General features: G+C 44.1%; 3 protein-coding genes and 1 long non-coding RNA gene across 5 annotated transcripts in view; 3 read left to right on the top strand and 1 right to left on the bottom strand.

Moving 5' to 3' along the window:
* The first annotated feature begins 39093 nt into the window (after nt 1-39093).
* On the top strand, nt 39094-611427 carry PAPPA (pappalysin 1). Its single transcript, XM_069241521.1, has 22 exons — nt 39094-40195; nt 149894-150962; nt 207951-208096; nt 234751-235044; nt 274699-274891; nt 278900-279021; nt 295560-296067; nt 357654-357782; nt 360628-360719; nt 427067-427260; nt 471821-471925; nt 472021-472156; nt 484313-484526; nt 498597-498765; nt 527129-527312; nt 538133-538343; nt 556322-556487; nt 557818-557965; nt 564827-564936; nt 581980-582051; nt 583548-583646; nt 611179-611427. Exons 1-22 carry the CDS (start codon nt 39820-39822, stop codon nt 611284-611286), a joined length of 4845 nt encoding a protein of 1614 aa, XP_069097622.1. The 5' UTR covers nt 39094-39819; the 3' UTR covers nt 611287-611427.
* Nucleotides 611428-690996: 79569 nt separating this feature from the next.
* Nucleotides 690997-1153433, bottom strand: part of ASTN2 (astrotactin 2) — a 2164803-nt gene continuing 1702366 nt past the window's right edge. Inside the window, exons 14-23 of the mRNA XM_069241522.1 lie at nt 1093810-1093934; nt 1092783-1092887; nt 1086459-1086638; nt 1019922-1020187; nt 981817-981950; nt 977054-977202; nt 819404-819545; nt 761119-761219; nt 755973-756156; nt 690997-691758 (exon numbers count right to left, since the gene is read on the bottom strand). Of these exons, the coding sequence (XP_069097623.1) occupies nt 691521-691758; nt 755973-756156; nt 761119-761219; nt 819404-819545; nt 977054-977202; nt 981817-981950; nt 1019922-1020187; nt 1086459-1086638; nt 1092783-1092887; nt 1093810-1093934 (1624 nt within the window). The 3' untranslated portion in view covers nt 690997-691520. The remainder of the gene's footprint in view (nt 691759-755972; nt 756157-761118; nt 761220-819403; nt 819546-977053; nt 977203-981816; nt 981951-1019921; nt 1020188-1086458; nt 1086639-1092782; nt 1092888-1093809; nt 1093935-1153433) is intronic.
* Nucleotides 1041279-1054271, top strand: TRIM32 (tripartite motif containing 32). 2 transcript variants are annotated; one of them, XM_069241524.1, is made up of 2 exons: nt 1041279-1041364; nt 1052117-1054271. In XM_069241524.1, the coding sequence occupies exon 2, from the start codon at nt 1052138-1052140 to the stop codon at nt 1054079-1054081; it is 1944 nt and encodes a 647-aa protein (XP_069097625.1). In that variant the 5' UTR covers nt 1041279-1041364; nt 1052117-1052137; the 3' UTR covers nt 1054082-1054271. The 2 variants fall into 2 exon arrangements, with proteins under 2 accessions (XP_069097625.1, XP_069097624.1); XM_069241523.1 differs by lacking the exon at nt 1041279-1041364 and adding an exon at nt 1041397-1041603.
* The window catches only part of LOC138301248 (uncharacterized), an 88505-nt gene continuing 57983 nt past the window's right edge, over nt 1122912-1153433 (top strand). The window contains exon 1 of the long non-coding RNA XR_011205070.1: nt 1122912-1123040. This is a non-coding gene — a long non-coding RNA (uncharacterized lncRNA). The remainder of the gene's footprint in view (nt 1123041-1153433) is intronic.

Here is a 1153433-nt window from a genome sequence, read left to right on the forward strand (position 1 = left end):
CTAGTCATCCCCAGCATGACACTACCTGAGACATCTCCCTCCTTCCATTACCCTTTTATGTCTTACTCATGTGCTTCACATGTGATTACCATTCAACATTTCAGAAAGTTAAAAGAAAGAGATTGTAGGCAGTTTTAGTGATAGAGGTGTTTATTTACATGTATACATACATAAAATAACAGTGATACTACAAATCAAGAGGTAAGGTGAAGGGATCGGTCATAATGGATGTAATCAATAGAGTAAAGGCCACAACATTTGAAGTCCAAAGTTCAGTGTCCTATTACCATGGAAAATGGAAAGTGACTAAGGAACAGACAACAGACTGAATCTGTGGCACACAAAGGAGTGACATCAGGAAGTGGTCACTTGCTGGCAATGGTTGGTATCTTGCCATCCACATCTCCTGGAGTCTTGGGTGGACGTCCCTGCTTGCGGGGGTTCAGTAACTACAGAGGTAGAGGTGTCTGAGGCGGGTACTTCCCCTGGCAGGGCCTCCCTTCCAGTGGCTGGCATTTATTAAGGGCCTGGTGTAGATGCATCAAAGGAAGTGGTGGAGTGTTGTTGTCGATCCCTGTTCAGAGTAGTATTGATGTCCCTCAGCACCCCTGTTAGGGAGGCCATGTTGGTATTGTGGGCTTCCCACTGTTCATGCATTTCCTGATGGAAGTCCCTCTGCAGCTCCTTGATTTCCCTGTGTTCGGTTAGTACCTGGCCCATGATGCCTTGGGAATGTTGGTAGGCTTCCAAGACCAGGGACATCACCAGCAGGCTCTTGCAACTGGGCCACACCATCCCTCTCACGCACTCTATCCCCATGTGCCGGCACCCTTGGTGCAGCCTGCCCCCTTGCACTGGTTTTAGGTCCTTCATTATTGGAACTGGCTGTGACTCAGGAACCTGGACTGGGGGGCACAAGTTGTTTGGGACTGTCCTAGGAACACAGATTTGGGGGTCCGATTGGCTGCATGAGACGCAGAGGCCACAGGGCTGGGAGGAGTCATAGTAGTCAGGCTGAGGCTCACTGGGTTGTCTGACCAGGTTGCCCAGATGGGCCAGAACCGTCCTCAACTTCCACCGGTCCACAAGTGGTGTCCTCACTGAGGGTTTCATCCATTAGGGTAGTAGCAGTCTCCCTGTGGATTCAGTATTTGCAGAGGCTGCTTGACCTGTTGATGTGAGAGATACAATGTTACAGGTTGTATTGTGACATCTACCACCGATAGTTGACAATGACATTGGGCTAGGGCCATGTTCACATTTGATTTGCTGATTTGTGACAGGTACACATATTATCATTTGTATTGCCCTGACATTAGAGTTACATACCAATTCCATTTCAGTAAACTAGCCTCAGACTGTCTGGATTATTTGGTTGTTGGAGGGATGGTCATGAACTCATATCTTTCCAGCACTGCACGCAAAACAGAGGTCCAGCTGGGGCTGTCATCCCAGTGTGGGTGGGGTGCACATTGGAGCCCGCATTCTGGCTGCGGCCTACCCCATGCTTCATGGGCGTTTTTAGGGGAGCATAGCAGCTACAAGAGGGTGCGTTCTGGGTATATTCCTGTCTGTTACATTGCAAAGTTGATGTGTTAGGGTCTGCCATCTCCCCCTGAAGATTGGAGATGGACCATGTGTGACACACAAGATGAGTAATTGTGTAAGTATGGAAGTTGGTGCATGTGCCTTGCCTATTAGCCCAGTGACCTAGGACACAACCAAGTACAGTCCACAACCAATTAACTATCCAGGGCCAACACATGGCTGAGTACAGTGATCAATCAGGTCATGTTGTTTGTTGTGGGTGTAATTTGTACACAACAGTCCAGTTCTCTTCAGTGTGGCAGCTCAAACAACATGAAGTAATAGATCACTTTCCTCAGCCATGTGTCTGCTCAAGTGAGTATATTGGCATCTGTCCCCCACAGGCCACTTGTCTTCAGTGTGTCACGAGTGCTGGTTCCTCACTACTGTCTGTCATGTGAAGGTGGCCATCATACATGTGACAGAGCATACATTGCTTTTTGGGTGCAGTCACAGATCAGTACTTCTCCTTGGTAAGTAGTGAATGTTCAGTGACATTGTTTTGGTTAAATCACTGTTGCCATCATTCCTTGTGCCTACATATTAGCATGTGTACCTTTCACTTTTGCCATATCATTTTCACTGCTGTTTCATGCAAGGTCTACCTGTCTTGATGGGATGATGTCTGATTCTCTCACAAATGCATGCATGCCAACATGTGTTTGGAATTGGACATATGGTATGGGACTACAGTTCATGTGGTGCCACAGACGGGAGCGTGTCACCATTGATGGGTGGCTCACACATACCCTCACCCGTCATTACATGTAATTTGGCATATACAACTGCAGTAGCACGAAGGACATGACAGGTAGGACTACATGTTTTACCCACAATGTGCATATCCATGCCATCAATGTAGAATCATTTCCCAAAGTGCTTAGCACATGTTAAATGGTGAAGGTTAATTACCTAAGTGTTGACATACATCAGGGAGTGACTTGCAGTAATGTGGGAATCATATGCTGTTGTGTACAACCATTCATCCAAGAGTATCTGTTTTTGCATGACGAAAAGAGACAGTGATATGCCTTCACATTGAGCAACATGTTAAGGGCCTTCTACAGGTTCTTGGGAATCCCTGGCCCTCTACATCATTCAAAGGTCGTTTGGCTTCTACTGATGCAATCAGAAGACAGTTCAGTCAATCAGACCATGGTATTGTCATGAGTACCAATCAAGAGAGGTGATTTTTCCTGGGACCAGCTTATTCATTGTGGTGTGGATTTTGTAGACAAATTTCCCTGACATTTTGCCCAACTTGTCTTTAGTGTACAATTCTGTGCAAAATGTGTTATCTATCTGAGCAACATTAGAAAATGTACATATAGTGAAGTGACCAATGTTGATTTTTTCCAGTTTGACATGGGTTTTTTCATGTCATCTTCTTCCAGTTACTGTCATTCTTTTAGCAACATGGCTGGATTATTTGGCCATCATTTCTTCTTCTGGTAGTAGGTATATGAAGATTAGCTGGATGCATGACCTTGTGTGGGATCTGTGGAATTGAACTTGGCATTGCCATGCTGTTTTGTGACAACAGGTTACTGGGGGATGCTACATGAGGTAAACCATTCAAGGTGATAAGGACTCCTTCTTGCTCCATGGGTACTGTGATTGCACAACTTCACCTGTGTATTTGGAATTGTCTGTGATTCTGAATTTCCTGTTGACAACTGTTTGCAGTTCATGTAGCATTCATGCACACGGTGTTGCAAATGTTGTAGCCATTTTGCTGGAGCTTGTGGCTGGGGGCTACTGTACGTCATGGTAATGTTTGCCAATCACAGCTGTTGTTCATGTGTGATAAGGAACATGTAGTGACTCTATTTGTCTTTGTAATTTCAGCATCATCCCAGGCAAGCGAAGACAGGGCCGAACCAAATGGGGAAGCAGCTGGCCATGGTTCCTCAAGTCATGAGACAACTGACGCGGAGGGACCCAGTAGCCTGAAGGGTGAGGGGAGTGCCACTGAGGGTAGAGGAGCCACGTCATCATCTTCAGATTCTTCCTCCAGTGGACACTTCCTAGTGGTGGTAGACCCATCAGGACCTGCTCCTGTTCCAGCCTTGTCTAGCACCCCCAGTTCCATCACTACCCTCCATGTTGCTCCCCACTCAGTTGGCCGTGGACGCTCATCCAAAAGTGTGGGTGTCTTCTTCGCCCCAGGCACCTTACCCCCTGCCCCCGGTGCCCCTGCTGCCCTGAGTGAGGAGGCTACTGACCTCTTGAGGAGTATATCTGTGTGCCAGACTGCCATTTTGAACGCCATCCAAGTGCAGGGCAGCTAGCTCTAGCAGATGGTTGACTATCTGGAAGGCATTCATAGTTCTATGTCTGGCCTTCTCACTGAAGGCAGCCATCCACCACCCACAATCCTCCCCCTTCCTCTTCCCCATCCAATTTCCCTATTCCCCTACCTGTCCCAAGCACATAGATATATCTGCATGCACCCACCTCAACACACACAAGCATCACACCTAAACACAAGCACCACAAGACACAGCAGCATACAAGCACTCAACAGTCACTCACACACACCACAACAACCACTATTCCCACAGACAGCACCCCCTTTGACCCACAAATCACACCTACCATACCCACAGACACCGCCCAACACTCAGTGACACAGCCACCACAGACACCATACCCCCAGACACCACCCCAACACCCACAGGCACAATCACCTCTCACACTATTTCCCCAGATATAGCCACCACTCACACCTTACCTCCGAAACCACCCCAACACCCACAGACACAGCCACCACATCCACCATACCCCCAGACTCCACCCCAATAGCCACAAATACAGCCACCACTCCCACAGTACCCAGCTCTTCCACTTCACAGACCCCCAAGAAACACAAACACCCATCCTCACACAAGCAACAGGCCAAGCCCAAGCATACCTCAGACATACACACACCAGCAGCAATAACACCCACAGGCAAGACAAGCACCCCATCCCAAAACCAAAAGGATCACACCCACATCCCAACCCATCCCTTCTACATCTAAGGCCTCGCTTGTCACACCTGCCTCCCGAAAGCAACCATTGCCCTCCCACCCCCAAAGAAGAAGGCCAACCCTCCAAAAGAGAAGACCACTCTTCTCAAAAAGAAGTCTACCAATCCAAAGGTGAAGACCACCCCTCCAAAACCCAAACCCACCCATCCCAAATCCAACTGCACCCCACCTGAGAATTATCCCTGAGGTGCCTGCATGCCCCCCACTTGATGTCCCTTCCTGTGGAAGTTCTTTGGCAGTGATCAGAGTCAAGCTGGTGCACAGTCCTGTGCATAGACTTTAGACTGGCCAATGACATTTCATCATCATCGTTATTTTGTTAATAAGCCCAAGGTGTATTTTTTGGTACACATTTGTCCTAATTTTCTACCTTTTTGTAGTTCCTGAATAAATTGTGTTGTATGCCTACATTTGTATGTGATTCACCCTGAGTGCTGATCCATTTCCTGTGGTTGACTTTGGGGGCAGTGCTGGTGCCACCCAGCACAAGGTCGACGTTAACTGGATAGATATGTGGGTGGTAATTGGCGTGTCATTGCATTGTGTTTTGTTTGATGTGGTAAGTATTTCAGCTTGGCTTGGCATATGTCAACATGTATTGTGTTAAATTAGTCCCCCTGATGTAGATTGGACATTCGCCTCGTGTGCAAGCTAGGGCTTTGTCTGTCACACGTGGAGGATGTTCAATTGTGCTTCCTTCCTATACATTTGACTGACCACGTGTCCATTTTCATGTGTGTACCTCCCAGATACTTCATCTACATGTGTGACTCATGTGGTTGCTGTTGTATTTGCTTTCTTTATTTGCACCTACACATTTGGCAGATTGGCATGTAACTTGGCTCTTCTATTGGTTGTCCCTGAAATACATGAAAGGCCAGTTCCCCTGCAAATAGTGTTTTAGGGGCATGTGCAAAGTGAAATGTGTCCCAGGACAGCATCCTTCTTTTGGTGCCCCTGACACCGCCCTTCCTATTGTGTCGGTATTGTTTACATTGTGAGCTTTGGATATTTGTCTCACAAAATATTGTGCATCGCATTGAGCTTCCATTGTATGTCAATGTAGGTGGTCGTGGGTCCATCACAAGGATATTTCCTGGAAGGTGTGTTCGGGTTAAATGACACATCCATACATATTTGTCTTCAATATCACGACAGGCCATGGCATGTGAGCAATGTGATGGTGTCTGTTTAATTATGTGTTATGTTGATGTGGTGTTGCTGTTATGTGGCACAATGTTTTGTACACTTCACTGTCCCTATAACTGAGATGAAGGGACATGTGTATTTTTGTGGAGTGTGGTGGTACAGTGTCAGTGACCTGCATAAAGGGGGTGTCATGTGGCAGTGTATGGATAATTTGTTGTGAACGACTCCGACCTGGGACACAAAAATGTGTAGTTGGTCTACAGAGCATAACCCACATTTCAGGTGAACAGTGGTGCATTGATCTGTTGTTGAGTTTCGAAACACGGTAGGTGTTTTATCTTAATGACGGTTGCATCCACGGCAGAGTGGATCTTGTGCTCCATCAACGAGCAGCAGCAGGATGTGTAAGATCGGCTCAATCGCAGCAGAGGACGTGTTCCTTCCTTTAATGTCTCCGCCAACTGGAACATGGCGGTTGGACTACCACAGTCACACTGGCAGAACCCAACATCATAATCTGTCCAGCGGAAACACTGGCTCTGACAACTTCATTGGCCTATCTCACTAAACGCGGCGGCCTGTGCTGCCATGCTTTGCAGGTGGGACGGACGGTCTTTTGTCCATGGGACCGCCTGCATTGTAATACGGTGGTCCGACAGCCAAGCGACAGCGGTTGGACCACAGCCTCCACAATGGCGGTCCAGGACCACCAAACTCGTAATTAGGCCCTCAACCCTTTCGCTGCTAGCCCTTTTCCCCCTAGTGCTAACCTTTTTTTGGGCTATTTGGGATAGTTCGCACTTAGGCCTCCATAACTTTGTGTCCACATAAGCTATACAGGCCAAATTTGCATCCTTTTTTCCAACATCCTGGGGATTCTAAAGGTACCCAGGGTTTGTGAAGTCCTCTAGAGGGGTCAGAGGAATTAGGCAAAATATAGCTAAATTTGGTTTTGGGGGAATGGGAAAAAGTGCTGCAGAAGAAAGTATCTGTTTTTTTCCCCGCAAATGGTATCAACAAAAGGTTTGCAGTGATAAAATCACCATCTTCCCAACTATCAGGAACAGGCAGACTTGATTCCGCAAACCAAATTATTTTACCACGGTTTTGTAATTTTACTGTGAGTTTTTTTTTTTTCCCAATTTGTGTTCTTTCAGCCTCCTTACAGTTTGTGGTGGAAATGGGTGTGAAACCCCTGGTGAATCCCGGAAAGCTAGACATTTCTGAAATTAGACAAAGTTCTGAATTCAGCAAATGGTCATTAGTGTAGACCCTTCAATGTTTTCCCAAAGAAACTGAGGCCATCATTACGAGCCTGGCAGTCCAAGGACCACCACACTCCTTGCAGTCCGACCACCCAATTATGACTTTGGCGGGCGGATCCTCCTAAAGACCGCCGTCCCCACCAGGATCACAGAGGCCGACGGAGTGATGGTGGTCAGGGTTGTAATCAGCCATGGTGGCACTGAACTCAGCACCGCCTGGCTGATTACAACCCCTCTTTCCACCAGCCTTTTTATGGTGGGGACCTTGCAATGAAAAGGCTGGTGGAAAGCTAGTGCTGGGGGCCCCCATGCCGAGCACTGTCAGAATGTCCATTGTCTGCTTTGCAAACAGTATGCATTCCAAGGGTGCTGGACGGCCCCCTCTGTGCTACGATCTAGTTCTCGGATCCCTCAAGGGAGCCGAGACCTATACCGTAGCACAGTTCTTGCCGGACTGACCAGCGGGAACGCGTATTACAATGTTCTTACAGGTCAGCCCGGCAGAAACATTGTAATGCACACAGCCGGGACGTCACCACCATGGTGGTGGCATCCTCCCCGTGAGTTTGGTGGTCCTGTGGTGGGACCGCTAAACTTATAATGAGGCAACAAGTGTTGAAATAAAAAAATATTGAAAATTAGTAGGAAAAAACAGGAATTTGTGACAAAATATTCATTTATAACTTCTCATCACAATGGCCGATTTACAAAAGCAATATACCATTACATCAGGTAGCCCCTTTTGGTTGTGTGGACATATAAGCTTTGTGGGTTTACCAAGAACTTGAGGTAACCAGAGCCAATAACTGAGCTGCAACATGAAACGCCCCAAACGCAACATGGACACATCACATTTTTCCATTGAAAACTGACCCTTTTTTTGCAATGTGCCTAGCTGTGGTTTTTGGGTGTTATGCCAGCAAACACTTAGGGGAAACCTAGCAAGCCTATACATTTTTTAAAACTAGACACCTAGGGGAATCCAATATGGGGTTCCTTGTGAGGCTTTCACCATATTGTGGTACCCAGAATCCCTTTTAAACCTCAAACGCTGGCTAAAACAATATATTTTACTTACATTTGTATGATGGAAAGTTCTGGAATCTGCAGGGAGTGTAAGAAAATGGGTGTACTATTTGATAGGTTAGGGTCTCATCGTGCAGCACACTCACATTTATCTACCTGGGTCCAGTCAGAGTTACTTACTCAAATATCAACTTAACCCATTGGTAGCAATAGCACCGTGCAGCATGGCGTAGCAAAGGAACAATTTGTAAAGCATTTAACAGCACCAAACAATAGAATAAGAAAGTCACCATACAAGAAAGAGTCATGACAATAATGTATCAAAATAGAGCATATTTTTATGAATTTTTAGAGAGTGTGATGACCAAAATCCACCAGAGGGTTTCGAAGAAATGAATTTTTAAAACATTTTAAAACTTTGACATCAACCACGAACAACCATTAGCAAGTCAAAACTTTGAAAACTTTTGAAAAGTTTGTAAGAGTTTGCAACACTGAATTTGGCGACTCTGACCTGGGTTGGGCAACCAAATCTGACAGAATGGAGGTCTAGGAGTCTCAAATTAAATCTTTGGACAGTTACCTGGCCACCGGAGCTTTTTTAGAGTAAGTTCCAAACTTTACAGGATGACCTCCATTGGCTTCTATGAAGTGGTCTAGGTGCTGAGGGATTCAGGCTTAAAGATACTCAAAGGATGCCCCAAATGTTGTGCAGTCACCGGGGGTGAAGTTCGGTTGAGTCCTTGATCCACAGGTGAGTGGGGCTGACTTCGGCTGTGGATCTCGGGGTCCCATGTTGACCTCTATGCAGGGGTCAAAGGGCTGCTGATGCAGACCTTTCATTCATGCAAAACCCCAACCACTGTGCAAACACTTGGTGTGGGCCATTGTCTCTTGGGGTGGACAAATCTGGTTACAACCAACACCCACGGGTCCAGCAAACTCGGGTGCAACTTCTGGGTATTTCCAAATTATCAGTTGAAGTGCCCAGCGTCTGATAGCAACAAAACAGCTCTGTGGCTACTAGAGATGCGGTTTGGGCTCTTCCAGCTTTAATATCCCCAGTGCTGTTCTGGGGGAACAGCCAACTGACTCATGGAGTCTCTGCTTCTGATTGGGGCTGGGAATCAACTTTTCCCTGGGCAAGGCATGCAGAATACGGTCCAAACTCCACTAGCCCAAAGTGCAGCAGGTGCAGTCGCTCCAACATCACAGCCTCTTCTTGTGTGCTTCCAAAGGGTGCAAAGTGGTCTTCTCGTCCTTGATCCATATGCAGTGCAGCGTGTACTGAAGTCTCTGGTGCCAAGGGTGTCCATTATATACCAGTAAAATGCCCTAATGAGCAAGTAAGTCCCTCCCCTGTCTGGTGACTCAGCTCCTAATGGGTGATCCTAGAGTGCATCCTGCATGCCACAAACAACATGGCTGAAGTCTTCCCAGAGTTAAGGACCTTGGTAGCCCACTCCCAGTGGTGTCATTAACATTGGCTGCACACCCATGGAAAACTGGTTCTGAAACTGGTTTTCCCCTTCCTGGCCCTGGCTCTACCATGTCTAGGGGGAAACAAAAGGCTTCCTTCATGGAGATGGTGTCACAGTGGCCTTCCAAAGTAGACAGCACCTTTGATGCCTGCCTTTTGGGCTAGTGCCCTTTGTAGCCCATCCTGTGGGATGGGTACCTACAGTGAAGCAACAGACTTTGTTTGTGGCCTGGCAGTTGTTCATATGTGTTCCCAGGGAGGCAGAAACCTGTCTCAGCCCCAGTGCTTCTGCAAACCCACTGGACCAGCTAGGCCAAAAAATTGCAACTTTAGCAAAAGTTGCTAGTATTGAATTTGACATAAATGTCTACTGCACTATTGAGTACATTTAAAGTCCCCTTTAATTTGATACTTTACTTGGCATAATAAGCTTTTGTCAGGTGTTAGACCAATTGGTGTGTCAACCGTTAACTCTGCAATTACTTTATAAGGCTACTTGATTGTCCTCTGCAAACACCAACACTTTAAGGCTTTGCTGTATGGACATATCAAAAAAATAATTATATTTTAACAATAAACAGCTCCTTGTCAAAGGACTTCATATGCATGCCTTAGAGAAGACTTAGGTATATAGTTACGGGGCTGGTGCTCTTTGACATATGTGGTAATGGCAAAGTTATGTGTGCAGTGCATGCACAGCCACCTCAGTCTGCAATGGCAACTGAAAGTTCTGTTTTCACTTTATCACACACAGAGCCGCACAACCAGTGCTGTAGTTCTTATGTGGACAGCCAGCAAGCTATGGCTCCTCCGCTATGGCCACTGGAACTTTTTCTAAAAGTTGACCACCTTTCCTACATTTCTCTTTCTTGCCTTTCTTCTGGGGCCCATTTTTAATACCTGTAGGTTCAGAACCTCCAGAATCCTTGGGAAAGGTGTTGTACTGGGCAACTACCTCCCTTTAGCTCAGAACAATCTATGGGAGGTCATTTTCCAAGGAGACAATCAAGATGGAGGTCTGGACTGACCTCCAAACTCTGCCAACTAAGGAAGCCATCTACCTCTAAAGTCACTCTAAAGTCACTAAAGCCACAGGCATAACAGTAACATCACCTGGGACAGCCCTAAATCGTCTTGTCTCTTCTGGCAAATAGTGGTCTCGGGATACCAACCTGTTATGCACAGTGGTGTGAACGGCACAAGTAACCCTGAGGGCAGTGAGTTGGATCCCATTCACCTTTATGTGGTGAAAGTGTTTACTTCCATCTGGGAGCTAAAAGGATGTCCTCACCTGAGGAGCAATCCCTAAAGACTACAGACAATCCCAGTGCTTACCTTTTTTTGGGACAAGCTGAGGCCCCTACCTTCTATTAACTTTTTAAGCTTAGGATCCTCACTACTCTGCTTGCCACTAGGGTTGGGTAGGAATAATTTATCTTCCTTTTAGGGGTTCTGAGGAACTACTTTTCTGTTTACCACCTCCCTTATTTTCTTTTCTATAGGCCTAACCCCCCTTCTGGGGATCTCCAATTATGCTTTTTATGGATTCTAGTTCTAACCCACTCATCAGCCTTTTTGGCCAACTCTCTATGGCTAGATAGCTTGGCATCTACCAAGGGCTGAAAGTCGTGGTTACACTTTGTCACACACAGTGGCACAACCAGGGCTGCAGCTCTTGTATGGGCAGCCAGCCTTACCTGTCCTGGGCACCTGGGTACCATATATTAGGCACTTATAAGTAAGCCAGCAGATCTTGACAATTGCTGTCACCTACTTAAACATACCATTTTGAAAAGGAAAGAACACTGTCTGGACAGCAGGCCCCCTTGCACTCTCAAAGTTAAAAATCAGCAAATAATAGTCCAAAATGGGGCAAAAAGTTGGGGAAAGCCTGCAAAAAGCATGTTTTCTCACTGGGAGCCACAAACGCCTTTCCACCCAGCATTCCTCTAAGTCTTCTGATAAAAATGGCACCTCACTTATGTGGGTAGGCCTAGTGCCCGTGATAGGAAACGCCCCAAAACGCAAGATGGATACATAAAAAAATTTCCACTCAAAACTGACCTGTTTTTTACAAAGTTGGTAGCTTGGGTTTTGGGCCCTAGCTCAGCTGAAATTACATATTTTCCTTTCATTTCTGTGATGAAGGAAACATCTGGAATCCTCAGGAATCCACATAATTCCTACCACCCAGCATTGCCCCACTTGTTATGTTACAAATGCTTCACCACTTGGGTGGCTGGTACTAGTGCTCATGACAGGAACAGATCAAACCAAGGACAATGGGACCTTGTGTGTGGGGACTCCTATTGACCTCGGTTGGGTCCATTCTTGTAGCTGGCACAAAGCCCAACCACACAAGTAGCTCAGCAATTTCATTGGTACAAGTGGGGATATGCTGGGTAGTAGGAATTTTGTGGATTGCTGTAGATTCCTGAGGTTTCCATCACAGAAATGTTATGAAAATGTGTGTTTTTATTCAATGTTTGAGGATTGCAGGGCATTGTGGGTCAGAATTTTTTTTAGGATGCATGCAAAGCACACCACTCTGGACTCCCCCAGATGTCTAGTTTTCAGAACTGTCTGTTTTTTCCAGGGGGCTGCCTACCCAAACCCAAAAAATGCAGCACTTCACCATGCAAGTGGAATGATACTGGGATTAGCCAAACTCTCCTGGCCCATTTGTAAAAACTACACCCAAAAGAAACAGATGTCCTCTTGTTTGCCATTGGGATGAGATGCTTTACTCCGCAGTTGAGCAGAAAGAATGTTGAGGGTTTCAGGGGGAGGGTAGAGCCTGATGTTAGGCTGAGAAAGATACACCTCATTGTTTTATTAAAAATATATATTGTTGCTATACAGTGGCATTTCTTGCCCCGTGGGACAGATTAGGGGTAATTACTCCATCTTCTCTGGGGGCGGGGCAGAAAGACTGTTTCCCCATTTTTATGGGGTGCGGGAATGGCCGATGCTGGATAGCCCCCACCTCTACAAATAAAAAATAAAGGTAATTCCTTGTGTCTAGTGGACTTTCTGCCCTCAGCCCCTCGGGGGGTCAGATGGAGGCACTTGCCCGGGCAGGCAGAAAGGCAGTGTCCCCATTTTTATGGGGGTGTAGGCATGCCCATGCCCTCGCTGGGCAGTCCCCACCTCTAGAAATAAAAAAAAGTAATCCCTGGTACCTAGTGGGCTTTCTGCCCCCCCAGGGGGCAGATGAGGGTAATTGCCTCATTTGCTTCCCCAGAGGGCAGAGACACTGTGTCTCCATTTTTATAGGGGTATGGCCATGCTAATGTTGGGCAGCCCTCACCTCTACAATTAAAAAAAAAGTAATCCCTGATGTCCAGTGGACTTTCTGCCCCCGAGGGACAAATGAGGGTAATTGCCCAAACTGCACCTCGGGGGCAGAAAGACTAAGGCCCTCATTACAACCTCAGCGGTCTTTTCAAAAGACCGCCGAGGCTGAGGGAGCCAGAATACCGCCAGTGCTGGCGGTATTTCTGGCTCCCTATTACGACTTTTCCGCTGGACCAGCGGAAAAGTCACATCAACATTGCTGCCGGCTCGTAATAGAGCCAGCGGCAATGCTGATGTGCAGCGGGTGGAGTAGCAACCGTTGTGAATTTCACTGCCCGAAATTCAGGCAGTGAAATGCGCGACGGGGCTATGCCTGGGGGCCCCTGCACTGCCCATGCCAAGTGCATGGGCAGTGCAGGGGCCCCCAGGGGCACCCCAAGTCCCCCTTACTGCCAGCCTTTCTATGGCGGTGTTTACCGCCGTGGCCAGGCTGGTGGTCGGAGACTCATAATCTCCACCGCTGCCCTGGGGATTACTGGTGGTATAGTGGAGGATCCGGCGGTATGGACGTGGCTATTGCGCCACGGGCATAATAGCCGGCGGAACACCGCCAGCCTGTTGGCGGTGTTACCCCCAGTTTACCGCCGGCCACCGGGGGAACAGAAAAACTGTGTGCCCTCATTTTTATGGAGGTGGAGGCAATGGTGCCTAGTGGGCTTCCTGCCCCCATCTCTTCCCTGGGGGGGGTAGAAAGACTTTTTCCATTTTTTGTCGGTGGGGTGGGAACATGGCCATGCCCATGATGGGAAGCCCCACCACTACAACTTAAACAAAAAATCCCTGGTGCCTAGTGGGCTTTCTGCCACTCTGGGGGGCAGATGGTGATTATTGTCCCATCCACCCCTCTCCGGTGTGCAGAAAGACTGTAGGTACGAACATTTTCAGAGGGGAGCAGGAGCCCCTGTCTAGTGGGAGGATACCTGGTTGGGGATCACCCTACTGAGACAATCCCTAAGCAGGCATCTACTAAGGAATGGTAGCATTGGAAAGGGGAGATTCTCCCCTTTCCGATGATACCTCTCCCATCTGTATCGGCACTCAGGGAGGCTGAGATAGCCCCCTGAGCACAGATGCAGTGAAAGTGAAATGAGCCAATTGGCCTCAGCATCAAAAAGGTTAAAATAAAACTCCATTATGTTAAAAAAAAAAAAATTAAATAGTTAAAAGTATAAACATAATTTAATATTAAATCTAAGAATAACACATATATATTATTCAAGTTTCAAATATTTTAACTATCTTTTGTGTGTGTGTGTGTATATATATATATAAAACCTAGTGGCGGTCGCCACTAGGTAGTTACAGGTAGGATCACGTTTCTATACAAAAAGCGTTTTTTTACTTGCCTATATCTTTGGTACCGCTTGACGAATCTTCACAAAACTTTCCCAAAACATTTTTAGTTCCGTCATTTGCTGCCTGGAAAGTTTTGGGGTGATGCGTCCGGCGGGGGGGATGGGCGAGATAAAAGAGGGGTCCCAAAACACATTTTCCCCATTCATTTTTAAATAGGAATTTTGAACAGCGATAAAAACTACTGTACTGAATTACACCACATTTGGCAGGAAGGTAGGTCCTGGTCCAGAAAGAGTGTTTTTTTTTTTGTTTTGGTGTAATTCCGTTTGGTGGTTTTTGAGAAATTAAGGGGAAAAAAATTTGTATATATAGGGACGTGAAGAATTTGTGACCCCTAACGATCTCGAGCTGAGATCTGATTGGTTGATAACACTTCAACAACAGAAGCTGTTGAAGTGTTGTCAGCCATCTTGGGACTCAGCATCAGCTGAGTCCCCCCAATTTTTTTTTTTTTAAACAAACGGGGTCGGGGAACGAACACCTTGACCCCTTAGCTCTGGTGGTGGGGTCCAAAGGGGACCCCCCCAGGGCTAAAAAGCATTTTTTTTTTAGATTTTATGAGGGGAAACGTGATGGATCCGTGGATCCGCGAATCCACTCGTAAAATCACAAAAAAACGGACTTCTGCAATTTGTTAGTCTAATGCCCCCGGTGGGTCAAGTCCCCGGGGCTTCTTTTTTTGTACAAAAAGCATGAGGGTCCCTTAGCCCACTCCTGCTGCCCCAAGGACCACCAACTCCCCAGGGCTCCTTTTTATTAATGCGGGCCCACTCGCACTGCCCTGGGGACAGCCATCTCCCCAGGGCATTGTTATAATAATGCCTTAAGACTTCCCCTCCAGTGCCAGGTAGCCCGTAAGGACATTGTTTTTAAAAACAATTATAAAAAGTAGGGACCATGGTGGGAGCCCTTGAGGGCTCCCGCGTGGTCCCACGTAGCCCATAAAGGGCTTTATTATAAAAATTAAATACATTACAAAAAAAAATTAAGGAAGGGACCGCGGGAGAACCCTTAAGGGCTTCCCTGCAGTCCCTACTTTTGTATATATATTTTTTTCACAAAACAATAGAAAACCCCCATAGCTCAGTTGCAGCGACACCCTGAGCCATGGGGGTTCGAGTCCAGCTGGACTAATTTTCTTTTTTTTTTTTTATTAAAAATATTTTACTTTTTAAAATATATGAAATAAATTTTTTTATTAAATCCAACAAAGATATCTCATTCTAAGTATATGAGATATTGAAGCATAAAAAATCTCTCTTTCCCTCTCACTTTCTTTCTCTCTTTCTGTCTCTCTTTCAATCAATTTCTTCCACTCACACACCCACTTAGACATTTACGCACCCACTCACAGACCCACTCAGACACTCATGCCCCCACTCACAGACCAACTGACACCTTCATGGAGCCACTCAGAGACCCGTGCACAGACTGACGCACCCACTAAAACACTGATGTATGCACTCTCACACCCAGACAGGCAATCTGACAGCCACTCTCACCCCCAGATACACCCTCTCACGCCTATCCTCAAACTCAGAGAAGCTGTGGCTAACTCCTGCCGCATACGTCGAAAGGGCTGTGCACAGTGTCGGTTTAGGTGGTGGGGAAGTGTTGGCTGCCGGACCTAGTTTCCCTAGGAAGAACGTTTTTTGTTTTGCCAATAACTTTGGCACCGCTTGATGAATCTTCACAACATTTTCAAAACTTACTTTGCTTAGTTCAGCTGCTATCTTGAACGTTTCGTGGCGATCTGTCAAGTGGGGGCTGAGAAAAAGGGGGGATCCCAAAACGCGTTTTCCCCATTTATTTCCCCCATAGGGTCTTTAGACATGCCTACAGCCCAAACTGCTTAACAGAATTACAACAAATATGGCAAAAATCTCAATCTTGTTACGCAGATTAAGTGTCCAGATTCGCAAATCTGGGGGAAAAGCAAGGCCCTGATTGGCTGGCCGCACCCTGACAAAAAAGTTGGGGCCTTCATTTTGTTTGTCTCATCTGCTGGGGGGTGGGAAAGTAAGAGTGCAAAAACACATGAGGGGTCAGGATACAGGTATCCTGACACCATAGGACACATAGAGGGGTCCTGACCCCACGTATGCAAAAGATTGCCCAATTTTTTTTTTGTCTGATCCGTGGTCTGTGGATCCATGGACCCGCAAATCCAACAATGGATCTGCAGATCCAGAGAAAAATTGGAAAATAAACCACCCACTGCATCCAGCCTCATGCTGCACATGGCTGAAGGCCATGCATAACTTGGGTTAGGGTGCATGCAGGAGAGTTGGCCGCTGGGTCTGGCCATTGGCCAGTCCCTTCGGCCAACCCCCGCCGCGCACGGCCAAAGGCCGTGCATTACGCTGATTATATTTATGTATGTGCGTGCTAAAAAAAACATAGAAATTCACTGAAAAAACAAGGATTACAGGGACGTTATAGTAAGGTTCTGAATTTACTCACAAAAAAACATTTAAATTTAGCGGTTATAGTTATGGTTAACTCAAGTAACTATAACTTGTGCCCTAAGTTATCTATAACTCATGCCTTCACCATGCATATATAATTACTCCATGTATTACATCATTGATGACACCTTCTGTGGCATCTTGATATTATCACTGCAACATTTGCAATAATTTTATTGATCACAAAACTGCGCATGGCATGGGCGTGAGTCATAGTTACTTGAGTTAACCATAACTATAACTGCTGAATTTCATTGGTTTTGCACGGGTAAATTCAGAACCTAACTATAACGTGCCTGTAACTTTTGGCTTTTTCAGTGACTATATAAATATATGTATATATATATATATATATATATATAAATATATATAATTTTTTTCTTTCTTTTTTTTTAGTTGGGTCTTTGTTTGGCAGTAAGGTTACCCCCTGTCCAAGCAATGACCCTCACTCTAGTCAGAGTAAGTCACACACAACCCAAATTATCCTGTGCCCTCCCTCTGGTAGCTTGGCACTGAGAAGCCAGGCTTAACTTAGAAGGCAATGTGTAAAGTATTTGTGCAATACATCATGCAATAACACAGTGCAAAACACCACAAAAATACATCACACCGGTTTAGAAAATTATAGAATATTTATCTGAGGAGATTAAGGTAAAAACGATCAAGATTTGATAAATACAAGTTGAAATATCACTTTTGTAATGATAAGATGAGTTTAAAGTTCTTAAAAGCAACAATGGTCTCCTGCAAGCACAAAGTACCTAGTTTGCACCAAAATTACATGCACGAAGGAGGAGATGCATTGAAAAAGGTAGGTGTGCGTAAGATTTTCGGGTGCACACAGATGATGCATCGATTCTTTTCCACGCGGCAAGGGATTTGCGTTGAATTCCAGCGTGGAGGCTTGAATCCTCTCAGTGATGCAGGGTCTTTTGATGCCCAGGGACAATGCATGGAAATCAGGGGCACACAGGACGAAGTCACAGGTGCTTCGTCGATCCGGTGGGTGTTGCACTGGAGTTTCTGTTGCACGGCGGGCGCTGCATCGATTCTTCGCACAGGAAGTCAGGCTCCGTCGTTCCGGGTGGGCGATGTGTTGATCCAGTGGGCTGTGCTTAGAAGTTACGGTCGCAATGCCGGCACTGCGTCAATCTCCACTCAGGAGCACAAGTTCTTTCCACAGATAAAGGCCCTCATCATGACATAGGTTGTAAATCTGACTTACCGCCGCGGGACAGCCGGCAACATACCGCCGCAGTGGCAGATATCCGTTCTCCATTTTATGACACACATACCAATCCAACACAATACTGCCACATACACAAATCCGCCAGCCCAAAAGTCAGTGCTAAAGTGACGGAACCAACACCCATACCGTTACACCAACAGAACAATGCCCACCACATCATGACCCACGAATCACTACGGCGGTCATTCAATGGCGGTAACCCATCGGCGGTACACACCGGCGCGTTCAGAATGGACACCCAAATACTAAACTAAACAACATTGGCCAATGCCAAATAGACACACCTGACACTCATACACACACTACACCCACCCACCCACAGCACTATAAAACACACACCCACAGTACCTACAACCCTTTACGAATACAAATTATTGCCACCAGACTGACACCAAGACCACTGCGACAACTAGACACACACACCACATACACCCGCACATCCCTCATGCACCCCACTTTACACACCCAATGACAGTACCCAACACCCACACACTTACACACAGCACACAACACCTATGTCCCCACAAAGGCACCCCCGTTTCACAGATGAGGTGTTGCGGGTCATGGTGGAGGAAATAGTCAGGGTAGAGCCACAGCTGTTTGGAGCACAGGTACAGCAAATATCCATTGCCAGGAAGATGGAGCTATGGCAGAGAATGGTGGACAGGGTGAACGTCGTGGGACAGCATCCAAGAACAAGGGATGACATCAGGAAGAGGTGGAAGGTATGGGGGACAGTACATGCCATGGCAGCAAGGCACCAGCTCACCATACAGAGGACTGGCGGTGTACCCCCACCTCCTCCCTCACAGCTCACAACATGGGAGGAGCAAGTCTTGGCAATATTGCATCCTGAGGGACTCACTGGAGTTGCTGGAGGACTGGACACTGGTGAGTAAATATTTACTAATTATCACCCCCCATACCTGCATGCCATCACAACCCCTCACCCTCACTCCCATAACTCCACTCCATCCCACACACTGCACCTACACTTATGACAAACCCCAATGCCAAGCCCTGCATGCTATACCAATGCATGGGCAGCCCTCCATGGACACCCATCACAAAGGCATGCACAGCAGGGAGAACTTACAATCCCACAATACAACACCATACACAAACAAAGGTAGGATGGCAACAGCAACGATAGAGGGGAAGCTAGGGATGTACAATATGTCACAGACATGAAGCATATTACATCACTTACATCCCTATAGGTGCCCCAGCCAATCTCAGTGGAGAGGAGGTGCCACAACTAACCAGTCCCTCAACAAAAGAGGCCCCCAATTGATGACAGTAACTCTGGACTACAGGATCTGGATGAACTACCTGGCCCATCAGGGACCACTGGTCAGTCGGTCACCCCAGCCCACTCCCAGTCAACCACTGAACCACACCGATCAGTATCCAACACCACAGCACCCACCCAGCATACCCACACCTCTGTCCCCAGGACACGTCAATCAGCAGTGTGCCCACCTGTACAGGGACCCCAGTCCACACCTCACACCCAAGACAATCAGGAACCTGGGGTCAGTGGCAGTGGGCACACCGTTCAGGTGACACAGGCACAGGGCAACAGGGACACTGGGAGGACCGCTGTGTGCCAGGGGGAGGACAGGGGGAGGAAAGGCCCAGGGAACCGACTCTCCAGAAGGCACTCATCAATGTCCTGGGGGCCTACCAACAATCCCAGGACACGGTGGGCCAGATCCTTAACAACATGAAGGAGAACAAGCGGCTGCAGGGGGAACTTCATCAGGAGATCAGGGAGGAGTTGCAGGCTCTCAACACCACCATGATCTCCATAGTAGGTGTGCTGGCAGACATGGCCAACATAATGAGGGGATGGTCAGCAGCGGGCCCCTACCACTACTAGCCAGTCTATTGACCAGCCCTCCACTTCCATTTCAGCTAGTGGGCAGGAGGACCCGCCACAGGACCCACAGGCCACCAGCACCCCTCCCCTGCAAAAGGTGAACCGCCCCACAAACATTCCTTGCGACCCAGACAGAAGCCAGAGACATTTGCCAAGACCAAGACCACCGCCAGGAAATTAGACTCTCCTAATTGTCCCCCTTGTGTCTCACCCTGTCACCTTGTCCACTTTGAACTGCCTTTGCCCCCCTTCCCATGGCCCCTTGGACACTGGATTTGTGCTAACAACAGACTGGAACAATACCCTGGGCTTTCCTCTACCATCACCCCATTCCATTGCACTTTACAGTCAAATATTTGCACTACAATAAACACAATTAAACACAATTTGAGTGACACTGTTTTATGTGTTGAAAATGTGCATTTATGGTAACAGTCACATCTAATGCAAATGATCTGAACACTGTGATAGCATACAAATAATGACCTGTAGCTGTCTGCAGTAAACACATGAGGACACTGTCATATCACCAACATCTGTAAAATGACAAGCCACAGGTGACAGTAAGTTTAGATGCAAAGGACATGAATACCTTCCTGCTACAGCCACACAGAAAACATCGATAGTCAGAGTAATGGTCAGTTGCACTGTTTCACTTGTGTGTCATTGGAAGTATTGACGTATAGCTGATGTCCTGTTGTCCACATCCTCATCCTCTGCCTCCTCATCCTCATTGTCCTCAGGGTCCACTGCTGCCACAAGGGCATCTCCAGTCCCCTCCACTTACAGAAAAGGCACATGTTGTCTGAAGGCCAGGTTGTGCAACATGCCACTACTATCTGGCAGACCTTCTCGGGTGAGTAGCAAAGGGATCCTCCTGTCAGATGCAGGCATCTGAACCTGGTCTTCAGGAGGCCGAAGGTCCTCTCAATTATTCTCCTGGTTCGTCCATGTGCATCATCATAACTGTTCTCAGTCCCTGTCCTGGCATTCCTCACAGGGGTCAGGAGCCACAATAGGTTTTGGTAGCCAGAGTCACCTGCAAATAGTGAGGGACACATTTTAGCCTTACACAATCCTATGGGGATAACATATGAAGGCATACACTGACATACAGTGGATGGGGACTGTGGCTCACCTATTAGCCACACCCTGTGCCTCCGTAGTTGGGCCACCACATTTGGGATTCTGCTATTCTGCAGAACGAAGGCGTCATGCACTGACCCAGGATACTTGGCAGTGACGTGGGAGATGTACTGGTCCTCCAGGCACAACAATTGCGCATTCATTGAGTGGTAACTCTTCCCATTCCTGAACACCTGTTCATTCTGGTGGGGGAGGGTACAAACTCAATATGTGTACCGTCAATCTCCCCAACAATATTGGGTACATGTCCTATTCCATAGAATCCGGCCTTCACAGTGGCCAAATCTTCCACCTGGGGTAAAGAAATGTAGCTGAACATGTGTTTCACCAAGGCAGACAATGCCCTTGCCAGCATGATTGAGAACATTGGCTGTGACATTCCTGTTGTCAAGCCCACTGTCACTTGGAATTAACCAGTTGTCAGGGAATGGAGCTCTGATAGAACTTGCACAAGAGGGGGGATCCCAGTGGAATAACGGACAGCTGAAATCAGGTCAGGCTTCAATTGGGCACACAGCTCTGTGATTGTGGCCCTGTCCAGTCTATAGGTGAGTCTAATGTGCCTGTCCTCCAGTGTAGCCAAGTCCACAAGGGGTCTGTACACAGGCGTTTGTCTCCTCCTCCTATTCATCCACAGTGGAAGGTATCTAAGGGACACAAGAGGTCATCACAATTTGAACAAAGGAACCACCACCTCAGTGTGCATACAGTATTAATGTGATGGGACAGATGGGATTGACAACGTTTGTGCAATTTTCAGCAATGACGGAGTTATGGAAGATCTGTATGTAGTCCACCACCATGAAATGGAGACCGCCTGTCCTGTATCTAGGGACAGGTGGAAGTGAGGTAACTCCACCGACGTTGGCCGTCGAGGCGGAAGGCAGTCTTGCACCGCCGTGCAATACCTCATTGGCTAATATGGGGCTCTATGGGGTACAGTGGCCAATGGGGATCGGCACTGATGGTGTACACCGCCGCAGACGTGACTGCCATTTTCTGTCTATAACCTCACTTGATTCCTGACTTAACACAGGACAACACCTATACTGCGTGTGCTGCTGTGACCTGTGTCTGGAACCTACCATGGCGTGTGTGACTGGGGAAAGGGCCCCTGCCTTCACTTCGGAGGAGTTGGAGCGCTTGGCAGATGGGGTCCTACCCAAGTATGGACAGCTGTATGGGCCTCCAGACCAAAAGGTGAGTACACCTTGGGCACGTTACATGTGGGAAGGTTGCATGGAGATATGTGTGCAGTCATTTGGGGGCGGTGTCTGTTGGTAGTGTACATGGTGGGCGCCGGGCGAGGTGCATGCCAATGGATTTGGAAAACAGGATTTGTGGGCCATTTGTGTGACAGGCTGGATTGTATGTGTAATGGCATCCTCCTGTCTGTATTAGCTCTGCAGGTTAGGGCCCATCAAAAGAAAGGATTGTGGCGTGCCATCACCAAGGATGAGCGGACCCTGGGGGTCTACAGCAGGCGGATCACCCACTGCAGGAAACAGTGGGAGGACCTGAGATGCTGGGCACGGAAAACCACAGAGGCCCAGCGAGGAAGGGGTGCCCGTCTGAACATGACCCCCTGATGGCCCGCATACTGGCGGTGGTCTACCCAGAGCTTGATGGGCGCTTGAGGGCATCACAGCAGCCAAAAAGGGGGTGAGTACAGTGGGCGTTACTACAATAATTGGTAGGTGGCATGGGATCCGGGTGGTGGATGTGAGTTAGTGGGTGCCCCTTAATGGCAGGTCAGAGTTTGCAGCGGTAATGGGTGCAGCGGTAATGGGTGTATAGCAAATGCAGGTAACCTAGCCTGGTTGCATTCCATGCCAGTAAGGGCTTTATGGGTCTCAGGAGGGGTGCAATTAGCGGTGGTTGGCAGCCCTCATCTTGCTGTGGCATCTAGCCAATTAAATGCCAGTGCAATGCATAGTGCTCATTACGGATCCCTGTGTGTGACGGTACTGTGTATGTCAACTGTGGTGCTGGTGCTGTAACTGACCCAGTGCTCCCTTTCTCTCCCTCCCCCTCCTTTCTCCTTCTGTCATCCTGTTCATGTGTGCATTAGCATCATCTGGCAGAGGAGCAGGGGCACTGGAGACAGAGGGAGCTGCAACCCACAGGACCCAGGAGGCAGAGTCCACAGACGCCGAGGGAACCAGTGGGACAGAGGGCAAGGGGCAAGGGGAGCACCACAGCGGAGACAGGAGGTGACAAAAGTGACTCAGATACCTCTTCCAAGGGACGCTCCCTGGTGATGGTGGACACCTCTGTGACCACCCCAGCTGTAGGTCCAGCTGCCACCCCCGTATCAGCACCGCCCTCCCAGTAGCTCCTCACAGAGTTGCCTGTGCCCGCTCACCCAGGAGGGTGGGCATCTCCTTTGCCCCATGCGCCTCAGGCCCTGCCCCAGTAAGCCTTGCTGCGCTGCGTGAGGAGGCTATTGACCTCCTGGTGTCCATCTCTGTAGGGCAGTCAACCATTGTGAATGCCATCCAGAGACTGGCATCCCAGATGCAGCAATACAATGCATTCCTGGAGGGCATCCACTGTGGATTGGCAGCCCAGCAGAGATCGATTCAGGCTCTGGCCTCCTCTCTGATGGCAGCCATTTCCCTGTTTCTACTGTCTCCCCTCCAACTACCACTTCCCAGCCCCAGTCTCCTCAACCCCAAACCATCCAATGCACACATACAGACGAGCATGCACACAAGGCATCACACAAGAGTGGCACAGTCAAACACAGGTACCACACTTCAGTCCACAAGCACTCACACAAACACCAGACAATTGCACACACATCCACATCCACTTCCTCCACGGTCTCCCCTCCTCCTCCTCGATCTTCCTCATAGTCACGTCCACACTCACACCTGCATGCACTGCTTCAACAGCCACCACCAGCACACATACCTCACTAGCAGACACCTCCACAACATCCATCCACACGTCCCCTGTGTCCTCTCCCACCTTGTCTGTTCCCCCCTTCTAAAGGACACAAACATTGGCACTCAGACACCCAACAGCCATCACCTCACATCAGCATGCTGCCCATGCACCAGCACCCAAGTCCAGCAGATGTACTCCGCCAACAACTAGTCCCTCAACCTCCACTCTCATCACTCCTCCCACATCCTGCCTCAATCCCCCTAAGAAGCTTTTCTTGCACATCTTGATCTCTTCCCTGCCTCTACCCCCGTCCTGCCCTTAAGAGCAAGGTCCCAACGGCCCAGCACCTCAGCCAAAAGTTCAACGGGGACAGTAGAGGCACCTCCTAGTCGTGGAGGCAAGACAGTGAAGGATCCCACTCCACCAGCCAGGAAAGGGTAGGATCCCACTCCACCATCTAGGAAAGTGAAGGATCCCACTCCGCCATCCAGGAAAGGGAAGGATCCCACTCCACCAGCCAGGAAAGGGAAGGATCCCACTCCACCAGCCAGGAGGGGTAAGGTTCCGCCAATGTCACAATGACCACCTAAGTCTTTTTGGCCCTGAGACTTCAGGAAACAGGAGACAAGCACAATCTAAACCCTTGGAGAACAATTCTCAGCAGAGCCAAAGGCCAGCAAGGCAGCAGGGCAACATCAAGGCACCAGTCCTTTACAGCACAGCAGTCCCTAAAACCAGGAAAAACAGTGTCAAAAAAGTGGAGGGAGGCATATATATATATATATCTATATATACAGTATATATATATCTATATATATATATATATATATAGATATATATATATATATAGATATATAGATATATATGTATATATATATATATATATATAGATAGATAGATATATAGATATAGATAGATATAGATAGAGAGATATAGATAGATATAGATATATACATATTTATAGATATATTCACTAAAAAAGAAAGGTTACAGGGGTGTTATAGTTAGGTTAAAAAATGTATAACTCTTGACCAAGGGTAATTATAATTCGTAATTCACACAACCCATGCACAGTTTGCTCACAAATAATTTTATTGCAGATGTTGTAGTGATATTATCAATGATGTCATAGAAGATGTCATGACTGATGTAATATGTGGGGTAGTTAGCAGTGCCTTGTAATAGTACATGTTACAGTTAACTTAGGGCCCAATATATAGGGGGTCATTCTGACCCCGGCGGTCATGGACCGCCGGGGCCAGGGTTGGCGGGAGCACCGCCAACAGGCTGGCGGTGCCCCGCAGGGCATTCTGACCGCGGCGGTTTGGCCGTGGTCAGATGCGGAAAACCGGCGGTCTCCCGCCGGTTTTCCGCTGCCCTTTAGAATCCTCCATGGCGGCGCAGCTCGCTGCGCCGCCATGGGGATTCTGACAGCCCATACCGCCATCCTATTCCTGGCGGTTCTCCCACCAGGAACAGGATGGCGGTATGGGTTGTCGTGGGGCCCCTGGGGGCCCCTGCAGTGCCCATGCCAATGGCATGGGCACTGCAGGGGCCCCCGTAAGAGGGCCCCACTTTGTATTTCAGTGTCTGCTTTGCAGACACTGAAATACGCGACGGGTGCCACTGCACCCGTCGCACCTTCCCACTCCGCCGGCTCAATTCTGAGCCGGCGTCCTCGTGGGAAGGCTCTTTTGCACTGGGCTGGCGGGCGGCCTTTTGGCGGCCGCCCGCCAGCCCAGTGCAAAAGCCAGAATCACCGCAGCGGTCTAATGACCGCGGAGCGGTGTTCTGGAGGGGGAACTCTGGCGGGCGGCCTCCGCCGCCCGTCAGGGTTAGAATCACCCCCATAGTTTTTTGAGGTAAGTAGAACTATAACTGCTGAATTTCTACTATTTTGCATGTTTAATGTCTATGTTTTTTTAATTCTATTTCCTAACTATACCGGCCTTGTAACCTTTGTTTTTTTCAGTGAATTTCTAGGGCTTTTTAATGTTAAGATGACCATCGCAATGCACGGTGGGGGTAGGGGGATTGGATGCAGGGCCCGGTCTGGCATTGTGCTGCTTCCCAAGACTGCAGCTCCTGCCCCTCCCCCTCCTTTTCTGTCCATTGTCTAAGTCCATGCCACTGCTCCCTTATTACAGTCCTGTTGGCTGTTGTTCTTCCACTGCCCTTCCCTGAACAGTTACCTTGCTGCCCCATCCACCTCCTCCATGCCCTTTGTTTTCTGAGTACATGCATCAGCCCCCCTCACTCCTGCTCTGTGTGGTCCGATGGGCTGCCACTGCCCTCCATTTAGCTTGATATCCCTACCCACTCCTCCTGCCCTCTGTTGCACAATTCTGTGGTCCATCATTTCCCTCTTGCTTAGTCTCTTTGTTTAGCTTGCTGACCCTACCCTCCTTTCGCCGCCCTCTTATGTCTGTGTGCATGCTCCTGATCCCTCCTTTTTGACCACCATGTTCCAAGGACCTGCCACAATCCCTCCTATCTACTCTGAGTGCTCTGTTGAGCTGCCACTAGCCCTACCACCTGACTAGCATGGTCAGATGGCTGCTGCCTGTCTCTTTCACCTCCATCCTGCCTGTTCAAGTTCCATGGCCCAAATTCCCTCCCTCCTGTCCTCCATGGCCCATTTTGCTGCCACTTCCTTCTCCCCTCTATGCTCTGTTGTGCTGCAACTGCTCCTCCTGCATGCCCTGCATGGTCTGTTGTGAAGACCCTTCCCCTGCTGACTCTTCTCTGTATCCAGCTCCTGCTTCTCCCTTCTGTCCTCCATAGTTCTATTTGCATTCCTCTTCCTCCTCCCTCTTGCCCACCATGGCTGTTGTGCTGCCAGTAACCCTCCTGCTTCCAATGCATGGTCTTCTGTGCTGCTACAGACCCTGCCATCTGCCCTGTGTGGTCCGTTGGCTGCCCCTGACCCTCTCATACCTTCCCTCCATTGTCTGTGTGTATGCCATTATAGTCTCACTGTTGACCTCCATGGTATGTTGTGTTCCAGTGCCAAACCCGCTTGCCCTCCATGGTCAGCTTGCTGCTCCTACTCTGCCCCCTTACCCCCTGCCCTCCATTTTCCGTGTGCCTTCCCACAGTATTCTAATGAACAATTAAATTGCTAAATTTCTGTATTTGTTACAAAAGTGTGGCACGCCTGACGTCACCTTGATGTAACCCAAACTGTAATGCCTAAATAAAAGTATACAAATGAGAGGGTTTTATTCCCATAGAAATTATGGTTAGTGCACTCAAAAACTAAAATGAGGACATATTTTCTAAGTTCTCAAAGCGAGACAAAGCATTTTTAAATGATTTGCAATCTTTATGTTTCTTAAGCCAGTTGATCACTTGACTATATGTTACATTTAGGGGATAAGGATGTGGTGTTACAACCAGAGCTACAGTCTTTGCAACTGGGGAACCAGGCTCAGGTTTCAGCATCAGCTCGGCATCCTATGATTGTGGGTAAATCACTTAGGGGCTGATCACAAGTTTGGCGGTCGGAAAAACCCGACTGCCAAACTCCCAATGAGGAGACCTCCACGGTGCTCGCAGACTCCCCGCCGGTCCCATTACAAGTTTTCCAATGGGCTGATCGATGAAAACCAAGGTTTCTGCTTGTTAGCCCAGTGGAAAACGTGCAGCGGCATTGGACTGGGCTCCACATGGAGCCGAGTCCAATGCCATCTGACAGGGGGCCTCCCTAGCACCCTCAGAATATGCATTGTCTGCAATGGGCAGTGCCAGGGCATCTCCGGGCCCCCTTCGTTTCTTCTGCACCAGCCTTTTCATGGCAGTTGAACCACCATGAAAAGGTCTGGTGGAGAACATTGTTGTAATCAGCACGGCGGGGCTGACTTCAGCGCACCATGTCTGATTATAACCCCGACCTCGTCATCCCTTCGGGTTCAAAGATCCTGGCAGAGACGGTGGTCTTTTGACGGTCCGACTGCCAGGGTCATAATGTGGTGGTCAGACCGCCACAGCCACGGTGTTCCAACCACGAGTCTTACAGTCTTGAGACCACCAGACTCGTATTAGGGCACTTAGGGGGTTATTCTAACTTTGGAGGAGGTGTTAATCTGTCCCAAAAGTGACGGAAAAGTGACGGATTTACCACCAGCCGTATTACGAGTCCATTATATCCTATGGAACTCGTAATACGGCTGGTGGTATATCCGTCACTTTACACTCCTCCAAAATTAGAATAACCCCCTTAATCTCCCTATGCCTTAAGCCAAAGGGAATGTGGCCTTGTGTTATGTAAAGCACTCCAATACCTTTGGGTTATGTCTGTGCTATATAAAACTGCAAAAAGACAAAAAATCATGTGTTTTGCCCAATTTTTTCATTGGCCATATTTGGGATATACTTGGGTGATATATGTGCTATATTTGGGCTCTTTCCTCCCTGGTGGACATCTTGGGAGAATTTTTTTTTATGAAGCTCCCTAATTTCATTTTTTACTGAAGTATCCTCTGTAGAAAATGCTATCAGTTTTCCACTTCAATTCCATCAAGATGGCGTACAGATGTGCCACACTTTTGGCATAAATTCTGAATATTAGCACTCTAGTTGATCGTAAAAACACTCTAGTAAAGCTGCTGATCATGAGGGAGTTAAAAGACAGTCTGCTGCTGGTGTTGAAAGTACTTGTTTTAGTTTGCATGTCAGATTGTTTTAATGAAATAGAAGAGGAAGATATTTGAGAACTCACTTAAAACATGTCCTAAGTTTTATTTCTACAGCACTTGCCATACATTCTATGACAAATGATCCCCCTCGTATTGTTCCTTTCTAAATTAAATGTTTTAAGTTTGGCCTATTTGATTCAATCAAGATGGCTTCAGGTGTGCCACACTTTTGTCATAAGGTTGACTGTAAGCACTCTAGTTGTTCTTTATAACAGTCTGGGCGGCTGCAGTAGAACACAGGAAAATCAACTGACAGGCTGCTCCTGTAAGAAGTACATGTTTTACTGAGATTGTCAGACTTCATTCTCATATGTCTGAGAAAGGTAGTGTGAATTTTTCAGAAAATATGCTCTCATTTTACCTTCTGGGGCACCTTCCACAACATCTATGGGAAAATCATGAGAAAACAGTTTTCTCTCAACATTATTCATGAAATCCCAGCAGAAGGTTTTTTCACAGGGTGAAATCACCTTAGAATACACCACAATTCCTAAAATTAGCATGGTACCATCAACAAATGATTTATATTATAACCGAAATATGTTATCACCCCACCACAATGCATTTCAAATGGGTGCTATCACATATATTGGTCCCAAGATGGCTACCAGCACTTCCTGGTTGAAGTGCTGACAGCCAATCAGATCACACCATGAGATCTGTGCTTGGGGTCCACCCAGATATCTATATTTCCTTTTCCTTTAATAACTTCAAAACTACTGAGCGGATTTACACCAAATAACAAAAAGTATGATCTGCATACCAAGATCTAACTTCCTGCCAAAATTGGTATCATTCTGTAAGCAATTAGGGCTGTAGTTGTTTCTAAAGACCCTAAGGGGAAAATGCATGGGAAAAAGTGGTGTTTTGGGACCCCCCTGCCTTTTTTCTCGCCCCCACTTGACGGATAATCAACGTAAACTACTGAATGGATTTACACCAAATAACCAAAAGCACAATCTTTGAAACAAAATCTAGTTTTCTGCCAAACTTAGTGTAATTCCATCCAGCGGTCCGGGCAGTAGGCACACACGTTTCTCGACACCCCCTTTTTCTCAGCTCTCACTTGACAGATCCCCCTGAAACTTCCCATGTGTAGCAAGAATCAGCGGCACACTTTTTGGGGGAAATTTGATGCAGTTCTGTAAAATGATGCCAAAGATATAGGCAAGTCAAAAAATGTTTATTTCTATGGGAACATGGTCCTGACTATACCTACCTACTGGTGACCACCAGTAGCAGATATATATATATACATACATATATATGTGTGTGTGTGTGTGTACATTTAACCTAATTGTACACATCACTTTTACTACTTATTAAAGATTACTATAGTTATCTAAGAATTAATTTTGAGACACCAAAAAATTACAGTTGCACATAAACTCAGAAAATTAGCACCTTTTTAGAAAGTTCACAAAAAAGATCAACTGCTAGATTTTCCGATCTGCATGTAATTATTAAATAGAACATTAAAATAATTTAACTAAACCTAAACATTAAAAAAATAGAAACAAGCCACGGATACTCTAATACAACATACAATTTAATTACAACACACTAAAATGATAAGAAATTATAGAAAAATAATAACAAATATCAGAACATAAAAAAAACTTAATAAAAATATTATCCATTATTAACACATAAAGGTAATGTTTAAAAGTGTGGGTGTTTGTGTGTGTGTACATATATACCAATTCAACATTTCAAAGAAAAATACCACCATCAAGACACGCAATGCTAACCTCGTAAACCTCAGCAAAGACACGTTATAAGTAAAAGTATACTAAACACCGACCACTAAAACTGAAAATTAAAACTTACCCGAAACCAGTGTCTAACTAATCTGAAGCATATGTTAAACTCAAATTTAAAACACTTTCTTTTTCAAAAACGCCCCACCTGGCCAACATCTCAACTGAATTAAACAGAATCCAAAGAGAAGAAACACGGCATCAAAATCACATCAAATATTTAAATATGAAATGTAAAATATATAAATGCATTTTTTATATGTTAGTAATAATTCCATTAACACGTTTCACACAAAATATTTCATGTATACATCTACCATTTACAGATAAAGGGAACAAAGCACCACATATATCACCTCTCAGAAAGACAAGCAATTGTCATATCACATGGGATACACATACAGTAAGGAGATCACAAGCAGTGACAATGTAAACTGCAAAAGCGCCAAATATTATGCTAATGCTTACTGTGGGAAGGCCAGCACTAAAAGTGATATTGTCATTAATGGTAGAGAACACAGCCACCTCATAAATTGTAACAGAGTTAGAAGTAGGGCATCTAGTCCAAGATTTCAGAGAAGCTAGCTCTAGTTCTCAGGAAGCCACAGGACCAATTTAAAAAAATATAATAATGCCTCAAGTTCCTGAGAATATTACAGATCAACTGTGACAATCCCCAATTTAAAAGATGAATTGCTTCCACTGCTATTATCATTTTAATCAAAGCATTTGGTGATGCCTATAAAGATTTGCATTAAGTGTAGAATATGCAACAGGCTGTAGGTTTGCCTTTAAAATAAAAATAATTGTTAGCCCTAGCATACGTATGAGTCACAGAAGTAGCTAACCACTACAACATACTAATAGAATATCCATTGTACCAACGAAAAGAACAAAAACTAAGGGCCTCATTATGAGTTTGGCGGTCGGACTGCCAGACCACCACGTTGGCGGTCCTCAAAAGACCTCCATGCTGGCAGTCTTATAGACCGCCCTATTACAAGTTACACAGGCAGGACTGCCGACCGCCAAGCAAAAAGGCAGACCGCCAAGCAAAAAGGCAGACCGCCAGCGGTTCGGCGGGCTGGATGTAGGTGGTCTAACCACCAGCACCGTCAGCACTGCGACCAACCACTGTGGATATTACAAGCACATAGTCACCGTAGCGGTCCCTTCATGGTGGTCAGCCAATGGCTGTCTGAATTATGGCGGTTCGCGATCAGCAAACTAACACACAACTGCACATGGAATAATGTCAAAAACAACACAGCTGACACACATTGCCAAAGTGAACACACCGGCAAAGGACACCCCTTCACAGTCCACAATCTGCTGCATTTCCACTGCACGACAAAGAACACTGACCACCATTTTCCCATTTTTTCCATATGATAGGCACCCTTATTATTTTCACCATCCCACAGAACACCCTGCACACTTTTGTCCATTCACACCCCTTTGCACTTCTCCTGTTTAGTAAGTCACTGTCACCCTTTTTCTAATTTTCTTTCCACCATGTCACGCTCTAAAAATCAAAATTTTCAGAAAATGAGTTAACAGTCATGGTGTATGAAAACATGAGTAGAGCCACAATTGTTTGGAGCACAAGTCTAGCATACTTTTCTCAATAGGAAATTAGAAATGTGGGACAGGATCGTTGCCAGAGTAAATGTTGTAGGAATTACGCTGCACAAAAGGAGGACATTAGGGAGAGGTGAAATGACCTCAGGGACAAGGTCTGTTCCCTGGTCTCCAGGCACCAACTACACGCCAAGAAGACTTGCGGTGGCCCTCTCAGTGCCCCATTACATCTCTTTCCATGGGAGCAGAAGGTGTTGTCCATCCTGCACCCTGCGGCAGTCTATTAAGTCACAACACAAAAAAAAGGCACAAAATGCCATGTCATGTATGCTCAAAGCTCAACTTTGCCCACTGTCACGTTCATGTACCCCACCAACATTCAATGCCCATAGTCTCTGGGTGTTGACACTGTTAATCTGTATTGTGGGACCCAGCAACACAGCTACTAAGACCCATCAGTTGCCATTGGTACAAATGTGGCCTGGAAGTCAATCAATATACAAAAATAATCCCAGGCCTCATGGTATGTCTCAACAGGTAAATGCCAAAACCTAAATGCAGTCTGCATACATTTATGTAAAACCCAACATTTGTATAGTGTTGGTAGCAGAGAGAGTGACCTGACTGCAACTCCCAGTAGGCACTGTTTCTCTAACTCAAACCACCAGCCCTGTGTTTAATTGTCCAATAACCCCTGTTCCTTTCACGCAGTGTTATGAGTGAAAGGGGTCCATATTTACAAGGCCATGAAAAGTCACGCAAGGTGGCTTTGCGTGGCCTAGTAAATATGAGCTGGCACACCACGCCACCGGAGCATCAAATAAAAGATGCTCCGGTGGCGCAGTGTGCCACTCGGGCCTTGTAAATGAGGTCCTAAGGTTTTTTAGGCGCTTTCTTTAAGAGCTCTACGTGCACAACCTGAAGCGTTGAAGGGCAGTGTGACAAATCTGCCCTCGCTCTTTGGTTTAAATTTGGACTAGATCGAAAAATAACACATTATTATTCGTTTAGTTTAAAAGGAAGGACTGTTGGTCACTTTCAAAAGAGACTGATCGCATCACCTCTTTAAAATCCGACGCGAGCTTAAAGCCCTTTTCCAGAACACTCTCTTATGCCAGACAGGCCAACGTAAGCATCAGATTGGCAGCTGGCCCTAAGTCCGATCAATAGTCATCCAAAATTCCAAATGTTTTGCTGTGAAAGGCATGAATAATTTACAGCAGGACCGGAAATCCCTCTGTCGTGTTGTCTGCAGAACCTGACTAGGGGCTGGGATGGATACCCTGGCAGGGCGAGGGAAGCCCGTGACATCAGAGGACTCCTAGCACCAGGAGATGCTCTGTTAGGCTGACTTCTCTGAAAGGACGCTGGACCAGATCTAGGGTTGCCCTGTGAACTGAGAGATGCTCAGCATCTCAGCAAACTGTGGACGCCACGGATTACCCAGTGGGTATCATGGTGAATACGATCAAGGAGGTCTGATGTGATTCTCAGGTACTCTTTTATTTTCTCAAGCTCATTTCCTTGACAATCTGAATTTAAGTGATTGTCGGAAATTAAAAATAATGTTTTTTCAAAACGTAGCACCACATAAAGGCGATTCTTTCAAAAACATTTTGTGGCTAATACAGAATTCCGGTAGTTCTGTAGCTGAGTTCCGGTGTTGAAAATGCGCACTGCTTCTGCTTCTCGGTATGGTTGTTTAGGGAGCACAGAGTTTGTACAGAATAAAAGTGCCGAGACAGCCTTATTGCAAAGTCAGCCTTGAGATCGAGTCAGGACAAGGGTTTTTCTTTATAAGGGGGCGATCAGTAGCGAGGATCTCGCCTCGCAGGCGGATACTGTCCCTAGTAGGACCAGGAGGGGGAGCGCCAGAGGCCCTGAGAGTGGAAATAACACAGTGAGAGGAAATTATAGAAAGAAACTAAAGGTCCCGGGTCAGATAGATGCGCATGCACAGGGGCAGCTTGAGAGCGTGTACCTGTCCCGAGCTCCCAAGTGGGAGGTGAAAGCCGAGCCCTGGGGCAGTAGCAGACATCAGGATGCACTGGCTACTCGGCAGATCAGCACCTTAACGCGATTGTGTTTTTAAGTGCATGAGCTCCAGTGAATAGATGTATGCTTTTAATTCAAGTTAGCTCCGTGGAAAGCCTGACAAGTGTCAGGATCCAGCACAGTGCCTTGTCTCTGTGTGCCAAGCCCCGGCTGCTACCCACCACTCTTTCGGCTGCTCATGAGCTGCGCTCGGCGGAACCCTTAACCGTGCACTCCTCCGACCTCGTCTGCTAGTCCATGAAGGCGCATCTGTGCTTCCCTGTCTACATGCCTTCTCTCGGTCCTGCAAATTTTCCGTTCCCACCCCATCTAACCAGTGCTTAATTTGTAAATAAAAACGTGCCGGTGCCCCTTTGAAACACGCGGCTGCTACAATTAATTGTGCGAGCACGGAATACCGAGCAGCGTAAACCTGAAACCCTCTCAGGCCTCTTTGATCCGTTTACAGTCACTACGTGCCCTTTCAGCTCACTCTAGCAGCGTTCTGCTTTCTCCCTTTGTGACGTTTTTCGTTTTTCTCTTCCTCCCTCTTTCCAACATGTCTTTTGCTCGCAGCAAATTAGTGAAGCAGAAAAATAAGGGCCGCCCCTCAAAAATAGGTGCCGGTGCCCCGCACCGGAAACCAGGCCATCAGCTCAAATTAAGTACTGCATCTACCTGAAACTCCTGTTTGTTCCCGAATGAATTTCCCACCTTGGCCGGCTCCTACAGATTCTTACCTCCCCACACTTCAGGCAATCTGCAGGAGAATCTTCTTTCCGCCTGCTTCCTTTTTCTGGTGCTTGGAAGGCCACTCTCCTTGCAGCACCTGCGTCCTCTCCTGCAGTAGTTCACCGCTCTGCACCTGCCGATCTAGTCCCTGCCCACCTCCTGCAGAAAACATGCTGCCCCGGCATCCCCTTGATATAAAGTTTCGCACTCTCTGCAGCCCCCTGATTCCATCCCGAAGTACCCGCTCTGATGTACACAAGACTCTCTCCCAACCCCCTGCAGGATGTCACAAACCACATAGGGTAACCCAGAAGAAAACCCAAAGGGTGCTGGGTAAAGACTTGTTACAAAACTATATTGCCCACTGAGGGAACAAATTAAACAACATATACATCTCATATAGTTTACATGCAGCATAGGTCCACACTCATTTGGAAAACATCCTTTATTTTATATACAAAAATATATTTCATACTCATATAAAAGTTCTAATTAAATCCCCTATCAAAACACCAAAAAAGAAGGACAATGAAAAGTGCAGAAAGATCAAGTGCTTGTGAGTAGAAAAAAAGAAAAAGAGCATAAATCTCACACCTATCTATTCAAAAACAGAAAATTCAAAGAAATGCCTCTTGGTTAATCCTTTTCCGCATTGAATCATTTCAATGATTTCAACAGTATTGAATCCCCATTACAGTCTTTCCTTCATTATATGGGAAAAAGATCACACCCAGGCACAACCACCATCGGGCTAATTCCGGGCTCACACACGGGAATTTGTTCCCGAGTGTGCAATATAGTTTTGTAACAAAACACCCCCTGCAGGAGGCCTTGTCCCTGTATCCCCCCTCTATAACGCTTCAAAGGCCACTCTCCTTATAACAGAAAAACAGTGGTTCTTATTGGGAATACATATGGATAAATCAAATGCATTTATTTTGGGCAATGTCTATATGTTGGTGGTTGTTTTTCCTTTGTTCCTTTTGTTCATGTTGACACCGAGCATAGTATAGTTTGTGTATTTGTCTGAATACAGTGAGTTTTTTAACACTTATTGCTTGACTCCTTAACTTATTGGTAACATCCTTGAACAGTTCCTGTCTGTTTGGCTTGCATTCTTTGCCATTGTGCTTATGAATATACATTGCAATATGATTTATCCATATGTATTCGCAATAAGAATCGCTGTTTTTCTGTAATAACAATGTTTGCCCTGGTTCTTGTTGAATAGCGTTTCCCTTGTTATTTTATTGCTCAAAGACCACTTTCTGCACCATCCTTACCCCTTCCCTTACAGAGCACCCAATCCCTGCACTGCCCCTCCCTCTGAAGAGGTCTCCCTCCACTTCAGTCGTCGCCCTCCCTTGCCGACCCCAGCAGAAGCTCCTCCCCGGACAACCACTCGCTCTGATGCTGCCAGACGTCTGTGGTCAAAGCCACTGGAATTACTTGATTCTGCGGCAGTGGCGTTTTCCACATAATGAGGGATTTTGCGCGCTTGCCACATAATCCGTCACCCTCTGCATAATTTGCTCAAATGGATCAAACGTTACTGAAAACGGTACCACACACGTTGTTTTGCAGTGGCAGGCCTTTTTAAGGAAGAGGCAGGTCAGGCTTCAGATGCTGTTTGCTGTACTTAGATGTTAAATTAATGTTAATAAGGCAAAACCTTTGCAGGTACACTGTTAATGTGTAAAAATGAGACCGTGGTGAATACTGCTTGGTAATATGCCGCATTGGTTCGCATAATTTGCCTTTTCGTGCAGCGCTATATGGTATATTCCAGTGGCCCTCTCTATAGTAGACTCCCCTCCATGCAATGCCCTCCTTGCTGCTGAAGAGGCCTCCCTGCAGGGAAGCCCCACTCCCTGCAACCCCTTCATATGATGCTTCAGAATCCATTTTTCCAGCATCCCCTCTGCCATAGCAGACCTCTCCCAGCAAAGCCCTCCTTGAGGGAAGAGGCCCCTATATCTTTCCTGGTTAGGTAGACAACCCCCTCCCTTTGCAATTCAACCACTTTCATCCTTCAGAATCTACTTTCGTTTTACCCTTCCTGGCCCCAACCCCTGCTGCAGCAAACCCCGTGTTGCACTCCCATGTCCCTCCGCACTCCCTGCCGAGCCCGGGCAAGAACCACCGTCGTTCTCATGCCTCGGGATCTATGTGCCCTGCACCCCTCCCCCGCCCCAGCGCACAGAGGCGCCCCTCTCCATGCATTGCCTCACTTTGCTGCTTCAAAGCCCACTTTCCATGTGCGATCTATACCTCTCTCTGCCAGAGCAGACGCCCTCCCTGTAGCCCCTGACCCCCTCTTGTGCTTCCTGCCTATCCACGGTAGAGAAGGCCCTCTCTCCCAGCCCTTCGATCTGGGGCTTTAGAAACCCCTTTCCCTGCATCCTCCTTACCCCCTCTGCCGCAGCAGCTCCCTCGCTCTACTTACTGCTTCTCTCCCTGCCCATCCCTGACAGAGGAGCTCAATTTTATGCATCCTCATCCTCCTTACTCCCTCTGCCCCAGCAGCTCCCTCTCTCTACTTACTGCCCCTCTACTTGCCAAGTCCTGGCAGAGAAGCTCCATTCCCTGCATCCTCCTTACCCCCTCTGCCCCAGCTGCTCCCTCTTTCTGCCCCTCTTCCTACCCGCCCCGGCAGAGAAGCTCCTTTCCCTGCACATTCCTTACCCCCTCTGCCCCAGCAGCTCCCTCTTCTTACTGCCCCTTTACCTGCCAGGCCCTGGCAGAGAAGCTCCTTTCCCTGCATCCTCCTTACTCCCTCTGACCCAGCAGCTGCTTCCCTCTTCTTACTGCCCCTTTTCCTGCCAAGCCCTGGCAGAGAAGCTCCTTTCCCTGCATCCTCCTTACTCCCTCTGCCCCAGCAGCTCCCTCCTTCTGCTTACCGCCTCTCTTCCTACCCGCCCAGGCAGAGAAGCTCCTTTCCCTGTATCCACCTTACCCCCTCTGCCTCAGCAGGCTCCCTCCCTCTACTTTCCGCCTGCCGCTACAGAGGCTCCTGCCGAAACTGTTCTCCCTGCGCCTGAATGAGGGGCCCCGGACACGCTGGAGCACTGGGATTAGCGCCGCTCAGAAGCACTGAGGGGCACCCGCGCAGGGGGACCTCTTCCCGAGATTGCATCACGCTCAAGGACAGGATAAAGAAGGAACGGGCTTTGTCGGTGAAGGGCATTTCAAGGCAGGTTGAGGAGCAAGTTTACGCGCGGGCTCGGGCGCGCAAAGGGCAGAGTTCAGGGGGGCTGTAGTGAGGCACTGCGGGTTTCTCGGCGTGCCCTTTCCTGTGGTTTTGAAAGAAGCATCGAGGTGTGATATGAACTAACTAGTGTGGTGAAGAGCCCCGAGTGGACATCGTGCCAGAGAAGAAGGGGCGCATTATGTCATACCGGGATTGTTCCTGGGGTACCGCTTAGCGGGAGGCAGCAAGGGCTATACAGCCCAGAAGCCTGTGCGTGCTTGAGAGTAAGGATGAAAAGGGGCATGAGGGTCTGAAATGTGCCGGTGCCCTCCCCACAAACACCTCACCGCTCCCTGGCTCGTGCAGGGTATCCCGCGGAGCAGCAGGGGGAGGGGCAGCATTGCCTAACTGACTGCACAGCTCCTGGCTTCTGCTCGGAAGGCTGGGAATGAAAGGCGAGGTGACGGCTTCATCATCACCTTCATCATCACCACCAGAAGCCCCGCTGCGGTTGTGCCGAGGACCCCCTGCAGTATTAGGGGCGGGGGCCGTGGGGGGGACAGATGTAGACCAAGAAGCCGGACTTATTATCTCATCTCTTTGAGGGACGTTTGAAAAAGTGAAGAAGAGGGAGGCAGAGTGCATGCCCCGACCGCACCACAGCTGGCTGCAACGGCTCGTTCCCGACCAGACTGTGTCGAGGCGCCCCGTGGGTTGGAGGGCGCATCTTTAGTGCGGGTGCCTGGATTGGATTGTGTGTCCAAGGGAGGGTGGAAGGCGAGGAAGGGGCGCAGTGTGCCAGTCTCACCCTCACCACCGTTGACATCATCACCAGGGTTGTGGAGGAGCAGGGGGAGGGCAGTGCTGAGACCTGTCAGTGCCTCTGTTTGTGGAGGTCTGCGAGGGGGGCACGGAGTGTTAGCCGCATCATCATCGCATTACTCCTGCCTGGGCAGTGCGGGGGAGGGGGGTCCCCTGGGACATCTGATTGCCTGTTGCTACTCCCTGCCAAGACAGCTGCCTCCTCCATCCTTCTTGAATTGGTCGGTGTGAGTGGACTAGTGATGGGGCCCCAGCCACCCGGGAAGAATAGCAAACCCTTGTTTACTCACCCTGCTAGGGGGGCTCCCCCCTCCCTTTCGTGAGGGAGTGGGCTCTGGGGAAAAGTAGGGGTGGCTTATATTATAAAGAAAGGGGGCGAATACCCCACAAGAAGTGGAAGGGAGCATACCGTTTTGGGATGGGAGAGTGAAAGAGTGAGAGGGGACTCTGAGATCCGTACTTCCTTCCAGGAGCGGCGAATAAATCAGGAAGGAAATTCAAAGCAAGTAGTGAGGCGAGGGGACGCGAGGGAGCCGCCGCGGTAGAGAGGCAAGAGGGGGAACAGGGAGGCAGCTTGGGTACAGAGCCCCGAGAGGAGCACCGGGATACCGGGAGCAGCACAGGTGAATGACAGCGAGATTCCCGAGTGGAACGCAGCGGAGGAGGGGGGTGCGCCGAGGGGTGCAGGGGTAGGGTGGCGAGCACAGAGGGCACAGGAGCAGGTAAAGGAGCATCAGGGCGTAAGGTGCAAGAGAGTCGGAGTACGGAGGGCCGGGGAGCCCGGAGAGCCCGGAGAGCACCACCGAAGCACGGAGGATAGGGAGGACGGACTGGAGCACGGGGGGTAACGGGGCACGGAGAAGTGCAGGAGGGACTCCCGAGGAGAGTCGGGGCAAGGATAGGGGAACCGGCAGGAGAGGGTCCGGAGGGGCAGACCGGGGAGCAGGCAGGAGATACGGGCGCACTGAAGCTCACGGAGCAGCACGGGGGCGCAGCGGGCACAGGAGCACGTGGGGAGGGGATCTCGGTAAGGAGCCCTGATAGTAGCACAGGGTCACGGGGGCAGGGGAGGCTCCAAAGCTGGCCGGTCGGGAGGGCTCGGGGAAGTTCCGGGATGCGGCTCTGCGCCCTGCTGCTGCCGCTCGGGCTCCTGTGCGCAGCGCTGGCTGCCGGGCACCGCTGCGGGATGGACGAGCAATCCCTGCGGGCGCGCCGGGACACCCGGCGGCCGCGTCCAAGCAGTGACCCCCGGGACGCCTGCGCCACCAGCCTCTCGCGGGGCCGTCGCTCCACCAGTGGCCTGGAGCACCGGCACAGCCATCACCGCCCGAGGCCGCCTCGGGGCGCCCCGGAGCAGAGGGCGCTCTACTTCAATGGACATGGAGGGCAGCTTCGGCTCCGAGCTGGCTACGAGCTGCCCAGGGACAGCTTCACCTTGCAAGTCTGGCTACGGCCCGACGGAGGGCAGAGATCACCGGCCGTCATAGCAGGTAGGTGCCACCGGGTGGGCACATGATGTTGGCATAAATGGGCACCGGTTACAGTATGCCAGATACACTATTTGTAATAGTTCCATCCTGTGTGCAGTTCACGCTTCATAAACGTATGCTCAACAGATGCATTTTTAATACATTCCTAGTACTTGCATGAATAATGTATGCATTTCTATTACATGCCATTTCAGCCCCAATGTGTTTAGTGCGCACATGTATAAATCATATATCCCTAGCAGGAATACAGTAAAAATGCGCGCAAAATAGTTGTCTATAAAACACATAAGTGAAGCCTGTGCTTTATCACCCAACAAGGGTGCAGTCTAAACATTCCTAAAAAGCGCACCCCTGGCAGGTGTATACTCATGAATGCACCGGCCTGCTGAAGACACACAAACATGCACTGAAAGTATCCCCGTTTAATGCAGGCGTACATGTTACTATGATGGACAGATGCGCGCATAATAGATACGTGTCACGCACAGGGCATGCATGTTCAGAATATGTTTGTTTAATATATACACTTCTCATCTTTATGTATTCCATACATACTGCTTTACTATATACATGCTTTATAGATGTATGCCCAGTAGAGGAGCATTTAATAGTGATTTCTTGACACATGGTTTTCTAACATATACTCGTTTGATTCATGCACGTTGGATAGATGTATGTGTGAGATATTCACGTTGAGTGGCTAGAATATTTCGAGCGCTAGATTCCTTGCGCACAGGTACGTTTAATGCACACTTGTTCAAAGGCGCACTGTCTGGTGACGTATATGTTCGAGACTGGCATGGTTGGCGGATTTATGCTCAGTGCATGGACGTTCACTGGATTTGTGTTTGCGTATGAATGTGCGTACGCAGTAGTCTCGTGTGCCCTCATGCAGCATGCCTCGGGCTGTCTTGAGGGATAGTGAGTGCTGCAGTTTACACACCCAGTTAAAAGTGTGTTCTATAATGTGAAGTTTGTGCTTGTTATGGCGCCTAATGCCCGCTTCAAAGCGCACTTTGTGTATGCACATTGAACAGTCCGTCTCATACTCAAATCGCGTACAATGTGCTTTTCTTGGTCTTGACCGGAGCACGTTTTACTTTGGATCGAATACATTTATTCAGTAAATCACGCACTCGCTGAAGGTGCGGGCGCTGGCTTCTGGTGAAAACGTGAGCCCGAGAACCCCTGCGCAGTGAGGGTGCATAGTGCAGCCTGCCGCGGGTTGAGGCGGGAAGCGCTGCTCTCACTGTGCGCATGGTGTACTTCAGAACAGCTTGCAGGGCACAGGAGGGCAGCTGTGCGCACAGTACCCGCGCGCGGGAACCAATAGCATGGATTGATGTGCAATTTGCAGGGCGCTGTAGCGGGTCTCTGCTTAGCTCTGTGTGAGCAGGTGCAAGTCCAAGGATCAGTCACCTGGGAGGGCACTGAACGTTAGGGCTCCCTGTTCAGACTAGACGAGGACCAGTGCCATTACAGCGACTGACAAGATGAAGCCGCTAAGTGGGCAACGAATGGATGGAGACTTTACACACACACAGGGTGTGCACAGCAGAAGGTGCAGTGACTCTCCAGATGAAACACCTAAGATGGCACGGAAGAGAAGGGCACTCTTGTCACACTTAATGAACACCAATGCAAATACAATGTCTGACTGAATGATATCACTAGCACGACACTGAAGGGATGGGGACTCCACACTAGGCACGTGCCGCTGCAAAAGCAGTATCTGACTAGATGATGCTTCCAGGAGGCTCTAAAGAAGCATAGGCTCAACCCTCACCAGGCGCGTGCAGCTGAAAGTGCAGTGTCTGATTTGATCATGAGTACTCGCAAACCTTTTCCTTGGGACCAGTGCTTTAAATGGAAAAATAGAAGTGCAGGTACTCTTTATCAGAGTACCTGCTTGTTTCTGAGAAGTGCCGGTACTCTCCAATTAAAAATATTACGTTTCTCTTGAGATATGCCGGTACTCTCCCTCTCAAAATAAAAAAGTGCCGGTACTCAGTACCGGACAGTACCGGCCCATTTAAAGCACTGCTTGGGACCACAACGTTTGGTCTGTGATGTGGCAGAGGGCTGCATTGATTTCATCAGCATGCCGGTTGGGGTTTGGGTAGGGGTTGTTGATAAGGTGGGTGTAAGGGGAGCGAGGCATATACATCTAGTGTTGGATTGCATAATATGAAACCTAACAATTTGGATTAATCCCAGCTTCTCCACTTAGCCAAGTTGTGTGAACCTAGGCAATTGTTTCATTTCACTTTCCTTCCTCTTTCTTCAGTCTCACAAATGATGTACAGGATGCGTGATGTACAAAACCTTCTCTTGTGTTTACTTTATTAAACTATAATGTTGTTCATGTATAAAAAAAGAAACGGCTACCCAAAGAGTGCACACAACATCCGACTTGCCTCCTAATACACAATTGGTATTTTTTTAATAAATACATTTTTATTGCTTTCTGTTCAACAAAGAACACAATTCATTTCAAATGCAACACAGTAATAGCAGTAATACACCATTTCAGCACTTCCCCAGACACATGCATATTAATCAGTACTTTCCAGTCCATAGCATGTCCTCCATTTGGCCCCAAACTATTGGCATCGTGGTTAGGGTGGAGGTGGGGGAGGGGGTATGGCAGAATGAATGTTTCTGAATTCATGTTTGAAAATTATCACTTAAAAAAACACCTTTTCAATGCACTATGTAATCTGATGTACTAAAGTGAAACTGTGCTGCGTGTTAATTAAATACACTATATGATTTTTGAACATACTTTATCATACTTTAACACTGCAAGGTGCCTTTAAAAACGAAGGTGTTTCTAAAGATAGATGGTGCAAGATACCCAAGTTACTTCACGATCACCCCTGAAATAAATTCTTGCCTGTTTATTTCACATCTTTTTAATGTTATTACTGAGATGAGTAAACTGCAAACCAGTGCTGCTTTTGACCAATGGCCACATGCTGCCTCTGAGCCATACTTTGAGTATCACTGGACTAGATAATACTTCTAGGATGCAATGAAGAGATGGCTATGCTCACACTAGGTGTGTACAGCTAAAAGTGCAGTGCCAGCCTCGACAGTGCTTCTGTGATGACACCGAAAGTATGGGTACTCAATTCACACTACGTGCATATAGCTGAAAGTGTAGTGCCCACCTCAGCAATGCTTCTAGGATGGCATTGAAGGGATGGGGGTTCTGCTCACTCTAAATGCGTTCAGCAGAATGTACAGTGCTTGACTAGAAGACACGCCTAAGATGTCACTAAAGGGATAGACACAGGAGAGCATGGGGGACTCCGCTCACACTAGGGGGCATATTTACTAATCTTTCAAGCAAGTAAAGAATGCATAGTGTGAATGGGAGAGAGCAGAAATGCTACATATTTACAAAGATATGAAGCATTTTTGCTCTTTCCTTGTGCTGGTGCACTGTCTGCAGTTTATTGCCAATGCAGGCATCCTTAGTGCCAGGGTGCCAGAGGTACTGGCAGAATTTGTTTTCAGCTGGAAGGGACACCTTCCTGCACAAAAACAATCCTTAGAGGCATTTTCCTCTTTCTCTTTCTTCCTGTGATGCAAAATGCATCACACATAGAAAGAGGAAGTAATGGGAGGAATTAAATATATTTCTGTTTGTTAGGTCTCACTGCGGAATGCCTAGCATTAAAAATATTCCTAAGTTTACTATCTTTAGGAAATTTGGGAATACACCAAAATCCATGGGTGGATGCATTGAATGTCCATGCTCCACCTGTGGAATGCCTCCATAAATCAGCACAAGGGGCTACGTTGCACTACTTTTTCTTTACACAGTGAAACAAGGTGGTGGAAATCACTGCTTGCGTGAATTGCATTACCTGCATTGCCTTGTGACAACTTGTGTCATGCAAGGACAAAGCAGGTCTTTAGTAAATCTGGGCCTAGCATTGTCAGACAAGGATACATCCCCTGACTTGGTGATACAATTGGTAGTGCATAGGGAGTCCCCACTCACAAAGGCATGTAAGATACAGGTACATCGCCTGACTTAATAATACATTTAGGACAGCATGGTGTTCTCCGGCCCCACTAGGTGTATAATGTACAGATATGTACCCTGACTTGATGATATCAGTAGGACAGCATGGTGGTCTCCAACCAGTAGGAGGGTATGGTAGTGATAGATCTCCTGACCAGATGATACAGTAGTGTAAGTGGGACCCGTAGAGTCTCATGTGCCTTTGTTTTCAGGTGGTGAGGAGTGAGCCATTTATCATGCTGCATCCTCACCTCTTTTTTAAGCAATTTTCGATCCATGAGATTTTTTCTAAATTCCCAATGAGCTGAGGCCTTACTGTGGTAAAACAAATTTGCCTACGTCATGTGTGATCAATTGTATTTTGTGTCATGACTCAATAAAAATAGTTTTGACACTAAAAGTGAGAATCTGTAGTGAAAATGCCACCCTCATTCTTTATTAATGGTGCTATAAACTAGCTACCTTGCATTCCAGTGCATCATGTCTGACAGGTGTCATGTCATCCCAGCCTCTCTTATGTGGTTCTCGGGACCCTGCTTGCCTCCTACCTTCCTTGATTGAGTCTCCTCATGCCATCAGCGTTCCTTAGGTGGTTTATGTGTCCCGCAGTACAAGGAAGTCGGAGGTTTTGCTTGGCACCAGATGCTTTGCTTTACAGCAAAGGGCCTCATAAATTATAGGCGCCCCTCTGCTGCTTTGGGCGGTGTATCCCTATGTGGAGTTTGGAAATAATGAAACACATTAACCCCAAACACACTTCCTGTGCGCCTTTATTCAATCACCTCTTTCCATGGTCTGAACAAGAAACCCTCCCGTGCAAAAAATTATGCCTCTGTCCCAGCCCTTTGCCTCTTTGCTGTACGTGCAAGATTTTGTGAGCCTTAGCTCTTCTATGTACCTATATCTTCACCTTTCATCATTTGCATCCTCTGCTGCTGTGATGTGCATACTTGCTAAGCCTAGGCAATGCGCCCACGGATCACTTCAGGCATCTCCAACTCCAGCAGCACACCTTTCCAGTGGTCTTCCTTTGCATCCTGCAAATATAGGTGGGAGGCTTTATGATGATGTGGAACATGACCAGCACGTGTCTATAATGTCACTACCCTTCTGGGGGGATTGATCACCCTGTGCTCGCATACTGTGGTAGGACGTCTCAAGTGTTCTCCCGTTGCCCAACTAGTTCTGTTGAAACCAGCAGGTGGTTTTCTTCTGTGGGTAATGAATGGAACATGCAGGTGTGTGTCCTTGAGCGAGCACTCCCCAGAGCATACTGCCAAACAAGACAAACACTGAATGCAAAACTACTTTTACCATGGAAAGCGGAGAGAGGGTGGAAAGGTAGGTGAAAATGGCAAATGTTATGATACACTATGGAGGAGGTAAGAACTGAAAAGTTGCGTTGATGTAACAGTGAGATGGAAGGATGGCAAAGGGGTGGGGAGGAGTTGATACTGTCGTGGGGAATGTCCGTGTGTCTTGGATAGTGCAGACATTGTAGGTTTCACACTGGGCAGTAGGTGTGGCATATCAAAGTTCACCTCAGCCCCCGCGGGGGTGGGAGGGGCAGAGCTCCAGGGGGCCTCCTCAGCACAGTACCCTTGCCGGAGTGCTCCTGAGTGAGTTCGGATGGGGGCCCCTCCATGTACTTTGCAGGGTGGCCCTCCTCAAGTTTCGTTATGCTACTGGGCAGTAGGAGATATTTTCAGGGGCGTAACATGGTCAGTAAGATTGTTGGGTGGGTGACCTTCAAATTTCCCAGCATAGCGTGATAAAATAAATTTTTGAGAGGCAGAGCACGAGGTGGCTTAATGGAAGTGGAAGGGATAGCAGTACTGATTGTTAGGGTTACTTAGAAGACAATATGTTGTAAGACAACCCATAGTTTTAAGAACTTCAAAACAGAAAGGAGAGAGTGTGTGTATGTTTTTGTCTGTGTGTATGTAAAAATCCTAGGTGAAATCTGAAGCCAGCTCACCATAACCGACTGAAAGCATCAGCACCCAACTATTTACTTTAGACTACATTTATTATGGGGGTGTAACTCCCCATACACCCCCCCTGAAGCTACATCTCTGGGTATGTGAGGTCATGCTATGACACACGGGTTGTTTTAGGACGGAAAGTTTGAATACAGTGGCACTGGCTACAGAATTTAGGTGTGATCTCAGTGAGCCAGTGGTCTCAAAGATGCAAGGCAGCAAGTGAATCGGGACAGGCATGTCCAGGACAAGGGTTGTGACATATGGATGTCCTAGGACATTAGTGAAAGGCTGGAGAAATGGGGAGTTTGGGGTAGAGAAATGAGATGTGGGACTGTTTTCCTGGGAAGAATTAGATTTTTGGGTATGTCCTGACCAGACCTTTGCAAAGGAGATTCCCTTTAGTACAGCGGTTCTAAAACAGGAACTTGTCAGTAGACAGTTATGGGGTTTCCACTGAGCCTTTTTACAAGAGTGGTTTCCTCTGCAGCTTGGTGCATAACACTGACTGCCAGACATTGCATGGCCAGGACCGCAAGCTCACTCACTCCCACTGACTTCGAACTTCTAGGACTAATTTAAAGTGCTTTTATCTTACTAAGTAGAAAGCGGCGCTGTCCACTCCACCTTACAATGCATACTCGACAGTAGAGTCCCTTCTCTTGCTGTTTCTCAATTATTACCTTTTTCTGACCTTGCTTACTAACCTGTGGTATTTGTGTGCACAGTAACTTGCATGCCTTACCCAGTGGGATTTATTTACTCCACCATACTCTTGCAAATCGAAAGTTGTAAATACCCACTACCACAAGCATCTTACTTTGTTGAGCTTATGCCTCATTGCCCACTCCTCTTAAATACTAGAGTTTAACCACATTGCCACACTGCCTGTATTCTGAATATCTGAATATGGTTATAAGCCCAAGGGCACTGGGACAAATTGATTCTGTGCATGCTCATTAACTACAGGTAGATGGGATATCTGGTGGGTGGAAAGTGTGGTGTTAATCTATATACATTGTTTAGTGTCTCCTAGGCATGATTTTGGACAGTTTGCAAAGAATATCTTTATAGAACGCCTCAAAAATGTCACTGAAAAAAAGGACGAGATTAATGTTTTTTGATCAATGTAAAAAGCAACCTGAAAATAACTCAGTTCACGGGACAGTATGGTCATACTACCAAAGGTTCGAATTACTCAGATCTTAGCTATACTGTTGCACCAGTCTCAATATACTGCTCATGAACTCAGAGATGGCACTAGAGATTGCATAACAAATTACATGATTGGTGACATCACACGCACTTTACCAGTTCCATCATTTACCACGTCACAGTAGCCTAAAATTGTTGCATTTTTTCAGATCTGCTTGCTAAATGTGAAATGGAGTACCATTTTTAGGGTCGAGCCTGCAAGTGCATGGTCTAGCGCGTGCATCTCGCTTGCGAGACTCTTGTGTACAGTAAAGGGCTTGGAGCCTGCCTGTCGCTTCTCATTTGTTGGCTTGCATGACACTCTTGTTTAGAGTCTTGTAATTCGGCTTGGCATCATTTCCATTCCTCTGTGTGGAGCAGGGACCAAGCACTGATTGATTCAGCTTAATCAGTGCCCGTCTGCGGCTCCCGATGTGATTGAGGTACTATTTTGCTCTTTTTAACTTCAAGTGCCTTGCAAACAGAAGGCTTGCGACTGTTAAACAGTGCCCAGCATGACAAACTCAATTGCAAAGTTTCATTTTCATAGCTAACATTCTTCTATATTTTTCCAAGTCATCTTTTCTCACTTTGCACTCATGTTTTCTTTTGTTTCGGCTCGTTGGCGCTGTTCTCAAAAGATGACACTAATCTTGTTCTAAATATTCTGAAATGATGCTTCAACACATAATTGTGCAGTACACCCTAATCCAGCCCACTTTAATCTGCCCACTCATAGCTGCCAAGTTTCCCAGGTCCATGAGTAATGTGCTAGTCCAGTCCAGGTTTTTCCTTTGACTTCTGGGACTTGTAGTCTTCTTTTGCAATGGAATAAGTAAAACTACAACTCCAAGAATTCAAATAAAAAACCTGGATTGGAGCAACATATCACAAATGGACCTGGAAACGTTGAATAGCTTCCCACTACAATCCACCCCAATCCACCGCAGTTTACTCCACACCAATCCATCACATGCCAATCCAAACCACTCCAACCCACCCCACTCAAATACTCCCAATCCACCCCAAGCCAATCTGCCCCACTCCAGTTCGTCCCATTCCAATCCAAAAAATTCTGCCCCACTCCAATCCAACACAATATATCCCACTCCAATCCAAAAAATACACACCACTCCCATCTACCTGACTCTAATCCGGCCCATTTCAATTCAAAACAATCTGCCCACCTCCAGTCTGTCCAGTCCAAAATTATCTGCCTACTGCAGTCCGTTGTACTCCAATCCCAGACAGTCTGCCCCACTCCAATCAGCCCCACTGCAATCCAAAAAAATCTGCCACAATCCAATCCACCCCACTCCAATCTGCCCCACTTCAATACAAAACAATCTGTCCCACTCTAATCCACCCTACTCCAATACAATACAATCTACCCCACTCCAATCTGCCCCACTCCAGCCTCCCCCACTCTAATCTAAAACAATCTGTCCCACTCAATTCCGTCCTACCTCAATCTGCCCCAGTCCAATCCAAAACAATACACCCCACTCCAATCCAATCTATTTTACCCCAATCCAATTCACCCCATTCCATCCCAATTCACACCCCTCACATTCAGTCCACCTCACAGCAACCCAATACACCCCACTCCAATCCACCTCACCCTAATCCAATCCACCCACTCCAGTCTACCCGAATACAATCTGCCCCACTCCAATCTGACCTAATCCAAAACAATCTGCCCCACTGTAGTCTGACCCACTCAATCCAAAAAAATCTGCCCGACTCCAAAACCCCAATCCAATCTGCCCCACTCAAATCTGCCCCACTCCAGTCTGCCCCACTCCAATCTAGAACAATCTGTCCCACTCGAATCAGCCCCACCCCAATCTTCCCCACTCCAATCCAAAACAATACACCCCACTCCAATGTAATCTACATTACCCAAATACAATACACCCCACTCCATCCCAATTCACCCCACTCACATTCAAGTCCACCTCACACCAACCCAATACAGCCCACTCCTATCCAATTCATCCAGTCTACCCTAATACAATCTGCCCCACTCCAATCTATCCCACTCTAATCTAAAATAATCTGCCCCACTCCAAACCGCCCCAATCAAATCTGCCCCATGCCAATCCACTTCAATCTGCCCTACTTTTATCCCAAAACATCTGCCATACGCCAACTAGCCCCACTCCACCTTGCCCTATGCCAATCCTGAACAACCCACTCCAATCCACAACAATCTGCCCCACTCCAATTGGCCCCAATCCAATCCAATCAACCCCACTCCATCCCAATACACCCAACTCCAATCCACCACAATATACCCCACTACAGTACAGTCCACCCCACACCAATCCACCCCACAACAGTTTAATCCACTCCAATCCAGCCCAGACCAATCTACCTTACTCCAATCCAATACACCTCACCCCAATACACCCTACCTCAATCCACTCTACTCCAATCCACCTCACTTCACTGCAGTCCAATCCACCCCACTTCAGTCCGATCTACTCCATTCCAATCCAACTCACTCCAATCCATCCCACTGCGCTTCAATCCAAAACACCCTACTCCAATACAACCTATCCCCTCCAATCTAATCCACCCAACCTACCCACTACAGTCTACCACACTCCAATCAAGCCACTCCTACCCAATCTGCCTCACTCCAAACCAATCCACCGACACCACCTCAATCCATCCTATTGCAATGCAATCCACTTTAAAACCACCCCACTCCAGTTCACATTAATCCACCCTACTCCAGTCCAAAACACCCCACTCCAAGCCACCTTAACCTACCCACTCCAATCCAGTTCACCCTGCTCCAATTAATCCACCCCACACCCATCCAATCCACCCCACTCCAATCCAGTCCAACCCTCTCCAATCCAATCCACCCCTCTCCATTTCAATCCACCACAATCCATTCCAGTCCACACCAGTCCACCCCATCCCATCCCACTCCGATCCATCCCACCCCTATCCAATCCACCTCAATCCAATCCCCCACACTCAATTCAATCCAATCTACCCCACCCCACCTTAATGCACCCCACTCAATCCAATCCACTCCACTCAATTAAATCCACCTGACTCCAGTCCACCACACCCCAATCAGATTCACCCTATCTGATGCACCCCAATTCAATCCACCCTGCTCCAGTCCACCCCACTCCAATCCAATTCACTCCACCCCACCCCGCCCCAATCCAATCGATACCACTTCAACCTACCCCACCAGTCTACCCCACCCCGCCTCAATTGACCACACCCCATTCCAATCAACTCCACCCACTCCAATTGACCTCACTCCACCCAATCCTCTGTACTCCAATCCACCCCACCCTACCCAATCCACCACTCCCCATCCCAGTCCAAAACACTCCAATCAAGTCTACCCCAATCCCATCCACTCCAGGCCTATCCAATCCATACCCCACCACAATCCACCCCACCGATCCCAGTTAATTCTGCCCCACCCTTATCCAATCCACCCAAATCCAATCCACCCCACTCAGTCTAATCCACCACACTCAGCCCAATCCATCTCACTCCATTCCCCCTACCCAATCCACACCACTCCAATCCAATCCACCTCAATCCAATCCACCCCACCCCACACCAATCCAATCTATGCCAATCTATCCCGCTACAATTCACCCCACCCAGTGCAATCTACCCACTCCACCCATCCAAGTTTAGTCCACCTTGTCCATATCCAGTCCACCTCAATCCAATCCACCACACTCAATCCAATCCACCCCACCCTAACACACCCCACTTAATCCAACCCACCCAATCTAATCCATCACACCAAATCCAATCCACCCCACCAGATCCCAGGCCACAGCAGTCCAATTCAGTCCATCCAGCCTACCCCACTCCAATCCACCCCACTCCAATTCAGTCCACCCCAATCCAATCCATTTTATGCCAATCCAGTCCATCCCAATCCAATCCACCCCAAACCTATCCAATCCAGCGCAATCCAATCCACTCCATCCCAGTTCAGTCCACCCCACTCCTATCCAATCCACGCCAATCCACCACACTCAATCCAATCAACCACACTCAATTCAATCCACACTACCCTACCCTAATCTACCCAACCCCACCCCAATCCGATCCACCCCAATCAGAATCACCCCAATCTAATCCACCTCAATCCGATCCATGCTGCTCCTGTCCACCCCACTCCAGTTCAATCCACTCCAATCCAATTCACCCCATGCCCCCCTAATCCAATCTAGCCCACCCCACTCCACCCTTTAACTGAATTTGGAATGTGAGCCATGCCTTTGTATTCAGTTTTTGCATGAAATGCCAGCAAAGTGCATTTCACAAACGTTTATGCAATTTCCATGACATTTTGTAAATGAAATTTTTGATTTTGCCAAGCTTAGACATTTATGACATGTGAGTGTAATTTCAACAGACATCATTATTCATATAATAATAGCCATGCTATCTAGTTGCTGCTAGTTATATTGCAGTCTTACTCCTCCTTTCAAAGTGTGTAAGCATTTTAACAACCCCATGACAATATAAATGCAATAGCCTTTCATTGCTACATAAACTCTGCAAGAACATCTATGTAGTAACAGTGACATTGAAGGCTTACATCTTCATTAAAAGGAGAAAATATCACAAGTGAGAAATCCAGCAGCCTTTTTAAATAAAGAAGCTCTGTGATGACATCCAGTTGGTGACAGTGGCACAGGTTTCACTCTCTAGGCGATCTATATGAGGACATCTGTTGTACTCACTAGTGATTCCTTCCTTCACACATAGTAACTATACTGTAGTTATAAGGCTGCAGTAGCACTTTCAATATACATATGCACTTTAAATGGATATATATGTATAGATAAAAAGACTACCTTTTCACTGTCAGCAAAAGCACATAGAGTAAATCAAAGGTCCCACCATTGACAGTTGGATTTGATGATGTGATTTGGAAAATCTCTAGCAACGTAATTGGTGCTAATTATTGAGTAAATTCAGAGGTTGTCTATATAGACAGTGAAGGTTGCTACTTTACACACTGCTATCAAATATCCTCTAAATTTCCATTAAGTCATTCAGACAAACTCACAATAGACACACATAGAAATAAATCCATATTTCCTTGTGGCTTTATTGATGTTATCAATGACATTAATATTGAAGTGATGTAATGGCACCCATGATCCCACTGATTACGGGCCTGATTTATATCTTGGCAGAGGGGAATACCTTGTCACAAACTTGACGGATATCCTGGCCGCCGTATTACGATCCCACTATATCCTATAGTGATTGTTATACAGCAGATGAGATATTTGTCACATTTGTGACAAAGAATTCCATCTGCCGAGATCTAAATCAGGCCCTCTGTCATTACTCTTGGTATGCATAAAGACAGATAGAGCTGCTGCAATTTCACTAACAATACATAACTTCATAGACGTTACAGCCCAGATTTTCTAATCCTTTGTGCTGGGTTTGCATCAGTTTTGTGACACCAAGCGGGTTGCAGAGTATTGGGATGGGATTTACTATCCAACACAAATCAGGATTTGCTTTGGAAAGTATCCCAAAGAGCAAAAAGGTGTACTATGCACTACTTTACACACTGTGGCTTCCACTGGAGGTTCGTGGGGTTTTAATGCAAATACCTATCTACTAACATAAGTAGGAAGGGACTTCATCCAAAACTTTGTGTCTCCTTCAAGCTGGAATAAAGAGGTGAAATGTTTTCATTTCTCCTTATTTTTCCATCTTTGCATGTGTGCTGCACTGTGCAGCATTCCCACACTGTTGGAAATGTATTATAAGGTATTTTTTAGTACTGGAAAAGTCCCATTCCAGTACAAAACTTATGCTGTAGAGAAGACACAGACCCTGGCACTATGGCACAGAGGTGCGTGCATTGGTGCTTGGCAGCCTAAAGGGCGCTAGTACTGGGAGGGAGAAAAAATGCACCATATTTTAATAGATATGACACAACTGTGGTTGCTGTACTGCCTTCCATCAAATATTGGTAAATCTGGGATACCATTTAGGTGCAAGGGTGCTGTATCACTATTAACATGCATATGTCCCAACAATGGATACTTGCAGAACCAAGGCTCAATTCCACTGTCAGAGACAGATGTGGGCAAGAATAAATGTTTTCAGTTTAAATGATATCACTAAAAATGCCAATGGTGACTTTATAAGTGAGTTCATCGAGATATCGTTTGAGATGTCATCTGCATTTGGGTATAAACAGTAAGATAGACTTTGCTTGCAGTAGAAATGTTGCAGTACTGATTTTACCATGCAGGTATCCCCGCTTTGGAAATAAATGAGAATTAACCTATATTTCAACATTGGACAGCCAATAATTTGTGGCTTTAATGATATTTTTTTATGCCACTGGTCATGTGAGAGTTACCTCTTGGGTGATAGCTGACCCATGCAAAGCATTTTTTTCAACCCTTAAACAGGGTAGTTCCGTACGGGTGCTTGCTGTTTGTTTATTGCTAAATTATTTTTCTTAGTGGGGGGGGGGGGGCGAGTTGCTGGAGAGGATGTTTTGATGTGGCACATTTCGGGACATCCGCCAGCTGCCAGCTGTCCCTATATTCCACCGCCGGTGCCTGTGCCAATGTAGGATGTAGCCAAACATTTTAGATTATATGGAGATGAAAGACGCTTCAGTTTCTCCCCAAATCATGCATACATTAAGCACAGCTGTATTGCTGCAGTACAGTTGTCAAAATCTGTATGTGTGCACAGATGATAAATATAAAACAGAAAGGCTGTTGGAGGTTGTGCTCACCACTGTCAATATGCAGAAGTTATAGTGGTAATAAAGTCCTTTACATCTATGCTCACAAGCATTGTTAAAATGTTTAATGCACTTGTAAAGCATTTATCAAACACAGTTGAGGAAACTCAGCTGTTTGTGGCTTCGTTTGATGCAATTGGTCAATTTCTTTGTGACCCATTTTTAATGACATCTGTGACGCAATGTATAACTTTAGCAGTGTTAAAAAAGCAAAAGGTGGAGCATTAGCGACCCTTCCTGGCCATTGGAAAACTGTCCCCACTGCTGTGAGTGGCGGCAAAGGGCACGGGCTCCCCCCGCCCATGTTCAGGCCCTCTATCTGTGGGAAAACTTGCAGATCCCACCCTCATAACTGTCTGTGCCTGCAGCATCAGTATCCCCAACTCACTGCCACCAGCACTCGAGCTGCCTTGTATGTACAGGGTAACTACCCCCCTCCCCCCCCCCCCCCCCCGACACACACACACACCTTCAACACTGCCTCCTTTGTCATCCAATCCCTTCACCTATCTGTAAGGGAAGGGATTGTAACTGCTGCCTGCAACATTTCCTGGTGCAAGCTATACAATTCACAGGGGGTCCCATGTCATGAAACTCGGTGAAGAAGCTGGCTATTTGGTTTATTATGCCTGGAACAAATGCAACCAACTATGCCCTCTTTGTCAAATAAATGTTTCCCAGCTACACACGGCATTCTTCGTTACCTTGCTGTTAACAGTTCCGAGGATGCTCTACCCAATATATAATCCCTTGCCTACTGCATTTATCATAAGGTTTACATGATGTACGAAATCCTGCCTACTGTAGTTGATCAAGTGTTTGCAGCACTTCTGTGGTGTCCATGAGCAGCGCTACTTTCACAAACCAGAGGATGTATCATGATTCCTTATCACTCTCTCTCTGATCACACTCAACTGGCTACCTATTGAAGCATGTTGCATCCTGAAGATAGCATGTATTACACGCAAAGCCTTATACTATGGGACAATGAAGTCCATGGTATAGAAGCTCACCATCTCTGGATGTTTTTATGCACACGTAGCGCTAAAGCCAATTCATTGACCTCAATATTTCTCGGAGTTAGTATATTGTTTTATACAGTAGCCCTCTGAAACGGTAACCTTTAGAAACATTGCTCACTGTTTCCAATTTGTATTGTTTCAAACTGAAGCTCTAAATCGGAGAGCTATGGAGCTCAATAAATTGGCTTTATGCATTGCAGGTGCTTAAAAACAGGTGCCAGACTCTGCGCGGAGGCAGTGGAGACGATCATTAGATGGCCTCCGAGCTTGTGCACTCTCCAATGATCGTGTGCACTCTACAATGATCTTGTGTCCCTTTAGTTACTGTTCTTTCAGAACAAACCATGTCGTGACACAGAATAGTCTCAGTCGAAAACTGGGTGGATTTCCCTTATAAGTGAGGCTGCTGCGGAGAAGAGCACACTGCTGAGGGTGTTGGAGGATGATTCTGCTGCTTCTGTCTGATCTCACAAGGGCAGCATTGGAGGAATTAGACACCCACCACCAACCAGCATTTGCAATGCAGTGGGTCTCACGTTTGCTCGAGTTTGAGCTATTAGCGTTTTAAACTCCTAACCGGACTTTTCTTGCCACATAAAGTAAAAAGTAAAATAGTTTCACATAACCGAGCCTACGGCCGCCATGAGTGCGAAGCAGACACACAAAAGGAAACAGACGTTTTCTTGCAGTGAAACGTATGGGAAAAAGAGCAATTATAAATGAAACCAGCAAAAGTGCAATTATCTATGTAACAGGGTCGATGTCTTGCAAAACGCTCGATTACTGCCCAGTGAGATCATGCTGCCTACGAAAGAAAAAGAAAAAAGTAGTCCAGAAACCATACGGAAAACAATGAGCCTCGTATGTTTTCAGTAGTTGCCGGTGCGCTCAAGAAGGGCTAAATACCGGAAAAGGCTTGACGTGTGCATGCCTTTCACTAATGAAAGCAAGCAAATTTTAAAAGGCAAGCCCACAAACCAACCAAACTGATGGGCGTGGTTAAAAACCCATAGAGAGATTACACCAGGGACAGAGCGCTTTGCGCGCTCGACCCTAAAAAGGAATGGAAGAGCTCCCTTCGCAGAGAGCATTGATTTTATGGAGTAGGGGTTCCATGGAGCACTCAAGCAAGTCTGATGGAGGACTAAAAATGTCACCTATTGCCAATACCATACAATTTTTTTGGCCACGAGGATTGTGAAAGTGAAAGCACACACTAATTTAAAAGGGGATATCTGTAAAAATGCCAAAAATGATTTTGCAGTCCCTGAGAAAAAGGTTGCTTAATGCTAATGAAGCACCACTCATGGGCAACTTTCTCCCATGTTGGTGGGTGCTTGCATTCGGACCCAGGTGGAAGGGATCAAAGTCTCATATGAGCTGGAACCTGTCAAGCTGCTAACTCTGATATTACTGCTTGGATTTGTATGTGGTTTGCAGAGTTGAGCTCTGCACAGCTTCCCTTAAGTACCTCATGGCTATTCTCCAGACAAGGAGTAAGTGTTGAAATTAGACCTCAAGGCCCTGGTGGTATCAGATAGGGGCACACTGATGCACTCAAAGACAAATGAGACTCCTAACTAAGTGTTTGCATGACTGTTCCCTCACCTAGAAACAGTCTCTGAGGACGTTTATGATTTCTAGACCTTGGCCATGCTCCTTCCTTCCTGGCAGCTAGGTAGTTATTTTTCTAGACAGCTTCCTTCTGCAGGTCTACACACCAGGACCCGCTTCAGAGTAAGCAGGCTTCTTTCCTTAAGGCAGGGCAGACAACACTGCTAGCAGGATGCAGGACATAAGGATCAGTTCCTAACCAACAAGGGAATTAGCAATCAGAAATTATAGTTTTGGAGCTTAGTAGTCTTCCCAACCAGACTTGAGTGTGAGATTTCTTTCTCTAGTCAATGAGAATACCTAGGCCTGGCAGACCGAGAATGGCAACTGCCCACTATTTGTTCACAAACTAACCAATCGTGTACTGTGCAATGTACAGATTTTCAGGGGCTTCTCCGATGTAGGCTTGCACACATTCTGCACGATCATTTCATGCTACGGTGTTGTCCAAAGGAGCTCCAAAAGGGCTGGTTTCAGACAGTTTATGGACCTTTGAATTTTGGATCCAACCCGCCAGCCAAATCTTTTGTCTAATAAATACTGACAGGAAGAGGGCCAGAGCTAAGGACATGATGGCAGGGGATGCAGAAACTAATGAGAGCATGTGATACTTCCGTCCATCAGGAACTAACTCTGCTATGGTGAAACTTTCGGTGTAGGGGCACAATTTCCCTGGTCAAGCTTTCATGTCAAGCAAAGGGCCTGAGCAGCTGCACATCCAAGCCCTCAATTTTGAGTTGCCATGCACAAAGGAATTCCAGTCCCAAAATGGTGCTTCACCTTTGCTAGCACATACTCACGCCCTAGTTTTATCCTACCTCAGACATTTGAAATGTGCATGTGTGCCCTGCCATGTCCCACACAGATACAATGAAGCACCCAGTTAAGCATGGCTGGTAGAACCTTTTAACTGGTGGAGACCAATAGACATGCACCCTTTGAAGGAGACTGGTAGTCAAGGCCAGCCTCATCCATAATAAATCAGTGCTGTCACTACTGCAGCCTCTCTCAGGACAATGAGAGGAAGGACAGTAGACACTCTCTGTGAGTGCACACTTTGGGTGCCCTTCACAACCTCAGAGCCATGCTCAAGTGTCTGAGTGTTAATAGAGAGACCAATAACTAATTTTGTGCTTGTTGTATTCACTGGGGTAAAAGTAAAAAAAACCTTCAAAGACATTTCCGTGATCAGACCAATATTGGACTGGGATGTATGCTCTTAGAGCCATGCAGGGAACATTTCCATCACAACACTGTGTATGAAGGGATTGAGCTGTCTGGGTGTAAAACGGGTGTTTGTGTGCTAACGCTACGAAGTAACATGATCCATGTCGATGTTTACAGGCAATGGATGGTTCTGAAGGCCGTCCACTAAATGTTTAATATTTTTTGTTTTTCAGAAACTAACTCCCTAAGTAGGAGTTTGTTATTGATGAAAAAAAAAAAAACGAAGTCGCTCTACACCCTAGCAGTTTACTCCTGGAGTGTGTGGGAGCTTTTAGTTTGTTTTCTGCCCCTTGCCGCAGGTTTTTTCTTGCAGCAAAGGATAGAAAAAAAATACCAGACCGTCCACTCTAAATAGATTGGGTTGTGTGATAGTTTTACTCCGACGGACTCTACTCTTCTGGGATTTCGGAGGTAGGTTTCTATTGATGGAGCCATGGGGGCTCCGCTGACAGAAAGCTGATGGCCCGCTGCCTGTAAATGTGGCATGCATTCGGGTGACATAACTTGTCGACCAAACAATTAACCACCCCCTTATTTATTGCATTGCACAAAGACTGGTGCTGTTAGACGTCTCATGGGCATTCTATACTATGAGAGATGTAAATTATGCCAGAGGAAAAGCACCTAGGTAGGATGCAGTATTATAACCAACTCATAGGAGGGTGTCCTCACCGGCTGTACCAGCACATGCATTTCACTATGTTCTCCATGTCTCTCAACCAGCATCTTCGTGAACTGACTGGCCATTGGTGTGGAGCCCAGTTTGTTGCCACATTTGTAGTAGCTTTCGAACCGTTTGAGGTAGAAGCAATTTTTCTTGAAAATCTGATTATGCAGCAGATAATTTATTATGTGGCAAATCTATAATTATGAGAAAATGCATCCATTTTCTTGCGATAATGGCATTACTCCTAGTCCTACTCCCTCGCCTTCCTTTAAACCAATGAGGCTTCCTGCCTCCCACTAGACCCTCCCCTCCCCTTTTAATCCCCCTCCACCCATACCCCCTCCTGTACAAAAACCAAGCCCAAGCAGCAACTCAGACAGTCCGTACCGGGAGGGCGGGAGGGAACGGAAAGGAAGGCGAGGGAGTAGGACTAGGAGTAATGCCATTATCGCAAGAAAATGGACGCATTACCTCACGTCCCTCCCTCGCCTTCCTTTAAACCAATGAGACATAGCAAGAAACACACAGGAGACGGACACTGAGTTGCAAGAAGTTCAATATCATGCACAAAGGCCACCAAAACCCCACCCCTAAGACTTCATAGAGGACAAGACACGGTGAACCAATACCGACTCCAAACCACCCAAGTCCGACCGGCCAGAAAGCCGAACAAAACGCCAAAGGCGAGGCCCAAGTGGCGGCCCTGCAAATTTCCACCACTGAAGTCCCCTGAGACTCTGCCACCCAAGCCGCCATACCCCTGGTAGAACGACCCTGAACCCCTTGATGAGGAACAACCCCTATCAAGGAAAAAACCAAACAGAATCAATGATCTCACCCACCGACTCAAGGAAGCCGTGGAAGGCATCGCCGCTACGGGCCGGCCCAAAATTTACAAAAAGCGAATCACCCTTACGGAAAGGAGCCACCACCCTCAGGCACTCCAACAAAGCCCTGCGTACATCCAACAAATGCAAACGAACCACCTCCACCAAAGCGGGATTCGGACAAAAGGAAGGAAGGATGACCTCCAGGCGAGCATGAAAAGAAGAATTGACGTTCGGGATAAAAGAAGGTACCGGAACCAGAAACACCCGATCCGGAAAAACTTCCCAAAAAGGAAAGGAACAGGCCAAGGCCCCCAAATCACCTAAACGGCGAGCCGAAGCAATGGCCACCAAAAAGAACGTCGCTAAGGAAAGAAGACGTAAACACAGTCCCCCAGAGGTTCAAAAGGTTAATCCGTTAAAACATCCAATACCAAAGAAAGATCCCCTGAAGGAAAAGAACGTACAGGGCGAGGAAACAAATGAAGAAGCCCCTGAAAAATCCCGGCAACAAACGACCCTTATCCGGAAGGCTGCGCCACGGACCTCTAAATGCCTGAATAGCCGCCCACTGTACCAGCAGAGACGCCCCAAACAACCTCAACTGTGCACCGTCCAGCAAGACCTGCATCACATCAAAGAGAGACGTGCCGGTAGGATCCAATACAAGCCACAAGCATCAAGAAGAAAAAAAACTTCCACAGCCTACCCTAAGAAAGTAAAGTGGAACGCCGCCTGGAACCCAGTAAAGTAGAACTCAAAGCCACTGGCACCCCCAGACCCGTCAAACCTCGGCGGGCCATTCCCAGGCCGGCAAGTATAACCTCCCCCAAGACCTCAACGAGAGGCAGGGAAACTCTAGGGGTGACGGACACAGAGGAAGAGGCCACATCCGACCGGATGCCCTCAGCCGCAGCAATGGGAACCAATTCGCCCTATGCCAATGGGGAGCAACCAGGACAACCCTATCCCCCAGAAGCCGCACCCTTAACAGCAAAGGCCTGAGTAGCGGAAACGGCGGGAACGCATACAAAAGGCCCCTCGGCCAAGGACACGACATCCCGTCCACCTCCCAAGCTTGGGGACACCGAAAACCGGGAGCCGAAGTGACCGAGCTACGAGTTTTTCTCGGACGCGAACACATCCAGCACTGGAAGACCCAAGAGCCGAACCAGAAGAAGAAACAGTGAACTCTGGAGGGAGAAAAGCTGAGAGGAAGCAACACCCCGCTCCGCAGATCCGCCCGCACAATGCCCGAAGTATGCCGCCCTGAGAGCAGAAACCCACTCCTGAGCCCACACAAAAATCTTCCTGGCCAGACTGAACAAAGCCCTAGACCAGGTCCCCCCTTGAAGGATGACATAAGCCCCGGCCACTACGTGGTCCGAACAAGCACCGCAGAACCACCAAATGACCTTGCAGCCGCAACCATAGAAAAGCACGGAGGGCAGTCTGCACTACAACCATCCACACCATGGACCGGAGCACCACAAACTTCTTCAATGACACTGCCACCAAGCCAAGAAGAGTCCGAAATTGAGACCCTAGAAAAAACAGATCCTGGGATGGGACTAAACCGATAGCCCCCCGTTGATTAAAAAACCAGTGGTACTGCCGGACACCAGAACTCGGGCTACCTGCCTCTGAAATAGGGCCTGCGAGGTAGAATGGATCAAACATCGTCCAGATATGGATGAGTAAACACCCCTTCTGAATGTAGCAAAGCCACCAGGGGAGCCAGCACCATCGTAAAAATCTGAGGAGAAGACTTGAGGCCGAATGGCAGTACACAAAACTGACAGTGCACCCGATCCACAGCAAACCTCAGGAACCTCTGCGAAGACCTTGCCACAGGCACGTGCAGGTAGGCATCCTGCAGAACCAGTGACACCAGAAAGTCCCCGTGACTGACCAAGGGAAAACAGTCAAAATAGACAGTATGCGGAAACGCACCATCCTGATCCAAGCATTCACCCCCCTCCTATCTAGCACAGGTCGAAACCCCCCAGATACTTCCTGAACTAGAGATAAGACCGAATAAGTGCCTAGACCCCTTACATCCAGCGGGGCGCGGGCAACAGCCCCTTGACCAGCAAGTCCCGGACACCGTCCAACCACGCCTTTCTCCACTACCCTCCAGTCGGCAGAGGAGTGGGACGTACCCCGAATCCGGAGGCATCACCACAAAATCGAAGACGCAACCATTGGCCACAATGTCCAGCACCCAACGCTCGCTGACACTCTCCTTCCAAGATGAAAGAAAGGGGCTCAGCCTTCCCCCATCCAGCCCTAAGCCTGGCCCACAGTGATTGTCAGGACCCCACCTCGAACCCACCCCGGTTCGAAGGCGCCGACAACTCAGGGGAAAAACACGGCTGAAAACGCTGTATCCTAAAAGAAAAAGATTTGGCCTCCATCCTAGGAGAAGAACAGGAACGCTTCTTCCAAACATGTGTTTTGACCAGCCGTGGCGGGATACGAACCCTTGTCCTGGGGAGCTTCCAGCACCAGAGGCAGATGACACAGCCGCTGAGCTATTGCTCCTTGCCTATAAGGCAAAGCATGCTTCCGTTCCCTAAAAGCTTTGTAAAGCATGGAAGGTAAAGAACCCCAAACAAGCTATGACCCTCAAAAGGTAGTCTCAGCCAGGCAGACAACCCCCCCGGGACGACCTTCCAGGCTCGGAACCAGAGGGACCTCCGGGCCCCAATCAAAGCACCAGACACCAGAGCCAAAGCACGGACCACATCTGAAGACACATCTGCCAACAACCTGGCCTGCTGCTCCATACCGGCCAGGAGCTCCGAACACTCTGCCCCATCCTGAACAGCCACTGCCAGTTCATCCAAGACCTGCCCCAACGACTGGGCCGCATAAGCAGAAGAAATACCTGCCCTCAGAGCCAGATTCTCAGCCGCAAAAGCCCTCTTAAGCCCTGAGTCCACCCTACGGGCCGTGGCATCAGTAGGCACACAATCCTCCGGATTGACAGCTGATTTGCCAATCAGGGCAGCCAAACGTGAATCCAGGAGGACCAAGGGAGGCCATACCTCCTCACCCATAAGCAAAGAACGTAACTGAATGAACCGTGGAAACTGAGCCATATCCACAGCCTCCATTCCCAAAACACCATATCCTTCACAGGTCCCCGAAAAGGCATGGAAAATTCAGACAGCGTCTGATATTGTGGAAATAAGTGGGAGCCAGAGTTGGCAGGACTAAACACAGGAAACCCCAAATAGTCCCGCACATGCGCCATCACAACCCACATCACCTCCCTGGAGTCATAATCACCCCCAGAGGACGTAGATGGAGCATCCCCTCCCTCACTCTCAGAGGAGGACTTCCCTGCAATTGCAGGAGAATGGGTAGCCCTAGCCCCACTAGGCCAGGCCATCCCCGCATGAAGAGCTCAGGAAACAGCCCCCTCGAACATCTCCTGCACCTCCTCCCTGGACATGACGGGCGCAGCACCACCACCCTGAATCTGGGGGCTCCCAGGAGTGGAAATGCCAACAGCACCTCCCTCCCTTGAGGAGGAAGAAGAAATAATCCTTATAAGATATTTTAAGGGGGTAGGCGGGATTCGTACCACTGTACACAGGTATCCTGCGGCACCAAAGGTACTTGACCTTGCCACTGAGCTATAGCTCCTGGATTCCTTCCATTAACTGAATCTGTAGGCACGATCTCATCCACAGAACACATCGTCACTAACCTAAAAAACCCAAATATACAGGGCCCAGGAACAAAATCCCAGAACCAATCCATATAAAGGTCAAAACAAGATTTACAGTCAAAATGCGGGCAGAACGCCCGTCTTACCCGCCCAGAAACCAAAAAACACTCTTCGGCATCCCTCCGCGGCTCCGCAGCGAAGAAAAACCGGAACTTAACGCCCCAGCCACCAAGAGCCGGCTGACCCCGTCAGCCGCCTCCCAGGACGCGTCTTAGGAGCAGCCCCGCCTGCTCAGAAAAGACGCGCCCGGCCGAAGCACACCTCGCGGAGCTCCGCTTCCCGAGGAGTGCATCCAACGATGACCTCCAGGCCCCGCCGTGAAGGTAAGTGAAAAGGGAAAGTCTAGCGTGGGCTATACAAAAAGAACAGGAGGGGGTAGGGGTGGGGGGGGGGGGGTTTAAAAGGGGAGGGGAGGGTCTAGTGGGAGGCAGGAAGCCTCATTGGTTTAAAGGAAGGCGAGGGAGGGACGGGAGGTAATTGCAAAAACCGCACAATTGCATAATTCTAGTGGCCCTGTATATATTGCCTAAGCATGTGTGTAATGGTGGTTGAATGGAATCTCACACAAGTGCTCAAATTGCCTCTTTCTAGGCATGTGAAAGGATTTATGCAAGAATCTATGTCCTTTGAAACATAGTTACTGGAAGTTGAAGTGCGGGTGCTGCAGAACACCCAAAAATAACCATGTTTGGGTTCAGAAGGTGAATGATGCCTTTAAATTTTCTGTTTTTCTTGTCACATGTGCCATCCATGCACAGACAACAGTCAAATGTCAGGCTATATCTTCTAACAAATTGCTGCCTATTTGGAAACTAGTGTTCACTTTCTTTTCTCTTACTTCAAAATGAGAGGATTTTATAAAACGAATCTAGGTGACAAGTTTTTTTTCGAACACAAAACATTCAAATGCCTGTAAATGAACTACACACATATCTGGAAATATATCGCAGTTAGGAAGCACAAATATGGCACATTTTTTGTAATTCTAAAGTGTGATGGAAACAAATGTTTTAATAGGATCAAAACAAAACAAGATACTTGGGGATGAGCAAATGGTAAATATTTGCTGAAACACGATGTTCATACGTTATTGTTTGTGTGCAATACAGTTCTATCAGTAAAACTGTATCTATGCAAATTCAGCTGCAATTTCAACAGAAAATGTGCTGTTTGTAAATGACAGCGCTCTACCTCAGCAGCGCTCCAAAATGCACCACAGCCTTCCTACCACACCCTTACCACTGTCCAGCTGAATGAGCTTGGAACATTTGCTATACTTTTTTTAGTGGGATGAAAAAACTGGAGGGTTTCTCAAAGGGGCGTGGCTGATGTAATTAGGGGCGTGGCTTAAAACACATAGGCTACAAATATGTGCTTAGCCTAGTGTGCCGCTGACTTCTGTCATTGCATCCAGATATATAATACAAGTAACATCACACCTACAACAAGCCAGGCCAATTGGCTTTGTCAATGGTTGTTAGTTGCCTAAGATAAATCAGCAACAAGAATGGCTAGGTTGTATAAAATACTGACAATGCTTCAGTTCTGAAAGGATGAGACAAGTCTCTGTGAAGTTACATCAAAGGCAGCACAGGGTGATACTGCTGGTGAGTTACGATTTTTTTTTCTAGTGCGAGGGAAAAAATTGAGAACCGATAGGGACCTGTCTCAGCACCTGTTTTTTTAGGACTGCCCGGCCCACTTAGGCCCTGATTTATACTATTTGGTGCAAAACTGCACTAACGCAGTTTTGCACCAAAAGGTTTAGCACCGGCTTGCACCATTTCTGTGCACCAGCCAAGCACCATATTTATGGAATGGTGCAAGACAGTGCAAAGGGTAGGCTAGCATAAAAAAATAAATGCTGTTAGTCAGGTGGGGCTGGCGGTATGGAAGAAGGGAGTTGTGCACCAAAAAATGACGTTAGGAAAGTTAAAGTAAAAAATAAAATGACTCTAACCTGCCTAGAGTCATTTTCTGAAGCAAAACCATCCATACCATAAGACTCCTGTCTTAGAAAAGACAGGAGTAGTCATGCCCACTACCCCAATGGCCAGCACAGGGGACCAGGGTCCCCTGGGCATGGCCACTGCACCCAGTGCCATGTAGGGGGACCCATTTCAGGACCCCCAATGGCACTTTAAAAAAAATACTTACCTGTACTTACCTATACTTACCTGGGATGGGGTCCCACATCCTCCACTGTCCCTCTGTTGTGGGTGGGGGTGTCCCTGGGGCCTGGGAAGGGCACCTCTGGGATTATTCCATGGTTTTCCACCATGGAAATAGGCCCACAGGTCCCCTCACGCCTGCCCTGAACCAGGCATGAAAAAATGGTGCAAAGCAAGATCTGCACAATTTTTTGACCCCTCCTCCATCCTGTGCGTAATTTAAGCATGGGGGGATAAATATGGCGCTAAGGCCATAGAGTCACTGTTTGCACAATTACACCTACGTTGCATCTCATGGACGCAAAGTAGGTTTCCACGTTCATAAAATGACTTTAACTCCAAAAATCTGGCGCTAGATGGGTCTAGCGACAAAGTATAAATATGGAGTTAGTTTTGCACAGAATTTGCGTTAAAAAGAATGATGCAAAGTTGGCGTAAAACAAGTATAAAGAAGCCCCTTAATGCGCTGGTGTGATGCTTTAATTTTACAATCCCTGTGATTTAAGTGATGTAACCTCCACTCTGAAAATTCCTAGAGCACCACGGCATTTAAATGTTTGTTTATTGATTGAAACTGCGGCGTATTTGTCCCTAGTTAAGCTTTGCTGTTTCAAGCGCCTATGGCCCTTTGTGTGTATTAGTGTGTGAGCGTGTTTGGATGGCTGCCTGCTTTGCGTAAGCCGAATAGCCTTCCGCTTTGAGTGACGCCAGCAGCGCTGCCCGTGTGCCTCTCTTTTGACCTCATTTAACCCCAGCTGATTTAGATTCAATTGACTTCAATCAATTTCTTCCGAAGGAGAATAGCAGCAGAGAGCCCTATAAGGAGGAGGCTGGAGATAAGGCTTCCTGGAGAGGGGCGTGTATGCGTGCGCGTGCACGCATGCGTTATAGTGTTTGTGCTTCGGGAGAGGGGGAAGAGTGAAATGTGCGATAAATGCATTTAAGTGCGTTCCTCATATCTGAGTGCGCGCTGTCTCTTGAGAAATGCCTATGCCGACAAATTAAAACGTCTGCAGTTCTCCAAGGGAATACCTCACCCAGCATATGAAAGAATGTAAGTGCTTCTATTCAGAGCCTTGCCTCTGAAACAATGCTGAGTTCAGAGAGTATTAAATAGAGTGCTACTCGAATCCGTGAATATCAGAGCAGAGGGGAGTGGCGGAAGGGTCAGAAGGTAAAAGTGGGTACATGGGCTTATTCAGTTAAGTAAATAGCATTTTTGATCGCATTATTCTATAGAAATATGGGGGGAAAAGTCAAGAAATTGCAGGGTACCGATCGTCTTGTATTTCAGTTCTGTCCAGTTTAAGTTAAACGTTTTGTTTTTATCGCGTACTGTAAAGTGGAAGATAAAAAAAAAATGCTACAATGAATACATGGCCTGCACAGAAATAGTTATTACTTAACAAAGTAAATCAATTGAATAGATGCGTACAGCCTCTTTATTTAATCTTCATGCATGGACATCCCAGAATTGAGAGATTCACAAAGCTCTCATGGTGCGCTTCTATTTGACCTGTAATAAGAAAGTCTATCTCAGTACTCGGGTATCAAGGCCCAGATTTACTAAAATTTCACGCAGAGCAGCATAGCAAGGGACGTTGCTGCACTGCGTTGTGTGAAAGGGAGAGGGCATAACTGTGCAATATTTACAAAGATATGGCACAATTCAGCTCTCTCTTCGCACCAACACAGGCATCCTTGCACCATGACGCAAGGGTGCCTGCGTTAAAGTCAGGATAGTTTTTGTGCAGGAAGGCCTTCTATTGCGCCAGTGCTTAATTTGTGCTTGTTGTTTCCGGTGCCGAGTACTGCCACTTATTTTTGAGGGCCGGGGCTTATTCTTCTGCCTCAAGCATTTGCTGCAAACAAAAGACACATATGAGAAAGACGGAGGAAGAGAAAAACGAAAAAGGCGTCACAAAGGGAGAAAGTAGAAAGCTGCAGGAGTGAGCTGATGGGGCAGGGAGTGGCTTTATATGGATTGAAGAGGCCTGAGATGGCTTCAGGATTACGCCGCCTCAGTATTACGTGTTCAGGTATTTAATTGGAGCGCTGTGTGTTTTAAAGGAGGACTTTGGGCACCGCACCTTTTTATTTGCAAATTAAGCACTGTAGTGTGCTGATCAGCTGAGGGGTTGGAAGGGCAAAATAATTACTGGAAACATATACAGGAAACTATCAAGAACTTTAGGCTATGCTAGAAGGATGCAGCCCCCTCATGATCAAAGCAAGGTGAGAGAATGTGCAGGGTAAATACTCAAACACTGAAAGGACATTGTACACATGCTGGAGCCATGTCTTCTGAAGTTTACCCTTAAATTTGCCTTACAAATGGTTTGCTAAATTATGAAAGTAAAGCATTTGGGAGCCCCTGGTTTAGCATGGCACAGGATGGGGATGAGAATGGCTTTCCAGACATTGAAGTGAGGAGGGAGAGACCCGACAATTGTAAAAAATCAGTGACACTGTTTATTTTACAAGAAGATGTAGATTAGTCTGCCTAAGGACTGCCATTTGGTGGGTGACAGGAGAAGAGATGTGTTTACAGTTTGTTTTTTAAGGTGAGGACGTTTCTCGGTCAAGTATGTGCTTTGTTTGTCCCTGATTGCTGCTCCAGGAAGGATGCCGATAGCCAGGTGCTGGGATCTCACACTTCTTTGTGCCCATGTTGTGGTGCACCAGCTTGGAGACAGCCCCAGTGTTTCCTGCGGCGAGAAACATGGCTTTGTAAAAAGGATGGTTCTCAAGGGCAGCCTGTGAAATATATTAAAAGTCCCAGTCTAGCACAGGGCTCACATAGCAAAACGAGTAATGCTTTGAAAGGACGTGGCATGTAGTTTGGTGTGCGGGGTTTCATTTTTATTCCTAGGAATTAAATCTTTTATATGTGCCTTTGCATGTGTGGTACCTGTGCGATGGGATTGGAGAGGCAAAGACTTTCTGCGTTACCAACCCTATGCAAGTAAACACTAACTCCAAGGTCTTAAAGTGTAAAGTTCACTCAGGCTATTGCCCTTTTCAGGGAGTTAAAACGAGTGCCCTGGGTTTGGTAAACGTACTGCATTTTTAGCATGCAGTGCATAGTCTGCATTAATATCAACATGGCAGCTACATCATAAACCCCACAAAAAGTTTGTAATCCATTCACTTCAGCAAACTTGTCCCATATCAAATGTAAATAGTTCAGCTAGTCCTGGTGGTTTCATGACGTTCAGGTGCTTATCTTGTAATAAATGCAGTATGCAAAGCAACATTGGGCAAGGTACACACAACTTACATATAACTCTTTGGAACATTTTTTCTTGGCTTGTGCATGAGCTGAGTGTTGCTATGGTTGCACTTTTCCTCTTGCATGTGAAGAAACAAACTTCAACAGCTTTATGGATTAGAATATTTTAAGAATGACACCAGCTAGCAATGTTTTAAACATTGTATGTGTGCCTAAAAATCAGCCAGTAAACATCTCAAAAAAATCGAACCAGCATCTCCCTGTTTTAGATTATTAATCATATAACAGAAGAGCAGCCTTACAGAGTCCTCAGTTCACAAGAAAGACATAATCCTTCAGTTTTCTAAGTCAAAGTCAAATCAGCCTGCCTGTTTTTCAGTAAAGTAGGCAGGCTGTGGCAATAAAATGCCCTCCCTCAACACAAATGCGGTGTGCCTTTATGTTCTTAAGAGGGAATAGTCTAACATATCAAAACTAAAATGAGAAGATAACCAGTATTGGTAAAATTTAATGCAAGAAACTCTAATGCCCGGATATACAGAACCCTTCTCTTTCGCACCATTTAAGGCACACGCACCTCAGTTTTAAAGCCTTTCAGAGAGGGCGAAAATAATTGATTGAATAGCAAAAAAAATACAAATTGGCAGATACTATTAAATAAACAAGAATTTGCAATGCAACGGGTCTCGCAATACATCGAGTCAGAGCTATTAGCATTGTAAACTCTTAACCAGACGTTTCTTGCCACATTTATTGAAAAGAAAAAGAAAAAAACTAGCATGATCGCGCAGCAAAATAAACACAAAAAGTAGTCCAGAAACTATATGGAAAACACAGAGCTTTGTATGTTTTGTATGTTTCCAGTAGTTTACCGGTGTGCTCCAGGGGGGCTAAACACCGGAAAAGGCATGACGTATGCATGCCTTTTATGAATGAAAACAAGCGGATTTTAAAAGGCAAGCTCACGAACCAATGAAAGTGACTGACGTAACATGGGCATGGCTAAAATCCCCCTAAAGAGAGATTGGAAGAGGGACGGAGTGCTTTGCGTTCGCCCCTAAAAAGGTGAAGTAAAACATGTGAAATAAAAAACAGAATACGAGGCTGACATGGATTACTTTGAGGGTTTGAAAGGGCTTCTAAGCGTGTTAAGTGCACGTACATAACAATGCACTTTAGACCAGCAGGTGAGCAGACAGCATTGAAAAAAGCCGCCTGCTTCTGAAGTCACATGTTCCTCTTCCGGCGACCCCCATCTAAGAGCCACAGTACTTACTCCTATAACAGCACGCACCAAGAGAAAGTGTAATTTAGCGCCAATAATGTAAAAACCCCAGGAATATTTTCTCTTGGTGCACGCTCCAGCAGAGGCCCTGCGTGCCTGGAAAGAGTAGGGTGTGCACACGCGATCACCATACAGTGAACATAGTACACAAGCAACATATCTCTGCACAATTGCACATTGACACCGTGCTATCTCACTGGGATTGGAACTTGCCACATGAAGGGTTTGCAGACACCAAGTGTGGCTATTGGATCGAATTCTGATACCGCTACATGTTATCTGTTTGTTGTGCCTTGTAAACCCTAATGGTGGCCCGTTGTCTTCTTCTCTGCAAAGCAATCCAATTTGTTTTAAAAAAACAGTGCACCCTGCAGGTTACACAGACATCTGCTTTTCTTTTCCCTGGACTGCTGTACCAGAAGGTTCAAATCGTGCAACCTGGCAGCTACAAAAAGACACATTTTTGCACCTTGTAATATTACTCATATCGGAGTTTCTGCCATCCATTTTATACACAAGTGTCTGTGGAATTTGTTCATCTCCCAGAGCTTTTATTGAGGATTTAACTTGCCACCTGCAGTTTGCACAGATATCTGCTATATGTGGTTAACCAGGGCTTTAAGTGACATGAAAAAAGTGGAGCGTCTTTCAAAGGAGTGTGGCCGTTGTCATGCAAGGCGTGGCTTAAAACACATAAGCTAAAATTCTGTGCTTGGCATAGTGTGCCACCCGATTGGTATTTCGCTGCTTCTTTTTGTTATTGCATCCAGATATATACTACAACAAGTAAAATCACACCTACAACAAGCATAAGAGAATTAAGCAACAACAATGGCTTTCTGAACGAGTCTCTTAAGTTACATCAGAGGCAGAAAAGGCTGGTTCTGCTGCTGAGTTAAGATTTTTTTTCTCTGTGAGTGTGAGGGCAAAAATGGAGAGCCCAATAGGGACTCTCAGCACCTGATGTTTAGAACTGCCAGTTCTGAGCACCGGCAGGACCCAGCCTACTTAAAGCCCTGTGCTTAGCTCACTAGGGGTTTGTCGGATGAGATACTTTGTCACAAATATGACTGATATCCCATTTGCTGTGTTACTGGCACCATAGGCTATAATGCACCTTTAGCACAACAGATGCGTTTTCTGCTCCGTTTCAATAGGGTATCCAGCCCACTAAATTCTAAGTAAGGCCTTAAGTGACCACGAGTTTAGCTTCCTCTGGCTGTAGTGGTATAAAGGGTTATTGTGTGGGTCAGTATAAGGATGTGTCAAGAAAGCCTTTTACATGTCTGAGGGCTGCGTTATTATAGCAGGGTGTACATTAAACTCTGGGAATCTCTAATTACTGGGATTTCAAGTCAAAGTGCAGATTATGATCGACTTGTAATATGCAGACTTTTGGTGGTGTACATGCTCATCGCAAGACATTATATATATATGGGTTAAGAAATGCTTCTTTACCGGGATATCACTTCATTGTTAAAAACAATTTAAGAGGCATTTTGTGAAACTGATCGAAGTTTTGTAAAAGTCAGTGTACAGGTGAACAGGAAGAGCCTTTTAAAATCTCAGTCTGGTATAGAGGAGATATGTGCAGAGATGCGTTGTGATAATGAAGTGAATGCCTCATAATAGGGATATTATTGCATAATGCAGGTCTGAACAGAGGTGTAATGTGGGAGCTCTCAAAATTCCTCAGTACTGGTATGTCAGTGACTGTTGCAGGCCAGTGTACTAGTGCAATGAGAATATCTCTGTGCTGATGGAGATCATTTTAGGGGTACCATACAATAAACCCAGGAACGTCTTAGTAGTGGCATATGAATGAGAGATTCAAGTCAAATCTCATGGTTACTGAGAGCTAACTTGATTTCTTAGTACTGGCATACCAGTGAATCCAAAAATGTACTGTGCAATCTTGGCATACGTTTCATGCTCCGCAGACCCAATGGAACTGAAAAACTGCAGACCAATCTCACTGCTCCCTTTCCCAGCCAAGGTAATCGAAAAAGCGATCAACACAGAGCTGACTAAGTTCATTGTAACAAACCACATCATAGATCCCTCCCAATCTGCCTCCAGGAGCAACCACAGCACCAAAACCGCACTCCTAGCAGCCACAGATGTCATCCACACACTATTGAACCACGGCCAAACAGCTGCCGTCATCCTTCTCAACCTCTCTGGCGTGTTTGATACCGTCTCCCACACCACCTTATGCACCAGACTAAACGACGCCGGTATCCATGGCTAATTCTTGGAGTGGATCTGCTTCTTCCTCACCGGCTGAACCCAGAGAATCAGGCTCCCACCTTTCACCTCGAAACCGCCAGAAACCAGGTGTGGAGTCCCCAGGGCTCCTTTCTTAGCCCCACCCTCTCCATTGTCTACATGACCCCGCTCACTGAGATCGTCAGACACCACGGGCTCAACATCATCTCATACGCCGACAACATGCACATAATTCTTTCATTCTCTGACGAACTATCAACAGCCAAAAGCAACTTTCACAACGGAATGAAGGCAGTCACCTTCTGGATGAAAGACAGCTGCCTCAAGAGCTCAGCTCGGATAAGACGGAGATCCTTATCCTTAACCCTACCCCTACCGCCTGGGACGAGTTGCCTAAAAGGTCAAGCTCAGTGCTCCAGGATCCTTTCAGCAGGCACCAGAAAAAAGAACTAAAGCAACTGTCACCGGCTGAGCATGATGGGATACTGGTGGTCCCTGCAGCCTTAAAGGCACAGTCACTGTTTTAGACTCACATAATAGCAGCCTATGGGCTACCCTGTCCTTTTATTCTTCAGCTCTTACTTTTACAAAAAATAATTTGCAAAGGAGATTTGAGATGTTTTGTAAAGCATTCACCTCAAATTATACTTTTAAATGGGTGTTTGGACCCTTTTCGAAGTACAATCTGAAGAATTTCTCCACCGTAGCCTGTTTACTAGGCTGCATATTATGTTTTTTCTGAAGTGTTTATAGAGGCCCTCAAGAAGGATGTTGAATGTCTGCACGTAAGAAGATACATAAAGAAGTGCTCTGGGATTCCCACATGTGGGCAGAACTATTCAAATGCTTATGACTTCAAAGGAGATTCCTCTACGAGAGAAATGGAGTTGCAGATAAGAAACTATTCCAACCCTGTTACATCATTCCCTTGCTTAGTGAGTTGTCGTGTCTTTGACGCATATTGTCTTGGCTGCAATGAACAGAGGCAGACCACTCACACTGACACACACCGGGAAAAAATAAGAAGGAATAATATGTTGGTCTAGTCTTACAGATTGCATAGGAGCTGCTTTATAACTACCTGTGTTCTGCATGTCACATTTCTGTTCTTATCACATATAGATCAGTCTATACTCTCAAGATAACTTTTGATTCCTCGTTCGGCCAGTTCAGACTTTTGTATTGGATAATGATAGGAGCAGTTTCCCAAACTTGAAACTAGAGCCATTCGCTATTTAACCAGTTCCTCTTAATATGAATACAAACAAAACAAGCACGTCGTGTTCCCAACTGCCCCCATAAATATGCAACGAGTGTTGTGATATGTCTTCCTGTTCTGCTCGCCTGCTTACTCCTAAAACAGAACAGATGTGCACTTCATGGTAGATTGTGATTCTCTTCACATCACACTAAAGATATTAATGATATTATTTATGTGATCCCTCAACTGCAGCACTGAAAAGCAGAAATGGAACATCTTCTGCTTCATGGTTTTGAGAAATTTACGGGCAGATTTAAGAGAAGCAGCGCTGCACTCAGTGCAGCGCAGCGCCACTTTTCTTGCGCCCCTTAGCGCCCTCCTACAGCCACTATGTGTGCACTGTATTTAAAATACGGTGCTCCGTGGAGCCGGGTAGAGGGCAATAACGTCAACATTTTTGACGCTATTGATGTATTGTTCAGGGTTAGCACCACTTTGTAAATCTGATGCGTCGATTTTGGCCTTGTTGGGCCACGTTAGCATAAAAAAAGATGCTAATGTGGTGCAAGGAGGCGCTAGGCCCTCTTAATTCTGAGACTTAGATTTTTCCTGGATGGTTTTCTTTGTTGACTAGCTTTTCATTCTGCAAAGATTCTGAAGTTTTGCAAATTCACAGATTTCACCTATGAAAAAAATATTTGCAAAAAACGTATTTGTCTTGTTCACATTTTTCCTGATAAACTTGCTTTTGTGTTTTTTTTAATCACAAATAGAATTTTGTATTTAACATTTGCAAAGCTTTGTAAAAAACATAAACTTCCTAAGGTTGCTGAGAGAAAGGTCCAAAACTGAGCATACTACCCCAAAGGTATCCCTTAGTAGGCTGTTACTGAACAAGCGGCCAATCTCAATGTGAGCGATGCCTAGCTTGTCTTTAGGTTGAGTGCACAATCACTTTGACCTGTTGTCCCATCATTTTCACTCGTTTGTGTGCTTGCCTTTAAAAAATCCCTTGATGTCATTGTTAATTGCTTTACGTTTGTCCCGCCTGGGCGGTTTTGTTACCACCTTGCAGACTGACACTGTTACATGGATAATTGCACGATTGCCGATATACTTCAGCGTGGGTGAACTATTCTTTTCTTTTGTCTCTCCCCTTCGTGCTCCATGGCAGCTATTGCCCTCACAGCACTCACAGAGCCAACAGCGCAAACTCCATCGGCGGTATTGGAGCGCTGGTCACATTGTTCACACTGTTACCGAATCAGAGTAATTTGTTTTGGCTCACCCCTTCACGCTCCATAGCTTTTCCAAAAACACTTATAATTGATAAATGCTTTACTAAAAGAACACAGAAATCCGCAAAGCGGCTCTCTTGGCACGGCGGGAGAACCAATACTACAATATTCATTACACTTGGGAAAAGTCGACCCATAATGCTTTGCAGACCTTCTTTTTCAAAACATTTTTGGCCATAACTCAGCCTGTGGTGGTCCTAGGACAATGGGACCACCACCAAAACATTCGGCATAACACAGTCTTTCTGTTATGACATCTTTGGGTCCTCACAATAGGTTATTGAGGACCCCAAAATAATAACTCCTCCCGCTATTCATTCATTTGTTTATGTTCTTTTATGGGGGGAACTTTTGTGTGACCCCTGGGAGTAGTTTGTATTCTAAAGGCCTTAGTATTGTAGTAGGTCTGCTAAACCTGAAACTGTTTAAGGCACTATGAGCTCTAAGGCTAAATATATGTTTCAAATACATTACTTTGTACCATTCTAGTTTTATGTGGTTACGTCTTCTTGGTATAATTAGATAGATACATGATCATGTTTCTTATAAATTAAATTTTTCTTGTGTTGTTTTCTAGGGGCTGTTCTGAGCATTAGAGTTCACATACTACAATATTTGTTGCACCTGGTCATCCCGTAATGCTTTGTCGAGCACTATTTTTCAAAACATTTTTGCTCATAATTCAGCCTGTGGTGATCCTAGGACAACAGGATCACTTTCAAAACATTCACCACAACCTGCTCTTTCTGGCTAGATCATCTCTGGGTCCCCACACTAGGTTAGTGGGGACCCTAATATAATAACCCCTCCATCCATTCAGTGTTTTTTTTTTTTCTTTTCAATCTCTCTTATGGTTGGAACTTTTGTTTTACAGCTAAGAGTAGGTTGTGTTTTAAGGATCTTGTTTGTAATGCCATTGTAGTAGGCCTTCTAGCTCTGAAAAATTGTTATTCACTACGCTGTCTACGGGGTAAATATATGGGTACACTTCAATACTTTCAGTCATTTTCTTTTCATGTGGTTATGCTTTCTAGGGACTAACTATATGGTAACATGACCATGTTTCTTATAAATGCTATTTTCATTGTGGTGTTCTCTAGGGGCTGTTCTGAGCATTACAGTGTAATGCCAAATGCTTATTTCTGATAAATGTTTTTATTGGGTTTATATGATATTTGTATATGTTTTATTAAGCGCTCCTTATTGTAGTTATGACCATGATTCAGGCCAATTTAACATCCTTATTACAGTGTGAATGTTTGAACTCTCTTGTTATGTTTGGGTGACCATTATAGTTTATTTCTCTCGTTACTCCTCCATGGCTGTCTTGTTCTGGGAATTGTGTTAGCCAGCTAGAAACTCTGATGGTGGGGTGGTGAAAGTGGTATTCTATTGAAATTAGCATGGCAGATTTAAATTAGGATGTTAAATGGCAACATTTTCATTTTTGACTGCAGATAGAGAAATAAGGTAAATAGAAGTGCTTTAGTTAAATGCATGGCCACTGGAATTGTGTGGCAGGAAAATACCAAATTATTCAAATTATGAGGCAGGGGTTACCAATTTATATGGCAAGAAAAGTCCAGTTATGAATTTAAAATGCCAATAGCTCTAACTCAAGCAAATACGAGATCCATTGCACTGCAAATGTGTGTTCTTTGCTGTAACGGAGCCAGAGACAGTCACATCTGTCACTGATTTTAAAAATCCATATAGGAGTCCCCAAAATATGCTAACCAACCTAAAGATGCAAATACTAGAGGATGCCCCAATTCATCTCACCCAGGGGACATGGTATATCTGACATTCCTCCAGATACACTCTTGATAATAGGAGAAGCACAGTGGGTTTTATATAGACACTTTCCCGCCTGCTCATCTCCTCTCTCACATGATTTGTTTACAACACTCTGGAGCATTTTGTCAATTTAACCCATTCCTTACCTCCATTTCTGCCCCTCATGATGCCAGTATGCTGATCACTGACTGAAATTCAGCGACATCCTACTTTCAGCTCCTGTGAAGCCTGTTATGGGTATATAGGTGTTGTCCGGCTGTTTCCCTTGACCCTGTGGGTTCTCATGAGCAACTAGCAGAGCCACAAGTGAATTTGTGACTCCTGCCTACTAGCCTAGGATTCTATATGCATTTGCATGCACAATTTAGCCAATATCTCCTTACCTTTCTTGAATTTCCAGTAGCAGCTGTGACCGAGCAGTCAATACGTTTGAATAAAGTCTAAGACAAGCAAACTGCCCAGAGCTATTGTAAGTGGGGGGGTCATACAGTTCAGCCCAACATACTCTTGAAACGTAACACTGGTCAATGTTTGCTTTATTTATAGTTGTTAGGGAAAACCTGTGACTTACCATTGTAGCTCAGTTGGATATAAAAGATGTTGTGATTTGGCAAATAATTCAAAGTAAGGATATTGCTTTTTTTTTATTCTTTGTAGTTTAGAAGCTTCTATAATGCCACCAATGCTTCCCCTGTCTCATATTGCTCATTGTTATGGTGTGAAAGAAAGTGGATTGCAAAATGGTTTGGTATGTCAGGACCCCTCAGTCCCAAAATATCTGTCCTGTGTTTCTGTTTGCCTCAGATTTGCCACACCTTACCTTCTGTAATGGATACTCCTAGGGAAATAATTGCCCTGCATCTTAAACTTTCCCCCCAACCCTCCACCAGGTGCCCGGTCCAGTGCTACATCATTGATAGAGGTAGGGCCCTAAGATTGTTTTTCAGACTGGTAACCCAAAGTCGTCGAGTTAAAGTAGGGTGCTTAATTTCAGAAGGTACTGGTTGGATACATTTTTTGGTGGGGGGCGCAGGACAATACATGTAGACTAGCCCTCAAGGTGGATTTGTTACAAAGATCAGCAGTTTTTGGTCATTCACACATCCTGGTAGTAGTTAACTGGAGCTCCAAAGTGTAGCGCTGGACATTCTTGTAGCACCACGTATACACAGCTCAAGCTTGCTGCCATGCAAGTTGCAAGTGAAATGGGTGGTAGGAGGGGAAACTGACTTTACAACGCAGATGGAGCCATGCAGACCATAACGATGCAAGCATTCCCACGCTTGCCCTGAACCATGAATGTGCCTGAACCACGCAAATGCGTGGTTAAGACACCATGCATATGCGTGGTTCAGGCAGAAAGAGGGAAGAGAACCTCGTCGGCTGGGTAAGTGGGTCTGGGGAAGGTTTTGGGTTAGCTGGGGGTATTTTCAAGGACGGGGTGGGGTCGGAGGGCTGGTGGCAGAAGAGGGAGTTTTGGGGGGGGAGGGTTTTTTTTTTTTAAGGGGTTGGTGTTAGGGCAGGGTGGGGGTGAAGAGTGGAGGGGTGAGGGCAGTGGGGAACAACAGTTTTGGGGGGCAGTTTTAGGCCTCAGGGTGGGGAGTTGGGGTACTTTCGTTTTTAGGTGTGGGGGAAGGTTTTAGGTCTCAAGGAGCAGTGGGTCTAGGGGGAGGTTGGGGTAGTTGTAAGGACAGGGTGGGGTTGAAGGGCTGCAGGGGAAGGGGCAGTTTTGGGGGGGTTTAAGGTGTCAGTGTTAGGGCTTACGGTGGGGGTAGGCCGGGGTAGTTTTTTAGGGCAGGGTGGGAGTGGGGGGCTGGGGGCAGGCGGGGGAGGGGCAGTTGTGGGGGGCGGTTTTAGGCCTCCGGGTGGGCTGGGAGGTCAGGGTACTTTTGTTTTTAGGGGTGGGGAAGGTTTTAGGCCTCAGAGGGTGGAAGGTTTGGGGCCAGGTTTTGGTGGGGGGGGTAGGATTTTTGGAGTGTGAGAAAGTTTTAAAGCTTAGGGCTGGTGGAGTGTGAAGGGGTTATTTTGCTTTTTGTTTGGCGGAAGATTTTAGGTCTCAGGGCGGGTGGGGTGGTTCAGGGATTTTTTTTTTCAAGGTTTTGGGAGGTGTCGGGGTATTTTATTTTGCAGTGGAAAGGGTTTTAGGGCTTAGGGTGGGGAGGGCCTTAGGCTTTGATTTGGGTGCATTTGGGGGCTACTTTTAAGCCTCAGGACGGGTAGAGGGGTCGGGGTAGAATTTGAACTTAAGGGGAGGGTTGTATGGCTGAATTATGCATGTATTTAGCACATATACCTTTAGTAGGCATGCTTTTACAACGAAATTCATTGTAAAGACATGTGTGGTAAAGGCATGCGTGGTAAAGACGCAATTGGGGTTCCGATTGCGTTGTTCAGCCATGCGTGTTTCTAACATGCGTGGTTCAGTCGTACAACTGGTAGGAGAAGTCAGGCATACAGGAATGGCAGGGTAGTTACATCTTGCTTCTCACCTAGTCTTAACATTGACCTCCTGTTCCTCTGGTCTGCTTCATTATCATTCAGCTGGTTGACACTTAAAGAGCTGCATGATGTCAGGTAAGGCGACAGGCTAGTTCTGGGCATGGGCTGATGTCCTCGTTCTTGGAGGCATGCTCCATCTCCACAGGCAAACACTTTCCATGCAAGGACGAAGAGAGTGACCTCCAAACGTTTGTCCCACTAGTGGGAAACCACAGTATAGTAAGTAGGCATCCATTCATTACCACAATATTACCACACAGGTGAAATGAGAAAAAAGTTCAGTTAGTGGAAACTATGGATTTGGCATTGGTACCTGCTAGTATTTTCAGTAAAAGACTGTACCCCAAAAATAATCGAAAGACTCAGACTATAGAAATGAGATTCTCAGAACATCTTAAATCGTCCTGCAAGATTTGTGTTTATCTGGGCCTTTCAAGGAGTTGAATGATTATAGAGAGCCCGCCTCTGAGCAGCGAAACAGCACACAGCTTCAATGTATTTCGAGATATTTTCGAGTAGCTTTCCCCCCAACTCCCAAAGTGACTACAGCTATAACAAAAAGGCCGTAGTATCCAAACAGATTAATTTGTGGAGGGCCCAAGCTCATGGATGCGTGGGGCGTGAGGTCGGCTTTGCAGGACTTACATGATAAGCACAGGAGGGGCCAACTCCACTGATAGAAACAGAAAAGCCAACTCTCCTTTCAGACCTTAGGCTGTCGTCCACTACACCCGATATTACAAGTGGCATTTTCCTGAACGTCCCCTTCCCCCTGTTACTTTTTCCTTGAGTGTAATCATCTTTGAACAAGTGTTGCTTCTGTTTTTTAATTTTCCATTTGGTTGAGAATGCACCCCCTCCCACGGTCCTCCCGCAAAATAACATTAAAAATGAAAATACTCAAAAGCAGCATCTGAAATTTACTCAGAGGCAAGTCGAGATAGGACGAACTTTTGGTAAATATTTAACATTAGTCTCCCATGTGGGCCTTTGGCGTGATGACATGTATTTATGAAAGTGGTTCTGTGCGACGTTGAGGCCCAAGAGAAATATTAGAAAGCCGGAGGCTGTAGCCCACTGAGCATCAGTACTTTGAATTCTGGGTCCAAGGTGTTTATAGGAAAACGCCACAGTATACAGCCACAGATCCCAAGTGTGTATGGAAAAATACGACTCTATGCAGTTATAGATTCTATGGGCCAGATTTACAAGGCCCTTGCGCATTTTTTTTTTTACCGTAATGTGCAGTTATGGAGGCCATTTCCCCCGCACTGTGTTTACAAAGCGGTGCAATGCTTGCCTTGCGCCATGTTGTAACCCCTTGCGCCACATTATGCCCGCACCAGGAATAATGTATGCAAGTGGGGAGGGGTTCTCAAGCAGGGAGGCCGCAAAAATCATTGCATTGAAATCTGCAAGATGTCACTGCAAAAATGTTTCCATCATTTTTAAAGCCTGCTCAGGGCGGGTTTTAAAGTGATGGGCCCAATGTAACCTATTGGTCTCCCTAGTGCTTTTCTGCACTAGTTCCATTATTTATGGTGCTAATCAAGCAAAGCGCCACAATAGCATCATAAATTATGTAAATACAGTGCAGCCATGTTGTCCTTAGGTGGGGCAGGGGCGACGCAACAAAAGTGGCACATTGGGACCAATGCGCCACTTTCTTGTAAATCTGGCCCTATGTGCTTATAGAAACACATCGCTGTTGGAGGTATGTTTCCCATAACCACGGCTGCATGCAGACAAGCTTCACAAATGTGTGAGAAACCCACTCACCACTTACTGCATAGAGTCATAGATCCCATGTTTCCTGCAATATGCATACACATGCTGCCATGGTTTCATAGTGTTTCTTGGAACCCTCCCACCACTGCATACATGGGCCTATGTGAGTTAACATACTGCTGCATACTGCAAATTAGCCTTGGTGTTCCTGTAAACACCCCCACCACTGCTTGCATTCAACCTATTCTAGGCGTTTAGTTAGCATACAGAAGAACACAGTAGCATAACTCAAATGTTAATGGAAACACTTGTGTTCTGCTATAAATTCCATGTGTTTATGGTAAGACATGACAGGTGCCTGCATTCATGCATCCCATTTCCTTTATGGAAACACAAACACCCTGCATGTATCCATGAATGTTTATGGAAATGCATTAAACGCAGCATGCAACCATACAGTAGATTCCAGGTACATATAGAAAACAACGGATTCACACAACCAGGGAGACCTAGCGTTTATAGAATCATGCTCATTGTTGCACAATCCATGTACAGTTTGTGGGGATGGAAACAAACTGCTTTATAAATCCCTTTTCCCCAGATGTTTATGGAAAAGCAGTCACTGCTGCTTGTAGACAAAAATCCCAGGTATTTGTTAGAAGCACAGTCCTGCATAAAGCCATGCATTTCAGGTGTTTATTTAATACACCGACCAGTGCATGCAGACGTAGAGCCAGAGTGTTATATGCATGCAGTCAAGGATCCAAAGTGTTCAGGAAACTTAACTGCTCCTGCAGCCATGGATTCGAGATTGTTATGGAAGTGCACCAACTGCAGTTTGCACACATGAATCCCAGTTGTTTATGGAATAGCACTGCTGAATGCAGCTCTGAACCCCCTGTGCTTTATGGAAACACATCCACTGTTGCATGCTGTCACAAATCCCAGGTCTTTTATGGGAAAACTACATCCACAGATGCATGTACCCTTGGATCCCACGAGTTTATGGAAACCCACCACTGCATGCAGAGATCAAGCCAGAGTGTTTATGGAAACACATCCAATGCTGCATGCAGCCATGGATCCCAGGTCCTTTGTGGAAATACAGCCACCCTGCATGTTCCTATGGATCTCAGGTGCTTATGGAAACACACCATTGCATGCAGATATCGAGCTTGCGTACTTATGGAAAACATCAGTTGTTGCGTTCAGCGATGAATCCTAAGTCCTTTATGGAAACACACCACCCTGCATGTACCCATGACTCCCAGGTGTTTATGGGAACACACCAATGCATGTATCTATGGATCCATGGTGTTTATGGAAATGCACCACTGCACGCAGATATCAAGACAGAGTTTTTATGGGAACAAATCCACTGCTGCATGCAGCAATAGATCCCAAGTTACTTTGGATACACAGCCACCACTACATGTATCCATGGATTACAGGTTTTTATGGAACACCACCACTGCATGTATACATTGATTCCTTGTGTTTATGGAAATATACCAATGCATGTGTCCATGGATTCCAGATGTTTATGTAAATACACCACTGCGTGTGGATATCAAGCCGAGTGTTTTTGGAAACACATCCACTGCTGCATGCAGTAATCGGTCTCAGGTCCTTTATGGAAACACAGTCAACCTGTATGCACCCATGGATCCCAGGTCTGTATGGAAACACACCACTGCATGTATTCATGAATCCCAGGTATTTAATGAAACAGACTACCGTATGCAGATATTGAGCCAACGTGTTTATGGAAATACATCCACTTCTGCATTTGCCCATAGATACCAGGTCCTTTTTTGAAAACACAGCCACCCTGCATGTACCCATGGATTCCATGTGTTTATGGAGACACACCGCTGCATGTATACATGGATCCCAGATGTTTATTGAAACACACCACTGCATGCAGATGTTGAGCAATAGTGCTTACGAAAACACATCCACTGCTGCATGCAGCAATAGACCCCAAGCCCTTCATGGAAACACAGCCACCTTGCCTGTAACCATGGGGGTTATGAAAAACGCTGCTGCATGGATCCATGAGACTCAGGTGTTTATGGAAATACACCACTGCATGCAGTTATCGAGCCAGATTGTTTATGGAAACATATCCACTGCTGCATGCAGCAATAGATCCCAGGTCCTTTATGGCAACAAAGCCACTGCATGTACTGATGGATCCCAGATGTTTATGGAAACACACCACTGCATGCATCCATGGATCCCAGTTTATAAAAACTCATCCACTACGGCATGTGGCCATAGCTCCCAGGTCTTTTCAGGAAGCACATCCACCCTTCATGTACCCATGGATCTCTGGTAGTTCACCTAGGAGGAAGAGAAGCCCAAGCCTGTAGATAATGTATGAGTTCACATAGAAACAAAAGAAGCTTAGTGCCTGGAGGCCATGTTAACTCAACAGTAAATGGTGCTAGAATCCACTCAGGAGCGACAAATGCCAAACCACCAGAGGCAGTTATAAGCCACTATTACTTACTGTATGGATCGACCTGGGTGCCACAGCAGCCCAATCCCTGGGGGAATTGTTATGCCACCAGCAGAGACTGTATAGGTCAACCTAGGAGTGATAGAAGCCCAACTACTGGAGGCAATGTTATCCCACGAGTAAGGACTGTATGGGTTCACTTAGGAGAGAGAAGCACAGTTAACCCACTGATAAATGAAGCCTAACCGTTGGAGGCATTAATAAACCATGAGTAATGATATATGGTGCGCATACTGGGGTGCGATAAAATTATGTGAGAGGGTTTTTGAAGGAAACATTCGGGAGCAGTGAAGCTGTTACTAAAGTCTGCTCTCCATCCCAGGCTGTCTACGGAAACCACCAAATATTTCGCTTGAACAGAAACGGGTGACTTCTGTGGTTGGTTTAGGGTACCTGCAAGAAGAAGACTGTAGGTTATGGTAAAATAGGTGTGAGCAAAGAAAAAGGTGAAATGACAGTAGTTTGGGGAAAAAGAGCAAGGTTTCTGCCCTAAAGCCTTACCTGACCCTTACAGGCTCAAACATGGAAGTCGCCAGAGGAAGTCACATTTAACCTCTCTTCCCTTTAACTGAAAAGTCAAGCTAGATACTCTGGAGGGGAAAGGTGAAGTAAGTTGCAGCTGACGCTCACAGGACCCTTCAATCTCGCAATGTCCACTGATCACTCACAGACAGGTAAATGGGCGGGCAAGGCCGTTTAAGGCACAAGAGGAAAACGTTTCTAAATAGGGTATGTCTGTAAAGAAAACCTCTAATAGGAACAAGCACAGGCAAACGAGGTAACCGATACAGTCGCAAATCATGGCAAAGCTCAATGTAGATGGTTCAGAGCCAGCTCTCACAACGGCAATGTAGGCCAACACTGCAGCATCCTTGCCAAAAGACGCCCGAGTGTCTTCTGCTTTACTACGCTACAGTATACACCCCGTGGAGGATGTGGGAGATCCATGTGAGTCTCCCTGGAGCAGGATGATGCAAGAGTCCACGGGGAGGGTATGGGAGACACAACATTCAAGATACAAGTGTTATAGCAACCGGGTTATAGAACATTAACCAGTTTGGGCAGAAGCACTTCTGAGGATGTACTGTGGGTCAATGGTTGGCAAGAATAAGTGTAGCCCACTCAGGTACTATTCAAAACTATAATGGCAATATAATCCAATGACTCCCTCATCAGCAGCTGTCATTCGTTGTTGGTGTTCTGCGTTGCCTATGAAAAGGTCCACTGGAATTATGTGCCAAAGGAGGACCAGACTAGTTTGCACAATTGACTAATACGCTTATTGTGCCTTTTAAAATTGACACATAAGGCAACACAATACTATAGAACTCACACGTTTCTTCACATTTTGCAAAACCTATTCAAAATGTTATTGACCAACAATGAATGATTTAGTCTCGCAGTGAGGCATTTGTGCTTCACTTTATTTCCACAATTAGCTCATGTAAAACATATGCTGCACTCGACACGGCATGCCTCGACCATATTATCATTATACAAATCTCTACAGGCTCAGGAACATCTAGCAGTGTCCTTCACCCAATCTCTGAAATATCAATTCATGCTATTTCATTTTGGCATGATGGAAACCATAGACATGGTCCCTTCATGGAGACAGCAGTCACAGACACAATCATGTCACCTTGTGGGTATAAACAAGAGTGCATGTATTTTGTGTGTGCCCGATGCTGGCAGAACATAGGAGAAAGTATTTGAAATACATTCTTACGATGGACATCCGTTAATGCAGGCCAGCCGTTATGAGCTGATTAAGCGGCTCTTCAATTCCCTTTTCTTGGTCGGGGGACCAAATTCTTGGTGCAGACCTTCAAAGAAATGGCGAAAATGGCTTAGTAGGCGGAATATAGCTTAGAACGGATCGGCGTGCAGATGCTTTAATAGCTTGTGGGTCTATGTTAATGAGCATTTACTTGGCAAACCTTAGTATAATGGGTGGATGGAGGAAACAAAAGCCGTCTTTTAAGAGTTGAAGGGTTAGTATGCACCACTGGTGAATTTAAATCATTTAGTTTAAAATGTTTAGATCGAGAAACAAGTTTTATTATTCTGCATTTAGTAACTAGGATGCGCTGCCACTTTAGATAAGGTTTGCTTGGTCATTTTATATTTGGCTGTAAGCGAGTGCTCAGACTTACGTCCCTGTTTTTAATCTAATATTTTACAAAAAGATTTTGTCCATGACAAACTGATAGGGCTACCTGATAGTGCGTAATCAAACGTTAAACTCAATTAATTTTAATAGTTGGGGAATGTTTTCGTACTGTGTGTACTCAAAGTTTAACTTAAGTGCATGTGTGAGTGATTATTTGGTACGATTATGTGATTACTTCTCAAATTAGCGTTGGTTTTCAATAACTGTACTTACTTACTCATATACTGCACTCAGTAACAATGAATTTCGCTTGTTCCTATTTTGCCTCATCCGGTGATAGCAGGTGGTGGGTGAGCAGTGGCACTCAAGGATGGAGATCACAACATGCTTTTCATCACTAGGCTTAGACCCAAATCTAAAGAGAGAGAAAGGAAGGAAAGGGAGAAGAAAGAAGGAAGAGAAAGGAAAACTGTGACAAAGGGAAAAAGCAGGGTTGATGAAGAAGTTGTGAGAGGAAGACACAAAGGCAGGAAGTTTGAGGAGAAAATAAAAAGTATGACTTGGACTCAGGACTAGGCAGCCTTTGTATTGTGCAATCCAAGAATTCTGCAGCACCTGAGGGAGTTCTTAAGATTTTTTTTTTTTTCGCTAATGAAGCATTGTATACTTAAGCCTGTTGTAATAAGAGTATTAGTAAATGCGCACCTGGGTCCATTGATGTATTTTTCCATCATGCAGGGTTTTAAAAGAAGGAAAAGACAGTCATGTTAGAACGTGAAAGACGACAAGGAGAGAACAGATCCCCAGTTATGAATTCTGACATCCACTGATCCCCCATAAGCATGTCACTGATCTCTAAACATGTATCTTTAGTTGTAGTCCTGAGTCACGAGCATTCATAGAAGCAGTCTGAAGTCAACAGCGTATGAGTTCTTCTAGAATTCATCCTGCCTTCTGTTACTTGCAGGCACTGATCCCTGGTGGTCACGCAGGTGTGCCGCTGTTTCATGCCCTGGAGCCCTGGTGATAATAGGACAACACTGCCAAATCTTTCCAGGAAATCTCTGGTGAGCACGGTGCCTCCACCTCATCTATGAGCATAAATCACAAGCAGTAGTAGAAGTGCATCATACTCCATCACGATGTCGGATCCCACAGATTCATGCAAGACCACCACACTTCCAAACCAAGACAGTTTTAAGGCATTACAAGAAATTGCCTAAGTAACACTAGAAGTAAGGTGCCATATTCGCACTACATGGCACTAATATGGCGTCTCTTCCAGCAGAGGTAATTTGAAGAGGCCCGACTCTTGATGCGTCAGTGTGATTGAACACAAGAGCAGGTGAAAGTGTCTAAAGAGGATACATGACTATAGAGGATATTCCTAAGCAGCACTCCACCAAAACTAGAAGGTTACTGATCCTTCTCTCTCGAGCCCGAGAGTAGTTAGACCTGATTAGTGTCCTTTTTGTTCTGTATCTGCACAAGAATTAAGCAGAAACTGCAGGTTTCTCAAGCAGGTGCAATCTGGGCTGAAATGTCTTCCCCAGATTTTAAGGTACCATGGCAAATGAAAACTCCAAATGTGGATCGAAATACTAATCAGGAGAGTTTGGGGAATTATATGTGAGAATCAGCATTTTTGCTGAATGTTCCTACGGTATTTCGCATGCATATTTCAGCTGCGTTTAGAAGCTGAGATCTTTGAGCGGAACCCTTGAGTTTAATGATATCCCCATTGGAACAATAATGTGCACTTGCAATGAACCCCTAATAGCTACTACATAGCCTAGCCAAGGACCTTGTGTACACTACTACTATCTGTACATTCTGATTTTAACTAGTTTTTCCATTCTGTCCATATTCACGTCCACACCCTGCCCCCATGTTTGTCAACTTTACTTTCACACCCCATGCATCTCTTTTTTTTACGTCTCCCATACAGACAGCTTTAGCTATCTATTGTCAATGACCCATTTTCGCTAATACTTTAAATCATATACATCTATTGTCCTTGGGGTCAATCCCTTGTTCTTGATTTGGTGGCTGTCCTGTCTTTCTCCTTTGTCTGCCATTTATTTGATGGCTTCCCTCCTTATTGTTTACTTATTCAGCCTCTAGAGCAGTTCTTTATTTCCTTCCACTGCTTGCATCCAGGCAACTACTTTTTTCTTCTTGAACTTCAAGGAAGCGCATGTGTTTTTGTGCTTTCTCCCTTGTGTGCTGCTTCCCTTTCAAACCCCGCCATGCTGTTTGTTTTTCTCCACTCTCCCACCATAGCTACTCTTTTGTTCTTCTATCTTTGTTTTTTCTTTTAGTGCCTCACGCCCCTGCTTTTCTGTTACTCCTCTGATCTCGATGCTCCTGACTCTTGGGAGACTTGACTTCCCCATCATCCGTTGCTCTTTGCCCCCTCCATGTCTCGTTCTTTTTTCAATATTTTTATTATTGTGTTTTTGGCGAGCCTGGCATCTACAATTTGGTGAAGGCACACTTCTTTTCTTAATGTGCACTTTCATGCTTTTATTCATATTTTTATACACCACTCCAAGATTTGTATCCTCCCTTTTGATGGGTAAATAAAGCAACCAAAATGGCGACTGTGTCATGCCATATATGTGGCCATGTTTGGTGAGGCACATGTACCCGTATAGGAAAACACAGTGGGCTGCCGTAGCGTCATGGCGCTTGCATGCCTACACATCACTCTTTCTTCTGTTTTTGCTGATGTACCCCTTCTAGTGCTGCTTTCCTCCCCGTGCTCTCAGTGTTGCTCAACCCTTCCTGCCACAGGTACTCGATTGTTCACTGTCCCGTTTTTTCTCAATGTAATGCCCTGTGCCCCTTTGCTCCTCTCATCTAGTCGCTCATGACTCTTAGGAGAATTGATTCACCCCACCCTCTCTTCTGTTGCTCCCTTGCCCCTGCCTGTCTCATATTTTGTTTAATATTTTATTTATGTGTCTTTTTTAGTGGGCCAGGCATCTGCACTTTCATGCTTTTATTTGTATTTTTATTTAGCACTCCATGATAGGCAACTGCCATTTCGGAGGCTAAATAAAGAAACTAAAATAAGGGCTGCATCATGCCAAATGTGGTGATGCTTATGCAGGTGTAAAGGAAATCACACTGGGTTGCCGTAGCGTCATCCTGCATGCATGCCTACACATCAGCACACTTTCTTCTTTTTTTGTTTTGCCTGAACAGTGTAGTCAAAAAAGCATTAGCAAACTCAATAGGTTTGCATTGTTTTTAAAAGGTGAGACAGATTGGCTCTGTCAATTTTGTCTTTGTATCTATAGGCCTGCGATGAGAAACACCGGTTAAGTGACTTGGTACTATCACACAAAAACAGAAAGTAAATAAATACAATAGTTTTCCCCTACTACCGCCATATCTTCATATTCTACTCCAAGCGACAGTAAGGGTAGATATTTGCCTGAGCCTTCGGCCATTTAGACACAAACATATGCCGATTCCAAAAATATCAGGGTTCCCTCAACATTAGAAATATTTATTGTAACAATAACCTCATTTAATGTAGTGCTTCATACCACGCTCTGTTGTTTCTACTCGCTACAAAGAACTGGTGTTACTACAACATAACGTATCGGTACTTACGGCCTCATCTACAAGGAAATGGCGGATCATGGTGCTGCAAACAATCTTGCTGCGCCGAGCTTCTTCATTTCGAAAACACACGGATGCACTGTATTTAAAAGAATTCTGGATCCCTGTGTTTCCCCCTGCCCCAGCTCTCAATTAGCTGCCTAGCATGAACGCAGCCACCCTTGTGCAATGATGCAAGGATGACTGCGTTGCGGGGGAGATTGTTTTTGTGCAGAAGTGGGACCTTCCTGCACAAAAACAATCATTAATGGTGGTTTGCCCCTTCCGTGTGTGCTACAAAATGCAGCACACATAAAAAGAGAAAAAATTAGGAGATTTAAAAGTACTTCTCTTCCTTGTGCCGCTCCAACGCCTCCCCTGGGGAGGTGTTAGTTTTTGGCGCTGTCTCAGGTTTACGATTTCTCATAAATCTGAGTTAGTATCAAAAAGCAATGGGTGTTGTGTGGGTATGCCCACAGCAACACCCATTGCACGCTCCTTAGCCGCAGAAAACTGCATCAGGGTGACTCATATCTACAAGGCCGTGTTAAGCCAGGGAAAGTGACTTATTGTTGCCTTGTACATCTGGTGGACTGCACAGCGCCACTCGAGCGTCGCAAAAAGTGATGCTCCGGTGGCACTAGGTCCTCGTAAATGAGGCCCTTAGCAGTGGCGACCAGCAGTTTTTGGAGGGACGGGGGCAGGCGTGAAGCACACTTACACTCATTCTTTCACACACACACACGCATGCATGCACATCCATTAACACTCATCAACATTCAAACATGCACGCACGTACCAAACATTCATTTAAAACGATCACACACACACACTTACCTTCAGCCTCGGAGATCCTAAGAGGGTTGGGACTGCTGCTGCCTTCCCTCATTGGCTGACCACAGGTCAGCCAATGAGGGAAGGCAGCAGTCCCAACTTCGTCACAGAGTGGGATAGGGTCAGTGAGACTGCTGACCCCACCCCACTCTGTGACGAAGTGTGACTGATTGACACTCGCCCTGGGCGCTTCAGGGCTTAAACCTGAAGTGCCCAGGTTGAAATCAATGGGTGACGCTTACCTCGTGACCCAAGGGTGGGCCTCCATGCACCTTTGCTGAGCCGGGGAGGTCACGCCCACAGGAGCTGTAACCTCTTCAGCCCAGCAAAGTTCAGCTCAGGCAGCCAGGAGTCTGTGCGCATGTCTGCTCCTGGCTGCCTGACCTGAACATGAAGAGTGTCTGTCAGGCTGACCTTTGTTCAGCCTGACCGGCACTCTTCATTAGGGGCAAAAGGTTGTGGGGGTTAGGTCCCTCAGCCCTAAAGGATGGGCCGTGCCTGCCCCTTAGTTTGGCGCTCTCAATAGGAAGGAATGCTAAATCAGCATTTACTGGATAGGTGATGCTGTGCAATCCTATCTCCAGATTTTTCAGTAGAGAGCGTGAATAAAAGGAGCCATCCACCACCTTAAACAGCAACTGAAGTGTAATCTCTGAATTGCTGGGCAAAGGAAAGACTACCGAAGGAAAAGGTTAAAACAATCGCTGTTCTCAGAGTCAGCCTCCTGTATTGCACACGTGCACCACAGCTCCAAAGGAGGAGTGTTACGTTTTTCGAAATGTGTTAGCTTGTGTTGGAAACCCTTGCAGGGCTATTGACAGGGAAAGGGGCACCAACCAGAGAAAGGGGGAGATTGAGTAATCCAGCTGTACAACCCTGTTGTACGCCACCGGGGAATATCATGGATACATGGCAGAGCTGTACCCATCTTTCAATGTGGCAAAATATTTTAAACGTCGAATCCCACACTCTCAACACTATTGCATATTTTCTGTCAAAATGATGAATGTGAACAACGGAGCGTAACTGCAGCGCAATCTTCCTGCTGGTTGGTCGTGTTACACCACTGTACCGCAAGGTTTTTTTTTTTTTGTTTGGCTTCGGTTAAAAATGACATTTGGCTTATCCTCAGGAGAATGGTTCCACCTGTTTGTGTTAATCCCCTCTCCTTTTATTTAAGCGCCAGGAGGAGGCAAGGGGTGGGTGCGCTTAAAGCTGTAAGTCTCTCTGTGCGTGCCATTGGTGCCCGTCTCAGCAAACTGGAGAAGACTCTACGGCCCATATTTATACTTTTTGACGCTAAACTGCGCTAACGCAGTTTAGCGTCAAAAAGTTTTGCGCCGTCTAACGCCATTCTGAAGCGCCAAGCGGGCGACGTATTTATGGAATGGCGTTAGACGGCGCAATCAGACCGGCGCTGCCTGGTTTGCGTGGGAAAAAACCACGTAGACCAGACAGCGCCGGCGTAGGGGGAAAATGGCGCATGGGCGTCTTAAAATGGGGCAAGTCAGGTTACGTCGAAAAAATCGTCTTAACCCGACTTGCGCCATTTTTTAACGACGCCCATCCCCCATCAACATGACTCCTATCATTGTAAAGATAGGAGTCATGCCCCCTTGCCCAATGGCCATGCCCAGGGGACTTCTGTCCCCTGGGCATGGTCATTGGCCATAGTGGCATGTAGGGGGGCACAAATAAGGCCCCCCTATGCCACCAAAAAAAAATATAAAAAATAAAAAATTATACTTACCTGAACTTACCTGAATGTCCCTGGGGTGGGTCCCTCCATCCTTGGGGGTCCTCCTGGGGTGGGCAAGGGTGGCAGGGGGGGTCCCTGGGGGCATGGGAGGGCACCTGTGGGCTCATTTTGAGCCCACAGGCCCCTTAACGCCTGCCCTGAGCAGGCGTTAAAAAGTGGCGCAAATGTGCCGTTTTTAGCCACGCCAACTCCCGGGCGTCTCTTTGCCCGGGAGTATAAATACCACGTAAAGGCCTGGGAGTCATTTTTTAGACGGGAACGCCTCCCTTGCATATCATTAACGCAAGGAAGGGGTTCACGCTAAAAAATGACGCACATTCCGGGAACTTTGGCGCTATTCGCCTCTAACGCCATAGTATAAATATGGCGTTAGTTGGCGTTAGTTTTGCGTCGAAATTGCGTCAAAAAAAACGACGCAATTTCGGCGCAAACGGAGTATAAATATGGCCCTACGTTTGAGATTGTGGCACGCTCTGCAAATGTATACAAATATGAATCTTTCCCAAAAGTTCCAACCAAGGATTTGGACTTCGATAAACATGCCAGTGCAGAACAATTCGCAGAAGTAAATCCTACGCAGGGATGGGAACTGAGCGTGATTTGCCTTGTGTGTTTATGAATGCCCACAAATGTGTAGGTTTGTAGGCATTTTCAACGTCGAACTGCAACTTTCCCATCCTGGAAATTTGTTTTGAAGGACTGGTGTAAATTCTTTTTCCAGAATTGGAAGAGCAATGACTCACCCTCTTATTTTGTGGATCTGAAAGAGAAGGGATTTATGCACAGGTAAAAAACTTTCTCCACATGATTTAAAAAGAAAACAATATTTGTTTGCACAGCTGGCTATATCCATTTATTCTATGTAGATTTCCACACAGGAGGAAGAACACATGGTTAATATCAATTAACATTTCCAAAAAGACTCCTGGAATCACCTGCCTGGCACACCTTTCGAGGGTTAAGTTTGAAGGTGTTTGTGAATTAAAAAAAAATAATCTAAAAGTATGATGAGAAGGAGATGTAAATCTCCATACCTACTTTTATGGGGTATTTTCATGAACCTGCCCTTGGCCTTCAAAAGCAAAAATGTGACTGCATCTATCACTCCTGTTTGCTTTACTCTAGATGTAAGCTCAGCTACAAGTTCATCTCAACATAGTTTGGCCACCTTTCTGAACCCTGCATACTACACCAAAGTGTTTCCTGCATAGACCAGTCTACAAGGCCACCACAGTCTGGGAACAAACCACAATGAAGGACACAGTCTCTTACTCATCCATTGTGTAGAGCTTTGTGGCCTCATCATGGGTAGGACAAACAAAGCTATGGAAGGAATACTTCAATTAATCTTAGCCACTGGTTTGATCTCTCGGGCTTGTGTATCAGTCTTTTGCATACTATGCCACTGAACACAGAGACCAACTCAGCCTTAGTCCTGCTCCAACCAAAACCTCCAGGTCAGGTCCCGTACAGCAAGCAAGGAACCCACGTATCAGCATATCCTTCACACACAGTTCTTTGCACTGAGTAAAACAAAAAGGTGATGAGTGCAATGCTTGGGTTAATCTCAATCATTGATACCTAGGCTGGGCTGCATTCCAGTACATTATTGCAAGCCCACTATGCCACTCTAGACAGAGGCCAGACATATGCAAATCAGTTTTACTTCAATATCTAACCAGTTGCTCCAGTAGCAACAATCGAACCTGAACTGCCTGCCAAGGTCCCCTCCAAACGGGAACACAAGAAACCCCAAAACAGTTTTAGCCTACATAGGCCTAGCTTGTAAAAAGAGGATGAATTCAGTGGCATTAAACTTCGGGCGTCACACTGAGGAAACAAAAAGGTAATGGGTGGAATGCTTAATCAGCAACGATTTGCAGACATTTTACTGTGGGACATCACCGACACACTCTGGATACTGGTGTTTTCCCTGCGGTAATTGCCTTTTTTTTCCTTCTTATGGAGGGTGGGATGCCCCCCACACATCTCCCCACTGTGCCCACAGTCATTTTAATGTTTAATGAAGTGCTACAGTGCAAGCGGTGAAATGTAAACTGGCATAATAAGCACAGGCCAAAGTCTGTACACCCTCAGCCACTCCTAATTGCTTAGGGCCGTATTGCAGTGCGATAGGAACAGTAAACATGCACACATTTGCCATTGTTGCAAATGTTATCCCATTCTGTAGTGAAAAGTATTTCCCTATGTTGAAAAAATAATTTGCAAAGGCAAACCAGGAAAGGGAAAAATCAGGAACTTTACAACACACTGTAGGTAAAAAAATAACTTTTCACAAATTTACTAATATTAAAAAAAGTTTGGGCAGAGTTTCACAAGTGTAACAGAAAGGTGTAGAGGAGACTGCCAATAGCAAGCTCTAGAGGTTATTATTACTTACAGGAAATCAATCCCAAGGTATCCTTGGAGCACTTTCAGGTTCTCCAAGTCACTGGTGTGGGTGAATGACACAAATTTTGAATCCTAAACATCATATAACATGACAATCACGTCAAGAATATTGTCCCTACAAAAATATAATGTAGCAGAATATTGAAGTCAAGAATATTGTTTTTTTTGCTTATATAAAATACTTTCTGATACTTGTAGCCGCAGATTACTAATCTTTTAAAGTTTCCCCAGGCGTCAGGCTGGATCTGCAAGCTTTAGTACCTCTGTGCACCAGAAAGTGGTACCTTTTGGCTCCAAACTGACTCTGTTCCACTCCTTAAGTGATGGGCAGGGCCTATAAAAGCAACACTACAGCGTGCTGATGTCAGTTCCTTTCTTGACACACACGTAGACATGGATCTGGATTTCCTCTTGTCTCTCACAGACTATTTCTGCCAGATATTTTTCTCTCAAATTTTCAACAGTATGCAAGGGATGTCACCACCCAAAGATGACAGATTAAAAGCCCTGTAAGGATTGCTGCATACAGATGTCTGTGGCAGATCCCACCAGACTTGCCTGTGGAGACTGCACTATAATGAACCCGAAGGTCATCACGGAATGCAAGACAAAACTCTCCGTCACCAAGCATAATCAGATGTAGTGCTGGGACCACTCCAAGTTGAAAGCTCATTCCTGGTCCCCTTCCCAGAGTTTACAGAGCTGCTCTCGAGGCCGGTCTTCGCCATGCTTCAAATCCTCAAGTAAGCACAAGAAGCATAAGTTGAAGCAGAGTTCTGATCCTTCGTGCCATTTCCAGTCCCCTGATGAAGCTTATGGGCAGTGCCATCATACCCATTCCTAAAGTCAGCTGTTGTCGCAGCTTATCCCGCAGCTGATTCCGGCACAACCCAAGTTTCTACGATCATCAGCCTCACCGTGCTCTGGCTCTTCTCATCTTTAGCGTAAAAAAATATGACAGCACTAAGGAGGCGGTAGGGGCTCTTAAATATGCCCCAATATATTTTCTGCTTGAATCTGTCTCTCCTCTCAAGAGAATTTTATACTCAAACCAGTTCTCTGCAGCAGGACGTTGTGGGAATTTTCACGCTAGTGGAATTTGCAAATGTTCATATAAATGGTACAAATTAAACAAAATAAATGGATGTAATGAAACACTTTGCACAGGCCTTATTTTAAAGTATCTCAGTGGGAAGGCAGACATTGAGGTCACATTAAGTCAATTACACCTTAGTCACGCCCTTTAATACATAGTAATAACAGCCAAAAGAAGTTTAATTCAGAGTGAGATGCATTACATTAGCTCTAAAAGCAAACACGTGTCAAAAGCCCTATAGAATATATACACGTTGACATTAAGGCAAACTGATATTTCTGGTTAAGTGTATGTAAGCTCATCTATACCCTGTAATGCACCATGCCCGACCACACAGGCTACAAAATAGTTTTGAAATTTGCACCACCATGAAAAGAATTCAGATATGTTCTAAATATGCGAGAGCACAACCACATATATACCCATCTCGTTTATAGAGCTGATGTCCTGTTGCTGTTTTACTAATTATAAATGGAAGTTCTAAATTTACATACATTTCATAAAACATGCAAGTCCCAAAAACTTAAAACATTTCAGGGTGTTATTTTACTCCATCCTGATAACCTGAATGGCTTTGTGGCAGCAATAAGAGTTGAATGATGCCTGTATCCCTAACATGGAGCATTCTCGCATTTTGGGAGTGGGCGCACTACTGGACTGTAAACCCGCGACATCGAACTTTCCAAGCATAATGTGTTCATGACATCTTCCATGCATTACAGGTTTCAAACCAGAAAGTCATTCCCGATGGGATAGGAGGGAGCACGGGCCAGTTTGGAGGCCACAGGATGGGGAAACAGGCTCATCAACAAGGGCACACCCTTTAGGTTTTTCCTCAGTCACACCAACCCCGCTCCTCAGCTCTGTGTTCAGATGATGATGATCTAATGTGGGTGTGGATGGTCTTGGTCTCATGATACACTTTGATGTACTGTGAATGGTTCATTTATGGCTTGTTTTCCACCCTTAAGGGACATGTGCCTGCACCTACGTAGTTTTCACAACTTTCTGAATGCGAGGCCTGTTTATAGATCAGATAACAAACGTGCATCAGACGAACGTTGTGTTTTCCTTCAAAAATCACTTCTAAGCAGTCCTTCGTTCCAAACTCTAGGTAAAAGATTAGGAGAGACCATTTGACCTAATGTTGGAGATGATTCTGATTTGACTCTTCGATACATACGGTACCTCACCGTAGTTGCAGTTTGAACTATAATACCTATTGTGGCTAAAATGGAAGCTGTCATTGTAAACCACTAAATGAAGAGCTGTGTGCCTTGGTGCATGCAGTTCATAAAGTGTTCACTTTTTCAGTCTTTCTAAAGGAGTGCTACATCCTGGTGCCACAAACCTTTTGGTAATATAATAAAATAAGACAGGGATTTGGAGTGTGGTACATGTACTCTGTGTTTCCTCTGTCAGTGAAGTGCCTCGCTAAACTGTGCATGTTTTACTAGAAATCAGTGTATCACTTTTCATACACACTTTAAAAATGAAAGAAATATACAAAGAATAGTGCAACCAGCCGCTGTGGGTGGCAAGACGTGTTTGGAATAATGTTTCCCTTATAGCTATGAAACATTTGCAAGGGGAATACTTTCTGGAAAGTTGGCAAAGAAAATCAGCTGTATATAATGTCTTAAATAGCAAAATTGGCATTGGTGTAACACATGGGCCTCCGTGCCTAGATAGGGTGCTGCTTCCTGTCTGGGGAATCATGTTCTACCGCAGTTCATCTTCCCTTCTGTTTTTACTCTTGCTCTGTAATTGTTATGGTTCTTCTGTCATAGTTTCATTAGAATCAGAAAATATTTCTGCACAACTTTTAACCGGACATCATTTTATTGGGTCTTGCAAGAGATCGTAAATATCAGATACAGGATAATACAGTACAATGCACACTCTCACATGTGCACACACTGTCGCGCGCACACAGACGAGCACACGGGAACAGACAAAAGCACGCACGCGCACAACCTGACCTTTGCAAATGACGACCTCAAAATCTCTTAATCTTAACAGAAATTAGCCACATCTTCTTGCTCGCCTCAAAGCGCTCTTTAAAAGATGTAGACAGACCTCTTGACTTTGGCGATATTTGCTTGAAAGGCTGGTGAAAAGCGAGAAATCACGGGCCTTGGTTTTGTTTACATATTTCTTACGTTTTAGCTTTTGCGTAGCTTCTTACTGGTTACTCTTTATCAGCACATCCCACTCCTATACGCCAGAAAAGTTAATCAAGACAAACAGGAAGTGGAAAGGGGGGTGATTCTTGTAAGAACTCATCTCGCCTATCTTAAGTCACAGTAAGCAGCTTAGGGCCCCCAGAACCCAGGCATTCTGGTATCAACAGCCGAATCGCCAAATGAAATTACACTGATGTAATCGGAATCTCCTGGGTCGCTTCCCCTCGCCTCCCCCGCACCCCCATCATTTGCATCTTCCACCTTGTGCGTATAAGCACTGCCATTGGCTGAGTTCGCCTCCTGCGTAAACATGACATCCCTTTACTCCTCGGGTCAATCTTATTAGTCTGCTGACAGAGAGAGCATCTCTGGACTGGTGAGATACCACTCCGACCAGGCACAGTCTAGGCGGCTCTCGTGGAGACCTGCTCAGGGCCAGTGGCGACCTGTGCTCTCTGTGCACATGGGAACCCAGCTAACTCGCTGCCGCCGCCTTCCTTGTAGCATGTGGCGGCGGTGATTTATGGCTCTGAGCGATGCACTGTGACTGGCCCACTAGGGGATATCTCCCCCATGACTGGGTGGAATGCATCAGACGTATCAGCCCTGTTTATTCTCGGTGAGAAGAAACATGCCTCCTGCTCTGGTGCGTGTGATTGTGTGCGCATGTGCCTGTGTGCTTGCTCGTGTGTGTGTGTGCGCGCGTGCATATTTGTGTGCGTGTGTGTTTGAAGAACTGGGCAGATGTTTGGGGCTGGAGCAGCCGCCATCATGTTTCACACTTGCATCACCTAAACGTAAGCATTTAATCTGGCCCGCCTCTTAGGCCCGTTGCATAATTGAGCACAGCTACACGTGACACAATGAAAGTATTAGCATCAGCAAGTTTTGAAGCGCTCCGAATACCAAAAATGAGAACAAGTATTATTTAACAAGTAAAACATCACTGTTAGTTCTGCTGGATCTGAACTCCGATACCATTAGTAATACGAGGGGCCAGATTGATCAAGGGGTTGTGCTGCCCTTGCAACACACAAGATGGCACAAGGGCAACACAAGCCCTTAAGTAAAATGTATTGTGTCACACAGATCCACCTTGCGTGGCTCTGTGTTGCATAGTAAATCTGGAGCATTGCAAGGCAGCACAAGTCGCCTCCTTACATTATTCTACCCTGGGAAGGAATTCCAGGGGTGGACTGTGGCATCCCCACGTGTCCACCTATGTTTTTTGGCGCATTCCCAGATGTGGGTATGCGTGAAAATTGGGCACATTCCCAGTGGGGAGATAGTGGGGTGGGGAGGTGGGATAAGAAGGAGGAATATGGTTTAGGTGATTGCCTTTGTGCAGGAAGGTGTCCCTGCACATGAACAATTCTGTCTCTCTTGCTGGCATCCGTGCACCATGGTGCAAAGGTGCCCACGTTGGTGCTTAGCAGCAACAAGTGTGGCAGCATAGAGTACCAGCAGGATAGTACATATTTTAGTAGATTTGGTGAATTCCTTCTCTCTTCAATTGACACACTGCAGCAAGTTGTCTTGCTGTATTGCGTTGCTCAAAATATTATTAAATGTGCCCCTGGGTGTTTGCAAAGTCACAAAGGTTTCCTCTCACAAACGACCAGAAATTCTTACAAGTACTGCAATTACTGCCTAGGAGTTATTGATTTTCCACTTGTGCATTTTTATGTGAATTTTGAGACTCTCGCCGCTTTAAAGTTGTGACAAAAAGCACCAACACCCATTTGTTTTCAATACCACAAAGAAAATGGTTTTTCAACTTAAACTGAGATAAAATGGGACATCCATTTTTCAGTGTCAACATTTGTCAGGCAGATAATCACATGGGTGGTTGAAATGCGGTTTTGCTTCATTATGTATAAAGAGATTGAAGTTTAATAAAGAAACCTGTTCAAGTGTTTGTTTTAAGCTCATTCGCTCTTTAACTAGTGATGTTTGAAACTGATCATCTTGGTTTTTGCGAACATTTTTCAGTTTCTATAAAACTTCTCTATATTAAGTTGGTAAAGCTTTAGAACCAGTTATCGGATGGAAATGGCTGCAAAATGTTTGACGAGAAAAAAAGTTCAAACCTTGTTTGTGGAAGAATACTCTCACAAAAAATGTTTGCAGGGAAAAAAACGTCTGCTAAACCTATTTGCATGTAAACCCACCTGCAGACACATCTTGAATCAGTTTTGCTAGTTGGACCAATTCGGACACAAGAGGGCAACATAAAGGACACAACACCTGAAACTGACAGTGGCTGGGATTCATCGCTGGTGGACCCTGCACAGCCTGGCAAAGTCAGGGCGACGTCAAGTGTAGCTGAGAGACTTATATCCTGATTCTCAGGTTGTAGGCTGGTGATGACTCTTCATTCACACCACAGAATATGGCAGAAGTTTGTACCAGGAAAGTTGCGGGGTGTTCCCCTCGTCAAAACAGGAAAACCATGGTGTAGAAAGCATTGCTATATGTTAATTCACTATTCCTAGGGACGGCTCTTCTGAACTTTGAAGATTCAATTCAGCTCTCTAGCATCTGTGATGAGGTATATGGAGGACTTGTGGGCCCCCAGCTCTCCTCCAACAGGTTCTTGGGAATAGTTGAGATACTCCACAGAGACATTTTGGTATTCACTGGTATAGCCTGCCCCACGGTCTCAAGCAGAGCTTCATTCAGGATCTAGTGTTGGGGAGATGGGTCAAAGCCTTCATTTGAAGGGTAGAGTCATGCTGTTTTCCCAAAATATTCCACCAGTCAACATTATAAACATCACACTGCAAGAGGGCAAGGGAGGGGGAAGCCCTCAAATGTAAGTGGTGGATGGCTCTTCTGGGCTCCTTCCTTGTCCCAGTATGTGTACAATGTGTCACAAGTAAGTAGCAAAGTTGACGTTCAGGGGAGTCAAGAGATTAGGGGACATTGAAACAATGACTGAAACATTTCAAAATATTTATGTGATAAATGTTGCCTCGTTAAAATAAACCAAGGCTTGTTTTTCAACAATGGTGTAAATAAACAATGTTACCATTAAAAAGAAAGTTATAGATGTACCATTAATTTACAAATCTTCTTTTAAAATCGCTACTGTTTGAATGTTGTTAACATTGCACAATATTGAACTGAAGAGGTTTAAAGTATTTATTTGTTTGTCCAAGAGTGCTCTGGGATTACCTAAACTGGAGAGGAGGGGGTGGGGGGGTAAGGGGTCTGGAGATCTAGACATGCTGGTGAAATGAGGACATTCAGGGTGGGTATTCATTCCCTGTTTAGCTTTGGCAGGTTGTTTTTTACTATTCCAAATAAAAACGTGTGCCAAAAAGTGCTCTTTAGCTGCATCAGAAGATGTTCACTGAGCTGGAAACATTCTATTTGATTTGGATATTAAAGTAGCTTTTCGTAATTGTTTTGCATCACCCATTGATGCTTTGGCATGCAAATTTTGTCATGTTTTCCCCACAACACATCATTTTTTCAAGCAACGTGATGTCTATTTTTTTCTCATGTTCCCTACATTTACCTTTATATTTTTCAATCAAATATAGCTCATATAGCCAGTACCAATTAATTACTTTGAAATTCATCTTTTGAAAATTATCAACTAAAGCTACAATGACATTATGAAGTGGGACGCAGTTTTCAAGGATGTTATGACCACTGTACAACCTGGGTGTCTTAGTGGGTGACCCTGACCGAAGGTGAGGGACATCCAGTTGTGAAGACCTGTAAACATTGCTTAATAATTCCAAAGGCTCTTCGAAGATAAAGCTGGGATTGGAGTTCCAGCCCTGCATCAGTTCTCTTTAGGGGAGAGGACAGATCTTACAAAATGCTGTGTGTAAATCAAAGTAGGTCATGGAGCCTCTTATTCAAATAACATCCCATTCGCGCACTGACATTTCTCTTATCTACAGAAGTCTTAATGATGGCTGATGACATCATTAGGACTTCTGCAGATAAGAGAAATGTTATGGCTGGAAAGGAACCAAGCTATGCACTGGAAAGGAAAAGCGTGAAAGATAGGGCAGGCTAGAGTGGCTTTCATTCCTTTAACGTAGCAGAAGCTCCAACTCATTCTTCCTGTCATTGAAGATCTGAATTGGCTGTTCAGAATGTCTCAATCCTTCCCAGGGATCCGTAAGTGTGCCATACAGCATTATGGTGTATCTCTGACTTACACCACAATTAAAAAGTGACGACTACTTGACTGAGTCTGGTGATTTCTTTTAGTAATCATTCATTTGACTGCCCCTATTCCTGGGTGCCACCTGAGTATGGATTATTGCTTTAAAAAAGTCATACTTCATTGCTTGTATGAACCTCCCACGGATGGCATTAGCCCTGTAATTGTTATACATCTCTAAGAGATTATTTTCTTTAATGACACATCCTTAAGATACCTATCTCACATCTGTCCTGGAATCTCTAAAGCTAGAGAGTGTTTGTCCTCAGCAAATATTTTCTTGGCCCCACATTCTGCTTGTTTATGGGTGATCAGGTGAATTCACTGCATTGGGGACAGATTTCAAGAGGGTTAGAAAGAAATCATGGAGGGTGTCTGGTACGACTTTGAGGCACTAGCGAAGATATTTAACATTTTTTACTCTTTTTCAAGGTGACTACGTCAGTCATGCAAAGGAGAAAGAGTAGAAACTTAGCATTCTGGGGGTTCTTAGCAGTGTGGGAATCGAAGTCACTAAAAACGGATGAATCCAGATTATTTGTCCATCAAAATGTACGCAGTGAAGTCATCTAGTTTCTTGTACATGGCTCAACTGTGAGCTTTCATGGAATTGCTGAAGCCGAGTAGGAATTCAGTTCATGTTATTTTAGCTCGAGGCAACTGATGACCATACAATCTTAGAAGTAGGACAACCAGTCCAAGAGTCATTGGAAGTTTTGGATGTATAAAGCCCTCAAGTAGTGCTATGTCATTACTTGACTCTTGAACATTTATTGTTTGATTGACATGAAGGATGTCTACGTGTTGCATGTAGAAATTAAAGGTGATAGTGTAAACTATATAGATTCTGAAAAACACAATATGTCGAGGGGAGTGGCTTGAATTTGAGAAGGCCCTTTTTCACTTCTAATACATTTTAACAATGTAGGTGACCAGATGAATCGCAGTGTTCATGAATCCCATGCATGCGAGCATCATCCTGAGTAGGTATATTATAATATAGAAGTGGTCATCATTGTTGTCTCTCTTGGTAGGACACTGCCTATAACTTTATTAGTTGTTGTCTACATTGCAGTCTGGAGCTTGACTAGTAGTCGTTTACAGTGTGATTGGTAATGATTTGCTCCTGCAGTTGCAAACTAACTGCTTTCTCAATTATCTTGTTGAAGGAGTTTAAGCTCCTGATGTTCTGCTAGTTGGCAAGGTCATTCGGGTTATCCTTTGCTTTGCTGGTGAGTAACAGTGTTTGTCTCACTTTGAATGCATTGGGGATGGAGCCTGCCTGAGTAAGAGCTGAGAATGTGCATGAGTGTATCCTCGGTGACTGACCTCACCATACTGGAGGTGTTTTATCCTCTTCCTGTCAGGTGATCTTGAGAGGAGTGAAGATGTCCATGGAATATGTAATGGAGCATTCCATAAAAATCTTTTACCTTTGAATGTTACATATTTGAATGTGCAAACTGAAGTAGCCTGTTTGGTGTCAGTGACACACTGGTTTTGATTTTATTCAACTTGCCTACAACATGGGTGACGGAAAAGCATTTATCAGATGAGTGGATTGGGTGGTGTGCCAGGAGAAGCGTGAAACAATTCTCAGCAGCCCTGATGAGTGCTTTGCTTCATACACTTATAAGACCATTGCTTTGGCTGTGATCTGTAGTTTTGTGGACATGGAGTGTGGTGTTCTCAGTATGTAAGGTCCTACAATTTGTATACCTACCTATTTTTTAAGTTGTGAAGTCTCACAGTTGAACATTGGTGAAAACCGTTCTGATTCCAGCAGTCATTCATTGCCCTTTTTGCTCGTGACCCTTTTCCACATGTTGGCGAATAGCAAATCGCTTAGAAGTGTTATTCACCACCTGCAACATGATTAAAACTTTGTTACAACGTAACATTAATTAGTTCAGATCATCAGCAGTTTTGCTTTCTCTCCATGGGTGGTTTTAATGCACGTGCTAATTGTGCACACTTCTAGTGCGTGTGGATAAAACCACCAGACTTTGCTAATTGTGCCAGTTTAAAGAAAGTACTGATCAATAAGTTGAACTGCTGTGCACAGTGAACACTTCTTGTTATTTGAATGGATAATCCCACCCAGGTCTAACTGAGCACCCTTGTATCTGTTAAAGCAGATGTACTTAAAACAGCTGAAACACGTTTGACATGCTAATAAAATACAGTTAAAAAGAGCCCTTGACTTCTGTTTGCATTTGGTCTGGTAAAACCTTAGGCCTTTAGGCGTTTCAAAGTGTATAGTAACGTGGTCTCCCTGGTCATTTACCAAGTCCCTTCTGGGTCCCTTCTGGGTCCCACTGCCCTTATCAACAAGCAGCGGAAATGTAGTATGATGCAAGATGTTGATTGTTCACAACAAGCCGTAAAAGACAGCAAGTGTTCATCTTTTTTAACATGCCTGTGATCTGATGGAAAGGCAAAAACTACCCGTAATTGGGTTAGTGGCAAAATGTCCCTTTTGGGAGCTATAACAAAGTTTCCGTAAATTTCCTCACACCTCTCCTTCATTTCTGTAAACGTTTTTGGCCTCTCCAGAAACCTACTTCTTCCGCGGACATTTTGCAGTAACTACGCATAGAAGCAAAGCTTCCTCTGACTAGTCCTAAAAAAAAGAACAGAGAGGGCCAACATACTGCCAGTAATGTCAATATTGGTTATGTTGTTTCTGCATTATTTGATGCCTTTTTAAGAAAAGGGTCTTCCTGACTTTTGACAACAAATAGCCTGGAGGATGTCTCATTCACAAACTAGTCAGATTTCTTAAGAATAGCAGCAAATTGAAAGTAAAACTATTTAAGAAGTAAGTTCACCACCTGCATGACCAAGGTCGCTGCTTAGATGAAAGCCAAATGTCTCCAGCTCAACACAGACAAGACACAAGAACACTTTACAGTGGTACTAAAACTTGTAGCCAGCTCAACTGGGACACACACCCACACTCAGAACCCAATCATCAACAGCAAACTGGGAATGACCGCAAAAGTCAACACCGTCACAGCATCCTGCTTCCACACCCTGATAATGCTAAAGAAGATCTTCAAATGGATCCCAAGCAACATTAGGAAAATGTTCACTCACGCCCTAGTAGCTAATAAGTTAGACTATTGAAACACCCTCTACTCTGCTATCACCAAGGAACTCACTAGAAGACTACAAACCATCCAGAAATTGGCAAACAGACTCATAATCAACTCTCACACAGAACTCACATCACACCACACCTCAGGGAGCGCCATTGTCTTCCGATATACAAACACAGTAAATTAAAACTCCTCACACACAGTCACATTTAATACACTACAGGGCTCGGGCTCTGCTTACCTGAACTCTGAACAGTCACATTTCCTTCCGCCAACCACTTAGACAGCTCCGCTTCACAGGACTCCTACTCACATGCATCCCATGCATACATAGAACTAGATCAGGAGGACAGATGTTTTTCCACATGGCTCCAAAAGCGTGGAATGGCCTCCGATTCCACATATGAGCCTCCTCCTTCTTCTTGCACACAGCTGCTTAGTGCCAGTATACTCTTGTGGGCTATGGTGCACTTTACAAATACACATAACATATTTACTTATATATAAGTATATACGTATATGTATGTGTATATATGTGTGTGTGTATATATAATATATGTGTGGGCAGGGATGCTTTTTTCCCTATTTTTTATCATTTACTTTTTATCTTCATTGTTTATCCTTTTCTTTAAAACATTCTTGTGTGTTTAAACAATGTCTCCTAGCTATAGTAATTAAAAACCAAAAACACTTTTCTTTAATCTAGTAAGAATCACACTGTTCAGTGAGGTGCACTAAACCTAAAAAGTGTTTCTACTATACTTATTGAAAGCATATTTATCTGCTAGGAAGCATACGTACTGTAATTTAAAAATCATAAGAAACTGTAATTTTTTTATAATTTAAAAAGTATATTGCAAGTATATGACTTCCATGGTTAGGCAGTGGCATGTTTTCTTTTTCTCTTTGTGGCGCATGCGTCCAATAAGAAACAGTAAAAATAACCATAGCATCAGTTTACCAAGGCTTGGCCTATGGGCTTTGCCAGTTCTTGTTCACATGAATGGTGGCACTGGGGTGCGGTTTGTTAAACCTCAGCCATTAAACTTACTTTTCACAACCAGACTAATTTAAGAAGAGCAGCATTGTTTCTGGCAAGGGACTAATTTGGCAGTAGCTTTGGCGCGCTACCTGTGATATTATGAATATAAGTACTGATTTTATGGTTAAGCTTGTATTCTTTAGGTAAATGTATGTACCAGTTATCCTTCACGATTCCCTGTGGTGCTGCAGCCTAGAAGTTTAGAAAGATTGTTTAAAAAAGTGCAAAGAATCATAACTGTAATCAAAGGTCATATGACGTCACATTCTGTTTTGTCATCAAATGGTCAAAAATCATGTGAGGTGCCTTCCATTAATTAGCTTTATGGTTTTAATGAAATTACAGACTGGTTTCAATTGCCTAATTGCGTTTCATGAGCTCCTCCTTCAGTATGACGTAGGTAATGATCGCATAGACAAGAGGGAATAAAACGCTCATGCTAGGGCCTGATGGGGTGTCACTGAAAACGAAACATGTATTAGAAATTCTGAGGAAAACATTAAATATCCCGCAACATGATCTGCTTGCAAAATGGCAGTTATTTGAAATTCCCGCCATTCTGCTTATGTGCTTGAGTGACAGCTGTGCGATATAGCACAATTCATTGGAACTTTATGATTTCCCTGAGAAAGGATTAGCCCTCTGGGTGAAATCTTGAATACTTGGATGTCTCTTAAGTACCGTTAGCAGCCAATTTTCCCTTCTACCTCTTTCAGCGCCTTCCTAAGGCCTTTCCACCTCATTTCTTGCCATTTTGTTTTCTCTCTTTAGTTTTTCATCCATTTTTCTCATTGTTTTCTTTTCCCCCCACTTTCTTTTTCATTTTGTTTTTTCTTTATCTTCCATTTTCTCTCTCTCAGGTTCTTCTTTCACTTTTTGCCTCAATAGCCTTTTGTTCTCTGCCTCTTTTGCACTCAGCATGTGTCTACATCTCCCTCTGTGACATCGGTTCTGAGTCTATTTCTACTCCCTTTGCAGACCCTTTATAGGTTGGCCACCCTCCTATATTTTAATTCTGTTGTGTTTCACTGCTGTTGGCCTATGTTGCATCACATCAGCGTGAGGGTGATAGTAGAACTTTGAACGCTAATGTTCTCTGTTGCAGCCCGAGAAAGCATTGCTCATACATAGTTCTCAATGGTTGGGGGACTATTCATTCAAGCTGTGCATTCCACTCCCTCTGCAGCTTTGGAAGAGAGGCACGAGCATAAACTGGCACAGCCTTGCACCGGTGCTAGAAGCCAGACTGTTTTTGGAATTTTGTACAGGTTACACGAAATGGCATGTTTCAAATTTTTAGTACTCCAACCTTCCCCGCGGCTCTGAACTATTAGTTTCGAACTTTAGTTGTTATAGCCTATCCCCCAATCTGGCTGTCTACCTGCTGATGGCATCTTTGGATAATATCATGGCTGTGCAACAGATGTGCTTGTTTTTTTCTTTGGTAATGTCTGTATGCATAGGCCGAATGTGCACACATTTTAGAAACAGCCATTCAGGACCCCATAAGGCAGTGCAAGGTATTCGTCGTAATGTGCCACCATCGCTGCCATTTTCAGGTCAGCAAAGTACACTATTGAATCTAGAACTGTAAATACTGTCCCTTTTTCTCGTGGTGTCCGTGCCAAAGGCAAACAGGTAGCACCAATGTTCTTTACTCTATTTCCTCAAGTGAATGTCATAACAAAAAATAATGTGACTATGATGGACCAGCACTGAAAGCGGCAAGCACAATGTGGATAGCGTATTTCTGTGGGTTTTCTTTAAAAGCGCAGGAAAAAATTAAATGAAATTGGGGAAAAAACAACAAGGGGTATATGTATGAAAAGTGGCGTTGCACATAGTGCAGCGCAACTTTTCTTGCACCCTTTAGCGCCCCACTAACACCATCACGTGTATGCCATATTTAAAATATGGTGCACCACAGCGGTAGTCGGTGGGACTAGCATCATATTTTTTTTTTACGCTAGTCCGGCGCTTTGCAGGATTAGCATCAAAAATGGTGACTCTAATCCTGCAAAGCACCCAGCGACCCATTGAAAACAATGGGGGCATCCCTTTAACGCCTGCTCTTAGTAGTCATTAAAAATACCAATCTCTTAGATTTCTTTGTGCCATTTCTTCGGCCCCCCTAGCGCCGGAACGGCCCTCTTGCATACATTATGCCTGGCACAGGCATAATGTGACGCAAAGGGTAACAAAGTGGTGCAATGCAAGCATTGTGCCACTTTGTAAAAATAGCACAGCGTTTTTTACATTAACATAAAAAAATGATGCTAATGTGGCATTGGAATTGCACTAGGCCCTCTTAAATCTGGGCTGAGTTGTCTCTATTCAGTTCTTTCCCAGGTTCTCAAATAGTCCTTTCTGGTTCAGGTGTCACCATAACTCAGTCTTTTGTTTCTCACAGTCATTTAAGTCTGTCTAGAAAAAAAGGCTCACATTTTCCAATATTCAAACTTTAACGTTTACAGATTTAAGTCTGGGAAACGTTTTCCAGCCATGAAGATAGAAGAATCATTTATAGTTCTCCCTTAATCATCCTCCAAAGACACCTTTCTTTCTTTCTTAGAAAAGAGAGAGAAAGAGGAAGAAGAGAGATATTACTCCTGTTCACTGACTGGAAAGATGCTCCATGGCTGTAGTCGTATCCCTAGGATTTTTTAGTCATCTCTATAGTACTTATGTCTACTTTCAAACCAACTCGCACCTCTGTTTTTGGATCTACTTTTGTTAGAGCATCTTGCTTCCTCTCCATTCCTTCCTGATTGAAGATCACCTCAGGTCTGTATTTCAGTGCTTCACTCCTCTCTTATACTGGTGTTCCCACTTTCTCTGTACTGGTATGGCAACATGAGGACTGTTGATGGTGTTCCCACCATGTGTCACCCTTGCAGGATTGAGGCCTTCAGAGAACACTGCCTTCCCGGTAAGGTGATCGGTATCTTTCCCTCAAGCACATCCACTCACCCACAGGTTCTGACTTACTCCTGTCAGTGGGTTTTGGCAGACTCGTACTGTCTCCTTCTGCCATATTGATCTTTCACTTTCCTGAATCTCCTTTACCCAGATAAGCGGTCGACAGGTGGGTTGGTGAAAGTGTATGCATCTGTTTAGGTATTCTGGTCCTGTGTTGTTTAGGGCTTTGTATGTGTGCGTGAGAAGCTTGAGTGGCTGTGCTTGTGAATGGGGAGCCATTGAAACTTCTTGAGGTGCATTGTGAAGTGCGTGCAACATGGTAAGTCGAGGATGAGTCCTGCAGTGATGTTCTGGATGGTCTGGAGTCTGTGTAGGAGTTGTTTGGAGATTCTGGCATACAGAGTGTTGCCAGCTGATGTTGAGTGCTTGCGTGACGATCTGTCTGGTGTTCTGAGGCAACCATTTGAAGATGTTTCTCAGCATGTGTAAGATGTGGAGCAGGAGGTACACACTGCATGGACTTGAGCCGTGATGTTGAACTTGTCGTCCAGGATGAGTCCTAGATTTTTTGTGTGGTCTGTGGGTGTGGGTCCTAGTTTCAGTATCCACCAGGTGGAGTCCCATGGGGAGATCTTGTTGCTGAAGACCAGTACTTCTGTCTTGTCAGAGTTGAGCTGCAGGCAGTTGATTCTCATCAAGTCAGCTACCATGGCCATGCAGTTGGTGAAGTTGATTTGAGTGGTGGAGGGAGAGGATGATTTGGGTGTCAGCGGCATAGGAGATGGCGGCGATGTCTTGTCATCAGATGATGTTGGCAAGCAGTGCCATGTATATGTTGAAAAGGGTGGGGCTGAGCCTGCGGAACTCCGCATATCAATTTCTTGGTCTCTGATGTGAAGGGTGGCAGCCTGACCCTTTGGGTTCTTCATGTGAGGAAGGAACAGATCCATTTGAGAGTGAATCCTTGTATGCCAATCTTGTGGAGTATTTTGATGAGGTTGTTATGGGAAGTAGTGTTGAAGGACGAGGAGAGGTCGAGCAGGATGAGGGCCACTGTTTCTCCTTGGTCCAGGATGAATCAAATGTCATCAGTGGCCATTATGAGTGCACACACATGTAGAACCCTGCTGAAGTGCAAAGCTGGGGGCATCGGCTTGGGTTATGGTTACTTATGTCTTCAGCAGTTTAGCTGACGGTGTGTACTGGAGACAATGACTGTAGGGTTCTAGGTGATAACACTCAACTTAACACAATGGGGCAACCGGGCAAATGGTAGAACCAAAACAAAGGACTCATAACAAACCAGGATTACAGAAAAGTGACAAGTAGCCAGACTTTAAACCCAACTAAGGAAGATGTTGCCATAGATTAGATAGACTTTGAGAAGGAGCCAATTATATGATTCAGCCAGTTGTGCACAAAAAAAAGAACTAAACTGTAATAGGAAATATTTATAATTTTGCAGTAAATGAAAAACTAAAATTATATATTTTTCCAAGTTTTTATAGTTTGGTTCGTTTGCAGGGCCATTCGTTGGAAAATGGCAAAAAAAATATTTTGCTGGACTATTTTTAACAAAAGTGAAAACTATGGACGTTTTTTTTCTGGAAAAGAAAACCAAAATTGCACACTACATTATTTAGCACTGTAAAACGTTTGCTGAATTTGTGTGTTCTAAACCGTAAATTTGAAGAAATCCTTAATTTGTTAGGTAGAATTTAATTAATTCTGCTGGAGTGAATTCTCTCACTTTTCTGCTCTCATACCAGAAGCCTATATGGCTTAACAACCCCTTTTGTGCTTATGGGAGAAGCTTCAGGGTAACCGTTCAAGAAGACTGGCCAAAAGAAACTTGACCAGTGTGACCCATGGGTGTTCTAGAAGTCGGAAGATGAGGCAGCAAACATAGTCATAAGATAAGACCAACTATGATCACAGTAGCAACAGATTGGGGCTACTCTACAAAACACAGAGTCAAAAAACCTCCTGGTGCATTCCTCAAGTGGAGGAATGGGAGTGCCCTGACCAGGGGGGTTTAACAGTGGCTCCTGTTTCACCTATCAATGAAATCAAAGGTAATCATAGGGTAAACGTCTAGCAGGACATATAATTGTTGTATTAAATACGCCCACCAAAGAAGTGCTATTGAGTGACTATCAGCCTTGTTCAAGGGCCATTCAGAGGACATCCCTCAGCTGTATTCATAGTATATCCTCAAGGGATTCTACTAACAAGACAGCTGAAGACCTGGCCGTGTTTTTCGCAGAGTGCTGTGGGTGACAGATTTGGTTTCTTCCTTATCGCTAGGAAACATTATTTGGGTGGTCCTAAGCTGTATACATTTCTAAAACGAAATTCCCATCTTGGAGGGAGTCGCAATTTGCAACCCTCCTAATGAATATCAATTATGCTGGTTGTTTGGTAACTTACTACAACTCAGCATTTTACAAACCGTCCTACTGTTAAATAGCTCACTTTGCAAAATTAGATTCTGGAAGCAAAACTATGGGTTGCAAATTCCACTCACTTTTTGAAACCAGTTCCTTTGCACATCTGAGAGATGTTTTGAGGGGAATCCTAGCTTCACAAGCTATAACGTTACCTAAAAGACTAACAAATATTGCTACAAAATGATTACAGTGTATGATTATGGTAGCAGGCAGAAACTGAAAATTGACTGTGAGCTGTGGGGTATCTTCCATCAAAAATGGAACTGTGGCTATGTATGACATATGAATGAAATAGTTCTATTTAGAAATGACACACATTTGTTGCAGCTGAAAAGCTGTTGAGAAAATGACTTAATATGGCAAAAAGACCTACTTTGAGTATTCTTTTTTAAATTGATGCCAACAGAATTTTTTATCACTATTTGAACGATTGTTTTTAAGACTAATAAAAGGTTAGATATAGAATTGGAGATGATTTTGAAATTAGATTAAAATGGCAATTATAACACCAACCGGATGATGGTAAGTACACGTTTAAATGAATTGCATACAATGAAGTTCACACTATCACGTGATTTAAACAAAATTCTAACAATAATATCACAGAGAAGGCTTTCTTCAAGTACAGGAGCTGGAGGGCAGTGTGCTCATTGGTAGTAATAACCATAAGCTTGTCCACAAGCAGCTGGGTGGCTAGGGTATTTCCTGAATGCCTGCAAATGTGTTAGTTCTCTCAGAATGCCTGGGGGAACTGGGAGAGTTCTTAGAGGTTTGAAAGGCAGTAGAGCAGTATTAGAGTCAATCACACGCTGGATTATGGACTGTCTCTCCCCGCCTTTCCAGCCTGCTTCCGCAAGCCTTGGACTATCTGCTGTTTCAGTGTAGTAAGTCTGTGGGACAGTTTGCACACCAACATTTTACAATCAATGGATTCACTCTCTTCCTTCCTGAGTGCCTCCACCCTACCTTCTATAGGCAAACCTGCTGAAGGTCAAAGGAAGAGATGTCAGAAAAAACCTGCTGGGCTCGTCCTGTCATCTAACATTCTTGTGTAGTCTCCAGCTTTTCCCTTGTCGTCCTTTAACTTGAACCACCCTTTTCGAGAGGTACCTTTAGGAAACTCTGTTTGTTTACTGTCCACAACTTTTACGAGTATTTGTGTCCCTTGAGGAAGGAGAGCTGCAAAGAAAAATGCTAAAAAAAATTGTCTGTAGTTACTTCTGACTGAACAGAATGGTATTTATTTGGCATGGAACCTTTTTGATACATAATTAATGTTGATTATTTTTCTCTTTTAATGCCATTGGTAGCTTTCATTTAACCACATGAACTGACATTGATTTGTAACATAAAACCAAGGTCTAGAGAAATGTCACCCTAACTACCAAGAGCTACGTGGGAGGTTGAGAGTCATTCAGGCCATTATGTTCTGAATGATCTGAAGCCTTCTTGTGAGTTTTATGTTGATCCCGGCATAGAAGGTGTTCCAGTAGCACAACTTTCTTGTGACCAGGGTGTGCATGAAGGTTTTCCAGGTTCTGGGTAGAAGCCACTTCAAAATCTTCCTTAGTATCCTCAGGGCATGGAAGCATGAGGCAGTGACGGCATTTACGTGGAAACTAGTGATTTACAAATCACTGTCCAGTGTGTTAGTAAACAATTACCCCAACTTCCCAAATGCAGTGACTTGTATGATTACAGAGGGTTGAATACATGAGGCCAGATCATGAAAGTGTTCTTCAGCTGAGCACAGGTGCAGAAAACAGCTGTGCAGTCATTTTTAAAGGAATCATGCATCAAGAAAAAATTTGCTACTTTTGTGCCTCTGCGAGTTATCACATACACACCATATAGCACAGCGTGGTTGGTGATTCATGTTTGCAAGCTGCAATCTCTGGCGCTCATGCATTCATGAGTTATGCGTTTTCTGAAGACAATGTAATTTCTTGAAAAATTTCTTGTGGGCACAGACACAGTCTGAGATCATGATGGTTCCATGCGGTTTGCAGTACCTGGAGCAAATCTGAGAATAGTGGTCACAGCATTTTGGACTGTTGTAATGGCAGCCCTAGCAGAGTTTCTGCCCTGTCACTCCCTACTGCAGGCTTTAAGTGAGACACGTCCCTCCAGGTATCTCACACAGCAGTAGTTAAAAACAGACTTTGAAAGGGGCTTCCCTCTTGCACTATATTGATGACCTAGACAGGGAGAACGGTGACCAATATCTCAAAAATTATATCTCAAACATGACTGTAAAAAACATTTAGGTAATCTGTATGAATGAGGCAGCTCCAGTTTATATTTCAAATCTTTTACTTAATTTACTTCTCTAAGCATACTTGCTTTTCACAGGGTGTTGTTGTTGTGTAGTTTTTTTTTTTTTTTTTTTTCAGCTTATTCATCTTGCATTAGGCATACTGTGAAGTGAGTATGTAGCTGAAGTCTAGCTTGCTTGATTTAGGGATGTCTGTGATTGTATGATGTGTCTGGATGCAATAACTGAGGGTTCTCAGAGAGGCACGCAGACACACTTCAGTGGGCATAGGCCACGCCTCTTAAAAGAATTCATAGCTACTTTTTTGGCCACACCCCCTTAAGAGCCACTCCCCCTGTGCCATGGCTTTTGCGATTTTGGCCCTTTAGTTCTCACACTTTGTCACCACATAGTAAGCATTACTTCTCTCACAAATGGCTTCATAATGGCCAAGGGTTGATAGTTTAAGCACTGAGTGCCAACTACCTCTGATTCTACTGTCGAGCCGGTGTGAAGTCCCAGAAATCCGTATGAGGTAGTTTCTCTACTTTCTTAAGGCTCCTTTAGGGTGCACTGAATAAGCCTAGAGCGCTAGCTTTGTGCCAGTGGCGTAAAGAAACTGAATTCCCCCCTCCACCCGCAAAGAACATGGAGCCCGCCCCCCAGGACTCACTCAGGCCAGGTGCTGTGCTGAGAGGGCCTCATGAGCTGCCCCCACTCCCGCACTGCGGGGTCTGCGGGGGCCTTTTTTACGCCGCTGCTTGCTGCGCGTCATCCCAACAAATCTTGAAAACTTTCTAGCAAACTGTTTCGTGTAATGTCTTTTGAGGCCGACCAGGGCCAGCCACCCTGAAGCCCAACAGTCTGCCCGGCTCGAACGTCTCAAGCTTCTTCGAAAAGCAAGTTCAAGAAAATATGGCGCAATTAGAATCAGAAATAGTGTTTATATCCCGAGACGCGCGTCTCGGAAGTGCAGGGAGGCTCCAGCGCGCCCAGCAAAGGCAGGCCTCTTGTGAGCAGGCAGCGTGTGTTTGCTGAGCTAGAGAACAGAAGCCAAGGTGAAAGGATTCGGCGCCGAGAGGGGAATTTAGGTCAGCAATCAAACGCTGGCACCAGGGGGGCCCGGAGTGGGGAGCGCCGGACCGCAGCCGCCTCTTGCTTTCCATGCTTTCCTCGTTTAGTATCAAAGAAGCCGAGGAATGCTTCGCATCCCCGATATGCGCCAGCAACCTATAGAAAGTTTTTTTTATCTCTCCACGAGAGTGTAATGAGAGCAGACAGATTGGGGTTAAAGGACCCACGCGTCACAATTTGGTGGGAGAAGTCAGCAAGGAGACACCAGGGCCCTCTTTCTCTGGTAACAAAGTGCACGGTCCTGGAACAAGTACAGGGTAGAGAAGACCGAACTATAGAAAGTGGGGCAAACTTACAGGTGGAATGCAGCATGGGTACCGAATACCATGGCCTAAAAGATGGGCAATCTGGAGCGATGGACCCTCTGATCTCTTGTATAGAAGGGGAAGAGGCAAGTAAGTCATGTTGCCCTCATCAACGGTCCCAACCGTGTATTGTCATCAGCCAATTGGCCTGGGGGTGGAAAGCCACAGTGCCAAAGTATGGCACTTGGCCCACACACACATCTAGGCTGTAGAAAGTGGAGCACTGACACAGGGAACGCAGTGTTGAGTGTGATGCTCAGAGGAGGGCATGGAAGGTGTTGAAGCCAACTCCCAACTTCAGCACCCACCCGTGGAGGCAGGTAGGGCAGGAGTTTGCACTGGTTTAGGATTTATATAGGAGAAAAAATGCCTGAGAGGGTATGTAGTTGCTCGGGCAGGTGTGTAGGTGTTTGACCCCCGGGGTGCTCATATGAAGTTTCAGATCTTCATATTTTTGTGGTACTCAGGAAGTGAGGAGGAGGCTCTGACGTTTTGAGGGAGATTGTTCCATGTCTTGGGTTCTATGTTGGAGATTGAGCAACCTCCAGTTTTGCTTTTGAGAACGCAGGGACTGTGTGAGAGTGAGGTGGAGCTTAGGTGTCCGGTTGGTTGGTGAAAGTGTATGCAGCTTTTCAGGTATTCTGGTCCTGTGTTATGTAGGTCTTTGTATGTGTTTTTGAGAAGTTTGAATTGGCTACTCTTGTGACTAGGGTGACAGTGAAGCTTCCAGAGGGTCAGTGTGATGTGGGTGTGGCATGGAGGTCAAGTATGATTCTTACAGAAGTGTTTTGGATGGTCTGTAGTCTGTGTAGGAGTTGTTTGGAGATTTTGGCATAAATAATATTGCCATAGTCAAGTCTGCTGGTGATGAGTGCTTGTGTAATGGTCCCTCTGGTGTTCTGAGTTAACCATTTTGAAGAATGCATAGGGTGTGGAAGCAAAAGAGTGCACACTGCGTTGACTTTAGCCACCATGTTGAGCTTGTTGTCTAGGAGGATCCTTATATTTCTTGCGTGGTCGGTGGGTGTGGATGTTGGTCTTAGCTCTGATGGCCACCAGATGGAGCCCCATGGAGAGGTCTTTTGCCGAAGACTACTACTTCTGTCTTGTTGGAGTTGAGCTGCAGGCAGTTGGTTCACATACAGTCTGCTACCATGGTCATGCAGTTGGTGAACTTGGTTCTGGTGGTGGTTGTCTTGTCTGTCAGGGAGAGGATGAGTTAAGTGTCACTGGCATTGGAGTTGACGATGATGTCTTGTGATCAGATGATGTTGGTGAGCGGTGTCATGTATATGCTGGAAAGGGTGAGGGCTGACGGACGATCCCTGTGGGACTTCACATATTCATTTTTTGTCTCTGATGTGAAGGGTGGCAGCCTGACCCTTTGGGTTCTTCCCATGAGGAAGGAAAAGATCCATTTGAGAGTGGATCTTTATTTGCCAATCTTGTGGAATCTTCTGGTGAGGTATTGTCGAAACAGTGTTGAAGGCTGAAGAGAGGTTGAGCAGGACGAGGGCCGGTGTTTCTCGCCAGTCCAGGATGATTCGAATGCAGTCAGTGGCCATGAGAAGTGCTGTTTCTGTGCTGTGGTTCTTTCTGCATGCTGATTGTGAAGTTCAAGGTAGGTTGTGAGTTGCTTGTTGCTACAATGGAACCTCTCTCCGGTGGCTAAGAGTCCTGAGAGGTGTGAAGGAACCCCTTTTTGTGACCAGTCTGATTTGGTGCCACTTCAAGACACAATGCTCCTCCCTCTGTCATAAAGTCCCTTCTTCTCTACCATTAAACCCACTGTGTGACATCTTTGTCAGGTTACCATATTGCATCTTAGTAGATCTGGTAGTCTGGGCCCTTTCATCCTTGTACCCTTACACTGAAAATTCGAATCAAGGGGAAATATCCAAAAAGTCCACCTCTCCACTCCCTGGGATAGGAGTCCTATGCATCATCTACTGTAGAAATACGCAGTCACTGAATTCATGTTACTATTATCAATCCTGCCTCTAAAAATGACTGCCTATATTGCAGGATCTTTGGGATCCTGATCACACAACAACATATTGCAAGGCTCTATATTATGTTTTTTCCTAGCCTTCTGCTAATTGTAACTGAGGCATTGTTGACAATGTTGAAATAAAATCAATTTGTAACCAGCTGTCACTCTATGTCAAAGGTATCCAGGTTCCTTGTGTGTAGAGCCCATACAACCCTAAACAAACATCTTAAGCTCAGCAGTTAATGTTTTATTGTGGCTCCCCTGCCACCTGTAATACCTATGCCACCCATTGTCCATCTATGCAACATTGCAGTGTGCTATTTTTCAACATTGCACCCTTGCCCTTTTTCCTAATCCATATTTGATGGTCAATTATGCATTTGCTGGTGTTCCGAAAGAGCTGGGTTAAGCAATGCAATGCTACACAAGTCCCATAAGGGAAGGTTTCTCTGTCCCCTACCTCACTCCTATAAATGGGTGTCCATTTGGACAGGACAGCAAATGTGGAATAGTCCACGCACCTGTGATTTTCTTTCTTGTCCTCAAAGTTCATTTCTTGATATCGCTTATTCTCTCTTACTGACTGTCAGGCGCAGCCCGTCCTTTAGGGCGGAGGGGCTACGCCCCCCACCTTTTGCCCTTCATGAAGAGTGCCGGTCAGGCTGAACAAAGGTCAGCCTGACAGACACTCTTCATGTTCAGGTCAGGCAGCCAGGAGCAGACATGAGTGATTTGCGCAGACTCCTGGCCACCTGAGCTGCACTTCTCTGGGCTGAAGAGGTCACAGCTCCTGTGGGCGTGACTTCCTCAGCTCAGCAAAGGTGCCTCGAGGCCCTCCCCGGGTGACGAGGGAAGCATCACCCATTGACTTCGACCTGGGCGCTTCAGGTTTAAGCCCTGAAGCGCCCAGGATGAGTGTCAATCAGTGACACCTCGTCACAGAGTGGAGTGGGGTCAGCAGTCTCACTGACCCCATCCCACTCTGTGACGAAGTTGGGTCTGCTGCCTTCCCTCACTGGCTGACCTCAGGTCAGCCAGTGAGGGAAGGCAGCAGTCCCAACTATCCTGGGACCTCTGAGGTTGAAGGTGTGTGTGTGATCTTTTTAAATGAATGTTTGATGCGTGCATGTTTAAATGTTGATGAGTGTTGTTAATGAATGTGCGTGCATGCGTGTGTGAAAGAATGAGTGTGAGTGTGCTTCTCACCCGACCACTCCCTCCTAAAACTGCCAGCCGTCACTGCTGACTGTCCTCCACAATCTCTCTATTCTTTTGAATATACTGCTTTCTTTTTCACTGTCAGTCCCTGTCCTCTCTTGTCTCTTGATCCTTCACCTTTCATCTAATTTTCTCTCAGGCCATCATACTTCCCTTAATTTTTTCGAATCTCTTACATTCTAGTTCTCATCTTTGTCTTGACACGTTTCTCATATCATCTTATCTCTATAACTGTATCCCTTTCTCTCATGTTCACACTTGTGCCTTCATTCTCTACTCCTCTCACTTTCTGTCTTATTGTTTCGCTAACTCACAGCCCATGAGCTCTAATGTAACCTCATGGCTTTTCATCAGATACATTTTTCTCATAGTCACATGCATTTCCATTTATTTAACTTACTAATATACTGCTAATCAAGGACTGTATTCATGGAGCACACTTGCATGTATATCTGCTGTCCCGCATATTCATTTCTACAACCCAACCCTAAGGATGTTATCCAACTTTATGAACATCTGCAGCATCTGCATTATGAGACACAAGGGAAAGCAAAAGCACATCATTTTTTTTGATGCTATACAGCAGTATATCTTATAAATAAATCTATCTTTCGCGAGTGTCCTCTCTGTTACTGGCTTCTCACATACCCTTTTTTGGTCGAGCGCGCAAGCGCTTTGACCTGTTGTAATCTATCTGCGGGCTTTTAACCACACCCACTTCATGCCCATCACTATCACTCGTTCGTGGGCTTGCCTTTCAAAAATCCTTCGTTATCATTGGTAAATGCTTTATGTTTGTCCCTCTTTGGGGCAGTTTGGTTATCCCCTTGGACATCAACACTGTTACTTGGATAGTTGCACGATTGTTGGTACGTTTGACTGCGAGCAAACTTCTTTTTCCTTTTGTGTCTCTCCTTCGTGCTCATGCTCATGGTGGCCATGGCGCTTTGAATCGGCTCGCTTATGTCAACAGCTTTACTTTTCATTTTCAATTCAAGTGGCAAGAAAAGCCCAGTTAGTAATTTACAACGCTAATAGCTCTAACTCAAGCAAACGCGAGACCCATTGCATTTGAAATGCTTGTTTTTAATTCCTATCACTGTAGCCCCAGAGCTTTGTTCTTCCTCTCTTTCAATTTCAGGTTTCTCACTCTTCTCTCTCTCTTGTTCTCTACACGCCTGTTTCTCCATTTCATATCTCTTTCTTTCTACTTTTTATCTCTTCTGTTCACACCATCAGATTATCTTAATCTGTTTTTATTGTTTCACTTTCGGTAGCCTTAAACCCTCATTATGACTCTGTCAGGTAAACCGGCTCAGAATTCCTACCCGAGGAAATACTAATACTAGTGAGATTGGCGTCCCGTTAGTACATACATTTTAGAGTATTGGCGAAGAGGAAAATTGCCCTGGACCCCAATTTAGCGGCTCGTTTATCAGCGTTGCTCGCTTGTATTGCATGCTACTGTTCCTGACAAAAACTCAAATGTTGAGTAAACCAGAATATTTAAATGCTATTTATATTAGTGTGTGAAGGTATGAAGAATGGAATTCCAGTACAGAACATTTGCAATGAATGTTGTACTTGTGCTTTGTTAACCCAGTGCAATGTTCACAAAAATACGTCCAATGTATACTGTCACTAACTGCACCAAAATAAGGTCACAGCTGCTGGATACAGTGCTTAGAATATTAAAACAAACACAGTATGAAGAACTAAAAAACAAGTTATTTCTTATGGATGGGTGAGAGAGTGTACAGCTAATTCAAGACGATGACATTGTGAAGTTATGCTTTATCGTTTAACACTGAAACTAAGGGGCTCATTTACAAGGAACTAGCGCATCGATCATCATGGTCCGGATTTCTTGCGCTGCCCTGCCCCTCCCCTAACCATGTCATGGTAGTGCTGTATTTAAAATACAGTGCTCCTAGTCGCTAAGTGTCCTCAACAGCGTCAGAAATTCTGACGCTTTTGTGGTCCTAACCCTTAGCATTGCTAGAGTAGATTCAAAACTTTGACGCTATTCCAGCAATGTTAAGGGGCCCCATAGACAACAGCAGAGCATCACCTTTAACGCCTGCCCTGAGCAGGCTTTAAAAAAATGACGCCATGCTGGCACAGCATAGCACAGTGAAATCTTGTAGATTTCACTGCTCTATTTCTGCAGGGCTTTTAATGGGGGAACGCCTACCTTGCATACATTATACCTGACGCAGGTACAATGTGGCGCAAGGCTTTACAAAGTGGCGCAATAGTGACATTGTGCCGGTTTGTAAAGATGGGGTGGGAGACTGTTTTGCACCACCTTAGCATAAAGCAAATGACGCTAATGCGGCGCAAAATCCTTGTAAACGAGGCCCTGTTTACAAGGATTTTGCAGCGCCTTAGCGTCGTTTTTTTGATGCTCAGGGCAGGCATTAAAGGTGATGCTGTGCTGTTGTCTGTTGGGCTCTCTTAACAAAGCTGGACTAGCATAAAAATGTTGACACGAGTCCAGCAATGTGTAAGTTTAGCTCCGCAATAGCGTCAGAATTTCTGACACTGTGGTGGACACTTTGCAATGTGGAGCACTGTACTGTAAATACAGCGCTCCCATAGCGTTGTTAGGGAAGCGCAAGAAAACTGGTGCATCGATCACAATGCGCCGATGCACCGGTTTCTTGTAAATGAGCCACTGGTACATGCGTACTGATTAAAAGAAGTGAACAGATAAAACACGGTTGAATGCCGGACTATCCTGTACAGAAATATTGTCTGATATAAGTATACAGTTCTAAATATTGCTTACAAAGTACTGTTCTATGAGTGTACATTTTTTATTATTAACTCCAACAAGAGGATATTTTTGTAGACAATATTTATGGCACAATATGTATATCAGAGAAAATTCTGACAATGATATTTTGGTACCACCCCATCAAGCACAAATTAGTGGAAGGTGTATCTTATTATTAATCAATTTTTGTTCACAATTGCTCAAGGGCTGTATGTTTAGTGTGTTAACATTAAGAAAGAGACAGCCACTTACATCACAAGATTTTCCTAAACACGGATTGTTCTGCTGGGAGCACTTCAATTGCTTTACACATTCATGCAGTTATCGTTCCTTTACATGTTCCTTCATTCAGTGATCCTCTTTCTGCCAGGAGATTCAGAAATATATGTGCAGCCCTTTGAAGAGTCGGGATGAAATCTGCATCTGTGCTGTTCTCCTTCATTACACTTTTATTATTTTGGAGCATCTGGTAATGATGTACCAGGTTTGTTCTTGTACTGCTTTTGGCTGCACTTCGCCTATTCTGTGGATGATGGGATTTGCTAAAGCTGTTTTCTGCAAAAGGGAGTAGCCAAACTAATAAAAAGCCTTTACTTTGACCACTTAAGAGTACTGATAAAATAAGTGAAATGAGCTGCCTAAGGGTTGGGATGGGAATGTTTCCTGCCTGGTGATCAGTCATGTTCCCCTGCCCTTAGTGTCTATCTGCGAGTATCCGATACCCTGTTTTATTTCATTCTGGCCCCAGCCTCATGCTTATCTAAGATTTGCATGAAGGCTTAGGTCTGTCCCTTCACTAGAGTGAGATCCTGTGACCTGGTGCTTGCCCTCATGTGAGTAACAGTGAACTACCACACCTATTACGGGTTTCCCTTGTAGAGCGTTATGGTTTCGTGAATCAGTTATTGTAACTAGACTTTTTTATCTGTGTCACAGAACTGGAGGCTTACTGGCTCTCTCATTAAAGTTCTGCTTCTATGCACTAACCAGACCCTTACACTAATATTCCAAGCATGTGTTATGCATATGTATGTTTAGTCATTGTGGTCCATCCAATGCATATGATTGAGTCAGAGTAATGGAGGCCTGCGGACCCCATTTGTAAGCCAGTGGCCTGTTCCTGTGCACGTGGACGTGAAGTTGTTTTCTCAGACAGATGAAGTGTATTGCTGTCATTCATAAAGTTGGAGTGAGGAGGCCTATACACTGAAGTGGGGGAAGAGGAGACAAAATTTCTTTAGAAATATGATTAGGTTTTTTGTTGATAGACTGCTTAGTAGATGGTGAGGGTGATGTTGTTTCAAAGTGAAAAGGGTCCTTAAGGTCAGGGCAGTCTTTTGTCTCTTCCCTGATCACCGCCATGCTGTAACGAGCATCACTCTGCACAAAACCTTTGTCTGGAGATTAGCCTGCAAAGACAGATAAAAAGAAAGCTTAACCAAACCTGTTCTTTAAGTGCAGACAAAGAATCCACATGCCCTGTCTGCTTAACCTGTATAAAAGTGAGTCCCAGTGGCCCACTTGTTGTTCTATTTCCAAGTTCTCTCAACCATGAAAGGAAGGGCTCACAGAGTACTCAGGCATAAAACGGTGGTGGCTCACCTACAAGGGCCGCACTGACATATCACCAGCCGCCCTGCTCAACATCACAGTTGTACACAAAAACAATCTGACCAACCTTTATTTACATGTAACAGGTGCAATGTTATGTTTGCAGACGAGGAGGCCTCACTTGATCCATTGCTGTTGTTCATGTGTGAGGGCTGATGGCTGAACACCCAGGCCCCACACATTCACAACACATTGCAGACATGCTGCACTAGCCTCAGGCAGTGCAGCATGGCAGCTAACAGAGCTGCAGTGGGGCTTGTCAAGCAAGTGCCCTTAATCCAGTTATGTTCAGGACAGAGAAGAGAAGTCTGTGTCCCTTACTATCCCAGTTTCTGAATGGGAGAGAAGCTCATGCACTGGGTTTGAACGAGCTTCTAGCTGTTATCTTAGCCAGGCCGCATGGAGGAGGCATGGAGTCGGGAATTGTGGGACTTGAGATGTGAAGCTGTGGTTGACTGCCTGCCATGTCCCCAGGTCATTCTTTTTAGAAGAGAGAGACGGAGAGAGTGAGAGAGAGAGAAAGAAGATAGAGAGAGATAGAGACAGAGGGAGAGAGAGAGTGTATACTTTGAGTTTATGTGAGTATGCCTAGAATAGATTTCAGTGCACACGGTCACACACACAAACACACTGTCACACACTGTGGCACTCTTGAATAATAAAAGCATGTTTTGCAATGTTCCAGCAGGAGAAAAGGAAGCATTTTAAAGAGTAAAATCTTGGCCAATTGCAGATTAACTTTTCTTCCTTATTGACTCTGTCCATGTACATTAACCATCTAATTGCTGCCTGAAAGGCTTGGTAATGTGGTTTATTGATGTTACTAGTGTTAGATAGAAACTTCCAGCCGCAGATTCCTTACAGTTGAATTTCCTGGACGTCAGACTGGATCCAGTAGGTGGTGTTGATCGGCTACCCATGTGTCGTCGGCATCATCTGCATCAGAAGTGATGTTGCAGTTCCCATATAGGTGCCACCCAGGCACGCTGGTATCAGTTCTCTTCTTTCTGTGCCAGCCAGTGCTGATTCAGAGAAGAGCTAACCCTCATTCATTTTTTACTGTTTTTCGACATGTTGTAGGGAACTTTTGAGGATTTCCTTTTGGCGTTTTAGGGAGAATATCAACTAGGAAGACAGGATTCAAGCCGTCCGGATCCTGTTATTGGCTGATGTCGGTGACAGACCCGCACCTTGTCTGCTTTCAGTGTCTGGAACGTGACCATGACTCAAAGTTGTGTTCAGATTGCCACACTATGCACCCGATGGAGCGGTTCCTAAAGCTTCTGACGGCCTGGCATGCTAGTCCAAGCATATCGAGGTCCCAGTTGAGGGGAAGGTCCTGGGATAATTTGCAGAGCCCGAAGTCATCACTGTCCCACTCCAAGTCCTTGGACAGTTGGATAAGTTGAGGCACAAGACGAAGAGCAAGATGTCTAAGCGGTCTTTGACTTCGCCTCGTCCGTCCGCCGATGAGACGCGGGAGTCTGACATTCAGGGCCTGGTTCCTCGGAGCCCCCACCTTTGCTGACTCCCCGCTTCCCTGACTTTCTGGAGCTGGAGTGACTCCCGCCCAACTGAAGGAGTTTTATGTGGCCATGCCCCTCAGTTTACGCTCTGCGCACCCACTGGCGGTGCCATCCCCATTATGATCCCCAACAGGAAGCCAGTGGGGAGTTGCACAATGCCACATCTGATGCCGGCAGGAACCATGTTTCCTAGATCCAATCCTAAGGTCTTTTCCGTTGGGCTAGTCCTTGGGAGTAATGGAAGGGGTCGCTGGACTCCATAGAGAAGATCCAAATATGAAAAGGTGTAAGGAACTGGGTGAAGCCAGTGGACTAGATACTTCCCCAGATACTAGTATGCGTTCTTCCCCTACCGTGGCTAAGGAGGAGAGAGCTTCATATGCAATGGTGGTGCGGAGGGCAGCTGAGATCCTTGACTTTCAGTTGCCCTCGGTGTCAGTCAAGACTAACATCTTGACATAGGTGCTGCAACCGGTAGTTTCCCTGTCAGAACCCCTACTTCCATTCAATGATGCCCTTACTGACGTCCTGACAGGGACTTGGTCCAAAACCAACACAGGGGCTCCTGTGAATAGGACAATCGTCCACCACCACCTCCCAACCCAAGGGGACCCAAACTTCCTCACCCAACGTCCTCCCTAGGAGAGCTTGGTGGTCCAAGCCTCAGCATCCCAAGGTGCATTCCCTACCGTCCCCCATCCCCCTAGATAGGGAATGCAAGAGGCTTGTCTCTATGGGGAAGAAGTTGTTTGTTCTGCTATCCTTGCATTGTGGTCTGTGAACACTGCATGCCTTTTGGGCCATTACTCCCACACTCCGTGAGATACACTTTTGCAAGTGCTGCCACAGGTCCCAGCGGAGGCCCAGGCCACACTCTCTCAGGCTGTTGCCAATGTTAGAGATGCACCAAAGTTCACAATACGATGTGGACTCAACATGAGCAACTCACTGGGAAAAGCGGTTTCATCGAAGGTGGCCACGAGGTGCCACGTCTGCTTGAGGATGTCTGGCTTTTCCAGGAATGTCCAAGCATCCCTTATGAAAATGCCCTTCAATGGCACCGTCTCTTGAGAGACAAGGCAGATTTGGTGCTGGAGCCCTTTAAGGACTCTCTGACTACAGCCAAGCCCTTGGGCCTTTCCACGGCCCCTCGTCATCCGCAATCTGCCTTCCGCACCGTTCGTGGCTATGAAAGGAGCTTCCAGTCTTGCCAATTCCCTCCCAACCACAAAGTTGTGCATGCACCCCAGCCTCTGTGTGGCCTAGGTTGTGGTACCCACAAGCCTTGTGGGTCAAGTAGTCAGCATTTTGGTCATTCTACCTCCTCCCCCAGCAGCTGCAGCCTCCAAACCTTCTGAATCTGCCCTTTACCGTCATGGGCACCCAGTTGGTGGCAGGATTCGTCATCACCTTCTCCACTGGCAGTCCATCACATCGGACAAGTGGGTGTTGCAGATTGTCCGAAGGGGCTACTCCCTCCCCTTCAAAACTACCCATCCCTCCATGCCACTGTCTTATGACCGGCTGATGGAGGATCATCTGTCCCTTCTCCACAAGGAATTCGAAGCTCTCTTGGTAAAGGGAGCCATAGAATGGGGTTCCGGTGACAGAAGTAGGCTGTGGTTGCTATACCCGCTACTTTCTGGTTCCCAAAAAGGACAAAGGCCTTCATCCTATTTTAGATCTCCAAACCCTCAACCTTTCCGTCAAGAAGGAGAAATTCAAAATGCTCACTTTGGCTCAGGTCTTGTCTGCACTGAACCCAAGGAGACTCGATGTTAGCATTGGACTTGCAGGATACATATTTCCATCCGTCTGCCCACTGTTGTTACCTGTAGGCCACAAGCATGTTCAATTCACTGTGCTTCCCTTTGGCCTTATCAGTGCGCCTAGGGTTTTCACCAAGGTGATGGATGTGGTTGCAGCTCATCTGTGGAGACCATGGGTGCCTGTGTACCCCTATCCCGACATCTGGCTGTTGAAGGCGACCTCGAATCAGGCTGTTGTGTTCCACCTCCAGACTATTGCGGACCTTCTGCGCTCACTGGGGTTCTCTATCAACATTCCGTAGTCACACCTGACTCCCTCTCAGACACTCTTTTTAATGGGAGTTGTTCTGGACATGGTGCAGTTTCGGGCATGTCCTCCTGAACAGTAAATTCAGGATATTCAGGCTATGATACCAATGTTTCAGCCTCTATCCTGATTTACTGTGAGAATGACTCCGAGGCTGCCGAGCCTCATGGCCTCCTGCATGCTGCTAGTGACACATGCTTGCTGGCAAATGAAGGCTTTGCAGTGGGACCTAAAGTTCCAGTGGGGGCAGTATCAGGGAAATCTCTCCAGCATGGTCCAGATCTGGGAGCGAACTGTGCAAGACCTGCAGTGGTGGCTAACAAACGGCAGTTGGGTCAGAGGTAGACCCCTCTCCCTTCCGGAACCAGATCTTACAGTAGTGACAGATGCATCACTCTTGGGATGGGCACCCATCTGAGAGAGGTGGAGATCAGAGGACTCAGGTCTCCGACGGAAGCAGGACTCCACATCGACATGCTGGAGCACCGAGCAATACAACTGGCAGTGAAAGCCTTTCTACCCTCCACCAAGGGAAGGCTACTGCAGGTGTATACGGTCAACACCACTGCCATGTGGTACTGCAACAAACAGGGCAAGGTGGAGTCATGGACCCTTTGTCAAGAAGCCCTGCGACTCTCGACTTGGCTGGGACAACAGGACATTTACCTGGTGGTTCAACACCTGGTGGCTCTCTGAATGTCAGGGCAGACAAACTCAGGCATTGATGCCCAGTGGATCACAAATGGAATCTGTACCCAGAGGTGGCACAAGGTCTCGTTGAGCAGTGGGGAGAGCCTTTGTTAGATCTGTTTGCCACCACCGATAATGTGCAATGTCAGCAGTTTTGTACACTGGAGTTTCCAAGGTGGCTCTCGCTCAGAGACACTTTTCATCTCAAATGGAGCTCAGACCTCTTGTAAGCATTTCCTCCCATACAACTCATGCCCAGAGTTCTGAGGAAGATCAGGAACAACCGGTAACAAGTCATTCTTGTGGCTCCAAACTGGGCACGTAGAGTCTGGTACCTAGAGCTACTGAGCATGGCTATTGATGCTGCGATCAGGCTGCCGCTTCGAGAGGATCTTCTGTCACAGCAGGAGAGGGTTCTTCACCTAAACCTATCTACTCTCTGCCTTCTTGCGTGGAGATTGAGCAGAGGCAGTTGACAGCTATCGACCTTCCTCCTGAAGTCTGTCAAGTTATTCTGGCAGCCAGGCATATCTCCACTAAGACGGTATACGCCTGCCGTTGGAAGAAATTTGTAGCGTGGTGTGCAGAGAAACATATTGATCCTCTTTCTGTCCCCTTTCTGAAGTCTTGCTCTTTATTTTTTCCCTTGCCCAGCAGGGCTCTGCTCTGAGCACTAAGGGCTATCTTCTCTTTCTGCCTTCTTGCAGTGCCAGACCAACCTTCCTTGTTCAAGTACCCTATTGTACATAGATTCCTAAAAAGTCGTGTTCATCTCTTCCCTCCTTCACCATTTATAATGCCTCAGTGGGATCTCAATCTGGTCTTAACATTCTTAATGTGTGCTCCTTTCGAGCCTCTCCACAATTGTCCTATCTGCATTCTGACATTGAAAGCAGCCTTCTTTGTGGCAATTACATCTACCTGAAAAGAAATTAAGCTGCAGGCCTTATCATCTAAGTTGCCTTACATCTCTGTCTACCCTGACAAATTGTTGTTTTGCCCAAGAGCATCCTTTCTACCCAAAGTTGTCACCCTTTTTCATGTAGGCCACTCTATCACACTGCCTACCTTTTTTTCTCCTTCACACGCCCCATTTAAAGAAGAGGAGCGACTTGATCGTCGGGACCCAAAAAGAGCATTGTTGTTCTACCTTGGTCGAACAAAAGAGATCCGGGTGGGTGATCAACTCTTTGTAGTTTATGTTGGTGCGAAGAAATGTTGAGCGGTACAGAAGCGGACTATCTCTAGGTGGGTCGTGCTCGGCTTTGACATCTGCTCTGCATTGGCCAACAAGCAACTCCTGAAGGCTTTCGAGCTCATCCCACCAGAGCTAAAACTGCAACGACTGCATTAGCATGCTGAGTTCTGGTCCTGGACATCTGCCAGTAAGCAACATGGGCATCTCTGCACAAGTTTACCAAACACTATTGCCTGGACAGACAGGTCCGCAGGGATAGGCTCTTTGCCCATTAAGTCCTACAGGACTTTTTGGTCTGAAATTTGCCTTGCAGACTCACCGCCAGGGAGTTATTGCTTGGGTGTCTATTCAAAGGTAAGGAATCTGCGTCTGGAAGTCTCTATCAGATGAAGTTAATTACCTTCAGTAATGCCATATCTGGTAGAGACTATATTTAGCCGCAGATTCCTTACCGACCCACCCATCCTTGTCGCTTTGCGAACGGATTCCTAGGGATAGGGCTGACACCACTCAGAGCTCTAGTTGTTCATACCAGTGGTCAGTGCACTTCATGGCTCTGCGCTTCTGGTTTGGAAAGTTGTGAAAAGGAACTGACATAAGCATGGCTGGGTGGCGCCTATGTGCGAACCACAACATCACTTCTGGAGTGGACGACGGCGTACGCGGTGCCGTTTGATGCCATGACCTGCATGCAGGGGTACTGCTCATGAAAATCTTCTGGATCCAGTTGGACGCCTGCGAAATTCAAAGATAAGGAATCTGCGGCTAGGTATAGTCTCTACCAGATAAGGTGTTACCAAAGGTAAGTAACTTGTTTGTCTTTCTGACAGCAACTCTGTTAAGCATATGTGATTTATAAGGTCCTAGTTGCTTTCCCTCTCATTCTGTCACAATGGGACAGAAGACGTTTTTTTCAATACAATTATAAAACCATAGTTAAGGCCTACAGATGTTGGACTACACTTATTACTTGGGCTTATAAAATATTTGCACCAGAACTGTCTGCTCCAGGAATAATCTGAATGTTTTAATTGTTACACAGGTCTTCTCCGTTTTATTGCCCACAAAATCAGGATACAAATGGCACAATATTATTGTCCCACTCGGATGTTTTACAAGAGATAACATGTACTGAATCACACATTCATAACGCCCTTGTTACCAATTACTGTTGGCACAGTCCTGCACTGTTTTCATGCACCTAGTGAGCAATATGACCAATCTAAGCTCCAAAGGAATGTGCCAGTCCCCAATGCTTTAAATGCTTTCTATGTATATATACAGAGAGAGTGGTAGATGAATGGATGAATAGATAGAGAGATAGATAGATAGATAGATAGATAGATAGATAGATAGATAGATAGATAGATAGATAGATAGATAGATAGATAGATAGATAGATAGATAGATTTGGGTTCACTATTGCCAGAGTCATCGCCTACATGTGAGGACATCGGACAGGAGCTCCTACTGTCTTCCTGCTACCACCCTACCTGAATTAAAGGTCCCAACCAGACATTAGAAAACAGACTCTGAGACCTGCACTGTGGAAAGGTTATACAACAGCAAAGACTTGCTTGGGAACTGAGTTCTTGAACTGGATTTTGGGGCAAGATGCAACTTAGTCTTGATAGAAGCTGAAGAGGGACTCAGACCGCTGGGGGAGATTTACCTAGACCTAACAAAGTTGGGGAGAACAGCTGAGAGACGGACACAGTGGGGCAGAATACTATGCACAGTAGCCCTAGTACCGGTAAAAGAAGTGTGGCTGTTTTATGTGCTTTTAAGTATGTAGATTAAAGCATACATTTCTTTCACCAAAGTAAAGCACTAGGCTGAACATTCAGTTCTTGCGCTGCTGGGTAATTGTTGAGTTCTCATTTACTGAGAAGTCTGCGCCTGGATGCCCTTGCTACCAATGAGAGTCAAGTCTTGAAAGGGTTGTATTTTGCCCAGTTTTCAAAGCTATGGAAAGAAAGACCGAGGGACATCAGAGGAAAATGACCCCAGCTCTAATGGCTGAGTACCAGTATCCCCGGCTTAATCTGTGGCCTGCCATGTACAGGATCTGGCACCAACTACAACATTTTAAGGTTTGACAACTCAATTTGGAAAGAGTAAGTCCACAAAACTATACGTTTTTCATGGACGTCTGTGTGGACACTCCTGAAATACTAGAAAACATAAGTCTGCCTGTTAGAGCTGACTTTCCACAGAGAATGAGCTCTTCTCCAGACACTTTAGAAAAAATGGGGCCAAATTGTGCATTTGCCATCACAATTTTCCTAATTTTTGCAATATGAGGGCCCCTTCATGATTCATTCTGATATGTTTATGGCAGGTCAGACAAAGTCTCATCCTTTCCAGATATTCTTGAAACATGGTAAATATGTCCACTTAAGTTCCATTCCTGCAAAACAAAGTCTATGAAAACAATGTGTTACAGGTAGTTTAAACAATCTGGTTTGCAACTTGACATAGACTCAAAACTCGGCTTTTAAGATGGGGCTGATATCATTTCATTTTTCAGTTTCTTTAATTTCTTTTTTCTCCTTTAATGTTCTCATTCTGCCACTCCAAAGTAGACTTTTCATCTTACAGTGTGCGTTCATTGTTCCAGCGGCCCAGCTCTTTCTGATATGCTCATAGTCCGAGATTTCCAGCATCAGACTTTCATCTAGGGCAATAGAGAGAAAGGCAAAAACATAGGAAAACAGTGACAAAGGGAGAACGAAGAGGTCTAAAAGAGCCTGCAAGAGCGATATAAAGAAACGGGAAGCTCTGAGTGGCGAAAGAAAAGGGCATGAAAGCGAATCCAGACAAGGCGGCTGAGGTATTCCACAGCACTGGTGACAGGCTCCTAAGAAAAATGTTGGCAACCTGTAGTTATGTTTTTTATTTATTTTGAACAAATTAAGCACTGTCCAAAAAAACTCTGCCATCTCCAAGCGCCGCATTCATAAGGAGCAGAGTACGCGTAGGTCTGCTTTTGAACCGAGTGTGCCCTACTGACGAGGAATATAAACACATTACCTTTCTAACACTGGGATCTCTCTTCCAAAGGAAACAGGAAAAGGGGGAGCGCGGAGCCCCTAGCAAAACACAAATGAGGAGAAAAAAAACACAGCCTGTTTGAAAAACTTCAGCGTTCCCATCAGAGGAGCCTGTTTTTGGGGAAATGTGAAAAAAGACAAAACGGAGAATAAAGGCCTGGGCGCGCGGGGTCTGACCGGCGGCCTGTTGAGGCTAGCCGCGCCGCCTGTGAGTGATTGTTAGCACATGGCCGCGGTAGGGCCTCGTCCAGAATCAGGCGGAGAGCAATGTTTTCGACGTGCCGAGGACAGGACACCAGGTTTCAATATATATTAGCCTGCTAATGTTAATCACATTTAGGTTGCACTGACACAGATTGGGAGATTTCAAAGCAGGGCCTCTGGTGGGACGGAGGCGGGTGACGGGCGGGGGCTCCAGTGTGCTGTTGCAGTGTTTGTTTTTTCCTCCAATGGCACAGATGCAGGCCTCCCCAAGGTTAGCACTTTTGTGCGCTCATTAAGACGAGGAGCGTCGACCACACCACCCCCACCCCCACCCCCTGCAGCAGAAGGAGGTGCAACCTTTAAAAACAAAACAACAATAAACGCTGTTTATTGTCGTTTTGTTTCTAAAGGGGCAGGGCCAAGGGGGTGATGATCACAGAGCATTCCCCTCAGTGCGCATGTATGTTTGGCCGGCCGTCTCTGGCCGGCCAAACATACATGCTCACAAGGGCTCTCTCCAACCCGGCACTGTGGTGCAAGTTGGAAAGAGCATGTACAGGCTCCCAGTCTGTGCTGGAGTGCCCAGCCGGAGCACTCCAGCCAATCATGACGCTGCTTTAAGCTGCATCAAGATTGGTGCAGGGCAGGCTGGGATCCTGTGCCTGGATTGCGATGGCGGCGATGCGGGAGCAGCACGGCGACGAGGTAAGTCATTTTAAATTTGTATTTATTTATATACTCCCCCCCCCCCTCCTGCCACCATGCCGAGTCGCCAGCCACGACTGGATTTGATGGCTTTAATGCAGCTTTAAAAGATAGTTTAACGCAAAGGTGAGCTTACAATGTGTGCGTCCCCAAGTCAGCAATATTTTAAGTGACCCCACCATTCCTGGAATTTTTGTCAACTGATCTTCAGTTTTGGGAGCTGCACTTTCTGTTTACTCATTGGAACTGCACAGCATTTTCGTACCGCAATGTGGTTGGAAATGCTACATTCAATACTTAGGACAGACTTGTAAGTCCCAGCCTGAACTGGATACCACTCTTGGACTAGTGGAAGGTGTCATGGCATTAGGAGGGTCCAGAGGTGTCACTGAGTACAGCTAAATGCGACAAGGGCCCTGGCGGGGGGCCAAGTTCCAAGACGCCCCTCAGCACAGTACCCTGGCCTGAGAGCTCCTGAGTCTAGAGCAGGCCCCTCCATATACTTTGGAGGAGGGGTCAAGTTTTTTTACGCTACTGAGGAGTAGTCATTTTACAACCAGAGGAGTCCACCAAGCAACGGCAGGGCGCAATACGCCATGCGGTATCTTACGAGGAATTCACCTGTGTTATTGGTATTGACATCATAAGATGCAGAACTCAAAAAGAATGGATGTGACTTGGATTTTTACTCCATTACATGGTTGCCAACCAGCCCTTCATCATGAGGGTGACTATAGATCAGTTCTGTTTTTTCAACGAATCACCCTAAGCATGCTGCGTTTTATACTGTCACTTTTCTTTTGTCACTGAGAGTCTACACATCTAAACATGCTTACTGCTGTTGGGGGTTGGATGAAGAGCCAAGGTGTTGAAGGTCATTGTACGGGCCTAGTTCCGAATATGCTATTTTAATTTGACATCCCTGACACATGCTTATTTACGGAGTCTGAGAAGTTCAATGTCATCTGTTTTAGCACTCAAGAATTATACAGCCTATGCACTTAAAGATCACACAAAAAGTTTAAAAAATGTGATAATGCACCAGAAGTAGTGTTCACAAAAATATTTTCACAAATTGTATTTGTCCAAATATTATTTGAGAGAAGGTGCTTTTGTATTTGTGGTGTTTATATAACTCTACAATAGTCCACAGGAGTCACAGTTAAGAGCTGTGGCCAAAATCTAACACTGTTTCAACAGAAGAAACATGATTCTCTCATAGGGAATTTCCATGTATAGTCATAACCACTGAATAGTCCCACCCACATGCTGGGACCTCGGAAGTAGTTCTTTAATATATCTTCTGAAGTGGAGACTTTCTCCTTTCTTCTGGAAGGCCTGAAAAGACATTTCAGAAAGAGACAGATACCAATGAGAGACTTCAGAGCGAGGGGAAGGTTAGTCCCATTGATAAGCTTGGTTTGCTGGTGGCATCTCTCTTCTCTTCCTTGAAGGCAAATCTTCTCTCTTTCACACAAAGTGCACCTGGAAAACCTCCTGCAGATGGCACAGGTGTCAGGAAGATGAGAGGAAGGTAGGCAGATGATACAGACCTCATTAGGGTGTGTTCTGGCCTTTTTCCTGCCAGAGCGAGGACACTTAGCAAGCAATGAAGGCATTTTATTTGACAAAATGCCTCAGTTTTCTGTAAAAAAATAACGTAAAAAAGCAGGAAAAGTAAAAAGACGTTGGGTAAAGGTGTTGTCACCAATTCTGACAAAAACTGTTTTGAGAAAGAAACCTATAAATGGTCGAGCTCAATGCTTCAGGGTCCTGTCAGCAGAAGCCGGAAAAAAGAACTGAAGCAAATGCCACCGGCTGGGCATGATGGGATACTGGTGGTCTCTAGGTTTTAAAGGCACAGCCTCTAATTTAGACACATAATGGCATCCTATGAATCTACTCTGCCCTGCTCTCCTTCATCTCTATCATAAAAAGGGGTTTGTGAAGGAAATTTGCAAAACATCTTAAACAATACACATTTTAAATGTCTTGGCCCTTTTCTGACTTTATGGTGAAGAATTGGGCCATTGTAGCCTAGATATATAGGCTGTATCTGTCTTAAGTGTCCTCACAGGCCTTCCTGAAGAAAGGCAGAAATCTCCACTTAAGAAGATATATTAAGGAACTGCCTTAGGGTCCTCGCATGGGGGCGGGATTATTCAGTGTTTATGACTTATCATGGAAATTCCCCTACGAGAGAACAAGAGTTACAGGTAAGATACTATTCCTTCCCTAAATGAAAATCCCATAAAAAGTGGTTGCCATCAAAATGCAAAAGAGAATTTAAGTGTTTATAACTCTGATTAGCGACTGTGGTTCGTGCCCTATTGGAAGTTGTAAATTGCAGGTGCATGAACACTCATATTCAATTTACATATGTGCCACTTTTCAAGTGTGTTGCCATGCGAAATAAAGAGAAAAAGTAGTTCAGAAACCCTACAGACAACATGGAGCCTCGTATGTTTTCAGTGGTAGGCCAGTGCACTCGAGGAGGGCTAAACACTGGGAAAGGCATGACCTATGCATGCCTTTCACTAATGAAATGAAACAAATTGTAGAAGGCAAGCCCACAAACTAACCAAACTGATGGGTGTGGTTAAAAGCCCATAGAGAGATTACACCAGGGACAGAGTGCTTGGCGCTTGACCCTAAAAATGAGATGTCATGATCCCTGGCTGGGTAGGTAAAGTCTGCCATAACTGGAGTGAAATTGGTCCCTCCTGGCTCTTGTGTCACTGCATTTGGTGCATTAATTAAAGCTAAAGGTGCAATTTAAGGTGGCATTGTGCAATAACTCGGTTTGAAACAGGGTTTGTGCCTCCAGACAAATAAAATCTTCATATTTCTATCCTTTGCAAAGTACTTTGAGGACAAGAGGTTTCTTCTCCATGGTCTCCACCTCCTCCCACCCACAGTATAGTCATTGTACTTATGCGGTGCACTGCGCTCTAGAAAAGCCAATTATTAGTTCACATGGAGAGCAGACTCTGTGTGTACAGCTTTTAATGACTGCTCTTGGGACTGACGTCTCCAAGGAAGGTGACGTCTGCGCACAGTTATAGTGTGAAAAGAATGAACCTCACTCCAGAGCCAGGGCATGTCAGGACAACGAAAAGATGTTGATAAGACACGTAGGTGCCAGTTCATTAACCAGAGCGCACACAGTGTAAGCAATTTCAGATCTTGGACACGTTCTTATGCCTCCCCTTCACTTTTTGGGGGGGAGGGGGCACTGAAATACTACTACTTCCAGTGGTCAAACAAATACAAGTGTCCTTAAATGGCAGAGCATCAGACATTAGCTCACAACCTCAGGGTCGCATTCACAACAGCGGATCAGAAAGTTTAACCTGGACGCAGATAGTCCTTGGCTTCAGGTTTTGTTGCTCTGCGAATAGTTACACAGTGGAAAAAGGTCGCTATTTCCTGGTCCGTAGGGTAATGAAGAGAATCCGCTGCACTCATCACTGCTTGTTTAACAGCAGCTGATTCCGAGCTTAGTTTGTGGCAGTCATGGGCTACCATAAGAAGTATTTTAGCATCACACTGTTCTATGCCTGATATGGAGGCTGCGCTCAAGCCACTACTGCATTTCTGTTTCTGTTACAGTGAAGGGGGTAAAGGCTAAAGTACTGGTAACAACACATGCTGGATCTGTTTCTTTTTTTCAGAATGGTTGGCTCATGGTTGTCTAGTGCATGTGTTTTGCTGTCTTTCTAAATTCCAACTTGTAAGATCACCCACCTGCTAATCATGGCCATAAACTGTGTTAACAACTTTTTGAAAAGTTAAGAGGCTGTGGATGTGTTGTGGGCCACAAATGCATTTAGTCCTGCAGAGACCTCAACGGATCCCTCTATGAAAGCAATTCTAAGGTCAAACTCAGTTCCTCTTTTTGCTCTGACCACTAATGACTGAAACAAATGTAGCTTTTGCAGTTTTGAACTTTGTAAATGTTTGTGGACTTGCTTCTGTTGCTTTTCTGGGTGGAGGGCGTTAATGCTTGCACTTAATTATGCTGCAAGGCGTCAAGCAATACATGCTGTGGTTTTAAGGATCTTCCTTAGTTGTTTAGCGATTCTACAAATAATTTCCTGTTGGCCCCTCTGACTGGGATACACAAGAAAGACCCTGGACCATATAGCACATGTGGGAATATATTTGCCAAAATATTGAGCTGTTTACAGTAATGATCCTGTACTGCACATCCAAGCATGGATCAATCCCAGATTACTAAAAACGAATGAGATGGTTATCCCCATATAGATATATATGGCAACAACATATCATTAGTCTTTATTAGGCTGAAATCGAAAGTGATAACATTTAGTTCGGAATCCTTGAATGTCTTCATAAATGTAACCACTTAATAGAGACCAAGAAGTCAAGGAGTAACAACAACAATTGGAGCCGCTGACTATCAAGATCTCTCCTGCAGCTGCAGTCCCTCAGAAAGGATTGCTTATGGGGTCTTGTAGTTAGAGGGAGATCCACATTGCATCGTTAGTGTACTTGTATTATTTTATTCTGAAGAGAATAAGAATATGCTTGCAGTATTACATTAAAACTGTGCACACCTCTTTCAAAGGAAGTGGTTGACGTGTATCGGTGATATAAAGAGAAAGCATATACGAGCAGACCTGCTACTTACTGGAATCCAGCCTTTGTCTGCTAAACCTTGTATCGATCAGGCCACCAACCCTGATATCCATTGAATTGCATCAAATTTTCACCCCCTCCTCAACTTATCACACTAACGGGCAGATTTGAGCCCCTAGCGCCTCCTTGAGCTGCATTACCGTCATTTTTTTTACACTAACAAGGCCAAAATCGCCACACCAAGTTTACAAGGGGAGGCTGAAAACAAATCTAAGAGATTTCTTTGTGTCTTTTTTTTCAGCACATTTAACGCCTGCTCAGAGCAGGCGTTAAAAGGGGGCACACCATTACTTACAATGAGCCTCAATGGGCTTTGCAGGATTAGCATCAACATTTTTTTATGCTAAACCTGTAAAGCTCCGAACTAGCGTAAAAAATGTTGATGCTAGTTCCTTAACTACCGTCTTGGTGCACCGTATCTCAGATACAGCGCACACATGGTGGTGTTAGGAGGGCGCTAAGGGGCGCAAGAAAAGTGGTGCTGCACTGGTTGGAGCACCTCTTGTCTTATATCTGGCCCCAAGTTCGCTGGGTTATCCATGGTAGCGCGATGGCCCTAGTGCAGTGGCCCCATAACCACTACTCTCTTAGCACTAACTTCTAGCGAAATCCATAGAAAATGGGGATGATGGCATGTTTCCTTCCCAATCCCAAGTATGAGAAGATCGACTAGGCGGAGACATCTGGAGGAGACTGTGGATGTATTTTCCTGTTTAAGTTTTGTGGAAACTTTGCAACTCCACAATTTGCCTTTCTGGGCCATTGAGTGCTTGGTGTCTTTAAGGGCGCCTAAGACTGGCCGGCACAATGTGCGTCATAAGAGCACTGTTCAGACATAGGGGTCTGTAAATCAGTGGGGCAGCCTGAATCAGTGACCAGCCCTGGCAGTTGCATCGTGGTTGGTGTAAATCACAGTTCCCTCTCATCACATTTTGTTAAGGCTTCCGTCCAGTTTGCTTTATGCCGTAAGTGTCCTAACTTAATTCCTAATTCATTAAGGTCAGATGTTCCCTGAAGGCATTAGAAAAGCTAGAGTTTAATCGGAAAGCCCAGGACATCAGCTCTCGTGCTCTGTCTTCTAGATGCTATCTTTGCCATTGAGGTGCACCTATGACTTTGCAGCTGTAAAATACATTCTGTTTGTAGAGGCTCTTACGGCTGGTGACCTACTTAATTTTCTATTTGTCATGCACACTATTGTGAGTCATGGCCCTCCACAAACAAGATTTCAGAATTTTCACAGGGTTAGATACAACTGTAGAGCAATGCTTATGTCGCATTCTTCAGGGCCAGACGTCCTAATCTACCACGTCCCATATTAATCACTCTGGGTCTGCTGTCATTTGGCGTTCCCAACATGCACATTCTTTTCCGCAGTTATGCATACTCAGACAGTCTCATACATAATAATTTATTCTCTGGAAATGTCACTCGGAGCCATTCAAACCATTCACTCCTGTGATCTGCTCTCTGAAAATCCAATCATCTGAGTAGACAGGCACGTATTTAAACATAACTAGGAGTATGAGAAAAAAGCATCCCCTAGCGAAGTTTTCCACAGCTAAATGACTTTCCTCAAAAAGCAAGATTCCTCCCAACCAAAATCTACTTTTCTAAAATGTTTCTTAAACAGCACAAGGCAGTATTAAATATGAAGAGGCATTTTTAAACAGTAAGAGGTTAGTTTCCAAAACAGAGAAATGTGAAAATCCATGAAACAGTGGGCAGTTTCCATTGGCGGCCTGGCCCATAGGGTAATCACGTTGTGCCAGATGAGCTGGGCTGACAGACCAGTGTGTGGGCCAGTTTTTTACCAGTTTGTGGGTTGGGTTTATGGCCTGGTAGGCCGTTTGTTTGTGTCAAGCCTGCAAGAGCATGCACTAGCGCATGCGTCTCACTTGCGAGACACTCTTCTGAACAAAAAGAGCTTGGAGCCCGCCCGTTGTTTACCATTTGTTGGCTTGTTTGACACTTTTCTTTACAGCCTCGTAATTCGTCACTGCAAGCCTGGTATCATTTCCGTTCCTCTCTGTGGCGCAGGGACCGAGCACTTATTCATTCAACTTCATCAGTGCCCATCGGCTGCTCCTGACATAATTGAAGTACTATTTTGTTCTTTTTAACTTCTAGTGCCCTGCAAACAGAAGGTGTGTGACCGACAAAAATGTGCTTAGCAGGACAAACTAAATAAAATATTTCTATTTTATCATTAAATTTATTTTATTTGACCAAACCTTCTTTTTCTGCTTTGCACTCATGTTTTGTTTTGTTTTGTTTTGCGTGTGGGCGATGTTCTCAAAAGATGAGGATTATTTTGCTCGAAATATTGCAAAGCAACATTGTTTCTTTCTTATGTGTAATTTCCAAAATTATGTTTGAACACATATTAGTGCAGTACACCCCAAACCACCCCACTCCAAATCTAATCCGCCCCATTCCAATCCACGCCGGTCATACCCACCCCACCTCACCTCACAACAATCCACCCCACTCCAGTCCACTCCAATACAAACCACTCACCCCAATCCAATCCAGTCCTGCCAACCCACTACACTCCACCTGCCCAACTCCAATCCAAAACAATCTGCCCAACTCCAATCCAAAAAAACTGCCACACTCCAATCTGCCCCATTCCAATCCAAAACAATTGTCCCCACTCCGATCTGCCCACTCCAGTCTGCCACACTCCAATCTCCCTCACTTTAATCCAAAATAATATGCCCCACACCAATCTAAAACAACCTGCCTCACTCCAATCTGCCCCACTCCATTTCAAAACAGTCTGCCCCACTCCAGTCTAAAACAATCTGCCCCATTCCAATCTGCTCCACTTCAATAGGCCCCACTCCAATCTGTCCCACTTAAACCCAAAACAATCTGCCCCACTCCAATCCAAAACAGTGTGCCTCACTCTAATCCAAAACAATCTGCCCCACTCCAATCTTTCTGACTCCAATCCGCCACAATACAATCTGCCCCACTCCATTCTGCCCAACTCCAATCCAAAACAATCTACCCCACTTCAATCTGCCCCAGTCCATTCCAAAACAATCTGCCCCACTCCAATCTGCCACACTACAACCCAAAACAATATTCACCACTCCAACCCAAAACAATCTGCCTCACTCCAATCCAAAACAATGTGCCCCACTCCAATCTAAAACAACATGCCCCACTCTAATGAGCCCCACTCCAATCCACCCCACTCCAATGCGCCCCACGCCATCCTGCCTCACTCCAATCCAAAACAATCTGCCCCACTCCAATCCAAAACATTCTGCCCCACTCCAATCCAAACCACCTCACCCCAATCCATTCCACCCATGCCATCCAAATTCTCCCCACTCCACTCCAATCCAACACACACCAATTCACCCACCAATCAAATCCACCCATACCACCCAATCCACCCCACTTTAGCTCAGTTCACTCCAATCCAATCCACCACAATCCACCCTACTCCAATCCAAAACAATATGACCCATTCCGGTCTGTCCCTCTCCAATTCAAAACAATCTGCCCCACTCCAATTTGCCCCAAATCTAAAAGAGTCTGTCCTAATCCAACCTGCCCCACTCCAGTCCAAGGAAATCTGTCCCACTCCAATGTGCTCCACTACAATCCAAAACAATCCACACCACTCCAATCCAAAACAATCTGCCCAACTCCAATCCAAAACAATCTGCCTTACTCCAATCCTAAAAAATCTGCCATACTCCAACCCAAAACAATCTGTTTCGCTCCAATCTGCCCAACTCCAATCAAAAACAATTGCCCCCCCTCCAGTATGTCAACTCCAGTCTGTCCCACTCCAATTGCCCCACTCCAATCCAAAACAATCTGCTCCCTGCTAATCTGCTTCATGCCAATCTGCCCCATGCCAATGTGCCCCATGCCAATGTGCTCCACTCTAATCAGACCCACTCCAATCTACACCACTGCAATCCAAGACAATCTGCCCCACTCCAGTCCTAAACAATCTGCCCCACTCCAAACCATCCCACTCCAATCCAACCCACCACACTGCAATCAAATCCACCTACTCCATTTCAATTCACCCCATTCCAGTCCGATCCACCCCATATCAATCCAATCCACACAGTCTGCCCTAATCCAATCTGCCCCACTCTAGTCCAAACCAATCTGCCCCACTCCAATCCACTTCACCCCAATCCAACACACCTCACCGCAATCAAGTCCACACACTCCATCCCAATTCACCCCACTCCAATCTGATCCACCCCACACCAATCCAATCCACCCCAATCCAGCCTAATCCAATCCGCCTCACACCACCCCAATCCACCCCACTTTAATCCAATCCACCACAGTCCACTCTAGTCAAAAACAATCTGATCCACTCCAGTCTGCCGACTCCATTCCAAAACAATCTGCCCCACTCCATTATGCTCCAGTTCAGTCCAAAACAGTCCTTCCCACTCCAATCCAAAACAAACTACCCCACTCTAATCCAAAACAATCCACCACACTCCAGTCCAAAACAATCCGCCCACATCCAAACTGCCCCACTCCAGTCGAATCCACCTCACCCCAATCATATCCATCCACTCCATCCAAGTTCATGCCTCGTCCAATCCACCACACTCAAGTCCAATCCACCCCACGCACACCAATCAAATCCACTCACATATCCAATCCACTCAACAATCGAATCCAGCCCAATCCAGTCCATGCCACACCACCCCAGTACACCCCACTCCAATCCAATCCTCCACAATCCACCCAACGTCAATCAAAAACAATCTGACCCATTCCAATCTGCCCACTTCAAAACAATCTGCACCACTCCGATCCACCATGGTTCACGCCGCCCCACTCCATCCCAGGTCACCCCACTCCAATCCATGACAGTCCACCCCAAACCAATTCAATCAAATCAACTCCAATCCAGCTTAATCCAATTCACCTCACCTCACCCCAATTCAATCCACCCCACCACACTCCATCCCACTCAAATCCAATTCACCACAATCCAATCCAATTCACCATAATACATCCCACTCAAATTCAATCCACACCCCTCCAGTCTAGTCCACCCCACTCCAGTCTACCCCACACCAATCCAACTTACCCCAATCCAGTCCACCCCACTCAAATCCAACCCAACCCACCCATTCCAATCCAACCCACCAACTCCAATCACCCGCATTCCAATCCAATCCAATCCACTCCACTCCAATCCAATCCAATCCAATCCAATCCAATCCAATCCAACCAAATCTACCCACTCAAATCCATTCAACCTTACTCCAATCAAATCCACCCACTCCATTCCATCCCACTTCAGTCCAATCCACCTTAATGTACCCCACTCCAGGCCAATCAAGTCCACCTTAATCCAATCCACCTCATCCCATGTCAGTCCACCCCATTCCAGTCCAATCTATCCCATCCAGTCCACCCTCTCCAATCCACCACACTCCACTCAATCCACCCCACTCTACCTCATTACAGTCCACCCCACTCTGCTCCAATCCAATCCACCCCACTACTTCAATCTACTCCAACCCATTGCACCTTATTCCACCCCACTCCACTCTACGACATCCCACTCTACGACACTACACTCTGCCACTCTCTGCCACTGAACTCTGTTCAACTCTACGATCTGTACTCCTCACATGCCACTCTACAACACTCTACTCCAGCAAATCCACTCTATGACACTCTACACCCCCAACTCCACTGTATGACATTCCATGCCACTAACTTTTAGCCATGCTGAACAGCAGCCACATTGGTGTAAAATGTGCCAAAAACACATTGCCAAAGCCAACATCTCTTGTATGGGTGAGACCTAATGGCTTTGCCAGTGCTTCTTACTGTTCATTTCCCTGGCATTACAACAAGCAGTGCCTGCAACAAACACAAATGCATGCAGTCTCCTCTACCACGTAAAATAACTATACAGTGTGGGCCTCATTTTTTAGGCCCGTGGCGCAGGTGCGGCGCAACAAGTGTCCTGCTGCACCGCCTTGCGCCACGAAGAAAGGGCAGAAATGTGCCATATCTACAGATGCAGCACATTTCTGTCTTCTCCCCCTGTGCTGGCGCACAAATTGCTGCCTAGCGCCAACACTGGCACCCTTGCATCATGGTGCAAGATGCCTGCGTTGCGGGGATGATTGTTTTTTGTGCAGGAAGGGAGACCTTCCTGCACAAAAACAATCACAAGAGGTGTTTTACTCTTTCTATGTGCTGCCACACACATAGAAAGAGGAAAAATGGGGAGGAATAAAGATATTTCTCCTCATTGCACCATTCTTACACCAGCCCTGACGTAGTGTAGGAATCTGACACATTCCCAGACTCATAAATCTGGGAGTACATCAGATTCCTTCAGATTCCATGGGTGTTGTGTTGGAACGCCCAAAGCATCACCCATGGAACTCCTCTTTCACTTAGTGTTTTGCGTGATGGGGTCCATATTTACAAGGCCATGAAAAGCCATGCAAGGTGGCTTTGTGTGGCCAAGTAAATAAGGGCTGGCACCCTGCGCCACCTAAGCATCAGACAAAATTATGCTCTGGTGGTGCAGTGTGCCACTAGGGCCTCGTAAATGAGGCCCTGTGTCTTTACATGTTTAAAACTAGCCTGATTTGCAAATGTGGGCCACATTTTTAGCTATCTGGTTTGCAAATGAGCGCCACTTATTTTGGTCCCCAGGCCTATTCTTTGTCACACTCTGACCCTGACTGTTTGATGTTTTCAGCTTCCGTAAGTCCTGCCATGCCATGTGAAACAATGTGCTAATCTATGCCCAGGGAAAGCTACTATATTGAAAAGAATACATGTTTTTTTCCCTGAGCAGTATGCCTTCCCTGTTTCCCCAGAAAAACCTGAAATGTGCTCTGCTTGATGGAACACCTTCAGGCCTAAGTTCTGTTCTGAGGCTGTCCTGTACTGCCCTTTACAAATCTGCTTTTTCTCGCTCAGTTCCTTCTCATCTTGGTTAATTTAGGTTCACCCTCAGGGCCAGATTGGAACCCAAAAGCAGTCCTGGTAAAAGTGCTCATACCTGCCCACTCCCTTGGTTCCCTCTCTCTGTTTATCTAACCAGCCATTCTACTCCTCTCTTTCTCTGTTTCTTTTCTCTTTCTCTTTGAACTTGCCCCTCTCTCGCTTTCTCTTGAAGCCCCCCTTTTCCTTCTGCAGTTAACCATGGGAGGCTGTGAAAGGTGACAGAGGCACCAGTAGTTGCTCTACACTTTCAAAACCTTTCTCCAATGGCTCCAGCCCAATGGCATAAAGTCCAAATCAACCCCGTTGGTCTTTTCTAATCTGACTTCCTTGTCACAAAGCTATCCTCACCAACCAAAAGCTGTCTTGAGTTGGACAAAGTTGATCTTCCTTGTGCCTCGCTGTTCTACCTCATGTGTTGCTGTCGATAACTTGCTGATCTTAACCACGCCTACCTATCGAACCCCATGAGCAACTTTCTTCCCTGTTTATAGCTGTTGATCTGTGTTCTTCCTGCGGATATCTCCCCTTTCACAAGTAAACAAATGTTTTCCCTTCATATAGATGTCATGCCCAGCCATGGATATAGCTGCAATTGTATTTAAATTAATTTCTTTCCCCAGCTGTTCTGCCTTTTGGATAGTGTCTAGTGGACATCTGTTCTGCCCACGTCTAGCTCATAGGCTGCGTACCTATCTCTCCTGATAGTGGAAGAGGGAGGGTCCTTCTTGCCTTAGAGTAAAGGGTGGACTGTCAGGGTCAGATTGGTAAGGCGGGCAGTCGGGCATTGGCTGATGGGACGATGCCTAAAGGTGACCTGCAGGCCGTTTTTTTATGGCCTCTGTTAACCAGCCCACGGCATGCCATTTGCTTTATTCCTCCCTTGCCAGGTGATCATCACTATTCAAAATATGATGAGCGAGGGAGGAGTTCAGCTGAGATGGCCTCACTGGGGGCCAGGTGTTGCTCTTGCCCTCGGGCCATTCTCACCTCGGGCCCCTGCAGAACAGCCATGCGCAGAAGCAATCTCTTTTTTTTCTGACCCCCATCCGCACTGACCATTACATTCAGGGCATGTCTATATGCAGGGCCTCCCTGGGGGAGAGGGAGTGGGCAGGTGATTTTGTGACCATTGGGTCATTTTCACCTGAGCCCCATATAGAAGCAGCAATGGGCTTTCGTAACCCCTCCCCTACCAGTACAAGGCGATCGCCCTGTGATTCTGGTGGGCTGGAAAGAGGTGACTCTAGGCAAGCTGATTTTGTGGCCTTTGGGTTCCACCTTTATGTTGCGGGAGCAATACCAGCTGTGTGCTTCACCTGACCCCTGCCCCTATCACATTTCTCCATAAATTATTGCAAATAGTATTTCATGAAAGGTCGCTGTCCAGGAATGTGGGCCTCTTTTTTGGGCCTAATTATGATCCCAACTCGACCCTGCTGTGAGGTGCCAGGTTCGCTCAAAAGGCGACTGTGTTGGAGTTGCAATGCAGAAGGTGTCCTGCACAAGCCAGTTTTAGAACATGCTTTACTTTTAAAGATGCCAATGATCTAGAAGGATGGGTTTCTAAAGCCTGCAGGGATAAAGCGCTAACTAAGCAGGATTCTGACTACAAATGTATTTAATTCATAGTATTCGTCCGAGATAGTAGTGAACTGGGGTCTGCATAAAGCATCCAGTGGGCCTCTCCGAGTGCACAGACAAACCAGAGGAGGCCTGGGAGGCCCTCTGTACTGCTGTTGGAAGGTTCTCATTTCCTTTCCACGTATAGAAACATCTGGCTGCTGGGGTGAAGCTTGGTCAGTAAGATTGATGACGAGGTGTGAGCATCAGATTTTCCTACAATCATGCTGGCATATAATGTTAAAATACATTATACAACAAGCTGGGGGCATGAGAGGGGCTTTAGGGGCAATAAAAGGGAAGAGGAATGGGGATTGACAGCTGTACTACACAATATTTTGTAAAATAAATATTTTTGAAGACTTTCAAAACAGAGAGAGGAGAGTATGTGTGCAGGTTTTTGTTTGTGTGAATGTAGAATAACCTGGTGAAATCCAATAGACACCAGCAATACCTGAATGAAAGTCCTTGTGCTCAAATATTTACCTGTAAATACTTTTATTAGAGGTGGGGGTGATACCCCCTCTGAAGCTACTTCCCTGCAGTGATACGCCGGAGGTGTGCTAATACACACTTTGACCTGGCAGAGTTCACATGTTGGGAGGCCTGGAGCCTGCTGCATTCGTTTCGTCTCTTCGCGTAGGAGGTACACTTAGTGCACAAGAAGTGAGGTGTACTAAGATATATCCCGAATCTGTTCTATTTTAACATTATAGTTTTCTCAAACATAATGACGTTTAGTTCTTATCAGGTCATTTTATGAAAAGGGGGCTAGCCACCAAGCACACCCGGTTTACAGCCAGTGTGGAGTGAGTAACTGTGGCTCCTCCGTCCGTGCACAATGGTCCCAGGCACTTTCTCTCTTTCCTTATTCCAGTGTTTAGTTTGAGCCGGTGGTTTCCGGTGCGGGACACCTGCACTTATATTTGAGGGCCGACACTTATTTTTTCTGCCTCAAGAATTTACTGCGAGCAAAAGACACTAATGGGAAGGACGAAGGAAGAGAAAAAGGAAAAAGCGTCAGGAAGGGAGAAAGCTGCAGGAGTGAGCTGAAGGGGCAGGGAGTGGCTGTAAATGAGTTGAAGAGGCCTGACTTCAGGTTATACTCCCTCAGTATTCTATGTTCGCGCATTTAACTACAACAGCCGCTTGTTTCACAGGAGAGCTTTGGGCACCGCACGTTTTTATTTACAAATTGAGCACTGCCTTATTCCTAATTTCCTCCCCTCATACCGGCCCTCTGAATACGTTTCAGGGCCGCGCCCCGCTCTTTAGAAGCACAGCCTTACCAGGCAGTATTGAACTTTCAGTCCCTTTCATAATGTAAGACTGCTGGTCTTCAGTAGACACATCGCCCGCCTTGTAACGCCATTGTTTCACCCTATATTATGTACTAAATGCTTCTCATCTGGATTTCCAGGTACCAGTCAAATTCTCAGATATGTTCTATGGCACGTAAGTGTGTTTGTCGGTGTCTTACCTCTGTCCAGCCACCCGACTTTCTGATCCCCTTTTTTGTGTCAATTTCTTGTGTGTTTCTTCCGCGATGATTATCTGCCTGTCCGTCTGCTGTCCCACATATAGCTGTGCGAGCCTGCCTGTCATTTGGAATACTGGTCTGTCTGACTCCCTGTCTGGCAGCCCGTTTGTCTGTGCAGGCCCTGCCTGTCTCCAATTCATAGCTGGCTAAATGGCATGTCAAGAAGTGACTAACTGAACGAGAATTAACGTCTACCTACCTTGTTACTTAAATGAGCCATCTAGTGTAAACAAAAAACAACTCTTCTCCCAGTTGGTATTACTAATAATCTCCACCTATGGGCATTCTAGATTGTTGCCCTGGTTGATGTTGGCCTCTTTGGTTTAGAAACCTACTGTGACATTATTCATCGGATGGACCGATTAAAAACATGTGAATTAATGAACTGCAACATGGTTTGTTTCTGCGCTGTGATGGATGATGTTCTAGGCTGGATTAGGTCAATCTCCCGGATAGAAGATGCATCTCTGAAGTACATTTACCACACCTTCTGGGTCCATATACCATCACCTCCTTAAAATGAAGCCATGACCAAGGAGTGTCTGCACAAGCAGAAGGTAGTTCAGTTTCATTTGTTTAAGAGCAGTTCTATAATTTCAAAAGTGATCTAGTTCCAAAACTGATACAATGCAACTAAACTATATGGGTATAATGCCACCCTAGGAATAGATACCACAAGATGTTTTCCTATGAAGCTACTTAGGCTGTTGATGAATTAGCGTTGAAAGCTCCCCTCTCCTGAGAATGCATATTCTATATAAATGGTAGCTATGGGGTAAATTCAAGAAAGCCATTTCGGGATCTAGAGATATTGAAAGCGCTATATAAATGTAATTATATACAGTAAATACATTCTGCTATACTAATACATCTTCAACAACGTAGGTAGAGAGGGCAGACGAGAGCTTGTAATATGAAGTCTGCCTAGAATGTAACATCACCCAAAGAAAGAACTACTTTACTATGAGTGGCATAGTTCTGCGAAATTTGCACTACCAGCCTGTTGTATACCTCTCACCCAATATCCCAAATCCTTCGCTGTTTGCCTATATCACTCGCCATGGGAACCCCATCTGTATATTACACATTCACTTTTCTCTGCAAACCTGACTATAGCCTATCATAATGTGTGTATACAAAGAATATGTTCACCTTAATGCAGTAGTAAAAATGTTTATTGTTGCCCAACTCAGTGGTTGTTCTCAGGAGGATGTAGGGCTAGTAGAAAGAAACCCCGTGTCTTTTACCTGTGACTCTGGGGTGAAACCCTAGTAAATGCATTGGTTCACTGCACCGTTAGACCCAGCCTTGCTCTCTATGCGCCCTTAGACCCAGCCTTGATTTAGCAAGCTTGTGTCCTGACTTGAGCATAATATGGATCTAATTAGTGTTGAGATTGTATATTAAATTCCAAGACTAGACACATAGGGCCAGATGTAGAAAGATTCCAAATTGCGTTTTGCAATTTGCGAGTCCCTGCGACTCGCAAATTGCAAGTCGCAATTTGGAATGCAGAAAGGTGTCTCAGACACCTTCTGCAACTCGCTATGGGGTCGCAAAGACCCACCTCATAAATATTTATGAGGTGGGTCGCAGTTTGCGACCCCATAGCGAGTCTAGGCACTCACGGGGATGGTGGCCTGCTGGAGACAGCAGACCACCATCTCCGTGACTGCTTTTAAATAAAGCAGTTTTTTTTTCTTCTCTTTGCAGCCCGTTTTCCTTAAAGGAAAACGAGCTGCAAGTAGAAAAAAATACCGAAACCTTTTGTTTCGGTTTTTTTCAGAGTAGGCAGTGGTCCATAGGCCCACTGCCTGCTCTGAAAAAATAATTTTGTGAGCATTCACAAAGGGGAAGGGGTCCCGTGGGGACCCCTTCCCCTTTGCGAATGAGTTACCATCCACTTCAAGTGGATGGTAACTGCGAGTTGATTTGCAACCGCTTTCGCGGTCACAAATCAACTTAAATCGCGGTGCGAGTCGCAAATAGGAAGGGAACACCCCTTCCTATTTGCGAGTCGGAAACACATTTTGCGAGTCGGTTCCGACTCGCATAATGTGTTTCTGCATCGCTTGAGGGCTTTTGCACCTCGCAAACGGCGTTTTTCGCCGTTTGCGAGGTGCAAAAGCCTACCTACATCTGGCCCATAGACTTGCCTTTGCACATCATAGTGCTTATGCAGAAAGTAAATTACAAAATAAAATTAATTCTCAAACATTTCCTGCTGTACTAGCAGTGCCCAAAGATCTTGGACAGCCTTACGCTGGCCCTGCCCCTTTTATTGATGGACTCTTGGAGAAGCTTAATTTCAGCATTACTGGATCTCACTTAGACTATTGCAATTCCTTATATGGTGTGGTGTCTAAACCATAGCTTAATAGTCTGCAGACTGTTCAAAATCAAGCAGCCTGATCCATTGTTCACGTTCCAGGGTTTACCTCGACGAAACTGGTTATGCTTAAACATCATTGGCTTCTCATTTTCAAAAGGATTTTTCCTAATCCCATGTGCATTGTGCACAAATGCCTCCGCATAGATGTTCCACTATTCTGAAAATCGCTCTTTAAATTGCGCTATGTCCAGTGAAGTGGCCACTTCGTTATTTCAATTCCAATCTTTTGGCTGCTCCGCATATCTGGAAAGTTTTCTTTGGTGGGAAGCCCTTCTTCATTTTACAGCTCGTCAATGGAATCACCTTCTGCAAGAACTGAGGGTGTCTTCTGTCCTATCTTGTAATATGAATACGCATACGCTTCTCCTTCAATCTTAAACTTACTTTTGCTCAGTCATAGGTACATATAGCACCAACACCCCTGGATGTACATGCGCTCAATACATTTCCTTATCATAACATAAAAAACACATTCGGTGTGCAAAAGTGGGTGTTAAATGGTTTATTTTTTGTTTTGTGAAATCATTTTTGGTCTAGATTTATCTGATGCTTTGTGAAAGGAAATCGACTGATAAAGTAATCAGTTACTCCTTGTTTTAGACATTGGAGTAACTGTAGCTCCACTCCACGATCTGGCGGGATCTGCCTGATTTATGGTCACTCAGAGAGCATTCCAAAAAGGCTTGTTAGTGAGAGCAAGCGCCATAGATCCGTGACATATTGATTTCATTTTTTACTTGGTGGACACAGTAATACTCAGATTTGTGAGAGGTAAATTGTAAAATAATACAAATCTACAGGTTTTTCCCTTAACAACTTTCCTACAAATCGCAGCAACATGCCAACTAATGTATATTTGTTAGGCATATTGTTGAATTATTACTCATATACTAGCATAGTATGCTTCATGCAGTTAATGAAAATGTACTTTCTTCTATTTTTATTAACATCTTTTTCTTTTTTTTTTATTGAAACTCAGGATTGTATGACAAATGCTCATATGCTTCACGTGACCGTGGATGGGTCCTGGGAATTCAGACGGTCAGAGATCTGGGAAACAGAGATCCTCGCTTCTTCTTCTCACTCAAGACAGATCGTGCCCGGAAGGTGACAACCATCACTGCTCATCGTAGCTACCTCCCCAGCCAGTGGGTGCATCTGACTGCCACTTACGACCAGCGCCTGCTCAAGCTCTATGTCAACGGTGCACAGGTGGGAACAAGTGGCGAGCAAGTGGGTGGCATCTACAGCTTTTTGACGCGGAAATGCAAAGTTCTCATGGTTGGTGGGAATGTCCGAAATCAGAATTTTCGGGGTTATATTGAGCATCTACGTCTCTGGAGGACTGCTCGCACCCAGAAGGAGATACTATATGACATGGGGCAGACAAAAGTTAGACTAGGCACCCTTCTACCTCAGTTAGTGCTACAGGACAGTTTTGAGAATGTGACAAATGCCTGGTCTCCCATGAAAAATGGCACTCTACCTGAAATGGAATACATTTACCACCATGGCTTCTTGCTGGACACTAGCCTCAACCTCCCGCCCTGTGGACAGACTGTCTGTGACAATGTAGACGTCATCCGCAGCTACAATAAATTTCCAAGTTTCCGTCAACGGAAGGTTGTGCGCTATCGGGTGGTGAACATCTTTGATGACAACAAACAAAATCCGATTGTCAGCAAAGAGCAGGTGGAAATACAGCACCATCACCTGATAGAAGCCTTCAGTCGGTACAACATCACTTGGGAGCTGGAAGTGTTGGAGGTAAAGAACACCTCCCTCCGCAGGCGGCTCATCTTGGCCAGTTGTGACATCAGCAAGATTGGTGATGACTTGTGTGACCGTGAGTGTAACCACAGCCTAACTGGTTATGACGGCGGGGACTGCCGTAGGTTACCCGTAAGGAATTACCTCAAGAAAAAGCAAAATGGTATCTGCGATATGGATTGTAACTATGAGAAATACTTCTTTGATGGAGGAGACTGTTGCAATCCAGACATTACTGATGTCACCCAGACATGCTTTAACCCTGCTTCACCTCACAGGTACGTTCATTTGAAAGTAACTATGCCACATACAAGAGAATAAAGATTTTCTGTGTTGGGGAACCACAAGGTTTAATAACAATAGCCATACTTTAAACATTGTTTTTAGAAATTCAGCAATGTGTAGGCCAGATTCCGGTGAGCTTCCCTAATTCCGCATGGCTAAGTCACATAGTGATGTTAGAGGTAAATCTGTTAATAAAATAAGACAGATCAATTTGACACAATAATATAGGTTTAATCGATTTTCAGCTGGGAACAACAGGCAGTCTCAACATAGAGGCCATGACTGAAGTTCAAAGTTCTAATTCACAAGCAGTGGTATTCATACTGTAAAAACCACAAAAAACTATGCTGACAAGTTCAGCATTGACCTAAGCAAGAACAAGCAGTACAGATAAGATAAAAGGGGAGAGGGACCTCTTGACAAGAGCACATGCGCTATTACTGGTCACCTCATTGGTGGGTAAGTAACATTGACGTCATTCTGCATCTCTATTTTTTCTGCACAACAAGTGATTATATGTTACATGATGCTCACGGTAGCCCTGCCTTGTGCTAATGCTTATCTGACCCTTAGACAGTTCCCCTCACCAAGATATGAATGACTTGTGGTTTTTAGGACCCTTGTGCTAAAGCAGGATACACCCTTTTGTTCCACCCTGTTTGTGCTAAGTGAACATTTTGAAAGCAACAGTTGGTGCAGCTTCAAAGAAAAACTCTCCTTCTAATGTGGCTTGGGCCTGTTGTGTGTTTCAGCACAGCTAACTTAACAATGCAGCATGTGTATACATTTCCTAAGTAATAAGTGTTTGTTTGTCCTAAATATGACCTGCCTTTTCTATTGAGCCCACAGTCTGTCTTTTTTTAGCATGTCATATATTAAGCCTTTCACTACTTACATTAGTTTACAACTATCCCTAGCCTAAAATGTTTATATTGGGATTTGGGAACTTATGTTTGTATGTTTGTGATGTATGTGATGTGTTCCTATTCTTCCTACATCATTCCCCCCCCTCTAGTTGATTATTAAACTACTTTTCCTACCTTCCCATCTACTAATGAAACTAGGGGAATCACCACATACCCACTACTCTGTCCCTCCCAATTTAGCTGTCACCATTTTGCAACATGCTATTATTACCTGAAAAATAAGACACATCAAGAGCAACAACACGATCAAAGGCAACAAGGCCTTGAACAACCCCGACATCCAGGACGGCACTTATTCGAACCAGCTCTCGAACCACCCATCAGGGGCGCCCCCTCATCGATCATTTTCTTTTGTAGATCATGCAATGTCTGAATGGCCTGAGTTAATGTCCCATTGTCTGCATCATTGGCCGGCACATAATTACAACAGGCCGATCCAATCTTCTTACACACCCCTCCTTCCATGGTCATCATTAAATCAAGTACATATCTGTGTTCCATTACCATCATCCTAAGGGCTCGGAGTTCTTCCTTGACAGCATTGAACCATCTTCGGTTGCATTTATGGTCTTCATCAATTCAAAGCATGTGATCTACAGCCAGCGTGCAGTTGCTTTCATCTGAATAAATGTTAGGATGCTACCAAAAAAGATTTGGGCATCATTAAATAGTCTATGTTCCTGTGGAATGTCTTTCCACACTTCAGTACCAAGAAACTCAGCAGCTCGTTTTGTCCGGTAATGGTGAAGCAAGGTTGTTGGACGGCTCATGGGATGGTCATGTAACTGAGAGATGTCCATACCTGGTGTCACCAGGGAGGGGGGGTGCAAAGTCACTAGGGAACAGAGGCCATTCCAGTTCGGGGGTAGTTGCATGTGGAGCCGGGCCCCACACATCCAGTAATGATCCATCAGGTTGGAGGTGCCGCCCTGCATATCAGCTTTGTAGGTGGTGATTTTGCAGTTGAGGTTACTCCCCACCTTCACTGTCCCATTCCCTCTGAAACAAAGAGAAAACAGTGTTAATTTCATTTCTATTCTAGGGTGTATGGTTGTTCCTGTCCATGTATATCTCTGTATGTTCGCATCCCATATTTCCTGCGTTGGTCTATTATCTTGTTAAAACTTAGTTGACCTTGTGTCTCCGTGCCATTCCATAATGATATTGCTCTACATATGACTTTGGCCTCGGTATGCCATTTATCATGGGCAAATACTGATCCTGTGATACTAAGAACTGGCCTGCCTGCGCAATCAGGGGGCAGGGGTTTAGCTAAATAGTTACTACATTCAGATGATGGGTAAGACCTTCCAAAAATACCTAGATGTAATACCCCTTTTTCCCAATCTGGGTGAGATCTTTTTTGCCCTGCTTTCTTCATTTTTGATATCTCTTCCATTATCTCTTGTTTTCCTGTCAGGACTTGTAGGACTTCTGGGGTGGTGTCAAATCTAGTTGTGTTAACTAGTGCAGTAACAGGACTAACGTGAGTTGGTTGTAGCTGTGCTCTCATTCTGCATAAAAATAGGTGCAGGACACAATGTGTAATGTTTGGGGATACCTCTTTTGGGAGATGCAATCTATCTACTCCAGCAGCATGGGGGATGAGAGAGCACACATAACAACTGGTGTTGGACGTGGATGTGCCTATACTATGCATGTGTTGGTACCACATATTATCAAACAAAGCAGTATGGAGAGGGTGATGGTCAATATCATTATCAACAGTTCTATGCATGCGTGTATTAATTAATATAGGATCAAAAAAAAAAAAATTATCCAAGGGCTAAAAGCATCAATATCAATGCACCGAGGAGGAAAAACAAACATAAAATACATAACTGGAAAGAAGAATTGTCTAATATTGGAGCTTTAGAGGGAGGCTTTACTCCGGTTGCTTCTCCTGTTCTCCCCCCTCTTTTTCCTGCTCGGTGTCCAAAGGGATGGATGGCATGGTTGGGGCCAGGTGGATGTCCTGGAGGTGGTACCATGGTTTGTGGCCTTGGACTTTCACTGCTGTAGTCGTGCTGTCTGTCACTGGGAAGGGTCCATTGAGTTTGCAGTCCTTCCACTTTCTGACAAAATTGCGTATTTATACTAAAGTTCCCAAAGGTAATGTTGTTTGTTGATCCTTTATAGGAGATGCGTGGGCGCGCTTCTTGGCTGCACGTGTAACCTGTTTAGAGAAGAACTTTGCAACTTTGGTTAGCTCAGACATGTATTCATTCATTTCAGTTTGTACAACCTCAGGTTCACTCTCAGTCTCCAACTTATGTCTAGTTGATGGCACAAATGTGCTCATTGTTCTACCTGTCACTATTTGATGAGGAGTCAAATGGTGATCTGATCCTGGGATATTTCTCAAAGCAAAGAGTGCCGCAGGGAGGAAGTATAGCCATTTCTTCTTCAATGTCACACATAATTTACTTATTTTGTTCTTGAGGAGGCCATTAAGGCACTCCACAATTCCATTGCTTTGCGGATGATAAGCTGAGGACAATTTATGTGTTATTCCCAACAAGGTGGTGAGGTGAGAAAATATATTATTGACGAAGTGGGTGCCATTGTCGGATCTGATCCCCTCAAGGACACTCCACCACTGTATTACCTCACGGATCAAAAAATTAGCATCACAGTGAACACAAGGTTCTGCTTCAATCCACCTTGAGAATGGGCAGAATACAACCATAAGATAGTGATAATGATTGCATCTGTCAATCATATCAATGTAATCAATGTGCAGTTCCTTAAAGGGACCTTGTGGGCGAGGTATTGTGGAAGCTATTACCTTAGAGGTGGGACTTGGTGAATACTGCTGGCACCCTGTGCAGGGGTGTATGTACATTGTAATCATCTCATGTAAGTTAGGGACAAACCAATCCTGACGTATTTGGAGGGACATATTGTCTCTAGCAGTATGTGAAGGAAGATGTTGTTGGTTTAGAGCTATCAGTAGCAATGCTTGGGGCATGACAGGCTTCCCTGTTGACATTTGTCTGTATATTAAATCTGTTCCTGTCTGTGTGCATCCTCTGGCTTCCCACAACTGTTTCTCATGCTCTGGGGCATTTTCTTGTATCTCTCTTATATGCAGATGAGCTGTCTCTGTGTAATGTCTGGATGCATTCAAAGGGTCTGAAGGTGTCAATGTTTCACTAGCTAACAAAACTGTGGTATGTGTGTCACTAAGAGGGTGTGTTGCTGCATCTTTCGCTGCCCAATCAGCCAGAGCATTTCCACTGGGCACAAAATCCTGACCATTAGTGTGGGCTACACATTTCACTACTGCAACTGCATGTGGCAGTGTTAAAGCTTGTATCAAGTCCTCTAAAAGGGGGCAGTGCATGACAGGGCTTCCATCAGACTTGAGAAATCCCTGTCTGTTCCACCGCATAATGCTGGAATGCACTGTTGTAGTGAAATAGGCTGAATCAGAGTATACTGTCATTGTTTCTCCTTCCCCTTGTTTGAGGGCTGCCACTAAAGCTACTAATTCAGCAGCCTGGGATGAATATTGAGATGGCAAAGTTATCTGTTCGGTTATCTGCAGTGTGTCTGAAGAGTTGTGCTGCATCGCTCTGACAACTGCAGCACCTGTATGTCTTACCCCTGTGTCCTAATCTATTGTGGAAGACCCATCCACAAAATATACAACACTACCTGGAATGGGGTCTTTTGTTGCTTGGCTACACCCATCTGGAGTATATGTGGTACAATCATGGGCATCATCGTCAGTGTCTGAAATGGGGTATGCAAAGAAGGTAGCAGGATTGACTATGTGGCATTTAACCACCTTCAATGATGGTAATGATAATATTATCTCATAGCCTGATACTCTCTGTGTTGTTAATGTTGTTTTAGCTTTCTGAATTATTGCAAACACAGCATGTTCAGCATACAGTGTCAGAGGTGCACCCATGGCAATGGGGGCACTTTTCTCTACTGCAAAGGCTGATGTGGCTAGTGCTTGTTCACAAGGGTAATGGCTTTTCATGACAGAATCAAGTAGGCCACCAAAATATGCAATTGGTTTGTGGCCTAAAGGATACTTCTGGGTGAGGACAGCCGTCATCACCTGGCCATTACAGTGGCAAAAAAGAAAAAACTCTTTGTTGTAGTCTGGTGTTCCTAACACTGGTGCATTTGTTATCTCTGCGTTTAGCTTACTGAAGGTTTGTTCCATCTCCGTAGTCCATGTTATCCTGTCTTTCTTTGTTTTTGCCTGTTTGATAGATGCAAGCAGTGGGGATATTAAAGTACTGTAGTCAAAAACCCATTGTCTGACATAATTACATAAACCTAGGAACTTCTGCATTCCTTTCACAGTCTCAGGCACTGTCATCTGCCGAATGGATTCTGCTCTCCCAGGCATAATTTAGCGGCCTGATGCTGACAGTAGTAGCCCCAAGTATTGAACTTCTTCCTGGCAGTACTGTAATTTGTCCCTGTCTACCTTGTAACCTCTTCGAGCAAGGGTGCACAACAGGGACACAGTGTCCTTTCTACACTGCTCCTCTGCTGGACTACAGATCAGTAGGTCATCGGCATACTGCAACACTGTGCTGTCACATTGAAAATTGGTGAGGTCATTCTTGACCGTCCTGTTAAAGACACTAGGGGACTCACAGTACCCTGGAGGTAATCGGGAATGAAGGTACTGTGAACTGCGATAGGAAAATGCAGTCAAATATTGACTGTCTTGGTGCAGGGGAATGCTGAAAAATGCATTCTTCAAGTCTATGACTGAAAAGTATTTAGCATCTTGGGGTATGTTGGTTATGATGATGGAAGGGTCAGGTACTACAGGGAATTCTGGTATCACTATGTCATTAAGGGGGTGCAGGTCTTGAATCATGCGCCACAAATTTCCCTTGGCCTTCCTTATAGGGTAAATTGGGATGTTGCAGGGGGATACACCTGGGCATATGACTCCCTGCTCCACTAATGCCTGTATAACAGGTGCAATGCCCTCCTCTGCTTCTTTGGATAGAGGGTATTGTCTCACTCTTGGTAGTATTGCTCCTTCCTTCAAAATTATTCTGAATGGTACTGCTGTGCGGACAAGGCCTACATCTACAGGGCCTTTTGTCCATAAGTTGGAGGGTACCTGCACAAGGTCATTATCTTTTATAGGAGTGGAGACATTTATTGGCATCACAGGCTTTGTCTCCAGTGTGGTGCGTAGAGGTATACTGTTTTGAAAAACAATCTCTGTCTTTCTAAGGTTGTCAGCAAACAAATGGTCATCTGATATGTCTCCCACCTGCATGTTGAGATCATAAAAGATGACACATGCCCACATCGCACCAGTGTGGTCACTTTCCATCAGTGTCCCATAGGTGGGGGACACTTCTAGAGCCTCTATTTCCAGAATGAGGTCTTTGTCTAATATTTCAAAATAGGGGCCCTGTCGTCTAAAGAGAAAGCTCTTGGGTAATTCAACTAGCTTCCCTGTCAGTTCGGGTGTTTCTGCTATGATGGTGTACACTACTCTAGTAAAAGCTAAAATGTCTACAGGTCTGGCTCTAACTTGGTTACCATCTGGGGGGTGTGTAACCATTGTCATGATGCGTGTACTAGATACTCCAGGTGTTGAACAGATCATAGTCCCATCCTCTTCAAAGTGAATAGTCATGTTTAATTTTGCCATGAGATCACGTCCTAATAGATTAGCTGGTGCATTTGGGGAGAATAAGAAACATCCATCAACATACCTTCCCCCTATTTCCATCTCCACAGGTTTAGTGAATGGAACCCTCATTACAGCCCCGGAGAACCCCCGTGTGTCCATTGATAAATTTGACAATGGCTGTCCCCTCTCATGGATACAGGACCTAGTGGCCCCAGTGTCAATGAGAAAGGTGAACTCCTTGTCATTTATGGCTACCATCACAGTGGGTTCCTCGTCTGGCCTGTGGGTTACCGATAAGACTGGACACATGAGACTTCTCCTTGGGCACCTTCATTGGGCATATCCTCCCATGTAGTTTTGCTGGAATGGGTTTCCTCCCCTGACAGTTACCCCTCCTTGTAAGTTCTGGTGCTGCAAGGTGGGCTGCACTGTCTGCTGTGGCCCATACTGTATTTGGGGCACTGATTGCTGTAACTGCTGAGGCTGTATCTGTGGTTGAGGCTGCAGTTGTATTTGGGGCTGTGGGAGATATATCACTTGGGGACTCGTGGCAGGTTGTGCTACAGTGCCACCAGGCCCTATCATTTGTTGGCCATAATTTGCTCTTGTCTGGTTGCTAAGTTCATCTTCCTTTTTAAACCTACATTCTCTAATGAAATGTCCTGTCATCTTGCAATAGTGGCATATCTGTCCACTGTGGAATGTGTTTACTCTATTTCCCGCAAACCTTCCTCGCCCTCCTCTTCCATTATTCCTGTTATTGCTTCTCTGGGCATACTGGTAGGGTTGCATTGGGTTGCCTGAAGGAGGCACTCCCAGGGACACTGCAGCTAACTGGGTGGTGGCAGTGGCAATTCCTTCCTCTGTTTACTTAGCCAGTTTCTGCTGGACCAATTTAGCTGCTGCTTTCTGTATTTTATCTTTCTTGCTCTTTTCCTTTTCTTGTCTCTTCTTACAAAAATGTATTATGTGTGCTTGTATCTCTATCCATGGTTTGGCCTCTAAGACCACTATATTATCTAATTTATCCTGCACTTCAGCTGGCAGACCCTTTTTCACTATATTGTAAAATAGTATTGCATTCTGTCCAGTTACATCCCTACTCTCCCCCACTTCCTGTGTCCATTTTTCCTTCAGGAATTGGCTGGGTCCTCATTTGGCTGCATTGTTTGTGCCATAAGGGACCCAATGTCTGGCCTGTCTGGATACATTTTCCTCAGTTGTTTCCAAACAATTCCCCTTACTCTATTAAAGGGTGCCCCATCACATTTTGGGTTGGTAAATGTCACATCCTTTACTCCTGCCTTTGTGAACAGTAGGTCTGTCTCATCTCCTATAAGGGAACTTAGTAAACTCTTAATGTCCCCTATTGCAAGAGTAATCCCTGCAGTATGTTTTTCAAGACATTTCCCATCACCCTCAGCAAGTTGTGGCAACTGTTTTTTAAGATTTTCTTTGTCCATCTGGGGCCATGGTATATACTGAGGCGCCCCTGGGCCCTTGAATATCAAGGGCAGTTGTGACAGGACTGTGGTCCTATTGCCAGTAGGGTGACGAGAGTCATATTTACAAGCATATTTCTGCCACACTCTTAGATGTTTCTGCATATAGGGATAATCCCTGTAAGGATCCTCTGTGCCCTGAAAAATGCACCTTTCTGCATTAGCCATGTCTCGGGGTTCAAAGAAACCCTCTCACGGCCATGGTGTCATCTGTGATGCCAATCCTTCTGTCCAACCTGCTAGGTTGTCAGCAAAAGGGACAACATTATACCAACAATTTTCATACTAAGCTACTATTTCATTGGGCGTCAAATTATTGCCAGGGCATACAGGGAATGCATGTGTCATGTCTTTTCTCAGTGTCATTTTTCCTGCCATATCAAATGTTCCCTTTCTCTCATATGGGCGTGCATGCTCCCCATTAAATACTAATCTCTGTGATTCTCTTGGCTTCTTTTGTAAAGTCTGTCCTGTCTTATTGTTTTCTTCTCTCTCACAGGCATATTGTGACTGTTCCTTGTTTGGTCCTCAAGAAGGGACATTCTTTTAACATGTTCAGTGATGTCATCTAATGCCCCCTCTGATCCTTTGTAGGATTTTTCTAAATCCAGATCTTCTTCACTTAAGCTGCTATGTGTGGAGACTGTGTCCTCTAGTCCTTCTTGTTCAATCATTTGTGGCCCAGTGAGGGCCCTTGACTGCCTCAAGGGCCCTTCCTCCTTTTCCCAAGTCGCTCTTTTGCCTAACCGTTCCTTTTCCTGCACTGTGACTCCCTTGCCTACACTATTCTCCTCTGCTCGTGGGTGCATAAACCTCCAGCACTCTGTGGGAGGACTTTATGGTGTGTAAGCTAACCTTCTTGTCTCATTTTTAATGTTGGTACTTGGTTTTTGCAAATGATGTAAGTGTCTCACTAGCAGGCGCTGTACTATTAAAGACATGGGACCTTAAAAGTGAAGTTAAATGTTTGGGATTTAGGTATACTATCCTTTTGAAATAACTAAACCACTGCTTTGGGAACAGTATATGCAGCAAAACCTTCTAATGTCAAAGAAGGGCTGATGTTTCCACCCTGCTTGAGTTACATTCACATCGAAGGATGCTGCAGATAATTGACGTCCCCAGTTCCATCAACTGTGGACATTAATACTGTCTGATAAATATTTTATCTCATTATTACCAGACAATGATCACCTAAAATGTGACTAACTGGCCTTTTAAAAGTGGATGTCATTATGCTGCATCATATATGGAGCCTATTAACAACTCCTGATCAATTTGAGATAGAAACAAACACTTTAATTGTTGAAATCTACAAATTATTCATTAAGGAGTTCAATTTATTGCAATTGCAGCAAATCCATAATTACATGGAATAAGGGGCAACGTCAACAATCTTGTTATTCCAGTGGCTGCGTCAACTTTGAGACTTTGTCTCACCTACCAACACTGTTGGACAGATTTCCTTGATTTTTGTCCATATTTTCTTCAGCGATAATGCCTGGGCAGGTAGGTGTGTGTGTAAACCCCAGTGGACTGAGCAAGGAGAAGGTGGCGTACTGGCCAGGTCATTGCACTACCTTGCACACGTCCACCTGTTCCAAGAAAACAGCTTGGCACTACATGGCACACTTGCACTACTAACAGAGGACCTCCGTTCACTCAAGGTGTGGGACAACACCGTCCCAAAATATCCCTCTGAATAATCATGAATACATCTATATACACTTTGCCACAGTCAGTAACAATAATTCAACGACATGTCTGGAATGAAATCCACATAGCTAGAAGAAACCACGGCTCTATGACATCCAGTCCGTGGTGTAGCTCCTTTTAAAGATACCCGCCACAGTGCTTTATATGACCCTCTACGCTTTAATAAGGCATAGTACCTCTCCCTGAATCACAATCACAGCCATAGCCGGCCTGAAATTGTAGGATGCCACCTCACTCAAGCATTCGTGGTCAGTATTTGTGTCTTCATTAGGATAAAAACTTTGGGATGATTGCAGGATGACTCAGCAAGCTCAAGAACCGGCACTTTAAACAAAAATGCTTCAGTAAACACTTCTTTTACCAAATTATTATGGTGATTCTGCACGTATTGATCAAGCTGTTCAGGTCTGATTACTGGGTCTGATTTGTAAATGCGAAAAAGTATTCTCAAATAAAAAATTGTGAATGTTCTTCTTTTGAATGGGATGAGGTTATCAAAATACAACCAGAAAGTTATTTCATAATTATGTGCAATAATGTTGTAACAGCAGCGAGAGTTTAATTCTATACCTAAATAGGAGACATGTTTGTTTTTTCCATATGTGTGTGCTGTAATATCTTAAGAGTTATACTATACTGCCATGTGTACTACACAGTTGTTTGTTGCGACAAATTACACTCAATACTGGGGGCCTTGTTCAGTTTTTTTAATGTGTGAAATACCTCATACGAAACTGTCACGTGTTTCCACGAAATTAGCTTATCAGACCAAAGTCCTTTCAAACACCAACAATCATCATAACTGGTTCATGGCTACTCGGCGAGATAAAAAATGCACTTGCTACTAAAGTTAAAATACAATACATTATATCATTTTCGTAAAAACTTCCCTACTGCTAAACTGTCTCCCACAATATTAGTTGCAAGTGGAAGGTCCTTAAAACGTATCACAGTGGGCAAGCGAGCCGAAAATGAGGCTGATAGTCAGCAGTGTGCAGATGACAAGAATACATGGTTGAGTCCACTCCACTCTGTTTCCAATGTGTCTGCCACTTTTAAGTGCAAGATCCAGAGCCAAAATTCCTATTTTTTCATGCAATGCATCGCAGCAACCAATTTTGCTGCACTGTGTTGTGCGAAGGGTGGGGGGTCGGGCAACTGGGACAAGGGAAATAAATAATTTGAAAAAAACAATCACCCTTCCCACTGCCGCCTCAGTTTCCTGCAGCCTCGCCCCTCTGCTGTTCTGGTGTCCCAGCATTCACTGGGACAACAGCACAGGCTCCCCAGCAATCCTGCCACTGCTCTCATGCTAAATCTAGCATGAGAGCAGCGGCAGGATTGGTCTGAGTGGCTTGGACTGCCACTCAGGCACTGCCCTGGGGTCTGTGCAGTTTTTCCAGCCCGGCTGTTCAACCCAGCTGGGTTGGAGAAACCTAAGTGCACGTGTGTTTGGCTGGCCTAAGAGGGCCGGCCAAACACACATGCACACTTAGTGCACTCCATTTCTCCTTTTCCCTCCCATGGCCCAGTCCTGCCCCTCCCTTTACGTGTTGGCAGAGTCAGCAGCAAAAATAAATAAAACGCTAATGAAGTATTGGCGACGTTTCTCCGCCATTGCGGAAGAGTCGCCCCTGTTGTCATATGTGTCCATATTGGCCTATTGCTTCTGTCACCCTTTGAGCTGGAGCTCCAATTAGGCTGGCTTGCGTGACGCTGAGTCTTATACTATGGTGCAGAGCTGAGTGTGTGCAGCATAGCATAGGATTTGAGCATACTCTTCCAGGAAAACTTCCAGTGTGTGAACAACCTCTGAAGATTCCCATGCAATGAATGTGTGCTCTGTAGTTCAGCACCAATGCAATGCATGTTGTTTTTTTGTTTTTTTGGAAATGAAAGCCTTTCCCCTTGTTAAAGGATGCTTCAAGGAGGCGTTATTCTTTGATAAAAAGCTCACTTTGTCTTTCTTAGAAGACTGAGCTTTGCAAGTGGTACGTAGGTAGCGTTGATCTGCCCAAGTCACACCTCACTAAAGCCCCCTTGAAGGCAAAACACCTCAAAGCAGTGCAAATCACTTTTTGCACTAAGAAAAGGGCACCATTTTTGCACAAAATAGCTTTTGCACAAGAAAGTATATACCAATGTGTCACTTTACATTGCTTAAGGACACTGGCATCACTTTGTGACAGCACAAAGGCATGGTAAATCTGGGTCAAAGTTTTATCCGTAATAAAAAAAAAAACAACACAAGCTAAGATCAGGACAAAACCGCAAATAGTCTGTGACCACACAAAAACTCTTTGATATGCTGAACATCAAAGTTGACTTTTTGTTTGAGATATACTGGAGATTATTATGAAAGTTTAATATGTGTTTTACAAAGACGGTTTTTCGTGCACAGGTATCATTCGCTCGTGGAAATTCTGCTACAGCTCTGGGTTTCCTACATTTTGTGGCCTTTAATATAGGAGTGGTGGGCATTCACGAAAGGGGGTTAGGAAAGAACGTGCCAACGATGCACATGCCAAATGGCAATATCTGTGGGGGTATTCACAAATATGTGCACCCTCTTTCACAGAAGTGTGTTCACTTCCCAGCGTACATCTCAGTCATTTCGGTAATAGCAGTGTAGTGATTTGAAAACGTTCAACAATGTGAACCATTTTGATAGAGTTTGTAAGAGAAGTAAAGCTTTTCTATGTAAAATAGTTCCATGAAATAGTTAAAAAAAACAATCTTTCAAAAATTGCGTCTAATTTCCTCATCTTTGTAGTATTCACAATGCGGAGAGGTTATTGGAGAACGCGCAGAAAATTTTACCACATTGCTCAGAAGAGTTTTTATTTTAAATTTAGGGTAATTTATATAGGCCAAACCTATTGCTCTGGAACAGCAGAGCCCTTTCCATAGAACAGCTACTTATCTGTAAAGAGAGTGGGTGGAAATAGTTATATTGCTCTTGGCAGTTCACAAAAAAACAAATCATAACATTTCTAAGAGTTGAAAAATAAGTGGGTTGGCTAGTGGAGGCAGAAGTAGGGTAAAACTATTAACTCCAAAAAGATTAAAAGGTTTGGTTTTGGCATGAACATAATACCTATACAATTTGCGGTGTATCACTGTGAGTAACCTCATCCTATTTAAAAACAAAAGTTTCAATCCAAAACAATAAAAAATCTATCAATTGCTTTGCCCTATATAAACTGTAAAAGATTGTACCAGGTGACACCAAATTTGATCAGCCGGAGTGGACTTAATTGTTGAATTATTAAGCATAGCACATTTTGCAAAAGTTAAAATCTGGCGGTCCTATCATTGAAGATAAAAAATACCTTAAAGAGTTCAGCCACTAGTGAGTAGTCTCAACAGTTCTGTTAGCCAAAAGTCCATTCCCCATGAAGATCATTTCTTCTCTTGCCCTTTCAGTGAACACGCTTACTATATCCTCCAATACATGATTAAATCCCTCACCTCAGATGATCCCGTGGGGAGAAAGCTGAGCCACTACAGATTTTGTTTCAAAGAAAGACCTGTCCATCTCATTAAGTGTGGGTGAATTGAAGAAAATAACTTTCTTCCTGTGCACATCCATCATTATAATTACACTTCAGCCAATCTTAGCTGTTTTTCAATATCTATAACTGCAATAGTAGAAGATATTTATTTAAAGTGACTGCCCTGTTTCTTTGTTTCTGTGCAGTGGCAATACGCGGCTACACATTTTTTAGATCCTTGTCCAACTTCCTTAAAGATTATTTTGTGTATTTTAACTAGTTATACATTTTTCTAGTGTAGAATAAATAGAACTGCACCAGATTGAGCTCTGAAGAAACAAAGCCCTCTTATGGTATGTGAAGGTGTTAGAAGTGCAGTTCGATTTCAGAGGCATTATATAAAAACCTGTTTTTCTTCCTCCCTCTCATCTTATTGTTGTTGTTATTGTTCTTCTTCTTTTCCTTCTACTTCTTCTTCTTCTTCTTCTTCTTCTTCTTCGTATTATTATTATTATTATTATATTACTATTATTTGCCTTCAAGGCTGGTGAGACGTTTCTTGTTTCCTGCTTGGAAAGTCATTTACTCTCCTGGGTTTTCCTCTGAATCAGAAACCAGTCAAAATAGGAACACTATTAGACTCCCTTCTTGCTCCAGGACTTCCTTTTGCTGTGCATTCCCGTAGTCTAAAAGAACACTAACGAAGAGAGAGACCTCCCTCTAAACTTAGAGAACCTTTTCAGCTTTCATTGTGAAAAATCAAACTAAGGGCTTGATTTAGACCTTGGTGGTAATGGTCCCACCATCGATTTTTTAATGGAAAACCTGTCCGCATACTAGTCGGTCTGCCTGCCCAATTTATATTTTGGTGCGACCATGGGAGAAAGACTGCCTGAGTCCCGCCGACTCTGCCAAGAATCACAAGCCACCTCAGCCACGGCATTGGGAATAGGGTCTGAGGGTGGGACTCCTGCTACCTTTAGCACAGTGTAGATTTAGATGAGCCTTACTGCCAAGCCAACTGTGGCGGTCTCACCTCCACACCTGAGTTGGTGGATTGAAGGAGAAACAGAGTATAAACCTACCTTTTTATCCTATTCCACTTCCATTTTCGACTCAACACGACTGGACAAGACCTTCCGTTGCTGCTGCCACTGGACCACAGGGAAAACACAACCCCCCCCACATCCTGACTTAAAGGTAGGGAACCCGCAATGGTTGTGCACTTTGTGTGATCACTACATATGAGCTCGGGACCACTGCAGTCATATACATGTCAGAGTAAGTATTTAGAATTACTGTGACATACATATGTCAGGAGCACATTTGTGTGGGACATGGATGGGGACACGCTGGTACATGACACATATCGCACACATACACAACTGTCATTATGGTGTCAGTATTCATTGCCAAATGAATGTTGGTTCCACAGTGATGTTACATTCTCACCCATTGACTATGTCCAAGTGAGCATTGCAAGGGGACCTCTACCTGTGATGTTGTGCTTCCAGTTGTGTATGTGAGTCATTACGTCTATGTGTGTGGTGTGATTCGATTGGCTGGTTGAAGCAGATGGAGCTTGAGTGGGTGATGTGGTTGTGTCTGTATGTGTGCCACTTGCATGGGGGTTTGATGTTGTTGTGTATGTTTCGTTGTGTGCTGTGTTACTGTGTGCAACATTCAGGTGAAGGTTGTTATGTGGTTGTTGTCGTGATGTGTATAGCTGTGCTTGTGTGTGAGTGTGTTGTGTAGATGAGTGTGTAGTTGTGTCGGTTGCTGTGGTTGTGTCATGTGTGGGTACAGTGTCAATAATTTGTGAGAGTTGTGTCAAGGATGTATGGCAGTGTGTGTTTTTAGCATGTACGTGTTGTGTGGTTTTGGAATGGCAATGGATTATAGTATGTATGTGGTGTGTTGTGTAGTGCATAGTGCAGAGGGCACATATGGCTAAAGTATAGTGTGTGCGTGACTTACCTCTATTCCTTTGCCACTGCCATTGTAGGACGTCCTTTGAGTCCAGAGATGGGCTCCCTCCATCAGCTATTTACCGGCAGTACACCGCCTGCAGGACTCTAACATCTAAATAGGGTCAGCTGATGGCTAGGAAGAGCACTCCATCGTTGTGGTCTGCGGCTCAGCTGCAATACATCTAAATAGGGCGTGCGGAAAACCGTTGACTTGATGGTGTCTTCGGTGTCTTCGGTGTCGCCATTGTGGCGGATTGGAGGTAAGACCACCAAGGTCTAAATCAGGCCCTGAGTCACAAGCTTGATCTCAGCTCTTGACAGACGTTTTACCCCTTGATCCAAGCCCCATCCTGCCCTATACCTCTTTGGCTAACTACCCAATCCGACCTCTGTCACACCCAGCCAACTCATTTATTATACACCATGAATCACCATCATCATATAATATTAACCCGTCTCCTGCACCAGATCCCATCACCATCCTTGAATATGAGCAATCTATATGATTCAATTACACATGGATTTGCCCATCATCATTCAGTACAAATTTCCAGTTCCTCTGCCAATCTGACTTGAAAACAAGTGGCATACTTCCTTATCCTGTGGGAGGGTACAGTGATGCAAGCAAGGTCCACTTTGTCATTCAGCATATCCCTCCAGAAATTTGCTGGATGTGATGAGGCTGAGCATGCATAAGACCCCGGAGTCCAGCAAATGGTGCACAGATGCTTAGTTATGATTGAACCACGGTAAAATTTTAATTACGCTAGCGAAATCTACAACATTTATCAATTTAGCAAAGTAAAAAATGTGCACAATTTCTCAAAATTTTTCTTTGTTATTTTGTGTGACATTTTTTTTAGCAACCACATACCTCACTTAAAAAAGTTGTGTGAGATACCAGTGGGAGACTGGTCTGCACAGAATATGTTTCACCAAGACATATTTTCAGCTCCAACTAGTCTCCTGTCCGTGCCTCACAAGGCTATTTTACGCGAGGTGCAGGTGATGAGAGATTTTGGTATTCTGAAAACGAATTCCACATAGTTTAGCAAACTTTTCATCGAATTCCACAAACAACTACAAACTTTTGCACAACTCAAGTAATGAGGTAGACTATTAAACTCACTATGACTCAGTTTTGTCAGTGGTTAAAACTGAACCTTCAAACTATTCATACGTGACAATAACTTTCAGTTCACAAGGGAGTGGTTTCTTGGAAAAACCAAACATACAAACTACATAAGGGCTCACATTTAGCTAAGTATACACTGTGTAATCGTAATTCACCCTAATTAACTCAAGAAATCTACACCTTCCAATTGTTCTTTTCTTGACTGCACTGCCAAAAAGGCAAGATATTCAGATTTGTTGGCAGTGACAGTGGCAGAGGAGCGGGAAAGAGCTAAGGTCTCAGAATGAAGGAGAAGAAAGGCCACCAATTATAAGGTTTTGTGAAATAAGTATATTTACAGTTTTTGTAGAATTATGGGATAGTCTCCACTAATAGAAGGTTCATATGTAACATTCTGATGAAGGGTGGGGCATGTACTAAGAAATGTTGTTCACTATATGCTATTTTCATTTTTAATAGCATTGGCAGAGGAATAGGTTTTTCAGTGGCCACAATCAACTATCTGTAACATCTGTAGGGGTTGAATTGTACTGTATTTAGACACATAGAGGCTTTGGCGTACAGAGTTTTGTGACTGATGACTCTATTTCGATCCTCTGTTCCTCTATCTGTTGCCAGTGGAGATTTTTCAACCCATGTTTGATGTGACCACAATGTCTCATTTTTAAGATGTGTTTCACTTAAATGTTATTAGTGGCCTGCTGTGATTTGCGCCAGGCGAAGATAAATAGAGTATTTGTTACCTCATTATGAGAGGATGGTCACTCTCAAGAAAGGGGTTCATTGATAAAAAAAAGACGAACTGTCCCTTGTCAGGTTTAGGTGGATCGCCAAGACTAGAGTGGTTTCCGAGAAGCAGAGATGTAGGGAGTGGGGGTGGATCACCCGATATCCAGATACGCCCTAGTGTGCACAGAGCTGTCCACCAGTTGGGTGTGTCACCAATCATTTTATATTTGAAGGAAAGCCTCTAGGTGACCTCCGTAAACAGTCTGACATTGACATTGAAAAGTGGAGAGGAGTAGATAATCAAAAGCCTTAGGGAGGTCCATTGTGAACCTTGTTACATTGGCTTATATTGCCTTAACTTTTGGTTGTATTTTTACATTTCACATTTCCATCATATTGGTTGGTCTTTTTATTCCAACCCGTAATGCCAGGTTTGTAAATTTGGAAACCGCAGATGTTTTTCTTTAATTGTTTCCATCCAAGCAAAAAACAGAAAAATACCATGTGTGCTCACGATGCTTGACCCTTTCAGTAAAGGCCTTAAATGGGATTATCGCTAATTTTTTTAATATGGTAAACAAAAAGGAACCACAATGATTGTTCACTCATTATAGATGAAATCACACATAGTACACACATTTCAATACCTCTATGAAATCTTCATCTTGGTTTGTCCAAAACATTGGTCTATGAATATTTTTTGAGTTATGTAATATCTGACAATGTATTTTTTTTAAATTCTAAATATTTGAATACGGCATAAAAGATTCATGTTTTAAATGCTCTATTCATTCTGATCTATGCTACACTATAGGTGAGCACGAATTTCTAATCTGTGGGTTGGTTATGTTTTAATACGAAAGTCATTCTGTTTGGTATAAATGTTGAAAAATTGTAATATTGTTCTTATTCATGCAGTTTTAAGCAGGGAGTTATGTTATGAGAAGTTTTTGAATTATTTGCAATTCTTCATGATAATATGGCAAATGTGCGGTGCAAAAGGTTAGCAGTGGAATCCTGGGATTCCCCTTTTGTCAAGGGAAGGTAAGCCTTGGGATTACTAAAGTGTATGGTTGTCCTTGGTGATGGGAGTCATCTGCAGCTCCACCAGGATGAGCCAATCCGCAGATATTCCTTTCAGCCTGCAGTGTGTGTGCAGCAGGTCAATGCAGAAATCCCTGGGAAGCTATGAGTTGGTACGTAGCACCACCACATGAGCACCATCCTTTTACTTCACCAGCAGACAACAAAATCTGCTGTAGCTTCTTAACCATCCCAGGAGCATGCAAATGAATCACACCACATGGGAGCTGCAGTCAAACATGACTTTATTCTTCTGCATACACTGAGAAACGGTCATTACATCATACTTTCCGTTAACCACACCCTAACACCTCCCTGCCCATTACGTACTTTCTGTTCAGAGTCCACCCAGAACCACAAGGAGTCCACTGCGTATAACATCAATCTGCTACATCTTCACCTTTGTTAAATAAAAGGTGGCAGACATCACCAAAATCACATTTCGTCGATTAGTTGATGAGCTGCTCTCACTTGTCTGCAGTCTTGGATGATCCGAAATGATCAAGGTCATGATGTGTCTCTGAGCATTTGGATGGCCATTGTGTTGAATAAGAATTGCCCCTTGCCCTACTGGCCTTGCATCAACCGTTATTTCAGTATGTAGCATACAGTCAAAGTAGGCCATTTCTGTTGCATTCTGAATCGCATGTTTAATGTGTTTCAAACTCTTGTTGCATTCTGGAGACCACTGGAACGGTACATTTCATGTTGTCAAGTCTCTCAAAGGGGCACTTGTGGTAGCAAAATTGCAAATGTATCTTGAGCAATAATTGCCCATGCCTCGAAAGGATCGCAGTGAGAGAGTGAATAGAGCCTCCTGTCAGGCCCCTTTCATCATTTAGTTTAGGGAAGGGCGCCCTCTTACAACTTGGATTTTGTACCTACACCCTCATTGGGAACCAAATCCTTCTTTTGTTTGGTTTAAGGTACCTCTTCCGATTGTTGTCAAGATTGGTTCCTATTTTTCTAATTGGATTCTTGATACACACCCTGGAGCCTATATATTTTCAGTTTGCCATCATTACCTGCGATATTATCCATTTCCTTTGCCCGCGGTTTTTGCTTAGAACTATTTGGATTGTACATCGGGTTAGTGTACTATTAGGACATCAATTTTCAAGGAACTTTCCTCTATTCCCACATTCGTTTTCTCCTGTCTCTGTTTCCTTTTTTGGCACTATATTTTCGCCCTCTCCTCCTGATGACCATCCTTAAATAAACAAGGATCAAAACGTTGACTACTGAATCAGCAAAATGGGCCTTCTATTGTTGATTAAGAATATTTGATTTGCTCATCAAGTCATTTACTTTCACATATATTTCAATTGTATCCTAAGACACTAGCCCATTGGTGTCCTGTGTGTATATACAGTATATGTATATATATTTTATTTGTATCTTTTGTGCTTCACTTGCGCCGTTCACTAGCATTATATTCACGAGCACTTTGTGTTCACTTGCAGTTTCTTGGCTATGAGAATTGTGGTTGTGGTTTATTGCCTTCATTGCTTTCATACTAATAATCCAAATATTAATTTGAAAATGGATACTTCCCTGATGTAACCACATTTCTTGGGGTCTTTTAATATAGGGTCACAAGTTATACCTGTTGAGACATTGTTGCAGATACTCATCACTGTAATTGAAAGCATGTGTAACAGGTTGGATCCCTCAGCGAATAACATCCTGACATATCTCAGCAGCTGAGGACATTCCAAAATGCAGTCTCTTATATCAGAACAAACCATTATGAGTAGAACAGATAGTAATATACCTGCAGTTCTCCTCCATCTCGAGTTGATGGTATCCTTTATTCAGATCAAGGCAGGAAAACACTTTGGTCTTGCTCAATTGCAAGATCATGTCCGTAATGTGTTGACCAGGATTCCTCTCCCTCTCAATGGCTTTTTTTGCCTGGTGCATATCAATGCAAATGCTCACCGCTCCTCTACTGTCCATTTTCTGTATAACTACAATGGGCGAAACCCATGGTGTGACTTTTGTGAAGCATTCAATGATGCCATGTTTTAAGAGGGCTTTCAACTCTTTCTCCACAGCTTCTTGTAGATGAAAAACAACTCAGTGGTGTCTCTGATCAACAGGGCAAATGTCTTCATTGATATGAAGCTGAACTTTCATTTTCTTGAGTTTTCCTAGGCCATGGAACAAAAATGGGAATCAGCTTGTGATCTTAGACTGAGCTCATAGGTTATGGTTAAGGGATATCAGTCCCATGTCAGCAGCAGTGGCAAAACTGAGTAAACAGGCACTTGACGCAGTCCCTTGTAGAACATGAATGGTAGCTCACACTAATGTCTTTTTGTGTTGCATTTTTGCAATGGCTCAGAAGTAGCCAAAGTATACATCTTCATGCCTGATGGAGTGAGGCACGGCACAGTGGATAGGCTGTTCAATTTTTTTCTACTGGCATAATGTTAGTCGACACACCACTGTTTATGATGAAAGTTATTGGACAATCGTTCACTTCCAAGTTGATTTTGGGACTGTGTCCAAATGATGTTTGTCACTCTGGTGAGCTTTCTTTGAACTGTAATCTTCTTTACCGGTAGTCGACCCCACATGTGCATGCTGTCTTTTGGTAGACATCATCCTTGCGCATTCATCTTCATCACTGGCACTTGATAGTGACATTGATGAACTTTTGTACAATGAGATTGAGGACAATTGATTTTGCTTGGTTTCTACTTATCATAACTGATGTTGCTTTTTGAGATTGAGATGGAGAGATGAGGGGCACATTTGCCGGGTGGTAGTGAGTGAAACCGAGGAGGAGGTCATGGTGTGGGGGCGCCACAATAAACTGTTGCACAGGGCGTCACCAGTCCTAAAGCCGGTCCTTCTCCCTTCTGCCGTTATTGAGAACACATGCTGCTCAGACAGCTTTTGCCACTAAGCGTGGCACCGACAACTCCTGCAAGCAGAGGTTGCTGCCATAGTATGTGCTGCTGTATGCTTCAATCGCCCTTGACGATGAGTACGTTTTCTGTTTTTCGTACCTTGCTGATGTGATCATTATTTTTTGCTTCATCTGAATAATTATTTTGTACTTGGTGCATGGTGCAGCGTATCTGTTGACCACCTCATTGGCGGTTTTGGTGGGCGTTTTGAATGTGCTCCTCTGCAGGGCCTTTGATCTCTTCTGTGGCTGTGTACGGCTAGAGCAGGGCTTCTGACTCCACATGTGCCAGTTGCAGACTGCTCTATATCGATTCTGGGCACATGTAGCACGCACAAGCAGTTTGCCACATCTTTGCAATATCTCAGGGAGAACAGTCTGATCTTCTCGGGCACATATCCCACCTTCGTCACTAGTGTTAGGGTGCTCCCTAGCCCAGGAGCACGCAAATGATTTACGCCTCATGGGAGCTGTGGTCAAACATTATTTTATTCTTCAGCATACACTTGCAAACTGTTCATTACATCAAACTTTCCAATATGCACTTCCGGTCCAGAGTCTGACCAGAACCATGAGAATTCTACTGCGCATAACATCAATATGCTACAAAAGCCATCTCCTGATCTCAGCGTTGTGAGGGGTGCTGCGGTCTTTCTGGTCTGTTCCAACAAAAGTCCAAATGCAGCAGCAATCTTACTTGCTGACACTCACTGGATCACCTGAGAGGAGGCAATAAAGTGGAGGGGGGACAATTGTTACTAAAGGTCTACACATTATTTTTGCAGATGGGTGAAAGTTAGCACTTTATTGGCAATGGCTGACTATATTCATCACAGTTCACCGATTTGTCTAGATATTTTTGGCCACAGAATGACCATGAATTCCAATTGTTCTGCAAATTATGGCCAATAAAATTATTTGAATGTTTACACAAGTTAGTAAGTAGAATCTGACAGACAGGAGAGGTAGCTAAATTGCTGCTGTACTAACCATGGTCCACTGCCTCCATTTTCACTAGCTCGGGTGGTTTAATTTTGATGGGAATTTCAAATGCTAATCCCCTAACATAGGTTAACAATCAATGGTCAAACATTCAACCACTATGTTATACCTTGCAATAGTCATGCTCCTCAGGCTCTTACGATCAGAGGAGCTGTTTTTTCTGTTTTTAATAAACAGGGGAGCAAAATAACAAGAAACGTAGTGCTTCATCACACCACGTGAAATGACAAAAGAACAGTGTGTGTCTTTGGCACAGACGTGTATAGCAACAGCACCATTGAGAGGGAGCCATTGTGTTTATCTGTCATCCAAGGGCACTTCTTACTACCCCAGTGATGGTCTTTTTCTCCTTCTCTAAAAATGTAAAGCTGCTTAGCAGTTTTAACTTGTACGATTTGTATCTACTTCCTCTTTAAATGTCATGTGATGGTCTTGAGGAAAGTCAAAGTTCATGTTGTGTGTTTATTCATTCTTCTTTCTGTGATGTCACTGGGGGGTGACCAAACAGTTTGTGCTGTCTCTGCAACTACCAATATGATTTTTGAGTAACCATGCTTGCAGTGGGTAGACATATATCATGTATCAAGCACAGAAAAAATTCTGGGACAAGCCAGGAAAAATACTTCGTGGTACTCCCTTGTAATGACTTTCCCTCTACATATCTTGGAGCACATCTCCCCTGCTCGTTTTGCTGCAGATTTTCAATCTCACTGTGGGACCTTTGTATCCTGAAGCAGAGCCAGAAATTGAGAGTGGCCCCTGGTCTGAAACGTAACATGGCACCCTCCAATCCCACTGTTACTTGGCAAACACTCTGCTTTTTCTTTTAAATAAAGGAGATGGGATTCCCCAGTGTGAGATTTATTGCATTTTGAGATTTCTTGTTGACAGTCTGCCCAGGATTACTTTATTAGGGCCTGCCTTGGCCTGTTATTCCCAGTCAAACGCCTTCACCAGGCAGCCTGTAATTGAATTGTGAGAATCCTAGAGGCACTCTATAAATTCATTCAAAACTGTTAATGTGCAAACCGGACCATCTTTAAAGACCCATTAATGAGAGTGAACATGCGGCGTCGGACAGAATCACACTGCTATGCCAACACCCGCCGGCGGACGTTGCTGGAGCACAGCTCGCGTAAGGCACATGGTTTAATCACAAGGCCAGGGGAGGGATTCTAATTGCCTGGTAAGTGCAGAAGGATATGGTGCAAAGCTGAAATGTCAACAGTGGTACTTAGTACACACAGCAGAGAGGACACCGTTTACCACATAAGAGTATTTCTAGGATTGGGAGCATAATATGAGATAGGAGAAAACAGAACAAGATTAGGGATGTGCGAAATTGGATATTCTTGTTATTTGAAAAGTTTCCTGAACATTTTGCCAAATTACAGGGTATTGTGCTTTTAGAGTAAAATGTGGATTTCCAGTGCCTTATGTGAATTTCTTCACTTTACTCCAGACCTTGTGTAAAACAAATCATGCAAGATATTGATAGACAACTGGTTCACACAGAAATTTTTTCTCGCCAAAACTTTTTCTGTGCAAATCAGTCTATCGGGGCGAAAATGACACACAATTAGTAGCGCAACATTTTGAAAAATTGTGCCTAACACTAGTGTAATTTAAATTTCTACGAGGCCCCAAAGACGCAAATTTAGTAAATATTAGTTTCACAAGATGGTTTGTGTTGCTTTGAGAACATTCTTCTGCAGAGGCAGTGAAGGCACACACAGTTATTGGGTGGTATGTTTAATACTTATATGACAAGTGACAGTCTTTAACACATATATGCCACCTGTGTCTCATTTCCTTATAGGTTTGTTGTGACAACACAACTCATTAGTAATAAATAGAATGAAAAAAGCCACTCTACTGTAATATGTTGTTACTGTTCAGTTTTGACATCTAATGCTTCTGTCAGTAACAGCAGAGAACGTGAAAGGCAGGTCATGGACTAGAACAGTAACTGCTGTTTTAACAGTCAAAGGAAGATCCTTTGCCATCTCCTGAACATTTCCCCTGAAAATAAACAGTGATTTACAGGCAAGGATACAGTTTAGGTAGAATCAAAACAAAACAAGAATCTAATTAAAAACAAGAATATATCTTCATTTTTTTGAGAGTGACATTCGTTGAAATGCTTAATATATGTTTTATAACAATTTACTAACTATAAATGAGTACGTTTTCCCTCGAAATACCTGCATTCACACTATCTCCTTCCTATAAATGTTCACAAGAAAAGGAACTTGAGATGTTTGAGGGAAGGGTGATGGTTGGGCAATGTTTTGTAAAGAATGGAATATTCTCCTGCCAAACGTTAAAGGAGTATGTAACTCACCATGGCCTCCTAAAAGAACTCAGACTTTGGCATGTTCTTCTATAAAGTCACGGAACGTCGCAATCACTTGCAATATCCTCATAACGTGCTGCATAATGTACCTAATCCGGTATCCCGCAGAGCCTGGGAGAGAAAGTTATGGAGTGCTGAACAGTTAGGACGACAAGGGGATTTTTGCCATGAACTGGGGTGAGGAGAATGATTCTGAATCTGGGCCAGTGGAGCTAGGAGTTTCCTACTCAGTGGCTCATGGTGCGCTCTTTGAAAGAAAGAGTGAATGTGAGTATCAAAAGGGTGAACACACAGGGCACCTTTTGTGATTAAGGATGAAGGCAGAAACTTCGGGCCTTTTCAGATATCGGTGGAGGCGTTACTCCACCACAACGGTGACAGATATCCTGTCTGCCAATATCTAAATGCCATAGAAAACAATGGTATTTAGATTTCGGTGGATGGAATATCCCTCACTGTTGCGACAGAGTAACCCCTCCTCCGTGATCTAAATCAGGCCCTTTGTCTGGTTTGCTTATCATGAAACACACAAAGTCGACTAATTGAATGCAGCTAGAGGTCCTTATCTGCCCTCATGTAATAGGTTTCTCTCAGAGAGGGGATCCTGAGGGCAGTACCAGATACATTGGTGTTGAGAAGTAGTATCAAAGTCCAAGGTGATTGAACACATGCTAACACAGAATTCAGGGTCTCCTTGATTAAAACTCTGTCCATTCGCCTTGTGGGTGTAGTGCCTGAACATGGGTGCTGTTGCCCTGTCTGTGGTGTACTGGTGTTCATAAATACTGCAGTCCACAGTCCGGCGGTAGATAGGTGACATCAATCCAGGAAGATGGAGCCTGGAATGAAGAATACTTGTCTTGTGATACTAAGAAGAGTATTAGCATAGCCAGCAGCCTAAAAGCTTCCTTTTTGTCTACAGTAAGCTTTGATCAAAGACAAAGTCAGTTGAGCACACACACATGCACGCGCACACACACACACACACAAACACAGTTCAAGATGATGCACAATGATGACAAATGCATTGCCAAACAACCAGGTAAACACTTGATTCAGCAATCAAAACGCCATAGAGGCACCAAAACAGCCAGCTTCCCCAATCGAAGGTTCACAGCCAGAGGTTATGCTCCTTCATTGATGCCTATTTTGTTAGATCTGATGCCAAACCGTGGTTCGTTCACACACAATAACCAATTCCAAAATCCAGAATTGGTTCTATTGGTCTGTCACATCATTGTCTTCTACTGACAGTCAGGTTTTACTCTCCTGTTCTTAGTCTCTCCCTAGGACTCTCTCAAATGATTATGAGCTCCTTCACATAGTCTAATGGTGAGGGAAATAAGAGGACGTGTAAGAAAGCAACTCTGTCAAATGCTAGGCTAGCGAGCTTCACATAACTCGACATACTCAGTTAAAACACTGCTTCCTGGGCACTTGGGTATTCTGATGCTAAGGAAATGACAGAGTGCAGTGTTTACAGCCTCTCTGATTACGCCAAGCCCCATATACAAATCATGTTAATAAATGGTGTCAAATTTACCTCCACCCTTTTGAGGGTGGACACCGACCCAGCCTCATTCTGGGTAGGTGCGTTCCCCTGCCCTTGACATAAGCCAATCTTCAACCATTTCTTGAGTGGGAATGTGCCTGTCAGGCATTTGTGAACTCCACAAAGTTTCACTTTTGTGAGTATCATCAAAATTAGATAGACAATCTAAGCCTACAAAGTGATGTACAAGCAAATGTATGCTGACTTACTATTATTCCATACTGGAGAATACAATTGATTTGCACATAAAAATGTAAGTTTGTAGATACAAAAAATGCATTTATACGCATAAATGAAGCAATTTGTTCATCTTAGTTTAACGCCGCTTTGCAGATACCTTTGAGTTTCAAGCCTTAGGTGAAGGAAGGTAACACCAACTGTACTTGGCAGAGTATGGTGAGTGAAAAGTTATAAAATGCATACAGCTTTTACATAAGCATTTTACACCTAAGTGCAGGGGATAATCATAATGCTCAGTGTATAACACGTTGACTCTGAGTGCAGTGGATGCATAGGGCATGTCAAGTTCAAAGTTGCAAATGAGATAGTCGATCTATGCTCAAATGGGAGGGTGTTCTAATGGGAAAAAAGACAATCTTTCGGAAGCATTGCAGGGCGCTGTTCAAATTGTAATCATTAGAGGTTGATGGCGCTGAAGCTATTAGGCCAGTCCCAGGTATGTTTGAATTAAGTGGTGCACAGATAACAGAACAAAAGCAACTTATCAGGGAACCTGAAGTCAACTGAGAGTCATCCTGCTTGATTTATCTGTCTGCTGTGGAGAAAACTTTCACTATCTCCAAATTGTCCTAAATGCAACAGAGCGGGTGGTTATTGGGACCATAAAAGGACCCATATAACTCCCATAATGAAGTTCCTCCATTGACTGCCCATTCATTGTAGAATCCTCTTCAAAGAACTGAGTATTGTCCACAAGGCCATAAATAGCAAAAGTGATGCTTTATTAATAAGGAAACTTTCTTGTTATTGCCCCACTTGATCACTACATTCTTCTAAAAACCTTTTGCTGACGTTTCCCAATAGGAGAATTATTTTGTGTGGTCTTAGGGCATTCTCAATAGTTTATTCAAACTGTGGAACTTACTATCTCACAATCTGAAAACTGAAACAAATCACCAGGAGGTACTAACATTTTTCCTTTTTACTATCAAGTCCGGTCCATGTCTGACCCGTTAAAGCTTGTGTTATTGGTCGTAGATTGGTTTGTCTCAAGAATCACTGCGGAGGTTCTCTAAATAAAATAAATAACATAAATAAACAAATCACTACATAGCAGCAGCAAAGAATGAAAGAGGATTTCAGAAAGGTGAACAAGATACCAGTGATGAAGCAGTCTTTTTTGAAAGGTTGTAAACTGTCTTGGGAGGGGTAAATGAGGTGGCTATTGTAGTAATTTCCTGTGAGCAAGCATCATTCAGAGCTCTGCTCCAGTAGAAGGAGAACACACTTATGACATTTTTAATTATTCTTCTAGCAAAATTAGCTTGCTGTGTAAATTTAGAGGAAGTAAGGCTAGGCAAAGAGTATGGGATTTAATGGGGTTTCAATCCAATGAAAAGTAGATAAACTTGGGTTTAATGAGGCCCGGCAAAAAGCACATGAACAACTTGAATATAAAGTGAGTGTATTCAGTATTCAGGGAAGGAGCAAAATATCTAAATGATGTCTAGAAACAGGTTTCTTGAATTGCCACAAAGAGTGTGTTCTAGAGAGAAGATAGGAGGGGGCCTGGACATAGCCTTAAGTGTTGCCCTCTGGCAGAAGCCTCACTATGATTGGTCAGCATTGTATGAAGATAATACAATTGACATTGCTGACAAACGTTTGTTGTTCCTTACTGTGCCAAAAACCACAAATAAGTTAAAGATTGGGTTAGAGGCTAAATGTTTGTTGGCATCACAGTTAATAATAAACAGAGGTGGATGATGTCCTTAGTGAGATACTGCTTTAGTCAATTGATGCTCCACCTTTTTAAGGATTTTGAAAAAGAGATGAGGATTACAAGTAAGTGAGATTGAAGGGAGTGGATAATTGACTTGTGTTTTCACAGATTTTTGGACTGCGGGAGAGTAGGATATCATAGCCAATGTACAGGTTCAGAAAGTGTTATAGGTGTAAATGGGTGAAATAATTCAAAGTTAGGACAAAGGGGGAGTAAGAAGCCATAGGATGGTTTCAATGACAGAATAAAGAGGCATGTGTTCCACAGTTGCCCTGAGAATGAAGGAAGAGAAAAATATGTGTCACCTGAGGAGACATTGTCTGGGTGGATGAGAGGGAGAAGCAAGAGTTCTGGGCATCTGGATCTCTGTAGAGAAGGAGGCAAAGCTGTGTGTGTTGAGAGAGTTTAGTCAAATGGATGTGGATGGTTAGGTTGAAAAGATAGCAATGTGCTGAACAGCAACTAGGGGAGAAGTTAAAAGGAAGTGATGAGTCTTCTGGGAGTTACAGGATTTTTTTAGAACTTATTGATAGTGTAGCTGTACAAAATAGCTTGTGGCACTGTAGAACTTTCCCCTTTGACCAAATAAGCAATCTTTTCTAAGGCACAGCCATAAATTCTGAGCCAAACTTGATCCTTTGACTTGGGTTCAGTGTTCCCTAAATAAAAAGCAAAGTGATACTGCAATGCTGGAACTTCATGAAAAATGTATATGTCACATTTAGAAGCACCTAAGTGCAGATCTGTTTGATGCAATGAAAGAACATGTGTCATCCTAGTATACTCAAAATCTGTAATGGCACGCCCCTTCCCTTCTGTTTCTGCTCTAAAAACTCAATGACAGTGCGAGTTGTTGTTATTTTGATTTGAATTAAACTGGGAAAGCTGTATATTTTGAACTTCTCACCAGAATTATGGATTATATGCGAATTATGCACAGGAGGACATGGGCGAGAAAATCATGCAGAGGCATGATCTCAAAAGCTTTTGAGATACTAGCGCCAAGATACGTCTATCCACTTTTTAATATCATACGGTTAATGTTGCAAATTCAACACACGCCACTAGGCATGCATAGCGTCACGACTATGCAAGACACTTTTTTTTTACTTGATAAAGTCTCGCACAAGATAACGTATGCGGTCTGGACACATGTACTAAGAACAGACATTACGGATAATATGCTTGGCCAACTAGTGCACAAGCTCATGTACTTAAAATTATTCTGTAACTGCTTTAAAACGTATTCTAGACTTGTAAACCCATTTAAGCCAATCTATGATTCAGGTTGAACTCTTGGTCCCAGCAGCAGGTGTCGTAGCTGCTAGGCACACAAAATACCAACACACAGCAAAATGTTAACTGGTTGGCATGCAGATTGTTTCAACCCTGTATCAATGCGATGAGTATCTGAAGAGAGGCCCACAATGATTAAATGCAAGGCCCCGTCACCTGGCTACATCAGCATATATCACACACCATCTTGTAAGTCTAGGGGGCATTACAATTGCTATTTTATTCTGAATTTAGCATTATCCCCAGCCCCCTTCCTTTTTGGGAGTAGCTTCTCAGTCTTCGAGGCTAGGTTACATCTTGTTTTTCAGAATGGAGCATGCTGTCGAAAGGGCCAAAGCGCTGCGGGTGGAGATTGCATAGTTTTTTTTGGATGTGCTAGCCACAATGTCACACTTTCTGAGAGTGTTCCACTACTCCAGAATCAGCATAGGGTGTTTGAAAATGTAATTTTTTTGCCTTCAATGCAAACTAGTTTTGAAAGATTCCCATTCACATTTCTGTGTGGATGCCATCTGAGGCCAGAGCACTGCGCCATCAGCTGCCCCACAGTATGCGGCTGGCACTGACCGAACCATGCATAAAGGGCGGATTCTTTCAATCAAAGCCTTTTGATCTGCCGCCAAAACTCCAGTCATGTCTTTGAAATGTGATGTTGGCAGGACTGGACAGCCTGGTTGATTTGGTTCTCGTCACTTTGGGCTCTTTGATGGACCGCATATCCTCCTGAATGAGCTCAATCGAGCCAAGGGTGACTCTGTAAGGGGCTGCTCTAAGTTTCCACCCACATCGTGTCACCAACCTGTCCTATTGGTCATAGTGCTTGGAGATTAGCCACAGAAGCAGCAAGCATTCACAAGAATGAGTGAAGATTGTGATTGGAGTCCAGGGCACTTTATGGCAGCTCTTTCAGTTCTGACCACCTTGTTGTCAAAGTGCTGCACCCACATGTATATGTATGCCGGATCTGCTTCTAGTCTTATAGTGCCAGGGCTTATTTCTCAGCGAGTAAGCACGTCTTCCAGTGGTACAGTATGTTATTTTATATGATATATATCTGTGGCTTCATTCTTCCACCGATGTGTAGTTGTAGCACTGTTCGGGTTCAGTGCATCCTCAGTAGCCGAACATCTTAGCGGTGCTGCTATAATTCTCGTAGGACAGTACCAGACTGCCCACAGAGTCTTTTGTACTTTTAATAGGATGACACCAAAATGCCTTAGGTGGTCCAGATGTCTCACAAAGCCTCTTATATTATAAATGGGATAAGAGCAGAACATCTTGGTGGGTAGGACAGTACTAGATTTCTCACAGACCCTATTGTACTTCTAATCGGATAACAGCAGAATGCCTCAGTGGGCTGCTAAATTTCCAGTAGGATATTACCAGATTTCTCTTAGTGCAACTTGTAATTATATTGAGATAACAATAGAACTTCTTAGTGTGTTTGATGTACTTCGAGAGGGGCAGTATTGAACAAGTGCCAGATCTTCTTAGACTGTCTACTATACTTTTAGAGGGACAGTACAAGAACCTCCTACAAGATCTGCTGTGGTTCTCAGGGAACAGTAAAGAATGTCTGCTAGGTTTACATTGAAACAGAACATTTTCACCGGCCTTCATTGTTTGTAATATTACACTACCCATAGGACAAAGCCTATTCACTTTCCACATATTGGGCAGTAACAGAACATCTCAGAGAACTGCTCTAGTGCTCATCAGACTGTACCAGAGCTATATTTCTAATGGCAGTGTCTTCTTAAACCCGTATTTTTCAGTGAATCTGTCGAGTTTTCCACTTGCAAACTTCACGCAATTGCCAAAAGTCATACAGTTACTACTCATAACTTAACATAAAGTTTCCAGCACATAGGTATTTATTTTAAAATCCGTACTTTCTTTCACCCGTTAATTTGCTTCGAGAAATGAAAGAAGGACACCAACCACATAGATTCAGAGAGCCTGATTTAGATCTTTGCAGACAATTTACTCTGTCACAAACGTGGTGGTTATTCAGTCCACCGTATTACAATTCTCATTGGCTATAATGGAATCGTAATATGCCGGACGGGATAACCGTCATATTTGTGACAGAGTAACCCATTCCACCAAAATCTAAATGAGGCCCAGAGCCATGAAGAAAATGGTTTTAATGCTAACTTGCAAGAAAACAGAAAGCAGATAGATTATCAGTGCTGCCTAGCACGCCAGAGGATATATTAGTAATTTGTGTAGAAAAAGTACATTTTTGCCAATAATCGAATCAACGCAAGATTTGTGTTGCTTAATAATAGCTCCACACGCCCATATTAATAAAGGTGCTGTGTCCAAGAATGTTATATACTGCATTGTCGGGATTTACAGTTAATGAACAAAGTACCACGAGTCATAAGTGTCCACATTACACACATTACTGTAGAAGATCTGTTTTAGGAATTACAAGTACTTAATTTGTAAAATAATGAGTGCCGATGACCAAAGCGTAACTCTGAACCCTGCTGCAAGTGCTGAATGCCAAGGCTGCTTAGTCCTGAATCCACCTCAGGCCTCTTTAATCCAGCACCAGACACTCCCTGTCTCTTTATCTCACTATTGTAGGTTCCCAGTTTCTCCCTTTGTGACTCCATTTCGTCTTTCTCTTCCTCTGTCTTTCTGCTTTGCCTCATTTTCCCTCTTGCTCATGGTAAATATCTGATGCGAAAAATAAGTGCCGTTCACTTGCTCAAATTAAGCCCTGGGCACTGCAAAACACGTGAGCATCTTTACTCAAAGCGGGAGAGGCTGCCAATAGCCCATCTGTTGCCATTGCCCGGCAGCCATTATACATCACTGAAAGCTTCACTAGGACCTCCTGGCATCCTCCCCTGAGCCAAACAAGGAGTGCTGAAAGGTACTACATGTACTTTTTCCTGGCTTTATCCTGAAGTGCGGCGGAAACGTGTGAACTCATTAATTGCTGCTGATACTCAGTTCCTTGCCCGAAGTTTCCAAATAAACTTGTTCTTTCATTTCTGGACACAATGCCTCTTCTATAACTCGCTTTGCTTCCTTCTTGCATTTACAGCTGGGGAAAGGACCTTGAAGGAGAAAATCTTTCCATTGAAGACTTTGTCAGGAAGTTTAGAATCAAGCCATGGAAGATTAATATTAGCTCATAAACATAAACGTAGGGGTCAATTTTCAGGTCAAGTGGTGCACAAACCCAAAAGGCATGTGTTGTTAAAAAAAAATCCTAAAACTACCTTTCAAGACCATGGGAGAAGTAAAACCACTCTTTTATTTGCGAACTCTGGGGCTTTCCACCTTCCAACTAATGCATTCAAGGAGCCACGGTCTCTTCCATTTGATTAATTTAACTACAATTGCCAGATTATAATGGACCTTAAAAAGAAAGTGCAAGAGTTAAACAAAAAATGGCTAGTAACATTATCCTTAAAGAAAACAAAAACAACAGAGCTGGCATCCAGTCTATGTTTTAGGTTTGCAATCTGAAACCTGTATTAGTTTAATAATGGGGTAAAATAGAAGTACACGTTCTAGAATGCAAAGGAAAAGTCCGGACGGGATGAGATACTTAGGATGGATCTAGGAAACTCGAGAGCTCTGAAACAAAGAAACAAACTTGATGCTAAATTGCCACAGTGACGTAGTATTCAGCTCAAACGGCTAGAATTCATGCCAACCGACTACAGAGCTGTATTGCGTCTGCCGTTCAGTGCCACTGTTGGCATTTTTTGCGTGTAAAAGAGATTGGTTTTGCACAGCAAGCCTTTCTTCGGGAACGGGTCTGAAAATTATAAGTCTGGACAGGTTTCAGGCACTTGAAAAGAGGAGGATTGCACCGACAAACAAACAAAATAGGAGAGGAGTGTTGAATTTAAATGGTTTTCTCTTCCCATATACAATTTATGCTGAAATGTAAATATTTAAATAATGTATGTCATGGCAGTCTTCATCTATCCCCATTAATCCATACTAGGGGTGTGTGAATTTGCAAACTTTTTTTCTAACAACCTTCATAAATTCTTTTGAAAAGTTTATTGACTTCAGAAATGTGCAATGTTTTACACTTTTCTGCATTTCACTGAAAGTCATGACTTGTTCAACAATTCATGTTGCAAAAGGTACATTTGTGGAAAAACATTTTGCTTGCAGTTGCCATTGTGCAAATACCAACTCAGCAAAAGATAAACTTATGGAAGAAAAAGTGTATATACCTTTGAGTTTTATATGTCCTGGTAGTGGAAAACTCCTAAATTCATTTTCCACTTCTGCGAGGCCTGCTCCTTTCATAGGCTAACATTAGGGCTACCCTCATATACTGTTTGAGTGGTAGATTCTGATCAGAAAGGAGTAGACAGGTCATATTTAGTATGGCCAGAATGGTAATACAAAATCCTGCTGACTGGAGAGGTTGAATTTTATATTACTATTTTAGAAATGCCACTTTTAGAAAGTGAGCATCTGCACTTAAAGTCCTTCTGTGCTTTACAGCCTGCCTCCAATCCACATCTGGGCTGGTTAACAGCTTCCTTGTGCATTTCACCCTGACAACCACAAACACAGGATGCTCAGCCACACCTGCACTCATCTGCATATTGAATGGGTCTTCCTGGGCTGGAAGGGTGGAGGGCCTGACACTTACATTTCAAAGGACTGTGGCCTGCCCTCACACAATGGACTGCCAAACCCCCTACTGGGACCCTGGCAGACAGGGATGTACTGAAAGGGACCCTATGCACTTCAAAACCACTCTTTGAAGTCTCCCCCACTTCAAAGGCACTTTTGGGTTTATAAACTGGGTCCCTGACCCTACCAATTTAGACACTGTGCACCAGAACCTTCAACCTGCCAAGAGAAGCTGCCTGGCTGCCCAAAGGACTCACCTGGACTGCTTTGCTGTAAAGTGCTGCTGCCTTGCTGTTGCCTTGGTGCCTTGCTGGCCTCTGGCTCTGCTGAGAAGTGCTCTCCAAGGGCATAGATTGAGCTTGCCTCCTGTTTCCTGAAGTCTCAGGGCCAAAAAGACTTCATCTCTGCAAAGAAACTCCTTGTGCGGAAAAAATTAATGCACAGCCTGCCGGAATTGATGCACAGCCTGCCCAGCAATGAGAAAATCACTGCATCGCCGAACCGGAACCATGCAGCCTGGCTTCCCGAGTGGAGATCGATGCAGTGCCAGCGTTGCGACCAGAACTTCGATGCACAGCCCACTGGATCGACGCAACACCAAGCCGGAATGACGCAGCCTGACTTCCTGGGGGAGGAATCGATGCAGTGCCTGCCGTGCTACAGAAACTCCGACGCATTGCCCACCGGATCGACGCAGCACCTGTGACTTCGTCCTGCACACCCAGGATTTCCACGCATCGTCCCTGGGTGTCAAAAGACACCACATCGCAAAGAGGATTCAAGACTGCGTGCCGAAATTTGACGCAAATTCCTTGCCACATGGAAAAGAATTGCCGCATCATCTGTGTGTGCTTGGAAATCCAACACACACCTACCTTTTTCAACGCATCTCCTCCTCTGCGGTCCTTGTGCATGTAATTTTGACGCAAACCAGTTACTTTGTGCTTGCAAGAGACAATTGTTGCTTTTAAGAACTAAAGACTCTATTTATCATTACAAAAGTGATATTTCAACTTGTGATTATCAAATCTTTATTGTTTTTACCTTAAATTAATTAGATAAATAGCCTATATTTTCCTAAACCTGTGTGGTGGCTGTTTGTGGTGTTCTCACTATGTTATTGCATGATTTATTGCACAAATACTTTACACATTGCCTTCTAAGTTAAGCCTGACTGCTCAGTGCCAAGCTACCAGAGGGTGGGCACAGGATAATTTGGATTGTGTGTGATTTACCCTTATTAGGATTGTGATCCCTATTTGGACAAGGGTGTATACCTCTGCCAACTAGAGGCCCCATTTCTAACACCACCACAACACTATGCAAAACTTCCTACATACATGTGGCATTCATGGCTCAGAATTTGTTTAGAAGCACACATTTGTATCTCCAGTGACATAGTGCCAAATGATCTCCTTTTTTTTAATTGAAGCTTGTAAAAAGGATTTGTTCCATTCAGAGTCTTTTGGTATCTCAGGTGCTCTCTTCTTATCAATATAAGGTTTCATGAATATCATGAAATGCTGCCTCCACTCATATTTCTGTCCCACTTTCCTAGACTCTAATCATGTAGCGTTTGGTAGGATTGGAGAACCGGTGACAATCATAGGTTCTCTTGCCTCACCATACACGTGTCCCTCGTTTCAATGTGGGGGAATCGCTGAGTTGCCCATGGAAAAGCCTTAGGGGGCTGTGCAGTGGCAAACTCTCAATAAGCAGCGCATCCGGGTGAGAAAAAACACTATAGGGTTTGCTTCTGCTAAAATTAAAGCCAAATAGCCACCATGACATGGTGGTCAGCTGACATTTGCGTTTTGCCAAAGGTGCTTCCGCCACCCTGACTGGGGCACCTCTGCCAAAATGATCACTGGTGATGACTTGGGTGGGAATTCTAAGTATGGTGGACATTTTTTTAACGGTATTAGGATGTAATGGTCTGCACTGACATGTTGAGCCTCCATACCCTTAAAGAGCATGTACATGTGATCTTGCAATCAGTCAAGCTTCCTAAGTGATGAGTTATCCCACTGGCAATGGTGTTAACAGGGTCCTCCTACACCCTTCCAGGCTGTGGGTTCTCCTAACAGAATAAAGTAGTGTCTGACGTGCCAGTGTTAACATGTAAAAATAGCAAAATAATTATGTAATACTACCACATACTGTGCTGTATTACATCACATAACTTGCCTTTTCTAGCAGCATCATTTAGTCAACTTTGTTACATAATTTGATCCTCCCTGGCCTTGTAATTCCAGTGGTTCTGTGTATACTTTAAATGCATGGTGTACAAAGCCATAGATAGTGTGTTCGTAAATGATGCCTGGTGATGCTTGTGCTTCCTACCATTTACCTGGGAGTAAGTATAATTTTTATTGTATTCATTGCAGAAGTGAGAAACATCCTCAACATTCACCCCTAGAATTGCAATGCAGCGTTCTTGTTCCGGCAATTTTTGTTTGCAAGGACCCTATCAATAAGCACATTCTGTTTTTTTCCACTTTTCAACATGACTGAGCTGTTACTTTCCCTTTTTTAGGTTGAGCATAGCAGTGCGCAAGCGCTGCTTTTCTGATGTGCTGGTATCTATGTGGGCTTTTAACCACACCCACCTCATGCCCATCACTTTCATTTGTGGGCTTGCCTTTCAAAAATCCTTTTATGACATTGGTAAAGGCTTTAAGTTTGTCGCTCCTTGGAGCGGTTTTGTTACCGCCTTTGGGACCGACCCTGTTACATGGATAATTGTACGTTTGCCGATATGTTTGACTGCGAGTGAACTTCTTTTTCCTTTTGTGTCTCTCCTTCGCGCACACGCTCATGGTGGCCGTGGCGCTTTGAATGACTTGCTTAAGTCAACTAGTTTACTTTTCATTTTCCATTTATGTGGCAAGAAAGGACCAGTTAGGAATTTACAACGCAAATAGCTCTAACTCACGCAAACGCAAGACCCAATGCATTGCAAATGCCTGTTTTACAATGTGGTTGTTATTTGGTGATATGTCATTCTTGCTTTATAGCCGTATTTGTGTTCCTCTCATCATAAAAGCAATGGCCTTAGTTAATACTTGTGAAGTTTCTCTTCGTGTGCAAATTAAAATCCACACGATTTCTCCTTACCCACTAGTGCCACTCCAGGGCTCTGGCACCTTGCTCTGCTCTATGCATCATTATACTGCATTTGGTTCTATAAAGGATGGGGTCGCCAAGCGTTGCACAGGTACTCTTCATTGCTGGTCCTTTAGTCTATTAAGGAAATAGGACCCGAGCTTCATGGTACTCTTTGTTGCTGCTCCTGTCTAAGGTGACAGGTACAATATGAAGGCATGCTTTATTTCTGGTGGTCCTTGCTGCTGTCTAACGTGACAGATACAATATGACGGCATGCATTACTTCTGGTCCTCCTTGCTCCTGCCTAAGGTGACAGATACAATATGACGGCATGCATTACTTCTGGTCCTCCTTGCTGCTGTCTAACATGAGAGAAACAATATGAAGGCATGCATTACTTCTGGTCCTCCTTTCTGCAGTCTAAGGTGACAGATACAATATGAAGGCATGCATTACTTCTGATCCTCCTTTCTGCAGTCTAAGGTGACAGATACAGTATGAAGGCATCCATTATTTCTGGTCCTCCTTGCTACTGTCTAACAGGATAGGTACAATATGTATGCATGCATTACTTCTGGTCCTCCTTGCCGCTGTCGAACATGACATATACAATATAAAGGGATGCATTACCTCTGGTCCTCCTTGCTTCTGTCTAACGGGACAGATACAATACAAAAGCATCCGTTACTTCTGGTCCTCCTTGCTGCTAAGGTGACAGATTCAATATGAAGGCATCTTTGCTGCTGTCTAAGGTGACACGTACAATATGAAGGCATGCTTTATTTCTGGTCCTCTTTGCTGCTGTCTGGCATGACAGATACAATATGGAGGCATCCATTACTTCTGGTCAACCTTGCTTCTGTCTAACGTGACAGAAACAATATGAGGGCATAATTATTTCTGCTCCTCCTTGCTGCTGCCTGGCATGACAGATACAATATGAAGGCATCCATTATTTCTGGTCCTCCTTGCTGCTGTTGAACGGGACAGATACAATATAAAGGCATGCATTACCTCTGGTCCTCCTTGCCGCTGTCGAACGGGACAGATACAATATGAAGGCATGCATTACATCTGGTTCTCCTTGCTGCTGTCTAAGGTGGCAGATACAATATGAAGGCATCTATTACTTCTGGTCCACCTTGCTTTTGTCTAAGGTGACAGATACAATATGAAGGCATGCATTACTTCTGGTCCACCTTGCTTTTGTCTAAGGTGGCAGATACAATATGAAGGCATCCATTACTTCTGGTCCACCTTGCTTTTGTCTAAGGTGGCAGATACAATATGAAGGCATCCATTACTTCTGGTCCACCTTGCTCCTCTCTAAGGTGGCAGATACAATATGAAGGCGTGCATTACTTCTGGTCCTCCTTGCTCCTCTCTAAGGTGGCAGATACAATATGAAGGCATGCATTACTTCTGGTCCTCCTTGCCGCTGTCGAACGGGACAGATACAATATGAAGGCATGCATTACATCTGGTCCTCCTTGCTGCTGTCTAACGGGACAAATACAATATGAAGGCATGCCTTATTTCTGGCACTACTTGCCGCCGCTGACAGGAACCAGTTTCTAAAAGGAAAGGATCATTGCTGTAAGATTATTCTTTTTGCTGTCTGTTGTGAGATGTATGAATGTTTTAAGGGCATTCATCATTGCTGACTGATGCTTGTTGCTGCTGTCCAGTGTAAGAGTCAAAGCCGTTTTAAGACTGGGACAAAGTAGGTATTTGTCCTGGGCCAGCAGCTTCCAAGAACCACCCGGTAAAGTGATCAGAACAATCTCTTTACCACTCTCTGTGCCAGTGACATAACACTATATCGTGTGGCCCTCTTGCAGAATGTGGCCAGGGGCACCTGAGACCTGGAGAATCACAAATATTCATAGGCTTTCAGTGGAATTGGGGCCATTTAATGGGTGGGGTCCTGCATTTCTCCCTTGCTCCCCATGTACCGTACAGCTGCAAAGACCTGCATTTCTCCCTTGCTCCCCATGTACCGTACAGCTGCAAAGACCTGCATTTCTCCCTTGCTCCCCATGTACCGTACAGCTGCAAAGACCTGCATTTCTCCCTTGCTCCCCATGTAGCGTACAGCTGCAAAGACCTGCATTTCTCCCTTGCTCCCCATGTACCGTACAGCTGCAAAGACCTGCATTTCTCCCTTGCTCCCCATGTACCGTATAGGCTGCAAAGACCTGCATTACTCACCTGCTCTCTCTGTGGACCTCTGCCTCTTTACCCCCAGTCTCCAATCCCATTTTCTCTACTCTCTATCTTTCTCTACCTCATCTCTTACAACTCACTGCCCTGTTCCCATCTGACTGTATCTCTCCTCCATCTGCCTCACCACTCTTGCACCTCACCTCTTCATCTCTCCATATTACACCTCTCTTTCTCGCTACCACTCTCTAACCCCTCTCTCCATCTCACTACTCTCTATCTCAATACCTCACACCTTTCACGTGTACCTCACCCCTTTCTACCCAATGTCTCAAATTACCTTACCACATTTTTACAACCTCTCCCAACTCACCTCTCTCTTTCTGACATGTTCCCTCTACCTTCTCTCTCTCGCACTGCCTCCCTCTTATAACCTGTCTAACCATATCTATTTTTCTCTATATATGATTACGCCCCTCTCTCACAGCTCTCTCTCACATCCTGTTATAGTTCAATACATGCTCTCTATTTAACCTCTCTCTCTCTCTACGTCTTTCTACTACATCTCTTTGACTCTAGCTTTGTTTCAAGCTCATCTCTCTTTCTCTTTCTTAACTCTCTGTCTTAGATTCACTTTCTAACCTTCATCCCACTTTCTCTGCCTTTCTGTTTAACTACTCGATTTACCTGGCTTTCCATGCTGTACCTCACTTCTCATTTGCCCCACTCTCTCGTCCATGCTTCACTCTATACTTCTCTCACTACTACACCTCTTCACCTCTTTACCTTTCTACCTCTACTGCTATGTCTCTCTTCTGCTGCCTTTGTCTATCTCACCTCTCACTATACTTTACTTTTTGCTTTACAATAACTTACTCCTTTGTGTCCCTAACCCTTCTCTTTCATCTCAATATCTCTAACTGTCTTTCCCTTTCTCCATCATTCTACATCTTATCTATTAGTCTACATTATTTCTGTAGCTATCTTAACCTCTTTCTACCTTTTTCTTTTTAGCTACCTCACTCTTTTACATTTTCCTTTTGTTGCTTTCTACCTCTTTTAAATCTCTTCCTCATTTCTATCACTACTTTGAGATGCTGTTCCTTTTACCTCTCTGGTCTCCTCTTGTCTCCCACATCATCCAATCACTCTTAGTAGAGCCAGAATTCGATAGCTAGACAGGGAAATATACACGTAGAAAGAGTAGAGAAGGAAAGGAGCCGGTGAAGAGAATAGAGTAGAAATTTATAAAATTTCATCCTATGGAATGGATAAAATCCTTAAGGCACTGGTGTGATTTCACACTTGCAAATGGCATATATTTCTGATTATGAATGTAAAAAATAAAGCTACAGACTAAAGTGCTATGCATATATGTCTTATTTTAATATTATGTAGTAATCCGCTAAGCATTTACCAAGCCACCTTTACCACCTACAGTGAGAGAAAAAGTGTTGCTGGACAGTGAATTCCATATAAGAAATTGTTGCAAAAATATCTTTATCAGTGCATGTTCATGCTTTCTTTTGGCACGCTTTGGCTAACGGATGCCAGGAAGCTTGAGCTTCCAGCTGTTTATGTGGTGTTCATAGGAGTCCCCAATCATCTCCAGATCCAGACACTGTAACAACCACATAAGTTGGTGTAAGGCCCAGTTCTATGCCATTAGGGTGGAACATGTGCTATTGTCCTGAAAGGCTAGATGGTGAGGGTGAGAGGTCTCCTGCTTATACAGAGCTCTATGTTGGCAGAGCAGAGTTACTACTCCAGATTACCTTCCTGGGTATTGGCATTGTTCTGCTGTGTGTATTTATATTGTATTTTAATTGCACAAACTTAGTCAAAAGACAGTGTAGTCTGTACATGATTCTCTGGATCTGCTCCTCTACTGCAGCTCCACTGGTCTTTGCTTCTAATAGAGTGATGGAGAGAGGTGGATTTGAATATCTGTGTGATCAGCCACAGAATGAAAGGGGTGCTCTTCAGCAGCGTCCTTTTTAAGCAATCTAGGGAAAATCGGCTCGGTTAACAGGATGTGCATTTTGTCTACCAAGCTAGACTTCTGTGACCGAACTTTGTATTTAGACATGTAGGATTTTAAGAAGTGGCTTCAGGAGTCTCATGAATTTGCTCCGTGTTGCTTAACCCTACCCACGCCCTCTGGGTTACTTCTCCCAACCCACAGCCCACATTTTGGACCTCCTCCCGCCCACCATGTTGCTTCCACCCTGTCCTGTGTGTTGTTTGTAGCACCCACCCATGCCCCGTTGTTACTTCCACCCCATTGCTATCCCCAGCATTGCTTCTGGCCCTGTTGCTTTAGCCCGCCATGTAGCTTTCCCCTGCTTAAAAAACATTGTTTCATGGGTTTTTTTCTTTTTATTTACCGATCCAACACAGATCAGTAACTAAAAGAATGAACTAACAGGCTCATCATTTTTGTAGGTATGCATGTTCATGGTCCACATGCCTACAAAATCGTACAGCATGCCACATCAGAAGTTTTTTTATTAAATACCTAAGCCATGTTGCACTGCATTGGCAAAGCCAGTAGGTCCCAAAGGTAAATAAGTGCAGCACTTAATACCAAAATTCTGAACTCTCTGGTATTGTAAATAATTGGGGGCTCTAATACTCAATTTAATGGCACTTCATATATACACCAATAATGAATTAAAGGCCGAATGTACCTTACCGGCATTTAGTCTCACGATCTGCACTTCACTTCATGTTAAAGAGGCCAGCATTTAACTCACTGAGCCATCATGCTATTTGTGTGGAAGAAAAATTCCTTTAGGTCACTAAGAAGACTGTGCTTTGAAGCTGACAACAACTAGGTGGCCTTCTCATAGCCATAAAGGATGGGCAAAGAGTTGGCACCGATGACACTGTTCTGGACTTACTGATTTATGAGGGATATTCTTCAGTGATGTAAGCCCTGCGATCCTCTTGACTGATGTGAGAAAGCCTGAGATCAGGTCTGAAGTGCAAAGTGAATAGAATGATACCTTTAAACTTGCTGTATAAATAATAAGCTTGGACCCAAGTAAGGCACAAGTGTGAAGGTGAACAGCAGCAAGCGTAGAACACAACAGGTTTTCTGTTGCTGGAAGGGATTTAAAGGGCGTCACTTCAGTCTAAGGAGTGATGGCTGGGCTAGGGCTGAGTTGGCAACGGCATCAACCAGATGGCCGCTGTACAAAGACAAGTTTTATTCGCTTAACCAAATAATTGCTCAGAAATGCCATAAATCATCCACGAAAAGGCCATCCTTTCAAGTGGATCACTCAGAGACGAGGCTAACAGTGTGTGAAGTGCTGAGCAGCCTAAGCAAACAGCTGGCAGCATCCACCAGCCTTTTACATCGAAGAGCTTATCAATGGCCAAAATCTTGCTTGCTGGTACTGTAACATGTACATACTGTTTTCCGGCCCCTAAAGAGGCCTCAGGTCACTTTCTGGGTGGCCGAGTAAGTAGTTATGGTGTTTGTTAAGCAGGAATGTTAGTGTTGGTTTGAGGTGTAACCTAAGAAAAGTGTGTATGTTGTAACCCTTCAAGTTGGAAGGAATGCTCTGTAGGGATGGCGAAAGGTTCCCTGCATGGCTGCGGAGAGCGTGTAACCCTGCCTTGTAATCTCAATAACAAGCTGGTGTTTCTGACCCCTGCCTGAGCACACACAACGATTATACCTGTGTGCTGATGCCTTTTCAGGATAAGGAAGGTGACAGAGAGCAGGGCTATGTGGCTTTTTAGGTTTCCTAAAAATTATATGTGTAATGTACTTATAGTGGCTTTCAGGCAGTCCCCTCTTCATTCATTGGTCTGTTTCTGTGTCATTCACATTTTGCTTTCACCCAATAGAGCATAAAGTATAGGGCAACCGGCCAGCCATTGCATAACTTCACTGTGAGCAATGCCTTTCTGCCTTTTCACAAGGAGCACATTCACACACAAAGTCATTACTTTACCACGTTCCTTTAAGTACAGCAGCGACTATAGCAACTTGCACTTTTAAATAGGGAAACTATTTTTGCTTTAAGCCAATTTTTTCTTTTAGATTAATAAGGGCCCTTTAGCTTCCCCAACAACAACGTTTTAAAAAATCCTTGACAATGCAGAACAAGCACGTACAAGCTTATAGATTGGCACCAATTGTCTCTGTCAATGCTTGTTTAAAAGAGTAGCTGTCATCTCACCAGGATGCACAGGACTGACAGTGTTGGCAGTGAAGTGAAAATAGCTACAGGCAGACTTTTTCACTGTGAACTGCTTGGGAGAGCAGGCTACCAGCTTGGTGCTTTTCTAACTGTTCTTCCAGGCCCCTACTACCGGGTCCTCTGCCCATTCATTCATGGTATGGGTGTTAAATGTGCATGTGTGTGTGCTAATTGTGTTTAAAGGATGGATGTAGAATGCAAATGATACATGTCGCTGTGCCCACAGTGGAACACACTTTGTACAGATATACGTTGGTGGTGCTTAAGATGGAGGTTTAGAGGAGCCCAGACAACCTAAGACTATTTCAAGGATACCCCACCCCAACTCAAAATTTTCCAGGGAACCTCTTGAGTGGATCAGACAGAGGAGTGTTGCTGGTGTTAAGGAAAGAGATAGAGGTTCCCTTTGATGTTAGGAAGTTCCCTTTGCCCTTTCCTGGCCTGCTGACCATTGGAAAAAGCTGGCATCACAAGTTGACATGTGGTTAAGTGGGATAGCCTCATTTACCTTTGTGCTTTTTTTCTGGGTTTCTCCTGCGAAGGCCCCCCCCCCCCCCCCCAAAAGCCTTGTGACACCCTGCTGATGCTTGTAACAAAGACCATGGCTAGAGTAGTCTTGATGGAAATCGTAAAAGTGCAGAACTGCACATTAAAGGTCACAGAACTGAGCTTCTAGAAAACTTCCAGTGAATGTGCCAAGATTTCCTGACCAGAAGCCTGGGGTCCCATGCCAGTGGCGCCCAGGAGATTCCTTTGATGTCCACAGCTGTGGTACAGACTGCCACCTCCCCTTCCCAGGTTCGGGAGCAGTAACCTGGGGGCGATTTGACTAGCCTGCTAGGGGAGGCTGCCTACATCCTGCTTCAGGAAAGAGAGCTGACTGACTGGAGGTTCCCTTGACTGAAAAAGACACTGCTCAGTAGGAGCGTAGTAAAGGAGCCATTGACACCTCTGATTGAGGATGTCTCATAATTCAACAGGACGTGAAGTCCATTTTGAGAGAGGGAAGTTCTGCTGGGGCCCGAGGAAGACCCAAGAGTCAAGATCTCTGTGACCGTGAGCTCTACAAACCCCAGTGCACCTCCTACTGACTGGTGTTGCCATAACTTACCTGCGGTTGTGGGTGCTGACTGTAAGCATGAGGTGCTATCTCTGCCTTCTGGGTCATGTCCAAAACTCTAGCTTGCCTGCTTGGTGCGTCATGCCCGACGCACACTATTGTTGCAGTTCTGCTTCTGCTGATAGTGGCACTCTCAGGATCATCTTGAGCTCTGCAACCAGAACAGCAAAGGTACTATGACATTTCTCCACAAGGAGAGGGATTAGTGTATATTAGAGTAGGGATTGGATAACTATTCCATTGTGGCTGAGAGTGATTAGAACGACAAACCACACCCAAACCAAGCGCTGAGAATCCCCTCAGAGGGACAAGGGCTAGTTCATCTTTTTAGAAACACTGTCTTTCCAGTATATAATGGGTACAGTTCATGTTAGTGTCCTATAATAACCACACTGCTAAGTTTTGTACACTGACATTTATTTTGTGAGATAGCATTATAATAATTAGCTTTTTCTTTTAAAACCAAACAACTGACTGGACAGGGATTTATTTCTTGTCACTGGATGCCTGTTGAGTGCTGAGTCTATGACCCCACACTAACTCCTGAGTAAGCCTTGGACTTCTTGACTTCACTACAATCAGTGGAACAGCTGTGCGCTTTATAAGTACTTTAAACTTAAGTACTGAAGGGGTGTGCTTGATAATCCGATTTGGGTCCAGTTAAACAGTTATGGCCCTGATTAACCCATTAACCCCTGTCTGCCTAGGGACTCTTGGAAATGTCCCGTATGCTTCAGTGTCAGATAAAGGCTACAGTGTGAACATAGCCCCTTGATTGATCTATTTATAATACTAAAGGTAAAAACGCACTTCTGCATAGCTTAGTACTGTCTTTCGGAATAATGGGAGTTATCGTGAAAATAACTGCAATGACAGTTCTTCCTCCTTGTTGCCAAATTTAAATTGTGACAAACAAATTCTGAAAAAGTAGCTTCTCATCAAAATACTTTTCAGTGTGAAAATTATTGCCCAGTAAAGTTTTTATGAGATTGTTTTCCCTAACTCAATTTGTGCGAAGTTTACAAATCTTCTCAATCCTGCATAGTGAGATGTATTCAAGCTTCAAAAAACTATGCCAATGGGTTTCAGTTTGCCGTACACTTACTGGTAAACACAATAAAAAGTCCCAATTACCATCTCTTTCGTTGCTTTATACAGAAAAGTGTATGTATTCTGCTCAATGCAGTTTGTGAGTGTGTCCTTTGCAAAAAGATGTGCCTCTTTCATTCAAGGTAGGCTTGAGTGTCTGAAGGAGCCATGACCTTCAAAGGAACACTACATGTGTGCCTGGCGGTTCCTTTCCAGAGATCAGGGTATATCTGTATTCTGCTGTGCTGCAAACAGCTGGACTTATTAACATGATACGTTTGCTTTGCCTTGGCTATGCTGGAATTCCTGTGCCTGCACTGCAGACCTTTCCATAAGAAACAGCTGCTTTGTGTTAGGAGCATCATTCCCCCTCTCTGTTATTTGTGATCTGTGGCATTCATTCTGTCAGTCTCCATGTACAGAGCCCCTCAACATTTCCCTGAGGGAAAGCAGGATTATGGCTCGGATATGCAGATCCTTTGCCTTTGTTCTTACCTATCACCCTTGATCTCTGGGGCTCGCCCTCGTTTCCTATTCGACTCCTCCTCACTCAGCCCCTATTTTTTTTTAAATACTAGGGGCTGTGATCGATCGCAGAACAGCAGCTTGTGCAGCCTCCCCAACTGATTTGACGCTTTCTCCCTTGTCATTCCCTTTTCTTCAGATTATTTTCAAGAAAGTGGCTCATCTGTTCTGATGTGCCACTTTTCTCGCGTCGCCCCTGTCCCACCTAACGACACCATGGTTGCACTGTATTTACAATGCAGCACACCATGGCGGTTGTTAGAGCAATACCGTCAACATTTTTTACGCTATTGTGACGCTTTGCTGCACTAGCGTCAAAAATGTTGATGACAGTGCATTAAAGCACAGGGAGTCCCATTGATTAAAATGGGTGCATCATTTTGACACCTGCTCTGAGCAGGCATTAAAAATGCCGGAAAAATATGGTGCAGTGAAATGTTGTAAATTTCACGGTGCAATTTTTTCGAGCTTCCCTGCATTGGAACTCCCCCGTACATACATTATGCCTGGCGCAGTTGCGTCACTTTGTAAATACTGCGCGGGAGAAAGGTGTCCTTAACGCCACCTTAATGTAAAGAAAATTATGCTAGGGTGGCGCACGGTGGTGCTAGGGGTTTGTAAACATGCCCTAAATCTTGCTGTGCTCTACATTTTGCACCCTGATGTTACCACACGAGTACATACTGTGATCTATAAAACAAATAAATAAAGGAATAAATTCATGTCGGCAGACGTATTAGCCGAAGCGCATTTGCTCCCAGAAGCCTAGGGTTCATTGGTCCAGTGCCTAGGAAGGGAACAAGCCAGCCGGCCCAATTAGGGATGTTTTTTGGAAACCAGGATGGAGGGCACCTTTTATTTCTTGTATAAGCGCCCCTGCATCCCTTGCTATACTACTGTATTAGAGTTTACTTCAACTAATTTAGGGCCTGATTTAGAGTTCTGCATATGGGTTACTCTGTCACAAATGTTACGGATATCCTGTTCACCCTCTCACAAGTGCATTATAACCAAGCGGCACTTGTATTACGGCTGATGGAATATCCCTCCTGTTTGTGACAGAGTTACCTAACCACTGAACTCTAAATCAGACCCTTAGTCTTCCAATAACCCCAGGGATTTTTGACTCAAGATTCACTCCTGGTTCACAAATTGATTAAGTTGAACACCTACACATGGAAAGGTTTTATCAATATCTGAGGGGCTTTCACGGTCAACCATATACCAGTGCTGTGTAACTATCAAAAACATGGGTGGACCTCTGCCTGACAAAAAAAGGACGAGGAAGCAAGGTGTAAAAAAATATCTGACTATGGTAATTTGAACAAGTCTAAACACTCAGTGCACACCCCTGAAGTGAACTCCTCCACCATTCCCCAGAATCATGGAGTAGCAAAGCCCCAGCCAGTTGCCTAGTCAGAACAGTATTCCTCACCCCAATGTACAGCACCCACCTGCCTGCCCAAAGCACCATTCTTGTTGCACAGCACTCATCTTCCAGTCCAGGACATTATCTATCTCCCTCCTCCTACACCTGCCCTGACCCCTTAAGTTTGTGGAGGGAACCCCCAAAACAGCCACCTCCATTTTGTGAGCCCAGCTTTTTCCCTGCACCCTAATACAGCCCAGTGATCAAGGATTCCTAGGAGACCTATGTAAGGAGCCCCGGACTTTTCTGGGAAATCTTATTATTTGTTTAAAAGTGTTTTCTACTGCTACCCGTGCCTGTTTACTGTAGACTCTCTGTGTTTCAGGCAGCTTGGCCTTTTAAAAGTGCTATGTCTTTAGCTGTGACTGTTTAAAATTTCCCTCCTAGTTTGTGACAAAAGAATGCATAAAGCTCCCCCCTTCTTTTTAAAGTAAAAAAAGGCTACATACACCTTAGTGGCTAAGCAGAGTGTGTTTATGAGACTGCTTAATCTGTTTCTGTGATTTAAATTGTGTTTAGGAACTGTCTGCATCACCTGCTTTTGCCTTGAAAAAGCCAAGTTTCTGAGTGCGCGATAAGCAGTATTTCAGTGTTTTTTTACAATCTCTCCCTTACCTGGAAATTAGAATCTGCTAGCTTGGAAGTGTGGATTCAGCCTGTCTGTATCCAAGGAGATTCTGAATAGAGCAGCAGCTCCCTCCTCCCTTCCCACAGGGGCTGGGGCTTCATTTAACTTGGCCCTTATATAGGTTTCTATTGGTTGTTGCAGATGGTGTTGTGACAGGTTTTTGGGGTTGGTCTTTCTGTTGGCTTAAGGATTAGGGTTGGGTTTATGTCTGGTACTAGTGCTGAGATTCCTATTGGTTCCTGTTTTTTCAGGGTTGGGTTTGTGATTGGTAGTAGGGTTGAGATTTCTATTGGCTCCTAGTTATTTAGGGTTGTCTTTGTGATTGGTAGTAGGGTTGAGATTTCTATTGGCTTCTTTATTTTAGGGTTTGGTTTGTGATTGGTAGTAGGGTTGAGATTTCTATTGGCTCCTGTTTTTTTAGGGTTTGGGTTTGTGATTGGTAGTAGGGTTGAGAATTCTATTGGTTCCTGGTTTTAGGGTTGGGGTTGTGATTGGTTGTCAGGATTAGGGGTATGATTGATGAATAGGGTTGGGTATCCCATTGGTTGTGAGATTTAGGGTTACAAATCTGATTGGTTAGGGTTAGGTCTAGGTTTCTATTGGCCAGTAGGGCTATTTAAGCTTAGGGCTCAGGGCATCTCAGCCTGGGCGTCGAGGCTGAGGGCGGAGAGGACAAGAGCAGTTGCCTGTTTGGGCCTGTTCGGGACAGGTAGGGCCTAGGGCCAGAAATGCTGCCCAATTAGCCATTTACCAAAAAGGACTTTACTCCCTACACATCCATCAACATGCAGATACATTATCAGCATAGACATCCAACTCCTGCATCACAAACTGATCTCATACAGATTGCAATGTCTCAACAACCAACACAAAACCCCATATACCACACCTATACACATATCCACCACAACTACAACAGTAAAACACCTTAATTCTCACAGCAAACACAACCCGGTCCATTCCCACTAACACAACCTGCCATCGCCCACACAACACAAAACCACATTATACATTACTTTCAGCTATCCAGGTACACACTCCCTGTTCATACAGACCAACAGCACTATCCTCTATTTGCTCCACAAAGACCCCCCTTTTATCATGACAATACCTAAACCCAGCCTTCCAACACACCATCTAGAAAGACCCTTCCCCTCTCTTCACCAATTGCACACAACCATACAATCCTCACACTCCACTCCATCACACATATTACCCCTTCCAGTCATCACAACTAACACAAACTCACCTGGCACACATCTATACCCTCCTTCACGCATCATACACTCTTCACCAAAACACATCAACACCCCCGGTAGTACTCTAATACCACTTACCAGCACAAACTCCCATACAGATCCTACACAGAAAACCACTACATCAATGTCCCCTCTCACTATTCCTCAAAAACAATACAGACCACACACATCAGCACATCAAAATAACACAAACTTTCTTAATGCTTTCCGTCACACCCACTCCCACCCTCATGACTACACAAAAAATAAAAATCCTGACCTATCTTTACCCCTACTTTCTCACTCTTCACAAACATCTACCACAAGCACCCCAACACAGTAAACATTCATTCACCCACCTCTCATCCATTGCACCATTTAGAGACTTACATTATCATCCACATGCTCTACCACCACCCCTATCCCATACTCCTTCCATACTAAACAGACGCAAACAATATAACCAACATGCCACTCTTAATAACCTTGCATCCCCTTGTCTATTACATAATAAGGCTAACCTACAAAAAAATGTACACTCTTCATGTCTCTCTCAGCCACCAAGTTCACCACCGACACACACAGACACAACAAAATGCCTCCTGAGCATGCTAGAAGAGGAACACTATGCTGAAAAACAGGACTATTGTGACCCTCACACAGTTATCACAACTGATAACACACCTGCTACAAGCTCAAAATATACTGCTCACCCTTCTCCTAAACAAAACAACACCACCACTAACAGGCTTTTTCTAAACTGCCAGCTTATAAATGCTCCATCACTCTAAAAAAACAAGCACCACATCAACGACCTGCTCACAGACACACAACCTGACTTACTATTCATAACAGAATCATATTTGGGAGATGACATCCCCCAGTGTTGCATGAAGCCGTTCCTCCGGGCTGTCAAACCATGACACAAAACCATATAAGCAAGAGAGGAGGTGGACTAGCAATAATATTAAAGCAAGCAATAAATCACAGTAAAACAGACCACATTTCCATACAAGGTTGTGAAGCCCTCCTCACCAGATGCCACCCTACTCCAACTTTCTCCTGTAACTTTCTCCTCCTTTACAGACCTCCACCTAACAACTCAACATTCCCAGACGCTTTTGTAGATACAGTCTCAAACCTTATTACATTATACACAAACCTATGCATTCTTGGGGACCTAAACATTTGGTTTGACAAACCCAATATGCCCCATCCAAAAGCTATCACCACTGCCCTAGTCGCATTGAACCTACATCAGATTGTACACAATCCCACACACATCGCTGGACACATCCTAGATGTCATTTTTGCTAAGCCTGAACTTGTTACCGCTCATAGCATCATACCAATCGCATGGTCAGATCACCATTTGATAACTTTCCAACATAAAACACCACAAATCAACACACCCCACAACTACTTACATACATGCACCTATCGACCATGGAGCAAACTCAATTTTGATGAGCTACAAACTCAACTAACAGCCAACACAGATCTAGATACAATTAATTCTGTTCCAAAACTTTATAAGAGGCTACAAGAAGCTTTTGATATCTTAATACCACTCAGAAAAACTAAACAGGACAAAAGAAAACCAACGCCTTGGAGAAGCACAGAACTTAAAAAGCTAAAGCAACAAATCAGAAGGTAGCAGCCGACCTGGCTCAAAACAAACAACATTCAAGAAAAACTGCAGCTACACAAACTTAACAAAATATACAAATCATCAATCAAAAAAGCTAAAAAAAAAAGCTACTACTCAGCCAGAATACAAAATGCTAAATCTGCAACCAAAGCATTTTATAAAATTCTCAATGAATTTCTAAAACCTAAATGCATGGAAGGAAGTCATCCCACTACTCAAGATTTCACAAACAAACCGGCAGCTCATTACACAACCAAGGCAGACACATTAGACTCCTATTTAAAGCAGAAGAAAACCATCAGCGCCAACCTCTTTCCTAAAATCCCCTCTAAGAATAAACCAACCCAGCCTCTACACTTCAAACAAATATCACAAGGTGAATTTATGGATTTGGGCAGGACCCCAACAACTACAGACCAATCACAAATGGACCTTTCCTGGGCAAACTGACAGAAAGAGCAGCATTTGCCCAGATGTCACAATTCATTGAAGACAATTCCATACTTTCAGACTACCAAACTGGATTCCGCCCAGGAAGAGGCACTGAATCGGCGCTCATAGCAATCTGGGATGATCTTAAAAACACAGTCGACCGCAATGGAGTTGCTGCACTACTTCTCTTGGACCTCTCGGCTGCCTTTAATATGGTTGACCATGACACCCTAATTTAAAGACTCCACGAAGCCGGCATAGAAGGGACTGCTCTTGACTGGATTAAATCTTACCTTCAAAACAGAACTAATATTATCTATTCTCCCTCCTTCTCATCCAAACCCTATCTCACAAAAGCAGGGGTCCCCCAAGGATCAATCATCTCACCTTTGCTTTTCAACATCTGCATGATATCATTACCAGAACTGATCAATGATTTTCAATTCAGATGCTACAACTATGCAGAAGACACACAAATACTACTTAAATCAATCAATCCAAAAATGTATTAAGCGCGCTACTCACCCGAAAGGGTCTCAAGGCACTGTGGAGGGGGGGAAAGGGGGAATTAGAATGCCCCAAAGACATTGAAAACTCACAAATCTTCAGTTGCTTCAGAGCTGTTGATCAGTGGATGACTTGGAGCCATCTCAAACTAAATGCCTCCAAAACGGAAGTACTCATATTCAGTGACTAGAAAAAGTATGACCCACTGTGCACCTGGCCCGACGATCTCAGACCACCTCCTCAATTATCCAAGAAAGTTAAAAACCTCGGAATTACCATGGACTCCAAGTTAACTATGAATGCCCAAGTGGACAAATTAGCACGAACAAGCTTCATCACCTTGAAGACTCTGTGACACATCTTCCCCCACCTTGGATTTCCACACAAGGTGCAGGCTACTGTCTCTCTTGTACTTTCCAAATTGGATTATGCTAATGACCTCTACCATGGATCATCTCTATCTATTATAGAAAAATTGTAAAATTACAACATATTCAAAACTCCGCTGCCAGGCTACTATTACATGTAAAGCCACAAGCCCACATCTCCCCTGCCATGAGAGCACTACACTGGTTACCTGTTGCCAAAAGATCCACCTTCAAGCTGCTTTGTATCACCCACAAAGCTATACATGGAACAGGACCACTCTTTATCAGAAACAAAATAACCAAACACATTCACCAAAGAAACCTCCACTCAAGATTGGCACCCCGCCTTAGAACACCACCATACAAGAAAAAGACTATAGGTGGTACATCCTTCTCAGTTCAAGCAGACAAACTATGGAATTCATTACCCCCAAATGTAAGATCCACGGATAACTATCTTGTCTTCAGAAGATTACTCAAGAGTTGGCTCTTTCCTTCATAACCACCATACTCAAACAGCAATGGACTGCATATGCCTGTGTTGATAAATATCTTTAATCTGAATATGTGTATATTCTAGAAATGTATAGTTCTTTAGGAAATATGTATTGCTCCTATGTCATAACAATAACTCACACATACTCTTTAAACCTGTTTACCAAATGTATATTTACTCACGTTTAAATATGTATATGTATAAATTTACTGTCTTGTAAGCTTTACTGTGTCTACCCATCACCATATGTCATGTCTCTATCAATCTATCCTCCATCCCCACTCTGACTCATCCCAAACCCATTCTACTACTTTCATCTCCAAAAGAACTCTGCCTAAGCTCTTCCCTCCTCTTCCACATCTAGCTCACCCAAACCTCACCTTACTACCATGATCTCTCAAACAACCCTAATACATTCTCCCTCATTTATCTCACCTTGACTAAACCAAAACCCCTCCTGCTACTATGATCACCTTAACCCTTTCCACATATTCTCCCCTCCGCCATCTCTCCTTAACTCATCCCAAGCCTCATCCTATTACTATAAACTCCCAATTAACACTTCTGGATTCTCTCCTCCTCTACCCCTCCATTACTCTAGTCAATCCAACTAATAAACTCACATATCCTCTGCTCAAATTAACTCACAAAAATACTAAAACTGAACTCACATTTCCCTATACTAATCCACCACTAATTCCTCTTGGGTTTCGGAGTAGCATGCTACTCGCCAAAAAGTGCTTTGACGCCTCGTCAGGGATAGTAAGCACTATATAAATACTATTACAATACAATGCAATACAATACAAATTCTTCAGCAACCATCTGCCCCCGAGAACAACAATCATTCCCTCATTAACAAAACCAATCTTCTCTTTCAGGAGCACAACCATTACCCCTCTCTAGAGCATCCAGCTGCTCTCCCAGTAACAAGTACTTCACCTCACTCTAGAGTAGTGTTTTCCAGAGTGTGGGTTGTGATCCATTAGTGAGGCAAAAGTCAATTTTTGGTGGGTTGTGAAAGTCTAAGAAATAAATAAAGTTGTATTTTTATCTTGTCACATTTTGCTGCCCCTCAAGGCAGAGGTCAAATTCCAGGCAGTCTTTTGACAAATTGTGTTTTTTTAACATGGGTACAGGTGTTTACTTCTCTCACTTTGGAGTCCGAGAAAGACACATATATTAAATTATGTGACAATCTTGCTGGGGTAGAGGTGTGTTAAAGGAAAGACTGTCAGATGTAATTGTTTGTAACACAACAAAATGTATATTACTTTAAATTAACTATACCCCTTAAGTAGTTTGGAAAGCAAAACTAAAGCACATTTTTTTGTAATTCAGACAGAACTGTGATGGAAACAAAGAATTTAATAGGAACAATATATATCAAGACACTGTACTTGATGGTGCACAAATGATAATTATTTACTGACACTCAATTTCCATACATGGCCTTTCGTTTGCAATATAGTTCTATTAGTAAAACTATAGCTTTGCAAATGTAATGGCCATTTCAATGGATAATGTGCTATCTGTTAATGAAAGTGTGCTACAACATGATGCTTTATTTACCTTAAAACATTGCCTCCCTCATGTCTGTTAAAGGTAGGTGGGTCACAAATGTTTGCTGTTATAAAAATTGGGTTTGTCCTTCTAAATATTGGGTGTGGGTACCACTGCTCTATAGCACCCCCATAGAAGATAAATCATTTTCTCTCATATAACATCATTTATCAGTTCAACCAGAAGAGCAAGAATTACCTCATTCTACAGCAACCTCCTGCCTGCCCAGAACAACATTAATTTACTTGTTCTGCATCAGTCACCTACCTACTAAAAATAACATTAATCTATTTTTTCTACAGTACCCAACCGACCCCCTTTAATACAGTTCTCTACTTCATTTGCAGCACCTGCTTTATACCAAAACAACATTCACCGCCTCATTCTACATCACCTGTCTTTTCACCCTGAACAATATCATTGTCCAGCACCCACTGTGCCACCCAAAACAGCATTCATTTACTTATTGCACAACACCTCCTTGCAAGAAAAGCTTTTATCTCCTCATTCTGCATGGCTCATCTGCCCTACCAGGATAACAGTCATTACTTCATTCCTGACAATGATGTTACCATTGAAGAGGTGGGGGACCATGTGTTCTGTTACCATTGCTCACACCCTCTTCACCTTAGCTGGCTGTTAGCAAGTAGGATCCTTGCATACTGTTGAATAGGTTTTAAATGTGGTGTCACAGGTTGGCCTTTAACACCCTAGCTGCCTTCCCATTGTTTCTAAGGATCCAAAGGGAGTGGGTGACCAATCATTAACCTTTGTCTGATGCATTCAAACCTTAATGAGGTGTGAATCTATTTCCAGCCAAACCCAAGCATGAAGTGTAACTGATTGCCTAGACAGCTGGTACTAATGCAAGGTGAACATGTATCATTAACCGAGTTTATTGTCTGTAGCTTTATAAATATCTTCATCTCCCAAGAAAGATGTGTACACACATTGCTTGTGGGCCCAAAATCTGTGGTTCCATTCGTCCCTCCCCCAAAATCATTTCTGGATACATTGCTAATTCCATTAGCCTGCTCAACCTAGGAAATGATTCATTATATCATTAGAAGACATCACCATTGCTGATGTCTTTGCCAGCATAATTCATATAGTCAAAGGCTCCATCTTTCTCACCATCTTCTGCAGTGTCACACACAACAAGACTGGGATTATATATGCCCTGTTCTTTTCTGTGTATCTGACTGAATTATATGGGAGTGGTGCTAGGTTTAGTTATCGCTCTAATTTAGTGGCCCAGATTGGGTTGCATATTGTGCTTGCATGTAGGCAGCAGCAAGTATACAATTTATTCATGAGCAGGAGCATGGCAAGTTAGTATTCATTAGAAACAGAACAGAACATTGTCATTGTTCACTCTTTTCTTGTTGGGGGTCAATGTTTTTATCCTTGTGGTCTTTGAGGTCTTGAAGGTGTTAAATGCTTTTTAATTGGCTAGTGGTTGGGACCCACTTAAATTACTCACCACAAACAACCATCACAGAAGGAATGGTAGTACATCACATGAGTTGGTACAATATGAGTCCTATCTCTGACTGCATGGTGAAGCTGGTGATAGGCATCTTGTCCAAATTAGATGTGCTACACTAGTTTCCTAACCCTACAGTCTTCACCCTTCTGAGAACAGACAAGACTGCTAGTATTGATCTTTTCTCTTCAGAAGTTGCTTGTGTATTCTGCCCTTGGAACAATGCAGTTCTGGGGTAAGCTATTGTCTTTATCACACCTTGTTGCTCTCAAAAGAGATTTCCTAGGCAAATGTGAGACTTCTATGTACTTGTGACTCTAAAATATATAATTCTCTAATTCAGTGGTTCCCATCCTGTGGTCTGGGGACCCATAGGGGTCCGCGAAGTGTTTTCAGAGGGTCTGTGACTGCTTAGAAAAATTAATATTATTAACAGATTAGGTCACCAGCTTTCAGTAATGACTCATTGGGGGGGGGGTCCCGGATTCCAATAATGATTCAGTGGGGGTCTCGAGGTTCCTGTACTGATAAAGTGGGAGTCCACAGAAGTCAAAAGGTTGGGAACTACTACTCTAACTCATTTCTAAGGTTTAGCTGGGTGGGGGCTGAACATTACATTCTCATTTGTGGGAGATCTGGGACGATGTATTACTGATAAACTTCTTGTCTGCAGAATCAGATGGTAGATGATTCTGTGCATCAATGTGGTGCTAAATCAATAAGGTGGCACCAAGAGGTTTTGTGACTGGGAGCATTGGAGATTTTAGATGTTGAGCTGTTGTGCAAACAAGTGAGTCCTGAATTGTGCCCTGAGTGATCAGAGGCTCGCAGTTATCATTACCTTTAGTTGACTGTGGGTGCCTAGCATGGAATTCCTCTTTTTTTGGTGATGGAAATGGATGACAGCTAGTCTGGACTGATTGTATCTGGTCTTCTGTGGCTTCTACGTTTGTCAGCAAAGGGGCATCACATTGCCCATCTGGTACTTACAGGAAGACATCAGTGCATTCTAATACAGAGCCGCATTTGCAAACTCTAACCAAGTCTGTTTCTCTTTTTCAGGGCGTATCTGGATGTCAATGAACTTAAGACAATTCTCAAGCTAGATGGATCAACACACCTCAACATCTTCTTCGCAAACTCCCCCCAGGAGGAGCTGGCTGGAATGGCTACTTTTCCCTGGGACAAGGAAGCTCTGACGCATCTAGGTGAGCGTAAAAATAGCGGTGCATGCTTCATTGTGGGCTAACAGCGCAGTATCTGCCTTTTCTCTCCCAGAGTTGTATTTCACGCATGGAACGAGATTGCACGAGACCCATTTCCTGGCTCTCAGTCAGGAAAATATTAGGTTCCAAGCTCGAAGTATATTGTGCTGTCTTCATGATGTCAGGCTGAAAAGATTTCACTTTTTTCAGTACAGTTATTTATTTATTTTACTTTGTGCTTACGTTACAAAAAAAAGAGAGTGAAGCTATGGAGGGATACTATAGGTCTGCTTTCTCTGAATGTGAATCAGTCTTCATAGTTGGGTTCTTCAGTAGCATGTACCTTGAATGAGGGATTTTCATTTTTTAATTCGAATTGTATTTGGAAGACTTTCGACAGACTATAAATTGTGTTCAAAACTGTTCTCGTCCGTCAAATCCGTTTCTCCAAACCACCCACACCTTTTCTCACATTGTTTGTACATTTTGCACGTATATAAATTATATAATTTTTAGCTTACTTATCGTTAACAGAGTAAACCGGTCCGAAGCTTTCTACATATCTACATGAAATCTCTCACGTTTTTTGAAGCTTCACAAATTTACCTTTTTCACGCTTCCCTGAACGATTGTATAAATCTACCTGAATATTTTAATTATACAGCTGAACACATATGTAAACTTCCTTTAACACGAGATAAATATTTTTGCACATCTACTATACACTTTAGCAAACACATCACCGTTTTAAACTGTTTTATCAGGACAGTTAATGGCACCTCTATTCTTTCAAGAACATTTTACTTAAGTATTTGTACCCACGAATTGTGATCATGGGTGGCTTTCACACCACCTAAGTAAATGCACGCAACTTTCAAATGCTTCTATGCAGCTGCCGATACCTTTTCTCTTGGCAATGTGGACACTTCGATGCACCCTTATGAACAAGTTTTACACAGCTAGCTACAATTTATAGCTGTTTTCTGAAGACTTTTACATTCCTATAAAACTCTTTTACAGACTTGCGTGAACAACTATCTGGTCAGTTTTGCACGCCTGTCTCAACACTTCAGCTTGCATATTAGATTACTTGCAGGCCCATCGGGAGATACCTGTATACGCACTTACACATCCATTTACAATCTTTAGAAACGACATGAACATTTTCATATGTCTATAACAACACATTTACGCGCCAGCTTGGAAACTATTACATTCCTAACAATACTTTTACGCATAGTTTTGGGTAATCTACAGTCTCATGTTAAATTCCCTTTTTAATGTATGTTAAGACTATCCATTTACACACCTATCAAATCACTTATAGGTCTCAATGTTGAACACAATTATATCAACATCACATTGCCTTCCCATGGACGCCATAGCTGAAACAATGAGCAAAGAATAACATTTATGTCACTTTCCTCTTTCCCCTAACAATACGAGTCAGTGACTGAGCAGCTTATCCATCAACAAGACGACAAGAACTCCATTGTTGTTGTATATTGCTTCCATAGAAAGTCATTAGCCTAAATAATTGGATTAGAATCCGGTAATTCACTGCTGAGACATCACAATAGTGGATAACCAAAATAGCCAACCACTGCTGTGACATCACAATAGTGGATAACCAAAATAGCCAACCACTGCTGTGACATCACATGGGGAAGCCCTTGCTTCCCTTTCGCTTTTCTGCCTTGCCTAGCTCTCTGGAGACTCGAGTGCAGCAGCAAAATGGCTGTTAGTGGTCTCGTCTGCCTTCTCCCACCTCTCCCAAAACTCCACTTAGCCAGGAAGATCGAAGAACACGATGAGCACCGTCCATGCACCAACCACCTTATTTATGTATTTTTAAATAGCGCAAACATTACCCGGAAGTGTCAGAGCACTTCACAATAGAACAGTATACATAGATATTACAATTGCTCACGGTGATAGTGAAGTATTTACAATTTATAAGATCAAAACAAATGAGATAATGTAAAGGATAAAACGAATAGGATGAATTGACAGAGTTACATATTTAAAAAATTGGAGCTAAAGGTCATTAAAGCTCTCAAGGGTGTCACACAACATACAAAGGCAAGCTATATAATGAGGGAGCAATGACAATGAGTTATATTGAGAAAAATGTTTTTGAAAGAGAAGAGTTTTATGGTCCTTTTTGAAGTTCCAAAAAGAAGTGTGATGTGAAGTTTTAGAGGTAGCGTATTGCAGATTCTAGCTGTGTTGCCTGAGAAGGATTGTGCCATGAATCTTTCCCTTTTGAAGGTTGGAGGTTGGAGCAGCAGATTTTCAGCATTTCGTGAAGGTCTGGAGCCACCTGATATTTTGAGTTTGTTGGCTAGGTAGCGAGGGGTGGAAGTGTGAATGGCTTTATGAGTGATAGAGACAGTCTTGAATATAATCCTGGCTTCTATAGGAAACCAGCAAAGAGTTGAGTTAGCAGCATAGGTGTGAGGTGGTTGTTTTTTCTGGTATTGTAAATGAACCATGCAGCCAAGTGTAGGACAGATTTTAATGGAGAAAGGTGGGTCTTGCGTAGGCCTGCAAGAAGAGAATTACTGTACAGTCTGGAGAGAACCAAGGATTGGACAAGAATGTAACGTCGAATCCCCCAGAGAAGGCAAAGTTGGAAGAGTGCATTCTTGGCCATAGTGCTGATTTGGGATTGGAGTTTAAGGCTTTTGTCCATGATGACACCTAGTTATTTAGGACTGTCAATAATGGTCAATTTACTGTTAATAATGTTTAAATTATCCATCCATGAATGAAGAGGAGGTGGGGTATCAGAGGAAGAGATAAGAAGGAATTCTGTTTTAGGGGGAGTCAGTTTTAGGTGATAAGATGTCATCCATTCTTGGATGAAGTTGAGGGTGATGGCGAGAAGTGAGATGTCATGAGTAAAGGAAACCTTGAGGTAGAGTTGGGTGCCATCAGCAAAAAGGTGATAGAGGATCCCAGCTTCTTTTAAAAGGGCCTCAAGCGGTTCAATGTAAAGGTTAAATAGAGTCAGAGCAAGTATAGGGCCTTGAGGGACACGTTGAATTACTGTTTTTGGGGGTTGAAAGACTGCATTCAATTTTAATCAACTGAGATCTCCCCTCAGTAGTTCTCTACAGACCGATGCTAAGAGAGGAAATTAAGCCACCATCTTACTCAGATAAACCATGCATAGAGAATGGAGGTGGAACAAGGCCTGATAAAGTGACTGAAAGATTACAATAAACGCTAGGTACTGGCAGTGTGGTAGATGTACGGGGAATAGGGACAATACTTGTATGCAATACACACTGCATCCTAGAGGCTTCAATATGAACAGCAGTGTGCACACTAACATTATTGAAAGTCCCAGAGGCAGTCAACACAAAGACCAAAGTATTCAGCCCAACACACTGACTACTACCTGTCAGTTTATTATGGGACTCAGCTTGCTTTCTTTGTGTGACATCACATGCAACCTCTACCTGGCTCTGGTAACTGTTGCCCATTGAGAGCTTCACCTTCCTCCATATCTTTTCTGCAGCCATGCAATCCTCCTCACATTGTTTCCCCTCCAGAAGTGTTGATGGTGTCTAACACCCCACATCATATATTTGATCCTCTAAATCTATGGTCAGTGAAATTGTACATCTCTGTCAGGCAACTGGCAGATTGGCATTTCCAATAGCCTACTTACTCATGGCTGTTGCCTTCACAACTCCCTCAGTCAATACCCCAAGATGAGTGTCATCTCCCATATTTGGAGTGTGTTGTGCTTGTTCACAGAAAGAACAGTCAATACATGTCATCACTTGCGGCTTTCCAGAGATCTCTGTGTTTTTGCCAGAACGGTAATCAGCTTTCTTTGAGGATGCATCAGCTGTGTTAGGATCTATATTTCTCTTGGTGAAGCCATACTAAATGCGACCTTCCATACTAAATGCTTCCTTCCACCGTCTTTTGGCAGTGTTAGCGCGGCCTTGGCTTATCTATTTTGTTATATTAATAGTAAGCGTTTGGCCTTGCTTAAGGTCGATGAACCTTTTGACTTGTTTAAATTATTATAATTAGGTGTTATAAAGCACAACAGTAATAAACAATACAAATCAATAGGAAGTCAGTAAGGAATTCACCATGACCCATTTGGCCACGAATAACCACACCTTGTAGTATCTATTAGAATCTTTATTTCCCTATATCAACAACGCGAAGGTCACAAAAACTATTCTCAATACCAAATGATACAGAGAAAGAAACATCACAGGTTGACCAAATGTCCTAAAGAATCTTAACTTAAAGCAATAAGAATGATAATTTCAACGGCGAAAACACTCATTAACAGCAGCAATATTTGACAAAGAGAAATAACATATATTTTTTCAGCAAACAATTAAGATCAGTTCATAGGTATAACTTCAGATTAGCATGTTGGGCTTCATGCAAAAGTTTTAGTAACACTAATTTGTTAAATATCTAGCTATGGCGCTATCAAAACAACAGCAGTATTGAAACAGTAGCAATTGGTACCTGAAAAACAAAAGACAAATAACAATGTACAGATCATTTATATTACCTATCCCTGGGGAATCAGCAAAACAGCTTCAGCTTCATCAGGGGGACAGCAGCATCAGCATCAGGGACGGTACGGGAAGGGGGTTGGTTTAGTATTTGGACTATAAGATCACTAAACCATCAGAACATTAGTTCAACATAGGCATAGTAAACTCAGAAAATAATAAAGTACCAGAATGTCAGTTGACTAACTGGTAAAGCAAGTTACAGATCACCATGAGAATCGGAAAGCAATCATCTCCTCGAAATCAGAATGGATAATAATGCCTAAAACTCTCAGCTCACAGTTCATTAAATTAAAGTTCACACACGTTTGCTATTGGTCAGAAACATCAGACGAAGAAAGAACATCCAATTACAAAAGCATTAAATATCGGCAATGCATTAGAAGAGATACAGTAAGAATTGGCAGTGTGTTGATTTGTTCTTCCCCATTTACGTAACTCCAAACTATACTAAATGTATCTTCTCGTTCTTCCTTCCAACTGCCATCAGTAGGCCCTTTTGTTCCGTACATTCCAAATATGCTGCTTGACAGTGGTTACAAAGGCCACAGGTTTTGCTTGATCTCCTCGGAAGAAAAACATGAATTAGAAACATAACTTCAGACAAATATGCAATTCGATCAATGGAACCTGTTATACAGCGGACATGAGACCACTTGAATGCTACTTCTACTAGAACATTGGCAGTTAGATAACTTCTTGCTGTGGCCTTTTCTGCATGAGGCCCAGCAGAAAACAAGAAATACTCATATTAATTTTGACAGACAAATGCTCTTAAAGAAACAGGTTTCAAATGCAACATTAGTACATTATTTTCAAAATGCATGTGCAGGTTTTGCACTCGATGGTGGCCAATAAGAAAAGCACATTTTATGTTACTTGTAAATTTCAACGTTAATACATCTTACATTCAAAACAAATACTAAAGAATTATTAATGTTAATTTCAGCGGTCACAGCAGTGACCTGCTTGTGCCTTCTTGTGGAGTTTCTGTCTTTTTCTGTGGTTGTGCTATCTTTTTGTGCTTCAAGTGCTGCACTTTAATTAAACGAATTTGGATACTGATGTGTGTTGTGATCTAAAATAGCTCCCGTTGGGAGTCAAAGGAGCGCAAAGCTGGTCTTCAGTATCTGAGCTATGTTTGGTGCAAAGGCTCTTCAGCCCCCTGAAATGACTGGATTACTTATGATGCTTGTAGAGCTGAGGCCACTTTTGAAATACTTTTCTACATTCTTTCTAGGCTTTCATGGGAAGGAACAGATAACTTATTGATTGAAGGCAGCCAATTTATACCTATAGTGAGAGGGAAATTGCACTGGTGGATTTTCTTCTGATTAGCTCTTTCACCATACATCTGACATTTTTCTATTAGCAACCAATCTTAAATCAGCTGTTTAGACACTTTGCATCACTCTTGAGTCGCTTTCGCATCTGGCCACAGACTTTCTCTCACTTGTGTAATTACTTGCTCACTTTACTTGAACACTTTAGCTACTATCTCACCATGTTCACACATTTATATGAATGTTTGACCATATTGGCCTCCACACCATTCAGTGTTTGTTCAACTTCTTTTCATGTTGTTTGAACACTTTCTTAGATGTATTTAAGCACCTTTAATCGTTGATTCAGGCACGTTTGCACAACTATCCAAACACATTTCTAGAGTTAACGATACTTTTCGCCTTTCTTCAAAGGCTGCATTTTGCTCCTGTGGAACCATGTTGTCTGGACACTTCCACAGAATAGTGGAACCTTCTTGTCTCGATTTTCTTCTATCTACCCGTGCAGGAAAAACATGCAAGTTAGCAAAAGGAAACTGCTGGTCTGGCACAAGCAAAACGCAGAGGAAAAATAAAAAGACATTAATAAATATCATATCACGCAGGTCGACTGAAGAAGATACTTTTCTTGGCTTCTTGCCCTGACGTTGCTGTAACTCCATCCTACCATCCTCCACTCTTGGCCGATGAAGGTCTACAGTGGTTTCTGTATAAACAATCAATCTCCAGGCAGTCCATGCAATATTCTCTACAGACGCAAAATGCATGCCATGAGTTCTGTGAATTGTTGAGGCCTTTTCAGAGCCAAGTTTGTGAACATTTCCTGGCCCCAGCTCGGAACACAGGCCCCACTTCTTTGCTAGATTCTGATGCTTCTCCAAATTCTCTCTTGGCACCACTCAAACTTAGTTTAGCAGAACGGTCATTAAAGGTCTCACCATAAATGAAGCATGAGCTTCACTCATCCCCATAGATGACAAGTTTGGAGTGCCAATCCTGTTGACGAGTACCACAGTCATGCCAAAGTTTCAGGATACTCACATGACATAAATTTACAATCAGTGCATTAAAAAAAATTCAAATATTGTGTGGTTATCCTGAAAGTAGGGCACAGATTAGGCCATCCAGGACAAATGTTGTACACTTCTGTGGTAAGTGAGCTGTTGTCTGCAGAGGGTTGCTTTGATCAGTTTTTGAAGGATCTGGCTGTGAAAGAACAGCCATCTTGTTTTTGGCTTCTATTCCTTAGCTAAAGAGGTATTGTAGCTTTAGGTTGAAGAGCTAATGATAGGACTACATCGCTCTGCATTTGCTTGTGGGGACACCAGGCTGTGTTGTCAGTGAAGGACTACAGAGGTAACTATGAAGAGGTTCACTAACCTGTAGTGCTTAACCAGGTTCAGTTATGCTCAGTTTGTATGCCAGTATGCACTCACCACTGTAGAACATGATATCTGAAATCTAAGGGCCTGCTGTTTCTTCACAGAACTCTTTTCTGCTTGAGCTAAAGAAACCTACTCACACACACTGCCTTCAGATAACAGCTCCAAGTCTACCTTTTAGGTATTTCCTAAGCACAAATACAAATGCCTACACATGAACCAAGTTACATTATTTATATTGCATTGCAGCTACTGCTTTGCTTGTTCACTGTTTCAGTCAGTACCGCATCTGGATGTAAACTGGTCATTTTATGTCCTAACACTTTTCCAGTGGAGCCGTGCAGTATACATGCTACAACTAACTAACTAACTAACTAACTAACCACCTAACCAACTAACTAATTAACCTAACTAACTAAATAAAGAAGTCAGCCTGTCTTATAGTGCACATTTTCTTTGTGTCACATCGTCCTTTCTTATTATCTTCAAAGCTGCTCCCCTAGAAGATTTCTTTATTTCAGGCCATGTCATCAGTACTTATTTTTTATTTTGGTTTACATTTTTGTGGTCCAGTCATTTTGGCTCTCTGGTGATCTGCTTACACATCAATCTCCACAGTGCTTCTGGAACCACATCGTTTCTAGAGTATATGCTCTCTACCTCATCCTATTTATTGTAGACAATGCCTCTGTAGCCTTAGAAAACACCTTAAATTGTTCTTTTGGACGTTTTGCACAATTATAATCTGAACCTCCTCAATGTGCACAGAAAATTGAAGGTGCTCATTAGGTTGCCCCAGACATATCACTTGGGCTGTCTCTCCAGTGTTAGGTGTCTCTACATTGTATTACGTTTTTTGCATATAAGCCTCTTTAAAATGATAAGATTGCTAATGGCAGGTAAATGACTATGGGTTCAACTTATGATAGGTAAATATTAAATTTGCTTTCCAGTCTTGGTGGATGCCTATCAACATCTTTTTGGGACAAGAAGCATTTCCAAAACTACATTTAGATTTGTTTCTCAATTTAGAATGATGCTATACTCTTCAAAACATCAATAGAGATTACTTTATCAAGCCAAATTCTATCTTAAAGACCTCACCAATTTTCACCATACCACAGGCTTCTCCTTCCAAGAGAAACCGGTGACCTTTGTCAGTCCTATACTGAATAAATTAATATAGGCAAACAGAGTAAAAAGTGATAATTAGTATGGGCTTAGACGTGGAGTAAGGACAGTTGGAGTAAGACCTCTTATTTCCACCGACCTGATTTGGTTGGGTGCAAATTAGAGGTCAGTTATCATTTTCCATCACTGCCAGGAAAACCCTCGGAGTAAAGGACAGTAAAAACTGATGATTACATTTTCCTTTTCATTTTGAAAAAGAAAATCCACTCTGGGATCGCTTTTTAAAAAAACAACTGCTGGGTGTAAGGCTCCGTTACGTTGACTCAGTCCTGCACCAAACTATAAAAAGCATTGACAGGAAGTGGCTTGGAACTTGTTCCTGCCAATGCTTTTCAAATGACTGCCAGTATGGCGGTTATTTCTAAATTATACGGGTGACACCTCTGTCAGGTCGATCGAGTAATTTACTTGCCCAAGCGGAGAAATGGGCCACCTGCCTAAATATAAATCAGGCCCCAAGTCTTGAGCAAGTCACTTAGCAAACATAGTAAAAAATAAAAGCAACTACCAGTCGTAGGCAAAGATAGGATGCAACACAAAAGCATAGTGTTATAGCTAGGCCTGGGCGGAGTTGACGGAGTTCAACTCTGCGGATTTCCACGGAGTTTAAAAAAAACTCTGTTGAATTCCGCAGAGGCGGTGTTCTGTGACCTGCAGAGTCTTGAATGAGCCAGATCTCAGAGGCGCTAAGCAGGCCCGACCCTGCTTAGTGCTTATGATATCAGGCATATTTAGGAGAGCTGTAGGCAGCGACAGCTGGTGTTTCAGGCCTCTTGTGCACCGGCATGTCCCGTCTGCAGTGAACAGGGCAGGCTGGTGCACAAGAGGTCTGAAAATGCAGCTTTCTTTTGCTGCCAACGGCCCTGACCTGAATTCAGGACAGGACCGTAGGCAGCGAAAGCTGCCAGGCCTGTTGTGCACCAGCCTGCCCCATATGCAGTGCAAACAGAACAGGTCAGTGCGCAAGAGGCCTGAAACAGCAGCTTTCACTGCCTACCACCCTGGCCTGAATTCAGTCCAGGGCTGTTTCAGTCCTTGTATGTGCACCAGTGTGCACATGCAATGACAAAAGAAAGAGACTTACCTGGGTCTTCCAGGAGGTCCGGTGCGTGCTGCAGCCCAGTTATGGGCTTCACAGCGGAAGTTCAGACTGTCTGCGCTTGCGCTGGAGCACGCACCCGGTGATCTCTGCTCCGCTGCCACGGCTAGTGGAGTTTTTGACTAACTCCCAAAACTCTGTTAGCTCCGCCAACAGAGTAGGGCTGCCCTCACACCCCTAGTTATAGCACCTGATGGACCTATGTCAGTGCACAATGACAACCTGACATCCTCAACTGAGACCAGACTACATGCAATTAATGATACCAGGCTATTCTTAGAGAGGAAAATGGAGTAAATCCAAATCAACGTGTTGCTGTTGCTACACAAACTACACAGAGCAAGTAATTGAGGTGGAAACATGTGGCTCAGCACAAGAGCAATTGTAATATGCAATGCCAATAATAACCACACAGCTGATGGAGGTAACTAAACGAATTGAGACAAGCACTAAAGAAGCTGACGGGATATCCTAGAGAAATATTATTAGGATAGTGGTTACCCCAGAGACGGAGGGCACGAACATTCATTATGGATTGGTGGAACACCTTATTCCATCGAAGGCCCTCCCAATTCTTTGTTCTGGAAAGAGCATATCGAGCCTTGGCGGGAAAGCCCCTTCCAAGGCTCCTCCATGATCCAACATTGCACCAATCCCAAACCACAATGATGGTCCTTCAACCCATTGAATCAAAAAGTTAGGTCATGCAGGTAGAACACATTTTGATGTACATTTCTAGACTTTGAGTTTGTTTCACAGGGCTTTGTTCATTGACACTCCAGAAGGTGCCAGGGATTGAAGAGCAAAACGTATTGCAACTATAGTCAGCAACTGCAAAGAAAAAGATCTCATGACATAGGGAGAAGGAAGGGGATAGCCCCATGGGTGACAGCAATGGTGGAGAAGTGAGGGACTCAGCTGGTCAAGATGCAAGATACAAGAGCCAAGCTAATCCATGCGGATTTTGCCCACCACCGCCAACCCTCCGTGCCAATTTTGCTCTGTGTAGTTAACAGCACTAATACTATGAATTTTTGGGATGGTAGGGGACAGGCTGCAAAGGAAATGTGACCTTGCACACCCATGAGTTGAGTTACTGAGGTAATAGGGTGGGGGAGTAAGGGAGAATCAGAATATTAGGTTTACCTTGCAATTTTGTTTAATGTTTGTTTTTCTCATTTTTCATCACAGCAAGTATGGGACACTACAAATCAGGCAGATGGTCACTCCTGCTCCTTTGACTCCCACCAACTCTCACAAGTAAGGGTACTGGGGGTGGAGCAATATGAGTTATCAACTGGGCTCCTTGGGTCCTGAGGCCCTGAGGCACAACTAAACCCCACACTAGGAGGGGTTCTGGAAACGTATAGGGACCTCTCCTTTATGTTTTTCGCACTACCACTCAGCATGCATGACATGACCACAGACCAATATCACATTATCCTGAAATGTGAATGCATTAAATATTGAAATTAAACAGGGAGTGGCCATGCTTTATGCTGAAAAGCGTGCCCAATGCCTTTGTGTTTCAGGAGATCTATTGGTCAAATTTGCCAGACAGAATTGGCCTTTTGATATCCTAATAGAATACAAGATACTACTCATCGGAATAGGGAGTGTTTGAACATGGCTAGACCTGTATGGACCGGTCTATAGTTTACAAACCATTAGTCCGACCTGCGAATATCTTTTGTTTATCTTTTGTTTTGTCCACTCATCACAAAAGACACTTGGACCAAGATCTAGCTTCCTGACAAATTTGATGTAATTCCGTTTAGCGGTTTATATATATTTATCGATATAGATATATAAACTTTATGCTATGTATTCCAATCGGAGCTAGGAAAGCACATCTAATACCAGACCCTTATGTCTTATCTGACCCCTTTTCCAGAAGTAAATACCAGATGGCAGGGATGAAGCATAGGCCTCCTCTGAAATTGCTAGCTTAAGCCTGTGGTCAGCAGTGGCCACCTTATGTCAAGGATCACAATTTTACGGTGGGGATGTTCAACAGATGTTCAACAGGTTCAAGAGATTTTCACCTTATGCCAGGAATGGTTACCAGATGTCAGACATCCCTGTCTTATGTCAGGGGTAGCCCAAAGATATCAGGAATCCTCATCTTACAGCAGTGATCTCTAACATATGTTGAGATGCCTCTCATATTGGATGACTACTCCTTTATGCACGTGAATTTGACCATACGCTGTGGTGTCCACTAGGTTCCATAGATAGCCAACTGAATTAAAAATATTTATCTTAAAGGTGAAGCAAAATAAAAATGTCGCAGCATGATCTTTATTTTTATTAGATATGTAATTATTTTCAATAAATTATATATAAATTATTTTTCTTAAGATTAAAATGAGAAGAATCACACCTAATATATACATTTTAAGTGTGTTTGTTATGTAGTAAATATTATTTAAAGTTACATATTGAATTAATTTCAAATAATTTTATTATTATTAAAAAATGTTACACTGCATTATATCGTAATTGTATTTATATAGCACTTACTACCCCTCTACAAGGCATTATGGCAGATAACACGCTGCTCTGTAGTCCCAAATTAATGGTTAATCCAGTGGTTATCAATTATTTTTGTAGATTTGCTGCTTATTGAGTTAGTCTTGTGCTCTAAGGAAACTGAAAAATGTCCTCCATGTTCAAGTGGTGATGTATGAAACTAAAAGGTGTTAGATGTAATTGATAGAGTCAGTTAAGATTTACGTTTAGAAACGTTTATTAACATATTTTATAATAAATACTATTCAAGTTCTAATTATACATAATTGAAATTCAATTTATATGTGGTTTTAAAAACTTGAAACAAGTTAATTCAATTTAACATTATTTCCTGTGGAGTGTTAGTTTAAGTCCCTATCTTCATTTGGTTTTCTTTAGGAGGGTGCTGCAGTACAAGTGGTTGTCCATGTGTGGTACCAGACGTACTTCAGCTCTGAACTGGAGTACATATACCACTATCATGAGCCCTTTTTGTCAGTAGCAACTATTGAAGTGCTGTTTGTGAATAGGAACCTACTCTTTTGTGAGTTGGTGCATATCTATATACCTCTCCCTAGGCATCCCTTATCTCCTCCTTACTTTTCCCTTAACCCTTCCCAGTTATTCATAAATATTCCTCCATTTTCAGCCACTCCCCTCCCCACATTTACTACTAAAGCCTATACCTGCTTATGCAGAGATCTCTGCAGTTGGAGTAGACATCTCCACACGTAAAGGATAGGAGAGGCGGAGGTGTGGGCCTCTGCACATTTTTAGTGAATAGCATTTTGTAGTACATTAGTGGAAGTACTCCTAAACATATTACGAAATGCAGTGTGTGAATAGGCTCCAATGTTTTCTATCTGTATTTATTTTCAAAAGCACAAAGATATGGACAGATGGGCTTCTTTTGAGTGGCTCTTCACGCTGTCATTCATAGATTCCAAAACAACAGCTGAGTAGATTGATAGCATTGGTTAAAATATTTTGCTTAAGTTAATGATTATCTCAGCATATATATGTTGAATACTAATATGCTAGTGCTAATATGCTAATATTTCATGTGAGTGTATTGTTTTGTTTAATTTGGCTGTCCACAATCCGATAGGCATCAAAGTATAAGTGCACATTAATTGATTAAATAAAGGAACTATACGAGTTATGACTTCATTTATTCACAACACACAAAATAAATATTAAGAAATACCATTAGGATCGTAAAAACATAAATATTGAATAAATATATAGGAAATCATCCAGAAAAATACCATAAAACCAGAAGCTTTACGTATAACTTGTCAGGGAAATTGCATCCCGTGCAACATTTACCCTGCAGCAGGGCCTCACAAGGCTTCAAATACCTTAGATACTGCAGACTCCATAAGAGCAGGACACTGCATCACAGATGTTCCCCCTAAAGGCTAATAATCAAATCCACTTGTGGTGCTTCTGCCTTAGCAGAAGGAACTTGTACAAAGCTGACAAGTGCCGGAAAGTGGAGGAGTGATGGCGGACGTCCCCAGCAAGCATCAGGGCACCAGCCGACATACCCTATGCGGAGACACCAGTTAGGTAATTAAAGGTGATCTTTGAAAGAAGGAAGGGAAGTTTAAAGTATCACAGCTGTGTAACAGTCAGGGAGTCCCATCAAGTTGCAAAAACAGGATAGAAGGAGCAGAAGGGTGCTGAACTTGTTACTTTGAAGATAAATTATTGCATTAACAGATATACCTCATTTTACAACACGACATAGCACGCTTCACCCTCCCTATAAAATCTCTCAGTGGATTTAAATGACTCTCTTTTGAGTCTCCTTTGCTTATAATCTGATAGCCAAGAAAGAATTAAAAAAGTATATTTAACACCATGTTTTATCAAACTTTAAATTTCAGTTTAAGCAATACAACATTGCCCCATTAATTTTTTTGTCTCATTTTTATATTTTCTCTTTCATTCTTTCCTCCTTTCCTTCTTTCTTTGTTTCTTTCACTTTCCCTCACCTTTTCCCTTTCTTTTTTGTCATTTCCTTTATTCCTTTGTTTCTTACCTACTTTCCTATCATCCATGATTCCCCCATCCTTTCATATTTCTTTACTTGCTTGCCTACACTTCTTCCCTTGCTTCCTTTCCACTCACTATTCATTTTTCCCCCTTCTCTCTTTCTTCTGCTCTCCTTCTCTCACATCCTCTGGCTGATTTGCATGCGTATTCTTTGGAAGGTTATTTGACATTCTCCAGCAGTGGATCTTTCATAGATTCAGTTGCTTAAATCAGTCCCCGTCGTTGATGTTGGAATTCCTAGGTAACTATGAAATAGCAATATAATGCACTGACAGCTGTGAAGGCCATAGGCAGTGCCCACTTTACTAGCACATTCACCTCATTTCAATAGGCCAGAACTTCAGCCACTGAGGTGAGAGTGCTCTGTAATGCACCCACTCCCAGAGGAGCTCCCACCTCAGATGTCTACCGCATGTCATGTGTTTTGGAGGTTCAGAAATTTAAACTTCTTCAGAACAGATACGTGAACTTTTATCCTCTATTTCCTGGTCTTTAAGTTTCATTTCAGTCTCTGGCCTCTACAAAATGATAACTATAGAAAAATGTAAAAGAAGCCTGTTCAAGCCATGTCATTCTTGTGGGAAAATGAGTGTTTTCTCAGATGGTCATCACAAGAGATGCATATACTGCCTCTACCTTCAGCACAAGACCAAAGACTTCAAGATATGCAGGACTTTTCTGCAAGAAGAATAAAGCTTGTGAACAACTCTCTTTAAGGGATGAATCTGAGGCTTGTTCCTCTAAATCTTACAGAAAAAGAATGCCTGATGATGCAGAATCCTATAATGCCAAACCTAACCCCAGGGACTCCGCCTCAGGAGAGTGTAAAGAAAAAAGGCATAAAAAGGCACAGAAAAGGTCATCAGATCCGTGTCCACTAGAGAAAGAAAGGAAAAGGATGTACTCTCAAAGTCAGTGCCTCCACAGTCATGGCCGCTGAACAGAAAACTGAAGGTAAATTCTCTGTTGATGGTGGCCATGTTAACAACGTTGTTGACCACTCCTGTTGGTGAATCCCCACCTGCAATGACAGAGATGAGAAGTCAGTGTTTAAGAGAAGACACTGGACCCATCAAGGACAGAGGCGTCGACGATGGAGCCTATGACATCGAAGACGTTTCCATTGACAATTCCATCCAAGACTTTGGAGACTGCACACTTTTCGATGTCACGCCATCAGCAACGATCCTATCAGTGGCACACACCTTGATAGCATCCCCATCAATGACGCTAACGTTGAAGGCACAAACATCATCTGCCTACTACTCCATTGTGCCTAGAACATACATCTCCAATCTCATTCTCTGACGAAGCTCCTGAACACAAAAGCAGAGAAAGATTCAGACCAGATTGATCCATTTGGAACATTCTTAAACCCAGGACAAGTTCATATAAACTGCCAAGATTCAGAATAGGAACAAGTGTTTTGACCACAACAAAGGCAACCACAGACATACCACTCACAATTCACTCCCTGACAAAGGGAAGACAGAGGCCATTATGACCCCCATTATGACCTGTACAAATCTATTTTTGAAGATTATGTCCAAAGACCTATGATGCGGGTACTAGTAGACCGGGTTAAAGACCTAAGACACACAATGATGGTGTATAATGCCTGCTTCGCAACCGGTCCACAAAAGCTACCTTCACCTACTACACCTAAGCAAGCTCCAATTACTCCCAGATTTGCACCTCAGGAATCTCAGGATCTGCCTCAAGATCCATAACCCGTGCAGCAATTCCTGGATGTAACTTAACAAACCATCCTTTACACTGATGTTGAAAAGGTGGAATACACCCAACTGAGTTATTTGATCCCCTTCAACTGAAGGGGACAAATGGAGTGAATATATGTTACCAGTTGAAAACCCCAACTCCACCTCTGATGGGTTCATTGCCCAATGACATCGCCAGATTTCATTCTTTGGCCAACTGAGCAGCCAAATGATTCAACCTTACTGGGACAGTAAAGAACAATGATTGTGTCCTGTATGATTTTAAGGAACCAACTAAGAAGTCAGTCAAATCAATCCCACTTTTGACTCATATATGATAAGTAGGTTTCAAGCTTATGCTGACTCTGGCTACACTGGACACAGAAGTACCACAAATAGAAAAGAAATATTAAACCTGCAAAGATTTACCAGTATGCCTTTCTCTACAGCACCATCAGACCTGAAAGGCAGTAGAATGGATATGGCAAAAAAAAGATTTGCCGCTATGGCTGCTATGCCTATAAGGACTGCTAATGCCATTGCAATCATGGGCAAATATGATCAACAGATATGGTCTGACATAGCTCTGTCTGTAATTGTTGCTGGGGGATAAAAAGCAAAAAGTGAAAGCTATCCTCCATAAGGGAGAAAAAGCTTAAGGGGCATAAATAAATTCAACAATGGGCTTGTCAAAAACAGGTTTCAGGCAACTTGTGGAGCAACTGTGTGTCTCTGGCCAAGGATGTCATCTTGTCAAGGATGGCCTCTTTCAGACCAGAGGTCCAAAATAAAATCATGGACATGCTTTTCAAAGGCAAATGGTTGTTTGGGAAACATGCAGATGACGCTCTTCAATGTATTGAAGTTAATACGGAAGCTGATAGGAACTCTACAGCATTGTAGGCCTTGGTCCTTTCAAGGAAGAAGAACACAACCATACTGAGGTTCATATGAAAGTTGCAGGTGAACACCATATTAACCAGTCTATTGATATCCACAGCACCGTCAGGGCTTACACCATGCCAAAAATAACCATACTTATAAAGGCAACCGCAGCCACCCTATTTGACACAATCAGTGAAGCGTAAGCCTCAACAAAAGGGTCAGGGCGCTAGAGTACGTAGACAGTATTCAGACACCAGATACCTAAAAATGCAGAGCTAGAACATCATGCACTGTAGCAGGTACATTATCTACAGTTGAAAACAATTGGGAGACAATCAGAAAAATGAGTTGGGTGCAGGATTATGCAGTAAAGTCATACACTGAAGTTCATTTAACATCCTCCTACTATTCCACCTTCTAAAATGAAACACATACACTTACATTTGTTGAGAGCAGAAAAATGATCTATGCTATGAAATAGAGCCGTTGGAATAGTCTCAAAGCAACATTAGAATGTGGAGTTTTACTCTAGATACTCCTTGGTAAAAATAAAGACTGTCAAGGAGTGGCGATCCATTCTAGATTTAAGCCAGCTCATTCGATATCTGAGAAAGCAAACATCAGAATGGTCACACTCCCAAGACGTTCTACCCCTTCTAATGTGAAACGAGTACACACCATCATTGGAACTCAGAGATACGGATTTCCATATTTCCATTCACAAAAAGCATTTCAAATTCCTATGTTTGGAGGTAACAGGTTGCCACTACCAATTTTGAGTACCTCCATCTGCACTTAGAATCTTGACCAAATGTATGGCTAGCACATCAAGTCTACAATTACCTAGAAGACTGGATGATAAAAGCCTGTCCATAAAATCTACCAACAAGTCAGTCAGTGTCTATAATGAACATTTCAAGTCCTTAGACTTACATTTGAACAAAAGCAAGTCATACTTGAGCCCATCAAGAAGATTTATTATGTTATGTTCCATAATAGGTATGACAGATGAGAAAGCCTTTCGATCAATGGAGAGGCGATAGCTCTTTCAGCATTAATAAAGTAAATGCTAAAGCAGAAAGTAACAAAAGTATGCCTCCTCAAGGGACTACTAGGCATGATGTCTCCCCGTATAGTGCTAATACCATTATTCAGACTGCACATGAGGCCTGTACAAGAAGAGTTGGACAGACATTGGGCACAGATATCCAGTCCCTTGAAGGACAGGATAAAAGTAGCGACAAAAATGGAAAAAGCATTTCCCGGGTGGACAGCACAAGAAAACACAACTTCAGTTCTTATCTTCTTTCAACTAAAATGTCACATAGTGGACACCACCGATACTTCTATGGAAAGATCAGGAGCAGATCTCCAAAAGTTACCAATAACAGGACTCTGGACACCGCAAAAAATACGAGCCTGCATATAAACATGTTCGCATTCAGAGCAGTCTAAAATGTGTTGCAATCTTTTCTCCCAAACATCTCCAACTCCAAAGCGCTGGTCTAAACATACACCACCACAATGACCTACATACTCAGACAACACACTCCTTCAGCAGCATTTGCATTTACTGATAGGCCCCTCAATATCTTTCTCTTTCTCACCCTTTTTGTTTTCTGTTTTTTTCCAGAAAACAAATATGTTTGTGATAAAGAAATCTTTGTGAAAGGAAGCCAGATCTAGGAGCTCAGATATAGATTGGCTCAATGGAGGACATGTTTTCAACTGCATTTGATTTAGGCCTTTGACAGACGTGAATAATGTGCGCCTCAGGAAAGAACATATCTTCTGTTCAAGGGGCTCCTCGGCATTTCTCAATCCTATTGTTGATGGTCTCTGTCCCTCTTTCTCTCTCGCTTTCTCTGTCTCACACCCACACACACACACAATCACACAAACAGGAAGACAATCAAATACACTTCCACGTGTACACATGTGCATGCACAACACACACGGATAGAAACTCTGACACTCACATGCATGTATAGGCTGAAAACCAAATACACATTCACGTGCAAAGATATTTATGCACAACACACACTCTCATACATAGATACCCAGATCCTCCTATACACAGGCACACAAACTTACACATGGGACAGGTAGAACACCAAATGCACATTCACATGCACACATTCACACGTACATACAAAGATTCTTACAGACATATATTCACAAAAAATCTAATCTACTTTCCTGTGCAAAACTTATTTTGCTTTTGAAATTAGCCTTTAAACAATGCAAAGGTCATTCCATGGGCGTTCCAATGCAACTACCTATGGATTTTGATGTAAAGTTTATCTGTTTACCTGTAGGCAGGGCTTTGTGCCAAAATATTAGGCCTCCTTGAGTCAGGCGTAAAGGTGGAAAAAAGTTTTTTTCTGCCAAACGTTTCAAACTTTGCATGTTTTCTGCTTTTGCAGCACACTTACAAAGTTGGAAGTTTTAAACATTTTGAGCCTTATTCACAAAGAAATGGCGCGTGGAGCTGCACCAAACTTGGCAGCACCGGATGCACCGTAATAACAACAATATGTTGCATCCCTGTGTGTTCCCTAGCTGCTAAAATTAACTGCCCAGTGCAAATGCCCCTTTCACCATAGAGCAACAGTGCCTGCAATGCAGGAAATTATTGTTTATGTGCAGGAAGGTGTCCCTTCCTCCACATAAACAATCAATAATGACAATTAGTTACTTCTATGTATGCTGCAGAACGCAGCACACTTAGAAGTAGCAAATCGTAATTATTTAATGATTGTTTATGTGCAGGAAGAGACACATTCCTGCACATAAACAATCATTAATGTTGGTTTGTCTTACTATGTGTGCTGCATTCTGCAAAAAGTGAAAACAGAGAGAAATAAAAGTATTTCTCCTTGTTGCGCCACTCTAATCCCACCTTAGGGGGTGGCATTAGTTTTTGGCACTGCCTCAAGGTTACGATTTCTCATAAATCTGGAGCAGTGTCAAAAGCAGTGGGTGTTGCGTGGAAATGTCCAGAGCAACACCCATTGTATGCCCCTCTGCCACAGAAAACTGCATCAGGGGCCATATTTACAAGGTGGTGTTAAGCCGTGCAAAGTGGCTTAGGGCCACCTTGTAAATATGGAAAAGGGCACATCGTCACAGGAGTGTCACGGGAGCATCAGCGTCGCTGAAAGTGATGCTTCGGTGGAAGTAGAGGCTTGTAAATGAACCTCTGTGTCGAATCAATTTTTTTCTTTTACTGGAAGCTTAACCTTCTGGTATAAAACCTATCCTAGACATTTCGCAGATTGTGTGCATAGCGCTGGCAGCCTCTTGTGTGCCAGAACCTGGGGGAGAGCGCAACCACACCATATCCTAGTACGGCACTGCCTTGCTCTCCTCCTTTCACCCAACGCAGCACAGTAGCTGTGCCTTATGCATTAATTTTTGTGACTTCCAAGTAAATTTGTTCTTTCATGCGAAGAAGTACCTAACAGGTGCATACTGATGGTAGGTGTATGTGAATCAGGGTAGAATTCGCTGGATTCTCCATGCTGAGAGTGTGTGTCTTGTAAGCCATTTTAGCTTGTACATTGCAATTTCCTACAGCTGAAGAAGTGTTTAAAAAATCATATAACAAAGAGCTTAGTGTCCATTTATCATAAGTGGTGTCACTAATACAGAATGTGGATTGCACAGTTTGGCAATTGAATAAACTCTGTTTTTGCTCCCATTGCCTAATTTGTGTTACTTCATCTTAAGTAAACTCCGTTATGATCCCCACATCCTTGGTGAAGGTTTTAATGTCTACTTTTATGGTTTGCTTGTGATTTTCAGGAAGATCAATTTATATTGGCAATCTGGTAACCCATGCCTGGTAGCGCTTTACCCCACTCCTTGTTTCCTCCCTGCACTTCAGCAGGTGAAACAGAATTTTACATTTCTCCTGGTAAAACAATTAAGCTGCTATTGGCGCTGGTCAGTCTTGCAATGAAAAATAGATCATTGGTGTTTATACTTTAATCGTGTGTTTTGATGACTTGACTGTAGGTGCTCTTTACTTGCTCTACCCTGATGGATACTCAGTACGCTTCCTGTCGTTCTTAACTTCACATATGTACAAAATTATATTCGGAAACCTGAGCATTGAGAGAATGGTGCTCTTCTGTTCTTCCTGCTTGCCAGGACCTGCCTAATTGCAACAATGGGGCTTGCAAGGTCATTGTCCGAAATTCTCTAGAAAATAGACCAGGTAACACAAATCCTTAGCAAAGGCCCAGGCCGCATGGCCATACAGGAATTAAGGCAACCACTGACACATAGGTTACGTTTCTGATCCCCTCGGCGGCCCACAAGGAAAGCAGTACCAAGAACATTCAGGACGTAAACATCAGCCTCACAAGCTCTCCACACGCCTCCACACTGAGGTATTCAGGCTCGAGCCAAAGCCAAGAGATTTGAATCTGGGGAATGCACAACCTTGACTCAGGCCCCTTTGGTACTGGGGAAATAATCGGAGACCCTCAAGAGGAAAGGCGGTTTGAGTTCTTTCAAACCAATAGGAATCTAATCCAAAATAGTGAGGCGGGGGAAGGGGTAGAACATATGGATGTGTCTGAATACAATAAAATAATTTCCTTTGCCAAACATTGGTGGTTGTGACAGCTCTGTGCTAGGCCGCAAAGAGAGCTGAGAATCGCATTGTTGAAATAGTAAATGTGAAACATGGACTTACAGGAAGTCCTGGATTTAAAAGAATGCTCTGGCAGTCTAGTTAACAAAAGAAAAGAGAGGAAGGGAAAGCAAATCTACTCCCCTGGTGGGGAGCATTGGGTTTCTGTAGAAAGAATTGCGGTGAATGTGTTCTAAAATGTGTTCCCGCTCTAAGGCTTTGACTTCGTTTTGCATTCTCTGCCCAACAATGTCTCAATCCATGCCCCAGATGGGCAATGTTTCGCTTTGCTGTTAGTGTGCTCATCATACACATGGATGGTGCCTTTTCCACAATGTTGGCAGTGGTATCCCATCATAATCTATGCACAAAATGCATTGCCCTGCACAAACTCTGATGCCATAATACAATACTTAAGGGTTTAGTATTCCAAACATCAAGCGCTTGTCTCCATAACTCTAGAATGGGAAGTGAAATGGAAAATGACTGTAGTATCCTAAGTGAAAAATGATTTTGCAGATTTTTTAAAATAAAAATGCAACAGCATTATTGCAAGATTTCTAGCTTAAGGACCACGTTTAGACGTGGGCGGTTATGGGGCATCTTCTAAAAATCACTGTGGTGCATAAGGCGATGCTTCACCTGACTCTGTTGCCAGAAAACACTTTAACAGTGAGTTAGCTACATCAGACCCACCAGCCCCATGGTGTTGGAGGGCCTTTACTATTTACAGTGGGGTTGTTTTTCTCCTACATCTTGAACAGCCTGGCTGTCTCAGCCAGGAAAAAAACAAACAGCAAACCTGCGCATTCGGACAAGAGGGCACCAGGTGTTCTATTTTTTTTCCAAAACAAACCATGACTTTGAAGGTTTGCTTTTGGAAAACAAAACAAATTGCTAACCAGTCCTCCATCCCTCTATAATGTGGCAAGCCAGACAGCATTCTGTAGCTTCACCAGAAGTGCTCCTGCATCATCTGTGGATGACCTCTTGGCAAATATTCCTCTGTAAAGCAGCTTCAAAGTCTACATTTGGTGGATGATGAGTAGAGACTGTGCCTCTGCCATATCAGCAGTTTGGCAGCCCTCCACCAAACCATAAATGACTCCATAAGAGTGGTGCTAGAGCAATTTTCAGAGTGGGGGTGGTGCCATCAGTGTCCATCAGTGTTAAATCATCCAAGTGGTAGGAACTGTGAAAAATACAATTGTCACACAAAGAACAAGTGTAGCAAATGAGCCACACCAATTCAGCAGGACAGTGGTAAGGGTGTAGTATGTGTTTGGCACAGTGGTGTAACAAAGGCCCACACAATCCTTGCGGTGCGGGGGTCCCTGAGCTCCAGGGGGACCACTCAGTACAGCACCTGGCCTGAGTGTGTTTGGAGGAGGGACCCCTGCTTGTTCTTTGCAGGGGGCCCCCTCTACTTTCGCTTCGCCACTGGTTCGGCTGTGCATTTTGGAACAGACTGTTCCAAATATATTACTAAAACATGATGAGGTAGTACACTGTAATTTACAGACAACACATTTCTCATTAAAATGGCCACTAAATTTGCCCAGACCTGCAGTTTTACTGATAAAGCTAAATAGTTCACAAACAACAAGGTGTGGAAGTCAGATTTTAGTGAATACTTATCACTTGCACATCACTAAGTGAAATGGCTTGTTTGTTTTGGTTCTATTGAAATGTTTGTTTCGCCAGTATTAAATCTTTCATAGATTCACATGCTTGAATCTTCCCAATCGTCATGGTGGGAGCATCAGGGTATTTAAAATAAACTGTACTAAAAAGTACATTGGAATAATATGGAAAGAGCAAGTGACACTGTTAACCAATTCACATTGTTTTAATAGACTCAAACTTTAGCCATTCAGAAACTGGACCCAGGACCACTTCTCCCCTGCAGAGCCACCATACCTCAGATTTCTAAACACACATCATGTGTGAGGGAGTCTTCCTGAGTTCTGCTTAGTTGTTACAGTTGATGAACATTTGACCCTTTTTCTCCTCTCAAGGATATCTTTGGATTCAACTTTAAGGTACTGTGTTTTATCTTTAATATGTCAGAAGGATATAAGGAAAGGCTTTTCAGGACATGCAGGTCCTGTGGAACGACACAACTGTTTTCTGAGGATCCTCATAGACTGCCTATATTCTTTACATCTTAACCATACACCCAAGGATTGTATGCACTGTAGAACTTTTTCTGAAAAAACTCTTAAAGGACAGAGAAGCCAGGCTACCTCAAGGGCTACAAAAGAAAAAGTCCAGGTCCCAATCTGGTTCTGAGGAGGAGGAGGGTCCTAGTCGCTCTCCTCCAAAGCGAAAATGCAAAAACAAGGTCTGTACCTCATGGTTACAAGACTCTAAAAGACTGAAGTCTGTGGAAAAATCAGAATTGGAAAAAACTGTTTCTAAGGACTCCTCTACAGGCTCTGGGAGAATAAATCATCCAACTCATCTTCTTCTGTGCCTGTCACTCCTCAGAAAAAAGCCTTGTCAACGACAATGAGACCATAGATGGACCCGTCAGTGAGGACAGCGGCGTCGAAGAGAACTTCATTAACGACTACTCCATCTACATCTGTGAGAACAGTCACTCCAACAACAACGGCTTAATCGACGAGGGGCGCAATGATGACCACCACTTCCTCGAAGATAATGACAACAGTCATCCCGTCGATTACCACTTCATCAACGACTACTCTGTCCATGACCACATCGATTGCCACTCTGTCAACAACAGGTTTCAAGTCACCGTCGACGATGCCAATGTTTGCAACCATAAATATTACTAAGAAGCTCTCTTTGTAGATGAACTAGTCAATGAGCCCGTCAACAAAATGCAAAAAGGTGGCATTCATTGCCAAAAATGTCTCTGCTCAGCTTAGACCAGAGTTGACGTTACCCAGAATGGTGTTCCCACTGCTTCCGGCCCACCTTCTTAACACTGAGGAATCAGCAGACTGAGGGAATTTCAGACCTTCATACAGCCCTTCACAATTGCGAGTTAAATGTCAGGAACCTGAGGATTATGGTGGTGATGATCCTGACAAGGACACCTCCAGTTACTTGGAAGGGGACTTTTTCATGGTCCGGCAGCAGCCCATATCCCATCAATACAACTAATTTCAGGAGCACTATCCCTATGAAGAGTCCAAAGAACAACAACAAACCTCAGGGGGAGATACCTTATCAGTGCCAATCTCTTTAGTCATTGACTTAAGGCACATGCTAAATAAACACTTTCCCAAATCACATTCGTCAGTCCCTTTCACGCTGGGGTGCACAGAGGCACCTGCTGTGGTACCTTTGCCTACAGCTCCTATACCAGACCTGACACAGGAACTCAGACCTGTACCTCACACCATCACCATCAGGGATGATTATGTCAGCCTGAGGAAGGAGAATTACTCCAAGCCTCAGGTACACCAGGTCAGGAATGTGATGACTACATTGCACCATCATCTCCATCACCTGCACCTTCTCTGGCACGTTCTTCTCCTGAGGATGGGGGATGGATTTCACGAGATCAAGGAACATGCTTCTGAAAGATTTGATCTGCTTCTCCTGTTCAAACAAATAGAATGTTTCCTGCATGATTTTAAGGTCTTCGCAAGGAAATCTGTCCGATCTATCCCTAATGTCAATTATATATGGGAAGAAGGTTTGAAGTTGATGAACCCAGTATTGGTCACTGCTGTGGTTCCTCACATGGATTAAAAATATAAGTCCCAAGATTCATCACCGGCACACTTGATAGGGCATCCTCGGCCAGATTCAGTAGACATGCAAGTGGCAGAGAGAGGCTCCAGGAATTCATCTGACCCTTGTTCAGAACCACCGGGCAAGGAAGGTCGAGGTCTCGACAACATTGGCAAACGCTTTGCAGCGATGGCAGCCACATCCATCAGAGCATAAAACGCACTAGCCAATCTGGGACGCTACATTATCCAAATGAGGTTGGATCGCTCATCTCTTCTCGACCACCTTCCAAAAGACAAAAAGAAGGAGGTTAAAGGCATTCTGCAGGAGGCTGCCAGAGTGTCGTCGGAGATCATTGATACAGCAATGGACATATGTTCTATCGCCTTTTGGCAGATGGCAGGTGCAGCAGACCTGCACCGGCAGGGCTGGTTAAAGGCCACCTTGTTTCACCCCGAGGTCCAAGCCAAAATATTGCATATGCTGGCACCTCCAGCTTGTAATATTGTCCCAAATGCATATCATAAATGTATGGGTCACTGCTACTCTTTGAGCTTTTCTAGACTATGGCCTGTCTCTACCACTCAGTCCAGGAAGTGACCACACTCTGCTGTATTCTTTAATTAATCACTTCTCCCGGTTATTTCCTTCAAGCAACGGTGCCTCCGAGTTTCCACTCTCTAACGCCCAAATCCTGCATCCGTGTTCTGTCCATGACACAATCATCTGGTTCCATCACTTTTCACTTTCTCCTGTCAATGCTAATTACCTTCTCTCCATCGCTCTCTCCTGGGTTTGGCTCATTTCTGCCTTCCCATGATCCACATTTCAGTCTTGAGGCCCCTTCCCCAACCTGTCTTCTTTACGGAAGGTATATTTTGTCTTCCCCTTCTAATTTATGTCTCTCTTCTCTGTTTCCTCTCTCCAGGTTATTGCTTGTTTTATTTTTTTTTCCTCTCTTGTCACTTCCAGATGCATCTTTCCCTGACAAGATTCATCAGCGCCCTGTCATTCCACACTCTTGATCCTCTAGTCATCATCTTTATGCATCATAGACCCTCTCTGTCTCTCTCCATGTCATCATCTTCATGCTTCTTTCACAATGTCATATATCCCCATTGTTTGCTTTTCATACAGGCTTTGGCTCTCCTCTTATTTTTTAGACACCATTCGGCCTGATACTCGAAATCTCATTCATTAGAAATGAGCTTTGACATCTGAAAAACTCTCACTCTTTCTATTATCATTGGACCTAGGTATCATAATATTCGTTATAAAATATTAGGTTTGATCAAAGAAATGCACCTCTAAATCCTGTGAACACAAGGACTTTGAAACTTCAGTTACTATCTCTGTCCTACTTTCAGACAAATCTCCCATGAGTTCCATTTTCTACTCTCAGCTCATTTCTGTCTTCCTTAAGCCATGGGTTCACAGCTTTTGCGGTGGCTTCATTCTACAGTATTCTGGATACAACATGTCTTCTTTCTCAAAAGGGAGATTGATTTGTGTTTGCTATCATCAAGACACATGTCTCCTCTTGGTCGCCTCTCCAGGCAGTGATTTCCCTGTCTCATATGCCTTTTCTAATAATTATTCCTTTATCTTTTGTTTGCAGGTGGAATTGTTCTGAATCCATCTTTTTATGGCATCCCAGGTCACACACACACCATGATCCATGAGATTGGGCACAGCCTTGGCCTTTACCATGTCTTTCGTGGCGTCTCTGAGATTATGTCCTGCAGTGACCCGTGCATGGAGACTGAACCATCCTTAGAGACTGGAGACCTCTGTGGCGACACCAATCCAGCTCCCAAGCATAAAATGTGTGGTGACCCAAGTCCTGGGAATGAGACCTGTGGCTACCAGCACTTTCTGAATACTCCATTCAACAACTACATGAGCTATGCAGGTATGTTGCTATTGCGTTTTTGCTGCGTTGGTGCTCTTTCCATAGAATCTGTTGTGAACCTACATAAGATCAGGGGTGCACTAGCTCCAGGTTGCAGCTGATAAACAAATTAACTTTGTTGACTTAAAAAGTTTTTTGTATCGCTCTGAGTTACCTAAAGCTGACCCTCATATGGCACTGCCCTAAATAAAGGCTGAGATCCACACGTAAACCCCTCTTGGTACACTCCACCCCTCAAAACTAGAATTAAACGGCTGGAGGGAAATCGTTATCTGCAATAGACTGCTTGTTATGGAATTCCTTGCCAGACAACCTTAGGAGCATTTTAAGTGTGTCTAAAGGCTCACTTATTTGCATAATTCTCCATGGCTCAGGCAGAGCCAGCACTTAGTCACTTCTCACTGGAGTGATTAGCACTCCATATAATTTAGATGGCCTGGTTGGATTGGATCGGATTGGATTGGATTACTGCAAACCAGTATGTCTCAATGAGAAAGAGTTGCGTGCCTTCAAATGCAGTGTCACTCTTGTAAAGTGTCAAAGAGCAACTGACTATAACAGAGTCTTACATCCAGTATTTTTTTGTAATATAAAAACTGTCATAGGTTCCCTGAATCCCTCAAACTGTACTGCTGAGGGTTCGTGGTTTTTTAGATATCTGTTGTTTATAGTAAATGCCAATGTCACATTTGGAACTGATGTGCTTCCGGTACTGCCTAATTGACATTGCAAAGAGGATGAAAGAAAAACCTATTCTGATCCACCATAGAATGAAAAAAATATTTAATAATGCTAAAGATTTAAAGTGAGGGAATCTTAGCTTTTCATGTATGTTAAATAAAGCCAAATGAGAAGTCATTCATTTAGATATCAGAACATTATCATTCACTTCATAAGTTTGGTAGATATTTTCACTGTCACTAATAGGTCAGTATTCTAGACGTTCTTATTCTGGTTAACCAATCCTGGACCATCAAGACATAAAGAAAATGTCAATGATTTGGTATATCTATTGAAAAGATACTAAGCAGCAGCAAAAAAGAAGTTGTGGTCATTATTGAGGCCTCATATAAACATAGATATTTCTGTGGCATGTACATCTTGAACGCTTAATACAACACACAAATCTTACATATCTCTGTGGTATGTATATTCTAAAAGCCTCATAAGCCACACAAACCTTGAGACAAGTAAAGAAGTATACACTGTTTAAACCTCTGTTTCAACGAAAGGCGAGCCAAAAAGCGAAACATATTTTGTAGATGGAAGAGGAGAAAAATGGGGACATTAAAGACATAGAAATATTTAAGAAATTAAACACTGTACAGGAGAAATCATTTTTAATGCAAGTATGTCTAGAACTAGGAGTCTGGAAATAAGACCGGATGAGTGGCAAAAGTACCGAAAGGAAATATTTCCCCACATTAACATAGTGATTGCATATCCCTACCACCAAGGTAAATGTAGAATCATTAGCAGATGTCATGCTTCTTTAATTGCTGGTACACGTTACAGATGTGCTCGTTGGAAAACGGGTTTCTTGGCGTTCATTAAAGTAAGAGGCAACTAGAGATAGAAGTGAGCTATCAGACACCAGAAGTAAAGGATGAGCTGGAGATGAATAATGGTACCTTGTACCAGGACACGTGAGGGAAAATTACCAGACTGGGGGATGCCAGATTTGTATTTATTCATTTATCTGGTTTGTATAGCATGTCTGCACCAGATGGTACTATTGCTATTATCAAACTAAACTGAAGTGACTACTTGAAGGTTAGTAGCTGATACAGGACATGGATACATATTAGAAAGTTTTCTTGAAGAAAATACACAAAAGGTGAGTTTTTAGCAATTTTCCGAATGTGAGCAGAGTTGGTTGTTTCATATGTGGCCTGAAAGAGAGTTCTGAGTATTTGTTGGGGAGCCTTTGAAAGTTTGGTTTGATTCTTGGGAGTTTATGAATGTCTATGGCTCAAAATCTAAAAAATGTCTGCTGCTGGGATCTGTTTGTTACCCTGAGATGGTAAAAAGGGTAGCCAGAAATGAAAGTTAATTCATCTCAATTTTTGTTTTACGTTGAGAGATTTAAAAAAATGTTTTATTGAGAAGAGATTAAGCAATGTTGTTTGGTACGTGTTCCAATACAGTACAAGAAACCCCAAATCATTCTCTTTCAAAATTTCCCTATAACCAAAACCGAACCCCTTCCCCACCACAACTGCCTGCTCCACACACACGAATCCGTGTCATGTCCAAGAGAGAGGTTTCTCACTGCCCTCCACTCCCCTCCCCATGAGGATGTTTTCCTTTACATATTAATTGCCTCTTCAAAGTTAGTCATTCACATCTAAAACTCTTAGTCGATGTGACCTAGTCGAGCATACATCATTTCCCACTAATGGGCAATTAGAGTTCGCCAAATCTTTTGATACTATTTGTACTTGTAGTTCATATCAAATATAATTTTTAGTCTTCGCCTGCACGTGCGCGCTTGCACGTGTGCTTGCAGAATCTTTTGTGGATAATAAAAAAAATCTTAAAAGGGGCTTAAAACCCACAAATTACTTACCTAAACTTACCATTGGCTTAGTCCAACGTCGCTCTTATTACGGCCGGCACGTCGTCTACTTTCACTTCCTGCTCTCTGCTTTGCCTTGCATGCCATCACACCAAGTACTCCTTCCAGTCACTGCTTACTGGCTTTCGCCGAGTCTCCTTCCACTGACCACATGCTTCGCAAGGTACTTTTTAAAACTTTTATAAATGGACTTCCTAGGAATGCACATGTCTGCAGTCCGCCTGCTCTTGTATTACTTTCCTTGCCAGCCTTACTCTCCCCTCCCACTGTACACCACCCCACACCCCCTCTGGCTTTTCCGTCTGCCAAACTCGTTTTTTTTTGCAGTTTAATAATGCGCAAACTTGTTATTTAAACTTGGCACTCGCAGAAATATGTACACCCCCATAGCAGCTCTATTGCCGACAATAACTCAGAGATCAGCAATAAACAGTTGCCTCCCCTGCTCCCAGTTTGAGACAATGCTCATAGAGCTTCTTGTGTGTGCAGTTTACTATTGAGATTAGTATGCAGCGTTTGTAGGGAAGTTATTTCTTCTTTCCGTATGGAGTAAAGCCTGGTTTGCCATACATAAAGAAGCCTCAGTAGTATTTTCATTATAACTGTAGCAATCCTTCCTAGCCACGAAACTGGGTGGACACCCCATCTACCCCTATCTTTTTTGTCAATCTTTATCACTAACCAGTTGGCATGTATCATTTTCGCTAGAGAGGGAGTGTTGCTTGTTGCTACATATTTGATACAGGAAGTTGCCCAAATGAAAGCAAGCTCCCCCAACAATTTAATTACTTCAGTATTCAGTATTGATGTGAAACCCTGCTGTATTTTCAAAGCACTTCAACTTGCATACCACAGCAGCCATCAGTACCTCTGGTTTAGTCAGCATCAGGAGGATGTCATTGTCAAAAAGAGATCCGATCTGAGGTTCTTGCTGAAATTCAAGCCCATGTAGTACCAAATTTTCCCTTTACATTGCCGCTAAAGGCTTTATTGAAAGTGCAAACAGCAGCGGTGATATAGGGCACCCCTGTCTGGTCCCCTTCTGTAATGCCACTGTGTCAGATTTGTTCTCATTTATGTATATCCTCTCTGAAGGTCCATTGTAATTCAATGATATACAATTACACATCCTAGCACCAAAGTCCACCGGGTAAAAGTAATGTTTAGAAAACTTCAGCTAACTTGATCAAACACTTTTAGAGAAAGCAGATTTTTAATATAATGCTTGTTTTCAAGGATGCCCAGTGTAGGTCTTTCCAAAATGGAGTCATTGAATTAAATTTTCTTGTATAGGAAATGAGTCTGGCAGTGGAATGGAGAACATCTTTTATAAGAGCAAGGGAAGATTGACAAACGACAACTATTATGGCTATTCAACCTTCCAAGTGTTAAATAATGGGTATGGGTGGCTATTCACCGTTGGACAGATGAGAATATTTGTCTGACCTTGAATGAACATTAGACGGCTTAGAACCACATTTGAAGGATGGGCTATACTGTCACAAAATTGTCATAAGCTATCATGCACTGAAGTAAGTAGGATGGGACCTACACTGTGTTTGTGATACAGTATCCTGTCTGACAAACTCTAACTAAGGCCCTTTTTAATGTGTTGATGTGGTGCAAGTGAGTGAGTGGAATAAAGAGAAGAGCTGAGATATTGAGGTGGAAAGTAAAAGGGAGAAGTCTTCTTCTCTGAACTTGTGTGAAGAAGTGGGTTAAATGTATTTTTTGTGTCTTGGGGTAATGAGAAGAAATGTATATTTCTCATTATTTTGCTTCAGAAAGTTCCCAGGCATCAAATATTCAAGTTTCACAAGTCAGTAATGGAGGAAGACGATATCGAGTGGCAACTTTTTAAAGTCATGTTAAGTGTCAGCTCTTGCCTATGTAGCAATTCAGTCAGTGGCATAAGAGATATGTTGTAATAGTGTATGCTATAATAGAACCCTAGGAAGAAGTGAAAGGTGTTATTGCTCTCCCACAGAAATGCTTTGCCATCTTCTACAGCTACTATTGATCACACAAGAAGTCCATGACCAGCAACATTAATTTGGATTTCAATGAGTATACATGACTTGTTTAGCATGCACCTAACACTGTTTTTATAGAGTGACTTGATATAATCAGAACCAATTCATAGTCTGCAAGGAAATACTCTTTTGAGGAAGGAGATCGGTTGATTTCAAATGCACCTCTCAGTTGAGTTGCCATCCCAAAACAGTTTAGAATAAGGTTTTTATGTGATAGGGTTAGGATAGGCCATTTTCAAAATGGAATAATCTGACCACATCTTAGTGGTTTGGGAAGGGTCTGTGACTGACCATGGCATTAGTCAGTAAGCACAAAGCTGGCATGAAGATGTGAAAGTTGCCTTTGATGCTTTTTGTACAAAAAGTGGCCAATTAGTAATTGGTAGGTTTGTGATGTTGAGTTATCTTGGAGAGTTTGTCACTGACAGAATAGAGACCCAATAGTTAATAGTTTTGAAATGGAGTATTTCAGTGAGACAAAATGCAAGTGATTGCTTTTCTAGAAATGACTTTGTGAAATAGAAGAGGAGTGTGTTGCATTTAAAGGCAGATGAAAGCAAAAAGGTTTCTGAAGGTCTAGTGGTATTGCTGTAGTGGAATAGAGATATAGCACGGTTTGGAGAGATGTCAATTTTCTCTTCTATGTAGATGGCTTTGATATTGAGAATTACTTGACTGTATTTTTCTTCAGGCTTTTAGCTTGGTATTAAAATTGGGTGATTTGCAGTTCCTGCACACATCTTCTCTCAGAGATCTCCTTGATGAAGTAGGATTTGAGAATGTTAATGTACTTAGTAACATAGGCCTACAGTCCAAGAATGTTTATTCCACTACAGATATGACAACAGTGGCACTCAAACTGTGTTTGATCATTTAGAAATTTCATTTATTATGGGACTTGAGCTTATGTGTTCCTTGTCATTTTCTACTGCTGCTGTGTATCTGAGACATTCTCCATAAGCAAACGTAAATGGAATAGCATGTAAACCTGGATGAATCAGTAGTTTTCTATTCTAATAAAACATTCTACCTCATAAAACTCCTTCTCAGTATGAGAAAAGGATATTGGGGAAGAGAGAGAGTAAATGCCATCACCTTTACATGTATGTGAGTTATTCGCTTAATATAACTAGCATGTAATGTCTGAATTAAGAATATCAAACACTATATTATTTGATGTGTCTTGACCCAAGTCCTGGGAATGAAACATATAAAGACAAGAATTTGCAGTTGCAAAGGAGGTATGAAATATAAGAAAGCATTAATATGTTGAATTCAGTGTCACTTGAGAGATCATTACATGTTATTCAGATTGAATAAGCCCAGTTTTAAAGAATTAGGATTTCATTTAGAGTTTTATCAAATGTCTGCCCCAGCACTCCAGGTAGGGTGGGCAGTGCCTCTTCCAGTTTTTGGCAGATGTACTGCAATTCCCTTAATCAATAACATTTGATGACTGAGCTTCTTAAAGGAAGGATACAGTATTCACTACAAGAAAATCAATTCTCATGAAGGTTTTGTTCAATTAGGAAACCATTTTGTGGTCTGTTTCGGGCTAATGCCACAATAATGATATAATGAAAATTCCAGTGCAAAATTAAGTAAATAGTTAATTACACTTGGGAGTAGATTATTTTAGTTCTTTTTTGGTTTTTAAAAAATAATGTTCTCTAAAAGTGTGTTTAATGCTGAGTATCTGTGTTTGTATGGGGTGCGCATATACAGAGGAAAATACATTAGAACCTAATTTTCAGCCGAATGTATTTTTCTCCCTTTTTTAAATTCACCCAGTAATTGCTTCCAGATATTTTACGTCTATATAGAGGCACACTACTTTACTTAATGTTTTCTCACTTGTTATCAAAGCCCAGGTATTCATCCAGTTATTTTTCATACCTGTATCCTCAAACCTCACATCCATATAGTCTTCTTTTTTAAATACATAATCATTTCAAACGTTGTGCTTTAGATATCTATTCAAAAGAGAATCCCTTTCAAAATTACCTAATAGCAATATGCTTGTATTAACTAGAATCTTATTCCATAATGCCTTTTTATGTCTTGATTTTTATAAAAGTATATAAATAATATACTTTGTTTTGGGGGCTTTTAGCATGCAGTGCTCATCCTTTGGTCTGTTTTTTTGTGTCCTTCACATTTTTCTTCCACCTATTATAACGTAGGGCATGGGACAATAAGCACAGCCCACTTCCGCCACTGGATAGCTTCCCTGTGGCGGTATTTTGCTTCTTCTCAATGAGCACATGCACAAAGTAGTGCCTTCAGCAGCAGGAACTAATTTAGAAATGTATGCTTCTGAGACTAAAAAAATGACAGCACCCAATAATAAACATAAAAAGAACAAATAACAAAACAAGCTACTTGTACTTTGGAACATTTTAACAAACCAATGATCCTTAAAAGGAGTCAGGCGGGCAATGACAGCACTATAGAGCTATAGATCTTACGACCCAAGCTGACAGTATTAAACAAACATTCATTCCTGAGTGCCTACTGTGAGTGATTGCTAGAATGCAGGACTGCATAAAACAAGCTGTATTTTCCTCTTCAGTAAATGATCCCTTTACATTTTATGTTTTGCCAACATCTTTCATGAGATGTTGTTTTGTGTTATAAGGAGGTCTTCACCCATGATCAGTAATGGTTTTATAGAAATTCCTGATTGCTGTAGTTTCTTCCCAGTCGAGTTAGGTAGATTTTCTGCACCTTTTCATGTAGATATCAGTTCTTTGTCTTTCTGCCAATTACCTGCAATTCTTTCTTTTGTTTGCACCAACTTACACTTAATATCCAGGCCTTCTATCTTCAAGGTTTTCCCATTAAATTATGGTTACGGTTATTGTTATTGTTTAGATGCTCGTCTTATCTATAACCAGTGGGCAAAGTGGACTCTGGATAAATTATGGATATTATTAAAGATACAAACCTAATGTTCAAGAGTAGATACATTTAGGGTGTTTATTCAATAATGCTTGCCTCAGTTATCAGGTGCTGGATGTGCAAGAAAATGCTGACTAATGTCAGCATACAAACTCATTTTATTATGTGCTATATGAGAACCTATTCTTCAGACATGTGGGGATCTTCTAAATTTCTCTGAAAATGGCTGTATGATAAGCACAAATAGCAGAAGAGAAAGAGTAATGAGAGCCCCTCTTTGTGGTTGCAGTACTCTCAATTATGCTCTTTTTATTACATATTTGCCACGACTGCCTTCATAGCCCATTTCAGAAGGATAATTCAAATGATTGAGTTAGCTAGTCACTTTCTCATGATGGTCAAAAGTACTTTTATGAGAACCTTCTTCGTATCTAAAGACAGAAATACCTTTTCCTACAAAATTGTAACATTAATGTTGTTTACAAAATATTGTCTTATTAGGTGTAGATTTTCTATCATAATATTTATCTAACTGGGGACATAATATTTATCTAACTGGGGACATAATTTTGTTGATGACATTCACAACAAAATATATAGGTGATGAAATTCAGGTACCGCCATCTCCATTTGTTGATACCTGAAAATCAGACTGCGTTCACAGTGTTTATGGTTTCAACATTCTATACTGTATTTTGTTTAAGAATTTGTCTATTAATTTAAGGTTAGTTGAAGTGTAAGTAACTGAATCACATTTGTAGAGCTAAGTGTTTTTACTGAGTTCTTAAGGGTAGTTTGTGTAGACATTTTATTTAACCTGGGATGTGCTGATTGGTAGGAAGATCAAACAACAGTAACATCTTTCAAAGTAATTTAAGCATTCTTATTGTGAGCAGTTACTCATCATAATACAAACACTATATTTATGAATTATATGTCTGTGGCACAGTGGCAAAACTAGTTGTAAGATGTTAAAAGGAAATGAACATTGACAGTAAGTAATGAAATAGTGGTATGATACTATCAATCTGAATTATAAAATCTCTAGGTTATTCGTAAAGTATAAAAATAGTAATATATTTGTATCCAAAGCCAGGTCGCCATGAAAATATAACGAATCCATGTATGTTGATTAGAAAGTCTAGCCGCTTTTGTTACAGAGATCTCACTACACACTGAATTGGAGTCAGGCAGCGAAAAATATTAACTACTTCATCAAGTTCTTTGATATACCACTTTGTCTGACTTGTATGCAATTTCATATCACACAACCTAGACCTATACAATTTATAACACACTCATGTCTCTCACACTTTCAGCTATTGTAGATGATTTCTAATTATCTGTCTAATGGAGGAGTAGGTTTGTCAATTATAATTGAAATAGGTGATACTTGTCTTTTAACCCTTTGGGTCTTTGGTATTAACATAGTTCACACTGCTTGGTTCTGACTTCTTAAAGTTATTTTTGACAAGTCACAACTATTGAAATGATAGGTAAAAGGTACCACTCTAACTTGAGTTGATACTAAAAAATAGTGGAATGATTTTTTTAAATCTCAGATTTAAAATAATTGCAGATCTCGCTTCTATAAAGTAATGATGGACGATATCATAGATATACAGAGACCCACTCTCCTTCAAAAATATTCAAAGATATAATTGTGTATGTTTTATTCCCCCACCCACAAGGACCCTGGGTACGTGTATCTCATTTTAAGTCTACACACGCTAGACAGTATTTCATATTAGACTGGACGATAGTGACCAAAGTTCATATTACACCATGGTCTCTTAGCTTTTAAATTTCTTGATCATATCCTGGGGGCAATTAAATTGATTAAATTTAACATATGACACTGACCTTAAGCCAGATTTTCTAAGCCAAGCAAAGCCACCTTGTGTGGGTCTTTGTGGCTTAGTAAATCTAGAGTAACAAAAGGCACAAGTGAGTGCCTTGCGTTACTCTGCATCAGGAAGACACACCATGGGTGAGGTTTGAGCATAGCGAGGAGCAGTATGTTTATTTCTTCTCATTATTTGCCCTGCTTTTGAGGATTGTTTTTGTGCATGTTTTCTTGCTGTGCCGAGTTGCGCCAAATGTTAGCACATCTGGTCCCAAGAGAAGACAGTTTAGGACAATTAACTCACTTTTTACACTAATTTCAGGGACCTGAATAACCTGCCATTTGCTCGTTCCCTGCCCAAAACGTACAGCTAATTTTACTCCTCGTATTACTCCCTATAGCCTTGGTCATGTCTTTGCATCGCACACGAACAGGCAGATTGAGAGATTACACCCTTACACAAGATCCTGACTGTCGCTGGTGCACGGTCACCATGGAAAATATTTGGCGAGCCTTCAAAACACAACAATAGGTATTCCAGTGAGTTCTCGAGAAGTTGTACAAGGCCATCGTTTTTTTCAGTACACAAACACGCACGCCTGAGGCGAGAGACAGAAGGCTAGATAAACATTGTCAAGTTAATGAGTTTATGAGAACAAACGCTGAGGAAGATATTACTCTAATACCATTTAATAATACACACGTGAATATATTCTGGAGACGATGAGCCATTATGATATAGCTTTAAATATAATATATTGTCCCAGTGTGGCATTTTTTTTACACATAGAGAAAATCGGATTCTGAATTTATATTTTCAAACCATACGGTAAAAGTAGCAAAAGTGCTTGGTGCTCAAGTGTTCACAAAGTGCAGTAGAAAACAAGTGACAAAATGTGTACATAGAAGTCATGCCATTAGAGAAATTTGAAAAAATAAAAAAGTTGGGACAGGATCAGTCAGTTGTATCACAACACTATGACCTATTAAAAAATAAATCGACTGGTCTATTCATCAAAAGCCTCAATGGTGTTTCAACCCAGAGTGATTTAATGCGCCTTCATCAGGACAGGAATGTTTTAGTATAAGCCGATTGTACATATATGGAATTGAGCACGGCCCACATGGTTCCTCTTTTGGCTTGCATGAAAAGACTCTAGAAAGCCGAAGTTGGAGGTATCTCATTTTGCCAAAGACTTGACAACCACGAAAATACATGCAGTTTTAGTCTGCACAGCATCTGGTGCCACTGGAATTAGTTGAGTACCACCGCTTCAGTCAGTGTCCACGGGCAGCTCCAAGTAATAAAACCTGACGTTTTGTGACACCACGTAACTAGTGGTAACAAGGAAGAAATTTAGGAGTTTAAAGTGGATAAACCATTTTTAAATTAACTTTGCTTACATGTTCATACCCACATCCCAGTTTGAACCTCTTGAAAACTGCGTTTTTGGGCCATTCAATCATTTATCCCATTAAAAACAGGCCATTTTAGGATTGTGATTTCCCTTGAAAAAGGATAACTTCCCTTTTGACCCAATAATATCATCAAAAACATGCGAGGTAATAGTGGTAACTTCTCGTTGGGCTATTCTATGAAAGGCCACAGCCCTGGTTCCATAGCTTATTGGTTTCTTAGTGTAGTATACAGCCCCAAAGACGTTTATGGAATTGAGGGGGTTATGGAACTCTATGCTGGGCTTCAAAGGTAAGCAAACTCAAGAAATGCCATTTAGGAAACTTAAGACTCCCGTTTGAATAATTAATTTTCATTACTATTATCAGATATGTCTGGAGGGAATCTGTGTGTTGAAATTAGAGGTTGACAGGTGGACTGTGCCAAATATTGTATTTGCAGAGCTTTGCAAAGTGCTGGATTTTTGCCATTCTCAGAGACTGAGAGGTTTCCTATATTACCTTTGCCTGTGCAAATGTTTTTGATCACAAACAAGAAAGTTGTCATGAACAGTGAGATAATATTCACTGTAATCGAACCCAACCAAAGGGGATAATGTATGCACAACTCCTTCCTTCAGGTTTGGTTTTATGTATCTATACGGTATTTGTATAGCTCATAGAGGGAGTGGAGAACTTTACCAGGTCAAAGTAAAGGTTTAACTTTTCCTGAGCCTGTCTGTGCACAATTGCTTTGCCACAATGAAGAACACAAAGGGCCTGGTTTTCCGATTGGCAAAGTGTTTCATCACTCTGAAAATTTTCCCAATGACATGGCAAAATTGTAATGCCAGGCTTGCCACCTGTTCATCACGCTTCTTCGTTTTATAAAACAAACCCTCATAATACAAATTACCTTGATTAGCTGAGAGTTTTCACCCAGTTCATATCCATGCCCCAGATAACCAAGGCTTACATGGTGTATCCTGGCAGGAGAAAGCACAGTGTCAGTAAGCCCGCATCATTGGCATATAATGAGATGATGTGATTCAACTCTTCCACCCATATACCCAGGGTTCCTGCTCCCCGTGCAACAAGATCGCCATAGGCTCAAGCACCAAGGCAAATATGAGTGGTGAAAGGGGACAGCCCTGTCAAGTGCCTCTCCACCATCCAGGGTTCCAAGCCCTCACCCCCCACCCTAATACGAGTTACAGGGTTTGTATAAAGCAGGTGTACCCAGTCTCTGAAGACTGAACTGAAACCCATTCCCTGCAGCACAGACTTTAGATAACTCCACCTGTATCAAATGCCTTTTCCGGGTCAATCGAAACAAGGTCCATGTCTCTGTCTACTCCTGCGGTCTCATGTAACACATAGGTTAACCGCCAGAGGTTGAGGGCCATGCTGCTTGCAGGCATAAACCCACACTGGTCCTCATGCACCAGTATACGCACTACTCCCTGCAACCGATTTACCAGCAACTTACAAAGGACCTTAACATCGGAACTGATCATAGTGAGTCGTCTGTATGAGAAAGTTCCTCTGGCCCCCTCCCTGACTTTAACATGAGACATATAATGCCCTTGTGCATGGTAGGAGTCGGGGTCCTGGCTTGCTGTGCTTCTGAGAAAACCTCCAGAAGTTTCTCTGTGAGTGTCGCAGAGTAGGCCTAGCAGAATTCAACGGGAAACCACCTCGCCAAGATGCTTTGGGTTTAATCCTCTCCAACAGTTCCTCCAGTGTAAAGGCTCCTTCTAAATAGCGTGCACTGTTAGACGAGAGGCACAGCAGGTCAACCCCCACAAGAAATGCCTCAGCCATATCCGGCCAGTCATCCTCGCCAGCACGGTAAATGTCCCGAAAGTGTGTCATGAGAACCTTCAAGATGTCAGGACGGTTCATCACCAATTGCCCATCCGGTGTCCACAAATGCAGTATGGCGAGACCCCTCGCTCACGTTTAAATATCCAGACGAGGAGCCAGCCTGACTTATCGCCCTCTCTGTGGAGGCACTGCCAGTAAGACTCAAGAGTGTGCATATTCAGAGATTCCCACAAATCTTGTAGGAAGCGTTGGATGCGCACATCCTTTCCGCGCACAGTTGCTGAGCTCGCCTCCTCCCTATGAAGATCCGCCAATTGCTGTTGCCGAACCCTAATATCTACTTCTAATTGTCTCTGGACGCTGCATGTAGTCTCCATGCAGAACCCTCAAATTACTGCCTGAAGGGCTTTCCACTGAGTGGTTAATGAGGTGGTGGTGCCCTAGTTATTCACCAAGTATTTCTGGAACGTGGCTGCTATTGTCTCTGCAAACATGCAAACGCATATGTCAGGAGCTCAGGACGCATACACCAATGCCGGAAAGTATGCGCATCGCCTCCACATTGTTTAGGGAGCAGTACCGGTGCATGATCTGAGAGGAATCTTCCCAAATGGTCAACTGCCCATAGCGCCCTGGTGTTCACCCTGGCTCAGCACCCCCAACAAGCAAGCAGTCAAGGCGGCTATATGCATTATATGTCAGGGAGTGTCAGGTATACTCTCACTCCTGTGGGTGAAGAATATGCCAGCAATCAAGAAATCCCATATTTCCTATGACTTGGATAAGGGACTCTGTGATCTGGAACTCTGTGCCTAGTTTTGATGGGTTCCGATCCATGTTCCCACCCAGGATGCAATTGAAGTCACCCCCCCACACTACAGGAGACCCTATACTGTCCTCAAGCAACTCCTGTATCGCCCCATAATGGTTCCCTTCACCAATGTTGAGGACAAAGGTGTTGAGGATAGTGATGTCCTTACCATCCAATGTGCCCTGGAGAAGCACATAGCACCCCTCGACATTTGCCTCGCTGTAGACATGGTGGAAAGGTACCTCGTGTGCAAACTAAATAGCCACACACTCGCATATGAAGAATAAGTCACTGAAAACAGCTGTTCTCTCCACTTTTTCGCTAACTTCTGAGCCTCATTACCCATTAGATGTGTCTCCTGCAAACAGCCTATCCTGATCTGACTGCGCAGTAGGTGTGAGTGGGCACTGTATTTTTTTGTGTAACCCTTCAACCTTCTGACATTCCAGGTGATAATATTGGTACGGTCAGTCTTGAGATGTGTTTGTCCCGACCCGAATCCAAACCATCCGCCACCCGGAGGGGAGACCAACACACATTTTCTCACGACGGGAATTCTGCACTATCTAATGCACTGCATGAATGAACCAACTCCCCACAAGAACTAGGGTGTTAAATCAACAAACTGCCTAACACCCCCCCACCTGGACACACCACTAACCAACAAATCTGTGTGTTCACCCATTTCTTATCTTGCTGTCAGGACCCGTTGTCTAAATCCCCCTCCTTCAAACAAGCCTACCACCTTACGTGGAGATGGCTCCCCCACCCCCTTTATGTTACTAATATGAGCTTGACTATTGTTACACTGTACACAAAGTTAAGTTCTTCTTACCTCCAGACATATCCCCCCAAATGAAAAATACGATCAAATCAGATCCCTCTTGTCCACCAGGGATGTCACTTATCTCCATGTTCATCATCAGGCCAGCCGAGTCACCCTCTGACCCAGTCGCCACCGGCAGCCACTGCCATAGTGCAGTCACCCGCAATGACAATCCTTGGTGACTTTCTTACCTTCATATTCCCGGCCAGGCCTGTTCACAGGCCCATCTTGCACTCTCCAATCTGGGTGATATGGTCCCACCTCATTGTGAGTTCTCATTCTCCAGGAGCCACCTTTTTCCTGTGGGATCTTATCCTACATTTCCAACCACCTCCAGACTTCCTCAGGTTTATCAAAGAAGTGAGACTTGCCCTCTGAAATCACCCCAAGTCTAGGAGGAGACAAGAGCTTTCACCTTCTTTTTGACTTCCAAAAAGGATTTGCGATGACCCTGCACTTTTTTTGTGTAGTCCGGTAATATGGAGATCTTATGGTTTTCGTATTCGCCATTATTTGTTTCTTGAGATGCAAGTATACATATTTGATCTTTGTAGTTTAGGATATGTGCTATAATAGCTTGCGGCAGAGCACTCGGTCGCAGGGGGGCCACCAGTGCGCCCTCTCAGCAACTAAAAATAGTGCCAGGCCGATGAACTTTACTGTATCACGGATCCAGTTCTCTACAAAGCTTTCCACTGCACTCCCCACATCCGATTTGGGAAACACTAGCAGGTGAACATTATTGTGCTGTGATCTCCCATCTGAGCCTTCGGCTGTGCTTCTAGGGCCCCCATCTTTGATGTAAGGATGGGCACATGCCTTTTCACCATAGTCACCTATAACTAGAGTTCAAGTGATGGACACCGCAGTGCAGATCTTATCCGACACCTTCCGCAGGTCCGCATGAAGGAGATAGACCACGATAGACACAGCGTCTATCTTCCCCTCCAGTGCCACACGGGATCCCTGAAAGATCGTCAGGACGTCTGCCTGGAAAGGCTCCTCCAAGGATGATGTCTGCATCGTGCCACTGAGAGGGCCCCCTTGTCATGTTTGTCTTGGAGAGGCGATTGTCAGCATGGCATATTGCTCAGTGTGGTTCCCCTGTGGGGGTCCATGGGGCTTTCCTTTCTCCATATAGAGTATGATGAGCACCCCCCTGAGCGTCAAGAGTACATATGTCCACTGAGCACGGGGGTCACTGTTTCTCCCAGTCTGTATCCCATGGGTCTAAGCTTTCTCTGCGCTTTTCAGTCATCACTGGGGTAACACAGATGCCAACTACCTCCACTAGGAATCATACATCACCCTCCAAGATCCCATGCATGGCCAGGCACTATAACACTACTGCAGTTATTGTAGGGCCCAATTGCTGGGGCTCCACTTCAAGGCCCAGCTGTCTGTTAGTGTTCCTTATCAGTGGGATGAGAACTCCTGAAATCTTCCCAGGTAGGCACCCACTTGCTGGCACTCACCCGCTCAGGCCAGAAATGATCAGTGCCCACTGCCAGGTCCAGCTATGCTGTACGTCTGTCATCACCACCAAAGCCCCACCAGTACCTCCAGGCTGGGCACTCTCAACTGGGAAGCGGCCCTGCTCTTCATGCGACCTCATTCCTTGAATCACGGCTCCCTTCAGCAGCACGATGCTTGGCATGTAAACTGGTGAGGTGGGGGCCCACGGGTGCATCCACTTACCCGAGACCCAGCAGGGAGCTGCCCGCTCACCCTCCCAAGTTCACAGACCTCCAGGATCACTCTGCACACACACTGCAACAGTACCTCCTGGATGGGCACTTGTAGTAGGGGTACCCCAATCCTCAGAGCACACCTGCCGTTCAGCCCACCACTCTCCCCAGTGGCTCTCTATGCAGCTGGGTAGCGAAGACGGACTAGGAAAGAGAGGGGGGTCAGCAGGTGCAACCCTACCCCTGGGACCTCTGCTGTTGAACCACCCTCCTCACAGCTTCACAGCACCAGGGAATCCGCCTGTCCCTGGCCTGACCGGTCCACTGCCAGCCGGTCAGGCTGCACTGCACTGCATCTGCCACAGTGGCCCCCCGAACCAGGCAAGTATGGCCCCATGACTTGTTAATCACTCTACCCTCTGTGCAGGGTTGAAATCTGGGCAGCTTTGCATGATGTACTGTAAGATGATGCAGGATGGTATGGAGCCTGTAAGGAGCCACTAAAGGACGCGTACTGTCAGCCGTCATGCATGGCCCCTCTCCAAAGTTCCAATTTTAATGGTGATGTAACAAAGCAAAAACTTAGCGTTTTCCACTGAGCTGACACTTGCAACAAAGAAAGAAAACTAATGGTATACTCTGTGAGTGCAAGGGACGCCTCTTGTGCATTGCTGCCCTGGAGTCTACAAAGGACTGTTGTGTTGTTTGATGTTCTTCACTTATTCCTGTTTACAGACAGGAGTCCCAAAACTAAATGTTGTGGGTGCTTTGTGTAGATTTACACTCATTTCACGTGTAATCTCTAGTTATTATGTCAATATCTAAGAAGGTTGACTAAGAATGTGCAAGGGATGTAGGGGAATTATTTTGAAATCTGCTTGCCATGTCTCTGTTGGGTTTCTGCTGGTTTACTGGTTTCTTCTGGAGATGCTTCTTTTGCAGTGAAAGTATTGGGTGTTCGTTGGTGTACTGGAGGAGTAGCCGAGTTTGGTTTTCCGGGGAATGAGTTGAGTGTTCATAAGAATGTTTAGAAAGAGATTACTTTTTTTCAGGATGCGCTGAATTTTAGGATGTATGCAGGTAATCCAGGTGAGGCCATTTTCTCGCACTGATTATAGTTTCCATTTGGTAGATACAGGAGATACTCTTCTTGTTCTGGATTGGTTGAGTTTTTGTCAGCATGCTAGCTACTTAACACATATATTTGGTGGTTGAGGGGCACTCCTACCAACCATACAACCAAAGAGCTACATAAGTAATGTGACTAAGAGGTCTGCTCTCGTCGTGCAAAACATCCTGAACTCAGTAAAAGTCACATGTAAACCGTGCTAACCACGTGCCTCAACAAAACTGAACCAGGCTCCGTACTGCCACCGAAAAGTTTGGAAAGTCATACCAAGACTACCTACATAAGGCACAACAACGCAGCTTTTGTCATATTGTATGCTACACAGCTGCTAGTTAACAGTAACAACACAGTCTGTATTGCCTGCTTAGGGGCATCAGACAATGGAAGCAGGTAAAACCTCATTGTATTAAAACTAGGTGTCCCAGGTCCTAGCAGTTAAACTACATACTTATTCCTCAGGTGTAGTAATTAGTCGATCTCCCTCGCCCTCCTAGCAGTTCGGGTGAATGAAAAGTGGTATGAAGCAGTGTACGAAAATTAGACTTGCAGTAATTGTGTGTACAGACAGGACAGACTTGCCATGAGATGTCATGTTTGCAGTGGCTAGAGTGGAGTTGGAATATCCAAGGCAAGCACCTCTGTCATGACTGGATTGTTTTTTTGTTGCAATGCAATAGAAGTTTTTTGTGCTCTGAATAGAGTTGTGATTTTAAACGTGGTTGTGTTTGGTTTTTGTTAGTGTACAGGGGAGATTCCAGGAGAGGTTTTTGCACCATGGTTTGGCTGAGTTTCCATTCTTGTACAGGGAGAGGAGGTGAGATTTATTCCATCCCTACAGTGCTAAGTGTGCATGGGAGATACAGGGGAAGTAGGAGTAAAGCAGACACAGGAAGGTGTATTTTTCATCTGACTAATGAGAGTGCAGGGCATATAGAAGGGTGTGGTGTTCAACATGTTGAGAAGCTGAAGTGCATCAACCCTGTTTTGCCAGTTTTCTCAAGAACTTTGGCACAAAGATTTGAAAACAAAGATGTTATCATCCAATGGGAACATAAGATGTGCTGGTGTTAGGAAGAACATTATTATTATTCTAAAACGTGAAGCCACTTGATCTGTATCTCTGGCGGCCATGCGTTACTCTGTTTGCTTACTGTTAGTTCTCAGTGGAATAGAAATCCAAGGGAGATAATAATCGTAGGACATAACTTGTGAACATCGTGGTTGAGGTCACCGAGCTCTCCAAGAAGCCCTCTCTGTCCTGTGATCTTTTATAGCGATTGCTCTGTATCTCAAGCCTACTGAAACAACACATGATTTCTCTTTCTCTCTCTCTTTCTCTGTCTGTTTCTCTCTCTTTCTCATCATGTCTTATTTTTTGCTCATATGTTCCCCATGGTGACTTTATTTTAGTCTGTCTGTCTCTCTTGCAATCTTTCAAACTTTATCTTTCTCTATATATTTCTTTTGTTGGGTACCCAGGCCCAAATCATGTTCCCTCTCAAATCTTTCCCTAGCGTTTCATCCAAAGTATTCGCTTTCAACTTTTTTCCTTTCTCCGCCCTCACCTCCATAATGCTATGCTTCTATATCCAGACTTCCTTGTGATATGGCGTCTCCTATCTCTTTGTGTTTCCTAGCCACCTCTGCCCAGCGCTCTGTTATGTCTTTCTATTTCCCCCAACCGTCCCTGAATTGTGCTTTCTCACATCTCTTTCCCTTTCTCCAGCAGTGCCATCTTTTGTGTTTTCTCACATCTCTATCCCTTTAACAAGCATTCTTTGTTTTATGTTCTCTCTCACATGCTCTCCCCCTTGCCTACTCTTCCTTGTCCCGAGGTATCTTGTAAGACTTTCTCCAGCCTTCCTTGTCGTCTGTTCTCACACATTTCTCTCACTTTGGCCAGTTTTCCTTGCCCTGTATTCTCTCACAACTCTCCCTTTCTCTAGTCCTCTTTCCTGTGCCCTCTTAGAGCTCCCTCACTTTCTACCAACATAGGGGAAACGGCCTAAATTACGTGGGCTCAGCCACGTGTGCCATTTGTCCGCAAGCGGAACAACGCTTGTCTGAACTATGCATATGCGTGGAGTCAGCTTGAACCATACGCATATGCGTGGTTGAGGAAGCGGTCTAGCTGTGCGGAGAGGCGTGCACGGAGCAGGAAGAAGAAGGATCGGGAGAGGCAAGTGGGGCTGGGGCCAGGTTTGGGGTGGGAGGTTTTTTTTTATGGGTGGGGAGCAGTTTTAGGCTTAGGGCGGGTAGTGTTAGGATAGTTTTTTTGATTTAGGGCTCAGGGTGGAGGGGTTGTGTAGTTTTTTTTATTTAGGGGTCAGGGCGGGAGGGTTGGGGTAGTTTGGGGAGGTGGATGTTTTTACAGGGGAGTGGGCGGTTTCAGTGCTCAGAGCAGGGGGTTGGGGTGGTTTTTTGGATTTATGGTAGTTTTAAGGGCAGGGGGAGTCTGGGTATTTTTTTCGATTTAGGTTTAAGGGCAGGTGGGGTCGGGGTAGTTTTAAGGGCAGGGTTGGGGTTGATTGCAGGGCAGGGGTGTTCATTTAGGGCTCATGGTGGGGGGATCAGGGTAGTTTTGGGAGAGGGGTAGCTTTTAGGGGTGAGTGGGTGGTTTAGGGCTCAGGGTGTGGAGTTTGGGGTTGTTTTTTGGATTTAGGGCTCTGGGTAGGGGGTGGGGTAGTTTTAAGGGTAGGGTGTCCAGGGAATGGGGTGCCGTAGTAGTTTGTTTGGATTTAAGGCTTGGGGGCAGCTCAGTGTTAGTTTCAAGGGTAGGGAGGTGGGGGTCGGGGTAGTTTTATAGATTTAGGGCTCAGAGCGGGGTGGTCAGGGTAGTTTTAAGGGCCAGGGTGGATTGCAGGGCAGGGGTTTCTGGTGTTTAGGCACAGCCGGGGGAGAATGTACCATGCATATTTCTTTACCACATATGCTTTTACAACAAAATTCATTGTAAAGGCATGAGTTGTAAAGGCATGTGTGGTAAAAAACGCAGTTCTGACCATGTTGTTCAGGCATGCGTTGTTTAGGCATGCATGGTTGTGTCATACAACCCCCCTATACTTGTGTTGTACTATTTGACTTTTCTCTCTCTCTCTTTACTCCACCATACCTTTAAGTTACTCTCTCACAACTCAATTTCTACAGCATTCCCCGTCGGCTGCCCTTATAAATCTCTTGCCATATATACGGTTTTCTCTCTCACGTGCCTCTCTCTCTTCATTCTATCCTTCCTGTCCTTTTTTCACATCTTTTTCCTTTTCTCCAGCTTTCCACTCCCTTTTCTTTCTCACACTTCTATTCTTGTCCCCAGTTTTCTCCGTCCTGTGCTCTCTCACAACTCTCTTTTTGCCACCTTCCCTGTTCTCTCTCAAATATCTCACCCTTTCTCCTATGGCCCCATAGTGTGCTGCATCAGATCTCTTTCTCTCCTTTTAATCCACTTTCCCTGCCTTTCAACCACGTGCCTGTCCTGTTCTCTTTCACACCTCTCTCCGTTTCTCAGAACATCCCTACGCTGTGTTAGTTCATGTCTCACTCCTTTGCCGCTTTCCTGTCCTTTTTTCGTTCCCTTGCCTGTCTTACCCTGTTTTGTGTCTGTATCTTTTCTATACACATCAATCTAATGGGTTATTCCTTACTCTGGCTTATTCACCTATGCTTCTTCGTAGCGCTATTCCATCCCTATCTAAGGAATGCTCACCGGCAAATTCTCTACAGACTTGAGTCCAGTCCTTGTTAAGCAGGATATTCTGGTTGAGGAAACAGGGATAAAATGTAGACAAACTTTGTCTTAGATTAAGTCTGGCAACATGTGGCGTGGCCACGGAGCCGAGCATGGCGCACGCTTAGCTGATCGGCTCCGGAGGGGCCGACTTTAAATCGGTGCCTGGATGCGCTGAAGCGGGCGGTCCGGTGCCCAAAGTGGAGTGGGTCGACTGCTGCGGATGGGGGGACCGAGGAGGTGCGGTCTCGCCCCCCTGGAGCGGGCCCCGAGTGACTGGGGCTGATCGGAGCTACGGGGAGGTCGCGGCCCAGCCGGCGGGCGGGGCCGAGACGCGCTGTGCCGGGGGGCTCCCCGTGTTGGAGGATAGCAGTTGAGCGGCCGACGCTGCCGGGGTGGCTTGAGTGCGGCCGCGGCCCCGGGGGCGGCCTCCGGCGGGCTCGTGCGCCCCGGTGCAGGCCTGGGACCGCGTGGGTCGCCGCTGGATTGCGGCCGCGGCCCCGGACCGAGCGGTACACTGCGCCCGGCGCTGGCCTTGAATGCGGGCCCGCCCTGAAGGAGGGGTGCAGACCGGAGCGCCTGGTGGGGGCACCTACCGGTGGCGAGTCGGCCTCCAGCTCGGGAGGCGGAGCCTGATGCTCCCTGGCTGAGGGACTACGCACAGCGGAGAGACGCGGAGGCGGGGGGCCTCCCGGGGCTGCCCGGTGAGGGCCCCGCTTTGGGTGCGCCCCCCTGGTGAACGCACGACCGGATCTTTGGTGTTTGCTGCCCGGGAGCCCCCGAATGCCGACGACGGGACTTACTACACCCAGAGCCGTCCAAGATGAGTACTGACTGTCCTTTGTGGGGCGGGACAGTGTGGAATCGCCTTGTGCCATCTGCCGTCATCTACCAGTGTTGGGGGCCGGATGCCCTTGTTCCCGGGTGCGGAGCCCCCTTTGGTTGACCGGACCAACCCAGACCGGAAGGCCTTGCTACACCAATCGCTTATACGCACAACAACGCAAAGCTACGAAAGCATACTAGCCCCGGCTTAGCCAAAAACTGGCTTCTTGCCTATGGAGTAGATATGACGCGAGCGGGGGACTGAGCGTGGCGTATTCACGATCGCTCGGTCCGCGGGGGGCCACTGGTGGTCCTGGGCCTGAGCGCACTGGGCACTAGCCTCATTGAGTCGCCCTGACCTGCTTGTCCAATGCCCCCCAAGGGCAAACATAAGAGCAAAACCATGGACCCTCTGGCACATACAATACTGGGGGAGAATGAACCGACCACGCAAAGCCAGCCGCAAAGCAAAATGCAAGATACTCTAGACAAAATACTGGGTGCCATTGAGGACACCAAATCCACATTACAGCGCGACATCAATCAGGTGGCGATAGAGGTGGGCCTCCTGAGAGCTGATCATCACAAATTGGCTGACAGAGTAAAAGAAGCGGAGGCAACGCTAGCGGAAGTAGTCCCAAAACAAGATGATGTATCAGCGGCGATGACCTCCTTGGCTGGCAGAGTGGCGAAGCTTGAACAGCGAGCTGAAGACGCAGAAGGCAGAAATAGGAGGAATAACATTTGCGTGGTGGGCCTCCCTGAAGGGGCCGAGGGGCCGAATATGGTGGAGTTTCTGGAGGAATGGCTAAGCACAGTTGTCGCACCAGGATGTCTGACCCCCTTCTACTCACTGGAGCGAGCTCACCGTGTACCAGCTAGACCACTAGCTCCTGGCAGGCCTCCACGGGCAGTAATAGCTAGACTCCTGCACTACAGGGACAGAGACATCCTCTTGCAGAAAGCCAGGGAAATGGGCCCATTTAAAGTAGCCAATGGTGAAGCAACATTGTTCCCTGACTTCACCTTAGAGGTCCAAAACAAGCGCGCCTCCTTCCTAGCCGTTAAAAGAACCTTGCGAGAAGAGGGGATACAGTACTCGCTACTCTACCCAGCAAGACTACCAGTGATTGCGGAGGGGAAAACCACGTTCTTCCAAACCCCAGAGGAGGCATGGGAGTGGCTTGAAAGATCGGGGACACAGCCGACACGACCAGTATCGGAAAACCGCGGGGCGGGCGGGACCCGGCGGGCCTCGAAGGGGAAAAGACTCAGAGACCACCAGAGACTAGCACCAACGCGGACACAGAGGGAAACTGGCAAGAGAGAGGCCCTGGAGGTAGCGGCCAAGGTGGGTGGAGAGTCGTCGCCCCGGGGGATCTCCGAAGAAGAATCAGATGGTACGGTGGTGTCCTCGCCCGATGGCTCTGGGGACTCGACTTACGCACCAAGAGTGACCCCGCAGACCGCTGACGAACTTACATAGATCGTACCCGTGCCAGCGCTGAAAGGCGAGACAAGATAGGAAGCAAAATGGCCCCTCCGGACCTGGCCGCTCCCTCGGACCTGACTCTTGCCTGTCAGTCCTGACTGGCGAGTATTGCGGTGATGTGTTTGAATAATTTGCAGTGTTGCAGAACTTATTGGGTAGCCTACAGTTCCGGAGGTGCCCTGGGGATGGGGAGTTGGGGTTTGCAGTTACTAGTTATATCGGCTACACGTGCGAAATGGTACGAGCATGAGGAAGGTACAAACTTGTGGGGGAATCGATCGGGGCCTTGGGCGTGCCGACCCTTCATACAACAGGCCTTGAGAATAGGATGGCAGACTACAATATCATAACTTCGAATGTCAGGGGGATGGGTACTCCTGCTAAGAGACATAGGCCCATATTTATACTTTTTGACGCTAAACTGCGCTAACGCAGTTAAGCGTCAAAAAGTTTTGCGCCGTCTAACGCCATTCTGAAGCGCCATGCGGGCGCCGTATTTATGGAATGGCGTTAGACGGCGCAATCAGACCGGCGCTGCCTGGTTTGCGTGGGAAAAAACCACGTAGACCAGACAGCGCCGGCGTAGGGGGAAAATGGCGCATGGGCGTCTTAAAATGGGGCAAGTCAGGTTAAGTCGAAAAAATCGTCTTAACCCGACTTGCGCCATTTATTTTCGACGCCCATCCCCCATCAACATGACTCCTATCATTGTAAAGATAGGAGTCATGCCCCCTTGCCCAATGGCCATGCCCAGGGGACTTCTGTCCCCTGGGCATGGTCATTGGGCATAGTGGCATGTAGGGGGGCACAAATCAGGCCCCCCTATGCCACAAAAAATTATTAAAATAAAAAAAAAAAATACTTACCTGAACTTACCTGGGGTGGGTCCCTCCAGCCTTGGGTGTCCTCCTGGGGTGGGCAAGGGTGGCAGGGGGGGTCCCTGGGGGCAGGGTAGGGCACTCTGGGCTCATTTTGAGCCCACTTGTCCCTTAACGCCATGCCTGACCCAGGCGTTAAAAAGCGGCGCAAATGCGCCGTTTTTAGCAACGCCCACTCCCGGGCGTCTCTTTTGCCCGGGAGTATAAATACCACGTAAAGGCCTGGGAGTCATTTTTTAGACGGGAACGCCTCCCTTGCATATCATTAACGCAAGGAAGGGGTTCACGCTAAAAAATGACGCACATTCCGGGAACTTTGGCGCTATTCGCCTCTAACGCCATAGTATAAATATGGCGTTAGTTTGCGTTAGTTTTGCGTCGAAATTGCGTCAAAAAAAACGACGCAATTTCGGCGCAAACGGAGTATAAATATGCCCCATAGAATCCTTTCCTTTCTAAAAAGGAGAGGGGCGCAGATAGCTATGCTACAGGAAACCCATCTCGCACCCGGAGAGGGAGAGAAACTAAGGCGGAGATGGAGGGGACAGCTGTTTGCCACAGAATATTCAGCTTACGCAAGGGGAGTCCTGATTTGGATTAGGGCGGGGGTCCCCTTCACGATCGATTCCTCCAACATAGACAATGAGGGAAGGTTTGTCATATTGGAAGGGAAATTACAGGGGCTCCAGTTGACCCTGAGTTGTATATACGCCCCCAACCAGGACCAAACAACATGTATGACGACCCTGTCTAGGCACCTTACACGTCATCGCACAGGGGAATTACTAGTAGGTGGAGACTTCAACGCAGTGCTCGACACTGACCTAGATAGATCTACCCCCCTACTACAGGGAGCAACATCAACCAAAACAGCAAAAAAATTAGTTGGGTGGCTAGACGCCTGGGGGCTGGTAGATGCTTGGCGATTACAACACCCAGCGACCAGGGATTATTCGTTTTATTCGGGTCTTCACCAGGTACACACCAGAATCGATAGGATAGTTTGCACTGCGGGACTGGCTCGTAGAGTGACCCATGCTGAATACCTTGCCCGCACAATATCAGATCACAACCCTCTATTACTGACACTGAGAGTATCACAGGAAAGACCCCCCATACCGTCATGGAGAATGCTCCCGACAGCGCTTGAAGATCAGGCATACAGGGAGGAATTAAGATGCTTCCTAACAGAACATATAGAAACTAACCAGGGATCCACTTCCGCCAGAGGCATAGAGTGGGAAACTCTCAAGGTGGGGGTGCGGGGTCACTGCCTTGGACAGTCAGTGGGGATAAAACGTACGCTTGAGAGAGAATTAAACGCGCTGGAGAGGGTCATACATGAGGGGGAGCTGAGACAGGGCCCTGCAGGGCAAGTGGATGTAGAGTATGATCGTGCACGTAGAGAGCACTCCCAGGCTGAAGAGCGACTAAGATGCCATAGTATGCAAAGATACCTGGCATCCATACAGTCAGAGGAGGGACGATCTGGTAGACTATTGGCATGGTTGGTGCGACCGAACAGAGATAGTGACCCTATTGCAAGTGTACTAGACAGGGGGGGAACACGCAGACTTAGCCCAGACTCCATTAATGACGCATTTAGAGATTACTACACACACCTATATAGGAGGCCCGCAGACATGGAGAGGGGGGCCCTTGACAATTTCCTAACTCGGATACCTTTACCGGTAATGAGCCCAGAGGACAGGGTCGGCTTGGGGGGCCCAGTGACTGCGGATGAGACGGTCGAGGCAATAGCACAGTTGGCCCCTGGGAAGACCCCCGGAACAGATGGTCTTCCTATGGACTTTTATAAAAAGTATAAAACCTTACTAGTCCCCAGGCTGATAGAAATGTATATGGAATCGGCAAAGAACGGAGAACTCCCACGTACATTGCGTGAGGCACTGGTAGTGCCACTTCCTAAAACAAACAGCAAAGAGGCATCAGTGACAGACCATCGGCCACTATCAATGCTAAATAGTGACTTTAAGATCCTCAGTAAGATCCTGGCCAACCGGCTGTTGCCTCTTATGCCCACCTTGATACATCCTGACCAGAACGGCTTCATACCTGGTCGCAGCACCTCCCTAAACCTTAGGCGTATTTTCTCTATCATACACATGCCCAGTGAATCGAAGCCACCAACTGGGGCGCTGCTAGCAGTGGACTTTGAAAAGGCCTTCGATTCAATTAGGTGGGACTACCTGAGGGCGACAATGCTAAAGATGGGCCTGGGTGAGGGCTGGGCCGACTGGGTGGACCTGTTATATTCATCCCCACTGACAAGGGTCAAGACAGGTAGGACAGTCTCTGGTGCCTACCCAGTACACCGAGGAACCAGACAGGGATGCCCCCTATCCCCATTGTTGTTCGCACTGGCGATGGAGCCCCTGGCGGCCTGGGTGCGAGGGGAGGGAGCGGCCAGAGGGATTCAGTGGGGACCAACTGATCACATTATATCGCTATATGCAGATGACATCTTGATCTATCTTAGAGATGGGGCGAGTGGTCTCCCCTGGGCCCTGAACGCCCTGGAGGAATTTGGAGAAGTGTCAGGATTACGACTAAACCGCAATAAAACATATGTGTTCCCCCTGGTGCCTGGATATAGTTGTCCTGCAACTTGCCCAGCAGACCTGAAATGGGCCCCACGGACATTTAGATACCTGGGGATCCAGTTCTATCATGACGTGGGAGACTTAAGAGAGGGCAACCTTGGAAACGCGCTCCGATCCTTGAGATCCTCTGTAGAATTTTGGCGCTCTCTGAGGCTGTCGGTGATGGCCAGGGTGTCGCTCTCCAAGATGATCATGCTCCCCCGACTTCTCTACTACTTTGCCAACTTGCCACTGCTAATACCCCGAACCTGGTTCCGCGATCTGAACGCATTACTCAGAGACCTAATATGGGACAATGGGCGCAGGCGTACTACACTTGCAACTATCTGCAGACCACCCAACGCGGCTGGCCTGGGAGCCCCCGACTTTGAGGCATACTATTTGGCATCCCAATTACAGTGGATTCCTGGCTGGCTTGCGGGCCAGGGCCAACTGGATTTATATACAGCCCAAGGAGCAATAGACACGGCGTGGATTGTGACATGCATGACAAACAGAAAGATAACCCCCCCTGGGAACAATATAATGATAAAAGTGGCGCTGGCATGCTGGAAAAGATGCATGAAGAGGGTGGGAGTGGGCCCTCCATATTCCCCAGCTTTGCCACTGGCGGTGCTTGCCATAGAACCCAGGGGGAAAGGGCCGGGAAACACCGGACTTGGCCCCTGGTTGTCATCTGGAATAGAAGTAGTAGGAGGACTCTTCAGGGAGGGAGTGTTGAGGGAATTTACTGAATTAACTGAAGAAGGGGTTCCCGGGGGGCAGTTCCTGCTTTATAGGAAGCTAGTACATACTCTTAAGACCCACTGGGGCACGGTGAACGCAGAGCCTACCACACACGAGGTCCTGAACTCGCTGTTGACATTAGGGGAAGAATCACATCTGATCACTAAAATATATCGGGCCCAAGTTGAGGCAGCCTTGGATCCACTACGGTCGCTGAGAGGACGGTGGGAGGGCACAATTGGGTGGGAACTAACTGAATCAGAATGGAGGAGAACACTGACCTACCCCCGAAAAATATCACGTAATACACGGCTAAGATACATTCAGTATAATTACTTGCACAGAACCTACCTCACGCCTCACAGACTGTTCCGTATATATGGAGGGGCCTTGGGTAATTGCCCGAGATGTGGAGGAGGAGGGGCAGATTTTGACCACATGGTTTGGACTTGCTCGGCGATCCAGGCGGGCTGGAGGGAAATATTGCCCACCCTGTCTGAGTTGATTGAGTCTGAGTTAAGACCCACCCCTGAGCTGTGCCTGCTGGGCCTCAGACCAGCTGCGCTCTGCGGAAAAGTGGAGGGGCGCTTTCTGGACCTTTCCCTTGCTCTTTATAAGAGACTAATCTCAAGGGGCTGGAAGGCCACAGATCACCCCCTACTGTCTGACTGGAAAAGGGATATATCGACATGGACTAGAGCTGAACTACAGGTCCTAAAAGCAGAGGAAGCCAGAAATATTCACCAGGTTCCTATAGCCCCGGGGTGGGAGAATTTAATGACGAGCTGGGAGAGTATAAATAAGAGGCTGGCAAGCCCAGTAGGAGAAACCAGTGCAACTCAATCCACACCGAGGATGGAACCAAATGGTGGAAGCACATAGACAGGCACCCAAGAACAGACCCTAGCCACACACAGATCGCACCAAGAGTAAAGGTGGGAGGACAGTTGGACCTCTGACTCCTGATCCACTGACAATAATAGTAAGCAACGTGAGTGTCACGCCACCTCCACGGTGCGCCGGTGCGCCCTGGATTACCATCTTCCCTCACTCAAAAATGGGCACATAATAGTATCTTCAAGCTAGCAATCACAAAAGCCATTTGCACAAAGCCGTAAAGTTGACCGTTTGGGGTCATTTGAATTTCTTTTTTCTCCCCTTCCTCCTTTCCCTACCTCCAACTAACTCAAAACGATTGCCAATAGAAATTGTACATCGCATACCTCGGGTTCTCCCTCCCCCTCACCTTCCTCTTCCCCTCCCACCACCCTTACCTTCCTGTATCCAACCCCGAGCACCACCCTCCCAAGTTACAAGAAAGAAGGGGTCCAAGTTTGTTGTTTGATTGTTTATTACACAGAGTAACGAATTGCAGAAAGGAAATATACTTTAACAAGTAAATGTGCATAATTTATTGAATAAAAAATGTTAAGACCAACGATAATAAAGAGTGCAAACATTGAGCAAAAAGAGGAATACAACAGTATAAGCAAAAAATGCATGTAAAATGAACAAATATGAAACTGTGTAAAAACAAAATGTTAATAAAAATATATTTAAAAAAAATAAAAAGTCTGGCAACATGAAGTTCTCCAGTATTGTATCTTTCATAGATTCACATGCACTGTCATCATGGTGGGAGTCCCACGGTAACAGTAATAAAAAAGCAGTGCTAATACATACGCATTAGCAATCACATTGAAAACAATAGGCATTGCTAGCCCATTCACATTGTTTTAATGCATCCAAACTTCAACCAATCAGAGTAGAGACCCTGAAGCACTCAGCCCCTGCAGAACCACCATGCCTCAGATGTTTTACCACATGTTGTGGGGTTAGGGGGTCTCCCTGAGCTGTGCTCAGTCACCGTGTTTCATCTGTAAACTTTTGACCTGTCATCTCTTCAGCTGGAGGAAAGTCTCAGGACAGTTCTAGAAGAAAATGATATATCCCAGGCACTAGTCGCCTCAGTCCCACCTCAACAATTTGGAAATCCCCTCTCCAAATTTTACAATCGATGGAAGAGCACCTCTTCAAAAAATTGGTGTTAGAGGTAATCCAGCATGGTCACACCCTGAAATTTGTCTAAAGCCACCAAATTTTTCACCATGCAAAACACTGAATCGCCACCTCTCTCTGCTGAAGCAGGAATTTAATTTACTTCTATCCAAGGATACGTTCTGTTATGTCAACGCAACAAGGGATCCTACTCCAACTTCTTTCTCATAAAAAAGAAGTCAGTAAAGTGGAGACAACTAATGGACTTGAGGCTCTTAAACAAATTAATCAAGAAACAGTCTTTCAGGAGGTTGTCCTTACAGGAGATTCTGCAGCTCGTGGATGCAGGGGATTATGTGACATCCCTGGACCTACTGGTAACGTACATCCATGTCCCCTTCCATGTCAAGCACCGAAAGTTCCTGCAGCTCGAGGTTGACTTGAGTTTTTACCATTGTAATGTGTTGTTTTAGAGATGTATTGAAAAAGGCTTGTTTTATGTGCAGAATACCTCTGCATGAATATTTGTCTTAAATGCCTGCTGTGATTACAATTGTGATGCACTGATTCTGACTACAAACTGCTACCCACTGGGTAAACCTGGACTGACAGCTGCCCCCACAGAGCCAAGTAGACAATGGGAGGCCTGGCTACGCATTGCAAGAAAGTATTGGGATATGAGCCCAGACATCAATACTGCTCCTTTCTGTTACTACACCCTTGTACCTTCATATCTGACCTAGTGTGTGCTGTACAACAGCTGATATTGTCTAGCCTGCCTCTCTTACTTCCATTTACTTCCAGTACCTTCCTAGTTCCCACGCTTCCTTCCACTTTATTCCATTATTGATCTTGCTCTTATGCGCATCACTTTATCTTTTGAACTCGCTCTCTATACCTACACTTCTTCTCGTTCTCTGACTGCCTGACTTTTTCTCTAATTCTTCATCTCACACTGTCCCCCTTAAACCCTCTCTGTCATCTTTTCACATTCTCTTTTTCTGTCTTGCGAACATCTCCAATCAACCCAAGTCTCTCCCTTCATCTCTTTACATTTCTCTCACATCTGATTTACACAGCGCTCTCGGTCTCTTTTTTCTCACTTATACTAACTCCCTTTGTACTGTTTGTTTCTGTCCTTGTGACTATTTTTTCTTCTAGCCCAATCTTTTGTTCGTTCACTGTTGGTTTACCAATCTTGCTTTCTACTTTTCTCCCCCATCCCTACTCAGTCCTGCAAAGTTTATTTTTTTCCATCCCTTTTGCCTTTCTATCTTCCTGAAATGTAGCCTATGACCCTCTATCTCTCATCTCTGCCACTCTTTATCCCAGCAGCATGCATGCAATCGTTCGACACAACACATTGGAGATCCAACACAGTAGAGATTGTAATGTAGATGGGTTGTGTATTGTTAACAACTATACATGCCCTGCCTGACAGTATGGATCATCCAACAACAGAACAAGTTAAACAGCTGTCCTTATACCGAACCAGTGGTGTGGGTACTGAATATTGAGCCATAACACTGAGGACTAAAATACAATAGTAAGTATGTATTCGTTTTCTATACCTAACTTGACATTTACATACACATCAGATTGGCATTAGAAGACCGCAGAATTCCCTGAAGAAAATAGTGCTCGAATTTCTGCTGTAGAAACAGTGTTCTAGATCGATGAAAAGTCCGGTGAACAATGCAGAGAGACTTGTCATTGGGATCCAATGAGGAGTATCCACAGAAGTGGATATTGAAGCCTGGCATGGGTGGGAATGGGGCAAGCCTAGCACCTGCTGCTTGAACGTGCTGTAGGCATTACAGCACGGGAGGGGGGGGAGGTTGCACAAAGTTTCACAGGGAAACTACTCTGGCATACTCTCAGGATCAGGCACCACAGGTCCACCTGACAATAAGGAGGAAGAAGGCAAGAAACTCAACAAAGTCATCTCAAACGGAACAGTGCTATGACAAGGGGGTCTCTGCTGATAATCCTGGCCATTAAAATACTACCCTCTCCTAATGATTTACTTTAGCCAAACTATCTCAATTACCCCCAGAATGTACCCCTTCTATAATAATTCTCAAAGATGTCCGGGTGTTGCCAACACGGAGTAGAGAAGACCACTTGGCCTTAAAAAATAAGGTGAGATTCTAGCTCAAAAATAACTGAGGATGAACAGGGGACTTGGTACAGGAAGTGATACATGTAAGGAGGGTGCCTTAGCTGGGTATCCATTCAAAAGATGCCCTAGGAGGTTGTGTTGTAATACATTTTAGTCACTCTTGAATAGTTGAGATGCTGCTTAATCGTCTGACTAGGCCGTAATCAATCCCTATGGATAAGATCAGAGGGCTTCTGTTAGGTTATTGTTATTGGCCCCATAGCCTCTCCAAAAAGGTGTTCCCAGTATCCAGTATTTCTCAGGCAGTTTTTGGTCATCATTACCCCAAATAGTGGGCCAGACCTACAATTGTAATTATGTAGCCCTTCCGACACTAACTTCCCATCATTACACCCCGTAAACACTTCAAATAGGTTTGATCCCCTTGCCTCCTTAAATGATCAAGATTGAAGGAGGTGCAAACAAGGCCAGATTTTATACAGCGGCATGTAGTGGCTGGGGATTACTGAGAGGGAAGTAGTAAGGGGGAATTACACCTAAAATCATGAATGGTTTGGTTGTTAAATCCTGGAACACCGCAGGAGTTAAATCTATACTAAGGCATCCAGGCCAGGTAAAAACCATTACCTCAGCACTGATATTATGCCTACAAGAAACTGGGCACCAAGAAAACTTCCACGTTGATGGTTTTGTTTCAGTACTTACCCCAGCAATCCCTTCTAACGGCGGGCGGGCAAAGGGTGGCCTGGCAGTACTCATTTCGACCACAGGTCCCATAGTCATCAAAAAATGTTTTACTATTTCTCCTTACTTCCAATTGGTTCTCTTATTTGTAGATCAGAATTATGCGGTATTTTTAATAAAGAATTACACCAATGTTTTTAAAAGCACACAAAGTGCAGTCCCTATGGACTTAGGGAAAGAGCTTTCAGAAGAGATAAGAATTATGCATATCTATGGGTGGGAGATTTTAACATCGATAAGTGCCTATATTCATCAAGCGAGGTATATGGGTACACAGATTGGTTTGAGGAAGGCCGACTGCACTTTCCCTATTATTCCTACGGGGAATCTATAAATGAAAATATGTAGAAATTAAATTTGGAATTAGTTGAGCAGGACAGTGAAGGGAATAGGGCGTTGCTGCCCACATTTCATGGGAACTGCTGATGTTCAACAATTGATCATATAATAATCTCTGCAAGTAATTTAAATGTGATAAATTCCTTAAAGGTAGAACCCTCTAATCTTAGCAATCACTCTGTGCTAAAGCTTACTCTCAATTTTATAACAAATAATCTGGTTGGGTATAAGCTAGCATTGCCCATTGAATCATCTGGTAGAAATGGCGCCAGTTTGAGCTGGGCAGGCACAATTGAAACTGCAATTGTGGAAATGGTTGTACATGAAAATTTAGAGGCTTTTATTACCTTAACCAAATGTAGGGGTTGATCATGCTAGGTTATTGGCAGCTTTCCAAACTATCACTGTAGCCATTGCTGACAAATGAAAAGTCCCACAAAAGAACCCCAGTAAAACAGAAAAGATTTGTGGATGGTTTGATAGACATTGCTCAAAGGCAAATCAGGACTTAAGAAATTCTCTAAAGACTGACCCTAGAAATAGAGAACTGATAAAAGGGCTAAGAAAGTCCTATAAAATGGCAATATCAATCAGGGAAAAAAACTACAAGAACGGACATGGCTTAGTCTTAAATGGGCAGCAGAAACAGGTGACACTGTGTTGTTCTGCAAAATAGTTAATTCTCCATTTTTTAAAGATAACTCCCAGCCAGATGTGGAGGTGTCATTTCCCCCAGAGGATTGGACCACTCACTTCGGAGGGATTTTCAATCCAAATGGCAGAGATACTGTCCTTCCCCGAGATGATCATCAGTCTGCAGTACTTACATCACTATGTCCAATTGCCCAAGATGAAGTTGCCTGAGCTATAGAAAAAGCCTCAAACGGGAAAGGCCCAGGCCCAGATGGGGTTCCCATTGATGCATTTAAGTCACAACTGCCACTATGGGTGCCCATTCTGACCAAGGTCTTCAATGCAGCAGAACAAGGGCATCTCCCCTCAATGTGGAGTGAAACCATTATAGTCTCGATTTTTAAAAAGGGGGATAGGGGAGATGCTAAGTGTTATCACCCAATTTCTTTACTAGACACAACTGCTAAGTTAATGGCCAGGGTCATATTAGAAAGGCTAGAAAGCTGGGCCACCAAAAACCACGTGCCTACCGACTCTCAATAGGGCTTCAGACAAGACATCTGCAAGGCAGAACAGTGTATTAATTCAAAGCTGATTATTAGTAAATACACTATAACACGCAAAGGGTTAATACATCTGTGTTTTGCTGACTTGACCACCACGTTTGACCTTGTCAATCATGCCAAAATGTGGCAAACATTAGTGGGAATGGTCGCCCACGCTGACACTAATGGCCGTCTGTCATAGATGTATGCATCTCTGAATGGAGAATGCACACCAAAGTTGTGCTTGACAAGAGGAATTAGCCAGGGTTGCATTCAAGCCCTATATATTTTCATTATATGTTAGGGTGGACGAGTGGCTGCAGAGTTTTAAAGCTGATGAACCCAGAGTCGGCATTTTACTTTATGCAGACGATGCAGTGCTGCTGTCGCGGACCACAAACTGTTTAAAGTGCCTGATCGATAAATGTGTGGCTTTTATGGAAGGCAGAGACTTAAAATTGAACCTCAAAAAGACGTATACCATGTCATGTGGAAAGGGAAAAAACAGAGGAAATCGCATTACGTCGCTGGACCGAAATTGCTTTCAGTTATTTAGGTGTATTTTTTTAACAAGAGGGACTCTGGGGACTACACATAAACGTCATAAAGGTTAAATTTTTAAGAGCCTCTGAGGCAATTTTCAGATTTGTGCATAAATTAGACTGGAAATCTGTTAGAGAAGGGCTTAAACTATATAAATCTGGCACAAAGCAAGTCTGGCACAAAGTTCACCAGGGACACAATCAGGAACAGCCTGGATCTTGAACATTATGGGAAAATCCCATGGCTGCAACATGTGAATAAATTATTACAGGAAATAGATGATAATCTGAGTGTCACAGCTCCTGCTGGTATCCTTCAAAACAGCAAAGAAGAATTAAAAAGTATTTACATGGCTAAGAGGGAGGCAGATAGAGAAAGCTGTGAAATAATAAAACCGACCATAGCACGATACTTCCAAGGGCCACTAGATCAAGGGCTTTCATGGTATTTAATCAATCTGACCAAACCACAAGATAGATTTTATGTAACCAGATTACGTTTATCGACTCTACATCTTGTAGTCGCACTTCCAAAAATTGAGGGATGGGCAGGAAAATTACTCAAGTGCCCCTGTGATGGGTAGGCAAGTCAATCAACATTACATTTAATGGTATTTTGGAAATTCTAAGAAGATATTAGATCGCGCATTTTGCGCCCACTGTCCCTATCAGCAAAGCGTATATACCATCAAGAGACTTTTAAAAGTCTATGTGACTCAAATAATGCTTATTCTTGCTGTACAGTTCTGACCTATATTAAATTGTCAGTGAGGAGAAGAAAGGAAATGAAACACCTAGAATCATTGAGCTATCAAGAGGCCTGATATTGGTCTGCATTTTAATTTACCATAACAAATTGGACATTCATTTGAATATTATGACTTGTCTGGGGTTGTAGAAAACCTCAAATAAATGATTTTTAGCGTTTTTACCGCAGTAGGCATTTGCACTTTTGATATGTGATTTTAGGCTTAATTATTGTACCATATCCATGTACTAACAAATGATCATTGTGGGATCTCGTTACGGTTGCCCGTCGAACAAACTGATGTGCATGATGATGTTTATATGGACGATTATAATTATTTATTTTGTCTATGTTGTTTATGTAGATTATTCTTTTATGCATTTTGTGTAATCCGAATAAAGATACTTTTAAATTTGAACTAACTCACACAAGGACCTCTTGGGCAAGGAGCAAATTATATATCATAAACAGCACTCAACTGCTCTAGCAAAACTTCCAGCCACACCCACTAATCACAATAACACGTTGACATGTCAACTGTTAGTAACCTTTTTCGTAAAAATATAAAAAAATAAGAAAAACAAACAGAATAGCAACATTTCTACTGACACTACAGATAACTGACACAATCAGAACCTTGCCTATTTCGTAATGCCAAAATGAGAGCAAGAAGGTACCGTCCACGATAGACTTCCAAAATCATAGTTACAGCAAAATGTGCATGATATACAGTGCTTAATTTGAGTTTGGGGTGCAGGTGGGGCTCACCACAGCACCCTTCTTTGGAACCAGAACTTATTTTTCCATCATTAGACTTTGACCCAGAACAAGAGAGTGAAAAACACACATTAGAGAAAGAAGGAGGAAACGAAAGACGTCCAAACAGTGACCAAGGGTGAAAGCAGGGATAAAAAAGCCTGCGAGAGTGAGACAGAGGGACAGGGAGTGCATGGTGGTGGGCGAGAGATGCATGTGTTAGAATAAAGGTGAAATAAAGACTGCGGCCTTGGTATTGGGCAGCCTCAACATTCAGCAGCATTGGCTACGGAATTCTGAGAAAAAGTTTGGGCCGCAACACTTATTATTTCATAAATAAAGCACGGGCTATATTTATAGTAGTGAAATAATAAAAGATGGTTTCGGTCTTCTTTTCTGTGCGCCTCTTTCTATCTCTTCAATGGCCTCTGTACTTCAGAAGGACATGACAATATAGGGTTCGGATTCTTGGAAAATTCAGATTCCATGGCCCATATTTAAGAAAGGGTGGCACATCAGAGCTGATGCGCCACTTTTTCTGTTCCCCCTTACTGGCACCTAACGACAGCATGGCTGCGCGGTCTTTATCATACAGCACACCATGGCAGTCGTTAAATCTATGCGTCAAAATGTTTGATGCTATTGTTGCGCTTTGCAACACTAGTGTCAAAAATGTTGAACCTAGTGTAGCAAAGTGCAAGGAGGCCCATAGATTTCTATAAGAGCGTCATTTTAACACCTGCTCTGAGCAGGCGTTAAAACTGATGCCAAAAATGTTGCAGTGAAATCGCAGGCATAATGTGACGCAATGCATGCATTACGCCACTTTGTAAACTTTACGCATGGAAAAAGCCATGCCTTAGCGTAAAAAAAATGACACTATGGGGGCGCTAAAGTGGCGGTAGGGGCTCTTAAATATGGCCCCCATATGCGTCTGGCTTAGTTTTTCTAGAGGTGGTTTGTGAGCAGGTGGTCGGGTGGAGAGGCGCTTGGGGAGAGCTCTTAAAGGTGAAGGAGAAACCAAAGTGTGTGTATATGTATAAGGTGCCCTGTTCTCTTGCTCTGTTCTGCTGTAAGACACCAGATTCCCACTCCACCATGCTCCCCAGTTCACCCCTCCCCCACAGGCCATACGCGACAGGGTAAGGCTGTGCCAGGGTCTCTGTGATCCCAGGATCCCAGACAGCTGCTGTGGACGCACTGTCCCGGTCATGTTAGCCTCCTTCCATTTCCCGGTGGTCTGGCCTGGCTCTACCGTACTGTTCCTTTATGGCGGCCATTAATGGATGTTAGGCGCTGTCTGACTTCCTTAAGAAATATTTATGGACTTTTACAGCAGGCTTCGAAGGAGACCGCTTATAGTCCGTGTGGAAATAATTCCTGTGTTAACACATTTCAGGGGGATTCAAAGAATACAGACAGCTGAAGTTAAAGGAGCGTGGGCCGGAACAGCAGTGCTTAATTTGAGCTGGAGGTTGCAGGTGGGGTCCGCTGGAATTCTTTTTTGGGGGATTGGTACTAAATCAAGACTATGCGGCCTTGGTATTCTGCACCCGATTGGCCAGTAAGATTGAGTGGGGTGCGCTTCCCATGGCCCAACAATCACGCGGGTGTATATTGTTAAAATACATTTCACGACAAGAGGGGAGCATGAGAGGAGTAAAAGGGGCAATGGAAATGGAGAAAAATGCGTACTGGTGGAAGTACTAAGTGAGAGAAACTAAATATTTTGTAAAATAGTCGACATTTTTATGGCTTTTAAAACAGAGATGAGAGAGTGTATATGCTTTTGTCAGTGTGTGCATGCAAATATCCGAGGTGAAATCCGACAGATACCCCACCTTACCCAACTGAAAGCGCCTGTACCCAACTATTCGTCAGAAAACACGTTTATTGGGCGGTGTACCAACCCTAACCGCAGCCTCTCCCCCTCCCTGCCCCCCCCCCCCCCCCAGTAACGCCCCTGGGGCTTCTAAGAGAAATCTTTGGGCAACAGCACTTATGATTTTACAAGTTAAACACTGGGCTGTGTGAGGTAGGGGCAACAAGGGGTGACTCCACACGTGTAGGAGCTGGTTGAAGTCAACATGCAGCGTGGTAGGAGGCGCTGTTGAGGTAGGAGCTACAAGACTAAAACAAGCAGCGTGGACAGGAACAAGGCTGGAACCCAAAGACCCTAACATTTTGTGTGGGAGCTACATAGGAGTGTGGATAGGAGTGGTAGCGTGAGGTAGGATGTACATAATTGTAGCAAGTGGGGTAGACAGCAGCTGCATGAGGTAGGAGCTACAGAACTGTGGCAATGAGAACAGGAGGCGCAGGAGGTAGGAGATACACAGCTGTACCAAGCGGCGTGGGGAGGCCTTTATGAGGTAGAGGCTGCAAGAATGTGACAAGAAGCGTGAAGAGGAGCAGCGTGAGGTAGGAGGTGCAAAACTGTAAGAGGCAGGGGGGTAGGCGCAGTGTTGTAGTGTGGTGTGCCTCAACCCTTGGACCGACCAACAGGTAAGATTCGTCCGTGAATATCAGGTGATGCTCAGCAGTGCTGTATATACTGTTCACCTCCAGCCTCCCAAGCGGGGGTGAAGGGCGGACCCCTGCAGTGTCTGCGGTGCCGGGGTCCTGCACCTCAGGGGCCCCGTTTAGTCTAAAGACTGTGGATATGTATGAGATATAGAAGCCTTACGCGCCCTCATTACATTCTGCAGGGGGTGGAGGGCATCTTTTTGAGTTATACCAATTGTGTCTTTGGCGGCCGACCTTGCTCTGACCTCCAGGGCTTGTCAAAAGGAAACTTTTACTTGAGCTTCCTTTATCCGCCTGCGTTTAAATGTGATGAGTGTGCTAATGCGTTCACAGTCCATTAACTGCGGGCGTGCTGGGGAGCCCCGGGTGTGCAATGCCGTGTTGTAATTCTTCCTCTCTCTGCCTCTCTGTCCTTCTTCTCTCTGTCTCTGTCTCTCCGCCCCCGCTCTCTCTCACTCTCTTTCTCTCTTCATCCCTAATTATCTCGCCTCTCTCTCTGTTTCCTGTACCCCCCTTTCTTTTTATTTTTTTATCTCTCCACCTCTCGCCCACTCTTTTTCACCCATCTCTTCTCCTCTATTTGTCACTATCTAATCTCTAGCTATCTCACTCTCTTTCTCTCGGTCTCTCTCGCTTTTTGTCTTTCTCGTTTTTCTCCCTATGCTCTCTTGTATTGCTCTTTCTCTTTTGCTTTCCTTTCCCCTCTCTCTTTCACTCTCACCGTTCTGCTTCTCTCTATTTTCTTTCTCTGTTTTCTCACTCATACTTACCCAATCTCGTTCTCTTTTCCGTACTCTTCATCTTTTTCTTTGTCTCTCTTAATTTCTGATAATTTCCTTCTCTCTTCCTCCACCTGTCTCCACATCTTTATTTTTTTCCCCTTTTGTTTCTGTCATCTCTTTTATGGATTTCTCTCTTCCCCACTGTCTCTCCTTCTTGGCTTCTTTATCTCACCTTTCTCACAATCTCTTTCCTACCCACTCTGGCCCTCTTTCATTCAATCTCACCACCCACATCCCTCTCTCTTTCCCTGTGGTTAAATCTCCACATCCACCTGTGCCTCACTCATTCTTTCTTTTACTCTCTATCTCTTGCCCCCTCACTCTGTTTTTTTTCTTAATATTTCTGTCTCTCTGTCCCCCTTTCTCGTTACTCACATTTTTCCTCTTTCTCACACTTATGCTTTCGCTCCTTTTCTTGCTCTCTATCTGCCTTTCTCTCCATCTTTTTGTTGTTCTTCCTCTTCCCTCCTTCTCTTCTGCTGCATGTTTCTCTCCTTTTTTCTCTCTCTCACTGGCAATTCCTCCCCATCTTAACCGTGTTCTCTCGCCATCCCTCTATTTCTCTCTCTTCATTGTCCCCATTCTCTCTAATTCCTTTTCTCTTTCCTTTTTTCAGATGATGACTGCACCAACTCCTTCACGCCCAATCAAGTTGCGAGAATGCACTGCTACCTGGATCTTGTGTACCAAAGTTGGCAGCCTACCAAAGCACCTTCTCTGGTGGCACTGGCTCCACAGGTCGTGGGCCGCACCTCTACCTCTGTCACCCTGGAATGGTTCCCCCCTATCGATGGACGCTTCTTTGAAAGGTGAGCATGGCACCAATTTTCCATTGTGGCTTTATTGCTAAAAGGCTCTGAGGTCAGTTGTGTGGTCATCACTTGTTGGACAGCTCACACTTGGGAATCAGTGGTGCCTAATGAGATATAGAACTTTAAGTGAGCTGTGGAAATCATATTGGTTGTACCAGGCCAATTTGTCTTTCATGCCTCCTAAAATACTTTAAGAAAATAACACTGGTGCATAGCAGGACAGCTTAGGGTGTGCATTCAGGCTTAGTTGCACTAAAAATCTGGTTCAGTAAGATGATTCTGGTTATGTCTTTATAGCAGAGCAAAGTAAAATATCCTTCCCCTTCTAGACAGATGGTAAATATTCAACACAGGTAAAATGTAAAAAAAAAATAATAATGATACAGTTTCTGGTGTTCCGATGTTGTGCTTGTTATTACCACCTTTCATATGCCACTGTTGAATCTGAATTCTGACTTATGCAATAATTCCGCAGCCTTGGCATTTTACAAGGACGTGTTTCAACTGGTAAGTCCTGGCAGGACAGCTCGTTGGAAGACAGCTCGGCATTAAGGAAAAACATCTGCGAATCACTCCAAAAACTGTGATTCTCCTGCTAGTTCCTCATTTTTATGAGTTCAACTTGTAATATACGGGTAATACAGCACCCTAACATTACATCATGTAGTACTGAAATTATGAAGTTTATGACTTCAGTAGGAGACCCCAACACTCTTCTTTTAATAGATGCCATCAGTAGGAACCCAAACACCGACACAGAGTGTAATCTGCGCTACAGTGTACCCCTGTAGAGAAGATCAGAAGGGGGGGTAGTTCTGAAGTTGGTCCATGGATTTCAAAGAGGCCTCACACAAGCATCCAGTTGTTGTTACATCGGCATTCAGCACTGTGAGGACAATTTTTCAAAGCAGACATGTATTCATTGGGTGTACTAGGCACCAGGGAGAAGCCACTAAACATCCTTTATGAGAGTGATGTGGTTCTACGGAAAATGTACTTGCAGCAAAGTTTGGGAGACAAAAAAGAGACATGTAGAGAGAAGCCATGTATTAACAAATTAGAGAATTGTTAAAAAAACTCTGGCAGATGGCTATCACAAGCTTGCCCAGGTTTTTAGGTTCTCTAGGTATAGTCTGATCGGGAAATCGACTAATTGCAACTCCTTTGACCACAAGCATACCCATTTTCTTCTCTGTCCTCCACATATAATGGACCTTCATTCATCTATCAAATGGACCTTGGGCCTCTCTTTCTTTTCCTGGACCTTAACCGCCAGAGAACAATGTTACTTGCCTATAAACCCTTGAGTAAAAGACAGACTACAGTGTAGCACCTGTAAGAATGGCCCCGGCTAGAGGTAGAACTCGCCAAGCACTGAACAATCACCAACAGGTGGGAGAAACAATCGTGGCTGGAAATATGACCCAAGAAGGGAATCAGGTGGTACAAAAGGATGAAGTAAGAAACACCTCATGAAGAAGCGTAAATAAGCATGATCCCAATAAAAGCCTTTCACTGAGTGAGGCTAGTGGTTCGTTAGTTACTAAATCAATTAAGGACTTTGTGTGTAAACATTTTTAAAAATGGCAAGCGCAACTCGAGGCATCAGTATCAAGTATCCCTTGTGGCACGGCAAATGAAAGTTACCAGACTCTGAGCCTGAGTCTACCTTCCATAAATAATCCCGATCTGAGGGACTGTAACCAGTTCTTAGTAGAACCAAGATTGTCATCCTCATGCCAGCTATTCTCCCTATTAGATAATAAGGGGTTGCAAGAAGGGAAGCCAGAAAGCATGATGGACTTATGGCAAATACAGGGACTGCAAAGGAAAATAGGGAGGAGCTTAGCAATACACAGAGGCACATCATGCCAATGGCAAACAAAGAAGCAGCTGTATCCATGCACAATTCTTTTCTAAACTTGGAGGTCTCAGGGTCACCATCATTCTCAATGTTGCTAATCAGACAAAAAACCTTGCAAGCAATATTAGAGGAGACAGTGCTGAACAATTATATTTTTAAATCACAGATGGCGCTACTACAGATCATCGCAGGGGAATGAAAACAAATAAAGAACCAATAATTCAAAGTTCAGTTTTCTTAGCGATTGGAGCCTTGCTTGTACCCCCCTCTTTGTGATCCAAAGAACAAAAACAGAGTTTACCAATTTCAGCTATGTCCTTCATGGCCCGCCGCTTGCTCTGCCACACACCATGGCTCCCTGTGTTGAGCAGGCACAGCTGCAGCACATTGGGCCCCAGAGTCTCTGGTTGGGCACAGGTAAGTCTGTCGAGGGGGTGCTAGCCCCTCTGCCTCCGAGGATTCTTACAAAATTGTAGCAGGATGGGGGAACAACTGAGATGAACGTGGGATGTGGAAAAAGTAAAGCTGCTTCAATCCTGATCACGCACTCTGGACGAATCAGCAACTGCTGCAGGAAGTGTCAGCAACCGTCGTTCTGCTTTGCTGCCAATGTGCGCTAGTGAGTTGCGCTGCCTTGCATGGCTTTGTACAAAAATGTAACGCAATGCAGCTGCTTGCACTGCGTTGTGGTACATTTCAGCTGGAGAGGCATTTAATGGGTGCAGCATGGGCAGTCCCATGCATCCAACCGTGAATTTTGGTGCATTTCTTAATTTATTAAAGCTAGTTAACCTTGGAAAGAGTCAAAATGCTATGTCTTCCCCAGTGAGACGTAACAAATATCTATATTTCTCCTTGTTATCTCCTCTTTCAGCGTGTGTTGCATTTTGCGGTACACAGAGGAAGAGAAAGAGGAAAAACTCTCTTAAATATAATTTTTAGTGCAGAAAGTGTCCTGGGTTGGGACTATGCAGCACACATTCCTTCAGCCCAAGGAGAGAGCAGAAATGTTGTAGATATGGAGCATTTCTGCTCTTTCCCTTTCACGCAACGAAGTGCAGCAACTCTGCTTGCCTTTCTGCGTTGGGTTAATGATTAATAAATGCACCTCCAAATCTCTATGTGCAGCACTTTTGAGAGGCCACCACTGACTATCGGTGGCAGCAACATGGACATCATAATTCTCAATAGCTTTTTCACCTCTTTGAATTATAACTTCAGATAAAGCACTATTCCAAAAAACTTAGAAATGTCTTTACTTATAGAAGAGATGATTTATGTGATTATTGGAGTGAAGGGGCTCAGTGCTTGTTTCGGAATCTCCTTTCCTGGTGGTGCTGTACTGCATGCATGTCTATTAAATGTCACATCTCCTGCTCCACTGCTTATTTGTGAGTGAATGCTAATATTGAGTCCTTCAATGGAAGAGTGGCCAGTATGTGTAATTATGTTGTCATTGACTTAAACCTTTCAACTTTATCTGACTGATGCTTGCCAGTGCAGTACCACTAACCAACACCTATCAGTAGTATTATTGAAACTGTATTACTGGGTGCAAGGCAGCATCACAACTGATACGCATGGAGTCAGGCTTTTCTTTCTTCTAAACACTCCTTGAACCAAAGGGTTGTCCTTTAACGTGCAAAGTTTGCCCTTGAGACCTCAACCAAAACCATGCAATGATGCCTTCTGCCTCCAAGAGTTCCACTTGGTGTGAACAGTGTTCAGCAACCAGACTATGCGAAGTTTCTCCAACCAGTATGCATGTCCAGGTAAGACAGGAGAGAGTGGGTACAAAGTATGGTGGATTTTTCATCAAAATGAGCCATTGTGTCTACCGAGAGGTTTGGAAACCATTTAAAATGCACCTTCTAAACAGATATTTTATCTTTAACGCCAAAGAGTGAAAGAATGATTTTGAATCATTTCAGTGAGGACTAAAGATGTCAATATTTAACAAATATTTTTTTCTAGGGAGCCTACAACAACAGGTTGAATATATCCAACTGGTTAAGCAATACATGTTTGATTCTGTTGCTCGTGGTGTTTTGTTGTGCTATTGCTCTACTTTCAATGGCGTTCCCCGCATAACCTTTGCTGTTACTAAGGTGATGTATTTTCCCGTTTTCCTGGCTTCCTAGAGAAGTGGGATCAGCATGTGATCTATGTCTGGAGGGACGTGTCCTGGTACAGTACGCCATCAACGCCTCATCCCCGATGCCTTGCAGTCCATCTGGAAATTGGAGCCCTCGTGAAGCAGAAGGTAAGAACGAGATGAGCGATGTAGAGGTTGAAATTAGGCTAGAAACAATAAAGATGAGAGGAATGCTCATTGCACAAGTTGCTGCTCGACCAGACTTCAGAGCATGCAGCCAAAAAGAAACCCAAACAACCTATTACGATGTATTTCCAAATTCTATCCACTGCCTTGGGTAGCTCAATAATATACCAAGTTCTGAGAATTGCCTACATTCCTTCGTGTACACCATGCCAAAGACACAGCATGCCAGAAGCATGTGGTGCCAAAGAGACAGAATTGCCAGAAGCATGTGGTGCCAAAGAGACAGAATTGCCAGAAGCATGTGGTGCCAAAGACACAGAATTGCCAGAAGCATGTGGTGCCAAAGACACAGAATTGCCAGAAGCATGTGGTGCCAAAGAGACAGAATTGCCAGAAGCATGTGGTGCCAAAGACACAGCATGCCAGAAGCATGTGGTGCCAAAGACACAGAATTGCCAGAAGCATGTGGTGCCAAAGACACAGCATGCCAGAAGCATGTGGTGCCAAAGAGACAGAATTGCCAGAAGCATGTGGTGCCAAAGACACAGAATTGCCAGAAGCATGTGGTGCCAAAGACACAGAATTGCCAGAAGCATGTGGTGCCAAAGACACAGAATTGCCAGAAGCATGTGGTGCCAAAGAGACAGAATTGCCATAAGCATGTGGTGCCAAAGACACAGAATTACCAGAAGCATGTGGTGCCAAAGACACAGAATTGCCAGAAGCATGTGGTGCCAAAGACACAGAATTGCCAGAAGCATGTGGTGCCAAAGAGACAGAATTGCCAGAAGCATGTGGTGCCAAAGACACAGAATTGCCAGAAGCATGTGGTGCCACCATATGAAAAGTCCATGCCTTGTACTTGGCAATCATTAGTCCTGGACAGAATTTCAATTACGCCAGTGAAATTGGTGTAATTTCGGAAATTCTGTGTTGACTTTTTGATGCAGAGTTACCCATAATTATGGAATTACTCCTGCTTGGGACAATTGAGGGAAAATCCTACCGTAGGACAACATGTAACTATTTTTGTTCTGCTGCATTAAGAGCTCTTTCTAAGCACAAAATGCATCCTTGTGTCCATTTTGGGCACAAGGGCACACTTTGGGCTAAGAAAATAACACTAAATGCCTGGAGTAAGTTGGAGAAAATCCTACCCCAAGAGCACATACAGTGTTGACGAGCAGCTGCTCACTATTCATATTCTTCTGAATTTAGCACTATTTCTTAGCACCAAAATGCATCTTCGTGTGCATTTTAGATGCAAAAGTGCATTTTTCGCTAAGAAGGTAGTGTTAAATGCCAGGAGTAAGTCGTCACAAAATCCTATGCCAAGCGCACATTTATCAAGCATGCGCAGCTACTTGCTTTTTGTGTTCTGTTGCAGTTAACTCTGTTTTTTAGTGCAAATTGCATCCCCGTGTCCATTATGAACAAGAGGGAGCGTTTCTTCACTAATAAAAAGTACTAAACGCAGAATTACTCTTCTTGCATAATTTCGTAAAATCTTGCAGAATTCTTGGGTAATTCTGGGAGATTGCTCTATGCGGAAGTATGGAAGTTACACCCACACCTAGTCATTATGGAATGCATAATACCTAATCCATTAGTGATGGAACATGCCACCAGCAACATTTGCAAGCAGCTCGTTGCTATAGGATTATTTCATTTTTCTGTATTAAAACGAGAAATTTGGAAGGACGAGGTCCAAAATATCGATCTTAACGGGATTAATTTCTTTAGGAGGACTTCTCTTAAATGCAGTATTTTCTGATAGTTAGTATTGGAGTTCCACATTGGTTTGTGGTAAATTCAGAGAGTGGCCCTTAGACTTGCAGGAGCAAATTTAGAGTTTTTTCTACAAGAGCATTACATTGTAATATGCTGCCTTCAGGAAAAGGGTATTCATTTGCTTAGGGTTTTTAAGGAAAGCTAAGTATCGTCTTTTCTTACTTCAGAGTACGATGTGATATACAGAATGTTGGAATTAGAGTCAATTGATGAATATGGGTTTCTCGGTCTGACATGCACTACTCCCAGAGATGTGGGTTTATTTAAAAGCATGATGAAACAGTTTAGGTATTCACTTAGCATTGCTATCCCTAGCCCTTGGAGGCTGTGCAGACAATTGAGAACTCCTAATAATACCATGCCTGTAACACAATAAATGGCACTGACACCTCATTCGTGGACCACAAAGAGGGCCATCACTGACTCCTTAAAAACCCCCAAGTGGACCTCACTCCTCTCCTTATGACATTTCAGTGCAATAAACAGAGTTGGTGCAGATCTCTCAACTTCTGGTTAAGCCACAGTTGTGTCCTGAAGTGTGTCAAATTCAGTGCTACCCTGTGGGCTATCTTCTCTGTAATGTGGTGCATTAAGACGATGCCTCGAGTGGTGGTGCACTGTTGTAAGCCCATTTCAAAGAATGGCTACAAACAACATTACTGCACGTTAGTGGGCTGACTCTAAGCATTACTATATGCATACGACAATACACTATGAGGTACTAGGATATCTCGTGCTGCAATGAAGTATGTTAAATATACTAAATTAGTATGGAAGTAACACAATGCAGTGTGACAAAGCCACTGAATAACTATAGGAAAACATCACTGCAGAGTGCCAAATTCTGAAAAAAAACATAGAAAGTCCAGAATGTAATGTGCCAAAGCAGGGAATTACTTTTGGGATGCTGCAGCACCGTTAGTCTTATGAGCTGCTTGCATTAGGGGCGCCCTCTTTTAGAGTCCCAAAACCGAAAAATTACTGTATAGAAACTATAATGTTACTTATCTAGAGCACTATTTGAAAAAGTACTGCACTGTAGTGAGTGATCTGCCAAATTCAAAGGATATTACCGCAGATCAATAGGCATCAGTCAAACGGTGAGCTCAGTGAGTTAGTACTGGCATATTGGGCCAGATGTATCAAAGGGTTTTACCTATTTTGTGTCTATGGGAAAATGTGTTCATACACATGGCCCATTAAGTTGTTATGACTGGCCGGTGAGCTTCTACGGGAATACATCCAATGAGACGGAGCAGGGGGAACTTCTATAAGAAGTAGCTGTAGTTTGCCAAGAGTCATATAATTTTGATAGGAGTAAACTCAAGTCTTGTGTCTAATCAATTGAAGTCCTACATCGATATTACAGTGTAATGTGTCAGAAATGAAGTGCCAATGTCTGTGCCAATCTTCCATCACTTCTCCTGATTTTTGTTTGTCCATAACTCTGCACTTTCCATTTCTACATAACCATTTCCTTCTCTTTTCCTTGTGTTGCTACTCTCTCCCTACAGTTATCATTCTACATAAGTCACAACATTTCTTCCTCCCTTACTGTTTCCCCTCTCTGTCTACTTCTTCGTTGTATTTACTCTAGTCTGAACCTTTCATCTTTTTGCAGCCCTATCCCCTCCCAACTCACACCCTCTTTCTCCGTCTCAGTCTCTCTTGTTCTCTCTTCATACATTTCTCTAGTCTCTCGCTCCCTCTTTCTCTCTTTGTGCCTACCACAGCTCTTACTTTTTGCTTTCCCTTCTTCATCAACATCCCTGTTTGTAAGTTTTTATTTTACCTAGTGGTCCTTGATTGAGAGACTATCAGATGCCAGCCCTGATGTGCCACTAGGGTAGTGTTAAGAATACATTTTTCACTTCAAAGATTCTTAATAGACCTTTATTAGGTTCGTAGCATGTTTATCCAACCTCCTCAGGCAGCGAACTGATCATAACTGACCACATTCAAATTTCCCCCAGAAGCTTGACACTGCCTGGAATGCTGTGAACTCAAAGTGATTGTCACTGCATTCCAGCCAAGCGATCTAGTGCAAACCACAACAGGTACCTTACCTGCACTCACTGCTACTTGCATCTTCAGCCTCTCCTAGGGTGATACTTCATCCAACAGTCTACAGTTCCTCACAGAGGCCTTGACTTCAGGCTTCACATCGCTAAAAGCGCACTCAGCTCCCCGCGACATGGGATACCTTACCTGCACTCGCTGTCACTTACGTTTTCAGCATCTTCAGCATCTTTCAGCATCTTTCGTCATCATCTCTCAAGATACATTTCCTCACAGAGGCGGGACTTCAGGCATCACAGCGCTAAAAGTATGCTCAGCTTCCCGTGGGATACCTGACCTGCACTCGCTGCCACTTGCATCTTCGGCATTTCACTGGGTGGGACTTCAGCCCCTTGGATACAGTTCCTCACAGAGGTGTGACTTCAGACATCACAGGGCTAAAAGTGCTCTCAGCTCCCTGCAGTGCAGGATACCTTACCTGCACTTGCTGCCACTTGCATCTTTCAGCATCTCCTGGGGTGAGACTTCATCACCCAGGAGACAGTTCCTCACTGTCGGGGGACTTCAGGCATCACAGCGTTAAAAGCATACTCAGCTCCCACAGGCATGGGACACACCCGGATGTGTGTCCCGGACAAAGACCGTGCCAAGAGCGGGCCCACCTGCGCCTGTCCATGGCCGGACAAGGCTGGACTAGGCCACCCTTCTGACAGGTGATCAATCCTGGATTATTTAGGTGATACTTCCTTTCTATATTTTTTCCTTAGGATGGGCAAGCGGAAAGCAGTTGCTCTGTACCTCCATGCAAACCTACAAGTATTGATACTATGCTGGAGCATGTTATAGGGATTGTATCTATGCAGACTATTGTTAGGACATTGGAATACTCTTGGTGGGGTGGTAAACGGTAGTGGTGCAGCCCAGAATTGCAGTTATAATAAGGAGATCGTCGTAAGAGACGATGGGGAAACAGCATCCCCTTGTGGCCCTACTCTTACGCGTGGCACTGTCATTGCTACATCTAGTTCTGCATTGCCTTTGCCTTCTTTGAGGGTTAATAGCCCTATTTCTCCCTATGAACCTGCAACTAACTTAAAATGTCAGGTGCCCATGTTTTACCCACGAAATTACAGTCAGGGCAAAGAGGATCTGAAAGGAAATTAACTTCTTTACTTATGGGCACCGTTGACCTTGAGGAAGTGTATAATAGATTCTCAACAATTTTGGAAGCTCAATTAAGACATATTAAAGAATGTTGTGAACTAATAGAATCTCGCCTAGCAACGGCGCTCAAAACCCACAGTACACCTAATGTTGGGACTAACTGTACTGTTATTCCAGCTGATCTTGTTTCCTGTGACAGGTTGGTGGGGTGTATGGTGCAAAACCATTTGCAGGATCGAGCAATTCCACAGATTGTGGCTAATCCTTAATCCATTTCACAGCGTGATGCACATCATTTCGTCACTAATCTTGGTACAGAGGACTCACTTTCAGGTGATGGTCCAGCTCTGATGCTTCCCACTTAGTTGCAGATCTCCATGTCGACTGACTCCTTTTTTTATCAGGAAGCACACAAGGTTTCACGGCCCTTCCTTCCCAGGTTCAAGGAGAGACACATGAACCTGATCAGAGTTTACATCTCCGCCACAAATCTACCTCACTGATGGCAGTCTTAGTAGGTGTTCCCCTTTGAGACCGGGTGTGGTGGAATCCACTCATGAACTTATTCGTAAAGCCAAACATTAGTGTGCTTATAAAGGGCTTTGGGTTTGCATGTATCCACAAACATTATCATGGCCAGGCGGGTAGAGGGGGATTATATTGTGTCAAATTTTAGCCAACCTGATATAGCTGGTTGCTTGATACAACGCTGTGCCATTAAAGTTTGCAAGGAAGGAGAATTAAGGCACTTCCACTGTTTTTTTTTTCTTCCCCCAGTGGTTACACATTGGAGGAAGGGCTTAAGAAATGTGCGTACCCAGCATAATTGGCAGGATAGACCCCCTCAGAAAGGATATTATACCACCAGTACCGTGGAACAGATTGCAGCCACTGAGGGACTTGGATAATAACATTTGACTCAATCTTGCACCTGGGAGTCCCTCGCAGGATAGATAGAGGATGGTACAAGATAGAGAGGTCCCTTTGGTTGAGGAAATTGACAAGGGATTTTCCCTTTTAAAAGTCTGCAGCTGGAATATTGCTGGGTTAGGTAACAAAAGGGATAATGAGACCTGGCTCCAGACAGTTTCAGATGACCAGATTGTGGGCCTACAGGAAACCTTGGACATGGAAAGCCTGTTTTAGCTGGATGGATATATTTCTTTTTTCTCACCCGCAATACCCTCATCTGTGGGTAGGGAAAAGGGTGGCCTACTTACTTTGCTATACCTACAACTATGGTGTATGCCCATTCAGGTAGTACCAGGCTCTGGTAATTTGCTAATTTGCTGGTTGTTCAGCTAGATTTTGAGGCCTACCAAGTATTTTGATATTACATTTCTATAACTCCTTCGTGGAGCTAACCGCTACTGAGCATTTGTTGGCTTTAAGATCTTTTCTACAGTCATATGAAGAGAAAAATAACTTACCTTATTTGGTTATTTTATTGGGTAATTTTAATTTGCACTTATGTCCTTTGGGTTGGTATATGTCTTAGGACCCTTATGAAATAGAACATAATATTGGTTATCATTTCCAGCACTCTGCTGAGGGAAGTTTGCTCGATTATGTGATTGGGTATTTTAATCTGGTTACCATGAAATGGTATATATAGAAGGGGAAATCATTCCTACATTTACTGGTAGAGGCTCTAACACATGTTCTTATCAGCCTTTTCAGTTCAGTATGTGCATCACTTTAAGGTCCAATGGTCCCAGCTGAGTGATCATAACCCCCTAATATTATGTTTGGAGTTGGGGGAGGACACATGATTTAAGTAAGAGTATTGGCCTCAGTAACAATGATATTGCACCATAAACTTAGGACACAGATTAAAATGGAGTAAGGTTCCACTTGACTCCTTTTTTAATACCCACTATACCACCTGTGAGCACATTATTAAATTGTGTATGCAGGATACCAGGAATGATGAGCTCTTTTTGAGCGTTTTTAGCGGGATTAGTCAACAGATTACTAATAATTTTAGGGATGCAGGCAGCAAAAGGGTTATTAATAGTGAGAGATTGTTTGATACGGGTTGCACAAAGGCACATCAAGGTCTAATCATTGCCTTAAAGAGACACCCTAGAGACAGGGCGGATATAGCAAGGGAAAGAAAGGACTGTAAACATGCCCTATTAACTCGAAAAAGAGAAATCAAAGATGAAGCTTGGGAGGATCTTTTACACCCAAACACGATGAGTAATAGTGCTAAATTCTGGGAAATTATACATTGTCCTTTCTTTACTGGAGTAGCGAACAGTACAGTAGCTTGTACCATTTCCTCTGATGCATGCATAAAGCATTTCACAGGGATTTATGGTGGTTTAACAGAGTTCCCTTTGACCCTGTCCTTTGGAACCTCTAGGAAAGAACCCAATTTTCGCTTCACAGAGGAAGAGGTAGCAGTTGCCATTATAAACTTGGCTAAGGATAAGGCACCAAGCCCAGATAGGGATGCTGTTGATTTATGTAAACAGGACCCTTAGTTCGGGGAAAAATGTTAACACATGTATGTTAGACCCCTTGCTTCATGGTTAAGACATGTCCTCATCCCTGTGTGAAAGGAGATAGGTCGGATCTCCGTTGTTATTGGCCCATTTCTCCTATAAACTTGACAGTCAAGGTCCAGGGCACAGTGATTCTAGCTAGACTATCTGATTGGTTGAAACAAAATGATGTAACTTCTTCTCTTGAGTACGGGCTTAGGCAGGGTAAAGAAACTTTAGATCAGTGCCTTAACCTTCATTTGATAATCAGAAAATATACTGTTGTCAAGAGAGCGCGGATTCACCTGGTGTTTATGGACTTATCCTTGGCATTTGACCGAGTCAACAGAGCAAAACTATGGTCTCCGTTGACTGACTTCACCAGGGCCTTAAGATATAATCAGAATGGGTCTTTCTCGCCCACGACAAAGGTGCATAAAAGGGTTAGGCAAGGCTGTATTTTAGCCCCACTTTTATTTATGTTATATAATAATAACCTAGGCCCATCCTTGTGTGAATATCTAAGGATATTCGTCGGGTGGATTTGGAGCCCATCCCGGCATTTATATATGCTGATGACACTGTTTGGATAGCTAAAACATCTGTGAGCCTTCAGTAACTTCTTAACTCCTTCATAGACTTCATGGTTTCCCTAGATATGAACACTGACTATTGCAAATCTTATACAATTTCCCTAAAAAAAAAATCCCAGAAAAAATCTTTGGGGGGGGACAGCCATTGTCCAGAGTTTCCGCTTTCCCATATTTGGGGATTGTTTTTGATGAAAGGGGTTCCAGGGCTCCACAAAGAATGGTTAAAAGAAACTTGCTGGCCAGATCAGTAGCATCAGTGTTTGATTTTGTGAAAATATTGGGGGCTAAGCCCATGCAGGCAATGGTAAAAGACTATCAAGCTAAATGTATATCCATCACCAGCTATGGGAGTGATTTATGGGGTTACGAAGATAGTGAAGAAATCCAGAGTGGAAAACAATTTTGTAAGAAGACTGCCGTCAGTTCCCCAGTCGGTACAACATTTATAGCCCACGAAGAATTGGGGATGGAACATATCTCCGATAGGTTGTGCCTTTCTCCTCTAGTAAGATGATTTGAAATCTGATCAAGTACGGAACTAGGGCTGAATCAGGCAATTGTTAGAAATGATCTTTCTCTAGAGAAAGGTTATACTGTTCCCTGGCTAAATTATATTAAGTGCTCATTGGAGAACCTGGGGTGCGGGGCTCCAGAAAAGATAACCAAGAAAGATCTGCCCTGGATTAAAAAATAAAACATTTTAAGAGCTAAAATTGACAGAGAACCTAGAGAAACCCTCTGTTATGGTATACATTCTCTTAAAAACCTGTTTTACTGTTGAGCCTTATTGAAGGTGATCACAATACCTCACCATCACTTCCTGTTAACACGCTATAGATTGAATCTTTTGCATTGGCTCTTAGTGGAGCCATAGGGTAGGAATAATGTAGAAGACCTGGGCCCATTTTCTTGTGATATCTTCACACTCCAAGACACCATGCACTTTATTATGTTCTGTGATCATTACTTTGATTTGTGATATCACTATATTTTACCCTTGCTTAGAGGAAAGGGATTCTGGCAAATAAAACCGACCCTGATCCATCTTCAATTGCTGCTGAGCCCCTTAGTTTGTTTTAACTGGCAAGTTTTTTGTCAGGAGCCCTTAGAGGTAGAAAGAGATGCTCAAAATGCTAAGGATTGTGCTAATTTATTTCTGTATTTTTAATATGAATTAAATTTATTTTATGACAGTCTGATATTTTACGTTATTTATTGACTTTTGTATGGGTCATGCTTTTATGGGTTTTATTAACCGAATGAAGTATTTTGACTGGCTGACTTAAAACCTGATTGAAGGGTATCTTAAGCGCTGTTTCTTAAAACTAACAGGGAATAAATTCCCTGGGGCACTGCAGATGACTGCCTCACTGGTGGGAGTGGGAATTGATGTTGTGGATACAAATGCCTACCATCTCTTATATAAATTCAATTTATTTTCTCCCGCTTTGCTGCTTTTTCCTGCAGCGTACACATGTTTTTGGTTAAATGAATTCTCTAGTATAACAAGTGTACTAATATGACAAGGATCACTGTTACCAGGCATGGATGCAGGAGTAGCTTTTTGGATGGAAAGAATGCCCTCTATGGCTCAGGGGTGCTTGTGACCATGCACTCTGTATCCCCTGTCAAATACCTGATGTGTCTTTATGTTTTCCTCAAAGCTAACAACAATTGTGTGTGTGCTCTGAAGAACCAGTGTGAGATGGAATGAGGCCCTGAAGGACTCTGTGATCTAGACGGTCACACCATGTGCACCACCCTTACTTAGTATGACTTCAGACAGTTAAGCTCAACACAGCACAACTCAGCTCAGGGCAGATAGTTGCAGCAACACCAGATTGTAGTAGCTGGTTGGGTTTTGTTCCTGATCGCTTGCCAAAGATGTCACTTTTGGCTTCTCCCATTTTTAAAGTGCCCTGTTAGTTACTTGCAGCTTGGCACAAGAATGACACGTATGTTTACATTATGTTTGTGCGATAGAATATTCAATTATTATATATGTTGTGTATGATTGTGGCATCCCAGGAATCTATTTTGGTTTCTCTCACATGAGTTGTACCTAAGATGCAGGTTGGAGTGAGCCTGAAAACATCAACGTGAATTATATGGGTCCCCCAAAGCATTCATAGAGTCCTTTGTAAAGCACAAACCTCTAAGGTGTGAAGTGTAGGAGTCAGAGCATCTCTATAAAGTGTAGGACAACTACTTGTCCCCTTTCTGCTTCATTCTCCCCTAGAAGAGTTACCCCCAACTCGCTGAGAGGTAGTTAAGTGAGGAAGTCTCTTCCTCTTTTGGCCTTTTATCTTAGGTCTGACAAATCAGAGAGCATGAATCCCTACCCTCCTGATGACCTAGGGGATAGACAATTTAACTTACCTAGTCTGAGAGAAATATGCAAAAGTCAGGTACAGCCTGAAAAAAGTTCCTGAGTTGGAATAATGAAATACCCAAACTCTGTCTGCACAGTTTGTACAAGTATGGGACAACCACCAGCCATTCTACCAGGATTTCACATCAGTCAGTATCTGGGGTCACACACAAAGTGGAGCCTGAAATACCCTTTGAACTCCATAGTTGGGGTTGCCGACTTGCCATGTTTGGGACCAGAAACCAGGAACTTCAGCATTCTACTACAAAGAGCTATCTGACAGCCACCATGATGGAATGAGAAAAATAAAAACTTTGGGGGATGGGTGCTGAAGGTGTCTGTGCACAAAAAAGGCTACATAGATGACCACAGCTCCAGGACCTAGGCAGGAGGATTATAAACCTGGCTTACTGTAGCCATGTGAAGGATCCTCATTGACCAGCCTTGTGTTGAGGCTTGTGATCAATGTGACAGGGAAGTGGCTTGCTCCACAAGCCAATGGTGGCTTAGCCTAATAGAAAGATAGCAACAGCATTCAGCAGTTTTCTTCAAAGAAGTAGGACCACCAATAATGACTTCAAACTAAAAGAATTTGTTACTACATTTGGTGGTTTCCTCACAAAAAAAAAGAAAGCACCTGTGAAGGCTTGGTGCTAGAAGCAAATAAAGCCACATTTGCAGTTGTTCATCGCAAAACCTTGACCAGGATAACTGCTGAGATGCAGTGTGGGCTCTCTACATGATTGAGTGATGTAGTTGAGTCTGGCCTGATGAAGATTCCATAAAAAAAGATTTCCCTCCCTTCATCAAGCAAGAGTGCATGCACCCTCTATAAGCCGTAAGAAAAAAACTCCACCACTTCAGTTCTAAATACACACGCTGTAGAAGAGCGCCTTACCAGAAACTGATGCAAGAGCTAGAAAGGGAGTAGGTCCAAGTCAGTGACTCCATTCTGCAAACAGCCACGGTCAAGGTACTGGACATCAATATGGTTACTGGGGACACAATAATCATATGAAGCACCATGGTAGTTACACACTTACCTTTAAAATTGTGACAGTGTCTTACCAATCTTGGCATTACCTTACAGTGGCCCTGGAAGCTATAAAGAAGGTTGTGATCTGAAATCTCGGGGTGGCCTAAATGTGGTATATATTTGAATTTCTCAACAGATTGAAGGAATCTAGAGATAGCTTCCAGTTAATATGTAGTGATTCCCTTCAATCAATGACGCCCCCACAAACTATTACGGTTAATTCCCAAGACACTAATGGTAAAAAGTTCTTATTGTTGCAATTTGAGCCAAGCAACACCTATTGCCCTGGGACTCACAGAAATATTCCCACAGTAGATGTTTCATACACTGGAGGGCCACTTCCAACCTCATTGTGAGATCCTGTGTTGGGGCAATGATGAAATGCTTACTTCTAAGTGAATCACTGCAGTACTTTATATCACTGATATCCCAGGAAGAGACACTCTTTACAGTGTGTTCTGTGTTCTTCTACCAGGTTGATATTGTTATTTAAGGTTGGGATCTGGACTTGAACTTCCAGCCATCTGTGGCTACAAGTTATTCTGGCTTGTTTAGCCGAAGACAAAAGCTTTTTTGTGACTGACTGCCACGAAAACATTCAAATTAAGATCAGATTCTGATTGGCCGTTGCACTGTTATTCCTTACCTGCATGTGTACCAAACTCATTGGTCCAGTACAGAAACGTGGTTGGCCTTAAACCTGACCCAGGAGACTTCTCCCTCGCAAATCGCAAAAGCTGAGTCCAGGATCATCTTCCGGTGCAGTGGAAACCTTGTATTCTGCGTGAAAGACAAGGGCAGGTGAATGAATAGGATCAATTGACACAGAGAGAACTCCATTGTACAGGAGTGCAGGTGAGCATCCTTTGAAATGACAATGCCCTTTGGAAGTGCTTTTCTCACTAGTGAAGGAACATATTCCCTGCCAGAGAACCAAATTCCATACCACATGGACCTACATGCCACTGGCTGTGTTATCAGACGCGTTTAGATCTTGGTGTGTTGAGAAGGTGCTCAAAGCCACCTTATGCCCTCCGCAACCTACAATCAGAGACCACACAAGACTTCAATTTGTGACCTCATGACTTCAACACTGATTTTATTAGTTCTAGATTGCTTTGCCCCTGGTGCCTCAAAACATTCTCACCACATATCCTAAATCTGCGGTCACCCACCTCTAAAAGTCAGAAAGGACCATTTGACTGCAGCTGATGGTAATTGAGATATTTATTTCATTTTCTAAAGTAGTTCACACATGAGTTCTCTAGATGCATATGGCTTAGTGTCACAGTAGTAGTGTCAAAGGAGAAGAAAAGCTAACATCTTTCAAACGAGTATAAACTCAAAGTGCTGCAGTAGAAACAATGGACAAGCCTTTTACAGTGCTTCATTTGAGCCAGTGGTTGCCGATGGGGCTCACCGGCACCCATGTTTGGGGACAAGCGCTTGTTTTTCCTCATCAGAAAAGCAGAAGAAAAAACAAACACAGCAGAAAGAAGTAGGAAGAGAAGGATGGAAAACCCAGCACAAAGGGGATAAAGCAGGAACCTGCAAGAGAGAGAAAGGGGGGTAGGGTGTGCCTCGTAGTGGATGAGACATGAACTGGATTCAAGACTATGCATTCGGCTCACCAACATTTAATAGCACCGGCTGCAGTTTATGAGCAGATGAGTGGGCACTGTCACTTCATTCTTTTACAAAAGAAGCACTGACCTTTAATATCCTTAGCCTGGCCAACCCCAGAATGCAAGGTCGGTTTGAATGCATTTGTCTAGCTTGAGGGCTGTGAGGAAGTATTTGGAAGAGGATGAGTGGGAGAAGAGGGTCTTCAAACTCTTTGGTATTTCATAAAATCTTTCAAAAGTTGTAAGTGCATTGATTGGCTGTTCCATAGGGAAAAACTACATATGTATCTTTTGCCTGATATTTTGTGTGTGTATTTATAGGTGCAAAGAACATTATGATTGGTTGACCTCAAATGCCTAGAAGCATAGTATTGCTGGAATAACCTCACCATGAATCGTGGCCCATTGCCATATAACTTACATACCAAGCTGAGTGTTTTGAGGGCAAGTCCAATGTTGATGCTGAGACAGGCTGCATGGTTGTATGCCCTTTGCTATTTTAAAAGGTTGCTCTAGGCCACCATGCATATGTGGCATTCTGGTAGCCTTTCCATGATGTAATCACTTTGAAAGCCAGGGAATTTTTATGAAACTAGACCAGCAGCCGTTGAATTCCACAAAGTAGTTAAAATGCTGTAATGAATATTAGTGACTGGATTTGCTTGCAAAGAATTTTGAAAACCCATGCCTGTTCGGATTTTTTTTTGTTTTCATAAGGAAAAGTGGCTATTTTGTTTAGTCATATAAATATTAAGGAAAGTGGTCCATTCACCTAGGAGTAGACTCAGTTCTCCGTTGATCAAGCCAGGGCCAATTGAGTTTCATCTAGCAGTGGACATTTTTCAATCATCTGGTCACTTTCTGATGGTCCAAAGATCCTTCCTCAACTTTTAGTTTATATATGTATTTCATCTGCATACATTTAGGCACCAGTGAATTGAGTGTCAAGGATGTGGATTATCAGGATCATGTAAATGAAAAGACCTGCCACCCATGGGATCCCACATTTCATGGTATTGATTTTCAGAACAATGAGTGCTAAGATCACAGGGATCTCAGTGCTGTAAAGGGAGCTACAGCTGATCCCTTGCCAGTTCTGAAGGATTGTTGAATGATCACTATGCTCAAACACCTGCTCTGCAACTTTTTTTGTTTAGAAAAATAGAACCTCCTAAAGCGGGAATAAATTCCCCCTTACAAGCAGGGAGCTTTTCTCCCTGCACATGGGGACCTTTCTACAATTTCCCTGCTTGTGTCATGCATAGCAGTCATGGGCAGGAAAAAATAGTGTTGGTCACCCTGCTCTTAATGGGGTAGGGCAAAAATGACTATGACCTACCAGTGCTGTGGGTAGTGGACTGCTTGGTCAGAGTTTCTCTTATATGAACCAGCAGAGGCCGCACCGTTAGTAATGCAGCAATCCCACCACCTCTAAATGGAACAAATGAATGGTGGAACTAGCAGGGCAGCAGGCTGCTGGTGTATGGTGTTCTCGTGTCCCGTCAAACCCCATAAAATAGCCTAAGCAATGTTTTATCCTTGTGGAATGAAACTGGTATAGGCTTGGGATCATATCCCGACAACATCCGAAGCTAGTGCTCTGCTGGGACATCTCAGAGGGGTCCCTCTTATGGTCCCTGGATGTAAGCAACCTCGGTCAAACAAGGAAATGTTCAGAGAAAAACAAAAAAAAGCATGGTGGAACTGCTCATTTCTTCTTCTTCTTCATGTTCCAAACACCTAGGTGTTCCAGATTTTGTGCACTTTGCATGTTGAATATATTTACTATCAATGTAAAGGTTCGAGTTTTGTTATATACATGTAAATGTGTTACTGCAGATGCCATATATGTCTTACTGGCTTAATCAATTGTAAAGCAGTCTGATGTCTCAAAGATATGGTCTGCGCTGCACAGAAATCCAATTAAATAAAAAAAAAACTGGCACCGCTCTTTTCCTGCAATTTCTCTTTGTTTCTCCATAGTCTTATTACCCTTTAGTCTCTTATTTTTTATTTCTCTCCATCTTTTTGCTCAGTGTTTGTCACTCCATTAGTTTTCTTTTCACGTTCTCCTTTCTCCTGCTAACTTCTCTCTGGCCCTTTGCTCCTGGCTCCCTTTCACGCCCTCTTGCTCTCTGCCCACTTATTCTACTCTTCCTTTTCGGCCTTTCTGAGGCTGGTAATGTGCATGGTGTGTTTGCATGGGATTGACTTACCAGCGATCTTCCAGCAGTCTCCTTAGCTCCTTCACCCGGGACTTGAATCAAGCTCCTGGTGGTCCAGAGGCCAGGACTGCCAAGAAAAGACACGCCCCCTTAATAATACGTCCAAGGATGTGAACAACGCCAGGCTAAAAACAGAGCAGCCAGCATCACAATGGGCTTTTTTAACTAACCTCAGTCATTGACAATGGAAAGGAACCAAGACATTTAGCATGGTGTTGTGCCATTTCCTTCCGCTGCTTGGAGCAGGACCCAGCCCAGCGATGAGGGGCGTATGGAAGACAGCAATCAGGCAGCATCAGCGAGGAGAAGGGCTATAAGGGAAAGGGATAGGGGATGTTGGATGTCACCAACAAGACACTATGTTGAACTGGTGAAGCATAAAGTTAAGTATTCAGTGACGTTCAGTCTGAACCAAGGGCGCCTTATATTTCAGACATATTTATAGTTTTAGACATAAGGAGATTACGTGATTTGCCAAGATTCACAAGATTCTTAGTTAAGTGCCAGAGCTGGGATTGGTACTCAGGTGCCCAGGTTCCACAGTCAGCAGCTTAGCCACTAGACACATCTATTTCCATGTGCCAACAAATAGCACAATTGGAAGGCTGGCCTTCTGGGCAAGGGAGAAAAGTGTTCTTTTAGACAACTGAGAGTCACGTGGATGCTCCCAGATGTCTGAAAGATCCATAAGTGCCTCTGATACGCTAGAATGCTTGAACTGCATCTGTGATGGAAGAAACGAGTGCACACTTTTTTTTACCTCTGAACCCTACCGAGCAACCTGCCACTGAATAATGGTTACATTGATGAAGATCTCATCACTGGTACCATAACGTGTGTGAACACTGGTAGATATTGCGTGAAAGGCAACACTGGAAGCTTAGTAAAGCTGTCAGATTACTGCAGGGAACAACAGTCAGGCTTACATATAAAGTAATACAGACAACATGAGGCTTTTGAATCAAACTGGTTGTGCACTGAAGGCAACAGGTTAATGAAACTGATAACAGCTGCACTAAAGACGACATTAGGCTTTTGAAATTGATAACTGATGTACTGCAGACGTCAGGCTAGTGTAACTCACAGTTCATGTACTGCAGACAACGTCAGGCAAGATGAACTGTCGGATCGTGTACAGCAGACAATATCAGCTTAGAGAAATTGATGCATGCTCTCCTTAAATACTTCTGGTCTTCATTCCCTGCAGGTCATCCAGATGCGGAACAGCCATGCAAGTCAAGTTTACGGACCTGGAGCCCAAACTCTTCCGTAGTCCAACATAGAGTGCCGCCCATCTGCCCGGAGCCCCAAGGTTGTCACCTGGAGCTGGAGTTTCAATACCCATTAATTCCAGAGTACCTCACTATCTGGGTGACGCTTATTGACCCAGCACTGCACTCCACGGGGGGCGTGAATGATGTCCGGTTGGTGACAGTAAGTGGGAAGCACATCTCTCTGGGTCCCCAGAATGTCTTCTGCGCCGTTCCACTCACCATCAAGATCGACTCGAAGAACATCACGGAGGAGGTCAGCGGCGTTCAGATATACACTTTGGACGAGCAGCTCGAGATTGACGCCGCAATGCTCAGCTCTGCCCCCGACAGCCTTCTGTGTGCCAGCTGCCAGCCTGTCAGCTACCGCATTGTCCGAGACCCGCCATTCAACGCTGGGGAGGCGGCTAGCTTCTCAGACCTCAACAGACGATTCACAGACATGTGAGTACAACACATCCTCAGATCCTTTAGTAGTGAATTCTAGTCTCTCAACCAAAGGGTCAAGCATGGCATCACTTTCGGAGCACACAGTGCAGACAGGTGGCCTACTCTCTAAAGGGAGGAAGGGATCTGAAGGTGAGGGTGGCCATGTGATGTCTGGGGCCAAGACATTTTTCCTGTCCTGGTCCTTTACTTCTCAAACTAACGCATTCTGAGGATGTAATCTGAGTTAAATTCAAATGAAGGATTGAAACAAAGTAGATGCTTAGAGTGCTTTCTCAAATGAATAGTCCTGGGCTGAAAATGTTATGCTGTAGTGACTTTGGGGCATGTGGATAACAAAAAATGGCTTTTATTCAGTGAAGGATGCAGGTAGAAATGATAACCTGTATTTGTCTACTTTGTGTGTGCTTGTCCATAATAGCTCTTTATAATTGATTCCGTGGTAGTATCTTATGCTCAAATGATCCCGAGATAGCGGCGGATTGGCCACCATGTGGGCTTTGAATTACAAGCAGCAAAGTGATGCTTATGTCAAATAGAGTAGACATGGGCCAAATACATTACCGGCAGACCGTTTTGTGTCTTTGTAGAAACAGATCCTGGTCAGAATCACATTTTTTTCGGACCCATCCTCCGACATTCAAATATTCACTTTCATGTTTGCAACTATATTTTATTACAATTATTGTTAGATTTGCTCTGTGTTCTTTTGTTTCCCGTAAATTGTATTCCGTCAGGTTGAAATCAAATAATCCGAAAAAAGGCAGTTTTTTTAATTCCAGGCTAACATTTTTTGAAGACAAAGTATACGTTTCTTGATAATATGTTTTCCTACAAATAAAATGCAACAAAAAATATTTCAAGAGTACAACTTTAGAACAAAGCTACTACTGCCTGAAAGAGCCAATACCCAAAGACTGAAAGAGGGAAAAAAGAAAAATGTTGATGTCATCTCTAGTCCGTGCCCCCCATTAGGGTAGGAAGCGTTTTATAAAAATGCTACAATGAAATACAAGATTTTAATTAGTGAACTGTCTATAGATCATTGCAGAAGAGAGAGTAATCTGCTTGTCTGGATAACTGATGCACAGCCTTTCTTAGCACACCTGAACCAGACACTTTTAAGTGCACGGCAGGGCTTTCCTTGTCAAACATAATGAAAGGCAATCGATGTTAGACGTTTACGGTGCATACCCTTCGGGAAATCTCTAAACTTTACCTGACAAATCCTTCTCTGTCGTGGTTTTGGGAGTTCTCCTCTGGTGAGTTTGAGCTTAATGTGGAGCTATTTTTAAGCCTTGTGAAACGCTTTATATCTGCACTAATTCTTTCCTGCATGAGGTAAAGAAATATAATATTTTCCAGTAGGAATGCCTGCTGCACCATTGTGTGATCACTTACAATAGGTTACTAACAAGGTGATGTTTCAGCAGGGGTGGCTCCTCCATGAGGGCGGAGGAGCGTTGTCCCCCCTCCCCCCCCCCCCAGCAGCGACAGCTGCAAAACCTTTACAAGGAAACAATAACAAACAGTGTTTGTTTTCGTTTCCTAGTAAAGGGGCGGGGCCACGTGGGTGACGTACTCTGAGGGGGAGCGCTTGGGGACTGCTCAGCACTACCCCAGCATCCCCCCTCACAGCGCATGTGTGTTTGGCCAGCCGTCTCGGGCCTGCCAAACACACAGGCGCACAGGGCTCACTCCAGCCCAGCAACACTGTCTGCCTGGGAACGCCCTTGTAACCTTTGTTTTTTTTGAGTGAAGGTCTATGTTTTTTTTTAACGTATAGTAATTTTCATTAATATATATTAATCCAACCATCACCATGCATGGCCTTTGGCCACAGCAAACAGCTATGTCCTGGGGTTGGGCCCCTAGGGACATAGCAGGAGCGGGCCCTGGTGGGGTGGTGGCCCTCAGTGACTCCTCCAGGGGGGCTGCGTGGCCCCCCTCCTATGAGAATAGCCATGTGTAAATAGTGGTGGACCCCAGGGCTTCGGGGGGGGGGGTTTAAAACAGACCCCTTCATTCTTTTAATATAGCCCTGGAGAGGTGGTGGGCCCCAGGGCTTCGGGGGGCCACGTACCTGCCCGCATTGTTTTACTTCAGTGCCCCGGGGAGGTGGTGGTCTCTGGGGTAGTGGGGAGGACCCCCCCACACACTCCAATAAGGAATACCCCCCGCCTTGGCTCTCTCAGGGGCTTCTGAATAGCAAAGCACGGGCTTTGTCTTTTTAACATTTTTACCATGAATTTACGACTCTGCATCTAAATTTTTTTTAAAGTGCTTTTTAGCCCTGGGGAGTCCCTCTGGAATCCTTTGTGTCCCTATATGTACAAATTTGGATTTTCTTTAAATTCTCTGTAAGTACTGAATGGATCTACACCACATCACAAAATGGTCGCTTTCTGGACCAAGAACTACCTTTCTGCCAAATTTGGTGTAATTCCTTCCAGTGGTTTCGACGCTATCGCTGCTCAAAATCCCTATTGAAAATGAATGGGGAAAACGCGTTTTGGGACCCCCCATTTTTTCTCCGCCCCCACTTGACAGATCACCCTGATCACCCAGACAGCAGCTCATGTGACTGGCAAATTGTTTTGGAAACTTTCATGAAGATTCATCAACCGACCCCAACAATATAAGCAAGTAAAATAATGCTTATTCTATAGAAGCTAGGTCCTAACAATAACAACCTAGTGGGAACCACCACTAGGTAAAAAAAAAAAAATATATATATATATATATATATATATATAGAGAGAGAGAGAGATAGATAGATAGATAGATATGCATAGTTGTAGCATGTGAGCTGAAATTCATTGATCAGTGCGGGTAATGACTTCATGTAGATGTTGAGAAGCATGTGTGAGACAATTGAGCCTTGAGGAACCCCTGCTTTGTGAAGTACAGTTTGGATGAGAAAGGAGGAGTATCGATGACATTTGTTCTGTTGTGAAGGTAGTATGTGATCCAGTAGAGAGCAGTCTTCTCTATGCCGGCTTCATGGCGTCTTTGTATCAGGGTGCCATGGTCAACTGTGTCAAGGGCAGGTGAAAGGTCCAAGAGAAGTTTTGTAGCAACTCCATTGTACTCTACTGTGTTTTTGAGGTCATCCCAGATGGAGGTGAGGGCAGATTCTGTGCCTCTTCCTGGGTGGAATCCAGTTTGGTAGTCTGAAAGTGTGGAGTTATCTTCAATGAATTGTGTCATCTGGGTGAATGCTGCTCCTTCTATCACTTTGCCCAGGAAAGGTCCATTTATAATTGGTCTGTAGTTGTTAGGGTCATGCGGGTCTAAGGTTTTTTTTTTTGTAATGGGTGTATGAATGCCTTTTTTGGTCTTCTAGAAAGATTACTGTAGTTAAAGAAGTACTGACGATTCTTCTGACTGGTGTGGCAGCAGAGGTAGATGAAAATTCTCTTTTTTGAAATGTGTGCTGGACAAGGATCAGAAGGGCAGCCAGAAGGTCTGCTTGCTTTGGCCAGACCCATAAATTCTCTTTGCTATATTTGTTCAAATGAAAGGAGAGGCTGGGTTGGTCTACTGTTGGAGGGGATATTTGGAAATGGGTTGGTGCTGGTGGTTTTCTTTTGTTTTAAATAGGAGTCCAGTGTGTCTGCTTGGGTGGTGTAATGATTTGCCAGTTTGTCTGTGAGTTCTTGAGTAATGGGATAAATTCCTTCCGTGCATTTAGGTTTACAAAATTTGATGAGAATTTTATACAATTCTTTATTCGCAGACTTAACATTTTGAATTCTGTCTGAATGGTACAATTTTTTTGCTTTTTTGATTGTTGATTTGTATATTATGTTAAGTTTGCACGGGTGAAGTTTGTCTTGATTGATGTTTGTTTTGAGCCAGGTTCACTGAGCTTTCTGATTTGTTGTTTTATCTTTTTTAGGTCTGTATTTCTCCAAGGTGCTTATTTTCTTTTGTCCTGTTTTTTGGTCTTAGTGGTATTAGGATATCAAAAGCTTTCTGTAGCTGATCATATTTTTTTTAATAGAATTTATTGTGTCTAGATCTGTGTTAGCTGTTAGTTGTGTTTCTAAGTATTCAAAATTGAGTTTGCTCCAAGGTCAATAGGTGGATGCATAGAAGGTGGTCTTGGGAGTGTTAATTTGTGGTGTTTTATGTTGGAAAGCTACCAAATGGTGGTTTGACGATGTGACTGGAGTAAAAAAGGTAACTAGTTCTGGATTTGCAAAAATGACACCTAGGTTGAATCCAGCAATTTGTGTAGGATGGTGTACGATCTGAGGTAGGGCCAGTGTGACCAGACCAGAGATGATAATTTTTGGATGGGGCATATTGGGTTTGTCAAACAAAATGTTTAGGTCCCCAAAAATGCATAGGTTGGTATATAGTGTGAAAATGTACGAAATAGTGTCTAGAAAAGTGTCTGGGAATATTGCCTTGATAGGTGGTGGTCTGTAAAGGAGGAGGAAGTTACAGAAGGAAGTTGGTGTAGAGTTGCTTCTGGTGAAGAAAGCCTTACAACCTTCTATGCAAATGTCATCTGTTTTGCAGAGATTTATTGTTTGCTTGTATGTAACAGAAAATCCACCTCCTCTTTTGCCTATACAGTTCTGTGTGATGGTTTGATAGCCTGGAGGAACAGCATCATGCAACACTGGAGCCATGTCATCTCCCAACCATGATTCTGTTATGAAGATGAAGTCTGGTTGTGTGTCAGTGGGTAGGTCATAGATGTGGTTCTTGTTTTTAGAGAGTGATCGAGCATTTATTAGTAGGCAATTGAGAGACTGTGTTTTGTTGGTGGTGTGACTAGTTTGTAGTGAAGTGAGTAGTATATCTTGAACTTTTAGTTGGTGTGTCATTAGTGCTGGTATTAACTGTATGTATTGTTTTTCTATATTGTGTTCCTCATTCAGCAGGCTTAGAAGGCATTTTGTTGGGTCTGCTTGTGTTGGTGGTGGAGATGGTGGTTGAGAATGAGATGGTGAGTAGGGTAGTTTTTGTAGAGTAGCCTTGTGTAATAGACATGGGGATGCAAAGGTGTGAAGAGTGGCATGTTGTTTCTTTTGTTTGTGTCTATTTAGGATGGAAGGAGTATGGATTAGGGGTGGTAGTGCACCATGTCAGTCATAATCTAAGGCTCTAAATTGTGCAATGGATGAGAGGCGGGTCAATAAGACTTGTTGTGTTGCTGTATTTGTTGTTGTCTGTGTTGGTGAAGATAGAAAATCTGGAAGTTAAAATGGATTAGGATGTTTATTATTTGTGCAGTCTAAGGGAGGGACTGGGTGTATGTTTCTAGTTTAAGACGGAAGGTATTATGTGTAGTTTTCATGTGCTAGTGTGTGTGTATTGTTTTGTTTTTGTGTAGTAGTGAGAGGGGATATTGATTTAGTGGTTTTCTGAGAAGGATTTGTAAGTAAAGTACTGCTTGTGAATGATATTTGAATTGTACTGGTGGTAGTGATATGTTTTGGAGAAGAGTGTATGTGGTGCCCAAGAGGGGATCAACAAGATTTTTCTTTGTGTTAGATTTGATCACTACAAGAGGTAATATGTGTGGTGGAGTGGAGTGTAAGGATTGTTTGGTTGTGTGTTTTTGGTAAAAAGAGGAAGAGGGTTTTGGTGGATGATGGAAGGCTGGGTATAGGTTTGTTGTGATAAAAAGGGATTTGTTAAGAGGAAGTTAAAGATAGAGCTGGTGTTTTGTATGAACAGGGAATGTGTGTCTTGATGGATAAAAATGTTGTATAATGTGGCTTTGTGTCATGTTGGTGATGTGTGAATTCATTAGTTGTATAGGACAGAGTTGTGTCTGTGTGAGAATGAAGGTGCCATATTGTTGTAGATGGGGTAGAAGGGTGTATAGGTATGGTTTGTGGGGTTTTGTAGTGGCTGTTGAGACATTGAAATCTTGGTGATGTTTGTTTTTGGTACATGAGTAGAATGCCTTTGCTGATATTGTGTTTGGATGGTTTCGGATGTGAATGGCTTAAGGCAGTTGTTGGTAAATGAAAAATTAGATAGAATCTCTGGTCGTAGGCAACTGCTCTTGTCCTCTCTGCCCTTAAACTCGACACCTGGGCTGAGACGCTCAGGACCCTAGGCTTAAATAGCCCTATGGGCCAATGGAACCCTAGCCCTAACCAATCAGAACCCTAACCTTAGAGCCAGTGGGAGACATGGCCTTATTAACCAATCAAAGCCCTAGCCCTAACAGCCAATCAAACAAGCATTTTCAATGCAACGGGTCTCACATTTGCTCGAGTTAGAGCTATTAGTGTTGTAAAGAAAAAAAAAGCAGCGCAATCGCACTATGTAAAATGCAGCGCGATTGCGCCTCGTGGAAAATAAACAGATAAAGTAGTCCGGACCCCAGGCTGAAATCATCAAGCCTCGTATGTTTTTAGTAGTTTACTGGTGCTGTGTAGGTGGGCTAAACACTGGAAAAGGCATGACGTATGCATGCCTTTCACAAATGAAAGCAAGCAGATTTTAAAAGGCAGGCCCACGAACCAATGTAAGTGACTGACGTGACATGGGCATGATTTGAAGCCGAAAGAGAGATTACAGAATGGACGGAGTGCTTTGCGCTCACCCATAAAAACAAACCCTAAGTCCAATAGGAACCCTAACCCTAGGATCCAATCAGAACCCTAGCCCTAACAGTAAATTAGAACTCAAACCCCAAGCCCTTAGTCCCTTAGTCCAATATAAATCCTAGCCCTAGCAACCAATCACAGCAACAAATGACAACCAATAGAAACCTATGTAAGGAGGAGGTGACCTTAAAGACAGGCTGCTGTGGCAGGGGGCAGAGTGGTGCTTCTCTATTCAGAATCTCCTTGGATACAGACATGCTCAATCCACACCACTTTCTAGCTTTCTGATTCTACTCTTCGGGTAAGGCCCAATTCTGAAGCCACTGAAATGCTGCTTTTTGCGCACTTAAACTCATTACTTTTTTAATTAAAAAATGAGTGCTACATGCACTTTCCAACCACAGTTTAAACCCACAAAGCAGATTAAGCAGCCTCCTAAACACACTATGGTTAGCCACTGAGGTGTATTTTGCTTTTTTTCAACCTTGTTAGTGGGGTGAGGCCTTGTACAGTCTAGAGGAAAAACTAGAAGGGAAATGTATGTTGTCACAGGTAGAGCAAAACAGCAGTTTAAAAGTACAAAGTTTGCAGAAAACCCAAGATGTAAATGTATACAGACATGGGAAGAACAAAACAGCAGTTTAAAAGTGCCAAGTTTGTAGAAAACCAAGAGGCAATTTTAAACAGACACGGGTGGGGAAAAAACACTTTTAAAATTACATGAATATACAGAAAGTCTGTGTTCTTACCACTTTCTTTGTCTCTTGCTCACTCGGCTGTTTAGGGCACAAAGAAGCTAGGCTTACAAGATGGAGGTGGCTGTCTTGGAGTTACCTTCACAAACGTAAAGGACACGTGCAGGTGCGACAGGAGGGCTCAGGTTTGCCTGGGAGCTAGAGAGCCAATTATCAAGCATAGGCTACTGCGGCATGGGAAAGGCAGGTCCTCCTCTATTCAGAATCTCCTTGGATTCTGACAGGCTCAATCCACACTCTCCAGCTTCCTGATTCTATCCTTCAGGTAAAGCCCAATTCTGAAGCCACTGAAATGCTGCTTTTCGTGCACTTAAGCTAATCACTTTCTTAAGCCAAAAATGAGTGCTACATGCACTTTCCAAGCACAGTTTAAAACCACAAAACAAATTAGGCAGTCTCCTAAACACACTTTGGTTAGCCTCTGGGGTGTATTTTGCCATTTTTAAACCTTGAAAGGGGCCAGGAGAGGCCTACTATAGTACAGGGAGAAAACTAGGAGGGAAATTCATACAGTGATGGGTAGAACAAAACAGCAGTTTAGAAGTACCAACTGTGCAGAAAAATGAGGTAGATTTAAACAGATAAGGGCAGAACAAAAACAGCAGTTTAAAAGTACCAGAAAACCAATATGTTAATTTAAACAGACGTGGCTATAATAAAACATCAGTTTCAAAGTACCAAGTTTGTAGAAAACCAGGAGGCCAATTAAAACAGACCCCGGTAGGGGAAAAGCACCTTTAAAATTACAAATATACATATACATAGTTATTATTTTATAATTAGTATTTATGCAAAGTGCTATTTATTACAATTTTTTAGAGTAAAGAGGGGGCCGTGACTCACAAGAAGCGAATCCTAAAGTGAGTTATCATGCCCCTCTCCTTCCACAATAATAGCAATTATAAGCATATTATATTCTGAGCATCTGCATCTACCTATGGTTTATGCCATATTTGTTTGTTTTAACAAAAATTCATTTGACCATGCAAGAAGGTAACTTACTGTAATAAGGTAAAAAGACATTGAAGAAACCTTGTGATTATTAGAACTGTTTCCATATGTAAAGGAATTGTCGTATGCAAACCCAGAGGAAGTGAAAAATGTTTTCTCTTTCTATCGAGGGGTTCTGGTGACATCATAAACCATGAGGGCAAAGAAAAGTTGTCTGCTTATGTCAACAGTACCCAAGACAGCATTATAGGACTAATTTACACTTGTTACCCTTTATATATTTTTATACTGTATATTTATTTGGGGGCATTTAGCTATAATATCTGTTTTTTACAAAGTGCAGGTAACAATGTGCACTGACAGGAGTGAGACTTGTGTTCACCTTTCATGAAAACATTTTGATAAAAGAATGGACAATTGCGAGGGCCAATGGATTTATGCAATTCTGTGGCTGAAGTGTTTACCGCATAATTAGGGATTTGCCATGTATATTTTCTCGCGGGGTAAAATTATTTTACTTGTGGAGAAAAAATAAACAGGGGATCCACTTCCGGTTGTGCAGAGTTTCCTGCTGTGGAAAACACCAGACAACAAAATAAGGTTCCCCTTGGCAATGCCAGGTGACCTTCCTAAAAATAGGCATAGAAACCTGCACCTCACATTTCCACGCTGATTGCTTGGATTATTTGAAATAAAAAATCTACACTCACGTGTGGTGTAAATCTGTGATTTTCTTTCTGTTTGAATCCCTACCTTCTTTGTAAATTGATACCAAAATGTATATACATGGAGATTGTACTTGTCACACTTTTTCGCAACACCTACCCTCATTTATATGTGTAATGGAACAAAGACTGTGCTTTCGCTCATTCTTAAAATGGAAAACTTTAAGAAGCTGGAAATGGAAAACACATAATCTCTCTCCTGGGGGGGGGGGGGGGGGGAAGGTGAGGCGGGCGATCTTAGTTTCACTGTTCAGTCGATGTGCGCGCTCTCACCGCGGGTAATTAATAAGTTACCTCACCTCAAAAAATACCGACCATCAGAACCTTCCTGTCAAGCAACACCAGTTAATTGAGGTGTAGCGATCTGCAAATCCCAGCCACAGGGGAACAAAGGCGGCATTAAACGCTCTTAACCGCGCAAAACAGGCCTCGTAAAACACGCTCAGCAACACTCTCCTGGATAATAACCCTGGATCTCTTGCACCCTAAAATCAGACGCAATAAGACGGTTGAGCAGGTTGTCCACCTCTAACACGTGCAAGGCCTGCTGTTGAACAGGAAGTGACCTCATGGGTGATGAAAAGCTGGGGCAGCACAAACAAGTTCCGTCTGGCCATGAAATTCATAACAGAACCTGCGGCGCCCACAGCTCGGCGTGAATGGTCTAAACTTAGCCGGGGAGCCTGTGTGTTCTGGGGAACGCACACGCAGTGGCTGTTGCTTGGACGTTGTTAAACCTGCGGTGTTGCTGAAAGTATCTATGCAAATAAACAGTGGCACCGTAGTGATGGGCATGCCACTGAAAGCTCGACCCAGATGCCTGGCTTCGTCTCAGCCCAAGGCCCTCTTGGACCCTTGGGCCCAAAACGAGCCAAGTCTTCGTGTGGCTTCTGCGTGCTGTAATGTCATCCGCCAAGAATTAAAGACAAAGCATTAACATTTTATGTAAAAAAAAAAACCCGAATAAATATAAAGAGATGCCCATGTAGTGGATAAACTGCACAATGTGAATCCATAAAAACTGGGGTCAGACCCAGCTTCCCCGCTTGACCAAATTGTATGATGCTAACCAAATGTTTTATTTCACTTTACTTCCTTTTTCATTATTTTTGCATATGAGAGCACCTTCAAACATGTGAGTTGAGGATGTGCGACATACAAAAACCTCTTGCATTTTATTTAATGTACTATAATGTTGACTTCATGTAGAAAAAGCACCTAGGCCAAATGGAGGGTGAATGTAACAACTGATGGACCTCTTTGTTTAGTGGCACTGTCGTCAGAGTGGCTTCAGGAATGTAAGTTCATGTTTAAAAGCTATTGCTTTTAATAAGTACCTCTGGATGCACTGAAAATACACATTTTTAATAGACTATCATATTTTTACATGATGGCTGTTGCATGATTTACATGCCAAATATGTTCATGGCGCTTCTTGTGCACAGTCTTTTAGAGACAAGCTATGCCCTTGGCTCACCTCTGTCTCAGCTCTCCCTGATAATGTGTTAACTTGCCCACCTCTGTGCTTTAGCTGTAGTTCAAATTCAGGAGCGGCTCGCGGCAAGTAGAAGGGGCAGGGAGGATTAAAATAAAATTAAAACTAATAAAAAAAATAAAAAACATATCTTAACTGCAGCATGCCACTCCACTCCTGCTTCTCCTCGCTGCAGGCACAGGCTCCCAGCCAGCCCTGTGGCCAATCCTGACGTTGCTCAAAGCAGCGTCAGGATTGGCTGAGAGCATCCAGCCAGGCACTCCAAGGGAAACTGGGAGCCTGTGCAGGCTCTCTTAGACCAGCAACTATGTTGCTGGGCTAAGAGAGACTACAGCACATGTGTGTTTGGCCGGCTCGAGACGGACGGCCAAACACACATGCGCCCTGAGGGTAGTGCCCTGTGCACTCCCTTCAAGTTCTCGTCACCCCGGTGGCCATGCCCTTTTACCAAACAACGAAAATGCACACAGTTTATTATTGTTTTTTGGTGAAAGTTTTGCAGCTGTCACTGCTGGCTACTGCTCCTGCCAATCTGCCAATCGTTTTGTAGTAGAATTTTTTCTCACAAAAAGTTTACGCCTATTGGCGGAACTGCACGGAATCACGCAGAGTTTTTATGTAACCTCCTAGAATTCTACAGGTTCAAATTCTGCAAGTTCTGCCCACACCTAGGTATATTCTCCCTCTATATTTTGATCATGATATTCGGTCCTTGATATTCCCTACCACAAGTGATATTTATGATAGATAGCAAGCAGTGTATGGTACAGCGACTACCAATGCAAGCTCCAGTGATTACTACAAATGTGTGTAATGTCTTGTATAAGTGAATAGGTTGTGTAACTCTACTGAGAGATATTTTCCCTCCACAGAACAATCCTGGAAGGATCTAACTAACCATCTATGCAAGGGTGAATGAATGGTTCCCTGCAGCCAAAATATCAGACTTATTCTTAGTTTGGAATTTCATTCTGTGTTTCCACACTGTGTGGTGTTAGTCACATTCCTGTCTTCGGCAGCACTATTCCCTTGAATATCAATCAGGGCCACTTATATTAAAGGGAATTGTGCCTTCTGAAAATTGCATTGTATTGAAATGGTATTTATACAGCACCTACCATCCTTGATGTAATTAGCTATATTGAGTATGTTTTACTTTTTAGGTTTCACCTGCAAGCGTGCTTGTGCGCTGCTTGAGCGCTTCTTGCACGCTGCTTGTGAAATCTATTACTAAGAAAAAATAACTTAAAGGGAGCTTAGGACGAGCCCCTTACTTACCTGAACTTACCATTGGCTTAGTCCAACGTGGCTCTCATTTATGTGCTTCTGATTGGCCAGCACACCATCTGCACGTCGTCCTGCTTCACTTCCTGTTGCCTTCTTTGTCTTCTTCGCCTTCGGGTTGCCTGTGGACCAAGTACTCCTTCTGATCACTTCTAATTGGACACTAGCCATTGTCCTTCCTCTGTGGAACCAGGTTGAAGGGACTTCTTTTTTATTTATTTTGCTTCTCGCTCCGTGTACGCAGGAAAGAACCGCCAGTATTTAAATAGTGGTCCTTTACGTTGGGTTTGGTTGTTGTATTTGACCATGATGTCTCTCACTGGGCCGAAAGAACATGGTCTATTCATTGGTCATTGTATCCTGTGGGCAAGGGGCACATACATGACTGTTCTATAATGTTAATTGGTAAGTGTGACATTGTCATGCTTGTTCTATTGTTGGGTGTGGTGTTGTCATCTGTGGAATCGTTAAATTCATTCTGCTAATGCGCAGGAATGCCTTTGACATTGTTTACTGGACTTGCGATGGAGACAGTAATTTTGAACAGCAGTCCTGCATCCGCACTAACTTATTTTGCCGTTTTACTGGCAAATAGCTATATTTTGGCATCCCTTCAATGGCTTTGGGTAGGCAGCTAGTAACATTCCTGTTATCTACGTTTTTGTGATCTCATTTGTCTTTGTATTTCTTTCCAAAAGTTGTGCATATTTGGTAAATAAGCCAAATAGTTCAGTGCTTTTAGATAAATCCCTGGCCCTTGCAGTTCCTGTTTCTCTTGGTTGGTAGAGCACGAGAGACTTATTTTGGGGAAGGACAGCTGCTGGTTGTTGATGTGCTTTGTAAAGTGGAATATCAGCTAATAATGGACTGGGGTTTCATGTTCCTAAAAAGTGCTATTGTAGTTCTGTTTGAAGTATCTGTGGCTACCGGCTCTGCTAGACCAATATTATTGATGATCTAAGTGTGTATTCGTCACCCGTATAAAGGGCTGGTGGCGCCCTGAACAAGAGTCTTTTTTGGCACCCACCCCATGACCACCTCCTCGGATTCACTCACTACCACCCAGCAAATGTGCCACTCATCTCTCTATAGCCCCCCTTTCACATACAATCATTTGTTTTAAAGCACTTGTAAAGGCTGGCTTTCCCAATTCACTCAGCTATCCACATAAAATATAGGCCCTCATTATGACCTTGGCGGGCGGCTGTGACCGCCGTGCGGCCGCCAATGCGGCCGCACCCCCGCCGTGGTCATTAGGAGATCCCCGCTGGGCCGGCGGGCGGAAACCTGGTTTCCGCCCGCCGGCCCAGCGGGGATCACGGCCGCAACATAGGAGCCGGCTCCAAATGGAGCCGGCGGTGTTGCGGCTGTGCGACGGGTGCAGTTGCACCCGTCGCGCTTTTCACTGTCTGCATAGCAGACAGTGAAAAGCTGCATGGGGCCCTGTCAGGGGGCCCCTGCACTGCCCATGCCAGTGGCATGGGCAGTGCAGGGGCCCCCAGGGGCCTCACGACTCCCCGTACCGCCAGACTTTTCCTGGCGGTTCAAACCGCCAGAAAAAGGCAGGCGGTCGGGGACTCGTAATCCCGGGGCAGCGCTGCTAGCAGCGCTGCCCAGGCGGAATATCACCGCCGGGGCAAATGTGGCGGAATACCGCCGGCCCCGGCGGTGCGACCGCGGCACTTCCGCCGCAGTCGTAATACCCCAGGAAGCACCATCTGCCTGTTGGCGGTGCTTCCGTCATTGTAGCCCTGGCGGTCTCATACCGCCAGGGTCAAAATGACCCCCATAGTTCTGTTGTTTGCAGCAGGCATATTAACCCTCTCTGCTACTTTATGGTGAGTCAAAGCTGCAGCTAGGCAAAACTCCCATCTTTCTTCCTAGAAGGAACAAATTACAAGAGGTATCTTGACATTTTAATTGTTTCCTGAAGGCTGGACGCGCAAGGAACTTTTCCGCAGGTGCTTTTAAATCGTAAGTTTCGAAAGTCATTGTTAAACACAGTGCCCCCTGAGGTCAGCAGCCACCAATCCAGGTCAGTACCCGGTGCCGCCGCACCGCTCGCACTGCCCTAATGCTGGCCCCGCCCGTATATAAACACTTGGGAGTGGTTACCATTCAGGCGACTTGTTACTCGCTCACGTTGTGGAGCAAGGCTGCCTCTGGCCTGTGTTGTAGTGTGACACTTCAACTGTTTGATTATTCAAACAAATAGAACGCGGTACTAGCTGGTCTGGGCATTTGGTCCTGCTGTGTGTGCTGTCAAACTTTCAAAATGACCTCTCGTTCTCTATAGTTTCTGGGTGTTGATGCATTGCATCTACCGTCTCCCAGGGCTCTTAAATGCAGTCGGAAGCGTCCGATTGTGACAGTGTTTAAGTCGTCCGATGATGAGTGTTTCCTTACATTTGACTGAAATATTGTGTTTTTCCCTTGGATATACGTTTACCGTGGAGTGTGAATATATAAATCAATATTTGGGGTCATGGTGACCTCTCTACATATGTGGAGCTGTTTATGTGCTTCCTCGTGTCACATGCACCACACAAGTCAAACGTGTTGTCTCTTAATGAATTTCAAGCTTTCAGTTAGACACAGAGGGGTTAATGCATACAGACGTGCAGGTACATTAAACCCGACTCCTCATACCTGGTGGAACTAAATGTACAGTTTCAATTTGTGGTGAAAATGTCCATAAGTGTGCAAACTTTAACCACCTACCTCTACCTACATACCTCTGCCTCCCTCTACCTCTACCTCCCTCTACCTCTATCAACACCTATCTCTACCTCTACCTACACCTACCTCTACCTACATACCTCTGCCTCCCTCTACCTCTACCAACACCTATCTCTACCTCTACCTACACCTACCTCTACCTACATACCTCTGCCTCCCTCTACCTATACCAACACCTTTCTCTACCTCTGCCTACACCTACCTCTACCTACATACCTGTGCTTCCCTCTACCTCTACCAACACCTATCTCTACCTCTACCTACACCTACCTCTACCTACATACCTGTGCTTCCCTCTACCTCTACCAACACCTATCTCTACCTACACCTACCTCTACCTACATACCTGTGCCTCCCTCTACCTCTGCCTCCCTCTAGCTCTGCCAACACCTATCTCTACCTCTACCTGCACCTACCTCTACCTGCACCTACCTTTACCTACATACCTCTGCCTCCCTCTACCTCTAACAACACCTATCTCTACCTCTACCTACCTCTACCTACATACCTCTGCCTCCCTCTACCTCTAACAACACCTATCTCTACCTCTATCAACACCTACCTCTACCTACACCTACCTCTACCTGCACCTACCTCTACCTAAACCTAACTCTACCTGCACCTACCTTTACCTGCACCTACCTCTACCGACATCTACCTCTGCCTGCTAACACCTACCTCTACCTGCACCTACCTTTGCCTACACCTACCTCTACTGACACCTACCCCTCTACCGACACCTACCTCTGCCTGCCTACACCTACGTCTACCTACCTACATCTCTCTCTCCTGGTCTTCGTCTCTCTCATGTCCAGGTATATCAGTAATGCAATACAGGGAGCTGGTTCTCTGTCTTCTTTCTACTTCACGTCATGCCAATAGGCTTCGCCTTTGTTTCACAACCCATTTACATAGAAAGACAAAACAAAAGTGAAACCTGTTGGCTTTGCCAGTGCTTGTTTAATTCACGATGTGATTCGGACGAATAATAGCACTAGGCTCCCTGTACTATCCCAGTGATGTAATCTGGTGAGCTAGGGGTATATAGGTGCTTGTAAACTCGACTCTTGCTGTGTGCACTGCCCCATGTTGGCATCACTCCTCCTGGAGAAGACCCGGTGCAGGCCAGATGGGATTTTTAGTAGGAAATCGCCCCAGGGGAGTTGCACTCCACGCGCGGCTACAGCTGTGGTGCTACGGAGAAGGGTCATTTAAGGACGCCATGCATCCCCCTTGCATCTGCTATACATGCTGTTTTGGAATTCGTCCTTGGGTTTGGCAGGCCTACTGTGGAAAGCATGGAGAGGGAAGGTGTCGCTGATGTAAGGCATTCACCCGAAAGCCCCCCTCCTCTTGGCTGGCATCTTGCCTGGTGCCCAGCTGCACCCACAGGAAGGCACACAGTGACAGTTTACGAGTGAGATGCATTAGCCTGGCAGATCTTGCGCTGGTTGTTCAATCTCGGTAGCGTGGACGTTTCTGGGCACCACAATACAACTGAACTTGACATTTTTTTTATCCCATAATGCATTTGGATATAATGTATTTAAACTTGAATGTTAGTAAGTAAACACTATTAGTATACCACTTATGCAACTGATGTCACTTAGTTTTGATGATTTCTAACCTAAGAATCTTGATTAAGATAATATAACGTTGACAACGGGAGAGACATGCTGGCTCCCTGCCACATAGAGTGCCAGCCAAGAACTGCCATTTTAAGCCATGTACCACTTCTTCAACAACATGATGTTAAAGCCCGGGAGCTGGCTTTGCGTGGACAGCAGTGAACCTAAAGTAAAAGTTATTAGGCGGGAAGAGACCTCCCTGGGGGAACTCTGGGATGTGCTCATTTGGAGCTCAGGGATCAGGGGCAGACAGGGCTATAGGGCAATCAGGTAGTGTCAGACGGGCTGCTCTAACAGGTCAGTATGTGGGCCCGTTTTTTGGCTGTTCATAGTCTTATGGACCTGTTTCTACTAGTGATTTCCCTGATATTAAAACAAGCATTGCCTGCACCAAGCTTATTTCGATGAATCCTGCCACACATTGCAAAACCGGAATAGAGTACATCTTTGCAAGTTCAAAGCTGCTCCCATTTGAAAACATGGGGCACGTTTTTTAGCTTTCTGATTCACTAATAGGTGCCACTGTTATTTTGGTGCCCGGACCATCCCAGTCCGACCCTGCCAAGGATTCTGGTACTGAAAGCTGAGTGAGGGTCACCATGGCAGCCCTCTGCCTGCAAGCATCTTTAGGTCTGGGCATAGCAATGAGCGAATCGAGCTCGGGACTAGGAGTGTTTCCCTTCAGTTTCACATTTGAGTGATGCAAGTGGCGAGGGTAGAGTATAGGATGCAGTTACTTTGCACTGCTGGTCCTGATGAGACACTTTTGGGGTGTTTAGGACTGGGCTAACGAAATGATCAAAGTTGTGGGCTGTTGGTGCTTGTCTTAACACTGCCTACTGTGAGGTAAGACGTCAGCTTTCACCTGAAGCTTAGAGGGATGATTGACAGCTAGGACTCTCACAGGGTCTGCTGCAGTCACTGAACAAAATCCGAAGCAGTCAGTAAAAGTTCTATATTGGAGATAAGATTTTGTGGACGCTTCTGTCTGAGAAAACTGAGACCGACATGAGCCTCGCTATGGCTGCGAAGACAGTAACGATGATTTTCCACCATATGCACTGCTTTAAATGGGCCGGTACTGTCCGGTACTGAGTACCGGCACTTTTTTATTTTGAGAGGGAGAGTACCTGCACTTCTCAAGAAAAACGTAATACTTTTAATTGGAGAGTACCGGCACTTCTCAGAAACAAGCAGGTACTCTGGCACAGAGTACCTGCACTTTATTTTTTCCATTTCAAGCACGGAATATGTAATATAGGTCTTTTCCCACCATCACTGTTTTAAACCGTACGCCGCTGTGGTGGAGACCACTTCCTCAGATACAAACACTCACTCCTCCATTCTTCAAAATTTTGGCCAGTTCTTTATTTCTCAAATTATTGGCCTATTGTGTATACTCTTTCGGGTCTATTTACTAAATTCTCACGCAACACACAGAAGCAGCCAAAAATGTTGCACTGCATTGCGTGAGAGAGCAGGACAGCTTCATATCTACAGAGATACGGCACTCTTCTCCCTCCCTGGCATCAGCTTACAATCAGGCTACCGAGCGCTATGCACACACTTTTGCACCATAGTGCAAAGATGCCCGGGTGTGTCTAGTATAGGTCTTTTACTGGAAGGATACCCTTCTAGTACAAAATAATTTGCTTACACTAACAATAAACCTCTTGCTATTTTGTATAGTGCAGCATACATGCAAAGTCGTAAATGAAAGGAGAAATAAAAACATTTCTCCTTGATAGCGCCTGTTTCGAAAAGGGGGTTATTTGCTAATGCAAAACCTGTCTACTTTTTTAAATAGATATGGTTTTGCATACAAAACCATGGGTGGTTACACTGGGATACCCATGCACCACCCATGAAACGGTCCCTGGAGCTAAGCAATGGAAAGCAAAGCTAGGCAGTGCTTTGCGCCACTTTCAAGTGAATTTCAAGTAGCAAACAAGTTTTGCACTGGGAAGTAAATTGAAAAAAAAAATGGCGTTGGTTTGCATCACCTGTGATGCAAACACGGTGAAACATCTTTGGAAATATATTTGCAATGTTTACAATACATTGGACGAACCTCACACTCCTACGTAAATAACTCTCTTACCCTGATGGATGACGTTTGCACTACAAATACAATAAAAAAATACATTCGTAAATAAATAAAGAAACAATAAATAAAGGTAAGGAATTCCACCTTTGCAGAGGTTATTTACTGACAACTAATTTAGACTTTTCTTGTTGTACAGTGCCTGAATATGAATCTTCCACATAAAGATAGATAATGGGTAACCGTGCCAAGTTGATGGAGGCATGTCAAAATAATAAATAATGTTTAAAGACAATACAGTCATAACCAGGCACCCAATGGAGAGCTCAAGGGGCTGAGGAGACACAGATCCTTGATCCGAACCGTAAACTAACTCGATTGGCAGTGGGTACAGAATTTCAAAGTTAGTAGCATTGGCCATGTCTACTCAGTTTTCCCCTGACAGATCTTGCAATGTAGAACCGTGCAAAATGTATCAGGAGGAAGATATACAATAAAATTGAAAACGTGGGTTTTGGTGCGATAAATACTGAATTTGTATGTTACACCTCATTTTATGGTAGGATACTCTGAGTAGGAGATATTTACTTGTAGGATATACTACTCCCCGGGGTATCTGAATTTACTTCTTCTGCAAATCCCCCGTTGTCTTCCACCCTGCTCCGAATCAGTGTAATATTCTCTTTTTAACGACCAAAGCCAGTTCTGACTGCTATCCTGCTGTATCTGTACCTTTCGGATGTGAACCAAAATCTCTCTAGGAAGGCCGGTGTGAAGGGTTTGTCAATAAACTGGCTGGCATTCACAGCAGCACTTACTACCAGTGCAGGATTCTTTGGGTATGCCAACAGGAGGATGTATTCAGTCTGTTGGTATGATAAAGGAGTTTTGTTTTACTTTAACACTAACATGAATTAAGAGTAGCTTCATATGAAACGGATTCCCCCTTTTAGGTCTCGCCTGCACAGAGCATGCTCTGTGCTGCAAGACATAGTGTTTACAATGCAGTGGGCCTACAATCGCCCCATAGCATACCATTAGCTATTATCATTGTCACTCTCATTCGCATTGTTTAGCTCCCACAGGCTTCCCTTCCTTTCTCGTGTTAGCTCCTTCCTGGAGCATGGAGCAAGTGTATGTGTTCTTCCTCATCTTTGTTTTTTATCATCTGTTTTAGAAAACACTAGTTTTTAAAAGCGTTTTGGTATTATCCCTAGACGTGCAATATCCTTTTATACTTTTAACACAAGCATATGGCTTTCTCTGATTGTTGCTTTCACCCTACCTGCTGTCTCTATCAATGCTTTAATTATTTACACCACAGCTGTACTACTCTGCACCATGCTACTCTGTGCTACTCATGCTACTCCACTCTATGCCATTTCACTCTAGTCTGTGCCACACTACTCCACTCTATTCTACTCTGCACCACTCCTCTCTACTCTATGCCATTCCACTTTCCTCCACTCCACTGTGCGCCACTCCACTCTACGTCACTCCAAGCCAATCCACTGTGTGCCACTTCACTTTACGCTACTCCAATCCTCACAATGCCACATTATGGAACTCTATGACACTCTATGGAACTCTACTCTACCCCACTGCAATCTGTGCCACTCTACACCATTCTGTGCCACTCTATTCCACTCTATGCCACTCCAGTCTTGGCCACTCTGGTCTACTTTACTCTATATCACTTCATTCCACTCGATACCTCTCCATGCCACTCTACACCGCTCTACTCAACCACAGTCCACTCTACTGCAGACCACTCTACTCTACACCACTTCATCTGACTCTGTGCTTCTCTGTGCCACTCTACTCCACTTTACGCCAGTCCATTCTATGCCACTGTACTCTACACCACTTCTCTCCACTTCACTCTATACCAATTTACTCTATGTCACTCCATGCCACTCCACTCTACACCACTACACTCTATGCTACTATGCATTAGGCCACTCCACGCTACTCTACGCCACTCCATTCCACTCTATGCCACTCCACACCTCTGTTCTTCACTCCTGCATGCCATTCTACCCTACTCTTCACCACTCTACTCTAGGCCTGTCCACACTGCACCACACTACTGTACTCCACTGTACTCTATGCCACTGTACTCCACTTTACACCACTCTACTCTGCAGCACACTATGCAACTGTACTCCACTCGACCACTGCCTCTCTACACCACAACTCTCTACTCAAATCTATGCACTTTACTTTACAACTCTCTACTCTACGACACTCCATTTAAATCTACACCACTCCATACCATTCTACTCTATGACATTCTACTCCACGTCAGTCCAGTCTGTGCCAATGTACTCTATGCCACAATACTCAAAGCCACTCTACTCTACACCACTATATGCCACTCTACACCACTCTTCTCTACACCACCCTACTCTACACCCCTCTACTCTATCCCATTGAACACCATTTCACTCCAGTCTATGCCACTCCACTCCATTCCACTCCACACCACACCACACAATGTCACTCTATGCCACTCTACAGCATTCAACTCTACACCACTCCACTCTACTCTGCTCTACACCACTCCACTGTATGCCAGCATACTCCTTGCTACTCTATTTTACTCCTCTGTAAGCCACTCCTCATCACTCCACATCACTCCACTCTACTCTGTGGAACTCCACACCACTCTACACTACTCCACACCACTGGGCACTACTCTACTTTATCCCACTCAACTCTACTGCAGACCACTCTACTCCACACCACTCTAAGCCACTCCACCCCACTCTATACCACTCTACACCACTCTACTCCACTCTACACCACTTCACTCCACTTTACACCACTCCACTTTACACCACTGTACTCTATGCCACTCCACATCACTTTGCTGTATACCAAACTACTCTACACCACTCCATGCTACTCCACTTGAGTCTACACACTACACTCTATGTCGCTTTATTGTATGCTACTCCATGGCACTCTACACCATTCTACTCTACACCACTCCACATTATGCCACTTCACTCTACTCTACGCCACTCCGGTCCACCTTATGCCACTCCAAACCACTCTTCTTCACTCCACCCCATACCATTCTACCCCACTCTAGACCATTCTACTTTAAGCCTGTCCACTTTATGCTGCTCTGCTCCACTACACTCCAATCTACAACACTCTACTCCACATTCTTCTACTGCACTCCATCACACTCTACTCTATGGCTTTCTACTCCACTTTATGCAAGCTACAGCCCTCTAGTCAATATCACTTAATTTCACTCTACTCCACTCCACTCTATGTCATTCTACTTTATGGCACTCTACTCTATATCTCTCCATTCTAAGCCACTCTACTCTATGCCACTCTACTCTATGTCACTCTACTCTAAGCCACTCTACTGTACGCCACTCTACTGTACCCCAATCCACTCTGACACTCCACTTTGCATCACTCCACTCTACGCTAATCTACTCTGCTCCGTTCTACTCCAGTCCACTCCAGTCTATGCCAATCTACTCTACATAGTGCCACTGTACGTTACTCTACACCACTCCACTCTTCGCCACTCCACGCTGTGCCTCTCCACTGAATGCCACTCTACTCTACACCAATCTATGTCACTCTTACAACACTCTATTCTGTGCCACTGTACTCCACTCCACATTTCACTTCACTCTATGTCATTCTACCCCACTCTACGAAACTCTACACCACTCCATTCTACACCACACTACACCATACTACACCACTCCGCCACACTCTGTGCCCTTCACTCTACACCACTCTACTCCATGCCTCACTGCATTATGCCACTCTACCCCACTCCACTCTGTGCACTCTACTCTACACTACTCTACTCCATGCCACTCGATTTCACTCTACACTCTGTGCCATTCTACTGTATGCCACTCTACTCTACATCACTCCAGCCTTTTTCACTCTACTGAATGCCACTGTTTTCTATGCCACTCTACTCTATGTCACTCGACTCTATACCACTCTACTCTATGCCACTCTACTGTACTCTTCTCCACTCTAAGCTTCTACACCCTACATCACTCCACTGTACTCTACTCCACTCTATACTACTCTAAACCACTCCTTTACACTCCACACCACTACACTCTTTACCACTCTACTCCAATTTCCACTTGGACACTCCAATCTATGAAACACCACACTAGTAACTTCTAGCCATGCTCAAAAGAAGCCACTCTACTGTGCAATGTGGTTAAAAAGCAGCGTCAAAGCCAACAGTTTTCACGTAAGAGAGACGTGTTGGCTTTGCCAATGCTTGCTTCCCTTTTTCAACCAGAAATTGATGAATGTCGAGGGCATTGTGTTGCCATAACTGGCTTCATAGTGGACTGGCGTTTACTCATCCAAAGTTGAGTATCATTGTCCAGAAGATCCACAGGCCTGTGTATGACTATTGAGACCCTACGGGTGATTAGCAGTGCTTTACAAATCACTGATTGATTGATTGATCTGATGTCCTGTGGGCCACTTGTTTTTTTTTGCTGACCATAGGGATGTGGTTCTTTTTTCCGGAACATGTAAAAATTGAGCATCTTCCCTGAAGTAACCAGTCCATTACCACCTTGGATCTACTGACCACATTTCAGTCACAGGTTAATGCCTGTCTTGTGAGAGTAACGTTCGTTCTTCCAGTGACTTTAAAATATTTCCATTGAGAGTAAGGATATTGTATTGTGAGATGAGCTTTCCAAAGAGAGTTGTGGCCTTGTAGGCGGAGCATATCATTTTTATGGCAGAACTTCCCTTCAAGTGTGAGTGATATGTTTCTAACTAGTCTACAGGATTTCTCATTAGAGGTTGAGCTTTCTGATTATTTTGTTTAAGAGGAATGCGTTTTCAATCACAGCACAAGTGACAGGTGCCTTCGTTTGACAGAAATATTTGTTAAGGCTAATATTTTTAGGGTTATTATCTTAAGCTGGTACACCGTAGGTTGAGGCTTAGGTCCAACAATTAGAGCTGTACATCAACTAAAATGATATTTTCCTTCTCTTGGGCCTGATGTATAACTCTTCTGAAACATTTATCTTAATATTGACAGCAGCTATATTCACTCTATTTTGAACATGCCGGAAGAGTCAAGGGAATAAACACAGTCATTACTGCAAGTCTCCAACAGCAACAAAAGGCTACTTTTACCCTGGATACGGATATTTTATCTGACAGATTCTGTCCACCGGATTTAGCCCCACTTTGCAGCACGGATCTAGATCTGTTCCTTGCATCTTTCTCTAGCCATGGGTGTCTGCGGGCAGGCTCACAGTGCAGCGTAACATTACAGCCGCCATAGTGTTACGCTGCCTCAGGATGGTGGAATCATACTATCCAAGTCTACATCGGACTGCTTTTGTGTTTATCAGGGTCTAGCAGCCATACATTGTACCACCTTCTGGTCCTGCTCATGAAAGTGTGTGCACTATACTGTAGAAATTACATTTATAAACAGTAATGTAGAGTGTGATCTTGTGTCTAAATAGTGCTACAAGTCACCCTGTGTCCCAGTCTGTAGCACTGAGTTGGGAATGTGTTTAGAAGGCGCACATAGTGAGAAACCGCCTTGATTCTAGAGTAGGACATTGTAAGTAACAGGTTCTATCAGTTACACTCAGAACTAGCCTCAATTAGAAAGCAAGAGGAAGCAGGCTTCAGTAGTCAGACTCAGCTACTGCCTGTACGCCACAGTACCCCATGTGTGAACCAGAGAAGATTCGTCAGGCTCTGCTCCACCTGGATCCTCTAGCAGGATGTTGTGTGTAAAAGGCTTGACACTGCCTGTCGCCTACAGAATGACAATGTGGCTAGCAAACATTACTAGTTAAGACTCTGCCACTGGTTATTGCCTTCAATCGCATATGGCATCTAACTAGATCCTTGTGCTCCCGCACAGCAATCCAATCTATGTGAACACTTCCGACTGCCTGAACCGTTGAGCGGGACTTTGGATGCAACAGGCCTTATTCATTCCGCTATAGCAGGTCAGTACCATGTTTTACCAATCAGATTCGTCTCTGACCTATACTGCTGAATCTGATATTATATATAATAGATTCTATCTGCTCACTTATTGGAGGACAGGACCAAGCTTTAACAGGCAGGCTTTGTCTATACCCTTGAGCAGGACACTGTGTGTTAGAGGCTCTATCCTCTCCACCGCTTAGGAGACTAATGCATGTAGCAAGATTTAACAGTCCGGCACCGCTATTACTTGCAGCACTGAGTACGACTCTCTGTGTAGCAGAATCCAATAGATAGACTTTGCCACTGCCTGTACCCTTCAGCGGGACATTGTGGCTGTCTCTGTGGGCTCCATAGACCACTGAACCTAGTGCAGGACTCTGTGTTTGACCTCGCGGTGTCAGGTTCGAGCAGTAAGGATCCATCAGACTTCGATACTTTCGAGGTCTATAAGATGATACCATTGGGATGGCCACCTGTAAAAATCTGTTATTCAGCACCAAGATCCCCCTCGCTATGAATGTGTGAGCGTATGAGTGAGTGACTGTGTATAACTCTATGCACAACAGGCTCTATCAGTCAAACTCCATCGCAGGCTGAGCACTGAGTTGGACATCTGATGCAAGTTTTCTCTAGCATGGGTCTTGGTCGCCTGCCACTTCATATTTACAACTTCCATCCCTAGCCTAATTTTCTCCTTTTTCCACACTTTTCCATTAGTAAAGGCAGATTCACGTTCCATGGTGCTGAATGTTGTAAAAAAAATTAATTAAATAGATTCAAGACCGGCTGCAAACAGTTTGTTTTTATTAAATGTGCTACTGTGTCTCAAATTGGTCCCAGGGCAGATACTTGGGCTATTATATTAAAGTCTGCTGTAGTTAATCAGTTACATATAGACGTGGCATGCGCAATACAACAGCCCTGCTTTAAAATGACCTCATGTGGCAGTACCAAGAGGCAGAAGGTCTTCCGCTTTGTGTGCGAAGTTTACAAAATGAAACTAGGTCAATACACAAGGTTAAGGAAACTTTCACCTCGAACATGGTTTATGCTAAGGTCCAGGAGCCTCTCTCTTCTAGGTCCCTGGAAAGCCTGGGTTTTTTATCACAAGGTTAGAGAACTTTCACATTTTGTTACTCAATTGGCTTAATAATTTATGACAGGTACAGGAAACCCCTAGACAGGGGCGGAACTTGGTCAGTAAGATTGGTGGGGGGGTGTGAGTGTCAGATTTTCCTACAATAAATTTGGCATATCATCTTAAAATACTTAACACGACAAGCAGGGTGCATGGGGGGGGGGGTAAGGGACAGTGGAAAAGGAGAGGAACACTGATTGGTAGGGATAGTAAGGGAGAGAAAACACAATGGCCCTCATTCTGACCTTGGCGGGCGGCGGAGGCCGCCCGCCAAAGTCCCGCCGTCAGGTTACCGTTCCGCGGTCGAAAGACCGCGGCGGTAATTCTGACTTTCCCGCTGGGCTGGCGGGCGGTCGCCTTCAGACCGCCAGCCAGCCCAGCGGGAAAGAGGCTTCCACGATGAAGCCGGCTCGGAATCGAGCCGGCGGAGTGGAAGCTGTGCGACGGGTGCAGTTGCACCCGTCGCGTATTTCACTGTCTGCGCAGCAGACAGTGAAATACATGTAGGGGCCCTCTTACGGGGGCCCCTGCAATGCCCATGCCAGTGGCATGGGCACTGCAGGGGCCCCCAGGGGCCCCGCGACCCCCCCTACCGCCATCCGGATCTCGGCGGTCCGACCGCCGGGATCTGGATGGCGGTAGGGGGGGTCGGAATCCCCGCGGCGGTGCAGCAAGCTGCGCCGCCGCGGAGGATTCAATGGGGCCGCGGTACACTGGCGGGACCCCGCCAGTGGTGCCGGTCCGACCGCGGCTTTACCGCCGCGGTCGGAATCCCCATTGGAGCACCGCCGGCCTGTCGGCGGTGCTCCCGCGGTCCTCCGCCCTGGCGGTCAAAGACCGCCAGGGTCAGAATGACCACCAAAATTTTGAAAAACAACCAACATCTTTCAAAACAGAGAGAGGGAGACAGTATGTGCGCCTTTGTCCGTGCGTATGTAAACATTCATTCTTATTGATTTCGGACAGACACCTCACCATGCCCTGCTGAAAGAAACTGGTCCCAACTACTTGCCACAAAATAAATTTTTTCAGGGGTGTAACACCCGAACCTTCCCCCTCTCCCCCCGAACTGATGTCCCTACCCCTAGAACAATTAATTGGAACGATCGTTTATCACAGGGATAGGGAACCTTTCACCTCTAGATCACTTAAATAGCTCACTGGATTATCACAGGGTATGGAGACTTTTAACTCTTTGTCACCTAAACTGATCTATGTCACTTAAGCTGCTCAATGGTATGTTGCAAGGTTAAGGAAACGTATGCAGTCGTTCACCCCTTTGGTTTGTTGTAGAGTTGAGAAAGCCTTGGCGACTAGGTCAAATAAATGCAGCTGTCCAACTATACCTCACCTGGATGGCACAGACAATAGGCACAGGATGCAAGATCTAGCTGTTTTTTCACTAGAGGCCTCCTCATTTGCTTCATTATCCATAACAGTGTCAGGAAGCTTTTCTCTCTTAAGGGCCGATTTACATTAGTGTCATTATTTTACACTAATGTGGTGTTAGATGGCCAAAAATGCCGCACCATATTTACAAAGTGGTTCAATGCATGCATTGCCCCACTTTGTAACCCTTTGCGTTACCTTATGCCTGTGCCAGGCACAATATTTGCAAAAGGGGCATTCTGAGAGAATCTAAGGGATTTCCTTGCACCATTTTTCCTGGCATTTTAACACCTGCTCAGAGCAGGGGTTAAAAGGGGGCATGCCATTGAATACAATGGGCCCCTATGTACTCTGCAAAAGGAGCGCCAACATTTTGGCGCTGCTCCTGCAGAGTACATCAACATTGTAAAAAAAATGACGCTATTGCCCCTACCCTGCTCCATGGTGCGCTGTATTTAAAATACGGCACACACATCGGGGCAGTAGGGGGCGCTAAGGGGTGCAAGGAAAGTGGCGCAGCACTGGGTGCAGCACCACTTTCCTTAAATCAGCCCCTTAGTTTGCTTATACACTTCTATGGCATAGTGCTTTTATGCTTTCATGGCTCCAGGAATTTTTACACAGAGCTATTGAGCCTTTCACCTCGTTTGATCCATTCTGTAGCACAAGTAAGCCAGAGCATTTCACCTTCAGTTACTTCGGATAATGGGTCTTTAAATTTCAATTCTAGCTCACTCAGTGCTTAATTTGTGCTTGTTGTTTCCGGTGCTGAGCACCGGCACTTATTTTTGACGGCCGGGGCTTATTCTTCTGCCTCAACCATTTGCTACGAGCCAAAGACACATATGGGAAAGGAGGAAGAGAAAAATGAAAGAGTGCCACAAAGGTAGAAAGCAGAAAGCTGCCAGAGTGTGCTGAAGGGGCAGGGAGTGGCTTTAAATGGATTGAAGAGGCCGAAATGGCTTCACGATTACGCTACATCAGTATTCCGTGTTCGCACAATTAAATGCAGCAGCCCCGTGTCTAAGAGGAGGGCTTTGGGCACCGGCACATTTTTATTTTCAAATTAAGCACTGAGCTCACCTAAATATATTTTGTTGGGTGTAATGTGCAACCTTCAATGTAACAGTCTTGTGTTAATAATCTGCCTGAAATGTTAGATGGTCGTTACTAGGAGAACCTTGCTTGGCCCGGGATAGTGTTGATGAGTAAACTGATTAAACAAACAGATTCATTCCCCAAGTCAATTGGCTTCTTGTCACAGAGGAACCAAATAAAACATGTTATTTTATAGACCAAGGGAGGAATTTTTCATCTGTAGGTTATCTTTGTGGTTCTTAAATATGAGGCAATGTTGGGAGTATGCCTTCTCTTAGTGGACTGAGTGGCTCTGCTCCTTGGCACAGGATTTTGGAGACTGTCACACCTAGAGCACCTGACTGATGCTGGTATCTGGCCCATTCAACTCTTGGTCATTTAAACAGATCTGTGGTTTATTTTATGCCGAGAATATAGTTTGTCTGTTGTTGCTACATCAGGATGTCTGGCCCTCTTGTCAATTCTACTCATATCTTGTGTACTCTATGATGAACTGCGTCTGGTTACTCACTTGCAATGTCACTTGAAAGTAAATGTTATAATGTGCACATGCACGCTCTTTGAGACCAAAAACAATATCACTGGTGTAATAGCTGGCATTTTTATTATGCTTGTTATATGATAAGCCTGAACGTACACTATTATGTCTGGTCCCCTAATTAAGGACCATTCATTTAAAAATCCCATCACAGGAGAACAAGAGGAAAGCAGGTTACTAGAACACGAGTGGCTGTTGTTTAAGGCACTTGTGTCTTTTGTGCTGTTTTATTTACGAAATGCATCCTCATGTCCACTTGGATGCGAGGATGCATTTCATTTTAACATAGTGCTAAGTGACAGATTACCATTTCTCATTTTACCATGAAAGTCTATGTTAATTTTTCTGAAATTTCAAGTAATTGTACGAAAAATATTTTTTAATCATTTCCCGTAGTTAGGCCGGGAATCCCTAATAATCTTAAATAGGAGTAAACAGAGTTAAAATAGCCATACGTTTTTAACAACAGTGTTTGTTTAGTAGCACATCCACCTCACATGAAGCAACCCGAACTTCAGCAAATGAGGTGAAAGTGCCAGCTCTCCTCCTCTACCTGGAGGTCACCGTAGCTCAGATTTCTACTGCACGTCATGTATGAGGGAGTCCCGAGACAGAGCTCTGCGCTAAACTTTTAGAGACCTTAACATCACATTTGTTCGGGTCTAGCCTGGGACGGAACCAGCCCTACCTTCAGGCTTTCATAGTACTTTAAGTTGTTTTAGGGAGTACTTTAAGTTGTTTTTAGGGAAGGTTTATCTTTTGGACCAGGAAAACCTGTCATCCATCCTTAACTGTCACCATCAGTCACCATAGGTGACAGAGAGAAGAAATATCTGTTTGAGTCCAGTACATCTTGTGGTTAAAAGAAAATTTATACTGATGACCCACATGATAAATTTATTTATTGCCTTTATCCAGTGCACACACCTTTGCTTTGTAACATTTTGAGTACTTTTCCCACTAAAATACTAAAGGAGAGGAAAAAATGCCCTCCTTATAAGGAGGACGCCCCCTCTTCTGGGGATGATTCTGCAAAAAGTGCTCCTCCAAGCACTTCCAGACAGGCAGTACTGAAAAAGGAAACTTGGAAATTTTCCTAAGCTGGATCTTTAACTTAAAGTGCCTGCAGCTACCTCTTCACAGAAGAAGTATGGAGGTTCCACAGAAAAATACTCCAAACATGATAGTTACCAGCATGTGCAAAAACGGTGCAAAAATCAAGCTTACAGGCCCCCGCCTCATTTCCAACCTCAACCGATATCTTTATCATCATTGACATCAAAATATTGCCAACAATGTTGTTGATGACGAAAATTCTAGTGTGACAGTTTTCAACACTGTTGTTGACTAGATCATTGTCAATGTTGGCACCACTGACGATGAGTCCAAGAATGCCCTTGCTCCCGATGTCGATTCTAGCAATGACCCTGTCATCGCTGACAGCGACATCAAACCTGTCAAAGATAGGTTTATCCACACCAGTCATTTTTTCACCTACTCAAGTGACAGCAAAGTTCTCATGGCAAATTGTGTACTCAGAATTGGAGGGTGAATTCAGCGACCAGGATGCTTCACACACTGATTATTGTTGGATGCCCGCTATTTGTCAGAATTTGAATGAGACACAATGGATGAGGAGACTATGATGATCAGCTGCAGACGTATAATGAGGACCATTGTTATCAACACTATCAACATCGTCATGGCTATAGACAACCTGACATACTGTAGGTATTTGTTGCCTTTTTGATGGTAATGCAACAGATGAGGGGCACATTTCAAAGACTTCTTCTTCAGCAGCCAGCTGGGCAGCCCAAATCTGTCCCTCTTCCACCTTGTCCTCCACTGCCACTTGCACCACCCTCCCACCACCAGCCACTCCCATGACACCTCCACCCCGTTCGCCTCCAAGGGAATAACCTCTTGATACAGTTACACTAAAACTACTCCCACCTACTCCTAATGATATGGAACTGAAGACTTTTCTGATACACCTTTTTGTTGACCTGGAGGAAGAGTGTGAATTACCAAACGATGATCCACACATTCAGATGACCATTGACCAACAGCCTAGTGTTAATCTCACAGTCAGTCAAAGGTTTCCGACGGAAACATGGCAGGTTTTTGACACATTTTGTCAGAGCACCCTCTCCACCTAATTCTGAATATGGCACTCAGCTATCCCACCCACAATCTACTTGAGAATTACTAACTCCCAGAAATATAATGAGTAGTAAGGAGAGCACTGGGTGACATTGCTAAACGAAGAATTTTCATAGCTGCACTACCCAAAGTGACCTCTTCCTCATGTAAGTTTCCAGACCCGCATGGCAGCCTAGATGTCAACTGGTTGGTAGCTTTTTCCAGTGTTGTCAGGACAACATAGCATTTGTATTTCAGGGTGATTTCTACAAGGTGCCTCTGCAAAACCCAGGAAGTTCCACATAAGCCACGCAAGGTCTGCCCTTAAAAAATATTATTGTGTGATAGAGACCCTTTAAGAGAAACTACTGTCCATGTTGAAAACCTGCCCACCATCACAGAGAGGGGAAATTATAGTACTTTGCATGTTGTGTTCTTAGTGTATGTGAATTCCGACCATTCTTGTCTCTAATGAAAGCTGAACTGTTAGCATGCTGTTTGCACGATGTATGTGAAAGGTGCTGGCTCACCTGTAGCTCATTTCACATATTTCTTTGTAAAGAGCTTGCTTTGTTGTTCCCATGATTAGTGCTTAATTTGTAAATAAAAACGTGTCAGTGCCCAAAGCACTCCTCATGCGGCTGCTGCAATTAAATGTGCGAACAGTGAATAATGAGGCAGCGTAATCCTGAAGCCATATCGGTCCGCTTCAGTCCTCTTACAGCCACCCCCTTCAGCTCACTCTTGCAGCCTTCTGCTTTCTCCCTTTGTGACGCTTTTTCGTGTTTCTCTTCCACCGTCTTTCCCATGTGTGTCTTTTGCTCACAGTAAATGCTTGAGGCAGAAAAATAAGTGTCGGCCCTCAAAAATAAGTGCTCGTGCTCCGCAGCAGAAACAACAAGCACAAATTAAGCACTGCCCATGATATGCATCGGATGAAAGACTTGCATGTTGCATGCTGTGTTTCCGTTGCAGGTAAATTAGGCATACACTGCGGTGGCTCTTGTTGTGTTGCTGCGGAGAGCGTGTTCCCTTGCTGCTGCCTTCTCATGTCATTTGTGTATGTGAATGATGTTTGTCTGTAGTTGTCCACGAAGCTTCCTCCGCTGTTTCCATTTCTATGTAGAGGTTTGTGTGTAGTTTGCTTGCTTTCGACATTGTGTTCATGTGGTGGTGTTTCATGGAGGATAATGCCCCGCTGTGCCTCTATACTGTCCACTCTTGCGTAAAAGCTGGTGTGCATCTGCCAGCGGTGAGCTTGGCACCATTCAGAAGCATTAGATGAACAACTCAAAAACTTGAATGTAGCTGGCGTAACAAAGGGGTTTAGTTTAAGAGATTATTTTCTTATGGAGAGATTTCATCTGGTGTGAGTTTACTTTGCTCAAAAACAAACCAGCAGCTTCTAATGAACTAGTTCAAATCCTGTTCCTTCCCTTCTCTTCCCTTTCCTCGGATACTGAAGGATTTCCGAGGCTCCAGCCGTCTGCCCTCCGGGTGGATTGAATGCACCGAGAGCAATCTTCACAAACATTAGGATTTATGGCCCATGCGGTACTCATCAAAGAAGAGTTGTCTCATCGCAGTTTCCCTGTCTCATAGCCTTACCCCTCGCCATCTTTCCAGCTCCCCTCATCCTGATGACATAGTTTGGAAGAATGAAAGCCTTTGAGGGCCTTACCACGAGCCAAACGGGCCTTGCAGGTTACACAGAGATAGACACCTGCAGGGTCCATTTCACAGATCCATCTTACCAGCTGAAAAGTCTGTCTTTCTGTGCTTGTTCATGGTTACATCTTTTTGCTTTGCGTTAGCCTGCAGGTTACTCAGTGACTCTGGTGGTGAGAGATTGGCGGCATCAGTCTGACGCTACACAAGCACTTGCGCATGCACTCACACTCAACCTTTCATTTCCTTGTAGCTTTGAGTTATAATTAGTGCCAGTGCAGCTGGGTGTGGCATCAGTGCTTAATTTGTAAATAAGAAGGTGCCGGTGCTCAAAGCCCTCCTTTTAAACACGTGGTTGCTGCAATTAAATCTGGGAACACGGAATACTGAGGCAGCGTAATCCTGAAGCCATCTCTGACCTCTTCAATCCATTTAAAGCCACTCCCTGCCCCTTCAGCTCACTCTTGCAGCATTCTGCTTTCTCTCATCGTGACGCTTTTTCGTTTATCTCTTCCTCCGTCTTTCCCAAACGTGTCATTTGCTCTTTTGCTCGCAGCAAATGCTCGAGGCAGAAGACTAAGCCCGGCCCTCAAAAATAAGTGCCGGTGCTCAGCACCGGAAACAACAAGCACAAGTTAAGCACTGTGTGGCATACGTGTGCCCCGAATAATTGTCCACAGCCATCAATCACGATCGCATGGCCTTCTGTCTGCATCAGAAGTACTGTGTCTGGCTTCCTCATGTCAAACACCAACAAATACACTATGTGGAAATTCATGGATAGGTGCTTGATATCCTAGGTAGTGACAACGTTTAAGACGTGAAGCATCTAAAAGCACCCCTGCTGGATATTCATGTTCTAGATTGCTCTCTTGTACACATGAAGGGGTTCCTACGTAGGAATCTCCAAATTTTGTAGCATTGCTACTTGCATTGTCTCTCTTAGTGGCCGCTGAGTGTGTTCAGGTACAGAGATGTCTATGCTGATCACGTCTCGCCTTGATTGTCTTTTCTCTAAGGATTTATCACGTATTTAGTCTCACATTCTAATCAAAGTCTTTGTTTATCACAATTTGGACTCTCTGGCTGTGATCGAACCACAATTCTGTCCTTGGGATTTAGGAATAGAATGCATGGTCTCCCCCTTGGCATCCAGTATGGTTGTAGGCCTTCTCTCTAGTGCAATGTTCCTAATTTATGGAGATTTTCTCTTTTGGTGATCCAGAAAGTGTGCAGGCGTTTTCCTCTGTGTCCCAAATGTAGCCACCTCCCAGCGCTGGTGATTGTGGCAAAGCAGTTCTTGCAATCCACACACTGCATCCCTGGCGACAAAAGATTCATGCATGTTGCATCTCTTGATGCATGTTCCGTGTTTTGGCGAAGTTCAGACTGCCCTCATTGGGCTCCCTCCATTTTCGGGTGGGGTCAAGAAGAAAAATATATAATATTCTAATATAATACATAGAACTGTCTGTGTCAAAGACTATTATTTCTTTTCAGTGGATAACTACCTTGCTTATTTTATTGGTTCTTTCTATTACCTTTGAACACAAGCTTTCTGGTCAGCTTGCTACCAGTGAAAGAGCACAGGCATCTTCTAGCAGCCATTATTCACTCTTTGTGCCTGAGTACTAACCGCTGAATTGAGCATGGCTAGAGTCAACCAAGGAGTTCACAATGACTGTGTTACATTATCTAGCTCAAATTTGAGACTTTGAGCTGTATTTCCTTCCCCGACATTTGGGTTCTGTTCTCATGTTTTCTGTCAGCGGCAGAGTTTTATTCATTTCTTTGGTCTATCAAGAACTAAATAGGGAGGATGATGGTGCATATGTGGTGCCCGGTTTGATTTCACAGAGAAGAGAATATTTTGTAAAACAATTTAGGGCCAGATGTAGCAAAGGGTTTTTCCCATTCTGTTTCAATGGGAAAATGTGTTCGTACATATGGCCCTTAGACACTTATAGATTGCACCACATAAGATGTAGAGCATGGTAAAAGAATTTGGGGGTTTACAGCGCCTGGGATTTCATAGGTTTACATGCAAAACACGAGAGAGCTTGGGTAGTGAAGTGCACCCAGTTTCAAAGGAGTTTGGTTTGGCAGTAGCGAGATGGGTGAATGTTTAGGTGAGGGAATATCAAGCAGATAAGCTAGGTCATACAGGTTCATTGTACTTTGCAGTGCTCTGTCCAAAGTGAGCTCTCGATGAGAAGACAACCTTTGAGAATTTGCTAGAAAAAATATTATGCAAGCAAATGCATTACCGAAGGAAATTATATATTTACTACCGGCGCTCCTGAGGGCAAAAGAATGTCTTCCAAGGAGAGCCACTGCGGCAAGGTCAAAGTGGGCTAGTGTTAAAATATCCTGCATCAGTGATGAAATGGCCAATGGCATGTTGAAGGATGTTCAGATGCCAACAAGTTGGTAATTCCTTCATTTCAGCCTGGAGATCAACAGGTCTTTAAGTCCAATTCTGAAGTCACTGTTAATATGGTAGTTTACGACGGGGTAAAGTCAATAGTGGAACCTGTGGTTTACCCAGTGAGAACTAGGAGGGTGGGAACTGTATTCTTGGACAGATCCGAAACCTAGATAGGATTGAGAAGGAGCTGTTTGGCAACGATTAGGAGAAACTGTATTTTCAAGCAGTTGAGTTAAATAAACCAGGAAATCCAGCCATCATGGTGGTTCTGAAGTTCTCGAGCTATCACATCAATCAAATGTGGCTCTATCTCATCAAAGCTTTTTTGGTGAAGCTTCTTCCTCCATGAGTGTCTTTCTATCATGGGATCATCAGACATTGTTACACATCAGTATAGGAGCCCACCTCTGCATGTTTTGAGTGCTTTTCTTGCACAGCCTGAATTTCCCAGTACCACTGGAGTTTTGCCAGTTGGTCCATGCTGCCTAATTCATGTGGGCTACTCTTGACTTCCTGTAGAGCACCTTCCAGGTTCAGGATGGGCCAGCACCGTAGTTTTTTTGCACAAGCTCTGCCCTGATGTGAAGAGAGCGTGCTGTTCCTCAGTCTCTGTGCTCGGATTCCCCCAGGCAGGATGCTGGCTCTGTCTGTCTGAATGAATCTATCTATTGTTTGTGTCTTTCGGCTCGAAGCGATTGACAGACAATCATTGGCAAGAATCCTTCTACTCTGACGACAGCCATTGTGTCTGCCAGTTGGTTCTCCACCCCACCGAGCTCCACTTGATGTACAGTGCTAACTTTGGCGCTGTATGATTATGTTTCTTTATCTTTTGTTAGTATTAGTACAAGTTAAATGCACCCAGAGCCACGTCCTGAGTCATCCCCATTGGACAGTGTCCCAACTTTCATAGAAATAATGTTTTCAGTTGCAGTCCTTTGGGGCATGGCAGGCCAGCCATCCGTATAGAGACAGAGAATACGGTGTGTTTCCAACGTACACCTGCCTGCTCAATGGGTTTGTACAAACAGACTCAGATCTCAGTTCAGCTGAAATAACAGATAGACTTAAGAACTTGAGATTTCTGCCTTTGCTCTTTTATTTACAAAATCCCTCTACTTCCCCCTCGTGCCCATTCCCCAAACTCCAGAGCCAGACAGGAATTCTCTTTATTATCTTTTGTGTTTTCTGATTTTTTTTCTCATAACCTTTTTTATTAAAAAAGGCAAGAAAGATAAACAGTTCTCTCTGGATCTGGCAGTGAAGGAGAAAAAAAGGAGGTTGGATCATGTCCTAAAATGACCCTGAGCCAAATGAAATACGAGTTTGTGAATGCAAGGTAGCATGAACTCGCCTAGCTCCCAGTGGGACTCAGCAGCGCTTGCCCTCAGCCATAGCTGCTCAAACCTTGATTGCACTGAGACCAGTCCAATCTGGAATGGGCTTCCACATGGCAACAGAAGAAGCAAACGCATGGTAGTTTTCTAGACAACGCTTTACGAAAATAGTAGTAAATTTGGCTGATGGAGTAATGTTTGAATAGCAACAAATCGGGGCAATGATTATGAATCTTGCTTTAGTTATTACTAGCCATTTGGAAATTTGTATAGCCAAATGGTGAGATAATTTGTCATTTGTGCTGCCATCTTGACACTAGGGTATGCAAAAAATTGAAATTGATGCATTTCATGATAATTACGATGGCATGGGTATTAACCCAATAAAAGTCAAACTACACAGAAGCTTAGGGATCTGTATTGCAATAAATATGTGAAACAGAAATATGCACTGGAGTTTTGGTAGACTTCTACTCTTAGCGGAGACCATTTAAACTGACATGCTTCATCACATCAGAGTATTTATTCACCTATGGGGCTAACTCTGCATGTCCCTGGTACTCAGTATCGATGGAAAGGCGCAAAGCAGCATCCTTGACAAAATATGTTGCCTCCATCAAGAAGATAAATCTTGAAAACTAAAGCAACAGATGAACTTTTAACGCACACTAAAGCCCCGATTCTGACTTGTGGGTAAATTCTGATCTTGGCGCCGAGATTCGAATTTACCCCGACTCAGAATTCTAGGTTTTTGCAGTAAACAATGTATCCCCACAATTTACCCCTGTTAAATTTCAACTGGTTAAATCTAGCAAAACACTGGTGGATGTGGAATTCTTCAGAATATGAGAGTTACTCCACCCGGTGGATACCACACCACCGGGGTACCAATTTTTCTGCTGCGTGGTAAGCAAGCTACCCTTTCCTAGCCCACTCATAGTCAGGACCTTGGAGAAACATTGGGTATTTAAGGTGCACTAATGTGAATGCAACCAAGCACATCCAACACCAATATCAAGAGAAGCTGAATTTCATTGAGTGCTTGGAATATGAGAACTTGGTCAAAGATAACAAAACTCAAGGAAGGAAGGACGGTTTGGAATAAGACTCATGATAGAAGGGACTTGCCACAAATTTGCAGAAGCAAGGTCTAGTTATATTTTCAGAGAAACAAAGCCTGGTCTAAGAGATCCTACTTGTGTCCAGGGAGTTGTTGTCTGGTTCTGAATTCCTGTAGGTTTTTCCCCACATTGACTATAGCTCATGCCACCCTGGTATGTGGGCATACATCCAGATTCCTTGATCAACCATATAGATTGTGCGGCGTTTCTGATGTCTGCAACCTGTGGGTACTGTAGCATTTTCAGTATAATCTATTGGGTTTCCTGAACCGGGGACATTTTTCTAGTGTAAACTCTCCTGGCACATATTATTCTGAAGGGCTGTGGAAATCTTAGATTTAATAAGGGAAGACATGTTTTAAAGCAATCATGACAACCATTTTCTTTTGGCACCCTTTGGAATGTCAACAATCCTCATTTTTTCTTTTCGTGTGATTCTCAAAGTTATTCATTAACTTTTGTAGGGTCTTCTTGGATTGCAGGACAGGAGCTGTATTTTGGTGGCTTCTTCTTCTATATTGCTAATTCATGATTCGGCATGCACCTCTCTTGTTGCTAGGCCTGTACTGCCTTATTGGATTTTCTTGAGGTGGGCTGTGTTGTCTTTTACTGTCATAATTTGATTGAGAGGTGTGCTAAGAGACAGATGAGCATCAGTGGGAAGTTGAAATTTTTCTGGAAACTGTGGGAGGGAGGGTCAAACTTGTACTTTTAAGAAGTTCCTTTTTTACGGTCTTTTGTTGCTTTTTCTCCACCATTTTGCTTCTGCATAAAAGTGTTGCATTGTAGTCAGTGGACCGGGACCAGGGCCCAGATTTACAGATACTTTGTATGGGTGTTCATTAGGTGTGTGCGGGGAGCTCCGCTCTGCTGGCGGAGCTAATGGAGTTTTTGGAACACCGCACTCCACTTGGAGAATGGAGTTAGTCCAAAAAATCTGCTAGCCCCGTCAGCTGGGTGGAGCTCACCCGGTGCACATTGCAGCCCAGTTATGGGCTGCAGTTCGCACCGGAGCAGGGAGCAGAGGGCTCAGAGAGAGGCAGCCGCTGCAGAGTCCGGAATCGTTGATGAGGAGAGGAGGATCCCCTAGAAGACCCAGGTAAGTCCTTGTTTCTTCTCTCTTTTTCGTTGTTTGTGCACACTGGTGCAAATACAAGAACTGAAACTGCAGCTTTCGCTGCCTACGGCCCTGGACTGAATTCAGGCTAGGGCCGTATACAGTGAAAGCTGCCATTTCAGGCCTCTTGTGCACTGATGTGTCCCATGTACAGTGCACATGCAACAGGCCGGTGAACAAGAGGTCTGGCAGCTTTTGCTGCCTACGACCCTGGCCTGAATTCAGGACAGGCCAGTGCACAAGAGGTCAGAAACAGCAGCTTTCAATCCCTACGGCCCTCTCCTGAATGCACCCAATCTCTGAAGTGCTAAGCAGGGTCGGTGCTTCTGAGATCTGGCGCATTCAGGACTACGCTGGTCATGGAACTCTACCTCTGCGGAATTCCACAGTATTTAATCAGCTCCAAAGAATTCTGCAGAGTCGGACTCCGTCAACTCCGTCCAGGCGTAGTTAATTACTTTTCTAACACTAACCTGATGCAAAGTGTTCAGGTGGGATTTGCACTCAAATGCAAATCTCCATTGCATTGAATTGTAACCCAAGGTAACACAAATTTCCACAATTCACTGCCTTCTGTTACGTCAATCAAGGGGGCATTCCATGGGTGATGCATGGGCATTCCCATGCAACCACCCATGTGTTTAGATGCAAAACTCTGTCTGCAAAGAGCTATAGACAGATTTGCACCAAAATCATGTGCCTCCTGACACAGGGGTGTCTGCGTTGGACTATGGCTGCCTAAAGCACAAGGAGAGAGCAGAATAGCACTGCATCTTAGTAGATATGGTGCTCTTCTGCTCTATCCCACTCATGCAATGTAATGCTTTACTTGCTGCCCTGCATTGTAAGACTTCTGCGTAAATCATGGCCTAGATGTCTGGGTTGATTTACAAGCAGCCTGATGCCGTAGGTATGCTCGGAGCTGTGTGATGGAGGTTTGTCAAATTATACAAGGGGCTTGTAGATCAGTTGGCTTGATGTGCTTCAGATTATCAGTGTTAGCCAGTGTAAAGCCATGAGTTTTTCCCAAGATGAGACTTCAGAGAAGGATGATAGACGTTTTGATGTCAAACACCCCAGAATTTTATTTTTAAATTAAAGTTTTTTAGCCTGTATCAGTCAGGGTGATATTATTCAGGAATGGGCTGATTGTGTACCTTTTTAACGAGAATAGGAGAATGTACGAAATATTGAGTAGGGAATAACAAGTCACTACAGTACTGTAGCCAAAATATCAAGGACCAAATATCGACAGATAATTATATGTTTACTATACTAAATCCACATCTATGTACCTTTAAGGTACGCATATCTTTAAGGCAGTGGCAGCTGCCACAAATGTTTAGGGGGAGTGCCGGGGGACGACGGGGCTGGGGGAAACAAAAAAAAAAAGTACCTTTCCCGCCGACTGCTGCCACCTTGCCCCTCTGCTCCAGATGGTTTGTGTCTTAGCATTTCCCCAGCAATCCTGGTGATGCTTTCATGCTAAACAGCTCGGACTGCCACTCAGACACAGCCCTGGGGTCTGTGCGGTTTCACCAGCCTTGGGGTTTTTGATTGTTTAACACAGCCGGGCTGGAGAAATCTAAGAGCGCATGTGTATTTGGCCTGCCTGAGATGGCTAGCTAAACACACATGCGTACTTAGGTGCACTCTCTCGGCCTCCCACCTCCTGTGACCCAGCTCCGCCTCTCCCTGCACTGTTGGCTGAGCCAGCAGATGAAAAATAAAATGATAGCCAACTATAGTTTTATTTTTCATTTCCTGGCTCTTGGTCACGGGGGCAGCGCTCCTCTATCATTGCGGATTAGCCACCGCTGCTTCAAGGTCCAAACATGAGAGTTTAAAAATAGAAAATCTATGCATACCTATATGCACCTACTTCCTCGATATTCTGGTTAATATTTTGGCTACAATATTAACTTGTTCTCTACCCAATATTCCGGTCTGCAACCAAGAACATTGACGCCTTATTAGTGGGGCTCAAGAATTGTGAAAACAAAGTGTATTTTCTTCATAGAAGGCCAAGAGGTAGGCTGGAGGTTTCATTTTTTCATTACAGTGTGTTGCTTTGCAATCTAGTAGTTGAAAGATGTTAAACGTGTTTCATAAGTTTATAGCTGTCGCAATTGTAAATCGTTGCTACTCAATCTAATGATCATAACAACAAATAACCAACTAAGTGGCAGGCAAAATGTCCTTAGGGGAGGGTGATATGCAGAGAATCATTGCCTCTTTTAAATATTATTTTGTAGTGCAGTATATGATATACAGTCATGTATAATTAAAGTTCTATAATGGCAATATTTGAAGATGCCTGATGGGTTGGGTCTTTAATTGGACCTCTTCCCTTCTCAATTTGTAATGCAGCACATATTATTAAGTTAATTATGGCCTTAAAATAACACAAAGGGCCTGGTAATAAAAGTGCTGCATTTATGTCTTGTTGAAAGCAATGTGGCCACACATTTTGGAGAAATAGGTCCTCTTTCTATTTTTAGAGTTTGCCAATTGCAGTCAAGTTTCCCAGTTACATAAGTGACTAGTTAGGCCATGCCCATTTTTTCTTAGAATTCTGGGAATTCCAAGAAAATATTGGGACTAGCTTATCTAGTCAACCCTGGAACTGGAAAGCTTGGCAGCTATGTCTCCCCCGCTGTGGTTACTGGAAAAGTGTTGTGTAATACCTCCTTTAGTTGACCCAAGATGCTTTGTGGGTCCTTGCAGTGTATTTCACTTGTTCTGGACTTCCAGTCTCCCCTTATGCTGTTCTACCATAGTTCAAATCGATGGTCATGCATACCCTTACCTCAATACAGGATATGTACTACACCTGCTCTAGGGAGCCCAGGCCAGCAATAGCAGTGTGAAGTGACTCTGATTCTGCACTGGAGGCCACCTGGTTGAATGACATCTGCTTTCAGCTGAAAAGGCCTGTGACGGCATCAAGGACACTAAGGGGCATATTTACAAGCCCCTTGCACCCCATTGTGCCACCTAGCATCATGTTTTTTACACTACGGCGGCACTAAACAGGCTCTCACCCTGTGCGGTATTTACAAAGTGGCACAACCGTTCCATTGCACAACTTGGTAAACCCTTGCACCACATTATACCTGCTCCAGGTAAAATGTATGCAAGAGACGCGTTCCCCCTCAAGGAGGCCCAAAAAAATGGCAGCATAATTTTTTAACGCTTGCCCAGGGCAGTTGTTAAACTGACGCTAGTGCTATATGGGCCTCCCTGACCTTTGCTGGACTAGTGCCAACATTTTTGGCACTAGTCCAGCCATGCGCCACAACTGCACCAAAAATGTTGGCACAGTTGTACTAACGAGTGCCATGGTGCATTGTATTGTAAATACAGTGCTACCATAGTGTTGTTAGGGGACCATGTGGCAGCATATGGAAACTAGTGCATCGGAGCCGATGCACCAGTTCCTTGTAAATATGCCCGTAAGGGCTTGGTCTGGGGCGTGATTGAGTTGGATAGAAAATCCTGAGGGTGGTACTGATTGGTGAAGTTGTGTCATGCCTTTGATGTGCAGAGCCAAGGAGAAAAGTCTGTTTCATGGATGCAGTTTTGGCATTGTAGATGCAGGAAGTGCTAGTAACCCATTAGGCTCAGCAACTACTGGACGCAGTTGATCAAAAATGCCAATGATGTTTTTTCTGTGATAGTTTGGGAATCCAGAAGTCAATGAATGTATCAAACTCCACTGTAAAGTCTCATTACTAAGGAGTTCATCTTGCTCATGGGAATTAATTAACTGTCCATTGTAATGTTTTTGTGCAGTGGCAGATGCAACGAGTTAAAGAGCCATCTTGACCAGTGCACTGCGTGATATTTTTAGACTGAGAAGAGTTTTGATGAAGACAACTCAAGCTCTTTGCTATGCTCTACATTTGTGCTGCTGGCAAATCCTTTTTTTAGGGTCAAAGTTTACTCACCGTGTTCTGCTGAAGTTCATCTTGGTTAAAGTGTGATATTGGTCCTTAATTATTTTGACTGTTGTGCTCTATGAAGACTGCCATTTATTAACTCTTGTGAAAATGTACTGATGGTGTAGTGAAAGATTGCCCCTAGCTATTAGAACATGTCAGAGAATGAGTTAAGATCAGATTCTTTACATCAGGACCATTTTTCTGATAGTTGACTTTTGAGGGACTATCTTAGGGTATTAGTGCTCACCCATGATGGATGTCAACAGTTGGCCAAATAAGTCAGCTGCTCTATCTTGTGGCAAGGACGACATAGTCATAGACTGCTGTCAGTGAATCATATACATGATGGTCGATGCATTATAGTTTGTGGTCCACAATTACCTACACTTCTGTGAAGTCAGATGTGCATAGCACCATGTGTATCCATGGTAGTAGAGAAAATGGTGGCTGGTGTACATGCTACGAGTACAGATAAATATTTGTTTGTGTTCAATGACTCCTCACGACATGCCAGCCTTCATGATCTATTGTGTTATTTAGTTTAATCTTAGGTGCTATATGTGCCAAATGACAGCGTTCATACATTCCACTGCTCTTTCGTACTTTGTATCACTTACTGTGATGAACTTTGACCACAGATCTAGAACTGTGGCCTCGAACATAAGGAGATGCAAAGTGATGATACAACAAGTCCTAACTGCATATTTTTCCGGGCTTGGCAGTACTACTACCAAATAAGTGGACCTCCACTATTCTACGCCACCGCACACCCGTGTGGCACATACCTCAAAAGAGGATGTCCAAGGCTCAAAAGAGGATGTCCAAGATGTAGTTATGCCCATTATGTAGACCAGCATCACTCGAAAATGTGTGTAGACATACAGGGAATGTGATTCAATACAGCTTGCTTTTGCATGGAGGAGCATCATTTACCCTAACACAAGTTAACCTCTTCACCAATATAAAGCCCCCAACAGGCATCTATATGAGGGGGCTTGAAATGTTGTTCCCATTTAAAAGTGGGCAAGTTGTTTTTGAGTGCATAAATCGCATTGATGTCTATGCTGTTAAGGCACTTTCAATGCTGATGACGGGGTCAATCGTATAGTGCTTGAATGGTTGCTGTATTTAAAAAGAGAGATTGTCATTGCACCAAATAATCACAACTGTTTGTAGTCAAGAGCAGTGAAGGCACAGTCCTTTAATGGTATGATGCCTCCAGACATGTTCATATATCGCAGATTGAGAAACTGATCTTTCTAAGAGTGATGCAGCTCTGCACCTTGTGAAGTTTTGGGCAGCACCCACTGAAAGGTAGCATAACATTGCCACTTCTGATGCTGTGCCAGCTGAACTACCTCAAGGGAATGGCCTGACCGGCTCCTGAGTAAAATAGTGTTAGAAATGGGGTTTCTGATTGGCTAGGGTAGGCACCTAAGCCAGGCAGTAACCACCACTCTAGTCAGGGTAGGAGAGCTACACACCTAAGATAACCCCTGTTCACCCTCTTGGTAGCTTTGGCCAGAGCAGTCAGGCTTATCCCAGAGGCAATGTGTAAAGCATTTTAACAACACACACTACCCAGTGACGCAATAAATACACCACAAAAAGAGACTTCACAAGTTATATGAAAATAAACTGTATTGCATAAACATCATAGACCAAAATGACATGAATCAGTAATGCTGTGCCGAACAGGCACTGGTCAAACCATCATCATCGTGAATGCAAATAGTAGAAACATTCTCCTGTTTCAAACATGTTATAAACATACCCCCCTTATGCAGACAATGCAGATCCTGAACTATGCATGTTTGTTGTTATAACCAGGTAAAACCAACATTATAAATTATGGCATACCCACAACATAAGCCCTTAGGGCATGAAACCATCATAGTGAAACTAAAATGAAACCTTTCCATATTGCACGTCATAACCATTCTTCCCCGTGTATCCTAGATAGAACCTAAAATCCATATGTTATCCCCACAAGGTAACCAAGACATATAATCAAGTATGCGGTAGAATCACTGAGATCAAACGAACACGGGTGATCTATAGACTGCATGGCAATCACCAACAAGGCCCTCCTCACAAAGGCCATCGGGCATCTGCGCTACTTTTAGACCTTATACCATGGATCACTGTCCACTACATCGAGCTAGGAGTTCTTGCGCCTCTCTTACAGATAATGCATTAAATTATGCTCAGCAGGTCATAGCCTCCGTTGAGGTTTCCGTCCCGTCCTGTGAATGCCATCTAAAAAAACAAGAGCCCCCAAAGAGATGTCACTTCTATATGGGGGGTCGCACACTATGGAGATCTGCAGGAAGACCTTGCTGGGTCTCCTCCTGAGTCTCCTACAAGCAGGTTTGGCCGCCTTAAAATGTATACACGGGCAACAGCTAGGTGGATTGCCCCCGCGGCTCCCGGGGTGCCATTGTAGCACATCCATCCTCCATGGACTGCTTAGCCCCGAGATCCGATCAGCCCATGACCGCGTCCTGAGTCTCCCACACTCGGTCAGCTCCACAAGCTCATTCCAGCAATCCTTCAAAGCCGCCACCTGTGTCCACGCGGCGCTGCTTCTGAACTCCAGCCACTCCTGAATGAGGCAACTGTGGCGCAGCCTCCAGCCTGTCATGGCCAGCCATATATACTTGTTAATCCTGTGCCCAGCGGTGTGAGTTTTCTGCAAAAAGGCCTCAGGAACAGCTGAACTAAGCTCCAGTGTCGACACTAAGGGCCTGCTTGTGCCTCGGAGGCACTTGATAGAGGGCACCTTCCACACTTCTGTAGCCACTGTTGGCGGTCCCCACTGCCCTTCTCCTGGGCCACTCTTCACCGCTGGGGTTCCTCCTTCTACCCAGCCTCTCCACAAAGGGGGGGGGGAACCAATGCTCACCACACGCTCCTGGGAAATGCTGATCACAGCAAACAGGCTTTAGCGCTATATGTGGGACTTGCAGCAGCATGGGGGGGACACCACCCAGCCCTGGAGACAACTGAGGGGCACCAATTGCAGGAAAGGCACCAAAAGGCCAGCACATAAGGCAGTGAGGCAAAATAGTAGTACTGTCTGCAACTCAACAAGTACAGGCAGCAGTCCAGTTTCACAAGTACAGATGTCCAGATAACGGTTCCTTCCTGGCTGTCCAGTAGTCCTTAGGGTCAGTACGTCAAGCCAGCAGCATTGGCTACAAGTCCCACACAGTCTCTCACAAAATGGGGAACAACCCCTGTACTTATACTCAAAATGTATTTGATCTCAGGGGACACTTCAAAGGAACTTTAGTTGTGCAAAACACCCCCTTCCAAACTCAGCCCTGGCTCCAGACATCAATAGGGGGTAAATGAGCCCTTTGTGTGAGGGCAGGACACAGCCTATAGAAATGTAAGTCTGCCCTGCTTTTCACTCCCCCAGCCTAGGTAGACCACTCAGTATGTAGATGTAATCCTGTTACACCTCCACCTTCCCTGTGTAATGGCTGTCTGGAAAGTATGCACAAAGCCCAGCTGTCACTCTACCCCAGATGTGGATTGGAGTCAGGCTGCAGAGCACATTAGCCATAAGCACAGTGAAATGCCCACTTTCTAAAAGTGGCATTTCTACAAAAGTAATACAAAATCCACCTACACCAATAACAGGATTTCTCATTACCATTCCAAACATACTAAACACACCCAAGCTACTCCTCATAGACCAGAAATTACATACATATGGGAATTCTTAAGGCAAACATATAAGAGGAGCAGCACTCGCTGAAGGGAAAAATGAAATAGGCTGTTTGTCACTACTTGGACATGTAACACGTAAAAATATATGTCCTACCTTTTACATACACAGCACCCTGCCCATAGGGCTATCTAGGGCCTACATTAGAGGTGACTTAGGTGTAAAAAGAGAGTTTAGGCCTTGGCAAGTAGTTTGACTTGCCAAGTCAATGTGGCAGTAAACTGTGCACACAGGCACAGCAGTGGCAGGCCTTAGACAAGTTTGAAAAGCTACTTCTGTGGGTGACGCAATCTGCGCTGGAGGGCCGCTAGTAGCATTTTATTTACTGGCCCTAGGTATATGGTATCCCACTTGAGAAGGGACTTACAGTAAACTAAATAGGCCAAACAGGTGTAAGACAATTATACCAAGTTTTAGGGGTGAGAGCACATGCACTTTAGCACTGATTAGCAGTGGTAAAGTGTCCAGAGTCATCAACCCAAGAAAGAGAGGGTCAGAAAAATAGGAGGAGAAAGGCAAAACGTTTGGGGATAAGCCTGCAGAGAGGGCCATTTACAACAAATAGGAAGTGCCACTCCCAGCTTCTCCAATGTGTTTTACATATTTCTGGGTGGGGGTTCAAAAGGTCACTCCAGTATTGGAACTTTCATAGATTCACATGCTTGAATCATTCCCCGTCATCGAGATGGGAGTCCCTTGTACCTTATAATAGTAATGCAATGTTAAACATAGAGTATGAAGGCCCTAGGGCCTTCAAATTTGTAACATATCATAGTCAATTTAAAAAAAGAGACCAAACTTGGGTTTCAGCCAGTCAGGCTGCTTTTCCCTGTAGAACACTCCTGTGAGAAGCTCCAGTCCCTGAGATTTTAAACTGCACATAGTGCTAGTAAGTCTCCACTGAGCTCTGCTCAGTTCTACCTACTTTGATATATTTAAAACATTTCTGTGCCTTGGGGCCATTTACCTTTGTCCCATAGTGCTTTTTATGCTACAAATCTGACTTCAACTCTGATTTCATCATGTCAGATAAGGAGATGAAAAGTCTTTTCAGGGCCTGCAGTACCTGTAGTAAAGAGTGGCTTCACTCCGAGGATCATCAGCACTGCATTTTTTGCCTTCATCCAGATCATACAGCGAAAGACTGTAAGGTATGTTGTACTTTTTCTATAAAGACATTGAAAGACAGAGAAGGAAACCTGTGGATTTGGCTCCAGAAGCTCAAAACTAGGACAGAGCCATTGTCTGAGTCTGATAGTGAGAACTCCCCTTCATCCTTAAGTCGATTTCACAAAAGGGAGAGATCACCCTATTCTCGCTCCTCTTGTGAACAGCCTAAAAAAACCTCAAAAAATATATTTGTCTTGCAAAGGCCGCAGTCGTTCAAAATCTCCTCAGGAGTCTAAGCAAAAGGAGAAAAAAGGACCATCTGCCTCTTCAGAAAACCTAAAAAAATGTCATCATCTGAACCGCCTGCACTATGATTTCAGGGAGCCATTCCAGAAAAGTGTGAGATCTATGCCCATGGTCAACTACATTTGGGAAGAGGGCTTAAACGTAATGAGAAATCCACCCACAGTGACTGTGGTTCTTCCATGACTACATAAAATACACAAGGCTCGAAAGGATGCTCCAGCTTGTATTATTGGCCATACAGCCCAACGTAGATCCAAGAAACCCTCCACTCCAATCTCTGTGCCTCGAGACAAAGAGGGTAGGTGCCTTGATGATATTGGCAATTGCTTTTCATCGATGTCAGCACTTACGGTCAGGGCAGCAAATTCTATAGTTGTTCTAGGAAGGTATAATCAACAACTATGGGCTCACATTGCACCATATCTAGATCAGCTACCATAGGATGCTAAAGCAGAGGCCAAGAAGATTTTACAGAAAGGGGAGTGCACATCTCCGAAGGTGATATATTGTGACATGGATCTCACCACAACTGTGTTTAGACAGCTTGCAGATGCTGCCCTACTCAAGAGACAGGGCTGGCTCAAAGATGCCTTGTTTATACCTGATATACAAAACAAAATATTGGATCTTCCATTTGGTGGGGAGGCTCTTTTTGGCATGCATGTCAATGAAGCCCTACAAACCATAAAGATGGACAGAGATGAGCTAAATCGCTGGGAACTCTTCAGTTCAGGAAGTTACACTTTCGGGGTGCCAGAGGATGTTTTCCACCATATAGGGAAGGTTATCAACAATATCAGTATCACTCCTATACATCTACCTCTCTGCAATTTTGTCCGCAATACTCTCAATGGCAACTGCTGCAAGTGGCCTAAAACAGACCCATGCCTAAGGGCAGAGCAGGATGCCAAGGAAAGGATGCTGGTTGTCGCCAGTGACCACTTACAGGCTCAGGCTACTCCCCTTTCCTCTTCATTCAGACAAGGAGGATGAATATCCTTCTACATTCAACATTGGCAAGTGATAACATTGGACCAATGCGCCCTAGACCTTGTTCTGTTTGGCCACACTCTAGAATTCATCCAGACCCCACCACCAAATCCACCTCACACCTCCATTCCGAAAAACATCCAACTGCTCAAATTGGAGGTCAAGACCATGCTCAGGAAGGGGGCGATAGAGAGAGTTCCCGTTTCACAACAAGGAAAGGTAGTCTATCCCCCTTTCATCTTGGGCCCCAAAAAGTGGAAGAAGTGGCGACCAATCCTGGACCTCAGAGATCTCAACACATATCTAAAAAAACAGTCAATCAGCATGGTAAGGTTACAGGATATTCTCCTACTTCTAAATCATGGTGATTATATGTCAACCCTCAACCTACAGGATGCACTTTTTCACATCCTCATTCAACATTCACACAGGAGATTCTTAAGGTTCACAAAGGTCGGCAGACATTCCCAGTTTAGGGTTAGTCCTTTTGGCCTGAAGTCACCCCCCCCCTAAATATTCACAAAGTGTTTGGCACAAGTAGCAGCTTTCTTAAGGAAACAAAAACACCAGGTGTTCCCATACTTAGACAATTGGCTTGTCAAAGATCATTCCAGTCGAGCATCACAAAAACCAACAACCGCCTGCATAACCCTGCTCAGCGAGCTGGATCTCACTCTGAATTCGTAAAAGTCAGTCCTCAACCATCAAAAAGCCTAACCTTCTTGGGAGCAACATTGCATACTACACTCAACAAAGCTTCCCCCACATCAGAGAGAAAATTAAATTAAGGCTAATATCATTGGCAAAGTCTCTTTCAGTGTGCCTCCACAAATCACTATTGGGGATGATGTCATCATGCATTCCTCTAGTTCCGTTCTACCAGTTACGAATGGGACCCCTACAGGAAGAACTAGACATTCAATATGTCCAGGCTACAGGCTCTTTTGAAGACATCATAAAGGTCACCTGAGCCACGGTGAAGGCCCTATCTTGATCGGTGCTACAGACGCACCTGTAAGTCGGTCTTTTTTTCCTCCGTCTACCCTCTCCATTGGTCATCACCACCGACTCTTCCCTGGAACTATGGGGAACATACCTTCAGGACCTACAGCTCAGCTACAAGTGGCAAAAGCCTCATCGATGTTATCACATCAATCCACTCAAGCTCAAGGCAGTACATCTGGCCTTACAGGCTTTCCTTCCGAGGATAAGGAACTCTGCAGCTCTGATGCGTAGAGACAATACAACCTCAATGCACTCCATATAAACAAACAGGCCACACAAGATCACTTCTCCTCTCTCAGGAGTCACAAGACATCTGGAATTGACCCATCCATCACAGGGTGCATCTACGAGCAAAACACGTCCCAGAAAAGCAGAACGCGATAGCGAACACTCTCAGCTAACTAAGGACATCTTGCCACGAGTTTGAACTGGATCTGGAGGCACTCAATCAAGTCTCCAAATAGCAGAGCAAACCCAATCTCAACCTCTTTGCAAACCCCCAGAACAGCAAATGACGATTCTTAGCAAGCTGGCATCACCATCCAGGATCACGGGGGAATGCATTTTCAATTGCATGGTCCAGAATCTTTGCTTACACCTTTCCGCCTATTCCCCTCATTACAAAGATTCTCACAAAGGTGAAGACTGAACCTTGCAGGATAATCCTGATAGCTCCAACATGGCCCCGCCAGCACTGATTTACGGAGCTACTTCTCCTTTCGAAGAATCCTCACATCCAGTTGAGAACAACGTCTTTTTTCCTAACAGTGAACACGGGCCAAGTGTTCCACCCAGATCCCAAGTCTCTTCCCTTATCAGCTTGGCTCCTGAGCACAGTGAATTCACCCAATTAAATATCTCTCCCGATTATAGGAACATACTTGCAGAGCCCGAGTGGACAGTAAAAACAAAACCTATCATTATAAGTGGAAGAGACATCCGCCTTCCTTACCACCTGAAGAGATCCTTCCATATCTATTGCGGTTGGCATGCTCAGGATTGGCTCACCCATCCATCAGAGTTCATTTGGCAGCTATATTTTAGTTCAGAAGATCGGCCACGTCACCATCATTGTGGTCTGCCAGAATTGTCAAGCAGTTCCTCAGGGGTTTGTTTAGAGTTTTTCCACCAGTCAGACCTCCTCCTCCATCTTGGTAACTGAACACGGTGTTATTACCACTCATGAAGCACCCACTTGAACCCATTCACAGGAAAATTCCTTTTCTGGAAGGTTGCTCTCCTTATGGCTCTGATTTCTGCCAGAAGTGTCAGCAAGATTCAAGCCTTCACCATTCAGGAACCCGTCCTGCAGTTTAAGGATAATAGGGTAATCCTTCACACAAACCCAAAGTTTATTTCTAAATTCCCTTCAACATTTACCTCAATGAACCAGTAATCCTGAAGATGTGCCTTCCGGACCCTACAACACTGGCCGAAGAGGCTCTTCATTTTTTGAACATCAAGAGATGCCTAAAGTTTTACCTAGACAAAACCAAAGGCTTTTGTAAGTCTAACCAGTTATTTGTGGCTTACAGCTCACCATGGAAAGAGCATCTTCTTTCCAAGCAGATCATTGCTAGGTTGACATGTAGCGCAATTCACTTCTGTCACCAGGTAGCAGGAAAACTGTTGCATTCATCAGTACATGCTCACTCTACAAGAACTATGTCAAGCTCAGTAGCACTGTTTGTTTCAGGACATTTGCACAGCAGCCACCTTGAAGAATAGGCACACCTTTTTACGTGGCACTACTGCTTGGACTCAACACCTCAAGGTGAAGTAGCAGTGGGTCAAGCAGTGCTAAGACATATTTTCCAGTAAAGCTGAGCTACCTCCCTTTTCCCACCATCCTCTCATTAGTTACGCACATAGTTTAACTTTTCTCATTTTTGTTTTACAAGTTGGGATATTTGCATACTTTTAAACACATCACTCATTATATGTATACAACTGTATTACTGTGAATATATGCTAGTATATATCTGTAGTTTTATATCTCTATAGAAGTGTATGTTTACAGTTTAGATTACAATGTGCTTCACTACTGCTACATACTCCGATTCAAGCATGTGAATCTATGAAAGTTCCAATACTGGAGTAAGAAAATACATTACTTACCTGTTACTGTAGTTCTCCAGTACTGGAATCTTTCATTGATTCATGTCCAACCCACCTTCTCCCCTAGGAAGCTTACCTTTCTCTCTTTATAAGTGGTTCTCCTACACTTGTTCTTTGGACAATCTAAGGGACTGGATCTCCTCAAAGGGGTGTTTTAGAGGGCAAAGCAGCCTAATTGGTTGAAACCTAAGTTTGGTCTCCTTTTTATATCGACTATGATATGTTCTAAAATTGGAGGTCCTAGGGCCTTTATACTCTATGTTTTACATTGCATCAATATTATAAGGTACTGGGGACTCCCATGTCGACGTTGGATAATGATTCAAGCATGTGAATTTACGAAAGATCCCAATACTGGAGAACTACAGCTGCAAGTAAGTAACTTATTTTCTTCCTGTGTCTCACTTGGGATGCTTGCATCTCGTGCTTCCCACTAGCGATATCTGTGGTTTAGAAGGCTGCTGGAATATGTGAAGCTTCTTTGTGCTATTGGTGTCAGTTTAGCAAAATCAATGTAGTATCATTCTATCACATCCCTTTTTAGCATGATGGCAGAAGGAAGTGACGTCATACATTTAACAACTTATCATGAGCTAATATATTTCCTTTCAAACAGGCTTTAAATATATATATATATTTTTTCATATAATTTCACAATCAGTTTGGGCGGGGTAGGTGTGGAGGGGCAGTGGAAGGAACAATGTGAAGAGCAGAGACATTGCATAATTTCTGCATGTGTTCAAGGGGAATAGAGTGAAGATTGAGGCTTGTTGCAGCCCGTCAGCGAGTATTTAAGCCAAATACCTTAATGAAAAAACATGTGCCCAGTCCTTCTCTTAACTTTAGGAAACTTTGTTCAAGTCTGATGCTGAGGGAGAAGGAGAACACTTTTGGGCAGAAAAAAGGTTACTTAACAGTGGATAATGTCATGAACACTTAGACAGCAACTAAAAGTAAGCCACTCCTACTTTTTTATTAGATAAGCATACTCAGGATGTTGCAAAGCAGTCAATGAGATTGCAAGCATCACCATAAAGGTATCAATTGCCAGCAGTAGATACCCTTAAATGAAGGGTTCCCCTGCAGCAAGCCAAATAGCTCGCGATCAATGTCCCCAAAAGAGGGAGACATGCCACCTTATCAGTCATTTTTCCCATAATCTATAAACCACTAAAAATCCACCTCGTTTTTGTTGGCAAAATCATTGAGAAGTCAGTAACCACCCAGCTAGAGTGCACATCTGCAAGAATAACCTACTTCAAAACTATCAATAGGCTTTCAGATCACACTGCAGTATTGAGAGAGGCAAGTTGCAAGTAGTCGATGATGCCCTCTTCCTCAGCAATACAAAACACCCTTGTCTACTGGTCCTGCTCGACCTCTCTACAGGTTTAGCACCGTTGACCATCCAGCATAGATTCACACTGGGAAAATCCTTTGGATTCACATTTAGCTCAAGCATCTCACATACAGAACACATTACCATTAACACCAAAACAGCCTAGTTCCAACTTTCTCTCCTGAAAAAAGTGGAAACTTTCTTCCCATGAGAAGGCTTCAAAATGACAGTTCAAACCCTAGTCCTTTACCACCAAATGGAGGCAAAGTCCTGCTCCGTGGCATCCCAGAGACCACCCTTGCTGCCACATTGATCATCCTAACAATGTCTGGAGGACATCTCCATAATAAAGACTAAACTGAAGGAAGGAGTAAACAAGCTTTCATAGTTTGGTCCCCATAATCTGCAAGAATATCCCCTCTGACAGCACAACAGCACCAACTTTCCTACAATTGAAGAAGAAACTGAAAACTCACCTCTTTAAGTAACACTACCTCAGATAGACTTACTTCTCGCCCTACCACTACCTCCACCTCCTCACTCTGTCCTCTCCCTCCCTATGTACCCCACTGGAGCTTGACCCCTATACAGTTTTCTATTCATAGCCAGCTAGGTTTGCGCTTTTGAAATGCCAAAATACACAAACATACAAACTGTCTCTCACCCTTGGGGTGGAAGCACATAAAGTCTGAAATACTGCTGCAGAAGTAGCATATCTGTATAAAAAATGAAAAAAGGGCCACAGTATTCCACGGGCTTGCTGTGTGCTATACATCGCTCTACTGTCAGTGGCAGATGAAATCTGGATGAAAACAGCTTTAATCCACTTAGAATGCATTCACTCCTCACACTTCATTTTAATTCCACTGCCTAAGTCTTATGACACTGCTATCAGTGCCTTGAAGTTTGTAATGTTATCACTGTACGAAATATGCATTGTAGGCCAGTGTAACCCAACCGTTCGACTTCTGTGGACCCCCACTTTTTCATTCCTGGAACCCGGGGACCCCCAAAGAATCATTATTGGAATCCGGGGACCCCCTACTGAGTCATTACTGAAAGCGGGGGACCTAATCTATCAATATTAATTCATTTTCTACGCAGTCGCAGACCCCTGAGGAGGCTTCGCGGACCCCCAGGAGTCACTGGACCACAGGTTGGGAACCACTGTGTAGGCTAAAAGGGGTTGCCAGCCAGCTCTCAAACATCAAACACTGACTATATGAATGGGTTCACTAGGAGAATGGACACCTCTGACCTTTGGGGGATACATGCAAGAGGACTCCAACCTAAACTTGTGCCGCCATGAAAAAGATCCCCTAAAACAGGGAGTTATGTGGGCAGGGCAAGAGAGCAAATGCGTAAGGAAGGAACGGTGTTCCTGAGTCCTTGGTATGCAGCTTGTTAGCAGAGCTTCAAGACTCATTAGCCCTGTGTTCTCTTGGAGGCAATCCTGCAAACTGTGACAAACACCAGCCCTGGTAGATCCAATAGAACATACTGTGCCTGTAAGCAACTCTACAGAACAGACTAGTTGAGTCATATTCCCCTCCCCTTAATCTTCTATCCCTCATGACCAGCCAAGTCAATGTCTCATTTGACTTTCTGATGCTCATGACACACTTGTGAAGCACAGCAGCGCAAAGTAAATTAGATTAAAAAAATCACGCTTTATCAAATAATTGCCTTCTTTATTTGAACCTGAACCATGAAACCCTGCCAGTACGGTAGTTGTAGATGCATGGAAATCTATTCACCAAAAAGCAAGGGTTTCAGAAATGAGGGCCGCTGGGAGTGTAAAGAGTAAAAACCCCTGTAAGTACACAGGATTCTTAGAAAACTGTTCACTTTCTATTCTGGCCCTGCCCATGGTAATAAGGGCAGTTCTTGAAGAACAAAAGCATAACCACGGGTAGCATCTGCTACCAATGGCAACTCCTTATTGACATCCATGGATGGGAATGTGATTACAGATCTAATGGTCTGACTGGCTTAAATATACAGTGGTCCATTCTCTGAGAACTCTTGCTTCATACAAGTCCAGGCTTGCATTTAATTAATCATTAATTCATCTTACTGGTAATAAATCACGAATTAGCCAATTGTGTACTTAAGCACGCCCTATTGTGTTTAGGCTTGTGAATAAAACTTCCATGAAGATTCCCGAAAAGATGGAGTCGCCTCTAGACCCGGTCTGCCCTTCAAACCAAAATTCAGTGTGATTGGACTTTTCAAAGAATGTACTTAGGCCCTCAGTTTGAGTTAGTCGAAATTTCCAATGTGGCTAAAAACAGGACTTTTTGCACAAAAAGGGAATTGCAAGTAATGTGGTAATTTGCTAGTTGATGCTACCACATGCAAATTTGCCTTTTGCTTTTCTCTGGACATATTTGTAATTGCTTTTTTGGAAACCGGTACAGTAATAGTAATTTTACTGATAACTCCCCTTCCATAGTGGACAAAACTAACTTGCATTGTAATACCACTTCCTTGAAATTAACACTACCAATGGTACCGGCATCCTGGGTGTGGTTCCCCCTAACTTTTTGCCTTCAGATATCCTGTTTTTGTTGACTTTGTTTTGCTGGGTGTAGGATTCTGCACACTTTACCACTGTTAACCAGTGCTAAAGTGCTTGGGCTCTCAGCCTAAACTATGGTAGCACTGGTGTATACCCAATTGGCATATTTAATGTACTTGTAAGTCTCTAGTAAAGTGACAAGACATGTACCTAGGGCCTGTAAAGTAAATGCTACTAGTTGCACTACAGCACTGATTGTGCCACCCACTTAAGTAGCCCTATAAACATGTGTAATGCCTGTCATGTGCACTTTTAAACTGCTATTTTAACCTGGCACAATAAACCTTTTTGCCAGGACCGTACCTTCTTTTTTAATACATATAATTCACCCCTGTGGGTGGCCCTGGACAGCCCAGAGGGCAAGGTGCAATGTATCTAAAAAGTTGGACATGTACTTTTACATTTTACATATACTGGTAGTGAAACCCCTTAGATTTGTTTTTCACCACTACAAGGGCTATCTCTCCCATAGGGTAACATTTGAGTTACCTTATTATATTTTTTAAGTGCAGTTTATAAACAGGAAGAGATAAATAGGCCATGTTTGGTGTCTCTGAAATCACTATTTAAAATCCTAACTTATGGTGAAGTTGGATTTTAGATTGCAATTCTGAAAATGCCACTTTTAAAAAGTCCTTAGCCATTTGGTGCCTGTTGTCTATCTCTGGTCACATGACTGGGTGTAGTTGGTAGTTGGGCTTTGTGTATTCATCCTAGGCAGCCACACACAATTAGAGCTTAGGAATGACTTGATGGGCCATCATTGGCAGGACGGGAGCGAGGACCTTGGCACAGCCCCACTTACACATGAATAGGCTGTGTCCTGTCTCCACACAAAGGGCTGCATACCCCCTGTAGTTAGTCTGAAGGTAGGGCACGGAAGGCTGTGCATTTGTTCCTTTTCTAAGGCATGCCTCTAGATGCTTCTCCTCACTTCAAAGGCACGAATGTGTAAAAAAGAAGGACTTCAGACACCACCACTTCAGTACACACATGGACCTGTGTATATTCTACCAGGAAGGAGGACTGCTGTGTTGCTACAAGGACTGCCACTCTGCTGGACTGCTGCTCTGAAGGAATTTCTGTCCTGCTATGATGACCTGTTGCTTGCTGCCCTCTTGCCTGGCAAAGAAGAACTGGTCCTGCGACACATCTTTTAACCCAGGATCCCACAGTGACTCAAATGGATATTCTGCATGCCTCCTGATCTCGACTTAAGGGACATAAAAGGCTCTCCAACAGCTCCTGGACCAATCTTCAGTGAGTTCTTGACCTGCTAAGCAGTGCCCCTCAGGTTCTGGACTCTTGGTGTGGCTCTGCTGGCTCTTAATTAAAGATGTGTGTGCTTCATGACTGCGAACGGTCCAGTTTGCACTGGAACTGTGCTGCTCACATACAAAATCAGTGCAAGCTGCTGTTAGCCTGTCTCTTGGCACAGCAGTATTAACAGCACAAAGGGGGCCACCAAAACGAAGCACTAGCTCATCCGTCCATGACACATGGCGTGCTCTCCGTACCATGCCAACTGCTGCCTCTGACGCTCTCTTGGTTCTTTGTGACCATTTCCAATGCAAATGGGACTCCTGGCATGATTCTTGAGAAGGTAAACCTTCATGGGACTAATCTCGGACTGTATCCAACCCATGCTGCATTGCTGCAAGCTTGAACTTTTGACTTTGAACCAGTCCAGCGCAACCAGATAGCCACGGTTGGCACTTTATACTTTTCTAACCTGATGTGGGGCCTTTTTGTGTGGTGTTTTCACTGTTATGTTCGAAGTGTTGCACAAATACCTTACACATGGATTCTGAGTTAAGCCTGACTGCTCTGTGCCAAGCTACCAGGGGGTTGAGCAAAGGTTAATTTGAGGATTGTTTGTGCCTTACCCTGATTAGAATTGCGGCTGCTGATGGACCAGGGTTCACAACCCAGTTAACCAGTAACCTAGCTTCTAACACTGGTCTTTTTGTGTGTGAAATGAAAGCATTTGAATTGAGGTTCCTACTGTTTATTTTGAGAGAACACAGAGAGCTAGCAATGGACTCTGGGGGAAATGGATAGTACTTAGCATTATAGGCTCACTGTGGCTCTATTGTCTTCAGTGGTGCTCTGAACTTTCTAATATTCTAATGACAAGAACAACAACATTATTATTAATAACAATACCAATAGCAATCACAGTGCTTAAAGGTCAGCAGGAACTCACTCAACAGCATTTACTCACTTTTAACAAACATTGTAGCATGATATGGCCACTCACATAGGTCTATTTGGATTCTAGAAGCAGACAAATCTCACAGTGTTAACTAGGCCTGGACAAAATTCGAATTACAGCAGTGAAACTTTGCAAATTTCACATTATGTGAAATTCACAAAATTTTCTAATAGTTTTCATACTTTTGCATAATTTTGCAGGAGATGATTAACGAGAAACTATGGGCCATCTGTACGAACATATTTTCCCATTGACACAGAATGGGAAAACCCTTTGCTACCTCTGGCCCCATATCACTAAAGGCCATTGTCTGCTCGAAACAGTGTCCTTCCGGTATTTTACCCGAGGTAATATGAAAGAATATTTCACACAGTTTTGCCAATTTTTCATAAATATTATGAAAACATTATGCACTTTTTTACACCTCTACTATTAAGCCAGCTGATTTATCTCACCAGCTTTCTAAGTTCTGTTATCCACCTTGCAGTTATTTTTCAGTGCCCCTCTCCACACTGAACAACCAACAGTTTTGCCAAATACTATGCTTGGTCACAGGCATCATTGTGCATGATTGTGGCACAGATAACATTCCACTTACAAGGTATGAAACACAGTGGGTGTCGAGGAGTCTGAAGTGCATACAGAGAGAACAAGCATTTTCGATGCAACGGGCCTCGCATTTGCTCAAGCTAGAGCCATTAGTAGTGTAAAAAAAAAAAAACGCATCGTGATAGCGCTGCGGGGAAAATAAACAGATAAAGTAGTCTGGAACCCAGGCTCAAAACATCGAGCCTCATATGTTTCTAGTAGTTTACCAGTGCTGTGTAGGTGGGCTAAACACCGGAAAAGGCATGACGTATGCATGCCTTTCACAAACGAAAACAAGCGGATTTTAAAAGGCAAGCCCACGAACCAATGTAAGTGACTGACGTGACATGGGCGTGGTTTGAAGCCCAAAGAGAGATTACTGAATGGACTGAGCGCTTTGCTCTCGCCCATAAAAAGGGGCTGATTTAAAGTTTGGAATGTAATGAAGAATCAAATAATTTAAGAATTCAAAACCAAGAGCAGTGAATCCTGGGACGAGTCATTGCCTTTGGTTACCCTTAAGATCAGAAGTCACCTCTAGAATTCGTGAATGTAATTTCAGTATTTCAGTATGGATTCTATGGTACACACCTTGTGTGTTAATTAATACTTGAGACACAGCTATTGGGTTTGGGCCTTATATACAATAATTTTGCAGGTTAAATAGTAAACACAGTGACCAGAAAAGTCCAGTGAAGTACTTTTGGGGACTCGATTGGAGTAAAGGGTTCTATGATACAGTATTTACTTTAGTTAGAATCAGTAAGCCTCAGAAGATACTTCTCCATGTTCATCATAACTACAGTACAGGGTAGGCGATGTGCAGTGGGAGGCTACGTACATGAAGATAGGTCAGTGAAGTCCAGATGAGGTGATGTGCCTCAAGCTGGGTCTTCTTATCCCAGGCCAGTGACAGCGGGGTTATCTGCACAGTCTAGTCAAATGTGTCCATGCACAAGTAGAATTCACACACACTCAGCTTATTTTTGGGACTGATCAGTTGTAGATTGGACCCTGCAGAACTGCATAACAGCGTGCCATAGAGTTCATTGGGACACTGCATCAATAAGTGAGATCTCTGCCTCACTGAAGCAATGGGCGACACAGCACTATGCTCAGACTCGATGGAAAGGCACCACTTAGAAATGGTCCACATTTCTGCACAATGCTAACCTTGGTCTATGTATTCTTATCCTGAGTTGAAGTCTGGAGATTTGTATCAACCACAATCACGACACAGGTATCCTATAACAACTTGGTATGGACTTTTCCTACTGTAACTCTATGTATTTCAGAGAGTAAGGTATGTAAATCAACTAGACATTATATATAAACCCCCCAGGAAACAGTAAACAATATACGGCTTGTAGGTGACTGAAACATCGAACACTTAGGACCTGAAATTGGTAGTGTTGTTCGCCAGTCAACCAATCCACTTCAATCACTTGGCGTCCACGCTACAGACGTGAAGTACGCACGAGAGGAAGAAAGGGGGCCATTGTTTGTACTTAAGTGGTCTTTCCCCGCAGGAGTATCTGGTGTCATGCACATGAGGCAGCTTGCAGCGGGCTTCGACTTTCTCAGAAAACATAATTTGCAAAACCATCAAATTACTGAAAATCTCAGGATCACTCGCAGGGTCTGGACAAGTGGTGCCCGGCGACTGACTCAGGTTCTTGAAAACGTCAATTCCCCTCCCCGCCCGTCCCAGTACCACACTGGGAGCGCTGGCGGCCTGATGGAAGGCAGCTGGCGGCTGATGCGTTCCACATGGCGGAGGCGGCCTGCAGCTCCACATCTCTCCTAGCCCCAGTGGCTGTTTAAACAAACGCACACTTCGAAGGACAACAGTCTGCGTGCCATTGTCCCAGACACTATGCTTCTAAACTCTGACATGCCCTGGCAATGGTTACATGCAAAATCCCAACGTGGAGGTTTTGCCTCAGATGGCATAGTGTGCCGTGTAAGCCACACCAGCAGCAGGTCTCTTCTGCCCACCTATTTGACGCTGCACATTCATTCTTTGGCCACGTCTATGTGTTCTCAATGCTTGGGCCTAACATCTGTTCCTGTTGCTCCATTCCGATCCCCCCCATCATCAATGAGATGCCTACCTTACAAAGTAATATTGCATGTCTACAGAGGTTTCTTTTGCTAATCTTTTTCCGGACTGAATTCCTTACAAATCTTCGTCCACTTTTCACATTTCCCTCAGTCGCTCACCGTGGCCACCCACACAGCTATTGCCTCCGTGTCCCATGTATGAGTTCACACCCGAGAGTGCTCTGCACACGGCTGGTGTGTACGAAGACAGAATAATATTAACTTTTCACTGAACATTTTGTGTTGTTCATCCTAATGCAAAGCAATCAGTGACATAACAGGCCCAGTTTCCGTCTTCACTACTTTATTTTTTTATGCTAATTAATGGGATGTTCAAGGGCACCATGTAGATGAGCAATTGTGTGAAATAAGTGTCTACTATTGCGAACCTTGACTGACACTGTACAGAAACGGATTTGGTATTAATGCTGAATGACTCAGATGCAAGATTTTGAAGAAAGCAAAAGGAGAAGGGTAGATAGATTCTTGCAGCAGGAGCAAAGAGGAAAGAGCAGTGTCCGCACACGTTTTGATATTTGTATCCCTTTCAAGAAGTCATTCGCATTAGCCTACTTTATTTTTAGATTTCATCTCCAGCGCACATGTGCTAACAGTAAAAGATGTTGTTCTAAAAACAAATGTAAAGGGGGCTCAGAGCCACTCTTACTTACCATTGATTATCTTCCACGTCACTCTTTTCTCCTTGCTTCCCACTGGTCAAGTTGCTCCTTCTCGCATCCATCTTTGTTCTAGGCTTCAGAGGCTTCAGGGTCTTTGTCCATGCCATGGAGCATTGACCAAGTCCTGCTTCATGTGACCAGTTCATTTTACTGGCCAGCTGGTACTCTTTCTTTGTTTAACTTACCTTCAAGCAATCATAGAGTGCATGCTCTGTAGTCCCTCTCCTTCATCCCTGTCCCCTCCCGCTCCAAAAGTTACTTTCTCCTACCCCCCCTCATTATCCCACCCCTCAAACACCCATGTGCTGTTTTTTTATCTGTTGCATAGCAGTACAGGTTGTTGTGCAACAGGATTTAAAGGTTAAAAAAAACTCTATGATGCACTCAACACTGACTTCATCATAGCACATTGTTCTTTACTTGAAGTCATGTTGCACAGCAACCCAATTGCTATGTAGCTTGTAAAAAAAAACATTGACGAGGCCAATAGATTTCACATAGATGAAACCTGTTGGCTTTGCCAATGCCTATTTAGATATGGCCAGGCGAGGAAGGGCTTTCTTACCGATATTTAAAAATGCAGTATAAAGGTGTCACTCTTTAGTGGTTTGCATTGGGAAGGAGTAAGTTGTAACTAATTGGCATCTCAACATCCTTTGTTGCCTCTGGCCACCTCCTATCTCATACATGTCTTCTACTTTCTAGGAATGTGATCCACAGCAGCACCTACACATACCAGGTCATTACTGTGTCTGCAGGTGAAGAGAGCATACCATCTCCTACACTCACCTACGTCCATGGAGGTGGATACTGCGGTGATGGAATCATTCAAAGGTCAGTGGAAACTGAATATCGCTCCCTGGTGTCACAGTGACATTGTCCAATGCAAAAAGTTACAAATGATAAATAACATTATAGATGATATGTTTTGTTGTATTAAACTGAGTTGTACACAAATATTGTTATATGTTTCTATGAATATCTAATGCATCTGAATAGACAAGGAGCATAGCAATTAGAGAGCTAAAGAAAGGGTTAATAAAAGCTGCTCATGGAGTTGGAAGAAAGAATTATGCCTCCCCAACAAGATGGTTTAGAGATGATAGATTAATATATGTACGTGCGCTTGGAAATATGTACACTACACACGGGCTAGAGAAGGACCCAGGAAAGAAATCCTCGGGAATTAGGCACCCCAGTGCATCGACTAGTATTGATAACAATGGAAACATCCCCAGGACATACTGATGATAGTGGTAATATCCCCCGGAGTAAAGTAGCCCAGCGCAGTGACCAGCATTGATGATAGTGGTAATAGCCCCCTCAGTGAAGTATCCCAGTGCAGTGATCAGTATTGATGATAGGAGTAATATCCCTAGAACAGGAGCATCCCAATTTAGAAATCAATACTGATGATAGTGGTAATATCCCCCGGAGTGAAGTATCTCAGAGTGACCAGAATTGATGATAGTGGTAATACTTCCCTCAGTGAAGTGTCCAAGTGCGGTGATCAGCATTAATGATAGTGGTAATATCCTCAGGCCTGGAGTATCCCAATGTAGTAGTCATACATACTGATGATAGCAGTGAAAACCCAAATAAAACGGAGTATCCCAGTGCATTGACCAACATTGATTATAGTGTTTCCCCAAGTTTAGAGTTTTCCATGTAGTAATCAACACTGATGATAGCGGTAACATCCTCCAGAGTGAAGTATCCCAGCACAGTGAGCACAGTGATGATAGTGGTAATATTCTTAGGATTGGAGTATCACAATGTAGTAACCAATAATGATGATAGTGATAATATCCCCTGAAGTGAAGATTACCAGCGCAGTGACCAACATTGACAATAGTGGTTATATTCCCCTCGGTGAAGTATCCCAGTGCAGTGATCAGTATTAGTGATAGTAGTACAATCTCCAGGACTGGAGTATCCAAATGTAGTAACCAATACTGATTATAGTGGTGATATCCTCCAGCGCAAAGTATGTCAGTGCAGTGACCAATAATGATTATAGTGTATCCCCAGGACTGGAGTATTCCAGTGTAGTAATCAATACTGATGATAACGTAATATCCTCCGGAGTGAAGTATCACAGCACAGTAGCCAAAATTGATAATATTGGTAATATTCCTGGGATTGGAGTATCAGAATCTAGTAACCAATACTGATGATAGTGGTAATATCCTCATGAATTAGGTACCCCAGTGCAGTGACCAGTATTGATGACAATAGTAATATCCCCAAGACTTTAATATCCCAATGTATTGTTTAATACTGATGCTAGTGGTAATACCCCCGGAGTGAAGCTTCCTATTGCACTGACCAGCCTTGATGATAGGGGTAATATCCCCATGAGTGAAGTATCCCATTTCAGAGACCATTATTAATGACATGGTTAATATCCGCTGCACTGGAGTATTCCAATTTAATAACCAATACAGATGATGGTGCTAACATCCTCCGGAGTGAAGTAGTGGTAATATCAACAGCACTGGAGTATTACAATGTAGTAACTAACATTGATGATATTGGTAATATCTTTGGGGGTTTCTTTTTGTTTTCTTTAGGGGGTCAGAGAAAGACTGTCATTTTATGTTGCATAGAGTTGTAGAATTATAGCTTTGTGTGTATACGACAAAATTGTAAGGAGGGTTAACCGCTGCAAGGAGGAGGTTGTGACATATATATTTTGCAGCAATGACATTTGTCAGTTGGTGTGAAATGCCACACAGTGATTGGCTGGGCGACATGAAGAGATGTGTAGTGATTGGTTGGTGTACAGAGCTGCGCTGAGATTGGAAGACGGGTTTACTGAGAAACTGGCATACAGTATCCCAGTGCAGTGACCAGTACTAATGATAGTAGTAATATCCCTAGGACCGAGGTATTGCAAAAGCGAAGACTAATAGTAATGCAAGTATATCCATCCCATGGATTGTGGATTTATGTGTCTACTTTCATGTGTGCCTAACCGGAGCGTCTTGTCTGATAAGCAGTCTTTGATGATTGTAATCACTTCACTATTCACCACAATATTACAACACCTTGACAGTTCAAGAAAGTGCTTTTTAAAATGGCAGTAAACAGATATTGTGTATATTGGTACTTTCCAGAGTGGTTTCGAACAATCATAATAGATTAAAACTGTAGTATGGCAGGAACCGTCATTTATAAATAGAGATGATGCCTTATACAAGATGTGAAATATAAAGGTGTTGTATTCTACAGATATGGCTTCTATGTGAGGAATATGTATACCAGCTCTTATACCGAGAGATAAGCAAACATGCGATGGATTAAATAAAATATTGATTGTATTTAGAGGTGTTTATGTTTTGCTGATGTTTGCAATTAGACATGTTATACCAAATCTTGGTATATTTATTTAGAGATACGTTGACACGAAGATGTGTATGCCAGAGTTTCAGCCAAAATAACCCACATACAAATACATATACAACATCGCTGATATCGAAAGGTGACGTCCCCTTTATTTACAGGTCACTATTGATATTAATTTATCACTATGGGAAACAGTCTGAAGATGAACATTTCCCGAGCCTCTGCTACCTAGTTTTGGAGAATAACATACTTTGGTAACAACCCTGCTTACTGTCATCACTGAGCACTGCACTCACACATATTATTTCATAAGCATATGTCTTTTCTACAGAGATTTCGCAGAAGAATGTGATGACATGAACAAGATCAATGGAGACGGCTGCTCCATTTTTTGCCAGCAGGAGTTATCATTCAATTGCATTGGTAAGTGTTGATGTCACTGCATAGCTGGTCAGAGTCTATTTCTATGTTAATCAATCAGAATTTCTAAAATACAAATGAAAGAGCATTATTTGGGCAGATACACTTATCCATCAGCTACGAACTCTGAGCGTGTGGCAGCTGAAAGGTTGCTCGGATTCCACAGATGTTAAATATGTAGGAATATAAGCGCCAACAGAACATTTCACTTTCAGATTACAGGAATCGCTTCTCGTGAGAGTTGCAAGCTGAGTGACTGATGCAGATCTCATATGTTTGTGGTGTGAGGCTCCAAGAAGTTACAGATTCAGAAGAATAAACGTTTCTTGGAATCGTGAAGTGTTAAAAACTCAGGTCAACGGGTGATGCAATGGGTCCCAGAGTACTAAAGGAACCAGATAATTAAATGTTATAACATGAGTAGTGGGGTACATTTAGAGAGGTTTCCATGTGGTGGAGGAGACAGCTCTGAAAGTATTTTGCAGCAGGGTACAGCACCAGTGATGACGGTCCACGGATGTACGTGTGCAAGACGGTGACAGCTACCTGTGCTACCAATATGTTTATATGTCGGTGCAGGTCCTGGATTTTGGATCTAATAATGCCATTAAGTGTTTTTTTTTAAGAATGTTCACTTGTGCCTAAAATGTTTTTTTTTCTTTTATTAACTGAAAGCAACACACTTGCATCCAGGCCATTAGCGAAATAAAATACTCAAAAATGAAAATGCATGGGTTTGCTCCCATCCACTGCCATGTAAAGTAGAGTAATATCTGCATATTGGGTCAGACATAGGTGCGAAATCAGTAAAGCTCAATGTCACCTTCTACGAAACGCCTTCCACTCCGCCCTGGAATTCTAACTAAAACTACCTTTGCTCAGGAAAGACCTGAAGACCTCACTTTCAGGCACCTCTGTGGGCCATAACTCAGCTATTAATGGGGCGCCCTCTCCCAACAGAAAATAGACCACTTCTTTTACTTGTGGGGAAGACTAACACACTAGAGGCACATCCCACCTTGCACTGCTTACTGAATAAGAGGAATCAGTGTCACCAGCAGGCAAGCCAACAACAATTTGTGAAAGGTAGAATTCTACAAGTCATTCAGAAGAGAAGGTGTGGTACCCTCATGTATGCCAACTTCCGCCTGCTAGCACCACGTCTTGGCCCTGAGACGAGGCAACACATATAAAGAAACCTAAAAGAAGACATAATACCCAGTTTGGAAGCCACTGAAGGAAACTAGATTAAGTAAAAGATCTGACAGATTTTAAATAGAACGTCGGAGAGATGGGATTCCTGTGGCGCTCTAAAGGTTAGGTTTGCAGCCTTAGTGGTGTGTGGTTGTAAAATGTCCCGAAGTGAACCCTTTCTGGCATAAACTGTAACCAGTGAATTGAGTCTGGGTATAATCTTGAACGATTTTCCGTGCCATGTGAAAATGGTTTACAGTCCGCTCTATCAGAGACTGCTGAAAGATAAATGGGTACCAACAGAAAAATGTGTCCTTGGTTGACTGTCATGGTAGCATCATCCTACCATACCTCCAGCTTTTTTTCAGTCTGAAACAAAGGGTGTGAGATCTGGGTGCACAGAACACTGTAGACTGAATGCATATTTCATAAGCTCACAGTATTTTGGCAGCTAGAAATCTTATTTTATGTACTGATGTTTTCTCAAAGATTCGAATTTTACAATGAATACCTATTTTTAAGAGTGCTCTAAATCAGTGGTTCCCAACCTTTTGACTTCTGTGGACCCCCATTTTATCTTTATTGGGACCGGGGACCCCCACTGAATCATTTTTGGAATCTGGGGACCTCCCCACTGAGCCATTTTTGAAAGCTGGGGACCTAATCTGTTAATATTTTTTTAATTTGTAAGCAGTCGTGGACCCCCTGAGAAGGCTTCGCGGACCCCCAGGGATCCCCGAACCACAGGTTGGGATCCACTGCTCTAAATCCTTCGAGGAGTGTAGGGAATGACTGATCTCAAAAAGTTCTGGTCTGTCAATCTATTTTTGCAAGTCTTGAGGCAGGTGGAGAAGTATTGGTTCTGTTGTCTCTTCTTGCTGTCCTGGTTACTGTGCTTTGCAAGGGCTAGCCAAGACATCCTCACTTTCCATGACTCTATTGGCAGCTGTGAATGGAGTGTTCAAGGAGTACCATAGGAGATTAGGTTGAGACAAAATGGTGCCCACAACTTACCACGATTTCCTGCCACCAATATTTCTTTGAACGTAAACAAATTACTACTACAACAATAAAATAACAGAAATGATCCACAGGTCAACAGTGAAAACTCAAACAGCTCAGAATTAATGGGTATGGAGCTATGCCTTGCCCCAAGTACAACCTGAACTGAATCCATGAAGTCACGAAAGTGCTCTAATTCTGTGTACTGGGACACATTTCAAGATGGTCAATATGGCACAGCGAAAAGTTGTTGAATATTACTCCATGTCTCTAAGTCCTTTTCACTCTCAGAAATGTATTAGGGGTACTGAGGAGACGACTGGGGCAAGTAACTCAAAGTTGCCTGACAGTGGTTAACTATTCTGAGCTTCTCCAACGTTACTGACATTTTTATGGTCTATGCATTATGAAGTTTTAAGAATCCAGGTAATTACTAATAGGGATAGCAAGAACAGCTCTAAGAATATCTTTGGACTCAACACTGACAGTCACAAAACTATTTGGATAGTTGGGCAACTGCAGACAAGGGGCACCATTTGTAATTGGTTTGAGGGTACCAGGAACCAGCCAATGAACTCGGAGATAAATAAGGTGCTAGGGAAATCTCTTGGCCCCACCCGCTCGCTGTTGCACACACCCTTGTTTACTTCTCCCTTCTGCCCTCACCGGTTGCTCTGTTGGTCCCCACCCTGATCATCGCTGTCATAAAAAAAAAAGTTTCTTTTTTTTGAGGGCCTGCTTGTGGCATTTCCTGCGAGGTTGCTCCTCTTAATTCACTTTTGTGCACCTTTAACTTATATTTTCTAATGTATTGCTTCTAAGTGGCGTCCACCTTCTTGGAATGGTAACAAAATAATTAAAATGGTAGTTGTATCATGCAATATGCGAACCCATGTGTGGTGATGCATGTGCACAATCATATCATCACGCTGGTCCGCCGCAGCATCATGATTCATAATTTTGCATACTTGTGCACATGTTATTGTGCTCTTTTTCATGTTATTTCTCTTTTGTTGCTGTTGGACCACATTGGCACAAAAAACACAGCAGTGCCAATTGGCTTTTGTTATTTTAGATATTTACAGTCATCAGGATCACTTTGGGAGGAGAAGCAGGTGCTGCCATGTGAGGAAACAAAGTAGTTCTTGAGAACACCGATAGTTGTGATGTTGTGGGTATTCACATACATCTACAATGCTCCTCACACAGTTATCTGTCCTTACTGAAACATAACGAATTGATTACATTGTGTGAGGAGAGGCAGTCCTTTATGTACAGTACATGTGTTTCCATGTAAAGCAAAAAGTGAGAAAAGAGCTTTTTGTGTTTTTTTTTTTTTACAAGCATTCTACCCTTACCCAAGCAGATCTTCCACAATGCGGAAAATCCACACGTGTGCATTACGGGTTACTCCAGAGAAGTTATGAAAATTGTAAAGTTTGCTTGTTTACTCCCACTTTTATGAATCAGGAGCAGTTGTAAATTGCCACGATGACTCAGCGACTCCTTACGTCAGATTTTACATGCAAATCACAAATTCACATCCCACAATGCCAGCTAACTAAGCTTTTCATCCTTCTGTGTCTTAGTGGTGCTGGAACAATTGTCAGAGTGGGGGTGCTGCCATTCGTGTTACATAACTGAAGTTGTAGAGAGTGCGAGTGTAGCAAATGAGCCATGACCATTCAGCAGCAGAGTGGTAATGTGTGGAAATCAGGTTTCAGCAAATATTTATCATTTGCACAACACCAAATAAGGTGCCGTGATTTGTTTTGATCATAATTGAGAATTATAAAAACGTGCTTTATTTGTGGTTTCCTAACTGCTTTGCTTTGAAATATTTTATATAGTTAATGTACAGGTATTTAAACATTGTTATGTGTTCAGTAATTGTACCGCAAGAAGGTAGTGATAGTTCGCCATACAAAATCCTCTCTTGCAGAGAAAGAAAAGTAGGTAGCAAATTGTCAGAAGATATATTCTGACACTTGACCCGTCTTCGAAGGCTAAGCAAACGTGGCGAAATAAGAACATTTTCCATGCATTTTTATGTGCTAACTTCATTCTATACGTTTAAAATACATTTTATCGTCACTGCTGTGGATAGACCTGGAGATGACAGCTGCAGTTGATTGGTCAGTTCTTATACATTAGCCCTTGGGGGTACGGAGTGTGGAAAACGTGTTTTTTAAGCCACATCATTCGTCGCATAACCATTTGTTCTACTACCAAAAGTAATGGCGTATTGACGTACCCGAGGTCTCCCAAACGAGAATCGCAACGTTCTACCTCCTGACGCATATTAAAGCGTGGTACCCTAATAAACCTTCGCGCGTTGACGTAATCTCTCTGAGAGCGACTCTTAGGGGGATTAAGACGCCTTTGATCACAGCTGTGCCGCTAACGCTGCAGCTACCTCACTCCCTCGCCGAGCCGGAAGCTGTGCTGCTGCTTCACCTCCTTTCCCGCGGGAAGATGCTCCTCACGCTTTGTGGGCGGGCACTCGGGCAGGCAGTGGCTGGGTCCCCCGGCACGTGCTGTCAGGGGAGGTGGGAGTGTTGCGAGTGTCAGCGGCTGAGGTAAACAGAGTGAGATCATCTCTCACTCACACTGACTCCGGGGGAGGAGGAGGAGGTGGCGGTGGCATATTCCCCCGTGGCTGTGATGTTGTCATTACCCAGAATAGTGAACACGAGGCGGGCGAGGAGTGGAACAGGCACTTGCAGAAGACGGATACATCTGTGCATTTTTCTCACTCGGCCCCCTTCCTGGCCTCGCTGCAGACAGCCAGGGGATGGACTCTCTGCCTTCCCTGCCTCCGGCTGCCAGGTACACTGTGTGCCTGGCTAACGCGCTCTGGTCGTTGGGCAGCCCTCTAAATAGTGAATAACTGTTCGCCCAGAACATAAATTGTCTTGAGGCGCTTAAGCAAATCGTGTTAATATGAGCCAACTTTACGGTACCCATGTTGATAACATCGTGTAGTCCTCGTGGAAGTCGGACGTGTAACTCACTTGATGTACCCTGGTCTCTGCAGCATGTCGGCAGCCCATTGAGCTGCTTTCCACCTATTATGCTTTGTGCTATTGGTATGCTTATACAATAACTCAATGCATTTTTTAGTGTCGCCTAACAGTGTGCAAGCGCTGTTGCTGCGAGACTTATTGTATACAGTAAAGGGGTTGGACTCCTCCAATTTCCACTTCCATGCTGCACCTTTGGGTTGGTTTTATCTTCAGACCTACAGGTTTGTTTGTTGTTTCCTAAATTTGATTTCAAACGTGGTTCTTTTACAGCACCAAGCAAATGGCATGCACTCTTAAAGCAGTTTGTGACAGTTGGTGCTTTCTTTTAAAGCACCTAACAAATGGCATGGTTTATTAAAGTAGGTCCTTTGACTGCATGTGCTCGTAGGCTGCCCTCTTGGCGCATACAAAGTTTGTGTCTGTTTTACTATAATCGGATGCGCATAGTCTTTCCACACAAGCATTCCAGTCACATGCTTCAGGCCAGGCTGCCACTAAGCGCCATAAAAATACTGGACACATCTGTGCCTTTTCAAACACAAAGTATTTGGTGTTTTCTAATGTCTCAGTTTTGGGCAACTCTGCAATTAATCCATTTCTCCTTAAAACCTGTGACCCCAAGCCTCATAAGTATTCAACATCTGCTCTGTGCACACAACAATTGTGTGTGTTTAAAGCACTTCAATTGCGTGCAGCACAACTACTCCATTTCTCCTTAAAACAGGAGCCCAAGTACTTATTCTCATATGTATTCCATAGAAAGTGCTTTCAGGTGCCCTATATTCATGTGCACATAGGTGCAAGAGATGTAGCCTAATGACCACAGCTACACTCCACTCCAGTCTACCCCACTCCACCATGGTCTATCTGACTCCAGTCAATTGTATCCCATTCTACCCCACTCCACTTTAATCTACCCCACTCCACTCCAATCTACCCCATTCAGCTCTGGTCAACCCCACCCCAACCCACTCCAGTCTACCCCATTCTACTCCAATCTCCACTCCATTTAAATTTAACCCGCTGCACTCCACTCTATGCCACTCAACTCCATCTATCCCACTCCACTCTAGTCTACCCCCTCCACTCCAGTGTGCCCCACTCAGTCTATCCCATTCCACTCCAGTCTACCCCACTCACCTTCTCTCCAATCTACTCTACTTCACTCCGCTCTAATCTACTCCACTTCAGTCTCCCCTCTACTCCAATCTACCCCATTCCACTCAAATCTACCCAATATACTCTGATCTAGCCCAATTTATCCCACTCCAGTGTGCCTTATCCCTGTCTACCCCACCCCAGTCTACCCCGCTGTACTCCACTCTGGCCCAATTTACCCCACTTTACTCCATCTACCCAAATCTACCCATCTCTACTCCTAGTAGAGTCTAGGAGTCTACCCCATTCCACTCCAGTCTACCATAAACAGCTCACGTCTAACCCACTACACCCCACTCCACCCCATTGTGCCCCAATCCACACCATTGCATTCACTCTACCCCACTCCAATCTACACAAATCCAGTCTGCCGTACATCACTCCAGTGCACCCCAACCTACCCCAATCCACACCACTCCACTTTACCCCATTCTATCTCACTCCACCCACCCCACCCCATTTTACCCCACCCTATTACACCCCTTCCCCAATCTACTCTACCCACTCCACTCTACTACACCCCAATCTACCCCACTCTAATCTACCCCAATCCAGTCTACTCTACTCCACTGTACCCCAATCTACCCTGCTCCAATCTACACAATTCCACTGCAGTCTATGCTAATCCACCCCACTTCTCCCCAGTTTACCACACTCCACTCCAGTCTACCTCACATCAATCTACACTTCTGCACTCCAATTGACCCCAATTTACCCTTCTCCAGTTTTACCCACTCCACTCCAATCTACCCCACTCAATTCCAGTCTACACCACTCCAGTCTGCCCCAACCTACCCCATTCTGCTCCACTCCGCTGTGCCCCAGTTCTCTCCAGTCTCCATTGCCCTCCAATCTACACCACTCCACCCCAATCTACCCTACTTCACTTGTATCCTCCCCAATCAAATTCACCCCAATCTACCCCGCTCAGCTCCACTCAAATCTACCCCATTCCACTCTACCTGTGTATGTCACTTCACTCTACCTCAGTCTACCCAACTTAACTCAAATCTACCTCACTCCACTCCAATCTACCATACTGGAATCTACTCCATTCTGTCCCACTATCCAACTCTAACACACTCTATCTCACTCTAACCCACTCTACTCTAATCTACCCAAGTCCAATTTACTCTAATCAACCTCACTCCTATCTACTAACTCCAGTGTACCCCACTCCACGCCACTGCCATTTAGCCATGCTATACAGAAGCCACACTGGTGTGCAACATGGCTAAAACATATTTCCAATGCCCATACTTCTTGCATTGGTGAGACATATCAGCTTTGCCAATGCTTGCTTTCACTCAGTGCCCTATAACCAGGGACACTGGGATGATTTGTGCTTTTGTGCAGCATTTGCCACACAATCCATCATCTGCTGCATAATCTGCAGATTTTAACAAAAAATGTTTCTAGGTCAATCAGATTAATAAATGACTAAAAACATAGCAACTGTGTTCATGGGATAAATGTACTATTCCCACTCCAGTCTGTACAACAGAAAGGAAAGCGTTGGGCTCTAGAGTTGTACAATTTACTATTCCCACTCCAGTATGTGCAACAGTAGGGAAAGCGCTAGATCCGAAGGGGTAAAATGTACTATTCCTACTCCAGTCTGTGCAATAGTAGGGCAAGTGTTGAACTTCGGAGGGGTGAAATTTACTATTCTCACTCACATCTATGCAACAGTAGTGCATATGTTGGACTCCAGAGGGGTAAAATTACTGTTCCCACTCCAGTCTGTGCTACAGTAGGGAAAGCGCTGGATCAGAAGGGGTAAAATGTACTATTCTCACTCCAGTCTGTGTAACAGTAGGGAAAACTATGGACTCCGGAAGGATAGTATTTACTATTACCTCTCCAATCTGTGCAACAGTAAAGAAAGTAGTTCACTTCAATCACATAGTATATTTTAATAACTCCATTAATTAACCAAAACTATAAAACTATTGAAGTAAGAATTATGCATATAATTAAAACAAACATTTTACATAATTATTAAAAAATAATATGAAATAATAAAAATGTCATTAATTGATTATTTAATTACATTCCCACACTCTATTCCAGAAAACATAGCAGCTCAGGTTAAAATGAAAATGCAAATATATAACAAAATTAACATATTAAATCATCAATAAAATAATTATTGATAAAGGAAAAATTAATTATCAATTAATAATATGTATTAATTAAAAAGGAATTATTAATTAATTAGACTTAATTAACTTGCCGCACTGTACCACTGCAAACCTCCCAACCCACTATGAATTACTATTAGTAATTAAATTAAAATGTATAAATAACTTAAAATTAGCAACTGTATTTACAATTATTAACAACAATTATACAAACAATATATAACATATACAATAAAAATATGAACTAAAAAACAAATATAATTAAAAAACAATATTATTTACAACTATATTATTGAAAACGATATTAACAACGCAGATATTACTGAAAACTCTATTAACAAAAGATTTTATTGAAAATAATATTACTTCCCTAACAAAATCGATATACTTCTCAACTATATTTCTGCATCAAAATATTTCCGTGTTATGATATTAAAAACTCAGTATTTATGTAGCTCGATATTCATGATTCATTATTTTGTCCAGTTACCCTGGAATAGACTGAATTGTCACACTTGTAGGAGTGTCATGATTGGTACTTGTGTTAGTACTGTCATCGGCAGAACTTTGAGGTGCAAGCTGCAGTGGCCTCCTGAGACATTAAGCACTAGACACCAAGAAAGTACACCTCTCACTTTTACAGAGTAAACCAAAGGCCATTTTGGGGAAGGATTCCCTTTCAGCCATCTGGATAATACAGGTAATTAAAAAGATCAAAAGCTCAATAAACAAAAATATCCAACTGAAGCGAGGATCAGTGGTAGGTCATACACTTTTACCTTTGCTTTGACACCAGGAGCTAGCCACTTTTATGGATTTTATAAAGATCTGATTTTGTTGCTTTCCCAGGTGCTGTAGATGTAATCTCTGCATGTACAGTGCTTAATTTGAGTCAGTGGTTTGTGGTGCTCAGCACCAGCACTTAATTATGAACACCAGCACTTTTGACAGCCTGCCACATGATGCCACTGTTTGTCTGCTTTAAAGATGAGCAGAACAACCTTTGGTTATTAATTCAATACTCATTAGAAATGACTAATACCTGATGCTCAAGTCATCTTTACAAGCTCTGGGGGCCTGGAATAGTCTGAACTGTCACACTTGTTGGTGTATGATGATTAGTAGTCGTGTTGGTGAAGTCATTGGCCAGGTAGGCTGGGGCGATGGTGGTGCAGGCTGCAGAGACCTCCTAACCAGGTCCCTGGTACTTATTAATTATTATTATTTTTTTTTTTTTACAAACTAAGAACTGGTGTTGCAGGACACTTTTCATTGAGATTGTAAACATTTTTATAAGCCTGATGAGTTAAAAGTATGTTACCATTTTTAACATATGAAGGAGGATGCATGGCTGTATTGCCTGTACTCTATTTCTTGAGGCAAATTATGTCATTTTGCAGTGCTTTTATAGCACAACCCTTACCCAGAGGCACAAGAGAGCTTCACTACAGAATCTGACTATGTTATGGCATTAGAAGCCCCGTGGGAGTACAGTTACTGCTAGATTCATTCAATACTGACATGACTGCCGAAGGCTGTTTACTGTGTCTTTCTGCAGCACTGACAGAGCTCTGCTGAAAGCTGTTCATTGCGCCTTCCAACGACACCAACAGGTCTCTGCTGAAGGCTGCTCACTGCGCTTTCATGCATCACTGATAAGGCTCTGCTGAAGACTGATCCTTGTGCCTTCCTGAGTCACTGACACGGCTCTGTTCAAGGACGCTACTAGGAGCCTTCCTGAGGCCGCCAGAGCTAAACTGAACGCTGCTGGTTGCACCTTCCTGTGACTCTGACAGGGCTCTGCTGAAGGCTGCTCAGTGTGACTTCCTGGTACACTGGCAGGGCTCAACTCAAGGATGCTCGTTGCGCTTTTCTGTGACTCTGAAGACTGCAAATTGCGCCTTCCTGTATTAGGCTCTACTGGAGGCTGCTTGATGCGCTATATAGCTCTCTTCTAAAGGCTGATCCTTGCACCTTCCTGATTCACTGATAGGGCTCTGCTGAAGGATGCTTATAAGAGCCATCCTGCAACCGCCAGAGCTACAACTGAAGGCTTCTCACTGCTCTGCTGAAGGCTGCTCATTGCACCTTCCTACGACCCTGATAGGGCTCTGATGAAGACTGCTCATTGTGCCTTCCTGTGTCACAGATAGGGCTCTGCTGAAGACTACTCACTGCGCCTTCCTTCTGCACTAAGGGACTCTGCTGAATGCTGCTACTACACCTTCCTGTAACACAGATACTGCTCTTCTTTAGGAAGCTCATTATTATCTTACTGCAACTTTCAGAGCTAAACTGAAGGCTGCATATTGCTCCTTCTTCTACATTAACAGAACTTTGCTGAAGGCTGCTTACTATGCCTTCCTGCACCACTGATAGAGATCTGCTGAAGACTGCTCATTGCACCTTCTTGCGACACTAATAGAACTCTGCTGAAGGCTGCTCATTGCACATTCCTGCAACACTGATAGGGCTCTGCTGAAGGCTGCTAATTGCACCTTCCTGCGACACTAATAGGGCTCTGCTGAAGGCTGCTCATTACACCTTCCTGCAACACTGATAGGGCTCTGCTGAAGGCTGCTAATTGCACCTTCCTGCGACACTAATAGGGCTCTGCTGAAGGCTGCTCATTACACCTTCCTGCAACACTGATAGGGCTCTGCTGAAGGCTGCTAATTGCACCTTCCTGCAACACTGATAGGGCTCTCCTGAATGCTTCTTATTGCACCTACCTTGTACATTAACAGGGTTCTGCTGAGGAGTGCTCCCTGGATCTTCCTACAGTACTTATGGCTCTGCCGTAGGTTGTTCTCTGCACCTTGCTACAACACTGAAAGGGCACTGCTGAAATCTGGAAATCACGCTTTCCTAACAAGACAGTGCAGGAAGAACTGATTCTTGTGTGTAAACACACATATGCAGTAGAGGGAGGAGTAGCACACTGCTGGGTCGGAAAACATTGACATGCCACAGCTAGAAGACTCTCACATTGCCAAGGCCCTACAACTCTGACAATGTAATGCTGGAAGAAGTTCTGGATGCAACAATATTGACAGACATTTGATGGAGGAATCCTGCACTACTGCTTTGTCCTACAACATTGACATTCCACAGCTGGGGGATTCTCACATAGCCAGGTCCTACAACATTAAAGGTGCCCTTCTGCAGGATGCTCACACTGCTCCTTTTTACAACACTGCCACAGAAGTGCAATAAGAGCCCACACTGCTGCATCTGACAACACTCACAGGTCATAGCTGGAAGAACTCACACTGCTGGGAGCAGCAACAGTGACAGCTCGCTGCTGGTGGAAACTCACACTGCTGGCGTGCTATAGCACTGACAGTTCATTCCTGGTGCAGCTCACCCGTCTTACAATTCTGACAGGACACAACTTGAGGAATCCCATGCTGTCACTGTCCTACACCATTGATGGGCTACTGCTGGTGGAAACTGAAACTGTTGGGGTCCTACAGAACTGAGAGGAGAATTCTGACCCATAAGTCAAGCTATTAGGGCCCTACAGCAACCTGACTGTCAGGTATTGCTGAGATGATGTGTATGCAGCCAGGATCTTACAGTTCTGATGCAGCACTGAGAGGCACCACTGGAAAGAAGTTTAAATTGCAATGGTCCTTATAACAACGACATGACACTACTAAGAGGAACCGCTGTCTTCCAGAGTAATGTGCCCATATAGGAAACTGTATTAAGTTAGCTTGCAGTGATGGAGTACTGCAACACTGACAGGTACTAATGGGAAGATGTTTAAACTGCTAGGGTTCTGTAGCGCCATTATGACACTACTACGAGGAAGCACAGACCTCCACGGTGATGTACACTGATAGGATACTGCACTAAGGTAGCTTGTAATGCTGGAGTACTTCAACATTGACATAGAATAAGCAAAATAAGTTTAAACTGCTAGGGCTTTAAAGCACTGGCATGAGACTACTAAGAGAAAGTGCAGAGTTCTAGAGTAATAAACAGTATCAGGATGCTGCATGAAGACAGGTTCTAATGCTGGAGTACTGCAGCACTGACAGATACTATAGGAAGATGTTTAAACTGCTAGGGTTTTGTAGCGCCATTATGACACTACTACGAGGAAGCACAGACCTCCACGGTGATGCACACTGATAGGATACTGCACTAAGGTAGCTTGTAATGCTGGAGTACTGCAACGTTGGCATAGAATAAGTGCAGAGTTCTAGAGTAATAAACAGTATCAGGATGCTGCATGAAGGCCGGATCTAATGCTGGAGTACTGCAGCACTGACAGATGCTACGGGAAGATGTTTATACTGCTAGGGTTCTATAGTGCCGTTATGACACTACTAAGAGGAAGGACACACTTCCACAGTAATACACACTGATGGAGTAGTGCTTAAAGGCAGCTTTCAAAGTTGTCGAGGACTCCTAAAGGAAGGCATGGCAAGGACTCTATACTTCTGGGGTTCTATGGCACTCAATTGACTCTACTAAGATGAAGTACGGACTTCCTGAGTAATAAACACCGATAGGATACTGCTTTACGGCAGCTTGCAATGTTGGAGTACTGCAGCACTGAGAGTAATGGGATAAGTTTATAATGCTAGGGCCGTATAGCTCTGTTATGAAATTGCTAAGAGGAAGCACAGTCTTTCAAAGTGATATACTCTGATAGGATACTGTATCAGGGTATCTTGTAATGCTGGAGTAGAGCAACACTGACAGTTAGTAATGGGAAGACTTTTTTACTGCTAGGGTTCTATAGCGCCATAATGACACTACTAAGTGAAGGCGCGGACCTAAAGAGTACTATACACTGAAGACATACTGTATCAAAGTAGCTTGTAATGCTGGAGTACTGCAACACTGACATGATATATGGAAAAGGTGTTTGAACTGCTAGGCTACTACAGCACTGGAGTGACACTACGAAGATGAAGAACATACTCATGAGTACTAAGCACTGATGAGATATTCCATTAAGATAGTTTGCAGTTCTGTATTACTGCAACACTTCTGGTACTAATGTGAATAACTTTCAGCTGCTGGAGCCCTATTACACTGAATTGCCACTACTAAGAGGAAGCACAGACTTCCATAGTAACCTACCCTGATGATATACTGCATTAAGATAGTTTGCAATGCTGGAGTACTGCAATATTGACAGGTACTACTATGAAGAGGTTTACACTGTTACAGTCCTACAGCACCAGATTGACACTACAGGGAGTGCAGAATTATTAGGCAAATGAGTATTTTGACCACATCATCCTCTTTATGCATGTTGTCTTACTCCAAGCTGTATAGGCTCGAAAGCCTACTACCAATTAAGCATATTAGGTGATGTGCATCTCTGTAATGAGAAGGGGTGTGGTCTAATGACATCAACACCCTATATCAGGTGTGCATAATTATTAGGCAACTTCCTTTCCTTTGGCAAAATGGGTCAAAAGAAGGACTTGACAGGCTCAGAAAAGTCAAAAATAGTGAGATATCTTGCAGAGGGATGCAGCACTCTTAAAATTGCAAAGCTTCTGAAGCGTGATCATCGAACAATCAAGCGTTTCATTCAAAATAGTCAACAGGGTCGCAAGAAGCGTGTGGAAAAACCAAGGCGCAAAATAACTGCCCATGAACTGAGAAAAGTCAAGCGTGCAGCTGCCACGATGCCACTTGCCACCAGTTTGGCCATATTTCAGAGCTGCAACATCACTGGAGTGCCCAAAAGCACAAGGTGTGCAATACTCAGAGACATGGCCAAGGTAAGAAAGGCTGAAAGACGACCACCACTGAACAAGACACACAAGCTGAAACGTCAAGACTGGGCCAAGAAATATCTCAAGACTGATTTTTATAAGGTTTTATGGACTGATGAAATGAGAGTGAGTCTTGATGGGCCAGATGGATGGGCCCGTGGCTGGATTGGTAAAGGGCAGAGAGCTCCAGTCCGACTCAGACGCCAGCAAGGTGGAGGTGGAGTACTGGTTTGGGCTGGTATCATCAAAGATGAGCTTGTGGGGCCTTTTCGGGTTGAGGATGGAGTCAAGCTCAACTCCCAGTCCTACTGCCAGTTCCTGGAAGACACCTTCTTCAAGCAGTGGTACAGGAAGAAGTCTGCATCCTTCAAGAAAAACATGATTTTCATGCAGGACAATGCTCCATCACACGCGTCCAAGTACTCCACAGCGTGGCTGGCAAGAAAGGGTATAAAAGAAGGAAATCTAATGACATGGCCTCCTTGTTCACCTGATCTGAACCCCATTGAGAACCTGTGGTCCATCATCAAATGTGAGATTTACAAGGAGGGAAAACAGTACACCTCTCTGAACAGTGTCTGGGAGGCTGTGGTTGCTGCTGCACGCAATGTTGATGGTGAACAGATCAAAACACTGACAGAATCCATGGATGGCAGGCTTTTGAGTGTCCTTGCAAAGAAAGGTGGCTATATTGGTCACTGATTTGTTTTTGTTTTGTTTTTGAATGTCAGAAATGTATATTTGTGAATGTTGAGATGTTATATTGGTTTCACTGGTAATAATAAATAATTGAAATGGGTATATATTTTTTTTTGTTAAGTTGCCTAATAATTATGCACAGTAATAGTCACCTGCACACACAGATATCCCCCTAACATAGCTAAAACTAAAAACAAACTAAAAACTACTTCCAAAAATATTCAGCTTTGATATTAATGAGTTTTTTGGGTTCATTGAGAACATGGTTGTTGTTCAATAATAAAATTAATCCTCAAAAATACAACTTGCCTAATAATTCTGCACTCCCTGTATTAAGAGGAAGCGCAGACGTCTAGAGTAACATACCCTGATAGGATACTGCATTAAGATAATTTGCAATGCTGGAATACTGCAACACTGACAGGTACTAATGGTAAAAAGTGTGAGCTTCTTAGGTCCTATACCACTGGCATGAGTCTACTAAGTGGAACCAAAGGGACAGGATTTTGCTCAGTGTGTTCTCACTTTGGTGGACTAAGCTGAAGTTTCTGGGGCCCAACAATACTTCTAGTGGAAGATCACGCTGCTAGACTGATACAGAGAGCGTACTACTAGGAAAATGCTCACATTGCCGGAGTTCCACAGCACTGAGAGGGCACTGCTGGGAGGAAGTCCACACCAATGGTGTTCGAGATCGCTAGCGGAGTACTGCTGCTAGAAGTGCACAGTGCTGTGTAAAGCACTTCTCGGTGGACGTCTACCATCTAGCTAGTGTGTCAGGAAGTTAACACTGTCTGTAGGACATTGCCACAGGTCTGCTTCTGAATATGGCCCTGGAATCATCACCATTTTGGTATTTCTGTACAGTGAAGGTTTGTGGCCCTGATGTATTTTGTCACCATACTCTGTGTCCTTGCACAACTCTCGGACTGTCCGTGTATCTGCCTGGCTGTCATGCACAAATTCTGTTACAGTTTGCTTGGTGTTCTGAGAGAAAATCAACATTCATAAGCTGTAATGTCTGCTCAGAGAACTGTCCTCTGGAGAGACAAAATGCTAATTGAGTGACAGAAAGAAATCTGATTTTATAATTATGTTCCTTTCTGGCAGATCGCTAATGTGCTTAAAATAAATTGATGGATGACCGGCGGGTTTCAGCCAAGTCCATGCAGAGTCCAATTCTGTCTAAGAGCGCTCCATCAGCCCCCCCCCCACAAACAAAGCTACCACCCGCCAGTAGGGCAGACAAGATGTACTTCTTTAACAGACATCCATCTGCAGCTGTGAGATCAGGTCACCCTCAATGTAACTAACGTCCTTGTGGGAAAACAAAAGACACTTCTTAAGTATTGCCAGATTCCATTTAAGCAAACCTGGGGATATCCTGCCAGCAACTTTACCTCTGAATGTTTGTGACACCAAATACTTTGTATGTAGCCCACAAACACCACGGTCAGATTCTGAAAGGTGTCACGCAGCACAGTGGAGCAGCCAAAAATGCTGTGCTGCGCTGCGTGACAAGGAGAGAGCAGGGGAGCTACATAATCACATAGAAATGGCACTCTCCACTCCTCTTCCTAGTGCTGATGCTGATTTCAACTGCCCTGGGCCACACACACACAACAGCACCATAGTGCTGGGGTGTGTGCCTGAGTCTAGCATAGGTTTTGTACAGGAATGCTAGCCTTCCTGTACAAAATACTATGCCTATACAAGTGGCAATGCTTTTTAGATTTTGTATGTGTGTTGTACAGTGCAACACACATGCAAAGTCAGAAAAACAGAGAGAAAAAAAAATGCTCTGTTTGACACCTGTTTTTCAGCTGCGTTAAGTTTTGGCGCTCAACCCTTTCTTCTGATGATTCAGAATAGGGTTTGGTGCCAAAAAGCATGGGTGGTAGGATGGTACACCCATGTACCACCCATGTAATGCACCCGTGGCGCAAAGTAATGGAAAGCAGCATTTCACGCTGCTTTGCATTACTTTGCCACACAAACCAATGCAAATACCAACTTGCGTTGGCTTGTGAATCACCCAAAAAGTTTAGTGTTGGTTTAGCACTACAAACGAAACGATAATCCGATGGTAAATCTTTGAGAATCTGGGTCTACATTCTTTTAAAGATTTTGGGTCAGATTACGACTGCCAATGCCGTGGTGGCTGTTGGACCACTGTGGTTGTTGTGGTCCGACCAACACATTACAAGGTTGGGAGGCAGACTCGCTAACCTACCGCCATCCCCGCCAAGATCCTAGATCCTGATGGGCTGACGGCTGTGCATGTTGCAATCAGCCAGGGTGGGGCTGAACTCAGTGCTGCCCTGCTGATTACAACCTTGTTCTTTGCCAGCCTTTTCATGGAAGTTTTACCGCCATGAAAAGGCTGGTGGAGAACAAGTGCAGGGGGCCACAGTGGGGCCTCTACACTGCCCATGGCATAGGCAGTGCAGGGGTCCCCCTGCCCAGCACCCTCAAAATGCACCCTGTCTGCTGTTCAGACAGTGTGCATTTCAAGGATGATGATGCCCCTTGCGTGCAGCAGCATTGTTGCCTGCTCTATTACGAGCCGGCGACAATGCTGCCACCACTTTCCCACTGGGCTGACCGGCAGAAACCTTGGAAGACGGCTTTTCTTGTCACTATCAATTCGACACACAGGGTCAGCGAAATTCAGTCTCTCTGTACCAAAGAGCCTTATACAGTGTTCCATGACAATAGGGTAGTAACGAGGACCCACCTTAGTTTCCTCCCCAAAGTGGTATGTGATTTCCACATTAACCAGACATTCTCACTTCTTACGTTTCCTAATCCGCCCACACCAGCGAAAAGAGCTTTGAGCTCTTTAGATCTGAAAAGATGATTGAAGTTTTATCTGGATAAGACAAAAGACATCAGACAGTCTGATCATTTGATTGTGAATTATGATCCTATGAGAACATGCATCCCTGCCTCTAAACAAACCGTTTCCAGATGGATAGTTTCTTGCATTGTATTCACTTACCAGTTGCCCAGCAAGCAATTGACTGCCAGGCCCAAAGCCCACTCTTCAAAGTGCAAGGCGGCAACAGCAGCACTACTAAAAAATGTCCCCATCTCCGAAATCTGCAAAGCTGTTACTTGCAGATCAGTGCAGACTTTTACAAGGCATTACCGTCTAGATTCAGATACTAAGACAGACACCCAAGTAGGGCAGGCCTACTTAAGAAACCTCTTTAAATAAACAGGTCAAATGCTTTTGCTTACTTTTGCTTCATCTGCAGGAGTGTGGAATGGGCTTGCTACTCTATTCAATGCTTATGACTGTTGATGAGGATCCCCCAGGAGAGAAGGATTAGTTACTTACCTGTAATCCTTGTTCTGTTCCAGGGAAATCCTCATCAAAGTCATAAGCAACCCTACCACCTCCCTGGACAAAGCTAACATACAGCAGTTAATACATGGTGGTATCCAATTTCTGCATATCACAAAAAAAGTACTGACCTAACTGTCACCTCACTCCCACCTCTGAGGCATGATGGGATACAGCAGGTCCTGGAGGTCTTAAAGGCACAGTGCCAGTATTCTTTGATTGTGCTTTAAAGCAGCCTATTGGCTAACAATACCTGTGCATTTTCTTGCAGTTTTCTCTTCACTAAAGACTGTATGTTTGCACTCTCTGCTCTTTCCTTTCTGATTTTCAGAAATATGTGAGTCTGGGGGTATGTTTCATAAAGAAAAATGTCATGTAAATTAGACATTTTAGCCTTCAATATAGGCTGCATAGACGTATGTACATATGTATGTTTTAAAAAGGTGTGTGTGTATATATATTTATATATATATTTGATATATGCTCTGGGATCCCCGCACGTGGACGGGAATGTTCAGTGCTTATTTTATTACTTTGACGAGGATTCCCCTGGAAGAGAACTAGGATTACAGGTAAGTAATTTATCTTTCTTTAGAGTACATAATGAATCCATTCTGTTGTTGTTATGGAAAACGTTCTTACTTCTGTATTCCAATCTTTCTTTTGGTGTGCTTTAATCGTGTGATCAGTGAGTTTCCACACATTGTATTCTTTGTACTCAATTAGGATGGTGTGGACTCATTGAAAAACTACTGATCACAATTCTGGTCCGATTCTGGTATCTTTGGTTCTTAAAAGCTCTTCATTTGGATACACAGAGCTTATATTTTGGATGTTTTATCATTGTTTGAGAAGTGCAAAATAGTGGAAAATAGTGCAGATTTGAATTAAGATCCTGTCTCAGATTACCTATATATCCTTCCCTGTGGTAGTTGTTTTACAAATCCTTTCCAGGCACACAAATCTTCATGCAAGCATCAACAGCGAAAGTATTGTTCGATCAGCAGCACTACAAGAGACACCTGTGTGACTGTGAAAGATCTGCAGCGCGATGAAAGCTGAGGCACACCACACTAACACCCCATATACACACCATTTAACACTTAAGCCAGTCTTCTATTAATTCTACTTATGCACAGGCTACAGTAGCCCAACTATTCTCAATGGATTTATATTAATGCGACCTACACTAAAAGCAGAATGTGGTACTCCAGATAATGCCCATTTCCTTCGTGGCCTCTGTGCTGAAACTGCCAACAAATGTTCAGATGCTTATTAGAGGCGAGCGCAAAGCGCTCCGTCCCCTTCAGTAGTCTCTCTTTGGGCTTCTAACCATGCCCATGTCACAACAGTCACTTGGTTCGTGGGCTTGCCTTTTAAAATCTGCTTGCTTTCATTCGTGAAAGGCATGCATACGTCATGCCTTTTCTGGTGTTTAGCCCACCTACACAGCACCGGTAAACTACTGAAAACACACGAGGCTCTATGTTTTCAACATGGTTTCCGGACTAATTTATCTTTTTATTTTCCACACAGTGCGATCGCGCTGGTGTTTACATAGTGCGATCACCCTCTGTTTTTCCGTTGTCAATATCCAATTTTCTCTTTCGATTTCAGCACGATGGCACTGCACTTCACATAGCGAATCGCGCTCGTTTTTTCTTTTAATTTGTGTGGCAAGAAACGTTAATAGCTCTAACTTGAGCAAATGCAAGACCCATTGCATTGCAAATGCTTGTTTTCTAGGTCATTGCTGAGATGCAAATGCCATTGGGATTGGGCACTGACCATCACACAGGCCATCAGATAGCTTCCAGACTCTAGCTTCTGCATCTCTAATGAGCTGTAATGTTGTCGGAGCCAGGAAACAAGTGGTGTTAAGCTCTCTCGCTTGGGCAGACTGCTGAATGCACAGGAGAAAAGGCGGGTACTTTGTGTCGGGATGATAGGACCGGAAACTGTTAAATTCTAATATCAGCAAAGTGAACAAATATTTTCATTTCCCAAAAGAATACCTTTCGGCAGCTGCGGGTGAACGTTGGCATGCAAGTACACACTTAAAGGGAGATGGAGCCTGTGACCTTCTGGAGCGCCTGATACTATTTTATCTTAGTTTATTATTTATAACATGCTAGGCTGATGACGAATCAGGTTCACAGCATGGTTACAGGTGTTGTCAAATAGAAGTGAAATAGAAGACTGTAAACAGACGCCAAGGCCATGAGTCACAGCAGTTTTCACAGTCGTAGGCAGTGGTGGCCGGTAATTTTAGAAGGGAGGGGGGCGGGCAGCACACTCACACTCATTCATTCACACACGCACGTCCATTAATTCACAACACTCATCAACATTCAAACATACACGCACGCACCAAACATTCATTTAAAAAACACACACACTCACCTTCAGTCTCAGAGGTCCCAGGAGGGTTGGGACTGCTGCCTTCCCTCACTGGCTCACCTTAGGGCAGCCAGTGAGGGAAGGCAGAGGTCTCAACTTCATCACAGAGTGGGATGGGGTCAGTGAGACTCCTGACCCCTCCCCACTCTGTGACAAGGTGTCACTGATAGACACTCGTCCTGGGCGCTTCAGGGCTTGGACCTGAAGCGCCCAGGTCGAAGTCAATGGGTGGCACTTCCCCTCGTCATAGAGGGGAAGGGCCTCGAGGCACCTTTGCTTAGCTGAGGCGGTCACACCCATAGGAGCTGTGATCTCTTCAGCCCAGCAAAGTTCAGCTCAGGCAGCCAGGAGTCTGCGCAAATCTCGCATGTATCACTCCTGGATGCCTGATCTGAACATGAAGAGTGTTTGTCAGGCTGACCTTTGCTCAGCCTGACAGGCACTCTTCATGAGGGGCAAAAGGTGGGGGGTGGGGATGGCCCCACCGCTCTAAAGGACAGCAGCAGCTGGTCATAAGTGTAACAGACAAATGTAAAAGGTAGAATTTAAGTCCGTAAATCTCGAATTTGATTCCCAGAATTAGGATTTGGAGACGTTTTCTCCATTAACTTCTGCAGAAGGTCTCCCACATTGGGGTAATTTTCCACTGCAGGGAATGTAGTACCAAGGTGGGAAAACTGGATGTTTCCAAGGAAGGGGGGAAACATTCTTAACCACGCATTGTAAACAACACAGGCGTTTACCACGCAAGCGTAACTACACTTGCCAGAACAATGACTGCCTTTTTCTGTGCCTTAACCACGCATGTCCAAACTATGCATATGCATGGTGAAGGCACAGAAAAAGGCAAACAGCAGGAGAGGACGCAGTGAGGTAAGTGGGGCTGGGACATGGTTGGGGGGTAGTTTATTTTTATAGGGGCAGGTGTGGGGGGTTTGGGAAAGGTTTAATTTTTAGGGCTTACGGTGAGGGGGTCTGAGTAGTTTATTTTTTAGAGTTGGGGAGATACTAGGTAGTTTTTTTTTTAGGGCTTAGGGTGGGGCGGGGTAACTTATGTTTTAGGGCAGGGGTGGTGTGGCTGAGGTAGTTTTATTTTTTAGGGCTTAGGGTGGGTGGGGGGGGTCTGTTTAGTTTAACTGTTAGGGGTGGGGGTCATTTTAGGACTCAGGAAAGGTGGGGGTGTCGGGGTAGTTTAGTTTTTAGGAGCAGGGGTGGGGTTTGGGGTAGTTTTTTTTTAGGGCTCAGGGTGGGTGGGAGGACAGGGTATTTTAGCTATTAGGGTTGGGGTAGTTTTGGGTCTCAGGGTGGGTGGGGGTGTTTGGGTAGTTTAGTGTTTAGGGTCGGGGTGGAGTTCGGGGTAGTTTATTTTTTTAGGGCTTCGGGTGGGTGGGGGGTCAGGGTAATTTAGCTATTAGGGTTGGAGTGGTTTTGGGAAATAGGGAGGTTGGGGGGTTGTATGGCAGAACTACATTGCTGTTTCCACATATTCCTTTATTAGGCATGCTTTTACAGTGAAATTTGTTGTAAAGACGTACGTGGTAAAATCATTCATGGAAATGCCGCAGTCGTGGTTCCAACCTCATTGTTGAGGCATGTGTTGTTCCGGCATGCGTGGTTCTGTCTTACAACCAAGGACAGGTGATGAAGCACCAACTGGGAAAACTCAGTGTATGTTTAAACCTATTCACAGTCATTTCCTATGAATTTCCCAGCCCATGTGTACACTTAGAGGCATATTTACAACAATAGTAGCGCCGGGCAGGGCAGTAAGTGACCTTGCAGCACTCTCCTGCGCCACGTGAAAAGGGCAGAAATGCAGTGCACTTCTTCCTCTTCCACCTGCATTGGTGCACAATTGGCTGTCTAGTGCCTACGCAGGCACACTTGCACCATGGTGAAAGGGTGCCTGCATAGCATGTAGGAATGATTTTGTGCAAAAAGTAACATATTCCTGCACAAAAACAATCTATGGAGGTGTTTTCCTCTTTCTAGTTGAGCTGCAGAATGCAGCACACTTGGAAGGAGGAAATGAGGAGAAATGAAAATATTTCTCCACGTTACGCCTGCCAGCGCAGCGCCCATGGAATGTCCCCTCTGAAGCAGAGTAAGGCAATGCAGCGACTTGAGCGGAAAGTGGCTGTGCATGGCCTCGTAGATATGGGTCTGCATTTTGCGTCATCGGAGGGTAAAAACCAATGGCATACCAGCGGCTTTTCAATATACCACCTATTTTTTTCCTGAAAAAAAATACTCATTATTAGTGACCTCAATATCATTTTGGGCTGAAAAATAGGTTTCTGAATAAAGTGGTTTTCCAAGTGCTGTTGTATTTCCTCATTTGATGATACCTCAATGCTTTCTAAGGAAAAAGTCTGTTGGACAGTTCTGAAGGAATTGGTGCCAGGAAAGAAAAAATCTTCCATGCATAGATTTCTTCCTTAAATGACAACAGGACCCAATTAAAAATATAAACTCTATATGAAACTGATGAAATTATCCTGTCAAAGGGGAATTCAGAGAGCAAGCCATGAAGGTGGTTTTAAAAAGAGCTAGCAAGAGTCAAGGGAGTATTGAAGACACAAGGTTTAAAGTTAAGGGGCTCAAAGAGGGCATCCATTTTCAACACACACACGGCACTGCAGCAAGTCACCTGCTACATGAAAGGGCAGGAATGTGCCATATTTAATATAATACATCGCATTCCTGTCCTTTCCTTGGACTGGCGCCCTCTTGGCTGCCTAGCGCCAACACAGGCACACCAGTGCCCTGTGTGCTGACACAGTTGCTTTTGTGCAGGAAGGGACATCTTCCTGCACAAAATCCTCTGAGGCATTTTTCTGTTTCTATGTGTGATACAGATTGCATCACACATAGAAAGAGGAAAAAACGAGGAGAAGTAAAGATATTTCACCTGTAACTTATTGCACGACTTTGCTTTGAATAGGCCTCACATAGGTGGAGCGTGATCTTTTACTTGCATCCACCCATGTATTTGGAGGCATTTAGAAAGACTTGTAAACCTGGGTTTCCACCAAAATGATGCACCTACCTGACAGAGGTGTAACGAGGACATGCTACATCCTCTTAGGATTGCTTTTCTGCAAGGAAAGTAATCCTTCTTGCACAAAAATATACTTCTGGGGACGTGAACACCCTTGCACTATGAAGCAAAAGTGCCTTCGTCTGCAATAGGCAGCACACAGTGCGCCAGCACAAGGATAGAGCTGAAATGGACCTTTTTGTAAATATGGAGTATTTCTGCTCTCTCCCTTTTATGTAAAACAGCACAGCAGGTTCCATTGCTGCACTGCATTGCATGAAATAATAGTAAATATGCCTCACTGTGTGGGGCAGACTAACCTGTGTGCATGGAAATTGGCACATAAACCTTTCACAGGGAGGAGAATAAGTGATTCCGCCATCCAAGTGGGATTATTGTGCAGATGTGCGGCAGCCTCCCCTACTCGATTGCACAAAAACTTCCTGACACGTGGTAGAGACAACCCCAGCTGATGAGATGGATCCTCTTTGGTGTTGGTAACCAAGATCAACAACAGTTACGGACTAACGACCAGCAACAAGGGCATTCCCCAGCAGTTAATGACCAGCTGGGAGAGATTGGTTTGCCTCTGGCTCTTAACTCAGACGTCCTCTAATGAGCCGGAAATGCCTAACTTGAGGGTTACTATTGCAATCAGAGCAGCTGAAGGCGATGATGCCCACAGCTACGAGGCAGGCAGCCACAAAGTGGGTTGCATGGCTCACGCGCAGCGGCCATTCTAATAAAGTACTCCATCTTAGAATATAAGCCAGTTGCGCAGGCATCTTTCCTTGATTTCAAAGCTGATTACTGACTAAATGAAACGTCCATCTGACTGAAATGTAGCCAAATTAATGAGATCTAAGGGTATTCATTATGTATTGCGTGCCTGTGCCTGACCTGAAGACACAGCTGCGGACCATTCTGTACCCTCTGAAGTATGACACCCCATTTTCCCATTAGGGCTATCCAATGTCGCCCCCCTGCCAGCAGCAGAAGCTGCAAACCTTTTACAATGAATCCTTCCATTGTGGAAGAGGCGGGGCAATGTGGGATGACGAGCAGCGAGGGGATTGTACACAGCACTGCCCTAAGTGCACATGTGTGTTTGACCGGCCGCCTCGGGCCTTCACGTTATCTCAAAGGAGCTGCCATTTGGCTCAGGGGAGGCTCCTCCATTAGAGCAGACGAGCGTCACTCCACTGGCAAAAATGCGCCAAACACTGCCCAGAGATGAAAAATAAAAAGGTAATAAAATCCATTTATTACCATTTTATTGTTCATCACCCGTCCAGAACCGAGTGCCAGGACAGGGCGGGGCTACCTGAGTGGCAGTAACAAGGAGGAGTGGTGGGCTTTCTGTGCACTTATTTAAAGTGTGCATGTCTCTTTGGCTGGCTGCCTTGCGATGACCAGCCAGACATGCACACTTCAAACCTCTCAACCCAGCTAGGTTGAGAGCAAGCACATGCCTACAGTGCCCTCAGGAGCATAGAGAGAGGCCACTCCCTCTAATTCTGGCACTTCTCTCATGCTGAGGAAAAGAATGAAAGCATCATCAAGATTGGTTAAGGAAGTTGGATGGGGCCTGCAATAGAGCCTGAAGTGAAGAATGAAACCTGAGCGAGGAGGACGTGTACATCAGCAACTTAAAAGCAAGGTAAGTTATTTTGTATTTTCTTTTTTTTATGTCCCCCCCTCCTTTCATGTAGCACACACATGCATGCACCCACCCGAACACACTCTGTAGTTGCCAGCCGCACCTGACTTGGCTGTGTGGACAATCTAGAATGGCAAGCTTTGAAAGCCCATCTTTATGTCTCTGACATTGTTTCCCAACATCTTGGTACTCAGTTAATAAAGGCAGTCCCGTCTTTGATTCTGTTGTGAAGTTCCCATCCTTAAAACTTCACGGATCAGGGAAAAGGCATGACACCAGTTTCCACCAGATTCATTTAGTTAAACCAGTGATAGCAATTGATTTTATGTTTTAAGAAGTTAGCAGTGAACAGGTAACAATTTGGCAATGGTGGGCAGCTACATACAGGTAAAGGTGTGCTGCTTATGGATGGTCTGGAAGCCAGCTTACATAAAATTCTTTAGACAGTAAGCGGTTCATGTCTGGTTTCTCTAAACTGTGAGAAATCTAAGTTTGTATTCGTTGAGGAAGGTGTTGAATCCGTTTTTAGTGAAATTGAAGAGTTGCTTGTGTTGGTTCTTTTCTGGCATAGAGCGAGGCCATGGATTTGGGATTATAAGCAGAGAGTATTACAGTGCAAGCACCCTTTTCGATTAGAGGATCCTGCAGAAACTGGCTAGGTGACATTTGAGGCATACTACTGGGTACCCCCTACCGAGGGGCAACCAAAGCTTAATCCTACCATCTTAAGGCTGGAGAAGCAGCATGATATGGGGCATAAGCCGTGGCCCCACTTGGCTTGCCCAAACCAGAAGATGCAAACAATGGGAAGCAGCACGGTATGGGGCATAAACCGTAGCTCCACTTGGCATGCCTAAACCAGAAGATGCAAACAATGGGAATCTCTGGCCTGACCCAGTTGGCAAAGAGCAAACTGTCTCCGTAAGCCCTGGAGCACACTCCCACCAACAATGCACTATAAAAATATAAGTGTATGTTCTGGGAGGACAAGTAGTGGCCTATGTACTCCAAAGTCCGAATGTAGTAAGCTATTCATCTGCACATTTTGATTTCCACTGCCAGTAAACCTCCCCCAGAACCTCACTTTCAGTACCACTTCTGTACTCCATATTCGAACATTGAGTGGTCTAGCTTTTTTGTGATAGTATATACAAAGAAAGAAGGTTATAAATTATTATTAACACACGTGGCTTTGCCAGTTCCCTCTCAATATTAATCATTTAGCTTATTTTACATGCAGAGTGCAGCTGTTCTTTCTTACTTGCAAAAAGGAGGGGAATTTTCAAAGGACCATGGCTATGCAGGCTTCCTTGCCTAAGTATATGATATCCTCAAACATACAGGGCTTCGCAAACTCACCTTTATATTTTTGATCCGGAAGGAGAGTGGGGATCCTCTGCAGGGTAGAGGAGGTGGAGAAAGCAGAAATAAGGTGGAAGAAGAGAGGAAGGAAGAAGGGAACCTATGTTTGTATAACATGGACTCCTGAGCCGATGGTTTCCACTCAAAATCTTGTGAGATTTGAGAAATCGGGACTGCCTTCCTGTGATCAGGTGCTGTAATTTGGAAATGGGGAACACAATTTGGTGACAAAATTAAGGTCAGTCTTACATTCGAGTCCTGGCAAAACCCTTAAAAACGGCTGCTGCAGGGTACACAAAATTCAATGCATGTGTGCCATAAAAAAACTGTATGTGATGAGTACTATTTAAATGTAAAACAGTCACTTGGCCGGTACAATGCAAGCACTCCATAGTAGGTAGAGTAATACATAAAACAGGCAATAACATAGGATGAGAAAGTGATACTACTGTTAGTAGGGCCACAAGCTCACTATATGAATATTTTAGTTCTGGTCTCATGGCGTTGCTGTCTGCACACATATTGTTACCAGTCATTTAAACTATTTGTAGAGTCTGCTTTGGCTGAGGTATAAAAGTAACTTTTTCTCACCTCATGCTGTTGGCTGTTTGGGGTATCATTCTGCCTCCTAAATAGTAATCACAATATATCTGGCAATATATTAATTATCAAAAGTGCTCTCTATTAACTCATCTAAAATTATCTGGCTTATAAAAGCAGTGAATACAGAAAGAAACTGTTCCATGTTTTGTTATTTCACTGCAGCCTGTGTTTTTTAATGTTTTAGCCAGGGCTCAAAATGCAATCCAGGCCGATCAGTTGTCTTAGTGCTTGTTAAGAATTAGTAACAAAACTTCTGCCAAACAACTCTAGTTGTCTGTAACGAGACATAAAAATCAGCATGTTGGTTTAGTGATAGCAATAAAAACCTGATAAGCGTTTACCTATTGCGAGGGAAAGCTTGAAGGTTCTCCTCCACAACATTTTCAGAAGCTTTCAAAACAAGAGTATACATTAAACACCTTAGACAAGTAATATCCTGATAGACATAGAACATAGAGGCCTTAAGCCTTTCGCTTTAGTAACATAATGTAGTCATTATTTAAAAAAGGACTAAACTTAAGAGTCAACCAATCAGGTGAGAGCACCCTGTAGAACCCTCCTGAGGGAAGCTCCAGTCCCTCAAATTTTATACCGCACATTGTGCTAAGGAGTCTTCTCTGTGCTCTGCTCAGTTTTCCTGTGAGAATTCTTCAAAGGTTTTTTTCTACGGGCTTTGCTCTTTACAGTTTCCCAGATATATGATATGTGGACTATGGTGTGTCTGTGATTTAGGTGTCTTAAACTGGCATTTAATATGTCAGACACACCTAAAAAGGCACTCTTGAGGCCTTGTTGCACCTGCAGAAAGAAGAGCCAACACTATCACAGTGTCAACGGTGATATTCTCCTCATCTACGACCTTGTCATCGTCCACCCGTACACCTCTTTCATCTACTATATGGATTGTTTCTTCATTGATGCTCCAGTCAACAATGATATTCCTGTAGATGAAGATACCACCATCAATGACGACATGACCATTGACAACAACACTACTGCCGACGGTGGGTTTCCTGGCGAAGGTGCTTACTTCGTCGATGACGATCCCCTCAATGCCATGTCAAACCTACCATTGTCAGAAACCTCATCTTCAACCTCACCAGCCAGAGAAAAAGTTGTTTTAAAGCAGAAACTAAGCCAAAAGCTGCTCACACTAATATTACATCTCCTAGTAAGGGGCCTTCACTACTACCTTCCCATGTACAGGATGACAACAACTTTGAAGAGGATAACCTCTTTGGGCCGCATGTAGCCCTTCAGAGCTTCATGTTAAATGCCATGACAACTCTGATGAGGGTAGCTACTATCAGCAGGAGTTCAATGTGCCCTGGGGCACTACCAACACTCTCAACAATACCAAGAAGACATGATGTATCTTCCATTCCCACTTGTAACAGACTTACAGTTCATGCTGTCAGATTACTGTAAAAGGTTTCCTTCAGCGTCTGCTCCTGTTCAACACACTTCAGCTACAACAGCGTCAGTGCCTCTTCATCTAGCAACTCCTCATCTTGCACAACAATTGCCTCCTCCTCGACCACCAGTCTGTTCTCCACAGGTAGTGCTCTTACGAGACCCCACCTCATCTGAGGAGGAAAGAGAAAAGGGTGAACTCCAGGGCTGCCATGGTGAGTGGGATGATTACGTTTTACCAACAACTTCATCTCCATCACCGCCCCCAGTGTATTTGTCTCAGGATGACATAAGAGATCTTTACAACCTTTTACAAAGAGAAGTGACATGTTTCAAGTTGCCTATGCATATAAAGCAAAATGACTACTCACTTTATCATTTCAAGGAACCTTTTTGTAAAACTGTCAGGGCCATGCCCATTATTGGTTACATTTGGGGGTAGGGGTCAAGATTATGCACAATCCGCCATCAGTTGCCGCAGTATGGCCATGACTTGATAAAAACATACAAGGCCCCAGAGGACGCACCAGCCTGCCTAATGGGTCATCCCATATCGGACTCCGTGCTTACCCAGGTGGCACAAAGGAGATCCAGGAATTCCTCCACACCCTGATCAGCACCTCCAGACAAGGAGGGTAGATGTCTCAATAACAACAGGAAACGCTTTTCAGCCATGTCGGCGCTCAGAGTCAAAGCAGCAAACTCACTGGCCCTACTTGGCAGATGCCATGGGCACATATGGTCAGATATTGCCCCATATCTGGACAAGCTCCCGAACAACAGGAAGCTAAGACAGCTTTACTAGAAGGGGAGCACACATACTCAAATATAATTGATTGTACCAGGGACATTGCCACCATGGGCTTCAGGCAGCTGGCTGGGGCAGTGGTATTACACTGTCAAGGTTGGCTGAAAGCTACTAATTTTAGGCCAGAGTTTCAGACCAAATTGTTGGATTAACCCAATGATGGAGAAGTGTTGTTTGGGAAACACGTTGACGATGCTCTCCAATCAATCAAAACAGACACAGAGACAGCTTAGTCATTAGGGACCTTGCAATATCAAAAGTTTCTTTTTCGTAGTGCTCGAGAAAGAGGACAACCATCCTCTAGAAGGGGATACCAATAATACCGATCCCCCACATATTCCTCCACTAACCAACAATTCTGGTCCCAATACCAGTAGTTGCATCCACCATCAGCAGCCTATACCAGACCTCCCCTCAGAGGTAAATCCGGATGACAAGGCAAGGACACCAGCCATCAACAATGACTTCTTCAGTTGCTGGCTACTTCCCTCCCCTTTCCAACCAGGGTAGCAGGAAGAATAACCAACCATCTGCAGCACTGGAAACAGATCAATGGGTTCTAGATCTGGTTTGGTTTGGACACACATTTGAATTCATCCAAATAGTCACCTAACCTCACCTCAACCTTCCATCCAAAAACATCTGCACCTTCTGAAGTGGGAAGTCAAGATCATGCTCAAGAAGGGTGCTGTAGAGAGCGTTCCCTTATCTCAGAGAGAAAGAGGTTTCTACTCCAATTTCTTTTCAATCCACAAGAATTCAAAACTGTGGAGACCAATTGTGGATTTGAGAAACCTCAACACATACCTCAAAAACAGTCATTGCACATGGTTACATTGCAAGATATATTGCAACTTCTCAACAGAGGAGACTACATGTCATCCCAAGACCTTCAAAGTGCATATTTCCATGTCCCCATCCATGTAAAACACAGATTTCTCAGGTTCACAGTAGCCAGCTGCCAATATCAGTTCTGAGTGTTGCCCTACTGCCTCAAGTCCGCCCCACGCATTTTTACATATGTCCAGCACCTGTAGCGGATTTCCTCAGGCAGCAATGGCATCAAGTCTTCCCCTCTCTCAATGACTGGTTGGTCAAAGCTCCTTCCAACCAGTCCGCAAGGTCACCCACCATGCCTGCATTTGCCTATTTAATGAGTTAGGCCTCACTCTCAATCCAGACAAATCAGTCTTTCAACCGTCGCAATGGTTAACATTTCTAGGAGCCATGCTGGACACAACACTAAACAGACCATACCCCCAATGAAGAGGCAAGGGAAGCTGAGGACTTCGGCAAAGCTAGTACAAAAATCACTTTCAGTTCACCTTTAAAAATCTCTCCTGGGTATGATGTCTTCCTGCATTCATCTAATACCATACTTTCATGTGCACATGTGTCCACTTCAAGAAAATTTGGACACCCAATGGGCACAGGCTACAGAAACCTTCGAACAACATCATACAGGTCATTCCACCTGTGGTCAAATCGCTGACATGGTGGACACAACTGGAAAATCAATCAGTTGGCCTACTGTTCTTAACAAAAAGCCTCACCTTTAGTGATTACAACAGACACTTCCCTGGACGGATGGGGAGCTTACCTCAAGGATCTCCAGATCAGCAAAAAATGGCCATCTTCCTATCAGGGCATTCACATCAATCTTCTCGAGTTAAAGGCAGTACATCTTGCTCTACAAGCCTTCTTTCCCAGGATCCGGAAGTCCTCACTACTCATACAAACAGAAAATGTGACAACAATGCACTACGTAAACAAGCAAGGTGGAACCAGATCCAACCTGCTGTCCCAGGAAGCTCATCTAATCTGGACATAGTCCATCCGTCACAACATACATCTGAATGCAGAATACATACCTGGGAATCTGGCTAAAAACATCTTGCCATGAGTGAGAACTGGACCAACACACGCTGGATCAAATCTTCCACCAGTGGGGGCAAACCAAATATGGACCGCTTTGCGACCCCACACAACACAAAATGGCAATTCTTCACAAGCTGGCATCCCCATCCTGGGTTGTGCGGAAATGCATTTTTCGATTGAATGGTCTAGCATATTTGTCTATGCCTTTCCTCCAATTTATCTCCTTCCAAAAATCCTCAGGAAGATGAAGGCTGAGTCCTGCAATATGATACTCATAGTCCCAGCATGACTGCACCAGCACAGGTTCATGGAGCTTCTCATTCTTTCAGTGCAGCCTCACATTCCACTCAAACCTGTCCTATTGCTACTGACAATGAGCCATGGATAAGCTCTACATCCAGAACCCAAGTCTCTTCGGTTATCAGCCTGGCTTCTGAGTACCTCGAGTTTGGACATCAAAACATTCCTTCGGATTGCAGGGGCATACTAGCCAGAGCAAGAGTGGGCAGTACTAACACAAGTACCTCTTAAAGTGGAAAAGGTTTTGCATATGGAGTCAGACAGCTAACATACACCCCATATCTTCTTCACCTGAAGAGAGTTTACCTTACTTTTTACATCTTGCTCAGTCAGGCTTAGGTCACACCTCCATAAAAGTGCATCATGCAGCCATTGCTCGCTTTAGGAAATCAACCAAAGCGGCATCCCCATGGTCTGTAAGGCTCATTAGGCAATTCCTCAAAGGATAATTCAAAATATTTCACTGGTGAGACACCCTCCCCCACTGTGGCAACTTAATGCAGTACTTTCACAGTTAATGAAACATCCTTTCTAGCCTATCCATAAAGCAGACATAAAAAAATTCTCCTGGGAAGAAGCTCTTCGCCTTGCCCTCACATCGGCAAGGAGAGTTAGGGAAATTCAACCTTTCACCATCCAGGAGCCATTCGTTCAGTTTAGGGGCAATATAGTTACTGTTCGCACAAGCCTTAAGTTCATCCCTAAAGTCCCGTCAGACTTCCATATCAATGAGCCTGTGATTCCCAAGTCGTTTTTTCCAAACCCTCAGATGTCAGCTGAATGAGCACTTCACTCACTGGATATCAAAAAGTGCTTAAATATTTGGACCAAACAAAGACTTTTCGAAGATCCAACCAACTCTTCGTAGCCTGCAGCACACCTAGAAAGGGTTTCCCTCTAACAAAACAAAGCATTGCTAGATCGATATCTAGCACCATTCTATTCTATCATCGGAAGGCGGTCGTCCTTTGAACTCAAAAGTGCGTGCTCATTCCACAAGACCCATGTCTACTTCCATAGCAGTGTTTGTGAGTCTGTCGTTGCCAGATATGTGCAGAGCAGCAATCCCGTAGTGCACACACCTTCACAAAACATTACTGCCTGGATTTTGAAGTCCTCAGTGATGCAGCAGTAGGACAAGCGGTTCTAATGCCTCTTTTTCATTAAAAGGGAGCCATTTATTTCTACCCTCCATTTCCTTACTTCTTACGCACATTTTACTTACTGTACATCTGTGTTTATATCTGTTATCTTCTGCACTAGATAATGTGTTGTAAGTATAGAAAATGTACTCATTACTGCTCTCTAATCTGATTCAAGCACGTGAATCTATGAAAGTTTCAACACTGGAGTATGAAAATAAGTTACCTATAACTGTAGGTTTCCAGTATTGTAATCTTTCACACCTTTAGTCCTTTATTTATATCCTAGTGCTTTGAAAATCTGAGGGACTGGAGCTTCTCTCAGGAGGGTTCTACAGGGTGGTGTCACTGATTGGTTGGCTCTTAAGTTTAGTCATTTAAAAAAAATAATGACTACAATATGTTAATAAACCAAAGGGCCTAGGGCCCCTATGTTCTACATCCATCAGCATATTACTTTTCTAAGGTGCCAGGGACACCCCTCTTTCTGATTCCCTAATCGCCTCTTGATCCTTTTCTCTCTCACTGTTTTGTCTATCTTTCTTACCATCACAATGTCTCCTTATTTGTATTTTTCTCTTCCTTTCTACCATGTAGCTTCTTTGTTCTACCAATTACACCAATGTTTGCCTTTTTATGTTCTCCAGTATTGGATCACACAACATGTGGTAGGAAATCTGAGGGAATCAGCCTCTGTTAGTAGTGGTCTAGAGGTTGCTGTGGCCTGATTGGCTAAGGTATATGGTTTGGTCCTTTTTTTTAAAGGACATAGATAGGCTATAAGTCCTGTGGTACAAAGCTAGTCCATCGATTATAGTAATGCACAGTTGTTGGTAATGGCCCTTTTTCCAGTGTTATCTCCAAATTGTTACCTTCTTCCTCCTAGTATTTCTGATTTGTTTTTGCTGTTTTATTGTCTATGTGCACTTTACCACTGCTGATCAGTGCTAAAGTGCAAGTGCTCCCAATGTAAATTGTATTGGTGATGGATTTATCCAGGATTTGCATATTTGATTTACTCGTACGTCCCTAGTAAAGTGCACTAGAGGTGCCCAGGCCCTGTAAATCAAATGCTACTAGTGGGCCTGCAGCACTGATTGTACCACCCACATGAGTAGCCCTGTGAACGTGTCTCGGACCTGCCACTGCTTTGTCTGTGTGCGCAGTTTTAAACTGCAAATTCGACCTGGCAAGTGTACCCACTTGCCAGGCCCAAACCTTCCCTTTTTGTACATGTAAGGCACCCCTAAGGTAGGAACCTAGGTAACCCCATGGGCAGGGTGCAGTGTATTTAAAAGGTTGGACATGTACTGGCATGTGTTACATGCTCGAACAGTAAAATACTGCCAAATTTGGTTTTCAATGTTGCAAGTCCTATCTCTCTCATACGTTAAGATGGGGGCTCACTTTAAATAACTTTTAAGTGCAGTTTCCCTTTGGGAGCAGATAGAGATATGGAGTTTGGTGTCTCTGAACTCACAATTTAAAAACACATCTTATGTAAAGTTGTGTTTTCAATTGTCTGTTTGAAAATGCCACTTTCAGAAAGTGGGCATTTTCTTGATTAAATCATTCTGTGTCTCTGCCTGCTTGTGTATTCTACTTCTGGGTCAGACTGACAGTTGGGCTGTTGTGAATTCCCTCTAGACAGTGGTATAAAGGGAGCTGGAATGTAGCCTGCATATCCTGATGGGCCATCTGGGCTAGAGTGGAGGGAGGAGTGGTCTCTTACACCTGAAAGGGCTGTGCCTGCCCTCATACAATGCAGTCTCCGAACCCCTGGTGTGTGTCAGGGGCCAGGCCTGGGCAAGGCAGGAAGGATCTTGTCAACAACAGAGACTTTCCTTTGAAGTTGCCTACTTCAAAGGCAGAAAGGGGTATAAGTAGTGGACCCAAAACCCCAGACTTTTAGAATCTTTCTGGATCAAGTGGCACAGGAACCCCTGCCAAGCAAAAGAGCTAAAGAGCTAGAGGACGAGTACTGCCCCTTTGCTGTGTTGCTTTGCTGGTTTGGCCTGCAGTTGATGCTTCTGCCTGAAAAGAGAGCAAAGGGTGAACTTTGCTGTGTATCCTGCTTGAGAAAGTTCTCCAAGAGCTTGGAGTAGATCTTGCCTCCTGTTGGAAGTCTCAGGGATATCAAAGACTTTGGTTTCATCTGCCTACAGCACTGGGAACTGTGTGTCTTGTCCTGTTCAAGAAGGAAAACCACTGCAATGCCGCCAACGATGCGGCTGGCCTGCACCGTGACCTGCTGATGCCGCACGGAGTCGCACTTCCCCGCTTCGCACCGCAACCCTGGTCTCACCGCTGCTGCCATCTGACGCTGCCACTGAGCTGCTACTTGCACTGTGACCTGTGGGCCCACACTCTGGCATCGCCTTGCTCACACCGCAGCATGGGCATCCCCGACAATGACACTCCTGCTGATACCGGCGTCACTGCCTGCACAGTGGCCTGTGGACACCGCTTGTGAAGTACATGAAACCCCATCCTGTCCTGCACCTCACCCCTGGCCCACCAACGCCAGCACCATCAACTCCAGAGGTGTCAACAGACATCCCAGTCTGCACTGCAAACCGTGGATCTCGCAAGGAGCCCGTCCTACGCCGCACTGCCGACTTGGGCCTACCGATTGCAGCGCTTCAGCAACGACTATGCCGCTGCCTGCACCGTGACCTGGTGACACTGCATGTTGCACCACCCCGCTTCACACCGCAGCCCTGGTCTCACGACAACGCTGGACATCATCACCGAGCCGCTGACTGCAACGTGACCTGTGGGCAGCGCACGTCGCATCGTCCTGCTTTACACCGCAGCCCTGACGCCACCCACGCAGGAGCTCCTCACTGCATCAGCCCGGAGGTTGATCCGAAACGCATGTGAGTTCAAGGGCCCGATAACCCCCGCACCGAACTCTGGAACCGACACTGCGATTCCAGCTACGCTGCTCTCCAGATCTTATCGCGAGGATCACAAAACCCTGCAATTTCAAAGTTATTGATTATAGGTCTTCCTGACACCGTACACGGCCCTCAATGCAGTGGCCGACCTGAACTGTTGGTTTTGTTGTTCACAACGCTGTGATAGGCCCAGGTGGAGCTATCAACTTCAAGGAACTGTATTAAGTTAATTCTTACAAAATTCATATCTTTATTACTGTATGTTGGATGTTTCTCGGTTTTGTCTTGTTTTTCAAAGATAAAATTAGCTATTTTTCAAAAACTGGTGTGGTGTCCTTTTGTAGCATTTTCACTTTATTACTGTGTGCTATGTGCAAATGCTTTTCACATTGCTTCTGAGATAAGCCTGACTGCTCATGCCAAGCTATCCATCGGGTGAGCAGGGATTATCATTAGCCGGGTATCTCCCTTATCCTGACTAGAGTGAGAGTCTCTACTTGGACAGAGTGCAAACCGACTGCCAACTAGAGATCCATTTCTAAAAACAGTGCTTTGTTAAAGTACCGTGGGACCCCCCTTCGATGACAGGGATTGGTTCAAGCATGTGAATCTATGAAAAATACCAATACTGGAGCACTACAGTTATAGGTGAGTAACTAATTTTCTTCTTTCCCTTTCGCCCTGTTCCCTCAATTGTTTTCCTTTGCCTTTTCCCCTCTTTATATCTCCATTCTATTTGTTGATCCTTCTCTGTCTATCTTCTTCTTTCTCTTTCCTTTCTGAGGTATTATGTTCTGTCCTTTTCATCCTCCTTTCAATCCCCTTCATTGATCACTAGCAGCTTGTTCCTCTCTCTCTGCCACTGTACTACCGTTTTTCTACCTCTCTTTCCTCTTTGTCTCTTTCTCTTTTTTCCAACTTTACTGTTTTCTCTCCCTTTCTCCCACTCATATTGACAATCTTTCAACCTCAGTGCATAGATTTTTTGACCCTTTTTCTCCATCTCTTCTTCTTTACAGAGCCCTCATCACACTGTTCAATCAGCTGTTTTGTTCTGTTTTGCACTCTCTTTCTCCCTCCTTCCCCCCCTTTTTCACTAGCTCTTCCCCGCATCCTATGCATCTTTCTCTCGCTGTCGACTGTTTTGTAAATTTTACTTAATCTCTACTCCCCCCCCAACTCAGCTAAGGCATTGTCATACTCTCGATGACAGCATATGTACAGACGCTGTAGTATGAAGGTGCATCACATGCAGAACATGCTGGAGTAATACAGCTATATCTGAATCAACAACTGCTAATCTAACAGTGAAGTGGTAGTATGCTATTAGTGTGTATAGTAGGTCTTGCCATGAGACAGCTTTTAGCTATCTGTTGTTGAAGACCTATTGTGGTAAATACCAAAGCTAACCCATTGCTTATCATTAGTTGGCTTACTTCTCAATCTCATTTATTTGCTTCTTATTAAGTGGCTTTCTTCTTCTTCTTCCTCTGTTTGTCCCTCATCTGGAGCACAGCTTCTTTATTATCCTTTAGATTAGACAATGTGTATCCTTTCACTGTTTACTTTCAGGGAACTACTTTTTAGGGTTGAGCTTGCGTTGCATGCGCTTGCGCATGCGTATCGCAGCGAGACGCTTTAGTGTTTAGAAAAGGGCTCGGAGCCCTGTCGACCTCACGTCAGTGTTTTTCATTGGTTTGTGGGCTTGCCTAATAAAATCTGCTTGCTTTCATTAGTCGAAGGCATGCATACGTCATGCCTTTTCCGGTGGCTAACCCTCCTCGAGCGCATCGACCAAGTACAGAAAACATGCAAGGCTCGCTGTTTTCTGTCCGGCTCGTGGACTACTTTTTCTCTAATTTACTAGCGCGATTTCACATGGCAGAAGTCGGGCGACTTTACATAGTTAATTGCACTTTTTCGGGTTACGTACATAAATGCACTTTTGCCGATAGGTGAAAAGTCAGGTTAGGAGTTTACAACGCTATCAGCTCTAACATAAGCAAACGTGAGACCCGTTGCATTGCATATGCTTGTTTCTTTTACCTTCAACACTCCATTAAAGTGCATGTTGTTTATTGCTCTCTCCCTCGTGGGCTGCGTCTCCACTCAAATCACCATCCCCTTTATTTGCTGTGTTGCAGCCTCCTCCCCCACCTTGACCATTGCTTCCCGCACACCTCCCTGTCCTGCTTATGTTATTTCTAATTAAACACCGTCCACCCCGTTCCTCTCTTGACCACCCGCCTCCCTTGCCCCTGCAAATCCCACCCATCTTGCTCCAGCTGTTGCATTTGCTACCAGGCCGCTACTTTATGAAAAAAAGCATCTTTGCTCACTTTTTATATTACTTTCAATTAATTGCATCAACATGCTCGTCTACATTTGCGGAACAGTAAATTATAAACAAAAAGGGGTGCTTTGTCATAAAATGTGCATGTGTGTGTGTGATCATGCCAGGGTGCCGCATCGTGATGGTGCATCTGTGCACAAGGACCACCAAAACTAGCCCACGACGTCACTTGCTTTTTTTCTCTTGTCAGTGCTTTGTAGTGTCAGCAATTACTATATTTTCATTTTTATCATGATGAGCAACATTGGAAAAAACATCAGGTCTGCATTAGGAAAACCAAATCCCATTCTGCCAATGCTTGCTTGCTGTTACTAAATGGTGCAGATGTTCCGACACCACGTAGGGATGCGGGAGGGAGTGGACGAGGTGAGTATATTTTAAGCGGTACGCCCGAGGATAAATCTTATCTCTCACTCACATCAGCCCGTCCGATTCCTGCCAACTCACAGGGCCGATGTATTGGGCATCCCACATGTTTCTATTCAAGCCAGACTTCAGTGCAGCGCCGAAAGCAGTCCGCTCCCTTTCTTGGACGAAGACGGTGGGGACACGAAGCATGTTGTCTTTGGAAGGCTTCCTAAGACAACATGCATGCTTAAAAATACTATTTTTATTCTTTAGCTCTTTAGATAAAAATCTCCCCATATATAAATATTATTCACTGTAAAATGAAAGAAGCAGTTGAAAACAGGAAGTGGGCCTGAGTGTCTGAATGCAGCATTTTGGTCTCTTTTTGTAGCCCATTAAGTGATGCCCTTAATGCCACAGACGCCTGCTGCCACGCCAGAGATTAGGTCTCATGTTGAAGGGCTATTTCCGATGTTACCTCCCCCCACCAATTCATCAACCTTGTCAGTTGCACCGGGCAGGTATCCCTGCAAGCCAATCAGCTGAAAGAAAGGTGGTCAGATTCGTGGTCAGACCATTTTAGGTTTCGCCTCCACGGCGTTTGCGCTGTGCTTGTGAAGTCTTATGTTACTGAAAAAGAATCTTTAAAGGGACTTAGAACCCGCCCCTACTTCACCCCTTCCTTACCTGAACTTCCTGTTATTTCATTCAAACGTCGCTCCAACATTGCTTGAATTTACTTGCTTTTTTATTGGCTAGCAGGTCACTTCCTGCTCTTCTGTTCTGCTTTTGTCGTCACATGGAGGGTGCCCAAAGTACACCTTCCGGTTGGTTGCTTGTTAGTGTCTGTACGCAAAAAGATGACCTAAACGCTTCAATTCACGTTGAAATGTGTGTAAACATGTTGGCCATCTTGTAATAGAGTGTCGAGTGCAGATGTAAAGCAAGCGACTGGGCTCATTATGTTGTGTTTTTCATTACTTAATAATTACACTCTGATGAATAACAGTTGTAAATATTAAAATTATTTGTGTGTTTGTTTCTTAAATTATCACTCACTAATTTTTAAAGAAAAGTAATTTGTATAATTGGGCAAAGTTTTCTTTCAAATTGTTATTCTCTCAGTGACTTATTAACAGGCATTCAGAAGTGCAGTTATCTTGCAGGCATTAGGGTCACAATTTAAATGGTGTAGCAGGGACAGTGGCACCAGGACCAAAAGTTGTCAGAACTCCTCTAAACAACAGATATTGCTATATTTTACTACTAAACAGTCAGTCTCAAGTGCAGTTACCTTGCAGGCATTAGGGTCATGATTTGATTGGTGCAGCAGGTGCAGTAGCACCAGGGCCACATGATGTCAGAATCCCTCTAAACACAGATTATCACTAAATTGCAGAAACAAATGCAGTCATCTATCAGGCACTAGGGTCATGATTTCAATGGTGCAGCAGGCGCAGTGGGTCCGGGAACAAAATCTCTGGGCACCCCACTAAACATTCACCATTGCTATATTTTACAACTACACTGGCACTCACAAGTGGAGTTATCTTGCAGGCACTAGCAGTGCAGTGGCACACAGGCCAACAGTTGTCAGAACTCCACTAAAAACCGAATATTGCCATATTTTACTACTGAACAGGCAGTCACAAGTGCAGTCATATTTCAGGCACTAGGGTCATGATTTTAGTGGTGCAAAGGGTGCAGTGACACCGGGGCCAAAAGCTCTATGAGCCCCTCTACACACCTAATATTGCAATATTTTACTACTATAAATCAGGAAGTCACAAGTGCAGTTACCTTACTGGCAATAGGGTCATGATTTGCATGGTGTAGTTGGTGCAGTGGCACCGGAGCCAAAAGTTGTCCTAACTCCCCTAAGCACCACATATTGCAATATTTTACTACTAAACAGGCAGTCACAGGTGCAGTTATCTTGCAGGCTCTAGGGCAATGGTTTGAATGATGCAGCAAATGCAGTGGCACCAGGCCCAAAAGTTGTCAGCACTCTTCTAAACACCAAAAAATGCTATATTTTACTACTAAACAGGCAGTCAAAAGTACAGTTATCTTGCAGGCACTAGGGACGTGGTTTTAATGATGCTGTAGGTGCAGTGGCACTGGGGCCAAAAGCTGTAGGAACCCCTCTAAACACAGATTATTGCTAAATTTTACTACTTAATAGGCAGTCACAACTGCAGTTACCATGCAGGCACTCGGTTCATGATTTTAGTGGTGCAGCAGGTGCAGTGGCACTGGGGCCAAAATCTGTAGGAATCCCTCTAAACACAGATACATGCTACATTTTACTACTAAATAGGCAGTTATCTTGCAGGCATTAAGGTCATAAGTTGAATGGTGCAGCAGGTGCAGTGGCAAGGGACCTAAAGGTTGCCATAGCTCCTCTAAACACCAAAAATTGCTGTATTTACTCGTAAACAGGCAAATGCAATCGTGGTTACCTCGCAGTTAAAAGAGGCATGCTTTTAATGGTGCAGCAGGTGCAGTGGCATTTTACTAACTACTCTAATACAATGCCATATTAAATAAGGTACAAATTACGAGTTAGGAACCCTGGGATATTAATTCCAGGTGCATCACAACATAAACAACTATTAACAGTTTATCAGATTTAAAACAATCCAGTTAGTAAGATAGAATGCAAAAGAAAATGCAAAGGTGGACCCCTTTTGGCTTTGCTAATGCTTGTTTGTGAAAAGAATTTCTAAACTTCATTCCTACCCTCATTTCTGGGTGAGCAGGATTTAGATTAGGTAGTGAAACATGCATTTTCGCTGTTTGAGTGGAAAGTACTGATAAACTGATAAGGCCTGCATTCTTAAAGTGCTGGTAGTGTCCTTCTACAAGAACTACCACCACTCCACTCCCGCCTTTTAAATAGAGCTCTCCATTTAGTACGGACGAATTGTTTATTAAAGAGCATTCATTGCGAAATTAGGCGCAACAAGAAATCATGAACAATTCTTACATTAAGCAATTTTGCAATTTCACTTAATTTGTGCCCACGGGAAACCATTATGAGCAGAAACTTACCTTGTTGGAGCAGTAAAAGCACGAGGGTGAGAGGCACTCCAACCAGTGTCCTGCTGTGATGTTGCCTGCCTTTGATACCTGAGATGTGCTTTCATGCTCAGTTTTCATGTGAGAGACAAGCCAAGTACATTTTGTTGAATATCCAGTATTTTGCTTTCGATGTAAGTATATATACACCAAAGGAAAAATTAAAAATGGTTAGGATTTCTTTTTCTCCCTGCTTGTTTCTGCTGATAGAGTTCCAATGCTGGAACTTATGTAATGGAGTCTGCTACACTCAATCTCTTCAGAAAATATGTTAACCTATTGAGTTTTGTTGCTTAGATTACAATCCCACCTACAGCGTGCTCACTGTTGTCTGCAGTAGGTATACTACTAGGTTAGGTGATCTAGCTGCATAAAAATGTGTAGGAGGTATGTTTACCTACTGAGTATGTCACCTATATGTAAATTAAAATATGCAGAGCCTTTTTAAAGTAGATCCTGAGAATTTGGCATAATTTTCTGAAAAAATATCTTGGACATTTGTCTGCCTGCACTCTTCTTCACACGGTCTTTTTGTGTATACAAACATAGAAAAGGCGTAACAATACGAAAACATTTTTCGTTGTAACAGATCTTCATTTAAACACCTTTACTGATATGGGTATATGTGTATCTATGAGATCTACAGAGAGTGAACCTAGCTACAAAGCAATTTATCACTGTGCAGGATAAGGGGCTAACATGTGGATTTGGGTCGGACGAGGTGGAGCACACAAGGAGGAGTGGTGGGTACAACGGGCAGAGAGTTTCACTGGGATGTCGTTCATTTGAGATGTTATGATTTTTGAGGTGATGTTCACTGAATGAAGTAGACATGCTAGGTCTTCCTTGGAAAGTGTATTGAAGGTAAGTCTTTTAACGACATTGGGGCAGGATCATCATTATGATGCCCAGTGCTTTTTGATATCTATGTTGAATCACATATTGTTGATATTGTTGATATTACCTCTCAAGAAGATGTATAGTGGTGCATACATCTTTTGAAATGGTCAAGTAATGAGTTTGGCATGGAGCACAGAGATTTTATATGTATGTATGTGTCATTTGCATTATAAGTAGCCAATCAAAAGGCCATGGAATACTACACAGTGTCAGTGGCAGCAATACTGTTTGTCACTCAGTGATTGGTGGGAAGGCTGGGTTCTGAGAGTGGATGTTGACTATTGCTTAGTCACAATGGAGTTCTTTAAACAGGTGTGTTTTTAGGACCATCTCGTCTCCTTCCAATTTTCAACAACTTGTTAATCATCTAATGCCATGTGAGCTGTAGACTACCATGGTGCAAAGGGCTTAACCTTCAGAGAGACGGATTTTAGAAGGATCTAGAGCAGGACAGGGATGTTTGCTGTCATCTGGAGGATATGGTTTGCATCTAGGATCATCGTCTTGGAGTTTGCGTTGGTTGCAAATAGCTTCTAAGAACTTCCTGTCCTCCTATAGTGCACCGACATGCAAGTTTGTGAATGGCTTGGTCAGATCCTTTGATGACTTAGGTTGACATTTGTAGTTGGCCGAATAATGGAGCTGATGGAAAAAGATGGTTGGTTGATCGGTCTAGTCAATGCGTTTTAGGTGTTGCAGATAAGGTTCACCATATTGGAGCAAATTAAGTTTCTGAACTATCCAGATGTTTGTAGCTAGCATGTAGAGCTTTTTAATGTTGTTCATATTCACCAATTTGGAGAGGGCCTTCTTCATAGCCTTTGTCTATGCAATGAGTAGGAATTTAACTCACAGAAGCAAAAGCTATTCATGAGTTACTTGAGGGCCGCCATGATGTTGGTTCATATCTCAGAGTCAAAGCCAGGTTTGTCGAAGTCAACTCGCAGGACATTCTCTGTCTTGGCAGAAGGATTAGGCACCCTTGGAACAGGTGTTGACTCTCTCACCTCTTTCAGTGTTTCTCTGTCCTCTGAGCCCTCACGCCACATTTTCCCCTTTACTGGTGACCTTCTGAACTTCAGATTCATGAACGGCATTAGAACAGCAAGAGGGTGCACTGCATTGTGGCATTGTATAGTTTCAGCATGCCTGCCTTGTTCTGCACTGGTTCACGGCAATAAGTTGAAGTGGACATGGGATCGTCATACAGTGCCCTCCTGCAAATTGTCCTTCCTCGCTTGGGTGCCCGAGGCCTCTGTTGGGCCAGAGAAGCATAATTCCTGCTGTGGTTTTGTTTCATGTACTTTATTTTCACTTTGAATTGTCTTTCCAAAACCAATGTATGTAGTCTGATGTATCTTGTGTCTTGGCAGTGTCTAGGAAGACACTTCAGTGTGGTTGTAAGTAGAGTGCTTGCTGGTACAATGCCTCAAGGCAAGAAGCAGAATTATGGGCCTTCCTAATGAGTATTTCTTCTGCCTCAAATAGTAAGATAGTGCAGCAGCCTGTCACTCCCCGTACCATAACTGCTGCATTTGTGTGGCAAGGCTGGGGCTTTCATACAACATGTGGAAAAGGAAATCAACCCCATAAACCTGCCAAAAGTGTAGTAGTTAATTCGCTTTTACGGACAAGGTGGGGGGAGCAGTGCCGAGAATATGGTTGTTTAGCGATGTGAGTGAGAAACAGCACATGAGAAAGAGGAAAAAAGCACATGCACTCCCCTGAAGTACTCAAAGAACGAAAAGTATTTCCTAAGGTTAGAGGATACAATTCATTCATTCAAAAGCTTGGTAAAGAGCTATGCTCTAGAAGAGGAGCAAACACCAGCAGAGGAAGGAAACCGCCAAATAGGAGTCAAGCAAATGATATTGAAAAGAAAGCCACTAAGGGCCAGATGTAGCAAAAAAACATTTTGCAAGTTGCAAATTGCGAGTAATAGCGACTCGCAATTTGCAACTCGCAAAATGTTATGCAGAAAGGTGTCTCAGACACCTTCTGCGACTCGCTATGGGGTCGCAAAGACCCACCTCATGAATATTAATGAGGTGGGTCGCAGTTTGCGACCCCATAGCGAGTCCATGCACTCACAGGGATGGTGGCCTGCTGGAGACAGCAGACCACCATGTCCGTGACTGCTTTTAAATAAAGCAGTTTTTTTTTTCTTTTTGCAGCCCGTTTTCCTTAAAGGAAAACGAGCTGCAAAAAGAAAAAATTCCGAAACCATTTTGTTTCGGTTTTTTCAGAGTGGGCACCACTGCCTGCTCTGAAAAAATATTTTTTTTGGCATTCACCAAGGTGGAAGGCGTCCCATGGGGACCCCTTCCCTTCTGCGAATGTGTTACCATCCACTTCAAGTGGATGGTAACTGCGAGTTGGTTTGTGACCGCATTCGCGGTCACAAACCAACTCAGCATGGCGATGTGGTCGCAAATAGGAAGGGAACACCCCTTCCTATTTGCGAGTCGCAGCCTCAAATTGCGAGTCGGCACCGACTCGCAATTTGAGGTTGTGCATCGCGTTAAGCCTTTTGCGAGGCGCAAAAGGCTTCCTACATCTGGCCCTAAATAACAAACATTGGGCTGACCCAAAACCCACTCTTAAGTATTTGTAAAGGGGCCCTCATGTGAACATGTCCTCGTTGACAAAACAGACACTATCCTGTCAAGGTGTAAGCCCCCTAGAGAAATGTGAATTATGTGTCCAGCATCAGGCTCTTGGCTAATTTGAGACCGGTTTCTAGATCTAAAAAGTGTGCTATCCGGCCCCTCAGTCAGCTTCCAATGTGCGTGATATTCATTTCCCCTGCTCACCACTCCCGATCTGTAATACTCTAAACCCACATCCAGCTCTTAAGGGTGATCTGTGTCCATCATCCAGCTCTTAAGGGTGATCTATGTGTGTCTATCATTCAGCTGTAGAGAGCTGTGATATCAGTGCCCTCCACCCAGCTCCAGAGAGGCGTGATATCAATATGGCTGATCCAGTCCTAGAGTCGTCTATGTTCTGTAAATACCACAGAATCTTTCACCTAAATTCAGTCTTGCTTAACAATGCTGCAGGTGAATGGCACTGGAAGCAACCCTCTCCTGATGAAATATTTGTCGGGGACAGAACATGTGGGGTGGCTTTCATGGCGCCCTCAAAAGTAGTCCACAATCGGAACCCTGGAGCTTTGAAGGACTTTCGCCTGGCACCAAGCGACGCACAAACAGGGAACATTCTGAGGAATAAATATACATGCAAGGGATTATGACTAAAATGCCGTATTGCTAGTAAAAGAATGAAACGATTTTGATAACTTTTTTCAGGTTCCCAAGTCAGTTCAGCTATTCGTCAGAGCAAGACATTTTTGTTATTTTCCGTCCTTCCATGCGAATGAGTCGGAGCCCAAAAGTTCACATCTGGGAAGCGAGGTGGTTGTTGATTTTGGGAAAAGGAAATGTTTTCCGCATGTTAGAGGAACAATTGTTTTCTGTGGAGCAGCAGCGATTTGACTCTCATTTCTGAAATATCCCATTGTGAGGAAGGGTTGTTCCAAACGGGAACGGCATGTAGCCCACTGGCGACCCCAAGTCACCTGAGCACGTTAGGGGCTAACGCAGTAACGGCTGGCAAGAACGACATATAGAAAATGCATACATTAAATTAAATACATAAATGAAATAAATAAAAGAGTACTCACCATGCTTTCCGCCAACACGTCCTCTTCGTTCAGATCCTCTTCTTCTCCCAACGTCATGTCCAGGGCCCCAGTTAACTCACTTCACAAATCCTGGTGCAGCTCTCATGCTATCAACCAGCATGAAAGCAGTGCCAGGATTGGAGGTGGCATCCTCTCTTGGCGCTCCGGGGGACACTGGAGGCCTGTGCAGGCTCTCACCCCAACTCTCTAACCCGGCTGGTTTGAGAGGTTTATAGTGTGCATGTCACACTGGCTGTCGCAAGATGGCCGGCCAAAGGGACATGCAGACTATAAACTAGTGCGCAGGCAGGCAGTTCTCCAATGCTAGCACTCACCAGGCCCTGCCCCATCCTGAGACAGTTCAGGACGGATTGACGAAAAAAATAAAATGATAATGAATTACCAGCATTACCATTTTATTTTTCAACTCTGGGGCATTTCTGGAGGGGGGATTAAAGTGGGGCAAACCTACTCCGCATGCTATTTAGCTGCTTTATCCAGCCGTTTAGTTTCCTGATGGCGAGGACCTTGACACTCTAGCGCATCCTTGGCTTGCAGCGTAGCACAGAAATGTCTACTTGGCGATATTATATACACATTAAAGGGCTAAGAGACCCTGCTAGTGGTAAAAATGCACTGTTATGTTAATGTAGGCATCTGTATTCTGCTTAATTGTCACTAATATGGTTTTGCAGCGCTGTCACATTTTGGGTTCCTTTACGCCCCTGTCTTGAGAATTCTATCTCTTCCAGAACTTTGTTTTCTGAGTGACCTTGATTATCAGTAGGGCGTGATGCATTCATATTTGACTGTGTGACCTAGTGGTCGGTAATGTTTGGTGTGTAATCACAGGTTTATAACAGTTTGGGTATGCATCCTCGGACAGATTGATATGTGCACTGGTGAGCAGTTACTATGTGCTAGAGGCTAGCTTTATTGTGCACAAATTCTGATAACGCTTTTTTATTTATAAAACCATTGAGGGATTTAGAAAGATGTCAAGTAGCGCAGAGCAGCGCAGCAATCAAAGCTTTTGCACTTCGTTGCGTGAGATAGAGAGAGAAGGAAAGAGCCATAGCTTTTAAGATGTGGCACTGCCCAGCTCTCTCCCTGCACTGGCACACAGTCGGGCGATCAGGCTGCCTAGCACAAGACACTGAGTGCAAATGTGTCTGTGTCATCTCTAGCATAGGCATGTGCTGGGTAAGGGGGCCTTCAAGTATGAAGCATTATGCCTAGACAAACTTTAAACCTTTTCCCACTTTGTATGTGTGCTGTACAGTGCAGCACACGTGAAATCAGAAAGGTTTGAATAAATAAAATTATTTCTCCCAAGTTGACACTGTTCTCAAAGACCCTGTCTACAACTGTGACTAGATGGGGCATTGCGTCAGAAACCATGGGTGGTTGCATGGGAACATTCATGTACCACCCAGGAAACATTCAGTGTGAAGCAAAGTAATGCAAAGAAGATCTAGGCGAGGCTTTGCGTTATTTTCGGGCAACTTTCCATCGCGAAACAAATCTTGCACTGGAAAATACATTCCAAATATACATTTGCACAAGTTTGCATCACTTTTGTGGCACAAGCCTGGTGCAAAATATTAATAAATCTACTTCTCAGTTTTTTCAAGGGCATTCAAAACAGCAAATCATTACATACTTACAATTTTGTGACTGTATAATTTTACAAGAATGCAGCGCACCCTGCAATTCATAAATTGCAGTTACTTTTGTCAGCCCGTCATCAGGACAGCCATAACTGCATCTGTGCATGATGGTGCACTTTTCTGCGTCTGTCCTGTGCTGGGCCCCAGGGCACTTGTTTCCTGTAACTGGCGGCCATATGTCGCAAGACCTAGACCCAATAGGCAGGAGTGTAACACTTGCACCTGCAGCGCCTGCAGCTCAGGGTGGCCTCAAAACCTTCACCGGCCCCTAACCCTTCAGGAGAGGCCGATTCAGCCCAAGGCCAATCAATACCTGTGAGATATGGGAGACTCAGTCACGCCTCATTGTGCATTATGCCACTGGCGGTAGGCCAAGCTGTGTGTGTATGCCATCGTTGTCATTGCAGAACATTACAGGTCCAATCCAGTCTGTGACCCTGGGAGGGAGATCTCTATACCGGCAGACTGACACCTGTCACTTCACTAGCATACGGGGCATAGTCGGGAAGCATCTTTCTATGAGTGGGACATCTTCAGTGTATGCCAAGAAACCCACAAGACGGGGAAACTCCATCTCGCACTGGGTCATGGTCTTTAGCTCTGTGTAAATATCTTCCCGGTAAGCCTCTCCTCCCGGAGACAGCAAGGACAACTGTTTGGAGTCAGATATCACGTACAAGCATCTGGCACACATGGCTTCCGTGGCCAATCCCAATGCCTCAAGTGCAAGTGTTTGATAGCATCGCTGGATGAATATAAGGCCTAGTAGTCTGAGTCTAGAGTTGAGGTACTCTATTCCTTTTTAGAAATAGCAATAGCTTCACTGTTCATCTAAGTCATGCCCCAGGGTGGCTTCCTAAGCTCTGGAGATACCTCGCTGTACCAGGTCTCTCTTTGGTAAGGCACTTCTATATATTCTGGATGCAGTAAGTCGAGCACTAGGATTACCAACCACCAAAATAAGTGCAGAAGATGAGGGGTGGGGACAGGTGCTCAGGGAACTGTGAAGAGAGCGTTCTCATATTTACAAGCCACTTGTGCCACATTAGTGTAATTTTGATTGCTAATGTGGTGTTAAGGAGGCGTTTTCGTCACGCCATATTTACAAAGTGGGCCAATCATGCACAGTACCACTTTGTAAACCCTTGAGCTGCATTATGCCTGCGCCAAGCATAATGTTCGCAAGGGGGGCGTTCTGCCACAGGGAGTCCCAAAAAATGGAGCAGGTTTCACTGCACCATTTTTAGCATCATTTTAATGCCTCCGTTAGGCAGGCGTTAAAGTGACGCTCCCATTGTTTGCAGTGGGCCTCTCTTGACTTTGGTGGATTAGCGCCATCATTTGTGGCGCTAATCTACCAAAGCGGCACAATAGTGTCAAACTTTTCTATGCTGCTGGCTTAACGTGCACCCTGGTTTAAAATGGGGCACAAGAAAAGTGGGGCATCATCTATGATGCGCCACTTTCTTGTAAATATGCCCCTTAATGTGTTACGCATTCTGTAATATAGAAGTAGATGCAGCAAACTTAACTGTGTTACAGTTTTGTCCTGCACTCCTGCATACAGGTCTTCCAAGCATATCATACCTATGATTCTCAGGCCTTTTTTTGTCTTGTGTTCTAATGCTGCAGGAACACAGGGATTGTCTTCAATTAGTGCAATATGATTGCTACAGCCCCGGTTTGTGCACAATGCGATTGTAGACACCTGCCACACACCTCACTGTGACTGACCTGCTCCGAGTCATGTCACCTAGACCATTGCCTTTGCCTTGAGGGGAAGGGCACTGCACATCTGCTGCCAAGTGAAAGGGCCCCCATGGTCCATGACGTCAAAGGTGAGATTATCACCTGGGCTGCATAGAAGTTAACCTCTAAATCCTGGGCGAAAAGCCCCCCGCCTAATATGGCAGTATGAGGGCTCTCCATTTTGCTGTGGACTGACAACCCTCCCATATCAGTTAGATCAGGAGTGATTTTAGGTTTTGAAAAAGACGAGTGCAGTGCAATTGGTGTTAGCAAAGAGGTTGAAGGGAAAGGGAGAACTACCATCTTAATGAATGCCAGTTAAAGCAGGCTATCCAGCAATTCACTAGCCCCACATCATCGTGACTCCAGAGTTTGCCGTAAAGATCACTGCAGGAGAGAGGTGCACCATAACACCAAGAGGGCACAGTAAACTTTTCGTCCGTTTGAGCGGGAATTCCAATGCACATTCATCTGTAATGCGAGTGAGGGAGTAGAACAAAGGTTTATTCCAATTGATCTTGAGACCAGATCTCCCACTGAATCCGATTATCTATGTAGGACAGTGGAGAGGGATCTCTGACATGTAGCAGATCGTCATCTGCCTGTAATTGTCATAAGAGGATTACGCGCTAGCCCACATATCTCGGATGCCTCTGGACGTAGTGTTCCTGCCGCCTGCTTACTAAGGGCTCCATTGACAGTGCGTATAGCAAAGGAGGCAGTAGATAGCATTGACATGTGTCTCTGCCAATAGTAAGCAGTTGTGATGTAAACCATTGATTCTAATTATGGCAGTTGGGTTTGTGGTAAAGTAGAGACATTTAGGACAGCAACATAAGCCAGGGTCCAGTCTCCTCTAGACTGCCAAATGCAGCCATATTCGAAATCATTAACTGCTGTGTCTGTGTCCAAAAAGACTGCAACAACTTGTATCACTGGTTTCAATTTATAGTGTCTGTAGTGTCAAAGAGTGTGCATAAGTGGTGTATGGTTGATCCACCTAGAACGAAACCCACCTGGTCATGCATGACTCTTCCATTCATGTAAAGGATAAGGGAGGTTGCAATGATTTTGGTGTGAACTTTAGTATATAGGGCCTATATGACTTACAGGGAGTGGCAGATGTCCTGGCTTTAGAAGGGCAATAATACCCACAACCCTGAGGGAGTGAGGCAGACTGCTTCGCTCGTGCACTTCAGCAAGCATTTCAAGAATGTGTGGAACCAGAATATTCTCCTACTTGTTATAGACGTCTGTCACTAGGCCGTCAGTACCTGGTGCCCGACTGATTTCTATATCCCTATTCGTCATCTTCATGTTCTCTATTGAGATGGGCAGCACTAATATATCTGTATCAGAGTTCTCAATCCATGTGTATGTTAGTGTTTTGAGTTAGTCTGGCACCCCAGTCACAGAGTAGGAGATAAGCAGTGAGGATCATTTCTCAGAGAGGCTACTGAAATATTGAACAATGCTTGTAGACTTCTAATGTATGTGGCCATTACTGTCATCGATGAAAGTTATATTACCTTCTAACCATGCATGTTGGATTAGCCTCACAGATGCGCTTGCTCGTCACTCACCCTCACTTTAGCTTCTAGCAGCTCTGTATTTACAAAGCTACTTGACCTTGTGCTCTACCATGCCTCGAAACTCGTCTAGCTTGATGCGTATTCCTAGAAGTAACCAGCCATCTCCTAAGCAGCACACAGAGATTCATGACTTCGAAGGTCTACCGCTAGGTTGTCTAGGCTATCCCAGATGACTCTAAGGATCCTGAATTGCTTGGCCATGCCCAGCTTTGGACATAGAGCTTGAATGCCTCACAAAGTGTATCATGGCTTACGACCGAGCCAGAATTATTTTGGAAAAAAATCAATAATTTTAGACCTTACTTCTTCTTTGAATGTTTTGCCTAGCAGGTCCTCTGATAGGAATCTCCAGATAAGGGGTCAGTATACCTTAGCAGGTAGTCGGAGCACAGGCACCCCTGAGGCATGGTCAGGCAGAATTTGCAAGAGATTTAGACTCTCATGAGCACACCACACACATCCCACGACTGCAGCCAGCAATCTATGTGGGATTGACTGTCATGCACTATTGAGTACTTAGTAGATTCTTTCACTGTGGGGTGCCCGTGACTCCATGCATCTACTATGTTGCCCTTATCCAATATTTGATTAATCAACCACTCGGGTTGAGGCAAACAGGGTCCTAGGTGCTATATCCAAACTATTACATTCTACATCTAAAATTGCATTAAATGCCTCCTTCTCATATCATTCTGCGGTATTCAAGTCACTGACAAATGGGATACAAGTCTGCATAAACTTTCCTGCAGTCAGTGTTAGAGCCATCAACATTAAGGAATGTGCTACATAATCCTTCCATTATTCCCTATGCTATCAGGTTTTTCCCCCAGGAACCCTAGCCTCACTTACCACATGTATTGGTGTGCCCCTCCTTATTCATATTGCTACCCCTCTGACACATCAGTCACAAGTGGCAAATGTGCAACTCCCTTCCATTTTGGCCATTTTAACCTTTTTTTATCTATGGGGATAAATGTGTTTCTTGAACATATGCTATACCCACCCTGTGTAGTGTAAAATAAGCTGTCACCTGTCTAACCTAGCAAGCATCATTCAGAACCCTAAAGTCCCAGGAAAGCAACGTCAGGGTCTGCACACTCTGTCCGTTAGTCATTTTGTACAGAATGTTGTGTCACTAATGTAGGCCAAAGTGTAATGTAGCATTGTCAATGTGTAGCTCCTGTTAGCACTAGAAGTGTCTAGTGAGTCACGGTGTAGATAAAAAACACGACTTTACCCCCTACACTGCACACACCAACTCTTAGTTTTCAAGCCTCCCATAAACCCCAGAACCACTGGGCATGACCTCTCTCGTTAGTGAGTTGTATGAGTGAAACACCCTCAGGGTCCAGCAAGGATGGTTCATTTCCTGCTGCTTAGAGGCAAAGGTGGTCCTTCTAGTGTATTCTCAGGCAAGCACCCCTGGCTGCCCTTCACCCCAACGGCATGCACATATACATTTACACAATGCATTAACCTAATGTACTTGCTCTTCAGCAAGCGGAAGACTTTCATTCTTCACAGAAGCATTGTAATCATTTAAATAAGACATAGAGCAGATGCAGTAGACCGTGCTGAACATTGGAGCAGCAATCCGGGTCACACTTGCGAGCCAACCCTCGACAATTGTGAGTACCTCCCAAGTGGTGCTGAACTGCATTCAAGTTGGGTCATTTGTCCTTCTCCATGGTTCTGATTCCTGTGTCTTTTTCTTCGCTTTAAGGTGTCGCTGTTTATTTTTTTGTGTAAAATTAACCTGCTTCCTTATGGTCTCAAAAATATGTGTTTTTCATAGTAATCGTAAACTCAGCTGGGTAAGACATAATGGGGGTTATTCTAACTTTGGAGGAGTGTTAATCCGTCCCAAAAGTGACGGTAAAGTGACGGATATACCACCAGCCGTATTACGAGTTCCATAGGATATAATGGACTCGTAATACGGCTGGTGGTAAATCCGTCACTTTTCCGTCACTTTTGGGACGGATTAACACCTCCTCCAAAGTTAGAATAACCCCCAATATGGCGTATGGCACATCCATTGCTTGCAGTTTCTTTTTAACAGTGCTAAAGAATCTTCAGTCCTCCTGGATGGTGAATGTGAATTCTAGGAACAGTGAGAATGATGAGACAACATAGTGGAGGTACTGCTTCTCCCTGGTTAGTTACAGCAGCTGTCTGGATTTCTGTAGCTCAAAAGATTTGCTATAATTGGCCTGGGGATGCACCTAGGACTAGCCACGGTGTAAACACCTAGTGTGCTTTCTCCAGTGTAAATGCTGAGGGAAATCTGGTTCTATTTAACATATCTGTCAGTAGAGATTCAACAAAGACCTCCATGTTCCCCACATTCCTAGATTCCGTAATATCTATTATCCTGATGTTATTGCGTCTTGAGGGTGCTTCAAATTCCTTCTTTTTGACTTGGAAAATCTTTTCCATCTTGATAAATTTTTCAGGCTGCATTGTCATTGTCAAGTCATACTCTGTATTGAAGACACAATGCGGTTCGATGTCAAGTCTGGATGCCTGTTTGCCAAGGTGCTCCATCATGCAGTCCATATGTGGGGTCAATGTATTCATCTTGCATTCAGTTCTTCATAAACTGAGCTTCAGGTCCTGAATTATGGCCTTGATGTCTTAATCCTTTGTCATTTCACATGCTGAAGGGTCAGACATGTCATCATTCTTTACCTGCTGTGCGAGCCGTGCGGCTGGTGTTTTTCTACTTAGCTCTTACTGTGCTAACTTCATGAAATAATTCTCCGTAGGCTAGCTGCAGAGACTCTGGGCATGGCGTTGCTTCTTAGGCCGTGCCTGAACTCAGATTCCCCATAGCAGGTCACTCTGTGTGTTATTAGTTTCTTCTTAGGCCGTTGCTTCTTAGGCTGTGCCTGGACTCGGATTCCCCATAGCAGGTCACCCTGTGTGTTATTAGTTTCCCGCAGGAGAGGCCCTCTGGCGATGTGCGTCAGGGTAGTACAAATTGACAAGCCTTGAGATATATGCCCCTTTGCAGCTATCCATTCGTATCTCCAGACCTCAGTACAGTCTCGCTTTCAAGCAGCAATGTGCAAAGTAGTTCAAGCTTGAGAACACCCTCACCATCTTCATTAAGCTATTCACCTCCCCAGGTCTTGTAGTGCTACAGGGCCAAGGTTCCCTCCTTTGGGCCAACATATCTGGCACTGATCATGGCACCACAGGATACTGCCACCAGAGACCACAGCCCTTCATCTCAAGCCTCGCCCTAGTGAATCTTCAGGCGAGTGCCTCTCTGGGCCAGCAGCAGCACTTCAGAGGGGCATCATCTTTCACCGAATGCTTTTAGGTAGGTAGCCTCACAAAGACAGGTCACACACCAAACATGCACATGGATTTCTCCGCGGGTCAGTGCCTGCCACCATCCAGGCGCCATTGGATTTCCTGATGAGTCCTCTTACTGTAAATGCACCTTCATTATATAGGCACGGGCAGTGGCGTGCACTTTGATATCCTCAGTGCAGACTTCATGGCCCTGGCAGCTCCACTCCGGTTCAGGCACACATCCTACACCTGGTCTCTCTACATCTTAGCAGGCGTGGTGAGTATAATTCACAATACTGCTTTGTAGAGGGTCTAATGGGCACCACCTCAGCAATAACTGCTCCATATTGTGAACTTCTGAGGAACTGCATTAGAGTGCAGCCATTTCCTTCTCTGTAGACCCTTCTGCTCTGGCATAAGGCAGCAAGTGTGGCATATTGAAAAGGTGTGGTTTGCAAAGCTGGGATGTTGTATACTGAAATCATCATGTAGGGCAGGACGTGTTGTATAAGGGACGTTGTGAATACTCAAGACGTGTAGCTTAAGACTGAAAGTATATACTGAATTGTTGTGGAATAAGGCTGTAGATTTGGTTTAAAGGCAGGTGTAGACTGTAGCGCAAATAGTTATTTGCATTGCATTACAGGTCACTTCCCTGCATAAACAAAGTTTTGTGTGGGAAAATAGTTTGTCAACATTGTACCGTTATGCATTACTATTTTTGACTTTGCAATAGCACAAAATGTTGAAAAATTAGCCCCCTGGTGTTCTAGTCATGGCAAAGGCGTGCGACAAAAAATCAGAATGTGCCACAACAGCCATATCAGTATTTCTACTAATAAATAGTGACGAAGTCAAATAATCTAATGACACTGCAAGCCCATTGGTTACAAGCAAGTCTGGTCTTGTGCCGTAAATCTCCAGACTTGTGACAATTTACTCCACCCCTTTACATTGACATCCGTGTACGCTGAACCCCTCCATTGGCTCTGCATTAAATCAGTCGAAGGACCTGCTGCAGTTTGCCCTCTCTCTCACTCACACACATGACGCCCCCTCTTCTCAGGCCCCTTCCATTAGGACTGTTTCCCACCAAATTAGGATTTGCAGCCTTTTTCCCTCAAAAGACTGTGAAAAGTTCATCAGCGCCCTCATCTTATTTTTGACACAGCATGAGATGTTCTTGAGCGGACTGTACCGCAGAGGATGTCAAGAACAACCGACCCACAGGGGGTCTTGTTGGGAGGCGGACGCGGCAGCACTGTGTACCAGCACCCTGGCCACAGGCCAGGTGGCCTCAGCGTGTTCCCAGGCGCCGCGTGCCTCTCCACCATGATCCTCCCCCGGGTCTCGTGGGCTCTGGCGCACACGTTTATTGGGGTCTCAGGCCAATTAGGAAGAGATTAGCTCGTGCGACGATCACGCACTGTCCCGGATCGCAGCGCCTTAAAGGCTGTGGTCTCTTTGCTTGTGACAGAGGAATGAAGTCATCGGCTTGGAGGCGCTCCGATGTTTTTGTGAACCTTCCGCACTTGATGTTATCGGGACCCTAGGACATTTATACGCACTTTAAAAAAAAAAAACATGTTTTGGAAAGTGAACAGGGCCTGGCTGTGGGTCATGGAATCTCACTGGCATCGCCACTGCCCCGCTCTATCTTTACACCGCGGCAATCTCAACAACGAAGTCAATTGTCTTCTAAAGTCTTTGTTTGGCAGAATTGACGTCTGTTATTTTTAACCTTTGTTTAATGGATCCCTTTTTTTCTTTACCTACTACCAGAAAGAGAACTTGTGAAAAAACATGCTCAGCACAACTGTCTGGTCCACATTCTAATCATGAAATGCACAAAAAACACCTAAACTATTAATTCCAATCAGTGCTCAATGTTAGCTGCACCCTGCAGACAACATCCTGAACAGTCCCTCAAGTCGAGATTCCAAATGTGTTTTTTCATCAAAGCAAATGTGTAATATGTATTGCTGTCTCAGAATTCTGGTGACTTCTATAAACCACTTGCCCTTTGGCATGTGGTTTAGATGACAATAGAACCCCCTAGCTATGTATGACCATAAACTACAGTATCTATCTATCTATCTATCTATCTATCTATCTATCTATCTATCTATCTATCTATCTATCTATCTATCTATCTATCTCTATCTATCTATCTACTTTTTGTTTACATACTTGCATTCAGTACCCTGTGTTTATAGTTAGGTCAGAGGTTTTCATAGAAGAAATGTTTTTGTTTGTTTGTTTTGGTAATAACTTTAATGCTGTTTGAGTAAACTGTGTGAAACTTTAAAGAATGACATTTCATCCACCTCTGCTCCTGAATGGAAAATTTGGTTTGCACTGATCTGTCAAGCAGGCGACAAGTAAAATCTGGGGTTCCAAAACATTGATTTCCCTGATAATTTCCGCAGGAAACATTGCTTTCCATTCAGCCGCTTTTGAGAAATTAGCTTTGAAAGAGGGGCTTGGGTTGGACATGAAGGGTTTAGAAGGCTAGGTTCATATGGACAATAGACCCCGCAGGGACTCCTGTGGCACCAATAAGTTACAAAATAGGGCCTTCTGATTGTCTGAGAGAGCTTTTTCTATAGTCTGCCATTTCTGCACCACAGTATTAGGGCAATGTTGTGGTTCCAAGCAATCTGGTTGGCTGTCCGCATCTCTGAAGAAAATATTGTGGCTGCTATTACAGGACTCAGGTCCCCGTGTCCTAAAAATCTTTGTGAGAAATGGCAAAAGGGGGCAGGGTAGGTAGCCCCCGACACCCAGTTCCCTGTACAGGGACCCAGAGGGAATCAACTTTAAAAGAAATACATTTCTGGCTCTGGATACCCGAATACTCCAGCAGGACCCTGTGGTAACCTCTATACAACCTTCCACCCAATGGTACAGCGAACCTTGTTCAGTACTGCTCTACCACGGGGGTGCAATCTTTAACCACATGGTACCTTGAGAATGTGGGTTGAGCATTTGTGCTTTTTTTTGTTTTTAAATGTTTTTATCTCAATCCAACATTTAACTATAGTGTCATTTTAAACTTTGGTTTCATATACACTCGCACACACACACACATACACACACACACACACACACACACACACACATATATATATATATATATATTTACATATATATATAGTGAGGCTCACATTTCACACGTACAAAACCATAGAAATTCCTGAGCTAACTATAACTTGCACCTCAGTAGGGCACTGCTTACGACCTCACATATAACATCACTCGTGATATGGTCAGTAACATCACTGATGCCACTGCAGCCAGGCCCTGCAGCCAACCCCTATAATACCCAACCTGGGGCTGCGCAAGGCCTTGCTGTCTGCAGCAGGGGTTGGCCGCAAGGCCTGGCCTGTGGTCCATCCCTGCAACCAACCCCTATACCCACATAACCCTGTGCTGCGCAAAGTCGAAGGCTGTGTGTGCAGAAGTTTAGCCGCAGGGCTTAGCCTGTGACCAGGCCCTGTGGACAACCCCTATAACCACCCAGCTGTGCACAGGGGGTGGTTTCTGCAGGGCCTGCAGCCAACCCCTATAATAACCAAACCCCATCCCCCAGGGTCCAGCCTAAATATATAATTCTTTTTTTCGGGGGGGGGCACGTAGCCCCCCTCCAAAGGCCGACCTTGCCCCGGGGACCCCATCCCATTTTAACTGAGCATAATGTTTGCTGCAACTTGGCGGGAACTGTCAGCTCCCACCAAGTCACATCAAACAGGTAAGTCCTGGGCGAGGGCACCCCGGGACATAGCAAGAGTCCGCCCTGGGGTGTGATAGACCCTAGAGCCATTAATGGCTCCTTGAGGATGGCTGCTCAGCCACCTTCCAGCATCTAAATGGCCTTTGGGAGGTGGTGGTCTCCGGGGCCTGGGGTCCACAACGGACCCATATCTCTTTTTAAATTAGCCCTGGGGAGGTAGCGGTCCCCGTGCTGCGGGAGAGCCGGGCACCCCTAGTATTTACTTTAAAAGATTTGCCCTAGGGAGGTGGCGGTCCCTGAGCTGTGGGGGGCTGGAAACCCCCCCATTCACTTTAAAAGTTTTGCCCCAGCTAGGTGGTTGTACCCAAGGATGCATGGGAAGGCCAAGCGATCACCACACGTTTCATTTGTTTAAAACCCCGGGGAGCTGGCAGTTCCAGGGGGGAGGGCGGTCAACCCCCCACATAGAAAATGGGAATGCCCCCGGGACCTCGCCCACCCGGGAGCTTGTAATAAACAAGAATGGGAGTCTGCGATTGTTTTTCTTTTTTTTCTTTGAAGTTGCAACGTCATGAATTTGTGGGGAAAATGTTAATTTAAAAAATGTGTTTTTGCTCTCAGAGGGGTTCCTCTGGGACCCCAGCACCAGACCTAAGGGGTCAGGGTGACTCTACACTGGCCCCTTGTCTTTCATTTTTAGTTTTTCTATGGGACTCGACTGAAGCAGAGTCACAAGATGGCTGCCAACAATCCCTGGTTTCAAGTGTTGGCAGCCAATCATAGCTCTGTAGCTCCATGCTCGAGTTCATTAATATTTGTGAAGCCCTCGCGACCCCAGATATACAACGTTGGATTTTTGTTAAATTTTTCCTAAACTACTGAACGGATTTACACCAATTAACCAAAAGCACAATCTGCATACCAACAGCTAGCTTTTTGCCAAATTTGGTGTATTTCCATCTAGCGAATCGGGCTGTAGTCATGTTCAAAGGTCCTATGGGAATTAACTTGGGAAATGCGGCTTTTTTGCCCCCCCATCCTTTTTCTCAGCCCCGCTTGATGGATCACCCCGATCATCCTTCTATGCACAACAAGAATCACTGGGGCACCGTTTTTGAAAAATTTCGTGAAGATTCGACAAACAGTGCCAAAGATATAGGCAAGTAAAAAAATGCTTTTCCTATGGAAACGTCCGAAATATAACTACCTACTGGCGATTGTGTGTATGTAGCGAGAGGGTGTGTGTGGGAGATCAGCAGATCATCCTACATATATGTAGATAATGAGAATCAACAACAGTAATTTATTCAGTATGAAAATTATCAACCATGCAACTAAATTAACAACACAACACATAGCACTTTCAAAAATCATTGTCAAAAATACAATCTTACACCTATCCTAACCAATAAATACTTAAAAACAGAGATTAAAAAGAAGTTCATTAAACCAATTTGTATATCGCCTCATGTCCTGCTAACCATTTTACACATATAAAATAATTACGTTCCAGATTTCATTAAAAAATAATATTTCAATAAGATTACAGATTTAGGCTCATTTAAAACTACTCTATATTGTTCCGCCAGGTTATAGCTCCGTTAAGAAAAGACCGCAACCCCGCCACACCAGTGCATCAGAAGCCATGCGCAGCCACAGGAAGGCTGGGCGATATTGCACAAAACCCCTAGGCCTCAGTAGGGGGAATAAATAGCGTCGCCTAAAGGGGGCATAAAAAACACAGAACAAAGTAAAATGAATCAAAGTTTACAGAGACACTCCATCACAAGGGCATGGTTTTATGGATTTTTCATCAAACTGACCAAGCAGGAAAAAAAGATTGCTTCAGATAACCCCTAGACGGAATCGCGAGATAAGAGTCCTTTCCCTCACATTTCTTAACTCCAAGAGATACGCCTCAGGACCCACCCCCATCTTTAACATTATAAAATCCCTTACTGATTTTTTCCTTAATTCCTCCTCCTCCCTCTTAGCCCCCAAGATTTTGGAGAAATTCTGCTTAGCCCAGCGTTTGTCAGAGCTGGTTAGACCCTCTGGAGCCTCGTACATATCCGGCCGCCCCAGTACATAGGCTACTTTTCTAATATACATCAGCCAGTGAATATCCTTTGCATGCTCACTTGCCATGCAATCCCCCAGAATCTCTCTGTTAAAAGCGGCAAACTCGTTAGTCCAAATAGAGATCCATTACTTGAGGGGAACAATCTTGATAGTATCTTCTATGAAGTCTAGATCCAATTCAGCATGCAAACAGAAGCTGGGGGTATTTTGGCCAACTCCTAACAACCTCCTGCAGAAGCTATTTTCCTCTATTGCAGGGGACCTGTTTTCTGTATATCCCCACAGTGGAGCCCCATACAGCAGGACTGGGAGACATTTTCGCCTATATACTTCAAGCGGGGCCTTAACAGGTTTATTTCCCACCCTTGCGGCATACTCGAAAGTGGCACCAACTGTTGCATTGAAAAGTGGCCCTCTCTTGGAAATACAAGATTTCCAGGTACCCTTGTCATCGAAATTAATCAAAATTAACCCCTCAATAGGGGAATTCCTGAACCTTACTGATTGCTTGCTCATTTATCTTCAGCCCCTCCACCCTGCTGAGTGGTTTCCGATACACCATCAAATGTGATTTATTGCAATTTATCTCTAGGTCTAAAGCTGACATAAAAATTTCATAGGCTCTAACCGCCTCTCAAAGGCCATTCATAGTGCGGGCCATAAGCACTGCGTTATCCGCATAAATTAATACCGGGACATTCTTACCATTAATTTTAGGAGCATCCTTACAGCGTTCGACTAAAAAATCAAACAGCCCATTGGTATACAGAAGAAAAAAGGGTAGGAGCCAGGGCACATCCCTGGCGCACACCCCTTTTAAGCTCAAAAGCATCCGAGCATTCCCCATTTGCCCCAACCCTCACATTTGCATTAGTTCCTAGGTGGAGGTACCGAAGCAGCTCCACAATTAGGGGATCCATTCCCAGCCGGGTTAGCTTCTCCCACATTTACTGAATTAAATACATGTGTGTTCGTCTTAGCAAAATTCAGAGACAAAGACAAACAGTGAATGTCCAAGGAGAAGAAGAGAGAGAGCAATAGGGGATGGGGGAAAGAGAGAGTGAGAGAGAGAAGTGTGGAAGGTAAGAGGTGGGAAGCAGATGTATATATACTCTAGCAGAAAAAAAAGAGAGAGAAGGTCTGTATGCTTGTCTTCACAGAAATATGGAGGTTATGTGTTTGTGTGTATATGTTGAAAGGGAGAGCGAGGGAGGGAAAGAGAGAAACAGAAAAGGAGATTGAGAGAGAGATTACCATCTGAACATATATATATATATATAGAATGCATCGGGAATGTTTTCCATTTTAGCAAAGTAAATAATATGGGCATTTGTTGGGGTGAACACATACTGGAAAGGAACTGAACACTGGTACTTCTAATTGTTTAGTGTTACAACCATATGCTGAAGAGAGAGTAAGGTAAAGCACCAGAAAACATAAGGACCATTTCTGTCAAATGTTTTCATTTACTTTTGTGCAATCACTGAGATTTCCTTATTTTTATTTGTTTTGGAGCATGAATCTTTTCTGGATTTGCATGCTGCGCGTTATTCCACCATCTTGTGGTTGGGTCTGGAATTCTCCACATTTGTAGTCCATCTTCTATTTTATTATTTTTTGGTGCATTAAGGGATCCCCATTTTGTGCTTCCTGTGATTTTGTACTTCCTACCCCGGAAGCTCCTGCTGTCACCATCTTCAGATTTTGTTTTTCCACCGTTGGTTCTGGATGCCTGGCTGAAGGATCTCCAAAACAGGGAAGAAAAAAGTTTGTGAGAAGTTTGTTAGAAGTTCCCTGAAGGATTGGACAAAATAGAGATAAGAACATCGAAGAAGAGGTACTTGCGAAGACTCCTAGACTGAAGGAGAAGTCAATGGTTTTTAGAATGCCCAGACAAGGTCTCTGTGTTCAGTGTAATAGAGAAGACTTTGTTCCAGTTCTGCTCAAATTGCCACCACAAATTCACGCAGAGGGATCATCACCTGCTCTGCAATCGCTACCTGCTGATAGATCATGGAAGTGATGACTGCAATGCCTGTGCCGGGTTCAAGTCCAAGATGCTGAGGGCAAGAGGGAAGCAGAGACAGGCACACTACACCATGCAGGGTCAAAAACCAACTCCATCCCTGAGAGACCTGGGTGTGTCGAGCGACGAGGAGGAAAAAGTCGCCAAATGTGCAGTGTGAGAAACATTCAACACTGACCTAAGAATCGTTGAAATCAAATCCCAGACAACAAAGAAAGAAAAAAGACTGCAAGTAAAAGATTCATCAACACCGAACAAAATGCCTGAGTCTCAAAAATCAGTCCCAAAGGCATTGAAAGGAGCCTCGTTGTCAAAACACTTGCAAGCCGAAGGCAGGCCCTGAGACAGAGAACCCCTCGGATCCCTCGAAAGGGACACCGTAGGTGGGAAGCCTCCCAAAAAGACACACTCATCGAAAGGCGGACAAGGTCGATAAACTTCTTCATCAAAGCAAGAAAGGTTTGGGGAGCAGCAAAGAAGCTTGACGACCGATACGTTGTCCAGGGATTCTTCAACATCAAAGAAGAAATTGACATTAACCCTTGATCCAGACGAATGCTTGTCTGAGATCAAGAGGAAGAAGGAATCTTGAGGCAGAAATAGTTGTGTTACTTCAAAATAAAAAAGACTAAGATGCATCCTTAAAGAAATATAGAATTCCTCTGAATACTTTGATGCTGAAACACAGGGGTGAGAAGGATGTCGATATCTAACCTCCTTTAACACCTGAACCTCAGGAAGACAAAGAATATCTCTTCTATGAGAAGGAAGAAGAGCAAGAAGGACTGGGTATGTTTCGGGGCTCAGAAGAGTCTGAGTATATTAAATCTCAGTGGCAATAGCTGAAGAAGGATTCCCCTGAGGAAGGTGTTGACTGCTATCCATCGAGAGCGTCGTCTCTGGGTGACATTGGAGGGAAACAACCAGATAATGAAGATGGTTGCTAACAAGAATGGAGTTCAGCTGGAGGAAGAAACATCAAAGTTGTGTTTCCTGCTGGAAACTCTGTTGCCATCCCAAGCCAGGAACCATTTCCTCCCAATGCTGCCAAGCATCCTAAACACAAAAAGGATGCATTTAAGGGGCTCAACACTTGTAGAGCAGTGACTCCAAGGGTAGAGAAGAAATATAAATATTTATCAAAAGACCAAGCTTACATCAAGGGTACAGTACTGGCTGATTCAATTATCTCCTCTACAGCATGAAAGAGGAGCCAACATCCCATCAAAATCTGGGCCACCTCCTGACAAGGAGAGCTAAAGGATGGACCTCATGGGTAGGAAATTTGAACACAATGCTGCCAATCAATGGTGCATCACAAATTCAAACGCCCTCCTGAACAGACATGCCTACCAGCACTGAGAAGAAATGGCAGAGCTAATGAAGCACTTGCTAGAACAATGTAAAAAAGAGAGCTGCACACCTGGCAGAAGAGGGCAAAAATATTGTCAATAAATGCCTGAAATCAGCATTGGATGCATCAGACACAGCAAGCATGCAAATTATGGCAGATATCACACTATGCCATCATTCATTTCTGAAAATATCAGGGTTCAAGCCAGGGATACAAGCAAATGTCATAAATACCCCATTCGACGCAACCAGTTGTTCAGGAGTAGTGTCAACATCGCTTTAAACCAACTCAGAAAGGACAATGAGACTGCTAAGTCCTTTAAGGTGTTGCAGCCTGGAGGAAATATATATAGAGGGGCAGCGCCAACATGAAGGCCTATGAGGGAAGGGAGCTCCCAAACTGGCACATCACAGCAGATGTTCCAGGGAAGCAGCCAAACTTCTACACCCTAACAGCACTGGCATTTCCAGCAGCAAGGATGGCAGCCCTTTCGAGGAAGAACACAGGGAAGGGAACAGACTCCCAGGGGCAGCACAACCCCAGTAAACAAGTGACTTGCCAAAAACACACATCAGTGGGAGACAGCATAATGAACTTTCTTCAGAAGTAGAGGAAGATAACGTCAGACTAATGGATCTTAAACATCATAGAGTTTAGATTTTGCACAGGATTGGACAAGATAGCCTCCAGCAACTGGGACCAAAAAAGAAAGTCCATTCAAGGGAAGAAACATCACATCTACACTTGGACGTAGAGGAATCACTAGGAGAAAAATAAATAGAAAAGGTGTTTAGAAGAGAGATCTAAAAGGAAATTCCTCAACATATTTTCTAAACCCAAAGGTAGACAGGTCTCTATGTCTAATTCTAGACCTCAGATTCATAAACAGGTTTATAAAATCTCAAAGATTCGAGATGACAACCTTACTGGAAGTCATCCCCCAGTTGAAAAAAGGGGATTACATGGCAATGATAGATCTAAAGGACGCCTACTTGCACATCCCAATAAATGCAAAACACAAAAAATACCTGAGGTTTGTGGTGAACAAGACACACTACCAGTTCACAGTGCCGGCATTCTTGATAAAATTAGCACCAAGAGTCTTTATAAAAAGTGTATATCAGCAGTAACAACTCACTTAAGAAGACAAAGCATACATATCTATCCTTACCTGGACAACTGGTTAGTAAGAGCAAATTCACACAACAAGTGCAGAGATCATATACTGCAGGTTATGAGGACACTATTCACATCAGGTTTCTCTATAAGCATATAGAAGTCATCACCAGTATCAAAGCAAGAATAATGTTTCTTGGAGCAAGAACAAATAGGTTGCAGCTTCAAGAATTTTCTGGATTCACAAGCAACCCACCCACCTCCACCAAGAATATTGAAGAAGAGAACAGAAAAACAGAAAAAAAAGAATCTGAAGATGGCGACCAAGAGTGGGAGCTTCCGGGGAGGACATGCAACATCACAGGAAACACCAAATGGGAGATCCGTTGACGCCTACCTGGAAAAACAAATAGAAGAAGGACTACAAAAAAAGAGAAGAATTCCAGGAACAACCATGAGATGGAAAATAATGCACAGCATGTAAATCCAAAAAAATCTTCAAGCTGCAAAACTGCACCTGCAGGTAAGAAGCTATTTTTCTTTTGTTTTTTGTTTTTAACATATGAATAACAACTATTTTAAAATAACTGCTAACAATGGACATATGTAGGTGTGTATACCACAGCTCAGTATGCATGAGCTTAGAGAGTTGCGCATATTATGTATTTGTTTACCTGTTCTATAAAGTACAACCTGTTTTTTATCTGTTACCTTAAGTTCTAGGATTTAGTACCACGAATTGTATGTGCTGCATGCATGGTTTCTGTAGGCTGATGTACACATATGGTTTCTGTGAGCAGGTGTGACGTACTCCTTTATAAAAGTTCTGTGAACGGTTTTAATATTTATGTAGGAGGTAACAAAAATGTATGGACACATAAAAGTTGTCCACCTTTTTAGTCTTGGATGCACAGATAATGTGCATGTGTTTGACACGTTGGCAACATCTTTTGTTCAGGGCACAAATAAAAGTTTGTACATATATGTCCTAATATGTATCATGATGGCTACAGCATGCAATATTTTCAAACATTTACATGGGGCACATTTTCATACAATTACCTAAATGAAAATCATTTACAACAGGGGTTTCCTACTTACATCCACAAAGGCTGGGTCCATGCCATGTATTCAAGATTTCCAAATAAACTACATCTACCGAAAACGAGTTGAAAGTCAGTGACTATCCAGAAAAGCTGGCATGAATTTGGACTCCAGGGTCGGTGTTCAACAACACTATGTCACTCTATGTGTAACTATTATACCACAGTTGTGTTTTCTACCCACAAAACATGTTTAAAAAGTCAGAGGGACTGAGGATTTCCTCGTTGCAAAGTACATTGTAAAAGACACGTGACTTGTTCTTTCTACTGGATACGCAGATGTTCAGGTAAGCCTTCCTGCGCAGTGTTGTGGGATGTGGTTTGAAGTACACTTATCCCCAATAAGCAGTTGATCATTGCTTCATCCACAAAAGTAATGCTTGTAGAATGACGATAATAGCAGCTGATGTGGAAAGTTGTGTCTTTGCAGATGAGCCCAGCCGATGCTACTTTCATGATGGAGACGGAGTTTGTGAGGAGTTTGAGAGAATGACGAGCATCAAAGATTGTGGCGTGTACACACCTCAAGGCTACATTGACCAGTGGGCTTCTAATGTGTCTGTCTCTCACACAAGCTCCCTTTGCCCAGCATCAGTGGTCATTGGTCAACCGGCAGCATCTGAGGTCAAGATACTTACATCTTATTTTCTCTGTTGACTTTCAAATCACTTCTGTACATTTTCTCTTTGTTGTCTTTTACTCTGCCTCTTGTTTTTTTTTCTTAAAACTTGAAAGTTTCTTGATGAAGTACACTTTACAGCCAGAAGATAGACCCATTGTGGCATTCTATTACAATTCTTACAACTTTACCAGGCACCATAAAAAGAAAATGAGCCATTAGTCATTGGCATATGATTGCCAAGTTATAATGCTTAGAATCGACAGGTTGTGACTGGACTGTATGTCTACTATATAAATCAAGCACACAGGTGCCGTGTTTCCTTGAGCCAGCCAAAGGCATCTGGTATTCAATGGGTACCACTTATTTAAAGCCTTTCTTCCGTGTTCTTCAACTTATTATTTTTAAATGTAATTATGTTTACTCATTTTTAAAGCAAGATAAAGGAGAACATAAGAACAAGTTTAGGATCATGAACAGGAGACAAGAGAAAGAGAGAAAAGTGGCATCTCGCAGACCAGAGAGGGAGAGAAAGACCGGGACCTGGGTGTGCTGAAGCTGTATCTTGGAATTGGTTTATTTCAGATACTTCAAGCTACAGTAGAATAATTAATATACTATAGATAATGCTATGGTGAAAAAGGTGACATAAGTAGGAGATACCCGGAAGAAGGAATGAGATGACGAAACAGCAGGTAGACTTACAGTACTGTTCCCTGGCTGAACAATCAGTCTACCATAGCATGCTTTTAGAGGTTCTTTGGGCTGTGGTTAAAGTACGCCTGCCATACAACAGTATTCACAAACTATGTGTCAAGGGCATGCAGTTGGATAGCTAGTCCAAATAGGCTTTCCTGCATTTCTAGTGACTCTATGCAAAATGTCTAAAAGCACATTTTTTTCATATCGCTCATTAAGACCCCCTTTCCACAATATGTACTTAATTTTCTTCCATCACCTTGTTTGAGCCTGCTCAGCGGCACTTTACAGCGTGATACGTTTGTTAATGTTGACAGCTATCATACCTTCTTTGCAGTTAATTGAAATGGAGGTAGCCTGATCAAAGGGCTAGGTTGTTGATCCCCTGAGTTCTTATCCCGGCTTCCCTTCTGATGCCACTGTTAACCCTGTAGAGATCATGGGCAGCAAGCAATTCGTGCACTGTTCTTCAGTTTCCTTTTCTACCAAAATGAATAGTGCTTACACACAGTTCTGTTATGTGTTATGCGCTATACAAAAAGTGTATACTTAAATATAATTTTTTTTTTTAAATCCTGTGCATTGTGAAGCCTGCTCTATGATGTTGATACTGCAAGTCAGCAGGTCATTTGGCTTCCTTGTCTTCTTAAAAAGTGCTGCATAATGTGTCATTTGAGCACCAGTTTCCAAATTTGGAACCATGTCTTGTTTACAAACATATTGGATCTTGTCTTCAGGCTTGTCCATGTAGTTTAACAAATCCTCTTGCTTATGACTTCACATCATCTAAAGGGAAGTGCAGTTTTCTTCTATAATCTCGATATCCTAACTTTTTTTCTCAGGCTGACACGTTGGTGGTAGCAAGAGGCACTGAAATCCATTTGACCAATTGGCTGAATGGTAAGACTGGTATCTTGGCTCTTGCAGCATCTCGGTGTCAGCAGTTGACCGTGAAGATCATTTACTGTGCAGTATGCCAATGAAGGACACTCCCCGGGGTTATTTTATGTGGTGCTCAAAGTGGGCATAGCACATCCTGCACCAATTATTAGTCTGGCAATATGATGTCTGTGGTGGCCAACACAATTTTAAGACGTTCTCTATCAGTGGTGCTGACTGCAATTCTACCATTCTACCAAGATATTGTTATACATAGATACTGCAGCCAGAATATCAACTACCACAATAGGGTGGATGTAGGTATTTCTAGCTAATTATAGATGTAGGGCCAGATTACGACCTTGGCGGAGGGGATTACTCCGTCCCAAATGTGACGGATATCCTGCCCGCTGTGTTACCAGTTCCATAGGATATAATGGAACTTGTAATACAGCGGACGGGATATCCGTCGCATTTGGGACAGTGTAATCTCCTCTCCTAAAGTCATAATCAGACCCTTAGTATTTTTAACCTCACCTATATGTATCTTGAGTAAAACAAGAAATAATCTTCCTAAATCCCATAACGTGTTCTCTCTGCGCCCAGAGCACGGGAGAGAAACACACACAATGGGGAGTGAAGGAGGAGAAGGAGGAAGAAAAAGACAGAAAAACAGAGATAAAGGAAGGAAGCAGGAACCTGCAAGAGTGAGATAAAGGGAATGGGAGTGGCTGGTGGTGGATTAAAGATGCATGAGATGGATTCAAGACTACGCAGCCGAAGTATCTGTCACCCCAACATTCAGCAACCCAGGCCATGGGCTTCGGAGCAAAACTTGGGGTCCCGCACAAATTATTTTACAAAGCAGTAGAGAAAAGGGGCAGTGGGTGTTTGTTGTTGCATGAAAGAGACATGAGGTGGAATCAAGACTACACAGCATTGGTACTTGGTAACCCAGACGTTTGGCAGGCCGCAGTCAAAACCTTGTGCCCCAGTAAATCATTTCTTACAAATGAAGCACTGGTAAGAGGTGTGCAAAGAAGTTGGTTTCAGCGTTCCCCCTTGCATTGCAGGGCCTCCCGGGCCTAGATCTGAACCTTAAAGGTAGCTGATTCAGTATGGCAACCCTTCTGTGTGGTGAGTAAGTACCACGCAGCGCCTGCCTGGGCATTCCTTCCTTGAAGGAGGGAGCAGGGGTTACCCTCGTGCAAGTGTCTCAAGTCTGCATGGTCTCACCACATGACAGAGAAACCCCTTCGCAGGCGGGGGCGCGCGACCACTTCCAGCCCATTCATCTGCACTATGCGCGCAATGTGTGGGTGAAGTGCTGTCTGCTGAAGAGGGAAGCAAAAGGGCAGCACTGTATAATCTGGTTTTGTGTTTTTTACCAGAAAGTATGTAAAAAATGTAAACGGAGTAATTCACGTTTTTAATGTCATTAGCAAGCCGCAGGAATACGGAGAAGTACAGGATGCTGTGTCTGCGCGGGGAGGCGTTCCAGCGCCGACCACGTTCATTGTTCTAAGCCGGGAAGTAAAACACAGAAGGGATGCAACCAACCCAGGGAAGATCAGCCCTTCGGGGCCGCCGGCATCAAACCCTCGCAGCATGACCATCACTTGGCCGGCATTTCATGACATTTCATGAGGGCTCTTGAAGGTTTAATGAGTACGTGGGGCTGCAGAGGCCAGCCCGTGCACCGAGAGCCTTGCAGTCGCGCGCTGAACCTGCCAGGCTGTCAGGGCCCCTCGTATACAGGGAGTTGCCCCTCACTTCTGCCACTCAGGGTATTATTTAATAGAGTTGGCCTGTTATCTTTCTTAGAACTCTTGTAAGTGGGTGATCGACAGCTCAGCAAATTCTTGTACCTTCTGGTCGGATACAACAGAATCATATTGGAGAGTGGTGTGGGTCTGGAATATCGCAAAGGGAATATCGAGTGGTCACGCTATCGTTACCACTGTATCGAAGACCAAAATATCGACTGGTAAGTATGTATAGATGTTCTGTACCCCAGTCTACGTACCTTCATGATATATACCTTTTCCGGGTACGTAGATGTTGAATTACAAACAGTAGATCTGTACCTCCCTCTGTTCACTTACCTTCTCAATATTTTATTTTTTGATACTTTGATGACAATATTGTGGCCACTCGATATTCCTTCTGCAAACCTTCAGAGAACAACTGTTGAATAGTGATTGATCAGAGTGTCTTAGGACCCCAACTCCACTTTGGTATCATGTTAATGCTTGACAGATCGCTAGTTGAAATCAAATAAATGGTTACGGTTCGAGAGTTCTTGCAGGATCTTAATTGATTACCTTCTCAAATCTCTAGCAATACTGCGCTAGGTGGACACCACTGCTTGTTGAGCGAGAAACAGGCACCATCGCGGAACCCTGCAAACGCTTCCACTCCCTAACCTACAGGTTGCACAGCAGGATATCCCAGTCACTGAAACAAAGCAATCACAATCACCCTCATGCCTGGGGGTTGAAGAACATCTCTGCAACGACTCAGACATAAACGGTTCAAGATCGTGTACAGAAGTCTTAGGAAGAGAACTAGTTTGTCGATGTGAAAGCAGGGAGTTTTGTTTTCAGTGCTGGATCAAATGACAGGTCTTTGCAGGGTTCATTCACAGTCTCAGTTAGAACAGTTGTTGTTCAGCTCCTCAGTGACTGTGTGACATTGTCATCTCTATCCACAGGTCCATAATAGATTAGTAAGTGACTGTGATTCCCCACAATCATCCTCATACTACCAGTAGGGCCACTGTACTGAAGTGACTACTGCCCTATAGCAGAATGGTGCACATGATGATCCACAGAGCTTTTGTATATGATTGTGACAACTGTTCCACCCTGCCCAAGAGGTAGACATGCTAAGAGATTTCTAGTGCATCAGTATAGTTTCTGTCCTGACCCGCAGCAGAAGAGTGTTCATGATGAGCCACGGACTCCATGTATATGTGTTGTGATTGTGCTGCCTAACTGTAGGAGGTCAACAGGGTAACCCAGAGCAGGCTAGTGCATCGGTATAGTGCTTTTCCAGCCCCTTAACATAAGGTGTGTATGATAATCCAGAGAATCGTTGTATATGTGTTGTGACTGAGTCACAAGCGTGCATCAGGCTATATTTAATGGCTTGGCATAATCATTTTTTCTAGATTTTTTAGCCAGCGATAAGAGGTCCTAAAGGGATATACCTGCTATTCTCAGTCCATGATTGGCCACTTTCTTTTTTACCCGTTTCTTGTGGCATCCACACAATGAGTGATTGTCTGTGCATAGCTTGGTAGTATCTGCAGAAATCCAGAGCAGCCAGACCCAATTTGTTACTTGGTGCCATCATGTTCTTCTTGGACACTTTAGTTCTCTTGCCTCCATACACAAATAATTCAGTTTTCCTCTGAAGTTCTGTTATTTCTTCTCTGGGGATTGGCATTGATAAGGCATAAAACAGGTATAATAGTCTTGGCAATACATACAATGTTACAATGACCAGTTGTAAGAAATTGGGCTATTGGTGGAGGTGAGGGGTGAAACTCTTCTCAAGCAGCACCACAATTCTTCTCAGGGTGAAGTCACCTGCAAATCCTAAATTAACCTGTGCTCAACCCTCGGGTAGCTTGGCACAGAGCAGTGAGGCTTAACTCAGAGGCAATGTTTTAAGAACTTGTGCAATACTTCCTACAGTAACACAGTTAAAACACAGCACAAAGCAGCCTACAACAGAATAAGAAAAATAAAGTTGCTTTTTAATAAATAAAACAACAAAAACTGGTTGCGCCGGACTAGGACAAAGTCACAAGTTCAGGTCGACCACAGTGGAGGGGAGGCCAGCTATAGGGTTCTAGCTAGGCCTGCTGAACAAAGTACTTTCAATCCTGGGTTGCGGAGCGTTGCAAGGATTCACATGCAAGGTCCTGTTGCATCAATGTTGAAGATCCTGTTGATGAGGGCTTGGAATCTGTCTTCGGGGATGCGACATGCAGTTGGGGGCAATGTGGTGGTTCTGCGGAGCTGCGAGGCTGTGATGCGGTGTCCGACATCATCGGCAAGACCAAATAGGATGAAGGCTGCAGCAGCAATGCAGGTCCTTACAAAAGGTCTAATCCATGCTGCAGCAGAGATGTGTCATTTCTGCTCACGGTTGCCTCATGCAGCAGAGGACATGCATTGGTTCTGCTGGATCCACAAAGGCTGGCAAAGAACCTTAAGCACACTTCCAGGGATCCAGGACTGAGGTGACATCACTTGGGAGGGTGAACTCAAGGATGGCAAAGTCCAAGTGCAGTTGCAAGGTTGTTGAAAGCCTGTATTGTCCCTGAGGCGTTCAGGCCAGGAGGCCAGCCAACTACCCCATGGAGTCACTCTGGGTTCAAGAGATTTAGTTCCAGTCCGTCTCACCTAGGCAGGAGGGCAGCAGGCAGCAGATCAACACAGCAAAGCAGCATCACAGCAATGCAGTACTTCAATAGAGTGCCATTCAGCAGACTGGCAGTCCTTCTTCTTGGCAGAGTATTCCACCGGTCCAGAAGTGTACTGAAGAGTTGATGCCTGAGCTCTAGTATTTATACACAGTTGTGCCTTTGAAGTTGGAAGAAGCTTTAAGAAACTCCCTTGGAAGTCATTGTGTCTTCCCTGTACTGGCTGTAGACTAACTACAGGGGGTATGCAGCCCTTTTTGTGGAGACAGGACACAACTTATTCAAGTGTAAGTGGGGCTGTGCCCAGTTCCTCCTTCCCCTTTTGCCAGTGATGGTCCATCCGGGCACAACTAAGGTCCCTATTATGTGTGGCTCTCTAGGAGGAATACATAAAGCCCAACTGTCAGCTATACCAAGTCATGTGACCAGAGATAGGCTACAGCCAGTAAATGGCTAAGGAAGGAAAAAGGAAAATGCCAACTTTTTAAAAGAGCCATTTTCAAAACTGCAATTGAAAATCCAAGTTCACCATAGGTTAGTATTTCAAATTAGGATTCCAAGTATACAAAACATGATCTGGTTAACCATTTCCATTTGGAGGTTGCACTTATAAAAATGTAATAAGGTAATTCCAATGTTATCCTATGGGAGTGGTAGGCCTTGCAGTAATGAATACTGAATATAATAGTTTTTCACTACCAGAACAAGTAAAGCTTACAAGCACATGTCCTAATTTTTTAATACATTGCTCCCTGCCCTCTGCTGTCCATGGGGTGACTTAGTTGCATTAAAAAGGAAGGTGTGGGCCTTGCAAAAGGTTTTTTTCCAGGTCAAAATCGCAGTTTAAAACTACACACACAAGCTGCAGTGGTAGGCCTGAGACATGTTTAAAGGGCTGCTTAAGTGTGTGGTACAACCAGTGCTGCAGGCCCACTAGTAGTATTTAATTTACAGCACCTGGGTACATGTAGCACCACTTTACTATGTATGTGTAAGTAAATTAAATATGCCAATTGGGTGTAAGTCACTCTAACATGTTTTAATGAAAGAACACAAACACTTTAGCAGTGGTAAAGTGCATAGAACCCTAAATTCAGCAAAAACGAAATTAGCAAAAAGTAGATGGTAAAGGCAAAATGAAAGTGACCCTCAGAGAGGGCCAGGCCCAACACCCATATTTGAATCCTTTATAACAATAATAAACACTTCTTTAAGTCTGCTTCTATAAGGAAGTCCAGATAGTGGTATGATGAGAATAATCTCCCGGTAGTTTATTCATGTTTATGCCCATTTGAATAGGTATTTCAATGTCAATGACTCAACTGAGTCCACTAAAAGCATGAGATTAAATATTTCAGATTTATCCTTATTAAGGAGAGACTGCTGACCCCTCCCCACTCAGTGACAAGTTGTCACTGATTGACACTCGCCATGAGCGCTTCAGGGCTCAAACCTGAAGCCCTCAGGTCGAAGTCAATGGGTGACGCTTCCCCACATCACCGAGGGGAAGTGCCTCGAGGCACTTTGCTGAGCTGAGGAGGTCACACACATAGGAGCTGTGACCTCTTCACCCCAGCAAAGTTCAGCTCCGACAGGCAGGAGTCTGCCCAAATCGCGCATGTCTCGCTCCTGGCTGCCTGATCTGAACATGAAGAGTGTCTGTCAAGCTGACCTTTGCTCAGCCTGACAGCCACTCTTCATGAGGGGCAAAAGGTGGGGGGCGTGGCCCCTCCACTCTAAAGGACGGGCCGCGGCTGCCCTGCCTTCAGGTGTTGGGCACATTTTAAGAAGTGTCTGTCTCAGGAAGCTCCAATTGACCCAATCATTGCCTTCTAGGCATAGAGTGCTACCATGTTTGCAGAATGTTTTTCCTGGTAAAATTTTTGCAGGTGGGTTGCACTTCATATATTAATTTGCCTGACAGTCTCTTATAAATCTAGACTAGTCTCTGTCCAAGGACCCTGGCATACTTGGCCAGCCAGCTGTCTACAATTTCAGCAAAAACATTGCCGTTTAGTTTAAGTAGTGGTATGTGCCGGTATGATTTCTACTCTTGGTTTTGATCTCAAAGTCATAGCTGTCTCCTGTTACAAACTCTTCTCTTGAAATGTGTTAACTAGAACCATTAGAATTGGTAACAGTAGCTCTCCAAACGTCCTGTAGAATTGTGCAGAATACTACCAGCTTCCCCATATTAAATGCATGTATGGCCTACCTTACCACAGTTTTTTCAGCAAGTCTGTCCAAATGTTCCCTTTGGGCTAATGACAACGTGGGTAGTGGAAAAGGCTTTAGGTACATTTCCCCGTCTATGGCATCTGCACCTCGTTTTTCAAATTTCTGGTAATTCTGGTAATTTCTGGTAATAATCTCATTATATTTTAACGTTGGGCAGTGCTAATATCAATTTTATGTGATTTTTCTTGTCCTGGCCTTTGAATGAAAATCCAAAAGCTTTTCTACCTTATTGGTTTTATTGTAATGTGTTTGCTGAACCAGTAATAATGTTTACTCAACTTTTTTACTCTTTAATAGGGTGCGCTATCCTTTTAATCGGTTGATCTTTCTCACCGGTATGCTAGTAGTCTGAGATTAATTTACTGGGTCCTTTTCTCACAATTCTTTAAGTATCTCCCTCTGTCACTAACCTGTACTATAAGTTGGCATGGACATCTAGAGTTATGCGAATGCCCCAGGAATCTTTCAATGGTTTGAAAACGCCTTTGCAGTCGCAAACTGTAACATTCCAAATCCCATGTAGGAATGGATGCCGTGCTCAATTTGAGCCGGTGGTTTCCGGTGCGAGCCACGGCACTTATTTTTCAGGGATGGCACTTGTGTGCATCAGGCACTTCCTGCGAGCAAAAGACACATATGGGAAAGACAGAGGAAGAAAAAAACGAAAAAGCGTCACAAAGGAAGAAACCAGAAAGCTGCATGAGTGAGCTGAATGGACAGGGTGTGGCTGTAAACAGATTAAAGAGGCCCGAGATGGCTTCAGGATTACGCTGCCTCAGTATTCTGTGCCCAAGTGCAGCAGCCGCGTGTTTCAGAGGAGAGCTTTGGGCACCGGCACCTTTTTATTCACGAATTAAGCACTGAATGGATTACTTTTTCATGCCTCCTTCCTAATTCATGAATGGGTCTTTAAATACATTTTGCAAGTCGTTAATGCTTTTCTGACTAGATTTGGAAATCTTAAGCGTTTACAACTGCAAAATGGCTTTGTACGCCGGGCCATACCGGCTGTAAACACCGATAATATGTATATATCTGCGAGCTTCCACAATCCCTGTTTTCTAGTCTCGGGCCTTTTTAAGCATTTCCTACAAAAATGTCTGGTATGGTGCTTTGAACCACAGAAACGGTGGTAATGCAGCATCCCTACAGTGCTCTAACTGTGAAGAATGTCGATTCTACACAATGAGAGACTCTACAACATCCAGCATTGTGCCCCTACAATCTGACCCTTTTTAATGTGTTGAGTAGTGCTCGATGGTCTCTGCTTTGATCCCCTCACAAGAAGAAGACATTTGGCCTCCTTGTGGCAATGCATGAAAATACCCAGGTCAAGCCCAGGGCCTAAAGATAATATGTCTTCTTTCGTCCCCTCCTCCCCCACGCACACTTTGTTATGCAGATGAGGGAAGAATTTCTCAGGGTTGTCAACCGAAAAGGTCACCTCATTAATGAGATCAGCTTGTGGATCAGCAGATTATTTAAATATCCATTGTTGCCCTAGTTGTAAAGGAGAGAAGCACACATTTTCCTAATTTCTTCCCAATGGTGCTCTGATACACTACACACAGGGACAGCTGGTGTTGGGAAGCCAGGGCAGCACAGAGCACTACCACCCAGTCCAAACTCTTCAGTTGCCAGCATTCTCCATTCCTTGTTGTCTTCTAGTGAGCACATTTAGGCCCCGATTTACAAATGCTTTGCTCTGGCTTTGATTTGCTTTTCTAATGTATACCAGACACAAGGTGTTGAGGTGGGATTTACTATCCACTGCAGACCATTGTTTGCTTTAGATAGTAACTCAAAGTAACGCAAAGTTGAGTAGCTTCGCGTCAAAGGGGCATTCCATGATTTGGGTGTGGGCATGCCCATTCAACACCCCATGGGTTTTGATGCGAATCCCTAGATGCTAAGAATTATAGACAGGGATTTGCGCCTTAAATCCTACACATTCTCGAGGCAGGTTCTTAGTTTGTCCCACTTTCTATGTGTGCTGCATTGTACAGCGCACATACAAAGTGGTAAAAGCCTTAGAGCTTGGGTTTTGTACTGGAAAAGACCCCTTGTGGTAGGAAACCGATGCTTCAGACAATGCAGACACACTTGCATTATGGTGCAAGGATGCGTGAGTTGACGCATGGCTGCCGAAGGTGTGCCAGTGCAGGGAGAGAGCAGAACAGTGCCAAATCTTAGTAAATATGGCACAGTCCTGCTCTTTCGCTTCCACGCAACGCAGCACAGCAACTTTTCTTGCTGCCAGGTGTTGCGTGACTTCTTGATTAATCTAGGCAAGTGTGTTTGCAAAAGCTTTCATCCAGGTGCAACAGGCAGAACCTGCAAGCTTTCACAAACCTTGAATAACAATGTTGTCCAACTGTGGTCCAGATGGGCGTGATCCAGTCTCATTATCAAGACAATGACCAACAATGTAAATGATTCTCGTTAGTAATCATTCAATGTAAAATTCTCATGTTGGTACTCCAGATGTCTGGCACACATCTGGGCTTTGTTGACTGACAATGGATTTCACTGTTGTGCTTTCACTACAATAAGGGCCAATGGAATTATGCAATTATGCAGGTGAAACATTTTCTGCATAATTAGGGAATTGTTTCTATCTCAATCGGACCAAAACTTACTAAAATACTAAAAAGTTAATTAGTCACCTTTCATTTCTAATTACTGTATTTAGCAATTAAACTGGTGTTAACGAGGTCTAACTTTTGCCCAAACTGAATGAATGTGTGTTAAGACGTCAAAAGAGCAACATAATACTGGTAGCGATTATGCCCTTAATTCAACTTATCTTGCTACTTAATTTAGTGAACTCTTTCGATAAACTGGTCTGCAGTTGCTGTATCTTTCCATTGGCCCTGACTATTAGCAGCTACGTCTATCGAGAACTTAAAATAGTTACACAGAGTAGTGTTAGGTGTGAAGGATTAACTAGTGTAACAGCATTGGTCCACTGGGCTGAGATCTTCAAAATATTTTCCAAGAATCGACCATACGGGATACTCGATGGCCACAGCTAATTTCAATCAGCAAGTACCCGTAATAGGTTTACAGTAATAATGAGGAGAGAGGGAGTAAGCAAACGTGTGAATAGTCACCCTTAGAAAGATCAGTGTTCAGCATCAGTCTCTAGACACTGATGTGCCAATTACCTCTATATTTGTGGGATCAAATATTCAAGAATTAAGATGTGAACATAGGAAATTCAATGAATAACTTAAAAATTAAGCATGAGGTTTCTGATCAAAGAAGGCCTAGGATGTGAATTCCAAATCCTGTAAGCATAGTCTGGTGAAATTAACACTTTCTAAGTTAGCAAAGCAGAATGTTGTTGGTACCACTACAGATATTTCAGACGTCCCAGGTGTCTATGGGTGCAAAATGCTGCCTGCAGGTAGAGAGTAAAGCTTTTGTGGTTATAAAAAACACATAACCACTTAAATCAGACTCTGGGTTGAGTACCTATGCAGGTTATTCTGTGCATTGAAGGCACAAACCCTTTTACCCAGGACAACTGAAAAGAAAACCCTAGCATTTTGAGTCAGGTGTCATTGTAAGATTTTAGATTTACCAAAAGTACAAAAAGTTAACAATTCCAGTCAACTACGCAACCAGTGATGATCCTGCAAATCCTATGAACCAGCACATGTATTAGCAGTGTTAGTCAGTCTAGTTGTTTGAAGGCATCTTGAGTTCAGTGATTATAAGGTTTCGTCTAGAAAGTTGTCAAGTTTTTTTTTTTTGCAATGCCCTGGAACAATATATTTTCTTGGTTCAATGAATCAAAATGAGACGTTTTGGCATGTGCAGCTTCATGACAAAGTGTATTGCCTCAATTTCTTTTTGGCATCAAGCTGCAACTTTAAGAGTTAAAGTTCTAATGATCTCATAGAGGCAAGCACATCACATTGGTTTGGTCTTCCATTGTTTTTGGCAAATTTCCTTATTAAGTGTATAAGACTGACAATGCAGTCTTGCTTTTCTTAGGAAGTCTAGAAGCAACTTAAAGCAAATTTTGGAGAGGCATGGAGAAAGAGTACACACCGGGGGGACTCCTAATGCTATCTCATCCATAGTGAAAGAAAATGACTCCCTTCTCCAAGTAAGACAGTAGTAAACTGAAATTGAGGGATGTTAAAACTGTGAGGGCGTTCCAAGGAAATTGGTGTGGTTGGATGCGCTCAGTCCACGGTCTTTAGCAATGGTGACTGTTGAACTTTGAAAATTTGAGATTTAAATACCTGTGTGACAATTTACAGAGTAAGCAGGCAGAGCAAGTAATCCCTACTTCAAGAATTTGGAAGAAAAGTCAAGTTTTAATAGAAAACTTTGAAACAATTATGGCAAAACAGTAGTCTTTCCAGCATGATTTCCCTAAATATTGGCTATACAGTTATATGCATTTAAGGCAGTAGATAAACTGTGACTATGGACTGTTGCTTGTCCAAAACACACTTGGAATCGTTCTTTAAGTAAGTTTACTTGATTTTACACCCTGCTTCTTTCAGCTAGATTCTCAGCTATATGGTATGGTAAGCATTCTACTTGGAAGAAACATGGTGGGAAATGGGAACCAATAGAAATCTGACATTAACAGTCTGCAGCCTGCAGTTCAATGAAAATCCTACATGGTCATACACTGATGCTACTGGTGAATTATGTTGTACTTATAGCATCATGGAAAACGACATGTACAACAATCCTGCATAATTAGGACTTAAGAACCAGTCGTAATAATATCAAAAACAGTTTATTATAATACATATCAAATCCTCTAAAGAAGTGATTCAATAGTAGCTAGAGCAGTAACTGCCCTCTAGTACCAAGGAACAGAAACCACAATCACATGTACTATCATTATCAAATACCAGATATTTTCATTATCTGACATATATTTTTAGCTATATTATGCCAGGGGGTGCAGGAATGTTATAAGGAATAGCCACACAAAGTCATGGTTAAGCCACTACTATGGTGGGGATAACCAGAATACCACCCTGAATGGCCAGAATATGTTATGGAAAGGCTACTAATAGACCCGAGATAGCTAGAACTTCACCTTGCATGTCCACAGTATTAAGAGACGGACAGACAAAACATTCCAATGAATTTCCACAGTAAGTCTAAGAAAGGTCACTAATATGCCCAGGATAGCCAGAACGTTACCATGAATGGCAAGAGTGTATGTTGGATATATATTGCTAATATGCCTGGGATAGCCAAAATATCACCTTGAATGATGACTGTACTGTTAAACAAGGAATATCAGCCTGTTACCACAAATATCCATAGTGTGCCATGGAAAGGCTTCCAATATATATGAGGGATCACTGGAGTATCACCCTCCATATTCACAATAGTTCAGTTATGAGTCTGTTTTATGCAGGTGAGAGCAGGAATGTTGACCAGGATGCCCACAGTATGTCATGAATGGGCCCCAATTAAGCCTGCTAGCTAGAATTTCAATTTTAATGCAAAAAGCATGCCATAGATGGGGCTCTATCATGAATGGTATATCAATTTTGTTTCTTCCTGAATGCAAACATTGTGTCAAGAATGGTTCCTTATTAAGTATGGGATAGTCAAAATGTAACCTTGCATGCCTACAGTATGTTGTGGGTGGAATGTCTGAATACCTCCCATAGACAACCTTATGACAAGGTTAGCCACATGTTGTCAGGAGCCCCCGATAGATGGCCATATTTGCCAAGGACAGAGACCTAGAGTTAGAGAGAGATTCCCACAGTCATGGAGCAGTCATAGGCGTCTTCTGATGACAACTACATAAACAGGTTGTTTTCTATACAATTTTAAAGAAACCTTGCATAAGACCATCAGAGCCATTCCTATTGTTGACTACATCTGGGAAGAAGGTATAAAGGCAATGAAAAACCTGACCACAGTAGCTGCAGTGCTACTGTGCCCAGCCAAGAAGTATAAGACCCTAGAAGACTCTCCAGCCTGCCTAACTGGACACCCAAAACCTGACTCTGTAGTCACCCAAGCACCACTACGCCATTCCAACAATCCACCTGCACCAATTTCAGCACCTCCTGAAAACACCTGCAAGTGGTTTTCTTTTCGACCAGAGGTACAAAGCAAAACTCTAGACCTCCCACATGATGGTGAAGCCCTTTTCGGGAAGCACAGACCCTCCAATCCATTAAAGCAGATACTGATACCACAAAGTCGCTGGGTACTCTGCATTATCAAAGGATTGTTTTTGTGGTGCACGAGGTAGAGAGCAATTCTATTACAAGGGAGGCTACCAAAAATATAGGTACCCAATACACCAATCTAGGTTGCAACAGTTTCATCCCCAATATCAACAGCGAACCCTCCTCAGGGAGCATGCACAAGGCAGACCTAGATGGGAAAGCTCAAGCCCCTGCCATGCACAGTGTTTTCTTAAATTATTTAGAGGAATTTGAGGTAATTAGCAGTGTATGGTGAAAAGTTATAGTTACCTTAGGCCCCAAATTAAAGTTACTTGAAAGAACTCTAACTACTGGATTTTGATGCTTTTGTAGGAGTAAATTCAGAACCTAACTATATTATCCCTGTAACCTTTGTTTTTTTCCAGTGAATTTCTATGTTTTTTTAACACACATGTTAATATTTGTGTCAGGTTGTGGCATGCCAGTCAGGGCCTTGCTTCTCCCAAGGATCTGAAATTGGCTATATTTTGCCCATGAGGTTTCCGTAAAAGACCCCTCCATGTGTCCTATGGGGTCAGAATCCCTGTGTCCTGACCCCTTATATGTTTTTACAAAAAAAAAATCCCACCCCCCAGACAATGTGAGAAACAAAATGGTGGCTGCAACATTTCTGTCAAGTTGCGGCTAGCCAATCAGGACCATGCTTTTCCTTCAAATCTGCAGAGTATCCAAGGAGGATCCGCATCCCCATATACAAATTGTTTTCCAGTTAATTATAAGACAACCACTAAACAGATTCACACCAACTCACAAAAAGGTCGCGCTCTGGACCAAGGCCTACCTTTCTGCAAAATTTGGTGTAATTCCAGCCAGTAGTTTCAAAATCCTGATGGAAAAACGAATGAAGAAAAAGCGTTTTGGGACCCCCCCCATTTTTCTCAGCCTCCACTTGACAGATCACCCCAAAGCTTTCCAGACAGCAGCTGATATGGCTGGCAAAGTTTTTTTGATTTTTTTTTGATTTCTTAGAGATTTGTCAACCGGCATCAAAGATAAAGGCAAGTAAAACAAAAAAAAGCTTTTTCAATTGAAACTAGGGTCCTAACTAAACTACCTAGTGGGACAGAGATGAAAGCTCTGATGTTTGACAGCAGGACCTGCTTTAAAGGTCCCGCTGTCAAACAGCAGAGTGTTTGCTGTGGCTTGGCTGCAGCTGCAGTACTGCAACCAAGCTACAGCAAGCAGCTGTGTCCCGGGGATTGGCACCCCTGGGACATATCAGGAACCGGCCCTGGGAGGTGGTGGTCCTCAGGGCCAATATGTGGCTCCAAGAGGGGGGCTGCACAGCCCCCCTCGAACAGGACATAGCCCCCCTTTCTTTTTTTACACTTTTCCCGGGGGGTGGTCCCCAGGGTGCGGGGGGCCAATGGGCCCCCCTGTATGTATTTAATTAGAAGCCCCAGGGCTTGGGTGTCCCTAAAGGACTCTCTTTCTTTTTTGACACTTTGCCCCCCTGCATATGTTTGCCTAGAAGCCCCTTCACTTTTTGCAAGCTTTGCCCCGGAGTGGGTGAGGGGGGTGGTCCCCAGTGCACAGGGGGCCTGCGGACCACATATATTTAAAGCAAAGCCCAAGATTGGTGGTCCCTGGGGTGCAGGAGGTCCATGGACCCCCACATATACTTAAATGGAAGCCCTGGGGAGGTAGTGGTCCCCAGGGAAGCGAATATCAAAAAAATTGAAGCTCCGGAAGGGTGGTGGTCCCTGGAGCTGTGGGGGGCTAGGAGGACCCCCTCCCCTAACACTTAGAACAAAAACAAGCGTGGGTGCCCACGCTTATTTCTTTTTTTAATTTTGCCACAAATTCACAAAACTCACCAACCTGCAGCAAAAAAATGATTACAAAAAATGTTTTTTGATCTGGAGGTGTCCCTCTGAGACCGCTCCACCCCCACCAGTGCTAAAGGATCAGGGTGTCTATACCCTGGCCCCTTCTCATTTATTTTTACTTTTTTTCTGGGACTCAGCTTAAGCCGAGTCCCAAGATGGCTGCCAACACTTCCTGGTTTGGAGTTTTGGCAGCCAATCAGAGACATGTATTTCTCTGCACAAGCTTGTCTTTGTTCGTAAATGCGTCGCGGCCAGAGGTATACAAATTTGAATTTGACTAAATTTCTCAAAAACTACTGAACGGATTTACTCCATATAAGCAAAGGCGTAATCTGCACACCGACAGCTAGCTTTCTGCCAAATTTGACTAAAATGGGAAACAAAAACTTTTTTGAGCCCCGTTTTGCTCTGCCACCACTTGATGGATCACCCTGAAACTGTTCATGCCCAACAAGAATCACTGCAACACTTGTTCTGGAAAATGTTGTGAAGATTCCTCAGATGGTGCCAAAGATATAGGCAAGTCAAAAATCGCTTTTCCTTTGGAAACATTGTCCTAACTACAAGAGAGAGAGAGAGAGAGAGAGAGAGAGATACACGTACAAGAATATTCTAATGTTCATATATGATGCACTATTTAACTGCTGTTTAATCTGATTCAAGCATGTGAATCTATCAAAGACCCAATACTGGAGAAGAAAATAAGTTTCCTGTAGCTGTAGTCCTCTAGTATTGGTATCCTTCATAAATTCACATGCGACCCACCCCCCTCCTCTGAGAGGCTCGCCTGTTCTTTAGTACTAATACATTTCACGCCTGTGCTCTGAAAATCTGATGGACATAAGCCTCTGCAGACAATTTCCTTGAGGGTGCTCCAACCTGCAGTTGTTTGATTTTTTTTTTTTTTTTTAAATGACAGAGATTGTTTCCTAAAGTGAAGGTTGTGTGGCCTTCCCAACCTATGTTTAACATTACACAGCTTTTCTAATTGTACAGTGGGACTCCCAATTCGACCACAGGGAATGATTTAACCATGTGAATCTGTGACAAATACTAATACTGGCGAACTGCTTTTACAGGTAAGTAATTTCTTTTCTTTTCCTAACACACTCTCCTACACACCCAGACAAACGATTCACGCTTTCATGCAAACAACTCCCCTCCCCTGTCCTCCCCTTTCCCATATGGCCACTTAAGGTAAAGTTTGCTTCTAGCAGAGGTTTCCCTTGTTGGGCAACCCCATTCTCTTTGGTGCAGGTGGCAACAATACGTGGTAGAAGAAGGGAGATATAGGCCCTGATGTTAGCATTCACATGATATACAATATTATCAGGGCTGACGTAATGGAGAGTTGCTCAAAAGAGCCCTTCCAACTCCTGAATACTGGGGAGGCCCAGCACCAACAGGTAGCTGGATACGGGCTCAGGTAGAGGGGGCTAATAGGCGAATGGGGAGGTGGCAGCTGGATTTGAAAGGAATCTGGCTCGCTCTTGACAGGGATGTTCATTCTTCCCCAAAACCTGTAGGGCACTGCCCCACATGCCCTTAGAGATTAAACTCCTTTGGTGTCTAGTAAGCTTCCAGCAACATCTGGAATGGGGGTTTCTGTCCTACATCAAGGTTGAATCCCTTTAGACATAGTCCACAATTCCATATTCTGGAAGACGCTGAAATAGTTTTGAATGCTGGTAGCTTACTGACAATTATTAGTCCCGTGCAACGCAAAAATATTGTCATGAGCTGATGATCAAGCCTTATAAAAGCGGTATTTATAGCACAAGAGCAGTCCAGTCTCGCTGGTGGCTCTATACAACCTACCTGATTTGTAGCTGCTGCATACTCAATCACCTAAGCCCAATATATTCCTCTGACCCATTTGCTTTGCTCTGTCATCTATGGAAGAGCTGCATCCCCAATGGCCGCGCGCTGCTACACTAGTTCACCTGCCCATCTTTGTGGCCTTCTTTGTCACTACATGTCAAGCCTTTCCCAACTATAGATCGGATTCATTCTTTCCAGATTTCTTTGACGTTATTTTCCCATGTTTCACAAATTCTGTTTTTTGCACTATATCTACACTAAATGCGTTTTTACACCCAAAATATATACGTGGGCACATTTCGCTCTGAAATGTGGTGAAAGATGATGGGTTCGCATTTTGCTTCATTTGTACAAATATTCTCTTAATTATGCAAAACCATTTTACTCAAATTTTGCATACCCATTGTACCTAGCGCTTCTCGTTCGTGGCATAAAGCTCTATACAATATCCTATCTGATGCACCAGGATAGTGGGCGTTTTTGGCAAGGCTGTGGAAAGCTGTAATGTAGTCGTGGCCCTTCGCAGGCAGTCATCTGATTTCTACTAAATATCAAGTCATGCTTGCCAGGCCTCCAGCTTGTGTATATGCTTTGCAGACCTCAGCGCCCCCACCCTCACCTCACTCCCCATCACCCAAGAAAACAAGACTTCAGCCTGGTGGGAGGAAAAAAATGGAACCTGGCAGATTTCTGGACACCGAAATGTTTTGCTGTTTGGATACACAGATGTTTTTAAGTGAAAAAATCCGTCCTCTCGGCTTTGAGCGCGTGCCCATGGTCCGAGCTCAAATCGGCCAGTGTGGGGGCCATTGACAGAACCAGAGGAAAAAAATCCTGTGCAGCTCGCCAGACATTTTGAAAGATTGCTTTTTAAACGTGGATACAAACGTTATATTTTTCTTACACCATGTTTCAATTGTTATACGAACTTCCTTTCTTGTGGAGTGCTGTAATCAAGCGCTCACAAGACTCTACATTTCTTTTGAGTGAATATTGTTAATTCAGTTTCTAAACAGTTAGGTAGTTATCAGGGGCAGCTCCTCCATAAGGGCGGAGGAGCGTTACCCCTCCCCCCCCCCTTATCCAGCAGCAGCAGCTACAAAACTTTTCCTCAAAAACTATAATAAACTATGTTTATTATAGTTTTTGGTAAAAAGGGGCAAAGCCACGGGGTGAAGGGCAATGAGGGGGAGTGCTCAGCACTTCCCTCACAGCGCATGTATGTTTGGCCGGATGTCTCGGGCCAGCCAAACACACATGCGCAGAAGGGCCTCTCCAGCATAGCAACACAGTCTGCACAGGCTGCCAGGGAGCACCCTCCCAGCCAATCCTGACGCTGCTCTGAGCAGCGTCAGGTTTGGCCACAGGGCAGGCTGGGAGCCTGTGCATGAGCGAGGAGAGGAACGGCAGAGGAGTGGAGGAACGTTTTTTAAAATATTTTTTTTAATGTTGTGTCGCCCCCCAAACCCTCGCACCCTACCTCTTTGGAGATCCGCGAGCCACGACTGGTAATTATTCTGAAAGTCCTGGGAATCACGCAATGAGATTCTAGGACCTGGCCTCTTGAAACAGGAGAATTACCTTTGAAATCAATGTTTTTTAACTCAATTTCAACAGCAATTTGTCACGCGTATGGCCGTTTCCCCATAGCACATTTGACCTGCTTTTTTTGCTGGTGAAATGTCCTGGGAAAAAACATCATGGCCCATGTCATAAATAAGGCCCACTGCAGTGGTCTACACCGCACGAACTAGGTTCACATATGCAGAGTGGATCACTTTGCTATTTCACAATGAGTGCACTGTCCCCAACACAGGGCCTGATTTAGAGTTTAGTGAGGGGGTTACTCCTGAGTAATAGCCAATTCATGGAAGACACTTAGGGGTACACTTAGGGGTTGTACAATGCCTTTTTTACCCCTGACCTCAGAGGTGGCAAAATCAGTGTCAGGAACACAGGGGCAGGTCGTCCTCCTTATGGGTGACAGTTGGGGCTCCACTGTTTTTGTTTTCTGTTAATTATTTATTGTACTAACAGTGAATAATAATAAATTATTCACTATTAGTGTAATAAAAATAAAGAACAATTAGATAGAATATGTCATTCCATGGCACCTGAGGTAAGTAAAAAATGCTTTTAAATGTATGTTGTGTGCATGCTTGTGGGTGAATGTGTTTTATGTGAGAAAGAGTGCGTGTAAGGGTGAATTTGTGTGTTTTTATTAAAGTATCTTTGTTGAAGTGAAAGTGGAGGTGAAAGGACATGTGATGTAACTTCCACTACCCCTGTCATTTCTGTGAATTGACGTCAATGAGCCAATGTAGATCGTAATACGGCGGTCGGGATATCCATCACATTTTTGACGGAGTAACCAGTCTGCCAAACTCTAAATCAGGCCCACAGTCACAAACATGTCTGCCCTGGTGGCAGAGCATAAGTGAAAGGCATCCTGACTGTTTGAAACTGCTGATCTGACTTACACTGTGCAGGGAGCAAAGCAGCCTGCATGACTAGGGGAAAATAATTCTACTGTAAGGCTAGTGCAGTGTGTGAATGCACCCACGGGCAGGGGGAAGTCTGGGGTGTTCCTGGGGCCCACTTGTCACCCTTCCAAGGGGCGCCGTTGGGACCTCGCCTCGTTGTGGCACACAATTATTATGCACCGTGCCAGCACCTTTGCCTCTGCACAAGCACCTGTGGTCCCTTTTGCAATGCCTTGTGCCCTAACAAGGCAGAATGTTAATGCACATGCCCACTGCATTGCAGGACTTACCGTAATATAGCCCAGGTCTGATGCTATACCATGTTACTTGTAATCATGATTCAGCTGGTAACTAAAGTTATCCAGTGTAATCAGAATGTTGGTCTTAGTTTTCCAATTGCTACAGTGATTGTGTGCTATGCTCTCAAAAGCTTAATTCTGCCAATCCTGTTTACTTTAATTCACCTTTTGGCTGCTGCCCTCCTGCTTTCTTAATAAATTACAAATGATCCAAAATTGTGCAGCTCACCTTATCCTTTGTAAAAAGATCACCATGTTTTCTTAACTCATTCAATTCCACTGGCTTCCTCTACATGCTATCTTCCTGAAGCCCCATGCTTTTGTCATAAAGCTCTCTACTGTTCGTCTTTGAATATTTTCATGACCTCTCTTTTTTTGCTGTACATCATTACTAGAACTCTTTGCTCCAGTTCCTTTCACCATGTCACACCTTTAAATTTTGGAATGTTTATATGGAGGTGGAGCAACCCTACTTAGTGGTTACAGACAATGCTTTGATTGCCATTACTCAAACCTCTATGCTGAAAACTTTCCCATTAAAGTTCAGAAACTTATAAAAACTCATCTTTTCTCTTCCAAACTGACTTCTTTCCATTTCAAGGCTAACACCTTGTTCACAAATTAAGGTTTGTTTTAGCCAAAATGCCTTGGGATAAGATGCTGGACATTGTGATTCAACAATAAAACAGCACAACATCATTACCTTTATGAATGCATTTCCTTCTTGATATGCTACTACAAGGTAGTTATAGTTAGGAACATGTTTTCATAGGAAAAGCATTATTTGGTTTGCTATTAACTTTGGCACCATTTGACAAATCTTCACAAAGTTTCCCTAAAAAAGTCTCATCCACTTCAACTCCTTTCTGGAAAGTTTCAATGTCGTCTGTCAAGTGGGGCCGAGAACAAGCGGTCGAACAACAATATAATAAAAACTACTGAATGCAATTACACCAAATTTGACACAAAGCTACATCTTGTTCCAGAAAGTGTGTTTTTCCATTCAGTAGTTTTTTGAAAAATGTAGGTTCTAAAACTTTGTATATTTCATACCGGGGGCAATCTGTGGAGCCAACAGATTTCAAGATACAATCTGATTGTCTGCCACTATATCAACAAGGATGTGGTGGCAGCCACTTCAGTATTTCGGATCTCCGTCTCCTCTCCTAGGCAAAAGTAAAAAAAAAAAAAAACATGTAGTGGGGGCATGGTAGGGGTTCCCTGCCCCCTTAGGCATGCGGAGGATCTTTTGTGCCAATCAACAATAAAAACAACTATCTCCCAAACCTTTTTTGGGGGAGGGAACCTATCCTGGAGCCCGGACCCTATCTCCCACGGCTGGTAGATGAACTTTGGTGAAGGGATTTTTGCCCCCCTCCCCGATCCTTCATGAGCTCCATTCCCCCGGCCGATATTTCTGTATTGGGTAGATGGGTGTGACCCCTTTCCCGGAGCTCGATCCCTGTGTCCCGAGAACCCCATCCCTTGGACACTGCGGTTTGCTGCCTGGGAAAGTGTGAGCAGGAAATAGAAATCTATTCCTTGCATGCACTCTCTCAGGCAGAGAACACAACTTTTCTCTCACCCAGGTGGGAGCACAGAACATTTCTGCCCCCGCACAGGCAGAACAAAGTAATGGAGCTGGCTCCCACCAGTACACAGTATAGTGTTGGCTGGGTAGCTGTCTAGGGCAGAGGGGCTGCCCCTGCTGCCCTCAATGTCAGGCACATTGTGACACCAGGGCAACAGGGCACCCACCAATAATGAAAGTGGCTGGCTTTCACCAGGTAGCCATTATGGGCTTCCCCCACAAACCAAATGAAAATGGAGTTGTGAGTGCACCAGATGAGCACCTGGATCCCACCAGGCAAAAAATTGTCTGCTCCACAGGCATCCAGAATAGGTGCTGGCTGGGGAGCCATCAGGGGCCGCGAGGGCCTTGGGGATCCCACCATGCCCCCCAATATAAAAGAATAATCAAGACACTGACAACATTAAAAAAAGTAAAAAAAGAATAACAAATGAGTGTCAGGAGTTGCTCATTTATTATTCGATGCTTCAGCAAGAAGCGCCCCATAACGTCCTAGGGCGTTTTATTTCTGGTGGTGCCCCTATGCCCCTAAATGCTAACATTTATTTCTGCTGCTGTGCTTATTTTGCGCTACGAGTCTGTGTTTACCTCCTTGTGTCTACTCCCCCCTCCCCAAGAAACCTTGGACTGTTCTACTTGTGCTACCACTGAGAGTCTAGTGCTTAAGGGGTACTTGGCCCAGATGCTCAGGTTCCATAGTAGGGCTGGCCTTTGGACATCAGCAGTAAAAGGCCTCAAGCCACACAATTGGGCCCAGTAACTCCTGCTTGCCCTGTGCCCCTCTGAAAAAGGTTCTGACTACCACTTATTTAGATTATAAATAGGTTATTTCTTAAATGTCTGTGTTTCATTTTACGTACATGATGAGTCCATGAGTTCATTTTTATTGGTCTATAGGACATGATAAATCTATTGATGTGATTCTAAAAATTTGATGGGTCTCAAATGGAGGCTGATTTTAAGTTTGGCAGCCCACTTTAGTTAAAACTAAAAGGTCAGCAGCCAGAGGCTGCCATGTCATGCTGTGCAGTAAGCATTTTGTTCGTAGTTTGGAAACAATTTCAGAAAGTTGGTTTTATTTCAGAAATACACAAAAGTAAATGGCCCTACTCCGCGTTTGAAATATGGCAGATGCTCTGACTGTAAATAAGGCAAAGGGATTTCTAGTTTGGTGGGACAGGGAACTGCTGATTGATTGCAATTCTCCTGTTCTACTGAAACCTAAATGACCTTTAAAGATACTTATAAGTCAGATAACTCCAAACGTATTTGTGGAGTAGTCTTCATTTTATAATAACATTTCAGGTGGTGTGACTTATACATATACCTTCCCAACAGGGCACTTAACAAAGAAAATAAATGTTTTTTTGTTGCTAAAAATAAACCTGTGTAGGCAGACTTGAGGACTGACCCACCTCTAACTGTAACCAAAAAAACAAACATTGGCAAAGCTATTTGTATTGCTTGAATTTTGAGTTTTAACTAAAATATTGGGGGGAAAAACATGCTGCAGTAACAAAACAAAATGAAAGTGATTATTTTCTGCATAAAAATTAGATACCATATTATGTTAGTATTCAGAGTACCTTTGATGTGTAAATTAGTCCCTTATTCTCTGCAGTGCAAGCACTCAAAGGTAGTAACATGATACACTGAACAGCTACTAGAATGAGGTGAGAGAGAAATATTTCTCCGAGTGGAGCTACAGCCTACTCTGTGTATATTTTAAAGAATTGGTAACAGCAGGTCTGCAGACAGCCACATTGCTAACCCAGACATGAAAAGAAAATTAGCCGAAGTTGAAGTGATCCCCAAAAATGGTTTATATTCAAGTACAGTAGGATGAGGATGGGGGCATGCCTTAAGTTCCAATGATAAGGATCTGTAATGGGTTAATTTCCGTAGTTTCATACTACTGAAACCATTGAGTCATTTCTAGTCACTTGCTCTAGGCCTGCATAACTGTTCCTGAAGAAACCCAACACTCTTTTATTGTAATACACAGCACATAATGCCCTTAACAAGGTATTGAAGCACTTTATGGCAGGTAGCATCCTGCTCCAATATCCAAGGTTATTGGTTACTCCAGTTACTATTAGTTACTTATGGTTATTATTGGTCCTTGTGATTAGCCTTGTCCTCTCAGATAACGGTTTCCTCCAATTTCTTTGTAGTAGAGTAAGGTAGTAGGAGTTAGGTGAAGTCATTAGTATGAGCTCATGCAAATTTAGGTGGGATGAGTGGATAGACTATAGATCATTGGATATCTGCTGTAGTGAGTAGAATGGTTACACAGAGGACAGCTGTTGAGTTGCTAGCTTACGGAAATGCAGTACAGACTGTATCAGATAGGTATGCATCAGAGAGGTCCACATGTGGAGAAAATGAGACAAGCAGAGTTTGGAGGTTAAGGAGAGGATCCTTAGTTGTTAAGGAAGTAGAGAGAACAAAAAATATATTTAGTTCATGATTAACTTACATGCACTGTTTAGAGGGACATAAAGGCTTTGCAAGATTGTACACAATCTGAGGATGTTGAAAGTGTATGCACACAGTTACTAGCATACATCGTCAGATTCATAAGGCACCTTAAGCACAGTTTACAAGTATGACATAAGCTTCTGGGATATGCAAATGAGTAACTCAGCCCTGTGGCACATTAGCACCAGAAAGCATAGTACAAAATTAAGGTGTAGAAATGTAAAATGACCTTGACATTGTGTACATAGGTACTGATAGATGGTATTAGTGGACTTTATAAAAGCCTTTACTAACAGTAGAAGTAAGACAAGTAGTTTATCGAGTGGCTGACATAGGACATCCTTCCGCCTTTATGTCCATGACTAGCAGATGGTAAGCCACACATGCTCCATTTAGGTGTTGGTATCCGGTACTTTGGCATGTCTTTGGAATGAACGCTCATCTATATCCTGGCAATGTTACTCCAATAGGAAATGAAAAGACACCAGCCACGCCTCTCCGATCTTCATTTGTTTGGTACCAAGAGGAAAACATTGAATAGGGATCAAGGGAACTATGGTCATAGCACTCCCTTGAGTTGGAGGCTGTGATAATGGAAACCTCATTGTGCAGATCATGGAGGAGCACTCCACCTTTCCATCCTGCAGGAGTATGCTGATTCAATGGTAAACTCTACTTCTAGATTCAGAACTAGCTGTGTTTGATTCAGTTAATAAATTCCATCTGCTATGGGGCCACTCTATCTGTATTTTTTAGTTGAATTAGTCCCAACATTGAGCAGAAATTTTCGCTGATGATAGGAGGTGATGTTTTAAGGGATTATGTAGAGACAAATTATTGACTAATAGCAAATATGGTCAGAACCTTCTTCCTGTAATACCTGTGTCCCAAAGTTGTTCACAGCTCTCTTTGATAGCTCTCCCTACATCCACTTTAAGTATCATATTTTTTGCAGGCAGATCATTTTTGAACAATATTCTTTTTATCTGTTATGATATACTGATTTGCAGAGCGTACTATCATCTGGGAGGGCATCCTGGCGTTGAGCTGGTGTGTGTTTAGCCACACCAGGGGCCTAGTGGGACTACTCGAAAATCCAGGTCTTTAGCTTCTTGTGGAATACAAGAAGTGAGCATGAGGCTCTTATGTGTAGTGACATGTCATTCCAGGCTTTAGGTACAATGTAGGAGAAGGCTTGACGATAGATCTGGTTTTTGTATGATTGAGATTAGTGCAAGGGGGGGTCCAGATGAATCGAGGTTATTGGAAGGTTTGTAAAACCAGATGTGATTGTTGAGGTATGCTGTGTCAATGCTATGTACTGCCTTGAAATGGGGTTGAAGAGTATGAATTGTGGTTGTTTGTGAATGGCAAACCAGTGCAGCTCCTTCAGGTGTGGTGTGGTGTGATGAGAGTGCGGCATGAGAGGTTAGGAGTGATTCTGGCCACCGAGTTATGAATGGTCTGCAGTCTTCTGGTTGATACCAGCATAGAAGGAGTTCCCATAATCCAGCTTGCTTGTAACAAGAGTGTTTGTGACGTTTTTGGGGTGCCAAATGTGCGACCATATTGGTCAAAATAAGACAGCTGATGTACCTTTGGCAATAGATTGGTCCTAGACTAACCTTAAAAAGTAATCTTCTAGTTATAAAAATCTTGAATCAATAAGGTTCAAAGGGCTTTCTTTAGTAAATATGTGAAAAGGTGTACCGTCATAGTCATCTATTAGGCAGCAATGCTAATCTTGCATTCGGTGCCAAAGGAAATTAATCTTTGTTCATAGTCTAAGCACCTAGAAAGGGTGCACCCAAAGAATTGGAGCTTACACGTTGGGCCTGCAGCAGGTGTGACATAAGGACTCATGAATGAAAGTTGGTCCAACTCGACTAGCGCTTAGAAGGCGTGACTCTGGATCTCACGAGCAGTATGGCAGCCTTCCAAACTATATTTTGCAGCCTGACACAGAGCATGTGTCATTAATTCACCCACACACCATCTGTCTGGGGATTCCATCGTCTTCTCCTGCTCTATATATTGTAATTGCAGGGATTACCAGATGTTAATGTTTCTGACTATTTTTTCTTTCATGTGAGAAAATTGAAATTATAACCAGGTGAGCCTGCAGACTCTCTGTTTTGAGTGCCTTCAAGGTCCTCCTCAGAACCTCCCAGACTGCTTTGAGGGGTCCAAGGCAGCCGAGCTCACAGCATGCCATAAGAATCTTTGCATCCAGGCTGAGATCAAAAGCCTTCTCAAGCAGCCGCGTTCAAAAATCTAAAAGAACCCACAACAACTAAACGTGGTCCTTTGGTCTTCTGCTTTCTTCCCTAATGGAATGTTCTTATGGGTAAAGTAATTTAAACTGATCATTGCACAACTGTCTGATGTCGAGAGCTTGACGGGCCACTTGTCAGGCTTAGAAACTATTTCCATTGAGCTAACATGACACAGTGAAGATGTAGGGGAACGGGATGCATTGAATTACATGTTTTATTGCCAATAGAGTACTTGTTTGACAAATAACACAACGTATAATTAGTGATTTGAATATATTGTTGTAATCGTTTGTATTATCCGCATTTGCGTGGTTTAATGCAATTTTTGTCGAAAAATTGTTAGTACATTTCTGACACATTATCTGGCTTAATGCATAAATCACATCTCTAACCAATGTACTGCAAAATTCTGGCTGAGATCAGACACTGTGTTTGGTGAGTTAGTATAGCACTTGAATTTTAGGTAACACTCATCGAAGTTGGTATTGTGGTATGATGTGCCAAAATATTACTATCTAAATTAATTTATAATCTTTATTTGCGATCATATTGATCTCAGTTGTTAAAAGTAAGTAATCTTTATATAAGTTTATTGTGGGGAGTTTAGTGCCTAAAGGTTAGCATTGGTTTGTTAAGAAATATATTTTTCAGTAGGTTTTATTACACTGTTTCAAATAGTTCTGTACTCCCCAGTCCCTAAAGTGGAGCTCAATGCACTTTGCTTATATGTCTACGCATGGAAATCAGATTCAACTGTGTACTATTTCTTCATCTCAGTTTTCTACATATTCGGTCCTGTGTATTTTCGCCTCATTCACATAAAACCTATATTATGCAATTAGAATAAAACTTCCTTCAAATCTTATACAAACAAACAGTGCTCAGGTTTACCCAAATTCTGAGGTGTTTCAGGTGTGTTTGAAATTATACTAACAAATCTAGGTGGACAGTTTCATCAGGCGGTATCAGACAGTATTTGTAAAGCAGTTTATCTCCCGTGATGGGTATCCAGGTGCTGGGTTGCTCGGCTTAATCAAAGAGCTCAGTCTTGAGTTTCTTCATTACGTCCATCAGTGAGGGTGATGTTCAGAGGGCATTCTAGGTCTTGGTACTGAGGTGGGAATAGGATCGTCCTCTGCTGTGGCTACCGCAGATGCAAGCTGTCTGTGCCAGGGCAAGGGAGGTGGAGCAAAGGTTTCTGGATGGTTGGTGGAAGTTCAGGCGGTAGCTCTTGGTAGTGGAGGGGATTGTAGGCTGGGTCAGTACTTGAACTGGCATCTTTTCTGGAGGGGAGCCAATGGAGGTTCCTCAGGTGCTGGGTGATGTGGGTCCATCTGGGCAGGTTTAGAACTAGTCTGACAGCCGAATTCTGCATCGTCTGGAGCCTTTTCATGAGTTCGGTAGTAGTTTCTGTGTACAGTGAGTTTCAGTACTCCAGACTGCTGGCGATTAGAGCTTGCGTGATTGTTTTTCTGGTGCTTGTGGGGAGCCATTTGAAGATTCTTCGGAGCATGCTTAGGAGGTTCCCCTGCTCTCACTTTACCCTAATAAGAGTTGGAGGAGGGAAACACAGAAGGCACCCCTCGCAGCCATGACCATCACATGATCTACTGCACAGCTGTGCTAAATGGAGATAAACCAGCAAGGGAGCTGACAGAAAGTACGTGCCAAGTGGAAGACACCATTGAGCAGCAGCATACGTGTTTTCTGCTGTTTCATTGAGCCCATTTTTTATTCCTTTGCTTTTTTAAAAAACTTTGTCAGCTTCAGACATTGAAAATCGATTAGATGGATCAGGTAGCGGGTGGGTACATTTAAGGTTAGGTAAATAATTGACTTGATGAACAGACAAACAGATTGCTAGGAGGAAAATAGGGAATTAAGGGCCAGATGTAGCAAACCATTTGCGAGTCGCAAACGGCGAAAATCGCCGTTTGCGAGTCGCAAACGTGGGTTTGCAATGCAGAAATGCATATTGCGAGTCGTTACCGACTCGCAATATGCATTTCCGACTCGCAAATAGGAAGGGGTGTTCCCTTCCTATTTGCGAGTCGCAGTGGGATGCAATACCATTTGCGACCGCGTACGCGGTCGCAAATGGCATCGCAGTTACCATCCACTTCAAGTGGATGGTAACCCACTCGCAAATTGGAAGGGGTCCCCATGGGACCCCTTCCAGTTTGTGACTGGACCCAAAAATATTTTTTCAGGGCAGGGAGTGGCCCAAGCGACCACTCCCTGCTCTGAAAAAATACCGAAACTTAAGGTTTCGGTTTTTTTTAAAGTGCAGCTCGTTTTCCTGTAAGAAAAACTGCTTTATTTAAAAGCAGGTCACGAACATGGAGGTCTGCTGACGTCAGCAGGCCTCCATGTTAGCGAGTGCCTATACTCGCTATGGGGCCGCAATTTGCGACCCACCTCATGAATATTCATGAGGTGGGTCATTGCGACCCCATAGCGAGTTGCAGTCGGTGTCTGAGACACCGTACTGCATACGAATTTGCGAGTTGCAAATTGCGAGTCGCATGGACTCGCACTTTGCAACTCACAAATTCGTCAGTTGCTACATCTGACCCTAAGTGAAGCGACAAATCGCTAGATGGATAAATCAAGGTTTGGGCAGGTAAGCATCTGTAGGCCGAAAGTCCTCACAAGAATATCAAAAGGAGATGCACGGACGTTACATTGCACATGGATTTTTGCAGGGTCTGCTTTACAGATTTAGAGACTGAGGAATAAAAAGTTGTTAGGCAGCCATAAAACAGTTATTCAATAAAGAATATGCCAGCAGTAGATATTTGGAGGTCCATACGTTCCTCCAAAGAATGCAAATGCCGATGGGTTTTAAAGTCTCTGCAATGGACATGGTTGGCAATCCACCCTGGCACCGTAAATGCAGCCCGCTGACAAAGAGTGCACACAAGTCTGCTGCATTCTTCCTTTAAAGAGAAAATTAAGAACAGGTGTTGAATTTGGCAGTTTATGTAATCTTTTGTCTCCACACACTAGTTACTTCTCTCAGGGCCTAAACACCCTTAACTAGCTGCCAAGCGTGACAACCTGAATTACTTGCCTTTTCTGTGATTTAGCCGCCTTCTCTCTGGTTGTAGATCTCTCTTGCAGTCAGAGGCTCGTGTAGTCACTTCTGTCAGACCTTATCACAAAATTTAAAAAACAAGGAATTTGGGGCCACATGTACAAATATTGTAATTGCAATTAGGGAATCGAAATTCCAAATGTAAAAAACTCCATTTAGTTTCTTTTGCGATTCCCGATGGGTCGCAAATAGACCTGCCTCATTAATATTAATGAGGTAGGTCACAATTTGCGAACCCACCAGAAATCGCAAAAATCACAGGGAGAGATGGTGGCCTGCTGGTGTCAGCAGACCACCTCTCTGTGATTACTCTTAAATACAGCAATCTTTTTTTTTTTTTTTAAACGCAGCCTTAGAGGAAATCAGGCTGCATTTAAAAAGAAAAAAAATTAAACGTTTCAGTTTCATTTTTCGAAGAGTAGGCAGTGGTCTGTGGGACCACTGCCTTCTCTTAAAAAACTTTTTTTTCATACATTCACGAAGGGGCAGAGGCCCCTTGGGGACCCCTTTCCCTTTCCAAATGGGTTAGCACCAATTTGAAACCGCATTCCCTGTCACAAAACAATCATACACACCATTTCTATTCGGTATTAGGATGGGATGCCCTGAACACGGCCCTTCCTAATACCGAATTGCAAAACCCAAATTGCGATTCAGTAAGAAGTTACTGAGTTGCAGTTTGGACTTTGCACATCCCAAAAAGCATTTTTCTAGACACAAACGGGCTGATTTGCGACTAGAAAAATGCTTTGTACATGTGACCCTTGGTCACTTTCACCAATCATGTTACATTTTTGTGTCAAAATTCAGTGGTTCTTTCATGCCTTCCTTCAAAATAAGCCGACTTTTGACCCTTTTGCAAACACCTAAAAGCTGTCCATTGTTGGCATACAATCAGAAGCAAATACAACAATATGGCCTACACAAACCCCTATTTTGTCAAAAATGTATCGAAAAATGCTGCAAGCATCTCAAATACTGGAAAATAGTGATGTTAATTTGACAATTCATCCACAGGTCACTCACAACGTTGTATTGTATCGACACGTTTATCTTCTTCTAACTACTGAAACTTAACACTATATAACACCAAAAATGACAGAAGCAAGTATCACATGCCAACAAAACACATAACAGACCACTAGAGAAAACGAGTCAAAAATTAAGATCCCATATGCTAGCCCACTCATCAAAACAACATGACACAGCTGCACCCTCTAGCATCCAAATGTCCATGCCACGTAGCAACACACAAAAAAAAGCTAAATCTTCAAAGACCAACTGGGCACAGTCCAACAGAGCGTTACGCAATACTTCACACTGGCGGACAACTACACACTACATTCGTAACATCATGTTTGATGACAGGTGCAATGTTATGAAAAATATAATGTGGTGGGTGGTGTTGAGGTTTCATCCATAACCAGAAATGTAACGCCTAGGGCCTAGGGGCCAGATGTAGCAAAGGGTTTTACCCATTTTGTGTCTATGGGAAAATGTGTTCGTACATATGGCCCTAGATCACAGTCACAATGTCCTTTCAAATGAATGTTTTGAGGTAAAAACATGATTTTAAGAATGGTAGTTAACTAAATATCTCAATAGAAAACAAAGAAGTCCAATAATTATTGCAGCTCATTTTTTGTTTCTATGTTTCACAATACATTGATAGTTATGGGGGTGGCTACCCTGTGATCATGACAATTTATAAAGGCAATACGTCTATGTAAAAAAACACTTTTAATTACATTTAATAAGTAAAGTAGTAGTGAGCTGCAAAGTTTGTTGGCCGTTTCCACTATTGATTCCTGTTAGTGTTGTTTATCACAAATATAGGGGAGAGTCAACAAGATGGTACATTTCGAAAATCAATCACACATAGCCACGTTCTGTTTGGTAACCAAGTTCTCCTGATCACAAACATTATAACATTTAAAACATTAAAACATAAATTGAAAGGAGTCTTTCATTCCCTGAGTGTTTCTACTGATCACGATTATCTAACAGGCATATATAAAACAAGTGCATGCACACTGGGCAGAGTAATCTTCTTTAAGATCTTCAAAACAGAGGGATAAAACAAGCAATGGCAAAGCCAATAGGTGTTGCCTATACAAGAGCTACAAGAGTTTTGGCAATATATTTTTGCCATGTTGTACACTTGTGTGACTGCTGTTGAGCATGGCTAAACGTTAGCAGTGTGAAGTGTCACAGAGTGGAATGGCAGAGTAGAGTGTCATATTGTGGATCTGTTGGGGAGCTGGGTGTCATAGAATTGAGTAGAGGGGAGTAGAGTTCAGTGGCAGAAAGTTTCATAGAGTAGGTTGGGGTGGAATAGGATGGGGTGGGTTGGAATGGGTTGAGGTAGTGGGGTGGGTTGGATTGGAGTAGAGTGCAGTGGATGGGGAAGCATGGGGTAGATTGAGTAGAGTTGATTGGACTGGAGTGGGGTGGGGTGGATTTAAATGGGGTGAGGTGGATTGGATTGGGGTGGATTGGAGTGGGACAGATTAGATTGAAATGGAGTGGGTGGATTGGATTGGAGTGGGAGTGGAGTGGACTAGGGTGGATTAAAGTTGGCAGGAGTGGGTGGATTAAATTGGAGTAGGGTGGATTGGAGTGAGTTGACCTGGACTGGAGTGGGGTGGATAGGATTGGAGTGGGGTGGACTGATTGGAGTGAGGTGGATTGGAGTGGGGTGGGCTGGATGGATTGGATTGGTTTTGGGTGGACTGAGCTGAGATTGATTGATCTCCCCTGGCTTTAGGCTGGAAGGGGGTTGTGTTGGACCTAGCCCTTTTTGAAGGGTTATCCCCAAACCTTTTGCCTTCTTCCTCCTATTTTTTTCAGGCATGTTTTGCTGGCTTTAGGAATTTGGGGAACTTTACCGCTGCTAACCAGTGCTAACGTGTATATGGTTTCTTGTCTATAATCTGCTGGTGATTGGTTTCTCCAGGATTGGCATATTTGATGTACTAGTATGTCCCTAGTGGAGTGTACCCACTTGCCAGACCCAAACCTTCACTTTTATTACCTGTAAATTACCCCTACAGTAGGCCCCAGGCATCCCCATGGGCACGGTGCAGCGTATGTAAAAGGTAGGACATGTACTGGTGTGTTGTACGTGTCCTGATAGTGAACACTGCTAAATGTGTTTTTCACCATTGCAAGGACAATCGCTCCCATAGGGTAACATGAAAATTACCTTTAGATATCTTTTAAGTGTAGTTTCCCATTGGGTGCAGATAGAGATATGTAGTTTGGGGATCTCTGAACTCACAATTTAAAAATACATATTTTGGTGAAGTTATGTTTTGAATTGTAAGTTTGAAAATTCCACTTTTAGAAGGTGGGCATTTGTTTGCTTAACCATTCTGTTCCTCCGCCTGTATGCTGAATACATATCTGGGTCAGGATGACAGTTGGGATGTTTGTGTATTTACTCTAGATAGTCAAACAAAGGGAGCTGAGGTGTGCCCTGCATTTCCTGATGGCTCATCACCAGACTAATGGGTCTTCGTGAGCTAGAGTGGTGGGATGAGCTGACACTTGCACCTAAATAGGGTTGTGCCTGTCCTCACACAAAGCAGTCCCCAACCCCCTGAGCTGTGTCTGGGGCCAGGGTATGGAAGGCAGGGTCTTGTGCACTACAAAGACTTATATTTGATGTTTGCCTACTTCAAAGACAGAAATGGGTATAAGTACTGGACCTCTGACACCACGTAGTAAGAATCCTTCTGGACCAAGGAAATTCTGCCAGGAACAAGAGCTGGGTGCCGTAGGAGGGTACTGGCACTCTGCCCGTTGCTTTGTTGTGCTGCCTGCTGCTTCTGACCTTGGAGTGAAAGAACTGGACTTAGTTTTCTACATCCTGCTTCCAAATGTTCTCCAAGGGCATAGACTCAGCTTGCCTCCTGTTAAGACATCTCAAGAACATCAAAGACTTCACCTGCCAGTGTCTGGGCTCTCTTCCTGAGAGTCCTGACTTGTCAGGTGGTGTCAAATCCAGTTCCTGGACCCTTGGGAGTGAGTTCTGGTGCAACAAGGAAGAAACTAGTGCATCGACTTCCAGAACGTCTTTGGAACCGGCGCCACTTTCGGATCCTGGGCCGCTGCCTACACCGGAGCCATGGTCCCTGCTGAGTGCAACGACCTACAACACATGCCCGACGCTGCCGCAGCACCTCTGAAGTCCCGCCAGAGCATGAGTCCAGAGTCCTGTGTCACTCACACCCTTGGAACCTGACTCTGAAGAAACGGCAGCCCCTGTGGCCCCATGATGTTATCGCAACACTGCTAAGTCGACGCCTTGCATCTTGGCTTGCTGGATTCATCGAATTGTCATAAGAAACCAATGCCTCACCACCAATGCCATATCACCTCCTCTACAACCGTAAGGAACCGACGCCTTACATCCCCTGCTGACCGCTAAGAAACCAACGCCTCATCTCCCCGGTAGCAGTAAGGAATCGGCACCCCGCAGACTCCAGCGACGCCTCACCTTCGTGACTCCGTGCAAGTGGAGTGACGTGGTGTGGATTAGAGTGAAGTGGATTGGATTGAAGTTGGTTGGAGTGCGGTGGATAAGACTAGATTGGGGTAGATGGAGTGGGATGGATTGGGGTGTGGTGGATTGGAGAGGGGTAGATTGGACTTGAGTGGAACAGATTGGACCAAGGTGGTGTGGACTGGTGAGGGGTTGTTTGGATTGGGATGACGTGTATTGGATTGAAGTGGGTAGAATGGACTGGGCTGGATTGGAGTGGATTGGATTGTGTGGGGTGGATTGGAGTGGGGAGGATTAAATTGGGGTGATGTGGATTTGAGTGAGGTGAAATGGAGTGGGGCAGATTGTTTTGTAGTGGGTTGTTTAAGATTGGAGTGGCGCTTACTGGAGTGGGAAGAGTTTTTTGGATTGGAGTGGGGCAGATTGAAATGGATTGGAGTGGGTCAAATTGATTTGGATTGAAGTGGGCAGATTGGAGTGGGGCAGATTAGTTCGGATTTGAGTGGGGCAGATTGGTTTCATTTGGAGTGAAGCAGATTTGAGTGGGGCAGACTGTTTTGGATTGGAGTGGGGCAGACTGGAGTTGGGCAGACTGGAGTTGGGCAGACTGTTTTGGATTGGAGTGGGGCAGACTGGAGTGGGAAGGATTGGAGTAGGGCAGACTGTTTGGATTGGAGTGGGGTGGATTGGAGTGGTGCAGATTGTTTTGAGTTGGAGGGGCAGATTGTTTTGGATTGGATTGTGGCAGATTGTTTTGGATTGGAGGGGGCAGATTGGAGTGGGGCAGATTGGTTTGGATTGGGGTGGGGCAGATTGGAGCGGGCAGATTGTTTTGGTTTGGAGTGGGGCAGATTGTTTTGGATTTTAGTGGGGCAAATCAGAGTGTGGCATATTGTGTTGGATAGGGTGGGGCTTATTGTTTTGATTTGGAGTCAGGCATATTGTTTTGGACTGGAGTGGGGGCAGACTGGAGTGGGGCAGATTGTTTTGGAGTTCTGCAGATTTTTGGAGTGGGGCAGGTGGAGAGTGGTAGATTGGCAACAGTACTCACAAGCAAAAGCAAAAGAAAACATGAGTGCAAAGTGAAAAAGACGACTTGGCAAATTAAGGAAAGTAAGCTATAGTAAATAAAACTTTGCAATTTTGTTTGTCCTGTTGGGCATGTTTTTGCCAGTCCCACACCTTCTGTTTGCAGGGTACTAGATGTTAAAAATAACAAGATAGTACGTCAGTCACGTTAGGAGTGGTGGGCAGGCACCGATTAAGTTGAATCCATCAGAGCTTGGTCCGTGCTCCACAAAGAGGAACAGAAAAGATGCCAGGCCTGCAGTGATGAATCACAAGGCTGTAAAGAAGAGAGACATGCAAGTCAGCAAATTGTAAGTAACAGGAGAGCTCCAAGCCCACTACTGTAAACAACAGAGTGTCGCAAGCGAGACGCATGCACTAGCGCATGCTCTCGCAGGCCCAACCCTAAAAAAAGAGAGCTAAACTAGCAAAAGTTAATGAAAAGCGAAGCAAGTGGACCTTATTTTTTGTGAACTGTTATTAATTTATTTTCAGTGGCACCTAAAGTAGAGGAAAACATGTGAAAATCAAGTTGAACCATTGATTCTCCAGTATTGGATCTTTCATAGGTTCACTTGTTGAATCATCCCCGACGTCGAAGTGGGAGTCCCACCGTAGATTCCAAAGCAGTCGAAGTATTATACATAACTTTCACTGGGTAAATACATTGATTTTTATAGCTTATCTACATAATTTCTAAAGAACCAAACTCCAGCTAATCTGGCGATAGAACCCTTTAGAACACTACCAGCAGGAGCATCTTCAATCAGATTTTCTTCTGCTCATCCTGTGAAAGAAAGGATCCCTGAGCTCTGCTCAGTTCCTCAGCTTGGATTCACATTTGACCTATCCAAATTATTTCAGCTGTACTGTGCTTTAACATGTTGGAATCCTTGAAGAAAGGACTCTTTAGACCTTGTGGGACCTGTGGGAAGAAGAGACTGAACTTGGAAGACCCTCATACGGAGAGTATGTATTACCTTCACCCTGCTCACACTGTAAAAGAAAGCAAGATTTGTAGAACTTTTTCTTCAAATACTCTCAAAGATAGAGAGGGGAGGCTTTTAATTTGACTTCTGAAACTCAAGGCAAAAACAACTGCCATTTCTGAGGAGCAGAACAGTGAGGGGCCTCTTGCTTCATAAGAAAAGAGTAGAAAAGGGCAAGATCACAAGGGTCACCTGAGTGGCACAGAAAAGCCTTTAAAAAGACACATTGTGGGTCATAAAAAAGTGCAGTTCAAAAGGAGAAAATTGACAGACTTCCTTCTGTGACAAAATCTGAACCCGCCACTCCTTCTTCAACCCTGGCATAAAAACCTGTTAAATCCTCCTCAGACCAGTCAAATTCAAGATAAGTTCCTCATCGATGACAGTCAACTGTCAAAACTATCATTGATGGTCACCTGAGTGAAAGCATTGACGATTATCAAATCCTCTACCACCACAGCAGTCGCCAAGTGCAACCTGATCATCCATCACCATTTCATCAATGGCAACGAAAACAACACTGTTGACAGCCATACCACCGCCGGCAATGACGATGACACCTTTGCCAAAGATACCATCAGAGAACTCATTTTTGTCATCAGCGATAAAGCCAAAGGAGCCCCCATGTTGATTATCACACCAGGTTTGATAACTACGTCATCAACGGCACCATGCGGGGTACCCAATGGCACAAGACATTTTGTGCCCAAGCATACCTCTCTTAGCAAAGTGCCCCTTTCCACTGAGCCACTTGGATGTGGATGAATCTGCCGAGAAGGCTGATAATGATGATGATGATGGGCTTTTTGCAACAGCACATAGCCTATCAGAACTTTATGTCAAATACCAGAACGACGAAAATAAGAAAACTACTATGAAGAAACATATCACAGACAGCCAAGACAATATAGGGAGCAGTTTCATCATTTCACTTCTCCTCCAAAACCTAAAGGCATGATGCAGGTTTCCACAGCCCTACTGCAGGACCTACATGGCATGTTGCAGGATTATTACAAGCCTTCCCTACACCTGCGGGAACACAATCTTCACCAATGCATCCACCACCTCCTGCACCCTAATCGCCCAAACCTATGCCACCACCTCCTACTCTGAGGATGACTCCAGTGTCACATATTACAAAGCCCCCTCGAGATGACCCATCTTTCTCAAATGATGATAAAGAGATTCAGGATGTTCAATCTGTAGTCAATGAATGTGACAATTATCTTATCCCTACACCGTCACCTCCTGAACCACTCCTCTGATTCTCCACCAGAACATCTCAGTGGTTTGTATGCACTCATGGAAAGAGCAGCCAAGCTTTTTCAACTTCCTATCACCATGAAACAGTCACATTGTTACCTATATGATTTTAAAGAACAATCCAGGAAAACAGTGAAAGAAATCCCTATAATGGACTATATATGGGAGGAAGGATTGAAAATAATGAAACCACCAGCCATGTTTACCGTGGTTCTACCAAGAATCAGCAAAAAATATAAAACCTCTGAGGATTCTCCTGCATGTCAGATAAGAAATCCAAAGCCAAATTCTGTCATCTCCCAGAATTCTCAGTGCCGGACTAAGAGCCTGTCTACTCCAATTTCATCATCATTTGACAAAGAAGACAGACTCCATGATAATAATAGTAAACAGTTCTCCCTAATGCTGGGTACAACAGACCAGTCAGCAAATTCATTAGCTATCTTGGGCAGATATGACCACCAGATGTGTTTGACATGACCACAAATCTAGATCTTTTGCCAGACGACAAAAAAGTGAAAGCAACAATGATCCTGCAGGAGGGTGAACGTTCCGCATCGGAGATTATTGGCTGTGCCATTGGAATATGTGACAGAACAACAAGGTCCTAAACAACTATTGGTGACAATTTCCCAGTACTCCAGGCTTTTCAAAGTGGTTGAGCATTATTCTCATTGTCCACTTAATTATGTTTTTTAATCTTGATCGTGACCCCTTTGGATTGCTAGTAAACAGATTAGTTTAGGGGTCTCTAATCAATCTTAATATATTTTTTCCACTCTCCTGCCATATTAAGTGCCTGACCTTTTTGATTCTACGGCAGTCACCATATATAAAAAGATCTCCGGCAAAGAGCCCCCGAAAGGGGAGCCCGTCAGACATTGCACCAGCCGGTCTGACGAGGAGCTTCCCGATGATGAAGCATGACACCCTTTGGGTGTGTGAGGGCTCTAGCTCCTAAACTTTAATTGTTCACCCTAGAGTTAGGAACAGTGTACTTTTTGCATTTGATCAGTCATATTGGGAGTACGTACACTGGACCTTCAATCCTCCCGATCCCTCTCGTTTTCGAAACCTAAACAACTATAGCCTAAACCACTACTGCTAAACAACTAAAAAGTCTGTACAACTAAGTACTGAACAACTACTGTCTAAACAACAATTGTGCCTGAATAACAATTGCCTGAACAATTTATATATATATATTTATATATATATATATATATATATATATATATATATATATATATATATATATATATATATATTCTAAACAACTAATAAACCATAAAAACCAAAAAGAAAACCTTACCTTAAATTTAGTTGTTCGGGCAATTGTTATTCAGGCACAATTGTTGTTTAGACAGTAGTTGTTCAGTACTTAGTTGTAGAGACTTTTTAGTTGTTTAGCAGTAGTGGTTCAGGGAAGTCGTGGTTTAGACCTAGTTGTTCAGGATGTTTCCCATGCCATGGACATTACCTTGCTAGGTTTCCGACAGCTTGAAGGATCAGCAGTGCTTAGGTGCCAAGGATAGCTGAAGACAACTACGTTTAGGCCTGAGGTCCAAACCAAGAGCTTAGATATTCCATACAACAGTGACGCCTTGTTTGAAAGACATGTAGATGAGGCCTTGCAAATCAAAACTGATACAGACACTGCTAGATCTTTAGGAGCCCTGCAGTTTTGTAAAACACCTTTCAGAGGAGTGTGTAGTAGAGGTACGTATTCCTATCAGGGGGATACCAGAGATGCCAATCATACCAACCCTATCAATAGCCCTTTCGGCCTACCTTCCAGCAACACCAGTCATACAGAACTCTGCCAGCAGCAGCTTACTCTAAACAGACCTTGAGACAAAAACAAAAAATCTCCAGCCCAAGACACTGCCAGGAAGCAGTGACGGTGTTGTAGTGCTAGTTACTTTTACTACAGCACAACACCCTGAGGGAATGAGAATCTCAAAATATTCCCATTAATGGTGCAGAATCACAACAGACAAATGTAGACCTAGATCTCATCATGTATGGTCATTCCTGGAGTTCATTCAGATTCTGCCTACCACACCGCCAAAACATCGCCTACAGCCCAACTCCATCTTCTCTACAAGAAAGTGCTTGCTATGCTAACCAACAGAGGGCATAGAAGAAGGCCCAGACTTTAAAAAAGGAATAGGTTTTTATTCTTGTTTTTTCCTGGTCAAGATGAAATTGGGAGGATGGTGCCCCATTTTAAATCTCAGGAAATAGAACAAGTACTTGAAAAAGCAATCCTTTCATATGATCACTCCCCAAGAAATCCTGCAACTTCTAAACCACTGGAATTTCATGACAAGTCTGGATTTGCAAGATGCCAGTTTTATGTCCCTGTCCATCCAAAACACTTAAAATTTCTCAGATACACTGTAGCCAGCACTCATAATCAGTTCAGAGCGCTCCCATTTGGTCTCCCGTCGGTTCCCTGGATTTTCACAAAATGCCTCGCCCCAGTGGCAGCTCACTTATGACAAAAAGGTCTTTAAGTACTTCCATACCTCGACGAGTGGTTACTAAAAGTGCTATCTGCCCAGCTACAACATGCCTACAGATGTTTCAATCACTAGGACTGACAATCAACTATCAATATTTTCCTTCAACAAGGATACAGTTTCTGGGAGCAACTCTAAATATGCTACAAGACAAGCCATTCTTGTCTGCACACAGAAAAAAGATACTCATGGTGCTGGTTCGAACTCTAGCAAAAAAGAAAGTTTGTTTCTGTCCCATCTTCTCAAATCTCTTCTCGACATGATGTCATCAGTCATGCTCCTCAAATCTTGTGCTTGTCTAAAAATGAGGCCTTTTCAGGAAGAACTAGATGTGCAATGGGTTCAAAAGGAAGGTTCATTTGACAGCATCATCCAGGCAGGTCAATCCAATTATAATTGAAACCCTTCCTTGCTGACTAAATTCCTGTCTCAAGTTCCCGAATATGTCATTACAAAGACGTTTCTCTGAAAGGCTGGGGAGCTAATTTGCAAATGGAGCCTAATGCAATTTAAAATCCACATATATTTCCTGGAACTCAGAGCGATCTCACTTGTTCACTAAGCTTTCTAACAGAGGATAAAGGGGTCCTCCTTATTAATACAGATAGACGACACACAAATATGCACTGCCTTCCCCATCAAGGAGGCACAAGATCTCAGATCCTGTTGCAGGAAGCAGAGGAAATATGCAAATGGGCATTGGCACCCCCATGTGACCATAAGATCATGTGACCTGCCGGGTATCAGCAGCAGTCAGATGCATATTTTAAGCAGAACAATTCAAGAGCTGTCATGCAAGACAACTAAGGGCCAGATGTATCAAACATTTTTGCTATTGCAAACGGCCCATTGGGCCGTTTGCGATTGCAAAAAATTATAATGGTATATATCAAATCTAATTTGCAATTCGGTAACCTGCCTATTGCCTAGATTCAGCGCACAGCAGTGATCCAGCCATGGGTCAAGCAGTACTTCGGCTTCCTTTCCAATAAGGTGAACCATATCTCATAAATTGTATTGTTTTGTTCCAACCATCCGCTATTGTGATATGTAACATGATTTTTTTTGTATGGTATGTAACTGCTAACTACTATGATTCAAGCATGTGAGTCTATAAAAGATCCAATTCTGGAGAAGCAACTTGTTATTAACCTGTAACTCTTGTTCTGTAGTATTGGTATCCTTCATAGATTCATATGTGATCCACCTTCCTCCCCTTAAAGGCTCTCCGTCTTGGCAAGTGTTGACCTTTCCCACTAGTGCTTGAAAATCTGAGGGAAGATGCCTCTGCTGGGAGTGTTCTAAAGGGTGCTATTGTCTGATTGGCTGGTGTTTGGTTCTTTATAAATGATCTAGATAAGCTAGCAAAATCAATGTATTTTGCCATTGTAAGCTAAGTATACTACTTCCCCTACTTTGGAATGTGTAATGGGACTAATTATATTATTAGATAGATAGATAGATAGATAGATAGATAGATAGATAGATAGATAGATAGATAGATAGATAGATAGATAGATAGATAGATAGATAGATAGATAGATAGATACCCAGACGTTAAAGCGAAATGAGGCCTGAGCAGAAGTTTAAAAAAAAAAACAAGGAACACTGAAATACACCATTTACAGTTTAGTCAAAACTATAGACTATAGTTATAGATTGTTTGCTAAACTTTAACTGGTGTATTTCTGTGTTTTGTGTTTTTAACACTGGCTAGTGTCTCATTCCAACAGCTAAGGATCAACACATAAGCACTGATATACAAAGGGCGACGTACACTCCATATGACACGATAAAGACAAAAACCCAAAATGTAATCTCTGCAATGCAAATGCAAGTATACTCATGCAACATTAATATATAAAAACAACCCTGTAACAAAAAATACTATATAAACATGAATATACACTTCTTTACTCTCCAAGTATTAGCCCTTGCCAACACCTGTACGATATAAGTGGAAGTTTACTTCTGTCACAAGTAAACTTTGAGAAAACCTACAAATGAGAGTACTGTAAAACATGCACACAGGCTATATGAACACAAGTGTACTTCTGAAGCATTTGCACATTGTAAAAACTGACAATCACTCAAAAGTGCACCTGCAGCGTTATCACATGAACTCAAATCTACTCCAAGGGCAGAAGATTCAATATAGACCCTATTCTCTGCCTGCTACGAACAGCTGCATGAGCAGACTCCGGAGGGAGAGCGGAAATGCTGGGACTCTATATAAACACCTGTGGTTTAGAGGGATGGGTAACTTTGTGGAATTTCCATCATTACACCAATCTTTTGGTGGCCCTAAAGTGGAATACCAGTTGATGTAGTCCCTGGAGGATGGGTCCGGAGTTGCCTCGGCATTTTTTTTCTTCTATATGTTTGGCACATTTTTGAAGTTCTGGGTGGGAGGAGGAAATTAGGGAGGGAGTCCTGAGAGATGCATAAAGCCTGCGACCACCTTTTCTCCCACTCCCTCCCCCTCCCGCCTCAGGACCGGACAAAGCCATGTATAGATCTCTCAGTGGGGGCGAACAGAGCTCAATTCAAACCCAAAGTCTTTTTATGTGCGGGGGGAGTACAAAGGGGTCCCCCTTGTTGTCGGCATTCTGTCGCCTTTTGAGGCCTTCAATGGGTGGCTGAAGCAGAGTAGGCCTGAAAGGCCTTTGAACAGTAGCCCTCATTGAAGCCTCTCGTTTGACGTGGTCTTCTTTGGAGAGGTGGCAACTGAAGCCGAACCATGCCATGGCTCAGCGCATTGGCGGCACATCAGACAGGCAGGGGAGGGTACTTTGCTGAGCGGCACTTCATCCTTTGCAAGAGAGGCCACCCTGGGGGGCACGGCGCTCTACAAAAGTACATCCGGGGTTGTGTAAGTGTGCCACGGGAACGTTGTGTCAGTCTGCCATGGTCTTAAATCTGTATTAAGATTATCCACAAACAGGCAGCCTCTCTACATGCTGTTTGCGATGGAGAGAGATGCTTGCAGGACCTTCCAAACACAGATCACGATTTGTTAATGTTTTTTTTTTTTTTTTTTCTGAGAATATGCGTCCTGCTCATTCTACAGTCAACTAGGGTGGCCCAAGTACATTATCACTGGTATTACCGTATGGCGATTGCGACTGCAGTGGGGGCCATATAATTAGACCCTAATTCCAACAGTTTACCAGTGCACTATGGGTCCACAGCACTTTTTTTTCTTGGCGAGCTTTCGATCCAGTAGTTCACTGAATAACAATGCACGATTCTAGCATGCCGCTCAGATCTGAACATCTAAATTAAGTAGTGCAAGAGCTAAAACCTCAAGGATATACGTGTACTGACATAGCTAGGCAAGTGAAGCCAGTCTAACAGCCAAGGAATCAGTGTCCACCCACAATGGGGCACTGGTCAGTGCCCTGTAGACACCCCCATTGGTGCAGCATGTCTTCGTCTTTATATCCGGTAAGCTGTACCCAGCTGCACATTTCACTTGTGCAGGGTATGTTCCAGATTTCACAATGTCGAGGGTTCTCTTCAAACACTTTCTCCAGGGAAGCAGCGTGCGCTTTTCATGTAAACAGTGAATAAGTATGTGTCTCTCTCTCTGGGTCAGGATTCTTCAGTACAGTTGTATTCGGTGAGCATTCTTCTGTCATCTGTTCTTCGACAACTCTTTTGCACTAAATGTATCCCACTCTGCACATCTACCTGTTGCAGCTACTCACTCCCTACTGCCCACCAGACATTGTATACCAACGTGTACCTATCATTCCTCCTTACATGTGAAATGGATACTTATAGTCTATCTCATGTTGGTCGGTGCATGTTTTTTCTAGCCTTAACTTGACGTTCCTCTGTGATTGACAGGTTTGCCAGACCAAGGTGACTGATGTGAATCTGGGAGTTGGTCAGTATGCATGGTACCCTTGTGCACTCCCTCCACATGTAATCCATGGACATTTCTGGCTGAGGGTAAGGAAATACTACAACACAACAAAGTTTTGGAGATAATGACCACCTAAGCATTGAGGTTTCTAGTTTTTCACCTGTGCTGTCTTATCTTTTAGACATATTTCTCCCAGCCAATGGTGGCTGCTGCAGTCATCATCCATCTAGTCAGTGATGGAACCTATTACATGGACCAGCAGCAGGAGACAATCTGGGTGCAGCTGTTTGATACCAAGGACCAAAGCCACGATCTAGGTAGGAACACCCATTTGGATGGATGACTTCCGAAGGTTATTGCTATAAACTGATATAAATTGTCGGGATTTCCTTTAGTAGAATAGGGTTTCCTATTTCCGTTATTTAGCTCATTGCAAACTAATGGGAGACAAAATTACTGGAAAAGATTTTATGAATAACTCGCTCTCCATCTTAATTCTTTTGGAGTTACTTTCCCTGGATATGTTCATTGTGCCTTTTCACAAGCACAGAAGGCAGGGTTCTATCCCTTTGAAAGCTGTGCTTAAATACCTTAGAATTTAAGTTGTTCACTTCATAGGTGTATTTTGATTCTGGTATGTTGGATTTAAAATGTCAGGGGTTGACTGCAGGTGTCTGAATTCTAGGCATTCTGTGTATCATTTTTTGATTTTTCACTGAAGATGGCTTTGCATTTCATGGTGCCAATGCCATACCAATCATTAGGGTCGTTGGACTAAATGTCTTTCATTATATTTCTGTACAGTGCCCTGAATGGTTCTTGCATGCTGGTTCTTTATTTTAATAAATGTAAATTCCCTAAGATTATAAGTATCACGATACATGGGAGAGATCAACACTCCAGATATCATGGCTGCTACAATTCATATGCAGTGGTGTTTATGACTTCAGATCTCTTTGTGAGCCTACATTGCACTCTACATAGTTATTGGAAATTAATTCCTTTGGGATATTGACTTTCATTCATTGTTAGCATTCCAGTCACGAGCATGTTGGGTCTAGGACATTCAAATCCTTGATGATGTTGACAGGCCAGCCCTAAGGGAGATTGCTATTACTGAGCATGGTTTTGTAAGTGCACCAGGTATCAAAGAAGCCATATTCCTGAGATATAAGTATGTTTACCTTCCAACACATGTGGAAAATTTCCTTAGAGCTCCTCCAACTAGTGTGTCTATGTATTTGTGTTGATATGCAGTTCCTGAGTGTAAGAACACAGATCTGGAACTTTATTGTCCAGCCGTCTCATCGTACTATATTTAACTCAGGCTGTGGCATGTCTTTGTTTCTTTACAGTTGCTCAGCTTCTCTGTATCCATGTATGACCATCACCAAGACAACCACGGTGCATGCTGTTAGCCAAGTGAGACTTCTAGGTCCAGCAAAAGCCCCCATCAGATCAGATGGTTTCAGAGTCAACTCCGAAATCTGTATCCCATACTCAAAGGAGAAAACCCACAAATTCAGTCCACATCCTGATTGACTGATGTCAAAAAAGTTGAATCATGTCTTTTGATTTGATTGCTAGTGGGCTCCTCTCCTGCTACCAGAGAAAGTAAATGTAAGCATGAAGCCCCACTCCAAGTCACTGAAGACTTGTGTGGATCTGCCCAGCGTGTTCCTGCTCATCTGCAGATGCTAGCTGTTCATTTCCCTTACCCTGAAGCTTTGCATGAGGACGAGCTAGCTTGCCTGCTTCTGCCCAGTCTATGTGGAGAAATCCATTGAGACCAGGCAATCCATAGAAACTGACCTAAAAAGCCTAGAGGCCCTTCAGTACCCTAATTAGAGATGGAGAGTGTATGTACGCATCAAGTCAAGGTGAGAGATCGCCAGGAATGGTGACTACCTATCTATCTAGCACTCTTCTTGGCAGAAGTGTCCTGCTATGTTTTCTAAGGGACCCCTCTCCACCAAGCCTTTGCAAGGCATGGCGTGAATACTGATCCACCAACAGCCTTTTGACTGGTAGCTAGCAGGTGTGTTCCTGACCGACAACAGTAATTTGATATCATGAACAGAACCAATCCTCACTTCTTCCAAAGATAGCAGTGGCCTTTCAGTGTCCAGAACCAAGGACACTGTGTGAACGGGGTATAAGAAATGAGTTCTAAGGCCCAGAGACTTCCTAACATGATCCAGAACTGGTTTGTCCATGAACCACAGACTTATAACCTTATCAGAGTTATCGTGGCCATAACTTTGTAGCAATAGCACTAGAAACAACAGACTACCGCCGTTCTTTCTAACTCTCACTGTTGTACTTTACCTCCCGTCCCTCCCTAGCCTTTCTTATTGACCAATGAGGCCCCTTTGCCTCACCTAGACCCAGGCCTGCTCTTTTTAAAAGGTCTCCCCACCCCCGCCCACTCCTGTTTTCTTTTGTCTACTCACCGTTTAGACTTACCTTTCTCTCCTCCTTGGTGTGGCTGAGCGGGGCGTCGTTTTTCTCCTCCGTGCTGGTTGCGGTGTTTCTGGTGCCGATTTCCCTCGCTGGGCAATGGCAATGTGAAGTATGCTTGGATGCCTGATTTGTTGTTGCCTGCAGCGCCGTCTGACGTGGTCGGCCGGCTCTGCTGTGGCTGGGGCTTTGCTTCCGGGTCGAATTATCGCAGAGCAGGACGGGCGCCAAACAGCATGATTTCTCCCTTTCTGTGCTGTAAGACGAGCATTTGGGCCCGTGTTTTTTATATCTTTTTATGGTTTTGCCTGATTGGGGGCCTATTACGGTTTCTTTGCTGATTGGTGGTCTAAGGCTGCGTTTTAGCCCTTTTTAAGCTCAGAAAGGTGGAGTTGGGCATTTCTTATGTTCCATCATGTCGGGGAAGAAGGGTGCGAAACAAAGGAGGGTTATTTCTTCCTCTTCCTGTTCTGAAGAGGGGGGGTTCCTGTGCTATTGCATTCTAATAGAGTGGTCAGGAGTGATGTGGCAAGTGCTGCTCCTCTTACTTCTTGAGAGGAGGTTCAAGATATGATTGAGGGGGCAGTTTCAAGAGCTCTCCAGGCTGGAGCTGTCCGGTTGAATCGTTCCTCTGCTGCTTCCACCTCCACGGTGGCTCTTCTTCATCGGAGGAGGATGGTCCTTATACTTCTTCTGGGTGCAAATATGTGTCTTGTGAGGAGATGTGGAGCATTCTACCTCACGTACGGGACAATATGGGTTTTCCTGCTTTTCAGCCTGCATGGAAGAATTCTACCTTATTTCCTCAATATATTACTCTTTCTTGGTTTGCTATGCCTTTTCAGGGGCTGGTGAAGGACATGGTATTCTGGGAATGGAAGGAGTTTGACAAAGCCCAGGTACCGCGTTTTCTTCCAAAATTGTATTTACTTGAAGGTGAGGATGCTCTGCCACCTTCTGTGCATTTATAGTCCATGCTGGCTACTTTGATTGGTAAAACAGCTGTCAGTCCTGAAGACTGTACTCTTTCTGATGCCACCGACCGGAAGGTGGACTCTGGTATGAAGAGGGCTTTTTCTGCTGGAAATTTGACTCTTAGGGCTGGTATTTTTTTGGCTTATTCTGCACAGTCCTTGGTTCAGGACTTTGATTAACTTGCTGTGGCTGTGCAGGATGGGTCGGAATGGTCTGAATTAATGTTGGATATGGAACATATGGATATTAGCAGATATTTCTTCTGATATTATCCACTCCTCGGCTATGGCTTCTGGGGCAATGATTGGAGCCCGCAGGTCTCTTTGGTTGCGGCAGTGGAAGGCTGATCCTGGGGAGAAGGCGGTTCTCCTGAGATTTCCTTTTGAGGGTCAGGCTCTATTTGGTGATCAGTTGCCTGCCATGATTTCTAACGCCTTTAAGGACCGTAAGCAGGCATTGCCTTATAAGGGAAGTTCCGCATCAGGCAAGGGGTGGAAGTCGCATTCCAAGTCCTCGCCCAAGTTTGTTCCTCGGTCCGCTTCTTCCAGGAAGTGTAGGTTTCAGCCTAGGTTTTCTCCAAAGAGGTCAGTTCCCTCGGCGAAGGGTGCTCCCAAGAAGGGCTCCTGACAATCAAGGTTTTGGAGAGAGGCCAGTGGGAGGAAGACTGTTGCATTTTCCATCCGAATGGAGAAAGGATGTCACCAATCAGTGGGTCCTGAACATTGTAGAGAATGGATAATCCATAGAGTTCGATCTTGTTCCTCCAGACACTGGGGTTCGTCCGACTCCTTTGCCTGTGGAGGAAGGCAGACAAGGGGCTTTGGTGGAAGGAGTCCAAAATTTACTGTTCAAGAGAGCCATTTGCAGGGTGCCGGTGGAGGAATGGGGAAAGGGGGCTTATTCTGTTATGTTCCTTGTTCCAAAACTGACTGGGGGTTTTCGTCCTGTCTTGAATCTCAAATGGGTGGCTTCTTGGATCAAGACTGTGCACTTCTGGATGTTGACCATTCAGGATATTCTTCCTCTGATTACTCCAGGGGATTTTTTGGGGTCTCTGGATCTTCAGAATGCTTACCTCCATGTGCCTGTCGCAGTTTCATCTCAAAGGTTTCTACGCTTTGCAATAGGCCCGGACCATTTTTAGTTCTGTGTTCTTCCCTTTGACCTGAAGTCCGCTCCTAGAGTATTCATGAAAGTGCTGGCTCCTCTTGTGGCGCTTCTGCATGCGGAAGGGGTGTTTGTGCATCCTTTCCTGGATGATCTGTTGATCCAGGCTCTAGGCACAGATCTCATGAGCCTTCATGTGGAAAGGGTCTTGGGGGTCCTCCAGGGTCACGGTTTCTTAATCAATTGGAGGAAATTAGACTTGGTGCCTTCCCAGGACCTGGTGTTTATCAGGGCTCGATTTCTGACTCTGAGGGTGTTGGTGACTGTTTAAGAGACGAGGTGGAAGGGTCTTCAGGATCAGGTGAACGCTGTGCTGTCTCAGGTGGCTCCCAGTCGCTTCAGTGATTGCGGCTCCAGGGTCACTTGGTTTCAGTGATATTCTTGGTTCCTTGGACCAGGTTTCATCTTCTTTGTCTGGTCAATTAGTTGCTTTCCCTGTGGTCTCCGAATCCTTGCAATCTTCTGGCCTGCATTCCTGTGTCGGATTACATTCGCCGGTAGTTGGTGGATGCTGCTGGCTCCTCTCCAAATTGGGGTTCTTTTGTCTCCTCCGGTGCCTGTGGTGCTGACGACCGATGTCAGTCTCTCGGGTGGGGGGGCAAGGCTGGGGTTGGAGCAGGTTCAGGGGTTATGGTCTCTGAGAGGATCGGGTCCTCAAATTGGATGGAGTTTACTGCGGTCCGGCTAGCTCTGGTGCATTTTCAACTGATCTTGCGGGGGAGGCGGTGTTAGTCCAGACGGACAACTTGGTGGCCAAGTCTTATATCAACAGGCAGGGGGGACCAGGTCCCGCTCACTGAATCGGGTTAACCAGGCCATTATTTTATGGGTTCAGCATTCGGTTCTGTCTCTTCGGGTCACAGACATTCAGGGGGCGGACAATATTCTGGCAGATCAATTGAGCAGGGTCATTCCTTCATCCCGGGATTTCTCCCTTTGGGTGTCTCTGTTCCATTGTCTGGTGCAGAGATGAGGGTCATCTGGTTGTGGACTTGTTTGCATCCTCGGAAAATGCAAAGGTGGGGAGGTTCTGCTCCCAGTTTCGGTGTTCTCAGGCATGGGCATTGGACGGTCTGACGTGTCAGTGGCTGCAGGGTCTTCTTTATGCGTTTCCCCCTTTTCAGTTGATCCGTTCCTTTCTTATCCCGGTCCGGCAGGTGGGGGCTCGGGTGATTTTGATCGCTCCCCATCGGCCTTGTGCAAATTGGTTTCCTCTACTTCAGCAGGTGGCCTCCGGGACGGAGTGGGTTCTTCCTCTCCATCCCTCTCCTCTGGTGTTTCCTTGTCTCTACCGGGAATCCTTGCAGAGGCTGCACTTGACGGCTTGGAGGTTGAACCGCGGGATTTGACTGGACTGGGGGTCCTGGTCCTTTGGCTGTGACTTTGCAGGCTGCTAGGCGTAAATCCACGTTACATTCCTATGGATGACAATGGAAGGTTTTTTCCTTGTGGTGTTTGCTGCAGCATATTGACCCTACAGTGTCTTCTCTTATTGTGATCATGCAGTTTTTGCAGGATGGGGTGCATTTGGGGTTGTCGGTGGCTACATTGTGAGTACAGTGGGCGGTGAATTAAGCCTTTTGGGGCCCTTGGCGAAATTTGTAGGATGAAGGTAATTTGATGTCCAAATGTTTTCAGGGTCTGGTGAATTTATTTCCGAGACCTGTGCGGTCTTTTCTTGGCTGGAATCTCCAGTTGGTGTTGGATGTGTTGCTGGACCCCCCTTTCGAACCTTTGGGGGAGGTTGAGTTAAAACATTTGAGTTTGAAGACTTGTTTTTTGGTGGCTATTACTTCAGCCAGGCATTTGGGGGAGTTGGGTGTGTTATTCTGCTCTTTTCCTTTTTGCAAAATGTTTCCTGATCGGGTTGTGCTCGTTCCTGTTCCCTCTTTTGTGCCTAAGGTTAATTAGGCTTTTCATGGTCGCCAGGAGGTGATTCTCCCTGCTTTTTGTCCTGACCCTTCCTTGGAGGAGGTCAGATTACATGCTTTGGATGTGCGGCGGGCCTTGTGTTTTTTGAAGTTGGTTGCTGCGTTTCGTAAAGGGGATTCTTTGTAAATTTTGGTCCTGCACAGAAAGAAGCCTTCTATTGCTTCCCTTAGTCGCTGGAACCGGTCGCTGGTGCTGTTGGCCTATGATTTGAAAGGGGTTGTGCCTCCTTCTGGGATTCAGGGTTGTTCCACTCGGGGTATGGCTGCTACTGTAGCTGAGCTGTAGGGTGCTTCGGTGGTGGAGATTTGTAGAGACGCTACTTGGGCATCTCCGTCCACTTTTGAGCCCAACTACCGTATTGCCGAATTGGGGTGTTTGGAGGCTGTTTTGGGGCACAGGGTTTTGTCCTCTATGAAGGAATAGGGGTCTTTCTGTGTCTGGACTGGGTGTAATTAAATGTGTTTTTTGTGCATTGCAACTCAGTTGTCTGTCTCCTGTTTTTCTTGCTGTGTTTCATTGGTCAATAAGGAAGGCGAGGGAGGGAGGGGAGGTAATGCGTCCATTACTTATCATTAATGGCATTACTCATAGTCCTACTGCCTCGCCTTCCTTACAGTTCCCTCCCTTCCTTCCGGTACAAGACAACTGAGTTGCCTTTGGCTTGTTTCTCTACAGGAGTGGGCGGGGCAGGGGACCTTTTAAAAAGAGAGGGGAGGGGTCTAGGTGATGCAAGGGTGCCTCATTGGTCAATAAGGAAGGCGAGGGAGTAGGACTAGGAGTAACACCATTAACAATAAGTAATGGACGCATTTGCAATGTGTTAATAAAAGAGTTGTTCCTCTCAAGAAGTAACCCTGGCTTGAACCGCCACCTTGCTGAGATTGCAATAATTGTGTTAAAGTGTATGTGGGCTCAAACACCATCTTCCATGAGCTAGGTCTGAAGTAGGCCTGACCTGCTCCTCCAAGCTATCCTGGAGGGTCAAGGAGGGTTTGGATGTTTTTGGCCCTTGCACATTACAGACAACCCTGGTCAGAAGAGAACTCATGGAATCTGGCCTCAGTTGGTAAAAGGCCTGACTCAGGTTTTCATGTTCTAGCATTTAGGTGTATGGTATTACAGTTCCTGGGGTTTGTTATTTTAATTCCTTAGAGTGTTGCCATTTCAGTCAGCAGTAAATGTTCATGCCCTTCATTGAACCCAGCATGTTCCACACCCAGGTATACGCGTGCTGGAGTTTATGAACTTTGGTGTTCTAATTCCAAAGCATTATGACATTATGGTTCGGGCTCTGAGATGGGGTGTGACATGAGAAAGCCATGTTGGTGGGGGGGGGGGGGGCGTTATTTGTGGAATTGATAAACGTCTGTCCCGAATGAGCTTACTCTTTTAAGACTGTGACTAGGAAAATGGATAAAAACTAATGGGCATTTCCTTCTATGAGAGTGTAGGCATTTACATTTTCTAAAGGTTGTCCCTAGTGATACTGGGATGTGGTAAAGATTTGTATTGCCTTACAAATGAGCTGTTATTCCTTTCAATAGATGGTGGTCCTGCTTGACCACTTCGGTTCTTGCGGGTATTGTCTATAAGTGAAAGAATTGGGACGACACTTCATAAGGTGGTTTCCTTCTCTGTGACCTTCTACAGACAGTGAAGGTGCTGATAATTGGCACTCGGTTTTTGTGCTTTTTACTCCCAGCTCTTTTACCTTTCTGCGACATTAATGTCTCCGAATTTCAGTCCCTCGAGGTCTTGGTGGTTATCACATGAGCTGCTGATCTCCAAAGCTGGATGACCCATCCTGTTGCTATGGTGAGTGCGGGTCACACAGGTGTGGTCGCACACGGCAGCTGGCCGCAGGCAGCTCTGTCTGATTGCCACCAGAATATCTGTTCACAGGTTATGTAGCTTTAAGAGTCTCCCATCACGTCAGGACCTTATCTGGTGTGGCAGCAGCACGGCTAGCCTATAGCATGGGCGAGCTGGGCCCACACCCGTGGCGCCCGCCTGAGGAAGGGTGCAGAGCAACCTGCAGCACTCTCCCTCCATCCTGGCTCTTCAAGTTAACACTCTCCTGTTTTTTTTTCCCTTTCTCTTGTTTCCCTTCAGCTCCCCTCGTCCCCTTCTATTTCCAAACCCACTGGTAATTAAACAGGACGAGGTGGAGGGGGCACCACGTTGTGGACCCTATCCGAGAAATGGCTTCACCAAGGGGTCCGTTCACACGCTCAGCTGCTGGAGACCCCTGACTCCCTCGGACCCCCTCATTCCCGCAATATCCATTCGTCCTCTTGAAAAGTCACTAAGCTTTCGTTCATTAATTTGCGCAGATCAGAGCCTCCTGCGACGGTGCGGGCAGAGTATGGGCGGCTTACAGGGGCCGGATTCCTTCTGGCGGCCTGTCAAGGCAGTGAGGGACAGCGCCCCGACCCCTGCCCTGACCCTGCTTTCTGAAGACCCCAGCTGACATGGGCATCACATCACCCTTATCTCTGAGCCGCCATGAAAGGAATGGAGGAATGTGGGGAGTCGTGGTGCGGAAGATGAAAGGAAGGCCGGACGTCAGACCGGGGGCGAAGAAAACATCTGTGGTATGTGGGGGTCTGTGAGCCCAGCAATTCCATACCCGAGGGGCACCTGTTACCGAGCTGCAGCCCGACCTATCAGAAGGGCTCGTGGGAGGTAAATAAAGACACAGATTGAGGCCAGGATCAGCCTGAAGGACAAGGCTTGTTTTCAGGAGAGTAGACAATAAAATAAAGGCGATTTAAAAGGGGAAAAGAAGGCACAGGTGTGTGCCCGAGCCAGTGCGAGATCTGAGCGCCTTTCAATATTACAGCTTTCAACAAGCATTTGCAATGCAATGGGTCTCGTGTTTGCTCGAGTTAGAGCTACTAGCGTTATAAATTCCTAACCGGACTTTTCCTGCCTCATGAATTGAAAATGGAAAGTGAAACAGTTGACATAAGGCGAGCCTATTCAAAGCGTCACGACCGCCATGAGCGTGAGCACAAAGGAGAGACTCAAGGGAAAAATAAGTTTGCTCGCAGTCAGAGGTATCGGCAATCGTGCAATTTTCCATGTAAAAGGGTTGATGTCCAAGGTGGTACCAAAACTGCCCCAAGGAGGGACTAATTTAAAGCATTTACCAGTGATGACAAACAATTTTTGAAAGGCAAGCCCACAAACAAGTGAACGTGATGAACGTGCGGTGGGCGTGGTTAAAAGCCCACAGAAAGATTACAACAGGCCAAAGAACTTTTGTGCTCGCTCAACAGTACCAGATTATAACTATAGTGCTTCGCACTACATCACTGTGGAACCCATATTATTATTTTTACCTTTACTTCAGTTACATAGTGCTATAACTGGATATTCACTGATTTCACTTAGCTCTACAAATCTTGCAGTATCGTGGCAGGTCGCTATAGTGGAAGCAACTCAATTGTCATGAGAATTAACGCATGCAGTATCACAGGGTTTTAGCCAAAGGGACAATCTCTGGACACACTCTGATTATGTTTGAGCAGGTGATTTGGGACAGGAAAAAAGGTTGGAGGCCGATTAGCATATAAGGAATTATGGAAATGTCGCAGAAAAGCAGGGGTATCTGAAAGTCCAGGAGATACGAGGAAGAGACTTCCGCATGCCTAACACATAACTGACTCAACTAAGTCCATCTAGTCCTTGGCCTTTCAGGGGTACAGACCTACCACAGAAACCTCAACATTCCCCTACTGGTGGCTTTACAGTGGTGGAAAGTGGTAGAATAAGTTACCATGTAACTTCCTGCGATCAGCAGTAAATCTGCCAGTGGCAAATGGAAATTGGGACTCACCATGCATTTCCTAAAAAGTTGATTCTCATTTTCAAACTTATAACCAGTTGCATAATTTGAGAGAAGAGTATACAAATCAACACATATCTCGCTCTCTTGCAATGTGGTTTTATAGTCTTATGGCAAATAGCCGTCTAGATATCAAAAATTGCAGCGTATCCCCACCATGATCAATAAATGTCATTGGTGCTGCACGTGTCAAGGGTGTCTGTACAGCACAAACCTAGCTGTGAAGGAGCAGTGTAGAGGGAGAGGGATCCAAAAGAGAAGGGCAGGTGCTGATTATTGACTGAAGGTGTAAACTCTATTTACATATTGTCCGGCCTTTCGGAGAGTAGGACTACTTCACTGCTGGCAAAATATCCTTTAAAAAAAATTGGTCTTCGGTTCTGTGTGGATTCGGAAGAGTGAATGGGCTAGTCGGATGTACTTCTAATCCTGAGATCTTTGTCAGGGACCAAGACAGAGATAGCCGACCCATGAGCAGTACGTTTTCAGAACCCGAGTTGTAAATAGTCAATGACAATTCTATGATGGTTTTGATGCATGGGACAAATGAATGCACTATCATCTATCAGAGTTAAAGCCAGGCTTGTGCGCTAAAAGTATCTGGACTTTAATAATAAACATGTCATAATCCCAGGGTGAAGGGTCTGGTGTTCTGCAACATCAAATATTGGATTATTGGGTTGCAGGTCACAACCTTGATGTCACTAGCTCTGCCATGCTGTGTAATATCAGCTCTTCGAAGTGCTGTGCTTAGGGAGTGGAGGCCGATGGTATCCTCCTGCTCTTAAAACATAGGTCCCAGGACTTGACTTCAGAAGTTTTGCCACAATAGAATAAGTTGGCACCAGCTCTAGGCATGCAAGGATCAGATGTATCTTCAGAAGCTCTTCTGTGAACACTGAAAGTCCTTTCTACTTTAAAGGTTCCGTTGTGGCGCTGTGGAATCAAATGCAGAAGTTGTCATTAACTCTCAGGGATTTGAGTTTGTTGTCAGTAGCTCTTCTAATAGCAAGGAAAGTGACATCAGGTCTGAGGCTGCAACGCCTATGTTGGGTGCTCTAAAGAATAAAGGTGTGGTTAGCTCTTGGGGTGCAGTGCCGGAGGTCTCATGTTGATGCCAACGAAGACACCGTCAGATCTCAGGCTACTGTTCTTTAGCGTTGACTTCAGTAGATGTTTTTTGATCAGTGGCAGGGCTGTCATCTCTTAGGGTTCCTGCAGCAGGTTTTTACACCAGTTCCTCTTCTGTGATCAATGACTGTGCTGTCAGCTCTCAGGGTTCAGACTTAGACCTCAGAGCGTCTTCTGTGGTCAGTTGTGGCACTATCAGCTCGCAGGGTTCAGTGTCCATCCTTTGACATCAATACTTCTTCTATGTTCAGTAGTTGTGCTGTCAGCCTTAAGGGCTCAGAATGAAGATGTTTGCATCAGTAGCTCTCACGTGGTCAGTGGTTCTACTCTTAGCTGTCAGGGTTTGGCATCCAGACTTTGATGTAAGTACTTTTTCTTCGGTCATTGGGGGTGTTATCAGCTCCCAGAGTTCATGGGCTGAGCGTTGTCATAAGTACTTCTTTTATGATCAAAGGCAAGTACTGTCAGCTCTCAGGGTGGCATCACGGTCATACTGGCCTACAAGGTACTCTGGCTGAGTCAGAAGAGCTGCTCTGACAGGTTAGTGTGTGGGACGTTTTTTGGGCGTTTGCGGGCCTGTCTATGGTGTGGTGGTCCGATTTTTACTAATTTTCCTGATAGTACCACAGACGTTGCGTGCAGTAAGCACAAATGCACGTAGGCTCCCATGCCTCGCAAAACAAGTATACACCGTGTCTTTAAAAGCTGAAAGCTGCTCTGATTTGCAAGTGTGTGTGTGGAGGGGAGTCTTTTTTAGATATCTTGTTCTGTAGGAAGCCACTTTTATTTTGGTGCCCGGGTTTATTTTCTGTCCCAGTCCCAACTTCGTGAATTGCCAGTGCTGGAGAGACAGTATCTCTACTAAGATATGCCATGTTGCTGTCGGCTTTTAGAGTGCAGGCTCGCGTTGCTGTGCGCTCGCCACGTGTGACCTGCGTTTCTTGTATCTTCCCTGCAGGTGTTCACATTCTAAGCTGCAGAAACAACCCCCTGGTGATCCCTGTCATCCACGACCTGAGCCACCCCTTCTACCACAGCCACGCCGTACTGATCTCCTTCACGTCCGGGCTGGTGGCCATCTCCGGGGTGGCCCTCCGCTCCTTCCATAACTTCGACCCCATCACCGTGGGCAGCTGTCAGAGGGGCGAGATGTACAGCCGGGCGGAGCAGAGGTGAGGTTTGCAAGTGATTTTCCTTCTGTTGCGCCACCCACACTTCCAGCTCCACCCGGAGCTGCTGGAGTCGTCACTGAGAGGGGCCTGACCTCTGATGACTCCCCTTCCGGAAATAAAGGGATGCAAAGTGGCACTGTACATGAGTGTATGTCCTGCTGCTCTCACTCACCGCAGCAATTCACTCCTTCCGGAATACCCTCGGAATGCAAAGCTGACAGCGGCAGTGGAAACCAATCACATAGGCATCAGAGTCATCGCAAGGGGCGGGGTCAGGGAGGTGTTGGCAAAAGACAGGCGTGGTCAGGGATACGAGAGAGAGAGAGACCGACCCAAGCATCGCCCGAGAAAAGGGAGATAGTCTCTGGAGAGAAAGAGACGCATGTGAAAGCAAGGAGGCAGGGCTGAGAGAAGAGCTCGTGAGGAACGGAGGTGACGAGAGAACAAACAGGCGAGAGAAAAAACCTGAGCAAATGAGAAGGGGCAGTGGAGAGAACGAGTGCATAACACAGAAAGCGAGGCTGAAGTTTCTGAGCCTTTTAATGTTAACGCATCATGAAAGATGTGGTGGGAGAGTACCAAGAGACTAATGGAAGGCTCATAATTCAGAACAATAATGCTATCGTTTTACTTATATAGCACCTCCCACCACATTCCTGCAGTGTTTAAGCACTATAATCAACAGATGTTACTATTGCCCAACTTTAAGGTGTTCCAGAGAAACTTCTTTTTCTCAGATAAGCGTTTTTTTCAACTGTGAGTGTTTTAGCTCACAGACACAACGAGGCAGAAGTTTTCATGGAGCCAGCAACCAGAGTTTCTGTGTTATTTAAAGTGGATAGAGCACCATACCTACTAAGTTGTGCGCTGTTTCTCTCTCCACGAATGCTGGCAGACTTTATGCTGCCTTGCACCAACACATATCCTTGCACCATACTGCAATAGTGTGCGTGACGTCAAATAAAGCTTTGGTACTGGAAGGGTACCATTCCGGTACAAAATATTATGCTTGAACATAGTTGTATATATATATATGTGTACTGTACATTGCAACACATACAATCTTAGAAAAAGTTGCAGAACAGGAAAGATTTCTTTTGCGGTGCAGCTGCCTCGTGGAGGCGGCATTTTTTGACACATATTGCTAGCTACCTTTTTTAGGAAATAGGGATTTGCATCAGAAATCACTGGTGGGTGAATAGGAACTTCAATGCAGCGCCCATGCAACGCTCCCTTGACGTAAGTACTGCAAAGTAGCGTATAAGACTACTTTGCAAATTTTAGGTCCACTTTTCAGTGCAAGAAAATGAATACCAAACCAACACTTTGCAATAGTTTGCATCATTTTTGTGACAGTAAACTGGTACAGAGTGTTAGTAAATCAGAGCCATCATGTCCTTCTCTGAGCAATCCCTTCTGACCCTGCACGGACCGAAATATTGGTGGGGAATCTGAGAATTATTAGCAAAGTGGGGAGGGGGATTCAATCCAGATAGAGAAAAGATGTTTGAGGGGGTGAAACAGAAAGGGTAGATGAAGAAAACTTTCCTTATGAAAAACGAAAAGTGAGGGGAAAATGTGGGGAAAGAACATGAAAAATGACTGAAGAAGTCTGAGAAAAACAAACTGTGGGATAATGGCCCAGCACAGAGCCAGAGGGAATACATGCGAAAGAGAATGTGATAGAGACTGAGAAAGGAGGAGAAAGTAGCTGAAGAGTTAGAGAGGACAAGACATTATAAAAAGTATGCATAAGTGATAGAGGAGAGGTGAGGAAGGAAAAGCAACCGAACAACAGAATAGAAGAAGGAGGTAGAGAGACAGGAATGAGCACAGAAAAAAGGGAATATCTGCGTGGAGGGCAGAACACTTAATAAAAAAAATCCAACGAGAAGTGGGAGGGAGTTGGGCCTGTGTAAATCATCCTAAACATAGACAATCACATCACTGTCACCCACGGATGCTGGAGTTCATGCACGGTTGTTCTGCTGCAATGTGCCTGCACAACGCAACCCCGCCAGGGGCCTCTGTAGGACCTGTGCCCATTCACATGAATGTGAGAGGCAGGCAGCCCAGACTGTATAAGAGTAAATTCTATCTCAAAACATTCATCTGGAAACCTGTCATCCCATCCAGCAGCAATGTGATCCTAATACGCCACTCCGACCTAGACATCCTGCAGTTTCTCCACTCCTCAGCCAGGTCTTCCCCGCCGTCTTGCACAAACCCTGAAGTTTTGTCACACTTAGGGCTCTCAGTTACTTCTAACTCCTGGAACAAGTTCCTGCAGACTCTTCTCTTGGCACTCTTCTACAGGACTGAATATGCAGGTGAATTTTCTTCGCAGTGCACAACGCAAACTGAAACACTTTCAACGCTTCCGTGGCACTACTTTGCGGTTTGGATTCAATGCAAGTGAATGGAATCAGATAAAAAGCACAGCCTTTGCTCCCGAAACGCAGGTGCCCATGCTGCGTACCAGCTCACAAAACATTTATCTTGGTGGGGCTGGCAGACCGTAGATCACAGATCAGTCCACATCAGGCCTTGCCTTCTCTGTTGAATTTGGCCAACAACAAAAGGTTTGCTGAAAGACAGGCGGAAAAGTTTTTTTTTTTCTGGAATCTGTACTGAAATATGCAGCTCGTTTCATTTGTGTCACAGTGAATCAACAAATGATGAAAACCTTGCACACGTGGGACTAATTCAAACTAACAATCAATGTAAGTCACTTTAACACTTCTCCAATCTTTCCAGCCCCGTTACCCTGTCTCTACAGATCTCCCTTTGTTGCCCTTTACTCCCGCAGTGTTTCTTTCGTAGTTTTACCACTGAATATAAATGGCAGTATTAAGCAAAAATAAAATCTCAAGTAATACACATCTTATTTGTGTTGACATAAGCGTACCTCCTAGTGAGTAAGCTCTCCTTGCCACCTTTGAGCTCTGTTTGGGCTGATTAGAGCAGATAATCAGTTTCATTTCATGTTATTGAGTCAGTCTTTGACTTGGACGTCTTTTCTGGCTTTAATGATGAGGATGAACTACATTTTGGTGGTGTTTTATTTCTGTGAGACACATGGATACTGAATGATAGGCAAGTTCTCGGAGGAGCTGCACCTTGGTGTGTTGCGACTTTTAGATAAACACAGTTGAGTATCGCCAAGGTACTAGTGAACCGTGAGTCTACTGTGAGTTAGGAGGACTTGGACAAGGTTCTGGTACAGGCCGAATATGAGAAGGAAGTGAATGGATATCGGCAGGACTCCAGAGGTAACTGGCAAAAGGTGGACGCTGGTTGTGTCCATCTGAACGTACTTTAGTTGATCAGGCAGATTTAAGAACAACTATAGGAGTAACGTTTCAGTAAATTCTTTGAGTTTCAAAAGTAAGGGGATCAGGGTTCGATGATTTAGATGCTGGAAAAAATTCAAAATTCCTGAATGTCACATTACGGAACAAGCATAATTTTTAAATGAGCACACTCCTTGTGTAAAAAAGAAAAGTATAACAAGAAACAAGCGGAAGACTGATTCAAGCAGAAATTTTTCCAATAAGAGATACCTTTTGATCGAACCAGTCTTCTGCTGTGCCTTGTGAGTTTTATTTTTTTGCTAGGTGCATACACGATAAAAAATAAATCACATGAAATTCTGGTAAGCCACATTTCATCCAGGAAGTGTAACTTCCCATAATGTTATGAAAGTTCCATTGAATTTTGTTACATTTTCTGAAAATAATCTACATAATTCACACATTTCTGTCGTTGGTATCAGTATTAAACGACGCTGAGAGGTTGAGGAAGGTGAAGATCAATTGCTCACTTTTATCTGACGTGGAAAGCATCATCTATAAATGGAGGGTGGCAGTTTCTTTGTGCTGAAGTGAGGCTGGATGCAGAATTAAATAACGTGCCCGTGTCCTCATGCTTTTACAAGTAGTGTAGTGTCTGTTTTCACAAGTCCTCAGCCCTGTCTTTTGGAATAGTTCCTGTGCACGCTTGTCCTGAACTCTTTAGGGATAGACTCTGTTATTACATAATCTGCTCTCTGTTTAGTTTGGATGGTGTTGAGGACTGTTTGTGAGGGTTGTGTCTATTTTCAGCTATGTAGACCTTTGTATGTTTGGTAGCCATTATTTTCACTTGCAGAGTACTTTCCCTGTTGGGGTAGACTGAATTTACACCTGTCCTGATCTTAGTTGTTTAACATATCTTGAACTTATGTTAGGGTAGTATCATTTCTCATTGTTCTACTAGTCTCGTTTAACCTTTGTCTGAAGCTCTGTGTGTTAAGGTAAAACTTACTTTTCACTTGCCCTGTTCTCTCTCTGTTGGAGTAGGTTCTGTTTTCTGCATTCGACAATACTGTGTTGCTGGTCACAGCCCTCATGTATCCTGAGCCCTGTCCAATGGGGTAGTACGTGTTCTCGCTGTCCTATAATCTGACTTGAATGCTATTTGCCTATGTTTATGTCTTCAATGAGCTTTGTTTGTTTGTAGAAACTCAGTTCTAGTCGGCAATGAGCTGTTCGATTAGTAACTGTTTTGATTCATAATGAACTCTCTCTGTTGGTGTAAACTCTCTCCTTGGTCATCTTTATTATTTTCTGTATTGTTAGTACTTGTTCTCCACTGTGATGAGCCCTGTCTGTCTCTGTAGTATTCATTTCCACCTGTAATGAGATGTTCTTATGTTCTCTTCTCTTGTTCTATTGTTCACTTGTTCTCAGACATTGTACAAATATTGTCCCTGAATTTCAAAGCTTGGTAGGACATATAAGTTTGACTTCAACACTCAACCTGCCTTTTTTAAGGTTGCAAAGATTTTAGTAGGACATAGACACGAGCAGGGATGGTAGACGTGTAGTAGTCATCAGAGGGCAGACACCAAAAACATACACTCTTAAGTATTCACAAACGTCTCTCCTACCCCTTCCTGTTATGGAAAAGATAAAGAATGTACTCCTGTTCAGAACAGTAAATAATCCCTTTCCCAGATGGGAATGGAACACCTATAAAAACGTGCAGGGAAAATTTCACATGAAAAAAAGTGAATCCACAAAAGTTTTCTCTTTGAAACCTGTAACTGTCACAGGATTCATTCAGCTGTAAAGTTGAAAACGTTTGTGAATTCTATACAATCATAAATCAGAACCCTTGTGAGGTCGGGTGTAGATTTTTGTGTTTTTTAGAGAATCAGACCCGTTTTGTGTTTTTTCCTTTTCTCGCGCTTGTTTAGACTTTAACCAGAACCTCCCCTAGAGTGAGAGACATTGAGTTCGCTGGACAGTGATATTCAAGATGCCTGATTCTCCTAAATTCATGCAGCCCCCATCTTCTCTGATTATTCAGAAGGATGTTATATTGAATTCCACTGTCTTTACCCAGGGCCCCTTTCTCAGCCTCGTAGCGCCTCCTTTATTGCTGCCTGTTCTTTGCCCACATGTTTTTCATTATCTATGACCTCTGGGTTCCCCTTAGTATTTTGTCATGTGGCCCTTGTATTGGGGTGTCTGTCACCCAGCGGTTTAGCAAGCAGAGACACATATGCAAGGCTGGATCCTAATGAGACGCAAAGAGTTCTATAAGTTCATACTCTACCAGGCCACACAATTAAAGCACAGGTGTGGGTAGGTGTTATGTCAATTATAGTGCATTGTAAACACACTGAAGATGTAGTGTCAGTCCAAGATAAGTTTTACTCTGAGTCAGTTTTTGAGTGAGCTATCATGGAGAGAAGTATAGCACTTTTTTCGTCTGTGTGCAAGAAAACCAGTATCACGACCACCCTCTTTTCCTAACAATAACCTAGTGTTAGTCTGTGGTCCTGTAAACTACAGCCAGAAAAGGCTGTATGTCAGAATATCATACACAGAAATATCGTCTGACATAAGGATTGTGCCCTAAATATTGTTTATAAAAATTATATTGTAGCATTATCTCCCTAACCCCTTTCCACATACTCCACCCTCTCTCCTTTACTCATCCCAAGCCTCATTCCAATTAACACTTCTGGATTCTTCCCTCTTTTATCCCTCCATTACTCTAGTCAATCCAACTAACAAACTTACAAATCCTCCGCTCAAATTAACTTATACTAATACTCTACTCCTATTTCCCTATACTAATCCACCATTAATTCCACTTGGGTTCCAGAGTAGCGTGCTACTCGCCGATAAGCGCTTCCACGCCTCGTCAGGGGTAGAAAGCGCTATATAAATACACTTACAATACAATTATTTAAGCACCTTATGATGCCACAGGGTCACATTTTTTACGCTCAGGCAGTGTAAAGGAGGCCTTTCTCCTGCACCATATTTACAAAGTGGGGCAATGTTTGCATTGCGCAGCTTTGTAAACCCTTGTGCCACATTATGCCTGCACCAGGCATAATGTATGCATGGGGGGTGTTCCGACAGGGGGGCCTGAAAAAATGGCACATGGTTGCTTTTTTTAGAGTCATGTTTATCCTCACATCACAGGTTTTCATAAATAGTGATGTGTTCCTGCTTCTTCTTGCGTTATTCCTCTCTTCACAGTGGTGTTGCCTGCCACTTTCTGGGTTATCCCACTGACCCTTCAGTTGAGAATTATGTAGGGGTGTGACCTTCCACCAGTCCCCAGTCCTTGCTGACACCTGCCCACACTCATATTCACTTGTCATTTCTCTGCAGATAAAAATGCCTAAATGATATTGCGTTTTCATTTACAAAGTTAACTTTAATGCAGAAAACCAGAAAACAAGAGAGGAAAGGTGTAAACACAGCCTTTGTTTGACCAGAAAACTGCAATGAAATGAAAGGTATTTTTACCAATAGGCTGCTTTTAAAAACAAAACAGAGAAAGCTGGCACCATGCCTTCAAGACCTTAGAGGACCCTCTGTAAACCCAGCATGCCACACAGGTGATAGGTCAGTTTTGTTTTCCGGCCCATACTGTTAGCATCTTGAAGCACTGAGCTCACCTATTTTTTTGCATTTTGTCAAACAGTTCTCTCCAAAAACTCCTGTTTTGATCTCACTCGACTTCTTTCATTACATAGTGTACAGTAGATAATTTTTTTTACAGAATTTGTTTTTTTATTTTCAAATCATGCCTTCACTTTTTATGAAGTGTCCTTCTTATGGCAAAAAGCAGGTACAGACAGATCCTGATTCTGTCTGTATTGTCTGTCTTCCTGAGACTCATCTTCCTGAAAAATGCTATAATTGCCAGAAGCTGTCCAGGAGAATTTTTAAGGACAGAGAAAAGATCTGTCTGTATGGGCTGCAGGAGAGAGGAAAAACATCCTCCTGCAGCCCTGGAGAGATCAAATCTACCTATAAACACCCCTCTTCTCATCTAAAGAAGGCATCCATAGGAAGATCTTCAGAAAGGCAGAAAGAAACGGCGATCCCGGTTGACATCAAGAGGTAGGAGTTCTAGGTCGGGCAGATCCCTGTCTGTCCTCCGTCAGCATCAACATCAACGTCAAGAGTTCCTTCTCACTGACGCCACTATACGTCAAGGCAGTCCTCACCAGTAAGATCTCTGTCAAAGAAACATCGTCACCTGACATTGAGGGAACATGGCTGACAAAATCTCCTTTGGCATCAAGGATTCACTCTTCGAAGTTGAGGCATGCATCACCGCAAAGCGTCCATCGAGCAAGTAACACACCCACTCAATGGCGAGGCACCGTTCTGGAATGCGGCTCCCAGCGACGTCAGAACAGGCCAGCTTCTCGACATCAAGGCACATTCCCCTGATCCAACAATTGTCGACGTCAAGATCTGTAGCCCCACTGCCATGTACTTCACCGTTGACACTCAAACGTCGACCTCTGTCAATGTCGAAACATCTGTCGACCTCAGACATATGAGAGGTGTTCACCATTACACAGCCTGAGGTCTCAGTCACCAGCTCAGACAATACCCTCAACTCAGGAGGATGTTCTGTTTCTATTGATGTTCAGATTTTGTCAGAGCAGCCACTGAACACCAGGTCTCATGCACAGTCTGCACCACCTGAGACCCCAATGAACATCTCTCCACGATTGTTGGAAAGTCTCAGCAAACCACAGGCACAGCAGAACCCGAACTCAGAATATTCAGGGACATACTCTCCGTCTATAACTACGTGGCAATCACAGTCGCCGAAGACAACAATGCCACCAGTGACCCCTCTGGCTTCAACTACTCCTCAGGGGAGAAATGTGCTTGCACCTAGAACCCCAAGGAGATCCACAACACCTCTAAGAAATATATTGAGGTAAGGAACAACAAGGACCAGATCCACTTCGAGATCCCAGCGGTCTCATTGATCCCGGTCACAACATAGAAGATGTAGGTCTCCCACCTGTTCTACCTCCTCTGGGTCTTCAGTGAGAGACTATTCACCCACGCAAACAGACATTCCAATGGCAGGAGTACCTCCAGTAAATGGCTTAACAATGTTCAACGATGTGTTGGTTTGGGGCGCATCCAAACTGAACATTGACATCGCAGGGCCCACAACATCATCATCCGTCATCTTTGAGATCCTGAACCATCGGTCAGCTTCCATACCACAGCTCCCTCTGGTCCCAAGCCTTCTAGAACCAGCTATGGACCTTTTTCTCACTCCGGCATCTTTGTGAGCGTCTCCATCACGGATCCTTGAGAAATACAAAGCACTCGACCATGATCTGTTATTCCTGAGGTCTGACCCACCACCAGGCTGAGTTATTACAGCTGTGGCAAGAAAGACACACTCTGTTGCTGCCTCTTCTTCTGTGCCCCAAGATAAGGACAGCAAGCAGATGGATGCTATGGGAAAGAAGATGTGTGGTACTTCCACTTCTGTTATGAAGGTGGCTAGCACATCTGCTTTACTAGGGTGAAATGACAGATCTCTCTTGGATTCTCCTTCTCGGTTCACAGAAAGATTGCCAAAGGAAGACAGGCAGGACTTCCAGGAGATCCTACGGGGGGTCTGGTCTCCAGTCAGATTATTAGTGCGGCATGGGATGCTTCTGATCTGGCTGCTTATGGGTATTCCCACGGAATCTGCACCAGAAGGTCCTCCTGGATTCGCCTCACAGGCCTCAAAACAGAGGCACAGCAGCAGATTCTCAACCTGACATTCACTGGAAACTCACTCTTTGGATTACACACAGATAAAGAGATAGTTAAAATGAAAGCGGAGCTTGATACTCTCAAAGCCATGGGTCTAGAAAAGCAGAAAGATTTCTATTGGAGATATAGACCATATGATAGACGACCCTATCAACAGAGGTTTCAGACCCTCACTGGACTCTGAAACAGCACCAACAGACCTGGTTTCATTATCACACCCGCAGACCAGCTCTCTGTTACCCACTCTGGTGGGGGGAAGTATCAGCAACCATCTGGGCAAGTGGTGCTACATCGCAAGTGACAACTGGGTCTTGAATATTGTTCAAAACAGTTACTCACTGTGATTCAAGTCCCCTTCTCCTGCTGCAACACCTACAAAAACATCATGTCTTCAGTGAGCCCTACTACAGGATGTAGTGACCAGGCTGCTCCGAAAGGAGGCCGTAGAGGAGGTCCAACACTCCCAACGGGGGCTAGGAATATAATCTTGCTATTTCCTAGCAAAGCAAAAAGGTCCACACAAAGTATTCAGACCCATTTTGGACTTACAACTGCTAAATAAGTTCGTATGGAAAGATAAATTCCGGATGCTTGCCCTTCACCAGATCTAACCCCAACCCCATTAGGGGGACTGGATATGTTCCACTGATCTCCAAGATGCATATTTCCACATTCTGATCGCTGCAAAACCCTAGAACCCTGGAAGTTCCTGCGCTTCACAGTGGCATCTAAGCATTGTCAGTACACAATACTACAGTTCGGCCTAAAATTTACACCTCGCACGTTCTTGAAATGCATGGTTGTAGTGGCAGCATCCTTACAGAGAAAAAGGATATTTGTCTACTCCTACTTAGATTATTGGCTCATAAAAAGCTTCTCCACATCCCAAATGGAAAGACGTTATCAGATATGCAAATGTTGGGTCTCTAGTTCAATTTTGTGAAATCCATACAAACACCAACACAAAACTTCACTACCTGGGTACAACTCTGGGCACAAGAGTGTGTCCTTCGGAGGACAGATTATCCTCAATAAAGCGGGTGCCACAATCTCCTACACACTCTGCATTTATCAGCCAGAAAGGTGGCATCTCTTCTTGGATCAATGGCCTCTTGTATTTTCATTGTCCCCCATTTCAGGCTGCATATGAGACCTCTACTACAAAATCTGAAGGATCAGTTGAGTTGGTTCTCATACAGCTGGGGCGACAAGTTGACTCTTTTGCAGGATGCAAAGCAATTGCTAACATGGGAGTCTCAATGTCACAATCTACTAGTGGGGGTTCCCTTCTACCAGAACCTTCCCAAACAAACACTCATCACCGATGCCTCCCTCCAGGGATGGGGTGCTCCCATGGGCCCTTTGCAAACGCAAGGCATGTGGTCGGACAATATCACATCAACATGCTGGAGATGAGGGTGGTCCATCCAGTCCTCTAGTCCTATTACCCGTCCATACAGACCAACTCTCTCCTGATCCTGACAGACAACACACCACAATGCATTACTTAAGCAAGCAAGGGGACACTTGTGTCTCTGGAAGCGCAGGCCATCTAGAAGTGGCTAAAAGCCACAAATGTGTCGATTTCTGCCATTCACCTACCTTTAGTCCAAAATGCTCAGGCGGACTCTATCAGCTGCAATTTCACCGAAGAGCACAACTGCATTCTGCATGACAATGTTGTAGAAGACATATTTCACTAATGGGGACATCCTCAAATCGAACTGTTTGCAGATGAAAACAACAAAAAATGCCTAGACCTCAAATACAGGTTCTCCAAACCAGAGACAAAAGGGAATGTGCTCTTTTAATTAATTGGTCTGGGAAATTTCATTACGTGTTTTCCCTAATTCCACAGATCCCTGCATTGATCAACAAACCGCACAGATCCATGACGAGGATGATCCTCATAGCACCAGAATGGCCTCACCAGTGGTGGTTCCCGGATCTCCTTCAACTATTAGAAAGACGGCGCAATAGTCTGCCATGCAGACAGGATCTCCTGTTCCAGCTCACAGAGCAGATTTTCCACCCCAACCTTCCATCTCTGAGCTTGACAGCATGGCTGCTGGATTTCTCCAATATGGACATGTAGGCCTCTCACAGAAATGCATGAACAGTCTTAAGGATTCCAAAATACCCTCTACTAGATGTTCCTATGCATTCAAGTGGAAAAGGTGCTATGTGTGGTGTGCCCAAAATGATCTTCATCTAATTCTGGGGCAGGAGCATGTAATCTTGCCTTATCTCCTCCATCTATCAAAATCTGGCCCGCAATTATCCTCTGTGAAGGTACATCTCATAGCTGTTACTGCTTACGGAAAGTCTCCTACTCAGGTTTATTTTGTTTAAATGCCTGTGCTAAAGAAATTTTTAGAAGGGTTGAAAAAGGTGTTCCCATCTGTATGTTCTATTTCTCCCCGTGGGCTCTTAATGTTTTCCTCTGGAAACTCATGGGCCCACCTTTTGAACCTATACACAAAGCATCTTTGCAACACCTCTCCTGAAAAATTGCTTTTCTAGTTGCAGTTATTTCAGTTCAGCACGTAGAGTCAGTGAGATCCAGGCTGTATTTAACCTTTTCTCTCTTGTTTTCTGCATTACAGAAATGATTGTACTGTAAAATAACTGTTTATATGAAAACTCAATACCATTGAGGCATTTTTTGCCAAAATTGTAGAATATGTAAATATATATATGTAGATAGATATATAGATATATATAGCCCAGTACACAACCTTCACCTCTGGGCGAATCCAGAAAAACTGCAAAATCCAGTACACAGACTTGCTATTAAAAGGGTTTTCTTTATTCCATAATTATAAAGTGCGAGGTGCTACCTAAAGAGACCTGGCCTATATAAATGTTTAAAGGTACTACATACATTAATATTGTCATACATAGATATTTTTAATATATGCTCCGGAGTCCTCGCAAGTCAGCTGGAATATTCAGTGCTTATGACTTTGATGAGAATTCCCCTGGAAGAGAACTACGATTACAGGGAAGCAATTTATATTTGTGTAGCATATTATCTCACCTTTAGCTCAGCAATCTTTGTGGCACAAAACAGACACATGCTGCAGTCCGTCTTTATAACATGCAAAACCTACAGGGGTTTCTCTCAGTTTTTACTGTATAGGTCTTTGCTGTGCTGCAATGAGAAGAGACGCTGCTAACATACACCACAGGGCACTCCAAGAGTAAGATAAGACTGCAGCGTGTAGTGTGCAGGGGATCAAGGTTAAGTAAAGGCCAAAGGAAATCAGAGCTTGAGTGTGCTCGCCACAGAGCTTAACCACAGCCCTGTTCCTGGAAATGTAATCCAAGTATTAAAGACTTGGAGGTAGAAAAAAGTGCACCCTCATCAGCAACGATAGTGCTCCACTTCCTCAAAATTAGTGGATTTAGAATATTCAAAATGCTTCCCTGGTACTGCTCACTCTCAGTTTATGTTATGTCATGTTACATTTTATAGTATGTCAGGGGTTTTCAAGGAAAGTCCAAGGGGGGGGGGGGGGGTAGGCAAAGAAGCATACCACAATTTCACAGTAACTTCTCCCTACATGCATGGGGTCCATTTAGATCCATTGTATGCAGATTTATCCTGACATTCCTGCCTATATCTAGCCATTCTGGACCTACAACGGGTGTCCGTAGCATGTACATGAGAGCATATTTGTTACGTTATATTACACTGGAAGAGTTCTTGAAGAGAATTCAATTGTTGAGTGGCACTGTTTGCTAAAAGGTAAAGTGTATTGTTGGGGTATGGTGGCCAGTTCTCGAGTAAAAACGAAAACAACTTGTTGTTGCTCATGAATGAAAACCACTTTAGTGCAGTGAAGGGGTTAGACAAGAAAAACAGCCACCCATCGTCTTCCTTGTTCAGTTTCAGAATGAACAGCCTCCAGGGGACTCAATGATGATCTTCTTGTTTGTTAGCAAGTATTTGTGAAATCTCTAATTATAACTAGGGACTTTTGTCAAATATCTGGTGTATAAACAAGAACACATGTCCAGGATATTGTAGGGTATTGGGCTGCAGTATGAGATTGGCCCATTGAGTTGTATGTTCGCCAACAAATCATGCAGAAATCTACAGTTCCCAGTAAGGACAACTCAGCCTTCTATCTTTCCAAAAACAATAAATAAAGTGCCATTAAATTAGATGATAGTAACATATGTTACTTACAGCACATGGACAAAGCAGATGTGTGGCAGAGAATGTTACATAAAACACTTATCGTTTAGCTTTATATTTGAATTCATACCACTACTGTTTACCACAATTCCTCACCTGTGACTGTCCCATAAATCTAGAGAGAGGATATAGATGCGTGCATTGATCATCAAGGTAGTTTTGAGTAGGTCGTCAAGCCATCCAGCAGAGAGAGGTGACTTTTTTGTAGTGTGTCCTTTTCAAATAATCTCAGAGCAATCAATCAATCCACTGTGATGTGAAAGCCACCTCCGCTAATGCGAGCAATTCTTCTTCGGCATATAAGGAAGAATTTCAACCATTTCATTGTTTGGTTTGAGAGTAAATGCATGATTTAGCACTACCTGCGTTTCACACCATTTACAGATCAAACCACGCCACCCGGGTGTCCATCCTTCGGTGTGCTTTTTCAATGGTCTCTTGGCTTTTGACATAAGTAGTTTCCTCACATTCTCCTGGCAACTGACGTACCACAGGATTAAGAGGGGTGAAGTTAGAGACAGAGGATATGGACGTATGAGGAAGCACATGGGGAGGGCTGTAGACAGAGCTCACACTAGAGTGGTAAGATCTTCTGCAGATGAAGGGCTCTGATGCTGTCTCTACAGCTATCACACGAGAAACATAGCTGTGAAGAATGGGAAGCCATTTCCTATTCCTCAAGCCTCACGACAAAGCCCTGGTTTTATTAAACCCCAGCACATGCAGCAGTAGTGTTTCAAACTAAAAATACTGTCTTTTGATTTTTCTCAGCTGCGTTCAGTATTCATGTGAAGCAACAGAGTGCCAGGAACTGCAGATCGAGAATGCAGTCATGAACCTAACCAGCAGCGGGCGCTTTAATGGAGGCCAGTATGTCATCACATGCAAAATGGGATACGTTCTGAAGATACATCGAGATGATGATCTCATCAAAACCCAGGTATGTCGGGCAGAGGCTTCACCAACCCAGAACACTTTGCTTTGCAGGGCCAAAATCTGTATATTCTGTTAACCTCTATTTAGATGATGGCCCTCATTTGAAGTGGCGCACTAATGTTGCAGCAGAAGCAAGCAGGAGTTTCGGTCCAAATTGAAATTCGCGAATTGTACAGAATTTATGGCATGTCCAAAAAATGTCCCCATTGACATTTTTGTCAGGAAAAGCCTGGCAAAACGTAAATGGTAAATCTGCCCAGAAAGATGAAAAAACGACAGGGTGCACAAACTGAAAAAGTGGAGGTTATCCCTCAGTTCTAGCAGGAAATCTTCCAATAGGGCATGAATATCGCTTTTGGGAAAGACCAGTTCTTTCTCTGAATTTCATCTATTGCCTGATATAAATATGTTTACCTCATTATCATCTGTATAGGGTGTAAATTTGTGATTATTGACTCTAGTGGGATATTTATGAAGATAATATTTAGGATACATTTATATGTATACATTTATACGTCAGACTATACTATGAAAATATTTATATGAGCAAAATGTAGTCGTTTAATTATCAGCGAAGATCCATTCAGATGGATAATTTTTTTGTTGCAATATCATACTCCAAAAACATACCACTATACCCAGCAAGAATATGTCATGGCCTCAGCTTCTGCATCATTTCTGTTGGAAAGAGTTTGGGCAGAGGATTGAATCACATTTAATCAAACATAGCAGGGCTGTGGTTGTGTCACTGGCCTTTCAAAGTGAATATACTAATGCTGGGTTTTACGCTAGTAACTCTTGGTGATCTTACACCATGGATAGTGAAGCTGCCAGAGAGGACTCCACTGAGACCTGTCAATTGATTAAGTGGTCCACACAGGTGCTAGGTGGTAGTAAGGCTCACGTGGAGAACATGCATTACACGGTGGGACATGGAAGCACAGGCGTCTGCACCACACCCAAAACACAAAACTCACTAACCACACTCGCACAGATCCGGTGAAAGATCATACCTCTTAACACTCCAGTGGACATATTGCCCTTAGGGAAAACACCTACTAAGCAACAGTAGAGATACACTCAGAAGCACTTAGAGAGCATGAACAGTGCAAAATCTAGGCTACACAAGAACCTCATGACATACCATAATGTAGTGTGATATGTTGCATCCATCCATTGTGACTTACTTGTGTTCAACCCAGAAAGAAAGCAAGAATGCTATTTGCCCAATGCGACTGACTGTGCCCTAGCAAATGGATTTTGATTAGTTGTGCATTTATGTTGCTTTAGCACGAGTGTGGCGTTTTTCAGCAGTTTGCTGTGTCATTTTCAATCACTGTTGGAGTGCAATGAGATCTGACGTTGTTGGGTGTAAATGGCTGATGTAACTGCACCAAGAACATGTTTGGGGTCCAGTTACTGAGCACATCCATGATTCAAGTGAGTTTGATTGACTGGAGGTAGGTGTGTTTTGTAGGCGACTGTTTGATGGGCTACAGAATTAAGCTATGAAATAAAGTTACTAAAATGGATTGGTTGCTTTTGTAGAGCTTTAGGAGGTGCTGATCAATATGCATGTCAATAAATAGAAGAGTAGGTACATTATTGCGTAATCATGAGTTGTTATGAAATGTGTGTTTGAGAGAAATTATATGAATTAGTTGCATTGTTACTATTGTATATTCTGCAGCACCTTGTAAAATCATGATATGCTGTCCATTGTTGCAAGTTGTTTATGGAGCACAACAGTCACAATTTTCATCAACCATTGAGTTCAGTTTGTGATTTGTATGCCGGGTGATAAGTTGGCTCAAACAGGTGGCTGCTTGTGTGTGGTATGCAGTCCTGTGACCTTCATTCTCAGTCACTGTCTGTGCTCTAAGTCCTACTTTCAGCGTGCTTCCTTGTCCTGAAAGCATTTCACCGAATTAGTCTAGTTTATTTGTTGTCCCTGTTGTTTCAAGCATCACTGGTGGTCATGCATTATCACTTTCGTTTTACCTGTGCTCTTCTTTACTGTTAAACATTTGTTTTGCATTATCCATCTTGAAACCCACTTGCAACCATTTGAGAACCTGCGTATGTGGGGATGGAGATGCATGTTCCACCATTGGCTTTGTTGTTAAGTCATTGGTCGTTCTCTCATTGATGTTGTCAGGTTGGGTATATGTGTATTTCATCTTCGTCTAGTAGTTATCCACTGTACACGCTATTCCTGAATGGTTTTGTGATCCTTTCTAGCTTAAATAATGACATACATTGAATATGGGCATCCTTAACCCCTCCCACACCAAGCTATACAATATTCTCTCGTAGGGTATCTCCATTGATAGTCGTAGGCAGTTGGATAGTTCCGCCCACATGCCCGGAACACTTCTTTATATAATATCTTCTTAGGTGTAGACTTTCGCCTTACTTCAGGAGGGCCTGTAGAAACACTAAGAAAGAATATAATAAGCAGCTTAGGTGAAAAGGTTGCAGTGGTGCAATTCTTCAGACTGTACTTAAAAAAAGTGCTAAAGCACCCACACAAATGTTTAGTTTGATGTAAAATGGTTTCCATAACATCTCAAGTCTCCTTCACAAGCCCTTTTCTGGAAAAGTAAGAGATAAAGAATAAAAGGACAGTGTAGCCCCTTAGACTGCTATTATGTGAGTGAAAAAACACTGATTGTGCCTTTACGGCTGCAGAGACCACCATCATGCGCATCAGGTGGCAGTGCTTCAGTTTTTTTCCCAGTACCTAGTGGCACGATCCTGGAGCGCTGAACTCGGTGTGGTGTAACGGGTTGTTGATTGATGTTGTATTTTATGGTATGTTATGTATGGTACCACATTGCAAGGTGTGGTATGAAGCATTGTAATTGAGGCTATGATGGAAACTAATTTTGAATAGTGCAGCATGTTGTAGTATTATTCATTTTACTCTACTAGAGCGAGCTGAGTGGATTCAAAGAGCTGTAGCAGCAGATTCAAAATAATTACACTGCAAACATAATTTCTGCAAAGAAAGAGGCTGTCAAACTCTTCTGCCAATGTATTACTTAGCATTCAGCCTTTTCAATCGTAGTACCATAAAAATACTAAAGTCAAAGCCATTTTGGGCGAAAAAAGAAATTACTAAGAAACCCACTGACTGCCACAAAAATAAGAATAAAACAGGGTGCTTCTATAATGGATAAAGCCATATATTGGTAGACACCTGAAGTTAACTGAAACCCCAAATCATCTAGATTGTTAAATCCAGTGTTACAACTCTTCTTGAAAAGTTGCAGATAAAGGGAATATGAGCAGGGGTAAGGTCTGTGCCTCCAATCCAGAGACTATGTCAATTACGAATACAGTTTCCAGATCCCATCTAAAAATGATGAATACCTCAGTTTTCTGATCTATGTCTCATACTAACAAATGCCTGGTTTTGGATGCAGTAGAGTATACAAAAACTGATTTGCACATGGCTGGGACCAAACTGAGGTGGCATTGTGTGCAGAAGTTTGACGAACTGGCATGGGGTTTGAGTGATTACTAGTGACTGAGATTAATTCTAGCATTCCATCCATCACTTTTTTGTATATTTTAGTGTTTAGCTCTAAGTGGGACGAGGACCAGACGTGGGTTCCATGCACAATGTGTCACTGGAACCAGGTTATACCTAACTGATGAGTCCTAACTAGGAGGAAACCTGTTCTGAATTGCTTGGGGTCTGGCTCACAGAGGACTTGACCTAGCAGTTTTGGCTTGACTATACCGTTAGAGCAGGGCCAAGACTGATTTGCATAGGGCTGGGTCCAAACTGAGGTGGCATGTTGTGCAAAATAACAATGGACTTGGATGCAGGCTGAGTGATTATCAGTGGCTAAGGTTAACTTAAGCATTCCATCTATCACTTTTTTGTACACTTTAGTGTGTTTCCCTAAGTTAGACATAGGTCCGGTGCACACCGTGTTACTGGAACCAAGCTATACATGGCTGATGAGCACTAACTATGGCAAAATGGTACTGGTTTGTTTGTGTTCCGGTTCAAGGAGGGCCAGGCCTGGCAGTTTGGGCTGCATTATGCCAATTGGAGCAGGGTCAAGACTGTGACATATGGCTGGGTCCAAAGTGAGGTAGCATGTTGGGCAAAATAGCAAAGGTCTGGAATGGGGCCCAAGTTATTACCAATGGCATTCTATCCATCACTTCATTGTATACATTAGTGTGCATTTGGATACATAGCACATCAGAAAAAATGTGAATCTGTTGATGATGTGATGTGACTGATGTCATGTGAGATGCTGTGCTGTGGTACTGTGTGCTACTATGAAATGTGGGCTGTTGTAGTATGGTGTGATGCTCTGATGTGTGATTATGGATGGTGCAGTCTGGAGTTGAATAAATAATGGGATCAAATATCTGCCATCAAAAGGAGTGCTCAAAAACATGCTGCACACTAGCCACAGTTGTTCAAGCTATATGTAGTTTGGTCTGATAAGGTGTGGTTTGGTGTATCGTGGTATGAGGAAGGTTGGATGATGTGGTAGTGTATGTGATGTGACGTGTTATGGTACGATGTCTGGTTTGATGGTATTTGATTTAGTGTCGACTAATAGTATGTGGTAATGTTTGGTGCAGTATATCAATATGTTGTAATGCCTGATTCACTTGGTGTTGAGTTAAGTTGCCGCCCGCCAAGTTGTAAGCCGCATTCACGCGGTGCCCATAATGACATCCCCGCTGGGCCGGTGGGGATGTGGGCCGCAACATGGGAGCCGGCTCCAAATGGAGCCGGTGGTGTTGCGGCCGTGCGACGGGTGCAGTTGCACCCGTCGCGCTTTTCACTGTCTGCTATGCAGACAGTGAAAAGCTGCATGGGGCCCTGTCAGGGGGCCCCTGCAACTCCCCATACTGCCAGCATTTTCCTGGCGGTTCAAACCGCAGGGAGGGCTGGCGGTAGGGGGACTCGTAATCCCCTGGGCAGCGCTGCAAGCAGCGCTGCCCTGGCGGATTATCACCACCGGGGCAAATGTGGCGGGAAACCGCCGGCCCCGGCAGTGTGACCGCGGTGCGACCGCGGTCGTAATCCTCTCTGAAGCACCGCCAGCCTGTTGGCGGTGCTTCAGCCAAAACAGCCCTGGCGGTCTTGGACCACCAGGGTTGTAATGAGGGCCATAGTGTTTTAAGATGTATGATGGTGCAGTTGATACTTGTGTATTTATGGATTGCTTCATGCAACAGTTTTGCAAAACTCAACACTGTAAGTAACAAGTGGGTTGTCTGTCAGAATATTATATATGGAAATATTGCATGACATAAATATTTCCGTACAAAAATGTCTTCCCATTGATATAGATTTTCTTTTATTAACTCCGGTGGGATGATATTTTTAAAAACGCTATTTAGGGCTTCAGTAGTTATGCTAGATGATATTATTGTGACAATGATATTGTGGAATCAGATCAACAGGTGTTACTATTATCTAATGTAGTGGTACTTACTTTATTTGTGGTGTAGTGTGATTGGTTAAATTTAATGAATTAGATTGTTTTGGTCTAGTGAAGTGTGGCATGGGGTGATGTGTTAGGAATGTAGGACAGTGCTCTTTAATTATGTGATCATTTTGCCGGTTGCTGATTTGGCAAAGAGATAAATGGGTTGATATACAGTGTTTGAGAACACTGATGCATTTGCTGGATGTATTTTTCATTGCCATTGTGCTCTTAGGTGACTCAGACAGCCTGTCACTTTGTACCATGCGCTACAGAAGTCAGGTTTTTACTTTTTTTCTCGAGTTCCAGAACAACGATTGGCAATGCCAATATTTCTCATCTCTAGCAGGAGTGTCAACCAATTGGCTTTGCCAATGTTTTATTTTTGCTTTGCCCTCCTGCCCATATATGTTTTCATATTTACTGTCGTAAAATGGTGATAGGCCATGCTGGAATGGTATGAATGTCGTGATGTGAGTGAATGGTTGAATCCTATGTGACTGGATACATAGACAGGAATGGGTAGTTCTTAAATTTCCACTGAAAAGATATGATGAGATGGATGGGAGAATAAAAGGATCATGATGGTATCATTCGGTGTTGTGTTATGCGTCTCACAGGACAAGGATAACGGCAGTACTCATCCATACTTTTACTCGTGGCCTCTTTCATGTACTTGACCACAATATGTATGTAACACTTGGGAAAGGAAAATTCCTGGAATTTCCCTGTGATTGGTATGTAGTCACTTTTCCGGCCATAGTCGTATATATAAATTCAGCCTTCTGTTTTTTGGCCTCAGTTGTTTGGATCTACAATGGCTGACATGTCTTTTAAGTGCTTCAACCAGGCTCCTTCCCCCTGGGCTTGGAATGTCTGTGTTTGGATCATGGTTTTTGTGGAAACGCTACTCATCGCAAGGTAGCATTCCATGGGATGTGATGGGCAAAGGAGGGGCATGCTGGAATGCTACAGGCTCAAATGAAAGAAATGTGAAAGTGATGAGTGCAGCATTAGGTCTCCAAACTTGCCTTGGCTGCTCTTTAGATGACAAAGCCAGGAACTCAGTCACTAGTGCCTTATAGGCAAGGTGGGGATACTGCAAACAGAACTCGCCATAATCATTGGACAACACAGATTCTTTACAACTTCATGGATTGAACTGATTGTTTTTCCCAATATATGAGGCAATATCACCAATACCAGAGTCTTCATATCTCATGTACCTGAAAAAGATTGTGATATTTTGTCTCTATTTTATAGACAACAGTAGTAACCAGACTGGAGAGCAAGGAAGTGAACTGAACCCAGTGGATGCTCACCACATCGAAGCTTCACCCTTCCTATTTTCTTCCAACCTTTTACTATACTAATAAGGAATAAGAAAGTATTATTCCCTATTTATATAATGAAAAAATTTAAAGTGTGTCCCTTTCTGTGGCAGAGGTCAAACAGCAGTATTAGGCAGTGAATTTATCTGATGGCCTTCAGGTAGATTTCCCAGGACTGGCAAAGGCTTTGCCTTGGCCTCTGAGGTCTGCGATGCCTCAGTACTTCCACGTTTTCACCACGAGGCACCTTCACCCTTAAAAGTATCCCCAGGTGCTTTAGGCTTTAGCCATGTAGCCAGTGGCAATGTTGCAGTGCTGTAATTCAGTCAGTGAAAAGAACAACTGGGCTGTCCATGGGGGCCCCTGCACTGCCCATGCCAAGTGCATGCTTGCAGTGCTGCCCTGGCAGATAAAGACTGGCGGCAACCTGGCTGTGCCAGCAGTCGGACCGTGGCGGCTCTGGACTGCTGCTTTGTCAGTGGTCCGACCACCACAGAAAGTCTGGGGTTCCCAGGACCGCCAGACTCGTAATGAGGGCCTCAATGTGCTAACTCTGTGCAAACAGAAACAAATTTTCCAAACCTATGTACTGGACCCTCCTATAAAGCACTGCCTGCAAATGCTCTTGGCACCCACTGTGAGTCCGGGTGGCCTGGGTGAGAGACCTGGGGGCTACCATGATGGGTGTTGACTAGACCCACATCTGCAACAAAGACAGTTTTGAGCAATTCTCATTTTAAGTTGGTACATTACAACTTTTTACATGGTACTTGTAGACGCTACATAGGGTATCACAAAACCATTCTGATGGGTGCCTCAGTTGCGGGTCCCATGGGTCACACTTTCTTCACCTTGCCTGGGGGTGTCACAGAGTGCAGGACTTCTGGTTACAGATAGCGGGTGAACTCACTTGCACCACTTCTTCTGAACTGCCCTCACTCCATAATTCTGCTACTGGGGAATATTAGCAGGCCCAAAGACTGTAAGATGGCATACTAATTCTTGCAGCTACCATTGGCTCTGGCCAGACACAGGGTAGCAATCACATGGATGGGTCAACGTCCCCCGGAGACACCACTCTGGAGCAAGGACGTGGAAGAATGGATGCTTGCAGATGAGATTCACATGAAGATAAGTAGGAATGATGATAGGGTAGAGATGAAATGCTCATATGGAGGGACCTGGGAGATAGATTTGCGGCCCAAGACACAGTCTTGTCAAGTTGTGACTGTACTGATTCGGTTGAATAGATCTCTGCTGGCCAGGGCCACTGGAACAGAGGTGGTGAAGTGTCCAGTGTGCCCTGTTTTACAGATATTGTATGCAGCCCTACTGTGGACTCGCACCACTCACATTTCTGTGAGGCATTGCTCCCTTGTCTATTAACTGTATACTGTGGTTATTGTTTTTAACGCTGCCCAGGTTGGTTAACGTAAAATTAATAAATTAGGGCTTTTAAAAAAAATAAATCTATGTAATAATAGGTCGGTTTACAAAGTTCTGAACTGTAGTCCGTCACAATCCAGACCTAACTCAATGATATTCATGAGATAGGACGCCAGTTGCAATTCACTTTGATGCATACCATCACAAGGATGTGGCCTACTGGGGTTAGCAGACCTTGTGTCTGTGACTGTATTTAAATTAAATAAAACTTAGCTTTTTAATGCAGACTTTTTAACGTTTGTCTGGAGTTGCCAGTGGTCCAGGATAGCCTACTGCCCACCAAACGTTTTTCAAACATTTACAAAAATGAATGTGTTACCCCTCAATTTGGAAGTCAGTAACTGGATTTCGGCTGCAAAACTTTGATACATACGAATCATATATAATGATTAACAATTTTGAAGGGACTACCTAAAACTGTACCTTCCAAATTGCAAATCTTTATCCATTTCTAAAACCATTTTGAGATTCAGTAACCACTCGCTGAATCACAAAATGGGTTTAGTACATAGTAAAAGGCCACTTAGTGGTTACAAACCCTGTGATAAAGTGAATCACAGGTCTTGTGACCTCTAAATGGCTTAGTACATCGGGCCCATAACTGTAATCTCTAACTATGTCAATGCTTAGCATATAGATGTGCAGCAGACAAGCAGTACCCAGGACTTGTATATGTGAATTGAAACTGGATGATGACAGCCACTATACAGACCCCACTTTGTATGCAGCTGCCAAAACACAGGAAAAGACTGAGTAATTTTCCTATGACCCATTTCCTACGTTCACAGGATCTCCAAGGTAATGGGGTTTAGCACCGCAGAGAGATGCCTTTCATGAATCCCGACACGAGGGTTCAAATGGATTGTAGATGCACGGCGGAAAAATAGCAGTGGCCTGGTGCCTGGTGTGCATATTTTTGTTGTTCCCCACATTTCGAGTGGGGAGGCTGGAGCCCAGCTCTGTTTTAACTGGCTTTGCACAGAAAGTTTGAGGCTCTCTCAGAGAGTTTATAGAAGGTACACCGAATCTATAAGGTAGAAAGGCATCTGGCACGCACTGCCTAACATTGCAATAGCTGCCTTGAAGTTTGCGTGATGTTCTCCTTCGTGTAAGGACTGCCTTACAGAAAAGAAACTCTGTCGAACTCTAGACCCTTTGGAGAGCTCTCACAATGTGCTTAATTTATGACGTTTTGATTTACATACCTTTCCTTAACTGCTTAGAGTACGTTAGGCACTGTAAACAGTATGTGGTTGTACCTTAATTGCAATTCAGGTAGCAATGGGGCTTACGAACAAACTGTGAACCAGGGCCTGATTGAAATGAGGGTCCTTATGTAATTATGAAACGTGTTGCTGCAGTCTACCTTTATTTTTGCACTATTAAAATCATGTTCACTGAGGTGTAAATTAAGTACACTGAGAAGTGTGCCAATGCCATTTCTAAGCAGTTTAAAACTACCGTACAAAAAATTGTTTCTGGGCACAGTCATAAGTTAATATTACTTGTTTGTTTTCTTGCTCTGACGTGTCTGAGGGCACCCTTCTTGATATATGTGCAACCTATGACTGTTTCCATGAAGTAGAAATGGTGTTAATTACACAAAGGTAGTATATGCTTAAACACTCTGGTCCTGATTTAAGAAAAGTTACGCTGGGCCCAATGCAGCTCCACTTCTCTTGCGCCCCTTAGCGCCCCCTTAATGCCAGAAACGGCGCACTGTGGCAGTAGTTAGGGGAATTAGCATCAAACCTTTTGATGCTAGTTTGGAGCTTTGCAGGATTAGCGTAAAAAATGTTGACGATAATCCTGCAAAGCCCATTGCGGCCAATTGTAAACAATGGTGTTTTTAACGCCTGCTCTGAGCATAAACCCAGCACATATAAATTGCCACCTAGGGCCCAGAGTACTAGAGCTCCTCTTAGTTGTTATACAGTAACTGCAGAGATCCTCCTTCCATGTGTGTGCTCCTCATATAACAACATGGGGCGTGCAGTCCTCCATGTGCTTTCTCAACATTATACAGTGGGTTTTTGTCTGCTCCCTCAAAGTGTCCCCCATAATGTCACCATGAGACATATGCCGCCAAAGTACATTAGCGAGCCCGGGGCCCTCCATGGTCCCCGGTAGGTTCTTAGGTATGGGAGGGAGACGGGTGCCGCGGCGTCTCTTCTGGGTTCGCAGAGACTTAGGATGTCCCCATCAGAGCGTCCCTTGCGTGGGGGACACGTGATTGCCAATTTCTGCCAGGGAAACCCTGCTGGGAAGCCCGGACTGCTGATTGCGAAATGTCTGACAGCGGCCCTGGGTGGCAATCCCGGTGGTGGCCCACAAACACTCCTTGCGGCCGCAGGCAGCAACCCTGCAGGACTCAGTCCTGCTCTGACGTCAGGTTGTCCATGTTACTCCTGATGATACGGCTCCTACTAGGGAGAGTCTAGACAGGTGGTCCTTCGTGAGCCTCCTGCTGGGGCTGTGCAGAAAGTCTATGCATGCCAGTCCTGGGCACAGCTCTTGGGGAGTAATGCTGCACTGATTTTTTCCCCACAAAATCCAGGGGAAATAAAGGCACTCACCATGTGCTCTTGCAAGGGCTGCAATCTGACACCTGAGTCTGGAGATATGCAAGACTCACGACCTGTGCCGGAAGTTTGTTCACAGAAGGGCAGATTAAGCACTTTCCAGACGCAGGCCATAGAGCAAGGGGGAAAGAAAACCAATTTCCAAGCGCTCCCCACTCAGGATAGCAGAAGCCAGAGGTAGTGCATAGTGACCCCAATTCTCTGGGCACCTGGAAGAACACTTGAAGGGGGGCACAAAGTAGGCAGCAGCGGTGAGACAGACCAGAACAGTAAAGCCAGCAGCCCCAGTGGCGATCTCTCCTGATATCACCACAGCTCTTTGGCAGTCCAATATCAGGGTACAGCAAGTAGGAGGGTAGCATGCAGAAAAGCAATCCAAATTAGTTGTTTGTGCCACCCAGTAGACACCAGGTGGTAGGGCAACAAAATAAGAACAGTCCAGATGAGTCTTGTGTGTAATTCAGCAGTCCCTCTGGCTGAGGTTCAGTCCCAGCTTCAATGTGCCCTAGCAATCAAGGGGCAAGCCCCTTCTACTTATACTCAAAAATGCCTTTGTTCAGGGGGTAACTTCAAAGAAATCCTTTCAAGTCATGCAAAACACCCTTTCAACCCAACCCCGTACCAGACATCACTAAGGGGTAATCAGTCCATTGTGTGAGGGCAGGACACAGACTATTCACATGTAAGGTGTGAACGACCCTTCCTCTCCCTAGCAGCCCAGGAAGACTATCAGTATGCAGATGCCTCTTCTGTCACACCCAGACCCTTCTGTGTGATGGCTGTCTGGAAAGTATGCACCAAGTGAAGCTGTCACGCTGCCCCAGAATTGGAAGCAGGCTGCAAAAGCACTAGAGTTATGAGCACAGAGAAATGCCCACTTTCTAAAAGTGGGATTTCTGCAATGGTAAAAATAAAATCCATCTACACCAATAAGTAGGATTTCTCACTACTATTCCAAACATACTGAACACGCTATTCCTCATAGATCAGAAGATACCACTTAAACATGTCAGGGCATTTCCAATGCAGTCCTACGACAGGAGCAGCACTCACAGTAGTAAGAAACTAAATAGGCTGTTTGTCACTACTAGGACATGTAGTGCATAAAGATATATATCCTGCCTTTTACATACACAGCAACCTGCCCATAGGGCTATCTAGAGCCTACCTTAAGGGTGAGTTAGGTGTAGCAAAAAAGGAGTTTAGGCCTTGGCAAGTAGTTTGACTTGCCAAGCAAGTGTGGCAGAAAACTGTGCATGCAAGCCCTGCAGTGGCAGGCCTGAGACAAGTTTGAAAGGCTACTTCTGTGGGTGGCACAATCTGTGCTGCAGACCCACTAGTAGCATTTAACTACCCAGGATATATGTTATATCAGTTTACAAGAGACTTACAGGCTAAACTTTTGTAAGACAAATATACCAAGTTGTAGGGGAGAGAGCATATGCACTCAAGCACCGAATCACAGTGGTAAAGTGCCCAGCGTCCTAAAGCCAACAATAAGGGGGGTCAGAAAAATAGAAGGAGAAAAGCAATACGTTTGGAAATAACCCTGCAGAAAGGGTAATTTCCAACAGTAATGGTCTGGTTGAATTGACACCATCAAATTAACTGCCAAATCAAAGTAATACTCTTAAAATAAAGGTCAGGATAAAGTCATTCTCAGAGTAATGGTCAGGTCAAAGTGATATTGAGTCAAATTAATGATCAGGTTAAAGTAATACTTAGTCAAAATATGTTGAAGTAATCTGCAGAATAATTTTAGGCTTAAAATATAGTGAGTTGAAGTAATGATCAGCTCACAGTAATAATTAAATGGGCATAATTAACTAACATTTAGTAGAATGAATGGTCTGGCCAAATTATTGCCCTTCAGCTTTGTCATCCACAGGGGCTGCATTTAGAAATCACACTAGGCTATACTTAGTGCTTAATTTGTAAGAAAAGAAGTGCCAGGGCCCTTGTCAGCACACCACTGCCCCTTGCATCACCCGTTGCTGCCAGTAACAGTACAAACACAACTACTAACTATTACAGTATTACAGTATTTAAGGCTTCCATAGCTATAAAAATGGAGTGGGGGCAGGTATTAGTCATTTCAATGCATGTTGCACAGGGTCACCTGCTGACTATGGCAATAAGTTGAAGATGTCCCAACAGCAAGACCATGACAGAAGCTATTGCAGAATGACCTTGGTGGGCAGAGGGTCAAGAGTGGTCCAGGCACACTGGGCTTGAAATTCAAAAGGGGCAAGAAATCTGAAAGCAAGATGCTCAAACAGATTGAGAAGAAAAATCTAGTGTGTTTTCTAAGACATGATCGCCAGTGTCCATGTGCAAGTGGAGTTCTACAAAGGCCCCGTTGGAGAACTGCTGACAATTAGATAGTGTGTAGCCAGACGGACACCCAGTCAAATTTGCAGCATGGAGCACACAGCCCACACACCACAGTGTCCCCTTGAAGCATATCAGTTCAAAGGTCTGTGGCCCTGAAGCAGGATCAGATGCTATCACCCGTCCACTCTTTCCACAGCTACTTATAAGGTACACAAGATAACCATGACCATAGTTTGAGGTATAGTTTAGTCCCCTTCCCTTTTCTTTGCACCTGACCCTAATCTACTACTGATGAATGTCAGAAACGTTGTAGAGTTCCCCCGTTGATGTCACAGATTGCTGAGTCATCAGTGCAGGCCAGAGCGAGTGGCCCTGTCTGGCCGCAGCTTTTTCTTGCCGTTTGATGACTTTCATCACAACTCATATTAGCAGAACATTGTTGTTAAGTCATTAAAGTGACACGCGGCTAGTTCTTATTTTACAGCAACACTACTAAGTATGCTGGTCCTGGTACTTTAACATTTTCCATTATTTATATGGCCCTACAGTGTCCAGTGTGCTTAATACTGTTCGCCTTAACGAAACAGGACTCTTCGCTATGGGACTAGTTGCCAGCTACACCATCATCATCTTCTAGGATATAGACCTCTCTGTCGCAGTCCCTTCTGTTGGAAGGAATGCCCTTATGATTGGCAGCTTCAGTACAGAAGCTAAAACAAAGTTGGTGAGAGACTGTGTGAGCTGTAAGAGCATTCTCTGCAGTTTCACCTACCATGTGGATGTTTGTGAATCCAGTAGTTCCTCATTTACCCAATAAGCCCTAACTTAGATGGGCATCATGACACCGGCTCAAATCCTAGTGTTTAAGAGTCGCCAAAATCTATAATTAGAATAATGTTTTATCCTGCCAAGAGTTCGCCTCAAACATTTTATGAGCCTAATTAGGCATTCTTTGTATGACTCCAAAGCCTTCGTCTTGCAGTTAATACATTTTCTATTGCCTCATTACAAGTTCCAGGTCTTTGAAATGATGGTTTTAGAAGTTGACCCCTTTCGTTGAGAAAGATCGGGCACAAACAAAGAACATTATTCTGTTTAAAGCATCTTAAGTTGCACAAAATGCAGCTCTGAAAAAAGGTCCTATTTTTCTGCCTCTGACCAGCCTCACTAAAATGAACAACTAATTGGCCCTCCTAAATGGAGGGGGGTGGGAGTGCGAGATTAGCCGCCCTTCTGAAGTCAATGAAGACCATAGTGTGAAAGTCTTTGCTGAGTGACCCCTCAGTGACAGAGTGGGCCGCTCACAGTTTTTGCCATTCCACACATCCCAGTATATCACAGTCCGCGACAGCTTGAATCTTCTGCAGAAACCATTAGCATGTTTTAGCAACCCTTTGATGCTTGATAGACAACTGTGGAGATCACTGCTTTCTGTGCAAGGGCTGAGGCACGAAAAGGCAGCTGCTGGTGATGTATTCAAACTAGTGCAGGTATCCTGACCACCCACCACATTTCCCTCCCATCTCAAGCCTCTTACAGTCACAAGTTTGACCTTTCATTCTGCTTGCTTCATGGTTCGTTTCTCTTTTGCTCATTCTTCCCATGCTATGCTGCCTTCTGGGGCCTGCTGATCCATGGACATAGATGAACTGCATTTCTGTGGGACGATCCTGAGCGACAGGCCCCAGTCACAATAGTAATATAAAACTGTCAGATAGATCACTTCGATTTCCATCTGATCATCTCTTTATCAATTATGGAACTTCAGATCGACTTTAGTAAGCTTTGGATGGGACCTTTTTCTGTGACAACTGGTTCTGAGGTTCAGAGCTTTGAGCTCCCTCTCATAAGTATCCTATTCATTTTGGGATGTTGGGATGGTAATCTGTACTTATTATTTCAGTATATATATATATATATATATATATATATATATATATATATATATATATATATATATATAATTTCCCAAGGGGTGAATGTTGTTGTAGGTCTGCTCGCCTCTAGATCACTAGACAGAAGATCACTAGACAGAATGTGTTTGATATAGTGAGATTACCCATAGATGAGATGTGGGCGATGTGACAAGATGTGATGAGATGTGGTGTCTGGTGGAATCAGGAAGCCTTGCTTCAATCTGTGTACTCCAACACGTAAGAAGATTATGTGAACTTGAGCTGTTCCTTTGTCGACCGATATTGAGAATTCTTAGCTACATTTCAGTTCACGGTTCAGGACATGTCACCTGGCTGGGCAATGTGGGATAGCTTTCCTTCTTTGTGCTGTTTCCGTTTATGAGAGTAACTTGCCTTATCTCTCAGCCCTTTGCTGCTCCTACCCCTGTATGTGACAAAATCACGCACAATGTATAGAGGTAAATATTAGTAAACCATTCCTGCTCACGAAGCTTGCAAAAATGTAATGTGTGCCTATGTATTACATGTTTGGCTATGATTGTTGTGTAACATGCATTTTTTCAAAACATATAATTCACAACTAGTATTATCCAATATTTAATTTACTGTTTTCACTAAAGGTTGTTTTGCATGAAACACCAAATACTGATGCCTGCACCTAAATAACCATTCACTGTTTTAATACGGAATATGGTAATGTACAGCATGTACACCAAAACCATCTGGGATTTTTGTTGACATTTACAGAAACTTGGCCACCAGCCTCATGACGTTTTATGTCATAATACCTAGGCACCCACTGAATATGTTTATCTTGATGTGACAAATTGGTATTTAAATCAAAACCTTAAAGTTAAATTCACTGTTCAGTTGCACATGGTTTGTTCAAGAATAGGTAGACAATCTGATTACCTCCCAGATCCCACCAATTTACTGCTGGTGATAAAATTACTACCAGTGGTAACATCATTACCACACGCTAGTCTATTAAATACATTTTAAATTGGCAATGTTCTGCCTACATGTACATAATGGAGTGTTGCATCCTTTCAGATATTTGCTTTTCTAGTGTGTCAGAGAGATACATTTATTAAACTAGTCAATTGCCTTGATGTTCAGATTGCTTGAATGTGTGACACATACATTTTAGAACCATGTCTTTTTGTCACATTGTGAAACAGAGGATATAAAATTATTTAACCACTGAAATTTCAGTGTAGAGTTTGCACATATGTGTTAAAACCTGTGTATAATAGTTTAATACTTGCAATTTTATTTTCACTTTGATCTAAATGAATAACTTTGGTGTGCAAATAAGAACTGTATCTAATCCACACAGGCCCACTAAATACAAGGGCATAAGCTATATATTGACTGTGACTGCCCAGTGGGTGCTTATACAGGAAATTGAAAATCTGCCAAAAATTTGTAAACTCACCACTTCTGATTCTGGTGGCTTAAGTGTTCAATTTAGAACTATGTACAATTCATACTTGGTGGTGGAGATATTTCCTTCTCCACAATCTGTCTACTGCGTGCAGAAAACCATACAGACTACATACGATCAAAAAGATTGATCAAGCCGGCAATTCTGCCAAATAGCTTTTTGGTGTGCTAAATGAATTTACTAAGCTCCATGCCTGCACATTGGCTATTCCTACCTCACAAACTCTGGGTGATTTACTTGCGGACCACTTTGAGGGAAAAATTATGAAAATCTATAAGTTTTCCCACCAGAACTTGCTTCTTCATCCACTTATAATTCTGCCCCCTTAAACTCCCCTGCTTTGCTTGAGATGTTTGTGCCATTACTCAAGAGCAAGTGTTGGATATGCTGATCAAAGTCAAATCGGGTTCCTCTTCCAACCCGTATCTCCCAAACATAGTGGTTACCCTGGCAACTCTACTCATGTATTCCATTACGTCTCTGTTTAATTTGTCACTGAAATCAGTGAAAATGACACTGGAGTGGAAAACTGCATGGGTTTCTCCTATCTTAAAGAAATCAAATGATGACTTTAATGAGCTTTCCTATTATCGCCCGATCTCGCTCCTACCCTTTTTTAGGCCAGGTTTTGTAGGCACTTGTAAACAAACAACTCTCCTCCTATCTGGATGACCACCATCTACTGGACCCCATGCAATTGGGTATTAGAGCATGGTCTCATTCACACTTTTAAATCTCGGACCATGCTCTTGGACAACGGGCCCCCCAAGACTCTTCTCTGAGCACCACTCTTTTTAACATCTTTATGGCCTCTTCTTGCCAAGATAGTCAAATCCTGTGGCTTTTATATAACATCCTACACAGATGACACCCAATTAATCATCTCCTTTGGGCACGATCCTGACAATGCCCATATCAGGTTCATTGACTGCATGAGGAGGATTGCTACTTTGATGACTCTAAACTGTTTATAGCTCAATGGAGATAAGACCAAGATTTTGGGGGTCATTCTGACCCTGGCGGCCGGTGGCCGCCAGGGCCACTGACCACGGGAGCACCGCCAACAGGCTGGCGGTGCTCCCACGAGCATTCTGACCGCGGCGGTTCAGCCGCGGTCAGAAGCAGAAAGTCGGCGGTCTCCCGCCGACTTTCCGCTGCTCGGGGGAATCCTCCATGGCGGCGGAGCGCGCTCCGCCGCCATGGGGATTCTGACACCCCCTACCGCCATCCTGTTCATGGCGGGAAACCCGCCATGAACAGGATGGCGGTAGGGGGTGCCGCGGGGCCCCTGGGGGCCCCTGCAGTGCCCATGCCAATGGCATGGGCACTGCAGGGGCCCCCGTAAGAGGGCCCCGCAAAGTATTTCAGTGTCTGCTTTGCAGACACTGAAATACGCGACGGGTGCAACTGCACCCGTCGCACCCCTGCAACTACGCCGGCTCAATTCTGAGCCGGCGTCCTCGTTGCAGGGGCATTTCTGCTGGGCCGGCGGGCGCTCTTTCGGAGAGCGCCCGCCGGCCCAGCGGAAATGTTTAAATGGCCTCCGCCGTCCGCCAAGGTTAAAATCACCCCCTTTGTTGCTTGGCAGGATGCTGGCCTAGTGGTCGGATGATTGCAGGCCTTTTGAGCTAGGTTCAGCCCCTTGCCCCAGGAGGACAGTTAAAAATCTTGGCATTTTGGTCTATGAGAATCTTTCTATGAGAGAACAACTTATGTCTATCAGTGGTGCCTCCTTAAAAAATTATTTCAGTGGCTCCCATTAAGGTCAAGAAGAATTATTTTTCAGGCTCTCATTATGAGTCACCATGATAACAGAAAATGCCTTGCTGGTAGTGGCAAATTAACCACTCCTTTCCAAATTGCAGGTAATCCAAAACACAGCTGCATGTCTGGTCTGTAAGCTTCCTCTAGACTTCCTGTTGATCCCTAAGCTTAGGGCCAGTCACTGGCTCCAGTTCAAAAGTCTGTCCTTATGAAAGCTTCTCTATCTCACTCACAAATCCTTTGTTGGCAAGGGTCGGCCTACCTATGGGAGAAACTTACTCAGAACTGCCCTATAGGAATTCTAGATTAAAGAACAAATTGCTGCTGTGTCCCCGCCACATTCAAACTGTGAGATACGGCAGTCAGTTTTTCTACTACCTCGCTCCTCACTATTGGAATAAGCTTCCTTTTCATATTCATTCCTGATCAGATTTCAGCTGCTTTTAAAAACATTTGAAGACCTTGTTATTCCGATTGGTTGTCTTGTCTGGATTTAGTGAAGCTCTAAGGTACCCCTTTGGAACTGAGTCATTTGTGCTATATTAAGTTTCTGTAACATAACATAACAGCAGACGTGTAGTCCTAACCATGCTAAAGATGTTACCAATTTAGCAAGCAAATCTACATTGGCTGATCCACTCCTGTCCATCGGCCCTCCGTGTTTTAGACCCTTTGGAAACGGTGGATGTCTCAATTTTCACAAGAAGATGAGCACTGTGTCTGTAAATGATGAGAAGGGCCTGCCCCACAGCACATCAGGTAGACAAAATATGTGGACACCATCAACCATCAATATCTGAGGTAGATGCCAAAGAAATCAATTGCCCAACACAACAGTTGATGGAATTTCCATCAGAAGTTTCACTGCCCCTAAAGTGGGTCCTCCAGCAGAAGAGACACCCACTTGCAGCTGGAGATTCTTTGCCTTGGGAGGTCCCTCTAAATGTAGGGGGTTTCCACAATCATGCTAATGGAGAACCTGAATCCATTGCACTGGCAAATGGAAATTACATCAGCAAAATTATTATTCAGCCCCTAATACGATTGGCAAATTACATTGTTTCTGTATGTATTTTGTATGGTCCAAATACCAGCATCCTTGCCAGGACATTTCACCTAAAAAGAAGGCTACGATAAAGGAATGAGAGAAAAATAGGAACAAGAGGGGAGGGAGGGGAAACGAGAGAGAGCAAGGAATTGAAAGAAAGTGAATGAAAATATCTCTCTCTCTCTTTTTCTCTATTTTCACTGAGGGTGAGAAATCCCCATATAAAAGTAGAAATAGTTCTGAGGGTCCGCACATAATAAGTAGAAAAAAGAGAGGACATGCACTTTTTGGTCGTTTTGGAAATACACTATGAAAACAGTATCAGAAATAGCCCATAGTGAGTAATGGAAACAATATAGCAGGTATTAAAGTGTCTTTCCGCCCCCTGATTGTGAGAGTGAATTTGGCCTTGTGGTTAATGCTTCTGCTACAGAACCACGCTGCAACCACACCTAGAACAATGTGCTTTAATTAAGTACATTATCCGGAAAAGCCTTTCTGTGAAATGATGAAAAGAAATGCGGTTTAAGCAATACTCAAGTTAAACTTCCCAAAAAACATTAAAAGCTTTATGTGTCTGTTTTTGGATGAAATGGACTGTGTTGTTCATATGAACATTGCACGTCCTAATAACTCATTCACATTTAAAATTATAATTGATGAGATACCTAATCTCAACAATTAATGAAAATGCATAACCTAAGCCACTTTATATCGGGATACCTTAATGTTATTGTTTTTTTATTTAACTAGAATGTTAATTCGATATATGTTGTAATAATATTTATTATTGTATGGCTGTCCTTTCAACATTTTTCTGTATTTCAGTTGATAAGCTGCGCTGCCATAATCACCAGTTGAGTAATTTGTGCAGTCGAAGAGCTCTGAGAATGAAGTGCAGCCTTGTATTACAGCACAGGTCACACATTGTTCTTTATATTCTAAGGAAAATAAATATTTCCTATCACATTTCCAGGGTTTGACCGCAGCGTTTCCCTCTTTGACATAAGAGAGGTGTAAGATAAAATAGAAAAAACCCTGTTGTGTCCTTGGAACAAGTGAGAGCTACAGCTGGGTACCTCAGCTGACATGAAAGTATAACAAGCATTGGCAAATTTAATAGGTTTCACATATGCAAGAGCTATTGGCTTTGCCAAAGGCTTTTAACAATGTTGTGCACCAGCATGGCTGCTGTTCAGCATGGCTAAAGGTTAGTGGCATAGAGGAGAGTGGTATGGAGTGGCGTAGAGTGTCATAGAGTGCAGTGTATTGGAGTGGCATAGAGGGTAGCCACATAGAGTTGAGTACAGTTGCGTTGTGTAGAGTAGAGTGGACTGGTGTAGAGTGTATTGGCATAGAATGTGCAGAGGATAGTGGGGTAGAGTGCAGTGGCGTAGAGTGCTGCAGCATCTAATTCAGCAGCATACACTGCAGCATCATAGAATGTAGTAGCATAAATTACAGCTGTGCATAGCAGAGTGCAGTGTCATAGAGTGCAGTGGCATAGAGTACAGTGGTGGAGAGTGCAGTGTGGCAGAAAAGAATAAAGTGGCATAAAGTGCAATGGTGTAGAGTGGTTCAGAGTAGAGTGGCATAGTGTGGTGAAGACTAGAGTGTAGTGCTGTAGAGTGCAGTGGCACAGAGTGCAGTATTGTAGAGTGGAGTGCTGCACAGTGCAGTGGCGTGGAGTAATTCAGAGTAGAGTGGCATAGAGTGCATTGCAGTAGTGCAGAGTAGCGTGGGGTAGAGTTAAGTGGTGTAGAGTGTAGTGTTGCAGAGTAGAGTGTCGTAGAGTGCAGTGGTGTAGAGTGACATAGAATGGTGTAGAGTGGAGTGGAGTGATGTTGAGTGCATTGGTGCATAGTAGATTGCAGTGAAACACAGTGCAATAGAGTAGAGTGGTGTAGAGTAAAGTGTAGTGACATACAGTGGAGAGGCGTAGAGTAGAGTGGACTGGTGTACAGTGTTACAGCGTATAGTGCCTTAGACTGCAGTGGCATAGAGTGCAGCAGTGTAAAATTCAGTGACATACAGTACAGCATCGAGAATGCAGTGGCCTAGTTTAGAGCGGGGTATAGTAGAGCGAAGTGGCATAGAGTGCAGTGATGCAGAGTGGAGTGGTGCAGAGTAGAGCGTCATTGTGTGCAGTGGCATAGAATACAGTAGTGCAGAGATGTAGAGTGAATGGCATAGGGTAGACTGAAAAAGTGTGGTGGCATAGAGAGTGGTGCAGAGTAGAGTGTAGTGGTGTAGAGTGGTGCAGAATAGAGTATAGTAGGGTAGACTGCAGTGGCGTAGAGTGGAGTCCTGCAGAGTGCAGTGACATAGAATGCAGTAGTGCAGAGTAGTGTGGGTCAGAGTTCAGTGGGAGAGAGTGCCGCATTGCTTAGTAGAGTGTTGTAGAGTGCATTAGCATAGAGTGCAGTGACAGAGTAGAGTGTCATCAAGAGCGGTGGCGTAGACTACAGTGGCGCAGAGTAGAATGCCACATCATAGAGTGCAGTGGTTTGGAGTGTAGTGGCGTAGAGTTCAGTTGCCTAGATTGGATTGGCATAGAGTGCAGTGGAGTAGAGTAGATTGTTTCAGAGGAGAGTGTAGTGGCATAGAGTGTATTGGTCCAGGGTAGAGTGAAGTGGCATAGAGTGAAGTGGTGCAGGATACAGTGCAGTGGCATAGAGTAGAGTGGCATAGAGTAATGGCATAAAGTGGTGTAGAGTGCAGTGGTGCTGAGTAGATCAGAGTGGCATATAGCGGATTGGCATAGAGTGCAGGGCGTACAATAGAGTGGTAAAGAGTAGAGTGCCTTGACGTAGAGTGTATTGGCATAAAGTACAGTCGCGTAGAATACATTGTTACAGAGTGGCATAGAGTGGAGTTGTGAAGAGTAGATTGTAGTGGCCTAGACTGGAGGGGTGTAGAGTACAGTAGAAAGGCGTTGAGTGAAGTGGTGTAGAGTTCAGTAGCGCAGAGTGGAGTAGAATGCAGTTGTGCAGAGTGCAGTGGTGTGGTGTAAAGTGGAGAGGTGCAGAGTAGAGTGGAGTTAGGTAAAATGGAGTTTGCATGGTGCGGTAGAGCAGTGCCATTACAGGCAAGACATTTTCAATTGAAATGCCAATTACATTTGCACAGACATACAGTTTTATTAATACAACTTTGCAGTGCACCAATGATAACGTGTGAAAATAGCAGCACCTAGGGTATTGATTTGTTTTGATCATATTAAAGTATTTGTTTCAAAAACACTTCAGAATTAACAAAAAAGTTCCTTCATTTGTGCTTTGCCTATTCTGATATATTCTGAAATACTTGCACAGTTCATTCAAATGTTGTGTGCTAGAAAACAAAAACCTTTTCCTACCCACAGTATCCAGCAAGATTGACACGTAACTGGAAATCAGAAAAAAGAGGAAACACCAAGCTTCCTTGGAAGATAGAGACTGGCATTTGACCTCAGTCTTTGAATGAACAGCAAATGTGACAAGATAAGAACAAGATTTACAGTCTTGTTTACAGAAAGGAGCACTCATGGAAGAATAAAGGGGTCAGATTTGCAAAACTTGTTAGCGTTCACAAACTGTCTGATTCACAGAATCGGACCTTTTGCGACAGCTAAAAAGCAATTCTGTATTGCAGAGGCCCTATTTGCAATACTGTAATCTATTACCAAATCATAAAAAGGGTTTGCGATTCAGTATTAGGAAGGGGCATCTTTAGGGCATCCCTTCCTAATACTGAATTGCACTGGTATGTTTGAGGATTATGCAATCCAAATGCGGTCACAAAACATTTGCAGATTACCACCAATTCCAAGTTGGTGGTAACCCATTCACAAATGGGAAGGGGTCCCCAACGGACCCCTTCCCCTTTGAGAATGGAAGTAATAATATTTTTAAGAGTAGGCAGTGGTCTCATGGACTATTGTCTGCTCTTAAAAAATGCAAGGAAAACTTTTCATTTTTGTTTTTGAAATACATCCTGTTTTCCTCTTAGGAGAATGGACTACATTAAAAATAAAAGATAGCTTTATTGAAAAAGCAGTCACAGACATTATGATCTGCTGACCCCAGTGGGCCACTCTCCCTGTGATATTTTGCCATTCCCAAATGGTCGCGAAGCTAGACCTACCTCATGAATATTTATGAAGTAGATCTATTTGTGACCCACTGGGAATCAGAAAATGTGTCAAAGACGCATTTTTAGATTGGTGTTTGCGATTTCCTAATTGCCAATTGCAAAAATTCACAATTAGTCAATTGCAAACTGACTTTTTTATACATCTGGCCCAAGGACAGCTAGTGTGAAAAGGCTTTGCTCCTTGAGAGGGACGAACTGAACCTGGAAAGCCTAAAATAAATAAAGCCAGCAAATAGAAAGTCAGAAATTGAGAGTTACAAACCACAAATCCAATGGTAATCAGCGGTCGGAATGCATTCCCAAGGTAGCATTCTGAATGTCCCCAAGATGTCTTTAGCAAACCATACAGCTGCACTCTCTGGTAGTCTTCGGCCTAAAAACAGATGTAATGCAAACTAACATTTAATGCAAACTCAGTGCAGCCCTTAAGAAACAAGATTTATGTGATCAGGGGTAACTACAAATGTATAAACCCTCCGCACACAATACTGTGCTCAACATAATTATTAATGGCATCTCTCATCACACATCAGTGTTTTATGTGGGGCATAGAGCAGTCAGGGAGTTCTATAGCCATGTATAATATGCAGCATACAACAGATACAGCCTTTTCACATATCACATGCCCGCTCGCAGCAGCATAGGGCACAAGGGACATGAATTACAGTTGAGCCTTGTATCTAATCCACACAGGGCCACAAACCAAAAGGGCATTGGTCATATATTGGCCTTGTCTATGCCCAGACTTTCAAAGTCGTAGAGTACACTTGTATTTATAGCCACGATCTGTGCCTTTTAAGTACAGTGGCATGGGGCATACAGAGCGTCATTTTGACCTTGGGGTATTTGCAACCATGGGGCAGAGCCATGCACAAGGGCATTGAGCATAGAGGTTCAGAGACCTTTCTCTGGGGTAAAGCTCAACATGTAGCGTGCTTAGGGCATCACCTTTAACCAAGCCTTGTGCGAGCTACATACACGGGAGAAAGGGACAACAGTAGGTTCAAAATCGTTCTGTGGGAGGTTTCGTAGTTGGCAGTTCGTAGATGAGGCATTACTTTGTTAAAAAACAGAACGTAAAGAGCTTGCCAAAGTTCGAAGCCAGCTAAGTTTTGTTTTAAATAAAGGGGACAAAAGGGGCCCTGGGTAATAGTGGAAAATGCTGTTGCAGCCTCATAAGGCATGAGAGTGTTACAACTTAGCCACGTGCTAGTGTTTACCCCTTCCTGGAATTCCCTCTTAAAAGTGTCCGACCTATGAGAGTGTGAAGAACGCACATTGAACTTATGCAGAACAGTGCTCGCCCTTGGTTTATCTGTCTAAGGAGTGCCCTTGGCCGAGGGCGTAAAGAAACTTAAAGCACCCCCCCACCCCCTGCACAGTATCTTTCGGGGGCCCTCTGGGTAGGGTGACCAGATTTTGAGGAGCAAAAACCGGGACAGGTCAGACATAAAAGAAGGACTCAAGACATAACTCACGTTTATATCTGGTCTGTCCCATTGTTTTGCGTAGCACACGTGTACAAGACTATATATATAAAATTAGCTATGGCTTAACCTCCCACCCTGCACCCCCATCCTGCCCCCACCCACCTCTCTCTGCTCCCCACTCCGTCTCTCTGTTCAGAGCAGACATGGGACTGTGTTGCTTGGCAGTAACAGATAAATGACTTTAATTATTTCATACTTAGTAGGCCTCTTTAACTTATGCTTCCCTAGATGATCTGGGACATTTATTTATTAATATGACCTTTGTCCCCAAAACCGGGACATTACATTTATTTAAAATTAGGAGAAGCGTCGGGACACATGGACAGTCCTCTAAAAACCGGGACTGTCCGTGGAAATCCAGGACATCTGGTCACCCTACCTCTGGGCCCAGTCAGGGGCCTGCCGCAGTATACTTTGCTGAGGGAGCCTCTTGGAGCTCGCCCTCCTCCCGCACTGCGAGGGCTGCAGGTGCCTTTGTTAAGGGAGGCTCAGCGAGGAGAAATATCTTTATTTCTTCTCGTTTTTTCCTTTTTTTATGTGTGCTGCATTCTAGAAAGAGGAAAACGCCTTGTGTGATTGTTTTTGTTCAGGAAGTAGTCCAAAGTGTCCCTTCCTGCACAAAAACAGTCATCCCTGCATGACCATGGTGCAAGGGTGCCTGTGTTGTATGGCGGCCCATTGTGTGCATGCAGAGGGGAAAAGGACAGAAATGTGCCATGTCTTATAGATACAGCGCATTACTGCCAATTTCTTTTGACACAGGGCAGCACAGCAAGAAGGCTTGCGGTGCTGCCCAGCGCCAAAAGCTTGTAAATATACCACCTAATAGAAACAACAGTAAAGACCTCCCCAAGGTTGCATCCAAGAATAACAGATGCATGTACCCAGGACAATTATTTTCAATGCTGTGCAAACTATGTAAAACAAAAACAAAAGACAGTTTATTTTTATGTTTAAAGATATATAATTTATTACATACTAATAATAATTTTGTTCAGTATGAACATTGAACAAAGATCTAAAGTCATTTGTACATATATTTCATCCTATTATGAAAGAAATACAAATCATTACACCTTGTGATCCTGTTTGGTTTATAACCATTCCACCAATTATATCATTATACAGAATCAATTTGAGGGCAGAACCAACTGCTTTACAAGATGGCGGCTCTTTGGAGGAGCACCTTCCTGCTAAAAAACAATCCACTGAGGCATTTTCTCGTTCAAAATGAGCTGCAGAATGTAGCACATAGAGAAAGAGGAAAAAACGAGGAGAAAAAAAGTTCTTTCTCCTTGTTACGCCTTTCCCAGGAAGGTATAGAATTTGGTGCATTCCTACGTCTACACTTCTGGTACATCTGGGAATGCATCAAAATCCGTGGAGGTTGCCTGGGAACACCCACGCAACATCCATGGAATGCCTCCCTGGGGCAGAGTAACTCAACGCAGTGACTTATGCTGTGTTGCTTTACTCAACATTTTTGAAGCCACTCAGGGCCACCCAAGGTGGCCTTGTGTGGCTTCATAAATCTCGTTTTGAGCTTGCGTCACTCTTGTGCCATATTGCATGGTGCAAGAGCGACGCAACAGGGCTCATAAATATGCCCCTGTGCTGCTGTTATGGCAATGTGAATCTGTGAGGAGGAATTGAGAGGGTTCTGGGACGTACGCTGTGCACAAAGACAAAGTCTATCAAAGAATTACAGATACAAGCTAGTCAGTTTTAATTATCTATTTGGTTATCTGACACACCTGACCTACTCCAAAATCTAGACACAACCAGACCACATGAATGCACAAAATGCCACACCAGACAGGTTTCATACACCTAGCCTGGGATTGCCCATGTATTAAAAAATCTGCACAGTGGCATTAGCTATAATTACACTAATAGAGGGATAGCCAGTTGCGAGATCCCCCCGATGCAGCTCTCCTAGGTTATGTTGAAAAAACACTTAAGGGGGTATAGCCTGACAGCAAATGTGCTGCTGTTGATTGACAGGGAAATCACATTGCATTGATTGAAGGGCCCTTTAGCGACAATAACAGTGTGGCTCAAAAGTGTAGCTATATTCAATGTAAATGCAAAACTTTTTGGTGAACTGCACTCTTTGAATTCCAGACCACGAGACATCTGGGCACCATATAGGACATACTTGAACCGAGAAGCCTCAGATGACAGGTCTGTTATATGAGGCTGGGAACACTCCTCAAATATACAATGGGCTGTTGTCTACACGTACATGTGTGAAGTTCTTGCCTTCAGTTGAAGTGGGTTATGAAATGCCCATGGTTTTTTTTCTACGTGTTGCGCTAGTTCCCTTGATTGACATAATGTAAATTATAGTGCCTATGTTCATGGAACGGATACAATATAACTGTATGTTGTAATGTGTTACGAAGGTTATAAAAATAAGTATTGAAAAAAATATAGAATCAGTATCCGTTATCTAACATGTATAATGTGAGAAGAGTGATGGGTTCTCCACATTCAGGCTGGGCCATCTATCTGCAGTATTCAAAATGGCTGCAAGGCTTAATTATTCAGGTCCTCTTATACAACTTATTGAGAGCACTTCCATCCATGGAAATACGTTGAATCTATTGCGGACAGTGAGAGTCTCTTGTTTTTATGTCATCACTTGGCGAGACAAAGGCAAGTAGCAGTTAGTAATCTCCTCGAGCATAGTGACGTCAGAGTGTTACAAAAGAAGAGCATTGTTGCACCATAATGATAGTGATAGATAATAACGCTCTCATTCTGTCAAAATTATACCTTTTTCACGTCTTTGCAGCTGCCAGTACGTCCCAAACACCACACACTTTTATATTATAGGGCTGAACTGCACGTCAGAATTTCTTGAAATCCTCCTCTTAAACACATTAATAGAGGAGGAATTGATATATGTGTTGCGTATGATACATCACACAATCGCTATCAAGGACTAGTGTGGTATATGACACCTCACAAATTCACAGACATTGCCTTACAGGGCATACCATACCTCCCTTATTCACTAACATACCCCCGGCGTTTACTAAAATGTATATACTCACACACAGTGGATACATACCTCACATGTTTACAGCGGTCACTTGGAGTGTGTTTGACCCCTCACACATTGACAAAGTTAGCCCAAGAGGGTTACTGCACCAGGTTATTGTTTCCTAAATATCCATGTGAGTGCGTCACAATAACTGTATTTTGTGAGGCCTTTCAGATACACGTGTGACCTTGCACAATCTTCTGAATAAAAACAACTCTCATCTTCTGAAAAATACCCAGTGTGGATGATGCAGGATCGCTTGAATATCATTTTTTGCATCACTCATGCTCATCTGAGGTCTATGATCTTCTGTCTGCTTACGCTTGCTGACTGCTTCCTTTATATTTGGGTCTTTCAGCCTGGCTCGAGTGTCACTATAACCTGCATGGATGGCAAATGGAACAAGCAGGTGACCTGTGAACCTGTGGATTGCGGCATACCAGATCAATACCACGTCTACCCAGCCACCTTCACCTGCCCCAATGGCACCACCTTCAAAAAGGAGTGCGACTTCCAGTGCCAGCCTCCTGCCCAGCTTAGAGGTATGCCAAACCTATGCCCCTAGGCAAAGCAGAAACAGCGACCTGCTTGGCGCTGTGCCAGTAGTTGAAGACAAGTGCACCATCTCGCTGGTCCACCTTATTGCATGTTTAGATATTTGTCATGAAAAAGCTTGTGATACAGTAAAATATTTAGAGAGAGTGGTGAAGAAGTGCTCCAGACACATTCTAACTTTGAAATACACAATAGAAATCTGAACATTCTAACTGAAAGACATTGAATTGATTGCAGTCAACTTGCTGCACTCTTTAAATATGTCACACCTCACAATGTATACTCTTCCATTCCATTATTTGTCTATCTTTCCTATCCCGTGTTCTCGGGGTACCATAAGGGGTCAGACATTGAGTACAACCATATGAAACCATCTGCCAAGCCTGAGCAGTCCCTTGCCTTCCACTGAGCCTACAGTGTATGTAACCATCCCCTGACCCAAAGTAGTACAGCATCGGCCACCGAAACAGAGTTCTGTGGAACCATCCTCAGAGCCAGAATAGCCACTGAACCCAAACGATAAGGATTGCCCCTGAGCCAGATTAGTACCTCGGTATTCACTGACCAAAGTGTATGTAACCATGCAGTAAGTAATAGAGCACTTTCCACTGAGCTAGGATAAAGCAGCACCATCTTCTGAGCCAGAGTGATACAGTAACACCCCCTGTGCCAGAGTAGTAGATTACCACCCACTGAACCAGACCAATACTTTACCTTCCATAGACTTAGTGTGGTACAGTACCATACATTGAGCCCAGCATTGACCTCACCATCCACAGATGGAGATCTAGTATAGCACTATTTACTGAACTAGATCCCTACTTCACTATCTACAGTCAGGGCAGTTTGACAATAACCACTCATCCACATCAGTACAGCACCATGTCCAGAGCATGGGTAGTACTGCATCACCCACCAAGGCAGACCGGTACATCATCACCTACTAAGCCAACTTGTAAAACACCATCATGTTGCACTGAGTAGTATAGCACCATCCTCCAATCAAAAAAGGAATGTAGTATAGCTGAGACACCAAACCCAAGTTGTGTGACATAGTAACATGGCAACTTGTTATGTTAGTCATATGGTTTCGGACAGAGAAGCATGTTCCAATTTTTTGGTTCTCCTAGGAATCTCAGATTGCAACCTATGACCTGCAGAGTATGGGTTTCCCAATGGACAGGGGACAGTGAGAGGTTGCAGTGAGAGTGGACATCTTTCAACCTTTTTATGACTTATGTGAATGAGGGCACTTCTGTGGACCTTACATGTGATCTTTCTGAGTGCTGTCTGTATTTTGTGGGTGTTGTTAGAAACCTGTGTAAGAGGTGTGACCATTCACCTATCTTGAGTGAATGTTATCATCATTGTCTGCATCAACTGGGTCAGAGTCAATATTCCACTGAGCAAGTGTAGTACAGTGCCATATAATGACACCTGTGCAGTGAACCATTCATACACCACCATCGACTGTGTCAGAGCCAGAACCATGACACCATATGTGAGATTTGAGTAAAAAAGCACTATCAATTGTGCCAGCTAGTGACTACAAACAGCTGTCTCAGGGTGGTAAGGTAACATGCACTTTAGCAAGAGAAATATGCCAACGAGCTCTGACTGATACTCCCATGTCACCACTGATGGAATAACTAACTCCATTGGTAGAGTCTTCTTGAGTCAGAAAGAGCCTTTGGGTGCCCATGTTCTAAAAATGTTCCATTCAGAGACAGTGTTTTATTTTGTGTTTGAGTGTCCTTAAGATGCAAGCTATCCCTAGATTTAATTGGAAACAGTTGCAGGCTTTCCCACCTTGAATGGCTGCACATCTCCCACTTTACATGTAAACTCTAGGAGTGGTGGGTAGTTAGAAGGAATGTACCATTATGTCTTGCTTGTGGAGTGGAGATGGAAGGGATTATCCTAGAGAAAAGATAAAGGGGAACAGTGCCTAGCTGATATATCTGAGACAGTGGTAGAGTAGACTTTCTCCACTACAGTGTGTGGTCCTCTTAACAGAGGTGGTACAGCCCCATCTACCAAGATAGAGGAATTCGCCATATTCCACTTAGTAGAGAACAAACCATTGGGTCTGAGTAGGACCTTATCATCTAGTCAACCAAAAGTGGTTCAGCTTCATCGATGTAGCCAAAGGGTCCGGTGCCATCCAATGAGAAAATTCAACACTTTGCCATCTACTGTACCAAGAAGGATGCAATATCATCTAATCAGTCAGAGGAGTTCAGCGCCATCAAATGAGGTCATGCAGTGCAGTGCCAACTACTGAACCAAGAGAGGTGCAGCTCTAGCTATGCAGTCAGATGTATTTGGCACCATCAAATATAGGGTGATCACCGTCCTCCAGGTCTCTACAGACACTCTTTCCAGTTCTGGACATTTGTGTGATAGCCTAATGCTTTTTGGGGTTTATAATCTTGTTTTGCTTCCAATGAACTAATTAGATTAACACACCTGAAATTAATGATCTGTAGACGAAAAGGTCAGGTCCAGAGGCAGTGTCCATAAAGACCTGGATGCAGGTGGTCACCCTTACCAAATGACACAATTCAATATCTATTTATATATATGTGATGGAATGCACGCCAATCTTAACATAAACGCTCAAAGGTGAAAGTTGAACATTTAATCAATCACTCAAAGGCCAATCAATACTTCTGCCGTGCAACCCTGGATCGTTCTCCGTGCAAACCCGCATACATTGTCAAAAAGCTGGTGCTCAAATGGTGCATCAGGCCTAAGATGCACAGCCATAACTACGTCGCGCCATCATTTTCATCTTTCTTTAAACATTTTCAACATCTTAACCGGTTTTCTCAAAGTCTTTATCATTAATCCATACGAGGCGAGGATTTCCAGATTCTTCCATGTTTTATTCACGAATGGAGGTTAACACAGAAGTGCACAGAGCTACTTCAGGCTTATTTCTACAACATATACCGATGTAAGTGCCATCCATTGTCACATGTACCCAATACATTTCGGGAGAATTCCCTTCGTCAGGTGTGACTGCAAAGAACATTTTTGAAAGATTGCTATCAGCACACAAAGTGGGCGATGTGTATGCTGCCAAAAATCATATAAAACGGTTACATCAAATCATATATGCATGAGGTAAATTTAAGAGCATTTGTTAAATAACTGAACCCAAAATCCATGCTCGTAATCACCTCAAAGAACAATGTATCAACCCAAATCCAACCCAGCACTTGATAATGAACACTGAATGCACCAGAAAAATAAAACCGAATCTGCGTGTTTAAAACCAGTAACTTGCTATAAAAACCAGTGCTAACATCGAAAGAACCGAATGTGAACCACAGTGAAAGTGAAAAGTTAAAGTGAATGAGATTCAGAAAAAATAATGAAAGGTTAAAGGGATATAACATAATGTGTTTGCCAAGTGATACCAATTATACTGAGCCAACTGGTGGAACCAAATGTATTTAAACACCTCTGCCAATGCCTTGCCATCTACTGAATCAAGAGGGGCGAGGCTCTACATATGGAGCCTGGGGCATTCAGCATCATACCCAAAACCAGAAAAGAATTTCAACAGCAACTGAAACAGACAGGTACAGCCCCATCAGCTGCTCCACTCACTGACACAAAGTGATGTATATGTGTATCTATATATGTGTGTGTGTGTGTATAAATATGTATCTGTATGTATCATCAAGGTATATAGATGTGGAATTGTTATGTGTACTCAACCTATAATTATCTATACCCTCATTTCTTAGTTGATATTCTGGCTAAGCAGTTTTTGTATCAGTGTTTAAAACACTCTATTCAGGTAGCATACATCATAGCCAAAACAGATGGTGATTGTAGGGCTCATTTGAGATGTCTGACACAGAGATCTCCTGGCCGTTCAAACAATTTGGAGCACTGACCACTCAGGAGTGCCTTCGAACCCAGCCAGCCTATCCATCAAACTGCTATACACTGCAACTCTCACATGAAACGAAGACACAAGAACACATGTGAGGATTTACTAATGTGTGCACAGTTATTTGAGCAATATGTGAACATAGCCTCAAAATTGTTGTGTGAGCTTAACAAAATAACATGCAAAGTAACATGAAAGAGTAATAATTTAATGTGAATACATTTTAGTCTGCAGTCGTCTGATGCATTAAACACAAGCCCTGTCGACTGGCGTAATATCCTTCGGCTGGATTCTTCTTTGCCTGATCACAAGAGGCCCTGTTTTTCTAAGTGTGGATTTCCCAGGTGCGAACACACCAGGCTGGTAAAATCACATGCATATAGAGCTGCCAGCACCTGGCAGCCTAGGCCCTAGCCCATCTGATCTCTTACTATGTCACTAGAGAGCATAGAATGCCTCCTCCCTTCTGCCAATAGCCTACCCTATCCATGGACATCCTCCCAACCACCACCACCCTACCCTACCCAGCACCTGCCTCTTACTCTCATTTACCACCAATTCAGAGGAGGTGGTAACTAGAGTGATGTATGTGAATTCATGGAAAAACAAAAACTGAGAAACCGCGTTGGAGGACACCATGTCATTGACAACCAGTTTAGTGAAAGTCAATTTTAAGGAAATACCAGTGAATCGAAAATGAAAGGAAACATTTTAAAGGAAACATAATTTTAAGGAAAAATCCCAAATTACATTAAACTAATGTGCGGTTTAGGACTAGTGAGGGTTTTTGGGGTTCAGGGATGGGTAATGTTTAGGGGTGAGGGGGATTTTATGGGGTCAGAAGTGGGTGCAGTTCAGGAAGAAAGGGGGTTTTAAGATTCAGAGATGGATGGATTTGAGAGGTAGTGAGGGTATTTTTTAGATTTCAGCAATGGGTGAAGTTTAGGGATGGTGCGTGGTATTTAGGGCCTGATTACAACTTTGGCAGAGGGGGTTAATCCGTCCCAAATGTGACGGATATCCAGGCCACCGTATTACGAGTTCCATAGGATATAATGGACTCGTAATACGGCAGGCAGGATATCCGTCACATTTGGGGCGGATTAACCCCCTCCGCCAAAGTTGTATTCAGGCCCTTAGTGTCCACAAATTATTGGTGTTTAGGTGTGTGAGATGTTTGTAGGGTTCATGGATGGGTGATGTTTAGGGGTGAGGAGGGTTTTCTTGTGGTCAGGAATGGGTGCAGGTCAGGCATAGAAAGAGGGTTCAAGGGTTCAGAAATGGGTGGAGATTAGGGTTGGTGAGGGCTCTTTTAGGTATCAGGAATGGGTGGAGTTTAGGGGCAGTGAGGGATATTTAGGGTTCACGGATGAGTGGAGATTAGTGGTGTGAGATGCTGAACAACACAAAAAAGCATTTTATGAATTGGTTTCTCATGAGATGCAAAGGCTGTTCATTCTGAAAATTTACATTAATCTGTTTAGGTGAAATGGTTTCTCAGTAATTCAGTGGCAGCCACCGTAAATTTCAAGTAGAGGAGTGGCGTGGGAGCAGGAAGAAAAATAATTAAAAAATCGTACCTCTTCCTGTCGCTCCTCTTCTTCAGGTGTCCTAGCATTCACTGGGACCACCAGCACAGGCCCCCCAGCAATCCTGGTGCTGCTTTCATGCTGAACTTAGCATGAAAGCAGTGTCAAGATTGGTCTGAGCGGCTTGGACTGCCGCTCAGACACTGCTGTGGGGTCTGTGCAGTTTCTCCAGCCTAAGTGCGTATGTGTGTTTAGCCAACCTAAGTCAGTTAGCCAAACACACATGTGCACTGAGATGCAGTCTCTCTTCCTCTTTCCTCCCACCTCCCATGGCCCAGCACGCCCCTCCCCTCACATGCTGCTGGCTGAGGCAGCAGCTAAAAAATAAAACGATAAAGAAATATTGTTTTAACTTTCAGTTCCTAGCTCAGCCAGGGGGGCGACTTTCCTTCGCCATTGTGAAGGAGCCACGCCTACAGTAATTGGACTCCATGAAATCGTTTTTCTATGAAATCACATACAGCCAAACAGAGTGCTATTCACATCTAACTTGGCATGGAAAAATCGTGTCCGCAGAAATATTCCCTAACCCGTGGGATCAACTTGTAACAGTGCAATAGTGGCAGGGTTTTGCCTCAGGGACTGGTATTTACAGGTGTGGAGTGTGCACCTAGCCAGTAGTGTACAAATCGCCCTAGAATAATGCCCCGTTTGTTAATCCTAAAATCACCAAGGTTTTGCCAAGCTCTGAGATGTGTCCTCTCCGGCAGCATTTTCTGGAATCTTGGGAACATAGCTGACCTATCCAGTGGTATTTTCACTTCCAAACAACGAGGCTTTAGAAATTCCCAACAAACCTTGTAGGTTAATTCCTCTCTGTTCTTTCTTCCCTTCTTAAGTTTGTTTAGTGTTCTGCCCCTCAAGGGTGATGAAAACCAGGCCGTGCAGATAATGTCAGCAAAAAAGGCCTTAGGGTCTGCAGCGAAATTTGTCTTTCATAGGGAATACACAGCGTCCGCATGGTAATGACCCCAGCCAGCTTCACCTCGTCTTGACCTTGACTTGAGGTCGGGTGCAAGGGGAAGAAAAAAATCAACACAGCTTTCATGTCAGCTCTGATCAAAACCAGTATCCTTTCTTCTTATCCATGACAACAAGGGGTTTGTTTCTGTGCCTGTTTTGTAGACGAAAGTAAATGTGCACAGAGCTGCTGAAAGCCCTGGCTGTCCTGAAGCTGAAAGCCTCTCAACTCATCCCCATCTAGGGGGATGTCACACATCATGTGCACCATCACACCAGGAGACATGGCTAAAGGGATGTCAAAAATATCTCCATTTCATCGTACAGCATCCTTCCCAAGGCTTCAGTATGATCACTCTATTGCTGCCAACAAAGCTAGAACAAATCCTTTTTTTCACTTATTCAACATGCAACTTTAGTAGCATGTCCTAGCTGTCACTTCTGAATCAAGGGCCAGCTGTACAAAGCATTTTTCCAGTCGCAAACAGCCTATCTGCCCCTTTGCGACTGAAAACATGCTTTTTTCTATGTACTAAAGCAAAATGCGACTCCGTAACTTGTTTACCAAACCACATTCTGCTTTTGCGATTCAGTATTAGGAAGGGGCGTGTTTAGGGCGTCCCTTCCTAATACCGAATTGCACTGGCATGTAGGAATGTTTTGCGACCGTGAATGCGGTCGCAAAACATTTGCAGTTACCACCAACTTCAAGTTTGTGGTAACCCATTCACAAACGGGAAGGGGTCCCCAGGGCTCCTTCCCCTTTGTGAATAGAAGCGTAAATATTTTTCAGTGCAGGTAGTGGTCCCACAGAGCATTGCCTACTCTAAAAAATTAAAAGTCAGCGTTTTATTTTTTTGTTTTGAATACATCCCATTGTCCTTCAAGGAAGACGGACTGCATTATAAAAAAAATGCTATATTTAAAAGCAGTCACAGACATGGTGGTCTGCTGTCTCCAGTAGGTCACCATCCCAGTGAGTGCGCCCATTCCCAATGGGGTCGCAAACTGCGGCCTACCTCAGGAATTTTGATGAGCTAGGTCATTTACAGCCCCATTGTGAATCGCAAGCCCTGTACTTAATACTGTTGTGCATTTTGTTTTGTGACTCGCAATTTGCGATTCCCAAACGGATTGCAAATTGTGGAACGCAAAACAAAAGGTTGCACATCTGGCTCCAAATCCTTTCCAACATGAAACATGCCACCTTAGTCTACAATGGGACCACCCTTTCACTGCCAGCGAAATCCTATGCAACCTCCCAACGTACAACATTCCACATAGGCTACAATGTGATCACCCTTCCACTGCCAGCAAACCTGCATTAAATCCTCTGAAACTTTCCAATGTGCAACATGCCACAGGACGCTTTAATGAGATCACCTTCATCTGCCAGCAAACCTGCATCAAATCCTCTGAAACTTCCCAGCGTGCAACATGCAACAGGAGGCTTCATTGGGATCACCTTCCTCTGCCAGAAAACTTGCATTAAATTCTCTTAAACTTCCCAACGTGTAACATGCCACAGCAGGTTACAATGGCATCACCTTCCTCTGCCAGCAAACCTGCATCAAATCCTCTGCAACCTCCCAACGTGCAACATGCAATGTAGGCTTCAACAGGATCACCCTTCCACTGCCAGCAATCCTGCATCAGATCCTCTGCAACCTCCAAACGTGCAACATGCCACCATAGACTTCAATGGAATCACCCGTCCAGTGCCAGCAAACCTTCATTTAAAACCTTTCAACCTCCCAACGCACAACATGCCACCGTAGGATTCAATGGGATCACCCTTCCACTGCCAGCAACCCTGCATTAAATCCATTGCACCCTTCCAGCAAACAGCATAACTTCTTATATTATATAATAATAACAATAATAATATTAATAACAACATCAGCAATAATAATAATAATATGCTTTTAATGAGTTCTTCGTATGGACCTTCCGCGGTTTCTAAGCAATTTTAAGAACAGATGATAGAATTTCCAAATTTATGGTTCTCAATTCACGCCCTAATAGTATCACCCTGCTTGCAATCTATATCCGTTTCTATAAATGGTATTCTTCCATTAAATTCAATGAAAAGTCCACCTCAAACCTCTGGCTTCACCCTTCCTGAAAAGGTAACTTTTTGAGAGATATGCACTCTATGCTATGCTACTTTAGATTTGCAATGCACTAGAAATGACTTGATGTCCCTTCAGTGCATGACAGTGCTCAGCAAGTTTGGAGAGGGTGAAAAATGTTAATGGTACTGTATGGGTTGCAGAGGTCAATGTGTTTACCCATAAATAAGCAGCAAATATGGGTGCATCCGTATCTGAAAAACTAATCAATCCAGGAAGCCAACATAATTGAAGAAGTAATGTCATAGCTAGACGAGAAACCAAGAATAGAAAACGACAAAAACAGCTGTACCTCCTCCCTCTATATTCCCATGTGTTATAACATTCACCCGTAAAATGATGCTTACACCCTCACCCAGGAAGTTCAGAACAGGCCTGTAGACCACAGAACACCTTGTTTGCCCATCGTAGATAACTCTCAACCACACTGGCCGCTAGTCCTGCAACAGAGATGCCCTAATCCTCTTTCTCTTGAAATTGTACATGATCCTAACTACATAGCTCTCATTTCCCGATGTACATCCTATACCTCCCTATTGGTAGGCACATCACACTATTGCTCCCTATGTATGTGTGTACCATAGAAATATCAGCCTATACATAGGTCTCTTTTTGATTCATTTAACCTATTTCTTTACTGTGTAGCACTATAACTAGTTGTTTGTTTTACCATGCTGTACTACCAATTGTGACAAGAAAAGCATCTTCGCTGCAGAGAATTTTCAAACAATTACACATTGCTTGCTCTGTCCTTCATTAATGAGCACAATAGCTTCGCATAAGTTTTCCTACATAAACCGCTCTGCCACCCCAAGGGTACACACTAATACAAACTGATTTATCATTGGAGACTCACACTTCAATTACAACATCCTAGCCCTGGAGAACCTCCAAAGGGTTCATCTGCTGCAAGGAAAAAACCCATGAGTACTAAATTCATTAGTGCTCGTATTCCTTTCTCTACTGAATAACTGGTTGATGTGCCCCATCGCTTCACCCCTCTCTCCCTGAACATTTACGAAGCACAATGGTGAGCCTGCTGAAATGGGGCCTTGTACATTTCTACGGTACTTGTTATGTGATAATTTTAGCTTAATTCCTTGATTACAAGGATTGTATTAATGCACATGGTTAAAGATTATTTAAGGGGTGCCCCTCATTCTGACTATACTGTTTTACAGTGTTGCTATTTGTATGGTCAAACAAACTCAGACCAACAATTTTATTTCGTTCAATAAAGGATAAATTCACTCTCCTCCAGGATAAGGGATCAGCTTTCCACATTTGAAAGACTTTTTTCCTAGATGGCAAAGGCCTACTGATTCCCACACCATGTTGGTTTGCCAATCTAGGTACTCAAACAGTAAGCTAAAGTAGGGGCAGGTTTGAGCCATGGATCTAGGTGCTCCAACATAATAGTCCACTTCAGATGTTGCTCATCATGTGACCCCAGAGGGCAGGTGCGGATGTTAACCTAAACGAGGCATTAATTAGGTGGGTACTGCACTAGAATATGGTCTTCAAACACTTAGCCCCTTTAGGGTTAATAATAGAAAATCTACACCCAATTAGGTCGGTTTTCCACGCAGACCTCTGTTAATAGACATCCTTATATAGGGTTGTTCATGGATCTCACAGTAGTTAGGTTCTTGACAGTATGAATTTGTATGTATATCAAAAACGATTACATTTATTTGCCAATATACGTAGTTCACAAACATCTTGTGAGCATACTGGGAAAACAGTGCATCTTTTCAGACCCACTTTCACTGTCCTTGTGGGAAGCAAGATACTGTGAGAAGGTCTCTCGATAGGGCTGAGCAATCCGTCATGAGCCATAACTAACTACGAGATGTCAAAAGTAGAGACAGTGGGGTCGCAAATCTATCAAACCTGACACAATAAATGAAAATATGTTCATATCAGAGAAATGTTTGTGTAAATCAGTTGAACTCTGGTTGTAAGGTGAAACCGAATGTAAGCAGAACTTCTGTTCACAGAGGTGGCCTCTTTTTTTAATTTTTTTTATCATGAATATGTTTATAATTTGCATCATAACTGACATGCACCAGATGTCCGGATTTGTTTTCCGAAATTCGTCCTAATGAAGTTCATTAGAAGGAACACAAAACTGTGGCTGTTTGTTTTCCAATAATAAAAGCTTATCTCCCACTTGTCTTCGGGTGCTCTTTCTAACAGTGACTCTTTGTTCTCACCAGGCAACATCCATGTGTTGACTTGCATGGAGGATGGACTCTGGTCCTTTCCCGAAGCCCTCTGTGAGCTGAGGTGTCCAGCCCCACCCGTGGTACCCAATGCAATTCTTCAGACAGGCCGTTGTCGTACTGGCGGGCATAAAGTGGGAGCCTTCTGCAAATATAAATGCTTACAAGGGCATTATGTTCCAGACCCTTTGAACAAGACAAGAAAGTAAGTAAAATTGTATCCCAAGTCAAAGTGATTTCACAGGCACCTATTATTGTTAGGGCATCTCTTGTCTTCTCCATAGGTTTTTTTTTTTTTTTTTTTAAACGTGGTTTGGCAGCGCTTTTTCCGAGCACTGGTGAACACAACTCTCTCTGTACTACAGAAAAGGTGACATCAATGGCATTGCGATTAAGATGGCTTGCTCTGGACATATAGTACCGGGCTGGTGTGGCGCTCGCCGAAGAGTAAGGTTTCTGCAAGATGGCCAAGGGAACGGACAAACAAGCAAGAAGCGAAACACAGTAGCTCTGCATGCAGAATAGGAAAGATACTTGTGAAAATATTTAGAAATATGGAAGACCTCCAATATACAAGTATTAAAACGATGGGATTGCTATGACAGCACCTTATGAAATGTGATGTCCCTTTTGTGTGGTGCATTCCAATCCCAGTAAGATTAGTTTGTGATTACCTGGATAAATTGATAGGGCTTCCCTATATGTTCAACACATTTTATGTTAGTAAATTTCAATGCATGATGCTCCTAAATGTCTTGTGGATGTAAGATATCCACTGAAAATTGGCAAATATCCTGTATACCCTATTTTGAGTGTGTACCTGGGCAAGTAACACCTTAATCCTTTATAAGAATGACCAGGAAGCATGTGAGCTATTTACCACCCTGATAAAATCTGACTTTTCCAGGCTCAGACTTTATCACATGCAATAAATAGCACCAGTCCTGAGTTTTTGGGGAATAACATGAGGATTTTGGTGCTTGCTGCACCAAAATGTTCAAGTCACAGGAAGTACCATATTTTCTCTCATAGGGGATCTCCATTGAAGTTTTGGTAAACCAGCATAAAGGCCTTCCACAAACCATTTTTTAGATAGAGTATAGAGACAAAGTACTCCATCGTGCTCAGCAGGATCCTGGAGCATTGAGCATGGCTAATTTAGGCTTTTTTTCCAAAATATTTCTCAGAAAATTTTGGTCACAACCATTTCATTCGATGTCTTTAATCTCTCCCTAGCTTTTTCTGTTTCCTGACAGAAAAGTAAGGTATTTAGTGAAACAACATGCCTTCTTTGTTTAACAAATGCCCAGCCTGTGGGAGAAATAAGGTTAAAACAGACCCTCATGAGGTTTGTGTCATCTGCCTACAAGAAAGGCATGTTTCTGAGTCTTGTCAACACTCAGGAACTTTTCCAGACACACCCAGAGGGACAGGGAAAAGATTCGCCTCTATGGTAACAAGGAATGATGAAGATGACAAACACTTTCTGAAGGTGGGACCTCAGGATGAGGAGAACGTCATTCCTCTACTAGGGCCTGGACATCTACTTCTGGAGGGCATGGAAGGAAGAAAACTGCAGAGAAACTACATCCGTCTCAGTTGACGTCGAGAGCATCGACATCAAGAAGAGGTACGGCTCCTACCTGTTCGCCTTCAACTACCGGGTCGATGTTGAGGAAGCGACGAAGACAAGGTGGGCCAACATCTAAGGCACATCGAATGACATAGAGATGTCTATCTTCAACTGGATGCAGTCCACGATAGCATCACGGTCCAGATTGATGTTGAGGCACCGTAGATGCTCACTGTCAAGGTCCAGATTGACATTGAGGCGCCGTTGATGGTCAACGTCAAGGTCCAGCTCGACTTTGAGGTGCAGTCGAAGGTCCCCGTCAAAGTCTACTTTGACATTGAGATGCCGTCAAAGGTCAACTTCATGAAGTAGACTCATCCTTTCTCCTCCATACTCGGACTACTCCAGAACTTATTCCCCTTCTTCAAGGGTTGAACTAATATTTCCACCACCAGCTTAATCTCCTCCACCATCTCCTCCACCGTTGCCATCGCCTCCTCTTACAATGCCTCCTACACCAGCAAAACCACAAAAAATGGATACTCCCATACCAAGACCCATTGCTTGGTACAGAGCTCACCATCATTTAAGTCCTCACCGTCACAGATCCAGGAGCTCATCTACCAAGAGATAAATGAAAGGACTTTATGGAGTTTCTTAAAGAAGACCTAATGATCTCCAGTCAAGTAATAAGTCCTACAGCAGACTCCTCTGTGTTAGCCGTGCATGAGTATTTCCACAGTGTGACTCTGCACAGGCATTCTTGGCTCCGCCTTGCATCCCTCAAGCTGGAGTTTCAACAGAGAATACTCCATCTACCATTCTCCGGTTCTAATCTCTTTGGAACTGCAGGGATAAAGAGATGGCTCACATGAAGAAGGAAATGGTGACTCTTAATGCAATGGCATTAGAGAAACCCAAGGAACAATGAAGATATTTTAGGCCTTACCACTGCTTTTACTATACTCAGAGAGTTCAAACCCTGCAGTGGTATCAGGGTCATCAACAATCAGACCACCAACGACCCTTTCAACAACACTAGCAAAAGCAGACTAGAGGGAGATCTTCCCAACAGCCTGCTCAAGGGAGTAAACAACCAGCTGGATCAAGCCCTGAATTCTCTCTTCCCCCTCTTCCATTACCCACTCTGGTAGGGGCAAGTATTTCTCCTTATTGGCAGAGTGGCAAACAATCATGCAAGACGCCTGGGCTCTGAATATTGTTCTACATGTTTATTGTCTCAGCCCTCCAACGTCCATACCCCCGAAACAGTCCAATTTCCATCTTCCATTGTTACGGTCAGAAGTCAACTTTCTCTTGCAAAAGAAGGTGATGGAAGCCATTCCTCACAAACAGTGAGGGAATGGCATTTACTCCACAGACTTTCTGGCAAAAAAGAAAGTCAAGAACAAATTCAGACCCTACCTAACCTCAAAGTAGTCAGCAAACGGATTTGGCGAGAAAAGTTCCAGATGCTGGAATTCCATCAAATCCACCCCCAACTACACCGGGGAGACTGGCTGTGCTCCTTAAAGATGCATATTTTCATATTACAATGTCCAGAAAGCATCTGAAGTATCTACAGTTCATTGTGGAGCAGAAACATTACCAGTACACAGTACTTACATTTGGTCTAAAGTCAGCACCCAGAATATTCTCAATGAGCATGACAGTAGTGGCGGCCCATCTCTGGAAGCACGGTGTCTTCGTCTATCCATACCTAGAAGATTGGCTCATAAAAGCATTCACTTCTCAAGACGCCTAACATCCTTTCTTTAATGGTTGGGGCTTCATGTCAACCACAACAAGTCCACACCCATTCCAGTTCAGACTTTACATTACTTGGGAGCCTCTATTGACACCATCCAGGCAAAAGTGTGTCTGTTAGAAATGGGGTTTTTGGTTGGCAGTCAGGTTACCTCCTGTCCAAGCAAAAGCCCTCACTCTAGTCAGGGTAAGTCACACACTATCCAAGATTATCCTGTGCCCACCCTCTGGTAGCTTGGCACGAGCAGTCAGGCTTAACTTAGAAGGCAATGTGTAAAGTATTTGTGCAATAAATCATACAATACCACCATATAGCACCACAAAAATACACCACACAGTGTTTAGAAAAATATATAATATTTATCAGGATAATTGTAGGTCAAAAAGAATAAAGTTGCAATGGAAAATTGTAGAAATATCACAGGGAAGTGATATAGAGTGTCTTAAGTCCTTTAGAATGCAATACAGTGTCTTTCAAGCACAAAGTACCTGGTTTCTGGTGGAAAATCTCCTCAGAGGGCCACAGGAGAAGAGATGCGTGGAAAAAGGGGTGTGTGCGTCGATTTCTCCTCAGCACACACAGACTTGCGTCGGTCTTTTCCACGCGGGGAAGTCGGGCGTCGTTTTCCGGCGCGCAGACAGTCTCTTTTTGTGGATCGCGGGGATTACCAGATGTCCCGGGTCTGTGCGTGGATTCTCCTGCTTGTTTTCCGGCTGCGCGTCGTTCTGCGGGGCTGCGCGTCGAAGTTTCGATCTCACGGTAGGCGTCGCGTCGATTTCTCCTTGGAAGTCGGGCGGCGTTGTCCTTGCGAGGCCGTGCGTCGAAAGTTTGGTCTCACGGCAGGCGTCGCGTCGATTTCTCCTTGGAAGTCGGGCGGCGTTGTCCTTGCGAGGCCGTGCGTCAAAGTTTCGCACTCACGGTGGGCGTCGCGTCGATTTCTCCTGGAAAGTCGAGCGGCTTTGTCCTTGCGAGGTTGTGCGTCGAAGTCTCGATCGCCCCGAGGGCGTCGCGTCGATCAGCGTCGGTGTGCGGCGTTTTTCTCGCCGCGAAACAAGCTGTGCGTCGAAAGTTTCGGCGCACGGAGCGTCCAAGTGAAAGGAAGAAGTCTTTTTGGTCCTGAGACTTCAAGGAACAGGAGGCAAGCTCTATCCAAGCCCTTGGAGAGCACTTTCACAGCCAGACAAGAGTTCAGCAAGGCAGCAGGGCAACAGCAAGACAGCAGTCCTTTGTAGAAAGCAGACAGGTGAGTCCTTTGAGCAGCCAGGCAGTTCTTCTTGGCAGGATGTAGTTTCTGGTTCCGGTTTCTTCTCCAGCAAGTGTCTGATGAGGTAGGGCAGAGGCCCTGTTTTATACCCAAATGTGCCTTTGAAGTGGGGGAGACTTCAAAGAGTGGCTAAGAAGTGCACCAGGTCCCCTTTCAGTTCAATCCTGTCTGCCAGGGTCCCAGTAGGGGGTGTGGCAGTCCTTTGTGTGAGGGCAGGCCCTCCACCCTCCCAGCCCAGGAAGACCCATTCAAAATGCAGATGTATGCAAGTGAGGCTGAGTACCCTGTGTTTGGGGTGTGTCTGAGTGAATGCACAAGGAGCTGTCAACTAAACCTAGCCAGACGTGGATTGTAAGGCACAGAAGGATTTAAGTGCAAAGAAATGCTCACTTTCTAAAAGTGGCATTTCTAGAATAGTAATATTAAATCCGACTTCACCAGTCAGTAGGATTTTGTATTACCATTCTGGCCATACTAAATATGACCTCCCTGCTCCTTTCAGATCAGCAGCTGCCACTTCAACAGTGTATGAGGGCAGCCCCAATGTTAGCCTATGAAGGGAGCAGGTCTCCCAGTAGTGCAAAAACGAATTTAGGAGTTTTACACTACCAGGACATATAACTACACAGGTACATGTCCTGTCTTTTACCTACACAGCACCCTGCTCTAGGGGATACCCAGGGCACACATTAAGGGTGACTTATATGCAGAAAAAGGGGAGTTCTAGGCTTGGCAAGTACTTTTAAATGCCAAGTCGAGGTGGCAGTGAAACTGCACACACAGGCCTAGCAATGGTAGGCCTGGGACAAGGAACAGGAGCTACTTAAGTGGGTGGCACAATCCGTGCTGCGGGTCCACTAGTAGCATTTAATCTATATGCCCTAGGCACCTGGAGTGCACATGACTGGGGACTTATAAGTAGATTAAATAGTTCAATCAGGTATGATCCAAAGTTACCATGTTTACAGAGAGAGAGCATATACACTTTATCACTGGTTAGCAGTGGTAAAGTGCGCAGAGTCTAAAAACCAGCAAAAACAGTATCCAAAAATGAGGAGGGAGGCAGGCAAAAAGTTAGGGGTGACTACCCTAAGGCTGTCAGGTCTAACATGTGTCCCCCCCAGCTGAAAGTGGGGAGAGCTACCCGACCTCCTGGGAGCTCTCATCGCTAAGGCGGAAGTACCTGGAGAGACCATCAGCATTGGCGTGGTCAACCCCTGGGCGATGTTCCACCGTAAAGTCCATCCCCTGTAGGGAAATGGACCACCTCAGAAGTTTTGGATTCTCACCCCTCATCTGCATGAGCCATCTGAGGGGCCTGTGGTCTGTCTGAACTAGGAAGTGAGTCCCAAACAGGTAGGGCCTCAGCTTCTTCAGTGCCCAGACCACAGCAAAAGCTTCTCTTTCAATAGCACTCCACCTCTGTTCCCGTGGTAATAGCCTTCTGCTAATAAAGACTACCGGTTGATCTTGGCCCTCCTCATTTAGCTGTGCTAGGACTGCCCCTATGCCATGCTCTGAAGCGTCTGTCTGCACGATAAATTCCTGGGAGTAGTCAGGGGCCTTGAGCACGGGGGCCGTGCACATGGCTTCCTTTAGGGCGTCAAAGGCTTTCTGACAAGCCTCTGTCCAATTCACCAACCTAGGTTGCTTCTTGGACGTGAGTTGGGTCAAGGGGGACACAATGGTACCATAGCCCTTGACAAACCTGCGGTAGTAGCCGGTGAGGCCTAAGAAGGCCCTCACCTCAGTCTGGGTTCGAGGTGGTTGCCAGGCCTTGATAGTTTCGATCTTGGCCTGGAGTGGCTGCACCTTGCCACCACCTACTAGGTGTCCCAAGTACACCACGGAACCCTGCCCAATCTGGCACTTACTAGCCTTGATGGTCAGGCCTGCCTGTTGCAGGGCCTGAAGCACCTCCTTGAGGTGGAGCAGGTGTTCCTCCCAGCTGGAACTGTAGACAGCTATGTCATCCAGGTAGGCTGCACAGAAGGCATCCTTGCCAGCCAGGACCCCGTTAACCAACCGTTGGAAGGTAGCGGGGGCATTTTTCAATCCAAACGGCATCACCCGGAACTGGTAATGGCCGTCAGGGGTGGAAAAGGCGGACCTTTCCTTAGCCCCCTCAGTCAGGGCGATCTGCCAGTACCCTGAAGTAAGATCAAACGTACTCAGGAACTGGGCAGCGCCTAGCCTGTCCACGAGCTCATCAGCTCGGGGGATGGGGTGAGCATCAGTCCGTGTGACTGAGTTGAGACCCCGGTAGTCCACGCAGAACCGGAGTTCTGGCTTCGCGCCTGGGGCAGTAGCCTTGGGGACCAACACCACTGGGCTGGCCCAGGGACTACTGGACTTCTCAATAACCCCTAGCGTCAACATCTTGGAGACCTCCTCCTTGATGCTGGCCTTCACCTTATCTGACAACCTGTAAATTTTGTTTTTCACAGGGAGACTGTCACCGGTGTCAATATCATGAACACAGAGGTGGGTCAGTCCCGGAGTAAGGGAGAAGAGGGGGGAGAACTGCTCCAACAGCTCATAGCAGTCTCCTTTCTGGTTTAGAGTCAGGGAGTCAGACAGAATGACCCCGCTTACGGACCCATCACCTTCTTGGGCAGAGAGGAGGTCAGGGAGAGGTTCACTCTCCTCTTCCATTCCTTCATCTGTGACCAGAAGCATGTTGATCTCCGACCTCTCAAAATGAGCTTTTAGTCGGTTCACGTGGAGCACCCTTAGGGGGTTCCTAGGGGTTTGGAGGTCCACTAGGTAAGTGGCCTCCCCTTTCCGCTCCTTTATTTCAAATGGGCCAGACCAGCGGTCTTGGAGAGCTCTGGGCTCTACTGGCTCCATTACCCACACTTTGTCTCCAGGTTGAAACTCTACCAGAGTGGCCTTCTGGTCATACCATTGTTTCATCACCTCTTGACTGGCCTCCAGGTTACTTTGGGCCTCTTTCCAGAAGCGGGTCATCTGATTGCGGAGGGCCAACATGTAGCTGACCACGTCCTGAGGGGGTGTCTTTGGAGAGTTCTCCAATCCCTCCTTGACAATGCTTAAGGGTCCCCTGACGGGGTACCCATAGAGAAGCTCAAAGGGACTGAACCCTACCCCCCTCTGGGGGACCTCTCTGTAAGCAAAGAGAAGGCATGGTAAGAGGACGTCCCATTTACGCCTCATGGCCTCAGGGAGGCCACCAATCATGCCTTTCAGGGTCTTGTTGAATCTCTCCACAAGCCCATTAGACTGGGGGTGATAGGGTGTGGTGAACTTGTAGGTTACACCACACGCATCCCACAGATGCTTCATGTACGCGGACATGAAGTTAGTGCCTCTGTCAGACACTATCTCCTTGGGGAATCCCACACGGGTAAATATCCCCATCAGGGTTCTGGCTACCACCGATGCAGTTACGGTCCTCAGAGGGATTGCCTCTGGGTACCGGGTGGCATGGTCCACCAAAACCAGGATAAACCTGTTGCCTAAGGCAGTTTTGGGGTCCAAGGGGCCAACAATGTCGACGCCCACCCTTTCAAAGGGGGTGCCAACGACAGGGAGTGGAATCAGGGGGGTTTTAACCCTCTTTCCTGCTTTACCACTAGCCTGGCAGGTAGGACAAGCCCTGCAGAACTTGTCTGAGTGTGTCCTCATTTTGGGCCAGTGAAAGTGGTTGACAAGCCTGTTGAAGGTCTTGTCTTGTCCCAAATGTCCTGCCAGGGGAATGTCGTGAGCCAGACCCAGTAGGAAGGCTCGGTAACATTGGGGGACCACCAGCACACGTGCTGCCCCAAAGACCGGAACCCTAGGCTCACTGTAGAGGAGATCATTCTCCCAATATAGGTGGTGATTACCAGAGGCGTCACCTGCTGCCTGGTTTAAGGCTTGTTTCCTCAACCCTTCTAGAGTGGGACACTCTTTCTGCGCCTGGCAGAATTCCTCCCTGGTGGGTCCACCCTCAACTTGCCAGCCAGCAAGCTCCGGTAAGTCACCTAGGGTGGCAATGTCTTCCCCAGTTGGCTCGGGAGTCTCCTCCTCAGGAGCCCCGTCAGCCACTGTGGGAACTTCTGGGGCCGGTTTCCCGCGCCCCTCGTCCCTCCTCTTGGCAGCTCCCTGGGCCATCGTTCCAGGCTCCAGATGCCCTTGACTTCCCTCTCGGTCAGCCATGGACCGGGTGGTCATGCAGACCCACTCAGGTAACCCTAACATCTCCAGGTGAGATCTGAGCTCTACTTCTTTCCAAGCAGTATGCTCTAGATCATTGCCTAACAGACAATCTACAGGCATGGCAGGACTCACAGCTACTTTCAGAGTACCAGAGACCCCCCCCCACTCAAAGGGAACCCGAGCCACCGGTAGGTGACTCTCGCGGTTGTCAGCGACTATGACCTGGTGGAATGTATTCGGGATTATCTGCTCTGTGGACACCAGCTGACTCTTGATAGTAGTCATACTGGCTCCTGTGTCACGCAGAGCCTCCACCTTCTGCCCATCAATGAGGACCCACTGCCGGTACTTGGAAGTATTTTTAGGCATGTGGACCTTGGACATCATTTCTCCTTCTCCCAGGGACACTAGGGAAATCTCTACCTGCTCCCCAAAGCTAGTGGGGTCCATCTCCCCCCCGAGTGCTACACTAGTCAACCCAGGCGCCTGTCCGGTAGTGGACGGTGCCCTCTTGGGGCACTGTGGATCGCCTTTGTAGTGACCATATTGGTAACACTCCATGCATTTGGGGCTAGATTTTCCTGACCTGTCAAATGTCCCTGGTTTCTTCCCAAATTTGGAAAAGGAAGGGTTGCCACCCCCTCCCTGGGAATTCTTTTGGGGGCCTTTAGAGAGTTCATTATCTGTAAGTTTATCTCCCCCCTCTTTCTTCTGTTGGGAACCCTGACCACCTTTGTGGGAGTCCCCCCCAGGTACCTTCTTGGACACTCTGGTGCTAACCCAGAGGTCCGCCTCCTCAGCAAGCTTCCTGGGATCAGTCAGCTTACTATCCACTAGGTGCTGGCGCAAATCGGTATAAGTAACATTAAGCATATGCTCTCTCAGGATCAAGTCATATAAACCTTTATAATCTGCTACTTTGTTGCCCCGCACCCATCCATTCAGTGCCTTACTAGAGAAATCAAAGAAATCTACCCATGTTTGTGTGGTTTGTTTGGTGCTGTCCCTGAACCTCTGACGGTATCCCTCAGGGGTCAGCCCAAACTTGGCAAGTAAAGTGGCTTTCTGGAGTGGGTATGTGTTTTGATCCGGTGGATCCAATGTGAGAAGTGTGTCCCTCCCCAATGGCGGCACATAACCCCACATAGCTACCCCCCATTGCCCTTCAGGAACCTCATGAGCCCTTAGTGCAACTTCATAAGCAGCTAACCATTTATCTATGTCATCTCCCACCACAAAACTGGGCACCACATTTTTGGGTATACGAACCTTCTTTTCTCCAGCAGGTCCTGTCTGTATGCTGCCACCATTATTGCTGGATTCAGACTGTCTTGCCTTGATCTCCAGCTCCTTGAGACTCAGTTCATGAGCCAACAATAGTTTCTTTTCAGCCAACGCTCTTTCAGCTTCCACTTGTTTGGCTGTTCTTTCAGCTTCAATCTGTTTGGCTGCTCTTTCAGCCTCAGCTTGTTTGGCTTCTCTTTCTGCCCTCTTCTCCTCCTGTTGTGCCTCAATTTTCAGTTTTGCCATTTGCAATTGGAACTCCCTTTCTTCTCTCCTTTCCTCTGCGGTCAGGCTTTGCATGGAGACACTGCTCCCTGGTCTGGAAGGGTGCACAATTGCAGTGGTAACACCATCCATAGATAGTGGAAATCCTTCTGAGGGGCCATTTTCTGGCTCCTCTTCCTCATCATCCTCTAAATGGGCTTCTGCCCAGGCCCTCAGCGCCACTTGAAAGTCCTCCTTTCTGGAGGCCCCTTGGGTGGGTACCCTTAATGCCCTGCAGAATCCTCTTAGTTGTTTGACCGTGTATGTATCCAACTGGACTAGGTCAAAGTCCCCTGTCTGAGACCCAGTCAGAGACATGTTGAGTGAGGATTTAGTTTTTGAAAATTGTCAGGAAAAAAACGGATTTTCAAAAAGAGATAAAAACCAAGTTGACCTTCAACTGTGGGTATGTAGTGAAATACTTAGCTACTGTATGTCACTGCACAAATACAAGTCCTATCCTCACCGCTGATCACCAATGTTAGAAATGGGGTTTTTGGTTGGCAGTCAGGTTACCTCCTGTCCAAGCAAAAGCCCTCACTCTAGTCAGGGTAAGTCACACACTATCCAAGATTATCCTGTGCCCACCCTCTGGTAGCTTGGCACGAGCAGTCAGGCTTAACTTAGAAGGCAATGTGTAAAGTATTTGTGCAATAAATCATACAATACCACCATATAGCACCACAAAAATACACCACACAGTGTTTAGAAAAATATATAATATTTATCAGGATAATTGTAGGTCAAAAAGAATAAAGTTGCAATGGAAAATTGTAGAAATATCACAGGGAAGTGATATAGAGTGTCTTAAGTCCTTTAGAATGCAATACAGTGTCTTTCAAGCACAAAGTACCTGGTTTCTGGTGGAAAATCTCCTCAGAGGGCCACAGGAGAAGAGATGCGTGGAAAAAGGGGTGTGTGCGTCGATTTCTCCTCAGCACACACAGACTTGCGTCGGTCTTTTCCACGCGGGGAAGTCGGGCGTCGTTTTCCGGCGCGCAGACAGTCTCTTTTTGTGGATCGCGGGGATTACCAGATGTCCCGGGTCTGTGCGTGGATTCTCCTGCTTGTTTTCCGGCTGCGCGTCGTTCTGCGGGGCTGCGCGTCGAAGTTTCGATCTCACGGTAGGCGTCGCGTCGATTTCTCCTTGGAAGTCGGGCGGCGTTGTCCTTGCGAGGCCGTGCGTCGAAAGTTTGGTCTCACGGCAGGCGTCGCGTCGATTTCTCCTTGGAAGTCGGGCGGCGTTGTCCTTGCGAGGCCGTGCGTCAAAGTTTCGCACTCACGGTGGGCGTCGCGTCGATTTCTCCTGGAAAGTCGAGCGGCTTTGTCCTTGCGAGGTTGTGCGTCGAAGTCTCGATCGCCCCGAGGGCGTCGCGTCGATCAGCGTCGGTGTGCGGCGTTTTTCTCGCCGCGAAACAAGCTGTGCGTCGAAAGTTTCGGCGCACGGAGCGTCCAAGTGAAAGGAAGAAGTCTTTTTGGTCCTGAGACTTCAAGGAACAGGAGGCAAGCTCTATCCAAGCCCTTGGAGAGCACTTTCACAGCCAGACAAGAGTTCAGCAAGGCAGCAGGGCAACAGCAAGACAGCAGTCCTTTGTAGAAAGCAGACAGGTGAGTCCTTTGAGCAGCCAGGCAGTTCTTCTTGGCAGGATGTAGTTTCTGGTTCCGGTTTCTTCTCCAGCAAGTGTCTGATGAGGTAGGGCAGAGGCCCTGTTTTATACCCAAATGTGCCTTTGAAGTGGGGGAGACTTCAAAGAGTGGCTAAGAAGTGCACCAGGTCCCCTTTCAGTTCAATCCTGTCTGCCAGGGTCCCAGTAGGGGGTGTGGCAGTCCTTTGTGTGAGGGCAGGCCCTCCACCCTCCCAGCCCAGGAAGACCCATTCAAAATGCAGATGTATGCAAGTGAGGCTGAGTACCCTGTGTTTGGGGTGTGTCTGAGTGAATGCACAAGGAGCTGTCAACTAAACCTAGCCAGACGTGGATTGTAAGGCACAGAAGGATTTAAGTGCAAAGAAATGCTCACTTTCTAAAAGTGGCATTTCTAGAATAGTAATATTAAATCCGACTTCACCAGTCAGTAGGATTTTGTATTACCATTCTGGCCATACTAAATATGACCTCCCTGCTCCTTTCAGATCAGCAGCTGCCACTTCAACAGTGTATGAGGGCAGCCCCAATGTTAGCCTATGAAGGGAGCAGGTCTCCCAGTAGTGCAAAAACGAATTTAGGAGTTTTACACTACCAGGACATATAACTACACAGGTACATGTCCTGTCTTTTACCTACACAGCACCCTGCTCTAGGGGATACCCAGGGCACACATTAAGGGTGACTTATATGCAGAAAAAGGGGAGTTCTAGGCTTGGCAAGTACTTTTAAATGCCAAGTCGAGGTGGCAGTGAAACTGCACACACAGGCCTAGCAATGGTAGGCCTGGGACAAGGAACAGGAGCTACTTAAGTGGGTGGCACAATCCGTGCTGCGGGTCCACTAGTAGCATTTAATCTATATGCCCTAGGCACCTGGAGTGCACATGACTGGGGACTTATAAGTAGATTAAATAGTTCAATCAGGTATGATCCAAAGTTACCATGTTTACAGAGAGAGAGCATATACACTTTATCACTGGTTAGCAGTGGTAAAGTGCGCAGAGTCTAAAAACCAGCAAAAACAGTATCCAAAAATGAGGAGGGAGGCAGGCAAAAAGTTAGGGGTGACTACCCTAAGGCTGTCAGGTCTAACAGTGTCCTTCAGAGGAGAAACATGTATCGATCCTTCAGAAGTGTCACTCTCTCATGAAGGTGTCTCATACAACAGTAAGGACAGTGTCCTCTCTTCTCGAGTCGATGGCCTCCTGCATCTTCTTAACTCCAATTGCTCATCTCTACATGCAAACCTTCCAACAGTGCCTCTAAGACCAGTGAGACCAACTAACGGGCAACTGGGAGGACATAATCAAACAGTTCCTTCATGCCAAATAGTCTCTAAAATGGTGGTGCTCTCCAGCCAATCTCCTGCAAGGAATTCCTTACCAGGAACAAATCCCCCCTCAGACCACAGAGGCAAATGCATCACTACTAGGATAGGGAGCCCACACTGATCACCTCCAAATTCAGGGAACATGGTCTCAGAGAGAGGTGAGATATCACATCAATTTCCTTGAACTCTGTGCAGTTCATATAGCTCTCAAAGCCTTTTGACCATCATTGAAGACCCAGACCCTGCTTATTCAGTCAGACAATACAACCACCATGTACTACTTCAACCAGCAGGGGAAGAACAAGCCCTTATCACATGAGGCTCAGATGATTTAGAAATGGCTCATAGCCAGAGACCTGAGGATAACAGCAACTTACCTCCGAGATGTCCAAAATGCTCAGGCAGACTCTCTCAGAACAGTTCTGGAAGAAAACCACAAATGGGTCTTGCACGACGATATCGTAAAAAACATCTTTCACATGAGGAGCACTCCAACCATCAACTTGTTCACCACTGCAGACAACAAAAAATGCTGCAGCTTCACCTCAAGATACTACCAACCAGGGACACTGGGGAATGTCCTACGGATTGACTGGTCTGGCAAATTTCTTTACGCCTTTCCCCTGATTCCCTTGATCCCAGCAGTCCTCATCATGCTGTCCCACTAGAGAGCCAAAATGATCCTTATAGCTCCAGAGTCACCACATCAGTGGTAGTTCACAGACCTGCTTCACTGATCACAGCATTCCCATCTCAAGCTGCCGTGCAGATCAGGCCTGCTAACAAAATTTGGGAATCAGATGGATCACCCCATTCTCTCCTCCTTGAATTTGGCAGCATGGCTCCTGAGCCAGTGCAGTATGGATACTTAAATCTGCTGCAAAACTGTATGGGCATCACTAAGGAAGGAAAACAGTCCTCAACACATTCCGTATTTGCCTTCAAATGGAAGAGAGTTTGCATTTCGGTTTCCTCCAAGAACATAGACTCTATAACTTTGCCAGGAAGGTGCCATCCTTCCATACTTACTACATTTGTCAAAATCTGGCTCTTCTGTTAAGGTTCACTGGGCAGCCCCTACTACAAAATGTCCTTCACAAACCTCTTTTTTCAAAATCCCTGTAATCAAGGATTTTTAGAAGAGTTGTTTTTGCTCGTGTTAGGCGTCCTTCACCTCCTTGAGAGCTCAAGGTAGGATCTTTCTGAGCCAATTCACAAGGCATCCCTGCAACATCTTTCTTGAAAAACAGCTTTCCTTGTAGCTATAACATCAGCCAACAAGGTTAGCGAGATCCAAGCACTATGCTCTCACAAACCATACACAGTCTTCCACTCTACCAAAGTGGTCATAAGGACTCACCTGAAATTTCTGCCTAAGGTTATTTTGGATTTCCATGTCAACCAGACCATCTCAATACCAACATTCTTTCAGAATCCCACTACACCAGCTGAAAGAACTCTTCATTCCCCAGATGCAAGAAGAGTTTTAAAATGTTATCTCGATAAGACTTGTGACATCAGCAGATTGAACCAATTGTTTATCAACTACGGTCCGGTCCGTACAGGGTTAGCTACATCTAAACAGTCCATTTCTCGTTGGATAGATTTCTGTATTCTGTTGTGCTATCAAAAAGCTGTCAAGACACTTAACAGGTAGACCAAAGGCTTACTCCACTAGGGGTATAGTGGCTACTGCAGATTAATTGAGAAATATCCCTATAGCAGATATGTGCAAGGCAGCCACATGGAGATTTGCCCACACATTCACCAAGCACTACTGCTTGGCCTCAGATGCTCAAGTAGGACAGGCCTCACTCATAAATCTGTTTGCTTAATGGGATATCTTACTCATTTATATGTCTTCTTCACCACTCTTAGTATGGATGGGCTTGCTACTCTATTCAGTGTTTATGGCTATCAATGGAGATACCCTACGAGAGAAGGAACAGTGTCTTACCTGTAACTCCAGTTCTCTCATAGGGGAATCTCCATCGAAGTCATAAGCAACCCTCCCTTCTCCCCAATGGAATGGACAGAGGTAAATATGAGCAATACATACATTCAAGCATCGCCTCAAAAAGAACTGAAGCGACTGCCACCTGCTGAGCATGATGGGATACTGGTCATCTCTAGGCTCTTAAAGGCACAGTCTCTTTTTAAACTCCTATAATGGCTGCCTATGGGGCTACACTGCACTGCTTTACTTCAACTCATTACTCTATCTAAAAAAGGGTTTGTGAAAGACATTTATACTGTTTTACCAAAATGTCCTGAAACCTGTCGCCACTAGGTAGTTATAGTTAGGGCCATGTTTCCATGTTTCTATAGAAAAAGCGTTTTGTGATATCTTTGGCACCGTTTGACGAATCTTCATAAATGTTTCCAAAACAAAGTGCCCTAGTGAGTCTTGGTGCGTATGGAAAGTTTTGGAGTGATCTGTCAAGCGGGGGCTAAGAAAAAGGGGGTGTCAAAAAAGTTGTTTCCCATGTTGATTCCCATAAGACCTTTGAACAAGGCAACAGCCCACTGAATGGAATTAAACCAAATTTGGCAGAAAGCTAGCTTTCGGTATGCAGATTGTGGTTTCGCTTTGGTGTAAATCTGTTCAGTAGTTTTGGAGCTAATAAATGGAAAACAAATTTGTATATCTCTGGCCGCAAAAATTAAGAGCTTGTACATGGCAAATGTACAGCTCTGATTGGCTGCCAACATTTCAAACCAGGAAGTGTTGACAGCCATCTGGAGACTCAGTCCACCCTCCCCAAAAAAACTAATTACGCCATGCCCTAGGGGATGTGGTCCCCAGGGCCAAGATTGGCCTCGTAAGGGGGGCTGCGTGGCCCCTGCCCCCTAAAAAAAACATATATATTTAGGCCAGGCCTCGAGGAATAGGGTCTCTGGGTCTGAAATCGGCCTGGGGAGGGGGGGCCATACAGCCCCACTGGGTTGGGTTATTATAGGGGTTGGCTGCAGGGCTTGACCTCAGGCCAGGACCTGCGGCTAATGCCCACTGTGCACAGCCGAAGTCTATGCACAGCACGAGGTTGGGTTATTATAGTGGTTGGCCACAGGGCCTGGCTGCAGGCATTGCGGCCAACCACCACTGCACATGGCCAAAGGCCATGTGCGGTGGTGTTTGAATTAACGTGTAGTAATGAAAATTACTTTCTGTTAAAAAAACCACAGAAATTCATTGAAAAAAACAAAGGTTACAGGGACGTTACAGTTAGGTTCTGGATTTACTCGTATAAAACCATAGAAATTCAGCAGCTATAGTTAGAGATCTTTCAAGTAACTATAACTGGCACCCTTGCCATGCACTACTAATTACCAGAGATATTACAGCAATCATGACTACTTCTATGATGTCCTTAAAACTATAAATGAAACATTAGCAGTGAATGTTTTTAAGAAAAAGCTGTGCATGGCAGGAGAGCCTAACTAAAATGTCCCTGTAACCTTTGTTTTTTCAGTGAATATAACTGTATATATATATATATATATATATATATATATACATATATATATAAATTCTCCCAGACCCTTTTTAAGGACAAGAAAAATAATTGGGCCTTTGTAGCCTTTCCCTATAGGCTGCATAATATTTTCTCTCTTAAGTGAGTCTGCAGGCCATCTCAAAGAAAGGCAAACATCCTCACTTAAGAAGATATATTATGAAAAAGTGGTCCGACATCAACGCTTGTGGGCGGGACTATTTGGTGCTTATTACCTCAATGGAGATTCCCCTACAAAAGAACTGGAGTTACAGGTAAAAAACTGTTCCTTCTTTTTGTCTGTAAAATTCAGTAGGTTTGACTTGCAAAATTTAACAAAGGGTGCAGACTTCATTGCACCTGGTAATTACTGGGAGCTGTAAAGTTGGAGCTCCAATCACTGCTCAAGCAGGAGTTTGTGCAGGGTTTGGAACACTCTTGCCAACTCATAACCATGGCCAGTGTCAAGATATTATCTGCTCCAAATAATAGCATTTACTTGAGGAGTTTGTGTAATTCACTTTCAGATAAATATACTAAATTTCGGGCATGAAATTATAGGTAATTACACAAAATGCGAATCCAGCATTTTACACTATATTTTAACTTGAAATGTGTCCTTCTGTCAATTCCAGACACGAGAACCCATTTTGAGCAAACAAAAATTCTTGAAAAACAAAGTGCCCTGAGCTGAAGCAGGAGCATTTTTTTGTTCATGTTGTCCCAGCACTAATAAATATGAGATGTGATCTAATGGAGTAATTTGGGGAATTTTGAGTAACAAGAAAAATGAGAAATTACAGAAATTCTTGTGATTATGATGCCATAATTGAAATTTTGCCTGGGCCTACTCATAATCATTTGCCCAAATCAGGGGGGGCCTGCTTCAGAGGGAGATATCTCATAACTTTCACGGAACAACATAGAGTGCACAAGACGGAAACACTTTTGACATCTGGCACAGTGCATTCCAGAGGTAGACGTCTTTAATATTTGACTTACAAGACTCCAGAGAAAGATCAACTCATTAGCACGTATAGACTACTACCTAGAGTCTGAGAACAGGTGCAGAGATCTCAAACGAGACATCTCTTTAAGGATGGGCATTGAGTGCTTCAGACCTCTCTGATCATTCCCTTACAGAGAGAGACCTCTTGGATACTCAAAATGCAATTCAGAAAGAGGACTTTCTGTTATATGTCATGGAATACTTTAATAGCTATCTTAGCACCGTAGAGAAACACTTCACAGGCTTTGTAAGGTTTGTGTAATCGGCAACACTAACTTTAATGCACAAATGTATAGAGGACACTGTTATTTTTTGAGACAAATTATTTACTAAGCCAGCAGCAATAGGTACTTACATATTTTATTTGTTGTGTTTATTGTCTTTACTGAAGAAAGGCCTTTAAGACTCAGTGCTTGGAAAATGGAAGTTGGCAGGAAGGTACCTGTGTCCCCATCAACTGTAGTGCACCACCTTCTAAATTCCATGGCCTTTACGAGTGCACCAATGAATTCCGGTACAAAAGTGAATGCAGGATCAGGTGTGAGGACAGCAAATCTGTAAGTATCTCCTCCTATATTTAAACAAGTGTGACAAAGTGGAGGGAGAAGTGGGGAGAGCAGTGAAGCCTACGATTCCCATTCCATTCTCTTTCGTATAACTACCTGTAAGGGTGTATGTGAGGTTATTTTAAGTACTCATTCAATCTGTAGTTTCTCTTTTCAGATGGGTCATCTCTAGAATTGTGTGACAAGGTATTTCTCAGTGGCCATTCAGTCTTTGTCTTTGTCTTGTAGGGTTCTTCAGCGGGTCAAAGTAAGTTCAATCCCTACTAGTCATTATTTTCTCTCTCTGGATGGTTCCTCTGCGGCAGGTTCTCAGCTCATTCGGTCATATTTTCACTGGAATGATCTCTTCTATGGACCCGAGGAGACTCAACCTCCATGTTCAGATATTTTTAGTCCTGTCTCTAAACAATAAGATAATGGCTAAAGGCACAATCCCTTATGGACTGGATGAGAATTGAATCTGGAAGTGTGTTCATTTTTGTTTTGTCTGTAGTGGGTCACTCCATGGCTTAAAGAGTGGAGTCTCTGTATCCATCCATTTCTGTCCTAGCTTTTTTGGAATCACTTCAATGTGTTAAAGGGAATACACTGTTCCACATTATTATTTCACGTCTACAGTCTGGAAGCATCACCTCAAGATTTAGATGGTATTCGGTGCCTTGGCAATTCTCATTCATTCCTATCTTAACCACGAGTGGGTACTTATTTGTTCGGAGGGTAGGCAGCTATGCATATTAAATCATTTTTTGAAGATCAACAGATGATTAGTTGAGAGCTCTTCATGCTCACCCATTTTTGTCCTCTCTGTGAAGGTGGGGGGGGGGGAACAATGGGTTAGAAGCAGTTGAATCTCAAAGTTCATTCATTCTCTGCCCCACTTGGCCCACTCGATGGATTACAGGCAATTTTGTTACCATGTGTATTCATTTCTCTGTTGCTGCCCTGCATTTACATGGATTTCTTTATCGATTTGGGGCAGGTCAGCCCCCTTGCTTATGCCTTTTTGTCTTGTCTTTAAATAGGAAAAGGGACCCTTTATATTGTACATGGGAGATAAGTCTGTAAAAACCTTGAACAGCCTGCTTCTCTCAGGATTCTTCACTGCCCAAAAGGGGTCAGGCTGCCTGTGCTTTATTTCTGCTTATTTAAAGTTGCTTGATGTCTAGCCTACTCTCCCCCTCTCATTCTTTCATTGTTTGTATACCACCTGTGGCTTCAAGTTTGGGATAGAGGCCGACAGTCGGCTGTTGCATTGAATATATTGGCAACCCAGGAAGACCACTCCTGCTATGTCTTCATTTACTCTGAAACTTTTTTTCAGGGGCCACATGACAATGTAATCCAGTGTAGGAAAGATGGCACATGGAGTGGCAGCTTCCAGCTGTGCCCTACCATGACTGGTGAATGCGATCCTCCCAAAGGGCTAAACAGCAACCTAAGGATCCACTGCTCGGAAGGATTCGAAATTGGTAAGGTTCACAGCCTTCTTCTGAAATCACTAGATAATTGTATTTAACTGCTTTCATAGGATCAGTACTGTGTTTTATGAGGTAGTCCAAGGCTGCATCCTATTAACACTAACAGATTAGCCTATTGCTCACAAAACCTGCTTGGAATTCTAGTTCTGTTAAAATATGCAAGATTGACCACTCGTGATCAAGGCCCGGCTGGGCCGAAACGCATTGGGGAGAAGCCTTCAGTAAAAGCACTTGAAAGCAACCCTTACTGTGTCCAAGCATATCTGGATACTGTGTGCTGATGGCATGTGGATTGCCGGACCCACCCTTGGGCTGCCGTAGCAAACGAAGGAGCAGCAGCGTCCTTTCTGTGTCTGTTATATATATTAATATATCTATCACCTAGTACGTATATATGGCTGCACCATATATTTAAACACGTTTCCTTTGATCATATTCTTAATCCATAGTGATGACACACTGCACAACTGTGTTAACATTATCACCACATCAGTTCATCACACCTGGAATGTACCACCAATTTGCAAATGGGGACCATAGTGGGATATTCTCAGTGTGATGTAGTATCTGAAACAAACCAACCTTCATAGGGTGTTCTCTAAGAAAGACATGGCTGCTTTACCACTGATATCACTGAAATGGCATGGAACTAATGGAACCTGGCCAACTTTCTCAAGCAGGAGCATCCACTGTATGGACAACTGGTAGTATCTATCTGTGGGACTGCCCAATGCTCCTCACAAACCCAATTATCAGGAAAAAATGCTTGACAAAGAGATAGGATGGAGCAGGACAATGAGCCCTTGGTCGTCTGTGCACTAAAGACTATGCAAAATATTTGAGACACACGGATACCAACACCAACGAAACACCTATGAAAAGAGAAAAGATCTACAGTAAACATAGTTATATTTTCATCAGAGCTGGATTTTTAAACAATTTTCTGCCTGGGCATCCTGAAAAAAATATTTTAGATTTCAAAAGCTGCAGAAAGCTGCAGCAAGACCACTGGGGGAAGTAAGCAAATCCACTAACATCGCTCTGAGCAAACCACAATTGTTGTTCATCAAGGCTAGGGTTACCTTCAAGACAGCTACTCTGATCCATAATACAAATCCCACAAAAGCCATCAAAATCTGTAAGGAAAGATTCAAACATTACTGTCTGACCGCTTTCAACATTATGGTTGCTCATTTGGAGTGCATAGCAGTCTCCAGATTGTCTTTACTTGCACTCCGTAATGGACTGAATAATTGGAACTAGCAGAGCAAAAGTTCCATTTGGGGTTTCTTTGCTTTATGGGATAACTGAAGTAGTGGTAGTTGGAAAGTCAGGGCATAAGCTTTGTAGAAGGTTTTATGGAGTAAGAGCTAAATACAGGATATTAGAGAAATTACTAAAATCATTAGGGGCCTGATTCACAAAGTTTGGGAATTCACAGAAACTGCATAGTAAGTTTACAAGTGGGGAGACTTTGCAGTCGGGTCAGGGAACTGGACAGACCCTGTCCTGCCTTTTTTAAATGTGGAGTTCTCCCCCCGGACTGCAGAGTATCTACTTTCCTAAACTTGCTATTAAAATGTAGTTTTGTGAGTTACCAAACAAATGTAAACTTACACAAATGTGTTAGTTCATCTTTATGAATCAAGCCCCATGTAAGAATTACTTGCCAGATGTATTTACATTAAAAGTAAATATCCGATTTGTTGCATAGCAAAAAGTTTTTAAAGTCAAAATTAGAAACTCGGAAAGAAAGAACAGATGGATCTTACTCTGAACACTCCAAAATTCTGACCCTACAAAGATTCTTGACAAGGTGATGGTTAATGCAACCTTAGATAACAATTGAGTCAATTTTATCTAGAGTTCTCAGTGTTTTAGGTCGAGCGTGCAAGCGATCTTACGTGTTGTAATCTATCGGTGGGCTTTTAACCACGCCCACTGCACCCATCACTATCACTCGTTCATGGGCTTGCCTTTCAAAAATCCTTTGTAATCATTGGTAAATGCTTTACGATTGTCCCTCCTTGGTGCACTTTTGTACCGCCTTGGCCATCGACACTGTTACATGGATAATTGCACATTTGCCAATGCGTTTGACTATGAGCGACCTACTTTTTCATTTTGTGTCTCTCCTTCGTGCTCATGCCGGCTGTGGCACTTTGAATTGGCTTGCTTATGTCAACTTTTTTACTTTTAATTTTCAATTTATGTGGCAAGAAAGCCCTGTTAGGAATTCACAATGCTAATAGCTCTAACTGGAGCAAAAGCAAGACCTATTGCATTGCAAATGCTTGTTTAAGTGACTGTATGTTCTATGATAGAACAGGAACGGTAATTCTCATGAAGATTCTCATCATATGTTGTTATTGAGTGACGTGGGGCCAGAAAATCTCAACTACTCTTGTTTTCAGGTAGCTGGTCCCTTGTGATTGTCATTTTTTTTAACCCACTCTTTGTGTATCAAACAACATAGATTATGGTGGTATAGGGCACTATATTGCATGTGATATATTGTTAGCCCTAGATATTTCATCAATTCCTTTAACCTCCTAACCACTACAACACAAGGAAAGTATAGTTAGCGTAGCTAAAAGTGGAGTTAAGAAATTAAATGTATACATACTCTGGTGAGATAGTGAATGCAATATTTTTGCACTTTGATGTCATACAACCATTATGGTTCTTGAACTAAGAAGACAGGAACCATAGGAGTGCTGGATCTCACAATATCCAATGGCAGGAGACATTTGAGTCCATTGGAAAGAAGGCTCCAAGGTCTTTAGGGTCTAGGGAAGTCAAACCGGAAAATGGGGATGTCCAACTTTTTTATGGCTACTACGGCATTGTTTGCACTGTAGAGCCAGTGCATGATGATAATCCACTTTGCAAACATAGGGCCTGATTCAGAGTTTGATGGATAGAATACTCCATCACAGATGTGGCGGATACCCTTAACCCCTTTTTTACAAGTTGTAGTCTGTAGCACTTGTGATAATGGCACAGGAATATCCATCATGTTTGTGGAGGAGTATCTAGCCACCAAAGTCTAAATCAGACCTATTGCTTTTGATGCTGCTGAGCAATTACACTCTTTGTGAATATGAGATGTGAGACCCTGTTGAGAGCAGCAGTGCACTTCAACACTGGATTTATGGCCAATTCTTCTGCATGATTCACATGGTGCATGTGGGCAGAACACTCTAAAGCAGCGAGGCAACCTCTCAGTGAGGTAGATGCCAGCACTGGCAGGAGGAAGCAGGTGCAGTGGCTTAGATTCCCGGATAATGAGCTATTACAAATCATACTTTTTCACACTGATGCACTTCTGTGCAGTACTTTCCAGCAGTGCAGGTGATTGAATGGTCTTATCATCCAGAAATGGCATCCAACACTGACCTGTCAATGTTCCTGCTGCTGAGTCCTTGACATGGCTCATCTGGGTTCTCATTATCAGGATCCATCTCCACAGTGCTTGGTGTTGGCTGAACATTACAGTGGGTTGTCTTGTTACTCGGCTGATCAATTCACAGATTAGACAGGCAGTCACAAGCAGCCTCTTCTGGTCAGAAAGGATTGTAGAGCCCAGCTGTCCCTTTTGGCTGAGAAACTTAGCAGCATGCCATGTCTAACTGTCATTTTTCACCAAGAATTATAGAGGCTTTCCAGACATGTTTAAAGTGACTCAGAAGTCAACTATTGTTAGGAATTGTGGAGTTAGGATGTGATTACAACCGTATTCTTGTAACTTCAAGAAGCCTGATGACGACAGGCCTTATTTATACCCTCATGTGTAAACTAAGCAAGGGTTTTCTGGTGAATAGTTTGTGTATGCATCAACACTAAATGAGTAATTTGAGGCAGAGAGAAAATGCTCCTTATGCAGTGAGGGACAACTGTGTTGTTTCCTTGTAGGAGAATGTGCACAGAGGGTTTCATACTTAGTAATGACACACATTCTTCCTTGCGCTGAGCATGGCAGGTTGCACACACTACTCTAAAAGAATTCTGACAAGACATCCTCTGGCCATCTCCCAAGGGTGTTCACGTTTTGATGACGTGGGATTCCTTAAATTCAGTGAGGTAGCAGAAAGGTATCACCATCATCCTTAGTTGTGTCAGGCAGTGCTGTAACCACATCAATCTGTCATCAACCACGTAATCGCCATACAAACAGGTTGGTGGGGGAACCCACTTCCAGTATTAGCCTTGGGCCTTCGTGGTGCACATCAGAAATTGCCTACTTGCCTGGTTTCTGGGAGTCAAAGCCCTTAAGGTCAAAGCTGGGTAAACCAACTGTGGGAAAATGCAAGGACAGAGTAATATTCTCAAATTTTACAGCTATTGGCCTTACAGGTATTGTCACACCCAAGCCATAGGTGAGTCAAATAAATATCTCTTGGTGGTCCCTCCTTTTAAGTACTTCAACGTTGAATGAATCACAAACATGACTCTTACATTCAACAGCAGTGCTTTTTAAAATGAAAACTAACACTTTGATTCCCACAAGCCTGATATATATATATATTTCTTTTTAAAAAATAGGTTTCTCCTCAGCCTACTGGAAAAATGCTCGGATAGTCATGATTTAGAAATTCTTACTTTGTAAACAGTCATAAATAGTTGATTCACGTAGTTAACCCCTCCGGACACTCATTCATCAAGGTCAGTTCTTAAGAATTAAGACTTAGCACATAGGTTGCAGGTGGGAGAAGGGCTTGAAGTGTCAAGCAATGGTCCTTGACAGGATCAGTGCCAGGTTTTCAGCATAGCTACATGGGAGAACCTTAAATACAGTGATTCTAAATGGGACTCATACAAATTGTCAGTGGTTATCCTGAACTGCTGATGTGAATGAGGCCTTGGTCGTCCAAAGTTAGCCCCCCTCAATAGTCAAAATAAGGGTTGAGCTTGACGGGCTTTGAAGCAGATGGAAGACAAGGTCGGGAACTTCGACCAATCAATGTCCCTCTCCTTTGTTAGTTTTCCTGGTCCTTGAACAAAGCTTAATAGGGCAATGCGTTCAGAGACAAATGGGAGATTTGAACCTTAGCACTTTGCATCCTTTTAGGACATCATGATGATAAGCAGAGTTTTTTTTCTTAAGTCATGAATCATTCATTCGTTCATACTGTTTTACAAAGGGAGGAGGGCAAAGGTTAAGGCTACACTAACATGTTTGACGCAATAGGCTGGTATCAGCACAAGGCTTCTGTAGGAAATTATGTCTCTGGGGGACTGGCCAGACAGCATCTGGAGATGTGAAAAGCAGAAAGAACCAAAATGAGGTAGAAAAAAATGTATCTCGCTTAACCCGGACTACAATATCAGGCCATTTATCCTCCATATCAGACTTATGAACATGCAAGGCCTGGGTCAAAAGCCATGTTTTGGTGAACTACTATTTTTTTCATAAATCTGCGTAATGGTGATTGCTAATTAAACACTTTAACTTAATCTTGGCAACATAATTGTTTTTTTCACAGTAGAATTGTGGTCTCGGGCAAACATCTGAAATGGCATTTACTTGTGTATGTCTGTCTCTCCAGTACCAATTTTTATAACGGTGATTATATGGTCAACGCTGTTATCGACACTTATTGTGTTTTTTTCCATTTCATTCATATATATTTTGAAGAAGAACATATGTATTTCGGACTCTGACAAATCTCTTAACACTGTCTCACTTTCAGGAAAGTACAAGAGGGCAAGGACTTGATTAAACCAAGGGATTAGATTCCGGTCGCTGTTTGCACAGAAATCGAGACTCTGAGCTGTGTGATAATTGCCATCCCCAGCCGCTCTTTTCCCTTGACAGCTTTCAGCAAGGGATGGGTGCCTGGAAGAACGGATCTCGAATGAGGCTCGGAAAAGATGCAAAACTTGTGGAATTTGGTACTTTAAACACCGATTCCACTTGTCATGCCTTATTTCCAAGTAAAATACTGGGATTCGAGGGTATTTTCATATCTGGTAAATTCCTCAGTCCAGGGTAATAGTATTCCCTGAGTGTGCTAAGTACCTCACCCCCATCTTGTCCATTTGTAGTCAGAGACATATAAACTAATTAGCAGTAGTGTACTCTCCCAGGTCATGTTAGAGATAAGAAATAGAATTTTGGATGAATGCTTTGAGTAGATGCACCGGAAATATTAGATTTCAACATTGGTCCTTTAACGGTGTGCATTTATTTATTTGCTGCATATTGAGCAATTCACATTGCATGTATATCCGGACTGACCATGGTCATCCTTTTGGGTCTGAGTGCATTTTACATCACAAGGTCTGATACACTAGGGCAATACCTCTCACTAGCCTTGATAGACAAAGACATTTAACTCCCAAGGTACAGGATGTTTGAGGGCCTTTTCCTCTCACCAAGACCGACCTTCCTGGGTATTAAACTCCTATGATACAGGGTAGCCTAGGACTTTTTCTCTAAAGGGCATTCCCTCTCATATGACTGATATACTGGACCATTTAATCTCTGTGGTTCTGGGAATCTTGGGGTATTTCCTGTAACAAGAAGTTCGATAAGAAGATATTTAGCCTAAACGAGGTAAATTTAAGAGGTTCTGTCGTAGCCAAATTGCAAGATGGTTAATTTGCCTAAAAGTTTGATTTCACCATAACCAACATTTCCGTTCATTTCATTGAGGAAACATTTGCTGTAAGTACCAGACTGGAATAAGGTGCACTATAAAGTTGTAGGTTGTGCATCTCAATCAAGGCCACAGTGCTTGGTACAAGTGCTTCAAGAGGTGTTTTTGTGCAACTGGCATGAATGTGCTTCACATTTCCCTTTTGAGGAGTAACAGTGCTCTGCATCTTTTTTCTTCATGTATTGTAAAGGAGCTGAGTGCACACTCTCCTGTGTGGTTCCCAACAAGGATTCTGTGATACTGCCATTAAACATGACAGAACGAGACCTCCAGTACTGGATGGACCCTCCAAGAGTCAAGGTGAGTTCTAGATGGGGCTTATTTTGATATGCCTACATGCATGCAAACAGCGATGTTTCATCCCACTGCACGGATTTAACCCACTCTCCCACTTGTTGCTATTTAGCGACACTTCACTTATCAATGCCCAGTGGGAATGTTTCTTAATTTGGGCTCTGGTTGCAGAACGTGGTTGTTTAGCACTCAGCGCCATGTGTCTCCTCTGTGAGTGAGTGAAGGATGACCTCCAGTAATGAGGCGTGTTATGGAGCTTCTTAAGGTGGATGAAGGTTCAAGAACTCTATGAATTTAACTTGGAAAACCTGTTCTCACTGAGCTGCACTGCTACCCTTGTTGCCAGGAGTCCCCTCCAGGTTCAATTAGGACTTGATCCAAAAAGTAATTTGTGCATATAACAGGGGAAAGATCTGGAACAACGCATCCGGAACAACTCCTGCATTGTTCACGCAAGCGGAATGATGCTTGCCTGAAGGAACGCAGGTCTTTTACTCTGCCTTAACCACGCATGTGCTGAACAACGCACATGTGTGGTTAAGGCAGAGAAAAAGGAAGATCCATTGGGAGAGGACACGGTCAGGTAAGTGGGGCTGGGGCAGGGTTTATGGTCATTTTTAGGGGTGGGGGTAGGAGGGTGAAGGGGTTGGGGTTGTTAGGTTATTTTTTTTTTTTTAAGGGGCGGGGTGGTGGGGTTGGTATTATGGTTTTTAGGGTGGGATGGGGGGTCTGTGTTATTTTGTTTTTACAGGAAGGGGTCAGGGTAATTTTGTATTTAGTGGGTTGGGGGGGTCAGGTTTTTAGGGGTGGGGGGTCGGGGTAATTTTATATTTGGGGCAGGTTGGGAGGTCGGGTTTTTAGGGCGGGGTGGTGGGTTGGGGTAATTTTGTATTTAGGGTGGGTGGGGGCAGGTTATTAGGGGTGGGAGGTTGGGATAATTTTGTATTTAGGGCGGGGTGGGTTTTTAGGGGTGGGTGGTTGGGGTAATTTTGTATTTAGGGTGGATGGGGGTCGGTTTTTAGGGGCAGGGTGGGGTGTTGGTGTAATTTTGTATTCAGGTCAGATGAGGGTGGGTTATTAGGGGTGGGGTGTTGGGATAATTTTGTATTTAGGGTTGGTGGGGGGTCGGGTTTTTAGGGGCGGGGTGGGGGTTGGGGTAATTTTGTATTCAGGGCAGGCGGGGGTTTTGTTTTTAGGGGTAGGGATGGGGGGGTCGGATAATTTTGTTTTTAGGGGTTTGGTAGTTTTATTTTTGGAGGTTTGGTCGGTTTTAGGGCTCAGGGTGGGTGGGGCTTTATCAGGGTCTTTTTTAAAGGTGGGGGTTGGGATACTTCTGTTTTTAGGAGTGGAGACAGGGGGTCAGGGTAATTTTGTTTTTAGGGGTTGGGTAGTTTTATTTTTGGGGGTGGGGGTCGGTTTTAGGGCTCAGGGTGGATGGGGCTTTATCAGGGTCTTTTTTAAAGGTGGGGTTGGGGTACTTCTGTTTTCAGGGGTGGGGGTAGGGGGCCAGGGTAATTTTGTTTTTAAGGGTTGGGTTGTTTTATTTTTGGGGGTACGGGTTGGTTTTAGGGCTCAGGGTGGGTGAGGGTATCGGGGTAGTTTCTAAAGTGGGGGTCGGGGTACTTCTGTTTTTAGGTGTGGAAGGGTCAGGGTAGTTTTGTTTTTAGGGATTGGGTTGTTTTATTTTTGAGGGTTGGGGACGGTTTAAGGGCTCAGGGTGGGTGGGGGATATCGGGGTAATTTTTAAGGGTGGGGGTCAGGGTACTTCTGTTTTTAGGGTGGGGTGGCATGCGACAACCACGCATGCCGTTTCCACACATGCCTTTACTAGGCATGCCTTTACAATGAAAAATTGTTGTAAAGGCATGCGTGGTAAAGCATTGCGTGGAAACAATGCAGTTGTTGTTTCGACCGCTTTGTTCAGGCATGCGTGGTTGCTGCATGAGTGGTTCCTTCATACAACCGTATAACAGTGATATAGATAAACAAGCAGTGCCAAGGCTGATGTTCAAGAGTGTGGTCCGTACGGAGTAGCACGGATAGCAAAAAATATATAAATTAGGATGCAACCAAGAGTAATTACCAGTAGCTGAGATTAATGAAGGCATTCCACATGTTGTGTCTGGTTTCACTCAGTGCAACACTCTGCATGCCACTTGAAAGCCCTGTGTGTCGCGTAGCTCACGGTGCCTAAGGACTCAAGCTGCACCCCACTAATGATTACCCAACAAGGTTGAAATAGAAGGGGGGTACTTGTGTCCTGGGAGTTCAGGCTGGGCTTTTACTGCAGGAGCACAACCATGGCTGAATTTCGTGTCATGTTGTTCTCCCAGGCTGGAGCAGCAGATAGTGAAAAAAAACGATGGGCGGGAATGTACCCCAGAATAATTGTCAGTGGCTGATTCCGGTATTCCACTCATCAGTGTTTGGTTATCTCATTCATGTGCAAATGGATAAATTTGTGGCTGCAAGGTATCAGGTGACCGTGTATTCATGGATCCTTTTACGTATAATTTACATCTATACAATATGACCCAATTATGTAACATTGTGCATAACCCCACTCAGGAGATGCAAAGTGGGTGTTCATTGCTTGGTTTCGCTGCAAATTTGCAGTCCTCCTTATGTCCTGGAGATGGTCAGAGATTGATTGCCATCAAAGTTGGACTTGAATCTGAAATACATGTTATTGTTGGTTGAGGGGATTTAAGAAAAAGCTTGTTTCCCTTTAGCTATTTAAAAAAATATATATATTTTGCCATTGAACAAAAGTGCAGACATTTTCTCGTATGTGATTGTAAAGTTATCCAGTTCTGCGCCGGGAAAATGCTTCGACCCCCAAAAAAATGAACTGAATATGTTTTTGCGATTACTGTGAAGCGCAAATGGCACAATTTCTACGTGTAATCCCGAAAATGTGAGTTCCTGAATTTTGTAAATCTGCACCCATGCAACTTCAAAGACCCTAATGTTCAGATGAATGGATTTGTCTGTGAATCATGTTCTCAGAGTTTTCATTTCTCATCTCTTCCTCCACTATTCATGAAATGGCATGTTCTTCAAGCTCTTCCTTTAAGAGGAAACCTGATACCCACAAAAAGCATGACGTCAGAATCCCACTCTAAGATATTGTTACTAGAGGAAGGGATGAGTTGGGATGTGCTTGTGAGATAGATGTACTTGAAACTCAGCCTGTGAGTTCTGAAGGTCTTGGCTGGGCTTGAAGAGCTACTACATTTAAGGCTGTAGCCTCCTTGTTCCAGGACCTCTCTCGTTGTCTCTTTCACCTCCAAGGGCACGCTCACCAGACAGTAATAGACCATTTTGCCTGTCCCATAGTTGAATGCTTTTTGACTACCGATGACACACTTCAGTCCCTGCTTTACCAGGAACTAGCGCGAGGCAAGTTAGACTGCAGCAGCAAGTTAAGCCCTATGGGAGCAAACATTTATGTCTGTGTTTCATATTTGCCTACTCTTCACTTTTGAGTAAGATTTTATGTCTGTTTTCCCCTGACCAGCGCACTGATAGCGGAAGAAATTGATATAGAAGGTGTATCATTTTCACAACAGTCGAGATGAATGATCCTGTTTGCCTCCCTTGGCGTTACAGGATCGGCTCATTGTCCATTTCAGGCCTGGGGTGGTCGCCTTCCCCAGCATCATCCTCAGCATGCCGGCCAGGCCCCCACATGCTGTGCTGCTGGTTAAATAGAGCAGGACACGCCCTTGGGGATGAGAATGTGGCCAGGTCAGACCCTCTCGGTCCCCCTGGACATCTCACTTCCCCCTCTCTCTCTGATCACGTTTCCAGCCGAGCTGGTGGGATTCAGGTGGCCAACATCAAATATTCTATACTATCGGTGTTACGGGAAGAGCTTCTTCGCCGTCTCTCTTGAGCCTTCCGACAGAGATGTTTTATGCATCAGCTTGAGATGAAATTGCCCCTTGAGAGTTTGGCGGGTCTTGTTCTTGCGATTCTGTTTTAGTAATTCAGCAGCCGCCTGTGTGCAGACCAACTGATCATTTGGACAAAGCGAAAACCCTTTCTGCAAAGCAAAAAATTATTGTTTACATAAGGTGACTAGTCGTCTGGTTAATTCCCTTTTAGGTCGCTTCTTGGGTGTAGTGGAAAGTTTCTTAGACATACCTCCGTTTACCAGAGAACTGTACTTTTGAGCCAGTATGTTGCCCTAATGCATATGTAGTACCAGTGCTCCTGTCCTCCTTAAAATGTATGAACACTTTAGCATTCCTCTTAACGTATTGATTGTTACAAATGTAAATAGTCTTTCAAAGCCTTTACCAGGCCCATGCTAAAAACTAGTTTACTTTCCTGGGTCACTTCATGTACTCAAGCATCAAAAGCCAGCCATCATTCGGTAGAAATAGGCAAAAATATCTATTCTCTGCAAAGTCCGGCAATTCTTGAACAGGATGTCCAGATTTTGAAAACCAAAACCGGGTAATTTCACTAACATTGAAGTAGGACTACATTTTTGCTTCGACTCCCAGGGCATAGAATGACCCTTTCTTGCTAGTGCTCACCGACATAAACAAATATTTACAATGCAATGGGTCTCGCGTTTGCTCGAGCCAGACCTATTAGTGTTGTAAGCTCATAACCGGACTTTTCTTGCCACATAAATTGAAAATGAAAAGTAAAACAGTTGAAATAAGCGAGTCGATTCAAAGTGCCACATGGCTGCAATGAGCTTGATGGCGAAGGAGAGGCACAAAAAGAAAAGGAAGTTCGCTCGCAGTCAAACATATCAGCTATCGTGCAATTATCCATGTAACAGGGTCGAGGTCCAAGGCGGTAACAAATCGGGTCCAAGGAGGGACAAACATAAAACCTTTAACAATGATAACAAGATTTTTGAAAGACAAGCCCATGAACGAGTGGGAGTGATGGGCATGCCCTGTTTGTGATTAAAAGCCAACATAGATACCAACACGTCAGAAAACACTTGAGGATAATTCAATGAGACCTTTCCACAATTTATAATCTGTGCTAATTAAGATGCTTTCTTTTAGGGGCTTTCTAACTATGCAGTGGGACACACAAGAAGCCCAGGCCCCACCCACCTGTGTTTGGTCGATCCTAACTAAGTATTGGGATATGTGTAAAATGTATTGAAATTTGCCAGTATTGGTGATAAAAAAATGGAACTGTTGCTTCAAATCGAGGAGGCCTTGTCACCCTTATGAAGAACATTATTAGGGATGTTCGCCACTTCCTAAAAGTGATTCCTTGAGAAGGGATAACAATCCAGTTACATACATACACTATAGAGAGAGAGGGGTATACCCACAATCCCTCTAACTCCCAACCAATGCCTAATATATCACAGCAAGCTTATCACCCTTGCGTTTATCAGTCTGCACCGAAGGATATTCTTTTATGGATGGAAAGGCCTCCCCACCAGATAGTGGCATGCAAGGGTGATAAGCTGGCAGCGACTTTAACCTTAGAAATACGAACCCACTCCACTGTGTGACATATATAACAATCCAGTTTACATTGTTATTGTTACATGCCAACTGTATACCATGCCTGTACGACAGGTGTGTTCTCACACTGCCTAATCCTCTGTTTGAGGCCACAGCCTGCTTGCCACTCCTAATCAATTACAAAGTGGAGGTCTACTTGAATAGCTGGAAGAGCATGTGGTTGAAGGGTGGCCTAAATGGGAATAGAATTATGTTGTGGGTAAGCCTCAATAAGATTCTTGGGAAAGTGTGGATAGATGCTCTTTTAAGGTGTGCTTGTGTCCAGAACAGAGTGTAGAATAGAACAAATTCACACAAACTTTACTCTGAGAAAATTGATGTCTGATAACTAGGAAAGTGGACCATTATTTGAGGTGGACAAATGTCCACCTCAAAGGCTAAGACCGCGACCTGCTAGATGTGACAAATTAAATAACATAAACCTGTGCTCAATCCATGGTAACATGACACAAAGCCTACAGGCTTAAATCAACAGCAATGGTTAAAGTATTTAGGCAGTGCATAGACAGTGGAAAAAGTCACACAAAACTTAATAAAATTGCACAATTTTTAAGACAAATAGAAAAATGTTATGAGTAAAATAAGATCAAAACGACAAAACAAACAATAAGCTGAACCGGAGATCTCACTTTTTAAAGACCTAGGCTCAATTTGAGGCTGACTTCAATGGAGTCCTGATTGCTAGATTTGTTTGAGTGAAATTCTAGAAGTCAAAAAGTTGTAAAACATTTCTAAGTAGTAAATCAGAAAGAGACTTTGCCATATTTTTTAGAAGAAAATCCTCCAAGAGTAAGCCACAGCTGAAATTATAGCTGCCACTGTGGAACCGCATGCCAAATTCATGAAACAAGTTGGTCACTTTGGAGCTTTGTAAATTTCTTGCTGACATTTTCTAAGTCACAACACAGAACGGACATAGTTGTTTTTTATCAAAAGTGCTAGGAGGCTTGACTGGGATGAATCTGAAATTCATTACAACATTGTTGAATGGCTGGTAAAATACTTTTTCTTGCAGGCCCACCTGAAGCACTGGTCGCTTTGAAGTAGACATTTTTCAAAGTTTGCAAACTTTCTACTGGTGCACACATACAAACACAAAGCTATACTTCTAAACCCCCAAGGGCATCAGGCAAGGTCACTTAAACACACAGAGGGTGTCAGGCAAAGGGTAACCTTAAAATCTATACCAGTTCCAACTGCCAGGGACAGTTGAGTACTTCCAGGAAAAGGACGGCCCTTGCAGCTTGTTTTGTCCCTGCAGCCAACAGACCCTTTGAGTCCACTTCTTTGTCCTGAGTGCAAGGGGGATCAGTTCCAGTTCTTTAGAACTCCTCTGATGTCACAGACAGCAGGTCCAGCCTGTTTCTGATCATCTGCAACCCAGAAAGTCTTCTGATGATAATACATTGGAGTGCCACATTTATGGCTAGCACCAGCTCGTGGGTGTTGGCGACTCCTAGACACTCCCTTACCAATGGGTTAAAAGTCTGGTTTTCACAGTTTTTTGCCTTGAGCTGTGACCTCAGGGCACTACTTTCTGCCATTCAAAATTACTACTTTTCAACAATTTCTAAAAACACTGGGAGAAGTATACATTTCACAAAAATAGTCCAAGACTGGAGTTGGAATACTGAATAAACCTCCCGGAATAATTGGGGGAAAGTTGCTCTTTCCCCAAATATTCTAGGACTGGGGTTAGAGTAGTATGTTTGATCTACCAGTGTCTGAGATGCCCACTGCTGCCCTGAGGACACAGTTCAGGGCAAGAAACACAAACGAGCTGAAACTTCCTGGGGGCAACCCTAACCAGTTTTTCAGCAGTTCCTGGTGACCTTACTGAAAATAATACTATAGCGCCCCTCCTTTTCAAACTTGAAGTTGGGAACCTTTCTTCCAAGTGCATTGCCTATGTGCTCACCCAGAGGTGCGGCCAGTGGAGTTAGCATCCTCCTCCTCTGTGGTCACTCAAAACCATTTCCGGCTGTAGCTTTCCTCCCACTGGGTTGATGCCCCCCGATGATGGAGACAAAAGCTGGGGCTTTCCTAGTGTCACCTAACATTTAGTTGTGATAGGGCAGGCCTCTTTGAAGTAAATTAAGTTCCTGGGCCCACCCCTGCTATTCTTCCAGCCAGAGCCAGAAAACTCTTCTCCATTCCAACGCCATTGTCTCTGCTTTGGGAGCAATACTCACACCACTTTCACAGCGAACTCAAGTGGTCAATTGCAGAATAACAAATGTAAATTGGACTCTAGTAGCTCCACAAAGGGTAAATGTACCTTTCTAAATGTTACATTTGCTATATTTTTTATATGAAAATCCGACTTTACCATCAGATTGGATTTTTATTAAATATAAAAATGAGACCTTGAATGGAATCTGGAGCTGGTGTAGGTCAAAAGTTATAGATTCAAGTGCAGAATCTATCATTTTCTTTTACCAGTCGCAGCCTGACCAGTGACAAGGTTGCTTTGGGGATAGTCACCGGGGAAACATGCCACCTCTAATGTCAAACATGTTTTACTCTTAAATATTATGCTCTTTACCTTGTGGGCAGGAAGGTGTCCTTAGGGGTGACATTTAACATTTAATATCAGGTTTTCCTGGCCTGTCAAAAGGGTGGTTTTGACAGGTCTGGGCAGCAGGGTTCAGTCTGTTGCTGTCAGGCTACACAGGATAGTCTTAACACCATGTCTCACTTCCACTGTAGTGGATGACATTTAACTCTCAATACCATGGATACACTTCTGCATTATACACTTATAGGAAATTTAAATGTTGCAACGAGGTTTTAAGCTAAATTTGACATGATTTATTTGTCAGAGCATATACACTGGGCACGGGACAACATACTCCGGTGCTGGCGATGAAGATTACCAGCACGTGAGTCCCAAAAGAAAAGAAAAACTTGGGGTGCCCCCCCCCCAAAAAGGGTTCACTTTGCAACATTAACTAACAACAAAAATTAAATTTTGACCTCCCCCAACTAGCCATCACAAATGGAAACTCTTCCCCGTCGTCTCAGTGACAAAGTGCGGATGTTGGTCAATAGTGAGCTTAGATTCAAATTTAATCAGTAGTTTCTAAGGTCTACTGAGACAGACTAATAAATTCAAGTCCTTTCTTACCTTGGAAGCCTTAAAATCAGTGATCATTGTGCTGGTACTATTGAGATTGGATTATGCCAACCCAGAGTAATTAGGTATCCTTGAAAATTAGTTGGTACAGTCTCCAACTTGTGCAAAACATGGCAGTTAGTCTGTTCACTGGTGCCAAAAGAGTGATCATGTGACTCCTCTGCTCAAAGGCCTCCATTGTTTGCATGTAAAGTATTGCTTCCGGTTCAAAATCTGTTCTACATTGTTTTCTGGCCTCCGAGGTTTAGCCCCTGCCTTCATAACAGACAGGGTTAAAGAGTATGGGGGTCATTCTGACCCCGGCGGGCGGCGGGAGGGAGCCGCCATATGGCCGCTCCGCGGTCGAAAGACCGCGGAGGCCATTCTGGCTTTCCCGCTGGGCTGGCGGGCGACCGCCAGAAGGCCGCCCGCCAGCCCAGCGGGAAACCCCTCCCCACGAGGAAGCCGGCTCCGAATGGAGCCGGCGGAGTGGAGGATGTGCGACGGGTGCAGTGGCACCCGTCGCGAATTCCAGTGTCTGCAAAGCAGACACTGGAATTCAAAGTGGGGCCCTCTTATGGGGGCCCCTGCAGTGCCCATGCCATTGGCCCCACGACACCCCTCACCGCCATCCTGTTCCTGGCGGTCGGAACCGCCAGGAACAGGATGGCGGTGAGGGGGTCGGAATCCCCCATGGCGGCGCATCCCCGGCCGTCGGAATGACACCCTATATGCCCTACAGGGCCCCTCGCTCATCATCTGGCCTAATTTATCAACTTTTGTGTTGCCCTTGCGCCACGCACGGTGACTCAAAACCTACTTTCAGATTTAACAAGCCATGCAAGGCCACCCTGCTTGGCCTTGTGTGGCTTGGTAAATCTGGTGTAATGCAAAGCAGCACAAGTCACTTCCTTGTGGTACACTGCATGGTGGGGGAGGGGGGTGTTACATAGGTGCACTGTGGGTGTTCCCATGCATCCACCTGTGTATCCTAGCAGATTCCCAGATTTATCGACACAGGTAGACCTGGGAATGGGTCAAATTTTTACACCTTCCCACCAGAGGGGCAACGGTGAGAAATATCTATTTCTCCTTGTTTCCACTTTCTAGGGGTTGGGGGGTGCAATGTGGCACATTCTTGCTCTCTCTTTCATTCAGCTCAGTAAAGTGTCTTGCTGCATTGTGTTGTGTGAAAGTTTGATAAATATGCACCAGAGTCTTGTTCGGAAGTTACCCGGGGATACTTCTCCTTGTCTTGAAGCTTGCAGGGCTAGAGCCCCAGACCCCTTATTTCGAGTATCTCTGTTGATCCTCATGTCAATTTGCCTCCCTGTTTATTTGGAAATAGGTCTGCTCCTGACACTCCAAAGTAAACATACTTTAGCTAAAGGCAATCATTACATTTCCATCTGTCTGTCAGGAAAAAGGCCGTATATTTGACATTTGCCCCCCGTGGCCACTTATGTGTCTAACATCATTGGGCCTCACCGCTCCCCTTTTCTCCTCACACACAGACTTGCCCTGTTGTGAGACAGGTGGGGTAGGCCGGCACTGAATAACAGCAGCGAAAAGAAGGAAAGCACTGGAAAGATAAACAGTTCCACGGAGATAGCATTGAACACGTCAGGTAAGTCTCACAGCAGCCTACTTAACAAGGACTGTAAAAAACAAGTGCCGGTTCCCCAGCAGACGGATTAAATTAACTCTCGGATAAACACGGCTTGTGCGTCAGGAGACATCAAATATCAGGCACGGGGTTTCCTAAAACTCAGCACTGGAATTCCCTGGTCGGTCCTGCTAAAAGCTGTTGACGTCATCTTCAATGGCTTCACCAGAACGGCCCGCGCTTGTGTCAACGCGCATGGTCCATTCAATAGACTAAGCCTTTGACCCGTCCATCCCCAGGAGGCTGAGGGCCGGGTTTGAATGGGCTTCCTGACACGGGGGCCCTCGGTTTACGTCCCCAGACGGGACTCTAAAAGGGCACAGCCCATTTCCTCCAGCAGAGGCGCGCATTTGATGCCTCTCAGATGCCCCGCGCCCCTCCTCGCCGTAACTCGGCCACCCCTGGCTCAGCTCAAAGGGTGGCTAGTGTTTCCCCCTCACAGAAAGAACGTATCAATGCGACGCCTTATGAAGAATATCAAATATTATTTTATTCTCTGACCTTCCTGCGTTGCACAATGTCAAACCGGGCCTGCTGGTAAATAACATATAGAGAGGGACGTGTGCTGGCCGTGGAAACAATCTTTGGGTAGCCCTCAAGCTCCCTTGCCTCAAACTTTCCCCGCCCATTCCTCCTTCTGCGCCTCGGCCCTGTTCCTGCTCGTTCTCATAATGTCCCCTCGCCTCTACTAAAACTTTCTGTTAATGCTGATTTTCACCTTCACCGTTCAATATATTTTCCAACACGTTCCCTTCCGTCTGTTTTGTCTCTACTAGATGCATCATTTTCTCTGCTCTTTTCTAGTTTTTTTCATCCATTTTATTATGTTTGGAGACATGGAGATGAACGAGGGGGGAAGCGGCGGCGACGGTACATGGTACACACACTTTTGCGGGACGTAGCGAGCCCAGCGTCTCTCATTCCGCGTTGGGCGTGACGCGTGAAAGGAGAGCAGGGACATTTGTTACCTTGTTCTCACTTTGTGTCCAGTTCCGGGATTAGCACCTACAATGCTCACTTACGAAATTTCCTCTTAGTGGAACCGTTTATTGCGTGTGTCACTGTTGTTGCACTGTTCCGCTATGCTGGAAGGCCTACAATGCTGCGAAGATGTCCCTATTGAAGTCTCAAGGCTAATAAGACGCGTTACTTCGATGCAGGTTGGGAATGCACCAATTTACTGGTGTAAAAAAAGATCTGGTTCCTGGAGGATGAGCCAGTGCAGCTTATCTGAGTGACGGAAAGCTCAGCCTTTTATCTAAGTATTTACAACTGTTGTTGATAGAGCCTGGAACCTGCATTGCTGTGATATTAAGAGCTGCATACACATAAGTTAACTATTCACTTTATATGCACCACATACCAAGCAAGGGAGTTCGGGTGTTCCCCAACATTGAGTTATTGGCAGCTATAGTTACAAATGGCACACATTAGGCAACAGCATCAGTCAAAAGCTGGTATGATTTAAAGACCCTGTCACAGGGTCGCAGAGGTTAATTTAGTGCAAAATGTGTATATTTAGGAACATTAGGCCAGTAGCCCTGCTCAGAAAATTGTGGGAAATAAAAAACTATATCAGAATGGGATTAGGTGAATAAGACTTCATAAAATGATTTGTGAATGTAGTGGTAAATTATAAGCATATTCAGCAAATTGGATTTAAAGGCCACATTACATATGGGTTGGGGTGGCCTGCTCTCATCAAAGTTAAAGGGTCATCAGCTACATTGTTGTATTTAAACCTACGACCTGCAAAATACACGGAGCCCCTCGAGGCTAGTATTTTTAACCCTTTAAATTGTCATGCTTCTTTTGGAATCCACATTTTGGAAAATCCAGACACACACCAGAAGCAGTCGTCCGAGGTTTACATTCAATCCAGTACAAGTTTAAGTTGGGCAAACATTTAAATGCCAGATGGACCTGATTTGTTGAAAACTATGAATAGCTCTCTACTAAAAAAGTAGAATCAATTTTGGTACCCAGCCCTGCCAAGTACCACGCATCAGGAGTTAGACTAACGCATTTTAGTTTGGTGGTCCGCATCATCACACTAAAATGTGTAAGTCACACATTATAGCGCCTCCTGACACCACCGGAACTGAGACATACAAGCGAGTCGGGAGCACGGCGTCTTAGCACTCTGAATCAGCAAGGATCGTGAGCTGCTCCGGCAGTGGACTGCACTGACTACACAGTACAGCAGTGCTACCATAGTACAGTAAAGTTCATGCAACAATGTAAATGGCAGTTGGTTGCGTCCATCATGCATAGTTGCTGATTTAGGATATAGGCAGCCACTGAGGCATCAAGTGACTGCACAACACAGGGTGTGTCCATTTGATTTGCCCGACAGGAAGTCACACTTAGTCACTGTGTGAGTGAGGGGCAAGCAGCAGTTATGCTTAGTTTGCTGCACTTGTGACTGCACTGCCACCAGTTTGGTACCTGCCCTCCTCATCATGCTCGACTAGCTGCACTGGGAAAGGTGGATGAGAAGACGAGATAGTCACCGCTGCAGAGGCAGGATCATTGTATTGGCGAAATGATCTGACTGCCTAAGCTATGGTGACATGTCGGTGCTTCAAGACTCGTTGGCCGCTCCTCTCAGGTCAGTGTAAGTGTGTGGTTTTTATGAGACTGACATGTTTCTTTTTTTAATGTATATATTAAGGACATTGTAATCTAAATTTAAGCAGCCTGAGCCTGCAAGTAATACAACTGCTCAGTGCCCTAGGCTGGTACTGCGATGGACTGGGCTTAGCTGACTACTATTGCAAAAACATGGGTGCAAATTTAAGAAGGGCCTAGCAGCAACTATCACCATATTAGTGTCGTTATTTTGAGTGTGGCACAAACTCTGTGCCATATTGCGCATGCATTGTGCCACTTTATAAACTTTATAAACCCTTGTGCCATATTATGTCTGAGCCAGGCATAATTTATGCAAGGGGGGTGTTCCCCCATTAAGGGGCCCTTAAAAATGGTGCAGTGAAATCTAGGGGATTCAACTGCATCATTTTTAGTGGCATGTTTAACGCCTGCACAGGGCATCTATGTACTTTGCAGGATTAGCGCCAACATTTTTGGCACTAATCCTGCAAAGTACAACAATAGAATATAAAATTATGACACTATTGTCCGTAACCTGCGGCATGGTGTGCCGTATGTTAAATATGGCGCACATAATGTTGCGTTAGGGGGGGGGCAATGGGCCACAAGAAAAGTGGGGCTTCATGACCTGAAGCGCGCCACTTTTCTTAAATCAGGGCCATGGTTTGTAAGTCAGCAAACATTGAACTGGTCATGGAGAGGTAAGTTGTTTGCTGTGTTTCTAGCTACAATAACACAGACTTCCTTCTCTGGGTCCAGCCAGCACATGCCTCAGATGCCTTCAGAGCTGGCACTTTACTCCTCCTGCATTGTAAGTCTCACAACCCTGTGATTTTGCAGACACAGACTACCCTCCACTCTTATCAGGGCAGATCGTTTTCTGGGGAACATTTCTTTTTGCAATTGTATATAGTACGAACTCGACCCCAAGGTATTGAAGCACTTTCCGTTGACCACCAATGACATTACACAGGCCCACATTCACGTAATTTTTATTCCCAACATTTACTTGGAAAGGAACCTCCACTGTAAACACAGTGCCAGGCTGCAAAACTACCTGATCAAGGAAGAAGAAAAGGTAAGCGGCACAAATTAGCAAAGACTTTAATTCCCTAATCTAAAAATCAAACTAGCATAATAAATTCTTTAAGCAACCCTACCGGTTCCTACAAAGCTCGCACCTTTATAGACGCAATGCATCTTGGGATCCCGTGCCAGGCTTACCACTCCTCAATCATCAAAGCAACCTGCCAGTATCCAATGTTCAAGTGGCTTGACTCGAGATCGCAGCAAGCCCCATTTTCTTGAGGGACAGTCTGGCCCCCAGAGAGCCACATTTGCAGCTTGACTGAGGTATGTCTGCCTGTCAGTGGGGAGTCAGGCGTTCACTCACCACCAGCTGCGCAGCCATCTGGGAAGCTCAGAGTTGGGCCTCTGTACCTGCAAAACCCACAAAAAGCTCCTTGAGTACTTCTGCTGCAAAACGAACATTGTGGCTGAGGCCAAGTGCAAAAAAAGGTGAGTATTGGGCACCACACAACAAGAACTGGCTTCTGAGTAAGCCTAAAACCAGAAGACCTTGTATTGTATTGTAGCATTTATCTCGTTGCTCAAATGGGCGTAATTTGTGATATTTATATATTTCCTTCATCTTCATTTCTTGATTTTGCTTGCGAGAAAGTGTCACTGTTAGTTGAAATTTACTCAGTTACAGTGAAATTATGAAAATGTCACACACAGCAATCTAAAACCTTGGCAACTACGGGTACCCTTTTGGTTTTGCACAGCTACTAGTGGATCCATGACATGTAACCTTTTCACTTAGTCCCAGCCTTTCAGTAAACATGGCTTTGCATGCCTGGACTCGTAGTTTTGTGTTTGCAATTATTGTTATGCTCTAAAAAATCCAAATATGCAAAGTGCTGTTGGTTAAAAAGCCAAGACTGAAGATGTCACAGGTGACATGGAGTTGTTGGAATTTGCATATAAACAAAATTCTAATTGCACAAATGCTGAAAATAGTAAAATATAATGTTTGTCCAGCTACATGGGAGCGTGTGAGGCGTCCAACTGCCAGCATTGAGACATTTGACATAGCAGTCTGTAGGATGGTGTGATTGCAATGCCCCCAGCAGGATTCAAGAGAAGCCACTGCTTATGTTACCTGTGCCATGACATGACCCTGAATACAGATCTTGTGTCCTTCTATCACATCTCTTGCATCGGTGATTGACCCCTTCAGATCAGCTCTGTGTAGTGGATCTGTTCGTCCATATGACAGAGCTGACAGAACAGTTCTGTGCAGTATCTGGCAGAGGTAACATATCTGCCCTGTGCAGTGGATCCATACATCCACGTGGCAGAGTAGACATATCACCCCTGGCACAGGTGACATATCAGCTCTGTGCAGCAGATGTGATCGTCCACATGTCACAGGTGACATAACAGCTCTGCACAGCGGATTTGCTCATCCGCTTGGCACAGGTCACTGATCCAACTGGGTAACTCTTGCTCTGCTTACCAGGCCTGTCCCTACTACCACATTGTTCAATCTGCGGAGCATAGTCATTAACCTTTTATGTGATCTTAAGATTCCTGTGTTTTGGGTTTCTAACTTTGACTAGCATTTTTGCAGCTTCTAACTAGCAAGCAGTTTGCTGCACTTTATTTTAAGTTTTATATGTCTGGGTTGGGATTTACTGTAGCTGTTTTCAGTAGCAGATTTAGTTTATGTCGTGGATTTTTTTATCTGTAAAAACTGTGTCTTGTTTCAGGCATCCTTCTTCACAGACCTGTAGAGTTTTTATAACTCTTTTTAGGGTCGAGCGCGCGCAAGCGCTCTACCTTGTTGTAATCCATCTGTGGGCTTTTAACCATGCCCACTGCATGCCCCACAGTTTGGTTGGTTTGTAGGCTTGCCTTTTAAAATTCGCTTGATTTCTTTAGTGAAATGCATGCATACGTCATGCCTTTTCCAGTGTTTAGCTTCCTTGAGCGCACCGGTAAACTATTGAAAACATATGAGGCTGCATGTTTACCGTATGGTTTCTGGACTACTTCTTCTTTGAATTTTCTACACAGCACTATCACGCTGTGCAGTAATCGAGCGCTTTGCATGACATCGACCCTGTTACATGGATAATTGCACTATAGCCTGTACGTTTGACTGAGAGCGAACTTCTGTTTCCTCGATGTTTACTGTTTTAGGGATCTGGGAGTATCGGTACAATAGCACGTTATTCCCCAACCACCCCACAGTAAATGTGAATACAAATGTTTATTTTGAAGGGCCTGTGACTTCCACACAGTCGCTTTTATGCCAAACTCTTTTACTTTTCATTTTCAATTTATGTGGCAAGAAAAGTCCGGTTATGAGTTTACAATGCTAATAGGTCTAACTCGAGCAAATGCGAGACTCATTGCGTTGCAAACACTTGTTTAGTAAGGTTGCAGCCTTGTGAATTGAACTGCTGTTTCTTTTCGGGAGGGGGAGGTAAAATATCTGAAATTTAGTGTCCTGTTGCCTGTTTTCTGTTTCTACTTCTCTCTTGTGTTCTCTGTCTTTCCCTATCTCGCCCTCGTTCACTCTCTGTTCTCCATACACCTCCTTCCACTGTTCTCTAGTTCTCTGTCATCCACTCTTCCTATTCCTGAAGACGAGACAGAAGGATAAAAGAAAAAAGAAAAAGAAAGCCAGTATTTGCACTTGGGACCCTTTTCGCTGATTTCAATCTCTGTCTTTTCATGAGCATTTTTATCCAGTTCACCTACATAAATCGTTGTTGTTGCTTCCTTCAACTAACACCTGTTTCTGCATTCACTTAGTCTCTTCTGTTTTGTTCTCCTTTTTCATCCTCTTCTTTCTGTCTCCCCTTCTCTGTCTCATATCTCTCCTGTTTATATTTTATGTTTATTTTGATTCCTTTCCTTCTGTCTTGTGTTTTACTTCACTATTTGTCACAAATGTACCTCTATGTTGGTCCTTTTTGTGCAAGGTATCTACAGTTGCGTTTTCTCTTGCCACCTTTCTCCTGCCCTCTTGAAAGTGAATCATGTCATGAAGTGTAATACACACCATTTCACTCACTTCACGTATCCCTTTGGGTCCCTTTCTTGACACCTCTTTTTTTGTCACTTACCAGAAAATTGTCTGCACAGCTGAGCGAAAATGGTATCCGCACCCACAAACAATTCATTGTATTAAAGGCTGTGAGGTAAGAACTTTAAGATATCCTATGTTGTGAGACTTTATAAAGTACCAACATCCTACAAAGAATTCATGGCACTGAACTGTACAGTATTGTGGAGCGCCATAGCCGCATCCTTCAGCCTATGCTTCCATAAAATGCAGGGGTCCCTTAAGTTGGTTAATGAGGGCTGGAACCATGCCATATATTCTGGATATCCCCATGAGATAAGTATTGCACAGTGCTCAGCTCTTCCAAGAGCTTTCACCCAAAACACCAGACCAGGACCAACTCCCACCAGAAGATAAAGGAGTATTCACAAGACGACTCCTTTTTCAGTTCAATCTTTGTTAGTTACCATAGAGCAATTGCCATGTCTACTTTCTGAATGATCTCAGTCGCAAATCAATAAATTGATAAAACTTCCCAAACCAGGTGAGGTCTCAGTGGAAGTAATTTGTGCGTGTTTGCTGCTTGCAAACCTGCAGACATGTCACCCCCTGTTTTCTGAACTACTTTGTTATCCCCTCGTATCTTATTCTCAATTCCAGTTCTTTCATTAATCCTCTCCTGCCGTCTCCCTCTCCACCAGCATCACCCTTTGCAAGCAGAACATTGTAAAGGTTTGTTTGTTTACACCCAGTTAGAGTTCCATCTCTTTACACAATTATGATAAACATCAGTGTGGAGTAAATACACATCACAGGAATGCCATGTAAACCATCTCACTCAATAGACAAACAAGTTATAGTTATATTTAAAAAAATGGGTGCCCTCCAGCCATAGCTACTTTTAGTGGCATCAGCACAAATACATCTTTAAAGCACATGGCATCAACATGTGCGATGATGCTAATTTCAACTTAAATTGAAATTGAAAAGAAGCTAAATTCCTGTTTCTCCTGCCCCCGCTCCAAAGCCTAGGCTCCATTGTGAGTGCCAGAAGCATGCCCCGTTAGTGGCCTGCCCTGGCATAATGGAAAAAAGCTCCCACTTTCCAATCAGGGTATAGGTGGTGAGGGAGAGAATGGTAAGAGGCTGCATGAGAAATTTACCGACGTTCCCTGTCGGAACCCGCTTCGAGGAATATAGATGAGAAAGACCATGAGCTAGGATTGCGGCAAAGGGTGAACTGGAATCTGAGACGAGGAGAGAAGCTGCGCAATAAAAGCTGACATTGTAGCCTAATGAGAGTAATGATAGCAGTCAAACAGTACTTGGAGCATAATGTTCCCAAGCACCAGAAGTGCTCCCTTGACTTATTCATTTGAGAGACAGGTTGGGTCTGTATACATATTGTACTGAAGTGCATTTGATATATCAATAAACTCCATTCATTACTCTATGTTCAGTTAGTGCCTTAGACAGTAACTTAACTCTTAAGGAAAGTTAGGAAATTTCTATTGAAGGCTGACCTCTGCCCAACCTTCAGAAAGATGCCTAGGTTTGTCACCCTGATGATAGATCTTCTGCCACTAATGCCCCTTTTCCATTTGTCTTGATACTTCTTCATTGTCTCTTTAGCATTTCATGTCGGACTACTACTGTGATGGCATGAACAACCGAGCGTTCTGCAACTATGATGGCGGAGACTGCTGCGCCTCAACTGTCAAGACCAAAATGGTAAAACGCCTCTCATATGGGACATGTAGGGGTTGGGTGGGGAACGGGATGTCAATGGAGTGCAATTAATAATATCACAAGAAGAAAGCTTAGAAGGGCTAGGGCACTGCAGAAGAGGAGAGACACAAGGAAATGAAAGACGGATAATGATTATTCTTTATGGTGCCTTCTTTTATTGCCTATCACTTCAGATCACTGACACACAGAAGGAGAGAGCAGGATTACAGTTGAATGGAAAAGTCTTAATAATAATATTATTTTATTTCTCAGAAGCTGCCTTTTGTGCTGCATATTTTGCCACTTTTATGGTACTCAATTTGCTGACCTCAGAAAGATGGAAGGCAGTTTTACCTTTGCTAGGTTTTGATAGTTAACAGCAAGGGGGATTTAACTGATTGAGCCACCTTGCCAGCTTGCAAAAGGGTTGGTGTAGACTGCCAAAGTTTGATTCCTACTGTTCACTGAACCCAACACTGAACTGAAGCCGCCACTAGCCATGGTTTCATATAATTCTGCTCCATGTGAAAGCAGATTAGTGTGAATGGGACCATTTGATGCTCTGGAATATAGGATGGAGTGCCAGTGTCATACTGCTGTTGCACATTAAGGATTACCTTTAAAGTGATTCATCTCAGACAGTGTGACAAGGATGCTCTCATGGGTTTTCAACAATGATGGATGAGGCAGGAATGACTAGTCAGAACAGGTTCTTTTGCGTTTCTAATAAAAGGTGGGGTTATTCCTACTCAATTATTCTGCCGGAGATCCCCAACTAAGGTGTTATATACTAGTCTATGATGTTGGAAAGTATTTTTTCTTAAAAACATCAGGTATGTTCTGCAATCGTACACAGTTCCAAGTGAATTGGGATTCCATGCGAAAATCTTGACTTTGACAATTATTTTGTATACAAGTGTAGATGGTGTTAAACCGTCAAAGTGAGAAAGTTAAATAAGGTATTCAGTGGTATAGAAAATTCATTGAGTTATTGACATAGCACAGTTCTGAGTATTAATGAGTAAGAGGTAACGAGATATACACACTCATGCCAAATGCTTGTGATTTGACAGTGACAGCTAACAACAGAGAAACCTAGACAAGTGTTTAGCCGTAGGAAATGCAGAAAACTCTGAAATACAGGCAATGCACCAATCAAGAACTCCACGAGGTTAACCTTGTGTTATAAAATATTTTGGAAACGAGTCATAATCTATCGACACATCCATTCTGCTGGAGCTGCAAGCCTCAGATCTTTTTTGCGAGGGACAATCATCACTGTCCCAAGCATAATGAAAGTGATGCTACAATACAGACACATCTTATAAAACAGTTATGGGATATTCTTGGTCAGCTCTCATATGACAGATGTTCCTACATATGAAGCATGTTAAGGCTAGCAAGTTTTCTATTGCTATTATACTTGAACAAAAGTTCTGCAAATGCACCCAGACCTGACAATATACTGAGAAAGGCATTGTGTACATATTCTCTGCAACTGTACTGATGCAGAAATTCATCTGAAGCAGCAGAAAATGCTATTATATTGATAATAATATATTGTTGTTGCTGCAAGTTCGCCCAGAAATTCTGCTGTGGCTATCCAGGCCTGACATTATATGACGGACTTTTTACTCCGTTCCCCAGATGTACTACTCTGTTGAGACCCCGCGCTATCACTCCGACAATTTGTGATAGACCCTGGAATTTTTTACACTGACAAAATGCGTTCAGCTCTAGGCCCCTGGCATGGTACTATACTGGCACACACATTACATTATATCGCACGTGTGCTATTCTGTTCCCACAGATACTCTGTTATAACCTCAGTATGCAGTTGTATGGGCAGGAGTATTTTTCTGTAGCCCTGGGCGTGCCATAACTTCTAGGAATGTCAAACACACACACGCACACACACGTGCGAGCATGCAATAGAACACAGACAGGTATATAGATTCCGCGGTTAGATTTACTAACAAGTAATACAACGCAACAAGACAACTTGCTGCGTTAGGCTGCATGACATGGAAACGGCAGGAATGTGCCATATCTACTGAGCTATGGCGCGTTCCTGCCCTCTGCCTGTGCTGCAACACTGAGCGCAGCTTTAGCCTAACGCAGGCACCCTTGCGCAGTGGTGCATAGGTGCCTGCATTACAGCCAGGATTGTGTTTTTGTGCAGGAAGGCAGACCTTCCTGCACAAAAACAATTACCTGGGACTTTTTGCTCTTTTTATGTGTACTGCAGAATGTAGCACAAGCAGAAAAGATCGAAGACAAATAGACCCTGCGTGGCATAGTAAATCTGACTTAAGGACGGGCGTGACGCAATGGCATTGCAAGCCCTTCCTAAATGTGGTCCCAAGTGTACTAGAAGTCTCCTAAACTCAATTCCCCCGAATCTGCAATTACAAACCAAAGATAATGTTAAGCAACATGATATAGCATACAAACCCAGAGCCCTTCCATCTTCACTCTGCTTTGTTGACCGTGCAGGTGTTTACTACAATCTGGAGACTGTCAAGATGTGTGGGCTTTTCTGTTGTTCACAGCACTAAATAAATATATGGAAGTACTATAGCTCACTTGTGTGCAATTCGCCAGAATTATCTAACAAACTAAAGGGCAAACAAACACGTCATAACCACTTTCAGTGTCCTAGGTCACATTCTCTTGTATTCTAATTCAATTAGAAAGAAAATCACAGTAAACCACAATCTATCTTTGACAGCGCACAACCTGATGTGGAAGCAACCACTGAAGACATACATTGACAAAAGGCGGCACAAATGTTGTAAAGTCCACAAAGTTCTACGGTTTGGGGAAATCAGAATTCCAAAGATAGGCAAGGCGCTGGTTATTATGGCCAGCAGATACTGCGCTGCCATGGGCAACTACCCTTGTGCGATTCGTTCAGCCTGTGGAGGGGCCCTACTTCTAGGCACACGAGAGTTTCTGTTTCAAGGGTAAGGACCACTGCTGGGCTCCCACCCACCCCCTGCAGTTTGACTAATCAGTTATTTTCCTGGTAGAACTGAACGAGCAGTAACATATGTTGTTAGCCTGAAAAAAAATGCCTTCTACCTCGAATGATGTTGGCTTCGAGGACCACACAAGCCTCCATGGGGCACGTAAGGTTCGACAGAGTATTCACTCCTTCCTGCAACCAATGGCAGAGTGGGTGTGGCCGCCAGTGAGTGATTGCCACACTTTGCAGACTGCGCTTTCTGCACTCAGGCTGGGTGGTCCTAGGCGTAATCCTCTCAGATTCGCACAGCTAACCACGTTCATGTTGTTATAGTCATTAGTGCACAGATGGAATCCATTGCCAGCCATGGTTGTACCGGAGGGTGTCTGGGATGTTTGCTTGGAGTGGGGCTTGACAGCTCAGGAGCATGTCGCTGGCCTGTCAGATCGAGAGGAAGGAGCTGGGAAGGGGTAAATGCGCTCTGTTATGTCAAGCAGAAGGGGTGGGTGGGGGGAGGGTGAAGGATAGCTCCCTTGCTTTTAGGTTAAGAATTCTCTTAGTTCTGGGACCGAAATCTATACTCTCAAAAGTCTTAACTCGAAGTAACCAGGAAACGTTTCTAGCCCCATTAAAGAGTCCCCCACTGCCTCTCCTCTCTCTATGCTATACCACAGGCGTCACAGGTGACAAGATGAACCCTTCTGGGCGGCTGAGAAGAGCCGAACTATCACTAACAGAAATAGTGTGCAATGACAGGAAGTCCAGAAAAAAACGGATAACTTTAGAGTAGTTCCTATCACCCTCTGGTTGCATTAGTGTGTCCGGGAGACATTGCCCCAGTCCAGTAACTGCTTACGTTTCGCAAATAATGCAGCGTGGCACCCTATTTCCACCTTTCTGGGTTATCCCTTAAAACAAAGCCCTGACGCTTTGAAGACTGGGCGTTATGTGTCTATTTGTTGTCTTACCAGGACCAACAAGGCCCGGAAGTGTGTGAGAGCTTTAAAGAGTATTATGGAACGAGATAATCCTTTAGAAGATAAAACAAAAGGGATAACGTAGGGACAAGAGGGAGAGGAAAGATAGACATTGATAGAACACAATAGATATAAAAAGACAACATAAACTGGTAACCTCTTACTGTGCTAAAATAGAGAAAAGTGCACACTGCAAAGTAATTATTACAGGAAGAACATTGGAAATTAAACAGAAACATTCAATGTATGAGTCTTCAAAGGTAAGTGTAAAATGCGTGATTGGGTAAATCTGTTAATATTAACGGAACTTTCAGAACATAAGCTTGGGAAGGAATGGGTACTAACAAGTTTAATTAGGGTGATGTTGAAGGGCCAAGTAGTACATTTTAGATTGATTGCCTCATTACGATCGTTCACACGTCACAATGTACTTTGGGGCACATTTACAAGGAATTAGTGCATCAACTTCCTTGCGTCACCCTGCGCCCCCCAACAACACCATGGTACCGCAATATTTACTATACAGTGCACCATGCCGCACGTTAGGACAATTGCGTCAACATTTCTGATGCTATTGTGGTGCTTTGCTGGACTAGCGCCAAACATTTTGACGCTAGTCCAGTAAAACACGGGAAGTCCGTTTGGCTAATGCATTAGCGTCACTTTAACACCTACTCTGTTCATTAATTAAAAAATGACTCTAGCATGGCGCAGTGAAATCTTGTAAATTTCGAGGCTCTATCTTTTTGGGCCTGGCTGTGGGCGAACTCTCCCTTGCATACATTATACCTGGCACAGGTATAATGTAGCGCAAGGGGTTGCAAAGTGACGCAATGGTTGCATTGTGCCACTTTGTAATTATGGTGCCGGGTGGGGGACGGGTTAGCGCCGCCTTAGCCTAAAAAAAATGACGCCAAGGTGGCGTTAGGGGCTTGAAAATATGTCCCTCTGTGTGAATACGATGATGAAGTTTTTGAAATATGTTTCAAAGGCAAGGCATTCGTTGGTTTTCCTAACGGGACCTTTCAGTGAAAGATGTCACAATACATGTAAAAAAAACAGCAGACCTCTTCCAACAAAGCAGCACTCTAAAGTATTGAGATGGGCTTAGTGGCTAAATCTGCTGACTCTGGAATCTGGGGTTCCAGGTTTGAATCCTTCCCCTGGCACTTCACTCAACATCATGTGATTCTGGGAAAATCACCGTATCTTCCAGTGCCTAACAACATTTTTCCCAGCTAGGTTTGCGCTATATAAATACCACAACATATATGTTATTGGTGGTTGTTAGAGATGCAGGACAGGATAAAGAGATTTTTTTTCTCTGCACTGCATGTCCCTTTTGAAGGAGTAACATCATGAAGTAGAGGCTTGAAATGGAAGAAAAGAGTTAAAATCCCGATTGCACTTTATCAAAAGCTTTTAGTCACAGAGCATCAATGTCACAGAGTGATTAGCTTTTCACCTGGTTGAGATTCAGTGGTTCCCATGATTGTGTGACTGAAGGAACACAATCATATATACGCTTTCTTGGGCAAACTGCGGGGGTGCCAGTGAGGAAATGGGTATGCTTTAAAGCAATTTTTATAGTTCGTGGAAATTCCGCAGCTTTTTGGCTTCTTAGTGTAGGCACTATGGACCTAATCGACAAATCAACATTGACTAATTGTCCCAAAGACCACATAATAACAAGCATTTGCAATGCACTGGGTCTCGCATTTGCGCCAGTGGACTTTTCTTTCCACATAAATTGAAAATGAAAAGTAAAACAGTTGACATAAGCAAGTCAATTCAAAGCCCCACGGCCACCATGAGCGTGAGCGTGAAGGAGAGAAACAAAAGGAAAAAGCAGTTCACTCACAGTGAAACATATTGGCAAATGTGCAATTATCCATGTAACAGGCTCAGTCCCCAAGGCGGTAACAAAACCGCCCCAAGGCGGGACTCACGTAAAACATCTAACAATGTCATCAAAGGATTTTTAAAAGGCAAGTCCATGAACGAGTGATAGTGATGGGCATATGGTGGGCATGGTTAAAAGGCCACATAGATGCTAACACATTGGAAAAGCAGCTCTTCTGCGCCTATATGCTCGACCTAAAAATGGGAGGTGCAGCCTTCTTATTGGATGCAGCCACATTTTGTTGATATACTTTTCCTCTAGTTCGGTGTTTAGACACAAATACCCCAATTTTTAGACAAAAAGTGATGAAGTCTGGCTTTACAACTATTCTTGCAATTTAGTCACTTACCTAGACATTTCATTTTGTGTTGTGTTACAGCAAGTCCACTTAGGATCAAGAAACTTGGACACACGCTAGCTCATAGGACATACCATGAGACGATTGGCCTAGTCTTCTTGAGGGAAGGACATTCCAGTAGTAGGATTTCAGCATCACGAAAGCAGCATTGCTCTCCTTAAACTCTCAATTTTGCACCAGGGTCCTTGTGAACGATTTTCTGTGCTACTCATGCTGCTTTGTCTCTGTATGCTGGGTTAGTAGTCTATGCCTTTTTCTTGTCATTTACACTTTCCAAGTAGGGAGATACGAAGGTTATGTATGCAGAGGAATGAAGGTCACCCGGCTAGGAAAAAATGTTTGTGTAAGACCTCAGTATTCTTGCATCTATTCCAAGTGTCATTCGTGGTAGATGAGGGAACTTGAGTGGCATTTTTAACTATACCAAAATCATTGCCTCCAGGAAGCAAAGGCTAAACAATGACCCTGCGCCATATGAACGTAACCCAGGAGACGAGATGTCCAGGCTCCAGTTAGCTTTCAGAGATTTTGTGAAACCACAACTTGGCTCTGTTTTGAAGACCTGTCAGTTTCATCCTAACTGGAAACTTGTGCTGAAGTGATAACGGAGGTTGGAACAATGTGACTTTTGCTGCATGTATTAAGCTATGAAGTTGTGCACATTCTGCAAAAGGTAACATGCCCAGTGAAAGTTGTGCAGCGTTCCAAGTATCTCAAAGTGCTAGGAGATCCAGGTACGACACATTTATTCTGCATGTACCCCATGGTTTTGCCACACGTGGCACACTTGGCCCATGCAGTGAACCTCACCTGAGTCCTTGGCAGAGGTGGCCACCTCTGTTTTTTAGGAGTCCTTGACCAGGCCACCAGTCCAACCATCTACATTCTCCAGCATTTGCCACTTTCTGGGCAATGGTCTACACTAAGTTTAATTGTTGTGTTCTCCTTAGCTGCCAAGAAAGCACATACTTTGGCTCCACTAGTGTGTTTAGACTTTGAATTGGTCCTCCATCTACTAAGGGATTTGGAGTTCCATGAACATTAGTGCATTTCATCATAGTCACATGGATCATTATGGGAAATTTGTCATTGGCTTCAGGCTACCATAGAATTTTATTGGTGGTGGTGGTGTTTATAGACCCTAAACTAGTATTTTTATTGGAATTTGTAAGGCTGCCAGTCTGCTATTGTTGTCGCATCAGAGAACTTTGTGTAGTTAGTGAATGACTGTCACAATGTTATGTGGTTTCTACAACAGACTGGAGTCTGATTCTGCTTTTATAGAGGAGCTTTTGGACTATGAATGAGAATGTACCCAGCTGAATGAGTGTGTCAACTGTAATGAGTTGTGTTTGAAAGTTCTTGTTCCTACACATATTCTCGGTCTGTCTACTAGTAGGTAATCTTCAGCTTGTGTTGTGCTGGGCATTTGCAGATCCACACACGTTGACAGCAGAAGAAGTCCAGCATTTGTACCTGGCCTGCAAATTGGCACATCTATTTTACTATCTAGAGGTCATAGCTATCAGAGGCACTGTACTGCCATTTGCAAATGATACACATTGTGAAGTTGAGTTTATTAGCTGCCATCTCTAAGTCCAAAATATTATTCCTACATAACCTCAAAGCATTCATATGAAAACGATGCAGCATCACTGCCAAATCTTTTCTGTATCCACTCCTCACTTCTCTCTCTGCAAGCATATCAGTTTCCAGGCTGGACAGGACATTATATTTTAAGGATAGCAAAACACCATGGGCTGAGATTCATTAAATAGACAAGGGGGTTGGGTTACATTCGGCTGGGCGATAAGGTGATTCTGGGGATTTGGTGATGCTCCATTCTTAAAATGGCAGATGCTGTTGCTGCTGTGGTGTGAAGCAAATTTTCAAGCCAAAGCAAACTACAGTAAATGTAAGAGCCTGGTCTGCAGTGCATTGCCAAATTGTGTGCTGCAACAAGGATGCACCGCTGGCATTTGTCCCCATTTAAAAGAAAGCATGAAAGTGTTTGGTAAACACTGACCTACGAATTGAATATCTTCAGTGTACTGACTGCCTCCTAGAGGTATTTTCTTAAACAGCTTATCAGAATAAAGCCAGTCTTTATCTGTATGTGCTTGCTAAGGGAGACCCAGACATTCAGTTGTGCATGAATGCAGCACAGTGTTATTACCAGGAATTGTTTTATTGGCACACAGAAGGCTCTACTGTATTCACTAAAGCAGGGGTCTCCAACCTTATCTGTATTGAGAGCTACTTATGTTTAGTGAAACTCATCGAGATCTAGTAATGTTATTAGTGTTGTATTACTGTCCACATCTGACAAGATTAAATAGTGTCTATGACATGCAAGGGTACTACCAGCAATCACCTCAGTGCATCAGGAATGATTGCCAGCAGCAATGTAATAAAGGCTTTGTCCATATGAAATGCCTGTACATGGGTAATACATAACAACCATAGCTGCAATACCTCTGGTACTAAGGTAATAGTATATGTAAAATGTTTCCCCAGTACCACATGATTAAATATATGCTGGACATAAATATTTGAAATGCAGGCATTTTAATTAAAATATCAGTTTATGAGTTTTGAAAATTGGCACATTTTCATCTCGAATACATAATCTCAGTTTTGGTATATGTATATTAATTCAACAAAGCAAAAGCTTCTAATTTAATAAGCTGAGCTACACCCAGGAGAGCTACTTACAGGCAGCTGAAGAGCTACCAGTAGGTCACAAGCTACTCGTTGGAGAAGCCTGCACTAAAGCATTCTTTTGTTTTCATCACTAGCACAAGAGGATGGCTAGCAGGTCATGTTATACATGTCCTTTTTCTAGTGTTCTTTTACATTTGTACACAACACTCTGGTAAGTGCAATAGCATGGGAGCATGTATTTTAAGGTCACCTGGTACACTTGATACACCTGATACACTTTGCCACTGCTATTAAAAATGTCCTTGCATAGCTTGCTTCCAGTTACATTATAGGTATAAGGAATGTGTGCAGGGCTACCCATCACACACTTTTTAGGATAGAAGACACTGCAAGAGCCACAAAACCATCCTAATTGTTCCACCATTAATTGGTACTAAGGGTAGTGTCTGGTATATCATCGATTCCACTCTTGGTAAAGCAACAACCCATGACTTGGAACACTACATTGGAGACTTGATTGTAACTCAGGTAATCCACCCTTTTTGGATGATTTAAGACTGTATGTCATGCACTATACTAAAGCTATGGCACTGTCACCACCAATCCTGTGTGCAGTCTATCTTCTTTCTCATGGAGACTTGAGTATGAATCCCTCATTATGGCACCATTTTGAAAGTTAGGTTCTTCAACTTAATTATATCCTACACCAGCTTCCTCCCAACATAACAGTTTGCCTTACTCTTTCAAAGCTTGACTTTCTTACAGAATACCCATGAAAATAGAGATACTGTATCCCTCTGCCTATGAAGTCGCCACTGGTGCTTTGTTCCTGCAGAGTCAAAATGGAAAATATTTTCATCAACAAAAGTCTGGAAAAAAAAGGGCCTTCATATATCCTTTGAATAAACGTAAGGTTTGCATTTCTTTTAGGAATTTTTTATTAATGAATCACTTCATCTCTCTCAATGGATCTCCATTGATAGTCATAAACACTGAATAGTCCCACCCACATGCAGGGATCCCGGAGCACTTTTTTCATAATATATCTTTTGAAGTGTAGATGTTCGCCTTTCTTCAGGAAGGCCTGTAGAATCTCTTAAGACAAGCACATTGTGCAGCCTGTAAGGAAGGTTATAATGGCCAGATTCTTCAAATTGCTTGGAGGAAGGGTCGGAATACCCATGTATATGTATATTTAAGGTCAAATACTCTGGTACGGTGCTCAAATCTCTTTCACAAACTCTTTTTTTAAGAAGAGAAAGATAAAGGAAAAATAGGACAGTGTAGCCCTGTAGGCTGCCATTATATTAATATCAAAACAGCATCTGCGCCTTTAAGGACCCAGAGACCACCAGAATCCCATCATGCTCAGCAGGTGGCATTTGGTTCAGGTTTGTTTTTGCTCCTGGTGACAGGATCTTGGAGCACTGAGCTGGTCCTTTTTGTTTTTTCTCTTCAAAAATCCTACATACATTTTTGTGACAAATGATTCACTCGACTGATTTAATTTGTCCCTTTGAAATTCTGTCTTTTTCTGGCAGAATTGTTTTGTCCTTTTGTCCTTCGTCCACTAAAATGCGATCTTTGACAAGTGCCCTGCCTGTGGAAGATAGAAGGTAAAGTGAGACCCTCATGAAGTCTGCATCATCTGCCTTGATGAAAGCCATGTTCCTGACAAATGTCCACTCTGCAGAAAACTTTCCAGACATACCCTGAGAGAAACAGAGAAGATTCACCTCCAAGGCACAGAGGAGCAATGCAGGCACCAGGTGCAGTCAGAAGGTGGGACATCTGGAGAGCGAGGGGAGCGCTAGTCCTCTACAGGGCTTTTCCACCTTCCTCTGAGGACCCCCGGAGTGGAAGGTCTAAAAGGAGAAGTACAGCCCAAAAACAACATTAAGAGGGTGGAAGTAAAAAGGGTGGACGTCAGAACAAGGTGCCATTCAAACGTCTTCACAGTCGAGGGCTGGGTTGACATTGAAGAGCAGATGAGGAACGATATCGAGAAGTGGTAGCTTACCGTTAAAGATGACTAAACTGTCAAGGCGCAGAAGGAGTTCGGCGTTGAAGGGTGTGTCAACATCAAGACATAGAGAAAAGTCGACCTTGAAGGGATTGTCGATGTCGAAACATAGAAGAAGGTCAACATTGTGGCCATCTAGATCTGCAGAAAAGGCTAAACTATCAAGGCATAGAAGCATACCATTACCCCTGAACTCTGAATACTCCAAGGTGTATTCTCTTTCATCTCTTATATCCTACTGCCAGACTCTCCTATTCTTCCACCTTCATCCCCTCTTCCACCACCACCTCCTCCGCCTCCTCCACCTCCTCCTTTGGTGACTTTCCACCCCCATCACCAATACCTCTTCAAAAACCACAACCCCTGGAAACCCCTCCTCCGAGGCCTCTACCTTCTCTGCGACTATCGCCATTTAGATCTCACCATTGTATACACTACTCCGGCATCGCCACAGATCCCGATGTTCTTCATCTCAGCCATTATCCAGACACTCAGATCATTACCATGCATGTAGGTCCAGGTCCCATTCACGAACAAGGTCAAGACAACATTCAACCTGCTATTCCACCTCTTCTTTCAGCGCAGGGAAATATTCACCATCTCTCTCTGATTTTCCACAGCCACAAGTTTCAACAGTAGATGATATCAGCACTTATCAGGAGGTGCTGGTGAGAGACGCTTCCAAATCAAACATCCCTAAGCCGGCTACTACTCCGTCCACATGAGTATTCCTCAAGATGCTTCAACACTGATCAGCATCCAGGCCTCTCATACTGTTGGTTCTGAGCATGTTAGAATCAGCAAGGGACTTTTTTACACCGGCCTCAGCCACATCTGCTCCTTTGAGGCTGCAAAAGAAATACAGACCTCCAGAGCTGGACCCACTGTTCTCCCAATCTGTCCCTCCTCCGGATTCTGTGGTCACCATTGCATCAAGGAAACACTACTCCACCACTCCATCTACTGTGCCACCAGATAAGGAGAGTAAAAGTTGGATTCAGTGGGATGAAAGGTTTGCGGTACAGCTGCCACCTCCATGAAGGCAGCAAGTGCATCAGCTCTCCTGGGCAGTTACGACAGAGCCTTGTCGGAGTCTTAGCAAAAATTTGCCAACAACCTCCCCAAAGACAAGAGGGAGGACTTCTTTGAAGTGGTCAGTGAGGGTATCATGGTCTCCAACCAGATCATCAGTGCTGCAGCGGATTCATCACTGCTAGCAGCCCACAAATATTGCCACAGGGTAGCTTTGCGAAGGCATTCATGGCTACACGTTACAGCTCTTAAGCATGAATCCCAGCAATGGATTATCAACCTTCCATTCTCAGTATTTAGACTTTTCAGCAGTAATCGGGATGATGAAATGACCCAGATGAAGGCCGAGATGGAGACCCCATTAGGCAGTAGGCCTTGACAAGCAAAAAGAGCAACGAAGGCTCTACAGCCCCTACAAATGACAGTTTTATGCACAGAGGGTTCAAACCCTTCACTGGTACCAAGGTTGCCAGCAATCCCAAAAGCAGAGACTTTACCTACAGCAGCATTGTGGTCAGCCCAGAGGAAGAGCCACTCAACAGCCTGCTTGGGGGAAAGCCTACAGCAGGCTCTAAGCAATCAATGTCTCCTTCCCCCTTTTCCGTTACTCTATCCGGTAAGGGGAAGTATCTCTAATTTATTAACAAAGTGGCAATCCATCACAAAAAATACATGGGTGATACATGTTGTTCGGAATGGGTATTGTCTCAGATATACCAATCCTCCACAAAATATTCCAGCAAAGTCATCCAGTCACCATCTGCAGATGCTGCACATTGAAGTAAGCATCCTTCTGCAAAAGCATGCAGTGGAGACTGTGCCACCAAAACAGCATAGCACAGAGATTTATTCTGTTACTTTCTGGTGAAAACAAAAGGTCCCAGAAATGAGTTCAGACCCATTCTCTATTTGAAACTGGCCAATAAATAAATTCAGCTATAAAAATTCTGAATGCTAGCACTGCATAAGATCTGTTTGCAGTTAAACCAGGGAGACTGGCTTTGTTCAGTAGGCTTCCAAGATGTATACTTTCATATACCAACAGCCAAGAAACATGGCATATTCTTGAGTTTCTTTGTGGGTCATGATCATTACCAGTACAAAGTACTTCTGTTTAGCCTCAAATCAGCCCCCCAAACTTTCTTGAAGTTTTTGGCAGTGGTAGCTGCACACCTCAGAAAACTCAGAGTGTTTGTCTACCTGCATCTAAACAACTGGCTCATCAAGGCGTCAACACCACAAGAAGCCCAACTACATTACCAGTTGACCTGCAGTCTTCTCCAGCGATTAGAGCTGCATATCAACCATGCCAAATCAAACTCTAATCCAGTCCAGAGTCCCCATTACTTGGGGGGGGGGCTCCATTGACACCATCCAAGCAAGTATGTGCCCTACAGAGGAGAGACTGTTATCAATTCATCTGAAGTGTCACTCTCTCATGAAAGTCTCTCACCCCACTATTGAGAACAGTGTTATTCCTTTATGGCTCTACGGCTTTGTGTATCTTTCTAACTCTGAACTCCCATCTCTGCATGCTTCTTTTCCAGAAATGTCTCGATAATCAGTGGGACCAACTTACAGCCATTTGAGAGGACAAGATTCCCAATGCAAAGTAGTCTCTGAAATGGTGGTACTCTCTGACAAATCTGCTTCAAGGGATGCCATTTCATCAAGATATCCATTCCCAGACCATAACAACAGATGCCTCGTTGCTAAGATGAGAAACACCCATGGATCATGTACAAATCCAGGGAAAATTGTCTCTTGAGAGAGATGGCCTATCACATTAATCTCCTCGAGCTATGAGCAATTCACAAAAACTATGTACTAACTCAAACAGCAGGGGAAACGAGGTTCAGACCTTTATCACATGAGGCCTACACAATTTAGAAGTGGCTAATAGCCAGAGACTTGCAGACCACTGAAGTTCATTTCCCAGGTGTTCAAAATGTTCAAGCAAACTCACTAAGCAGAGTCCTGTATGAAAACAATAAATGGGTCCTTCACAATGACGTTGTGCAAAACATCTATACAATGTGGGGCTCTCTGCAAATAGACTTATTTGTCACCACAGAAAAAAAAAATGCCCAAGCTTTGCCTCGAGGTACTTCCAAGCAGGGAAACTGGAGAGTGACCTATGGAGTGACTGGTCCAGCATATTTCTCCATGCTTTCCGCCGATCCCCCTGATTCTGTCAGTTCTTATCAAACTGTCTTACTTGAGACCCAGAATGATCATGATTGCTCCAGAGTGGCCATGTCAGTGGTGGTTCAAAGACCTTCTTCATCGGTCGGAGCGCCTACATCTCATGCTGCAGTCCAGACTGGATTTTCACATGAAATTCAGAGGTCAGATAGTTCACCCCAATCTCTCCTCCTTGTGTTTGGCAGCATGACTCCAGAGCTAGTTCAGTGTGAACATCAGAGCCTTCCACAAGAATGCATGAACATTGTCAAAGAGGCTAAACGACTGTCAACATGTTCAGCCTATTCATTCAAATGGAAGAGATTTTGCATTTGGTGTCCTAACAAGAACGTGAATTCAACATCCTGGGAAGATGTCATTCTTCCATATTTACTTCATTTTACCAAATCTCGCTTACAATTTTTCCATAAAGGTTCATTTGGCAGCTCTTACTGCCTATATAAAATGTCCATCACAAACCACTTTTTTTAAACTTCCCATTATCAAGGATTCCTTAGAATGACTGAAAACGTTTTTCCCCTCCCATCAGGCACCCATCTCCTCCCTGGGAGGTCATTATAGTCCTCTGTCACCGCATACGGACTAATTTTGAGCCCATTCACAAATCATCTGTGCAACATCTCTCTTGGAAAACATCTTACCTTGCAGCGATCACATCCACACACAGCATCAGCGAAATCCAGGCATTGTGTTCCCTCGAACCATACACCGTTTTTCATTCTAATAAGGTGGTGATGGGGACTCACCCAAAATCCCTATCTAAATTTAGTTCTGACTTTCACGTCAATCAGACTATTTCCTTGCCTACTTTCTTTCAGCACCCTTCCACACCAGCTGGAAGAACTCTCTATTCTCTAGACTTGAGTTGAGTTTTGCAGTTTTATCTGGACGAGACAAGAGATATGTAAAACTCTGACCAATTGTTTCTAAACTATGGACCGGTCCATACAAGTCTAGCCACATCCAGTCAGTTTCCCAGGTCTAATATGCTATCAGAAACCGAACAAGGGTCTGTCCAGTAGACCTAAAGCTCACTCAATCAGAGGGAAAGCGGCGAATGCTGCTTTAATGAGAAATGTCCCGGTAGCTGGAATCTGTAAAGCGGCAACATGGAGATCTGATCACACTTCTACCTAACATCACTGTTTGGATTCAGATGCTCAAGTAGGTCAAGCCTCCCTGAGAAATATATTTGCTTGGTTTTGTCAATTGTTTTTTCTTTTGTTTTTTCCGCCACCCTTTGTGGGGATGAGCTTGCTCCTCTATTCAGTGCTTATGACTATCAATGATGATTCCCTGAGAGAGAAGAAATGGTTTCTTACCTGTAATCCCATCTCACTCTCAGGGGAATCTCCTCTGAAATCGTAAGCAACCCTCCCGCCTACCCGGTGATTATTGGACCTATCTGATACTGGCACATCTTGTAAAAAAGAACTGAAGCAACTGTCACCTGCTGGACATGATGGGACACTGGTGGTCTCTGGGTCCTTAAAGGTGCAGATGCTGTTTTTACATTCACATAATGGCAGCCTATAGGGTTACACTGTCCTTTTTTCCTTCATCTTTCTCTTTTTAAAAAAAAAAGGGTTTGTGAAGGAGTTTAGGCATTCTACCAAAGTATTTGACTTTAAATATACACGTACATGGGTATTCTTACTCTTTTTTTAAAGCAGTCGGAAGAAAGTGGGCATTATCGCCATCCTTATATGTTGAATAGAATTCTTGTATTAAAGTCGTAAGTGTTTCTACAGGCCTTCCTGACGAAGGGCAAATATATACACTTAAGAAGATATATCATGAAAAAAAGTGCTTCAGGATCCCTACATATGGGCGGGACTATTTAGCGCTTAAGACTTCAATGAAAGTTTCCCTGAGAGAGAACTGGGATTACAAGTAAGAAAGTATTCCTTTCTTCACATGCTCAACTCCAACTCCCATGCTCACCTCTAAGTTTCTGGACCATGGGGAATGAATCTTTGTTAACAAGAGAAGAGCTTCTTGTCATCTTTCTTCTTTGTATTATGATAACCCCAAGAGACAACTAAGTTTGTGATATACACTTTATTAATGTTGTAAATTAAAAAGACACAATTCAATGGAGCATAGGTAACCTGGTTTTCCCTCCCAGGGGCTGATTCTAAATCAGAGGTGCCCAACCTTTTTGAAAATAAGAGCTATGTATAGTCAATGAAAATCATATGTGCTACTAATAATATGAGTGCTGTAATACTGACAACATCAGACAAGATTTATTTTAAAGGCCACTATATTCTACTAGATTATCAGTAGTGATCACTTCAGTGCCTAAGACATGGTATCTAAAAGCAATGTAAAAAAGACTTTGTCAATGTAGAATGCCACTACCTGAGTAATAAATAATAGCTATAGGTGCTATATGCCCCTGGCACCAAGATAATAATATTATTAATGAGTCTCTCACAAGTTATCACCTAAATATCAGCTTTAAATATATATTTGGAAATTCAACCATTGTTCTCCAACATCAGCTTATGAAATCTGAAAATACACACATTTTCATCTCAGCTGAACACTTTTGAATTTTGGTTTACGCATATTTATTCGGCCAAGAAAAAAAACTCTGATTTATTAGATGGTGCTGCATATAGAAGAGGTATTTGTAGTTAGCCAGAGAGCTAGTATTAGCTTATGAGCGACTCATTTGAGACACCTGTTCTTAATACTGTGGGAGGTATGGCGGGTAAAACTACTGAGGTAAATACCATTCTCCAGTATTTGGTCATTCATAGATTCACATGCTTGAATCATTCCTCGTTGTCGAATTGGGAGTCCCACTGTACCATTAGAAAATAGTGTAATGTTAAATGTAGCCTAGGAAGACCATAAATCCTTCACTTCAGTAACATATCCCTATACTGTAAAAGTGACTAAACTTCAACCAATCAGGCTGAAGCACCCTCAAGAACACTCCCATCAGTGGCTCTATCTCTCAGAATGTCTACCTCACGTCGTGTGAGGGAGTCTTCCCCGAGCTCTGCTCATTTCTCTAGTACAGTTACCATCTGCTTCAAATCTGACTCCACAATGTCACAACAGGCTAAAAAAGGTTGTTTAGACCATGTGGAACCTGTGGAAAGAAGAGGCTACATTCAGAAGATCAGCACAAGGACTTCATATACTGCCTCTACCCCCCCACAAGGTGAAGGGTTTTAAGGTATGTCGTACTTTTTCTGCAAAAACCCTAATGGACAGAGGGGAGGTTGCTGTTGTGACTCCAAAACCTTAAATCCAGAAAAGATCCTATTTCTGTGGGAGGACAGTGAAGATTCTGTCTCATCTTCCTGGAGAGTTCAGAAAAGAGAAAGTAAGAGGTCGGAAGGTAGGTCACCGCAGAAGCTACACAAGAAATCCTCTAAAAAGACTCACCATGGGTCTCACAAGGAGCACAGTCCTTCTGAAAGACACTCTCATAAACATAAGGGACATGATTTTCCCCTCAGAAAAAACAGGAGAATCAAAATCTGAGTCTTTTACACCTTCTCCTCAGATTTCCCAAAAGTTCAAGATACTGTTGTCGGTGACACCAATGGAGAAATTGTCGATGAGCACACCATCGATGAAGAAATCATCTACTGAGCCATCAACGATGAGGACGACAATGGTACCAAACATGATGTCAGCCACAACAACGCTGACAACAACGCTTGTACTCAGTGCACTATCGATGACGACTACATTGTTGACAGTACAGTCCACAGTGCCCATCCCGTTGACGGTCAAACTGGTCTTTATCTCATCAACAATGACAAACCCGTCAGTGTTGAAATCAATTCCAATGGTGATGGCAATCAAGCTGCCATCAACGATCTTGGCAACAATGTCATCGGCATCATCAAAGAGAGAAAAATCACAGGAAAAGCCAAAAGAAATAGGGAAGACTAGATCTCTGATGCCAGAACATACATCCCCAAATAAGGTGTCGCCCTTGCCACCCAGTCATCTCCTGGATGAGGATGATTCAGATGATGATGAACCCTTTGGGGTAGCACAAAGTCCATCAGAGCTGCATGTAAAATATCAGCAGGTGGATGACGAGGAAGAAGAGTATTATGACCAAGAATATTACCCTCCTAAGCAGGTGGGTTTCCATTATCTAGAACAATTCCAGCCATATCGCAACAACAGTACCAGAGGGATATGTTATGCGTACCAAAGCCATTGGATTCAGACCTGCAAATGTTGCTAGCGGATTACCACAAACACTTTCCGCCTACACCCACCTCACCCAGGCAGTTCGCTGCACTTCCTAAAACTCCTCCAGTACAACCATCCACTCCACAAACCCTGGGAACTATACTATCAGCTGTCTCCGCAAGGCATATTCCATAATTCAGAACCATGCCTGTGCAGGATACCTTGTTACCTGTGCAGGGGGTTTACCCCTGAAGATATAGGAGGTGTCCATAGTCATATAGAGAGGGCAGTGAAAAGATGTTACCTCCCCATGACAACGAAGCAAACTGACTGCTTCCTATATGATTTTAAGTAAACCTTCCAGAAGAGCATCAGAGCTATTCCTATCATAGGCTACATCTGGCAGGAAGGTATAAGGATCATGAAAAACCTGACCACAGTGGCTGCAGTGCCGCTGTGCCTAGCCACGTAGTATAATGCCCAAGAAGAATTTCCAACCTGCCTCATCAGACACCCAAAACCTCACTCAAGTGGCCCAGTGTCATTCCAAGAATCCATCTGCACCGATTTCAGCACCTCCTGAAAGAAAGGCAGCTACCTCGACAACATTGGAAAATGCCTCTCTTTTATGTCAACACTAATGGTATGGGCAGTAAACTCGCTGGCAGTGCTTCAAGGAGGTCATTTAACAGCTCCCCTTGCTGCGGCTCTAGCCAGGCTCCTTGCCTCATGCTCTCTCCTACTAACCCAGTCATACAGGGGCCAGAACCAGGCCTCCAGGGGTACCCCCTGATCACAGTGCTAGTCTCCCCCACATTCTTCCCCTTCCCACCCTTTTCCCCCACGCAGCATTGCTGTCACCCTATGGTTTCCTGCCTCCCCAGCACCCAGCCCCCCAGCTCGCTGACCTGTTTATGATAGCCACAGTGCGGTCTCAGCAGTGGGTGTGCTGCCGGCACACTGAAGACGTGCCAAAGGCAAGCCTGTCTGCACCTGGACCGTGCCGAGCACCAAGAACTCTGGCTGTTCACACTCTCACGGATACTACACCACAGACATCATTGCCTTGAACCCCGGACAAAACAACAACTGCTACATCGCATTGCCTGATCAATGCCAGATCACTCTGCAAACACTACACCAAAATCTAGGACACCATCTCCTCCCTCGCACCCGATGTAACTTTCATCACACAGAGCTGGCTCACTACTGCACCCACCTCTGACATTGCCCCCGCTACCCCCATCGGCTACAAGATGAAACACTTCAACTGCACCAATAGCCACAGAGGCAGCATTGTCATCATTCACAAAGATTCCATCACCTGCACCACCACAAATGATGAGACCACACCAATCATGGAACACAAGAACTTCCAGCTTCAGCCAAATGACAGTATAACCATCAAAGGCACCCTCACCTATAGACCCCAGGATCCCTGACCTCAGGGAAATCATTGCCTACTTCATTTCCCCACTCTGCATTGAATCCGAACACTACCTCTTTCTGGGAGATCTGAACTTCCAACTGGATAACCTCATAGTCACTAACTCAGCAGACCTCCTCGAACAAATGTACAACAGTGGCCTGAAACAACCAGTCACAGACCCCACACACAAAGAAGGGTACACACTACTCTCCATCTTCACAGAATCAGCTACAGCCACAAAATGGAGCTCACCCGGTCAGACCACTCCCATCATACATTTCGCCATAACCGTACCCCACCGCACCACCACCAACAACTACAAAGCCCCGTCTCGCATTTGGACCAAGTTCATTCCACACAAATGGAAACATGCCCTCAACACCACCCAACTCAACACCTCTACAGACCTGAACCAGGCAGTAGAGAACTTCAACACCTGGATCACTGGTACACCCCTGAACATCCACCGTCTGAGACAGATCAGAATCACAGATGATGCGCTCCAATGGATAGCATCCCTTCTCTTGGTTCAGAACCAGAGATTCCAGCTCTTTGCAACCCAAGCACACAATCTGCGGCGTCCCTCAAGGTTCCTCCTTCAGTCCCATACTCTTCAATATCTATATGACTCCACTCATAGACATTGTCAGAGCCCACAACATCAACATAGTCTCCTATGCTGACGACACCCAGCTCATCCTCTCACTCTCAACGGACTCCATCATTACGAAGACCAACTTCCACTATTGCATGAAGAGTGCCTCAACCTGGATAGAGAACCACTGCCTGAGGCTCAACATGGACAAAACCAAAGTACGGATCTTCGGCAAACACAGCTTGTTCTGGAACGACTCCTGATGCCCATCAGAACTTGGACCCGCTCCCACTCCTAAGGACCACCCCGGCAACCTCTGCATCATTCTGGACAGCCCATTCTCCATGAAATGCCAGGTCAACACAGTCGCCTCTTCCTGTTTCCACATTCTCTTCCTGCTCCTCAAAGCCTTTAAGTGGCTCACAGTCAATACCATGAAAATGGATACACAGACAATCATCACAAGCAGACTGGACTACGGCATTGCACTCTATGCCAGCACCTCCACCGAGCTCTTGAAGACTCCAGACCATCCAGAACTCAGCATCCAGACTCATCCTCAACCTGCCTAAGAGGACCCACATCACCCAACACCCGAAAGACATTGACCTGCTCCCCATCGATAAAAAAATATCAATTCAAGCTGCTGACACATGCCTACAAATCCGTCCATGACCAAGGACCCACCGTCTTGAACCACCACCTGAGATTCCATCTACCTCTGAGGAACCTCTGCTCCCCCCACCTAGGCCTCGCTCAGCTACCAAGCATCAGCCAGAGATGCACTAAAGGTTGCTCCTTCTACTACTGTGCAGCCATGTCCTGGAACGACCTCCCCCACCACCTTCGCACATCACCCTCACTGGTGCACTTCAGGAAGGAGCTCAAAACCTGGCTCTTCGACTACCGCAGCATCACAGTGCCTGGATACCCACTCAGGTGACAGGCAGCACTCCATAAATACAATGTGAGTGAATTTAATTTGAAAATACGACCACCAAATGTGGTCAGACATAGCACCATATCTTGACCATCTACCAGAGGATGCCAAAGCTGAAGTGAAGAAGATCCTGCAGGAAAGAGAATGTGCCTCCTCCTAAATAATTGACTGTGCTGTGGACGTTGCATCCACAGGTTTTAGATGGCTGGCATGAGCAGCAGTCCTACGGAGACAGGGGTGATTGAAAGCCACCTCTTTTAGACCACAGTTTCAAAGACAAATTTTGGACCTACCATATGATGGTGAAGCCCTCTTTAAGAAACACATTGTTGGTGCCCTCCATCAAAATGGATACCAAGACTGCAGAGTCACAGGATACTCTGCAATATTGAAAGATATTTGTATCGCTCTAGGCAGAGGGCACTTCTCTTACAGAGGAAGCTACTAACAGTACAGGTACCCAACATACCAATCTGGGTCACAACACTGTTGCCTGCAATACCTATGACAGCCTCCTCAGGCAGCGTACACATCACAACCCAAGGAAAGAAAGCTGAGTCAGCAGTCACGTTTTAAAGACACCGTCTAGTCTTCCATCTTCTTTGGCATGTCTCTGAGGCAAAATATCCAATCACCTCTTTGAGTGGAGAAAATTAACAACAGACCAATGGGTATTGGATTTAATTGCATTCCAAACACACTGGAATTCATTCAAAAACAGCCTCTGACTCCACCCCAGACGTCCCTGCCAAAACATCTGCATCTTCTCAGGTTAGAAGTCCAGTCCATGCTCAGCAAGAGGGCCATAGAAAGAGTTCCTGGAAATCATAAGGGGAAAGGTTTTGATTCCTATTTCTCCTTGGTCTGGAAAATGTCAGTGGAATGGAGACCCATCCTGGATTTAAGGAAATGTAACAAATATCTCAGGAAACAGATATTTTGCATGGTCACGCTCCATGATCCCTGCAGCTTTTAAATCAGGGAGATTACATGACAACATTAGATATCCAGGATGCATATTTTCACATTTAAATGCTTCCTCGCCATCAATATTTTTTAAAGATTCACAGTAGTCGGCAGACATTATCAGTTCAAAGTCTTCCCATTCCGCTGGAAATCTGCCCCTCGCATTTTCACAAGGTGCCTTGCTCCAGTAGCAGCACACATTAGACAGAAAAAACACCAAGGGCCAGATTTACAAGGCCCTAGTGCCTCCTTGCGCCACACTAGCATAATTTTGTTTATACTTATGTGGCTCCGTGAGGCACAAATCTCCACACCATATTAACAAAGTGGCACAGTACATGCATTGCACCACTTTATGACCCCTTGCGCCACATAATGCCTGTGCCAGACATAATGTATGCAAGGGGGACATTCCGGTATAAGGAGGCCAGCAAAAATGGTGCAATGAAATCTACAAGATTTCATTGCACCATTTTTGGCATAATTTTAAACGGCTGCACAAAGCAGGCATTATAAGAACACACTCTTTGAAATCAATGGGCCTCCTTGCACTTTGCTCCACTAGCGTCACATTTTTTTATGCTGGTGGAGCAAAGCGCCACAGAAGTGTAAAAAGGTTTGACACTTTTGGCCTAAAGTGCGCCATGGTGCACCGTATTGTATGGTGTAGTTAGGTGGTGGTGGGGGGGCGCAAGAAATCTGACGCATCAGTACTGATGCTCTAGATTGTGGTAAATTTGGGCCCAAGTGTTTCTGTGCCTCGACGATTGGCTGGTCAAGGCACCTTCCCATCACTCTGCACAGAAGTCAACCCACACATGCGTATTCCTTTTCACCACATTGGGCCTAACGCTGAACCCACAAAAATCATTCCTTCAGCCATCCACAAGATTAATGTTCTTGAGAGCTACACAGTTAAAAAAAAAGAAAATCCAACCCCATACTGACGCACAAGATGGTTGAACTTGGCCTAGTTAGTGCAAGAAAGAAAGTCACTTTTTGTTTTTCTCTTCAAATCCCGGATAGGGTTGATGTCCTCATACATTTCTTTGGTACCGTTCTGCCTCCTTCGAACGTGACAATTGCAAGAGGAACTGAACAAGCAGTGGATTTAAACACAAGGCTCTTTCAACAATACCATTTGTGTCACCCCGGGAATATGTACATTGTTTTCATGGTGGATTTATGAAGCAAATCTATTCACAGGCCTCACGTTCATACGTCAGGTTTCCCGGCTCGTCATCACCACAGGTGCTTCCTTAAAGGGTTGGGGCTTATCTCCAAGATTTGCCAGCCTGTGGCAAATGGGAACCATCTCAAATGCTCCTACATATCAACCTGCTGGAACTCCAGGCAGTACATCTAGCCGTCTAAGCCTTCCTGCTGAGAATACATAAGTCTCCCGTGCTCATCCCCACAGACAACACCACGACCTTCTACTATATCAACAAGCAAGGGAGTACAATATCTCAAGCCCATTCCCAAGAGGTTCCAAGGATTCAGGAGTGGTCTACCAGTCATAAGATAGATCTGAAGGCAGAACATGTGCCGGGAAAGCAAAATGTAATCGCAGTGCTGATTCTCTGCAAGCTGGCATTCAGAACCAGGGTTGTGGGGGAATGCATTGTCGATCAAATGGTCCGTTATGCTTTCATACTATTTTCCTCTGACTCCTCTCCTAACAAGGATTGTCATCAAGAGGATGGCAGTGCCCTGCAGGACCATGCCCAAGGCAACATTGGTTCACAGAACTACTTCTCCTTTCAGAGAGACAGCACATCTATCTGAAACCACTTCTGTCTCTGCTGACCATGAAAACCAAGGACAAGTACTTCATCCGGATCCGAGATCCTTACACTTGGCTCCTGAATTCAGTGAGTTTGACATCTGAACATCCCAGAGCATTTTAGCCAGAGGTTGTGCAGATAGTACAAACATGACTTACACTCTTAAATGGAAGTGGTTTTGCCTATGGTGTCAACGATCAAGTGTACACCTAATGTCTTCTATATCAGAATATCACATAGCGCCCATATCCCGCTTCAGAAGATCATCAATATCATAACCATTGTTATGGTATAGCAAACTCATCAAACAATTTTTCAAAGGTCTGTTTACAATCTACCGCTAGTGTGATGTCTTCCCCTATTCTGGCAACTAAATACTGTGCTTCCTCGACTAATAAAAAGCCCATTTGAGCCTATACACAAAGTGAACATTACAGTTCTCTCTTAGAAAGTGGCTCTTCTGCTGGCACCAAAATTGGCAAGATGTGTAGGTGAAATAGAGGCACTCACGATTCAAGAACCCTTTCTTCAGTTCAGGGATGATAGAGTGATTCTGCGAACGATTCTAAAATGAATTCCAAAAGTTCTATCACACTTCCATTTAAATGACCCAATAATTCTAAAGGCATTCTTTCCAGATCCCAAGAATGCAGGATAAAGGACATTAATTCTTTGGATATCAGGAGATCAAAGAGACCAAGAAACAAGACAAAACAATTCCACAAATCCAATCAGTTATTCATGGCATACAGTGCTCCAAGGAGGGGTTAGACACTCTCTAAACAAAACATTGCAAGGTAGATACTTAATGCCATGCAGTGTTATCATCAACAAGCTGGCACGCCGTTACAGACTAATGTGCGAACACGTACCAGAACTATAGCGACTTCAACAGAGTTGTTTGCTGGTGTGTCTATCCAAGATATCTACAGAGCAACGACCTGGAAGCATAGACACCCCTTTGTGCAGCACTACTGCTTTGATTCTACAATAATCAGTGAAGTAGCAGTGGGTGAGTTGGTGTCACTGAATCTTTTCCAGTAAAGGTGAGCCATCATAGTAAGTGATACCCCACCACCCAAAAATGTATTATGCACATTTCAGCATTACATTTCACTTTACATATATGTTTGTGTGTGTGTATACAAGTTCATTGTAATGATTATATTATTTAATTGTTCTTTAAACTGATAAACTGATGAATCTATGAAAGGTCTAATACTGGAGAAGAAAATAAGTTACTTACTTGTAACTGTAGTTTCCCGTATGGTAACTTTCATAGATTCTCATGCAAACCACCCACCTCCCCTGAGAGGTTCACCTTTTCATTGATACAGTACATATTCACACTTGTGCTCTGATGTATGTGGGACAGAAGCCTCGGAGGGGAGTGTTTTCAAGGGTGCTTCAACCTGATTGGTAGACATTTAGGCCCATATTTATACTTTTTTAACGCCACGTTTGCGCCGCTTTTTGATGCAAAAACTGTGAAAACTTACAAAATACAATTGTATTTTGCACGTTTGCGCCGCTTTTGCGTCAAAATATTATGCAAATGCAGTGCTAAAAAATAATAAATATGGGCCTTAGTCTCTTTTAATTGATAGAGATATGTTACTAAAGTGAAGCCTTTATGGCCTTCCCAGGTTATGTCTAACATTGCACTGCTTTCTACCAGTACAATGGGACTCCTACTTTGACAACGGGAATGATTCAAGCTTGTGAATCTATGAAAGATACCAATACTGGGGGACTATGGTTACAGATTAGTAACTTTTTTTCTTATCTATCAGTTGCACAATTACCTTGGCAGTATTACTGGGTGATTCAGGGTTTTCAAGTTCAACACGTGGTTGGGATTTTACCATACTGTTTTTCCAAGCATATTCCCCCATCTAACACCTGGAGTAATTTGCATGACATAAGTCCCTGGACCAAGCAAAATATGCACCTGTGAAATTGCCTCCAAATGTGTACCTAATTTCTCCTTCACCACAGGACTTAAAAGAATCCTGCATAAAGGTAAGTGTCACTTTGGATGGTTCTTTTTGAACCTTCACAAGTGACACAACCTTCACTTGAGAACCTAAACACGAATGAGTACTCCCCCTCCTTTGTGTATCGGATATATTTTAATTGTAAAATTCTTGTGCCACCATTTGGGGTTTTTGGTTCCAGAAATTCAAAAGTCTCCACTAATTGACTCCCAAATGAAAGTCACTCTCTATCTGTCTGGGTGTAATTGACAGAAGTGTATTCAGAGCCACCAGTGCAGCAGGATAAAATGTAATGAAACATCAGTCAAATCGGGTACAGACATACATCCATTCATCACTACATCCGCTAACTTGGGATTCCAGGATATTTCACAGTTTCCTATATATAGTTTTACATTGGTAGAAGGGATCGTCTTGTAGGTTTGCCTTCATTTCTCAGGCTGCAGCCAGGGTGCACCTAAATACTCCGCTCTGTGACAGAACATCATTGTTTTCCTATTGGCTGGCAGGATTTATGTGAGTATTTTCTGTGCTGTTTCACATCTTTTTAACTGTGTTGTTTTTCGTTTACTCTTACTCAAACAGTGGTGCAGCTTACATCTTTTGAACTAATGAGCATTGTCTGGTGTAATTCAAAGCACACATTTTGGGTGTTTATGCAGCCGAAGTGTGGGTGGTTGTACCTGACATATTTGTAGGCTTTATTATGTGTTGATTATTCAGGAGCTCCAGCAGTCCATAGAAACTGCTCTGTTTGCTCTCAGAATGTTTTTCCTCTATTGCGTTTGCGGCAAAAAAAGCTGCTTTTTAAGCTTCAAATTCATATGGTTCTCAGTAATGGCTCCTCCGCTATGGTGGAGCAGCGTCCCCCCTGCACCCCTCCTCCCCCACCTGCAGCAACCACTGCAAGTCTTTTAACAACAAAAGGATAATAAACTAAGTTTATTATCCTTTCATTGTTAAAGGGCGGGGCATTGGTGTTGATGGAGACGAGGGGAGTGCACTGTGCACTCCCCTCAGAGTGCATGTGTGTTTGGCCGGCTGTCTGTGGCCGGCCACACACAAATGCACACTGTGCTCTATCGAGCCCGGCACTGTGTTGCCTGCCTGGAGAGAGCAGGCACAGGCTCCCAGTCTGCCTTGGAGCACCCTGACTGTGCGCTCCTACCAAATCCTAACGCTGCTCTTTGGCTGCGGAGGAGGCTGAGGATCGGCGGCGCAGCGCACCTTGTAACCCCCACGAGCCGCGACTGATGTTTCTATTCTATCAGGTCTGTTCAGACACTGTCAAAAATGTGCTTTTTTTAACTCTTCCTATTTCTTTCCCAGTGTCTCATCCTCAACTCATCAATATTCTGTGTCACCTTTTTTGATAACTAAAGTATATGCGTGATTAACTCAAAGTGTCTTTCATAAGAGTTAATTTAAGGGCATTTCGATTCTCATTTGTGTGTTTGTGTGACATGTACAGTTTCTCAAAGGATTTCTTTCTGACTTTCTGCTTTCCCTTCTTTCCAGGTCACCCCTTTCCCCACGAACTGTGACCTCCAAGGGGAGTGTGCATGCCTCGATCCCAATGCACGGGAGAATAGCCAGAAGGATTCCAATCGCTTTAACCTCGGGTAGCTTTAATGGAAGAAGACAAAAAAAAAGAAACATACCCCCAAAGGCAGACTGGTAGACATTCCACATTTCTTCTGGTATTAATTGGTTGATGATAGCTGCTCCACCGGATGGCATTTCTGCATCAGGAAATGTTAGAACACAGCCAGTCTGCCTTCTTCATAACCAAGAAGAACTTGGATTGAGGTCATGTATTATATACTATCTAAATAATGCAAGAAACAAGTAACAGCAACTGACGGCCGCAAAGAAGTACAAACTGCATGCGTTGTGCTAATGCATCCCACCTCATTAGAGCAGTTTGTGTACAGAAGAAGGCAAGAAACAAGCCATATGTATGTATTTATATAGATAACTAGGGATAAAGATTGTAACACGACCATACCCTCTCACCAGTGCTCTTGACCTGGATAAAAATGGAAAATGGACCTCATACGTAAAGCATGGTGAAACCCGGAGTAGTACTGAATACTTCAGTTGTATCAACCATGGGCATTTTGGACAAAAGACTGGCATCTATGGCCCAGGGACATTACCTTCTGCTGCTGTGGTACATTACCTGGAAACTGTTGAGCGTACCGATGAAGTGAGAACTCGCAGTTTTGTGGAAGAGTCAAAGATCATGGCTTCCGGGGCCTTGAAGGACACCATGGCATGCTCCTTGGCTGTGGCTGCACCCCTTCCTTCTACCTGCAATTGAAACAGTATAGCACCTGGCTACAGCAAATGGATGAGGCCTTTGATTTGGGATGGTGCAGGGTTAGAAAGGGATGAGACATGGCATAGGTGATGACATTGCCTTTTGGTGGGAGAGAATCAATGATGTTGGTCGCCCAAGGGAAGAAAAGAGTGAGGCAAATTCCAAACCTCGTCGCTCGAGCATGTCTACTGCTGCTACTCCTGCTGCTATGTTCAATACAAACAACTTCGTTACTGTGTCAGGACAGGGTGGAATCAACCCCAAACTACCAAACAGTCTGCCTTAAAGCTCACCAACAGCCTGCCTTCCTCATCCTTGGGCTCACCTCCTCAACACTGACCAAGTCACAGGGTTTGGTCCCAACAGACAGCTCTTGATGGGTCACTCTGCATAATGTTTTCCTCCTTGAGATGACCTTACTCTGGTGCAAAGTAGGGATATGCGATTCTTTGCACGTGTTATAGGCGTAAGATTTGCAAAGAATAACCCATGTTATGTAAAAGACAATGAGGTATTTTTCTGTTGAAATTGTGCAGCAAGTATGCCCTCCCATTCAAAAGTCACAGAATACACTTGCTCAATATATTTATATGCTTTTCTAAAGTCAGAAGCCAAAAGTTGTTAGTGAAGCACATGTGATCTCGACTCACATCCAGATTCACAGTTCACACGAGGCGTTTTCTGCTTAGCAAACCATCTCATGAAATATGGGAAAATAATCATCCAGGAGTAGTGTAAACTGGTATACAAATAGACTACTTAACATAACATAAAAATATGTTTTACATGTGGGTCTAGTGGAACACATGAAATAATAGGGGTATTCATTTGAGAAAAATTGGATTTTTAAATAGCAAACTGCAAACACACACAGTATTAGCCTGTTGACCTAGAATTGAGGGAAGTTCGTTTTTATTATCTCATTTCTGGACCCATGGCCACTCAACCCAGTGCTGTCAACTCTTTCTAAACCACACTGAAAATATGTCTGAAGTAATATATTTTCTCATGCTCCTTCTTTAATATTTCCATTCCTGCAAAAGTACATTCCATACTTTTAATAACCATCTGTCTTCTAGGTGTAGCACATTTCACATATTAGGTGTTCGGTATTACCTTACGCTAGATTTCAGTGAATCAAAGTTTTTAAAGAGTTCTTGCTTCCAGGAACAGTACATTCCAGATTTTGAACAGTACATTCCAGATTTTCAATGTACAAAGTTCATGTTCCCAGGAAAAATGCCTTCAAATGCTTGAATTAATTCAGGCCCCTGAGCAGTAGTACATGCTATTTTTTTATTACACTTGCTTTCAAAAACTGTACATGTGAAGGTTTTAGCGTTCCTTTTCATGTCATGGAGATAGTGCGTGCAAGTCATTAAATCCACTTCTCTTTACCATAAAAATGTTGCATCCAACGCCTTTATTCTTCACCTTTTAATTAAAGCGGTTAAAGTTTTTATCTCTCCCAAGTTCCTGACTCCACTTTCAGGATTAGCACTTTCAAAAAACTCTAGGTCTTGCCTTGCCTCCAGCAGAAGACCGCGATTTGTTCTCCAGAATCAACAATGGCATATATAAATGTTTACATCTTCTTAACAAGAAATGTGTTCGTTCTGACAATTCCATGCTTCTCAGTTTCCCCAGGAAGGATGCAACTCACCTCCTGTGTGTGGTTTACTATGCATGTTTGATGCCAACACCCACCAAAAGTATGTTGATTATAAACATTGGAAGTTTTGCTAGAAGAACTGTGGGGCCAATCATAAAGGCATTTTTTAGAATGTAAACTAAAATTACAGGTGTAGTACTTCACACAGTTATGCCTTTGTGAGTTGGACCCAAAATGTTCAACTCCCTATTACTAAAGGTGAAAACATTGGATAGGTTCATCTCTTTTTCTAATTGTGTATGAACATTGACTGAATATTCTAATTTTAGATGTTTCAAGGCCAAATTCACAAAGGCATTAACGAGTTCTTGAAGTAGTACTGTAGAAGGACTACTCCACACACTCACAAATGTCTTTGTGAATTGCCCTCCTATAGTTTATAGTCTTATGCAACATCTTTGCCCCTAGCTGTCATGTAATCCAAGGTAGTCATTTTTCTAACTCAGGACTAGCTTGAAAAATATATAGGTGAAGGCCCCTCTTCTGTCAGGAATTCCGCCACTGAAGCGTATTTTTATCTTCAATATTTTCCATCTTTTAAGTATAGAAGACGCTAGCCCCTGACCTGTGTTACATCTACTCGTTTTCTCAAGTCTTTGGTTTGAAAACTCTGCTCTGTGCCAACAGAGCTGAAGAGCGGAACTACTAGTCTAGAGGAGAGGATGTGGGTTGCATTTCTTTTTTGTGTCAATTGCTGCATGTGCTCACAAAACCTAGGTTTTAATATGTTTGTGTTCCTTGCTTTTTGTAGCTATAAGTAAGGCACAGTTCTGCATTTAATGCCACCTCTGATATGTCAACATCCTATATCTAGGATTGTTCGAGTGGTATATGGCAACATAGTCATACCGCTGGTTTCTGGATGACTTGCAACCATTTAGTGAATCCTCATGAATAAAACATAAAATGTTTATTCCTACCTTCCCCAAGACATAAACTTAAATCTCCAGGAAACCATTTATCTATACATGCAGTCCTGGCAGAGTGGGAAGAAACCTTTTAGTTTCCTGCTCCCTGTTGTGATAAAAACTAGAAAGTAATTTACTTCAAAGTTGAAGGTTAAATCCATTTTTAATTTCCATAACTTGAAAGTTATGTTCTTGTTGCCTACATAATATTATTAGAGTAATGTATGCTGCTCAATATCCGTATGATAGTCTTACTCTGTTTCCAACTCCCTTTAATGTACAGTGGGAGTCATATCACTATCAACCTCCAACTTATGTTCTCGTTGACCATGCTCTCTGACCAACGTTCGGTGCCTGTCTGAAGCTCTGGTTCGCTCTCACCCTCCAGGTGCCCATCTGAAGTTCTCTCTCTGTCTGTTCCCTCTCTTTCTCTCTCCCTCTCTCTTGTTCTCTCTCCCTCTCTTTCTCTCTCTCTCTCCCTCTCACTTCCATCATTTTGGTAGCTATTTGATTCTGTATTTCTCTGCCAACCTCCAGGATACTATGTGAATCACTTTATTTTCCTTCTTTCTCTCTAACAAATTAGGTGCTCATCTGACCTTCTTCTCTACCTTTTTTAGGTGTCCATTAGATTTTCTTTGCTAGCCTCTATCAGAGCATTCCTCCATTCCACCCTCCAGTGGCCCATCTGATTTGATCTCCTAGTGCACCGTTCAGACCCACTTTAGACTTTCTATACAAACATTTAGGTGCCCGTTTTAAACTCTCTGTCTCTCCCCCCTCTCTCTATATGGCAACATACAAGTGGCAATCTGAAGCTTTCTCTACTGCTTTCTGGGTGATCATTTCAGATCCTCTCTCTATTGTGTTATTCCACTCCCACTTTTAAAATCTATGCTAACCCACGTTAGATTCCTGCGTATGGGACTTCCCTCTTTTCATCAGGATTTGAACCTCTAGCAATCAAGAACTGTTAATTTTAGCACTGAAGATTGTAGTGTAGGATAGGCTCCCATACTCTAGAACCGCGGATACCTCTAGAGCCTAGAGTGCTGACATGCTATTATTACAGTGACACCTCAATTAGTCTTTTCAGTAGCACTGACATTCGTTATTCAAGGTAAATTGTATTGATAGTAAAGTATATCTTACCAGTTTATACTGGGCTCATTCCATTGCAGATGACTTGGCCTGTCTGGGGATTTCGCGGGCATTGTTCTACAGGGATATACGCATAAGGTATTCAGAGATGAGGCAGAGCTCCCATCACTTGCATGTCTCCACTGCCCCTTCAATACTATGGCTGCCCTTCACAAACCCCACCACCCCCGGCAGGGGAATGTTTATTTACACATCATACCATAGCCCAATTAAGGTCTACTGCTGCACCAAATAATGTCATGGGTTGTACTCCCTTTTCAATATTTAGACTGATTGCTCAAAGTTATTCTGCTGTCTCATCAGTCAGTGGACCCCTGCACCACCAAACCATTTTTGGCTCTTCTTCCTCCTCTTTCCACAATGAAGGATTAATCCCATTCAAAACGTGTATCACATGAGCTGCTATCCTCCTCCTCAGTGACAGTTTTTCTCCGTGTCCCATCACCATATTTCCATGCCGAGCCCGGGGAGGATTGTGCCCCATCAGCTGCTAGACTTTCTCCTGCTGCCCTCCATCCTGTAACTTGGAATCTTCAATTGCCGTGGACCTGCCATCCAATGCTGTGCGAGGGATGCTCTCAGGCAGACTTCAGCTACCTCCCTTTCCGGTTTCCGTTTCACTTGGTTGTAACTGTCGGTGTGTTATAGGTTTTACCTGTGTTGAAATAATTGCAACTGGTTCATGGAAGAAACAAAGAGGAGGCCGAACAAACAGGAAAGAAAAAATAAAGAGAATTAACGTGCGTGGTATAAAAAAAAAACACAAGCACAGACTGCAGTGTTTGTTCCAAAGGAAGGATAAATACGTCTTCTTCCAGCAAAGTCAAACCAGAGACAGTGGGCATAATTGCCTTCCAAATGGACATTTGTCTGTTTATGTGTGTACTTATGTTCTGTCCACGATGGAAGGCGAGTTTTTTTTTTTTTTTAATGCAGTGATTGCTTATTTTGTTGATTTAAAAATCGTTTATTTGTACTTTTTACATGATAAACATGTACTTCCTGCATTTACTTAGTATTCACTACACTCTGTACAGCCATAAACACAACACTCTCTGAAAAGCTGCTAACTGGTCAGACAGATAAAAACCCCCTCTCTCTCACAACGAGTGGCTTGGGGGTTTTCTAAGTCTTTCTCTCACTTTCCCTCCCTCCCCAACCACTCCCATGAGAATCTCAACCATCAAGTGTGTAGTCATCTCTAGACCTGTAAGTATGGGAGCTGATTTTCTGATGACTTGTTGGAGATCATGGAATCAGCTGTGGCTACGATTGATAGTGCGGGGGAATTCCTTGAAATTGAAGACGTGGTCACCTATGTAAGGCTTCCAATATTCTTCCACGTAGATGTAGTCTTTAGGTGGTTGGGCATCAATGCTTGCTGCTGTATTGTCTAATTTAATGTCTGAAAACCTTCACTGCACTTTTATTTGCTGCACATTAATTAGTTCTGGAAAGGCACAGTCCTTAGTGAGCGCAATAACCATTGCACCCGCAAACCTATGTCTTTCTGGAAGATAGTGCTCAGCGGGCTGTGCTCCTCTTTGGCTTGTTCAGAAGGAGCAGGGCTATCCCAAGATTCTACTTTTCTTTATGGGGAGTAAAGATCGGAAGAGTTTACCCGGAAACTTGGGACATGGTTTTGGTCATAGAAAGAAACAGCAATGTAGTAAATCATGGTAGGTTGTGATGCTTGTCAATTCCTCATATCTGTGAAAAGTTGAGAACATTAGAAGACTGGGTAGGATATCTAGGACTGGAGAAGATGAGAACTCAAGTCAATCGGACACATTGACATATTTGTGTTTAGAATGATAACCTATTAATTCGTCAACAGTGCCAAATAGAAAATATGTTAAGACCTATGAGAACAGATTGTTGTTTTATAATGTCTGTCTTGTGTCTTCCCTCATGGCAGTGTTTATCAGAGTCCTTTTGACAAACCGTAGGTCTGAAGAAATTACATCAGCTTCAGGCAATGGTAGTTAAAGTTTAGGCTTGCCGCAGTCTGTGGTCACTGTCATTTTCTACTTTCCAATAACAGTTTTTTTTTCTTAGTTTGTTACTGGTACTGTAGCCATTTTGGGCTCCATAGTTGTCTTTGTGAATCTGACATAATGTAAACACCTAAGTGGGCTTCATTTATAGTTTGCAAAATGGAAGCATCACTATTAATCGGTGGTGATGCGAGCTTGCCAAACGCTTTATGCCCCGCTTTCTATATTTGAGGGAATTAGGGGATACCACATAAACCTCTAAACTCGTGGCCTGTTCTCCAGGGTTTACATTTGCCTCAAAGCTTCTCCTGGGTAGGAAAACGTGTCTGGGAATCAGACTGCCAAGCCAGAGAGTGTGTATGAAAAGATAAATGAATTCATGAGGCCACATTAAAGCCAAAATGGAGTTTGGAGAATTTTCACAGTCATATTCTTGTTGGATGGTTGGAGGGAGAGAGAAATCACATATGACAAACTGTGAGGTCACACTTCATCTGCACACTGGCTCTGAGCCCAAAGAGCCAATACATGAACAAATAAACTTCACACCAGCCTTCAAATTGGTGAGGAATAGGAACCGCTGGACACTGCTCTTTATCTGCTCTGTTTAGTATTTGCCTGTCTGCATAGAGGATAAGCATGTTCGTGTGTGTTTGAACAGGTGTGAACATTTATTGTGTTGAGGGTATGCATGCATATATATATTTGCATTACAACACACATATATGCATAATATATATATATATATATATATATATATATATATATATATATATATATATATATATATATATATATAAAATGCATATATGTGTGTTGTAATGCAAATATATGTATGCATGCATAACCTCAACACAATAAATTAGAAATTATATTTTGCCCTCGTGGTAAATATCACTTCTAATTTTGGTCACATATGTGTTCATCTACACTCACACATGCAGCATACACATATACATGTATATATATTTTTATATATATTTATTTAAAAGTAATATCTACAAATAAAACTGTGATCTTGTAAAGCGACATGTTCCTATTTACCATCTACTCGTCTGTATTGATGTATTTTATTTTATTGTGTAATTACTGTTTCACGTGTCAATATTAGCCATTGTGTTTTTGCCTTTTTGTTAGGGGCAAGGTACCCCTCTTTAAGAAAACCACGTTCTTTGATGGAGGCATCATACTGTAACGTGTCCACTCATAACAGAATTAATGCATCAGTTGTTTAAAGAAAAAGTAAACAATCAGAAAAATGAAATGTCTCAAACAAATATTGAATATGATCCCAGCGCGATCCACCTCATGGCTCTCATAATGCTGCTCCTCGGGTTGGTGTTTTAAGGGATTTCTTTTGTAAGACATAAACATTTCTAACCTACGTCTCCAAGCAATAGACCGAGGTGTAAATAGTGCAGGTACTGTAATTTATTCTCATGGTGTCATCCTGTTTTATTTATAAAGACACAGTGTTCATGTAAGTTATTATTGTTTTTGTAATACAATTATGAACAATTTGTCGTTCTGTTTATGCATTTTTATAACCCTGATAATCATGCAATCCATTTTTGGTGTTTTTGTTCCCCCAACTCAAATCTCTGCTCCTCAGATACTGGTCATATTTCACTACAATGTCTTATGTGTTGGAAAATCTGCCATTGTTCATACGTATACCTAAAGATCTATATTATAGAAATATATAATGCCTTGTATACGCAAGTATTTAACTATGTGATTTTTGTATATAGCTATATATATATAAATATATATATACACATATATATATATATATGTATATATATATATATATATGTGTGTGTATAAAAAAAGAAGATGACTTAAGAATGATTTACCTTGTATTAAAAGGTTCTCAGCTGAATCTCTTCTTTGTTGCTTGTATTTCAACCTAGTAATAACAGAATTAGATCATCAGTGACCGTATTGCAACTTGAGGCACTGCCTGTTTTTTTTTTTTGCATGGCTCCTATAACTCGACACCCTGATTAGACCAGAGTTGCCTGCTGCGCATATGACACAACACAGTCTAAGGCATGCGCCCTGCTTTTACGTTTACAGGAGGCATGAAAGTATGTATTGGCACTCAGATGAAGTGAAATAAAGCATTTAATTAAGACACGTTAGATAAGCTGCTGTCTACATACCCATTGTGGTGTAATTTCAAGATGAGAATTTTGATTCTCCAAGGTTTACTGATAGGATTATCTAGACTGTATTAAAGGCACTGAAGTCAATTATTGCAGACTTAACACGTAATACATTCACGTAGGCCAGCATTGTGCATAACCCCTTCTTTGCTACTCCTCACATCACTTAAAATAACTTAATCAAAGACGTTAGCAACCACACAATTAAAAACACTACTGGCTGACATAACATTGTAACTTGCCCCATCCCCCTCTTTGAAAGCTTCTGCTCATGAGAGAAGTACCCACCATTTCAGTGTTTGATGGACTGCGGTATTAGTGCCTCATTGGTTACCATTAGGCATGCCCTACCTGCTTCTTCCATAACATTACAAAAATACTCCTTCTAAGAAATGTGCTAGGCAGTTAACAAAATGCAAAATGTTTTATATAAATTCCCCACCATATACCTACATATAGTCCTCGAGTCTTCTTAATTCCTTGTTCATTAATTCTCAACTTTGTCTTGTCTTTCTCGCGTTGTGATCCTCCATTCCTGTATCTTTTATCTCTGATGTGCTATCATCCTGTAAGCAATGCACACATTCCACAGTTTACTGTCTTCAAAAATACCCCTATCAGAAACCACTTTCATGATACATTTTGATTTTGAAAATGTCGTTTTACCCTTTTGATCTTCAACCCCAGCTTAATTTATTCAGACTCAATCACCTTGAAATGTTGGCAAAACAATTTAGGTTCTCTGTTTCCTCTTATGCTACTTACATTACTTTCTTCCCTATTACATAAGGACACATATATTCCTAATAATCGAATCCATCCAAGCAGGACATACTTTCATGCTTTGAACGCTCCACCGTAAAACTTAACAATGATTCCCTTGTTGCAGGCTATTATGTGGTACGGTGGCGATTTAAAATGTACTTTACGTCACACTACCACTGCAACCCGTTTCTAACATCCATTTGTACACTATCATGTAACATGTGACTGAACCGTTTAATAAGCACTTCTGCCTGGTGATATGATAATGGTACGCAGTGATGAGTAACTCCAAAAGATGACCCGGAGAGGAAGGTCTGACTTTTGGTGGCAATGTATGGATCCCGATATGGCAACAGATGTTTTAATTAGTTTTGTGATGGGGAGAAGAAAACATAATGAAAATGTGAATACCTTAAGTTGAACCTTCGAGCCCGTGTTCGTACCAGTCCTCACAATCTTTCTCTGTAGCAAATACACATTTTGCTGTTCCCTGTTGTTGCTCCAGTGAATCCTTTACTCTTGGACTTAGAAATCCATTCTACCCCCAAGCAGACCATACTCACTGAAAAAAGCTGTGGGATGCTGAATGTGAGGAAATACTCTTGTGAAAATAGTGTTATACAAAATAATTCTTAGCACCAAGCTAAAAGAAAATACTAGTGATGCCCAGTTATTTCAACAGTGCATAGCAAGACAGCAGAAAAGAGATCACTGGACTGTGTTTTAACAATTTTAATCACTGAGAATTTCTCTTGGTAGTATTCCATTCCAAACTTTTTAGGTTGTCTGTGTCATTTTGTAGAGGGACCAAATATGTCTAAATTGTTCGCCTCATAAAAGTTCAGTTCAAACTGCCAAGCTAGGTCCCCTCTGCACAGAAACACATGCAACCCCGATTTTTTTTAACCTTATTGGCTTTATCTACAAAGTGCAGTTTAACTCTGCCTGGGACACCTGTTAGGACATTCTCATCCAGATTGGGGATACTTGCTTTAAATGAAACAAGCATTGGCAAAGGCAAGAGCTCTCATCTTTCAGAAGGCATTAGCTGATGTTTTTCATTTGCCAATGCTTGTTATCAATATTGCACTTCAGAATAATTTAGAGTACCATAATCGAATACTATAATTGTTTCACCTGTAACAGGATAATAAAATATATGTATCTCATACATTCTATTCCAGAATCAGAGAACCATCAGTCAGTGTACTAGACCTGACCATGTTAGCTGAAATCACAAGCAAGTACCATTGTTAAACATTTCTCTCAATGAGTGGAAGCTAGAGAGTGAGTGTCACACCAATTTTTTTATGTCTGTACAGAAATATAGGACGATTATGCCAAGAATTATTGTTTAAATATATACTGTTCAATTCCTAAACACCATCGAGCAATAAATGAAAAAAAAACTTCAGCTGTCACAAAATGCTCTCCAAAGGCAGAGCCATTTGGTTTGTACGTCTGGGTTTCACAAACTAATTGAGGAACATTACTCTTCTTAAACAGAGAACTACATTTCAGATTTATTCATCGCATTTATGCAATTATGCAACAATAGGTAAAGGCAGAAAGTATGATGTGGAAATTGATGACAGGTCATGGCAAAGTTATACATTCTCTGATTTAATAATGTGAACATTCTCACTAAGTAGATGGGTTAAAAAAGACTGTGTTGGATGCCTGAATGGTGCTACGGAATTGTCATTACATAGTAAAACCCAAGGAGACAACACCTAATGTGTGCAGTGAGATAAAAATGATAGTGCAATGTTGGAGTCAATAGCAAAACATTACATTAAGGAGGCTTCTACAATGCAATTATGACTTCAGTTCCCCGCTCTGAAAATGTTTTCAGCACGTCTGAGAGTGTTAGTTTGCATTCTTAAAATAACTTTTGTGTTTGCGTTCTAGTAAAACAGAGAAGCACTTTGGCCAGAGATCACAATAATGGGGAGGAGAGCAGAATAGCTCTGTGATGAGAATCACAACATGGAGCATGGGAACGGTGGGGGCAGATAAGCACATAGGCACGAAAGGGGGACACATGAAGAGGACAGTTGGAAAACATCCGCACTTTCATAGAAAGCTTAAACAAAAATTAAAAAGTAGTTCCCTAAAAGTGAGCTGAGGAAGCATTGGAGTTAGTCAACCAGTAAGCTGGTAAAGAGGCTATGCTCCTTAGCGTAAAGGTACAGGGGATCAATGGTAAGCAATTGGTGGGCTGTAAGCCCCTGTTTGTTCTTGGTAAGCCCACAATACGTCTATCACAACCAGGCTGCTTGCACTATCTGGTAGGCTCGGCCTAAAGAATGATTGATTAAATGCTTGTATCAATCATAACTACTGTGAAGTCCTCTTAGAAGCATCTAATTCCCTTGTTGCTTAGCTTGTCTGCGGAATTAGTGAAACCTTTTATCTATCACTTATTTGCTTTCCACTTAAACAATAACTTTTGCTTTAATTTGTGCCACAAGGCAAGATTTTATGAATTAGCACAATAGTTAAAAATTGATACTGAGCTAGTGTGTGCCTGGGATGATGTTCATAAGGCTAATATGCATATTTGAAAGGGCAGTCAGGTACCTATAGAAACAAGCAAAATATATTATTTATTTGATACTAATACTATGGTATTCTTATATGCTACTTTAAAATGCAGGCAAACAACTTTCCTAGTTTTTTTAAGCAGTACCATTCAATCACCAGAGCCACTTCAGCTGTGGATCTGAGTAAGTTCATCTTTGGTAACTTCATGGATTCAATGTAATAATTCAGGAGCAAAGGTGATTTCAGTTTGGCTAATTGTTTTCACAGCCTGCAGAGATACGGCTAGAAATAATGAAACCATAGCAAAATTATATACACTAATTTATTAGCACTTTTATATAACACAGACTCAAGAGGTGGCGCAGGGCATAGGATTTGTTTCTTATACACCTTAACTAAATAATGTTACACATGGTAAAGTATGTAATATAGCAGTGTAACATTAATATTAAATTATAGCCGAAGTTTGTTGTGTTATTCAATGAATTATAAATTAGGACCGTTAAAACATATGCTATAAAAACTTAGGAACAGTCATATAAGGTGATTTGAGTGTAGAGAGTGATACACGTAGATTATGGCACATTCATCCACAGCGTCTGCATTAAGAAATTACACCAGTGTGACAGAAGAGTTTATAATTAATTATAATTATTACCTAGTGGTGGTTACCAATAAGTTTTAGTTAGGACCTAGTTTCTGTGGAAAAAGCATTTTTTTGTTTTGCTAATAATTTTGGCACCATTTGATGAATCTTCTCAAAATTTTGAAAACATATACTTTGGCTAAGTTCAGCTTCTGTCTTGAAAGTTTCGGGGTGATCTGTCAAGTGGGGGGCAAGAAAAAGTGGGGGTTCCAAAACACATTTTCCCCATTCATTTTCCATAGGAGCTTTAGACACGCTTTACAGCCTTAACCACTGAACGAAATTACACCAAATTTGGCACGAAGGTAGATTCTGTTGCGCAGATCACGCTTTTTATGATTTGCTGTAAATCCGTTCAGTAGTTTCAGAGTAATTTAAGGCAGAAAAATATAGCTATATATAGACACGGATATATCCACGGATAGACGTGCCATAAGAAGAATCTGATTGGCTGGCCTCAACCTGACAGAAAAGTTGTGGCCGCTTTTTTGTTTGTTGCTTCAGCTCGGGGTGGGAAAAGAAGAGAGCAAATGCACATAAGGGATCAGGATACAGTTATCCTGACTCCATAGGACACATAGAGGCACAAATTGCCCTATTATAAAAACAAATTTGTCCGATTCACAGATAAACGGATACCGGCTTCGCAAATCCACTATAACTTGCGCCCTAAGGTAACTATGACTCATGCCTTCGCCATGCACAGCTAAGTACTCCATATTTTACATCACTGATGACACCTTCTTCGGCATCTTTGATATTTTCACTGCAACATTTGCAACAAAGTAATGGATCAGAAAACTGTGCATGATGAGGGCGCGAGTTATAGTTACCTTAGGGCATGAGTTATAGTTACTTGAAATAACTCTAACTATAACCGCAGAATTTTTAAGGTTCTGTGTGAGTAGATTCAGAACCTAACTATAACATCTCTGTAACTTGTTTTTTTCAGTAAAAAAAAATATATATATATATATATATATATATATATATATATATATATATATATATATATTTAGAAATAACATAACAGAGAAAAACTGGCACCGTGCCTTTAAGACCTACAGGACCCACTCTCTCCCATCATGCCTCACAGGTGACAGTTAGGTCAGTTCTTTTTTCCGGCTCCTTCTGTTGGGACCCTGGAGCACTGAACTACAGAGTACTGTTTTTCTGACTGGAAATATATTTTTCCTTTGTCAGTCATGCCTTCACTCTTTGGATAGTGCTCTTCTTGTGGTAAAAAGAATGCTCAGACTGATCCTCACTAAGGGCCTCATTATGACCCTGGCGGTCACCAGACCGACAGGGTCAAAGCGGCAGTCCGACCGCAACATTGCGACCATGGCGCCAGATGGCCTGACGGTGCCAGAAGTCCCAATCCGCCAGGTCAGCGCTGCCCTGGGGATTACGACCCCTCTCTCCGCTGGTGTTAATATGGCGGTTTCACTGCCTTGTAGATGCTGGCGGAGACGGGGTGCCGGGGCCCCAGGAGGGGCCTCTGCACTGCCCATGCACTTGGCATGGGCAGTGCGGGCCCCCCCTCGCCAGCCCGTCGCGCAAATCACTGCTTTGCAGGCAGTGATTTGCTCAATGAGTGCTGGTGCACCCGACACACAACAGCATTGCAACCAGCTTTATTATGAGCCGGCATCAATGTTGCTGGGTCAGCGGGCGGAAACTAATAGGTCCAGCTGGAAGGCGGCTGCACTGTCCTAATGAGGTCCTCAGTCTGTATCATGTGTCTTCCTGAGTCCCATCTCCCAGACTTCTGTCATCATTGCCAGAAGCTGCTCTGGAGAACTCTGAAAGACAAAGAGAAAATAAGACTCCGTAGACTCCAGGAAAGAGGAAGGACAGGATCTTCAAGAGGCCTTGGGGAGTCTCAGTCTACTTCCAAAGAACTCTCCTCTCATCATAAAACAGCTCACAGAAGAAGATCTCATGAGAAACATCAGAAGCGGCGATCCCGATCGATGTCAAGAGGTAAGACATCAAAATCTCAGAAAATACCTGTTTGTTCGACGTCAACATCGAGGTCAATGTCGAATGTGGTGCTGGTACATACTCATCATTCAATGTCGAGGCACACATTTCCCCTCAAGGATTCTGTCGGCATTCAAGCCACATCATCACTTGACGTTGAGACATACATTATCGTCAGAGCATTCTTCAGCTGCATGATCTCCTTCGAGGCACTCACTGTACGAAAGCACATACCGCCATCGATGCCCAAAAGATATCAGCCTTCGATGTCAAGACACCCGTCCATGTCGATGAATGTTAAGCTATCAAGGGATACAAGGCATTTATTGATGTAGAGAATGCGCCAATGTCGAAACACCAGAAAACTCATAGTTGATGTTGAAAGCACATTGTACATCTCCAGTGCCATTGATGGCAAGAGGTTGTTCAACATCATCAGAGGTATAACTTTTACCATCTGAATCAATGGAACCAAGGTCTGGTTCATCAGATACACCACCTCTTGAGACATCACTGAATATCTCTCCATGTTGGCTGGAAAGCCTGCGCAATAAATCTGTGCCTCATAGTCCGGACTCAGGATATTCGCAGACGTACTCCCCATCCAAATTTACTCCGCGTACACATTCACCAAAACCCACTTCTCTAACTGTTTTCTTCCCGGACTCTCCATCAACACTTCCAGAGAGACGTGTGGCTGCGCCGTGGTCCCTCTGAAGATCTAGGGTCCCTCTAAGGTGTAGATTAAGGTCAAACACTACCAGAAAACACTACCAGAACAGGTCTACTTCAAGATCTTGAAGATCTCATCCAGGATCAAGGCATCGAAGGAATAGATCTCCCACCTGAGCCACCACCTCTCACTCTTCCACGAGAGATTATTCTCTGACATTAATAGACACACAGCCTGCAAGAGTATCTCTTATAGATGCCATTACAACTTTTAACGATGTGTTGAGTAGAGGCACATAAAAACTGAATCTGTTCACCATACCAAGCCAAAATGATATTCCTACACCTACAACATTGTCATTAGTCATCTTCAAAACTCTACATCATAGAGCAGTATCAAGACCACTATTATCTCTAGTTCCAGGTCTTTTAGAGGCAGAAATGCAACTCTTCTTGACTCCTGCCTCTCGAAGAGCAGCTCCATCAGGGATCCTTAAGAAATATAAGGCCCTAGACCAGGCCTGTTGTTCCTGAGGACTGATCCCCCACCAGATTCCGTCATAATAGCTGCTGCTCGCAAAAAACATTCTGTGGCCTCGTCATCATCAGTCCCTCTAGATAAGGGCTGCAAACATGTAGACCTCATAGCAAAGAAGGTGTGCGGAACATCTGCTTCTTTCATGAAAGTGGCCAGTGATTCTGCCTCACTGGGAAGATATGACAGAGAATTGTGGGCCTCTCTTAGTAGATTCACAGAGAAGCTGCCAAAGGAAGAGATACAAGACTTCCAGGAAGTCCTACATGAAGATGGATTAGTATCCAATCAAATAATAAGTGCAGCTGCGGATGCTTCAGATCTTGCCGCACATGTATATTCTCATGGCATCTGCGCCATAAGTTCTTCCTGGCTTTGTCTCATAGGCCAAATACAGAATCACAAGTCTATCATTTACAGGGAATTAATTGTTTGGTACTCATGCAGACGATGAAATGTCCAAGATGAAAGCTGAAGTGGACACTCAAGGCTTGTATGATACACATAACTATCACAAAGCAACAAAGGGTTCAAACCCCTCACTGGACTCAACAATAACAACATGCCAGTCCCACTACCATTCTTGCAGACCAGCTGGAGGAAGAAGATTTCAACGTCACCCTGCATCCAATACCAAACCACCTACCAAGCAATAAGTCCTCACTTCCCTTTTCTGTGTTACCTTTTCCTGTGGGGGAACTATTACCGTTAGAAATCAGGTCTTTAGTTGGCAGTTAGTTTACACGCTGTCCAAGTAGGGACCCTCACTCTAGTCGGGGGAAGGGAGCCACACAGCTAAGATAACCCCTGCTCACCCCTGGGTAGCTTGACGCAAGCAGTCAAGCTCATCTCAGAGGCAATGTGTTAAGTATGTGCACACACATACATAGTACCACAGTGAAAACACAGTGAACCACACCAATTTAGAAAAATAGCCAAAATTTGTCTGAATAGAACAAGACCAAAGTGACACAAATCCAGCATACACAAGAAAAGATATAAATTTTTAAAGTTCAAAGGCCCATATTTATACTCCGTTTGCGCCGAATTAGCGTCGTTTTTTTCGACGCAAATTCGGCGCAAAACTAACGCCATATTTATACTTTGGCGTTAGACGCGTCTAGCGCCAAAGTATGGGCAAATAGCGTCATTTTTTTGCGTGAACGCCTTCCTTGCGTTAATGAGATGCAAGGAAGGCGTTCCCGTCTAAAAAAATGACGGCGACGCAAATGCGTCGTATTTATACTCCCGGGCAAAAATCACGCCCGGGAGGTGGCGGGTCAAAAAACCCCGCATTTGCGCCACTATTTAACGCCTGGGTCAGGGTAGGCGTTAAGGGGCCTGTGGGCTCAAAATGAGCCCACAGGTGCCCTCCCCTGCCCCCAGGGACCCCCCCTGCCACCCCTGCCCACCCCAGGAGGACACCCAAGGATGGAGGGACCCACCCCAGGGACATTCAGGTAAGTTCAGGTAAGTATAATTTTTTATATTTTTTAATTTATTTTGGGTGGCATAGGGGGGCCTTATTTGTGCCCCCCTACATGCCACTATGCCCAATGACCATGCCCAGGGGACATAAGTCCTCTGGGCATGGCCATTGGGCAAGGGGGCATGACTCCTGTCTTTACTAAGACAGGAGTCATTTAAATGGCGTCTGGGCGTCGAAAATAATGGCGCAAATCGGGTTGAGGCGATTTTTTTGCCTCAACCTGACTTGCCCCATTTTAAGACGCCCTAACGCCATTTTCCCCCTACGCCGGCGCTGCCTGGTCTACGTGGTTTTTTTCCACGCACACCAGGCAGCACCGGTCTGCTAGCGCCGGCTAACGCCATTCCATAAATACGGCGCCCGCATGGCGCTTCAGAATGGCGTTAGACGGCGCTAAATTTTTTGACGCTAAACTGCGTTAGCGCAGTTTAGCGTCAAAAAGTATAAATATGGGCCAAAGAGTCTTAATTCATAGTAATCATTGGATGTGTTGTTTTAGCACAAAGTACCTGGTATGCATCAAAAATAAAGCCAAAGGAGAGGTGATGCTTCAAAAAAGCAGAAATGTGCGTCAGTTCCTTACTCGCAAGTGAGGCAGTGCATTGGTTATTTCCCCGCTGGGTAGGCCATGCTTCAATTCTTTCCCCCGCAAGACAATGAGCCATCAATTTCTGGACACGAAGCCTCAGGTCCCTGCTGTTATGCTGAAGATTTGGCACCCAGGGTCGATGCGTGGAAAATTATGATGCGCTGTGTAAAGGGTCCGTGTTGAGAACAGGAGCTGCATCACATTTCCAGCCAAGGGACAGGAGCTGCATTGAATTTTCAGCCACGGGACAATTTCTGCGTCTACGTTTATGACATTTTCAGAGCGGTGCATGGATTTTTGTCCGCAGCGTACCAGCTTCCACTTCCAAGGGCCTAGGGACTGGTTTTGGCACAACTTAGCAAGTCAGGACTCTCAGCAGAATAGCCCAGGCACTGGCAGAGGTAGTCTTTGATATCCCTGAGACTTCTTAACAGGAGGCAAGCTCAGTTCCAGCCCTTGGAGAACCTTGGGAAGCAGGATGTAGAAAGCAAAGTCCAGTTCTTTCACTCCCAGGGCAGAAGTAGCAGCAGAAGGCCAGCACCGCAAAGCAAAAGGCAGAATGGCAGGTCCTCCTCAAGCGCCCAGCTCTTCTCCCTGGCAGAATGTCCTCAGTCGAGAAGTGTTCTGAAGTTGTGGGGTCAGCATTCCAATGCTTATACTCATTTCTGCCTTTGAAGTAGGCACATTTTAAAGGAAAGTCTTTGTAGTGCACAAGACTCTGCCTCTCCCTGTCCTGGCCCCAGTCACACTTCAGGGGGTTGGAGACTGCTTTGTGTAAGGGCAGGCACAGCTCTATTCAGGTGCAATTGTCAGCTTCTCCCTCCACTATAGCCCAGGAAGATCCATCAGGATATGCATGACACACCTCAGCTCCTTTTGTGTGACTGTCTAGAGAAAATTCACAAACAGCCCAACTGTCAGTCTGACCCAGATGTGTATTCCACAGCCAGGCAGAGACACAGAATGATTAAGCAAGAAAATGCCCACTTTCTAAAAGTGGCATTTTCAAACTTACAACCTAAAAAACAACTTTCCAAAAATATGTATTTTTAAACAGTGAGTTCAAATACCCCAAAAGCCACATCTCTATCTGCTCCCAATGGGTAACTGCACTTAAAATATATTTCAAGGCAATCCCCATGTAACCCTATGGGATAGGGTTACAATAGTGCAATAGTGAAAAACAATTTTAGCAGTATTTCGCTATCAGGGCACGTAAAACACACTAGTACATGTCCTACCTTGTAAATACACTGCACCCTGCCCATGGTGGACCATGAGGGTAGAGACAGACACTGCAGTGGCAAGTCCGAGACATGTTACTTATGGCTACTTATGTGGGTGGCACAATCAGTGCTGCAGGCCCACTAGTAAAATTTGATGTACAGGCCATAGGCACCTCTAGTGCACTTTACTAGGGACTCACTAGTAAATGAAATATGCGAATCATGGAGAAAACCAATCACTAACCAAATTTTAGATTGAGAGCACTGGTCAGCAGTGGTAAAGTGCCCAGAGTCCTAAAGCCAGCAAAACAAAGTTCACCACAGGAGGTCAGAAGCCAAAAAGACAGCAGTAACCACACCAAGAGCTGACAGGTCTAACAATTACCAAACACCTGGAACACATCTGTCAGGCAGATTACATCCCTACTAGGCTCAATTGCCTACTGTTTTTTCAAGGTCCCCCATGCAAGATTGCACATGAGACCTCTAAAACAATGGGTAGAGGATCACTGTAGTCAGTTTTCAGATTACTGGGAAGACAAACTGATCCTGTGAATAACTATGATTCAGTCGCTACATTGGTGGTCTCAAAGACAGAACTTACTGGTAGGAGTTACTTTTCACCAGGACCCCCATTATCCAGACACTAATCACTGTTGTCTCTCTCCATGGATGGGGCGCTCTTATGGGTTCCCTTCAGACTCAGGGAGTTCGGTCAGAAAAGGAACAAAAGTATCATATCAACATCCTAGAACTTAGAGAGGTTCATCTAGCCCTAAAGTAATTTCATTCATTGATAACACCAACCTCTCTCCATGTCCAAACCAACAAGCCATATACTGGTTAAACAATCAAGGATGGACTCATTCTCATTCTCATTCCCTGTCCCTGGAAGTGCAGGCCATCTGTAAATGGCTCAAAGCCAGGAACATTACAATATCCGCCATTCACATGCCTGGAGTCCAGAATATTCAAGCGGAATCTCTAAGTCGCAATTTCTGTGACAATCACGACTGGATTCTACACAACGACGTTGTGCAAGACATCTTTCAAGAATGGGGTTTCGAGGGTGTGACCTTGAAGGCAATGGTGGTGGACGCATAGCATTGTGCTCTGGTACCTGTCACTGACCCAGAGCCTTAAAACCTGGCAAGACCTGGAGATGGAGCGGTGTAGGGGGGTGTCGAGACCCCTGGAGATGCTCTGCAGCAACGATAACTGATGGAGCAGTGGCACCACAGCCCAAGGCTCTATGGAGAGCACGCTGTAACCCTGGAGCAGCAATGTGATGAGGTCTGCGGCGGTGAGAAAGAGAGATGCCAGCTCCCTGCCTGCGCCTGTTGGAGCCACCTAGCTATGCCTGCCTGCCCCGCATGGCGATTTTGAGGTGCGGAGCACAATCGGGCTGAGCTTGGGGGAGTCATAAGGAAGAGAGACGCCCTGAGACCTGCTCCTTACAGATGGGACTGATGAGGAGGTAGGCCTGAGCTGGGCTCACCTCACCTCGCTTCGAACACATGTGAGGAGCCTGGGGAGAACTGCATGAAGCAGCACCCGGGGTATCGCCTGCAAGGCCTGCACTATCTGTGACGGGTGCAGACAGGCACTCTGGCTCGGAAGTCTTGTGAGCCCGCTTTGATGAGGGTGGCGTGAACCTCCGAACCAGACAAGATGGTGACCACAAGGGCCTAACAAGGTGAGGTGCCTGCCCAGTTCACTTAATTGAACTCTAAGCTTAAGAAACATTGCTATTTGCCTGTTAGTTAGTGATGCCTGGACAGGGAGAGACCCCCAGCACACTCTTAAGGTTCTTCACTAGTGCATGCATAAAGAATGCATAAGTAGAGCTCGAAACAGTGGTGCTGTGCATAGAACCAGCTACATGTTTCTTCCTTAATCCTCCACCTCATGAACAGAAGTGACGGCTGAATTGCCCAACAGGAGATAAACCAAGCAAGGCCGGATTGCAGATACGCATGCAAGAAGAGTGCTGGAGGGAGGTTGAGCCTGGACCACCACACAGCGGCCGTGAGAGTTACAGGTACTACTGATGGGCCCGGAGGGATGGGGTGAACTCTTTGTGTGTTTTGTGCCCTCGGACTGCGGTAGCTGGGACTTGCGGGAAGGGTGCACTGACATCCTCCCTCCTTCCAGGCTCTTCTAGACTTCTAGGCTGCCCCAGTACTCATGCATTGCGGGTGCTAAACCTTGGGAAACTCAGAAAAATGCAAATCTGAACAGCCCCTTTGAATCCTCAAACGAACTGATGCGATGTGATTTGGACACCCGAGTAACTTGGGCACTAATATACAGCAAGTAGCCTTAGGCCTGACCACAGACAATGTATACAATAGGATTACCCCGGTAGACACCGCAAGCATTCATATCCAACTACTATGGTGAAACCCAAGCCGATTAAATAAAAAATGCCGGGACTGACAATGGTGGGAGGTGAAACTATGAAACTAGGTTCAGATCTCAAAGACTACACCCTAGCTGCGCAACCCCTCAGCAATCTTAGCAGCTATAAAAGACACAAAGCAAACCCTAGAGGAGCAAATCTCAGCAGTAGTCAATGAGGTTGGTATCCTACGTACTGACCACAGGAAACTTGCTGAGATGACCAGAGAAACAGAAATGAAATTAAAACAGGTCCATCCGACCGAACAAGATCTACAGAATTGTTGTGCACAACTTGAGAGAGGAGTGTCTGTCCCCACGGACTGTATTGATGATGCAGAAAGCAGATCGAGAAGACACAATATCCAATTGATTGGGGTCCCAGAAAAGGCGGAGGGACTGAACATGGAACTATGTGTGGAGGATTGGCTAGAAACAACAGTCCTGTAAGGTCACCCTTCCTGCTTCTTTTCAGTTGAGCAGGCACTAGATTACCAGTGAGAGCACAATCTCAGGTACAGTTTCCCTGACCAATTATAGCCAGGTTAATGAACTATAGACACCACAACAACATTCTTCAATTAGCTCGCAAACTTGGTCAGTGGTCCATAGACAGTCAGGATGTCAACATATACCCTGACTATACTGCAATGGTCCAGAAACAGAGAGGTACCTTTGTCCCAATAAAGAAAACACTGCACCAGTTGGGACTCAAATATGCCCTTATATTTCCAGCAAAGCTCGGAGTGGTACACAACAACAAAGCACACTTTTTCTTCTTTGTACAGGAAGGGGAGCAATGGCTGGAACATCAAGGTCTCTCGACCAGACAGGAGGCACCACAGATGAACACTGCTGGTTGGCAATTGCGGAAACCGAGGGAACGAAGAGGACTGAACCGCAGATCATCCCCGACACAGGCCCAGATGAAGGCACAACAGGAATGAGCAGTGGCAGCAATTAAAAACAGATTAGTTCCACTGTACAACAATAGGTGGAGACCAATAGCTCCTGATGGTGGAGGGAGTGGGCGGGAATCCTTGGGCTCAGAGTCAGCAGATGCTGGAGATCACCTTGATGATGTTGGAACATGTCATATGATTGGGCATAATGCCCAAGAAACATAAACTGCAAGTAACTTAGACAAAGAAACACTAAGCTACTGGCAAATGAGCCGCACCTCCCTTCGAAACTAACAACAATGAATGTCTAGGCTCGGGGGGGGTATCTGGCGCACAGGTGTGTGGTGACTGGTTTACCTTTGTCATACCCTTTCCTTCAGGGCATGATGACCTCACCCGCATGAACTGCAACTTCAGTTTGGTTTGAGCTGTTAACTTGATGTGAGCTGTTAACTTGATGTGGGTACACATGTACCAGGGATTGGGGGGGAGAGTTGGTCAAGTTATTGATCACAGCACAGTAAGGTAGGGTGGGGGTGTTACAGAGGTTTTACAAGACCAATACTCACATAGACTTTATGCATCAACTAGAGGGTGGGAACCACACCCCTTCCACTGCCAGGGAAGGAACTCCACATGATCCAACCAGATGACTATGTTTAACACTTTTCTCATGGAATGTGAATGGGCTAGGTGATGAAGTGAAACAGGGTCTAGTCACCAAAGCTCTGAACAGGTACAAGACAGACATTTTATTCCTACAAGAAACACACATGATGGATGCTCAACACAATAGCCTAGGCAGGGGAAAATGTGCAGTGTGTTCTCTGCACAATACACCTCAAGATCACAGGGGGAGGTTACAATACTAATACGTAAGTCAATGACATTCCTTATTCTTAGAACGTGGTCCGACACTACAGGATACTAAACAGCCGCTCATGGGGAAGGGGGACACTGCTTCTTCTCGATGTATATATACTACCAGGCCTCCAGTCACAGATGCTTAAAACATTGGGGCAATTCCTGAGGGGATTCCCTTGGGCCTTCATGAATAGAACGCAGCCTCACGTCTCATCCTCAACCTCCCTCACCATGAACACATATCCAACCACCTCAGATCCCTACACTGGCTGCCCATCAACAAAAGGATCATTTTCAAAGTCCTCGCCCACGCTCACAAAGCCCTCCACGACACTGGACTGGCCTACCTCAACAAACGAGTAAACCTCCACATGCCAACTCGACAGCTCCGCTCCGCTGACCTCACCCTCGCTACAGTCCCTCGCATCCAACACACCACCTCCGGCGCCAGATCCTTCTTCCACCTCACTGCCAAGACCTGGAACTCCCTCCCCACCAACCTACGCAAGACCCAGGACCTCCTAACCTTCAGAAAGCACCCTAAAACATGGCTTTTTGAGCAATAACTGGCAACTTCCCCCCCCCCCACAGCGCCTCGAGACCCTAACGGGTGAGTAGTGTGCTTAAGAAATTATTTGATTGATTGATTGATAGGGGGCGACTATAGTCTTGTTCACGACTCACTGCTAGACCGGGTCAGTAATTAAACCAAAAGGGAACCAACAGTGGTGAAACTAGAGGGATTTCTCAAGGCAATGGGCCTGACAGACTTCTGTCGGGTATTACATGGGCAGGAGAGGGAATACTCATTCTAGTTATATACACACTCTAAGGGGGTTATTACAACTTTGGAGGTGGTGTTAATCCGTCCCAAAAGTGACGGTAAAGTGACGGATATACCACCAGCCATATTACGAGTCCATTATATCCTATGGAACTCGTAATACGGCTGGTGGTATATCCGTCACTTTACTGTCACTTTTGGGATGGATTAACACCTCCTCCAAAGTTGAAATAACCCCCTAAGTCCTCCAGGCTCAACTATGTCCTGACACCTGCGGATATACTAGGCTGGTTCACAACTGCAAGTTACCTGGCATGAGGTATATCAGACCACTTGCTGATAAGTACGACTATTTGCACAGTGAGGCAGAGGAAATCCAGGGAATGGAGGATGGCCACATGGAGACTGGCTGACAAAAAAGTAGTGAAGGCCCTAGATAAAGCCACAGGACATTTCTTTAAGGAAAACAAAGCATACCCAACACCTGCACAGTGTGGGAAGCATACAATGCAACACTTAGAGGGGTAATTATGACTAAAGAGGGATATGGTGACCCTGGAAAGAGACATGATGGTCAGGCCCACAGAGTCCCTCAGGCAGAGATTGGAAGACAAGTGCACGGAATACAAAGCAGTAATGCTACACAAGGTCAAAACAGATTTCCTCACCAAGCAACAGCAAATATATAAAGTTGGCGATAAAGCTGGGAAACTGCTGGCGTGGATAGGTATCAGAGACAGAGAGTCAATGCACATCTGGGAGATCCAACTGGAGATGGGAAAAACTGTCAGGGGCAGTAAACAACCTTCGCACAACACCTGGCCTATTTTTACAGACCGATAATAAAGGCATCAGATGAAGAGATATGAGAATTTGTGGGAGACTGCCCTCTAAAAACTCTGAACCGGAAACAGCGTGACTTTCTGGAATCTGGTCTGCCAGACTCTGAGATTACAGTAGCTCTGCGTCAAATACTAGCGAGGAAAACTCCTGGGCCCAATGGCTTATCTGCAGAGCTCTTCCTTAAACTGACTGGGTGAGTGACAAACCTGCTATTGCAGAAGTACTGCAGTGCTCCTACTGTAGGGACTCTGCCGCCAGACCTCTGTACAGCAACCATAGTCTTGATATTCAAGACTGGGTGCTCTGGCCGTAAGTGTAACTTTTATAAACCGATCTCCATACTAAATACTGACATCAAAATTCTCACGAAAGTGCTAGCCAATAGTCTGCGCACAGTAGTATCAGACCTGGTAGGGACCGACCAGACAGGCTTCATGCCCTACAGGTTGACCAAACTAAACCTACAATGCCACCATAACAACCTGACACAAAAGGGTGCAGAGGATAATCCCTGGGCGATCATATCACATGACGGAAATAAAGCGCTGGATTTGGTCAAGTGGCCATTTTTGTTCCAACTCCTTGGAATAATGGGATTTGGACAGTGCTATCTGGGCTGTACCAAGCTACTACAAGCAAGGCCCTGCACCAGGGTAAAAGTTAACGGCTGTCTTATGAGGGAGTTCCCTATCGGCAGAGGCATACGGCAGGGTTGCCCCCTCTCACCAATGCTATTTGCAGTGGCCGTCGAGCCCTTGTGGCACTGGTGAAAGCAGATGCTAGAGTTTGGGGTGGGACCGGTAGCTCGGGTTAGGAGGAACGCATTTCACTGTATGCAGACGACATACTCCTCTACCTGAGCCGAACAAAAAACTCTATACCCTGTATTCGAGAAATATTTCAGATCTTTGTGGAGCTCTCCGGGTTCATGATCACCTGGGGAAAATCCCTCCTCTTCCCCATAGGAGGGTGGTTGCAAAATAGCCCACTGCCCCTACAAATTGAAACCTGTGAATTAAAAAACCTGGGAATCTGGGTTACTAGAGACATCAACTCATACATATGAGCAAACTTAGGGCCTTATTTATACTTTTTGATATACAACAGCACTAACGCAGTTTTGCACCAAAAAGTTTTGTACCGGCTTGCACCATTTTTTAGCACCAGCTGGGCACCATATTTATGGAATGGTGCAAGCCGGTGCAAAGGGTAATCTAGCTTTTAAAAAAATGACGTTAGGCAGGTTTGAGTCAAAATAAATTATTCTAACCAGATTAGCATCATTTTTGTTTGCTAAGGTGCATATTTATACTCTGTTTGCACTGAATTAGCGGCATTTGTTTTTAACTCTAATTCAGTGCAAAACTAACTCCATATTTATACTTTGGTGCTAGACCCATCTAGCGCCAAATTTATGGAGTTAAAGTCATTTTTGGGAAGTGGAAACCTACCTTGCCTTAATGAGATGCAAGGTAGGCGTTCCCGTGCAAAAAATGACTCTATGGCCTTAACGCCATATTTATACTCCTATGCAAAAATGGTGCAAAGGAGGGAGGAGGGGTCAAAACATTTTTTAAAGCCTGGGTGAGGGCAGGCGTTAGGGGACCTGTGGGCCTATTTCCATGGTGGAACACCATGGAATAAGCTCTCAGGTGCCCTCCCCAGGCCCCAGTGGCACCCCCACCCACACCAGAGGGACTGCGGAGGATGGGGGACCCCATCCTAGGTAAGTACAGGTAAGATTGCATTTTATTTTTGAAAGTGCCATGGGGGGCCCTGAAATGGGCCCCCATACATGGCACAGGGTGTAGTGGCCGGCCATTGGGGTGGTGGGCATGACTCCTGCCTTTTCTAAGGCAGGAGTCATGTGGCATGGTAGGTTTAGCACCATAAAATGACACTAATCTGGTTAGAGTCATTTTTTTTTTTTACTCTAACCTGCCTAAAGTCATTTTTTGGTGCTAAACCCTCTTCTCTATACTGCCAGCCCCACCCGACTAAAGTCATTTTTTTTTACTCTAGCCTACCTTTTGCACCAGCTTGCACCATTCCATAAATATGGTGCCCGGCTGCTGCACAGAAATGGTGCTAGCCGGTGCTAAACTTTTTGGTGCAAAACTCAGTTAGTGCAGTTTTGCAGCAAAAAGTATAAATAAGGGCCAATATTTTGTACGTTTGCGCCACTTTCGTGTCAAAAAATGAAGTTAATGCGGCACAAAAAAGTATAAATCAGGGCCTTGGTGCTAGACGGGTCTAGCACCAAAGTATAAATATGGAGTTAGATTTGCACCAAATTAGAGTAAAAAAAATGACGCTAATTCGGTGCAAACAGAGTATAAATATGCTGCAGAGTATAAATATGCCCCTAAATATGGCATTAAGGCCATAGAGTCATTTTTTGCATGGGAACACCTACCTTGCATCTCATTAAGGCAAGGTAGGTCTCCACTTTAAAAAAATGACTTTAACTCCATAAATTTGGCACTAGATGGGTCTAGCACCAAAGTATAAATATGGAGTTAGTTTTGCACTGAATTAGAGTTAAAACAAATGACACTAATTCGGTGCAAACAGAGTATAAATATGCCCCTTAGATCCCCTGCTACAGAGACTGTAGCAGGACATGAGTCATTGGTCAACACTGCACTGTTCAAAATGATTGCCCTTCCCTGGCTACTAAGGGGCATATTTATTCTCTGTTTGTGCCAAATTTGCTTCATGACGCAAATTCGGTGCAAACCGAACTTCACATTTATATTTTGAGGTTAGACACATCCAACGTCAAAATATAGGAGTTTGCACCATTTTTTGGATGAGTGAACCTACCTTGCGTCAATGAGACCTGTGCTAAAATGACGCATAGGTGGGAGGAGGGGTGAAATAATGGTGCTAAGCTTTCTTAGCACCATTATTTAACGCCTGGGTAAGACCAGGCATTATGGGACCTGTGGACCCATCTCCATGGCTAAATGTCATGGAATGGGGTCCACAGGTGCCCTCCCCAAGTCCCAGGGACACCCCACCCCCACTAGAGGGACACAGGAGGATGTGGGACCCCATCCCAGGTAAGTCCAGGTAAGTATTTTTAAATTATTTTTTTTGCCATTGTTTTTAAAAATTACTGCGGATCTGCGTACCCGCTTTTTAGCCCTGGAGGGTCCTTTCTAGGACCACACCACCAGAGCTAGGGGGTCAGGGTATCTGTGCCCTGGCACCTTTTCTTTTTTTTTACATTTATTTCAGGGACTCGGCTGAAGCCGAGTCCCAACGTGGCAGACAACATTTTGTTGTCGAAGTGTTGTCAGACATTCAGATCTCAGCCCAAGATCGGGAGGGGTCGCAAATCCCTTGTATCCCTATATATACAAATATTGATTTCACTTACATTATCAAAAACTACAGAATGGATTTACACCAAATAACAAAAAGCGCTCTTTCTGGACCAAGAGCTACCTTTCTGCAAACTGTAGTGTAATTCCGTCCAGTGGTTTTGACGCGATCGCTGTTCAAAATCCCTATGAACAAATCAATGGGGAAAATGCATTGTGGGACCCCCCTTTTTCTTGACCTGCACTTGACGAATTACTCTGAAACTTTGCAGACAGCAGCAGAAGTGAGCATTGTATTTTCTTGAAACATTTCATGAAGATTCATCAAACAGCGATAAAGTTATTAGCAAAACAAAAAACGCTCTTTCTATAGAAACTTGGGCCTAGCTAGTTGTGACACTGCCACTAGGTTATAGGTCTTTATATTGATATTTCAAAGAGGACAATGAAAAAATGAAAAATACTGTTTATGTGCATTGTACCTGTGTGTTTGCAGTAAAATTATTGACGCTTCAGGCAGCTTACTTTGTAAAAGTTGTAGGTGTTAGTTTAGTTTCTCTTTTCTTAGAAGAAGGAAAATCAAAGGGTGCTAAGCAAGTTGAAGGAAGATGCATATCCATCAGACAGAATGGTCTTAGAGGTAATTAGTTAAGTAAATCTTTTTTCAAGGTATACTGCTTCCAGATGTTTCCTCTTCTAAGACGCTCCCAAATTCCACACCCGGAAGAAGCCACTGGTCTGAAGCAATTCCCTCCTCAATAATATGTTTAGTACTAATTCCATTTAACTCAAATTTCTGAGCGCTCCTGATTGTTTGTGAAATATAAGGAACATGAGGTACAGGGAAATTAGATGTATTTACAAAGTATGGCACAACATGGTCAAACTTTGTCAAGGAGTTCGATCTCGTTGTTGTAAAGTAAAACCTTTGGCCTTGATTTACAATCACTTCGTCACAACATGAGGGTTATCCTGCCCACCTTATCACAAGTGCCCTACGATATATATTGCACTTGTAATAAGGCAGACGTGTTACCTTCATATTTGTGATGGAGTAACTTGCCCACCAAACCCTAAAATAGATCCTCACCCACAACTTCACAAGCCAAGATTATGTATACTATATAGTGTTCTTGATATGTGCACAATGCATACTAGGGGATCCCAATGTCAGACACAATATTGCCGCAAGAACTCGCAAACTCGGTTTCATTTTAATGATTGAGAAGTGCAGCACTCTAAAACAAATAAAAGTGACCATATGCAAGTTTACATTGGTGCAAAAATAAAAATAGCATTTTTTGCAGTTTATGGGTTAGGGGAAAGAGCAAACAGGTTTTCTTCCAGTTCATTCTACGAAAAGATTTTTATACCAGAACAGAAATGGGGGCAACAGATGGAGAAATAATTGCAAAGAATATATGACATTTTTATGACTTATAAACCATTTTACGTGTGTAATAGAATTTTTAACAATGAAATCTTGGCCAGTGAATAATCAACAGATTTTAGACTATTATTGCTTCTTACATGATAAATAAGACAGATAGTTTTGGCTTTTGTATGGTGAACAGAGTTTTTCAAACTTCAGTAACACCCAGGTCAGGCCTGTCTTTTTATGTATGGAGTTCTCTGCCTGAAACTCATAGTTTGTGAATAGCAGAAAAATATTAAACATACACAAAGTGTAAGTTTACCTCTGAATCAGGCCCAATATGTAAATAGTTTGCTCCATATTTTTAGCAGTGGTTCAGAACTTCAATTTGGAGAAAACTGTATTTGCTCACCTGCCAGTAATGTAGACTGCAAAAAAAAGATCTACATACGTTTTTCTATTTTTATGCAAAACTACTAACTAAACATGGCTTTAATCAGGATAATTTAACATAGCACAAATGCAAGTTTCATTTTGTGTGGCTAATGTATATTTTTATTGGGTACTTTTATGCCTGTCTACTTGCTTCTAATGCATGATAATTACAGTTTGCCACATAGGTTCAAAGACCTTCAGGGCATCTCACCTTGGCAAGCTTTCACAAACGTTTTTGCAAAGTGTGATAAATAATAAATACACATAGAAGGTGCAGCCCATGTTAGCCTGGACCTATCTTGTTAGAAAAGCCTAATTGGCATGTTTGAAATGAGCGTGCCTGGTGGAGAGTCATGAAATATGTTTATATTCCTCGTTAAAACCCCAGTGACAGATGAAAGAATAACATAGAAGCCAATAAAAAGTCTGTTGAAACAACACTTTACCTTATAATTTGATTTCACACCTTGAAAGAAATAAACATGGATTTCACCCACTTTACCAGGTGACAAGAATGTAACGAAACATGGTACTTTGCATTCCTCCGTTGTTTGTACCCACACATGCCTATTAAACTTGGGCTTTCAAACCAACAGTATAGTAAAATCCAGAAAGGTTTTTTCTGGATAACTACTATGCATATGTATGAGCCAACTATATATGTAATGATTTTTCGATGGGTATTATTGTACATATTGATCAGGGTATTCTGACCACCATACTGTGCCTTGTAAGAATGTCCTTCTATGTGACCCGTTTTGTGAAATTACTTGAAGTATGGAGAAAATTAACCCACATTTTAGGTTCAAAGGTCCATCACAGATGTTAGACATTGGGTTTCTCGTTGGCAGAGGTATGCACCCTGCCCAAGCAGGATCCCCAATCCTAATCGGAGTACATCACCAACAGACACTAAATTAACCTGTGCTCACCCCCTGGTAGCTTGGCACAGAGCAGTCAGGCGTAACTTACGAGGCAATGTGTTAACTATTTGTGCAACACTTCAAAAAGAGAAAACACCAAGCAAAAAGATACCACACCTGATTAGCAAAATAGAGCTTAATTTAATGAACAAAACAATACCAAAAGGACAAAAATACAATATGTGGAACATGAGGTATGATTTTTTTAAGTATAAACTGAAATGTAGTGCTTGAAAGCACAAAGCTCCAACGAAGGCTAACTGGTCACGCTTGACAAGGTCAAATCTGAAAGTTCAGGCCAACCGCGATGGAGCACGGATCAGATACGGGGAAGAGCTTTGGCCTTCTTAAAAAGGACCTTGTTTGCGTCTACATCAAGGAATCTATTCTTGGGTTGGAGGGATTGAGTGAACTTTGAACTGCACAAAGTCAGACATGCTTCAGAATTGGAGGCGATGCGCCATGCAGTAGGTGATGCATTGCACTTGATCCTTGCAGTAGCGGTGATGCATTGGCATCAACGGCAATGCACAGATTCCGAGCGGCACCACAGCATTAATGCAGGAATTCAGGTTGAAGCAGCACATTATACCTACTTCCAAGGGCCCAGGACTGGATTGGCACCACTTGGCAGGGCAAAACTAGCAGATGGCAGAGTTCAGGTGCTGCAGCAGGAAAGTTAGATGTCTTTTGTGTCCCTGAGACTAGTCAGCTGGTCAATGGAGTCCCTCTGGGTGTTAGGTTTAAGTGGTGAGGGTCCAATCCTTCTTACCCTGGAAGAGAGGGCAGCATGCAGCAGGTCACCATAGCAAGAAAGCAATTCTTCCAGAGCAGCAGTCCTGAAAAGTGACAGTCCTTGTAGCAGCACGGCAGACTAAACATAGGTCCAGAAGTGTATTGAGTTGGTAGCCACAAATCCGGTTGTTGTACCCAGTGGTGCCTTTGAAGTGAGGGAGACTTCTAAAAAGGGCTTTGATGTGCCCAGAGGTCCTCCCTTCCTGGCTTGGCTCCAGACTCACTACAGGGGGTTAAGCAGTCCTTTGTGTGTGGACAGGACACAGCCTTTTCAGGTGTAAATGTGAGGCTCTGCCCAGCTCCTCCCTCCCATCCTACCCAAGATGGCCCATCAGGATGTGGCTGGCCCATCGGTCACACCTAAGCTCCATTTGTGTGTGACTACCTAGAGGGAATGCACAAAGCCCAGCTGTCACCCATCTCAGACATGATTGGAGACATGCTGCTGGCACACTGGGTTAGGAGCAGGAAAGTGTCAAGTTTCTAAAATGGCATTTCCAAAATTGGAACAATAAATCTGACTTTACCATTAAAAAGGATATAATATTCCAATTCCCTAGACACTAAACGTGACATGTCTACCCCTTCTCAATTAGGAATGGCAGTTTATTAAATGCAATAAGGAATCCCAATGTTATTCTATGAAAGGGGTAGGCATCACAGTAGTGAAAAACAAATTCAAGAGTTTTTCATTACCAAGACATTTAAACTTAAAAGTATATGTCCTGCCTTTTATTTATACAGAACCATGCCCTACGCGCTACCAAGGCTGTAAATTAGGGGTCATTTTTATGTAATAAAAGGGGAGTTTACATGACGGACAGAGTGTTGAAACTTTACAAACACTCACCCCTAATCACAGATCTGGGTTTAATCCATTGTTATTTTGCTCGCCACATCACCCCACTTTGGAACCAGCCACATGCAAATCAGTCTTGACCCTGTCCCCCATAGGAACAGTCCAGCCTGAACTGCTAGGCCAAGTCCTCCTTGGACAGGAAACAAGCATCCTGGGACCGGTTTCAGAGTGTCACCCTTCCTCAGCCAGGCTAGCTTGAATCCAGTGGCACCGCGAGCAAGGGACCCACATCTGAGCATACCCCTGCCACTTAGGGCACACAAAGCAACATCACAAAACAAAATAAAATGATGGACAGAGTGTTGAAACTTTTCAAACACTCACCCCCAGTCACAGATCCGGGTTTAATCCATTATTATTTTGTTCACCACGTCACCCTGGTTTGGAACCAGTTATATGCAAATCAGTCTTGACCCTGTTCCCTGGACTGTTCCCATGAGGAACAGGGTCAAGACTGATTTGCATATGGCTGGGTCCAAACTGGAGTGGCATGGTGAACAAAAGAATGATGGATTAAACCCAGATCTGTGACTGGGGGTGAGTGTTTGCATTGTTCAGCACTCCGTCCATCATACTTTTGTGTTGCTAAAGGGGTTTTACATGCCACGTTGACATGGTGGGTTAACACTGCATTCAGGCTACAATGGCAGGCCTATTACAGACATGTTTTAAAGTGCTTCTTAAATGGGTGGCACAAGCTGTGCTGCAAGCCCACAAGTAGCATTTCATTTACAGGCCCTGGACACATGTAGTGCGCTTTACTAGGTATTTATAAATGAATTAAATATGTCAATTAGGTATATACCAATCAAACCATGTTTAAGGGAGAGAGTGCAAGCACTTTAGCACTGGTTACCAGTGGTAAAGTGCACAGAGTCTTAAGGACATCAAAAACGAATTCTGCAAAAAAACAGAGGGAAAAGGCAAAATGTTTGGGGGTGGTCCTCATGAGAAGGTCATATTCGAAAACTGCATATGTGTCAGCTGGGACCCACCTTTATTAAAGTTAGCATGGGTGCTTGATCAAATCAATGAGATTTACAGCACCACGCACAAGCTTTCAGAGTAGGAGGTAAATAAATGGTATCTTTTGCACTGCACTGTGTTGCATGAGGCCTGCATCAAATTTTAGCACATGTGATTGTTTATTTCGACCTCCATGTGGGTACAACTCATTCAGAAGTGAAGAAACCCTTCTAAACATTAGATATGTGGGAGTCATGGAGTTCACCACTAGCCACAAAGGGACTGTTTCAAAGGTTTGTGAGGCATAAGTGTGATCCATAGCCCATTGTGTGAAAGAAATACAGACCCCCTCTTACGAGTCCATGTCCTGTCCCTTCTCTGTCGGGCGATCTCTATTGATATTCATAAACATACATGCCAGTATTCTGGCAAATCCAGAATGGTCACTGGAGAAGTTGGCTTGGATGGATAAAAGGAGTGTGAGTACTCCGAGTCAGTCTGTGCACCTTCATGCATGAAAGCCACTCGACTGTCTTCGTCAATGGAGTTACATGAACCGTGTCTCAACGTCATATGATGTCTCAACGTCAATGTGTCACTGGATATCGACGACAGCCTCCTCTCAATGTCGTATGTGTCATCAACGTCGAACCTGCTCCTGACGAAGAGAAAGTAGGTGCTCCCGCCTGACTTCGAAAAGGAGCAATGTTTTTTGGCAGATCTTCTCCTTTTGAATCTCCTTCTGAGGGAATTCTCAGACTATGGAGTAGGGGCACTAGTAGAGGGAATAACCTCTCCTCACCCTTCAGTAGTCTCTCCGGACTGGGAATCTGGGCATCTGAGTGCTCCACTTGGCAATGGAGAATTCTTTCTCTCCCTCAAAGTGAACCTTGAAAGGCTCCAGATCCAGAAGATACAGATCCTGTGCAAGTCTGTTTTGCCATTTTTCTGCCACATTCTGGGCAGTTCTCAGAAAGAGATAGCATTTTGCAAAAAATCTAATATATTTCTTGTCAGAAAAATATCGAAAAATACTCTATGCCCTAAAGGACATAAAGTGAATCACTTTATATAGCCATAGATGACAATTTTGAGAGAAAAGAAAACCTTATATAGGCAGAGTTCTGCTCCAGGATCCTGTTTTCAGGATCCGGAAAAAATAACTTAGCAAGCTGATGTCTGCAGGGCATAATGGGACACTAGAGGTTAAAGTGCCCTTGAAGGCACAGTGCCCTACTCTCATTGTTTTCAGTGAAGAAGCCTATACAGCTACACTGCCACTTATTTCCATTTCTATTACTAAAAAGTCACTTTTTTATGTTTTTTAATGACTTTCGAAGGCTTAAGCCTTTTTTCTTCAACCCTTTAAAGTAATTAATATAATTGGCAATATTATCTGTTTTAAGGCTGCAAAGTGTATCATTTGTGTCACATGTGCCTCCTGGGCTTTCTGAAGTAAGTCGCAGTGAATGTGACTTTGAAAGATCTGCATGTGGATGGGTCTATACAGTGCTTATGATTTCAATGGCGATTCTCCTAAGAGAGAACTAGGATCACAGGGAAGAAGCCATTCTCTCTAAGCTTTGCCTCTCCCAGGCCCCTTTCCCTCAGCTGGTTATGATGCAGAGTTGCTTAAGATACAGCTGATGGTTATGAGATACACGAATCCCTCATAATTTTAGGTCTTATAAATGTAATTTTTCTAGTGGGCAATATTTCATATTTTTATAAAGCACTGACATTATTTGAACCAAATCATGGATTACAAGCTTTGGGACTACACCACCATTCCTTACCAATTACTGACAAAGTCAACTCACTAGATTTTATAGAAAAAAAAATTTTGGTTGTTTGAGCATGAAGATATGTATAAAGTGAATCGGAAATGGACATGTTCACTTGTTGGTAGTCTCAACAAAGATGTCAAGGGATAGAAGTAAAGTGGGGACTTGCAGTTTATTTTTTGGCACGTGTACAATGAGTGAAAGAAGTGTCAGAGGCTCCCTGTTCGTGTCTCACGGCTGCAGCACTACTCAAAAAGGCTGCTAGAGTTTTAAGGTATATCATAGGCACCTCTTAACATGAATACAACATTTAAAGATTGTGGAGTGTGCTCCAAAATGATTCACACAGAGGTCTCTTTTGCTATTGTCAAATGTGGGTAGCGTTTTTTTGTGCATTCTGGTCCTTTCAGACTTTGTGCCTCACTGTGGCGGACTTTCCGCCGTGGATGCGGCGGTAAGGACCACCACATCATGAGTTGTGGGGCTTGGCAGACACCTAGCCTCCAAAACCCCACCTAGCCCACCGTTGTGTTTGTACCGCCGCGGCCATGGTGAGCACTTCCAACCCGGCAGCAGGCCTCAGCCTGCTGGCCGGACTGTAAGGATGCAAACTGCCAGGCTTTCCATGGTGGTGAACACTGCCTCGGAAACCCTGACAGTCATGCATAAGGCAACAGGAATCTCCATTACTGTCGCTGGCACACATGTCCTCACACATGCACACATCCCCCCACCTATCCACACATGCATGCATTCACATACACGCCCCTCAGAATATGCATACATCTAGACAGACACCCCCACTCACTCGCAAACATGCACACAGACACCCCCACTCACTCGCATTCATCTACACAGAAACCCCCACTCACTTGCTTTCATCCACACAGACACCCCCATACATGTGCACATACACGCGCACACACATTCACATTCACTCGCATACAGGCACACAATCACCACCCCCCTCCGCAGACATGCACACACGCGCCCACACACACAAGCATCCTCCCCCCCCTTTCGGACGCCCACTTACCTTGGCCGTCGAGGGGATGGGTCCTGGCAGGCTGCATCACCAGTACCACCACGACAGCAGGACTCCGCCACTCTGTATTATGGCTTGTATTAAGGTAGGCGGAGTCCTGCTGCCGTGGCGGTGCTTGCGATGCACCCTCCACTATGGAATCGGACTTCCACCCAGAAATGAGCAGAAGTCCTCCACGGACTCCTAATATGGCGGGCAACAGACTGCCAGCGCTGGTGGTCTGTTGCCTGCAGCTGCTTTGGCAGTCCTGGAAAAGGACCACCAAAGTCGTAATGAGGCTCTTTATTTGCCATTATAAATGCAGTACTACGGTATGATAAAGCTCTATTCTCTCTTGGCTGTAGGGTCAGATCTTTTTTTTCAGCTTGTGAAAGTTTTAGTAAATAAACTGAGAACAGAAGAACAAAAATGAAGGCAATATCTCAAGAAAAAAATATTTCAAACCCGAAATGAACTCACCATCAGAATCACTAAGATAAGAAATCTTCTGTTTGTTGTCAAGCAACTGAAGCCGTATCAAACCTGAAACCCTTTCTTCCTGTTTTCCTAATCGTCCTAGGGTAACCCTAATGCCAGTTGCACAAAAGATTATGACTGTCAGTCTCCCTCTCACATTAATTCAATTGTTCATGATCTTTACTGCAGAAACAATGCAAATAAGGTTTGCGGTCATCCACATTCATCAAAAATGTGAAGTGGCCTCATTTGTAATAGGTCACTCTATTAAATTTGTGTAGGAAGGCCAGTGGACATCACCACTCGCGCATCAATAGCCAGGGCTCCAACGGGTCATTCTGTCACCCTTGCCTTTTTCCAGTGAATATCCATGTATGTGGGGAATACCCACAACGCCATTTTTTTCAAGTGATTTCCAAGTACAAAAAAGCCTATAAGAGGTAACATTTTCAGCATATTTTTTTTTCTAAAAACAATTATAATTAGCCAAATTAACCCCTTCGCTGCCAGGCCTTTTCCCCCTCAGGTGCCAAGCCTTTTTTTGGCCATTTGGGGCAGTTCACGCTTAGGCCCTCATAACTTTGTTTCCACACAAGCTACCCACACCAAATGTCAGTCCTTTTTTTCCAACATCCTAGGGATTCTAGAGGTACTCAGACTTTGTGGGTTCCCCTGAAGGAGACCAAAAAATTTGCCAAAATACAGTGAAAATTTCGTTTTTTTAAAAACAAATGGGAAAAAAAGGGCTTCCGACAAAGGCTCATGTTTTTTTTCCCTGAAAATGGCATCAACAAAGGGTTTATGGTTCTAAAATCACCATCTTCCCAGCGTTCAGGAATAGGCAGACTTGAATCAGAAAACCCAATTTTTTACACAATTTTGGCATTTTACTGGGGCCCACCCCATTTTTACTATTTTTTGTGCTTTCAGCCTCCTTCCACTTAGTGACAGAAATGGGTGTGAAACCAATGTTGGTTCCCAGACAGCTAAATATTTCTAAAAAGTAGACAAAATTCTGAATTCAGAAAGGGGTCATTTGTGTAGATCCTACAAGGGTTTCCTACAGAAAATAACAGCTGAAATAAAAAACAATATTGAAATTGAGGTGAAAAAAAAAAAAAAAGAATTCTCAATGTTTTATTCAGTAACTTTTTCCTGAGATGTCAGCAATATACCGTTATCTCTGCTGGACTCTTCTGGTTACAGGGATATATAGGGCTTGTAAGTTCATCAAGAACCCTAGGTACCCAGAGTCAATAAATGAGCTGCACCTTGCAATGGGTTTTCATTCTATACCGGGTTTACAGCAATTCATTTGCTGAAATATAGAGTGAAAAATAGGTATCAAGAAAACCTTTGTATTTCCAAAATGGGCACAAAATAAGGTGTTGAGAAGCAGTGGTTATTTGCACATCTCTGAATTCCGGGGTGCCCATACAAGAATGGGAATTACAGGGCATTTCTCAATTACACATCTTTTTTACACACTGTCTTACATTTGAAAGGAAAATAATAAGAGAAAGACAAGGGGCGATAACACTTGTTTTGCTATTCTGTGTCCCCCAAGTCTCCCGATAAAAATGGTACCTCACTTGCGTGGGTAGGCCTGATGCCTGCGACAGGAAACGCAACATGGACACATCACATTTTTACATTGAAATCTGCTGTGTTTTTTGTAAAGTGCCTAGCTGTAGATTTTGGCCTCTAGCTCACCTAGGGAAACCTAGCAAACCTGCGCATTTTTGAAAACAAGACACCTAGGGGAATCCAAGATAGGGTGACTTGTGGGGCTCTCACCAGGTTCTGTTACCCAGAATCCTTTGCAAACCTCAAAAATTGGCTGAAAAAACACTTTCTCCTCACATTTCGGTGACAGAAAGTTCTGGAATCTGAGAGGAGCCCCAAATTTCCTTCCACCCAGCGTTCCCCCAAGTCTCCCAATAAAAATGATACCTCACTTGTGTGGGTAGGCCTAGTGCCCGCGACAGGAAATACCCCAAAACACAACATGGGCACATCAAATTTTCTCAAAGAGAACAGAGGTGTTTTTTGCAAAGTGCCTACCTGTGAATTTTGGCCTCTAGCTCAGCAAGCACCTAGGGAAACCTATCATACCTGTGCATTTTTGAAAACTAGACACCTAGGGAAATCCAAGATGGGGTGACTGGTAGGGCTCTCACCAGGTTTTGTTACCCAGAATCATTTGCAAACCTCAAAATGTGGCTAAAAAAACAATTTCTCCTCACATTACGGTGACAGAAAGTTCTGGAATCTGAGAAGAGCCACAAATTTCCTCCCCCCCCCCGGGTCGCCCAAGTCTCCCAATAAAAATTATACCTCACTTGTGTGGGTAGGCCTAGCCCCTACGACAGGAAATTCCCCAAAACACAACGTGGACACATCACATTTTCCCGAGGAAACAGAGGTGTTTTTTGCAAAGTGCCTACCTGTGGATTTTGGCCTCTAGCTCAGCCGCACCTAGGGAAACCTACCAACCCTGTGCATTTTTTAAAACTAGACATCTAGGGGAATCCAAGATGGGGGGACTTGTGGGGCTCTCACCAGGTTTTGTTACCCAGAATCCTTTGCAAACCTCAAAATGTGGCTAAAAAAGCACTTTCTCCTCACATTTCTGTGACAGAAAGTTCTGGAATCTGAGAGGAGCCACAAATTCCCTTCAACCCAGTGTTCCCCCAAGTCTCCTGATAAAAGTTATCCCTCACTTGTGTGGGTAGGCCTAGTGCTCGCGACAGGAAATGCCCCAAAACACTATCTGGACACATCAAAATTATCAAATACAAAACTACCTGTTTTTGGGATGGGGGGGGCAACCTGTGTTTTTGGTCCTGGGCTCAGCAGCCATCTTGGGAAACCTACCAAACCCAGACAGTTTGGAAAACTAGACACCCGAGGGAGTCCAGGGAGGTGTGACTTGCGTGGATTACCCAATGATTTCTTACCCAGAATCATCAGCAAACCTCAAGTTTAGCTAAAAAATCACTTTTTTCCCACATTTCTGTGTGGGATCACCGCACCAGGACAAATTTCCTACCACCCAATGTCCTACTTAGTCTCCCAACAAAAAAGGGGAGAGTTACCACTCGGTTCAGTAGATCTACGCAAGAGTAACTCTACATGCCTACATTTACCTTTGTGAATCAGTCCCCATTTCTGGTTCTTAGATGACAGCAAAAACTGAAAATAAATACAAAAAATTCCCTCCTGCGTGTAACATTTGAGCTATTAGCCCCAGATTTACAATTTTTCAAGAGCATTCATCCAACAGAAAGGCTAGTAACTGATTGGTCTACAACCATAAGAGGTAACATCCAAAGTAAGTAAAAACAACATACTATATTCAGGGGGCATGATACCACAGTGTTAAAATCATGTGCTAAAGCAGAACTAGTGCAAACACCATCCAGTTCAAGACCAGCGCTAGTGCAAAAAATAGGAATAAAAATCATTTGCAAGCGTTTTTGTGTCTTAAAGAAGGCCTCGGTACCTCTTTCAAGTTCGAGTGTATAAACTGGTCGCAACAACGCGAGGCACAAATTGCACTGCGTGTTTTTTGTGCCTTATTTTGATATTGGTGCAAACATAGTCAATGACGCGTGCTGGGGTTTAGTGGAAGATGTGTGTGTGTTATTAGTGCAAAATGCCCTTCACTCTCCAATCTAAAAAGGTGTAACATTAAAAAAGGTGAACAGAATGCTCAGCATGATAAAGTGAAGAAAGCAAGATTCTGTAATGTTCCATTTCAGAAGAGGCCCTAAGGACATCTAAACCGCGAGGAGCGGAAAATCACCCCAGGAACAAGCCTGTTAAACAGTTTTTTTTCTTACTGGCCTCCTACATTTTTTGCCATTGTTGATTCATTTGTATCTGCTAAGACTGATTAAATCAAATCTGAATCATTTATACAATATGCACCTAGACAATCTATCCTTGCATCATTGGGTGACAGGATATGACGTTCTTACTATTTCATTAAAATGTGGTGACTCATAATTTAACAATGGACAGTGTGGCTGCACGAGCTCTTCAGAAGGGATGCGGACATTCAGCTTCGCTTTCGGCAGTAACTTCAAGGTCCAGAATGCGCCAAGGTGATAAAGAGCAGGGATGGGTGAATACGACAGAAGAATTCTGACAATTCGAGAAGCGATGCTCTTCGGGGGTGGGAGGGTGCGTTTTTGAGATATTGTTGGCCTGGCCTTGTGCTGCTTCCATGGTTATCTAGCAACCATAGGCTCTGCTTAAGATGAGAACCCCCTGCCCGGTGATAGACAGGTCAAGAGCCCGCCTCCTCAGAGCAGGGCTCTGAGAATGGTGCTGTCAGCTCCTCGCCACGGAAGCTGTCATGGCCTCTGGTATGTGGAGAATGTACAGATCCTAGCTGCACCTCTCCCTGGTTTCCACTGAGGGTGTGTGCTTTGTTCTACGCAAATCTGCAATCCATTAAAAAAAAAATTCAAACTTTGCTAAGAAGACGTATCTTTTGCAGCTTGTGGACCAAAGGGCACGTCTGTTGGTGTCCAGAGAGGGACCCTTTCTTCACAGCTCATGGTGAGGGAGGGGGCCACTGTTAGGGCTTGTGGCCCAAGCAGGTTCCTCTATCGAATCCCTATTGTGGTGTCCTGTCATAGAGCTCAGCCATGGGGGGTTGCCCCTTTTTGAGGAGTCAGTATTACAGCACCTGACACTCTAGCTAGAAATTGATTGACATTATCAGGTCACATTTTGGGAGTTCCATCATGGGTTCAGGTTTCAGTTTTGTTCGCTGATAAAGCTGGTTGAGTGGTCTGGGCTTATTCCTAGTTGGTGGTTGGGCACAACCTATTGGACCAATGTTGCTTGTGCATCTGAAGCCTGAAGGACGCAACCAAGTACCAAGTGGCATTAGCAGCATAATGTTCAATGATGCTATCCCTTGTAAAATTGAGGGGCAGATTTATGGAAGTGGCACTGCACCGAGTTAAGATACACAAGGACCTGGGCCCTGATTTATACTTTTTGGTGCAAAACTGCACTAACACAGTTTTGCACCAAAAAGTTTAGCACCAGCTTGCACCATTTCTGAGCACCAGCCGGGCACCATATTTATGGAATGGTGCAAGCCGGTGCAAAGGGTAGGCTAGCGTAAAAAAAATGATGTTAGCCGGGTGGGGCTGGCAATATGGAAGAAGGGGGTTTTGCACCAAAAAATGACGTTAGGCCTGTTAGAGTAAAAAAAAAAGACTCTAACCTGCCTAACATCATTTTCTGACACAAAACCATACATACCACATGACTCCTGTCTTAGAAAAGGCAGGAGTCATGCCCACCACCCCAGTGGCCAGCACAGGGGCCAGCGTCCCCTGGGCATGGCCATTGCACCCAGTGCCATGTAGGGGGGGCATTTCCAGGCCCCCAATGACAATTAAAAAAAAGACTTACCTGTACTTACCCATACTTACCTGGGATGGGGTCCCCCATCCTCCGCTGTCCCTCTGGAGGGGGTGGGTGTGTCCCTGGGCCCTGGGGAGGGCACCTGTGGGCTTATTCCATGGTGTTCCACCATGGAAATAGCCCTACTGGTCCCCTAACACCTGCCCTGACCCAGGCGTTAAATAATGGTGCAAAGCAAGCTTTGCGCCATTATTTGACCCCTTCCCCCGTGCATGATTTTAGCACAGGGGGATAAATATGGCGCTAAGTCCATAGAGCCATTTTTTGCCCGGGAACGCCTACTTTGCATCTCATTGACGCAAAATAGGTTTCCACGTCCAAAAAATGACTTTAACTCCATAAATTTGGCTCTAGACGGGTCTAGTGCCAAAGTATAAATATGGAGTTAGTTTTGCACCAAATTTGTGTTAAAAAAATGACACAAATTCAACGCAAAACAAGTATAAATATGCCCCTTGGTCCCTGAGTGGCGGGCCCTCCTGCACCAAGGACACTATGGGCCATATTTATACTTTTTGACGCAAAACTGCGCTAACGCAGTTTTGCGTCAAAAAAATTAGCACCGGCTAACGCCATTCTGAAGCGCCATGCGGGCGCCGTATTTAATCAATGACGTTAGCCGGCATTAGCCGCCGGCGCTGCCTGGTGTGCGTGAAAAAAAACGACGTACACCAGGCAGCTCCGGCGTAGGGGGATATGGAGCTTGGGCGCCAAAAAATGGGGCAAGTCAGGCTGAGGCAAATTTCTCGCCTCCACCCGATTTGACCATTTTTTTCGACTCCCAACCCCCATAGAAATGACTCCTGTCTTAGCAAAGACAGGAGTCATGCCCCCTGGCCCAATGGCCATGCCCAGGGGACTTCTGTCCCCTGGGCATGGTCATTGGGCATAGTGGCATGTAGGGGGGCACAAATCAGGCCCCCCTATGCCACAAAAAAAGTACTTACCGGAACTTACCTTAATGTCCCTGGGATGGGTCCCTCCAGCCTTGGGTGTCCTCCTGGGGTGGGCAAGGGTGACAGGGGGTGTCCCTGGGGGCATGGGAGGACACCTCTGGGCTCCTTCCGAGCCCACAGGTCCCTTAACGCCTGCCTTGTCCAGGCGCTAAAAAACGGCGCAAAAGCGGCCGTACGTCATTTTTTTTTGACCCGCCCACTCCCGGGCGTGAATTTTGCCCGGGAGTGTAAATACGGCGCACATGCCTCGGAGTCAATTTTTTAGACGGGAACGCCTACCTTGCATCTCATTAACGCAAAGTAGGTGTCCACGCTAAAAAATGATGCAAACTCCATGGACTTTGGCGCTAGACGCGTCTAACGCCAAAGTATAAATATGGAGTTAGTTTTGCGTTGGAATTGCGTAAAAAAAAATGATGCAATTCCGGCGCAAACAGAGTATAAATATGCCCCTATAAGTATCAGCATTTCAACCCTGTTTGGAGGAGGAGACTGAGCAAGAGAGTGAACTAAGCAGGAGAAGGAAGTGGGAGGGGATTGGTAGGGATGGCAGTGATGATTCACAATCTGGTACTGGAAAATGAAATGGGTGTGCTGAGTACAAATTCGTTATAAGTTTTACGCTGGTTTAGAGAGCCATGGGTTATTTTTTCTACTACAATGTCAGAAATATGTTGATGGTGCTTGAGATACCTTGTAGGATGATTAGTCCCTCTGAATTACAATGCACGAGAGTCGGGGTCAATTAAATGTACACATCTGGTGCTGCAAATCAGCTGTAGAATACTGCAGAATAAAGACAGACCGTAAGGGTGTGCCTGGGGCTCCTCCAGGACATGGTCGGTTCAGTGTGCTGATAAACATCCACCCAAGAGCTGTTTGCAGTAAAAGTGTTTTTCTGGGGCGCGGGTATTTATGGTTTGAGGGCTGTCGGAATAAATTCAGTGGTCAAAAATGAAAGCAATGAAGGTGATGTAAAGAGCAGAGAGCAAGGTTCGGAGAGAGACTGTGGGCCTGATTCTAACTATGGAGGACGGTGTTAAACCGTCCCAAAAGTGGCGGATATACCACCTAGCGTATTACGAGTTCCATAGGATATAATGGACTCGTAATACGGTAGGTGGTATATCCGCCACTTTTGGGACGGTTTAACACCGTCCTCCAAAGTTAGAATCAGGCCCTGTATGTTGAGGCGTCTCTGAGGCTCACATGAGGGTCCCTTTCAGGCTCGTTTCTCAGGTTGTGGGTGGTGTAGTAGAGTCAACCCCTTGTAAGAAGATACTTCACTACATCTTCCACTGGATGGTGATCCCGAAAAGCGCATCTGGGAAAAATACTGGGCTTTAGGCTAAATGTGAAATAGGCATGATTTTAAAAGGCCTTCACTCTTCATATCTTGCAGCACATTTTCTTACCTGATTCGCCTGTGTATCTAACTTTACCAGCGTTCTCTAAACTGAACAGGGTGGTAATTCTTGCTATGGAACAGGGGCGTGCACAATACCCCCTTTATGAGGTCGACAACATCACCTAGCTTTCTACATGAACGTCACCAGGGTGTCGGCAATTACTACTTTTTTGGGTGCATCACAGATTGTTTTCCTCAAGCGTGACAACTGCTGACCACCACACTAAATTCCAGGTAGCATCTCAGTAATCGGACATTCTTACCCTCATAGAATACATGATGGTCATTATTTTAGGTATGAAATATTACAGGTGGGTACGTAGGATGCTCAACTTTGAGGGGCAGGCTCTGCATAGGCCATAAACCCCTTTGGTGCAGTATCACTCCCAGAGACAATGCTGATCTAGATCTTACCATAGGTGGAGTTATTGTTCTCTGTCTGGAATGTTATAGGTGTCTTTGCGGAATGTACAATCCGGTTCATGGCAAGAAAGCTTTCTCAAGCTAGCCTGCACATATTTGAATTAATGCTCTTGCTCCGAAGAACTGGCCTTGAGCTGCGAGCCATCGTCAGCTCCAACATGTGTGAGTACAGGGGTCTGGAGACAGAGCCTTTGAATTGTATTCAAGAGCTGCTCTGGCCTCAAAGGAAATATTAAACACTGAGGCGAGGCATGGGCTTACCAGAAGAAACAAACTATTTCCAAGAATTTGAAAACTTACTTGTGTCTGCCTTCTCCACTCTGGTGGACGTACTTCACCCAGTCAATTTGTGGAAGCTTCAGTAAAAGGCCTCCCCAGCTGGACAATGCACTGTTTAGTGGGACCCTGTAGAAGATTCAGTAAGTGTGGGTGATGTACCTGTCTGAAAAGATCACTTTCTCGCTGCCCCTGACCACAAGAAATAATCTTAGCATCTACGATTGGTGACTCTGCTTAGAGAGCACACTCCTAGTTGGCCACAAAAGTCTGTTTTCAGAGTAATCATATACAATCAGTGCATTGATACCCAATTCTCCCGGTCACTTCACTATCCAGAACGCCTTCAGTGGACTAAATAGTCTGTCCCTCAGTACAGTTGTGCAAGGTCACTTTCTATTGCAAGGTAATTTGTTAGGTACTTTGTTATCTTATCTTCTAATGACATCTCATATAATTATGGTTGTAACAGTAAACAATTGCAAGTGGGATTTTGGTAATGCTTTGTTAAGGGTAATGGGTGAGCCTGACCTATGAAAGGGAGAGAGAGAAAACGTTTGTGTGTGTGTGTGTGTCTAAAATGACTGAAGAACACCAGGAGTGTGCAAAGGTAAAGTTGTGAAGTCAACGGGCTCACAACTTTAACTATTTTAGCTTAAAGTTCACAAACTTTGTGAAATACAAAGCTTGTAAAGATGAAAACTGAGGGCAACTTTAGTGGCTACTCGTGGTAAAAAGAGTCATTTCAGCTGTCCCCTGTAGGCTGCTTTGGGCAGTGAGTCAAAGTTAGTCATTCAAGAGTGGATCCCTCTTCAATGCTCTTTGCCCCCACTCTCAACACTGCCCCCTGATTTGACATAAGCATCGCCACCAGTTACCCCCTGCTCGGAGCCCTTCTGTTTTCTCCATAGCAAGGCTCCCCTCACAACCTCCCCTTGCTTTTATACCTTTGATGGGGCTGGACTGAAAACCCAGAGCAGCCCTGGCAATTTTGTCCCCCCGGTCGGAGGGAGGGGGAGTTGTGCGAAACAACGCTGCTCTTGTTACTGAGTGCAGAGTTTGCAGCACTACTGCAAAACTGTCCCCCAGTAACAAGACCGGCCTCCACCACTTCAAAACCAGCCCCCACCCTCACAGCCTCCCAGGGAAACGCATGATGCCCCCTACAACCAGTCCACCTGTGACCTTTGAGCTTCTTAGGGGTGTTGGACCTGGCCCTTTTTGCAGGGTCACCCCCAATCTTTTTGCCTCCTTCCTCCTAATTTTTCTGACCAGTTTTTATTGGCTTTAGGACTCTGGACACTTTACCACTGTTAACCAATGCTAAAGTGCATATGCTCTCTGTATAAATTGTATTGGTGATTGGTTTATCCCTGATTGGGGTATTTGATTTACTAGTAAGTCCCTAGTAAAGTGCACTAGAGGTGCCCAGAGCCTGTAAATCAACTACTACTAGTGGGCCTGCAGCACTGATTGTGCCACCGACATGAGTAGACCTGTAAACATGGCTCAGACCTTCCACTGCAGTGTCTGTGTGTGCAGTGTTAAACTGCCAATTCGACCTAGCAAGTGTACCCACTTGCCAGGCCCAAACTTTCCCTTTTTATACATGTAAGACACCCCTAAGGTAGGCCCGAGGTAGCCCCATGGGCAGGGTGCAGTGTATGTTAAAGGTGGGACATGTACTGATGTGTTTTACATGTCCTAACACTGAAATACGGGTAAATTTGTTTTTCGCTGTTGCAAGGCCTGTCTCTCTCACAGGTTAACATTTTGGCTGCCTTTAAACAGCTTTTAAGTGCAGTTCCCCTTTGGGAGCAGATAGAGATGTGGAGTTTGCAGTCTCTGAACTCACAATTTAAAAAGACATCTTTTGGTAAAGTTGGTTTTAAATTGTCAGTTAGAAAATGCCACTTTTAGAAAGTGGGCATTTTCTTGCTCAAACCAATCTCTGCCTGCTTGTGTATTTCCTGTCTGGGTCGACGGATAGTTGGGCTATTTGAGAATCTCGACTAGACAGTGATATAAAGGGAGCGGGTGTAGCCTCCATATCGTGATGGGCCATCTGGCCTGGAGTGGAGGGAGGAGTTGTCACTTACACCTGAATGGGCTGTGCCTGCCCTCACACAATGCACTCTCCAACCCCCTGGTGTGAGTCTGGAGCCAGGCCTGGGCAAGACAGCATCTTGTGAACAACAGAGACTTTCCTTTGTAGTCTGCCTACTTCAAAGGCAGAAAGGGGTATAAGCAGTGGACCCAAAACGCCGGATTTTCAGATTACTTCTGGAACCAAGAGGAACCTCTTCCAAGGGGAAGAGTTGAAGAGCCGGAGGAGATATACTGCCTTTTTGCCTCTGACTGTGCTTTGCTGGGTTGGCCTGCAGTTGCTGCTTCTGCCTGAAAGAGGACCAAGACTGGACTTTGTGGTATATTCCTACTTGTGAAGAATCTCCAAGGGCTTGGACTGAGCTTGCCTCCTGTTTTGAAGTCTCAGCACCATCAAAGACTTCCTCTGCCATCACTTGGACTCTCTGCTGAGACTCCTGCCCTGTGGTGCCATATCCAGTCCCTGAACCCTTGAAAGGTGAAGCTGGTAGAATAAGGACTGAAATCCACGCACAGGAAGGCATGAAAAATTTTGCACACCACCTGCATTGCGGCTGGGAAATCGATGCATCACCTGGATCGCGTCTGGAGAAACGATCCAACACCCGCTTGCAGCTGCTGAAAATTACGCTAACACCACACAGCGTGGATTTCTGATGTATCATCACTGGGGGTCAAGATCAACGTGAACCTGCATGGACCAGAGGTGCCCCGTCTGGGAAAATAAAGAACGGCCTCACTTGCGAGTGAGAAAACGATGCATCACTGACTGTTCTGGCGCACGCTCGCCCGTTCGGGTTTATTTTTGATGCAAACGAAGTACTTTGTGTAACAAAAAAGTTTCCATTGTGTTCCTCAGAGTGAAAATCTATTATTTTGAAAATTCACAACTTTACTTGTGTATGTTGGAGTTTTGTCATTTTGGTCTTGTTTGATTTAGATAAATGTTGCCTATATTTTTCTAAAGTGGTGTGGTGTGCATTTTGTAGTGTTTTCACTGTATTACTGTGTTTATTGGTTCAAATACTGTACACATTGCCTTTGAGATAAGCCTGACTGCTTGTGCCAAGCTACCAAGGGGTGAGCAGGGGTTATCTAAGTGTGTATCTCCATCGCCCTCACTAGAGTGACTGTCCCTGTTTGGACAGAGTGCAAACTGACTGCCAACCAGAGACCCAATTTCTAACAAGGGGAACATAATTGGCCTCAAATGAGGCAGCAAACTGTTATATACTCTACATTGTGCCTTGACAATGCCTAATTCCAGCCTAGGTCTCCAAGCACCATTGAAGGAAAGAGTGTTCACCCCATCTTTGTCTGATTTGAAGATTTTTTATAGGTCCCATGATCAGGTCAGTAAAGCAAAATAAGTGCAGGTTGGCCATGACCTTTATTTTTACTAAGACAGTGGAGTGTACACCAGCCTGATTTTCAGTCAGAAAAGATGGCCATCTTGAAAATAACTAATATTTCCCCAAGATTCTGTTTGCCAAAGAACAATGGGGCATATCTACAAGGAACTGGCGCATCGGCTCCGATGCACTAGTTTCTTTACGTAGCCCCTCTAAAGACACCATGGTGGAGCTGTATTTACCGTACAGCGCACCATGGCATATGTTAGGACAACAGTGTCTGAATTTTTCACGCTATTGTGGTGCTTTGCTGGACTAGCGCCAAAAATGTTGATGGTAGTCCTGCAAAGCACAGGGATGCCCATAAACCAATGCACTAGCGTCACCTTAACGCCTGCCCTGAGCAGGCATTAAAAAATGACGTTAGAATCACGTAGTGAAATCTTGTAACTTTCACTGAGTCATTTTTTTTTGGGTCTCTCTGTGAGCGAATGCGACCCTTGCATACATTATACCTAGTGCAGTCATAATGTGGCACAAGGGGTTACAAAGTGGTGCAATGCTTGCATTGCACCACTTTGTAAATATGGTACAGGGTGGGGGACTGGTTAGCGCCGCATTAGCATAAAAATAATACTCTAAGCTGGCTCTAGGGGCTTTTAAGTATGCCCCAATATATATTCAAATGGATTTTATTGAACTTACACACTGGTGCCTTGCACTACCACATACACCCTTGCAACATTATCCGAGGGGATCATTGTGGTTGACAGGTTACTAAATGTGTATGCAGATACATCTGGCAGGAGATTATCCATCATCATTGCCATTGACTACTTGCTAAGTGTGGCATATCATACATCTCCTCTATGATGAAGTAATTTCAAAGTGTAACACCCATATATCTTGCAATTACTCCTCTCCTGGGGTGGTATTGGGTTGTTTCTGATTCTATGGTCTGACACTTACAGGATAAACTTATGTTCAAGTTACAAGAAATGTCATATGTGGTTACACACACACACTTGACACATATTATGCCTCTCAGGGGCAGAGATACACATTTAATTTTCTTTTGCCAGTGTAGAAGTTTTTTTAACAATTATCAGCTGGCACAGATCCCTAACATGGAGCCCTTGTATTTCTTTGTTACTGACATTCAAGGTATTGAAATTTCCTTAAGCCACCTTGTCGGGCACAGGTGTGATGCTATTTCATGATGAATATGGGCAAGAGTATCTACTTATTATTGATACATCCATGAAGTTGCATTTACAGTAGAATCTATTCAGTGTGTGCATTGAGGTTATCATTTTAGGATAATGAAGTTGACATGTTCAGTAAGCAACATTTATATGGATGGGTGTAACAGTGTTATGGGCACACATTTCCCATTTATAGATGGTAAGTATCAATGTGACGAGGAGCAGATTCTCACTGAGTGTCAGGTTAGCAACTGCAGCTTGATGTTACACACTTACATTCCCTTGGGATAGAACACATTGAACATTAGGATATAGCAGTCAGTAAACGAGGTGTAGGTGCATATCCAAAGACAGCATAAGACGCAGAGTTTCGCTTGCTCTTCTTGTGATGCAATCAAGCCGGTTATGAATGTACTCTTGCACCATATGTAGTGCTTTCAGCCAAAAAATACATACAATGCTATTTGAGGTTTTGTACAAATTAGTGTTTGACTGCTATTTTAATTGAAGTTTGAGGATCCCTCACAATCTTTGCCAGGAGTCAAATTTTCCTATTTTGATCAACACCAATTATAGAATGGGCAGATTACCAGACAGACTACATTTTGGAGCCATGTCATGAGATGTGTATGTGAGGAGAATTGCAATGAGGAGGTACAAATTGCCATAAGGGAAGGTATGAGTGTTTCAAAGTTCAAAGGTGAAGACAATCAACAGGTGAACAAACAAACAGTACAGTACTGGGTGACAAAGGAGGTGGCATCATGTCAAACACAGGATCACCATGAAACTGGCCAGGAGGCAGTGACAAATGTCATCAGACAGATCACCACCGGAAACTGGCGAATTCCACATCTTCCTCCTCTTATGGGTGCTTCCCCTACAGGTGATGGGCCAGAAGATGTGGTTCCCATGACCACATAGCCTTTCATCAGTGCCAATAAGGCGGCTTGCCAACAAAGGAACAACATTGCTATTGAGGTCACCCATTGCTGTTATGTAGCAGTCCAACTTGCACTCCATGGATCCCATGATATTACAGATGGCCCCCAGATGTGTGGCAACTTCACTGGTGTCAGACGTAGGGGGCTGATGTTGCTCCCTCTGCATCATGAAACCAGCAATGTCAGCTAGGGCCTCATCAATTCAAAGGAGCCAAGTGTAGGTGCCTGTAATAGCCTTAGCCATACCCTTACTATGACTGAGACACCAACGGACTCCTTCTAGGGTGTCCACTATGGTCTCCATCCCCACCTGCACCTAATCAGCCATTAACTGCAGGACTTCTACCACTCACTGTTGAAATTCAACTTGGGAGTCCTCAGTTGGGATTGCACAGCTAGAGGGGCCTGTCCTGTGTATGGTAGTTCCTCTGGAGACCCTGTGCATCGTCCTCACTTGGCAAGATCGGAGGAGGTGAATCAATAGAATACAGGAGTTGTCGGAAGGGATCATCAGCCATTGGGGGGCATGATGGAGTCCTCAACAGGTTGGTCATCAGAGATAGGCTGCACTAAAGGAGGTGTTGTTCGTTCTTTTGGAAAGAGTTATGGATATATCAATATTGATCCACGATACATGTGGACATAAGAGACTTTACTGATATTCAGACTGTGTTTTTCAATTTCAAGTTCTCATGGATATATGGAACATATGTTACAAGACTTAGTTCTATGTTAGACTATTTTTGCCATAGACATGGCAAAAAGTTAACATTGGTCAGACAACCTCTAGGAATAAAGGATACCATTAGTTTAATGACACACAATGCAACAAAGCTTGGAAGCTTTCTGGCCTGCTCTGCATGAAAGCGTGAGTTCAGTTAAGGGACACTTTTTACACTGAACATAGTTTTTGTGGTGTGTGCCTACACTGATGTTACATTAGGTTATTCACTCTACTGCAGAGACCAGTGCACCGTGTCATCGGATGCCAGCACTCTCTTTAGCCATGCATTAATACCACAGTAGTGTCCAAGTCCTTTTATTTTGTTATGTTTCATAATTTATCCTGCAATCTGCCTTGCACACAGAAAAACACAACACTCTGACTTGCTGTAATGTTTTGCATGCAATTGTACCTAATTATGTGGCCTAGGGGTCCTATTTGTCACAAATCAATGTACCTCTACACAGCAAGTGACCTTGCCACAGTGCAGGAATGGGTAAGGACATGTTTATACCATACTTCAATTATATTTTTAAATCCAGTAGTTTCCTAGCACACACATTCATCCCCGGAGTGCAGAACAGTAGGCACTGACCCCTAACTCTTATATGGAATTGCCAACATCCACATTGAAAGTATGCAACATCTCAAGCTCGGTCCATTTATTCAGAACCCAAGATACTCATACTCAAAGTCCCAGTAATCTCTTCACTCAGCCACACTCTGTTGTATTTGCACATGACTCCTCAGGCAATCGTCATTCAGACCCAAGAACTTTACTTAATCCCACACACTGATAACACCCATATCAAGCAATGACTCGCAGAAGACACACACACCACCATTTGTTGTATTATGCAATTGTCCAACATGCCTATCTGTATGTGGGAGTAATGGGTCATACTGAACCTCAGTAGATGTTAGTGAGGATATGACCTGTTTGCCCACACAACTAGGCATAAAGCCCTGACCCTCAAACCATCTCCGACACCTGAACATCACTCCAGACACCTACATCACCCTTAAAATTCACAAATCCCTGTTTCATCTCCACCTGATTTTACATATGCTGCATAGTCAGACTTCTCTTCTTCTGCTTCCTCCTACCACCTCTATCACCATCCTGCAGTCCCTAAACACATGTAGACTGTAGTACACCAATGCCCTCTACAATAGCATCTTTTCACAGCTGCACCACAAGTGTTAAACTATCATACACAGCAGTGGCTGATTAATACTCAGCCTACCTTGCGGCACAATGATTACCCCTTGCCTACTTGAGATACAATAATGTGTCCCATATATGCTCCCATTAAAGAATCATGGATCCCTGTTGTACATCACTTGTGTTAACCCTTACCCCCAAACTCCATATGAGCAAGAAAGGAGGTAGGGTGGTCTCTTACATGGCTGCCAACATCTGTAAAGAACCTCACCCAGCACATTGGGACGGCTGGGTGAAAATGGTTCAGTTCAAATGACCTTGGCTTTTCAGGTGATCCTACTTGGTGAGCGGGCACAAACTCATCACTTGAATACCCTCTTGGATGAGAAGTTAGCACTCTGCCAAAGCACATTACTACACATTCCATCCCATTCCATTTGGTTGCATAGCTCCAAGATAAGCACACTTGCTACACAGTGCAAGGGAGCCAGCATTGACACCAACATATCTGCACAGTTTCTAATAACTACGCATGATATGCTGCTCCATCACAGGTTTTTGCTTTGTATTTTGGGCTTAATAGTCCAAATCTATCATGGTATGGATTATACCACAAGTCTCAGTATTTATTGGACATCCTAGACTGGACCAACACATCACACATAGATCAGTGATAATTGGCAGGGCTGGAGATCAACATATATGACAATGGAATTATTTCATGTGGTGCATGAATTCATATGTGAGACATTCCTACCTTTTCATATGCTCATAGTGCAGCGTAGCACAGCAAAGTGACTTGCTGCACTGTGTTGTGTTACGAATCTCTGTTTTATGCTATATGCTCCCCTGTTGTCACTTATCCAGTAATTCTTCCTGGTCCTCTACCACAGCACTGTCCTGTCTGGCATCTCCTGCCACCAACTCTGTTGGGATGAGTGACACCACTGGTTCCTCCCATAGGTCCAACTCCTCCTTGACATCAGGCCATCCTCCGGTCCTCATGGCTGCCCTAAGGTTCCTGGCCAGTTTCTCTTTAGTCCGGCATTTAGAGTCATGCCACCCTTTTTCAACTCCAGCACTGTCCTCTTTGTTTGCCCTACACTGTTGAGTTTGTCCAGTATGGTTTTCCAAATGGATTCCTTCTTTCCTAATGACAATTTGGAGGTGACAAAGAGAAGGTGTTCATTTTTGTCACCTCAGCTATTAATATTTGGTTCTCATCCTCAATGAAATTGGTCTTCCTCCTCCTCCTCCCCTGCTGTCTGGTCATCTAGGCTGGGGTTCAGATTGTTGCCCACCAGACATGTAGATGGTGCTTCCTCCATTTTCCTAAATGTTTTGTTCTTCTGTTCTGTCTGCTGTTAAATGTTTAGAAATGTGTCTTATTTGTATGTTTCCCGCCACGCAACACACATCAAAGTGACGCAGGCTGATGCAAATCAGCTTTGGATCACATATGAGCCAGTTACCATATAGAAACAGACATTTACTTCAAAACTGATGCGTTTTGGCTGACTCAGTGGCCTTCACACAAGATGAAATGAAACATGTATATCGCTGCCATATTAAAACCTTAAAGTGTAATAGCATCTAATCCGAATCTTATATATTCAATTACTATTATTAGATACAATGTAAAAGAACATGTTAATCCAAATAGCGTTAATTATTTCTCTTAATATTTCTCTTATCAAAGGACACCATGGTACAATTTTGACAAACATTTCTTGTACAAATGGGTAAAACATGATTGTTCTGAAGCCCAAGCTTCTAAACAAGTGACTGACTAAGCACTAGAAAGAAAACATGGTTCTTAGTCATGTACCAAATAATTGTGTGACTAGCATAAGGTCAAAGCTGGAAAAAAGTGTCACCCATATGTAAAGTTCCACCTGCCTGGGAAGGAAAGGGTACCAGGTCTCCACATATAATCAATCTAGTCTTGATATATAACGCAACAAGTAAATGATTTCTAATGGAGATAGATGTTGTATAACGGCATACTAAACCCCTGGCACTGGCGGTAGGAAAGCGAGATCTAGCTTCAGCCCCCGTTCCATAATACATCGAATACCACGGGGAGACATAAATACCCTTCCCAAATGACCCCCAACTGAACTCCATAGGGGGAGTCAATCTAGCCCCAGTGGGCCCAAAGTTAACCATAGTTCCAGAAGACTAGCAAATGTTGTTTAAAGAAATTGTAAGGTAAATTAAAATATTTTACAGGTGGAAAGGAAGGGGCCTTCAGGGTTTCCCCTACCCTTTCTTCTTTTTATATGGAGTCCACACCTTTCGCGAGATAAACACTTTGTTGTTTTGTATATAGTACACATTCTGTTAGGTTGATCTGGGGTTTTCTGGGTATGTCACCAGTATATGGTCAGCAGGTTTACATTTATGATTATGACAGCGTTATGTCATGTGGGTGGCACAGTTTTTGACTGTAGATTGGGGCCTGCCTTCATTGGGATGATCTCCCATTTGACATTGTTATAGTAGCCATGCTCGTTGAGGTTCCCCCTCTTTTGATTATGAATTGGATTTTTTGTGTGTTATTTGTTGGATATTTGGTAATACTTCTAACCGTGATTTAAGTACTATCACTTCAACCCTGCCCACTTGGGCTTGATTTACTTTTCTCAAAGGGGTTATGTTTAGTTACATGTACATTTTTTCCTTCCTGTGCAGGTGGAACTTTACATATGGGTGACAATTTTTCCAGCTTTGACCTCATGCTAGTCATGCAATTATTTGATACATGACTAATAACTGTTTTCCTTCTAGTGCTTAGTCACCTGTTAAGAAGATTGGGCTTGAGAACAATAACGTTTTTACTCATTTGTACGAGAAATGTTTGTTGAAATAGTACCATGGTGTCCTTTGATAAGAGAAAGAATGCAAGCTATTTGAATTAACATGTTCTTTTACATTGTACTTAGTAATTGAATATTCAAGATTCGGACTAGATGGTATTACACTTTACTGTTTCAATATGGCGGTGATACACATGTTTCATTTCATTTTGTGTCTGTTGTTGATGACTAGTATCGATATATCACTGGGTGTTAAGTCATGTGATCAAGGCTGCAAAGTCGGTCGCAACAAGTCAGTTTCAAAGTAAATCTCTGTTTCTACTATCACCTGAGTGAGTGTACATTATTGACAGTATTGAAGATATTTATTTCCGGTGTCCTCGGCCGACTCACGCTCTACCCTCACGCTCAGCCCCCCAAACCTTCAATGTAAATGTAGCCTTTTTATTTGAATGTTTGCCACCATTTTTGTACTGCGAAGCATAATTTATTTTTTTGTTTCATCTTCAGTATGCAGCAACAATTTGAGAGAATTGAGATATGTGCCTCTGTATTTCAAGTAGGGGTATGTCTTTAAAAAAATGTAAGTATTAGTAGCAGTTGGGGTGGGCTGGCATTAAGGCTGGTGTATGTTGAATTATATAATTAAAGTGCTTCGGTTAGTCAGGTTAAGGTAATCATAATAGTTGACCTAATCTTTTGTGCAGTGAATTTTTAAGTTACTGTTTTGAGATAGGCTATTGTACATATGATATGTAGGGTGTCTATGAAAGGTTTTGTGGAAAAATATGCATTTTCTTACAGGTAACCGCTGGCGAAAATACGATATTGGGATTGTGGTAGCTTTATTTTATAATTCAAACAAAATAGTTTCAATTTTTTATATTGACAGTATCCAATATTCCATTTTCTTTGTCAGTTTTTCTTTATATAATGTCTAATTTTTAATTACTTTTTTCTTTTAGATGGATAAAAAAATGCACTTTAGTATTTGTAAAGGATTATTTTTATGATTGAGTTTATTGATTGCATTATGGGGGACTTTCTAAATTTGGATTTCTTTGGAATTTGATTTCTGATTTGAAGTCTTCAGCTACTAAATGGTATTAATAAATTTATAATTATTTTATCATAATTGAATTGTTGGGTGGGATCTTTGTCTTTTAAAATTAATTTATGTAGATGTGTGGCTTTTGCTATGTTGCTACTGTGTGGCAGTTCTAAATATTGCTGGTTATTTTGTATATTGTCTTTTCCGTAATACTTGCATATTTTTAGTTGTGGCTAATTTAAAGAGTTGTTGATTTGTTTATACTTATATGTTCTAAATATAATATGTGTTTTATTTGGATTGAAAGCATTACATATGTTTAAATAATAAAAATCTGAATTTATTTTATATCACTCAGGTATTTTCCTTGTAGTTGTGTTTCAGTAGTTTAAATGTTCTTAAAATGCTAGAAACTAAATTATAAGTTTAGTAACTAAAATAGTATTTAATTATATAGGAGTTTTGTTTGTATTGTATAGATTTTTTGCTTGGTATTCTGTTTTATTTGTTTTGAGGAAGTCCACTTTAGCAATGTTTCTAAGTACTGAAGTTTGGGAAGGGTTGGGGAAATAAGACTTTAGTAGATTGCATCTCATGCATATGGTGTGTTTGTTTGGATACTTTAAATTAACTATGTTTCTTTTTTAAGACAGTTGTCTATGAATTGATACTGGGAAGGGTGAAAGGTGCCTCGGAAAGAGTTATGCCACCCTTCTACTGTGTTATTATTTTTGGTTTCCTAGGATAGAATACTGTTGTACACATTAAACCACGGTATGTGGAACTTTGCTTGACACCTTTGGCTTGAACTGTCCAACTCAAGATTTTCAACATAGTTTAAGTCTAAGGCCCGTATTTATACTTTTTGACGCTAAACTGCGCTAACGCAGTTTAGCGTAAAAAAAAATTGCGCCGGCTAACGCCATTCTGAAGCGCCATGCGGGCGCTGTATTTATTGAATGGCGTTAGCCGGCGCAAGCAGACCGGCGCTGCCTGGTGTGCGTGGAAAAAAACCACGTACACCAGGCAGCGCCGGCGTTGGGAAAAATGGCGCTAGGGCGTCTTAAAAATGGTGCAAGTCAGGTTGACGCAAAAAATCGCCTCCACCCGATTTGCGCCATTTTTAACGACGCCCAGACGCCATTTACATGACTCCTGTCTTAGTAAAGACAGGAGTCATGCCCCCTTGCCCAATGGCCATGCCCAGGGGACTTATGTCCCCTGGGCATGGTCATTGGGCATTGAGGCATGTAGGGGGGCACAAATCAGGCCCCCCTATGCCCAAAAAAAATATTAAAAAAAAATATATATATACTTACCTGAACTTACCTGAATGTCCCTGGGGTGGGTCCCTCCAGCCTTGGGTGTCCTCCTGGGGTGGGCAAGGGTGGCAGGGGGGGTCCCTGGGGGCATGGGAGGGCAGCTGTGGGCTCATTTTGAGCCCACAGGTCCCTTAACGGCTGCCCTGACCCAGGCGCTAAAATCCGGCGCAAATGCGGGGTTTTTTGCCCCGCCCACTCCCGGGCGTGATTTTTGCCCGGGAGTATAAATACGACGCATTTGCGGCGCAGTCATTTTTTTAGACGGGAACGCCTACCTTGCATCTCATTAACGCAAGGAAGGCGTTCACGCAAAAAAATGACGCTCTTTCCTCATACTTTGGGGCTAGACGCGTCTAACGCCAAAGTATAAATATGGCGTTAGTTTTGCGATGAATTTGCGTCGAAAAAAACGACGCTAATTCGGCGCAAACGGAGTATAAATATGCCCCCAAGTTTTTTCTCATTTACTTAATATAATTGTTATTTTGTTTTGTGCCTCTGATGGTGATGGTTAGGCTAGGCCAATTAACTTTTTGATTTGAGAGGGAAATTAAGTATTAAAAGAGTAGCCTATACTTAGGACCATATTTATACTTTTTGACGCTAATCAGCACTAGCGCAGATTGGCGTTAAAAAGTTTAATGCCGGCTAACGCCATTCCAACGCACCAGCCGGGTGCCTTATTTATGGAATGACGGTAGCCGGTGCTGTGGCCTGGTTAGCGTCAAAATAAATGATGGTAACCGGGCAGCGGAGGCGAAGGGAAGACTGAGGGTTGTGCTCCAAAGAATGGTGCAAGTCAGGTTAGAGTCGAAAATAATGGCTCTACCCTGACTAGCGCCATTTTTTGACACACTACCCCCATGGAAATGACTCCTGTCTTAGCAAAGACAGGAGTCATGCCCCCCTGCCCAATGGCCATGCCCAGGGGACTTCTGTCCCCTGGGCATGGCCATTGGGCACAGTGGAATGTAGGGGGCCCAAGTTAGGCCCCCCTATGCCACTTAAATAAAAATAAAAATAAATACTTACCTGCACTTATCTGCCCTCACCATTGATGGTCTCGCCATCCATGGGTGTCCTCCAGGGGTGGGCGAGGGTGGCAGGGGTGTCCCTGGGTGCAGGGAAGGGCACCTGTGGACTGCTTCCATGGTCTCCCACCATGGAAATGAGCCCACAGGTCCCCTAATGCCTGCCCCGACCCAGGTGTTAAAAAACGGAGCAAATCAGGCTTGATGCCATGTTTTAAGGCCCGCCTGCTCCTGTGCGTCATTTTGACGCCAGAGGATAAATAAGGTGCACATGCCTTAGAGTTATTTTTTGCACAGGAACGCCTATCTTGCATGTCATTAGCTCAAGGTAGGCTTTCACATACAAAAAATGTCGCACACTCCATAACTTTGGCGCTAGACGGGTCTAGCACCAACGTATAAATATGGAGTTAAGTTTGCGTCGAATTTGCGCCAAAATAAATGATGCAAATCCAGCGCAAACAGAGTATAAATATGGGCCTTAGTGCCTAATTATGAGTTTGACGGACGGGATAACCCGTCCACCAAACTCCCGACAGGGTGCCTGCCACCACAGTGGCGACCATTTTGCTGGACCTATTAGGAGTTTCTGGCTAGGCCAACCAAAGTTTCTGCCCATCAGCCTAGTGGGAAACAGGCATAAGTATTACCTCCAGCTCAAAATCGAGCCGGCTGCAATTCTGTCACTGCAGGGTGCACCAGAACCCCAGCAATGTTCCCTGTCTGGACAGCAGACAGGGAGCATTGCGGGGGTGTTGGGCAGAGGGAACCCTGCACTGCCCATGCCAAGTGAATGGGCAGTGCAGTGCCAAGTGATGTGAGTGGCCCCCTGCACCTGTTCTCTACCAGCCTTTTCATGGCAGTGAAACCGCCATGAAAAGGCTGGCGGAGAATGTGGGCGTAATCCACAGGGATGCGCTGCATGCAACGCTGTCCTGGCGGATTGTGACCTCAAGCTGCCGTCAACCCATCTGGATCACCGACCCTGGCAAAGACAGTGGAACCCTGGTGGTCTGACTGTCCGGGTCTTAATGTGGCGGTCGGACCACCACAGCAGCGGCGGTCCTGACCGCCACCACAAGCCTGGCGGTCTTAAGACTGCCAGCCTCGTAATGAGGCCCTTAGTGTGCATTTGTAGACATGTCACAATACAGCGTGATTGAAATTGTAATAACAGCTTCCTATTGCTGTTTGAGGATACATTTTAAAGATTGAGTCATTGCCTGAAAATAAACATGTATAACTATTTTTGTGGGAAGTAATTATATTTAATTTATAGTTGGTAGTAATTTCAATTAGATGGTGCTTTGTTTACCTGTTAAGAGCGTATAAAATAGCTGTATATTATTATTTTGGTGCTTCTCATGAATTGTGTATTTATGAGTGAAGGGTGGTGGACAAGTACTGCCCATTAGGCAGGAAATCAATTGTATTGGCGGTTTTATATTATTCACTGTGCAGAAAACAATAATGCCCTTTTCATTGTTTTTATTGTCATAGATAATGATTTCCTCCTTTTCGAGGTCAGAAACATCTGTCTCATAAAACATTTTGGGTGGCTTCTTTTGGTTTTCACAGCAACTGTCCCATTACTTCCTAATATTAAGAATATAGGGCTAAGATACTAGTCACAAAAGGTGCACGAATTGCCAGACTTTTCGTGACCAGCATCTTAGGGCATACTTATGAGTTCGGTTGCAGGACTACCAGAACTCCAATACAGCGGTGGGGAGCCAGCCGCCAAGCGGGTGGTCTCCCCACTTTCGTATTACGATGTTCCTGCTGGGATGACCGGTGGAAACAGTGCAACGGCATTGACCTCGACTCTCAGAGAGAGTTGAGGTGAATGCTGCTGCACATAGCAAACTCAGAATGTGCACTGTCTGCTATGGCAGACAGTGCACATTCTGAGTTTGCTGACAGGGGTTCCCCTGCACTAGTGCAGAGTTCTCCCTGTGGCCCCAACTCTGTCTTTCCATCAGCCTTTTCATGGTGGGGATCCCGCAGTGAAAAGGTTGGTGGAAAGGTAAGTTGTGATCACCACGGCAGTGCCAAACTTGGCACCGCAGTGCGAGCCACGTCTTTCAACACCACCAACCGTCAGGATAGCTGATCCTGGCTGTGGTGGTGGTGTTGTGGCGGTCCAACCTTCAGCATTGTAATCTGGTGGTTGGATCACTAGTGATGCAGTGGCCTGACCGCCACTGTGGATACAGCGGTCCTATGGACTGCCATGCTGGTAATTAAGCCCAACGTCTGCAAACTGACCTATGAACAAATAGTTCAGTTCCCAAAATAGTCAGAAAACTACCTGCCTAATGAATATTAAACATGCAGGCCACAATTTGCAACCCCGATCATTGGCTTCAGTCACAGAGATGGAGACCTGCACTGGACAGCAGACCACTATCCTTGTGCTAGGATTTAAATATTCAAAACCTTTTTTATAAGCATCCCAATTTCCTTAAAAATAGGACTGCTTTAAAAAATGTTTCTAAACTTTGAAAAATGGCATTGAGAGTTGTCAGTGGTAAACATGAGACCTGGAACCAATAAACAGTTCTAAACCTGTTTTATGAGTTGATAAATCTTTATGCTGCCCTTACTAAATGAATTGATGACCCCCATTAGATTTTTTTTAATGTATTCTGTTTTAACTGATGAAAAATAATAAATTCTATGTGGCCTGAAGAAGGTAGAAACTATAAAACGAATCCACTAAAAGGCATAGACTAAGGACATGATTACGAGTTTGGCGGTAGGACCGCCAAAATCACGAGGATGAGACTGCCGTCAGCCCAGAGGCCTCCCCCCCAGTTATATTACGATGTTCCCACCAGGCTGCCCATGGGGAATATCGTAATACGATGTTGCCGGAAGTCAGCCCGGTGGGAACAGTGCTATGGTATTGGTCTTTAGGGAGCCGAGGCCAATACTGAGGCACAACATCACCCCCGGATTTCAAACCAGACAGTGCACATTCTGAGGTCCCCTCTGTGGCTCCCAGCACTTTCTTCCCACCAGCCTTTTCATGGTGGTTAAACCGCCATGAAAAGGCTGGCGGAAAGGGGACTTGTGATCAGCACGGTGGTGCTGAACTAAGCATCATTGTGGCTGATCACGAGTCTGACTGCCATCAGTCTTTCAGGAACCATGTTCCTGGCGAGGACAGCGTTTTCCTGAGGGTCCGACCACCAGGGTCATAATGTGGCAGTCGGACCACCAGGAACGCAGCGGTCCGACTGCCACCTTGAGGCTGGTGGTCTCAAGACTGCCAGCATCGTAATGAGGCCCTAAGTCCAGTGGCCTAATCTACCTACTCTGAGCATTTCTAAATAATTGAAAGGAGTCAAAAGTATACAGTGGTAATTTTGGTAGATGTGAACGATTTTAAAGACAGTTTAATTTGTCTTATATTATTTCTTCTATGATATACGTGATATAGGGTGTGTATCTAATGAACAATCGTGAAAAAACATGCTTTTTAAATGACAATTATTTTAATGAGAAATAAACAATTATAGATTTTTTTTAGATATTTTAGTATTCATATTGAGTTTAGAACTGACCCTGAATGTATAGAAAAGAGTGACTGAATGAGTGATAACCTGGGTAAGAGGAATAATTGTTTTTTTTAGTATACCTAGGGGAGTTTTGGTATTCTTTGTTCAACAACCCTGTCCCCTTGGTCTGAGTGGTTAATCTCTTTTGTTGTTTGGATTCGACTGAAGTCATTACTGCTGTTTTCAGAGCATCTTGAGTGAAGAACATAGTGATCTTTTTATCTTTCTCAATATCAGGAAACAGGATGAGTTTACTGCTCTGATTTTAGGTTTCAGGTGTAGCTTGCCAGTAGCAATGCCTCCCAGCTTTGTGCTTGGCTTTTTGAAGTAGGAGTGCTGCACATCTCTTTTAGGTTCTCTACTGCGTCATTGTTCGCAATTGGTCTACTATAAAAGCCCTTTAGTGCAGTGCTTAGTGGGCTTACAGTAGGTTTTTCATTGGTAGTATGTTTAACCCATATCATTTATTAGAAGCTTTCCCTTTCCCTTTCTGCACTGGACAGTTTGAAATCTGTTAATGATATCAATAGATGGAACCTAATTTTAAAATAGCTAATATAATAACTTTATGGGTTTGTAGGTAAATAATTAATCATTTTTAACTTTTTACATTTTATGCCTATAATAATTTTCTTCTATTCTGTTTTGTTTTTCACCTTTGTTGAAGTTGTGTCTAAGGTTTCGCCCAAGCAGTTCTGTATTGTGAATATATTCAAAAGGAAAATGCATATCATTAGTTTTGATTGTAACTATTTTCTGATTTTGAAAATAAATGGTTCTTTTTATTACTTTTTTCAGTTATAGAATTTGTAGCTTGCTTTTGACAACATCCATTTTATTTCTTCATGTGGCAGAAGGTGCTGAAGGGCTTCCACTTGGGCAGTAACAGTCTCCTTTGCTGTGGGCTTGCTGTTCAGCTGTGCTAATTGTGCAGCAGTTTGTTTGTTTCTAATGTTCTGTACTCTTTACAAATTAGCTCTGTGTTCATTTTTGTTAACTTTTTGTATTTGAATATGATTGGTTGAATTTGCAGTTAGGTGTTCCTTTTTCTTATGTACTCTATACAGTATATAGAGATTGGGAGTTGCTCTTAGGAAGGGGCGTGCCAACGGCATTCCATGCTAATAACGAGTCGCAGGGCCGTGTAAGAATGTTTTGCGACCCGGAATGGTTTTCTCAATTACCTCCAACATCAAGTTCACCCCAAGGGACCCCTTCCCCTTTGCAAATGGGGGTGCAAACATTTTTGAAGAGCAGGCAGTGGTCCCAGGGTTCACTGCCTGCTCTGCGAAAATGAAAAGAAAACTTTTCAGTTTTCTTTTTGTAATGCATTCTGTTTTTCTTTAAGAAAAATGGGCTGCATTACAAAAAAAGACTGCTTTATTTAAAAGCAATTATAGACATGGTGGTCTGCTGCCCCCAGCAGGCCACCTACCATTCCTGTGATTGTGGCCATTCCCAAATGGGTTGCAAATTGCGACCTCCCTCATGAATATTAATGAGGCAGTTCTCTTGTAACCCATTTGGGAATCGCAAACAGTCAAACACACTGTTCTACATCCCAGTTTGCAATTTCCTAATAGCGAATTGCAAAGATTCGCTATTAAGGAATTGCAAACCACTTTTTACATATAGAGTCTGGCAATGCCCATGCCTCGCAAAATTCACTGTAACATCGGTCTACATAAAGGCATGAGAAATACGTTTACACCGGCAGAGCTTTGTCTGGCTCTGCCAATGTAAGCTTCTGACTGGCGGCCTGTCCACCAAGGAATCACTAGGTCACAATGACAGTTGTCCTGGTCTACTGAGGGCTGGAAAAGCCTCACTCAGTTTCTATCTTTATGACCCCCATGCCAGGCAGGGAAAATGTACAATACTGCACTATATATGATTTTATCCTGTTCAGGCCCATGGGGGAGTGTTCAAAATAATAATATGTACAAGAAAAAGCCCCTGTTAGTTATGGATTGCAAAGTAACCTTGTCAAATAAACAAGAGTTTAAATCAGGGAGTATGAATATACTAAATTGCATTATTAAGTATTGTAGTGTTTTGGCATGTCATATCAACAACTAAACCCACATAACAGAGATGTCCATAAATATTTGATGCACAAAACAAATGAAACGAGCAATAAATTATAGTGTCCAACAGTTAACAAACGTTTAGTTCTTATTTGGGTCTGCCTTATTTGCAGTTTGTGAAGTCCCCAGGAGGGGTGTTTACATTCAAAAGACTCCTTAAAAGCATTTATGCAAGGGTTTTAAACTTTGTAATAGGGGAATGCCCTGTAGTAATGTCACCCACCTCAAAAAGCTATACACACTGGTGCTTTTGACCTCCTGAATATGAAACAATAGAGGTCTTCCTCATGGCGGCTCCCTTTAATCACAGCACAACGTTAAATATAAGTGATATAGTAAACAATACTAACTGGTTAACACATATAGGTTCAGATTTACAAGGAACTGGTGCAGCACGGCGCTGCGCCCAAATTGGCAGTGCTGTGCTACATCAGTTCTGAAATGCAGGGATGTTCGTATTTACAAAAATACAGCGCACCCCTTTGTTTCCCCTAGCACTACTGCTAAATTTAGCTGCCAACGCAGGCATCCTGGCACCAAAGTGCAAGGGTGTCTGTGTAGAAGGGAATTATTTTTTTTTGTGCAGGAAGGCGTCCCTGCCTGTACATAAAAAATCTACTATGGTGATTTGGCACTTCTATGGGTGCTACAGAATGCAGCACACATAGATGCAGCAAATTGTCATTAGTGAATGATTGCTTATGTGTAGGAAGGGATACTATCTTGCACATAAACAATCATTCATGTGTTTTGGTCTATCTATGTGTGCTGCAAAAATGAGGAGAAATAAAAGTATTACTCCTCGTTGTGCCATGCTTACACCATCTTGTATGGGTGGCGTTAGGTTTTGACGCTGCTGCAGATTTACAAATCTGGCACAGCGCCAAAAGCAATGTGTGTTGTGGTGGAACGCTCACAACAACACCCATTGCACGCCCCTCTGCCACAGAAAACTGCATAGGAGGAGTCCATATTTACAAGGTGGCGTTAATCCACAAAAAGTGGCTTAGTGCAGCTTTGTAAATATGGCACAGTGCACAGCGCCACTAAAGCGTCACAAAAAGTGATGCTTCGGTGGTGGTAGGGCTTGTAAATATGCCCCATAATCTCTTATACAGGTGAGATTATTGTAGTATATACCAAGGAAATGATTTCCAAAGTGCTTGTGGTCAGTGAGAAAGAAAGAACATAAAGCTTGAGTCTAGAAAAATGGCATGCGTTGTGCCTTTATCATGCCCATAGTGTTAATGTAAACACGTCTAACCTAATATTGCTGTTTCAATTCATGCATTGCTGGAATAAAGAACCATATCGGATAACTATCAGAGCTGTTTAGACTGTTAGGTCCTGATTTAGGAGGGCCTAGTGACACTGTAGTAATTTTTGTGGGGCTTTTCCCCTCACCATATTTACAAAGTGGCGCAATTAATGCATTGTGCCACTTTGAACACTTTGCGTTACATTATGCTTGAGCCACGCATAACGTATGCAAAGTGAGCAATAGGGAGGCTGAAAAAATGGAGCAAAGAATTATGAAAGATTTATTTGCCGCACTTTTTTCGGCACTTTTAATGGCTGCTCAGAGAAGCCGTTAAAAGGAGGCACACCATTATTCATAAGGGGCCTCAATGGGCTTTACAGTATTAGCATGAACATTTTTTATGCTAATCCTGCAAAGCTCCGAACTAGCATCAAAATTCTTAGATACATCGCACACGTGGTGGTGTTGGGAGGTGCTAAGTGCAGCGCCACTTTTCTTAAATCTGGTCCTTATGTGGAACACTGAATAGTATGCTAGCAATTGTAGTAAGTTCAGCAGGTGCAATCAGTGGCCCCCCTGGGATTGTTCCCAGTTGCAGCTTCCTGCGCTCTGAAGGGGCGGCGCGGGGGGAGGGGAGAACAAAAACATTTAATTAAAAAAACTTACCTGCTCTGCCGCTGTGCTGCTCCTCTTTCCCTCTTCACTGCAGGCACAGGCTCCCAACCTGCCCTGCAGCCAATCCTGACGCTGCTCAGAGCAGCGTTAGGATTAGCTGAGAGTGCCCAGTCAGGTTGCTCCGAGGCAGACTGCGAGCCTGTGCCTGCTCTCTAGCCCAGAAACACAGTGCCAGGCTGGAGAGAGCACAGTGCGCATGTGTGTTTGGCTGGCCCGAGACGGCCAGCCAAACACACTTGTGCACCTAGGAGAGTGCAGAATGCACTCCCTTTTTCCCCGTCATTCCCCATGGGCCCGCCCCTTTGCCAATGAGACAATAATAAACACATTTTATTATTGTTTCGTTTTTAAAGGCTTGCAGCTGATGCTACTCGCAGTGGGGCGACGCTCATCTACCATAGTGGAGAAGCTGCCGCTGCTTGTTCCTACACTTTTCCAGGTGGTGTTAAGAGAGTATTGTAGGTCGTCCTTAAATTTTCTTCCCTCCAATTGTATAATGCTCTGTATCAATACAAAAATGTTTGCCAAGCAGTTGCTTTATACACGGCACCCACCCAGCACACCTTTAGGGCAGGGAATGGAGTCACCACCACAGCCCCCTTTGGAGCACAGAGATTTCTGCCAGGCAGGTGGTGATCTAAATAGAGCAGGAACTGCACCTCAGTGTCCGTAGATTATCTGACTGGGTCTAAATGACCCCCAGTAGGGTACAAATTTAAGTGGCCCCATGTAAAGCGTGTTTAAACTGCTTGCTTTCAAATCATCTATCTTCTTTAAATGTACTGCAAATTGCTTGAAAGAATCCCACCTTCTGAGGGTCCACCTGATAAAGTGATCTTTCCCTGTTTCTATTGCTCAACCCTATCTCCAGCTCTGATTTCATCTCTCTCTCTCTCTTCTATCTCTGCCTCATCATTCTCTGTCTTTCTATCTACCAGTCTTTCTTTCCTCACCTAACTCTTGCTCTATCAGCTCTCTCCTTACCTGATCTCGCCTTATTTAGCACTGCTTCTACTTTTCGGCCTACATGTCTTTGACTCACACTTCACCTCACTGGCCTCTATATGAGTTGCCTGTCTTGTTTGTACCACGCTTTCTCCCACACCTTTCTCTGCTTCTACCTGACTTGCCTAAAAACCCACCTATCTCTTAGCAACACCTCTCTATCTACCCCTTTCTCTATCAACCTCAAAGTCACATCTCTCTACTACCCTCTCTAGCTCTGTCTTACTTAGGCCCAGATTTAAAAGGGCCTAGCACCATTCTAAAGGCACATTCTTGTCATTTTTTTTTTACTAATGTGGCGTTAGATGGGCAAAAACCCTGCACCATCTTTACAAAGTGGCGCAATGCCTGCACCAGGCATAATTTATGCAAAGGGGGCGTTCCCCCATTAGGGGGGACCAAAGAAATGGCGCTTTCTTTGCATCATTATTTTAGGCACTTTTGACACCTGCTCTGAGCAGGTGTTAAAAGGAGGCTCCCATAGGTTACAATGGGCCTCCGGGTGCTTTGCAGGATTAGCATCAAAATTTCTGACGCTAATCCTGCAAAGCACTGAACTAGCACCAAAAAATCTGATGTTAGTTTCCTAACTACTGCCATGGTAGGTCATATATTAAATATGGTGCACACATAATGGCATAGGGGGGTGCTAAGGGGAGAAGAAAATTGGCGCTGCACTAGATGCACCACATTTCATAAATATGTGGCAGGTTTATGAAAGGTGGCGCTGCACTTTAGCGCAGTGCCACTTTTCTTGTGCCCCTCACAGCCCCCCTATTGCTACCATGTGGCACATCCTGGTGGTAGTTAGGGAACTAGCATCAGAATTTTTTACACTAGTTCGGCGCTTTAAAGGATTAGCGTCAACATTTTTTACGCTAATCCTGCAAAGCACCCACAGGCCCATTGACACCAAAGGGAGCCTTCTTTTAACGCAAGTGCCAATAAAATCTCTTAGATTTCTTTGCTCCACTTTTTTCAGCCCCCCTAACGGGGAAACACCCTCTGTACATACATTATGCCTGGGGCAGGCATAATATAGTACAAGGGGTTACAAAGTGGTGCAATGCATGCATTGTGACACTTTTTAGATATGGCACGACGATTTCGGCCTCGTTGGGCCACATTAGCTTGAAAAAGAAATGACACTAATGTGGCGCAAGGAGGCGCTAGGGGCTTTTAAATCTACCCCTCAATTTTATGTTTCAAGCAACTCTTCTTACTGCACCACAACTATTCTACTTCACTCCTCTCTCTTCCCCTCTTTCTCTACCTATCCCTGTATCTCTATGTCCTACCCCTAATCTCTCTATCTCAACATCTCTGTTTACCTGATTTCGCTCTTAAATATGTCTTCCACCTTTGTCTGGTAATCTTACCTCCCTCTCCCATGCTGTGTCTTCCTCTATATCCCAAAAACCTTACATATCCACCAAGTTCACTTTCCCATCTACTTCTCTATTTCACTCTTCTCTATGAAACACACTTCTCGGTTTTACTCTCACAGCCCTATCTCTCTTGCATCTACTTAATCTATCTCTCAACCTCATCTCTCCCTTTACCTCACCTCTCTATCTTGCTTCATTTCTCTACACTACACTCCTCTCCAACTTTCTCTCACTTCTCTCTTAGCTTCCCTACTGTGTAACCCATCTATCACTCTTCTTTATTTCTTTTCTCTCTTCACCTTGTACCTCACTACCTCATTTCTACATACCCCACCACTTAATACCTAGCATCTTAATTTACCTCAATATGTTGTTGCTACTTCACCTCTCCACCTCCTCTCTTGTTCTTCCTTTCCTCAGTCAATCAATCAAACAGTTTTTGTAAAGTGTGGCTACTCACTTGTGAGGGTCTCAAGGCAGTGGGGGAGGGAAGGGGCCTCATCCGAAGAGCCACGTCTTCAGGTTCTTCCTGAAGGTGGTGAGTGATGGGCTTTGTCTGAGGTGCAGGGGTAGGTTGTTCCAGTTCTTTGCTGCGATGTAGGTGAAGGATCATCCTCCGGTGGTGGTTTTATGAATGCGAGGAGCGGTGGTCAGGGCCATCTGGGCACAGGGTAGGGTTCTGGCTGGGGTGTGGAAGGAGACGTGGTGGTTCAGGCAGACTAGTCCTGCATTGTGTATGGCCTTGTACATGTGGGTGAGTAGCTTGAAGGTGATTTGTTTCTCGACCGAGAGCCAGTGTAGGGTCCTCAGGTGTTGGGAGATGTGTTCTTGGAGTGGGAGGTCCCGGATGAGTCTGGCGGAGGCATTCTGGATGAGTTATAGTTGTTTTTATGTTTCTAGTCGAGATGCTGGCATAGAGGGCGTTGCCATAGTTGAGCTTGCCTGTGACTAAGGCGTGGGTGACTGCCTTGCGACAGTCTACTGGAATCCATCTGAAGATCTTCCGAAGTTTGCAGAGTGTGTGCCAGCAGGAGGAGGCGACAGAGTTAACCTGGCGGGTCATGGATAGGGAGGAGTCGAGGATGATGTCTGGGTTGCGGGCATGCTCAGTGAGTGCAGGGGGGGGGTGCTAAGGGATGTGGGCCAACAGGAGTCGTCCCAAGCTGACGTGGTGTTTCCGAAGATGATGAGCTCTATCTTGTCAGAGTTGAGCTCGAGGCATCTTTCTCTCATCCAAGTGATGACGGCTTCCATTCTTGAGTGAAAGTTCCTTTTGGCCGGGTCTTCGGTGAGGGAAAGGATGAGCTGTGTGTCATCGGCATATGGCACGATGTTGGTACCATGGCTTCTGACGATTGCTGCAAGAGGGGCCATGTATACGTTGAACAGTGTGGGACTCAGTGAGGATCCTTGGGGGACTCTGCAGTTAACTCCTATGGGTCTGGATGTGTAGGGCGGGTGTTTGACCCTCTGCCTCCTCCCAGAGATGAAGGAGTCGATCCATTCCAGGGCTCTTCCGTGGATTCCTATGTCGTGGAGTCTGGTGTGTAGAGTGCTGTGGGAGACCATGTCAAAGGCTGCTGAGAGTTTGAGGAGTATGAGCACTGCGGTGTGGCCGCAGTATAGGAGTAACCGGATGTCGTTGGTGGCTGCCAGGAGAGCTGCCACGCTGTGGTTGCTGCGGAAGCTGGACTGGGTGCTGTCCAGGGAGTTGTCTTCCTCGATAAATTTCCATAGTTGTGCGTTGATTACACTCTCCAGTACTTTGGCGGGGTACGGTAGCAGCGAGATGAGATGGAAATTCTTTAGTTCTGATGGGTCGGCCAAAGGTTCCTTCAGGAAAGGCCGTATTTTGGCGTGTTTCCAGTCCTCTGGGAAGGTGCCAGTGTTGATGGAGTAGTTCATTGTGTTCCAGGGCTCGGGCAATGGATGCACTGGCTCTGATGTATATGTGGTGTGGGCAGGGGTCTGTGGGTTCTCTGGAGTGGGTGCTGTTCATGATGCTGACTGTTTCCTCCGTGGTGAAAGGGGACTAGCTATGGATAGTCTGGGAGTGTTCTGGGGGGTGAGTCAGTCACAGGTTCCGGTGCCAGAATTTTTCCGGAGAAAGCTGTCATAGATGCCCTGGATCTTGCGGTGGAAAAAGGTGACAAGTATGTCGCAGGGGTCCTGTGATGGGGAGATGTTGGTGGCTTCGGAGGGGGGATCTGTGAACTCATTGATGAGTGAGATTTCCCTAGAGTTGTGTGTAGAGGAGTTGAAGCGCTTCCGGAGTGCGTCCTTTCTTGCGTTCTTGATTTTTTGGCGGTAGTTACGGCCCTGAAGGAGGCGAGGTATTCACTGCTTTGCCTGTCCCTCCATTTTTTCTCTAAATGTCTGTGGGTCTGCTTTGATTCTTGGAGTTCAGTGGTGAGCCAGCTAGCTTTCTTAGGTATGCGTTTGACTGATGTCAGCCAGAGGGGGACTAGAGTGTCAGTGCATCCGGTGATCCATGTGTTGAGATTGCGCGCTGCTGTGTTGTTGTCATCAGAGGGAGGAGGGAGGGATTTGGCGAGAGATTAGGTGAGTTCCCACATTTCTACTCATTTCTTGTTACCTCTCTTTTTCCGGTTCAGTTTTTAACTTTAAAATTCCGGCTCATTCATATCACCCAGAGGGACCTCGTGTAGGGCCAAAACCTTTTGTTTAAAAATTGGGGAGCAAATTCACAGAAGATCCACAAATCTGCAATAAAAAAAGAAAAAACAAGCATAGGCTCTGTGCTTTTTAAAAACAATCCTGGGGTGGGCCAAGGCCCCTCGGGTGCATGTTGTTAATTTGGGGAGGGGTGAGCCTCTGAAAGTCCCGGGGTTGAGGTAACAAAAGGGAGGGGGCACACGTTCCCAGTTCTGGATCCTAATTATCTCCTGAGGACCCAGTCCCCGGGGGTCAAAATGCATTAGAAAAGGGAGGGGGCACATAGACCCCCTCCCTGAGCTTAAAAATGCCCGCATCACCCCATCTCCTGAGGTCAATATGGGAAGGGGCTGCATGTCCCTCTCTCGACCCCAAAAAGGCCCTGGGCACACCACTTCCCGAGGCTGAAATGTATAACAAAATGCGAGGGGGGCTGCACCCTCCCCCCGCAGTGCAGGGTTGGATGGTTATAGAGGTTGGCCGTAGGGATCAGCCGCAAGCCAGGCCCTCTGGCCAAACTCAGCCGTGCACGGCTAAAGGCGTAAAATTACTTACAGCTAAAAAAAACATAGAAATTCACTGAAAATAACAAAGGTTACAGGGGTGCTATAGTTATTAAATAGAATTTAAAAACATAGAAATTTACCTAAAAAAACAAAGGTTACAGTGATGTTATAATTAGGCTCACATTTTAAACTTACAAAACCATAGAAATTCACCTGTTATAGTTATCTCAAGTTACTATCAATTGTGCCCTAAGGTAACTATAACTCACTACCCCGCCACGCACAGTTTTTTCATCAAGAATTTACTGCAAATATTACAATGATATTATTAATGATGTTGTCAAAGATGTCATGACTGCCATATTTTTTGGGATAATTAGCAGTGCATGACAAGGGTGCCAGTTATACTTTCCTTGGGGCATGAGTTATAGTTACTTGAAGTAACTGTTTTGGGGGACATATGAGGATCCACAAATCCTCTGTCGTGCACAGCATGGGCCCCAGGTAAATCCATGACAAATCTGTGAATCCAGATGCCAATTTTAAAGAATATACACCCACTCACTGACACACTCTTCCACCCACTCACACACCCCTTCACACACCTACTTACAGACTCACAAAATCAATCCAAGGCACACACCAGCAAGACCATCCATACCCACTCACACACCCACTCACACATCCACTTACACACCCACACAACCACTCACACACCCATTCACATCCATTCACACACCCAGCCACTCACACACCCACTCATAGACCCACAAAACCACTTGCACACCCACTAATAGACCCACACAGCCACTCATACATCCACTAACACACCTACTATTAGACTCACTAAACCACTGCCACACCCAGGCACAGACCCACACACCCACACACACACCTACTCACAGACACACACTCACACAACCACTCACACACTCACTCACACACCCATACAGCCACTCATACACCCACTCATAGCCCCACAAAACGACTTGCACACATACTCGGAGGCCTACAGAGCCACTCATACACCCACTTATACACCCACACACCCAATCACACACGCACTCACTCACCCATACCACCACACACACACTCACTCACAAACCCTACAGACCCACACCGCCATGCACATATGCACTCACACACCCAGTCATACATTCACACGCCCAATTACAAACCCACACAACCACACACACCCAGACACACACCCATTTAGCCACTCACAGACCCACAGTGTGGGATTGGCTGCATGCAGGGGGGGTTAGCTGCAGGCCCTGTGGCTAATCCCCTACCGCGCACAGTCAAAGGCTGTGTGTGGCAGTGATCGGATTACCCCATAATAATTAAATATTCCTTTACGTAAAAAAAAATACAAAGATTACAGTGACATTATAGTTAGGAAATCAAATTAAAAGAACCATAGAAAGTTATTTTAAAAAGTTACAGAGACGTTGTAGTCAGGTTCAGATTTTACACACACAAAACCATACTAATTCAGCAGTTATAGATATACGTATCTCAGGAATTTAAATCTCATGCCCTTAGGTAAGTAGGACTCATGGACTCACCATGCACTGCTAATTACCCCGCATATTACATCCGTCATGCCATCATTAATATTATCACTGCAACATTTGCAATAAACATTATTGGTGAGAAAACTGTGTGTTGTGGCGGCGTGAGTTGTAGTTACTTTAGGGCACTAATTATAGTTTCTGGAGATAAGTATAACTATAACTGTTGAATTTCTATGGTTTTGTGTGTGTAAAACTATAACGTCTCTCTAACCTTTGGTTTTTAGTGAATTTCTTTATACATTTATTTAGCTATAACATCCCTGTAACCTTTTTTTTCCAGAATTTTAAAAATACACACATTTTCCCGTCAGGTGCATCACATGAACATTCAGTTTTCCTTATCTTTCTTGCCCAGTGGTTTATGTGTCCCCTGTTGTTCCCTCGGGTTATGCTGAGTTATTGGTCTGCAGCATTATGGATAACAGAGTTTAACATTAATGCTGGATTCATTCTATTTACTTTTCCTTCATCCAGTTTTGCCGTCACAGGTTCGAGGGCGACAGACTCACAGCAGATGGCAGTGGTGGGTTCACAGATACCACCAGGCCTTGTCTCTAGAGGACTTGAAGTAGCTGTGCAGCAGATACTTTTGGAGTTATTTGGAGGCAGTAGAAGGTGGGTGAAGTGGGTTCATAGTAAAAGGTTGAGCATGGAGAAGGACCTGGAACCATGGGTGCTGAGCTTTCAGTGAGGAGCTCTTATCACCTCACTGTTTAGCAACATCTGATGCAACAGCTTCAATTGTTCTACTTTATGATTAGTCCGTCTTGCAATAGACATAGTGCAACCTAAGAGATGGCTCTGCTGTCTAGGGCACTGAATTGTTCTATCAGTTGACAGGCTGAGTTGCTTAATCTGGTGTGACAGCCGTGATGCATTAAAGTGGTCTAGAGGGTGTTTTGCTATCCATCAGATGCTAAACTGTAGAGGGCCTCAATCTGTAGATATGATGTTGCCTGAGATGGCTCTGCTGTCTATTGCCAAATCTGCCCAGACTGGTACATTTGCGCGACCTGCAACATGTCTCTCCTGTTTCCAAGCAAATTCCTCTGTGGTTTATGTATTGAGGAATAGCACTGCTCTCTAAAGCCAAAACCCGTTGTCCTGTGTAACATAAAGGCGTGGCTGGTGTATCACATATCAGACTGTCAGATCTTTATTTCCTAAATCACGGCTCCCTTCTCTACGGCCTAAGCCTGCAGAAAGGCTCGAATGGCTATGGTTGAACATATTAGTTCTGTGACACATGAAGGGTGGGTACATTTTGTGTAGCCTAAGTGATAGCTTTGCTGTTAACAGTGTATGGCCAATATTTAAAGGAAAATGATGGCGCACGACACTGCGACAAAATTGGCAGTGCCATTTTCCGTCATTTTCACAATGCAGGGATGTGCCGTATTTAATTGAATTATGTTGTCCCCTGCGCTGGTGCTAAATTTAGCTGCCAACAAGCATCCTTGCACCATCGTGCAAGGATGTCTGCGTTGAGGGATTTGATTATTCATGTGGGAAGGTGTCCCTTCCTGCACATAAGCAGTCACTAAAAGCGATTTGGCACTTTGTTCCAAAGCGTAATTTTGAAATGATTGTTTATTTGCAGGAAGGGACGCCTTCCCACACATAAACAATAACGTCTTGCATTTTGCTCTTTCTATGCGTGCTGCAGAATGCACCACACATAGGAAAAGCAAAAAACGAGGAGGAATAAAAGTATTCCTCCTTGTTGCGCCTTGTTGCGCACCCCTGGGGTAGCGTTAGATTTTGGCGCTGCCTCAGGATTACAAAAACTAGTAATTCTGAGGCAGCTCAAAATGCAATGGGTGTTGCTGTGGCACGCCCACAGCAACACCCATTGTATGCCCCTTCCACGCAAATGGCTGCGTGTGAAGGGGTCATATTTACAAGGTGGCATTAAGCCACAAAAAGTGGCTTAAAGCCACCTTGTAAATAAGGTGCAACGCATCGACCACCAAAGCGTCACAAAAAGTTACGCTTCGGTGGCACTAGGGGCTCATAAAAATGCCCCTATGTATTTAATGTATGTGTCAAATGAGGGCTACCATTTGTTCTCAGTATTGGAATAGGGGGGAATTGGTTTTCTCTGAATAGCTTCCATACCTAGGATACACCACTAGCATTTGGTGAAAGCTTTGCATTTTGGGTCATTGGTGGTAAGAGGTGTTTTGTGGTTTTAGCACTTTGATGCATCACACAATTATTTTATGTCTATCACCTACCTTACCTCTCCTGCTGGGTAATAAGATCATAGACAATATGTTTTCCATTGCAGCCCATGACCTCAATTACTAATCAAATCACTTATATGTAATATCATGCCAAAAGGTCAAATACAGTGATGGTTGTGGAGTGTCACTGGACACCTGGGCCAAACCTTGTTTTATTTACTCCTTCCTTATGCAAAAGGGCTGGCAATGTACACCTCATTTGAACAGATTACATGCATCCATCTGAGCAGAGGTATGCCTTATCACTTGCTTATCAAGTAGATTCTAAAAAAACTATATGCATTTCTGCAATTCAAATAGCTAACACCATATTGTTTAATCTGCAGTCACTTTGTATGCTCATGTTAAACTAACTGTTTGAGCTATCTCGGTTCTGAAGTGCACAGGGCTTCCTGCCACGCTCACAATGGGAAAGTGAGAATTGTAAACCAATCTAGCTGAGCGTCTGAAACCCCTGTTGTTGTAGCTTGTCTCCAGATCCTTTGCACACTCTTCTCATGAGGAAGTCATGCACCTGCTAACGCCACTTTCTAGAGTTTCAGCTTCTGTCATGTGTTTCCTTCTTCAACCTCCCATGTGAAGGAAATGTATAAAAGTTGGGGAAGTTTTAGGAAGAGCTAGCATTACATGCTTAACTTCTTGAGGAGGCAAAGCTGTAGGTGTATTTGGTTCTATTTGACTGTTTGCTTTTTCTTGCATTATAAACGTGTTTTAGGCTTCAAGCAGTTACATAGCTTCCATTCTTCCAAAAATTAAGAAACATCACGTACAAACATCCAGTGCAACTTATTAAACAGACCTCGTTTCTTCCTTTTCAGACTTTCGGACTCTCATTAGAGATCAAATATGGCATGTAGCCATCTATCACATGGCGCCCAGCAGTCTTTTTCAGCAATATGCTCTACAGACATGCACACAAATCCCACAGAATATAGTAAGATAAGCTCCTGTCCTAGAACCAACACAGTACAGTCATGACTTAGAGCAGGCTATGAGCATATCCCCAAAAGCATTTCCAACATAAGACTCAGAACAAGCATCCAACAGAGAGAAAACAGTGTTCCTAAAATACACCTAACATAATCCAGAAATGCTATGTAAATGATGCCAGTGCTACCCACACCAGAAGGATACTCCACACACAGGCATAACATATTACACATTTGACAAAACATCAGCAACAACACTACCGGACAATTCTGAACAAGTTGGAAAATCATCCCTCGACTGTCGAAAGTGCTATACTGCAATACCAATAGAAGACTAAGGCCCTGATTTAAGAGGGCTTAGTGCCACTTTAGCATCATTTTTTTACACTAAGACTGCGCTAAGGTGGCCTTTTCCCTGCGTATGTCTACAAAGTGGCTCAATGCATGCATTGCGCCATTGTGTAACCCTTTTGAACTACATTTTGCCTGCGCCAGGTATCTATGCGAAGGGGGCTTGAGAGGGGGTGGAAAAATGGCACAAAGAATACTAAGAGATTTCTCTGCATCATTTTTTCTACACTTTTGACGCCTGCTCAGAGCAGGCGTTAAAAGTGGACACACCATTGTTTACAATGGGCTCCTATGTGATGTTCAGGGTTAGTGGCAAACATTTGGTGCTAACCCTGAACAGTACATCAATAGCGTCAGAACTTCTGACGCTATTGCCCCCTACCCTGCATCATGGCGCGCCGTATTTTAAATACGGTGCACACATGGTAGTGGTAGGGGTGGCCAAGAGGCGGCAAGAAAAGTGGCGCTACATTTATGTAGCGCCACTTTTCATAAATCTGACCCTAAAGGCTTACAAACATCAGTAACATGACATAACAAGTCACGTGCAGGTGTGAATGAGTATCAGTATTTCTGTGTGAAACTTAGGGACGTCACACATGTAAGTTTACTACTTATTAATATTTGGAGGATGGCTGGCTGAGTGATTGAAAAATGAGCTGTAATAACTACAAAATCGGAGGGGTTGAGGGAAGAGTAAGGAGGGTTTACGGGATGGCTAGAGAGGGGTTTAAGGCGGATAATGCACCCACCCATAATAATAAGCCCTTTGCTCTTAACAAACTGCTCTTCTCAAATTACTACAGCCAAAAAGGGACCTAAAACAATTGTAAATTACTCCATCTTAGAGATTAGGTAAGTCCAGCACCACACGCGACAAACTACTGATACTGCAACATTCACTCATAGAAAATAATGGAGCAAGGAATTAAAATAAATTATACTTACATATATTTGTAACTATTTTAAACAATGTAATACTATTTAACATTATTTCCTATTAGCTTTATTTTAAGTCCCTACCAGTTATCTTCAATTTGATGATGTCACTGTCTCAAAAATAAAAGAGTATATTACACTTGTAATGTATTCACAAGTGTAAAATACCTTTGTGAATACCCCAGTATATGTGCATCTTTGTGCAGGTATGGTTGTGTCGCCATACAGGTATGAATGAATCAGTGTGAAATGGTCTCTGTATGTCATTGTGAAAGTATGTGTACATCCTTGTGCAGGTATCTCTGTGCCAGTGAGGAGAGAAGCACTTGAATGTGCGTGTTTGAACTGTTAAATGTGCGTTAGTGTTAAAAAAATATATACGGTTCGCTGAGAAGTCAGGCTTATGTGTGTCTGTAAGTCTGTGTTTGGTTGTGTTGTTTTAAATGGATTTTGGTCCATCAGAGCAAAAGCGCACATCTGCCACTGTGCACATACAGTATGGGTGTTTTACACTTAGGTGTTTTGGGATGTGCCTGAGGGGTGAGGTTTGGAATATCACATGCAGGAGGGTGGATGCCAATTGGATAGTGCTTGAGTGTGCGAATTCTCGTGGAGTACTGCGTGCGAGTCAGCCTCCTGGTGTATAGGATTTCCAATAAACAGCTATTTCAGTACCCTAAGATTTGATCGTACGTTGTTGACAGTATTGAATTGAGAGTTTACTTGAAAGATCTTTCTTAAGCTTTAGTGCATCGTGGGTGAGCAGGTCACACAACTCAGGTGGACAGACAGCCGACTCCCATGTACCGACACTCTACACTGTTTTTGAGGAGGCAGGGGTGCCGGTGCTGCTATGCAGCGATGGAGCGCCGAGTGTAAGCAGGAGACTTGTGTCAACATGTATGCGGGTTTATAGTAATAACACGTTTTTCATCAAAATACTCGCAGTAAGCCAACATCAGGTTACAGATAGTATTTCCTCCATGTTAATGAGTTACAGGGGTTAGCTCAGCCTCTCGTTCTTGGACGGCTCCCCTCAAGCTAATCCTCTAATGGCCCCCCTAGACCTGGAGTTACTCCATCCTCTTGTAAGAAAGATGTCAACCCTCATGTTTGTTTAGCCGTGGCTCCCCGCCCACACTGAGCTAGACCAATCACACCCGAGCTCACAGGGACCACCTCTCCTTGCCTGCCTTCTCTGTTCTTTCCCAACTGTAATCTTCGTGTGTCCAGGACAGAGAAACTGGAAGACTCCCAGCTACTCTAATTTGCTGCCTATTAAGGTCCTCATACCAGGACAGGATAGGATTTCATTTCCTAAAAGCCTTGTGTGACCCGGGATGTTTCTCTATGAAAGACAGCAAGCTGGAACCTCTGAAACAAAGGCCGTGTGTGTTTGTCAGGCATGTCAAAGGCACATACAACAGCAGAAAGCAATTGGAAACCGGCAAGAGTCGGGACTTGAAAAGGTTTAATGCCTAAAACTGTCAAGAACCTGCAAAGGAAGGATGATCCAACAAGGAGACTTGCCACAAAACAACCCCGTATAATCCTCAGTCCGTTTCCACTTTTGCTGGGTCGAAGGCCCCTTTTAGGGATGCTTTTGTGGGTGTTTGCAGGCCACCCAAAGGGCGGATGGAGTCTGCTGTGCGCTTTAACCTTTGCATGTCAACATCCTTGGCATTGATGGCAGAGTTCAGGACTCGATAACAAAAGCTTACAAAAAAAGCGGAGTCATCTATGTACTCCGATGAGGTACTTAAAATTCAGGACGTCCCCTCATGGAAAGGCAGCTTGACTGTCCAAGTATCCAGTAGTTCTAGTAGAAAAATCTGTGAGGGCCCTGGATTAGCGCTACATTCTTTGCGACTCCACCCTCTCCCCAAGCCCCAGAATGTCTTCAGGGATTCCCTGAGCCCTGGAGAAGAGTCCCTGGCCTCCACTTAGTCCACACAGAAGCAGCAGGCCAGTATCGCTGGTTCATCGCCCCTTGGCATCACCGTACATGTTGCGGGGCATGGGGACCATCTTCTCCTCACACGTCACCTTATTGTCCTTGAGGATGTTATACCACAGGAGGCCTGAGGGCCGGAGGTCCTCGCGACGGCAAAGCAGGTACGGGATGGTGTCGCTGCGGGCTTGGATGTGGACACTCCGAAGAAGGGAGGAGCAGTGGCTGCTGACCTTTTCCAATCTTCTCAGAATGAGGTGAGCCTTTCTGTTGGGAGAAAAATATATTTGTATGAGGAAGGACCAATCAAGCAAAAAGTCCATTAAAATAGCCACATGAAAAAACACATGGGAACTACGACAAATGAACAACACCCTCCATTTTTCTCTGGCCTTTAGTTTGGTGCAGTAATATCGCACCCAGAAAATACTGAAACAGCGGAATGTGGTATTTACCAGGTGCGGTATTGCCGAATCATTCTGCCTTCTGTTACTTAGCATGGTGGATAACACAGCAGCACTGAGTACTTTCTTGCCTTCCAAGGTCCAAGACATTAAATGTTGCATCATTCTACTCATAAATTCCTTTAGGTTTTACCTTGCATAAAGTGGTGTGCGGAAGAACCTTTGGGATGTGTGCGTTAATCATTGCACACCTTGAAATCCTGATTCATGAGCAAACTCCTCTTTGTTACCAAGTCAGGATTTCTGCCCTGTAAAGGCCAAACAGTATTTAGACACTGCTCTTTCAGACATAAAATGCGGTTTTCTAGGAGAGCTGTATTGATCATGCGTCTTGCCAAGAGCATACAGTAAAGAATTTCCATAAATGTCTGGATAGCAGCTCGAATGGTGTTAGAACCTGGATAGTTTACAGACCAGGTGGAAGGAGGGAGGATGTAGGTTGTGCTTTGATTTGACTGTCATAACAGAAGGCTATCTAATGATGGCTTATCACACAACACTGTTCATTTGCTGGTGGATCTCACAGTAGTGTTAGGGTTTGAGAAGGGGGCACATTTCTTCCCAAGCCCCCTAAAATACCCTGCAGCCACTTCCACCTTTCTCTCTGACCTCCTTGTTTACCAGATGCCCTGGTTCCAGCACCAGCTCGTCTGAATATAGAAACATAATAATGAAAGACCCAGAGGAGACACATTGCTCTCAAGGACCAAACACCTCGATCAGACATAACTATATGTGTGCTCATTGGTAAGCAGGAAAGGGCAGACCTGGCCCTAAAAGAAGAGAGGAGACAGGATATGGGAGTCAGCTCTGTCAACTATGGGATACATCTCATCATGTGAGAGGAGGCGGCTTAAAGTGGTGGTCTGGAAAAGGGGTTGGGGCATTGGGCCAATTACTCCTGAGACATGAGGGGGCGGGGCCATGAAGAGGGTGTGAGGCTTCGTCTGGAGTATTGTCACCCTCCCCCCGCAAAACAAAACCAGACAAACAAATCTTTTGATGCTGTCACTTATGTACTGGAGAGATTTCAAACCACCCATTAGCATCAGCTGTGCACCGCCTCCAAGCACGAGCCGCAAACCCACTCAGTGCAGGCATATCCAGCTCACGTTACCGCCCACCATGCAATATCAGCTCCTGACTGGGAGTCGGTATAAGCAGAGCTGATATTTTGGGACATATGGTGAAACCCTGTGTGTTGGCAGATATGGGGAGTTAAGGTGGATGGGGTCGAAGCTGTGAAGAATGTGGAGGGTAAATTCAGGCCTGACGCAGAAAAAGTAGTTGGCTAGGGATTGGATGGAAGTCTAAGGAGATAAGAGAAGAGATAAATGAGTGGGAGGAGCGTGGAAAAAAACGAGAGCTTAGAAGAAAGTTAATAAGTGCAAAGTCTTTTAACCAATCATGTGAATGCAAGAACAAAAATTAAAGTAAACAGGTAAATGAAGGCACCAAAGGAGGTAAGAGTGGGAGGAGGGGTAGTAAACAGAATAGATAGGGGAGAGAGTAAATGAGTGGAAGGATTCTTGAAAGATGGCACAGGGTCAGGAAAGGGCAAAGAATTGCAAGAGAAGCTGAAGGGCGAGAGGAAAAGAGGGATCATTGGAAAACAGCAGAGGAGGGGATAGTATATGTGCAAGAGGTAGCAGTGTGGGAAACAGAAGAGAAGGAATTAAGTGACAGGAAGTCTGAGGATAATGGAAACATACATGCAAGCGTTTTTTGTTGCTAGCCTTTTGACCGATCGGAATTCTGATCAAGCACATGTGCCAGGTCAAGGACTGCTTTCTTCAACAGAGGATAACTTTTTGGGGGGTTTGGGAGTTGACAAATAACATAGGTCACTACAGTAAACTCACCCAGGATGTCTCCTATGCAATACAACGAACCTTGGGATAGTTTTAAAAATACACTTTGGGTTACAACTGACATTGTTTAACATGCAGGATGTGGGTTCATGGTGTAATGACAATAGCTTCAGAAGTTAAGACTTCCAAAAGTAGAGGGCGTGTGGAAGACATACAGCATGATCTTTAGCACATTCCTTACACTGTTTAATGGCTAGTCAATAATTGCCCGCACTAGCCCGGGCATACTCTTACACCATACTCTTTCAAGTGCTTTGCAGAAAGATTGGGTCAAAGTGCATCTGTCTACGTTGATGGTGTTTTTCAATATGATTTAACAATCTTTAGTGGGCCTTTAGTGGGTCTCGCCTGTCAGTAATGCAGACCTTGACATTTTTAATTAAACCAACTGGCATTCAGTGCTGCAAAGTAACCCTGGAAAAATGTATTTTTTTAGATTAAATGGCGGTCTGTCCGACATACAGGTACATTGTCCAGAAGAGTCACAACATTAGAATTTGTATAAATCAAGTCTATGAAGCGAACAGCCTCATAAGTAGTTGGGTTGACCATTTGTGCTATATCTAGCACCTCACAAATAACAGTGAGACATTTTGTAACAGGAAAAGACGTGTCTCCTGCCTTAATGTTGAAATCACCTAAAAATGAACTGTTTTCCCCAGTAAAGGACCTCACACTAAGGCCCTTATTTATACTTTTTGACGCAAACCAGTGGCAACTCTGGTTTGCGTCCAAAAATTTACCGCCGGTTAACGCCATTCCAACGCGCAAGGCGGGCGCCTTATTTATGGATTGAAGTTAGCCGGCGCTGCGGCCTGGTTAGAGTAAAAAAAAAAATGACTCTAACTGGGCAACGCAGGCGCAGGGAAGAATGGGGTTTGTGTGTCAAAAAATGGTGCAAGTCAGGTTAGAGTCAAAAATCATGGCTCTAACTGGACGTGCACAATTTTCTGATGCACAACCCCCATTGAAACGACTCCTGTCTTAGGAAAGACAGGAGTCATGCCCCCCTGCCCAATGGCCATGCCCAGGGAACTTCAGTTCCCTGGGTATGGTCATTGGGCACAGTGGCATGTAGGAGGGCCCAAGTTAGCCCCCCCATGACACTTAAAAAAAAACCAATCACTTACCTCTACTTACCTAGGATGGGTCCCCCATCCATGGGTGTCCTCCAGGGGTGGGCGAGGGTGGCAGGGGGTGTCCCTGGGGGCAGGGAAGGGCACCTGTGGACTGCTTCCATGGTCAGAGACCATGGAAATGAGCCCACAGGTCCCTTAACGCCTGCCCTCACCCAGGCATAAGAAATGGCGCTAATCAGACTTGATGCCATTTTTTAAGGCCCGCCCCTTCCTGTGCGTCAAAATGGCACGGGAGTATAAATAAGGCATACATGCCTTAAAGTTAGTTTTTGGACTGGAACGCCTACCTTGCATGTCATTAACGCAAGGCGGTTTCACACATCCTGAAAATGACGCACACTGTTGAATTTTGACGTTCGCAGGGTCGGGCGTCAAAGTATAAATATGGTGTTAGGTTTGCGCCGAATTTGCGTCAAAAAGTTTGACGCAAATTCGGCCCAAACAGAGTATAAATATGAGCCTAAATTTGGAGATCCCCGCCTACTTGCAGTAAATAATGAGTTTCCTTGTCCTATAGGTAGGAAAGTTTGAGGTTTTCTTTCCATGCCTTCCTGTTGTAGATGCCTCATGTTGAAATTTGTGCGAACTGTACAGAGACAATGTTGCAAGAAAAAGGAGGAGGGGATTGGAACAGAGCAGGGTTATACAAAACCAAAACCAACAACCGTGTCCACAAGTTACACCCTGAGCAAAGGGGTGCTCCTAGAGCGGTGGGGCTAGCTTTTTTCACAAACTGATCTGTCGCATTTTCATGAAAAGCCCTCAGTTGAGGAGAAGATCTAAATGCACAATCACAGACCTATGATTGAGTCTGCAGGAATTGTACAAAAAAATACTTCCCAAAGTACAGACATGAGATCCTTTTCAAATAAATCAGCACCCTACAGCAATAAGGTAAGGGCAAGTCCCCTTCAAGACCTCAAACTGGGGAAGCAATTGATAGCCCTCTCCCCTTTTTGCCAGCATAACCCCAAACATCTGTGGAGCTGCTGCTGGGAAAGGAAGGCTACCAGGACTACTGAAGTTGGTGTGAGTTATGCCCCCTCAGTTACTAAACAGAGCTCTAAATCAGGAATGAAAAAAGTGTTGTTTTGTCACAAAAGTCAATATATCAAAGAACAAGACTGATTAACCATATGCATCAGACACAATATATTGTGAACACAAAGGGAACAAAGTAACCATCCCCAAAATTCCTTGACCATTATGGACTCACATCCAACCAATTGCAAATTATAAAAAACACATTAAAGCCAGAGGAGACAGATCCAAAGACCTCCCATTCTCGTCTTATTGCACTTTTCTGAAGAACTGATGACGTGCCAGGACTAGAAATAGGGCCGTCTGTGGAGGATGCTGAATCAGGAAACATTCTTTTCATGAATCGTACTCCGCTTTGCATCATCACGGAATGATGTGCATATGAGACCTGTTGGGTTTAGAAATTTCAAATGTCTGAGGATGAATGTTTTTCTTATCCCTTGTTGGTGAGAAAGCGTCAGGGCTCAGTATGTGCGCTGCAATTTAGTGGAGTGGATTATAGTGGGGAGGAAGGGGGAAATGGAAGTATATTTAGAGGAAAAGCAGTGCCCTCACACAAATGCAGACTGGTGCACCCCCTTGAAGCTGGGCCTCGGTTCTATTGTTAAAAACCATCCTGCACATGTGTGTGATTGGTAATATAGACAAACCACCTAGAATTAGGAAAAAGACAGGACAAGCCCTGGAATTTATTAACATCAACTGTCAAAAAAGTACAAACCCCCCAAACCCCCTCCCCTGGATAAATATAAAGTTGGTCAAGAAGGTCGGTAGCGCAATAGTTAAGTGAAGCCAGGAGCCAGCACCAGCATTCTGTGCTGCTATGTGGTAATGTATGTTTCTGCATGATGGACCACTGGGCCAAAGAGTAAAGACTTGATGATGTGTGCTGCCGTTGAAAGCGGACATTATGGCTTGCATCTCTCAGACTGACCAGTCCCAATGCTGCCCATGCCTCTCAGTGCAGTGTCTCGATCACAGGATGAATGGCGCCTATGTCAAAACCAAGTCTGCATGGCTACAAGGGGCAAATTAATGATTTCCCACTTTACTTTGCTTTTTGGGTGGAGGGAGACAGAATTTCTTAAGCTTTACAGTTGACTTTATTGCCAAAAAGAGTCTCTTGACACAAGTTGCCTTGTGCCACTTGCTCAGTCACAGTATATAGTGGGTGCTTAGGAAAAGCAAGAATTTCATCCTGCGCAATGAGCAATAGACATGACTTTCAACATAAGTGAAGGAACCGAAAACTTCAGCTTGGTATGTTCGAATGGGGATCTCAGAGAAAGCATAGACAAGGTTACACTCAAGGCTGGAGATGGATGCCTACCTTGAGGTGGGGGTATATCTAGGGACGATGACCTACCTAGGGATGGTACAGTATCAATTCTGGAAGTTGGATAGTTATCCTCTTCTCCCCCCCTTACTCCAGTCAACAAGGAGTAGGGCAGGAAAGCATAGAGTAAATGTATTCAAAACCCACCTTCCTGCAAACGTCAAGAATGTTAATTAATTGAAGCTGCGATACCCAATCCAGAAGGATTGGTAACAAAGCTACACATGGAAAGCAAAGGAAAAGCCAATTCAGCTGCACATCTGGAAGTACTTTGTAACTCAGAGGAGAACAAAACCAAGTAAGGAGGCAACATGGACAGCTTCACAGGGCTCAGAACTGAGTGTATCCATGGATTATGATTTTAAGGCTTCAGCACAGGAAAATACGCGTCAGTCTGGAACTCATATTAAAAGTATTAATAAATCTATCCGCTAGCACACTAGAGAGCGACAATAGGCAGCTTTGGATAGCCTTTCATTGGAAGCATTCACTGGATAGTCTATTGGAGCTATCCAGTTGGACCAGGGGCTGATAATAGAGCACAAAAGGGCTATCTTATGAGTCACTAGATTGAGATGAGAGGCAGATAGAGCCAAAACTGTTAGCATTCATGGCAGGATATTTCAGGAGCCCTGAAAACAAACCCGTGGGTTCCACAGTCGAGGCACTCATGAGGCACTTAAGTGGAAGGCCCTTCAGGGGAACAACAGATAGGCAGTAAACTGCAAGTTGGCCAATTCTGAGTGCATTCATATGGACTGTGGTGGTACTAAAGAGGGAACTCGATCAGCAACTTAAAGGGTATCATGGAAAATATTGATGAGGCTCATCAGACAGGGGATGAAAGGGCTCCCTGGCACATTAACAGACCCAAGCACAGACCATATGTATGAGACATTATATAGGGCACTTGTAGTTACCATGGATATGCAACCTGAGTCCAACATTGAAAACATTCATGAAATCGTTAGTGGAGACCCTTGAAATATCTAGAACTCAACACAAGAAGCATTCATAGGACCTTCTGAGGCCCTTGAGAAGGATGCTGGAAGGTGTACAGGGTCAAGTCCTCTATGGATCCATATAAAGGCACCAGGTGCAGCTGCCCAGGGTCCAACCCTGTAAGCATTCATTGGAAAATCATACAGAGCCATGTGAAGGAACTGGGTGCAGGACGCAACCAGTGAAACCATTTTTAGACTATAATGTGGGGTTTTGAGGAGGAACTGAAGAAGGTTCTAAGAGTCTAGCACTTGCCACGTGGAATGTGCCACATGTGTGGCTCTATAAAGGGATCAGAGGCAGATTCCCAGAGCATAGGCATTCATGTGGTTATGACTTGTTTGTCATTGGGAAGCACTGAGAGTAAATTGTCAAAACCCAACACTGGATTTTATATTGGAATCAACAGCTACAGGATCTTGAACTGCGTCCAATGTTCAAGACTGGATATGTTTTTAAAGCTGTTATCTCAGAGCCTAGAGAATGATAAGTGCAGTATCTACAACCAGACACTGGATGAATGCATATTTTAGGCATAAGGTCAGAGCACTACAGAGAAATGAAAACAGTCTTGCAATATGATCTGTCACGATAAACAATCTTATTTTAATAAGCCTATACCTTGTGGATGTATCAGAAAACTTTGTAGAGACCAGCACTGGATTCACTCACATACCAAGCAGCTTGGGTTTTAGAGTGAACTGGAGCAGACTTTAGGCACGGATCCTGGGTTCATTCATGGACCCAGCTTCTGGGAGCTCAAAATAGAGTGCATTTATTTAACATAAGTTGACTTTTGCAGAGTTATGGGAGCAAGTATGAGGTCATCTGTGGGCAGTCCTGAGGTAAACCAACAGAGCTGCCTAGCTTTCAACCAAAAGGTGTTACCAGTGACACCGGGTATATGAGGAAGCTGAAACTTACACGGCCTGTGGGCCATTTGGAAATCACCATAAGAACAGCATTGGACATGACTTGGTAACCCCCCAATGAAGGGCCAGTAGAGATTCGAAATGCATCGGGGGCTGGGGAGTTAATTGTGTAATATAGACGAACTCAAGAAAGAAGCAAAATTAAAGTTCTGAAAAACAAATAATAAGGGAGCACTTGTGTTTACTGATTAAACAATTGTATAAGAAATGGATAAATGAGGAAACCAATGGGTAACAGGAAAGAAATGCACCTATGGAAGGCACTATCCCATTGATAGGATGTGCAATCTATTTCATTAATATTTATCACCCAATAATCAGAGGGTGATAACCAAGGTAGCACACTAAAATCACAAACACCATATTAAAATAGTGGATACAAGTTTGAAATACATCTCAAGATGGAATGCTTAGGCTTCACATTTGTTTTTGACTTATCAGGAGAAGTTGACATGTTGCCAACCAAAAATATATGCGGAAGGCCAATTTCAGCATTTTATACCACAAACCAGCAGTGAGTAATTAAAGCCTGATGCAAAGTTACCTATTAGCAAGGTAGTTCTATTGTTCGACAACTCCAGGTCGACAATTGGGGTGGTACTGCAGCAATCCAGAAGTGTTTGATGCAAGAATTAGCTTTGCTTGAGTGAGGGGAATCCTAAGAAAAACTCTTCCTGTAACAGCTATTTTGGGCATGTTCTCATAACATATGTATTTGCCTGGACACAGTTAAATAGCAATATCGCAGGGGCAGTTACTTAGCAATATACTTAAAGACATTTTCTTATCATAGCTCTTAGGGTCCGTAAATTACCACATTGGAGATGCTATTTTCTTTCAAAGTTGAAACATTGAAAATGACAGATAATTATAGCATTGGATCACGTATAATTGCTGGCATATTATAGGTATCTAGTTTCCCCTTCCTCCAAAGCAACAAGCTCCGAGTCAGTCTGTAGAGGTCAAGCCACAGGGGAAGTGTTTTCAAAAGTTCATTTAAACCCCGCCCCCAAGGAGGCACTGGGAAGCAGAGAGCGCAATACATCTGTATTAGAAGGTTCCGGAGTCAAGAGTTTTTAATGCCAAGACTTAGAATTTGGCCGACATTTCATAGTAAAAAAAAAAAAAGACATGGAACTTCTGGAAGCTGGGAAACATATTACGAGACGCATTTCGGAATGCCAACTTGCTGCTATAAATCATAGTCCTGGCATTAAAGTTCTCTCTGCGGAGAATGACGTCAGGTTCCAGCAACCACCCTTTCAAAAGCTGCTCACAAAACTGTCTCAATGCAAAGACCCGCCCTAACATAAAAGAAAGGGAATAACTTACTGTCCTACAGATGCAAAAACAGAGGGTGGGGGCAGAAAGGAAAGTAAAACCAGCTACGGCAGAGAGCATTGTGCATGGCATTCAAGGCTTTAAATCAGCACTGAGCACCCTTCTACCTACCTTGTCCTCAGTGCTCCCCTTTGAGGCCTCCCTGACCGCCGGATAATGCGCTTGGAGGAGCGCCCTGGAGACAAGGAAAGGAGAAAAGCGCCCTGAAGCCAGGAAAGGAAGACGTTTTAGAAGAACATTTGCAGAGCCTTTATTTGGTCAAAAGAATAGCTGCCAGCTTTCCCAGGTCTATTTGTGATATGATGCTCCAGTCTAGGTTTTTTCGTTAGTATTCTGGGACTTGCAGTCTTGTTTTATAATGAAGTAAACAAGACTACAAGTCCCATAATTGAAGGCAGAAACCTGGACTGGAGCAGCGCATCAAGCATGGACTCGGAAAACCTAGGAAGGTTGCAGACTAGACAAATTATTTGACATTTGTTCCATTGAATGCACTGGCCAATTAATTTCTAAAATTTCCAGCTGGGGGCAAATATGCTGTTCCCTAGCTCAGATTGAGAGAATCTGCCATTTTTCTTACACTTATTTGAAATATATGTATGTAGTAATTCTAAACTTATTCCTATATCGAAAGACACATAAATAAATGTGTTGACTACATGAACTATTATTAATAATTATGCTTCATAAAATATTGCTATTTTAGAAGCCCTGTGTCAAGGGTGAATTTATTCAAAGTTGTTTTCTTAGGTCCTGCTCTACATGGGAAGGACTTGTCACTCTATGGATATGATATCCGCTTTGAGATTAAGCTGCTAGGCTTATAGGCAATGTTCTTTCCACTATTTCTGGAATTGCATACAGATCGTTGTCGGGTTACGGAAACTTCCTACTCAAAGTAACCTGGGAGTACTTCTTGGTCAGCGGATCAGCCAGATACTGTAACACAGGAGTTGAATAATAGTGAGTGGTGCATAGGTTTCGTCTTGAATAATGTTACTACCTCTTGAATGCTATTAGCCTAATACACACATTAGACAGATGTCTAGAGTTGCTGCAGTGTTACATATTGACTACAAAAGGACAAAGAAAGTCTTCCAGTTTACTAACAAACATAGCACTAGCAAAGTTTGGTTGTACTCACCACTGTGTCCCAGACCGGACGCTCTGATGAACCAATCATTCAGATATGGATAGACAGTGACCCAAGCTTTTCTGAAACAAGTTAAAACCAAGCAGAGGAAATGCCAAAACAGAAGTACTTTGATCTGGAAGTGAAAATCACCTACAGCAAACCTGTAATTCACTTTTTTCCAAGACATAGGGGGTCATTCTGACCCTGGCGGTCTTGGACCGCCAGGGCAAGAATGACGGAAGCACCGCCAACAGGCTGGCGGTGCTTCATTTCCCATTCTGACCGCGGCGGTAAAGCAGCGGTCGCACCGCTGGGGACGGCGGTGTCCCGCCGATTTTCCCCCGGCAGTGATAATCAGCCAGGGCAGCGCTGCAAGCAGCGCTGCCCTGGGGATTATGACCCCCTTACCGCCAGCCTGTTTCTGGCGGTTTACACCGCCAGGAAGAGGCTGGCGGTAAGGGGTGTCCTGGGGCCCCTGGGGGCCCCTGCACTGCCCATGCCTAACAAGGCCCCGGCCTGCTTTTCACTGTCTGCATGGCAGACAGTGAAAAGCGCGACGGGTGCAACTGCACCCGTCGCACCGCCGCAACACCGCCGGCTCCATTAGGAGCCGGCTCCTGTGTTGCGGCCTCATTCCCGCTGGGCCGGCGGGAATGTTGGAATGGGGGCTGTGTTATTGCGGCTGCATGGCGGCCGCTTGGCGGTTCCCGTCTGGCGGGCGGCTCCTGCCGCCCGCCAATGTTAGAATGACCCCCATAATTTTATGTCGTTTGTGGCCCGTAAAATTGTCTGTCTCTGTTTCCAACTGCTCCGTAGGGGCAAATGGTTAATGCAGGAGCCATATATAACATGGGCCGTCTTCTCTGTCTCAAATATAAAAAAAAAATCTGGCCCACAGCTACCGACTCCCACCACTTCTGTGCCTTCCCCACACCTCATCGCAAACCCCATCTGGTGCACCCCAGAAGCTGATCTCTCTGCTCCCTATCTCAAACAGAATGTATGTATAATTTTGATTATAGTATTTATTTGTGTGTGTTGAGGAACCTAATTTTCATTGATTTTTTTAAAACATTGGCTGCACATTGATTATTTGAGTGTTATTGTTGTATTCTCAATTTCTAGCCCACAGAACTACAGAATTCTCTTTATAGCTACACTTTGAATTAAAAACTAAAATTGTCACTTGGTCCCAGTTTTAGAGCCTGGGGTATGGAGCCCCATGACACCAGAGATGAATCCCCTACCCACATTGATACAATAGGAGCTAATAAGCTCCTACTGCTCTAGGACCTCCTGAACCGCAGTTCTCAAATACAGTAGGAAGGAATTTCACACTGTGAACTCTCTGACAAAAGAAATTATAAGGTGTTTTATAATATAGACCCTTTGTGAAATGCAATAGGAGGGGGTTTGTCACTGTGAATGCTATGACATACAGCATTGGAAGGGCAGTGTATTTTGAGCTATGTGACATATGTAATAGGAAGGAGTTTTCCATTGTGAACTCTCTGACGAAAGTAGTAATAAGGGTTTAGTACACAAGTCTCTTTTTAGAGTTATACACAGTAAATGCTTGATGTCTCTAGAGGGTGACTGTTAATGTCAATTTATAATGTGGGTCGGCCTAAAATGTTTTGATGGGTCTATCTAGGCAGAAACCACCTGGTCGCGTTTATGTTAAAGCCAATAGGCCAATAGGTTTACTTTGTTGACTTTTAAATGTGGTGACAAAGCAGAAGGCCTGATTGTGAATGACTTGATAAAGACTGTAGGCCTAAACTTGCTGATCATGTAAAGTTTTATGAGTAAAAATCAGGGCCATATAGAGCATTACTGGTTTTAAGGTTAAGCCTCTTTGTGCGCACATTGACATTTGGTATCAAACATATATATATATATTACCTAGTGGCGGTCGCCACTAGGTAGTTATAGTATATATATATATATCAAATTCTGAAACACAATTGGCAGATATTGCCGTCTGATGAGCATCTTAGAACCTGGATTGGTCCTCACCCTCAGATTATATTCCATAGAGCTAAGACTTTAGGAGATATCCTCACAAACAGCATGTACATGCAAAACAACAAGTCCATGTGGCTCTCAAGTTCAAATCTGGGGTTTTGGGATTGTGGCAAATTTATGACACCTTTGAAGGCAGATCCTGCATTATTAATGAAAGGATAACTTGTGAGACAAAATGTGTGGTCTATGTGCTTCAGTGCCCTTGTGGAAAGAAGTATGTGGGCAGCACGATTCATAAGTTAAAAGTCTGTGTTCTACAGTACCTTGGAGCCATTAAGAACCATGATAGGTCGTACCCAATGGCTAAGCATTCTGGGAACAACATGATGGGAACCTGCAAGATTTAAAATGTTTTGGTATTAAACATGTTACATTGGATCCCACAGAGGGGATCTCGAAATTAAGCTAAGGAAAGCTGAGTCTAGATTGATTATATTACTGAGGACAGGGAGACCATGGAGACACAGTCTTGACACGGAACTGCACGTGCATCTATAGGACCTTGTGATTAAAATCATATAGGAACAGGTTGCGAAGGTTCAGACTGCTCCGCTTAAGTGATGGAGTGCACACATGATAGGAGAGTTAGGACTTCTCCCATATCTATAAATATTGAAGCACTTTTGAAATTGTTATTTGCACTACCTGTTATTAGCACTATCTGAATCTTTTTTTTTTAGGTGGTTCATGTCCAGATGGGTATTGTGTTATATTCTGTGATATGTGAGTCTCAAATTAATCTCCCTTTAATTGAGTGTGTAGAATTGAAAAAATGATCAGAGGTGAATACCGGTGCCCATGTGATCATCAAATACTTTTATTACATAGCACCTGTTAATTTCATTATGTAATTGTCATATCCCCATATATTATCATGCACAACAATTGGTATATGTCTGTATAGAATGTGTTACCCTAAGCATCAAGCTGGTATATATGAGTCCCCAAATGATTTCCATCTAATTGAATGTGTAGTATAGATATATAGTAAGGAGCTTTTACTGGTGTTTATGTGATCATCAAACATTTTTAAAATATAGCACTGGCCACTTTACTTATACACTGTCATATCCCCATATACTACTATGCACAAGAACTGGGATATGTTTGCACAGCACATGTCAATTTAAGCATTAAACTTGTATACAGTACATATGATGACTTTGTTGTTTTTTGCACAACACTAGCCACTTTATGTAATTTATAAGTGCAATAATGAACAAGGGGTCCTGTTAATATAGGACATCTCAATGAGCCCATACTATAGTTATATTTAACTGGTGGACCTCATCTTCGCTAGAGAGCATGTAAATGTTCAGCTATAATTGCTATTATTTATGAGATTTTATTGGTCTTACAAGAGAAGGCATCTATGATTTAAGGCTCTCATGCTTGAAAAGATGAGACTAATCAAAATGGATAGTACGAATGGATGAAATGTCCCTGAATTGAAGAACTATAAGTTGATATGTGCTGTATTTAAAAGGAAATGTATTTTACATGCTATGCCTCTGATTCCAATAATAGAGCACCTTTTACTAAGATGTTTTATGGTGGACAAGTGTGATTATACGTATAGTAAACACTGTGCTGGAACAGGCATGAGCTGTTACAAAATGGTGCATGCAAAATGACAACATAAACTGAGGGTTGCACTCTAGTTAATCGGACTGAGAGGTGGTAAAACAAATGATAGACCATTTCAACACAGGATGTTTTTGACACAGGATGTTTCTGCAATTGAGTTATTCAGTAGAAGGCGCAAGCCGAAACGTGTTACTGTTTTCATGCATTGTGGTGCACCATTTTGAATGAAGAAAACTAAATAAATTTCTAAAAGCATCTGTGGACCCCTTGTCGCAAGATCATTTGTGATGGTGCGGTTGTGTCTGGCGGTGAGCGGCTGTCGGAGTTGAGAATAAAAATATACATATATATATATATATATATATATATATATATATATACACACACATATACACAGGTATGACTATATTCACAGCCTCCTGTGAGATGTATTTAGGGTATGTGATTTGCGCCCTGTTTAATCTGCAAAGCTCCTGAAATTCAAATTTGTGATTCTACCTGAAATCTTGTAAATATTGTGTAAATATTAGTAATTTTTAATTCAAGTTTTAGTTCAATTCAATTCAAAGAAGCTTTATTGCGGCTACAAGAGCCAAAAAAGCGCGAGCAGTAATAAATACAAATAAATACACGTAATAAAATAAAATTGTAGGTAGATAAAAAGGAAGTAAAAAAAGTACGTAATAAAAGAAATAAAAATGGAATAAAAGTGAGATAGAATAAAATGAAATGAAATGAAAAGCGCTGTGCAGGATCTTAGGACAGTCTTATTAGGAGTCTTTGTCCAGAAGAGTTTTCCCTCTGATAAGCCAACTGGCTCCGAGGAATTTGGCGATAGCGATCACTAGCGTTGGCCTGGTGTCTGATCTAAGGATTCGCAGGGCTAGCACAGAGCAGCGTACTCCCAGTAGTCTGCATGCCGGGGCCAGCCATTTCCTACGGGGGGCGGTATACGCGGGGCATGCAAAAAGGAGGTGAGGGAGATTCTCGACGGGGGCTTTGCAAGCAGGGCATGCGGTGGATTCACTGTGTGACCAGCTGCTGGTGAAAGTTCTTAATGGGAGTGTTCCAATACGGAGCTGGAAGTACAGTTTCCTTTCCCTTGGGGCCGTGATTAGGTCCCAAAAAGTTTCGTACTTGCATGAATCTTTTAGGTTGGCAAAGTCACAGGATAATGTAGTGTGGAGTGCAGCCCGAGTGTCTTCGTGGTTGGCCCTTTGCCAGTATAGTTTCTTTAGTTCCCTTTTCGAGGGAAAGACTGACGTGGCTGGTGAGTTCCAGAGATCATCGAGCCCGACAGAGTGAAGTAAATCCTTGATGGATCGTAGCCAGGGGATTCTGTGCAGGTGGTCGGCTTTTAGGATGACCTGTAGAGCTTCAGTGAAGATGTCAAGTTCCGGAGTGGTCCAGAGACGCCGCCAGTACAGCAGAGGTCGCAGGCGGGCTTTGTGACCAATGCGTTTGATGCCGAGATCCTTGCAAAGAGGGAACAGTGGGGTGCTTTGTGGAAGGGACACAAGGTTTCTTAGGAAGTTGTTTTGAGCGGTGGTTAGGTCTTGGGTTTTGGTATAACCCCAAAGTTCAGCCCCGTAGAGCGCTGAGGAAACTGCCTGGGCTTCGTATAGCTGTAATGCTGGGCGAATTGGTTTTGTATGTGAGAGGTGGAAATTTTTTAGTAGAGCCCCAGTTGTTTGTCTTAATTTAAGGGCTTGTTTTCCTATGTGTGGCTTCCAGGACATGTTGTCGGTGAGTGTTATGCCCAGGTAGCTGAAAATGCCCACCTTCTCAAGAGAGGAGCCCTCTAGAGTAAATTTCCCTTTGAAAGATCTGTGGGGGTTAAGGGTCATTAGTTTGGTTTTTGAGGCGTTGATTTCGAGTCCCTGAGATGAACAGAAATGCTCGAAGCACGCAAGGAGTTTCCTTAGACCACTGGGGGTCTTGGAAATCAAAAGAGTGTCATCGGCAAAAAGTAAGACTGGGATTTTTTGTGTGCCAAGTGAAGGTGCGTCTGCCTGTAGTCTGAGAAGTGAGGGGACAATTTCGTTGATGTACAACGAGAAGAGGGTCGGGGCAAGTACGCAGCCTTGCCGCACACCCCGGGAGACGTGGATTCTATCGGTTAGTTGGCCCCTGTTGCCCCACCTGATTTGAGCATAGTTGTCCTCGTGGAGTCGTATCAAAATGGCAAGGATGTGTTCCGGTATTCCCATCCGAGAGAGAGTGACCCACAGTTGGTTGCGAGGTACTAGGTCAAAAGCAGATTTGAGGTCCACAAAAGCTACATAAAGGCTGCCTTTGCAAATGAACACTGTTTTCCAATATAATAGTAGGAATCTGAGGGCTTGATCAGTGGTGGAAATCTTCTTCCGGAAACCGGCTTGGAGGGGGCTAAGGATATCATGGTCAATTATCCATTCTTCGATCTTCCCTAGGAGGCAGTGGCAGAAGACTTTTTGGACACAGTCAATTAGGCTAATAGGTCTATAGTTACAGGGAAGAGATCTGTCGCCCTTTTTAAAGATTGGGATAACAATGGCCGCTTTCCATGAGTCGGGAATTGGTGCCCCAGATGCTATTGCGTTAGCTAGAATGGTGAGGTATCTTGACCAGGATGCTAGGTCTGTTGAGAGTAGGTCTGCTGGGACGCAGTCTGAACCAGGGGCCCTGCCGCGTTTTAGAGTGCTTAGAGAATAGGTTACATCACTTTGAGAGAACAACAGGGGTGCTGTGGTGGTGGGTGCTAATGGGTGAAGTGGGAGGGGGCCCATACAAACAGGGGTGGGGCTGTCGTGATCAGGGGAGTACAGACTACTAAAGTGGACTATCCAGTCTCCTGGGGCAATATTGGTTGAGATGTCCAAACCACTGGTTTCTGGGCCTCGCGCTGCCAGGGACCAGAACAGACTATAATTTCTCTCACGCACAGCATCGCTGAGTGCTGTCCACCATTTGCTATCTTGATCACGCTTGGCTATGCATATTGCAGATTTATAGGACTTCCTAGCTGCGCGGATGGCGATGGGGTCCTTGGATTTAATGGCTTGAACTAGGCGCTTGTTTAGGGACCGACACGTTTTGTTGAACCAGCGGTGCCTGGTTTTGGGTCGTTTGTTGACGTGGGCTGGGGGTGCTGAGAAGTGGGCTGCGATATCCCTAAAGCAGGATGTGTGGATTGAGCTTATTTCCTGGTGGGGAGTTGCAGGACCTGCCTCTAGGTCCATTAGTGTGGATTTTAGGGTGTTGTTGGCAGCATTGATGAGTGCGGGCCGGGCCGCAATATTGACCCATTTTAGGTGTCTTTTGTTGTTGGCCAGGATAATACCCTCAGGTGCTACTGCTGCGGGGTTAGACGTGGCTGGGAGGTTACCTAGGGCTAATGTGTGGACAGAGAGAGGGTTGTGATCACTTTCGGTCCTTTCGATGATTGTCATATCGATGACTAGAGGCCATAATCTTATATCGAATAGGCAATATTCGATTCTGCTGGTGTGGTTTGTTTTGTTGTACGTGTGACTGCCGTTGGTGTCTGAATTGGTTCTGCCATTTAGCGCCCTGAGTCCAAACTCCATGGTCAGTGATTTGACCTGAATAGCAACCGACGTCCACCTCTTGATGGGTGGAATTGACAGAGCGGGGATAGACCAGGCTTGATCTTCCTCGCGGGTGGACCTGAGATCGTCCCAGTCAAGGGGTTCGAATGTGACATTGAAGTCCCCAGCCACGATGGTTTTGTGGTGGCGGGGATAATTTTGTAAGAGGGCTACGAGGGCGCAGAGGGTTTTGGAAACTTGACCCACCCTGACCCCTCGAGTGTAGATATTAAAGATGTTCACCACAGAGTCGGGCCCAAAGGATAGACGAAGGCCTAACAGGTCGGGAGAGACGGTAGGTAGCTGTGATATGTGGCAGCTAAGTGATGTTTTGATCCAGATGGTCAGACCCCCTGAGGGCCTGCCTCTCGTGCTGGCCACAGCGGGGATGTGGAAATTTGTGTAGCCTGTTCGTAGAGAGAGTTGAGTGACCATGTTTCCTGGAAAAGACATATGTCATGTTCGTCAATAAATGAGGAGAAGGATGGAAGGGGAAGAATAGATTTCAGACCTGCCACGTTCCATGAGACAAGTCGTACCCCAGATTGTAGCTGAGTTGTCCTGGCTAAATGCCCGGGGTTTGTGAAGTTGGCTGTCGGGGTTGGTCTGGCAGGTGTGACTGAGGGAGCAGAGATGGGTTGATACCAATGTTTGCCCGTGAGGCTTGTGGTGGTTTGTGGTGTTCCTCTGTTGGAACTGGCCTGGTCCTGATCCAGGGGGCGCTTGCGGGCCTAGGCAGCAGCTCTTGGTTTGGTGGGCAAAGTGCCTGCAAGATGGATGGAGCATCGTTGTCGTGACTGCTCAGAGAGCCGGAAATGGTCTCGGTGTCGTGAGTAGGGGAGTGAATACATGGACAAACAGTGATGGGGTGAAAGGAAGAGCTGGGGGTGATAGATGTTGGAAGGTAGCAAGGTTTGCCTGTATGGATTTTAGGTAGGGCTGTGAGTCAATCATATTTGCCAAGAGGGGATAGGTTTTCTGCCGGGTGGTAACTCGGGCACTCCTCGTGGAGCGTGGGTGACGTGGGCTGTTTAAACTGGATGCGTGAATGCGCAGGTGGGCTTGTTCTTGCGTCTAGGGCCACCAGATTGTTCACCATGGTCCTGTTCTTGAGTGTCAATTTTAGAATATCAAAGTGGGTTCCCGGGTCTGGCCGTCGTACTACGTTAATTAGATCCTCGCGTATTTTGGATCGGCAGCCTCTAACATGGCGAATCCAGTGGATTGCCTTGTTTTTGATAGAGTCTACCCCTTCCTTGCGTGCCAATGTGGTTAGCTTGGGAACGTTAATCATTAGAACTACGTTACCTAAATGGGACTGGTCAGTAGCAGGTTGCGTAGAGTATTTTGAGGCGGTGTTGCTCGTGGGTTTGAAGGTACTATGATAGGTGTCTAATGAAATTCCTATGCCTAAATTGTGGGAAAAGGGTGTCTGGTGAGAGTACATGGTCTTTTCTTTGGTAGGGTGAGAGCCAGCGTGGCAAGAAGCAGAGGAGTTGGGCGAGTTTGTTGTGATGCCTGATAGGATTGGATTTTGGGCAAGGTTAGTAGTAGTCGTGTTATTTGCGTGGGTTAGCTGTTTTACTATTGCAAGTAATGAGTTAACCATATGCTTGAGTTCTGTGACTTCCTTCCTTAGAGCTTGTATGCAATCGATATGCTGTGGGGTTACGTAAGGAGAGTGCGTGTTGGTTGCTGCTGGCCCATCTACCAGGGTGTCTGGGTTGATGTCGTTGCGTGATTTAGGGAAGTTGGTTAGGGGATTGAAGCGGTTACTGAGCTGGATGGAATCGTTGGTGGCAAGTGGTAGGTCTTCTGCTAGGGAGGGGGCCGCATGGGTGATAACATTCCTACTTTCGCCCTCCCCTGTAGTGTCAGTGACTTGTTGCCCACGTTTCACGAAAATCTCGGCGATTTTCATGGAACCATCCTTCCTGTTAGTTGAAGTGGGCCCCTCCCCAGTTTCAATAGAAATGTTTCCCTGGGGGCTAGTTAGTATTTCGTTGCATTCGCCCAGGAGAGAGTCGATTCTATCCATGACGCAGTTGCTAGCAGCATGCTTATGCCTTTTTCGCTTGGCTTTTAGTACTGCCCCGGCCCCTGCCTCTATTGCTTTCCTTTTGCCCATCTGATGTTAGTGTAGGTGCAGGGTTAAACAATAAGGCGTCAGATTAAGTGGAGCAGCTGACTGGGGACACAGAGTTGGAGTTAACAAATGGGACTAAGTACAATATGGCCTTCTTGGAAGATAGATGTTAGGGGGGTGGCCCAGCCCAGCCTCTGTCAGCCGCTGACGGGCGCAGGACGGGCCCGCCCTTGGCCCGGGCTTTGCCCGGGCGCGTCCCGCGACGGCGGGAGCGCGAACAAGTTTTAAAGGGCTCCTGCCCCGCCTCTTTGGATCACACAGCGCTTCCCGCGACGGCGGGAGCGCGAACAAGTTTTAAAGGGCTCCTGCCCCGCCTCCTTGGATCACACAGCGCTTCCCGCGACGGCGGGAGCGCAAACAAGTTTTAAAGGGCTCCTGCCCCGCCTCCTTGGATCACACAGCGCTTCCCGCGACGGCGGGAGCGCGAACAAGTTTTAAAGGGCTCCTGCCCCGCCTCCTTGGATCACACAGCGCTTCCCGCGACGGCGGGAGCGCGAACAAGATTTAAAGGGCTCCTGCCCCGCCTCCTTGGATCACACAGCGCTACCCGCGACGGCGGGAGCGCGAACAAGTTTTAATGGGCTCCTGCCCCGCCTCCTTGGATCACACAGCGCTTCAAGTTTTAGTTGTTTGAAGTACCTTTCATTTAGAAAGAAAAAACATTGGTTGGACATTGATGTATTGTGTGGTATTTTATGTGTTGCACAATTCTGAGTTTCTAACTCATAACATCTCCATGAGTCAGGCTTGGACTATTCTACTTTAATACAGTGAAAGTTATGTTTTACATTGTGAACCTTTTGGTAAATGCACTTGGAAAGGGGTTTAATCTGTGACTCTCTAATAAAAATAAGAGAGAGAAAGGTTTTGCATTGAGAACACTGCAACACTTTTAATATGAAGAGCTTCCCTTGATAAATGCCATGTACAACCAGAGACTGTAGATTATTTAACACTAAGATTCCTTCTGACAAAGGTCTCTAATTCTGTGGATGCAGTGGAGGCCTTGATTTCATTGTGTACATGTGTAATATTATGATGAGTATTTAGTTATGTATAAATTAAAGTACTTTTTTCAAATATACAGATACACAAATACTTGGCATTCATTAATGAAGAATTAATGTCCACTTTGTTGAGATCTTTAGCTTTTATTGAACCCTTTTAGTTGCTTCAAGTTGTGCTTTTAACCATTTCTGATGCACTGTTGATGTTCAGTTCTTAATACAAAAAAATGTAGTAGTAACTCTGACATTCCCCTTAAACGTTGGGAATGTCTTGCTTCAGTCAGATGATTGATTGCCAATATTTTTTTTAATGTGAATGAGAATGCTGTCAAGGAACAGGTGGACATCGGTTTTGTACTCTATGGCCTTTAAACCACTTCCAGTTCCTATGACTTCTTGTTATTTCTAACAAGACTTATGGTACCTTCTTTCTGCATGTCAACAAGGTTGCTAGTACATGCTTACCTTTTGAAAAGCTTAAGGAAAATCCTTCCTTGCCGTTGATTTGTGACTCAGGCAGCTATGTCCTTCTGTTTGGTTTACAGGAATTAAGTTTTGGTTAGCTTACCTATCTATCTTATCTGTCACCTTCAGATGGTGCTAAATGCAGATATAACATTACAGAATTTACTTCCCTGTGTTTCTGTTAAATCCCAATTGACTTCCTTCAGATAAACAGGTGTTGTTTAGTGTATTTTGCATTGTGCACTATCTTGCTGACATTTGTCCTGAGTGTCTCAGCTCTTTTTATATTCACCCCTAAATGCCATCTTCTCCTGCACTCTTGGCTAAGCCCACGTTCAATAAATCAGAGCAGGGAGATCCTCTTGCTTGATTCTTGCATATATTCTCAATACATCAAAGGTAAAAGATGCTGCCCATGTGAGTGCGTGTTGCATCACATTAACGCCAGATCTAGTGGCATTGCCAATGATTTTTTTGTTTGTCATTCCATTTTCTTGACCAGAGAGAAACACAAATGAGAGAGAACAGGAGACAGAAAGGCAGTGGAAGAGCAGGAGAAGGGATGCAGACTTGTGATAAAAGAATTAAAGAATAACATCCACAAATTACAAACTTTGGATCATTCACTAATTAACCAATGATGAACAAACCAAGAGGCAATTTCTGACATTAAGCACCAATAGGGTAAGTATTGGGCAGCTTTTCATGAACTCATTTAAGGGAAAGGAAATACTATTGCAGTAGCTGAAATTCACCCTACACATAGGGGCTTATCTTAAATAAAAGCTGTAAAACTGCAGTTGGATATTTAAATCTAAGTGCAGTATATCTGCTACTGACACAGATGTCCAGGCAGATTCTTTAGGAATTTACAAGTTTTTAATCCATTCCACCCGTATGAAGTTCTCTTGTTTTTATATTATTTTATTGTGTTGTTATTGGACTTCCAGAGCACAAGCATACACCAGAATGTATCATGGCTCTATACCAACAACCACCATAGAAGCCAGATAAGGACAATATAAGGCTTTAAAAAATGTTCACCATATTGATGAACTGACTTCAGAAACAAAACGTTTCTAGCATTCTCATAACTGAAGGTTTGAGAAGAAATAGAGGCAAGGCATTCTAATGTTTAGCAGTTGCTATTGCGAAATCTTGCTCCCTCCCAGGAGATGACTACAGAAATATGTATACCCTAAACAGCGCTGTGCCCTCAGACCGCAGTATGCACCTCAGAAAGTAGCACACACATCTCCTGGATAAACAATTCTATTTTGAGTTGTAACGGGCCTTATGGACCAAATATAGGGACTTAAACACAATCCTCTGTTTTATTGGAAGCCAAGGCAGGGATGTAACTGCCTCAGAAATGAAACCCCTCCTCCTTTGAATATTCATCAGTCTGCATTTTGAAGCAGTTGCAATTTCTTAATGATCTTAACTGAAGAGTCAAATGGAAACACAGTAGTATAGTGCTGTGGAGATGAAAGTATTGACAATTGGCACTCAGTGGGGGAAAGTAAACAAAGATAGAGTGTGTTTAAGAGTGTGTTTATCTGCATCAACTGACCACTGATTTGATTACCTTTAGAGTTATAAAGTAGAATCATTTTTAATGCCTGGATTCTTTACACACTCAGAAAGCGTACTGTAGGTTTCTCACCTAAACAGGGAGGCCAAAAAGTCAACTCCTAGGCTCTGAAGGTCTAAAAGGAGCCATTATTTCGGTTTTGCGTCCATTAATCTTCAGTTTATCCAGCCAAATCGAAGCTTCCTCTCTTTGAAGGCAAGTAAACAGGGAATTGTTAAGTGGGGTAACCGCTGATCTTAAAAGTGATTTGTGTAATATCTGTATACATGCTTACCACCAGACCATATGATTAGATAATAGTGGCCAGTGGCACCACATATAGTTTGAAAAGTACAGGAGACAATACCGTGCCTTGAGGGACTCCACGTGTCACAGATTTCTTGTGTGGCAGAAAAGAGTCCAGAAAGACTTGAATAGTTTGCTTGGACGAAACAAATCTACACTTATAGCAGAGCTGTGTCTAAAATGCTAAAGTTGTCCAGTTGGCAAAACAGAAGATGATGATAAATTGTATCAAATGTGGCTGAAGGATACAAAATGATCGGGAGATGTTGACATGAGCACTCCATCGAGGCTCAGCCAAGACACAACTCCTGAGATATGGCTTTTGTAAAAAGTAACACATTATTAAACTTCACATAAGACAACATCAGGTTACATTTGTGAGAAGCAGCAGCTGAGAGATTGACCTGTAGTTATCAATCACCTTTGAATCCTAGTTTGGTTTCTTCAGTGGAATAAACCAACGGCCTGGAAAGAAGGAAAGAAGCGCTGCACCCAGGGCAGTGCCACTTTTCTTACACCCCTTAGCGCTCACCTAACCCCACTATGTGTGTGCCATATCTAAGGTACGGCGCACTGTGGTGGTAGTTACGGAACTTGCGTTGGAGCTTTGCAAGATTAGCATAAAAATGTTGACGCTAATCCTGCAAGCCCATAGGGGCCCATTGAAAACAATGGCATTCCTCTTTGTAACGCCTGCTCTGAGCAGGCGTTAAAAGTGCCGAAATAAATGACCGAAATAAATCTTTTAGATTTCTTTGCACCATTTTTTCGGCCCTTCTAACAGGTGGACAGCCCCCTTTGCATACATTAATCCTGGTGCAGGCATAATGTAGCACAAAGGGTTACAAAGTGGCGCAATGCAAGCATTGCGCCACTTTTTATATTTGGTGTGGCATTATCTTGTTGGGCCACATTAGTGTAAAACAAAATGACGCTCATGTGGCCCAAGGAGGTACCAGGGGCTCTTAAATCTGCCCACAAGTCTCTTTCTACTCAGCAAGAACACATCCTGTGATTAAGGAGGTGTTAATGATGTATTTTACAGGGGTGCGGTACTGCAGTATTAGATTTTTATGTAACTTGGCCGGAAGATGATCTGCTCCTGAGCCAGGGGGTTTATTATTCTCAAGGAAGGAAAGAAATCCTAATTTTTAAGAGGCCTAAAATGAATGTAACATGCAGCAGGAATATTAGGTGGCAATAAATTGTTGAATTCACACTCTATCTCGGGCTGGGTAGCCATGGAGTCTAATGCTGCTCTACTATTTTGGTGTTTACATTTTGTCCTTTACAGAAAAAAGGAAGGACTTTTTTAAAAACAGCTTTAGGAATATTAGGAGAGGTGAACTTGTCCCCATCATAATATTAAGTTTGTGCATTTTTAACCAAAATTATGTAGGGATTATTGCAGACCTGACATTTGTGTTCGCAGGCAAGAAGTAATCTCAACATAATGCTCACTCCAGCTGTGAGTTTTAGGCGCAGCTTTTGGAACTTTTTATTTAACCATGAATTACAAGCTCTGTCCACCTTACAACTAATAGTTTAGGAAGGATCACACTCTAAGACAAATGTTTTTAGGTATATGACTGCAATTAACTGGATTTAAGACAGGCTGCAAATAAATTTAAGTAATGACAATCTCCCACAAATGAAATGATTTAATCTATACATTCGGATTCTACAGGTGCTGCGGGCGGGCGGAGTTTTAGTGTCTGTAGTCCCTTATCCTGCTCCACCCTATTCCTTTACGCACAATTTTAACCCATGTCCCACCATGAAGCCTCAAAGGCCGAGGCTCTGTCTACCAGCTAAATTGACAGCATAATAGCCACACCAGGGTGTGGCCAATGGTGGAAGACTCTGCATTGGTCTACATCAGCACAAACAATATCTAGTGTGTGGCCACCACAATGCGTAACACTACAGTCAGCAATGGAAACATTAAAAACAAGTTAGGATATCTCTAGGTATTACCTGAGCCTTATTAAAGGGGATATCAAAATGAAGAGTAATAACACCCACGAAAATTAAGTACATTTTCTCTGAGGAAAATTTAGTTAGATTGGGAGAGGGAATGTAGAAGAGCAGTAACACAGACGGATATTGCAGACCTCACGAGTAGTTCAGACTGATAGAGTTTCCAGATTAGGCTGCATGTCATCAAAAAGCTTAATGCATTTTGAAGACTCTGCATAAATAACACAATGTCCCTTTTGCCATCATAAAAGGTTGACACAGCGACATAGCCTGTCAGCAGTAGATTTTTAGCTAATGCCATGTTTCGATCAATCAAGCAATTTCCAGAGTGTGTTCTAAAATACTGTTGTAAATGTTTAGACAGTTCTTTACTGCTGATCAGCATGTTGGATGCAGATTTTGCTAGGCTGGGCTAGGGGTTTTGGCACAAACATTTAGGGGCACATGTATTTAGATGCTTACACCAACTTTGCATCACTCTTAGTGATGCAATGGTAGCGCAGACCTTTCAGTCATATACATTAGCCTGCTCAAAGCTCATTTGCATGGCTTTGAATGGCCTCAAAGATATGGAGAAAGGCATGGCAGCGCAAATTGCTGCATTGTCTGCTCTGCTTTAGAGAGGCATTTCATGGGTGTTGCTGTGGGTGTTCCCATGCAACACCCATGGATCTTGACGCATCTCCAGATTTACAAGGCCATGTAAACTTGGGTAAGCATCAAAACCTTACGCCTCCCCAGGAGAGGCGCAATGAGGAGAAATATGTTTATTTTTCCTCTTTCTATGTGTGCTGCTGCTTTCTGCAGCACACATAGAAAGAGGAAAACGTCTCCCAGGATTGTTTTTGTATAGGATTGTGTCCCTCATGCACAAAAACAATCCTACTTGCAATTTCAGACACCCTTGCACTGTGGTGCAAAGGTGCCTGTGTTGGCGCTAGGCAGCCAAAATGGTGCCAGTGCAGTGGGAAAGTACAGGAATCTGCCATATTGCACAGATGCTCCAAATTCCTGCCCTTTCCCTTTGACACATGGCAGTGCAGAAAGGTGACTTGCTGCGCTGCCCTGCATTAAAAGCCTATAAATTTGGCCCTTAGTGTTGAGTGATAATTGCTGGGAGCTTTGAACATGATTGGTATAGTGTGTTGATAACCGATGTGCCGATAACCGATCAGGAATAGTAGAAATCTTGGAACTTGAGTTTGGCAATTTAACAAGCCGTATTTCTTGTTGTTGGTTGTGATCTTGCATTTAGCATGTCTTTGGTTCGCCACTGGTGCATCTGCTGGGCGTTGGTGTGCAGACTCCATTTAAATACTGTTTCCCCCATTCGTCAACAAACTAGACCACCAACAAAGATGGCAGGAGGTTACAGCACAACATGGAAATGGAGCTATACGGAAAGTTAGCCTAGATACTAAGAAAAAACAGGCCCAATTAACAAATCCCGTGGGCGCTAGCATGAAACGCACAGCTTTCAGGCCAAAGTGCCCATATAATGCAGATAATGTTGCACACAGAACAAAGGGGCATATTTATGAAAAGTGACACATGTCATGATGCACCACTTTTCTTGCGCCCCCCAATGTGCCCCCCTAACACCACTATGTGTGCGCCATATTTATGATACGAGGCACCATGGCACACGTTAGGGAACTAGCATCAAAAATGTTGACGCTAATTTGGCGTTTTGCAGGATTAGTGCCAAAAATACTCACGCTAATTCTGCAAAGTGAAAGGAGTCCCATTGAAAACAATGGGAGCACCATTTTAACACCTGCCTTAGTCAGGCATTAACAGTTATGCTAGAAATGGCGCAGTGCAATCTCATAAATTCCACTGTACCATTTTTCTGGGCCTCTCAACACCAGAACGCCCCCTTGCATACATTATGCCTGGCGCAGAGATAATGTTGTGCAAGGGTTTACTAAGTGGCGCAATTAAGGCATTGCACCACTTTGTAAGTATGGCACAATGTTTTTCCAACCTAACTCCACATTAGCGTCAGAAAACTGACACTAATGTGGCACAAGATGATGCAAGGGACTTCTTAAATCTGGCCCAGAATGTATACAAGAGATACCACTAAACAGCAACTGAATACATCTAAAAATATTAAGAAGCTTTGGTGATATTAAATAATGATTAAAATTCAAGTTGTAAGTATCCATAAAAAGCAGAATAAAAAACAAACAGAACAGAACAGATAGAGCAAACTGGCAGTGAACTGACAACAAGGCGCAGGATTGAAGCTTCCCACAGTACTCCATGACTTCTATGTGGTAGAGAATCCTTAAATGGGGAATAGGTTGCTCTGTTCAAATGCAGATTTTTTGTTGTTTCTTTTTTGTAAACTGAAATGATATTTTACACACAGAGAAACCCGTTTCCTACACCCTACCCAAACTTGGGGGTGATCTATTTCCCCTCCCTCCCAGAAAATGGACTTAAGCCAGCACTTGACCGACATAAATATCCGACTCTTTCCTGGGTGGAAAGGAGAAGGTTAGTATTTTGTTAATGCCCATAATTGTGGACTTTCACAAACTCGGGGGCTAACCATGCCATGAACTCGCCGGAAGTCCCCATATCCCACCTCTTGAGTGTTATTTACAGGGGCAGAAATCTCAGCCTATGCCCAAAGGATCACATCTGCCAGGAATCCCTTTGTGATCTCCTAGCAGGAGTAACGGAGATAAATTCTATCATAAACTTAAGATGCGAGTGAGTTTACTTTTGTTAATAGGCTCTATAGTGCTTCATGCTTCTAAACAAAGAAAGTCAGCTGCATATTTGTACCATTTTGCTGCATATGTGTAAAGTCTTTATTATTGTATGGACTTATTTTAAATGAGTTCAGTATTTAGTATATTGAACCTGCTACTATGCACTAAATATTAGAATAAATAGAGCCTAGAGAGTGGTGGTGAATTGTACAGAAGTAGTATTAGTTTCATATGCAAACTTTATTGCATATTACAGATTCGAATTGCCGCCCTCCTATCTTCTCATCAACACTGTACACAAACAGGCAGGAGGATTCTTTATGGCTACAGCAAACGTCCTTTGATTTCATTTTAGGTTAAGATCATGAGATAACTGAAATAAATGTATGAACTAAAACCTTATTATGTGGGAGAATTCTCTATCTGAAGATATCTTTTGTGGGTTTTTTTCCCTGAAAATACTGTATTTGATGACATTTTTCAAGAACATTTTATTAAAAAACTTCACCAACTTTAAGACATGAATTAACATGCAAAGTTGAAAAAAAACGTCATGAAGTGGTGCAATGTCACACAAACCTAATTTGTGACCCACATTAAGGAGGGTTGGCTGTTAATAGCCTGCATGCCTTCAACAGGCGGACAGGTAAGTCTTGCATATTTATCTCAGTTTTGCAAGGTCCATCTCTCAAAGCTTGATCTACGGCTATCCAGAAGATTTCCAAGATGGCACAGACGTTTTTCTTCATCCTCTGGTCTTTAGAGCACAGGCAATGGCATACCTGTGGGAACAACAGGCGTTTACTGCAGGGAAACTGTAACAATGTATTAGACCCAATCTGAGTAGCCACATGGCAGACAGCGGATACTACATCACAACCACTGTGGTTGAGGTCGTTTGCCACTGGTGTCCTGGGGTCCGTCATACTATGGCTCTGCAAAATGGGATTGGTTAGACCTTTTCTGCACTTCATTCTCAGAGTAGCGAGAGTGAGCAGTCCAAAGCTTCTCGGGATAGAATAGGGAGGCAACTGCTCAGAACAGTCAACCAACAGACACAATAACATAACCTCCAGCCTAGTGGTATTCTTTTTGTAAAAGAAAATCCTTTAATCTAACAGCACAATGAAATACTACGTTTCAAACGGAATGGAATACAGGGTTGTAACCAAAGTCATATTTATCAATGAGGCACTACACCTTCCTTTCTGGTACTCACTCTCTGCTAGGGTCGAGAAGCTCAGATTACAGACTCCAACATACTACCAGTAAAGTCCTTGATTAGGCACAGGTGCAGATGACATTTAAATAATCTCACTCGTCACTTGCACAGCTCAGTTGAACGTATTTTACAAAACTGACATTGTCTTGCCATAGCCATTTGGTGCCTGCAGTCTGTCACTGGTCACATGACTGGGTTTATTTGGTAGTAGGACATTGTGTATTCCTCCTAGACAGCCATACACAATGGGAGCTGAGGTGTGACTTACTGATTTATCCTTGGCAGGATGGGAGGAAGGAGCGGACACAGACTCACTTACGCCTGAAAAGGCTGTGTCCTGTCCACATACAAAGGGCTTAATAACCCTGGATTGTCATTCCAGACAGCCTGTAGCTAGGACAGGGGAGGCAAGGTTGTTGCATGAATCAGAACCAATGCATCCTCTACTGTGTGGGTGAGAACTGACTCAAAAGACTTGTATCACAGCATCGTAGGTCCATTGCATCGCCTTCAGAAACACCAATGTGTCACGTTTTCCCCGGTGCAAGATCCTCACATCCCTTGTCGATGGCAGCCTCGATGATGACGACAAACCACATCACAAGCCATGTCAATAGGATCCTTGATGGCAAGGCACCAGGACGTCACCCCGCACCCTTGCTGTATCTTGGAATGGGCGCATTGCACTAGCTGTGCGATGCATCTGTGCCTCGGACTCACGCAACACTCCACAACCAGGATTTAAGGTACTTTAGTTCAGCAGGCCTAACTGGCTCCTTGTGCCTGTCCCGCACTCCATCATGGTTGGCCTGAACCTTTAACTTTGTCCTGGTATGGTACGACAAGATATTCCCAGTTCCACTTCTTGCTCTAAGTGCTGTTTTACAGCAAATTCTTTGAAAATTCATAACTCCAGTTCTACCTATTGGATTTTTGTTATTTTGTTCTTTTTTTTATTAAATCAAGTTCTATTTTTCTAACTTGGTATGAAGTTCTTTTTGCGTGCTATTTTCACTGTTTTACTGTTTGAAGTTTTGTAGCAATATTTTATGCATTGCCTCCAGGCTAAGCCTGACTGCTCTGTAAGAAGCCTCCAGAGGGTGAGCGCAGGTTAATTTGGAGGTTGCTTGTGCCTTGTTTGCTGCTTGACTAGGGGTCCTACCACACTCAACCAACAACCCAATTTCTAACAATGGGTCTCTCTTGGCTTCACTCTCTATGATTGTTCACTTTCTCTGCTTGTTCTTCAAGCTAGGAATTTACTGAGTTTCTTCACCTGGGCACTCTCTCCTCCTGTGTGCCACACATTCTCCTTCCCTCTCTCAGCAAGCAGGCAGCCTTCTAAGCACTTCAGGCAGACCCTCAGCTCCTCCCTCAGAAACTAATGACACCATGTGCTGTCCATTCACTTCTGGGAGACTGGCTATCTAGCAGACACCAGCCTTGGATACACAGCTGCTCTTTGGTACTCTCTGAAGCACTCTCTTCTTTCATCAAGAAGAACTGGACTCGAACAATGTGGACAGTTTGAATACCATATTTATATATATTTTTCAGTGAGTGAATGTGGATACAACTTCTAAGGTTTCAGAACCAGTTTAGTTTAGTTCTCTTTCAAATGTTACTTCTGGCTGCTTCTTGGACACAGCTTTTTTGCAAGGTTATGGATTTCATAGAAGGAAGCAGTGGCACTTGCTCTGAGCAGGAGTATTAAAAACAAAGGTGCAATGAAGTATGAAATCTTTTCACCAGTTTGTCAGCAGCTTTCATGAAGCAGCCATCAGAAAGTGACAAAAGGACAGTCCCTTAATAGAAAATGCTTCACCTTGAACCACAGAAACTGCATTCCCTTGCCTCACCCCAACCATCTTCCATATGCCGTACCTAGGAAGAACTCATTAGCAGTCATTTGCTAGCAAGGTCGTCAATGAATTTGATAGCTCTCTCTCTATCCTCCCTCACTCCAGTGTCTGGGGCTTTAAGCTCTAGCCACGAGAATGCAAAACTCTTCCAGGGGAGAAGCTGTCCTCTTCCAGAAGGAAGCTGTCCTCATCCTCCATCTTCTTCTATGCTAAACTAAGGACATCCAAAATGGATCACACAGGTCCCAGTACTCAGACTCACACAACACACATTAGTATTATCATAAATGTGCTATACACAGTACACATATATGCACTCAACATACACATGGGATGTCAGCGCAAGGCCCTGGTTTTCACATAGCAGTGAATTTTACATGATAGGGCATGTAAGCTCACCTCTCCCTGACACAAAGAAACATGGTTCACTACTATTACTGCTTTATGTAATGCACACAGGGCATGGACAGTAGTCCCAGGACCACAATAATGCCACCCTTGGTGTCCCTTCAGTGCACAGCACAGGTTTGGGACCTCACAACAATATGGACATGCATAGTCCTCTGTGCATGCACTAAACTAGTGTGATGGCAAGGCCAAAATAAACGTTTCACACACAATCATGCACTCAGGGCAGGGGTACACATCCATTTACTATGATGCAGGAGACATTTCCATCCCAACTCAACAGAAAAGTGATTGAACACTTGTCACAAGCACAATTTGGAAGACCTATTCATAAAGGCAAATATACATGCGGAGATATCCGCACAAGGAGATTTACTCCTTCACCTTCGTGTAGATCTTCTCATGGATTAAATTTACCATTTTCTTGTGGAAAACTCTGCCTAGATTTAGACTTACACATCACCACCCTTTCAAATGAGATGGAGAGTCCTACAATCAATTTTTTGATTGTAAAGTTACTTTATTAACTTCACTGCAGTTTGTTGAGATCTCTCCCACTGGGGCAATGCACTCACAGTAGAATGTAATAGGGAATTTTAAGAAAATTAATTTTAATTGTTATTATATTTTTTAAATAACAATTAAAACCCATTCCCTGATTTGTATTCACCTAGGAATACCACAGTGACAAGAGACAGCATATCTACACTAAAACCTTGTATGTTAGTACATTTTAGGTAAATTATGTTTTGAACTAAATTAAATTAGATGTTAATTTCCCTTCCCACCCTTGCACTATTATTTGGGTTCAATGTTTTAATATTCTGGATACAAGTTAAGTTCTATTTTATTTGTGCTTTTTAAAAAAAGTTATTACATACAATGTGTGTTATTCCGATTTCATTTATTATGCATATTAAAAATAACACATATTTTCTTATTTAGTTAAACATATATGTTAATAAAATTTAAATGAATGTGAATACAATTTAAATGTTAGGCATATTTTGTCTGTGGTACTACATAAGATAATGTAAGTGTGTATTTTGTGTTTGGGTTTCCCTTGTTCATTTTTGGGTGTGTTTTTGTTTTGACATGTCCATCCCTAAACTTTTTCTTTAATTTCTATACCCCCACCCATTTACTGATAATTATACACCATTTTCCCACCCCTCCTCCTGGTCCCTTCTACATTTACAACTAAAATCAATGTATATGTGTGCGGACATATCTACCACGTGGGTGGAGATTTCCATACAGAAAAGATAGTCAAGGCGGAGCTCTTTGGCTACCGGTTTTTGAACTGCATTTTCGAGTACCTAAAAAGTACTACTTTTCGTGCTCTGAAATGGCTTTTTGAAAAGGGCCCGGACTGTCCAGCTTTTGCTTTTCTTCTCAGGAGGAGAGGTTTTAGGGTGGCTGGAGCTGTCATGCTGTCATTTTGACTTCATTATACTCTAGCATGTGGGGGGTCCGGTGGAGAATAATAGTTTATCCAATACAAGGAGTAATGGTGCTTTTAGAAACCCCACTGCTCTCTCTATACATTCCTATATGTATACTGAGGCCATAAGTGGTGTCAATATCTTTTGCAAAATGCAAATAAAAAAGTGAGTATGTGGAGTAATACTGCAGACCATTTCATTTTAATTATTAGCGGTTTTGGCACCAATACTAGATATTCTCTGCCTAATTGGGCGTGCCCAGGGTCCTTGTGATTAGTGGGTGGCCTAGCCAATCTATGCCACGGCATGTAAACAGAGCTGTGTTCTGCAGATGCTGATTTTCCAATCACTTTCAAGAGTCTGGGACAAAATAAACATTGATCAAATGTGTTTTGCCATATTTGCAAACAATCAAAGAAGATATATCTCTTTGAACGAAAGACTGGGTGAGCAGTTAAGGAAACATGAGTTTATGGCTCAGACCTGTCTTTCCTGTCAGACATGTGGAACCCATTACTTATGCGCTGGGTCATTATAATCCCTCTGTTGTTCTTTTTTTTAAATCTAAGTATAATAAATATCTATTTTTACAGAAATACCTTGTCTATAGTAATTTTTTATTGTCAAATATTGCTCAACAGTTGAACACCTAGCTTCTCTAAGCCAATTTTTATGAGGTTTCTTTGTCTATGACAATGAGCGTGCATTGGTCCAACTCTGCAACTATAATCATTTGTGTCAGCAGCAGCTGGCAATGAGAGTAGGGTTTTCACTACATCCCAAATGTTTCTTTCATTGTGATGTATTGAGGTTTGTGAGTGATAAATTTCCACTAAATGAGAAGGCTCCCAATAAGCAGCTGCAGGTTTATTGTGGCTGCTCTCTGTCTTTTCCATAAGAAACTCATGGTCCATGTGGTCATAAGTTGAATTCAACCATGATGTAGTCGAACAATTAGTTCAAGAATCCCACACCTGTTCACGTCTGAATTCTTGTTTCTTAAAATGATGGCTGTTCATCTGATTGAGATTATGGTTTTATAATTAGATGTTCAGTCCTAGAGAAGACAGGTCACTGCTACAGTCGGGGTTTCAGTGTTCCACCAAGACATAATGGGTCTAACTAAAACAACTGCCACTGCAGACTGGATTCAGGCCTACTGCTCTAAAAGCCTAGCCAAAGGACACTAGGATCATTGAACCACAAATATCTAAGACTAATAGCTCTTGTTGGTGGCATCACACTCTCCTGAAGAAGATTTTGCCTTTCCTACATTTTCATTATCACAGACAGGTATTCTCTTCTTTCTTTTTTTCTTTAATTATACAAATTTTTGCTAGTTGGCTTTCCTTTAGAAACTAATCCGAAGGCGCCAACTGATGCTAAATTCAGCAACCTGCATTATTGCACCAAGCACAATCAAAGACCACATTACTCTCATTCTTAATCCATCTTTGTCATCTTCCAGTAGCCCAAAGGACCGAATTTAAAACTTTGGTCATCCTACACAAGATTCTCTATGGCTTTGTCCAATCTTTTCTTTTAAGCTTAGTCAAAATTAATTCTAAATAGCATAGCCTCAACTCGGGAGGCCATGTTTTCCTCAATGTTCCTAAAATGTGTGCTTCTTTCTTTGATGGAAGACGTTTCTCCTATGCGGCAGCTAAGGATTGGAACTCCTTACCAATAAACTTACATAGGCAGTCCTTTCAGGATGGGTTTAAATTTGTCGTATATCTCCTCACTTGCTGTTACCATTGCGTTACTTTAATTAGTGTCAAGAAGCTAAAGTGTTTGTGTGCTAAAAAAATACACATAACATATTACAGCATAACATAACATAACACAACATTGATGGCCAGGGCCATTGCCTCAAAACCCTAGGGAGGGCTTCCCCCTCAATACCTAAGATTTCTATCATCCCACAATACTCACACTGTTATTCAAATGAGGGAGCATACAAGTGACAGTCTCTATATCCTATGTCCCCCAGCTATTCCTCCAACACTTGCCTAATCTGGTAAATGTATGCAATTGGGATAACAGACTGGAGGAAAACTTTTTAAAAACACTGCAACTACACTAACGCATATGAAAGGAAGTCACCGGCACAAACATTGAGTCAGATAAGACCCATTTTTACATACTGAAAACATCCCTTCACGTGGATTGCTACAGTGACAGAGAAGACATGTCTGACACACTGGAATCACACAAATACTGACACATATATACAAAGACACTTAATCTGATAATTCACAAGTCTCATACACTGCACTGACACTGAGACATGGAGTGTACGTTAAACACTGGGTGCCCACCCACAATGGGAAAGAGACTACCCAGTCCACCAAACAGAGAAGATCTGTGTTCTTCCCAACAGTGACAACTTAAGGATTTGGGGCCCCTGGCCAAACGTATTTTGGGGGGCCCTGTTTAGAACAGCTTTGAATTTATGATCCAATTTCAGCTCTTTCCTGCCCTCTTTGTCAGATCACTGACAGTGCACAGACACACTCCTCCAAATTTTAAATGTGTTTGCATCTAATATTCCTTGAGAGTGATGTTTTTTTCAATACTGTATCACAACAGCAGTTCACTAATACTCCTGCAAATATTCTCTGTGACACCTTCCCATTTCTCATTTTTAAGGTCCTTTTTGATCTAAGAGAAACTTTTTTATGGATGTTACATGGAACATAAACACATTTCTCTGCAAAATGTCTGTAATACACTCATACATCACCTACATTCAAATAAATTAAAGGGAAACGATATTTAAAACAATCTGTTTAAGAATTCTTAAAGGCCACCATGGCAATACTCTCTGCAGAACATAGCTGGCTCTATCAGGGGACCCCCTGAAAGGCTGGGGCCCTGGGCCACAGCCAACTTTGCCCATACCTTAAAACGCCTTTGCTTCCCACTCTAATGACTGGGAGGCAGACAAGGCACATCCAAGCCCCTTACACTGGGAACACTCCAACACTAGCGGCGGTACTACACTGACCTTGAGACAGGAAAATCACAGTTCATAAACCCTAACTGGGTGACATTGAAACACAAACTGTAACAGAAACACAAGACGCACATATTACACCCTCATGAGGTGTGTGGAATGTTGCAAAATGGAGCCAATTTCATAGGGCGAAACAACAAGCAGTAGACAGCATTGTGCACATCAGACCCTGAACAGTGTCACTTTGTAATGGAAAAAGAAACACATAATATAGCATGGAGAGCACAACACAAGGGGGCGGTTCTGTACCATGTCTGCCACCAGGATCTTTTGGTTCTGCACCTCCTGTCCAAAAACGAAGGGGTTGTTTCTTCAGCCTTGCATCATGTGGTAGAGAAAACGACTTTGGGACGGTAAAATCAGTGAACAGAGAGACACAAGGCAGTGGGCAGGAGATCAAGGAAACTCTGACACACTATGAATTCAGTTATGGGTTTTCTAAACAAATGACACAAATGCAAGGCTCTAGAAAATAGAAAAAGCAGCAAGACAATAGTATAGATCTGTCTAATTTCGAGGGTGATGATGCGCAACAAGTTAGGTTGTGACGCTTGTCAGATGGGTCACATGCATCACATCAAAGGCCTTCTCAGTGAGCAAAATAAGTTGCAGAAAAAACTCAACTCCTGCCGCCCCTGTAGTGATCCATTACAACTCTAAAAACATGACTGACTACAATGGCATTGCTGACCAAGATTAGGTGGGGCTACAGGACCCAAAGCCACCCACGTACATGGACCAGGCAGATACCACGTGTACCCAAGAAAACAATCTATCTGATAAACCCTCAGTGGCCGACAACTGCCTCTCCGACCTCCTAAAGTGCCAAGAGGACGATCAATTAAAGGATGCTGCACGATACCAAACCACATAATGTAACATAATGTACTGTCCATGTGTAGGTACTGCATTTGATTACGCTAATAAAATTGAATTCAAGCCCTTAGAACATATAGGGGGTCATTACGACCTCAGCGGTCTTTTTGCAAGACCGCCGAGGGACCGTCGGGCGGAAGACCGCCTGTGCAGGCAGTTTGCCGTTCGGCGTATTATGACTGTTGGCTGCTCTCCATTGCGGGCGGCGGGGAAGTGGAGGTTGCTCCACCTCCACCGCCACGCCAACAGAACACCGCCCAGCGAATCACGTCCTGTGATTCGCCGTGGCGGTGTTCTGTTGGCGGTGTGGTGTCGGCGCAGCTGCCCCCATGGCTCCCGTCCCCTCCCGGAGGATCAACGGACCAGGTAAGTCGATCGTCCGTTAGGGGAGGGGGGTGGGGGGGAGTTGTGTGTTGTGTGCGTGCATGGGGGTGTTCATGTGTGTATGTAGAGGGGGTGTGTGAGTGCGTGTATGCTTGCGGGGGTGTTGTATGTTTGGGAATGAGTGGCTGTGGGTATGTCTGTATGGATGTGTGCGTTTATGTTTGAATGTGGGTGTGCGTGTCTGACTGTGTGTGTGGATGTAGGCATGTATGTCGGGGTGTGTGCGTGTGTGTGTTGGTGGTGACTGCATGCGTGTCGGGTGTGTGTGAGTAATGTTATGTTGGGGGTCGGGGTGGGAGGGGGGGTCCTGCCACCTTTGGGGGGTGGCAGGGCTGGTGGGGGGTGTAGGGGAGAGAGTTGGGGTGGGGGAGACCCCTATCAGTGCCAGGGAAGGAATTCCCTAGCACTGATAGTGCTTACCGCCATGGATTTCATGGCGGTTCCTACCACTGGAAATCCACGGCGGTAAGCCGGGTCAAAATACCGGCGGCGGTATTGTAACGGCCGCCGGGCTGGAGACCCAGGTCTCCAGCCCAGCGATCGTCTCCGCCCTGGCGGGCGGGACGGATAGCTGGCGGATGACCATGGCGGTAACCGCCATGGTCATAATCCACCAAGGTGGCCAGTGTTGTAATGACCCCCATAGTTTTTGATTTCAGATGTTGAATTGAGACATTCTGGAACTAACTACGTTAGTATTTAGTTAAAGAACTCCAGCACTCTGTTGAACACCATCAGGATGTAAGTATCTATTTTGAAAACCATTACAATTGTTAAGTACACACTTGTATTTTTGGCTCTTTTGGGCAACGCTTATTTTAGTTTTATTATGTAATATGAATGGTATTGTTCTTTGAGGCAAATACAGTTTGGGGCACCTGGCCTATGTGTAACTGGAAAGAGCAATATTGTTTTATCGGCATGCATGATGAAACGATGCTTGGCTGCCATTCAGATGATGTTGCCCTTCTTTGAAGGTTTTGTTTCATCAGACTATAGGGGTATTAAGTGTGATGGGCAGAAAGGCAGCTTTGACTTCAATATAAACCTGTTGTAGATCACAGATTTTCTGAGAAGGTTATTCGTTTATCCAGCCTGACCTGAATGTAGGTCTCATGCACACCATCCATATTAAAGTAAATAAACCCGGATAAATACCTGCAATTAACTGCTATGTGTAAACATCTCAGTAGTAAATTACTGATGGTTTTGCCGACTACCAACTTAAAGTATAGCTTTCCTGGAGTAAATATATTCGTTTATTAGAGGAAATAAGGATAAACAACTGTATAAGACAGTGCGAATGTCTGATGATGAGGCAGAACCTGCATCCTGCTTAGATAGCAGGATGCAGGTTGGATGCTCCAGATCTCTATGGGTGAATAGTACAAATGTTCCAAGGTTGAACTAGACCTCACATTTCTGCGTAGTCCAAGAGTACATTCTCGGAGGGCTGCTCTATGCAGTAAGTAAAAGTTGATTAACTTAAATCTAGCTTTCCTAGAAATTTTGGGTGCCTGTTTTAATATTTTCCACCAATCCACATCTGCAATCAGCCCGCCAATATCTGCTGCCCATTTATCCTGCAGCTCTACTACTGGAGAAATTATTTCTGTTCGAAGTGCCTTAAACAAGCCGGAGATTGCCTTATGGGTACCTGTGGTGGTGAAAATTATATGACAGTCCTGGTGTCTGGGTGTGCCCAGACACCAGTGTTTTATGATTGTTGCTACAATTGCTCCATACAGCAGAAAGTGGCCAGCTGCTAGGCCAAAATCTGCCAGCAGCTCTTCAAATGGTAGCAGTTCCCCTGTGCAGGACAAGTTCCCCAGGTTAATAATGTCAGAGGCCAACCGACCCCCAATACCCCTATGCGGCAACACCAACAACTGTTGTAAAGGTATGTCCAGAGAATAGGAGTATTGTGCCTGGGTCCGCTGTAAAGCACGCAACCAGTAGTGTTTAACGACTTCCAGTGTTCCATGGCCTACTAGCTTAAAGTGCCTGGGGTTCAGTATTTGGAATAACTCACTAAGTATTGGACGGTGCAGGATGGCGGTGATCTGCCTGGGAGCTCCGCAACTCACAACTTACTCCGTTGTCAACCCACGCCCCCTCACAGAGGCTTCTATATCAGATGGCACTCAACATTTGGTGTCCCAGAGCAGTGAAATGTCCAGTACACTGGGCACCTCCATGGACTCTAACTTTAAACACCCTCAGCACAGTGGACAACTACAGAGCTATCAGTGGTGCTGAACTTTCCAAGGAAGACAGCGGCCTGTTGAACAAACCAATGAGTGGGGTCCTGCTGCAACAAACCAAAAGACAGAGCCCCAATCAAACACAAATTGGCATTAATATAATTGAAACGGTTAAGAATGCATATGTAGCCATTTAACTTTGATTGAAGCAAATTATTGTATTTCTTTGTTTCCATTTGTAAAGTACCGCATTGTGATCTAAAGCGTTTTTTAAAGTTAATCCTTTCTATAGTAATAACACTGACTGAGGAATTGAAATGTAATGTTTGTGTGCATCGCTGTGGTAGAGGCACATTTGCTGAACCGTTGCATCATCTTCAACGTGCCAGTAGGCAAGTGATGACCTCTCAGCTTTCACATTGCTAGGTGGTCTCTGTAACTGCACAACCTAGGAAAGCACCTGGTGATATATGTATACCCCTGTATGACTTGTTAATTATTCATTCTTTTTTTCAAAACGTAATATATCATAACATAACCTTCATTGGTGATTTAAATAATTTGTAGAGCATATTATCCTGTGCGGTCTCTGTTAAATCGTATGGAATATGGAATAACAAAAGTAATGTGCTTTGAACATAAAAAAGGTTCAGGTGTCAGAGCATGGTTTGTTTGCAGTTTGAGGGCATATGTTTATGAACTGGCCTACTTGGCAGGAAATGCCAGACAACCTGTAGGAGAGAGGAGGTTGGATATCTTGCAGTGATGTGACTTTATGGGGAGAAGTGAGGCTTTATTATGTTATAATCTCTCAGTCCCCCTTTTGCGAGATCTGTAAGGCACAGGGCTGTTAGCATCGCCAAGGGTCAGGCAAGAAAAGGCTTGAGTTCATGGTAAGGAACAAACAGCTCTCACATCAAAGCTACAATTGTTAAAAAATAAGTAAAAAGGGATGTAACTGCTCTGTGCATTTAGACATTTATTGGTCCATTTTCCAATTACGCTGGTACAAACTGTTGCTATTAAAAGGGGGTCTTCGTTTGTCTTTCTGAAAGGAAAGTTGCATACGCTCATCAACCCCCTGCCAAAGTTGGTCACAACACGTCCTGGTCTAGCGCCACCTAGAAGCTCAGGTTTTAATGACTGCTAATTGAAACCATTTGTGGGGACATCTGGATTATAGAAAGGGGGAAGTGGTCTTCTGCAGATTTCTTTTAGCAACCTCCAACTGCTTTAGTAGCAATGCAGGCTGGTGCTCTCAATTTATTGTCAGGTAGCGCTAAGGCTTACCCTTGTCACTGAGTTTTACGGGTGAACATTATTTGGGATCCCGTAAAGGTCACTGCGTCTACATTTCAAAGAAGGAAGCTGGTGTATTCCAGCAGAGGGCAGATAGCTGGCTACTGATATATCAGACAGACCGAAAAGGCTGGAGCAAAGTCATATGACCATAATCTGAACCCTAAAAGTATGATGAAATGTGCAACAGACATAAAAATTTACCTCAGGGTCTTATTTGAATCGAATTCCTCATCTGAAGTGCCTTTTACCATGTTTAGGGGATGAGGTAAGGCTCTCCGTGTGCATGCAAAAATCAGCACTTTTTATGGGTCTTTGGCTAGAAGTGAAACTACACCAAAAGCACACTGGCAAAGCCAACAGGTTTGGCACTGGACACCAGCCTTTTGGCTTCATCTACGCCTGTTTTGTTTTGCAAACATTTTTTTGTGCAATTTGCCGGGCCCTCGTCAATCTAAAAAAATAAAACATTGTCTAAAAGCAAATATAGCTCTTGCTCTCAAAAAGCTCACAGTGCCATAGAAGTCCTAGGCACTTAAGAGAACTACTTTCTGGGGATGTGCATATTGTGAAAGAGCAGAATATTGTCACTCACAGGTAAGTTGGTCAATGCCTGAAGTGGGCTGACTCACTGCTTCATGCTATACGCTTTAGTTGATGGAAGAAAAATATGTATGACACAATAACAGACAAATGGATGAAGAAAGTGGCGCAAAGCCCATATAAGTGAGCATTTTACGCATATAATGTTGGTAAAAGCTGTAGGTCTTGGCTAACACAGACCTAAAAAGTTAAACTGGGCCGGGTTTCTGAAGAACTTGATCACTTCATAGTCTGACATCTACAGCTGTAATCTCAAACACAAATCTCTAAAAATGGTGTTATCTACAAACCAAGATACTTAAGCAGCCTGCCCTTTACAATAAAACTGAGACTCAACCCTACAGAGTTCAATCATTACTGATCCATACATATACAGATTCTGATCCATGGAGAGTTTGCTATCAACATTAGTTGCTATCGGCAGACTCTTCTCTCAGAAGTGCTTGCCACAAGGAGGGACAAATCCCTACAGAGTGCATTATTTCCAGAACGGGATCTTGAGACTGATCCATGAATATTCAGAGCTCTCGAAATTCAGATCCGTTCAGTGCCTTATGTCTTCGGAATCTGATCGCTATTGGGTCTAATCCCAACTGTACCTCATATCGGCAGTATGCTTTCTACAGGGCCCAAGTACTATAGCACCTGAACTCTACATATTCTGGTCTCTGAAGAGAGATAGCTCTGTAGAACCTGTTCTCAGCAAAGACCAATGCCTGCTCAGTCTGATGGCAGAGGTTGATTTTGTTGTCTAATCCAGATGCTTAGAGAGCCTGATCTCAATATCCGCTGCTCTCTGCAAAATACACTCTCTACAGTTCGAGAGTGTGATATCTACAGTCTATTTACTACTCAGTGACAAAGCTGGAACTCTTCTTGTGGTTCCTAAGTAGTTTGAGCTCTACAAATCCTGATCTATAAAGTGCCTGACACTTTGAGAGTCTGATCTCAAACAAGCCTGATTCCAATAGTACCACATAATATATGGTTTCTACTTAGTCCACATGCCACAGAGACTGATATCTACAGTGCCCTATTTCTAGAGGCACTGATCTCTGAAGACCATAAACTCTGACAGCTAAAACATCAGTGCTTAATTTGTAAATAAAAAGGTGCCGGTGCCCAAAGCCGTCAACTGCTGCTGCAATTAAATGTGTGAACACGGAACACTGAGGCGGCGTAATCCTGAAGCCATCTCAGGACTCTTCAATCCATATAAAATCACTGCCTGCCCCTTCAGCTCAATCTTACAGCTTTCTACTTTCTCCCTTTATGACGCTTTTTCATTTTTCCCTTCCTCCGTCTTTCCCATACGTCTTCTGACCGCAGCAAATGATTGCGGCAGAAGAATAAGCCCCGGCCCTAACAAATAAGTGCCGGTGCTCAGCACCGGAAACAAGCAGCACAAATTAAGCACTGCTAAACATATACCTGCCAACTAACACAGTGCCATTGTGTGTGTCATACAGTTTAGGCTCCCTTAACACGGTCACCAGATGAGGAACCAAAATCTTACAGTGGCAGGAAAGACTAGCTAGAAACCACTACATAAAGAGGATTTCCAGCTTGTCTTTGGAGACCGGAAGCAGCCGATGTTCATTAAGGGGTGTGGAAATATGCCGACATCGGCAACAGCCTAAGCGGACCTTTGTTTTTGTTTGTAGGGGGTGGGCTGCGTGGAGTGCAGGGTGCCTCTTAGCTAGCACTTGGCATGAGGCCCCACCCCGTTCAAGGCCCCGTCCCCTCCTCACACAGTGAAATGTATTTACAAGTTTGCAGGTCAGTTAACAGATGAGAAATATGCAAAGCCAGATTCTTTTTTCGGGCCCGATCTCTGCAGCACCTTATCTGTACACAGCCTTGTCCCCCGCGGAGACTACTCTCTAGTGCACTTTATCATCCACTGTACTCAACAATACATTATTCCTAAAGAAACAGACCGCTACAGGGCCTGATCTCTTCAGTGCCTTATCCCTGCAAAAACTGTCACCTGAGGGGCCTAATCTCTCCAATGCCTTATCCCTCCAGAAACTGTCCTCTGCAGGGCAGGATCTTTATACTACAGTATTGATACCGAAACTGGTCTCCGCAGGGCGTGATATCCAATTCACCTTATCAATAAAGTCTTATCTCTGCAATCAGTCATTGGATTGTGCGACTGATGCTAGTTCTATAAACACACTGCTCAGCGGTACACAATCCAGTGGGGGAGAGAGAGTCTTCTTTCATACCTAGGCCGCACAAAGGACACTAGACTGCTCCCTAATTCGGGAAGGCAGAATTTGTGTTATTTAAGCGCCAACATACATTTCTGGTTTCCTTGCCTTTCACAACAAAGGTCTTGCGGTTGCGGGAAGTCGCCATCCCTCTGAAAGCGCCTCGCACAAGCTTCCCTCTACCTACCGTAGGCTGTCCTCGGGGTTCTTAACGACGTCCAGACAGCAGCCGAGATTCGGGAACATAAAACCCGATAGGCTGGGGATTTATATGTGGGTGAGTGGTTTAAAAGCGAAATGAACGCGGTGTCGTCGAGCGCAGAGGGGAGACAGTGGCTGCGTGTCAGAGGTTAATGAGCCATCAAAGACGGAACGCCCAAGGTCACCTCTGTGGGAGGGCCAGACACAGGGAAGCAGGATTTATGGCCCCGCGATCATAAATTGTTTTTAAACGTTTTTAACACTAGCGTCTGGGGCAGGCAGCAGCTTTCATTTGAGAGAGAGGTCGAGGTGCGCAGTCTGACCAGCGTTATCATCCGGTGAAAAACGACTTCTGTGTGGTCTCGACAGCTAGTGCACCATACCACCTTTGCGCTGAGTCAGTTAAAGGTGCCACTCGTAACTACAAAGTTATTTCTACAACTCTCAAGGTGGCAAAGAGGAATTCTGACAATCATTAATTTGTGGAATACGTGTTCTGCACAGCCCTTTGCGTCTGTCTTCCACCTAAGCTTAACTCGTCTCCATTCCCCCTCCAGTTCCCTTTTTTGGCTCAAACTCTAACGCCCACTCATCCTTTGCTTCCACACAAATAATTATCAAACATCTTTAAAAAATATATACGTTCTCATGATGTCCAGCCTGAACCCTGGAACAGCCAGCTTGTCACCGGAAGGGAAAGGGGAACACCAGCACAGAAGGACGTTAGATGCCTGATTTCCTATGAATGTTTTATCATCTACCGCCTCCTTCATTCTATGAAGGGATATGGGCTTTTGAAGTGTTAGCACCTCTTAGCTCAGGTAGGAGCCAACTTCCAATGAGAACCTTCTCGCAGTACTCTCAGCATTTGTATGAGCAGCCGTAGCCTTCTGAGCACTGGCCCTAATTTGCAAAGATGGAGTCAAACTTCTGGCAACTCAGCAATCTATGAATGGGCACTGGCATCAGAGTGATCAACCCCTTTCAGCTTAGATGGGGACCAGCTTCCAACGGGGACTGTCATGCACCCTCAGCATTTGCACCAGGGCCAAAGCTTATATTGAAGCAGCTGGTACAGAGGTGCCAGGGCCCAGAGGCCCAAGGGGAGTATGGAACCCTGATTTTTGCTAGATCATACAAGAGCCAGGCACCCATTTTCTTCTTTGCACTACAACCCAAGTCACACTCAATCAGTCAATCAATCAATCAATCAATCAGGATTCTTATAAAGCATGAATACTCACCCATAAGGGTCTCAAGGTGCTGAGTGAGGTGAGGGGTAGATCTGTGATTTAATTGAAGAGCCAGGTCTTGAGGTCCTTCCTAAATTGCAGTAGCGGTGGTGCTTGCCTGAGGTGCAGAGGCAGGGAGTTCCAGGTCTTCGGAGCGAGGTAGGAGAAGGATCTTCCTCTAGCCGTGTTCTTGCGGATCTGTGGGATGGTGGCCAGGTGGGCAGAGCAAAGATGTCTGGTGGGAAGGTAGAAGGAGAGGCGGTAGTGGAGGTATGCAGGTCCGGCGTTGTGGAGGGCTTTGCGGGCGTGCGTGAGGAGCCTGAAGGTAATTTTTTGATTTTGTTGATAGGTAGCCAGTGAAGGACTTTCAGGTGGCCGGTGATGTGGCTGTGGCGTGGAATGTTCAGGATGAGTTTGGTGGAGGTGTTCTGGATGTTCTGCAGTTTCTTTAGGAGTTTCTAGGTGGTGCTGACATATAGTGTGTTGCCGTAGTCGAGTCTGCTGCTGATGAGTGCATGGGTGACTGTTATCCTGGATTTGGTGGGGGTCTACATGAAGATCTTACAAAGCAAACAGAGCTTGTGGAAGTGGAGGACGAAGCAGCATTGTTTTGGCGGTTCATTGAGAGCGAGGAGTCCAGGATGATGCAGAGATTTTATGCATGATCTGTGGGGTGGGGGAGGTTCAGAGTGCTGCGGGCCACCAGGAGTCATCCGAGCTAGAGAGGGTGGAGTCCAGGATGAGGACTTTGGTCTTATCTGAGTTAAGTTTGAGGCAGCTGTCCGTGATCCAGGTGGCGACTGCCATCATCCCATTGTGGAAGTTGCTCTTGGCTGTTGTGGGTTCATCTGTGAAGGAGAGAATCAGCTGGGTGTCTTCAGCATCGGAGACGATGTTGAGTCCGTGGCTTTTGACGATGACTGCAAGCGGGGCCATGTTGATTTTGAAGAGGGTGGGGCTCAGGGAGGATTCCTGAGGCACTCTGCAGCTGATCTCTGTGGGTTCTGAGCTGAACAGTGGAAATCTGACTCTCTATTCAACCAGTGAGGAAGGAGCGGATCCATTCTAGGGCTTTGTCGTGAATACTGGCGTTGTGGAGTCATGTGCAGAGGCTGGGGTGGTGGACAGTGTCGAAGGCAGCTGAGAGGTCCAAGAGGGCTAGGGTAGCAGTTTTGCCTTGGTCAAGGAGGGTGCAGATGTCGTCTGTAGTAGCGAGGAGAGCAGATTCGGTGTCGTGGTTGCTTCTGAGGACCGATTGGAAGAGATCCAGGATGTGGTTTGTTTCAATGAACTCAGAGAGTTGGGCGTTGATAGCTTTCTCTATGACTTTGGTTGGGAAGAGGAGCAGCAAGATTGGTCTGTAATTCTTGAGGTCCATCCGGTTGGCAGAAGGTTTCCTCAGCAGGGGGTTGGTCTCTGCATTTTTCCAGTCTTCCAGGAGGGTGGTGGACTCAATGGAGCAGTTGATGGTGCAACAGAGTTCGGCAGATGGTGGTGCCGGCTCTTAAGAAGAAGACGTGGTGACGGTAGGTATCAGAGGGGACTCCGGAGAGGATGTTCTTCATGATCTTCAGGTTGTCGTCAGAGGTGAGGGTTGTCCAATTGGGCAAGGTCTGCAGGTCTGCAGGGATCTGGAGCCACTGGGTGCAATGTTCGTGGGTGGAAGAAGGTGGTGAGGTTGTCACAGAGGTTTACAGAGGGGGGAACATCTGCTGTCTCTGTGTTGGGTTTGGCAAATTCTTTGACTACAGTGAAGAGTTCTTTGCCATTGTGTGCATTGGCATTGATCCGTTCCTGTATGGCTGCTTTCTTTGTTGTTTTGATGAGGTGGTAGTGTGTGGTGACCTGTTTTGAAGGCTACATGGTCTGCCATGATCTTGCTGCTGCTCCATCTTTTCTTGACCTGACTGCAGGTGAGCTTGGACTCTTGGAGGGCGGGGGAGAACCAGCAGGCTTTATGGAAGGCTGCTTGTCTGATGTGTTGGTGCAGTCAGAGATCCAGCGGTGGAGGTTATTGGCGTCCATGGATGTTGGTGGTGGGGTTTTGCTGAGGGAGGTGGTGAGCTGGTCTTCAGTGACCTTGTTCCAGCTTCTGTGAGGATTACAGTGGGCATGGTGGCATACAGTGGATTTGATAAAGGGGAAGTGGACGCAGTGGTGGTCAGTCCAGTGTGGATCAGAGGTGTGGCTGACGGAGATGTTGTTGCTTGCAGAGAATATGGGGTAGAGTGTGTTCTGCTGAGTGGGTTGGAGTTGTGACCAGTTGTTTGAATCCACCACCTCTCCAATAGTGGTGAGGTTCTCCAGCAGGGATGAGGTGTTTTGTGGTAATTGGTAATTGAGGACATAGGCCCTCATTCCAACCCTGGCGGTCTCTGACCGCCAAGGCGGAGGGCAGCGGAAGCACCGCCAACAGGCTGGTGGTGCTTCCAGGGCTATTCTGACCGCGGCGGTAAAGCCGCGGTCAGAAAAGGGGAACCAGCGGTTTCCCGCCGGTTTTCCCCTGGCCCAGGGAATCCTCCATGGCAGCGCCGCCATGGGGATTCCGACCCCCTTCCCGCCAGCCTGTTTCTGGCGGTTTTCACCGCCAGAACCAGGATGGCGGGAACGGGTGTCGTGGGGCCCCTGGGGGCCCCTGCACTACCCATGCCACTGGCATGGGCAGTGCAGGGGCCCCCTAACAGGGCCCCATAAAGATTTTCACTGTCTGCTTTGCAGACAGTGAAAATCGCGACAGGTGCCACTGCACCCGTCGCACCCCTGCAACTCCGCCGGCTCCATTCGGAGCCGACTTCCTTGTTGCAGGGTCTTTCCCGCTGGGCCGGCGGGTGGCCTTTTGGTGGTCGCCCGCCGGCCCAGCGGGAAAGCCAGAATGGCATCCGCGGTCTCCTGACCGCGGAGCGGCCATTTGGCGGTGACCGCATGGTCAGAATGACCGCCATAGTCCATTGAGGCGAGAGCGTGGTGAGCAATGAAGTCGGCTTTGGCTTCGCTGAAGGGATGGCGGGCTCTGGGAGGTCTGTAGATGAGAGTGCTGTGGAGGGTGGCACTCAGGGTGGTCTGGATCTGGAAGTTGAGGTGGTCCATGTCAGGTGAGAGATCATTGGAGCTGGTTGTGAGCCAGAAGGTGTTTTTGTGTACGATGGCGATGTCTCCTCCCGGTTGGATGACGCCGTCATTGTGGATGATTTTGCAGCCGTCGGGGATGGCGGTTGTGATTTCCAGGGCTGAGGTGGAGTTCATCCAGGTTTCCATAAAGAAGGCGATGTTGAGGGAAATTGAGTTGAGTAGGTCCCAGATCTCCATGGCGTGTCTTTTGTGGGAGCAGGTGTTGAGTAGCATGCATCTGAGATGGTTGGGTCTGGTTTTTGAGGGTCATGAAGGCAGTGGGTCCGGTCTGAAGAGAGAGGGGAAGGCGCAGTTGTGGCAGGTAAAGGGGCCATGGGTGTTTTTCGGTGATGTGAGGTGGCAGGCGGTGGACCGCCTGGGGTTGAGTGCGTGGAGGATGCTAGAGTCGAACTGGCATATGGTCCTAGGACCAGGGTCCGTGGCGCTAGGCGTGGTCCATCATTTAATTTTGTTTTGTGATGTTGCTTTGTGCGCCCTAAGTGGCAGGGGTATGCCGAGACGTGGGTCCCTTGCTCGCTGCACCACTGGATTCAAGCTAGCCTGGCTGATGAAGGGTGATACCCTGAAACCGGTCCCAGGATGCTTGTTTCCTGTCCAGGGAGGACCTGGCCTAGCAGTTCGGGCTGGACTGTTCCAATGAGAACAGGGTCAAGACTGATTTGCATATGGCTGGGTCAAAACTGGGGTGATGTGGCGAGCAAAATAACAATGGATTAAACCCAGATCTGTGAGCGGGGATGAGTGTTTGAAAAGTTTCAACACTCCGTCCGTCATTTTATTTTGTTTTGTAATGTTGCTTTGTGCGCCCGAGTGGCAGGGGTATGCCTAGACGTGGGACTCTTGCTCGCTGTGCCACTGGATTCAAGCTAGCCTGGCTGATGAAGGGTGATACCCTAAAACCGGTCCCAGGATGCTTGTTTCCTATCCAGGCAGGACCTGGGCTAGCAGCTCGGGTGGAATGTTCCAATGGGAACAGGGTCAAGACTGATTTGCATATGGCTGGGTCCAAACTTGGGTGACGTGGCGAGCAAAATAACAATGGATTAAACCCAGATCTGTGAGCGGGGATGAGTGTTTGAAAAGTTTCAACACTCCGTCCATCATTTTATTGTGTTTTGTGATGTTGCTGTGTGCGCCCTAAGTGGCAGGGGTATGCCCAGACGTGGGTCCCTTGCTCGCTGCGCCACTGGATTCAAGCTAGCCTGGCTGATGAAGGGTGATACCCTGAAACCTGTCCCAGGATGCTTGTTTCCTGTCCAGGGTGGACCTGGCCTAGCAGTTCGGGCTGGATTGTTCCAATGAGAAGAGGGTCAAGACTGATTTGCATATGGCTGGGTCCAAACTGGGGTGACATGGTGAGAAAAATATCGATGGATTAAACCCATACCTGTGAGTGGGGGTGAGTGTTTGAAAAGTTTCAACACTCCGTCCATCATTTTATTTTGTTTTGTGATGTTGCTTGCGTGGTCCAGGTGAGGACAGGTGCAGACGGGCTTGCCTTTGGCACATCTTTGACATGCCAGTGGTGCACCCACTGGGCATACCCCTGCATTGTCACACAGCGGCCGCCATTAAGTAGCATTTGAGGACGGTTGGACAGCTGGGAGGAAGGAAGCAAGCAACGGTGCTAGAGGAGGACGGGGCCAAACGGGACGAGCAGAGGCAAGGGCACGGAAAGAGAAAAAAGGCCCAAAAAGAGAAGAAATTTGAGAAAGTCAAAGAAAGTAGTAATAGATGATATGAAAGGTGAAAAAAGAGCATAGAGCAAAAAGGTACACTGGCTATGTTATTGATTTGTACATGTCGATTTGTGCTGCTAAAGCCGCAGTCCTCAGTCCCAAAGAGGTACTCACATTCCCAGCACCATCAGCCTTGTATGAGGGGATCTAGGCTCAATTTTCTCCAGAAATGGCATCAAACTTCCCAGACCCTCTGAAATATATGAGGGGATCTGGGCTGCTAGAGCCACAACTCTCATTCCCAGGGATTGGATCAAACCTCTGACACCATCAGCACTTTTGAGGGGGTCTAGTGCTGCTGAAGGTGTATAAGAAGCAGATGAGACACAGAACTACAGTAAGTAAATTCTGCTTACTGTAATCCAACAGAAGCCCATACCAATTGTGCCATCCAGCCTCAGCATTTGTCCCCACCTGACACCCAATATTCCACTATCAAAGCATTACATACCCATAATATAATGAATATAGAAGAGGCCAAAACAAGATACAGAAAGATAGCTTAACAATTTATACCCACATCTAAATAACTTAATTAAACAGTATATTACAGTGCAGCCCGTATCCCCAGAGACTGGATCAAACCCTCATGATTCCTAGACTTGTATACGGGGGCTGTGAAGGAGTGGAAGATCCTACCTTAGATGAGAACTGACTTGAAATAACAGCCAATATCCACCACCCATAGCACCATCTTAAGGGACCCCTAAAGTTGTGGCTGTTCTTCACCAAGAGAGAATCTATAATTAACTACCTCAAGCAATGTATGATGGGATCTCTTCTGCTGAAGGTGTTGCCTACCTCTCTAAAGATGGGATTCATCTTCCAAGCCCTTCAGTGTTATATGAGAGAAGTGGGCTGCTGAAAGTGCTCCTTATCTCTCCAAAGATGGGATCCATCTTCTAACACTATAGCCTTGGTTTACGGGAGCTGTGTGGATAATGATGTGGTCCTATAAATATGAAACCCATCTTCCAGCATCACATTACCATGTTAAAACATATGTGATGATCAAGAGCCAGCACTTTCTGAAAAAGATTGGACCCATCTTTCAGAATCCAAAGGATTTTATTAAATGACCTGTGCTCTTGGAGAGGCAGTCTTACTCCGTGGGGCACGGAACTCCGGCTTTTGCGGAATTCCACTTAGATTTTTAAAAATTCCACAGAATTCCACAAAGCCAGACTCTGTTCACTCCTCCCAGGCCTAATTCTGAGTAAAGGGGCAGTTCTTCTTTCCAAACACGGGAACCATCTTCACAGTGCCCTCTGAACTGTATAATCGGCACTCTTCTGGCAAATGGATACTGACAATGGCCATGACATCCGACCATGGCACTGACACTGGGCATGATATCATAGAGAACATCACAAATTATACTGCTGGAGACATGACATGTGACATCACTAATGACATTGTAGATGTTACTACTAATTACATAACATATAGCATCATTAATGACATAATTGATGACGTTACTGATGACTTCAGATGACTCTACCAATAACACTATTTCTGCTTGCACATAACGTCTCCGATTGCCATATCTTCTCACCCAGCAGTAAAACCTGTCCAATAAGAGGTGGTAGAGACACATCAAGGCAAGCATTTATGAGAGCAGAGTGTCAAGTTGTGCAGAGATTTTTTCAACAACCATTTCTCTTTTACTTTTTTTCTAAAACACCTAACAATTTTAATGAACTTAAAAAAATTGGAAGGTATTAAGAACAACATATGGCAGAAGAAAAGCTGTGCCAAAACAGGTTTGTGGAAGGAAAACTCATCAGAAAATGGTCTTTTGATGGCAGCATTGTCCTGCAAAATAGTGAATCAAAGAAAATTATTGTGGAAATATTCTCTTATTTGCAGAAAACATCTCCCACAAATTAAGTTGGGAAACTCAGTAAACTGTACAAACTTTGGCCACCCCTAATTATAACATGTGGGTAAAATGTTAAAAGAAAACCATAATATCATCCAGTTAAAGGAAATTGAACTGAGTGTCTAGCTGTGTTAAATGATTAAGGGCCACATGTACGAAATTCAGGTTTTGCGACACGCAATTTGCGAGTCGCAAAACCTGATGTACAACAGTGTCAATGAGACTGTTTGCGATTTCCAATGGGGTCGCAAATGACCTACCTCATGAATATTCATGAGGTAGGTCACAATTTAAAACCCAATTGGGAATGGCTGCCCTCACAGGGATGGTGGCCTGCTGGAGACAGCAGACCACCATGTCTGTGACTGCTCTTATATAAAGCAGTATTTTATTTTTTTAAATGCAGCCCGTTTTCCTTAAAGGAAAACGAGATGCATTTCAAAAACATAAAATGAAAAGTTTTCTTTTCATTTTTTCAGACCAGGCGGTGGCCATTTTTCGACCGATCACGAGTGGCGTCTTCATCCGGATCTGGTCCTGCACATCTTTCAGATGTTGGGTTCTCCAGGGATAGATCTGTTTACCACTCGGGAGAACACGCACTGCCCGTCATTCCGCAGCCTCCAGTATCCGGAGCAAGGAGCTTTGGGGGGGGTGCGTTTCAGATAACTTGGTGCAACCAGTTGCTTTACGCATTTCCCCCATACCCTTGATCCCTTGGGTTCTGAGGAAGATTCGCCAAGATCGGGCTCAGGTCATTTTAATAGCCCCTGGTCGCGGTCACAAAACAATCATACATGGGACTGAGACTCGCAATTAGGAAGGGAACACCCCATCCTAATTACGACTCGCAAACCCTTTTTGCGACTCAGCAAATAGATTACCTTGAGGACTGGAACAACCGCTACATTTTGAAACATTGGAATCAACGCCTGAATGTCCTGAATCCGCTGAGGCGGAGGATAGGCCTGATTCAATGTACTATCTAGTACCACCCCTATGAACAGGAGGCGTTGGGAGGTCTCCAGGTGAAACTTGGGTACATTTATCGTAAAACCCAGACCGAACAACAACTGAGTTGTCATCTGCAAGTGACGCAACACAAGCTCTGAAGACTTGGCTTTGATCAACCAATCGTCCAGGTAAGGGAGTACTGATATCCCCTGCCTTCTGAGATTTGCTGCTACCACTGCCATCACCTTCGTGAAGACTCAAGGTGCTGAAGTAAGACGAAATGGAAGAACCTCAAACTGGTGGTGTTGTGACGCCAACACAAACCGGAGATACTTCCTGTGCGACTTGAGTATAGGGATACGAAAGTAAGCATCCTGCAAGTCGACAGACACCATCCAATCTTCTTTGTTCAACACCAGAAGTACCTGTGCCAGAGTCAGCATCTTGAATTCTTCCTGTTTGAGGAACCAATTCAAAATCCTCAGGTCTAGGATTGGTCTGAAACTACCATCCTTCTTGGGGATCAGGAAGTATCTTGAATAACAACCCTGACCCCTTTCCTGCTCTGGAACTAACTCAACTGCACCTTTTGACAACAGGATCTGAACCTCCTGCTGCAACAACAGGAGATGGTCTTCTGAACAAAACGAGGGACGGGGAGGGATGGGAGCGGGAAACTCCTGAAAAGTAAGAGCATATCCTTTTCGCACAATGTTCAGTACCCATGAGTCTGATGTAATTAACTCCCACTCGTGGAGAAAAAAGACATCATCTTCCCCCACAGGAGAAGTGTGGTTGAAAATGGGGAGAAAACTAGGGCTGCTTCCCTTGTTGTTGTCCTCCAGAGGAAGAAGATGATGCAGGGTGCTGCTGGGTGGCCCCCTCTTGTCCGAACCCTCCCCCTCCCTCTAAAGGATCGATATGGGAGGCTGGCAGACTGCTGGACCGTGGACTGGGGTCTCACATGGTAGAGAGCTCCATGTCCAAACCCTCTGAACCTCTGAAAAGACCTGAAAGGGGTAGCAGAGGAAGCTTGCAGACCCAAAGACTTCGCCGTGGCCCGACTATCTTTAAAGCGCTCTAGGGCAGTGTCCTCTTTATCACCAAACAGTTTCTCTCCATCAAAGGGCAAATCCGATAAGGTAGTCTGCACATCAGAAGAAAACCCAGAGGACCTCAACCAAGTGTGCCTCCTGGTAGCAATAGATGTACCCATTGCCCTGGCCACCGAGTCCGTTGAATCCAGACCAGACTGGATTATCTGTTTTACTGCAGCCTGAGCATCAGATAGAAGATCACCTAATTGACCCTGTACATCCTGCGGCAGGTCAGGAACCATAGCCCTAGCCGAGTCCATTAGGGCATGGACGTATCTACCAAGAACACAGGTAGCATTCCCAGCGTGAGAGCCATGCTGAAAGAAGAGAAAGTCTTCTTTGCCGATTGCTCCATCCTTTTGGATTCCCTGTCTGATGGAATCACAGGGAAGGAGCCTGGAGCAGACTATGTAGAGTGGTGGTTCCCAATCTATGGTCCGGGGACCCCTGGGGGTCCGCGAATCCTCCTCAGGGGATCCGACTCAGCTTAGGAAATTAAATGACAGATTAGGTTCCCAGCTTTCAGTAATGACTCAGTGGGGGCCCCCGGATTCCAATAATGATTCAGTGGGGGGCCCTGGGTTCCAGCAATTATAAAGTAGGGGTCCAAAGAAGTCAAAAGGTTGGGAACCACTGGTGCAGAGCAAGAGGCCTGAACAACCAGACTCTCCGGGGTAGGATGTTTTGATGAGAACCCCGGATCTCCAGACACCACTCTGTACCTTCTTGCCACAGACCTATTGACAGCAGGTGACAACACAGGCTTCCTCCAAAGCTCTAAGATGGGCTCCGTAAGAGCATCATTGAACAGAAGCAAAGGATCCACAGAAGTCGAAGAAGGCTGTAGGACCTCCATCAAAATGTTAGTCTTAACCTCTGCAGCAGGCAGCAGAAGATCTAAAAAGTTTGGCGCCTTCCTAATCACCGTGTGGAAGGAGGCCGCCTCCTCCGTGAACTCCCCCGGGGAAGATAGGTCCTATTCCGGGGAAGTGTCAAGCCCACTGGCCGAATCCAGCCCTTGATATTCTCCCAAGGGCTCCACAATCTCCCCCTCTTCCAACAACTGCCATTGGTAATCTTCCTCTTCTAAAAGCCTCAAGGCCTTTCTACATGACCTCAGTGTGGCTTCTAACCCCGTCGTCGACATATAATTGGCTGACGTCGATGACAATTGCTTCAAAACTTGAAGACGTGGAACAGGAGAGGAAGGTTGGCTTTGGTCGAATCCATCATTCGGATCCGGCGCGGAGTGGATCCCAACAGCGCCGAGGACACATGAGGCTCCACCATCAGCGAAGACTGACGGGGCGATGAGATCAGCACCATAGGTCTGGAAGGCGATGTCATCTGAACCACAGGACCTCGAGGTGACGTCATCGGTGCCGAACCGTCACCCTCAGCCGGATAGAAGGGCCACCTTGTAAGGAGCCGGGGAGCCCAACGAAAATGCCAATGGACCCGTGGGACCAGCCGGTGCACCAGCAGGGGCCATAGCATTAAACATCGAGAACATAGCATTTAAAAATGCCACCGGATCCACTCCCGGAGCCAGGAAGGCAGGATACTGCTGGTCTCCATGTTGCACCTGTGCTTGTGGAACATTGCAATCATGAGCAGCAGGTGAAAATCAAGGAGTCTGCGGAGGTGCCACTACCTCGAAGACTGACGGCGCCGGAGAAGCCTGAGGGCTCTGAGGTTGCAGAGTCACCGTCGGACTCACCTCCCATGTCGCACGGCGCTGTTGAGATGGAGACCTTGATCTTGACCGGTTTCAAGCCAAACGACGACGAGAGTCATGACGACGCTGTTTCTTGTGTCTCTTCTACGAAGTATGGGAAGAGGATCTGTGATGACTCTTATGCCCCTTCTTCGCCTTGGCCAAAAAGAGTTTGGCCTCTCTTCCTTTCAGAGCCTTAGGGTTCATGCTCTGGCAGGAAACACACTCCTCGACATCATGCTCAGAGCTCAGACACCAAAGGCAGTCGTCATGAGGGTCAGTAACCGACATGCGACCCCCGCACTCTCGACATGGCTTAAATCCCGACTTCCTAGGAGGAGACATTGTAACTAGAAACCTAGTAACAAGATGGAACACCTCCAACAATAGCAAGAGCTAGAGAAAACTGTTAGCGTCGAAGGCACGGAAAAAAGGGAACTGATGTAAGCATGCCGGCGAGGACCTCTTCTTGGCACGGTGATGTCAGACAGAGTCGCGTGGAGCCGTGCAATTGTGACGTCCTCGTCGACGTGGAGAGCTGGGAAGAAGATTTTCCATCAGATGCTGGGACATGGGAAAATTCATAAGGTGAGGAATCCACTGGTAGTTGAATCTATCAGAATGCATTTTTTAAGTCGCAAACGGCCCGAGTCGCCGTTTGCGACTTGAAAAATGCATCGTACATCTGGCCCGAAATGAGAAGGTGTATGCAGAGACAACGTGCCTTCTGTAGGCTCATGATGTAACATGTAAAAATCAGGCATATCTGTCGAGAGCTTACAACTACTAGAAGTGTGTATACATCTTGTGAATTGCCTGTAAAGGATATGTAAGTGAGACAAGTGATGAATGGAACATGAGCAAGATGTGTGTGTATCAGAATGAAAGCCCTCTCTGTGACTATCTTTTGGATTTACACATTTTTTTATACATATCCGGTTTCTGCATAAAACTCCCTCTCTGAGCTCGACCACCAAAGGACAAAGCAGAGCCAGACTTCCCTGCGTAAGAAGTTGTTTTTCTGACTGTAAAACTGCATTGCAGAATACACACATCTTTGACAGCCCGGCAGATCACCTGTGAAGACTTTGAACATGGGGCACTTAGACCTAATTTCCCGGGCCTTTGAATTTAAAAGATATACACATGTGATTCAAGCTGTGACAATTCCTTTACAGCTCCAAAATGTACCATCATAGTCAAATGCATTTACAGTTCACTCCCAAATTCCACAGAAGACCGACAGCATGAGATGTATCAAATTGCTCTCTTCCTTCCAGCAAAAACATATCTTCTCACCTTGAAAAGCCTGCCCTATTCCCTATCCTGATTAATTATCTTATTACCCAGCTTAGGGAGAACCTGCAAACAAAGTAATGGGTCCTTCATACTCCATACAGCCCAGCCACCAAAAAAAAAACAATGACACTGAACTGCTGTCAGACACCTGTCAAGCTATGTTGGGAGCCAAGCAGAATTTTTTTAATGACTCCCACATGTCCAAGGTCTGCTATAAGAGCTGTCTCTAACATATAAAAATATCTCCCACCTACAGTTAAATTAGCACCCAGGTATGGTGTCTCTACTTGGTGACTACTTTCTCAAGTTCTACCTTTAAAACCTGCATCTAAACCCTTCAGAGTATGTAAACTAGTTTCACTCCCTATCGCATTCTCTTGGAATGCACAAGCTTCCATGATTTATAAAAAAGGAGAGAACTCAAAACATTACACCTCATTATAATTGTTATGATGATTAACATGATTTGGGTTATTATAATTATAAAGATGATACTACTACTAACACTAATAATAATATTATAGCAACAATAAGCAGCTTCTTCTCCTTCGAAATGATAACACATATTGGTACATGGTCACCCAAGCCCTCAGCAGACTCGACTATGGCAATGCAGTATACGTCAGCATCTCCAGTCACCTCACTCAAAAGACTCAAAACCATACAAAACACCATCACCAAGTCCATTCTAGACAGTCCCAAAAGGGCACACGTCATGCCCTACCTACTGGAACTGCAGTGGCTACCCATCTAGAAACACTCCAAATTCAAGCTCATTATCCACACCTACAAAGATCTTCACAACAGAGGACCAACCTATCTAAACGACTGACTCCAACTCTACCAAACCTCCAGAGAACTATGCTCCACTTCTCTCTGTTTTTCATGAATCCCCTGCAGCCACAAAAGCAGGACAGAGGGCTGCTCTTTTTCCTACTACTATGTTGGACCCCCTCTTCAGGCTCACCACTTTTACCAGTTCGTGTTAGACCTGCCATCCTTAGGGTGGTCTTCCCCCAAATGTTTCACCTGCTTGCCTCATATTTTTTGCTTATTCTTTTTGTTGGTCTTAGGACTCTGAGCACTTTACCACTGCTCACCAGTGCTAAAGTGCATGTGCTTCTCCCCTAAACATGGTATTATTTGGTGTATACACAATTGGCATATTTAACTTACTTGTGAGTCCCTTGTAAAGTGGTATACCATATACCCTGGACCTATAAATTGAACGACACTAGTGGGCTTGCAGCACCAATTGTGCAACCCACTGGATTAGCCCTTTAAACATGTCTATGGCCTGCCACTGCAGAGCCTGTGTGCTGTTTGACTGCCACTTTGCCTTAGCATTTAAAATCCTTTGCCAAACTTGAAACTCTCCTTTTATTACATATGCCACCCCTGAGGTAGGCCCTAGATAGCCCAAAGGGCATGGTGCTATGTAACTAAAAGTTAAGACATAAAGGGGCATATTTATAAGAAAGTGGCGCATCAGTCCTGAGGCACCACTTTTCTTGCATTACCCCCTTCCCCACGTAACAATACCATGGCTGAGCCGTATTTACAAAAACATTTGATGTTATTTTGCCACTTTGCTGCACTAGAGTCAAAAATGTTGATGCTAGTGCAGCAAAGCCCAGGAAGACCCATTGATTAAAATGGGTACTTCATTTTAATGCCGGCTCTGAGCAGGCATTATGACAGAAATAATCGCGCATTACATTTTTGGGCCTCCCTGTGTCGGAATGCCCCCCTTGCATACATTATGACTGGCGCAGGCAAAATGTGGCGCAAGAGTTTACAAAGTGGTGCATTGCAAGCATGGCACCATTTTGTAAATATGGCGAAGGAGAAAGGCCTCCTTGACGCTGCATAAGCGTAAAAAAAAAAAAAAGTGACAGTAGGGCGGCGCAAGGTTGCACTAGAGTCTTATAAATATGCCCCATACTTTTAAGTTTTACATGTCCTTATAGAGAAAAACTCTCAAAATCGTTTTTCACTACTGTGAGGCCTAGTCCTCTCATAAACTTTTAAGCTCTAATTCCTGATTAGAAAGGACTAATTGTATCATGTTTCATATCTTTGGAATGGTAATGATAAATTCTCTTTACTGGTAAAGTTAGATTTAAAATTAATAGTTTAGAAATGCCTTGATGGTAATTTTCACCTCAGTGGGTTTCCCCAAGGAAGCTGTATCTGACAGGGGCACCAATCTCATGTCTGCTTATATGCAGTCCATATGGAAGAAACGTGGAATAACCTACAAGTTCTCCACCCATTACCATTCACAAACAGGCTTGTTGAGAGATTCAACAAGATTCTGAAGGGCATAATTAGAGCCTTGAGGCAATAATGGGATATCCTCTTGCCATGCCTTCTGTTTGCATACTGGGAAGTGCCACAGAAGGGAGTTTGATTCAGCCCCTTCGAGCTGAAGGTATTGGCACCCTGTCAGAGGACCTCTGAGTTTGGTCAAGGAAGATTCAGGGCAAGCTCCCACGAAAGTTCCCTGGGATGTAGTGAGCTACATGGCCTTCAGGAGCCAAATGTCTCTGAGTTGTGGAAGCATGCTTCAGGCAACTTAGAAGCCAGAAAGGCTTTGGTGAAAGAGTGGTATGACCAACATTCTACCACTGTGGAATTGCAGCCTGGACAGAAAGTGTGAGTTATGAAACCTGTGGAACCCAGAGCCCCCCAGGACTGCTGGTCTGGGCCTCGTGAGGTGATTGTGAAAAAGGGTGAGGTCACCTACCTGGTGACAGATGGAGAAGAGGAAGTAGAGAGAGAACCTCTCCCTAACCTCTTGGATTCCAAGGAGAAGGATCGGTCTGTGGAGGGAGTACACCTTTCCCCTGGCTGACTCCTTAACAGCAGAGGGCTTGCCGCCAGGTGTGGAGCAGTATGCCTCTCTATTTTGACTCATCACTGGGACCACCCACCTGTGTACCCATGTTGCAGGCACGGGAGACAACCTCCCTGTCAAGAATACATCTTACAAGTTTGTGGATAAGATGAGAGCCAGCATTAAGAGTGAAGTCCTTAGAATGCTGGAATTGGGAGTGAGAGAACCCTCAGTAACCCCTGGTCCAATCCAATGGTTCTGGTACCAAAAGCTGCCCCACAAGGCTCCACACCTGAACTCAGGTTCTGTGTGGATTATAAAGGGCTAAACTCAGTCGCAAAGACAGATGCTCATCTCATCCCTCAGACTCATGAGCTAAATTCACAGGTTAGGGGCTGCCCAGTATGTTAGTACCTTTAATCTAACACCAGGTTACTGTCAGATTGCCCTAACAGAAGGTGCAAAGGAGAGGTCATCCTTCTCCACTCCAGAGGGCAACTATCAGTTCAGAGTGATGCCCTTTCGACTCAAGAATACCCCTGCCACCTTCCATAGGTTGGCAAACCATTATTTGCTGGTGTAGAAGCCTCCTAGATGCCTATCTGGATGACATAGCTGTCTTCTGTAGCAACTGTTAGGACCACCTTTCTCACCTCCAGGAAATGCTTCAGGCTCTGCAACAAGCAGACCTCACTACTAAGGCCAGTAAGTGGCAGATAGGGCAGGGATCAGTGGTGTACTTGAGGCACCTGTTGGGCAGGGATTAGGTGCAGCCCCTCCAGGCCAGGATAGAAGCTATAATGGTCTGGGAGCCCCCAAAACCTTGAAAGAGTTCAGAGGATAGTTGGGCATCACTGGGTACTGCAGGAGGTTTGTCAAGTGATATGTCACCAATGTTGCCCTCTTGACAGAGCTGACTTATAAGACGCATCCCAGAAATGTGATTTGTACAGAGGCATGCCAAAAAACATTTGACTCACTTAATCAGGCTATGTGCACTGCCCATTTACTCAAGGCCATTGACGTTTCCAAGGAGTTTATTGTTCAGACAGATGCTGAGAGAGCATGACATAGAGGCAGAACTTTCACAGCTTAATGGTAAGGGCCTACAACAACCTGTGGCCTTCATTTCTAGGAGGTTACTACCCAGGGAACAAAGATGGAATGCTATAGTAAAAAAAATTGTTGCTGTGGTCTGGGAATTGAAGAAGTTGAGACCATACCTGTTTGGTACTCACTTCCAGATTCAGACTGACCACAGGTCCCTTAGGTGGTTCATGCAAATGAGGGGTGAGAATCCAAAATTGTTGAGGTGGTCCATTTCAGGCTATGGACTTCAGGGTGGAACACAGACCATGGCTAAACCACACTAAAGGTGATGGTCTATCCAGGTTTTTCTGCCTTAGTGATGAGAACTCCCTAGAGGTTGGGTAGATCTCCCCACTTTCAGTTGGGGGACACATGTTAGACCTGTCATCCTTAGGGTGGTCTTCGCCCAAACTTTTCATCTGCCTGCCTCATATTGTTTGCTGATTCTTTTTGTTGGCCTTAGGACTCTGAGCACTTTACCACTTCTGACCAGCGTTAAAGTGCATGTGCTTCTCACCTAAACATGGTGACATTTAGTGTATACACAATTGGCAAATTAATTTACTTTTGAGTCCCTTGTAAAGTGGTATAGCATCTACCCAGAGCCTATAAATACAATGCTACTCGTGGGCCAGCAGCATTGATTGTGCCACCCACTGAAATAGTCCTTTCAACATGTTTCAGGCCTGACACTGAACAGCCTGTGTGTGCAGTCTGACAGCCATGTTGACTTGGCATTTAAAATCCCTTGCCAAGCCTGAAACTCCCATTTTATTACATATTAGACCCCTAAGGCAAGCTCTAGGTAGGCCACCAGGCAGGGTGCTATGTAACTAAAAGGTAGGACATATACTTTTATGTTTTACATATCCTGGTAGTGAAAAACTCCCAAGGTTGTATTTCACCACTCTGAGGTCTACTCCTCTCGTAGGTTAATAATGGGAATTCCTTAATACACTTTTAAGATGTAATTCCTAATTAGAAAGGAATACTTGTGTCATGTTTCATATCTTTGGAATGGTAATGATAAATCCTCTTTACCGGTAAAGTCAGATTTAATGTTCCTATTTTAGAAATGCCACTTTTAGAAAGTAAAAAGTTCTCTGATCTTACAGCTGTGTGTGCCCTCAGCCTGTCTCCAAAACACATCTCGGTTGGTGACAACTATACTTTCTGCATTCCCTCTGGACAGCCACAAACACAGGAATGTGTGTCTGAGTGGTCATGTGCATTCATCTGAATTCTGATGGCTCTTCCTGGGCAGGAAGGACGGGAGGAGATGACAATTACATCTGAATAGGCAGTGTCTGTCCCCACACAAAGGGCTGATTATCCCCTACTGGTATTCTGGAGCCAGGGCTGAGGAAGAGAGGACTTCTGTGTGCTTAAAAAAACCCTTTTTTGAAGTCACCCCTACTTCAAAGGTACATTTAGGTATAAGCACTGGGTCTCTCACTACACCAAATAAGACACTTCTGGACCTACAAATGGACTCTGTGCTGCATCAAGGACTGTCACTCTGCTGGACTGCTGGCCTGTAAGGACTGTTTTCTGCTGTGCTGCCCTGTTGCCCGTTGCTCTCCAACTCTGCTGAGAGACAGATGGACTCTGTTTGCACCCTAAAGTGATCTCCAAGGGCTTGTTGGTTTGTCTCCTGTTGCTAGAAATTCAGGGATATCAAAGTCTCCTTCCTGGGTTTCGTGCCTAGTTCACTAGAGTGGACCTTGAGACTTACACCAGCAAAACAGATGCATCTCCTGCCTGCTGCAAGTGGTACCCAACTCATTGACTCTGTTGCAGGAGTAAAACCGGTGCATTGCACTTTGTGGCCAGAGCAGCACCTCCGGAACCACTGTATTGATGGACACATCCCCTGCCTGCTGGAAGCAGCACCTGTTAGATTGGCATCAATGCAGCATTGAAACCACTGCATCACCACCATCACTGAAGGAAGATTGATGCACCTCTTCAATAGCATGGAGAAACCCTGCGCATCGGCTTAGGAAGCAATGCATTGCGGCTTTGATGCGTGAAAAGGGACCTGAGGGGAGAATATGGGCATAGTAAGCCTAGTAAACTTCTCGAGCAGACATAGTAATCAGTAAGTCTGTCTGTGCCAGTCTGTGTGTTTCTATATGGACTTCCCTATGCATACATGTGTGTGTGTATGTGCAGACACACAAATTTCTGTATGCTTCATATGTGGGGTAAAAATGATATTTTATGAAAAATGATGTCTCCGATCATATTCAGAGATTCATATTATTAGCACAACAGGGGTCATAATATGTAAAAAAGCATAGCCATCGTCTATGTCAGAGCACATCTTTAATAGGGTGCTGGGCACAGACCTGGTCATAGACCCTATTATAGATAATAATGTTCCCTTAGGAAAGCCACAAGGATGGCCCTACCATGGGGCAGAGCTTTAATCAAAGGCAGATCAGATTTTTGAAGTACGCTGCATCAGGGAGTAATCTCTGAGGGGGTCCCTTGAATGATTAGTCCCCTTTCAAGTGTTGCCCTCTGGGGTTGGGGGAGAACACGGACTATGCCCCACCTCTTTGCGCACATCCAACAGCTTCTTTGCCTCATCGCCCAAGTCTATAATATAGTGAGGGCGCAGAGGCAATTTTCCCTTATTAGCATAATGCTACACCCACATTCCAATTAGGATTGACCCCTAGAGACTGCACTGGTTGTATGTATATGCTGGCATGATCTGCATTACAGAAAGTGCTGCACAAGTGTTTGCACCCCCTTCTGTAATACTAAAGTGCCTGGGAGTGCAAGCAACAGGCGCACAATTCCATTTCGCCCTGGGTTCACTTTGAGTAATGTGACCTGTCTGTGGGTTTTTGTGCATAAGATGGTCTATGGTTCCAGTACCTAGCCATATGAAGTTGTTCCCTGATATAGCACAGCACACAACAAGCATCGGTGTGTGTTGGGGAAGTGCTGGATACAGTGAATTCTGTATTTGCCCTCCTATTTGCTCACAAACAGAAGGCTGATTTTAGAGAAGCAATGCTCTATAGTGCTCTGTAATGCTTGTCTCCTTCTCTCGTGACTCTGGATTTAGAAAAACAGAAGTCAAGTTTACACAACTCAAATCTGGGTGGCAGACAACACTTATGAGTGACAATTCACTAACCCTGCAAATCGCATAAAGGGAGATATGTCCAGTCTTTTAAATATGGTGACATTTCATGTTGTATTTTTTAAGTTATTCACCAATCCTCCTGCGATTGTTTGTAGGAAAAGCAATTTTTTGGGATGCCAATGTATACTTGCGCCAACATTCACACTTGCGAATATATAGGGTGAGACCCATAACACTGTCAGTGTATTCATGTCTTAGTGCTCTGAAAAATGGAGTTGCTATAATCAGTCTTGGTGGTACTCGTTCTGAAAATCTTGAAGGAAAAAGAAGAGGCTGTTTTGGTCCATCCGGGCTCTTGCCTGCGTCTACTAATATTACTACAGATTTTGCAGCAGGCACACTAAGGCAGCAGGACAGGAGAAGCGCGAGTTATGCAGTTAGCCATGTGCATGCAAAAGGTGCATTAAGTCCACATGTTGACCATCAGTTGGGGGCGATGTACAAGACTCTGGAAACAGAGGATGTGCACAATGGGCGTCAGTTGAATTGAAGATAACTGAATCTTTGGACGTACATGAGGATGTCGGCAAATTCGCACAAAGACTGGCCGAATAGTGAACCAAAGAGTTTTATGTAGGGAAACCGGAAGTATGTAGATTGAGAGGGCAGATCTGGAAAGAGCCAAATGAGCCTTAAAGGAAGCCTCTTAACCCACTGTAAAGTAGTGCAATGGAAACAACAGAGACCTCGGGTTACGAAGGTAGGTGTATTCTATTCTCCTCAGCACCATTCAACTCTATCTCAACCTGAAAAAGTCCTGAAAAATACACACAGGTCTTCTTAAATGAAGCAACTCTAGAATGGAACCCCTTTCACTAAAGGAACAGAGGACACCACACACCCAAGTAATAGGAGAATGAAGATTACAAGATTAAATAGGTTAAAAGTAACAGCTCAGATACTAGTTTATGTTACAAAATATACAAAATATACCTGGATCCAAGTTCATCCTCGCTTCTCCAGACAAAATCTCCGAACTTCTCATAATGAGAATTGTAGTGGTGTTGAATACGGAAGAGCATGGAAGCCGACACATCCATCAGCATGTTGTAGGCTACTTGCTGCTCCTTTCCACTTGTGTACCCATTGTACAAGTTGTAAATCTTGTCTGCTATTTCTATAAAAAAGAGACAGGTATTAGGAGATATTGGAGCATCCAATCATAGGCAAATGAACTGCATGAATATTAAAGGTTATCAGTTTAAATGTTGTGTTTGTCAACTACCACCTCACATGCAAAACACACCATCCAATTTCTTGGCCTGGAAAGCCCATAGGTAAATATGTTGGGGAAAAAACGAAAATTCACAGCCCTCATCAAAAAATACACACACTGAAACAAGACAAGCAACAACCCCTAGCTTCAATTCAAAAAGAATTGTGAGGAATGACTCTCATTACATTCTGGTCCATCTGTGTGACGGAAGGTCCTACCTGCCCATTTCAATGACAGAAGGTCCTAGCTGTGTATCTCTTCATGAGAAGGTGTTCTACGACATTATCACGGTCAAAATATTGACCAGCACATACACTGCAATAATGGTATTGATTCCAAAATATCTTCACAGAGGAGTGACTGAATCTACACTTACATTGTTAATATTTCTAAATCAATTACCTTGTCACAACATATACCTAGGTTGAAGGTCCTGACTGTCTACGCCAACGAGAGTATCTCTTTACTCTGCACTCTTGAAGAGATCGTCCTGCATGTCTCTGTAACAGGTGGTGCTTTCTGTGAGTGAAGGACCAAGCTGCTAATTTCTGTTGCAGATGATCTCTTAGCTACCCACCTCTCTAAGAGAAGAAGCAAGCATCCTTCTATCAGATAGGCCTCTACTTTTCCCCTTTCTTAAAGGACACTCTTTGTGGCTTTGTCTTTTAAAGCGGGATAGAGGTGTTCATATCTCTGAGAGACCATCAGAGCTGTCCATCGCTTGGAGGATGAGTGAGAAATTACATCTGCTGCGTGAGTGGAAAGGTATCCCCTTTTCTATTACGATGTTTGTAATCAGCGGGGCATTATATCTACGGCTTCTTTAAAATGTAAATCCATGACACTTAGACACCACTAGCCCTGCATTACTGGCTATGTGAAGAAATAACTCAAGTTGCTCTGGTAAAATATGAGATATATGGTTTTATAATTTCTTACACATTGAGATTGTAGTTAGATGTACAGAACTGTCCACCAGCGGTCCCGTATTTTTGCTACTACTGGGCTCAGAGTTGCGGAAATGAATCCCCTCTGTAACCTGACATGTTTCCAAAGTGGCAATTGTAAACTGTCAGCTAGCTATGAGTGCAGAGTGACAGCGACAGGGCTCGCATGCACAAAAAGAACACAATGCAACGTTTACTTTGTCTCTAGCTAGAATGCTGATGATTAGAAAACATAATTTGATTTCATGAATTTGTTTTTTTAATAATGAGCTTTGGATTTGTTACTAGGACCTGAACTTCACCAGTGAACTCATTCATTGTCACCACTTTGAGTTACTTTAGTGGCTCGTGTATGGCTGCAAGTTTCTTTGGGTTTCCTACACGAGAGGGAAGGAGGGAGTAGAGATTTCTGCACAGTGAACCTCTACTGAGATTGCTGTGTATAATTCTTTTAAAATAGACCTGATTCGGTGGTCACTGAGATGGAGGGTTCCTACTCTGTGATCCTGCCTGAGAGGACTAAATTGAATTCTCTGGCCCAGATTCTCAAATATTTAGTGTCTGTTTAGCGTTGCTTTTTTAACGCTAAACCGACCCTAAACTTTTCTGGGCGTTCACAAACCAATGCAAATAGCTATTTGCACTGGTTTGTGTGGCAAAATGACGTAAATCGGCGTGAAACGTTGCTTTGCTATACTTTGCGTCTAGGGGGCATTACATGGGTGGTACAGGGGTATACCTGTGCTACCACCCATGCATTTTCACACAAAACCCTATTCTGAAACATCAGAAGAAAGGATTTAGCACCAAAACTTAACGCCTTTGAAAAGTAGGCGCTAAATGGAGAAATGTTTTTATTTCTTTCTGCTTTTCCTACTTTGCATATGTGCTGCACTGTACAGCACACATACTAACTAGGAACATCATTTCCACTTGTCTAGGCCTAGTATTTTGTAAAACAAAACCTATGGTACACTCAGGCACCCACTCTAGCACTATGGCGCCAAGGTGTGTGTGTGGCGCACGGTAGCTGAAACCAGCACCAGCGCTAGGGAAAGTGGAGGAGTGTGCCATATCTATGTAAATATGGCACTCTCCTGCTCTCTCCTTATCACGCAGCACAGCTTTTTTGATTGCTGCACTGCCCTGCATGGCACCTTTGAGCATCTGGGCCTCTATGTTGGGTCTGGTCAAGATGATACCCAGTGACATTGGGGTTATCATTTTTGGTGGCAAAATGAAAGTGTGAGACATGGGAACTAATAAGGAGGACTTGTCCACTTAATCACTTGTTACCATCAACATCTTTGACTCAGACCCTCAAAGGAGAAGACTTGTTTATTTTTCTTTCAGAGGAGAGTGAGAGTCTATCCTTCTCTGTGCTGTGTGACTAAGGACCCTTGTGATTGCAGACAGGGCTACTAAAGCCTTGTCTGTCTTTCTTCTGAACTGTGGGTTCCTTCTTGAGAGTAAAATACACCTCCTCTGCAGTGCCACAAGGCCCACTGTGGCAGAAGCTTGCGTGCAGAACCATGAACAGACTGGCAGTGTTCCTGCTGGAAGCCTGGAACCTTTGCCCAAAATGTCAGGGCCCTCAATGTCACATATACTGTCCACAGACAGAGAGCGCAATTGGGAATGGTCACTAGGGGAAACTCTATATAAATACTTCATACTAGTTTCCATCCATCTAGAATATTTATAAATGCTCTGCTCTTAAGGGTATGTGGCTTACCTCATAAACCCCACCCAGCTCAGGGGTCCAGAACCAAATATGCATCCCATGTCGCACCAGCGAAACTGACCTCAGCACAACCACACTGGTCAAGCTGGAGCCCTTGGCCTGTGGAATTTGTGTATCCTGTTTATTCTATGTGACAGTGTAAAAGTGGTTTCCATTTCCATGAGAAAATATGCTATGAGAGTGGGATCTGATAAGAAGATAACATACTTACTGAAAAGGGAGCGTGGTGAAGGTATCCAGTTCTATTGCTTAAAGTGCTACACTATGGGGGTCATTTCAACCCTGGCGGTACAGGACCGCCAGGGCTGAAATGACGGAAGCACCACCAACAGGCTGGCGGTGCTTCCAGGGGTATTACGACGCCGCGGTCGCACCGCCGGGACCGGCGGTTTACTGCTATGGTGGTCCCGGCGGAAGTAATCCTCCAGGGCAGCGCTGCTTGCAGCGCTGCCCAGGGGATTATGAGTCTCCAACCGCCAGCCTTTTCCTGGCGGTTTGAACCGCCAGGAAAAGGATGGCGGTACAGGGAGTCGCGGGGCCCCTGGGGGCCCCTGCACTGCCCATGCCACTGGCATGGGCAGTGCAGGGGCCCCCTGACAGGGCCCCGTGCAGCTTTTCACTGTCTGCTATGCAGACAGTGAAAAGCGCGACGGGTGCAACTGCACCCGTCGCACGGCCTCAACATCGTCGGCTCCATTTGGAGCCGGCTTCCATGTTGCGGCCGAGATCCCCGCTGGGCCGGCAGGCGGAAACTAGCGGGGATCTCCAAATGGCTGCGGTGGGGGTGCGGCCGCATTGGCGGCCGCCCGGCAGTCCGATCTTGGTGTGCGGCTTCAGCCACCCGCCAAGGTCGTAATGTGGCCCTATATGTACTGTGTTGCCTAGGTTGTGGAACAGTGAATCATCAGAAACATATTCCCTTCCCAGTGTGAGAAAGGACAACTCTGGAGATCTTCCTCTCTGTCTGTGGTGGAAAATTGTGACTGGGTGTTGCTGTTCTTTGTAGTAAAAAGCAACACTGGTAATAAACCAATACTTCTCATATTGAGTAAGGGCAACTAAGGTACATCATAATGGGGTATCGTATCCTATTCAAACTGAATGTTCCTCGACAAATTTTGAATGGTCGAGACAAATGCTGAACGTTGTGCCTTATTCGGGCATGGCAAATTTGGGGTTTAGACATAATGGGGGTTATTCTAACTTTGGAGGAGTGTTAATCCGTCCCAAAAGTGACGGTAAAGTGACGGATATACCACCAGCCGTATTACGAGTTCCATAGGATATAATGGACTCGTAATACGGCTGGTGGTAAATCCGTCACTTTTCCGTCACTTTTGGGACGGATTAACACCTCCGCCAATAACCCCCAATGTGTGTGTGGGGAGGGTGCAATTCTTGAGAAGAAACAAGTTTAATGAAAAGTTAATCATATGTTGTTATTTTCATTCAAGAAAGTCACAAACGTCTTTAGTAGATGAACTGCCAAGGTGCTCTTGAAACACCCTGTCACCAGGATGCCATGTTTTTTCGCCTGTCCTTTGCTTTCAATGGTACCTCAGTCCAGTTGGTTTATGGGAAGAGACTCAGGGCAACAACCACCATAATGCATAGGGTTGTTAAATTAAAGTCCACGGCTAGAAAAAGAAAGGATCTTCCAGTGATATGGTTGTAATAAGCCTCGAATGATAATTAAATGCATGCATCAAATACAAGACAATTAATATGGGAAAACCTTATTACTTGCCTCAAAAATGTCAGCCCTCTGGGAGAAACAAAACTTTAAGAAGCCAAACTCTGATCAAGCTCGACCTACACAGATTCAAAAGGGCTTATACCCTGAAACAATCATACTCTGGGAAGGTTCCAAGGGTTTGGAATGTTATATGAACACACACACATCCGACATGCCACAACAATCTCCGCTTTTAAAAGGGACCTCAAATAGTAGTTCCTTTGAAGACCTTCTGCAGTCTCTATATGTCCATGGTAACTGGCTTTCTCAAATCTTGCACCATAAAGTTAACACCTTCTATTTGAAGTCCTAGATTTCATATTTTTCTGACATGTTCTTTACTTGTCTCACTACTATGCTATGCCTTATTTCTGTAAAACACTCTGCCACCTTGAAGGTCTACCAGGAACCTAAACAAATAAATTAACTCATCTTACCTTCGGCCCTCTCATCATCCACCAGGGGGCAGGCTGTCCTCAAGGTCACTGTGCTCACGGCTGAGTGCCGACCTCTGGTATCTACTGCATATAGTGTAAACCTGCACAAGGTGAGGAAGCAGGAGAGAGATAAGATTATAGTTCTCATGGATGAGCATTCTGAGTAAGCAAGTCAAAGGGTAATTGACTAAATGAGAAAAGATTGTTGGAACAATTAATCTCTATATGTCTCTGTATATGTGTGATTGCCCTTGGCACTGTCTCTATATCTTGGCAGTGTACTTGTGTAAAGTGGTATCAGTATCAGTATGTGAGAGTGCTCATTCCCTGACTTTTCGTCGTGCCTGCAGTCAAAGTACTTCAGAAAATACAGCTCAGCCTTTGACCTACTTCTGTCCCTTGACATCACAGTCTGGCGGTGTCTGCAGACAACTTTCTTATCAAAATCATAAAAGCTGCATGCTATGGTCCCGTTGCTGCTCCTGCTTCCATCTCCACCACTCCACATCTGACAGCTTGCATGGGAACACTTTCTGCTGCCAGGAACTGAAGCCACACCCATCCCCAGCAATACAAAATCACTTGCAATACAGTGGTCTAGACTCACAATGCAATGCCTGGTGCTGAGTGATGACCTCAGCAGTCACTGTCTTTGAGCACTGATCTTCAGGCACAGCTGCTCTTGTGTCACTATCTGTGACTGACTGCAGCTCTCAACACTTCCCTCAATGACTGTATTGTATCATGGTATGTAGTAGAGTGCTATCTGCCCACTACGTGGGGCACTGAAGTGCTTATCTATGTGGGTAGCGTGCTCAACTGTGCTGGTGTGTGGTTGGAAGAATGTCCTCTTTGCTTTGAGCCCACAACGGTGTGATTATCATGTTATGGGCCACAGCGCTTAGTGATGTAATGGAAGAAGAGGTGTGGGGGAATAGATGCAGATATGTGCTATTTTATCAGCTCAGATTAACTCTGTCGGTCTCTTTATTTGGCAAGTAGTTTATCCTTTATGTTCGCAATCTGATTTCCCATGCTGACCGGCAATAAGTCGTCCACTCTGTGATTTTATGAACCACAAGTGGTAACAGGTGTTGAGAAAGGGTGAGGAAAGATGGAAGTTCTACCCGGATAGACGGGGTAATATTCTTCCCCTATATGACTGCCATTATGAATTGCGTGTGAAAGAGATTTCTCAAGATTGACCCTGTCGTCATCATCGTTTTCCATTATAGGATGGCTATGCTCAGAGTATCTGATTATTTGGGACCTTCTGGGTGAATATTTGGAATTTTCTAGTGACCAGCAATTTGTTGCTGATCTCTTAGTCTCAGCAGGCCTGTATGGGTGGAAATGAGTGATTATTTAAGTATGCTTGTAGAATCTGTATCTGAGCCATTCAGTTGCCAGAAGGTTCCACAAGTGCTTTCAAAAACCTGTACCCTTGATTACGAAGAACCAGGTAATGAATTGGTGTATACCAAATTGTATGGGGACAGGAGTCATATCAAATTGATGTTGGGAGGACTGTCATGTGAATGAAACAATGAGTGAATGAATGAATGAATTAGACTTGTAAAGCACAAAACATCTGCTCCAAAAAGGAGTGTCCCAGTGCTAGGTGAGAAAGTAAGATACAGAGGAGAAAGGGCATAGAAGGGACCATCCACTGTTAGATTTCTCTAAAGAGTTGGGTCTTAAAGAGGCTCTTGAATGCATTCTTTGAAGTGGCAACTCTAATGCAGTCTAGCAAATGTTTCAGGGTCAAAAAAAAAGAAAGAGTGCCCAGCAGCTCTGGACTTTTTGATCTCGGGGATGCAGGGAAGGTTATGATTAGCTTAGCATAGGGCTCTAGAAGGAATATATCTTTTGATTTTATCGCAGATATACACAGGGCCTTTATGTTGATGGCTCAAAACGTTACTGCTCAGGCTTTGCAATCTATTCTTTGCTTGATAGGGAACCAGTTGAGGCTTTTTAAGCCATTCTGAATTGACTGTCTTCTAGAGACATTTAGCACAAGACTGGCTGCCCCATTTTCGACCCATGGAAGTCTTTGAAGCAGTGCTTGAGGAGAACCCAGAAGCAGTACATTGGTGTAGTGAAGTCTTGATGTTATTAAACCATGAACACTGATCTTTCTAGTGTACACAGGCAGGAATCTAGGCACTTTCCTTAAAGTTTTCAGAAGGGAAAATCAAACTCCTGCTGTGGCACTCACAAAAGGCCTGAAAGGAAGAGAATTGTTCAAGCTTGACCATCAGGTTTCCAACAGTGGTAGATGGGCCTGGGGCGTCTCATCGCAGATGACCACAAGTGAGTCAGGTCTGGTCTGGAAGGAGAACCAAAGATCAAGATTTTGGATTTCTCTGAATTCAGGCAGAGGCAAATTTCATGCATCCAGCCAGCTACTACCGATGGACAGCCTTAAAAGTTGGCTGAGACAGAGGTATCAAGATATTTAAAGGAAAGCAAAAATTGGGTATCATCAGTGTGAGATACGACATTAAACCCCCGCACCAGAATGACAGCAGCAAGAGGAGCCAGGTAGATGTTCACAAGGGACAGGCTTAAGGCTGAGCCCTGAGGGACACCACAGATGACCCACAAAAGCCAGATGTAAAAGGGGAGATGAAGACTGCTTGATTGTGGTTGGAGAGGAAAGATTTAATCCATTTTCACACAGTGTCAACAATTTCTGCTTGCTCCAGTCTTTGCAGGAGTGTGGAATGTGAAAGCTGCTATATGTCCGATAAAATTATAATGGTGTTTGTGCACAGGTTAATGCTGATTTTGATATACTCAGTCACATCAGGTAGCGCTGTGCCTGTACTAAATCTAGATCTCACCCAGATTGAGATGGATGTAATACATTGTTCTCCTCAATATATTTTGTGATCTGGAGATTACCTGCAGATTTCAACATCTTCCCACAAGTAGGAAGAAGCCAAAGTCAAAGATACCCTGCTCCATCTTATGATTGAAGGCAGAAGGTAGGGTAGACAGAGTTTACTATGTTAAGTGTGGGTGCCATATATCATTAGGCAGGTGGCAAGTCTTCAAGTACAGAGTGGCAGTGGGTACTTCTGTTATTGATTGAATAGGCGTATTCATTACATTCCATACATAGATCGAGGTCAGTGCAAGGTCATGTTGGGTGGAGCTCTCTAAATCGAGATGGTTGCCTGTGTCTGTATTCTTGACATAGTGCACTGGTTCATAGCTCTGGACCACGCTTATACTGGTAGAAGGGTTGTTCTTCTGTGTCAGAAGTCAGGGATAGAGGTTACTATAATTATCATGGTTACAACAATGACAGATCGAATGAGCATAGTTATATAGAACGGCAAAACTGAAACCCAGAGATGGTCGAATTTTCCAGCAGAGTCAGCGTGAACATCAGTTGATGCATATGATTTCATTTTGGTGCTAGCACGAGGGATTCGGAGTTCATAAATGCATATAGCTTAATGCATATTTCTTAAATAATTGTGCATAATCTCACTGAATTGTTGGGTTATTCCACATGACTACACTACACGGAATTACGCAAATTACGCCCACCCCTAGTGTGCATCTCTAGACGCTTATTCACGGAAGCGAAGTGTGAACGACAGTTTCAATGCAATGCCTAAAAAAAAGACTTGCTTCACGCGTCTGCATCTGCAAGAGTTTTGTAATTTTGCCAAGCTGCGTGTAAAGGCATTTGCATTGCTATTTGACTTAATGGGTTACCGTGTAATTACGACATGGAAAAAAATATTGTCACTGTCTAAAGAAAGCCAATTACCTCACTAACCAAGCTGCAGCGGGGACTGCTCTCAGTTTTTCCCTACTCCTAGAAGCAGGGGCACACTCAAGCTGGCCTAGTGCTCGCACCGCCATCCACTCATTGACAGCACAGGGCACACACTGGCATCCACGGTGCTCAAACACCCACCTTTACATGTAGTAAAGTGGGCACACTAAAGCTGACACGGGGCTATAACGGGCATCGAGTCATTGAAAACACAGGGCACACCAGTGCTGGTCCGCTGCACACGCCGCTGCCCTCTAACCTAGAAAAGGGAAGCTGGCACGATGCTTTCACTTCCATTCATACCCAGAAAAGAAAGGGCACACTCAAGCGAGCACGGTGCTCACACACCCTCTCACAAATCCAGAAAAAGTGTGGCTAACTCAAGCTGACTCGCTGGTCGACTCCCAACCTTAAAACTGGAAATACAGGGTACACTCAAGATGGCATGATGCTCCCATTCCTTTCCTCCCTCCTGGGAACTTAGGGCACACAGCGTGACACGTGCTCCATTCCATTCCTTACACCTGGCTGCTTAGGTGTGCTCCCATTCCATTCCTTACACCCGGCTGCTTAGGGCACACAGTGTGACACGTGCTCCCATTCCATTCCTTACACCCGGCTGCTTAGGGCACACAGTGTGACACGTGCTCCCATTCCATTCCTTACACCTGGCTGCTTAGGTGTGCTCCCATTCCATTCCTTACACCCGGCTGCTTAGGGCACACAGTGTGACACGTGCTCCCATTCCATTCCTTACACCCGGCTGCTTAGGGCACACAGTGTGACACGTGCTCCCATTCCATTCCTTACACCTGGCTGCTTAGGTGTGCTCCCATTCCATTCCTTACACCCGGCTGCTTAGGGCACACAGTGTGACACGTGCTCCCATTCCATTCCTTACACCTGGCTGCTTAGGGCACACAGTGTGACACGTGCCCCCATTCCATTCCTTACACCCGGCTGCTTAGGGCACACAGTGTGACACATGCTCCATTCCATTCCTTACACCTGGCTGCTTAGGTGTGCTCCCATTCCATTCCTTACACCCGGCTGCTTAGGGCACACAGTGTGACACGTGCTCCCATTCCATTCCTTACACCTGGCTGCTTAGGTGTGCTCCCATTCCATTCCTTACACCCGGCTGCTTAGGGCACACAGTGTGACACGTGCTCCCATTCCATTCCTTACACCTGGCTGCTTAGGGCACACAGTGTGACACGTGCTCCCATTCCATTCCTTACACCCGGCTGCTTAGGGCACACAGTGTGACACATGCTCCTTTCCATTCCTTACACCTGGCTGCTTAGGTGTGCTCCCATTCCATTCCTTACACCCGGCTGCTTAGGGCACACAGTGTGACACGTGCTCCCATTCCATTCCTTACACCCGGCTGCTTAGGGCACACAGTGTGACACATGCTCCATTCCATTCTTTACACCTGGCTGCTTAGGGCACACAGTGTGGCGCGTGCTCCCATTCCATTCCTTACGCCTGGCTACTTAGGCACACAGTGTGACATGTGGTCCCATTCCATTCCTTACACCCGGCTGCTTAGGGCACACAGTGTGACACGTGCTCCCATTCCATTCCTTACACCCGGCTGCTTAGGGCACACAGTGTGGCACGTGCTCCCATTCCATTCCTTACACCTGGCTGCTTAGGGCACACAGTGTGACACGTGCTCCATTCCATTCCTTACATCCGGCTGCTTAGGGCACACAGTGTGGCACGTGCTCCCATTCCATTCCTTACACCCGGCTGCTTAGGGCACACAGTGTGGCACGTGCTCCCATTCCATTCCTTACATCCGGCTGCTTAGGGCACACAGTGTGGCACGTGCTCCCATTCCATTCCTTACACCCGGCTGCTTAGGGCACACAGTGTGGCACGTGCTCCCATTCCATTCCTTATGCCTGGCTACTTAGGGCACACTCAAACTGACATGGCGCTCCGATTCCCTTCCTTACACCTGGGGACATACGGCACTAAAGCTCCTCCACACATCTGGAAACACAGGGTTAAATGCTCTCAGTTTCATTCTCGCATCCTTAAACACTTGGAACAATCAAGCTGACTATTGTGTCCGTCGTCCAGTCTCACATTTAGAAACACAGGGCAGAATCATGCTGGAGTGGAGCCCCCACTCCCATGTTCACTTCTGGAAGCATAAGGCACTATCATTGCGACACAGTGCGCACTTTTCCTTCCTCGCACCTGGGAACTTAGTGCACACTCCAGCTGACACAATGATCTTACGTTCATCCTGCCATTGGAAACACAAGGCACACTCAAGCTGACAGAGCTGTCACTGCCATCCACACGCTGGAAACGAAGGGCACATTCAGGGTGGCTCGGTGCTATCAGAGCCCCTCTCAAATCCAGAAAAGTGAGCCCCCCTCGGCGCATCTACTTCCATCCTCACATCTGGACACACAAGGCACAATCATGGCAACAGTGCTCCCAGTACCACCCTCACAACTGGAAACAGGGGGAACATTTGTACTATGATAAGGGGGCGTCGCAGAGTAGTTGTAACATAATGGTGACTGCACCAAACTGGCCACTTTTTATCCCATACGTTGTGTCAGGTTCCTCTTTGCGTCTTCATTACTGCACACAGAGGCCTGGCTTCTCGGGACTTCGCCTACCTCCACTCCTGCAGGCGGTGCTGTGTGGGGTGGGGCGGCTGAACTGGTGCCAATCACTCCTAACGCTTCCTATCGCTTGGAGGCTGTCAGTGCTGGCTGCCAGGGTTGCTGTCTGCCCCCAGGAATAATGCATCCGGGCAGAAGGCACTCTGGGGCCATGCCTAACGCTTCCACTCGTGTTTCATCCCAGTGAGGGTAGCAGAGGGACGAGAGACCCATGGATAGTCAGGCGAGGGCTCAGAATCTGTCACCGCCCAGGGTCATTCCAGGACAGGGCTGTGTGGGGTCAGATCAGGACAGAGCTGGTTAAGAGGCCACGAGAAGTCCAGGATTCTATATGCTCCAGCTCCTCGCTGGCACCACTCTGCAACTCCCGCCCTCTACACCTCTCCATCCATCCTTGATATTCTGTGTCTATGCCAACTCTCTCCAGCCCATTCAATCTCCTCATCTGCTCCATATCAGTCCAGTACCTCTCATTTGGATTTGTTTGTTCTCTCTCTCTCATCTGCCTGTGCCAACACTACCCTAGCCTTTTCCAAGTTACCTCTCTCTTCTCTGATATTTCTCTTCTGCCACCTCCATCGTTTACCTCTTGTATTTATTTACATACCTTCTGTTTCTGTTCCTCCCGATTCCCTTCTACTTTTTTCAATCTTTCCCTTTACTTTTTGTCTCCATTCTCACTCGCCCAACATCCCCTTCTATCGTTCCTTCTTTTCTATTCACCCCCAACCCCCACTTCTTTATCACCTTTTCTTCCTCTCTGCATATCATCTTCGGTCATATTTTTCCTCCTCTATATTCTCTACCTTCCTCTTCTGTTCTGATTTCCAGTTCTTTCCTTCCTCTTTTTATCCGGCCTCATCCCCCATCTCAACTTCTCCTGCTTCTAAATATATGTCTGTTCACCCTTTTTGTCTTCTTCCTCTTTGTTTCTTTAGTCTATGTCTCACACTAACAGCCTGTTTGCTCTCTTTTTCCTTCTGACCATTTTCTTTTATTTTCATTATTATTATAAACAATGCTCCAGGCTTTTCTCTTTTTTCCCTTTTTCAACTGTCACTGTCTCTCCTCATACACTAGCTTGATATCTTTATTTTTGCTACCTCTGTAAACCCTCTTGTTTTCCTTCTTACTTTTTCTCTTCACCATTTATTCTTGACTCTCTGCTTTCCACCTCACATTTTTATACCTTGTCCTTCAACCCTAACAATCCCTAGGACGTGCTCTCTCTAGTCTGCCACACTTTCCATCTTCTTCACTTCCTTTCCACCCCTTATTTTTTCCGTTTTTTGTCTGCTTATCCTCTCCAGCTGGCATTGCCATCTGCATCCCTTGCATGTATTCCTTATTTTCTTCTTATCATTTCCTTTCTGCCTTTCCTTGGTCACCCCTGCCCCTCTTATCCCTTTTCCGATGTTTACTCTCTACTGCTCCCACCTGATTTCCTAACTTCTGCACCCTCAATTGCATTGTATTATATCTCAACATTTATATAGCACTAACTACCTCTATGTGTTGCGCTGAAGCACTTGCCTACATAAGCAGGATTTCTACACCATGTTGGGTGTGTGGTTGAAAGTGTGCCCTTGTTTTGATCCTATGTGGGAAGTGTTTCCATGTCATGTGTGATGTCCACTGTGGTGCAGTTATCATGTGATGGGATGCAGCATTAAGGCTGTGCTAGATGAAGAAGAATGAGAGACAGGAACATAGTTTATGGTTTTCAGTATGGTGGCAGCATTGAACAGCTCTGCAGGCCCACTTATGGTACTTTTATGATCATACTCCATTTAGTTGGTTACTGCACTAGGAGGTCCATTCTGAACCATTCTGTTGAAAGTCTATGATCCTGCACAGGCATAGTTTGGAGGAAGACATGTTTGCCTCTCCCTTCTAATCTTCCTTTTTCTCCAGCTTGTAGAAAGCTGGCTCTTTATATGATGTATCAAAATGATATATATTGTACAAAGAGCCCAGGGGAGCCCCTTTCCAGTGGACAGAGGCTTGCTCTAGCAATCCCATGGTGCTCTCTTAGGGGGTAATGTGGCCGAGCAGTTTTAGGCTTATCAGAGAGAAGTGTTAGACATCTGCAAATACACACACAGCCAATACATGAGACACGACTCAAGAAAGAGATCCACACCAATTTACAAAAATAGCAAGTATCTTTATATGTGCTTTGGCACCAGAATCAAAACGATCAGGTACGTACGTTTTGCAAAACAAAATCGTTACAGTTCAGAAAAGTCGACACAGTGCAGTTCTGGAAAGCTGCAATCTTATCCTATGGAGGAATAACAAATACCGCATACAGGTACACTACAGCGACTTACAGGACCAATCTCCTGGACTTAAAGTAAGTATTGGGCATGGGTCAGAACCACACCAACAGGCCACACTTCAACTTTGATGCTATCCTTCACATGGTCAGACTGTCTGTATATTGAACTTTTGGCACACTTATGGTCACCAGTGTCCACATCATGGGCACACCGGTTAGTCTGAACAGGGGTGAGAGAAAAGTGCTCAGCATACTGATTCAGGACTTACCTGCAGTCAGCTTGCTGCTGGGCTTTGAGGATGTCTGAAAGGACCACTTCATCAACTGACTCATTTTTGGGTCTCTTCTTCCTGACCCTCATCAGCGACCATCAGCATGGCCACATCAGCCCTATCATGGAAGAGTTTTAGGTGGTTCACATAGATGACTGTGTGAGGGTTCCTGGGAGTGCCTAGGTCAACCAGATACGTGACCTCACTCTTCTTTTCAAGGATAGGGTAAGGGCCACCCCACTTATCCTGGAGTGCACTGGGAGCCACAGGCATAAGTACTCACACCTTCTGCCCTGGTTGGTTCCATACTATGACAGCCTTTTGGTCACACCAGAGCTTCTGGAGCTCTTGGCTGGTCTCAAGTTTTTTGGATTCTTTTTCCATGTACTCAGCCATTCGTGAACATAGGCCAAACACATAGTCCACAATGTCTTGCTTGTGCTCTTTAAGAAGTTTTTCCCAGCCTTCCCTTACTAAACACAATGGTCTCCTTACAGGATGTCCACAGAGAAGTTCAAAGGGAGAAAAACCTACTCCCTTCTGTGGAACTTCTCTGGTGGCAAAAACAAACATGGTTTTTCAGGGAGACCTGCAACCATACCCTTCATAGTTTTGTTGAATCTCTCAACAAAACAAGTCACCCCACATTCATTCCACATTATCTTGAGGTATGCAGACATGAAGTTACTACCTCTGTCTGATACCACCTCCTGAGCGAAGCCTACTCTAGTTAAGATGCTAAGTCGGGTCCTAGCAATTGGTCTGGTTCTCACACACATATACATTCAGGTATAACCAACATAGCTGCATGGGTCTTCCTTTCAACCTCAGCTCATGCTGAGGACTCCAGATTATTTCCTAGCAGACAGGCTACAGGAACTACAGAGGATAACACCACGTTCCTCTGGCCAGTAACCCCTCCCCACTCTAAGGACGCCATTGCGATGGGATGGACCTTAACTTGGTTGTCAGCACTGATGACTGTGAAAGTCTCACCAGTCAGATGCTGTTCTGTGGAAATTAAGTTTTTCAGTCACCATGGTGACACTTCCACCTGTATCCCTCAGTTCTTCAACTCTGATCCCATTAACATGAGGCGGTTGTCTGTACTTCTCCAGGTTACTAGGCCTGACAGCCTTGGCGGCTATATCCACCCCACACTCAGAGACTAAACTTGCTTCTGTGAGCTCTCTGACATGGTCAGGGCCCACCTGAGATCCCATCTGGAGATTTACCACTGCAGCAGGAGCTGCAGGTGCACTAGGGGTATTCTTTAAGGACAGACAGGGTCTCCAGTTTGGTGCCCATTGCCTTTGCAATTAAAGCACCAAGCCTTATTAGTATCCCAGTTCTTACCCTGGTACCCACCCTTGGTCTGTGTCTTGTCTCGGGTCCCACCACCCTGAACAGGATTTTGGGGGTCTTTTGATGACTCTTTGTTTTTTATCTTTAGACTAATCACCTTCTTTCCCTTGGGGCAGGGGGCTAGCAACCTCTTTCTTTTGGTCACCCCACCACGAGTGGGGATGACTAAAGGATACCCTAGTCTTGGCCTAGTGGTCTGCCTTCTTTCCCAATTCTTGGGGAGAAATTGGACCTAGGTCTACCAGGTACTGATGCAATTTTTCAAAAACACAGATGCTCTTTCATAATTAGATTATAAAGCCCATCATAGTCTTGCACTTGGTTACTTAACCAGCCAACCAGTGTTTTGGCTGAGAACCTACCCAGGATTGACAAGAGGTTTCCCTAGTCTCACTGAACATGATCCTGTACTCCTCAGTTGTGAGTCCAAAGCCCTCAATTAGAGTATCCTTCATACGGTCATAGGACTTAGCATCTGCTCCAGTAAGTGTCAGAAGTCTACCCCTCTACTTCCCTGAGAACAGTTCCCAGAGTAGAGAGCCCCAATACTTCTAGCTGAGTTTTCTCTTGGTACAAGCCCTCTCAAAGGTTGAGAACCATTTGGCAATATCATTACCTTCTAAATATTTGGGGACAATCCTTTTGGAGATCTTAGGGTCAAAAGCTTCTTCTTTCTCCCTATTTATAATTTTGCTGCTACCAGAGATGGGTCCTAGGCCCATCTTATCTCTTTCATTTCCTACAGATAGGAGTCTAGACTCTAACCCTACCCTCTTAGCTTGCTTCCGGAGTTTAGCATCTACACTGTCTCCATCTCCTGGGGTACTGCCAGAAGTGCTCCCAGTGGAGTTGTGGAGGGATTCATCATCCTCTTCCACCTCCTCCTTCTCAGCCTCACAAGGGGGTTCTTTGCTTGCGATGGCTCTATCATTTTCTGCAAGCAGTTGGTTCAGATGGGCTTTTGTGGGTTTAGACCCCATGGCTAGTTTCCATGCTTGGCAGAGGGCCTTAAATTGGGCCAACTTAAGGCTTTGGTGAAAGCCCATGTTGAGCTCCTAGGGCGAACTTGCTGTGTCAGTCATGGTTTTAAAGTAGTTGGGACCTTATTAGAAATGTTAAAACAAATTGTAAGTGAACTACTAAAAGGCCTAACTAACTAAAGTATTTTAAATTCTACACAGTTTGGAGTGGGGACATAACACAAGGCCATACAGCTATTTGTAAACAATTTAGAAAAATCAAAAATTGGGAAACATGTTTCCTAACTAAAGACAATTTTGGATATCAAAATGAGATATATTGTACAAAGAGTCCAGGAGTTCCCTTACCAGTGGACAGGGGCTTGCTCTAGCAATCACAAGGTGCTCTCTTAGGAGGCAGTGTGGTCAAGCAACCTTAGGATTATCAGAGAGGTGTGTTAGACATCGACAAATACACAGCCAATGAATGAGACATATGACTTAAGAAGGAGATTGACACCAATTTACAAAAATAACAACGATCAGGTAAGTATGTTTTGCAAGAAAAATCATTACAGTTCAGAAAAGTTGACACAGTGCAGTTCTGGAAAGCTGCAATCTTACCCTATGGAGCAAAAACAAATACGGCAAACAAGTTCAGTACAGCGACTTACAGGACCATTCTCCTGGACTTAAGGTAAGAATTGGGCAAGTGTCAGGAGCACACGAGCCGGTCACACTGGGTGGCACTGGGGTGGCTGGGTGCAGGTGTGTAGTGCAGCGTCAGGTGCCCAGTGTTAGACACTGGGGATCATCCAGTTGAAAAGAGGCTGTAGATTTGGACAGGGAGCCCTTTCGAGGAAAACCAACAGGTGAGTTCAAGTCTGTAGATGCTTGGGGACAGAGGGACGCCTTATGTCCTCTTCTACACAGACCAGGGGCAACAGGTGCATAGGTGTCCTGAGGTGTCTGGTTTTCTCCACAAGGAGCACTCATGGTTGAGGGGGCCTGCAGGTAGAAGCTGCAGGCTGCAGGCGGCATTGGTGAGCTCATAGTGAGCAGGTCCAAGGTGATCTTTGTCTCTGGAGGGCAGGGGACAATGTTGGCACCGTTGGTCCTCTTGTGCTGGGGCTAGGCAGCACAGGTGCAGTGGGGCTATCAGGTTTCGGCTCCGGAGTCCTCACAGTTCTCTAGGGGTGTCTGCATGACGCTGGGAAGCAGTTCTGCTGCTCCACGGGAGTTCCTGGGTCTTTGGTGAAGGTAGGCAGTCCTCCCAGGCCTTTGGAAGCACAGCATCTTGCAGGACGAATCGACTTTGGTACAAATGGGAGGGAACAGCAGACAGGCCACTAGGGCTGGGGCCAAATCTGTTGCTTCTTCCTTGGGCTCTGGTGTTGCGGCTCTTGACTGTCCTTCTTCATTGATCAGCAAGAATCTGCTTTTCTGGTTCCAGTGGCTCTCCTAAATAATGGTATTATGGGCTTTATGGGAATGTAGGGTTATGGGCTATCTACCCCAGCTCACTACGCCCCCCAGGGTTACGAAACGTGCAATTTAAAAGCACCTGATAAAAAGTTCTTTGGGCGTCCAGCCTTCAGGAAGTGATTAAAATTTCAAGGTAACTTTTGTGGTTAATGTTCTTGCTAGAGAGATAGATCAGTGTTTTGTCCAGGGGCAGTTTTGACTTAGCGTAGAGGGTTAATGTGCCTGCTGCAAAGAACAGAACTATATTTTATGTGGATAGCTGAGTGGATTAGTAAAGCCAGCCTTTACCAGCACTTTAATACAAATTAAATGATTGTGAAAGGGGCTATGGAGAGATGAGGGGTACTTTTGCCAGGTGGTAGTGAGGAAATCCAAGGAGTTGGTCATGGGGTAGGGGGTGCCAACAAAGATTGCCGCACCGGCGCAAACAGCACCAAAGCCGGCCCTGCCCCCCATATGACCACTTCCTGTGGGAAGTGGGCATAACCCTGTCCCAGAGTTCCTACTTCTGCCAACACTAAGATGGCAGATTTCTAAATGTGGTGTCCATATTAAGCAGGTCACCTTAGGGGTGGGACAGACCTGAGGGGTGGACACACCTTTCTGAATGCTAAATTTCCTGCCTGTCCACGTCCCAAATGGGCCCTGGGGTCGGCATCTCTCCTTTGAATGAGGCCAGATCTGCATGCCGAGGCAGTGGGTTTCTATGAAGCCCTCTGCCTTGGAATGCAGACTCACAGGTCATCCTGTAGGGTAGGGTGTGTAAACACTTTTCTCAGAGCAGGTTTTGTTTCTGGCTGTCCGAATGCAAAGGCTTTCACCATTGGGGTCAGAAATGCATCTGCAGGCTGGCTAAAACTAATCAGTCGGCACATGGGTAGATGGTAGGTTTTCAGGAGGCACCTCTAATTTATTAATATGAGATGTCTGATACCAAACATTCCTATTTTCCATTAAGTCATCATGCAGCTGGGGAACTCGTATTGACCAGTGTCCAGCACATGTACTTAAAATGGCTTAACTGTTCACTCACTAGGTCTAAGAATTGTCAAAGGCATAGCAGGGGCATATATGCTCCTGCAGATATGTCCTAACGTGTAATATTATGCAGTCTGCCTTAGGGCCGTAAGACCTGCTGTAGGTGTGACTTACACATATTGCATGCAGTGTAAGGGGACATGGCACTCAAGCTTTGTGCCATGTTGTGTTTTCACTTTCGGATGCACCAAGACAGTGGCATGCAATGGCAGTCTGCATGTTCTAGGTCAGGGTGGCACAATACATGGCGCAGCCATTGGGGACACTTTTTGGTCCCCAGGCCCTACCTACCAGGGGTATCATTTACAAGGGATTTACAAGGGGACCAAAAGTATTTCCAACTGGAGAACAATTGCACAGTTTTAAGGAAAAAGATCTGGCACTAGTGACCTGTTTAGCAGGAACCCAGTGCAGTTTCAGTCAAAATTACATCAATAACCAGCCAAAAAGTGGGAATCACCATGTCAAAAAGGGGCACTTTACTACACAGCTGCTGCCTTCTTCCTATCCCCTCTGCCTATATATTTTCTTCTGTTCCTTTCTTTTTATGGAACACATTCCTTTCTGGTTCCTATCTCTCTCTTTCTTCCCTCTCCTTATTTCCATCTCTCTGCACTTACTCCTATAACTCTCTTTACACCACTGTTACGCTCTCCAACTCAACCACAGCACCATATAATCACATTGCCCCTCAGCATCCCTCCTTAGTTCCCATCATTTCCCCTTTCTCTCCTCACAATTCTTTGTCTCTCACTTCGAAAGGTAACTCTCCACTGAACAAAAACTGTTCAGTCAGTGGGTCAGGACAAGTAGTGGAATGGAACAAAGCCGACTGCGTTTTAAAACTTAAACTGGAATGAAAGTAATGACATGCCCAAGTCCTCACTGGACAGTTATGGAGGCCATCAAAAGGACCAGACCACAAACCAAATCACGAATGCAGACAGTATTAAACTAGCAAGTTTCAGGAAAGCCACAAGGAAATGTCAGAACTTAGGTTCTGATGCACATAGCATACTAATTGATATAAAATTAAATTGTATTAAAATGTTATCTTCTCACCTAAACTTCAAAGAGTTATTGTGTCTCTTACACTCATTCCTAAGTTTGTTGACTAAAGGAGGCCTCTGTCCACTAGATTGGCAGGCCTAGAAGCTAATAATTCAATGTATCTGCATGACAGACATCAGAGTTGAGATTGTTCCTGTGACAGACTTTCCTTCTCTTGCCCCAAAGCATCACCATGAGCCTACACAAGTAAGGTACACCAAAGGTATAGATTCACATTCATATAATGCCTGCTAAATCAGTCTTGACAAAGAATTAAACTGATCAAAACATCTTTACAGCATGTTTCGGAGGATCTCCCATTGGTGAAAAAAGCTTTTTCAATAACTTTTCAAGGGAATGGAATAACAAGTGTGCCATTCCTAAAGAAAACCACAAACTTAGCATTTGGTCGTAGTCACATATTGGCCCATTTGAAACCTCATGTTTACCTTCATATGGTGAATCAAGTCTGCAGCTATGCCATGCCTTGAATAACTGAGTTTCGTCAACTAGCTGCGGTTGAGCTGCTTGTCAGCTCGCAGAATTAGTACTGCACTCGCGAGTATTGGGAAGAACTAATAGAATTCGAAGACTTGGGCAGTAAATAACATGCGCCTGTGACTCGTGGGATGAACAGTACCCACCGCAACTTTGAAGTGAGGTAGTCCAACTCAATACAAAAGTGCTGACATGCTTTTTAACAGAGACCTATCACAATCTGCTGTTGTGCTCTTTTACTCTTTGATCAGTCCAATCTAATGAATCATTCTTCTACAGTCTACACTTTGTCAACTTTTGCTCACTGTTTATGTCCAGTCACGGGCAAAGCTACTAAGATGACACTGAACACAGCACCACACTTAACTCATTGACCACCAACAGCTCTGGTAGAATACAACAGAACAGTGGCAGCAAAAGCATCCACAACAGTGTAGAGAAAAAGGTCCACAGCTACTCACACCAGTTGTCCATCCTCTTTTTTTGTAATTTTTCCCCTGACAATTCCCCATCCTATGATAAGGGGTCTCTGTAAAGCAAACTTCAGTCCTCCATCCAGTGTGCTTTAGAGAAGAAAAAAGAGGGGACCCCAGAGGTGGTCTTTATATTGTTCTTGAAAATGCATGACCTATTGGTTTATGTGATTTTTGTAAAAGCCTAAACCTGTTCTAACTCCTACAATTAAACTTCTGTTTTTCACTAGAATGACATCGACCAGGCTAACGAAATAAACGTGGTGAAAGCTTCTCTCATTTTTTTTTTTTTTTTTTTTTTTTTATATTCTGATGCTCGTTCCTGTTTCTGTTATTTTTTAAGCCAGAACTGTCCCCAGAACTCGATGTATTTTTTAACTGTTAAGTTCCCCCTAAATCTACAACACGTCTCCTGTTTTGATTTGTTCTGAGGAGCTTGGTATGGCTCTGATTCACTTCCTCCTCATGCTACCCCCACTATCACTGAACCTGTCTATATACTCTATTGCCCCTTTGATCCCAACCTACCTGGCTCTGTGTCCCCATTCCTAATCTTTTGATCTTTTCGTCCTTTCTTTTCACAGTGTCTTCCCTATCTGGCCTTGGTCCCATTCTCTTTCCTCCAACACTTCAAAATGTTGATTTTTAGGAACCATCTTGTACTGTCAAAAATCAGAATGGTTGTTATTTATATTAACTAAAGTGCTGGATGCTTAGCAAGACATTGTAACTCCTATTTCTACATTATCCTTGACACCTTGGGGTGGTTTAACTCACCAGCTTATTGCAGCTGGTGTGAACTTTAAGTCAGATCCAATATAAGACATTCAAAAAGGAATAAATATTTATTAAGGAGTTAAACATTTAAATCACATAACACTGAATTGAAAGTAACTGTGCAAGTTCACATCCCTAGCCCTAATTTTCCAAAGAATTTCAAGGAGAAGGCTTTCTGGTAAGATTCTCAGACTCCTTCCGTGCTCTATTTCATGCAAAATAACTAATCTACACTGTATTGCATAAATGTAGTATATACGATTTCAGCCTAATGGATAGCTGTGGACGTGTCCTAGGTAGCGTAAAAGAGTCTGATGGAACCTTTAGGATCTATGCTTTCTAGTTCTCCAAAACGTCAAATACTCAATGCTTCTTTTCAATTGTTTTGTTAAGTGAAACTGAAATCAAACTGGTTGGTTTAGAAATTAATTTATTTAACTTCCTGTGGTTTGTTGTTAAAATATTATCGTCCCCGGGAGGATATTGGAGTTCTTTGTGCATCGACCAAGCAGGTAGGAGTGCCACGTCAGATGAAAATATTTTAAAGTGGAGCAGAATTTATTTTCCAGCAATGGCACAGCCATGAGAAGAAGAGAGCCTGATGTGAAGTTTCTTAGTTTCTCCTGCTTCTTCCAGCTCATTGTAAATTAAGTAGGATGGGCAGAAATTCGATTGATGTTCCATGGCCATAGCAGGGATAGTCATTCCAAATGGCTTGTTGTCAAATTCCAAAATTTCAGCCACACAGCAATGTTCCGAAGAGCACAATCACACAACATCTGCTAGCTTCACTTAAAATGGGAATTTTAAGTGTCAAGCGTGTGGGGATCTACTTATTGTTTGTTGAGGTGAGAGTGTCAGGAGACCGTGCACTTGTGGTAGAGAGATGAAAGAGGGCTATACTCCCCCAAAACATACAAATAATTCCCATCAGCTAGCAGCATCCTCGCAAAGGGGTTTCAGGCAGGGGACCCCCTTAAAGGTACGTCAGAGTGCTTTTTGAGTCTCCTATCAGAGAGTGATGAAGGTTGCTGGAGTACTGTACTTGCTGTCATGATGATAGTAAAATGAATGGCTGCAAGAGGTGCCAAACATTGAAACTTGGAAAATACATATTTTAGGAACCGCTAGCAGCCACAGCTGTGGGCAGGCATTCGTTCCTACACAAATGTTAGTTCACTATATTGTAGTTTTATTTTTTGAAACATTTTTATTGGCATTTTCAAAGTTTCACAGGTTATACAATCGATTGCAGAGGCAATATGTCACTATATGCAGTCAATATAAAGGGTGGTTTAGGACATTGCTTTGTGCATAGTAATTCGCTGAAGTATACATTTCCATAGGTGGGTAATACTGACGTTGCTTCTTTGTGTATCCACCATTAATTTGTGGTGAGAAGTGTTATAACTTCTTATTCTCCCATACAAATGGAAACCAACAACCCTGGAGAACAAAATCTTACCTATGTTGTCGGAGTTCATAAAAGGCTACTGATAGTGGAGAGGTACGGGTGTAGCTTTCGCTCCCTTGGCAATAGTTCATAAGTTATGGAATGATGTTTATGTCTGCTTCCCATGCAACCTATTTGCTCCAAGCAATGGTGGGTGCTCCTTGTCTGTAAGAGTCTAGTGTCAGTATACAATAGTGCTTGTGGCTCGTTAAGACTACGCATGCTTAGAGAGGTCTATCCTCATCATCTCAGTCTGTAGTTGTACTCGTATAGTACTTTATACCTCTGAGCAGGTGGTGCCAAAGTGCATTAGCAGATGGGTAGCACGTGGCACAGTAGGTAAGACTTGGTTGGGAGAGTGTTGTATTGCAATGGGAAGTGTTTTGGTGTCATGTGCGATGGCAAAAGAGGTGCTCTTATTCATGACACTAGTATCTATGCTTGTACAAGTAGTGGAGAGCAAAGGAGTGAAAGGCAAACCCATCCCTGTTATAGTGACTGCTTGTTGTTGGAAGAGTGTGGGTTTTGTGTGGCCTATGTGTGAAGGGTTTTGGTGTTGCACATGAGTATTGTAATACATTTCCTATGTAACAGTTGCATTTGTGCCTGAAGTGGACTGGAGGAACTGGTAGAAGAGCATGTGATTTTGTCTCCCATCCTTAAGAGGGACTTGGTTCCGCTCCTAAGGTTGGCTTGAGCGATGCAGAGGTAGCTCCCAGGGACAGTGCTTTCAGGCTGGAACCAAAGGTGCTCTATAAATTCTACCAAGGAGTGATGTTGTCAGATCAGAGATATGCATTGGTTACAAGTAACCAGTGTTAGGGCTGTATGTAGGCAAGGCAGGAGTGTTAGGATGTGACGAACACAGTGGGCACAGTGGGCATATGGAGATTTTTGGAATAATATTATCTCTTGTAGGGTACTCCTCTAAAAGGAGTATAATTTGTAGATGTATTTCTACATATAGTGTCCACTCTGTAGCTACACAGGGCAACCCTCAGGAATACACTGGTTACAGGCAGCCAGGATAGATGCTCTATATATTCTACCCATGAGATACACAGAGGAGCCAACACAACAGGATTAGTGGTCTTATTTGCAGAATAATTCTGTGAAAACAATATAATTTGAAATATAAGGTATTCTTTATATCGATCCCAACCAGGAGTGGGAGAGGAGTGATTGTCCAAAATGCACTAACTGCATGCAGCCAAAGTACTCAATTTATGGCATCACCCAGGAGAGGCAGAGTGTCCACCCACAGAAATGTATTGGTTAGAAGCAGTCAGGGTTTACGCTCTATTACAGCTCACCCAGGAGAGGCAAAGTGTTCACCCAAAGGAATGTACTGGTTAGAGGCAGTAAGGGTATCATTTTTAATAGAGTCCACCCAGGAGCGACAGAGGGTCGACCCACAGGAATGTACTGGTTAGTGACAGTCAGGGTATATGTTATAATAGAGTCCTTCCAGGAGCGGCAAAGGGTCCATCGTCAGGAATGTGCTGGTTAGATGCAGTCGGGTATACTTTGTAAGAGAGTTCATCTTGGAGTGGCAGGGGGTTCATCCACGGGAATGGTATGGTCAGAGGTCTTCAGTGTATACGTAATAATAGAGTCCATCCAGGAGCTGCAGACGGTCCACCCACAAGAATGCACTGGTTAGAGGCAGTTGAGGTATACTTTTTAATGGAGTCCACCTTTCTGAGTGTGGTCCACCCTCAGAAATGTACTGGTTAGAGGCCCCTAACAAAGAAAACTTGCTTTTGTATGAACGTTTTTCCATCATAGGTGCTGTAGTTAGTAAAGTCAGGGCGCGACAGAAGCTCGCCCGCCAAACACCTAACTCAAGATGGAGCACCAGCCCAAGAGGTATGAAGGCGGAAAAGAGAAGAGGGTAAAAGCCAAGTCACTGCCTCATACGAAGGTAACCATATTGACCTGCACCTCTTTGATGTCACATTTAAATCCATAAAGGAGAATGAAACAAAGAATCAAAACATTTGGGTTCTGAATTACTGTCGTCTTCTACTTTCAAAAAGCTACATTTATAACCCTACTTGCTGCCTGTGCTTTAACTTAAACTCATGCAAAACCTGAGTTGTCTATCCACTTTGTGTTCGCATGCATGAATCCTGTGTCTGTGTGCTACACATGGATTGAGTTTCGGAACTGAAGGTAGGTACCTGGTGTTAGTTGATAAGGATAAGACATTAAATACGATTATATGTTTTATAGTTGTTCTAATGATAACCACCTACACTGGCTTAAGGATAACAGAGAAACCATAAAGTCCTTTTATCTCATTCTTGAACGCGTGTGAAGGTGGGTGTTTTCCAGAGGAATTCCTATACCAATAATCTATGTTAGAAAGATTATTCTGTGAAGATAAAGTGTCCTCAGTGACAGAGACCAAATGAGGACACGAAACCGCAGATGAGAAGCAGCGGAGACTTCCTTACTTTGTGGTACAAATGTGTGGTTTGATGTAATGCCTGCATAACATAGCCAAATAAGGCTTTCTCTCTTCTCCAGTGAATGGCATATTGTGCTTGTCCCTCTGATACAGGTAGGGGATGCAGAGTAGATGATGATGGCTTGCCAATCAAAGCCAGAATATCGAAGCATACAAATAGAGGACAAACTATTGAACCCAAAATATTGAAAAGTAAGTATTGATTTTCTATACCGAACCTCACATATATGTATCTTGATATTCAAGATATGTAGATGTAGAATTAGTCAGAGGAAATCTATACTTTCTCGGTGCCCTTATCTTATGATATTGTGTCTCTCGATATTTTGCCACAATTATTCTTGTATCTCGATATTCTTGGACTCAATATTTAGTAGAAAAAACATCCTGTGCAGCATTTTGTTGTGAACAGTGGGTATTTCCAAAGGTATTGCCACAGTGTGTCTTTGGAGTGAACTAATGTCACTTCCTGTTGTGTCCCAGCATTGGGCTGATATGTCACAATGTCTGTCTTTGCTCTGGGACTACACTGCTCTTACATCTGCTATGTCCTAATCTTCTTGCATTATGAGTGAATGAATAGATATTTTTCTCTACAAAGGTCAGCATTTCTGGAGCTCTACAGGTATAGCTCAGGATAGGTGACTCATATTTTGACTCAACCCTGCATACTTAACCCACTCGAAGACACAACTCCCCTAGACGTCACCTATCCCGTGGCTAAGCAAGGAATCAATCGCTGAAGGAAATTTGAGCCCCCCCACCCCTGCAAGGTACATGGAGGGGCCCCCACTCTGAACTCAGTCAGGAGCTCTCAGGTCAGGGTACTCTTCTGAGGGGACCCCCTGGAGCTCGGGAGCCCCCCACAGCAGGGGCTGGGGGGGGGTCCATGTTACACCACTGCAAAGGATATAGAAAGCCTTTCTTTCCTTCCAAAGGCCATATAGATAAGGTTTTTTGAAGCAATTAGACTTATCTAGATATTCCAGTATCTTCTAGATTTTGTCTGTGCTGGACTTGGGATAGAATCCTTGGGACTTTGCTTGGAGCATCGCCCCTACCCTTCTCCCCCCAGCCAGTAGCAGAAGCTGCAAGCCTTTCAGAACGAAAGGATAAACTATGTTTATTATCTTTTTGTTCTGAAAGGGGTGGGACCACGGGGTGACGTGAGCACTCTCCCTCAGAGCGCATGTATGTTTGGCTGGCCGTCGTGGCCGGCCAAACACACATGCACAGTAGGCTGTCTCCATCCCGGCAAGAGTCTGCACAGGCTCCGGTCTGCCTGGGAGCACCCTAGCTGGGCGCTCCCAGCCAATCATGATGTTGCTCTGACCAGCCTCAGGATTGGCACAGAGCAGGCAGGGAGCCTGTGCCTGCGACGAAGGAGCGGCGCATGGCGAGTTAAGGTAAGGTTTTAAAAAAATAAAAAAATAATTTAAGATATCCCCTGCTCCCTCCTTCGCCATGTCCTCCCTTCCCCTCACCGTCATGCCACACCTGCCCTGCCCCTTTTAAGACCTGCAAAGGGTGACTGGCGGTGTCCCTACAAGCCCATGCGACCGTTTCTCCTGTCTGGAGGGCACCACAGGGCCCTTGAATTGGTAGGCACACACCTTTTGTATCTATTGGAGGATATTGTTTCATTTTCTGACATAGTGCCATGATTACACAGACCTTGGGGAAGTATACTGGTGGAAGTGGTTGGGCAGAAAACTGTAATGGAGGCAGAAGATAGTGAACTAGATCACTAGATGGAAAGCTTTTTTCATAAGCTCAGCCACAATTCCTTCTGCTACAATGTGACAGGAGATGGTCCACTACCTTTTGTGGTGACACAAGACACATCATTCAGTAGCCCGAACAACTGTAGTTTAAACTAGAGATGATGGTTTTCTTCAACACCATGCCATGAAGCAAAATGTACTTGTTTGTATCTTGTGGACTTGGGTACTTGTGCAGTCCAACTAGATAACCAAGTACCTTCATTTGTGCGATACAAAAGTAGGTGAGTTAAAAAAAACACTACTACAGAATAGAGGATCTTATCATCTTACAATGCAGACTTAGTCCCCTGTCCACAATTACAGCACTGGTAGAATATAGTTCTAAAATATAAGTAGCACGTGGTCCTCTGGGGCATCTTCCAAAATCCCTGCACTACCAATACCTTTACTATCTCAGTACCAGTCAATGGAGCTAAGGTGCTAGATAATTTGTTGCATTTTAACATGTCTGCTGGGATGTGCATACCATTTTGTTCTAGATTCTAAGTGGTCTTGGATGCAAGGAGAAAACATGTTTAAGTGGGAGATCATTATTCAATATTATTGCAAAGGGTATCATGCCTGCAGAAGCATGCAGATTGTTCCTCAGAACGTGTTTGTGCATTTGCATGCACTCTTAAGTTGCTCCAATCCTTCCATCGAGCACAGTTATTTAATTGAAGCACAAATACAGTTTGGGGCTGTTTTGAAAATCGAAATAACCTAACCCTACTGAGGTGTCTAGGGTCTAGTCACTGAGAAGATGCTATTCTTCTTTAAATGCCAGCTTGTTGGGATGATGATGATGATTAATTATTTACAACTTACGTGGTCTTCTTTGGGAGCTTTAATTCATCAGGATCCACTTTCAATTGCTTATTGTGCTTGTCAACCTTTAAGCTACTTTCACAACAGCCACTTAAAAACACATCTGCTTCCACATGAATTCTGCCTAGGTCTCATTCCAAAAAAGGCAGTTGTGGGAGATCAGCAATTGCGTGCTTGTTAAACAGAGCATTTGCCTCAGAGCTGTTGAAAGACATCTATACATTTTATAATGGAAATGCCATGAGCTATTTGCTTGCCGCCCAAGCCCCGTGAGAGACGTTGATGCAACAAAGCAGAAGAGGTAGCACCAAACGCTTGGGGGTACCTCAAAAGTAAGTGAATGTTTTGGGGAGCAATTCTGGTCCAAGGATGCTCAGGAGATCTCATGTTGTTAGGTCAGAGTGGCTCATAATATGCTGGTCTTTGTTGGTATTATCACATAGGTAGACCTGAATTCAAAGTCAAAAACGGAAAATGATAAGGTTCAAAATGCAAAGATAGAGCACTTGCATTTAATGGCAAATCCTCAGCCTTATCTCTGTAGGAAAACTATTTCAATGCAGGAGAGCATGCCTTGGCTCCTCCTGCCATGCAGAGTCCTTCTCAATGCCTTGTATATACTTTTAGTGATATCCAGGAGGGTTAGCACTGCCATGTTACGAGGTACTTTAATGAGCTGCAATTCCTTTTCATTTTGTGACACTGCCCTGCACATGTGAAGAAGTTACGAACAAGACTACCAGTCATTTACCGCTTTAATTTGCAGACATTTTGCAAGAGTTGACTTTCTCTGGAGCTTTGGAAAGGACAGGCACTGTGGTCTAGAGCACTGAGTGTTATCTTTTAGGCACCGAGGAAAACAAAAAATATTATGGCTCCAGAACAGTTTATGTGAGAGACAGACACTGAATCATCTGAGCCATCTGTCAGGATTCGCTGATTCCAGCTCACAACATTATCTACAATATATAGAAATAGTAACTCAAATACATTGCCAGTCTCATCCAATGAATTCAAATTATTTAACAGAATTGTAGGATCATGATCTGTGAAAAACACTATCTTTAGGGTATTACCCAACTGCACATTAAGGAGTTTCTTTTGCTAAACTCTTCAGAGGAGAACTCTAACCATAGTTCCTTGGCTTGGGTTTTCACCATAGCGGATTTGTGCAAAAGATTCTGACAGATCCTTAAGCTCGTTCATCAGTAGGAAGAAAGACTTTTGACACTCAGTGGTGCTCTGCTGTAAAATATAAATTCCCTAATAACTATTTGGTCTAAATTTTGCGGCCCAAGCATAAACCCCTGTGTGCGCAGTGATTGGAATTATGAGTTATTGCATTTACCGTATTAATTAGTGTGGTAATCTCATCTTTTGTTACATTTGGACAGGTCAAACCTGCCAGAACCTAAAAGAGCAAAGGTTTACAGTATTTAGCATATGATGAGGATTTTGTTGCGATAAGCACCAAAATCCACATTATTCCCCCAATACTTATAATAGTCCCAGTGTATCATTATTTATCTGGTGCATTAAATAATATGTTAATTCCTACAAACTTGGAATCAGGGCCTACGAAATGTATCAGCACCTGCCTCTTGATCACTTAAAGCTCAAGCAGGTGTGGGGAACCCATGTAGATACTTAGAAATTCATGCATATAACTATTCCAAAGGAGAGCCGAGGAGGAAGAGCCTCTCTTACAACCATCTTACATCTGTCCAACAAGTGTCGGAGGAGGGAGTAAAGTATACTGCATAGTGGACGACCCATCCATAGACAAAGGTCCCACCTCTTGAAAATCCTTTGTTACCTAGGAAGCAATATTTACAACTACCCCATCCACTGATAATGCCTGTTCCTTTAGTAACAGGGGCCCTTTCCACTTCACTCTTAGGAATGTCTGTAGCCAGTTAGACTGTTTCCACCAACCCCTAAAAAACAGAGACAACAATGTCAACATATACTTCTGTAAAAGCCATAGATTTTAAATAATGCTCTACAGAGGCAATCTCAGTAGATATCTACCACATTTTTGCACTATCACAATCTGTATGACAGAGGATTCTGAGAGATGAGTTTTCACCAGAGTACCTTCTTGGTCATTTCAGTAGCTTCAGGCACTATTCAAAATTACTTGAAAAGTATGAATGTCTGCTGAACTAAATTCCCCCTTGTTGACTGGAACAATCTGAACATAGAGACTTGTGGTACTGAGATGCTCAATGTTCATACTCAGAAGAGAGTTTCTTTAACCTCTTCGCTGCAAGGCCTTTTCCCCCTCAGGTGCCAGGCCTTTTTTGGGCTATTTGGGACAATTCGTACTTAGGCCCTCATAACTTTTTGTCCACATAAGCTACCGGTGCCAAATGTGCATTCTTTATTTCCAACATCCTAGGGATTCTAGAGGTATCCAGAGTTGGTGGGTTCCCCTGGAGGAGACCAAGAAATTAGCCAAAATACTGCAAAAACTTCGTTTTTTTAAAGACAAAATGGGAAAAACAGGCTGCAGTAGAAGGCTTGTGGATTATTCCATAAAAATGGCACCAACAAAGGGTTTGCAGTGCTAAAATCACCATCTTCCCAGCTTTCATGAACAGGCAGACTTGAATCAGAAAAACATATTTTTCAACACAATTTCTGGATTTTACTGGGACATACCCCATTTTTACTATTTTTGTGCTTTTAACCTCCTTCCAGTAAGTGACAGAAATGGGTGTGAAACCATTGTTGGTTCCCGGAAAGCTAAACATTTCTGAAAAGTACACAAAATTCTGAATTCAGCAATGAGTCATTTGTGTAGATCCTTCAAGGTTTTCCTACAGAAAGAAACAGCTAAAATAAAAAAATATTGAAATTGAGGTGAAAACAAACAGCCATTTTTCTCCACATTTTACTCTGTAACTTTTTCCTGCTATGTCAGATTTTCGAAAGCAATATACTGTTATGTCTGCTGGACTCCTCTGGTTGAAGGGGTATATAGGGCATGTAGGTTCATTAAGAGTTCTAGGTACCCAGAGCCAATAAAGGAGCTGCACCTTCCAATGGGTTTTCATTGTATACCCGGTATACAGCAATTTATTTGCTGAAATATAAAGAGTGAAAAATAGGTGTCAGGGAAACCTTTGTATTTCCAAAATGAGCACAAGATAAGGTCTTGAGAAGCAGTGGTTATTTGTACATCTCTGAATTCTGGGGTCCCCATACCAGCATGTGAATTATAGGACATTTCTAAAATATACGTCTTTTTTACTTACTGTCTTACATTTGGAAGGAAAAAATGTATTGAAAGACAAGGGGCAATAACACTTGTTCTGCTGTTCTGTATTCCCACAAGTCTCCTGATAAAAATGGTACCCCACTTGTGTGGGTAGGCCTAATGCCCGTGACAAAAAAACTCAAAATGGACACATCATATTTTTACATTGAAATCTGATGTGTTTTTTGGAAAGTGCCTAGATGTGGATTTTGGCCTTTAGCTCAGCCGGCACCTAGGGAAACCTACCAAACCTGTGCATTTTTTAAAACTAGACACCTAGGGGAATCCAGGATGGGGTGACTTGTTGGGCTCTCACCAGGTTCTGTTACCCAGAATCCTTTGCAAACCTCAAAATTTGGCAAAAAAAAAACACTTTTTTCTCAGATTCGATGACAGAAAGTTCTGGAATCTGAGAGGAGCCACAAATTTCTTCCCACCCAGCGTTCTCCCAAGTTTCCCGATAAAAATGGTACCTCCCTTGTGTGGGTAGGCCTAGTGCCCGCGACAGGAAATGCCGCAAAACACAACATGGACACATCACATTTTCCCAAAGAAACCAGGCCTGTTTTTGCAGAGTCCCTAGCTGTGGATTTTGGCCTCCAGCTCAGCCGGCACCTAGGAAAACCTGGACATTTCTGAAAACTAGACACCTAAGGGTCCCCGAAGATGGGTTGACTTGTGGGGCTCTCACCAGGTTCTGTCACCCAGAATCCTTAGCAAACCTCAATATTTTGCACAAAACAACATTTTCCTCACATTTCGGTGATGCAAAGTTCTGGAATCTGAGGGGAGCCACAAACTTCCATCTACCCAGTGTTCCCCCAGGTCTCCTGATAAAAATTGTACCTCACTTGTTTGGGTAGGCCTAGTGTCCGTGACAGGAAACGCCCCAAAACACTATGTGGACACATCAAAATTATCAAATACAAAATTACCTGTTTTTCCTACCACCCAATGTTCCCCTCAGTCTCCCCGCAAAAATGATACCTCGGTTGTGTAGGTGGGCCGAGTGCCAGTGACAGGGAAGAGACAAAAACATGTTGAAAATGACAGGGAACCAAAGCGGGTCCAAAAGGGCAGTTTGAAAAAAAAATGTTTTTAGGTTGACAAGTGGGGCAGAATTGTTATTGGTATAGATGTGACAATGTTGGAATTTTGTGGATTCCGGAAGGTTCCATCACAAAAATGCGTGATTTCAGGCAAAGTTGGAGGTTTGCAGGGCATTGTCAGTAAGAAAATGGTGTGGAATGCATGTGAAGCACACTACCCTGGACTCACCCAAATGTTTAGTTTTCAGATGTGATGAGGTCTCGTAGATTTTTCTACATGGCAGCATCCCAAAGTCCAAAAAGTGCATCCCTCACCATTCCAAATGGGACAATTTTGAGAGTTAGACAAGCTCTCATGGCCAAAATGTAAAACCAAAACCCAAAATAATCAAATGTCATCTTGCTTGCTGTGGGATAAGAAGTTATAGTGTGTGCGGGGAGAGCTGAAAGACTGTGACCCCCTTCAGTTAAGGCTGAGGCATGACCATGCTCATTCTGGTTGGTAGCCATCACCCCACTACTCTTTATTTTTTTTATTTCCCTAGCATCTAGTAGGCGTTCTGCTCCCCTGGGGAGTGGATTAGGGGTAATTGCCCTATATGCCCAACAGTGGGCAGAACAACTTTGTCCCCATATATTTGGGGTGGTGGTATGGCCATAAAACCACCCTCTTTTAAAAAAAAAAAAAAAGATATTTCCTGGTCTCAGGGGGCAGAAATGGCCAACAGTAATGTGCCCCCATGGGGAGCGACCCTTGCCCAAGGGGCTGCCCCCCTACCCAAAACTGGTGCCTAAGTGGTTTCTGCCCATCGGCCTAATAGAGAGACATGATAGTGTTCTTTTCTTTGCTGTGAATACCAAAAACTTGAATGAAAAGAACCTGAGTTATAACCGTTTGACCACTAAGGCTACTTACACCGACTTTGAACATAACAGGGACCAATCCCCTGAGCAGCAATAGCGTTTTACGATAGAAAATGAGTTTAACAGTTCCTGCTGGGTTACCACTACTGCTTGATTTTTCACGTCACCATTTGATGTATATTCACAGGAGTAGCGATACTGACAGCATGCACAACATCACCACTTGTTCCACTCCTAGTCCCTTAACAGCCGATTATTTTGTGCTTAAGGGTCAATAAGAAATGCAAACTACCGAAATTACAGGGCAGCAGTAAAAAAGACTTTTTTCGCTAACCATATCCGTAGAATGGGCTTTGGCAAACAGACCTATTGTTAATAATTTACATAGGAGCATATTTAAGCGCCCCCAGCGCCACCTTAGTGCTGCTATAACGCCATTTGTTTAACGATAAGGCAGCGCTAAAGTGTCTTTGTCCATGCGGCATATTTACAACGTGGTGCAATACATACATTGCGTCACTTTGTACACCCTTGCACTACATTATGCCTGCACTAGGCGTAATGTATGCAAGGTGGGTGTTCTGGCGCCAGGAGGCCCTCAAAAATGGTGCAGTGACATTTAACAGATTTCACTGCACCATTTTAATGCCTGCTCAGATCAAAGAGCCACAATAGCATAAAAAATGTTTACGCTATTGTGCTAATGACTACCGTTGGGCATCGTATTATGAATACAGCACAAACATGGTGGGGTTTTGTGCCGGTGTTGGGGGGAGAGTGGAGGTTTGCAGAAAAAGTGGCAGATCAGCTCTTTCTTAATTATGGGCCACAGAGTGATCTTTGGTTTCACTCCTTTGGACACCTGCCTTTCTTCAATCAGCCTCCAGCTTAAGGTGTTGTTAATTAAGTTTTAGCCCAGATTAATACTCATATCTCACCTAGTTTATTAGCGTTTTGGGCGCATGCTGTTTCTACTCCACTGATTGCATTAAACTGCAGGAGGCAAAACTACAAATATATTTATCTCTTTCCACTCCTGCCGGTTCCCTCTTGAGCGTCTTGTTCTAATACGCTAATGTTGCACGCCTCAGTACATTGGACCCAAACCTACTGGATTTGTCAGTGCTTGTTGTAATCATTCGTTTCTGTAGCTCGATTCACAACTTCGAAGGCTAGGTAGGGCAGTGCCATGCGTGCCGAAAGCAAGCACGTGGCAGCAGCTGCTATCCCGCTACGGCTTATTGACGTCCATGAAATTCCCCTTTGTTCACCATAGACGCAAAAGGGTAGTGAGTCAGGATATGGTATTCGAAAGTATCGTCTAACATAAATATTACGTCCTGAAAAATATCACCCATTAAGTGAAGATTTTCACTTATTAAGGCCAATTAGGTCATATTTTCTATTCGTTATTTAGGACCTGATATTGTGTCAGACAGCACCGAAAACCACCGAAGGGACGCTCTGTTTATCTCAGCATTAAAACTGGTTAAAAAAAGATAAATATGCTGTTAGGAAAATAAAGATGCACTCTTGTGAGCACCATAACGAGGCGAGTCTGGGCAAGGACAGCAGCAGCGCATTGAAGCGTGGTAGGTAATACGCTCACACGCGCACAGAACCGCTGACGCACGCACATATACGCACTCACAAATCTACCGCTGCTCAGTATCCACCCCCGTTTCAAGTCAAGGCCTCAAAAAAAACAGAATAACACAAACTGTTCAGTAGTAAACAAAACGGAGGATTGAGATACCGCGGGAATTTCAGATAAATGGCAGTTAAAAGACAAACAAGTGTTTTAAAGCGATGAAATAGTCAGCGGAACGACTACACCGGCCCACCCCCAAGATATGGAAGAGTCCAGCTAGAAACATTCGCAAGCAAACCTTGAGCCTGCGACTGGGCGCACAGATGGGAAGGCTGCTGGGGGTGCCGTATCTGCTTTAGATAACTGCCTCTGCCCTGCTTGGACGGGGTCCCTGTGACGTAACACTCTACGCAAATGGAAGATTAGAACACAAATATTTTTTTTTTCTTTCTTTCTGAGCATTGGGAGATAAGGTTGCTTTTGTTCCCTCACTTCTACGGAGGGCACTGAAGGGAAAGGGAAAAGTGCAGGTGTCAGCTGGGGAGGTATTTCAGAGTGGAGTTAGAGGCTTAACATCTGGAGTTGGCAGACGAAAGGCCTCCACCCCCATGCGTGGTTGGGGCAATTATACAAAGTGCAGAAGGGATCTTCTGGGTTCGTGGCCAGCCAGGTAATGGCCCTTGCCGTCTCAGTTATAAGAGAATGAAGGTAAAAAGTGCCCCGAGGTTTTGGGGACGCGAGAGAGGGTGATAGATGGGCCATTTAGAGTACTCACTCTAGCTGTCTGTCTTAATAATGCCTGGTTCCTAATCGGTGAACTTCCCCTGACCCTCTCAAAATCTATTCTGCCTAACGTAATCCTATAGAGGGAGAACATTTGTCTAGTTAGAACGTCCAGTTATTTTAAAAAATGTCACTTACTTCACCGAGTTTGAGGTGACTCGGGAGCGGGGGATTGTGTTGAGGTTTTCTAGTTGACCTTGTTAAATAGGCATTTAACGCGGGAAGAGCTCTTAAGGATTTTAGATAAATAAAACAAACAAAAAAAAAAACAGGCAGCATTTTTTTTCAAAGTTCTTGCGAATTACACCTAGAAGAATCCTATTGAAGGTACCTGTGCCTGAGATAAGTGCAGAGAAAGAAAGGGAACATAGGAAAAGAGAAGTCTTCAGGGAGCGAAAAGTGGAGGGCTCTGTATGAGTCTTGGGGTTCACATGAGGAGCAGACATACATTTAGGTCTTGGGGAAGCCCAGGAAGAGTGGGGGCGACTCTGTTTGAGTCGGGGTTCACAGGAGGAGAAGACAAACATTACGTTTTGGGGGAGCACAGGAAGAGTGAAGAGTGGCTCTGTATAAGTCTTGGGGCTCACTACAGTAGAGTAGGAGACATACATTAAGGATTTCGGGGAGCACAGGATAAGTGGAGGGGGCTCTGTTGGAGTATTGGGGTTCACAAGAGGAGCAGACATACATTAAGGTCTTGATGGGAGCACAGGAAGAGTGGTGGGCGGCTCTGTATGAGTCTTGGGGTTCACAGGAGGAGGAGACATACATTAAGGTCTTGGGGGGGCACAGGAAGAGTGGTGGGCGGCTCTATATGAGTCTTGGGATTCACAGGAGGAGGAGACATACATTAAGGTCTTGGGGGAGCACAGGAAGAGTGGTGGGCGGCTCTGTATGAGTTTTGGGGTTCACAGGAGGAGGAGACATACATTAAGGTCTTGGGGAGCATTGGAAGAGTGGAGGGTGGCTCTGTAAGAGTCTCATGGCCAGACTTAGATTAAAGTCTTAAGGGAGCACGGAGGGCTTTCTCTATACGAGTCATGTGGGTTTACTGGAGGAACAGACACAGGCTCAGGTAAAGGGAGCCCAGGAAACAGTGGAGGACTCTGCATGAGTCTGGGCCTTCAGGGGAGGGCAGACATATATTGAGGTCTTTGGAAAGCACAGGAAGAGTGAAGGGCTTTGTCTGTGTGAGTCTTGTGGGTGCAGGGGAGGAACCGACATAGATTGAGGTGTTAGGTGAGCACAAGAAGAGTGGAGTGCTCTGTATGGATCTGGAGGGGTTCACAGGAGACCAGACATAGATTGTGGTCTTAGGGCTGCATAAACTGGGGGAATAGAGGGCTCTGTTTGAATCTCAGGGGTCCACCGGAAAAGAGTGGAGTGAAATGAGTGGAGGTTTCTGTTGGAATCTCAAAGAAATGACCCAGGATTAAATATGAAATGAAATGCTAGGGAAGCATGGAGTGAGTGGACGTCTCCCTGAGTGTGAACATAGGAGATGTCCATTAATGCCTTCATATGTTTTCCTACTGCACTTACAAAGAGGGAGGGCAGAAGGAGGTCTCCAATGCAGTGTCATCTTAAGCAATGTTGGGGTCCCGGGCAAGACATATTTTGTGGCCCACTGTTTCAAACAACTTTAAATGTATCAATAATTTACAACTAAAACAAGCCTTATGGTTAGTGAATTTGAAAGACTTGTAGGAAAGAGAGGTGGAAAGAAGGATGAAGATTTATTTATCCTTGAGGTAAAAAGAGAGATGGGATATAACAATATAGAGGAAAACAGAGATAAGTAGATAACGTTTAAATAGAGACAGGAGAGGCGGAGAAGGCACAGACGACAGCCAGAGGAAAGAGTATGTTACAAGCGGTTAACAGAGAAGTAGAGAGAGGCAAAGTGTGTGAGTAATGTAGGGAACGAGAGATGACAGAGCAAGAGATGAGTGAAGTATAGAAAGAGAGGTAGGTAGAAAAGAAAGAGTGGTGAATAAGGGATACTCAGAGAGGAGTAGAGGTAGGCAGGGAGAGTGGCAGATAGAGAAAGAGATGAGATAGAGAAAGAGGGGTGCAAGAGATAGAGAAAGACAGAGGCACTGATACAGTCATCAGACTCACTATCCCAATCATTTTACCAAAGGGGTTGTGTGGGCAGAAGAGTGGAAACCCCACTTTGCTCATGTTTTAAAACATCTTTACTTCAATGTCTCAAAACAATGGGGTAATAGGGGAGCCTTTCAAGTGAATGAGGACTGCACATATTATCACCTATCTATGCAGAAACACAGGAGCGGCTCATGGTGCTTTCTAGGGGTGGGGGTGGAGGGAAATTAATAAAAAAAAACACCTGGATCTTTGCTGCTGACACCACGGCGCCGCTTCTCTGGCTCCTCTGCTGCAGGCACAGGCTCCCAGCCTGCCCGGCGACCAGTCCTGATGCTGTTCAGAGCAGCGTTAGGATTGACTGGGTGCCCCTAGCCAGGGCACTCCCAGGCAGACTGGGAGCCTGTGCATGCTCTCTCCAGCCTGGCAACACAGTGCCAGGCTGGAGAGAGCCTACTGCACATGTGTGTTTGGCAGGCCCAAGACGGCCGGCCAAACATACATGCGCATTGAGGGGAGTGCACAGTGTAGTCCTCTCAGTGCTTGCCACAGCCTGAGTGCCTTTTTAACACTGTTATTATCATTTTGTAGTAAAAGGTTTGCAGCTGCTGATGGTGGCGGGGGTGTGGTAAAGCTCCTCTTCCCTAGCAGAGGACCCATGCCTGCAGAAACATAAAATGCCCTTTAAACTCATGCACTCATGTGGTAGGGCTCATATACAAGCAAAAACTACCACAAAACGCACAAATTTACATAAACAATCCACCTTTATATATATAAAACATCTTTCACACCATAGGCCAGATTTACAAGAAATTGGTGCATCAGTACTGATGCACCAGTTTGCTTGTGTCACCCCCTGCCACACCTAACAACACCATGTGTGTGCAGTATTTACAATATGGTACACCATGGTGGTTGTTAGGCCAATAGCGTCAGAGTTTTTGACACTATTATGGCGCACTGCTCCACTAGACTAAAAAATGTTGACGCTAGTGGACAAAAGTGCAAGGAGGCCCATAGGTTAATATGGGTGCGTCTTTTTAACACCTGCTTTAAGCAGGCATTAAAAATGACTCCAAAAATGGCACTGTGAAATCTTATAGATTCCACTGCGCCATTTTTGCGGGCCTCCTAATGCCCCTCTTGCATATAGTATGCCTGATCCAGGCATAATGCGGCGCAAGGGGTCGCGGTGGTGCAATGCATGCAATGCAGCACTTTGTAAATATAGCACAGCAAAAATTGGCTCCGTGAGGCACATTATCGTAAAACAAATTATGCTAGTGTGGCGCAAGGAGGCGCTAGGCTGTCGTAAATCTGGCCCTATGATAGGTAAAAAAAAAAAAAACTGTAAACTTTGTAATTGTATCGCGCACTTTTACCCTGTAAGTCGGGCTTCTTGACACTGTACACATACCGCTGTGGAACCCTTCCTGGCTTTCCCTATGAAGTGCCCACTCCTGAGCACCCCCAAAGTGAAGCCAGACATCCCAGCACTGTTGGGGCTGTTGTGGAGATTAAACAAGCTATTGCCCAGAGTTACAGAGTGGGACCCATGATTAGATTGGCACCGAGGCGAGAATTATCAGGTCTGAGGAAATTGAGCCCAAGACCCGCAGAGGCGGAAATTGAACCCTGGTCCCTGGCCAGACCTCTGCATCAGGGTCTGCCGCTCTAACCATTGAACCACACTTCTCCAGAAAAAGCTAAACACAAAAAATACACACGCTCCCTTTTGCATGTGCAGAATTTCAATAGGAACGCATTTGCACTATTGATGGCACCTCGGCTACAAGATGAACTAGAGTCCAGTATGCGTTGTAAACCTTGGAACCGTTTAGAAAGTCACCACTAACTACCATCAGTAATGGTATGGCTGGGTGTTCACCCTATAAACTATAAAAGTACCACAGCATCATATGTGCAAACACTTTACATCAGTGACATGCTCACAAACCCCTAAGTATCATCTTTCACTGGCTTCTGATACACTAGTGCACCAGTACACCCAGAAAAAAAACGTAGCATTCAAAACTCCTGGAAGTGACGTAGACATGCACACAGATAAGAGTCGTAATCACGAAGACACCCTAGTGTGCATAGGCACTCTTCATGGCACACTGCCTATACCTCCGTGCACACCGTAACGACTGCTGCACTCGTTGGCATTGCCACACTCACACTAACTACAGTGAGGCGGCAAATGAGGACTAGCCCTGGCATTGGCACTATTTTAAGATCTACTGTTGTAGCAAGGAAGCTAAGTAGCCAGAAGCTGAGGTATGGACTCATAAAGCTGAATATGGAGATCCGGTCTGGAAGAGCCCGGCCATGTCGACAATATTCCAAGCACATACTGTGCAGAGTCTTGGCTCGAGCACCCAACGTGAACGTGGCAGGCTGTCAACGTAAATACATTCAATACACTGGTATTTCATTTTCTGCAGAACTGAACTCCCCCGAGCTGTATGCCTGGAATATGCAACAGAAAAATGTATGGGTCTGGGAGCCCTGGCTAAACCCTTTCTAATGGTACCCTCTAAAGCGGTCTCGCACAGCTCCACTTTCTGCAGTCCGGTTCACCGTCCCCACCACCCTCGGTCACAAGAACCTGCACAGAATGTCAGCCAGGCCACAGAGAACTATCAGTGATTCACCACACACATTCTAACACCTTGTATCTAGTAGATACTATTTCATTTTATTTCATGTGAAATTTTTGAGGATTGCTGACATAAGAGGGCAAACAGAAGAACGTAAAATGCATGGAGTGTAGCTTGGCTACAGGGAAAACCTCCAAGCATTACAGTGCTTTTTTGAAATCCGCTTTGAGATGACGCTTCAAGGCCAAGAGATTCTAAAAGGTTGAATTAATCCAATCCACATACCTTGCATCTTCCTGGTAACAATGGTGTGCGGCTTCCGGGAGCCAACCTTAGGCATCTTCCACAGTGATTAAGAGCAGGTGTTTGCAACATGAATGACTGTGACCTTATCGAATGCCTATTTACCAGTCAGTGCAGGCAGCACGAATGAATGAACACATGAATCAAAATTATCTGTAAAGGGTGGTCAAGAGTAGACAATGGGAATTGGATGATAAACGATTTTTCATAGGCTTCTGGACCAATCACTGTTTTTGACCCGATGATGCAAAGACATTTCTCACTCATTCATTTCTGATCATGTAGTCCTTGACATAATGGTGGTTTCTGATTAGCACTCCATAATGTTATATTATATACTTTACATATTCATTGAGTACTCAAACACTCAGAAAAGATTCTTGGAGCTGTTGGGGATTGATGAGAGATTACTGGGCGCTAGATACTTCTATGTCATCAGGGAAATAGCCAGGTTATGGCACTTTGGTAAATTGAAGGTATTTACATTTTTCTATAGCAGGTGCGAGAGAAGGCCGCAACTTCCTCCAAGGAAGCCCAAAGCGTCCAATGAGAACCAGGTGAGAAGAAAAGATACATTAAAGGAAGATGTTTATGAAATGTATGCTGCAGAAAACCGACGTTAGTATTCTCTAGGGTCCATTAATCCAATGAAATTTAAAGAAAATTATTTTCTGCACCGGGAGCCAATGGATCAGGTGAACACATGGAGATTTCTGTTTAAACTTTTCCAAGATAATCAGAATCCTAACAGCAGCTATTTGAAGAAATACCCCAGAAATCCCACGCCAGCCTGATGGTGACAAATCAAGGACAGGTCACAGGGATTCGGCAGCTGCATTGTGATCAGGAAAGGACAGACGTTAGCACATCACTTCCAGTTGTTTCAACTCAGGGATCATCAGTCCTGGCCATTGATTTCATCTAGCAGCCACGGCAAGTCAGAACTGACCAGGATGACTATATTTTTGCTTCCTCTGGTGGGAATCGAACATTGGTCGATATGTGGTTGCGAGAATTTACGGCAGTGATCTTCAAACTTTTTAATGATGCACTATCCCCTTTGTGTTCAAATAAATTGGGCCCCCCATAAAAATGACTAACATATTTCTTAACAATTATTCTCTAAAATTGGCAGCTCTATTTTTGTATACAATAGTTCAAACAGAACAGCTATGGTCATTTATCCTTTATAAAACTGCAATCAAATGCATGATTTCCAAATGTAATGGTCAGCTTGGTCTCCACAAAGTTCAAAATATCCACAAAGTAAAATACCCAAAGAGATTTTGACAGCTCTTAATTTGAGCTGGTGGCTTCCGGTGGGGCCCAGTGACACTCTTTTTTGGGGATGGTCACTTGTTTTTCCTCACTGGACTTTTCTAGTGAGCAACAGAGGGAACCCACACAAAGCAGAAAGAAAGAAAAAGTCAAAGAAACTATCACAAAGGGAGAAAGCAGAAACCTGCAAGACTGAGCTAAAAGGGCAGGGAGGTCCTGGTAATAGATTAAAATAGCGTGAGATGGATTCTTGACTATTCAGCCTTGCATTAGGCGCGCGGGCGCAAGCTTCAAGCTTCTGAGCAGAGCTTTGGGCACCAACACATATTTTCCTGCAAATTAAGCACTGTGCTTTGAAGGTTGTTTGCAATAAACCACCCCCTTTGATACCTACTCCTAGCTAGGCCAATGATGACAAAATATGTAATAATGGGCCACTACAGAGTGGCTCACTGCCACTGTTTACTTTTCACAAACATGCAGCAGTGTTTTCAACACTCTACTCCTCTTGGCCAGAGCCTGCGTCACTCTGTAATACATCCAGCCACTAGGAGGGCCCGTCCACAGGTTGAAGACATCTGCTCTAGGGCCTGATTTACCAAAAGGTTTTACTCATTCTGTGTCTGTGAGGAAACATGTTGATATATAATGGCCCAAGTTCCCATACAGAAGAATGGAAATGATTCAATATTATTTCAAGTTTAATGAGAATGATCAGTAGAACCTTTAACAATGTTTACCAGCGGGTTAAGGCCTCGATTGAACTGACTTATTTCAATAGAGGAATACGTCTGGCAATAGAGAACATTTTTTAAAATGTATTTAGGGCCTCATTTATGAGGTCTGTGGCACAGGGGGGAGTGTGCCTCCGGGAAAAGGCAGAAATGCACCTTATCTACAAGATACGGCAAATTTCTGTCTTCTCCCCCTGCTGTGGAACAAAAATGTATGCCTTGCGCCAACGCAGGCACCCTTACACCATGGTGCACCCATCCTGCATTGTGGAGAGGATTATTATTGTGCAGGAAGGGACACCTTCCTGCACAAAAACAATCACAAGAGATGTTTTCCTCTTTCAATGTGTGCTGCAGAATGCAGCACACATAGAAAGAGGAAAAAAATAGGAAGAAATCAAATTATTCCTTCCTGTTGCATCACTCTTATTGCCACCACTGAGGTGGCATAGGAATCTGGTGCATTCCCAGACTTGTAAATCTGGAAATGCATCAGATTCCTTTGGGTTACATGGATGTTATAGGAGAACACCCCAAGCAACACCCATGGAACAACCCTTTCACACAGTGCTATGCGTGAAAGGGGGGCTATTTACAAGGCCATGAAAAGCTATGCAGGGTCGAACTGAGTGGCCTTGTAAATATGGGCTGGCACACTGTGCCACCAGATCATAAAAAGAAAATGACGCTCTGGTGGAGGAGTCTACCGATAGGGCCTCGTAAATGAGGCCCCTAGCCTATTGTTGAATGTAATGAACACCAGACAAAAGTAGATGGAATAGTTTATGGAGGATAACAAAAGATTGTGGGATTGGCATTTGTTTGAGTAAAACATGTCTTGCTACATGATGCTTTGTGAGTCAGGCGTGGATATTCAGTCATAATTCATATCCAAGAAAGGAGTAAAGGAGGAAGATGCAAGTTTTCATAGAGAAAGCTTTGTGAATTGGACCTAAAAAGAGCAAACATCCTGGAGCTAAAGTGCACAGCTCTTGCACAAATCTTAATCCCATGGACCTGATAATGCAATTTCATCCAGACCCAAAGAAGATGAACAAGGTCAAGCTTTTTCCGAATACAGTTTAAGTATTTTGGACAGATCCTAATCTCTGTGAGTCCTTATGACTACTCAAGGGGATTTGTAGAGTGGAACTAAAGCCTTCCTATCATTTATTAATCAGATGGATGCAAGGTGGAAGGTATAGGCCCTCATTACAACCCTGGCGGTCAAAGACCGCCAGGGCTGTTCTGGAGTTTGTACCGCCAACAGGTTGATGGTACAAACTTGGGCATTACGACTGCGGCGGAAGTGCCGTGGTCGCCCCACCGGGACCGGCGGTTTCCCGCAACTTTTGTCCCAGCGGTTGTAATCCCCCAGGGCAGCACTGCTTGCAGCGCTGCCCAGGGGATTACGAGTCCCCCTCCCGCCAGCCTTTTCATAGCGGTATGAACTGCCATGAAAAGGCTGGCGGAAGGGGGAGTCACGGGGCCCCCTGCCACGGCCCCATGGAGCTTTACTCTGTCTGCATAGCAGACCCGGTTTCCGCCCGCTGGCCCAGCGGGGATCTCATAATAGACCCTGCGGGAGTGTGGCCACATTGGCGGCCACCCGGCGGTTTCAACTGGATGGGCGGTGGTTGCCGCCTGCCAAAGTTGGAATGAGGGCCATAGTGCCTTTGACTTTCCAAAGTCAAAATTATGAGAACACTTCCACTTTAAATGTCCTTAAGAAGCACAAATACTTCATAAGAATAGTCAGGATGGCAGGTATTGAAATTTAGCAATCTAGAAATGGGTGATCAATTTGAGAAATGCCAGACTTTGTGCTGTATAGGGTTTTCTTAAAGTAATATATTTGTCCTACTTGGCCAGTCACTGCACGATACTTGAAATATGAGTATCAGTGCATGATTAATACCTGTTCACCTTGCTTTAGTCACCCTAAGCCTGTTCGCACCACTAGCTTCCTATCAGAGATCACCATATAGGGACTATTCATAAAGGTACATTTATATATGTAAATCTACTCCTGCATCTAGGTGTAAATCTACACTTTTGTGGCATTGGCCTTTTTCCAGGCACATATTTCCCCCTAAGTGTACACTTAGTACACTTAGGGGGTTATTCTAACTTTGGAGGAGGTGTTAATCCGTCCCAAAAGTGACGGAAAAGTGACGGATTTACCACCAGCCGTATTACGAGTCCATTATATCCTATGGAACTCGTAATACGGCTGGTGGTATATCCGTCACTTTACCGTCACTTTTGGGACGGATTAACACTCCTCCAAAGTTAGAATAACCCCCTTAGTCATCTCCATCTCCCGGTTCAGGGACTGGAGACATCTAGGACTAAACTTACGAGTGTAAAGCTACTAAGAGTAGCCTTTCAGGAATAGGTTGAGTTCTTCCCCATTATGGTGGAGCTCTCCCTATGGATAAGCAAACTGAATATTTTTAAAGATTATTAAAAAAATATTACAAATATGCTAAAATATAAATGTACAATTAATAATTTTAACTGTGTACTATTAACACAGAACTGATCAAATAAAAATGTACAGTACATCATTTTACATAATATAGTATTTCTCAAATCTCTGCTCCACGCCTCTGACTCACAGCAATCTGCCTTTTAGCAGCCACAATATAAACCAGCTTGTTTCGGGCACTTTCTTCATATATGTTGCAGGTGCCGTTTCCTGCCCGTTGCTGACCATATGTTCAGCTCTGGAGTCTGTACCATAATAATGAAGGCCAATTTACACCAAGGTCCCCTTGAAGTACGGAAGAGGGAGCTCCATCCCACTTATAGCTGCAAACATGTTTTGAAACCACTTGTAGCTACCACAACACTGGATGAGGGGGGTTCATCACAGGTGATAGAAGAAATCTGGATTTTTTTTATCCACGAGCCAAACAACCTCAGATGAGGTCATGATGGTAATCCCCATAAACACTTGGCCTGAGCGCTTCTGTTACTCAATTATAACACAAGCTTCAGATTTTCTTAGAAATCATGCTGTTGGTTGGCAAATGTGGTGTCCGTCCGGGCATTTCGGGACACGCCGAAAGTGTGGACCTCACGGCATCACAAGGGTCACTGCCTGTTACTGGCAAGGCTGCCAGGCCGTGCTCATTACTGCTGCAGAACTGGGCAAGGGGAGCGGCTATCACAGGAACGGCTGACATCGCCCGCCAGTGTTCAGATGCAGCATCTAATGAGGACTAGAAGCGATGGGGTTTGGGGCGGTTTGGCTGTTTATGGGATAAGCTCTTCTCCCTTTGATCTGAGTCTGGATGGGAACATCTCTTCAAAGACTGGAGCAGCGCCCGGCCCTATTGTCTGATTCCAGCTACACGAGGATATTTTCACATCCACAACCTTCTGTTTAACTAGGCCCTCAGTCAGTAAGACATGCAGTATCGTAGAGAACATATGCTGACAGTCAGTCACACATCTGATATCATTAATAAGCATATGTTGACAGTCACTGGAACATCCGATATCATACCTAAATGTATGTTCACAGTCAATCACGCATCTGACATCATATATAAAAATATGTTGGGGTAATGTTTATTTCCGAAAAAATACTTTCCGTACATCTTTTGCAGATGCATCCTATCTTCGCTGCACGTTTATTTCAGATGAAACAATTTCGCTTCTCCTCTGAAAACGTATGGTAGCTAAAGGCTTCCCCTACTGATGTTACATAAAGGAGACAGCAAAGTCCTAAATTGCTGGCATTTGCAGAGTTTCATGTTTTTTTTAACTTCACCTACACCCACCCAATGTTTTTCTTCATTTGTGAGATAATTGTTTATTGCATTGAGAAATAATTTTGATTCTGGTCATACCAAGCCTACGTGGAACACACATTCATATATTTTCTCTACCAGTTTACCCTTTGCTGAGTTTTTCAACCGTGCAATGGCAAATTCTTTTCGAATTTTTCCATCCGAGTTTATCCATTGTGACATAAATTGCTGTAAACCACGTAATTTTCAGACAATGGAGGGACAACTTAAAAGTAACTCTGTAACAAAAGTTCACCATATAAGATTTAGGAAGTTTGCGAGAAAAACTGAAATGATGCCTGGCTTCTCCTAAAGAATGAGACAACGGTTGATGGGTCTACATTCATGTTGTTGGGACCATTTTCGGGCAAAATTTAAATCATTCTGGCGTAATTCATGTTATTTCTGGCATTTTGCATTATGCTCGTTATGTGAAATTCCTCAAATCATGCCACATGGGAAGTGCCTGTTAGGACTACGGTGGAAAGGCTGGTCTGGTGCTCTTGGCCTGCGAGGATTCATCTTGCCACAGGTGAGAGGCTAGTGGGACATCCCAATGGGACAATACTGTACCGAGGTGGCAAGCGTGAGGTGCCTTACGTCCTGTGTGGCAGGAGCAGGGACGCCCAGAGGCTTGGGGAATGACATGTAGTGTCCTTCTCATTAGGGCCTGTCGTTTGGAGCAGGGGTAGGACCAATTGTTACCTCTGGAAAGAGTGCGCCTGGCCGTCGATTGCTGCAGACGTGGCCCGGAGACTGAGAGCCATGATCCGGAGGCACGAGGAGCATAGGCAAAGGCTACTTACGCTGGGACAAGCTGGTGGATATTGGTTGACACTCCCACACGAAGACCATGGGCAAGGACAGATTGGTGTGCTCACATCCTGTGAACACCATCACTCAAAACATGATGCCACACCAGCAGACCCAGAGTCTCATGCGACAGGGAGAGACAGACAATAATGCGGGCTCCCTGGAGAGGGGGTCCACCAGCGCTGAGCTGTTGGGGGCCATACATGGCTCTCAGAATGCACTCCAACACAAAATAGAGACTGTCTCCACAGTTGTCAATCTCCTGCATGCTGATCTGTGGAAAGTAGCAGATAAAGTCACAACAGCCAAAGGCAATATCGAGATGCTGCAGGTGGAGGTAGCAGCCCTTAAGCATCAGATGGCCCAAATATCCACGGTTTCTGGCGAGCTTGAGCACCAAGGTGCAGGAGCAACGCAAATCATTCCTAGGAGTAAAGCAAAAGCTGAAGGCACTACAACCCAAATACATGTTCCTGTACCTCTTGTGACTGAAGGTCATCTCGCAGGGGGAGGCACACTTCTTTGACCAACTGGATGATTTGTAGGAATGGCTGGAACTTTGAGACAAAACTGCAGTCCTCCGGTCCAGTGGGGGGTTTGCAGAGGAACCATGGGTCCCAGCCTCAACAGTGCCCGAAAAGCAGTCACTCCAGGGAGGACTACTCGGATGATGGCCCCTTGAGCTACCAGAGGGTGATGATCCAGGATGATGGCACCACACAGTTGCTCAATATGACTGCTCAGGAGAAGCGCTATGTGATGGGACTTCTCTGCCCGAGATAGGAGCAGAGACTGGGGCATCGGGCCCTGCAATGGACTTTGTACTAGAAACATAGTTCATCCCTGAGGCCGGCTGAGAAGTTGCTTATGTTCATCGTTCCCTGTTGGATGGGCTGGGATGCTCTGCAGGTTCTGGCACATGTAGTGGGTGGGCATCTGTAGTCACTATGTTCTACAGTGTTTGCCAGTGGGTGCAGGGAGGTGTTTGGTTCTAACAGTTTACTTTTGTTTTTGTTTATGTAGTGGTTGGGGTTGAACACAGTGTGGCGGGTGGTGGATATCTGCAGAATCTCTGTCAAGATGATGGCGGGGGTGACTTTAGACTTTAGACTTCTGACTTGGAAGGTCAGGGGCTTAGAATTATACACACGAGGTACAAGGTGATTGCCTTCCTGGAGCAGCATACGATCAGTGTAGCATGCTTGCAAGAGATCAATATGAATGATGCCAGGGCCATGCGTCTGGCCATGAAGTGGCAAGGACAAGTTTTGCAGTCCTCCTACTCTATGTAGGACACTGATCTGGATGGCACCTGGGACGCAGATCTCCTTAACATCTGTTGAAGCTGATGTTGTTTATGTGCTGCTACACGGAACGCTTGATGGGAGGCAGCTGACAGTATTAAACATGTATGCCCTAAACACAGATGACGCTTCCTTCTTTCAGGCATTGCAAGACCTGATGGTGCAGGAGGCAGACTCACACATTATCTGGCTGGGAGACTTTAATTGCGTGTTAGATGGGGAACTTGACAGAACTCTGTCCAGGGAGGGTACCAAACCCTTCATCATAGCCCCACTTACAGGGCTTATTTGAAACATGGGCCTGGTGGATGCCTGGTGTGCTTGTCATCCCACACAGAGGTTGTACACATGCCATTCACTAACCCACAGCACATAAAGTAGACTGGAAAGTATCCTGGTGGGTGGGGTTTCATGGGTTGAGGACATAGCTGTGTCATACCTGGTGTGTTTCCAATCTGATTATTCCCCAGTCTGTTGCACATTGAAATGGGGAGGTCCAGCATGAAGGGCGGCGGCATGACGGATGCTGGCAGACATACTCACAGATCCGGTTGGGAAGGATGTGCTCTCTCGGGCCTTGATAGATTATATAGACATCAACTGGGGGACCACAACACACAGAGCCATGGAATGGGAGGTGCTTAAGGTTGTACTGTGGGAAACCTGTCTGGGTCTGACTTGAGGAGAACAACAACACTTACAGGTGGAGCAAGAGAGTGGGGAAGCGGACCTGGCTGCGCTACAGGCAAGAGACCAATCTAACCCTGACACACGTAGGGTGGATTTGGGGATGCGCAAAGGGGGTCCTTTGGGACCACCTACACGAATACACCTTGAAGCAGTATAGGCAGCAGTTACGGAGGGAGGGAGAAGAGTCAGGCAGGCTGCTGGCTTGGATCCTGCACAGGCAGCACACACCATTTCCAAAAATGCACTTAGTAACACCCAAAGGTGCCAGTGTTACAACCAGGATGGGTATTGTGTCTGCATTTTGGGATCTTCTGGAATGAGCATCTGCTGCGGACCTCCAGCACCAGACCATTACAGGACCTTTCTTGAAGGATTAGGCCTTCCCAAACTTGGGGAGGAGTTGACTAAGGAACTTGTTGCCACCAAAGAATTAGAAGAATTGCGGACAATGTTGCATATGCTGCCAAGGCGCCGGGTGGGGATGGATTCCCAGTAGATTTTTTTCCGGACTTCTCCACTGCGGTCATGCAGGCCTACTTGAGGTCTTTCCTGAGGCAAGGGACAGGGGGTGCTGCCACCAACTATGATAGAGGAAGACATTGTATGTTACTGAAATTGGGCAGAGACAAGACAGATCCCGTGGTGTACAGACCGCTTACTATGATTAACTCAGATGTGAAGGTCTTGTGCAAGCTACTGGCTAACTGCCTGAAGCCCCACATAACAAGTGTGGTCCACTAGGTCCAATGCGGGTTTATCAGAGGTCATAACACTGGTTTGAATCACAAGCGATTATCTCATGTCATGCACTAGGTCGAGCAATGCAAAGTTAAAATGGCCTTGGTCTCCATTGACCTAGAAAAGGTCTTTGATACATTGGAGTAGGGATACCTGCTCGAGGTCTTGCTAGTCATGGGATTTGGACCCAAATTCCGGGGCTGGATCCAGCTACTTTATACTGAACCCAGTGTCAGAGTGCAAGTGGGGCAATGCCGCTCTGAGAAATGGGTCCTAGGCTGAGGGTCTCGCCAAGGATTTCCCCTATCCCCACTTCTCCTTGCACTTGTAATGGAACTCTTGGCAGTACGGACTAGACAGGAGCTACGAAAATGGGGAATACGCTTAGGGAATGTGCATTACATCACATTGTTGGATGCAGATGCAATGTTTTACCTCAGCTCCCCCGGGACTCCCTGGCGAACCTTTAGGTACCTGGGGATGATGGTTGCATACACTCGGGTGCAACAACTGCTCCTTTACAGGGGTAGAGGTCAGGACTTGTTAAGAACCTCTGGAACACACTCCCTATGTCATTAATGCACAGGCTGGTTATCTACAAGATGGTTCTCCTGCTGCACTGCTCACAGGTCCTTCTGAATTATCTTTGCCCCCCTGCAAGTCAGAGTGTTAGGAACACCCTTGGAAAATGGGGATTGGACACACACCTGCAAGCTTACACAGTTCGTTTCGTGCATGCCAACTTGAAGCTAGTGCACTATTACTTTTTGCACTGCACTTATCTGACCCCCAGGGCTCTTTATCACATATCAAATGCTCATTCTGATTGTTGCACTTGTGGAACCAAGGGAGCAGATTTTCTCCACTTGGCCTGGGGCTGCCGAGCAGTACGAGCATTCTGCAACCAGGTGGTGAGTGAACTAGCGCAAGTCACTTTCCTGTGGGCAGAGGACCCAGCAGTGTTGTTTGTTAGGGAACATCAAAAGACCCAAAAGTCGTAAGATGGCATACAAATTCTTGCATTTGTCACTAGTACTTGCTAGGCACAGGGTGGCAATCACTTGGATGGGCAAGCGCACCCTGGAGATAGCTCATTGGCATAGGGATCTGGCAGTATGGTCCTTAGCTGAGGAAGTTCATATGAGGCTCAGTAGACTTGATGACAGTGTGGGGGAGGATCTCCTTGTATGGCAACGTTTGTGCAACAGGCTCCTGGACCCTGACTCGGCCAAGTCAAGTGATGATAGTGACAGCTCTAAAAGCTTTAACAGCCCTAACTGGTGATTTACAGCTGGACCACTGCCCCAGGGAAAGGCAGGGGTGTATGTTTGTTATACAATGATGACCAACTGACCCGCACCCTACTGATCTTGTATGTGGATGTTTGTTGTAATGTTGAGAGCTGCTCCGTGCATTACCCACCATGTGCTGTAATTTTAACTCTCACTACTGCAGTGTTGTTTATATAAAACTGGAAAATAAAAGTTTTTTTAAAACATATATGTGGAACCCTATAAAACCTATCTTAACTGCAAACAATCCTCTTGCTGCTCACAGTCAAGATAAGTATTAATATTATTCATTTGCAATACATATTATTCTGACATAGGTACATTGTAGCTCATTGTATACTGTTGTTAGCTAGCATTATTTGTTCTGGTTACTGCAATTCTATTGATCTGTTTATTTCCTTAAACACTACGCATGTTCAAGATTTTTTAGCCTCCTCGCACACCACTTACGGTTGGTCTCGCCTGCCATTGTTCTGTGGTACAGCACGACATATACTGGGTTCCCGAGATTTGGCCTCTTCTGTGCCTCTAGGCAACCCACTCATCCAGCATTTTGCCCCAGCCCATGTGTGGTGTAGCATGTCGTGGCTACTGGTAAGCTTAGCCGACTTTGAAGCTTTTAGACACGCCTTGGAGACCTTTCTCTTTAACTTTGCCTGAGTTTTGTTAACCCATTAGCAGCCACATTTAAATTGCTGCCTTTTGAGACAGTTAATTCATTTGTTACTATTTTCTTGTCATGAATGTGGGCAATTTCTCTTTATCTGACAATAATGATGACGACGGGGAGGATTTTCAGAATAACCATAATGGTTTCATTCAATCCTCCATGGCTCAAGCTGTTTCCTCATCAATGAATAAGATTACAAATAATTTTGAAAATACTGTAATTAATGTAATGTCTTAAAACTATGTAGGTCCAAGCTGCAGGGGAAAGCAGAAAGCTCAAAGCCATGGCGATGCAACCGTTGGCTAAATCACAAAAACAGCAGTTTTAAAAGCAAATATTGGGCTATTTGGATTTCTTCACATATGTTTGAGAATAATGCTCCTCCAAGGCCGACTGTTAGGAAGGAAAATAAAACTAACACACCCAAATACAAACACAAAAATAAAAATATTGAACATAAAAACCAAAGTTATAATCTCTGACATACAAGACAATAATGATGACATAGGTTACCCTGATTCTGATGAGGACAATCATGGGGTGGATGATTCATACTTCTGGTAGGGCACCCAAGAAAAGAAAAGAGCAGTAGTTTCCACCTCTAAGGACCACTATGACTCAAAAACATTGTAAAATGATGATGGCCATCCTATGTTTGACACTAAATTGATCCATCATCCAAACTCAATGGAATGGCTCTCATCTGACCATGTGGGGGAATATATTTCAGCTGGACTCCATTTACCCTTAGATAAACAGACCACTGCCAAACTAGTGTCCAAATGTCCCAGACCTTCGTTATCTTCTCAGATTACTTCTACTCCTACTATTGATTCAAACACGCTTACTTTTTTATCTCAAAATATGGAAAATATTCATGGAAGGGAGTGGATAAAGCCTGATCAATGTGTCAGGATAAAATTTGACACTTTGAAGACCCCTTTCACATATTCTGGATAAAGCCGAGACAGTCAGGTTGGATAATAACTCTATTGACACCAAGTAATTGTGCATGTGAACATACATAACTTTTTGTTTATTGGGCAATGCTAATTCAGCTATTCCCCATGAAAGGAGAATGGGTTTACTACCAAAACTAGATCCCAAACTAGCAAATCTGGCAACAATGGATCCCAGCATTAAAGCAGACGGTTTCATATTTGGTGATTTCTTCATTAAGGAACTAAGTAAATCTGTTACTACGTTTTCCTCTTTGGCTAAAGCCCAACAATCCCTCAGAAAAGGTTTTTCTCATTGTGTTGTTGCCAGGGTCGGTAGAGGCAGGAGCCACTTAAACAGCTGCAACTTCAGACACCAAGGGCTCAGAGGTTCATTCAATTCTAACTACCAAGACTTCAGACCTCAAATCTACCCTTAAAGCGGTAGAGGTTACCATGGCTGCAGTCAAAAACATTGCAGGAATGGAAACCCAACAAGTAAGTCTTCCATTCTGGCATACATATTGTAGGGGTCTTTTAAGATTTTTCCTAAACAAATGGCAATTGATCACTTCTGATCCTTTTTTGCTGAACACAGTTCAGGGTTATTCAATAGAACTATATGCAGTTCCTTTTCAAACATTCTCCCCCCTCCACTAAAGTTCTCAATAGAAATGTCTGCTTAGGTATCCCAAGACATTTTTTCCCTCCTACACAAACAGGCTATCGAAGAATCTTATCCCCATCCTACATGCTTTTTAAGCTTGCTTATCTTGGTTTAAAAGAAAAACAAAAAGATGAGTCAGTCATAAATCTCAGAGACTTAAACCAGTTTGTCATTTATCAACACTTCAAAACAGAAACTATTATACAACTCAGAGAGGTTTTATTACAAAACAATTGGATGGTGCATTTAGATTTGAAAGAAGCATATCTCACCATTCCCATTCACCACAAATACAGGAAATAGCTTTAGTTTCAATGGCGGGGAAAAAAACATATCAGTTTTACTCTCTGCCATTCGGTCTTTCTTCCGCACCATGGTGCTTCACAAAACTCATGAAATTGTCCGTGGCCCATCTCAGGTCTCAAGGTATCAGATTAATGATTTATCTGGACAATATTCTTTTAATGTAGGAAAAATCCTCAGACACTTCAGTCAAATATACATCACCTGTTCTCTCCACTTAGATCTAGGTTTTCTCCTAATCAAACAAACGTTGATTTTAACCCCTGCCAATCAGATGGAATTTCTGGATTTTCTAATTAATTAAGTGGATGCAATCCTTCAATTACCCTAGTCCAAAGTGAAAGCATTCAAATGAGAAATTGCTCAAACTTTACAGAATTCTACCTCTCTCATTACAGTTGCAAGCACTGTTGGAGTTCTTCATTATGGAGCTCTCCAGCGATTAAAAAGTCAACATCTTCACAAAGGGCTTGCTTATTTCTACATTGTACACCTAGATCACAAGTCACAGTTGGAACTTCAGTGGAGGATAGACCATTTAGATGCTTGGAACAGCAGAAATATATTTGCTTCGGCACCAGATCTTGTATTAGAATCCAATGCAAGCCTTATAGGTTGGGGTGCCCGGTGTGGTCAGATCTCGACTACGGGTACATGGTATTGGTAGGAGTCAAAATTGCACATAGGTTGTTTAGAGATGCTTGCAGGCTCCTTTGCAATCAAAAGCATTGCAAAAAACAAAGTCCAACCCTCCATTCTTCTTTGGATGGACAATCTCACATCGGTAAGACACATCAATCACCTGGGTGGTACATAATCCAAACCCCTTGCGGAACTGGCAAAAAGCTTTTGGGAATTTTGCCTTCTTCACAGTTTGCGAGGAATACTTACCAGGCAGTCTCAACACAGTGCTGACTGGCATTCTTGTTATCTTTAAGATTTTAGCAACTAGAGACTTCATCCCACTGTTTTGCAATTGGGGCCCTTTCCAAAATAGATCTCTTTGTGTCCCATCTCAATTCTAAATTTTTCAGTTGGCATCCAGATCCAATAGCTTTAGCAGCAGATGCCTTTCTGCAAGACTGGCCTCAAGCAACCAACTATGCTTTTCCTCCCTTTCCCATGATCAACAGAGTACTAGCTAAGGTCAGAAGTCAAAAAGCGATTTTTGGTAATCATCGTTCCATTTTGGCAATCACAGGTATGGTACCATCCTCTCCTAGAACTTGCAATTGACTACCCCATACTGTCATAGTCATTTCCCAATTTCCTATTACATCCGGAGGGTCACTTTCAGAACTTAATTCCTGGACAACACTCTTAATGTCTCTGCTTGGAAGGTAGTGGGTCTTTTCAGTCTTATCCAAATATTTCAACAGAAGCTTCAGAATACATCAATAGATCCTGGGCTCCAGGCACTACCAAAGCTTACAAATCAGCCTGGTTTATTTGGTCAAGCTGCTGTGTGGGAAAATCTATCTATCCTTTTTCGGTAGATGTCACCCTTATAGAAAATTGTCTAGTCTCTCCGGCTAGCGGAGGGAAAAACTATTGTACAGTAAATCTTTACCATTCAGCAATCTCAACGAATCATACTCATATCAATGGTAAACCCGTAATAGAATACCCTCTCGTCTATTTAAGAGAGTAAGATTCTGCAGTCCACCAATTCCAAAATACAGTCAATTATGGGATGTCAATGTGGTTTTATAAATGTTCATTTCATGCCCAGAAATTGTTTCACTTTCTCTTAAAATGCTTTCTGCCAAGTTAACAATGTTGTTGTGCTTAATTTCCATCAAACGTCTCTCTGATGTAAAAGCATTGGATAGTTCCTCTCATCGTTTTAATCCCACAGGCGTTCTTTTTAACATAGAAAAAGGGCAGAAACAAATTTAACTACTGTTTTTTAATCTTTACTTTCCTAACCAAACCAAGTTGTGTGTGGGAAATAGTCTAAAAACGTATGAACAAAAGACCATGTATCTCAGAATGTCCTCAGGTACCCAACTTCTTATTTCCATCAGAAAGCCTTACAAACCATTTTTTGCCCCAACTCTCGCCCACTGGGTTAAATAGGTAATGTCTCTTGAAGGGATAGATACCACCATTTTTGGTGCTCACTCTTCCTGGAGAGCCATGGCATCTAAAATCTTCTGGGCAGGCTCTTGTTTGGAGGACATTCTGAGATCGGCTGATTGGTCTAATGATAACTCTTTTCGCACTTCGGTTCATATTGCCTCTTCTGTAGTATTTACTATGCTTTGGAAAAAATAATAGGAGTCTCTGGTCTTGCTATAAAATTTAGATTTTCCTAGTAATTATGAAGGAAAGTCCTAATTTTATTAAAGACACAAAGACTAGTATTATCACTCCGCAATACTGTATTAACCATGTGCTTTTCCTGCCATAGCAGTATCCACTGCTACAACATTTTCCTTCATGTTAGAAGCATCTGAATTCCCGCCATTTGGCTCCTCAAGCTTCTACAGATGGAAAGTCTCCAAACCTCTTCTGCTCTACTACCATTTGGCGTCCACTTCCATCTGGGCCCAGTTTTTTAGACTTTGTTCAAGAAATGTTTACGCTTATTTTAGCAGTCACTTTTGTGTTTCTCATTTTTCCTCTGTTCAATACTTATTTCTAACTTCTCACTCAAGAAAAGAGGACTCTTTGCAGTCAAGCTAGGTATTACAGGTGTTCCTGGGCTCTCATTGATCACATCTACTACCACTGTTTGCTTCCCATTGGCTTATTGTTTTTAAGCCAAATAGGATTTGTACTTCATTCAATGTTCTTGACTGCTGTTGTATAAAATGAAACAAGCTGAGATAAGCATAATGCTTGCCTGTGTGTCTTTAATAAAATTAAGGCTTTCTTTCATAATCACTACGAAAACCTACATTGTTCTTTAAACAAGTTTTCTGCTTGAGATTTTATTTAGTATTTTATCAAAAAAGGAGAAGTTTTCTTGTTATTTCTCACACAAACTCAAATCAGGTCTGGAGATAGCCAATATCTATTGTTTTTAATACAAGATATAGATACACAATGTTCATCCTTACAGGGGCTTTCAGTCATCCCTGTTAAACCATTGGTATGCTTTGGTGTCATTTATATTTTGCTCCTTCCCTCCACACCATTCAGCGTCGGACACATGGTCAACCCTTTTGAGACATTGACATACCTCACATCAAGTGATGGCATTCTGCTTATGCAATGTGCATGTCTACACAAAATGCAGATCCCTTCTGCACCAGGGACTACTGGTGCAATGTCTTCTTCTACATGAAAAATATATACATATTGGCTTTCAGACAATGCTTATTTTCATACTTCTTGCCTTGATACAAAACAATTCACAAACCAAATAACCATTAGCAAAGCCATAGTGTTATCAGCCAACAACAGACCAGTTGCCTTTGCCAATGCTTGCTAAGCTTTGAATCCAAAAAGGCTGCGAAATTCCGATATATGTGTAAACTAATTTGTGAGTGGCTCAGAATTCTGAGAGCCGCAGTGACTAACACAGTTCTTCAGTTTTCTCCTGATGAATTATTACACATCAAACATGATGAAATATACTGAATGACATATGGGTTAATTCCACACTTAACTTCTCATTTTGATATGTAGAACTCAAACAATGAGATACGCATCAGATTACCACACCCATGCATTTACCAGGTGTGGTAAATATCTTAGCTTCAGCTGGTCCACTTAGAGGGAGTTTTCACCTGCTAGCTGAATTTTGTTCTTAAACACTTCATTATCTTTGTGGCTCTTGTCAACTTCACACACTCCAAACAAACACTATGGAAGAAATAAAAATGGGATGCATACAATAGTGTATGCAGAATTATTCATTCAGAGTTTGTTTTATGACACCTGACCAATAGAACGTTATCCTGAGCCTGCGCTTGGTACAAGTAACTTATAATACACAGATTCAGGTCTAGCTTTAGGCAATGGCCTTTGCTTTTACTAAATACAGCATATATAAACCTAGAGCACTGGTTCCCTGCCTGTAGTCCGGGGACCCCTGGGGGTACGTGAAGCCTTCTCAGTGGGTCCCCGACTGCTTAGAAATAGAATAATATTAACAGATTAGTAAAGTATATATAAGTAAAGTGAGTAAATGTAGAACTGAAAATTTTAAAACGGGCTGTAAATGTCAAGAATTTGAAATTGGAGGCTAAAAATGAAATTAGTATCTTCAGATTTATTCATGGGAGTAGTGCAGGTGCATCAAACAGAATATAGTATAGACAATGTGTAGCTTGAATCGAATTTAGGAGGGCTCCAACCAGCATATTCACATTATTTTTTGTTTATATTTGTTTGCAAATTAAATCAAAAGTGTTATCATCTGTGTATGTGTTTGATGAATGCTTGTTTCTGTATTTTTTTGTGTATTGTTTTGCGTTTCAAATCATTGACAATGTTTAGGCCGGGGTCCCCGGCTTCCAGTAATAACTCTGTCGGGCGGGGGGGTCTCTGGATTCCAATAATGATTCAGTGGGGGTCCCCAGATTCGAATAGTAATAAGGTGAGGTTTCACAAAAGTCAAAAGGTTGGGACCCACTGACCTAGAGCATTGGGTAATTCCCCTTCAGCCATTAGCTCTCTTTCATGTGAATCAAAACATTTAGACCTCAATCACAAAAGTAGCGCCCATTAGTGCCTGAGACTACTGAGCTAACTTGTTCTATTACAAAAAATATTATTTTATTCCCTTTTTTCAAAGTTTAATTGTTTTCCTTTTGCGAAGGGTTAGCAGCCTCCACAAAACTGCTACTGGACACTCACTGATGCTTATAGGGCAGTGTTAGCAGTGTCTGTCTTGAAACGGGATTTAAAGCCATTGCAAGATGGTCACCAGTGCATTTACAGGCATGTGTGCATGAGCGGCCATTGTTTAATATTTTTGCTTTTGCTTTATTAAACACTACTACAAAATGGCTGCCCATGATGCATGGAATCGCATGCATTCACATGCATTGGAGACCTTTGATCTTTGTTATACCTTATTACAAACCAATCCATGATGGCTGTTACTGGGTGCACATGCATGTGCTTGCATATTCACACATGAAGGCCACATGTTGGCGCACACGTGTGCATGCACGGATGGACACCTTGGAATGGATTTGAATAAAGTGAAAGAAAAAACATTCCAAATTGGCCACCATTGCATGCACAGCCGATCATCACAACCCTTTTTTGTTATACTTTAGCATTAGGTTTCTGTTCCAAGATTCAGATCTGTGCTTTATTGGAAAAGTAAACTAATAGTGAACGGTAAGAAAGAAAACAAGCATTAGAAGAACCAATAGCACTGCATTGAAAGAAAAGTTACATAACTTTACCAATGCACTTCTATCTGGGAGACAGATTTCTAGCCTACATCCCAGACACCAGGTATAGTCACAGTATTACAAGCCTAACGAATTGTATATCTGGGACATGTGTTTCTAATCTTTGTTAAAAATAAGTAAGATATATTGTCTTAAAGGGTAGTTATTTGTGAGTTAATATTGATAATTGTTTCACTCTGCCTCTGCAAGAAAGCAACATGTTCAAATACATAAACGAAATAGGACTAACAAGCCATGGACATCCATTCACCACAATGCTAGGGGTTGCGGGCGTGCCATCATATACCCTCCACATACCTCTACAGGAAGTGACTTCATATGACCTTTGACTCTGGTGAATTCACGGGAAGTGAGATTATATCATCCTTGACCCTGATGAAATTACTGGAGTTGCCTCCACTGAAATTAGAAACCTACAATATTTGATAATGAACTTGCTCGCGTCATCCATATGCACCTCATTGTTTTAACATGCAATCCTATCTCAGCTGTGTGCACTTAGTGTAGTGCTCTTTTATAAATGGGTGCGAACATACTTGCAACACTCCTCCTCTCACATGTATGCACTGATTATTCCCCCATTTACAAGCCCACCCCTCCACCTTTTATAGCTAGACTCCATTCACCTCGAACACTTTGCCTCTCATAACTCTATGCATGACCCATACATGTGTTCGGGCTAAGATAACAGCCGCTATTCTTTGCACACACAATCAGACACACATTCCTGCCACAACATATGTATTACACCAAAGCAGATTCCTAATTCAGGTACAGCCAGGCACACATTCCCAAAACACAGTCAGATGTATAGACCTTATGAGACAACTGGACACGCAGGTCTAGCCACACCCTTTGAAGACTCACAGCAGCGCACGCTTTCCAAACAAGCACACATTTGTTATACACTCAGAACAGCCAAACATATATTCCTAGTACAAGAAGAGGCACATAAAACAGACACATATTTAATATGCACACATTTTTAACACACAACATCATAAACATGTTCCTAACCCACATACATTACCTACACTGTGAATATGAGACATCCCTTTCATAAAGACTTACAAACCCATAGAAGACACACACACAAACAGATGCACGCTCAAGTACACACACAATTCCTCAATAAGCCTTCAAGTATCCCCATTCCACGTATTAACAGTTAATTAATTCCAAGTTTTTCTTTTCATTCTGTCAATTATAATCAAGATATCTAGCAGGAGAAACAGCACATGTACCATAATGTCAAGAATAAATCCTGGACTGTATCTGACACACACACACATCCTTGTACAACCATACATGTTAATTATAAAGGAATGTCAGTCACACACGTATATAGGCACATATACTACGCTAACACATTGTGTACAAATGCAACCAGACGTTATCTACACTTACTGCCACATGCATATCACACACAAACACACACACAGACATGCACACATAACCACACATTCAGACATTCAAACAGAAAGGTATTACTTTAATCGGGGCCATGGCCAGCAGCATAGGGTTTGGGCAACATGGTCCAAAGTAATGATTCTAGAATTAAAAAAGAGTTTCGAGGCCTATCTGCCTCCAGAAAATCCAGGAACCGTTGTGCAATATAATGGCATGTTTAAACTACACCATGCATATTTATGATGAGTGTATTCTTTCTTGATGAATAATTGGCATATGTGTGACAAATAGGGATATTAAAAGCACATTGGGGCAGTATCATTGACTAAGCTGAACATAATCTAATTACAACTTTAAAGAGAGGTATTGCAGAAAAAGTTGTGAAAATTAGTGAATCACTTTACAGATGTTAATGTGAAGCACACTGAAACCTTTTAGTTGGGCAAAACAGGATATCATTTCAAAATAACTGTACAGAAAGCTTGGCGAGGACGGAAGACAGCAAGGTCTCTCCAAAACGACATATTAGCAGGTTTCCTGGGTGCCCTGAGGAATGTTATTAGCTTCCTTGCAAGCTTGTATGTAAATCTACAGGCTATGGTGTGGTATGGCTCCAAAGGGTAATGTTCTCCCCTTTTGAAGAACAAGGGGGTATTAGACAGGGGTGCATACTGGCACCATTTTTGTTTTCACTCTTCATTAATGGGGTAGATGATACCCTACAGATGTTGCAGGCTGATGAACCCATTGTCTATGGCCATTCGGTCCCAATATTATTATACACTGATGAAGCCATCCTGTTATCTAGGATGCCAATTGGCCTACAAAGACTATTAGATACTGTTGGGTATTTTATGGCATCAAGGATAATGAAAATAAATAAGGAAAAAACATTCATCATGGTGTGTAGGAAAATGGTGCACAAAAGTAGGGCCTTCTCTATTGAGGGTACCCTGATCGTTAGTGTAAATTCCTTTTGTTAGCTAGGGATCTTATTTTCGAACACGGGATCATGGGTGCAACAAGTCTGAAATACTTAGCTGAAATTGAGTCGAATATGTGAGGGAGGTTTTTCCCATAAAATCAGTAGTTGGACAGTTAAGGAGATGATTGAAATATGCAAAGCGAGAGGGGTATCAACTGCTACTCATGAGGGAGGTCGATGGGGTTATACACACTGTAAATCCCTTTAGAGAGAAAAGATTTGTTTCCTCAAGCTGTTGTGTGTACCTAGATCTGCATCATCCTTTATAACTCACAAGGAAACTGCCCTGCACTTTTTTGAAGAGCATTTTAGCATTAAACCCTTTACTATTATGGCAGTCTATTTTGGGGGAAATTGAAACCAGTTTTACCTAGTCTATTATTCTAGACTGCCTTGCTGTAGATCATGCTCTAAAGATTCCCTGGTTGACTTATATAAATGATTCTTTTAGTGCATTGTTTAATTTACATGTTCTGAGTGCCCCCAAAAGCTGTCTCTCCATTGAGAATAGTGCAACTAGGGCCTCTTTTGTGAATTATGGATTGGATCAAAGAATAAGCAAAGAATCTAGAAAATAAACAGTTATGACATATGTACTGAGTCATCTGCCTGATAGTTGCTAATCATATCTTACCTGGGTAACCAGTAGCCAGCACCGTTTTGTCTTAACCAGACTGCGGTTGGGCATGGTTTATCACCTGGTTGCTGTTCTCGATATGAAGAAATGTCCTTTAAGCATTACTACCTGTCCCTTTGATGGTGTATCGTTGCAAAGCACACATCGTTTTATTTTAATTTGCGTTCTTTATGCAGGTAACAAGCAAGGAAGTACAAGCAGGCAGAAGAATTAAAATTACTGAATACACAGGACATCTGTAGCATTAGTGTTCCACGTCTTGGAGGATAATTGAGTCCATGATTAAGAACTGCTCACCCAAAGGTACAGTGAAGAAGGAATCCCCAAACCATAGTAGATGCACTGCACAATCATGGTACCTCACATCCTAAAATCATGGACCACTCCGAGGTCCTTAGCACACATTCTGCAAAATGCAGTGTGTACGTGAACTGAAGTATTTTAAGTGTGCCATTAGATAATGGGGCAAGATGCTACTGGTCTACTGTCTTTGGATTAAAGATACTGACTCCTGTCTCTGTTTCTTTCTATGTCATTCACATAGCCTTCTGAGAAATAAGATAATGCAACCTCCAAGAATTCTTGGAAACAGTGGAGGCACCACTATATAAGAGAAAGAATATTATGGATATGAATTATTCTTATTGTCAGCCATTCAGACACATGGGGGAGAGTATAAATGCAGAAAGATAAGCTTGAGTTATTTAATAAACTGCAATATGCAAGACGTTCTGTGCAGTTTCTTAAAATTAATGGCATGAATGAGTATACAGTATGCATCACATTTGCACATGAATGTGTGTTTGTGAACATGAAACTAGCATATACACTGAACAGGCAGACAAAAATGCATGACAAACATTCATAGACTGAAAATGTGGCCTGCTCACCCACAGAAGAACAGTTTGTTCCTTACTTGTAGAGACTGTCAGGTTCCAGGCACTTGAAAATGATGGAGTAGACACTGGTGTCAGGAGCATCTCCGTGGGTTCTTCCTGCCGCAACACATGAAGATGCCAAGCCAGAGAGTAGATCCTCTGCAAAGCTCAAGGACTCTCCTGTCCACAGAAAAGGGGAGGGTGGGGGAAGAAGCATGATGATGGGAATGAAATACACGAGAAGGTAAAGAGGGAAAAGAGTAGGATAGAATGTACAAAGAATGGAAAAGATGTTCGTCCATGTAATGATATCCAGGTGTTTTTGGGGAAATGTGGTAAGAGACAATGGTGGATATAATGAAGCAGGAGTAGGAAATAAACTCAGTTCAGAAGGATTGAGAAAATGTGAAATAGAAAATTGGGATGTAAAAGAGGTTGAGACAGATGGGGAGAAAGAGAATAATGAAGTAGAGGGGTGCAATTAAAGTAAAATGGAGGTCAATTTGATCAGGGTGCACGTGGAGAAGTAACATGTTCAGATAAAGCAGGGAGAGATAGGGGACATAGTCAAGATAGAGAAGTTGTCAACGTGAAAGATGCAAAAAGAGAGATGAGGTTGCATATTTAAAAATTAGGGAGGTGGGCAAAGCAGATTAACAAATTTCGAGTGATAAATCAATAAAATGTAGGGAGTACCATACATTGAAATAGAATTAGAGGCATAAAAGGGAGTGTAGTACGGAACAAGAATAAGTGTAAATGAGGATGATGGGGTGGAGCACACAAAAGTTACAAGAAGGAAAGTTGGGAGGAAATATAGACAAAAACTAAATTAGAGAAACAACTATATCGATCACAAATATATATGTTTCATTATAATTACATTAAGAAAACCTGCATAGTCTTAAATTACTGTTTTACCACATTCCAAATAAAATGTTAACAGGTTCAAGCAACACAGGGTGGCAGAGAACGCTTAAGCTGTAGGTGTATTTAATGTTGTCAAAGACCTTAAGTAGTGTTTTGAACCCCAGGACAATGCACTGAATGTCTCCCTGTCACTGTGCTGTCAAAGTCTTCTTGCCCTCAAGCCCTGACAAATCTTTGTCCGGGCCTCTCACTGTTGCTCCCTTTGTCTAGTTAAGCTACTACCCCTTATTACCTTCCTGAAATACACAAAACCTTAACCAGCTGTGCCCCTTCACAACTGAACTGTGATCATTCCGTCATTTTCTGTGTCCACTTCAATTGCCAGTAAGTGACTTGCAAATAGCACGTACAATTGCAAAATATAGTCGCCCCCAACCATGATTTTGAACCACCTCCCGATGGTTCAAAAGATATTTGAGCAACCCCAATTATTGGAACAGACAAAGGTCCCTTGCACAGCTTGAAAGAGCTTTCAACCTTGTCTTGAGTTTGTCATAGATAGCTGTTGGGTTTTAGCCCCACCTCAGCACACCAAATGATAATGCCTGTGTGCTGGATGCAAATGTGACACATGGTGAGGCACCATTCTCACTCTCCTTAACAAGCATTGCTACAATTCAATCACCAGTCTATAGACTACTGCCAGGTGGCAGCAATAACGTTTCTGATTACAAGGTAGGCCTTTTAACCGACCACTCTCAGGGAGAGTTGCTTCTGACCTTTCCCACCTTTTAATGTGGTCTAACTGCCCCCTGCAATGGGGACTCACACTTAGCCATGTGGGACACGTATGCTGCATATGTGTTTCTTTAGGTGTCTGTATAGGATGTATGGAGCATGTGTGACAGAGGTGGCCACTGCCACACTACAATCCATTTTGTATTTGCTACATTTAAGTGGTATCTAAAATGGATGTTGTAAAGAGTCCATAGCGCAGATGTGAATTTCAGGGCACCTCCAGAACATTCCAGCGATTCTTTGTAAAGGATCAGACATTTATTGTGGACCAGAGGAGACAGATGGACAGAAGGGAGTTTCATACTGCCCTTTGCTTGCCACTGTTATCTGGAAGGGATACACCCACAGATTAACAGGTTGATACGTTGAACAGCCTTACTTCCAGTTCTATCTTTGTTTGGTGTTTCTCTTAACTTGAGACTACCTTCCAACTCTGTCCACCCTCCTGCTAACACCTTGTGACAAAGACCTTAGCCCAGATTTACAAAGACCTTGAGTTGCCATTGTGCCATGCAAGGCGGTGCAAAGCAAGAGTTTCAGTGAGATTTACTAAGCTATGTAAAGCCACCTTGTGTGACTCTACAGTAAATCTAGAGTAACGCAAAGCAGTGCGAGTAGCTACCTTGCGTAAACCTGGGAATGCTACAAAATGCTACATTTTCCAAGGTGAGGCGTAACAAGGTGAAATATGTTTATTTCTTGAATTTCCTTTTTCTACATGTGTTGCATTCTTCAGCACATGTAGAAAAAGGAAAAAGCCTTGGAGGATTGTTTTTCCTGCAGAAAGGTATCCCTTACTCCTGTCTATAATGAAGGCACTCTTGCGCGATAGTATAAGGGGGCCTGCATTGGTGCTAGTATAAATTCAATGAGCCACCACAGGGAGAGAGTAGGAATGTGCCATATATTAGTGGTCTTGCTGCTCTGTGGTGTGTGACTTGATAGTAAATCTGCCCACCAGTCTATACCAGTCTAAGTGTAATAGACACAAACGGCAGATCTATCTAGAATTGGTCTCAGGACTGACTGTTAGAATACACAACTACTGTCTGAAAATTGAGCATAAAGATGGAGCACAAAGTACAAGCCAGTGGGCCATAGTTTCTCTGCCAGGATCAAGGGCCTCCCCACCAGTAGCTTTGAGAAAGTGTCTGTCAACCAGGAGTGGCGCATTCAGTGCCTATCCCCAGTGCCATGCTTGGGACTAGATACTTGGGATTCTCGAGCAAGACTGCCATCAGTCACTGACTGGATCTTGGTTCATAGGAGAGTGCTGACATACTGGTCAGGAGGTGCACTGGATGTCCCCATGCACAAGGAAGATGCTTCACTGAAGAGGGACCAAAGATGTGCTGTTCAATTAAGGGAGGATCTGAATGCCTCTGTGAGAGTAAGGCCTAGAAGCTCCACAAATGGCTTTCAGTGTGCCTAGACTATGTACCTCTATTAAGGCCGGGAACTAGGTAAAGCAATTCTATCTAAATTCCACTATGACACCTAAGTGCCATGAATCTGCGAGGTGCCAAATGAAAGCTGACCACATACCACGATTCCTGCAAACCATAAGCCAGAGCACCAGAGAAGAATTGTAATGAAGGAGCTCCTGCATCAGGAGCGACATGCTAACCAGGGGTTTTTAGCTTGTTTGTGTGGTCATTTTTTTGTCTAGGTCATGTGGAGATCCCCAAGCCCCAACATCCGCAGAGAAGCAATGCTGTGTCTCTATGACAACTTTGTAGATTGAGGTTGGTGCTGCCTCTGTTAACCTGATCACTGTGTTTGTGTTGTAGGGACTATATCAGATCAGTCAGCTGTGCCAGACAAGATCTCTTTTCACTGTGCTCCACTGCCATGCTGTGCACACCCCACAAGCAGTGTGGCTCATGTGATATACCTGAATAATGCAGATGCAGCCTGCCCTGTATGACGATTGAGCTGACAATGACATTTACTGTGCAACCCAAGGAAACCTACAAAGAGGAGAACAAGGCCCTTTTTAACAGGGAGAAGGGATTCACCAGAACTGATCCACAATCTAGACGGTCCCCCTCCAAGAGCTTCAGGAACCTTGACATTCTACCAAAATGGAACATCCAGAAACGAACTGGGAAATTGTGGTAGAAAGACTTTCTTCTAAGGTTGTCCCATTGAACAATCCTCAGACACCTCCCTCAGTAATCATTATAGTCTGTTAGTAATACAGAATTTAATTTGTTGCTTCTGAAACCATTTTATATAATATCAGATTGTGTGTTAAGTGAATGAATTTTTCTTTCTAAAAGTCTAAGCTCTGACTGAACACTGAGTTATTGACTTGTATCTGATGGTGTCAAAACCCTGTTCAGAGGGCCACAGGGTCTACTGGCCCCAACTGTGGTGGTTGAGGCCTTTTACTCCTGATGTCCCGGCGCCAGGCCTACTGAGGGTCGTGAGCAAGTGGACCAAGTTCCACTTCTCTACTTGACTCTCAGTTGTAGCTGGGGTTGTTCCCTCGGGGGGATGCAGATACAGGTAAGGGAACACGACTCATAACTCAAAACGCAAACAGAGAACACAATAAATCAACGTCCAGACCAATATTCGCTTTTCTTAAAAAATAGTATTTAATTTCTAACTCTACACTTGGAAAGGTATACGATATCTAGAAGCAATAACACAATTCCCCTTTGAGGTAGGGGTAGTAGTAGTTATCTGCCAAATCCATGTCTTATCCTCCTTTGTGCAACATGTTTGGGGTTATTCCACATTCACTGGTGGCTGCATCCAGGAAATGCAAACTATTAGGCCGTACTCAAGAGTTCTCAGTTTGACTCTTTAGGAATTAGTCTAAAGAGCCTATGGTGCAGGAGCACCATTCACAGCAAGTCTCCTGCGGCCCCAAAGACCCGGTTTCTGTCTCACTCACTCCAGTGGAGTTGCGCTGCCGGTCAGTTTCTAGTGATGGGAGCCACTCCTGCTCGGCAGACACAGAAGGTATGTTGCTCTTCCCCCAAGCAGAGGCGTGGGTGCTGGTGTGATCCTCTGGCTCCCCTCCTTGAGAACCAATGAGGGTGTGACATCCTTAGCCTCATCTCGGCAAGCCTTGGGGACTTTGTCAGGTGTTGGTCACAGCATGCAGGCTCAACCCAGCAGTTCTGTCTGGCCGGCGACCCAAAACCTAAGCGAAAGTGGTACCGGCAGCCCCTCTTGGCGTACAGCCTTGCCATGGTAATCACAATCCACGCACAGACTCTTCTTATGCGATCGTCCTCATCAAAGTGGCATCTCTTGGCATATGGGGTCGCTGATGTTGGCACTCAGATATCATGCACACATGGCCAAAACTCAGTTCATCAGACCCCCCTCTAGCATATGGGGACAACTGGAAGTCTGGCTGAGATTCTCTTTCTCACACAGCCCATATGCTGCTTGGCAGATGAAAGTCTTTGGGAACTAAACCTCCCCATTCTATAGTCCTTTTCCAGACACCAAATGTGATTTAGGGTCTGAGCCTTTGAAGTTTATGTTGGGGTTCTGCTTCTTTTAAATTGGAGACTTCTCTCTTTCTCCTTCACTTATGAAGGATGTCTGTCACAGCAGGCATGACTTGGAAGTAGGTTGACCCACAACACAATTCATAGGAGTGACCAAAATTCACACCTGGATGTCAGGCCCAGTGATTTGTGAATCAAAAGGTTAACTCCATGCTCCTATCCCTACTCTTTATGATTCCCTTGTACCTTGGCCCCTTCCTTGTGATCAATCACTGAATCAAAGAGCAACTTCTTGAAGTGCTAAGGAAGTCTCTCAGTTCCTTCCAGTGTGTGTCCCTCTCAGTTCACAGGAATGTTGCAATCCACAAATCTGCTTAGGAGGAATTGTCTCCTCCTCGTGTCTTCTCAAGGCAGGCCTGGGCTCCCCAAATTGGAACCTAGGATCCTCCATATAATGCAGCCTTGCAGGAACATTTACTCCATGTACACACAGCATATACAGCGCCTGATTCCCAAAGTTAAACTGATGCTTGTGTGTAACTTTGTGATATTTTGCAATTCATGAAGCAATTTTACGAGGAGTGTCTTTATAAATCGTAAACTTACACAAAAGTGTAAGGGTACCTTGGTGAATCAGGGCCATGCTGCCCAGCACTAATATCTCTGTGCATTGTACCTTTGCATGTAAACATGCATTCAGCACACACACTCGGTCGGTCTGTGGGCACTGCTCAGTACTGAAACTTTAATGTATTTAACCAGGGTGTGCTTATTTTAAAACACACACACTTCCAGCACATACTCTCACTATGTGCATGTGGCATAACACTTCACCCTTCAGGTATTGTACTTCACACAAGCAAACATACACCCAGCAAATGATTCTGAAAACCTCTCACATTAAGTCAAGAGAGCCTGCATAGTCTAGACAAGATAGATCAGTATACATCCTCATTCAGGAAGGTAATAATTTTTCAGAATTAATGTAGGTGGAATGAGCAGCACATGACTACAGAAAAAATATTAATAGATATAGAAAGACTGGAGTCCAACCAAAACCCCAGGTTGCAAACAGGGGACCAAAAATCAGGATATTAACCCATCTCTTTTAGGAAATATAGGTTAACATAGGGATCTGTTGCCATGATCACCACAAGTATCCCTATTGTACGATCACTTGTGCAATTGGCTGCTCATCTAATTTGCGACCTGCCTCAGGCAAACTTAGAAGAAAGCAGTCAATGACACTATACTATCCAATTCAAGAATATATTGTGTTGCTGGTATACACACAGAAGCAGAACTGTGGGAGTGGACAAACTTAACTAGAGTTTCAGTATAAATGATGAGCAAGTGGGAGACAAGGCCAATCACAGAGGGGCACCCACAGTTTAAAAGCCAAGAAGAGAAAGATGATAGGTGCTCCCAAGCACAAAGAAAATGTACTTCACTTAAAGACCTTCGGAGGCTGTTCCATCCTCAAGAAGAAGGTGTGACCTTGGTTGATTCAAGGACCATTGGAAAGGTGAACTCCTACAGAGGAAGTCCATGAAGCCCAAGGTTGATGGCAATTGCTGTTGGTGTTTCCCTATTCCAAAAGTACACACCTCTTGAAATTGGCTCGAGAGGTTTTACTTGTTTGGAGTGAAGCAGACAACAGCAATACTATCTGATGGAACTCATCAAGAAGGTAAAGAAAACATTCTGGAAATCTAGGGATAGATTAAGGTGAGGCAGGATCAGAAGGCTACTCTTGTGTAGTATTAGCCTGCCCAGGTGGTATAGGTAGTGGAGACAGAGATCCAGGGTCCAAGAGGACAAATACTGTGGACCGTGTTGCAAAAGATCTGTGATGTCAATTATGCGCTGGGTACCCAGGATCTCAAGAATACTTATACTCTTTTCTATGTAAATACAAAATCCCTATCACTGATATCAAGATGTGATGTCGAACCCTGGAGCATCAGGAAGATGAGAACAGGAAAGTGAATCACTGTCCTTCACTAGACAAGGAACTTAGACCAATGGTTCTCTGGAGGTAGCTCACGTCTCTCATGACCAGGTGCCTTGCAAAAGGAAGTCAGCTGTAATTTGCTTAGGATGTTCTCCAATTTCAGAAATGTATTTTCTCCGTACCTAGGCAATAGAAACATTTTTTGAATGGAGAACAAAATGAGCAGCATAGCCAACAAAACAAAGAATAAAGATACATTGAAGTGGTGAAGATGATATCGTAGTTAAACATTTTGCAGTACTTTCTCCAGCACTGCAATTCCACCACAGTGTTTACGAAGATAAATTAGAGGTAATGGCTTCAGTTGACTTCAGGGCACGGGTTGCTTTAATAGTGGCTGATGCTCACTCTAGCCATGAAGTCAATTACTCTGTGGACAAACGGATGATTACCTTGGTTCTGGAGTATTATGAATCTGAAATGAAGTTACATATTAACCCCTTGGTCGTCACGGATGTAACGCTTACGTCCTTGGCTGCGGCGGTGAGGCGCCAAGAACATAACCGTTACGTCCTGCGACAGGTTCATAGGGAGTGCTAGCGTCCCAGGGCAGGGATGGAAGGGGAATCGCTTCCCCTTCCACCCACACCCCCACCCCCTCAATGATGTCTGATGACATGCGTGCTGACCTCATCAGAGGTTGCCTCCCATCGTGCTGGAAGCTCGGCTTCCAGCACAACCGAGGAGAAATAGATTAGTTTCTCCTCAGTACAGGGGCCGGGGAGGCCAGGGAGGCATGAAAAGGAAAGGAAATGCTTTTCTTTCCCTTTTCATGTCTCTGAGCATTCCTGTAGTACGATCAGGAATGCCACTAGACACCAGGTTTTTTTTCTTCTTTTTTCTAACATTTGCATGATTGGAGCAACCCCTTTGGCAAGGGTTGTTAGCTAGGGACCTTATTTTCGAACACGGGATCATGGGTGCAACAAGTCTGAAATACTTAGCTGAAATTGAGTCGAATATGCCCTGGGGGGCAAATTTATTTAAGGCCATTTTCGCCCCGCATTTGGGGCAGATTGGCCTATTTTAATTAGGTCGATCTGCCCCCAAGGCAGAAATCACTAGACACCAGGTTTTTTTTTCTACAGATGGGGAGCAACCCCTTAGGCAAGGGTCGTTCCTGGGGAAGGGTGGTTCAAATGTATTTAAGGCCATTTCTGCACACCCTGGGGGCAGACCGGCCTATTTTTCTTAGGCCAATCTGCCCCCAAGGGGGGCAGAAACCACTAGACACCAGAGATTTATTTTTTTGTGCCAATTTCACACAAGGGGAGCGTCCCCTTAGGCAAGGGTCACTCCCCTGGGGGGCACATTTATTCAAGGCCATTTCTGCACCCCCCAGGGGTAGATCGGCCTATTTTTGTAAGGCTCATCTGCCTCCAATAAATGGGGACAAAGTTATTCTGCCCACTTGTGGGAAGATGGGGCAATTACCCCTGATCCACTCCGGGGGGGGGGACAGAAAGCCTACTAGATGACAGGAAATTTAAAAAAAATATTGGGGTGGTGGCTACTGCCCAGTATGGGTATGGTTATGCCACCACCCCAACTAAAGGGGGTAACAGTCTTTCAGCTCCCCCTGCACACTAAAAGATCTTATCACAACAGCAAGCAAGAGGACATTTGATTTTGTTGGATTTTGGATTTACATTTGGGCCCATGAGACCTTGTCTAACTCTCAAAATAATCCCACTTGGAATGGTGAGGGCTGCACTTTTTGGACTTTCAGACGCTGCCATGTAGAAATATTTATGAGACCTAGACACATCTGAAAACTAAACATCTGGGTGAGTCCAGGGTGGTGTGCTTCACATGCACCCCACACCATTTTCTTACCCACAATGCCCTGCAAACCTCCAATTTTGCTTGAAATCGCATATTTTTGCCACAATTTTGTGATGGAACCTTCTGGAATCTGCAGGAATACACAGAATTCCTGCCACCCAGCATTGTTGCATCTATACCAATAAAGCTTCTGACCCACTTGTTGGCCTAAAAATTTTTTTTCTCCAAACTGCCCTTTTGGACCCGCTTTGGTTCCCCCTCATTTTTTACATGTTTTTGGCTCTTCCCTCTCACAGGCACTTGGCCCACCTACACAAGTGATGAATCATTTTTATCGGGAGACTGAGGGGAACGTTGGGTGGTAGGAAATTTGTGCTGGTGCAGTGATCCCACACAGAAATCTAGGGTAAAAGTGATTTATTAGCTAAATCTGAGGTTTGCTGAGGATTCTGGGTAAGAAAACACTGGGAGATCCACGCAAGTCAAACCTCCCTGGACTCCCTAGGGTATCTCGTTTTCAGAAATGTCTGGGTTTGGTAGGTTTCCCTAGATGGCTTCTGAGCCCAGGACCAAAAAACACAGGTGCCCTCCTCACCCCCACAAAAACAGGTAGTTTTGTATTTGATAATTTTGATGTGTCTGCGTAGTGTTTTGGGAGCATTTCTGGTTGCGGGCACTAGGCCTACCCACACAAGTGAGGTACCATTTTTATCAGGAGACTTGAAGGAATGCTTGGTGGAAGGAAATTTGTGGCTTCTCTCAGATTCCAGAATTTCTATCACCGAAATTTGAGGAAAAAGTGTTTTTTGCCAACTTTTGAGGTTTGCAAAGGATTCTGGGTAACAGAATCCGGCGAGAGCGCCACAAGTCACTCCATACTGGATTCCCCTAGGTGTCTAGTTTTAAAAAATGCACAGGTTTGGTAGGTTTCCCTAGGTGCCAGCTGAGCTAGAGGACAAAATCTACAGCTAGGCACTTTGCAAAAAACAGGTCAGTTTTCTTTGGGAAAATGTGATGTTTCCATGTTGTATTTTGGGGCATTTCCTGTCACGGGTACTAGACCTACCCACACAAGTGAGATTGCATTTTTATTTGGAGAGTTGGGGGAATGCCGGGTGAAAGAAAATTTGTTGTTCCTTTGAGATTCCAGAACTTTCTATCACCGAAATTTAAGAAAAAAGTGTTCTTTTGCTAAACTTTGAGGTTTACAAAGGATTCTGGGTAACAGGACCTGGTGGGAGCCCCAGAAGTCAGCCCATCCCATATTCCCCTAGATGTCTAGTTTTGAAAAATGCAGAGGCACTTTCCAAAAAACATGTCAGATTTCAATGTAAAAATTTGATTTGTCTATGTTGCGTTTCCAGTCGAGGGTATTAGGCCTACCCATACAAGTGAGGTACCATTTGTATCGAGAGACTTGGGGGAACACAGAATAGAAGAAAAGTGTTATTGCCCCTTGTCTTTCTCTACATTTTTCCCTTTTCCTTTCAAATGTAAGACAGTGTGTAACAAGACGTCTTTTTGTAAAATGCCCTCTAATTCACATGCTAGTATGGGGAACCCAGAATTCAGAGAAGTGCAAATAACCACTGCTTCTCAACACCTTATCTTGCGCCCATTTCGGAATTACAAAGGTTTCCTTGATACCTATTTTTCACTCTTTATATTTCAGCAAATGAATTGCTGTATATCCGGTATACAATGAAAACCCATTGCAAGGCGGAGCTCCTTTGTTGGCTCTAGGGCTCTTGATGAATCTACAAGTCCTATATATCCCCACAACCAGAAGAGTCCAGAAGATGTAACGGTATATTGCTTTTGAAAATCTGACATTGCAGGAAAAAGTTAGAGAGTAAAACGTGGAGAGAAATGGCTGTTGTTTTACTTCAATTTCAATATTTATTTTTTTCAGCTGTTAATTTCTGTAGGAAAACCTTGTAGGATCTAAACGGATTACCCCTTGCTGAATTCAGAATTTTATTTACTTTTAAGAAATGTTTAGCTGTCCGGGATCCAGCATTGGTTTCACACCCATTTCTGTCACTAACTGGAAGAAGGCAAAAAGCACACAAAATAGTAAAAATGGGGTATGTCCCAGTAAAATGCCAAAATTGTGTTAAAAAATTTGGTTTTCTGATTCAAGTCTGCCTGTTCATGAAAGCTGGGAAGATGGTGATTTTAGCACTGCAAACCCTTTGTTGATGCCATTTTCAGGGAAACAACCACAAGCCTACTTCTGCAGCATCTCCCTAAGATGTTTGAAAAAAGGACACAAATTTGGCGTGGGTAGCTTATGTGGACAAAACGTTATGAGGGCCTAAGTGCGAACTGCCTCTAATAGCCAAAAAAAGGCCTGGCACCTGAGGGGGAAAAGGCCTGGCAGCGATGGGGTTAACAGTGACAAGAAACAGTCATGCTGTTCTCCACATCAAATTGCTAATTTCAATCTAAGATGAGGTAAAATGGAATGAAAAAGCTCCTACTACTTTTTCCAGATGCTAATGACCTGAGTCCTGGGTACAAAAGATGAATTCTGGATGGTTATTCTCAATACTCCTTTAATCGTCATTTTGTGGTAGGGTAAACACTTGGCACATCTCAAGAACATGCTGGGCACCCTGCAGAGGCACAATCTGAAGGCTAAAGTGACCAAGTGTCAAGCTGGGCAGAGTTTATGTGCGTTGGGCACCAGGTAGGTGCAGAGTAGATTTATTCACCCACTTTGGAACACAGACTACACAAGATAGAGAGATGCAAATAAAGTCAAAGTCTTCTGATATATTACTGCAAACAATCAGAAAAACTAGACATGGGACTTTTGGCAGGACTGACTTCCAAAAACATAGGGCCTGATTCTAACTTTGGAGGACGGTGTTAAACCGTCCCAAAAGTGGCGGATATACCACCTACCGTATTACGAGTTCCATAGGATATAATGGACTCGTAATACGGTAGGTGGTATATCCGCCACTTTTGGGACGGTTTAACACCGTCCTCCAAAGTTAGAATCAGGCCCATAGACTCCTATCATAGACACCAGAGGCTGTAGTGACAAAAATAGTGATTAGATGTATTTATTTTTCAGAAGAAGAAGCAGGTCCTGGTTAAGAAAGTGTTTGGTCTTTGGTATTGCACTATAACTTTTTTTGCACTGTATTGTACTGTGTTGTGTTGTATTACATCTATATGACTTTCCTACATCTTCATGAGGCAGCAAGGCACTTTTTGGATGGACAGGTAAGAAGCTACTCTGTTTACTATATTTGGAATAAACTGGAGCAGTGTAATTTTTATTCCACCATTACACAACATATATACGCAATGTATATGTGCACTTAGCGCTACATACTTTGTGTGTTCTAACATTAATAATGTAAAATGTTGCTCTTGAACTCAATACTGGAGTACATTCACTGTAGGACGAGAAATCATATACTCTGTATGCCTTAACCTTATTAAATGAAATGTAGTCTTTTGAAATGAGATAGAAACCATCCTCAGATTATTGAATTGTATTTACTTCAGAAACTAGAAGAGTTCACGTAAACTAGTGCACTGATGTTTTCGCTTTTGCATTTAAATGTAGTTCTCAGTTGCATTTATACTTGTGTATTCAAAATTGCATTTCTTTTACCTAAAACTGTAATATGGGTTTATTTGAATTCATGTACTGACATTCTCATATATTTGTAGTTATATGTGCACAATTGAAATGTATTAAATATGCACCATTGAATTATATGTTAGAACTTGACATGACTCGTCCTGCATTTCTCTCAAAATGAAATGTTATTTTCCATTTCTGCATGCTATTTTTTTCTTTGCAGGAACATTCACATGATTTATTAGCTTGGTAATAGATGTCACACTGTGCTAGTGATAGAGAGCCTGACTTTTATGAGGAACATGGAGAAACGGAGTGTTAACTGACAGTCTCTATTCAGTAATGCATCAAGGATTTACAGGTGTCCAAGGCCAATGGCATTCTCAGTACTGGTCTAGGAGAAGCCACAAATGTTGCAGTTCACAACGTGAAAATGGAAAGGACAATGGAACCCCTGATGGCATGAATGAGGGGTGTTGCTTAGATGGTTTGTGTGGCATTAACTAGTGTTCTTAAAGGTTGATTGAGGCAACTATTTCTTTGGATTTTGAGAGGTGCAGACTTCTACCCTTCCCTTTTTTTGCTCCTAAAGCAAACACTTACTTTTCTCTAAAGACTCTTGATCGAATTTCTGAAAGGCTGACATCTTCCCTGATATGCAAGTGCAGATACATTTTGCTCCTTTTGCAACATTTTCCCTGCCTTTTTGAGATTTTCCCCAGTTTACTCATTTTGATTTATTTAGGTGCTAAGCTAGATGACTTCAGACATTACTCATATTTAAGAGAGAGGAGCGAAGATTTTTCTCTGAGCACCAGATTTTATAACTAATATTCTGTACTGCAGTAGCAGTAACTGAACTTCTGGTTCATGCTGATTGACCTAAACTTCTTCACGAGATTTAGTTATCCTGTATCTTGAATATTCAAGCATGTTTTTGAGACTCATTTCTATTAACCTGATTGTTAACTTGCAATAAACTCCTTAACTTTATTTCCGCTTATCAATGTGTATGCTAATGTGCTACACTGTTTTTTTTAACTCTGTTTTTATTGAGTTTATACAACGTAACCAACAAAAACATTACAGTGCAGTGTGTATCAATGCAATAGATTACAGAATCTATTTTATCACATTTCTATAAGACGGAGCAAGCACACAGTTTGGAATAAGAATCTATAACACCCAATGCGGCAGAAATTAACCTCCACCTACCCACCCACAAAGGATCCACATAAAACCAACCCTTACATACATTAAGAACCACGTAGTTGCAACCTCACCACAGTTGGTCGTCGCTTCTCTACTCAAGACAAGGTTCACTTAATCAGTCATCCTCATCTGTACTCCTCTCTGTACTTAACTCTTCCACACCAGTGAACCTGTCCAATAATGTCCCCCATGCCATCACATCCGCGAGTGCCGTGTCCCCTCTCTGTGTCATATGCTATATTGTTCTTCAGCAGCACCCCATTCCATCAAATCTCAGATACAGCAAAGGATGGAAGGGCTCTGGACGCTCATCCAACCAATGGCTACCCTATGTTTGGCCAGGGCCAATTGTGTGAGTTTGTATGGGATATTCCTGCCCCGCGGACTCTCACCACTCCTAGAAGACATGTCAAAGGTGTTACTTCTAGCCCGAATCCTGTTGCCTCCTCTACTCTCCCAACTACCTCCCACCAGCATAGGCGCATCATCTTACAAGACCAAGCCAAGTGTAAAAAGGAAGCATTTAACACATCTAGGACAACCCGCCCCCCTTGCTGAGTCATTCGTATTGAGACTATCAGGTGTTATTTTTTTTCTGTGCAAAAAGCTGAAGTGTAATAGTTTGAACCTGTTGTTACAGGACACCGTATGCACCAGTGATAATGCCATTGCCCAGTCCACATCCTCCAGAGGTTCTCCCAATTTACACTCCCATGCCCTGCGCGCAACACTCATAGGACCCGGTTGATCCTCCCTCAGGGCTTTATAAAACTGAGTGATCAGATGGGTCTCCTCACTCCAATTCAATAGCCCACTCAACACCGATGATGCCTGATGGGCCAGCGGAAACCCACACCAGATCTCCATAGCCACACTCTCCATTTTGGCAAATTGAAAGAACTGACCTGAGGCTAATCCGAACGTATCCCGAGCATCTGGAAATTAGATAAACTCTCCGTTGGGGTATAAGTCTCCCACCTCTTCACATCCTCCCAGTCTCCAGCTTTCCATTGACATTAAGTTATCCATATCTCTAAAGGGGGCTAACCCCAAATCTTTAATTCTCTATCAAAAGTGGCACATCAAAGAACTTTCTTGATAACCTGCTCCCATATCCAGGCAGTAGTTTTGAATGGTACATCTGACTCAGACCGGTCGCCCGACATCAGTAAATGTGCCAGCGTCTTCCCACTCAACATTCCTACAAATAGTCTCTTCTCCCAGTTGTCCAACTCAGTCATCCACTTTGTAGCATGTTGTAGGTGCGCCGCATAATAATAATATCTAATGTTAGGGATTGCCAATCCTTCCTCTTCCATCTTCCTCTGCAGCATCGACAATTCCACCGTGCTACGCCACCCAGCCCACACCAATGAAATCAACAAGCTGTCTAGGCGATTAAAGAGTCGAGCACACAGCGGGAACAGAGAGTTCTGAACAATGTAAAGCCACCATGCTAAGAAGACCATCTTGGCTATAGCCGCCCTTCCCATCACTGAGACAGGTAGTCTATTCCAAAACAGAACCGAGCACTCAAGGCCAGTCACCACTTGTTCCACATTATGCTTTTCAGGGGCTGCCACAGTGTGAGTCACCCAAATACCCAAATATCTAAAGCTTTCGAGCTCCCATCGTAGCCCCACCACCAGTAACCTCTCCTAGGGGGCACCACAGAGAGAGCCCAACGGGAACCTAAGTGACTTCTACCTATTGAAGACCCGACACAGCCCCAAAAGCCTCCAACAGCTGCAACAGTGCAGGCACCGAAACACTGGGCTCACAAAGATACACCAGCGCATCATCCGCATATAAGGAGACAGTATGTGTGGTATGCCCCACCCGGATACCCCAGGTTCCAGTTCCTCTCAGATCCAGATCGCCAATGGCTCCACCGCCAAGGCAAAGAGGAGCGGCGAAAGCGGACAGCCCTGTTTGGTTCCCCTGCTAATCTCTCAGGATTCTGAGAGCTCTTCTCCTACTCGAACATGCATCTAGGGTGCAGTATATAACAATTTTACCCAAGCACAGATTTGTGGGCCAAACCCCATACCTTGCAGCACCGCCAGTAGATAGCCCCATTCCACTGTGTCAAAGGCCTTCTCCAGGTCCAGTGATACTAGAGCCAGTTCATCCTCCTCACCCTCAGTTTCACGCAGCACATGTGCCAAGCGATGTAAATTATAAGTTGTGCTACAACCTGGAATAAAACCACACTGATCATCATGCACCAACCTCCGAATCACTCCTCGAACTCTAGGGGCCAATATTTTGCAAAGGATCTTCACATCACTATTCAGCATAGTAAGCGGGCGATAAGAGGAGGGATCACCAGGATCCACCCCAGGTTTAAGCATCAAACACACAATGCCGGGGCGCATGGTTTCCGGCACAATGCCACGCTGTCGCGCCTCTTCAAACACCCCCAACAATTTATCCTTCAGGAGAAGAGGAAACGCTTGAAATAGCTCAATCAGGAACGCGTCACCCCCTGGTGACCTGGATTTCGTCATTGCCTCCACTGCTTCACTCACTTCCTCAACAGTTATTGCACTCTCAAGAGCCTCGATACACTCTGGTTCTAATCACGGGAGCCGCATGAGCTGTGGCAATCCCCCCAACTCAACATCTGGGACTAACGTACCAGGCCTCGATACTCACTGCAGATGTTCTATCAGTACCTGAAGTATATCCTTGCGCTAGGTATTCGTCTCACCCTTGGCATTCCTAATATGAAATATGGGAGGACTCTCCACTTTGCGTTTTAGGATCCACGTCAATAATTTACCTGATTTGCCCCCCTCCCTATTCAAACACTGTGTATATGCTCTAATAATTACCTTACTTAATGTCTCCCAACAGTTGATCACCATCTTGTACAGCTGGAGCTGTTCCCTCTCATTTTCCTATGTAATTGGTGTCTGACACTGCAAAGCCGCCAACTTGTCCACCCACTTAGTGAGTTCTTGCTCCATTTGTTTAACCATCCCACTTGCGGTACCAATGCAAGCCCCTCTCACAAGAGCCTTCATTGCCCCCCATTCCGTACCCATAGAATCCATCGTAGACCAGTTCAGGTCCAAATAGTCTTTGACAGCCACCACCACCTTATCACGACACCCAGCATCTTCCAAAAAACCCGCAGGTATGCGCCAACTTGGTGGTAACCCATTATTATTGGGTCCCCACCGCAACCGCATCAACACTGGTGCATGATCAGAAAGAAACCTACCGAGATGACTAATGTCCAGAATCTGTGAGGAGTTTAGTCCACCCAAGAGAAACTGATTCAGCCGACTATATGTGTTCTGTGTCTTAGAATGACAGGTGTACTCCCTGCCCTCCGGATGTAGTTTCCTCCATGCATTCCAAAGCCTTAAATTGTGCATTACCTCCGCAAAAGATCTCGTCATCAGTGGTTTAGTCTCAAATCTAGCCAGGAGATGATCCTTCTCGCCATCCAAGATACAATTGTGATCGCCAGCCCATATAATAGGCACATCCACCCCATCTTCTATAATCTCAGGTATACCATTATAAAAGGAGTAATCATCCACATTAGGGGCATAAATGTTCAGTATAATGAGGGGCTCTCTGTCTAAAGTGGACTGAACAAGCACATATCTCCCCTCAACATCTACTTCACTGTATACATCGGTGAAGGGGACCCCAGTGGCGATCCATATCGTCCCACCTCTCACGTAAGCGGAGAAGGACGAAGAGAACATTTGATCCCACCATTTCTTTGCTAGCTTTTGAGTTTCCTCCTCAGTCATATGTGTTTCCTGGAGACAAGCGATATGAACCTTATGATGCTTCAAAAAGGAACGCACCCTGTATTGTGTAGAGTAATTTCACGTCAGTATACTAATCTGTCGACCCATACCAAGACTTTATTACCTTCCGTCCCATTGGCCCTCCATCCTTCTCCTCCCTGCCAGAGAGATAAAGCAGGGTGGGAGCCCAATCCATCTCCTGCACACATACATGCACTGCTGTTGTGAACTTCAAACATTTGCAAAATTGCCCAACCAAATAACCCAACACCCCATTACCCACCCCGATGAACAGAAAATAAAACCATACTGTAGATCCATATTTGTGAATGCTGCCAGGACAACAGCCTAATCCCCAACTCCACAGCTACTAGGTCCTACCACAACTGTGGAGTAAGCACCCCCCATCCCGAACGCAATATTCTTGCAGTTGAGTACCTACCAATAGGAATCAGTAAACAGTTTGTCCCCACCCCCTTGTACAACACACGTGCAAATTGAAAGACGAATAGTGGCCCCTTCATCAAAGCGCCCCCCCACCATCCAGTCAAGGCGCCTTCCATGGAGACCCAGGCCCCCCATCAATAAAGACCTACGACGGCCATCAGACAAAAGCAACAAAGTCAAGTATCCACAGGGAACATCTCCACACCCTGATCCATTGTTCCCACTGATCCATTAGCCAGACCAGGAGTGACCACAGCCATTGTCCCATCATGCCGAATCTCAACTCTAGTAGTGGCATCAATGTCCACCACCTGGCCTGCGGTGCCCTCCAGGTGTCTCTGCCTGCTAATTCTCCAGTCCGGGCTAGCCGCCCCAGAAGGACGATGAACCGACAAGCCGGTCCTCTCCGGCCTGCCAGGAGCAACTTTGTCCCACATCTCCAGCCATCTCCAAATCTCCTCCGGTCGATCGTAAAGTGGGATTTCCCCCCAGATAGCACCTTCAAGCGTGCCGGGTACAGCAACATGTATCTGACGTTCATGGCACGGAGCTTGGCTTTCACCTCCATAAAACCCTTTCTAGAGGTCTGAACCTTGTTCGTATAGTCAGGATAAATGGAGATTTTACAGTTCTCAAAGACCGCTCTCTCAGACTCCTGAGCTGCCCGCAGGATACAGGGGGTTATTCTAACTTTGGAGGAGGTGTTAATCCGTCCCAAAAGTGACGGAAAAGTGACGGATTTACCACCAGCCGTATTACGAGTCCATTATATCCTATGGAACTCGTAATACGGCTGGTGGTATATCCGTCACTTTACCGTCACTTTTGGGACGGATTAACACTCCTCCAAAGTTAGAATAACCCCCACAGTCTCTGTCTTTATAATTCAGTAGTCAGGCAATAATAGCCCTTGGTGATGCCCCGGGTTGAGGAGGCGCCACCAGGGCCCTGTGAGCTCGCTCCACCACTAACACCCTGGACTATCCAACTGGCTGCAACATGTCCTTAATCCTACTCTCCACAAAGCCTTCCAACATGGCACCCTCTGCATGTTGCTGGAACCGCAGCAAGCGGACATTATTCCAGAGGGAACTCCCCTCTGCATCCTCCAAAATGTATTCCAACCTTCTGACAGTGGAATTAACCTGCACCATCTGTTTACGCAGAGCACCCACCTTGGTCTGCAATTCCAAAATAGAACCCTCTGCTATCGTGACCTTCTCCAAGACCTTTCTGAGGTCCACTCGCAGGAGATTAACCTCCACCGCTACAATCTCTATCTTCCCCTCGAGGGCCACCCTGAAGCCCTGTATAGGCTGGAAGGTGGAAGCTGTGAGAAATTCCACCCGCAAGGGCTCCTCAGTAGTCACCGACGTGCTCAGAACATCCTTGGGCCCCCCAAATCGAGTCTGGCGCCAGGGGCACTGGCGTGGTGTATTGTTCAATGGTATTCCCCTGTAATGCCGCCATCTGCCAGTGCCTCCCCATCCCGCCGCCGGCAAGAGACCACGTGGTATCAGCACTAGGAGTAACCCAGATGAGGAGCAGATGTACCTGGCAGGTGCAACACCACTCAGGGCAGCAGGAGTTGTTGCTGGGCCACGCACTGTGCCAGCCACGCAGTGCTGTTGTAGCGTACAAGCAGCCCCAGGGTAAATAGATTTGTTCACCCCCTGAAGTACTAAGCAGCGAGACCAACTCTTCCTTACTTAATAGGACCACAAATGGACCACGGACCCCACACCAGCCAGCCAGTTCCCTGCATGGGGGCCCTACAGCCTTCCCTTCTGGGCTGCACCACAGTCTATTCAGCCGCTTCCAGCTGCTCCTCTACTGCTCCCACACAGCCGGTCCAATGCCCGTCTCCAGGCCCCCGCTCCTCACCGTCTCCCCGAGCTGACCGGCAGGCCCAGCCAGGGCCCTCCGCAGGCGCATAATCCTGCGAGCCCTATCCGGCTCCAGGCCGCACAAGCTCAGCGAGCGGGCCCACCCACGCAGTGGACCTGCACAGCTGATCACACCAGCAGGTCCGCAACCTCTCCACGGCGGGGCTGATCACCCACCCGTTCACGCCAGCCCAACCGCGGCAAACCTGATGGGGCAGCCGCACCCTTGTCTCCTCCTCCCACAGCCCGGTCACACTCCGCTCGATCCACGCGGCCCAGATCCGGGGATCCGCACCCAACGAAATGGGCCCTGAAGGTGTCAATGAGGTCCGGGCACCGTCCCCTGCGGTGGGGGAACCCATCATCACAGGCACCCCAGGATCAGTGCAGGATTAGGCTGGGATAGCAGGAGTTCACTGAGAGTGCGTCCCGCCAGCCATTTTGCTTGGCCACACCCCATTGTGCTACACTGTTAATTGGAAATTGCCTTGACTAATGCTAATTCCTTTCACCTCTGAACTCAACAAGAAAGGTCCATCAGGTAACCAATGTTTATAGAGTTGATCAAAGCTCCAGCAAAGGTGTTGGTTAAGGGGCTGAGTATGGGTGTTGTGTTTTGATGTCACACATGAGGCCAGAAGATGTTCTCTAGACTTGATGCAGTATGAAACTGAAGTATGAATGAAAATGTATGCTTCTTATACAAACAAGCGTGCCATGTATTCTGTTTAGTAGTTGAGCCATAATTTTGTGATTACATGGCCTTTTATTGACTTTCTGAATTCTAGGAGGATTTTGGTGATCATCATTCTCTTTGAAGCTGTTCTAAAGCTTGTGAGTCTGAACAGAGAGGGTGTTCCCTCAGAGGTATTCATTTTTTAAGGATTCAGTCTGCTTAGTTCTAGGACTTATCTGACTTCTGGAATATGGAATTCACTGTAACTTGCCTATTAGATTTTTAGAATTCTGACGAAAGGGGAGCCCCCAAAATCAGGTCATGACGACTAGAGTTATTATCCCTGTCTCATGAGAGACAGACTTAAGTAAGGTAAGATACATTGTAGAGTTCCCATTGAGAAGAAATAACCTCTGGTCATTTCTTTAACTTGAATTTGGAGTGAGAGATTGGAGTCCATGATTACTCCAACGTTGTTCATCAGTTTTGATGTGTTGGTGGCAGTCTTATTTCAAGGGGACATGCAGATATAGATAGGGGTCATAATTTTGGGATTTTCTATAGATGACACTTTCCATTCATTAAGTTCTAGGTGGTTCTTTAGCATCCACTACTCTACTGTCAACATGCAATCACAGAGCCCAGAGGCTTTGGGGTCCAAATATTTTGGGATTTTTAAGATGGTATAGGTATCATCTGCCTAGCTGTAGTAAGTAAGCTTAAGAAGATGATAAAGTAATAAACTGGTGACTGGTAGACATTTAAAAGGAAATGGGCGATTATTGAGACTTGGCAGGTGAATGACACTAAACCCAGCCGTGTAAATGTGACAATTTAGCATATTTAGGGGCAAATTTACAAGAAACTGGCACATCAGCACTGATGCACCAGTTTCTTGGTTTGCCCCTGCCCACCTAACGACACCTTTGGTGCGCTGTATTTACAATATGGTACACAATGGCGGTCGTTAGGCCAATAGCATCCAATTTTTTACGCTATTGTGGCGCTTTTCTGCACTAGTGTCAAAAATGTTGATGCTAGTGCAGAAAAGTGGAGGGGGGCCATTGATTTCAATGGGTGCATCATTTTAATGCCTGCTCTTAGCAGGCGTTAAAAATGACAGAAAAAACAGCGCAATGAAATCTATAAGATTTCACTGTGCCATTTTTTTGGCCCTCCCTGCGCCGGAACGCCCCCTTTGCATACCTTATACTGGCGCAAGCATAATGTGGCGCATGGGGGTGCAAAGTAGCGCAATGCATGCATTGCGCCACTTTGTAAATCTAGTGGGGCAAAAATGTCTTCCATAGCGTAAAAAAGATGACGGTAACGTGGCACAAGGAGGCGCTAGGGGCTTGTAAATATGCCCGTTAATGAGATAGGTTATTAGCCAATTAAAGACAAAGTCTAGTCTGTCAGAAAGACCTCTGTCACAGACAGTGTCAGTGTCTTCCGGTGTTCAGCCCTCACCATCCTCTGTCAGAAGGTTGACCCGTTACCTTTCACCTTTGCTTCTTGCTTTTATTTTCAGTGTTCAAGCCTCTTTGTCAGCGCCCGTGCCCTGCCGCGTTGCACTCTGACCTCTTTCTGTCACTGTCTTGTCTGTCCTGCGTCCTATCTTTTAACTGCCACTGTCGGTTTGTCCCTTCACTTCCACTGTCTGTGAGCGTCAGCGTCACCTCTCACCTCACATTCCACTTCTCTCTGCCAAGGTCAGTCTCCGTGCCACCCCCTCCCGCCCGTGCACCTGAACCTCGCTTTCTCCCCAGCTGCCACATCAGTCCCGCCAACAGTAGGTTGCATGCTGAGGCTTGTTTTAACACTCCAGTTATTGTCTTTTGTCTTAACTATCTCATTACACAAAGGGACGTAATGTTGGCTAAAAAGATAGGAGTGGCTGAAGGCGTCACGCGTGTCAAGGGGCCTACTTGGCAGCTGTCAGGCGCGCGTTACACTAAAAGGTGATATCTTTCTGCCAGTGCCAAGGGCCTCGCCGATCTCAAGTGGGGTGGGGTGGTCCTTGCACCTCGCTGGACTGCCAGAAGCCAGGACAGAGCCTCCTTGTTCTCTCTTATGATTACAGAGAGGCCTCGCACATCTAATCGAGCAGACCAGCTGTACTTCCTCGAGAGAGGAGGTGTGAGCTGCCGAGGTGCCAGTCAGGGACAGCGATCTGTTTACCCAGCCCAGAAGCCTTTTTCCCACCTTCCCTGGCTGCGCCTCGGCCCTTTCTCCCTCGACTTCTCGAAAGCCTGTTTTTCATTTGCTCTTGTGGGCAGCAGACTCTGACCTCAACTCAATCTGGCATTAAAAAGAGAAGAGAATGCGAAACCACTCTTTGCAGCATATTTTCATTTGCTTGGTGAGTTTTGAAGCTGCTTCTGCAGAAGTAAGATTAACCTTTCCCTGCCGTGCGTAATGAAAAGAGGCACATCTCTATGCAGGAATTAGGCTGCACGCGGATCTAAAGGGAGGGCGATCACGTTTCAGCCCCAGTGGAATGAGTAATGGGGACCAGAGGCTTATTCCAGCACAACGAGCCGCTCTCGATTTCACAATCATTTCCAGGAAGGGAAAGATACTGATGGGGGGAGGAGGGGTGGAGGAAGAGGGGCCTTTGTGGGGTGCCTTGAGAGCCACCCACCTGGTTCATGCAGCACCGAGCAGCCTGCCACCCTCAGAAGGTCAGGCCTTGCTCCCAGCACCACCACGAAGAGTCGCGTAAGGCGTGCCTACCGTCAGGAGTTGGTTAAGCTTCTCCAACCCAAGCATTAGCCGAGCAACACTATCACGAGCTGTTGCCAGGAGGGGTCCCTTAGGCCACTCAGCAATGTAGAGTGATCCAAGCCGAGTCCCTACAAGTAGTCGCTCAGGCATGGTTACTCCGAGGACCTTGTAATGTGCACTGCTAGTAAGAGTCATTTAATCTACACCATCAAGAACAGGCACCTAGGCAGCACTATTACAGAAATCAGAGCACACTACTTCCATGATATGTTAAGACCTCACGCATCAAAGATCCCTTATGACATCATTAATTGTGCCATCTTGCCTCAGTTTTGTGAGCTGTCTTTTCTGTTTCCTTTCTTACTCAATGGACTTGGATCCTGAAAGCTCACTGAAAGGTGCTCCACAACCCTTCTGTGATTGTTTCATCCAGAGGCATTTTATGCTGTAAAATAGGGCAGGAAAAGTGCCCTGGTAGCGAAAGTAACATATACGGCTTGTGAGTTGGCCATTGTGCAAACTGATATCATTAGGTGTCAGTCCTCACTTACGGTATGACTTATGGTACTGACGCTTTTTCTCACCCATCCTACATGTCGCCAGGATACTCTTCTGCTAGTTTTTAACTTTGAGTGTTTAGCAAATGGGTAACCTGTGGTATAGCCTTGCTCTATTTTGAGCTTTGTTTGTTGTGCTCTTCTGAGGTTGTCATAAAGATTGTACTGGCTTAAATTAAGCCAGGCTAATGTTCCATATGTCCGCTAACTTTTCATGGAGCTCTCCATCTGAGTTTGGTAGTGATGGGACGTCATGATGTACAGCTTGATTATGATTTTATTGATGTTACGTGGTGAATAACTTCTATTTTCATAGATTATTTTGTGATTACACTCACTGATACTTTGGAAGTGGTCTACTCAGACCTAAAAATGGGAATCGGAGGTTTAGAGAGAATTTACTGTTTTAATTTCGTTTTCGTTTGTCATGCGCTTTTATGGGGCTATTGGTTCTCTACCGGGCACAGACTGGTGAGCATGTGCTGTTAGGCTTGATGGCTTATTTATTTGCAATGTATGTGTGGTCTGCTGAATACTTTATTGGGTTATTTCGGTTTTGACACTGTAGTATTATTGAGGTGTTATGCAACCTATTCACTTCTGGATTGGAGATGACATGTAATCTGTTACGTATCTTCTATTTTTCACCCTAATGAAGTGGAAGGTGATAGCGCCACAAAACGAAACACATATTGGCTGTTTAGAATATATTTAACCTTGTGCCATGAACAAAAATCTTTACCTCTGTGCTTGAACTGATGTAAAGAAGTAAAGAAATACAGACTCAGTGAAGAACTCGTGGATCCAATAAAGCACAACAGAAAGAACACTTACTCTAGCTGAACAATTTGTGCTATATTGAGTGTTCGGGACATTTTATATTTAGTTTTAAACCCTGTTATAGGATTAATTTTGATGATGTTTGGTGGCCAAATCTTGCCCTAGGGCACCTATTTGTGGTTTGGTTGAACGTCCCTGATATTGTAAGGTAGCACCTGTGTGCCTGGCTACCGTTTCTTTGACTATTAATCTGTCATACAGATAAAATGCCACCCAAAGTTCCCAGTCACCATTCCCAGTCTCAATACTAAAAGAAAAAGCCTGACACCACCATAAGAGTGAAGGGTTGCTTAAGCTGTACTACTAGGAAACAGCTTTATTACAAGGAGTCACTTTGATTCGCTATCAAAATGAGTTGTCTATGTCGCATTACAACAAGGAATATCTTAAGTCAAACTACTGAAAGCCTTTACACTGACTGTATTACAGAGTTACGTATGCCTTACTCCTATGAGAAGTCCCTTAAGATGCTCAACAAAGAAGAGACTCTTACAACACACCACCACGTGTGGTCACTCAGACAGTCCTACCACATGAAGCCATCTAGGCTACAGATGAACAACAGCAGGAACAGGTAAATGAGAAACTTTGTGGCTCAGGACTGAGAGACATGAGCAATTCACTTGAATTGAGAGTAGTCGGCCTGCTAGAATGAGCAGGGAAGTGAGTTTGTTCAAATAATACCAGGATTATCTCTAAAATGTGGCAAGGTAGCTCTTTAAAAAACTTACATACATATAATCCAATTATAAATAAAATAATATAATAATAATAATAATAACAATGGCTATGCTTTAAGAGAGATGCTGTCTCAATACTATACATTTACTTATGTATTTCTGGTATAAACTTTAACTTGGGCATTTCAGGGTTCACAAAAAAAGCGGGAACATGTGCATTAGCTCACTGCGTTATCTTACCACACTGGCTCATTACAGAGCATTTGAACAACTTAAAATAACGTGTATTACTACCAAGCTCAATAGGAAGGGTGGGGTACAAGGGTGATTGGAATGGGGTAAGTGGGCTATGGGCAAACATATTTTGCCATGGTGGTTTTTGCTCTCTATAGTCGCTGTAAAATAATTTATCATTACTCAACTAAAAGTTACTTTTTTCTTTAGCAGATTACATCAGATGTAACAGTGCGCTGCTGATTCACAAAATTGGTATTTTAATCCACCGAAGCTCACTCTAGACTGCGCACATATTGATCAAACACTGAGAACGTCTGTTTTACAGACATCAAACACAATAATGATTTTTGAATGTTTGAGTTTTTCAGTTTTCTAGTGCCCTTCAAATCATAAATACAAGTGAGTTACACTAAAGCAGTTTCTCCCCTGCACTGTCAAAGTTCCATTTAACAAAAAACGCCCACCATTAGCAGAATATTCAGTAAAATGTGAATTATATATAACCTGTTTGTCTAGACTAAATTATTTCCGAAGCCTATAGTAATTTTTTTTTTTATAAAGGGCATTTATAATACACTTCTGCATTTTGTGAGCCCTAAGCAACTAACAAACTCTTAGAAATTTTATAAAGACTCTGTATATTTGTGCCCTTAAATAGAGACATGAGACTATAGGGAGGCATTGTTATGAACCAGTTATTTTCACTCTGCAGTGCTTTGTTTCACACCCCACATGTGCTGTGCAATTTGGACATTTTGCATTTTGTGATGTGGTGAGAAAAAGGACTTGTCTTACATGTGACTACCACAGCAGCCGTCAGTGCTTAATCTGTGCTTGTGTTTGCTGGCACTCAGCACCTACACTCAGGGCCAGATGTAGCAAGTCGGCAATTTGCTACATCCCTGCGACTCGCAATTTGCAAGTCGCAAATTGCTATGCAGTACGGTGTCTCAGACACCGACTGCGACTCGCAATGGGGTCGCAATGACCCACCTCATAAATATTCATGAGGTGGGTCGCAAATTGCGGCCCCATTGCGAGTATAGGCACTCGCTAACATGGAGGCCTGCTGTCGTCAGCAGACCTCCATGTTTGCGACCTGCTTTTCAATAAAGCAGTTTTTTTTTTTTTTGAAGTGTAGCCCGTTTTCCTACAGGTAAACGAGCTGCACTTTCAAAAAACCGAAACCTTTTGTTTCGGTTTTTTTCAGGGCAGGGAGTGGTCCCTTGGACCACTCCCTGCCCTGAAAAAATATTTTGGGGTCCAGTCACAAACTGGAAGGGGTCCCATGGGGACCCCTTCCAATTTGCGATTGGGTTACCATCCACTTGAAGTGGATGGTAACTGCGATGCCATTTGCGACCGCATTTGCGGTCGCAAATGGTATTGCATCCCAATGCGACTCGCAAATAGGAAGGGAACACCCCTTCCTATTTGCGAGTCTGAAATTCATTTTGCGAGTCGGTAACGACTCGCAAAATGCATTTCTGCATTGGGATACGCGTTTAGCCGTTTGCGACTCGCTAAACGTTTGCTACATCTGGCCCTTAATTCTTAACGCTGGAATTTATGACAGTTCACCACATGGTAGCGCCATCTGACTAATCTTGGAATTATTGAACACAAGAAATGGGACAACTCACAGCAAATGCATCTGACTAATCTTTAACTTCTTGACACAGGATATGAGGCAACTAGAGGCAAATGTATTAAATCACGGCTCGGAAATAAGTGCCTAGAAGCACGAAAAAAACTAATGAAACCCTATTAATGATAAACAGCCTTCTCGACCACATGAGAGACCCGTGTTCATTGAACAAGATTCGGCTTGGCCTTTATGTGACCTGAAATAGTCCAAATGGTCACATTTGTAGCAATGGTATGGCATTTGGCAGTGCTGGCATGGGCAGTGGTTGATAAAATCTGCAGTAGATTCCTGTAAAAAAAAAACAGGGCCCTGGCACTTATTTTTCTACAAATTAAGCCACGGTGGTCCTATCTGAACAAATTTCACTTAAAGAGATGTGCATTAGTGACAACGTTGCTGAGTTTAGTTCCAAAAAGCCTGGATTTTCATCCGTGCAGGTCCACTTAACACTTTGGGTGAACCTGGACAAATTACTTGATCCCCCTTTTAGAAACAAACTAAATGCCAAAATCATGACCGTCTTTCCAGGCAGGAAGAGAAACACATTCTTTGTGTCACAATTTGAAGGAATCGTTCACTGCAGTGAGGGCGGCACAGATTTCAACTTTAGATTTGCAGTGCTGGATGTAATTGAATAATATATATGCATATTTATTTACATCTGTATATATCTACAATAGCTATAGCTATATCTCTATTTCTCTCCTCCTCTCAAACACTTGTTATGAGTTTCTCCAAGTGTGTTGGGGATATGTAAGATTATTTTCAGGGGTTTTCTACCTTGATTCACTTTAATTTCATGGTAGTTTCGGACACAATGTGTGAAAATGAAGACAGATCAGCTGTCTTTAATTGGTTGGCCACTGCAGCGCTAGGATCATCAACATGGCGGCTCCAATGGCTGCTCTGGTAATGGCTCCACATTTGGAACCTCCAAAAATGACCTCCTTCTTAGTAGGGCAGCAGTACAGAGCGATGGTAAGATGAGACCGCTGTCATTTTTGGCAGATGAGTCGTTACCACCCACCTATCAAAGAGGTAATTTTTCTTTGTGACACAGTATTAATATAAGGCATCAATTGGACGCTACTCCCAGGGCACATCTGTCTGGAGTAAGAATTGGACTGCTGAGCAGGGAGATAAAAGACCATTGACTCTGTACAGCATGTTCTTCATGATTAGAAGTCTAGAACAAGGCAAGTAAGTAGGGTCACCCCCTCAGAGTCAAATAGTTTTTATGGAATTGAGGTCCATTCCCACGAGGAGCCAGAACAAACCACAGACAATAATGAATCTACCATCTTATCATCTGCAGAGTGACTTATTCAACAACCCAAGTGAATGCTCCACACACTGGGTGATCCCATAATCCAGGCCATCCAAGGCACATGCATTGAATCACGGTTCACAAATACGTGCCTAGAAGCAAGAACAAAACTCATTATGCCCTATAAATAAATAGCCTGCTCCACCACATGTGGGACCTGTGTTCATCAAACAATGTTAGGCTTGGCCTTTATGAACATCTGTCCACAAGAAGGCAAACATTACGTCTGCCCTGAAGAAGCATCTCTCTCCGTTGACGTGATCCTCACCATCTGCCTGAAAGAAAGCAGCAGCTACGCGCTGAAGACACATCTGTCAAGAGCAAGTAAAATACAATAACAGGATGCATTCATCCAGAGTTAGGCCTGCTCTGCATGAACATCTGTCCAAAAGGCAGCAGATTAACTCTGCCTAAGGAAAGGCTTTCCCTACAGAAACATTGGTTCGTTCGATCACTTGCTTACTTTGATGTTTCCTTTATCTCGAAGCAGCTCAGGTGACATTTTACGAATTTAGAAAGTGCTTTACAAAAAGGATTCCTTCTACCCTGCTTGCATATCAGCTCTGTTCCCAGAGAGGTTCTTTGTGCACTTAAACTGCCCGAAAGAATAAACTGATGTCCCTTTCATCAATTTAGTAAACTGAAGAGTGAACCACGGCAAAAATGGGGGGGGGGGGCACTGCAGGGCAGACAGGGACAACATCTGCAGGCGGTAATAGGAAACCTGCATATAAAGGCTGGTATACTGAGTGACTACCTCGCAGTTTTCATACCTCACCTAGAGATGCTGAAAAGCTTATTTTCTGACAGCGGGCCATTAAATCATCAAATCATCAGTGAATCTGTTTAGCAGGACCGAAGGTCCTAGTGGATCCTGGCCATCTCATATCCTCTAGACTTATCCATACAAGCTTAAGTTAACTGGACTGTGATCCATTTTCTTTTGCTCAAGCTGATCTACATAAATGGCGTTTTACATCTTCCTCAAGCACAGATCACATCAAGAGGAACCCCAGGCCTTCTCTCCTCTTCAGGGACAAACAGTATCTTCCAGGGGGTGGCGACATGTTTCTGTGTCCCTTTGTGTTGGTTCAGCAGAGTTGACATCAGTTCCAGATATGTACAATCCCTGTCTCATAATGGAAAGCATGGTAAACTAGATTGTTAATGTTGAGGTACAAGATTATAAATATCATAATCCAAGCTGAGCAAAGTGAAGAGAATCTTTTCGTTGCATGTTTTCTTGTCAAGATAGGTTTCCACAATAAAGTGAATGGTATGCTCCTACTGTCAGGCAAAGTGGATTCCCAGAAAAGCTGCATACAATCCCGGAGTGGGACATGCGTGGCTTTCTTATAGTTTGTGGCAGGCCATGAGGGTAGGATGAGACCACACATGGTTACCTGATGAGCTTGGGACGCAGAGGATCATATTATTAATGGGAACTCCTATAGGTGATACCTCAAGGCAGCAGAAGTGTTTGATTAATAATATGACTTCAGCAGGACTGTTGGCTGCATGGATCTTGCACTAAAGAATACAAAAAGTGATGGGTGGAATGCTTGAATGAATTCAGCCAAAGGTAACCCCTCGGACCGGAAACCAATCTATTTTTTATTGCACACCACAACACCTCTCTTTGCATCCGGCCATATGCAAATCAGTCTTGACCCTGCTCCAGTAGGAACAGTTGAAACCAAACTGTCTAGCCAGGTGTGCCCTGAAATCAGAACACAAGCAACCGAAGACCTGTTTCGCCTTTCATTGAGGCTTGCCAGCCAGGTGCAGCTTGGTTCCAGTGGCACTGTGAGCACAGGATCCACATCTGAGATTTACCATTGCACCTAAGGCATCGCAATGAAGTATACAAAAAGTAATGGATAGAATGCTTGAATTAATCTCAACCACTTTTAACTACTTGGAAAATCATTCCACACTATAGTTATTTTGCAGAACCAGCCACCTCAGTTTAGACCTAACCACATGCAAATTAACCTTGGCTCTGCTGTAGCAGAGAGTCCAGTCTGAACTGCCAGGCCAAGTCATGTATATTGCAGCAATAATACAGACAGGGGTCAAACTGCTATGGGACCTTTGGGATATGTCTCAAGGGCTGAACGAAGGACACAGAGCTAGAATGGCTTTACCCTGAGCAGGGAACTAGCACTCTCTACTCTAGGCAACATGTCCTTACAGGGAATGCAGCCCACATGGACTCTATGTACACAAAATGCAAACACAAGCATTCAATTAACACACATTGAAAAATGGAGGACATGCATAAAACGATTTGTATGCAATTACAAGGATGTTTCACCTGTTTTGCACATGTTTTGCAATTATTTCACAATCTGTTCCCTCGTTTTTTCCCTTGTGCAAAAACCTTCAGTTTGAACTGGGGCAAGATTTGTTTGCTTCATTTTGTATTACAGAAGCATCAAAAGTGTGCCAAAGTATTCTGTCTTGTTATCTGCACCAGCGCAAATACTCTGTCTCTTTTACTGTGAAACTAGACTTCCCATCTATTCCAAATGTGATCACTGGTCCAAGTGCCCCAAGCTAGACCTCTCCCTCCTGCTTCCTAAAACACCATTTGGATTAATTTATTTAATTTTTCATTTGATTCATGCCGTTGACCTAACCGCATCTCAGCGTGGCGACCTGAGCGAAGGCCGAGGAGCACCAACAGTGAGGAGCACCAACACTGAGCTAACTGAGGCAGCGGCGTCATTGGGCTGTGAAACGTCAAGCTGTTTGTAGCTTCTTTGACTTTGATTGGATAGCCAAGGTTCTCATGAGTACGAACAAAGAAGGAAATAGAGAGAAGGATGAAGCATGGATGGATGGATGGAAAGGAGTCTCCAGTCGTGGATAGAAGGAAGGATAGAGAGAGGATGATGGATGAAGAGATGGATGGATGGAGAGAGAAGGATGGCTGGTAGATTTATTGAAGTGAGGATGAATGAGGTGATAAAAGGATGAAGAGAAAAGATGGATGGTGGAAAGATGGATGGATAAATAGATGGACGGATGCATTTTCGATGTATTTATGAATGGATAGTGGGATGGATGGATGGGAACAGAATGAATGGTGAATAAAAAGAAAGAGGAATGGGTGTATGAATGGATGGATGGATAAATGAGCAATGTTCCACTAATTAGCTTTTCTTTAAAAAAAAACACAAACATTTTTTCCTGCTTTGATAATTCAATTGGGATCAATGGAATTGATCAGAACTACAATCCCCCATAATTTATTGGAGAACTGCATCTTTGGTGAGATGGAGGTGCCTGCCAATCTTAAGCAGAAGGCTTTGCTGTACTGCATTGGAGAATTAACTATAGAATTAACTCCAACGTTGTGGTTATCCAACAAGTCGAACAACTCTCCTGATTCTCTCCAGTCCTGCTCTCCACACTAGGTCTGCCTCCCCCTCCTCTTTGGAAGATCAAGGTTACCTTTCACTGTAGCACTTTCTTCGTAGGAGTGTGTGGAATCTGCAAACTTTATTGAAAATACACGTCATTTTCTTGAAATTAGATGCCTTTCAACTGTGCCTCGCACTAACAGTCAAAATCGACACAAACCAGAAACTGGCTTGAGGAGAAAACCCCTCCATTGAGGCGGTAATTTGTCTTGGCGTGACATTTTCTTCTCCACACAGTTAAAAATCCCACTAAATTTCACGTTCTGCGAAAATGTACCTGCTTTATGTAATGCAAAGTTCGAAATAACGTAAGTTTGGCATTATAAAAAGGGCCACTTTTTTCGAGTCCAGTAGTTTCATTAACAAATAGGGGTATTCTGGGAGTTGTGGCTTTGGGTGATTTAAGTTGCAGCAATGCTTAGGTGACATGCAGCCTTAGAGTAACAAAAAGCTACCTACACACGTTCTTTCTCAATCCTGGCCCAAACGCGTCCATTGCCCCCGTGCTCACCCAGTTTCCCTCTCCTCTCTGTGCCTTTTATTTCATGGCTGAGTCTAAGCTCTCGGGGCTGACTCGAGTGACGCAGCCGCGCGCAGGCTCTCATCCCACCCTGGCAGAGGCGCCCATGTGAGGCCTTTGATCTGGCCAGAGGGGGCCGGGTGGAGGGGCCAGGGGCAGAGAGGAGGCAGATGAGAAAGATTTCTTCGGACAGACTCTCCTTTTCAACTTGACTCGACACCAGCTCTTCCTCTCTCGCTGCCTAAACAATCCGCTCCGTCTCAAACCTCAAACCAAGGAAAACAAAAGCCGGGCCGTTTCCTAGAAAGAAACTCGGAGAGGGTGATTAATCTCTAAACCCTGATTAGCTCTAGTAATTTGTCAAATGACATTAAAATACACACAGGCAGCGCCGGGCTCTGTCAGCAGATCGGGGCTGCCTTCCCTCAGCGTGTTTGTGGTCGGGAAAGTCGGAATGCCCGGCTACGGACAGACAGACGCTCGTTCGCTGCATGCACGAAGGGAACCCACCAAAACAAATGAGGTCCCATGGCCTTGCCACGGGTATCAAATGACCCCACGTCAGCAAGTATATACTGCTCCTGCCCTGGGGGTCTTCTTTTACATGTCATCATTTTCATGCGTGTCAATTGGTTCCACGTGACTACAACTCCCAAAATGCTTTAGGCCTAAACTTAAATCCAGGTGTTGGAGTATTGCATACTTGGGGGTAAACAGTTCTCGTGTCGCTGTAGACATTCCTAGCATTCCGTCAATATAAAGGGCAGCAATAAATGTCAATCAGTACCTGAGACTGCGCCACAATTGTGTGACGGTAATAACTATTTTTCGAAACGATTACTCACGGTTGGGCCAACGTGAAGGCGATTAAAAGGTAATCGGCGGTGCAAACGGAGTTATGTTATACTTACTGTCTATTTTGAGGATGAAAAGGACTCTTGTCATAGACTTGTGAGTAAAGGGTGATCACATAGTAACATGTCAATATTACACGATTTTTCTAGTCCTGGGCTTTCATTTAACAAACCACTACATTCTGGGATTTGTGGTCTTCACTTCAACTGAACCAATTGTTCTGAGGCACCTGAAGGCATGATTTGTAAACACAAAGCCCAATGCAGGAAAAGAGGTGCCCCAGGGACATGAACCCATTTGTGAATTATGTAAGTGAGCAGAGATCAGTCACCTTCTACAGTGGGAGGCATTTAACCGTATCTGTATCTTCAGCCAGATAGATCCAGCTGCTCAGCTAGTGAGTAACACACACAGAGCCTACAAATGTCCCAGATCCAAGCGTGAGTAGCTGACCCTATGAAAGGTCCTTTCTTTGTATTGTGGGACTTAAAGACCTCTTTAGTCCTTTAAAAAATAAGCACAACCCAGAACGCAAAGGAAAAAAACCTCGACTGACTGAGTTACCCCCGCACGGATCTGCAGTACCTACAGTGGACTCACTGAAATAAAATAAAAAAACCTTTGGAAAAATGCATAAGGTGAACTTAAACATTCATGGAAAGGGCAGGGTGGGACAGTCATCAGTATAATGCAAGAACTTCTGTTCTTACACTTTAAAAGGATTTTGTCACCATGCAAAACCTTTGTGGTGCCAATCCATCAAGGTCACAGACAGCACCTTGATGTTTAGGCGTCCCCTGAGACAAATCATGTGCTGTCACAAAACATTTTGTTTACTAAAAGCGGCTTGAAGCCCATCCATTGCTTTAACATTCGTTGGCTTTATTGCCACTTTTATTTGCTGCCTCCTAATTGGCCAGCATGCATGCTGGCATCACTGCCTCTTCTTTTGATTGAAGCATGGACCAATTACTGATTGTTTCAAGTTGAAATCACGCTGTGATTGAGGCACTATATTATTTCTTATTTCTTCTTATGTTGTCATTTCTGTGTTGGATATTACATCCTACCCTCTCGTTGTCTGTATTGCCCCTTCTCTCCCATCCCCCTGTTGTCCATGTTGCTTCTTCCCTCCCTTTCCCCAGGTTGCTTCTTCCCTCCCACCCTCCCTTTCCCCAGGTTGCTTCTTCCCACCCACCCTCCCTTCCCCCATGTTGCTTCTTCCCTCCCACCTCCCACCCTCCTGTTGTCCATGTTGCTTCTTCCCTCCCACCCTCCTGTTGTCCATGTTGCTTCTAACCTCCCACCCTCCCATTGTTTGTTTCTTGTTCTCTCCCACCCTCCCTCCCGTTGTCTGAGCTGTCACTCTAACCTGCCATCATTAAAAAAGAGTTATGATGTGGCCAGCGCTGGTGTCATAGTAATATTTTTACCTTCCTTGTTGCCCTTGCTGCTTGTTAACGCCCAGCCCTCCATTGCCAATGCTGCATGTCCCTTTGCCTGGGCTGCTTGTTAATCCACCCACCTTCCTGGGTCCGTGTTACTTGTTTCCTCACACCCTCATGTTGCCTGTGTTGCTTGTTCCCTCCCACCTTCCCATTGCTGGCATCAAGATTTGAGTTGCTCTGTGGTTAGGGTTTAGGATGTACCCCTAGACACATGTTTATAACATCTTCCATTTCTAGAGTTAAGTCTATCCTTTAATACACAAACAAACAAAAGAAAAAAACATTCATGCTATGGAATGATCTCCCAACAGTTGAGTTTGCGGTGGCCTGCCCACAGAATAAATCTTCATCTAGTACCAAGGATTACAATATACCTTTCATCATGCCATAGCAAGTGCTCCAATCCCAATTGTTAGTGCATCTCTATTATGTTTAGGTGCCTGCAGTGTCAGAGATTGGAGTGTCTTTTCTTGGCAAGGTTTAGACATCTCTCATGTGCAGCCTATGTTTGCAGGATCTTTCCATCCAGGATATTGAACCTCATTGTACAAGTGTTGTTCACCTTCTCCCAAACACAGATTTATGACTTCTCGATGTAGCCAGGATTAGGAGGTACCTCTCTACATGGCTCAGTGAATCCTGTCATGCCATATTTCAAGGTACCCTTCTTTGGCATTTTCAACTTATTCAAAGGGCTAAAGATTCCTTCAGTGCCAAGATTAGAAGTAGAGTGTGAGGTTTTGATTTATTTGCCCACAAACTTGTGAGGGTTTCTTTGCAAATTCTGCACCATTCATAAAGAGTGGAAAAATTAGAATGCAAGAGAAAAGATTCCAAATAAATTTAGATTTTGAGTAAAACAAATCTTAGCAAAAACCGTTAGTGAGACAGATCTTCAGTGAAACTTTGATTACTAGGAAGTTTTAGTTTTCTTTACCATAGTACAAAACTTATTAACTATTTTAAAGTGAAAAACTGGATAATCACCCAACTTGGCACACAAAAAATACATTTCTCATACTCTTAATTTAAAGCATGCTTTCATTTGTAGGCTCAGTGTACCAATCCATAGCGACACATAAGGGATCCTCCCATTGCAGAGTTTAAAGTAAATATCCACTCTAGGTTGCAGAAAATCCTTTGAGTGAGAGGTTTATAAGCTCAGCACATATACCACTTTACATTGTCCTCCCCAAGCTGTTGTTAGTAGCCTCTTCAGTGATATTGTTCATGCGTTCACTGATGGTACAAAGGATGGACTACAATACCGAGATCTTCCAATGTCAATGTAGGGTAAAGTTGGATTGGAATGACTGAACCATCCTCCAGGTTATGGCTTTAGACATTTTTTACATAAGAAGGAAATGAAATGGTAAAGACATTCTGTGTTTAATAATTTATTAGATCTCCCTTTGCACACTCCACTAGGGACTTCTATTGCTTTGTTGCGGTACTGAAACATTGTCTTCAATGCCATGAAACCAAGCACTATTGGCAGCCAGTATGGAGCATGGCTATCGTACCTTTTCTCTGCTTGCCTAACTGTGCATCCAGAGGCTGGGCTTCAGTTGCTCTTCTGTGACTCCATTTCGAATTCACTTGTTTCTTAACAGTGCTAATCAGGTTGGGAGTGTGTTGCTCTTCGATCAGACCATACTGTATTGTAGCGTAATGACATTTATACAGTGCTTACATTTCCTGATGAGGCATTGAAGCGCTTTAAGCCAGGCAGCACGCTGCTCTGGTACCCAAGATTTGTAGTTAAACTGAGTACTTTTTGTACTTTTTGGATATTGTTAGTTATCAGGACTAGTCGTGTGCCCTTAGGTAAACCATTCCACGTGTTACCCCAGTGTTAGTGAAATTAATAAGAGTTCGGTACAATCATTATAGTATAATAATTACTGGTTGCCTCCCACATCCAAAGATGGTAACTATGTACATGCACATCTGTGTCTATTCTCAAACTCTCTGCAACACTTCATGCTTATACACAAATACGTCTCGGCACCATGTTAAGGGCACATCTCCAAGACTCACACACCTCACCGAACCCCTTCCATACCGGTCAACCACCACCCTTTCAAACCTGCACACGGAAAGGGCATCCAGGAACCCGAGTAACATCATCGGGGCTATGAAGCACTGTGCTAATGCTGCAACACAATCTAATACACTGTACTGAAATATCAGTACTACATGATAACGGCTGGTCCAAGGACCATTAGCCGAAGCGGAAGCAGTGAAGAAAGCTGCATGTTGGGAATGGAAATAAAACTGATAGGAAATTTCACTTTGGTGCTGTTCACTGGTAGAACTGAGGACATGTATTGAATACCTGCACACTGAAATTAACCACGAGCTTTTTAGAAACCTAGTGAAATACTGGACATGTGCTGTTGAGTTACACTCAAGTATTGCTGAAATCACGACTCACAGATAGATATTGATGCGACAGTTGTCCTCCAAGGGCAAATATCAAAATGTATTTCATGTTGACGTTTGCCGATAGATTGATGTGACCAGGTTGGCATGAACAACATAAAGGATTATCTCACTTCTACATTTTCTAAAATATTGGTGCCTTCTTATCCAATATACAAAATGACTAGCTCATTGAGCACATTCATCCTTACAAAGAATTGTGGGTAAATACTGATGTCATTCAAAGCAAGAAGCATAATACAGCATGGCTCATAAAAGCACTCAATGGAGAGTGAGTCACTGCAGTGATGAGCAGTACACGGTGCACAGCATAACCTAGAACATTACTTAGCGAAACACCACTTGCGTAATATTCAGGAACTGAACACTTTGGCAAGAAATGGGTCATTAGTCTAAAAGGATCATTAGCCTAAAATAACATTTCAGCAGTGTTATTGGATGAGTATTAAAAGTGTGGATTAATTGCATGCATAATTTAAAAGGCTTACTTTTAAGACTAAGGGTTTCATTTAGTGGTGTGCGGGAATGGGAAACCCTTTTGTTATCTATGCCTCATTTAACAGAAACCACATTGTATCCAAGAGCGGCGTCACAGACAGAAACACCATCGGAAACACCTTGGTGTAGTCAACCGCAACTGTATCACCGGATCCACAGTGTAGGAAGACTCATCCTACTAATGGATCTTCTCACTTTGCAAAAACCAAAGTTAAGAATTCTCACATATGGGCACAATTGAACAATGCGTCTCCTTGTGTTTGGCGAGTGGAACTGCTTGAATGTACTCCAAGTGGTGGAGCTGCATAGCCCCAAGTTTTCCAAACTACATCTGAAACTGGTAGAATCCTCCTGCAGCCTGCATTGGACAGAGTTCAAGGACCTATCACAGGGGATGAATGTCTCCCTGCATGTCCCAGACTTGCCACCTCTCCATGTATCATGGAGGACAGCAGAATGGACTTTTCTACGGCGTAGTTTGAAAGTACACTGGCTGGGTGGGGACCCAACCAAGGCTCAGGACTTCCACAGCAAAGAGGTCCGTTGATAGGCACTTCCAATAGGTGGTGGCACCAAAGGATATTTTGAATTCCCAGCATGCATGGTTCTTATCTCAAGTCTACAGGACGAAATGTTGGAGGAAAAAGGAGATGAAACCCCTTTGGCACTGTATTAACATCGTCCATTAGGAATCCAGCACCATCGTTCTGTGAGCACACGGCTGGCACTAGGAAAATGTCAAAGCCTCAGCTCAGCACATTTAATGGAAATGTAGATGTGGTTGACATTTTTAAAGGGGTTAATCATGTGTGGGCCATCTTAAGGAGCCTATCCCTACCCTCATTTTCAAAGGGAAACAAGCTCAATGGACAGTGGCGTAAGACAAAGAGACAGTGCCCCCTGCAGAATACTAGCAATGGCCCCTAATATAACCGTGTCTTACAGATACTCATAGGTCCTGGGCTGAATAGGGAGCAAATGAAGTGTGTGGGTCCCATGTGCCACAGAGGCTGCAGGGGTCTGTGTTACGCCCCTGACTGTGGGAAGACGTGGGAGCTCGGGCTCCTTCCTTATTTGTTACCTATGGACATTTTCCATTGTAGGCCATGGACAACTCTGGCAGTGTGCAAAAATCAGCTGCAAACGTGACACTCACCTGGGAGGGCAAGGGTGCCAACTGATATGCCACATTGTATTTTTTTTAGTTGCTTTAGTGTGACAGCCTAAGGTGGCCTGATAATCCTATCCATCCATGATTGAAAAAGTATGCTAAAAACTAACTTTGGACCACAAAGAATCAAATGACTTCCAGGCAGGTAACAGATTTCACCAGATATAAAATGAGAAAATACAAATAAAGGGCGCCGAGCCGAGCAGCCTGTAAGTTTGCCACACTCCTCTGGCCGTTGCTTCTCGGCTCCATTCTTGTGGCTGTAGGTTGGCACCCTCGGAGGTGGAACATATTCCTGGTAGTCTGATACTGCCATGAGCCACTGACTGACCAGACAACACAATTTGGGACCTTGCCTCTGGTACCAAAGAGGGGCCCAAAGTGGCAGTGGTGGTACCGGGAGCCCTATACATGCTCGGATCCTAAAGACCATAGAGGCCAGATTCTCTGAAGTGTGGTGAAGTGCCAATGAGCCAGCCAATTGTGCACACAGTGTATCCAGAGGAATTGGTTAAGGACTCTGAACCCCAGTTGGTGGAGAGAGGACAGGATGTGAGGGGAGGATAGAGGCAGAAGAATGGCAGCAGTCGGACATGGCTCAGACCCAAAGAAAGTCGCTACCCTGCAGCTTCTGGACCGATTATGATATTGCTATGTGGATCCCATTTAACCTGAGGTAGAGATGTCAACCCTGGTGCACCTTCAGGATGCTGGGAGTGGACATTCTATGTTGAGAGCGGAGCGTCGATATGCCATAAAATGATGTTCCAGAAACGAAAGGGGGAAGGGGTAGGAAAACACAAATTTTTCAGCCCCATAAGGAGACTCTGAAAAGTTAAACATCGTAAGATTCCAAATATGAACAGGAGTTATTGAAAAAAAAGGGAGAGAACATCTTGGCTTTTAATTAATACATTGCATGCCAATCAGACCTCAAAAACTAAAGCATTGAGGAGGCACTAAACATGGTGGATTCTAAAACAGAAACGCAGTCTAGAAAAGTTCTGGTAGTGATTCATAGGGTACACAAAAGTGTGGAAATTGGCCATACCATGGAGCACTTCACAGCACATCAGAGTCCACAAGAAGTCTCTTGTCTGAGTTCTAGCTGTGTGCCATATGTTCAATGACTAACACAGAAACAAAGTTAGAAGTCATCCAGAGAGTAAAGATCTACAATGTAGTTTAAACTCCCAAAGAGGGTACTGACTTTGTCCTGTGAATGTCGATTACAGTACAGGAAGGGTTAGCTGGAGAGCACATTTTCATGACTATAACACATTTTAGCTATAGTTTCCGATTCTTCACTTTCTCACTGTGCTTTATTTCTTGCCCCTTTCATCTTTCCAGTCCACATTTGTCTCCGAGTAATGACACCCACCAGGGTATTTCTCTGGTGATAGTTTTCAGCTTCAATTCTGGACACATCATACTAGAAATATGACTCCACGTCTAGAAAGAATGACACCTGGCCAGCCCTAAAGCTGCTCAGGAGTTTGGGTCCTGCAGGAATATGGAACAATATTGGTTTTGCCCCGAGGCCCTACCACAGGGAGTCCCAAAGTAACACCTTGCAGAACCCATTTTATGACCATTTCTGGGGTTCTTTGCTGCTCAATTTGCCTTAAGATTACCCTTTAACATCGTCTTGCAACGTCAGAATATGAAATGACAAAACCAAATAGACACAGTCATTGGAAACACAATTAGTCACCAAGGCAACACAATAGTAAGAGGCTGGGTGGGATTTTCGACTAAAAGAGGCCACTTATCCACCTACAGCCTTTTTTAAATAGTCCACATAACCCGCCAACTTGTGGAGTAAGAAATGATGAGGGCAAGTTAAGATATTAACTTCACTTGCAAAGTCTGTAAGTTTGCTTATGGTGAAGTTGGGTAACATTTTCAACATCGCTCATTCCAGCCATGGCTACAGCTAAGGCACAGTCCCTGTTGCAGGATGGGCAGAGGTGCATCAGGAGGATGTTGTGTCACTGGCTCCATGCTACAAACCACACAACGGGTACGAAGACAGGGCAGTGGGATCACAGAGCAGGAGTGATGCTTGGGGATAGGGATGGTGCTTCCAGTAGTGGACTGCTTTGGTGGTGGTAAAGGACAGGGAGAGTACAAAGACATAAAAACTATATTGGTGGTCAGGGGTGGAAGGTAAGGCTTCTGATCACAGCAGAGCTTAAGTAGTGGAGGGAGAGTTGCTTGTGTGGTTACAACAACAGTGAACACAAATCATCAGTTTCGGGTGTAGTCTCATTAGTTCTACAGAAGCAAAAAGTGACTAAAAAACCCAGAATACATTAAGCTATAACACAGAAGTCCTAGACAGAAACAATCTATAATGACCCCAATGCAGGTGGTCACCCTATCCACCAACGACAGGGCTTAATGCGCATTCCCAGGCAGAATTTAAACAGCCTCCCACTCTAGGGTCCAAAAGCATGTGCCAACCAAGAATGAAATCATCCTCCAATACTAGGGTTTAGGGACCCTCCCCAAACAGAATTAAATCACACTCCTACTCTAGGGTATAGCACACGTGCCTGTATCAGAATGAAATCACCCTCCAATATCCCGGCTTAAAGTACCTTCCCATAAAATAATAAATCATCCTCCCATACCAGTGTTCAGAGATTCTTCCCACCAGTCGCAGCTTGCGGCATAAAAAAGTGGTGGGGCGGTGTGGGCGTGGGGGGATGGGGGCATGAGGGGGTTGAGGAATTAAATTATAAAGAAAAAACAAAACCACTTACCTCCGCCGGTCCTCTGCAGGCACAGGCTCCCAGCTTGCCCTGCTCCAATCCTGAACCTGCTTAAAGCAGCTGCTTAAAGCAGCATCCGGATTGGCTGGAAACGCCCAGCCAGGGCACTCCCAGGCAGACTGGGAGCCTGTACAAGCTCTCTCCAGCCTGGCAAAAGTATTGCTGGGCTGGAGAGAGCCCACTGCGCATGTGTGTTTGACCAGCCCAAGACGGCCAGCCAAACATACATGCACTTTGAGGGGGAGTGCTGTGCACTCCCCTCACTGCTCGTCACCCCCGAGGCCCGCCCCTTTTCCCATAAAATGATAATAAACACAGTTTATTATTGTTTTTTGGGAAAAGGTTTAAAGCTGGCACTGCTGGCGGGGGGCGACGCTCCTCCGCCCCAATGGAACAGCCGCCCCTGTTTCCCACCTTAGTAAAAACCCACCCACCCTAACGAGTTTCTAGATCTCAATCCTACAATTAGGGTTGAAGCAACTTCACATAGAAGGGTTCATGGTATTCAATCTATCCAGTGTTCAATTCATCCTCCCAGAAGAGGGCCTGGAGTACCTTCTTCAACCCGAAGTAAATAATCTTCTCATACGAGGGTTTAGATAACACTACCAAAGCAGAATTACTTCACCGCCCGCCTTCACCAGTTCTTAGTGTATCTTCCTATGAAGATTTAAGTTATCCTGACATGCAAGGGTTAAGTTGTCACTTCTATATCAGGGGTTGAAGGAAACCAGTACGCCAGATATAAAGTCGTTCTGACAAACCAGGGCTTAGTTCACATTCCCTGATCAGGTAGGGGTGTGAAGAAGTTAAATCCCAAAGCTAACTAAAGTGTGCAGACTCTATAAATTAACCGCTTGAAAAAAGCTAATTATTATTTTTGCCCAACTTCCTGTACTTGTTAGCAAAGACAAAGTCCAAAAATCCTCATGTAGCTGTCTATTTGCAGAGGGAGTGGGTTTCACCCTCAAAAGCTTTCGCACTTTCTCAAGTTTACTAAATTGCATGACATATGTTCACAAAATATCTGAAGTACTGGAAGCACAGTGTCCCCATCTTCCTCGCCCCTGGTTAGATCTCCATCACTGGAGGTTAGAGCTGCCCTCCAGAGTGGGGATTCATCATGGTTCAGAGTGTTCGCCCTTGCTGATCACTGCATGGAGTGACCTTTCAGGGGAGCAGCTCTCCTCTGCTGGTCGGTGGGGGCAGGTTCGTGTATGGGCGAGCGGGGCAGGGATTCTGTGTAATAATGGAGATGACGACACTAATGTCTGGCCGTATGACTCAGTGTGTGTGTACAGCGCTTGATGGAGCGCATTTAGATTACAGTACAGACCACTGGAGCAGCAAGCGTTCGTGCGTTGCATAGAGTGACGTGTGCAAATGTATAGAGAAAATATATGTAAGCAGGGCAGCGTACGGTTGTAAAGGACTCATCGATGCTTCATTGTCTGTCATTGACCTATGCCGGGGGATATGACAGCAATTGTGTGTGTTTATATGTATGTGGGTCGTGTGGGTTTGTCTCTTCTATAATTTCGTGGGTATGCATCTGTATTCTTTTTTGTGTACATGCATGCACTTGTGTGTTTGTGTGTGTACGCATACGCACATGGGACTGTAAATCTACATGTGTTTTTCTGTCGGTATGCATGTGGAGTACACGAGACGGTTAAAGTGTGTGTGTGTCTGTGTGTAGTAATAAGTGATCATACATGTGTTTGTACATTTCTGTCTGAGGTGTGTGCTGATGTGTGAGTCTATCTTAGATTCGGGTTTCTAAATGTCTGTTTGCTTTTGGCTGCGTGTGCATTCTCTGTTTGTCCATTTGTGTGTGCACATGGGGTTGTTTAGTTGTGCATGTGTGTGTGTGTTTAACAATGCATGCCTGTATGTTTGTATAGGTATGTGCATGACTGTATGCAGCAGATTATGAGTTTCTGTGGTTGTATATGGATGTTTTTAATATAAAAGTGTGTGTTGGTATTTTTTGGTATATACGCAGTTGTGTGTGCGCACCATACATTGTGAAGGTAATAAGTGAGTATTCCTTTAGCACTATTTGTGTAATTACATGGATGCATGTGTGAGTGCATCTATGGCTTACACTATGTGGACCTTAACTGATAGCTAAGTCTTCAAACATTTTTTGTTCTTAAACCCCCCATGCCTCAAGCAATATGCTTTAAAGCTTGTCCATCCTTCCAAAACGTTATGGCAAGGATTGGGGAGCGGGAGCAGAGAGGTGATTGCAGGGAGTGTGGATTACCAGATCGATTCAGTGGTTCTTTTCTGTAGCTCATAATCCACACTCATATAAAACAGCAGTGGTATCAGAACAAAAAAAGAACTGCCAAGAACTGGGGTACCGAGGACCCCAATGCAACACCTCCTACTGTACTAATAATGGCTGCAGTCCTGAGACGCCATCTATCTCCTCTTCTTCTTCCACTCCTTCTCTACCATTCATGACCGTCACCTCAATCCTGAAAGAGGCTTTCTGTCCCTTTCTGAAAAAAATTGCTTCCAAATGTTTCCCCCCTTTTTGCAGCCAGGTTGCTCTGCTGTAATGCTAGAAAGGAAAATTAGCCGCCATGCAAACTTTTTAAAGCAAAACATTCATAATTATGTTGCAGTGGGCCTATCAGGCCCCCGGTCCCCAGAGCCACAGTGCCAGCTTCGCTAATGATAGCTGTAGGTTTGCGAAGCAAGATCTATCTATCTGCACTTTGTTAAAGATGTATCTATCTGCACTTTGTTAAAGATGTATCTAGCTGCACTTTAATAAAGATGTATCTATCTGAACTTTGTTAAAGATGTATCTATCTGCACTTTGATAAAGATGTATCTATCTTCACTTTGTTAAAGATGTATCTATCTGCACTTTGTTAACAACATGGGTTCCCATCTCACACCACTATCTCACTCACAATTCTCTGATGCCCAAATTAAGGTGTGTCCTCTGCTTCAATTTTTCCTCTCCCTTGGACCATTAGATTGGAAGCCCAAATCAACACTGCCACAGCATGTATGCCCTATGCAGCTAATGCAAGCAAGGAACAAGAATAAAACAGCCACAATTCTGCAGCTGCAGCATCAGTGAGACCTACAGCTCTGCGAAGCAGGCTGTCTACTCTGCCCACTCCACAGGGCCATTAGTTCCAGGCCAGATGCCCAAAGCAGACTTTCTTCTGCTTTGTGTGTAAAAAACAATTAAAAAAACACATCTAGGCCCCACACACCCACTCTCTATTACTTGGGCCCTGCTCTGTGCGGAGCAATGTTGACCTGGGCCCTAATACTAGCAAACTGAATGCACCTTCACATCCCTTTTCCTAGTTGGACAGGTATCACTGGGATTCAGTGGCTCACTGAGGGCAGGGGGATGGGCCCCTTGTTGTGAGGCAGAGAGAGGAACAGAGGACTAAAGAAGAAACATGCCTTCTCACCAGGGTTCTTGCTACCTACAAGAAATGTACATCTGTGCAGTTGATTAATCACCAGATGTAAAGGCTGCTTTGGAGCCAGTGTAGGTTTCAATTAAGGGATTCATCCGAAGCTTCACAGAGATAAATGTTTATTCTTTTTGAGAAGTAATATGTGTCCATTAAAAGGAGTGCACCCTTTTAATGGACACATAAAATATGCAGTGGATATTGTCTGGTTGCTTATTACTAAAATATATATTTATAAAGCATTTGTTATAGCTTAACCACTAATTTCGAGCAGCATGTTTTATACTGTGCAATACGATTTTAAAGCATTGACATTCACAGTCCTTTCTTCCTCATAATACTATTAATAAGCAAGTCAGGATTTAATTATTTGACTTTTTGGTCACACACACAGACATCTGCAGTGAGCAACAGCTGTTTCATAATGTAAGAAGTATATTTCCCATTCATTAGTTTACCTTGCATGTATTTTTCAATTGAGGTGTGTGTTATATTATATGCAGTTACCTGAAGGGGGGAAAACAAAAATATGCATAAGCTGGTGCTTTTTTAGCCACTTCTTTGACCCTGTCTCCACACTCTTTGACTCTGCCCTGTGGCACCCAGTGGTACAATGCCCACACCTTCTGTGAACTTTAACAGCAGTATGTAAATGAAGACAGCCTGGAAATGTGCCAGTCATGCTTCCAGCCTGCTTTCATTTAAAAGTAAATTCAGATTTATTTGCGCCCCCTGCAAACACATCCACGGCCACCAGGGTGACGCGTCCGACAGTTTGAAGATCTCTGCCATATAGTGATGGTAAAGCCAGAATGAATCACATTTGTGCATATTTATGTATGTCTGTGTATGTAGTAAGTATAAAGGTAAGTGCAACGGATGATTAAGTGTTTGGATAAAATGTCCCATACGTGGGTCTGGAAAATGCGCATCCCTGCCCTGAGCTCATGGGGCAAGCCTCTACAGGGTTTGCATTTTTGTCTCAGTGCACACAACAATCGTAAAAGTTCACTGAGTACTGCCCATGTAATGTTCTGAGACCCCACAGGGTAGCTGTGGGGTCAGGAGGGGCACATACATTTCACCCATATTTTGGGAGTGACTACTGTCCTCTCTGGGCTGAATTGAGGGGGCTAGTATGAACAACAACACCTGATTATAATAAAAGTGATTGCCATGTTTTGCCTAGCACCTTCACAGGAGATGTGCTTAGTAATCACTCCTAGCTAAAGGCCTGCATAGTCACCCTCAACCACATCCTCTGCTCGATCCACCAGAGTACATGTTTGCTCTATATGTGTGTGGTGGGCTGAGCACAGAGGGATTGTCCCCTGTTTCGATGTAAGGGGGCAAAAATACATCATGAAACTCCTCTATGTGGATGACACAAAATTCAGCTTGAAGGGGACCTCTTTAGATTGTTTGTTGAGTGAGGGAAACCTTGGAATGCTTCACAGTTTAGTTTTGAGGATGCCCAAGCCCTAGTAGCTGGAGGGTTTAAAGTGATCCCACTCCGAAGTGCAAAGTGCATGTCTGTCTCTTCCTGCTTGCTCTATCTCCAGCAGTGTCAGTGCAGGGCGATTTGTGTTGTGGGTGGTGAGAAGTCAACTCTCTTTCTTTTGTGCCTTTGTTCTACCCTTCCTGACAGAGCACATCCAAAGCCACCAATTCCAATTTTGCAGATCAAAGACTATAGATGGGACAGCCTGTGCTTAACTCTCAAACATCCCAAAAACAAGAGCTATCTTTTGAGCATCCGAGATAGGACATCTGACTGATAGACAAAGGCAAGCTCAGGGAACTTAAACTCAGCAAGAAGCGTTGCTCGATACTGTTCTTGAGGGGTGAAGGTACTGACAAAACCATTATACGGTGGCATTCTGACCCTAAGAACCTGCTTTTAAAAGTTACAACACTAAATCCAGTATTAGTGAAGGGCCTCTCCCATGTCTCCCATGTTCTCTCCCATTTGATTCGTGTGTATGGTGTTTTGTTCTTATTTTTTTTAACTAGCCAGGCATAGAATGATGTATAGATGTAAGACTAATCTGATTTATTAACTGTTATTGCATCATATTGAGTTTTGTGTCTCCAGCACACATAACCTCTTTTTGCCTTGGACCACTTAACATGCCTAACTTTAGAGTCACGTGCTGAAGGGGTATACTTAGGCCCATATTTATACTTTTTAGCATCGCATTTGCGTCATTTTTTGACGCAAAAGCGGCATAAACTTGCAAAATACAATTGTATTTTGTAAATTTGCGCCACTTTTGCACAAAAAAGTGGCGCAAATGCAGCGCTAAAAAAGTATAAATATGGCCTTAGTGCTCAATTGTGAGTCAACTAGTAAAATAGTGCCATGCCATCAGAAGTAAAATACCCTAGTTGTCACTTCTGGAGCCCAGTAACCAGCCCTATGACTCCTGAACCAGTTCCTGTATGTATTTTCAGCACAGGGAGAAAACCCCATGGGTGCCAGGACCACTTTTGTTTTGTTTTTCGGAAGCAAACCACCATTTTAGGTGGTTGTCTTTTAAAAGTAAAATAAAATGCTGATCAGACCAAATCACATGGTGGCCCATTCAACACTGAGCTGTGACAAAAGTTTATCTAGGAATGCTTCAGATGGAATTTCATCGCAGAGACTCGTGCCAGGCAGATATGGATCTTTCAATGTGGTGGATGATGTCCTTTCATGGGGGCGGAGTACAGTATCTTGCAGACTGATGGACTGTACGCCAGGTTGTAAATGAGCACCAATGTCCGTTGGGACCATATGTTAGTCATAGTGCACAACAAACCCATAACCAGTTATCATATGCATGAGCACGATGGCCAAGCAAATTTCAGCAAACACTAGACCAGGTGTTATTCCGCATTTAGCTGAGAAATAGCCCTGAGTGGAACACGCATGATAGGAGTGTAACCATGTTTTGTATTCCTTGCAAAATAATAACCACTGCACCAGTCAAAGACTGCAGGTCATGTTTGGTATATTTAAGTGTTTAAACATGTATTTATTATTCTTTTATTTATTAAACATATTTATATAGCATGGGAAACCCACATGAGGAGGAAGGTTGTCACAAGTGGCATGGAGCTCAATGTAAGATATGTTTGAAACAGTAATAATAAAAGCACATCCATAATAGATGCGACCATGAGGGTCGGTCCCAAAACAAAATGCAGTCTTTCAGGTAGGCTTCTATATCTGGGTCTCCTGGTTGACCCTGCAATAAAACAGGTTCTAATGAAGTCTGACATCTTCAGACTTACTGTTCCAAACACTTAGAGACAGATACCAGAATTATTGGTTAAGAGTTATATGTGTTCTTACTTTAAAGATTTATTGGACCAGACACAGCTTTGTTCTGGCATTTCCCTTCCCTCCAAAGATCATAGTTTGCCTTTCAATTCAGTGAGTGAGTTTATATGTAGGAGTCTGTATGTGATGCATGTTCATTTGAATTCAATTCTGGCCTTTAATGGGATCCAATGTACTTCTTTCATGATACAGGCGATATGGTCTGATTTGTTAGTGTTTTTGACACAACACTTTGTAGCATGAAGGATGAGCATGTGAGACACTAGTGCTGTTTTGGAAAGACCTGAGAGTGAAGGCTCAATACTATCAATGTATGATAGAGGTGTTCTGAGAAGATGGAGCTGGAACAACGAGGAAAGTTGAAACAAGAATTAGGAAGGTTTTGTTAATTTGGTAAAGTTTGGAGTCAGGGATATTTGATCGATGGTAAATCCAAGAGATTTTGCACGTGGACCAACTTGGGAAAAATTAACTAGGTCATTAAGATTTACTATCAACTGAAGAATGGAGGAGGTTAATCTTGAGAGTAGGGGAGTAGGAATTCCATTGCAGAGGAATGTAAATTCATTTTCAAAACATTATCTATGGATACTTTTATGTTAGTAATGTCAGATGGGTTGGCTGCTTTAAGGTAAAGTTGCTGTACTGATCCCTTTAGTGTGTAACATTGGTCCAAAAGGTTCCATGTAAATGTTGAGTGGAAGAGAGGAGAGGATACAGCATTGGGGGATCCCACAGACGTGTGGATGGGTATGGGATCTATAACAGCCCATTTTTAAACATTGGGGTCTGGATGTGGTAAAGCACAAGGACCATTTTGGAATAAGGACTTACAGTCCCATTGTTATGGATAAACTGTAAAGTAGGGGTCTACTGTGAATGGTAGACACAGTTTGAGTATTGCATGGACTAAACATGCAACACTCACAGGTACCAAGCAGGGCCATACCCAGATGCTCTGGGCCTTTTGGATCACTTTGAGTAGTATTTTTATGCACAGACTTGGATTATTTGTGCCACAAACGCATTGAACATGGTCCATGGCTACAAGCAGTGCCATCACAAGTGCAGGTTAGTCAAAGCTATTTTCCACCGGTCCCCTGCTTTCAAGGGCCTCACATCCCTGTTACAAAATATGATTAAATAATAAATAAGCAGACCTGGCCAGTTCTTGCAGGATGCAACTAACATGCCATTACAACTAGGTGGCTCCAAATACTGTGTATTCTCTTTCCCAGATGAACATTGCCTTCTTAATTACGAGGTGCTCATTGGATTAGAAACTAGACTGGGATTTAGCATGGCCATATTCTGTGCAGTGAGGCCTGTTTGATAGATCCGTCTGACACAAAGCATTTCTTCTGCTGTGTATGTGTATAAAACTGAAGGTTGGAGATTGAAATAGTGTTGTCCTCACAAGGAATGTTTGTGCCCTGTGTATACCATATGCATATACACAACGAGGATCACATCCAAAAGGATGAGGCCCATCTTATATGTCATGCTGTGCCATTACGAACCATAAACCCATCAAAGGCACTGAAAACATATTACTACCGAAACGTTAACCTTCTCTACTAAGCACAGAAATGAGCCTGTTTTAATAATTTAAAAAATTACGAGCTCCACGAAACCCGTCAGTCAAACGGATGTTAAGTTTAAGTATCAAACCCTATAGGAATCCCAAATTTTCGAGTTAAGTTTATCTCTGCAGTGACGTCAATACACTGTTCCAAAGTTCATTGATGACAGCAAATCAGACATTACAAATTACATAGGACTTGACATTGCTGATGACATCACTATATATATATATATATATATATACTCCAATGCCCATTGTTGGTGACATGGTCAACAAAATCGTTTACAGAGAACTTTATAGGACCAAATAAAGTCCCCAGCTGACCCTGTTGGGGTTGTAGTGTCCTAAAAAGCTCCCCATCTCGTAAAAGTGGAGAGTTAAAGCATCTCTTTCAAGCTATTTATACGAACAGTCCGTTTCCTGTCTCTGCAAGCCGTCACGTTGTGAGGACAGCGACAACTTACATCTGTTCTGGAGGGATGGGATTCGCCCATTTGTACTCCCACGGCTCCCCGTATCTTAGACGCATCCAGTTCCACTCATTACTCTAAATTCATTCTAAATATTACACACACCCTTATCTCCAGTGCCATTGATAAATGTTCACATTTATAAATATTACACGCACACTTTTCTGCTGTTTCTCCAACTCAAATCCTTCTGTCCATATATTACAAACAAAGTAATCCCTTCACAGTACCACCACGCTTCGTGTCTTTACTGAAGCTCAAAGATTTAGGATGAATATCTGGCCAAGCATTTGCGATTTACGTAGGTGCCCTTTCTTGCTCACTCTTATATTTAAATATGTGATTTCTGGCACAGATTGCAAACGCACAGCTCCACTCATCTGTGCAGTACTATGCATCCACTCATTAGCACATTATTCATAGATGCCCTGTCCTGCCTGACCCACATAGGTCTCCACTGATCCACACATTAATAGGTGTTATCCATTCAGGCATTTTCCATTGCATAGGCAGTGATACTTGTATCTATCTGCGTGTTACAAATACGTGAAGAGATGCAAAGAAGGATAGGAACAATGTGTTAAAGGGAGAAGAAATGGGTTGTAAAAGGACCTGCATGATCAAGAAGAGAAAACAGACTATGTCACACCAAACCTTTTCACTACCTCTTAACTTTGTGGGTTTCCGTGCACACTTTATGTAGGTTTGGTTATAATCGTGAGTAATACAGCTTTGTATGCCATTCCGTCCAGCATGTGTAAAGGTAATACGCTGGGATAAGCAAGCATTTTCAACGCCAATACTAGTGCCCCATGTTTGCCTTGTGAGGACTCCCAGCAATACCAGATGGTGGCGCCCATCCATCCAGGGACCGATTGTGTCGTACACCAAGAAATGTTGCTTTATGTATAAACAGAAGGATAAGTGTGTGGGTATGGACAGAAAAACAGTGACAATGGGAGAAAGCATGGATGTCCATGGATTGCCAGTGCCAATAAGTCTGGCTTAGAAATGAAGATTCCTCTCCAGCCACTGATGGGTTTAGGCACTCAACAGGGCATATGACATGCAGTCTGCCCTTCATCCTTGCACTCCTGCATCCAGTCATCCAGCCATTGACTCATTATTGCAGTCACCCACTTGCACAGGCAAAATAAAACACACATACGCATGCAGTCTGCCATTCATCCTTGCACTCCTGCATCCAGTCATCCAGCCATTGACTCATTATTGTAGTCGCCCACGTACACAGGCAAAATAAAGCACACAGACGCATGAGGTCTGCCATTCATCCTTGCACTCCTACATCCAGTCATCCAGCCATTGACTCATTATTGCAGTCACCCACTTACACATGCAAAATAAAACACACATACGCAAGCAGTCTGCCATTCATCCTTGCACTCCTGCATCCAGTCATCCAGCCATTGACTCATTATTGCAGTCGCCCACGTACACAGGCAAAATAAAGCACACATACGCATGCAGTCTGCCATTCATCCTTGCACTCCTGCATCCAGTCATCCAGCCATTGACTCATTATTGCAGTCGCCCACGTACACAGGCAAAATAAAACACACAGACGCATGCCGTCTGCCATTCATACCTGCACTCCTGCATCCAGTCATCCAGCCATTGACTCATTATTGCAGTCACCCACGTACACAGGCAAAATAAAGCACACATAGGCATGCAGTCTGCCATTCATCCTTGCACTCCTGCATCCAGTCATCCAGCCATTGACTCATTATTGCAGTCACCCACGTACACAGGCAAAATACAACACACATACGCACATACGCATGCAGTCTGCCATTCATCCTTGCCGTCCTGCATCCAGTCATCCAGCCATTGACTCATTATTGCAGTCATTCTTGCACTCCTGCATCCAGTCATCCAGCCATTGACTCATTATTGCAGTCACCCACGCACACAGGCAAAATAAAACACACATACGCATGCAGTCTGCCATTCATCCTTGCACTCCTGCATCCAGTCATCCAGCCATTGACTCATTATTGCAGTCGCCCACGTACACAGGCAAAATAAAGCACACATACGCATGCAGTCTGCCATTCATCCTTGCACTCCTGCATCCAGTCATCCAGCCATTGACTCATTATTGCAGTCGCCCACGTACACAGGCAAAATAAAACACACAGACGCATGCAGTCTGCCATTCATCCCTGCACTCCTGCATCCAGTCATCCAGCCATTGACTCATTATTGCAGTCACCCACGTACACAGGCAAAATACAACACACATACGCATGCAGTCTGCCATTCATCCTTGCCGTCCTGCATCCAGTCATCCAGCCATTGACTCATTATTGCAGTCATCCTTGCACTCCTGCATCCAGTCATCCAGCCATTGACTCATTATTGCAGTCACCCACGTACACAGGCAAAATAAAACACACATACGCATGCAGTCTGCCATTCATCCTTGCACTCCTGCATCCAGTCATCCAGCCATTGACTCATTATTGCAGTCGCCCACGTACACAAGCAAAATAAAGCACACATACGCATGCAGTCTGCCATTCATCCTTGCACTCCTGCATCCAGTCATCCAGCCATTGACTCACTATTGCAGTCGCCCACGTACACAGGCAAAATAAAACACACAGACGCATGCAGTCTGCCATTCATCCCTGCACTCCTGCATCCAGTCATCCAGCCATTGACTCACTATTGCAGTCACCCACGTACACAGGCAAAATAAAGCACACATATGCATGCAGTCTGCCATTCATCCTTGCAGTCCTGCATCCAGTCATCCAGCCATTGACTCATTATTGCAGTCATCCTTGCACTCCTGCATCCAGTCATCCAGCCATTGACTCATTATTGCAGTCACCCACGTACACAGGCAAAATAAAACACACATACGCATGCAGTCTGCCATTCATCCTTGCACTCCTGCATCCAGTCATCCAGCCATTGACTCATTATTGCAGTCGCCCACGTACACAAGCAAAATAAAGCACACATACGCATGCAGTCTGCCATTCATCCTTGCACTCCTGCATCCAGTCATCCAGCCATTGACTCACTATTGCAGTCGCCCACGTACACAGGCAAAATAAAACACACAGACGCATGCAGTCTGCCATTCATCCCTGCACTCCTGCATCCAGTCATCCAGCCATTGACTCATTATTGCAGTCACCCACGTACACAGGCAAAATAAAGCACACATATGCATGCAGTCTGCCATTCATCCTTGCAGTCCTGCATCCAGTCATCCAGCCATTGATTCATTATTGCAGTCATCCTTGCACTCCTGCATCCAGTCATCCAGCCATTGACTCATTATTGCAGTCACCCACGTACACAGGCAAAATAAAACACACATATGCATGCAGTCTGCCATTCATCCTTGCACTCCTGCATCCAGTCATCCAGCCATTGACTCATTATTGCAATCACCCACGTACACAGGCAAAATAAAGCACACATACGCATGCAGTCTGCCATTCATCCTTGCACTCCTGCATCCAGTCATCCAGCCATTGACTCATTATTGCAGTCGCCCACGTACACAGGCAAAATAAAACACACAGACGCATGCAGTCTGCCATTCATCCCTGCACTCCTGCATCCAGTCATCCAGCCATTGACTCATTATTGCAGTCACCCACGTACACAGGCAAAATAAAGCACACATACGCATGCAGTCTGCCATTCATCCTTGCACTCCTGCATCCAGTCATCCAGCCATTGACTCATTATTGCAGTCGCCCACGTACACAGGCAAAATACAACACACATACGCATGCAGTCTGCCATTCATCCTTGCAGTCCTGCATCCAGTCATCCAGCCATTGACTCATTATTGCAGTCGCCCACGTACACAGGCAAAATAAAGCACACATACGCATGCAGTCTGCCATTCATCCTTGCACTCCTGCATCCAGTCATCCAGCCATTGACTCATTATTGCAGTCGCCCACGTACACAGGCAAAATAAAACACACAGACGCATGCAGTCTGCCATTCATCCCTGCACTCCTGCATCCAGTCATCCAGCCATTGACTCATTATTGCAGTCACCCACGTACACAGGCAAAATAAAACACACATACGCAAACTCGACAGCGTTTGCAAGATGAATTCGAAGAGAAAAAGTACACAAGAGCAAGCTCCACCTAAAAAAAGTACAAAGCAGTGGATGCCCTTCTGGCAGTGATGCCGTACACAGTGTATTGTTGTTTTAAAATGTTGCATGGCTGTTGTGTTTAGAAACAAGGTATTAGCCATCTTGGAAAGGTAAAACAGTGATTTTACATTTTGGACAATTCCATTCAACGATGGTATCCTGAGCATCAGCAACCGTCAGTAGAATTTCTGAGAGCCCTTTATCTATTGACAACATAAAGTAACGCAACAGCTTTGTTTTCAAGCCAGACCGAAAAAGGACTCCTAAGAGTTGGATAAAGAGACAGGAAGGGGAGGGATAGTTGGGAGAAAGAGGCATGAGGTGGAATTAAAACGAAATGCTCTCTTTGTTTAGCCAATGACAGCGTATCACAGCAGTCATGGCGGGCTCCTAAGAAAAACACTGGACACCTGACATTTCATTTTGTTTCACATATTGAGCACAAAACTCAGTCCATAGGTTGAGGCCCAGCACCCTATGAAATTAATCTCTCCCACACTTAGTTAAAGAGCAACGCACCATATATTATGCATATGGTCTGCTCTACTAGCTCACACACTAATGTACATCTCTTTAGATATTCAACGCAATGCCAGAATGCTGCATGCATTAAAAAAATCTTCGCCGCCATACTTTGCCCACATTCGGCCCGAGTCTTTTATTCCTCACATCAGCAATACTCTACTACTCTGTTTGTAAGGAAGTTGCCCTATATAGGTAAGACTTGCAAACTATGCAATGCGTTAACACCACATACATTTTTATTTAGAGCTTTATGCCCTACCTTTGCAGCTTTAGGTGATGCATATACCATGTTTCTCTTATCCAGTTTATGATATACCCATGATGCTCCCATTCAGGTACATTTATGAACAGCTGAGCACAATGGCTCATATTTATTAGGCTCTCGTGCTGCTGTTGTGTCACTTTTTGTGATGCAACGGCAGCGCAAACCACTAAATCATATTTAAGAAGCCATGCAAAGCCACTTTGCGCGGCTTTGAATGGCCTCATAAATATGGAGTAAGGCAAGGCAGCACAGTTTGCTGCGTTTCCCTATTCTGCGCTAGGGAGGTGTTCAATGGCCGTTACAGTGGGTGTTCCCATGCAACACCCATTTTATTTTACGCATCCCCAGATTTACTAGACCTTGTAAACCTGGGGATGTGACAAACTTTACACCTTCCCCAGGAAAGGCGCAACAAGGACTAAAACAGAGCAAGCTAAGTACATTAAAAGTTACTAGGTGACTGGGGCAAAGGCCTGCAAGCCAAAGGGCTAAGCTAATCTCCTGAGTCCCAATAAACACTAAATTGGATTCGCCACAACTTCAATACATAGCGAATCAAGCCTAACCCAATGCAGCAATGGATACTAAGTTGGCCATCATGCACTTACCACAGGAGAGGAAAAGTGTTAGGTGCACCCCTACTGTGGGAGGGGTGGGAAAGGATATAAAATCTAGACAGCATGTAGATATTCTAGTTGGGCAGGCCACCAAATACAAGATGCTATTCCAATACTCCCTGGTGAGAGAGCATGAATTACCTGTGATGCAGCTGCTAAGCCCAAAACACAGAAATTACTTGATTTACTGAAAAGTGCTGTCTATCCTGGCAGGACATGGTCCCAGCATTTTAGGCTCTCACTGGATCATGTCCACCCGCCTATGGAGAGCACTGCTCAGAGCAGCATCCTGAGAAGTGTGGCGCCTGCAGCAAGAAGCAAAGCGAAGGTAATTACAAAAGGCCAGGCCAGAAAGCCCACCAGTCAACAAAAGCCCTGAATGACTAACATTGATATGGGCTGGGGATGGAGTAAAAAGACAGTAAGCCAACCCCCAAAGCAAATGCCAGGGAAACAGTAAATTCCTTCTCTGCCGTAGAAACAGATGCTAACACCTAGGCTCCTGCCCACCTTCCAGTAAAAACGCACCTCACCAACACAGTGACCAAGCAACAGAGGTTGGTTTAAGGTCTCGCCTGGTGGTTTATTCTTCCTGGTCCAAACACGGGAGTGACCTAACTGTAGAGGGATGAAATGTGGTTCACTGATGCGATTCCCAGTTTGCTTCACCACCACCTGCTAGGCTTCTCCCCAGAGGAAGGGTGGAGAGGAGCACATGTAGAGCAGGTTTGGGAATGCAGCTGTACAAAGCTGCCCATCAACTATGTCTCCTTGCCCGAGACAGGGGCAGTCACATTTTCACAAGTGTATTTAAAGAATTCGGAAACAATTTTCTAACTGTAGGTCTGCCGTGGGATTTATCTTTTCTGCAGTATTTGCTCTAGGCAAGTATGGAAAATCTATGAAGAGTGATTTTGGGACCTTCTACAACTTACTACACTATTGACTAATTTTCACCAAGCATAGCAGAACCTCCTTAGTTCCCAAGGCCATGATTTTAGAAAGGTGACTGATTGGTCATCAGCCCTAAAACACTACCTTAAATGTACCACTGCCTGTGGCATGCTTGCTCATTACAAATAATAAACAATTAAATAAGTACAATTCTGTAACAAAACGATAGAACACATTAACACATCCATGCAACTTTGTCTAGGAGCTGTATTGAAGTCATTCTGGTATCGCTGACAACTTTAACTCTAATTATTATGACACTCTTTACTCGCAGTATTCATCTCTTGGTTGCGGGTTTTATAACTTGTATAGAAACTCAGCTTCCCCGGCAACAAAGTCAGCACGCTAAGAACGGACGGCAGATCCAAAATCCTAGGGTGTGCAAACCTGTATTTCTTGCAACATTTCCCAAACAGTACCTTCTTAGAACTTTAGCCCAACTTTTTAAGCTGTTTGCAAATATTTCCTTTTCCACTGCCGTTTTCTTGCACAGACAGCTGGTTGAGATTAGTCTGGGATTTGGCCATGCTGTAGAGTGAGATAGAAGCAGGTAAACCAGTTGCATTGATCTACGCTTGAGGTGGCCACATAGCCTACGGCCTTACTCCTACTGCAGACAGTTGGGTGGTCGCTAAGTAATTTCTGTGCATGGTCAATACAGTCCAGCAGCTATTACACTACGTTCTCTGGGGATTCTAGCGCGCAGGCAGACACGGTGCAGGTGTGGAGTATCAAACAGCTTCATTGGCAAGGAAAAAAAGCTGCTGTGGCCACTGGACCATATGGAAACGAGTCCCCTTCAACGGGCAAACAAAAATCCTCGACTAGAAAGGCCTGCCAGTGGTTCGTCATAAAAGACCGCAGCAAAATCAGCATAAAGGAAAACTGTGTGCCAGAGCCAAGCCAGCAGGGAAGCATGGCAAGCTGGTAGGGAGAGCATTGTTCTTGGCTGGGACAAGGGCCTGTGACCAGTGGGATTTCCTATGCCTCAGATGCAACCGCTTTGAACTATACTCCAAGGGGACCACTTAGATGCTTTTGCCATGGACTGTGAATATCGTGCCATCTAGTTGCCTCAGCCATCGTGCGCTCAATGACCATGTGATGCCTGCCTTTTTTGCACTTCAGTCTGAGCTTTTGCCAAATGCGATCCCTCCGGAGGACATTCAGGAGAGCTGGTGGGTGAGCAACGTCTCATTATATGATGCCAGATTTCGGTTGATGCCAGTGTTACAGTGCAAACTAGTTTGTGGCTGTGCCTGGCTGCAAGCAGTTTACCGTCCCAAGCACAGCACTAAAGGCAAGGGCAAGACTTAAAACTTTATTGCTGTTTGGAGACCATTACAGGGCCACTGCAGCCATACTTATCATGGTCTAAGGAGGGAGAGCACAAAAGAGAGTCGTTCCTGATACTCCACGTATTAATCATTGGGTGGGCACAAGAGGTAACCAAAAGTGTGATAATAGATGGTGAGTTGATAGGATGTCAGTAAGAAGATGTGCCATTATTTTAGCAATATTTGTACTACTCAAAGATTGAATGGAACTAAAATGCAAACAAGAAGAAAGAGGAATTTGTGGAAAGAGAAGAAGCACAACACAGATGATATGGCAGAGGAGAATGAGAATATTCATGAAAGGACGTCAGAGGTGAGGAAAAGAGATGCCTTCATCATACGTCCGCCATGCTTGGAAGCCCCAGAAAATGTCATGCTTCTTTTTAGGATGTTAGACTACCATTTTCATTTTTAACAAGGTATCGTCACAGGGTGACAATAACAGGAACAATATGGGGTGTAATTGTCAGAGCAGGAACTGGTATGCAACCAGTAGTTTCTATAAAGAAAAAACAAGGAGTGGATGGTAGTTCTTACTTTTCGTAGGATGCTTAATGTTTCCATACCACAAGGAAAACTATATTTCAGTTCTGAATGTTCCTTGAAGAATATGGTGTGTACTGGGAGTTGTTTTCTCGATTCATTTCAAATCAATCAGGGGGACTAACACACCTGAAAACAGTACGTGAGTGTTTAAGGATGCTTCAGCACAGTTCACTAATTGTCTATAATCCAGCTACCTCTCCTATCACTTGCTGACATCATCCTTGTTGTTGATACTGTACAGCACACCGCTGCCTTGTAACTAGGTTTGTGCTATAGGAATAACATATGCATACACACATACAGTGAAAGTCTAGGAGAGGACCTGGGTGTCTCTGATAACATGGAGCCATCTGGCAAACTTTTACTTATCAAACAAGAGAAAATGAGGAATGCAGAGGACTATGAGGACAACAAAACAAAGGGCCTCATTTACGAGGCCCTAGCTTTTGGGGAAAAATATATATATCCATAGGTGTGCACTACATGGATATGATACTTATATATAGTTCTCACCTAAACTGTCTCACTTCTCATTGTAACAAGCGGCCCAGAGCTGCAGAGGCTTCCAAATCAGAAATTGCCTGGAAAAGCCTCAACAGCTGAAGCTGTTCCTAGCCCACTTAGAGGTCACTTTGCTTTTCCTGACTTCCACTTTAGTCTTTTTCATCAGCTTGTTCGTTAATGCCTACACTGTCTTTGTGTATATTTGACACTTTGCCTATGTTACATTTCCATGATTGCCTATGTTTGGCACTGTGACATTTTAGTTGTGCTCGTGTTGCATTTTTGTACTGCATATAAGGCCCAAAAACCAGACACTCAGGGAAGAAGAAGCCTGTTTGTATTATGCACACAGTTTTCGTTTTTGCTCTTCTTTCTTGCTGGCCAGCAGGCATTCCATGGTACCCACAAATACATTTCATTTTGTTCCAGGGCAACTGCTGTGTAATGTGTGTTTCTTTCATTGTTCCTGGGAGGGTGCAAAAAGTATTTACCTACAACTAGCGCCACGCTGCGTCACTGGAGTGTCTTTTGTTTTTGCACCCTGGTGGCGCAGTGTGCTGAGTATTTACAAGGCCACGCAAGGCTACCTTGCATGGCTTTTTATGGCCTTGTAAACATGAACACCTTTCATGCTTGAAACTACGTGAAACGGGCATTCCATGGGTGTTGCTTACGGTGTCCCAACGCAGCACCCATGGAACCCAAAGGAATCTGACGCATTGCCAGATTTACAACTCTGGAAATGGGTCAGATTCCTAGGCTACCTCAGGGGTGGTGTAAGAGTGATGCAATAGGGAGAAATAGCTTTATTTCTCCCCATTTTTTACTCTTTCTATGTGTGCTGCATTCTTTCAACCTAGACCATGTTGCACAAAAACATTGGTTGTACGGTATACAAGAGTTTGCCAAATGTGGAGCATGTCCTTGTCTTATGCATCACCACTTTTTTCGTAGTTCACAGACAGTATGAATTAGCATGAGCAACAACCTATTAACAACCTATTGGAAAGATCAAACGTAGAGTGGTCACATCTCTGATGAACACAGTATAGAGAAGGAGACAATGTTTGTCATTTGGCTTCTCTGTGACTACATCCACAGAACAACTAAACACTCTCTGTTACTTCCTCCAAACCCAATGGTTGCGCAACATCAAGACTATTTCTCATCTCAGAGCCTCCCTCAGCTTGAGTCCAATTACTGGCTACATACATAGTTGGGGGAAGTCTTACAGCAAAAGTTCTCCCCTAGTACCGCCTTCCATTCCGTGCAAACTTTGTGTGTTTTTTGCTATACGCTGATGAAGGTAAGCCTAATTCCCATTCCGAAACATAGGCCACTTGGCCTTCCTTTCCAACCCCAACTGTAATTCCATGTCCTCGAGTGACGCCCCCACCCCCAACCCACAGGCCGGCCAAAGAAAACCAACCTGCTCTATTTGTTTTTCGTCAGAGGCCAGGAGTAATTCCCGTAAGATTTGTGCTGAGTTAATGGAGCTGTGTTTATGCCGTACCTCTAAGCCCACATTTGGCAGAGAAGCAAGGGGTTGCTTTTGCTCTTGGCTCAGAGGGGAGGCAGTGCTATTTGCTTAAGGTAATTTTAAAGCAAGGAGGAAGGACAGGAAAGGAAATAAAAGCAAGAAAGCCTCGTACAATTTATAGTGAACCGCTGCTCTGCTGAAACAAACTTGGCTGTGGGGGGAGGAGTGGGCCTGAAATTAAAGGCTTGGATGATACACTATTCCCTGGACTAGGCTCAGCTGCAGTGTTGAAGCCTCCCCGGCCCCGCACCCCTCACAACCTTCATCCCGTCCAGCCAGTCTTTACAAATACGCCAGGCACTGACATCTGTGCGGGAGAAGCCACTACTTCAGCCTCTTAAACTGTATCAATCATTGGCTCATGTGACCAACTAGGCAACTTCTTCTATGCAGAGACTGCCAGGCTGAGGAGAAAATCCCCACCTGTGGCTGAATTCCAGTCTGTTACTGGCCCTACCCTTGCATCAGCTCCACATCAAGGGCGCTGGTCCTGTGCCTTTCTAGTCAGACATTAAGGCACATACTTTCAGTATTTCATGCAACGCAACAAGCCACCTTGCTGCACTATGCTATGTGAAAGGGACATTGAAGGAACATTTAACATACACTGTGCATTCTTGTTCTCTGCCTTCACTGGCGTGAAAACTGCTACCTAGCTCCAATGGAGGCACCTTTGCACCATGCTGCAAGGGTGCCTGGGTTGTAGGCAGAATTGTTTTTGTGCAGGAAGCAGCACCTTCATGCACATAAACAATCCCCAGAGGCATTTTCCTTTTTCTAAGAGTGCTGTAGAATGCAGCCCAGCTAGAAAGAGAAAAACGATGAGAGATAACGATAGTTCTATTTTTTGCACCTTTGGTGGGGAGGCATACAATTCTGATGCATTCCCAGGTTTTTCATTGTTGGTAAATCTGGATATGTGACAGAATGCATGTGGGATGTGTAGGAACACACAGGCTCTACTCAAGGCATGCCTCCTGCTGCAGAGTAACGCAAGGCAGTGATTTGCGCAGCCTTGCGTTACTCTAGATTTATCAAGCTACACATGGCCATGCATGGTGGCCTTGCATGTCTTGATAAATCTCATTTAGGATTTGTGTCACCCTTGCATCCTCTTGCATGGCGCAAAGGCCACACAAAACCTCGATAAATGTGGGCCTACGGATGGCCCTGCTTGGTTTTAAGGTCAAAGTAAATGGTAGAATATGTGATGGCATCTGGCGCAGGCATGCTGCAGCAGGAAATGCTTGAACAATGTGTGAAATGCTGGGAAACAAAAGTCTTATCAATTATATCTGACTGACCTTTTCCTGCCCACTCAGGGAACACAAATATACGTCACAGAAACATTCTGCGTGACACGTTGGATCAATAGGTGCCCAGAGAACGACCTGAATCTGAAGATTATTTAATGTATGGAAACGCCTTTGTAACTGGGTGAAAAATATAGTTAATAAAAAAGATTAATGCTAAGTGGAGCAAAAGCATCGGTATACACTGTTCATAGCATGTCGGCTTTACCACAGAATCCTCTGTACACTACAGCGGCAAACAACATACATGTCCTTGCCCATGATGCCCACCAAAATGAGATACAGATCACCACACTGATGGAAGATGATCAACTGGATGGGTAACTTTCCATTCGGATCAGAACGTTTTGTATCTGACAGCCCCTTCTCTTCCATTTCTAGTCACTGCCTCACCAAAGAGGGCACGTGTATAAGGGGGTGGCCATATGGGTGGGGGCAGAAGAGGTCAAAGGGAACAGTGCAGAGTGGCAGAATAAAAGGTGAGAAGCACTGTAATAAAATAACAGGGGCCGTAGATGGTGCCATGAAGGACAAATTGAGGCCACAGGGTTGCCCCAATGAATGAGACCAAGAAAAACTGGCATTCAATTATGCCTGTCCCTGAGCTGACCGGGAAAAAGTCCTTACTGAGCATGCACCATTCTCTATACAGTACTACCCGCCAAACAGAAAGCAATATGTTCAAAAGTGTGCAAGATGATTGCATTATTTCAGGAAAGCTGATTGTGTAAATGATGTTGGCAGATCTTTGTACCATTGCTCTTTTCTGTCAAGTGTGGTTCCTTGGACCAGGTAATTGCCCTATTAAGGTCCAATGCAAAAAGGCTTGAAAGGTGGATACAGAACCATCTTTTTGCCTCCTGCCTATTCATGCACAGGACTTTTGCCTGCTCTCAATTCGAGGGATCATTCTATTTTGATAAATGCATGTTCATGGACTGCTCTGTGTCTTGCACGTATTGTAAATGGTTCAGAACATTTCTTGAGTAGCTGTTGAAAAAAGTGGCCATGATCTGCTTGGTGATTCCCTACTTTGATGATTATTTGTTCCTTTGTGCAGTTGAGTCTGGTCAGTGCAGAGAGTATTTTCCCTATTTACTGACCTCATGGCGAAGTTAGGGGTACCTTTGGCTAAAGACAAAAAAACTATCACAGCAACCATGCTGTTCTTTTTCTTGGAATTGAGATTGACAGTGTGAATGGAGTGCACTGGTTGCACTGGGGAAGGAGGCTGCTTTCAAGGAGTCAACCAAGTTCTGTTTCAGTGTCTTCAAAGTTACCCTACATTAGCTGCAAGTGTTGATTGGTCAACTCAGTGTTACTCTCTGCATCATGCCAATGGACTGCTCTCTTTCTAGATGAATTGCTCAAGCCATGTCTGGGCTGGGGGTGAAACAACACTGAATCAGACTTTCTGCGGAAGGCCGAACAAAACACAGCAGTATGGTTCCCTTCTTTAGAGAGTTTTAGGTCCATATTAATAATGGAGTTATCTCGCTCTCGCACCACGCAATGTGGTGCATGTGCAATGCAACTCCAAAATGTGATTTATCAAGACACGCAAGGCCACCTTGTGGGGGACATGAGTGGCTTAATAAATCCAGAGTAACGCAACACAATGCAAATCTCTGCCACGCAACACCTATGGATTTTTATGCATTCCAAGATTGACCAAAAGTGGTAGACCTGGGAATATGCCAAAACTGCTACACTTCCCCAGGTGAGGCGTAACAAGGAGAAATATGTTTATTTTTCCTCGCTTTTTCCTCATTCTGCAGCACATACAGGAAGAGAAAAATACCTCATGGCTTGTTTTTGTGCAAGAAGGAGCCCCTTCCTGCACAAAAACAATCCTCCTTACAACGCAGGCACCCTTGCACCCAGACAGCTAAAAGAGCTCCAGTACAGGGAAAAGGCAGGAGTGTGCTGTATTCTTTAAAATTCAGTGCATTCCTGCCCTTTCCCTGTCATGCAGCGTAGCACAGCAAAGTGACTTGCTGTGCTGCCCAGCTTGACTTTCTTATAAATATGCCCCTCAATGTCCATGTGGGGTGGCCTGATTCAATGGTATTTTGTCAGATGCTGGGTTTGTTTACTGATGTGCTGGAAACATAGATTGTGTTGTCATTGTAGAGGGGGACTAGTGTGCCTAAACATTTGCTTCTCATAGTCTCAAATCTAGCTTTTTGGTCTAATACCATGTCTATGGTTGAGTCAATCTATTTGAAGCAACGCAAGTGCAGGGTGGTGTTAAATTTACCAAAAGACAATTTTGTCATTTGTCTGAGGAATAACATCTTGTTTAAGGCAGAACATGTGCCTGGTGTCATCAGTAATATGGTCAATGCTTTGCCTCATTTTAAGATGCATTATTTCAGGTGCTATCGCCTGGAAGGTGAGGAGGAAGCCATATCCTTACCCAGCCAGCTCTTGAAACATGATCCATTGTGTTACCAGGCCTCCTCTCAGCCAGTGATGACCCAACATAGAGTTTATTTTGAAAATAAAAACGTGCCAGTGCTCAAAGCCCTCCTCTTAAACACGTGGCTGCTGCAATTAAATGTGCGAACACGGAATACTGAGGCAGCGTAATCCTGAAGCCATCTGGGGCTTCTTCTATCCATTTTAAGTCACTCCCCGCCCCTTCTTGCAGCTTTCTGCTTTCTCCCTTTGTGACGCTTTTTGTTTTTCTCTTCCTCTGTCTTTCCCATATGTGTCTTTTGCTCGCAGTAAATGCTTGAGGCTGAAAAATAAGTGCTGGCCCTCAAAAATAAGTGCCAGTGCTCCGCACTGGAAACAACAAGCACAAATTAAGCACTGCCCCAACACCAAGTAAGCGTATGAGAGTGCATCCCAGTGCCATCTAGGAGTCTTAGACAAGGGCATGAATGTTTAAATATTTTCTATGGAGTAGCAGGAGCTCTTTCTGAGGCACTAGCAGGAGGAAGGAAGGACAGCAGCTTATGCTTAAAGACATATAACCACTCCCTCATTGCTAGGTTCACTGGGCACATGATTATGCTGCTTTATTTCATATTAAACGGTTGGGAGAGGTAAGTTGGTAGGATACTAGGAGTCCCATGGACAGGGATAAGTTGGTCCGTATGGTAAATTGCCTCCCAGCTGTTTGCACCTCACCTTTGGAATGTGTTCTTTTTAATGCTGTGTTTTGCCTTACTTCGTATGATGCATTCAGGGTGAGTGAATTAATTATCTTCCACATGCAACATAGGAGAAGGGGTTCATGCTCTCGGTGTCTAACTTGCTGAGGGCTGTCATATCCTCCTCCCTGCCTTTCTGTAAGACTGACCTACTAGGAGTGAGTAAGCATGTAGTTCTACAAAAATTGGCAGCACTGGACGAACTCATTCCTGTGTGGTCAGTATGTTTGACCACTGCAATATTGGACCACTGGACAAGATAGTGCTCTCCAAATTTCAGTTTGGTAAATTTCTATTAAAGGCCTTTCAGGATGCAGGTTATAACACCGCAAATTTTTGGGTAACATGGCCGCCTAATCGCGGAGCTCCACGCCGCACTGGAGCTTCGGGAGGTTTTTACCAATTTTTGTCGCACTAATAGATCAGCCTAATGCATCATTATTAGAAGTAATGGATTCTATTACTTTTAAAGCCCGTTTAAGGTACTTATAAACTCAAAAACTGCAGTTTTGTTGACTGGATTACTGCTGCCGCCATTTAGTTTTCCTTATCACACTGCCTTTTCCTTTCCTATCACCTCATGGAATGACATTTTGCTCACTTAAGTCACTGGCCTTCATGTTCCTCCAACATTTGTTACGTTAAAATGGCTATTTAAAGGCTGGGCACTTTCTTCTCAGATTCTTATTGGAATTACTACGCAAATGTTTTGCTGAATCATTTTTGTCGGTGATCTTCAGTCATTTTCTCTCAGAACTGAGTCTGGGGTCTTGTTGGTTCATTTTTCACACATCATTTTCTTCAGATTTTTCTTCAAATTTGACATATATGGGAAAGAGCAAGAAACGCTTGCAGCATACTAAAGCACTTTTGAATATTATCTTAGATTCGGATCAGCCTTTTATGATTCCTTTGATGGAAGCTTCAATTTCTCCTGTTGACATGGCTCGAGCTAATGCCCCTCGTCCAACAACTTCTACGCTCCTACCCTCGAAGTCGTCATTATCATCCTCATCAAATAATAGACTTAAACAAGACACTCTTTCCCCTCCAAAGTTTACATCTCCTGTTTCCCTAGATAATATACTGGAGGAAATTAGAGCCTTGCGACCATTTATCGAGGAAACTAACGTTCGCATTCAAAATATGGATGATAAATCGTCCTCTATGGAATCTAGAATGAATTTGGTTGAATTCATTCAACCAAATTCAGGAAGTGTTAATACTATACAGGAATACTTTTCTAGAATTGCATCTCTGGAGAAGGACATCTAAATGCTGAAGAAACAGGCTGAAGATCTTGAAAACAGGAATAGATGTAATAACCTATGGTCTTCCAGAGGGCATTGAGGGTGATGATCCAGTTGCTTTCTTCACTTCCTTTCTACCAAAACTGTTGGATTTACCTTCAACTTCTGCCTTGAATATTCAACGAGCCCATAGACTGGTCCCCCGACTCACTTCTTCCTCTGCCCCAACAAGAACCCGGGGTGTAATTATTTTATTTCTGAATTCCACGGGTCTTTTACAAGTTTTAAATGCAGCCAAAACTAAAAAACAACTTATTATGTCTGGTGCCGAACTATTCTTGACCCAAGGTGTGTCTACTGTCACTGGTAAACGAAGAAAGGACTTTCTTGATCTTCACCCTGCATTACGTTCTTTAGGTGCAAGATATAGTTTGTTTCATCCTTGCACTTTCAAAGTTACATTCCACAATAACACATCCTCTTTTGAAGATCCTGCAGATCTAAAAAAATATATCCATTCTCACTCAACGGACTTGATGGACATTGCAGGCCCTTCATTTTCAGGATGAATTAATTATTGATTCTAAATGTCTTTATTCTTGATCCATATGACACAGATTAGTATTTATTAATGTTTATTGCTGGTCCAACCATATCTCTTTTTTCTCTTTACAGAACATTGTGGTCTTTCATGTCTCTGTGTCCTGTTTTCCCATGTGAGGTTCCAGTATGGTCTGCTCCTCCTTGTTGGTTGTGCTGTCTCCTGTGTGTTGCCACTCCCCATTTCCTTCTTGTTTCCTATTAAGATACGTTGCTCAGTCGTTGTTTGACATGTACTGTCATCTCTTACTGTATTCGATTTCGTGTTCCTCGCATCTTCTCTTTTCTTTTCTTTTTTCTTTTCTTGTTTCCTGTGTTCTTCTCTTTTTTTTTTTCCTGTACCTGAAAATCTTTTTGTCTTCATTTACAATTTTTGCATTTCTGAAGATCATGTAGGTCTATATTTATTTTCTGTTGGTTACATCAGAGTAATATTTTGGAATGTGATAGGATTTGTTAATCCTGTGAAAAGATAGAGAATTTTATCTCACTTGCTTCTTACAATTCAGATTTGGTGCTTCTGCAAGAGACTCATCTTACAGAAAATAAGGTATTAAAACTTAAATGAAATTGGGTGGGATCAAATTTTGTTTCTCCTACCTCTAATAAGAAAAATGGAGTAGAAGTTCTATGTCACAAAAAGTTGAATTGTATTGTTGTGTCTCAAGGAAATGATTCTGAAGGTAGTTGGTTGTTTGTAAAATTACTTATAAATGATATTCCGTTAACTGTTCTTAATGTCCATGGCCCAACTCAACCAGACCTTTTGTTCTGGCCTAATATTACTAAGAAATGCCTTCAATATAAAGATGAGTTATTTATTTTAGGTGGTGACTGTAATCAGATTATGGACCCTTTTATTGACTGAAAGTCTCAAATTAGTTTTCTTCCAAATAAATCTCATAAACAATTCCACTCCACCATTTCCCAGAATTCTTTAGTTGATGTGTGGAGATTATTTAATCCCACTGCTCAAGAGAATTCCTTTTATTACCCCTCCCCCCCACATGGTACACTCTCTCGCCTGGATCATATTTTTCTTAGTAAATCATTAAAACAGAACCTTTTTTCTGCCTCTATTGAACCTATAGTCATATCTGACCATGCCCCAGTTGTTGCCGATTTAGATCTGGTTCGATCACATCTCAAATCAGGTAGGCGGAGATTCAATAATGCGCTTTTGTTAGATCCAAACTTTTCGTCCTCCTTTGTCTCTTTCACTAATGAGTTATTTTTATTCAATACTACTTCTGACAAATCTCCCCAATTGGTATGGGATTCCTATAAAGCTTAAGCTCATGGTTTTATCATAGATTTTGGCAGTTATTATGGTGGTCATAACAAATTATGAAAATTTTTAGCCAATTATTTGAAAATTCATTGAGAACGCTCTTTTATTGAATCCATTAATTTATCACATAGGAGACTTTTACTTAAAGATGGGGACATTTTAGCTTAATTCACGAAATGTTCCACAAATGTATATACTCCAGAACATCCAATTAATTCTACTTCTATCAGTCTTTATTGAATTTTGATCCTCTTGAATCTGATTTATTGATTACAGAGTTACTCAAAGCTCTGAACACACTGAAAAAGGGAAGATGCCCGGCCCAAATGGGTTTACTGTGTAATTTTATCTACATTTCTCCAATCTTTTGATGCCTAAACGTTTACAACTCTTTCAGTTTTTCTTCCTCATGGCAAGCTGGAGGTACATTTCAGGAGGCTACCATCTGTCTAATACATAAAGATGGATGAGATCCAACACAATGCAATAATTATCATCCTATATCTCTTGTTAATGTAGATGATAAGATTTTTGCCAAATTATTGGCTCTTCAAATTGAGTCCTTTTTGCCCAAATTAGTAGGTAATTACAATGTGGTTTTGTTAAAGGCAGAATACCCTTAGATAATTCTCATTTATTTTTTAATGTATTAAATAAAGCCCCTTCTCTTTCCTATCCTCTTCTTGCTACTCTTTCTATAAATGCTGAAAAAGCCTTCGGCAGAGTAAGCTGGTCTTTCTTACTTAAAGTATTGATATGGTATGGTTCTGGACCCAAAATTATAACTCTCATTTCTTTGCTTTACACAGATTCTCATGCTGCAGTAATAATTAACGATTGTGTATCTCACTATTTTTCCTTGCAGTGAGGGGTTCGTCAAGGTTGCCCCTTCGCTCCTCTTTTATTTGTTTTAGCCCTTGAACCTTCCCTTTCTCGTATCCGTGACAATATTTTTATATCAGGCTTTCAGTATGGAGATACACATTTAAAATTCTCTTCCTATGCAGGTGATATTCTTCTCTTTCTTTCTAACCCTGATATTTCTATGCCTGCTTTACTTAAGGTGCTTTCAAACTTTTCATCTGTCTCGAGTTATACAATTAATTCAGAGAAGACAGAAATTCTACCCGTTACTAAATTTTGCACTATGCATTCCTTGGACTCCAGTGGGTTAAATTGGATTAATTCTAAAATCAATTTCTTGGGCGTTTGGTTTACTAACTCCATTTTCGAGTCTGTTAAAATAAATATGAAGGAATGTTTCAATAGAATTGATAAATTACTGTCCTCCTGGAATCCTCTGTATTTATCATGGTGAGGTTGCATGGATTCCATAAAAATGATTATTATACCCATTGCTTTATACATTTTATCTATGATCCCAGTTTGTATACCAGATAATTGGACTTCTCTCCAAATTCTTTTAGAATAAGAAAAAATCCCAGATTTTGCTATCACCTAAACCTAAGGATAATGGAGGTGTGAATTTCCCCGATTTTTTGACTTATCATAAAGTTTTTTGTCTGAAACAAGCTATCAAATAGATTTCTTCTGCTCCCTCTCTTTTTAGTCCATTGTGGCTTGACATTGAACTAGCATTACTTGCACCTTTCTCTAGTAAGGACATTTTAATGTTTGTTTCAAAAAATAACATAACTTCTTAACCACTATTTAAACATACTTGCTGTTAATTGAGTCCCTATTATCAAATAAAAATCTCATCTAGAGCCACTTTTTTTACAATCCCTGCTTTGGTATAACAAGCTTATAACTATTAATAATAGGCTCTTATACTGCAAATCTTGGAGACCTAGGGTAATTATCTGGGTTCAAGATATATTTGATGGCCTCAATCCTCGTTCCTTTCCTCAATTTCAAGTGATTTTTGACTGCCCCAATCATTCTGGCACAAATTTTCAATCCTTATTGGGACTGTTTTGATATTTTCTGTTTGTTCCCATCATACTCCATACCTCACTTCCTCTCTCCCCCAGATTCACTTTTACATTTGTTGTCTCTCAATCCTAAAGCCTCTCTTATATGCAAATATTTTCGGTCATCTGATCCTTCTCGTCCTGAAGCCCAAGTAGAACTTACTTGGGAAGCTGATTTGGGATCTGATTGGACCGTTTCTTTCTGGAACAAACTATGGTCCAGAATCTTTAAAATTTCAAGATCTGCCTCTACCACTCAATCTATGTTTTTTTCTTTATCATAGATTATATCACACACAAACATCTATGGCCAAATTCAGTATCACGTCTAGCCCTACTTGTTGGTCGTGTCATTGCTCAAAAGAGGATTTGCTCCATATTCTTTTTTATGCCCCCCTAGTGCTGTTTTTGGCAGAAAGTCTGGGCCCAACTTTCAACAATTTTTAAAATAAAATGCCTTATGTTGATTATCTCAATTTTGTTAGGCAGCCTATCAGATAAACTTGAATTACATGCCCATGAAAAAGGATTATTTTGATTTTATGTTGTCCTTAGCTTTTCAACAAGTTACATTTAAATGGAAATCCTCCTCTACCATATCTTTTGCAGCTTGGTGGAATAATGTGTACCATTATCATCGCTTAGATATTATTGTTTGCTTCTGTTTGTAGGCCTCTGGTGAATAGAGATTTGTATTGGTCTGCATTAATGAATTTTCTTAAAAATACGGTTGAACAATGTGATCAATCCATTAGGTCTGACAATTTTAAACCACTGTAATTTGTTTTTTCTCTGTTTTTGTTTTTCAGAAACATGGTTCTAGTCTTTCTCATTATACTTATATATTATTGTAGCTACCTACCTGATCTTCAAATATAGACTTGTATTCCCCTTTCTCCTTTTATACCCATCCTCATCCTTTATAACATAAAATTGTAAACAGCTTTTATCTTTTATATTGCTTATTAGCTTTGTACTTTTATTGCTTTTTGTGTTGATTGACTAATGTTGGATTTTCAAATATTTCATAATAAAGTTGATTAATCTAAAAAAATAACACCACTAACTTTACTCCTCATTCTTTTAGACTAGGGTCTGTGTCACTTCGGAGGCCCAGTGAGGGTTGGACCCATGTCAGATTTAGAAGATTGGGAGATAGAAGCCTGATTGATATAACTGGCATGAATAATCAAATTAGTGGGAAATGTGGTACTGACCCCATTATCGAATGGTGTGCTTCTCATTATATACTCTGTAAATTAGTTTCTTTAGCTAATGTCTGGGGGTTTGGCTATTCCTATATTTGACTGGCTTTGGTGTCTTTTTTAGTGACTTCAAGTGGTGAGAAATCGAGGCTGGGCTAAAGATGGAGTAGATTGGCGTCAGTGGTCTCTGTATGGGGCATCTCAGCAAGGTGGTGGAGTTGGCGCTAGGCAATGGGCTTACGCTGACTGCCTTGGTGATCTTTAATGTTGGGGAGGCATGGGTCAGCACATCAGGAGGGATATTCCTGAACTTTGGGTGGTAGACATTTCTTAGTTGGCCCAGAAGATTCCTGGTGCGATTGCTGCCGAATATACAATTCCTAAGAGGGACAGGAAGCATGGGTCCTCTGTGCACATTTCAACAGATACTTGTCTAACCTGCTTAAAACCACCTGTCTGAAGTATATCCCACATGGCTGGGTGTGATGCTAACAATTTGTTTCATGGGGATGGAGTTTAGTTTTCCTAGGCAAGGATTATTTATAGATTTGTGAATTTATTTTCAGCTCAACAGTTAACCTCTTATGGGAGAGGCAAAATGTAGGTCAACTATGGTCAGTTTCTGGCAGGAGACTCAAGATTGGCATGGATACAGTTGGACCACATAGAATCCTACATCACTTTTCCATCCTAAAAATGCAGTTATATTTACCCCATATGTGAGCTAAGGAATGCCATCACAGTCAGGGGCCTGGGAGTAGGGGAGGTCTTTGACCTGCTATGTCTAGCTCATTTGCTATGCTGCTCCATCTATTGCCTTAGGGAGATGGGGATGATCTTGCACCCGGGGTGGCCCGTTTGCCTAGGCATATTTCTCAGATGAGCACCAGAGAGTCCTGACATGGATGCCTTTTACATGGTAATCAGGGTCAGGATCTGTGCTAGCCCTACTGCTCGGCGATAAAGCTGAATGATTACATACTTTGGCAGCGCTGATATTCTGAACAGGGTGGTGGACTGTGCAGTCTGGGAAGGCTTTTCATTATGATAGTTAGAAATTTATGTGTAGTTCGCACTATAAGTAAGTTGCTTTGAAGTTGATTTTTCTTATATAAATTTACAATAAATGTGCAAAAGATGTTGTTTTCATAAATACAGCCTGAGAAATAATTCTCAAACCACAAAGATCGGTCATGGAATGCCTTAGGGTGTGCTCTGAGGTACGCCCCACTTGATGAGCCCTCCTCCTATAAAATAAACCTCTGTTTTCCAAAATGCCTTGCATGCTCTGGGGGCCCATTTTCACACCCAAACTTTGAGAAATTAGACTCTTTTTTCAAAAAACATCTTTCTTGTTTGCTATGGGCCTCACTTAGCACTTCCTGGCCAGGCGATTAATTAGCAGGTATGGCAGAAAAGAAGCCCCACTTGCCCTGGACTATCTCATTTAGTTCCCAGCTGGGTCCGTTGCTTATTTTAGTTGAAAATGCTCCCAGAGTCCTGGAATATATAGCGAGTGTTATCTGGTCTGCTGTGTTATGAATCCAAAACAAGGAAGGCGTCAATCCTATTTATTTTTCAAATACTAAGTAACACAGATAAGAGATTTGAAAAAGGCATTAAAAAAGTCAGCGTCAGATCAAGTGGGCGTTCTGATGTCATAATATTGGTGGCTCTGTGGCATCGGCCTTCTCATGTCGTAAACCTGGTGGAGATATGGGATTGGACTTCCGTTGTCATAAACCTAGTGGTACTGTGGCATCAACCTTCCGGTGTCATAAATGTGGTGGTTCTGGAGAAATGGCATTCTGATCTCATAATTCTGCTGGTTCTATGGCATCAGCCTTCTGATGTCATAAACCTGATGGAGCCATGGGATCAAACTTCTGGTATCATAAACCTGGTGATTCTATGGCATCAGTATGGTGATGTCATAATCCTGCCAGTTCTGTGGTGTGGCTTCGGCACTGTGATTTCATAAAACTGGTTGTTCTGTAGCACTGGCTCTCAGATGTCCTATTCCTGGTGGTCCCATTCTCACTGTGCCACTGGATTCAAGCTAGCCTGGCTGATGAAGGGCGATACACTAAATCCGGTCCTAGGATGCTTTTTCCTTCCAGGGAGGACCTGGGCTGGCAGTTCGGGCTGGAGTGTTCCCATGAGGAACAGGGTCAAGACTGATTTGCATGTGGGTGGGTCCAAACTGGGGTGGCATGGTGAGCAAAAGAACAATGGATTAAACTCAGATTTGTGACTGGGGGTGAATGTTTAGCACTCTGTCCATCATCCTTTTGGGTTGCTAAGGTTCTGTGGCATTGGCCTTCTGATGTCATAAACCTGGTGGTTCTATGGAATTAGCCTTCTAGTGTCATAAACCAGGTGCTTCTGTGGCATCCACCTTCCAATGCCATAAACCTGTTGTTTCTTTGGCATCAACCTTCTGATGTCATAATCCTTCTGTTCCTATGGTGGGTATCGGCATTCTGATGTCATAAACCTGGTGATTCTGTGGCATCAGCTCTCCAATGCCATAATCCTGATGGTTTTGTCGCATTGACGTTTTGGTGTCATAAACCTAGAGATTCTGTGGCATCCACCTTCCAGTGCAATAAACCTGTTAGTTCTGTGACATCGACCCTCTTGTGTCATAAACCTGGTGGGTATGTGGCATCGCCCTTCTAATATCATAACATGGTGGTTCTGTGGCATTGGCCTTCCAATGTCATAAACCTTGTGGTTCTGTGGGATCGGTCTTCGGGTGCCATAAACCTGGTGTTTTTTTGGCATCGCACTTCTGATTTCATAAACATGGTTGTCTGCAGACTTGGCTCCCCAGCTTTATACTCCTGGTGTCTCTGTGGCATTGGCCTTCCGGTGTCATAAATCAGGTGTTTCTTTTGCATCCGCCTTTCAATGCCATAAACCCATGGACATCAATTTACTGAAATGCCAGTGGTTGTGGAAGTGACATCATACGTCTTCTGACCTCCACTTTCACTCACAAACACATACTTACACATACACACACTTACAAATTCACACTTACATGCACTCTGTGTCATATAAATACACTCTCACCCGCAAGCAGACACACAACATACATTTAAAAGCATTTTTTTACTTACGTCAGCTGCCAGGGAAGAACATATTCCAGCTAAATGTACTCCATTCCTATTACATTAACAGTGCATAATATAGTATTATTCACTATGAGTGTGATATAAATTTGTCAGAAAACAAAGAGACTGGAGTCTCAACTGACGTCCATAAGGACGAGCTGTCACTGTGTTCCTGGCACTGAATTTGCCACCTCTGAGGCCAGGTGTCACAAAGATAGTTCCAGGGGTAGCAAAGGGCAAGCCAGATCTGACCCCTGGTGATGCCCAGGCATAAAACTGGTGAATTTGTGGCATCTGCCTTCTGATGTCATAAGCCTGATGGTTTTGGGGAATCTGGCCTGCCATGAATGGTTTTCCACTTAAAGTTGCAGACAAGGGCTCTACTCTCAGAAAATCAGATGGGAGAACAGGGTAGTGTGCAAATGAGACATCAGCCAATTTTTAGCAGATGCTCATTACCTACCAACTCTTAGGGCCTCATTTTCAAGAAACTTACGCATCATCATTGATGCATCAAATTTCTGCTGTCTGCCGCACATCCCCTAACGACACCATGGATTGGATGTATTTAAAATACAGAGCTTCATGGTGCACGTTTTCACCGATTGGTCAGAAATTCTGACCCATCTGTTGGCACTAAAGTGATGCATTCCTGGAGCTGTGTCACTAAACTGATGCAACTCCAAAAATGGGAGGAGAGTCCCATTGGAAAAAGCCATGAGTCCATTTTATGCCTGGTCTAAGCAGGAGGTAAAGTTTGGTTGCAGTGAAGTAGTAGAGTGACACAGTGAAAAGTTGTACATTTCATTGCATCAGTTCTATGTGACTTTTTCAGTGGGAACGCCAACCCTGCGTACATGTACCTGGAGCAAGTATAAAGTGACACAGGGCTTTACGAACAGTGAGCCCAATGTGTCAGTTTGTAAATATGGAGCAGTGTAGTGCACTGCTAGCTCAACACTGCATTCAAAAACATTATGCAACAGGAGCACAGGGGCTTCTAAATGAGGTCCTAAATGCCTAAGACATCAACAGGGCCAGGATGTGGCTAAAAGCAGGCCTGGGCACAAAACTAAATTGGCCCCATTTAGTAAATTAGTTAAGTAAAAAGGTGACCTATGTTTGCAAAAGGGACAGTTTTGTAACAACATGTTGTATAAGAGTTTTGCAGGGTATGAAAGTCTGCATGGATCTGAGTTTGCAGCAGGCAATGTTTATTTTAATATCAGGGAAATCACCAGTAAAAACAGGCCCAGCAGGCCATAGAACAAGCACATAAAAAGCAAAAAAACAGCATGCACACTGACCCATCAGACCAGCCCATCAGGCACTACGTGGTCAGTATTGTTAAGGATGGCACAATATTTTCAATACAGACTGTAAACTTGTGGAATTATCTCCCTTTGTCCAACCAGGAGTTTCATTGCCTATTAGCACATTTTAAGCAAAGCAATCAAGATACAGCCCTTTCCTAAATGAGAGGTCTCAGCTGTTCGCTCTCTCTGGTTGCTAGTATTTCTTTAGTTACAAGAAATCGTCCAGATGGCCAGTTCTGCACTATGAAAATAACCACAAGCTTCGGGTGGGATTAATTGCAAGCAAGATGTCTAGACAATGATTAATTTCTAAATATTATAATAAATGCAGAGACAAAGATGTTTTCCTATGAGCCTGCCACCAGCGTTGCTCATTGCTAATCTTGATTCCGACCTGTGACAGATTCTTCTACCCCCTTCACTTTCAATCTCCTTGTGTTGCTCTTGCAGTTTCTTTTTCAGCCCTACTTTCTCCCTTATCATTGTTGTCCTATATTTCTCTTTATCCTTCCTTTTCTCCATTTTGCTGTGGGTCAGAATTAGAGGTAGAAAAATAAGTTCTGCTCTGGAAAAATGAGGACCAGTGCCTACCACCTGCAAAGACCAACACAAATTAAGCACTTGGTATAGGATCTGTGTGCAGGAGTCCGAACTGAATGCTAGTTGGAGGTGAACTATTAGATCCTCAATGTTAGAGGCTCTGTTAGAGCTGTGGATGTGGATGCTGTAGTGGTCAGGCAAAGAAAGGGTTGAGCAGCCTGCTTTGCAAACCAAAGCTGCACAACATGTACCGAGGTGTAGCTTTGGGGGAATGGGGGTATTTGGGGTGAGACACCTGCCAAATAAATGCATTCCTGACTTAGTAGTTGGGTCTGGAAGCTCTGAGACGGGTCTGTTATCTCTGTGTCGGTTTATGTTATCATCCTGATTTCACTAAGTGGTTTCAACATGTTAGGCACTTTTAGATATATAACGACAGGTTAAAAAAAAGTAGCAAATTTACACTAATAGAATCACTCCTTGAATGGATGTAAATTTACTGCTTTTGAGAATTCACAAAAATTGGCAGCAGTAGGCTTGGAAAGCTCCATCACTCTCAGGTTTCCAGGCGTACTACTGGCAATCAAACACACAAAAGGTGATGGGAGGAATGTTGCAAGCAGTCTTATCACTGGCAATACCTACTGGGTAGCATTCCAAACCACTGTTTTTTTACCCACTGTGCCACTCTATGCAGAGGCCTGGTTTAGTGTTTGGCAGATGGAGGAAAAGCAGACAGGGAGGTGGAACACGTTATGTCTGCCTCCCTGTGTTTAATCCATTTGCCAAATTTAGAGATGTTTGCGGCCCTGCGTACATCTTTCTACCTGGCAGGAACCATTGTCATGGTGGTTCGTGTCAGTGTAGCAAAAATGTAATGGAGGGCTCTGGCCAACAGAATGGTTGACTGTCAAACTTTCTTGAAAAAAAAAAAATGAATAACCCCATTCTGATAGTTTTTGTTCATAGTGTGAGGGGGGCATTTTTTTTTTTTTTTCCTGTCCCTCTCGGCCAGGATATACCTTATGGTGAGGAACCAGGAAAACAGTAATCCAACTGTCCACTCGGCAGACATTCAGATGGCTTATCTCTGGTGGCACACACTCAATTGGATGATGAGTTACACCAATGGAGTAAATTTTACTCCAGCAGTGTAAAACCTACAGTCTGCCTGACTCGAAATCAGGGGGCGGACCTTGAATTAGGCAGCCAGGGTATTCCATCACCGATGCAATACAGTACCTGTCCGACATACTCTAAATCAACCTCAGAAGCCCACCTAATACTAACCAGTACTGACCCTGCTCATTCTGGGAGCAGTCCATCCCAAACCTTGGTCATCTCACCCATTCACTCTATGGCCCACTGAGTTTTTAGTTGGGAAATTTGAGATTCACAGCACCCCAAACCTCACTGATTAAGCTAGCCCCCGAATATGTAAAAAAGAGGCATTGTGAAATTAAAAGCTTTGTTTAAGATTCCTGTTTTCCACCCAAGCACAGCCTAAAGAGCTGGCCAAAGGGAGTAAAGCGCGGGCCTCCCATTTTAGAGTAATCCAGTCTGGCCCCATCAGCACACAGGCCAAGACGACACTGAACAGAGCAGCTGTTTAGGCGGGCCTCTTCCAGCCCAACAGCTGGGAAGCCAAACCAGGACCCGGGGCCGCGCCATCAGGCCTTTCCTCCCCACAAAAAGCATCGGGACACGGGTGAAATCAGGACAGAGCAGAAATAGCAAACATTGTCACATTTTGTTAACACCTCGCAAATGCTTCTCGCTGATCTCACGGATGTCCTTCCCGGCGTAGGCCCCACAGAGACCACGACCGCTCTCTCACTGACATCACTGCGCGCGCGGAACGCTGGGGCCAGCAGCGCTTGCAACAAGGCATCCTCTGCCCGGACCACCTGCTCCGCCGACCTCCCAATGAGGCGTCTAAACCAAGGGGTACTCGGCTTTTCAATGGCTAAGTTATGGTTAGCGAGAAACAGAAGAGGATGCGGTGCTAACTACGGCCAGATCGGCTACCATTGAATCTGGGGCACCAGGTTCGAGTCCCGGCGTCAACTCAGCATCCTGTGTTTCTTGGCAAATCACATAAACTCTACTACTTAAAACATTAATGTGGCCGTGTGCAATGTAACTGTAGGTGTGTAAAGCTATACTAGCTGACGAGTTCGAGCTATATGAAAGTGATTTTTTTTTTTAAAGCACACACACCTAACATCCAGAAAGCACCAAGTTCATAAATAAAAGTTCTGAACTCATAGTGTCAGATTCACCACAGAGGTCAGATACTTGCACCCTAGAAGTACAAACTCGTGCGGATGTAAATGCCTAACTTCTTGGAATTCACAGAACGTTTCCAAGCTATTTCCTAAAGCGCTGCAGCAAGCAAAGGTTCCCAGGTGTACTTCAGGAACAAAAAAAAAAAAAAAATTCTGAATGCCTGCTATATCTTTCCTCCACAGGTCTGTTCGTTTAATTGTACAATTATTATTCCTGTGGAAATACCAGCAACTTTGCGCAACAACACTATTTTTTTCCATGAGGAAAATATTTACCCTGGACAGAAACCCCTTCCTATAAAACCTCACACAGTTTGGGGAAGTTAAGTTGCCCTTCCCAAACTGCACACGAATTTGCTTATGCCCTTGTCAGGGGTAAATTTTGTTCATTTCCACGGTAGAAAGTGGTCAAAGAAAGTCGGTGAACACCTGCAAACTCGTGTTTTTGAGCATTCACAAATGTTCGAGGCTGAACATGCCTTCAAAAGTCCTCTCCTTAAACCTTGTGTGGGATTCATCCCTGTGCAATATTACACGTTCTCAGGATAGTATTATGTATGAGTAAAATTATTTCTGAAGACCAGATCACATGTTATGAATCCCTCGCACTGAACGCCAAATTTTGTGAGGTTAAGGGAAACATGCCTACACAAATAGCATTTTGAGGAGGGCTCTGGCAATCGGAGTACACAGACCTTCCTGGGTCGTCTCAAAACAAGCCTGAGGCGCTGACACTAGGCACCAGTTTTACATGCGGAGTCAGCACTGATTTGGGGGATACAATGTGGAACAAGGCTCCTCATTTAGTGTTGGTGTGGCCACCACGTTTACTAACTAGTGAGGAGGCCTTGAAGGGTACAAGTGGATGGGTACATACTATGTGGGTGTCACTGGACTCACAGCCACATCACCACACTGTGGTCCCCACCATATTGTGTTGCATCACTGTATGAATTCCTGTCCTTACTCTTTTGGCTGCCTAGCACCAACGCAGCCACACTTGCAGCATGGTGCAAGGGTGACTGTGTTGCATGCAGGATTTGTTTTTTTGCAGGAATGAACACCTTCCTGCACAAAAACAATCCTGGGACGCTTTTTCCTCTTTGTATTTCTATTTCTATGCATTCTGCAGCACACCTAGGAAAAGGGAAAAACAAGGAGAAATAGTGATATTTCTCTTGGTTGTGCCTCCACTGGGGATGCGTATGGTTTTGGTGATCCCTGATTTACAAATGGATCAAAATCCACGGGTGTTGCATGGGAACACCCACTGCCACACCCTTGGAAAGCCTCCATGGCAAGTAAGGCTTTGCACTGCCTTGCCTTAGTCCTTATTTATGAGGCTCTGCATGGCTTCATAAATATTATTTGGTGGTTTGCTCCACTGTTGTGTCACAAAAAGTGACACAACAGCGGTGCAAGGGGTTCGTAAATATGCCTCACAGTTTCTGAACACAGTGGCACCAGAATATCAAATTACACAATAAGGGCCAGATTTAGAAGGCCCTAGCACCTCTTAGCCCCACACTAGCCTCATTTTTGTTTATATTAATGTGGCGTTGAGGCCATTCTCCTTCGCCATATTTACAAAGTGGCACAATGCTTGCATTGCACCACTGTGCGTCCCCTTGCACCACATTATGCCTGCACCAGGCATAATGTATGCGAAGGGGGCATTATGACGCAGGTAGTCCCGTAAAAATGGTGCACCACTTTTAACATCATTTTTAAAGCCTGCTCGGGGTTAAAATGACATGCCCATTACTATCAATGGGCCTCCCTCTACTTTGCAGGATTAGTGCCACAGTTTATGGTACTAATCCTGTTAAGTACCACAACAGCATCATAAATTTTGACGTTATTTTCCTAACATGTGCCATGGTGCGCTATATTGTTAAATATGGCTAACACACATGGTGTCGCTAGGTGCCAGTGGAGGGGGTCAAGAAAAGTGGCACATCATAGCTGATGCGCCACTTTCTTGTAAATCTGGCACTAAGGGGGTCATTCTGACCCTGGTGGTAGACTACTGCCAGGGCCAACGACCGCGGGAGCACCGCCAACAGGCTGGCGGTGCTCCCATGGGCATTCTGGTCAGATACGGGAAACCGGCCTTCTGGTGGTCGCCCGCCAGCCCAGCGGGAAACTCAGAATTACCACGGCGGTCTTCTGACCATGTAGCGGTATTCTGCTGGCGGGACTTTGGCGGGCGGCCTCCGCCGCCCGTCAAAGTCAGAATCACCCCCTAAGTGCTGTCAATGAATATGACCTAAAATGGTTACAAATGATGAGATCTGGTGTCAGTGGACTTGAAAATAGGAACCTATTTCATGAACATCTCCTTGTCACTAAGAAGATGGAACAATATGCGAATCAGAATGTTGAGTTAGTGTCACTGGACTACCCTGTCTGCTTTTTATCACTTTGTGCATACAGCACATATAAAGAGTGTGGAGAGATCGCACCTCACCTTGCAAAAAACTATTATAACGCCCTTCAAACTTGAACCGTTTCATCAGTAGGGTGACATGGGTGTAGGCTGGGAACTTGGAATTAGGCTGATGGTTCCCTACCATGAAACTGATGTTTGACCGGTTTGGGGCCATCATGCTTAGCTGTGAAGTGAGGGTCAACTTCTCTCATGGGAAGGATGTTCCCCCTGTTTTCAAATGTATCTGTTCTCGCCTCGCCTTACCAAGTTACAGCAACATTTTGCCTATTCTCTTAAGTGCGATTGTGCCGTGTCAATGGACAGTATCCTCAGTTCCATTCCTCATTTACTGGAGCCTCAGTTTTATCCCTTTATTTAACACACCCCCTCCACAACCCTGCTCTGAATTTCAGTGAATTCTAAGACCTGCGACTCTTGCCCTATGTTGCCTCACTCCTGCACTGTCACTCTAGACACCCTGAGTCCTGCCCCTCTATTGGTGCATCTTCACTCCTGCCTCACCTCTCTGTGCATCTTCAGTCCTGCTCTTCGGCGCATCTTCACTCATCCCTCATCAATCTGTGCCTCCTCAATCCTACAACTCATGGGGTGTATCTTTGATTCCTCCTCACCCCTCTATGCATGGTCGCTCTTGCCCCGCACTCTTATTTTCTTTGCTTTCACCGCACCCCTCTGTGTATCCTCATTCCATCCCTACACTCTCTGTACCTTTACGGCTGCCTCATCACTCTGTGAATTCTCAATCCTGCAACTCACTAGGTGTACATCACCCCAGCCTTCTTCTTCTAAGCATCCTCAGTCACACCCATCACTTGGTGTGTTTTAGCTTCAGCCTCACCCCTCTATGCATCCTCAGTCTTGTCCTGCATTCAGTGTAGCTTTGCTTCATCACTCTGTGCATCCTCACTCCAGCTGCACACTCAGAGGCCTGTTTATGAGACAGAAAAGCATTGCAGCACAGCAAGTCACCGGCTCCGCAGCAGTAGAGGGAAAGAGCAGGAATGTGCCATGGTGCAAGGGTGTCTGTGTTGCATGCAGGACTGTTCTGTGCAGGAGTTGACACCTTAGTGAACAAAAACAATCCAGAGGGGCATATATCTCTTTCTATATGTGCTGCATTCTGCAGTACACAGAAAGAGGAAGTAATGAAGAGAAGTAAAGATATTTCTCCTCGTTATGCCTCTCTTGGGAAGGCAGATCTTTTTTTACACATTCCCAAGTTTACCAGTTCTGGTAAATCTGGGAATGCATCAAAACCATGAGAGTTGCATGGGAACACGCACTCAAAGCCCATGGAACACCTCCTCAGGGCAGAGTATGGTAATGCAGCGATTTGCGCTGCATTGCCTTACTCCAGATTTGTGGAGCGATTCACGGCCAAACAAAGTGGCCGTGCGTGGCTTCATATATCTCACTTAAGGTTGAGTGGTGCAAGAATGATGTAAACCAGCTCGTGAAAGGCCCCTCGGTGTACCTTTACTTCTGCCTCGACACGTTGTGAATAGTCAGACTTGCAACTCACGAGTTTTGTGGCACAGGGTAGCACAACAAGTTACCTTGTCTCACTCTGTATCCACTGCTCTGTCATATTCCTCTGTATCCTCAGCCATGCCACTTTACACTGTTCTCTCAGTCTTGCCACTTCATTGTATCAATAGTCATATCCCCTCTCTCTGTATCATCAGCTCTGTTATTCACTCTGTTTCCTCAGCTCTGCTCTCTCACTCAGTATCCACAGCTCTGCTGCCTCACTCTGTATCCTCAGCCATTACATCTTACTTTATACTGTGTGTCCTCGGCCATGCCACCTTACACTCACTGAACTCCTGGTCCTGCCACCTCATTGTATACATAGTCCTGTTCCATCACTCTGTTACCCACTCTGCTTCCTCAGCACAGCTGTCTCACTCTGAATCCACTGCTCTGATACCGCTCTCTGTATCCTCAAACATGTCACCTTACACTGTATCCTCAGCTCTGCTGACTAACTTTGAATCCACATTCCTGTCATCTTACTCTGTATCATCAGCCAAGCTGCCACCCTCTGTATCCACAGTTCTGCCATGTTACTTTGTATCCAAGCTCTGCTGTCTCGATCTGTTATTCCATATCCTCAGGCCTGCCATGTTACTCTGCATCCTCATCCCTGCCACCATGCTCTGTTCACAGTCTTGCCACCTGACTTTGTATACTCGACACTGATGCCACACTCTGTATCCACAGTCCTGTCATGTTACCTTGTAGCCAAGCACTGCTGTTTTACTCCGACTCCTCAGGCTTGCCACCTTACTCTGTATTCTCGGCCCTGCCTCCACACTATGTGCCCACAGTCCTGCCACAGTTACTTTGTATCTAAGCTCATCTGTCTCACTCTGTATCCTCAGCCCTGCCACTTCACTCTGTATCCTCGACCCTTCCACCACACTTTGTTTCCACAATTCTCCCATTTTACTTTGTACCCAAGCTCTCCTGTATCACCTAGTATCCCCAGCTCTGCCACACTCTGTATCCACAGTCCTGCCATGTTACTTTGTTTCTAAGCTCTGCTATCTCACTCTGTATCCTCAGCTTTGCCACCCACTCTGTATCATCAGCCCTGGCACCTCACTCTATATCCTCGGCCCTACCACCTCACTCTGCATCCTCGGCCCTGCTGCCACACTCAGTATTCTTAGTCCTGCCATGTTACTTTGTATCCAAGCTCTACCTTCTCACCCTGTATCCTATTCACTCTATATCCTCAGCCATGCCGTCTTACTTTGTAGCCTCAGCTCTGCTGACTCTCTGCCCACAGTCCTGCCACCTTACTATGTATCCTCAGCCCTGCCGCCACACTCTGTATCCACAGTCCTGCCACAATATGTATCCGCTGCTCTGCTGTCTCACTCTATATACTCAGCCCTGCCACCTTACTCTGTATCCTCAGCCCTGCCACCAAACTCTGTATCCACGGTCCTTCCACAATAAGTATCCACTGCTCTGCTGTCTCACTCTGTATACTCAGTCCTGCCACATTACTATGTATCCTCAGCCATGCCACCTTACTATGTATCCTCAGCCCTGCCGCCATACTCTGTATCCACAGTCCTGCCACAATACGTATCCGCTGCTCTGCTGTCTCACTCTATATACTCAGCCCTGCCACCTTACTCTGTATCGTCAGCCCTGCCACCCAACTATGTATCCACAGTCCTTCCACAATAAGTATCCACTGCTCTGCTGTCTCACTCTGTATACTCAGTCCTGCCACATTACTTTGTATCCTTAGCCATGCCACCGCACTATGTATCCACAGTCCTGCCACAATACGTATCCGCTGCTCTGCGGTCTAACTCTGTATACTCAGTCCTGCCCCATTACTCTGTATCCTTGGTCCTGCTGCCACACCCTGTATCCACAGCCTGCCAACTTACTCAGTATTCTGCTGCCACACTCTGTGTCCACAGTTCTGAAATGCAATTTTTTATCCAAACTCTGCTGTCTCGCTCTGTATAATCAGCAATGCAACCTTACTCTGTATCCTCAGTCCTGCCACCACACTCTGTATCTACAGTCCTGCCACGATGAATATCTGCAGCTCTGTTGTGTCACTCTGTATCCTCGGTCCTGCTGCCACACCCTGTATCCACAGTCCTGCCACCTAACTCTGTATCCTCAGCCCTGCTGCCACACTCTGTATCCACAGTCCTGCCACCTTACTTTGTATCCTCAGTCCTGCCACCACACTCTGTATCCGCAAGCCTGCACACAATACTTATCCGCTGCTCTGCTGTGTCACCCTTTATCCACAGTCCTACCACCTAACTCTGTATCCTCAGCCCTGCTGCCACACTCTGTATCCACAGTCCTGCCACCTTACTCAGTATCATGCCGCCACACTCTGGGCCTTATTTATACTTTTTGGTGCAAAACTGCACTAAGGCTGTTTTGCCCCAAAAAGTTTTGCACCGGCTTGCACCATTTTTTAGCACCAGCTGGGCACCATATTTATGGAATGGTGCAAGCCGGTGCAAAGGGTAGGCTAGCTTAAAAAAAAATGACGTTAGGCAGTTTTGAGTCAAAATAAATGATTCTGACCACATTAGCATCATTTTTTGACGCTAAGGGGCATATTTATACTCTGTTTGCACTGAATTAGCGTCATTTTTTTAAAACTCTAATTCAGTGCAAAACTAACTCCATATTTATACTTTGGTGCTAGACCCGTCTAGCACCAAATTTATGGAGCTAAAGTCATTCTTTGGAAGTGGAAACCTACCTTGCCTTAATGAGATGCAAGGTAGGCGTTCCCGTGCAAAAAAATGACTCTATGGCCTTAACACCATATTTATACTCCCATGTAAAAATGGTGCAAGGGAGGGAGGAGGGGGTCAAAAAATGGGGCAAAGCTTGCTTTGCCCCATTTTTTAAGACCTGGGTCAGGGCAGGCGTTAGGGGACCTGTGGCCCTATTCCATGGTGGAACACCATGGAATAAGCCCAGAGGTGCCCTCCCTAGGGGCACCCCCACCCACACTAGAGGGACTGCGAGGATGGGGGACCCCATCCTAGGTAAGTACAGGTAAGTGCATTTTATTTTTGAAAGTGCCATAGGGGGCCCTGAAATGGGCCCCCATACATGGCACAGGGTGCAATGGCCATGCCCAGGGGACCCCTGTCCTCTGTGCTGGCCACTGGGGTGGTGGGCATGACTCCTGCCTTTTCTAAGGCAGGAGTCATGTGGCATGGTAGGTTTAGCACCATAAAATGACGCTAATCTGGTTAGAGTCATTTTTTTTTACTCTAACCTGCCTAAAGCCATTTTTTGGTGCTAAACCCTCTTCTTCTATACTGCCAGCCCCACCCGACTAAAGTCATTTTTTAAAACTCTAGCCCACCCTTTGCACCGGCTTGCACCATTCCATAAATATGGTGCCCAACTGGTGCACAGAAATGGTGCAAGCCAGTGCTAAACTTTTTGGTGCAAAACTGAGTTAGTGCAGTTTTGCAGCACAAAGTATAAATAAGGGCCAATATTTTGTAAGTTTGCACCACTTTTGTGTCATAAAATGACGTTAATGCAGTGCAAAAAAAGTTTAAATCAGGGCCTTGGTGCTAGATGGGTCTAGCACCAAAGTATAAATATGGAGTTAGTTTTGCACCGAATTAGAGTTAAAAAAAATGACACTAATTCGGTGCAAACAGAGTATAAATATGCTGCAGAGTATAAATATGCCCCTAAATATGGCGTTAAGGCCATAGAGTCATTTTTTGCACGGGAACACCTACCTTGCATCTCATTAAGGCAAAGTAGGTCTCCACTTTCAAAAAATGACTTTAACTCCATAAATTTGGTGCTAGATGGGTCTAGCACCAAAGTATAAATATGGAGTTAGTTTTGCACCGAATTAGAGTAAAAAAAAATGACACTAATTCGGTGCAAACAGAATATAAATATGCCCCTCTGTGTCCACAGTTCTGCAATGCAATTTTGTGTCCAAGCTCTGCAGTCTCGCTATGTATCCTCAGCCCTGCACCACACTCTGTATCCAAAGTCCTTCCACAATACTTATCCGCTCCTCTGCTGTGCCACTCTGTACCCTCAGCTTTGCCACCACACTCTGTACCCTCAGCCCTGCCATGTTACTTTGTATTCTCTGCCCTGCTGCCACACTCTGTATCGTCAACCCTGCCACGTTACTCTGTATCATCTGCCCTGCTGCCACAGTCTGTATCCTCTGCCCTGCCACCACACTCTTTATCCTCAGCCCTGCCAAGTTACTCTGTACACTCTGCCCTGCCGCCACACTCTGTATCCTCTGCCCTGCCACGTTACTCTGTATCATCTGCCCTGCCGCCACACTCTGTATCCTCAGCCCTAGCACGTTACTCTGTATCCTCAGCCCTGGCACGTTACTCTGTATCCTCTGCCCTACCGCCACACTCTGTATCCTCAGCCCTGCCACGTTACTTTGTATCCATCCACAGTCCTGCCACCTCACTGTATATTCTCAGTCACATAACCTCACTCTGTATCCTCAGCCCTGCCACGCTACTCTGTATCATCGGTCCTGCTGCCACACCCTGTATCCTCAGCCCTGCCGCGTTACTCTGTATCATCTGCCCTGCCACCACACTCTGTACCTTCAGCCCTGCCACGTTACTTTGTATTCTCTGCCCTGCTGCCACGCTCTGTATCGTCAACCCTGCCACGTTACTCTGTATCATCTGCCCTGCCGCCACACTCTGTATCCTCTGCCCTGCCACCACACTCTTTATCCTCAGCCCTGCCAAGTTACTCTGTACCCTCTGCCCTTCCGCCACACTCTGTATCCTCTGCCCTGCCACGTTACTCTGTATCATCTGCCCTGCCGCCACACTCTGTATCCTCAGCCCTAGCACATTACTCTGTATCCTCAGCCCTGGCACGTTACTCTGTATCCTCTGCCCTACCGCCACACTCTGTATCCTCAGCCCTGCCACGTTACTTTGTATCCATCCATAGTCCTGCCACCTCACTGTATATTCTCAGTCACATAACCTCACTCTATATCCTCAGCCCTGCCACGCTACTCTGTATCATCGGTCCTGCTGCCACACCCTGTATCCTCAGCCCTGCTGCGTTACTCTGTATCATCTGACCTGCCGCCACACTCTGTATCCTCAGCCCTGCAACTTTACTTTGTATCCATCCACAGTGCTGCCGCCTCACTGTATAGTCTCAGTCATGTAACCACACTCTGTATCCTCAGTCCTGCCACGTTACTTTGTATCCATCCACAGTCCTGCCACCTCACTGTAGATTCACAGTCATGTAACCTCACTCTGTATTCTCAGCCCTGCCTCGTTACCCTGTATCCTCGGTCCTGCCGCCACACCCTGTATCCTCAGCCCTGCTACATTACTCTGTATCATCTGACCTGCCACCACACTATGTATCCTCAGCCCTGCCACATTACTCTGTATCATCTGCCCTACCGCCACACTCTATATCCTCAGTCCTGCCACGATGAGGATCTGCTGCTCTGCTGTGTCACTCTGGATCCTCAGCCCTGCCACCTTACTCTGTATCCTCGGTCCTGCTGCCACACCCTGTATCCACTGTCCTGCCACCTTACTTTGTATTCTCAGTCCTGCCACCACACTCTGTATCCACAAGCCTGCCACAATACCTATCCGCTGATCTGCTGTGTCACCCTGTATTCACAGCCCTGCTAGCTTACTCTGTATCTTTGGCCCTGCCACCACACTCTTTATCCACAGTCCTGCCACTTTACTCAGTATCCTGCCGCCACACTCTGTGTCCACAGTTCTGCAATGCTATTTTGTATCCAAGCTCTGCTGTCTCGCTCTGTATCTTTAGTCCTGCCACCACACTTTGTAACCACAGTCCTGCCACAATGCTTATCCGCTGCTCTGCTGTATCACCCTGTATCCACAGTCCTGCCACCTAACTCTGTATCCTCGGTCCTGCCACCACACTCTGTGTCCACAGTTCTGCAATGCTATTTTGTGTCCAAGCTCTGCAGTCTCACTCTGTATCCTCAGCCCTGCACCACACTCTGTATCCACAGTCCTGCCACAATACTTATCTGCTGCTCTGCTGTGCCACTCTGTACCTACTGCCATGCTACGTTACTAAGTATCATCTGTCCTGACACCACACTCTGTATCCTCAGCCCTGCCATGTTATTCTGTATCCTCTGCCTTGCCGCCACACTCTTTTTCCTTTGCCCTGCCACGTTACTCTGTATCATCTGCCCTGCCGCCACACTCTGTATCCTCAGCCCTGCCACATTATTCTATATCCTCTACCTTGCCGCCACACTCTTTATCCTCTGCCCTGCCATGTTACTCTGTATCCTCTACCCTGCTGCCACATTCTGTATCCTCAGCCCTGCCACGTTACTTTGTATCCATCCACAGTCCTGCCACCTCACTGTATATTCTCAGTCATGTAAACTCACTCTGTATCCTCAGCCCTGCCAACGTTACTCTGTATCCTAAGTCCTGCCGCCACACGCTCTATCCTCAGCCCTGCCATGTTACTCTGTATCATCTGCCCTGTCGCCACACTCTGTATCCTCAGTCCTGCCACGTTACTTTGTATCCATCCACAGTCCTGCCACCTCATGGTATATTCTCCGTCATGTAACCACACTCTGTATCCTCAGTCCTACCACGTTACTTTGAACCCATCCACAGTCCTGCCACCTCACTGTAGATTCTCAATCATGTAACCTCACTCCATATACTCAGCCCTGCCACGTTACTCTGTATCATCTGCCTTGCCGCCACACATTGTATCCTCAGCCCTGCCACGTTAGTTTGTATCCATCCACAGTCCTGCCACCTCACTGTATATTCTCAGTCACGTAACCTCACTCTGTATGCTCAGCCCTGCCACGTTACTCTGTATCCACGGCCCTGCCGCCACACTCTGTATCCTCCGTCCTGCCATGTTACTTTGTATTCATCCACAGTCCTGCCACCTCATTTTATATTCTCAGTCATGTAACCGCACTCAGTATCCTCAGTCCTGCCATGTTACCTTGTATCCATCCACAGTCCTGCCACCTCACTGTATATTCTCAGTCATTTAACCTCACTCTGTATCCTCAGCCCTGCCACATTACTCTGTATCATCGGTCCTGCCGCACCACCCTGTATCCTCAACTCTGCCACGTTACTCTGTATCCTCGGCCCTGCAGCCACACCCTGTATCCTCAACTCTGCCACGTTACTCTGTATCCTCGGCCCTGCCGCCAAACTCTGTATCCTCAGTCCTGCCACGTTACTCTGTATCCTCGGTCCTGCCGCCATACTCTGTATCCTCAGCCCTGCCACGTTACTCTGTATGATTGGCCCTGCTGCCACACTCTGTATCCTCAATCCTGCCACATTACTTTGTATCCATCCGCAGTCCTGCCACCTCACTGTATATTCTCAGTCACCTAACCTCACTCTGTATCCTCAGCCCTGCCACGTTACTCAGTATCCTCGGTTCTGCCACCACACCCTGTATCCTCAGCCCTGCCACGTTACTCTGTATCATCTGCCCTGCTGCCACACTCTGTATCCTCAGTCCTGCCATGATGAGTACCTGCTGCTCTGCTGTGTCACTCTGTATCCTCAGCCCTGCCACCTTACTCTGTATCCTCGGTCCTGCTGCCACACCCTGTATCCACAGTCCTGCCACCTTACTTTGTATCCTCAGTCCTGCCACCGCACTCTGTATCCACAAGCCTGCCACAATACTTATCCGCTGATCTGCTGTGTCACCCTGTATCCACAGTCCTGCTAGTTTACTCAGTATCCTGCCGCCACACTCTGGCCCTCATTCTGACCTTGGCGGGCGGCGGAGGCCGACCGCCAAAGTCCCGCCGTCAGGTTACCGTTCCGCGGTCGAAAGACCGCGGCGGTAATTCTGACTTTCCCGCTGGGCTGGCGGGCGGTCGCCTTCAGACCGCCAGCCAGCCCAGCGGGAAAGAGGCTTCCACGATGAAGCCGGCTCGGAATCGAGCCGGCGGAGTGGAAGCTGTGCGACGGGTGCAGTTGCACCCGTCGCGTATTTCACTGTCTGCGCAGCAGACAGTGAAATACATTTAGGGGCCCTCTTACGGGGGCCCCTGCAATGCCCATGCCAGTGGCATGGGCACTGCAGGGGCCCCCAGGGGCCCCGCGACCCCCCCTACCGCCATCCGGATCTCGGCGGTCCGACCGCGGGGATCTGGATGGCGGTAGGGGGGGTCGGAATCCCCGCGGCGGTGCAGCAAGCTGCGCCGCCGCGGAGGATTCAATGGGGCCGCGGTACACTGGCGGGACCCCGCCAGTGGTGCCGGTCCGACCGCGGCTTTACCGCCGCGGTCGGAATCCCCATTGGAGCACCGCCGGCCTGTCGGCGGTGCTCCCGCGGTCCTCCGCCTTGGCGGTCAAAGACCGCCAGGGTCAGAATGACCACCTCTGTGCCCACAGTTCTGCAATGCTATTTTGTATCCAAGCTCTGCTGTCTCGCTCTGTATCCTTAGGCCTGCCACCACACTCTGTATCCACAGTCCTGCCACAATGCTTATCCGCTGCTCTCCTGTATCACCCTGTATCCACAGTCCTGCCACCTAACTCTGTATCCTCGGCCCGGCCGCCACACACTGTATACACAGTCCTGCCACCTTATTTGTATCCTCAGCCCTGCCACCGCACTCTGTATCCACAAGCCTGCCACAATACTTATCCGCTGATCTGCTGTGTCACCCTATATCCACAGGCCTGCTAGCTTGCTCAGTATCCTGCCACCACACTCTGTGTCCACAGTTCTGCAATGCTATTTTGTGTCCATGCTCTGCAGTCTTGCTCTGTATCCTCAGTCCTGCACCACACTCTATATCCACAGTACTGCCACAATACTTATCCGCTGCTCTGCTGTGCCACTCTGTACCTTCTGCCATGACATGTTACTCTGTATCCTCTGCCCTGCTGCCACACTCTGTATCCTCAACCCTGCCACGTTACTCTGTATCATCTGCCCTGCCGGCACACTCTGTATCCTCAGCCCTGCCACGTTACTCTGTATCCTCTGTCCTGCCAGCACACTCTTTATCCTCAGCCCTGCCATGTTACTCCGTATACTCTGCCCTGCTGCCACACTCTGTATCCTCAGCCCTGCCATGTTACTCTGTATCATCTGCCCTGCCGCCACACTCTGTATCCTCAGCCCTGCCACGTTACTTTGTATCCTCTGCCCTGCCGCCACACTCTGTATCCTCAGCCCTGCCATGTTACTTTGTATCCATCCACAGTCCTGCCATCTCACTGTATATTCTCTGTCACGTAACCTCACTCTGTATCCTCAGCCGTGCCATGTTACTCTGTATCCTCGAACCGGCCGCCACACCCTGTATCCTCAGCCCTGCTACGTTACTCTGTATCATTTGCCCTGCCGCCACACTCCGTATCCTCAGTCCTGCCACGTTACTTTGTATCCATCCACAGTCCTGCCGCCTCACTGTATATTCTCAGTCATGTAACCACACTCTGTATCCTCAGTCCCGCCATGTTACTTTGTATCCATCCACAGTCCTGCCGCCTCACTGTATATTCTCAGTCATGTAACCTCACTCTGTATCCTCAGTCCTGCCACGTTACTTTGTATCCATCCACAGTCCTGCCGCCTCACTGTATATCTCAGTCATGTAACAACACTCTATATCCTCAGTCCTGCCACGTTACTTTGTATCCAACCACAGTCCTGCCGCCTCACTGTATATCTCAGTCATGTAACAACACTCTGTATCCTCAGTCCTGCCATGTTACTTTGTATCCATCCACAGTCCTGCCACCTCACTGTATAGTCAGTCATGTAACAACCCTCTGTATGCTCAGCCCTGCCACGTTACTCTGCATTCTCTGCCCTGCCGCCACACTCTGTATCCTCAGCCCTGCCATGTTACTTTGTATCCATCCACAGTCCTGCCGCCTCACTGTATATCTCAGTCATGTAACAACACTCTGTATCCTCTGACCTGCATGCGTTGCCCTGATCTGCAGCGTGCAGCACCAGAGCTGCCAGGGAGAAGGCTCACCGCTCATTCTCATTGAAACAAAAAGCCCACACCGAGACGGAAGCAGCAAAGCACATGGTGTGTCCGATATTTAAGGGAAGGAGAGGCAGTGAGGGAGATTCCGAACATTTGTGGTACAGTCGTATAACTCCATGCACACGTGAGCACCCTGGGATCCTGAGGACCCCCCCAGCCCCGATGATCACCAGCCCTGCCCACTTCCCCTCAGGATTGGATTTTGGTTAATTTTATGGCAACTGGCAGGCCTCAATTTCAGGAAAACATGCACAGTGCATGCAGGACTGCGTTTATACACAACGCAATCCCTCACAATAAATCTATACGTGTTTAATTGTTTTGTGCTAACATTCTGTTCCTATAAAACCTGAGACTTCAATAAATCCGAACCCCCCAGCCTTTGATTTTTTTTTGTAAACGCCCTGACATATGTTTGGCGTGTAACGTTTATGGCTCTTCCTTCCATCCATCTTACCCTCATTTTCAGAAGTTTTGTTGTGTGTGCTCACGTGTTCAATTCATGACCCTTGGAGAAAGGGCCAAAGAGCTGCAGAGGGGGCTCCTTAATTGTCCAAAGCTGCTTTGCTGCCATAATCGGTTTTAGCCACGTTAGTCTGGGCTAGCCCACTAAACACAGGGCTGCGGGGATGTGCCGTAGATCCCACGCCGAGGGCCTGTCGCGAGCACAGTCTGGCGGTGTCACGTGGGGGGTCTCGCCTGACCACCAGCGTGCATCCCACATCCAACTACAAGCCTGCCAAACCTGTGCCAGGACGAAGCTTTCGAGGGACATCGCAAGTCTGCACATCTTGGAACCGGTGAAAACATGCACAATTCATTTGTTTATCTTCTTTAATTAGTGGGTAAATTAGTCAGGTAGGGAAGATGGAGGATTGTTCTACTGGCGCATGACCCGCTCCCCCACCCCCCTTCATTCATGCTGAATCCGGAACAATATGAGGAAGGCAGCTTGTACTGCAAATAGATGTCTTAAGTAAATTGTTTCTCGAGCATATATCGACCAAACTGAGCGTGGAAGAGAGATCATGCCTAATGCATAAAGCATGCGGAAGACTTTCAAATTCTATTCAAGAGGACACACTTCTAAAGTCACCCAGCTTCCTTAGGGTCGAACACATATGTGGATGCTCTTAAGAGAAGGAAGATGGTTTGTTTCTAGGGCGAATGGTATTTCTTTCAAGTAACACCAAAACATTCATTCACACTGCAGTTGGCCTGGTCTGCCACAGACGCGAGGGAGGGAATGAATGCGGGTAGTCAGTTAAACATGAAAGTCTGAAAGTACTAAAGGGAGGAAGGGATGGATGAACCTGGGTGGCTGTCGTATCGCTATGAAAAATCATACGAAGCTCTTAAGATGCTAGAGCCTGAAGTTTACTACTAGGCAAGTGATCACAAATCAAACAGATTTCCAAGGCATGAGTTGAAGTTAGCTGGACCACATGAGTTAGAACAGCTAAGCTACAGTGCTTAATTTGAGCCGGTGGTATTCGGTGGGGGGGCACCAGCACTTATTTTTGAGGGCCGGCACTTATTTTTCTGCACCAGGCATTTACTGTGAGCAAAAGATGCATATAGGAAAGATGATGGAAGAGAAAAAGGAAAAAGCATCACAAAGGGAGAAAGCATAAAGTTGCAAGAGTGAGCTGAAGGGACAGGGAGTGGCTGTAAATAGATTAAAGAGGCCTGAGGTGGCTTTAGGATTAGGCTGCATCAATATTCTGTGCTTGGACATTTAACTACATCAGTTGCGTGTTTCAAAGGAGAGCTTTGGGCACCGGCAGGTTGTCATTTACAAATTAAGCACTGAACAGTTAGCATAACAGTTACATCCTGAGCTCGAAGCTTCTTTGAACTGGAGAATACAAACGTATAGGACAACCAAAAAGAAGGTTAAGGACAAAGGGACAGATTTAAGAGCCCCTTGTGCCAAATTAGCGCCACCTTAGTGTCATTTTTTTTTTTTAAAGAGGCACTAAGGAGGCCTGTTCCCCGCACCATATTTACAAATTGTCGCAATGCATGCATTTCACCACTATTAAACCCCATGCGCCAGGCATAATGTATGCAAGGGGGGGCGGTCCCCGTTAGGGCGGCCCAAAAAATGGTGCAAAGATATCTAACAGATGTCTTTGCACAATTTTGTGCGGCATTTTTAACGCTTGCACAGAGCAGGTGTTAAAAGGAGGCACAACATTGTTTAAAATGGGACTCAATGTGCTTTGCAGGATTAACGTCAAAAATTTTTACGCTAATCCTGTAAAGCACCAAACTAGCGTAAAAAAGTTTGACTCTAGTTCCCTAACTACCACTATGGTGCACCGTATTTTAAATACGGCACACACATGGTAGCATTAGGGGGCACTTAGATGCGCAAGAAAAGTGGCGCTGCATTGGATGCAGCACCACTTTTCTTAAATCAGACCCAAAGTTCGTGTAGGCAAAGCTTTCAGGCGCTACATTTCTGTAACCCTTTTCACTGCTAGATAGATACTACAAGATTCCATCTGGATTCCTCACTCAACCAGGAGGAAACTTAAAAAAAGGTCATAATTCTCTGAAAAAAAATCTTTACCTCGTATTACAGAGCCAAGTGGCCACACACCTCCAGCTTTGCATAATATGTATTTGTGAAATATTTCCTGGCCTCTCACAAGATATCTATCCTTCTCACACAAAGCACAAGTTAATCTGAGGTGAATCTTCGGGTAGCCTAGTTCAACAACTGAGCTGTGGGATGGAAAAGTCCTTTATGATCAAAGACCTGTTCCTCTGAGGAACTGGGAAAGAAGGTAAATAAAACCAAGTACACAAACAGGCAGGATGAATGAGACACAACGCCTTTCGCCATCTATCATCTACTTCTCTGGAGTCTGAAAACAATACTAAGGGCAATTGTTTTGGGGGAAAATGCATTATTACATTTTTGATCCGAAGTACCCGACCATTCGGAATATGTAAAGGTAACACTTGATGTACTAGGCTGATGCACAAAGGACCACAAATAGGATCCCATGTGAAGAACCAGAACAGAAGTCATGTTTCAATGTAGATCTCAATTGTGAAGAGTTTAAACAGCCTGGTTAGGAATTACCACTGAGGTGGTCATTACGAGTCTGGCAGTCCTTGGACCGCCAGACTCGTGATGGAGGTTGGACCACTGCACAAGCAGTGGTCCAACCTCCATATAATGACTGTGGTGGAGCCCCCACAGTCTGACCGCCGGCACTAGCAGGTTGCCACCAGTCAACAGCCTGGCGGTGTCGGCGGTTGCAGTCTGCCAGGGCAGCACTGCAAGCAGCGCTGCCCTGGTGATTATGAGTCGGGGAAAGACATGATATGGGAAAGACGGAGGAAGAGAACAACAAAAAAGTGTCACAATAGGAGAAGGCAGAAAGCTGCAAGAGTGAGCTGAAGGGGCAGGGAGTGGCTGTAAAGGGATTGAAGAGGCCTGAGATGGTTTCAGGATTAGGCTGCCTCAGTATTCTGTATTTGCACATTTAATTGCAGCAGCCGCAAGTTTAAAAAGAGGGCTGTGGGCACCGGCACATTTTTATTTACAAAATAATCACTGGCTCTCCCCTCGTATTTTTTAACATTTACGTGAGGCCTTAGGACAACCTTATCCGAACAGACCTTAGACCATAAAGGTATGCTGAGGACATAGAGTTCCTGTTACATCTGGATGGAAATCCCAATACACACCAGCCTTTTAACTGATGCTGAAATTCATCTGATAGTGGGTGGGCAGCAACAAGCTCAATCTGAAAAAGGAGAAAAGGGAAAATTTGAATATTGGTGGCAGCCATGATTTACAGCTAGATACCTACTCTCTGGCAGAGGTGAGCCCTCTATCCCATCCCTCTAAATAAGGAAAGCCTTTGGGTCTCAAAATTGATATGGAGCTACCTCGAGCCTCAGCCTATACCTTTCACCTGAGGACACTGAGAAAGGATCTTCTATTTCCGTCAGAAGAGAGAGGAAATGCTGTCTCCAATCACAGTAACTCGCACTTGGATTCTGCCGATTCCCTTTGTTTGGGACTCTTGGACTATCTACTTCATAAACTCCAAGTCACCCAATACACGGCTGCTCATTTGATTTTAGGGACATCTAGATACTCCTGTGCTCCAACCTCACTCTTACACCATCATTGGTTACTGACAAAGCAACATATTCTATTTTAAGGGTCTTTGTATTGTACACACGGCGCTAGTTGACAAGGCGGGCGCTAGTTGACAAGGCCGCATCTGTCTCGAGAAGCTGTTTTAAGAGGTATCTCCCTGAAAGCACTTTGTGATCCTCCTCTGGTAATTTACTAGTTGTTCCTACAATCAACAAACACAAAGTTGGTGGCTGAAGATGTGCTTGGCCACGCTCTGGAATTTTACTCAAGACACTATCCACCAGGAAAGATGTCTTCTTGCGCTGAGACGATCTTCTAATGCCTGGCTCTTCTGCCAGCATTTGATTTATCATTAAATCTGTTCTTCCTTAGCGATCACACTGTTTCAGCGCCAAGAAACGCGTGGTGGTCGTGCACTTTAGGCATTTTTTTTAAACATAACTGTTGACCAGACCTGGAATGGGCCTCACGCTGAAGCTCTTTCTACTGGTAACGGGAACTGGAGTCAAACTGCATACTCAGTTGGGAGCTAGAATGGGAATCCTGCCTATTAACTCTGTATTCAGGACCGTAGTCATTTTACTGCTCTCTCTCCCTCTCTCTCTCCCTCTCGATAGCTCAAATTGAAATGTCCTCCTGGGGCTCCAGTGGGGGAAAGAGCACTAACAACGCAGTCAATGCAAAGCTAATCATTGTCCACGCTGCCATTACTACGCATATGTGTTTACTACGCATGCGTTTAGCATGCCTTTTTACAACTAAATTTGTTGTAAAAGCATGCGTGGTAAAGGCAAGCGTGGTAAAGACGTGGTCGTTGTAGAGACTACGTTGTAAAGGAATACCTGATATGCACATGCGTTGTTCCATCATACATCCCAATGGGGGAAAGAGCACTAACAACGCAGTCAATGCAACGCTAATCATTGTCCACGCTGCCATTACTACGCATATGGGTTTGCTACCCTTGGTAAGGGAAGAGAGAGCAGTCTGGGTGGAACAGGAAGGAGCAGCAACCAGAGGAGAGAGAGGTAAGTGGGGCCGGGTTTGGAGGGAGGGGGCATTTGGGGTAGTTTTTAGGACAGGGTCGGGGGGTTAGAGTAGTTTTTAGGACAGAGTGAGGAAGGTTTTAGGGTTCGGGGGGGGGTCAGGGTCATTTTTAAGGCAGGGCGGGGTAGGTTTCAGGACAGGGCAGAGTAGCTTTTAAAGTTTAGGGTGTGGCGGTGTAGTTTTTAGGACAGGGCAGGGTAGGTTTTAGGGTGAGGGTGGGGGGTCGGGGTAGTTTTTAGGCCAGGCTGGGGTAGGTTTTAGGACAGGGCAGGGTAGCTTGTAGGATTTAGGGTGAAGGCGGGGTGGGGGTAGTTTTTAGGATAGGGCGGTGTAGGTTTTAGGGTTCAGGGCGGGGTCGGGTAGTTTTTAGGACAGGGAAGGTTTTAGGGTTTATGGTGGGGTAGTTTTTAGGACAGGGCAGGGTAAGTTTTAGGGTTTAGAGCGGGGGTCGGGTAGTTTTTAGGACAGGGCAGGGTAGATTTTAGGGCAGGGTAGCTTTTAGGGTTTAGGACACGGGAGGGGTAGGTTTTAGGACAGAGTAGGTTTTAGGGTTTTAGCGGGGGTCATGGTAGTTTTTAGAACAGGGCGGTTAGATTTTAGGACAGGGTAGATTTTAGGTTTTAGGGCTGGGGGTCTGGGTAGTTTTTAGAACAGGGTGTTTTTTTTTTTTTTTAGGTCAGCGTAAGTGTTACGGTTTAGGGCAGGGGGCCGGGGTAGTTTTTAGGACAGGGTGGGGTAGGTTTTAGGACAGGGCAGGGTAGCTTTTCGAGTTTAGGGCGGAGGGTCGGGGTAGTTTATAGGACGGGATGGGGTAGGTTTTAAGACAGGGCAGGGTTTAGGGCGGGGAGTCGGGGTAGTTTTTAGGACAGGGAGTGGGTTTTAGGACAGAGCAGGGTAGCTTTTAGGGTTTAGGGCAGGGGGTCGGGTAGTTTTTAGGACAGGACATGGTAGGTTTTACGGTTTAGAGCGGGGGTCAAGGTAGTTTTTAGGACAGGGAGGGGTAGGTTTTCGGACAGGATAGATTTTAGGGTTTAGGGCTGGGGGGTCGGGTCATTTTTAGAAAAGGGTGGGATAGTTTTTAGGACAGCGTAGGTTTTAGGGGTTAGGACGGTGGGTCGTGGTCGTTTTTAGAACATGGTGGGGTAGGTTGCAGGACAAGGCAGGGTAGCTTTTGGAGTTTAGGGCGGAGGGTCGGGATAGTTTATAGGACGGGGTGGGGTAGATTTTAAGACAGGGCAGGCTAGCTTTTAGGGTTTGGGGCACTGGGTTGAGGTCTTTTTTAGGACAGGGTGGGGTAGGTTTTAGGACAGGACAGGGTAGCTTTTAGGGTGGGGGTGGGGTAGTTTTTAGGAGAGGGCAGAGTAGGTTTTAGGGTTTAGGGCAGTGGGTCAGGGTAATTTTTAGGACAGGGTGGGGTAATTTTTTGGACAGGGTAGGTTTTAGGGTTTAGGGCAGGGTGGGGGTAGTTTTTAGGGCAGGGCAGGATACATTTTAGGACAGGGCAGGGTAGCTTTTAGGGTGACGGTCAGGGTAGTTTTTATGACAGGGCGGGGTAGGTTTTAGCACAGGGCATGGTAGCTTTAAGGGTTTAGGGTGGGGGGTTGAGGTAGTTTTTAGGACAGGGAGGAGGAGTTTTTAGGACAGGGTAGGTTTTACGGCTTGGGGTGGGGGTCAGGGTAGGTTTCAGGGCAGGGTAGCTTTTAGGGTTTATGGTGGGGGCGGGGTGTCAGGGTCGTTTTTAGAACAGGCAGGGTAGGTTTTAGGGTTTAGGGCAGGAGTGGGAGGTCGGGTGTTTTTTAGGACAGGGTGGGGTAGTTTTTAGGACAGGGTAGGTTTTAGGGTTTGGGTGGGGTGAGGGCTCAGAGTAGTTTTTAGGATAGGGCGGGCTAGGTTTTAGAACAGGGTAGGGTAGGGCGAGGGGTTAGGGCTCAGGGCACGGGGTGGAAGGGACAGTTTTAAGGGCTTGGGCCGGTGGAGTATGGTGTCAGGTGTGGGGGAGGCAGGGCGGGAGAGAATTTACCACGCTTGTTCCTTTACCAAATATGCTTTTACAACTAAATTCGTTGTAAAAGAATGCGTGGTAAAGGCAAGCGTGGCAAAGACGTGGTCGCTGTAGAGACCGTGTTGTAAAAGTATGCGTGATATGCGCATGCGTTGTCCCACCATACATCCTCAAATGGGACGTTCCTATTTTGGATGGGATATCCTGTAGTTAGGTGTCAAACTGCTTCTCTCTTTGTTGGAGTTCGGAATGCAAACTCCCCGCTGCTCACAGTGCTGTGAGGTCGAATATAAATCATAGGGCGCCTCTCTCCTTTGAGAGCTAGAATGTGAATTATGCCACAGTGTTTTCTGCCAGAAGCTAGATTGGAAACCATGTTCCCACAGCCTGACCTTTTGGGGGCTAGAGGGGTATTTTGATGCTGCTGATGCACCAGGAGCTAGAATCGTGCCACCACTTACTCTTTTGGGAGCTAGAAATGGAAGAATGCTTGATCTGCTAGGAGTTTCAATGGAATTGCCCGCTGATTGTTTTGTAAAGTGTCGGGCCGGGGATTGCCTGCTGCTCGCTCAGATGGGCTGTAGAATGCGAAACGTACGGGCCTCCCAAGGAGCTAGGATGAGGGCTGGTCTAGCTCAGCCGGGATCTAGAATGGCAATCATTCAGCTCTCTCTGTAGGGAGTGATAATCCGGATAGCTGTACTGGCTGAGGCTAGAATGAGCCCTGAGTCGCTGTTCACTCTTTGGGTTCTAGAATGGGAATCATAATGGTCTCCCCAGTGTGAGCTAGAATGAGGATTGGTCTTGTGCGGCTGGCTCTAGAATCTCAACCCTACAGCTCTATCTGTAGGGAGCGAAAATCTGGATAGCTGACTCGCTGAGGCTAGGTTGAGACCTGAGCTGCTGCTCGCTCTTTGGGTTCTAGAATGGGAATTGCACTGGTCTCCCCAGTGGGAGCGAGAATGAGGATTGGTCTCGCTCAGCTGAGCTCTAGAATAGCCCTTTCACAGTATATCTATAGAGAGCAATAATCTGTCTAGCTGTACCGATTGAGGCTAGAATGAGAGCTCAGCTGCTGCTCGCTCTTTGGGTTCTAGAATCATAATTGTACTGGTCTCGCAGGTAGGAGCTAGAATGAGGATTGGTCTCGCTCAGCTGGTTTCTAGAACAGCAGTGTTACAGCTCTATCTGTAGGAAGCAATAATCTGGCTAGCTAAGGCTAGATTGAGACATGAGCTGCTGCTCACTCTCTGGGTTCTAGAATGGAAGTGATGCTGATATCCCCTTTGGGAGCTAGATCCAGTACGGATCTCCCGCTCGTTGTTTTTGGACCCAGACCAAAAATGTTGATGCTGCTCTCTACGTCAGGAGCTAGAATGATTTCGTTTTATTTTTCTTTCGGGAGACAGAAAGGAAGGCTTCTGCTGCAGGATTTGTTGGGTCTTTTGCTGGGAATTGTTCAACTGCATTGGAATGGTTGCTGCACGGTTAGTTGGGCTCCAGAACCAAAATACGGTTGTTTTATATACGAGAAACATATTTAGAACTGCTCGCCCGCTTGCGCGGTGGGAGCTAGCACAGATATGTGCAGAACTCTTTCTAGGAGCTAGAACGTGATGTTTGCTGTCCTCCGCTCTGCTGAAAGCTTGAACGGAAATCGTGCTGGTGCTCGATCAGTTGAGAAACATTTAACAAGCTAACAGGCTTCCCTTCTCTGGTCCTCGGTGTTTTCTCCCCCTTAGCGTGGCCCCTGCTTTCCTTCTCCAGCGACTGCTTTAGCCTGCTGACACTTTGGCTGCTCTGGAAACCCCGTGAACTGTTTGAGAAAGGTCAGATGGCTGGCATTTGAGCGCCGTTCCTGCCTCCTCTGGTCCCATTCCCTCTGCACGGTGCAGCAGCGCCCTCACATGGACAGACGCTGCATTCCTCCCCAGAAGGAATGGGAGCGTTCTGACGCAGAAATAGATGAGCGCGCACCCTTCCTTACAGACCGGACCGCTAGGACCATGTAACGTTCTTCTAGCCCCATCAAAGACACTTTGGGCATACGTGCCGCTACTTTTTTTTAGATATCTATGTAAGATGCACGTGTGCCGGCCATAGTGCCATGGACATTTCCGTAGTTGACAATAGAGGTGGGCGAGCTACTGAAACCTCGAGCCAGGCTCGATACTGAAGACTGGCTCTGGCTCAGCTCGAAGTCCTGATGTTTCCTCGAGCCGATAAGGAGCCGAGCTTTCAAGTGGCTTCGGCTTCCCACTCTCCTTCTACTTAGGACGTGGCGTTATGGCTAGAGCTAGAGACTTTGAAACTGGGAAACCAGGCTCGAGTATAGGCGTGAGCTAGACACTTTGAAACTTGGAAACCAGGCTCGAGTATATGCATTAACTCAACATCCTGAGATTCTAGACAAATCAGGGGCATTTTTACGTGCCCCTTGCGCTGCCATAACAGAATTTGTTTTACGTTGAGGTGGCCTTTCCCCAGTGCTAGATTTACAAAGTGGCACAATGCATGCATTGCGCCACTTTGCAACCCCTTGCACCACATTATGCCTGCTCCAGGTATAATGTATGCAGGGGCGTTCCCATGCAGGGAGGCTTGAATAAAATGGCACAGTGAAATTTACTAGATTTCATTGCATCATTTTTTCCGTCATTTTTAACACCTGCTTAAGGTGTTACTCAGTATGGCCAAATGGGTGCCGGTTCCTGACGGGGAGTTGAAGATGATCAGGGAATGTTCAGATAGCACCACAGTGTCCATCAACGCACCCAGTAACTAGGCACCCCTACCCAAGAGCATGGTTAGAGATGCTTTGGATAAGAAGAGGGATATACAGGAAGATGGAGAACCTGGAACAGACGAATATAGGGAAGACAGAACTTGGAACAGAAGAAAACGGGAGAGACAGACAGCCTGGCAGAGAAGGGAAGGGCAAGAAGAAGGGAAGGACGAGAAAGAGAGAACCTGCAACAGAATGAAGTAGGAGAAGCAGTAAACCTAGGACAGATTGGAATTAGGGAATAAAGAGAGATAGAACATTGAACAGAAAAGAGGCAGAGAACAGGAAAAAAAATCAAACATGAAAGAAGCAGGGAGAGAGAAGCTGGAAAATTAAAGTATTTGGGGTATAGGAGACCTAGAACAGAGGGAATACAGGGGGGATCCGAGAAACTGTAAAAAAAGGGATGTATAAGGGACAGAAACCTGAAATAAAAAGAAAGGAGAGGGAAAGGAGAACCTTTGAAGACATTCAATTGTAAAGGAAGCAGACGGGAGAGCTCATCAAAAGGAAGAAAACCAAAGAAGAGGGAACCTGGAAAAAAAGAGAAGAAGGGGAGAGCTAGAACCTAGAAGAGAAGGGAGGCAGGAGATGAGAACTTACAATTCAAAGATAGGTATGGGAAGGAGAAAACTTGGAGCAGTAAGGGGAAAGCTAGGAATCTGAGGAGGCAGTGGAGATAGTTTGGTTTCTGAGAAATAACGGGAAGCAGGGATGTTTGATGGGAATTTTGGATTCTCGAGGGGACAGATCATAATTTGAAAGAAAAGGTGGAGTGTTAGCGGGGTAGATGGATGGGAATTTGGGAAGGCGCATATGAGAACCAGAAGTCTTAGAGAGGAGGTGGGGGCTAAAATTGTAGAGAGGGCAAGGCATTGAGGGTTATGAGAAAAATAAGAACATTAAGGCAGAAGTGAAAGATTGGAAACAAGAAATGATAAAAATCTGGATAGAACACAAGAAGGGTTGCTGAGGACACATAATGGAGGATGGAATTGGGAAGAAGTGCAGTGCAAAGCAGGGGGAGGTGATGCTTGCCATGGATGAGTGGGTAAGATGTGGTGAGTTGACAGTGATTGAAGGAAGCTGTAAGGAAAGATGACAGATCAAAGCAGAGAGAATAAGAACGAGACAGTAGTGGGGACCTGCATAACCAGCAAAGAAATGTCAATGAATAGTTGTATTCCTAAAAGGATTACCTGATGAGGTGAAGGTTTCAGTAGCATATCAGTGACATAGAACCACCCTGTTGAAGGCATATAGTGTTCTGTATCCTTGCCTCAATCCCATTTGTCCTTGAATTATAGGGGTAGTGGGTCCATCATTATACCCGTGCCCTGAACCATCACACCCTAAAGGTTAAGGTATATTCATAAGTTTGCCAATCCCTGCCCACCCCTTCACCAGCCCAGAGGTGAAGGTCTATGCCAACCCTTGCGCCATCCATCCCCAGAGGTGAAGGTCTGTGGATCGTTGTGTCTACCACTGCCAAACTCTAAGGGTGAATATCAGTAGAGATACACTCCAGCATCTAAAGAACTGTCTTTATGTGTTTGCATTAGTTACCCATATATTCTGTCATGTTGCTTTGACCATAAGGTTTATCACTTCTTTCTAGGGCAGCCTAACCCTCACAATATTTCCCTTTACATTTTCAACACCTTGGCTGATCAGCAGTCCTTGCTAAAGTGGTGGCGTAACAGTAGCCTAGGAGCTGAAAGATCACTCACCTGATTCTAATGCCTATCAAAAGCACATAATAAAGCACTATGCATATGGAAATAATGTGTGTTTCAAGAGTTTTGCATCCTCATATTGCACGCTAGCTTAAAAGCCCCTGCTATATTTCTTAAACCTTCCATGAAAAATTGACTGTGACCTAACACTTCTGATTCTTGTCTTTTCTTTTAAAATGACCCTTTCCTTATGCTTGTTTGCCTTCATCTCCATTATTGTATTCCTGCAAATTCCCCATCATTTCAAAACGGATAACCTCTCTTTCTTTGAGAGGCATAGCCCTCTAACCTAGCAATAACTTATCTCCTCTAGCTCATCTATTAGTCCCACCAACAATCTGCATGAACTAACGCCTCTCCACTAAAGATCACACCTAACTCCTCTCAATGTAATCTTCCATGAAGAAACTGTAATGGTTTCCTTGATGGCAAAAGACCAATGACAATAGCCATTAATAATCATGTATTAACCACTAACCTTGTTTCTGGAGCAGCATGCTGCCCAATGTATAGCACTTCAGCGCCTAGTAAGGGGCAGTAAGCGCTATATAAATGCTATTACAATATAGTGCAAGAGGAGAGTGGGGGCTTGGCTGAGAAACCTTGCAGCCCAAGGTGGACACATTGCCAGGCTGAGACTTCAAACAGTGAATGGGTGCGACTGAAAGACCCAAAAGCCCACCTCAAAAACACACACTATGCATGCACTGTGTACAATTTAAAGGAACAGTCCGGTGACCCTGCAAACGATCTCAGACATGAATCTCAATTCAGACACCCCGCAGCCTCTCCAAATACACATATCATGCATAGACTGGGTACAGTTTGAAGGCACAACCCAGAGACACTGCAGCCTTTTGCAGACATGCATCTTCCTTTAGATATTCTGTACTGTGTGAGGGTACGTCTCAAGACCTTGTAGTCTATTCCAGACACACATCTCCCTGCAGACAATCTGTAGAATGAGAGGACACGTCTCAGAGACCCTGCAACATACTTCAAATAGACCCATCATGCATGACAGTGTACAGTTTGGAGGCAGCGTCCAGAGACCCAGCCATATATCTCAGGTGCAAATCTCCATGCATATGCTCTGTACAGTGTGAGTGTGAGTCTCAGAGGCCCTGCTACCTAGAATACAGTACCAAGCATGCACCTGGTACAGATTGAAGCACAGTCTGTGGAAAACATGCGCCTGAGACCCTGCAGTCTACTACAGAACGCAGCTCCATGCAGACACTCAGCACAGTGAGAGTCTCCATCGCTCAGACCCTAAAGAGCAGCTCAAGTAAACGTACCATGCGTGAAGTGTGAATAGTGTGAAGACAAGCCCAGAGACCTTGCAGCCTATCTCTGACAAGCATTTTTGTGTAGATACTATACAGTGTGAGGGTTCATCTCCCAAACCCTACAGACTTCTTTGAGTAAACATACCATGCATGCAGTGCGTACAATGTGGAGACACCACCCAGAGACCTTGCAGCCTATCTTTAACAAGCATCTGTATCTAGACACTACACAGTGTGAGAGTTCATCTCCCAGACCCTACAGACTACCTCGAGTAAACATACCATGCATGCAGTGTGTATAGTTTCAAGGAAAAGCCCAGAATCCCTGCAGTATCTCAGACACACATTTCCATGCAGACACTCTGTACAGTTTGAGGGGATGCCTTGGTGACCCTGCAGCCTGCCAGAAATACACATACCATGGATGCAATCTATATAATGACATGCCCCTGGGACCCTGTGGTCTATTTCAGACATGCAGCTCAGAGTTCACATACAATGCACAGTGTGAGTGGCCATCCCAACATGCTACAGCCTAGGTTGAGTAAACATACCATGTATACACTAGTTCCAGCAGAAGGATAAGAAATATCCCTCACATGTAGGGAATAAGTCCCCTCACACATGAAGCATTGTCTTTTTATTTGCACCACAGAAAGAAACCCTCACTATGGGTTTTCCTCTTTTGACAGAACGCCATGCCAATTCACTTCCAGTGGTAGGAGTGTTGAAGGCGTGGCTTGGCTCATCCCAAAGGTGGCATGGACCCTCGGCCTCGTGGCACAAGTCCAAAAACTGAAGTCGGGGAGACTAATCAAGTTAAACAGTATGTAAGTGGCATTGTGGAGCATGACATCACAGTGCGTGAAATCACAGATTGTGACAATGAATGTGGCATCACAGGAAGTGGCATCACAACCCAGGACCTCACAGGAACTGACATCCCAAGAGGTTACATCAGTTCTCAAGACCTCACCCGTTGTTTAGCAGGCCTATTATGAGCACATTTGAAAGCATTACAATATTTAACAAATGAGATTTTGCGTGGGGTTGTGCCAAAAATGTTGCACAACCCAGATGTAAAATCTGGTCCTCAACGTATGCATTCATTTTTAAAAACTCTGCCACAAAGTAAAATGCAACAAGGGGAAATGTGGCAGTAAATCTGTCCTGCTTAATTGGTTGCAAATTCTGCATTTCAAAATATTTTATGGGGTTAAGGTACCTGCTGCAGAGATATTTGTGTGCCAACTAAATCTCAGGGAATAATAATAAGATAACTCAGGAGGTTAACATATTTGCTCGCGAGATCAGTGTTTTTCTAGTCCCAGTTTTGAATCAAAGTAGCATTTAGGGTAATATGTCTCCTGCAAAGCACATTATGTAACACAAAGATAACAGATTTTTATTTTATGTAATTGGGTTACTGCTTTTAACACAGAGGCTCTTTTGTTACTTGCAGTTCATAAATTGTAATCCTTCTAATATAACACAGTGACCTATGAAGGACATGTGACTTTTACACCATGTTACCCTCACTGTTTTATGTAAGACATCCTGTGCTATTTCATATGTATGATTTATTGTCAATGTATGATATGTGCGTGTGATGTAAAGCGCTCTGACACCTTGCTTTGGCATGAGTAGTGCTATAAAAGAAATACAAAATAGTGGTATTTAAATTGTTATTTGTATAAATATTGGGACAGACCAACACAATTGACATTCTTACAGTGCAAGCATATCTCTTATATACAGGGACTGAACAAAGTCAAAGCATGCCTCTCTTAAGTAGCTATGAAGTGATAAGCTGTGTGCCTTTGTTTCCCCTCCATTGCATTTAGGTGAGAGGCTCGTGTTAGCCCCGAGCCAGGAAACTCCAACAACTTGAGGCCCGATGGCCCCTCAATTTCAGCCTTTGTTATGGGCCCAGCTGGAATCTGATAAGCCCCCTTGCGCCCTGCACACTGTAACTTGTTTGGCTCACCCACCGCTAATGAGCTAGGTATGACTAGTTAGAAATGCTGGAAGAGAATGGCAGAAAGACTTCAAGGAGGAGAGAGATACAGGAGAAGGTGAACCCATGGCTCTTATTAATTTGATTATTTGAGTATCAGTCTTTAGCAGTCCTGGAGGAAAATGGCTGAAAGGCTTCAAGGAGCAAAGACATACCAGAGAAGGTAAAACAAGGCCTCTTAAGAACTGATCGATTTGAGTATCATTCTTTAGCAGCCCTGGGGGGAAGTGAAAGAAAGGCTTCAAGGAGGACAGATAGAAAGGGGAAATTTAACCAGGTCCTCTAAGGAGTCAATATTCAACCAAAGTCAAAGCTGAAAAGGAGGATGGGGAACCTGTGGTCCACAGTCCAAACAGAGAGCCCCAGTCTGCTAGACAGAGTAATAGAGGTGACGTTACTGTCCCAAACTTAATTAGGAAGGTTCCTGCTTTTGTTGTATGTTTCACAACTAGGACAGCTTCCACATTAACAGTGTTTATGCATATTAAATGAAGCTGATCTAAAAGACCCGGCCAAGGACTTGTAGATTAATTTTTGCTGTTCCTAAGACAAGATTTCTATAGCCAGGTCATGGGTGCATGAAGAGTGTGGCTTACAGGATCTGTTACTCATCTTTAAGGCCCGTGCTTTACACATGCACTGATTAGGTCGAGAGAATAGTCAGAAGCGCTGCTGCTAGCATTAAATTCACATTATATACACACATACCCCTAAGGCAGTGCTCAGGCAAAATTAGGTAGCAACACTAATATCGTAAAATGCCATGTACTTAGATTGAGTAGACTCAGGGTAAACCTGAGGTTTGCTGCTTATCTCAGCTACATAAAGCGCAAGAGTTAGTCAGAAATGAATATATAACTCGGGTACCAAGATGTCTACCTGAATACATGGTTTTGTACAGACCAGAATTCATATCGCACGGCCAAGAAATACAGATGGTTATCTCGCGTGTGTATACTTTTGACACAGGCCTAGCCTCTAATCCCACATGCACATACCATGCACACAGTGATGCTGCCAGACAACATTGCAGGTACCCCCTTAACCTATCCCACAGGCACATAGGGCCTGATTATGACCCTGGCGGACGGCGGAGGCCGTCCGCCAAGGTACCGCCGCTGAATGACCGCACCGCGGTCAAAAGACCGCGGCGGCCATTTAGACATTTCCTCTGGGCCGGCGGGCGCTCTCCAAAAGAGCGCCCGCCGGCCCAGAGGAAATGCCCCTGCAACGAGGACGCCGGCTCAGAATTGAGCCGGCGGAGTTGCAGGGGTGCGACGGGTGCAGTTGCACCCGTCGCGTATTTCAGTGTCTGCTTAGCAGACACTGAAATACTTTGCGGGGCCCTCTTACGGGGGCCCCTGCCGTGCCCATGCCATTGGCATGGGCACGGCAGGGGCCCCCAGGGGCCCCGCGGCACCCCCTACCGCCATCCTGTTCCTGGCGGGCGAACCGCCAGGAACAGGATGGCGGTAGGGGGTGTCAGAATCCCCCATGGCGGCGGGGGATTCTAAGGGCAGCGGTAAACCGGCGGGAGACCGCCGGTTTGCCTCTTCTGACCGCGGCCGAACCGCCGCGGTCAGAATGCCCTGCGGGGCACCGCCGGCCTCTCGGCGGTGCTCCCGCCGACCCTGGCCCCGGCGGTCTTAGACCGCCGGGGTCAGAATGACCCCCATAATGTTAGGCTACAGTGTGTTCTTATACACAACTCTTTGATGTCCTGAGGAAGTGCACTCTCCTGGCCTCTGAAATACATTTGAGCTAAGTATATGAGGGAGCTGTCAGGACATGGACCAGGGAAAGTGCTCTCTGTCTGAAATGTACCTGCACATCATGAAGATACACCTGCACTGTGCGGAAATGTTCTGTGACTGCGGCTTTTATTTTAGGTGCCCTCACTGTGCCCCAAACCAGGGTCGTCCAAAGGCACTGTTCTGTTGAAGATTACAGACTTCTGGCACCAATGCCTTGCACAGACCCTTATCATTAGGAAGGCATCCCAGTCTGAGTTGCACATTTTATGGGCATCACTAGGGAATGGGGATGCTCAAGATATTGAACATGCAGGGCGTGCAGACATTATGGACAGTGTGAAGTCATGATGTGTTCAGAAACCCTTCTGTCTATCTCTTAAGGACATACCATGCTGCTATTACTGTGTAAGGATTTTCAATGGTGACCATGCTGACTTTATCGTTTGTGTATGGAACCCTTGTCGCTTTGAGGACAAAGAATGTCTCAGACATCTTGCTGCCTATGTTCTACCAACCCCTTGGCCTTGGGATAGAGTACAGCGACCCTAGTGTGAACCACAATCGTTTATACTATGCCGATCACATGAACAGCGTGAGGAGTCTGCTACTTGTGTCACTGGCATCTGCCTTGGCCATAGGCAGCCTCATGCATGCCTTGTAGCAGCAAAGGTGCTTCCTCTCGCAGGTGCATGTTCACCCCATTGTCTGGTCTGTAGGATGGTTTGTACAAAAGTCCCTTCTTATCACAGATGCAGACGTTACTTCCCGCTCCTTGCCAATGCGGTGGCTTGGACCAGATAAATATCTGCTAATCAAGAGTCACAAAGCACCAAGTACCAGGACGCCTCAATGAGATCGATCGATCTATCTATCTATCTATCTATCTATCTATCTATCTATCTATCTATCTATCTATCTATCTATCTATCTATCTATCTATCTATCTATCAGCCAGCCAGCCAAGCCCTGCCTGCCTTGCTCCCTAAGTTAAACGCCAGCAGCACAGTTACGTGAGCCTAAATTCGGACCATGAGTTCGAATCCTCGCCGCCTGATTGAGTCTTCCATCTTTCAGAGGTCGGTAAATTGAGTTTCATTAAATTGGATGACAGGAACTCCTTTTACTTACATTGTTCAGAAACGACACGTGTGTGCAGTGCGGTAGTGAGAGCGCCTCGTGCCCTAATGCACGCAAATAAATTGTGCTTACTTCGGTTTGGTAGTGAAACAAACGCCACTAATTACGATGAAGTACCCCACTCGCAGCCCAGGGCGCGGGTGTCACTGCAGCTACTGCACCATTGATAGCTACTTCCCTGGAACTGGAGCGTGAAGCCCTATAAAAGCCCTTCTAGGCACTATAGCGAAACTAGCCCTATAGAAGCCGAACTAGTTACTATGCGTGTTTGCCTGAGATACTCGCCGGCCACCTCAGATGCACACAGGTTAGTTGTCCTCATTTTCTACAAGAGCAGGGCTTAGCCCAGATTTCCCCATATCTGGAATAACGAAGCCACAGAAAGAGGGGTAGGGCCAGTACACAGCACGTGTGGGTTCATGGAAGCACGCAGCCCTGCCTTCAGGTACCCGATTCTGTTCTCGTGACCCTTGTGTAACCAACATGTTCGCTGAGTGTGTGTGCGGATGGGAGGGTTCTTGGGAAGAGTAACACGAGTTGTGTATCTGAGGCAATAACCTTGGACAGGCACAGCCATTTGCAAAAAAATGTCCTAAACAACTAGATTCCCGAGTTTTCTGCCACAGTTTTATCGAAGTTGGAGGTGAAAGGGGCAATCCAGCAAGGGTCCTGCCACTGCCCAGGGGCCTAATGACTATTTAAGTGTTTGTGTATTACTAGGTTATTTCACACATGCTCCCTTCCTGGAAGCCTTTAGCACATGCATCATCTCCACTTTCTTTGAATTTGCATAACACGTCATATACCGTTCTCGTGCTACCTGGACATGTTTAAACTCTATAGAAAGCATATTGAAATATAGATGCATTTAGGCACTTCTTCCAATCTATGTGCTTAGAATCACACGATTCTTTTGTCGCCGGACGTGGAGCCGGGACGTCAGGACCCGAGTTCCGCAAGTAATCCACATCGCATTGGAGGGATGTATTCCAGGTTAGACTGTAAAGGCACCTGGCCACTTGCAGAGGGGCAGCCTTAGCCCACAGGGGGCGGACAGAAGGCGTCATTGTGGGACAGAAAGATAGGAGGACTACGCTGTGATTCTGAGACCGACTAGTGTTTATTTCAGTCCACAACTCCCCTGCAAACCAGAGCGAGTGCGGCTGAGGAAGAAGCATGCCCGGGCTTGTCGGGGAGGCAGGGTAAGCGCTCTCACAGGTCTGGAGGGAGCCGGGGAGCCCCAGGCGTGGAGGAGGGCTTTCGTGTGTAACCTCGACAGCTGATCTTGCAGAGCTCTCGAGTTTTCAAAGTTGTTAGCCGTGAGAAGTAATTTGCATATCGATGGGGTCACATAAAACGGTGTCACACAATCCTTGACCCTGGTGACTTCAGAGGAAGTCACAACTGGAAAATGATAAACATTTCTATCACACATATATAAAGAATAACACCAGCACTTCAATAAAGTCCACGAAGAAAACTACTGATAGTTCATATGTGCAAAGCCTTAAATTGAAAAGTCACTGGACATACTCCTGAACAAAAGACAGCTTGGTCCTTGCACAAGAAGGATGGTTCTCACACCAGGCAGCCTTCCAGGCTTCTCTTTCTGGACAGTCTCTTGTTCTACAGGGCCAGATGCTCTCCTTTCTGTAGGCACACTGGGTTCTAAGTACTAAGCAGACCCACATCTTCTCAACCAATTTGCTCAGACTTCCGATCATGTCCCATCAGTTCGGGGAGTCTGCTTTTCCCACACCAGATCTGAATCACAGCAGTTCCTTGACTGCTCTGCAGAACACTTCCTTCCTTTATCAAGATACACTTGCCGGATTCCAATCATCTCAACACAGGGGGATGGTTAGGATTCCTCCTTTATGCATATTTTGCAGACAGGGCATGTTGATCCACTCTCTAAAGTCTAGAACCAGTTTGAGGTGATTCCCTTCAAATGTCATTTTCAGGCTGCAGCTCAGGCACAGCCTTTGCGAAAGGAAATGTCTCTCCAGGTAGGTACTGATGATACTAGTTCAAAGCAGACATATCCAAAACTTGGGCACAATGAAGAGTGAAGTCTCTGCACCTGGCTGTAATCAGCCTTCCTGAAGTAGTAGTCAGCGAAAGTCAAAAGCACAGACTCTGCCTAAAAACTTCTTCACCTTTGAATAACATAATCTACTGACTCATCCCACCCTGTACCATCTACCAAATGGCAGTGCTCAGGAAAGACTAATCATCAGTCTCATGTTAAAATGTCCTCATACAATTTCTAAGAGAATCCTTGTCTTCATCCCCCCTCGCTTCAGTGTACGGTTCTCCTGCCTTCAGCTTCAGTGATGCTGGCCATTTACTTCCAATGTCCGGGGAAGCTGTATCCCTTCCTCCATCTTGTGCTATGTCAAACCAGGGTCTATCCAGAATTGATCTCACTGGTCCCAGCAAAAACACTCTCACCACAACACCGAATCCAGCAACCAACCATACCATGGATACACATATCTGACACACATACTGGATGTCAGCGTGAGGGTCTGGGTGCCATATTAAAGTGTAACTTTACATGTTTGGGGCTGGTAGCGACACTCTCCCTGAAAAAGGGAAAAAAGGTCTATTCAGCTTTAACAATTCAGAGTAGTTGGCATGCTGCCATCACACCTTCATGTCAACAACCCAGGACATGGATAATAGTCCGAAGTCAGCAAGAACGGTACACTTGGTGAGCCCTTCGAGGCCCCTGAGCAGGTTCTGGATTTTGGAATTACCATGAACAGGCCAAGGTCCCAGTACACATGCTAGATTTGCATGCCAGCTGAGCAAAATAAAACCAGGATATCAGTTTCACATCAAGTTTGGTCACTCAGAGCAACAGTAAATACCACTTTACCATGCAGGGAACATTCCCTCCCCAAGTGGTAATTTAAACCTCTCACACTGCAAGTCAAATAAGTTTCTGTGCACAATAGTTTATGGCTTTTCAGAAGTTAGTAGCACAGGTGTTGCAGGACAAGGTGCATGTATTTTCTCAACTGAGTTCAGAGACTACGTGGGATGCCTAATACTAAATCATGTGTATGCTTTTAATCAATGCTTCGTACAGCAGAACAGGCCTCACTTTACAGTAGTTAAGCTTAGCTCCTCTTCACTGATAGTTTTCAACAACAAAATATCTAATCCATCTTAAAAGCTCAAAGTAATAGGAGGACAATCTAGCCAGCTGTTGGGAAAAAATTATTGCACATTAGCAACTAAAGTATTATTACTGGTTATATATATATATTTTTGATGGGGAGGGACATAACTAAAATTCTGCCTATCCAACAGGGTACAATAGTTTTTCATACATTACTATATTTCAGTGGTGGCATTCTTCAACTCTAAAACCACAAATGGCTTGGTTATTCCTAGGAAAATGAGTTCTGCCAAATGAAACAGCCAAGATTTTCACTCTCTGGCCTCTGGTATCTGAACCTTTGAGGTGGCTTAAGCCTCCCTAATGAAATGTCACTCACTGTCAACCCCGGCCTGTCCTTTAGGGCGGAGTGGCCACCCCCACCACCTTTTGCCCCTCATGAGTTTGCCTCTCAGGCTGAGCAAATGTCAGCTTGACAGACACTCTTCATGTTCAGATCAGGCAGACAGGCACAAGGCATGTGCGATTTGGACAGACTGAGCTGAACTTTGCTGGGCTGAAGAGGGCACAGCTCGTATGGGCGCGACCTCCTCTACTCAGCAAAGGTGCCTCGTGGCCCTTCCTTTCGGTGACGAGTCAATAGTCAATACTCTGACCTGGGTGCTTCAGGTTTAAGCCCTGAAGCGTCCAGGGCGAGTGTCAATCAGTGACACCTCGTCACAGAGTGGGGTGGGATCAGAAGTCTCACTGACCCCATCCCACTCTGTGATAAAGGCAGCAGTCCCAACCCTCCTGGGACCTCCGAGGCAGAGCTGAAGGTAAGTGTGTGTATGTGTTTTTTTAAATGAATGTTTGGTGCATGCGTGTATGTTTGAATATGTGATGAGTGTTGTGAATGGATATGTGTGTGCGCATGTGTGTGAATGAATGAGGGTGTGTGCTTTCCCCCCACCCTCTCCCTCCTAAAATTACTGACCGCCACTGCTCACTGTACTGTGTATTTAAATTGGATAAGGAGCTGTAACCTGTAGTGCTGTCTTTAAAAGTAAGAACTGCTGCCTCTGGACAGGAAGGGTAAAGGGTGCTGTGTAGGTTGTAGAGGTAATGTGCACTGTACATGGTGCAGGTGTGTATTATGTCAAGCACAGATTATAAGATTATGGGGGTTATTCTAATTTTGGAGGAGTGTTAATCCGTCCCAAAAGTGACGGTAAAGCGACGGATATACCACCAGCCGTATTACGAGTTCCATAGGATATAATGGACTCGTAATACGGCTGGTGGTAAATCCGTCACTTTTGCGTCACTTTTGGGACGGATTAACACCTCCTCCAAAGTTAGAATAACCCCCTATATCTGCAGTCATTTGCTGTACGGTGACGGGGATCCAATCTGGATCACCTGTGTGCCAGTGCTATTTAAGATGCTGGTGAAGAGATCCTGACAGACAGCGATGTGAACTGGAGGTCTTCTTCAGTGCATTCCCGAGGTCCTTTGAAGAGGACACCAAACTACAGGGTGTGGGAGGTCAGAGACAGAGGACCCCTTATAAGTGGAGGGAGAGTGCTTGAGCACTTCTTGCTCCATTCTTGCCCCAGAGGAATTATACACAACACCTTGAGGGTAGCTGCATGCCTGAGCTTTTGTGCCTTTTTTAGGCTGCACTGGCAGAGAGCTCCCAACCCCATTCCTCACTTTTTTCAACACTAGAGGACAATGAATGAAAAAGAAAGCAACTTTGAAAAGAAGGAGTACCCCATAAGGTCTTGACGGCCCTGCAAAAAATTACATGTTCAACTGTGGAGACTTCAGAAGGAAAAGGCAACCACAAAGTGTGTTGTTTGGTTCTGGGGTGCGGGGCACCTCGAGTTGTGGTACGAAGAATGTTGACATCATAAATCTCTTAGGGCAGAGAATTAGTGACCCTGGGACAGGTCGGGGTGTGGTTCAGGAGCTGAAAGGGGCTAGCTTGCACGAAAACTGAGGGAGTGTTGGATCCTTTGTGATTTGAGCTTAGAGTCATTGCTTGCAAACTGATGTATAAGTGGAAATATATGTTTATGTTTACATGTTTATATTACGTGTGTCCCAGCCAATACGCTTGTTTGTTATAAAGTGTGACAAACATGTCTACAGTAAAGCCCATAGCGCTATGGTTCAGCATGTCACATGCATTGCCAAAGGCAGTAGGCCTTCATCATTGCTCTTGTGCTAAACTGTAAAAATCTGTTGGCTTGATGCTTCATTGGTTATCTGCAAGAGTTTTAAAATACAGGCCCCACTTTGATTGTGATTACTGTTTGGTAAATGAGTTTGCCAACTGTTCATTGCATATGCACATATATATCTGAGTTCCAATGCAAGTCAATCCTTCTCAGAGGTAGAGTATCAAGAAAAGGGCTAGCTCAAAGCCACAGAGTAGGAGAGATGAAGTGTGACCCATCTTATAGACACTCAAAGGCGTCGTATGTACTATGCATACATCTTAAACACCAAGGACTAGAACATGGAGTGTCGACCTGTGTTATAAAAATACTGAGACATTTCATCTAGTATGGGCTTGTCTTACAGAAACTCACAGACGTAGAATGGTGGCTCGACGCTTTTCCTGATGCATAGTGTACAGCACGGAGAGTGAACCTATGTTAAAAAAACAAGGTGCGTGTTTTGATATCACAAACACTTTTTGGGGTGTTGGATCTATTTTTCAAGTGCATGCAGTGAACTGCTTAGACACATAACACCGCTATTAAGAGGTATGAGTAAAGTGTCATTCCATATTATAAGCACTCACATGCATAGTATGGAACTCATCTAACAGACACTCAGAAGCTGAACATGGCAAGGACATTGTATCCTTATAGTACTTTGATATTTGAAATTGGCATATTGCTATTCCAGAGCATATTCCTTCAGCTGATGCATACTCTTAAGATTGCAGCAAAAATGTTTTTCTTTAAACTTATAAGCTCAAAAGTTATTATGAATAAAGCAAAACTAAGTACAATACAGCTACTGGTTCGCTAAAAATGTTAACTGATCTCCTTTGAATGTTTCTCACTGTACTCTGGGAAGTAAGGCTTAAGGTCCAGCTAGGTATGATGCAGCTTTCCATGTTCCATGGTTTACATTTGTATGGCTAAATGTTCCCCACACTTGTTTTCACTTAGTGTTCTTCCACTGAATAGACCAATGTGCCAACTCTAGAGTGCTGCAATGAATGTCTTGTCTTCAACTCTCTCTAACTGAGGAGCACCAAAAGTGCTCCATCTATCATACCCTATGAGAACTTTCCTTAATTTCTCTGTCTGTTGTGACTGCTCAGTTGATTGTAGCTTTCTTAGTCATGGCCCCAAAACTATTACTGTAGTTATGGCAATGAGGTCTCTTAAACCTTATCTGTTGCAAATAATTTGGCTCCCTATAATATAACCATTCCTTTCAACTATGTGTAGGAGCCTGTATAGATAAGGCCTATAACACTTGCTAAAGGTTGGAGATACTTAAAGCCAGATTTAATAAGGTTTTGGGTCAGCCGTGCACCACTCAAGGGGAGCAAAGGAGACACAAAACCTAAGTGAGTTTTATCAAGCTACACATAGAAAGAGGAAAATACCTTTGAGGATTGTTTTTCTGCAGGAAGACCCCTTTTGCACAAAAGCATGCCCCAGAACAGGGAAAGTACAGAAACGTGCCGTAGTATACGGCACATTCCTGGCCTTTCTCTTTAATGCAGCGCAGCCCAGCACACCAAGGTGGATTGCTGTGTTGCGTTGCATGAATTTTTAGTAAATATGGCACTTAGAACATTGGGTTTATCCAATGTAGGACCATGATATGTCCATAACACTCCACACATACCATGAGATGGGATGCAGATTGATCTAATTTTAAAGAAGTTGGTTCTGAGACGTCTGACTTGTGAATGAAACACACATCCTCTAGCTAAGGCTAGATATCACTAATTAATAATCATGAAATACTTCATGGAAATGCCTTCTCCTCTGAGTGGCTGGCCATCTAAAAGTCAAAACACACCTTTGTGCTAATTGGGAGCTGAAGTCATAATATGTTCAGATCCTCTGCAGTCCCTACTTTGTAGAACAATTCTATGAAGACTTGTAATAGACCTTGTGGGTGATTCCTAAGTATCTAGTAGTAGACTTCCCATTTACAACCAGCCACTACCAAGCTGGGAGTAATTGTGCTTGGACCTGACTTGCATGCCTGTCTGCCTGCTCAAGAGTTGTTCTGTGGACAGGGAAGCACCAAAGAGAATGTTTTACCGCACTCAAGGCCCTGTTTGTAAAATAAGTTTATCTGAATAATATTGGACTTTTAACCTAAAACAGTAAATTGCAAAAACCCCATTCAGCTACCTTAGAAAATCCTGCCAGGCTTCAAAGAACTGTTGAGCTAAATTGGTTGAGCCCTCTGGAATACACCGAATAGCCTCACTGTACATTAGATCTACTGACTCTCTATGTTCATGGGTGATTTTCCCAAATACCCTAAAATTGATGGCTTTGCAGAGAGTATGAAACAAGCATTACTGGATGTCTGCCCATAGCAGACATTGGCAAGGGCAAACTATTGGTGGAAGCTGCCATTTTCTATTACATTATACAATACTATTTAAGAACAGTTGGTTTTTACACCTTGTAATTTCTAGATACGAGTTGTTTTTACTTTTGTTTCTGATTTCACCTGTTTTTGTCAAAATATGCATCAAAGAACTAATCAATTAGAATACCTGTCTCTGAGCAGTTGTGTTGTATCTGTGACCACACTACACACCACTTGTGGGAGTAATCTTTGGGTATTCTGCAACATCTTTCTGAAGAGACAGTACAATAGATCCTTGACTAATTTTTAAAGGCAACAGAATCCATAGACAAAAGACGTCATGTTCTAATATTCCAAATACAAAATTCTAAATTGTGACCAATGATGATTCACAATTTATGTTTTCCTATTTGGAATGTAATAACATGGATTTGGATGAATGTGTCACAATTTGCGCACCGACTTCTACCAAATGCATTGGTATTTTGTGAGCCGACGTATGTATTAATAGGCCTGTTCACAAAATACCACATCGTAGTGGATCACTATTCCATCTACTTCATTAATATACATGAGGTAGGTTGCAACCTGCAACCCACTACAATTGGCTAAAGTCAAAGGCACAGGGCCTGCTGCATTTATCAGCCAACCATATCTGTGATTGCTTTTAAATAAAACAATCTTTTTTTTAAAGCTGCTCGTTTCCCTAAAAGGAAAATGGGAAGTGTTTAAAAAAAATGAAAATGTTAAAAACATTTGTCACATTTGTGAAAGGCTTACTACCTCCTTTGAGCAGGTGGTAAAATGTTAATGTTTTGCAACTGCATTTTGGTTGCAAAACATTAATACATACCTTAAGGAATATGTATTTGGAAGGAATGCCCTTAACACGTCCCGTAGCATGTTACTGAATCTCAATTTGAATTTTGTGAAAACAAAAATGCTATTTGTGTGTCAAAGCCTCTGATTTTACAAATTGGAGCCTTGTAATTGTAAAATTGCTTTGTACATGAGTTCCCCACTTTCTAAGGAGAGCAAACATTCTGACCCTTAATAGCTTTCTGCAATCAATAGACCTCGAATAAAGTAAACTACCAGGGTGTTAACAATTAAGAACCCTTCCCAGATATTGTTACTCTGCCCTGGGAAGGCTTTCCCTGGGTGGAGGTTAGGTGTTCCCACACATACACCCATGGATATTGACAAATTCCCAGATTTACCAACACAGGTAAACCTGGGAATGCATCAGAAAGCTACGCCTTCCCAGGAGAGCCACAGCAAGGAGAAATATATCTCTCCTCAGAGTTTCCTCTTTCAAAGGAAAATGGCTCTAAGGATTCCATCTTCCTACACAAAAAATATCCTGCCTACAACTCAGGCACCCTTGCACCATGGCGATAGGGTGCCTGCGTTGGCACCAGGCAGCATATTGGGTGCCAACGCAAGGCGAGGACATGAATGCGCCCTATAATGTTAAATATGGCACATTCCTGCCCTCTCCCTTTCATGTAACGCAGCGCAGTGAGGTGTATTTTTGTTTTACGCTGCATGGTCATATGATAAGTCTGGCCCTAAACCCTGATGGATTTGTGGAAGTGCTTTTTGTCTAGCTGTAAACAAATTTTACATATGCACCTATATTTAAAACTTAGGGTAAAGTAATTCATTATTTGGCATGAAAATGGGTTTGATCTCAGTGTCACGTCGAGAAGGAAAACCACTAGGGAGTGGGATGGAAAACTGTTAAAAGTTAATTCTAGAAGACTGCAGTTTGTTTGTTTCTAGCTATGTAGTGTTAACTCATTAAGTGCGTGCGTCGGCCAGTGGCACAGGAAACGCCCCTAGGCACCAGGGATCTTCTTGGGGGGGGGGGTCGGCTCCCTTGTAAATGGCCGCCCCGTGGGAGCACTAATTTAAAAAAAAAAGTTTGGATTGCTTTGGGGGCGATCGCACCCCCAGATAAGAAAAAGTTAATTAAAAAAAAATATATAAAAAACAAAATGGCGGGGGCGGCCCTCTGAACACGGGCCAAACCCTGGGGGATCTCACAAGATTCTACTTTACCCTGGGGGGGTGATCGGGCCCCCCCAGGGAATATAAAAAATAAATAAAAATAGAACATTTTGGGGGTCAGTCCTTAGGCTGACCCTCTATGGGGCCATTTTATTTTTTATACATGTGTGTTTTGCCAAGGGAAAGCATACATGTATGAAAAAAATAAGTGATGTAGAGAGTTAGTCTCTCTCTCTCTCTCTCTCTCTCTCTCTGTATATATATATATATATATATATATATATATATATATATATATATATATATATATATATGACACATCTTTATAGATATGCGTGTGTGTATATATAATTATTATTATTATTATTTTTTTGGTTTGTTTCATGTGTTTTTTTCCGGGAGCCACAATTGGTCCCCCAGGGAAACCACACATATATAAAAGTGATATATATATATATATATATTTATATATCTTTTGTCTAGTGGCAGTTTTGATGCCATAAAGTAGCGCAGATGGTTTATTGTCCTGCTGCAAAGGATATACATTTATATGTATTTCGCTGAGTGGATTAGTAAAGGCAAGTGTTACCTGCGCTTTAAAACAAATGATATGCGAGGGGGACTATGGAGATATGAGGGGCACTTTTGCTGGGTGGTACTGAGGGGATTAGAAGAGGAGGTAATGTGAGGCAGAGCACCAAAAATGACTGTCGCACTGGGTGCCACCAGCGCTAAAGGCTGTGATGATGGGTATGTGGTAAGTGTTAGAAATTGGGTTTTTGGTTGGCAGTCAGGTTGCCCTCTGTCCAAGCAAGAACCTTCACTCTAGTCAGGGTAAGTCACACACAATCCAAAATCCGCCTGTGCCCACCCTCTGGTAGCTTGGCACGAGCAGTCAGGCTTAACTTAGAAGGCAATGTGTAAAGCATTTGTGCAATAAATCATACAACACCATAGCATAACACCACAAAAATACACCACACAGTGTTTAGAAAAATATATAATATTTATCTGGGTATCTTCAGGTCAAAACGATCAAAGTTGCAATATGAATTTGTAAAGATATCACTGAAAAGTGATATAAAGGCGGTCATTCTGACTGCGGCGGTCGTCGGTCGCCGCCCGCCAAGCGGTTCCCGCCGAAAGACCGCTCCGCGGTCAAAAGACCGTGGCGGCCATTCTGGCTTTCCCGCGGGGCCGGCGGGCGACCGCAAGAAGACCGCCGGCCGGTCCAGCGGGAAAGCCCCTTCAACAATGAAGCCGGCTTGGAATGGAGCCGGCGGAGTTGCAGGGGTGCGACGGGTGCAGTGGCACCAGTCGCGATTTTCACTGTCTGCAAAGCAGACAGTGAAAATCTTTGTGGGGCCCTGTTAGGGGGCCCCTGCACTGCCCATGCCAGTGGCATGGGCAGTGCAGGGGCCCCCAGGGGCCCCACGGCACCCGTTCCCGCCATCCTGGTTCTGGCGGTGGACACCGCCAGAAACAGGCTGGCGGGAAGACGGTCGGAACCCCCATGGCGGTGCTGCAAGCAGCGGCGCCATGGCGGATACCCTGGGCCAGCGGGAAACCGGCGGGAAACCGCCGGCTCCCCTTTTCTGACCGCCGCCCTCCGCCATGGCGGTCATGGACCGCCAGGGTCAGAATGACCCCCAAAGTGTCTGAAGTCTTTAGAAAGTAAACAAAGTCTCTTTCAAACACAGAGTACCTGGTTTCTGGTGGAAAATCTCCTCAGAGGGCCACCGGAGAAGAGATACGTGGAAAACTGGTGTGTGCGTCGATTTCTCCTCAGCACACACGGACTTGCGTCGTTATTTTCCACGCGGGGAGTCGTGCGTCGTTTTCCGGCGCGCGGACAGTCTCTTTCTGTGGTTCGCGGGGAGTACCAGATGTCAAGGGTCTGTGCGTGGATTTTCCTGCTTGTTTTCCGGCTGCGCGTCGTTCTGCGGAGCTGCGCGCCGAAGTTTCGATCTCACGGCAGGCGTCGCGTCGATTTCTCCTGGGGAGTCGGGCGGCGTTGTCCTTGCGAGGCCGTGCGTCAAAGTTTTGATCTCACGGCAGGCGTCGCGTCGATTTCTCCTGGGAAGTCAAGCGGCGTTGTCCTTGCGAGGCCGTGCGTCAAAGTTTCGATCTCACGGCAGGCGTCGCGTCGATTTCTCCCGGGAAGTCGGGCGGCGTTGTCCTTGCGAGGCGTGCGTCAAAGTTTCGGTCGTCCCGAAGGCGTCGCATCGATCAGCGTCGATGTGCGGCGTTTTTCTTGCCGCGGAACAAGCTGTGCGTCGAAAATTTCGGCGCACGGAGCGTCCCAGAGGAAGAGAGAAGTCTTTTTGGTCCTGAGACTTCAGGGAACAGGAGGCAAGCTCTATCCAAGCCCTTGGAGAGCACTTTTACAGCCAGACAAGAGTTCAGCAAGGCAGCAGGCCAACAGCAAGGCAGCAGTCCTTTGTAGAAAAGCAGACAGGTGAGTCCTTTGAGCAGCCAGGCAGTTCAGCAAGGCAGCAGGCCAACAGCAAGGCAGCAGTCCTTTGTAGAAAAGCAGACAGGTGAGTCCTTTGAGCAGCCAGGCAGTTCTTCTTGGCAGGATGTAGTTTCTGGTTCAGGTTTCTTCTCCAGCAAGTGTCTGATGAGGTAGGGCAGAGGCCCTATTTTATACTAAGTTGTGCCTTTCAAGTGGGGGTGACTTCAAAGAGTGTCTAAGAAATGCACCAAGCCCCCTTTCAGTTCAATCCTGTCTGCCAGAGTCCCAGTAGGGGGTGTGGCAGTCCTTTGTGTGAGGGCAGGCCCTCCACCCTCCCATCCCAGGAAGACCCATTAAAAATGCAGATGTATGCAAGTGAGGCTGAGTACCCTGTGTTTGGGGTGTGTCTGAGTGAATGCACAAGGAGCTGTCAACTAAACCTAGCCAGACGTGGAATGAAGGGCACAACAAGATTTTAGTGCAAAGAAATGCTCACTTTCTAAAAGTGGCATTTCTAGAATAGTAATATTAAATCCGACTTCACCAGTCAGCAGGACTTTATATTACCATTCTGGCCATACTAAATATGACCTTCCTGCTCCTTTCAGATCAGCAGCTGCCACTTCAACAGTGTATGAGGGCAGCCCCAATGTTAGCCTATGAAGGGAGCAGGCCTCACAGTAGTGTAAAAACGAATTTAGGAGTTTTACACTACCAGGACATATAACTACACAGGTACATGTCCTGCCTTTTACCTACACAGCACCCTGCTCTAGGGGTTACCTAGGGCACACATTAGGGATGACTTATATGTAGAAAAAGGGGAGTTCTAGGCTTGGCAAGTACTTTTAAATGCCAAGTCGAAGTGGCAGTGAAACTGCACACACAGGCCTTGCAATGGCAGGCCTGAGACAGGGTTAAGGGGTTACTGAAGTGGGTGGCACAACCAGTGCTGCAGGCCCACTAGCAGCATTTAATCTACAGGCCCTAGGCACATGTAGTGCACTCTACTAGGGACTTATAAGTAAATTAAATAGCCAATCATGGATAAACCAATCAATAGTACCATTTACACAGAAAGCATATGCACTTTAGCACTGGTTAGCAGTGGTAAAGTGCCCAGAGGTCAAAAGCCAACAACAACAGGTCAGAAAAAATAGGAGGAAGGAGGCAAAAAGTTTGGGGATGACCTGTCAAAAAGCCAGGTCCAACATGACCCCCTACCAGCCTTAAGCCAGGGGAGAACAATCACTATCCTGATGTACTTCCCTGTTTGAGGCGACAGAACAAGGACCCAGGCCCACAACAGCAGGGGCATGCTCCAGTTCTTCGCCTTCCTGACTCCAATTGGATCCCTCTGTCCATACTCTCAGGGCCCACTAAGCCAACCCATGGGGAACCTTTCTCCTTACCTGCGGATCCCATCTGTGCAGCACCTAACCTTACTTTGCTCACAGATGTATCCCAGGAGCAGGATAGTACCACCATGACCAACACAGTGGTGTTGCCCACTCTACCCCCGGGGTGTGACACTTGTCCCCTTTCCAGGGATAACTCTGTCCACCCGGACAGCAAGCCACAGTGGTTACTGACAGCTGCCAGGGATGGGAGCCAGGCCCCAGGCCTCTCAAAGCTCTCCCACCACTGTGGCTGTGGAGAGTGGGGGCGGTAGTCCCAGGTGCTGGGCACCCTTTAACCACTCTCCCTTCCACCAGGTCAGGGATGACAGCCTGAACCTGGTCCTCCCCTCTGGGGCTCTGTACCCTCCCTCCTGGAGCGGTACCCCCAGAGTCCAACATGGTCAGGGTGCTTATAGAAGTCGCCCTGTACCATTCCTCCACCAGTGCAGGGCTGTTAACCTGCAACTGGCCCTCCAACCTGGGGTCTGTACCTTCAGGTTGGACTAGGGCCCGGGGTGAGGCTTCCCTCCCCCTGCCCTCCCTTCTGGGGTCCAGCACCCTCCAACTAGGAGTGGCCTCCTCAGAAGACAACATGGTAGGGGCACTGTTATCAGTAGCCCCTCCCTCCAGGTCCGGGGGGACACACTGAACCTGGTCTTCCAGCCCAGGGTCTGTACCCTCAGACTGGATCACTGCCTGGCAAACCAGGACTTTCTGGGAGGCACACCTACCCCCCACCAGGTCAGAGTTTAACCTCTGCATCTGACCATTCAACTCAGAGTCACCACCCTGAAGTTGAACAATTGCCTGGCACGCCAGGACTTCCTGGAGGGCACACTGACCCTCCACCAGGTCAGAGTTTAACCTCTGAACCTGGTTCTCCAACCTAGGGTCACCACCTTGAGGTTGGGCAACTGCCTGGCACACCAGGACTTTCTGGGAGGCACACCTACCTCCCACCAGGTCAGAGGTTAACCCCTGAACCTGGTTCTCCAACCCAGGGTCACCACCCTGAGGTTGAACAATTGCTTGGCACGCCAGGACTTTCTGGGGGGCACACCTACCCCCCACCAGGTCAGAGTTTAACCTCTGAACCTGGGTATCCAACCCAGAGTCACAACCCTGAGGTTGAACCATTGCCTGGCATACCAGGACTTTCTGGGGGGCATACCTACCCCCCAACAGGTCAGAGTTTATCCTCTGAACCTGGTTAGCCAACCCAGAGTCACCACCCTGAGGTTGAACCATTGCCTGGCAGGCCAGGACTTCCAGGGAGGCACACCTACCTCCCACCAGGTCAGAGTTTAACCTCTGAGCCTGGTTCTCCAACCCAGGGTCACCACCCTGAGGTTGGGCAATTGCCTGGCACACCAGGACTTTCTGGGAGACACACCTACCTCCCACCAGGTCAGAGTTTAACCTCTGAACCTGGCCATCCAACCCAGTGTCAACACCCTGAGGTTGGACAACTGCCTGGCATGCCAGGACTTTCTGGGGGGCACACCTACCCCCCACCAGGTCAGAGTTTAACCTCTAAACCTGGCCATCCAACCCAGAGTCAACACCCTGAGGTTGGACAATTGCCTGGCACAGCAGGACTTCCTGGGGGGCACTCTCACCCCCCACAAGGGACACACCGTCCCCAAGGGCCACACAAGAGTCTGGTTGGCGCAGGTCTCCCGACCTCTGCCCATCCGGCAGAGTCTGGGTTTCCCCCAAACCAGAAACGGTTTCACCTAGGTCATTCCTGGGGGGCTCTGCTCTCAGAGCTGACCCCTGACTCTCAAGGTCCTCCACTGGGGTCTGCAACCCTCTCTCAACCCTATGTCTGGACTTCTGCACCCCCTCACTAGGAGGGGTACTGCCAGACACCAGAACTGTTGGGATGCTGGCTACAGTCACCCCCCCCCAAGTTCTTCTGACACTGCGGGGCTTCCCTCAAAAGGTGGCCCTACGGTACAGGCTAGGCTTCCCTCCTGGTGTTCCCTCATGGAACCCTCTAGGACCTGGGACCTACCTGGGACACTACAATCCTTTCCCACCTCACTCGGTTGGGAACCACCTAGACCACTCCCTTCAGGAGCACCCCCAAATGCCTCTTCAGACTCTCTGGTACTCACCCAGAAGTCTGCCTCCATTGTAAGTTCCCTGGGGTCAGAGAACTCACACTCCACCTGGTGTTGGCGTAGCTCTGGAAAATAAGGACCAGACATATGCTCTCCAGCAATTACATCACTCTGCCCTTCACATGTATTAACCACAGTACCCTTCACCCAACCATCCCGTGACTCAACCTTGAAAAAGCACTCTACATCACCCTTCTGAGACTGGTGAGACAGTATCTGACTGTCCCTGACACTCAACCCATACTCTTCTGGGATGTCTCTACACTCTATATCCAGGACGTCTACCAGGGGGGAACCCTTTTCTCTGTCACTCTCTGCTAGAGTCAGTAAAGTGTCCCTCCCCCCAGTAGGAATATGACTCCCTGTGCCAGTTCCCCAATCCTTCTCAGGGACCCTGTGCATAACGGGAACTACCTCATACCCTTGCACCGCCTGGGGTGTGTCAACTCCCTTCTTCAAGTTGGGCACCACATCTCTGGGCTTGTGCCCTTCTTCAGCAGTACTAGATGCAAGATTTTTGCTGCCACCATCTGAACTGGAAACAGCCCTTCCGGCTTCCAGTTTCAGCTCTTTACAGCTCAGCTCTTGAGCTGCAATCTTTTCTTCTTCCAGGGCTAAGAGACTTGCTGCCTCAGCCCTTTCAAGCTGCTCATCTAGCTCTTCCATACACCGCTCTAGAGCTAGGAGCCATTCATCTCTCACTGGTTCTCTTTCCTCATCTGAGTAGTCTTCCTCCTCATTTGAGCAGTCCCCCTCCTCATCTGAGGGGTACTTAGTCATTTATTTTTTTTCTGCCTCTCTCTCTGCCCATCTTTCTTCCCCCCAGACTATGTAGGCATGTAGCATTTCCATCTTAGTAAATCTCCTTGATACAGGAAGGCCCCATTTTCTGCAAAGCCTTCTTAGGTCAGCCTTTGTGAGGTGGTCAGTAGGCACAAAGAGTGAGTAGGTAAGCAATCTCATTGCTGATAAACGTCTTACTGACAAAAACCAAAATCCAAAGTCCAAAATATCAATAGTATATCCAGGAGGACATCAGAGAACCAAAAGCAAAAAAAGATGAAAAATCAAGTTGACCTTCAACTGTGGGTAGGTAGTGAAATACTTAGTTACTGTATGTCACTGCACAAACACAAGTCCTATCCTCACCACTGATCACCAATGTTAGAAATTGGGTTTTTGGTTGGCAGTCAGGTTGCCCTCTGTCCAAGCAAGAACCCTCACTCTAGTCAGGGTAAGTCACACACAATCCAAAATCAGCCTGTGCCCACCCTCTGGTAGCTTGGCACAAGCAGTCAGGCTTAACTTAGAAGGCAATGTGTAAAGCATTTGTGCAATAAATCATACAACACCATAGCATAACACCACAAAAATACACCACACAGTATTTAGAAAAATATATAATATTTATCTGGGTATCTTCAGGTCAAAACGATCAAAGTTGCAATATGAATTTGTAAAGATATCACTGAAAAGTGATATAAAGTGTCTTAAGTCTTTAGAAAGTAAACAAAGTCTCTTTCAAACACAAAGTACCTGGTTTCTGGTGGAAAATCTCCTCAGAGGGTCACCGGAGAAGAGATACGTGGAAAACTGGTGTGTGCGTCGATTTCTCCTCAGCACACACGGACTTGCGTCGTTATTTTCCACGTGGGGAGTCGTGCGTCGTTTTCCGGCGCGCGGACAGTCTCTTTCTGTGGTTCGCGGGGAGTACCAGATGTCCCGGGTCTGAGCGTGGATTTTCCTGCTTGATTTCCGGCTGCGCGTCGTTTTGCGGGGCTGCGCGCCGAAGTTTCGATCTCACGGCAGGCGTCGCGTCGATTTCTCCTGGGGAGTCGGGCGGCGTTGTCCTTGCGAGGCCGTGCGTCAAAGTTTTGATCTCACGTCAGGCGTTGCGTCGATTTCTCCTGGGAAGTCGGGCGGCGTTGTCCTTGCGAGGCCGTGCGTCAAAGTTTCGATCTCACGGCAGGCGTCGCGTCGATTTCTCCCGGGAAGTCGGGCGGCGTTGTCCTTGCGAGGCCGTGCGTCAAAGTTTCGGTCGTCCCGAAGGCGTCGCGTCGATCAGCGTCGGTGTGCGGCGTTTTTCTTGCCGCGGAACAAGCTGTGCGTCGAAAATTTCGGCGCACGGAGCGTCCAAGAGGAAGAGAGAAGTCTTTTTGGTCCTGAGACTTCAGGGAACAGGAGGCAAGCTTTATCCAAGCCCTTGGAGAGCACTTTTACAGCCAGACAAGAGTTCACCAAGGCAGCAGGCCAACAGCAAGGCAGCAGTCCTTTGTAGAAAAGCAGACAGGTGAGTCCTTTGAGCAGCCAGGCAGTTCAGCAAGGCAGCAGGCCAACAGCAAGGCAGCAGTCATTTGTAGAAAAGCAGACAGGTGAGTCCTTTGAGCAGCCAGGCAGTTCTTCTTGGCAGGATGCAGTTTCTGGTTCAGGTTTCTTCTCCAGCAAGTGTCTGATGAGGTAGGGCAGAGGCCCTGTTTTATACTAAGTTGTGCCTTTGAAGTGGGGGTGACTTCAAAGAGTGTCTAAGAAATGCACCAAGCCCCCTTTCAGTTCAATCCTGTCTGCCAGAGTCCCAGTAGGGGGTGTGGCAGTCCTTTGTGTGAGGGCAGGCCCTCCACCCTCCCAGCCCAGGAAGACCCATTCAAAATGCAGATGTATGCAAGTGAGGCTGAGTACCCTGTGTTTGGGGTGTGTCTGAGTGAATGCACAAGGAGCTGTCAACTAAACCTAGCCAGACGTGGATTGAAGGGCACAACAAGATTTTAGTGCAAAGAAATGCTCACTTTCTAAAAGTGGCATTTCTAGAATAGTAATATTAAATCCGACTTCACCAGTCAGCAGGACTTTATATTACCATTCTGGCCATACTAAATATGACCTTCCTGCTCCTTTCAGATCAGCAGCTGCCACTTCAACAGTGTATGAGGGCAGCCCCAATGTTAGCCTATGAAGGGAGCAGGCCTCACAGTAGTGTAAAAACGAATTTAGGAGTTTTACACTACCAGGACATATAACTACACAGGTACATGTCCTGCCTTTTACCTACACAGCACCCTGCTCTAGGGGTTACCTAGGGCACACATTAGGGATGACTTATATGTAGAAAAAGGGGGGTTCTAGGCTTGGCAAGTACTAATGCCAAGTCGAAGTGGCAGTGAAACTGCACACACAGGCCTTGCAATGGCAGGCCTGAGACAGGGTTAAGGGGCTACTGAAGTGGGTGGCACAACCAGTGCTGCAGGCCCACTAGCAGCATTTAATCTACAGGCTCTAGGCATATATAGTGCACTCTACTAGGGACTTATAAGTAAATTAAATAGCCAATCATGGATAAACCAATCAATAGTACCATTTACACAGAGAGCATATGCACTTTAGCACTGGTTAGCAGTGGTAAAGTGCCCAGAGGTCAAAAGCCAACAACAACAGGTCAGAAAAAATAGGAGGAAGGAGGCAAAAAGTTTGGGGATGACCCTGTCAAAAAGCCAGGTCCAACAGTAAGGTGAAGTAATAAAGTATTTTTTGTTTTTTTCAGTGTCTTCAGAGAATCTGCCGAATCGGAGAAGAAGCGAAGGTAAGGTGACAACATTTCCTATTGGACACATCAAACATACCCACTAGCAATTTTGTGACTATCTGCCTTCTACATAGGCTAGTAATTTAGAGGGACAGTTTAGCCAGTAGCAGAGATGGCGTCTTGTTGGATGACTGCTGATCAAGCCCTAACTCGGGTTATGGAGGACAGTTCTGATGTAGGCTCAGAGACTGAAACAGCAGATACTGAGACAGCATCTGAGGAAGAGGACAATGGGGCAGAATCTGGGAGTGATTTTTCAGTCGGCAGAGTCCCATCCGATGACACCTCTTCCAGTGAGTCTGAAGGAGACGATGATGACAGCCGTGCTGTCCCTTCGCAAGCACAATCTGTGCAACAGGACAACATTGGGTTATCCGAACCCAGAGAGCAGGTGCATGCGGCCACAAGCATAGAGAGAGTGCTCTCTTGGCAGCCGCCCTGTTTAGTTCAACCCCAAATTCCACCTTTTACTGGTGACGCTGGATGTAAAGTCGCTACAGCTAACTTTTTGCAAGTCGACAACATCCATCTATTTTTGTATGTTGACTTCCTTCAGGAAATTGTGCAGCAAACAAATTTGCGTGCAGGTCAATTTCTGAGGGAGCGTGGAGGCACTCTAGGGCCCTGTTCTAGGGCACACCAGTGGACTCCCACTTTGCTGGCAGAGTTGAAGATATTTTTGGGCCTTACGCTCAAAATGGGGTTAGTGCAGAAACCCACCTTGCAGTCCTACTGGACAACTCGCACGGTTTGGGTAACACCCATCTTCGCACCATACATGAGCAGAGATTGTTTTTGCTACTGTGGCGCATGTTGCATTTCAATGACAATTCTGCTGCATTGCCCCGGGACCATCCAGACCATGACAGGTTGTTCAAAATTCGGCCTGTTGTGGAACATTTGCTTGCCAGGTTTCCAGAGATCTATACTCCTGGAAAGAATATAGCAGTCGATGAGTCCTTGATCCTAGACAGCTGCTTTTCAGACAGTACATTGCGAGCAAAAGAGCTTGCTATGGCATAAAGCTGTACATGCCATGTGAGAGCTCTTCTGGCTATGTGTACAGCTTGGGAGTGTGTACAGGGAAGGATTCTACCCTAAACCCTGTAGGTTGCCCTCCCGCGTTAGGGGTCACAGGTAAGACTGTATGGGAACTTGTCCAGCCACTTCTTCACAAAGGTTATAACCTTTATGTGGACAATTTCTATATAGGAGTAGAGCTATTCAATGAGCTCTACAAAGCTTGTACTGTGGCCTGCAGTACAGTTCGTTGTAACCGCAAAGGAGTCCCGCAGGAGCTTGTTTGCAAGAAGCTCCAGAAATCCCAGAGTACTGCATTGCATTCTAACGAACTGCTCAAAGTCAAGTTCTTGGATAGGAGTGATGTATACGTGCTCACTACAATTCATGATGAGAGCACTTCCCCATCACGGTTTGGGGTCAGATGGCCGAAGTCCACAAGCTCATCTGTATACTTGATTACAATAAGTACATGGGCGGAGTGGACAAGAACGACCAGGTTCTTCAACCATACAATGCATGTCGTAAAACTCGCACTTGATACAAGAAACTGTTTACCTACCTGATTCAGATGGCAACTTATAATGCATATGTTGTTTACCGTCAGACAACCAGAGGAAGACTCATGACTTTCCTTGACCTCCAGTTGTCTGTATTTGAAAGCCTCACTACTGTTACAGAAGCAGCCTCCACCTGATATGTTCTGGAGGATGTGGCAAGGCTGCAGGAGCGACACTCTGCTGATCGCATTCCTAAAACACCCAAAAAGGATCATCCATGTCGTCGCTGTAAAGTGTGCTCGAAGCATGGAAAGCGGCAGGAGAGTCGATATTGCTGTCCCCAGTGTCCATCACAACCAGGCCTCTGTATCCCTACTTGCTTTACGTTGTATCATACTAAAGCAAAGTTCTAGGAAATCGACTGAGGGTAAGCTGCCGTTGGGTAATCCTTTCAGTGGCAGTGCATGGATACAGAACGTCCATGGGCCACTGCTTCGTTAGGCAAGGAGACACAGAATTTTACTTCATCTACTTCATCATGGACTGCTTGAGAGCTAAATCCACTGTCAGAACGTGGTAGGTGTTCTGTTCAATTAATGTGCATTATATTCCTCCTACTGCATATACTAGTGGACAGAACATATGCCACATTGTCATGGAGTACCCTTTACCAGCATGTCTACCTTACTTTCAACAGTAGATATGCTCACTCAGTTCGAGGAATCACTTTGTACAGCATGCTTGGACACTCCCAACTTGCATCCACAAACTAGTATAGGTTCACTTGGCAATTATACAGGATTAGTCAGGACTCTGATGAAAAAAGAGACATGAATGGGTAAGGAAAGCTTATGGCAGGTGTGCCTTCACAGGGATATTGCACAGGTAGAAGGCAGATAGTAAAGGTAGTACAGATGTACATCATCTACACCTATGGATTCAAACCCGCTAGTGCCATCCCAGCACTGAAGAAGAATGACTTGTATAGGTCAGTGTTTGACCTGCTTTTCATGTTCATCCTCCATCAGAACTTAGTAGATGTTCAGTTTGCGGTATAATTGCATTACAGTCCCATCACTGCACATAATGTAGGCTGGGACATATGCTACGTTCTCTTGGACTCCCCAGTGTGCCAAACACTACCCTTTTTCATAGCCTATGAACTTCTCTTTAGAAAACATCATGAGAAATCCCCAGCATGTCTCCCTTAGTTTCAAAGGTAGATATGCTCACTCAGTTCGAGGAATCGCTTTGTACGGCATACTCGGACAACCCCAACTTGCATCCACAAACTGGATGGAGTTGGATTTAGCACAGTGAGTGCGTTAAAGGCGCATGAAAAACATGTCTTCCTGAGCCTCAGGTGGCTGTCACAGGAGTCATTAGTAAAGGTTCGTTACGCATGCCTTTGGTAATGTTAAGGAAGAAGGAGGCAGTTACTTGACAGGTGGTAAAATGTAGTCAAACTTATTCTGTTCTGTGGCGTGTGAATGTGATGGGCCCTTGTCTGGCAGCGGCAAGTTATTGTGAGTGCAGTGATTGGTTGGATTGGGCCCGTGGCCGACGGTATGAAAGGGTTGTTTGTTGTGCGTGAATGGCGTGTTAATGGACCATAAACAGGTTGGTGCCTGGACGTGGCTTTATGGCCCACCTTCAGAAGGCATGGTTTCAATATTCAGATACTTTCATAAGTATTCATGCTTTGAAACCATAATTTCTGGAGGTGCTAAAACCAACCAGTGTGAGTGGTGAGTTAACTTTAACAAACTAGTACCAGGGGAGTCCAAGGGTGCAGGACTTGCGTGGCTCTCACCAGTTTTCCTTCACCCAGAATCCCCTTGAAATCACAAAATGTGCTTAAAAAACACATTTGCCTTGCATTTCAATGAGCAGAAGTCCAGGGATCTGCAGGCAGCCACAAATTTTCTACCACTCAGTGTTCCACTAAGTCTCCAGCGAAAAACTGCCTCACTTTAGTGAGTGGGCAAGTGACCACAACAGGGAAGTACCCCAAACGGATTTTGGAGACATTAAAATTACCTACCACAAAACAGACTCGTTTATTAAGACAGTCGCCTGAGTATTTGGTTCTGGGCTCGGCAGCCGTATAGGGAAACCTACCAAACGCAGACATTTCTGAAAACTAGACACCCAAGGCAGCCCACGTAAATGTGGCGTGTTTGGATTTCACAAAGTTTTCTTACCCAGAATACCCTGCAAAAGTGAAACGTTGATTAAAACAACTATTTTTCCTTTCTTTTTTATCACAGAAACTACAGGAATGTGCAGGGATCCTCAAAATTCCTACCACCCAGTGTTTCTCCACTTGTCCTGATAAAAACACAACCCCGCTTGTGTGCCTGCGCCTAGTGCCTGCGTCCGGAATGGATCACTTCAGGGTTAACAGTAGCCCTCATGCAAGGACTACCATTCACCCATGTGTGATCAATTCCTGTCGCGGGCACTAGGCCTACCCACACAAGTGAGGTACCATTTTTTTATCGGAAGACTTGGGGGATGCTGGGTAGGAGGACATTTGTGGCTCCTCTCAGGTTCCAGACCTTTCTGTCACCGAAATGTGAGAACAAAGTGGTTTTTTAGCCAAATTTTGAGGTTTGCAAAGGATTCTGGGTAACAGAACCTGGTGAGAGCCCCCCAGGTCACCCCATCTTGGATTCCCCTAGTTGTCTAGTTTTCATAAATGCACAGGTTTGGTAGGGTTGCCTAGGTGGCGTCTGAGCTAGAGGCCAAAATCCACAGCTAGGCACTTTGTAAAAAACATCTCTGATTTCATTTGGAAAATGTGATGTGTCCACGTTGTGTTTTGGGGCATTTCCTGTCACGGGCACTAGGCCTACCCACACAAGTGAGGTACTATTTTTATCGGGAGACTTGGGGGAACGCTGGGTAGGAGGAAATTTGTGGCGCCTCTCAGATTCTAGAACTTTCTGTCACCGAAATGTGAGAAAAAAAAGTGTTTTTTTTGGCCAAATTTTGAGGTTTGCAAAGGATTCTGGGTAACAGAACCTGGTGAGAGCCACACAAGTCACCCCATCTTGGATTCCCCTAGGTGTCTAGTTTTTAAAAATGCACAGGTTTGGTAGGTTTCCCTAGGTGGCGGCTGAGCTACAGGCCAAAATCCACAGCTAGGCATTTTGTAAACAACAGCTCTGATTTCTTTGGGAAAATGTGATGTGTCCATGCTGCGTTTTGGGGCATTTCCTGTCGCGGGCACTAGGCCTACCCACACAAGTGAGGTACCATTTTTATTCGGAGACTTGGGGGAACACGGAATAACAAAACAAGTGTTATTGCCCCTTGTCTTTCTCTACATTTTTCCTTCCAAATGTAAAACAGTGTGTAAAAAAAGACGCCTATTTGAGAAATTCCAAGTAATTCACATGCTAGTATGGGCACCCCGGAATTCAGAGATGTGAAAATAACCACTGCTTCTCAACACCTTATCTTGTGCCCATTTTGGAAATACAAAGGTTTTCTTGATACCTATTTTTCACTCTTTATATTCCAGCTAATTAATTGCTGTATACCCGGTATAGAATGAAAACCTATTGCAAGGTGCAGCTCCTTTATTGGCTCTGTGTACCAAGGGTTCTTGATGAACCTACAAGCCCTATATATCCCCGCAACCAGAAGAGTCCAGCAGACGTAATGGTATATTGTTTTCAAAAATCTGACATCACAGGAAAAAGTTACAGAGTAAGACATATAGAAAAATAGCTGTTGTTTTTGGCTCAATTTCCATTTCTTTTTTTTTTAGCTGTTGTTTTCTGTAGGAAAACATTGTAGGATCTACACAAATGAACCCTTGCTGAATTCAGAATTTTGTTTATTTTTAAAAAATATTTAGCTTTCCAGGATCCAGCATTGGTTTCACACCCATTTCTGTCACTAAGTGGAAGGAGGCTGAAAGCACAAAAAATAATAAAAATGGGGCATGTCTCAGAAAAATGCTAAAATTGTGTGAAAAATGTGGTTTTCTGATTCAAGTCTGCCTTTTCCTGAAAGCTGGGAAGCTGGTAATTTTAGCACCGCAAACCTTTTGTTGATGCCATTTTCAGAAAAAACCCACAAGCCTTCTTCGACAGCCCTTTTTTCAAATTTTGTTTAAAATAAATACATTTTTGCTCTATTTTGGCTAATATCTTGGTCTCCTCCAGGGTAAACCACAAACTCTGGGTACCTTTAGAATCCCTAGAATGTTTGAAAAAAAGGACGCAAATTTGGCATGGATAGCATATGTGGACAAAAAGTTATGAAGGCCTAGCGCAAACTACCCCAAATAGCCCAAAAAGGGCTCAGCGGTGGGGAGGTGGGGGTTGGGGGGGGGGTGGTTTGATAGGCCCAGCAACTAAGAGGTTAAAAAATGAAATGAAATGTAAAGCTTGATCCGACCTGCTTACTCATACAATTTTGCAGCATTGGAGAATTATTTGAATTTATAGGTGAATCTACTATTTCGTAATTAATTTTTCACCACATTTCTAATTGCATGCACAATAGTACGTTGCAAGATAATTAAATCTGGGACATATGCAGAATGAAAAGTTGTGCATTTAAATAATAATTAATAATCGAGGCTTGAAGATAAAAAAAATATCTTTGATCCAAAACTTTTGCCTGGTCTTGATCCAAAGACTGAACAAATAAAAAAAGAAAAGAAAACAATGGCAGATATGTAGGCGAATTCTATTGATGTTTTAAAAGATGTATGTTTGACCTTAAATGTTTTATTTTACTGGTAAGCCCTAAAGAACAGCCATGGTTGTTTCAAGATGGCAACATAATTTAGAACAGTGGATAGATAATATGCATCCCTTTTAAGATATGATGCCTTATTCTTAAAGTGCACCCTGTATCATAAATTGTCAATATTCCTGTTGCTCAGTCAGTAAGTGCTTATGGGGAAAGAGTGCTTCCTGAAGGCTCATGGTATGAACATCCAATGGGTCTCAAACAGAAGACAGGTTTTAAATCACAGCGGGCATGTGTACAATGGTTGATGTTCTGTGTGCACCTGTGCAGATGTTTTACATAAATTAAAGTATTCTAGGAAGAGCTGAAGAAAATATTTTGAGATGCTGTTCCTGATAAAATAATTATTTTTTTCTGTTTAACTTTTAAAATAGTAGATCTTGAATGGGCATATGTTTCTTTCTTTAACAAAAGTTCAGATTGTTCTAATGTAGTATTAACTGCATTGCACCAGTCACTTGCATTTGAGAATAGAGAGAATGCATTGCACAATTTGATTTTGTCCGCATTATAGGTTGGATAATTTGGCTTTTCATTGGGGCAGAATTCTACCAACTCTGCCACATAATTAGAAAGGGCCAGATTTATTATGGTATTGCGCTGCCCTTGAGTTAAGCATGGTGTCACAAGGGCAATGCAATACCTAGGTTAGATTTTCCCAGCAAAGCAAGGCCACCTTGCATGGCCCTGCATTGCTTGTTAAATCTGGAGTAATGCAAGGCAGTGCACGTCACTGCCCTACATTGTTCTGCTCTAGGAAGGCGTTCCATGGGTGGAGCCTAGGTGTTCCCTTGCATCCACACATGGATTTTGGCGCATTTCCAGATTTACCAAGACTGGTAAACATGGAATGTGTCACAATGCTATGCCTTCCCAGGGGTGGTTCAACAATGAGAAATATCTTTATTTCCGTTTTTCTTTCCTCTTTCATTCTGCAACACACTTAGAAAGAGGACAAGAGCCTCAGAGGATTGTTTTTGTGCTGGAAGGTGTCCATTTTTGCACAAAAACAAACCTTCCTGCAAAACTGAATGGAGCTCATCAGCTAGGTATAGCTTGGTCCCACTGGCACAGTAAGCATGGGACCTACTTCTAGGCATAGCCGTCATGAAATGCTACCCTGATCGAATGGCAGTGCTTAGACTTGTTTCAAGAATTCTCCCATCACCTTTTGTATATGTGATGTATGAAATGCCCTATGTGTACCAGAGAGGAGTTGTGTACTTCAGTCAAGCCTAACGTTGGACTAAGGTCTGTCGCTTTCTTCAGCCTGTCCCAGGAAGGATGGAGGTACTGCAGTGAGGCCTGAGACCTGACAGAGTTCAGTCCATTTATTCAGCCTGGACCATGTAAATTTGCAGTATTAATGTTTGGCTTGACATCCAACTGAGGCCTGTCTGTTCTGTCACCTGTACCAATGAGGGTAGGGGTATAGGACTGAGGCATGGCATCTGTCAGAGGTTTGTCTATTCCTCCATTCTCGTCCACGGGGAAGTGGGGGATAAAGAAGGTATATGCCTGAGGACTGACATCTGGTAGAGGTCTGCCCTTTCCTTGAGCCTACAATAAGGATGGCGTGGGCATAGAAGTGATGCTGTACATCTCTCAGAGGTGTGTAGATACCTTCAGCCTGAACCAGTGGTGACAAACGTAATACAGAAAGGCCTCACATCTGACAGAGGCCTGTCCATATCTGCAACCTGGTGCATGAAGGGTAAAGGTATAGGAATGAGGCCTGACCTCTGATAGTCTGTCCCTACCTTCAGCTAGTACCAGTGAGAGTGAAGGTACTGCGGGGCACCCCTTCACATATGTTACCTTCAGCCTGTAATCAAGAGGTAGAGTGAGGACTGACATCTGACAGAAGCCTCTCCATACATTTGGCTTGGTGCATGGATGGTGGAAGTATAGGAGCGAGTTCTGCCATATCTCCATACCTTCAGCCTGGACCAATGAGAGCGAAGGTACTAACACAAGGACCCAGATATGATAGGCATCAGTTCATAGCTGCAGCCTGTAGCAGTGAGGGTAGCAGCATAGGAGTGAGGCCTGACATCTGACAGTAGACTCTCTATACATTCAGCCTGGATCAGTGTGAGTGAAGGTACAGCAGTGAAGCCTCCACATTTGCATCTATCCATAGCTTCAACCTGAACCAGAAAGGGTGACGGCTGCTTCCAGAGCAGGCAGCTCTCCTCGGAAGCTCTATCTGAGCTCCTGCCTAGAAGATGATCTGCTAGCGATAAGGAGGATGACAAAGCCTCCAGTCTGGAACGATGAGGTCACCTCCGGAGCAATGGAAAGAGAGATGCTGCCGTCACCAGCCAGCCCCTGACCCACTCGGGAGCGTGCTCTATCTTACTTAATGGAACCTGTGTGATTTCTAATTAGAAGATTAGATCACACCGCTCAGCCGAGATAAATGAGGAGGACCATAGGTCAGCTTTAATCTAATCAAAGCAATTCGAGAATCCAAGAATAGTAGTTTTCGTTTACTTCACTCAGCCCCATCATTCCCCTCCCTACTCCATGGCAAATTATTGAATCGCCAATCCCCAAAGGCAGGTGTAAACATAGAGCCCATTCACAGCAGAGGCTACCGGGAAGCGGGCCCTTCAGTAGGTCAGGCAAGAACACTATACGAAACAATCATGGTAGTACAACAAAGCTCTGAAACTCCCTCCCACAAGCCCTTCTCACAACTTCTTGCCTGATCAAGTGTAAAAGTGATCTCCAAATCCTCTTACTTGAGAGCCACTTTGATTAAGACAAGGGTGGTAACATCACCTTAGCTGACCTGAACTGCCTATCCCTATTCAACCTCTTGACCCTCTCTGTATTCTTTGTTGCTTTATGGTTCTTTCTTTCATTACCATTGTTTTATTAAGTACTTCTTTTGTGGACCTGTTCATTTAGCTATGTTAGTATGATCTGCTTATTCATTTTGTTTTTCCAATTGCTAATCAGGTGTTTTAGGACATTTATTGCCTAAAACACTTCTTGCTCACTTGCAAAGCACACTAATGAACCTTGTACCAAGACAGCGATATAGAACACTGTAAATAAATATATAATCAATAAACAAATGGGAAAGGAAACAAAAGTGCTTGAGTCGATCTAAATCGCCGTAAAACACTTTTCAATTATTTCAGCTTTCACAATGTCTTCCTTTTGCAGTATGATCAACTGTATGAAAACCAATCTTGTCCCAGCCCCCAAACAGCATCACAGCAAAAAACTGTTATCCAACATCACCTGCAAATGAATGCGTTATCAGTCACACGTGTGCTTCGGCTTTGTGGGGCTTCACTGGAGAGATGTAACTTCGGTATTTATGCCACAGCAAGCCTGGGACTTAGGCCTAAGCATGCCTCTCAACCTGAGGGAGACTCCCTGAGGCAGCAAACAGTTGTACAAATGACTACATCAATCTTAACCAATTGGAATTGGACAAAGGGCGTTGTAAACAGAAAGTCTGTGCTCCTATAGTGGTTATTCTGATTACAATTGCCAAGAGTACAGCACAGACTGCACACTGATGGGAGGAAGCCCACCATGTTGGAAGCCCCTAAAGGCTTGTAATCCTCCCTGACACCTTCCCCCTCCCATCGTGATGCCCTATGCCAACAACTCTGCCTGCAGGTACTATTTTATGACTAAGGGCCTGATTTGGACCTTGGAGAACAGGTGACTCCGTCACAATGGTGACGGATGTCCCATCCACTGAAATCTAAATCCCATTGGCTATATTGAGATTTCCGGCTCTAAATCTCCTCCTAATATGGCTTGTACCCCTGTCCTTTCCCAAGTGTTCGCTCAACCCCCAGGCCAGACCGGCCACAGCAGGCCTGATATTGAAGACTGTCAGTCAGCCCCAAAAGCCAACTTCACATCACTTGAGGCTTGAATATACTCCCTTGCAGTCCAGGCAATTGTAGTTTCTCCCACCTAGTGCCATACCAACCAGCACACCTTCTCAACACATGCAGACGGTGGCCAAACACGCTCAGAGGCTGCAGCCAGAAAGGGTGCTATCTTACAAAAAACTTAAATAAATACTGCACAGGCAAGTCACTGCCAGAAGGAATGCCACCCTGCTGTAATGCCATAACAGGGACAGAAGACTGGATGGTATATGTATGGCATCCTGGAATTAATTATCAAGGGAGGGTAAGCACTGCTCTGAGGAAGGCTGCCATACTGGAGTGTACATGACAGTCATGGAAGCCTCGAAAAGATGTTTGCCATGTTGTTTTTTTTTATTTTTATTTTTACCTGGGGCATTTAACTGCTCTGATGAAGTCAAGCCTGCTGGAGTGTATAGGACAGGCATGTTACTCCTGAAAAGATGTCCATTGAGCTGGGGATATTTTACTTTAGGGATGGAACTGCTCAGAACAAGAAAACCACGCTGGAATGTACAAAAGGGCCATGGCACCCTTGGAAAAAGGATCACCCTCTAGAGGAGTGGAGGAGGTGTGAAAAAAGGAATATGGTACTGCTCGGAGGAGGGCACACTTGCTGGAGTGTCGAGGACACGCATGCCACTCTTGTAAATAAGTCTACGCCCACCTCTCCACTTTGCCTCCCTTCTACACAGGAGGTGATTTTACTGACAAGAACACCTTTGTGCGATTTAATCTTTTGCAATAACGCCTTTTGTAAATTTCACTAATCGTTTCGCACCCTTAAAATGTTCTACTCGAGCATGTAAGTAAAAACGCACATGAGGAATGAGCCGACTCCTTCCGCCCAATCATAACTCTTGGCTGCAGTGAGAGATGTAACTGCCAGGCGGCCACTGGCATGTGAGAGACTCTCACATCAGCACCACCACGGACCGAGTAATTTAGGCCCATATTTATACTGTTTTTGCGCCGCATTTGCGTCATTTTTTGACGCAAAAGTGGCGCAAACTTGCAAAATACAATTGTAATTTGTAAGTTTGCGCCGTTTTTGCATCAAAATGCGGCGTAAATGTAGCGCTAAAAAGGTATAAATATGGGCCTTAATTCCTCATGTCTTAAAGAGCGAAGGACAGGGGCGTAACGGGGGTCACTGCAGCCCCTCTGGTGCGGGAGGGGGCAGCCATTAAGGGGGCTTTCCAAAGCTTCAGTGGACTCCCATTCGGCCCACCGCCCATGAACATCTGCAAGATGTGGGAGGGCCCCCCTTCACATTCTGTAGGGGTACTCCATGATTTTGTGTTAAGTCACTGGGCCGGGGGATGGTTCAATCCATCTTTCTTTTGTGGTGAGTGGACAGGTTTTCAATGGATATGTCTAAAATGTGATGTGTATTACACACAAGTTCACTTCAGCTGCAGGTCAATGAACTTTAGATGCCAGAGCATCGAGAAAGCAGACCGTAGGTTTTCTAGATAAAAAGTCAGAGATCGGAGTGCACAGTGGTTGATTTCCAGGACACTACAAGTTCACGTCCAAGCGCAGTCATTCCTCTCTGTAGCAGTGACAGGGCCAGAAGTGAGGATCGATTTGGAGGGGAGGGTAACTATTGAAAAAGGCAATTATATTATTTTAATGTGCATTATGCATGTCTGTATGGGGTATTAGCCAGAACCTAGACAAAAGGCAGTGAAGGCTGCCATTAATGAATGAATGGAGCCGTAGGTTGCTTCCAGGAGCAGAAATGGACTGTTACTCGGTGGTGATATAGGGGCATATTTACAAGCCCCTAGCTCCTCCTTGCGCCACATTAGCGTATTTTTTTTAATGCTAATGTGGAAGTGGCACAATGCATGCATTGTGCCACTTTGTAACCCCTTGCACCACACTACGCCTGTGCCAGGCATAATGTATGCAAGGGGGCATTCCGGCTCAAGGAGGCCCGCAAAAAGTGCGCAGTGAAGTTTACAACATTTCACCACACCATTTTTGGCGTCATTTTTAACACATGCTCAAAGCAGATGTTTAAATGATGCATCCACAGTAACCTTTGAGCCTCCTTGCACTTTGCTGCACGAGCGTCAAAACAGCAAAGCACCACAATAGCATAAAAAACTCTGATGCCATTGGCCTAACGATCGCCATGGTGTGCAGTATCATGAATACGGTGCTACCATTGTGTTATTAGGTGTCAGTAGGGGTGCGTAAGAAAAGTGACGAATCATCTATGCCCCATAGTATTTTTTTTTTTAAGAGGAGCATCGTCAGTTATTTCCTACACTGAAAGATTGAGGTGATACTATTGCATACGGAGATGTTATTCCAGACCCTCTGTGCATAGATCAGGAAGACCTAGTGCCTTCTTTTTTTGGTCTGGGCTTGTTATAGTTGTAACCCTATTGCTAACAACATATTTTCTAAAAAGTTCATAATAAAAATACATTCATGAGGGCTTTTGGTCATTATTCTATTCAAGTGTCATTCACGGTTTGCTTGGGGTCACCACAACTGACAACAAGAGGCAATGGGTGAGTCTGCTTCATCCATTGACAGTCTTGCCCCATGAGTACTGCCATTTTGCCCAATAATGTGCAAAGCCACCTGAAAAGGAATGAACTTCAGTGCAAGAACTGACATACTTGGACTGCTTCTTTATTTTTATATTTCTTGTATTTATATATAAAACGAGGCCAAGGCCAGAACCATTGGCTTTGCCAATATTTGTCTTCATAACATGCACAGTGCAGTCATTCTCTCCAAGAAAGTGCAAACAGTGCACTATTTGAATCATGTGCTGATTGATAGGATACCGTTATGCACTAAGGCATGGGCCACATCCGAGGCATTCCTGTTAAGTGAAATTTTGTGTTTCCTGTCTTTCTATTCTGTCATGTGAAAGACTGCTCTGTCTGTCACCCTCCATTTAATAGGTTGCTATTTCGTTAGCATTGCTCCTAATGAAATCTATCAAGGTAAATAACTTGACCCTCATTTACGAGGATTTGGCGAAGAGCAGCACAGCAAGTCACCTTGCTGTACTGCCTACACCAAAGTGAAAGGGCAGGAATGCACCATATTTTTGTAATACGGAGCATTCTTGTCCTTTCCCCCTGCGCTGGTGCCATTCCAGCAGCCTAGTGCCAATGCAGGCCTGTGCTGTTGGTAGGATTGTTTTTGTGCAGGAAAGGGGACCTTCCTGCACAAAAACAATCCGGAGAGGCATTTTTCCCTTTTCAAAGCATCACACTAGTCACATGGTCAGACCACCATTTGGTAACTTGCCAATATACACCACCACAAATCTACACACCCAAGACCACCTTACATACATCCACCTATCAACCATGGAACAAACTCAGTTTTCAAGATTTAGAAACACAAATAACAGCCAAGCAAGATCTAGACACAATAAATTCTGTTGAAAAACTTTGAGTGTCTACAGGAAGCCTTCAATATCCTAATACCACTCAGAACAACAAAACAGGACAAAATAAAAAAACAAGTACCTTGGAGAAATACAGAACTAAAGAGATAAAACAACACATCAGAAGGCTGCAAATGAACCTGCCTCAAAACAAACAACATTCAAGACAGTTTTCACCTACACAAACTTAACAAACTATACAAATCATCAATCAAAAAAGCTACAAAAAAGTACTACTCAGAATTCAAAATGCAATGTCTGCAAATAAAGAATTGTTTAAAATCAATGAATTTCAAAAATCTAAATGCATGGAAGGAACTCATACCCATATTCATGAATTCACAGACAAACTGACAAATCATTACACAACCAAGGCAGACACATTGGACTGCTACTTAAAACAAAGGAAAACCACCAACGCCAACCGGTTTCCTAAAATCCCCCCAACACTAAGCAAACCCAGCCTCTGCACTCCTTCATACAGATATCACAAAGTGAATTTATAGATTTGGTCAAAGCAAGCAGGCCTTCCAGGTGCCCTTCTGACCCTTGTTCACTACACATATTCAAGAACATTATTTTATCCACCTCTCCTGTCAAACCAGTAAGAAGAATCATCAGTAACTCTTTAAATACAGAACCCTTCCTGAAGACCTTAAAAAGACATACATACACTCATTATTAAAGAAAACAAACCTGGACCTGTATGACCCCAACAACTATATACAAATTACAAATGGATCTTTCCTGTGCAAATTGATAGAAAGAGCAGCGTTTTCTCAGAATTCACAATTCATTCAAGATAACTCCATACTTTCAGGCTACCAAACTGAATTCCACCCAGGAAGAGGCACTGAATTGGCCCTCATCGCCATCTGGGATGATCTTTAAAACACAGTACACCACAATGGAGTTGCTGAACTACTTTTTGTGGACCTCTCAGCGGCCTTTGACACTGTTTACCATGACACCCTACTACAAATACTCTACAAAGCCAGCATAGAGGAGGCTGATCACATCCTACCCTCAAAACAGAACAAACGTCATCCACTACCCCCGCTTTCTCGTCCCAACTCTCCTTCATAAAAGCAGGGGTCCCTCAAAGATCAATCATCTCACCTATGCTGTATAACATCTACATTACACCATTACCAACATTGATCAATAAGATTCAACTCACGTGATACAACTATGCGGATGACACACATATACTCCTTAAACTAAAATGCTGCAAAGACATTGGAAAATAACTACTCTTCAGTTGCCTCAGAGCCATTGATCAGTGGATGACATGGAAATATCTCAAACCGAATGCCTACAAAATGGAAATAGTCACATGTGGTGACTTGAAAAATTATGACCCACTGTGCACCTGGCCTGACAATCTGGGGCCACCTCCTCAAGTATCTAAGAAAGTTAAAAACTTTGGAATTACTGTGGACTCCAAGTTACCAATAAATGCACAAGTGGACAGATTCACAAAATCAAGCTTCATCACCTTGAAACGTCTGTGACACATCTTCCCCACCTTGGATTTCCACAAGGTCCAGGCTTCTGTCTCTATTGTACTATCTAAACTGGATTACGCCAATAGCCTCTACCTTGGATCATCTCTATCTACTACGAAAAAACTACAACACATTCAGACGTCTGCTGCCAGACTACTCTTACATGTAAAGCCACAAGCCTCATCTCCCCTCCCTTAAGGAACCTACATTGGTTACCGTTTGCCACAAGATCCACCTTGAAACTACTTTTTACCACCCACAAAGCAATGTATGGAACAGGACCACTTTTCATCAGGAATAAAATCACCAAATACATTCAACTAAGAAATCATTGCTCAAGATTGGCACCCCACCTCAAAACACCACTATACACGAAAAAGACAACAGGTGGTATATCTCTCTGCTCAAGTGGCCAAACTATGGAATTCTTTCACCCCAAATATAAGATCCACGGATAACTATCTTATCTTCAGAAGACTACTCAAGAATTGGCTCTTTCCAAAATAACCACCATACCCAAACAGCAATGGACTGCATATCCCTATATGTAAACATTTATAATTTCATTATATGTATACATCTAGATATGTGTTTTTTTGTACAAATAGTTACAATAACTATTTGATAATAATAAAATATATATACATAGTCTTAGGCTTATTTAACAAATGTGTATTTTGCTTATAGTTAAATGTATATGTGTAAGTATGCATATGTGTGTGTATATGCATGTATGCATATGTGTGTATGTATAAATATATATTTAATGTATGTATGCTGTATGTATACGTATAGTATATATATATATATATGTATATATATATATATATATATATATATCATGTGTATATTATTCAAAGCTTAACATGTTCACAAGTCATTACATAGTTTCTATATAAGTTGTTTGAGTAGATACTTATAAGTCTCTGTTTTCATTTTATGTATCACAATGAGAAATGTTATCTTAACTTAGCTGTAAACATTTCACTATTGAAATATTGAGGAAAGATAAAATAATGTTATAAAAGAACACAAATAAATTAACTTCAAATATGGCAAATCTTGAAAGTATGTGTTTATACAATACAACTTTAAATCTCAAAATATTATATTCCATATTATATTCCTTACACATATATTCCCTTACTACATAATCATGTATCTATATATCTATTACTTTAGTCCTACTGTACAAGTGAAAAAAAGAAAAAAAGAGAACAAAATTATTCTCTTGAAATCTTTACTCTGACTTACCATCACCCTACCTATATCTCTGTTAATCCATCCTCTATCTCCACTGTCTGACCCTTTCCCAAACCCTTTTTACTACTATGATCTCCAAAATAACCCTTCCTAAGCTGTTCCCTCCTCTACCCTTCCTGGCTCACGCCAAACCTCAGTTCACTACTATGATCTCCATAACAACCCTACTAAATACTCCCTCATTATCTCTCCTTTACTCATCCCAAATCTCTTCTTACTCCTCTAATCTCCCATTTAACACTTCTGGATTCCTCCCTCCTCTATCCCTCCATTACTCTTTTCAATCCAACTAACAGACTCACATGTCCTTCACTCAAATGAATCTGTATCTCCCTATACTAATACTGTACTCATATTTCCCTATACTAATCCACCACTAATTATTTTGGGTTCCTAAGTAGCATGCTACTCGCCAAAAAGTGCTGTGACACCTTGTCAGGGGTAGTAAGCGCTATATAAATACTATTACAATTATTATGTATTTGGTTGGCAAGCATGTATAATGAGGTTAAATCATTGCTCAGACAGTATTAGTGAGTGTAAAAAATCAGAAATAAACAATTAAGTAATACTATCGAAGAAATGTGCTGTGCTATGCTGCACATATTTTCTGTCACATCATTTAGTCAACCCGGCCGTATAATGTGGCTCACCCATGACACATAATTCCAGTGGTCCTGCTTATTCCAGATGTGAACATCTTTCTGTGTCCAGCAATTATCAAGGAATGATAACTGCCATAAAACTCATGTTGTTAATGCACTTGCTGGAAAAATCTGTGTTCCATCTTCTCACAGGTTTAACTCATCATAAAATAGTATACAGGAATGACTGCTGAAAATCACAATGTGTAATATGCAGGTCACATATTTGTAATTTATGTGGCCGTCAGTGGGTTCCTGCTTTTGCGGAAGAAATATTTTGTTACCTGCAGACCACGAATTTATAATCCTTGTAATATAGCTCAGTGAGTTATGAGTTAGAGTCAAGGAAGTACCCAAAAGTGCAAGGCATAAGTGTAGAACTTTACTGATTGTTTTCAATCTTTCGTTATTCTAAAGTTGCTGAGAGGGTTTCCATTGGATAATAAAACCGAGTAACTGCTATACAAATGGTAATCAGTGTAATTACTCCCATGAAAATGTATATTTGACCCTTTTAGTCAAAGCACGTCGCTTACATACAGCGCTAGAAAAACCCCAAACCTGCTCCCAAATCACACTTTATCTCTGAAGCATTGAAGAAGTATCAAGAAGTGTCAAGCTGGGTGTCTGTTTTTGCGTGGCATTGGTGATTGCATCAAGGGTTTACATCTTCAACAGCCTATTAACCATGAAGAGACTCAAATAAAAGGGATGCTGAGAGCCTTTTAAGTGAGGCACTCGTCTTGAGCGCAGCTGAAGCTGAAAATTACAGACTTCCCTTAGCCCCTATAGGCTGTTGCATTGAAAACAAAGGAGGTTCTGCTGAATGTGTTCCTGTGTCCTCACACTGCACTGGGACAAAGTCAGTATATTTCACAAAGGCTGGACTGGATCCCGGATGAAGCTCAATAATAGACGTGGATCTGGGATTTGGAAAGATTTCCTCCCTAATTTCGAGCACTGAATAAAGAGCAAGTAAGGTAAAACCGCGAGTAATTCTGTGCACAAAATTCATATCTATATAAAGAAAAATATTATTAAATAGACCCAAGTGAACTTCACCGCAGCTAAATGAAATGCTTTACTGCCAAAGCTGCCTCTTGGGCCATATTAACTATCATTTAGAAACATACCTACTAGTGCACCATAACCAGTTTCTACTATGCAAAATAACGTCTTTGAAACATTCCCATTAGGTTCTTTAAACAGATTATTAAGATCCCTGATCAGATGCAGTTAACCAGTGCTAAATTTGAAAATAAAAAGGTGCCGGTGCTCAAAACCCTCTTCTTAAACAAGCGGCTGCTGCAATTAAATGTGTGACGCAGAATACTGAGGCAGAGTAATCCTGAGGCCATCTCGGGCCTCTTCAATCCATTTAAAACCATTCCCTGCCCCTTCAACTCACACCTGCAGCTTTCCGTCTCTCCCATATGTATCTTTTGCTCGCAGCAAATGCTTGAGGCAGAAGAATAAGCTCCGGCCCTCAAAAATAAGTGCCGGTGCTCAGCACCGGAAACAACAAGCACAAATTAAGCACTGCATTTAACACATCTTTTCCTCTTAACATTACACCTAGTGGGCACATCAAGCAGGCGATCCTTCAAAGCTCATGAGTATATCAGGACTGGTCATCTTTATGTCCCATTGGCATATCCTGACCATTAGCCTTTGTGGATAGGTAGCACATAGTTTCCAGTTTCCATAACTCTCAGTTTGACTTAGCAGTGTCCTTTTCGTGCCATTAGCATGCCCTGCCCAATTCCATAATGTCCAATAAGCGTGTCTTGGTCAGTGAACATCGTGCCAACCACGTTTGTCAAAAGTAATTATCAGTATTCCTTACCATGTTGCCATTATGTCCACTTATCTCATACAACTGTGGCCAGTTCCCATTTTATCCAGTTAGTGCCACCTTGCCAGCTGTTTTAATGCCTAATTAGTATATTGTTAGAAACTGGCATCTCTAGTTGGCAGAGGTATACACCCTTGTCCAAGTAGGGAACACAATCCTAGTCAGGGTAAGTCACAACACAATTCAAATTATCCTTTGCCCACCCTCTGGTAGCTTGGCTCTGAGCAGTCAGGCTTAACTTAGAAGGCAATGTGTAAAGTATTCGTGCAATAAATAAAACAGTGACACAGTGAAACATGGCAAAAAATACACCACACAGATTTAGAAAAATAGATAATATTTATCTGAATAAAATAAGGTCAAAACCAATGAAAATCCAATTTTCACATGCAAAGTAATGGATTTTTAAAGATTAAATCCCACTAAAGTGCTTAGAAACTCGTTCCAACTGGGGCTAGCACAGTGTTGTTGACATAGTCATTCTCAATAATCCGATGCCAAAGGCGCCGGTCAAGGAGTCGCACGGACCCCCAGGCACAGTTCCTTTGAAATGAAGAAATAAAGACGTGGCACAGAGTCGTGGGGCCAAAGTGTCGCTGGAGCCGGCGCGGCTTCAGTCCCTTACGGTGTCCAGGGAGGTGAGGTGTCAGTTTCATACTGCGAGGCAGGGGAGGTGAGGCATCAGTTTTGTCCATTTGCAGGGGGAGCTGGTGCAGCGTCAGTCAAGACATGATGAGTCAACCGCAGAGTCGCAATCACACAGCATCACATCGACATCAGACTTGCGTTGCAGGCCGAAGTCGTTGTGTGCTGCGAGGACGCCCGAGCAGGCAGCGGTGTGGCATCGGGCAGCGGCGTCTGTGCTGAAGTCACTGAAGTCAGTCCTGGAGTCTCTGAAGTCAGAAACTAGCTAGAAGCTAGTAGGTGAAGTCTTTGTTGGCCCTGAGGCTTCAGAACAGGAAGCAAGCTCAATCCAAGCCCTTGGAGAGCACTTTTGGGGAAGGCAGAGTCTTTCCAGCAAAGTAAGAAGTCAGCAGGCAGCTGGGCAACAAGCAGGGCAGCAGTCCTTCTCAGCAGAGCAGTCCAGATGAGTTATTTGGGCAGCCAAGCAGTTCCTCTGACAGAGTTCAGGTGTAGATCCAGAAGTGTCTGATTTGGTGGGGTCAGATCCAGTTTATATACCAAAAATGCCTTTGAAGTGGGGGAAACGTCAAAGAGTGGTTTTGAAGTGCACACATTCCCCTTTCAGCCCAGTCCTGTCTGCCAGGATCCCTGTGGGGGGTTATCAGTCCTTTGTGAAGGCAGGCCACTGGCCTTTGAAATGTAAGAGGGAGCACATCCAACCTTCCTGCCCATGGAGACCCATTCAGTATGCAAATTAATGCACATGTGACTGAGTGTCCCATGTTTATGGCTGTGTGAGGGGAATGCACAAGGGGAATTTTCAACCAGCACAGACCAGACGTTGATTGTAGACAGGCTGTAAGGCACAGATGGAAATAAGTGCAGAGAAATACCCACTTTCTAAAAGTGGCATTTCTAAAATAGTAATATCAAATCCAATTTCACCAGTAATCAGGATTTTCTATTACCATTCTGGCAATACTAAACATGACAGGGCCTCACAGTAATGGTAAATGAATTTGTGAGTTTTTCACTACCAGGACATGTAAAACACATAAGTGCATGTCCTTCCTTTTACTTGCATAGCACTCTGCCCTGTGGGTTACCTAGGGCTTAACTTAGGGTTGACATGTAGAAAAGGGGGAGTTTATGGCTTGGCAAGTGGTTTTAAATGCCAAGTCGAAGTGGCAGTGAAACTGCACACACAGGCCTTGCACTGGCAGGCCTGAGACATGGCTAAGGGGCTACTTATGTGGGTGGCACAATCAGTGCTGCAGACCTACTAGTAGTATTTAATTTGCAGGCCTTGGGCACATGTAGTGCACTTTACTATGGACTTACAAGGAAATTAAATATGCCAATTTGGTATGAGCCAATGTTAGCATGTTTAGGTGAGAGAGCATATGCACGTTAGCACCGGTCAGCAGTGGTAAAGTGTGCAGAGTCCTAAAGACAACAAAAATGAGGTCAGAAAAAGAAGAGGAGGAAGCCAAAAAGTTTGGGGTGACCCTTCAGAGAGAACCATTTTCCAACATACACCATGACCAGGTCCCATTGTGCCCAGGAAGCAAATACTGCCCAGGTTCATTTTCAGGAAAGTTAGCCCCTTCATTGCCAGCTTTTCATGTTTAATTAGTAAATCATTGGCAGTTTACATTATGCCCTGTCTTAACAATGCAGCCAATTTCCAAAAGTACATCAGTTCAGTTATGCACAGTTAGCAACCCAGAAGCTATTTTCACCATACCCAATTAGTATATCATGTCTGGTTGTCCTTACAATAACCTAGCACATGATTACCAGTTGAAGTTATGCCCCTGTATCACACCATGCCCAGTTTGCATTGTGCATCATTTGCCCATGATTGTTGTTTTTGATTATACACAGTTAACACAACATGATTGGTTGTGATTTACATAATTGCTAGTTTTCATTATATTTAGCTAACATGAAATGCTAAGTAGATTATTATTGGCAACTACCATTATGCACAGTAAGCATATTAGCAGAACCTTTCATTATGCACAGTTGCCAAATGTTCGCTTATTGACATTAATCATAGCTAGCTTATCGTGCTCAGTTGCAAATACACCGAGTTTACACATCATGGTAGGCTGCTGTTATGCCCAGTTAACACATAATGGCCAGTTGCGTTTGTGCACACTTAACAAATCATGACAATTTCCCATTATTCTGAGTTATCTTGTTATGGCCAATGTGCATTATTTCTAATTATTTCACAATTAACAACAACCATTAAACACGCTTCCACTTCCATGATAGCTTCTAATGTGCCTCTTTAGAATGTCCCATAGACAATTTCCAGTATATTTAGCAGATCAGGAACAGTTGCAGTTATGCCCATTTAGAACATCATGATTAGTTGTCAGTATGTATAGTTGGATGGGATGTGATAATGGGGCATAATGACAACTAGTCATAATATGCTAACTAGACTGAAAGGCAGGGAAATCTGATGACATAGCTCTGTGGTAACATGAGCGTGAGATCCAAAGGCAACTGAGTTGTCGACAGTATTAGACATCAATGAACTATTTGTATATGTGCTACATACAGTGAAGAATGTACTTCAAAAACAGGTCCAACATGGGACTTCGACATAAACCTTGTAGAAACACTATGAAATCCATTGGATAACTGTGAGAAATATGGGTTGTTGTTTGAGAAGTGTGTGAGCCCTTCTCAAGCATCATCCACAATCCATGTTTAGGTGAGCCACAAAGATTCATTAAATTAGCCTGGGCTTAACCATTGGGTAGTTTAGCACAAAAACAGTCAGGCTTAAATTAGGCACAATATGTAATGTATTTATGCTGCACTCAAACATTAATGAAGCGAAGACATAACACAACACAAATCCCACACAATTTTTAAAAATAGAGTAAAATGTAATAAATTATTTGACACCAAAATGACAAAAATCCAGTCATTAGAAAAACCAGAGTTATGAATTTTTAAAGTGTTTAGTGCCGTCCAGCGCTTAAAAGATAAAAGCGCCAAACACGGACATCTAGTCATGCAAAACCAGGGCAAAGTCGAAAGTTATGGCCGACAGCAATGGAGAGCAGTTCAGATACAAAAAGTGGATTGGATCCAGTCTTAGCTTATTGTCAGACTTGGAAGAAATTTGAAGAAAAATTGTCTGAGAAGGTAAAGTTCAGCGGGACAAGGTAGCCAATAGCATGTGAGGAGGAGTAGTCATTGTCAGGAAGCGACTAAATGAAGTCACGGTGAAGATTCCTACTTTTGGACTTAGGGGCATATTGACAAGGATATGGCGCAGAGCAGCACAGCAAGTGACCCTGCTGCTCTGCCCTGCACCACAGGGAAGGGACAGAAATGCACTGTATTTAGAAGATACAGTGCATTTTTGTCCACCCCCGCGCTGGCACACAAATTGCTGCTTAGTATAATTCAGGCACCCTTGCTCAATGGTGCAAGGGTGTCTGCGTTCTCAGCAGGATTGTTTTTGGGCAGGAAGTGATGCACCGGCAGCATACAGGGCTTGTAAATATGCCCCTTAATCTCTTTTTTTGTATTTCAAAAATAACCAGCAGGACAAAGCTGCAGACTGTAGCTGACTAGGGCTCCAGGAGGCTGGATACTCTTCCACTGAAGAGCCTTTGAACAGGATTTGGTGCTCGGGAGAAGAGCATAGAAGGAGATACCAAAAGGTAAGGTCAACCGGCAATGCACTGTGGGTGGTTCGGAGAGCAGGTAGGTTAGGATCTCCACTCATTCTCGGAGCACTTTTTGACAGAAAATGTTCTAAATCCCAATTTTTGCATTTTTGCTGGTTTGGAATCTTTAACAACACTTCCAAGGGCCCAGGGATTGGTGTACTCCACTTGGAGGGTCATGGCTGGCTGGATCAAGATGCACTTGTAAAGTTATTGCAGCTTTTTGTGTCTCTGTAGCTCTGAACAGCAGCTGAGCAAACTAGCCCTTGGAGTTACCCTGGTGGTCAGTGGTTCAAGCAGAAAACTAGGTCTCCGGCAGCAGGGCAGTCCTCTGAAGGCACAGGGCAGGCTTCCTTCAGGCAGCAGGGCTGTCATCCTAATGAAGCAGCAGGGCAGTCCTCTGAGAGTCATCCACAGGTACAGAAGTGATCTGCAGAATGGATCTGAGAGTCCTAATTTATATCTGCTGCCAGCTTTGAAGTGGAAGAAACTTCTAGAGTTATCCCCTCCCAGATAATTCTGGAATTTCCTTCCTTCCTCCCCTGGTGTCAAAATGTCTGGGGTCATCAAAGGCTAGTGTGAGGTACTCAGGGTCTCTGAAGTGGAAAAAGGGCTGTGCACAGCTCCATCCCTCCCATCCCTGTCAGGATGGCCCATCCTACCAACTCACAATACCCCTTTGTGTGGCTGTCTAGGAGGAAAACACAAAGCCACAACTGCCAATTACACCTAGTCCTGTGACCCAGGAAGTAGGCTGCAGGCACCAAATGGTTAGGACAAGAAAATGCCAACTTTCTACGAATGTTATTTTCAGAATTGTGACTTAAAATCCAACTTTACCTTTTAAGAGGATTTTAAATTACAATTCACTAGACACCGAAAAGAAATTTTTACATATTCCCAAGCAAAAGGTATTGCTTATTAAGTGTAATAGGGTAACCCAATGTTAACGTATGGGAGAGGTAGGTCTTGCAGCAGTGAAAACAAATTTGTGGGTTTTTCATTACCAGGAGATTTAAAACTTAAAAGTATATGTCCATCTCTATAAATAGAATGCACCCTGCCCTAAGAGGAGCTTAGGCCCTGCCCTAGGGGTGACATATGTATTAAACAGGAAGTTTTAGGATTGGCAAAAGCGTTCTTTTGCAATTTGACTTGGCAGTTTAAAACTGCATGCAGGCTGCAATGGCAGGCCTGAGACACGTTTTAAGGGGCTACTGAAGAGGGTGGTATAGTAAGTGCTGCAGGCCCACTTCACTGGGGACTTCTGAGTGGATTATATGTGCCAGTTAGGTGTAAGTTTATTTTACCATATTTTAGGGAGTGAGCAAAAGCACTATTGCATTGATTAGCAGTGGTAAAGTGCACAGAGGACCAGCTGTACAAAGCTTTTTTCTTGTTGCAAACAGCCCAGTTCATAGAATCGGGCCGTTTGCGACAAGAAAAAAGCATTTCCCAACGTACACACCTAATTTTGCGATTCGGTAATCTATTTACCGAACTGCAAAAAGGGTTTTCAAGTCGCAAATAGGAAGGGGCGTTCCAAGGGCGTCCCTTCTTAATTGCAAGTCACAGTGGTATTTATGCTTGTTTTACGACTGTGAATGCGGTCGCAAAACAATCGCAGTTAACACCAATTTCAAATTGGTGTTAACCCACTCGGAAATGGGAGGGGGTCCTCAAGGAACCCTTCCACTTTGTGAATGGAAGCAGAAATATTTTTTCAGAGCAGCTCGTGGTCCCACGGACCACTGCCTACTCTGAAAAAATTCAAATAAAACTTTTCATTTTTTTTGTTTCAAATGCATCCGTTTCCCTTTAAGGAAAATGGGCTGCATTTAAAAAAACTGCTTTATTTATAAAGCAGACACAAACATGGTGGTCTGCTATCTCCAGCATGCCACCATCCCTGTTAGTGCGGCCATTCCCAATGGGGACCCGATTGGGAATCGCAAACAGTATACTTATCACTGTTGTAGATTTTGTTTAGCGACCCACAATTCGCGATTCCCAAACGTATCGCAAATTGCGAGACGCAAAACAAAACATCGTACATCTCGCCCTGAGTCTTGAAGTCAACAAAAACTTTGAAAAACAGTAGGGGAGAAGGCAAAAAGTTTGGGGAAAGGCCACCCTAAGGTTGACAGGTCTAATATGATAACCCTGTGAGACAAAGTTCCAGTATGTAACAGTTCTGCTCTGGATCAATGCAAGTCACGGAGATTAATGTGAGGAGATGGGCAAACTGACACGCAGATGAACCAATGAGCCAGCAGGTCTGGGAAAAGGAGGAACATTACATTATTTATAGTGGACTAGCACAAGGAAGTACCCACAACTATAAGTGGGTCTAAACATACAAGGTTTATCTTATCCTTGACAATTTTGAGCCTTTAATAAATGAGGTAAAAGTAGCAAGGGTTTAAGGTGGTGTGTGTAATAGCTGATGGGGAAACGCTGTGTTCCTCAGACCCTGGGTAAAACATAATTATAGCCACGTGATTCTGTCTGGGTTATTTCAACAACATCTATACTTTTTACTTTTTAGGAGATGTCACTCGATGATTCTTACTCACACATATAAATTACACATATTAATTTGCATTACACAATAAACAACACGCTCATCTTTTCGTTTCAAAATATATATGCAAATTCTCATTGATGAACTTTTGTTTTGACCTGGGCACTGTTTTTTGCACTGCACGAGCAACTCATTTGTCACCATTGCACCAGCACATTATGTTTCAATGTTGCTATATTCTTATTAGAAAGACTTTTTGAAATCAATTAGACAATATATTTTGGAAAAAATGATGAGCCTGGTGGTGGTTATTTTCTAACGCAAATAATAAGTGTAAGTAATATGTGTGAGTAAGGATCATTGTGTGACTTCTCCTAACAAGTAAAATGTATAGATGTTGTTCAGATAATTCTGACAGGACCACATGTGATTATACTGAGAACTTGAGATGGTAGCAGTTCTCAAATTCAGCCTTGATGCAAGGGACAAGTAACACAGCCCTGCTAACAGGGCTTTCTGTAGAAGTGAGAAGGATTTGAAGGTGTTTACTAGGGATGTTCATGCATATTCATTTCATATTTCACCCCAAAGATCAGCATCTACATCTTCTACATCTGCTCGCCGTAAAGGCAAAATCCCGAAGTCATTATCACATAGTGCATCTCAAAGACATTATTTAGTGCCAGATTCCAAAGCAAGACTTCAGGGACTGATCCCATCAGCATGAGGTAGGCTTTCATAGGAGTTAATCAGGGCTAATCCTAGGACCAGCATCCATTAATTTTCCCAAGAGCAGATATATCCCAAGGGCAAGGTCCAATGACTAATTCAATAGACAGGACAAAGGAAAATGTGTCAGTGTATGATGTACAATCCAGGTTAAATTACCAACAGCAGTGGAGTTAAGTCAAGTTACAAAGGCAAGAGCCGGAACTTTAAGGTACATTTAGTACAAGAGTACAACTAGGCATTGAAGGGTGGTCACTAGCGTATATTATTCTTAAAACAGGCATGCTTTGATGCATACTGCTAGCCCTGGGAGATGAGGACAGGCTCTCTTTCATGGGCTGCGTAAAGCCAGTCTTACCAGGCAAACCAGAGAGTTAGCTTCATATACTAAGCTCTGTGGTACCTTGAGCTTGAACACCATTGCAAATTCTTTATTTTCTTTTATGGTCACTAGTTTGTTTTGTGTTCCCCGCTTATTGATTATCTTTCTTTTCTTTTTCCTTTTCATCAATTGTACAGAATACATTTACAGATAGGACAGAAGCTGAGGTCTCTTGGGAGGAAGTCAAAATAATGGCTTTGGGTGCAGTTTCCTTATGTCATTGGGATTGTACGATGCATGACATAACATAATTTATACTAGATGGATGTGGAGGCATAGATGAGCTGTGTGTGCCTCCTTTAGTATGACACTGGTGGGAAAGGCGCTAGGATTTTTATTTTAGAAAGCATTCAACCCCAGGATGCGTGAAGAAGGGCAGAAGATAAAAATGAAAGGGCGGATAGAAGCAGAAGTCAAGTGAAAGTGGATTTCAAATGGTATACAGGGTGAACAGTGAAGGGGGGGACAGGGAGGGGTTCCAGTTTTTATGGGGAACAAGGAGTAAAACAGATATCTGACCTATAAAGAAGCAAAGAAGCACTATATGGGTTTGCAAATCAAAAGCAGTCCTAGTGGCACCTTCTGACAGGGCACCCATCTGTAATCCTTTGAGGACAATTTTTCTTTGATTCCAGATAAAGCACTAACCTGTATATAAATCAGTGTCCGAGTACTGATCCACTTTCTTATGATGAAGAATGTAATCTGAGATCTTGGTCCCAATCGATGGCTGCACATCCAACCACTCCAAAGCAACCACAGAACTGGAAGGTTCTACAGTGGGAGACAGACTGAAACTAGGAAACAAAGAACAGAGAGAAAACCTGTTACTGGAGAACCTGAAACTGAAAGGCAGGCTCATTTCTGTTGAATTATTGTCTGAATCTGTATTTACTGACACAATTAACCCTTGGTTGTCCATAAAAGTTGAAGTGCTTTATAAATTAGATAGACAAACATAGAGCTGAAGTGAGACTCGAGGCTACCTAGTGAAGGAGAGCTCTATGCTTAGAGACAGACTGCCCCCATCAAGAAGGGCGGTACTCTCTATAGCGTAAGACAAACCGACAATGGGGTGAGTAGTGTTAAAGATGGGTGCTGATCAACTTCATGCTGGGAGAATGTAGATCATGGGGAGAGCCAATTCTGAGTGTCACGGACTAGCAATGGACATATTTATATTGGGAGGTAGACTGATTCAGAGGAGAGACGATTGTAATTCTAATACTACAAAGCTCTGTGATGGACTGGCCCAGGGAGGGTGGCCCAGTACTAGTGTGTGAGACAAGCACTAGACAGATCTATACTATGAGAAGCAATGACATGAAGCAAGAGTGTGTCAAGTCAGCACCGGACAGTTTTATGCCAAAAGAAGCAGTGGCTCAGGCAAGTGTCTGAGTGACTATCACTGAATAACTCTGTGAGTATATTGATATTTATATAACGCAACCCTATCTAGGAACAAATGGAGCACTGCTTGTGGAGGTAGACAAGGCTAGGGAGACATCAAGATGATGTAAATATACGGGAGACAGGAAGATCTGGACTCCTAGGTAGAAATACAAGGGAAGCTGTTGAATGATGAGGGACTCCTTGAAGGAATGCATTGCTTCTTCAGCGCCATTCTGCGTTATGGGCACACTAAGGCAAATTTGATCTGTGAGGAATATTATCTTTAGGGCCTGGAGTTCAAGAGCATTTTTTTTAACCTGAGCTTTTTGTTTTGCATTTTGACATTGTGGTAACAGCAAGGTAGGTTAAACAATAAACTTAGAAGAGGATGTGGGATATGAGGGCAATCCCTGAAGGTTGAACGAGGCTGGGATGATTCGCTTGTATTTCCTTAAGCCTGTGATCAGTCTGAGGCAGGATGGCTTTCAGAGAGACCCGTGAAGAGTTGGGGATACCTTCGAGAAATTCATGGCCTCCATCCAGGTGGAACATGAACTTGGGTCATTGTGTTTCAGGATATTATTTTTATGATATTTGACTCCTTCTACTTGAGAGGGTGACTTAATATCATGGGTTTAATAGTGTGTCTTGTGTTCTGAAAGTTTGCAGGGACACAGTGTTTTATATGCATGCCTAATTCTGATATTTTGATTTTATTGGTACTTTTATTAGTACTAATGCTTTTGTAATATAGTGTATAAGCCACTCTGGAAACCACAATTGTCTTTGCTAGCACGGTGTCTCATAAGAGTGATTCTCATGACTTATTCTCTTGGGATGATGTTCACACTTTCTTTACTAGCTGCAAAGTAATACAGGGAGCCTGTGTTCAACCTAGCAGCTAGAGAGGAGAATGCTGTTCTGGGAGACAATTGGAAAGACAAAAGTGTGATGTGCCTATGGACTTAAATTATTGACAGCTGAGGACAGGACCGTGGGATGCAGGTACATTCGACAACACAGAACAAAACTATCTAGGATACTGGAAGATAATCTTTATAAGATGATAAATATTTTCTTTGCATTCAGTTTATTGTTATCCATCTGTTCTGATGCTCAGCTTAGACAACTACTTGTTTTTATACACTAGTGTAGCATAGTAAAGATTTTTAGAAACAAGATTCTTGTGTTGCTTGACTTCTCAGAACCAAGTGGAGAGCCTAATCCAACAATTATCCGATAGTCTCTGGCAGGTATGAGAGGTCTTCATACTGACTAGTCCCAGAGAAATAGCACCGGTGGGCCAGTGAAACCCCTATCTGTTGTCACCACATCACAGGCTGGGAGGGCAATAGAAAACTTATGGGTGACGAAATTCCTTGCCTCCCATCAATGGTTACAAAACATTATTGTGATAGGAATAGCTTATTGTATAGTAAAGAGGACGATGGTACCAGGCGATCTGGCCTTTTTTAGGCAACGTGGTTTGGGAAAGTCAGGCCATTGTCAAATGTGAAAGGAAACTGTCTGATGTGCATTCATAGTTGTGGGCAAAGCCTGCTAGATCCCAATTCTTGGACCTTTAGTTTTCTTGAACATGCTGATAAAGAGTAGGCATTCATTTTTGGTTATTATGTGCTTCTGGTGGGTACAGGGGGGCCTATTTATAAGCCGCTTGGCATCGCTCTTGCACCACGCAATGTGGTGGAAGAGCGACGCAAACCTCAGTAGTGATTCACAAAGCCATGCAAGGACACTTTGTGTGGCCCTATGGCAACACAGCACAAATCGTGTAATGGCGCTAGGCTGCCAAGGGGGCACAGTGCAGGGAAAAAGGCAGGAATACACTGTATTGCCTTAAATGCGGTGCATTCCTGTCCTTTCCCTGTCATGATGAGCAGCACAGCAAAGTGACTTGCTGCACTGCGTGACGGACTCGTAAATAGGCCTTTGGATATTTATGCTTGAATGAGGGAGACGAAGTCTGTGGGTTAGTGAATGACTTTGATGGATGAGAACTTCGTGAACAGATTTGACGATAGATTTACTGAAGTTTTGCCCTGGAGCTCATATACTGCACAGCACAACACAACTCAAAATGTAACAGTAAATTACCACACATTATAAAACCCTGCAAGTGTTGTGCAATACTGTGCGGAAGTACTCTTGCAAATGTTAGGCACCCCACTAATGGTATATTTACTATTTTGGCTTTGGCAAGTAGACAAAAAATGACCATGCAGAAATTAAAGATGTCAAGGGAAGGTATGTATCAGTATGGGCACCATCAGTGAAGGCGCATCACTGATTTGCTGAGGTACTATTCTTGACTGCCTTGTCCCTATCAGCAGGAGAGGACACGTGTAACTCAAGCACAATGCCACTGAACCACGAAAATGGTTACCAGATATTCAGCATGTGTGGTGATCAGCTGATCGAAAGATGCGGACAGTTTGGAAATGATAATGCGACAGATCACTGTTGATATCTGTCAGGAGAGCATCATGTAGTGTTGTGTGGTGAGCGCATCTTAGCTACAACTGGCTCTAAAGGTTGAATGGTAGTCATATGGAATGAATTACATTTTCTTTTTCAAGTTGAATTGCTATGAATTTCTCAAGTATCTATCTGAGGAAAGGGAGACGCATGATTGCACAGTATATGCGTAAGCAGTCAAGTTTACAATTTCATCTTTTAATTGGGGTGCATCAGGGAAGAAGTTTGGGGAGTCAGCACTGATCATAAAAAGGATGGGTGTGTAATATATATGTGATTTTAAATAGTTGGAGGAGATGTCTTCTTCAAATGAGGTGACCTTTAGTGCAGGGATGATGTCAACTAGAGCAGAGCTTAGTGTGTCACATGACATTAGCATGCTTTGCTGCCTCTAGATCCAAGGCATCCTTTGGAAATATTTTCAGTTCCTTTACAGTTGCTGGTTGTGGAAGGAAAAATATGTTATCCTTGATTGGCTAGTTGGTGCAGCACATTTGGAAGATCACGTGTTCTCACAATGATCATCTTTCACTTACTGTGTGATTAGGTTTCTTGTACCAGTAGACAAATCAAACTCTTCATGGGAAAGATGGATCTGATAGGTAAACTCTAACCAGCTCTGAGACGGGAGGAAAACGACACCGTTTTTAGAGAGGATTGCCAAGGAAAACTAAAGAACTCTTGATAACTTTATGTTGAGATGCACAAGAAACGAGGGTAGAGTAAAAGAGAGAATCGATACACAATGTTATTTGTGATTACATGTTGATTGATACTGGGATGAAAAAGATCAGACGACGATTGCCCAGCCCTGGAGACAGCTACTCTGGTTGGATGGCTAAACAAAGAGCTGGGATATACTAGCACTTCACAGTTTGATCGTGGACACCCTCGTGGGAGGGTATTTACTTAGAAAGAGAGTGAGAGAAGAGAGAAAAGAAAAAGACAGAAAATAAATAGAGGGGCAGAGAAAGAGGGAGAAAAGTGGTAGAGTGAGGAGAAAAAAGACAGACAAGCACTTAGAGATCTTCGAGAGAAAGCACACCAGTCTTATCGAGATGGCATGAGAGGGAAAACCTTAGCACATGAAAAATTTGTGGGGGGTTGTATCCTGACAAGCAGAAATACGCTCATAAAATCAAGGATAACATACCAAGCTTGAGATGGTGTTTGGTGGTTACCAGATTGGTCTTGTCGGGAGAAGGGAAAAAAAGTAAAAGCCTTTCTTGTGAGGTCTATGGGAGGAGGCGCTCTGATTCTGTGAGGAGACCACAGTGAAAGCTTGGATGTTGCAGAGTGTTTTATGGGGTTAGAGAAAGCGTAGACCTAACAGTGAACTACTGCGTTCTCAAGAATTTGTGAGTGTTTAGTGTGAGCAACCAAGGGCACAATGTGACTGAACAAGAGACAGACAGAATGGCAATGACATGGTTGGAAATAACATTTCTTAAAAGGCAAGGCTGCGCTCCTTTGCATATTCTCGGTCGGAAACAGTCAAAGAGGAGGACTGATCTGGTACATACGTGGGCTGAGGAAGAGGGCTGCAGTTTGGAAGTCCACTCTCATCAAAGGCACTTAGATCGCACCGGCACCAGTCTTCGATGACGTCTCCTTTTCCAGAGCACCAGTAGAGACTCATTGTAGCACTGCGCAAAGCCTGAAAACACAAGACATAAGGCAGACCACAGTCAATTAATGACCTTATTAGATGTGAGTTCTATGCCTAGGCAAACAATGACTTCTCTACAAGGGAGTTGCTGAATTCAGTATCCATGGCACCATAAAAACCCTTCTTTTGCTACTAGGCCTAGGGGAACTCCCCTGTCAAAAACCAGGTCACAATGTGGGCACTTACATTCTTCATCTACAGGCCATAGGTAACAGCATCACATGGGACTCATACTCATGCTTACACGTTTCTCATCCAATTCATTACTACCACTGACAGATGGAAGCTCATACATTCCTAATACAGGCCAAGGATTACATTAGAAAATATGGGACCTGCATTCTCTGTATAAGAGATCTCATTTCCTTATTTCGGGCAACATGTGATGTCTCTGGTCACCTGTAACAAATGAATTACATAGCTGCTGAAGTGAAATAAGTTATTAAAGTTGAGTTCAAGACAAGCCAATTAGCACGTCAAGATTATAATCACAGACACAGTTTAAACCAAGCAACCAAAACAGCCTTTTCTTTTTTACAAGCTTTTTTTCTACACATTCGGCGCCTCAGCATTTTGAATCTGACATAAATTAAACTGATTCTAATATCTTTTTGCAACAAATTACAAATTGCTACTTGATGTGTTTAATAGCACACTAGATTCCTCTTTTACATTTCATGTCTGCAACCATACACCACTTTCACGTAAAAGATCAAGACACCAAAGTTGTAAGTGATTTTGCTGGAAGGATGATGGTGTGACTGTGTACTATAAGGAATAAAATACCCTCTGCTGTACATTTTCAGGATATTCCAAGTCACCTCAGGAGTTCCTTGAGCTTATGAAGGAATTTTGCCTTTGACCACCTTCCTTTATTGGGTCACAGAACTCTTTGGTAACTTGTACTGTGGTGGTCAGAGTTTCTATAGCGGAAGCCAGCCCCCACTGTGTACGGTTGAATAAAATAGGCAGTGTGGAGTTTGCCGCTCTCAGTGGGGTAGTCAGCAGGGCCTAGCCAGAGGCTGTGGCAGCAGGGTAGCTAGAAGAATATGTTAAAAAAAAATTCACTAAAAAAACTAAGTTTAACATGAAGTTATATTTAGGCATGTTATTAAAATCTCCCCTTGTGTTGAAAAAAACTCAGAAAGTCCCTGAAAAAACAACGGTTAAAGTGATGCTATAGTTCAGTGTTGAAATGAGGCAAAAACTATTGTTTAAAAAACAAAAAAAACTGAAATTCACAAGTTGTAGTTTACTTAGCTGACTATATCATGTGCCCCTGCCATGCACTGCTTATGACCTCATATATTACATCACTCATGAAATGTTAAATGACATAATTGAAAACATCACTGATAACATATATGTATAGTATATACAAATATATGTGTATAAATATATATATATATATATATATTTGTACGTATATATGTTTGTGTGTGTATATATATAGTGAACAAATTAAATGTTAAAGTGACATTATTGAAATGAGGCAAGAACTAACATTAAAGAATCCACAAACCACAGAAGTATGCCATTTATAATTCACTCAATTAACTATGACTTGTGTCATAATCATGCACTTCTTATGACCTTACTTAGAAGTATCCTGGATATCTGAACTCTGTGAACACAAATCTTCACAAAACATCAGCCTCCAGGACTCCATCTTCAACTTTAAAATGTTGGAATATTCTTTGGGCTGGCATCCTGGCTCTCCTCAAACCCAACAATACCACGAGAAGCAGACCACAAGCCAACTGGTACAAGTAAGAGCTCAGGATAGGCAAATGCCACTTCAAGGAACTGGAACGTAGATGGTGTCTGAGCTAGGACAACACAGATAGATACATCCTTCAAATCTGCCCTCAGGTTCATTTTCCACCACCTTGCCTCTACTTTGACCCATTTCCCATTCTTGCCCTCTGCACACGAGCCATTCCATTCATTCAAGTGTTTCCAGATTGAACATAGCCCATGTCTCAAGCCATCAACTGACTTCGGGCATTCCTCTCAATTTGCATTGTCTGGGAACCATCAACTTCTCCTTGATTCACTTCTGCTTTGCATCAAACCAATCACAACTGTATTAGCCAGCATCAAGATCTTATCTAAACTCTTTGCCTGCCAACAATCTTCACTTTGCTGAATGTGACTACTCAATTCCAGATGCAAACCCATACTGAAGCAGCAACAAAACCACTGAAACTACCTATCTCTGGATGATCAACTTCTTCGTGCCTCTTGAAAGTCTGCAAGAGCCTGTCATAATAAGCATGCACTGACTCTTTAGGTTCTTGTAAAGTTCGCAAAATCTTTAAAGATTTCTCCTCCCAAGCAGCTAGCTAGCTCCACCTGCATCACTCCCACACAGGACCTCTCCCCAAGTTGCACCTCTTCTTGTGCATGAATATAACCAGCATCTGTGACAAACTCAAACCCCAACTATGCCCCTCTGAGGACTCGAACACATCAGCTCAATGCCCACCCGTGGATCACCACAGCCACATACCAAGAACCCTGGAAACAAGCCACTGTACTACTCATCCTCAGTAAGCTCTCTGTGTTCCTGATAACTCTAGCCAACTACCGATCCCCCAACTAACACACTTGGCCAAAGTCCTGAAGAAACTGGTCAACAAATGCCAAGCCACCCACCTCTAGGAAACTTATCTCCTCACAGGGCTCAATCCACTCAAGCTATTTTTAATACTTACTGGTCCCTTCTTGGGAGTAGACACTGAACAGGTGTTCTGTTCAGTTGAAAAGTGGAGGGGCAATAAAAGATGCCTTTGCATCCTGTTCTTATATCACATTTGCTCTGTGTTCACAGACAGAGGTCAAAAGTCAGTTTTTCTTACAATTAATTTTCCTTCTGACTGCAGAGTTCCAAGACTTTGCAAGGTGAACTGTGTGACCTGCTGCTTAGAATGTAAAATAAAAGGATATAGGGTGTCATGTTTTCCTAACACACAACATTTAAATGACTTAGTCAACTGTGCAAACATTTCAAAATACATTTCAGTAGTTGTGAAAGCCCTTTTTTATATTTCTGTATGCTGAAAAAAATTTTTTTTTATAAGATGAAAAAAAAATCTGAATACTTTAAGTGTTGATGTGCAAAGGATATGTTTTCTGACACCCAATTTTCAAAGATTGTTAATACACTATATAGTTTAATCAGTAAAGCTGCAAGTTAGTGAAGAGGGTTTAAGACATTTCTTGAAACGTTACTGTGTGTAGATGACAATATGTTACCACATCATGGTTTAGTAATATATTTATTCAAATTGAGTGCTTAAACAAACTGAGAAACACTCCTTCCCTGATGGCAATGTTGTTAGTAAACTAAAAGAAGTCCTAGGTTATGTGGGCTAGATATCATGGGTATGCTGGCTAGATCCTTGTGATGCATGCAGCAAACTTTAGTCTACTTAATCAAACAAAATAGTTTTTTTTGTACTGCAGAAATGCTGAGCTCACATATTTGAAGGTGCAATCATATGTAAGAAGGAAGAAAAAGGTGACTCTGTAAACCATTTGCCTAGGATCACACAATTTGAGACCCGTTTATGGGTCAAGTACATTAGGTTAGGTCGAGTAAATTGTTTAAGTTACTCGACCTGCAGGTCTAATAACATTTTTATGATTTTTCGAGCCCTGCCTCAACACCACTCAATTTGGTTTCAGGCTGAACCACAGCACAGAAACAGCTCTCATGGCCCCAACAGAGAATATTTCCATTATTATAGAGAGAGGAGACAAACCTGCCCTCATCCTCCTGGACCTCTCTGTGGCTCTTGACACTGTTCTCACCCAATCTTTGTCCAACAACTCCACAAAGCTGGCATCCAAGGCCCTGCCCTCTGCTGGATATGATTCTTCATGAGAGGCCGGATTCAGTCAGTCAGTCTGAGTCCATTCTTTTTGGATGCCCAAAACATAATCAGTGGAGTACTTCAAGGATCATAACTCAGCACTTCAGTACCTGGATGACTCAGGTTGCCAGCCTCATCCACACTCATGGCATCAACGTCTTGTCTTATGGTGACAACACTCAGCTGACACTTTCAATCTATGCCAAAACTTCTAACGCATTGACCACGTTCTCCACCTGCTTTACAGAGGTCCTAGTGTAGATGAAAATCAATTCAAACTGAACACCAACATGACAGAAGTCATGATCTTTAGAAAACACTCCTGGCTGTGGGACTACATCTGGTGGCAGACAGAACTTAGATCCACACCCTTAAGTTAAGCTTTGCGTTAGGGAAACAGGTACAGTTTACCCTTTGGAAGGGTGCCTTTTCAAGACTCCACTCTTTTACAGGGCAGACTCTTCCTCAGAAGGAATTGATCACAGCATACATATATGGTGGAATAACAACCAGCAGAGACACAGGGAATCTCTTGCACACCATCATCCATGGAGCAGGACTGCCTGGTTCCTTAGAGTAGGCAACCGCAAAGGGTTCCAATTCAAGAAAAATCTATTCTAGAGCATCAAGATAATTATACCTTACACCTTCTTTGTATAAAAACTTGCATATTGTCTCGAATCAGACATTGCTCCATCTGATTGGTGCTGCTGATCCTTATTCCTACTTTGACCTACCAATTACATAGAGATCCTTGTGGAGAAAAGCCTTCAAAGCTACTGCTATGAAAGAGCCTTTGATTATACAAAAGATTTATGGTCTGATTTAAATAGTAATGGTAATTACAAACCTTTTAAAAACCCTGGTTTCCTTCTTCTGTAAAATTTGTAATGAACAATTCTTTGGTAAATTCCGTAGTGGAAACTGTGCTTAAAGCAGAAAGCATGGGTTCGGGAAACTCCTATATTTATATACTCCAAACTATTACTTAACAGCATGCCTACAGGTGTATGAATCGGAGATGATGTTAAACCTGAATTTCATGAGGCAGTGTGTCACCGATAAAGGCACCTTACAGCATGTCAGAAATACAATCATTTAAGTAAGAACAGATGTGATGATTGAGTTTTAGATTGGGAATACTTTTTAAGGATTTATCATAAAATTCAAAAAGTTTTTTTACAGAAATCATAAATGCAAATACATAAAAACATTGCTATAACGGCTCTCAGCAACTGAAATACATAATATGTGCAAAAATCAGAGAAATTCTAAGTCCCAAATGAGCAGAAAATCAATAAGAAAACAGACAGCATTTCTATTAGCATCAGAAAAGAATCTTGCTCAACCCCAAAACTTGAGGGTTCATAGGCAGTTTTCGTTGAAATCATCAAATTCTGCAAAATCATCATGGTGTGAGCAAAAGAATAACACTCTCAGCCAATCAGAGCGCTGGTCTATGACATGTCATATTATCTTAGCATCTAAGCACTATCCTGCAATATGAATATTGATTCTAGCAACTCTATGCTAATGTCACCTGGAGATGGCAGGACAAACTAGTTACAAGAACAACAGCAAACTATTGTGAAAGAATGAAGTGCCGTAAGCTAGTGGAAGAGCCTTGGAAAATGCAACATTATTGTCCATGTTGGAAAGTCTTCTTCTACAACAGCAGGTGCAACGTCAATGGAAATAAACAATATGACTCTGCTTGACTGTGCTGCAGAAATGATGATCAGTAATCATGCAGGAGGAGACATCCATTTTGAACAAGATGGTGCCCAAGCCTAAATTAAGACCTAGTTAACATGAACCAGGAAAACACAAGTTAACAAGACTCCGAAAATTAGTTTTGAATGCAATACCACCATATCAGTGTGTACATGTAGATTCAAGAGTAAATCCATGTTCTGCCCATGTTTATAATGCACAAACATATACACGCACAAAAACGTTGGCAGAATTATATGCATCAAGCTAGTAGTACAGTTGCCCCTTCCAGATTCTGGAGATCTCAGAGAGATGTCTGAGGTGAACAAGTTGTTTGAATCCAGTGAAACTGTACTGGTGCTTAGCTTGGGGATTGGTGTGTCAGATGCAGCAGGGGGTAGATCAACATGAAAGACTGCAATTCAGGGAATCTTTTGTGTGCTCCCATTACAGGTTCACCATTTCTGTTGCCAGAGAAGGTTGCAGTTTCACCAGGAATAGGTTGATTGCAGGTTTTCCTCATGTGGTGTAAATAGTTCAGGAGAAAGTGTGTGCATCTGAGCTAAAATGCCTAGGTCACTCCTTAAAATGTCAAACACAGAAATCAGGCCTCAATGGATCAACCAGCTGAACTGGTAAAACACTAAGGGTCATATTTAAGAGCCCCTTGAGCCGCCTTAGCATCATTGTTTTGACATTAAGGTAGCCTTTTCCCTGTGCCATATTTACAAAGTGGCGCAATGCATGCATTGCGCCACTTTGTAACTCCTTGCGCCACATTATGCCTGTGCCAAGCATAATGTATGCAAGGGGGGTTTCGGTGCTAGGAGGCCCGCAAAAATGGTGCAGTGAAATTTAACATATTTCACTGTGCCATTTTTGTGCGTCATATTTAACACCTGCTCAGAGCAGGCATTAAAATGATGCACCTATATTAACCTATAGGCCTCCATGCCCTTTGCTACACTAGCTTCAACATTTTTGATACTACTGTAGCAAAGGCACCACAATAGTACGTCATTTTAACACCTGCCTTGAGCAGGAGTTCAAAAAGTCAGAAAAAATGGTGCAGTTAAATCTAGTAAATTTCATTGCTCCATTTTTTCGGGCCTCCCTGCTTTGGAATGCCTCCCTTGCATACATTATCCCTGGTGCAAGCATAATGTGGGGCAAGGGGTTGCAAAGTGGTGCAATACTTGCATTGCTCCACTTTGTAAATCTGGCATGGGGAAGGCCTCCTTAGCGCTAACTTAGTGTAAAAAAAAAAGAGATTATGGCAGCGCAAAGGCGGCACAAGGGGTATGTAAATATGCTTGAATGTACTTTTACACAGAACTAGGTGGTTGTACGACAACCATATCAATAGCTTAAGGATTTCTGGGCTGCATGCAAAATAGTGTTGTGCCGTTTGAGCAATCCCTGTCCCCTAAATAAAAAGAGCCTTTTTGCAGAACTTTTCTTATAATATAGCGCTACCTAATGGTTACTCTCTATGGCTGCTTCCTTACCTCAATTTATGGAAATGCAGGCCTTAGCCTGAAGACTTGGCGCTTCACTCTCACTTGAGACACCACTGAATCCCCTGCCTCTATTTGCACAACTTTCACAATATGCCTCCTCTGGACTTGGTCCAATCCCCGCAACACTCGTATACATGACCCTACTCTTGAAAAAGCCTACCGGCATTGTCTGTTGATACAAACTATGCTTTCCTATGTACCCTGTAGCCTTGCTTTAAAAATAAAAATGCAATAAGTAAAAACTATTAAAAATGCCAAGATTTAGCAACCTCTTGTGAAATCCGTTCTCCTTAACTAACAAACATGTTTCTTTTTAAATGCCTACCTGCACTTAACCTTTCAAGAAACATGAGCTTCTCGTGTTTGTCGAGGATGCTTATTTTTCACTGTCCAAGGATGACATTGTTGAATTTGTGCTGATCAATATTTTCCACGAAACCAGTTATTATGAAGACTAAGAAAGAAAGAACAGCTAAGGAAAATATTCATCTAAGGTTACACGCTTTCTGATCTCATTATCAGGAAACAAATATCTGTCTGATCATCTCTCTGGGATCTCATATCTGAGTGTACGGAGGCATAGGCTTTTTTTCTCGGTGTCCACTCCAACAATGCTGTATACCTCCTCTAAAAATCTGCCCTGCAGCCCACTCCCTGCTTTGCTGTTAAAAGCTCCGGAGCCATATTACACTAAGGGCCAGATTTACAAGAAAGTGGCACACTAGCTTTGATGTGCCACTTTTCTTGTGCCCCTCCTAACGACACTATGTGTGTGCTGTATTTACAATACGGTGCACCATGGCCCTTGTTTCCACAATGGCATCATAATTTATCATGCAATTGTTGTACTTTGCCGGATTAGTGCCATCAATTATGGCACTAGTACATCAAAGCACTAGGGAGGCCCATAGGGTACTATGGGCCTGTCACTATAATGCCTGCCCCAAACAGGCGTTAAAAATGACAGGAAAAATGTTGCAGTGAAATCTTGTAGATTTTACTGCGCCATTTTTTGCAGCCTCCCTGCGTGGGAATGCCCCCTTGCATACATTATATCTGGCGCAGGTACAATGTGGCGCAAGGGTGTTACAAAGTGGTGCAATGCTAGCATTGCACCACTTTATAAATATGGCAAGGAGAATGGCCTCCTTAACACCACATTAGTGTAAAAACAAAATCACACTATTGTGTTGCTAAGGGGCGCTAGAGCCTTGTAAATCTGTCCCAAAGTGCCCTTGGGACGTAACCACTGTTTAAGCCTGTTTTGCACGACCCCAGGGCACTTTGGTATTACAGAAGGGGCTGCAAACACTTACGCGCCCCCTTCTGTTATACAGATAGCTCTGGTGCACATATAGTGCCCGCACATTTACATGGGGGTGGGGTCCTCTGAAAATGAGGGAATCTCTTTGCCTTTGTGCCCGCACCATAATATAGACTTGAGCACAAAGGCAAAGAAGCCACTAAAAGGTGGCACACTGTCAGTGCGCCCCCTGATGGCAGCCCTCTGGAAGGGGTGTAGACCTACCCTTGCAGGTGGGAGCAGTCACTCACTGCACCCACCTGCAAGGGGATTGCTCACCCCTCTTAAAAGTGCAGGCAGGTTGCCATCTGCAATGTTAAACATGCAACGGCTGCTTCAAAGCTGCTCGATATTTCACTTGAATGCACCTTCCCCAGGGCAGCGCGAGTTCGTGGCTGCCCTGGGGGCAGTGCATTCATTCTTATTCAGCGAACTCTCCTTGTTTGCGCTTGGTGTGCCCGGTTCAAACAAGGAAAATGGGCCACATGTGTAACACAGCCCCAGGTAAGGTTTTTGGAAGAAGTGCATGCTGGCTAATTACGGACAGAAATTTTCAGAAAGCAATAAGGGGGTTCTAGTGCGGGAATCAACAGTGAGTGAGAAGGGCTGGGCTGCCCCTTCTGGCATGTTGGCATTTTCCCAGTGGGCTGGAAACTAAACAGCATTTTTCAGTGAATCATGGCCACCAATGCCCAAGCATGCACTCATGGCACTTTTCTATTCACAGCCTCATGCAGTGTGGGGCAGGCTGGACCATTTTTGGCAGTGCTGATTTTTCTTTCTAGTCCAGCTGTGGGTATAAAATGACACGTAAGTGAGGCAAAGACCAGTGTACAGCTGGAAAGTCAACCAGAAATACAAATAAGAAGACAAGCAGAGAAAGAGAGGCTGAAAGACTGAGAGAGATATACAGATGGGGAGACAGACACACAGATGCTCATTTTGGCACTGTTTCGCCCAACGCTTTTGTTCATTCTACATAAATGTCCCAGTTTTTCGGGGAAAGGTCAGGTCAACCTGCAACGCTTTTGTAAATGTCCCCGTTTTTGGGACAAAGGTCTGGTCAACCAGTGAATCAGAAGTGAAAGGTATGCTCTCCTTTTACATGCACTCCAAGGGTCTTAAATACTTCTGCTGCCTGCTCACGCGTGCGCGTGTGTGTGTGTCTATGTGCGTACGGGCGCACGCACACACATAACCACACACACACTCTTTTAGAGGACAGGCCAGATATAATAAAGGCTAAAGGCTTTAGTCCTACTTTTATGTCTAATCTGTCCTGTTTTTTTTCTTTTCAAAATCTGGTCACCGTAGATCAGTGGTTTTCAAACTTTTTATGCTCACGCCCCAACAGTTGAAAAATAAAAATCATCGGGCCCACCCTTAAAGTTTTTCACAATTTATTTTATTAAGATGGCAATGTTTAAATATGTCTAGACTTATTTAAACATTGGAGTTAAGTACTGTTACATTTTTAAAACTGCAATGACATGTTTCTTCTTAAAACTTAAAACAAAGCACTGTTATTTGTATAATTCTTCTTTTATCCAGAGCCTGGCACCCTCCTGGAATCACTTGAGGCCCACCTTGGGGGGCCTGCTCGACCCCCAGTTTGAAGACCCTGCCCTAAATGGAGGGAGACAATGGGAGCCAAAGAGAAGCATCTCCTGTCTCAATGGACTCATGTATCTATTGCAAGAATGTGTTTTACCTCATAGTCACAGGTCCACATCCTGCTGCCTCTACTATGTCTTCTAGCCTTTCATAGGTCAATATGATGGGTACCACGGAGCAAGCATCTGCTTTCGAGTGCCAAGATTTCAAAAGGGGAGAATGTGCGCTTTACAAATACACATATTATTATACAAAGCAAGGAGACTTGCCATTTTTAAAGCCAAAATCATTTTTAATTTCTCTCCCTAAAACTTACTCCACTGCAATGCAAATTAATGGGGAATTTACATGCTCACAATTTGTTTCTCCATATCTATCGTCCACTTGTTCTCAATTTTGCCACATATGGGAGAAATGACACAGAAGAGATGGGATATATCTCTGGAGAGGAAGGGGGGGAAGATGAGAGGCACGGATATATTAAAATGAGGGGGAGGGGAAGTCTGTACCCCTTCTTTCTTAAATGTCAACCAGGGAGGCCAGACCCTGCCCTTTACGCCAATCCAATCTGTTTTTGATTCATTTTTTATGGCAACTGCTTGGCTTTCTTTAATTTGAAGGAGGGGTAGCGCTGCACTGTGCTCTGCCTTGCGTCAACCTTTAGAGAAACAAGGTTAGCCAATCGATACGTCCTTCAGTTGCACTCATTAGCTGACCGCAGTAACGCAGTTAGGCCGATAAAGCACGCACGCTCGAAGGCCCCGCGAGGGGCCGCCATTCAATTTGCTGACCTTTGTTTACGAAGGAGCGCGTAGGCTGACGTCAGTGCGGAGGGAAGGCGCGAGGCCACAGCTCAGCCCCCACGCTCAGCAGAGCTCTGCTCCCAAGGTTTTTCAGGAGTGCCGTGTTTGAGACGGGGAGGTTGCAAATATGCCAATAGAACCGATTCAGGAGTGAAATTCACGATTTTTTAAGCCATAAATGGCTTTATTTTGTCTGTCTCCCCATGAAACCTTCTGCCTCCTAAGAGGTCAATAGCGAAAAACACTTTCTCCCAATTAACTTTTTTTTTTTTAAGTCTTCCACTTTACTTTTCTGAAATGACATTTATGAAGTTGCGTGCATTGGGAGGTTAGAATACTGCGTGCGGCCTGCAGGAGAGTAGAACTCAAGACTCGGGGAAGTTGCAGGGATGTATGAGTACTGCCCTGTGTTTACAACTTCAAAAGCTCAAACTCCTATAAGCTAAGACATTTAAGAGCAGGGATGCTGACACCACAAAGCATGAAGCTCATGCCTTGCAGTCCCTTTCTGGATAGAAGGCTGATCATCTGCCCTTTTGCTACTGTTCGCTGATTTCCAAACACAACTATCCCAATGTCAGCCTGTGTCTTTTAAGGCTGATGTACTGACACTGTTCTCACAGAGGTAGCGCCTGAAACTGATCACTGACCCCTTGTCCCTGTCACTACAGAATACTTAGCATGTGGCATGTGTCTCCCTCTGTGTGCAAGGACATTGGGGATGGGAGAGACGGAAGACAGAGCAATGCTCAGACTGGATGTGGCCGACACACAGAGGGGTGATGCTAAAAGTTCATCCACCTACCTAGAACATGTTGTCGTTTACACAACTCATCACATGGGATTCCCATATCTCCCTTCAGCTCAGACTTGAACATCAACTATGTGTAATTTGACAGAGGGCCAGAAACCTACCTGCTTAACTTGGCATGTGAGCTCCGACTCTTCAGGATGCACCACAAAAAAAACATGAGCATATTAATAATATTTTGGCAACGGGCAGCATTGCACGACTTCTTGCGTCGCTGCCCTGAGTCAAAAGAAAAGGGCAGGAATGCGCTGTATCTGTAAGATACAGCACATTCCTGTCCTCTTCCGCTGCGCCAACACAGGCACCCTTGCACCATAGTGCAAGGGTGTCTGCATTGTAGGAAATATTGTTTTTATGCTTCATAAATATAATCAGTGGAGGCGTTTTCCCCTTTCTGTGTGTGCTCCAAAATGCAGCACACACAGAAAGGGGGGAAAAAAAGGAGCAATAAAGACATTTTGTCCTTGTAACGCTTCCGTGGGGAGGTGTAGGTTTTGTTGTATGCCCAGGCATACAAATCCTTGTAAATCTGGGAATACGTCAAAATCCATGGGTGTTGTGTGGGAAAACCCACTGCAGTGCCCATGGAACGCCTCTTTGATGCAGAATAAGGCAATGCAGCGTCTTGCGCTGCATTGCCTTATTCCATATCTACAAGGCCCTGAAAAGCCACGCAAGGAGGCGTGGCCTTGTAGATATGAGCCTGCAGCCTATGCCGCCAGTGTGTCAAACAAAGTGATGCACCGGCGGTGCAAGCCGCTTGTAAATATGACCCACAGGCTCTGTGGTACAAACGCTATAGAAAAACCTTTGAGTACATAAATACTATGCTAAAGCCTGTGATTTCATACATCACTGTACCATTTTCACCGGGTGTGACTATGGCAGGCCTGACACTGCTATCTCAATATCTTACCCTCTGACTGAGGGTTGATCCACTGACATCTCTATCCCAGAGTTACAGTCAGTGACTGAGGGCTGATCTCCTGATACCAATGTCACCCTTGACTGAAGGCTGATCCTCTCACACTGTTATTCCAGATACACTTTTGTTAATTGAGGGTTTATATCCCAATATCACTAACCACAGGCACTTATTGTGAAGAGTGATCTCCTAAAGCTGTTGTTGCTGCAGAGCCACTGTGTGTGACTGAGAAGCTAACAGTGCCCCACTGATGCTTTGGGTGACAGAGGACTGATCTGACATACCTTGGTGTTGGGAGTAGCTGGGCACTGCTCTGACCAGTGTGGCAACATCGCTGCCTGTGACTAAGGATCAGGTCTGGACTGGCCGTAGCAGGCATCGGGCATTTTCCCAGTAGGCTGGAAGGGTGGGACTCAGGTTTGTTATCAGTTTTGTTACTCAGGCCACCTTTTCAGCAGTGCTGAAATATCACCCTCCAGTAACGAAAGCAACAGTGTTTCACACTTGCATGCACCGCCCCTTCCCCTGCCCCCCATTAGTCCGGTCTGACAAAATTGCCAGGGCTGCTTTGGGTTCCCAGTCCGATCCTGCTAAGAACTGTTCTGACATCACTCTACCAGGGTAGCTGTCTGTGAATGAGCAATAATTGACACCACTGTATCAATGTATTTTTGATGACTTAGAACGGATCTCACACATGTGTAACAATGTTGCTGTCAGCGACTCAACCTTAATCTGACACCACTGTATCAGTGTCGCTCTGAGTGACTGTAGACTGATGAAACCATTGATGAACGCTGCTGACACTGACTCAACACTGATTTGAAATGACTGTACCAGTATCACAGTCGGAGACTTCCTGAGCCTCCCATATCCCCTCTCTCCAAATCCCAAAAGCAAAGGGGAAGTGACACAATTCGGCTGGGCTGTGAAAAGGGGGCCCTATCTTTCCAGAAGTGCAGCACAGAGTGTGCACTGCTTTGAGCTTTTTGCTTTCTTTGCTCTCACACTGTGTAGGTTTTTTGCTTGGCATATCAGATTTGTTTACTATGAACTTTTTTGGGAATTTGACATGAGGCAATGGTGACAAACAGAAAAAGTGCTTTGCAAGAAGGTTTGCAATAGCAGGATTCAGTGCTGGGACCAAATCAGGTGAGGGTCTGAAATAAGTAGTCAAATTCTGATCAGAAGACCCCTTACCAGCTATCTTGTCAACTTTCAGCCCTCAAAGGTTACATGTACAGATGCCTTATAGTGCCTAATCTACCTCTGTTTATTCATGGAGGCCTCAGGTTCGCCAAGTTTTAAACTTGCAAGGATACCCTCAAGGGCAATGAGGGGGGCAGAGAGCAACCAAGGCCAGCGTACCCCACATTCCTTGGGGATAAGATCAGCAACAGTGGAAGGGGCAAGATTAGAGTCACAGGACATTAAGAGAATTAGGTGGAAGTCAGATTCTTACAAGTGGTATATCTGTTGCAATTTACTTTGATTTCATGGTGTTCAATTATAGCTCATATTGTCTTCTTTCAGTTTTTCATGATGCTGGCAGTTTGGGTACTTGGCCATTCATTTGTGAGGCGGTCAGGTCTCTTGATGGAGGATGTGCTGAATGCAGTTTTTTTCAAAATATATTTTCTTCTGCTGAGGTGCACTCCAGGACTCCTAATGTGTCAGAGGAATTAATTATTGATTTAGTGCTTTAGTAGGTAGTCTCAAAAGAATGAAATTCATTCCCCACAAGTGGATACGAGTACACAACATACTCCACAGGGATAGGGTTCATTTGTCGAATCAGGGGACATAGATCTTCTCAAGACACTAGAATTTTCTTCCATAGTAGAGCTGAGGGATAAGGGATAGTGGCAGTGACTTTGTCTGTCCTTATGGTGGTGATAGTGTCGAGTTGTTCTTTTAATACTTTTGCAGACCTCTCCTTCCCACCATTTGACCCAACAATTTTATGTTGTCCTTAGTGTGGGCCACTGAGGGAATAGGAAGCTTTTGAAACACAGGACAAAGGGGGACTTGCTTCTGTTCACTGTGAACTCAACCAGGCAGGTCTATGGGGCAAAAATGTGTGTGGAAGGGAGTCAAGTCTGGGATGAGGTATCTAGTGATGGTTGCCCATAATCAACTCTAGAATAGGGGTGTTTATGTTGGTAGAATAATTGAAATGGGTTCTGCACTGGAGCAATGCTGACCTCGAATTTTTCTACCAGATGTAAATATACTTCTTAGGAAAATAATGTATGTTGATTCGTTAAGTGTTATCCCAATCTTAGATTCGCTTGTCAGGATAACAATTTAACAGGTACAATGTGTGGTAAAGTTAACAAATCTTTTATTAGTTAAATACAACCTATACTTTTCAGTATGATTATTTGAGTTGTGTATCTTTTTGACAAAGGGTGAGGAGTCCATGGTTTGAGGGTTCATAGCCAATAAGCACTGATCGCAGACAACTGTGCAAACATTAAGCTCTATGTTTTAGCACTTATCTTTACCACTATCACTGATCAATGATCTAACAGCATTGTATCAGTGCCACCCTCAGTAATAGAGTACTTGTAGGAAGCTGGCCTGGTGTGGTGGAAACCTCTGGTGTCTACACCTTACACTAGGTCAAGGCAACCCCTTATTAGTTAATAACAGGGTTTAGGATGCCAAGACTCTCTAGGGGTAGCTGTGGATTAGCAACCAAGACTTATCTTGGATGAGTGTAAAGCACTTGCAGTACCACACTAGTCACACAGTAATTTATCACACATGAAAGAATCACACAGGGTTACAAAAATAAAGGTGCTTTTTATGGTAACACTGAACTAGATTACTTATAGATAGTCCCCCAACTGGAGGTAAGTACATACTATATATACACAATCAGTATTAGAAATTGGCATATTGGACCAACAAGCATTGGCAAGAAATAGTAGGAAATAGCTACGGCCATTGGGGAGGGCCAAACTATATACTAAAATAGTGGATTGCAAAGTTAGGTCCCCCACCCAAGGATGTGGAGTAGTTAGCTGGGAGCAGGGAGAATTAAGGACCCGAAGAGGTTAGTACTTAGATGACCCCCAGCGACCAGTACGGCAGAGGTAAGTTACCTGGTTTTCCCACACGCTATCAAGGGGACTTAAAAAAAGGAACCTTGTAAGAACAGGACCAGACCAGAGGGACCTAAAGGTGGATTCTGGACGAAGAGGGCCTGCAAAGGAAGGTGACAGAGTCCAGTCCACGATGGAGTGTCCAGAAGGGTCAGGAGCCATGCCACCCTTCTGTGGGTGAAGATCTGTGTCAACTAAGGAGGATGAAGATCAGCTGTGGAGTCCAAGAGAAGCAGAGGAGTCCCCGGTGTCATGCAGAAGATTTCCCCCACAGGTTGTCAGATTGCAAAGGAGTCAGCAGTCAGGAAGACCACCAATAAGCCTTGGCAAATGCAAACCAGGGCAGAAGAGGAGTTGCAGAGATGAAGAGAACCAGCAAGGGGAGTCCGGGCTGACCCTCAGCAGTCGGGAGAGCCAGCAGAAGCAGTCGCAGCCCCCACAAGCAACCCACTGGCATCAGGCACAGTAAGTTGCAGTGAGGTCCAGTTGACAGACCTAAAGGGGAGTCCCATGTCGCTGGAGCAGCAAAAGAGAGACTGCCCTTGCAAGTATGAAGTGCTGGGGGATGCGGCTACTCGGAGCTTTAAGACCCTTCAGAGCAGGAGTCAACAAGCCTTGGTTGCTGCAAGAGTCGTGGTGCACAGGGATTCCATCCTACAAGGAGAGGCAAGGGGTCACCATCTCCCAAGTTGGATAGAAGGCATAGAGGTCCATGGGGACCACTCAGACCCACCACCTGAGTTGCAGGACCACGCAGTTCCAGAGGAGAGTAGACCCATGCAGCCGAATGTCGTTGCCTTAGGTACCTGCAGATGCAGGGGAGTGACTCCTTCAGTCCAAGGGAGATTCCTTCTATCTTCTTGGTGCAACTGAAGTCTTGCTGACCCCAGAGGATGCACAGCTATGGAAATGTTGCAGTTTCTGGAAGGAGCCGGGGAAACAATGTTGCAAGGCGAGGTTGTCTTGGGAGTTGCAGTCTTGTTCGGTTCCTGAAGTCTCCAGTTGTGGTTCTGGTGGCCAGGAGCAGGAAAGGTCAATGCAGAGGAGTCCTGGTGGAGTCTTGCATGCCAAATCTAGGGACCCACCTGCAAGGGAGTCCCTAAATAGGGCTAAAAGAGGGTTTAGCCACTTTGCACACCTATTAGAGAGGGTCACTGACATCCCCTGTCTGACCTGGCCACCCGACTGCTCCCTGGGCCCTCTGAGCATCTTGTTTCCAAGATGGCAGGATCAAGTGGCCACCTGGAGGAGCTCTGGGCACCATCCCTTTGTCCAGTTTCATGCCAGAGCAGGGACTTGGGGGGTCCATGGACTGCTGCAAACCAGTTTATGCAAGGAGGGCACCAGTGGCTTGGGGAGGCTTCCCCTCCCAAGTCTTGTAACACCATTTTCCAAGGGAGAGGGTGTTGCATCCCCTCTCCCTCAGGAAATCCTTTGTTCTGCCTTCCCCTGCTTGAGCTGGTCAAGCAGCAGGAGAGCAGAACCCTGTCTGAGGGGTGGCAGCAGCATGAGCTACCTGCCAACCCTGGAAGACTGGTAGGAGCAATACTGGGGGGTCCTCTAAGGAGACCCCAGAGTGCATGGAATCATGCCACCAATACTGCCATTGGTATTGGGGTATGATTCAGACATGTTTGATACCAAACATGCCTAGGTTTGGATTTCCCATTATGTACCTGGAACACAGGCCAGCACATGAGTAAAATGGCTTCCCTGCACTTATGAAGTCCAGTATAATGGAACTGAAGGTCATAGGGGCACCTCTGCTCTTGCAGGGGTGTCCTCACATGCAGGGACCTGCACCGTGCCCTCTGGGCTGAAAGGGCCTGCCATATGGGTAAACTGGAATGTCCTGGTGCAGTGACCAGCAGTGAAAGGGTGCATGCACTTTTTCATGCAGGCTGCAATTGCAGGCCTGCAGACACAGTTTGCATGGACTCCCGTGGGTAGCATAACACATGCTGCAGCCCATGGGGGTCCCATGGTGTACCAATGCTCTGGGTACCTGAGTACGAAATATTAGAGACTTATAGGGGTACACCAGTATGCAAATTGTGGGGTGTAAAAAGGTACCAGGGTGACCTAAGTTGGTGGAGAGAGCAAAATCACTGGGTCCTGGTTAGCAGGATCCTAGTGAAAACAGTCTAAACACACTGAATGACAGGGGGTAACCATGGCAAAAAGAGTGACGTTCCTACAGTACTGATCTGACACGCCTGTAACAGCATCACCCTCAGTAACAGAGGACTGAGCTAACATTGCTGTAGCAGTGTCACCCTCAGTGACAGAGGACTGATCTGACACCGCTGCACCAGTGTCACTCACCACTGATCTGACATCATTGTATCAGTGTTGACCTCAGAGACTGGGGAGTGATCTGACACCACTGGACCAGTGTCACCCTCACTGACTGAGGACTCATCTGACACCACCCTGACAGTGTCACCATCAGTGACTGAGGAATGATCTGACTCCACTGCACCAGTGCCACCCTCAGTGACTGAGGACTCATCTGACACCACCCTGCCAGTGTCACTTTAAGTTATAAACCTTGTCACACACCATTCTCATTGCCCATAACATACTAGAGGCCAGATTTACAAGAAAGTGTCTCATCGGTCCCAAAACGCCGCTCTTCTTGTGTGTCCCTACCGCCACCTAACAACACCATGGTTGCACCGTATTCACAATACGACGCACCATAGTGCACGTTAGGACAATACCATCAACATGTTTTACTCTATTATGGCGCTTTGCTGCACTAGCGATAAAAATGTTGATGCTAGTGCAGCGGAGTACAAGGAGGCCCATTGATTACAATGGGTGTGTCACTTTAACACCTGCATTGAGCAGGTGTTAAAAATGACACCAAAAATTGAGCAGTGAAATCTTGTAGACTTCACAGCTCCATTTTTGTGGGGCTCCTAGCGCCGGAACGCCCCCTTGCATACATTATGCCTGATGCAGGCATAATGTGGCGCAAGGGTCGCAAAGTGGGGCAATGCATGCAATGCACCACTTTGTTAATATGGCACTGTGAAAATTGCCTCCTTTAGCCGCATTAGCATCTAAAAAATTACGCTAATGTGGCGCAAGGAGGCGCTAGGTTCTTGTAAATCTGGCCCTTGGTTCCAAACACCTTATCCTTAATCTTACCTTATGAATTCATCTTCAGTCCAACGCTCACGAGTGCAGTGTTTTGTGCTTACTCACTCCTACCTCTGGAGCCGCTGTCGTGCAGTGAGTCACTTTAGGTCCTTCTGTGCTGGGCACTCGAGGAGGCGTCACGCTGATTGAAAGGGAGAGTGGTGATTCATAACAACAGCCTTTTCTCACTATCCCACTCCTCATGACACACACAGGCAAAAGTAAACAAGAACGCCAACGGGACAGCGCACGAGACAGACAAATGTACACAGTCGCAAAAACAGGCCGACATATGCCACACTACTATATCTGATCTTCTGCCAGTATTGTCACCAACATAGTGGCTGTAATGCGAAACTTCGTGCGAGAAGTCTCCGTCCCGTGTCTTTTCAGAATATGTTGCATCAAAGGACACCTTGTTCTCTAGATCGGGCGAGAGCAGCGTCCACCCTCCCGTGGTCGTTTGTGAGTGGCCGTCCGGGGGTGCATCTTCTACCGTCTGTTTGCAGCTCCTGCCCTCCGTGTCGTGGCCTCTGGCTATCAATCCACTGATCAGAAGTTTGCAAGTTGTGAAACTGCATTAAGTAAACTGTAACCGGCGGTACTGAGTGTACGAAATTGATTTAATTCACTGCAATTAGTGGCTGCCAGCAACCGCTTGCTAAACTATTAGATGTCGATGAGTATGCAGCGCTGCATCTACTTGGCGCTTTACAGTAATGCCTAACACAGTATTACAGTGTCGGTGACATTTCAGTGTATAAGTGAAAACCGGTGTTGCCGAAAAAGACGGATATGCTTAATAATCTCCTTGTCTGTAGGGAAAACAAATAATTATATATCAGGTTTATTCAGTTTCTTTATTTTTTCCAACTAATGGCTAACTAGGTAAGGTTTTTTGTGCTTTGTAATTTGAAATGGAAGAGACAAACGGAATGGAATGGAACTTTTGCATTACATCTTTCACCACTGATTTACACTGCTTATTTTTAGGCTATTTTACATTCTTATGTATTTAAAAAACATCTTGAAAAATGTACATTTTCAAGATGTGTTCTTTTTCAATTCATCCTTGGTAACATGTAAAATTCCCAAAATATTGCAACGCACTAACATTGTCACCTTGTCATAAATGCCATATGTCCTCTATTTAACTATAAGATATATAGATAATATGGTTTCCTGCACTTTTAACATAACATGACATAACATAACAGAAATACCTCTATCTCAAATAAGCATCAAAGAGTCTGTCTGTGCATTTGGTCATAAAATTGGCGATTTTAAGGATGATGTCTACCTACAAACATTTTACTGCCCCTCTAAAAAAAACATCAAGGCAGTACATTATGGTAAAGGTATGAAAGCACCCTTCATTGCTCACCAAAATCACTTCATGCAATACTATCAGGGTCAAAGGTCATACAACAACTCTTCCTGTGATTTTATTGGGGATCAAATGCCAACACAGGATATAGCAGCCTGCGTTAGCAGATTCCATTACCACAATCCCGATTATTTGACTGGGTTTGGTAATTAATGATTTCCAAACCTATAATATCCCAGATAATTACATCCAGTCCTTGCATCTTTAGAGGATGATGCTGTTGGCACTGAATGCCAAAGTCAGGCCAAGAAGGATGAAGACTACCTAACTAACGTCTGTCGTGATAATCAGGGTGTGTTTGATATCCGTCTTCATTCCCTTCCTAGGCCTGAACCATGAATGGTGGACACTGATACTGTGGTGTTACTAAACACACGCCTGTAACTGACCAGTGAATTCTCTAGCAAAAGAAGTCGAGATTTTAATTTTGTGTGTAGCTGGCCAAGGACATACATTTGTCTTTGAGAGTTTTCAATAATGAAGGGACAATCGTGTAACACGTGCTCTTTTACTGTGGAAAACTAGCCTTCTCCAGAGATTCTGAGGGGAAGCATTACCTTATTCTTTCATACGCACCCTCCAGTTCAGATCCATTGCACTGTAGCTTCAATGAACCTCTTATGTGCTTCCCCTAAAGCAGTGGTTCCCAACCTGTGGTCCGGGGACCCCTAAGGGTCTGCAAAGGCTCCTCAGGAGCTTAGAAAATTAAATATTATTAACAGTTTAGGTCCCCAGCTTTTAGTAATGACTTAGTGGAGGGTCCCCGGATATTATGATTCAGTGGGGGTCCGTGTGTTCCAGTAATGATAAAGTGGGGATCCACAGAAGTCAAAAGGTTTGGAACCACTGCCCTAAAGCACAAGCGTGCCAACCATATGGGCACTTAAAATTATAGATATAGCCAAGGTATATTTAAAAATAGCACAGCCAAAAATGCCTTTCTGGGGAAATAGAAGGGAAGTGAGAGAGGAGAGGTGGGGAGATGGGTGGGAGGTTACAGGGGAAGGAAGAGTGGGGTAACTTTAGAACACCTGGTGTTCAGTGAAAGAAAGGAGACACGGGCAGACGTATGGTTGGGAGCTTCAGGAAGGGGGTTGGTAGATTGTGTGAGATTGTGGTGTGGTCAACAGCTTCCCAGGGGTTTTAAGGATGAAGACCGAAGGGAGAAAGGAAGGTGGTAAAGATGAAGACATGAAAGGAGGAAAGAAGGAAGGAAGGAAGAAGATATGAAGAGAGGTAGCAAGGAAGGGAGGAAGGAAGAGGAAGGAGAAAGTAAGGAAATAAAGGCTTGAAGTGATCTATCCTTAGCTTGTTCTGTGTCCTGGGGTATCCTGGGCTTTATGTGTCTAAGCCCTCGTGTATCCCTTGCATCCTCTGTACCCTCCTGCTTTATGTGCTTCCTCTGTGCTATTCACCATCCAGTGCTTCCTCTGTGCCCTCACGTATCCCTATCATCCTCAGCATCCTCCTGCATCTTGTGCTCTCAACGATTTCTTGTTTCCACTGTGCCCTCCAGTACCCAGTGCTTCCTTTATGCCTTCTTGCATCAGTTGTTTCCTGTATTTCCTGAAGCGTTTTGTTTCCTCTGAGCCCTACAGCATGCTGTACACCCTCCGGTATCCGTTGTGTCATCTGTTCTCTGTGGTATCCGGGGGTGCCTCTATTTCGTGCTGTTCCCCTTGCTTCCTCTGTGCCCTCCTGCAACCTCTGCTTCCAATACGCCCTCCTGCATCCTCTGCTTGCTCCGTGTCATGATGCATGTTTAGATAGGTCTGTGCGTTCCTCTAACGTTCCTTATTTCTTCGGTCCCTTCAGCACCCAGTGCTTCCACTATGCTCACCGGTGTCCCGGACTTGCTCTATCCATCCAGAATACTAATGTCCGTCCCACTAGCCTGCCCTTTCTGTATGTGCTCTTCTATGCCCTCTATACTCTGCAGGATCCTGGGCTTCCCAGTAATGTGTCGTCTGCACCCTCTGCTTTCACCGTGCTCTCCAGTATCCTGTGCTTCTTCTATGTTCCTATATGCCTGATTTCCTCTCTGCCCTCTGCATCATTTGGTTTCCCTGTGCTCTCCAGTATCCTGTGCTTCCTCTGTGCTCGCCTGTGTTCCTGGTTTCCTCGGTGCCCTCTGCATCATTTGGTTTCCCTGTGCTCTCCAGCATCCTGTGCTTCTTCTATGTTCCTATATGCCTGATTTCCTCTCTGCCCTCTGCATCATTTGGTTTCCCTGTGCTCTCCAGTATCCTGTGCTTCCTCTGTGCTCTCCTATGTTCCTGGTTTCATCTGTGCCCTCTGCATCATTTGGTTTCCCTGTGCTCTCCAGTATCCTGTGCTTCTACTGTGCTCTCCTTCACCCCTGGTTTCCTCTGTGTCCTTTGCACCATTTGGCTCCACTATGCTCTCCAGTATCCTGTGCTTCTACTGTGTCCTCTGCATCATTTTGCTCCACTATGCTCTCCAGTACCCTGTGCTTCTACTGTGTCCCCTGCATCCTTTGCTCCACTATGCTCTCCAGTATCCTGTGCTTCTACTGTGTCCTCTGCATCCTTTGCTCCGCCATGCCCTCCAGTATCCTCTGCTTCTACTGTGTCCCCTGCATCCTTTGCTCCGCCATGCCCTCCAGTATCCTCTGCTTCTACTGTGTCCCCTGCATCCTTTGCTCCGCCTTGCCCTCCAGTATCCTGTGCTTCTACTGTGTCCTCTGCATCCTTTGCTCCGCCATGCTCTCCAGTATCCTGTGCTTCTACTGTGTCCCCTGCATCCTTTGCTCCACTATGCTCTCCAGTATCCTGTGCTGTGTCCCCTGCATCCTTTGCTCCACTATGCCCTCCAGTATCCTGTGCTTCTACTTTGTCATCTGCATCCTTTGCTCCGCCTTGCTCTCCAGTATCCTGTCCTCCGTCTCTTCCTCTCCTGCATCCTCTCCTTGCTCCGTGTCTTACTGCATTTTTCGTTCCTCTCTGCCCTCCAGTACCCTGCCCTTTCCCTACGCTCTCCTTACTTCCCCTAGCTCTCCATAACCCTGTGTTTGCTGTGTACCTTCCTTCCAGCATCCTTTACTCCCTTCTTGTCCTATGGAATCCTTCACTCCCCTTGTGCTCCCCCGCGTGCCCAGCTACTCTCTCCCTGGCTTCCTTCAGCACCGGGGCCCCCTGTGTCCTCTTCTACATGGTACAGGATCAGCTGTGTCTTCCTAGTCAAGGTTTGTCCAAGCTTTACGTGCACTGTAGAGTTATCGAGCACCCCTTTTAGCCACGGCCAATAAAAGCACACAGCTCTCCCTCCCTTGGTTTTCATTTTCTGTGCCAAGGGCAAATCCCAAAAGACAGCAGGTGGGCTGCACGGTGCTCGTCTACCCGAGCCTCCTGTCCCGTTCACTTCACAGTATAACGAGGCTGGGGCCTCGCACGGGCCCTGTACACACACTCAAGTCTCATCCTCCGGGTAGAGGGAGGTGGCGAGTCACTGAACGCCCGAGTCAGGGCCTGACTCTTGCTCAGATGGACTGCGTCTGGATTCTCACGCTAAAACCGAGCAGAGCTTTCACGTGCCTTCCTTCAGCCTGAAAACCCATGCTGCAAAAATGAAAGGCAAAGCATTGACCTTTGATGTGAAGCAGTAGAAGGAGATGGAGTCCAGGGTTGGATGGCACTATGTGAAACTAGGAATCAATCCTGGATTCGTGTTTGACCACATTGTGTGACCCTAAGAATTTTTTTACTTCACCGAGCCTCACTTTTCTGAATTATCACATATAAGAGCTCAGTCAGATACATAGGTTCGCATAATGTGCTTGCATCTTGGGTTTGATTTTGTAGACTGTATCGTTGCTCCACGTATAATTTCAACTTAGGCCACGTGACAACCATGTTCTTGAGTTTTAGACAGTGCAAACTTGCCACCAGTGCATTAGAGCGGTATATAAGACAAGCACAGTAGATTCGATTTTTTTTTTTAGGCCAGGAGGACTGGGCGTTTTGTCGAGAATCTCAGGATACTGAGCCGGGGCTCGCACTGGGTCCTGATTCCCACCTTCCAGGGTAAGGCCGGTCTGGCTGCACGGGGGGCATCATCTGTTTCCCCGGGAGGCTCGAAGGGTGAGCAGCAGCTTTTGTTACTGTGGGGGCAGTTTTATATCAGTACAGCAGTTTCAAAAGCACTGCAGAGTTCCTTGTGTGGCCAACAGTTTTCAGGCAACAATAAAAATGCCAAGAAAACTCCTGCTGGAGAGAGATTGGAGTTTTGTCTATTGGCATTTTTGACTCAACTAAGGAAGTGCAGAGGGCTAATATGCACGCTGCAAAGAACACATAATATGCAGATCACACAACAGCTCCTATGGGCGTGACCTCCTCGGCTCAGCAAAAGTGCCTCGAGGTCCTCCCCTGGGTGACGAGGAAAGCGTCACCCATTGACTTAGACCTAGGCGCTTCAGGTTTAAGCCCTGAAGCGCTCAGGGCGAGTGTCAATCAGTGACACTTCGTCACAGAGTGTGGTGGGGTCAGCAGTCTCACTGACCCCATCCCACTCTGTGACGAGGCTGGGACTGCTGTCTTCCCTCATTGGCTGGCCTAGGGTGAGTCAATGAGGGAAGGCAGCAGTCTCAACCCTCCTGGGACCTCCGAGGCTGAAAATAAGTGTGTGTGTGTGTGATCTTTTCAAATGAATGTTTGGTACGTGCGTGCATGTTTGAATGTTATGAGTGTTGTTAATGGATGTGTGTGCGTGTGTGAAAGAATGAGCGTGTGATCTTTTAAAATGAATGTTTGGTGCGTGCGTGCATGTTTGAATGTTATGAGTGTTGCTAATGGATGTGCGTGAATGCGTGCGTGTGTGTGTGAAACAATGAGTGTGTTTGTGCTTCCCGCCCGCCCCCCTCCCTCTAAAGCTGCCGGCCGCCACTGTACAAGAGGTGCTAAAAAGCAAATTATATGCATGTGAGAGAGGCGCTATGGAGAGATGAGAGGCCCTCTTAGAGATTGATGGTGAGGGAATAATTGAAGATTCTCAATAAAGATTGCTGTATCCTGGTGCACTGTAAGGTCATCATTCACTATGCTTTAAAAATTAATACAATTGAATATATAATGAAAAATGTGTTGTGGATAGTACAGTTTTGCCATTTTTCCTAATTTTTCTTGGGGAGAGCTCTCCGAAAGCCCCATTGCAATGGTCAGACTTGCTTGCTATGCACCTTATGGGGGCTGGTCCACAAAAAATGACAGGGCTGCTTTGGGTTCCCAGTCTGGCCCTGTTCCAGGGTCAACAACACTAACTAACAGTCCACTACTCCTCCAACCTTGCATCTTAATTTACTAATGACATTGGCAAGGGGGGCAGGGGAATAGGGGCTTATACAGTATTTGAATTTTGAAGATACAACAATACTATTACATGATGTTTGTTGCATGATTTGCAAGGTAAGTTAAATATGCCAGTCAGAAGTATGCCAATTTTGTCAGGTTGAAAGGGGGAGCACAGGCCCTCCACCATTGGTTAGCAACGGTCAAGTGTTCAGAGTTCTACAGCCAACAAAAGAGTGAGGGCAACAATCTGGGGAGATATCACACAGAAGATAGTCATTTCCAACAGAACAATAATACATACTAAAGTAAACTTTATTGGGAAGATATATAGCACTCCGTTGTGTACCTTTCAGATGGATGATTGCCACTGATTTGCATGTTTAAGTCAATATCAGGTATTTCAGTGCATAGTTTCTTGTTAAGTGATCTCTCACAAACTCCCGAATGAGGGGTGGGCGTGCCAACAAAGGAACAAGAAAAGCAGAGTCAAGGGTCTGGCTAGGTCACAGAAGTGGACTCCAAGTGTCCAAAGGCTGATCACTACTACAAGCTACAGGGACACACAAGCTTCAAGAAGCCTTTCTGCAACTTCTCAGCTGACCAGTTTCAACTGGACCTGCTCCAGACCCTGCTGATGGTTTCTGCTGTAGTAAATCTTGACCCCCAAGTGCTGTCCCCAAGGTCCTGGACCCTTTGCTGGTGTTGAAGGGCACTCCTCCTAACATATGCTGAAATATGATACTTAGAAACATTTTGGCTTCTAAGACCTTAGGAGGACCGAGACCAACCTACCAAGCTCATCTGACAAAGGTGCGTTGCCACTAGGCCAAAACCCCGGGGTGCTCCCACTTGCGATTTTCCACAGTAACAAATCCAATTCAGCGGGACCTTTTGAAGAAGGCTACAGCCTGCAGCCTTGCCCTGTAGAAAGATTCCGAGCTCCCAAAAGGTCACTAGGTCGAAGTTAGAAATCTTCTCCAGGTGAAGATGTGAAAAGTATCCAGCTGGTGAGGGATGTTCTCTGGGTGCTAAATTTAGATTTCTCCGGCTTATAGCTTTCACACCAAAAGTCTACGGCTTCACCGAGACCTGATCCAATGGCTATTCAACAATGCAAAGCCCTCTTTGGCCATAGGCTGCTTCCTTGCTTCGTTGAGGGTTTTTTGAACTTCCATTTCAGAGACTACTGCCAAAGGTAAAACTTCCAGCCAGGTCAAACCCTGGTCCTTGCATCCTACCCTCACTTCATCATTGTTGGCCTTAACTTGTAACTTGGTAGCAGACAAGCGCAACTAGATGATCATGCTTAAAACGTTTTAGTGTTTTTTTTTACATTTAAACTTTAGAAATTCACAACTCTGGGTTCACTTATTGGATTTTTGCAGTTTTGGTGTCATTTTATTTTCAAATTTATTCTATTTTTCTAAATTGGTTTGGGATTTCCTTGTGTTGTATTTTGACTTTATTACTGTCCAAATACTGTATAAATCCTTTACACATTACAAGTTAAGCCTGTGTGCTCTGTGCCATAGCTACCAGGGGGTTTAGTCCAGGTTAATTTAGTGGTTTTAAGGATTCACCCTAATAAAGGTTGCAGTTATTATTTGAGGTGGGTGCTGACCGCTCGCAATTAATACTCCAGTTTCTTACACATCCTCATAGAGTAAAGACACATTTCAATATAGAAATCACATGACGTTAAGCAACAATGCCATGCTTTGTTTGCTATTGGGGTGACAGGAAAGGGATTTGGTGTTCCTCGCTGCTTCTACGAGCTGCTCAGATGGCGCTATGAGGGAAGCATGAGACTCAGGGAGCACATACTGCTGCTGCTCTCCCACCTCTTGGTGCTAGTTCTGGCGCCTGGCAGACATTTATGTGATGCTCAGGGGTAGCAAGAAAAAATGCTCACAAGGAAGAAATGTGACTTTGGATCAAAAGATGCTGGATTTGGCAATGGAAAACCAAATTTAAATCCCAGCCTCAGCTCAACATCCTGAGACTGTGTAGAAATCAGTTACAAATGTAAAATGCTTCAAAGCGCTTCAATGACCTCTGTCCAAGTCACATGCTCCAACAAAAATAAACACACCTGGGTAGATGGTGACTTCAGCACAGAAGTAAATCATTGCTGAGCATGATGGAGGCTACCGTCCCCACGCTCCAGATGTTGCCAGCGCAGAGGTGCCTATGAAATCAAAATGAGCTGCACATTCCAGAAGGCTGGAGGACCCTTGCATGCCGCTATGTCAGTATGCTTTGGCGTGCTGGCATATTAGATGAGGAGAAACTCTCCACAAGCAAGCAGGAGTGCACTAAAATCACTCTTTCGGTGCAAAAGCAGTACTTCTGCCCAATTAAATGCTGTACTCCTGGGGACAAATATGTGAGTGGAGTCAAAGCCCCTCCCTTCTATAATTCTTCAATCTGCTTTTCCTGGTGAACACATAAGGTCTGTCAACAGATGTGCTATCAGGCCAAACCTGTAAAGCAACTCATTTTCCAAGCCCATGAGACAATAGGCCACTTTGAGCCACGAAGAGCACTTATGAGTTGTTGCTTCTATGCTTATATAAACATAGAAAGCCTCTCTTTGTGGCACACTTTTCCTCAGTCAGCTGTGGCCCATGTTTTGGGGATGAGGGGCCACTCCCCCTCACCTTTTGCCTCTCAAGAAGAGTGTCTGTCAGGCTGAGCAAAGGTCAGCTGACAGACACTCTTCATTTTCAGGTCAGGCAGCCAGGAACTAGACATGCACTATTTGTACAGGCTCCTGGCTGCCTGAGCTGAACTTTGCTGGGCTGAGGTCACAGCTCCTGTGGGCATGACCTCCTAAGCTCAGCAAACGTCCTCTAGGCCCTCCCGCTCGGTGAGGAGGAGCAATGTCACTCATTGACTCAGACCTGGGTGCTTCAGTTTTAAGACCTTGAAGCACCCAGGGCTGAGTGTCAATGAGTGACACATCGTGATGCAGTGTGGTGGGGTCAGCAGTCTCTCTGACCCCATCCTACTCTGTGATGAGGTTGAGACTGCTGCCTTGCCTTTGGTCAGCCAATGAGGGAAGGCAGCAGTTCCAACCCCCCTCGGACCTCCTATGCTGGGCTGCAGGTGTGTCTTTCTTTATTTTTATTTTTATGAATCTTTAGTCTGTGCATGCATGTATGTTTGAATATGTGGTAATGAGTGTTGTGAATGGATGTGTCTGCACGAATTAATGAGTGTAAGTGAGTGTGTATGTGTGTATCCCGTCTGCATCCTCCTTTCTATTATTACCAGCCGCCACTGTCCTCAGGCCCTTGTTGCAATCGCTGTATTTAGGGGTGAAAGTGTTTTGGGGGAGGGAAACGGAGAAGGCGTGTTTCCAGTTCAAATAATGAAGTTCCACTGAATTTTCAGATGTAGACTAAAATGTGTAATAGGCCTAAAGAAAACGACAGAAGGCCAACTCTGGTCAACACACGACATAGAAAACAAATGTGCAGACGAGTATGTGATACATGAAAAGTACAGGCCTCGGTTTGAATACAATGGTCAAGTAGGGATGCAGAGACAAAAAGGAGAATGAGGAGAGAGGGTAAAAGCAGGGTAAAAGCAGTCACAGTCTGACTTTGCATGCCATAGATAATTTAGAAGGACACATACAGAGAGGAGAGTCTGAGCCACTTTCTGTTACCAGGGTTAGGAGAAGGGGTAAATCATGACAGGCTGAAAGGGAGACGCAGCACTAGATTTTTGTGTTTCAAGGCTGGCAGGGAGTGGGACACAGACCATAAAACTTCAAAGTCTAGTAGACGTGAAGGGAGGACATATTGATAGAGTTCAAAGGGTAGGATCGAAGGACATTGTGTAAGTAGAAAGATATATATATATATATGTATAAAATCTGTTATAACTGTATTGTTGTAACAAGCAGTGAGATAGCGTTTAAAGAATTACTAATTACGGTCTTTGTTAATTGTAAAAGTTATGAAGGAGGTGGAACTTATGTGTCCACCAGGAGTATAAAAACCACTGTTTGTAAGAGCTGAGCTGAGTGTGGCTTCAGTTACAGAACTGTGCTGTACTCCCGGCCGTATTGTATTTACTTATAAATATACTTAATTATATTAGAGTGGGAGACAGACCGTAAAACTTCAAAGTCTAGTAGACGTGAAGGGAGGACATATTGATAGAGTTCAAAGGGTAGGATCGAAGGACATTGTGTATGTAGAAAGATATATATCTATATATATATATATGTATAAAATCTGTTATAACTGTATTTTTGTAACAAGCAGTGAGATAGCGTTTAAAGAATTACTAATTACGGTCTTTGTTAATTGTAAAAGTTATGAAGGAGGTGAAACTTATGTGTCCACCAGGAGTATAAAAACCGCTGTTTGTAAGAGCTGAGCTGAGTGTGGCTTCAGTTACAGCACTGTGCTGTACTCCCGGCCGTATTTAATTTACTTATAAATATACTCAATTATTATTAGAATTGTGTCACTTCTTTATTTCTGATAAAAACTCAACTACAAATGTATAAATTTGATGTCTGCCTTCTGCTCAATTAGTACAGACGTGACACTGCTCCCTGTTCATGGAAATGCTGCCAGTCAAACTATCAAAAGTTATTCTTTTTTCAGATTTAATACTATTAATACTGTGATGACAAACTTCATAGCCCATTGTTTAGAGGGGGTAATGGCAGAGCACGCTGTCCATAAACCCTCAGTGGCCGTCGCTCAGATATGATGTAAAAGCAGAATGACCCAAATAAAACTCTATACAGAATCTTCTGCTTGGTAACAGTATGGTGACATGGACAAGTTCCTAAATAATTCTGGTGAGTTACGAAAAAGGATAAAACACAGGGGTTGCAGAGTCTAATTGCATTTAGCCACTTGGAACCATTGTGGTCTGTGGGCTAGGTTCCAGACTGTATAACTAGATCAGTTTTTTTTATTTATTCTGGCTTCCCTATTGGACTAAATCATGTGATCCTGGTCAAATCACTTAGGCCCTTGTTTAGAGTTTCACGGGTGTGGCACACCGATTGGTAGATGCACTGTATATACCAAAATATAAAGCAGGGCATTAATCTCCCATTGCGTCAAAGGTCTACAAAAAGACCGACTCTCAGGGGCCAAATCAGTGCAAATGAGACTCTGCACTCAAACTGGGATGACAGTTTGTGCTGTAATATCACCCCATCTGAAAAACAAACTGAGCCTTCAAAGGGTGCCAATGGTATCCTGATGGACATGAGTTGAGCTTAGCATTACACACATTGTGAGTTGGAAACGCTTGCTACAAGGGTTTTCAACTCACATTGTCAGCCAGCATGTGATATTGGCACGTTACAGAAAGTTGGCCAAGATGCTAAAAACAAGTTGACATCAACCTTTGTTGCCAGTGCACCTCTAGGATGGCACTAGCCTGCCCATACAATAGGGTGGCAGACTAGGGTGCTATGCAACACTGAGAATGTGTAAATTCTTTTCTATGGGACACAGGAGAGGGATCAAGCAGACTCAGCAGGACTGCTACAAGTGCAGCATTACATGCATTGAACTCTAGCTAGTGTAAGCCTTATACTCAGGTGCGACATGTAGAACCATTGATACAGAGTGGTGCTTGTACAACTGCTGCCATACAGCAGGTGAATCCATTCCAGACATAATCAGCACAGATGAATTTTGAGATATAGATGTGGTGACCTGTGGAGAGAATGTGGCATCACGGCCAGAGCTGCCAACTTTAGAACTGGAGAACCAGGTTCAAGTCTTGTTGCTGACTCAACATCCTGTGATTCTGGGCAAAACACTTAATTTTCCTATGTCTCAAAAAAATAGAGATAAAAAACATAAAAATGAATGGGAGCTTGTGTAATGTAACTGGTGCTCAAGTAAAGCACTCCAGTACATTTACGTCAGATGTGCTGTGGGAAAAGCTGGTACACTGTCCTAATACTGGTCTGTTGAGGTTGTTATTGCTACTACCATCACTATTAAGACTGCAACAACTAGTATTACTACCACCACTACCATTACTACAACTTGTACTATTATTAATAATACTACTATTATTATTCTATTCTTGGAATTTCCAGAGCACATGACTAACCAGCGGGCCTCCCAGCACTAATCAATTATACCAATAGCTATATCATAACAGAGAATTAGGTGAACAGAGAAGTTTTCAATAGCTTCCTGAAGCTTAGTTCATCTTTGGTCTTCCGTAGCTTATTAGGGAATGAGTTCCATAGTTTAGGAACCAGGTAGGCAAAAGACCTACTACCAATTCTTGATTAATTGATCTTAGAAATTGTCAGTAGACAGATGGCAGAAGAACACAAGGGGGGTCATTACGACCCCAGCGGTTGGCGATAATGTGGTGGTAAGTACCACCAACAGGCTGGCGGTACTTACCGCCATATTATGAAATTGGCGGGTTGGCTAAAGCCAACCTGCCAATGTAGCACTAAGACCACCATGCGGTAACAGCCGCTGGGCCGGAGATATCCATCTCCAGCCCGGCGGGCGCCATTGTGCCACCTCCGGGATTACGACCCCGCCTACCGCCATGGTTCTCATGGTGTTCGAAATGCCACGAAAAACCTGGCGGTAGGCCATAGCAGTGACAGGGAATTCCTACCCCCCCCCAAATTCACGTCCCCCCATCACACATGCATACACACACCTATTCCCACATGCTTACATGCATGCATACATCCATTCACACACACATCCGCACACACACTTCCAAACATACATGCATTCACATTTCACTACATGCACGCACTCACATGTCGGTACATGCACACACGCATTCAACACTCAAAACACACATGCATTCACGCACACACACACACAACACACCCCGCCCCCTCCCCTGTCGGAGACCCGACTTACCTGGATCCAGGGGCCCTCTGTCAGGAGACGGGACGGGGCGCTGCTACCACCAGATGCGCCCGCCAGCAGAACACCACCAGGCCGTATTATGGGTCATAATACGGCTGGCGGCGGTCTACTGGCATGGCGCTGCTGGTGGTAGCAGCATCACCTTACCGCCATCCGCCGGCATGGCCACAGCCGGATTTCTACCGTTCTTGTGGTGGAAATCCGGCTGTGGTCATAATATGGCACATAGCTGGTAGGCACGGTGACGGTCTTTTGACGGCCGTTGCCGCGGCAGTAGGCAGGTCATACCAACAAAGTTGAAATGAGGGCCAATGTCCTAATGGGGATGTGGGGATAAACTAGATGTTGTAATAGCCCGGGCACATTGTTGTGCAGAACTCGATAAGCTATGCATAGGGACTTGAACTGTGTCCTCTTAAGAACAGTGCAAAGAAGCGTGTGCTGCTGAAGCAGAGTTATGTTTAGGTAATTTCAGCAAAACATGAGCTGCAGCATTTTGTACCACTTGAAGTCTTCTTACAACATATTGGGGACTTCCAAGGTAAAGAGAGTTGCTGTAGTTTAAATGTAATAAGACTAATGCTTGTACCACTAGTCTCTCCGAGGACAGAGCAAAAACCAGTACTACAACTAGTTCTACTATTGATACTTCTGTCACTATACTACAGCTAGTATTCCAATTGATACACTTACTACCACCACTAAAAGTAGTACTATAAATGTTACAACCACTACTATTACAACTAGTGCTACTATTAGTGTAATCACTACTACTGGAACTAGGACTCCTTTTGATATTACTAAAATTACTACAAATATTATTACCACTGTTATTACTATGACTTCTATTGCTGTTTCTACTGCAACAAGAACTTCTATGAGCACTATTACAATGATATCTGCTACCACTACCACTACTAATACTACTACATATTTCTACTACAACTGCCACTAATATTACTACAACTATCACTATTATTACAATTAGTAATATTAATAATACCACTACTACCATTAGTGTTAGTAATAATATATGGGATATTACTCCTTGCCAGACATGATAAGGATATTGCACTTCACTGGGAGTCCTTAACATGCACGGCATGGGGTACTTTATTTCATATAATACATGGTCACACCATCATTTTTTCCCACAAACCATTTAAATGCTTGCTGCATAGCTCTTTCCTATGAAAGTTAGAGTATGTTCACAAACATGAAAACTAAAAATAGAATATCTAGCACAAAATTAAACACATCAAAAAGGCTGTTAGATATTTGTTGCAAACAAGATATTAGAATCAGTCAATACAAGTCAGTTTCTTAAATACTGGTTCAGTAGCTCACAGTGCGCAGAAACATGCAGAAAAAGTCGAACTATTCTATAATCCTATTTAACCAGTGCAAAAAATAAACATGATGCCATAAATATCTCCTTTCTGCTTGTCACTATGCAGCTAGAGAAACAGAGCAGAAACAAGAAAGAAAGGTTTAGGTTTGTTTCTGCTTTAAATTAGCTCCATGCCCTGATCTGCTTTGCTCCTCAGCTGCTCACTCTGGCAGGAGGCATTGTAGTGTCAGAACTCAACTGTAATAAGTTATTACAAGTGGGTTCTGACATCATTTCTTTATAATATGTGACTGGGTGCATCACAGGTCACCTATTATAAAGAAATTAGAAATAGGTTTTTAAAAAGGGATTGCAGAATCCCATGGATAATAACAACAAAAACAACAATAATAATAACAAGAATACTACTACTACTACTACTACTACTACTAATAATAATAATAATAATAACAACAATAATAATTCTTCGTAGTATTATTATAACAGTGATAGTAGCAATAGTACTAGTATAGAGTAAGTATTTCTTTTGCTAGTAACAGTATTAGCTATAACATGAATTTTATGCTACACACTGTCTTCTGAAAATAACGTAAGTATACGAAGAGTTTTAAACTCAAACACTTAAACTTGATGCCCGATTACAAGAAAGAAACATTGGGCATGTAAAACTTGCATAGCACTATAACAAAAGGACCAAGTAAAAAAGTAAGGTTTTTAAAATCTGGAAAGATATCCATAGAAACATGGTACACTGTGCAAAGCTCCCCATACTCCTTGACAGACTACAGTAAAACACCTAAGCTACTAACGAACATAAACATACAGCTATTATGATGCATTTTTATAATTATATTACCATATAATGTGGCTCTGGGACTCCGGATAAATTTATCTTTAATACAGTTAGAAACAAATTCAAGTGTTGCTACCAAGTCCCCCCTAACTCTGTGGGGCTCATTCCAACTGCTGAGGAATTTATGGGTGATAATTGTGTACCAGGTAAATAACAATCCAGCTTGATCTATACCAATTTTAAGAAATTCTGCTTGAAAAAAGGGATGCACTCATGCCCACAAATAGAAAAACAAGCATTTGCAATGCAATGGGTCTCACGTTTGCTTGAGTTAGAGCTGTTAACGTTGTAAATTCCAAACTGGACTTTTCTTGCCACTTAAATTGAAAATGAAAAGTAAAACAATTGACACAAGCGAGCCGATTCAAAGCTCCATGGCTGCCATGAGTGTGAAGGAGACACACAGAAGGAAAAATAAGTTTGCTCGCAGTCATAGGAATACGCAATTGTGCAATTATCCATGTAACAGGGTTGGTGTCCAAGGCGGTAACCAAACCGCCCCAAGGAGGGGCAAATGTAAAGCATTTACCAATGATAACAAAGGATTTTTGAAAGGCAAGCCCACAAACGAGTGATGGTGATGGGTGTGTGGTGGGAGCGGTTAAAAACCCGCAGATAGATTACAACAGGTCAAAGCGCTTGCGTGCTCGACCTAAAAAGTAGGAACTATAGCTTCTCACCTAATTACAAATAGAAAAAAAAAGTTCGAGAAAAAATACATAAAAGACAAAAAGCTTAAACTTAGCATCATCCATTTGGGCATAAATGTTGATGTACACTTTCAAATATAGGCTCAAAGGCTTAAGTTAATAAGCTTTGTGCTCTGTAGATTACCCTTTTTCTTTGTTCAATCTTTTTAGAGTAGATTTTCACCTGAAGAGCACGTCTCCCACTTATAATTTTTAACAGAGCGTAGATTTATGTTAAATATTCAAGACTTTAATGCGGACTGCTGCCTGGTCCCAGGGTCTGTTCATCATTGATTCATGGAGTCACTTAGATTCTGTTATACAAGAAATTATCTTTGGACTGCCTAGACCTGGCAAACCAGAGTCCCACATCGCAGCTTCCCCTTGTTATACAATTGATTGTCTAGGTCGTACCAGCTCAAGTTCAACTAAGTTTTTAATCCAACTTCACGCTTAATGCTTTTCATGGAGGATAAAGGTAGGTCTCTGAGAAAAACTGAGACTGTGTTGAAGTCTCTGATTGTCAGAATCAGGGAGATGAATGACAAAAAAAGGCAAGTGTACCCTTATTATGTCACACCTCGTAGAGACACTTCACATCATTGTCTATGCCATCCTCTTTAACCACACCTTACAGATTCATATTTTAGGGTGTATGGTGGACTTGTTTGACTAATTTTTCACTTAAGTTGTTACTTAGAAGACACCTTGTCTCAGGCGATAATAACTCCCCTTTCAATCACTGTATTTCGTCCCGAACTTTTATATGTGGTTTTATGCAGAACTCAATATTTTCACCCTCTCGTTGTGTCTATCTTGCATGATGATTGAGTTGTTTGTCTTCATTTTTTATACCAAGCCACCTTCTGTTGGAAGAAACAAAACCAGTATTATCTGCCACAGACAGAACTGGAGGCGTCTGGGCGCCATCTTTCCCTTGCATTAGACAGTCCAGCCCTAGAATCAGTTGTCAGAGATCAAGTGGTTTTCTCAGCACACTGAGGGCATTTGCTCTTCCGGTCTTAAAGAGATTTAATGAAAATGTGGTTATTTATTTTCACCAACAGGTTTTGGAATCAGCAACCATTGTCACCTCCAGTCTCAAATATTGCAACAATGACAATTTGGAACTGCCTATATACCAACTCACAAGAGTATGCAGAGCCAAAACGTAGCCTTATCACTGGATATTGGTACCAAGGGGCCTATTTATGAGTGATGCAAGTGAAAAGTGGGATTTATGAAGCCACGCAAGGCCACCTTGTGTGGCCCTGTGTGGTTTCATAAATCAGGAGTAAAGCAATGCAGTGCCAATCGCTGCATTGCCTTACTCTGCTCTAAGAGGCATTTCATGGGCGTTCTGTCGCATGGATTTTGTTGCATTCCCAGATTTTCCGGAATTGGTAAAAGGGAATGTGCCAAACACCTATGCCTCCCCAGGTGACGCGTAACAAGGAGAAACATCTTTACTTCTTGTCATTACTTCCTCTTTCTATGTGTGCTATATTCTGCAGCGCACATAGAAAGAGGACTATGCCTCAGGTGACTGTTTGTGTGCAGGAAGGGACACCTTCCTGAATAAAATCAATCCTCTTTACAACGGAGGCACCATTGCAGCATGGTGCATCGGGTGTCTGCATTTACACTAGGCTGCCAAAAGAGCCAGTGCAGGAATAGAGGTAGGAATGCATCATATTCTTTTAAATACTGCGCATTCCTGCCCTATCCTTGTGAGGCGGCGCTGCACAGCGAGGTGACTTGCTTCACTCCATCACTTGGCCATAAATATTGCCCAAAGTGTTTTGAAATAGGAGCAAATGGTCATCTTTAAAATCCAGACCTTTGTTATCACTCCAACGCCTTTTTTGATATTCCTACACCACCTTTTTAAAGGTCAAATTCAACAAACGTAATTTTGTCTGCCAGATGGGGTCTCCATCTTCAAGCATGATTTCTGACCCCTTTAGGGATGGTTAGTGCCATGGAATCTTCTTGATTCCACCAACTAGTGGAAACCCCATGGCTGTGCACCGAGTCTCAAAATATCCCTACACGTTCTCAAAATGGATCTACAGAGTGCCATAACATCAAGTACAAACAGCCCTTTTGACCTCAGTTGTGCTGCTTTCCAAAGTCTAGAAAGAAGAGGAAATTTAACATAGGTGTGCATGGTATACCTGTATAAAAACAAAATCCAAGCAAATTATGCCATCCCATGATGGATTACTTCAGCAAATCTAACCACCTCTTAAAGAAGTTATTGTTAGTGAAAGTGGGGGAAGAGAAAGAATATATGAGATAGGAAAGGTGTAACAGAATGAGTAAAAGAGAAGCAAGGAAACAAATGAAGGGCTTGCGGTGAGGGAGTAAGAGGTAAAATGAAGAGGATCATTTCAGAGAAAGGGAGACCAGAAAATCAAAAGGAAGAGAAAATAAATAGAGAAAGTTTGAATGCACACATTTCAATTCACATATAAGAGAGAGGTGGGGAGAGAGAGGCAGAAAGAGCTAGAATGAGAGAGATAGAAAGAAATGTCGTAAAAGACGAGAGCACTTTAGGGGACCCAAGAGGCGATGGGGAAGAGAAAAGCACGACATAGAGAGGGGGAGTAGTAGGAGCAGTTTCCTCCGGAGTCACACTGACCTCTTTGGTGTTGTTGTCCTGGATCAGGCTGTACAAAGGAGCCACCCGGGTGATCTCCAACAGCACTGGAGTGGGGCTGAGCTGCTCCTTGCCGGCCCGCCGGCACAGGTGGCAGGTGGATGGACAACGCCCCTTTTCCTCACAGTGGATTTCCACCCCCAGGATCAGCTGGTCATCTGATAGCATCTGAGCAGTCAGCAGGCCCGAAAGGTAAGTGATGAAAGGCATGGACTTCAGCTCCTTCTTGTTCCCCAAATCTGTAGTTTCTGATGTTTTAGAAGAAAGAAGACAAGAGAGATAGTGAAAAAGATGTTGGAACATTTCAACATGTAGATCTTAAAGGTGCACGCCCTAATTATCGACCCCAGAATATCGTTGGGGCACAATATAGAGGACAAAATATTGAAAAAAGAAATAATGGCAGGTAAGTCTAGATTTTCTTTACCTAACTCCAAATATATGTACCTACATGGTACATATAGTACATATATCTTCAAGGTACATACATGTGGAGTTAGGTATGGTCAATCTGTACTTCCCTATATGTGCACTGAACATTCAATATGTCATCCCTCAAAAGTCTGTTCTCGATATTCTTGTATCATTATATTTTGGGGGTCGATATTCAGTAGTACAATCGATCTTAAATGAGATCACAGCCAAGAGGAGTGACTATCAGGGGTACTGCTCTTGCGCTCTGAAGGAACTAGTTGCAGTCTTTTGATACCTTAGTACCTAGTGTGGGATGAGGCAACCTGTGGATGACAGATTTGTGGGAAGATGTAAATCAGTAGGGTCTGCTGCAGTACAAGTTGTGTACACGCATTCACAGGTGTATTTTGTCTATTCCAATGAACCTTTACCCTGCCATTGTTTATTATTGTACCTGCGGTCAATAACGGCTGTTGGTTACCCTTCAGCCAATTGTGGGCCGGAGCTGCAGGCGGGAACCCATAATGAAAGGAGGGTAAGTAACAGCTGTTTTTGCCCTGCAGGCGCAGGCAGTAGAGAAAGGAGTTCGTTTGGTGCGACATAAGCAGCAGGATGAGATAGCAAAACTGTAGCTGCACAGGGCAAATTTACTGCTAGAGGAGAGAGGAATGGTGAGAAATCAGAGCCCCACAGGGACAGGGAGAAGGCTCCTCTTGTAGGCCTATAACAGGAGCTATGGCCTGCAAATAGAGCATTTTGATTGGATGGCCATTTGGCAATATTCAATAAGGTTGCTAATAGACTAAGGGCCTGATTTAAGGAAAGTGGCGCTGCACCCACTGAAGTGCCACTTTCCTTGCAACCCTTAGCGCCCCCTAACGCTACCATGGCAGTAGTTAGGGAAACAAGAGTCCAAATTTTTGATGCTAGTTTGGAGCTTTACAGGACTAGCATCAAAAATGTTGACACTACTCCTGCAAAGCCCATTGGGGCTCATTGAAAACAGAGGTTTGCCTCCTTTTAATGCGTGCTCTGAGCAGGTGCTAAAAGTGCCGAAAAAAATGACACAAAAAATCTCTTAGATTTCTTTGCACCATTTTTTTCAACCTCCTGAATGGGGGACTGCCCCCTTTGCATACATTATGCCTGCCACAGGCATAATGTAGCTCAAAGTGTTACAAAGTGGCGCAATTCATGCATTGCACTACTTTGTAACTTTGGCACAGATGCTCACTGAAAAGGCTACCGAAAAGGATACTGTTGCTCTGACAAAAAAAATACGTCAAAAGACCCCCCAGCTTCTAGTAAAACTATACTAATTATTACTTGGGCGGATGACCGTGGAGATGGCTCAGTGAGTTGAACACCTCCCATCTCAGCCCCTCAAATCTGCAAATCTTGCCGCCTCTGCTGGTTACATTTCCTACAAACATTTTTTGTGCAGGCACAAACTTGCAGTGAACCACACCAGGCTAATTGGCAGTGGCCACGATACCTTACACGTTTCAAGGCTCGTCTCCACCTGGTTTAGAACCACCTCACTGCATGTGGTCCCATTCAGTCAAGATAAATATGTTTGTAAAGTTATTTTATACTCAATAACTTCTGTGCTGCAACATCTCTCATTTAAACAAATACTGGGCACTCAAAGCCACTGCTGTGCAACTCATGAATGCACTGTGCAGGGTTCACAAGGGGCACAGGGCTAAATCCAACAGAGGTAATCCAGCCTGCACCAAAAGCCATGCAGAGAACTGTATGTGGGCGAAGAGTCCCCAACAACCCTCACTTTACACATGTCCCTTGTCTTTCTTTTCAAAAGAATACATCGTTGTCTCTTAAAGCTACAGTACAGCTGTGAATCTAATCTGTAAGTGCCAGATTTACAAGGCCCTAGCACCACTAGAGCGTCACTTTTTGTGACGCTCCAGTGGCCCTGTGCTGTGCTCCACATTTACAAGGTGCGCTAAGCCAATTTTTTGTGGCTTAATGCCACCTTGTGAAGATGGGCCCTCTCTGACACAGTTTTCTGCATCAGGGGTGTGCAATGGTTGCTGTGGGCATTCCACCACAACACCCATTGCTTTTGACACTGCCCCAGATTTACAAGAAGGCGTAAATCTGTGGCAGCACCAAAAACTAACCCCACCCAAAGGGTGGCGTTAGTATGGCACAACGACAAGGAATCATTTTATTCCTCCTCGTTTTTCTGCAACACACATAGAAAGGGCAAACGGCCATGAATGAATGTTTATGTGCAGGAATGTGTCCCTTCCTGCACATAAACAATCATTCAAAAATGACGATGTTTTACTTCTATGTGCGCTACATTACGCAACACACATAGAAGTGCCAAATTGCCATTGTAGACTATGTGAAGGAAGAGACACCTTCCTGGACATAAACAATCACTCCCTTCAACGCAGACACCCTTGCACTATGGTGCACGGATGCCTGCATTGGCGCTAGCAGCTAAATTTAGCACCGACAGAAACACAGGAGTGTGCCGTATTTTAGTAAATATGCAGCATCTCTGCATTTCTAAAGTGATACAGCACGGCGCTGCAAATTTTGGCGCCGCACCGTGCTGTGCAACTTTGCAGTAAATCTGGCCAACAGAACAAGATGACAGGAGGCGAGAAGACTTACGTTGGGTCTGCCTGAAAATGACACATTTAGAGGTGTTAACTTCGAGCCATCGACTCTGGGAGAGCATTCGGTAGAATGTTCAGACTGCCTGTCCTCGGATACTACAAAGGGAACAGAGCGAGGGGACAGCGGTTGGTAGGGTATGTCAGAAGGGGACCTTACTGGCTCTGCCCCTGGAAGAAGGCTTGCAGAACGGCATTCAGTGAGCACATTTTGAAAATTAACGAGAAAAGGGTGTCGCTGCTTCCTGCCTTTCTTCTCGGCTGGTGTCCCCAAAACAGTTTTGAGTCACATCTCTGTCCAGTTCCTGTACCAGTGGGACAGAGGGCTGCTGTACAGACCCTAAGCTGTTTTAGAGCGTCTCCTCTGAATCCTGAAAGTGAGGGACCGGAAAACGATCCCTGCTATATTTGAACTGTCTGCATCGCAAGCAGAGCACCTGCAAGGAAATGCTGAAGATAGATTACAGAGTGCTCCTTTCAGTTGTATGGGTCTTTACAGCGTTCCTGGGGTTACATCTTACAAGGCATACCCCTCAGAGAAAAACAAGTCAATTCATGGCCAAGGTCCAGTGTTACAAACAACGTCAGCAAGATCCTTAATTGAGAGCAAGTTTGTATTCCCTAGGTAAATGATCCTAGCGCATTCCTACCAGCCTGTTTGAAGTCTCTGGCTGGATGAATTTCTCAGGGCTGTCATTTAGTGCAGTGCTGCCCTCCAGTGGATAATTTAAGAACTGCTAGCTTAGTTGGTCTACATTTTAGTGGAACTGCATGTTTTCCTATAGCCTCCCGTGGGAAGAACTGTTACATTTCATAACTTTGTAGGCTAACTCTGCTTGCATTCGTTGTATTGCAGATTCCTCTTTATAAATAACTATGATTTTAACCGTTTTTTTTTTGTTTTTACGTTTAATGTACTCCGGTTTGTGTAAGGATTAAACCATATGGGTTTCATTCTCACTTCTCATGTTAGGTTACCTAGAGAAATATTTCATTTATTTTTTATGTATTCAGGTATCCCTGGAAAAGGAGCTGTTGAATGTAAGATACACATGTTTTGAGGTGCAGATTAACACGTGAAAGGCTTCCCCCACAAAACTCAAATTATCAAATAGCATTTCACCTTGAAGCAGTGCTTCTAACATCGAGGAAAGTGACTGACAAGTGCTGTCTGCCTGGGCACTTATTTAACACCAGATTCTAATTGCATCAAGCACTTTAAACGCACAACGGTGCTGATAGATTCTCTGAGCAAACACGACAGGTCTTCCGTCCCTGCCCATCTTTAACACCCGAGAACTTTTGTTACCGAAATAGTCATTGTGTAAATATGATATGTTCTAGAACCAAACGCTTTGGAGAGACAAGAGAGAAAATCCATAGTGCCTGCTGCACTCGAGCACTTTCAATACCAACATTAAGCACTTTAAAAACACAAGAGAAAAGTCCGCAGGATCGCCCGTCCCTGAGCAACTCTAAACATCCCGTAACATCTGGCACTGACAGAACTCACTGCAAAAACACGAGCCAGATCTATTTATTAACTTCTCTATGAATTCGTTATTCTTTTAATTGTATACCAGTAAGGCATTGTTTCCACTACTGCCTTTGTTTTTCTTAATAAATGTAACAATCTTTATTGACGCTGCATGGACAATAATGTAAAAGAAAAAAAAACACCAGATTCTCTGTAGCTAAATAGGTTATCTGAAACAGCTTCTGTGTGCGTCAGAAATAACACAAATCAATGAACCTTGAAAAACAGACTATAGACGTTGTTTTACTGCAATAATACACTCGTTTCCTGTCTTCTTCAGGTCTCGTGCTCTATTATCAAGAGCACGGTTTGAAATCGTTTAGTGCACGCCCTATTCCCCTCTATTGTATAAAAGTAAAAACGTAGCAATACGCATTTTGTGATTACGAACGGCTTCCGATTGCGTGTGGGATGTGCACACTTAATAAAAGCCTGGCCTTCAACATCTTTGTGCGCCTGCTCTCTTTTTTCCAGCCTCTTGAATGTGACTATCCATTTAGACATCAGGGAGGTTACCCTTCCGTTTGTGAGGAATTTTTGAGGTCGTGTTGCCATCTCGTGGCTCTAGTGGAGAACAGCAACATTTATAGCACACACACACAAAAAAACTCCATTTGTTTTATTTTTGAGTCAAAAAGTATCACGCTACGAGTAACACATTTTTTGATGGTGTGACTTCACATTTTCACGTACACATAGCTCTGTATTTGTCATTGTGAGTCATACATTATGGAGCATATTCACAAAAAACTGGCATAGGGCAGCCCTGCAATTCTTTTTGCTGCGCTACTGTGCGCCAATTTGAAAGCGCAGGAATTCACTGTATTGACGAGATACAGTGCATTCCTGTCCTTTCAGCCAGCCGTGGTGCATAATATGGTATTTAACACCAATGCAGGCACCCCTCCACCAGGGTGTAAGGGTGTTTGCATTGTTAGCAGGATTGTTTTTGTGCAGGAAAGGTCACCTCCTGCACAAAACACCACTTCCCGCACAAAATCAATCCATGGAGACTTTTTCCAGAATTCAGTACACACAGAAAGAGAAAAAACAAGGAAAAAAATTAAGATATTTCTCCTCATTACACCTCTCCTAGGGAGGCGTATGGTTTTGATGCATTCCCAGGATTACACAAACTTGTAAATCTGGGAATGCATTAAAATCCATGTGGTTGAGTAGGAAAACACACTGCAACATCCATGGAATGCCCCTCTTATGTAGGGTAAGTGCAAGTTGCTGCATTGTCTTACACCATATCTACGAGACCATAAAAAGCCACGCAAAGTGGCTTTGCATGGCCTTAGACATTGGTATGCACTCTGCCCCGCCAGAGCGTAAAAAAAAAATGACGTACCGGCGGTGCTAGGGGCTTGCAAATATGCCCCTTTGTATGTATGTGGTCTGAGTGAATGGATGACGACTGTGCTTGTTACTCGAGCTAATTAAAACAATACATAACTTACTGATGAATTACTATTAATTATTGATAGTTTTTTTATACAGATATAATTTTATGCTTAGCATGTATATAGGTCACTGCATAGTTTGCAAATAAGTCATGTATTTATACGTTTATGGATCTAGCTTTTATTTTATTTGATCTATCACAAAGTGTGATAGCTATATAAGTTATTTGATTATACGCCTACTGATCTCTGTATTATTTTTTATCTATCACAATGTGTAGATGTAGTCATAACAATTGTACCTCTAAGTGCTTCACTACTACAATATTGGAGAAAATATAAAATAATAATAAAAAATATAAAGCCCCTAAAATTTCCTAAAAAAGTTAGTAAAAATACATCAATAAGTTAGCTTTATGTACAAAAACACTTCAAAGTCATAGTTCTTACTATTCACCCATACATGTACATATGTACATAAGGGAATTTATATAATACAGCTTTACATCTCTTTATTATTTTCCATATAGATGTGTATCTCTCTTTGTAGTTATATACCTGTAGATTTATGACTTTACTCCTACGGTAGAAAAAAACTTAAAGTCTCTCCAATGTATTACTCTTCCTACCTCTACTCTCTAACTTATCTCAAACCTCAGTGTACTACTATGATCTCCCTAATAAACCTTTCTAGACTCTTCCCTCCTCTATCCTTTCTTTGAGTCATCTCAAACATAATTTTACTTCTATGATCCCCCAAATAATACTTTCCAAACGTTTCCGTCCTCTATCCCTCCTTTTACTCATCCCAAACCTCATTTTACTCATAAGAACGCCCAAATAACACTTTCTAGACTCTTCCCTCCCCCATACCTCCTTTATCCTATTCAATCCAACTAACAGATTCACATGTCCACCGCTCAAATTAATAACTAATAATTCTCATACTAATCCACCACTAAATCTTTTAGGATTCTGGAGTAGCATGGTATTCACTGAAAACCTCTTCAATGGATCGTCAGGGGTAGTAAGCACTATATAAATACAAGTACAATTCAATCACAATGAATTAAGAGGAAGAGCCGAGGCAAACTTGGCTCTTCAAGAACGTTCAATAGCAAAGCCATAAAAATGTGTGGCATGTAATTTGTGCAACACACATTACGTAAAAATATCACACAGTCACTTCAAAATGTAAAATGTGTACCTCTTTAACAGAAGCGTTTCACCATATTAAAGCAGATTATTTCACTGCATTCAGGGGCATTTATTAAAAATGATAGTTTTATAAGCACGAACTTAGAAACATTTATACACTCTCCACCCTGATAACAAAGACATTAGTGAACTAAGAAGCAATTCATTGTCATGATGCATCATATATGTTGCCTAGATTCTGATTATACATGGAGCTACATTACATTCTATGAAATCAAGAAAGATATTTGCCTAGGATCACATGATTTGGTCCTACAGGGAAGCCAGGAGAGATCCCATGTTTTCTGGTTTCACATACTGCAATTAAACCACAGCAAAAGTTCATGTTATGTTATCTGAGCCTATAAAGTGCATGTTCACCAACGGTCTCACGGCAGTGAAGCTGCAGAAACAAAACTTCGATGACGTACTCTGTAGAGATTACTCGTAGGCCAATCTAAAGAGCCAGATCCAAGGGTGTTCCAAACGCGGGGTGCAAGAAATGAGAAACTTGTCTCACCCAGCTTCTTCCAAAAAGAGGAATGGAGAGAAGATTCAGATGAGAGGATCTTAAATTGCGGCCTGGTATATATTTGCGGATACCAGCTGAGATGAAAGCCGGGCTGAGACTCTGTAAAGATTTGAAAACAATGCAGCCTACTTTATAAAAGGAACGTTATTCGATAGGAAGCCAATGTGATTTCCACAATAGGGGAGTGATATGACACCTCTGAGGTCATTGGTACAGCAGCCCAGCTGCCTGATTTTGTTTTTGTAAAAGCCTGCAGACTATGCTCTTGGGGAGACCAGAGTAGAGGGCATTAGCATAGTCGACTCCCGAAATAACCAGTGCCATAATGTCCTGTATAAGGGCTTCTAAAGAAAGAAGTCTGCTGATCTTCCTAATTTTACATAGATTGACAAAGCAGGCTGAGACCATGACCCTAACCTGAAGTTTCATTGATAGTTTAGATTCAATCAATACACCCAAGGTTTTAACTGAATTCTTGGGCTGAGGTGGAGTGCTCATTGAAGAAGGCCAGAAGGTGGCATTCCATAGATGAGGTTGTTTTCCAATTATAACAATTTGTGTCTTGTTCAAATTCAATTGAATTTGGTTACAGTTCATGCAATCGCTTATGAATAGCCTTGTTTCCTGAAAAGCTGACATTGATTACAATGAATTTTCACTTGAGAAGATTAATTGCATGTCATCGGTGTAGTTATACACTTTGACCTTGCCTTTGCTGCAGGACATGGACTAACCTGGTCCTTATTTCTTTCTGCTTGAAGTTAGAGCATGGGAGACAGAAATCAGGAAAGCTTGGTTAGTTTCAGGCTCGAAGACCCAAGATGACACTGAGCATAGCCAGATTATTGGCTTAAGCCTGGTTCGAGCCCTCAGTGGCTTGCCCACCTCTATTTGTTACAGTCCTGCGACTTTGAAAAAAATTCTCCCTGTGTAAGAGATGGTAGTTGTGCATTGGAAGGTGTGTGCTTTAGAGACGTCTGAATCCATTGGGAACCTAAGTCACTATCAGCATACATTGTTCCCTGTCATTACCTTGATCATGATCACAGGGCAGTTCATAATGCGGCCTGAGAGCAACAAGGCTTGCTATCATCCTGCAAAAACAGAATACATATTTTAATGTTTGCACTTGCTAGCTGATTACAAGCTCTATGTAAGTTATGAGAATACAGAAGATACCAAATGCAACTTGTGGAGAAAAATACAGTATGATGCTAACAGGTTGCTGAGTGTCTTTTTTCAAGAAATCTGACGTGTCTCCTTGTTTTGGGTTTTCACAGTAACTTTAACGGCAGATGTCTCATGACCCAAACATGCTACCGACAGATGGTCCTTGCCTCCTCATCCATTAGCACCAGATCTTAGTACAAAAGGGGGCAAACATGGATCTGGCCAAACAAGACCTTCTTTGAACTCTCCATCCAGGTGATGAACAAATCACCTGGATCCTCGCTTTCTGCACTGAGAGTAGGGTGCCAGACCCCTTGAGAACAGCTGTGGGGAAACCCCAAGGGGCATCAATCTTCTGAGGGTGTTTTTTAGCTCTACGCCCATGCCGGATGCAGGCTAATTGGCATTAGAAAAGGGATAGTTAGGGGGTCACACAAGTACAGGGTAAAGGTGGGGCGTGTGCTCCCCAGTCAGAGTTACTTCTCAGCTCTTCAACACTTGTAGATGGATAGTGGGCAGCTTACTCGGTAGTGACGGATAGTGGGAGTGCCTCGTGATGCCCATGGTGTGTTTGCAATACTTCGGCTGGCTTGGGCTTTTGTAGGCAAGTTCTGGAGGAGAAACAGGCTCTGGGGGAGAAACAGGGCAGAGCAGAAGGATATCAGGCTTAGTCGGAGGAAAAAGGTAGGATTCAGCTCCATGTCCAGAAAGAACTGATGTAGGATCTCACAGATTGTGTTGATGGCATTCCTTGAAATGGAGGGTAGCTTCAGTTTTTTTATAAACCTTGACAAAAGGGTGGGGTTGCACTAACATTCACTCCTGGTACATCTCTAGAATTTAAAAATCTGACCAGCCAGTTTGAAACAGGTTCTCTTTCCGCAGAGAGGATGCTGAGTCGAAATGGTGTGGCCTTTTTTCGGGCTACATTCAGACAGGTGAATGTTTATCACCACACAAAGGGCTGAATCCACGGCTTCACTGGTGGGAAACCTTTGGTATCACAGTCAGACGAGCCCACAAGAAGATAGCAGAAGTGGCCTGTTCTTGTCTCTTTGACCAATATCGAGCCTAAATTTTGCACACAGAAATTTCACAAAGAGATGTCCAAGATGAGACATTGTACGAGAGGTGATCTTGAGCACTTCTCCACTCATGCACTTTCCATTGTTCCTCTGATTGAAATACATTAACACAATTAGAACTCTGCTGCAGCTGCAAGTAAACAAACCTTCAAATATGTAGAACATACCACCAGTAACTTTGTTGCAACCAGTTATTCCTCATGTGTACAGCCTAATAGCTAGAGTGGTAGTGCCACTTCGAAACAGTATCACTGCCGCTGCTCATACCGCATTATTTACTTACTAACCCCAATGATATATTCTATTTGACGATGATAAAACCTATGTATTAGGAGATTGGGCTTCATGATGGAAATCTTCTATGTGAATGCCTGGAGCACTCCCTAACTTCATTGGAGCAATGTAATTTAGAGCACTTTTGCACAATGTTACAATGTTTCCAGGTGTGTAGCTTGGTCACTAAGATTGGGGGAGGTGAGCTTCATATTTCTCAGCAATCACACTTGAAAGTAATATTACAATATGACATGCAGGGCACACACAAGGGGTTTGCTAAGGGTATTAAGTGAAAGAAAGCACATTATTTTGTGAAATAACCAATATTTTTGAAGTCTTTCCAAACAGTGAGAGGGTGAGAGTGTGTGTGTGTTTTTGTCTGTGCGTGTAAAATCCGACAGACACCTCACCATACCCGACTGAAAGGACCTGCACCCAACTATTTAGCAGAAAATACATTTAAGGGGGGTGTAACACCCCAAACACCTCCCCCTGAAGCTACACTCCTGAATGTTTCATTATTTTTATTGAAAGGTTTCTTATCATTTCCGCTTTTCATAGGTTCAAGTGACCCTCATGAACCTACCAAATCTGTGGATGATTGACCACACAAAGACCCTGTTGCACTCCCTTGCACACTGACTCCATATTTTTTTCTTTTATTGTTTTTCAACTTTTCATTTTGTTTGCCTTTACAAATGGCAAACAATCATGTGGTATTAAGTCCCATATTGAAATTCATAAGGCTTCTACTTCAAGTTCATTATTCATTGTATTCACAAACTAATCACAAAACTTCATCTTTGTAAAGTATTATAAACTAAGCATGTCCACCAAGAATATGAGTGCACTCCCAATGCATGTTCTACTTTTGCACGTTTTCAGGGGAACATTCTGAAATAAAAAGATAGCATAAGTAAGGTCATATGCAAATCTAATCACCTTGCCTCTAGGAAAGTATCACTGCTACCTTCTTTGGGACCACATTCTTCTTGTGAGTGTGTTCAAATCCAATCTATGCTGTTCATTAGGGAACAAATGAAATGTTTTTACATTATAAATTAAAGTGTGTTAGTATATGATAAGCAGACACTAAGGGCCATATTATATAATAATATATGGTACACTTTCCCTGTTTGTGCCACAGCGAACCTTTCAAAAGGTGCACCTGGGCAAACAGCGAAAGTGCACCCTATTATGCAGAATGCGATACCCTCAGGGCTGCCACAAACTCACACTGCCCTGGGGGCCAGCACATTCAAATGAAATATATAGTGGCTGCTTCAAAGCCGCTTAGTGTTTCACACTGCAGATAGCATGTCACCTGCGCTTTCAAGAGGAGAGAGAGATCTCCTTGCAGGCCGGTGAAGTGAGGCACTGCACCCGCGTGCAGGGGGATGTCTGGGGGTGTCCATGAAATCTTTTTTCTCTGCCCTACACAGCTGCTTTAGGAGGCACAATGAAAGTATGTCAAGTTTTTGTGGCACACTTTCAATGTGGGCCTCTGTGCCCACATCCATAATATGGCGCGGGTGCACAGAGAAAGAGACTCCTTCATTTGCATGGGATCACACCCACATGCAAATGAGGGAATGCCCTCTCATGATAGCGCTAAAGCTACTTGTGTGCCAGAGCTATCAGTATGAAAGAAGGGGAAGCACAAGCATCTGCAGCTCCTTCTGTAATACCATTGTGCCAAGCGGGCGCACAAAGCAGGCAAAGATGCATGTTCCACCCCCGGGACACAATGTATAATACAGCCCCAGGTGAGTTTGAACTTATATGCTGACATATCATATCTCTTGCAAAAAATAGTAAAGAATTTAAACAATTCAAATGTATAGTATGATTTACTAGCAGCCAACCAAACCAAAAAATTTGCTGCCAAGTGGAAACACAGTCTTTGCGTTATTCGCACCCAGACCTCCTCCTGTTTATCCTCTCTTGGAGGCCTGCAATCGTAAAGATTTCCATATTAGTCACACTGACATTTTACTACTGGTGTTGTACGTAATCAGGTCTTATTCCTCATATCAGTAACGTATTCTTTAAAAAACAAAAACTGTCCAGTAACTCATCTCCCAACATTGAATCATCTGTGGTGATTGGTAACCAGAGGAGTAAGCAATCTGACCTGGTGACCTGCTGAAAGTCTTATAGCATAACTTCTATGTTCCTGATCTATGTCAGCAGGAGTTGTGGAACTACCAAAAATTCACAGAGCCTGCAATGATCTTCATTCACCTCTTGCACTTGCGGCTTCAGTTTTCATCAAGTATGCTATATGCCCAGCGCTCATCTGACTTATATTTTAAAACCTAGCTCTAAACTGAGACTATACATGCCTTGTTCAATGTCACAATTGCGGAACTACTCAAAAATATCAGTAGAGTACACAATGGGTGTAATTCACTGATTCCTAGTGCTTACCTAACTTTAACTTGAAGCCAGGAATCGAAACTGACTCCGCCTTTCAGCGCTCTAGCAGCACACGTATAGTACAATGCACTGATCTTTCTCTTCACACATGCACCAAATGAATGATCACAGTGTAGCCCAGCCTCATTCCACCATTTAAGTCTTCTCACTTTGACATTTCTAATAAATTGATACCCCAAATACTACATTACGGCCTAACTGAATGATCACTGAAGAACTCAAACTTACTAATGTAGAATTGCCACTACATTCCAATACGGCTAATAAACGATCTTGTAAGTAAAGTGCACGCTATCCAGGGGCGCCCGTCCACTATGGCAGAGTAGCGTCGCTCCGCTGTTGAAAGCAGAAACGTAAAGTGATACTAAAAATATCACTTTATTTTTCCACCTTAGTTAGAGTGGGGCGGGGCCAGCCACCCCGACGTCACAAGGGAAGAGTGGTATGTGCACTTCTAAGTGAGCATGTTAGTTTGGGTGGCCGTCCGATGCCAGCCAAACTGACATGCACACCTAGAACTCTCCACTCGGCAGTGTGGCACAGCCGGGTGGAGAGACTAAGCGCAGGCTCCCACTCTCTCCCTGAGTGGGATTTCTGCCCTCTCCGGCCAATCCCAGCACTTCTCTCATGCTGGCAACAGGGTGAGAGAAGCATCAGGATTGGGTGGGGAGGGGAGGAAGAAGAGAAGGAGAATCGAGGCGAAGGGAGAGACAGAGCACCGAGGTGGCGGGAAAGTTAATTTTATTGTATTTTATTGCCCCCCCACCCCTTCCTGACACAAGCTGCTACTGACATTATCCATAAGTAAATACAACTTTAATTACACTGTGGGTAAAGGTGTTAAATATAAAACACCTCATGCTTCTTAATACAGTTTGTGCGGTATGGGACAGATGTTTAAAAACATTCAAAATTCATATTATATTTTACTTCTTGGTCTTTAATAATTAAAATGGAAATTGTAAATGTGTATGTACATTCAAGAATTCTGCCATCCATTATATCGAAAACCTCCATTGTGAAAATGTTGATGTGGCAGTTGTTTGAAGAAAATATTTGTCCAATGCTCGATACTAGTTCTGGAATAGGATATGGTGCAAAAATTCTGTGAAAGAAATAATATTCACTAAGAGTTCAGTTTTTCTTAGTATGTAATATTCCAAACCGTAAGTCTCTCAGAATGTTGAAAGGATGTACATAATGAAATAACATCTAGCATGCAAAACAAAATCTCACCTGATCCTCAATCACCACTTTATTCAATTTTGGTGGACAATCTGTGCATTATTGTATCTATAGTGCTGATTCCCTAACAATCACCAGTACAAATGTGTGAACTTGTTTACCCACCTCTTCTTGAATAGATATTTTTGCACAGACAATGAGTCTTCCTGGTGGGCGATATAAAAGTATGTGAATTTTAGGCAGCACGTACAGTACTTAATTTTATGATAATATTGCATCAGATGTCTGTTTCTTCATAGAGCTACACATTATAGAGTGCTAATTCTAGAATTTTGTCCAGTTCCTTCTTAAACACTATGTAGTGTTGTCCCCCAGTGAGTTGTAAGACTTTTCTATATGGTCTCTCATCAGTGATTCATAGCAAATAGTATCCACTAAGACTACAGCACATCTCTTATCTGCAATTTTTATTGTTATGTCTTTATTCTTGATTAAGTTATTCAAAAATATAGCCCCATATAGAAACAAAATATGTTGTCTTTTTGACATAAAAATTATCTCCTTTAATTCTTTCACGACCAATATTTCAAAGACATCTAGTACCTTGTTTAAGGGTGGTGCTTCAGAGGACGACTTTGTTCTGAATTCTTTATATTTGCCTGTTACTGTATCCACTGTGTGTTCTGAAATATTACCAAAGTAGTGCTTCAGTTTTAGTTTTCTGATCATTTTATAGCTCTATTTCTATTTGATAAACTGAAGAATTTTTAGATGGCACACAGGAAGTAACTTTTCACGGTGCCCTCTCTCTTTGTGGTCTTAATTTATATTATTTATGTCTTCTTTTTTCCTTGTCTAGTGGGTCTTTTTATCCCAGTCTCATTTCTAAAAGAGGTGACGCTACTAGAATGGTTTTGTCAATGTTTTGTATATCATCCATGCATACTGCAGTTATCTCTTCAGTTACAGTGTCCGCTACTTACACTAGGCCTTCTACAGAGCTACTCAAGTTGGAAATTGTTGTTCTAATCTGCCTCTTTGTGTGTCTTTAGTGTTAGCTTCTGCTTTTGTTACTTCTGTTGGTCTCGCAGACCCTTCTTCACAGTTCATCTTGATCTAGATTCTTCGGCACAAATTGTTGTGGTGTTACTTGAACCTCTCTAGCCTCTTCTCTCATAATATTCCTCCCAATTGTATACAATATCTAATTTGCAATCTAAGGTGTCTCTTTTTAATTTCTGATCTTGTCTCCTTTTTGTAATTGTACAATATTTTAATAATATTCACTATAAAGCACTGCCATAGTTATTTTTTTCTTTAACTGGCTCCTCTTCCATTGTTGAAATTATGTTCTCTAAAGCATCTAGAATGTTTACCAACTCTTGCATCACCGGAATAATCAGATCCAGTTAATATTTATACAAGATCGCATTCCACTTTTCATTTAACCTTTTTTTGCCACTACATAGTGTTGGTCTCATGTTAATTTGCAACCCTCTAATATCCTTAGTGCCACAGTTATAGTGGGTATAGATCTGTTCTCTTCACCCAACTGTCTCTAATAGTCTTCATTTTATTCCACATTAGTGGTTGCTGGACTGATTTTATCAATGTTTCTTCCAACATAGATAGCACCCCGTTAACTTGTTCTTCAGTATGAACCAAAGGATATTCACTCTTTTTCTATTATCTGCTTGTTCTGTGCAAAAGACATCTTGTTAGGTACCAGGAAATTCTAAAACATCTATAGAACTACATCTACATCTGTTAAAGTTGGGAAGGTTATTACTCAGTTCTGATGTATTAGAAAGGCTAACCCAAAAGTTATGCATAAAATGGTCCAGTAATCTTGTAATCTCAGTTTGCATCTACAGAGACAAGTAATTGTCTGTTAACACCCTGTTAATGTGGTATAGCGCTCAGGGATTCATCAGACTGAATTGTAGTCAACATACAGAGGTCAGATATATTATCCTTGAATGCATGGCAGTCAAGGAAGACTTAAATGGTGGATTGCCATGAGCAATGTTGTAATGGTTTGTCGAGCATACATGCTAATGTGAGGAGCAAAATTACCAAACTGAATGAATACTACATTGCTAGAGGGTTGGAACACAGCCCCGGGCTGTACTTTCAGTATCACCGTCCAAAACACGCTCTGTGCATCTCGTGGTGCAGCACCAGATGTACTGAAAATTCATATGTATACACAGGCGGCCATCTTGACAAGAAGCCAAAGGGCCACTTCCCACACATCAAACAAAAGTAAAGGACAGATCACTTAACCCTTTGTACGCCACAGACGTAATGGTTATGTCCGTGGCGGCGCCTCTCAGGCGCCACGGATGTAACCATTATGTCTGTGTACCGGCCCTCGGGGGAAACGCTAGCGCTTCCCCCGAGGGCCGCTCCCCACCCTCCCAGGTCAGGGTTGGAAGGGGAATTGCTTCCCCTTCCAATCCCAACACCCCCCCCCCGGCGTCTGATGACATCAGCACACGCGATTGCGTGCTGCCCTCATCTGAGGCCTGCACCTCCGCGCTGGAAGCTCAGCTTTCCAGCGCGGATCGGAAGAGAAATGCTTTTGCATTTCGGTTCCGATCACTGGAGGGGCCGAGAAAGGCATGAAAGGAGAGGAAAGTCATTTCCTCTCCTTTCAAGTCTTTCTCAGCATTTCTGCTGCAGGATCGCGATGCGATCGGGCAGCAGAAATGCCCACTAGACACCAGGGACTTTTTATTTTTTTTTAATGAGGGTAGCGGCCCCTTGGGTAAGGGCCGCTCCCATGGGGGCCAAATAATTTTAGGCCATTTCTGCCCTCCTGGGGGCAGAAAACCCCTAGACCCCAGGGATATATATATATATATATATATATATATATATATATATATATATTTTTTTTTTTTTTTTCATTGGTGTGTATAGAGCAACCCCTTAGGCAAGGGTCGCTCCCTGGGGGGCCAAATTGTTTTTAGGCATTTCTGCCCCACCGGGGCCAGAAACCACTAGACACCAGGGAGTTTTTTTATTTTATTATACTGACACATTAGGGGAGCGGCCCCTTGGGCAAAGGCCACTCCCCCAGGGGCCAAATTATCTTTAGGCCATTTCTGCCTAATATAATTAGGCTGATCTGCCCCCAGGGTGGGCAGAAAACCCCTAGACACCAGGGATATTTTTTTTTATTATATATATTTTTTTTATATGTGGGGAGCGACCCCTGAGGTAAGCGTCGCTCCCCGGGGGGGCAAATTATTTTAGGCCATTTCTGTCCCCGGGGGGTGGTGGGGGCAGAAACCACTAGACACCAGGGTATTTTTTTTTATATATATACTTACGCATAAGGGGAGCGGCCCCTTGGGAAAAAGGGCTGCTCCCCGGGGGGTCAAAATATTTTTAGGCCATTTCTGCCCCCCCCCCGGGAGCAGATCGGCCTAATATAATTAGGCCGATCTGCTCGGGGGGGGGGGGGCAGAAAACCCCTAAACATCAGGGTTAAAAAATGTTGCTTATTTTTTTTTTATATGAGGGGAGCGGCACCTTGGGCAAGAGCGGCTCGCCTGCCTCCGGAGGGGAAGAAACGTCTAGACACCAGGGATATATATATATTTTTATTTACTTTATATTTTTATGTATCGGGAGCGACTCCTTAGGCAAAGGTCACTCCCCTGGGGAGCAAATTGTATTTAGGCCATTTCTGCCCCCCTATTATTTGTTAGGCCAATCTGCCCCCAAGTGGGACAGAAACCACTAGACACCAGGGATTGGTGTGTGTGTGTGTATGTGTGTGTTTTGTTTGGGGGGCAGCCCCTTGGGCAAGGGTCGCTCCCCATGGGGCACATTACTGTTGGCCATATCTGCCCCACTTGGGGGCAGAACGGCCTGTGTTTGGAAGGCCCATCTGCCCCCAAGGGGGGCAGAAAGCCCACCAGAGACCAGGGAAGATTTGTTTTTTTAAATAAGAGGGTGGGGGTATGGCCATACCCCCACCCCAAATAAATGGGTCCAAATTTGTCCTGCCCACCAGTGGACAGATGGGACAATTACCTCCGACCCACACACCGGGGGAAGAAAGTCTACTAGATTCCATGGATTTAAAAAACTAAAATAGTGGGGTGGTGGCTACCAACAAGTATTGGCCTGGTTATGCCCCCACCCCAACTGAAGGGGGTAACAGTCTTTCACCTCTCCCCCCGCACACTAAAACATCTTATCCCACGGCAAACATGAGGACATTGGATTATTTGGGGTTTTGGTTTTACATTTGGGCCATGAGAGCTTGGTAACTCTCCAAATCGTCCCACTTGGAATGGTGAGAGCTGCACTTTTTTTACTTTGGGACGCTGCCATGTAGAAAAATCCACAAGACCTAGACACATCTGAAAACTAAACATCTAGTTGATTCCAGGGTGGTGTGCTTCACATGCACCCCTAACTATTTTCTTACCCACCATGCCATGCAAACCTCCACCTTTGGTGGAAATCACAAATTTTTCCCATATTTTTGTGTTGGAACCATCCGGAATCTGCAGGAATCCACAAAATTCCTACCACCCAACATTGTCTCATCTATACCAATAAAAATTCTGCTGCACTTGTCAGCCTAAAAATGTTTTTTTTTCAAACTGCCCTTTTGGACCCGCTTTGGTTCCCCTCAATTTCAACATGTTTTTGGTTCTTCCCTCTCACAGGCACTTGGCCCACCTACACAAGTGAGGTATCATTTTTACTAGGAGACTGAGGGGAACGTTGGGTGGTAGAAAATATGTCCCGGTGTGGTGATCCCACACAGAAATGTAGGAAAAAAGTGATTTTTTAGCTAAATTTGTGGTCCGCCGAGGATTCTGGGTAAGAAAACATTGGGGGATCCACGCAAGTCACACCTCCTTGGACTCCCTCCAGTGTCTAGTTTTCAGAAATGTCTGGGTTTGGTAGGTTTCCCTAGATGGCTGCTGAGCCCAGGACCAAAAACGTAGGTGCCCCCCGCAACAACAGGTATTTGATCATTTTGATGTGTCCGGATAGTGTTTTGGGGCATTTCCTGTCGCAGGCGCTAGGCCTACCCACACAAGTGAGGTACCATTTTTATCAGGAGAATAGGGGGAGTGGTGGGTGGAAGGAAATGTGTGGCTCCTCTCAGATTCCAGAACTTTCTGTCACCAAAATGAGAGGAAAAGTGTTTTTGGGCTAGATTTTGAGGTTTGCAAAGGATTCTGGGTAATAGAACCTGGTCAGAATCCCACAAATCACCCCATCTTGGATTCCCCTAGTTGTCTAGTTTTTGAAAATGCACAGGTTTGGTAGGTTTCCGTAGGTGCCGGCTGAGCTAGAGGCCAAAATCCACAGCTTGGCACTTTGCAAAAAACAGCTCTGTTTTCTTTGGGAAAATGTGATGTGCCCACGTTGTGTTCCGGGGCATTTCCTGTCGCGGGCGCTAGGCCTACCCACACAAGTTAGGTACCATTTTTATCGGGAGACTTGGGGGAATGCTGAGCTAGAGATCAAAATCCACAGCTAGGCACTTTGCAAAAAACAGCTCTGTTTTCTTTGGGAAAATGTGATGTGTCCACGTTGTGTTTTGGGGCATTTCCTGTCGCGGGCACGAGGCCTACCCACAAAAGTGAGGTACCATTTTTATTGGGAGACTTGGGGGAACGCTGGGTGTATTCTGTGTAACAGAACCTGGTCAGAGCCCCACAAGTCACCCCAACTTGGATTCCCCTAGGTGTCTAGTTTTCAAAAATGCACAGGTTTGGTAGGTTTCCCTAGTAGCCGGCTGAGCTAGAGGCCAAAATCTACTGCTAGGCACTTTGCAAAAAACATGTCAGATTTCAATGTAAAAATTTGATGTGTCCATGTTGTGTTTCCTGTTGTGCGCATTAGGCCTACCCATGCAAGTGAGGTACCATTTCTATCGGGAGTCTTGAGGGAACACAGAATAGCAAAACAAGTGTTATTGCCCCTTGTCTTTCTCTACATTTTTTCAAATGTAAGACAGTGTGTAAAAAATACGTCTATTTGAGAAATGCCCTGTAATTCACATGCTAGTATGGGCACCCCGGAATTCAGAGATGTGCAAATAACCACTGCTACTCATCACCTTATCTTGTGCCCATTTTGGAAATACAAAGGTTTTCTTGATACCTATTTTTCACTTTTTTATTTTTCAACAAATGAATTGCTGTATACCCTGTATAAAATGAAAATCCATTGCAAGGTGCAGCTCATTTATTGGCTCTGGGTACCTAGCGTTCTTGATGAACCTACAAGCCCTATATATCCCTGCAACCAGAAGAGTCCAGCAGACGTAACAGTATATTACTTTCACAAATCTGACATTGCAGGAAAAAGTTACAGAGTAAATGTGGAGAAAAATTGCTGTTTTTTTCACCTCAATTTCAATATTTTTTTTATTTCAGCTGTTATTTTCTGTAGGAAAAACTTGTAGGATCTACACAAATGACCCCTTGCTGAATTCAGAATTGTGTCTACTTTTAAAAAATGTTTAGCTTTCTTGGATCCAGCATTGGTTTCACACCTATTTCTGTCACTAACTGGAAGGAGGCTGAAAGCACAAAAAATAGTAAAAATTGGGTATGTCCCCGTAAAATGCCAAAATTGTGTTGAAAAATTGAGTTTTCTGATTCACGTCTGCCTGTCCCTGAAAGCTGGGAAGATGGTGATTTTAGCACTGCAAACCCTTTGTTGATGCCATTTTCAAGGAAAAAAACACAAGCCTTCTTCTGCAGCCCATTTTTCCAATTTTTTTTTTAAAAAACTAAATGTTCGCTGTATTTTGGCTAATTTCTTGGTCTCCTTCAGGGGAATCTACAAAGTCTGGGTACCTCTAGAATCCCTAGGATGTTGGGAAAAAAGGACGCAAATTTGGCTTGGCTAGCTTACGTGGACCAAACTTTATGAGGGCCTAAGCGCAAACTGCACCAAATAGCCAAAAGAAGGCTTGGCACCTGAGGGGGGAAAGGCGTGGCAGCGAAGGGGTTAATCAAAAAAATAAGTAAAATATAAACGATGGTCCCCATCAAAACATGCAAAAGACAAGCAACTTTGAAATGCAAATGTATACATTTACACGTTCCAAAAAGTAAAATAAGTAAAACAGTACATGATCCAGTATTATTGAACGGACGGCGCAGTGCCTTGTAGTTTTCACCTTGAAGAGTCCACTGAACTAAAATACATGGATCTAGTTCAAAAAGTCGCGGGAGGGTCGACAGCGCGTCTTTAAACCCTATCGCACTCCATGCAAAAAAAAAAAAAAACGTACACATCTGTGGGAGTCCCTCGAAAGGCTTCCAGAATGAATTTTAACATTATGTACTTTCAAACGCCTGTGTCTCGAACCACTCAAAGCTACATTCACCGTGTACCCGGGATGCAGCTTAGTGCCTTTGATTTGAACTACATATCCCAGACTCCACGGTGCAGGAATTGCGTCATCCTTCAGCTCCCGCCTACTTCCAGAGTCGCGGAGGAGCGCAAGCGAAAGAGCGGGTTCACCGAAACCGTGGCGCGGTGAGTCTTTAGGAAACCGGGGCTTCCGGTTCACTCATCCCGGGGAGGAGCCTCCTCGGGTTCATGTGTGTGGGAGGAGAGGCTTGGACACGGGAATGCGGGGTGACATGGCCTCACTTAAATAATGTAAACATAATGTGTGTTTTTCATGCTGCAGAAGGTTTCTTCGCAGGTGGGAGAGTGGGACTTTACACAACATTTCGATGTTAGATGTTATATGGGGACGTGTTTTTCCTGAAGTAAGTGGGCCCACCGTGTTTCCAGTTCTGTAGTGCTGTGAATGGCAAGTGTTAATAATATCGTGTGTACTAATTCTCTACTTATCCTCCAAGGGCGTAGCGCAATGAGGTCTCCATCCTATTAGTGGGCCCCCAGTAAACCTAATGTTAATGAATATATGTGCTATATGGGATACTCGTCACATTCTGCAGGTGCACCTCACCATTCTGCTGTACACTGCTGCTATCCACCTTAACAGAATGAACGGCACTATCGGTTAGGCAAATATTAGTGGTCAGCGCTTAAGTCACTATCTTTCCTGCTTCTTTTTCATAGGAGATTTAATGGTATTAGATGCCGGATTTACATTTCAAGCTATTAGTAGTTGTTTAACACGATTTACGATGATGGGGGCATACTAGGGTCTTGGATATGGTGGTCAGCGACATCTATGATGCTCTAGCAGCATTCAAGGGTTTGCAAAGAAAAATCGGGGATGTTGTGAACCGAAGTGAACTGGATGTAAGCATATGGGGCATTATGGCGTCCTGGAAATGTCACTTTTTGTAGTGTTATGGGTGGAAGTACATGAGCTTATCATTTGTTAATACTGAAAGAACATCCTGGCTGGTTTTTATTACTGCTGTTTTTGAACTCCCAACACGTTTTACTGTTAATCGATTAAATGGAACACAGTTTACCGCCATCAGACGGATGGAAGGCTGACTCTGGAATTATAACTCGTGTCATCTGGGTCAGGGAGAATTTTAAAAGCAGCCGTCTTCCTGGACATGATTGGAGGCTGCAGGTATATGGGATACTAAACATTCTGGGACTGGAGGTATATGGGATGTTTCGTTCAACAAGTTCTTTCGGTAGAAGTTTATAGGTTGTTGTGCTATAGACTGATTGGCGTGGCGCTCCTGGGTGGAGGTGAGCTGTGAGTAGGAGGATCAAATTATGTGGCTGGGCAGACTACATTTTTTATCTATTTGAGCTCGAATTTTTTTTTTGTGGAAATCTGCAATGCAGCTAATGATTGATTATGCATCACATTTTTAATTATGTGGAAAACGCAGTGGCTTCAGAATTGCATAATTACAGTGGCCTTGGTTATGAGGCATTGCTGTGCTACATTTTGCGATGAATCTCTGTTGTTATACGGTCTGTCATGAAATAGAGGACATGTAAATGAATGTCGATGTGACAGTATCAATTCTTATTGGAAGTGCACTGTATTTTATGGTTTGCGGCTATTTGTTTTGTATGTAAATAGTGCGTTTTTGTAAATGAATCAACCTTGAGCTCCATCATGGGCTGTCTTATACTGTGGGTTGCAGGAGCTGAAAATCGTTTTTTTTTTTCTTAATACGGTAGTAATTACAATACAGGAGCTTGAAATAGTTTTTGCTCCCTTAATACGGTGGTAATTAGAATAGAGTGTTGGCTTCCTGTCCTTTTGCTTGGGGTATGTGGTGTATTATTTTTTGAATTGCAGAAGCACTTGGGAACTCAATACATGGCCTTGGGAATATGAAGTTAAGAATTGTGGTTATTGTTCAACATGATGGTGTAATGACATGGTGTTGTGAGAGTGTTAAGATTTTGGTGATTAGAGTTATATTGCTTGATACATTGCAGTGTTGGATGTATTGTATGCCTTTCATACCATTGGAACTGAATGTCTATGAAGTATTATCCATTTTGATTGCTATGCTTCTGAAACAGTGGAAATGTTTAGTTCACTTATAAGCTAAACTGATACTATGGGGTTGACTACGAGGTGGGATTTTCATGGCAATATAAAGTAATAGAAGGAGAAAGTTCGGTAGAGTGGGTGCATGTAAAGGGAATTGTAAATGGGATGGGACACAAGACTGTAGAAGACAGGCTTTAAAAAGTGGATTTCGGTGGCTGAAAAAAAATAAACAGATATAAGAAACTAATGCAGGGAAGAAAGTTATTATGTATAGAGACGTGAAAAAATAAATAAATATTGAGCATAGGGCACATCAGAACAGGTGTGCTAGTAGGTATGTTAGGGCCAGCAAAATGGAAAAGTAGTAGATACTGAGCATTTGTAGAGAGCATATTCTTATTTTCGTGTCTTAGTGATAAGAATAGATAGCTGGAAGCTCTTCAAAGGTACTGGCAGAATTAGACTTAGGTTGAAAAAAGAGTTACATTTTAATGGCTTTTCCAAATTGCTGATTTCTAGAGAAATAAACTGCACACAATTGTTATGGTAGTAGTGTAGAAGACAATTGTCCTAGATCCTGCTTTCCAAAATGAGGAGCTTTTCAATAGGAAGTTTGTAGTGCATTATAGGGTGGAAGAAGGGCGATACGCCCTATGCCCTTCATGGAGAAGGAGCAGCGAGGATACTTCCTAAAATGATGATGGTCAGTATACAGCATTTTCAAGTGAATATGTTGATAAATTATCAGTCAAGAAAGTTCCTGACAGGCTTTAGACACATCAAACATTTAAGGGACATACCAAATGAAGAACCAAATTCCAAATCAGCCATAGTCTTTGACCTTGCTGCTGGTACATTTGGAGTATATAAAAATACCGTATAGTAGGAACAAAATTATAAACGTGATTAAATTACCACAGAGCACATGAATTACCCCGGGATCAAGCAATGAATTGTACCACAAATTCATTATATTGTTTTAATCACACTCCTGAATACATAAAAAATCTTGATATGTTTTTCACAAAACATATAGACACATTAAATCTCAAATGAAGACACAATTTTACATTGAAAAATACATAAAATATGAAGTGTATGCTTCCACTACTATTACCTTTGAAGGCTGCGCCTATGAGACAACTGCAGTCCTTTAAAGAGAGAGTCTCTAAAGGCAGTCCAGTGAGATAGACCAATGTCCTCTCATATATTCAGTTCCAGAAATGCCTCCATAAATTAATTTTGTTTCTATATCCAGATTAAGCTTGACCCCTCCAATTATATATGTCAACGCATTTCGGCCTTCACATTACAGGCCTCTTCAGGACAACAAAATGGAAAACATATCCATCTCAAGTACAATTAAATTAGTAACTAATCATGAAGATTCCACTGTGGCACAAACTAAGGCACATCAGGTAAGCTTCCAAAAGTACAAGTGCTCGCTGGAGTGATCTCTCATCCGCGACGGTGCAACAGCGGCTGGTACATTTGGATGCAGTGCATTTCCACAGTTTGATCATTGAATTATAGCTAAAATGACAAATTGGTGTAGTTCTAAAAAAAAAATGAAGACTATTTTGAGTATCCTCAAATGAGAGTCAACTGCATAACATTGAGAAACTAGAATGACTGGGAGGAGAACCTGTGCTAAATGGTAGGCCTGAGTTGCCCCATGTGTTTTTTTGTTTTTTTTTGTTGTTGTTTTTTTTCCTGTCGGTGACCACCAGAACTTCCGTCTCTCTTGTAGAAAGTTTCGGGAAATTGTCACTCTTCAATTACCATCAGCCCACAGTGCCTAAACTGTGAAGATGGAAGCTCCCTGACCCTTGACTGATGTATTTTATCAGTCTAGGGTTAGCATTGAAAGCTGTACAAACTGGCGGGGATCTCTAGTGAGCTGAAGGGTTGCCATTTAATGTTATCGATAATGGGTAAGAGTTTTGTGATAAATCACCGGTGATGAGACAGATCTTTGATAGAACAGGAGGAAATATAAAGGGTTAGGGATGAACAATCATAAAACAACAAAATAGGTTCAGAAGCAGTTCCATGGTAGTTATCAAAATGCGGTTCCTGGCATTAAAGGCAGTAACTGGTTAAAAAAAAAAAGTGCGTGATTCCTCCTGCATCAATAATCAACTGGAAACCACCAAGGAGAGCTAAAAGCAGCTGGAGAAGAGGTGAGAAATATTGTAGTTAGTATTTGTAACGAAGGTAACCAATTGGGAAAAAGTTCAGGCAGAAGGAGAAACCTATAGATTTTAAAAAAAGTCTCTAAGGGTGGTCGTATGTGATCAGTTTGTGTGTTGAATGCCATTTGAACATTTCTGCATGCTTGCATATCGGTTTTCACAATATTGACTTTAAATTGTGGTGTTATTACACGAGGAAATTTCAAATTATTTTCTACTAATCTCCTTTGTCTAATATTGCTTGTCAACTAGTTGACGGTGACTCGTGTACTTCATTTCTTAATAGTTTGTTAGTTCACATATCGGTCCGGGGACATATGATGGGGGGGGTAGATCTGTGCGGTGAGCATTTTAAACTTTATCTTTAAAAAAAAAACTAAAGTGGAGAACTGTCGGAAGATAACCTCAGCCAAACAACAACAAAAATAGTGAAAATGCAAATTGAGAACTGAAATCAAAGAAAGTCCATATCTCTGGTGAAGTAAAGCCGGAGTGTAGAAGAAAAGGTTTACAGGGCTTAGTCCTCCTCCAGCGTCTTTCTATATGATCAGAACTGATGGAAGTGAAGAAGAAATACAGTATTGAAAACTGTCATGAAAAGAAGAGTAGCAAGCATTTATGTGACAGGAAATGTAAGTTTAGAAGACAGAAGCAGGTGGTTAGAAGGATGTTTGTGTTTATAGTTATGAGTTACTCTTTATGAGATACTGGGATTTATATGGTTTTCGCTATGCAAGGATTTTGTAAAGAAGTTGGTGATCTATAGGGTAACAATATTGGTGTAATAGTGGCATGTAGAACGTTATGATGGGAGGATCCTAAAACTCGAGGCATACAAGCTGTTGTCTCGGCGGGAAGCAGGTTTAGAGAGGGATTTAGTGTTCTTTGATATAGAGTACTATGCTGCTGGGGTGCTTTTTCTGCTTGAATATGCAGTTTTATGATTGTCATTCTTGGATACTGGTACAAGAGTGGTGTATGGGTGCAGAGATGAAATGATATGGCATTTTGTGGTAAGTGGTACATTACATGAAGTTATGAGTACCTTCAATATCGATTGTTGGATCTGGAAGTATTTGGGTTGTTAATTTGTGAAAGGCCCTGGAGTGGTTGTATAGGAATATTTTAGATTATGAGAATGAAAATGCGTGTCTTGCTTGGATTTGAGCTACAATCTTGTATTTCAATATCATTTGAAACCCTCAACGTTTTTAGTACATGCCCCTTCCACGTTCATTAATAGCAGATTACTGTAGGTGCCCGCAAAATGCCTTTTGCAAACTGAAGCCTAAGTAAATTCTGCAGTTCTGTTCTAACATCATGGGCACAATTTTGTACTGTTGATTGTGTTCAGGGAGTTATACATTTGGTCTGCTGGGGTTATAGTTGGGCTTTCGTCTCAAAAGCCCATGTAGCTATCACATTTGCTTAAGATAGGGAGGGTGATCGTGGAAAAGGGTTTGTGGACTAAATGGGACAAGATGTAAGGGTTGCCCTTCGAGATATGAGGTGAGTTACACCAGGTAAATGTAATGTGGGGTGGTATGTGAATATGCTTGAATTGAGTACATATAAGATGTTATGATTTTCAACAGGAAAGTTGGAAGAAATATATGCAACACAAAATGATGGATGGAATTTTGAATGTTGTCAAACATTCACCCCAGTCACAGATCTGGGTTTAATCCATTGTTATTTTTCTTGTCATGCTATTCCAGTTTGGACCCAGTCGTATACAAATCAGCCTTGATCCTTCTCTCCATGAGAATAGTCCAGCTGAACGTTCCAGGCCAGGTCATTCCTGGACCATAAAACAAGCATCCTGGGACCGGTTTCAGAGTATCAACCCTCATCAGGCAAGCTAGCTCTAATCCGGTGGCGTAGCGAGCACGTGACCCATTTCTGGGCATACCTTTGCCAATTTGGGCGAAAATGCAACACAAAAAGATGATGGACGGAATGCTGAACATTGTCAAACATTCACCCCCAGTCACAGAACTGGGTTTAATCCATGGTAATTTAGCTTGACAAGCCATTCCAGTTTGGACCCAGCCATATGCAATCTGCCTTAACCCTGCTTTCCATGGGAACAGTCCAGGCCGAACTGCCAGGGTATGCCCAGACCTGGGTCCCTTGCTTAATGTGCCACTGGATTCAAGCTAGCTTGGCTGATGAAGGATGATGTCCCGACACTGGTCCTAGGATGCTTGTTTCGGGTCCAGGGAGGGCCTGGCCTGGTAGTTCGGGCTAGACTGTCCTCGTAGGGATCATGGACAAGGCTGATTTGCCTATGGCTGGGTCCAAACTGGTATGTGATGCTGAGCAAAAGAGCAATGGATTAAACCCCAATCTGTGATGGGGTCAGTGTTTGAAAAGATTCAGCACTCCGTCCGTCATTCTTTCGTGTTGGAAGAAATATATGGCATGTTATATGTAGAGCAAAAATCATATGAAAACCATCATTGGCAAAATGTGAATGACATCTGAACAGACCGAAGGGTAAGGAGGGCTGCCCCCATCCCCCTCCGTTTCCCCCTCCCCCAACATGTATATCTGTGTGTGTGTTTTTTTTTTTTTTTTTTTTTTTTTTTTTTTTTTTGTTTCTGATCTCATATGAGGCTGGTTAGTCAGTTAAAGCTGTGTTGAGCCCTGAAAATAATGATATCCCATGTTGTCGGACTGTTTGTGGTTGGTTTTGTATGGGACAATACAGTATGAAAGGGTATAGGTTACGGCAAGTATTGTAGCAGGTTTTATGGGTTACTTCTATGCTGTAAAGGTATTTACATTGCTTTGAAATTTGGGTTTACATTTTAGCAGCACATTGGTGTTCACTTGGAGTCAAGAGATCCGTGTTGTATCTTAGTGTAAGGGATGGCTATATGTTGGGTTCGGTGTTACCTTGATTGAAATTGTGGGATTGAGGTACATGGAGTGTGATGAGAGCGCGTGAGGTTGTATTTTTTGTTACAATAAAGGGTCCATTTAGGCCACATTCGCTACAGTATGAGGTGGTTTTAGGCACACAGTTTTTATGAAGGAAAATTGGGATTTATTGTGTACTGAGCTTTGGGTGCATGATCTGAGATAATGTGGCAGTGCAAATAAGAGTCACCGGGTTTTACGTATTAATGGTAGCTAAGGATGGAAGTAAATTTGGTATTATGTATTTAAAAAGTGCCACACTTGCCACTAAGATATGGAATATTTTGAGATTAGAAGAATAAACAGATTAAGGCACCTCGGGGGTGACAAATAATGTTATGTATTCAGTTCTTGTGTATTGTATATAGTTCTGGTGTTATGGGGCTAATAAGTTGTTGCTCAGACGTGAAGTAAATGGGGCGTATCTCATAAAAGGTTTGGAGTACATTTTGTATGTTTCATTGGGACTCGGTATGAGATGGATGATCGATCCTGAAGCGAAAGTGGACTTGAAAGCCTCGTGTCTGGATTTTGTATTGTTCCGTGGAATAGTAATTTGGGCATTCAGTAGAATTTAGCATGTTTGTCTTTCAGTAAGCTTGAATCGGGGGAAAGTTGGTTTGGCGATTGTATGCTTGAATATTGAAGGAGAACCCAGAAAAATGAGGTGGAATCGGAGTGTGGTAAATATTTAATGGGATGTTATTGTGTATTGCATGATTATTTGCCAATGCATTGTTGTTTGTGAGGATAATGTCATTAGGGTTTTTTTTTTATTCACCCTTTAAAAAATGTGTACAAATTTGTGCGATAATGTTTTTTTTTTTCCCCTGGAAGTGACAATGGATTGTTGGGGTGTGGGTGTCTTTTTTTTTTTTTTTTGCCAGCTGCGTTGGCGTTTGGAGTGAATGTAAAATTGGATATTGGGGAATGACACTAAGGGGTTGGTGTGTGTTTCTTCCATGCAATCGTTGTGATTAGAACACAAGGCATCGGTGGATGTTATTGTTGTTTTGGGTTCATATGAGATAGAAGTCATATTCTACCTTGAAAGCGAACTCCTTTTTATAGTATCTACAATAGATTACGACTGGCTTCATTATGTTGCCTCATAATCAACCTGCAGGCAAGAGGCATTGTCATTAAAAAAAATAAAACACTCCTTCCCGCCCCTCATCCTAAAGCGAGAGAACCAGTTAGCGATTTTAGTTAAGCAGGGGCCCTTTTAGATGTATTTATTTATGCGGTTTTATAAAGCACGGATAATACCCAAATATAATAAAGCAGTGTGAGAAAGAAGTAGTTTATTACACAAGGCAAATACATTACTCAAAGGTGGTGGGACGTTTATCATTGACAAAGAACATTAATGATGTATAAATTAAAGCAGTCTTCAGTGCTGAGTACCAGGCATTGGGCAGGTGTCGGGAACAGGAAGGTGTCCAGTAGAAAGGAGAAGGGGGGCTAACTAGCTTCTTTTAAAAAGAAGTGCTTTCTGTTCGGACTTAAAGATAACCAGACAGGAAGTGGTGTGCAGGTTCAGAGGTAAGGCGTTCCAGACTGGTCGCGCTTTCTGAAAAGGATTGAGCCGTAAACCGTTCGTTTAAAAAAAAAAAAAAAAAGTCGGAGATTTAAGCGCATTTATTGAATTTGGAAAACCGTGGACAGTGTCTCTGTACACATTTGGGCAATATTATAGCACAGACCAGGCCTTCTGTCTTGTCTTTGTATTTCAAGGCTCTAGCCTTTTCTACTTTGTTAATTAAAATGGTGAACTTAAAGTTCTGTTAAGATACTTGTGTATATGTTTGTTTCCAAAACATTGAGAGATGTATTACCCATCCAAAATGGCTTTCTAGGTCTGTCATCTTAGAAAGTAAATTTCAGAACTGCCCCAAAAATGTAATTCACAACGGGTTATGCCAGCATTTATAAGCCTTTTAATATGAATTACGCAATACGGTTCCTTTCCAAGAAAGCGAGGCAGTTTTATTATAATGATAATTTAGAAGGTTAGTTTTCATTCAAGGGGACGACCTATCATGCCCACCAGGGTCGACTGGGCCTTCACATGGCAGACGGCCCATCTTATTTCGTGCTATTTGCCACCGTGGCACTCCATTTCTGAGAAAAGGCTTCCCCTGACACCCTGGGATCACTTTCGCGAACGCCGGGCGGACTGCCATGTGAAAGCAACCAGCGTAGCTGCTCTTTTTTTTTATTTGTAAACAAAATGCCCTTGACACTTAGGCATCCATTTTTTCCTGGACAAGGTGGAACGTGACGGCATACTTTCGCATTACTATCAGCGGTGATACTTTTGCACGATACCGAGCTTTGTTACAAAGGAGCATATTAAAAACTCAGTTTGTGCACCGGAAAACATCGCGGTACTTTTGTATGGCCCCCAGCGATGGAAATTAATACTGTTGTACCCCTCTCTGGAGGCCGCAGGACTCGAGCGGTGAGGTGGCTTCGGAGTGTAAATCCAGTTGTCGGGGACAGCTGGCGATACTTAGCAACTCCTCTCACTTTCAAGATTTCTGGTATCCTTGGCGTTGCCTGCTGTGATGACACCTGGGCGTTCTGCAGGTTATTTGTAAGAATTAGATGGTAAGTAGGAGGTGCTTTACTTCTACTAAAAGCTGCCCATCAGGGAAGGGGTGTCTTTACATTCCACTTCTTTCGCCTGCACAACTCTGCACCGCAGATCTGAACTGCAGAACCACGTTATTAAATGGTAAAGACCAGACCTTCCTACTGGCAGCAGAAGTCTACTCGGTTTCATAGCAGACCCTCTCTGAAGCAGAGTTGGGGAAGGCAGTACTTTTATATGGAGAGCAGCTCCAGGAGTCAGGCTGGTAGAATGAGTCCACATAGGAGATGTATCACTGAAGACATCCGCTTTTAAATCACACTCCTTATCTCAGTTAACATACGAGAAGGCTCTTTCAAACGAAAACAATGAAAACGTTATTTCTTCTAGTTTAATACCTGCTTATATTTCTGCATGCAGAGATATTATATAAAGTTCTATGCATACATTACCAAGATTGAGGCATCCCCTTCCCACCAGAATGCCTTGAAACCATAAGTAACAGTGAGCCAAGAGACAGTTTCAGATTATAATGTACTCAATTAGTATAAGTGCTTTTAGGTGTATGTTTGTATATATATGTGTATATATATATATATATATATATCAGATATTGGCGATTTTAAGTGAAGCAATATTAAATTATACAAGTGCAGTAATTCACTTGAACCAGAAATGGACTGCTTGAGGGTGGCCTCATGTTTGACAGTCTAGGAAAATGATACACAGTAAAATGAAGTAATGTCCCATGGATCACAGTATTATGTCAAGGCGGGGAAGCCCAAATGTCAACCCAGGTTTAAGTCACACAGCCTTCAGTGCATTCACTGCTTAATGCCTTCTCATGTCTTCCCATGAAACATTGATTCGTGTTTAACTGTCTTTTAGGACCTAAATTATTCTACTGTGTTCAACAGAGCTGGCTTGCAAAATGAAAATCACACGTTAAACTAATCTGTGACTCCATACATAATTTTTTTAATAGAAATGCATGTATGATATCGCAGGCAAAATAAAATCAATATTTGAAACGTACCAGGCAAATTATATAGATTATTTGTGTTTTTCAAAATCAGCGTGGCATGCTTTTTTTTCTAATTTATTTATTTTTATTGTAGGGAAAGCTGTCCAGAGACATCATGGCGACTGCCCCGGGCCTGAATCCTGATGCCCTGCGTGAGGTTCTTGAGTGTCCTATTTGCATGGAGACCTTCACAGAGGAGAAGATGAGGCCCAAGCTCTTGCACTGTGCACATACTATTTGCAGGATGTGCTTGGAGAAGCTCTTGGCCAACAGCATCAACGGGATCCGCTGCCCCTTCTGCAGTAGAGTGACCAGGGTAACACATCTGACTCAACTCGCTGATAACTTGACTGTCCTTAAGATTATTGACACTGCTGGTGTGAGCGATGCTGTTAGCGTCCTGATGTGCAAGGCTTGTGGACGGCGGCTCCCCCGACACTTCTGCAAGAGCTGTGAACTAGTGATTTGTGACTCTTGCAGGGAAGAGGAACACCTGCAGCAGGGGCACAGTACTCTGCCCCTTCAAGAAGCTGCTGAGGAGCGCAGGAGAGGGCTAGAGTCAAGGTTATCTAGTCTTCGCCAGTGGATGGCTGATGTGCAGAAGAGGAAGGCCTCACTGGAGGGTCTGGGGAGAGATCTGAAATGCAAGTACAAAGCAGTCATGCACGAGTATGACAAAGAGGAGAGCTGCATCCAAGAAGAACTGGCCAAGTCTCGTACATTTTTCACGAGTGCCCTATTTGAGGCTGAGAAGGCGAATAACCAGGTTTTGGAAGAGCAAAGCTACTTGCTGAACATCGCAGAGGTGCAGATTATGTCCAAATGTGACTATTTCCTAGCCAAGATAAAGCAGGTGGACACAGCCCTTTTAGAAGAAACTGTGGAAGAGGAGGAGTTGGAGCTGATGTCTGGTCTGCAAACAGAGCTGACTCTGCAAGAGGTAGAGCTACTTAAAGTGGGGCATGTGGATCCATTACAGGTGGGGCAGGTAGTGAAAACACCTTACACTGTCAACTTGGAGGAAACTCTCTTGGACAGTGCTGCGTCCTCCTCTGTGACCTTCAAGGATGTCGATATGCATGAGGAGACAAGCAGCCTACCTCCCATTTCCTCTCCTGCCAGACCGCAGTTACCAGAAATGGTAGGAGGCCTCCACCAGTGCCATTTCCTGAAGAAGATGGGGTGTAAGGGTAGTGCGCCTGGTACATTCAATCTACCAGTTAGTCTACATATCACTGCCCAGGGGGAAGTGCTAGTTGCAGATCGTGGTAATTTCCGAATCCAAGTCTTCAACCGAAAAGGATTTATGAGGGAGATAAAACGTAACCCAACTGGTATTGACAACTTTGTACTGAGCTTTCTTGGAGCAGATCTCCCCAACCTTATTCCACTCTCTGTCGCCATGAGCAATCATGGATTAATTGGGGTGACTGACCACTATGATAACTCTGTCAAGGTATATACCACAGATGGACATTGTGTGGCGTGTCACAGAAGTCAGCTCAGTAAACCATGGGGAATTGCTGCCATGCCTTCTGGACAGTTTGTGGTGACAGATGTAGAAGGGGGAAAACTGTGGTTGCTAACAGTGGACCGCAGTGTTGGTGTGGTCAAATACAGTCGTTTGTGCAGTGCAGTGCGACCAAAGTTTGTCACCTGTGATGGAGAGGGCACTGTGTACTTCACACAAGGGCTAGGCTTGAACTTGGAGAATCGCCAACAAGAGCATCATCTTGAGGGGGGCTTTTCCATTGGCTCAGTGGGCCTGGATGGACAGCTAGGCCGCCAAATAAGTCACTTCTTCTCTGAGAATGAGGATTTCCGGTGTATCACTGGGATGTGTGTAGACACAAGAGGAGACTTGATTGTTGCAGACAGCGGTCGCAAAGAGATCATTCTTTTCCCCAAGGGGGGTGGCTATAATATCTTAATTCGAGAGGGTCTTGCCTGCCCTGTTGGGGTGTGTGTGACACCAAAGGGACAGCTGCTGGTCCTGGATTGTTGGGATCATTGTATTAAGATATATAGCTATAATATGAGAAGGTATTCCACTCCTTAGACTGGGGATTTCAGTGTTCAGTGAAACTGATCTACCGTGTTCTGACTGCTGACTTCACTGAGAACATGTCCTGCCTTGATGAATTCTGTCCCCTTCCTTACCTCTGTCTGTGAGTCAGTCTACTGTGGAACTTATTGTAAAATGCAACGAAGCACAAATCTCTTGCAAATAAACATTGGGTTTCAGGATATATCGATTGTGAAAGAAATGTGAACATGTCTTTTTATTAAATATAATTTTGTCTAGTTATATTGTGCCAAAGCACAAAATGTCTACTCGCCAGCGTGGAATGTTCTAAGGATTCACATTCTTATGCGATCGGGGGTGGCTTTCTCACCACTTAAAAATCTTTTCCTCTAAGTCTCACGCTATGAGTTTATGTATACCACCTCAGTTCCTTTTACAATGTCTTTCTATATATGTTTTGCAGGAGGCAAACCCGTTCATTTATAGTGTTGTTGTTCTCAGAGATTTGTGACTTACCTTCTCTTTTGTCTTTTCTGTTTTTTAATGGCCCTAGACTTCATTCTCTTTACTCACTGGCACTTAGTATTGCAGTTCTTAAAAGATGACAAGGGTATTACCTCCTTGTCAACTCACAAAGTACAAAAAATAGTGCGAGCATGTTTGGACTATACAGGAGGTGTGATTAATATTAATGCCCCATTATTAAAGGATAAGACATTGTCTGCAGTAGGCGCACATATATTGACGATTTGTTTAGCAACTTAAGCTTTGAAACTAAATTTCCAACTTACAGAGTACACCCAACCTTGCTGCTCAACTTTCTTTTCGTGTGTTATTACCGCAACATACTATTTAAACGCCCCCTTGGTCTTCCTGCTTGTAAAGCAATGTAGCTACTATGAGGTCACTAATCTGAAAGAAGAAAAAAAAAAAACATTGGTTTTCTGGATGCTGAAACACTGCTGTGATCCCCAAAAAGCAGAAAATGTATTCTATAAATTGTCTCGCAGTCAGTGATAGTGTAAATCAACCAGGGTATGATTACAAGGTTATATGGCCGTCTTCGGGATGCACATTTTGGCAAGATAACAGTCTGTGAGTGAGAAGCCAGGGCAATCTTCAGCACAACAACATGAGGTCGGGGGTGTTTTATGTGATACCTGCTTTGTAATTTTAACGTCGGCACGTAGGCCAGTAGGTGCCATTCACGTATTACGTGCGTTGCAGTCATCATCCCTGGCATGTAAAATTTGAAGCACTCGATATTGACTGCATTCTGATCAGGGGGCCTAATACAGTGGAGGTGTTTAAGGAGACATATTCCTGTTTGAGTTATAGGAATATTTAATGAGCAGGAGAGACATTTTTTTTCGATCCCTATTTGCAGATGAAATGGCGCTTAGAGGCACGTCCGGACATACACGTAGCAAGACGCCCAACTTCATATATGAAACCTGAAGTACCAAGCAGAGTGTCAGTAGTCTATCGTTAGTCACTCCCTAATGAAAGGGATAGTACTTTAGATCACTTCTCGGACATGTAGTGTGTGATGAATGACATGTTACATATCACTTGAGCCAGATTTATATTCCTGCAAGGCAGGAAACGTCAGCCAAGGAAATCTCAGGCTAGCCCTGCTATTTATTGCACAACCCGCAGGAGAGGGTTCGAGTTTTGGAAAACCTGATGTATGCCATTATTGAAAAGCAGAAAGAAATGAAATTGGCAAAAGAAGTATAACCATCCTATTGTCTTTAAATAAGATGATAATATTTCAGGTCGCTTGTGCTTATCTTTAATCCGTGCAAGTATAGTTTTATCAAAGTGACCTTCAATAAAGTTGCGATCGTGTGAGAGACAAGTATTTTAATAAAAGAGGATAATACTATGTTTACTTAATTGTAGTGTAATGTGCATTAATTCATGTAATAAATTATGCAGCCAAACATAACTTGTTTTTTAATTTAAAGAAAATGTAACTTTTTTATGGAACCTAGGCAGGGTAATGTTTTGTTAAGTAGCATCTTAAAAGGATTTATGAATGAATTGGAACCTACACCCTTTCCTATGCATATACCACACTAGTGTAAGCAAAGTGAGAATAACAACTTCTCCAAGGCTTCATTGATGCAATGGCACATCACAGTGGAATGCTAAAAATCTAGAAAAACAGAGGAAATGACAGATAGATTACCAGTGCCTACAAATTGGGCATATTTCTAAACGCTTATTAAATCATGGATGATCTTGACACCTTTTATTCTAGATGGGGTCTATTCTAATAAAAGCATATAGGCTTGGAATCGATAAAATTGCATCTCTCTTTTTCAACTAAGACCTATCTAAACACCAAACCAAATGAGATGGCCAATAAACTGATGTTGTCAAAATTGCAGTGCTGAAACGTAGCCTCTCTCATAGAATTTGGAGACCCCCATTCCCCCACACACAGGCCCTCCTTATGAGTGTGGTGGTCTTCTGACCTCCAGGCTTGCTGTGGCGGTCCCACCGCCGACGGGCCGGTGGTGTGGACCGCTATATTTTGAGTGTGGCGGTTTGGCTTGTGCCAAACCGCCGCTTTACCGTTCCTACAGCCAGGGCAGTCGGACCGCCGGGCCGGATGTATCTCCGACTCGGCAGTCCACCAAAGACCACTGGCTGTATTATGAGTCCCCTTTCTGCCAGGGATTTCATGACGGTAGCACAGCCACAATTTCTGGTGGAAAGGCTACAGGTAACAGGAATTCCGGTAGAGAGACTCCCTCCTCCCTCCCAGTAGTAACCAACCACCCCCTGCATACAGGATCGCACCCACGGACACGCACAACACCCTTACATTCACACGCACACCTCTCCCATCGGATGGTCACCTTACCTGGTTGTTGAGATGGTAGTTCGGAATGGAACGGGTCCTGGTGCTTGCACCGCCGCCCGCGCACTGCCAACACAACACTGCCATGCCGTTTTTCGAATTGAAATACGGCGAGCAGTGTTTTATTGGCATGGCAGTGTCGGCAGTGCAACCGCAACTAGGCCGCCAGTACGGCTGTTAGCAGTTTTCAGCCTCGAAAATGGCAGAAAGCCACCAGCAGTCGTTATATGGCGGTCTAAGGACCGCTGTGTGGGAAGTCTTTTGGTGGCCACCAGCACAGTGGTCGACGGTTTTCCCCATCAAACTCATAATAAGCACCTTAGTTCTTCTTCAGAGATCATACCTCTTGCTTCTTTTTGGCAGTGTTCAGGGACACCAAAGAACAAGGTAGAATTATTAGAACAAGCTATTGAAAAAATAGAATTTTTTTATTCCAATATTGACATTTAATTTTTTGCAACATAATGTTCACTCGTTCGTTCGAAGAAAAACATCCATTCCTCCAACAGAGAACTGGCAGGTCTTTCAAATCTGTAAGATCGATGGACTACACGTCACCTTTCATGCAGTGAATCATCTCACTTTCTACCAAAACAGAAAACCTGGAAATGCTGCATGTGTACCTTCAAAGTGAATTTAGTGCAGACCTCCATATTACTTGTCTGTTGGAGAGATTGCTGCCAAACTCTGAGAAAATAGTGAAAGAAGTCCTAAATCTGTAAATTGAGTTGTAAGGTTTGCTTCTAAACATTTGATATCAAAGTAATATAGTCCAAATGCATGCCTTCCTAACAACATTTGAAAGTAGATGCATTCCCTCAGCACCGACAATCTAAATAGGCCACAGAAGATCCTGGCGTAGTGCAGCGAGGTTACACTAGTTAGATTGCCAGGACCATTGTGAAAGAAAACAGTGTTGTCATCATTATGCACTTGCCATTTGGATGACCTCTCTATGGAGGGGAAAGTTACATATTTCAGAATGCCGTATGGTATACTTTGAACAAAGTGAAGTTCATAGTTTGTAGTTAAACACCCAGCCTATAAAAAACAATGTTGCCTGTACCAAGGATTCTCTTGGGTCTTCTGTGACAACCACCCAGCCAGATTTAGCTGTGTAGGAAGATAGCTTAACACCTGTCCATAACGTAGCTAATAAAGAATTCTTTCAGAGAAAGGCTTGGCCTCAGACAGATGATTGACACACACTTGCTTAAGAAAGGTTCACGAATGTCACCAGCCTCCCTGCTGTTTAAAACAAACACTGGCAAAGCCTTTGGGCCTGTCATTGGCTGCAGCCTTTTACATATGTCATTGCTTGTTTTTTCAAAAAACGTTATTTTTTGTCAAAGTTGCGGCCCCTCGTCAGTCTAAAAAACAATATGGCAATAAGCAAACATATGTGTTGGTTTCAAAAAGCACACATAGCAGTCCCTGCTGCTAAAGGGAACTATTTTGTGTGTGGATGTGCTTCTTGTTACAGGTGCTGTCACTCGCAGTTAAGTTGCCCAGTGGTTGAAAGGGAGGGGGGCTCATTCCCCTATGCTGTATGCTGTAGTGGGCAGAAGAAATATGTCAATGACCCAACAGATGAGTGGATTAAACTGGTTGACTGAAAGTCCTAATTAAGGATATTATGTATTTAAATTTACTAAAACTAAATTGTTTGAACGCATTCCAGATCTTGAGATCAATACCTACGCTGATAACATTTCAATCTACACGTGCTTTTTGACAAAACCACTGCTGGATAATTGAGTCCTGGATGTCAAGGGGTTTCCTGAAACTCGGCTGCATCAACAATGGGCTCAGTTTCCTCATTGGTAAATTGTCTACTAAGTCCTCTTCAGCTCAGACCGCACTACTCATGCTAGGTATGTTAGCTGCAACCAGATGTTAGGAAAAAGGACCAAGAGTCTTTGACTCTAAAGTTGGCCCTCCAGGCCCTGATTGCTTCTGTAGTCAGTACATCCTATCTTTGCATCTGTCTAATGAGATGCATTCAAAGGCAAATCAGCATTAACGTAGACAGCAGATTTGCACTGTGCTGTGTCATTGAACCTGCCCAAAACAGCCAAGAACATATCATGTTGCCCTTGAGTTATGGCATAACTTAATGACACATCTACAACAGAGTTTAAACAACAGAGTACTTGAAAGGAAGTTCCTTCTGCATCCCAGCTTGCTTCATAAATGTGGTTGTCAGAACACCCTGGTTCACATGGGCGATCACATGCTTTATTATTCTCTTTGGCTGGGGAACTTTCGTGTCCGATATGAAATTGCTTGCTCCAGGAATCTCCCCAGTCTTTGGTTTTCTTTAAATTAAAAATAACCCCTCAACCTGTTACTATAAATGATGATAGACGATCTTGGTCTTTAATGATAGCCTCCAGTCAGTACCAAAGGGAACTTTGAGGCATAACCACCTGTGGTCCATTGAAGTCGTTATCAAGGAGATATAAGAGTCTGACACTTTACCTCCTGATTCCCAGTCCTATAACATACTCTTTTGAAGGTGGGATTTGGAGCAATAACTCACTAGGTCAGCAAGGTCTGATTATTAGAAGTTGCCAGTATGAAATATTTTTTTTGGGGGGGGGGGGGGGTGAAATAACATATCGGGCAGTGCTACTACTGACCATCAGTGAGACAATGTGGGGGGAGGTTGCAAAGCACTCTTTGTTGCCATTATATATGGTCTATATACGGTCTTTCTTATGACTTTAAAACAATTGAGATTTTGTCCTCTAGTAGCATTAAATCTATTTACTCAACCACTTGGAAAACTCCCTTCAGAGATTCCCCCCTTTAACTCTTTAAGTGGAGTGGAGCTAACAAAGCTATGGGTTCTTGAAATTTTGTGTAATCAATTAACCATATTCAACATTTGTAATTCATATAAAAGATGGATTTGCTTTTAGGTCTGGTATATTAAATGGGCAAGCCTTTCTATTTTATAGTTAAATGTATCCATCAGAAAGATATTGGATGTATGGCATGGTAATTATTAACAGCAGTTTGTAAATGCCCGGGCTGTGTTGTGCACATTGATGTGATAAGGGAATAAACTGCCTAGCATAGCTGCTTAATTAAAGGGTGCACTTCAAGTTCTTTCTAAAACAGTGAATGTCCCCTACGTGGCACAGAGCTAATTCAGCAAAATGGGTCCAAAACCATATTTCTTTAGGGCTAGGAGAAGGTATGTCAACCTGCCGCATTTGAATTTTTATTCTCTATGTACTAGAGAACTGATCAACTTTCAGTGTTAAGACTGAGCTTAGTGCAGAACTACAAACGTATTAAAGTGTCTGTTGATAACTTTCAGAGACCTAGTTGGCATTTGTCAACACGTCAAGTTGCACAATGGTCGCCCACTTACATAGTGAAAGCTCCGTAGGCTTTGGGGCCATGGTTATTTTGTTCTTCAAGTACAAAATCTCATTTTGGGAGGTCCCAGGACAATCCGAAATTATTTGGCCTCAGTTATGATGGTTCACTTCTGGCGTTCTGAGGCCCCCCACTGCGAGCTCTCAACTGGGTACGAAATGCCCTTTTTAGCATTTGCCTCTCAGGGTGTCCAGCTAGAACAGCACAAGGCTTAGCAACCACAAAGAAACAAGAAACTCAGTGAAGCTGTGCACTCCTTAGACGCCAAAGAATCAACCCAGGAGCTCTTGAATCGCCCCCTAACTTGTTCCAATGAAACTAATGAGTTGACCCGAGAATTCTGAGTGTGTCAAGTTCCTTAAATAAGTGTGTGTGGCGTGACTTTATCAGAGCACTGTTCCACTCTTGGCAGCCTGCAAGCAAAAAAGGACGTTTATGATGGTGCCCGAGTCCTTCTGCCCTCAGGGCTACTTGTTTCTCACACAGTAAACTCTTTGATGCAGCCTCGACAAAAGCTTTTTTTTTTTTTTTTTTGGTTCTCTTTTTATGTCCCCGCTAGCAAGGAATAGGGTGTGTGTGCCCTTGCTCCTACTTGGGGCAAATGTTCACCGTCCGAGTCCAGACAGTGAGATCTGTGAGTCAGGCAGTCTCACTGAATTCTGCCCACCTTGGAACAGGTTCTGGTCTACTGGGTAATGGAGTCAACTGATATTTCTTCTCTCTCAGAGCTGCTGTGCTGTAGGGGGAGGGTGATAATTGTCCTAGTCCTTGTCTTGCTCGACAATCCTACTCCACATGGCCACGAAACTTGTGGTGTTCCCTCTGTACCTAACTAAAGAGAGACAGCATTTTAAAATGGTGTGATGGCGCCCTAAGGCTCTTGGGTCGCTTTAGAGGAACAAACTGGCCATAGTCCCCTTGTGGGTTATCTTTAAAAAAGCTGGGAGCAGTAGTGTTTTAGTCACCCAGAGTCTCTAAAGAGCTTCAGAGTACATTGAAGAAACCACACATGCAAATCGTCTTGGATCATTGAGGAGACCACACACAATGCCTCTTCAGATCCGAGTACCTCTGTCCCTAATGAGCTTATTTTTTGAAGGGGTGTGTTTTACTTGCTCCAGGTAGTGCACTCTTGCCAATAGGAGTGCTCTTTTAGGGCTTCATGACCTTTAAATTGTAGGTGATTGTTTTAGGCCTTATTAACGGTTTTTCCCACAGCCCTTTGATCTTCTCATTCCTCTTTGACCTCTCTTGGCTAAAAGATATTTAGATCCGCTCTCCTATCCAGCCCATGGTGGTCTCCTGATCCGGGGCCTAGAACAGCAGCACCCCCAGTCCTCAAGACAGACCACTTTTTTGGGTGGAGCCTGCGTGAGCATCACACACTAGCGGATGTGCTCTCACTTATGAGACTTTGTTGTCTATAAGGGGCTTGTAGTCCACCTATTGCTTACTATTCGTTGGCTTACTTGACACTCTTTTTTTTGCTACCACTTAATTAGCCAGGGTGTGCTTTGGCATCACCTCCTGATGTTCGGTGGAGCATGAACCAAACACAAATTACCTTCATTAGCGTCCCTCCGCTGATCACGCTGTAGTTCAGATACTCTTTCAATTTTCTGTACCTTTTTACCCCCTCCGTCTTTCGCTTTTCCTCATGACATTTAGCCCTATTACATGGCTGAAAGATATGAAAAAATAGTGCTGTGTTGCAAAAGTGCTATGTCAATACATCTCCCATCATAGTGCTCACAGCGTATATATCTAACTTAATTTTATACTACGAGAGTGCTCACAGACACAACGTATATATGCAACTTCATTTTGCAGTTTATTTTCGTAAGTAATGTATTGTCTCTAGAGCACACAACAAAAACTAAGGTCCGCTATGGGCTGTAACAATGCAATCTGCTTGAATCATATTGAAAGCACTCTCAAAATGTCAAGAGTGGCATCCTAAAACATGGGCGGTGCAACAATAAAAGAGAAGAGTACATTTTGGGGAGGCAAGGGCTAGGCTCGCTACATTACAAAAATAATAATCAGATTGGGCTGTGACAGATAAACGGAACAACATTTCTTGTGTGTTTTCTTATGGAATGATTTAAGTTCTGCAGTTCACACAACATAACTAGCATTTGGCACTGTGGCATTCGGCATGCTACTTACATCTGTAATGACATGAAGGGCGTTCCCCCGCTACCCACCTTTTCATGTTGCTTTAACCCTTCAACCCTGCCTTCATAGTGCTTTACCCAAAACTTTTGCATAAATTTAAGTTATATAAAAGTCGCGCTGTGCTGCATTATAGTGCAATGAAAAATGCGTTATGATGCGTCCAGCACTACCAGCGTTATACCACTTTTTTTTTTTTTTTCCTTCAGCTATGCTACTGTACAACATGGTTAAAAGACATTGACAAAGCCAAAAGCGCTCACATCAGCAAGACCTCTTGGCTTTTCCAATGTGTGTTTTGCTTGCACTCGCCAAACATCCAAGGCCTTCCTCTACTTGCTGGATGCCTGACTCGCCAGGCAAAGCCTGTAGTATCCACTCAAAGGCACCCATAGTATAACGGCTCTTCATTCCATCATAGTCCTCAGCAAATCTACCCTCCACTGGCCTCAAGACCAGATGTGGGGAGCTAGTGCTACTTGGTCTGGAAGTGTACCCAACAAAACTGCAAAAAAGTCTAGAGTCCCCTTCATCCTTGTCAGAGGATTTATCCACAGTGTGGGTCTGGGTGCCTGCTTCTTTTTAGGTCGAGCTTAGCGTTCGATATGTTGTATACTTTTAAGTATACTGATAATCTGGATTTAAGCTAATTCAAGCAATTTCATTTGTTGGTTCCAGTGTCCTTCAAAAATCCTTGCTTGCTAGTAGTCAGTTCTGCTTCTTTGTCCTGCCTTTTTCTCTGTGGGAGCAGCACCAACTACTGTCTTATTACGGTATGTCCTGTGTATTTCTTCTGTAGGGGACTTTTTTTTTTTTTTTTAATATTTGCCTGTTGGTCTTACACTGTGGGGGTGTGTTCAGTCCCTCCTCCCCACCAGCTCCCTCTGCCAACATAAAACCAACAGCAGAGGGAGGCTTTTCCAGTCCCCCTCGTTTATCTAGCTCCCACGTTTGTCTTGGAATGGAGAGCTTTATTTCCTTGTTGCCTCTGACATAGCCATGAAAGACCAGCTGCTGTGCTCCGATCAGTGCTGCTTCAAGGGTGTGCCCTGCTGGTTAGTGACTGAAAGCACGATGTTTGTATGAACATGATCCCACATGCCTGCATTTAAATACAACGAAAATGCTACTTACAATTTATTTACACAAACTGAATACACTGTGAAAAATGAGAAACAGGCACAAAAACGTGCAGAAAACACTGTGAGGGCAGCTCTGGGCCCCACAAGGCTATAACTGGCATTACCTCTTTAATGGATCCCTTGAAACCGCCTTCGCTCTCATGTTGTCCTTCCTGCCCTCCCTTCTGCAGTTGAATGCTTTGCATTGACCCTGTTTCATGGATAATAACCAAGAGGTCTGTGTGCATTGTTTCTCAGATCCACATGGTCTTCCATGCGTCATGTTGCTGCTTTTTCATACAGTAATTGATTTTATTGATAAAGCTTGAAACAAAACAAAAAAAAAAACGAAGCGTTGCCCTGACGCTCCCAGCCTGCATCGTGGCTGGCTAGATAGGTTTCGAAACAAGTCTCGAATGGAGCTGGTCTGTCGCCATTTGCTTGCTCTACAGAGAGGAGCGTTTGATGGTTACCATTTTGTTGCGATTTACGTTGGGGAGGTCTGAGGCGACTGCAAGCGGTGAGTGAGGGATCATCTCTTGCAAGTGAAATACTTATTGAGGGGTGGAATTTCTATGGAGGAAATGTTATTGTATGTCTGTGTGGTTAAGAAAAAGAAGGTGTATTCAACCTTTTTGGTCCGAAACCGTTTCCATGCCGGCTTCGTTTTCTTAGACTCGTAGTCGAGATCGTTGGACCACGTACGTTGTAAAAAAGACCTGCTTCCATTACGCCAGGTTTATAGGGCTCTGCGAGGAGTTCAAGTTGCATGTTCTTAGTGATTAAGCTTGTAAGCGCGGGGTACAGTTCCGCACATTTGTTACCAATGGTCTTTAGCCCAGCAGAGAACGCCCTTTTAGGAGTAGAGATAGCACCTTAAGTTGTAGACATGTTTTATTGTAATGTTTTGCCACCCCAGAGATCTAAAGGATCCCTCACTGAGCGTAAGTGAGACTCGCACACTTGGAGGTCGAATTTAGCTCTCTGCCACAGCAGGTATAATGTTACATACTGAGAGCTAGAACCTGATCTTTAAGTGCTGGAAGTCTGCTTTGGACACAATTTCTCTCGGAAGCTGTTGCTTCATACAGCACCTCTAGGGAAGCCATTCTACAGACTTTCATTTGATGAAGAAGCAGACTTGGACAATTAGGGGATATTGGAGTGCCCCCTACCAACTTCAATTATCGTGCATTAGAAGCCATAGCTTAAAGTTTGAATTTAAATAAGCTATGCATAACATTCTTGTCGCTAACTCCCAGGACCATTGTTTTACTGTACCTGTCGCCGTATTCATTATACTCTAATACCTTTAGGAAAGGTTTCATACCAACACTTAAAATGCAAACTGCACAATCCCGATTTGCTAAACCAAAAGGCTTTTCTTTAGCTTTTCGCACCTGAAATTTCATGCACTTTAGTACAATCTGTTGTTTACTTTTTCTTTATTTGTGCCTTGGCTACTGTGGACAAGATATTAGGCGACATACTGCTCAACCACGGCGTATCGCAAATTGCTCTAATTAACCCCGTTATGCCATGCAAAGCAGCTACGATTTCAGCACGCTACTTGGCATATATGGAATTGTGACCATGTACAAGCAAGGCATGTTTGTATTACCAGAACTTTTTTTTTTTTTTTTTTTTTTTAAACTTACCCTGTATCTGCTGCAAGTGCTTATCAGAAACATCTTGTAGTTGTAAACAAGGAAATTAAGTGAGTTAGAACTAGTCAAAATTTATTACACTATATGTTGAAATTATTTAAAATGTTGTGAAATCAGTTTAAAATATATTTTGAAGAAAAGTAGTCCAGTGTAAAAACATTATCTATTTGTCGAAGTTGAGCGCTGCCACCTAGAACAGAAAGTTGGCTGACTGGCATTTCTCAGGGACTATAATATTGCATTTTTAAGTTTCGCCGAAAACACACTTGCGCTCGTGCTTGCAAAGCCTTTTGTTGGTTTAAAAAAAAAAAAAAAAAAAACTTTAAAAGGGGTTTGGAACCAATCCCCTACTTACCTGACCTTACTATTGGCTTACCTTAGCGTCGCTCTGTTTACTTGCTATGGCTTCGCCAGCATGTCGTCTTCATGTCCCTTCCTCTTTTTGTCTTCTTAGCCAATCTTGCTGTCGAGTTGGCCGTGGACCTAGTACTCTTTCCGGTCACTTTCTATTGGACACTGGCCAGTGTCCTTCCCGATTGCTTTGATGCTGGAGGTGGTACTTTTTTTTTTTTTTTTTAGGGGCGAGCGCAAAGCGCTCTGTCCCCTGTTGTAATCTCTTTTTGGGCTTCTAACCACACCCATGTCATGTCAGTCACTTTCATTGGTTCTTGGGCTTCTCTTTTAAAATCTGCTAGCTTTCATTAGTGAAAGACATGCATACGTGATGCCTTTTCCGGTGTTTAGCCCTCCTCGAGCGCATCGACCAACTACTGAAAACATACGATGCTCGATGTTTTCCGTCTGGTTTCTGGACTACTTTTTTTTTCTTTTTGCTCAGCGTATTCTCGCTGGGCACTAGTCAAAGGCTTTGCATACCATTGATCCTATTACATAGGTTATTGCACTTTACACCGGTTACATAGATAATTGCACTTTTGCGCTTTACGTGGATAATTGCACTTTTGATGATAGGTTTCACTGCTTGCAAACTTTTATTTTCCTTTGTGTGTCTACTTAGCGCTGATGGCGGCCGTCGGCTCGCTTATGTGAAACTTTTACGTTTCAGTTTATATGGCAAGAAAAGTCCAGTTAGTTATGTGAAACTGTTTTACTTTTCATTTTCAATTTGTGTGGCAAGAAAAGTCCGGTTAGGACTTTACAATGCTAATGGCTGTCTCTTCTTCCGTCTTTTCCATATGTGTCTTTTGCTCGCAGTAAATGCTTGAGACAGAAAAATGAGAGCCGGCGCTCAAAAATAATTGCTGCTGCCCTGCACCGTAAACCACTGCCTCAAATTAAGCACTGATTCAGCCCCTTTGCTGTATTTTTTTATATTGCCGTTTTCATTGTCTGCTGTCCAAGATCTATTGGGTATACTGCAATACATCAAGGGATTTGTCAGCTGCTTGCTCATAATTGAGTGGCTTTAATGTCTATTTCAGTTCAGTGCAATTGAATTGATGATCTTCCTCCCTTTTCTTGATTTTTGACCCATCCCTGTGAGATAGCTTCTTTACCATTATTTCAATTGGATGCAGGCTTGCTAACCTTTAAAAAGATGCCGTTGTGTGAGAGAGGGTGAGTTGCCATGCAGGAGCAGGACCTAGTGAAAGGCTGCAGTCAGTCACTGTCTAAGCAGCTTTCTACAGGTGGGGGGCAGAGAAAGTGGGATGGGGTTTTTGTAGGTACTGTCTTAACACCTATTCCTACCCACTGCCATAAAAAACAAATGCATTTGAGGCAGCCGTGCATACCCCAAGCACATGGGTGGCTGCATCAGAAGCTTTAATGGATTGTGTCTGTGCCGTGCCGTCACAAACGACGTGGAGAACCCCTACTCTCTGGATAGGTTTCCAGCTCTGCCTTTGTTCACTGTCCATGTGAAAAGAAATGTATGAGTTGTCAAATCTGTTAACAACGAATGTCCTTCTAATTTTAAAATCAAAGCAACTTTTTTTCATTTGTATCTGCTGTGCGTGTGAGGGAAGCTTGCACTGCTGCTTGCATTGTATATGTTCCTAGTATTAGGGAAGCCTTCATTGTACATTCTCTGTGAAGGAAGCTTGCACTGCTGCTGTGCTGTATATGCGCTGTGTGTGAGGGAAGCTTGCACTGCTGCTTAATGTGCTGTATCTGCTCTGTGTGTGAGGAAAGCTTGCATTGCTGCTGTACTGTATTTGTGTGTGTGAGGGACGCTTGTACTGCTACTGCCTATGATGTATCTGCTGTGTGTGAGGGACACTTCCACTTCTGCTGTATCTGTGCTCTGTGTGAGGGAAGCTTGCACTGCTGCTGTATCTGCTGTGTGTGGTGGGAGCTTGCACTGCTGCTGCATGTGCTGTATCTGCTCTGTGTGAGGGAAACTTGGACTGCGTCTGTGCTGTATCTGGTGTGAGGGAAGCTTGCATTATATTTTCTGTATGAGGGAAGCTTACATTGTTCCTTCCGTGTGAGATAAACTTGCAGTGTATCTTCTGTGTGAGGGAAGCTTACACTGGACGTTCTGTTTGAGGGAAGGCTGAATTGTTCTTCCCGGATGAGGGAAGCTTACACTGGACGTTCTGTTTGAGGGAAGGCTGAATTGTACTTCCCGGATGAGGGAAGCTTGCATTGCACCTTCTCTAAAAGAAGCTTGCGTTGCACCTTCTCTGTGAGGGAAACTTTCATTGTACCCTCTGTATGAGGAAAGCTTGCACTAGTTCCTAAATAAACTATGTGTCCCTATTTATCTTCCTTTCTATCTATTCTATGCAACTCTCACCCATATATATTCACCATTCCACATAATTCCACTACACAAATACTCAGTACCACACAATTCCACACTGCACAATTCCACAAGTAACAATTAAAATAGAAACCACTAATTTCCACTCCACACCCCTACACTCCAAACCAAAATACATAAATAAAAGACATTGTCATTTACAACGCCAATAGCCCTAACTCTCACAAATGCGAGACCTATTGCATTGCAAATGCTTGTTTTCTTTTCCCTTTTGCCTATTTGAGAACATTCTGCAAGTGGTTGTCAGAGAGTGCTAATGACGCTATGGAGACTTCATTCCTTTCTCTTTCCGGGGGAGTAATACTCTCCAGAATAGGTCTGTTGCTTATGGGCCGCCCTGAACCTGCCAGCTGGCCAGCAGAGTAATTAACTTGGCCCACCATGTAAACTCGAAGTTCGAAATGCTTAAGATAATATGTCCATTTAAAAAAAAAAAATGTATGTAGAGTAAAGCTAAAGTTGGATAAGGGTTCTGGACCCCAAAAGACAAAGTGAACATCTCCTTTTGGATATACAATTGAATTAGAAGGCCTTAGTAGGGCGTAGGCAATTTATCATGGGTCCCACCTGTGACTGCTTCTTTTGAACAGATGCCAGGCTGAGTTGGGAAGCAGTCCTTGCCCATCATTCACATGTATTCTTGCGAAATTTGAGAAGACTCATTCACCCTAATTGCGAATGAGCGGACCTTATTTTGAAAGGTGGACATTGGAGGTTAATAATCAAAACCATTGCAAGCAGAAGCTTAGGGAGTGAAGAGCCTTTAGAGTGGGATTCACTCCAATGGAGTCCCTCTAAAGCAAAAAAAAAGAAAAAAACTAAACGGTTTTACAAGTCAGAATCTGCTTCCTCACGTTAATTGAAATTAGCATGATTTTATTTTTTACATTTTAATAACATTTTTATTTTTAAGAAACATTATAAATTATTACTCTAAAAAACCATGATAAATGATGCACCTTAACATAGCACACCTTTTTCAGAGTTTTAATGTTTGTAGCAGGACGTCTTTGGTGTAGGCTCCAACATTTTTAAACTCTTCACTTCTAACTCTAACTATAAAGATAGAACCACAACATTTCTATGTAATATATTTTGAGGATTTTCAAAAAAGATTTAGCATTTGCACTTGGCACCAGTCCTTTAAAGAATCTGCCACAAGATGCATGGGAGCAGAGATTTTTATATGAAATGTGACAATGACAACTCCAGTCACTCAGCCTGTAGTCTCAATGCAGCTTCTGATACCAGTGGAATAGAGCTAGGGACCTGTCCCACACAGCACTGCCATTTCTGATGTTATTCCCAGCGGCTTAAGGTGGGTGTTCCAGGATAGACATTTCCTCCTGAGGATCCATTTCCCAGGCCTCATCCTCCACGTATTTGTTTTGGAGCCTTTTGCGACGAGAGCGTTCTCTTCATGGATGATCTTCATGTACATCTCCCCTCCACTGGTATTTCTTACTGAACAACTTGGTAGGAGATTGCCTCTTATGGTGATCTCTCAAGTAGAATGGTTGGAATTGACAAGCCTATTATTCACCTGCTTATGCCGATTGACCGAGTTAGGGCTGTGTCTTCCCTGTTCTACCTGAGGCGGCCCATCAATTTTATAAAATATATATGCTGCTGGAAGGAGGTTTCTGATTGAAATAGGTCCTCATTTATCAAATCCTACCAAAGGTATTTATTTCTGATGCTCTTTTGTCCTTATGTGGAGGACTTTGCCTCTTCTATGGTGATTTGTGTGCAGGTTGCTTATAAATGGAAAGGTGCTTACATGTCACACATGAAGGAACAGCTGAACATGCTAATCAAGCTGAATGCAGTTAAATATCTATATTAGCAGAGCATCTCTCCACTGGATGAGTTACAGTCACCTAAAGCTTAACAGCAATACAACTGAAATTATTTTCCTATGAAGCCCTCACATTTCTGGGAGCTCACATTTTGGCCTGCATCTTCGGGAGTCTGCACTAGAGCCATGTGTAAAGAATCTAGACATTAAAATAGACGCTACCTTAACTTTTAACTGTGCTGAGTCCTGCCGAAGTCAATGCCAGGCATCTATGTATTTTTTCCTTTTCCTGCAAGATTTAACTTTCAAGCATTTTTTTTTTGTCTGCGCTTCTGGCCGACTAATGCTGTTTACGTTGATGTTTCTGATTATTGGACTCACAAACTACAGTGGTCAAGAATTATGCCATAAGACTGGCTTTAGGTGTACGCCCAAGGAATTACTTCACTCCATCACTTAGCTATGCTATAGTGGCTTCTCATCAGAGAAAAAAATGGTTTGAAGTCTATTTTTAGCACACAACGCTATTTTCTTCTTCAAGCAGGCATCCTCCATTTAGCAATACTGTTGTTATAGTCCTACTCATGAATTGGGATCCAGATGCAAATTTCTGCCCAGAGTCTCTAGGGCTAGTATAATATAAGATGGTGGTCAAGCATTCTCATTGGCGACTTCCACAACTGCCCCTCTATCTCTGTCAAAACATAACCTGCCTGAATTCCAAAACTCATATAAACAAAGCTGTTCTCAGCCACAGAACTAGCCACTAATGTAGAAAAGATGTTAGAAATGGGGTCTTTGGTTGGCAGTCAGGTTACCTCCTGTCCAAGCAAGATCCCTCACTGTCGTCAGGGCAAAGGAGAATCACCCTCAGAAAACCCCCGCTCACCTCCTTGGTAGCTTGGCACAAGCAGGCAGGCTTAACTTTAGAGTCTAGGTGTAAAGTATTTGTACCAACACACACAGTAACTCGGTGAACACACTACAAAATGACACAACACGAATTTAGAGAAATAGGAAATATTTATCTAAACAAAACAAGACCAAAACGACAAAAATCCAACATACACATGTCTAGTTATTCATTTTAAAAGTAAAAGAGTCTTAAATCCTTGAGAAAACAGTAAAAACACGGTTAATGTTGAAATGTATCTGGGTAGTGTCAAAATAACACGCACAGGAGAGTGTGCGTCGAAAAAGGCTAGCAATGCGTCGAATTCTCAACCGCAAGCGAGACCGTACGTCGTTTCTCCTCCTCCAGTCGCGTTGGTGCGTGTTGTTTCTTCTCTTTGCAGGAGAGCGGTGCGTCGTTTTTCCGTGCCCAGCGATGATGCGTTAGAATTCTGGGCGCACAGTATCAGGAAAATCTCGATGTGTGGGTTGCGACGTTATCAGCCTCCCTCAGCGGGTGTTGCGCGTTATTTCTCCAGCTACGTGTGTCGATCTTCCAGCCGCGATGCAGGTGGCGCATCAACTTCAACCGTGAAGCCGGTGGCGTGGCGTTTCTCACCCGCGTCTCGGAAGGTGCGTCTAAATTTTCCCCGCACGGCGGTCTGTGTGTGGCTTTTCAGTCTTGGTCTGCCAGCTTCACCTTCCAGGGCCCAAGGAACTGGATAGGGCACCACTTGGCAGGAGTCTCAGCAGAGAGTCCAGGTGCTGGCAGGAGAAGCCTTTGATGTCCCTGAGCCTTTAACAACAGAAGGCAAGCTTATGACAAGCCCTTGGAGATTTCTTCACAAGCAGGAATGCACAACAAAGTCCTGTCTTTGTCCCCTTGCACAGGCAGAAGCAGCAACTGCAAGATAGCTCCACAAAGCACAGTCACAGTCAGGGCAGCACTGCTCTTCAGCTCTTCTCCAGGCAGGGGTCCCTCTTGATGTCCAGAAGCGATGTAATCTTTCAGGGGTTTAGTTGCCCTTCTTATACACAGCTCTGCCTTCGAAGTAGGCCTACTTCAAAGGAAAGTCTCTCTTGTTTGTGAACTCCTTCCTTGCCCAGGCCAGGCCCCAGACTCACACCAGGGGGTTGGAGACTGCATTGTGTGAGGGCAGGCACAGCCCTTTCAGGTGTAAGTGACCACTCCTCCCCTCCCTCCTAGCACAGATGGCTCATCAGGATAGGCAGGCTACACCTCAGCTCCCTTTGTGTCACTCTCTAGAGAGAGGTGCCAACAGATCAACTGCCAAAGTAACACAGGCAGGGAATCAACACACAGGCAGAGTCAAAGAATGGTTTAAGCAAGAAAATGCATACTTTCTAAAAGTGGCATTTTCAAACACACAATCTCAAAACCAACTTTACTAAGAGATGTATTTTAAAATTGTACGTTCAGAGACCCCAAACTCCACATGTCTATCTGCTGCCAAAGGGAATCTACGCTTTAATCATATTTAAAGGCAGCCCCCATGTTAACCTACGAGAGAGATAGGCCTTGCAACAGTGAAAAACAAATTTGGCGGTATTTCACTGTCAGGACATATAAAACACATTACTATGGTGGTCATTCTGACCCTGGCGGTCTTTGACCGCCAGGGCGGAGGACCGCGGGAGCACCGCCGACAGGCCGGCGGTGCTCCAATGGGGATTCCGACCGCGGCGGTAAAGCCGCGGTCGGACCGGCACCACTGGCGGGGTCCCGCCAGTGTACCGCCGCCCCATTGAATCCTCCGCGGCGGCGCAGATTGCTGCACCGCCGCGGGGATTCCGACCCCCCCCTACCGCCATCCAGATCCCGGCGGTCGGACCGCCGGGATCCGGATGGCGGTAGGGGGGGTCGCGGGCCCCTGGGGGCCCCTGCAGTGCCCATGCCACTGGCATGGGCATTGCAGGGGCCCCTGTAAGAGGGCCCCTACATGTATTTCACTGTCTGCTGCGCAGACAGTGAAATACGCGACGGGTGCAACTGCACCCGTCGCACAGCTTCCACTCCGCCGGCTCGATTCCGAGCCGGCTTCATCGTGGAAGCCTCTTTCCCGCTGGGCTGGCGGGCGGTCTGAAGGCGACCGCCCGCCAGCCCAGCGGGAAAGTCAGAATTACCGCCGCGGTCTTTCGACCGCGGAACGGTAATCTGACGGCGGGACTTTGGCGGGCGGCCTCCGCCGCCCGCCAAGGTCAGAATGAGGGCCTATATGTCCTACCTTAAACATACACTGCACCCTGCCCATTGGGCTACCTAGGCCTACCTTAGGGGTGTCTTACATGTAAGAAAAAGGGAAGGTTTAGGGCTGGCAAGTGGGTACACTTGCCAAGTCGAATTGGCAGTTTAAAAACTGCACACACAGACACTGCAGTGGCAGGTCTGAGCCATGTTTACAGAGCTACTAATGTGGTGGCACAACCAGTGCTGGAGGCCTACTAGTAATATTTGATTTACAGGCCCTGGGCACCTCTAGTGCATTGTACTAGGGATTTACCAGTAAATCAAATATGCCAAACATGGAAAGCCAATCAACAATGCCATTTTATACAGAGAGAATATGCACGTTAGCACTGGTTAGCAGTGGTGATGTGCCCAGAGTTCAAACGCCAACATAAACCGGTCTGAAAAAATAGGAGGAAGGAGGCAAAAAGATTGGGGATGCCCCTGCAAAAAGGGCCAGGTGCAACAGCTGTCACTCAGTGAAAAAAGATAAAAAAATCTTCAAACACCCCCTGTGAGCAACATCTATGTAACAATCCCTTTCCTCTCTAGAAATGGTCCTGACTTCCAAGATCAACATCTTCCTTCTCAAAGGATTATTCCAAAATCATCATCATTGCGCTGGGGGGGGGGGAACAGCCTGAAAGAGTATTACCCGACCTCTAACATCTCCATCCCCAGCAAGATTCTTGAAAAGGTGTTACAATACAACTCCAAGTATATGTTGAATTGCACCACATACTGCATGATCTCCAAGTCAGTTTAAGACCTTTGAGGGGCACGGAACCTTCCTTTGCCTAAATTACAGATGACCGGACTCTCCTTTCAGGAAAATGAGAAATCCCTCTTGTCTTCCTTTGCTTTCAGCAGTTTATAACAATGTCCACAACACACGTTTTACATAGGTTTGATGTACAGGCCATTTTCTAAGAACTGCATTGAAATGGATCACCTCCTTACTTTTTAACTATAACCAGCAGGTCTGGATACGAGCTGCGGAATTGTCCAGTGATTTTAATGTAATTTGGAGTTGCTCTCGCCCACCACCCCAAATCTGATTTTCTGTTCATCAAATACTTGGACATTCCGCTCAGCTTTTGAATCCGTACACGTTTAAACTTCTGATTTATAGGTTGTATCCAAATAATATTCCAATTTAGAAATAGGCCAGTGAACCAGGACACCATCACAACATGCCTCAAACACTTATTCTTTTGGATGAAGACACGTGTACTCTTCATGAATGGAACCAAGACTGAGGTCATGCCATTAGGAAGATAATTCATGCCAGTTTGGTTATTGTTGCCTCCCACAATATATGGCCATCACGCTGGGAATGCTATTAAACATAATCTTTCCTTCACACACCAAGGAAATGCAGTAACCAACAATTATTTTCTCTGGCTCTTCCTACTCCGGAAATTCCTGTCACTCCTTCAAACGAACCATAGAGTTGAGCTGACGCGAGGCTTAGTCATGGCACGCCTAGATTATTACAACATAGTCTTCTAAAGCTATTCAACACTAGGTTTCAAAGGCTCCAAAACCAAGTTGCGTGTGGAGCCTCCTCTAAAGGACTCAGCAGCCCCTTACTGAAGAAAGGAGACACATCCAAGGTCCTTTGCACTGTGTGCAGAGCATACTGGGACTCGGTCCTCTCCACTTACACAAACTCGCTCTCGGCTGTGACCCACACAGAGGACTCAGATTAATCACTATACTCAAAGAATCTCATGAGATACCGAGAGCCGCATCTGGTAAATCTGCACCCCTGGAGTTACCATTATCGGGGATCTCGGTTTCTTCAGTGGTACGATGATAGCAAGTCTCCTGAAAGGAAGCAGCAGGTTCCAAAGAGAGGTGAGAAGCAACATCAAAGATGCTGGTGACGAGCCCTCTACGGCCTGCACAGCAGACCAGTGAGTGTACCCGAGAGCAAATCGTAACGGTAATGATGGCTATATTTGTGAAATATTGCAAGATTAGGCTCCAGATGCCTTCAAGATTGACTATTTCTCCTGGCTCAGGGCTCATAAGGAGGTGGGTAATGGTCTCTGCTCTCTAGCCTTTTAGTCTGGTTCTCCGTTTCTCCCCATCTCTTTTTGATTTCCCTCGGTATGCTTTATTGCAATATATTCATCTCTGCATAGTACTCTGCAGTGATACAGTGTTCTACAGAAGAGCTCGTCCTGTCGCCCAATCCTGTTCCATTTCATTTCCTTTCATATGCTGTTCTCTTATTTTATTTTCTTAATGTTCTCTGTGAATCTCTTCATTAATGTGTTGAGATACGGACAAGGCCCGAGATACTTTATTTTTTTCCCTGACGGCAAGGATTACAGTTTTTTTCTTTGACTCTTCTTGTGCAAAATAGTCAATAAAATCTCCCATAGTCCAAATAAAAATATTCATCCAGACAAGCGAACTTGCACTGAATACCTCGGTAAACTCTTTCCACAATGTTATCTTGTTAAAGGTTTCATAAAATGTGCATGAAGCTGTCTGGATCGCAGTACACCCATTGACAACCAAAGTGGTAGCAGAATTGTTTAACTAATAGCAATCATGTCTGATGTGCGAAAACCAAGGGGCGTATTTATACTATGTTTGCGCCGAATTTGTGTCATTTCTTTAATGCAAATTTGGCGCAAACGTAACTCCATATTTATATTTTGACGCTAGACATGTCTAGCGTCAAAATATTGGAGTTAGCACCATTTTTTGGATGCGTGCACCTACAATGCTTCAATGAGACGCAAGGTAGATGTTACCATCTGAAAATGGTGCTAACCCCATAGCCCCATATTTTTCCACCCGTGCTAAAATAACGTACGGGTGGAAGGAGGGGCTCAATAATGGTGCAGAGCTTGCTTTGAACCATTATTTAACGCCTGGTTCAGACCAGGCGTTAGAGGACCTGTGGACCCATTTCCATGGTGAAATCCCCAGGAACACCCCCCACCCACCACCAGAGGGCCACCAGAGGATGGGTGACCCCATCCCAGGTAAGTATAGGTAAGTATTAAAAAAAAAAAAAAAAAAGTGCCATTGGGGGCCCTGACATGAGGCCCCTTGCATGGCACTGGGTGCAGTGGCCAAGCCTAGGGGACCCTGATCCCCTGTGCTGGCCATTGGGGAGGTGGGGATGACTTCTGTCTTTTCTAAGACAGGAGTCATGTGGTATGGATGGTTTTGTGTCAGGAAATGATGCTAGGCTTGATAGAGGCATTTGTTTGCCTCTAACCTGCCTAGCATCATTTTTTGAGGCAAAACCCCATTCCCCCGCACTGCCATCCCCACCCGGCTAATGTAATTTTTTCTGACATTAGCCCACCCTTTGCGCCTGATTGCGGAACTCCATGAATGTGGCGAACGGCTGGCGCATTGGAATGACGCAAGCAGGCGCTACACTTTTTGCCACAAAACTGCGTTTGGGCAGTTTTGCTGCAAAAAGTATAAATATGCCCCCTAGAATGTGGGTTTTACTACTGTCCTCGACAGATCACATGATTTGGTAATGCGGCTTGTAGAGTTAATGAGCCTGTTGGTGAGATGTGTAATGTTTGCCAGGGCAGGTCCAGGGATGGTCTTCATTCTGTCTGCATTGTTTTGCTGAAATGACCTGCAATTTGTGTCGTCTGTAGCACAGCTGTTAAGCTCTTTGTAAAAATGAACTCTCGTGGTGGAAACCTACCACCCAGTAGATACTTGTTTCTCTTCCTAGCACTATTGTTCTTTAGAGGTTAAAGGGTGAAGGCGATTGGTGCAAACCCGAAGCCCCTCGACTCCATGGAAGGTTTCATCTTTCCTCTGTCAGGTGGAACTAGGTAAGACGAGGGATGAAAGCATCGGGTAGATAGATGGCCAAGGAGTGGGGTGTTGAGTGGGACGTGTATGATCTTCCTACCTGACCCAGAACATAACGATTATATAGTGAGACGCAACTTTATTGTTCCAGGTTTTGTTCCACAGCCCAGCTGAGGTAAATGGGAAGGGTACTTTGATTCAGGTCATGTTTAGGAAGTGATAGATGTCTCCACCTATACAAACTAGTGTTTCCCTTTGTTGAGCCAGTATACAGAACTGGCGATTTCTTTGCTCTGTGTCAAAAAGTAAGGTGCCAGTGTTTACCTCTTAGAGCATTGGACAGAAAATGTAATCAGGTTCTGACATTTTGGTGGGAAGAGTTGTGTTCTTTATGGACGTTTAGAAGAAAGAAGGTCATTGGTATTTTTTCTTTTTCCATGTCGCAGTGGGAATGCATTCCACGGTGAAGGTAACGTTGTAGTGAAGATAAGACTTTTGGGAAGGGTCTTCCTGCATTTTGGACTGCTGGATTGCCGTTTGAGGAGAACATAGTGCTCATAATTTATAGTATAATCTTTTTTTTACAAACATGGAAGGTGGTGGCCACAAAAATTGACCAATGGTTTCATGCAAACGGACTTCAACTTAATCTGCAACTAGAGCGTCTACTGCAGGATAGGTCTGATAGCTGGGCTGCCTAGTCCAGTTAACTGAGGTGGCTGAAACGTTAGCTCCAGTATTTATGCTGAAGTGGCTGTCGCAACTACTGAGAGGGCCCCAGTAGCTTCTGCTCACATAGGCTAGACCAGCCAAGGCAAGAGTGTTAATGCACTATGTTCTGGAAGGGAACCACAGAATCTGTAGAGTTACTGTGATCTTTGAGGAGGGCTGCTAGGTTCTTCACCTGTCCTACACAATTGATGGGCAAGCCCCAAATGCAGGGGGTCAGGCATGAGGTGGTCACCAGGATAACGCGGGAATGCTGGCCACCATTTGACTGCATTATATGAGAAATTGTGAATTTCTGAGTAACCAAAAAGATATATAAAAAAACACAACCCCATCTTTGCTTTACAAAACTGTAAAACGTCGTATTTTTCTCACTATGAGTTGTCAGCAGAGTTACCACAGTGAGACTTTCAATACCTTATTCATTTTATTTAATTATTCCAGCCTTGTTATGTGCTTCTTCCCAAGCCTCCCCTCGCTACTAAAGTGATGAGAAGTCTAATTACGCTCTACTCCCTGTGCCTCCCAGCTGAACGGGCCGCTTAGTGCCTGCCACCCACCAGCTAGCCCCACTAATTGGGCAACGCAGGCCGAAGCAAGGGAAGCTAATTTCCTGAAGGTTCAGCATGACTCCCATTAGGTGGCACACCGAGTCAGCAGGCAAACGATGCCTTTGTGCAAATATCATTATTTGTGTGATATGATGTCATTGTCTTATTATCTGAGAACAGCTGTTGCCACTCTGAGGAGGGAAAAGCTAATAAGAAGTCCTTGCTTCTCACTTGCACACCGCTGGGCTGACTCCTTACGTTGCCCTGGAAGTGTCAATTATGATTGGGGTGTTTCCCTAATAAGACAGTCTTGAGAGTCACTATTAGAATTGGATGAACTTCAGAAATAGTCACAATAGCACAATCTTTCAAGTGTGTCATGGCTGCGAGTTGTGTTGTGCATGCACAGCTTGCGTGTTGGTGTCAGGAGGCGCATACGCAGGATTGTGGAGCGACCCGGATAGAAAGAAATAGATCCTTATTCAGAGGGCTTACCTGTGTAGAAGATGCAGTTTTCACCACTAATGTCATTAGCTGTCAGTGAAGGATGCTACCTAATGTGCAGCTATCACGTGATCAGATAAATCAAGCAGGTTCATTATCTCTCTATGGGACTTCTTACTCTCTCATAGTTTAATCACTGTTTAACTTCTTGGTACCTCGGCAAGTGATCTCAAGCCACATCTATTCTGGGGGCTCTTGTTTTATTTATTTCTGTTGTCCGGTATCTCTAGGACCAAGCTGAATCCTGCATTTTTTGGAGTTCTCATATTTTAAGAAATTATGTCGGGCAAGGACATCTGGATATTGGTAGTCCGTTCTCTTAACTTTTTGGAATAAAATCTGCATTTTCAGAAATGTTTCTAAATATTTGGAAACGTTTTATTTATTTTAGCCTTCACTGCCCGTATTTAATGACTGTTCATTTTATTTTTTTGATAAAGTGGCCTGTTACCATAAAGTTTCTTGGTGCTTCAAGACAAAGACTGACTGATGACCAACAACCTGATTATGAACTCTCTAGTAGAAAGGGGCCAGGGGGTAATTTAGCCCAGTACCAATAATTTGTGATTTCCTGTGGTCTTTACTCTATTGCAAGAGTTCCTATGACCAGTAACCAGAAAGAGCATCCTCATGTGTGCTTCCTCGTCCTGAGTTAATAGTCAAAAGGTGCATATTTTCAGAACACAAGCACTCTGTGTAGTAGTGTCTTCATACCTTGATGAGTTCAGATTCCTACCAGACTTCAATAAACTCTCAGTAGCACAGTCTTAAACTGTGCTCGCTGCAAAATCGATAGCCAGTGCAGTGATCACCAGGATCTAGAAATATGATCAAATCTTTTTAGATGTTTACATTGCTTTAAGCAGACAATTATGCACTGTTTGCAACTTTGTCAGGAGTCATGCTAATAAACCCTAGTAGAAAGTTACAGTAGTTAAGATCACATATAACACCTGCTATATGTTCTGAGTGTTTGCATTTTGAAAGAGCTTTCCAGAGCTATCACCTGTATACCTTTCAGTTCCATCTCTTTCTCTGGCGGCGGAAGTGGCAGACACTTCTACAGTTGTTGTGGCATTTGTGTAGCTAGAATCACCTGTTACTTGTTTTTATCCTTTTTGCTTAGAAGAGCTAGTACTAGGGTGAGTAAATGTTTTCTTTGGTTTTTCCCATTCCCAATATTTCCTCATTATATGAACATATTCACAAATGCCCCATTAGACTTAACATGCTTATTTGTATAATAATAACAGAATAGGGGTAAATTATGCGATCTTTGTTTAACACTGTGAATAAAGGGTAGTACTATTACCAAATTTAATGGTACGTGATTCACTGAACTCGGAGGAAGGAAGGCTGAGTTGGCCTTGAAATTATTCACAATTATGATGTTCAGATCACAGATGTATGCCACAAATGTTTAATTCACTGTGACACCCTGCTACCATAAACACGACAGGTGGTAGTTTTGCCCATAGTATGTTTGAGTGTGTGTGTATATATATATATATATATATATATATATATATATATATATATATATATCCCACTCTACATTAAGAGCTGTAATTCACTGAAAAAAGGATAAAAGAACATTATAGATAGGTATAAAGGTCAGTCAAAACATACCGTTTTTAACAAACAAAACCACATAAATTTGCGAGTTATAGGTATCTGAAGTAACTGTAACGCGTGCCCTAAAGTAACTATAACTTGCACCCCCTCCGTGGTCATTGTTGCCATCAATGATGTGATTTCAGATGTTGCAGTGATGTTATCAATGTTGTCATAGAATATGTCATAAATGATATAATATGTGAAGTAATTAGCAATGCAAGGCAAGGAAGCCTTGGTTGTTTTCAATGTAATGTACGATTTTAATATTACCTCTTATTATGTCACTTTAACTTTTTTTTTTTTTTTAAGACTAAATGTATATGTTTTTACGTAAAGTAGGATACCCATTGCCATGCACGGCGTGTAGTTGGGAATAGTGCTCAATCCCTCGAGGGCGCCCAGCCTCACCCCCTCTGCACACGGCTGACTGTGTTATGCAACAATATGAAGGGGGTCATTTTAATTAAGCAGACCTACTGGCTTTGTCAAAGGGTTAGAACACCATAATATATAAAGGAGCAGGCCTATTGGATTTATCCTGGGGTTAGCAAATAAACATATATGAAACAGACCTTTTGGCTTTGTCAAAAAGTCACAAATAACAACCAAATGTATATTTTGTAAATTATTATATTGCAATGTATAATAATGATTGTCAGAAAATATTTTCATTAAAGCATTATTTAAAATAGTCAACATATCCTTGTGTCCGTTTAAAAAAAAACATTTCTCAGACTACAAAGTGCAGTCATATAACTAACCACAAGGAGTCTTTACACTGCGGCTAAAAAGCATGCAGCTCCAACTCAGAGAGATTTAAAAAACAATATGGTAAGCTTGTCTGCAGTCATGGATTCAATCACCTAGGAGACTCACTGTGTGTGCTTTTTTTATGTCACTGGGTGGCTGCTGCACTCCCAGCAACACTCCACAATATTATAAAATGGTCGGTGTTGCCCCTGCCCTTAGTAGGGGTACCTCCAGTAAAGTAAATATAATTTAGAAGCCCTCACTGGGCATTATGAGGCACTCTGCCCCGGTGCAGTAAATAATAAATGAGTGGCTTCTGCAGCTCATTTATTATTCTATTTTTTGTTTTCTATTTTATTTTTTGGGGGGCCAACAAGCCCAACATTCTCAGTTGTTGGGGCCAGGGGTCAAGTTCAAGGCCCCTGTTGCCATTGCATGCTTCGCAGCTAGCACCCATTGTGGGTTCCAGCAGGTGCTTGCAATTATTTTTATAGTGAGTGCTCACCCAGGACACCCACTAAATGCACACTTGTTGGTGACCATGGGGGAAGCCCTCAGGCTCCCCTGGACCCAGCCAGCGCTCATACTGGGTGCTGTTGGGAGCCGGCAATATGCTTTTTTTGTTTTTCTACAGTGGGTGCCGAACTGGGGGATCCACAGCTGGGACACCCAGAACTGGCCAGGTAATTGGGATCTGTAGGGGAAACCAAAAGACCCCACAACCCCTGCCAGCTTGATGATGGGATCTGGGGGGGTCTAGTCTACAGCTTGGGGAGGGACTGAACACCCCCTTCCTAAAAAAATAAATAAATGAATAACATTGCACAAACCTTCTCTAGGCCCTGGTCCACCCCAAGTGTCGAGAGGCAGCTTTTATTTTCTTCACAAAACTGTGGATCCTCTGCTGATACGCTGTCCCCCCCAAAAAAGTATATGTTTTGGGACACCCTTCTCCATGCCTGGTGGGGGGGGGGGGAGGTATCCTTACCCTACCCCCTATAGTTTTTTTGTTCTTTCCACAGGGGTCTGAGTCTCTCAGCCTCCCACACTGCATTCACACCACACTTACAGGAGCTCCACTGACTCCCAATAAATAAACAAACAAGCACAAATCAAAATCCTCACCTACACTTTGAGGCTACTATATAACACAGGCCCAGGATACCTCAACAGTTGCATCTGATTTTATAAAGCTTCCAGACTCCTTCGCTTATCTGGACTCCAACTTGCACACATCCCATGCATACTGTAAAACCGATTCAGCGCTCAAGCATTTTCTTACATCAGTCCGTGGGCATGGAACCACCTGCTGCTACCCATAAGAATCTTCTCTTCTTGAATTCCGCAAGAAGCTAAAACCTTGGCTTTTCAAGGGGTCACACTAGGCCACAGTTTGTCTAGACTCAAAACGTCTCAGCCCCAGGATACCCCCCGGGTGATAGCACTCAACAGATTTGCATACCATAACAGTTCTAATATGACTGTGTCACATCTTTGTTGATGTGGTGGCAGCCAATAATACCTCCTTTTGATCTGTTGGATCCATGGATCCTCGGCGGCGTGATATATTCTCACATTTTGAACATTTCTGAAAAACTACTCAACATATTTACACCAAATAATAAAAAACACACTTTCTGGACCAAGGTCTAGCTTTCTGCTAAATTTGATGTAATTCTGTTCATTTTCCAATGTAAAATTGCTTGGGGAAAATGGGGAAAATATATATATATATATGTTTAGGAAGGCCTATCAAATCTTATTGATCTTACAATAGCTTAAAGAGCCCAATTGCAATCCAAACCCCTGCGTATTGTTCAAAAACCTTACAACAACGTAGACCAGATGTAAGAAACAAATGGGTAACTCACTGAGCCATACTGGTAGAATAAACAAGACTTGTAGTTCTGCACACAGTATCTGTGTGTGTGGATGCCTCCAGTATGTCCAGTTACTCATGAATGTCTCTCATTACAGAAGAAAGGGAAAAGCTCACCTGCATCCTCCCATTGTGAAGTGACTGTAGTTGATTGTTACAATGAAGAGGGAATGAGATGTTGTGGATTGCAAAGGCACAGGAACGAACTGGCTGCCTGGTAACAGCTTTTAAAAGCACAACATAATTGTATGACTTGGAAGTGCTGGGGTTTATTGCCGGGTTTAATGATGTGTCTCCTTATTTATACAGCACTCGAAGGAGCCTACTATTGATTTAATGCACTTCCTTCAAATAACATCGTTTTCACAGCTATAAAAATAAAAAAGGGAGCAAGTCTGAGACAGCTCTATTATGTCACCTCACTTGATCACACACAGCTGTCCAGGAGCAGATATTAAATACAGCACTATTATATGTTACACTCCAATGAAGGAGGTCATCAAACCCTGCAGCATGGCAAATGGGCTACTGAGCAGCAGGAGCAACTTGAAGAGACTGCTAGCTTTAGGGTCCTCCATTCAGGAATGTGCTTGCAAGAGTAGTTCTTGAGAGCACGTAATCTTGCGAGAATGGAGGCATGGCCATTTTTAGGGTCAAGAGCAAAACGCTCTGTCCCTGGTGTAATCTCTCTGTGGGCTTTTAACCACGTCCATGTCAAGCCCTTCAGTTTGGGTGGTTTGTGGGCTTGCCTTTAAAAATTAGCTTGATTTAATTAGTGAAAGCCATGCACATGTCATGCCTTTTTCAAGCGCACTGGCCAGCTACTGAAAACATACAAGGCTCAGTGTTTTCCATATGGTTTCTGCATTACTTTTTCTCTTTATTCGTAGGTAGCGCGATGTCGCTGGGCAGTAGTAGAGCGCTTTGCATGACATCGACCCTGTTACATGGATAATAGCACTTTTTGCCGATATGTTTTACTGCGAGTGAACGTCTGTTTCCTTTTGTGTGCTTGCTCTGCGCTCATGGTGGCCGTCGGCTCGCTTATGTGAAACTGTTTTACTTTTTAGGTTATGTGGCAACAAAAGTCCAGTTAGAAGTTTACAACGCTAATAGCTTTAACTCGAGCAAACGCGAGACCCATTGCATTGCAAATGCTTGTTTTGAATGTCAATTATTCTTTTGCACATCTTTACATCAGGGGTCATTACATTCGGAGTACCTTACATTTCATGGTTTTACATTGGAATCTATCTATCTATCTATCTATCTATCTATCTATCTATCTATCTATCTATCTATCTATCTATCTATCTATCTATCCATATATCCCATTTTAAATATGTTGCATTAATTATGTTTGTTTTATATTAAATTAATAATACTTTTTAATTTAAGTTAAATTCAATTGAATTTAATAATAAAAACTACAATTTACTTAACCCCAAAAGCACTTTACTACCCATATACCCAACCCTGAGCCCTAAAAATGCCTTATTACTCCTATATAGTCCCCACCCATGAGCCCATAAAACTGCTCACTATCCCACAGTTTACGTGTCAGGATATGTAAAACCTCCCTACTATACACTACTATCTGTGATTCCTAAAAACTACTTATTACCCCTATACACAATCCATCCATGAGCCCTAAAAACTGCTCACAACTTCTATACAATACCCTTCCCTGCCCCGTAAAAATTCCTTACTGCCCTTATACACTACCATCCCTGAACCATGAAAAACATTATTACCCTTATAGAAACTTTTAAAAAAACATAAACCCATACTTACATTTTTTATGAGTTACCTATTATTCATTAGGCAATTTGAATTTAACTGCATAAAATACAATTATTTTTACTGACATTTATTTCAAATTGCGCTTAAAGGTCATAACCTTTATGCATATGTAAAGCTCTGCTAGAAAAACAGACTTATGAGATGAACAGGTTCAGAGGGTCAGTGGAATGTTTGGGAGTTCTGTATAAAAGAACTGCTCCCCACCTAAAACTTGGGAACTAACCTGGGTTCCCTACTTCCTGTTGCATGCCTTTGAGCTCTGGTAAGAGCAAAATACTTCTGTCAGGAGCTGCTTTTACTCTTTGCAGGTTGGCCTGGATGGTAGCTTACCAAAAGAAGGCTGTAGTACTGCAACTTCTATGGTAAAAGGCTTTTGCCATTTTCCAGCTCGACATGGAGGGCACTTGCTGAGCCTATGCTTGAAGACGCTGTGGCAAAAATAGCAAAAGTCTTTGTCGATTTTATAGTTTATGGAGGATGATGCTGCTTATCCTATGCTTAAAACGTGCTAGAAAAATAGACACTGGAGGTGAGCAGATTTATAGTGTCTGTGATGTAGAGTACTCCAAATAAAGGAGCAGCTCTCTAACTAAAAAGTAAGAACTACCAAGATATTGCTATTTCCATTTTGCCTAATTCCTTATAAGCGTGAAAATGTATTGTTTGGATATGTTCTGGGAGCTCCCTTGTGTCTGGACAAAGCTATGCCTATCTAATGAGCTCTAATAGGAATAAAACGTGTGCCATTTGCTACTTTTATTATTCCAGTGAGGTTCAGATGTGTTTTTTACTAGTCTAAAGCTGTGATGTCGTGCCTGGAATGGTGAAAAGATTTTGTAATTTTTCAGCTCGTTGCAGATGGCATATACAGATCCTATGCTTAAAGACTTTGTTGCAAAAATGGCAAAAGGCTTTGTCACTTTTGTAGCTTAGCAAAGATGAGACTGTGCTAATCATATGCTTTAAAATTCTGCTACAAAAACAGATACTTGAGATGAGCAGATCTGCAGTGTTGGTGGGGCCGTAGAGTGTTTCGTATTAAAAAGTTCCTCTCCACCTAAAAATTGGAAACTAGACAGGATTCTCTAGTTCCTTTTTTTAATAATCTATGTGGCACTCTAATCCTGAAATAGCATTCTTTGGAGATGTTATTCTATGTATTTTATCTCACTCTACCTGTCTCTGTACCCAATGTAAGAAATCAAAATAAACCTCAAGTTAATCACAACATATCTCATCATCCATAATGCTTCTTCTGATTTAATAGAACCCTGTCAGGACCACTTCCTCTCAGATTTGTCCAAGGCCTAGTGTGCACTCCAGAATACCGTGTTTACCTTAAGAAAATGTCTATTGGGTTCTGCAGGATCACAACCAGAACTTGGGGGCACCCACAGATCTGTTATGGGTTCTTTATATTGGGAGATCTGGCCTTCATGCTCATAAATGAAAATGCTATCATATGTGAAGAAAGCAGAGCTTCAGATGAGAATCAGTAAGCAGACCTGTGGATTTGCCCCCGGATTTAGCTCTTCTTCCACATATGGGAAGATTTCCTGTTACCACCCACCTGAAAATCAGGCCAGTGGTCAGCACAGGGGGGTGGTGTTCTTTCTGTACCACAAGGAAGCTGAAGCAAGTTATGCACCTTTTTGTATATTTTTTAATATTACAGAAATCATGATGAAATGCTGACTAAGCCATTCTTTCATTAGTGGTAGTTGATAGCTGATGTAGAAATGGAGTCACAGTGAGTTACATGAATGATATGGTGCGTGGCATGCTCTTGGACACCCTCAACCCTTACCCAAATGTCTCACCTTTCTGGTATTGCAGCCACAGCTGCTGCTGCACCCTCTTGCTGGGAAAGCTAATGGTGCACGTCAGCTCTGAGCCGTAGAGCGCTTCCGACACATAATGAGAGCCGTACTGTCTCAGGACTCCCAAAAGTTCCTCCCGACTGCTCTCCTTCTTTAAGATCTTCAATACGTTGGCAAAACCTGGAACATGGATACAGAGATAACTGTGTAAGCACAAATGAATTTAAGCCTACTACGCCCTTCTAAAGGTTCAAGGGCATACTTATCAAAGTGTTCCATTGCCCTTGCGCCATGCATGGGGGTGGGGCTGAAACAGTGATGCCAACACTAAGTAAGATTACTGGAGTAATACAACGAGGCACAAATTGCTGTGTTACTTCACTATGCCCCAGGGAGGCGTTCCATGGGTGGAGGGAGGGTTTTCCCACACATCCCACCATGAACTTTGGAGCATTCCTAGATTTACCATTAATGGTAGACCTGGAAATGTGTCAAAATCCTACGCTTCCCCAGGTGAGGCATAACAAGGAGAAATATCTTTATTTCTCTGTGTTTTTTTCCTTTTTATATATGTGCCGAAAGAGAAAAATGCCTCAGGGTGTTGTTTTTGTGTAGGAAGGTGCAATATTCTGCACAAAAATAGTGCTGTCTGAAAGGCATGCATCCTTGCACCATGGTGCAAGGTAGCCTACGTTGGCGCTAGGTGGCCAAAAGGATGCCAGTGCAAGCAAAGGACAGGAATGCGCCATATAATGTTAAATACAGTGCATTCCTGCCCTTCTCCTTTCACGCAGTGCACAAAGGTGGCTTGCTGCGCTGTACTGTGCTACATGAACATTTGACAAATATGCCCCTCAGTGTGTATTCGAGTGGGGCAGCCCTTCGGTTGGTAACTTCTGCTGCTGACACAAAGTATAGAGTTTAGTATGTATCACTCTGGTTACGCCATTTGGCATGTGCCCTAACATTGGAATCATTTTCTAGAAACAAAACTGTTTAGATTTATTTTCTTCCAATATATTTTTTTACTTGTTTAATTTATTTCATCCATTTCCTTGCTCTCTGCTTGTTTGCCTAGGGTTTCAAACTATGGTTTCGGTTGCACAGATGGTCAAAGCACCACATGAACCCTTGTAGAAATAATGTTCCCTTCAGATTGTGACAAAATATAGCATCTTTATTGGTACAATGTTGCCTGGTTCCAAAAACTGGGTAATGGTGCAACATCAAGGTCGCCCACTTGAATTTGGAAGTGCCTCCTATTTAAGGCTACCAATGTTCCCCAAATGGATTTATCTGTAGGGCGTCTGTGGAGTGTTTTGGTTACTAAGAGATGGCTTTCATTGCATTTACTATTTTATCATTGTTAACTTGTAATGCTGATCTTGCCCCTGTAGCAGTGACACTGCTTACTGTATGTGTGATGACTTAGGAATATTGTAAAAACAGGTGGTGACCAGTTAGTGAGACCATGGGTTACAACCATTCATACTTCCCATCCTCCACCTGAGGTCCTCATCTCTACCAAGATCTCTGTTTGACTGTCTCCCTAGAATAATTCCATCCTTTAGATGGAGCTATACATATAAATAATGCTTTCCTGATCAGTTCTTTATTTGAAGATAGAACCCTCACATTTATGCAGCTATATAATGGTTATTATAACTTCTTACTGTATCTTTCCTGACAGAAAGAGCTTTCCATCTTTAATATTTAACCATAGATTGCACCTTCATACTGAGATCATTAGCAACAGACTGTTCTCACGGTGACATACAAAAGATGGATGCCTTACTGGTGGATCACTACCTGTTGGCGGTGTTGAGTGCTCATGTTAAGTAAAGATAGTCTCTTGCTGCAAGGGCATTATTGTGCACCAGGTGCTATTTGCTGGGGTCCTTACCTACAGATAGCTTCTCTTTTGACTAAGGGAGTATCCTAGTATAGTGCTCTGATTACACATTCAGTGACTGAATGGGAGCACCTGCAACCACAAGCATTATGGAACTAAAGCTCTTCAGTACTCAAGTTACTACAAATCTTACCTTGATGGTAAAGACATTATTTGTACAAAGATGTTATATGAGGTGCACTTCAAGTCTTTTTCTTGTTACAGTGGCTTAATGCTAGACACACTCTATAGATTGTGCTCTGCTGTGTTATTTATTTTCTTCATAAGAAAGAGCACATGTAGAGACTCCACAGACATCCCATCTGCTCAAATTATTATCTTCTCCTCTGTCAGAAGTTTTTTTGGGTCCCTGGTCAGTATTTGATCATGTGGTCTCCCTTTATCACCCATGAACCTACTCTGCACCAACCCCATCCCCACTGTACTTATGAAAGCTGTATAGCTAGGACAGATCTACTATTTAAGGTACCTGCTGAACCTGCCACTGTACATCCCTGTTCCACCTGCTTCTCTGAGAATTTACTGGCATCATGGCGTCATAGCCACAACCTGGTCCTGAGCCTCTGCAATGTTCCTACTGCAGAGCATCTGCATCTGTTTTTCATCACGCATCCTGTCTCCTGCCTGTTTTACAAACCCTGACCTATTATATTTCTAACATAATTACCTGCACGTTATTAGCTTATTTCATGTCATGATGATGGCTTACAACCAGCAAATCTATTCATGCTGGGATTTGTTTCAGTTTTCCTATTATAAGCTGAGTCCTACAGATCATAGCAGGCTACATGCTGAGGTGGAAAACACAAGTTTGCTAAAAGTTATACTGATAATCCAGCTCTTCTTCCTGACAGAGGTTCCTCTTAATCCAGAAGTAATCTGAAATTGTGGGGTCAGCAGTCCAACACTTATACTCATTTCTGCTTTTGAAGTAGGCAAAATTCAAAGGAAAGTCTTTGTAGTGCACAAGACCCAGCCTCTTACTTGTTCTGCCCCAGACACACACCAGGGGGCTGGGGACTGTATTGTGAGAGGACAGGCACAGCCCATTCAAGTGCAGGTGTCAGCTCCTCCCTCCCTCTCTAGCCCAGGAAGAGTCATCAGGATATGTTGGAGTCACCTCAGCTTCCTTTGTGTCACTGTCTAGAGTGAATTCACAAACAGCTTAATTGTCAGTCTGACCCAGACGTGCATTCAGCAGCCATGCAGAAATACAGAATGGTTAAGCAAGAATATGCCCACTTTCTAAAAGTGGCATTCTCAAACAGACAATCTAAAAACCAACTTTACCAAAAGATGTGTTTTAAACGGTGAGTTCAGAGACCCCAAACTCGTTATCTCTATCTGCTCGGAGTGGGAACCTGCACTTAAATGAGATTTAAAGGCATTCTCCATGGAAACTTATGGGAGAGATAGGACTTGCAATTGTGAAAACCAGATTTGGCAATAGTTCACTTTCAGGACACGTAAAAACACCAGAACATGTCCTACCTTTTAAATACACTGCGGGGTCTACCTTAGGGGTGTCTTGCATGTAGTGAAAGGGAGGGTTTGAGCCTGCAAGTGCCCCCACTTCGAAATGGCTATCAAACAGCTCCCGCTGGCAGAAAGCAGAGTTTTCATCTATTTCCCTGCATGCAAATATGAGTGGAGGTAAACAGATGAAAACATTGCTGCTGCAAGCAGGAAACTGCTACTTAACGCAGCACCCTGCTTGTGGGAGCATTGCCGGCTCGCGCAGGATGTGGGGAGCTGGCTAGGAAAGCAGGAGCCTTGAGGCTCCCCCCTTGGCCCTATTGCTCTCTCGCTTCTTTCCCATAAAATGATTGAAGGGAGAGAGAGAGATTGTTATTGCAATGGTCTCTCCATACAATGACTTCAAAGAGTCAGACTAGCAAGATGCATGGTACAAATATTATAGTTACGTTTGGATGCAGAGTGGAACGGAGTCATTTCTGGCCTAATTGTGCTGCCGCTCAGTTGGCTGAAGGTTAAAATCCTATTACCACTTGGCAGTGTGTTTGTTTATTTACTAGTGTTTTGACTGTTAAATCTTACCAGTGATGGAACATCCACATTCTTTCCTAATCACATGCGTGGGTTGACTGTCATAGGTATGTCTGGAAGCATCACCTTAATGAGTCATCTATGGCCTAAAGGTTAAGGTCACAGACCCTCACACTGAATGTTGAGGGTTCTACATCAGGTGTGTCCTCTTGTCATTTCCCTTCTTTAATTTCTCTTATACTTCAAAAGTTTAAGGTTCATAATGAAAGGTGATCTCACTCTTTTTAATTGACAAATAAATTTTTCTTTTCAATTTGTCCAGAAAGATCTCACTCTAAATATATAATTCATCAAATCCTCACACACCCACTTAGATCCTTACACATCCACTCACAAAGCCACTCAGACTCACACACCCACTCACAGACCCACTGAATTCCTCACGTACCCACTCACATACCCACATACACACCTACTCACAGACTCACTAAGATACTGACCCATCCACTCTCACACCCAGACAAACACTTTCACAGCCACTCTCACACCCAGATATGGTATATAATAACGTATAGTAATAAACAACACTTTACGTTAAAAAAACCCTAGAAATTCACTGACAGAAAAAAGGTTACAGGGATGTTATAATTAGGAAATAGAAGGAAAAAATAGAAATTCACTTAAAAAAACAAAGGTTAAGGGGACGGCATAGGTAAGCTCCCATTTAAACTCATGCCCTTGCCATGCACTGCTAATTACCCCACAAATTACAGTGCACATGACATCTTTGATACCATCACTGATAATATCAATGTAATATTTGCAGTAACAATTTTGATGAAAAAGTTATAGGTTATAGTTACCTTAGGGCACAAGTTATAGTTACTTGAGATAACTCTAATAGATGAATTTCCATGGTTTTGTACATTTAAAATAGGAGCCTAACTATAACGTCCATGCGTCCCTGTAACCTTTGTTTTTGTAAGTAAATATATATATATATATATATATATATACACACACACACACGCCCACACATTTATTGGATGTATTCAGGAGCCCAGCATTTTGCTTTTAATATTGCAAGTGTACCCTTAGAAATCCTAGCAGGCAAACAACTATTGATTTCAAAATTCAGTGCTGGTTGAAGAGGTAGCCATTTGGCAGGAAGAGTTTGGGCCCATGAATAAAAGCAGCACTATCTGAGCATCTCCCCTATAAAGAATATATGTTTATTTGGAAACAGACAATAAGAAAGTGGACTAGTCTGGCAACCGTCTGATAAACTAGCTTGAGAAGTATCCAAAATATCACTCATCTTCATAAAATGGGAGATTTGCTCACCTACCACACTTTCACTGACTTGGGAGGAAAGGGCAAAATAAAGTACTGAAGGGTCAGTGGCTGCTTTTTTAGAAGAGGAATAGACAGCAGATGAAATAATGCCTTCTGTCTTCCATGGAACACTAAGAGTGACTGTTAAGAGATCCAGACATAATGAAAGTAATCTTTTCCAGGAGACCTTATTTCTTTGAAGGGACTAAGGGAATAAGCAACATGATACTGCAGTAGCCATAGAATAGGGTACGTTCTGAGGGGTGATGATAGACACCAAGAGACTAGCTGGACTGGATCTCTATTGAAAAGATTTCTTAATAGTACAGATTTTATTGAAGAATAAATGTGAGTGATTAGAGTGGAAAATATCTGAGTGCAAGGTATCTATAGAGTACACAAAAGCATTAGAAAAACTGAACAGTTTTGATTCGGTTGGTCAAAGAATCAATACAGTGTAAATAGAAATTAACAAGTGTTAATGATGCACTTTTTGTACATGAGTAAAGATATTTTGTAGAGATTTATGAAAGTGGCATCAACATTGGAGTGCCACTGTCACCTCTTCCCCTTGTCAGGTTCTTTCTGTTGGTGCAATGGTGAACCAGTTGATACTAGGAGAGGTGTAGTGTTAACACCCTCTATCCCTCCCATGTTGACTTGGTGATAGCTAGGTTCTTTTCCTGTAGTTATTGATCTGTTGCTGATTATCAACATATTCTGTATTGTTACCTGAGAATGTATCTGACCATATCTACTTCACAATCTGATTATTGGCAGGTATTAATGATACTTGCAGCGCCTTGAGACCCTCACGGGTGAGTAGTGTGCTTTACAAATCCCTGATTGATTGATTGATTGATACTTGGATTATCAGCAGGATCTTTTTCTGCATATACTGACCTGACGATCAGATTATTATGCATAGTTATTGCTGGGGCTTTCCCCACACATATGCACTTTTGCTAGAATTATCAGTAGATACTACCTTGTTGCTGGGGGTTTTACATGTGATCTTCACCTCAAAAGATAGTGTCTTGCTGCTGAGAATGAGTTCTCAATGCTCTTACCTGCCGACAATGTGATAGAGCTGAGCTTCACTTTGTAGAGGTTGCTCCGAACTCTCCATTTTTGCACCATAGGATAGCCCATGGCTTCATTGTACCTGACATCACCTGGAAGAAATGCACAGAGAGACACTTGTCAATGAAAGCAAGACACTACAGACAAGCAACAGTTCACACATGTATGTTCAACAGTTTCCCAGCTGAGTGCTCAAGGTTGAGACCTCTTGAATGAGTTCAGTAACTGAGTAGGGGGAACTTATTGCTTTCCATTAGGCATAAAAGTGGCCGCTTTGCATTAAGGTTTAGTTACATTAGATCCTTACTCTGCAACAACCTGTAGTGTGTGGTTTCGTCGTATAAGGGAATTGTGCAATCTCATTGCATGTCTGAGGTAAACTTGTTCTACCAGCTCCTGGAAGTGTGTATGCAGAAAACCTATCTAGACTGGATTGTGGTTGTTTTGTATTAGAGCACCTCCTTCTCTACAAAGCATTATGCTGCCCTGAAGTCTCAGTGTAGGCGGTGGAAGGATACCGGTGTCTGCACGCACTGTACTGTGTTTGAGGAAAGAATTTAGTAGTAATAACTCCTGCCAGGCTTTGTGTGGATGTGCACAGAAATCTTGTGCTGAACATAAACAGTGGCTGAACTGTCCTACATATCTGTCACCCTCCTACACTACTTCTCCATCCCAGCTTTAAGTAATCGCCTATGGACCATCAGCCAGAGGATGTCTTCATGGCTGAGATGGGTATGCGGGGTAACCATTAGAAGAGGCAAGGATGAACAGGAGTGGCAGTAACTCACACCCTAACTCATATAATATAGATTGTACAACTATAAGTAAGCTGTTTCAGACCCTGGCAAGAGATTGCATCCATTCCAGCGTGGTTATTAATAGGATGCTGTCTCTGGACTGTGGTACTTGAATTAATATGAGAATAAATGTGTCCTGCTCTTTTCAACCCCTTACCCATTGGTGATGAAAGAGACAATGAGGGTAGGATTGCCATGCAGCAGCCCATCTTACCTGTCAGTAGCTGCATGTCCGGCATAGGTTCGGAGAGGACACCACGGCACTGCTCCTCTACTGGCAGAGGGATGACCATCAGACCGTCTGCTAGCTGAGGGAAATCCTTGATGAAGTTATTCTCTCTGAAATGGAAGGATATTAGGAGTGGTGATGTTTAGAGTAGACACAGGAACAGTTAAGACATGCGAGAGTGTGGGGCTGACCAGGAAGGGAGCAATCTAAGTTAATTTGGAGGCAGAAGTCTATTCCATTTCAGGGGAAGGATTTCGCCAGAATTTCCAAGCCTGCCTAGGCTAGCCGGCAATGAATCCTTATGCCACGAATAAAATAAGTGCAATTGACTTGGGCAATAATACCAACATTATTTAAGCATTCAGATTTGACTTTAGGAGTTTAATAAAAACAAAAGATCAATAACATTACTCTCAACATCATCACTAACATGTGTGTTTGTATCATCGTAAATACTTTCATTTCCTTATCATACGAAATACAAAATCGATACAAGATTAAAAAAAAAAAAAAAAAACCTTCATAAAATGAAGGTGTTATCCCAGAATAATGGCATGTCAATACCAAGATAATACACAGAAAAAATCATATTACTATTCTACATGGCGTTTAGTCTATAACGTTACCACTTTTAATGTATTTTATTGGATTTTATATAAATCTCCGGCGCCTGTAAATGCTGCAAAGGTACAGACATTAGCGACATTATTTAAAGATGTCTGCGACTCTTAGCAGCCTCAAACATAATAATTGTTTAAAAAAGAAATCGTTCCATAACTTATTTTATATTTACACCTTCTGTGTATGAAGAGAAGAGCTTCATGAGTGTATTAATACTCCGTCCATGTTCTTTACCACGATACTGAGAGCAAGTCCATCTCTGGGAAACAGGGACCCTGCTATACTCTTCTAACTCATCCCACGTGGTAATTGACCCTGCCCCAAGGACACCAAGGCTGCAGGAACCAAATATTTGGAACAATAAAATGCCACCTATTTAAAAGTGTCTTTTCAAAATCCGACTTTGCCATTAAAGAGGGTTTTAGATTACTATTCTTTAGACGGCAAACTCAATATTTCTCTCTGCTTCCAGTTGAAAGATCACTTATTAAATATAATAAGCTGATCCAATGTTATCCTATGGGAGAGGTAGGCCTTACAATAGTGAAAAACAAATGTAGAAGCTTTTCACTTCCTGGATGTGTAAAAGTTAAAAATGCATGTCCAACTTTTTAGAAACACTGCACCCTGCACTATGGGCTGTTTAGGGCCGACTAATAAGTGTTGCTTTTTGTGTATTGCTTCCAGACAGAGAGACAAAGAAGGAATAGGTGTTGGCAAGGTGGGCCATCTTTTACTTGATAGGTGGACAGAGCTGTCACCTACCACACTTGCACATCACAAAGCTTCTGCCTCAGCACACTCATGAAGGTCCAGATTCATAAAAATGTCACACAAAGCAGCACAACTGTGCTGTGTGACAAGAGAGGGCAGGAATGCACGGTATTTAGCATTGTTTGGCACATTCCTGTCCTTTTCTTGTCCTAGCACACTATGGCCCATATTTATACTATTTTAGTGCCGCATTTGCGTCTTTTTGATTCAAAAGTGGCATAAACTTACAAAATACAACTGTATTTTGTAAGTTTGAGCAGATTTTGCATAAAAAAACATCGCAAATGCGGCACTAAAAAAAGTATAAGTATGGGCCTATATTCAGCCTAGTGCCAACACAGACTCCATTGCACCAAGGGTACCTGCGTTGCTGACAGGATTGTTTTTGTGGAAGAAGAGACACCTTCCTGCATGAAAGGAATCCTGTGAGGCTTCTTCCTCTTTTTACATGTGCTGCAGAATGCAGCACAGATATAAAGAAGAAAAAAAAACATGAATTGAATGTGATCTGCCAGCCCAGCTGTGGTCTTTTGGGCAGAACTGACACAGCACAATGCATCTCCTCACAGCTCGGCATCAGAACCATGATGGGTGACACAGCTCTAGTGCAGGAGCTTGCATTTCAAGCCCCATCGAAGGCTTCATTGGAACCGCTGCATGACGCATCGCCAACGGAGGACCTCACATCTTTCTCCAAACTGCTGCTGCATGATGCATCTTTAATGCACGCTCTCACAAAACTCTGAGAAGAGGATTTAAGATACTTTGTTCATCTGGCCTATCATGGTCCCTGTATCCAGATTGCAATCCATCACGGTTGGTCTTAACTTGTGACTGTGTCCCGATCCAAAGCGACCAGATACCAGAGTTGCCTCTTTGTGGTTCTAGCCACTATTTTTATCTAAACATTTAAAACTGCATATCTCTGGATTGACTGATTAGATGTTTTTCAATTTTGTATCAAATAATTTATTAAATTTGTACTATCTTTTTTTTAAATTGTTTTTTGTTCTTCTTGTATTGTGTTTTCACTGTATTACTGTTTGATGTGCTGCTTCAATACTTTACACATTTCTCCGAAGTTAAGCCTGACTGCTTTTGTGCCAAGCTGCTGGAGTGTTTTACACATGTTAATTTGGGGTTTGCTTGTGTTTCATCCTGAAAAGAATTGTTGCTGCTGCTTGAGAACGTTAACACATGGTAATTTGGGGTTTACTTGCATTTCATCCTGAAAAGATTTATTGTGGATGCTGCTTGAGAAGGGTTTCATCCCCCTCAACCAGTAACCTAATTTACTACAGTTCCATAATTTTTTTCAGCTAGTGTGATCTGATCTGTTCTTGTTTGATCTACAAATAATTTGCTTTGAGGGACCTCTTATTTCTATTCCAATGGGAATCAGGGCTGTCTTTTGCCTCAGCTCTGGTGTGTTTCTTTTACGTGGACAAACCTCCATCCCTCCAGCTAGTCTATGCTACTAAGAATAGTGAGGCCTAATACTAGTTAGACATCTTGGTCTGTAAATTGGATAGTGATTTTTGTATGTATTATTTAAAATAGACTTCTTAGACTGTTTATATACATGTGGGCATTAAGTTTATGCCTGCTTTCAAAATAGAGAATAAATGCATTGCTTATTCTTCTCCATGTCTCTTGTTCTTCTGTTTTTGCTGGACTCTTCTAGCAGTAGTGACACACAGACGATATTCACTAGTGTGTCTGATAAATGTTAGGTTACATGAAAAATATATTGCAAAGTTTTTCATGTTGCCTTCTTTATACATTACCACTCAAGTAGTTATTGACTACCCTATATATTGTCTTCCTTCTGAGGACATAGTCTAACATTTCTTTCGTAGGGGGTCTTGGGTTATCTTCACAACCCACTTGCATGAAAACTAATATCACATATGGGCTGTCTTATAATTGTTAAAAGAAAATTGTGTAGTTTGAGGTCCACTCGCAAAAGTAAATGTACATTTTTAGATTTGCTCCTGTTCAAACACACTACTGCACCTAGTAGTAACTTTACAGTTTACCATTTCCGAGTGTTACTAGTTGAAGACTTACAGCTCTTGAGCCTGCTAGAATAGGATTTATGAGTTTTAAGTCACAACTCATAAATTTATTGTAATATCATTTACAAAATGTAAACTAACTTTAAATAATTATTATAACCTAGATCTAAAAAATGATGTTACAACATGTTAATTCAACACATTAAATGTCCAATATAATATTTAAAAATAAAGTATACATTTAACTATTATAGTTTTTATTATGTACAAAACTTTATTAATGCTTATTTATTTAATTAATTTTACATTTTTATTAAAAGCTTGAGTTATTTTTAAACAAATAGTGAAATATTAAATGATCTAATTAGAAATATTTTTTTGTATTCAACATCATATTAAGCACTTTATGTATATTGATATATGTGCGTATATGTAATTTTAAATTTTTCATAATTTTATTTATTTAACATTATTTCCCATGAGGAGGTATTTTAAGTCTATGAATACGTCATTTTCTTTTGAGGTGTGTAGCAGAACTGGCGAGTGGCAATGGGTGGTACTGGACTCCCACCCCCCTAGCCCCCACTAACATTATATTGAATAGATTCTTGACCATTTTGGATCCTTATTGCTGTAGTAACTTTAGAAATGTTGCTTGCGAATAGCAACTTGCTTATTCTTTTCTTGGTGGGTGATTGTGTTTATATGTCTTTCCACAACCCCCATCCATTTAGTAGTAAATAGTCCTCATTTTTCAGCCACTGCACCAGGTTCCTCCCACAATTATTAATAAGGCATACACCTACCTGTATTTGCAGCAATATTTGCACACATGGCTGAGACTTCTGGATAGAAAAAATAGGAGAGGTGGAGATGGAGGTCTCCACACATAGGTTTATGAAAAACATTTTGTACTACTAAGCAAATACTACTGTAGTATTACAAACTGTATTATAAAGCAAAGTTTTTGAAAAGACCCCCATTGTTTTTGGGTTGAATATGCAAAATCTAAAATAAAAAGCTGCATTCATAAAAAACAGGAGGTAGTCTCAACCAGCAGTCACCAAGGAGAGGAGCCTTTAAAATAAGCAAAAAATAAATATGGCAGGTGGCTGTCTGGAGTTTGGCGAATGGAGTTTTCTGTCTGCCAAACTCAGAATGACCCCATAGATTTGTTGATGTGTAAATTAACTTTAATACTTTTGCCTGTTCATAATTTCTGGGCTTAAAGTGAATACAAAGTGTAGACGTGCATGACACATGTCCTGGAACCAAGGGGTGGAGGCAAATTTACAGGTGAAAAGTTACTACTAGTTTTGTTTCACACATAGGCGACGGTCTCTACCTCCAGGCGGAGATCTTTCTGTGGTCCAGAAGAGGGAAACACATGGAAAAGTAAAAGTTAAAAATAATTTAGTAAAACATTTTAAAGTTAAATAATAATGTAAAATTAGTTTATATTTGTTTAAATTGAGAGAATAGTTACAGTACCATTATGTTAAAGGTGTAAAAAAATAATTCCAAAATATTTAATTACTGTGTAAATATTTAATTGCAGTTTTATTGAAACAATTACCCCATCAGTAAAAGTAAGTACTTTTCGTGATCTAATTCCTGTACCTGCTGCTTAAAGTAATTAAAATGTAATCATCTGATTCAATTCTTGAAGCTTCCAATAATGATTATAAATATGTGTGCTGCATCTCCTCTGAGAGCCCATCGGTATGGTGGCTGGATATGCCTGATTGTTTTTGGGACCACAGCCTTTTAATACATCAGCCTTGATGCTGTGGTGGGAATTATCCACAACAGACCCAGGAAGATTAGAAGCATTTGAATGTAGCAGCTTCAGAGTTTCCCAACTCTTCCCTCCTGGCTTTTGTGAGAAAAAACTGTTTCTGTGCTGAAATCGTTTTTTTCTGGTTTCTGTTTTGGTGCAAGAGTGACCTCTGGTGATTGTTTTTGCTTTTGCTAATACACTCGGACAAACATTAACTTTTATAACCTCCTTATTCCTGCTTATATTGTTCGTGTTTTTTGTTTAAAAAAAATCATATCCTCTAATTATCTTTTCCAATTTTAGCATGTGGTCTTCTTTTAATCATGAAATGTATATTCATTTTACAATATTGATCCACTAATTTGGTTTCTAGACTTTGTTGTTGTGGTGGTACTTTTTACATAGTCCTTCACATTTTTCTGGAAAATACCTCCTGCTTTCTGCCAGTACCATCAGGGTTTATAATCAAGTTTTCCTATTCAACTGGGTTTATCTAACAAGGCACCGAGTTACTAACTTTGTGGTTCCTCCCCCCAGTTGTTAATTCAAAATATCAGTGTCATGGCAGTCAAAGCTTTAAGATTAAATATTTAGGACAGGACATGTTAAAAGATGGACCGACTATGGAGGGTCCCGTGGGTAGCGGACGCAGTCTAGTCTCTCCACAGGAGCTTTCGGGAGAGGGAGTGGCGTTAGGGGACAGGATTGGGGCTTAAGTGTGTGGGGGTGAGATTAGGGGTAGGGTTTATATGGTCTGGAGGTTGGGCGGTCGGAAGATTGGCCGGTCTGAGGGTCATTAGTTAGCGGCAGCTGTGCATTACCTAGCAGGTAGGCGGTAAAAATTGTGCAATTGCAAGCAACATGGCTCAGAATCATGCTGCTGCTTTGGTGTGGGCTGCACTTCGCGTGCTTGGCGAAGCCGGCCGTGCTGATTTACTCAGGCCTGGTGTCTTACACCAGGCCTGGTGCGGCATGTTGCGCCCTATGCTGGCGGCCTCTAGTGGCGTTGCCGCCTCTATCACTGCGTGTGTTCTGCCCGATCGGCAAAGAGGAAGAAGTCTGTGGGGGGCAGGAGACGTGGCACGTCCACCCCTCTAGATCAAAAATCGGGTCCCTTACTACAAGGGTACTCTGGGCCTACAGTGGAGGAGGAGGGGAGGGGCCCCCAGTCAATGACCTTGTTTTGGGCCCTGTTGGGCCAGCCATCATGGGGCAAGGGAGTGGCCCCCAGGAGGAGCAAGAGGGCAAGGTTGGGCCAGGCATCCTGGGCAGCCCCCCTTTGGACCTTACTTTGGGCAGTGTGGTCACCAAGGCTGCCAGCAAGGCTGGGGCCTCAGGCAAGAAAAAGGCCAAAGGGGTGGGCAGCCTGAGTTTGGAGGTGGGACAGGGCAGGGCCATGAAAGCTGGGCCTGCGCCGGGCGGCGTGGAACACACTGGGCCCTTGGGGGCCCCCTCAGGACCTGTGGGTGAGTCACCATCATGTGTGGAGACAGGTCAGCACAAGGAACAGCACTGGTCCTCAGTGGACATAGAGGCCAGGATACGAGAACAGAGGAGGGCTGCTGCGGAGACAGAGGAGAGGTGGGCCCAGCTATGTAGGGACAGGGAGGACGCCTTAGATACAGGTAGGCAACCCAAGAGGAAGGCAGGCAAAGAGGGGTCAGGGGACATGTCTGGCCCCAGGTCTGGGCATGGTAGTTGGGTGTAGGTCACACGGGAATAGGAGAGCAGTCAAGAATTTTGTGCAGCTGTGGGGTCCGGCTGCCTGATGGACACGAGTGGCGCATATGGCCATGAGAGGCGCGGAGAGTCCAAGCCAGTGACAGAGATTGGCAGAAAGACTGTGATGCCAATGGGGCGCAACGCGGCCTCTGGACGTTTGTCTGAAGCAATAGAGGGGTCTTCGGCGGCCTTCTCTACAGTGAAGGAACGTGTAGGACGCAAGTATGGTGGACGCAAAGGGGGACGTGCTCAGGGCGAATGGAGTGAGGCGAAGGATGCGAAAGGTGATGAGGAAGAGTGTGACATGGATGAGGAGGTAGTTGTGGAACTTGACTATAAGGATGAGTTGGATGAATGGGAAGAAGGGGTGATTCACGAAAGCGAGGTGAGAGAGGAAAAAGGGAGGGGAAAAGGGCGCAAGAGCGGCGCAATCCTCTCTTTTTCATTTGGACTCTTCGTGTGCCGAAAATTTCGACGCACAGCTTGCTCCGCGGTGAGAAAAACACCGCACACCGATGCTGATCGACGCAACGCCTTCGGGACGACCGGAACTTCGACGCACGGGCTCGCATGGACAACGCCGCCCGACTTCCAGAGGGGAAATCGACGCGACGCCTGCCGTGAGAGCAAAACTTCGATGCACAGCCCAGTGGAACGACACGCAGCTGGAAAACAAGCAGGAGAATCCACGCACAGACCCCGGGACATCTGGTAATCCCGCGACCCACAGAAAGAGACTGTCCGCACGCCGGAAAACAACGCCCGACTTCCCCGTGTGAAAAATAGCGACGCAAGTCCGTGTGTGCTGCAGAGAAATCGACGCACACACCATTTTTCCACGTATCTCTTCTTCTGCGGCCCTTTGCAGAGATTTTCCACTCCAAACCAGGTACTTTGTGCTTGAAAGAGGCTTTGTTTGCTTTTTAAAGACTTAAGACACTTTATGTCACTTTCCAGTGATATCTCTACAATTTCACATTGCATCTTTATTTGTTTTAACCTACAATTATCCTGATAAATATTATATATTTTTCTAAACACTGTGTGGTGTATTTTTGTGGTGCTATATTGTGTTATTGTATGATTTATTGCACAAATACTTTACACATTGCCTTCTAAGTTAAGCCTGACTGCTCGTGCCAAGCTACCAGAGGGTGGGCACAGGCTAATTTTGGATTGTGTGTGACTTACCCTGACTAGAGTGAGGGTTCTTGCTTGGACAGAGGGTAACCTGACTGCCAGCCAAAAAACCCATTTCTAACAGCACTGCACATTCCTGGGGAAAACAATGCTATTGCAGATTCCCTGTCATGTTCACAGTGGCAACATTTTCCCAGTTTGGTGCCAGAAGCAGAGTAGCACAGGACAACGGTCCCGGCAAACATTTGGGAGTGGGGGGCGTGATGATCATTGGGCTGGTGGAGATGTCATTAGCAGAATCCACCCGGAAGAGTTATCATCTGGCATGGTTGGAATTTCAGAGGTTTGAATGTTTCCAAGGGGAGTTCTGGATGCAGAGTGCGGACATGCTGCGATCTCGAACTCTACGTTATGTGTGGTTTTTGATATAAAGAGGTTTGTCGCCCGCAACGATTGGGGGCAAGTTGGCTGGTGTTTCTTTTTATGGTAAATAGTTTTTTGGTTGCGACCCTGCAAATGATGATATTCTGGGTAGAATGTTGAAAGTGTGGGGTAGACTTAGGGCGGCGATGAACAAGGCGGCACGGGAGCCCATTACGTCTGACCTATTGTTGGAATTGTTGCATGTGCTGCCAGTTTGTTGTACAGATGTTCATGAACTTGCTTTGTTTCAGCTGTGCATGGTGTGGATGTTTTTGAGGGCATTCCGGGTGTCTGAACTTTTGGGTGTAGGTAAGTTCATTGGCATGACAGTGGGTGAAGTTTGCTTGCTAAAGGGGCGTTTGGGCATATGGCGTCGGAAGTCTAAGACAGATCAGTTGGGAAGTGGGTGTTGGTTGGAGAAAGGTGGGGACACAGCTGCTTGTCCGGTTGTTGAATGGATCACTTTTCAGTCTGAATGGGTGACAGGTGGGGCAGGTGTTTTTAGCCACTTGAGTGGCGAGAAGCTCACAGCATTCCACTTTCTGTCAGTTTTGCAGATGGCGGTGAGACGGACAGGCCCAGTGCTATGGGAAGCATTCATTCAGAATAGGGGCGACTACAGCGGCAGCTCAGCTAGGCTGGGACTGGGCTCAGATTCAGAGAATTGGTAAGTGGAGGTCTAAGTGCTGCAACCGATATGTGCGGACTTGACTTGTGGGGCAAGTACTGTGGAATAGGACGGGTATAGGGCAAGGATGACAAGGGTGGGGGGGGGGGGAAATTGTAGCCTTGTACTAATATTTGTTATTTTTGCAGGTTGCGTGACTGGCCCCAGGAGTGGGAAGATGGTCACTTGGCTGGTCGGCCACTTATTCATACATTGGGCGGCTACATACGCTGAGAGGCAGATCTATGGACGTTCATTGGGACTACCGAGTAGCCATCACTACGTTTTGTGGTGGGGAAGAGCGGTATGAGGTGGGGTAATTTGCTCCCTTTTCTAACGTCAATGATGCCAAACTGGGGTTGTCTGGACCTTCTGCTATTGCACCTGGGGGAAAATGATTTAGTGAAACTGTCGGGGCTCACCCTACTGCAACATATGCAACGGGATCTGGAGTTGCTTTGTCGGATGATGCACAGTACCTGCTAAGTATGTACTGAGTTTGTACCTAGGAGGAAGTAGAAGGGGGCAATGAAACATGGGGCTATTGAGGACATTACGGAAGAGGAAGTGGGGCTCTTCAGGATGGATGGTGTGCACCTATCCGGGTTGGGCAACGCATATAACCTTACGGTGCTTCGTTAATCTTCAGCGATTTGTGATGGGAAAGGATGTGGCTCAAGGAAAATGTGTAATGTTGTGCAATGTTGCAGTGGGACTCGCTGGTGGGGCAGCAAAACGCCTAACGGGTTTGTGCTGGGTGGCAGTAGATGGGGGAGGGTGGTGAGTCAGATGGGGGCCTGGCCGCCCTTCCAGGGGGAAGAAAGAAGTAGGTGAAGGAAGATAGTGTGGGGGATGCCCAAAGCAGGCAGGGGATGAAAGGAAATAGGGGATGTGTGGGAGAATTGAAGTGGAAGATGGGTGAACGGAGGCAAAGTGAGTGAATGAGTGAAAAAGAGGACTGGGGAGAAGTTTCAAAGGTTGGAGTTTTAAAGTTAATTTGAAGTTGAGTATATACAATGTTATGTATAAGATGCAATCCTGTTCTAAATAAATGGCCTTTTACACTACGTAAACATGGTGTCACTGACTTTGTCCCGATGATATTGGGGCTTCAAAACAGACTGGTTAAAAGAAAAAGGGCAGAAGATAAGAAGAGTGGCACTGCATTAAAATGCAGTGCCACTTTTTTGCACCCCTTAGCGCCCCCCTAATGCCACCATGTGGGCGCCATAACTAACATACGGTGCACCATGGCGGTAGTCAGGGAATTAGCGTCAAGATTTTAGGCACTAGTTTGGCACTTTGCAAGATTAGCGCCAAAAATATTTATTCTAATCCTGCAAAGCACATTGAGTACCGTTGAAAACAATGGTGTGCCTCCTTTTAACACCTGCAATGCTGATAAAAATGTTGCAAAGAGATTTTTTAGATTTCATTGCACTATTTTTGTGGGCCCCCTAATGGGGGAATGCCCCCCTTGCATACATTATGCCTGGTGAAGGCATAATGTGACGCAAGGGTTTACAATGTCGCGCACTGCATGCACTGCACCACTTTGTAAATATGGTGCTGCATTTCTGCCATAATGTTGCCACATTAGAGTAAAAAAAATGATGCTAATGTGGTGATATATGGCACTAGGCCCTTCTTAAATATGGGCCAAAGCATCTTTTGAAATGATCATGTTGAAGGGGATTGAAAGTGGAATGACTGCAATGTATGGGGCTTCACAATGAATTACTGGCGCTGTAGAGGCTTGAAGATGGAATGAGAGAGATACATAACTTGAAAGTATTGATTTAAGAAGATGCAGGATTTTGCACACCTCACATAAGGGTATAGAAAGGAGTTTGACATACTTTTTTATAACATTTTTGTATTTTAACAGTTGTTTGTTAGGACATCACCGATAGTTCCATTTGGATACCTTAACGCCTGAGATTTTACCATGTGTATACACATAGGTCAGGTGTTTTCTCATACACAGTAGCCCCCTGGCCAGTGGCAAAAAATATGACTGTATGCAACAAAACTCTTGACTCTGCATTAAATCTGCCAGCATAGGCCAGTGGCAATGACTTTCTTCCATCTTGCACATGCCTTAATGACTTTACTTCTGTGCATGTTTCAATCACTCTCTGTCGCCTTGTGCAAAGTCTTCCATTTTATGATGGCAGTAAAGTATGACAACCTGTGTCAGAAAAAAAACAAATTGCAAGCCCATTTTTCAGTAACCCAATCAGTGGCTACCATTCTATACGGTATCTATTAATGCTTGACACACTCTTCCGGTGGTAGGCCCATTCAACTGCAACTAAATTACTCGGTGGTCCCCATTCACAAAAGTAAGTCATAAATCTGACAGTAAGGTTATACCCTTACTTGGTGCAGATTTACAACTGTAGGGAATTCACAACGTTTTCGAGTTGTTGGGTGCCCAGAAAACTTTTGTGAATTAGAAATTGTGACTGTGCGTAGGCACCTCAACATGCACATTTGTACCTACAATGCATGTTTACTTAGCGAAGTGCATCTATGCTGTTGCAATGGAGCTTTAACCTTTTCCAAGTATATATTTTCCCTGCAAGGGAGAATTTTCTTTTCCTACATCCCCACCAATTGTAAGAGTGTTCTCTTCTTCTTCCTAACTTTTTAAAGGGGTGTTCTCCTGCCCTCTACCTGAATACATCTCAAACAATTTAACAGTGGCAATGGGTCAGCTGAAAGTTTATGAAGACCAGCAAATCATTGAACTTGAGGGTGTTCCTAGGTTTTCAGGGCATCCTTGCAATGGAACACCTAGTACCCATCATACACAATATTACACCATTGTGGGGTAATATTACGCAAGAGAAAGTGTGAATACGAATATCAGCATGCGTCAATTGAGCCATTTGCAAATGCAAAAGTAACTTACACATGGAAGAGAATTACTTATATTTCCTGAATCAGAACATGCCATTGGAGCCAGTAGAATACATTCATTAATTCCCTTACTCGCCACTTACATGTCTGCAAAGTCTAGAATGTATATGCACACACATTCTACATGCCTGTAGCAGTCAACAGATGCTTGTACTATTCACCACTCCCACAATACTGCTAACATTTCTTGAGAGGCTGGACCCTCAGATCTGTGGCTTCTCCGTTAAGAGGCCAGATTGTGATTGCGCCAAATCACAACAAAACCCCAGAAAAGTGTATTTTACAAGGCACGAGGAGTGCTCCAGCAGGAAAACTACAACATCACCTTCTGGCGGTCGAGCAATCGCCGTTTTTTGCCTTGAAACGGACTCATCTGAATCTGTTTACCAGCAGGGACTCCATTCCCTCAAACATGCCAGCTGTGGGACTGACCGTTCACAGCCATCTGTCCAGGCACCCCATTCTGCCATCTTGCTATTTTTCCTCAGTCACGCTCTATATTTTTTGCTGTGCTTTGGTAACCTAATAGAATCACCAAGGAACCAACTCCTGAGCTCCTCTTCAGAGTGCTAAGCTGCTGAAAGTTAAAGTGCGACCTCAAAAGATGTCCTCTGCCATGTTCCTGAAGAGCCAACCCTCCTGAACCCGCTTAGTATGAGCATCTTGGCTGGTTGCATTGATTATTATTATTGAGGATGCAGAGCTGTGGCTAAACTCAAATTAGCAGCCTCCTGCGAAAAGACCACTATTCCGCCTCATCCTAGCAAAGTAGAACCTGGTAGTTTTGTGGTCTACAAAACATCTGTGTTTCCTTCTTTCACTTACTGTTAGAGAAAAGTCCCAGTAACATGTACCTGGGTAGTCCGAACAGCATTCTGAGAGCAGAGAAAATATGAACTAGCACAGGACGTCTGGACTATGATGATTTTGAACTGTCATGTGTCCTCTCCAGTGAAGGAGGCACCCTGTGAAGATGCAATCATCTGTTTGATTGACTTAAATTATGGTACAGTGCATTTGAGACGATCCATAGTAGGTTGCTGACCCTACTGGAACAAACAAGCACATACGTTTGGACTCTACTCCATAAACTCAAACAACTACGTTGAACTGTACCTCATGGACACTTGTTTTTACCTGGACTGTACTTGTGCAAGGGCGGTTCCTCTATAGGACCATGGGGGCATTGACCCCTACTGGGATCCCACACAAGCTGGGATTTATTATTAAAATACTTACCCTTATGAGAACTTAGTCGAACTGTCACTCATTGTTTTTCCTCTCGGGGTGGGGCTACAGGGCTCCTGTGGTCCTGAATGACCAGCACCAACTGAGGTTATGAAAACTGGACTGTGCATTTCAAACTGTCTGGTGTTTTCGCTGCGGCCAGTCTTAACATGTGCAGTTCAGGCTTCCAGCACCCATGCTATGATGCTATGATGGAGTTGGAATAGCAGAGACAGCCCCATCGGTCTCTGATGGAGTGTTGTTTTTGCCTGACCCAACCAATCCTTGGACTGCTCTTATGCTGTTTAGTATTATGGGCAGCATGAGAGCAGTGCCTAGATTGGCTGGGACGCTCTGGTCTTATTTTCTCTTGAATCAGCATTCACCAGCATGACACAGGACAATTTAACCTCGGGTAACGTGAACTGCAAGATGAACGTGTGCTGAATAAAGGTGTCAAGCCAAAGTAAGATACTGTTTATTATTACAGTACTTCATGCTTTCGACTGTAAATGCTTCATAAATAGAATGTGCCAGATCAACTCTGTATTACAAATTCTGTTTTTCAGCTATGCTATCAAATGAAAATCATTTTGCAGAAGTGTTCTAGCACATTCTATTTATAACGCTGTTACTGTTCCTTATAAATATATTTCAATTTGACATGTTTCTCATGTTGCTACCAGCCAACCAGAGCGCTTGCTCCCACAAGAGCCTGACTCCAGCTGGAACGAGATGGCCCAAGAGGAAAAAAGCTTTGGGGCCAATCAGAACACTCTGTTTTTAAATTGCCACTCCCATGAGACTCTAGCGAGCTTCTCACAAACTCAACCATCCAGCAATACAATTATTTTTTATCCTTAATTTTTCACCAACAACTGAACGGATTTACACCAAATTACAAAAAACACAATATGCAGCCCAAGATCTAGAGCGTTCCATGTATATAGCTAAATAAGGCGAAACAACCAGGTGCTTCAGTAATGCAATGACTTTGGAATTTTCCAGCTGTGAATGCTGATTTCAAAACTGCAGACAACACAACAGTTAAACTCTGAGAAATCCAACCCCTGACAACAACTAGAAGGTACAGGATGTCTCTAGCTTTCACAGAAGATGTTTGATCATTCCCAGAATAAACGTGGATAGCTGGGCTTTTAGGTAGCAGTGGGTAATATTTATGGGTGGGTGGAACTCGCAGTGCGTTACTCCATGGAATTCCGCACAAACTCTGTGAGATTCTGCTGTGGTCCGCAAACGGGCGATATCGGGCACATCACACTGCTCGCCCTCATTTTTAATCCTGGGAGCTTCTCCCTCACTATAAAATCAGCGCAAATGGCACCACGTGGCTTGCCAGAGGGTGGTGCTTTGTTTGCCACTTGAGTATATTTTGTACTTGAGCAGTAGCTTTGTCACCATGAGTGGTCACGTCATGCCATGACTGCCAGTGTTGAGAAATCTCACCTGGAGGTGTTCTAGTCCTGAAAAGCACTAGGAGACCCAAATTTTAACTTAATGTTGACGAGCTGCGTCGAAAAATAAAAAAAACTCCACTACGCGGCGGTTGGCACAGTTTTTCCTGAACTCTTTCCTCCAAGTGGAACACGGAGAGGACAAAACTCTGCAAACACAGCCAGTGGAGTAGAATTTTTCACCCATCCCTAGTAAAATTATGATACTGTGGATTGATAGTATATCATGGGTCTTTTTTACTGTAGGGCATCACTCATACAAAAGTATCGCTTCAGATAATGTCAGGAGACTGGATCAAGCAGAAAATGTTCCTTGGTAACAATTTGTGAGGTTTTGTTTGGTGACAATAACGCAAAATTACATAATGCAGTTGTTTGCGATTTTCATAAACGCATTTTAAAGTTCACTGAGGCCTACTTTTAGGCAGCCCTGGCCAATCTTCATTTGGATAAAGGCACAAATTGGATTAGTTTGCCAGATAACTCTGACAACAGCGTGAGCGCTTTCCATAGTGAAATGAGAAAATGTGGTGGGTCCCCTACATGTGCTATAAATAAGACCGAATGTATCTATGTCACTTAAATCTACATTAAAACATTATAAATCAGGTTCAAACCGGTGTTATACTTTAATGCATGAATGTCTCATTTCTGAGGTAATAAGACAGAGGGCAATGGTAATTTTTGTCGCCCTGTCCCTTGCGGAGGTGGTGCTCTGCAGTAATGAGCTCCCTAGGGAGGGAAGTGTGTGTGTGAGAGAGAGAGAGCATGAGAGCGAGCGAGCGCGGGAAAGACAGACCAAAAGTGGAGGGGTCCCCCTCATTTAGGCCGAGCACTGGAGCCTATCAGGACAATACACAGGGTGGGATAGCAACAGACTAGCCAAACGCGCAGTAAAAGGACAGGCAGTGGAAAGCGGGACAATGACAGCGCTTCCGCTATTGCGTCCTTTCCCCAGCACGGAGTGTCCCCTTCCTCCCTCCTTCCCCAGGAACTCCCTGTGCACAGGGCCTGGAAGAAGAAGATGGCCCTACACACAGTAACCTCATTAGTCTCGGGTTCTTGGAGGTCACTGACTGCAGCTTTCACACTGTGACCGCCCGAACCTGCCTTTCAGTCACATGGACCCGGGGCAGCCGTAATGTAGTCATCAGGTGAGGGGAGGCTTTGTAGTGTGGAGTGGCGGCTGGGAGGGGGCAGACATCACAGTACTTAGCCTGAAGTAATTGGAAGGGAGAACTTTTTAATGTCCCTTGAAGTCCCGGGTTCTACCTGCTTCATATGTGTACCTGGCTTCTGTTAGTTGGTGTGGTAGATAGAGTACAACAGATGGAGACTGGAGCTCTCTCACTGATGCGACTGAGTGTACTTCTCACTGCGGCTCTCATTAATACTACTGTGTGTATACAAAAATAGAGCCATCGCTTATAAATTGAGTGACCATAACACTTAAATTCTCATCATTACAACTGAGTGCATATTAGCAATGGAGGTCGCACTGATAAAACTGAGACCATCTATCATTCCAGCTCTCGCTTATAATAATTAGTGTATTAAAAATGAGGTGTCATTAATACAACTGACTATATCTAACATCTGAGGCCTCACTAATAAAACTGAGGGGCATATTTATACTTGTTTTGCACCGAATTTGCGGCATTTCTTTTACGGAAATTCGGTGCAAAACTAACTCCATATTTATACTTTGGCGCTAGACCCGTCTAGCGCTAAATTTATGAAGATAAAGTCATTTTTTGGACGTGGAAATGCAAGGTAGGTGTTCCTGTGCAAAAACGGACTCTATGGCCTTAGCGCCATATTTATTCCCCCATGCTAAAATCAGGCACGGCGGGAGGAGTGGTCAAATAATATTCCAAAGCTTGCTTTGCACCACTATTTAACACCTGGGTCAGGGCTGGCGTTAGGGGACCTGTGAGGTCATTTCCATGGTGAAACACCATGTAATAAGTTCACAGGTGCCCTCCCCAGGGACACCCCCACCTACACCAGAGGGACAGCGGAGGATGGGGGACCCCAACCCAGGTAAGTATGGGTAAGTACAGATAAGTATTTTATTTATTTTGTTAAAGTGCCATTTGGGGCCCTGAAATTGGCACCCCTACATGGCACTGGGTGCAATGGCCATGTAGGGGGACACTGGTCCCCTGTGCTGGCCTTTGGGGTGGTGGGCATGACTCCTGTCTTTCATGGTATGGATGGTTTTGCATCAGAAAATCTATCACGTTAGAGTCATTTAACTCTAACCTGCCTAATGTCATTTTTTGGTGCAAAACCATCTTCTTCCATACCGCCAGCCCCACCCGACTAACATCAGTTTTTTCACACTAGCCTACTCTTTGCACCAGCTTGCACCATTCCAAAAATATGGTGTCCGGCTGGTGCACACAAATGGTGCAAGCTGGTGCCAAACATTTTGGTGCAAAACTGCGTTAGTGCAGTTTTGCACCAAAAACTATAAATCAGGGCCTTAGTGCCCTCTACATTTAAACTGTCATTAGTACAACTGAGTGTATCAAATACGGAGGTTCCTTGATAAAACTAATAAAAAATGTCATTGATACAACAGAGTATGTCTAACAATGCCAGTCTCACTGATAAAAAATGAGGACATATGACATTTCTACTTTCACTAATGCATGTGAGTGCACCGAAACAAGGACCTCTCACCAATAGAGTAAAATGCATGTAAAATGGGTACATGGACTTATACAATTCTGTTCATCTAATACTGGTGTTCTCACTATGTTATGCTGTTTGCCTGCAGCGCGATTAATGCCGCCAAGAAGCGTTTTCAGGTAGCAGAAGTGTGCGTGGGGGCGGGATGGGGAGGCAATTGAAGTCAATATATAACTCTGCAGCACTCATAAATACATCTGAGAGTATTTAGCACTGGAGTTGTGACAAATATGGCTCAGTATACAATACTAAAGCACTCAATAATAGACCTCATTGAACAACCTTGGAATTGTCACAGAGATGGCTCAGTATATAACACTAAAGCACTCAATAATAGACTTGAATAACCCATGAGTGTGACAAATATGGCTCAGTATATAATACTAAAGTGCTCAATAGCAGACCTGAATAACCCTGGAGTTGTGACAGATATGGCTCATTATATAATATTGAAGTGCTCAATAATAGATCTGAATAACCCTGGAGTTGTGACAGATAAGGCTCAGTATAGAATAACACAGCACTCAATAATAGACCTGAATAACCTTGGATCTGTAACAGATATGGCTCATCATATAATACTGAAACGCTCAATAATAGACCTGAATAACCCTGGAGTTGTGACAGATATGGCTCAATATATAATAGTAAACCACACAAGAATAGATCTCACAGAATAACACTGAGCTTGTCACTGATTTAGCTGAAGACTCTCAAAATCAGAAGCTATCCGAAGGTTGGCAGCGTTCACCATTTTTACTCTGGTGTTCTGAGCTCTTTTTGCTCTAGTGTTGTGACCTCAGCTGGGACATCTGTTATTTTGACCCTCTAAACATGTTCTGTCACATGTGCTCTAATTTAAACACTTGGGCCCATATTTATGGGAAAATGACGGAGTGCGACGCTGAGCCAAAATTGGCAGCGCCGCACTCTGTCATTTTCACAATGCAGGGATGCACCGTATTAAATTGAATACGGCTCACCCCTGTGTTGTCTCCTGTGCTGGCGCTAAATTTAACTGCCAGCGCCAACGCAGGCATCCTTGCACCATCTTGCAAGGATGTCTGCGTTGAGGGGTGTAATTGTTTATGTGTGGTAAGGTGTCCCTTCCTGCACATAAACAATCACTAATGGCATGCGTGCTGCATTCTGAAGCACACACAGAAGTGCCAAAACATCATTTTCAAATGATTGTTTATATGCAGGAAGGGACACCTTCCTGCACATAAACAACAATTTCTGGCATTTTGCTCTTTCTATGAGTGCTTCAGAATGCAGCACGCATAGAAAAAGGAAAAAATGAGGAGGAATAAAAGTATCCCTCCTCATTGCGCCTTGCTAACTCCACCCCTGGCGTGGCATGGCGTTAGGTTCTGGCACTGCTGCAGGTTGACAAAATCTCGTAAATCTGAGGCAGCGTCAAAATGCAATGGGTGTTGCTGTGGTACGCCCACAGCAACACCCATTGCCGCCCCTCTGACGCAGAAAACTGTGTTGGAGGGGCCCATATTTACAAGGAGGAGTAACACCACAAAAAGTGACGTTACACCTCCTTGTAAACATAGAGCAGATGTTAGCTCCACTGGAGTGCCACAAAAAGTGACGCTCCAGTGGAGATAGGGGCTCTTAAATATGCCCATTGGTGTTTCTATTTCCTAATTACAATATCTTCTGGTAAGGTAGGTGTCAGTGTACAGTACCCCTGTGTGTTTGCACAAAGTACAGATATGGGAAGTGGATGTGAAGGATATATTTCTCCCACCTATTTCTAAAAGCATAACATGATCTTTTGAATATATGTGTCTACTAGCAGCCTCGGAGCAAGATGTATTACTACTATAAAAATGTAATATAACATTACACCTGCAACTTTTGATAGAAAAATGCCATCCAAAACGTAATTCCTGTGTATCGGTTACTTGGATTTGAAAGGACAAGGGTGCAAACACATTTCTGTTTCATATGATGTTTACTACAGCTTTGAACCTTTTTTCTCACTGGTAGAGTTCTTACAAGCAAATTCTAATGGCATCCACGTTTCTGCCTGGCATCACAATCCATCACATCGTACATTGGCTCTGCTTGCCAATTGCACTGCAAGGTGCTGGCCACAACGGGAGCGTGGAAATCCTGGGTAGCTGTCATGTGACACAAATGAGAATGAATAGACACTGGATCACTTCCCACTTAAGAGAAGGGGTCTAGCATAACCACTGAAGCCGAGCTCTACAGTAGGCCTGGAACAATTGAATCAGTAGCATTTTTCATCATTCACAAACTTGGCAAAGCAAATTCAGAAGCAACACATCCTCCAGGAAGCCATGGTGTTGTGTTGGCTCCAGCTGCAGATTTTTTCCATGCCAAAGGTCTAACCTGGGATAGCCAGGATCTGAGTTGAAAAGCTGGAAAGATCTAGGCATACCTGAAACAGAAGGTCACAATTCGCATTTCAGATGCATGGAAATCTGTAATAGGTTTAACATGGACTAGGCACGGTGCTGGTACCCCTGGTCGGGTTGCCATAGTTTTGATTACCTGAAGTTTATGAAGCAAAGCTGAGGATAAGGCCAGATAAAATGAGTTGGCATAGTCCCCACACGAGACAACCACTGCTGCTACAATAATGTGCCTGCTTGAAAAGACAAATATGGAGCAATCACTCTCATAATGTTAATGTGGTACATGCAAGAAGACCCAACTGCTGAGGCTTTAGAAGCCATTGAGAGCACATTATCTATCTTCGCTCCCAAACACTTGACACTTTTAGCAGGAGGAGGTAATGTTCCTATCTCTGCAGGCCAGTGCAGTTCAACCATAACTTGTTAGGCCTTTAAGAAAACCTAATGTCTGTTTTTCCACGCTAATTTTGGTTTGTTGCTACCTTTACATTGCCAGCAGAACCAAATGGCTTCTTTAAATTCACAGTAGGTGTAAGATATGTTGTCTAGCTGAAGTATAGGAACTTCTTCATGGTGGATGCTGTGATACTGATGCATGGTTGGTTCTAGGCATGGCAAAGGATTCAGGCATAGCTGAAGCAGAGTTCCTACACAACCAGGAGATCATGGAGCAGAACACTCGTGTAACTAGGGCACCACAAAGCTAATGCTAAAAGGAGCTCTTAAGCACTTTGATTTATGTGGTTGTTGACATACTGGCTTGATACAGTCAATAAAGTGATAATCTATCAACCTATTGGAAGTTCTCCTGGCGTTCCACTGGCTCAAATCCAATCCAACAGGAAACCACAAATATATTACCTTTGTTAAGACCCGCACTAGTGGTATCGATGATGGAGGGCACACTGCACAGTCAGTAACATGATTTGCTCAGATTACACGCATAGAGAACACTGGTAAACACATGACCGGATAGAGTCCACAAGGGCAGGGACACTTGAGCCCTCCCCTATTCTCTTCCTATACTGCACGACAGAGGTACTACTCACTGGTGGCTGGGCCTTGTTTATTTGAAGCAAGTCATTTGTTGGGAGCACATCGCATTGTGGGTGCTGTTGTCCTCGTGCATTTGGGCCCTTCCTTTCTGTGCCATTAACTGTAAGCCTTGCATTGTAGGACTTTGTTTGAGCGAGATCCTCCCATCTAACCATGAACGTTGTACTTCCAGAGAGCCATTATTAGACAGTTTTGGCAGCCTTTTTCCATTTTGTTTTCCCTGAGATCCATTCATTTTCTTCTCCCAGGTTGTGTATCCCAGTTGTATAGGCAAAAGGCAGAAGGGTTAAGAGTATCTGCCTGTGATATTGTTCCTCTTTAAAGCTGCTGGGGACTGGACAGTGACCCAACCCAGAACCCCCGAATGATTGCCCACAAACATTTTCTTTTTTTATCCCCCCCCGGCCACTTCCTCCCATCTTTGTAAATCCAACTACATTATTTCAGCAACATTATTCATGGTCCCTTACGCTGGTTTTCAAGAAGCACCCACTCCTCATGGTTGTACCATCATTCCTGCTGGGTCCTCACACTCCCGTACACTGTGCTGCTATAGCCTTGTGTTGCGTTCCCACCACTTTTGGGGGTACACCAGAGCCCTACATACTGGGCAGCTGTAGATTTCCTTGTCTTTCGCCTCCACTACTACTGGGTAGCCCAAATAAAATCACATACCGCACTGTTGAGTAATTCCTTAAGCTGTACAATTACTGATTCAAAGTGCACCACCTTATACAACAGTGCTGTTTATTGATTCTTCCGACATAACAAGGGCGTCAAAGGCCCTAGTGTAAGCAAAAAAAATTCCTATCTTTGTCTTGTTAAGTAGTAAAAGAGCCCTATTTAAGGTGCAATGCCCCCCAACACCACTTACTTCTCTGAACTGCAATACATGCTGCCCTATTGGTAGCCGTGGCCCTCAAAAGTTCTTTAGTTGTGTAGGTAAACTAAGGGGTCATTTATGAGGCCCTATTGGCACACTGCACCACCAAATTTACAGGGCCACGCAAACCATCTTGTGTGACTTTTCATGGCCTTGTCAATATGGGTCCCTTCTCCACATAAAAATGCATGAAAGGGATGTTCCATGGGTGTTCCCACGCAACACCAATGGGACGCTAAGGAATCTGACGCATTCCCAGATTTACAAGTCTGGGAATGCATCAGATTCCTACGCCACCACTGAGGTGGCATAGAAGTGATACAACGGGGAGAAATATCTTTATTTCTCCCCATTTTTTCCTCTTGTGGTTGTTTTTGTGTCCCTTTCTGTACAAAAACAATCATCCACACAATGCAGGCACCTTTGCATCATGGTGCAAGGGTGCCTGTGTTGGGGCAAGGTAGTAATTTGTGTGCCAGTGCAGGGGGAGAGGACAGAAATGAGCTATACGTGCTTTCATGCACTTTCCTGGTGGCATAGGGTGATGCAACAAGACAGTTATGGCGCTGCCCCACGCCACAGGGCTTGTAAATGAACCCATTAGTGCAACATATACCACCAGCATCAAATTAGCTACAATATTGATGTATAGGAAGAGTTGGGGATGACCCCTCTTCAATCAAGTTACAGATTATTACAGGCAGCCTTTGTACTTTGTACTTAAGTCCCACTAACACAATAACATTACAGGGAGTGCAGAATTATTAGGCAAGTTGTATTTTTGAGGATTAATTTTATTATTGAACAACAACCATGTTCTCAATGAACCCAAAAAACTCATTAATATCAAAGCTGAATATTTTTGGAAGTAGTTTTTAGTTTGTTTTTAGTTTTAGCTATGTTAGGGGGATATCTGTGTGTGCAGGTGACTATTACTGTGCATAATTATTAGGCAACTTAACAAAAAACAAATATATACCCATTTCAATTATTTATTATTACCAGTGAAACCAATATAACATCTCAACATTCACAAATATACATTTCTGACATTCAAAAACAAAACAAAAACAAATCAGTGACCAATATAGCCACCTTTCTTTGCAAGGACACTCAAAAGCCTGCCATCCATGGATTCTGTCAGTGTTTTGATCTGTTCACCATCAACATTGCGTGCAGCAGCAACCACAGCCTCCCAGACACTGTTCAGAGAGGTGTACTGTTTTCCCTCCTTGTAAATCTCACATTTGATGATGGACCACAGGTTCTCAATGGGGTTCAGATCAGGTGAACAAGGAGGCCATGTCATTAGATTTCCTTCTTTTATACCCTTTCTTGCCAGCCACGCTGTGGAGTACTTGGACGCGTGTGATGGAGCATTGTCCTGCATGAAAATCATGTTTTTCTTGAAGGATGCAGACTTCTTCCTGTACCACTGCTTGAAGAAGGTGTCTTCCAGGAACTGGCAGTAGGACTGGGAGTTGAGCTTGACTCCATCCTCAACCCGAAAAGGCCCCACAAGCTCATCTTTGATGATACCAGCCCAAACCAGTACTCCACCTCCACCTTGCTGGCGTCTGAGTCGGACTGGAGCTCTCTGCCCTTTACCAATCCAGCCACGGGCCCATCCATCTGGCCCATCAAGACTCACTCTCATTTCATCAGTCCATAAAACCTTAGAAAAATCAGTCTTGAGATATTTCTTGGCCCAGTCTTGACGTTTCAGCTTGTGTGTCTTGTTCAGTGGTGGTCGTCTTTCAGCCTTTCTTACCTTGGCCATGTCTCTGAGTATTGCACACCTTGTGCTTTTGGGCACTCCAGTGATGTTGCAGCTGTGAAATATGGCCAAACTGGTGGCAAGTGGCATCGTGGCAGCTGCACGCTTGACTTTTCTCAGTTCATGGGCAGTTATTTTGCGCCTTGGTTTTTCCACACGCTTCTTGCGACCCTGTTGACTATTTTGAATGAAACGCTTGATTGTTCGATGATCACGCTTCAGAAGCTTTGCAATTTTAAGAGTGCTGCATCCCTCTGCATGATATCTCACTATTTTTGACTTTTCTGAGCCTGTCAAGTCCTTCTTTTGACCCATTTTGCCAAAGGAAAGGAAGTTGCCTAATAATTATGCACACCTGATATAGGGTGTTGATGTCATTAGACCACACCCCTTCTCATTACAGAGATGCACATCACCTAATATGCTTAATTGGTAGTAGGCTTTCGAGCCTATACAGCTTGGAGTAAGACAACATGCATAAAGAGGATGATGTGGTCAAAATACTCATTTGCCTAATAATTCTGCACTCCCTGTAATGAAAAATGGATGCTAATCAACCCTTAGGCTTAGCTACTGCTCTCCATTCAAACGCAGAACTCCACCAATATTCACTCTGGCCAACCTTAGTGCTGCGATGCCACCCTTGTGACAGCGGCACGATACAAGTGCTGTCCCAGGGTTCTACTTAATTATATTGCCAAAACAGATATGCTTGTTGAATTGAATTATGGGTCCTGGAGTCTGTGGGGCTCAGCTCTCAGCTAACTTTATTCATCTAACGTGCTGGCTAATTCTTGTAAGGCACGTTTCAAGAGTAAGGTGAAAGAAGCATTGGTTCTATCAAGCAAGACCCTTAATATGGTCCATGTACAAAGGTTTTCTACCTATGGTGTCCATAGACAGCACTGTGAAATTGTTAAAACACATTCTGTACAAGCGAATGATTTGTTTGTTTAGAATTGCTCTAGCCTGCTATTTTAAGTAACAAACAGATAGGTGAACAACCATTAGCATCACTAAACCAATTATTGTGAAGTTAGTGTTTGACTATGCCCTGTATTCTTATGGAACTTAAAAAACAAATAAATAAATAATTTTACACGCATTTGAAAGAAGTATTATTTACATTAAATACTAATTAGGTTCAGCAATTCATGTCATGATGACTTTTCCTTGTATTGTTATTTATAGATTGGTCTAAAATGGGGAGAGGTCTCCTGTCTGCTACACCGTGAATGCCTGCCAGTCTCCCAAAATACTAGAGAGAGTTGACTCAAACTTAGGCCCATATTTATACTTTTTCACGCAAAACTGCACTAATGCGGTTTGACGTCAAAAAGTATAGCGCCGGCTTGAGCCATTCTAGTGTGCCAGCCGGGCACCATATTTAAGCAATGGCGAAAGCCGGTGCTAAGGGTGGGCTAACATCAAGGAAAATGACGTTAGCCGGGTGGGGGTGCAGTATGGGGTTTTGCACTGAAAAATTACATTAGGCTGGTTAGACTCAAACAAATGACTCTAATCAGCCTAGCGTCATTTCTCAACGCAAAACCTACCATACCACGGGGGCTATTTATACTTTTTGGTGCGAAACTGCACTAACTCAGTTTTGCACCAAAAAGTTTAGCACCAGCCTGCACCTTTCCTGACCACCAGCCGGGCGCCATATTTATGAAATTGTGCAAGTCGGTACAAAGGGTGGGCTAGTGTAAAAAAAAAATGGCGTTAGTCGGGTGGGGCTGGCGATATGGGAGAATGGGGTTTTGCACCAACAAATGATGTTAGGCTGGTTAGACTAAAAAATGATGACTCTAACCAGCCTAGCGTCATTTTCTGACACAAAACCATCCATACCACATGGCTCCTGTCTTAGAAAAGACAGGAGTCATGCCCACCACCCCAATGGCCAGCACAGGGGACCTGTGCCATGCAGGGGCCCCCAAGTTGGTCCCTGTTGGACCTGGCTTTTTGACAGGGTCATCCCCAAACTTTTTGCCTCCTTCCTCCTATTTTTCCTGACCTGTTGTTGTTGGCTTTTGACCTCTGGGCACTTTACCACTGCTAACCAGTGCTAAAGTGCATATGCTCTCTGTGTAAATGGTACTATTGATTGGGTTATCCATGATTGGCTATTTAATTTACTTATAAGTCCCTAGTAGAGTGCACTATATGTGCCTAGGGCCTGTAGATTAAATGCTGCTAGTGGGCCTGCAGCACTGGTTGTGCCACCCACTTCAGTAGCCCCTTAACCCTGTCTCAGGCCTGCCATTGCAAGGCCTGTGTGTGCAGTTTCACTGCCACTTCGACTTGGCATTTAAAAGTACTTGCCAAGCCTAGAACTCCCCTTTTTCTACATATAAGTCATCCCTAATGTGTGCCCTAGGTAACCCCTAGAGCAGGGTGCTGTGTAGGTAAAAGGCAGGACATGTACCTGTGTAGTTATATGTCCTGGTAGTGTAAAACTCCTAAATTCGTTTTTACACTACTGTGAGGCCTGCTCCCTTCATAGGCTAACATTGGGGCTGCCCTCATACACTGTTGAAGTGGCAGCTGCTGATCTGAAAGGAGCAGGAAGGTCATATTTAGTATGGCCAGAATGGTAATATAAAGTCCTGCTGACTGGTGAAGTCGGATTTAATATTACTATTCTAGAAATGCCACTTTTAGAAAGTGAGCATTTCTTTGCACTAAAATCTTGTTGTGCCCTTCAATCCACGTCTGGCTAGGTTTAGTTGACAGCTCCTTGTGCATTCACTCAGACACACCCCAAACACAGGGTACTCAGCCTTACTTGCATACATCTGCATTTTGAATGTGTCTTCCTGGGCTGGGAGGGTGGAGGGCCTGCCCTCACACAAAGAACTGCCACACCCCCTACTGGGACTCTGGCAGACAGGATTGAACTGAAAGGGGGCTTGGTGCATTTCTTAGACACTCTTTGAAGTCACCCCCACTTCAAAGGCACAACTTAGTATAAAACAGGGCCTCTGCCCTACCTCATCAGACACTTGCTGGAGAAGAAACCTGAACCAGAAACTACATCCTGCCAAGAAGAACTGCCTGGCTGCTCAAAGGACTCACCTGTCTGCTTTTCTACAAAGGACTGCTGCCTTGCTGTTGGCCTGCTGCCTTGCTGAACTGCCTGGCTGCTCAAAGGACTCACCTGTCTGCTTTTCTACAAAGGACTGCTGCCTTGCTGTTGGTCTGCTGCCTTGCTGAACTGCCTGTCTGCTCAAAGGACTCACCTGTCTGCTTTTCTACAAAGGACTGCTGCCTTGCTGTTGGCCTGCTGCCTTGCTGAACTCTTGTCTGGCTGTAAAAGTGCTCTCCAAGGGCTTGGATAGAGCTTGCCTCCTGTTCCCTGAAGTCTCAGGACCAAAAAGACTTCTCTCTTCCTCTTGGACGCTCCGTGTGCCGAAATGTTCGACGCACAGCTTGTTCCGCGGCAAGAAAAACGCCGCACACTGGCGCTGATCGACGCGACACCTTCGGGACGACCGAAACTTTGACGCACGGCCTCGCAAGGACAACGCCGGCCGACTTCCCGGGAGAAATCGACGCGACGCCTACCGTGAGATCGAAACTTTGACGCACGGCCTCGCAAGGACAACGCCGCCCGACTTCCCAGGAGAAATCGAAGCGACGCCTGCCGTGAGATCAAAACTTTGACGCACGGCCTCGCAAGGACAACGCCGCCCGACTCCCCAGGAGAAATTGACGTGACGCCTGCTGTGAGATCGAAACTTCGACGCGCAGCCCCGCAGAACGACGCGCAGCCGGAAAACAAGCAGGAAAATCCACGCACAGATCCGGGACATCTGGTACTCCCCGCGAACCACAGAAAGAGACTGTCCGCGCACCGGAAAACGACGCACGACTCCCAGCGTGGAAAATAACGACGCAAGTCCGTGTGTGCTGAGGAGAAATCGACGCACCCACCAGTTTTCCACGTACCTCTTCTCCTGTGGCCCTCTGAGGAGATTTTCCACCAGAAACCAGGTACTTTGTGTTTGAAAGAGACTTTGTTTACTTTCTAAAGACTTAAGACACTTTATATCACTTTTCAGTGATATCTTTACAAATTCATATTGCAACTTTGATCGTTTTGACCTGAAGATACCCAGATAAATATTATATATTTTTCTAAACACTGTGTGGTGTATTTTTGTGGTGTTATGCTATGATATTGTATGATTTATTGCACAAATGCTTTACACATTGCCTTGTAAGTTAAGCCTGACTGCTCGTGCCAAGCTACCGGAGGGTGAGCACAGGCTGATTTTGGATTGTGTGCGACTTACCCTGACTAGAGTGAGGTTTCTTGCTTGGACAGAGGGCAACCTGACTGCCAACCAAAAACCCCATTTCTAACAGTCCCCCAATGGCACTAAAATAAAAATAAAAAATACTTACCTATACTTACCCTATTTACCTGGGATGGGGAACCCCATCCTCCGGTGTCCCTCTGGTGTGGGTGGGGGTGTTCCGGGGCTTGAGGAGGGCACCTGTGGACCCATTTCCTGGTGTTTAACCATGGAAATGGGTCCACAGGTCCCTTAACGCCTGGTCTCACCCAGGCTTTAAATAATAGTGCAAAGCAAGTTTTGCACCATGATTTCACCCCTCCCCCACCCGTGCGTAATTTTGGCACAGGGATAAATATGGGGCTATGTTTTTTTTTTAGATGGGAGCCCCTACCTTGTGTCTCATTGACACAAGGTATGTTCACACATCTAAAATAATGGTGCAAACTCCAATATTTTGAAGTTAGACAGGTCTAACGTCAAAATATAAATATGGAGTTAGTGATGCGCCGAATTTGCTTTAAATAAATTATGCAAATTCGGTGCAAAAGGGGTATAGATATACCCCTTAGTTTTGAACTTCTGCATTGTGCATCAAGACACGTGGTGCCAGTATTCTGCTGACCAGCAAGACTAAAGTGGGGCAAGGTACTGTCAGTGAAGCCTTCTTGCCTCTGTGGAGATTCCCTCCTGAGGCTGGATGGGGCAGAAAATGTGGAAAGGAAGAAGCTGTTGTCAGCATGGAAAATTCAGGATTCCAGTTGGGACTGGAACCTTCTTCTGGACCTGCAGCAGAGTTGTAAGAATATTACTGTAAATAGAGAAAGTCAACTGTAGCCAGGTAGGAATATCCGAGAATTTTGCTTCAAGATAGTGTTCTATCAGATCTTGCAGAAAAACAGAGTTAGAAAAAGATCTACTCCCGGAGGACCAGAACAGCCTCCCAAGGGTGTTAAGAAATGAAATTGATCGCTTAGGTGATCTCAACTATGTCTTTATTCTACTCTGAGATTTTGGAAGGTATAGCAGCATCCCTCACTCTCAATGCATCCCAGGCTGCCCCTGTTTGCAGCTTTCATTGCTTACTGAAGCCTGTAAGCTCATGATGTAAACTCCAAGTTGTGTTACGATACCTTCATTTTTGGGTAATTTATTTACCACCTCTTTTCCCCATTTGTTCTGCAGCACTCCTTAGATCTTCATGGAAGACCTGGAACTCCCTCCCCGTCAACCTATGTCTGACCCAGGACCTCCTGTCCTTCAGGAAGCGCATAAGACATGGCTCTTCAAGCACTCACACCCCCCCCAGCGCCTTGAGACCATACCGAGTGAGTAGCATGCTTATCAAATTACTAATTGATTGATTGATTGATGGAAGGGTTGCAGTGCATGAGTCACTCGTAACTGATGACTCATTGTCATCTTTGTGTGCTCGAGCTGTGCAGTACAAAAGTCAGTTTATTAGTGTTGTGCTAAAAACAGCGATCTAAACACACATTGGGAAGATAACATTGCGTCCTGAAATACGGAGCTAATAACAGAAACCCCACACTTACATTGACAACATTATGGGAAACTATAATATGGTGCAGATAGTTACATGGTCGATATTTTGTAGGTCAATAATATGACATAAAACCAGTTTATTTTTAATAGTTACAAGAACTGTGCATATGAACCCCGAGTATGTTGGAGATCATCACATTTACTAAAGGCTCCTTTTTGGAAAGTGCGAACACACACACACCCGTGCACCCGCGCACACACACACTCGCTATCTTGATTTTTACTAATCCCTGCAGACTTGATTTTCTGTTCATACAGTTTTCCCTCTGTAAGCATGGCAGAAGTCCTGTGGGCTCAATCCCCAAATTCCTAGTTTGTGTCAGTTGTAGTCTTACTACTTTATCCCCCATTATGAGATGCAGAGATTCGAATGGCGCAGTGATGCCGAACCTACTAAATACTGTAGTCCACGGTATCTGTATTTTGTAGGGTGGAGGAGTGGGGTGTTATTGCTGAAAATAACAGACTACTAATGATGAGATAGTAAGATGGCAACGGCCCAAGTCCAGGACTTACATTGATTCCATTTCTTTCACACCCAGGTTACATCAACACTTCATTCTGGCTTGAAACAGTAAGATACAAAGTGATGAAAAGGTTCCTGTTGGTTCATGGATTGTAAAAGCATTCTTGGATACCCCATCAATATGCAATGGCTCCTTGGTGTGCATTAGTTTGTTTAGAGATTTAGGGCCTGGTTTAGAAGTCGTCAGGGGGATTACTCCGTCTCAAACTTGATGGATATCCTGTCTGACATTTGTGGCAGAGTATTCCCCTCCGTCCAGATCTCAATTACGCTCTTAGTTGTTTTCTGACCCCTCATTTGTCTTTGAGTCACTTTGAATTCGGGAATCACCATCTTAGTATTTGGAATTGCTTTATTTTGGCCATATTTTGCTGGGCTATCAGAGATCTATCCTCACAATGAGCAATTAGACTTCTTAAAGTCTTGCCTCTAAAAGCACTCTCTGGCTAACTGTGGTACAATTTATCAGAGGAACCTAGTCATGGCTACTTCCTCCACCCCATTTTATGTACCTGTTAAGAACAAGTAATCACTTTAGGTTCCTTTATCAAACTATTTTCATTCAAAGGCTATGATTGGAATCCTGAGCAAATGCTGGCAAAGCCAATTGGTCTAGGTATTGTTTGAGAGTGAGGCAAACAGGGAGAATTCTGCAAGAGGTGACAGAGAGGGCTATAGTTGTAAAGTTGTATAAAAGTATTAAAAAAGTGATGAGTGGAATGTTTGAATTAGTCTCAGCCACTGGTAATTACTTCTTGGAGCCGTATCCCAGTCCCTCATATTTTGCACACCATGCCTCCTCAGTTTGGACCCAGCTATATGCAAATCAGTCTTGACACTGCTCCAATGGAACACTTCACCCAAACTGCCAAGCCAGGCCTCCATGAATCGGAACACAAGCATCCTATAACTGGTGTTACCCATGTTATAGGCTCATTGGCCATCTATACCGTGGTTCCAGTGACACAGTTTGTATGGGACCTAAGTCTGGGCATACCCATCCCACTTAGGGTTACATATTAAAGTATTGATAAAGTGATGAGTGGAAAGCTTGAATTAATCTCATACACTGGTAATTTCTCAGGCTGCAGCCCGGCCATTGATATTTTACACACCATGTCACCTCAGTTTGGGCCCAGCTATTTGCAACTCAGTGTTGTCCCTGCTCCACTGGGAACAGTCCACACAGAACTGCCAAGCCAGGTCCTCTGTGAACTAGAACACAATCAACCCAGGACCAGTTTCACCCTTGTTATGCACTCATCAGCCAGGTACAGATTGGTTTCAGTGATGCAGTGTGCATTGGACCCATGTCTGGACATACCTGTCCCAGTTAGGAAGAGAGATATAATATACAAAAAGTGATAGGTAAAATGCTTGAATTAATCTCAGCCACTGGAATTACTCAGGGTCTCATCCCAGTCCATCGTTACTTTGCTCACCATGCCACCTCACTTTAGATCCAGATAAATGCAAATCAGTCTTGACCCTGCTCCAATGGGAACAGTCCAGCCCGAACTGCACACTGTATCACTGGAACGAAGCTATCACTGGCTGATGAACCCATAACAATGTTGAAACCAGTCCTGGGTTGCATGCGTTCCAGTTTAGGGCGGACTAGCCTTAGCAGTTCATCTGGACTGCTCCCATTGGAGCAGTGTCAAGACTGATTTTCATACAGCTGGGTCCAAACTGAAGTGGCATGGTGTGCAAAATAGCGATGGATTAGGTTTTGACCCCAAGTAATTACCAGTGGCTGAGATTAATTCAAGCATTCCATATATCACTTTTGTATAGTATAGTTATAAAGTAGTCCCTCTTGAAGTTGAATCCAAGCATTCAAGTGGAGGAGGAAATGTACACTCAAACATCAATAGCATTAGATGACAGATGAATATCCTGAGCTGACCGAAGACATAATCGGCCAAGTTTCAGGTCATAGTCTGAAAGAGGCTGATCGATGAAAGGGAATGGTTGATGGGGGTGGACCCAAAGCCCTAAAAGTGCACTCTCAAAACCCAGACCTAAATAGGTCTCTCCCTCATCTAAGAAATAAAAAGGAAGTGAGTTCTGGTGAGAATGGAAATTTTGGCACACCTGGACATACAACTGCAGATCAAGTTAAATATAAGGCTTGTAACACTCAAAATGCTTTAGAATAGCATCTGAATAAAAATTAATGCGTTTTCCCCAAGATAAACCTCTCCTTCGCATGCACCTTTCATTTAGATAAATTTTTGTAGAAATAAATATCCTGTTTCTCGATGACATTACAACATTACCAAGATGAGGAAATCTATCCATTCGCAGTGTCCCTAAATATTGCATGCTATCTCAGAGATAATTTGCAAAAAAAAAACATTACAAGGTCTAGTAATGTTACAGCAAGTCATCTTATAGCCAAGGGAAGGGAATCAACACGATAAAGGCCGAGTGTAAATTGCATTGCCTTCTGGGTACTGAGAAACATCTCGGCATATTTCCTGACAAGTTTTATCTAAAGAAACTTTTAATTTAAATCCTGAGGAAAGAGGTGTCTGCTACATTGAGATTCTTCAATTTCAGAATGCCAATTGAGGATCATTAAAGATGGATAGAAGAGTTTAGACACAATTCACGAGTTCTGATGAATAGCAATTGGGGAACTTAAAACTGTACACGTGCATAGGACCCTCTGGCACTGTGACATAGCTTAACATTGCAATGAATGAAAGATGAGCTTCCGAAAGCATTTAACAACCCTCCAAAAGTGCAAAGTCTGTTAGTAATGGTTGCATAAATTACCTTCCGGTGAAGAAATAGGAACTTTTAATGATCTACTGTGACAGCAGCATGGGTTTTTTGGGGCACACATATGTACATATCCTGCCCTAAAGTTTAAATGATGCCTTAGTCTTACCACAGATAATCTAAACCTGTGAAAGAGAGTTTTCTTAGTAAAAAAGTAAATTATCTACAAATTTTGGAAACTACCTGCAAGTGAAAATTATTTCTATGTATGACTAAGAAGTTGTCACACAAGCGGCTACAGTTGTCTGTGGTACAGATCATGGAATACAGGTAAAGAAGCACTTATTTAGAGGTGAACTGTAAATCAGAGGTAATATCCGTGATGGGGCATTGACACTGCTATCAGGATGAACAAAAAGAGACCATTAGGACTGTGTGTTATGGGGCAGAGACACTGGAAACAGGATAAACAAAGAGAGATCATTAGAAATATGTGTGCCATGGAAGAGGAACTGGTAACACGATAAGCAAAGGGTAGAGATGTGCATGTGGGCAGACACACTGGCATCATAATAAACAGTGTTCAGAAGAGATGTGCAAGTGGATCACAAACACTGGCACCAGGATGAACAAAGAGAGTTCATCAGAGGAGTGCATGTAGGGCAGAGACACTGGTATCCGGATGAACAAAGTAGTCATCGGAGATGTGCATGTGGGGCAGAGACACTGGCATCAGGATAAACAGTGTTCATGAAAGGTGTGCATGAGGGCAGAGACATGACCGTCAGGATAAACAGTGTTCATCAGAGGTGTGCATGTGGATCGGGGTTACTGGCATCCAGATAAACAGTGTGCATGTGGGGCAGCGATACAGGTAACACCATAAACAAAGGGCAGATATGTGCATGTGGGGCAGAGACACTGGCATCAAAATAAACAGAGTGTTTATAAGAGGTGTGCATGAGGGTAGGGACACTGGCATCAAGACAAACAAAGAGGGTTTATCAGAGGTGTTTATGGGGGGCAGAGACACTGGCATCAAGATAAATAAAGAGTGTTTATCAGAGGTGTTTATGGGGGCAGGGGAGCAGAGAAACTGGCATCGAGATAAACAAAGAGTGTTTATCAGAGGGGTGCATGTGGGGCGGAGACAATAGCAGCAGGATAAACAAAGAGTGCTTATCAGGGGTGTGCATCCCCTGATAAGCACTCTTTGTTTCAGGCATCAACATAAACTCAGGCTCAGGCTCAGGCTCAGGCATCAAGATAAACAGTGTTTATCAGAGGTGTGCATGCGGGGCAGGGACACTGTTATCCAGGTAAACAGTGTTTATCAGAGGTGTGCATGTGGGGCAGGGACACTGTTATCCAGGTAAACCGTGTTTATCAGAGGTGTGCATGTGGGGCAGGGACACTGTTATCCGGGTAAACAGGGGCAGGGACACTGTTATCCGGGTAAACAGTGTTTATCAGAGGTGTGTATGTGGGGCAGGGACACTGTTATCCGGGTAAACAGTGTTTATCAGAGGTGTGCATGTGGGGCAGGGACACTGTTATCCGGGTAAACAGTGTTTATCAGAGGTGTGCATGTGGGGCACTGTTATCCGGGTAAACAGGGGCAGGGACACTGTTATCCGGGTAAACAGTGTTTATCAGAGGTGTGTATGTGGGGCAGGGACACTGTTATCCGGGTAAACAGTGTTTATCAGAGGTGTGCATGTGGGGCAGGGACACTGTTATCCGGGTAAACAGTGTTTATCAGAGGTGTGCATGTGGGGCAGGGACACTCGTTCATCCTCCCAACCCTTCTTCTGCCCTCTTCAGGCCTAGTCTATATCAGACTGAAAAGTGCTGGCTAAGGGGTTCTGGCACTTATCCAGGTATTATGGCCCAGTTCCAATAAGTATCTCAACACTGTTCAAACATCTGGGTCCCACTGATTCAGCCCAGGGAATCTGTTTGTATTCTCAGGATTAATTATTTGAATAATATATGCACCAAAGAAAAACAAGGTTTCTCCAAGGTAGCTCTCCACACGGTCAACATGTAATGATAAAATAAAATAAAAAACAGAGGCAACACTTTGCAGAAGCATTTATGAGTATGGCATTAGTACTACATAAGTACTCTATTACGTAGTCTTACATGGCTTTTTGAACCCGCCCAAAAACGTCTAACTCACAATTAGTAAAACTGCAGACAGTGCACAGTCCTTTCATATTTGTACTAATTGTATATAAACAATCCCTGAATATTTAATTTCCCCCATTTTAGGCATTTTGAGGTCGATTCACAAACATTTGACAGAATAAACTGAAAAAAGTCCTACAGGAGTACTACTTGTTTACTCCAAAATGGCTTTGTGAATAAACTCCACAGGTTGCAAAAAACAGAAGCTACAAAATATTAACCACCACGGTATTTCTCACATATAAATATACAATTTTCGAATTGTATCTCACTCCATTATCATAAACTAGCCACATACTGGAGAACTGTCCAGTAGTAAATGAACCCATACGTGCAACGGAAAGGGAGCCTGGTTGAAGATGGGATAAGGTGTTTACATCAGAGTGATATGTGCGCTAGTGATATTTATGTATGGTAAATAGTTTGACAGTAGATACTTTCGAGTCTATGTCCCTGTTTATGATTTGGCTGCACAGGTCAGAATTACGAGTTGTTAGGTATTTAACGCATCGGATATTAATCGGATGCGTTGAATATTTCCACTTTCCTTCAATTTCGTCAAGTCAAATCTGCTGACATTTGACAGGGGAAAAGCAGACGGTATTTCCCCACATAAACTTGTAATCGCTGTGATTTATCATTATTTATCCTTTGTGATAACACCCAAACTTCTAATCAGGGCCTATGTTTTTGAAGTCTATTTTTTCTGTCTATGTTTGCACAGGGAACCTTAGCAACAGCTGTATGTTTTAAGGTGATCTGTTTGCAGACTCCTGATCCTTCTACCAATGACTGGTTTGTCAAATAGAACAGACTTTAAGCTCTGATGTATCTCGAGTCTCCTCTCAACTGTTGCCCGCATGTATTAAAATAAGTGCTACAAACGCCTCACAGAAAATACAATGAGTATCAGAAACCTCCTTGCAGACTGCGGTAATTGCAGGGTCAATACTTATCTGAGAAGAGGAAGCTGGTTACACAGAGAGTGAGATTAATGTCTATTCCTAGCTCTAATGCTACACTGTTTTTACTCTGTACCTAGGTAGCTTGAGCCTACGTAGCCACTTATTGGGTCACCTTGCCTCTGCTTTGGCATAATACTTTGGTCTGGAGGGGGAGCAATCTAATGTATAAGCTTGCGGCTAGCACAAGAGGGAGGAACGCCCCCTTTGCATAAATTATGCCTGGCGCAAGCATAATGTAGCGCAAAGGGTTACAGGGTAGTGCAATGCATTCATTGCGCCACCCTGTAAATACGGCGCCGAGATTTAGGCCTAGTTGGTCCACATTACATTAATAAATAATGACGTTAATGTGGCGCATGGTGGTGCTAGGGGACTATAACTATCCCCCTAAATCCCCAACCAATGGATGGAGAGGATCTGGAGTCACAATGGCCTCAGAGCTAGCCACCTCATTCCTGCACCACTCAAGCCAGTTTAATTCCTCTCCATAGATTAGGCGACTTTAAAGACACTGGAAACCTCAAAGATGTCCTTATCTGGCTCAACCACCAGGATTCTAGTGGGCAGGACATATATCCTGCCAGTCTCATGCACGTGATGCAGAAGTCAGTTCAAGTAGAGAGATGCCTGCATGGTATAATCTACCTCTATTCCAAATATCACTGAAATGTGAATTGTATTGTATTATTTCATTCACTAAGCCATGAACGTCAATTCACCAAAGGGCCAGGGGAGCGGAAGTGATATCACATGCCGTTTGACCTTTACATTCGCTCCTTCACACATGCTTACACATCCACACACAATCACACATAAACACACTCTCTCACATAAACACACACTCACCTGCATGCATGCACACAACATACATACAAAAAAAAATTGTAGTTACCTCAGCTGCTAGGGAGGGTTATATTCCAGCTCATTGTACTCAGTTTTTATTATAATGCGCTATTATTCACTATTAGTGTTATAAACATTCACAAAAAAGGGGATTGCAGCCCCAACCGATGTCCAAGCTGCCCCTCTATTGCTAGCACTAAATTTGCCACCGCTGAGGCCAGGGGTCGCATAGGCAGTGCCCATGGTCACAAGGGGCAAGCCACGGGCCACAGATGCGACCCCCGGCAACCCTAAATGACGTCTATGCACTAAGCTTCATCCATTGTTTTTTATTTGAACTTCATATGTTTTTGTGGCTCCCTTTCACTCTCTGTTAGTCTTTCTTGCATTTTTTCCATGGTTTTCTTATTTCCTATATCCATTTCTACTCCCTGGAGTAGTACTTGGTATTCTGTGAAATCAAACACCTACTTATTTTTAAAAGAGCACACACAAGTCTACAGTAAACAAAAATAAAAATGAAGGCAATAAGCAAAGTAATGCAGTACAAATAAAAATAAATTTACGATATACCTTTTGTGAATATTGCAGAATGCATCATGGGACCTGATTCAGAAAACACTTTTGCACCTCTGAGTTCAATCTAGATGCACTAGTACTATTGTTTACAAATGCATATTTAGTTCACATATTTAATTCATAAATGAATTTGCATATATTTAATATAGTGTAACATTATGTGTCAGCCAGTCTACTGCCAGGAGTAGGTTATGGGCCGTCCAAGGTGAGAATGCCAGCCTAAGCTGATAGACACCTACACCTGCTGTTTGTGGGTGTTCACACATGTTTTATGGCAAATTACAACCCAAATACAGTCGGTTATTTACACCTGACAACTGCAGCATCAAATCACTATCCAAGAAATTATTAGGGAGGGTAAACCCCCAATATGGGAGGGTAGAGTGTAGTCTGGAACTTCACAGGTTACAAATGTGTTCCACAGAGGGCATTAGAATCAAAAATATAGTCGAAATCTTATGCCCCAGCGCAAGCCAGAAAATCCAGAATTTTTGTTTGTGAATAGTAGCGTAAATCGTCCGCGTACAAGTAACTACCAAGTTTAAGTTTAAAAAGGAGAGACTCTATGCGTGCATCTTTCTATGTTGTGCTGGATTAAAATGGATTAGATTTCTATTCTAGCAGTTAACAAATAAAGGCATGCAACGACTTACTAGGGAGAGTTCCTCTTTTTTGTGCTGCAGCGAATATGCCTTCTAGACAAAATCAAGAGATTTACTGACTGATTTAATTTCCAATTCCCCAATAACCAACTTGAATAAAAAAATGGATGAACCCTTTTGTTGCAAAATATGTCTATATTGACTTTGAGTAGTTGAAATAATTAGGCGAAATTTGAAACATATAAAATGTGCCCTTTTATGGAGCAGAATATGAGCTGATTTGCTGCTTTGAGGACAGTAAGACAATGTCTGAAAAAAAACACAGGCCCAGATTTATTAAGGCATGACACAAGGGTAACGGAAGCACTTAAAGCAGATTTACTATGCGACACAAAACCTACCTTGTGTGGCCCTGTGTGACTTAGTAAGTCTAGAGTAACGCAAGGCAGCACAAGTCACTGGCTTGAATTACTCTGCAATGGGAAGGTGTTCCATGGGGGAACATGGGCATACCCATGCAACACCCCACGGATTTTGGTACATTGTATGATTTCTGCACACACATAGAAAGAGGAACATGAATTTAAGGATTGTTTTTGTGCCGGAAGTTATTGCTTTCTGCACAAAAATAAATTCTGCCTGTAATGCTAGCCTGCCTGTGGTGCAAGGGTGCCTACAATAGCACTAGGCAGCACTCAGTGTGCCAGCGCAGACAGAGAGAGCAGGAATGTGCCATTTCTAAGTAAATATGGCACATTCATGTTCCCTACATTTGGTGCAGCTCGGTGCTGCTCAGTGCATCAGCTTGTCTTACTGCTTTGCATTGTGCCAAATGTTAGTAAATCTGGGCCATGCAAGGTATTTACCTTACTGCGTGCAACATAAAGATTAAGATGTTGCCCAGACACCTGGCAGGCATAGTCAGGATCTGGATGCTGTGTGAATTTTTCTTCACCTAAGAAAAAAATACAAATGTCGTCCGGTTGGTCACTGCGGCACTGACACATATGTCTATGCCTGGGGTCATCGAGCACCTGGGGAAATCCAACAGATTCTGGCACTACACAACACTAGACACTTGGAGGCTACCTGGGAGGTCTGGCTACCATGAATGTCACACATTGTCTTACCAAAAATTTCCTCCACAGATCAAACATTTGTTTAAAAAAATCTCACATTTCTGTGTTGGAAGCTATTAGGATTAGTGGGGAACAGCAAAATTCCACCACTCATTTTTGCCACAGGTCTACCATTAAAAACAATACTTTCTTGTGGGGTGAGCTATCGCAACTGTGAGGAACTGGCCAAGTCTATGACCATGTGAAGTCAATATAGTCCTAATGCGGTCTACACAGATTCACAATATCGACCTATGCCTGCCCAATGAAATACACCGACCCACATGTGCAGGCTGTTTTGTTTTTAATCTGGGCAAGTGTGGACATATTGAGTGGTCAAACTTTTGAAATCTGCTTAAATTTCAGATGTTTTCTGCCACAGAAAAGTGAACAAAATGTAACTTCTTTACCCATATTTTTATATTTGTAGGGGATTCTGGATAACAAAAGATGTTGTGATTCATACACGCGAGATCTCCTTTGATTACCAGTTCTTGCTAGTTCTCAGAAATGACTCGGGTTGGTCGGTATTCCTGGTTGCCAGCTGACCCCGAACCCAAATAATACAGACATCCGTGCAAGGAATCACTCCCCATCAAAACATTCACTTGTGTCTAGTGTGTGAATCCCTGTTCCATCCCAAGGAATACCCAAACAATTCTGCTATCTATACTCTACGACCAGCTAGGGGAACACACATTTTATCAAGACTTAGCATGGATTTGTTTTTGTGTGAGGAAGTCTATCTATAGGAAACTACCATGTTTTGGGGGAAAAATGCTGAAACTTTGACAAATGTATTGTTCAACACATTGTCTCACCTAACAATTAAACAACAGTTGTCTGGCATGTAGCAAAAGAAACCTCATGAAATATGTGCCTTTCATTGTTTTCCAAATCTCCAAAATGATCTGCACCCAGTTTAATGTCCATGGGCTCCCCAAAAACATAGAAAACCCATAAATATCTGGTACTTCCATTCACCGGAAAACCTGTGAAACAATGTTGGGTGTCAAGACCTGGCACAGATATGTTCATGTGCAAGGAAGATTAAAGATAGTTACAATGTGTTGGAAAAACATGCTAAAATCTGCATATGGTTAGGTTCACTGTGTGATATCCCAGCCAACAAATCTTGTGAGGGAGGTCTGGCACCCAGTGAAAGAAACCTTAGGATGTGTAAATGTTAAAAAATGTATGGTTGTGGTAGGTTTCCATACAGCCCCAGAGGGATTTTTCTGACTGAAGCCCAGATACCCTGAACTGATATTTCACTTACAGTTACTTTCCTAATTGCCGAGGACACAATGAAGAGCCAAAAAATGCATACATTCCTGATAACCCTGAGCCCAGAAGACACAATGGAGCAAAGCTGATGTTAAAGCTTTGGCAGATAAACATTCCTGTGTGGTGGAGACTGGGGGAAATTGCCAGATTTTCGAAAAAAAAGTTGATAGAAATTTAGCAAATATCATGCTCAGCCTATTCTATTTGCCAGTCAGTGAGGGCAATGGGTGTATGGCTTGTACCAATTGATTTATTTTGTCAAACAGAAATATAAAGTGCATATAGTTTATTTTTTCTGCATAGTCCTGAGTTCGATATTTGCATTAACTAAGGGAACAGTGCACCATAAATGATTTAGCCACAGTTTTGTGATCTGTGATAATATTGGTAATATCACACAATATGTAGACTACGTTCCCTTGGAAAACGCACACATATGTGGTATTGTCTGCCTGTCTGCTTTCAGAGCAACATTTCATGCATTAGTATTCTGGGATTTAAGTTTGTCCATTTGAGAAATACATACACGTATTGGAATACATTTGTTGAAAAAAATTAACATATCGCTGCGATTTTTGTTTTATAATCAGACTGTAATAAAATATCGATGTGGAGTGTGCACCAGTGCATAGCAATGAATGTGACAAAAAATATGTAAATTGTAGGAGTGCAGAAAGAGGCCAAAAAGGTACGTGGTCAAACAACATAATGCAGATTATTTTTAACGAAAAACAACGAAGCTCCAGCACAGGGTACTCAAATACTGCAGCAGGTAAAAGGTTAACAACAAGCACTTGCAAAGTCAATAGATGTCACTTTTGAAGGTGAAGATTTACAACGTTTTTGCATTGGGTTTGCATTACTTTTTTGGAGATTTACAAACCAATGCACATTGGTATTTGCATAGTTTTATAAGGAAAAGTAATGCAAGCTAGCACAAAGCTCTGCTTTGCATTACTTAGCATCAAAGTGGTGTCACATGAGTGATACATGGGCATTCTCATTAAACGACCCATGTTTTTTGATGCAAAATCCTATCTACTAACATTAGTAGATTGGGTTAGGTGCCAAAAAATAAGGCTGCTAGAAAGCAGATGCTAAAAGGAGAAATGTTTTCATTTCTCCTTTCTTTTCTGACTTGCATGTGTGCTGAACTGTACATCACACATACCAAGTAGGAAATAATTAAAATCCTCTCAAGTCTTCCAGTACAAAACCTATGCTAGACTCACGCACACACCCTTGCACTATGGCGCAAAGGTGTGTGTGTGCCACTCAGCAGCAACGTTATGCACCAGTGCTAGAGAGAGGGTAGGAGAGTGCCATATCTCTAGATATGGTGCTATCCTGCCCTCTCCCTGTCACGCAACTCAGCGAAGCTACTTTGGTTGCTGCGCTGCATTGCGTGACACCTTTCTAAATCTGGGCCACAATGCATTAGCTGACCTTTGAATTAATCAATACTTGTTGCTGATGATGAATTGGAAATAGAAAAAGTGAATGATTTTTGCAAATGCTGAATAGCATAGGCAAAAAAGACAAAAAAGACAAAAACCTGCCCACAAGATGACAGATACTTATATGCATCACCATTACGATGGGGCGGCCATTTTGACTTTTTTAATAGAACATTCCAATTTGTTTGACGCTCATCTTGGTGCAGTAAATCAAAACAAATGAATTAAGGTATGCACAGTCACCTTTAGTTAAAAGAGAGACCCAGTAGGAAATTGCAGCCACTGGTGGCACATAAAAAGGAAATAAATTCATCAAATTAAAAACACAAAACTGGACAGGACGGTTGAGGGAGCATCGGAGGAGCAGCTGGGCTAGGGAGCCGCTGATGAATGATGGTGAATAGGGACTAAGTGAGGGTCCAATGATGCAAACAGACAATGGATTATATAAAAACCTGACAAGGAAGGAGGGGGAGTCAGTGGTGTGGGAGCAACTACAGAGAGCACGGTGGAAATTTGATGGGGGTGGCATCCCACAGGTGAGAGGAGAATAGAATAAGAAAACACATGGACGACTGATAGCACAAGAGGAGAGCATTGGCAAATTCAATAGTTGAGGCTTTAGATATGCAAATGGATGCAGCATTGTCAAATTAGCATGAAATACACAGAATGGAGCCAGTAATAGCGCACTGCCCGGGATATAGTTGTAAAGTAGACCCTCATGCAATTCAAGGCAATCAATTGAGTTAAGACTGAAGGATACTTTGAAACAGCTAACAGCATTAGTTGAGAACCAGACGCTACCCTCGGGCGAACCATTATATGATTGACAATATCACAAGCTACTGGCTGAAAGAGGCTGGTTGAGGAAAGACAATGGTTGAAACAGACAGACCCAAACCACATTCTATGTTTATAGTCAACAATAGGTCAGTATGAGGGCTCTTCTGTCAAACCACCAGAGCTAAACATTAGTTCCCTGCACTGAAGCACTGGAAGGATAAAACTCACTCAATCAAAAGGATGGTAGACAAGCTAAGCTCCAGGGAAGGGGAAAACACAAGAAGAGTAAGAAAAGTCACAAAATAAGAAGCACGCAAATGAGATTGCCAAGAACGCCAACCAATGATAAGAACGGAGTTACCCAAAGCCTGCCATATTTATTGGCATTGTTCACAATATGTCTCAGGCAAGACTGCCAGAAGCTGTCTGTAGGTGAGACTTAAAAAGAAAGGATTTTGTGCACTCCTAATCTGTTGTCTACACCTGTCCCTGACTGTTCAGCTAGAAAGTGGAATCCTGCTCTCCAACCACCAGAATATGCTTCTGCTCCACAAATATCAGGCTGCAGAATATTGCCGAGTGTGCAACATTTTAAAGTAGACAGAAACCCTTCATGGCGTAGCGTAAAACATCTAGAAGGTATATTCCCTTAGGAATGGAGCACAGGCAGGTTTTAAGCTGCCTGCAAACTTTCAGTGAGGAAGAACTGGGACTGAAATATCAAAGTGTCATGTAAGAACCTTGCACCCTCATTCTTTGAGGTGATTTTGCCTTGAAGAACGGTCTGGTTTGGTAGACTGTAATGGGCTGACAGGAGAATAAAAGCAGAATGTCCCAGAAAGAAAAAGACTGCCAATATCATGCCAAGCCCAGTGAACCGGGCAGCACAATTTACCAGGGTTCACGTACATATACATAACAACTTTGTATTGATTTTTTGTCTCGGCTTCTAATTAGCATTCATGTAGACATCCGGGCACCTTCACATGACATTTGAGCAGCGGCAGGTCTGTTTGCCTGCGTGGACTTACAGGTGATCTTTTCATGGCAACTTGCCCTTTCCCCAAACAGGTAGCTGGGAATTAACAAAGACAGTTTGCAAGGAGGTGAAAAAAACATAAATTACTGCAACAGCCTAGCATCAAGTCATCACAAGAAGAACAGAAAAGAGGCCTTCCCTTGCTGTTTTGAGCAGATAATATTTTTCTGAGAAGACATGTACTACTGAAATGCAGTCCTGTTCTGTGGGATACATACTACTAATTAAACCACCTCTGCGGAGTGCTCTACTTGTCACATTGTCAAGTTAATGAAGCCACAGGCTTGCCTTCCCACCCCCCCCGGAGGTGCATTACAATAACGATGCCCTCTAATCCCATGGCAGTGATGGCTTTTCATCACCACAGAAATAGGACTACTTGCCTTGAAAATAAACAACATAAAAAATGAAGAATGTATGCAAAAGTATAGTTTTTATATAAAACGTAGTATTTTTAGCAGTCGCTGACACATTATTTTAAATTCGATGTGCAATGACTTTGTAATCATACCGGTGTATTTTATTGACTTTAAATTGGTGAGACGCTAAACAGAACGAACACGATTTTAGCAGCTATTACCTGTTTTAGGTTATTTTACCAGTTAATATGTGTAATGTAATTTGATAGAATAACATGTCTGCTCCTTGTTACACTTGTGTCATAGAAATAGAAGAAATATAATGGTGTACAATCGCTTATGAGTAGCTTAGGCTCGAGAAATAGGTGGGACAGATGCAGAGTGTGGAAAGCGAGGGGAAGAAGAGGCCAGGAAGAGAGTTCTATAGGTGAGTGAGAGTGGAGCCTGTTCAGAGTGTGTGTTGTGGAACCCAGTCTGAGTGCGTGTTGTGGAGCCCAGTCTGAGTGCTCTGGGTGCAGTGAGGGGTGTGTAGCGTTAGTACTTGAGGGTTCAGTGTAAGTGCGGTCTTAAGCCGGGTGGAATCCGGCAACAGTGTAGCCTGTGTAGTTTGAGAGTGGTTGGGCAGTGTGGACATGTCAGATGTGGTGTGAATGTTGTGTGTTGCAGTGGCTTGCGATGCCAGTGCTCTGCGGTGTAATGTGATTGTGCTGCATGGGAGCAGTCTGAAGCGTGAGAGCTCTGGGGGTGCAATGGTGAGTACAGTTTGGGCAGTTTCAATGGAGTGGGTTGCATTGAGGGCTTCATGGTGCAGTTGAGTGCTCCGGGTGCATTCTGAATGTTGTGGATGCTACTGCATGTAGTGTGAATGCAATGAAAAGCCCTGTGAGTGTTGTGTGTGCTGTGTGAATGATGTGAGTGTGAATGGGATTGCTGTATGGCGCATTCTGAATTATCCATTATGGGTTATGTAGGTTGCGTGGGCTGTAGTGTGAATTCTGTGGGGTGCAATGTGAGAGCTTTGAGATGGAATGTGAGCGCAATGGAGTGCAGCGATATTTTAATCATACTGGTGTTCAAAGTCACGTAGTTTTATTAACAAAGAGTGCACACAGTTCATCCGAGATCCATGACTAGTGTGTGCAATTTGCAAGAAAATTGTCATCATGCAAAAATCTGTTGTTCACATTATTTTGGGTTGATATTTCAGTTTCTGACCACCCGTTCGCTACAAAAAATAAATGCAGTTGACCATCAAAATTCAAAACCTGGCACAAACAAATTTGCAAGCAAGAAGCAACTATCTCAACCCCACTCTGCAACAAAAGCATGTGCCAGCAAACGGTCGACAAGCTCCAGTTGGCCCAAAAAATACGCAACTGAGTAAGTTAAGTTAGTGGAAAAGCTTTGCTAGCTACAGCTCAACACTGCAATGAGTTCTATACAAGCGTATATTTGTTTAATTAAAAAAAAAAAAAAAAAAACAAGCATTGGCAAAACCACAAGGCCATGCCTACAAGACCTACAGACCTTGTCAGTGTTAAGCCATCGCAGCTGCCGTGCAGGATGGTTGAAAATTAAGAAAAACAGTGTGATGCCAGCAGCACTGGCTGTGCCATTTTGCTTGTTTTGTTATGCAAGCGGGGTAGCATTAATCAACAACATGGGGGAGGGAGAACGCCTTGGGGCAAGCAACAAAAAGGGGGGTTGAGTTAAAGCAACAAGTGGAAGGGAGGGGGGAAAGCGAGGGGCAAGTATCAACATGGGGAGGGGGGAGGGATGGCGGACCGAGCAAGCTACAACACAGGGGGAGGGAGCGTGGGGCAGGAAGGGCAAGCTATAACACAAGTTGTGGGCAACCAACAACATAGAATAGGGAAGGCAAGGGAGGAAGAAAAGGCCACTTAGACGAGGAAGGGGGAGAAGTAAACAAGGGCGCCAGCTGAAAAAGATGTACTATGGTACATTGCTTAAACACAAAGAAACAAGCAACACCTATACAATAAGCAGTGGATGGACAGACGTAATGTGTCCATACTCCAGGCGAGACAAACACACAACAAAGAGAAAAAAAAACCTATGTATGGCAGCGGACCAATTAGAAGCAAGCAAGGAAAAGTGACAATCAAGTCAACCAATGCAAGCAATGGGCGGGCTCTGATAGAATGCACAAGCTTTCTTGCGGTTCCGGGACCTAACTACACACATCCATAGTCATTCCAATCTAACACTTTGGCAGCCCTTTAGATAAGGAAGATTTCTCTTCCAGGACATCGTTCGCGAAAGTAGCAGAGTGTAACTTTCCCTCAAATAGTCGCTCCTGCCTGTGCAAACTTTGGATAGTAAATTATCATTAGAGAGTGAGTGACAGGTGCTGCCACATGTGAAGTATTTTTGACGAATAACTGAATTCCATGGAAAGTGTTTAAAGAATAATTGTCCCTTGAGCATGAAAACAGTTAATTCCGAGCGTCTACCCTGTGGAGAGCAACTGATGAATATCTGTCAGTCATACTAAAAACTGAAGCTACCTTTGCGGGGGGTCCGTGGTTTCTTGGTTAACGAAGGGTGTTTACTTTGCAGTCCGCTAATGGATGAGTTTCACCATCAGTCACGCTCATCTCCTACGACCCTTGAATTATTACAGAAAACGTGGCCTTCCTTATTCACTCTCTATTAAGGATGCTGCAATCTTCTCTTTTGCCGCAGGAGGGCAATAGCTGCTTTGGTTTCAATAGTCCTGAACTGCAGATTCATATACTTGCAGCAGAAGTGCTATGAAAGAAAAGGTTTCTTCTGCCTGTCCTCACGGATTCACAGCGTCTCCAGAATGTCTTCTGTCGGGCAGGTAAATGTGAGAAAAGGAACGCGATGGAACCTAAGGCTCTTTCAGTAAGTAACCCATACTAAATCCTCACTTCGCGGATAATAAGAGGTCCACAAGAAATGGAGATGCCTGCATTCGCGTAGCTTGGACGCCACGAGCCCTTGAGCAAGCAAGGAAAATGGCTCATTTGACTTAAGTTGCGATATTAAAATACAGAACCATCAAGTTTCAATTGGTCCCTGAGGGCCCTGGACCCAGTGCACCTCACCTATTGCACCAATGGTAGCTACGCACTTGATGCCTGTACGACCAGCCCAACGAGTGTCTCGAACAGAATTTCACCAGACTGAACCTTGACCCGCCTGAGCGGGCATTCCCGAAGCTTGAGAGAGTCGGAAGAAGTGTTGGGCGTGGGTTGACGGGGGCTGGGGATCGGTGTTTATCATACTGAGGTGGACTGTGACGTCAGCATCGTCGAAGACGTAGAGCGGTCGGACCGTACTTCTTATGGTAGTGACGGCGACTGCCACGTTCTGTATGCTTGGACGCTCTGACAGAGGTCCATTAGAAAAGTGGAAGCCCATGGACAGAGACGTGCAGCACCCTGCCAGGCATGCACACGTGTTAGATCTCTAGAGCATGCATGTGCTCAGAGACCATCAGTGTGTGCAAGCCCCTTCAGCCAGGCAGCTTGCCTCACGAGGCCTCATTCACAACTGGCGGGGCCAGGCGTGCCACCATTCGCCTACTCCCTGCTCCCTCAACTTGGCCTGAACAATCATATCCATGCTTCAGTGTTTGCACTCCTTCAGCTCTCTACCTGGTGCTCGCCAAAAAACATCTGTGGTCCATGCCCTCAGGCCGGCCCACACCAGCATTGAGGATGATGGTTCCGCCCAGGCGAGGCTTTATTGGACTTCGGGGTGGCACGTAGAACCTGTAAGTGACTTAAGTTTGCTCCCAAACAGATGAGACTTTCCTGTTGTGGTAATGATCAAAGAGTGAAAGGATCTTTATTCCAAGACACAACACCTGTGTGGATAAACATTAAATTCAATTTGTTCAATGGAATGCGTTGCATTATTCCGATCAAAAAAGCGGTGTGACCTGATTGGTTGGCCAAGTGACACTGCTGCTTGGAGAACATGGTAAGTGCAGGATTTATCGGTGGGTAGCAATAAGGCCTTGCAGTAATTCAGCCTACATCTAATAATGGTTTTAGTTAGCCCTAATCAGCAAGAGATAGACAGCACCCTGAGACAGAAGTAAGTAGCATCAGCGCTTGAAACCAGTGCTTGAAATGGAAAAATAGAAGTGCAGGTACTCTGTGCTGGAGTACCTGCTTGTTTCTGAGAAGTGCCGGTACTCTCCAATTAAAAAAAGTATTACGTTTATCTTGAGAAGTGCAGGTACTCTCCCTCTCAAAACAAAAAAGTGCAGGTACTCAGTATGGCGACGGTAAGGTGGCGCTAGGTTTATAAATGTTTCATGATGCTATTGATGTACTCTGCAGGTGCCTAAATATTGGCGTTACTCCTGCAGAGTACATAGGGGCCTATAGTAAATAATGGAAGCCCCCTTTTAATGCCTGGTCTGAACAGGCGTTAAAAGTACAGTAAAAAATGACGCAAGGAAATCTGCTAGATTTCCTTGCGCCATTTGTTTGGCTCTCCTAACGGAGAATGCACCCTTTGCATACATTATGCCTGGCACAGGCATAATGTAGCACAAATGGTTACAAGGTGGCACAATGCATGCATTGCACCATTTGTAAATGTGAACGAGGATTTTGGCCTTGATGGGCGACATTAGCGTAACAAAAAAAGACGCTAATGTGGCGCAAGTGGCTTATAAATAGGTGCCTTAGTCCACTGTCTTGATTTATGCTCCATTACCAGGTAGTGTTTGACTCAGAATCATAAGGACTTCACTTTGATTTAACACCAGGTCTATTGACTCAGAATGTTATGCTACCTCTATTGATTGCTTAATATTTTAAAGTGGTGCTTGTTGCACTCGAGCAGCTACAGTTTATTGGGATTCTCTCCATTCATCCATAGATGGTGGGTTGCGGGTCGTGGACTAGTTGATGCCCTAGGAGATTGGAACATCTGTCAGTTGCATGATGATCTGCATTTCATCTTTGCAGTAGTTGAAGGTTGTGACTTAATGGTCCACCTTCTTTAAATGGAACAAGAGAAAGACAGACCTCAAATGTGATTACCCTGATGTGGGAAGTGGCACTTCTTTGATGAAATGTGTAATGTGCTTACTCAGGTACAATTGCAATCAGTCGTAGAAGGCTGGCTTGCATTTAGACTCTATACTGGTCAGTGAAGTAAGGCAGCATGATCCATGCCAGGGGTGTCCATCTGAGGTCCACGTCAGGATCTAGGCAGATTTTCAGGGAACTGACTACGTAAATGATTTCTATTTAGAATCATTGTATGCAAATTCAGTTTTATTAGGAGATCCTGGAAATCTTGCATTGGATCAGCCCCCTTGACTTAATGTTGGATCCTCAATCAATTATGTGAATAGGTATGGGGAAATCAAGCAAAAAGCCAGTCACCTGCAACAGATACCAGACATTACCATGTCATGTCAGCACCCTGCCACAAAGGTGAGACCTAGACTGCCCGCATGCCATACAAATCAGCAGCTGGGCTCCTGGTAGGATTTCCCAATGTTCTTTTTAAAAGGGGTATAGGAGATGGGTTGGAAGTTAAAAAAAAATATTGATTGAATGACCTAATTTCAGAAATTAAATTCATGTAGGTTTACGAGGTGACACAACATAGCTCATTCTGAAGGATTCAGCAACAGTTATCAGGGAGAGATGGTGATCTTGTGGTCCAGAAGTCGAGTTTCATTTTTGAAGTGCAGTCAAGTTGTCACCTTGTAAGGTTGTTTGAAAACTGAAAAAAAATACCTTTCACGTTGTGGTTGCAGCGGTGAGCCCGGAGATGTATTGCCGATAAATGGATCCTGTGATGCTGTTGTGACGGCTACTTTTTAAATTTTTTTATTTATTCAAGCGGTAACAAAGACTGCTTCTCATTTAAGCAATTGAAGGATCATTAGTCGGCAGTAAATGGTCACACAATCGGTGTAGCAGTCAAAGTGTACCTGAAGCATCATTCAACACAGAGCTGTCAGTACACTGCCGCACTACCACAACATACTCAGCCCATTGCAGGTTTCACTATATCACCTACAATCACTGAATGCTAACAATGCTCCATCGTGTACCAGTAGAGTAGACCGATTGGGGCACACCAGCTGTCTTTTACAACAATTTTAAACATTAACTGCGATTTTGTAAATACATAATTGAGTAAATGTCTTGCTGTGATGGTTCCTGTGCATGTCTGTGCTTGTTGATTTACATGGGATTGCTGTACATTACTTCCTTTCACGTAGTTAGTCCCAAATTCAGAGATGGTTGATACAAAAGCCTTATTCAAGGTTCAGTATGTATGTTTCACGCCTTGCTGCCTTAGAACACTAGGAGGGCCAAGAGGGAGTTTAAAGGAATGGGTGGGCATTCTGCTGTGAACATTAGCATGCAGACTGGATGCCCTCGGTCTCCATAGTAGATGGTGAACATCTGCCAATGAACTACAAATCTGGCAGTGCTGTGGAAATAGTCTGCTGGGACTGACTGTTCTTAAACAATGCTCTGTTTGTAGATGTGCATCTTTGCCTGAACGTGTGTAAGTATTTTCTATGTGCGTGTCTGGTTCTCATCGTGCATTTTAGGTGAGCGTGGTAATTAGTGTGTATGCCGTTTTATGAGTGCATAGGCCAATGTATTCCATTGTGTATTTTATCCAGTCCACGGGGAAGGGTGTGTATTTCACTTGTTATTTGTTTATCTTCGAGCAGTAGCAGCACCCTCCTCCCCCAGCGCCTTGAGACCCTCGCGGGTATGTAGTGCGCTTTACAAATATAATGATTGATTGATTGATTGATTGAACTGTCTGTCTCAGCACAATTAAGAAGATGATGTGTATGCATCAGATCACGATGTGTGCCAAATATTTGTGTGTCTGTGCGTTCCCAGTGATGGCTGTGTAAGATTAGCCCAGTTAGTTACTGGTAATCCTCACTAGTCCAAACCCTAGTGCATGAGTACATGCTTTATCCCACAGACATTGCTTGCCTATCCAAGCAATGCATTAACAAAACCATTTCCACATGGCTTCCTCTTACAATTACTGAACCCTGCCTGTAATGCCTTTAACATCAAGGTCGACCTCAAGCAAATACACAACTAATCTCTTTGGAAAGCAACTTCAGGGCACTCAAGCTGCTAGATCAGAAATGGACTGGTCCTCTAAATGCGTAGAGTTGACGCCAATTGACTACTATGGGTAGATACTGTTAATCCCTAAAGGAAGCCACTCCTTGTAAAATCAAAATCCTTCCTGGACTACAAGAAGGGATACCTTTGGTCAAATGTCATTCATCAAAACCGTGCCAATGGTGTGCATAAACCTTAAGGGTTGATGAACGTTTTACTGTTGAATGCAAGAGGTCACCTTAGAAGGAGAACTCTAGAGCACTAAAATTAGCTTCTATAGCTCCATCCACTGTGCCTCCATAGAGAGCCGTTCCGAGGTGGATCCTGGAAGAAGAGGTGTTATGAGAGCCGAGGAGCTGACTGGAATGATCCAATGGGTTCCGGTGGAAAGATGAAGTAGAAGAAGTACCTGAGATGTGTGGTCAGTATGGAAAAAAACATTGCAACATTTGCCTGTTTTTTTTTTTTTTACAAGAGAGAAAGCATTCAGCATACCTTATGGACAAATCAGAGATACAGCATCTAGACCCCTTGTCATTGGGGACAGAATCCAATTGCAGACCCTGAGATGGAGAGCATTCTCCAGAGTCACAAAATATCTAACATGAACTCCTGAATTCATGAACAATCAACAGAAAATCTAATGTATGGAGGTCAGAGAGAGGGCAATAATATGAATACCCAACTCAAATGGTCCACTGACCCAGTCTCCCTGGAAGATAGATTGCATCGAGATACAGGAGACTTTCCTCTGCCCGTGGACACATTTCTCAGGCTAGGATAGAAAGTTTCAGAGACCTTGTACCTCCAAGATGGCTGAGCCCAGACAAGACAATACTCTTGTCGAATCAATCCACTACTGCCTGGTGCTTGAAAGAATGTGCAACATGCATGCAATATTGCTCAGTGGACTAGTATGTGGGTTTGGCAAAAAAAATCTCTTCAAGAGAAGAGAATTGAGTTTGGTATGCTCCTCTTATGACCTCCAAAGCCCAGCTGTCTGATATTCCTTAATTCCAGATCAAGACAACAATTGCAGGCGATCTCCAACAGGTATTTTGGGTCACTTAAGGGCATTGCCATGCCATGGAAGGAGGAGGTTGGTTGCCCGAGGTGATCACAGTTAATGGGATTTGTGTGTGGCAGGGGCCCATGGTAACAACACAGTCATTGAAAGGGTTAGGTCACAGCCTATGGAGAAGTATTAGATCAAAATACTCTCCTGTAGCCAAACCCCCAACTCTAAAAGGAGGGTGGGCTGGAACTATCAGTTTCCTATCTTCTATGGGCCTCTTTACTAAATGTTCTAGTTGTAGGCCACAAATATAGTACCTGAAAAAGTTGAATGCATCAGCATTGCCTTATAAGATGCTTCAAACTTCCAGGATTGCATACATAAATGCCATTTTGCTGCAATGGATGAACCAGACGCTGCTGCTACACACAATGAATTGTAGGACATGTCTGACAAAAGATTCACTTGTTACATAATTGACAAAATGGATGTGGGATCACTACCCTATTGAATTTTCACTGCTCACAAATGAACGTCTTTGAGGAGTGATTGTGTGTAATTTCCATAAGTATTTGCTCTAATGGCTATTCTCTAATTCTTCCAATACCTCCACCATTTTAGGACCAGGGATTTGTGGAGGAGTCACGTTTAATCATGAGATGTGGATACCTCACAAAAATTTGTGAAGAGGGGTAAAGAAGGCAAACATGAGCAACATATATATATATATATATATATATATATATATATATATATATATATATATATATATATATTCATGCTGCCCTAAACTGCTATAGCAGGTCTCAACATGACTGTGCGTTTGAATGAGCCTTAAGAACCTGCTCAGCTCGGCTCCAAGGTAAGGCACTATTAAAACTAAGGGACATATTTACAAGCCACTTGTGCCGCCATAGTGCCACCTTAGCCTTTACCTCATGACATATTTACAAAGTGGTGCAATGCAAGCAAGCAAGGAGGAGGGCTGCTTATTAAAGAGCTGTGGAGAAGGTATGCAGGGGTGAGGGTCTTCCTCTATTTCTTCTTTTCGGTGTCATGAAAATGTGCTTGTTTTCAAATAAAGTAATACAGGGAAGGTTTTTATGAACCATATTGTTAGGTTTGTTTGCTTTAATTAATTAGATGTATGCATATTTATTCTACACCTTTGTGTAACTGTCTATTGTACCCTTATTCCCTAATTAGGGGTTGGTGAAGATTTTACTTCACCAGCAAAGAAGGTCAAAGTCAGGACATTTTGTCCATGGCCTGTAGTTCAGCAACTTCCCCTGACTTACTAAGGTGGAGTCGAAAGCCCTATCAAGCGTCCGATAACAATTTCCCACTTCAGGATGCTTGTGGGTGTCACTTCCTGGAGCAGGCTGCATGCAGGCTTCTTGTGGATTTTAAACTCTTGCTAGACCTTAGAAAGAGTTTTGTGGAATATCAGTGACAAGGCAGCTGGAGGAGCCCAATTTGATGAAAATGACAGTATTGATCAGGGCTTATGACAACAGGAAAGTGGAGTTATAAACCTTCAAATATTCGTCAGTGAAGGTGCAAAGTTTTTCATAGACCTTTGATATGTATGTGACACAATAAAAACTCTATGTAAATTTGTAGGCCTCTACAGGGACGCTGGGGTATAGAGGTTGAATAAAGAGACAAAATAGATGGCGTATTATAATTAGCAAGAGCAGTTTGATTATTTGAAAGCAAATAAAATGGGGAGGATATTGGCTTTGGGAGAGGGCTCATGAACTGATGAAGAGAGAGGGTGGGTGGCTATGGAATGTAAGCAAGAGAAACACTGCTGGTTCGGTTATTATAAGTGAGCACGGCTGCAGGTTCTTAACATGTGGGCTTGAGTGTGTGATGGACACGTGAGAGGAAAGCAAGAAGAAATTGTTAGAATCTCAATTCTGGTGGATTGGAACAGTGTGAAACGAAGACGTCTGAGACTGGCACAGTTACTTCTGGCCTGGTCAAAAACCCAGGTGCTTTAATTGACATTTTCTATTTTACGAGGAGTTAAAAACAAATGTCCTAATTGTTTAGATTACATTTGAATAATACCTTTATCGCTGTAGTTCTGTATTTTTGAAAACTTGGTAAGAGAAAGTGCATTTGTGTAGAATCTCTATCAGGGTATGTGCATATCTGGGTTATGTATGTAAGGATATGTGCATATTTGCTTATTCTCTGTGGCCTGTCTGGGGGAGAAGGCTAACGGTTGAAAGGGAGGACCCTTCTGGGGTTTCATGGTAATACAGCCTGCTTAACACATTAAAAAACAGACACAGCAGCCTTGTAGGACGTTGCCAGGTTCATCTCTCTATGGGACAGCTGCTAGAATAAACTACTCATCATGCAGAGCTTGAGGCAGAATCCAGGTAAACTCTGGTGCTGTGCTCACTTTGACGGTGAATAGGCATCTTCATTTTTCAAATATTAACACTGTACGCAATTGGGAGAAATAATATCACACATCTTATTCAGTAAACCCGCTGATGAAGCATGCCGCACAGAACTCTCCATACCTGTAAGACAAATATCCATAAGTGCAAAGGCAAACAGGCACAATGGAGACCTTCTCATCAACAGCATGTTTTCATGTCAAATCACAACCCAGATATAGACATAAAATGAAAATGTACTAAACAGTACACATTTGACCTGCCTGCTCCTAGCCCCAGCTTGTGTAAGACTCTATGGTATGAGGACAGGTCTGCTACCCCATCAGTCAGTGCAGAGTACAGCTGATAGTGCAATATCCATGCACTAGCGAAGACTCCGGAGTGCATGATGTGAGAGATACTCCAGAGGAGACTAGTTGCACTGTTAGTGCTACTCATGCCATAATGTTTACTGGATTAGGAAGGAATCCCCTACTAACAAGAAGTTACAAAGGAGTTCATGCTAGCTGGACAACCCCCCACCTCCCTAAGTTCACAGAGACATCACTGTGGACATGGACAGGATTGAGTAAGCCAGCCCAAGTGAAACTGTGAGACAGCCTCTGGCGAACAGAACTTTGTAGAATTTTCCAGGTAACTTGCTGCTGATTGCACGCTAAGCGTTGGATTTGGAGTCCCAGAAGAAATTATGCAAAGAAAGCAATGGTATAAAGTGTGAGAGGAAGGGCCTCCAGGGGGTCGTTGAGTGTACAAGAAGAATCTTAGCAAGTCAGAGGGACATAATTAGGCCCCTGTGAGTTTTGTTTCTAAGACTTAAAGGCAGTTATAGATAATGATAAAAACGAGAGTTCACGAAAGAGATGCAGGAAGTACAGCCTGTGTCTCATTAAACTTTACTCTGAAGTGCAAGGAGTTCTCTTGGCTTTGCAAGGCATCACAAATAACTCAAATAAGGTTATAAATGAGCCTAGGTTGTGCAATAACAAAGGCATCTGACCTCCATAATTAGTGCATTTTTAAATTGTGAGCTGTTGTTTTGTTCTATTTTGCCAATTACAAAGTGTGCCCATGATCTATCACTTTGCTGGATCCAGTACCTCTTTAATAGAAAGTGAATGAAGCAGCTAATTTTGGCTTAAACACCTTTCCCACCCTTCAGACAGGTTTATCGCTGTTGCTCTGGGTCTATACATTTCCAGCTTCCGCCAGCTGTGCAGATACACTAGAATCTGTGAGACAGACCTCTTAGATGACACCTGCTATTTATCACTGTAACCATCTAAAGAATGCAAGTCAAGGGACCCAGAACTTCATAATAGTTATATCCCTTTAGAATGTAGTTGTTTTTCAAGAACATCTCTCTAAGTCTTCTCCAAGGCATACACCACCCATTCACTCTGGTGCAGCCCTCATAGATGTGAGACGTAGGGTCAAGTGAGTATTTTTTGCGTAAGAGAGTTGGGAACCTCTCACACAACAACTGAGGTTGAATTTTGCCAGAATCTGTTGACAAAGAAGTAAACTACATATAGAGGAAATCTTGTGTCTTTCTTTTGATCTAGTAAAGTCTTGCTGTAGAATTTTAGGTGCGAGCGACACGAGCTCAAACATTTTCAGAGATAAGAAGCAGTGTGAGGAGGGGAACGCTCAATGTGGGTTCTTCGATATAGGTGTAAACGGAGCTGAAGAGTGTTCAAAATCCAAGGCGAATGCCTCGGCAAGGTGAGGTAAAACCCCAAGCCACTAAAACACAAGAAAAGGGGAGAAAATGATCTTTATACTAGTGCATAAGCTCCATTCATAAACATATATTTTACCTGGCGGGCCAATCATACATGTATTGTTGCTGTCAAAGTACAATATATGGAGGGGAGATTGTACAAAGCTGGACTGTGTTCGACATGAATCCATGAAATATGTATGGGAGGGCAGTGAATGTTTTTATGAACTTCAGACTCTCTGGGGCGAACATGCAATGTGAAATTGAGAGGGCTTGTAGTCACCTAAACAGCATGGACAGCGGCTTTGAATCGACAGCTTAGTATTATTCACATTGAATATCCAGACAGAACTGAAAAATAGTTGGAGCAGGTAAGGGATCTATGTAACAGTGTGTTCTGAGCCAGTGAACATTGTGTGTATGGTAGTGTGTGGATCAAGTATGCCTAGTGGGTTATACAGTATTAGTAGTGGCAATGTACTTTATGTGGAAGAGATTTTACAACAAAAATGGTATCACAATACATGTACACACTTACACGGTAACCATGCATTTTGTGCAGGAAAGTATTTAAATAGAGCTCACTTTGCACACCTAATTTTGAAGTGATTTGTTGGTATCCGTTTGAGAGAGTCTGAGAACATCCATTTATTGTGTGAACTGTGATGTGGAGGATGCACTTTGTGTACTAATGCTGTGGACAGTGAGATGAAGTGTTTTTGGAGAGAACGTGTCCTATGATGAGCTCCTGGTTTTCACACAAAGAGTGCCTTTTGGGCAGTTGTGAGTGTATACAGAGAGCATGCACTATGGGCTGGAGAGTGTGTGAAGAGAGCATGCACTGTGATTTGAAGAGTGTTTACACAAAGCATGCACTGTGAGTTGGAGAATATGTACAGGAAGCATGGACCGTGAACTGGAGAGTGTGTACAGAAAGCATGCACTGTTAGTTGAAGAGTGTTTACACAAAGCATGCACTGTGAGTTGGAGAGTTTCATAGACAGCATGCACTGTGAGTTGAACATTGTGTAAGAAAGCATGCACTGTGAGTTGGAGAGTGTTCATAGAGAGCATGCACCGTGAGTTCAAAAGTGTGTACAGAAAGCATGCTCTGTCAATTGGAAAGTGCGTACAGAAAGCATGCACTGTGTGCTGGAGAATGTGTACAGAAGACATACATTGTTAGTTGGAGAATCTTCATAGTGAGCATGCACTGTGAGTTGGAAAGTGTTGAGAGTGCATGCACTGTGAGTTGGAAAGTTTGCACATTTAGGCCCAGATATAGGAGGGCCTAACGCCTCCTTGCGCCACATTAGCGTCAATTTTTATGATGCTGATGTGGCCCGACGAGGTCAAATTCACCACGCCATATTTACAAAGTGGTGCAATGCATGCATTACGCCACTTTGTAACCCCTTGTGCCCAATTATGCCTGCGCCAGGTCTAATGTAGGCAAGGGGGGCACTCCCCCATTAGGGGGACCGCAAAAATGGTGCAGTGGAATCTAAGAGATTCTACTGAACCATTTTAGTGGCTATTTTTAACACCTGCACAGAGCAGGCATTTAAAGGGGGCATACCATTGTTTTCAATAGGCCCCTATGTAATCTGCAGGATTAGTGCTAAAATTATTGCGCTAATCCTGCACAGTACATCAATAGTGTAAACATTTTTGATGCTATTGCTCCTACCCTGCGCCATGGTGTGCCGTATATTAAAGATACGCACACATGGTGGCATAAGGGAAGCGCTAAGGGGCTCAAGAAAAGTGGTGCTGCATTCAATGCAACACCACTTTTCTTAAATTCGGGCCTTAGTGTACACCTCAGGATGGAGACCATTCATAGAGAGTGGGCACAATGAGGAGGACAGTATTCTGTGAAGCATTCAGGAACTGATTTATAGAAAGTTAGTGCCGCCTTTGCGTCTTTTTTGGCAAAAGTGGCGTAAACTTACAAAGTACAATATTTTGTAAGTTTAAGCCACTTTTGTGTCAAAAAATGACGCAAAGGCGGTGCTAAATTTCCATAAATCTGTCCCTCAATGTCATCTGAAGTGTGCAAACTGTGAAAAAACAGTGATCATCTAGGGCACCAGTGCAAATCAGTATGTGGTTAGAGAATTGCCAAGTGTCTCCATGTACATATCATACCCCACGCATCCAGGTGACATTTCGGTCCTTTGCATAAATCCTGAATCTTAGCGTCTTTAAGCATTTAGGGGACGGTTAAGAAAAAGGTGTTTTTTCAGAAAATTGGAAGCTTGGGAAAAAATTACACATATTCTTTACCTGCAAATCTTCAAATAAGTAATTGGATCACATTTTCGGTACACCACCAGGGGGTACGCTTACTGGAATTATCTCATGACTGGGATTTCCAGGCTCCTTGGAAATACAGTTCAAACTATCCATAATGTTCATTATTTTCAGACATGATGACCAAGCTAATGTGTTAAAACTACCACAACATAATTACTATGAAGAGCTTTAGGCCCGTATTTATACTCCGTTTGCGCCGAATTTGCGTCGTTTTTTTCGACGCAAATTCGACGCTAAACTAACGCCAACTAACGCCATATTTATACTATGGCGTTAGAGGCGTCTAGCGCCAAAGTTCCCGGAATGTGCGTCATTTTTTAGCGTGAACCCCTTCCTTGCGTTAATGATATGCAAGGGAGGCGTTCCCGTCTTAAAAAATGACTCCCAGGCCTTTACGTGGTATTTATACTCCCGGGCAAAAGAGACGCCCGGGAGTGGGCGTGGCTAAAAACGGCGCATTTGCGCCGCTTTTTAACGCCTGGGTCAGGCATGGCGTTAAGGGACAAGTGGGCTCAAAATGAGCCCAGAGTGCCCTCCCCTGCCCCCAGGGACCCCCCCTGCCACCCTTGCCCACCCCAGGAGGACACCCAAGGCTGGAGGGACCCACCCCAGGGACATTCAGGTAAGTTCAGGTAAGTATTTTTTTTTTTTTTAAATAATTTTTTTTGGCATAGGGGGGCCTGATTTGTGCCCCCCTACATGCCACTATGCCCAATGACCATGCCCAGGGGACAGAAGTCCCCTGGGCATGGCCATTGGGCAAGGGGGCATGACTCCTATCTTTACAATGATAGGAGTCATGTTGATGGGGGATGGGCGTCGTTAAAAAATGGCGCAAGTCGGGTTAAGACGATTTTTTTGCCTCAACCTGACTTGCCCCATTTTAAGACGCCCTAACGTCATTTTTGCCCAACGCCGGCGCTGCCTGGTCTACGTGGTTTTTTTCCACGCACACCAGGCAGCGCCGGTCTGCTTGCGCCGGCTAACGCCATTCCATAAATACGGCGCCCGCATGGCCCTTCAGAATGGCGTTAGACGGCGCAAAATTTTTTGACGCTAAACTGCGTTAGCGC

This window comes from Pleurodeles waltl, chromosome 6 (genome assembly GCF_031143425.1).
Source record: "Pleurodeles waltl isolate 20211129_DDA chromosome 6, aPleWal1.hap1.20221129, whole genome shotgun sequence".
NCBI lineage: Eukaryota > Metazoa > Chordata > Amphibia > Caudata > Salamandridae > Pleurodeles > Pleurodeles waltl.

What these genes read in the sequence shown, in the direction of transcription:
- TRIM32 (XM_069241523.1), top strand. Translation starts at nt 1,041,568, where the DNA reads ATGTTAGATGTTATATGGGGACGTGTTTTTCCTGAA. An exon ending in GGGGACGTGTTTTTCCTGAA is followed by an intron (nt 1,041,604 to 1,052,116) that starts GTAAGTGGGCCC and finishes TTTTTATTGTAG; the next exon opens with GGAAAGCTGTCCAGAGACAT.
- PAPPA (XM_069241521.1), top strand. Translation starts at nt 39,820, where the DNA reads ATGCGGCTCTGCGCCCTGCTGCTGCCGCTCGGGCTCCTGTGCGCAGCG. An exon ending in GATGGACGCTTCTTTGAAAG is followed by an intron (nt 274,892 to 278,899) that starts GTGAGCATGGCA and finishes CTGGCTTCCTAG; the next exon opens with AGAAGTGGGATCAGCATGTG. An exon ending in GGTGATGGAATCATTCAAAG is followed by an intron (nt 357,783 to 360,627) that starts GTCAGTGGAAAC and finishes TCTTTTCTACAG; the next exon opens with AGATTTCGCAGAAGAATGTG.